Source organism: Pleurodeles waltl, chromosome 2_1, assembly GCF_031143425.1.
Source record: "Pleurodeles waltl isolate 20211129_DDA chromosome 2_1, aPleWal1.hap1.20221129, whole genome shotgun sequence".
Classification (NCBI taxonomy): Eukaryota; Metazoa; Chordata; class Amphibia; order Caudata; family Salamandridae; genus Pleurodeles; species Pleurodeles waltl.
In genome coordinates this window covers 179,078,269-180,161,817 of record NC_090438.1, presented here as the reverse complement: position 1 = coordinate 180,161,817, position 1,083,549 = coordinate 179,078,269, and the positions used below count along the sequence as shown (strand labels likewise).

The 1,083,549-nt window shown below is 46.8% G+C and overlaps 3 protein-coding genes and 1 pseudogene across 6 annotated transcripts in view; 1 reads left to right on the top strand and 3 right to left on the bottom strand.

The window, feature by feature from the left end:
* LAMP2 (lysosomal associated membrane protein 2) overlaps positions 1 to 11,996 on the bottom strand; it is a 255,206-nt gene extending 243,210 nt beyond the window's left edge. For both annotated transcript variants that reach the window (XM_069212088.1, XM_069212096.1), the window contains exon 1: positions 11,822 to 11,996. In XM_069212088.1, the coding sequence (XP_069068189.1) occupies positions 11,822 to 11,882 (61 nt within the window). In that variant the 5' untranslated portion in view covers positions 11,883 to 11,996. The remainder of the gene's footprint in view (positions 1 to 11,821) is intronic.
* A 153,137-nt stretch (positions 11,997 to 165,133) lies between these two features.
* On the bottom strand, positions 165,134 to 166,027 carry LOC138259501 (LIM and senescent cell antigen-like-containing domain protein 1 pseudogene; annotated as a pseudogene).
* A 9,162-nt stretch (positions 166,028 to 175,189) lies between these two features.
* CUL4B (cullin 4B) lies at positions 175,190 to 756,261 on the bottom strand. Of its 3 annotated transcripts, none has more exons than XM_069212058.1 (21): positions 756,145 to 756,261; positions 755,388 to 755,780; positions 694,448 to 694,563; positions 672,756 to 672,859; positions 669,512 to 669,581; positions 667,270 to 667,343; positions 642,690 to 642,852; positions 642,511 to 642,600; positions 630,778 to 630,860; positions 611,332 to 611,399; positions 610,960 to 611,078; positions 564,159 to 564,351; positions 500,915 to 501,019; positions 434,295 to 434,405; positions 429,423 to 429,508; positions 352,381 to 352,488; positions 338,515 to 338,628; positions 258,281 to 258,386; positions 258,038 to 258,210; positions 192,763 to 192,915; positions 175,190 to 177,618 (listed from the first exon to the last, which is right to left on the bottom strand). In XM_069212058.1, exons 1-21 carry the CDS (start codon positions 756,170 to 756,172, stop codon positions 177,523 to 177,525), a joined length of 2,553 nt encoding a protein of 850 aa, XP_069068159.1. In that variant the 5' UTR covers positions 756,173 to 756,261; the 3' UTR covers positions 175,190 to 177,522. The 3 variants fall into 3 exon arrangements, with proteins under 3 accessions (XP_069068159.1, XP_069068176.1, XP_069068167.1); XM_069212075.1 differs by having other exon boundaries at positions 756,135 to 756,247; XM_069212066.1 differs by lacking the exons at positions 669,512 to 669,581; positions 672,756 to 672,859.
* A 180,657-nt stretch (positions 756,262 to 936,918) lies between these two features.
* MCTS1 (MCTS1 re-initiation and release factor) lies at positions 936,919 to 1,007,669 on the top strand. Its single transcript, XM_069212046.1, has 6 exons — positions 936,919 to 937,167; positions 953,449 to 953,601; positions 953,802 to 953,899; positions 987,884 to 988,017; positions 1,001,930 to 1,001,997; positions 1,007,447 to 1,007,669. Exons 1-6 carry the CDS (start codon positions 937,157 to 937,159, stop codon positions 1,007,526 to 1,007,528), a joined length of 546 nt encoding a protein of 181 aa, XP_069068147.1. The 5' UTR covers positions 936,919 to 937,156; the 3' UTR covers positions 1,007,529 to 1,007,669.
* Positions 1,007,670 to 1,083,549: the final 75,880 nt, after the last annotated feature.

Genomic DNA, 1,083,549 nt, shown 5'->3' with positions numbered 1-1,083,549 from the left:
GTTTGCGGGTACCCGTACTAGCATATTATTTAGATTGTATTTTTCAAACTGTCTTCTATTTTACACACTGGCTTACATCTGGAAAGCACAAAGTCCGCAAAATCCACTTGGTAATAACAAATGTTCTAGAATTCTCCCACTTGTCTTGCGATACAAATGGTACCTCACTCATGCGAGTATGCCTAGTGCCAGCCCAAAACACAACATGAATACATCACATCCTTCCACTCACAGTTCACTTTTTTTTTTTTTGTGCAAAGTGGGTAGCTGTAGATTTTGGGCCCTAGTACAGCAGGCACCTAAGGGAACCTAGCATACCTGAACATTTCTGAAAACGAATCCGCTAGGGGAGCCCAGGGTGGCACAACTTGCCTAGCTTTCTCTGGGTAATTTTACCCAGAAGCCCTTACAAACATACAACTTATATTTATGTGATGGAAAGTTCTGGAATCTGCGGGGAGCCACAAATTTAAATTCCCATATGCCCCCCCACCCCCCAAAAAAAGAACAGAACTCCACTTGTGTTGATGGCCCACAAGACCACGACACAAAAGGCCATTTAGTGCAATGACTGACACATGGTGGCCGACAGAGCACAGCAGACTTCTCCTGCCCCCAACAGACCACACCCAGAACTTCATCATCATCTTGGATAGCAAACTATTCTTGAAGGAACAAGTTGGTGCAGTCTCATCCAGCTGCTTCCACACCCTCCTTATGCTCCGCAAGATCTTCAGGTGGCTCCCAGAAGACACCAGAAGGACCATCACACAGTTCAATCTGTTGGTGGTGAGGCCTAAGGCAACGCACTCTGCAAAGGAATCACAGCAAGCCTCCTGAAGAGACTCTAGATAATACAGAACTCAGCCGCAATACTTATACTGTACTTCCCCCAGAAGGAGCCACATCACACCCGACAAAACAACAACAACAACAACAAAAAAACACACATACACCGGCTCCCGATTCAGAAGACATCAGTTCAAGATGCTGAACTACGCCTACAAGGCTGGGCAGAACGAACGACCAGCATACAGCAACAAATGCCTGACATTTCACCAACTGACCAGACACCTCCGATCAGCTTTTCTCTCCTTGGCAGATACCTCATGGATCTGTCAAGCCAACAGCATAGGCCGCTCCTTCTCGCACCTGGCAGCCAAGACATGGAACAACCCGCACCATCACTTGAGCGTTTCAAAAGAGAACTAGTTACCTGGATGTTTGAAATGATCATTCCTCCACACAGCAGCATACAGCGCCAGCATCTCGAGACACTCACAGGTGATTTGCCACGCTTTATAAATATTTAGCTGATTGATAAGCAAGAGCAATTATTCAAACCAAGGTCAATGGGAGCCCTAGAGAGGGAACTCCCATTAACCCCCATTTAAACTGTTCCCATCACCAGCATTAGGCCCAACCACACAAGTGGTCAGTGTTTTTAATGTGCACAAGTGGGGCAATGCTGGGTGGTAAATATTTTGTAGATTCCAAAAAACTTTCATCACAGAAACAGGCGGAAAATGCATGATTTCAGGAAAAGTTACAGGTTTGCAGGGTATTGTGGGTAATAAAACCTTGTGGGATCCATGCAAGAAACTCTACTCTGAAGTCCCCTGGTTTTCTAGTTTTCAAAAAGATCTGTGGTTGGTAGGTTTCCACTGGTGGTAGCTAAGCACAGCCCCCAAATCCAGAAGCTACCACTATTGCTGACCTCTCCACATGGCGCTATAGTGGCATTTGTGTCAAGGTTTCCTGGCCCACCCACACAAGTGAGACACGGTTTTTAAAAATCGGAACGTTTGGGGTTAATGCTGTTTGGTAGGAACTTAGTGGCTCCCCACAGATTACAGAATTTTTCCTCAAATAAATGTGAGAAAAATGTGTGTTTTTAGTCAAAGTTTGATGTGTGCCGGGATACTGTGGGTAAGAAAATGGCATGGGATCAACGCGAACCACACAACCCTGAGCATGTAGTTTTCAGAACTTTCTGGGTCTGGTAGGTTTTTCCTGGTGGAAGGATTCTGATGTTAGACGAGGCCAGCAATGCTGATTTCTTTTTTTTTTAAATATATTCCTGCCATAAAGTGGGCTTTCTGCCCTTCTCCCCCAGGGAACATCTCCTGTCTGCCCCTGGTGTGAAAGAGACTGGTTTCTCCCTTTTGGGGGAAGGATGTGTAGCCAATACCAGAGTGCAACAGCTGCAGCACTTTGTTTCGCCTTAAAGGCAAACAAGTGATTTCAGGTGGAAGCAAACCACCCAATTCAAACATGACTTCCATTCGCCCCCAGGGGAACAGAAAGACTCAATAGAACCCCCCCCCCCTCCCTCCACTGAGACAGGAATACTGCCAGAGTAGGCGACTGCATCCTCTTGTTTGTTTTGGCACCATTATGAAATTCCAGGTGTCTGTTGGGTGGAGGGGCAAATTGGGGCTGAAAACTCTATCCACCTGCCAGGTGGAGTAAAAAGTCTATTAGGGACCATGGTGGTGGGGAGGCACAGCCATGCCCAAGGGGTGGCTGTAGCACCCACCTCCCCCACCAAAAAAAAAAATTAAAAAAAATAAAACCCACACACCACCCACATTGCCTGAATGCAGTCTCTAGTGTGGCTCTGACCTTGCCTACAGGGCCACTCCCACATCACTGGTGATAAGTGGGGTGGGGGGGGGGGGGGCGCAGGGCAAAGCAGGAAATCGCCAATTGGGGACAGCTCTCCTGTGGTGATAAACAAGGAGGCATCCACCCAGCAGAGGTAGCATTGGAAAGGATATATTCTCCATTTTCTAGCAATACTTTTCCCCAAAGGAATCAGTGCAGGAGGTTGGTTCACTTTGTTTCACTTACATGTAATGACCTCAGTGCACTCTGCACACTGATAGTTATTGCAGACAAAGTACCTCCCAAGTGTCAGTCAATGGCCAACATACACACTGGTGAGGTAGTGCAGCTGTTGGCCACACTTACAAGGTTAAGACCGCTCTCCAATGAATTTTGAAGTTGTTTTTCCTTTTTTTTTTTAACCCATTTTTTTTTGCCAATGTTTGTTACAATGGTGAGGGCCTGGCAGCTCACACAACAATAAAGTGTTACAAAAGCTATGTCAAAACAAGACACGCATTGACAAAAACCAAAAGACTGCCCACCAATGTCAGATTGGCTGGGTTTGCCAGTGTGTTTATCTTCATGTTTCCCATAACCTTGTTGAAAATGGTTACTTTTTTTTTTCATATTGAAAATTTTGGGGAAATACTAGCAGAGGGTTCCCCTAGACATATCCATGGCTCACAGATTGGAGCCCGCTGAACCATCTGTGCAGTATCATGTGGGCAGTCCTGGGGTAAGCATGATTTGGAGTACAGCAATACGACTCAAGAGACTGAGGAGTAAACCCCAACCTGCCATGTGGTGCTTATGCTTGCGTTCAAGGGGTGCTATGTTAAGCTCTCAGCACATCAAGGTTGTTTCACACCTGCCCTCCCCCCCTATGTACACAAATGGGCCCTACACATTCTGGACACTAGGAGGTGCACAGATTTATATTTTATGTCACTAGCTCAATGGGTTACTGCTTTATCAAAGAGAGCCATTTGTTACTTATAGTTCGTAAGTTACAGTCTTTCACAAACAAAAAAAGACACCAACGAACAAAGCATAGGTTTAGAGCCTTATTTTTTTTTTTATATCCATCTTTCATTATTTTAAGGTTTCTAAAAAGGGCACCTTTGAGTAGTGATGTCTTCTTAGTACTGACAACCCCCAACCACTGCAATACTTTCCAAATCCTGACTGTCTTTCCAGACCAAGTTCTCCTAAAGAATGCCTGTCAGAGATTATATATTAACTTAATTAGCGTGCACTCCTCCTAGCTAAACGGCGAGTGGCCATTTGATTTGAGAAAAGTGCAATCAGCTTGAATGGGGCACAGGCGGACCACCACAAGCGCCTTTCTCTTACTGAGGGACGGGGGTGGGGCGCTTCTCCTGGACAAATTCAACGAGGGGGACTCTGGCTTGTAATTTAGCTCAGATGATGGTGTATGATATCTATGTGATGTGTGGGTGTTTTGGGGAGGGGGTTTCCCTTGTAAGTGTCCAAAATATATGCAGAGCTGTCGGCTGCTCTGTGTGCCAAACTGGCCACTCACAGGCGTTATGCCAATTGCATCAACCTGTGGCTTGATGAGCCCCGTGCAACTTAACATACTGACTGGCCACCAGGTTTGCTGACTCATGTATCCTGTTAACAGCCTTTATACATGCACCACTTGCCCATGCATTTGTGGCTGACTGCTCCTCAATTGTATGTTTGGCAGTCAAGAGCACCATTTTAAGAGACTTTTAGTGGGGAAGGCTCAGTTCCTTGGCCCCATGAATGTGTTTGGCTGATTCACATTGTTGCCAAAGCGCAGCGCTACCTTGACTTTACCATCCATTCATGTTACATGCCCATGTTGAAGGAAAGAAAAGAAGGAAGGAAAGTTTTTTTTTTTATAAAAAAAACACACACAATCTAAACTAACAAAAATCCAATTATTAGAACTCTAATTTAAAGAAAGAAAAAAAAAAGTAGAATAGTGCGTAATCAAAACGTGCCAACCCTATCTCTGGTCCCACCAGACCGTGACAAAGTCAAAAGTTCAGACTGACCGCAATGGGGAACGAGCCAGCTACAGGGGTCCCTTCGGCCCACTGGACCAAGTATCTTAATCCTAGTTATAAAGCATGTGGATCCAAGACCAAGATTGTTAGAAATGGGGTCTCTAGTTGGCAGTTGGTTTGCACCCTGTCCAAGTAGGGACCCTCACTCTAGTCAGGATAATGGAGATACCAGCTCAGATAACCCCTGCTCACCCCCTTGGTAGCTCGGCACGAGCAGTCAGGCTTATCTCAGAAGCAATGTGTAAAGCATTTGCACATAACACAAAGTAATAAGTGAAGACACTACAGAAGGACATCACACCAGTCTTAGAAATATAGCCAATATTTATCTATATAAAAGACCAAGTACAATAAAAATCCAACATACAGTAATAAAAATATGACTTCTGCAAGATTGACTCAAAATGCAGGAACTGGTCAGCCTACACTAGAAGTTGTATGGGTATTCAGGGACATCTCTAAGATGCCCTCTGGGTGCATGTTACAATAAATTGCACACTGGCATCAGTATGCATTTATTGTGCTGAGACGTTTGGTACCAAACTTCCCAGATTTCAGTGTAGCCATTATGGAACTGTGGAGTTTGTGTTTGACAAACTCCCAGACCATATACTCTTATGGCTACCCTGCACTTACAATGTCTAAGGTTTTGCTTAGACACTGTAGGGGCATAGTGCTCATGCACATATGCCCTCACCTGTGGTATAGTGCACCCTGCCATAGGGCTGTAAGGCCTGCTAGAGAGGTGACTTACCTATGCCACAGGCAGTGTGAGGTTGGCATGGCACTTGAGGGGAGTGCCATGTCGACAGTCATTTTCCCCCCACCAGCACAAACAAGCTGCGAGACAGTGTGCATGTGGTGAGTGAGGGGTCCCCAGGGTGGCATAAGACATGCTGCAGACCTTAGAGACCTTCGCAGGCATCAGGGACCTTGGTACCAGTTACAAGGGACTTATCTGAGTGCCAGGGCTATGCCAATTGTGGAAGCAAAGGTACAGTTAAGGGAAAGAACACTGGTGCTGGGGCCTGGTTAGCAGGGTCCCAGCACACTTTCAATCAAAACTTAGCAAAGGCAAAAAGTTAGGGGGTAACCATGCCAAGGAGGCGTTTCCTTACACTGATGATGCGGGGTTCTATCATCAGTGCCAACATGAATTAATATCTTACACTGGGATGCCCAGTCTGTGGGCTGGTGACTTTAATTGAGTCCTAGACAGGGACCCGCCAAAGATGAACACAAAGACGCATATGACTGCCAAATTGCAGAACGTTATGAGAAATTTACACTTTGTAGATGTGTGGAGAGAAATGTACCCCACCTCTAAAAGATTTTCCTGTTACACGCACACCCATGGGGCTTACAGCTGCCTGGATACATTTTGCCTTGCCAATGATGGATCACTTGAGGTCCGCCGAGTTGTTTACCAGGTCCGGTTCTTATCGGGCCATGCCCCTCTCCTTTTGCAATGTAAAACACACATACCCAAGCCTGTGATCCCCCTGCAGCGTTTGTGTCCTGACCTACTAGGTGATCCTGAATATAAACAAGATCGCCAGGGTGAGCTGAACAGATATTTTAGTGCAAATTGGGGTACAGCTACGATCTGAGGCATAGAATGGGAGGCACTTAAAGTAGTTATTAGAGGGGGAAAGCCTCAGTAAAACATATGGTATCATGAAGCTCCTGGACCAGAAGCTCATGCAGCAAGAAGACGTATTGGCAGCTTTACAGCGTCAAGTAGATAATGGCGACGCGTCGAATTGTCTTGAGGAGCGAGGCAGAATTGTGGACCTCTGGGACAGATTGGATAATTATGTCTGCCGGAATTATAGACCACGGCTGTTTCGGGAGGGGGACCGCTCGGGCGTATGTTGGCTTGGCTCCTCCGGAGGGAGCGTCCCATTCCCATCATCCAGATGCTCAGTGGTCCTTCTGGAGAAAGATTTTAGGACAGCTACGGGTGAATTTGCACCTGCAGAATATTTATGCCACACCATGGAGTGTGGGTGTGACCTGGATACGGGAGTACTTGGATGGTCTCCGGATGCCTCACCTTACGAAGACCCAGGCGGAGGAATTTGAGGGGGAGGTGTTTTGGGGTGACCTGGTGGAGGTGTTGGGAGGTATGGTGTCCAGGAAAGCGCCTGGTCCTGACGGGCTACCAGTCGGATTTTACCGAGCCTATCCCGCTGTGATTTTTCCGTGACTGTTGGAAATACTTCATGAGGCGCGTAGTGAGGGCCTTCTCCTGAAGAATATGCAGGAAGCATTGATAGTCATGTTACCGAAACCTGGTAAGGTGGCTGATGACCCGGGCTCCTATAGACCGTTATCTATGCTAAATGTTGGTTAAATTATTAGCTAAAGTTTTGGCCTCTTGTTGGAGTCGAGTGGTGACGCATTTAGTACAGGGAGATCAATGCGGATTTATACTGGGGAGGGTGACTCATGAATATACGGTGCTTAACACATACTACACAAGACTCGTGATTCCCGCACCTCTGGTGGCTCTTGATATGGAGAAAGCATTTGACACATTACCCTGGGATTACTTAGGAGAGGTGATGCAAAGGATGGGCATAGGCCCTGTCTTTCAGTCCTGGGTGCGTCTTTTGTACTCAGCGCCTCGGGTGAGAGTGCGTACGGGGGCGATAGTGTCAGAGTCCTTTGCTATCAAAACAAAGTACACGGCAGGTGTGCCCCTGGCCATACAACTACGGTCTGGTCAGGTGGGGCATTCTTGTGGGGACGAGAACACATCACCACTGTATGCAGATGATGCTCTGGTGTACATCACGGACCCGGAGCGAGCGGTTCCCCCTCTTGTTGAGTATGATGGACATTTTTAATCAGGTGTCGGGCCTCTGAGTTAATCAGCACAAAAATGTGTTATGCCCGATGGCAGAGTCAGAGTTACCCCATTTGGGTCTGTCCTGGGAGACAGTCCTTTTCATATTTAGGCATTCAAGTGACGCACTCCCCACAATTGCAATTTACTTTAAACATGGGAAGAGTACTGGAGGGCCTCCGTGCCTCTGTTCAATTCTGGACCTCTCTCCCATAGTCGGTTATGGGTAGAATCGCACTTAGTAAATTTATTGTTCTTCCTCGGTGCCTGTATCTTACACAGAATTCACTCTGAGCTCCCTCTTTCACTATTCCAGCAGCTGGATAAACTGCTATTATACTTAGTCTGGGCGGGCAAAAGATGTAGAGTCCGCATGGAACTCGAAGTCAGACCTGGTTAGTGGGGGGTCTAGGACTGCCAGACCTATATTTATATTACCTAGCTGGTTACTACAGTATGCAGCTGGTGGTGTGAGGATACCCCCCAATTGGGAAAAGGATTTGTTATCTGGCTCTGTCTGTGCGGAGCACCTCATGCATATACTAATGGGTGGCTCTGGGGTTCTGCAGGGTGCCCCCCTACCGAGAGCTTGGGAAAATGCAGTTGTGAGGGTTCTGCACAGGGCCCGTACGTGTGCCTGCTTCCAATATGGTGGATCCGACCCTTTGTCAAGGCCGCTGAGGTGATGGATTTTGCGAAGTGGCGCGCATGGGGTTGTAATAATGCTGGTGAAATGTCACAATAGCACATTAATTACGAGGAAGAAGCGGAGTCCCTGTTTGGATTGGGTCAGGGGCAGTTCCTACAGTATGCGAACATTTCACGGACAGCCAGAGAGATTTGGACGTCCTTTCCAGTGGACCGACTGAATCCCACATCCAGGTGACATTTCTTGATTATGGAGGTGACCGCGGTCTCCTGTCCCGAACTTATAAAGCTCTCAAGGGTGACAGGCTAACTGGTACGCAGGGGATCAGGGGCTGCTGGGAAGCTGACCTGGGAGTGGCACTCATGGATGGGGGAATGGAATAGAGCCTGTTCACTGGTACGGGATGAGACTAGCAATCCTAGATTTAAGTTGACGCACTTCCATTACTTGCATTGAGCATACCCGACACCTCAACGCTTGCATAGAATATCCCCCTCAAGACCTGACAGCTGTGGGGCACGTTCGGCTTCATTTGATCACATGGCATGGGTCTGTGGCTCTGTCCAACCCTCATGGCCTCAAGTAGTGAAGGCACTGAGGGAGGTGACGGCTGTGCGAGTGCAGGCGACGATGCAACACTGTCTGCTGGGCCTGCTCCCCGTTCCTAAAAAGGGCTGTAAAATGGCGTATAGATTTGCACAGCTAGGGCTTATTTTGGCGAAAAGGTGCACTGCGATCCAATGGGCTAGCCTGCACTCCCGACTGCATGTTGCTTGGATGAGTGACTTGGTTGAATGGGCTGCCGCAGAGGAATGTCTCCTACAAAAGGTTCGAGTGGATGAGTATGCTGACAGGGACTTGGAGCTCTGGCGTGCATGAATAATTATTTATCTGGTCTGCGAGAGAGGGAAGGGGAGGACCCTTTAACAGACGCTTCCGCTAGCTGAGCTCTGGCCATAGTTAGGCCATTCAAGGAATGAGTATGGGGGTTATAGAGGCATAGCTGTGAGTTTTGGGATTTTATGGTGGGTGCACTTCCAGGGTTTGCTTTTGGTGTGGTGGGATCGTCATGAGTGGGCCACCTCCTCCTCATGTTAGTCCCTGACTTGTTTATGGGCTGTTGTCCAGTTGCCCCCCACCCGGGTGTCCCCCTTAGCCGTGTGTGCGTGATGCCTTCGATGTCGGATGGACATTTGTTGCACTATCTTCTGATCTGTCAGTGCTAGCTATTATCACAGGATTCTGTTTGTTTGATAGTTAAGGTATTGAAATGTACTGCACTGAATTTGTAGGGGTTGGCGCCGCTAATCAATGTGCCTGCTGAGTCTGTGGTGGTTGGGTCGACCAAGTCAAGTACCATAAATGGTTTTATTTCCCTATGCTTGCTAGGTCAAAGCATAATGTGTAGACTCGGGTTGGGGTCTCAAACTGGTATTGCCATAGTCATCGCCCGGGCGGCTGGACTGTAACTTCCCCCTAAATGTAATATGCTATGATGTAGTGCATAGTTATGTGTTCTTTTCTATGCATAAAGAAACAATTTAAAAAAAAAAAAAAAAAAAAAAAAAAAAAAAATGAATATGGTAATTCCCATGGTAACCTATAGGAGAGATAGGCCTTGCAGTCGTGGAAAACAAAGTTAAGAGTTTTTCCACCACCAGAACATGTAAAAGCACCTGCCCAACCTTTTAAGTACAAAGCACCCTGCCCTTGGGGCTGCCTAGGGCCTACATTCGGTGTGCCTTATATGAATTAAAAAGTAAGGCTTGGACTTGGCAAAAGGTTTATTTTGCCATGTCAAAATGGCACACATACTTTGCAATGAAAGGCGTGAGATGTTTAAGAGAGCTACCTACTTAAGTGGGTGGCACAATCAGTGCTGCAGGGCCACTGGTAGCATTTATTTTACAAGCCGTGGGCAAAAGGTAGTGCTACTCTGCTAGGGATTTACATACACATTAAATATGCCAATTGGGGATAAACCAATGTTAACATATTTTAGGGAAAAGCACAAGCACTTTAGCAATGGTCAGTAGTGGTAGATTGTGCAGAATCCTAAGGCCAGCAAACACAGGAGGTCTTAAGGCAAAATAAAGTTAGGGGAAACCATGCCAAGGATGATTGATTTAATACTCATCCTTCTGTACTGGTGCAACCTCCACTTGTTGGCTTGCCGTGAGCTGCTGTGGTTCCTTTGTCATGTAGGAAAATGTCATCCCCAGCACCTATCTCGTGAACGACTCCTGACCATGAATACCTGCTGCTCTCGCCAGCTCAATCACCAGCTGCATGTCTTCTGCGCTGGCTTCCAGTGCTTCAATTAGCTCCTCTCCCACTGAATTACCTGCTTCAAATCCCATCGCAAGTGCGGGGCTGAGTGGGCCCTGCTCCCGAAGCTCACAGTGCGCCTCCATTCGTGCACTTCCTCGCTGGCTCCTACATCCTTCTCAACAAGCAGTGTGAGGATGGGATTAAGCTTGTTATGTGACTAGTCTTGTGCCACCCTCCATTGCCTTTGAATGGCACGCTTCCGGTCACACTATCATGGTCCGAAGTTTCAGGGCAAGTTTTGCTCCCAAAACAAGATATATGCGGTTACGACTCTGGAGGCCACTGAGTTGATGTCGAAATAAATGCAGTCAACCTGATGGTGCTGCTGAACGAGTCCCAGTGTAAACAGATTAAACCGGGGTAAACAGCAACACATTTTACTGAGGCAGACACGAATCTGTATCACTAACCGCTGACAGATCCGGCAGAATCCCACTTATTTCGTAGGCTGGCTGTAGATCCCGTTAATGTAGCGCATACAACAGTAAGTAATTATTAACAGAAAAATAATATTATGCTTCGCCCTGCAGAACGAAGCTCGCTGGCGCTGAAACGAGGTAAAAGACGGGTAATAAACGATTAAGGTATCGGTTACTCCGGCCCCCAAAATAGGGAAAAACTAACTTATACTATAGCTAGTTTACTGGCATGATGATTTTACCAAAAGTTAAGAAACTGGTCCTTGGCAGATTGTCTTTTGGAATGCAGCACAAAGCCAGAGCAGCAAACCAATATGCTAAATACTCATCTTCAGGAACACACAGGTGGGCAAGAGCCCCAAACCCAGTTCTGCCTAATTCGGACAGGTACATTACCCACCCCTTTCCACTCTACAGGGTAGAGACCAAAATATAGAATTGAAAAACCAAAACGTCAATAACCAAGCGCAGAAGGAAAAGAATAAACGGGTTGGAGCTCTATAAGTAATGGACAAAAACTTCAGAATACACCAGGGAAAACTTCGCTTACCCGAAACGGAGCTTTCAGCTTAAAAAATGTCTAATTGAACATAACGAGCAATAGAGGTACAAAAACAGGGTAAAAGAATAACCAGGCCCCGACCTCTCCAACAGACAGCAGCTGGGCTTTCTCCACTACTGGCTGTGAGCCAACCGTGCACCTGGGCAGGTCACTCTCCAGGACATTCAAAAACAGGCCCACCTCCGTGATCCCTCTGCGGGACTATAGAGAGCCCTAACACAGTACGTTTATCACTCGACCGCTCCCGCTCACCGACACTGTAGAGCTCCGGTCCATGGTCTAACCCCGTGAGAAAGTGCTACCTGTCTCTGAACACAAACCTACGGAGAAGACGTCTCTTACCGAAAAGCAGCACAAGACAACTGGAAAGGAGTAAAGTCCGGACGCAGGCTGCCATGGTCATACTTGTACACCGAGGAGACAAACAAGCTACAACCGGCCCCAGCTAACACAGCTTCTGCAAACGCTACAAGGGCTACTGCTACTTCCCACTTCCCACCTGGTGGTCATAAGCCTTGACGTATCCCGAACAACCAATCAAGACGGGAAAACAAGCTCATAGTCCCGCCCTTTCACGTGACAGCGTTTCTAGAGCAGCAGTTATGTATACGCGCGGTTCGCTGTGAGTGCGGACATGTTGGGTGTAGATTACCGCGCACGTATTTTAGCTTTCACCGCACATAGCGTGCCATTCACGATCGTGCAGTCTAGTTGTTTAACGTGATGTGCTGACAGTATGACAATCTCACCATTGACGTACAAAAATGATGAGCAGTTCAGACAAACCCCTCATGCGGTCTGCGTGTAGATAAAACATTTTCTAGCACTTGTGCCAAGCATTTTTAATTTTATTAAGGAGACGGAGGCCAGGATTATGCTTCCTTTATTGCATTTTTACAGCAGCCAGGAAAAATACTTTTAGTATATAAACTACATTTCCCAAGAGTCCTTTTAAAAACATCCCTCTTAATCAGGGCTAACATGCCCCTTCAGAGAGGACAAGCACCGTCTTGACTGCTTATTTCTTTCTAATCAATCCATGAGGAAAAAGTGTAAGAAATGAGTAACCAAACTTCTTCTCAGCCAGTTCCTTAGTGATTGCCGGCAGCAAAACTCATCCAATAGGAAACTTAGCCACGAACGTCTGTCTGCATGTAATGTAAATTCTATATCAGGACCGGAGGCTCGGATTATGCTTTCTCTTTCTTTACTGAAAACTCACAGCAGCCAATTAAAACACAGTAAACAAAAAACTTCATCTCCCAAGATGCTCTAGTCTTGAGTCACATGTACCAATCACATAATGTAACCTTAGTCCATATAAGCCATGACCTCAAACGTCATATCCTCTTTCTTTGCTGCTTCGCAGCAGATAAGTAAAATTTCTCCCTTATTATATTGTATTTGATCCATATTGGCGTTAATTCTGTTATTTTGTAGATGTGTGTAGGCGACGTGATTCCGCTCGCCTTATAGATCGTTTTTTGTTTTAATTTTGGCTTCCCGACGAGTTTTATTACGATTTATTGCTTCGGAACGTGGAGAGAAGTGGGAGAGGGCTACGCGCCTAGCGCGTAGTCTGTTTTCCCTGGCAACCGAGGTTGCCGAGCGCGCGCGCCCTCGACGAGCCGGTCTCAGACCCAACCCTGTTTTGCTGAGATCGGTTCATTTCAGGACAGCGCGCGAGGCATCGGAGCTTGCCTCTTCCTCAGTATTTCAATCCTCCCTGACGCCCGGCAAAAAACCCTGCTCGGTAGTAAAATTGATAGAAGGTTTGGCCTAGAGTGAATATTACAGGCATCTTCCTCCACATTTTTATATACTTATATATAACTATTGGTGTATTAATATATGTATATATATTTTCATTTTCTTGGGGGTTTATATATATATATTTATATACATTCTAAAGTGCCTGTAGGGGTTTTTCACTCCCCCCTTTCTATATTTGCTGACTATACTGGTCCTATTGAAATTTATAATGGCTCAATGGAGTGACCAGGATGCAGGGTACTACCCTGATGATACTGACAACCAATTGGAGGTGAATTTGGTTGACGCACTAGACTCCAGAGTGCAGCAGTCAGTTAATGATGCTCTTGTGAGAGCTCTTGGCCCCTTTTCTGGGCAATTGATGGAATATGCCCAATCTCAGGGTTGGATGTCTGGCAATAACCCCCCCATCCATGAAGAAACGACTACGTCAGTACCGTCAAAATCCAAAACTAAATCTAAGAATGTGACAAAGGATACTCCCTCGGGAGAAGTACATGCGGACTTGTTCGAAAAGTTGCGCAAGAAAAGGAGCGCAGAGCACAATTATAGCTCTCATCGGGATTCCTCTTCTTCGGAGGATTCTGATGATCCAGATTTAGATGACATCTTCGCTCCACCCCTATGTAAAAAACCTAAAAATCTTTCTACAACACCTCAAATTTTAGACTTGGATCCTTCTGAGATTATACATCCAAGGTCCTCGAGTTGGCTGCCAGCACCTGAGGTGGCACAATATGTACACGCAAACCCAAGGAAAAGTTTTGATAAAGAAGTGCGTTCCCGACTCAGGGCGGAATGCCCCAGACCGGAACTAGACAATAATGTGGCTGAAACGCCTGAAATTGACCCCACTATAATTACCTTTTTGAAAAAATACGCGAAAGACCCCAAGAAGGGTCTAGACAGATCATGGTGCCTCTGTCAAGACAAACTGCTTGATATGGCAGGCCCACTAACTAAAATCTTAGATTTAGCTATCGCTTCCAAGGAGTCGGACACACCGGTGAACACGGATGTTTTATTAGGCTGGGCTCAGAGAGCAGTGTGTCTTTTGGGCAACACAAACTGCGCTATTTCCACCGAGCGCAGAAAATCCATTTTAATGCGAATGGATCTAAAACTAGTTGACCTAGCTTCGTCTGAAGCAGGACCGGCTGCCGAAGGTCTCCTTTTTGGATCATCCTACATTAAGGATCTGGCTAAATTGTGCTCCACGTTCTATCCATCACGCCCCGTGGAGGAAGGTCCAGGTTCCGCAGGGGATACCGCAGAAGTCAGCAAGGAGCTATCCAAGACTCCTCCTTTACCGGTAAGACTTATTCTCCATTCTCATGTTATTCTTGGGGGAAGAGTGAGCCTGTTTGTAGACAAATGGAGAGAGATCTCTGGGGATCCTTGGGTTATTCAGACCGTATCAGGTTTTCACCTGGATTTCATCAGCACTCTGATTCAGCACACTCCTCCGGTAAATATGAGTTTTTCCCAAATAAGTCAGAGTTTCATAGATCTAGAAGTACAAGCGTTATTAGACAAAGGAGCAGTAATTTATTCTACCCCTCATCCTTCCGGGTTCTGCAATCCTATTTTTGTAGTGGACAAAAAGGGAGGTGGTCACCGATTAGTGTTGAACCTAAAAGATTTCAATTCTTGGATTGTGTTCAGACACTACAAGATGGAAGGGATTCACATGTTGCGAGACATCCTTTTAGAAGGGGATTGGATGGTTCGATTAGACCTAAAGGACGCATACCTTTCAATCCCAATTTTTGCTCCTCACAGGAAATTCTTCAATTTCAGTGGAAGGGTCATTGCATGGAGTTCACGGCTCTCCTATTTGGCCTGTCCTCGGCCCCATGGTGTTTCACAAAACTCTTGAGACCTGTGGTGGAATGGCTGAGAACCAAGGGTGTTCGTCTTATCATTTATCTGGACGACATCTTATTGATGGCTCAGGATTCCCTGACGTTACTGACGCATCTGAATTGGACAGTGAATCTGTTACAGGAATTAGGTTTCCTTATCAATGCGCAGAAGTCATTGTCGAAACCCTCCCAGACGATAGAGTTTTTAGGCTTCAAGATAGATTCCATCCTCTCCCAATAGACCCTTCCAGCTGCAAAAATTTGCAACTTCGAGAGGGACTTGAGAGCGGCCTTGCTCAGCCCGACTATCTCTCTAAGGAACATTGCTCGTTTGGTAGGTCTATTAGCCTCATCCGTTCAAGCAATTTTTCCTGCCCCCTTGCATTATCGAGCTCTCAAGAGACTGAAGATCCAATATTTAAGACAGGGTTTGAGTTACTCGGCTCTGATCCCTCTGACCTCAGAGGTCAAAGAAGAGATTCAGTGGTGGCTTCACCACATGGAAGCATGGAATGGCAGAGCCATTTTCGGATCTCATCCAGAAATCGTCATAGAATCGGACGCCAGCCAGTGGGGCTGGGGAGCCAGTTGCGGCTCGATGGTGACAGGGGGTCGTTGGTCAGCGAGGGAAAAAGACTTACACGTCAATTGCTTAGAACTCCTAGCCGGGTCTTTTGCAATAAAGAGTTTGTCCCCGAACAGGACAGACTGCTGCATTCTTCTGAGAATGGACAATATTTCAGCAGTACGCTATGTAAACAAGCTGGGGGGAACGAGATCCAGAGTTCTGGCGGAGATAGCCAAGGAATTTTGGCATTACTGCCTGAATCACAGACTAGTAGTGATGGCGGAATATCTCCCGGGCGATCAGAACAGAATTGCAGACTGGAACTCCAGGTATCTGACGGATCCCAGTGACTGGAAGCTGGATCCACTGATTTTTCAACAGATAGTCCAGGAATGGGGTTACTGCGAGATAGATCTATTTGCGTCTCGCCTCAACACTAAGATCCCGAACTTTTTCAGCTGGAGACCATATCCACAGGCTATAGCAACGGATGCCTTTCTACAGAATTGGCACTCGTTTCGGAGTTATGCATTTCCTCCTTTCCTCTTGATACCTAGAGTCCTGGCTCAAGTGCGGAGACAGAAGGCAGATCTGATCCTAGTGACTCCATTGTGGAGGTCTCAGCCGTGGTTCCCTATTGCTCTTCAATTAGCGTGTGCGCTGCCGTTGCTCATTCCTCCTCGTCCAGACCTGTTACTCAGTCCGGAAGGCCTTCAACATCCCTTGATTGTATCGGGGAATCTAACGCTGATGGCCTGGAGGGTTTCAGGTCAAGATGGAAAGCCCCAGGAATTTCGCAGCAGGCTGAAGGTTACATCAAGCAAGCTTGGGCAACTAGTACCCACAAGAGATATGTGTCTGCATGGCGTAGATGGAATAGTTGGTGCAATGGAAGAGGTATTAATCCCTTGGAGTCAAGTATTGATATGATTATCAATTTTTTGGCTGAATTAGCCTCTTCAGGCCTGGCCTATAGGACAATTAATAATTTTAGGTTGGCAATCTATTCGGGTCATACACCTATTTATGGCAAGCAGGTAGGTGAACATCCGCTGGTATGCAAGCTTTTGAGGGGTATTCGTTTTTCGAACCTTCCTCAAGCTAAATATTCAGTTCTTTGGGATGTGAATATAGTATTAACATTTTTGGACTCCTGGCCCAGAAATAAATACTTATCCTGTAAACAGCTTTCAGCAAAGCTGGCTATGTTGTTATGCCTAGTCTCTTGCAAGAGAGTGTCAGATGTTAGAGCATTGGATTTATCGGGTAGGCTTTATTCTCCGGAAGGTGTAACATTTATTATTTCCAAAAGAACAAATAATAATTGCAGGTCAGTATCTTATCCTTGGTTTCTAGACAATGCAAAATTATGTGTTGTGCAGTGCCTTAAGGATTATGAGGTGGTTACAGAACAGTTTAGACAAGACATGAATGGACAAGTCTTAATTGCATTACAAAAGCCATTTAAACCTGTTGCCTCTGCCACTCTTGCGAGATGGATAAGATGGCTTATGAATGAGGCAGGTATTGATACTAGTCATTTTGGTGCTCATTCAGTGAGAGGAGCCATGGCATCTAAGTCATTTACGTTAGGATCTAGTCTGGTGGATATTATGAAATCTGCAGATTGGTCGTCTGAGAGTACGTTTCGAAAGTTTTATTTTAAACCTGTTTTAGATGTGGCTTCTGTAGTTATGAGTCAGCTTTGAACTAGCATAATCCGAGCCTCCGGTCCTGATATAGAATGAAAAATATTCTAGCTTACGCGTTAAGAATTTTCAATTCTATTAAGGACACGGAGACGAGGATTATCCCTCCCTATCATGAATAAGGATAATTTTATTAATATGTTGTAAATCTTATTCATTTATACCCTCCCACAATGTTGTATTGGGTAATGAAACGTAAAACTTTTTTGTTGAGTACTGATTTTACAAGTTTGAGAATATTACCGGCTGGTATTTATTATTTTTCTAGGCTCAGATCAAAAGAACTCCTGATGATCCTCCCATCCAGTTATCTTTGTTCTAAGGTTCTATCTATCCCTCGAGTAGAAAACCGACTTGAAGTTCAGTCTGGTCTATTCTTCGTTGGACGTTCCTTCCAGGATGAGGTTTCGTATCATCTAAGACACAAGAGGTCGTTGGAAAGAAGTTTCTGTTTCTGGTTTGAGCAAAGAAAGAGGATATGACGTTTGAGGTCATGGCTTATATGGACTAAGGTTACATTATGTGATTGGTACATGTGACTCAAGACTAGAGCATCTTGGGAGATGACGTTTTTTGTTTACTGTGTTTTAATTGGCTGCTGTGAGTTTTCAGTAAAGAAAGAGAAAGCATAATCCTCGCCTCCGTGTCCTTAATAGAACTGAAAATTCTTAACGCGTAAGCTAGAAAATCTTTCATCCTCTGAACCCTCTAACTCCAACGCCCTCACTGTTGCCTCTGGCCTGATCCTACAAAAACAGATAATATGTAATTCCTATAATTCCTATTATTAAACACACACTAACACTAGTATACACTAACATTCCTTTTCGTAAAACAATGTACATTTCAGAAGATTATAACAACTTACATAGCTGCCAAATTTTCAGTTTGCTTATTTGTAACATTTTTTTCAGGGTACTTATGTATGACACTTTTTTTTAAATATTTTTATTTATTGGGATTTCGGTTGGTACATCATCTTAGTCACAGGATCATCTTTACTGTTAAGGTCTCAGAGGTCACATGTTCATGACAAGCATTACTTAACCATCTTACACTGTTGTCCTTCAGTATGCACCCGCACATCTGATTAACCCCGTCTTGCTCTGCATATGGAACAAACAAGCACAGTGAGAGCTATCAATGGTTCTCCGGTTCATGCGGTGTGGTCAGGAGGACGAGTGGCTATACACCACCAGCATCAACTCATGGCTCTCAGGTACCTAACTACTTCAAGTGCTGAAGTAAACAATCTTAACACATTTAAACAATATAACTTGCCCAGTGATTTGCCCAGACTACGTGGTCCGCAGGTGTGTCTGCAAGTGCGCTGGGTCCGGCCGAGGAAGAGGGCACAGGGCAGGTGGGACAACAGGCTGCGGGCCGCTTGCACCCATGTCTGGGGGCCCCAGGTGTCCGCCACAATTGCGACCTTAGCTTCCCTGATCAGGCAGTCGATTTGCAGGTTGGTGCAGGGTGGCCTCAAGTGTTTCCCAAATTCGCACCACTTCCACCCACAGGGGGGCCATCGGTCTGTTTCTAATCCCTCTTATCTCTTCCCTCTGGAGGGCCCACTCCTCTGCCCTAGCCCAGCGTGTGACACCTACCACCCACGTACTCAGTCTGGGCCCTGTGGTAGACTTCCAGGTCATCACCACCCTCCTACAAGCCAATCCGAGCGCCTGATCATTAAATCTATTCCCCACCTTTTTTGGGAGAGGCCTATCAAAGTTTCCCAGTAAGCTGACAGACGGGCCATAGTCCATCTGCCTGTTCAGCGTGGTACTGAGGCGGTCGATCACCTCCCTCCAGAAGCGCTGCAATTCTGGACATCCCCAAGTCATATGGCAAAAGTCAGCATCGCCCAGCCTACACCGGGACATGCCCCTGATGTCATGCCGTATATCCGGTTGATTCTGTGCGGGGTAAGGTATGTCCTATGTATGTAATTATACTGTATATACTTCAAGCAGGTGTTGCAAGAGATTTTGTAGTGGTAGGCCAAGGTCCGAGTCCACTCAGCGTCCATCAACTGTCTCCCTAGATCTGTCTCCCACCGACCCCTCAGTCCTCCCAAAGTGCAGACCACCATCCCATTCAGGGCTCTGTAGAACCATGTCACCAGTTGGGAACCTCCTCCCAATGTTATCATAGCCTGTTAGATCACAGTTGCTGCGGGTTCCTCACTTCCCTCCCCTCCCCTCATATGTCTCTCAGGGCTCGTATGACAGCCTCATAGTTTAGGAATTGACAGTCAGGCAGGTCCGTCTGATCTGTCAGGTCACCAAATGGGATCAGCATCCCATCCTGGAACAGGTCCCCCACTGTTACTATTCTGGCCTCTGTCCAGTGTTGTAGTTGTCACAGTAAAGGAAGTGGAAGGGTCACCAGCGGGAGGGCAGGGGCGTATGGACTTGTCATATGTGTTCGGTGGAGGGCTCTGCACCAGGCCATGAGAGCCACCGCCACTAACAGGTTCAATCCCTGGGGGGTGTCTGACCCATAGAAGGCCAGCCAGTATAACTGCCTCTTGAGTATGGGCTTCGTCTAAGTAGATAATAGATGAGTCCAGTCCGTGGAGCTATCTCGCCAGCCACTAGAGCTGGGCCACCACGTGGTACAGTTTGAAGTCAGGCACTCTGAGTCCCCTCCCTTCTGGTGGGAAGCGGAGCGTTGCCAGTGCCACAATGTTCCTCCTGCTGTGATCCCCTTTGCTAGTAAAAGATTTTGGATCAAAATTGTAAATTACAGTCACATCCTTTCCAAAACAAACACATCCTCCTGCGGTAAATGACAGACTGCTGTAATAGGCCCTAGCATGTGCAGATGTACACCATTCCCCATATACTTTCAGTGGCTTGACACTCTAAGTACTTAAACACCATAGGCTTTTAAAGGTAGGCCATAGAACTAGATTGGCATTGTCTTGCCTCTGAATGTAGGCAGGCCCAAGACCTGATTCAGAACTGAACCTCAGTGGGGAAAAAATCCACCCTTGGATGAAGTACCAAAAACAGAGGACAATCCACCATTGTCACCCATCCTCAATACACAATCCCTAAGGTGATCCCTAATGTGATTTCCCCCAGATCTCCACTCGAAAATAGAGGATTCCCCACCATCACACAGCAGTAAGCAGACCACCATGCCTATGATTGCTTTTAAATAAAGCAATCATTTTCAGGTCGAAGTCTACCAGACAGCTGCGAAGTTTGGTTTGCTACCAACATCTTGGGGACATTCGGAAAGCTTCCCTGAGAATGTATTCCCCCATTGCTTATTTTTGGCTTTGTGTTAGAAATGGGGTCTCTAGTTGGCAGAGGTATACACCCAGGTCCAAGTAGAGGCCACAGTCCTAGTCAGGGGAAGTCACAACACAATCCAAATTATCCTGTGCCCACCCTCTGGTAGCTTGACCCTGAGCAGTCAGGCTTAACTTAGAAGGCAATGTGTAAATAATTTGTGCAATAAATCATACAGTAACATAGTAAAAACACCACAAAAATACACCATACAGGTTTAGAAAAATTTATAATATTTATCTGAATAAAATAAGGTAAAAACAACAAAGATCCAATAAGCACAAGTTGAAAGATCACTTTTAAAAGGTTCAAAAGAGTCTCAATCCTTAGAAATCAATAGTTGTTTCTTTGTAACACACAGTACAAAGATAACGGCACAAGGGGACCGCAGGGGAAGGGATGCATGGAAAAATAAGGTGTTGCGTCAGAATTTCTGGCACGGCACAGCTGATGCGTTGTTTCTTTCCATGCTGCAAGGGTTTGCGTCGTTTATCAGACATGCAGTCTTGGTTCCTCACTGCAATGCGGGGATATTTTGACACCCAGGAAAGATGCTTTGAAAATCGATGACGCGCTGGTAGAAGGAGTAGGCCCTGCATCGATCAGGTAGGCGATGCATCAAATTTTCCATTGCAAGGCAGGTGCTGCGTCAAATTTTTCATCAGGAAGTCGGTGTTGCATCGTTCTGCGCGGTGATGCAGGCTATACGTCAATTTCTCCAGGCATTGTGTCGATTTTCGACGCAGAAGGATTTTCTTGAAGAGGTGAAGTCTTTGTTGGCCCTGAGACTTCAGAAACAGGAAGCAAGCTCAATCCAAGCCCTTGGAGAGCAGTGTTAAAGTGCACAGAGTCCTAAAACCAGCAAAACAGTGTCAGAAAAATAGAGGGAGGAGGCAAAAAGTTGGGGGATGACCACACTAAAGCTGTCAGGTCTAACAGTTTGTAACTCACATTTGCTTGCTTTCTGTTTGTGTCAGGCTTGTACGATCCTGCAGGAGTGAAATGGACACAACGTAATTCCCATCCTCCCTATGAATCAAACGGGCTCCTGAAAAGTCACACCTGCCCCACCAGGATGAAGGGACGAGCCTTGTACGGGACCAGACCAGATTTCCACCTTGCAATGTTGCTTGTCTTTTCAGTTTCTGAAAACATAACAAGAGTTAGCACTTATAACTCTCACATTGATTCCTTCCCAATTTTATGTAACCCACGTTTGATTACCTAATGCCCCTTTTCCTTTTTTAGGTGCCGGTTCCTGTAGTCTGAAATTCTCTATGCAATAATTCTAGAAGACAAACTCAAGCCAATGAATTCCACAGGTAATAGTCGCACATATATGTAGACAATTGACAGTTCACATTAACACCTACCTAAGTGTATAAGCTTTACAAATCTACATAATTTAACATCAGGTCTTTTACAGAGAATCAAGGTTCAAATAATGGTTCCTAAGCTTTATCGGCTTTCATCTTCTGTAATCATAAATACACATCACTATCAATAATCTAGCTATGAGTCACTCTGCAATAAGTAATGACATTTGCAGGTATTAATATAACAACCTTCATATGAGTCTTTGATCACAAAAATGGTGCTAGAAAATAATAATTGTCTTTTTTTTCCGCTAGGAGAACAACAAAAATGGTTGACTTCATCCAGCCTTTTCAACAGGATTCCAACAGATAAGTATTTCTTTCTTGCCTTTAGAACAATTCGTAAATGTTACCAGAATGTATAGATTGCCACTTGAATAATATCTTATGATTGTTTTTTGCAGATTGCATGCTACGCTCCTCCACACTATGCCACTCTACACCATTGTGCTCTATGTCACTGCACTCTAGGCCACTCTGCGCACCACTGTACTCCGCACCACTGCTCTCTGCACCACTCTACTCTGCACAACTCTATTCTGCACAACTCTACTCTGCAAAACTCTACTTTATGCCACTGCACTCTATGACACTCTACTTTGCAAGACTGCACTCTTCCTCACTAAACTCACTCTACTCTGCTCCACTGCACTCTATGACACAGCATGCTACACCACTTTACACCATTGTGCTCTACATCACTGCATTCAACTCCACTCTTCTACTGTGCACCCTGTACTCTAAGCCACTGCTCTCTGCACCATTATGCTCTATGCTACTGCACTCTACACCAGTGCACTCTGCTCAGCACCACTACACTTTACGGCACTCTATGCCAATGCACTATTTGCCGACACACTATGCATCACTCCATGCCACTCTAATCTATTCTGCACTACTGCACTCTACACCACTCTACTCTACACCATTGCACTTTATGCCACTCTGCTCTTCACCTCTGCACACTACCATACACATGCCACTATACCCTGAACCACTCCACTCTACACCACTTCACTCTATTCTGAAACAATCTAATATACGTCACTGCTCTCTATGCCACTGTAATCTATTCTGCACCACTCTACTCTAGGCCACTGCACTCTACGCCACTCTAGTCTACGCCACTGCACTCTGCACCAATGCACTCTACACCACTTCACTCAAAACCAATACACTCTACACGAATGCACTCTGCACCAATCTACTCTGTACCACTGTACTTTACATCACTTTACTCTAGGTCACTCTACTCCACTCTACAACACTACACTTCATGACAATCCATTGTATGATGCTCTACTTCATTAAACTCTACTCCACTCTGACACTCTACTCCACTCAATTCCACTTCACTCAACAACAACAATGTACTCCACTCTATGCCACTCAACAACACTACTCCACTCTGCAAAACTCCACGCATCTCCCTCTATGACACTCTATGTCACGTTACTTCACTCTATTCTACCACAAGCTACTTCACTCTACTCCACTCTATACCACTCCAGTTTACAACATTCCACTCTATGCCATTCCACTCTCCTACACTCCACTCTATGGCACTCCCACTTTATGACAATCTACTCTATGTCACTCTGCTTTACAACACTCTACACAACACTCACTAAGCCAGTGGTTCCCAACCTTTTGGCTTCAGTGGACCCCCACTTTACCATTACTGGAACCCAGGGACCCCCACTGAATCATTATTGGACTCCGGGGACCCCCCATTGAGTCATTACTGGAAACTGGGGACCCCAGCATAAACATTGTCGATGATTTGAAACGGAAAACGATATACAAAAAATACAGAAACAAGCATTCATCAAACAGATACACAAATGATAACACATTTCATTTAATTTGCAAACAAATATAAGTAAAAAAATAATTTTATTAGGAAAGGTGAAGCTTTTCTAAGTTCAATTGAAGCCACCATTGCCCATATTGTATTCTGTTTGATGCCCCTGCACTGCTCCCACAAATCAATCTGAGGATACTAATAACATTTTTATCCTTCAATTTCAAATTCCTTGACATTAGCAATACGTTTTAAAAATTTCAATTGTACTTTTAGCCACTTTATTAACCTGTTAATATTATTTAATTTTCTAAGCAGTCACGGACCCCCTGAGGAGGCTTAGCGAACCCTCAGTGGTCCCCGGATCACAGATTGGGAACCACTGCTCTAGGCCACTCCTCTCTGCTCTACAGAACTCCACAACACTCTATGCCAATCCACTCTACGACATTCTACTCTACTCCACTTTATGTGCTTAAACCCTACAACACTCTACTCCCCCCGATGACACTCCACAACACTCAACTCTACTGTACACCACTCCATGGTACTCCAAGACACTCCACTCTACTCCTCGTTATGATGCTCCACTCCACAAACTGTACTTTACCCTGCTATTAGTAATGCTGAACAGCAGCAACGCTGGTGTAAAACATGGCTAAAACATATTGGCAGACCCCACAGCTCTTGTATAGGGAATATCTTATTGCTTTGACCATGCTTGTTTTCAATTGCAGCTCATTTTCCTTAGAGGAAAACGGGACATGTTTAAAAATAAAAAAAATAAATGCTTCCCTTTTATTTGATAAAATTAGACAGTTGTCCATTGGACCACTGCCTGCTTCAAAAAATATTTGTTCAACATTCTCAAATGGGAAGGGGTCCCAAGTAGACCCCTTCCCATTTACGAATTGATTATCACCAACAATGAGCTGTTGGTAAATGCTTTACTACCGCATGTCAGTCACAAAACATTAGTAGATGCCTGTCAGGAGGCTCGGGACTAAGGTTGTGCTGAGGAAATAAGACATAGTTCCTTTTAAATGGCTCTGAGAACCGTGGACTTACCACTGAAATTGACATTCTTTATTTGCAGCCGGTCCAGGAAAGTCAGGCAAACCCAAATGCGATGTGGTAACATACCTCTGTTCCGTTCGGCTTCCGGGAATGGAGGTTGGAGTTAACCTCCCCTGATTGGCCAATGGAGGAAGGAGAAAGCAAAAACTCTCGAGGGCCTTGGACAAGGGTGATCGCATGGCCGAAGAGGAGCGGACATCAGAGGCTAGTTGAGGAGCAGGAGATGCGGAGGTGGGTAACAGAGAGGAGCGAGCCAGTGGAAAATGCAAAGAAGAAAACACCAGAGACAGAGGGGCCTGCCCGTGGAGGGGCCACCAGAGGAGACAGTCACCCCGCCACGTTCCTAGAGAAACATGGCTTGTGCAGGTATGCAATCATCTCCTGGGCAGGTACGGGAGCGGGGAAAGGGGCGTCTTGGGAACCTCCTGAAACGGGTTCCATCTCACTAACAAGAAACCGTGTTTTGGGTATGAGGTTTTAATACCTGAACACGGAGACCACGTTCTAAACAAAGACACTACAATTACTATTTGTGTTGTTTTCTTCTCTTCTTTCTGGTTGGCTGGGTCTGACTGACTGGGGGCTTGGTACTCCTGCATATACCTGGACTAACACCTAAAATAAAGACCTTTCTTTCTTTGTATATTATTAATCCCATGCACAATGGACCTTCTGACACCTTTCACTTCCACTTAGTGGCAGTAGCACAAGTTTTTTATGAGGCACCTGGTGAAACCTCACCTAGTGATAACTGAGTAAAAGTAGAGATTCCTGAACCTTCTCTTTTTTTTGTTTCCAAGTGGCATCCATCCATCCAACCGCTGGTTCTCTGTGGGACGGTGATGCAAGGAAATAGAAGAGAGACTACATCCCAGTCAAACCTATATCTATGACACACAAACACTACAGAAATTAAAAATAAAGAAAGAACACACATCCTAAATCCTATGTTATTGTTCGTGTTCAGCCCCATACCACATGAAAATACCCCTTTAGTATAGACGCCCTAAACACACCCCTTCCAAATACCGAATCATTATTATGTCACAAACTCAAATTGCGAGTAAGAGATGTGTTACTGAATCACAAGTTGGTTTTGATACATTAGAAAAAGCCTTTTTGGGTTCACAAAAAGCCCAATTTTGTGAATCGGGTCATTTGCACCTGCAAAAAGGCTTTGTACATCTAGCCCAAAGTACTTTAAAAAGCACCATCTCTGATAAGAATTCACAAAAACATCCCGGGGTTGGGGAGTTACCCCTTTGTTAAGTGGTCTCTAACTTACATCCAGCATTAGGTTTGGTCAACAGCTGAAGAGAAGGGATTAATTAAAAAAATATAATTTTGCCATTTGCGATTATTTAGAATCAAGTACCAATTGTATCTTCTTTATTATGTAGTGCTGCATACCCTATAAATGCCATCTGTAAGTGCTGTAAATGACAGATGTTAGTATTACCTAACTTAACGGTTCTCGGATTACTGACTGTGGATGGATGGCTGAGTCAGCCATTTGTGAACTTCAGATCAGTCTAGATATCAGCCATGCCATTTAACTCATGGAGCCACCCTGCCACTTCATTAAAGGAATGTTTTTTCCAGATAGAAAGTGGACAAATAAACTCTTTCAGACTGCCGGTTCTCAAGCTTGCTGAATATATGAGTGTGTTAATAGGTTGCCCAAAGCCTGACCTTCCTTTGCATCACCGTTCTTGAAGTCCTGCGTCTATAATGGAGTAAATATAGCTATAAGTGTCTGAATGGAAAGGAACAAAGACTAGTTTGGATACATTGACATAGTGATGCTTGAAAGCAGTTTGTAAAGAGCTGGTTGTAAGAGAAATTTGCCTTGTAGTGTCACAACAAGAGCCCTAGTCCTTGAAAGAGAAATGAAAAATACTGTCTAAAGTTCAATACAGAGACATAATATGGCCGCTTGGCAGATGTGTTAGTGACAACATCATTATGAGCCAAATAAAACTACTAAGAACTCAACAGCATTGGGTCTCTTGTTGACATCACAGTGTCAGATCCTGTTAGAGTGTTAAGACCTGCTTGACAGGTCACCTGGGGTTTTTGATATGACACTTGGGGTGCACTTCAAAGAGGCAGCTCCTGTCAGAGGCAAATGTTAGCTGACATGGCAAAGGCCCTTCTTTTGCACCCCCAGTCAGCCAGGATCCAATTACAGTGGGCCTCTTTTTCAACATTACAGTGTCGAAGCCCATTTGACAGGTCTGCTGGGATTACTTATAACATTTGGGGTGCACTTCAAGGAGGGAACCAATATACCAAAACAATTTGTGTACATCTACTGTCTGGTTGCTGAAAACTCAGCTTTGTTTTTCCAGACCTCTGTCTTTTAAGTTGTTGTGGTTTCACGAACTGCTTCACACTGGATTTTGGTGATGGATGTGGGAGGGTACTAGGCTGTCCATTGTACATTCCCTACACCCCACTTCTCCAAGCCTAAGTTTAGTGTGGCCGAAGGCTTTGCTCATGCTCAAAGTGGTGGGTTAGCCCCTGGTTAGGCTATCCCCAGGGGTCATTTCTACCTACTAGCTCATGCCAGGCATAAATGTAGTATCTCTAGGCACCCACTTCATATCACTCTTGGATCCAAGGAAGATCAGAAGAGGACTAAACCTGCTGTCTGCAACCCGAGAAGAGCCCTGCAGGACTGGACCTGCTCTCTCTCTTGTACCCAGGACAAATAAGTGGACTTGAAAGGCCATAATTCTTCTGTTCAAGCTACAAGGATAGAAGAAGCTAATAGAGGCCTTTCCTGCAACTATCTAGTGGATAAGTGGGAACTGGGCCAGGACTTGACTCTACCTGCCTCCCTGAGGGCCTGAGGGGTTTTAGAAGGCTACTCCTGTGGTGGATTAGGACTTAAAGGAGTAAAGTCAGAAGGTAAAATCTTGGACAAGGATGGCTCTCATTAGAGTATCTGACCGGTGCTCCACAAAGGTCAGTGTCAAAATGTCACTTTGTGCTTCTTGGCGCTATTTCTACCTAAAACTTAAAAACATCATATCCTCGGTTCCTCTTATTGAATTTTTGTCATTTCAATACCTTTTTTAATTACATTGTACTGCAGAAATACTATACATATTATCCTAAATTAAGCCTGATTGCTCAGTGCCGCAGGTTGAGCTCAGGCTAAATTAGTGACTTTGAGGGTTCACCATGACAGGGATTGTGATTATTACTTGAGGTGGGTACCCCCCCCCTCAACTAATAGCCCAATGTCCCTAATGGGGTTGTGCTTTAAAACCATAATCTGGTTCTTAGTGGTGCCTTAATTTAAACACAACATGTTGGTCTATTTATAGCTTCTTTTTTTAGCCTTTTGGCTTTCAATTTGACATTTTCTCTGGGGGTAAAACAGAGAGGTCTTAATGTGCTCAATTCCATTCATTTATCTAAACCATACAATGTCAAAGGAAACAAACTGAACCCAGTTATTGCTAACAAACTGACCAGGCAAACCTTTATGTGAAAAAGCATGCTTTAGCACTTCAATTACGGGTGGTATTGATTTGGGGGATAAACTTCTTTTCTTTCCATTTGCAAAAATAGTCTATAAGCACAATGGCCTAATGAATGTCTAAAGGAAGGGTGCTCATGGGTCCAACAAAGTTTATTCCCACTTTTCTCAAAGGACCCTCTGGTAATTGAACTGATATCATTTGGCACTCACACCCCTCCACAGTTTTAGCAGAGCTCTTTACACTTTGCATACCTACTAAAAAATGTCAACATCTTGGTCCATACATGGCTACCAGTAAGCTATTTTCTTTTTTTTTTTGTTCCGGCCATACCCAAAAGACCTCCATTGGCAAGGGTGATTAGAGTCCCTTGCAAGGAACCAGGCACCACCAATGTATCACCATGCGTAATAATGTTTCCCTGTATAATAAGTTCTTCTTTCACGTTTCACAAGGACTGCAAGCTCACATCTTAACTTTCTCTCACAGAGTAAGTTATGCACTTTGAAGTAAGTTTATTACGCTAGATATTCACAAACACCAAGGTCAAACTTACTACAAAAGCGTAAGTTACATGTCTCAACCCCCAGAGTAACTCATTTGGCTTACTCTTGTGTTGGTGGGTGGCATCATACCCTAAACTCCTCTCCTTCCTAATCCCATCTTCTTTTCTAGTAAGTCAGCCCCTTTCCCCACTCCCTCCCTATAGTCCCACCTACATTTACTACTAAAATCTGTACATAAGTGTGCAGAGACTCTGTAGTCAGGAAAAAGTTCCTCACACAAAAGTATAGGTAATGTTGAGGCGTAAAAGTCTGCACATAGTTTGTAAATTACAATTTGTAGTACAAAACGTGCAATGAAGTGTAAGTTCTGAATCAGGCCTTCATAGTGTGCTCTTTTACTGTTCTTTGAATCTCATCAGCTTTCATGGCTTCCTGACATTTTATCTTAGTAACAGTTCCCTCAGTGTCATCATTCTCTGATAACCATGCTGCAGTTAAATCATCCTAATCACTCCATTCATTCTCGTCCATTTCTTACTCAAATAATGCACACAAGGAGTCTGTGGGTATAATAAACCCAGGATTTGTAAAGCAGGGGAAATCACCCATAAGGGTCTCAAGGCCCTGAATTGTAGGCACAGGGAAATTAAGTGGTTTGCCCAGAATCACAGGATGTTGAGCCGATGCCAAGACTTGAACTTGATCCCCCCCAACAAAGTTGTCAGCTCAGGTCATTATGCCACATTGTTCAAACTTCCAGAGATGTGCCTAATTTTATGTTGGTACTCTTGCAGTTTGCAGCCAACTTGGCTACTCTTAGCGAGACACTGCCAGATTCTTCACCCTCCAAAATGCTTACCAGCAGCTTATGGTGTGCATGCATTAAAAACTCTTTCTCCTTAAGAGACCTTTGAATTTAATCACCATACATAAACAGGTGAACAACTCCTGTTCTGTGACAAAGTATTTTGTCTCAAGTCCCCTTAGTTTATGAGACATAAATGCAGTGGTGCAATTTCCATTACCTGCGTTTTGATTATAACCCGAACCCCAGAACTCTACTGAACCCCACCATTTTAATTCACCCAAAATATAACTCTGGTGATCTGGCTCCAGCACCCTGATAAAGCATTAGGAGACACCAACCTTACCAACATTAGGCCCAACGAATCAGCAAAGTAATCAAAAATAGTGACAGAGACCACTTAAGAACAGAGGTCTAGATCAAGGAAAAGTTAAATGTTTTATTACAAAGTTCAAAATAGGCAAAACATAAATGATAATGCAGTTGCCATCAAGACGCAAATACAGAGGTACAGAATCAGAAATCGTTAATAGTTGCATGGCCCATAAAGAATGCCAACAGCATTTCTATGGGGAAATACGAAGTCTCTCATTAATTGGACAGAGTTTATTAAGAAAAGGAAAGTCTTGCCCAAACAGACTGAGTTCTGTGAGGAAAATAAACGTCACCCCCCCCCAAACCAGTAGGAGTTTTTATACACATTTTAAGTATAAACAATTAGGGGAACTGCAGATTCCGAATAGCATCATAATCAACAGTACATTTGAGACAAATGAGAAAATGGATTGTCACAACCTTTATGTATAGCACTAACCCACTTCTAAGAACTAACAAAATCTTCCATCACCTTCCACATTAACAGAAATCAAGAGGTGCAATACAGAATATGAAACTTTCTCCAGAAAAGACCACTACACTAATGTGCTAGTAAGATGGCATCCAGAACTTCCAGAGGAAGTGCCCTTCAATGTGGTACATTCAGAACACTGTGGAGATTTCATACAAAATACATGCTCTCTGAAGAAACAGCTAGTTATGTCACGTTGCTCTGTGTTCAGCGGAAAGTGTGGGGGTAGAAGGTTTGTTGATATACATTGATTGGGAGGGGGAATGAGTAGGAACAGATTGAGAAAACATCAGAAGCTGTATCCATTTTAATAAAATGGTATCTAGGTAAAATGTGGCATAACTAAACTACATTATTATTCACACTTCTAAGCCTAATTTTTTAATAATTTCAAGTGCTACATCATCAGTTCATTGGTTAGGGCTATATTCGCTATGGAAAATATTATTTCACGTGCATCATTTATCGTTCAAAATATGCATATACGAAAAAGTGTTAACAATAACATCAAGCCCAATTTGGCACATAGCTATAGTTACATCAACTGCATGTTCTCACTACATGATTTGGGAGCTCGTGTTTTTTCCAACTCTTTTTTTAGTTCTCTCATACTCTTTTCACATTCAGCATTCCATGAGAAGTCAAGACCTTTCTTCACCATGCTTCTGAACAACACTACCTTCTCTGCACAGTGTTTTTTTTAATTGGAATTAAATTTACACATTCCCATGAAGGATGCTAAATCCTCTTTGTTTACTGAAGAAGGCGATACGTAAGAAATAGATGAGAATGAGTGGAGTGATGAGGATGTTTTAACAGTTGTATGGTTGTCAGTAGAGGAAGACAAATGCTAAAATAAAAGAAATGCTTTACTGTACTCCTTAACTGTTTGCACCACTAATATGCCTCTAGGTTTAATTCAAGAATCTGTAGGTGGGGGCGTGGTCTGGCCGCGATCCATGATGGGCGCCTGAGAGCCGAGCTCCGTATGGCGGCGGCGCTGGAGGCGCTCCAGGGGACCCCCGAACGCAGCGGGGGCCATCATAGGAGTTGGAGACGACGAACGGCCGACATCTGTGACGTGGGGGGAGCGCCCTCCCCGGAGGCGATGGGCGATGCAAGGGAAGCAGGCTTGAGGCCTACGGCAGGCTTTTGAGCCACGGCCTTGAGTGAGGAATCACCCTGGCACAGAGAGACGCGTCCCTCGCAGAAACCCGAGGTGAGGGAGCGCGCCCTCCGTCCCAACCGGCGCCTTGGCAGCGGCTCATCTGCGGCCCCCGGAGCCGGCAACAGGCCGGGACACTGCATGCCCCCCCTCCCTTCCTCCCGATCGACTGCTGCCGGAGGGGGAGAAAGGAGGCAACCAATATCACGGCCCAGAACAACAACAGGAGGTGGCCCGATACCGACGACGCGCCTCCCGGTACCTCTCCTACCTCCCCCTTTCTACCGGGGGTGACGGGATCAGCGACAACAGGCCTCATTACCAGCGGAGTGCAACGGACGGCTACCCCCACCCCCCCACCCTTACCTGCTTCAGGGAAGGCCCCCTGAGAAATGACAGAGGCCTTGGAGAGGACGGAGAGGTGAGGGCCGAGCCGGTGAGTCAGAGACGATGTGAGACGTACGGAGATGAGGATAGTGGATGAGTGAGAGAGGGGTCGGGAGTGAGGTGAGAGAGAGAGGAATATAACAACGTGCGGAGAGAGGAGGAAAAACGACGGGAAGAGGAGAAGGCAAAGAGCAAAGGAGCAAACACTACCTAATAAAAAGAGGGGCAAGAACAGGAGGGGGCAAGGAGCAAGGAAGCAAAGGAGCAAACACTACCTAATAAAAAGAGGGTCAAGAACAGGAGGGGGCAAGGAGCAAGGAATAAAAAAATAAAAAAATTAAAAAAAAGAGAGGAGAGGAGAACAAGATAGAGAAAGGAAAACGAACAACACAAACACAACAACAAAAAGAAGCAACACCACACTAACAGGAAAGGTGAAAAGTCACTATAGCCTCCAACAAAGCTAGAACTAAAGAGGCATAGAGAGCGAAGAGGGCCAGGAATAACATCGGACCTCGGCTCCAAAACAACTCCTCTTCCCAAAGAACAGCCCTGTGGGACGCTGAACGCCATAGAGCCAACACCGGGATCCTTCCCCTTGAATATATACATCAACGACAGCTCTCCCCAGGAGGCCACTGGGAGAGGTACTCACCTGAATTTGCCAACTACTCTGAACCCCCCTCACCCCCCCTCCGCCACCCTCTCTCCTCTGCCGCCCACACACACGTGCTGATCGCCCTCATTTAGACACGGACAGGCACCCCCTTGGATCCTCACCTGCATGGAGAAACCCGCAATGCCCAGAGGCAAGACGGCGGGTAAAGTACTGTGTAAACCTGCTCATCAACTACTCTTCTCTAAAGCCCTGCACCAACGGAAACACCCTGCTACCACAGACTCTCCACCCCCATCACACAACACCATGTCAAAAGATACTCAAGGAGCATCAATGGATCGTATACTGCAGGAGATATCGGCAGTAGGCCGCAAACTGGAAGGTATGGACACTGCCATGTCAACATTAACAGCGGAAACGAGATCCATGCGCCTGGAAATAGAAGGCTTCCAGTCACAAATCTCCGGACTGGACCATCGAGTAGCGGCTGTGGAAAGTCAAGTGGTCTTACAGACTGACAGAGATCAGGAACTCTTGTACCTTCGTAGCAAGTTAATTGATCTCGAGGACCGAAGCCACAGAAACAACATCCGCTTCCTAGGATTTCCGGAAGGCATCGAGGGTACAGACATCCTTTCTTACCTGCGGGACACACTTCCCAAATTAGCCGACATAACATTTGACTCTCCTCTGGAATTTCAAAGAGCGCATAGACTTGGTCTCAAGAGACAAAAGTGAAAAGATCGTCCTCGCCCAATCATAGCCTGCTTCCTCCGGCACGGGCAGGTCCGCCAACTATTACAGCTATCCCGAAAGCAAGGCCCACTCCGGCTCGGTCCCCTCGAAATCCGCCTTTCAGCAGACTTCTCCAAAGAAACAGCAGATCGAAGAAGAGCCTTTCTCTCCCTTCGCCCTCGCCTTCGCCACCTGGACGTAAAATTCAGACTCTTCGAGCCAGCCAGGATGTGGATAACTAAGAACGGAGAGTCACGAACCTTCTATGACCCAGAGGACCTGAAGTCATTCCTAGAGGGGCTGCATGATCCGACACAACCCATGGAATCAACAACCGAACCCCCCCCTCCAAGACACACAGAACCAAACTAAGGGAATGGGCCAATCGGAAATTGCTCTGTACATCGACGGAAGACCTACTACAGACCCCAAACCAGGGGCAGAGACCTGGAGAGATTAACAAAAAGTTTTGATGACAAGGGCCAAGTCCTACAGGCGGTAGCGATGCACACACAGCTGCCAGACAGAGATAAATCCTGATCCCCTCTGAAACCCTAGGTGCCTGCTACCTGAAACCAACATGGACATAGTTTTCCTACAAGCCCTCGACATCAACAACCACAGACTGTCATAGAAACGTTGCAGGAAACACAGGAACTATATGACGAAAGAGCCCAGACTCAGAGAAATGATGAGTATCCTATTTTAATATATACTCTTTAGACACTGCACCACGCAGAACCGCCCCCCCCGAAGGCTATAATCGCCTTGGACTGCTTAGACAATTCGGATTGTGTGATAGTTTTCGCTGACTCCCGATTATTTTTGTTTCTCAACGCCATCCCCCTTCATGTCGGGTAACACTCACCATATCCCACATCACTTCTTCCATCTAGAATCAGGATCTATGACGTCCCCGGGAAAACATGAGAACTGACGCACTATCCCTACACACTACTGGTTTGCCTTGGCAGGGATGGGGCAAAATGATTCTGAACTGTGTTTTGAGCTCTAGCCCCGGTCTACTAACAAACGCAATAGTGATATAATGATGGGCGAGGGTGCAAAGCAGAACAGACCACAGACGCTAAGTCCCAGAGCATACACATTCCACAGCCCCTCAGAACAACCAAGGGGATGCGACCTCAATAACAACAACACCTGCTTCTGTCCTTTCCCCGCGCTTCTCCCACCACCCCCACACAGGGACGCGAGCAACACGCGTCCTCTCCTCTACCCCCCCTCGTCCTCTGGTCACAAACACACCCCCCCAGGCATGACTGGAGGCATCTACGCGGGGGTCTGGGGTGCCCTGCGGGCGCCGCCCCCCCCCCCGGCGCGGGGCCCACTGGCTGGGTGTCGAAGCTCAGTTGGCCTAGGTTTTAGACCCGCCGGTTAAAGTTCGTGTATTTCGGGACTCGTATCCCGTTCTCCCTTCTTTACCTTCTTCTTTAATTCTTCTTTCCCCCACTGTTTCCTCTTTATTCTCTTTTCAACTCTTCTTCGTATTCAACGCGCCCACCATCACCCCCTCCCCCCCCGACATCCTCCTCAGTTCACAGAGTCCACCTCACTCCCCCGAGCCTCTACCCCCGGGTGGGCGGACGCAGGAAAACAGGAAACGAGGATGCCCAACCAGATGGGAGCACCAGTGGCTCCCCTCAGGGTGATATCATGGAACGTAAACGGCCTTACCCACTTTATCAAACGGAAGAAAGTCCTATCCTTCCTTAACTCTAAGCAGGCAGACATCGCCTTATTACAAGAGACACACCTAGACAGTCTTGAATCTGACAGACTACGACGTGACTGGGTAGGAACCGTCCTGTTTAGCTGCACTCCACCCTCACCCGATACTGAAAATGTCCCAAGAAAAAGCGGGGTGGCAATCCTCCTACTCAAAACCCTCCCCTTCACGGTCGTCAAATCGCGGACGGATCCTGAGGGCCGATACATATTTACCAAACTGAAAATCGGGGACTCGACATTGTGTGTGGGGTCAGTCTATGCACCAACAGGTCCCAAACGGCTCTTCTTCCTCCAGCTCAATCGACTTCTAACCGAGATAGGGGCATCCCGTTACGTTATAGGAGGAGACTGGAACCTAGCAAGGGACGCAGCATTGGACAGGACGGGGCCTCTAGACACGAGTAACAACGCAGACAGAGCCATTCAGTCTGCTATACTCGCAGATAATGGTCTGGTTGACCACTGGAGGCTGACTCACCCAATGGACAGACAATTTACCTTTCTCTCGCCGGTGCACGGTACCCAATCACGGATCGATTACTTTCTCCTATCCCATAATCTTGCGGCCCACACCCTGGAAGACGACATACTGGAGGGAGGCCTTTCAGACCACTCCCCAGTCCTTATAGCCATCCGCTTAGGCCTGGTATCCCCGGGTCGAAAACCCTGGAGATTAGCGATCCATCGATATTGATCCCCCCAAGGTTAGTTGCAGCTACAGGATCATGCGACCACTTTCGCCCAAGACAACCTCGGTACGGTTGATCCAAGCCGAACTATGTGGGCCGCAGCCAAAGCCTCGATACGGGGACAGCTCATGCGGGACGCGGCGATAGCGAACAAAGACAGAAAAGAGCAACAAGCGGCTCTGGAACTCGACATACGCAGACTAACCAGACAATATACAGCACACCCCTCCCTCCCAAGCCGCCGAAGCCAAGAGCAAGCCCAAATGGCCCTTAATGAGCTATACACCACCCAGGCCGAATTCGCATTACAGAGACTCCAAGGGAGACACTATGAACAGGGTGAGAAGGCGGGAAGATTGCTCGCAGCCCAACTCCACCAAAGAACAGCCGCTCTAGCCATCCCAGCCATTCGCTCTCCCTCCGGGGACATACTGACCCACCCGCAGGCCATTGCAAATGAATTTGCCCAATTCTATAGACACCTTTACACGCTGGAAACCACGACCAACCTAACGCAAGCTACCAACTTCTTAAAGAAGCTAGACCTCCCCTCCCTAACAGACGAGGGGCGTAGCCTATTAGAAGGGGCAATAAGCAGACAGGAGATAGATAAAGTCATCTCTGACCTCCCATACCACAAATCACCCGTAGAGGACAGATACCCGGCAGAATTTTATAAATGGGTAGGGGCAGAGGCGATTGATATCTTATGCGAAGCCCTCAATGAAGCCTGCGAAACACAGACACTAGGGGCCATATCCAATAATGCCACAATAGCTGTCATACCGAAGCCTGGGAGAGATCCCTTATTATGCGGCAGCTACCGACCCATCTCTCTACTAAACAGGGACATCAAAATTCTGGCAAGCGTCCGGGCAAACAGATTACGTAAAGTAATCCTGTCCTTAATACACTATACACAGTTGGTGTTCGTACCGGGCCGCACGTCCAGGAACCACCTACGAACCTTGTGCCATACCTTATGGGCGTCCAGAGACTCCCCGGAGACGGCGCTGGCCCTGTCCTTAGATGCCGAAAAAGCATTCGACCGCATAGAATGGCCCTACCTATTTGCGGCCCTAGAGAGATTTGGTCTATTCAACAAATTTATCTCCATGGTACGACTGCTCTATGAGCAACCCGCGGCCAGAGTCAACTGCGGAGGCTTCCTCTCAGACCCTTTCCCTATCCGAAGGGGTACACGGCAGGGATGCCCCCTCTCACCTCTCCTATTCCTTCTGGCCATGGAGCCCTTGGCCGCAGCCATCCGATCCTCCCCCTCCATAACCTGCCTACCACTACCCGAAGGCTCCTCCAAGATATACCTCTACGCTGACGATATCCTCTTAACACTCACGGACTTGGAAAGATCCATACCGGCCCTATTAGAGGTAATCGATGACTTCGCAGCCCTATTGGGATACCGTATTAACTGGGACAAAAGCGAGGCACTTCCGCTATCGCGAGTAACCACAAAAGCGGCACTCCTAGGCTATCCATTTCGGTGGACACCAAAACGTCTTAAATACCTAGGAGTGCTTGTCAACCCTGGACTGGCACACATGGTGGCGGACAACATTGACCCTCTCATCACGCGGGTGAAACTAGACTTTGCGAAATGGACCCAGTTAGGCCTCTCCATGTGGGGCAGAGGACAAGCGGTTAGAATGGTGACGGTACCCGCCTTCACCTATATCCTAGGTCTCCTGCCCTTACAAGTGCCCCTTTCTACACTAAGAGGCATCGATGCACTAATTAGATCATTTGTGTGGGGCACAATGCGACCACGGCTATCACCAGCCAAGCTTTTGGCCCGCCGTGTAAACGGGGGAATGGGACTCCCATCGGTGGAACACTACTCTTTAGCCCTCCAAATGTCTCAGCTATCCAATACACTATCGAATATACCAGACCCCCCCTTGTGGATAGCAGTAGAAAAACGACTCCTGACTGCGAACAAAGGACTTGGTGGACCCTACCGTGCAGACCTCCCGGCCACTAACTCAGTGAACCCCATCCTGGCGGCAACCAGGGCATCCTGGCAAAGGGCCCACAGACTGTTTGGGGTCCACCCCCTCATACACGCCCAAGCGCCCCTGTGGCACAACAGTGGCCTACGCATTGGGGGCGAGGTACTCCATTGGCTGCAATGGAAACAGGCAGGCATCCTTACCCTCTCACAGGTCCTGGAGAACGATGTGCTCAAACCCTTTCCCAAGTTACGGGAGGAGTTCGGCCTACACCCAAACCAGGAATGAAGATACATGCAACTCAAGCACTGTCTCTCCCGAGGGAATACACCTCCACTGCGGGGATCCCTGCCCTCACCGATAGTGGCCTACCTGCAGCAATGGGGACAATATAAGGGAGTAATGTCGGTCTCTATGATCTAATTACTCGGCGGCTTTACTCCCAACCACTAATGGACAAACTACGTCTACGGTGGCAAACCCGGCTGCAGCAGGATTTAGACCCAGATGATTGGGAAGATATCCTAGATGCACTAGACAGAGGTACCCGGGAAGCACGCTTGAAATTCTGCCTCTTCAGAATTTTACATGAATGGCACTGGTCCCCAGCAAAACTGCATAGAACCGGACTCCTCCCGCATGCGAACTGCTGGCGATGTCCAGAAACATCCTGTGACCTGATACATATCTTAGTAAACTTTACAACAGTACGACCACTCTGGGACGCTGTGAGCTCCACTCTGGCTGAAGTAATGTCACTTCCGTCACAACTCCCCCCTGCCCTCATACTTCTGAAAGATACGACCTCCCTACCAGACCTCCCTAGACCACACAAGAGACTGTTGCACACAGCGTTAGCTACTGTAAAAATGTGTATACACAAACACTGGCGGTCAGAGACCCCCCAACTCCGGAGGAATGGATTACAGCCATGATCCGCACTGCTATGCATGAACGGATCATCTATAACTTATAAGACCAAGCTCAAATATTCCTACAGGTATGGGCTCCCTTCCTCACAAGAGGGCAATAGTACCCTATCCGGAAGTATCACTGTTCCCTTCTCCCTTCCCCTTTCCCCCTCCTCCCCCACATGTGTCTATTCCCCCTTCTCCCCCTTGCTTCCCTGCCCTCGCTCCCATATCTCCCCCTCCTTCTGTACTCTTCCCCCTCTCCCCCTTCCTATCTCCCCTTCTCTTTCTTCTCTTTTCCCCCCTATCCCCACGTCTCTTTCTAAATACCCACTAGAGTCCGAATGCCGCCTTCCAGCAACACTCCAAACAGACCTCCAGAGTAGATCCTCCTTCCTATGTTATCTGATAGTCACCTGGTTCCAGCCGAAACTGACCACAGAGTTGACATGAGCTGCAACACCCATTATCCGCGCAGCGACATCCTTTGCTTCCCAAGGTGGCACTCCCCGGGCCCCTCGTTTGAACAGGTATTACCTACCCCTCATCCTTATATCTTTATCCTCTTTAAACCCCCCACATAGCCTAAAATATGTTGGAAGTGAACTCTACCTCAGGTTCTCATTTTACGACTGATACCTTGTTTATGCCCTATGCGTTCTCTTCTCCTTCTTTGGTTTTCTAATATCACTGATGTGTAATCACTTTCGAATGATGGTACCCTGATCCCACTGACTTTGTATCACATTGTGTTATTAACAATAAAAGAAAAGTTAAAAAAAAAAAAAAAAAAAAGAATCTGTAGGTACGCATGAGAAAAAGGTCAACAAAACCTTTCAGCGTTTTTAAGTTTATTAGGCTAAAATAACAAGAATTTGAACAGAGCCTTGGTCTCTCTTTGGTGACCAAGAGCAGCACTCAGTTACCCTTGTTCAATTCAAACCAAGTCACCCTTTGTCTGGAAACATTTTAGGAGCATGCTGACATTTTCAATACTGCCAAAGCCATTATAAAATAATTCATGTAATATCTATGTGCAGCAACTTGCTGCTCTAATTCACACTTGTGGTTTGCAATGTTATACCTATGCGGAAAATACCCAGCTCCTCTTAAGGCTGAATGAACATCTTCGGGCTGCTCAAGGCTTCTGTCACTTCCTCCATTATGGCAAAAACGGACTCAACCTAAATTCAGACAAAACCAACATTTTGCTAATAGCAGGCAGTTCCCTTTGTTGGAAAGATTGGTTCTGGCCAATGGTGATAAGCCTGGAGGTCTGATTAGATGAAACATTGAACAGGTCAGCTCAGGTTTCTGCTGCTGCATCAGCTTGTAGCTTCCATCTCCACAAGCTGTTTAAGATTTCCCCCCTGGAAGGGCAATGTGCAGCAATCTTGGTGCTGATTGGATCTAGACAGCAATTCAATCTACTGAGAACTTAAAAAGTCTCAGCTCCAATATTTACAGTTTATCAAGAAATCAGACTGCGAAGATCAAGTTACTTCCCTCCATAACCCTTTTCTAGTATATACTCTATCTAACAGCAGATTCCTCAACTGTAGAATATTATTGGATGCCCAACAGGATCTGCAGAATTCTTCGCAAATCTCCGATAAGTGATGCTGCATGCCTCCTTGAAGAGACAGAGGACAGCTGCTTATAAGTGCCACACTTACATGCTGACATATTCTTAATATTTCTCCTTCTGCACCCTCAGATGTGGAAAACTCTAACAAATTGTAGATGACAGTGTGCCAAAATCTAACTTTGAATCACGGCATGGAGTCCATTCCATAGAACCGTGAGGCCGGAGGGCAAAGTGGAATCTGATAAAGTATCCACCAGAAGCAGCATTACCAAAGGTTAGAAACGTGTTATTTTGATGGACACGTCTAACAGCACATTCCTTACATTTAGACTAGATCCCACAGTGGTACCTCACAAAAGTGGAGGGCCTGAGGAGGGGACGTAAGTTATGAAGTCCTGCAGGACCAAACAGGCAAAATGTCCCTCTTGTCAGGACTGTGGGCCATATTTAAGGCCTTGTTTGCGTCGGTCTTAGACCACGTAGCATGGTGTAAGAGTGACACAAACCCTAAGTGAGATTTATGAAGCCATTCAAGGCCACCCTGCATGGCCCTGTGTGGCTCATAAACCTCAATAATGTAACACAGCGCAAATCGCTATGTTACATTACTTTGCGCCAGAAGTGCATTTCGATGCAACATCCATGGATTTTGAAGCATTCCCAGATTTGCAAGTAAACCTGGGAATGCGCCAAAAACATGCATCTCCCCAGGAGAGGTTTGACAAGGAGAAATGAGTTTATTTCTCTTAGTTTTGCTTTTCTCTATGTGTGCTGCGTTCTGCATCACACATAGAAAGAGGAAAAAGGCTTTTGGGATTGTTTTTGTGCAGGAAGGTGTCCTGCTTGCAACGCAGGCACCCTTGCACCATGGTGCAAGGGTGCCTACTTTGGCCCTAGGCAGCCAAAAGGGTGCCAGCGCAGGGGGATAGGGCAGGAATACGCTGTATTGGATAAATTCCTGCCCTTTCCGTGTGAAGGAGGGCAGCGCAGCAAGGTGACCTGTTGCGCTGCCTTGCGCCATAAAGCCCATCAATATGGGCTTTAGTGTCAAGAAAGAAATGTTATGCGAACATGTGCACCCTTTTGGGTGAGTAGCGCGCTTAACAAATTTCTGATTGATTGATGGTGTAACCTGGCAGGTGTCCATGACCAGCACTCTCCTTGCCATTGCTGTCATAGCGGTCTTGGCTATGGAGTAATGAGCCTATAGGTCTTCAGGTGGTAGCGTCTAGGTTACTGTTGGAAATGGCCCTTTTTGCAGGGTTATCCCCAAATGTTTCACCTTCTTCCTCATATTTTTTCTGATTTGTTTTTGCGGGTTTATTGTCTCTGCGCACTTTACCACTCCAAATCAGTGCAAAAGTACAAGTGCTTCCTATGTAAATTGTATTGGTGATTGGTTTATCCATGATTGGCATATACTAGTGGGACTGCTGCACTGATTGTGCCACCCACATGATTAGCCCTGTAAACATGTCTCAGACCTGCCACTGCAGTGTCTGTGTGTGCAGTTTTAAACTGCCAATTTGACTTGGCAAGTGTAACCGCTTGCCAGGCTCAAACCTTCCCTTTTTGTACATGTAAGGTACCCCTAAGGTAGGCCCTAGGTAGCCCCATGGACAGAGTGCAGTGTAAAAGGTGGGGCATGTACTGATGTGTTTTGCATGTCCTAACAGTGAAATACTACCAAATTTGGTTTTGACTGTTGCAAGGCTTATCTCTCTTATAGGTTAACATAGGGGCTGCCTTTAAATATCCTTAAAGTGGAGTTTCCCTTTGAGAGCAGATAGAAATCTGGAGTTTGGGGTCTCTGATCTCACAATTTAAAAATACATCTCTTGGTAAAGTTGGTGTTTATATTATCAGATTGAAAATGCTACATTTAGAACGTGAGCATTTTCTTGCTTAACCATTCTGTGCCTCTGCCTGCTTGTGTATTCCACGTCTGGGTCAGACTGACAGTTGGGCTGTTGTGAATTCCCTCTAGAAAGTGACACGAAGGGAGCTGAGGTGTAGCCTGCATATCTTGATGGGCCACCTGGGCTAGAGTGGAGGGAGGAGTGGTAACTTACACCTGACAGGGCTGTGCCTGCCCTCCCACAATGCAGTCTCCGACCCCCTGGTGTGTGTCTGGGGCCAGGCCTGGGCAAGGCAGGATCTTGTCAACAAAAGAGACTTCCCTTTGAAGTTTGCCTACTTCAGAGGCAGAACTCGGTATAAGTAGAGGGCCCAAAACCCCAGACTTTTAGAACACTTCTGGGTCAAGAGGAACCTCTGCCAAGGAGAAGAGCCGAAGAGCTCGAGAAGGAGTACTGCCCCTTTGCCTGTGACTGTGCTTTGCTAGGTTGGCCTGCAGGTGCTGCTTGTGCCTTAAAGAGGGCAAAGATTGGACTTTGCTGTGTATTTTGCTTGTGAGGTTTCTCCAAGTGCTTGGGTTAGAGCTTGCCTCATGTTGAAAGTCTCATGGATATCAAAGACTTCAGCTTCATCTGCCTAAAGCACTGGGAACTGTGTGTTTTGTGCTGCAACAGAAGAAGAACCAGTGACGCCGTCAACGATGCTGCTGACTGCAATGTGATCTGATGATGCCACACGGAGCCATGCCACACGTCGCACAGCAAACCTGATCTCACCGGCGACGCCACCTGAAGCTGTCACCAAGCTGCTGCTTTCGCCGTGGCCTGATGGCCCTGCACTCCGCATCACCTTGCTCACACCGCAGCATTGCCATCCCCGCCAATGACAGTCCACGCTGACACCAGTGGCGCTGCCTGCACCATGGCCTGGAGACACCGCTTGTGAGGTACAACAAGCACCCTCCCGTCCCGCACCACAGCCCCTATCCACCAATACCAGCACCATTGACTCCAGTGTCGTCAACAGATGCCCCTGTCTGCACCGCAACCGGTGGGAGCTGCACGGAGCCCGCACTGCACCTTAGCCTTGGGCCTACTGACGACAGCGCTTCAGCAACAACGCCTCTGCCTGCACCGTGACCTGGAGACATCACATGTCGCACCGCCCCACTTCACACCGCAGCCAGCCCTGGTCTCACCAATGCCACAGGACACCGTTGCCCAGCTGCTGCCTGCACCGTGACCTGTGCGCACCACACGTTGCATCATCCCAGCTGCTTACCGCAGCCCCGACGCCACCCACGCCAGCGCTCCTGACCTGCAATGCGTGTGACTTCAAGGGCCCGATGACCCCCACACTGACCTCCAGAACCGATACCAGCAACGCTGCATTCCAGATCTCATCACGAGGACCACGAAGCCCTACATTTCTAAGGTACTGTTTGCTGGTCTTCCCGACACTGTAGCCAGCCCACGATGCTGCGGCCGGCCTGAACTGTTGGATTTGTTGTTCACAACGCCGTGGTAGCCTCAGACGGAGCTATTGACTTCAAGGAACTGTATCTTTAAGTAGTTCTTGCAAAATTCATATCTCTATTACTGTATGTTGGATTTTTCTTGTTTTGGTCTTTTTTGACACAGATAAATATTGGCTATTTACCTAAAACTGGTGTGGAGTCCTTTTGTAGTGTTTTCACTGTATTACTGTGTAATATGTGAAAATGATTTTTACATTGCTTCTTAGATATCTGAGATAAGCCTAACTGCTCATGCCAAGATACCAAGGAGTGAGCAGGGGTTATATGAGCTGAGTATCTCCCTTATCCTGTCTACAGTGAGGGTCCCTACTTGGACAGGGTGCAAACCGACTGCCAGCTAGAGACCCCATATCTAACAGTTACCACATTGCAGATTTTAGTGTGGAGGACTACCCCTTTTGATACTACATCCCTTTCTTTGTTTGAGAGAATCCCACAAAGAACTGATCATCCACACTTAGGCTCTCATTATGACATTGACGGTAAATCCTGCTTACCGCCACGCTGACAGCCGACCAACTTACCGCGGCGGCGGATATCTGTTCACCATATTATGGCACACGCACACCAATCCGACAGTATTCAGCCACATACACAAATCCACCAGACCAAAGGTCAGTGCTAAAGTGGGGGTATCAAAACCCACACCGTTACGCCAACAGAACAACACCCACCACATTATGACCAACGAATCACCACGGCGGACAGGCGGTAAACCATTGATGGTACATACCGCCGCGCTCACAATGGACATCTACAGACAAAACAACACCACATTGGACAATTCAAACAACACACACCTGACACCCATACACACACCACACCCACACACACACATACCACTATAAAAAATACACCCACATTACCCATGACCCTTTACGAATACAAATCATTGACAACTAGCCAACTAGCGCCACACACCACTCACTCCCATACACCACTCACGCACTACACATCACACACCCCAAAACACTACCCAACACACCCTCACCAACACGCTTCACATAACACCCATGGCACCACAAAAAACACCCCCATTTCACAGAGGAGCAGAGGAGGAGTTAAGGGTCATGGTGGAGGAAATTGTCAGGGTAGAGCTACAGCTATTTGGAGCACAGGTACAGCAGATATCCCTTGCAAGGAAGATGGAGCTGTGGCGGAGATTCTTGGACAGGGTCAACTCCATGGGACAGCACCCAAGAACAGGGGACAACATCAGGAAGAGGTGGAATGACCTACGGGGGAAGGTACGTTCTATAGCAGCAAGACACCAGCTTGCTATCCAGAGAACTGGCGGTGGACCCTCTCCTCCTCCCCCACAACTCACAGCATGGGAGGAGCAAGTCTTGGCAATACTGCATCCTGATGGCCTGTCCAGAATCGGAGGACTGGACACTGGTAAGTCAACCTTTAACAATTATCACCCCCCATACATACATACCACAACATACCGTCACTCCCATCACTCCACTACATCCCACACACTCCACCATCACATCTCTTCAATCCCAATGCCAAGCCCTGCATGCTGCACCAATGCTTAGACACCCCTCACAGCCCTGCAAGAACAGTCTTCACTAAAGCATGCATAGCAGAGAGAACTAACAATCCCACCATACACCAACATACACAAGTAAAAGCTGGCAGGGCAACACCAACCATAGAGGGGAAGCCAGGGATGTACAATATGTTATACACATTAACCATAACACATCATTTAGATCCCCACAGGTACCCCAGCCAATGTCACCGGAAAGGAGGTGCCAGCACTATCCAGTCCCCCAACTGAAGAGGCCCACAGTGATGACAGTAACTCTGGTCTTCAGGATCTGGACGATCTACCTGGCCCATCAGGGAGCACTGGACAGCCGGTTACCCATGGCCCAGTCACAGTCCACCACAGAGCCTCCCCCATCAGGAAACAACACCACAGCACCCACCCAGCGTACCCAAACCTCTGTCCCCAGGACACATCAATCAGCAGTGTGCCCACCTGTACAGGGACGCCAGGCCACACCTCATCCCCAAGACAATCAGGGACCTGGGGTCAATGGCAGTGGGCACACGGTTCAGAGGCACATGCCACCAGGGACACTGGGAGGACTGCTGTGTGCCAGGAGGAGCACAAGCCCAGGGAACCGACTCTCCAGGAGGCACTCTCCGAGATCCTGGGAGCCTACCAACATTCCCAGGATACGATGGGCCAGATCCTAGACAATGTGCAAGAGAACAGGTGGCTGCAGGAGGGACAGTACCAAGGGATCAGGGAGGACTTGCCGGCCATCAACAACACCCTGATCTCCATAGCAGGGGTGCTGGCAGACATGGCCAACATTATGAGGGAGGCAGTCTCACACCAGTGGGCCCCTACCACTAGCCAGTCATTTGAACAGCCTTCCACTTCCGCTGCCGCTAGTGGCCAGGACGCCCAGCAACAGGACTCAAAGGCCACCAGCACCCCTCCCCTGCAGAAGGTGAACCACCCCACAAACATTCCCTGCGAGCCAGACAGAAGGCAGAGAGACTTGCCGAGACCAGGAAATGAGACTTTCCTGATTGTCCCTCTTGTGTCCCACACAGTGACCCTGTCCACCTTGAACTGCCATTGCTCCCCTTCCTATGTCCCCTTGGACAATGCACCTGTGCTACAAACAGATTGGAACAATACCCTGGACCTTCCTCCAGCATCACCCCATCCCATTGCACTTTCCCCCTATATGTTAGCACTTTAATAAACACCCTTTGACAAAAATCAATGTTGAGTATGTCATGTATTTCAAATATGTATTGATTGAAACAGGTACAACCAGTGCAAATGTACATAGAATGAGCATAGAATTAATGACCTATAGCTCTCTGTTGTGATCACACCAGGAGTATTTGTCATATCACCAACATCTTCAAAATGAATAGCCAGAGGGAACAGTAAGTGGGCATAGAAGTAGGAAATACCAGCATGCCACTGCCACACAGAATACAACCAAAGTCATTGAAATGTAAAGTTCCACTGTCTCACCTGTGTGCCATTGGAAGTACTGACGGATTACAGTTGTTCTGTTGTCCTCATCCTCTGCCTCCTCATCCTCACTGTCCACAGGGTCAACTGCTGCCACAAGAGCATCTCCAGTCTCCTCCTCCTGCGAAAAGGGACATGGCGTCTGAGAGCCAGGTTGTGCAACATGCAGCATGCCACCACTATCTGGCAGACCTTCTTGGGTGAGTAGTACCGGGATCCACCTGTTAGATGGAGGCACCGGAACCTGGCCTTCAGGAGGCCAAAGGTTCTCTCAATTATCCTTCTTGTTCAGCCATGTGCCTTATTGTAGCGTTTCTGCTCCTGTCCTGGCATTCCTCACAGGGGTCAGCAGCCATGATAGGTTTGGGTAACCAGAGTCACCTGCAAATATTGAGGGACAACATTTAGCCACACACTATCCTATATGGCCAAAACCATACACATAAACCAACATATACTGTGTGGGAACGAACAAGGGCTCACCTATTAGCCACACCCTGTGCCTCAGTAGTTGGGCCATCACATTTGGGATGCTGCTACTTCTCAGAACAAAGGCATTATGCATGGACTCAGGATACTTAGCATTGACGTGGGAGATGTACTGGTCCGCCAAGCACACCATCTGCACATTCATAGAGTAGAAACTCTTACGATTCCTGAACACCTGTTCATACTGACGGGCGGGACAAATGCATTATGTGCTCCGTCAATCGCCTCAATTATATTGGGGATATGTCCCACTGCATAAAACTTGGTCTCCATCTCCTATTCATCTGCAGCGGTAGGAATCTAACGGACAAAAGAGTGAGGAGCTTGTCACAAACTGAACAATGGAGCCACAACAGGAGTTTGCAATCTGTATATATGAAATGGGTCAGTGTGATCTGTACAGTATGTGCCTATTTCTCCTGTGACGCAGCGTTATTCCATAGGCCTGTTCCCCCCCTCGAAATGGCGCAATCTGTCCTGTGTGGAGGGACAGGTGGAAGTGAAGTAATTCAGCTGACGTTGTGCGCCGTGGCGGTCGGCGGTCGGAAACCGATGTGCAATTCCTCATTGGTTAAAATTTGGCCCTATGGGGTACAGTGGCCAATGGTGATCTATGCCGGTGGTGACGGTATGCATCGTCGCAGACGTGACTGCCATTTTCTATCTGATTCCTCACTTGTTTCCTGACCTTACATAGGAGAGGACCTACACTGCATGTGCTGCTGTGACCTGTGTCTGGAACCTACCATGGCCCATGTGACCGGGGAAAGGGCCCCAGCCTTCACTTCAGAGGAATCGGTGAGACTGGTGGATGGGGTCCAACCCCAGTACGGACTGCTGTATGGACCGCCAGACCAGTAGGTGAGTACACTGTGGGCGCGATGCATGTGGCATGAATGTATGGAGGTGTGTGTGCAGGCATCATGTAAGGGGGAGAGATGTCCTCTTGGCTAGGTACACGTTGAGTGCTGGGCTATGTGTGTGCCAATAGTGATGGAAACGGGTATAGTGGGTCACTCGTGTTACAGACTGGACTGTTTGTCTCATGGTGTTCTCCTGTCTGTATTTCCTCTGCAGGTCAGCGCCCATCAAAAGAAGGGTATACGGCATGCCATCACCAAGGAGGTGAGGACCCTGGGGGTCTATGGCAGGCTGAGAACCCACTGTCGCAAACAGTGGGAGACCCTGAGATGCTGGACATGGAAGACTGCGGAGGCCCAGCCGGGGATGGCCTCCCAACGAGGAAGGGGTGTCCGTCGAACCCTGACCCCCCTGATGGCCCGCATACTGATGGTGGCCTATCCAGAGTTGGATGGGCGCTTGAGGGCAACACAGCAGCCACAAGGGGGTGAGTACAGTGGCCATCATTACAACTTACGCCTGGTGGGGTGGTATCCGGGTTGTGGTTGTGTGTCAGTGGGTGCCCCTAGGCCGGGCCAGACATAGCAGCATAGGTCCTCTGTTGGCTAAGGGTCTGAAGGGGAAATACTGCCTACCTAGCTTGTTAGCATCCACTACTGGCCAGGGCTGCGTGGGTCCCAGGTGTGCTGTAGTTGTCAGTGTGTGCTCCTCCTCATGCCTTGGTGGCTAGCAATATCACTGGTAGTGCAATGCAAAGTGCGTAGGCCTGTACCCTGTGTGTGAAGGTGCTGTGTACACCAACAATGGCATTGGTGCAGTAACTGACCCAGTGTATCCTTTGTCTCTCTCCCCCCTTTTCTTGTTTTGTCATACTGTCCTTATTTGCATTAGCATCATCTGGCGGAGGAGCAGAGGCACCAGCGATGAAGGGAGCTGTATCCCACAGGACCGTGGAGACAGAGTCCACCAATGCTGAGGGCATCAGTGGGACGGAGGGCGAGGGGAGCACCACGGCGGAGACTGGAGGGGACAATACAGACTCAGATACCTCCTCCGATAGGAGCTCCCTGGTGGTGGCGGACACCTCTGTGCCCACCCCAGCTACAGCCCTACCCCGTACCAGCACCACCCTCCCAACAGCCCCTTATCGAGTTGTCCATGCCCGCTCACCCAGGAGGGTGGGCATCTTCTTCGCCCCAGGTACCTCAGGCCCTGCCCCAGTGAGCCCTGCTGCCCTGAGTGAGGAGGCTATTGACCTCCTGAGATCCATCTCTGTAGGACAGTCAACCATTGTGAATGCCATCCAGGGGCTGGCCGCCCAGATGCAACAATCTAATGCATTCCTGGAGGGCATTCTTTGTGGATTGGCCGCCCAACAGAGATCGATTTCAGGCTCTGGCCTCCTCTTTGATGGCAGCCATTGTCCCTGTTTCTACTGTCCCCCCTCCAACTACCATTTCCCAGTTCCATTTTCCTCAACCCCAACCCATCCCAAGCACACAGCCAGATGCGCATGCACACAGGACAACACCCAAGAGTGTCACAGGCAAACACAAGCACCACACTTCATCCCACAGGCACTCACACAAACCATCCAGTTGCAGACACAACAACATCTACTATGTCCACTGTCTCCCCCTCCTCCTCCTCCTCCACCTCCCGCCCAGTTACGTCCACACTCACATCTGCATGCACTACATCATCATCCACTACCTGCATCATCACAGCATCAAGCAGAACACACACCTCACTGGCAGACACCTCCACAACATCCATGCACATGTCCCCCGTGTCCTCTCTCACCATGTCTGTTCCCCCCTCCTAGAGTACACAAACGCAAGCAATCAGACACCCAACAGCCATCCACCTCAAAACAGCATACCACCCATGCACCTGCACCCAAATCCAGTAGACAAACACCTCCAACAACCACTCCCTCATCCTCCACTCCCATTAATCCTCCCTCTTCCTGCCCCAATGTCCCTAAAAAGCTTTTCCTTTCCACCATTGACCTCTTTCCTACCCCTCCACCCCCCGTCTTGCATGTATGGCCAGGGTATTAAAAACCCAGCCAAGCACCTCAGCCAAACTGTCCACAGGCCCAGTTCCATCAGCATCTAATCGTGGTGGAAAGGATTCCAGGCCACAAATACTGAAGGGGAAGGAGCCTGCACCAGCAAGCAAGAAGGGCAAGGAGCCTGCACCAGCAAGCAAGCAGGGGAAGGAGCCTGCACCAGCAAGCAAGAAGGGGAAGGGCCCTGCACCAGCAAGTAAGAAGGGGAAGGAGCCTGCACCAGCAAGCAAGAAGGGGAAGGAGCCTTCACCAGCAAGCAAGAAGGGGAAGGAGCCTTCACCAGCAAGCAAGAAGGGGAAGGAGCCTTCACCAGCAAGCAAGAAGGGGAAGGAGCCTGCACCAGCAGCTGTCACAAAGCCCCCACCACCAGCGGTGGTTGTGCAGCCATCAGTGACTTCAGGGGCTGAGCAGGAGCCTCCCACTAGTACCACCACCACCACCACAGTGCAGCCATCGCAGGGTGCAGGGGATGAGCAGGAGCTTCCCACTACTACCACCGCCACAGTGCAGCCATCGCAGGGTGCAGGGGCTGAGCAGGAACCTCCCACTACTACCACCACTGTGTAGCCATCGCAGGGTGGAGGGGCTGAGCAGTAGCCTCCCACTACTACCACCACCACCACAGTGCAGCCATCACCGTCGGCAGATGCCATGTGATCCAGCCTCCATGGGCTGCTGTGCAGCCTGTCCCTTCCAGAAGCAGTGGGCAAGTCACCCACCTGAGAGACTCTGGCCTTGCACTCCCCAGGACCAAGCACAGGGCGTGTTGTGCCCTCCAGAAGCAGTGGGCAAGTCACCCACCTGAGAGACTCTGGCCTTGCACTCCCCAGGACCAAGCACAGGGCATGTTGCCCCCTCCAGAACCAGTGGGCAAGTCACCCCCGAGAGACAGTGGCCTTGCACTCCCCAGGACCAAGCACAGGGCATGTTGTCCCCTCCAGAACCAGTGATCTTGTTTCCGCATCCGGCTGAGGTGCCCCACCCCACCTGAGGTGCCTGCCTATTTGCCAACTGATGCCCCTGCAGTGTTCTTTCCGTATTGGTGCAGGTAATGAGTGGGGCCTTGGACTTTGCCCTTCGGCCATGTGGCCCCTGTGAACTGAGGACTGGGCAGTGTCCCTTTTTCGTACATTTGTACATCTCTGTTGCATTGGCAAACCATATTATTAATTTTGAGTTAATCTTACAATCACTTTAGTCAATTCCTGTTGTCCTTGCATTATTCAGACGATTTACGGGGATAAATTGTTTTCTTGTGCATCTGGTTGTGTGTATGGTGTGTATGTAAGGGGTGTGTGTTGTGCGTGTGTGTGTGTCACTCTCGTTTTCCTCCCCCCCTCCCTTGTGTGCTAGGCGGCTGTACTCACTGTCGTCGTCTTCCCCGGCGTTGGTGCTCGTGGTGGAGCATAACTTAGAAGATCATCGTAAATACTTGCAGTTCGGGTTCCATGGCAGCATGGTTCTTTCCTCTGTCTCCAATGGTGAGTCCTTTCACTTCTGTGCAGTGCTTCCACCAGGCTTTTGAGGGCGTTGGTACCGCCCCTGAAAAGGTGGCAGATTGTGTTGTAATACTATGGTGGGCGGAACCTTGTCTTCCGCCTGGCTGTAGGTGGCTACCGCCATGGTGACTATTGTTTCCACCCTGGCGGTCGGTGTGGTACATTGGCTGTCTTTCGGAGATCTAACCGCCAGGGTCATACTTTGGCAGTACTTACCGCCATCCTGTTGGCGGTATTACCACCACTTTATCACCGATCGCCAGGGTCATAATGAGGGCCTTAGTTTTTTCTGTGCAGTAAAAGCTCTACGTCCTGTAGGGTCGGGCTGATGGAGCGTGCCCTCCTCTTTTGAAGGGTGAGGTGGTGTAAGAAAAAGACCGCTGGCAGTGTGATATTTCTTCTGACTTGAAAAAGTATCACAACTTTGGGTAAGAAGGCTGCTAGGTCCTTAGCACTAATTTGTCTGGGAAGAAGGCAGTGTACTGTGGTTGCACAAGAGAACCTACAGTTCATTCATGTGGCACGCAGAAGTGAGGGCAATCAGGAAAATAGTTTTGAGCGTCGGTAGTAGCAGCAAACAACTGTACATTGGGTCAGAATGGCATGCACATATGAATTATATAACATAATTTCTTACGCTGATGACACACAGCTGCTCTTCTCCTTTACGAAAGAAGAGATTGAAGTGGATTTAATTAAATCTTGCTCAGCTGCTGTATTTCATTGGATGACCCTCAACCAATTGAAATGTAATGCAAATAAAACCGAAGTCTTGTTCTTCGGTCAAAATCCCCCCGTAGCTTTGTAGACCTTTTGGCCTGATGGGGCTTACCCTCTTGGCCCGCAGTCTGGAGCTGTCAAAAACCTGAGTGTCAAATTCGATAATCTCTTGTCCTTCCACCCACAAATCAACTCTGCAGTGGGTTCCTGGCTTGGCTTTTACTGAAAACAATTCTGCGCTTCCTCTCTTTCTTAGACAGAAAATCCATTATTCAGGCACTCATTATATCCAGGTTGGATTATGCAAACCCCATATACTTGGGTCTGCCTGACTACCTGGTTGACAGACTCCAGGTGGTCCAGAATGCAGCAGCCTGCCTACTCCTCAACATGCCGCTGAGAATGCATGTGTCCCCCTACCTTCACTCTCTTCTTTAGCTCCCGATGAGGTAGCACATTCTGTTCCAAACTCTGGTTCTTACAGGCAAACACCTTATAAAACCGGGCCGGGCAATCTGGTCTCCAGAATTAGATCCTATCACCAGGAATCTCCACTCCTCTGACAGGTCTTTGGCAAGGAATCCAAGATCTGCCACACCAGAGTGAGAGGACACATGTTTTACTCTCTGGGGCCGTTAGCCCAGAATATGCTCCCCAAAAATCTCTGCTCAGTTGAATCAATCTTTATCTTTTAAAAGAGGCTGAGAATTCTTTTTCATTCAAAACTAGTGTTTCTATCTTTGAGTTTAGGGCTGGGACAGTCATAGGTGTAGATGTGCTCTTTATAAATCTCGTTTAATCATTATCATCAAATGTCAGCAATACGTTTAAGTTTGTGCATGACAAACACCTTGGGGGGAAATATATGAGTCACACCATTCACAAAAACACATCACAACAGGTGATTTAAAAAGACATGGTTCTATTTGATCAGTTAAATGAACACAGGTCAAAAGGGCTAACAGGTAACCCTTAACTGTGCCCACTGCAACGCCTTGCTAGGCCACTCATAGAACAAACAACACATCCAAAAGTTGGTATAACAAGTGCTACACCAGGCAACAAATTTCTGTCAGCACCTCTGTAGGAAAATGCCACTGTTGGCATGGTTACCCCCTAACTTTTTGCCTTTTGTTGATGCTAGTTATGATTAAAAGTGTGCTGGGACACTGCTAACCAGGCCCCAGCACCAGTGTTCTTTCCCTAAAACTGTACCTTTGTCTCCACAATTGACACAGCCCTGGCACACAGATAAGACCCTTGTAAATGGTACCCTTGGTACCAAGAGCCCTGTGGCCAGGGAAGGTTTCTAAGGGCTGCAGCATGTACTATGCCACCCTGGGGACCCCTCACTCAGCACATGCACACTGCCTCACAGCTTGTGTGTGCTGGTGGGGAGAAAAAGACTAAGGCCCTCATTACAACCCTGGCGGTAAATCCTGCTTACTGCCGTGCACAAGACCGCCAACACACCGCTGCTGCCGCAGAATTCCGCTACAGGTATTACGAACCACAGCCCGGAATCCGCCACAATACAGACACTCACACAAGTCCGCCACACCAAAGGTCAGTGATAAACTGGTGATAACAAAACCTACACTGTCACGCCAACAGGAATACGCCCACAGTATCACGACCCACGAATCAACGCAGCGGTCTTTCAACCGCGGTAATCCATTGGCGGTACACACTTCTGCGCTCAAAATACACACACATATATACAAAACACAACCACATTGGACAATTCGAAGTACACACACCTGATACACATACACACACCACACCCACACACCACACCCACACACCCAATCCAATATAAAGCACACACCCACGTCACCCACAAACCCTTAATACCAGAATTTTGAAAGCACGCCAGAGAGAGACACTACCTAAAACAAGACCTGCATCCACAGACACACAACACCATCACTTACACAACATCCATGCACCTCAAACAACACACACCCTCACACATCACAACAGACACCACCTCACACATCACACCCACCACATCATGGCACCTCAACAACACCCCAGGTTCTCTGAGGAGGAGCTCAGGGTCATGGTGGAGGAAATCGTCCGGGTAGAGCCACAGCTATTCGGATCACAGGTGCAGCAGATGTCCATTGCGAGGAAGATGGAGCTATGGCGTAGAATTGTCGACAGGGTCAACGCAGTGGGACAGCATCCAAGAACCAGGGATGACATCAGAAAGAGGTGGAACGACCTACGGGGGTAGGTGCGTTCTATGGTCTCCAGACACCAGATTGCTGTACAGAGGACTGGCTGTGGAGCCCCACCTCCTCACCCACAACTAACAACATGGGAGGAGCAAGTCTTGGCAATACTGCATCCTGAGGGCCTCACAGGAGTAGAAGGAGGACTGGACTCTGGTAAGGCAAATCTTTACTACCTTATCCCCCCACCCCACCTGCATGCCATCACATACTCACACCCACACACCCATCACCCCAACAACCCACAGATACCCCACCAACACAACCCATACATCCAAAAACCAAGCCCTGCCTGTAACACCCATGCATGGACACCCATCAACCAAGCATGTCCACTACAGAGACTCACTCATGCCCCAAAATCATCAATCACACAAGGACCAAGCCAATAATGCAAGCGCTGGAGTAGAGGGTTGTAAAGAAATGGCTCCCTGTTGCAGTTACACCCCACTTTTTGCCTGAGACTGATGCTGACTTGACTGAGAAGTGTGCTGGGACCCTGCTAACCAGGCCCCAGCACCAGTGTTCTTTCACCTAAAATGTACCATTGTTTCCACAATTGGCACACCCCTGGCACACAGATAATTCCTTTGTAAAAGGTACCAGTGGTACCAAGGGCCCTGTGACCAGGGAAGGTTCCTAAGGACTGCAGCATATGTTGTGCCACCCTAAGGGACCCCTCACCTAACACATGCACACTGCCATTGCAGATTGCGTGTGTTGGTGGGGAGAAAAAGGCAAAGTCGACATGGCATCCCCCTCAGGATTCCATGCACACAAAATGCTGCCTGTGGCATAGTTAAGTCACCCCTCTAGCAGGCCTTACAGCCCTAAGGCAGGGTGCACTATACCACAGGTGAGGGCATAGCAGCATGAGCAATATGCCCCTACAGTGTCAAAGTCTATTCTTAGACATTGTAAGTACAGTGTGGCCATATTAAGTATATGGTCAGGGAGTTTGTCAAAAACAAACTCCACAGCTCCATAATGGCTACACTGAATACTGGGAAGTTTGGTATCAAACCTCTCAGACTAATAAACCCACATTGATGCCAGTGTTGGATTTATTAAAAAATGCAGACAGAGGGCATCTTAGAGATGCCACCTGTATTTTACTCAATCCTTCAGTGCAGGACTGACTGGTCTGTGCCAGCCTGCTGCTGAGAGACGTGTTTCTGACCCCCTGGGGTGAGAGCCTTTGTGCTCTCTGAGGATAGAGACAAAAGCCTGCTCTGGGTAGAGGTGCTGAACACCTCCCCCCTGCAGGAACTGTAACACCTAACAGTGAGCCTCAAAGGCTCAGGCTTCATGTTACAATGCCCCAGGGCACTCCAGCTAGTGGAGATGCCCGCCCCCTGGACACAGCCCCCACTTTTGGCGGCAAGTCCAGGGGAGATAATGAGAAAAACAAGGAGGAGTCACCCACCAGTCAGGACAGCCCCTAAGGTGTCCTGAGCTGAGGTGACCCCTGCTTTTAGAAATCCTCCATTGTAGGAACTTGGCTCTGTATGCACTATTTCAAAGTAAGGAATAGTATGCACAGAGTCCAAGGGTTCCCCTTAGAGGTAAGATAGTGGCAAAAAGAGATAATACTAATGCTCTATTTTGTGGTAGTGTGGTCGAGCAGTAGGCTTATCAAAGGAGTAGTGTTAAGCATTTGTTGTACATACACACAGGCAATAAATGAGGAACACACACTCAGAGACAATTCCAGGCCAATAGGTTTTTGTATAGAAAAATATATTTTCTCAGTTTATTTTAAGAACCACACGTTCAAATTCTACATGTAATACTGTGCATGAAAGGTATTGCAGGTAAGTACTTTAGGAACTTTGAATAATCACAATAGCATATATACTTTTCAAATAAAACACATATAGCTATTTTAAAACTAGACAGTGCAATTTTCACAGTTCCTAGGGGAGGTAAGTAATTGTTAGTTCTTGCAGGTAAGTAAACCACCTACGGGGTTCAAATTGGGGTCCAAGGTAGCCCACCGTTGGGGGTTCAGAGCAACCCCAAAGTTACCACACCAGCAGCTCAGGGCCGGTCAGGTGCAGAGTTCAAAGTGGTGCCCAAAACGCATAGGCTTCAATGGAGAAGGGGGTGCCCCGGTTCCAGTCTGCCAGCAGGTAAGTACCCGCGTCTTCGGAGGGCAGACCAGGGGGGATTTTTTGTAGGGCACCGGGGGGGACGCAAGTTAGCACAGAAAGTACACCCTCAGCAGCACGGGGGCGGCCGGGTGCAGTGTGCAGTGTGCAGTTTCAATTGGAATCAATGGGAGACCAAGCGGTCTCTTCAGCGATTCAGGCAGGCAAGGGGGGGGCTCCTCGGGGTAGCCACCACCTGGGCAAGGGAGAAGGCCTCCTGGGGGTCACTCCTGCACTGGAGTTCCAATCCTTCAGGTCCTGGGGGCTGCGGGTGCAGGGTCTTTTCCAGGCGTCGGGATCTGAGAGTCAGGCAGTCGCGGTCAGGGGGAGCCTCGGGATTCCCTCTGCAGGCGTCGCTATGGTGGTTCAGGGGGGACAACTTTGGTTACTCACAGTCTCGGAGTCGCCGGGGAGTCCTCCCTGAAGTGTTTTTTCTCCACAAGTCGAGACGGGGGTGCGGGTGCAGAGTTGCAAGTCTCACGCTTCTGGCGGGAAATGCAGTTGTCTTTAAGTTGCTTCTTTGGAAACAAAGTTGCAGTCTTGGGTGAACAGGGCCGCTGTTCTCGGGAGTTTCTTGGTCCTTTTAGAGCAGGGCAGTCCTCTGAGGATTCAGAGGTCGCTGGTCCTGGGGTAAGCGTCGCTGGAGCAGTTTTCTTCCGAAGGGGGGAGACAGGCCGGTAGAGCTGGGGCCAAAGCAGTTGGTGTCTCCGTCTTCTCTGCAGGGTTTTTCAGCTCAGCAGTCCTCTTCTTCTTAGGTTGCAGGAATCTGAGTCCCTAGGTTCAGGGGAGCCCCTAAATACAGAATTTATGGGTGTGTTTAGGTCAGGGAGGGCAGTAGCCAATGGCTACTAGCCCTGAGGGTGGCTACACCCTCTTTGTGCCTCCTCCCAAGGGGAGGGGGTCACATTCCTATCCCTATTGGGGGGATCCTCCATCTGCAAGATGGAGGATTCCTAAAAGTCAGAGTCACTTCAGCTCAGGTTGCCTTAGGGGCTGTCCTGACTGGTCAGTGACTCCTCCTTGTTTTTCTCATTATCTCCTCCGGCCTTGCCGCCAAAAGTGGGGCCGTGGCCAGAGAGGGCGGGCAACTCCACTAGCTGGAATGCCCTGTGGTGCTGTAACAAAGGGGGTGAGTCTTTGAGGCTCACCGCCAGGTGTTACAGATCCTGCAAGGGGGAGGTGATAAGCATCTCCACCCAGTGCAGGCTTTGTTACTAGCCACAGAGTGACAAAGGCACTCTCCCCATGTGGCCAGCAACATGTCTCGGGTGTGGCAGGCTGCTAAAACCAGTCAGCCTACACAAGTAGTTGGTTAAGGTTTCAGGGGGCACCTCTAAGGTGCCCTCTGGGGTGTATTTTACAATAAAATGTACACTGGCATCAGTGTGCATTTATTGTGCTGAGAAGCTTGATACCAAACTTCCCAGTTTTCAGTGTAGCCATTATGGTGCTGTGGAGTTCGTGTTTGACAGACTCCCAGACCATATACTCTTATGGCTACCCTGCACTTACAATGTCTAAGGTTTTGCTTAGACACTGTAGGGGCACAGTGCTCCTGCACTGGTGCCCTCACCTATGGTATAGTGCACCCTGCCTTAGGGCTGTAAGGCCTGCTAGTGGGGTGACTTATCTATACTGCATAGGCAGTGTGAGGTTGGCATGGCACCCTGAGGGGAGTGCCATGTCCACTTACTCGTTTTGTCCTCACCAGCACACACAAGCTGGCAAGCAGTGTGTCTGTGCTGAGTGAGGGGTCCCCAGGGTGGCATAAGATATGCTGCAGCTCTTAGAGACCTTCCCTGGCATCAGGGCCCTTGGTACCAGGGGTACCAGTTACAAGGGACTTACCTGGATGCCAGGGTGTGCCAATTGTGTAAACAAAAGTACAGGTTAGGGAAAGAACACTGGTGGTGGGGCCTGGTTAGCAGGCCTCAGCACACTTTCAATTCAAAACATAGCATCGGCAAAGGCAAAAAGTCAGGGGGTAACCATGCCAAGGAGGCATTTCCTTACACAACCACCCCCCCCCCCAAACGAAAGAGGATGAGACTAACCTTTCCCAAGAGAGTCTTCATTTTCTAAGTGGAAGAACCTGGAAAGGCCATCTGTATTGGCATGTGCAGTCCCAGGTCTGTGTTCCACTATAAAGTCCATTCCCTGTAGGGAGATGGGCCACCTCAACAGTTTTGGATTTTCACCTTTCATTTGCATCAGCCATCTGAGAGGTCTGTGGTCAGTTTGAACTATAAAGTGAGTACCAAAGAGGTATGGTCTCAGCTTCTTCAGGGACCAAACCACAGCAAAGGCCTCCCTCTCAATGGCACTCCAACGCTGCTCCCTGGGGAGTAACCTCCTGCTAATGAAAGAAACAGGCTGGTCAAGGCCATCATCATTTGTTTGGGACAAAACTGCCCCTATCCCATGTTCAGAGGCATCTGTCTGCACAATGAACTGCTTGGAGTAATCTGGAGCTTTTAGAACTGGTGCTGTGCACATTGCTTGTTTCAGGATGTCAAAGGCCTGTTGGCATTCTACAGTCCAGTTTACCTTCTTGGGCATTTTCTTGGAGGTGAGTTCTGTGAGGGCTGTCACTATGGATCCATATCCCTTCACAAACCTCCTGTAATACCCAGTCAAGCCAAGGAATGCCCTGACTTGAGTCTGGGTTTTTGGAGCTGCCCAGTCCAGAATAGTCTGGATCTTAGGCTGGAGTGGCTGAACTTGGCCTCCACCTACAAGGTGACCCAAGTAAACCACAGTTCCCTGCCCTATCTGGCATTTGGGTGACTTGATAGAGAGGCCTGCTGATTGCAGAGCCTTCAAAACCTTCTTCAGGTGGACCAGGTGATCCTGCCAGCTGGAGCTAAAGACAGCAATATCATCAAGATAAGCTGCACTAAAGGACTCAAAACCAGCAAGGACTTGATTCACCAACCTTTGGAAGGTGGCAGGGGCATTCTTTAAACCAAAGGGCATAACAGTAAACTGATAATGCCCATCAGGTGTGGAGAATGCTGTCTTTTCTTTTGCTCCAGGTGCCATTTAGATTTGCCAGTACCCTGCTGTTAAGTCAAAGGTACTTAAGAATTTGGCAGCACCTAATTTATCAATCAGTTCATCAACCCTAGGAATGGGATGGGCATCTGTCTTGGTGACAGAATGAAGTCCTCTGTGTTCCACACAAAACCTCATCTCTCTCTTTCCATCTTTGGTGTGAGGTTTAGGGACTAAGACCACTGGGCTAGCCCAGGGGCTGTCAGAGTGCTCAATTACTCCCAATTCCAGCATCTTGTGGACTTCCACCTTGATGCTTTCCTTAACTTGGTCAGACTGTCTGAAAATTTTGTTTTTGACAGGCATGCTGTCTCCTGTGTTCACATCATGGGTACACAGGTGTGTCTGACCAGGGGTTAGGGAAAAGAGCTTAGCAAACTGTTGCAGGACCTTCCTACAGTCAGATTGCTGTTGGCTAGAGAGGGTGTCTGAACAGATCACTCCATCAACTGAGCCATCCTTAGGGTTTGATGGGAGGAGATCAGGGAGAGGTTCACTCTCAGCTTCCTGGTCCTCATCTGTTACCATCAACAGATTCACATCAGCCCTATCATAGAAGAGTTTTAAGCGGTTCACATGGATCACCCTCTTGGAGCTCCTGCTAGTGCCTATGTCCACCAGGTAGATGACCTGACTCTTCTTTTCTAGTACTGGGTAAGGGCCACTCCATCTGTCCTGAAGTGCCCTGGGAGCCACAGGCTCCAGAACCCAGACTTTCTGCCCTGGTTGAAATTCAACCATTGCAGCCTTTTGGTCATACCAAAACTTCTGGAGCTGTTGGCTGGCCTCAAGGTTTTTACTTGCCTTTTCCATGTACTCTGCCATCCTTGAACGTAGGCCAAGTACATAGTCCACTATGTCTTGTTTAGGCTCATGAAGAGGTCTCTCCCAGCCTTCTTTCACAAGAGCTAGTGGTCCCCTTACAGGGTGGCCAAACAGAAGTTCAAAGGGTGAGAACCCCACTCCCTTCTGAGGCACCTCTGTGTAAGCGAAAAGCAGACATGGCAAGAGGACATCCCATCTCCTTTTGAGTTTTTCAGGGAGCCCCATGATCATGCCTTTTAATGTCTTGTTGAATCTCTCAACAAGGCCATTAGTTTGTGGATGGTATGGTGTAGTGAATTTATAAGTCACTCCACACTCATTCCACATGTGTTTCAGGTATGCTGACATGAAGTTGGTACCTCTGTCAGACACCACCTCCTTAGGGAAACCCACTCTGGTAAAGATACCAATGAGGGTCTTGGCCACTGCAGAGGCAGTGGTCGACCTAAGGGGAATAGCTTCAGGGTATCTAGTAGCATGATCCACTACTACTAGTATGTACATATTCCCTGAGGCTATGGGAGGTTCAAGTGGACCCACTATGTCCACACCCACTCTTTCAAAGGAGACCCCCACCACTATAAGTGGAATGAGGGGGACCTTTGGATGTCCACCTGTCTTACCACTGGCTTGACAGGTGGTACAGGAAACACAAAACTCCTTGACTTTCTAGGACATGTTGGGCCAGTAGAAGTGGTTGACTAGTCTCTCCCACGTCTTGGTTTGTCCCAAATGCCCAGCAAGAGGGATATCATGGGCTAAGGTCAGTATGAATTCTCTGAACTCCTGAGGCACTACCACTCTCCTAGTGGCACCAGGTTTGGGATCTCTTGCCTAAGTGTACAGGAGTCCATCTTCCCAATAGACCCTACGTGTTCCAGTTTTCTTGCCATTGGACTCTTCAGCAGCTTGCTGCCTAAGGCCTTTAAGAGAGGGACAGCCCCTTACACAACTGCTCCCTTGAGGGTCCCCCAGGGCCTAAGAGCTCAACCAGATAAGGTTCTAACTCCATAGGCTCAGTTCCCTCAGAGGGCAGAACTTCTTCCTGAGAAGAGAGGTTCTCTTTTTGTTGTTGTGTTGCAGCTGGTTTCCCAGTTGTCTTTCCTTTCCTCTTGGTAGTCTGGGCCCTTTTTCCAGGCTCCAGCTCTACTTTTTCACCCTGAGCTTTGCACTGTGCCCTTGTCTTGACACACACCAGTTCAGGGATACCCAGCATGGCTGCATGGGTCTTCAGTTCTACCTCAGCCCATGCTGAGGACTCCAGGTCATTTCCAAGCAAACAGTCTACTGGGATATTTGAGGAGACCACCACCTGTTTCAGGCCATTGACCCCTCCCCACTCTAAAGTTACCATAGCCATGGGATGTACTTTAGTTTGATTGTCAGCATTGGTGACTGGATAAGTTTGTCCAGCCAGGTATTGACCAGGGGAAACCAGTTTCTCTGTCACCATGGTGACACTGGCACCTGTATCCCTCAGGCCTTCTACACTTGTCCCAATAATTAAGAGCTGCTGCCTGTATTTTTTCATATTAGGAGGCCAGGCAGCCAGTGTGGCTAAATCCACCCCACCCTCAGAGACTAATGTAGCTTCAGTGTGACACCTGATTGGCTCTGGGCACACTGTTGACCCCACTTGGAGACTAGCCATTCCAGTGTTAGCTGGAGTGGAGTTGGAAGTGGTACTTTTCTTGGGACAGGCTTTGTCTCCAGTTTGGTGTCCAGGCTGATTACAGCTACGACACCAGGCCTTTTTGGGATCAAAGTTTTCACCCTTGTACCCAAAATTGTTTTGTGAAGAGGCTCTGGGCCCACCCTCCTGTGCAGGTTTTTGGGGGCCTGAAGAAGACTCTTTACTATTTTTGTTTTTGGATGTCTCAACACTCTTCCCCTGGGGAGGCTTTGTGACCCCTTTCTTTTGGTCACCCCCTGTGGAAGTCTTGGTCACCCTAGTCTTGACCCAATGGTCCGCCTTCTTTCCCAATTCTTGGGGAGAAATTGGTCCTAGGTCTACCAGATGCTGATGCAGTTTATCATTTGAACAATTACTCAATAGGTGTTCTTTCACAAATAAATTGTACAGCCCATCATAATCATTAACACCACTGCCTTGAATCCAACCATCCAGTGTTTTCACTGAGTAGTCCACAAAATCAACCCTGGTCTGGCTCGAGGTTTTTTGAGCCCCCCTGAATCTAATTCTGTACTCCTCAGTGGAGAATCCAAAGCCCTCAATCAGGGTTCCCTTCATGAGGTCATAAGATTCTGCATCTTTTCCAGAGAGTGTGAGGAGTCTATCCCTACACTTTCCAGTGAACATTTCCCAAAGGAGAGCACCCCAGTGAGATCTGCTTACTTTTCTTGTTACACAAGCCCTCTCAAAAGCTGTGAACCATTTGGTGATGTCATCACCATCTTCATATTTAGTTACAATCCCTTTAGGGATTTTCAACATGTCAGGAGAATCTCTGACCCTATTTATGTTGCTGCCACCATTGATGGGACCTAGGCCCATCTCTTGTCTTTCCCTTTCTATGGCTAGGATCTGTCTTTCCAAAGCCAATCTTTTGACCATCCTGGCTAACTGGATGTCCTCTTCACTGGAGTTATCCTCAGTGATTTCAGAGGTGCTGGCCCCTCCTGTGAGGGAAGCAGCATCTCTGACTATCACAGTTGGAATCAGGGATTGAGGGCCCCTGGGTTCCCTAGTTAGGACTGGAAGGGGGGAATTCTCCTCCAGGTCACTAACATCCTCCTCTGGGTTGTCATCCTCAGAGGGGTTGGCTTTTTCAAACTCTGCCAAAAGCTCCTGGAGCTGTAGTTTGGAGGGTCTTGAGCCAATTGTGATTTTCTTTAGGTTGCAGAGTGACCTTAGCTCCCTCATCTTAAGATGGAGGTAAGTTGTGAGGTCGAGTTCCTCCACATTCATCTCTGCACTAGACATTATGGGCCTGATTCTAACTTTGGAGGACGGTGTTAAACCGTCCCAAAAGTGGCGGATATACCACCTACCGTATTACGAGTTCCATAGGATATAATGGACTCGTAATACGGTAGGTGGTATATCCGCCACTTTTGGGACGGTTTAACACCGTCCTCCAAAGTTAGAATCAGGCCCTATGTTTCTAAAAGATGGAATACTTTTTAAGAATCTACAACTAGTTCTAGAATCTAATTCAAACTTTCACAAAACTTTTAAACTCTAAAAGAAATGCTAAACAGGGACTAACACAAGGCCTTAGCAGGACTTTTAAGAATTTAGAAAAATAGTTCAAATTGCAAAAATCAGTTTCTAATGACAATTTTTGGAATTTGTCGTGTGATCAGGTATTGGCTGAGTAGTCCAGCAAATGCAAAGTCTTGTACCCCACCGCTGATCCACCAATGTAGGAAGTTGGCTCTGTATGCACTATTTCAAAGTAAGGAATAGTATGCACAGAGTCCAAGGGTTCCCCTTAGAGGTAAGATAGTGGCAAAAAGAGATAATACTAATGCTCTATTTTGTGGTAGTGTGGTCGAGCAGTAGGCTTATCAAAGGAGTAGTGTTAAGCATTTGTTGTACATACACACAGGCAATAAATGAGGAACACACACTCAGAGACAAATCCAGCCAATAGGTTTTGTTATAGAAAAATATCTTTTCTTAGTTTATTTTAAGAACCACAGGTTCAAATTTAACATGTAATATCTTGTTTGAAAGGTATTGCAGGTAAGTACATTAGGAACTTTGAATAATCACAATAGCATATATACTTTTCAAATAAAACACATATAGCTATTTTAAAACTAGACAGTGCAATTTTCACAGTTCCTAGGGGAGGTAAGTAATTGTTAGTTCTTGCAGGTAAGTAAACCACCTACGGGGTTCAAGTTTGGGTCCAAGGTAGCCCACCGTTGGGGGTTCAGAGCAACCCCAAAGTTACCACACCAGCAGCTCAGGGCCGGGCAGGTGCAGAGTTCAAAGTGGTGCCCAAAACGCATAGGCTTCAATGGAGAAGGGGGTGCCCCGGTTCCAGTCTGCCAGCTGGTAAGTACCAGCGTCTCCGGAGGGCAGACCAGGGGGGTTTTGTAGGGCACCGGGGGGGACACAAGTTAGCACAGAAAGTACACCCTCAGCAGCACGGGGGCGGCCGGGTGCAGTGTGCAAACACACGTCGGGTTTTCAATTGGAATCAATGGGAGACCAAGGGGTCTCTTCAGCGATGCAGGCAGGCAAGGGGGGGCTCCGCGGGGTAGCCACCACCTGGGCAAGGGAGAGGGCCTCCTGGGGGTCACTCCTGCACTGGAGTTCCGATCCTTCAGGTCCTGGGGGCTGCGGGTGCAGGGTCTTTTCCAGGCGTCGGGATCTGTGAGTCAGGCAGTCGCGGTCAGGGGGAGCCTCGGGATTCCTTCTGCAGGCGTCGCTGTGGGGGATCAGGGGGGACAACTTTGGTTACTCACAGTCTCGGAGTCGCCGGGGAGTCCTCCCTGAAGTGTTGTTTCTCCACAAGTCGAGCCGGGGGTGTCGGGTGCAGAGTTGCAAGTCTCACGCTTCTGGCGGGAAATGCAGTTGTCTTTAAGTTGCTTCTTTGGAAACAAAGTTGCAGTCTTGGGTGAACAGGGCCACTGTTCTCGGGAGTTTCTTGGTCCTTTTAGAGCAGGGCAGTCCTCTGAGGATTCAGAGGTTGCTGGTCCTGGGGAAAGAGTCGCTGGAGCAGTTTTCTTCCGAAGGGGGGAGACAGGCCGGTAGAGCTGGGGCCAAAGCAGTTGGTGTCTCCGTCTTCTCTGCAGGGTTTTTCAGCTCAGCAGTCCTCTTCTTCTTAGGTTGCAGGAATCTGAGTCCCTAGGTTCAGGGGAGCCCCTAAATATAGAATTTAGGGGTGTGTTTAGGTCAGGGAGGGCAGTAGCCAATGGCTACTAGCCCTGAGGGTGGCTACACCCTCTTTGTGCCTCCTCCCAAGGGGAGGGGTCACATTCCTATCCCTATAGGGGGGATCCTCCATCTGCAAGATGGAGGATTCCTAAAAGTCAGAATCACTTCAGCTCAGGTTGCCTTAGGGGCTGTCCTGACTGGTCAGTGACTCCTCCTTGTTTTTCTCATTATCTCCTCTGGCCTTGCCGCCAAAAGTGGGGCCGTGGCCGGAGGGGGCGGGCAACTCCACTAACTGGAATGCCCTGTGGCGCTGTAACAAAGGGGGTGAGCCTTTGAGGCTCACCGCCAGGTGTTACAGCTCCTGCAAGGGGGAGGTGATAAGCATCCCCACCCAGTGCAGGCTTTGTTACTAGCCACAGAGTGACAAAGGCACTCTCCCCATGTGGCCACAACATGTCTCGGGTGTGGCAGGCTGCTAAAACCAGTCAGCCTACACAGGTAGTTGGTTAAGGTTTCAGGGGGCACCTCTAAGGTGCCCTCTGGGGTGTATTTTACAATAAAATGTACACTGGCATCAGTGTGCATTTATTGTGCTGAGAAGTTTGATACCAAACTTCCCAGTTTTCAGTGTAGCCATTATGGTGCTGTGGAATTCGTGTATGACAGACTCCCAGACCATATACTCTTATGGCTACCCTGCACTTACAATGTCTAAGGTTTTGCTTAGACACTGTAGGGGCACAGTGCTCATGCACTGGTGCCCTCACCTATGATATAGTGCACCCTGCCTTAGGGCTGTGAGGCCTGCTAGAGGGGTGACTTATCTATACTGCATAGGCAGTGTGAGGTTGGCATGGCACCCTGAGGGGAGTGCCATGTCGACTTACTCGTTTTGTCCTCACCAGCACACACAAGCTGGCAAGCAGTGTGTCTGTGCTGAGTGAGGGGTCCCCAAGGTGGCATAAGATATGCTGCAGCCCTTAGATACCAAGGGCCCTAGCATTAGGGCCCTTGGTACCAGGGGGTACCAGTTACAAGGGACTTACCTGGATGCCAGGGTGTGCCAATTGTGTAAACAAAAGTACAGGTTAGGGAAAGAACACTGGTGCTGGGGCCTGGTTAGCAGGCCTCAGCACACTTTCAATTCAAAACATAGCATCAGCAAAGGCAAAAAGTCAGGGGGTAACCATTCCAAGGAAGCATTTCCTTACATCCAATCTAGTGGATGGAGGATTCCCCCAATAGGATTAGGGATGTGCCCCCCTCCTCACAGGGAGGAAGCACAAAGAGGGTGTAGCACCCCTCAAGGACAGTAGCCATTGGCTACTGCCCTTCCAGACCTAAACACACCCCTAAATTCAGTATTTAGGGGACCCCAGAACCTAGGAAACTAGATTCCTGCAACCTTAACAAGAAGGACTTCTGACCTGAAGCCCTGCAGTGAAAACGAAGACGACAACTGCTTTGGCCCCAGCCCTACAGGCCTGTCTCCCAACTTCGAGGAAAACTGCAACAGCGACGCATCCAACAGAGACCAGCGACTTCTGAAGCCTCAGAGGACTGCCCTGCAACCAAGGACCAAGAAACTCCCGAGAACAACGGCCCTGTTCAACAATCTGCAACTTTCTGCAACAAAGAAGCAACTTTAAAGACTTCACGTTTCCCGCCAGAAGCGTGAGACTTTCCACTCTGCACCTGACGCCCCGGCTCAACCAGCGGAAAACAAACACCTCAGGGAGGACTCCCTGGTGACTGCGAGCCCGTGATTAACCAGAGACGACCCCCCTGAGCTCCCACAGCGACACCTGCAGAGGAAATCCAGAGGCTCCCCCTGACTGCGACTGCCTGTAACAAGGAACCCGACGCCTGGAACCAACACTGCACCTACAGCCCCCAGGACCTGAAGGAACCGAACTCCAGTGCAGGAGCGACCCTCTGCCTAGCCCAGGTGGTGGCTACCCCGAGGAGTCCCCCCTGTGCCTGCCTACATCGTTGAAGAGACCCCCGGGTCTCCCCATTGCTTTCAATACAAAACCCTATGCCTGTTTGCACTCTGCACCCGGCCGCCCCTGTGCCGCTGAGGGTGTACTCTTCTGTGCCTACTTGTGTCCCCCCCAGTGCCCTACAAAACCCCCCTGGTCTGCCCTCCGAGGACGCGGGTACTTACCTGCTGGCAGACTGGAAGCGGGGCACCCCTGTTTCCATTGAAGCCTATGTGTTTGGGGCACCTCTTTGACCTCTGCACCTGACCGGCCCTGAGCTGCTGGTGTGGTAACCTTGGGGTTGCCTTGAACCCCCAACGGTGGGCTACTTTGGACCCAACTTTGAACCCTGTAAGTGTTTTACTTACCTGTGAGCTTAACAATTACTTACCTCTCCCAGGAACTGTTGATTTTTGCACAGTGTCCACTTTTAAAATAGCTTATTGCCATTTTTGCCAAAACTGTACATGCTTTGTGATTATTCAAAGTTCCTAGGATACCTGAGTGAAATACTTTTCATTTGAAGTATTACTTGTAAATCTTGAACCTGTGGTTCTTAAAATAAACTAAGAAAAGATATTTTTCTGTATAAAAACTATTGGCCTGGAGTAAGTCTTTGAGTGTGTGTTCCTCATTTATTGCCTGTGTGTGTACAACAAATGCTTAACACTACCCTCTGATAAGCCTACTGCTCGACAACACTACCACAAAATAGAGCATTAGAATTATCTCTTTTTGCCACTATCTTACCTCTAAGGGGAACCCTCGGACTCTGTGCACACTATTTCTTACTTTGAAATATTATATACAGAGCCAACTTCCTACAAGGGTCAACCACCCATTGCACACAATGGCACACACAGATACAATAATTATGCATTTACACCCCAACAGGACCCTTACCCAACTTCACCGGACAGGAGGTGCCAGACATATCCAGCCCCCCCACAGAAGAGGCCCACAGTGATGACAGCAGCTCTTCACGCCTGGCTCAAGATGACCAGCCCGGCCTCGGGACAGTCGGTTCCCCTGACACTGTCACAAGCCACCACAGAGCCTCCCCCCTCAGAAAACACCAGCACAGCACCCACCCAGCGGGCCCATCCCTCTGTCCCCAGGACACGTCAATCATCAGTGTGTCCACCACTACAGGGAACCCAGGCAAACCCACCAACCCAAGAAAATCAGGGACCTGGGGGCAGTGGCAGTGGGCACACAGTTGAGGGGACAGAGGCACAGGATAACAGGGAAACTGGGAGGACTGATGTGCGACAGTGGGAGTACAGGCCCAGGGAACCCACTCTTCACGAGGCACTCTCCAACATCATGGGAGCTTACCATCATTCCCAAGAGATGATGGCAACGGTACTGGCCAAGTTTCAGGAGACCCAGCGGCTGCAGGAGGAACACTACCTTGGGATCAGGGAGGACTTGAAGTCCATTGACACCACCCTGGTCACCATTGCAGGGGTGCTGGCAGACCTTGTCAACAGCAGGAGGGACATAGTGGCACACCAGGAGGGACACAGTGGCACATCAAGGGGCCCCTGACACTAGCCTGGACGATGAACAGCCCTCCACCTCTGCCGGCGCTAGTGGACAGGAGGCACCGCCACAGTAACAACGGGACACCAGCACCCCACCCCCTGCAGATAGAGAACCACCCCGCAAACAGTCCCTGAGATCCAGGAACAAGACAGAGAACATTGCCAAGACCCCCACCAGGAAATAAGACCCCCTTGAATGTCACCCTCTGTCCCACTATGTCACCCTGTCCATCCTTAAACTGCCTATGCCCCTTTGGACAATGCACCTGTGAAACAAATAGACTTGACTCTGCCATGGACATTCCTTCACCATCCCCCCAGCCCATTTTACAACCCCCTCCACTTATTAACACAGGAATAAACACACTTCAATCACAAAACAATCTGGAGTCAGTCTGTGCTTTCACAAATGTGCAATTGCAATAACTATGGAATATTGCAATGTCAAATTAATTGTTCACATGCCAATGTAACACAGCTGTAGGCCAGCAGTAAACATAGCAGAGGGCACAAAGTGGGACCCACATCTGTGAAATGGAAAGTCAAAGTGACAAGTCAGGGTCCTTACAACTAAATGAAAATGACACACTTACGCTAGTTCCAACAATAGAATGAGATGTGGGAAACAGTGGCATCTTCTTACCTGTGTCTCACTGGAAGTATTGCATGATGATGTTGTTTCGGTTGTCAGTATCCTCTTCTTCTGCTTCCTCTTCTTCACTGTCCACAGGCTCCACAGCTGCCACAAGACCACCATCTGGCCCATGCTCTTGCAGAAAAGGCACCTGGCTTCGCAAAGCCAGGTTGTGCAGCATACAACAGGCGACGATTATCTGGCACACCTTCTTCAGTGAGTAGTATAGGGGGCCATCTCTCAGATGGAGGCACCGGAATCTGGCCTTCAGGAGGCGAAGGTGCGTTTGATCACCCTCCTAGTTCACCCATGTGCCTCATTGTAGCGTTCCTCTGCCCTTGTCCTGGGATTCCTCACTGGGTCAGTAGCCATGACAGGTTGGGGTAACCAGAGTCACCTGCAAATGTCAAGGGACAACTGTTAGACACACACTAACCCTTACGGACAGCCCCATACCCAGACACCTAAGTCAACTGTATTGGGACCTTGGCCTCACCTATTAGCCACACACGGTGCCTCTGGAGTTGGCCCATCACATAAGGGATACTGCTATTCCTCAAAATGTAAGCGTCATGCACAGAGCCAGGATACTTGGCATTCACATGGGAGATGTACTGGACTGCCAAACACACCATCTGCACATTCATAGAATGGTAGCTCTTCCGGTTTCTGTACACCTGTTCATTTCTGCGGGGGTTCAAATGCCACATGTGTACCATCAATGGCACCAATGATGTTGGGGATATGTCCCAGGGCATAAAAGTTACCTTTCACTGTGGGCAAATCCTCCATCTGAGGGAACACGATGTAGCTGCGCATGTGTTTCAGCAGGGCAGACAACACTCTGAACAACACGTTAGAGAACATTGGCTGGGACATCCCTGATGCCATGGCCACTGTTGTTTGAAAAGACCCACTGGCCAGGAAATGGTACAGACAGGACCTGCACTAGAGGGGGGATTCCTGTGGGATGGCGGATAGCTGACATCAGGTCCGGCTCCAACTGGGCACACAGTTCCTGGATTGTTGCACGATCAAGTCTGTACGTGACAAGGATGTGTCTCTCTTCCATTATAGACAGGTCGACCAGGGGTCTGTACACCATAGGATGCTGCCATCTCATCACCTGCCGCAGCGGACGTGCCCTATGGAGAAGAACAGTGAGCAGAGAGTCATCCAACACTGAGGTATCACAATGTCTTTTTTTCAGAAATGTTATTAATCTGCAATGTGCCAGTATCTGTCTATATTCCCGGCCCAGATAGGTGTGACACGGTTAACATCCATCACATGTGGCCTCCTGAAATGGTGGCTGCCTGACCTGTAAGGTGGTACAGGGGGATATGAGGTAACTGCGCTGGCGTTCTACACTGTCGCGGTGGGCGGTCGAAGACTGTGGCGCAATTCTGCATTGGCTAACATTGGGCCCTATGGGTCCCAGGAGCCAATGATGATGTACGCCGGCAGTGACGGTATGCACCGCTGCGGACGTGACTGCCATTTTCTGTCTGTTCACTCACATGATACCTGACCTTCAACAGCAGAGGACAAACACTGCAAGTGCTGCTGTGACCTCAGTCTGGAAGCGACAATGGCTCACGTGTCTGGGGAAAGGGCCCCTGCCTTCACTTCGGAGGAGTTGGAGAAACTAGTGGATGGGGTCCTCCCCCAGTACACGCAACTGTATGGTCCTCCAGACAAACAGATGAGTACACTGTGAGCATGCTGCATGGGCAATGCCTGTTTTGAGTGGTGTGGATGGAAGATACATGGTGGGGGGCTGAGGCCTGCATGTGCAGATGGTGAGTGTATGTGCGTCAGGGCAAGGGTGGGAACTGGGGGGCAATGAGTATGACGGTCCAGACGGGTAAGTAATTTCCTTTCCCCCTGTACCATTCCTCTAGGTCAGCGCCCACCAGAAGAAGGGTATTTGGCATGCCATCGCCAAGGACGTCCAGGCCCTGGGGGTCTACCACAGAAGGAGCACCCACTGCCGTAAAAGATGGGAGGACCTGCGCCGCTGGAGCAAGAAGATGGCAGAGACCCAGCTGGGGGTGGCCTCCCAACGTGGTAGGGGTGCCCATCGCACCATGACCCCTCTGATGTTCCGGATCTTGGCGGTGGCCTATCCGGAGTTGGATGGGCGCTTGAGGGCATCACAGGAGCCACAAGGGGGTGAGTACACTCTCATTCAGCTGACTCTGCGTGCATTACGAGGTATCTGGGTGGGGGAGGTGGGCAGTGGGTTCCCGTAGGCCAGCGTGTGTCCCGTGCCCGCTCACCCAGGAGGGTGGGCATCTCCTTCGCCCCAGGCACCTCAGGCCCTGCCTCTCCCTGCAGGAACTGTAACACCTGGTAGTGAGCCTCAAAGGCTCAAGCCTGGTGTTAAAGCGCCCCAGGGCACTCCAGCCAGTGGAGATGCCCACCCCCCTGACACAGCCCCCACTTTTGGCGGCAAGTCCAGAGGAGATAATGCAAAAAACAAGGAGTCACTCTCCAGCCAAGACAGCCCCTAAGGTGCCCTGAGCTGAGGTGACCCCTTCCTTAGAAAATCTTCCATCTTGCTTTGGAGGGTTTCCCCCAATAGGATTAGGGATGTGCCCCCCTCCCGAAAAGGAGGAGGCACAAGGAGGGTGTAGCCACCTTCAGGGACAGTAGCCATTGGCTACTGCCCTCCAGCCCTAAACACACCTCTAAATAAAGTATTTAGGGGTGACCTTGAAACCAGGAAAACAGATTTCCTGATGACCTAAAGTAGAAGAAGGACTGCTGACCTGAAAGCCCTGCAGAGACGAAGGAGAACCTGCAACAACAACGCATCCAGCGGGACCACCGACCTCTGCTGACTCAGAGGACTGCCCTACAATTCAAAGGACCAAGAAACTCCAGTGGACAGCGGCTCTGTCCAAAACAACAAAGAAGAAACCATCTTTAAAGGGACCCCCACCTCACTCCGGAAGCGTGAGTCCCCAACACTCTGCACTCAACGCACCCGGCCTGTGTCCAGAGAAACCAACACTGCTGCGAGGACCCCCAGGTGACACCCATGACGTGGCCACCCTGAGACGACCTCCCTGCACCCCCACGGTGAAGCATGCAGAGAGAATCCAGAGGCTCCTCCTGAACGCAACTGCCCGGTAACAAAAAACCCGACGCCTGGAAGAAGCACTGTACCCGCAGCCACTAGGCCTGAGAGGAACCAACTACCATTGCAGGAGTGACCAGCAGGCGGCCTTTATCTTTGCCCAGTCGGTGGCTGGGCCGAGAAGCCCCCTTTTGCCCTTCCTGCACCACCAGAGGGACCCCAGGGTCCCTCCATTCATTTCAATTCAAAACCCGACACCTATTTTGCACACTGCACCCGACCGCCCCTGTGCAGCTGAAGGTGTATTTTGTGGGACTTTTTGTGACCCCCCCCAGTGTGCTACAAAACCCCCCTTGTCTGCTCCCCGAGGCTGCAGGTACTCACCTGCTAGCTGACTGGAACCGGAGCACCCCTAGTCTCCATAGGCGCCTATGCTATTTGGGCCCCTCTTTGACCTCTACACCTGACCAGCCCTGTGTTGCTGGTGCTGGGTGTTTGGGGTTGACTTGAACCCTTGAATTGAACTTGTAAGTGCTTTATTTACCTGCTAAACTAACTTGAACTTACCTCCCCAGGAACTGTTGAATTTTGCACTGTGTCCACTTTTAAAATAGCTTATTGCTATCTTTGACAAAACTGTGTATATTACTGTTTTACTTCAAAGTTCCATATTTACCTATGCCAAGTACCTTATAATTTATGTGTTTACCTAAATTCTGAATTTTGTGGTTCTAAAATAAATTAAGAAAAAAATATTTTTCCATACAAAATCCTATTGGCCTGGAGTTAAGTCTTTGAGTGTGTGTTCCCATTAATTGCCTGTGTGTGTACAACAAATGCTTACCACTGATCTCTGATAAGCCTATTGCTCGACCACACAACCACAAATAGAGCATTAGTATTATCTATTATTATTGCCACTATCAACCTCTAAGGGGAACCCTTGGACTCTGTGCACACTGTCTCTCACTTTGAGATAGTAAATACAGAGCCAACTTCCTACAACCTCGCATAAATGGACTTTGTGCAATGGTATTCCACTGCAGGCTAGTATGGACTACTGTGGCTTGCAGTTTGAATACATTTAACTGCTTCTGCTCAGTCTTTATGCAAGGAGGTGTAGGTGGAGGAGACTTGGTGCAGGACTCCCCCCCTGTTGCAGAAACTGGAGGTCCTCCCGAAGTGTTGAATGGATCAGAGGGCAAATCCTTTTGCTCAGGACCTCTGGCTACCATACCCTTCTGGCCCTGTTCAGGGTAAATAAGATGACTCGTGCAGAGCCCACCCTGATTTTCCTCAGAACTCAAGGCAGAAGAGGTGGTGGTGGGAATTCAAGAAACTCTTTGCCCCATCACTGTGGAATTGTTTCTCACAGTGACCATTCTGAAGGAAAGTACTGTGAGCAGTAGTGTTGCCTCTGCACATTCTTGACAGTGGTGAGCAGATCTAAGTATGACATGCCCCACTGATCAAAGATGTGCCTTGCCAGCCTGGGATATAGATGCCCCTTGAGATCCTCCAGCTGATGTCTGCTAAACTTGCCTGCTCTAGCATTCAGAGATCCTGCTAGATGGTTGCCTATTAGAAGGATGTTATGTTAGAACAATCCAGGACCCTACCTTTGTCATGCTTGTTGCAGTGCCACATAGCAGTCACGTTTTCCATTAGGACCTGCACCAGCCTACCCTTAATGATGGCAGGAAGGTTTTTAGAGCCAGAAGGATCGACTTGGGGTCCAGAAGATTGCTATGGAACTTGTTGTCTACCGGAGAGGAGAGACCTCTGATCGCCACCTCTCCCAGGTGACACCCCCAACCTGACAGTGATGTATCTGTCACAACCATGAAGCCTTTTTTTTAATGTCCTTGTCTCCAAAACATTTATTGGCATAATTAAAAACGTGCTTGAGAATGAAGATCAGAAATACTACTTTGTAACATAGAAGAACACTTTTGTGAACATCTGTGGGGCCAAGGTAAGACCAAAGGTTAGCATAACAAATAGGAATTAGTCCAAGAACACATTGAACAACCATGAAGTCTTGCTGGAGAAGGGAGAGTGTCCTTCTGCAGGTCAGGTTGCTGCTTGGCTGCCACCACAGAAAATCCTGAACCATCTCCTGGATATAGTTAGAAATGCTACACTTATGCTGGGCCCACTCAAACCTGTGGTTTTACTGCCAACCCCGAATATTCCAGTAGGGGTTTAGGATGAGGAGTATGCCTGCGGCTGCAAGTCCAAGAAACCTCTGAGCTGTCCTCACCCAGACTCAGGATTCAGCCTGAAAAATAGGGATCATATGCTAAATGTCCCAGACTGGCTCTGGCAGTGGGAAGACGTTGAATGCTGCTCTGTCTAGGACAGCCCCTTTGAAGGAAATCCCTTGCATGGGGCTCAGGTGGAACTTCTGTTCATTGATGGAAAACTCCAAAGATGTCAGGAGTTCTGTTGTTATTGGGAGGTGGCCCATGATAAACTGTGGCCCACTTTCAGCAGCCAGTCATCAAGGTAATGTATCCAAACCTCCAAAGATGGGCAGCAACCACCACCATTACTTTTGGGAATATCTGTGGGGCCAAGGTAAGTCCAAAGGGGAGCACAACAAATAGGAATTAGTCCAAGAACACAGACAACAGCAGAAAACACTTGAGGGACTACATGGTGGGACATACGCATCTTGAAAGTCCAGGAAAACCACCCAGTCTCCTGAGTCCATACCAGAAAGAATCTGACATAGAGTACGCATTCTGAAATTTTTTTTTCCTCAAAAAGACACTCAGTGAGCCGAGGTCCAGTGCAGACCTGAGGCATCCATCCTACTTTAGTACAAAGATCCTACTTCAGTACAAGGTAGAAAAGCATATAGCACACTCCCTTCTCTCCAAAGCTGGTAACTGCTCGATGGAACCCTTGCTCAGCAGAAGATTGACTTCTTGCAGCAAGATTGCAGAGTGGTCTGCTGATACTCTAATATTGGGAAGAAACATGGCAGGAAGGAATGAAATGTAGCATAGGCCCCCTTTGAATGATTTGCAAGACCTAGCTGTCTGCCGTAATACATCTCCGGTGCGGAGCAAATGTCATGTCCTTCTTTGTATAGGCTGACTGTGGGCCTGTCAGGGCAGTTTGTCAGCAAATACAGCAGGGAAAAAGTTAGAGGAGAGCTATCTCCTCAGCTATGAACAGACTCCGCCACCACCACAACATTTGTCCAGAAAGGACATGGGCTACAGGGTGTTGTTGGTAAGCTAAACACTTGGCTAGAATAACTCCTACATTGTGTGTACTCTTGGTGAAACTGCTTGGTGGAAGAGAAGAGTCTCAATCATCATGTTGTGACTCGACTGTCCTTGAGAGCTAAATCATCCTCTCCAAATAAACTAAAGTCATCAAATAACATGCCTAACAAGGATGCATTGACATCTCCTGAAAACCCGGTTGATCTCATCTAGATGTGCCTACTAGCATGACACTGGTGCAAATAGCTCTCCCATAACAGACTGTGGCGTTCAAGCCAGCACAGAAGGCATACCTCACCAATAGCTGGCCATCATTACATGATTTTAGCCAGCAGGGCTCTGAAACCTTCAGTTATTAACTCAATATTTCACTGGCCATGTCCGATAAAGCAGATGTGTACCTGCCCAGAAGACACACTGCATTCTAAAGTTATAAGGCTAAACTAGCCAAAGAGAACATTTACTTTCCTATGGCAACAAAGTTTCTCTCTCCGTTCAGATGGTTGGTTGGAAAGGCATTATGAGTGACTTTATTTTTTTTATGTTTGCAATGCTATACTTTCAACCATTTCATGCCTTGTCAGAAAATGGTACTCACCGGGGGCCGGTCTATGCCATCTGGCCACAGGTCGACTGACTAGAGGGTGCAAGCACGGCTTAGACCAAATAGCCACAAGAGTGTCCATGAGAGCCTCTTCCAATGGCAATAGTGGCTTAGATTCTGGTTCTGAGACATAGGACCTGGTTGAAGGATCTCAGTAAATAAATTGACTTTATTTTTAGCAGTAAGCAACTGCAAACAATTCTGCTGCCCTTCGCACAACTGTGAAAGAGGCACTTTCTTCCTTTGGCGGACAGGTGGCTTGCCCAGCTCAATTTTTCGAAATGTATCTGCTCACTTCATTCTGTAAGTCCAGGTATCTGTATAATGAGGTGGTCCACCTTCTCACCATCATCAGTGTTGTGGGGATCAACTTGTACACCCTGAACTACATCAAAGTGTGATACAAATAAGGCTTTTAGTCTCTATACTACTGGCATCAAGGCAGAGGCCAAGCATTACAGTCTAGTTTGATAGTGACTGGTTGCGGCTTCCTAATCTCTTAACACAAAATAAGCCTGGAGAAGGCCGACAGTGGCTCGGGGTCAGAAATCTGAATCAAAGTCCCATGGATCAGTTGATGCTAAAGGAAGGCCCACCAGCGAAAGTCAAAATTGAGCCCCTAGCAGCTCTATGGGGCATAAAGAGGTGGCAGGGAGGGCCGGAAGTGTCTGAAAGAGCTGCAGCATGCTCTCCTTAAAGACCACTATTTGCTGTATGATGGACGATGACCAGAGGAATTTGCAGTGTGCCTGAGCCATTTGCAAGACTGGGTCAAGTCAAAAAAATATGCTTGTGAGGTATGATCTTTCAATTAAAACCGTTATGCCTTCTCAACTAATTTCGAGTGGTGGGATGGAGTTGAGTCCTGGTTAGTTTCTCATGCTCATGATGATTTCTTCAACTTAATAGGAGATTTTGAGGACGAATAGAACTTTTACTGGACTGGCTTTTTATCACACGACTTCAAGTTGTGACTTGGGTTCTGGCACCATAGACACATGTGCAGGTACATGACAAACATCTGTTTTCTGAAGTCATGGCACAGCATGAATCCTGTCATAGTCGTCCCTGGCATGCTCTCTGAGGTAAATTTTGGAGTTGTCTGAAAATGAACAAGGTTGGGAGTGGAACTCTAGATCCCCATTGAAGGGTGCGGAGAGAAAGCAACTGAGATCCACACACAGTGATGGTGCTTATATTCACTTCTGCTTCGTCAATATCAGGTAAGTTCAGAATCAGCGCAAAATCACACAACACCATGCATCTGGATGCAGAAGGTTTGCTGGAGAATTTTTGGATCCATTCTGGTGCCTGGGGATAGTCTAAAGGTGAGAAAGCTGCGGTTAGAAGTATCGATCAGAAAGTAGTTCTTTCCACTTCTTGTTCTGCCAGCGGATCCCCCGCTACTAATACAACTTCCCATTTTATCCAAAGTTCCTATTTAATGCCTTATGCCTGGTCCATTTAGCTCTATATTCTAACACCTCTCAGGTTTTAGCATCCATATTCGGACCTATCTGCCTTCAGAATCATTGCAGTTTTCTAACATGGCTCTTCTGTGGACCCTTTGGACAAGAAGAACCACTATGGGATGCAACGCCTTCTCCTCTCTTGCTCCCAGGTACATTTGAGACTCGCCTCTCCACACCTGGAGCTTAGGAAATGGCTTCAAACTATTGAGTTAAAGCTGGCTTTTCCAACGAGTAGCTCTTCGGCTACTGGAAGCTCTCCAGCTACTTGCAGGTCCCTCTCCTCTGGGCAGCCCGGCCTACAAAATCGGAAAGTAGTGCTTGGTTTAGTAATGTTTATACACCAAACTTCAAAAGTGTGTATTCGAGACTAAAATGTGTGGCATTTCAGAACTCGGAAGCTCATGTTTTGGAGAAAAATGGTTTCATATACAAACTATATTTACACATTTTGCTGAGTTGGTGAGACCAGTTACTAATATTATTACTTTGCGCAAGGGGCATTGCAGCTATGGCTGTTACGTATTACCCATGTAGCGGCATTCCAAACTGATAAAGCCTTTCTTTACATTAATGCTGGAAACTCTGCCTCGTGCACTGCGTGATTACTGCTGGTAACCTTGTAAATGTTATCAACTAATGCAATCTTGACTGACGTGATAACTATTACATAGCTAATTATGTTAGTAGCTCAGGATGAATATCAGTGAACGCAAGTAGTTCTTAGTATTAAAAAGGTTAGAGAGCCCTGAGTTAAAGTAACTAACTCTTTCTTTTCAACATGTACGTCCAGCGCCAAGAAGCCCTCAGGTCTGCGAGCGATCAACAAAACCAAATAACATAGCATAGCGTTTATTCTGCCAAGTCTCTCCAACGGTTTTGTTTTCACATTCAACAATAATTTCATGTCTTGTAGCTGTTTTGGCATCTCTCTAAACTAACACACTGCTTCCATTTTTTTGAGTGGTCGCAAACTGGTCAGTGCTTTTCCTCTCTCTGAGGATGTGTGAACATTTTTGCCTTGTAATGTGTTTTCTTTGCGTAACGCTTTTACAAGCATTGTATGGCTTTTCGAGGACATCGTGAATTTCATTGCCTTCCCCATCAATGAATGCCCTTTTTCATGAAAGTCAAAGGCCCTCTGTCCTTCATCCCGAGAGATGTCATGAGTAGTGCTTGTTTCTGCTGGGGTGACAGTACATACCATCTACAGATTCCAGTTAGCTGTAAAACATTTGCTTCCATTCAGTGCTTAATTTGTAAATTAAGAGGTGCCGGTTCTCAAAGCCCTTCCCTTAAACACGAGGCTGTTGTAATTAAATCTGCCAGCACTGAATACTGAGGCAGCGTAATCCTGAAGCCATCTCGGGCCTCTTCAATCCATGTACGGCCACCCCTGCCCCTTCAGCTCATCCTGCAACTTTCTACTTTCTCCCTTTATGACGCTTTAAAGTTTTTCCTTCCTCCGTCTTTCACATGTGTGTCTTTTGCTCGCAGCAAATGCTTGAGGCAGAAGAATAAGCGCCGGCCCTCACAAATAAGTGCCGGTGCTCAGCACCGGGAACAACAGCGCACAAATTAAGCACTGCTTCCATTCTTTCCACAGGATTGGTGGTTCACCTGGAAGTTGGACGAAGAGTGGAGGTGTGTTTATTGTATTCATGGTATCATATGAAATGTTTGACCTTGGTAGTCTTTTGTTGTGTTCCACTGTTCCATAATTCAGTTATATATATATATCTATATATATATATATATATATATATATATATATATATATATATATATATATACACATATATATATATATACACACACGCGCGCCTGTTTGTATATATTTGATTGATAGATAGGTAGCTGTGTACCAACTCGAATTTTTGAGTGTCTTTTTTTGGTTCATTTACAGGTACATGTCTATTCTTTAATGATATAAGTTCCTGGTGGCTAATGTATTTGCCACGTGGAAAGTGGCTCAGCGGGACGGCGTTCTTTCCGTTTATAGTTATTCCATTTGATATTACTTAAAATGCATACTCTTTGTAAATCACGCTTTCGAGCGGTTTTCTTCTAATGGTGCTACAGCGTCCAGCTCTCATTCGTGCCATTAACTACTCCCACGGCAAAGAGTCCAAGAGAACTGAGGGCTCGCGAGGGGAGACAGTGCGCGACCAAAGAGGCAGGAAGACGTCAGTCACTACAATTCAGTGCAGTTCGCCCTTATAGATGTTGGGGCTCCGCTGTCCTTGTATTTTGCCCCCCTCCCCGCCCCCAGGGTGACCAGAATTTTAAGGCCAAAAACCGGGACATTTCACAAAAAATAGAAGGACTACGAGCATAAACAAAATGCAATTTTTAAAGCCAGTATAATGCCTGTTAATTAAGTTGTTTCCTGATAGTACCTGATAACTATCTCTACTTTGGAAAACAAAAAAATTACCTCCCACAGTTTTCAGACGACCCTCTCTAAAAACCGGGACAGGAGCTACATTTCTTGAAATCTGCCGGGACAGCTTGTGAAAACCGGGACTGTTCCTCAAATCCGGGACACCTGGTCACCCGGACCCCACCCTTCTTGTCTACTGTAATAGCGATTAATAAACTACTGCTCGTCATGAGTATACTTTTTTTAAGTGGTGATCCGCGCTAGGGCCAAACAGCAGTGTGAGGCGATTCATCTGATGGTTTACGAGGGCGGGTGCATAGTGGTGCCTGAACCTGACACGCTACAGATTTTCCAGGGCTTGCAAAGACACAGCCCTGCCCTCAAGGAACAGCACCACCACAGTGCCTCTCCGTGTGTGGCCCACTACAGCGTTATTGGTAAAGGCAGGTCAGTGCGCTTTATCCTACAGCCATATAGTGCCCGCGGCTACATGTCAAACAGCCTGTCACCGCACTCTCTCGTCTCAGGGTGGGGTGAAGCCTTCTATGTCTCTAGCAGGGAGTGTTGTGAAAAAGCAAGGCGCGGCAGGGCGGCTAGTTTAAACTTTGAGCATGCGCGGTGCATCGACGCACTGCTCTGTTTCAATCTTATGTTTCATTCTCAAGTGCTTTAGGTGAGAGGGAGCTGTGTGACTGGCACTGGAGTCCAGGCAGCAGCAGCTGAGAGGCCGAAGTAGGCTGCTGAAGCTAAGTGAAGAAGAAACTCTTAAATATTTGTTTGTGTGCAAGAGTGGGTGACCATGTGTGTCAATGTCTATGAGAAAGTGAGTTCCAGCAGGTAATTGTGATTGAAAATACATGAGTCAGAGTGAATAGGAAGAACTGCAAATCAGAGAGTGGGACAGAGTATGGCGGATAGTGCAAGTGACAGAGAGTGAGACAGAATGCAGATGAGTGTGGGGTAGTGAAAGAAAGTGAAAACAAATTAATGAGAATAAGTGTGAGGGAAAGAGTGGAAGAGAAATGTGAGTGAGTGAATGTAAGTGAGCATAAATGAGTGAGTGTGTGTGCATGGCGGTGTTATACTTGCGAGTCTGCTTCGGGCCCTAACATAGTGGACGAAATTGTCAGAAAATTTGTGGCTGTGTATAAGCGGTGCGCACATCCAAATTTCCTATTGTCCTGGATAACAGAAGTTCATGGTGGTAAGTCTAGTTAAGACAGAGTAGAGTGCTCCAGTGGTAGTACACCCAGCCACAGGGTGTGGTACGCTGTTAACCACAGAGGTCGCAGTCCAAGTAGAGAAGAAGAAAACCACGGCACATCACAGCGTCAAGATGAGAATGCTTTATTCCTCGGTAACAAATCAGGGCTGAAATCCTCTGGTGTCATGAAAAACACTAGATACGTGGTAAGGTATCACAGTACTTTCTTCGAGTTTGTATAGCAACAGCCGACACGTGTTTCGTCATCCTTGACTTTTTCAAGGCTTACTATATGTAAACTATGAAGTTGATTTTGATAGAGCTCCAAAATTTCAAGAATTGTACAGCAAGGTGTACAAACAATAGCATTCAAATGGAATAGACCATGATAAGTCTGTAGAGCGTCCGGTCTGTTAGGAACCGAGTGAAAGTAGCGTCCTGGACGACGCTACTTTCACTCGGTTCCTAACAGACCGGACGCTCTACATATAGTAAGCCTTGAAAAAGTCAAGGATGACGAAACACGTGTCGGCTGTTGCTATACAAACTCGAAGAAAGTACTGTGATACCTTACCACGTATCTAGTGTTTTTCATGACACCAGAGGATTTCAGCCCTGATTTGTTACCGAGGAATAAAGCATTCTCATCTTGACCCTGTGATGTGCCGTGGTTTTCTTCTTCTCATAGTGGACGAAATTCTTGGCTTGTAGAGGCATCCATGGCAAAAGCTGCCACTGAGATGCTGGATGCAATTCTTTGGCACGTGGGTGCACTGGCGTAGTAGAGGCAATTCTTTGCATAAGGGAGGACAACCATGGCACCTCGTCGCTCGTGGGCAGGGGGCGGCGACGAGCGCCCTTTCAGATCCTATGGCATTTTAGAAATGTTTGGTTAAACTAGTGCTTTAAAATGAACATTTACTTCAAAATCTTTTTTAAAAAGCCGCTCCAGTTTTTCTTTCAAAGGTTTCTCACTAGCAGACCCGCCAAATCCTCCTAAGACAGTCAGGTCCACGTGTTCATCGGAATTCATGGCACTTACTACGCCCCAGTACTCTCCAGGGTCACCAGCCGCCACTGCAACAATTCCTCTGTCCAGGATCAAAGTGCGAGAAAGACTGGTAAATGCAGGTCTGCCTTCAGCTCTCTGCCTCATTCATCAACAAAAGTCCTTACCTCAGTGTCCTGTCATCGGATATTGTTGGAATACTGACATCTCTACTTTTTTTTCCCCCAAGAGCAGGAAGTGTGAAGGTCGGTCTAAGGACTCGGTGGAATAATGCATCCACTCCAGGCGTGTTTTTTACCTCATGTCCACAGGTTCGAATCCAGACAGGACCACTCTGTTATTCATACTTACAAGGTCAATAGAGTGCAAATTAAATGGGTAAACGTAAACATTTATTACTCACTGGCAAGAAGCCCCAAGGAGCGAATATGCACTTTGGAAATACATGTTATGTTTACGAACAAATTGTTGTTGTTGCTGCATCATTTTGAAATGCGAATTATAAATCTTAAATTTAAAACATTCCATTGTCAAACTGCTACAAGCAAATATAAAAGTAACAGAAACGTGCAAATGTTTGTTATAATATTGCCATTTGTACCAATGAAGGGCAAAAGGCCATGTGCCCTCGTTTGGGGCATCTGTGGTCTAAATGTTAACTTGGCATTGGAGCGGGAAGCTGCCATGTTTAGGGTGGAGCACACAAGCTGTCCCTGTAGTAATTTCTCTTTAGGCTTTCAACCCTCGACCATGTCACGCCTGTCACTTTCATTGGTTCGTGGGCTTGCCTTTTAAAATCCATTTGGTTTGATTAGTGAAAGGCATGCATAGGTCATGCCTTTTCCGGTGTTTAGCCCTCTTCCAGCGTACCGGCCAACTACTGAAAACATACGAGGCTCCATGTTTTCAGCATGGATTCCAGACTGCTTTCTCTTTTTATTTTCCATGCAGCGCGATCGCGCTCGTTTTTTTTGTTTTGAATATCAGCACAATTGTGCTGCGTTTTACACAGTTGCATTGTAAATGCTTCTTTTCTTTTTCTTTCTTAACCTCCCTTCCACTTTCCTACAACCTCCATGAGCACACGCAGGAGTGTTGTGGGGTTTGGATGTATGAACGTTGGCACGGGGTAAAACCTGCTAAGTGGCTGCCTAGTAGCCTATGAAAATCATAAGAGGTGTTTAACAAGCAGCTGGGGCCAGGCCCTGGGCGTCAGTATTCTGAAGGGCACGTAGATCTCTGTGCATTAAGGTTATGAGAGCACCCTCTCTTCTTGCTCCAGGCTTGGCCTTCTCCCTGCCTGTTCGTTTCTGTCTGCTTTGCCACTTTAAGGTGGTTTTAGTCCTTCATTATCATACCCTGGGCCATGTTTTAACACCCCTGTAGCCCCCTTCCTTGCCTTCCCTTCACCCTGTGACTCCTGCTGACACACACATCAACAAAACCACCATCAAAAGAGGATGCAGTGCTTTTACAACACACCACACACAGAACCTATTGCACTTTATAGACTATGACCTGCACACAGACTTGCACTCATTATTGATAGGCTCTGCCTATACTTTTAAAGACTGTCTAGATGGCTGAATGACAAATATTCTGGTGCCAGTCCTGTAAGCACTTTCAAGCGGAGTTGTGATGTAGGAGTTTCCAAATTAGTAGTACAAAGACAGGGCTGGCTACTAAGTCTGCGTGGTCCTTAATTTGACATCTCCGAGCCAAAGCCACCTAGCCCAAGTGGGGTATAAGAGACAGTGTGCATGACTGTTTTTATCTAAATAATTCTATTGATAAGATTCACTGGTGGAAATGGAGAGCTGTAGCTCCCAAACTAGGGGTCAATAGAGGGTTGCCTAAACCATACCATTGAAAGTATCAGCAGCAAAATGTCTACATATCTTGTTTTCTTGTGTTTTTTTGCCCCCCTACTCAGAGCATCATCCAGATGGTTCATGTGTCTGGTGCAGAAGTTCCCGGTGATGTTTCATTTTGGTCCATGAACCTGTGCCACAAACTCTGAGTGTCCAATGACAGCTCCAGTTCAACATATACACATTCTTATACTGCCGGCTGCCTGGCCAGTTACGAGCTTCCCAGCACACCCTCACAACAATGCTGTATACTCGCAAATCATCAGTAATCCTGAGACCAGCCACCTGACGTCCTTGTAGGGAGGACCAGTAGTGTTGGCTAGAGGACATGGGATGCTGCTGGCTAGGGCGCCCCTCTGACACCTGAGCAGGGGGTATGTTGCACTCAAACACGGGACCTCTCCCTGAATATCTGACACGGACTGTTTCACTATAAATTCATACCCAGGGTGCATTGCACGCTCTTGGGGCTAAAGTCATTTGGCCGAGATGTTATTAGCAGTACGCTTCTTCATTGTGAGACTGAGTTTATGCCTGTGGCCTGGATTTGTATCATGTTACTCGCTTACTGGTGGAGATTTCCATAATGAATGCCCACGGATGAACCCCCTCCCCTCAGTTAGCCCTCTTGAGCTCTGTTCACACACCTCTAGCTCAAACCACAGATACACAGCCACGGGCTGTTACTTGCACAGTGAAGAGAGGGGTTTGGGCGACGCCGTTTCTGCGGACTGGATCAGAGCCTGGTGCTCTAGCAGCATGGTTGATGCTTCCGAATCCGGCATTCCTAATGCCTTTCACTCCATGCCCCATGGACTCCTGGCTCCCCTTTCGTGGCTACTGCTGCAGATGTATCCGGGACCCCGCCGCTTAAGCGAGGGCTGCTCGCTGGCAGTGTGATTTATACGTCTAAACCCTTCACACTGGGAGGGTCTCCCCGAGGCTTCCTTCATAACTAATTCAACCTTTCTGCGGTTGAATAACTTGTTGACGTGCATGTTAATGGACCGCTGGCACTGCAGTGTACAGTGTTAACCACTGCGATACTTGTGACGTGCATAATCCAACTGTACGCTCCCCGATTTAATTTGATATTGCTGTTCTTGAAAATGTACATAAACGCTCTCTGAAAAAAATCATGTTGGCGTGTGGTGGCGCTCTTTGTTGGGCTGAGGAGTGGCGGTATCCCGTGTAGCTCACGTGCAGCATGTCACGCTTGGGGACAGGTCACATCAGCCCACCGAGTATTTTCTGGAAACTGAGAGCCCCATATGGCCTGGAGGAGATCAGTATTAAGCCCCAAAGCTCGTAGGATCCGTGGGCCTCCTCTGCCGAGCTCCTCTACTCAAGATGGCGCTGGTGCACACTACAAAAGTCTGAATACGGCAGCACAATACGTGCCTACATTATTGAACTAAAAAACAGGGAGGGTTTTTCTTCGGGGGGGGGGGGGGGGGATGAATCAGGAGAATGTATTTCCCTATTGACTTCCACTAAAGCACAGGCGATTTCAAGCTGGATACATCTAAAATAAAGCCATTTTAGGATGGGAAAAATCAGCCAACTCCAAGCCTGAATTGGGTCTCTTGGCATTTATGCTGCACTTATGGGCGTGATCCAAGAGCGTGACTCGTAGACTTTATTTTCAGGCAAGAGTGCAAGTCACCAAGACGCTGCGAACAGCAATCTACAGGTGAACATTTCATCTTTGATAAGAGGTGAAAACGTGCATGGCTGCAAAGGCCTGAATAACTTGAAACGGATCAGAGGGGTAACTGGGAGATACATTGTTTACCATCTTCATTAAATAAATTGCACTTCATAGAAATAGGTCCATGCACACTTGTAAGTAGAATGTACCATGCTCACTTCCAGGAAGCGGGTGATTAGTATATTAGTGTCATAAATGTATGAGAGGTCAAAATATACTAGCCAATACACCTCAAAGAGAGAGTGACAAATACAAGGGGGGTAATGAAGAGGATATTAGGTTACAAAGATGGGTCCTAATTGTGATCTTGTAATCCAGTTCAATATTTGAGAAAGCTTGGTAGAACGAAAGTACACATTTGTACAGCTGGAAGGTGAGCTGGTGGTGAAGATGAGCATGGGATAGCAAATTCTATTGTTTCTACAGTTCAGTAGTATTTTGTGTTCTTTATGAGGCACAGGGCCTATTGGTTGGAGTCAAGGACATCAAGTTCTCACATTTATTTTGTCCTTTGAACAAGTAGGCCAAACACCCTGAAGCACAATCCCTTTGGCTGACAATTCAAAGTACTACCTTATAGTAGTAGTAAAATCTTTATTCGGATATAATAATATCCACAAAAGAAACACCAATAAAAACATACAAGCAAATCCCAGAGACCATACATTAGTTCAAGATACTAAAATTCACCCGAGATAAAGAGACATATAAGATATAAATAACACTTACAGGTCCTCCCCTATATGCAATTCAAACAAACACCTATCACATGAAATGTAAAAACATATAAAATATTTAAAACACTTACAGGTCCTCGCCTACTAAAAAATCATCCCAACTGTTTTAAAACAGCATACTCTATGCCAGGCTACTGCTCCTTTAACAAAATGGCTCACGGAGCTACATACTTCATAATCAAAAGCAGCCCTGCAATTGGTAAAGATATAATTTCTTAACAGAGGTACCAAGTGTAATTTTCTTAGAGGCGCATAGTATTTACAGAACATAAAATGTAGCAGTGTTTGTGGTCAGTGCTCTTCACAGGGGCAGACACAGATAATGCTGGAGGAGAACTGTCTTTGAGGAAAGGACAGTAACCAGTAAAGGGACCCTAGTCTGAAGCAGGTTAAAAGCAATCTCTTATACACATTATGTACAAACAATAAATAAGGGGCTGGGCCCGGGCACATTTGTACCATACAGCTTATAATTAATGAATTATAATAAATATTTTAATAATAGGGTGAGCACTGTAAGGAGGTGTTGCAAGCTCACCCTCCTGTACTGACCGTGGCTCAAGTATAAAGTATAAAAATGTGTACACAGTTCTAGAACGTTTTTACATTTGAGGCAGCCTATAATGCTCCGAAAATGTTCTCCAATTGAATGACAATACTCACAGAAGCCTGAACACACGATTGATTATTCTTTGCTTTCAAAATAATATGTACACCAAAAATAGCAGCTACAACAAAACCATTTTTCTGAACTGTAAAATTTTAAGTACCATTTCTTTGAAGCATCCTTTGGTAAAATATGTTTGATACATGTTAGTATTTAAAAAAATATTAGTAATGGACAGTTAGTGTAAAACGAGATACATAACGGAAAACACGAAGATTAAAAAAAAAAAGCACTCCTCGCTACTTCCTGCTCCAGTATGTATATATGCGGAAAAGTGGAAAACTCAGGGCTTTGCTAGAATACAAGCCTAAATATGAGTTCTGGCATAATCAGAGATTCTATTTTCAGAGCTCTGGTTCAGTGAGAACATAATTTGTCCCCTAACTGCATGGCACCAAAGGGACAAGTGAATTTCTTTACAGGACAAGTAGATTTCTGAAGCATCCCGTCCCATGGGCGAGCAGACGTTTAATGACATTTCTCACCTCTGCATTGAAGAATATGAACTGATATAAAATATTATGGTGAATAAGCGCTAGGTCCCTGCGTTAGAGAGTCCTCTCAGGTCCACAGATAGGATACTGGACACCACGTCCTGGGATGGTAAACAAAGAGAATTCTGATGGAGGCTAGGCAAGGGACGCAAAAAGAACAAGTGATGGACGGAATGCTGAACAATGTCAAACATTCACCCCCAGTACAGAGATCTGGGCCTAAATCCATCATTTTTTTTTTGCCACCAATGCCGTTCCAGTTTGGACCAAACTATATGCAAATCAGTCTTGACCATGTTCCCCATGGGAACAGTCCAGCCCGAACTGCCAAGCCAGGTCCTCCCTGGACTGGAAACAAGCATCCTAAGACCGGTTTCAGGGTATCACCCTTCATCAGCCAGCTAGCTTGATTTCAGTGGCATGGGGAGCACAGGACCCACGTTTGGGCATACCCTTCCCACTTGGGGCAACAAATGCAAAAAGAACAAGTGATGGACGGAATGCTGAATAATGTCAAACATTCACCCCCAGTACAGAGATCTGGGCCTAAATCCATATTTTTTTTGCCACCCATGCCGTTCCAGTTTGGACCTAACTATATGAAAATCAGTCTTGACCCTGTTCCCCATGGGAATAGTCCAGCCCGAACTGCCAAGCCAGGTCCTCCCTGGACTGGAAACAAGCATCCTAGGACCGGTTTCAGGGTATCAAGCTTCATCAGCCAGGCTAGCTTGATTCCAGTGGCATGGGGAGCACGGGACAGCAGGGGTGGAGACAAGCTCCCCCCCATAAGTAGAATAACAAATGTGATAGAGAAGGTTCTATTTAATAAAGAATATGTGTACTACCTCCACATAGCTGATTCTCTGTCTTCTGTCATAATAAGGATACAACAAATACTATTTTGATAGAGTTCTATGGCTATGTTTGTGGCTGTGTTTGGTGCCTTCAGGAGAGGTTCTGGTAGCTGCCACTGACAACAGGCAGCCTTTTGTGACTTGAAGACATTCTTGAAGCTAGGACTCCAGCTAAGTTGTTTCTTTTTCCTGTCAGTTTGGGATAAAGAGAGGTTGATGCATGTCCCTCCTTGGTGTTCTTGCCTAGTTTTGCCTTGAAGCTGAGCATATTTTTCTAACTGTACTAGAAAGGGCTTCACAAGAGACATTGCTATGTGGCAATAGTAAAAGAAACTTTACCAGTTTTGCAAGGCTTAGAAATAAATGCACCTTAGGAACACGTTTCTTAATTTCAATAGACTCAAACCTCATCAGTAAATGTACTTTATTATGGGCACACCAAACTAGACTAACATTGGTATACCTCCTTTTGGAGGTATGAGCACACCATATATACATAAGTAATTAATTAGGAAAAGCATAAATTAGCAAGGGCCATATCCAGGGGCCAAATCATATACCAAAAAATGAAATGTGAATGGGTGTTCCTCACCAGAGTGTATGGAGTAGTTAGACAAGCACTGGGGGAGAGTGGAACCCTAAAAGGTAAGTACCTAGAAGATCCCCAGCGGCCGGGTGCAGAGAGGTAAGTTACCTGGTTTTCCCATAGGCTAACATGGGGACGTCCGGGTTGGAGAATGAAGAGGCAGGACCGGACCAGTGGAACACAAGGGCAGATTCCGGGTGAAGAGGACCTGCAAAAGGAAGGAACAGAGTCTAGTCCATGCAGGAGTGTCCAGGTGGGGCAGGAGACAATGCGATCTCTTCTGTAGCTGAAGATCTGGGTCGACTGAGATGGGAAAAGTCCAGCTGCAGAAGAGTCCCTGAAGTCACTTACGAGATGTCCCTCGCTGGTTACGGGACTGAAGATGGATCAGTAGTCAGGATGACCACCAACAAACACAAGCAAATGCAAGAGGAGCAGCTGGATGTTTTGCAGAGCTGTGGAGGACCAGCAAGGTCCTGGGCACTCAACCCTTGGAGGGGAGTCCGGGCTGATCCTCAGAAGACAGGAGACCCAGCAGAAGCAGTCAGAGCCCCCAAAAGCAACCCACTGGCACAGTAAGCCGCAGTGAGGCCCAGTCAGCACACTTGAAGAGGAGTCCCACGTCGCAAAAGCAGCAGAGCGGAGACTGTCCTTGCAAAGGTAGAGTGCTGGGGTCCAGAGCTACTTTGAGCCAGAAGATCCCTCGGAGAAGGAGTCACCAAGCCTTGGTCGATGCAACAGTTGCAGTGCACTGGGATTCTGTCCCAGTGGCAGAGGCAAGGGCTTACCGTCTCAAGTTAGATAGAAAGCAGAGAAAACCCAGGGGATTCCTCAGAATCACCACTTGTGTTGGAGAATCTTCGCAAATCCAGAGGACAGATGATCCCACCAGCCAGACGTCACTGCTTTAGGTGCCTGAGGATGCAGGGGAGTGACTCCTTCACTCCAAGGGAGATTTGTTCTTGCTTTTTTGGTGTAGCTGAAATCTTGCCGACCCCAGAGGATGCACAGCCATTGAAATGTTGCACATTGTTGACATGAGCCGCGAAAACAATGTTGCAAGGAGAAGTCTTCTCAGGCGTTGCAGTCTTGTTCAGTTCCTGTGTTGCCCAGGAGCTAAATAACCCAAAAAGGGGGGTTTGGTCACTCTCTGGAGTGACCACCTATCAGGAGGGGTCTCTGATGTCACCTACATGGCCTACCCAGGCAGATGCTCCCAGAGGCCTCTGCCAATCATGGTTTCAATATGGCAGAACCAAATGGCCACCTGGAGGAGCTCTGGGCACCACCCTAAGGGTGGAGCTGGACAGGGGTGTTGACACTCCCCTTTCCTTTGAATGTTTCGCGCTAGTGGTCACTGGGCTGGTGCAAACCGGATTATGTAAGGAGGCTACCAAATGTGCCCGTCAAAGCAGCCCGGTGACTATATGCTACCTCCTCAGCCCAGTAACACCTATTTCTAAAGGAGAGGAGCTTGCACCTCTTTCCTAAGGAAATCCTTTGTTCTTCTGCCTCTTGCTCAAGCTGGTCAAGCAGCAGGAGGGCGGAATCATGTGTGAGGGGCTGCAGCAATGCAGGCTGTCCACAGATTAAAAAACTGTTAGGAGCAGACCTGGGGGATCCTCTAAGGAACCCAGAGTCCATGTAATCATGCCACCAAGACTGGATTGGGGTATGATTCCAACATGTTTGATACCAAACATGCCTAGGTTCAGAATTACCATTATATAGCTCTACCACAGGTGACCAATGGCCAGTACATAGCTAAAATGGTTTCCCCTCACTTGCGAAGTCCAGGTAATTGGAACTGGAGTTCGGAGGGGCACCTCTGCTCATACAGGGGTGCCCACACACACAGGGACCTGCACCGTGCCCTTTGGGCTGAAAGGGCCTACCATGGGGCTGACTTAGAGTGACCTGGTGTGGTGACCCAATGTGAAAGGGTGCATGCACCTTTTCACACAGGCTGCAATGCCAGGCCTGCAGACACAGTTTGCATGGGCTCACATGGGTAGCATAATACATGATGCAGCCCATGGGGGTCCCTTTGTGAACCAATGCTCTAAGTACCACCTACCAAGGATTTACACGGGTACACCAGTATGCCAATTGTGCGGTGTAAAGTTTACCAAGACAACCATATTTATATGAGAGAGCACAATCACTGGGGTCCTGGTTAGCAGGATCCCAGTGGAAACACTCTAAGCATACAGACAACAGGCAAAGAGTGAGGGTAACCATGCCAGAAAGAAGAACTTTCCTATAGGGATCGTTTTGGAGGTGAGTTCTGTGAGCAGGTCCACAATTGTGCCATAACACTTTCACAAACCTCCTGTAATACCAAGTCAAGCCAAGGAATGCCCTGACTTGGGTGTGGGTTGTTGGAGCTAGCCAGTCCAGAATTGTCTGGATCTTGGCTTGTAGTGGTTGATCTAGGCCCCAACCTACAAGGTGTCCCCAGGATCCAACCTTGCCCTGACCTATATGGTGCTTGCCTGCCTTGATACTGAGGCCTGCCTTTCACAGAGCCCCTAAGACCTTCCCCAGGTGGATCAGGTGATCCTGCCAGGTAGAGCTGAAGACAATATCATGAAGATATGCTGCACTAACGTCTCCTAAGCCAGCAAGGACTTTATTCACCAACCTCTGGAAGATGGCAGGGACATTCCTCTAACCAAAGAGCATGACAATGAACTGAAAATGCCCATCAGGAGTGGGGAATGCAGATTTATGTTTTGCTCCTATGATCAGGCCAGTACCTTGAAGTAAGATCAACATTACTGAGATACTTGACTGCTCCCAACCTGTCAATCAGTTCACCTGCCCTAAGAATTGGGTGGGCATCTTTCTTGCTCACTTCATTGAGGCTCCTATAGACTACACAGAACCTCATTTCTTTCTTTCTTCACACCCTGGAATGAGGTTTGGGGACTAAAACCACTGGGCTCGCCCAGGGACTTTCAGAGTGCTTAAGGACTCCCAATTCCAGCATCTTGCTGACCTCAGCTTTGACTCTTTCCTTGACACAGTGTGTCTGTGTAGGAAGTTGGCTCTGTATGTGCTATTTCAAAGTAAGGAATAGCATGCACAGAGTCCAAGGGTTCCCCTTAGAGGTAAAATAGTGGTAAAAATAGATAATACTAATGCTCTATTTTGTGGTAGTGTGGTCGAGCAGTAGGCTTATCCAAGGAGTAGTGTTAAGCATTTGTTGTACATACACACAGACAATAAATGAGGTACACACACTCAGAGACAAATCCAGCCAATAGGTTTTGTTATAGAAAAATATCTTTTCTTAGTTTATTTTAAGAACCACAGGTTCAAATTCTACATGTAATATCTCATTCGAAAGGTATTGCAGGTAAGTACTTTAGGAACTTTAAATCATAAAAATTGCATGTATACTTTTCAAGTTATTGACAAATAGCTGTTTTAAAAGTGGACACAGTGCAATTTTCACAGTCCCCATGGGAGGTAAGTATTTGTTAGGTTAACCAGGTAAGTAGGACACTTACAGGGCTTAGTTCTTGGTCCAAAGTAGCCCACCGTTGGGGGTTCAGAGCAACCCCAAAGTTACCACACCAGCAGCTCAGGGCCGGTCAGGTGCAGAGTTCAAAGTGGTGCCCAAAACACATAGGCTTCAATGGAGAAGGGGGTGCCCCGGTTCCAGTCTGCCAGCAGGTAAGTACCCGCGTCTTCGGAGGGCAGACCAGGGGGGTTTTGTAGGGCACCGGGGGGGACACAAGCCCACACAGGAATTTCACCCTCAGCGGCGCGGGGGCAGCCGGGTGCAGTGTTAGAACAAGCGTCGGGTTTGTAATGTTAGTCTATGGGAGATCTCGGGATCTCTTCAGCGCTGCAGGCAGGCAAGGGGGGGGTTCCTCGGGGAAACCTCCACTTGGGCAAGGGAGAGGGACTCCTGGGGGTCACTTCTCCAGTGAAAGTCCGGTCCTTCAGGTCCTGGGGGCTGCGGGTGCAGGGTCTCTCCCAGGCGTCGGGACTTAGGATTCAAAGAGTCGCGGTCAGGGGAAGCCTCGGGATTCCCTCTGCAGGCGGCGCTGTGGGGGCTCAGGGGGGACAGGTTTTGGTACTCACAGTATCAGAGTAGTCCTGGGGTCCCTCCTGAGGTGTTGGATCTCCACCAGCCGAGTCGGGGTCGCCGGGTGCAGTGTTGCAAGTCTCACGCTTCTTGCGGGGAGCTTGCAGGGTTCTTTCAAAGCTGCTGGAAACAAAGTTGCAGCCTTTCTTGGAGCAGTTCCGCTGTCCCCGGGAGTTTCTTGTCTTTTCGAAGCAGGGGCAGTCCTCAGAGGATGTCGAGGTCGCTGGTCCCTTTGGAAGGCGTCGCTGGAGCAGGATCTTTGGAAGGCAGGAGACAGGCCGGTGAGTTTCTGGAGCCAAGGCAGTTGTCGTCTTCTGGTCTTCCTCTGCAGGGGTTTTCAGCTAGGCAGTCCTTCTTCTTGTAGTTGCAGGAATCTAATTTTCTAGGGTTCAGGGTAGCCCTTAAATACTAAATTTAAGGGCGTGTTTAGGTCTGGGGGGTTAGTAGCCAATGGCTACTAGCCCTGAGGGTGGGTACACCCTCTTTGTGCCTCCTCCCAAGGGGAGGGGGTCACAATCCTAACCCTATTGGGGGAATCCTCCATCTGCAAGATGGAGGATTTCTAAAAGTTAGAGTCACTTCAGCTCAGGACACCTTAGGGGCTGTCCTGACTGGCCAGTGACTCCTCCTTGTTGTTTTCTTTGTTCCCTCCAGCCTTGCCGCCAAAAGTGGGGGCCGTGGCCGGAGGGGGCGGGCAACTCCACTAAGCTGGAGTGCCCTGCTGGGCTGTGACAAAGGGGTGAGCCTTTGAGGCTCACCGCCAGGTGTCACAGCTCCTGCCTGGGGGAGGTGGTAGCATCTCCACCCAGTGCAGGCTTTGTTACTGGCCTCAGAGTGACAAAGGCACTCTCCCCATGGGGCCAGCAACATGTCTCTGGTGTGGCAGGCTGCTGGAACTAGTCAGCCTACACAGACAGTCGGTTAAGTTTCAGGGGGTACCTCTAAGGTGCCCTCTGGGGTGTATTTTGCAATAAAATGTACACTGGCATCAGTGTGCATTTATTGTGCTGAGAAGTTTGATACCAAACTTCCCAGTTTTCAGTGTAGCCATTATGGTGCTGTGGAGTTCGTGTTTGACAGACTCCCAGACCATATACTCTTATGGCTACCCTGCACTTACAATGTCTAAGGTTTTGTTTAGACACTGTAGGGGTACCATGCTCATGCACTGGTACCCTCACCTATGGTATAGTGCACCCTGCCTTAGGGCTGTAAGGCCTGCTAGAGGGGTGTCTTACCTATACTGCATAGGCAGTGAGAGGCTGGCATGGCACCCTGAGGGGAGTGCCATGTCGACTTACTCGTTTTGTCCTCACTAGCACACACAAGCTGGCAAGCAGTGTGTCTGTGCTGAGTGAGAGGTCTCCAGGGTGGCATAAGACATGCTGCAGCCCTTAGAGACCTTCCTTGGCATCAGGGCCCTTGGTACTAGAAGTACCAGTTACAAGGGACTTATCTGGATGCCAGGGTCTGCCAATTGTGGATACAAAAGTACAGGTTAGGGAAAGAACACTGGTGCTGGGGCCTGGTTAGCAGGCCTCAGCACACTTTCAATTGTAAACATAGCATCAGCAAAGGCAAAAAGTCAGGGGGCAACCATGCCAAGGAGGCATTTCCTTACAGTCTGTAAATTTTATTTTTGACAGATAGATTATCTCCTGTGTCCACATCATGGGTATACCAGGAAGTCCAACCAGGGGTCAGGGAGAAGAGCTCAGTAAACTGATGCAAGATTTCCCTCCAGTCAGCCTGCTGTTGGTCAGAGAGGGTGTCTGAATAGACCACTCCATCAACTAAACCATCTTTTGGGTTGCTGAAGAGGAGATCAGGGAGAGGTTCACTCTCAGCTTCCTGTCCTTCATCAGTGACTATGAGCCTGCTCATATCAGCTCTGTCATACAAAGGTTTCAGATGGTTCCTGCAAGTGCCAAAGACTGTCAAGTAGGTTACTTCCCCTTTTCTTTCTAAGATGGGGTAGAGTCCACTCCATTTGTCCTGGTGGGCCCTGGGAGCCACTGGTTCCAAAACCCACAGCTTTTGCCCTGGTTGGAACTCCACCAGTGCTGTTTTTGGATGCTTTTTCCATGTACTCAGCCATCGTGGAACGAAGGCTAAGTACACAGACAAAATGTCTTGCTTTGACTCTTTGAGGGGTCTCTCCCATCCCTCCTTTACAAGACCAAGTTATCTCCCCTCACAGGATGCCTAAACAAAAGTTCAAAAGGAGGGAAAACTCTACTCCCTTCGGTGGCACTTCCCTGTAAGCAAATAGCAGGCATGGAAGTAAGATATCCCATCTCCTTCTGAGTTTTTCAGGGAGTCCACCAATCATGCCTTTGAGTGTCTCTTAATCTCTCAACAAGACCAATGCACTGAGAGTGAAGTAGTGAACTTATGTCACACCACACTCATTCCACATGTGCTTCTGGTAGCCAGACATGAAGTTTGTACCTTTGTCTGACACCACCTCTTCTGAAAAGCCTACTCTGGTGAATACACCAATGAGGGCCTTAGCTACTGCAGGGTCAGTAGTAGTCCTCAGGGGAATTGCTTCAGGGTACCTGGCTGCATGATTCACTACCACCGGTATGAATCTGATTGATCCCTAGTGTTATTGGAGGGCCAAGGGGACCGACTAGGTCAATCTCCACCCTTTCAAAGGGAACCACAGGAAGTAGAATTAGGGGGGTGTTTGGTGGCCAACTGTCTTACCACTGGCTTCACAGGTGGCACAGGAGTTACAAAACTCCTTCACTATTGGAACATACCTGGCCTGTAGAAGTGGTTTACCAACTTACTCCATGTTTTTGCATGGGCAAGATGCCTAGCTGGGATATCATGGGGTAAAGTGAGGAGAAACTCCCTAAACTGCTGAGGCACTACCATTATCCTAGTGGCACCAGGTTTGAGGTCTCTGGCCTCAGTGTAAAGAAGTCCCTCCTCCCAGTAGGTCCTGTGGGATCAATTGACATCACCCTTTTCCTGATCAGCAGACTGCTGTCTCAGGCCTTCAGGACTAGGACAGTTTTTTTTTGTCTCTGGCCTAGAGAGTCCACCTGGCCCTAAGAGCTCTGCAGTGTAAGGCCCAAGCTCCTGAGGCTGAGTTCCCTCCGGGGCGGGCAGGTTTTCTTCCCGGGGAGAGGGAACCTGTTCAGTGATCTGTTTAGAAGCTGGTCCCCCAGTCTTTTTGCCCTTTCTCTTGGTAGGTTGGGCCATTATTCGAGGCTCAACTCCACTTTTTCACCCTGGCACTGCTTTGTGCTCTTGTTTTAAACAGACCCATTCAGGGATACCCAGCATAGCTGCATGGGTCTCTCTTTCTACCTCAGCCCAAGCTGAGGACTGTAGATCATTTCCTAGCAGACACTACACAGGGATAGCAGAAGCTACCACCACATTCTTCTGGCCAGTTAAGCCTCCCACTCTAAGGATACCATTGTAATGCGATGTACCTTAGCCTGGATATCAGTGTTGAGGACTGCACATGTCTCATTAGTCAGACACTGCTCTGAGAACACCAGTTGCTCAGTAACCTGGTAACACTGGCACCAGTGCTCAGTGCTTCAAATTGAATCCCATTAATACGAGGCTGTTGTCTGTATCTCTCCAGATTACAGGGCTAGACAGCCAGGGCAGCTACACCCACCTACCCTCAGTGATGAAAGTTGCCTCAGTAAGCTCGCTGACATGGTCAGGGCCTACCTGGAATCCCATCTGGAGGATTACCACTGCATTTACTGCAGGTGCACTAGAGGCATCTTTTTTGTGGGGACAGGTCTGGTCTTCAGCTTGGTGTCCAAGAGCCTTGCAATCATGACTCCAAGCCTTTTTGGAATCTAGGTTTTTCCCTTTGTACCCACCCCTGGACTGTGAGGCGTCTCCGGCCCACCCTCCTGTGCAGGGTTTTGAGGGCCTCTTAAAGACTCTACTTTTGTCCTTGTTTTGGCTACCCTCCTTCCCTTGTGGGGGCTTGTTGGCCTCTTTCTTGTGGTCCCCCCAACCAGTGGAAGTTCTGGTCTACCTTTTTTTTGATCCAGTGATCTGCTTTCTTTCTCCGCTCTTGAAGAGAAAGTGAACATAGGTCTACCAGGTACTGGTGTAACGTTTCCTACACACAATTACTCAAAAGATGCTCTTTCATTACTAAATAGTAAACCCTTCATAATTGTGCATATATGAGGCTGGCTACGTTTATGGTGTACACCTATGGTGTGGCACCGTATACTGAGTTCAGACAACCCTTAGTGATAGTGTTTAGGTGTCCAGGTAGTAAAAGCTCTCAAGTGGCAGCTGAGACGAGCAGCTAAAGCTTATCCAGTAGAAGTGTAAAGCACTTGCAATACAAAGTAGTCAGACAGTAACTCTTACACAAGAAAGAACCACACAAGTGATGCAAAAAAAAAGCACTAACTACTAGACTGGCATTGGTATATCTCTCCTTGGAGATATCTACACACAATATATACACCAAATAACAAGCACAAATAGCATAAAATGTACATGGCCCTATGGGGAGCCAAACCATATAGTAAGTATGTGGAATGCAAAATAGTGAACATAACCAAGGTAAGTAGCTAGGAGCTGGGGAATAACGAGAACACCAGAGAAGTACAACAAGTGTCCCCAGCAACCGGGTGCAGATTGGTTACTACTCGGTCGTTCCACAGGCTAACTCAGGGAGGTTGAGGTTGGAATTTGTGAGTTTCAGGGCCCTTCACAGTGGACCCTGAGGAAACCCAAAGACGGGAGGAAGGTTGGAGAGTACCCCCACCCAAGGATACCCAGAAAACAGGAGTGCCTATACCAGGGGACCCGGATGCATAAGGGTGAAAGGATGTTGGAAACCCTAGCTGAAGCCAACGGAGGCCTCACTTATCCAGCTGCTATCGCAACCCGAGGATCAGGCCTGTAGAACCCAAGGATGGATTCTGCACGCAGAAGACCTGAAAAAGAATGGAACAGAGTTCAGCACCTTCGGAGGTGCCCAGATGGTGCAGGTGGCAATCCCCACCCTCCTAGAGTTGAAGTTCCTGCAGGTTGGTTAAGGAAGGAATCCAGCTGCAGGGTCCAGGAGCTGCAAGGAGTCGAGCTGTCCCACATTGGTCACTGGATTGCTGGAGGGCACCAACTAGCACTGGCAAATGCAGGTAGGATCTGAAGATGGATTTACAAGTTTTTGAGGACCAACAAGGTCCAGGAGAATCTACACTTGAAGGGGAGTCAGGTTTGGCCGTCAGCACACAGGGAGGCCCAGCATAAGTTGGAGTCCCCACAAGTGCCCTACAGGTGATGGACACAGGGAGTCACAAGGAGGCCTCAGCAGCACGACAAAACAGAAATCCCGTGTTGGCAGGAGTTGCAGAATGGAGGCTGATCTTCGGATTCCAGAGTGCTGGAGGCAGAGGGTTCTTGGTGCTCGAAGATCTCTTGGAGAAAAAGCCAACAAGCCTTGACAAGAGCAACAGTTGCGGTGCACAGGGGTTCCAGTCCAGCGGCAGGAGCAGGGGCCCACCGTCTCTCAAGTTGGTCAGAATATAGGCAGGACCCAGAGGAGGCCATAGAACCACCACCTGTAATGCAGAGCCTTTCGATGTCCGTGGGACAGCAGACCCCACCAGCCGGTCGGCGTTGTCTTGAGGTGCCTGCGGATGCAGGGGAGTGACTCTTTCACTTCAAGGGAGGGGAGATTCCTTCATGCTTACAGGTGCAAACAGAGGCATTGTGACCCTGGAGGATGCACAGCCTTGGATGTTGCAGAATTCGTGCAGGATATGGAGAAACAATGTTGCAATAGGAGCCTTCCCACCAGAAGCAGACTTGTTTTCGTTCCAAAGCAGGCCAGCAGTGGTTCCAGAGACCAGGAGCAAAAGATGTCTTCAAGAGAGTTCCTTTTAGAGTCTTGCTCGACAAATCTGAGGACCCACCCTCTGGGGAGCCCTTAAGTAACCCTAAAAGGAGATTGGTCACTCTCTGAAGTGACCCACCTATCAGAAGGGGTCAGTGATGTCATCTACCTGGCCTAAGCAGTCAAATACTCCCAGGGACCTCAGCACATCTTATTTTCAAGATGGCAGAATGAACTGGCCACCTGGCAGAGCTCTCTGCACCTCCCTAGGGGAGGAGATGGACAGGAGGGTGGTTACTCCCCTGTTCTTTGTGTGGTTTTGCGCTAGAGCAGGAACCGGGGGTTCCTGAACTGGTGCACACCGGATTATGCAAGGAGGGCACCAAATGTGCCCTTGAAAGCATTCTTGTGGTGCTCAGAGGTCACCCTAGCCCATAGACACCTAACACAGAGGGGGGGTGGTCACACCTCTCCTTTGCAGGAAATGTTGTTCTGCCTTCTGCTGCTTGAGTCCGGCTCACCAGGAGGCAGGCAGAGCAGTGTCTGGGGTTGCCGGCAGCATGGGCTGGCAGCCAGACCCCATAAGGCTGCACAGGCAGAACTGGGGGATCCTCTAAAGAACACCCAGAATACAGAGGATCATGCCACTGGCACTGGAATCTGTTTAGTTGCACAATACCAAACATGCCTAGGTTTGGAGAAGCCATTATGTAGCTGGACCACTCGTGTTGCCCAGTGTCCACTAAATACATTAATATGGCTTCCCCACACTTACAGAGCCCAGGGAATGAGATATGATGTTTGTAGGGGTACCCAGCTCGTGCAAGAGTACCCTCACACTTAGGGACATGCACCCTGCCCTTGGCCTGTAGGGCCTATGAGAGGGGTGACTTACAGTTTCTAAGTGCAGTGACCAGGATATAAAGTAAGCCTTATATCGGTGGTGAAAGAGTGCATGCACCATTTCACTCAGGCTGCAATGGCAGGCCTACAGACCCAATTTGCAGGGGCTCCCATGGGTGGCACAATACATGCTGTAGTCCATGGGAGAGCCCCTGGTGAACCACTGCACTGGGCACCCAAGTACCATATACTAGGGACTTACATGGGTGCACCAGTATGCCAATTGTGGGGTGTAAAGTTTATCAACAATCAAATTTAGACGAGATCACACAGGCTCTGGGGTCCTGTTTAACAGGTCCCCAGTGCACTACAGTCTAAATACACTTATAATGTAAGAGGGGGGGAAGGGACCGTGAGATTGATTGGTCCAGTGTACACTCTCCCTACAATAGTACAAAACAACCAAAGTACACTGTTCCATAAAGAGAAAGAAAGAAACTAGGGGGATCTGAAAAATCAGGAGCAAGGGCCCTCAAGCATCACAATGGATGACTGGCATCATCATTGGGTACTGCTCCTCGTCAAGCCGGCAGTGCAACGCCTGACGGGCTCCCCACATGGAGGAGCACTAAGCTGTATTATTCTGATAGTTACTGGTGAATGCTAACTATCTCAACGGGCATGCCTACATTCAAGCACCAGTACATGAAGGAGAGAACAAAAAGAATTAAGGATAAAATTGGTTAATTATCACTACATATATCATCATTTTAATCAATAGTCAAAGATGAGGCCAAGATTAAAAACCAGGAGAAAGTAAAATATTGAGTGTCAATGCTCAATTACTTTCAATGAACAATAAACTCGGAGGAATAACCCTCTAGGAATCCTCCTCAATCAGGGTCAACATGTTTCGCGTCGTGTGGTCCCTACGGATCCAGTGACGCTTCATCAGGACCAAAAAATTAATAAGCTCTACTCCAATTAAACCAGTATGATATCACAATCAAGAACTCGATAAGCCGGTCACTTACATTTGAGGAATACTAGGCTAAGTCACAGTCAGGTCGCCCTAGAAAACAAAATTAGAAACAAAATACCAAATATTTCCCAAAAGTGGTCATAGGTGTAATCATGCAAACATTGTGCAATAAATCACAAAAGAAAGGTATGATGACAATAAAGTGGGCTTACCACCCCCAAGTCGGGACCAGGCTCCTTAGTAAGCACGTCCCAAGGACTCGCCTATCAGCTAAACGTAGTAAACATGGATCATCAGTAAGTTTCATATAAATTGTATTGCTACAGGAGTATTAGTGTAGGAAGTTGGCTCTGTATGTGCTATTTCAAAGTAAGGAATAGCATGCACAGAGTCCAAGGGTTCCCCTTAGAGGTAAAATAGTGGTAAAAAGAGATAATACTAATGCTCTATTTTGTGGTAGTGTGGTCGAGCAGTAGGCTTATCCAAGGAGTAGTGTTAAGCATTTGTTGTACATACACATAGACAATAAATGAGGTACACACTCAGAGACAAATCCAGCCAATAGGTTTTGTTATAGAAAAATATCTTTTCTTAGTTTATTTTAAGAACCACAGGTTCAAATTTAACATGTAATATCTTGTTTGAAAGGTATTGCAGGTAAGTACATTAGGAACTTTGAATCATTTCAATTGCATGTATACTTTTCAAGTTATTCACAAATAGCTACTTTAAAAGTGGACACTTAGTGCAATTTTCACAGTTCCTGGGGGAGGTAAGTTTTTGTTAGTTTTACCAGGTAAGTAAGACACTTACAGGGTTCAGTTCTTGGTCCAAGGTAGCCCACCGTTGGGGGTTCAGAGCAACCCCAAAGTTATCACACCAGCAGCTCAGGGCCGGTCAGGTGCAGAGTTCAAAGTGGTGCCCAAAACGCATAGGCTAGAATGGAGAGAAGGGGGTGCCCCGGTTCCGGTCTGCTTGCAGGTAAGTACCCGCGTCTTCGGAGGGCAGACCAGGGGGGTTTTGTAGGGCACCGGGGGGGACACAAGCCCACACAGAAATTTCACCCTCAGCAGCGCGGGGGCGGCCGGGTGCAGTGTAGAAACAAGCGTCGGGTTCGCAATGTTAGTCAATGAGAGATCAAGGGATCTCTTTAGCGCTGCAGGCAGGCAAGGGGGGGCTTCCTCGGGGAAACCTCCACTTGGACAAGGGAGAGGGACTCCTGGGGGTCACTTCTGCAGTGAAAGTCCGGTCCTTCAGGTCCTGGGGGCTGCGGGTGCAGGGTCTTTCCCAGGCGTCGGGACTTAGGTTTCAGAGAGTCGCGGTCAGGGGAAGCCTTGGGATTCCCTCTGCAGGCGGCGCTGTGGGGGCTCAGGGGGGACAGGTTTTGGTACTCACAGTCGTAGAGTAGTCCGGGGGTCCTCCCTGAGGTGTTGGTTCTCCACCAGCCGAGTCGGGGTCGCCGGGTGCAGTGTTGCAAGTCTCACGCTTCTTGCGGGGAGATTGCAGGGTTCTTTAAAGCTGCTTCTTGAAACAAAGTTGCAGTCTTTTTGGAGCAGGTCCGCTGTCCTCGGGAGTTTCTTGTCGTCGTCGAAGCAGGGCAGTCCTCAGAGGATTCAGAGGTCGCTGGTCCCTTTGGAAGGCGTCGCTGGAGCAGAGTTCTTTGGAAGGCGGGAGACAGGCCGGTGAGTTTCTGGAGCCAAGGCAGTTGTTGTCTTCTGGTCTTCCTCTGCAGGGGTTTTCAGCTGGGCAGTCCTTCTTCTTGTTGTTGCAGGAATCTAATTTTCTAGGGTTCAGGGTAGCCCTTAAATACTAAATTTAAGGGCGTGTTTAGGTCTGGGGGGTTAGTAGCCAATGGCTACTAGCCCTGAGGGTGGGTACACCCTCTTTGTGCCTCCTCCCAAGGGGAGGGGGTCACAATCCTAACCCTATTGGGGGAATCCTCCATCTGCAAGATGGAGGATTTCTAAAAGTTAGAGTCACCTCAGCTCAGGACACCTTAGGGGCTGTCCTGACTGGCCAGTGACTCCTCCTTGTTGCTTTCTTTGTTCCCTCCAGCCTTGCCGCCAAAAGTGGGGGCCGTGGCCGGAGGGGGCGGGCAACTCCACTAAGCTGGAGTGCCCTGCTGGGCTGTGACAAAGGGGTGAGCCTTTGAGGCTCACCGCCAGGTGTCACAGCTCCTGCCTGGGGGAGGTGGTAGCATCTCCACCCAGTGCAGGCTTTGTTACTGGCCTCAGAGTGACAAAGGCACTCTCCCCATGGGGCCAGCAACATGTCTCTAGTGTGGCAGGCTGCTGGAACTAGTCAGCCTACACAGACAGTCGGTTAAGTTTCAGGGGGCACCTCTAAGGTGCCCTCTGGGGTGTATTTTGCAATAAAATGTACACTGGCATTAGTGTGCATTTATTGTGCTGAGAAGTTTGATACCAAACTTCCCAGTTTTCAGTGTAGCCATTATGGTGCTGTGGAGTTCGTGTTTGACAAACTCCCAGACCATATACTCTTATGGCTACCCTGCACTTACAATGTCTAAGGTTTTGTTTAGACACTGTAGGGGTACCATGCTCATGCACTGGTACCCTCACCTATGGTATAGTGCACCCTGCCTTAGGGCTGTAAGGCCTGCTAGAGGGGTGTCTTACCTATACTGCATAGGCAGTGAGAGGCTGGCATGGCACCCTGAGGGGAGTGCCATGTCGACTTACTCGTTTTGTCCTCACTAGCACACACAAGCTGGCAAGCAGTGTGTCTGTGCTGAGTGAGAGGTCTCCAGGGTGGCATAAGACATGCTGCAGCCCTTAGAGACCTTCCTTGGCATCAGGGCCCTTGGTACTAGAGTACCAGTTACAAGGGACTTATCTGGATGCCAGGGTCTGCCAATTGTGGATACAAAAGTTCAGGTTAGGGAAAGAACACTGGTGCTGGGGCCTGGTTAGCAGGCCTCAGCACACTTTCAATTGTAAACATAGCATCAGCAAAGGCAAAAAGTCAGGGGGCAACCATGCCAAGGAGGCATTTCCTTACACAACCCCCCCCTCCAAACGAAAGAGGATGAGACTAACCTTTCCCAAGAGAGTCTTCATTTTCTAAGTGGAAGAACCTGGAAAGGCCATCTGCATTGGCATGGGCAGTCCCAGGTCTGTGTTCCACTATAAAGTCCATTCCCTGTAGGGAGATGGACCACCTCAACAGTTTAGGATTTTCACCTTTCATTTGCATCAGCCATTTGAGAGGTCTGTGGTCAGTTTGAACTAGGAAGTGAGTCCCAAAGAGGTATGGTCTCAGCTTCTTCAGGGACCAAACCACAGCAAAGGCCTCCCTCTCAATGGCACTCCAACGCTGCTCCCTGGGGAGTAACCTCCTGCTAATGAAAGCAACAGGCTGGTCAAGGCCATCATCATTTGTTTGGGACAAAACTGCCCCTATCCCATGTTCAGAGGCATCTGTCTGCACAATGAACAGCTTAGAATAATCTGGAGCTTTTAGAACTGGTGCTGAGCACATTGCTTGTTTCAGGGTGTCAAAGGCCTGTTGGCATTCCACAGTCCAGTTCACTTTCTTGGGCATTTTCTTGGAGGTGAGTTCAGTGAGGGCTGTCACAATGGATCCATATCCCTTCACAAACCTCCTGTAATACCCAGTCAAGCCAAGGAATGCCCTGACTTGAGTCTGGGTTTTTGGAGCTACCCAGTCCAGAATAGTCTGGATCTTGGGTTGGAGTGGCTGAACTTGGCCTCCACCTACAAGGTGGCCCAAGTAAACCACAGTTCCCTGCCCTATCTGGCATTTGGATGCCTTGATAGAGAGGCCTGCAGATTGCAGGGCCTTCAAAACCTTCTTCAGGTGGACCAGGTGAAACTGCCAGGTGGAGCTAAAGACAGCAATATCATCAAGATAAGCTGTGCTAAAGGACTCCAAGCCAGCAAGGACTTGATTCACCAACCTTTGGAAGGTGGCAGGGGCATTCTTTAAACCAAAGGGCATAACAGTAAACTGATAATGCCCATCAGGTGTGGAGAATGCTGTTTTCTCTTTTGCTCCAGGTGCCATTTTTATTTGCCAGTACCCTGCTGTCAAGTCAAAGGTACTTAAGAATTTGGCAGCACCTAATTTATCTATGAGCTCATCAGCTCTAGGAATTGGATGAGCATCTGTCTTGGTGACAGAATTGAGCCCTCTGTAATCCACACAAAACCTCATCTCTTTCTTTCCATCTTTGGTGTGAGGTTTGGGGACTAAGACCACTGGGCTAGCCCAGGGGCTGTCAGAGCGCTCAATTACTCCCAATTCTAGCATCTTGTGGACTTCCACCTTGATGCTTTCCTTAACATGGTCAGACTGTCTAAAGATTTTGTTTTTGACAGGCATGCTGTCTCCTGTGTCCACATCATGGGTACACAGGTGTGTCTGACCAGGGGTTAAGGAGAAGAGTTCAGGAAACTGTTGTAGGACTCTCCTACAATCAGCTTGCTGTTGGCCAGAGAGGGTGTCTGAGTAGATCACTCCATCTACTGAGCCATCTTTTGGGTCTGATGACAGAAGATCAGGGAGAGGTTCACTCTCTGCCTCCTGATCCTCATCTGTTACCATCAACAGATTCACATCAGCCCTGTCATGGAAGAGCTTAAGGCGGTTCACATGGATCACCCTCTTGGGGCTCCTGCTTGTGCCCAGGTCCACCAGGTAGGTGACCTGACTCTTCCTTTCTAGCACTGGGTAAGGGCCACTCCATTTGTCCTGGAGTGCCCTGGGAGCCACAGGCTCCAGAACCCAGACTTTCTGCCCTGGTTGGAACTCAACCAGTGCAGCCTTTTGGTCATACCAAAACTTCTGGAGCTGTTGGCTGGCCTCAAGGTTTTTGGTTGCCTTTTCCATGTACTCTGCCATTCTAGAGCGAAGGCCAAGTACATAGTCCACTATGTCTTGTTTAGGCTCATGAAGAGGTCTCTCCCAGCCTTCTTTAACAAGAGCAAGTGGTCCCCTTACAGGGTGGCCAAACAGAAGTTCAAAGGGTGAGAATCCTACTCCCTTCTGTGGCACCTCTCTGTAAGCGAAAAGCAGACATGGCAAGAGGACATCCCATCTCCTTTTGAGTTTTTCTGGGAGCCCCATGATCATGCCTTTTAATGTCTTGTTGAATCTCTCAACTAAGCCATTAGTTTGTGGATGGTATGGTGTAGTGAATTTGTAAGTCACTCCACACTCATTCCACATGTGTTTTAGGTATGCTGACATGAAGTTGGTACATCTGTCAGACACCACCTCCTTAGGGAAACCCACTCTGGTAAAGATACCAATGAGGGCCTTGGCTACTGCAGGGGCAGTAGTCGACCTAAGGGGAATAGCTTCAGGATACCTAGTAGCATGATCCACTACTACTAGGATGTACATATTTCCTGAGGCTGTGGGAGGTTCCAGTGGACCAACTATGTCCACACCCACTCTTTCAAAGGGGACCCCCACCACTGGAAGTGGAATGAGGGGGGCCTTTGGGTGCCCACCTGTCTTACCACTGGATTGACAGGTGGGGCAGGAGAGGCAAAACTCCTTAACCTTCTGGGACATATTGGGCCAGTAGAAGTGGTTGACTAACCTCTCCCACGTCTTGGTTTGTCCCAAATGCCCAGCAAGGGGAATATCATGGGCTAAGGTCAGAATAAACTCTCTGAACGACTGAGGCACTACCACTCTCCTAGTGGCACCAGGTTTGGGGTCTCTGGCCTCAGTGTACAGGAGTCCATCTTCCCAATAGACCCTATGTGTTCCATTTTTCTTGCCCTTGGACTCTTCAGCAGCTTGCTGCCTAAGGCCTTCAAGAGAGGGACAGGTTTCTTGTCCATTACACAGCTCCTCCCTTGAGGGTCCCCCTGGGCCTAAGAGCTCAACCTGATAAGGTTCAAGCTCCAAAGGCTCAGTTCCCTCAGAGGGCAGAACTTCTTCCTGAGAAGAGAGGTTCCCTTTTTCTGACTGTGTTGCAGTTGGTTTCCCAACCGACTTTCCTTTTCTCTTGGTAGGCTGGGCCATTTTTCCAGACTCCAGCTCTACTTTTTCACCCTGTGCCTTGCATTGTGCTCTTGTTTTTACACACACCAGTTCAGGGATACCCAGCATGGCTGCATGGGTTTTTAGTTCTACCTCAGCCCATGCTGAGGACTCCAGGTCATTTCCAAGCAGACAGTCTACTGGGATGTTTGAGGAGACCACCACCTGTTTCAGGCCATTGACCCCTCCCCATTCTAAAGTTACCATTGCCATGGGATGGGCTTTAGTTTGATTGTCAGCATTGGTGACTGTATAAGTTTTTCCAGTCAGGTATTGGCCAGGGGAAACCAGTTTCTCTGTCACCATGGTGACACTGGCACCTGTATCCCTCAGGCCCTCTACACTTGTCCCATTAATGAAGAGCTGCTGCCTGTATTTTTGCATGTTAGGGGGCCAGGCAGCTAGTGTGGCTAAATCCACCCCACCCTCAGAGACTAGAGTAGCTTCAGTGTGGACCCTGATTTGCTCTGGGCACACTGTTGATCCCACTTGGAGACTAGCCATTCCAGTGTTACCTGGATTGGAGTTTGGAGTGGAACTTTTCTTGGGACAGGCCTTGTCTCCAGTTTGGTGTCCAGACTGACTACAGTTTCGACACCAGGCCTTTTTGGGATCAAAGTTTTTACCCTTGTACCCAGGATTGTTTTGTGAAGAGGCTCTGGGCCCACCCTCCTGTGCAGGTTTTTGGGGGCCTGTAGAAGACTCTTTACTATTTTTATTTTTGGCTGTCTCACCACCTTTCCCCTGGGGAGGTTTTGTGACCCCTTTCTTTTGGTCACCCCCTGTGGAAGTTTTGGACACCCTTGTCTTGACCCAATGGTCCGCCTTCTTTCCCAATTCTTGGGGAGAAATTGGTCCTAGGTCTACCAGATGCTGATGCAGTTTATCATTGAAACAATTACTTAACAGGTGTTCTTTCACAAATAAATTGTACAGCCCATCATAGTTACTTACACCACTGCCTTGAATCCAACCATCTAGTGTTTTTACTGAGTAGTCTACAAAGTCAACCCAGGTCTGGCTCGAGGATTTTTGAGCCCCCCTGAATCTAATCCTATACTCCTCAGTGGAGAATCCAAAGCCCTCAATCAGGGTACCCTTCATGAGGTCATAAGATTCTGCATCTTTTCCAGAGAGTGTGAGGAGTCTATCCCTACACTTTCCTGTGAACATTTCCCAAAGGAGAGCACCACAGTGAGATCTGTTCACTTTTCTGGTTACACAAGCCCTCTCAAAAGCTGTGAACCATTTGGTGATGTCATCACCATCTTCATATTTAGTTACAATCCCTTTAGGGATTTTCAACATGTCAGGAGAATCTCTGACCCTATTTATGTTGCTGCCACCATTGATGGGTCCTAGGCCCATCTCTTGTCTTTCCCTCTCTATGGCTAGGATCTGTCTTTCCAAAGCCAATCTTTTGGCCATCCTGGCTAACTGGATGTCCTCTTCACTGGGGTTATCCTCAGTGATTTCAGAGTTGTTGGTCCCTCCTGTGAGGGAACCAGCATCTCTGACTATTATTTGTGGAGTCAGGGCTTGAGTAGCCCTGCTCTCCCTAAGTAGGACTGGAGGGGGGGAATTTCCCTCCAAGTCACTATCTTCATCCTCTGAGTTGCCACCCTCAGAGGGGTTGGCCTTTTCAAACTCTGCCAAAAGCTCCTGGAGCTGTATTTTGGTAGGTTTGGGGCCTATTGTTATTTTCTTTAGTTTACAGAGTGACCTTAGCTCTCTCATCTGTAGATGGAGGTAAGGTGTGGTGTCGAGTTCCACCACAGTCACATCTGTGCTAGACATTTTGCTTCTAAAAGTTGGAATACTTTTTAAGAATCTACAACTAGTTCTAGGTTCTAATTCAAACTTTTACAAACTTTTAAACTTTAAAAGAAATGCTAAACAGGATCTAACACAAGGCCCTAGCAGGTCTTTTAAGAATTTAGAAAACTTTTCAAATTGCAAAAATCAATTTCTAATGACAATTTTGGAATTTGTCGTGTGATCAGGTATTGGCTGAGTAGTCCAGCAAATGCAAAGTCTTGTACCCCACCGCTGATCCACCAATGTAGGAAGTTGGCTCTGTATGTGCTATTTCAAAGTAAGGAATAGCATGCACAGAGTCCAAGGGTTCCCCTTAGAGGTAAAATAGTGGTAAAAAGAGATAATACTAATGCTCTATTTTGTGGTAGTGTGGTCGAGCAGTAGGCTTATCCAAGGAGTAGTGTTAAGCATTTGTTGTACATACACATAGACAATAAATGAGGTACACACTCAGAGACAAATCCAGCCAATAGGTTTTGTTATAGAAAAATATCTTTTCTTAGTTTATTTTAAGAACCACAGGTTCAAATTTAACATGTAATATCTTGTTTGAAAGGTATTGCAGGTAAGTACATTAGGAACTTTGAATCATTTCAATTGCATGTATACTTTTCAAGTTATTCACAAATAGCTACTTTAAAAGTGGACACAGTGCAATTTTCACAGTTCCTGGGGGAGGTAAGTTTTTGTTAGTTTTACCAGGTAAGTAAGACACTTACAGGGTTCAGTTCTTGGTCCAAGGTAGCCCACCGTTGGGGGTTCAGAGCAACCCCAAAATTATCACACCAGCAGCTCAGGGCCGGTCAGGTGCAGAGTTCAAAGTGGTGCCCAAAACGCATAGGCTAGAATGGAGAGAAGGGGGTGCCCCGGTTCCGGTCTGCTTGCAGGTAAGTACCCGCGTCTTCGGAGGGCAGACCAGGGGGGTTTTGTAGGGCACCGGGGGGGACACAAGCCCACACAGAAATGTCACCCTCAGCAGCGCGGGGGCGGCCGGGTGCAGTGTAGAAACAAGCGTCGGGTTCGCAATGTTAGTCAATGAGAGATCAAGGGATCTCTTTAGCGCTGCAGGCAGGCAAGGGGGGGCTTCCTCGGGGAAACCTCCACTTGGACAAGGGAGAGGGACTCCTGGGGGTCACTTCTGCAGTGAAAGTCCGGTCCTTCAGGTCCTGGGGGCTGCGGGAGCAGGGTCTTTTCCAGGCGTCGGGACTTAGGTTTCAGAGAGTCGCGGTCAGGGGAAGCCTTGGGATTCCCTCTGCAGGCGGCGCTGTGGGGGCTCAGGGGGGACAGGTTTTGGTACTCACAGTCGTAGAGTAGTCCGGGGGTCCTCCCTGAGGTGTTGGTTCTCCACCAGCCGAGTCGGGGTCGCCGGGTGCAGTGTTGCAAGTCTCACGCTTCTTGCGGGGAGATTGCAGGGTTCTTTAAAGCTGCTTCTTGAAACAAAGTTGCAGTCTTTTTGGAGAAGGTCCGCTGTCCTCGGGAGTTTCTTGTCGTCGTCGAAGCAGGGCAGTCCTCAGAGGATTCAGAGGTCGCTGGTCCCTTTGGAAGGCGTCGCTGGAGCAGAGTTCTTTGGAAGGCGGGAGACAGGCCGGTGAGTTTCTGGAGCCAAGGCAGTTGTCGTCTTCTGGTCTTCCTCTGCAGGGGTTTTCAGCTGGGCAGTACTTCTTCTTGTTGTTGCAGGAATCTAATTTTCTAGGGTTCAGGGTAGCCCTTAAATACTAAATTTAAGGGCGTGTTTAGGTCTGGGGGGTTAGTAGCCAATGGCTACTAGCCCTGAGGGTGGGTACACCCTCTTTGTGCCTCCTCCCAAGGGGAGGGGGTCACAATCCTAACCCTATTGGGGGAATCCTCCATCTGCAAGATGGAGGATTTCTAAAAGTTAGAGTCACCTCAGCTCAGGACACCTTAGGGGCTGTCCTGACTGGCCAGTGACTCCTCCTTGTTGCTTTCTTTGTTCCCTCCAGCCTTGCCGCCAAAAGTGGGGGCCGTGGCCGGAGGGGGCGGGCAACTCCACTAAGCTGGAGTGCCCTGCTGGGCTGTGACAAAGGGGTGAGCCTTTGAGGCTCACCGCCAGGTGTCACAGCTCCTGCCTGGGGGAGGTGGTAGCATCTCCACCCAGTGCAGGCTTTGTTACTGGCCTCAGAGTGACAAAGGCACTCTCCCCATGGGGCCAGCAACATGTCTCTAGTGTGGCAGGCTGCTGGAACTAGTCAGCCTACACAGACAGTCGGTTAAGTTTCAGGGGGCACCTCTAAGGTGCCCTCTGGGGTGTATTTTGCAATAAAATGTACACTGGCATCAGTGTGCATTTATTGTGCTGAGAAGTTTGATACCAAACTTCCCAGTTTTCAGTGTAGCCATTATGGTGCTGTGGAGTTCGTGTTTGACAAACTCCCAGACCATATACTCTTATGGCTACCCTGCACTTACAATGTCTAAGGTTTTGTTTAGACACTGTAGGGGTACCATGCTCATGCACTGGTACCCTCACCTATGGTATAGTGCACCCTGCCTTAGGGCTGTAAGGCCTGCTAGAGGGGTGTCTTACCTATACTGCATAGGCAGTGAGAGGCTGGCATGGCACCCTGAGGGGAGTGCCATGTCGACTTACTCGTTTTGTCCTCACTAGCACACACAAGCTGGCAAGCAGTGTGTCTGTGCTGAGTGAGAGGTCTCCAGGGTGGCATACGACATGCTGCAGCCCTTAGAGACCTTCCTTGGCATCAGGGCCCTTGGTACTAGAGTACCAGTTACAAGGGACTTATCTGGATGCCAGGGTCTGCCAATTGTGGATACAAAAGTTCAGGTTAGGGAAAGAACACTGGTGCTGGGGCCTGGTTAGCAGGCCTCAGCACACTTTCAATTGTAAACATAGCATCAGCAAAGGCAAAAAGTCAGGGGGCAACCATGCCAAGGAGGCATTTCCTTACAATTAGTCAATGTCCTCATTTTGGTAATCAACATAGTAGCAAAGATGTATAACAAATATCTCTTCAAACAATGTGTATGAAAAAAAGAGAGAGGTATAAGGGTCCTTGTCCGATCTTAAAGTAATTAAAAATGGTAAAAGAGTCAATGATAGAGAGAAAAGCACGTCATGACACTTAAGTGATAATTTAACATAGTGGATCGTGGTGACTATAGCACTAGAATGATTAGTATAGCAATGTATATGAATGCATAGAAAGTGTAGAGGCCTCCATCCAGTCATAAGGCCATTAAAAATTGGTAACAATTGAAAAAAGAGTTGAAAAAAGAAATAAACTCGAAAGGGTACTGACGTGATGTTAAACGCAGTATCCAGTGCTGAAAAAGACACTGAGATTCCCAGTGTAACGGAGTACAGATGGTTGTAACTATTTTACAAGACGCTCAATCGGGTTACTGAGCGTCCATCTGCTCGTAAGCATGATGTCGGTGCCGCCCGATACCATGTGTGTAAAAAAATACATAAAATACACTTACTGCGATAAAGCGCCAGTCCGAATTCTGGACCTACCCTCCGGAGACGTGAAACCACATATGAACGCGGTGAAACAAACCCGGAGCATTTTAGAACGTTAAGGACCCGGAAGTCAACAATCGATCCGGGTCCCGGCACGTCTCACAGCAAGTAAAAGAGAAAAGGTGTTCCAGGCAAGAAGGAGGTGTCATGGAAATAAAGAAAGGCCAAAAGGTGTCGGCCATCTTTAATGAGGAATCAACCAGTAAAAGTCAATGGACAGCATAGTAGTGGACTTATAAACCATGTATACAATAGGTGAAAAGTATTTATACTGTTCAAATTCCTTGGCAGAGCACCATAAACAGCAGGAATATAAAATCAATAAAAATAATTCCTTAAAAATTGTGAATATTTTACAGAGTATCAATAGATCTGTCACTCCAAAATACCATCAGGGGGGACAAAATAGGGTGCTAACAAATGATATTCAAATGTTACAAAGATGTCACATAACCTACGTGGTCTAGTCGATACATGGGTCGTGACCAGGGTACGTGGATATATTTATGTATGGATATACTTATGCTAAAGAAGTCCAAGGAATATCATCATTAAGGCCCCGTATATTGGTGCCCAATTTGAACACCCATCTCTGTTCCGTCCTGAAAAGATGTCCTGAGTCATTGGGCCGTATTTTCGGTGCTTCTAGAACCACCCACCAAAGATCGTCAGGGGAATGTTTAACCGCCAGGAAATGTGTACTAAGCTTAGTAGTGCTCCTATTGCACCTAATGTTACTACGGTGTTCATTGATCCGGTTCTTAACCGGTCTGGATGTCATGCCAATATAACGTAAATCACATGGACAGGTAATCATGTAGACACAATTCCTAGTATTACAGTTGGTATGTTTCTTTAAATGCCATGTACCAATCGGATCTAAGTTTACTGATGATAGATGTCTAGTGAAAGCACAGACACTGCAATTACCACACGGATGATGTCCTATAACTGGGGGAAGACCCCACAATGTTGTCTGGGTGTCCGTATTAGGTGGTGGTCGTGGACGGGTATGGATTACCATATCCTTAATATTGGTTGAACGTTTGAACGCAAAAAGAGGTCGAGAGATCTCACAGCCACCGCTGGTCAGAATAGACCATCTTTTATTAATCAATTTCTTGATTGAATTCGATAGGGGAGTGAAGGTGGAAACACATGTAATTTTCAACTGGGGTGTCTTATCAAAGGTTGTAAGTAGAGACTCCCTGTTATTATTTCGTGCCCGTTTTCGAGCCTGCCTCACAATTCTGGAAGGATAATGGCGTTCCAGAAGTTTCTCTTGTAGAGCATCAGCTTGATGATCAAATTCATGAGAGGAACTACAGTTCCGTCTGAGTCGTAAAAATTGGCCAACCGGTAGATTGTCTCGTAGCGATTTTGGATGATGACTATCATATAGTAACAAAGAGTTACGGTCAGTGGGCTTGTGATAAATGGAAGTAAACAGTTTACCGTTATGAATAGTAATCATTAAATCAAGGAAAGGTAACTGTGTGGCAGATACAGTAGTCGTGAATCTCAGAAAAGGATCAAGAGTGTTGATCCAAGTCGTGAACTGATCCGTAACTGACAAAGGGCCATTCCATATAATCAGGATATCATCGATATAGCGGCGCCATAGTGTGACATGATTTGAAAAGGGATTAAGTGGTGATAAAATAAATTTATTTTCAAAATCAAACATATACAAGCAAGCCAAGCTTGGAGCAAAAGTACTGCCCATCGATGTTCCCCTGACTTGATGAAAAAACTGATCCTCAAATTGAAAGAAATTTTCAGTCAGAGCCAATCTCGCTAGATGCATAATGAAGCAGATTGGAGTGGAAAGTGTGCTTGATGACTCCTGAAGGGCTGTCTCTATAACTTGTAGAGTAGCTTCCTGAGGGATGTTGGTATATAATGCTTCAACGTCCATAGTGATTATGCCTTGTACAGTGCCAGAGTTGTTAATCGACTCAATCAGATTAAGGACATCTTTAGTGTCCTTCAAATAAGTGGAGGAATTCTGAACCAGTGTCTGAAGAAAATGATCACAAAATATTGATAATGGTTCTAAGACCGAACCTATCCCCGAGACAATAGGACGTCCTGGGGGTGGTATAATGCCTTTGTGAACCAGATCAATGAACACCGTAGTAACATTAGGTGCAATAGGATCACTACTAAGCTTAGTACACATTTCCTGGCGGTTAAACATTCCCCTGACGATCTTTGGTGGGTGGTTCTAGAAGCACCGAAAATACGACCCAATGACTCAGGACATCTTTTCAGGACGGAACAGAGATGGGTGTTCAAATTGGGCACCAATATACGGGGCCTTAATGATGATATTCCTTGAAATTCTTTAGCATAAGTATATCCATACATAAATATATCCACGTACCCTGGTCACGACCCATGTATCGACTAGACCACGTAGGTTGTGTGACATCTTTGTAACATTTGAATATCATTTGTTAGCACCCTATTTTGTCCCCCCTGATGGTATTTTGGAGTGACAGATCTATTGATACTCTGTAAAATATTCACCATTTTTAAGGAATTATTTTTATTGATTTTATATTCCTGCTGTTTATGGTGCTCTGCCAAGGAATTTGAACAGTATAAATACTTTTCACCTATTGTATACATGGTTTATAAGTCCACTACTATGCTGTCCATTGACTTTTACTGGTTGATTCCTCATTAAAGATGGCCGACACCTTTTGGCCTTTCTTTATTTCCATGACACCTCCTTCTTGCCTGGAACACCTTTTCTCTTTTACTTGCTGTGAGACGTGCCGGGACCCGGATCGATTGTTGACTTCCGGGTCCTTAACGTTCTAAAATGCTCCGGGTTCGTTTCACCGCGTTCATATGCGGTTTCACGTCCCCGGAGGGTAGGTCCAGAATTCGGACTGGCGCTTTATCGCAGTAAGTGTATTTTATGTATTTTTTGACTCACATGGTATCGGGCGGCACCGACATCATGCTTACGAGCAGATGGACGCTCAGTAACCCGATTGAGCGTCTTGTAAAATAGTTACAACCATCTGTACTCCGTTACACTGGGAATCTCAGTGTCTTTTTCAGCACTGGATACTGCGTTTAACATCACGTCAGTACCCTTTTGTGTTTATTTCTTTTTTCAACTCTTTTTTCAATTGTTACCAATTTTTAATGGCCTTATGACTGGATGGAGGCCTCTACACTTTCTATGCATTCATATACATTGCTATACTAATAATTCTAGTGCTATAGTCAGCACGATCCACTATGTTAAATTATCACTTAAGTGTCATGACGTGCTTTTCTCTCTATCATTGACTCTTTTACCATTTTTAATTACTTTAAGATCGGACAAGGACCCTTATACCTCTCTCTTTTTTTCATACACATTGTTTGAAGAGATATTTGTTATACATCTTTGCTACTATGTTGATTACCAAAATGAGGACATTGACTAATACTCCTGTAGCAATACAATTTATATGAAACTTACTGATGATCCATGTTTACTACGTTTAGCTGATAGCCGAGTCCTTGGGACGTGCTTACTAAGGAGCCTGGTCCCGACTTGGGGGTGGTAAGCCCACTTTATTGTCATCATACCTTTCTTTTGTGATTTATTGCACAATGTTTGCATGATTACACCTATGACCACTTTTGGGAAATATTTGGTGTTTTGTTTCTAATTTTGTTTTCTAGGGCGACCTGACTGTGACTTAGCCTAGTATTCCTCAAATGTAAGTGACCGGCTTATCGAGTTCTTGATTGTGATATCATAATGGTTTAATTGGAGTAGAGCTTATTAATTTTTTGGTCCTGATGAAGCGTCACTGGATCCGTAGGGACCACACGACGCGAAACATGTTGACCCTGATTGAGGAGGATTCCTAGAGGGTTATTCCTCCGAGTTTATTGTTCATTGAAAGTAATTGAGCATTGACACTCAATATTTTACTTTCTCCTGGTTTTTAATCTTGGCCTCATCTTTGACTATTGATTAAAATGATGATATATGTAGTGATGATTAACCAATTTTATCCTTAATTCTTTTTGTTCTCTCCTTCATGTACTGGTGCTTGAATGTAGGCATGCCCGTTGAGATAGTTAGCATTCACCAGTAACTATCAGAATAATACGGCTTAGTGCTCCTCCATGTGGGGAGCCCGTCAGGCGTTGCACTGCCGGCTTGACGAGGAGCAGTACCCAATGATGATGCCAGTCATCTATTGTGATGCTTGAGGGCCCTTGCTCCTGATTTTTCAGATCCCCCTAGTTTCTTTCTTTCTCTTTATGGAACAGTCTAAATACACTGACATCAGGCAAACAGTGTGGGTAACTATGTCAGAAAGATGCTACTTTCCTATATCGCACATTGTTACCTTTTACCAGCCACCTAGTGTTTTTGCTGAAAAGTTCACAAAATCAACCCAGGACTGACTGGGTTTTTTGAGTCTCCCTGTATTTGATTCTGTACTCCTCAGGATTAAGCCCAAATCCCTCAATCAGTGTCTTTCATGAGGTCATAATACCTAGCATCTGCCTCATTCAGTGTCAGGAGTCTATCCCTGCACTTTCCTGAGAACACTTCCCAAAGGACAGACCCCCCCCCCCCCCCAGTTCTTTTGTCAAGTCGTCTGGCAATAAAGGCCGTCTCATAGGCTGTGTACCATTTGGTGATATCATCACCCTCCTCATATTTGGGGAGAATCCCTTTGGGGATTTTAAGGTCACAGTTCTCTACTCTGTCCCTAATTATAAAACTGCTGCCACCAGCAATGGGTGCTAACCCGGTTTCTCTTATCTCTTTCCCTATTGCTAGGAGTTTGTCTTCTAGTCGCCTAGCTAATCTTTTTAAGAAAATCTCTTCTTCTAAGAATATTTCTCTGGATCTTGAGGAACCTGAGCCACTCTCATTGAGGAGGGTGTCCTAGACACTTGTGGTACAGATTCCTCTCTTTCAAGTGATGAAGGGTCCAGTTCCTACTCACTTGCACTGTCCTGATCTACAGGGTCAGTGGCCTCATCAGTAGGATGGGCCTACTCATACTCTGCCAACTGTTTCTAGAGCTTTGTGGAGGCAGGGTTTGAGCCTGTTTTAATTTTGTACTCTTTACAGAGGGCTCTTAACTGTTTATGGGAAAGCTGGAGATAAGTGGTGAAGTCAAGCTCCACACCGTTGGCCTCTGAGGTACTCATTATTTTACTAAAGTTGGGAACTTTCTGGCCTAGAGAAAAAATCCAAACATTTTTTTAGCAGTCCTAACTAAGGTAAGTTTCAAAAATCTTTACTGTTAAGCTACAGGGACTTAACCAGGGCCCTAACCATACTTTTGAGGATTTGGAAAAATATCCAATTCAAAAAATGCTATTCAACTAAAGGCAATTTTGGGATTTACTCACGTAGTCACTTATTGACAGAGTATTATCAGCAGATGCAAAGTTGCAGACCCCACAGCTGTTCCACCAATGTAGGAAGTTGGCTCTCTACATAGTGCACTGAAATGAAGTACACTGTCCAGAGAGTCCAGTGGAACCCCAATTGGTTTGTAGAGGCAAAAGTAGATAGAGGTCTAATGCTCTATTTTTGGTAGTGTGGGCAAGCAGTTAGGCTTGTCAAGAAGTTGTGGTAAGCATTTGCTGTACTCAGAGGCAAAACAATGAGACAAACAAGGAATAATTCTGAGGACAATTTAGAAAAATAACATTTGCTTATATTTTGAACCAAAGTACTTTGTTATAAGGTAGGTACGTTTTTCAGGAAAAAGACAGTTTCAAAGTCGACAGTGCAATTTTTAGAGTTCTCAATGTTAACCCATGGAGGGAAACAAAGCAGCGCTTTGACTTCTTACTATTTTTCTGGTGCCTCTACTTACCCGATTGACCTGAGGACTGTGAGTGGGATGACAACAACTTTGGATTCCACGACCTATCTTGGGAACTTCCTCTTGACTAAGACCTCAACCTGCCTGGAGTCATGTACTGGGACGCCATCTGCTTCAGGGACCACTCCCTCAAAGCCTTTGGATACATGTCCCGGCACTCAGAGCACAACTTTGGGTTATGGTTGTACTCCAGACACCACAAACACACAACATGTGAATCCGTCATGGACATTGCCCGATGACAGGAACCACAGGGCTTGAAACCAGTCTTCCTAGACGACACCCCTCGACACACAGGAGTGTTCTAAAAAAAAGAATTTAACAAAAAGTTGAAAAAGACCAGTCAAAAAAGCAACTGTAGGAAAATGCCACCATTGGCATGGTTACCCCCTAACATTTTCCCTTTTGTTGATGCCAGCTTTGATTGAAAGTGTGCTGGGACCCTGCTAACCAGGCCCCAGCACCAGTGTTCTTTCCCTGAAACTGTACCTTTGTCTCCACAATTGGTACAGCCCTGGCACACAAATAAGTCCCTTGTAAAAGGTACCCCTGGTACCAAGGGCCCTGTGGCCAGGGAAGGTCTCTAAGGGCTGCAGCATGTATTTTGCCACCCTGGTGACTCCTCACTCAGCACATGCACACTGCCTCACAACTTGTGTGGCTGGTGGGGAGAAAAAGACTAAGTCGACATGGCACTCCCCTCAAAGTGCCATGCCCACAACCCACAGCCTGTGGCAAAGGTAAGTCACCCCTCTAGCAGGCTTTACAGGCCTATGGCAGGGTGCACTATACCACAGGTGAGGGCATAGCTGCATGAGCACTATGCCCCTACAGTGTCTAAGCCAATTCTTAGACATTGTAAGTGCAGGGTAGCCATATAGAGTATATGGTCATATATAGAGTTTGCCAAACATGAACTCCACAGTTCCATAATGGCTACACTGAATACTGGGAAGTTCAGTATCAAACTTCTCATCACAATAAATCCACACTGATGCCAGTGTGGGATTTATTGAGAAAGCACACAGAGAGCATCTTAGAGATGCCCCCTGCATGTCAGCCCAACTGCTAGTGCTAGGTTGCCCGGTCTCTGCCAGCCTGCCACTTCCAGACCAGTTTCTGGCCACATGGGGTAAGTGCCTTTGTGCACTCTGTGACCAGGAACAAAGCCTGTCCTGGGTGGTGGTGCTTCACACCTCCTCCTGCAGGAACTGTAACACCTGGCTGTGAGCCTCAAAGGCAAAAGCCTGGTGTTACAGCTCCCCAGGGCCCTCCAGCTAGTGGAGATGCCCGCCCCCCCAGATACAGCCCCCACATTTGGCGGCACGTCCGGGAAGATAATGAGAAAAACAAGGAGGAGTCACCCCCTCAGCCAGGTCCACCCCTAAGGTGACCAGAGCTGAAGTGACCCCCTCCTTAGAAAATCCTCCATCTTTTTTGGAGGATTTAGCCCAATAGGAATAGGGATGTGTCCCCCTCCCCAAAGGGAGGAAGGGCAAGGAGGGTGTAGCCACCCTCAGGGACAGTAGCCATTGGCTACTGCCCTCCAGCCCTAACACACCCCTAAATTTTTTATTCAGGGGCGACCCTAAACCCAGGAAATCAGATTCCTGATGACCTACAAAGAAGAAGGACTGTTGACCTGAAAACCCTGCATAGAAGAAGGAAGATGACAACTGCTTTGGTCCCAGCCATACTGGCCTGTCTCCAACTTCAAAGAACCTGCACCATGACGCAACCTACAGGCCTCTGCTGACTCAGAGGACTGCCCTGCAAAAACAAAGGACCAAGAAACTCCTGTGGGCAGTGGACCCGTCTAACCATGCAAGAAGAAACAATCTTTAAAGGGACTCTCACCTCACTCCAGAAGCATGAGTCCCCACCACTCTCACCTCACTCCAGAAGCGTGAGTCCCCACCACTCTGCACCTGATGCCCCTTGCCCGCATCCAGAGAAACCAATGACCCAGAGAGGATCCCCAGGCGACTGACGACGTGTCCACCCTGGGCTAATCTCTCTGCACCCCCACGACAACACCTGCAGAGGGAATCCAGAGGACCCCCTTGAATGCGACTGTCCGGAAAGAAGAAACCCGACGCCTGGAAGAAGCACTGCACCCACAGCCCCCAGGCCCGTGAAGAACCAACCACAGGTGCAGCAGTGACCAACAGTCAGCCCTCACCCTTGCCCAGTCGGTGGCTGGCCCGAGAAGCACCCCTGTGCCTTGCCTGCAACGTCTGAGTGACCCCCGGGTCCCTCCATTGAAACCTATTACAAACCCGACGCCCTGTTTGCCCACTGCACCAGGCCGCCCCTTTGCCACTGAGGGTGTGCTTTGTGTGCCTACTTGGGCCCCACTCCCCCTGTGCTCTACTAAACCCCCCTGGTCTGCTCCCCAAGGACACAGGTACTTACCTGCCAGCAGACTAGAACCGGAGCTTCCCCTGTCTCCATAGGCATCTATGTTATTTGGGCCCCTCTTTGACCTCTGCACCTGATCGGCCCTGTGTTGCTGGTGCTGGGTGTTTGGGGTTGACTTGAACCCCCAACAGTGGGCTGCCTATGCCCCGGGGACTGACCTTGTAAGTGCTTTAATTACCACATTAACCTAACTGTACTTACCACCCCCAGGAACAGTTGAATTTTGCAGTGTCCACTTTTAAAACAGCTTATTGACATTTTATGCCAAACTGTGTACATTACTGTTTTGATTTAAAATCCTATCTATACCTATGCAAAGTACCTTACATTTAATGTACTTACCTGCAATTTGAATCTTGGGGTTCTAAAATAAAGAAAATAATATTTTTCTATATAAAAACATATTGGCCTGGAGTTAAGTCATTGAGTGTGTGTTCTTATTTATTGCCTGTGTGTGTACAACAAATGCTTAACACTACCCTCTGATAAGCCTAACTGCTCGACCACACTACCACAAATAGAGCTTTAGTATTATCTATTATTGCCTCTGTCAAGCCTCTTGGGGAACCCCTGGACTCTGTGCACACTATCTCTCCCTTTGAGATAATATATACAGAGCCAGCTTCTTATAGCGACTGAGGGGTAAGCTTTCTTCAGATCAGCACTGGCTAGCATAGAAAGAGAACGGACATCAGAGTGCCTGGTGGTGCCTATAAAGGAACCGCAGCATAATTTCAGGCGTGGATAACGCGGCCGGCGGAAGTGAAGCTGATTGAAGCCACCTACCGGTGAGCAGTGGTACTGCTCACAAAAATATTTAGAATCCAATCTGACTCCTGGCGAGAATTCAAAGGTAAGGAAGTCTCTATGAGATACAGGTTGATGTTGTTAAGGGTCCGTGCTACCAGTAAGCCATTAAAAAAATCTTGTTTTCCTGCATGGTAAGGGCAGATAGCAAGAGTGACCCATATCATGTCTTGTTACATGTTTCAACATATAATAGTATGGCTGCACCCAGTGTGGAAATCAGAGCTGCTATATCACAATGTAGAGATGTGTTGTATGCAGACTGTCACTTTACATGTACTATACATGCAGGAAAGGTAAGTGGGCAATTGTTAAGTTCTTAAACATGTAATCCTTGTATTTAGTCCAATATATTTTTGTAATGTACCCTTAGCACTTCCCAGAGATTACTCTGTGTAATGCTTTATTTACATGATTTTGCCTTAAAGAGTAATTTGTAAAGAAAAGTGATGCGGGCAAAGCGTGGTGTAAGCTGACTAAGATGACAGGGCATGCCTTGTGCAGCATGCACATACTATCATTTTACGTTTTAAGCATTGCAGTGTGCACAAGATATGGTTTATATGATACATCCCATAACATTTGTCCTACTGCAATTAATTGTAGAGATTTTATGAAGTGTTGGACCTCAACAGTGTCCACTGAGGGAAACTATACTATCCTCATCCTTTGAAATAAACACCTATCTTACTACAACATTTTTATTTTATCTTTATTATTATTATTATTTGTAATATACATTTAGGAAACTGGGATCTGGTTGCAGTACCTCCCCCACACACACTTTTTGCCTGTTTTTGTGATGCAACTTTGAAGTACACTGGGTTCCTGCTAACCAGGTCCCAGTGCCAGTATTCCTTCCCCAAAACAAGACACCTGGTCACTTGATCCCTAAGTGACCAGGCCCTTTTAGCACCTCTGTAAGTCCAAAGTAAATGGCCCCACTGGTACCTAGGGCATGGATATTGAAGAGGGCCCCTAAATGCTGCAGCACAACTTGTGCCTGCCATTGCAAGTTGCGTGACAAGGTGCTCCCAAACGTGAAAGCACGCCATGGTGCACACACTGTGTGCCATGTCCCCTAAAGTACTGCCTGAGATATTTGTAAGTCACCCCTACAGTAGGCCTTACAGCCCTAAGGCAGGGTGCATTATATTACATTTGTGGACTATCTGCAAGAGCAGATATGTCCCTGATATGTCTTTATTGATTCTTAGACATAGTAAGCGCAGGGAAGCCATTTTAAATACATGTGCTGAACAGCTACATGATGGCTTCACTGAAACTAGGGATATTTGGTATCAAACATCTCATATTAATAAACCCTCACTGATTCCAGTGATGGATTTCTTAATACTTGCACCCAGAGGGCACCTTAGGGGTGCCCCTGGAAAATGTACCAATTGCTGGTGAGCTCACTGACCAGTTCTGGCCAGTCTGCCACCAACAGACAAGAATCTGACCAAGCAGGGTGAAAGCCTTCACTCTCTGGAGGTCACAAATAAAAGCCTGTTCCGGCTGGGGTGTGGAACACCCCTCCACACAGGATGACCTACATTCCAAGGCAGGGAGCTTCAAAGAAGCGCACCGCCATTGGTATGCAGATATGGTCTTCCTCAGAGGAAGATGCCAACCACCCTGCCCTAGAGCCCATCTGGCACCTGGACAGTTGGGAAAATTACTGGTGCAGGAGGCATCACATTTGTGGGATGGGCACACCCCTAGGGTGGCCAGCATAAAGTGTACACAAATTATGAAATTCCATCATCTCGTCAGGGGTGGAATTTAGGAACTCTGGACAGGGTGATGGCCATTCCCCACAGGAAGTGGTCATCTGGGAGGTATAGTGACCCCAAGGATAAGTAGCCCATTGGCTACTACCCTTCACTCCCCTTAACCCCCCCTACTAAATTGAGGCTCCTTCCCCTGATACCAGATTGTGGGATAGTCATCCTTTTAGCATGATCCCCCATATATTTGTTTTTTTTACTGATACTGGTGGTAACTGACGCCGACTGTGTCCTGGGCTTTGCTGCCCAGGGCCAGTGCTCTGATCAAAAGGCATATGGTAAAGTGGTACAATTACAATGGGCAATGACAGACTCCTGTAGGTCCCCCAGTATATAATAGGGCAAGGGGGATTCAAACTACCTCCAAGTCCCTAGTATAGAAGAGGACAGGGATGTTTAGAAGCCTAGTAGATTTCCTGCAGTGGAGTGTGCATTACTGTGTTGCCTGTTGTCATTTTTAAAGACAGCCCTGCCTTGCAGACTGTTTTTAAAAAGTAAACTGTGTGGAAATTCAACTTTTGTATTAAATGTATTTCCAAAGTGAAAATCTACCTTATTTTTACACATAAATCACCCCCAAGGTCTTCCCTAGGTGCCCCAGGGGTGGTGCGCCATATAACTATAAGCAGGAACATTATAAAAGTTTTTTTAAATGCCCTGGTGAGGGAAAAACTGTCCATTTCATTTTCCACATTATAGATACTTAGCTCCATAGACTAACATTGGAATATTTCATATAAGCTTAAAAACTGCTAGGAAGGAGCTAAATAAATGTGCCATGAAAGGACTCAAAAGATTGGTAATGATAAATCCCAAAACTGTCCACCGTTGAATTTATCATAACTAATACAGAAAAGAAGTTATAGGACTTTCTCTTCTGTACGCCCAAATCTAGCTAGCTAGTGGCCTCCCTGATTGGTAAGCCTTAACAGGATTAGCTAGGCTGCTTTGATGAGGTGATAAGTGGCCTTTACTGAGCAGAGGTCATCTGATGGGGGAGTTCTGCAGCTGCAGAGGCCAGGCAGGAAGAGGGCTGGGTAAATCAAAGAGGCTTCAAAGAGAACGGGACAGAAAGGAATGCCAGTCAGGCTTAAACTCTCACCCTGTACCCCACAGACAGATAGCAGGCCCAGGAATGGAATTTGCAGATGGTCTGTAGGGAAAGTGTTAACAGAAATGAGCAACACCTGATGGTTGGTTTAGCCAGGTCTTGCTCCTCTGGAGAGAAATCATGAATCTTGGATTTAAAGTCCAGTTCTTTGTGGGACAAGAAAATGCCACACTTTGGAGGAATCTGTCATGATTTTGGATGGCACCCTGCATCTCACTGGAAAGGGGTGCCCCCCACCCTTGTTCCCTAAGATGACTGAATATATATGGCTGAGCTGCATTACAAACCAGATCTACTGCCTAAAACCACAACAAGAAGGACTGCCCTGCTGGAACCCAGGTCTGCAACCCAAAGAATTGCACCCTGAAGGACTGCGCCTGTTGCACCCTGGAACAACAGCCCTAAGGACTTTGCCTTGCTTCAAAAGGACTAAGGAGTGGACTCCCTGAAAGCAACAGTTTAACAGCTTACCCGCAGCAAATGTCACAAAAGTCCCCAGCCTGGAGTGCGTCCAAGAATTTGGCCAGGTGCATTGTGGGAATTGTAGTTCTAAATTTCCAAGGACCATCACATAGCTTCTAAACCCTTGGATTTGTGTTTGAGACACTTTGAATCCTCAAGAGAAACTTCAGGAAGAAGCTCTATAAGGTGACCGACCAGACATCTTGAGTCAACCCGACTACCTTCAACTGTAACCCTGCCTGAATTGAGCTCCAGATTTCCAGGATTTGACCTTGCGGAAAAGCAATCCAACCACCTAGCAGCGAAATCGGATTGCCGGAGAGGACCGCACGACGTTTAGAGAGAAAAGCTCCAGAAATATTTCTAAGTGCAAAGGTAAAACTTTAACCGAGGCCTCCTGCTCAGTATATCTGCGCAAGGCTACATTACAGTCAGCCTCAAAGAGTGACTTCGTCCCGGTCTAGCGTGACCGGATCTCCCCAGTTGGTGCTGTTGATTTCTCAAAAAATATATATCTCTGGATCCCTATATTGGATTTTTGTTGTTTTAGTGTTATTTTAAGCATACAAATATTTCCTATTGTTATAAATTGGTGTGGGATTTTTATTGTGTGCTGTGTCTTACTTATTTACTGTATTTAAATGCTTAGGAGACATACCTGTTTCCTAAGTTAAGCCTGCCTGCTGGTTGCCAAGCTACCACGGGGATGCTTTGAGACCCTGACTGGACCTAACACAGTTGGTGGCTTATTGCTAGATGTAGGTGTGTACTCACCCTACTAATAACCTGCCTTCTAACACATCCTCAGATCTTCGCTGGACACAAAAGGAGTGGTCAAGAAGCCTGCTGAACCCGAGAACTGAGGAGCATGACTGATATGGTGCCAACCCTGCTGACCTGCCTGCTGCACCTGACCCTCGAGGAGCAACTGACCTGTCCTGCCGCTGCAGCCTCCAAGCAACTGGGAGAGCTGCCATGGCTTTGCAGATCTTTAGGAAGAACTACCCTGGAGTAAAGGAGCTGCTCCCCTGCATCCGCAGGCACCCGAGAAAGAACTGTGAGGACCGCGTACCACCAGGAACCTGACACCACTACACCAAGCCATCTAGCCTAAGCTGAAGTGGGCCAATGGTGTCACCGTGGTCCCCAGGCCCTCCAGGAACAAAGCCCACCCAGAGTTCGCCCATTGTGGACTTTAGGACTGCATCCGCTGCCTGTTTTTGTGGACACCCCCCACAGCAACCGCGAGTGACAATGAGACAGAAACCCAACACCTCAGGATACCTCTGCACCCGTCCACCCTGGACTGAGGAGAAGAGAACCAAGGGTATCCCGTCTCCCAACCTCGTGAGATTGGAGCCCTCATGTTGGCTTGAACGAACTGGACCAGTCCATGCCTGCAGACTGTTTCTACAGGCCCTCCTGCAACTGCAAGGAACTTCATCACGGGACCAGTCCCCAAAAGACACCACTGCACCGAGCCCCCACAGCTCAAGAAGTGGACTGACGGTGTCTCATCGTGCCCGAGGACCTCAAGGGTCGAGCCCCCCATGGGTTCCCACAAACTGATCTTCCAGTCCCAACTTGCAGCAACTTTCCAACCAGACCGTTTCACATTAAAGTGAATGGGACACTCAACGCCGTAACAGCTCTGCAACCGGACGCACCAGAGCCTCCCGAGGGTCACCTGCTGGTGTGACCTTGGACCCTGCCCCATACACCCCTTAAGTCCTGCAGAACAGTCTCGTAATTCACTGTGAAGTGTCTGAATGCAGTCCATGTTTTTCTCCCTGTAGGAAAGTGCCATCTTTCTAGCATAGTTACTCCCACTTTTTGCCTGATGTCAGTGTGTTTAGACTGTAATTCACTGGGATCCTGCTAATCAGGACCCCAGTGTCTGTGCTATTTGGTTGCTGGTAAACGTTTTACACCCACAATTGGCAGACTGGTGCACCTATGTAAGTCCCTAGTGTACAAGTAACTTACCTTCGGTAACTTAATATCTGGTAAAGACATTCTAGTTGCAGATTCCTTACCTTAGATTTCCCCCAGGCGTCAGACTGGATCCTGAGATTTTTCTTCGAGCAATACTCTTGCACGTACGGAGTTGGCGTCTGGCGACTCCGTGGACGTCGTTGGTGTCGTAGTCGCCGTGATGATGTCGGGGGTAGTACATAGACGCCGCCTTCGCGCAGTGACATCAGTTTCTTTTAACGATTTTCCACGCCAAAGCACAGAACCACTAAGTACACTGAGATTGGTGCACCAGATCTAAGGACCTGAAGGGGGAATCCCTGTCCCTACAAATCAGTTCGCAAATTGGGAGGATGGGTAGGCGGTAAGGAATCTGCAACTAGAATATGTCTCTACCAGATATTTCGTTACCAAAGGTAAGTAACTTGTACATCTAATAGAAACTTCTAGTTGCAGATTCCTTACCTTAGACTAGATACCCAAGCAATGCCATCCTCGGAGGTGGGCTGTGAACCAAGATCGTACTAGGAAGTCCTACAGGACCGAACTACCAAAGTAGCCGTCCCGACGGACCTGACTGTCCAGGCAGTAGTGTTTAGCAAACGTGTGCAGGGACGCCCAATGTAGCTGCCTGGCAGATATCAAGGACAAGAAATCTGCGTGCTAACGCAGTGGAAGCATCAGTTGCTCTGGTGAAATGAGCACACAAGCTCTCAGGGGGTTGCTTCTTGGCCAAAGCGAAGTACATTTTGATGCAAAGAAGTACCCATTGAGAGATGGTACATTTTTGCACCGCCTTCCCTTTTTTCGCACCCACATACCAGACAGAGTTGATCCTCCACCTGGAAATCTTTAGTACAATTAAGATAGAACGCCAACTGTCTTTTTGGGATCCAGACGGTGGAGTCTCTCCTCCTCATGAGGAGGATGTGGGGGTGCGTAGAAAGTAGGCAGGGTGATGGGCTGGCCTACATGAAAAGGCGTAACCACCTTTGGAAGGAAGGAAGCTTTAGTGCGCTACACCACTTTGTCAGGGTACACAAACAAGTATGGAGGTTTAGACAAAAGGGCTTTAAGCTCACTCACCCTGCGAGCAGAGGTGATGGCAACAAGAAAGACAGTTTTGAAGGTGAGGAGCCGTAAGGGACAACTGTGCAACGGCTCAAAGGGAGTACACATTAAATAAGTAAGGACAAGATTGAGGTCCCACTGAGGCATGATAAATGGAGTGGGAGGAAATAAATGGGTGAGGCCTTTTAGGAATCTACTCACAATAGGAGATTTAAAAAAGTGAGGGCTGATCAGGTAACCTAAGGAAAGCAGAAATGGCAGATAAATACCCTTTAAGGGTGCCCAAAGCAGAACCCTCTGGGCCGAAGAAAGAATGAACAAAATAACCTTGGACAGAGGGGCAGAGAGGGGATCAACAGATTTGTTGGTGCACCATGCCTCAAATTTATTCCAAAGACAGGCATAAATAGCTTTGGTGGAGAGACACCTGGCTGCCAAGATAAAATCGCAGACTTCGGGTGGAAGATCAAAAGTAGTCAACTGTCGCCGCTCAATCTCCACGCATGAAGGCGAAGGTTGGACAGGTTTGGGTGAAGAACCGTCCCATGTTGCTGCGACAGAAGATCCGCCTGAAGAGGCAGTCTGAGTGGAAGATTGATGGACATGCTCAATAGCTCTGGATACCAGACTCTCAGTGCCCAGTCCGGAGCCACCAAGATGACTTGGGCCCGATCGTTGCTTATCTTCTTGAGAACTCTGGGCAGAAGTGGTATAGGTGGAAAGGAGGCCGGAGTTCCACTCGAGACGAAAAGCGTCTCCGAGCGAGTGCCGCCTTGGAAACTCCAACGCGTTAAACAGCTGACATTGCGCATTCTCTGTGGAGGCGAACAGATCTAACCAAGGCTCTCCCCACTGCTGAATGAGACCTTGGGCCACCTCCGGATGAAGACGCCATTTGTGATAGGCTGTGCATAGACAGCTGAGTTCATCCGGTCTGGCGTTGAGAGAATCCACCAGGTGTTTAACCACCAGGGTAATGCCCTGATGTTCCAGCCATGTCCAGAGGCGTAGTGCCTCCATATAAATGGTCCAGAACCCTACTTCGCCCTGTTTGTTGCAGTATCACATTAGTATTGCCCGTGAACACATGCACTACTTTCCCTTTGTGAGAGGGAAGAAATGCTTTCAACCCAAGCCTGATTGCCCGGAGTTCCAGAAGATTGATATGGAGTCCAGACTCCGCCGGAAACCAGAGGCCTCTGATCTCTGCCTCTCCCATGTGGCCGCCCCAACCAAGAAGTGACGCATCTGTCACTATAGATAGATCTGGTTGTGGAAGGGAGAGGGCTCTGCCGTGGACCCAATGCCGATTCGAAAGCCACCACTGCAGGTCTTTCACAGTCCCCGCCGAGATCTGGACCATGTCGGAGAGATTCCCCTGATGCTGCACCCACTGGAACTTCAAGTCCCACTTCAGAGCCCGCATATGCCATTGTAGGAGGCTAGCCTGGTTTGTAGTGGGTACCCTAGGTACTTACACCTTATACCATGTCCAGTTATCCCTTATTAGTGAAATGTAGTCAGTGTTCTAGCAGCTTAGGATGTCTAGAGGTAGCCATAGCAGAGTAGCTTAGGCTGAACTAGGAGACATGCAAAGCTCCTGCAATACCACCATAGTTACACATTACTTATACACAATAAAAGACAACATTCAGTGTTACCAAAAATAAAGGTACTTTATTTTAGTGACACAAGGTCAAAGATATCTTAGAAGCAATACTCCTTCTGGAGGTAAGTATTATATACAATATATACACTAGAGTCCAAAATCAGGTAAGTAAATAGTCACAGAATAGTGCAAACAGTAGAAAATACAATAGAATGCAATAGGCCTAGCGGCAACACAAACAATATACTAAGAAAGTGGAATGCAAATAATGAATTCCCCCCACAGGCAAATGTAGTGTGTAGAGGGGTGCTGGGAGTGGAAGAAAATCACAAAGGTGAGTAAAATACCCCACCCCAGAGCCCAGGAAAGTAGGAGTAAAGTACTGAAAGTTTCCTCTGGACACCCTACAAGTCGTGCTAAGAGTTATTGCAAGAACCAAGCAAGACTACAAGCAACAAATGGTGGATTGCTGGACCTGAAGACCTGTGAAGAGAGGAGACCAAGTCCAGAAGTCGCAGAAGATTCCAGGAAGGACAGGTGCCCCTGCCAACCTAGAAGATGGTGCAAAAGAGGATTTTCTGGTTAGAAGAAATCTGCAGAAGAGCACCAAAGAAGATGGTTGTGGGTTCCTGCGTGGTGCAGGAGGTGTCCCACGTTGAGATGTTGGATGCAGGCAGTTTGTGTTGCTGGATTCGTCCAACAAGCCTTGGTTCAAGCAAGGTCGCGTTTTGCATCAAAATGGCGCTGTCTGGACCCAGGAGGGACCTGGGGGCCTCAACTCGTACTGAGGATGCAGAGGGGGCTCCCAACACTGGAGAGAGCCCACAGATGACCAGGCAACACCCACACGAGTCCCAGGACACGGGGACAAAGAAGGTGCAAACTGCAGTTAGTCCAGCACAACAAAAGAATGTCCCACGTCGCCGGAGAACAACTCAGCAAGTTGTGCGTCGCAGGATGGAGTGCTGGGCACCTGGGCCACATCGTGCATGAAGGATTCTTGCAAACAGTGCACAGAGGACCTAGCTGTAGTGCAGTGCAAGCCTCAGAGAGCTGGTTTGGTAGTACTAGGCGTCCATGGTGGAGTCCCAAGGATGCATGGGATTGGCCCCCCCAACAACATTTGGAAAGAGGGGACAATTCCTTGATCGTAGACACCTTACATGGCCATATTCAGAGTTATCATTTTGAAACTACATATAGGTATTGACCTATATGTAGTGCACATGTGTAATGCTATCCCCGCACTCATGAAGTCCGGGGACTGGGCCCTGGACACCGTGGGGGCATCTTTGCCAGTGCAAGAGTGCCTGCACACTTAGTAAGTTTGCACCTAGCCTTCAGTAAATGAAGGTTAGCCATATAGGTGACTTATAAGTTAATTAACTGCAGTGAAAATGGCTGTGAAATAGTGTGCGCACTATTTTACACAGGATGCAGTGGAAGTCCTGTGAAAGGGTTTGTCTGAGCTCCTTATGGGTGGCAAAAGAAATGCTTCAGTCCATAAGGATCTCCTGGAACCCCAATGCCCTAGGTACCGTATACTAGGGACTTATAAGGGGGGGCGGTCCAGTGTGCCAATTGGAATTGGAATATGAAGTCACTAAACTATAGTGACTAATTTGGAAGCAGAGAGAGCATAAGCACTGAAGTTCTGGTTAGCAGAACTTCAGTGACACAGTTAAGCACTACTGACAACACACACATTAGGCCACAAACTATGAGCACTGGGGTCCTGACCAGCTGGATCCCAGTGAGACAGTCAAAACATACTGACAAACATGTCAAACTTTGGGGTAACATGCCAAAACAGATGGCACTTTCCTACAGCCATCTAGCATGTCACTAGCAGGGTGCAAGAGGCCATGAGGCCCAGCAGCCTCAGAGTCAGTCTCACCGAAACCCAAGATAGAGGCTGAAAGATCAGAATGATAGCCTGAATATCTTGGACTCACTTTTCGGGAGGATAAGCCTGAAACTTCACTGTGTCCAGAACAGCTCCAAAGAAGGGGAGCGTCTGAGAGAGAATCAGGTGTGACTTCGGCATGTTTACAGTGAACCTCAGCATGTGCAGGAGGTTCGCCGTAGTCTGAAGGTGGGAGACGACTTTCTGGGGCGAGTCTGCCTTCAACAGCCAGTCGTCGAGGTAGGGGAAGACTGATACCCCTAACCTGTGTAGATGAGCTGCAACCACCACCATCACTTTCATGAACACCCGAGAGGTGCTGGTAAGGCAGAAGGGGAGCACAGTAAACTGAAAGTGCTTGTGACCTACCATGAATCATAGCTAACATCTGTGGGCAGGCAGGATGGGAATGTGGAAATAAGCGTCCTGCAAGTCCAACGCTACCACCCAGTCTCCTGGGTCCAAGCCAGACAGAACCTGAGCAAGGGTGAGCATTTTGAATTTCTCCTTCTTGAGGAAGTGGTTTAGGTCCCGAAGATCTAGGATAGGACTTAAGCCATTGTCCTTTTTCGGCACCAGAAAGTAGCAGGAATAACAACCACAACCTACTGCAGGCACAGGGACCTTCTCTATGGCTTTCCTGGCCAAGAGAGCTGCGACTTTCTGGCGGAAAAGCATCAAATGAGCCTCTGGGAGGTGGCTGAGGGATGAAGGCATGGCTGGTGGAGCAGATTCGAAAGGGAGGGAGTAGCCCTTTCGAATGATCTGCAAAACCCACTTGTCTGTAGTGATGGATTCCTAGTGGGGCAGGTGATGGCGAATCCTGCCGCCAACTGGATGGGAGTGAGGGGACGGACTAGTAGGGTTTAAAGGTTGCAGCGGGGGCAGAGGTGGACTGGGCAGACCTCTGGTTCCCTGTCCCACACCCACGTGGGATTCCGTGTCCCCAGCCATGCACCGGCTGGACAGTATGGGCGGCACAATGGCTGGGTGGAGGAAGCAACAGGGAGCCCCGTCCTTGGCCACAAAAGGGTTGAAAAGCAGACTGCAGGGGGCGAGGGGCAGAGGAAAGACCAAGGGACCGAGCCGTAGCCCAGGAATCCTTGAATCTCTCCAAGGCCGAGTCCGCTTTGTTTCCAAAGAGACAGGAGCCATCAAAGTTCATGTCCATGAGGGACTAGTGGACACACCCAGAAAAAACAGAAGTACGCAACCAGGCATGGTGTCTCAAGGCCACCGTCATATCAACCGATCTGCCCAGAGTGTCGGTCGTGCCCAGCCCACAACAGATTGTGAACTGCGCCAAACCCCATCGTTGACAGCTGGGGAGACGATAGCACGGGCCTTCTCCGGTATCTGACACAGGACTTGCGCAACCATATCCCACAAAGAGTGGGTATAGCGGCCCAAAAGGCATGAAGTGTTCACAGACCGCAGTGCAAGACTGGAGGAAGAAAACAAATTACCAAATTGTTCCAGCCTTTTTGATTCCCTATCCGGGGGTGCGGAAGGGAATGCACCTGAAGAAGAGGAAGTCTGGATGACAAGACTCTCAAGCGTGGGGTGTTGGGACAGGAATTTAAGGTCATTCGGAGCGAGCCAACGGCAGCGTACAATAGTCCTATTCACAGGAGCCCCTGTGGTGGGTTTAGACCAAGTACCCAAAACGACATCTGTGAGGGTTTCATTGAATGGCAAAAGGGGTTCGGATGTTGTAAGGAAATGCCACCTTGGCATGGTTACCCCCTGACTTTTTGCCTTTGCTGATGCTAAGTTAGGACTTGAAAGTGTGCTGGGACTCTGCTAACCAGGCCCCAGCACCAGTGTTATTTCCCTAAAGAACGAGTTACTTACCTTCGGTAACGACTTTTCTGGTGGATACATTAGCTACCTGTGGATTCCTCACCTGATGAATACTCCCATGGCTCCAGCATTTGACGGAAATCTTCTTACTAGTCTCTGCACGTCGACGAGGACGTCACTCTAGCCCACGCGACGCCGTCTGACGTCATACAGGCAATAAGAAGTCCTCGCCGACGTGCCGATGACAGTACCAACATTTTTTACGTGCATGAGAATAATAATAATAACCCAATGCAATGAAAGAGCAAAGCAACATCTCTTAATATTGTAAATCACACAACATTGCAATAAAATAGCTGTAGATTTAATATAACCTTTTTTTTTTTTTTTTTTTTTAAACAAATAAATATTTTTATACATACGAATCATGTATATACCCAATATATATATAGATTTATATATAAATATACACATATATACAAATATCATACATGCAAAATGTATTGCAACTTTGAAGACCAAAAGGAGCACACTCAAGGATTGCTTGGAGAGACCAAAAAGGCAACGGGGAGGCGGGTGGGACCGTGAGGAATCCACAGGTAGCTAATGTATCCACCAGAAAAGTCGTTACCGAAGGTAAGTAACTCGTTCTTCTGATGGATACAACTACCTGTGGATTCCTCACCTGATGAATAGAGTCCCAAAGCAGTACCACGCCCGGCGGTGGGTGCCTAAATGGTCAAACCAAGAAATCCTGCAGCACTGACCGTGCAAAATGACCGTCCCTTCTGACCTCAGAGTCCAAACAGTAATGTTTCACAAAAGTGTGAAGGGACGACCAAGTTGCGGCCTTGCAGATGTCAACCACAGGAACACCCCTGGCCAAGGCCAAAGAGGCCGACTTAGCTCTGGTGGAGTGAGCTCTAATGCCCTCAGGCGGATCCTTCTTTGCCAAAGAGTAACAGATTTTAATGCAAAGAACAACCCACCTGGAGAGTGTTCTCTTGTGGACTGCCTTTCCTCTCCTCTTGCCCACGTATCCGACAAACAGCTGATCCTCCAGCCTGATATCCTTCATTCTGTCGATATAGAAGCTCAACGCCCTTTTTGGGTCCAGGCGATGTAGTCTTTCTTCCTCCTTTGAAGGATGAGGCGGAGGATAAAACGTGGACAAAGTGATTGTCTGAGCCAAATGGAAGGGTGAAACAACCTTCGGAAGGAAAGCAGCCTTGGTCCTCAACACCACCTTATCCCCATAAAACGTTATATAAGGGGGTTTAACCGATAAGGCCTGCAACTCACTCACTCTCCTTGCAGATGTTATAGCTACCAGGAATACTGTTTTAATAACCAAATACCTTAAGGGGCAAGAATGCATAGGCTCAAAAGGGGACCCCATAAGGAAAGTCAGGACCAAGGACAAATCCCATTGAGGCATAACGAATGGTTTTGGAGGATATTGATTCAGAAGACCTTTCAAGAATCTGAGAACAATAGGGGATTTAAATAACGATGGTTGGTCTGGAAAACAAATGAAGGCTGACAAGGCCGACAAATAACCCTTAATGGTAGCTACTGCACAACCTTTCTGCGCTAGAGACAGTGCAAAAGACAAAACATGTGACAGATGAGCATGTAAGGGATCAATCTGTCTCTCTCCACACCACATAACAAATTTAGACCACCTATTAGCGTAGATAGATTTAGTGGAGTGTCGCCTGGCCGCTAAGATAACATCCACTACATCAGGCGGGAGAGAGAAGGAACTCAGGTTGCCCCGTTCAATCTCCAACCATGTAGGTGCAGACTCTGGAGGTTGGGGTGTAAAACCTGCCCCTGCGACTGCGAGAGGAGGTCTGCCCTGAGAGGGAGACGGAGCGGAGGGCACAGTGAGAGTTGGAGAAGGTCGGAGTACCATACCCTCCTTGGCCAATCCGGAGCTATTAAGATGACTTGGGCCCGGTCTTGGCGAATTTTCCTCAACACTCGAGGAATCAAGGGTATGGGGGGAAACGCGTAAAGCAACTGGTCGCACCAGGTTATCTGAAACGCGTCCCCCAACGCTCCCTGCATCGGATACTGGAGGCTGCAGAATAACGGGCAATGCGCGTTCTCCCGAGTGGCAAACAGATCTATCCGAGGAAACCCCCACATCTGGAAGATTAAACAGACTTGATCTGGATGGAGACGCCACTCGTGGTCTGCCGAGAATTGGCGACTGAGACTGTCCGCACGTACATTCAAGACCCCGGCCAGATGATTTGCCACCAAGCAAATCTGATGGTCCTTTGCCCAGGACCATAGCCGAAGAGCTTCTCTGCAGAGAAGGTACGACCCTACTCCTCCCTGTTTGTTTATGTACCACATCGTGGTAGTATTGTCCGTCAGGATCTGTACCGACTGACCACGAAGGGATGGGAGGAAGGCCTTGAGAGCCAAACGTACAGCCCGTAACTCCAACAGATTGATATGAAACACCTGTTCCTCTGGAGACCAAAGCCCTTTGATCTCCAGATCCCCCAGATGAGCTCCCCATCCTAGGGTGGAGGCATCCGTTATTACCGTGGCCACTGGTGGCGACTGCGCGAACGGCTTCCCCTGTGAAAGATTGTTGCCCGCAATCCACCACTTCAATTCCACAGCAGCATCTCTGGAGATCTTGACAGTACCTTCTAAATCTCCCTTGTGTTGAGACCACTGCCTTCGGAGGCACCACTGAAGAGCCCTCATGTGCCAGCGAGCATGCGTGACCAACAGAATGCAGGAGGCGAACAGACCGAGCAGACGAAGGACCTTGAGGACTGGAACTACCGCTCCATTTCGAAACATTGGAACCAATTCCTGAATATCTTGAATCCGCTGAGGCGGAGGAAAGGCTCGACTCAATGTTGTATCCAGTACTGCCCCTATGAACAGGAGGCGCTGAGAGGGCTCCAGGTGAGATTTGGGCACGTTCACCGAAAAGCCCAGGTCGAACAACAACTGGGTTGTTGACTGCAGATGATGCGACACAAGCTCCGGGGACTTGGCTTTGATCAACCAGTCGTCCAAGTAAGGGAATACTGCTATCCCCTTCCTTCTGAGCTCCGCCGCAACCACTGACATCACCTTTGTGAAGACTCGAGGTGCTGAAGTAAGACCAAACGGGAGGACCGCAAACTGATAGTGCTGCGACCCTACCACAAACCTGAGATACTTCCTGTGCGACTTGAGTATCGGGATATGAAAGTAAGCATCCTGCAAGTCGACAGACACCATCCAATCTTCCTTGTTCAACGCCAAAAGCACCTGTGCTAGGGTCAGCATCTTGAACTTTTCCTGTTTGAGGAACCAATTCAAGATCCTCAGATCCAGGATTGGTCTCAACTGACCATCCTTTTTGGGAATCAGGAAGTATCTTGAGTAACAACCTCGACCCTTTTCCTGCTCTGGGACCAACTCTACCGCGCCCTTTGAAAGGAGGACTTGAACCTCCTGTTCTAGCAACAGGAGGTGTTCTTCTGAACAATAAGATGGGCGGGGCGGGATGAGGGGCGGGAACTCCCGAAAGGGAAGGGCGTAGCCTTTTCCCACAATGCCGAGAACCCAAGTGTCCGTTGTGATAGACTTCCACTTGTGGAGAAAACGCTGTAATCTTCCCCCTACAGGAGAGGAGTGAGTGGGAAACGGTGGAAGCCTAAGGCTGCTTCCCCTGCTGCACCCCTCCAGAGGACGAGGAAGAGGCAGAGTGCTGTTGAGAGGCTCCTCTGGTACGGACCCCACCCCTCCCCCTCCCTCTAAATGACCTATAGGGGAGGGAAGAGGCGGGTTGCTGGAACCTCCCCCGAAAGGAAGAGGAATAAGAGCCACGCCCAAATCCCCGAAACCTCCTGAAAATTCTAGAAGAGGCAGAGGAAGAAGGAGCTTGCAGTCCTAACGATTTGGCTGTGGCTCTGCTCTCCTTAAATCGTTCCAAGGCTGAATCTGCCTTGGCTCCAAACAGTCTGTCCCCATCAAACGGGAGGTCCAGCAGGGTCGACTGCACATCCGCAGAGAACCCTGAGTTTCGGAGCCAGGCCTGTCTTCTTGCCACCACAGCCGTGCCCATCGCCCTGGCCACCGAGTCGGTCGTGTCCAGCCCAGACTGGATAATCTGGGTCGCGGCAGCCTGGGCGTCCGAGACCACATCCAAAAGACCCTGGGGAAGCTCCGTGAATGAAGACGAAATATCATCCATCAGCGCATGGATGTACCTCCCCAGAATGCACGTGGCGTTGGTGGCCTTCAACGCCAAACTGCATGACGAAAATATTTTCTTGGACTGCGCATCCAGTTTCTTGGAGTCTCTGTCTCCAGGCACCGTCGGGAAGGAACCAGGCGCTGACTTTGAGGAACAGGAGGCTTGCACCACCAAGCTCTCCGGCGTAGGGTGTCTAGAGAGAAAGCCAGGGTCAGATGGTGCAGCTCGATACCTCCTGGCCACAGCCCTATGAACGGCCGAGGAAGACACCGGCTTCTTCCACACCTCCAACACCGGATCCAGCAAAGCCTCATTAAATGGCAAGAGAGGCTCAGCTGCAGCAGAGGCCGGATGCAATACCTCTGTCAGCAAATTCTGCTTTGCCTCTGCCACCGGCAAAGGCAGGTCCAAAAAGCTTGCTGCCTTCCTCACCACAGCATGAAAGGAAGCAGCCTCCTCCGTATATTCCCCTGGAGATGAAAGGTCCCACTCAGGGGAAGTGTCCAGCCCACTGGCTGTATCCAGACCATGCAGTCCGTCTCCAGAGTCCTCAATCTCTCCCTCCTCTAGGACTCGCTGGTACTCTTGCTCTTCTAAAAGACGGAGAGCACGCCTCCTCGAATGAAGTCTCTCCTCGATACGCGGAGTCGACATGGCCTCCGCCGACGTCGAAGAACGGCGCCGATCTCCAGAAGCATCTGACGCCGCGTCCGGCGCCACAGGCAGCTTCGGCGCCGAGGCAGGAGCCGGAGGACGAGGTCTTGGAGCCGATGGACCAACCGGAGTCACAGGGCAAAATCCTGACTTCGACGGAGGGGCAACCTCCGGGGCCGAAACATCCGAAGCCACCGGAGCGGCCACCGACGCCGGCACCGGCGCCGAGCCCACATTCCCAAAAGGGAGAAAGGGCATAAAGGGTGCCGGCCGAAGAGGCGCAGGATCACCCAACGAAAAGGCCAAGGGCCCCGAAGGACCAGCCGGAGCAGCTCCTGGAGCCATCTGCTGAAAGATGGTATACATCGCATTAAGAAACGCGGTACTATCGGCTCCAGGAGTGGGAAAAGCCGGATACTGGGGTGCCTGGATCGAGGGCGACCCCGACGCCGGCCTCGACGTCTGCGACGCCGGAGAAAACACAAGAGGCTGCACCACCTCAATCACTGACGCCTGACCAGGTGAAGTCGGTGACGCCGGAGAGGGCAACGGCGTCGATGGATGCGGCGTGACCGTGGGGCTGACCTCCCAAGTCCTCCGACGCCGAGCCGAAGGTGACCTCGAACGAGACTCCTTGCTGGAGTGACGTCGTGAGTCTCTACGGCGCCGGGAGTCTCGATGACGCCGGTGAGACCTTGGCGAAGAAGACTTCTTATGATGTTTCTCCTTCTTCTTTGACTTTGCCATGAATAATTTGGCCTCGCGCTCTTTGAGGGCCTTCGGATTCATGTGTTGACATGAATCGCAAGTCGAGACGTCGTGGTCGGAGCTCAAACACCATAGACAGTCGGAGTGAGGATCTGTAACTGACATCTTGCCCCCACACTCTCGACAGGGCTTGAAACCCGACTTCCTCTGAGACATTGTTACCGCAGAGAAGACTACGCAGCAGACAATACACTGTAACCACGAAGGTAACAGTAACTCCCTCGAAGATAACCGTTTCGAATGCACGGAAAAAAGGGAACTGTCATCGGCACGTCGGCGAGGACTTCTTATTGCCTGTATGACGTCAGACGGCGTCGCGTGGGCTAGAGTGACGTCCTCGTCGACGTGCAGAGACTAGTAAGAAGATTTCCGTCAAATGCTGGCGCCATGGGAGTATTCATCAGGTGAGGAATCCACAGGTAGTTGTATCCATCAGAACTGTACCTTTGTCTCCACAATTGGCACAACCCTGGCACTCAGGTAAGTCCCTTGTAACTGGTACCCCTGGTACCAAGGGCTCTGATGCCAGGGAAGGTCTTTAAGGGCTGCAGCATGGTTTATGCCACCCTGGGGACCCCTCACTCAGCACATGCACACTGTTTCACAGCTTGTGTGTGCTGGTGGGGAGAAAATGACTAAGTCGACATGGCACTCCCCTCAGAGTGCCATGCCAACCTCACACTGCCTGTGGCATAGGTAAGTCACCCCTCTAGTCGGGCTTTTAGCCCTAAGGCAGGGTGCACTATACCACAGGTGAGGGCATAGGTGCATGAGCACTATGCCCCTACAGTGTCTAAGCAAAACCTTAGACATTGTAAGTGCAGGGTAGCCATAAGAGTATATGGTCTGGGAGTTTGTCAAAAACGAACTCCGCAGTACCATAATGGCTACACTGAAAACTGGGAAGTTTGGTATCAAACTTCTCAGCACAATAAATGCACACTGACACCAGTGTGCAATTTATTGTAAAATACACCCAGAGGGCATCTTAGAGATGCCCCCTGAAAACATACCCAACTTCCAGTGTAGGCTTAGTTTCTGCCAGCCTTCACACACCAGTCATGTTGCTGGCCACATGGGGAGAGTGCCTTTGTCACTCTGTGGCCAGGAACAAAGCCTGTACTGGGTGGAGGTGCTTCTCACCTCCCCCTGCAGGAACTGTAACACCTGGCGGTGAGCCTCAAAGGCTCACCCCCTTTGTTACAGTGCCACAGGGCATCCCAGCTAGTGGAGATGCCCGCCCCTCCGGCCACTGCCCCCACTTTTGGCGGCAAGGCTGGAGGAGATAATTAGAAAAACAAGGAGAAGTCACCCACCAGTCAGGACAGCCCCTAAGGTGTCCTGAGCTGAGGTGACCCTTACTTTTAGAAATCCTCCATCTTGTGGATGGAGGATTCCCCCAGTAGGATTAGGGATGTGCCCCCCCGCCACAGGGAGGAGGCACAAAGAGGGTGTAGCCACCCTCAAGGACAGTAGCCATTGGCTACTGCCCTCCCAGGCCTAAACACACCCCTAAATTCAGTATTTAGGGGCTCCCCAGAACCTAGGAAACTAGATTCCTGCAACCTTAACAAGAAGAAGGACTGCTGACTTGAAGCCCTGCAGTGAAGACGGAGACGACAACTGCTTTGGCCCCAGCCCTACCGGCCTGTCTCCCAACTTCGAAGAAAACTGCAACAGCGACGCATCCAACAGGGACCACCGACCTCTAAAGTCTCAGAGGACTGCCCTGCAACCAAGGACCAAGAAACTCCCATGAACAGCGGCCCTGTTCAACAATCTGCAACTTTCTTGCAACAAAGAAGCAACTTTAAAGACTTCACGTTTCCCACCGGAAGCGTGAGACTTTCCACTCTGCACCCGACGCCCCCGGCTCGACCTGCGGAAAACCAACACTTCAGGGAGGACTCCCCGGCGACTGCGAGCCCGTGAGTAGCCAGAGACGACCCCCCTGAGCCCCCACAGTGACGCCTGCAGAGGAAATCCAGAGGCTCCCCCTGACCGCCACTGCCTGTAACAAGGGACCCGATGCCTGGAACCAACACTGCACCCGCAGCCCCCAGGACCTGAAGGAACTGAACTCCAGTGCAGGAGCGACCCCCAGATGACCCTCTGCCTAGCCCAGGTGGTGGCTACCCCGAGGAGCCCCTCCCCCCTGTGCCTCCCTGCATCGTTGAAGATACCCCCAGGTCTCCCCATTACTTCCTATCTAAAACCAGATGCCTGTTTGCACTCTGCACCCGGCCGCCCCTGTGCGGCTGAGGGTGTACTTTCTGTGCCTGCTTGCTTACCCCCCCGGTGCCCTACAAAACCCCCCTGGTCTGCGCCCCCCCCCGAGGACGCGGGTACTTACCTGCTGGCAGACTGGAACCGGGGCACCCCAGTTCTCCATTGAAGCCTATGTGTTTTGGGCACCTGTTTGACCTCTGCACCTGACCGGCCATGAGCTGCTAATGTGGTAACTTTGGGGTTGCCTTGAACCCCCAACGGTGGGCTACCTTTGACCCAACTTTAAGACTTGGAAGTCTTTTACTTACCTGCAAAACTAACCTCTACTTATCTTCCCCAGAAACTGTTGATTTTTTGCACTGTGTCCACTTTTAAAATAGCTTATTGCCATTTTTACAACAACTGTACACAACATTGTGATTATTCAAAGTTCCTAGAGTACCTAAGTGAAATACCTTTCATTTGAAGTATTACTAGTAAATCTTGTACCCGTGGTTCTTAAAATAAACTAAGAAAAGATATTTTTCTATGTAAAAACCTATTGGCCCCATATCGGGGTCAGTCCACCCAAAGATGAGGCGCATGGCCTTATAGAATTCTTTAAGTTGGGCGGGAGTCGCTCTGGGAAACTCGCAGAAGTGCAGAGTGGACCCAGATGCAGGCTTAGAGGACGGAGGCCTTGAGCGCCGACGCTCCTCCTGCTTCGCATCAGCCGAGCAACGGGGTAAAGTCGGAGGGCGATGTGACCTCTTTGACAACTTCTTTTTCTTACATGCACACAAAGATTTTGAAGATGACAAATGGTGACGGCTCAGTGAACGGTCTTGAGAACTTCCTCTCGATCGAGACTGGGACTTACGAGGAGTCGAGTGCCGGGCCGCCATGAGATTGAGGGACCATTCCCTCAAGGCCTTCGGGTGCATGGCCTGGCACTCTGAGCACGACTTCGGGTTGTAGTCGTGCTCGAGACACCACAAACAAACCCGATGCGGATCCGTCACCCACATCATGTGGTGACTGTCCTCGCACGGCTGGAAACTGGTCTTTGGGGACATCCTCGACGCACCAAATATCTCACTAGAAAACTCAACAAAACGGTTGAAGTCAGTCAATAAGAGACCAGGGTAGCTCTCTCTGGATCAGCGCATGGAGCGGAAAGAAAAGAACTGACGTCACTGTATCAAGGCGGCATCTATGTACTAATCCCTATGTCATCACGGCGACTACGACGCCAATGGCGCCCGACGAGTTGTCCGACGCCACATACTGACACACAAGGTTATTGCTCGAAGAAAAATCTCTGGGTCCAGTATGAAGCCTGGGGGAAATTCTAAGGTAAGGAATATGCAACTAGATCTCAATGAGATATATGGTATTTAGGTACCCAGCGCATTGGTACACCAGGGGTCCCCCATGGGATGCAGCATGTATTATCCCACCCATGGGGGCCCATGTAAAGTGTGTATGTGGGTCTACCATTGCAACCTGCATGAAATGGTGCATGCACCCTTTCATCCCAGATATAAGGCTGGCCTTATATTCTGGTCACTGCACTTAGACATTAAAAGTTGCCCCTCTGGTAGGCCCTCCAGCCCAAATGGCAGAGTGCATGCCTTTAAGTGTGACGGTACCCCTGCATGAGCAGTGTGCCCCTACAGACTCCAGGTCCTGGACTCTAAGTGCAGGGAAGCCATCTTAAGGTATGTAGTGGACACTGGTCAACACAAGTGTTCCAACTACATAATGGCTTCTCCAAACCTAAGCACGTTTGGTATCAAACATGTTGTAATAATGCAACTACAGGTTCCAGTGCATTGGGTGTCTAGAGCTGTTGTGGGGTGGCCTGTTAGAGACAACAGGCTGTTTTGAAGGGCACATTTGGGCCCTCCTTCCATAATCCAGTTTGCACCAGTTTAGGAACCACCAGTTCCCGCTCTGGGGCAAGACTGCACAAAGGAAAGGGGAGTGACCACCCCTTGTCCAGCCACTCCCGTAGGGAGGTGCAGAGAGCTCTGCCAGGTGGCTACTTGATTCTGCAATCTTGGAAACAAAATAGGCAGAGGTCCATAGGAGCATCTGACTGGTAAGGCCAGGTAGATAACGTCCCCGACACCCCTCTGACAGGTGGGTCACTTCAGAGCGTGACCAACCCCCTTTCTGGGTTACTTAAGGGCTCCCCCGTGGGTGGTCCTCAGATTCATTGAGCAAGACACTCCAAGGAACTCTCTGCAAGATATCTTCTGCTCCTGGTTTCTGGAACCGCTGCTGGTCTGCTTTGGAACCGAAACATGTCTGCTTCTGTTTGGAAGACTCCCCATTGCAACATTGTTTCTCCAGATCCTGAAAAAATTCTGCAATATCCAAGGCTGTGCAAACTCCAGGGTCACAAGGAGTCTTTTTGCACCTGGAAGCATGAAGGAATCTCCCTTGGAATGAAGGAGTCACTCCCCCACATCCACATGAAACTCAAGATAATGACCGGCTGGTGGGGTCTGCTGTTCCACGGACATCGAAAGGCTCTGCTTCACACAATGTGGTTCTGTGGCTTCATCTGGGTCCTTCTTGTCTTCTGAATAACTTGAGACTTTGGGCCCCTGCTCCTGCCACTGGCCTGGAACCCCCTTGTGCACTGTTTCTGTTTCACTTGCCAAGACTTGTTGACTCTTCCGCCAGGCGACAAGAAAACCCAGCCTCCAGCACTCTGCAAATCGAAGATCAGCCACTACCCTCCAACTACTGCGAACAGGGGACTTCTGTTTTGTTGTGCTGCTGAGACCTTCTTTTGACTCCCTGTGTCAGTCGCCTGTGAGTCACTCTTGGGGGCTTCAACAACTTCTGCTGGCCTTCCTATGTGCTGAGGGCCAGCCGTAACTCGAGGTTAGAATCTCCTAGACCTTGCTGGTCCCCAAAACTCTGCAAATACCTCTTTAGCTCCTGCTTGCATTTGCCAGTGCCTGTTGGTGACCTGGCTGGTCACTGACCCTCCTGCAATCCGGTGACCATCGAGAGACAGCTCGTAGGTGACTCCTGTGATCTTCTGCAGCTCCTGGACTCCGCAGCTGGACGTCTTCCTCTACCGACTTGCAGGAACTTCACCTCCAGGAGGGTGGTCCTTGCCATCTGCACCACCAGGGCACCTCAGAAGGGTGCTGCACTCTGTCCCCTTCTTTTTCAGGTCCTACACATATAGAATTCGTCCCGGTGTTCCACGGGTCATGACAGCAGCTGGACAACCCTAGGCTTTCCCGACTTGAGTCCCTTCTCCCCTCTGCATCCTGGTCCCCAGGTGTAGGTTCTCCTGTTTTCTGGGTATCCTCGGTTGGAGGCACTCACCAACCTTACTCTTGTCTATTGGTTTCCTCAGGGTCCACTGGGAAGGGTCCTGAGTCACACAAACTCCAACCACTACTCCCTGTGTTAGTCTACGGGACGACTGCATGGGTAACTACCCTGCACCTGGTTGCTGGGGACACTTACCTCTGGTGTTTTCATCTACCCCTAGCTAACTACCCCACTTACCTTGGTTGGGTTCACTATTTCACTTTCCTAATATATGGTTTGGCCTCCCCATAAGGCCCTGCACATTTTATGCTACTTCTGTTAGGTTATTTGGTGTTTATATTTTGCGTAGATATCTCCAAAGGGAGATATAACAATGCTAGTCAAGTAGTAGTGCTGTAATAAGAATCCTTTATTTTTGCAACACTCGTGTGGTTCCATCTTGTGAGTGCGTTACTGACTGACTACTGTGGTATTGCAAGTGCTTTACATTCCTCCTGGGTAAGCTTCAGCTGTTCACCTCAGCTACCCCTGAAGAGCATTTTCTATCTGGATAGCTATTCACCGTCACTAAACCTGGACTCAGTATAGGGTGCCACACCATAGATGTATGCCGTAAACTGAGCTAGCCTCCTACAACCCCATAGGATAACATTACAGCACCCAAGAACTGCACAGTGTCAACTTTTAAATACTGTAAAAATTCCTCTCTCAAAATGTACTCACCTGATTCTAGTGATCTTGGTATCTAAATTTATATAAAAGTATGTGTTATTTTTATAAATTGGTGTTGAACTTCTTTATTGAGTGTGTTTCACTTACTGTTACGAGTGTGCACCTTACATGCTTAGTACTACCCTGTGATAAGCCTAACTGTTCCACCTTCACTGCCCAAAGAGAGCATTTGGGATGCCGCTTGTGCCTCTGTGATACCTTTGAGGATTGCTTGGACTCTGCACAATTTACCTCATTTTGGTCCACTATATAAAGAGCCAGTTTCCTACAATAAACATTTCACTTTATTTGATTCTTTGTAACTCAAAGGTCTGTAGTAATTGTAATTGTATTTATACAGCGCTTGCTACCCCTGACGAGGCGTCGAGCGCTGGACTGCTGATCACCAAATTGTTAGCCTTGTTTAAGGTTGTGCAAGTTCTCTTATCTTCTCCCCAGTTTTAAATTTGAGAACTGTAAATGGCCAATGTTTTGTTTCAGTAGTAACACAATAGAGTTATTATTCTGAAAATGCAAACAGAACTGTCGGCATTAGTTAAGCCACTGAGTGTAACAACAACGTTTATCTTTTTAATTACCAGTTAAATCTTTGGTTATGCCGATATAGGCACAAATGAGTGTTCTGCCTTTTAATAAACTCTGGTGCTATGTGACGCAGTTTGCCTTGGAAGTGCGATGCAGAAGAAACACAAGCCTTTGTTTCACTCTGCTACTCACATAGAGTATCTCTTGTTAGAGAGGGAAAATAAGACACGTGCCCAGAGGCACATTAATGTGTGCTTGAACAAACATATATAGTTATGTACCTATAGAACCATTTACACATAGAAACATATACATGTCGGGCGAAATCGACTTTCCCACTTAGAATTTTTGGTATGAAATAGACTAAGCCCATCCTTCCATTGTTTTTCAGTATTTGATGGTAGCTTGTAAGTTCAGCACCTACATGGTAATGAAGAACATAACAGACTTAAGAAGAAAAACACATGTCGATCAAACTACTCCAGAGTTTCTGTTGTGGCCTAGCTTGAACTCACTTCCCTTTGTTAAAGTGTTTCTGTGCCTTCTCTCTCTGAGTAGAGCAGGGAAGTGTTTGCATTCCTTTTAGGTAAGACTGGCTCTGGCACAGACGACTGATTTATGAGGCTATAAAACCCTTTTAAAGGAGCATCTAACAGTCTTGTGTGGAAAGAAGCAAATGTGGCCATGCACACCGATGTTAGCCAACATAATTAAGGTACTAGAAAAGCTTAAGGTAACTTTGCTTATCCAACACACATGAAACATTCTTTAATGTTAACTTTAAACATAACACTTTGAAAAAAAAGTAATTTAGCTTTAAAATGCCATTAAATTGCGCTTTATAGAAACTGTCACTAAGCGTCACCGGCCTAGTAAACACCAAGAGATGTACAGCTGCAAATAAGTTATAAAGCTTACCTTCGTTTTGATTATTATTCTGTGCCAAAGCAACACCACTGTTGCTCAACACACATTTTCTCTGTAAACATATTTCAAAAATCTATATTTCAAAGGGAAGAAAACACATTAATTGTGGCTGAAGGGATGCGGAGAGAATTGTCTGAGCACAGTTAAAGCAAGCACTGGCAAAGCCAATAGCTCTAGCTTTACAGTAAGAGTTATTGACGTTGTAAATTACGTCTTTTACCCATTTGTTATGGAGTGGATGTATGTGGTGTGGAGTGGAATTTTGTGAGTTGGATTGGAATTGTTGAATCAATCAATCAGGAATTTTTAAAGCGCACTACTCACCCGTGAGGGTCTCAAGGCGCTGAGGAGAGGTGGTGGAGGGGGGGGGGGGGGGGAGGGTGAGAGAGGAGGTGCTGCAACTGCTCGAACAGCCAGGTCTTGAGAAGTTTCCTGAAGGTAAGGAGGTCTTTGGTCTGGCGCAGGTGGATGGGAAGAGTGTTCCCAGTTTTGGTGACGAGGTGCGAGAATGATCTACCGCCGGTTGTAGTTCTGCGGATGCGAGGGACGGTTGCAAGGGCAAGATCGGCAGATCGGAGAGATGCCAGGTCGGGATGTAGACGGAGAGTGGTCTGTTGAGGTATTCTGGTCCTGTGTTGTGCAGTGCTTTGTGAGCGTTGGTGAGGAGTTTGAAGGTCATTCTCTTCTTGACTGGGAGTCAGAGCAGGTTTTTCAGGTGGTCTGTGATGTGGCAGTGGCTGGGGATGTTCAGGATGAGGAGTGCGGAGACGTTCTGGATGTATTGCAGCCTCTTCTGGAGTTGGGCCGTGGTTCCTGCGTAGAGGGCATTGTCGTAGTCCAGCTTGCTGATTACGAGGGCTTGGGTGACTGTTCTTCTAGTTTCAGTGGGTATCCATTTGTAGATCTTTTGGAGCATGCGGAGGGTGTTGAAACAGGAGGAGGAGATGGCATTGCCTCCGAGCAGAATGGGGAGAAGCGGACTCTCTGGGTTCTGCCGGTGAGAAAGGAGGTGACCCAATCCAGGGGTCTGTCGCGGATTCCAGCACTGCTGAGGCGTGAGCATAGGGTGTGGTGGCAGACGGTGTCAAACACAGCCGAGAGGTCCAGGAGGATGAGGGCCGCGGTTTCGCCGCTGTCCAGTTGGTTCTAATATAGTCGGTGGTGGCCATGAGGGCGGTTCCGGTGCGGTGGTTGCTGCGGAATCCGGATTGGGAAGGGTCCAAGGTGAGGTTCTCCTCGAGGAAGCAAGTTAGTTGTCTGTTGACCGCCTTCTTAATGACTTTTGCCGGGAAGGGAAGCAGGAAGGTAGGCCGGAAGTTCTTGAGGTCCTTTGGGTCCGCCTTGGGTTTTCTGAGGAGGGCGTTGATCTCAGCGTGTTTCCAGCTCTCTGGGAAGCTGGAGGACTCAAAGGAGCGGTTGATGATCTTCTGTAGTTGGGGTGCAATGACAGAGCTTGCTTTGTTGAGGATGTGGTGAGGGCAGGGGTCAGATGGAGAGCTGGAGTGGATGGTGTTCTCGAATTTGATGGTGTCGTTGACGGGGGTCCAGGAGAGCAGGAGGTTGGTCGGAGGTGAATCTGTGGTGTTGGTGGTTGCCGGGGGGGGGGGGGAGGGGGGGTTTGGGTGCTGAAGCTGTCGTGGATATCTGCAATCTTGCGGTGGAAGTAGGAGGCTAGGAATTCGTAGAGGTCTTGGGATGGCGGGATGTCGTTGGCGTTGGAGCTGGGGTTGGAGAGTTCCTTCACGACGTTGAAGAGCTCCTTGTGGCTGTGTGCATTGTTGTTGATTCGGTCCTTGAATGCGGTTCTTTTGGTGGCGCGGATGAGTTGGTTGTTTCTGCGGATGGTGATTTTGAAGGCTGCGAGGTTGTCCAGAGTCTGATCTTGGCGCCACTTTGTCAAGTCCTGGGCAACTTTGCCTAGATTTGTGGAGGTCAGCAGTGAACCAGAAGGCCTTTCTGTCGGTGCGTCTGTTGGAGGGATTCTTGATTGGGGCGAGAGTATTGGCACAGGTGTTGACCCATTGCCTGAAGTTGCGGGCAGCTGCATCAGTGTCTGTGGTGTCGATGGGTGGGTTCTGGGAGAGGGTCGCGATAAGTTGGTCTTCAGTGACCTTGTTACAACTGCGGTGGGGGATCCGTTATGGGTGGTGGTGTGTTGTGGATTTCTTGAAGGAGAAGTGCATGCAGCGGTGGTCTGTCCAGTGGAGTTCGGCGGTGTGATTGCTGGCGGAGAAAATAGGGTTGAGTGTGTCCTGCGGAGTGGATTGGTGTTGTGACGAGCTGTTTGAGGCCGAGGTTAGAGAGGGTGTTGAGCAGGGTGGCGGTGTTGTTGTCGTTTGTGTTCTTGAGGTGGAAGTTTAAGTCTCCAAGGAGAATATAGTCAGTGGATGTGAGAGCGTGCATGCTGATGTCAGTAATGGAGTCTCTGAACTGCTGTCGTGGGCCGAGGGGCCTGTAGATGAGGGTCCCTCTGAGGGTGGTGTTTGGATCAGCGTGGATTTGGAAGTGCAGGTGTTCAGCGGTGCAGAGGGTGTCTTCGGTGTTGGTCGTGATCCTGAGGGTGTTTTTGTGGATGATGGCGATGCATCCTCCTGGTTTGTAGGAGCGGTCCCTGCGGGTGATCTTGTAGCTGTTCGGGATTGCTATGGCGATGTCAGGCGCTAAGGAGGGGTTCATCCAGGTCTCGGTCAGGAAGGCGATGTCTGGGGAGGCTGAGTTGTGCAGATTCCATAGCTCTACTGTGTGCTTGTGGATGGAGCAGGTGTTGAGGAGGATACATCGGAGATGGTTGCTTCCTGCCTTGGTGGGTGGGTGGTTGGCTTGGAGATTGGTGAAGGTGCAGTTCCGGCAGTAGAACGGTCCGCGGTTGGTCTGCTGGGAGGCTTGAAGGCAGGAGAGAGCGCAGCTAGTGTTTAGGGTGCAGAGGGTGGCGTCGTCGTAGTGAAGACGTGTGTGGCGGCGGGGGGGAGGGGGGGACCGGCGATGACTGGAGCCAGGGGACGGGCGCAGATGGGCTTGCCTTTGGTGTGCTTTGGCACTGTTGAGGAATTGTGTGGCGTTGAATGGATTTGTGTTGTGTAATTATGTTTGAGTGCACTGGAATTATGTGGAGTGGGATTGTGAGTTATGGAGTGAAATTATGTAGAATGGTATTTTGTAACGTGGAGTGGTACGTAGTGGAGTTTAATTATGTGGTGTGTGTAGGAAAGTACCCTCTTTTTGGTATGTTACCCCAATTTCTGCCCGTCAGTGTGTTTGACTGTGTCACTGGGATCCTGTTAACCAGGACCCCAGTGCTTATGCTCTTTCCACTAAATGTTGTCACTGCATACTGGTAACCCAGTATTTCAGCCCAAATTGGCATACTGTTCACCCCTTATAAGTCCCTAGTATATGGTCAGTACCCTGGGCATTGGGGTTCCAGGGGATCCCTATGTTCTGCAGCATTACATTTGCCACCCAAAGGGAGCCCATGCAAAGGCTTCTACAGGACTGCATTGCAGCCTGTGTGAAATGGTGCATGCACCCTTTCACAGCCATTTACACTGCACCAGGTCACTTACAAGTCACCCATATACCAACCCTGCTAACCCTGAAGGCTGGGTGCAGAGTACCTGTGTGTGAGGGCACCCCTGCACTAGCAGAGGTGCCCCCACGTCACCCAGGACCATTTTCCCAGACTTTGTGAGTGCGGGGATGCCTATGTCCAGTTTCACAATAGTAACTCGGAATATGGCCATGTAAAGTGTCTAACATCTCGGAATTATACTCCAGTGCTGATTCTAGCATTGGTTGTATAATTCCTTGCACTCTGAGCACTCCACAGTGGACCCCCAGTACTGCCATGCCAGCCTTCTGAGGTTTTCCAGGCAGCACCAGCTGCTGCCACCTCACAGACAGGTTTCTGCCCTCCTGTTGCTCAAGCAGCTCGAGCCCATGAAGGCAGAACAAAGAATTTCCTTTGGGAAAGGGGTGTCACCCCTCCCCCTTTGGAAACAGATGTTACAGGCATGTGAGGGGTAGCCTCCCAGAGCCTCTGGAAATGCTTTGAAGGGCACAGAAGGTGCCCTCCTTGCGTAAGCCAGTCTACACCAGTTCAGGGACCCCCATTCCCTGCTCTGGCCCGAAACTGGACAAAGGAAAGGGGAGTGACTACTCCCCTGTCAATCACCACCCCAGGGGTGGTGCTCAGAGCTCCTCCAGAGTGTCCCTGGGTTTTGCCATCTTGGATTCCAAGTTGGCAGGGCACTCTAGAAGCATATGAGTGGCCAGTGCCAGCAGGAGACATCAGAGCCCTCACCTGGTAGGTGCTCACCTTTGTAGCTGACCAATCCCCCTATCAGGGCTATTTAATGTCTCTCTCCTGTGGTTTCCTCAGATTCGGATTGCAAGACTCCAGCAGGAATCCTTTACTTCACCTTCTACAGACAAAACTACATCTGGACACTCTAGGAACTCTACAGACTGCAACAAAGAAGAAAAGATGACTTCTGAAACATTGTATCTTCAGCCAGCTACTGCAACTGTTTCCATGTTGTGCATCCTCCAAGTAATGCCGGTCTTCAGCCTGCACCAGAAGAACAAAAGAATCTCCCTTGAAATGAAGGAGTCACTTCCCTGCGTCAGAAGGCACCCCTCTGCAGTGACGACCGGTGGCTTGGGTCCCTTCTCCTGAAGAAGTGTGTGGATCCAGCAACACAGGTGGTGGACTGAAGTGGTCCCGACAGTCCTGAAGTCCAGCTATCCAACTTGGGTGAGGTAAGAGCTTGCCTCCCCACACAAGTCAGTACCCCTGTGCACTGTGTGTTTTGCAGGTGCCAAGGCTTGTTGGCATCCTTCTACAAAGTTCTTCGTGCACCTCCGCCCCCCGCACTCCTTCCTGCGATGTACAGCCTCCAGCGTGGATCTCTGGCGGCGTGGGATCCCTTTGTGTAGTGCTGCGTGGGCCTCCTTTTGCACCTTCTTTGTCTCAGTGCTGTGGCACTCCTGTGCACGCTGCCTGGTCTTGAGGGCTCTCTGAGTTGCTGGGAGCCTCCTCTGTTTCCCCCTCTAGAGGCCACAAGGTCCCTCCTAGTCCCGGGCAGCACCATTGTCTGCTAACAGCAAGCTTTGCGTGTGCCACTGCTTGTTGGCGGAATCCAAGGAAGCAAACCAGACTGCAATCATTCATCTGGCGTGGGACATCATCAGCACCAACAAGGGACTGCATCCATCTTCTGTTCTTCACCGGTGGTTCTTTTGCACATTCATCCGGGTTAGCAGGGGCTCCAGTTCTTCTTGGACTCTTCAGTGCTTCTTGGAATTGGTTACCTTCTTCCACAGGTCTTCAGGTCCAGGAATCCATCCTAGATGTCTTACAGTCTCTTCTGGTTCTTTCATTATCTTCTTTCTCGTATTCTTGTGTGTTCTAGGAAATTTATTGTGATTTACTCCTGCTTTCCTGGGCTCTGGGGTGGGGGGGTCTATTACTCACATTTGGTGTTTTCTTATCCTCCCAGCACCCCTCTACACACTACACTTTCCTAGGTGGGAAACAGACTTTCGCATTCCACTATTTAAGTATATGGTTTGTGTTCCCCCAGACGCATTTCTAACTATTGTGATTTTAGCTATTTGCACTGTTTTCAAACTGTTTTTACGGCTATTTCTGCATTCTAGTGTATATACTGTGTATATTACTTGCCTTCTAAGGGAGTATAGTCTCTAAGGTACTTTTGGCATTTGTGTCACCAAAATAAAGTACCTTTATTTTTGTAACAGAGTATTTTCTTTCATGTGTGTGATTCCTGTATGACTACAGTGGTAGTGCATGTCTCCTAGTTAGGCCTTGGCTGCTCATCCACACTACCCCTAGAGAGCCTGGCTTCTAGACAGACTACATTTCACTAATAAGGGATAACCAGACTTGGTATAAGGGGTAAGTAGCTTAGGTACCCACTACAAACCAGGCTAGCCTCCTACAGTGTGCTGTTAAATTTTGTTTCATGATGTGGAATACTGTGTTGTGGATTGGAGGTATGTGGTACAATTGTGTTGTTGAGCTGACTTCTGTGGTTTGTTGTCGAGTTATCTGGTGTGGAATGGAAATGTGTGGAGTTGAATTGTGTGGGTACAGCAGTTGAGGTAATGCTTACGCAAACTTGCGAAGCACCGGCCTCTCTTCCTCTTGACAGTCTGTACTATTAGTGCTGGCTGTAAGCCAGTATCCTAAGAAACAGTCACATGACAGTGCGCCGCAGCCACTGAAAAGAGAGGGAGATACTACTTGCTTAAATCAATTATGTCAAAGTTGCTGCTTATAGAATAATTGATGACAATGTAAATATATATTAATGCACATGTTTCTGGGGAAGTACAAAAGGGAAGAGGTTTTCAAAATGTCACAAATTGAAGGTGCAAAGATTTATCACAGAAGGAAAATGTTACTTACCCGGTCGACATCTGTTTGTGGCATGTTGCGCTGTAGATTCACATGCTTTGAATAGGTCCGCCATCTATAGTGTTGGGTCCGGAGTGTTGCAATTATTTGTGTGAAGAATCTTCTTGAGTCACAAGATGGAGTGACTCTTTCGGCGATAGTGCTCATTGGCATCGAGCCCTTTGTTAGACTGTTTTCCCGCATGTGGGTGAGGTAAGGAGAATATATAGAGAGTAAGAGAAAGATGTCCATGTAATGTATTTACATATGTACACAATTTATATAAGAATGCCACTACAATGACCACAGTCTTCCAGGGAGGAGGGATAGCACATGTGAATCTACACCACACATGCCACTAACAGATGTCTACTCAGTAAGTACGATTTTCCATTTGATAGCATATGTGGCTGTAGATACACGTGTTGCATAGACTGTAAAGCTGCACCCTCCAACAAAGCGGTGGCTAGCCTGTAGGAGTTGCTGTGTCTTGAAACAGTGTTCTAAACACAGCTCGAACAACATTAGCTTGTTGGCGTGCTAAAGCATCTACACAATAGTGTTTAGTAAATGTATGTGGTGTAGTCCAAGTAGCAGCTTTGTAAATATCAGCCAGTGGAATGTTACCTAAATAAGCTATAGAGGCACCCTTCTTTCTAGTGGGATGTGCTCTAGGAGTAATAGGCAACTGTCTTTTAGCTTCAAGATAACAGGTTTGAATACACTTGACTATCCATCTGGCTATACCATTTACAGGGAGTGCAGAATTATTAGGCAAGTTGTATTTTTGAGGATTAATTTTATTATTGAACAACAACCATGTTCTCAATGAACCCAAAAAACTCATTAATATCAAAGCTGAATATTTTTGGAAGTAGTTTTTAGTTTGTTTTTAGTTTTAGCTATGTTAGGGGGATATCTGTGTGTCCAGGTGACTATTACTGTGCATAATTATTAGGCAACTTAACAAAAACAAATATATACCCATTTCAATTATTTATTATTACCAGTGAAACCAATATAACATCTCAACATTCACAAATATACATTTCTGACATTCAAAAACAAAACAAAAACAAATCAGTGACCAATATAGCCACCTTTCTTTGCAAGGACACTCAAAAGCCTGCCATCCATGGATTCTGTCAGTGTTTTGATCTGTTCACCATCAACATTGCGTGCAGCAGCAACCACAGCCTCCCAGACACTGTTCAGAGAGGTGTACTGTTTTCCCTCCTTGTAAATCTCACATTTGATGATGGACCACAGGTTCTCAATGGGGTTCAGATCAGGTGAACAAGGAGGCCATGTCATTAGATTTCCTTCTTTTATACCCTTTCTTGCCAGCCACGCTGTGGAGTACTTGGACGCGTGTGATGGAGCATTGTCCTGCATGAAAATCATGTTTTTCTTGAAGGATGCAGACTTCTTCCTGTACCACTGCTTGAAGAAGGTGTCTTCCAGGAACTGGCAGTAGGACTGGGAGTTGAGCTTGACTCCATCCTCAACCCGAAAAGGCCCCACAAGCTCATCTTTGATGATACCAGCCCAAACCAGTACTCCACCTCCACCTTGCTGGCGTCTGAGTCGGACTGGAGCTCTCTGCCCTTTACCAATCCAGCCACGGGCCCATCCATCTGGCCCATCAAGACTCACTCTCATTTCATCAGTCCATAAAACCTTAGAAAAATCAGTCTTGAGATATTTCTTGGCCCAGTCTTGACGTTTCAGCTTGTGTGTCTTGTTCAGTGGTGGTCGTCTTTCAGCCTTTCTTACCTTGGCCATGTCTCTGAGTATTGCACACCTTGTGCTTTTGGGCACTCCAGTGATGTTGCAGCTCTGAAATATGGCCAAACTGGTGGCAAGTGGCATCGTGGCAGCTGCACGCTTGACTTTTCTCAGTTCATGGGCAGTTATTTTGCGCCTTGGTTTTTCCACACGCTTCTTGCGACCCTATTGACTATTTTGAATGAAACGCTTGATTGTTCGATGATCACGCTTCAGAAGCTTTGCAATTTTAAGAGTGCTGCATCCCTCTGCAAGATATCTCACTATTTTTGACTTTTCTGAGCCTGTCAAGTCCTTCTTTTGACCCATTTTGCCAAAGGAAAGGAAGTTGCCTAATAATTATGCACACCTGATATAGGGTGTTGATGTCATTAGACCACACCCCTTCTCATTACAGAGATGCACATCACCTAATATGCTTAATTGGTAGTAGGCTTTCGAGCCTATACAGCTTGGAGTAAGACAACATGCATAAAGAGGATGATGTGGTCAAAATACTAATTTGCCTAATAATTCTGCACTCCCTGTATTGAAATGGGATTGCCTTTGTGAGGCATGGAGAACGCAACAAAAAGCTGTTTGGATTTCATAAACTGTTTAGCTCGGTCAATATAAGACATAAGAGCTCTCTTAAAGTCAACTGTGTGAAGACCTCTCTTTGCAACTGAGTCTGGTTGTGTGGAAAAAAACAGGTAAGTCAATTGATTGATTATTATGAAATGGTGAAACCACTTTTGGAAAGAATTTAGGATTTGTCCTAAGAACTACTTTATCCTTATGTAATTGAAAAAATGGTTCTTCTAAAGTTAGAGCCTGTATATCACTTACACCCCTTAAAGAAGTGATGGCTACCAAGAAAGCTACCTTTCCAGGAAAGGAACCGCAAAGAATAAGAATGCATAGGCTCAAAAAGGTGGACCCATGAGCCCAGTGAGGACAACATTTAAGTTCCATGTTGGGACTCCTGGGGGGGATGACTCTTTTGAGACCTTACATGAAGGCTTTAATGACAGGAATCCTGAATAAAGAGGTATGTTGTCTGTTCTGAAGGTAAGCAGCCATAGCTGCCAAATTAAATCTAATAGATGAGTATGCTAAGTCTGCTTTCTGTAAATATAACAAGTAACAATGTCATGAACTGAGGCTTTGAATGGGTCAATGTATTTAGGTTGACAATAGTAAACAAAACGCTTCCATTTTGTGGCATAACCCTGTCTGGTTGTAGGTCTACGTGCTTCCCTAAGAATTTTGATACGTCCAGGGGAGAGATTTAAGTAGCCAAATTCTATGACCTCAGGCACCATATTGCAAGATTAAGGGGGGGTCATTATGAACACAGCGGGAATCCCCGGCGTGTTCATGCTGGCGGTCTTATCACAGACCACCAGCCCCCCTGAGACCCTGCCAGCCGAATAATATACGTTCTGCTGGGCCGGGACATTGCTGATGGCTCCACATGGAGCTGTCGTCAATGCCGATGTGTGGCAGGTGCAGCAGCACCCTTCTCGCAGATCACTGCCCACCTACGCGACAGGGCACTGCACGGGGGCCCCAGGAGCACCCCTCCCGGCAGCCTTTCTGGCGGAACAAGGGTTCTTAATCCACAGGGCAGTGCTGCTTGCAGCGCTGCAATGTCGGATGAAGAATTCCATCGTCAGGCTGCCTGTCAGCGGTGGCCTGGCTGTGGTGGAAGGCCACCTGTGGAGGTCCCCACTGCCTTCATTATGTCGAGGTCGAGACCGCCATGCCGGTAAATTCCGCAGCCACCGACATGGCGGTCTCGACCGCCAAGTTCATAATGAGGGTCTAAGTGTCTTGGGATCTGGATGTCAAATTTGACCGTGACTGAGTGAGAAAATCCGGGCTGTTGGGGAGTTTCTTGTGAGGAACCACTGACAGAGCCAGCAGGATTGTGAACCAAGGTTGACATGCCCATGTGGGAGTGACAAGGACCATGGTGAGTGTTGTTTGTCTCATTTTGTGAACTAGAGACGGGATGAGTGGGAGAGGTGGAAAAGCATAAGCAAATATCCCTGACCAATTCATTCATAGAGCATTACCCTTGGACTGAGGGTGTGGGTATCTGGCCGCTAAGTTTTGTCATTTTGAATTTTCTGCAGTGGTGAAGAGATCTATTTCTGGTGTCCCCCACCTTTGAAAATACTGATGAAGTACTTGGGGGTGAAGTTCCCATTCGTGGACTTGTTGCTGCATCCTGCTAAGGAGGTCTGCAAATTGGTTGTCAATTCCTGGGAGAGTCTGTCAGTAAGAGAATGTGGTGGTGAACTGCCAATTTCCAAACTGTATGAGCAAGTAGGGACAGCTGAGAAGTCTGTGACCCCCCACCCCTACTCTACAGATAATACATGGCTGTCATGTTGTCTGTGTGGACTACAACCACTTTGTGGGAGAGCTGAGGTACAAAAATCTTTTGAGTGCTAGAAAGACTGCCTGTAACTCCAAATAGTTGATGTGAGAAGTTTGTTGAACTGGATTCCATAACCCTTTTATTGTGAGGTTGTTGAGATGTGCTCCCCAACCTGCTTGCGATGCATCGTAGTCAGAGTGACCTGAGGTACATGGTCTTGAAAGGGTCACCCCTTGGAAAGGTTGGTGGGATTCCACCATTGCAGACAGCGGTGAGTCTGGCGGTCCAACAACACTAGATCCTGAAGATGACCCTGTGACTGAGAGCACTGACGAGATAGACACTGCTGTAAGGGGCGCATGTGCAGTCTGGCATGGGGAACGATGGTAATACATGATGCCATCATCCCTAATAACTGCATCACCGTTCTTACTGTGTAAGATTGGTTTTATTGTAGCTGTGAAAGGAAAGTCTTAAAAAGGTTGAATTCAAGCAGGGTTTGGTATATGCCAAAAGCAGCCAGAGTATTGAGGACTGCTTCCAAATAGGGCTGTATCTGTAAAGGTGGGCTTTGAGAAAGTTGATTGTGAACCCTAGAGTGTGGAGAAGATCTACTATGGCTTGAGTATGCCTCGGACACTGCTGGATGGTACAGGCTTTCATGAGCCAATCATCCAAGTAAAGGAATACATGTACGTGTTGCCTTCTGAGAAATGCTGCAGCCACTGCAAGACATTTTGTGAGGACCCTGGGAGGGGTTGTGACCCCGAATGGAAGGCCTTTGTAATGATTTTTCCCCAAAATGACAAATCCTAGATATCTGCAGTGTGCTGGGTGAATGGGAATGTGAAAGTACGTGTCCTTTAGATCTAGAGCTGTCATGAACTCACCTTGTTGTAACAGGGGAATGACACCGCGGAGAGTGACCATATAGAAATGCTCAGTGAGGATTATAAACTGAGTTGTCTGAGATCTAGAATTGACCTTAGTGATCCATCCTTCTTTGGTATAAGGAAGTATAGGGAATAAACTCCTAGACCTTGTTGCAAGAGGGGGAACTGGCTCTATAGCCCCTTTGAAAAGAAGGGACCAAACCCTTTTTTTTTTAGATGGTATTGCGAAAGCCTGTGAACACATGGGGAATATGTGGAGGAGTAGACATGAGTTCTAGGCAGTAACCATGTAAGATAATTGACTGAACCCACTGGTCTGTGGCGATATGGGACCATTGTTGGTAAAACTGCATTCATCTTCCCCCCTACTGGAGAGGTGCGGGAGTCTGTGGAAGGTGTAGGTAGTCATTGGCTTACTGGTATGGCGTCAACCAGATCCTCTGGAGGTGGACTCCATACCTCTGCCTTAATTGCTCGCACTTCTATATGAACCTCTATGGTAGAAATGGGTGCCTTATTTAGCTTCTGAGTTGGAAGGTTCAGTAGATGAGGATTTGAAACCTCCCCTGAATTGTTGGCAATGAAAATTACCCCTTTGTGGTGTGGGGAGTAGGGCCCCCATAGCCTTTGCTGTTTGAGTCCTTTTTCAGATTTTCAATAGTGGTATCCACTTCCTGGTCAAACAGATGTTCTTTGAAAAAGGCATGTTTAGAACTGCCTGTTGGATTTCAGGTTTGAAACCTGAACATCTGAGCCAAGCCTGCCTTCTAATAATGATGTTGGTATTAATAACAGGTGCAGCAGTATCAGCTGCATCCTTGTTGGACCTGGCCCATTTTACAGGGTAATTCCCCAAACTTTTTGCCTTCTCCTTATTTTTCTGCCCCTTTTTGGCTGACATTATGACTCTGGGCACTTTACCACTGCTGCTCAGTGCTAACGTGCATGTCTCCCTTGTAAACTTAGTATGATTGGCTTAAACCTAATTGGCAAATTTAATTTACCTGTAAGTCCCTTGTACAGTGGTATCTCTATACCCAGGGCCTGTAAATTAAATGCTACTAGTGGGCCTGCAGCGCTGCTTGCGCCACCCACTGGAGTAGCCTTCCAAATCTTTCTAAGGCCTGATGGCGCAGTTTGCTGCCACAGGCACCTGGCATCTAAATTTACTTGCCAGGCCCAGAAATCCCCTTTTATTACATGTAAGTCACTCCTAAGGTAGGCCCTAGCTAGCCCTACGGGCAGGGTGCCATGTATGTAGGGGGCAGGACATGTGCCTAGTAATGTGACCTGTCCTGGTAGTGACAAACAGCCTATTGGTTTCTCACTGCTGTGAGTGCTGCCTCCTCATAGTACTGCTTTGGAAATGCCCTGCCTTATGTCTAGGGGGTATTGTCTGATCAATGAGGGGTAGCGTAGGCATGTTTGGTATGGTTGTAATGGTAGTGAGAAAAGCTGCTTACTGGTGTAAGTGGATTTTGTATTATCATTACAGAAATGCCACTTATAGAAAGTGAGTATTTCTCTGTGCTTATGAATCTGGTGTTTTGTAGCTTGACTCCAATCCATGTGTGGGCAGAGTGATAGTTGGGCTTTGTGCATACCTTTCAGACAGCCTGCACACAGGGAGGGTGGAGGTGTCACACAGGTGGCATCTGCATACTGCAGTCTTCCTGGACTGAGAGAAGGGAGAGGCAGGGCACACCTGCATTTGTAAAGGCTGTGCCCTGGCCTCACACAAAAGGGTTATTTACCCCCAAACTGATGTTTTGAGCCTGTGCTGGAGGAGAGAGGGGACACTCCTAGAACCAGTTGTAACTGGTTGAAACACCCTCTCCTCCTCATTGAAAATGTTTTGCAGAACTGAGTATAAGTACAGGGGGTTTTCCCCCACAATTCAGACATTCTTGGGACAAGAAACTTACTTGGAACTAAACACAGAACGCTGCTGAATGGACTCGCCAGGAACCACCTTGGACTGCTGCTACTATGCTGACCTGTGACCTGCTGGGTCACTAGGAGGATCTGCCTCCATCTGCAACCCTTGTGCTGGCCTGTTTGGGCCTGCTAGCCCTGTGCTTCCCATTTTTCTTTCTCCAGGGGCAGAGTGCTGAGGCCCCTGACCCTGGGAACTATCCAGAGAACGAGGAGTGCTTCATCTTTATATATTTTTTTTTTTGGCCGTATGCTGGATACAGGGCTTTATTTGAGGGCCCCCCTAGCACCTTCTGTGAACTTTAATGGGCCCCTGGTGCTCATAATCGCTTCACTGAATGAATGCCCAAACTCACCACTGCGACCCAGGCTTGCTCTCTGCTCGAAATCCAAGCACGTCGGTGACGTACTACAGCAGGTGCCCCTAGGGCACAGGTGAGCAAAGACAGGTGCTGTGGGGCATTCATAAGTCCCCCTGGGGTGAAGCGGGCTGAAGGAGGCACGCCGAAAGGACAAGCAGGCACCAACTGTGGTGCAATATCACTGTCGCGGCCCGGGAAACGTCTGAAGAAGGGCTTGTGCTATGCTTCAGAGCAGCTATATCCGAGCGGGGTGGAAGCCTCATTGGAGGCCCCATTCCCCCAGAGGAGCTTGAGCGGAGGCTCTCTGCCCACTGTGCCCCCTTTTCAGCAGTAGAGATTACGGGCGGGAGGAGGCCTCACCGGAGGCCCCGCACCGCTAGGTCTCACTCCCTTCTTCCCATGGTGGGGTTTTCGTTCTGCCCCAACTGATTTGGAGGCCCCGAAGTGGCCCAGAGGGGGAACCCAAAAGATTGCGGTTCCCAGATAGAGGAAAGGGAGGGGGTGCGTGCCGCCCCATCCTCCTAATTTAACAGCCCCAATTTTATGCATAGGAGCGCTGGGGGGGGCCCCCTATATTGAGCTTCTTGGCACGAGGAGTGCCTCTTAATCATAATACAGGTACTTTTTGGACATACTCATTCTTATGATCCTGAAAGGGACATTGTAGAGTGATATGGTAACCTGTGTATCTCATGATGTAACCTACGCTTTCTAATGTTTCTCTTATGGGCATTTATAGTAATACCATAAGTGTACTGGTTTCATAATGTGATTCCTGACTACTGCTTATGTTGCAGAATTCTGAGTACCTATGTGCTCTATTGTGACTACTGCTTATTCTTGCAGAGTATTAGTAACCTGTGTAACGTTCTGACAACTGCTAGGGTAGAAGGATATTACTGACATGTAATGTTTGTTGTAATTATGTTTTGTGCAATACAGTTTATTTTTACATAACTTGGTGTTGTGATCCTTTGTGGTGTATTTATTGCGTCACGTGTGTTGTGTGTATTGAGCAAACTCTTTACATATTGACTCGGTTAGGCCTGACTGCTCGTGCCAAGCAACCAAGGGGATGAGCAGGGGTTGTCTTGCCCGGACTAGAATGGATGGGTTCTGCCTGGCTTAGGTGCATACCCTAGCCAACTAGAAACCTAATTTCTAACAGAAGGTTCATTAGATGAGGATTTGAAACCTCCCCTGAATTGTTGGTGACAAAAATTACCCCTTTGTGGTGTAGTGAGTAGGGCCCCCATAGTCTCTGCGGTTTCTGAATTCAGATTTTCAATAGTGTTATCCACCTCCCGGACAAACAGATGTTCTTTGTAAAAAGGCATATTTAGAACTGCATGTTGGATTTCAGGTTTGAAACCTGAATATCTGAGCAAAGCATGCCTTCTAATAATGATGCTGGGATTAATACCACATGCAGCAGTATAAGCTGCATCTGTGGCCCTTCTAATGGCACCATTTGAATTAGTTTGGCCCTCAGAAACGATTTCTTGTCCCCTTTTACGATGCTCTTCTGGGAGGTACTGGAGGAGGCCTTCCATTTCATCCCAGTGAGCCCTATCATAGCGTGTTAGGATTGCCTGTGAATTGGCAATACGCCAATGATTGGTTGCTTGTGCAGCTACTCTTTTTCCAGTCGCATCTAGTGTTTTGCTTTCTTTTTCAGGGGGAGGTGTATCTCCCATTGACTGACTATAGGCACATTTCTGTGCCGTGCGGACAACGGAGACGGGAAATTTGTGACCGAAAATATATATATATATAGGGTGTGTAGGGGCTGCCTTATATTTCTTGTCAACTCTTGAAGTAATGACCCTAGATCTAACCAGCTCTTTGAAAAGGTCAGTGGCATGCTTGAGTATGTCTGGTAGCATGGGAAGAAACTGACTTTCTTTATGGGTGGTGGTTAGTGAGTCAAAACGAACATCTTCCTCAATGGGTCAGAATGCATTTGTACATTATGATGTGCTTCTGCCCATGCTGACCTACTGATATAAAGTTGCGTCTTTAGATTGTGAAGAGCGTGCAGGATACAAATCAAGGACGAATGGAATCTGGATCATATGAATCCCATGGGGTTATGTCTTGTGGAATATCCCCCAAATTGTCTCTCTAAGGTGATGGTGAACCTTGTGGGGAAAATTGTGGCTCAATAGTAGGTGGAGGGCATTGTGGGGGAGTAAGAGGAAGAACAGGAGAGTAGAAGGCGGAGGTTGAATTGGAGCCTTGTCCTCATCTCTGGAGGCCTTTTTAAGTACAGGAGCAGTGTCCAAAGTCTCCTGAAAAGTCAGTTTCCTCTTAATTGGGACAGGAGGAGAGGCAATAATTTGTCCTGTTATCTTTTGAATATGGTAGTCTTGTGTCGGCTTGAAGCTGTTGGCTCCGATGCGGCTGTAGATGGCCTCATGCTTGGAGCCGAAGCGCTCTGACCAAAGGTTTGACTCCATCTTGAGGCTGAATGAGATGGTGTCGAGCCAGAGGTCCATGCAGAAGATGTTTTAGTTGTGGCTATTTTCAGTGCGGAGCCCAAAGGTGGGGTATATCCAAATGTAATTTTCTGATCAGACCATAGCCCTAAGGCACTGGTGGACCGACAACATGTTTTGTGGCCATTTTTAAAAGTTTTTATTTTTTATTTTTAAAAGAGTCTTTGCATGGGAGGCTGGGGCCGATGTACTCGCAGGTTACGCTGAGGTGAGAGGCTGGCTTTCAATGTCCGATTGAACATCTGACTCCAAATCTTCTATGGAGAAAGCCTCTGTGTGCGATTTCCTCTTGCGCATACTCTTCCCTGAAGATATCAGGAGTGCCGTCCGGTTTCTTCCACACCATCTCTAAACTACACACTCTTCGGTCCCATAGGGTCTTTTTGGATTGACAGGCATCGCAAGTTTCTTCTTTGTGATCCGGGGACAAACAGAGGTTACACACCAGATGTTGATCAGTGTGTGGGAATTTCGAATGGCATTGAGGGCAAAACTGAAATGGAGTGTGTTCCATCAGCCCTGCATTTCTCAATACTACGTAGAATATTAGGCCAGAGGCGGGCGCTGGCGCCTCGAAGGGCGGCTAATTGACCCCGACATAGAAATTCGGGCCAAGTGCGTTCAATAGAGAACACGATCGAAACATAGTACCATCGCTGAAAAAAAAAGACTGAAAAGAAGAGTTCGGAATAGACAGACGAGGAATACCAGAGCAAGAGGAACACATGTCCGAACCCGATAACGAAGAGAAAAAAAAAAAATAATCTAACAAAGGACTCAATGCCCATGCGCACTATCACTGACAGGAATCACTCGATCTTGTGACTCGAGAAGATTCTTTGAAAAAAAAAAAACAACTTGCAACACTCCAGAACAAACAGTAGATAGCAAGCTTATGGAAAGCATGTGTATCTACAGCCACACATGCCATCAAACAAATTTTCTGTTCGGACCGTAAGTGGAAGTTGCCACTTTACCACATGGAGCACCATTTTGAATAGGGTTTGAGGGGTTATTTGCAATTCAATTTAACAAACTTCCAGCACAGAGGCAAGAGCAGAAGCACAAATTATTTCTTTCCCAATGTGTCGGACAGTTTCTTGAGTCACTTCTCCAGCTCCTTTCTTCTCAAAACACTTTTTGTTTCTCATTTTTACACAGTGCAAACTAGACCCGAAGGTATTGGGGCGCTTTGCATGAGCAAATGCATTAATTTTTGCTATGCATGGGATTAAGTGATTTGCCCAGAATCACATGACTTTGAGCCGACGACAAGACTCAAACTTGGTTCCCCAGCTCCAAAGTCAGCAGCTCTGGCCGTTCCGTCACACTCTCTCAACTTCTGGCATACTGGCCTCACATCAAACTTGTATTGTGGGTAGACGTTATACTCCTTGTGTAATATGTCTTTGATCAATGTTTCACAAAATCACCATGCTTACACTTGGTAAACTGACAGCGCATTTTGAGCACTTTTCACGAGATTACCACATCGAACCGCCACCTCTATAAACATTTCTTTGGTTGCATTAATAGCACAATTTACGGTGGGGCAGTGAGTAAAACAGACTTGGAGGCACATGGCAAAAACCCATTGCTTGTTTCTTATACAATATAAGCAGCCCATCATAATGTATAAGGATAATTTAAGCATTATGTTTTCAGCACCCTTTCTTACATAGCACATTGTGTATTAATTTTGTAGGCGGACGTCCTACAATGAAGAGCTACAGCCCAAAACACACTGGGACGGTTACATTTGTTTCCATGTACATGGGATGAATATCCTAACAGTGATACAAGGAAGTGTGATCATGTTATGCGCTCCAAATAAAGATATATATTACACATGATTACTGGAGAGAAGTGGTGATTTACTAGCGATGGACAGAGTTCTGGGCTACACACTATCCAGATGAAAAATCTCTATAAAAAGACCACATAGTATTGCACAGAAGGGACATGGCTCAGTGCTGTAGCATTGCAACTAGTACATTCATATGAAACTCCACAGATTTGTCCTTGAGTGTTAGCTTAGTGTTGCAAGTGGAGCAGGTGAAACAGTTCACACAAGCCATGTTCAAAGCAGACATTTTCTTCAATAACGTGGTTACAGTGGGAGCAAACATCACCTAACAACTGATTGTAAGCCAGTCCCTTCCCTTCATAATGGCGGTGTTCAGATATGGCTTTTCCCTTTTGGTGCAAAGTGCTCCACATACCTCTGTTTTCCCATCGCATTAAACAAGCCCTTCAATCGGCCGCCTGCAAGCTCTACTTGTCCTGGCATGATAACACTACAATACTCTAATCAGCACTTAGGCATCTGCTGTAAGTTCTTCCTCACAGCTGGCACAGTCAAAGTGATTTGGATTTTATAGGTGATTTTTAAAGATAAGAGCTTGCTCATCAATAATCACATGGCACGTCTGGCAAATGTATTTGCCCAAACTCCTGGCTTTTTCACGGTTGTGACAAGAATGGCACAGATGCCAGGAAGCATTTTTTTTCTTTAACAAATCCTATGTCAGCCAGCAACTGTTTTCAGAGATCGCAGCAGAAACATTCTGGATGTCATCTTCTGTTCATTGCCTTAATGACATGGTGAATGAAATTCTCCACATTGATGACAGCATGACGCAAACAGCATCTGGAAATCATATTAGCAGTACTACCTGCCATCAAACTCGTACAAGAGTCATTCTGGCAACTGCTGGAAGCACTGGATGCACACAAAACACTGCTCCCCATTGCTGTTCACAATTTTCTCCACTGTGACACACATGGCACTGGCAAAAGCATTTGCCATGTTGCTATTTATCAACCCGCTAGGGCCAGCATTGAAGCTGCCGCATGAGGAGTACTCGAGACAGGTGGAGGAAATCAAGACCGCTAAACTTTGTCTCTTGCCTTTAGCTTCTTTCTTCACAGAGGCAGTGCCGATCCCCGACCTGGCCCCAAAGGTACCCTCATCTCTTCTCAGTACAAGGCAGAGGGTGGGAACTGAGAGGCAGAGAGAGCGTAGGCCCTAACAAGAATTACAGCCCTGTTTACAGAAACAGTGGGAGTGAAAACACAATCACGCCTGTCAAGTTCTCTTGGAGAAAGATTAAAGTAGTCTCTAAACAGATGCTAACATGGGGCTAGGGGAAAGCTACAAGTAATGAGGCGCTGCTCTGCTGGGAGTGAACAACCATGAAAAGGAGGGACAAATAGCAAAGATTGACCACTAGCAAGCAAGGATTTTTATAGGGCACTAAAACAAACAAGTTAAAGGCAGTGGGAGGGCTGTAAGCCCACAAAGAATTATGTACAAATTATATACAACAGGTCTTGAAAGTTTGACCTAAACGTATTTATGGCAGGCTGAAAGTGGCTTGACATCATAAACACGCAAAATTAAGATGTTCCCCTTCAGCAACATTATTTATACCACCCATGTTAATTTTAAATCTTGTGGTCTTCTTCCCGCTGTCTCCTTCTGTAACACAGGAGGCACGTCTGAGCTCCATGGCGAAAAATAATAATCTGACGGCTTGGTCACACAAAGGAGGGTTTAATATCTTACGCTCAAGGGATTTTGTTTTGCCAGACACACCCACCTCCAAGAGGAAAAAAAGGTTAAAACAAAGGACTTCTGTGCTCGAACCACTAGATGGCCGAATACACAAGGCATGTGATCCTAAAATATATTTCATGCTGCAAAAGTGTTTTGCCTGTGTCAGACCATACAGGAACTGGGTGAGTCTCTCTGACTTCTTATGCTTCTTCTTCGACTTAAACTTAGCAGGAGTCCCTGACTGCAAAGGAGACCCTTTAAAGGATCAGTCACAATGGTGCAAATAATTTGTCGCCCGCAACTTAGGAGTGGGTTCTGCGTGAGGTCTGTGACTTCTTTTGGTATTCCGCAACATACAGATTCGCTTCACAGACCTGGATAGTGTAGGATGCATGAGGGTGCATGCTGGGAGTTGTGCCCAAGCACCAGTTCCAGATCTGACCTGATGCGGGTCTGTCAGCAACATCTGTGACAGCCATTGCACATTATGTACTTTGTACTCATTGGTGGTGCTATTGTTTGCATGAAAACTTGAAAGGATTTGTCAACTCATGAAAAGTTTGAAGGTGCAAAAAGTAAGGATCGGCCACTAGTGTTCAAGGATGGTGCGTATATGTAGCTCTGCTTCGTCACTTCTGGGGCATGCACAAAGCCAACACAGAGCCACATGATACTGCTTCCAGATCATCTAGTATAGGGGAAATAAATATAAGTTACAATTGTGAAGAATCTGCAGTTTGAAGTATTCAACCCAAGACAACATGCAGGGGTGGTGCTTCTATGCAGCTTTGCCGTGTGTGTGGTAGGCAGGGAGATGGACAACACCACATATCAGCACGCAGGAGCACTGCTACTAAATTCTCTTCATCCAGTTCTAGCGCATGGAGGATATTCCAAAGTGAGGAATCTGTGGTTAGAAGTATCCATCAGAATGCAAGTTGTGTGGGTTATCTACATAGAGATGATGTTCTTCTTCCCACATGCTCCACATGGTGTGAAGAGGTCTTTCTCTTAAGAAACTGACATTTGGAGATGAGTGCAAGACCTGGTCAGACACATTTTCAAGCAGAAGGAACACCAACGGTAGTAAAAACCTCAAAAAAGGTTGTGAAAAAAAGTCTTGTAGCAAACAGAACAGAGCTCAGTGTACACCTCCCGAACTCATTATGTTCAATGAACATCTGGGAGGTAACAACCTCATTGGCTGAAGTTCAAGTCTTTTCAAATGAGGCTTGATGCCTATTAATGAAAATGTCACTTACCCAGTGTACATCTGTTCGTGGCATCAGTCGCTGGAGATTCACATGTTCTGCATAGCTCGCCATCTGGTGTTGGGTCGGAGTGTTACAAGTTGTTTTTCTTCGAAGAAGTCTTTCGAGTCACGGGACCGAGTGACTCCTCCTTCTGTCTCCATTGCGCATGGGCGTCGGCTCCATCTTCGATTGTTTTCCCCGCAGAGGGTGAGGTAGGAGTTATGTTGTAGTAATAGTGCCCATGCAATGGAGTGACTAAGTATGTACCTATTTAAGGTTAAAATAATATATATACAAATGTACAAAGTTGAAGCTAACTTCCAAACTGCTACAGGCTCCCGGGGAGGTGGGTGGGCACATGTGAATTTCCAGCGACTGATGCCACGAACAGATGTACACTGGGTAAGTGACATTTTCAGTTCGATGGCATCTGTCGCTGTAGATACACATGTTCTGCATAGACTAGTAAGCAGTTATCTCCCCAAAAGCGGTGGCTCAGCCTGTAGGAATGGAAGTGGTTTGAAATAATGTTCTTAACACGGTTTGACCTACTGTGGCTTGCTGTGCGGATAACACGTCTACACAGTAGTGCTTGGTGAACGTGTGTGGCGTAGACCATGTGGCTGCCTTACATATTTCTTGCATTGGGATGTTTCCTAGAAAGGCCATGGTAGCACCTTTTTTTCTGGTTGAGTGTGCCCTTGGTGTAATGGGCAGTTGTCGTTTTGCTTTAAGGTAGCAGATTTGGATGCATTTAACTATCCATCTGGCTATACCTTGTTTTGATATTGGGTTTCCTGCATGAGGTTTTTGGAATGCAATAAATAGTTGTTTAGTCTTTCTGATGTTTTTCGTTCTGTCAATGTAGTACATTAATGCTCTTTTGACATCTAATGTATGTAGTGCCCTCTCAGCTACGGAATCTGTCTGTGGGAAGAACACTGGTAGTTCCACTGTTTGATTTAGGTGGAACGGTGAAACAACCTTTGGTAAAAATTTAGGATTAGTCCTTAGGACGACTTTATTTTTGTGTAGTTGTATAAAAGGTTCTTGTATTGTAAACACCTGAATTTCGCTTACTCTTCTTAGAGATGTAATGGCGATGAGAAATGCAACCTTCCAGGTTAGGAACTGTATTTCGCAAGAGTGCATGGGTTCAAAAGGTGGACCCATGAGTCTTGTTAAGACAACATTTAAGTTCCATGAAGGAACAGGTGGTGTCCTTGGTGGTATAATTCTTTTAAGGCCTTCCATGAATGCTTTAATGACTGGTATCCTGTATAGGGAAGTTGAATAGGTAGTCTGCAGGTATGCAGATATTGCCGCAAGGTGTATTTTAAATGGAAGAGAAGGCTAGGTTAGATTTTTGTAAGTGAAGCAAGTAACCCACTACGTCCTTTGGAGTTGCGTGTAAAGGTTGGATCTGATTATGATGGCAGTAGCAGACAAACCTCTTCCATTTACTTGCATAGCAGTGCCTGGCGGACGGCCTTCTGGCTTGCTTTATGACGTCCATACATTCTTGGGTAAGTTGTAAGTGCCCGAATTCTAGGATTTCAGGAGCCAGATTGCTAGATTCAGCGATGCTGGATCTGGATGTCTGATCTGTTGGTTGTGTTGTGTTAACAGATCCGGCCTGTTGGGCAATTTGATGTGGATTACTACTGATAGGTCTAGCAGTGTTGTGTACCAGGGTTGCCTTGCCCAAGTTGGTGCTATTAAAATGAGTTTGAGTTTGTTTTGACTCAATTTGTTTACCAGATAAGGAAGGAGAGGGAGAGGAGGAAAAGCGTAGGCAAATATCCCTGACCAGTTCATCCATAGGGCATTGCCTTGGGACTGCCTGTGTGGGTATCTGGATGCGAAGTTTTGGCATTTTGCGTTCTCTCTTGTTGCAAACAAGTCTATTTGAGGTGTTCCCCAGAGTCTGAAGTAAGTGTTTAGAATTTGGGGGTGAATTTCCCATTCGTGGACCTGTTGGTGATCTCGAGAGAGATTGTCTGCAAGTTGATTCTGGATCCCTGGAATAAACTGCGCTATTAGGCGAATGTGGTTGTGAATTGCCCATCGCCATATCTTCTGTGCTAGAAGGCTCAACTGCGTTGAGTGTGTCCCCCCCTGTTTGTTTAGATAATACATTGTTGTCATGTTGTCTGTTTTGACAAGAATGTATTTGTGAGTTATAATTGGTTGGAAAGCCTTTAATGCTTGAAAAACTGCTAGCATTTCTAGGTGATTTATATGCATTTTTGTTTGATGTACGTTCCATTGTCCTTGTATGCTGTGTTGATCGAGGTGTGCTCCCCACCCTGTCATGGAAGCATCTGTTATTACGCATTGTGTCACTGGGTCTTGGAATGGCCGCCCTTTGTTTAAATTTATACTGTTCCACCATAGAAGCGAGAGGTAAGTTTGGCGGTCTATTAACACCAGATCTAGAAGGTGACCCTGTGCTTGTGACCATTGTGATGCTAGGCACTGTTGTAAGGGCCTCATGTGTAGTCTTGCGTTCGGGACAATGGCTATGCAGGAAGACATCATGCCTAGGAGTTGTAATATCATCTTTGCTTGTATTGTTTGTGTTGGATACATGCGTTGTATGATGTTGAAATTTTGAATTCTTTGTGGACTTGGAGTGGCTACTCCTTTTGTTGTGTCTATTATGGCTCCCAGGTATTGTTGTACTTTGCACGGCAAAATGTTGGACTTTGCAAAGTTGACGGTGAAACCTAGTTTGTAGAGGGTTTGTATGATTTGATTTGTGTGTTGTAAGCACTTTGTTAGTGAATTGGTTTTGATTAGCCAGTCGTCTAGATACGGGAATACATGTATTTGCTGCCTTCTGATGTGTGCAGCCACTACTGCTAGACATTTTGTAAAGACTCTTGGTGCGGTTGTTAAACCAAAAGGCAATACTTTGAATTGGTAATGTATTCCTTTGAATACGCGTCTTTGAGGTCTAAGGTTGTCATGTAGTCCTGTAGTTTTAGCAATGGTAACACCTCTTGTAGCGTGACCATGTGAAAGTGGTCTGATTTGATGTAGGTGTTTAGTATTCTGAGGTCTAGGATTGGTCTCAGTGTTTTGTCCTTTTTTGGTATTAAGAAGTACAGTGAATAGACTCCTGTGTTTGTTTGTGTGTTTGGTACTAATTCGATTTCATTCTTTTGCAATAGTGCTTGAACTTCTATTTCCAGGAGTTCGGAATGTTGTTTTGATAAATTCTGTGCTTTTGGTGGTATGTTTGGAGGGAATTGTAGGAATTCTATGCAATAACCATGTTGGATAATTGCTAAGACCCAAGTGTCTGTAGTTATTTCCTCCCATGCTTTGTAATAATGACCTATTCTTCCCCCCACTGGTGTTGTGTGGAGGGGGTGAGTGACATCTGAGTCACTGCTTGGTTGTAGGGGTTTTGGGGCTTTGAAATTTTCCTCTATTCCTAGGGAATTGCCCTCCTCTGTATTGGCCCCGAAAGCCTCCCCTGTACTGTCCCTGGTAGCTGGACGGTGTTGCCTGCGAGGTGCTGGCTTGTGTGGCCTGACCCCGAAACCCCCCTCTAAAGGGTGTCTTGCGGAAGGTGCTGTAGGTTCCTCTGCTCTGCGGGGAGTGGAGTGCGCCCATGGCTTTAGCAGTGTCAGTGTCAGTGTCAGTGTCTTTTTTAAGTTTTTCGATTGCCGTGTCCACTTCTGGTCCGAACAGTTGTTTTTCGTTGAATGGCATATTGAGTACTGCCTGCTGTATCTCTGGTTTGAACCCAGACGTTCTTAGCCATGCGTGCCTTCTAATGGTCACAGATGTATTAATTGTTCTTGCAGCTGTGTCTGCTGCGTCCATAGAAGATCGTATCTGGTTATTTGATATGTTCTGCCCTTCCTCAACCACCTGCTTTGCCCTCTTTTGTAGTTCCTTGGGAAGATGCTCGATGAGGTGTTGCATCTCATCCCAATGGGCTCTGTCATAGCGCGCAAGTAGTGCTTGAGAGTTAGCGATGCGCCACTGGTTTGCAGCTTGTACTGCGACTCTTTTCCCAGCTGCATCGAACTTGCGGCTCTCTTTATCTGGGGGTGGTGCATCCCCAGATGTGTGGGAGTTGGCTCTTTTCCGAGCTGCTCCTACTACGACGGAATCTGGTGGCAGCTGTGTGGTGATGAAAACAGGGTCTGTAGGAGGTGCCTTATACTTCTTTTCCACCCTTGGCGTTATTGCCCTACTTTTGACCGGCTCCTTGAATATTTCCTTTGCGTGCCGAAGCATACCTGGCAGCATAGGCAGGCTTTGGTAGGAGCTGTGGGTGGAGGAGAGGGTGTTGAATAAAAAGTCATCCTCGACTTGTTCTGAGTGGAGGTTTACGTTGTGGAATTGTGCTGCTCTAGCCACCACTTGAGAGTATGCTGAGCTGTCTTCTGGTGGTGAGGGCTTTGTTGGATATGCCTCCGGACTGTTGTCCGACACTGGGGCGTCATATAAGTCCCAAGCGTCTTGATCCTGGTCACCTTGGCTCATGGTGGTGTGAGCCGGGGAATGTGACGGAGTTTGCGCTGGTGAGACGTTAATTACAGGTGGAGGAGAGGGTGGCGGAGTCACCTTTTTCACCATTTTTGTTTGTGGCGCCTGGTCTGTTTGAAACTCCAGTCTCCTCTTTCTCCTAATAGGGGGAAGGGTGCTTATTCTTCCCGTTCCCTGCTGTATGAAAATACGTTTTTGCGTATGGTCCACTTCGGTGGATTGCAGCTCTTCCTCAAACCTATGCTTTCGCATCTGAGAGGACAGTGATTGTTCCTCTGTATAAGAGCCTGGACCTGGGTCGGTTACGGGTTGTTTCGGCACCGAAACCCTGCCTGTATCTCTTTTCGGCTCCGAGGTGGCTTTTTTCTTTTTTGGCGTCGAAACCTCTCGGCGTCGATCTTCGTCGGTGCCGCTGTCTCGGCGTCGAGCCGCTTCTACACAGCTATCTCGGTGTCGTTGCTTTTCTCCAGCACTTTCTCGATCCCGAGAAGGCTGCGTGCCGGTGTCTCGACCGGAGTCGGATGATCTCGGCACTGTTTTGGCCTTTTTCGGTGCCGATGGTCGGTCACCGAATTTAAGGGTGGAGCCATGGCCTGGTGGCAGTGGTGTCCCCTGGGCCTTGTCACTTTTCTTCTGTGTTGTTTTCGACGTCTTACTCACGGTTCTTTGATCGTCGAATTCCTCGGAGTCCGATTCGTGGATCGAAAAGGTTTCTTCCTCCTCTTGTTCCTCGAACTCTCGGTGCGCTGTCGGCGTGGACGCCATCTGAAGTCTCCTGGCTCGACGGTCACGGAGTGTCTTTCGGGACCGGAACGCACGACAGGCCTCGCAAGTCTCTTCACTGTGCTCGGGCGACAGGCACAGGTTACAGACCAAATGTTGGTCTGTATACGGGTATTTGTTGTGGCATTTGGGACAAAAACGGAACGGGGTCCGTTCCATCGACGTTGTTCGACACGCGGTCGGGCCGACCAGGCCCCGACGGGGGATCGAAAACTACCCCGAAGGGCACCGGAGCGCGTCGATCTTCGATGCGGTGTTGACTCTAACTACGCCGATCCCGAACGCAACAATACCGACGAAAATCTTCCGATATTAACTAACTTTCCGTTCCGAAACTCTGAGCGAGAGGAACACGTCCGAACCCGATGGAAAGAAAACAATCGAAGATGGAGCCGACGCCCATGCGCAATGGAGACAGAAGGAGGAGTCACTCGGTCCCGTGACTCGAAAGACTTCTTCGAAGAAAAACAACTTGTAACACTCCGACCCAACACCAGATGGCGAGCTATGCAGAACATGTGTATCTACAGCGACAGATGCCATCGAACATACTGTTTTGCAGTTCTTTCTATGGGAAACTATTCTCTATACTACTCAGCATGTACCAGAGGCTCCCACTTATATGCCAGGGAAGATACAAGCATGTCACTATGAAAGATCCAATGCTGGAGAAGACTGCAATAGGACATGAAGTTCAGACATGAGGCTAAAAGAATTCCACTAATGACATACTAATATGTGTAAGCCTAAGTGAATGGCCTCCTAAACGATTGTTTGAAAGTCCTGGAAGAGTGGGAGACATTTTCAACAAACGTCTGTAGCAAATTCCACTACTTAGCTTATCTAGCTTATCTTGCTGGAGTGGTTACTCTAACCTGAACAAGAGAGAGGGGAACTTATGGAAGATGTTATGACTAAGAAAACAAGTGGATGGAAATGTCACAGCTACAAGTTCTAGGTGTTTCTCCTGCTAGCACTACTTACTGAGTAGAGTGAGCTGCAAAAAATGGATTTCCATTTTAGCAACGTGAAAACTATTATATCCACAGGTCAATAAAACAAGTACTACCAAACTGCAAATTGTTGAAGTTCCTTGAGATTTCAGTTTGTTGTGTGTGTGTGGTATAGAGACATTGAGGTTGTTTGCTGCACATCTTTGTTTCAGTTGATAGTAAGAAGTGTGAACAGAACAAGAGTGGTGGTGCTGTACGAAGGAAAGTTTTTTTTTTTTTTTTTTTAAATCAATCATCATAATGGAGCAAAACGTTCAGCAACAATGTACAATTAAAAACATGTCTACAAAGCACTTCAACAGGGTTCAGAGCTACATAGAGAGTCCTTTTCAGATTTCTGAGTGGGGAACAGCCTCCCACAAAAGTACTACATTTACAGATATCACATTTGAGATCAGAAACCAACAAGAAGTGGTTGAGATGGAAGGTCACCATCAAAGACAAAGATAAATTTAGCCAGACCCCCACTCTGCGCGTATGCATCTTCCAAAATCTTCCAGCTCAATCAGCTAGTCTGGTCTTTCCTCTGCCATTTCAACATCAATACCTTAAATTGGAATGTAAGGGAAACAAATCGCCATCCTGCTCATGCCGGTTAGGCAGCTATAACACACTAGGGATAATGTCTCACTCACGTTTGCTTAATTACTACATGTGTAAAGATGAAAAGGAGTGTTCTTTTCCCTCTGTGTGACTCATGAAGAACTCAAGGGTATATGATATCCAAGGCTATCAATGGCTCCAGAGAGAGAAATTATTTTGTTAATCCCTGGAGATGTGTAGAACTAGGTTTTGACTTAACTAATGATTATTCTAGTGCAACCAAAATACAACACACTTTTATAACAACAATGTAACACAAAACTGTTTTAATATTTATTAAATGACACAAAAAACCTGGATAACAGACTCTCTCTCTCACTCTTCGAAGGGACACATATTTACATTATTTACCATCTTAGAAAGATTCTGTACCCATTTCATATTTACTATGAAACATTAAAAAGGTTTGTTGCAGCGGATGCAAATGCTGTCACATGCCCTTTTGCTGGTCTGCATATCTATTAAGTTTTGATATAGCGAACAAGCATGTTTTCTCATATTCAATTACCTGAAGTGTAAAGCTTCTCTAAAGTAACAGGATTAGTTCGCCACTCCAGGAACAGGCCCAAAGAATGATTACAAAAGTATATTACATTTGTGAATGCTGCTGTACTCTGAAAAAATATTAGTGTATATTTTCAAAGAAAATACCTCAGAACTAAGTGGAATGATTTAACAGTATCATTTCACATAACTTTGTATATACATATTAAAAAAACAATGTTAACTCTCGTCTTTGGGACATCGATCGAACTTTTATCAAATTAATGTTAAGGCATAAAAATGCTGTTGATTACTAATTTGATGCAAGAACAAAATCTGAACCTTAACTATGCAACTTAAATTATAGGTATAACTTTGGCACCTTTTGTTTCTAAGAAGTGAAACTATTTGCAGTCAAAGGAACAAGTGCTTTGAACTTTTTAGTAGAACGCCTGACCACTGATGTGAAGTTAAAAACTAAAATTACATTTATACATCCAATACACTGCAATTTGATGTACTGCAAGGAAAAGTCGACATGAGCACAATATATTAAAAAGACAGAACAAATGTCCCTTTTAAAAATAATTTTTCCACAAGGCACATTCAAGAGGAAAAATCCCTAAGGAACAAAACCCGGGGAGCAAAAAACTAGCAAGGGGCTGCTCATTGTTGGTACAATAAAAACTAATTTATCCACAACTTTTGAAAATGTTTAGCAATTCAAATAATATGCAATGCAGGCAGTTCAAAATAAATGTGGAAAAAAAAATCTGAGAGAAAGGAAATCTAGTGCAGACTACACATTTTCAAGAGACCTGGACTGTAACCTGGCTAAGTGACTGTTTTTCTGAGCCATGGTTTTCACAAATACATTGTGAATCAAAAATAAACGGCAACAATGGCAACTCAGTATATGTTTGCATATTGTGGACTACTGAGACCAAAACATTGAGCGTCTGGAACAAATAAACAAGACATTTTCAGGCAGTTAACCCAAACCATAATGTTAAATCATTCATATTGCAGACTCTACTAGCAAGTGAAGCCATCATTACAAACACAAACAGGCCCCAAAACAGTCTTATTTTCAGTTATTCAGCACTATGCTTTCTGAGAAACAAATCGTTTAGCTGAGGTCACTTTAAAAGAGATGTTGGCATCCGGTCTGTATGGTACCCAGGAAGAGAGCAGAAAAGAAGAGGTAGAGGTAGTGCATGTAGCTTCAAAGCTGACACAGGTAAGGTCTAACAGCCCAACTATCAAACTCAGATTGACAACTTTAAATACATTCATGCCCTAAAGAGGCTTCATCATTCCACTGGAAATATTTATTTTAAAATGTAAAATATAACTGTTTCATAGAGAATTGAGAGGTGGTTTTAATCACACAGTGCTTTTTTAAACCCCTTATTTGCTACTTTGCTTGTTGGGAGTTTCTAGGAATGGTATAGAGGCCAACATCTCTTGTCCACAGATTTAGTTTTACAAGCATAGTAAATAATTTTAAAAATTAAACATCTGCAGAAGCCAAAAACAAAGTCCATCTGTGCGCAAACATTACAGTAGATTTATCGAAGATTCATAAATTCACACTACAAAGAACCTTCACTAGAAACACATTTATCCTCAAATATTTAACGTGGTTAGCACCTCAGAAGGTGCTAATAATGTTGTTAGCACAATCCAGACTCTAAGTATCTGCACAAAATGTTGGCATGCAAACTTCAACAGGGGGGAAGAGGCTACTTTATGAGCCTATGGTTATAAATGTCAGAGTGAAAAATACTTGTTATATTTTTAGAATATTGGTCTTCAGTCCCAGAGACAAGTGGAGCCACAAAGTAAAGGTACTTTCAAAGATGTTTCTGCATATCGAAACAATACGCAGTGAGTTCAACAGCATTCTTTGTAAATGTAAATACTACTTTTAAATGGGCACTGGTTTGACTAAAAAAGTCAACAATACTCTTTCACCATTGCACAGCTTTCATTCAGTCATCGGTGGTATAAAAACTCAGTTAATAGGGATCAACAAGCAAGTTCATCCACTGGCAATTGAGGAGGACACCAAGTGCTCAGAAAAACAAAGGCCAATACTTTAAGCAACATAGTTGTACTGGTTCGGATTCTCTTTGTCTCTCTCCATGTAGTCTCTGTCGATTAGGGACTCTATTCGCTTCTTAAGATCGGCAGGCTGAAAAATAATAAGTTTCACTATTCAGTTTTGCACTTTAAAAGATTTAAAGGCTGTTTTTTAAGACCTTACAATTTTAAAATCACACATAATTAGCTATATTTGAATATCAAAACATATCTGAATACAATTACTTTTATTACGAGAGAAAAGTTACTTGTAACCCTCGTTCTCCATTCAAGGGTAATTGTAATCCTTTCCATTTGTAGAGATTATGATGTGTTGTATATTCAAGGCTCCCCCCCCATCCAATATCAAATCTATAAATCTCAACAAAGAACTCAGGCTGGGAAAATCCTATTACAATTCTGTCTAAGAACGCATAACAATAAAAAGGGAGGGTGTAGATGAACATGTTACTTACCTTTGGTAAAGTCTTTTCTGGTAGAGAATATCGAACTGCAGATTTGCCACTCTGAATTTCCCCATGCCTAGACTGTATATGGAAACTTTTGCAAAGTACAGAGTCAACTGCAGCCTCAGATGACATCAGAGCCCTACTGGGCAGTGGGAAAACATCAGCCCTCAGCCTCCCAGACCTTTTCATTGCGTTTGACACCCTCTCCCACCACATTCGGATCAATACACTCTACCACATTGGGATTCAAGGAAACGCTCTCAAATGGATCGCCTCATAACTCACTGGAAGAATCTAAACTAAAGGATCAGTTTCCCACCGTTCCACCTCAGACCCAAAGAAGATAATCTGTCGAGTCCCCCAAGGATCATACCTCAGCCCGACCCTCTGCAACACCTACATGATCCCTCAGGCCGTCATCGCTGGATCACACAGACTCAACATTATGTTCTACACCGACGAGACAGCTCATCCTCTCAATGGCCGAAGATCCTTCCACCACAAAAGCTAACTTCCATAGAAGCATGAGTAATGTAGCTAACTGGATGAAGGACAACTGTCTCAAACTCAACACCAAAAAAAACTAACAAAAAAACTGATGTCATCATATTTGGGAACACCATTTCGTCATGAACTGCAGAGCTCTGCACCATCGCTCAACCCCCCACCCACCCCTCCACCCCAACAGACCATACCCACAACCTCAGCATCATCCTAGATGGCAAGCTATCCATGAAGAAACAAGTCAACGCAGTCTCATCCGCCTGCTTGCACACCCTTCGCATGCTCCGCAAGATCTTCAAGTGGCTCCCAGCAGACACCAGAAGGACAATCATGCAGGCCCTCCTCACCAGCAGACTGGACTAGGGAAACACACTATGTATGAATCAGAGCCGGCCTCCTGAAGAGACTCCAGACAACAGAGAACTCAGCAGCAAGACTCATACTGGACTTCCCCAGAAAGACCAGACCCACATCACACCCCATCTAAAAAAAAACTACAATGGCTCCTGATTCAGTGGATATGCAAGGTCAAGATGCTGACCCACTTCTATAAGGCCCTGCACAACGAAGGACCTGGAGGACGCTCCTTCGCACACCTGATAGCCAAGGCTTTTAACAACCTCCCCCTGCACCTCATGACCGCACTGTACGACTAAGGATTCAGACGATGACTAAATGAACAGGATGTTTGAATGATAATTCCTCCAAGCAGAAGTATACAGCTCCAGCGCCGCTAGACCCTCACAGGGTATTTGCCGCACTCTAAAAATATTTGATTGATTGCTAGGAACTCCCTCACGTGTCGGTGGTGGGCGTTATGTGGTTCGGTGTCACATCCGTCCTGCCTCAAATGTGACGTTGGGACTCTTCTATATGCAACACCTCTGCACACTGACTGCAGTTTCTTTCTGATCTGTTTGTGACATAGGATGCGGAGCCATTAATCACAATATGTGAATGTGCATAAACTCAAGTTTGTAATCTTTTTAGATAGCTGTAAGAGTCCATTCCAGAGGAGGGTGGATCAGTGAGAAATCTGTTGTTAGTCTCTACTAAAAAAATGTGTTACTGATGGCAAAGACTTATTCTTCTGATAGAGACTTCAAAACACAGATTCCTCATCTTGTGAGCAGATACCAAAGCAGTACCTCCCTAAGTGGTGGATCTGCAAACTGCCTGACCTGCCAGACCCGGTTATCTAAGCAGGAGTGCTTTGTGAGCATACGGTAGGACGCACATGTAGCAACCTGGAATATATCTAAAACTGATACACCTCGTGCCAGTGGCAGCAGCCATCAATGAGGTTGAATGCACGCACAAGCCTTCTGGGGACTGCTTTATGGATAGCACATAATAGGCTCTAATGCATAAATCAATCTGCCAGGAGATGGATGTACAAAATTATATATTGGGAGAGGGTTCTATTTTTAACTGCTTTGCCCCCTTTTTTTTTTACTCCAGAGAAGTAGATGAAATGAAAATGTCACTTACCCAATGTACATCTGTTCGTGGCATCAGTCGCTGAAGATTCACATGTTGTGCATAGCCCGCCGTCTGGTGTTGGGTCGGAGTGTTACAAGTTGTTTTTCTTCGAAGAAGTCTTTCGAGTCACGGGACCGAGTGACTCCTCCTTTTGTCTCCATTGCGCATGGGCGTCGACTCCATCTTCGATTGTTTTCCCCGCAGAGGGTGAGGTAGGAGTTGTGTTGTAGTAATAGTGCCCATGCAATGGAGTGACTAAGTATGTACCTATTTAAGGTTTAAATAATATATTTACAAATGTACAAAGCTTAAACTAACTTCCGAACTGCTACAGGCTCCCGGGGAGGCGGGTGGGCACATGTGAATCTTCAGCGACTGATGCCACGAACAGATGTACACTGGGTAAGTGACATTTTCAGTTCGATGGCATCTGTCGCTGTAGATACACATGTTGTGCATAGACTAGTAAGCAGTTATCTCCCCAAAAGCGGTGGCTCAGCCTGTAGGAGTGGAAGTAGTTTGAAATAAGGTTCTTAACACAGCTTGACCTACTGTGGCTTGTTGTGCGGATAGCACGTGTACACAGTAGTGCTTAGTGAACGTGTGAGGCGTAGACCATGTGGCTGCCTTACATATTTCGTGCATTGGAATATTTCCTAGAAAGGCCATGGTGGCACCTTTCTTTCTGGTTGAGTGTGCCTTTGGTGTAATGGGCAGCTGTCGTTTTGCTTTAAGGTAGCAGATTTGGATGCACTTAACTATCCATCTGGCTATACATTGTTTTGATATTGGGTTTCCTGCATGAGGTTTTTGGAATGCAATAAATAGCTGTTTAGTTTTTCTGATGTTCTTTGTTCTGTCAATGTAGTACATTAATGCTCTTTTGACATCTAATGTATGTAGTGCCCTCTCAGCTACAGAATCTGGCTGTGGGAAGAATACTGGTAGTTCTACCGTTTGATTTAGGTGGAATGGTGAAATAACCTTCGTTAAAAATTTAGGATTAGTCCTTAGGACTACCTTATTTTTGTGTAGTTGGATAAAAGGTTCTTGTATTGTAAACGCCTGAATTTCACTTACTCTTCTTAGAGATGTGATGGCGATGAGAAATGCAACTTTCCAGGTTAGGAATTGTATTTCGCAAGAATGCATAGGTTCAAAGGGTGGACCCATGAGTCTTGTTAAGACGATGTTGAGGTTCCATGAAGGAACGGGTGGTGTCCTTGGTGGTATAATTCTTTTGAGGCCTTCCATAAACGCTTTAATGACAGGTATCCTAAATAGTGAAGTTGAATGGGTAATCTGCAGGTATGCAGATATTGCTGCGAGGTGTATTTTAATGGAAGAGAAGGCCAGGTTCGATTTTTGTAAGTGTAGTAAGTAGCCCACTACATCCTTTGGAGATGCGTGTAATGGTTGAATTTGATTCTGATGGCAGTAGCAAACAAACCTTTTCCATTTGCTTGCATAGCAGTGTCTAGTGGATGGTCTTCTAGCTTGCTTTATGACTTCCATACATTCATGTGTGAGGTTTAAGTGTCCGAATTCTAGGATTTCAGGAGCCAGATTGCTAGATTCAGCGATGCTGGGTTTGGATGCCTGATCTGTTGTTTGTGTTGTGTTAACAGATCTGGCCTGTTGGGCAACTTGACGTGGGGTACTACTGATAGGTCTAGCAGTGTTGTGTACCAAGGTTGCCTTGCCCATGTTGGTGCTATCAGTATGAGTTTGAGTTTGTTTTGACTCAATTTGTTTACTAGATATGGAAGGAGAGGGAGAGGGGGAAAAGCGTACGCAAATATCCCTGACCAGTTCATCCATAGGGCATTGCCTTGAGACTGCCTGTGTGGATATCTGGATGCGAAGTTTTGGCATTTTGCGTTCTCCTTTGTTGCAAATAAGTCTATTTGAGGTGTTCCCCAAAGTTTGAAGTAAGTGTTTAGAATTTGGGGGTGAATTTCCCATTCGTGGACCTGTTGGTGATCTCGAGAGAGATTGTCTGCAAGCTGATTCTGGATCCCTGGAATAAACTGTGCTATTAGGCGAACGTGGTTGTGAATTGCCCAGCGCCATATCTTTTGTGCTAGAAGGCTCAGCTGCGGTGAGTGTGTCCCCCCCTGTTTGTTTAGATAATACATTGTTGTCATGTTGTCTGTTTTGACAAGAATGTACTTGTGAGTTATGATTGGTTGGAATACTTTTAGTGCTTGAAAAACTGCTAACAGTTCCAGGTGATTTATGTGCAGTTTTGTTTGATGTACGTCCCATTGTCCTTGTATGCTGTGTTGATCGAGGTGTGCTCCCCACCCCGTCATGGAAGCATCTGTCGTTATTACGTATTGTGGCACTGGGTCTTGGAAAGGCCGCCCTTTGTTTAAATTTATACTGTTCTACCATAGAAGCGAGAGGTATGTTTGGCGGTCTATCAACACCAGATCTAGAAGGTGACCCTGTGCTTGTGACCATTGCGATGCTAGGCACTGTTGTAAGGGCCTCATGTGCAGTCTTGCGTTCGGGACAATGGCTATGCATGAGGACATCATGCCTAGGAGTTGTAATATAATTTTTGCTTGTATTCTCTGTGTTGGGTACATGCGTTGTATGATCTTGTTGAAATTTTGAATTCTCTGTGGACTTGGAGTGGTTAATCCTTTTGTTGTGTCTATTATGGCTCCTAGGTATTGTTGTACTTTGCACGGCAGAATGTGTGATTTTGCATAGTTGATGGTGAAACCGAGTTTGTAGAGGTTTTGTATGACCTGATTTGTGTGGTGTGAGCACCTTGTCAGTGAGTTGGTCTTGATTAGCCAGTCGTCTAGATACGGGAATACGTGTATTTGCTGCCTTCTGATGTGTGCAGCCACTACTGCTAGACATTTTGTAAAGACTCTTGGCGCGGTTGTTAAACCAAACGGCAATACTTTGAATTGGTAATGTATTCCTTTGAATACAAACCTGAGGTATTTCCTGTGCGACTCATGTATTGGTATGTGGAAATACGCGTCTTTGAGATCTAAGGTTGTCATGTAGTCCTGTTGCTTTAGCAATGGTAACACCTCTTGTAGCGTGACCATGTGAAAGTGTTCTGATTTGATGTAGGTGTTTAGTGTTCTGAGGTCTAGGATTGGTCTCAGTGTTTTGTCCTTTTTTGGTATTAGGAAGTACAGTGAATAAACTCCTGTGTTTATTTGTGTTTCTGGTACTAGTTCTATTGCGTTCTTTTGCAATAATGCTTGAACTTCTGTTTCCAGAAGGTCTGAATGTTGTTTTGATAAATTCTGTGCTTTTGGTGGTATGTTTGGAGGGATTTGTAGAAATTCTATGCAATAACCATGTTGGATAATTGCTAAGACCCAAGTGTCTGTAGTTATTTCCTCCCATGCTTGGTAATACTGACCTATTCTTCCCCCCACTGGTGTTATGTGAGTCACTGCTTGGTTGTAGGGGTTTTGGGGCTTTGAAATTTTCCCCTATTCCTAGGGAATTGTCCTCTGTATTGGCCCCGAAAGCCTCCCCTCTGGTACTGTCCTTGGTAGCTGGACGGTGTTGTCTGTGAGGTGCTGGCTTGTGTGGCCTGACCCCGAAACCCCCCTCTAAAGGTTGTCTTGCGGAAGGTGCTGTAAGTGCCTCTGCTCTGCGGGGAGTAGAGTGCGCCCATGGCTTTAGCAGTGTCAGTGTCCTTTTTCAGGTTCTCAATTGCCATGTCCACCTCTGGTCCGAACAGTTGTTTTTCATTGAATGGCATATTGAGCACTGCCTGCTGTATCTCTGGTTTAAAACCAGACGTTCGTAGCCATGCGTGCCTTCTTATAGTCACAGATGTGTTAATTGTTCTCGCAGCTGTGTCCGCTGCGTCCATAGAGGAGCGTATCTGATTATTAGATATGTTCTGTCCTTCCTCAACCACCTGCTTCGCCCTCTTTTGCAGTTCCTTGGGTAGATGCTCAATGAGGTGTTGCATCTCGTCCCAATGGGCTCTGTCATAGCGCGCAAGTAGTGCTTGGGAGTTAGCGATGCGCCACTGGTTTGCAGCCTGTACTGCGACTCTCTTTCCGGCTGCATCGAACTTGCGGCTCTCTTTATCTGGGGGTGGTGCATCCCCAGATGTGTGGGAGTTGGCTCTCTTGCGAGCTGCTCCTACTACGACGGAATCTGGTGGCAGCTGTGTGGTGATGAAAACAGGGTCTGTGGGAGGCGCTTTATATTTCTTTTCCACCCTTGGTGTTATTGCCCTACTCTTGACCGGCTCCTTGAAGATTTCCTTTGCGTGCCGAAGCATTCCTGGGAGCATAGGCAAGCTTTGGTAGGAGCTGTGGGTGGAGGAGAGGGTGTTGAATAAGAAGTCATCCTCGACTGGTTCTGAGTGGAGGTTTACGTTGTGGAACTCTGCCGCTCTAGCCACCACTTGTGAATAAGCCGTGCTGTCTTCTGGTGGTGAGGGCTTTGTGGGATACGCCTCTGGACTGTTGTCCGACACTGGGGCGTCGTATAAGTCCCAAGCGTCTTGGTCCTGGTCACCTTGGCTGGCGGTGGTGTGAGCCGGGGAATGTGATGGAGTTTGTGCTGGTGAAACGTTAGTTACAGGTGGAGGAGAGGGTGGCGGAGTTACCTTTTTCACCATTTTTGTTTGTGGTGCTTGGTCTGTTTGAAACTCCAGTCTCCTTTTTCTCCTAATTGGGGGAAGGGTGCTTATTTTCCCTGTTCCTTCCTGTATGAAAATACGTTTCTGCGTATGGTCCACTTCGGTGGATTGCAACTCTTCCTCAAATCTATGCTTTTGCATCTGAGAGGACAGTGATTGCTCCTCTGAATAGGAACCGGTAACTGGGTCGGTTGCGGCTCGTTTTGGCACCGAAACCCTGTCTGTACTCTTTTTCGGCTCCGAGGTGACTTTTTTCTTTTTTGGAGTCGAAACCTCTCGGCGTCGATCTTCCTCGGTGCCACTGTCTCGGCGTCGAGCCGTTTCGGCACCGCTATCTCGGCGTCGATCCTTTTCAGCAGCACTGTCTCGGTCCCGAGCAGGCTGCGTGCCGGTGTCTCGACCGGAGTCGGATGATCTCGGCACTGTTTCGGCCTTTTTCGGTGCCGACGGTCAGTCACCGAATTTATGGGTCGAGCCATGGCCTGGTGGCAGTGGCGTCCCCTGGGCCTTGTCACTTTTCTTGTGTGTTGCCTTCGACGTCTTACTCACAGTTCTTTGATCGTCAAATTCCTCGGAGTCCGATTCGTGGATCGAGAAGGCTTCTTCCTCCTCTTGTTCCTCGAACTCTCGGTGTGCTGTCGGCGTGGACGCCATCTGAAGTCTTCTGGCTCGACAGTCACGGAGTGTCTTTCGGGACCGGAACGCACGACAGGCCTCGCAAGTCTCTTCACTGTGCACAGGCGACAGGCACAGGTTACAGACCAAATGTTGGTCTGAATACGGGTATTTGTTGTGGCATTTGGGACAGAAACGAAATGGGGTCCGTTCCATCTGCGTTGTATGACACGCGGTCGGGCCGACCAGGCCCCGACGGGGGATCGAAAGCTACCCCGAAGGGCACCGGAGCTCTTCAAACTTCGATGCGGTGTCGATTCTATCTAAGCCGATGCCGAACGCAACAATACCGACGTAATCTTCCGATAGTTAGCTAACTTTCCGTTCCGAAACGCGGAGCGACAGGAACACGTCCGAACCCGATGGCGGAAAGAAAACAATCGAAGATGGAGTCGACGCCCATGCGCAATGGAGACAAAAGGAGGAGTCACTCGGTCCCGTGACTCGAAAGACTTCTTCGAAGAAAAACAACTTGTAACACTCCGACCCAACACCAGATGGCGGGCTATGCACAACATGTGTATCTACAGCGACAGATGCCATCAAACACTTGATTATCCTGTCGGTAATCCCTGGCCTGGTCAATGTAGAAACTTAGGGCCCTCTACGGCTCCATCCAGATGATGTAGCCATCCTTTCTCCTTGTAGAGGTGAGATGAGACAGTGCGTAGAAATTCGGCAAGGTAATGGATTGCCATATGTAGAAGGATGTTACTGCCTTTGGAAAGAATGCTTCTTTTGTCCAGAGCACCAGCTTGTCTATGAAGAATGTGGTGCATGGCTGTATCACAGACAGCACCCGAAGTTCGCAGACTCGCTTTGCAGATGTTATGGCAATGACGAATGCACTCTTTATGGTGAGGTCAAAAGGAAGGCTGTGCACTGGTCTAAAGGGAGTGCACATCAAGTAATTGAGTACCAAATTAAGGTCCGACTGCCGCATTCCAGCTGTGTAGAGGTTTGATGTTATGAAAGGGACAAGAGAAGACAAACTTCTCCCAGAGTCAAGCATAAACAGTCCTAGTGGATGGACTCCTAGCTACCCAGATGACACCAACCACTTTGGGAGGAAGGTCAAAGGCCATCACCTGTTGTTGCTCAATCTTCATGCATGGAGGTGTAGATTGTGTAGGGCTGGGTGCAGGAACCGGCCTTGCTGCTACAACAGGGCATTTTCCTGAAGAGGGCAGCCAGTTCAGACAACATAAGCTTGGTTATATGTTTCGGGTACCAGTCACTCCTCATCTAGTTAGGAGCAACGAGGATGACTTTAAGCCTGGTCTTACTTGATCTTTTTCAGTACTCTGTGCAGGAAAGGCAGGGAAGGAAAGGCATACACTAGTCCCGATCCCCAATACAAGCGGAAGGGCATTTCTGAAGGAGAGCTGCCTTGGAAACTCCAAAACAGAAAAGTTTGCACACTGTGTGTTCGATGTGGTGGCGAACAGATTGAGCCAGGGGTCTCCCTGTTGTAGGAAGATGGCCCATGCTGCCTCCAAATGCAACCACCATTGGTCATCCACTAGGCAAAGTTGTCCGAGTTAGTCTGGCCTTATGTTTAAAGATCCTGCCAGATGCCCTGATCGTTCAGGCGCAGTGCCACTTGGCACAGGACCCATGACCCTAAACCGGCCTGTTTGTTGCAGTGCCACATGGCTATAGTGTTGCCTGTAAAAATCTGCACCTGTTCCCCTTAAATTGTCGGATGGAACAACCTTAGTGCCAAGCAAAGTGGTTGCAATTCCATCAAATTAATATGGAGGTGAGTCTCTGCTCTCCACCCCTCCTAGAAGACCTTCCTAACCCAGCAACATCTGTCAGCTCTAGATGGGGTACAGAGAGGGGTCTGCCACTGGCCCAACTGCAGTTGGGCAGCCACCACTACAGGTCTTTCACAGTGTCCTTCAACACTTGAATGGACTAACAAGTCTCTTTGGTGCAGATCCCACCTGCAGATCCCGCATGTGCCAACTGGTGCGGTACACAAACAGGTTGCAGCAGGCCAAGAGGCCCAGAAGCCTCACAGTTACTCTCACTGAGAGCCAGGACAAGGGTGGAAATATCAGGATCATAGCCTGACTATCCTGGACTCACTGAGGTGGAGGAAAGGCCAGGAAGAGCATCTTATCCAGGATGCCTCAAATGAAGAGGTGCAATTATGAAGGAATCAAGTGTGACTTTGGCAAGTTGATGGAAAATCCCAAAGATGTCAACAGGTCAGCCATTGTCTGGAGGTTGCTGAACACTGCTTGAGGCGAGCCTGCCTTCAGGAGCCAGTCACTGAGGTATAGTTATGATTGGTATTCCCAACCTCTGCAGATGGGCTGTGACCACCAACACCACCTTCGTGAACTCCTGAGGTGCAAGGTCAAAGGGAAGCGCCAAAACCTGAAAGTGCTCTTTGGCTATCTGAAACTGCAGGTAGTGCATTTGGGAATGCATGACAGGGGATGTGGAAATAGGTGTCCTGCAAACCCAACTCCACCATTCAGTCTCCTAGAACCACTGCAGGCAGAAATTGGGCCAGGGTGAACCTCTCAAACTTGTACTTCTGGAGGAATAAGTGACTAGGGTGAAGATTTAGGATGAAGAAATAATGGGAGTAACAGCCAACCCCAAACTCTGATCCTGGCACCTTTTCCATGGCTCCCTTTGCTGAGAGATTGAACCTCTCCATGGAGTATGGACAAGTGGTCCTTCAGAAGGTGTTGTAGTGCTGGAGGCATATCTAGGAGATGGGACAGAAAAGGTAGAGAACAGAGCCGCCTTTCCTACCGCACGATATGGAGCACTATTTATCAGATGAGATGCTCCACCATCTGTGGAGGTAAAAGGTGATGTGACCTCCAACCGGGCGATAGTGCGTCACTAAGTGCAAATGAAAATGATTTTGTGGATGTCAGGCTAGGAGGTTGCACTTGGAGGCCTGGACACTAGGAGCATGAACACTATCAGTCTGTTTCACCTGACTTTCTCAAAACAGCGGAGATGGCTGTTGCTGCTGAGGGAACAGTTACCTCCGCTGATATCCCCTGCCAATGCCTCAAATGGGGCGAAGGTGGTGGGGAAACTGCTGAGCAGGCTGGCTGTGCTAGGACTAGGGAGTAAGCAGTGGCTTTGCTCTCTTAAAGCCTTTTTAAGGCAGAGTTACTCTTCGTTCCAATCAACCTAGAGCCTCCGAAGGACATGTCCATCAAGGACTTTTGGACATCTGAGGAAAAGACCATGGAGCAAATCCAAATGTGGCACCTAAGCACTACACTGCTCCCAACTGCTATACCCAGACAGTCTGTTATCCAGACCTGAGTGAGTAGAATAATTCAGTGTGTCCTGACCATCCAAAGTCAATGCTATAATAGTTGGATTCCCTCTGGAACAGGTGGCAAGATGTCTGCCACTCTGTTCCACAACACATGTGAGTACCTGCACAGGAGCAAAAGGTATTTATGGACCTAAGGACGAGACTGGCAGAGGTGAACATTCATTTGGTGAGTGACTCCATCGCTTTAGAATAAATTGGGGTTCAGACAAATGGTTGATGCTTCTATCACCAAGCTCTCTGCAGAGGAGAAAGTCTGGATCTCTCAAAGCAGGTCTGTGCCACCTCGCCACTTGCCTATTCACTAGGGGCCAAGATCCTGATTTCACTCGAGTGCTGTAGGAAAGTAGCCTCTTTCTAGCTTGATTATCTCCACTTTTTGCCTGTTTGTCAGTGTGTTTGACTGTGTTCACTGGGATCCTGCTAACCAGGACCCCAGTGACTCTGCGCTCTCCTCCAAAGTTGGTTGCTGGTAACCTTTTCTTCCCACAATGGGCATACTGGTCCCCCCCTATGTACGTCCCTAGTATATGGTGCCTAGGTGCTCAGGGCATTGGGGTTCCAGAGGATCCCTATGGACTGCAGCAGTTATTCGGCCACCCATAGGGAGCCAAGGCAAAGAGTTCTGCAGGCCTGCGATTGCAGCCTGCATGAAACGGGTGCATGCACCTGTTTTCACTACAGGTCACTGCACCAGGTCACAGTAATACACCCGTATAGTAGGCCCGCTCTGCCCAGTGGGCAGGGGTGTGTGGGAGGGCACCCCTGTACAAACTCCAGATCAATTTTCCCCAGACTTTGTAAGTGCGGGGACATAATTTTACACGTGAACTTGACATAGGTTCACTACCTGTGTCCAGCTACATAATGGTAACTCCGAACCTGGCATAGTTTGGTATCAAACATGTCAGAATCATACCCCAATACTGTTGCAAACATTGGAGGTTTGATTCCATGCACTCTGGGGACTCCTTAGAGGAACCCCAGCATTGCTACCACCAGTCTAACAGGGTTTTCCAGGCAGCCCAGCTGCTGCCACCCCTCAGACAGGTTTCTGCCCTTCTGCTACTAGATTTGATCAAGCCCAGGAAGGCAGAACAAAGGATTTCCCGCTCCCTTTGGAAAGAAGTGTGACTGGCTTGGGTGGAGTAGCCTCCCTATGCCACTGGTTTGCTTTGAAGGGCACATTTGGTGCCCACCGCGCATAAACCAGTCAACACCAGCTCAGGGAACCCCAGTCCATGCTCTGGCATGAAACTGGACAAAAGAAAGGGGAGTGGCAGGTGCGTCAGAGCCCCCCTCCTGATAGGTGCTTACCTGGTTAGGTGACCAATCCCCTTTCAGGGCTATATAGGTTCTCTCTCTTTGGGTGGGTCCTCAGATTCGGCTTGCAAGATTCCAGCAGGACTCCTCTGCAACCTCTGCTTTTACTTCTGGCCTCCAGAACAGCGACTGGACCCTCAAAGAACCTACAAGCTGCAGATCCACAAGGAAGACTCTTCTGCAACTTTGCTTCCACATCTCCTGCCAGCTTTGCAACATTTTCCCGGCTGTGCATCCTCAGAAGACTGCAACTCTTCAGCCTGCACAAGAAGGAGGAATCTCCCTTGGAGTGAAGGAGTCACTTCCCTGCAAGCAACCGCAGGCACGTACAGCAAGCAACAACCAGCTGCATGGATCTCCTCACATCTTGAGCTGCGTGGATCCTGCGCCACGGGTGATGGTCCAGAGTAGACCTCCTGGTCCTCTCTGCCAGCTGTCCAACTTTGGTGAAGGTAAGACTTTGCCTTTCCACGCAGGACAGTACCCCTGTGCACCGCACGTCTTGCAGCTGCAAAGGATTGTTTGCACCTCCTCCAAGGAATCTTCAGGCAACATGTAGCTCCAGCCCCAGCACTCCATCCTGCAAAGCAAAGTCTCCTGCAGCGTGGGATCCCCTTTTTTATAGCGCTGAGTGGGCTTCTTCTGCAACTCCTGTGTCCCCGTCCTGTGGGTGCTGCCTCTGCTCCTGTGGATTCTCTGCGACGCTGAGGGTCCCCTGTGACTCTCCATCCCTGGTTGAGTCCTCCTGAGCCTTGCTGGTCCCCGGCAGCACCTCTTTTCCACTAACTGCAAATTTGCCTTTGCCAAGGCTTGTTGGTGGAATTCCTGCACCAACACCCGTCTGAAATCTACCTTCCAGCATGGGACTTCATCTGCATCCATGAGGAACTCTTCTCCGGCTCCAGGGCTGCAGTGCGGACTTGTTCTTCATCACCGTTGACGAACTCCTGCATCCACAGCTGGGTGGGTAGTAGCTCCTACCCCTCCTGGACTCCACTGTGATTCTTGGACTTGGTCCCCTCTTACATGTCTTCTTTCTTCAGTAATACACTGCTGGTTTTCTTGCAAGCTTGTCTGGGTGTCTTTTTCTTCTTTTTGTCCTTTTGGGTGGTTTGGGGGAAAATCCAGTGTTTTACTCCGCATTCCTGGTCGCTGGGGGGATACTGTGTTACTTACCTCCCAGCTCTCCTCTACACATTTTACTTACCTAGGTGAGGGTACCTTATTCGCATTCCATTTGTTTTTTAAAGTATATGGTTTGTGCTCCCCAGGGTCAGTCTTGGTTATTGCTATTTTAACTCTTTTCTAACCTTTTCTATGCCTGTTTCTAATTACTAGTGTATATAGTTAGTGTATTACTTACCTCCTAGGGTGGGTTACCTTTCTAGTATTTTGTGGTGATTTGTTCCAAAAAATAAAGTACCTTTATTTTTGTACAACTGTGTGTTTTCTTTCATGTGTGTAAGTGCAGTGTAACTACAGTGGTATTGCATTAGCTTTGCATGTCTCCTAGATAAGCCGTGACTGCTCATCCACAACTACCTCTAGAAAGCCTGGCTTCTAGATACTGTCTACACTTCACTAAGAGGGGCTACCTGGGCCTGGTATAAAGGTGCAAGTACCTTAGGTACCCACCACATACCAGGCCAGCATCCTACAAGTGCCGACCAGGACATCCGTCAGAGCCTTATTAAAGACTGGTTTGTCCGGGGATAAGGACAAAACAGTCTGAACTGAGACTGATTAAACTATTATTCACAGAGTCTTACACTGGAGGATATATGATTAGACTTAAGGGGATAGGGCACAGCTGGACCCAGATCATTCTAAAGTGGGGTCATTCATTTTATCCCCCTCTGTTACACAAATCCAAAAGAAGTTTTCATCAAAGACGTCTTGTGCCCAGCATATTCAAAATTAGTATTTAAAATATTTTTAATGGAAGACATCAAGGGTACTGTCTCCTTGCATTACTATATTGTCACAAACATCTACCGAAGTCTCAACCTCATTGGACTTCTTATTTTTCATCTTACTTAAACTAAAGGTGTTAAGGGTCAAGCTTCTTCACTGCATACCATTGCAGTGCAATCAATTAAAAGTAAGAAAATATAATACTAACCCATCAGGGGACAAGACCCTCATTCTGCTTCACTTTTGGTCTGCACTTCTGTCCACAAAGTTTAGCAGGAGTTGAGGTAGGCCCACAGGAATGGCACAGACTCGACATGAGAATGCAATTCTCAAGGAGGAAACCGCTATCCTGCTGTCACACACTACACAGAGTGCCCACGAGACCTCTGTGTTCAACACCAACAAACTGTTCACAGTGTGGGCTCAGATTGCTTTTCCATTTTGTATCAAGTTGGGTACCATATGTAGAAGAAATAAAGAGCCTCACCATACCCCACAGCAAAATAGCAGGACGATAAAATGCGAAACAGAAAAGCAAATGACCTAAATTGTGATTCTTTAGCCTGAATATATTTCATAGATTAAAAGTTTCAAATGCTTAGAGTGTCCTGAGGAAAGCTGAAAATCCACCCGAATGTTTTGTTAATTCCTGCATTTTATAGTAACATTTTTTTAACAAACGGTAAGCACGCAAACTAGATGCGAGTCTTTAGTCCAATGGACTGCCATGGTTATCAATCAAAGTACTTTCCTGAATAATACAACCAAAGGCCCTCAAAGTACAAGTACACACTTTTACCAAGAAGCCAAGGCATGGTGAAGAGTTTTATCCTAAAGATAAAAATTACAAAGCATTTAACAAGACTTTAAAAAAAAAAAAAAAAAAAAAAAAAAAAAAAGAGAAAATCAGGAAAACGATTAACATACCTTAACTGGAAATTTAAGCTGGTTATACACCTCGGATACAAGAAGATTGTGGCTAAGTGTTTTCCTCATTTTCATGATTCGAACAATTGCAGCATCAATTTGATATTGCCGATCCTGGAATACTCTTTCTGTAGTGCTTGCCTGTTCTTCCACCTAGTGAACCAGCAAAATACCAACATATGGTAAAATATATGAATGTGTAAACTGCTAAAACATGAATATTCTGTATAATCACACTCAGAACATCCACCTTTGGAAGATTGGCTACTGAGATTTTGAGGTTCAGAGATCAAGTTTGTTGATGCCACTCACCCTAAGCGAGGACACCACCAGATTTAATTGAATCGACCTGGCTAAGCAACAAAGACAGATACAACCAATGAAATAATGGTTTATGTTTAAACCAATTATGAGTGTACAATGTTGTAAGCTAGTAGCTAGTGATAAGTGTCACTGACCAGCATTTACGAAAATCACAATCATGTCTGACAAGACAATGAATATATATATCTTTTTTCAAAGCAAAGTCAGAGACCTACCAGCCTCAGCCCATGTCTAACAGAGGAGCTTTGTCTGACTTTTTGCTCTCTCCTTTTCTTAGATTGCAACCTTCGTTTATGTTCTCTAGACACTGTCAGAGCCTCACTTGCCCTGTAGCTTGTTGCTCCTCTTCCAGTTCTTTTAGGCTTTCCAACTTCCCTTGTCTTATTCATAATGATGCTGCCCTTTGCTTCTGCTGCTTTTCTATTCCGTTTCACTATTTGGCTGCTTTTGCTTCCTTTATCTTGCAGATGCAGCTACTTCATTATATTTAATACTTTAAGTCTCTGTTTCTACGTTCATTTTATGTCTTTCCTGCAAGCTCTCCCATGCTCATTAGTCCTCCATCTCCACTTGACCATTTTTTTGCCGACCCTTCCTCCTGTTGCTTAATATCTCATATAAACTTACTCCTCTCATTGTCTGATTCGGTCTTACTTCAACCACCTGCTATTCTGCACTGATCTCTTGACTGTTGCTGTCTTTTGCCACATTTGCCTTATACGGCCATGAGGAAAAGAGCGTTTTTGGGTATCTCCAAATACAGTAAAAAAGCAACAACAAAAAGTTACTTACTTCAGTAAAGTTCTTTCCACTGGACACTACTTGCACATTCCTCACCAATACAATATGCCTTGGGTACCAGACTGGATACCGAGAATTTTTCAACAATGCTCCTGCACGCTGGCACATTGAGTCATTCAGCTCCATGCTGACTTCATACAGTCCAGGAAGTGATACAGCAGAAGTGCATATACAGGGAGTGCAGAATTATTAGGCAAGTTGTATTTTTGAGGATTAATTTTATTATTGAACAACAACCATGTTCTCAATGAACCCAAAAAACTCATTAATATCAAAGCTGAATATTTTTGGAAGTAGTTTTTAGTTTGTTTTTAGTTTTAGCTATGTTAGGGGGATATCTGTGTGTGCAGGTGACTATTACTGTGCATAATTATTAGGCAACTTAACAACAAAAAAAATATATACCCATTTCAATTATTTATTATTACCAGTGAAACCAATATAACATCTCAACATTCACAAATATACATTTCTGACATTCAAAAACAAAACAAAAACAAATCAGTGACCAATATAGCCACCTTTCTTTGCAAGGACACTCAAAAGCCTGCCATCCATGGATTCTGTCAGTGTTTTGATCTGTTCACCATCAACATTGCGTGCAGCAGCAACCACAGCCTCCCAGACACTGTTCAGAGAGGTGTACTGTTTTCCCTCCTTGTAAATCTCACATTTGATGATGGACCACAGGTTCTCAATGGGGTTCAGATCAGGTGAACAAGGAGGCCATGTCATTAGATTTCCTTCTTTTATACCCTTTCTTGCCAGCCACGCTGTGGAGTACTTGGACGCGTGTGATGGAGCATTGTCCTGCATGAAAATCATGTTTTTCTTGAAGGATGCAGACTTCTTCCTGTACCACTGCTTGAAGAAGGTGTCTTCCAGGAACTGGCAGTAGGACTGGGAGTTGAGCTTGACTCCATCCTCAACCCGAAAAGGCCCCACAAGCTCATCTTTGATGATACCAGCCCAAACCAGTACTCCACCTCCACCTTGCTGGCGTCTGAGTCGGACTGGAGCTCTCTGCCCTTTACCAATCCAGCCACGGGCCCATCCATCTGGCCCATCAAGACTCACTCTCATTTCATCAGTCCATAAAACCTTAGAAAAATCAGTCTTGAGATATTTCTTGGCCCAGTCTTGACGTTTCAGCTTGTGTGTCTTGTTCAGTGGTGGTCGTCTTTCAGCCTTTCTTACCTTGGCCATGTCTCTGAGTATTGCACACCTTGTGCTTTTGGGCACTCCAGTGATGTTGCAGCTCTGAAATATGGCCAAACTGGTGGCAAGTGGCATCGTGGCAGCTGCACGCTTGACTTTTCTCAGTTCATGGGCAGTTATTTTGCGCCTTGGTTTTTCCACACGCTTCTTGCGACCCTGTTGACTATTTTGAATGAAACGCTTGATTGTTCGATGATCACGCTTCAGAAGCTTTGCAATTTTAAGAGTGCTGCATCCCTCTGCAAGATCTCTCACTATTTTTGACTTTTCTGAGCCTGTCAAGTCCTTCTTTTGACCCATTTTGCCAAAGGAAAGGAAGTTGCCTAATAATTATGCACACCTGATATAGGGTGTTGATGTCATTAGACCACACCCCTTCTCATTACAGAGATGCACATCACCTAATATGCTTAATTGGTAGTAGGCTTTCGAGCCTATACAGTTTGGAGTAAGACAACATGCATAAAGAGGATGATGTGGTCAAAATACTCATTTGCCTAATAATTCTGCACTCCCTGTAGGTGCCTGGATGATGACGTCAGTTTAAAAAAAAATTCCCTTCCCGCACCCTCAGACACAAAGAACAACTTGGGACCTTTTTAGATGTCAAATAGAAGCCATTGCATAGAACGAGGATGTGGGAAGTGAGGACTGACGAGTCTGCGGTTTGAGATTGCAGAAACAGAGTTAGGTAAGGAAATTGACTTGCTCTTCTGATGGATATTTCTAATCACAGATTCCTCACCTATAGAATAGATTGCAAAATGGTATATCCCAAAGATGGATGGTCTGTGGAATGGATTTATACCAAAAAAGTCCTGCAAGAGTGAACGAGCTAAGTCCTAGTCTGAACTGGCTGTCACAGCAATAGTGCTTCAGAAAACATATGCACTAGTGCTGAAGTCGTCGCCTGGCAGATATGTAGGCACCCTATTTGCCAATGCGGTTGTAATGGTCTTGACCCTGGTTGTCTGGACTGTCACACCTTTCAGGGACTGTTTCTTCGCCAGTATGTAGCAGATGTTGATGCAGAGGACACAAACTGGGTCTTTTTCTGCAGTCAAACTCAACAAAAAGCTGATCGTCCACTGGACAGGGTTTGGTATGATCAATATAAAAACTCCAAGCCCTTTTGGGGGTCCAACCGAAGAAGCCTCTTCTCCTCTTTCAAAGGGTGAAGAGGATCTATGAACGCTAGTAGAACGATCGACTGACAAACACAGAAGGGAGTCAAAACCTTAGGTAACAAGCATTGGCAGGGCTAATTAGTCTCAACTTTGACACCAAATGGTTTTGCCAATGGTTGCTAGCTATGATGCAAAGTAGATGGCGGAGACAACTAGAAAACACATACTCTTGTGGACTGGTTAAACACAAAGAAAAAAGTAACACTTCAAGAACGAGCAGTGGAAGGACAAGTAATGCGTCCATGGTCGAGGGGAGTGACGAGCACAAAAAAAAAAAGAGGACAGAAACCCTACAAACACTAATGAATAAGCAAGCAAATGGGAGTGATGATGAAACCAAACCAACTTATGGTAAGCAGTGGGTGGACACCAAATCCAGTGTAAGTTAACAAAACACCTTGCAACAGACAGCGCATGTGCTGTCTTACGTGAGGCCTAAAGACAATCGCAATGAAGAAGATAGTTTTCAGAATCACTAGACCCAGTGGGCAACTATAAATAGGCTCCAAGGAAGCACACACATAAGAAATGCAAAGACCAAGTTAAGGTCCCTAACAGTGTGGGAGGGAACATGTGCCAAAAACCTTTAATACAGATTTCACAGCTGGTGACTGAAACAAGGTGGTTGCTCTGCCAAACATAGAAAAACCTGAAGGGTAGTCAAATATTTTACAGTGCCCACTGCAAGGCCTCGCTGAGCTAAAGCCAGAACAAACAAGAACACATCTGACAGCATTGCATGAAACGGGTCACTGTCCAGGGTACCAAATGAGGTTACCTATACCAGAGCAATTTTCGTGGAAGGGTGTCTGGCAGCGAGGATGATATCCACCACCTTATATGGCAAGTCAAAGTCCGTTGCTACTGGTCAATTCCCGGAGCATGGAAGTGTAAGTTGCAGAGGTTGGGATGAAGGACCCTGGCCTGCTGTTGAGGCAGGAGGTCCTCCCAAAAGGCTGAGTGTAATAGGTGGAATTCCCATGCAAGAGTCACTGACTTTTCACTCTCCTGGCTCAATCCAAGGCATTTAGAATGACTTGGGCCCAACTGTTCTTGATCGTCAGAACTAAGAAGGAGAGGTAAGAGTTGGAAGGCATATAGAAGTCTATTTTTCCATTCCAGCCAAAACTACTGATGAGTTCATGAGAGTTCAAACTTGAGAAATCGTTGACAGGGCTCATTCTTGACAGCGGCAAATAGATGTAAGCCATGCTCTCAACAGTGATCAAACATGCCATGTACTACCTCAGGATAGAGCCATCACTCATGATCTCCCAGGTGACGTCTACTAAGCTCATCTGATCTGGCATTCAGGAACCCAGCTAGGTGGTGGCTGACTATAAAAGTGTTCTCCCGCTCCAGCAGCCAACAAAGACGCAAAGCCATTTGACACATGAACCAGGAGTACACTCTGCCTTGCTTGTAGCAGTACCACAAGGCATTGGAGTTGCCACTGAGAACATGCACTTGATGTACAGCAAGAAAGTCTTTGGGGCCGAACGAAGGCACGCAGCTCAAGAAGGCTGATGTTGGGAGCTGGTTCTAAGCTGGAGATCAAGGGTCTCCTAACTGAGACCTAAGCCTGATCCAAAACATTGGACTTGTTGCTGCAGTATAAAAGCTTTGAATGCCATCATGTTGAGCATCACATCAATAAACAGCATCGCCTTAGTGGGGCACAAGTGGGACTTTGTGTAAGTTAAGTCCAAAAGACGTCAGGAACTGGCAGTCATCCAGAGGTGATCTATGGTTGACTGCTGCAAGCTGCCTTTATGAACCAGTCATTGAAGTATGGACACCTGTTCCCTTCAGGAGTGTGTTTAGGTTATGAGGGTAATGGCCATTTTTGTGATTCAGAGATGGGTAGTGCTTTGGGTCCTCAATTTTTAGGGTTCAGTGGTGGGAATGAGTTTAGGTTTAGAGGAAAGCTTTAGGTTTTTAAGAATTGTTTAAGTACTGGTGCACGGATTTGTTTAGGGTTCACAGGTGAGTTTTTTTTTTTTTTTTTTTTTAAAGTTATGAGGGCAATGGGGGATCTGTGGGGCTTGGTAATGTGTTGAGTTTTAGTGTTGATGGCAAAAAGGGACTTAAAGTTATAGGGACGCTTTAGGTTTTTAGAGTGCTTTTTTTTTCCCCATTCAAGAGTCTATTTTTTTAGGTTACACACTAGAGGGTTTTTTAGGGTTTGAGAATGGGTAATGTTTGGGGTCAATGGATTATTAGGGTTTGGAAATATTATTTGAGTATTAAATCCAGAAAAATATTACATTCTGTTACTACAGTTGTCGCGTAGACTCGGGTAGTGGCGAACAACAGAGCACTAAAAGTGGCGTCTGTAGAAGACGCGCTTAACTAATTTTTCGAGCTGGCAGCCTTTTAAGCAACAACAAATTGGAAGAGATAACTTTACTCTATGGGTTTGAGGCTGTTCCGGATGAAAGATTTAACCTGAGCAATAGCTTTTGCCATAATGTTATTGTCATTGTGATGTTAAGGCACTGTTTTTTGATGTCCTGAGGAGGCCAGAAGTAGAAAAGGCCGAAACACGTCAACTACAATGTTTGGAGGAATGTTTTGTTGGAATTTTGGAATAAACGGGATTATGAAAACAGGAATGTATCTCATATAAACATCAGCAAGAAAGGAATTCTTGATGGACGATAAACAAAACCCACATTACCTCATATTATAAGACTGTTTGCCATATAATGGCTTAGCAGCTTATATATATTGAATGACTTCAATGCTAAAAAGAATTTTAAAAAATTGTTTAATATCTCATGTTTGATGTCTTGTTTGTAAGAATAATTGTCTTTTGTTGTTGTACATAATATACATAGATTGTGGTATTGTTATATGTTAAGTGTTGTATATAGTCTATGAGAGCGAGATAAGGAGAGACAAAAAACGAATAAAGAGACAGGATTTGTTAAGAAAGAAATAACTTACAGTGACTAATTAATTTTTTCACTTGAGAGATATTCCTTCATATTTGTGCCCCCTGTACACCTTCTTGTTAGTTGCATTGTTGGCCCTGAAATAGTGGGGTTATAGGGCTTCCCCTACAGGTTTCATCTCTACCCAAGGGCAGGGATGACTGGGCAGCCGAGCGCATGACATAATTGTTTTCTCAGGGAAGCCGTGGTCACTCAGGTCTCATCCGTTTCTCTCAGTTACATTAGTCTCATATATACAATGACAAACAGAGGCAGTATATGTTTCAATAATGTTTTTAATGAAGCAACTGCATCTTAGAGAGCAAAGCATGAGCTGCAATAATCAGGACGACACAGCATGACAGTATTAAAATTGTGACAAGGAGAGTGAAGCATAAGAATAACACTACCATATTGTCACTACAGTCAGTAGACTAACTCCTACCTAGGCTATGATAGAGCACAGCGTGTTAAGCTCCAATTCTGCCCTTCAGGTTCTCCTGGGAAGACATCATCCCCCATACCTGAGCAAAGGCCTGCGGTCTGCAAAACAGCAGTAGCGAAGCATTCAGCAATCAGCATACAGATGTGGTTCTCTGGCTGGAATCTCCCTTTAACGTGTAAAGGACAGAGAAGTGTTTTTATAATAAAACAGCTGATGTTCTGAGAAAATGTGCCTACATAAGGATGTGTTTTCTACGAATGTCAGAGACTAAACTTATACCACGTTCACCAGCAATGTACCTTGCTGTAGCCGTGGAAGAAGCACAGTGTGAGCAACAATGTCTTGTTTGAGAACAGAGTGCTGGCCTAGGCAAAACAGCTAGATAAACAGAAAATAAAACAAGACCGTAAAAGTTGCTATTGTAACAATAATAAAATAAAGCCAAATAAAATATATCTAGGTTAGAGCTTGGCCTAGTGTGTTAAAATAACGTGCATGGAGCTATAGCTAAAATGGCTACACAACACAGTGAGATCTGGGAGGAGAAGGGAGAGGGATCTGCAGTTGACCCAATGCTGATTCGAAAGCCACCAGTGCAGATATTGCGCAGTTCCTTCCAAGATCTGGATCATGTTGGAGAGATTCCTCTAATTCTGCGTCCACTGGAAGTTCATGACCCATTGAAGTGCCTGCATATGCGATCTGACATGTGCCATTAACAAGATGTAGGAGGCCATAAGGCCCAGAACCCTCAGAGTCATTCTCACTGAAATCCAGGACAGAGGCTGAAACATCGGTATTAGCCTGAGTATTTTGGACTTGCATTTCTGGAGGATAAGCCCAAAACTGCAGTGTCCAGAACAGCTCCGATGAAGGGGAGCGTTTGAGAGGGAGTCAGGTGTGACTTCGGCATGATTAGAAGGAACCCCAGCGAATGGAGAAGGTTTGTCGTAGTCTGAAGGTGGGAGAGAACAGTCTGGGGCGTGCTTGCCTTCAACAGCCAACAGCCAGTCGTCAAGGTGTCCTGCAAGTCCAACACTACCATTGAGTCTTTAGGGTCCAAGGCAGACAGAACCTGAGCCAGGGTGAGCATTCTGAACTTCTTCCTGAAGAGGAAGAGATTGAGGCCCTGGAGGTCTAGGATAGGGCTAAGGCCCTTGTCCTTCTTGGGCACCAGAAACCACAACCTACTTCTTGCGCAGGGACCCTCTCACTATGGCTCATTTGGCCAAGAGAGCCGCGACTTCCTTGCAAGAAGTGCCAAACGATCCTCCGCTAAGTGGTCGTAAGACAGTGACTTGGACAGAGGTGTAGTTTCGAAGGGGAGGGAGTAGCCCCTCTGGACTATTTGCTAACGTCACCTTGTCCATTGTGATGGATTCCCAGTGGGGCAGGTGATGGTGGATCCTGCCTCCTACTGGCCCAGGATGTTGTGACTGGCTAGGAGGGTTTGGGGGCTGCAGCGGGGGTGGACTGGGCAGACTCCTGGCTCCCTGACTCATAAGCCCGTGGGATTCCACGTACGCTACCACACAGAGGCTGTGCAGCATGCGCGGCTCGGTGGCGGTCAGGAAAAGGATGCTGGAGGGAGCCCCTTCTGCAAGAAAGAAAAGGGCGAAAAGAGGACTGTGCTGGGCGAGGGCCTGCTGCAAAGCCAAGGGACTGCACCGTGGACCCGGGACTCCGTGAAAAGCTTGAGCGCTGAGTCAGCTTTGTCTCCGCAGATACAGATGCCATCGAAGGGCATGTCCATGAGAGATTTTTGGACATCCCCGAAAAGCCAGCGTCAACGCTTCTGATTTGCCCGGAGAGTCGGTCGTGTTCAGCCCACAATGTATCATGAACTTGGCCGAATCCCTCCTCTAGAAAAGTCACTCTTTTTGGCATGGTTACCCCCACTTTTTATATTTTTATCAGTGTGTTAAGACTGTTCTCACTGGGATCCTGCTAACCCCAGTGATTGTGCTCTCTCCTCTAAGTTTGGTTGCTTTGGTACCCTTTACACCCCACAATTGGCATACTGGTGCACCCCTGTAAGTCCCTAGTATATGCTACTTAGATACCAATGGCATTGGTACACCTGGGGTCCCCCATGGGCTGCACCCATGGGAGCCCTTGCAAACTGTGTCTGCAGGCCTGCCACTGCAGCCTGCGTGAAAAGGTGCATGCACCTTTTCACTGCTGGTCACTCCCCCAGGACCCCTATGGCAGACCCTCCTAGCCGAGAGGGCAGGGTGCAGTTTCATGTGTATGAGGCACCCCTGCATGAGCAGAGGTGCCCCTACGAACTCCAGTTCCAATGCACTACACTTTGTAAGTGCGGGGAAGCCATTTTACCAGTGTACTGGCCACTGTGGTCCAGCTACACGATGGTAACTCCGAACCTAGGCATGTTTGGTATCAAACATGTCAGAATCCTACCTCAATACTAATGCCAGTATTGGTGGCATGATTCCATGCACTATGGGGGCTCCTTAGAGGACCCCCCAGTATTGCCCATACCAGTCTTTCAGGGTTTGTGGGCAGCCCAGGATGCTGCAGCCCCTCAGACAGGTTTCTGCCCTCCTGCTGCTTGACCAGCTCGAGAAGGGGGAAGGCAGAACAAAGGATTTCCTGTGGGAGAGGGAGGGAACACCCTCTCCCATTTAAATAGGTGTTACAAGTCTAGGGAGGGGTGGCCTCCCCGTGCCACAGGCTTGCTTTGATGGGCTTATTTAGTGTCCTTGCATAATCCGGTTTGCACCAGTCTGCTCTGGCGTGAAAGCGCACAAAGGAAATGGAAGTGACCATGTCCCTGTCCATCACCACCCCAGGGGTGGTAGCCGGAGTTCTTCTAGGTGGCCACTTGATTCTGCCATCTTGAAAACAAGATGGGCAGGGGCTGCTGAGAACATCTGGTTGGTCAGGATAGGTGGCTGACGTCAGTGCCCTCCCACCACTTTGATAAGTGGTCACCCTGCAGATAACCAAGCACCCTTTAGGGCTATTTAGGGACTCCCTTGCAGTTTGGTACCCAGATTTGGTGAGCAAGAATCCAAAAGGACTCCTCTGCATCCTCCTCTTCTGCTCCTGGCCACGGGAACTACCTCTGGACTCTTCAGGAACCAAACAAGTCTGCAACTCCCGAGACGACCTCACCTTGCAACATTGTTTCTTCGGTTCTTTCCAGCATTTGCAACATTTCCATAGCTGTGCATCCGCTGAAGTCAACAAGACTTCAGCTGCACCAAATATTCAAGAAGAAGGCTCCCATGGAGTGAAGGAGTCACTCCCCTGCATCCGCAGGCACCTAAGGCAATGACGTCCGGCTGCTGGAACTGTGTGGATCCTGCAACACAGGTGGTGGGGCTGAGTGGTCCTCTTGGTCCTGTCTGCCCTCTGTTCAACTTGGGAAACTGAGTGTTTGCCTCTCCTTGCAGGGCAGCATCTCTGTGCACCGCGACTCTTGCAGCAACCAAGGCTTGTTGATTCTAGCTCCAAGGGATCTTCAGGCTCCAAGTAGTCCCAGCCTCCAGAACTTCATCCTTGCAAGGACAGTATTTCCTCTGCTGCTCTAGAGAGGTGGGACTCCTCTCCAGGTGTGCTGACTGGGCTTCAATGCAACTTACTGTGCCTGTTGCCAGTGTGTTGCCTGTGCGGGCTGCAACTGCTTTTGCTGGCTCTCCAGACTGCTGAGGTCAGCCCAGACCCCCCTCAAAGGGTTGAGTCCCCTGGACCTTGCAGGTCCTCATCTTTTCTGCAAATCGTCTTCTGCCCAGATTTGCATTTGCCAAGGCCCGACCACTGATCATCTGCACAACTCGAAGGACCTCAGTGCAGCTCCCGGGCTCCACAGTTGATCTTCATCTTCCCTTGTCGACCCAGATCTTCTTCCATAGAAGGGTGTGTAGTAGCTTCTGCTCAGCCTGAACACTCCTGTGTGGGCTGGAATCTGTCCCCTTCTTTTGCAGGTCCTCTTCTTCTGTAATCCACCGTTGGGTTCCACTGGACTGGTCTTGCAATCTTCCTTTTCTAAGTCTCCTTGTTAGGCTTTGAGAAGACCAGGTAACTTACCTCTGCTCTGCTGGTCGCTGGGGGTTATCTAGGTAGTCACCTCTTGGGGTTCCTAGTTCTTCCAGCTCCCCTCTAACAACTCCATATCCTTGGGTGGACTTCACTTCGTATTGCCAATGATTAATGTTTTTATGCTAACTGCTATTGTGTGTGTGTGTATCACAGGATCGAGTGACTCCTCCTCTCGGTTCCATTGGACATGGTCATCGACTCTATTGTTAGATTGTTTTCCGGCAGAGGGTAAAGGATGGAGTGATAAAGTATGTAAGTGAAAAAAGATGTCCATGCAAATGTATATGTGTGTATATATATATATATATATATATATATATATATATATATATATATATATGGGCTCGGAGTGTTATAAGTTGTTTTTCTTCGAAGAAGTCTTTGAGTCACGAGACCTAGGGACTCCTCCCATTTCGACTCCATTGCGCATGGGCGTCGACTCCATCTTAGATTGTTTTCCCCGCAGAGGGTGAGGTAGGAGTTGTGTATGCTAGTAATAGTGCCCATGCAATGGAGTGAATGCGTATGTACATAATGAAGTTTTAAGTAATATATTTACAAATGTACAAATGTTTAAGATCTACTTCTAAACGGCTACAGGCTCCCGGGGAGGTGGGTGGGCGCATGTGAATCTGCAGCGACTAATGCCACGAACAGATGTACACTGGGTAAGTGACATTTTCCGTTCTATGGCATGTGTAGCTGCAGATACACATGCTGTGCATAGACTAATAAGCAGTTATCTCCCCAAAAAGCAGTGGTTCAGCCTGTAGGAGTTGAAGTAGTTTGAAATAATGTTCTTAGTACAGCTTGACCTACTGTTGCCTGTTGTGCAGTTAGGAAAATGTCACTTACCCAGTGTACATCTGTTCGTGGCTTTAGTCGCTGCAGATTCACTTATTGTGCATAGTCCGCCGTCTGGTGTTGGGTCGGAGTGTTACAAGTTGTTTTTCTTCGAAGAAGTCTTTTCGAGTCACGAGACCGAGGGACGACTCCTACTTTGGTTCCATTGCGCATGGGCGTCGACTCCATCTTAGATTGTTTTCCCCGCAGAGGGTGAGGTAGGAGTTGTGTATGTTAGTAATAGTGGCCATGCAATGGAATGAATAAGTATGTACAAAATGAAGGTTAAAGTAATATATTTACAAATGTACAAATGTTGAAGATTACTTCCAAACGGCTACAGGCTCCCGGGGAGGCGGGTGGGCGCTTGGGCGCATGTGAATCTGCAGCGACTAATGCCACGAACAGATGTACACTGGGTAAGTGACATTTTCCGTTCGGTGGCATGTGTAGCTGCAGATACACATGCTGTGCATAGACTAGTAAGCAGTTATCTCCCCAAAAGCGGTGGTTCAGCCTGTAGGAGTGGAAGTAGTTTGAAATAAAGTTCTTAGTACGGCTTGACCTACTGTGGCTTGTTGTGCAGATAACACGTCTACACAGTAGTGCTTAGTAAATGTGTGAGGCGTAGACCATGTTGCTGCCTTACATATTTCGTTCATTGGAATATTTCCTAGAAAGGCCATGGTAGCACCTTTCTTTCTGGTTGAGTGTGCCTTTGGTGTAATAGGCAGCTCTCTCTTTGCTTTAAGGTAGCAGGTTTGGATGCACCTAACTATCCATCTGGCTATACCTTGTTTTGATATTGGATTTCCTGTATGAGGTTTTTGAAATGCAATAAATAGTTGTTTTGTTTTCCTAATTAGTTTTGTTCTATCAATGTAGTACATTAGTGCTCTTTTGACGTCTAATGTATGTAGTGCTCTTTCAGCTATTGAGTCTGGCTGTGGGAAGAACACTGGTAATTCTACTGTTTGATTTAAGTGGAACGGTGAGATAACCTTTGGTAAGAATTTTGGGTTGGTTCTTAGAACTACCTTATTTTTGTGTATTTGAATAAATGGTTCTTGTATAGTAAACGCCTGAATTTCACTTACTCTTCTTAGAGATGTAATGGCAACGAGAAATGCAACTTTCCACGTTAAGTATTGCATTTCGCAAGAATGCAAGGGTTCGAAAGGTGGGCACATGAGTCTTGTTAAGACAATATTGAGGTTCCATGAAGGAACAGGTGGTGTCCTTGGTGGTATAATTCTCTTTAGTCCTTCCATAAACGCTTTTATGACAGGTATTCTGAATAGGGAAGTTGAATGAGTAATTTGCAGGTATGCAGATATTGCTGCGAGATGTATCTTTATGGAAGAGAAAGCTAGATTTGACTTTTGAAAATGTAGTAAATACCCTACTACATCTTTTGGAGATTCATGCAATGGTTGAACTTGATTATTATGGCAGTAGCAAACAAATCTTTTCCATTTATTTGCATAGCAGTGTCTAGTGGATGGTCTTCTAGCCTGTCTTATGACCTCCATACATTCTTGTGTGAGGTTTAAGTGTCCAAATTCTAGGATTTCAGGAGCCAAATTGCTAGATTCAGCGATGCTGGGTTTGGATGCCTGATCTGTTGCTTGTGTTGTGTTAACAGATCTGGCCTGTTGGGTAGTTTGACATGAGGTACTACTGACAGGTCTAGTAGTGTTGTATACCAAGGTTGTCTTGCCCATGTTGGTGCTATTAGTATGAGTTTGAGTTTGGTTTGACTCAATCTGTTTACTAGATATGGAAGGAGAGGGAGAGGGGGAAAAGCGTATGCAAATATCCCTGACCAATTCATCCATAGAGCATTGCCTTGAGATTGCCGTTGTGGGTACCTGGATGCGAAGTTTTGGCATTTTGCGTTTTCTTTTGTTGCAAATAGATCTATTTGAGGTGTTCCCCAAATTCTGAAATAAGTGTTCAGGACTTGGGGGTGAATCTCCCATTCGTGGACCTGTTGGTGATCCCGAGAGAGACTGTCTGCTAGCTGGTTCTGGATCCCTGGAATAAACTGTGCTATTAGGCGAATGTGGTTGTGAATTGCCCAATGCCATATTTTTTGTGTTAGGAGACACAACTGTGTTGAGTGTGTTACCCCCTGTTTGTTTAGATAATACATTGTCGTCATGTTGTCTGTTTTGACAAGAATGTATGTGTGGGTTATCATGGGTTGGAATGCTTTCAACGCTAGAAATACTGCTAACAATTCGAGGTGATTTATATGAAACTTTCTTTGATGTACGTCCCTTTGTCCTTGTATGCTTTGTTGATTGACGTGTGCTCCCCACCCTGTCATGGAAGCGTCTGTTGTTATCACGTATTGTGGCACTGGGTCTTGGAAAGGCCGCCCTTTGTTTAAATTTGTACTGTTCCACCATAGAAGCGAGATATATGTTTGGCGGTCTATCAACACCAGATCTAGAAGTTGACCCTGTGCATGTGACCATTGTGATGCTAGGCACTGTTGTAAGGGCCTCATGTGCAATCTTGCGTTTGGGACAATGGCTATGCATGAGGACATCATGCCTAGGAGTTTTAATACCATCTTTGCATATATTTTTTGTGTTGGATACATAGCTTGTATCACGTTGTGAAAATTTTGAACCCTTTGTGGACTTGGAGTGGCTATCCCCTTTGCTGTGTTGATTGTCGCTCCTAAGTATTGCTGTGTTTGACACGGCAGAATGTGTGACTTTGCATAGTTGATGGAGAAACCCAGTTTGCAAAGGGTTTGTATAACATAATCTGTGTGGTGTGAACACTTTGTTAGCGAGTTGGTCTTTATTAACCAATCGTCTAGGTACGTGAACACGTGTATTTGCTGCCTCCTGATATGTGCAGCTACTACTGCTAGACATTTTGTAAAGACTCTTGGCGCGGTTGTTATTCCGAATGGCAACACTTTGAATTGGTAATGTATTCCTTTGAATACGAACCTTAGGTATTTCCTGTGCGAGGGATGTATCGGTATATGGAAATAGGCGTCTTTTAGATCTAAGGTTGTCATGTAGTCTTGCTGTTTCAGTAGTGGTATTACATCTTGTAACGTGACCATGTGAAAGTGTTCCGATTTGATGAAGGTGTTTAGTGTTCTGAGATCTAATATTGGTCTCAGAGTTTTGTCCTTTTTTGGTATTAGAAAGTACAGTGAGTAAACTCCTGTGTTCTTTTGTGGACCTGGTACTAATTCTATTGCATCTTTTTGCAGTAATGCTTGAACTTCTAGTTGTAGAAGGTCCAAATGCTGTTTTGACATATTGTGTGTTTTTGTGGGACGTTTGGAGGGAGTTGGAGAAATTCTATGCAATAACCATGTTGGATAATTGCTAAGACCCAAGTGTCTGTTGTTATTTCCTCCCAAGATTTGTAGAACTGGCTTAGTCTTCCCCCCACTGGTGTTGTGTGAAGGGGTTGAGTGACCTGTGAGTCACTGCTTGTTTTGAGGGGTTTTTGGACCTTGAAATTTTCCCCGTTTTCTTGGGAATTGGCCCCCTCTGTATTGGCCCCGAAAGCCTCCCCTTTGATATTGTCCCTGGTAGGTAGGCGGTGTTGTTTGTGAGGTGCTGGCTTGTGTGGCTTGACCTCGAAACCCTCCTCTGGAAGTAGTTTTGCAAAATGTGCCAAATGTGCCTCTGCCCTGCGGGGAATAGAGTGCGCCCATGGCTTTAGCTGTGTCAGTGTCTTTCTTTAATTTTTCAATTGCAGTGTCCACCTCTGGGCCAAACAATTGTTGTTCATTGAACGGCATATTGAGCACTGCCTGTTGTATCTCAGGTTTGAAGCCGGATGTGCGCAACCATGCGTGCCTCCTTATTGTTACAGCAGTATTTATTGTTCTTGCAGCTGTATCTGCTGCATCCATAGAAGAACGGATTTGGTTGTTGGATATGTTCTGTCCCTCTTCAACCACTTGTTTTGCCCGTTTCTGGAATTCTTTGGGGAGGTGCTCGATGAGATGCTGCATCTCGTCCCAATGGGCTCTGTCATATCGTGCTAGGAGTACTTGCGAGTTGGCGATGCGCCATTGATTTGCAGCTTGTGCTGCAACCCTTTTCCCCGCTGCCTCAAACTTGCGGCTCTCCTTGTCAGGAGGTGGTGCGTCGCCTGATGTGTGCGAGTTGGCTCTTTTACGAGCTGCTCCTACGACAACTGAATCTGGTGTCAGTTGTGATGTAATAAAAGCAGGGTCCGTGGGCGGTGCCTTGTATTTCTTCTCCACCCTTGGAGTTATTGCTCTGCTTTTAACTGGCTCCTTAAAAATTTGTTTAGCGTGCCTTAGCATTCCCGTGAGCATAGGAAGGCTTTGATAATTGCTATGGGTGGAGGACAGGGTGTTAAAGAGGAAGTCATCCTCGATAGGCTCTGAATGTAGCGATACATTATGAAACTCTGCTGCCCTAGCTACCACCTGTGCATATGCCGTACTGTCCTCAGGTGGTGAGGGCTTAGTGGGGTACGACTCAGGGCTATTGTCCGATACTGGAGCGTCAGAGATCCCATGCGTCCTGATCATCTTGGCTCATGGTGGTATGAGCTGGTGATTGTGGCGGAGTCTGTGCCGGTGATATATGAGTTGCCGGTGGTGGAGAGGGTGGTGGAGTTACCTTCTTTACCACTTTTGCTTGTGGTGTCTTGTCTTGTTGTTGGAAATCTAGTTTCCTTTTCCTTCTGATTGGGGGAAGAGTGCTGATCTTCCCTGTACCACTTTGTATAAAGATCCGCTTTTGCGTGTGATCTACATCTGTTGTTTGTAATTCCTCCTCAAATCTGTGTCTTTGTAGTTGGGAGGACAGTGATTGTTCCTCTGAGTAGGAACTGGCTTTCGGTTCGGTTGCTGGGCGTTTTGGCACCGAAACCGTGTCTTTTGTTGTTTTCGGCTCCGACGAGATCTTTCTCTTTTTCGGTGTCGTAGCTTCTCGGTGTTGACCATCTTCGGTGCCGCTATCTCTGTGCCGAGCAGCTTCGGTGCCGCTGTCTCTGTGCCGAGCAGCTTCAGTGCCGCTGTCTCTGTGTCGACCCTTTTCTGCGGCACTTTTTCGGTCCCGAGATTGCTGCGTGCCTGTGTCTCGACCTGAGTCGGACGATCTCGGCACCAGCTCGCCCTTTTTCGGTGCCGATGGACGGTCACCTACTTTATGGGTTGAGCCATGGCCTGTTGGCAGTGGCGTCCCCTGGGCTTTGTCTGTTTTTCTGTGTGATGCTTGTTTCGACGTCTTACTCACGGTTTCTTCGACGTCTAATTCTTCGGAATCCGATTCGTGGAAGGAGAATGTTTCTTCTTCTCCCTCTTCCTCGAACCGTTGTTGTCCTGTCGGCGTGGACGCCATCTGCAACCTTCTGGCTCTTCGGTCTCGGAGTGTTTTTCTCGACCGAAACGCTCGACAGGCCTCACACGTCTCTTCTTTGTGCTCGGGTGACAGGCACAAGTTACAGACCAAATGTTGGTCTGTATAGGGATATTTACTGTGGCATTTAGGACAGAATCGGAACGGGGTCCGTTCCATCAGTCTCGATGTTGCACGCGGTCGGGCCGACCAGGCCCCGACGGGGGATCGAAATTACCCCGAAGGGCTACCAGAGCTTTCAAGATTCGGTGTCGATTCTAATCTAACCCGATACCGAACGAAACAATACCGACAAATTTTCCGTTGATTCTGACTAACTTTCTGACCCGAAACACGGAGCGAAAAGGAACACGTCCAAACCCGATGGCGAAAAAAAAAAACAATCTAACATGGAGTCGACGCCCATGCGCAATGGAACCAAAGTAGGAGGAGTCCCTCGGTCTCGTGACTCGAAAAGACTTCTTCGAAGAAAAACAACTTGTAACACTCCGACCCAACACCAGACGGCGGACTATGCACAGCATGTGTATCTGCAGCTACACATGCCACCGAACACACATCTACACAGTAGTGCTTGGTAAATGTATGAGGCGTAGACCATGTTGCTGCCTTACATATTTCGTTCATTGGAATATTTCCTAGAAAGGCCATGGTAGCACCTTTCTTTCTGGTTGAGTGTGCCTTTGGTGTAATAGGCAGTTCTCTTTTAGCTTTAAGATAGCAGGTTTGAATGCATTTAACTATCCATCTAGCAATGCCTTGTTTTGAAATAGGATTTCCTGTATGAGGTTTTTGAAAGGCGACAAATAGTTGTTTTGTCTTTCGAATTAGTTTTGTTCTGTCAATGTAGTACATTAGAGCTCTTTCAGCTACCGAATCTGGCTGTGGGAAGAACACTGGTAATTCTACCGTTTGATTCAAGTGGAATGGTGAGATTACTTTTGGTAAAAATTTAGGATTGGTCCGTAGAACAACTTTATTTTTGTGTATTTGAATAAATGGTTCTTGAATGGTAAATGCTTGAATCTCACTCACTCTTCATGGAGATGTGATGGCAATTAAAAATGCAACTTTCCACGTTAAGTACTGCATTTCACAAGAGTGCATGGGCTCAAAAGGTGGACCCATGAGTCGTGTTAAGACAATGTTGAGGTTCCATGAAGCAACTGGTGGTGTTCTTGGTGGTATAATTCTCTTTAGGCCTTCCATAAATGCTTTTATGACTGGTATCCTAAATAATGAAGTTGAGTGCGTAATTTGCAGGTAAGCTGAAATTGCCGTAAGATGTATTTTAATGGAAGAGAAAGCTAGTTTAGATTTTTGCAAATGTAGTAAGTATCCTACTATCTCTTTTGCAGATGCGTGTAAAGGTTGAATTTGATTATTATGGCAGTAATAAACAAATCTTTTCCACTTATTTGCATAACAGTGTCTAGTGGTAGGTTTTCTAGCCTGTTTTATGACCTCCATACATTCCTGTGTGAGGTCTAAGTGCCCGAATTCTAGGATTTCAGGAGCCAAATTGCTAGATTGAGCGATGCTGGATTTGGATGTCTGATCTGTTGTTTGTGTTGTGTTAACAGATCTGGTCTGTTTGGCAGTTTGATATGAGGTAGTACTGAAAGGTCTAGTAGTGTTGTGTACCACGGTTGCCTTGCCCATGTTGGTGCTATTAGTACGAGTTTGAGTTTGTTTTGACTCAACTTGTTTACTAGATATGGAAGAAGTGGGAGAGGGGGAAAAGCGTATGCAAATATCCCTGACCAGTTCATCCATAGTGCATTGCCCTGAGACTGATGTTGTGGGTACCTGGATGCGAAGTTTTGGCATTTTGAGTTTTCTTTTGTTGCAAATAGATCTATTTGTGGCGTTCCCCACATTTTGAAGTAAGTGTTCAGTATTTGGGGGTGAATTTCCCATTCGTGGATCTGTTGGTGATCCCGAGAGAGATTGTCTGCTAACTGATTCTGAATCCCTGGAATAAATTGTGCTATTAGGCGAATGTGGTTGTGAATCGCCCAATGCCATATTTTTTGTGTTAGGAGACACAACTGTGTCGAGTGTGTTCCTCCTTGTTTGTTTAGGTAATACATTGTTGTCATGTTGTCTGTTTTGACAAGAGTGTATTTGTGGGTTAATATGGGTTGAAATGCTTTCAGAGCTAGAAACACCGCTAACAGTTCTAAGTGGTTTATATGAAACTGTTTTTGCTGAATGTTCCATTGTCCTTGGATGCTGTGCTGATTGAGGTGTGCTCCCCACTCTGTCATGGATGCATCTGTTATTACGCATTGTGGCACTGGGTCTTGAAAAGGCAGCCCTTGGTTTAAATTTATACTGTTCCACCATTGAAGCGAGATGTATGTTTGGCGGTCTATCAACACCAGATCTAGAAGTTGACCCTGTGCTTGTGACCACTGTGATGCTAGGCACTGTTGTAAGGGCCGCATGTGCAACCTTGCGTTTGGGACAATGGCTATGCATGAGGACATCATGCCTAGGAGTTTCATTACTAATTTGACCTGTATCATCTGGTTTGGATACATGGCTTGTATTACATTTTGGAATATTTTGGCCTCTTTGTGGACTTGGAGTGGCAATCCCTTTTACTGTGTTGATTGTTGCTCCTAGGTATTGCTGTGTTTGACACAGCAGAAGGTGTGACTTTGAGTAATTGATTGAGAAACCTAGTTTGTGTAGGGATTCTATGACGTAATTTGTGTGTCGTGAACACCGTTTTTGCATGTTGGTTTTGATTAACCAATCGTCTAGGTACGGGAACACATGTATTTGCTGCCTTCTGATATGTGCAGCTACTACTGCTAGACATTTTGTAAAAACTCTTGGTGCAGTTGTTATTCCGAATGGCAACACTTTGAATTGGTAATGTATCCCTTGGAATACAAACCTTAGGTACTTTCTGTGTGAAGGATGTATTGGTATATGGAAATATGCATCCTTTAGATCCAGTGTTGTCATGTAGTCTTGTTGTTTGAGCAGTGGGATTACTTCTTGTAATGCAACCATGTGAAAGTGGTCTGATTTGATGTATGTATTTAATATTCTGAGATCTAGTATAGGTCTTAGAGTTTTGTCTTTTTTGGGTATTAGAAAGTACAGTGAGTAAACTCCTGTGTTTAGTTCTTGTTTTGGTACTAATTCTATTGCGTCTTTTTGGAGCAATGCTTGAACTTCTAATCCTAGAAGATTTATATGTTGTTTCGACATACTGTGTATTTTCGGTGGGACTGTTGGAGGGAATTCTCGAAATTCTATGCAATAACCATACTGGATAATTGCTAGTACCCAAGTATCTGTTGTTATCTTCTCCCAATGTTTGTAAAATTGGCTTAATCTTCCCCCCACAGGTGTTATGTGATGGGGATGGGTGACTTGTGAGTCACTGCTTATTTTGTGGACTTTTGGGGCTTTGGAATTTTCCTCTACCTCTTTGGAATTGTCCCCCTCTATATTGCCCCCGAAAACTTCCCCGCTGATATTGGCTTTGGTAAGTGGGCCTAGTTTGTGATGTTGTGGTTTCTGTAGGTTGTCCTCGAAACCCTCCCCTAAAAGGTGTTTTGCGAAAGGTGCCACTGCTCTGCGGGGAGTAGAGTGCGCCCATGGCTTTTGCCGTATAAGTGTCCTTCTTGAGTTTCTCAATAGCAGTGTCGACTTCCGGCCCAAACAACTGCTGTTCATTAAATGGCATATTTAGCACGGCTTGTTGAATTTCTGGCTTGAAACCTGACGTGCGGAGCCATGCGTGCCTTCTTATTGTTATTGCAGTATTTACTGTCCTTGCAGCCGTATCTGCTGCATCCATTGAAGACCGTATCTGATTATTAGAGATACTTTGTCCTTCTTCCACCACTTGTTGTGCTGTTTTTTGGAACTCCTTGGGTAAGTGTTCTATCAAATGTTGCATCTCATCCCAGTGCGCTCTGTCATATCTTGCCAAAAGCGCTTGTGAATTGGCAATGCGGCATTGGTTTGCTGCTTGTGCTGCAACCCTTTTGCCTGCAGTATCAAATTTGCGACTCTCTTTGTCTGGAGGTGGTGCGTCTCCCGAGGTATGAGAGTTTGCTCTCTTACGAGCTGCCCCGACAACTATTGAGTCTGGAGTTAACTGCGTTGTAATATAAACAGGATCTGTTGGCGGTGGCTTGTATTTTTTCTCCACTCGGAGTTATGGCTCGGCCTTTAACAGGATCTTGAAAGATTTGTTTTGAATGTTTTAGCATTCCTGGGAGCATAGGTAGTCTTTGGTACTGGCTATGAGTGGAGGTTAGCGTGTTAAACAAGAAGTCATCCTCAATTGGTTCTGAATGCAAGGTGACGTTATGGAAAGCAGCTGCCCTTGCGATCACCTGTGTGTAAGATGTACTGTCCTCAGGAGGGGACGGCCTGGTAGGGTACGAGTCTGGGCTGTTGTCCGATACTGGAGCATCGTAAAGGTCCCATGCATCGGGATCATCTTGACTCATGGCAGTATGAGTCGGGGAGTGCATCAGTGGAGGAGTTGCTACTGGTGATGTGTGCACTGATGGTGGTGGAGAAGGTGGTGGGAGTTGTTTTCTTTGCCACCTTTGCCTGTGGCTCCTTGTCCTTTTCGTGAAAGGCAAGTTTTCTTTTTATTTTAATTGGGGGAAGAGTGGTTATCTTCCCTGTGTCTTGATGAATGTGGAGTCTCCTTTGAGTATAGTCTGGCTCCACAGCTTGAAGTTCCTCTCCAAATCTATGTTTTTTCATTTGGGAGGCCAATCCTTGTTCCTCTGTATAGGAACCTGTTTTCGGCTCCGACGCTGGATGTTTCAGAACCGAAACGTTTTCGGAGGTCTTTTTAGGCTCCGAAGAAACCTTTGTAATTTTCGGCGTGGTGGTGTCTCGATGCCGAATTTGTTCGGTGCCGCTGTGACGGTGCCGAAATTTCTCGGAGCCGATGTCTCGGGTCCGAGATTGCTGTGTGGCGGTATCTAGACCGGAGTCGGATGACTTCGACACCAGCGTGCCCTTTTTCGGTGCCTTGGCTCGGTCACCGCTTGTTTGGGTTAAGCTATGGCCTGTTGGCGGTGGCGTCCCCTGGGCTTTTGTTGACTTCTCGTGAGTCTTATGTTTCGACGTCTTACTCACGGTTTTCGGCGTTTCTTCGGCCTCGAGCTCTTCCGAGTCAGACTCTTGGATAGAGAAAGCTTCCTCTTCTTCCTCGAAACGCTCTTGTTCTGTCGGCGTCGACGCCAACTGCAGTCTTCTGGCTCTTCGGTCTCTTAACGTCTTTCTGGACCGAAACGCTCTACAGGCCTCACAAGTATCTTCCTTGTGCTCTGGGGACAAGCACAAGTTACAGACCAGATGCTGATCCGTATACGGATACTTGTTATGGCATTTTGGACAGAAGCGGAATGGGGTCCGTTCCATCAGCCTTGAATTCACATGTGGCCGGGCCGACCAGGCCCCGACGGGGGATCGAAAAAACCCCAAAGGGCCACCGGAACTCTTCTAAATTCGGTGTCGATCTGTTGTAACTAACCCGATACCGAAAGCAAACAATACCGACGTCTTTTCCGAGATTCTAACTAACTTTCCGACCCGAAACACAGAGCGAAAAGGAACACGTCCGAACCCGATGGCGGAAAAAAAACAATCTGAGATGGAGTCGACGCCCATGCGCAATGGAGTCGAAATGGGAGGAGTCCCTCGGTCTCGTGACTCGAAAAGACTTCTTCGAAGAAAAACAACTTGTAACACTCCGAGCCCAACACCAGATGGCGGGATGTGCACATCATGTGTATCTGCAGCTACACATGCCATCGAACATATATATATATATATATATATATATGGAAAATGTCACTTACCCAGTGTACATCTGTTCGTGGCATTAGTCGCTGCAGATTCACATGCTGTGCACATCCTGCCATCTGGTGTTGGGCTCGGAGTGTTACAAGTTGTTTTTCTTCGAAGAAGTCTTTTCGAGTCACGAGATCGAGGGACTCCTCCCATTTCGGCTCCATTGCGCATGGGCGTTGACTCCATCTTAGATTGTTTTCCCCTGCAGAGGGTGAGGTAGGAGTTGTATATGCTAGTAATAGTGCCCATGCAATGGAGTGAATACATATGTACATAATGTAGTTTAAAGTAATATATATATTTACAAATATACAGATGTTCAAGATCAACTTCTAAACAGCTACAGGCTCGCAGGGAGGCGGGTGGGCGCTTGGCGCATGTGAATCTGCAGCGACTAATGCCACGAACAGATGTACACTGGGTAAGTGACATTTTCCGTTCGGTGGCATGTGTAGCTGCAAATACACATGCTGTGCATAGACTAGTAAGCAGTTATCTCCCCAAAAGCGGTGGTTCAGCCTGTAGGAGTTGAAGTTGTCTGAAACAATGTTCGTAGTACTGCTTGGCCTACTGTGGCTTGCTGTGTTGTTAGCACGTCTACACAGTAGTGCTTGGTAAATGTATGAGGCGTAGACCATGTAGCTGCCTTACATATTTCTGTCATTGGAATATTTCCTAGAAAGGCCATTGTAGGAAGTTGGCTCTGTATGTGCTATTTCAAAGTAAGGAATAGCATGCACAGAGTCCAAGGGTTCCCCTTAGAGGTAAAATAGTGGTAAAAAGAGATAATACTAATGCTCTATTTTGTGGTAGTGTGGTCGAGCAGTAGGCTTATCCAAGGAGTAGTGTTAAGCATTTGTTGTACATACACATAGACAATAAATGAGGTACACACACTCAGAGACAAATCCATCCAATAGGTTTTGTTATAGAAAAATATCTTTTCTTAGTTTATTTTAAGAACCACAGGTTCAATTTTAACATGTAATATCTTGTTTGAAAGGTATTGCAGGTAAGTACATTAGGAACTTTGAATCATTTCAATTGCATGTATACTTTTCAAGTTATTCACAAATAGCTATTTCAAAAGTGGACACAGTGCAATTTTCACAGTTCCTGGGGGAGGTAAGTTGTTGTTAGTTTTACCAGGTAAGTACGACACTTACAGGGTTCAGTTCTTGGTCCAAGGTAGCCCACCGTTGGGGGTTCAGAGCAACCCCAAAGTTACCACACCAGCAGCTCAGGGCCGGTCAGGTGCAGAGTTCAAAGTGGTGCCCAAAACGCATAGGCTTCAATGGAGAGAAGGGGGTGCCCCGGTTCCAGTCTGCCAGCAGGTAAGTACCCGCGTCTTCGGAGGGCAGACCAGGGGGGTTTTGTAGGGCACCGGGGGGGACACAAGCCCACACAGAAATTTCACCCTCAGCGGCGCGGGGGCGGCCGGGTGCAGTGTTAGAACAAGCGTCGGGTTCGCAATGTAAGTCAATGAGAGATCAAGGGATCTCTTCAGCGCTGCAGGCAGGCAAGGGGGGGCTTCCTCGGGGAAACCTCCACTTGGGCAAGGGAGAGGGACTCCTGGGGGTCACTTCTGCAGTGAAAGTCCGGTCCTTCAGGTCCTGGGGGCTGCGGGTGCAGGGTCTTTTCCAGGCGTCGGGACTTAGGTTTCAGAGAGTCGCGGTCAGGGGAAGCCTCGGGATTCCCTCTGCAGGCGGCGCTGTGGGGGCTCAGGGGGGACAGGTTTTGGTACTCACAGTCGTAGAGTAGTCCGGGGGTCCTCCCTGAGGTGTTGGTTCTCCACCAGCCGAGTCGGGGTCGCCGGGTGCAGTGTTGCAAGTCTCACGCTTCTTGCGGGGAGTTGCAGGGTTCTTTAAAGCTGCTTCTTGGAACAAAGTTGCAGTCTTTTTGGAGCAGGTCCGCTGTCCTCGGGAGTTTCTTGTCGTCGTCGAAGCAGGGCAGTCCTCAGAGGATGCAGAGGTCGCTGGTCCCCTTGGAAGGCGTCGCTAGAGCAGAGTTCTTTGGAAGGCAGGAGACAGGTCGGTGAGTTTCTGGAGCCAAGGCAGTTGTTTCTTCTGGTCTTCCTCTGCAGGGGTTTTCAGCTAGGCAGTCCTTCTTCTTGTTGTTGCAGGAATCTAAATCTTTAGGTTCAGGGAAGCCCTTAAATACTAAATTTAAGGGCGTGTTTAGGTCTGGGGGGTTAGTAGCCAATGGCTACTAGCCATGAGGGTGAGTACACCCTCTTTGTGCCTCCTCCCAAGGGGAGGGGGTCACATCCCTAATCCTATTGGGGGAATCCTCCATCTGCAAGATGGAGGATTTCTAAAAGTTAGAGTCACCTCAGCTCAGGACACCTTAGGGGCTGTCCTGACTGGCCAGTGACTCCTCCTTGTTATTCTCATTATTTTCTCCGGCCTTGCCGCCAAAAGTGGGGGCCGGGGCCGGAGGGGGCGGGCAACTCCACTAGCTGGAGTGTCCTGTGGTGCTGTGACAAAGGGGTGAGCCTTTGAGGCTCACCGCCAGGTGTTACAGCTCCTGCCTGGGGGAGGTGTTAGCATCTCCACCCAGTGCAGGCTTTGTTACTGGCCTCAGAGTGACAAAGGCACTCTCCCCATGAGGCCAGCAACATGTCTCTAGTGTGGCAGGCTGCTGGAACCAGTCAGCCTACACAGATAGTCGGTTAGGTTTCAGGGGGCACCTCTAAGGTGCCCTCTGTGGTGTATTTTACAATGAAATGTACACTGGCATCAGTGTGCATTTATTGTGCTGAGAAGTTTGATACCAAACTTCCCAGTTTTCAGTGTAGCCATTATGGTGTTGTGGAGTTCGTATAAAACAGACTCCCAGACCATATACTCTTATGGCTACCCTGCACCTACAATGTCTAAGGTTTTGCTTAGACACTGTAGGGGCACAGTGCTCATGCACTGGTACCCTCACCTATGGTATAGTGCACCCTGCCTTAGGGCTGTAAGGCCTGCTAGAGGGGTGTCTTACCTATACTGCATAGGCAGTGAGAGGCTGGCATGGCACCCTGAGGGGAGTGCCATGTCGACTTACTCATTTTGTTCTCACTAGCACACACAAGCTGGTAAGCAGTGGGTCTGTGCTGAGTGAGGGGTCTCTAGGGTGTCATAATACATGCTGCAGCCCTTAGAGACCTTCCCTGGCATCAGGGCCCTTGGTACCAGGGGTACCAGTTACCAGGGACTTATCTGGATGCCAGGGTGTGCCAATTGTGGAATCAAAAGTACAGGTTAGGGAAAGAACACTGGTGCTGGGGCCTGGTTAGCAGGCCTCAGCACACTTTCAATTCAAAACATAGCATCAGCAAAGGCAAAAAGTCAGGGGGTAACCATGCCAAGGAGGCATTTCCTTAAAGCCATGGTGGCGCCTTTCTTTCTAGTGGAGTGTGCCTTTGGTGTAATAGGCAGTTCTCTCTATGCTTTAACATAACAGGTTTGAATACACTTAACTATCCACCTGGCAACGCCTTGTTTGGATATTGGATTCCCTGTATGAGGTTTTTGAAAAGCTACAAACAATTGTTTTGTTTTGCGCAATTGTTTGGTTCTATCAATGTAATACATTAGTGCTCTTTTTATGTCTAATGTATGTAATGCTCTTTCAGCTACAAAGTCTGGTTGTGGAAAAAATACTAGGAGTTCCACTGTTTGATTTAAGTGGAACGGTGATATAACTTTTGGCAAAAATTTGGGGTTTGTGCGTAGAACCACTTTATGTTTGTGTATTTGTATAAAGGGTTCATGTATGGTAAAGGCTTGTATTTCACTTACTCTCCTAAGAGATGTAATAGCTATTAGAAAGGCTACTTTCCATGTTAAGTATTGTATTTCACAAGAGTGCATGGGTTCAAATGGTGGACCCATGAGTCGTGTTAATACAATATTGAGGTTCCATGAAGGAACTGGTGGTGTTCTTGGGGGGAATGATCCTTTTTAGCCCCTCCATAAATGCTTTTATGACAGGGATTCTAAATAACTAGGTTGAATGTGTAGTTTGCGGATAGACAGAAATTGCTGTGAGATGTATTTTAATGGACAAAAAAGCTAACTTAGACTTTTGCAAGTGTAGTAAGTAGCTTATAATGTTTGTTGTGGATGCGTGTAATGGTTGTATTTGATTATTATGACAGTAATAAACAAATTGTTTCCATTTATTTGCGTAGCAATGTCTTGTAGTAGGTTTCCTAGCCTGTTTGATGACCTCCATACATTCCTGTGTAAGGTCTAGATGTCCGAATTCTAAGACTTCAGGAACCAGATTGCTAGATTGAGCGATGCTGGATTCGGGTGTCTGATCTGTTGTTTGTGTTGAGTTAACAGATCTGGTCTGTTTGGTAGTTTGATATGAGGCACTACTGACAGGTCTAGTAGTGTTGTGTACCAAGGTTGCTGAGCCCAAGTTGGTGCTATTAGTATGAGTTTGAGTTTGTTTTGACTCAGTTTGTTTACGAGATACGGAAGGAGTGGGAGAGGGGGAAAAGCGTAAGCAAATATCCCTGACCAACTCATCCATAACGCATTGCCCTTGGAGTGAGGCTGTGGGTACCTGGATGCGAAGTTTTGGCATTTTGTGTTTTCTTTTGTTGCGAATAGGTCTATTTGCGTTGTTCCCCAGGTTTGGAAGTAGGTTTGTAGTATCTGGGGATGAATTTCCCATTCGTGGATCTGTTGGTGATCCCGACTGAGATTGTCGGCTAACTGGTTTTGAATTCCTGTTATGTATTGCGCTGTTAGGTGGATGTGATTGTGAATCGCCCAATGCCAAATTTTTTGTGCTAAGAGACACAACTGTGTCGAGTGTGTCCCTCCCTGCTTGTTTAGGTAATACATTGTTGTCATGTTGTCTGTTTTGACAAGAATGTGTTTGTGGGCTATTAGTGGTTGAAATGCTTTCAACACTAGAAACACTGCTAGTAGTTCTAACTGATTTATATGAAGTTGTTTCTGCTGAGTGTCCAATTGTTCCTGGATGCTGTTTTGGTTGAGGTGTGCTCCCCACCCTACCATGGAAGCATCTGTTGTGATCATGAATTGAGGCACTGGGTCTTGGAAAGGCCGTCCTTGGTTTAAATTTATAGGATTCCACCAATGAAGCGAGGTGTGTGTTTGGCGGTCTATTAACACTAGATCCTGAAGTTGACCCTGTGCTTGTGTCCATTGTGTTGCTAGGCACTGTTGTAATGGCCGCATGTGTAATCTTGCGTTTGGGACAATGGCTAAGCATGAAGACATCATACCTAGAAGTTTCATCACTAATTTTACTTGATATTCTTGGTTTGGGTGCATGCCTTGTGTTACGTTTTGGAATGCTTGTACCCTTTGTGGACTTGGAGTGGCAATCCCTTTTTTGGTGTTGATTGTTGCTCCTAAGTATTGTTGTATTTGACACGGTTGCAAGTGTGATTTTAGGTAGTTTATTGAGAACCCTAGTTTTTGAAGGGTTTCTATGATGTATTTTGTGTGTTGAAGACACTGTTTTTGAGTGTTGGTTTTTATAAACCAATCATCTAGATACGGGAATACATGTATGTTCTGTCTTCTGAAATGTGCTGCTACTACTGCAAGGCATTTTGTAAATACCCTTGGTGCTGTTGTTATCCCGAAGGGTAACACTTTGAATTGGTAATGTACTCCTTGGATTACAAACCTTAAGTATTTCCTGTGTGAAGGATGTATGGGTATATGGAAGTATGCATCCTTGAGATCTAATGTTGACATGTAGTCTTGTTGTTTGAGCAAGGGGATTACGTCTTGAAGTGTCACCATGTGAAAGTGATCTGATTTGATGTAAAGATTTAGTGTTCTGAGATCTAAGATGGGTCTCAGAGTTTTGTCCTTTTTGGGTATTAGAAAATACAGGGAATTAACACCTGTTCCTTTTTGATGGTTGGGTATCAGTTCTATTGCGTCTTTTTGTAACAACGCTTGGACTTCTAGTTGTAATAGATCCAAGTGCTGTTTGGACATGTTGTGTGTTCTTGGAGGCAAATTTGGTGGTAGATGTAGGAATTCTATGCAATAACCATATTGGATAATGGCCAGGACCCATGAGTCTGTAGTTATTTTTTCCCAATTTTTGTAATAATCTGTGAGTCTCCCCCCCACTGGTGTTGTGTTGGGGATTTGGGACACTGAATTCACTGTTTAGTTGGAGGTGGTTTTGGGCTTTGGAACTTTCCTCTTGTCTTAGGGAACTGTCCACCTCTGTATTGTCCTCGAAAGCCTCCTCTTTGATACTGGCCCAGGTATGTGGGTCTGGTTTGTGAGGTTGAGGGTTCTGTGCTTTGTGCCCGAAACCCCCCTGTAGGAAGTTGGCTCTGTATGTGCTATTTCAAAGTAAGGAATAGCATGCACAGAGTCCAAGGGTTCCCCTTAGAGGAAAAATAGTGGTAAAAATAGATAATACTAATGCTCTATTTTGTGGTAGTGTGGTCGAGCAGTAGACTTATCCAAGGAGTAGTGTTAAGCATTTGTTGTACATACACATAGACAATAAATGAGGTACACACACTCAGAGACAAATCCAGCCAATAGGTTTTTTTATAGAAAAATATCTTTTCTTAGTTTATTTTAAGAACCACAGGTTCAAATTCTACATGTAATATCTCATTCGAAAGGTATTGCAGGTAAGTACTTTAGGAACTTTAAATCATAAAAATTGCATGTATACTTTTCAAGTTATTGACAAATAGCTGTTTTAAAAGTGGACACAGTGCAATTTTCACAGTTCCTAGGGGAGGTAAGTTTTTGTTAGTTTTACCAGGTAAGTAAGACACTTACAGGGTTCAGTTCTTGGTCCAAGGTAGCCCACCGTTGGGGGTTCAGAGCAACCCCAAAGTCACCACACCAGCAGCTCAGGGCCGGTCAGGTGCAGAGTTCAAAGTGGTGCCCAAAACGCATAGGCTAGAATGGAGAGAAGGGGGTGCCCCGGTTCCGGTCTGCTTGCAGGTAAGTACCCGCGTCTTCGGAGGGCAGACCAGGGGGGTTTTGTAGGGCACCGGGGGGGACACAAGCCCACACAGAAATTTCACCCTCAGCAGCGCGGGGGCGGCCGGGTGCAGTGTAGAAACAAGCGTCGGGTTTGCAATGTTAGTCTATGAGAGATCTCGGGATCTCTTCAGCGCTGCAGGCAGGCAAGGGGGGGATTCCTCGGGGAAACCTCCACTTGGGCAAGGGAGAGGGACTCCTGGGGGTCACTTCTCCAGTGAAAGTCCGGTCCTTCAGGTCCTGGGGGCTGCGGGTGCAGGGTCTCTCCCAGGCGTCGGGACTTAGGGTTCAAAGAGTCGCGGTCAGGGGAAGCCTCGGGATTCCCTCTGCAGGCGGCGCTGTGGGGGCTCAGGGGGGACAGGTTTTGGTACTCACAGTATCAGAGTAGTCCTGGGGTCCCTCCTGAGGTGTTGGATCTCCACCAGCCGAGTCGGGGTCGCCGGGTGCAGTGTTGCAAGTCTCACGCTTCTTGCGGGGAGCTTGCAGGGTTCTTTCAAAGCTGCTGGAAACAAAGTTGCAGCCTTTCTTGGAGCAGGTCCGCTGTCCTCGGGAGTTTCTTGTCTTTTCGAAGCAGGGGCAGTCCTCAGAGGATGTCGAGGTCGCTGGTCCCTTTGGAAGGCGTCGCTGGAGCAGGATCTTTGGAAGGCAGGAGACAGGCCGGTGAGTTTCTGGAGCCAAGGCAGTTGTCGTCTTCTGGTCTTCCTCTGCAGGGGTTTTCAGCTAGGCAGTCCTTCTTCTTGTAGTTGCAGGAATCTAATTTTCTAGGGTTCAGGGTAGCCCTTAAATACTAAATTTAAGGGCGTGTTTAGGTCTGGGGGGTTAGTAGCCAATGGCTACTAGCCCTGAGGGTGGGTACACCCTCTTTGTGCCTCCTCCCAAGGGGAGGGGGTCACAATCCTAACCCTATTGGGGGAATCCTCCATCTGCAAGATGGAGGATTTCTAAAAGTTAGAGTCACTTCAGCTCAGGACACCTTAGGGGCTGTCCTGACTGGCCAGTGACTCCTCCTTGTTGCTTTCTTTGTTCCCTCCAGCCTTGCCGCCAAAAGTGGGGGCCGTGGCCGGAGGGGGCGGGCAACTCCACTAAGCTGGAGTGCCCTGCTGGGCTGTGACAAAGGGGTGAGCCTTTGAGGCTCACCGCCAGGTGTTACAGCTCCTGCCTGGGGGAGGTGTTAGCATCTCCACCCAGTGCAGGCTTTGTTACTGGCCTCAGAGTGACAAAGGCACTCTCCCCATGGGGCCAGCAACATGTCTCTGGTGTGGCAGGCTGCTGGAACTAGTCAGCCTACACAGACAGTCGGTTAAGTTTCAGGGGGCACCTCTAAGGTGCCCTCTGTGGTGTATTTTACAATAAAATGTACACTGACATCAGTGTGCATTTATTGTGCTGAGAAGTTTGATACCAAACTTCCCAGTTTTCAGTGTAGCCATTATGGTGCTGTGGAGTTCGTGTTTGACAGACTCCCAGACCATATACTCTTATGGCTACCCTGCACTTACAATGTCTAAGGTTTTGTTTAGACACTGTAGGGGTACCATGCTCATGCACTGGTACCCTCACCTATGGTATAGTGCACCCTGCCTTAGGGCTGTAAGGCCTGCTAGAGGGGTGTCTTACCTATACTGCATAGGCAGTGAGAGGCTGGCATGGCACCCTGAGGGGAGTGCCATGTCGACTTACTCGTTTTGTCCTCACTAGCACACACAAGCTGGCAAGCAGTGTGTCTGTGCTGAGTGAGAGGTCTCTAGGGTGGCATAAGACATGCTGCAGCCCTTAGAGACCTTCCTTGGCATCAGGGCCCTTGGTACTAGAAGTACCAGTTCCGAGGGACTTATCTGGATGCCAGGGTCTGCCAATTGTGGATACAAAAGTACAGGTTAGGGAAAGAACACTGGTGCTGGGGCCTGGTTAGCAGGCCTCAGCACACTTTCAATTGTAAACATAGCCTCAGCAAAGGCAAAAAGTCAGGGGGCAACCATGCCAAGGAGGCATTTCCTTACACAACCCCCCCCCCAAACGAAAGAGGATGAGACTAACCTTTCCCAAGAGAGTCTTCATTTTCTAAGTGGAAGAACCTGGAAAGGCCATCTGCATTGGCATGGGCAGTCCCAGGTCTGTGTTCCACTATAAAGTCCATTCCCTGTAGGGAGATGGACCACCTCAACAGTTTAGGATTTTCACCTTTCATTTGCATCAGCCATTTGAGAGGTCTGTGGTCAGTTTGAACTAGGAAGTGAGTCCCAAAGAGGTATGGTCTCAGCTTCTTCAGGGACCAAACCACAGCAAAGGCCTCCCTCTCAATGGCACTCCAACGCTGCTCCCTGGGGAGTAACCTCCTGCTAATGAAAGCAACAGGCTGGTCAAGGCCATCATCATTTGTTTGGGACAAAACTGCCCCTATCCCATGTTCAGAGGCATCAGTCTGCACAATGAACTGCTTAGAATAATCTGGAGCTTTTAGAACTGGTGCTGAGCACATTGCTTGTTTCAGGGTGTCAAAGGCCTGTTGGCATTCCACAGTCCAGTTCACTTTCTTGGGCATTTTCTTGGAGGTGAGTTCAGTGAGGGCTGTCACAATGGATCCATATCTGTAAAGAAATGGCTCCCTGTTGCAGTTACCCCCCCACTTTTTGCCTGATACTGATGCTGACTTGACTGAGAAGTGTGCTGGGACCCTGCTAGCCAGGCCCCAGCACCAGTGTTCTTTCATCTAAAATGTACCATTGTTTCCACAATTGGCACAACCCTGGCACCTAGGTAAGTCCCTTGTAACTGGTATCCCTGGTACCAAGGGCCCTGATGCCAGGGAAGGTCTCTAAGGGCTGCAGCATGTCTTATGCCACCCTAGGGACCCCTCACTCAGCACAGACACACTGCTTGCCAGCTTGTGTGTGCTGATGGGGAGAAAATGACTAAGTCGACATGGCACTCCCCTCAGGGTGCCATGCCAACCTCCCACTGCCTGTGGCATAGGTAAGTCACCCCTCTAGTAGGCCTTACAGCCCTAAGGCAGGGTGCACTATACCACAGGTGAGGGCATATGTGCATGAGCACTATGCCCCTACAGTGTCTAAGCAAAACCTTAGACATTGTAAGTGCAGGGTAGCCCTAAGAGTATATGGGCTGGGAGTCTGTCAAAAACGAACTCCACAGCTCCATAATGGCTACACTGAATACTGGGAAGTTTAGTATCAAACTTCTCAGAATAATAAACCCACACTGATGCCAGTGTTGGATTTATTAAAAAATGCACACAGAGGGCATCTTAGAGATACCCCCTGTATTTTACCCAATTGTTCAGTGCAGGACTGACTGGTCTGTGCCAGCCTGCTGCTGAGAGACGAGTGTCTGACCTCATGCGGTGAGAGCCTTTGTGCTCTCTGAGGACAGAAACAAAGCCTGCTCTGGGTGGAGGTGCTTCACACCTCCCCCCTGCAGGAACTGTAACACCTAGCAGTGAGCTTCAAAGGCTCAAGCTTCGTGTTACAATGCCCCAGGGCACTCCAGCTAGTGGAGATGCCCGCCTCCTGGACCCAGCCCCCACTTTTGGCAGCAAGTCCAGGAGAGATAATGAGAAAAACAAGGAGTCACTGGCCAGTCAGGACAGCCCCTAAGGTGTCCTGAGCTGAGGTGCCTCTGACTTTTAGAAATCCTCCATCTTGAAGAAGGAGGATTCCCCCAATAGGGATAGGAATGTGACCCCCTCCCCTTGGGAGGAGGCACAAAGAGGGTGTACCCACCCTCAGGGCTAGTAGCCATTGGCTACTAACCCCCCAGACCTAAACACGCCCTTAAATTTAGTATTTAAGGGCTCTCCCTGAACCTAGAAATTAGATTCCTGCAACAACAACAAGAAGGACTGCCTAGCTGAAAAACCCTGCAGAGGAAGACCAGAAGACAACAACTGCCTTGGCTCCAGAAACTCACCGGCCTGTCTCCTGCCTTCCAAAGAACTCTGCTCCAGCGACGACTTCCAAAGGGACCAGCGACCTCTGAATCCTCTGAGGACTGCCCTGCTTCGACGACGACAAGAAACTCCCGAGGACAGCGGACCTGCTCCAAAAAGACTGCAACTTTATCCAAAGGAGCAGCTTTAAAGAACCCTGCAATCTCCCCGCAAGAAGCGTGAGACTTGCAACACTGCACCCGGCGACCCCGACTCGGCTGGTGGAGAACCAACACCTCAGGGAGGACCCCCGGACTACTCTACGACTGTGAGTACCAAAACCTGTCCCCCCTGAGTCCCCACAGCGCCGCCTGCAGAGGGAATCCCGAGGCTTCCCCTGACCGCGACTCTCTGAAACCTAAGTCCTGACGCCTGGAAAAGACCCTGCACCCGCAGCCCCCAGGACCTGAAGGACCGGACTTTCACTGCAGAAGTGACCCCCAGGAGTCCCTCTCCCTTGCCCAAGTGGAGGTTTCCCCGAGGAAGCCCCCCCCTGCCTGCCTGCAGCGCTGAAGAGATCCCTTGATCTCTCATTGACTTACATTGCGAACCCGACGCTTGTTCTAACACTGCACCCGGCCGCCCCCGCGCCGCTGAGGGTGAAATTTCTGTGTGGGCTTGCGTCCCCCCTGGTGCCCTACAAAACCCCCCTGGTCTGCCCTCCGAAGACGCGGGTACTTACCTGCAAGCAGACCGGAACCGGGGCACCCCCTTCTCTCCATTATAGCCTATGCGTTTTGGGCACCACTTTGAACTCTGCACCTGACCGGCCCTGAGCTGCTGGTGTGGTAACTTTGGGGTTGCTCTGAACCCCCAACGGTGGGCTACCTTGGACCAAGAACTGAACACTGTAAGTGTCTTACTTAACTGGTAAAACTAACAAAAACTTACCTCCCCCAGGAACTGTGAAAATTGCACTGTGTCCACTTTTAAAGTAGCTATTTGTGAATAACTTGAAAAGTATACATGCAATTGAAATGATTCAAAGTTCCTAATGTACTTACCTGCAATACCTTTCAAACAAGATATTACATGTTAAATTTGAACCTGTGGTTCTTAAAATAAACTAGGAAAAGATATTTTTCTATAACAAAACCTATTGGCTGGATTTGTCTCTGAGTGTGTGTACCTCATTTATTGTCTATGTGTATGTACAACAAATGCTTAACACTACTCCTTGGATAAGCCTACTGCTCGACCACACTACCACAAAATAGAGCATTAGTATTATCTATTTTTACCACTATTTTACCTCTAAGGGGAACCCTTGGACTCTGTGCATGCTATTCCTTACTTTGAAATAGCACATACAGAGCCAACTTCCTACAATATCCCTTCACAAACCTCCTGTAATACCCAGTCAAGCCAAGGAATGCCCTGACTTGAGTCTGGGTTTTTGGAGCTACCCAGTCCAGAATAGTCTGGATCTTGGGTTGGAGTGGCTGAACTTGGCCTCCACCTACAAGGTGGCCCAAGTAAACCACAGTTCCCTGCCCTATCTGGCATTTGGATGCCTTGATAGAGAGGCCTGCAGATTGCAGAGCCTTCAAAACCTTCTTCAGGTGGACCAGGTGATCCTGCCAGGTGGAGCTAAAGACAGCAATATCATCAAGATAAGCTGTGCTAAAGGACTCCAAGCCAGCAAGGACTTGATTCACCAACCTTTGGAAGGTGGCAGGGGCATTCTTTAAACCAAAGGGCATAACAGTAAACTGATAATGCCCATCAGGTGTGGAGAATGCTGTTTTCTCTTTTGCTCCAGGTGCCATTCTTATTTGCCAGTACCCTGCTGTCAAGTCAAAGGTACTTAAGAATTTGGCAGCACCTAATTTATCTATGAGCTCATCAGCTCTTGGAATTGGATGAGCATCTGTCTTGGTGACAGAATTGAGCCCTCTGTAGTCCACACAAAACCTCATCTCTTTCTTTCCATCTTTGGTGTGAGGTTTGGGGACTAAGACCACTGGGCTAGCCCAGGGGCTGTCAGAGCGCTCAATTACTCCCAATTCCAGCATCTTGTGGACTTCCACCTTGATGCTTTCCTTCACATGGTCAGACTGTCTAAAGATTTTGTTTTTGACAGGCATGCTGTCTCCTGTGTCCACATCATGGGTACACAGGTGTGTCTGACCAGGGGTTAAGGAGAAGAGTTCAGGAAACTGCTGTAGGACTCTCCTACAATCAGCTTGCTGTTGGCCAGAGAGGGTGTCTGAGTAGATCACTCCATCTACTGTGCCATCTTTTGGGTCTGATGACAGAAGATCAGGGAGAGGTTCACTCTCTGCCTGCTGATCCTCATCTGTTACCATCAACAGATTCACCTCAGCCCTGTCATGGAAGAGCTTAAGGCGGTTCACATGGATCACCCTCTTGGGGCTCCTGCTTGTGCCCAGGTCCACCAGGTAGGTGACCTGACTCTTCCTTTCTAGTACTGGGTAAGGGCCACTCCATTTGTCCTGGAGTGCCCTGGGAGCCACAGGCTCCAGAACCCAGACTTTCTGCCCTGGTTGGAACTCAACCAGTGCAGCCTTTTGGTCATACCAAAACTTCTGGAGCTGTTGGCTGGCCTCAAGGTTTTTGGTTGCCTTTTCCATGTACTCTGCCATTCTAGAGCGAAGGCCAAGTACATAGTCCACTATGTCTTGTTTAGGCTCATGGAGAGGTCTCTCCCAGCCTTCTTTAACAAGAGCAAGTGGTCCCCTTACAGGATGACCAAACAGAAGTTCAAAGGGTGAGAATCCTACTCCCTTCTGTGGCACCTCTCTGTAAGCGAAAAGCAGACATGGCAAGAGGACATCCCATCTCCTTTTGAGTTTTTCTGGGAGCCCCATGATCATGCCTTTTAATGTCTTGTTGAATCTCTCAACCAAGCCATTAGTTTGTGGATGGTAAGGTGTAGTGAATTTGTAAGTCACTCCACACTCATTCCACATGTGTTTTAGGTATGCTGACATGAAGTTGGTACCTCTGTCAGACACCACCTCCTTAGGGAAACCCACTCTGGTAAAGATACCAATGAGGGCCTTGGCTACTGCAGGGGCAGTAGTCGACCTAAGGGGAATAGCTTCAGGATACCTGGTAGCATGATCCACTACCACCAGGATATACATATTTCCTGAGGCTGTGGGAGGTTCTAGTGGACCAACTATGTCCACACCCACTCTTTCAAAGGGAACCCCCACCACTGGAAGTGGAATGAGGGGGGCCTTTGGGTGCCCACCTGTCTTACCACTGGCTTGACAGGTGGGGCAGGAGAGGCAAAACTCCTTAACCATGTTGGACATATTGGGCCAGTAGAAGTGGTTGACTAGCCTCTCCCACGTCTTGGTTTGTCCCAAATGTCCAGCAAGGGGGATGTCATGGGCCAATGTTAGGATGAACTCTCTGAACAGCTGAGGCACTACCACTCTCCTAGTGGCACCAGGTTTGGGGTCTCTGGCCTCAGTGTACAGGAGTCCATCTTCCCAATAGACCCTATGTGTTCCATTTTTCTTGCCCTTGGACTCTTCAGCAGCTTGCTGCCTAAGGCCTTCAAGAGAGGGACAGGTTTCTTGTCCCTTACACAGCTCCTCCCTTGAGGGTCCCCCTGGGCCTAAGAGCTCAACCTGATAAGGTTCAAGCTCCAAAGGCTCAGTTCCCTCAGAGGGCAGAACTTCTTCCTGAGAAGAGAGGTTCCCTTTCTTTTGCTGTGTTGCAGTTGGTTTCCCAACTGACTTTCCTGTTCTCTTGGTAGGCTGGGCCATTTTTCCAGACTCCAGCTCTACTTTTTCACCCTGTGCCTTGCATTGTGCTCTTGTTTTCACACACACCAGTTCAGGGATACCCAGCATTGCCGCATGGGTTTTTAGTTCTACCTCAGCCCATGCTGAGGACTCCAGGTCATTTCCAAGCAGACAGTCCACTGGGATATTTGAGGAGACCACCACCTGTTTCAGGCCATTGACCCCTCCCCATTCTAAAGTAACCATTGCCATGGGATGTACTTTTCTCTGATTGTCAGCGTTGGTGACTGTGTAAGTTTTTCCAGTCAGGTATTGGCCAGGGGAAACCAGTTTCTCTGTCACCATGGTGACACTGGCACCTGTATCCCTCAGGCCCTCTATTCTAGTCCCATTAATTAAGAGTTGCTGTCTGTATTTTTGCATGTTAGGCGGCCAGACAGCTAGTGTGGCTAAATCCACCCCACCCTCAGAAACTAAAGTAGCTTCAGTGTGGACCCTGATTTGCTCTGGGCACACTGTTGATCCCACTTGGAGACTAGCCATACCAGTGTTACCTGGATGGGAGTTTGGAGTGGAACCTTTCTTGGGACAGGCCTTGTCTCCAGTTTGGTGTCCATGCTGTTTACAGCTATGACACCAGGCCTTTTTGGGATCAAAGTTTTTACCCTTGTACCCATTGTTTTGTGAAGAGGCTCTGGGCCCACCCTCCTGTGCAGGTTTTTGGGGGCCTGTAGAAGACTCTTTACTATTTTTAGTTTTGGTTGTCTCATCACCCTTCCCCTGGGGAGTCTTTGTGACCCCTTTCTTTTGGTCACCCCCTGTTGAAGTCTTGGACACCCTTGTCTTGACCCAATGGTCCGCCTTCTTTCCCAATTCTTGGGGAGAAATTGGTCCTAGGTCTACCAGATGCTGATGCAGTTTATCATTGAAACAATTACTTAACAGGTGTTCTTTCACAAATAAATTGTACAGCCCATCATAATTACTTACACCACTGCCTTGAATCCAACCATCTAGTGTTTTCACTGAGTAGTCTACAAAGTCAACCCAGGTCTGGCTCGAGGATTTTTGAGCCCCCCTGAATCTAATCCTATACTCCTCAGAGGAGAATCCAAAGCCCTCAATCAGGGTACCCTTCATGAGGTCATAAGATTCTGCATCTTGTCCAGAGAGTGTGAGGAGTCTATCCCTACACTTTCCTGTGAACATTTCCCAAAGGAGAGCACCCCAGTGAGATCTGTTCACTTTTCTGGTTACACAAGCCCTCTCAAAAGCTGTGAACCATTTGGTGATGTCATCACCATCTTCATATTTAGTTACAATCCCTTTAGGGATTTTCAACATGTCAGGAGAATCTCTGACCCTATTTATGTTGCTGCCACCATTGATGGGTCCTAGGCCCATCTCTTGTCTTTCCCTCTCTATGGCTAGGATCTGTCTTTCCAAAGCCAATCTTTTGGCCATCCTGGCTAACTGGATGTCCTCTTCACTGGGGTTATCCTCAGTGATTTCAGAGGTGTTGGTCTCTCCTGTGAGGGAACCAGCATCTCTGACTATTATTTTTGGAGTCAGGGTTTGAGGGACCCTGTTCTCCCTAGATAGGATTGGTAGGGGGGAATTTTCCTCCAAGTCACTATCCTCTTCCTCTGAGTTGCCACCCTCAGAGGGGTTGGCCTTTTCAAACTCTGCCAAAAGCTCCTGGAGCTGTATTTTGGTAGGTTTGGGGCCCATTGTTATTTTCTTTATTTTACAGAGTGACCTTAGCTCCCTCATCTTAAGATGGAGGTAAGGTGTGGTGTCGAGTTCCACCACAGTCACATCTGTGCTAGACATTTTGCTTCTAAAAGTTGGAATACTTTTTAAGAATCTACAACTGGTTCTAGAATCTAATTCAAACTTTTACAAACTTTTAAACTCTAAAAGAAATGCTAAACAGGATCTAACACAAGGCCCTAGCAGGTCTTTTAAGAATTTAGAAAACTTTTCAAATTGCAAAAATCAATTTCTAATGACAATTTTGGAATTTGTCTTGTGATCAGGTATTGGCTGAGTAGTCCAGCAAATGCAAAGTCTTGTACCCCACCGCTGATCCACCAATGTAGGAAGTTGGCTCTGTATGTGCTATTTCAAAGTAAGGAATAGCATGCACAGAGTCCAAGGGTTCCCCTTAGAGGTAAAATAGTGGTAAAAATAGATAATACTAATGCTCTATTTTGTGGTAGTGTGGTCGAGCAGTAGACTTATCCAAGGAGTAGTGTTAAGCATTTGTTGTACATACACATAGACAATAAATGAGGTACACACACTCAGAGACAAATCCTGCCAATAGGTTTTTGTATAGAAAAATATCTTTTCTTAGTTTATTTTAAGAACCACAGGTTCAAATTCTACATGTAATATCTCATTCGAAAGGTATTGCAGGTAAGTACTTTAGGAACTTTAAATCATAAAAATTGCATGTATACTTTTCAAGTTATTGACAAATAGCTGTTTTAAAAGTGGACACAGTGCAATTTTCACAGTTCCTAGGGGAGGTAAGTTTTTGTTAGTTTTACCAGGTAAGTAAGACACTTACAGGGTTCAGTTCTTGGTCCAAGGTAGCCCACCGTTGGGGGTTCAGAGCAACCCCAAAGTCACCACACCAGCAGCTCAGGGCCGGTCAGGTGCAGAGTTCAAAGTGGTGCCCAAAACGCATAGGCTAGAATGGAGAGAAGGGGGTGCCCCGGTTCCGGTCTGCTTGCAGGTAAGTACCCGCGTCTTCGGAGGGCAGACCAGGGGGGTTTTGTAGGGCACCGGGGGGGACACAAGCCCACACAGAAATTTCACCCTCAGCAGCGCGGGGGCGGCCGGGTGCAGTGTAGAAACAAGCGTCGGGTTTGCAATGTTAGTCTATGAGAGATCTCGGGATCTCTTCAGCGCTGCAGGCAGGCAAGGGGGGGATTCCTCGGGGAAACCTCCACTTGGGCAAGGGAGAATGACTCCTGGGGGTCACTTCTCCAGTGAAAGTCCGGTCCTTCAGGTCCTGGGGGCTGCGGGTGCAGGGTCTCTCCCAGGCGTCGGGACTTAGGGTTCAAAGAGTCGCGGTCAGGGGAAGCCTCGGGATTCCCTCTGCAGGCGGCGCTGTGGGGGCTCAGGGGGGACAGGTTTTGGTACTCACAGTATCAGAGTAGTCCTGGGGTCCCTCCTGAGGTGTTGGATCTCCACCAGCCGAGTCGGGGTCGCCGGGTGCAGTGTTGCAAGTCTCACGCTTCTTGTGGGGAGCTTGCAGGGTTCTTTCAAAGCTGCTGGAAACAAAGTTGCAGCCTTTCTTGGAGCAGGTCCGCTGTCCTCGGGAGTTTCTTGTCTTTTCGAAGCAGGGGCAGTCCTCAGAGGATGTCGAGGTCGCTGGTCCCTTTGGAAGGCGTCGCTGGAGCAGGATCTTTGGAAGGCAGGAGACAGGCCGGTGAGTTTCTGGAGCCAAGGCAGTTGTCGTCTTCTGGTCTTCCTCTGCAGGGGTTTTCAGCTAGGCAGTCCTTCTTCTTGTAGTTGCAGGAATCTAATTTTCTAGGGTTCAGGGTAGCCCTTAAATACTAAATTTAAGGGCGTGTTTAGGTCTGGGGGGGTTAGTAGCCAATGGCTACTAGCCCTGAGGGTGGGTACACCCTCTTTGTGCCTCCTCCCAAGGGGAGGGGGTCACAATCCTAACCCTATTGGGGTAATCCTCCATCTGCAAGATGGAGGATTTCTAAAAGTTAGAGTCACCTCAGCTCAGGACACCTTAGGGGCTGTCCTGACTGGCCAGTGACTCCTCCTTGTTGCTTTCTTTGTTCCCTCCAGCCTTGCCGCCAAAAGTGGGGGCCGTGGCCGGAGGGGGCGGGCAACTCCACTAAGCTGGAGTGCCCTGCTGGGCTGTGACAAAGGGGTGAGCCTTTGAGGCTCACCGCCAGGTGTTACAGCTCCTGCCTGGGGGAGGTGTTAGCATCTCCACCCAGTGCAGGCTTTGTTACTGGCCTCAGAGTGACAAAGGCACTCTCCCCATGGGGCCAGCAACATGTCTCTGGTGTGGCAGGCTGCTGGAACTAGTCAGCCTACACAGACAGTCGGTTAAGTTTCAGGGGGCACCTCTAAGGTGCCCTCTGTGGTGTATTTTACAATAAAATGTACACTGGCATCAGTGTGCATTTATTGTGCTGAGAAGTTTGATACCAAACTTCCCAGTTTTCAGTGTAGCCATTATGGTGCTGTGGAGTTCGTGTTTGACAGACTCCCAGACCATATACTCTTATGGCTACCCTGCACTTACAATGTCTAAGGTTTTGTTTAGACACTGTAGGGGTACCATGCTCATGCACTGGTACCCTCACCTATGGTATAGTGCACCCTGCCTTAGGGCTGTAAGGCCTGCTAGAGGGGTGTCTTACCTATACTGCATAGGCAGTGAGAGGCTGGCATGGCACCCTGAGGGGAGTGCCATGTCGACTTACTCGTTTTGTCCTCACTAGCACACACAAGCTGGCAAGCAGTGTGTCTGTGCTGAGTGAGAGGTCTCTAGGGTGGCATAAGACATGCTGCAGCCCTTAGAGACCTTCCTTGGCATCAGGGCCCTTGGTACTAGAAGTACCAGTTCCGAGGGACTTATCTGGATGCCAGGGTCTGCCAATTGTGGATACAAAAGTACAGGTTAGGGAAAGAACACTGGTGCTGGGGCCTGGTTAGCAGGCCTCAGCACACTTTCAATTGTAAACATAGCCTCAGCAAAGGCAAAAAGTCAGGGGGCAACCATGCCAAGGAGGCATTTCCTTACACCCCCTCTAAATCGTGTCTTCCTAAATGTGCCTCTGCTCTGTGGGGAGTAGAGCGCGCCCATGGCTTTGGCCGTATCAGTGTCCTCCTTCAGCTTCTCTATAGCTGTGTTCACCTCCGGCCCAAACAACTGCTGTCCATTAAAAGGCATATTAAGCACAGCCTGTTGGATTTCTGGCTTAAACCCGGTACAGAGGGTGAAGTCTCACGCTTCCGGCGGGAAGAGTGAGTTATTTAAAAGTTGCTTCTTTGTTGCAAAGATGTTGCTGTGGGTGAACAGTGCCGCTGTTCTCTGGAGTTTCTTGATCCTTCGGGTTTCAGGGCAGTCCTCTGAGGCTTCAGAGGTCGCTGGTCTTTGTCGGATGCGTCACTGTGCAGGTTCTTTGAGTCTGGAGACAGGCCGGTAGGGATGGGGCCAAGTCAGTTGTCGTCTCCGTCGTCTCTGCAGGGCTTCCAGGTCAGCAGTCCTTTGTGTAGGTTGCAGGAATCTAATTTCCTGGGTTCTGGGGTGCCCCTAAATACTAAATTTAGGGGGGTGTTTAGGTCTGGGAGGGCAGTAGCCAATGGCTACTGTCCTGGAGGGTGGCTACACTCTTTGTGCCTCCTCCCTGTGGGGAGGGGGACACATCCCTAATCCTATTGGGGGAATCCTCCAAAACGAAGATGGAGGATTTCTAACGGCAGGGGTCACCACAGCTCAGGGCACCTTAGGGGCTGTCCTGACTGGTGGGTGACTCCTTATTTTCCTAATTATCTCCTCCAGCCTTGCCACCAAAAGTGGGGGCAGTGGCCGGAGGGGCGGGCATCTCCACTAGCTGGGATGCCCTGGGGCGCTGTAACAAAGGGGGTGAGCCTTTGAGGCTCACTGCCATGTGTTACAGTTCCTGCATGGGGAGGTGTGAAGCACCTCCACCCAGTGGTGCAGGCTTTGTTCCTGGCCACAGAGTGACAAAGGCACTCTCCCCATGTGGCCAGCAACTCATCTGGTTGTGGCAGGCTGGCAGAAACTGGTCAGCCCCACACTAGAAGTCGGACTGGTATTCTCTAAGATGCCCTCTGGGTGCATTTTAAAATAAATCCCACATTTGCATCAGTGTGCATTTATTGTGCTGAGAAGTTTGATACCAAACTTCCCAGATTTCAGTGTAGCCATTATGGAACCGTGGAGTTCGTGTTTGACAAACTCCCAGACCATATACTCTTATGGCTACCCTGCACTTACAATGTTTAAGGTTTTTCTTACACACTTTAGGGGCATAGAGCTCATGCACATATGCCCTCAACTGTGGTATAGTGCACCCTCCCTTAGGGCTGTAAGGCCTGCTAGAGGGGTGACTTACCTATGCCACAGGCAATGTGAGGTTGGCATGGCACTCTGAGGGGAGTGCCATGTCGACCTATTATTTTTCCCACCACCAACACACTCAAGCTGTGAGGCAGTGTGCATGTGCTGAGTGAGGGGTCCCCAGTGTGCCTTAAGACCTGCTGCAGCACTTAGAGCCCCTCCCTGGCATCAGGGCCTTTGGTACTAGGGGTACCAATTACAAGGGACTTATCTGAGTTCCAAGGCTGTGCCAATTGTGGAAGCAAAGGTACAGTTTAGGGAAAGAACACTGGTGCTGGGGCCTGGTTAGCAGGGTCCCAGCACACTTTCAATCAAAACTTAGCATCAGCCAAGGCAAAAAGTCAGGGGTTAACTATGCCAAGGAGGCATTTCCTTACAACTATTGCCTGGACAGTCAGGTCTGTCGAGACGGTGGGCTGCCTGTGCCCAGGAACTGAGACACTAATCTTTACTTACCTCCTCTCGGAACTGTTGATTTTTGCACTGTCTCTACTTTGAAAATAGCTTATTGCCATTTTTACAAAGACTGTATATGTATATTGCTTTTATTCAAAGTTCCTAAAGTATCTAAGTGAAGTACCTTGCATTTAAAGTGTTTACAGCAAATCTAGAACCTGTGGTTCTTAAAATAAACTAAGAAAATATATTTTTCTATATAAAAACCTATTGGCCTGGAGTTAAGTCCTTCTTTGGTATCAGAAATTAGCGGGAATAACAAGCACGACCTACTTCTGGCACAGGGACCTTTTCTATAGCTCCCTTGGCCAAGAGAGCTGCGGCTTCTTGGCAGAGAAGTGCCAAATGATCCTCTGGAAGGTGATCGAAGGATGATGGCACGGGTGGTGGAGCAGATTTGAAAGGGAGGGAGTAGCCCTTTCGAACGATCTGCAAAACCCACCTGTCCGTAGTCATATGTTCCCAGTGGGGCAGGTGATGGCGAATCCTGCCACCAACTGGGCGGGAGTGAGGGGACGGACTAGGAGGGTTTGGAGGCTGCAGCAGGGGCAGAGGTGGACTGGAAGGACCTCTGGTTCCCTGTCCCACGGCCACGTGGGATTCCGTGTCCTCGGCCACGCATAGGCTGACCAGCGTGCAAGGCACGGTGGCTGTGTAGAGGATGCGCCCGGGAGCCCCTTCCGTGGCCACAAAAGGGGCAAAAAGTGGACTGTGGTGGGCGAGGGGCAGAGGAAAGACCGAGGGACCGAGCCGTAGCCCGGGAATCCTTGAATCTCTCCAAGGCCGAGTCCGCTTGTCTCCGAAGAGACGGGAGCCATCAAAGGCCATGTCAATGGGTGACTGTTGGACATCCCCCGAAAAACCAGAAGTACGTAACCAGGCGTGGGATCATAAGGCCACCGTCGTAGCAACTTATCTGCCCAGAGACTATGTCGTGTCCAGCCCACAACGAATTGTGAACTTTGCCACATCTCTCCCATCGTTCACAGCTTGGGAGACGATAGCACGGGCCTCCTCCGGTATCTGCGGCAGGACTTGCGCAACTATATCCCACAAAGAGTGGGTATATCGGCCCAAAAGGCATGTGCCGCAGCGCAAGACTGGAGGAAGAAAACAACATCTTGCTAAACTGTTCCAACCTTTTGGATTCCCTATCCGGGGGGCGGAAGGAAATGCACATGAAGAGGAAGCCTGGATAACAAGACTCTCAGGCGTGGGGTGTTGGGACAGGAATTTAGGGCGTCCGGAGTGGGTTGATGGTGGCGTGCGATAGTCCTATTCACAGGAGCCCCTGTGTTGGGTTTGGACCATGTACCCAAAAGGACATCGGTGAGGGCTTCATTGAACGGCAAAAGGGGTTCTGAAGTAGAAGCCCCAGGCTGAAGCACTTCTGTCAGGAGATTAGACCTGGCCTCAACAGTGGGCAGCTCGAGTCCAAGGACCTCAGCTGCCCTACTGACTACCATACCATAAGTTGCTCCCTTCAATGTAGCCATAGTAGGAGGAGACAGCATGCCAGCGTCAGGAGAAGTATCCAGACCACTGGCTTCGCCCAATCCCTGAGCCAAGTCCATAGCAGGGTCATCCTGGTATTCATAAGGGTCTAAGGACCCCTCCAATTCCTCCCCATATTCGTACCTGTAGGAAGTTGGCTCTGTATGTGCTATTTCAAAGTAAGGAATAGCATGCACAGAGTCCAAGGGTTCCCCTTAGAGGTAAAATAGTGGTAAAAATAGATAATACTAATGCTCTATTTTGTGGTAGTGTGGTCGAGCAGTAGGCTTATCCAAGGAGTAGTGTTAAGCATTTGTTGTACATACACATAGACAATAAATGAGGTACACACACTCAGAGACAAATCCATCCAATAGGTTTTGTTATAGAAAAATATCTTTTCTTAGTTTATTTTAAGAACCACAGGTTCAAATTCTACATATAATATCTCATTCGAAAGGTATTGCAGGTAAGTACTTTAGGAACTTCAAATCATCAAAATTGCATGTATACTTTTCAAGTTATTGACAAATAGCTGTTTTAAAAGTGGACACTTAGTGCAATTTTCACAGTTCCTAGGGGAGGTAAGTTTTGATTAGTTTTACCAGGTAAGTAAGACACTTACAGGGTTCAGTTCTTGGTCCAAGGTAGCCCACCGTTGGGGGTTCAGAGCAACCCCAAAGTCACCACACCAGCAGCTCCGGGCCGGTCAGGTGCAGAGTTCAAAGTGGTGCCCAAAACACATAGGCTAGAATGGAGAGAAGGGGGTGCCCCGGTTCCGGTCTGCTTGCAGGTAAGTACCCGCGTCTTCGGAGGGCAGACCAGGGGGGTTTTGTAGGGCACCGGGGGGGACACGAGTCCACACAGAAATTTCACCCTCAGCGGCGCGGGGGCGGCCGGGTGCAGTGTAGAAACAAGCGTCGGGTTCGCAATGTTAGTCTATGAGAGATCTCGGGATCTCTTCAGCGCTGCAGGCAGGCAAGGGGGGGATTCCTCGGGGAAACCTCCACTTGGGCAAGGGAGAGGGACTCCTGGGGGTCACTTCTCCAGTGAAAGTCCGGTCCTTCAGGTCCTGGGGGCTGCGGGTGCAGGGTCTCTCCCAGGCGTCGGGACTTTAGGTTCAAAGAGTCGCGGTCAGGGGAAGCCTCGGGATTCCCTCTGCAGGCGGCGCTGTGGGGGCTCAGGGGGGACAGGTTTTGGTACTCACAGTATCAGAGTAGTCCTGGGGTCCCTCCTGAGGTGTTGGATCGCCACCAGCCGAGTCGGGGTCGCCGGGTGCAGTGTTGCAAGTCTCACGCTTCTTGCGGGGAGCTTGCAGGGTTCTTTAAAGCTGCTGGAAACAAAGTTGCAGCTTTTCTTGGAGCAGGTCCGCTGTCCTCGGGAGTTTCTTGTCTTTTCGAAGCAGGGGCAGTCCTCAGAGGATGTCGAGGTCGCTGGTCCCTTTGGAAGGCGTCGCTGGAGCAGGATCTTTGGAAGGCAGGAGACAGGCCGGTGAGTTTCTGGAGCCAAGGCAGTTGTCGTCTTCTGGTCTTCCGCTGCAGGGGTTTTCAGCTAGGCAGTCCTTCTTCTTGTAGTTGCAGGAATCTAATTTTCTAGGGTTCAGGGTAGCCCTTAAATACTAAATTTAAGGGCGTGTTTAGGTCTGGGGGGGTTAGTAGCCAATGGCTACTAGCCCTGAGGGTGGGTACACCCTCTTTGTGCCTCCTCCCAAGGGGAGGGGGTCACAATCCTAACCCTATTGGGGGAATCCTCCATCTGCAAGATGGAGGATTTCTAAAAGTTAGAGTCACCTCAGCTCAGGACACCTTAGGGGCTGTCCTGACTGGCCAGTGACTCCTCCTTGTTATTCTCATTATTTTCTCCGGCCTTGCCGCCAAAAGTGGGGCCTGGCCGGAGGGGGCGGGCAACTCCACTAGCTGGAGTGTCCTGCTGGGTTGGCACAAAGGAGGTGAGCCTTTGAGGCTCACCGCCAGGTGTGACAATTCCTGCCTGGGAGAGGTGTTAGCATCTCCACCCAGTGCAGGCTTTGTTACTGGCCTCAGAGTGACAAAGGCACTCTCCCCATGGGGCCAGCAACATGTCTCGGTTTGTGGCAGGCTGCTAAAACTAGTCAGCCTACACAGATAGTCGGTTAAGTTTCAGGGGGCACCTCTAAGGTGCCCTCTGTGGTGTATTTTACAATAAAATGTACACTGGCATCAGTGTGCATTTATTGTGCTGAGAAGTTTGATACCAAACTTCCCAGTTTTCAGTGTAGCCATTATGGTGCTGTGGAGTTCGTGTTTGACAGACTCCCAGACCATATACTCTTATGGCTACCCTGCACTTACAATGTCTAAGGTTTTGTTTAGACACTGTAGGGGTACCATGCTCATGCACTGGTACCCTCACCTATGGTATAGTGCACCCTGCCTTAGGGCTGTAAGGCCTGCTAGAGGGGTGTCTTACCTATACTGCATAGGCAGTGAGAGGCTGGCATGGCACCCTGAGGGGAGTGCCATGTCGACTTACTCGTTTTGTCCTCACTAGCACACACAAGCTGGTAAGCAGTGTGTCTGTGCTGAGTGAGAGGTCTCCAGGGTGGCATAAGACATGCTGCAGCCCTTAGAGACCTTCCTTGGCATCAGGGCCCTTGGTACTAGAAGTACCAGTTACAAGGGACTTATCTGGATGCCAGGGTCTGCCAATTGTGGATACAAAAGTACAGGTTAGGGAAAGAACACTGGTGCTGGGGCCTGGTTAGCAGGCCTCAGCACACTTTCAATTGTAAACATAGCATCAGCAAAGGCAAAAAGTCAGGGGGCAACCATGCCAAGGAGGCATTTCCTTACAGTACCCATAAGAAAAAGTGTTGAATCTGACCTGGGGCGAATAAGCCCCATCGAAGCCGAAGTCAGCCGACACCGCTCCAACTCTGAGTCGTCTGGGATAAGAATCGGGTCGGCGTCTATAGTGGACACCACCGACGTCGGGAGCGTCGATAATCAACCCGGTGCCGGAGAAGGTCTCAAGGGTGCAACTGGTGCGGATCCATGAATGGATCCGGAGGTGACCTCGGTGGCCACAGCCAAAGCCGCCGGCGCGGAACCCGAAGGTCCCTCAGCCGAACCACTTGGACCCGAAGGTGCCGTATCGGGGTCGGACCGCCCAAATATGAGGCGCTTTGCCTCATAAAACTCCTTACGCTGGGCGGGGTGCGCTTCGGCTCCAGGAAACTCTGGGAAGCGTGGAGCCGTCAGCCAAGAGCGACGGGGCGAAGTCGGAGAGCGATGGGACTTCAACTTCTTCTTCTTACCTTGACCAGAGAATTTAGAAGAAGACGAGTGGTGATGACTCCGCGACCGATCTCAAGACCTTCTTCTCAAACAAGACTGGGACCTATGCGGAGTCGAGTGCCGGGCCGCCATTAGCTTTACGGACAGCTCCCTCAAAGCCTTCGTGTGCATGGCCCGGTACTCGGCGCACGACTTCCGGTCATGGTTGCACGCGAGACACCACAAACCTGATGAGGATCCATCACCGACATCGTCCGATGACAGTCCTCGCATGGCTCGAACCCAGTCTTCGGGGACATCCTCGACGCACCAAAGTTGCACAGAAAAAAACTCGACTAAAAAGTTGAATTCAGACAAAAAATAGCCAGGGTAGCTCTTCTCCGGATCAGCGTGTGGCACGGAAAGGAAAGAACTGACTTCACTGCTCGAAGGCGGCGTCTATATACTACTCCCAACGTCATTACGGCGACCACGACACCTACAACACCAGCGGAGTCAACCAACGCCACCTACCAATGTGCAAGAGTATCACTCGAAGAAAAATCTCTGGATCCAGTCTGACGCCTAGGGGAAAATTTTAAGGTAAGGAATATGCAACTAGAAGTCTACCAGATACTGGTCTTCCGTGACAACACACCAAAAAGTAAAAAATATTGGCAAAATGAGCAAAGTTAGTCAACAAATGACAAAGGGTACCTCTCTCTGGATCTGCCCGTAGGTTCGCGTGGAAATAAAAGAAGTGACATCAGTGCGCCAGGGTGGTGCCTATATATGACTACAATGTCATCACGGTGACCACTATGCCAACGATGCTCGGAGTCGACCAAACGCTACCTGACGCCGCACAAAGAAAAATCTCCAGATCCAGTTTGACACCTGGGGGAAATTCTAAGGTAAGGAATCTGCAACTAGAAGTCTCTATCACATATTAATGTTACTGTTAGTGCATGGTAGAGTAGCAAGTTATAGTTGGTGTACCCTGGTTAGTGAGCTGAAAACAACATCTGACAATAATTTGAGGGTGGTGGATAAATTGTAAATGCAAGGTATAACTAAAACGTTAGAATTATTAAAGTTTGAGTAGTGTAAACTTGGCTTGTATAGGGAAAGTGAATTTTCTTAAGCTTTAACGTTAGCTTTTTAAAAATGTAATTTCAATGTTTATTTAAATTTTTTAATAAAAATGTGTTTCAAATACTATAGCCCAGTGTCGCAAGTGAATTGTTCTGTGGAGTGTCGTACAGTAGAGGAGTGTGTTGTAAAGACTTGTCATAGATGAACAAGTTACTTCGGTAACTAATTATCTAGTAGTTAGTCTAGATCTGGAGAGTTTTCTCAAGCAGCACCTCTGCGCACCATCAGGTGGCATCGGTCGACTCCCCGTTCGTCGTAGGCATCGTGGTCGCCGGATGCAACTTTGCGGGTCGTATACAGGTACCACCCTGGCAACCTGACGTCAGTTTCGTTTCACAACTTTCCAAGCCAGAAGGGCAGAGCCATGAAGAACACTGACCCTGGTACGCCAGAACTAGAGCCCTGAAAGGGAAGTCCCTGGCCCTAGAATTCAGTTCAGAGTGGGGAGGACAGGTGGGTCGGATAAGGAATCTGCAACTAGAATGTCTCTACCACATAATTTGTTACCAAAGCTAAGCAACTTGTTCATCTGATTGAGACTTCTAGTTGCGGATACCTTACCTTAAAATAGATACGCAAGCATTACCATCTCTAGAGGTGCTCTGTGAACGAAGACACTAGAAGTCCTGCAAGACTGAACGGGCAAAATACCTGTCCCTTCGGACCTGACTGTCCAGGCAGTAGTGTTTTGTGAATGTGTGCAAAGACGCCCAGGTTGCTGCCTGGCAGATGTCCAGGGCTGGAACTCCACGTGCTAACGCAGTGGTTGCAGCTGTTGCTCTGGTGGAGTGAGCTCACAAACCCGCCAGAGGTTGCTTCTCAGCCAATGCGGAGCACATTTTGATGCAGGGAACGACCCATCTAGAGATGGTTCTCTTCTCCGCTGCCCGACCTTTCTTTGCACCTCCAAACCCAACAAAGAGTTGATCATCCACCCAAAACTCTTTGGTATGATCAAGATACAACGCCAACGCTCTTTTTGGGTTCCACGCAGTGAAGTCTCTCCTCTTCCATATAAGAAAGCAGGGGTACACAAAAAGTAGGCAAAGGGATAGATTGGCCTACAAGGAAGGGCGTAACCAATGTCAATAGAAAGGAGGCCAGTGTGCAAAGCACCAGTTCATCAGAATAGAAAGAAAGGAAGGGCAGCTTAGATGATCATGCCTGCAGCTCACTGATCCTGTGGGCAGATGTAATGGCCACCAGGAAGGCTGTGTTTCAAATAAAAAGCCTGTAAGAACAATTGTGAAGTGGTTCAAAGGAAGCACACATAAGGAATGTCAGAACCAGATTCAAGTCCCACTGGGGCATTGTAGGAAGTTGGCTCTGTATGCACTATTTCAAAGTAAGGAATAGTATGCACAGAGTCCAAGGGTTCCCCTTAGAGGTAAGATAGTGGCAAAAAGAGATAATTCTAATGCTCTATTTTGTGGTAGTGTGGTCGAGCAGTAGGCTTATCAAAGGAGTAGTGTTAAGCATTTGTTGTATATACACACAGGCAATAAATGAGGAACACACACTCAGAGACAATTCCAGGCCAATAGGTTTTTGTATAGAAAAATATATTTTCTCAATTTATTTTAAGAACCACAGGTTCAAATTCTACATGTAATATCTCATTTGAAAGGTATTGCAGGTAAGTACTTTAGGAACTTTGAATAATCACAATAGCATATATACTTTTTTCATAAAACACATATAGCTATTTTAAAAGTGGACACAGTGCAATTTTCCCAGTTCCTAGGGGAGGTAAGTTATTGTTAGTTCTTGCAGGTAAGTAAACCACCTACGGGGTTCAAATTGGGGTCCAAGGTAGCCCACCGCTGGGGGTTCAGAGCACCCCCAAAGTTACCACACCAGCAGCTCAGGGCCGGCCAGGTGCAGAGTTCAAAGTGGTGCCCAAAACACACAGGCTTCAATGGAGAAGGGGGTGCCCTGGTTCCAGTCTGCCAGCAGGTAAGTACCCGCGTCTTCGGAGGGCAGACCAGGGGGGTTTTGTAGGGCACCGGGGGGACACAAGTCCACACAGGAAGTACACCCTCAGCAGCGCGGGGGCGGCCGGGTGCAGTGTGCAAACAAGCGTCGGGTTTGTAATAGGAATCAATGGGAGACCAAGGGGTCTCTTCAGCAGTGCAGGCAGGCAGGGGGGGGCTCCTCGGGGTAGCCACCACCTGGGCAAGGGAGAGGGCCTCCTGGGGGTCACTCCTGCACTGGAGTTCCGATCCTTCAGGTCCTGGGGGCTGCGGGTGCAGGGTCTTTTCCAGGCGTCGGGATCTGGGAATCAGACAGTGGCGGTCAGGGGGAGCCTCGGGATTCCCTCTGCAGGCATCGCTGTGGGGGCTCAGGGGGGACAACTTTGGTTACTCACAGTCTTGGAGTAGCCTGGGGGTCCTCCCTGTAGCGTTGTTTCTTCACCAGTCGAGTCGGGGTCGCTGGGTGCAGTGTTGCAAGTCTCACGCTTCTAGCGGGAATTGCAGGGGTCTTTAAATCTGCTCCTCTGGAAACAAAGTTGCAGTCTTTGTTGAACAGGGCCGCTGTTCTCGGGAGTTTCTTGGTCCTTTTAGAGCAGGGCAGTCCTCTGAGGATTCAGAGGTCGCTGGTCCTGGGGAAAGCGTCGCTGGAGCAGTTTTCTTCCGAAGGGGGGAGACAGGCCGGTAGGGCTGGGGCCAAAGCAGTTGATGTCTCCGTCTTCTCTGCAGGGTTTTTCAGCTCAGCAGTCCTCTTCTTCTTTAGGTTGCAGGAATCTGAGTTCCTAGGTTCAGGGGAGCCCTTAAATACTAAATTTAAGGGCGTGTTTAGGTCTGGGGGGTTAGTAGCCAATGGCTACTAGCCCTGAGGGTGGGTACACCCTCTTTGTGCCTCCTCCCAAGGGGAGGGTGGCACATCCCTATTCCTATTGGGGGGATCCTCCATCTGCAAGATGGAGGATTCCTAAAAGTCAGAGTCACTTCAGCTCAGGTCACATTCCTATCCCTATTGGGGGAATACTCCATCTGCAAGATGGAGGATTTCTAAAAGTCAGAGTCACTTCAGCTCAGGTCACATTCCTATCCCTATTGGGGGAATACTCCATCTGCAAGATGGAGGATTTCTAAAAGTTAGAGTCAGCTCAGGGCACCTTAGGGGCTGTCCTGACTGGCCAGTGACTCCTCCTTGTTATTCTCATTATTTCCTCCGGCCTTGCCGCCAAAAGTGGGGCTGTGGCCGGAGGGGGTGGGCAACTCCACTAGCTGGAGTGCCCTGTGGTGCTGGAACAAAGGGGGTGAGCCTTTGAGGCTCACCGCCAGGTGTTACAGCTCCTGCCTGGGGGAGGTGATAGCATCTCCACCCAGTGCAGGCTTTGTTACTAGCCACAGAGTGACAAAGGCACTCTCCCCATGTGGCCAGCAACGTGTCTCGAGTGTGGCAGGCTGCTAAAACCAGTCAGCCTACACGGGTAGTTGGTTAAGGTTTCAGGGGGCACCTCTAAGGTGCCCTCTGGGGTGTATTTTACAATAAAATGTACACTGGCATCAGTGTGCATTTATTGTGCTGAGAAGTTTGATACCAAACTTCCCAGTTTTCAGTGTAGCCATTATGGTGCTGTGGAGTCCGTGTTTGACAGACTCCCAGACCATATACACTTATGGCTACCCTGCACTTACAATGTCTAAGGTTTTGCTTAGACACTGTAGGGGCACAGTGCTCATGCACTGGTGCCCTCACCTATGGTATAGTGCACCCTGCCTTAGGGCTGTAAGGCCTGCTAGAGGGGTGACTTATCTATACTGCATAGGCAGTGTGAGGTTGGCATGGCACCCTGAGGGGAGTGCCATGTCGACTTACTTGTTTTGTCCTCACCAGCACACACAAGCTGGCAAGCAGTGTGTCTGTGCTGAGTGAGGGGTCCCCAGGGTGGCATAAGATATGCTGCAGCCCATAGAGACCTTCCCTGGCATCAGGGCCCTTGGTACCAGTTACAAGGGACTTACCTGGATGCCAGGGTGTGCCAATTGTGAAAACAAAAGTACAGGTTAGGGAAAGAACACTGGTGCTGGGGCCTGGTTAGCAGGCCTCAGCACACTTTCAATTCAAAACATGGCATCAGCAAAGGCAAAATGTGAGGGTGTAACCATGCCAAGGAGGCATTTCCTTACAGGCATGAAAAATAGAGACGCAGGACACATGTGAGTAAGACCCTTAAGGAACCTACTAACTGATAGGAGACAAACAAAAAGGGTTTATTAGGTAATCTCAGAAATCTCAGAAAAGCAGAGATCCATAAGGTGCAGATCAGTCAAGGACATCATCCGGTGACTGAAGTCGCAGGGCTTGAAGCCAGTCTTACGTGACAACATCCGTGACACACCAAGAAGTCATAAGCTTTGACAAAAGTCCAGTCAGAAGGCGACTGTAGGGGTAGCTCTTCTTTGGATCTGCATGTAGAATGGTGTGGAAAGAAAAGAACTGATGTCCGCGTTTAGGGGTGGCGCCTATATACGAACCATGATGTAACATTCGGTGACCAGTCGACTGACACGATAAAAATCTCTGGATCCAGACTAGCGCCTGGGTGAAATTACAAGGTAAGGAATCTGCAACTAGAAGTCTCTAATAGATTGGAGCATTGTAAATTAGAATTGAGTGTAGTAGAGTGAAGTAGCTTATAAAGTGTTATATAGTGTGATATTGTGCCGAGGCATGGTGTCTCATTGAGTGGATACAAGTGTCGTAGATAGGAGCAGCGAGTTGTACAGTGGAAAAGTGTGTTGGACAGTAAAGTGGGGTGCTGTAGATTGTCAAAGTAAAGTGTTTTAGAGTGGAATAGGATGAAGTAGAGTGTGTGTACTCTGACACACCACTTGATGATACTCCACTCAGTGGAGGAGCATGTCGTACGGTAGAGTGTCGGGTCATGGTGGAGTTGCATACAGTTCAGTAGAGTGTCAGACAGTGGAGCGGAGTATATATAGTACAACAGCAGAATGGGGTAACTGGCATAGAGTGGGATAAGTGTCGTAGAATGGAGAGGCGTGTCGTAGACTATAGTGGCACCAAGCAAAACAGAGTGGAGTGGTGGAGCAGACAGTTGAATAAAGTGTCATAAATTGGAGTACTGTGTTGTACAGTAGGGTGTTGTACAGTATTGGACAGTGATGTATACTACAGCAGAGTGGCATACACTAGTTGATTTTTGTGGAGTGGTGTATAGTAGAGTGTTGTAGAGTATGGTACAGTGGATTGGCATTCAGTGTTATAGAGTAAAATTGCATTGAGTGGCGTGCAGTGGAGTCGAGTGGAGTACTGTGTCAGAATAGAGGGGAGGAAAATAGGGTACAGTGGCATACACAGTTGCATACAATGTTGTAAAGTGGATTCAAGTATAAGAGTGCTGTAGAGTTGTACAGTGGCATACAGTATAGTACAGTGTTGTACAGTGGAGTGAAAGTTTGGACAGGAGTGAAGTGTCAGAGAATGGCAAAGTGTACTAGGGTGTTGTAAAGTGGAATTGCCTAGAGTACAGTAGTGTGTGGAACAGTGGAGCACGCAGAGTGGATTGTTGTATAGTAGCGCAGAGTGAGGTAGTGTCTCGTACAATGGAGTAGAGTTGAGTGCTGTAACGTGGAGTAAAGTACAATAGAGTGTATTGGTGCATCAGAGAAGAGTGGTGTGGAGTGTACTGGCGTAGTGTAGGTATTACACTTATAAATTTGAGTGGGGTCTCATACAGTGGAGTAGAGTGGTGTGTCATATAGAAAAGTGTTGCACAGTGGAATCAACGGAGTACATTGGAGTGTATGGGCAAAGAATGCGGTATACATTTGGACAGTGGAGTGTACACGGATAGAGTGGAGTAGAATGTCGTAGAGTGCCATGAAGTGTGATAGACTTTTATAGAGTGGATGTATACAGAGTGGAGGATAGTATACAGTGGACTGGAGTAGAGTAGAGTGGCACAGAGTGGACTACTGTAAAGTGGAGTAGTGTACAGTGGAATATTGTTCAGTGGAGAGTAGAAGAGTGAAGTGGAATGGAGTGAAAGAGTCGAGGAGGGTACAGTGGGTTAGCGTAGAGTAGGGTGGCATACATTAAAGAAGCATAGAGTTGAGGAAACTATTTGTAGGAAGCTGGCCTGGTGTGTGGTGAGAACCTATGGTGTTATCACCTTATACCAGATCTAGGTATCCTCTATTAGTGAGGTGCAGTCAGTGACTAGGAAGCCAGGCTCTCTAGAGATAGCTGTGGATAAGCAGCCAAGACTCATCTAGGAGACATGCAAAGCATATGCAACACCACTGTAGTGAGACAGCACTTACACACATGAAAGAACCACACAGTATTACAAAAAAAGGTACTTTATTATGGTAACACAAATACCAAAATAATATAGCGGCATTACCCCAACGGGAGGTAAGTAAACACACTATTATATGTACATTAGCAGTCAGGAATTAGCATAGATGCAATAGAAAACAGTGAAAGCAATAGTAAGTACTGAAGGTCGTGGGGATGGAGGGGGGGGGAGTAACAAACCATATACTAAGAAAGTGGAGTGCTAAAGTCGGGCCCCCACCCAAGGAAGTGGAATTGGTAGAGGGGAGCTGGAGGAACTAGGAACCCCAGAAGATAAGTACCAGGGTGCCATCAGCGACCAGTAGAGAAGAGGCAAGTACCTGTTTTTTCCCCAAACCCACAGGTAAACTTGGGAAAAGGAAGGATTGTGCAAGACCCAAGCAATACTGGAAGAAACCAAAGGTGTATTCTGACAGAAGAGGACCTGTAAAAGAAGGGGGCCACGTCCAGTTCGAGCTTGAGTGTATGTTTGTGACATGAGGCACTACTCACCCTTCTGGAGATGCGGGACCAGTTTGACAGTGAAGACAAGGAGTCCGCTGTGCAGCACTGGAGCAGGAGAAGAGTTCCAGAAGTGATGCAGATGATGTCCCACACGCAGTGAGATTCACTCAGCACACCTGAAGAGGAGTCCCACATTGATGGCAGGAGACTGTGCTTTGCCTTTGGGGAGGCTGTGGCTACACAGAGCCTGTAGATCTCTTGGAGGAGGAACAAACAAGCCTTGGTAGCTGCAATTTCACGGTAAACAGGTGTACTGTCCTGCAAGGAGAGGCAAGGGGTCACCGTATCCAAGTTGGACAGATGGTAGGGAGGACCACTCCAGACCACCACCTGTGCTGCAGGATCCAGGCAGTTTGGCAGGAGAGAAGATCCACGAAGTTGTGCCTGTGGATGCAGGGGAATGACTCCTTCACTCCAAGGGAGATTCTTCCTTCTTGTGCAGGATGAAGACTTATTGACCTCAGAGGAGGCACAGCCAGGGAAATGCACTTGCTGGAAGAAGCCGGAGAAACAATGTTGCAAAGCAAAGTTATCATCGCTTGAGTTGCAGATTGACGGTTCCTGGAGGGTACAGTTGCAGTCCCGGTGGCCAGAAGATGAAGTAAACGATGCAGAATAGTCCTGCTGGAATCTTGCACGTTGAATCTGAAGACCCACCCTGGAGGGAGACCCTAAAACATCCAGGAAGGGGAATTGATCACCTAGCTGGGTGACCACCTATCAGGAGGGGGCTGCGATATCACCTGCTTGACCGGGCCACTCAGATGCTCCCATGGGCCTCTGCCTACCTTGGATTCAAGATGGAAGAATCAAGTGACCACCTCGAGGAGCTATGGGCACCACCCCTGGGGTGGTGATGGACATGGGAGACGTCAATCCCCTTTCCATTGTCCAGTTTTGCGCCAGAGCAGGGACTGGTGAAAACCGGTTTATACAAATGTGCCCTTCAAAGCATACCCGTGGCTTGGGGAGGCTACCCCTCCCAAGCCATGTAATACATATTTCCAAAGGGGGAGGCTGTTGCCTCCCTCTCCCAAAGGAACTCCTTTGTTTTGCCTTCCAGTGCTTGAGCAGACTAAGCAGCAGGAGGGCAGAAACATGTCTGTGGGGTGGCAGGAGGCAGCAGCGCAGGCTGCCCGGAAACCCCCAGAAGACTGGTGGGAGCAATGCTTGGGGTCCTCTAAGGGGACCCCAGCGTGCATAGAATCATATATCCAAAGTGGCAACAGTATTGGGGAATGATTCCGACATGTTTGATACCAAACATGCCTATGTTCGGAGTTACCCTTACGTGGCTGGACACAGGTAGTGGTGACCTGTGCCCAGTACATGGGTAAAATGGCTTCCCTGCCCTTATGAAGTCCTGGAAGCTGGAGTTAGTAGGGGCACCTCTGCTCATGCTGGGGTGTCCTCACACACACACAGGTACTTAGACCCTGACCTCTGGGCTAGTAGGGCCTGCCATAGGGGTCACTTACAGTGACCTGCGGTGAAAGGGTGCATGCACCTTTTCACACAGGCTGCAATGGCAGGCCTGCAGACACATTTTGCTTGAGCTCCCATGGGTGGCACAACACATTCTGCAGCCCATGGGGAACACCTGTTGCCCTAATGCCCTGGGTACCTAAGCACCATACACTATGGATTTACAGGGGGGCACCGGTATGCCAATTGTGGGGTGTGCGAAGTCTTAAGCAACCAAATGTAGAGGAGGAGAGCTCAGTCACTGGAGTCCTGGTTAACAGTCAAAACACACTGATAGGCAAAACGTGGGGATAAACCATGCCAAAAAGAGGGTACTTTCCTACACACTGCCTTTTCCAAACAACTAGTAGAGGGCTGGATGTGCATTTTGCATGGTTTCGGACCAAGCCTTTCAGTCTTATTCCTAGTATCGGCTCAGGTGCTGAAACAGTGCCGCGCTTGGCCTTTTTTTCTGTGATGAGGTGGTCAGAGTCGAAATGGCAAAAGCTGAGGTGGTCGGAGCCGTTGCCTTAGCTTGTTGGTCTGGCACCGAGACTGATCCAGCTCAATGCAGGAGGCTTCAGCTTGGCTTTCGGTGCCAGGCCTGAGGGCGGGCTGAGAAGCCACCCGCTCATGCTTAACTGTTGCCTAACTAGTCAGGACTTCTTGTGGATCAGGTTGGACTTCACCAGTGCCACCTTTGGAGTTCTCCCCTACTGGAGCAGAAACTCCTTGGCTTACTGGAACCTTGGTTAAAGGTTGTCCACCTTTCCTGTACTGTTTTCTCCTCTTTTTCTTCTGGGGCCTATTTGCAGTTACTGCAGGGGCAGAACCTCCAGAATCCTTGGGAGAGGACTGGTACTAGACCGGTTCCTCTCTTGGGCTCTGACCAACCTCTGGGTGGTCATTTTCAACTATACAATCAAGGGGGAGGTCTGCACTGGCTACCACCCTTATCCAGCTAAAAGTCCCACCCACTTCTCGGTGAGACTAAAGCCACAGGCCTATTAGTGACCTTGTCTGGGCTAAGACTTATTCTTGCAGTCTCACCTGGGAGGTAGTGGTTTGAGAGCACCAGCCGGTCATGCACTACAGTGTGACTGGCACAAGTGTCTCTGAGGGCAGTGGCTGGGATTCCAATCATCAGTAGGTGGTGGAAGTGTCTACTACTTCCCTCTGGAAACTCCAACTCACCTGTTGGGCCCATTTTCCAGTTAAAAGCTATGAGGACCTCCTCATCTGTTGAGTCATCCCCAATGGCTACACTGGTCACCTGTGGGGTTTTGCTTGGGGGTTTGTTTTTGGGACAAGAAGTGTCCTTGGTGTGGTGCCCTGTCTGTCTACAGTTGTGGCACCATGCCTTAGTGGCATCCTAGTCCTTACACTGGTACCCACTTTTGTTTTGGGATGTGTTTTGGTTCCCACCCACCTGGACAGGTTTTTGGGGGCCTACAGAGGACTCTTTCTTTACTTCTAGGAGTGTCACCCACTTTCTTCCGGGGAGGCTTTGTAACCCCTTTCTTTTGGTCACCTCTAGTGGAAGTTCTGGTTACCATAGTCTTGACCCAATGGTGTGCCTTCTTTCCCAATTCTTGGGGAGAAATTGGACCTAGGTCTAACAGATATTGATGCAGTTACTTAAAATGTGTTTTTATAAACAAATTATAAAGCCCATCATAGTCATGCACTACATTTCCAGTTACCCAACCATCCAGTGTTTTCACTAAGGAGTCAACAAAATCAACCCAGGACTGGCTCAAGGTTTCGTGAGCCCCCCTGAACCTAATTCTATACTCCTCAGTTGATCCAAAGCCCTCACTTAGGGTAGCCTTCATGATGTCATAGTATTCTGCATACTTACCAGAGAGTGTGAGGAGTCTTCCCAGTGAACATTTCCCACAGGAGAGCTCCCCAGTGAGATCTGCTTACCTTTCTGGTTGCACAAGCCCTCTCAAAGGCTGTGAACCATTTGTTGATATCATCACCTTCTTCATATTTTGAAAATATCCCTTTGAGGATTTTTAGGATGTCCGTATTCGCTCTGACCCTATTTATACTGCTGCCACCATTTATGGGTGCTAAACCCATTTTTTGTCTCTTCCTTTCTATAGCACAGAGTTGTTTCTACAAAGCTAATCTTTTGGCCATCCTTGCTAAAACTATGTCCTCCTCATTGACGATGTCCTAAATGTTCCAAGAGGGACTAGACTCCCCTGTGGAAGAACCAGAATCTCTGAGTCTGATTTGTGGAGACAGAATTCTTTGAACCCTGGTCTCCATAGTTAGGGGAGGAGGGGGGAGTTCTACCTCCAGATCCCCACCTTCTACCCAATCTGAGGGGAGGTCTTCCCCTTCAGTAGGGTGGTCCCTAGTGTACTCTGTCAAGAGCTCCTGGAGCTTGACCTTGGTAGGGTGGGAACCTGTTTTGATTTTCTTGAGGCTGCAGAGATTCTTTAAATCCCAAGATGGAGGTAAGGGGTGAGGTTAAGTTCCATCACCATGTCCTCTGAGCTGCTCATTTTGTTTACTAAAGTTGGGATTGTCTTTTAAGAAACTAAAAACAACTTCTAATACTTCAATCCTAACTTTTACAAAACTTTCAAACTGAAAAAAAGAGAATGCCTATAGGGACTTACAGATGGGCCCTAGCAGGACTTTTAAAAATTTGGAAATAGTCAAAATTCAAAAATCAATTTTCTAATGACAATTTTGGAATTTAGTTGTGTGATCAGGTATTGGCTGAGTAGTCCAGCAAATGCAAAGTCTTAGATCCCACCGCTGCCACCAATGTAGGAAGATGGCTCTGTATATGCTATATCAAAATGAGATATAGTGTGCACAGAGTCCGGGGGTTCCCCAAGAGGCTTGACAGAGGCAATAATAGATAATATTAATGCTCTATTTGTGATAGTGTGGTCGAGCAGTTAGGCTTATCAGAGGGTAGTGTTAAGCATTTGCTGTACACACACAAGCAATAAGTGAGAACACACACTCAATAACTTTACTCCAGACCAATAGGTTTTTATATAGAAAGATATTCTTTGGTAATTTAGTCTTACGACCACAAAATTCAGATTGCAGGTAAGTACATTAAATGAAAGGTACTTTGCATAGTAATCCTTATAACTTTGAAACAAAACAGTAATGTACACAGTTTTTCATACAATGGCAATAAGATATTTTAAAAATGGATACAGTGCAATTTTCTAGGCGGGGGGAGGGGGGGTGGGTTACAAGTAGTCACACAACACACCCTCAGCAGCACAGGGGTGGCCAGGGGAGGGTCTGGAAGGGGGGGCGGTGTCCAAGTAAGCACACAACACACCCTCAGCAGCACAGGGGCGGGCGGGTGCAGTGTGCAAACAGGGCATCAGTTTTTAGTAGGATTAAATGGAGTGCCACTTCGACTTGTTTCTGGCCACAACGGGTGTGAGAGCCTTTGTGCACTCTGTGACCAGGAACAAAGCCTCTCCTGGGTGGAGGTGCTTCACACCTCCCCCTGCAGGAACTGTAACACCTGGCAGTGAGCCTCAAAAGGCTCAAGCCTGGTGTTACAATGACCCTGGGCACTCCAGCAAGTGGAGATGCCCACCCCCCCGGACACAGCCCTACTTTTGGTGGCAAGATGAGAAAAACAAGGAGGACTCACCCCCTCTGCCAGGTCCACCCCTAAGGTGACCAGAGCTGATGTGACCACCTCCTTAGAAAATCCTCCATCTTGCATTGGAGGATTTAGCCCAATAGTATTAGGGATGTGCCCTCCTCCCCAAAGGGAGGAGGCACAAGGAGGGTGTAGCCACCCTCAGGGACAGTAGCCATTGGCTACTGCCCTCCAACCCTAAACACAACCCTAAATTTAGTATTTAGAGGCAACCCTGAACCCAGGAAATCAGATTCCTGATGACCTAACAAAAAGGACTGCTGACCTGAAAACCCAGCAGAGAAGGAGACAACTGCTTTGGCCACAGCCCTGCCGGTCTTGTCTCCAGATTCAAAGAACCTGCAACAGCGACGCATCCAGTGGGCCCAGCAACCTCTGACAATTCGGAGGACTGCCCTGCAAACCCAAAGGATCAAGAAATTCCAGTGGACAGCGGCTCTGTCCCAAACAACCAAGAAGAAACCATCTTTAAAGGGACTCTCACCTCACTCCTGAAGTGTGAGACCCCAACATTCTGCACCCGATACCCCCGGCCCGTGTCCAGAGAAACCAACACTGCAGCGAGGAGCCCCAGGAGACTCCCACAACGTGTCCACCCTGAGAGGACCTCCCTGCACCCCCAAGGAGACGCCTGCAGAGAGAATCCAGAGGATCCTCCTGACTGCCTGGTAACAAACAACCCGACACCTGGAAGAACCACTGCACCCGCAGCCCCCAGGCCCGAGAGTAACCAACTACCACTGCAGGAGTGACCAGCAGGCGGCCCTCACCCCTGCCCAGTGGGTGGCTGGCCCGAGAAGCCCCCCCTGTGCCCTGCCTGCATCGCCAGAGTGACCCCCTTGACCCTCTATTGAATCCAATACAAAACCCGACGCCTTGTGTTCACACTGCACCCAGCCGCCCCTGTGTCGCTGATTTTGTGTGCCTGTTTGGGGACCGACCCCCCAGTGCTCTACAAAACACACCTGGTCTGCTCCCCGAGGACGCAGGTACTTACCTGCTAGCAGACTGGAACCGGCACCCCTAGTCTCCATAAGTGCCTATTTTATTTGGGCCCCTCTTTGACCTCTGCACCTGACCGGCCCTGTGTTGCTGGTGCTGGGTGTTTAGGGTTGACCTGAACCCTCAACGGTGGGCTGCCTATGCCCCGGAGACTGAACTTGTAAGTGCTTTACTTAACACATTAAGCTAACTTTACTCACCTCCCCCAGGAACTGTTGAATTTTGCACTGTGTCCACTTTCAAAATAGCTTATTGCCATTTTATGCTACACTGTGTCCATTACTGTTTTGATTCAAAGTTCTAACTTTACCTATGTAAAGTACCTTACATTTAATATACTTACCTGTAATTTGAATCTTGTGGTTCTAAAATAAATTAAGAAAATATTTTTCTATATAAAAAACCTATTGGCCTGGAGTTAAGTCATTGAGTGTGCTTTCTCAGTTATTGTTTGAGTGTGTACAACAAATGCTTAACACTACCCTCTGATAAGCCTAACTGCTCAACCACACTACCACGAATAGAGCATTAGTATTATCTATTATTGCCTCTGTCAAGCCTCTTGGGAAACCCCTGAACTCTGTGCACACTAGATCTCATTTTGATACAGAATATACAGAGCCAGCTTCCTACAGTCTTGTAACCCCAGGCATTTCTGGACGCCTTCGTAGGGGAAGGGAAGAACTTTCAAGAACCAGATGTGGGGGTAGCCAGGATGTCCCTCCACTTTAAACACTGGCACCAGGTATGAATACTGATCCTCCTGAGCCGCAAGAAGGACTGCCTTGTTCCCTAGAGGACTGACATGCAGCATGAGGCCTGCCTTGTTCCCTCGGAGGACAGTTCTGCTGCTTGAGGCTCGTCTTGTTCCCGTAGAGGCCTGCCTTGCTGCTTGAGGCTTGCCCTGCTCTGTGAGAAGGAAGACTGGACCAGCTCTCTTCATCCCAGGCTAACCTGAGTGACTCCAAGTGTCAGTTGGCTTACCTAATGTTCTGAGCTATAAGGACATAGAAAGCTTCAAAGGCCTCCCTGCAACTGCCCAGCTGGCCTGCTACACTGGACCTGACGGAGCCTTGCTGGCCTTTGTTACAGTGAGTACCTCATCCCAAAGAGATGCCTTCTCTGGGTCCTGGGGCCTTGCCTGGAATCAGAGTAATTTTTCAGCAGGACTAACTTGGTCCCTACACCCACCCAGTGCTCCATTGCGTTCAGCTTGAACTTGTGGCTTTGCCCCAGTCTAGCACAAACAGACTGCGAGTGGTGCTTTTAGATGCTATACTTATCTAAATATTTAAAATTGCATATCCCTGGTTCTATTGATTGGATTGTCGTCTTTCTGTTACAGTTTATTCATTAACATTTTCTGTATTTTTCTAAATTAGTGTAGGATTTGTCTTATGGTGTTTTTTCACTTTACGAGTTTGAGTGCTGCATAACTACTTCACACCTTTCCTCTAAGTTAAGCCTGACTGTTTTGTGTCTAGATACCACAGGGTTAAGCATAGGTTAAATTAGTGACTTTTCTAGTTCAACCTGACAAGGATTATGGTTATTTCTTCAATAAGGTTTTCACTCCACCCCAAACAAAACCTTTATTTGTTGCACCGCTATTTCAAATTATTTGTCTGCATTTTCAGCAGTGATGCTTTTGCTTCAGAGAAGTATTTGAAGTTAGGATCAGCAAGACGACAGAATGGGTTGGAACCACAATTTCTGGTGGACATTGTCAGGCATAGGTTTGCAAGACCAAATGAGCCACAACAGGGATAACCATTCCTGCATAGAAGAACAATGAATATAGGACCTGACCGTGAATGGATTAAACAAGAAGGTTATTAAACTAGTTACAACTGAATAATTGTTTGTGGCCAAGGCTGCTCAGAATAGTATTTTGAACTTGGAGTGTTCCGTCACCCATGGTGTCATTAACAAAGACCCTACTCACTATTTAGACAATAGTTCAGATTTCACATAAGTAGACAATCAACAGTGATGATATATGTACAGAACAGGAGAAAAATAATCTGTTGCTGATGCAACAGAGGCAACAATTATGCACATCTGTTTCATGAAAAGATGTTCTTGATTAACAAATTGAAGACAAACCGTTTCTTTCATCTGGATTTGATTGATTTTTATCCTGAAGAGCTTATGTTTGAAATCGTCATTGCAGGTGAATTTATCTCCATCTTCAATATCCTTACTTTTAGGCGTTTTCGTTAACACTCTGGCTTTGCCACATGCTAAAGATTGCAGCGTTCTTCTTAGCTCTCCATCCTCTGCAGGAGAAATATGTATTAGCATTTCAATTGTTAATGTACATATGGAACAACTGCATCTGATACACACCTATCCCTGTAGCCAGTTTTATCTCCTCTAAAGTGAACTCCTCTCCTTCATTAAACATAAGAAGCACCAATGTTTGGAACAGAGACACCTGAAGCTCCTTTTTCCCCTGTTGGAAAAACAAATGATTGAGAAAGTAAATAATTATATTGCTTTTCAATTAGAAAGCCAAATGTCTTATTTTAAAGTGTAGAAAATGCATAAAACTAGAAATTGCTAAATAAGAAAATAGAACTTCACTAGCATATATAAAATGACGAACAAAGTTTAACATGAAACAATACTGCCAACCATCAGACTAATTTAAATATCTTTAATTCCTGATCCCTACAAACTTCTTTTGAAAAACAATCATTTATTAAATGTATTCTAGATGGGTCACTGCTTTAAAAATTTAGGTGTTCTATTGTACAGTAACTCTGATCATCATAGCCTTTCAGACTTACTCCAAACTTAAACTTGTAAAGAATTTATGTAGGAAGTTGGCTGTGTATATACTATCTCAAAGTGAGAGATAGTGTGCACAGAGTCCAAGGGTTCCCCTTAGAGGTTGATAGTGGCAATAACAGATAATACTAATGCTCTATTTGTGGTAGTGTGGTCGAGCAGTAGGCTTATCAGGGGGTAGTGTTATACATTTGTTGTATACACACAGGCAATAAATGAGAACACACACTCAGACTTAACTCCAGGCCAATAGGTTTTTATATAGAAAGATATTAATTTTCTTAATTTAATTTAGAACCACAAGATTCAGAATTCAAGTAAATACATAAATTGTAAGGTACTTGGCATAGGTGAATATAGAACTATGAAGTAAAACAGCAATGTACACAGTTTGGCATAAAATGGCAATAAGATATTTTTAAAGTGGACAGTGCAAAATTCAACAGTTCCTGTGGGAAGTAAGTAAAGGTTAGTCTGTCAGGTAAGTAAAGCACTTACAAGTTCAGTCTCCGGGGCATTGGCAGCCCACTGTTGGGGGTTCAAGTCAATCCCAAATGCCCAGCAACACAGGGCAGGTCAGGTGCAGAGGTCAAAGAGGGGCCTGTTGCATAGGCTCTCATTATTTTAATGAGTGTACTGGATTTTGAGCGGCAGAATCGCCTGCGGTGTGGAAGGCTGAGTCTGAACCCACTACAGGTGACACCTGGCGCCCTAATCCGGGTTTTGCTCCGGCTAACTAGCAGTGCCTCATCTCTATCCAAGAGCAGGGATGATTGGGCAGCCGAGCGCATGACACAATTGACTCCTCAAGGAAATCGTGGTAACTCAGTTTGCATCTGTTTTCTCTCAGTTACGTTAGTCTCACATACAGGTCATACATACACAATGACAAACAGAGGCAGTATATGTTTCAATAAGGTTTTAATGAAGCGACTGCATCTTAGATAGCAAAGCATGTACTGCAATAACCAGGACGATACAGCATGACAAGATTAGAATTGTGACAAGGAGAGTGAAGCATAGAAATACCGCTACCATATTATCATTAGAGTCAATGGACTAATTCCTACCTAGGATATAATAGCATACAGCATGTTAAGCTCTAGTTCTGCCCTTCAGGTTCTCCAGGGAAGACATCCCCCATACCTGAGCAAAGGCCTAAAGTCTGCATAAGCAGCTGTAGTGAAGCAATCAGCATAAAGTCGTAGTCCTCTGGCTGGAATCTCCCTCTAACTTGTAAGGGGCAAGGAAGTGTTTTTATAATAAAACAGCTGATGTTCTGGGAAAATGTCTCTACATAGGGATGCATGTTTTTCCATGAATACCAGGGAAAAAACTTAACATGTTCACCGGCAACCTATCTCCCTACAGCCTTGAACGAAGCACGCCGTGAGCAAGAATGTCTTGTTTGAGAACGTAGTGCTGGCCTAAGCTAAAACAGCTAGAGAGAAATTAAAACAAGACCGCAAAAATGGCTATTGTTGAAATAAATGAAGCTGAATAAAATATATCTAGGTTAAAGTGCAGAGTGGCAGGCCTAATGTGCTAAAATAACGTGCATGGCGCTATAACTAAAATGGCCACACAACAGGCCTAAATATCATACGTACCTATGGACACTAGGTGTGCTCCGGTTCCAGTCTGCTACCAGGGGTGTACCTGCGGCCTCAGGGAGCAGACCAGGGGGGTTTTGTAGAGCACAGGAGAGTGGCATTTTTGGGGGGGGGAAGGGGGGGGGGGAACAGGCACACAAAATAATATTTTTCTATATAAAAACCTACTGCTCTGGAGTTAAGTCATTGAGTGTGTGTTTTCACTTATTGCTTGTGTGTGTGTATCTACAACAAATACTTAACATTACCCTCTGATAAGCCTAACTGCTCGACCACACTACCACAAATAGAGCATTAGTATGATCTATTATTGCCTCTGTCAAGTCTCTTGGGGAACCCCTGGACTCCGTGCGCACTATCTCATTTTGATATAGTATATACAGAGCCAGCTTCCTACACTGGGGTGCTCAAAAGAGAACGGTTTGCACCCGTGGGTGTCAGGGCATGAGCACGACGGGGTTTAGATCAGCACCGGGGAGGGCCACAGGTAAGCACCAAACACACCCTCAGTGTCACAGGGGCGGAAGGTTGCAGGGTACAGACAGCACAGGGCGCCCAATGCTTTTCAATGATGAAATCAGGGTTCACAAAGAGGCTGCAGGCTTGACCGGTAAGTGAGGCTCCTTTGGATGTCGATGGACTGTCTGCTGGGTTCTCCAAGGCCATGGGCTGCGGGTGCAGGGGTACCTTTAGGCATTGGGTATCTTCACCGCCGTGGCCAGTCCGTTTGGGGAGGGGGGCACATACCTAACCCTATTGGCTATCTCCCTTGAAAACAAGATGAAAGATTCTGCCAGGAGGGGTCAACCTCAGCTCTGGGAACCCTAGGTGTTAACAAATTTTCCCACTGGACCTTCTGCCAAAAGTGGGGCTGTATGGGGATGGGTGGGTGTCAGGTATTTCCACTAGCTGGAGTGCCCTGAGGCACTGTTGCTGTTCCCGCAGGGGGAAGGTGTGAAGCAGCACCACCGAGAGCAGGCTTTGTCCCTGAGAGCACAAAGGACCTCACCCCCATGGAGTCAGAAATTTGCCTGGTGGTGGCAGCCTGGCATAGACCCATCGGCCACATACTAGAGTGTTTCAGGGGGCATTTCTAAGATGCCCTCTGTGTGCATTTTACAATAAATCCAACACTGGTACCATTGTGGTTTTATTAAGCTGAGACGTTTGATACCAACTTCCCAGTCTTCAGTGAAGCCACAATGGAGCTGTGGAGTTCGTAATGACAAACTCCGAGCCCATGTACTCAATATTACTAAAATGCACTTACAATGTCTAAGAATGGACTTGGACACTGTAGGGGCATATTGATCATGCAGCTATGCCCTCACCTGTGTTGTCGTGCACCCTGCCTTAGGGCTGTAAGGCCTACTAGAGGGGTGTAGGTAGCTGGCCTGGTGTGTGGTGGGAACCTATGGTAATTGCACCTTATGCCAGGTCCAGGTATCACCTCTTAGTGAATTGTAGGCAGTGTCTATAAGCCAGGCTCTCTAGAGGTAGCTGTGGATGAGCAGCCAAGGCTTATCTAGGAGACACACAAAGCTCATGCAATACCACTGTAGTCACACAGCACTTACACACATGAAAGAAAAAACTCAGTTGTACAAAAATAAAAGGTACTGTATTTTTGGAACAAATCACCACAAAATACAAGACAGGTAACCCACCCTTAGGAGGTAATACACTAAATATATACACTAGCAATCAGAAACAGGCATAGAAAAGGTTAGAAAACAGTGCAAATAGCAATAACCAATAGTATATGGTTTGTGCTCCCCCTAGGGTCACTAACAAAATGGAATGCGAACAGATACCTCCACCTAGGTAAGTAAAATGTAAAGAGTGGAGCTGGGTGATCTAGAAAACCACAGAGGTAAGTAACAGTACCCCCCACGACCAGGAATGCAGGAGTAAAACAGTGGATTTTCTCCAAACCACGCAAACGGAGGAAAAGAAGACACCCAGAAAAGACTGCAAGAAAACCAGCTGTGGACATTTGAAGAAAAAAGACCTGTGGACAGAGGGGACCAAGTCCAAGAGTCACAGTGGAGTGCAGAAGGAGTAGAGGCTACTACCCACCCAGCTGTGGATGAAGGAGTTGGTCGACGGTGATGATGAACATGTCAGCACTGCAGCCCTGGAACTGAAGATGAGTTCCTGATGGACGCAGATGAAGCCCCACGCTGGAAGGAAGATTGCAGATGGGTGTCTGTCCAGGAATTCCACCAACAAGCCTTGGCAAAGGCAAACTCGCAGTTAGTGGAAAAGAGGTGCTGCCGGGAACCAGCAAGGCCCAGGAGGGCTCTTCCCACAGGAGGGGGAGTCACAGGGGACCCTCAGCGTCACAGAGTCCACAGGAGCAAGAAGCAGCACCCACAGGAGTCTCACAGTACAGGGACACAGGAGTCGCAGAAGAAGCCCAAGCAGCATTACAAAAGAGGATCCCACGCTGCAGGAGAACCACGCAGGAGGCTGTGCTGCAGGATGGAGTGCTGGGGGCTGGAGCTACACGTCGCCTCAAGATCCCTTCAAGGAGAAGGAAACAAACCTTGGCACCTGCAAGAGACAGTGCACAGGGTACTGTCCTGCGTGGGAAGGCAAAGGCTTACCTGCACCAACGTTGGGCAGCTGGCAGAGAGGACCAAGAGGACTACTCCGGACCACCACCCGTGATGCAGGATCCACACAGCTCAGCAGGAGAGGGGATCCACACAGTTGGTCGTCACTTCTTGATCGTTGCAGTCTTCTTAGGATGCATGGCCAGGGAAATGTTGCAAAGCTGGCAGGAGACGAGGAAACAAAGTTGCACAAAAGTCTTTCTTGTAGCAGCATTTGTTGGTTCCTGGAGGGTCGAGTCACGGTTCCAGTGGTCAGAAGTCAAAGCAGAGGAGTCCTGCTGGAATCTTGCAAACCGAATCTGAGGACCCACCCAAGAGAGAGAGATCCTAAATAGCCCTGAAAGGGGGATTGGTCACCTAACCAGGTAAGCATCTATCAGGAGGGGGCTCTGATGTCACCTACCTGGCCACTCAAATGCTCCCAGAGTTCCCTGCCAACCTTGGAAACAAGATGGCAGAACCCAGGGACCCTCTGGAGGAGCTCTGGGCACCACCCCTAGGGTGGTGATGGACAGGGGAGTCGTCACTCCCCTTTCCATTGTCCAGTTTCATGCCAGAGCAGGGACTGGTGGACCCTGAACCGGTGTGGACTGGTTTATGGACAGAGGACACCAATGTGTCATTCATAGCAAACCAGTGGCTTGGGGAGGCTACCCCTCCCAAGGCAGTCAAACCTATTTCCAAAGGGAGAGGGTGTTACCTCACTCTCCCAAAGGAAATACTTTGTTCTGCCTTCCTGGGCTTGCTCAGATCAAGTAGCAGGAGATCAGAAACCTGTCTGAGGGGTGGCAGCAGCTGGGTTGCCCGGAAAATCCTGTAAGACCGATGGTAGCAATGTTGGGGGTCTTTCAAGGAGCCCCCAGAGTGCATTTAATCATACTTCCAATACTTGCAACAATATTGGCGTATGATTCCAACATGTTTGATACCAAACATGTCCAGGTTCGGAGTTACCATTATGTAGCTGGACATAGGTAGTGACCTATGTCCAATTCACGTGTAAAATGACACCCCGCACTCACAAAGTTCAGGTAAATAGATCTTGAGTTTGTGGGGGCACCACTGCTAGTGCAGGGGTGCCCTCTCACATGGGTACCTGCACCCTGCCCTCTGGGCTAAGAGGGCCTACTATGGGGTAACTTATAGTGACCTGATGTAGTGACCTGTAGTTTTACACAGGCTGCAATGGTAGGCCTGCAGAACTCTTTGTATGGGCTCCTTATGGGTGGCAGAATAACTGCTGCAGCCCATAGGGATCCCCTGGAACCCCAATGCCCTGGGTACCTAGGTACCATACACTAAGGCCTTACATGGGGGGGACCAGTATGCCAACTGTGGGAAGAAAAGGGTACAATTTAGAGGAGAGCGCAAAACTACTGGGGTCCTAGTTAGCAGGAACCCAGTAGACACAGTCAAACATAATGACAACAGGTAGGAAATAGGGGGTAACCATGTCAAGAAAGAGGGTACTTTCCTAAAAGGGGTAACTTACCTATGCTACAGGCAGTGTTTTGTAGTCATGGCACCCAGGGAGGGATGCCATGTTGACTTTACCTTTTACTCCCCACCAAAAAACACAATCTGCAGGGGCACTGTGCATGTGTTTGCTGAGGAGTCCCTTGGGGTGGCATAGTATATGCTGCAGCCCTTAGGGACCCTCCCTGGTCACAGGGCCTTCGGAACCACTGGTACCTTTTACAAGGGACTTAGCTGAATGTCAAGGGTGTGCCAATTATGGAACAGTTTTTGGGAAAGAAAACTGATGCTAGGGCCTGGTTAGCAGGATCCCAGCACACACTCAGTCGAATTGGCATCAATATCAGGTGTGTGTGTAGGTGTAGGTGTGTGTGTAGGGGTGTGTAGGTGTAGGTGTGTGTAGGGGTGTAGGTGTGGGTGTGTGTAGGTGTGGGTGTGTGTAGGGGGGGTGTGTGTGTAGGGGGGGGTGTGTGTGTAGGGGGTGTGTGTGTGTGTAGGGTGTGTGTGTGTGTGTGTGTGTGTGTAGGGTGTGTGTGTGTGTAGGGGGTGTGTGTGTGTGTAGGGGGTGTGTGTGTGTGTAGGGGGTGTGTGTGTGTGTAGGGGGTGTGTGTGTGTGTAGGGGGTGTGTGTGTGTGTGTAGGGGGTGTGTGTGTGTGTAGGGGGTGTGTGTGTGTAGGGGGTGTGTGTGTGTAGGGGGTGTGTGTGTGTAGGGTGTGTGTGTGTGTAGGGTGTGTGTGTGTGTGTAGGGGGTGTGTGTGTGTGTGTAGGGGGGGTGTGTGTGTGTAGGGTGTGTGTGTGTGTGTGTGTAGGGGGTGTGTGTGTGTGTAGGGGGTGTGTGTGTGTAGGGGGTGTGTGTGTGTAGGGGGTGTGTGTGTGTAGGGGGTGTGTGTGTGTAGGGGGTGTGTGTGTAGGGGGTGTGTGTGTGTGTAGGGGGGTGTGTGTGTGTAGGGGGGTGTGTGAGTGTAGGGGGGTGTGTGTGTAGGGGGGTGTGTGTGTAGGGGGTGTGTGTGTAGGGGGTGTGTGTGTAGGGGGTGTGTGTGTAGGGGGTGTAGGTGTGTGTGTGTAGGGGGGTGTAGGTGTGTGTGTAGGGGAGTAGGTGTGTGTGTGTAGGGGTGTGTGTGTGTGTAGGGGGGTGTGTGTGTAGGGGGGTGTGTGTGTAGGGGGGTGTGTGTGTGTAGGGGGGTGTGTGTGTAGGGGGGTGTGTGTGTGTAGGGGGGTGTGTGTGTGTAGGGGGGTGTGTGTGTAGGGGTGTGTGTGTGTAGGGGTGTGTGTGGGGGTGTGTGTGTGTAAGGGGGTGTGTGTGTGTAGGGGGTGTGTGTAGGGGGGTGTGTGTGTAGGGGGTGTGTGTAGGGGGGGTGTGTGTGTAGGGGGTGTGTGTGTAGGGGGGGTGTGTGTAGGGGGTGTGTGTGTAGGGGGTGTGTGTGTAGGGGGTGTGTGTGTGTGGGGGGTGTGTGTGTGTAGGGGGGTGTGTGTGTGTGTGTAGGGGGGTGTGTATGTGTAGGGGGGTGTGTGTGTAGGGGTGTGTGTGTGTGTAGGGGTGTGTGTGTAGGGGTGTGTGTGTGTAGGGGTGTGTGTGTGTAGGGGTGTGTGTGTGTAGGGGTGTGTGTGTAGGGGTGTGTGTGTAGGGGTGTGTGTGTGTGTGTAGGGGGGTGTGTGTGTAGGGGTGTGTGTGTGTAGGGGTGTGTGTAGGGGTGTGTGTAGGGGTGTGTGTAGGGGTGTGTGTGTGTAGGGGTGTGTGTGTGTAGGGGTGTGTGTGTAGGGGTGTGTGTGTGTAGGGGTGTGTGTGTGTAGGGGTGTGTGTGTGTGTAGGGGGTGTGTGTGTGTGTGTAGGGGGGGTGTGTGTGTAGGGGTGTGTGTGTGTAGGGGTGTGTGTGTGTGTGTGTAGGGGTGTGTGTGTGTGTGTGTAGGGGTGTGTGTGTGTAGGGGTGTGTGTGTGTGTGTAGGGGTGTGTGTGTGTGTGTAGGGGTGTGTGTGTGTGTAGGGGTGTGTGTGTAGGGGGGTGTGTGTGTGTGTGTAGGGGTGTGTGTGTGTGTGTGTAGGGGTGTGTGTGTGTAGGGGTGTGTGTGTGTGTGTGTGTGTGGGGGTGTGTGTGTGTGTGTGTGTGTGTGTGTGTGTGTGTGTGTGTGTGTGTGTGTAGGGGTGTGTGTGTGTGTAGGGGTGTGTGTGTGTGTAGGTGTGTGTGTGTGTGTGTGTGTGTAGGGGTGTGTGTGTGTGTAGGGGTGTGTGTGTGTGTGTGTAGGGGTGTGTGTGTGTGTGTGTGTGTGTGTGTGTGTGTGTGTGTGTGTGTTTCCCTACACCAGTACAAGGCAAAGTTACTTTTTTCATAGGGGGGGCAGACCTCATCCTCACTGCCCAACCAAACAGATTTAGCAACTCCGGACAATAATTTGAGGGTACCACATAAAAAGTGTCAACAGGGAGGAAAAGGTCGCATTATAATGAAAATGTCACTTACCCAGTGTACATCTGTTCGTGGCATCAGTCGCAGTAGATTCGCATGTTCTGCAATAGCTCGCCATCTGGTGTTGGGCCGGAGTGTTACAAGTTGTTTTTCTTCGAAGAAGTCTTTCGAGTCACGGGACCGAGTGACTCCTCCTTTTGTCTCCATTGCGCATGGGCGTCGACTCCATCTTCGATTGTTTTTCCCCGCAGAGGGTGAGGTAGGAGTTGAATTGTAGTAATAGTGCCCATGCAATGGAGTGACTAAGTATGCACCTATTTAAGGTTGAGATGATACATATAGAAATAATTGAAGGTAACTTCCAAACTGCTACAGGCTCCCGGGGAGGCGGGTGGGCACATGCGAATCTACTGCGACTGATGCCACGAACAGATGTACACTGGGTAAGTGACATTTTCAGTTCGATGGCATCTGTCGCTGTAGATACGCATGTTCTGCATAGACTAGTAAGCAGTTATTTCCCCAAAAGCGGTGGATCAGCCTGTAGGAGTGGAAGTAGTCTGAAATAATGTCCTTAATACGGCTTGACCTACTGTGGCTTGTTGTGCGGATAACACGTCTACACAGTAGTGCTTGGTGAATGTGTGAGGCGTAGACCATGTGGCTGCCTTACATATTTCTTGCATTGGGATGTTTCCTAGAAAGGCCATGGTAGCACCTTTCTTTCTGGTTGAGTGTGCCCTTGGTGTAATGGGCAGCTGTCGTTTAGCTTTAAGGTAGCAGATTTGGATGCATTTAACTATCCATCTGGCTATACCTTGTTTTGAAATTGGGTTTCCTGCGTGAGGTTTTAGAAATGCAATAAAGAGTTGTTTAGTCTTTCTGATGTTTTTTGTTCTGTCAATGTAATACATTAATGCTCTTTTGACATCTAATGTATGTAGTGCCCTTTCAGCTACGGTATCTGGCTGTGGAAAGAACACTGGAAGTTCCACTGTTTGATTTAGATGGAACGGTGAAATAACCTTTGGCAAAAATTTAGGATTGGTCCTTAGGACGACTTTATTTTTGTGTAGTTGTATAAAAGGTTCCTGTATAGTAAACGCCTGAATCTCGCTTACTCTTCTCAGGGAAGTAATGGCGATGAGAAATGCCACCTTCCAGGTTAGGAACTGTATGTCGCAGGAGTGCATGGGTTCAAAAGGTGGACCCATAAGTCTAGTTAGGACAACATTTAGGTTCCATGAAGGAACAGGTGGTGTTCTTGGTGGTATAATTCTCCTAAGGCCCTCCATGAATGCTTTAATGACTGGTATTTTATATAGGGAAGTTGAATAGGTAGTCTGCAGGTATGCAGATATTGCTGCAAGGTGAATCTTAATGGAAGAGAAAGCTAGGTTAGATTTTTGTAAGTGAAGCAAGTAACCCACTACATGTTCTGGAGTTGTGTGTAATGGTTGTATTTGATTAATATGGCAGTAGCAAACAAACCTCTTCCATTTACTTGCATAGCAGTGCCTGGTGGATGGCCTTCTTGCTTGTTTTATGACTTCCATACATTCTTGGGTAAGTTGTAAGTGCCCGAATTCTAGGATTTCAGGAGCCAGATTGCTAGATTCAGCGATGCTGGATCTGGGTGTCTGATCTTTTGGTTGTGCTGTGTCAACAGATCTGGCCTGTTGGGCAATTTGATGCAGGGTACCACTGATAGGTCTAGCAGCGTTGTGTACCAGGGTTGCCTTGCCCAAGTTGGTGCTATCAATATGAGTTTGAGTTTGCTTTGACTGAGTTTGTTTACCAGGTAAGGAAGGAGAGGGAGAGGAGGAAAAGCGTAAGCAAATATCCCTGACCAGTTCATCCATAGGGCATTGCCTTGGGATTGTTTGTGTGGGTACCTGGATGCGAAGTTTTGGCATTTTGCGTTCTCCCTTGTCGCAAACAAGTCTATCTGAGGTGTTCCCCAGAGTTTGAAATAAGTGTTCAGAATTTGGGGGTGAATTTCCCATTCGTGGACCTGTTGGTGATCTCGAGAGAGATTGTCTGCGAGTTGATTTTGAATCCCTGGTATAAACTGTGCAATTAGGCGAATTTGGTTGTGAATTGCCCAATGCCAAATTTTTTGTGCTAGCAGGCTTAACTGCGTGGAGTGCGTCCCTCCCTGCTTGTTTAGATAATACATTGTTGTCATGTTGTCTGTTTTGACGAGAATGTATTTGTGAACTATTATTGGTTGGAAAGCTTTTAGTGCTTGAAAAACTGCTAGCAGTTCTAGGTGATTGATATGCAGTTTTGTTTGATGTACGTTCCATTGTCCTTGTATGCTGTGTTGATCGAGGTGTGCTCCCCACCCTGTCATGGAAGCATCTGTTGTTATTACGTATTGTGGCACTGGGTCTTGGAAAGGCCGCCCCTTGTTTAAATTTATGTTGTTCCACCACAGAAGCGAGAGGTAAGTTTGGCGGTCTATTAACACCAGATCTAGAAGGTGACCCTGTGCTTGAGACCACTGTGATGCTAGGCATTGTTGTAAGGGCCTCATGTGCAGTCTTGCGTTTGGGACAATGGCTATGCATGATGACATCATGCCTAGGAGTTGTAATACCATCTTTGCCTGTATCTTTTGTGTTGGATACATGCGTTGTATGATGGTGTTGAAATTTTGAATTCTTTGTGGACTTGGACTGGCTACTCCCTTTGATGTGTCTATTATGGCTCCCAGGTATTGTTGTACCTTGCGTGGCAGAATTTTGGATTTTGTGAAATTGACGGTGAACCCGAGTTACCCGAGTTTGAAGAGGGTTTGTATGATCTGATTTGTGTGATTTGAGCACTGTATGAACGAATGGGCCTTGATTAGCCAGTCGTCCAAATATGGGAACACATGTATTTGCTGCCTTCTTATGTGTGCAGCGACTACCGCTAGACATTTGGTAAAGACTCTTGGTGCGGTTGTTAATCCGAAAGGCAGTACCTTGAATTGGTAATGTATTCCTTTGAATACAAACCTTAGGTATTTCCTGTGAGATGGGTGTATTGGTATATGGAAATAAGCATCCTTGAGGTCTAAAGTTGCCATGTAGTCGTGTAGTTTTAGCAATGGCAATACTTCTTGTAGTGTGACCATGTGGAAGTGGTCTGATTTGATGAAAGTGTTCACTACTCTGAGGTCTAGGATTGGTCTCAGCGTTTTGTCCTTCTTTGGTATCAGAAAGTACAGTGAGTAAACTCCTGTGTTTATTTGTGTGTTTGGCACTAATTCGATTGCATTCTTTTGCAATAGTGCCTGCACTTCTATCTCCAGGAGATTGGAATGGTGTGTTGTTAAATTTTGTGCTTTTGGTGGTATGTTTGGAGGGAATTGTAGAAATTCTATGCAATAACCATGTTGGATAATTGCTAGAACCCAAGTGTCTGTAGTGATTTCCTCCCATGCTTTGTAATAATGACCTATTCTTCCCCCCACTGGTGTTGTGTGGAGGGGGTGAGTGACATGTGAGTCATTGTTTAGTAGTAGGGGTTTTGGGGCTTTGAAATCTCCCTCTATTTCTAGGGAATTGCCCTCCTCTATATTGTCCCCGAAAACCTCCTCTATACTGTCCCTGGTAAGTGGACGGTGTTGCTTGTGAGGTGCTGGCTTGTGTGCTTTGACCCCGAAACCCCCCTCGAAAGGGCGTTTTACGGAATGTGCTGTAATTCCCTCTGCTCTGCGGGGAGTAGAGTGCGCCCATGGCTTTGGCAGTGTCCGTATCTTTTTTGAGTTTCTCAATCGCTGTGTCCACTTCTGGACCGAACAGTTCTTTTTCATTAAAAGGCATATTGAGAACTGCTTGTTGAATCTCTGGTTTAAATCCAGACGTTCGGAGCCATGCATGCCGTCTGATAGTTACAGATGTATTAATTGTCCGTGCAGCTGTATCTGCAGCGTCCATGGAGGAACGTATCTGGTTGTTGGAGATGGTCTGTCCCTCCTCAACCACTTGTTTCGCCCTATTTTGGAAGTCCTTGGGCAGATGTTCAATGAGATGTTGCATCTCGTCCCAGTGGGCTCTGTCATAGCGCGCAAGTAGTGCCTGGGAGTTCGCGATGCGCCACTGGTTTGCAGCTTGTGCTGCGACTCTTTTACCAGCTGCATCGAACTTGCGGCTTTCTTTATCTGGGGGTGGTGCATCTCCAGATGTGTGAGAGTTGGCCCTTTTCCTAGCTGCTCCTACAACAACAGAGTCTGGTGGCAGCTGTGTAGTGATGAAAACCGGGTCCGTAGGAGGCGGCTTATACTTCTTTTCCACCCGTGGTGTGATTGCCCTACTTTTGACCGGCTCCTTAAATATGTCTTTTGCGTGCCGGAGCATACCAGGGAGCATAGGCAGGCTTTGGTAGGAGCTGTGGGTGGAGGAGAGTGTGTTGAACAAGAAATCATCCTCGACCTGTTCTGAGTGGAGGCTTACGTTATGAAATTGTGCTGCTCTAGCCACCACCTGAGAGTACGCGGTGCTGTCTTCTGGTGGAGATGGCTTCGTAGGGTATGCCTCCGGGCTGTTATCTGACACTGGGGCGTCGTATAGGTCCCATGCGTCCTGATCTTGGTCACCCTGGCTCATGGTGGTGTGAGCTGGGGAGTGAGATGGAGTTTGTGCTGGTGAAACGTTAATCACGGGCGGAGGAGAGGGTGGTGGTGTAATTCTTTTAACCACTTTTGGTTGTGGTGCTTGTTCCGTCTGGAACTCCAACCTTCTCTTTCTCCTAATGGGGGGAAGGGTGCTTATTTTTCCTGTCCCCTGCTGAATGAAGATACGCTTTTGCGTATGGTCCACATCAGTTGCTTGTAGCTCTTCCTCAAACCTATGCTTTTGCATTTGGGAGGTTAGCGAGTGCTCTTCTGTATAAGAGCCTGAAGCTGGGTCGCTTGCAGTTTGTTTCGGCGTTGAAACTTTGTCTGCGTGTTTTTTCGGCTCCGAGGTGACTTTTTTCCTTTTCGGGGCCGAAACCTCTCGGCGTCGATCTGTTTCGGTGCCGCTGTCTCGGCGTCGAGCCGTGTCCACGCCGGTATCTCGGTGTCGAGGCTTGTCTCCAGCACTTTCTCGGTCCCGAGAAGGCTGCGTGCCGGTGTCTCGACCGGAGTCGGACGATCTCGGCACTGTTTTGGCCTTTTTCGGTGCCGACGGTCGGTCACCGAATTTATGGGTCGAGCCATGGCCTGGTGGCAGTGGCGTCCCCTGGGCCTTGTAAATGTTTCTCTGTGTGTTTTTCGACGTCTTACTCACGGTTTGTGTATCGTCGAATCCTTCGGAGTCTGAGTCTTGGATCGAGAAGGTACCTTCTTCTTCCTGTTCCTCGAACTCCCGTTGGGCTGTCGGTGCGGACGCCATTTGAAGTCTTCTGGCTCGACGGTCTCGGAGTGTTTTTCGGGACCGGAACGCACGACAGGCCTCGCAGGTGTCTTCGCTGTGCTCAGGTGACAGGCACAGGTTGCAGACCAAGTGTTGGTCTGTGTAGGGGTATTTATTGTGGCATTTGGGGCAGAAACGAAACGGGGTCCGTTCCATCGGCGTTCTTCAGCACGCGGTCGGGCCGACCAGGCCCCGACGGAGGATCGAAAAACTACCCCGAAGGGCACCGGAGCTCTTCGATCTTCGATGCAGTGTGGAATCTAAGTACGCCGATCCCGAACGCAACAATACCGACGAAAATCTTCCGAAATTAGCTAATTTTCCGTTCCGAAACTCGGAGCGACAGGAACACGTCCGAACCCGATGGCGGAAAAAAAACAATCGAAGATGGAGTCGACGCCCATGCGCAATGGAGACAAAAGGAGGAGTCACTCGGTCCCGTGACTCGAAAGACTTCTTCGAAGAAAAACAACTTGTAACACTCCGGCCCAACACCAGATGGCGAGCTATTGCAGAACATGCGTATCTACAGCGACAGATGCCATCGAACATCAAATTACCTGTTTTTTCTGACTGGAAAAGTACTTCAGTTTTGAAAACAGGTAAACATTTTGTTCAATGTAAAATAGTATCATAAAGTAATTATTTGCATTTGCTATCAATGTTCAGTAATACCATGGGTAGAAGCAACATTATGGAATTCAAGCAAGGGACACATTGCAGGAACTTAAAATGAACCTGGAACATTAGTACCACCTAAAGACTTGCATAAAAAAGTAAGAGTGTCATCTATACAAACAAGATCTTCCTCGGTTTGCATCCTTGCATGGTCTCTAAAAATAGTGTGGCTAGAGATCTAGAACCTTCATATCCTATTTTGGTATTTTTCATTTGACATTCTTTATTAGCAATGTTAGCTAATGTAACATGAGCAAAGCATTACAGAGACACCAGCTTCCACAAGGAGGTGTTAATTAATCAAGATAATTTAAAAAGCTGAGTTGGGTAAAAATCTGGCCTTCAGTAACTGAGATGGACTGTCACAACCTGTAATCTATACTTAAAAGATGAGTTTTCATCAGATCTTTATGGGTTTCAAATTCCATTTAGTGCTTTTTGGAACTTCTTTTTCATCCCCGTTGCAAACGCACTTGGTCCATAGTGAAGTGAAACCACCCGCCCGCCACCTCTAAGCTAATTAAAAGTGCTTGAAGCTTAATTTGCTGGTGTTTAAGCTTAGTGTGAGAAAGTTAATTTGTTTTTCGAGAAAAAAAAGAGACTAGAATCAGCAAGGTAAGCATATTCAATAAATGAGCATCAAATGAACTACACCGTGGACACAGACAAAACCAATAATAAAACTACATTGGAACTGCCAATTGACATGTACACTCAAGACATTTTATTTTGATTGAAAAAAGTGAAGATCACTTCATATTTACTTGCAGTTAATGGGAGCTGTAGAGTAATGAAAAGCTTGAAAACTGCGTTTAACGATTTGTGAGATTGCTGGGTGTGTTTCTTTTAAAAGAATATCTCTGTTTTCAAGCAGGTGAGGCAAAAGCCTTAGCCATGTGTGGCCAGTGTTTTGTTATTAAAAAAAAAATCATAAAAATGGAGGAAGAGGACAGCATTGTGTGTCACTGTTTGAAATTGAAAGTGTTGTTCCAAACCTGCCAATCAATGGGTTGAGTACCACTCAGGGTATGAGGCAGAGAAACGCTGACATGCCTTGCTGCTTGGTGTGGGTGCTCAACAAAGGAACCCATTGACCTCAACTACTGCCATGGGCTTTAGAGCTCTTTACTCACTACATCCTGTTTGCAAAACAACAGGGCTTGTAGAAGTCAGGAGGATTATGTAATTATATATTTTGGGGTTACAGCATTCTTCGTGGGCTACTTCCTCCCTTCAGTCATTTTGTGAGAAAATTGCCTTTCTTATGAGCACCCAACCTGAAGCCATGCTTCTGCCGGTTAGGTCAAACAGACAACAAAACAAGAAAAAAAAAGCAGTGGGTTGGGGAGGGTGGATTAGACACTTGTAGAGGCAGACTGGAGGAGGAAAAGACAGCTGTACGTGGTCCATGCTCCACAGCAGTGACACACACAAATTCGGAGGCCCAATAAGAAGCACAGAAATGTTAGTGATGTGGGAACCAACCAATGGTGAGTAATGGGTGGGATCGGAATGAGCATTTTTTTCTTTTATTAATTTACAAGAGATTTCACAAGGGCTGTGCAGGTGAAACATAAAAAGACTTCAAAATCAGCAAGTAAGCTAGTAATGAAAGCTTAACTTCCACCTTCTAACTATTGCAAATAATGTTGCTCACCGATTCACAAATATGTTACCACATTACATACATCATAACACTAAAGGTATTGCTATGACAACCACTCCTTCTGGGGTGACAATAAGGATGATGCCACACAAGATTGTAAAAAGTGGGCATTTACCCTGTGTAAAACTGTTAAACTGACAGATTTAGTTAATGAAAAATGGTTTTAGATGTCGTGGAGGGGGGTGGAGGAGGGCATGTACATAGTTTTTTTAGCCAGTTACTCTAATTACCATAATCATTTTTAACTATGTCCAATATTCAAACTTGGGTCCCGTGCTCACTGTGTCACTGGATTTAAGTCTGCCTGGCTGAAACCGGTCCCAGGATGCTCATTTCTGGTCCAGGGAGGACCTGGCCTGGCAGTTCGGGCTGTACTGCTCCCATGGGGGCAGGGGCAAAACTGATTTGCATATGGCTGAGTCCAAACGGGTGGCGTGGTGAGCAGAACAATGGATTAGGCCCAGATCTGGGACTGGTTTGTTTTTCTTTTTAAAAGAACTGTTTATAACATGATCACTAAGGACCATATAATACCAAAAAAACAGTATGATGTGAAGGCCGTTTGGGGACATAGAATGCTATGTTATCACCATACAAAGCAATGGATCATGTCCTCAATAATACATTTCCAGTAAATAGCACGTTTACAAAGAAACAATAGCACAACTGCCAATTACTTTAATCTCTTAAAGCTATGCAATAATAAATATGTATTATATTTCAATAAAACATTAGTTAGATCTTGTCTTATTTGAACTACAATAATGGTTCAGAAAAATTAAGACATAGCTTCCAGAGACAGAACACAGATGGAAGCTCAAAGAAGGGAAAAGGGGAAAGCAGCACGGATTTCTGTTGACTAGTGACAGCTGGAAGTGCACAACAAAATGAGAAAAGCAAGGTGGGATGCCTTGTAGATGATGTGGAAGTCACCGTTTCAGTGATGTGGCGGACCACTACTCATTTTTTCCAAAAACAGTTTTAGCTAGGCAGCGTTGTTGATTACTTTGCTTAACACTGGCAGCCACGTATTGGGAATATAGAGGCACACAACGTATAAGCCTGACTTCACTGCCTCCTGGCAAATTCCCTCACAAAATAATTTCTAACAATTGCTTGCCATAATAAAAAATAAAATAAATCTAGTCGATGACACCAATTGTCAGTTTTTTACATTATTCAGCTGCAAAAGATCACATGTAAGGGACCACAAAGTGATAATTTTAACTACTGATTAAACAGCGCTCTAATAAAGCTTGAAGGTAGTGCACTTGGTCTTCAGCATCACTAGCATTCCATCCCTAGCATAAAACTGCTTTATTACCTACTATGCAGTGGTGTGTTGAGACTAAGCTGAAATTAACTACCCACCTCCTAATCACCCAGTAATATGTGGATATAGAGGAAAACTTGGTTAAATCGGACTGTGGGGTATCCCTTGCTGTTGATCATGTTTAATACAAAAAAGGGTTACTCAAAACCGAGCCTCACACTGGCAGTATAACACAAAGAGAATCTCCATTTCATAAGGCAGATTACGGAGGTGACAGAATACAAAATCAAATCCTGCTAGTGATGGACAAACGCTGACACTCAATGTCAGCAAGGTACTCACAATAATGTGGAGGACGTGTTTTATTCAGTCTTAGATACCTCAGAGAAGGAACATGATGAAGGTGGAAATCTATCAGAAGAGGGAAGGGCCAGCTTGAATTAATTAGAGACTGCACCATCCAGTCAATCAAAACCGACTTCCTCATTTATTTGGGATCCAACAATAGTTGCCTTAAATTCTCCATGTAAGAGTTTTCGAAACAGCAAAATGAGTAACCCCAAATTGAATAATTACTTCAACTCCTGCAGATAACTCACTTCACAAACTGCTAGAGAGACTGAATGCAAGACAGAGGATTATGGCTGCTACATGCGTGCAGACCACTTATGACTTCTCTTCACCACTATCATTGACACAGCCAATCCTGTCCCCACGTGGGCATCCAAAATGTGAGAGTAAGCCCCTTCTAAAGGGCAGGCTACTGGAGGATTTGAGAATCTATTTCAGGATTCAAGAATCCTACAGTCTATAAAAGCCACATTCAGCATGTGGCTAACTGCTTGGCTTGCGTTCCTCTTGAGGAGGAAGGCTTTGCTCTTCACCAGTGTTCCTCTGCTTGGGTTACACTCTTCATCTGTGTTCCTGGCTCTCCAGCCGAGACAAGCCGGATGCAGAGTCAATCTCTGATTGTTTTTTCTTGTTGAGCATCTTGGAACTTCTGCGGTGTCACTTTGAAGAATTGGCATGCATCCTTGAAACGCTTCAAACTTGTTCAACACCATCTTCAGAGGCTTCAGGTTAGTGATTTGCTATGCATAATGAGATTTATTTGTTTGGACCGTGAAAACTACAACAGCTAATTGCACTTACATACAAGAACCCTACCACCCTTTCTAAGTTGTTCTGTAACAACTGTATTTTTGGTCTTGGCAGGGTTATTTACAAATTCTGAGCGAACCTTTGTTTCCATTTGGTGCCTCTAGTTGTAGAGCTTTAAGAACTGTGTTCCGGACATAAGAACAGGACCAGTCTCACAACGAATTCCTTGCCACTAGCAAGCTAAAGGTAGTGTGTTGGTGATATGCTGAACGTTTACTAAAATTAAACTTTTGCCAGAGTGATTCATGGTTATTATTTTTTAATTTCGGTAAAATGTTACCATTAATGTAAAATTCATGAAAAATAAAAATACTCCAAAGTAGAAAAAAAGAGCAAAGAATAACTATGGTCTTGTATTCTATTTAGCATATAAGAGCAATCACTTGTGAACAACTGCGGTACCCATGAGATCCTCCTTCTGATGAGGAAAATTGACTACAACCAGGCAACATCTTATGTGCTTTCTCTCATGTGTCTTCTCTCATACCTGCTTCTCCCCCCACCCCACCCCCAGGAGACTGAAGGATTCCACATCATTTAGATGAACAAGTTACTTACTTTCGGTAATGCTCATTCTGGTAGAGACTATCTAGCAGCAGATTACTCATCTTTAGAGGCCTCAGACTGGATCAGGAAAATCTTCAGCAATACTCCTGCATGTCAGCAGCTCCGTAGAGATGTCGCTCTGCATGGGATGGGACATGCATGGGCCTATAAAGGCAACACTAATGTGTGCTGACATCAGTTGCTTTCTGACCCGTTAGCACTCAGTCTGGAGCCAAAAAAAGATAAATCCTGAAAAGTGTCTTGAAAGTGTGATAAAGGTGTTCACCCACTCCGTCTCCCAATATTCCATCCCAAGACGTTCCCTAACGGAGCATATCAAGTTAATACAGGTTTCATGAGAGTAAGCGGTCAGTGCCAGGGTGAGCCGGTTTCTGAGGCAACTGTGGTATGCAATGGAAATAAGGCAATTGGATTGTAGAGGGAGCTTCCCAGTAGGGAGTAACAGCTCATGTACCAAGCAACAGATACAGTCAGGTACGGATAGGCCTAATTCCACCAAATGTCAACCGCCAGCCATCGGGACAGCCATTGCAGCTGTGCTGCCAAATAATAGTGCTCAAAATCAGGAACACCTAATCCACCTCTGACAACGGGGAGTTGAAGTTTATGCAAGGCAACAACGTTGTTCCTTATTCCATATAAAGGTTCCTAGCATGCTGTGCAGCGTGTGAAAGTTCGAACTCGGTACATGGATCAGTACATTTTAGAAGTAATACACGAGCTGACAGAGAATCACCATTTTGGATAATGCTACTCGACCCTCTACCGTGAGTGGGAGGGTGTCCCAAGATGTCAATTGTGGTCTCAGGGAGGCTATTGCTCGGGTAAGGTTGCCATTGATCACGTCTCAAGGGCCATGGTATATAAGAATGCCAAGGTAGCGAAATGTATGTGGTTCCCACTTCACTACCTGGGGGCCTATCTTAAGGTAGGGCTGTGGGCAGGCTGGATGGATGGGAAATAGACATGCCTTCGCCCAGTTCATGCCCAATCCAGAGACCGCACAATAATCAGTCAAGATCGTTTCTATATTGCCTTGCCCTTGTCAGATGTCGTGAGCATACATAAGGACATCGTCGGCATGTAGGGAAACAACATGCACTTCATCCCCCAGCAGAATGCCCAAAGTTCCAGTATCACGCCTCAAGCGTTGGGCTAAGGGTTCTATTGCCAGCGCAAACAGGAGCAGCAACAATGGGCATCCCTGTTGCATGCCCTGGCTTATTCCTATTGGGGCAGAGATGAGATGTCCAATCCTAACTCAGGCTGTCGGGACACTGTAAAGTAAGCGAATGAGATGCAGTAAGCGTCATGGCAGTCCAAAGCATGAGAGCACTGTAAACATATATTCCCAGTCGACTGTGTCAAATGCCTGCTCCAAGTCTATCACTAAACAGGCAGCATATGGCCAAATGGACGGGACCTGCTCCAGTGCTCAATGAAGTCTACAGATGTGTCTCAATGAAGTCTACCAATGTGTAGTAGAGCAACCAGGAATAAAACCATTTTTATCAGCATGTACTAGATGGGGCATGTGCTCTGTCAAACAGCCAGCAAGGGTCTCACTGAGTATTTTATAGTCCGTACCAAACACAGATAGAGCATGATGCAATGACATCTCTATTGGGTCCTTATCCGGCTTTAGTGAGGACACTGAGGGACTCTCCGTGATGGCTGCCTGATATAGTTCCAACAGTTTGAGTATTAAGAGATTATCATAGGCCTAATACATCTCTAATGGCAGGACATCTCGGCCTGGAGTTTTACCTGAAGCTGACCCTCCAGGGGACACCCTCAGTTCCTGCTCTGTGGGGGGCAATTGCAGCTCTTCTCGTGCTACTTGAGCCACTGTGGATAGCTCCATGTCCCCCAAAAAGGCACGTATAGCAGCAGTCTGATCAATAGGAGGCAGATCATTTAGGGTCTTATAGTAAGAGGTGAACAAGGCATGGATTTTCTGTTGGCCATACAGGTTGGGTGATGTGTAGGAATTGGCGTGACAGGGTGTGCACTACAGAGTAGCCAGGCAAGTAGGCATGCAGATTTGTCACCTTCGGTGTGCACCTTGGCTTGATAAGCCTGTAAATCATAACTACGAAGTTGGTTTAATTGAGAATGATGCTTCCTTGCAGTCATAAACAGGCACCTTTCCTCAAGGGTGGCGTGGTAACCCACCGCCAGAGTGGCTAGGGATTGTTCGAGGGTTGTTAATTCTTTTTGTATGTCTGCCCGCACCCCCACAACTGCATTTATGCAGTGGCCTCAAAGTACCACTTTTAATGCCTCCCTCTCTATGGGCCTGGTCGTTGTCATGCCCCAGTTTTCCAAAATATACCGGGTCAGGACTGCTCGAGTGGAGTATCGAAACGCACTGTCATCCAGGCTAATTGATTGAATACACCAGGTGGAGACAAGCGGTCAAGGAGTTCCCCAGTTTAGGTGTAACTGCAGTGGACTGTGGTCAGAAAAGTCCCGGGTGAGGTATTCTCCAATTTCTACTTTCACGTGTCTGACTGAATGACATAGTCTCCGGTCCAGTCTCACATGCAAATCATGAGGCGGGGAAAAGTAAGTAGTCTCAAACATTAAGGTATAACACATGCCAGCTGTCACTAAGTAACCACTGATTGATCCACTGCGTTAGGTTTATTGCAGCTGCTACTACTGGGAGATTAGCAGTAAGGAGTGCGAGCGGGATCAAGGACACTACTGAAGTCCCCACCAAGCAGCCATGGAATATGTTCCCATTTTGTAAGGATCACCGAAAGCGAGCTACAAAGCCTGGCTGCCAGGATGACGACAACTTCGGGAGGAAGGTCGAGAGCACTCTATATCTGCAACTCAATCTCCAATCATGGAGATGTAGGGTGTGCAGGTTTGAGTGCAAAACCTTGCCCTGCTGCTGGGACAGGCGATCCCACAAAGAGGCAGCCTTAGTGGAGAACAGGTTCTCTCATGCACAGGAGTTCGGGATACCATTCACTCCTACGCCTAATCAGGAGCCACTAGGATGTGTTTCACCCAATCTGTCCTGATGATCTTCAGAATGCAGGGATGGAGAGGCATCAGGAGGAAGGCGCACAGGAGTCCCACTCTACGCGGAACATTTCTCTGACCAAAAGACGCCTTGGAAACTCCAACACGTGAAAGTGCTGACAGTGTGTGCTGTAGTCAGTGCCGAAAACCTCAAGCCAGGTTTCTCCCCATACGAGGAAAAGACCCTGAGCCACCTCCAGATGTAACTATTAGTAATGTGTAAGGTAGCTACACCCTAGTTTGTCTGCTCTTGCATTCAAGGAACCAGGACAGGTGGTGTGTCATCAGAAAGATTTCTTGGCGGTCTACCTGCGTCCAGAGATGCAAATCCTCCTGAATCAGGGTCCACAAGCCCATAAGCCCTGCTGTTGCAGTACCACATGGTGATGGAGTTGCCCAGGAGCACCTGCAATAGCTTCTCTTTGATGGATGGCATGAAGATTTTTAATGCCAAGTGGATGATTCACCTCCAGGTGGTTAATATGGAGCCATGCCTGTGACAGACCAGACGGCTCTGATTTCCATCTCTCCCAAATGGCCACACCAACCAAGAAGTGTTGAATCAATCACCTCTGTGAGCTCTGTATGGGGTAAAGTGAGAGGTCTGTGACTGACCCAATCATGGCCCTGCTTTGCAATGGAATCTGAATTCCTCATGGGCACAGCCCCAGGGGGATCTTTCCAATCTGTTGCAAATTTCAGAGTAGATTGCAACAGATCTGCAGTGGTTGTAACCACTGCAGATCTGTTGCAATCTACTCTGAAATTTGGACAAGATTGGAAAGATCCCCCTGGGGCTGTGCCCATGAGGAATTCAGATTCCATTGCAAAGCTGTGTACACCATCTGATGTGCTTGACCAGCAGGATGCAGGAGGCCATCAGTCTCAGCAGCCTCAGTCATCCTCACTGAAAATCCAGGACAGCCCAAAAGTCCTGGAATCTCCGATATGTGGGATAGATGCGAAACCACACTGTTTGCAGAAGGCCTTTGATGAAGGGGAGTGTTTGTAAAGGAGTCAAGTGCGACTGTGGCATGCTGATAGTGAACCCAGATGTTATGAGGTTTGCAGCAGTCTGAAAGTGGGTGCTGACTGCCTGAGGCAAGTCTGCCTTCAACCACCAGTCATCGAGGTACGGGAAGACCGGGACCCCTGACCTCTGAAGATGTGCTTCAACCACCACCATCACTTTTGTGAACACCCAAGGGGAGTTGATGGTGCCAAAGTGGATCACGGTAAACTGAAAATGCTCCAGACACCACGAACTGTAGGTATCGCCAATAGGTCTGCAGCATGGGGATATGGAAATAAGTATCCTGCAGGTCAAAAGCCACAATACAGTCTCCAAGGTTAAGGACAGACCTGACTTGAGCCAAGATGAGCATCTTGAATCTGACTTTTTGTGGGAAGGCATTGAAAGGACAGAAATCCAAGATGCGATGAAGGCCTCTATCATTTCCATCACCAGGAATAACAACCACAACCCACTTCTGCATCAGCACCATTTCCATAGCTCCTCTGAACAAAATAGCCTTGACATCCTTCTGTAACAGGGACAGCTGTCCTGGGAATGGCTGGAAGGTGCGGCATGTTTTTGAGGAATGGTAGAGAGTAACCCAGCAACACAATTTGCAGGACCCCTTTGAGTGAAATGGTCTGCCATCCTGCCGGAAATTATCAGATCCTCCCTCCAGACAGAGTGGCTGTGTGCTAGCAAGAACATGCTAAAGAGGTTTGGAGACTGCAGCTGCTGGAGGAGATGGAGACAGGGCTGCATGCTTCCCCTGCTGTCCATGTGTTTGGTGGGTACCACAGCCACAAAAAGAATGGGGGAGAGTTCTGCACTGGCTGGATTTGCTGACAATACTGATAGCACCTACTAAGGGCACTGAGGAGGTGGAACTGATGTTGCAGGGGAGCAGAAAGCAAACTGAGGCCTTGCTGTCTTAAGCCTGTACCGCAAGGCACTTGGGAATGGGGTGTTTGGTAGTAAGTCTGGAATGCCTGAACAGGGCAATGACGCCTGCCAACCTGCAGATTAAACAGAAGGACTGAACAGGGCTTGGGCAGGATCCCCAAAAGTGTGTCTGTAAGTATCCCATTAAAAGGCTAAAGGGGTTCAAAAGATTTGGCCAGGTTGAAACACCTCAGTGAAAATATTGGTCTTTACTTCCTGAGTAGGATGCCGAAGATCCAGAACCTCTGCCGCCCTCAGCATAGCCATGGCGAAGGAGGCGCTTTCCTCCATGGCTGGGCCTAGAGGCAACACCAATCCACTGCCTGGGGAGGTATGTAAGACCACTGGAATCCTGGAGGTCCTCATACAATATATCCTCCTGATAGAGCTAGACAAAATCTTCCCCAGCATTGTAGGTGCCATTGTACGAGTCCATACTCATCAATTTGTGTAGGACATAGGACCTTACCGGGGGCAAGAGAGTTGTGTCAGAGTGAGAAGGGTGACTAAAGCAGCTATGGTGCAGTTAAACCTGCTAGCAACCTCGGCTGGGGCAGCGCCGGACAGCACAGAACTATGAGTTGGCTGTCATCATCCAGAGTCAATGGTGCTGGAGGGTCATATTCTGGCATGGGTTGTAGCGCTGGAAAGGCAACAGGTACAGAACAAACCCAGAGCGCCAAACTGGCGCCAAGGGAGAACCTGCTAGCAGACACTAAGTTAGAAGGCCTCACTGCTCCTTGGGGGCCATTAGTGTGCCACAGGAAGACGGCAGTGCACCAAAAAGCTGAGGCATGGCTTCACAGAGTCCTCAATTTGCTGCTGATGCGTCACCGACTTTCTCTGTAATTTAGGTTGTTGTGGGACAAGAGTCAGAATCGGCTCCGATGTGGAACAACGTCTGGAGACACTCCAGTGTGTTTTCAGGAGAATAGGTGTGGCGGGACAGGGGTTGCCCTTCTTGGTTATTTTGTTGGACTTGCCTGAGGATTTGGACCTTGATGACTATTTGTCAGAGGACAGCCCTTGGCTTTGGGAACTGGACCTGCCTCAGGACCTCAACTGATCATGATGTGGAGTTTTGCAGTGCAGCTCCACAAACAACTTTGCTTCCCGATCCTGATTGCCTTGGGGTGCATCACTGCACAGTTGCTGTAGGCCTTGGAGTTGAGATTCCATCCCTGATACCATAGGCAAACCACATGTGGGTCTGTGAGAGACATTTGTGACATACCCCCTATGGTTCAAATCGTGTAGATTTGGGGAGTGACAGGACTCTTGCAAACTAGAAATGTTGAAAAAGTCAAAAAGCCAGTCTTTTAGAAGACCTGGGGTAGTTCTGGAGCTGCATTTTTTTGGAGTGAAAAGAAAGGAACTGATGTCCATGCAGCATTGGTGATGCCTATACCAGTGTGGAACGATGTTGACACAGAGCAGTCTATGCCTCTATGCCTCCTGCCAGCACTTAGGGGTACTACTGAATATTTTCGTGTACAAAATTTCGTTCAGTACCACATGAGAGGTAATTTGAGTCGGATATTATGTTAAAAGCAGAGGAGCACACACAAGCCTTCAAGAAACGCCCCCACCCCCATTTTGTTTAAGCTGGACTGATCACCCAGTCCCCACTCGCAGCCCTTTTTCTTATAGTTACTGCTCCCATTGACTTTAATGTGTAGACTCCGAGGCTACCACTGCTAGAAGCACCGCTGCACCCGGACACACCAGCACAGGTAACCCAAAACTGCTTTTGGTTCTAGAGACCTTGGCCCCTTCTTTAAGTCCAAAAGAACAGTTGTGTAAGTTGAGTGCAAGTGACCTCGTGCAGTGTATACTTTCTCCATAGGGAAACATTACCACATTTGAGGCTCATGCCTGAGATTTGACAGTTATATTTCTGCATTTCTTAAAATAGTTAACTCAAAAAGTACTTACTTGATCATGTAGATCTTGGTGCCTAAATACATTTTAAAACATCTGTACTATTTCTCTAAAATTGGTCTCCGGTTTCTTTTTTAGTGTTTCTCATTTATTGACTGTGTGTTCAACAAATGCCTAGCATTACCCTCTTATAAGTCTACAGTGCTCCCCCATACTACCACAAAAGTGTGTGTTAGACCTGGCATCCTTAGAGTGGTCTCACCCCAGACATTTTGCCTTTACCTCCTGTTTTGTTGCTGTTACTTTCTATTGCCCTTGGGACTCTGAGCACTTTACCACTACTACCCAGTGGTGCAGTGCATGTGCTTCTCCCCCAAACATGGTAATTTTAGTGTATCCCCAATTGACATTTAATTTACTTGCAAATCCCTGTTAAAGTGGTAGACCCTATGCCCAGGGCCTAGAAATTAAGAGCTACCAGTGGGCCTGCAGCACTGATGTCACCCACTGAAGTAACCCTGTAAACATATCTCATGGCTGCCACTGCAGTCTCATTGCCACCTCAACTTGGAATTCAAATCCTCTTGCCAAGTATTAAACTCCCCTTTCCTTACATATGCAACTCCTAAGGTAGGCCCTGGGTAGCCCATAGGGCAGGGTGCCATGCAAGTAAAAGCCAGGACATGTACTTTTAAATTGTACATGTTCTGGTAATGAAAAACTCCCAATGTCGTTTTTCATTACTGTAAGGCCTGTCCCTCTCATAGGCCAACACTAGGAATTCCTTAAAATACTTTTATGCTGTAAATCCCAATAAGGGAGGAACAGCTGCAACATGTTTAGTATCATTAGGATGGTAATGATAAATCCGAATTTACTAGTAAAGAGGAGTTATTATTACTATTTTAGAAATGCCACTTTTATAAAGTGGGCATTTCTCTGCCATCACTGTCATGTGTGCCTACAGCCTATCTCCAATACACGTCCGACTTGGACTAGGTGACAGCTACACTTGGGCATTGCCTCCAGACACCCACAGGATACTTAGATGTATCTGCATAATGATGGTTCTTCCTGGGGAGGAGTTTGGGAAGGGCTGCCACTTACATTTCAAAAGGGTAGTGGCTGGAGCCCACACAAAGGGACTGATTACCTCCCACTTATAGTCTAGAGCCAGCGTAGGGCTGAAAGGGGGGGGATCTGTGCACTTCACAGAAACCTTTTGCAGCTATCCCCACATCAAAGGCAATTTCTTGTGTAAGTAAAGTGTCTGTGACCCACTAAAGTCAGTAAACTTATGGACTTAAGGAAACTCTGCTGACATAAAGACTGCTGTGCAGGAGGCTCGTCACTTTGCTGTGCCTGACAGCTGCAAGGAACTGCTGCCCTGTCTTGCTGAACTGCCGGTGCTGCCTGCTGACCTTTCCCCTGTAAATCAAGAACAAACATCTACCCCCAGAGTGACTAAGGGCTTACAGATTTGCCCCCGATTCTACGAAAGGGGTCCGGGACATCAAAGACACCAAACGTGGCTTCACTGCAACAGCCTACCGTTTTACAAAGACACAGCACAGTGGTGTTTGCAGCAAAGACACCATAAACAGACTTCATGACTGTCACCAACATCTGTCGGTGACTGTCACGGCACAGTTTAAACTCTGTTTCTTTTGGTTAGAGAATGACACTGTGTGCCCAATTAAGAAATAAGGGAAAAATCTCTGTCAAGAGTGACAAGATTCATGAAGCTCTGGATCCACATCAGCGGGCACAGAATGAAAGGAACGGACATCAGTGTGCTGAGGTGGCACAGATATAGTGGGGACATGTCTGGGGTGGGTGGGCCCCAATGCGGAACCACACAATGCCAGTTGTCAGCACGCAAGAAAATGGCTGTGAAAGCTTCCAGATCCAGTCTAGCACCTGGGGAAATTCACAAAGCCTACAGTCTTTGGTTAGAAGCCTCTATCAGAACAAGGAAGAACTACTAGTTTATAGGCCCATGCTATCAAGCCCCAGCAGTAGCAAATGCCCGGCCCAGAACAAACATCTAAGGAAAAAGCTATCCCATGGTGTGTGAAAGGGCCAGCCAAGAATGACATGCGATAGGACCAAACCAAAATGGCATCAGGTGTACACAGATCTGGGAACAAGACTGAGCACTTCACTTTCTAAAGGTACTGGAAGATCCTGCAATAGCTTTCAAGTACTGTACACCTCAGCCCAGAAATGTACACCTCAGAAAGTAGCTCGGGAAAAAGAACATGTTGAAAAATAGTACCTCACACCAGCCCAAATGAGAGGGACCTATCGTAGGGACTTCCACTGAAAGAAGGGAGCACCCCTAATGAACATTAGGAACAAATCAGTGAAAACACTGATGTGAACACTAGGAGAAAACCATAGCTTAACCCACTTGGTAGGGTAAGCACCTGAGTGGTACATGGGAGACTGAAGCAAAGTATTAAGTTCTCCAAGACATGTCACAAAACACTAAATGCAGAATATTCAACTCCAGAACTAAGAAAAGAAGAAGGGCTATACACAATAAACAAGCAGCAGCACCCATAGCCCGACCATGCAACTTCTTAAAATCCCATCACAGGAAACTACATCTACTTAGAAGGAAAAAAGATGCCTACTAGTCCGGTTATGATTCTCACAGATAATCAGAGGGACCTCGTAAGAAGCTGGCTCTCTGTGGTGCACTCAAAAGGAGTATACTGGGCAAAGTCCAGTGAATCCCCAATTGGTTTACAGAGGCAAAAGTAGATAATATTAACTCTCTTTTGTGGTAGTGTGGGCGAGCAGTAAGGCTTATCAGTGTCAGTGCGAAGTGTAAGGAAAGGCCTCCTTGGCATGGTTACCCCCTGAATTTTTGCCTTTGCTGATGCCAAGTTATGACTTGAAAGTGTGCTGGGACCCTGCTAACCAGGCCCCAGCCCAATGTTCTTTCCCTAAACTGTACCTTTGTCTCCACAATTGGCACAACCCTGGCACTCAGGTAAGTCCCTTGTAACTGGTACCCCTGGTACCAAGGGCCCTGATACCAGGGAAGGTCTCTAAAGGCTGCAGCATGGTTTATGCCAACCCTGGGGATCCCCCCCCCCCCCCAGCACATGCACACTGCTTCTCAGCTTGTGTGTGCTGGTGGGGAGAAATGACTAAGTTGACATGGCACTCCCCTCAGAGTGCCATGCCAACCTCACACTGCCTGTGGCATAGGTAAGGCACCCCGCTAGCAGGCCTTACAGCCCTAAGGCAAGGGTGCACTATACCACAGGTGAGGGCATAGGTGCATGAGCACTATGCCCCTACAGTGACTAAGCAAAACCTTAGACATTGTAAGTGCAGGGTAGCCATAAGAGTATATGGTCTGGGAGTTTATCAAACACGAACTCCACAGTACCATAATGGCTACACTGAAAATTGGGAAGTTTGGTATCAAACTTCTCAGCACAATAAATGCACACTGATGCCAGTGTGCAATTTATTGTAAAACACACCCAGAGGGCATCTTAGAGATGCCCCCTGAAACCATACCAGACTTCCAGTGTAGGCTGACTAGTTTTAGCAGCCTGCCACACACCAGACATGTTGCTGGCCACATGGGGAGAGTGCCTTTGTCACTCTGTGGCCAGGAACAAAGCCTGTACTGGGTGGAGGTGCTTCTCACAGCGCCACAGGGCATCTCAGCTAGTGGAGATGCCCGCTCCTCCGGCCACTGCCCCCACTTTTGGCGGCAAGGCTGGAGGAGATAATTAGAAAAACAAGGAGGAGTCACCCACCAGTCAGGACAGCCCCTAAGGTGTCCTGAGCTGAGGTGACCCTTACTTTTAAAAATCCTCCATCTTGTGGATGGATTCCCCCAATAGGATTAGGGATGTGCCCCCCTCCCCACAGGAAGGAGGCACAAAGAGGGTGTAGCCACCCTCAAGGACAGTAGCCATTGGCTACTGCCCTCCCAGACCTAAACACACCCCTAAATTCAGTATTTAGGGGCTCCCCAGAACCTAGGAAACTAGATTCCTGCAACCTTAACAAGAAGAAGGACTGTTGACCTGAAACCCTGCAGTGAAGACAGAGACGACAACTGCCTTGGCCCCAGCCCTACCAGCCTGTCTCCCAACTTCGAAGAAAACTGCAACAGCGATGCATCCAACAGAGACTAGCGACCTCTGAAGCCTCAGAGGACTGCCCTGCAACCAAGGACCAAGAAACTCCTGTGAACAGCGGCCCTGTTCAACAACCTGCAACTTTCTTGCAACAAAGAAACAACTTTAGAGACTTCACGTTTCTCGCCGGAAGCATGAGACTTTCCACTCTGCACCCGATGCCCGCGGCTCGACCTGCGGAAAACCAACATTACAGGGAGGACTCCCCGGCGACTGCGAGCCCGTGAGTAGCCAGAGACGACCCCCCTGTGCCCCCACAGCAACGCCTACAGAGGAAATCCAGAGGCTCCCCATGACCGCCACTGCCTGTAACAAGGGACCCGACGCCTGGAATCAACACTGCACCCGCAGCCCCCAGGACCTGAAGGAACCGAACTCCAGTGCAGGAGCGACCCCCAGGCCTAGCCCAGGTGGTGACTACCCTGAGGAGCCCCCCCCGTGCCTGCATCGCTGAAGTGACCTCTGGGTCCCTCCATTACTTCCTATCTAAAACCCGATGCCTGTTTGCACTCTGCACCCGGCCGCCCCTGTTCCGCTGAGGGTGTACTTTCTGTGCCTGCTTGTGTCCCCCCCAATGCCCTACAAAACCCCCCTGGTGTGCCCCCGAGGACGCGGGTACTTACCTGCTGGCAGACTGGAACCGGGGCACCCCTGTTCTCCATTTAAGCCTATGTGTTTTGGGTACCTCTTTGACCTCTGCACCTGACCGGCCCTGAGCTGCTGGTGTGGTAACTTTGGGGTTGCCTTGAACCCCTAACAGTGGGCTACCTTGGACCCAACTTTGAGACTTGTAAGTGTTTTACTTACCTGCAAACGTAACCTTTACTTACCTCCCCCAGGAACTGTTGATTTTTGCACTGTGTCCACTTTCAAAATAGCTTATTGCCATTTTTACAAAGACTGTACATGATATTGTGATTATTCAAAGTTCACAGAGTACCTAAGTGAAATACCTTTCATTTGAAGTATTACTGGTAAATCATGAACCTGTGGTTCTTAAAATAAACGAAGAAAGGATAATTTTCTATATAAAAACCTATTGGCCTGGAGTAAGTCTGAGTGTGTGTTCCTCATTTATTGCCTGTGTGTGTACAACAAATGCTTAACACTACCCTCTGATAAGCCTACTGCTCGACCACACTACCACAAAATAGAGCATTAGAATTATCTCTTTTTGCCACTGTCTTACCTCTAAGCGGAACCCTTGGACTCTGTGCACACTATTTCTTACTTTAAAATAGTATATACAGAGCCACTTCTTACACTAAGCATTTGTTGTACTCTGAGGCAATAAATGACACACTCAAAGAATACAGGGAGTGCAGAATTATTAGGCAAGTTGTATTTTTGAGGATTAATTTTATTATTGAACAACCATGTTCTCAATGAACCCAAAAAACTAATTAATATCAAAGCTGAATATTTTTGGAAGTAGTTTTTAGTTTGTTTTTAGTTTTAGCTATGTTAGGGGGATATCTGTGTGTGCAGATGACTATTACTGTGCATAATTATTAGGCAACTTAACAACAAAAAAAATATATACCCATTTCAATTATTTATTATTACCAGTGAAACCAATATAACATCTCAACATTCACAAATATACATTTCTGACATTCAAAAACAAAACAAAAACAAATCAGTGACCAATATAGCCACCTTTCTTTGCAAGGACACTCAAAAGCCTGCCATCCATGGATTCTGTCAGTGTTTTGATCTGTTCACCATCAACATTGCGTGCAGCAGCAACCACAGCCTCCCAGACACTGTTCAGAGAGGTGTACTGTTTTCCCTCCTTGTAAATCTCACATTTGATGATGGACCACAGGTTCTCAATGGGGTTCAGATCAGGTGAACAAGGAGGCCATGTCATTAGATTTCCTTCTTTTATACCCTTTCTTGCCAGCCACGCTGTGGAGTACTTGGACGCGTGTGATGGAGCATTGTCCTGCATGAAAATCATGTTTTTCTTGAAGGATGCAGACTTCTTCCTGTACCACTGCTTGAAGAAGGTGTCTTCCAGGAACTGGCAGTAGGACTGGGAGTTGAGCTTGACTCCATCCTCAACCCGAAAAGGCCCCACAAGCTCATCTTTGATGATACCAGCCCAAACCAGTACTCCACCTCCACCTTGCTGGCGTCTGAGTCGGACTGGAGCTCTCTGCCCTTTACCAATCCAGCCACGGGCCCATCCATCTGGCCCATCAAGACTCACTCTCATTTCATCAGTCCATAAAACCTTAGAAAAATCAGTCTTGAGATATTTATTGGCCCAGTCTTGACGTTTCAGCTTGCGTGTCTTGTTCAGTGGTGGTCGTCTTTCAGCCTTTCTTACCTTGGCCATGTCTCTGAGTATTGCACACCTTGTGCTTTTGGGCACTCCAGTGATGTTGCAGCTCTGAAATATGGCCAAACTGGTGGCAAGTGGCATCGTGGCAGCTGCACGCTTGACTTTTCTCAGTTCATGGGCAGTTATTTTGCGCCTTGGTTTTTCCACACGCTTCTTGCGACCCTGTTGACTATTTTGAATGAAACGCTTGATTGTTCGATGATCACGCTTCAGAAGCTTTGCAATTTTAAGAGTGCTGCATCCCTCTGCAAGATATCTCACTATTTTTGACTTTTCTGAGCCTGTCAAGTCCTTCTTTTGACCCATTTTGCCAAAGGAAAGGAAGTTGCCTAATAATTATGCACACCTGATATAGGGTGTTGATGTCATTAGACCACACCCCTTCTCATTACAGAGATGCACATCACCTAATATGCTTAATTGGTAGTAGGCTTTCGAGCCTATACAGCTTGGAGTAAGACAACATGCATAAAGAGGATGATGTGGTCAAAATACTAATTTGCCTAATAATTCTGCACTCCCTGTAAATCAAAGACCAAATTAGAAAAATAACACTTCTTTTTATATATGCTTTGAAAGCAAAAACTTAGTTCAAAATTAAGTACAGTTTTTGTTATGGAATTTCACAGTTAAGTAAAACGTTGAAATCTCTGAGCCTTAATGCAGCATGCAATCCTATGGAAGGAAAGGTCAGAGATGCATAAAGATAGATATTGTCAGTTTCCGGGGTTCATCGTCAGGGTTTAAAGATGTAGTGGGCCAAGGTCCACAGTACTACCAGCAGTTCGCTGGGAGGCACCTGGGTTTTACCAGGAGCAGGGTGCTGGTGAGTTTGTAACTAGACGCCGTGGGGAAGAAGAGTGGCTGTGGGGAAGAAGAGTGGAGGAAGAGGAGTTGGGGGGAGGAGGGGGGGAGGGGACTTGGGGACAAGTCCCAGAGCTCTGAAACAGGGGCTTGTGTCACATGGGGTCACAGAGCAAAGAGGCACAGCCAAATCTTCGGTACCCGGGTCAGGCAGCTCAGATGCAGAGTGGTTAGGGCTGGTCTGGTTAGGGGTCAAAAGCTGCCAGAGTCCACTCCGGATTCCCACTGCATTAGGATCAAGCAGTCGTCGAGGGACGTCGGAATCATTAAGACCCACATTGTGAGTGGCCTAACAGTTCTGATTTTGCCCCTCCAGCTGTTGGCCCCTGTGAGATGCAACTTTGTGCACAGAGCCTGGCCACCCTATTTTCTCTGCATCCGAGCCACCAGACCCCCAAAGATCTGGCTGTACTTCTTGCTCTAAGACCCCAGGCGACCAACCCCCGTTTGGGAGCTCTCTGACTTGTCCTCAAGTTCCCCCTTTGCATTCTGTTTCCAAGTGGCCATACTTCTTAGTAGCGCCCAGCTACAGCCCTCCCAGCACCGTGCTCCCAGTGGAATTCGGGGAGCTACTGTACAACTGCTGCTAGTACTGTGGACCTTGGCGCCATACATCTCTCAACCCAGGTGAATCCCTGAAACAAACTGTACTTACCTTTATGCATTATTCACTTTTCCTTCCGTAAGATTGCTTTGTGCATAAAGATGCATAGGTTTGAACTCTTTACTTACCTGTAAGAAGTAATAATGAAAACAGTACCTACTCTTTTACAAAGTTCTTGGTTTTAAAACATGCATAAAAAGTGTTATTTTTCTAAACTGGTCACAGATGTATTCTTTGAGTGTGTCTCATTTATTGCTTCTGTGAGTACAACAAATGCTTTGCACTGCCCTATAATAAAACTAACTGCTCACCCTAACTCCCACAAAAGAGAGCATTGGTATTATATACTTTTGCCTCTGTCAACCAATTGAGGATCCACTGGACTCAGGATGGTGTACTTCTTTTTAGTTCATCATACAGAGTGCCAGCAACCTACACTCAGCAAGAGCTAAAAAGGGGAAAGACAAAACCATCAGGCAGTTTTTGATCCCAGTGGGGCCTTAGATACAGTGCAACGTCCCTTCAGGTGGTGATGATGGCAGGACCTTGCTTAACACCAACTAGCACCGGTTGGGAACGTTATTTCAAAATCTTCCAGACCTAGTATGACATCTGGGCACCATTTAATATGAGAAAAAGCAAGGTAGGTAGAGCAACAAATGCAGAAGGCAGTAACAAAGCACATATCAAAAAGATATAAAGTTCTGCTCTGCTGATCCAGAGACAATGGAAGAGAATTAAAGGAGCTGTTGTCATTCAACCGTCGTCACTGTGGCCAGAGCTGCAATAACCTGACATACTTTACCCCCACTGCTGATCCACAGTTTAGCATTGATTTTGCAGAGGAGTTAAAAGAACACTAGCATAACTGAGGGTCTGGTGGTGAGTTGGCAGGAGTTTGTATAAAGGCGTTTTCTACCCTTCCTCATACCCTATCGCTCTAGCAAATGATATGAATCTGCTCACAAACATGAAGCATCAATATCTAGCTAACATTGTGATCTTCTCTGGCTCTCTGCAAACATTGTGTCATAGGGGTCATGGATCAGGAGTACAGAGGCCAGGGATTGCCTTTCATTTTTTAACTTTTGTTTGTACGGGACACTCAAGTGCCTGCACCATGTTATGCAAAGCACACATCCCAAGGCTCTTCGAGGACAAAGACTAGAGGACCATAGAGACAGAGATGGACAGAGGGGTAAGTTGATACTCAAAGGGGTATCCAACTCTGAAGCACACCATCACCAAAGGCTGAGAGAATTTGGGGTGGGTGGTAAATCAAGGGAGTTAGAAAAAAAAGAGGGAGATCAGGCCAATCCATGGCTCAATAAAGAAGAAAGGGAGAGTGTAGGAAGGTGCCTCTTGACAGGATTCCACCCCGCATCCCCCCCTCACACTTTTTGCCTGGTGTTTGGTTTCATTTCGACTGAAAGTGCACTGTGTTCCTGCTTATCAGGTCCCCAGTGCCAGATCTCTTTCCTCAAAACTGCAGACTTTTTCCTCCAATTTGCAAAACCTTTAGCACCCACTTTAAGTTCCTAGTAAATGATAACCTAGGGCCTGGACTACTAAAGAGGGTACCTAAAGGCTGCAGCACAAATTGTGTCACCCTAAAGAGACCCCTCACCGAGCACATGACCAGCTGCCTTTGTAGGCTGAGTGTCTTGGTGCAGACAAAAGAGAAAACACATGGCACCCAACCTGTGTGCCATATCACGTCGCAAGTGACCCCTCTAGCAGGCCTTCCAGCCCTAAAAGCAGGGTGCATTATATTATTTTACATTATTTCACATGTGAGGGTATACCTGCTATGTCTGTCGATTCTCAGACATCTTAAGTGAAAAAGGAAGCTATTTTAATACATGTGCTGGACACTGGTCAATACAAGTTCCCAAGCAAGCTGATGGCTTTGCTGAAAATAAGGATGTTTGGTAACAAACATCTAGTATTGGTGAGCCCACACTAATGCCAATGTTGGATTCACCAATACCTGCACCCAGAGGGCACCTCAAAGGTGCCCCTTTAAAACGTACCCAGCTACTGGTGAGTTTACCGATTGGTCAAAACCAGTGCAACTACCCTAGACTGAGCTCTGGCCCCCCTAAGGTGAGAGCCAATGCTTTCGGAAGCCCAGAACAAAGGCCTGATCTGGGTAGAGGTGCTAACACCTCGTCCAGGTATGATCGACATTCCAGGGCGGAGAGCTTCAAAGTCCTAGCCACCTTTGAAATGGGACCCAGGTCTCTCCAGATGGCAGAGATGACCGATTCACCTGTCCTGATCCCACTTTTGGCAGCAGCACAGGCAGGAAAATTAGTTAGATTAGGAGGTGTGCCCACTTCATGCCAGTCCCAGCCCTAAGGTGGACAAGCTGAAGTGGACACTACTTTTTAAATTCCCCCATCTTGTTTGGAAGGAATTAGGCTACTAGGGTTAGGTTTATGCCCAATTCCCAAGGGGAAGTGGTCATAAGAAGGGTGTAGTCACTGTAAAAGTGGTCAGCCCTTTGGCTACCACATGGCACTCCCTTTAATACCCCTAAAATGAGTATGTAGGTGACACCTCTGAACTCTAGAACGCAGACGACCTACAAAGAAAAGGACACAGAAGCACCATACCTCTGCAGAAGAGGGAGGAAGAAGCAGCTGACTGTGCCAGCCCTGATGACCTCTGCCCTAGAAGTCAACTCATCCTGCAGCTGAGCCTCCAAGAAAACCAGGAGGACTGCCCGCCTTCTAAAAAGACTCGGACTTCTGTGAGCAGCGGAACTACTCAGCAACAAAGTTTCGAGAGAGGACTCTGCAACCCATAGAACAGCAAAGACCCAACACCTGAAGTGAACTCTGCCCCAGACATCCACGCACCAAGAAGAAAACAACAAATGGTGCCAGTTAAGTTCCCCGAGCTGCCTGGACTACAAGTCCACTCAGGTTTCACTCCTCTTGGATTCCCCCAAGTCGCCTGCAGCCTCTGCACGCAGGCACCATCTCCTGCAGCTGTGTGGTGAGAGAAAATCTGACACCTAGAGCAACCACTGCACCCCTCACCCCAGACGCAATCTGAGGTGGATCACCAGTGCCAAAGACATCCACCAGCTACCATAAGCTCGAATCCACCCTGGGTCCACCCCTGCTAGACTCCCCAATGACAGCTGTAGTCTCAACTCCAGTTGTCCCGGACAGAAAAACCTGGCACTTAAGGACACCCTTACATCCTTCTCCCCTGGAGAGAAAGACCAAAGGTGCACCCAAGTCCCCAGCACTCCACCCCAAGTCTTCAGCTCACCCGTTTGTTGTCTTTGACTGGCTTTCTAGCCAGACTCTGCAGCTTGTCTTTGCATGGTCCATCTACCATTAAATATCATAGGGCATCCAAAACCTTGCTGCAACTCTGCACCCAGCCGTCTCAGTGCCGCCTGGAGTGATCTGCTGGTGTGGCTCTTATCTTAACTATAGGAGATTAGCCTTGTAAGTTGTTAACTGTGTGTTTGCTGACCCTTGTTTTCCTCCATAGGATAACATTGAGGACTCTAAGAATTGTATTGTCTTGATTTTTGAATCTGAAAAGTACTTGCGCTTGAAAACGTACTTACCTATTTACAAAGTTCTTGAGTTTGAAACATTTATAAACAAAAGTATTAAAGTGGTCTCGGATTTATTCTTTGAGTGTGTCTCATATTTTGCCTCTGTGAGTACAACATATGTTTAGCACTACCCCCTGATAAGCCTAACTGCCCGCCCACACTACTCTACTTATGCCTCTGCAAACCAAGTAAGAATCCACGGGACTCTCAGCACAGTGTACGTTTTAGTGCACCATACAGAGAGACAGCTTCCTATAGCGACAAAGAACAGACATTAAAACTTGATTGTGAGGAAACGGCGGTGCATTACATGAGGTGGTTGTGTGACCTCACCGTGTAATACACTGCCAACCCCTTTAGGACCTGTCAGTTTTTGTTTATTAAACCTTAGCTCAACCCGGGGTAGCTGTGGCTTTGAGCAGCCAGGCTTCCACAAAGAAACAACTGTAAAGATTTTAAACAGCACCAAAACAACTGAAGAAAGCAACTGGACACTCCCAAAAATCTGATGCTAATTTATGAAGAGAGTATATTTTTATGAATTTATGGAGACTAAAGCAAAAAAGATCCACCAAAAGGATATCGATTTTTACAAGCAACAGCATATGAGGACTTAACTGTGAACAAGCATTGGCAAATTCAACAAGTATGACAATTGCAAAATTTTCATTAAAGACCTTTACAGGTTGGTATGCGGTTACTTTGAGTTACTCTGGGTGAACAACTCCGGAAGGGAGCCAGTCAAGGGGACCAGCAAGGTCCAACAAATATTTACCTCCTCAAGGAAAGCAGTCTCCAGTCCAGTTCCAGCATCAATGGCCCATGCCCTTGACTTCTATGGAGGGGTCATGATGTACAAGTTACTTACCTTTGGTAACAAAATATCTGGTAGAGACATATTCTAGTTGTAGATTCCTTGCCTTTGAATTTCCCCCAGGCTTCAGACTGGATCCGGAGATATGTCTTTGAGCAATACACTTGCGCGTCAGTAGGTGGCAACCTGCCGACTCCGTGGGCTTCGTGGTCCTGAGGCAAGGGACACAGGATTCTCAAAGATGCTGGAGACGCTGGGCAGTCAACGGGGGTCTTCCTGGGGATACTTCTCAGTCAACAGTCCTGAGAAGGCTCTTCTGGCCACAGGAGTGGACGTCGCCGTAGTCCTCTCTGGGTCAGCAGAAGTCCAGTGACCACTGGGCTATCAGTCATCTGACACACAGAATTCAGCAGTTTCCTTCTTTTGGCAATAGCTCTCCATGTGGGGGACCAATCCATGACTCTCCTGGGTCCAGCAGACCCAAGTGCAACTTTTGAGCCTTGGGTCCTGGTCTCTTGGGCTGCACAGTGTTGAGAAGTGGTGATGTGTGCTACCACTTCCCCTCTTCTGCCTCCCCACATGCAGGCTTCTTAAGATTTTTTTGTGAATCTGGGGGACGATTCTCCATGAGGAGGACATAGCAGGCACAGTCATTTACTTCACATGCCGAAGGAGCAGGAGGTGCAGTCCAACTTCTGTGAAGCTTCTTTGCTGGTTCCAGGGTCAGCAGGGCAGTCCTTTTTTGTTCCTTTTTTCCCCCAATCAAGTGAGATCTGAGTTCTGGGTGCCAGAGGTGCCTTTTTTTATGCCTAGAAAATGCCCCAAGGGGACATAGCGGTCACTAGCTAATGGGCTACTAGGTTCTCTTCCGGCTGATAAGAACTTCCTGTGAAGTGTCACGTCCAGCTACCCCAGAAGGCTCCATTCTACCCACTATGAAGATTGCAGAACCCTTCTTTCGTCCTCAAGAGCTAAGTAGCCCTCCAGTGGGGTGTGGCTACCTGTAGGCTGCTACATCCCCATTGGAAAAAACAGTTTATCCCTGTTTCCTCCTTTTAGTCCCTGATGCCAACATGTCTACCAGAACAAAAGAGCAGACCCTCTTGAGCGCAGTAACATTTGCTCTTCAAAGGAGTCTTCTTTGAAACTCTCCCTTTGGCTAAAACCCTATGTGGCTTCCTTCCAGGAGGAGGTAACACCTGAAATGGCAGGCCTCTAGTTACGTGCCCTGGGAGCAGTTTACACATCTCCCCACGCAGGCAGTAGGCTGTCTCATGTCTCATGGCCAGCTCCTGCAAATGGAGTCTGGAACGCTGGAACAGCAGAGCAGCAACTTTTCAAAAGTTGCACGTGGCAACAAGCTACTTTAATTTCGACTTGGGCATCAAGTGAGGCTTAATTTTACAACTTATTTGTAACTTGAAGCATCAACTTTGGTAGTCCCATTCAGACGTTGTCACAGCCGACGCTGTGTAACGCTGTACTCACCAATGGGGCTATTGCTCTCTTGAAGCAAAACCGACAATTTGGGGTTTTTACTGCCAGAACTTGTTCTACTTTTTAATGAATTGCACCCTGCCATAGGAAATGGTAGGCCTGCTGTAAGGGTGACGTACATGTTAAATGGGGAGTTTGGACTTTGCTATTGCTTAAAGTGGCAAAGTCGAGTTATCAGTTTTAAACTGTCCTTCCAGTCTGCAGTGGCAGACTGGGGACCATTTTTTTTTACCTTGTCCCATTCGGACTGACATATTAAAGTGTGACAGTCCCTGAGATGGCACCAACGCATAGGCCTTGGGTACCCCTGGTACTGTATACTAGGGATTTAGAAGTATGTTAGCCTATGCCAATTAGGTGTAGGCCTATCAAACATACCTGTATAAAGGCCACCAACATTGGCACAGAGGTCTGGCTAGCAGGCCTCAGTGCACTCTGAGTCGAAAAACTAGCAACATCAGTCCAAAACTCAGGGGGTGACTATACATACTTCTTCGAAGAAAAACAACTTGTAACACTCCGGCCCAACACCAGATGGCGAGCTATTGCAAAACATGCGTATCTACAGCGACAGATGCCATCGAACAGAGTCATTTCCTTGAATGATGGACAAAGAAGACACTTTGGGATATGTGAAGAGGGGAAACAGGACCAAAGTAGGGGACACATGGAACAGCAGTGGCATGTGAGGATGCATCGTACAAAAAACAATTCTCAAAAGAATGACTAGGGCAGGGATGAGAAACCAAATCCAAGATATCCTTTTCTACATAAGTGGCAATCATTTGCCAAATGCATCTATTTTACTGCTAATAACCTACATCAATCTACCAGCTCAAAAAGTGTTATCTACCCCCACATACCCTACAAACCAATGTCAAAACCACTTTGCAGCCATGTCCATAGTGGAAGAAACTCAAATCACAGGGCTGCCTGCACTGGAGCACACAGAACTCTAGGGAAATGTGCGGTCATGACTAGCAAAGACCACACAGTGCTATTTCTAAGCCCAAAAAACAACTAAATATCAAAACTAGATTTACAGTGGTGATTGTGGAATGGGCCTCAGCGAATCTGGGAGATAAATGGTGAAATGGAACATTTTAATCCCAGGCAGTGCAAAAAAGTAAATATGGGGTACAGAATGTGATAGACCAAACACTCTCCAGGGAAGACAGTGAGTAAACAACTGGAGGACAGGAGAGAAGTGACATGATCAGACCATTCCTCATTAGCCCTACAAGACAAAATAAGTGACAAATGACAACAGACTGTCAGTTGAGGAAAATCTCAAAACAAGGAAGTACTCCTCTATGGAAGGACAATGTTACTTACCCAGTAGACATCTGTTTGTGGCATGTAGTGCTGTAGATTCACATGCTTTGCATAAGTCCACTATCTAATGTTGGACTTGGAGTGTTACAAGTTGTTTTTCTTCGAAGAAGATTTTTGAATCATGGGATCAAGTGACTCCTCTCGATAATACTGCGCATGGGCCTTGAGTCCTTTGTTAGATTGTTTTCCCGCAGGCGGGTGAATAGTCTATAAACGTTTATGTAGCTCTATAGTAAAGAAATTAGATGTCCATGCGATGTATAGACATATTTACAATATTTTGTACCACAACTACAGGCTTCCGGGGAGGACGGAGGGCGTATGTGAATCTACAGCACTACATGCCACGAACAGATGTCTACTGGGTAAGTAACATTTTCTATTCAATTGCATGTGTGGCTTTAGATATATATGCTCTGCTTAGACTGTAAAGCAGTCCCGTCCAAATAAGCAGTGGCTAGCCTGTAGGAGTTGGGAGTAGCTTGAAAAATTATCGAGGACTGCTTGACCAACATTTGCTTGCTGTCGAGTTAAAACATCTACACAATAGTGTTTGGTAAATGTGTGCAGTGTAAACTAAGCAGGAGCTTTGCAAGTATCTACTATTACAATGTTTACTAAAAAGGCCATAGAGGCACCTTTTTTCCTGGTAGTGTGTGCTTTAGGAGTTGCTGGTAAGTTTCTTTTAGCTTTGAGATAACAAGTTTGAATACACTTAACTATCCATATAGCTAATCCATTCTTTGAAACTGGATTACCTCTGTGAGGTTTTGAAAAAGCTACAAAAAGTTGTTTGGATTTTCTAAAGCTATTTGTACTGTCAATATAATACATAAGAGCTGCTTTAGCATAGTGTATTTGCAATTCTCCAGTGATCTGCAGCTTCAGCAGCCACTCTTTTGCCCACTGCGTCCGTTTTTTTGCTCTCCTTATTTGGAGGGGATGCATCTACAGTGGACTGTTAGCCCTCTTTCGTGCCGCACTTACCACTACAGAGTCTGGTGTTGTGTTTTTATGAAAATTAGATCTGAGGGTGCAGATTTATATTTGTCTACCCTTGATGTGATTAATTACGCCCTAACAGTTTCTTTGAATATGTCAGTAGCATGGAGGGAGAGTGTGAGTGTGTGTGTATTTGCACATTATGATACACTGCTGCTCTTGCAATAACTTATTTGTATGCAGTTGTATCCTCAGGAGGAAAAGGCCTAGCTGGATAAAGGTCAGGGTCATTAGGGAGAATGTGATCTTGATCGTATATATATCCCATGGATCCACATGTTGTGGAATATCACGTAAACCATCTCTATGAGGTGATGATGCTTGTGGAGAAAATTGTGGGTGAATAAAGGATGTAGGTGATTGTGGTGGTGGAGTAGAGGGAAGTACAGGAGAATGAGGTGGCGAAGGCTGTTCTGGAGCCTTGCATTTTTCTTTGGAGACTTTTAGGGGAGGCACAGTGCCCAATGTTTCTCGGAATGTAAGTCTCCTTTAGATTGGAATAGGAAGAGAAGCCATAATTCTTCCTGTTTCTTTCTGTATGTGAATTTGTGTCTCTAGCGTCCATCACTTTCACGATCAGCTCTAGAGAAGAAGTCTCCTCAGAAGAAACTGTAGAATCTTTGCCCACTCTAGTTTTCGGCTCTGAACTCTTCTGTACTGAATGCTTTTTTCGAGTCGAAAGTATTGGCTCCGAAGTAGATGGCAATAGTGGTTTCTTCAGCGCCGAAATGGCAGATTTAAATGGTCAACTCGATCCCGAAACAGACTGGGGTGTGGTTGCCAGTTTCGTCAGTGCCAAAGGCATTTTGGTCTATCAATTTTGATGCCGAACTGGAGAGTAGGGCATCCAAATGTATTTTTCGGATCCTACCATGGCTCGAGGGCAGTGGAAGACCAACGACCAATTTAGAAGTCTTTACTTGGTGGCATGATGTTGTTGTACTCATGCACTGTGCTGCTGGAATGAATTGACTCCCGATGTCTGAATCTTAGTCTGTCTTGGAGTCTAGAAACGAAAGGGCTGCCTGGTTTCTGACTCTTCCAATGAGAAGGGGAAGGAGGGGGATGGAATGGGGTTATCATCTGTTTTTTTCAATGCCATTTCTAATCAACGCGCTCTTCGGTCCCGGAGGGTCTTTTTGGATTGAAAAGACCTACAGGAGTCACAGGTCTCCTCTGTGTTCCAGTGATAGGCACAAATTACACACCAAGTGTTGAGCTGTGAAGGGAAACTTGGAGTGACACCGAGGGCAGAATCTAAACGGAGTCCATTCCATTAGCCTATCATTCTCTGACTACAGTTGTCAAAGTAGGCCCAAGAAGGGCGTGGAAGCCCCTAAGGGTGTTAAACCAACCCAGACAATGAAATTCAGATTTATTAGTAAAAGTTCGGAATACGCAATCAAAAACTATACCGACATTGAAAGAAAGATGCAATTTAAAGTTAAAAAGATACCGAACCGAGATTCACTGGTGCGAGAGGAAACACTTACGAACCTGGCGGCGGAGAGAAAATAATCTAGCAAAGGACTCGATGCACATGCCCACTACCACTGCTTTGAAGAAAAACAACTTTTAAAACTCTGAGACTTATGCAAAGCATGTATATCTACAGCCACACACGCCATCGAACAAATGTGTTATGATGAGAAACCACAACATATAGGGAGAGAAGAATAAGCTACTTACCTTATAACACCTTATCTGGTAGAGACAGGATCTAGCCGCAGATACTGTAGAATTCTCCCCCCAGGTGCAGACAGGATCCTGATATTCTTCCCAGCAGTACCTCTGAGCTTCAGAAGAGGGAGTCAACCTACTGCGTAGCGACGTCATCCACCAGATGGGACGTCGACTGAGGCCACATAATCCCTTCTCTGACCTGCTGACGTCAGTTTCTTCAGTGACTGTTTTCCACGCCAAAAACACGGAAACACCCACAGAAACTGCCTATCGAAACAGTGTACCAAAAAAGACATCTCCGTGTTGATGAATTACAAACTCCCAATGAAGACACTAATGCCCAGAGTGGGATCTTGAGAGAAAAAGAAAAAACTGTTTGCAGTGCTTCTCCTGAAGGGGATGTAGGAGGCTGGGTTCTGGTTGCAGTACCCCCACCCCTCCTACCTTTTGCCTGGTTTTTGGATGCAACTTTGACTGAAGTATACTGGGTTCCTGCTAACCAGGTCCCCAGTGTTCTTCCCCCCAAAACTGCACAGTTGTTTTGCACAATTGGCAAAACCTTTGGATGCCACTGTAAGTCCCTAGTAAATGGTACTACTGATACCTAGGGCATGGGGTACTAAAGGAAGGCCCCTGAGGGCTGCAGTATAAATTGTGCCACCCTCAGGGGCCCTATCACTAAGTGCACACAGAGCTGCTTTCTCAGGCTGCGCGTCTTGGTGCAGAACAACAATTAAAACACGACATGGCACACAGCCTGTGTGTCATGTTCCCTAACACTGCATGCAACATATGTAAGTCACCCCTCTAGCAGGCCTTACAGCCGCAAGGCAAGGTGCATTATATTGCATGTGAGGGCATAAATGCATGAAAAAATATGCCCTTGCTATATCTTTTTCGATTCCTAGACACAGTAAGTGTAGAGTGAAGCCATTTCTAAAGCATGTTCTGGGCACCAGTCGTTATGCGTTCCACAGCTACATGATGGCTTCTCTGAATCCTGGGATATTTGGTATCAAGCATTTCAAAATAATGAACCCTCACTGGCCCCAGTTATGGCTCTATTAAAAAAATGCACACAGAGGGCACCTTAGAGGTGCCCCTGAAATCCTACCCAGATACTTGAGTGTTCACTGACTGGTTCAAACCAGTGCAGCCACCCTAGATGGAGTTCTGGCCCCCCTAATGTGAGAGCCAATGCTCTCAGGGCCCAGAACAAAGGCCTGCTCTGGGCGGAGGTGAGAACACATTGTCCAGAGCAGGATGGACATTTCAGGAAGGGGAGATTCAAAGGCCTTGTCGACTTTGTAATGAGACCCAGCCCTCTCCAAATGGTAGAGAAAGTCGACTCCAAGTTCCTGATCTCACTTTTGGTAACAGGTCTGGCAGGAAAATTAGGAGGAGTGTCCACTCCAGGCCAGTCCGACCCCTAAGTTGGATGAGCTGAAGTGAACACTACTTTTTAAATTCCTCCATCTTGTTTGGAAGGCATTAGGCCACTAGTGTTAGGGTTATGCCCACTTCCCAGCGTAACTGGTCACAAAAAGGATCCCTTCACTGGTGCAAACCGATTTATGAAAGGAGGGTACCAATATTGCCCTCCATCCAAAGCAGTCTGGTGGCACTAAGAGGCCACTCCACCTCAGCCTAGAGACATCCCTAAAGGAGAGAAGGTCACACCTCCCTCCTACAGGAAACCTTTTGTTCTGCTTTCCCCCTGCTCGAGCTAGATGAGCAGCAAGAGGGCAGAACAGTATCGGAGTCAGCAGCAGTGTGGGCTGGCAGCCAGACCACACAAGGCTGCACAGGCAGAACTGGGGGGTCCTCTAAGGAACCCCCAGAGTACAGGGGATCATGCAACTAGCCCTGGAATCAGTGTTGTTGCATGATTCCAACATGTTTGATACAAAACATGCCTAGGTTTGAAGAAGCCATTATGTAGTTGGACCACTCGTGTTGACCAGTGTCCACTACATGCCTTAAGATGGCTTCCCTCCACTTACAAAGCCGAGGGTGTGAAGGCTGGGGTTTGTAGGGGTACCATGCTCATGCAGGGGTACCCTCACACTTAGGACATGCACCCTGCCCTTGGTCTGAAGGGCCTACCAGAGGGGTGACTTGCAGTGTCTAAGTGCAAGGACCAGGATATAAGGTAAGCCTTATATCGGTTGTGAAAGGTGCATGCACCATCTTAAGCAGGCTGCAATGGCAGACCTGCAGAGAGAGTTTGCATGCGCTCCCATGAGTTGCACAACACATGCTGCAGCTCATGAGAGACTCCAGCTGTACCAATGCACAGAGTACCTAAGTATCATATACTAGGGACTTAGATGGGTGCACCAGTATGCAGATTGTGGGGTGTAAGGTTTACCAGCAACCACATATAGAGGGGACAGCACTGGCACTGGGGTCCTGGTTAGCAGGATCTCAGGGCTCTACAGTCTAAACACACTAACACCATAAAAAAGTGGGGGTAACTATGTCAGAAAGATGCTACTTTCCTACAAGTGGCTCTACTTTCTTTAAAGTGTTCTTGGGTTAAGTCTGTCTTCTCCTCAATCAGAGGAGACCCAATGAAAGTCATATCGATGAGTGACGCCTGGAAGTCACCCAAGATGGCTGTAATCTCATCCAGGCCTAGTATTGAGGCACCATGCTAGTTCCAACCTCTTCATCTCAGCAGTCAGTTGTGTTGAGGCCTACCCTTAAGGCATATTTGTCCGTGTGCTGGCCATTTTGAATAGTCTGTGGCAAGTTAGCGCCTAATTCCTCTGAGACACCTGGCAAGATATCAGTGACCATGCCCATAATGCATTGTAACATCTAGCAAACAACTGGTGCCGTCTGACCTAAAGGCAAGGTGATATAACATCTTCTTCCCCAATGCCTCAATTCTTTTCCACTCTGAAGAGGAGGGAGGACTGGTCATAGGGAAGGAATTAAGAATAAGCCTCCTGGTAGATGCCTCAACAACCATGCTCTCTGGAGTAAAATGCTGCATCAGGAAGACAGGGTCACCCAGAGCATGTCTTCAGCCCACTGTTCACAGGTGGGCCGAAGGATTATGTTCATTACCTTGTAGGCATCTATTCGCTTGAATGGCAGGAAGGGCTCAGACTAGGTTAGCCAAGGTTGACCTGAGTGAGGATGTTGGTTTTCAGCTCAACAGATGGTAAACAAAAGTCCAGGGCTGAAGCTGCTCATCTGATGACTGCAGCAAATGAGGTGATTTCTTCCACTCAATGTCCAGAGGGAGAACCCAGCCTCATGTCACAGCAAGTAGCCAATCCCCTGGTCATTTGTAGATTCTAATAAAAAATTGCCATCATTATATTGTGGGGGTAATGCATCCCTTATCAATACAGAGAAAAATATTACTTATCTAGTAAGCATCTGTTTCTGGCATGTAGTGCTATAGATTCACGTGCTTAGCATAGTCCTGTCATCTTGTGTTGGGCTCAGATGTGTGTAATTTGTTTTTCTTTGATGAAAGTCTTTTGAGTCACGAGATAGTGGGACTCCTCTTGCTGGTAATCAGCATGGCCATCAACTCCATTGTTGATATTGTTTTCCAGCATGGCGGGTGAGGGCGGAACGTGAAGCAAAGGGTAGTATAAAAAGATGTCTGTGAAAAACTATGAAAATAGCTAACAAACAGGTGTCTGTGGGTGCAAGTGAATCTACAACACTACATGCCACAAACTGATGCCTACTGCGTAAGTAAAGTTTTCCGTTCAAGGCGTGTGCGGCTGTAGATACACATGTTTAGCATAGACTGTAAAGCAGTCCTTCTCCATAAGCGGCGACTAGCGTGTGGAAGTTACACAGTTGTTTGAAATAATGTACATGGACCTGCTTGGACCACATTAGCTTTTTGATGGGCCATAACATCTACACAGTAATGTTTTGTAAATGTATGCGGTGTAGACCATGTAGCTGCTTTACAAATGTCAGCTATTGGTATGTTTCCTAGGAAGGCTTTTGAAGCTCCTTTTTTAGGAGCGGAGTGAGCTCTAGGAGGAATGGGTAACGCGCATTTAGCTTTAGCATAGCATGTTTGGATGTATTTACAACGCCATCGTGCAATGCCAGATTTAGAAACTGCCCTTCTTTAGTGAGGTTTTAAAAAAGTAACATATAGTTGCATCTTTCTAAACGAGTTATCCCTGTCAATTTAATACATGATAGCTCTTTTTACATCCAACGTAAGCACAGCCAACCCTTTCTGCAACTGAGTCAGGTTGGGGAAAAGGACAGGCAGTTAAATAGACTGGTTAAGGTGGAATTATGTAGCCACTTTTGGAAAAAAATCCCGATTGGTGTGAAGTACAACCCTATCTCTATGCATTTGGAAAAAGGGTTCTTCTAAACTTAATGCTTGAAGCTCAAGTGATAGCGGCTAGGTATGTTACCTTCTTGGATGAAAACTGGAGAGGGCAGGAGTGGAAGGGTTCAAATGGAGGGCTCATTAATCTTGGCAATACAATATTGAGCCTCCACGTGAGAGCCGGTGGAACTCTAGGAGCAATGACTCTTAAGACCTTCCAGGAAGGCTTTGACAATTGTAATCCTGAATAGGGGAGTGTGTTGCCTATTTTGTAGATATGCAGCTACTGCCACTAAGTGTAGACTTAGAGATGTAAAAGCTAAACCAGAGGTATGTAAAATAAATAAGTAGCAGACAATGTCCTATACTTCAGCTGCTAAAGGACCAATGTGTTCTGAATGACAATAGTGAACAAATCTTTTCTATTTAGCAGCGCAGTAGGCCCGAATAATAGATCTGCGTGCCTCTTTAAGAATGCCGATACAGTGTTGTAGGAGATTGAGGTAACCAAATTCGAGGAATTTAGGAGCCAGACCGCAAGATTGAGGGATATGGGGTCTGGGAGTCTGATTTCTCAATGATTCTGTGTGAGAAGGTTCTGCCTGTTTGAGAGTGCTTTGTGTGGAACTACTGACAATTAGAGAAGTGTGATGAACCTTAGCTACTGTACCCATGTGGGAGCCACCAGGATGAGGGTAAGAGATGTCTGCGTACGTTTGCAAACCACAGAGGTCTATTTGCTGTTGCCCCCAACGCCAGAAGTATTGGAAAAGGACTTGCTGGTGGAGTTTCCACTCCTAGACTTGTTGGCGCCTCCTGTTGAGGCGATCTGCAAAGTCATTGTCCACTTCCAGCAGGTACCCCACTAACAGGTGAATGCTGTAGCGGACAGTCCACCTCCAAATGGTCTGGGCTAAATGAAAACGCTATGGGAACTTGGTGTCCCCTTGGTTTTGGAGATAATACACGGCTGTCAATTTGTCCATCTTGTTGAGGGCTACCTTTCCAATCTGGCGAGGAAGAAAGGCTTTCAGTGCTAAGTGAACAACTAGTATTTAACAGGTGACGGACTGGTGTTGTGTGATGGGGGGGAATGAATGGGTAAGTCAGGGTTTTGTGGTTGTGGTGGATGGTTTTGTAAATCCACTCTTGCCTGTACCTTTGGAGTTGTTACACCTGTATGAGCCTTAGTATCATACCCTAGAAGAGGTGGTTTGGATCTGAAGCTGTTGGTATTAGTTCGAGGTCTCAGAAGAAAAGGTCTTGGAGCCTCTACTGTAAGAGGAGTAGCAAAAGGAACCACAGTGAGATGGTGTTTGCAGTGTTCCCACTCTCCTTGGCTGTTTCATTATCTTTTTTGATTTTCTCCTGGAGGGTATCTTCTTGAGCACCAAAAAGATGTTCTCCATCACGTGTGAGGGACAGGAGATTTTGTTGAACTTTGGGTTTAAACACCGAGTCCCGGAGCCAAGCATGCCTCTGTAATAGCATGCTAGACTTTATCTATCTAGCTGCAGTATAAGCAGCATCAAGGGCACATGGAATCGTGCTATTAGATATTAACTTGCCCTCAAACACAATTTTATGTGCTTGCTTCTAATGCTCTTCTGGGAGAGGTATTGGACTATGTATTCCATCTCATCCCAGTGAGCCCGATTGTATCTTGAGAGGGGACAGACCGAATTTGTGATCCGCCAGTGATTAGTGAATTGGACGGCCATTCTCCCTACAGCTGGGTCAATCTTTTTAGATGTTTGTGAATTGAGTCTGGTGGAAATTGAGCTCTGATATTTATATGCAGTCATTAGGGAAGCTTATTATTTTGTTTTTCAGCAACCCTTGGCATTATTGCCCTACATCTTACTGGTTCATTGAAAATGTCATTGGTGTGGCGGAGCATGCCTTTGAGCATGGACAAGTATTATGTTGAGAGCTGTGTGGAGGAGAGGGTCTGACATAAAAAAACATCATCCTCTAGGGGATCTGTATGTAACTGCACCTTATAGAAGTTGGCATCTCTACCAATTAAATCATGTTAAGTGGTCATGTCATCAGGAGCGGGTTTTGCAGGGTACAGATCAGGGTCTATATCAGCTAGTGCGTCGGTATCATATGTATCCCAGGGGTCAACTTCTTGTGGGATACCAAAAGTGTCCCCCTCATCTTCACCCCTTATGTAAGAATGCAATGACTCTTCTGGGGAATATGGTTTAGGGCCGGTGAAGCAGGTGGTGAGGGTGTAAGGTGTGTAGCAGGTGTAGGTGATGGGTTGATGTGCACAGGGCTTGTGGCCTTTTCCATTTTCTCCCTCTTCTTGGGTCGAGTTGGAACATCTAAAGCCTTCCTGGACGTCCTTGGGTCTTAAAGGTGCGGTGTTTTGCCCATGCTCCTTCAAGACATCTCCAGGCATTGAGCCCAACGGTCACAAAGAGTCTTCTTGGACCTGAAGGAGCAGCAGGTCTCGTTATGCTTGGGTGGGAGGCACAAATTACACACCTGATTAATGTTGGCTCAGGGATATGTTGCGTGACACTGAGGACAAAATTGAAAAGCCATCCGTTTCATCACTGAGTGGACATGATGTGGGTTGAACATCTAAGAATGAAAGCAGTGTCCCAAAGATGATGGCCAATGAGGGGCAGCGGTCGATGCGAGTCGCCCCAATGAAGTTGATGTAGTCGAACCAAACAGGAGTGTGTGAAAGGGGACTGTGATTGAAAGCAAATCAGATGGAGAGTAGATATATACTGAGAAAAGAATAGCACAACGGTGTCGAACCAGAGCAGAAGAGAACACGTCTGAACCAGACGGTGGAAGAAAACAATGTAAAAATAGAGTTGATGAACATGCGCAGTATCAGCAAGAGGAGTCACACTACGTCTGGACTCAAAAGACTTTCGTCGAAGATAAGCAACCTGCACAAATTAGAGTCCAACATTAGATGGCAGGACTATGCTAAGCATGTGTATCTACAGCCACACTTGCCTCAAACAGCTTTTTTACTCTGGTCAAAGTCTGATCTAATAAGCTGTTGTAGCACTGGAGGGAGGCTCCGGCGCACAGGTACTGTTCTATAAGAGACGGATGGACTGGGGCAGCGTGTCTCTAAACTTTTCCAGGGTATGCCTTCAGAGGGTGAGTAAGATTCAGTTCAGAGAGAATAGGATGATGGTTGTCTTTTAGCATCTGCAGCATCACATCTGGCATGAACTGTGGTGCCAAATGTAAAGACCGCACAGGATTCAGAGCTGAATTTTAAGTTGGTTCAGAAGGCATAGATCGCACTGAGTTTGGACCAGCTGGTGGGAACCTGATTGGAGGCCTTTAGAGGTCTGTGGGACCTGAAGACATGCAAAACAGCGCCGGCAGGCTGACAAAGATACTTAACAAAATGGTTACTTACCAGTAATAGTAGCTTTGTAGTTTGAAGTTTTCTGGAGTAACAAGCTGTGCATTTAATATGACATATAGTGGTTTCCTCTAGAATTGTGATTTGTCCTTCTGTTATTTTTTGTGTGGGCGTCGATGATTACCATTTGGTGGTAAGTCCACTCCGTGTGTGACGTTAGAGGAAACCACAGAAGTTCTTCATATTCTTTATTCTCACTCCTTATCTCTTTTACTTAATTTCCTCTTGTCTCAAATCGCTAATTCTCCTCACCTGTTGCTTTCCCCTCTTTCTGGGGAGGTGGGAGGGTTGCAAGTGAATCTAAAAAATTCTTCAGGCTGCAAAACTACTCCTACTGGTAAGTGATCATTCCGGTGTGCAGCATGACTCCATTTCTGGATGAACATGCTGTGCATCTGATTATGTAGCGTGTTTGGTTCTCTGGGAAGGATTGGCTGTAAAGAGGGCGAATTGGCAAACAGGTGCCGCAGTACTTGCTGCCCAATCTGTACTTCCTTGTTTAGATGAATGTCCACAGAGTAGTGTTTCATGAAGGTGTGTGAGAATGCCCAGGTTGCAGCCATGTAGATGTCTGCAAGCAGTACATTTGCCAGGAATGCGCGGTGACACACTTCTTCCTGGTTGAGTGATTGAGCCCTGGGGCATGTGGGTAAGGTCTTCCTGTCCTTGTACAGCATATTTTCCACTATCCATTGTGTCATTGTTACTTTGGTTACTGGTATACTACTGCTAGCCTAAGCAAAGGAGGTGAAAGGCTGCTTCCCCTCTTGGATTGTTTTAGTCTCTTGTAGGATTGTTTTAATCTCTTGTAGGAAGTACACAAGTGCTCTCTATATGTCCAAGGTATGTAGTGCCCTCTTTGCTTGATTTTCTGGGTTGTGAAAGAAGGACAGCTGGATACTACGGTTGATGTGGAAAGGTGATATCACTTTTGGTAGGAACAGTGGATTCGTTCTCAGGACAGCCTTGCCCTTATATATTTGAAGGTATGGTTCTAGGATTATCAGCGCTTGCAGCTTGATAGCCATCAAGAACGCGGTTATTAAGGTAGGATTCTTTAATTCAGTCTTGTGTACTGGTTCAAATGGTTCTGCCATGAGTTGTGTGAGCATTGTATTTAGGGTCCGCAGGGGTACTGGTGGGGTTTTTGACAGTGCTACTATTTCTGATCCTTCCAGCAATCTTTTAATTACTGGTAGTGTGCACAGATTGCTCCCTGTTCTCTTGGTATGAGAGACTATGGTGGCCAGGTGTTCATTTAGTGATGAGTAGGTCAGGTTACAATCTACTAGGTGGGCGAGGCAAGTTAGCACCATCCTGTGTTTGTTTCTACTCTTCCTTGGTCTCTGCCCAGTGGATGTATCTGGTTCACATGGCTGTGTAGAACTTTCTGGTGCTTGTTTTTCTTGCTGCTCTCAGGATTACTGCGGGCAGCTGAAGGTCCCCAAACTCTAGGTATTCAGGAGCCACGCCAATAGGTGGAGTGTGGTTGGCTCCGGGTGACAATTTTCCGTTCTGCATGGTTAAGAGGTCCAGAGTTGCCTAGATTGGAATGACTTGTTCTTTGGATATCTCTAATACAGAGTACCATGATTGTCTGGCCCATTGTGGAGGCAATTAATATGAATGACGTTTCTAGTTGCATGGCTCGTCCAGAACTCTTTGGATCAGGGAAATTAGTGGAAAGGTGTAGGCAAATCTGTCTGACCAGTTTATCAACAGGGCATTTCTCTTGGACTAGTGGTGTAGAAATCGGGAGGTAAAGTTTAGGCATTCTGTGTTTCCCGGTGTTGTGGAAAGGTCCATGTTTGGCGTTCTCTACTGCTTGAAACACCGTCCAGCACTTCCTGCTTCATCTCCCATTAATGAGACACATTCACTGGCCTGCTCACTCTGTCCGCTTCTGCGTTAAGCTTGCTGTGAAGGTGTATTGTTACCATGGTCATGTCCCCTTGAATTGCCCACTTTCAGATCTCCTGCACTAGTTTTGACAGTGGGAGCGACTTTGTTCCACCCTGCTTGTTGAGGTAAAACATAGTTGTTGTATTGTTCATCCGTGTAAGCACAGTCTACCCTCTCAAATGTGCCTGAAAAGCCTTCAGCAATAGGAATACTGTCTTCAGTTCCAGGTGGTTTAAGGTTTTCACAGCTTCCACAGGGCTCCAGAAACCTCTGATCTTCACATCCACCATGTGCGCTCCCCAGCCCCTCTGGGACCTATCTGGTTTTGGTCACCGCTGGAGTTGGTAACAGTCTCCCTATACTCATGCTTGACATTTTCCACCATTCCATCTTCTTCTGAATTCTTGATGTGACAACCACTAGATCTTCCCAGCTCCCCGCGGCTTGTGACCATCCACTGCAGATCCATTCCTGCATCAGTTACATATGTAGTCTTGCAAGTGGTATGATGGGGAATGCATGAAGCCATCATGCCCATCAGATTCATGACAGTCCTCACGGTCAGACTGTCCCTTCTGGTAGAGGGGAGTTTGATTTGCTATTGCGGATACTCTTAGGGACTGAGTATGCTTGCACTGTCCTAGTGTCCAAAGTTGCCCCAGGAACACCTCCATTCTTTCTGGGGGTGGTGACAACTTTTTGTGGTTTGTGGTAAATCCTAGATTCTGGAGCAGTGCGATGACTATTTGTATGTCCCTGTGGCATTTTTCTTTCAAGGATGCTGTGACCAACTACTCGTCCAGTAATGGGTAGATATGTATAGCCAGTCTTCTCAAGTGTGTGGCCACCACAGATAGGCATTTTGCGAACACCACTGGTCCGGATTTTATCCGGAAGAATACCAATCTGAATTGGCAGTGTACTCTTCCACAAAAATTCTGAGGTAATTCTTGTGCCTGTAGTTCACTGGTATGTGAAGACTTTTAGGTCTAATGTGGCTATACACAGTCTCTCCTTCTTAGGAGCGGGATCACGCTGTCAATTTGAAATGTTGCATTTGTATAAAACGTTCAGGTACCTGAGGTCTGGGAAGTATGCTGAGTTTTCCCTACGTGCCAGCTAAGCTACAGCCCAAAATCCACAGCTTGGCACATTAAAAAAAGGGTCAGTTTTCAGTGAAAAAAAGTGAAGTGTCCAAGTTGCATTTTGACGCCTTTCCTGTCACGGACACTAGCCCTGCACAGAGGAACCATTTTTAACCAGGAGACTTGGGGGAACAGTAGGTGGTAGGTGTAGGAAGCTGGCTATCTATGTAGTGTACTGTGGAAAAGTGCCACTGTTGGCATGGGTAACCCCACTTTTTGCCTGAGATCGATGCCACCTTTGACTGAAAGTGTGCTGGGGGTCCTGCTAACCAGGCCCTATCACTAGTGTTCTTTCCTAAAATTTGTACTTTTTTTGACATTTGGCACACCTACGGCACACAGATAAGTCCCTTGTAAAACGTACCCATGATACCAAGGGCCCTGTGGCCAGGGAAGGTCCCCAAGGGCTGCAGCATGTATTATGCCTCCCCGGGGGACCCCTCAAAAAGCACAAGCACACTGCCTTTTCAGCTTGTGTGTGCTGGTGGGGAGAAAAAGGCTAAGTCGACATGGCACCCCTCTCAGGGTGCCATGCCCACAAACCACTGCCTGTGGCATAGGTTAGTCACCCCTCTAGCAGGCCTTACAGCCCTAAGGAAGGGTGCACTATAGCACAGATGAGGGCATAGCTGCATGAGAAATATTTCCCTGCAATGTCTAAGTCCATTCTTAGACATTGTAAGTGCAGTGTGGCCATATTGAGTATGGTCTGGTAGTTTGTCATTACAAACTCCACAGCTCCATAATCTGAATACTAGGAAGTTCAGCAGTGTGGGATTTATTGAGAAATGCACCCAGAGGGCATCTTGGAGATGCCCCCTGTATGTTAGTCAAACTTCTAGTGCAGGACTAGCCGGTCTGTGCCAACCTGGCACGTTCAGACAAATTTGACCACATGGGGTGAGAGCCTTTGAGCTCTTTGTGGTCAGAAACAAAGCCTGTCCTGGGTGGAGGTGCTCACTCCTCACCCCTGCAGGAACAGTAACACCTGTCTGAGCCTCAAAGACTAAAGCCTCTTGTTACAGTGCCCCAGGGCACCCCAGCTAGTGGAGTTGCACCCCCGCCCCTACAAAGCCCAACTTTTGGCAGCAAATAGGGAAAAATGGAGGAGTGACCAACGCAGCTAGGACCACCCCTAAGGTGTCCAGAGCTGAGGTGACCCCCTCTGTGCATAATCCCGCATCTTGGTTTGGAGGACAGGGACCAATAGGGTTAGGTTTGTGTCCCCCTCCCCAAAGGGAGTGGACACAAGACGGGTGTAGCCACCCTCAGGGACAGGAGCCATTTGCTACTGCCCTCTGACACCTGAAACACCCCCAAATCTAGGATTTAAGGGCCTCTCTGAACCCAGCTCACCAGATTCCTAACAACCGGACAAGAAAGAAGAAGGACTGCTAAGCTGAACACCCAGCAGAGAAGGACAACGCAAACTGACTTGGCCCCAGCCCTAACCAGCCTGTCTCCTGCTTCAAAGAACCTACAATAAGAAAGCGATGCATCCTGCGGGACTAGCGACCTCTACCAAGCTCCAGAGAACTGCATGCATCCCCAAAGGCCCAAGAACTGGCATGGACACCGGCCCTGTCCAAGAAGAAACTACAACCAAGGGACACCAAAGCCTCCACAGATCCTTGAGTCCTGACCACCCTGCAACCGAAACCGTTGGCTGGTGACCAGGTGGCCCAACCAGCTAGAGAGAGTTCCCAGGCGATTGTGAGCAAGCACCCACCCTGGGTGGACCTCTCCACCCCCCCACAACTATGCCTGCAGAGGGAATCCCGAGGACCCCCGTGATCGCAAAAGCTCTGGATGAAGATATCCGACGCCTAAAAAACAACTGCACACGCAGCCCCCAGGCCTTGGAGAACCCAGCCTCTGGTGCACTTATGTTCAGCAGATGGCCCTCCTCCCTGTCCAGCCTGTGGTTTGCCCAAGTCGACCCCCTGGACTTCGCCTGCAGCATCTGAGTGACCCCTGGGGTCCCCTCACAGACCAGCATTAGAAAATAAATGCCTTGATTGCTCCCTGCACCCAGCCGCCCCAGTGCCGCTGAGGGTGTGGTTGGTGCCTACTTGAGCCCCAACCACCCCAGTGCTCCTCTAAAAACCCCAGGTCTGCCCTCCGAAGTCGTGGGTAGGCCTGTAGGCAGGCCTGATTCTGAGTGTCCCCAGTCTTTATAGGAGCCCATGTTAAATTTGCCTCAACTTTGACCTCTGCACCAGTCTGGCCCCGTGTTGCTTGTGGTGGGTGTTTGGGGTGAACTTGAACCCCAACCTGTGGACTTTCTAACACCCAGTGAATGGAACTGTAAGTCGAGTACTTCCCTGTAAATCATACTAACTTTTCTTCCCCCAGGAACTGTTACAGAAAATTGCAATGTCAATTTTTAAAACAGATAATTGCCAATATTTCAAAAACTGTTTAACTTATCGATTTAAAAAAAAGTACTATTGATGTGTGAAATACGAATATATTGAAGTAATTACCTGGAACTCAAATCTTGTGGTTCTATAAATAAAGAAAATATATTTTTGCTATATTAAAAAAAAACATTAGTCTGGAGTTGTCATTGAGTGTGTGCTGCTTCTGTTGTCTGTGTGTGTACAACAAATGCTTTGCACTACCCTCTGATAAGTCTAACTGCTCAACCGTACAACCACAAAAAAGAGAATCTGTATCATCTACTTTAGCCTCTGTTAAGCGTCTGGGGAACCCCTGGACTCTGCACACGATCTCATTTGATATAGTATATACAGAGCCAGCTTCCTACATGCACCAATGTAAGGGGACGCTATGCAGATAGTCCAGGGCAACCATTATTGGCTGATAGGGGTTAAAATAATCACACTAACAGCTCTTTTGTGGTAGTGTGGGCGAGCAGTTAGGCTTGTTATGTGGGCGAGCAGTTAGGCTTGTTATAGGACAGTGTTAAGCATTTAGTGCACACCGAGCGAGTAAGCGGGAGAGACACTCAAAGAAATCCTACACCAATTTATAAAAACAAAGATTTGTATATGAATTTAGATACTAAGATCATCAGAATCAGGTAAGTACTTTTTGAGGTATGGATTTTTAGGTTTCAAAAGTTGACGATGCAATTTCTGGAGCAGGAATGCTTTTCTACAGGGGAAAGACACATACTGCATTCAGGCACTTACTAACGACTTACAGAACTGTTCTTCTGGAGTTACGGTAAGTATAGGGCAAGGTCCAAAGCAGCACCAACTGTCGCTTCAGGAGACACCGAGGCGTCCAGGCGCAGAGATATTTTTCAACCTCAGGTGCTATGGGAAGGAAACATACACTGCTTACGGGTACTTGGCAACGACTTACAAGGCTGTTCTGAATTTGAGGCTAGTATGGAGCAAGGTCTAAGGCCACACCAACAGGCCACCTTAGGGTGGTGGGGGGGCTCTGGGGCGTCCGGGTGCAGTGGTGTGTTAAGGCATCAGGTGTCCCATTCACTTCAATGGAGATTGGTCCGGTTGGAAAGTGGCTGCAAGCAGGGACTGGGGGCCAGTCCGGGGGAACCCTGGTTACTTCTCAAAGTGATGGCAGTTCCCTCCCCCCGAAACTTTTAGAGGCAGAACAGCTGCAGAACAAATCATCTTTGGTGCAACTATTGAGGACAACAGGCAGGCTGGCTGGGAGGGAGGGGGGTGGAGGTGGGGGGGGTTGGGGGTTAGGGTCAAGTCAGTTGCTGCTGCTCAGTTTTTGCTCTTCACTGCTCTTTGGGTCCTCCCTCTTTAGTCCAACAAATCTGAAGTCCTGGTATCAGGGGGTCCCCTAAATACTCAATTTAGGGTCGTTAAGGGGAATGAAGGGTATTGGCCAATGGGCTACTCATTCTTGGGGTCACTACACCCCCCTAGATGGCCATTTCCTGTGGGGAGTGGGCATCACCCTGTCCCAGCATAAATAATTCCACCACACACAAGATGGCAGAATTCCTATGTTTGAGTTCACTTTGGGCTGGTAACCCTAAAAGGTGTGTCTAGCCTGGTAGTACAACACACCTCCTGCACAGCTAACTTTCCTTGCTGTTCTGGTGCCAAATGGGCCTCAGGACAAGGGGCTGCCTCTCCCAGGTCTGGGGGAAGCTGGCGGTCGCATACCAAAGGGTCCAGAGACTTTGAAGTTCCTGGCCTTGGTATACAGATTTAATAGCTGCTAGAAATTGAGTCTTTGGTTGGCAGTCAGGTTACCTCCGCCCAAGCAAGGACCCTCACTCTAGTCAGGGTAAAAGAGAATCACCCTCAGCTAACCCCTGCTTACCCCCTTGGTAGCTTGACAAGAGAAGTAGGCTCAACTTCAGAGTGCTAGGTGTAAAGTATTTGTACCAACACACACAGTAACAATGAAAATACTACAAAATGACAACACAGGTTTAGAAAAAATAGAAACTATTTACCTAAACAAATCAAGCCCAAAACAACAAAAAACAACAATACACAAGTAAAGTTATCAATTAAAAAGCAAAAAGAGTCTTCATGTAGTTTTAAACACACACTAATGCGGTTAGCGTGAACATGTACCTTGGGTGCGTCAAACATAACCCCGCACGGGTGAGTGTGAGTCAAAAAGGGCTTGCGATGCATCGGTTTCACTCACAAGCGAGACCTTGCGTCGTTTCTCTTTTAGTCGGGTCGGCATGCGCTGTTTATTCTCTACACAGGAGAGTGATGCGTCAATCCGGTCAGCACTCTCGGGTTCGCGCAGGCCTTGCGTTGTTTTTTCATGGCCAGCATTGTTTTTGATCAGAAATTCAGCTGCACGATGGTCCGAAAACCACACAGCACGGGCTGCGATCTCACCAGCCTCCATCAGCAATGCTGTGCCTCGTTTCTCCAGTCGCAAGTGTCGATCTCCCGGTCGCGTTGCAGGCGAGTGACAATTTTCAACCACGAAGCCGGCGGCGCAACGCTTTTTTCAGCCACAGATCTGAGTTGCGTCGATCTTTTCCCTGCACGGCGGTCTGTGCATTGATTTCTCACTCTTGGGCTGCCAGCTTCTCTTCTCAGGGTCCCAGGAACTGGATGGGCAGCACTTGGCAGAGTAGGAGTCTCCATGTGCTGGCAGAGAGAAGTCTTTGCTGTCCCTGAGACTTCAAACAACAGGAGGCAAGCTCTAAATCAAGCCCTTGGAGAGTTCTTCACAAGAAGGAAGGCAACACAAAGTCCAGTCTTTGTCCTCTAGCACAGGCAGAAGCAGCAACTGCAGGATAGCTCCACAAAGCAGCACAGACACAGGCAGGGCAGCTCTTCTTCCTCAGCTCTTCTCCAGGTAGAGGTTCCTCTTGGTTTCCAGAAGTGTTCTAAAGGCTGTGGTATTGGGTGCCCTTCTTATACCCATTTTGCCCTTTAAAGTAGGTTTACTTCAAAGGAAAGTCTCTCTTGATTGTGAAATCCTGCCTTGGAACTGTTATGTATCTTTGTGGTTTTCTGGTACTCCCATCTCCCCTCTACACATTTTACTTACCTAGGTTGGGCTCCTTAGTTCGCATTCCATTTCTTTTTTTTTTTTAAAGTATATGGTGCGTGCTCCCCCTAGAATCACTGTTGTTTTTTTGCTATTTGCACTATTTTCTAACCTTTTCTGTGCCTGTTTCTCATTACTATGAAAGTAACTGACCTAATTACCACCCAAGCATGCAGACCTAGGACTTCAGCCTAACTCAGGTAGGGGAAGGCATGACTAAGGATTTCCTGTAAAACAGAGGTGTGACCACATCTTTAGAAAAAGGTGTGACCACATCTTTAGAAAAAGGTGTGACCACATCTTTAGAAAAAGGTGTGACCACATGTTTAGAAAAAGGTGTGACCACATGTTTAGAAAAAGGTGTGTCTGGGCTGGAGTGGGGTGGCTCCGAGCGCTACCAGACTGCTTTGAAGGGCACATTTGGTGGTTTCCTTGCATAAACTGGTTTGCACCAAGGCAAGAACCCCTGGGTCCCCGCTCTGGTTCTAAACCACACAAAGGCAGGGGAGTGACCACTCCCCTGTCCAGCTCTTTCCCTAGGGAGGTGCACAGAGCTCTGCCAGGTGGCCACTTGATTCTGCCATCTTGGAAATAAGATGATCAGGGGCCCCTGGGAGCATCTGACTGGTTAGTATGGCTGGGTGACGTCCCTGGACCCCTGCCCCCCCCTGAAAGGCGGGTCACTGCAGTAAGTGTTGAACCCCCTTCCTGGGTTACTGAAGGGCTCCGCTGAGGGTGGGACCCTAAATTTGTCTGCAAGACTTTAGGAACCATCTGCAAGTCTCCTCTGCAAGACAATTCTGTAACCTAAACACCAGATCTGCTGCTGTTCTTCACTGGAATTAGGTGCAAGTCTCTAACCAGAAGGAGGGCTCCTACAGCAACTTTGTTTCTAAGCTCTGCAATATCCGTGGCAGTACATCCTCCAAAGTCACAGGGATTCTGGCTGCACCTAGGAATTTCCCTTGGAGAAGAGACACTCCACTGCATCAGCAAGCACCTCCACGATGACAGGTGTGGGGATCCTGCTGTCCCACGGATTCTTCAAAGCTCTACAACACAGGTGGTGGTTCTTTGGCTCTCCAGAGGTCTGACCTATCTTCCCTGCAACTGGAAAGTTTGTGGTCTCTCGCTGAAGCTGCTTGGCTGGAACACCTGTGCACTGCGTCTGTTTGTCGTTGCCAAGGCTTGTTGGCTCTTCTGTCTGAAAACCTCCTACCTTCAAGAAGCCTCAGCCTCCAGCATTCTCAAGCTCCAAGAACAATGTCCTCTCTACAACTCCTGCAACGTAGGTAGGCATCCCTCCTTGATGTGCTGCTGAGGCCTCCCTGCAACTCCCTGTGTCTGCTGCTAGAGGGTCCTTCTGGAGGCTCAGATTCCTGCTAGCTCTCCTGCTTGCTGAGGGCTGGCCCGACCTACCTGCAAAGGTTGGGTCACCTGGACCATGTTGGTCCCCACAAATCCTGCAATTGTAATGCAACACATCCCTGCATTTGCCAAGGCTTGTTGGTGGGTCCGCTGACCACTGACCCCTCAGCAATTCGATGACCGGCACAGGACAGCTCGTAGATGACTCCAGGGGTCTTCCTGCATTGCCTGGACTCCACGGCTGCACTTCTTCTACCACCCTCGAAAAGGAAAGCATTACCAAGAAGGGTGAGCATTGCTCTCTTGCACTGCCTGGGCACCTCCGGATAGTCTGGACTCTGTCCTCTACCCCCTTAGGTCCTCTTCCTCTGGAATCCAAACCTGGCTTCCACCGACCTAGTCCACGGGTCACGCAGCAGCTGGACAACTGAGGTTCCCGCTGACTTTAACAGGAAGGTTCTGACACAACTTCACCCCTATGCACCTGGGCTCCCTGGTGTAGGTACTCCACTGTTCTGAGTATCCACAGGTGGGTGCACTATCCAACCTCCCTTGGCCCAACGGGTTCCTTCTGGGTCCTCTAGGAAGGGTCCTAAAACTCCCAAATTCAAGTGACTGCCTCAAGTTATCCTATGGACACCTAACCAAAGGTTAGGCCTCTGCACACAGGCACAAGGGGAATTCTACTTACCTCGGGTGTTCCTGTGCTTCGACACTCCTTAGCATCCGTGGTTGGTAGTTTGTGCTGGGAGTGATTCTTGCATCGCCTCCCCCACCCCCACCCTGAGCACGTTATTCTATGCCTGTAAGTGTATTTTTGTGTGATCAGATCTCTGGTTAGGAGATATACGAAAGTTAGTTCTAGTGTTGGTGATACAATAAATATAGACTATGTTTCTAATACTGGTGTGGTTCTGCCCTATAGGCGTACACCATTTAGTGAGCCAGCCTCGCTGTTCCCCTTAGGACCACTACAGCACCTGCAGTGGCCAAAGCTATCTTAGGAATATTTTCCAGAGTGGGCTATACTAAGTAGGTGGTGTCGGACAGAAATGCACATTTCATGTCTGGCTACCTGAAAGCAATGTGGAAGGAGTATAAAGTAACTTAGAAATTCACCACCCCCTACCATCCACAAGGAAATGGTTTAGTTGAAAGATTCTACAAAACCCTCAAAAGGTATGCTTACAGGACTCTCTGAAAAACTCCGGAGGAGATGGGATGTCCAACTACCATGCCTTCTTTTTACTTACAGAGAGGTTTCACAGTAGGGAGTGGGCTATAGTCCATTTGAGCTTCTGTTTGGGCATCCAGTTAGGGGTTCTCTTTGGTTTTTTGAAGGAGGAATGGGAGTAGCTGCTCAAACCTCCCAAACAGGAGGCTGTGGATTGCGTACTAGGCCTAAATTCATGTATAGCTGAGTACACAAAGAAAGCCAACAAAAACCTTGAAGTCAGTCAAGAACTGCAATAGTTTTCGCATGACTAAAAGGCTGTGCTGACTGTTTACCAGCTAGGAGACGGAGTGGGTTCTGGAGCCTGTGGCCACAAGGGCACTCCAGGAGACGTGGTGTGGCCCCAATACGATTGTGGAGATAAAAGGTGAGGTCACCTATTTGGTCTACCAGGGCACTCCAAGAAGCACCCCCAGAGTGCTTCATGTAAATCGCCTAAAACCTTATTATAACAGGACTGACATGAGCTTGATCGTGGCCAATGATGAGGGACAGGAATAAGAGAGCAACTGAAGTAACCGGTGTCAGCTGAAAGACCACGACATGAAGCAGAAATGTAGCAATAGAAAGTTTAATCCAAATGTAAATAAGGACCCACGGCGAACTGCTGCCTGCCAAGTGGGAGTCACAGGTTAACTGGCTTCATCTAGCAACCAGAGTTCAAAGGAGAAATGTCAAACCAACACAAGTACATACATAATGCATGCAAAAAAAAATACAAGTGATACAGAAGAAGCACCAGTTAAAATACTACAACACCCCTCCCACCATTAATAAAAACAATTAACTTGAGTCATAATTTTGAAATCGTACAGGTAATTTAGATAATCTCTTACTTCCCACATTGGTTTGAGATGAAGTAGAAATACTAACAGTCTTATATAAAGTATTCTTTTGCAAGTTCTGAGAAATCTCAAGGGCTAGTTTGTTAGAAAGATTTGAGTTTTGAGGGGTTTCTATAATATATTGTTTATTAAAACTATTAGGACATGACGTATCAACATAAGGAGAATTTTGAGTAGTACGGTCTCCATTTTTGGTTTTGTCAGACTAAAAAAAAATACAAAAATAAATAAATCTTCTTTCGTAAAAAGTAGAGTTCTGTTGCATATTTGTGCTTGAATGTCAGAAATGGGAACCAGGCTACTTTTATTCCACCAACCCTTTTCAAGTAACAAAACAGCATTTTTTTGCAACTCTGTCAATCTTGAAAGTGCAAGTGAATTTAGATTCCGCCTTTTTCTTTAAGCGTTTTTCTAATGAGAATCCAGTATCCTACATTAAAATTCCTTTCAGTGCATGCTTAAAGGAATCAAAATAATAGTTTTGTTTTTCTTGTTTCTTTTCCACCATTTCCTGTACAGAGGGTACAATATTGTCATGCTTGGATTTAGGAATACACAAAGAGTCTAACCAATTAGGCATTCATCTTGAGCTAAGTTTTCTTCCCCTCAAAAATTTGAATAGAGTTGTTCTGATAATCAAATGTGGAGTGGAGGGATAAGCTGTGATTTTAGCCTTCAAGAATTTCTCAACTTCCATACCAGAGGAAAGAGCAGTCTGTATTACTTCCTCAATAAAACGATTTGCTCTTTCTACCAAACCGTTGGCAGACGGACAGTATAAAGCAACTTGAATGCGGGTAATGTGATGGTTAGCGAAAAAGGTTTTTCATTGGGGAGGCAAGATGGGTACCACTGTCTGTCACCATTTCTTTAGGCGCTCCCTCTAGGGAAAAAACATCCTCCGGAAAAGATAAAACAGATTGTGTGGAGGCTGTTTCTATAAACGAGTAATAGATCCATTTAGAGCAATAATCATGACTACTATAAATCTCCTTTTGGACATCCTCTATAGTAAGAAGAATATTAGAGAATCTATTGGTGCAATCCTGAATTTCAATAACCGTGCGTTCTTGAACATCAAAATTATTTATCGTAACAGTAGAGCCAGCAGTTTGAGTTCTACGTAGAGCTTGAAAGAATCTATTTTTATTACACTTCAAACATTTTGTGCCAATAGGGGCATGCCAGGTTGTTGCCTAAATGCCTCTTGTACCCATCACATTGATAGCAGAAACTGTATCATTTTCAGAAATGTAAGTTACAGGTGAATGTCCTTCTTGACTGTTCAAGGCTTGAGTAGAAATTATTACTTTTTGTAATATCCAACACTTCTGATGGTGGAGGTGTAGGAACTTGTCTCTCTATATACTACCTCAAAGTGAGAGATAGTGTGCACAGAGTCCAAGGGTTCCCCTTAGAGGTCGATAGTGGCAAAATTAGATAATTCTAATGCTCCATTTTGTGGTAATGTGGTCGAGCAGTAGGCTTATCAGAGGGTAGTGTTAAGCATTTGTTGTACACACACAGGCAATAAATAAGGAACACACACTCAAAGACTTAACTCCAGGCCAATACGTTTTTGTATAGAAAAATATATTTTCTTAATTTATTTTAAGATCCACAAGATTCAAATCTGATGTAAGTACATCAAATGCAAGGTACTTCACACAGGTAAGTATAGAACGTTGATTTAAAACAGTAGCACACACAGTTTTGGTTACAATTGCAAATGGCTATTTTAGAAGTGGACACTGCAAAAATCAACAGTTCCTGTGGGAGGTAAGTATTTGTTAGTTTTTCAGGTAAGTAAAGCACTTATACAGTCAGTCTCCTGGGCATAGGCAGCCCACCGCTGGGGGTTCAAGGCAACCCCAACGCCACAGCACCAGCAACACAGGGCCCGTCAGGTGCAGAGGTCAAAGGAGGGCCAAAAACACACAGGCACCTATGGAGAACAGGGGTGCTCTGGTTCCAGTCTGCTAGCAAGTAATTACCTCGGGGAGCAGACCAGGGAGGTTTTGGAGAGCACTGTAGGGTGTGGGGGGTGGAGGGGTCTGGAGGACAAAACACGCCCTCAGCGGCACAGTGGCAGCCGGGAGCAGTGTGCAAAGTAGGCGTCGGGTTTGCTATAGAAAACAATGGAGGGACCGGAGGGTCACTCTGGCAAAGCAGACAGGGCACAGGGGGGCTTCTCGGGCCAGCCACCGACTGGGCTAGGATGAGGGCCGCCTGCTGGTCACTCCTGCACTGGTAGGTGATTCCTCTCGGTCCTGGGGGGTGCAGGTACGGTGCTTGGTCTAGGCATCGGGTTCCTTTGTTACCAGGCAGTCGCGGACAGGGGGAGCCTCTGGATCGTCCATGCAGGTGTCGCCGTGGGGGTGCAGGGAGGTCGACTAAGGGTATCCACGTCGTTAGAGTCACTGGGGAGTCCTCTCTGCAATGTTGGTTTCTCCAAACTAGAGCGGTGCAGAGTGTGAAGAGTGATTCTTCTGGCGGGAAGTTAGAGTCTCTTTAAAAGTTGCATCTTTGTTGCAGTTTCTGAACAGTGCCGCTGTTCTCTGGAGGTTCTTGGTCCTTTGGGTGCAGGGCAGTCCTTGGAGTACTCAGAGGTCGCTGGTGTCACTGGATGCGTCGCTGTGCAGATTCTGTGTGTCTGGAGACAGGCCGGAAGGGCTGGGGCCAAGTCAGTTGGTGTCTCCGTCGTCTCTGAGGGGCTTTCAGGTCAGCAGTCCTTTTTCTTGTTGTAGGAATCTGATTTCCTGGGGTTAGGGTCAACCCTAAATACTGAATTTAGGGGTGAAGAGTTATGCTTCTGGCGGGAAGTTAATAGTCTCTTGAAAAGTTGCTTCTTTGTTGCAGTTTCTGAACAGTGCTGCTGCTCACGGCAGTTTCTTGGCTCTGGGGGTCAGAGCAGTCCTCTGAGGCTTCAGAGGTCGTTGGTCCCTGTTGGATGCGTCGCTGGTTGCAGGTTTTCGAGTCTGGAGACAGGCCGGTAGGGCTGGGGCCAAAGCAGTTGTCGTTGTCGTCGTCTCTGCAGGCTTGTGGGTCAGCAGTCCTTCTTTGTAATTCAGTTTGCAGGAATCTAATTTCCTGGGTTCTGGGGTGCCCCTAAACACTAGATTTAGGGGTGTGTTTAGGTCTGGGAGGGCAGCAGCCAATGGCTACTGCCCTGGAGGGTGGCTACACCCTCTTTGTGCCTCCTCCCTGAGGGGAGGGGGGCACATCCCTATTCCTACTGGGGGAATCCTCCAAAACCAAGATGGAGGATTTCTAAAGGCAGGGGTCACCTCTGCTCAGGACACCTTAGGGGCTGTCCTGACTGGTGGGTGACTCCTCCTTGTTTCTCATTATCTCCCCTGGACTTCCCGCCAAAAGTGGGGGCTGTGTCCAGGGGGCGGGCATCTCCACTAGCTGGAGTGCCCTGGGGCATTGTAACACGAAGCCTGAGCCTTTGAGGCTCACTGCTAGGTGTTACAGTTCCTGCAGGGGGAGGTGTGAAGCACCTCCACCCAGAGCAGGCTTTTGTTTCTGTCCTCAGAGAGCACAAAGGCCCTCACCACATGGGGTCAGAAACTCGTCTCTCAGCAGCAGGCTGGCACAGACCAGTCAGCGCTGCAGTGAAGAATTGGGTAAAATACAGGGGGCATCTCTAAGATGCCCTCTGTGTGCATTTTTTAATAAATCCAACACTGGCATCAGAGTGGGTTTATTATTCTGAGAAGTTTGATACCAAAATTCCCAGTATACAGTGTAGTCATTATGGAGCTGTGGATTTTGTTTTTGACAAACTCTCAGACCATATACTTAATATGGCCACACTGTACTTACAATGTTTAAGAATGGACTTATACACCGTAGGGGCATATTGCTCATGCACCTATGCCCTCACCTGTGGTATAGTGCACCCTGCCTTAAGGCTGTAAGGCCTGCTAGAGGGGTGACTTACCTATGCCACAGGCAGTATTTTGTGGGCATGGCATCCTGAGGGGGATGCCATGTCGACTTTTCCTTTTTCTCCCCACCAACACACACAGTCTACAATGGCAGTGTGCATGTGTTAGGAAAGGGGTCCCTTAGGGTGGCATAACATATGCTGCAACCCTTAGGGACATTCCCTGGTCACAGGGCCCTTGGTACCACTGGTACCTTTTACAAGGGACTTATCTGAGTGCCTGGGGTGTGCCAATAGTGGAAACAATGGTACATTTTAGGTGAAAGAACACTGGTGCTGGGGCCTGGTTAGCAGGGTCACAGCACACTTCTCAGTCAAGTCAGCATCAGTATCAGGCAAAAAGTGGGGGGTAACTGCAACATGGAGCCATTTCCTTACAGACTCCCTCCACAAAAGGACTGTAAGGAATGAGTCTAGGGTTTGCTTAGCCATTCCAGGGAGGGATAAGTAAAGAAATGCTCAGTCTCCTGGTGCCATCTTTGCCACCAGTCCACTAACTGACAGAGATGAGGTGGGCTTATCCCATATGCAGCTTTAATGACCCGAGCAGACCTTCATTAAAAACAACTATGAAGAGAACGTAGGCAGAAGCACCTAAGCCAATATAGAAGACTTGTTATCCACTGTTGGGAAATGTAGCTCCAAGAGTTTAGTTGTCTTCCTAATCACTGCGTTGAAGTAAGCCACTTCAGAGTGGGCTGATCCACTGTGGCACTCCATTTCTGCTTCAGGCAACACATCCAGAAAAATGGCAAGGTGCAATGTCAAATAATCAGCAGTGTTGGAGGAGGGAGGCATCTATATCCCAGACAGGTCAAACTTGAACAGATCTTGCACAGCCTGCCAGAAGCGCTGGAGTGGAATAGGAAACAGGATCAGATAGGGACATTACCTTATGCCTAGACTCCTTTATAAGCATACGGGACTACCACCAGATCCTATGGACTATGGCTTTTATTTTGAGGAGTTCCTGTGACAAAGCTGGCGCTGTTGGGAGCGCAAGGACAGACATGGCACCAGGGAAGCTCCTAGGGCTGGAATGAAGACAGCTAATGCCAGAAGCACGTCCTGAGGGCAAAATCTATTGGGATGTATGGCACAGAAGGGGAACCCAGTGATAGAAACCCAAAAGGAGCTCTGAAAGGTCACAAGGAGAATGCAGCTTGCCTGTGAAGTGTCACTGCAGTTGTAGGAAGTTGGCTCTGTATGTGCTATTTCAAAGTAAGGAATGGCATGCACAGAGTCCAAGGGTTCCCCTTAGAGGTAAAATAGTGGTAAAAAGAGATAATACTAATGCTCTATTTTGTGGTAGTGTGGTCGAGCAGTAGGCTTATCCAAGGAGTAGTGTTAAGCATTTGTTGTACATACACATAGACAATAAATGAGGTACACACACTCAGAGACAAATCCAGCCAATAGGTTTTTATATAGAAAAAAATATCTTTCCTTAGTTCATTTTAAGAACCACAGGTTCAAATTCTACATGTAATATCTCATTCGAAAGGTATTGCAGGTAAGTACTTTAGGAACTTTAAAGCATAAAAATTGCATGTATACTTTACAAGTTATTGACAAATAGCTGTTTTAAAAGTGGACACTTAGTGCAATTTTTCACAGTTCCTAGGGGAGGTAAGTATTTGTTAGGTTAACCAGGTAAGTAAGACACTTACAGGGCTTAGTTCTTGGTCCAAGGTAGCCCACCGTTGGGGGTTCAGAGCAACCCCAAAGTCACCACACCAGCAGCTCAGGGCCGGTCAGGTGCAGAGTTCAAAGTGGTGCCCAAAACACATAGGCTAGAATGGAGAGAAGGGGGTGCCCCGGTTCCGGTCGGCTTGCAGGTAAGTACCCGCGTCTTCGGAGGGCAGACCAGGGGGGTTTTGTAGGGCACCGGGGGGGACACAAGTCCACACCGAGATTTCACCCTCAGCAGCGCGGGGGCGGCCGGGTGCAGTGTAGAAACAAGCGTCGGGTTTTCAATGTTAGTCTATGAGAGATCTCGGGATCTCTTCAGCGCTGCAGGCAGGCAAGGGGGGGATTCCTCGGGGAAACCTCCACTTGGGCGAGGGAGAGGGACTCCTGGGGGTCACTCCTCCAGTGAAAGTCCGGTCCTTCAGGTCCTGGGGGCTGCGGGTGCAGGGTCTCTCCCAGGCGTCGGGACTTTAGGTTCAAAGAGTCGCGGTCAGGGGAAGCCTCGGGATTCCCTCTGCAGGCGGCGCTGTGGGGGCTCAGGGGGGACAGGTTTTGGTACTCACAGTATCAGAGTAGTCCTGGGGTCCCTCCTGAGGTGTTGGATCGCCACCAGCCGAGTCGGGGTCGCCGGGTGCAGTGTGGCAAGTCTCACGCTTCTTGCGGGGAGCTGGCAGGGTTCTTTAAAGCTGCTGGAAACAAAGTTGCAGCTTTTCTTGGAGCAGGTCCGCTGTCCTCGGGAGTTTCTTGTCTTTTCGAAGCAGGGGCAGTCCTCAGAGGATGTCGAGGTCGCTGGTCCCTTTGGAAGGCGTCGCTGGAGCAGGATCTTTGGAAGGCAGGAGACAGGCCGGTGAGTTTCTGGAGCCAAGGCAGTTGTCGTCTTCTGGTCTTCCGCTGCAGGGGTTTTCAGCTGGGCAGTCCTTCTTCTTGTAGTTGCAGGAATCTAATTTTCTAGGGTTCAGGGTAGCCCTTAAATACTAAATTTAAGGGCGTGTTTAGGTCTGGGGGGTTAGTAGCCAATGGCTACTAGCCCTGAGGGTGGGTACACCCTCTTTGTGCCTCCTCCCAAGGGGAGGGGGTCACAATCCTAACCCTATTGGGGGAATCCTCCATCTGCAAGATGGAGGATTTCTAAAAGTTAGAGTCACCTCAGCTCAGGACACCTTAGGGGCTGTCCTGACTGGCCAGTGACTCCTCCTTGTTATTCTCATTATTTTCTCCGGCCTTGCCGCCAAAAGTGGGGCCTGGCCGGAGGGGGCGGGGAACTCCACTAGCTGGAGTGTCCTGCTGGGTTGGCACAAAGGAGGTGAGCCTTTGAGGCTCACCGCCAGGTGTGACAATTCCTGCCTGGGAGAGGTGTTAGCATCTCCACCCAGTGCAGGCTTTGTTACTGGCCTCAGAGTGACAAAGGCACTCTCCCCATGGGGCCAGCAACATGTCTCGGTTTGTGGCAGGCTGCTAAAACTAGTCAGCCTACACAGATAGTCGGTTAAGTTTCAGGGGGCACCTCTAAGGTGCCCTCTGTGGTGTATTTTACAATAAAATGTACACTGGCATCAGTGTGCATTTATTGTGCTGAGAAGTTTGATACCAAACTTCCCAGTTTTCAGTGTAGCCATTATGGTGCTGTGGAGTTCGTGTTTGACAGACTCCCAGACCATATACTCTTATGGCTACCCTGCACTTACAATGTCTAAGGTTTTATTTAGACACTGTAGGGGTACCATGCTCATGCACTGGTACCCTCACCTATGGTATAGTGCACCCTGCCTTAGGGCTGTAAGGCCTGCTAGAGGGGTGTCTTACCTATACTGCATAGGCAGTGAGAGGCTGGCATGGCACCCTGAGGGGAGTGCCATGTCGACTTACTCGTTTTGTCCTCACTAGCACACACAAGCTGGCAAGCAGTGTGTCTGTGCTGAGTGAGAGGTCTCCAGGGTGGCATAAGACATGCTGCAGCCCTTAGAGACCTTCCTTGGCATCAGGGCCCTTGGTACTAGAAGTACCAGTTACAAGGGACTTATCTGGATGCCAGGGTCTGCCAATTGTGGATACAAAAGTACAGGTTAGGGAAAGAACACTGGTGCTGGGGCCTGGTTAGCAGGCCTCAGCACACTTTCAATTGTAAACATAGCATCAGCAAAGGCAAAAAGTCAGGGGGCAACCATGCCAAGGAGGCATTTCCTTACACAACCCCCCCCCCAAACGAAAGAGGATGAGACTAACCTTTCCCAAGAGAGTCTTCATTTTCTAAGTGGAAGAACCTGGAAAGGCCATCTGCATTGGCATGGGCAGTCCCAGGTCTGTGTTCCACTATAAAGTCCATTCCCTGTAGGGAGATGGACCACCTCAACAGTTTAGGATTTTCACCTTTCATTTGCATCAGCCATTTGAGAGGTCTGTGGTCAGTTTGAACTAGGAAGTGAGTCCCAAAGAGGTATGGTCTCAGCTTCTTCAGGGACCAAACCACAGCAAAGGCCTCCCTCTCAATGGCACTCCAACGCTGCTCCCTGGGGAGTAACCTCCTGCTAATGAAAGCAACAGGCTGGTCAAGGCCATCATCATTTGTTTGGGACAAAACTGCCCCTATCCCATGTTCAGAGGCATCAGTCTGCACAATGAACTGCTTAGAATAATCTGGAGCTTTTAGAACTGGTGCTGAGCACATTGCCTGTTTCAGGGTGTCAAAGGCCTGTTGGCATTCCACAGTCCAGTTTACTTTCTTGGGCATTTTCTTGGAGGTGAGTTCAGTGAGGGCTGTCACAATGGATCCATATCCCTTCACAAACCTCCTGTAATACCCAGTCAAGCCAAGGAATGCCCTGACTTGAGTCTGGGTTTTTGGAGCTACCCAGTCCAGAATAGTCTGGATCTTGGGTTGGAGTGGCTGAACTTGGCCTCCACCTACAAGGTGTCCCAAGTAAACCACAGTTCCCTGCCCTATCTGGCATTTGGATGCCTTGATAGAGAGGCCTGCAGATTGCAGAGCCTTCAAAACCTTCCTCAGGTGGACCAGGTGATCCTGCCAGGTGGAGCTAAAGACAGCAATATCATCAAGATAAGCTGTGCTAAAGGACTCCAAGCCAGCAAGGACTTGATTCACCAACCTTTGGAAGGTGGCAGGGGCATTCTTTAAACCAAAGGGCATAACAGTAAACTGATAATGCCCATCAGGTGTGGAGAATGCTGTCTTTTCTTTTGCTCCAGGTGCCATTTTTATTTGCCAGTACCCTGCTGTCAAGTCAAAGGTACTTAGAAATTTGGCAGCACCTAATTTATCAATGAGCTCATCAGCTCTTGGAATTGGATGGGCATCTGTCTTGGTGACAGAATTGAGCCCTCTGTAGTCCACACAAAACCTCATCTCTTTCTTTCCATCTTTGGTGTGAGGTTTGGGGACTAAGACCACTGGGCTAGCCCAGGGGCTGTCAGAGCGCTCAATTACTCCCAATTCCAGCATCTTGTGGACTTCCACCTTGATGCTTTCCTTAACATGGTCAGACTGTCTAAAGATTTTGTTCTTGACAGGCATGCTGTCTCCTGTGTCCACATCATGGGTACACAGGTGTGTCTGACCAGGGGTTAAGGAGAAGAGTTCAGGAAACTGTTGTAGGACTCTCCTACAATCAGCTTGCTGTTGGCCAGAGAGGGTGTCTGAGTAGATCACTCCATCTACTGTACCATCTTTTGGGTCTGATGACAGAAGATCAGGGAGAGGTTCACTCTCTGCCTCCTGATCCTCATCTGTTACCATCAACAGATTGACATCAGCCCTGTCGTGGAAGAGCTTAAGGCGGTTTACATGGATCACCCTCTTGGGGCTCCTGCTTGTGCCCAGGTCCACCAAGTAGGTGACCTGACTCTTCCTCTCTAGTACTGGGTAAGGGCCACTCCATTTGTCCTGGAGTGCCCTGGGAGCCACAGGCTCCAGAACCCAGACTTTCTGCCCTGGTTGGAACTCAACCAGTGCAGCCTTTTGGTCATACCAAAACTTCTGGAGCTGTTGGCTGGCCTCAAGGTTTTTGGTTGCCTTTTCCATGTACTCTGCCATTCTAGAGCGAAGGCCAAGTACATAGTCCACTATGTCCTGTTTAGGCTCATGGAGAGGTCTCTCCCAGCCTTCTTTAACAAGGGCAAGTGGTCCCCTTACAGGATGACCAAACAGAAGTTCAAAGGGTGAGAATCCTACTCCCTTCTGTGGCACCTCTCTGTAAGCGAAAAGCAGACATGGCAAGAGGACATCCCATCTCCTTTTGAGCTTTTCTGGGAGCCCCATGATCATGCCTTTTAATGTCTTGTTGAATCTCTCAACCAAGCCATTAGTTTGTGGATGGTATGGTGTAGTGAATTTATAAGTCACTCCACACTCATTCCACATGTGCTTTAGGTATGCTGACATGAAGTTGGTACCTCTGTCAGACACCACCTCCTTAGGGAAACCCACTCTGGTAAAGATACCAATGAGGGCCTTGGCTACTGCAGGGGCAGTAGTCGACCTAAGGGGAATAGCTTCAGGATACCTGGTAGCATGATCCACTACTACCAGGATATACATATTTCCTGAGGCTGTGGGAGGTTCCAGTGGACCAACTATGTCCACACCCACTCTTTCAAAGGGAACCCCCACCACTGGAAGTGGAATGAGGGGGGCCTTTGGATGCCCACCTGTCTTACCACTGGCTTGACAGGTGGGGCAGGAGAGGCAAAACTCCTTAACCATGTTGGACATATTGGGCCAGTAGAAGTGGTTGACTAACCTCTCCCACGTCTTGGTTTGTCCCAAATGTCCAGCAAGGGGAATGTCATGGGCCAATGTTAGGATGAACTCTCTGAACAGCTGAGGCACTACCACTCTCCTAGTGGCACCAGGTTTGGGGTCTCTGGCCTCAGTGTACAGGAGTCCATCTTCCCAATAGACCCTATGCGTTCCATTTTTCTTGCCTTTGGACTCTTCAGCAGCTTGCTGCCTAAGGCCTTCAAGAGAGGGACAGGTTTCTTGTCCCTTACACAGCTCCTCCCTGGAGGGTCCCCCTGGGCCTAAGAGCTCAACCTGGTAAGGTTCAAGCTCCAAAGGCTCAGTTCCCTCAGAGGGCAGAACTTCTTCCTGAGAAGAGAGGTTCCCTTTCTTTTGCTGTGTTGCAGTTGGTTTCCCAACTGACTTTCCTGTTCTCTTGGTAGGCTGGGCCATTTTTCCAGACTCCAGCTCTACTTTTTCACCCTGTGCCTTGCATTGTGCTCTTGTTTTCACACACACCAGTTCAGGGATACCCAGCATTGCTGCATGGGTTTTTAGTTCTACCTCAGCCCATGCTGAGGACTCCAGGTCATTTCCAAGCAGACAGTCCACTGGGATATTTGAGGAGACCACCACCTGTTTCAGGCCATTGACCCCTCCCCATTCTAAAGTAACCATTGCCATGGGATGTACTTTTCTCTGATTGTCAGCGTTGGTGACTGTGTAAGTTTTTCCAGTCAGGTATTGGCCAGGGGAAACCAGTTTCTCTGTCACCATGGTGACACTGGCACCTGTATCCCTCAGGCCCTCTATTCTAGTCCCATTAATTAAGAGTTGCTGTCTGTATTTTTGCATGTTAGGCGGCCAGACAGCTAGTGTGGCTAAATCCACCCCACCCTCAGAAACTAGAGTAGCTTCAGTGTGGACCCTGATTTGCTCTGGGCACACTGTTGATCCCACTTGGAGACTAGCCATACCAGTGTTACCTGGATGGGAGTTTGGAGTGGAACCTTTCTTGGGACAGGCCTTGTCTCCAGTTTGGTGTCCATGCTGTTTACAGCTATGACACCAGGCCTTTTTGGGATCAAAGTTTTTACCCTTGTACCCATTGTTTTGTGAAGAGGCTCTGGGCCCACCCTCCTGTGCAGGTTTTTGGGGGCCTGTAGAAGACTCTTTACTATTTTTAGTTTTGGTTGTCTCATCACCCTTCCCCTGGGGAGTCTTTGTGACCCCTTTCTTTTGGTCACCCCCTGTTGAAGTCTTGGACACCCTTGTCTTGACCCAATGGTCCGCCTTCTTTCCCAATTCTTGGGGAGAAATTGGTCCTAGGTCTACCAGATGCTGATGCAGTTTATCATTGAAACAATTACTTAACAGGTGTTCTTTCACAAATAAATTGTACAGCCCATCATAATTACTTACACCACTGCCTTGAATCCAACCATCTAGTGTTTTCACTGAGTAGTCAACAAAGTCAACCCAGGTCTGGCTCGAGGATTTTTGAGCCCCCCTGAACCTAATCCTGTACTCCTCAGTGGAGAATCCAAAGCCCTCAATCAGGGTACCCTTCATGAGGTCATAAGATTCTGCATCTTGTCCAGAGAGTGTGAGGAGTCTATCCCTACACTTTCCTGTGAACATTTCCCAAAGGAGAGCACCCCAGTGAGATCTGTTCACTTTTCTGGTTACACAAGCCCTCTCAAAAGCTGTGAACCATTTGGTGATGTCATCACCATCTTCATATTTAGTTACAATCCCTTTAGGGATTTTCAACATGTCAGGAGAATCTCTGACCCTATTTATGTTGCTGCCACCATTGATGGGTCCTAGGCCCATCTCTTGTCTTTCCCTCTCTATGGCTAGGATCTGTCTTTCCAAAGCCAATCTTTTGGCCATCCTGGCTAACTGGATGTCCTCTTCACTGGGGTTATCCTCAGTGATTTCAGAGGTGTTGGTCTCTCCTGTGAGGGAACCAGCATCTCTGACTATTATTTTTGGAGTCAGGGTTTGAGGGACCCTGTTCTCCCTAGATAGGACTGGTAGGGGGGAATTGTCCTCCAAGTCACTATCCTCTTCCTCTGAGTTGCCACCCTCAGAGGGGTTGGCCTTTTCAAACTCTGCCAAAAGCTCCTGGAGCTGTATTTTGGTAGGTTTGGGGCCCATTGTTATTTTCTTTATTTTACAGAGTGACCTTAGCTCCCTCATCTTAAGATGGAGGTAAGGTGTGGTGTCGAGTTCCACCACAGTCACATCTGTGCTAGACATTTTGCTTCTAAAAGTTGGAATACTTTTTAAGAATCTACAACTGGTTCTAGAATCTAATTCAAACTTTTACAAACTTTTAAACTCTAAAAGAAATGCTAAACAGGATCTAACACAAGGCCCTAGCAGGTCTTTTAAGAATTTAGAAAACTTTTCAAATTGCAAAAATCAATTTCTAATGACAATTTTGGAATTTGTCGTGTGATCAGGTATTGGCTGAGTAGTCCAGCAAATGCAAAGTCTTGTACCCCACCGCTGATCCACCAATGTAGGAAGTTGGCTCTGTATGTGCTATTTCAAAGTAAGGAATGGCATGCACAGAGTCCAAGGGTTCCCCTTAGAGGTAAAATAGTGGTAAAAAGAGATAATACTAATGCTCTATTTTGTGGTAGTGTGGTCGAGCAGTAGGCTTATCCAAGGAGTAGTGTTAAGCATTTGTTGTACATACACATAGACAATAAATGAGGTACACACACTCAGAGACAAATCCAGCCAATAGGTTTTTATATAGAAAAAAATATCTTTCCTTAGTTCATTTTAAGAACCACAGGTTCAAATTCTACATGTAATATCTCATTCGAAAGGTATTGCAGGTAAGTACTTTAGGAACTTTAAAGCATAAAAATTGCATGTATACTTTACAAGTTATTGACAAATAGCTGTTTTAAAAGTGGACACTTAGTGCAATTTTTCACAGTTCCTAGGGGAGGTAAGTATTTGTTAGGTTAACCAGGTAAGTAAGACACTTACAGGGCTTAGTTCTTGGTCCAAGGTAGCCCACCGTTGGGGGTTCAGAGCAACCCCAAAGTCACCACACCAGCAGCTCAGGGCCGGTCAGGTGCAGAGTTCAAAGTGGTGCCCAAAACACATAGGCTAGAATGGAGAGAAGGGGGTGCCCCGGTTCCGGTCGGCTTGCAGGTAAGTACCCGCGTCTTCGGAGGGCAGACCAGGGGGGTTTTGTAGGGCACCGGGGGGGACACAAGTCCACACCGAGATTTCACCCTCAGCAGCGCGGGGGCGGCCGGGTGCAGTGTAGAAACAAGCGTCGGGTTTTCAATGTTAGTCTATGAGAGATCTCGGGATCTCTTCAGCGCTGCAGGCAGGCAAGGGGGGGATTCCTCGGGGAAACCTCCACTTGGGCGAGGGAGAGGGACTCCTGGGGGTCACTCCTCCAGTGAAAGTCCGGTCCTTCAGGTCCTGGGGGCTGCGGGTGCAGGGTCTCTCCCAGGCGTCGGGACTTTAGGTTCAAAGAGTCGCGGTCAGGGGAAGCCTCGGGATTCCCTCTGCAGGCGGCGCTGTGGGGGCTCAGGGGGGACAGGTTTTGGTACTCACAGTATCAGAGTAGTCCTGGGGTCCCTCCTGAGATGTTGGATCGCCACCAGCCGAGTCGGGGTCGCCGGGTGCAGTGTGGCAAGTCTCACGCTTCTTGCGGGGAGCTGGCAGGGTTCTTTAAAGCTGCTGGAAACAAAGTTGCAGCTTTTCTTGGAGCAGGTCCGCTGTCCTCGGGAGTTTCTTGTCTTTTCGAAGCAGGGGCAGTCCTCAGAGGATGTCGAGGTCGCTGGTCCCTTTGGAAGGCGTCGCTGGAGCAGGATCTTTGGAAGGCAGGAGACAGGCCGGTGAGTTTCTGGAGCCAAGGCAGTTGTCGTCTTCTGGTCTTCCGCTGCAGGGGTTTTCAGCTGGGCAGTCCTTCTTCTTGTAGTTGCAGGAATCTAATTTTCTAGGGTTCAGGGTAGCCCTTAAATACTAAATTTAAGGGCGTGTTTAGGTCTGGGGGGTTAGTAGCCAATGGCTACTAGCCCTGAGGGTGGGTACACCCTCTTTGTGCCTCCTCCCAAGGGGAGGGGGTCACAATCCTAACCCTATTGGGGGAATCCTCCATCTGCAAGATGGAGGATTTCTAAAAGTTAGAGTCACCTCAGCTCAGGACACCTTAGGGGCTGTCCTGACTGGCCAGTGACTCCTCCTTGTTATTCTCATTATTTTCTCCGGCCTTGCCGCCAAAAGTGGGGCCTGGCCGGAGGGGGCGGGGAACTCCACTAGCTGGAGTGTCCTGCTGGGTTGGCACAAAGGAGGTGAGCCTTTGAGGCTCACCGCCAGGTGTGACAATTCCTGCCTGGGAGAGGTGTTAGCATCTCCACCCAGTGCAGGCTTTGTTACTGGCCTCAGAGTGACAAAGGCACTCTCCCCATGGGGCCAGCAACATGTCTCGGTTTGTGGCAGGCTTCTAAAACTAGTCAGCCTACACAGATAGTCGGTTAAGTTTCAGGGGGCACCTCTAAGGTGCCCTCTGTGGTGTATTTTACAATAAAATGTACACTGGCATCAGTGTGCATTTATTGTGCTGAGAAGTTTGATACCAAACTTCCCAGTTTTCAGTGTAGCCATTATGGTGCTGTGGAGTTCGTGTTTGACAGACTCCCAGACCATATACTCTTATGGCTACCCTGCACTTACAATGTCTAAGGTTTTATTTAGACACTGTAGGGGTACCATGCTCATGCACTGGTACCCTCACCTATGGTATAGTGCACCCTGCCTTAGGGCTGTAAGGCCTGCTAGAGGGGTGTCTTACCTATACTGCATAGGCAGTGAGAGGCTGGCATGGCACCCTGAGGGGAGTGCCATGTCGACTTACTCGTTTTGTCCTCACTAGCACACACAAGCTGGCAAGCAGTGTGTCTGTGCTGAGTGAGAGGTCTCCAGGGTGGCATAAGACATGCTGCAGCCCTTAGAGACCTTCCTTGGCATCAGGGCCCTTGGTACTAGAAGTACCAGTTACAAGGGACTTATCTGGATGCCAGGGTCTGCCAATTGTGGATACAAAAGTACAGGTTAGGGAAAGAACACTGGTGCTGGGGCCTGGTTAGCAGGCCTCAGCACACTTTCAATTGTAAACATAGCATCAGCAAAGGCAAAAAGTCAGGGGGCAACCATGCCAAGGAGGCATTTCCTTACAGCAGTGCTAAGGAAATTAGCCATCTCCCTACCCAGAGGGACAGGGGGCATCAGTTTAGACATTTAATGGAACTACACTGTGGAACATTAGCACAGATCACAGATATAGTTATCACTCATGTGCCACTATTCTCAGCCATAATAGCCTCACCCAAAAGCAAACTTTCAGTGTATGCAGATTTAAAAAGATGAAATTCTGAAATAGAGGCAGTCCTGAAGAGCATAATCAGCAGGCAACTGCAGCTTAGATATTATAAACTATCTGAAAGCTGGCAAAGCACAAACATGTGCCCTCAAAAGATCGAAAAAACGAGGCTTGAAAGTAAAACAGGCACACACATTTCTGAGTAAATTAAAATAAAACTTGGGTTTAAGGATGTCCTAAAGTGTAGATTTTATAAGCTACAGGTTCAAAATGGCAAACTGAGGGTGCCAGACAATATAGTATAAAGGTGCACAGACACTTAGCTAAATAAATAAAATACACAGTTACCTCTATAAGGACATATTCTTGACAATTTTAGGCTTTTTAAAAAGAAAAAGTGAGGAGCTGTGTGGGTTTTATACCATCGAAAGTCCCCCCCCCCAAAATAAATGCGCCCACCTAATCACACAAAATAAGACATCCTCCAATATTCCTATTTTCCCAATCACTAAAAACTAATTTCATGTCTGAAATAAGGTATAGTGGTAAATGCTTTTCACTGGTTATGGTGTGCATAGACACCTAAATCAGAGTGGTGAATGTTCAGGATCAACTTGCCAAAATGTTGCAAAGGTAGTTGGAAGGCAGGAAATTAGGTGTAACTACCTGAACATTAAGGAAACAGATTACATGCTGGCTCCAAAACACAATTATTACAAAATAACTTGCCTCTTTAAACTCTGCTTTCAATACACAGTGTCCCAATGTTGACTGCCATTGGAGCTTTCTACCACTGTGCTTTCCTAGATAGAAGGTCTTAAAAATCTCCTGGAGTTTTACCATCTAAAAGAAAAAACAGAAAAATACTGATAATCTTTGTGTTTATTCATTTAAAACATTCCATTCAATTCACCAAAGACACATGTACATATTGAACTTACACACATAGGAATTACAATATCTTTACTTTGTATTCAGACTGGAATTGTACTAAAATCCCGACAGAACTCCTTAATTGCTTACATCATTGCTACACTTTATTAGCTTACACATATGCATGCTAAACTTCACTACTGTCTTGGTAGGGTTAAACTTGGGGAAATAAGTTATGAAGGAAAAGCATGGAAAAAGGAGCGAGTAGGATGTGGCCAAGTAATCAGCTTAATTTGTCATTTTAAAACACATGTTCTGCCTTACACTTCTTTGTTCATAGTATGATTCATTAAGTAAGAAAGAGCAATACCAAAAGGTCAGTAACTTGTTCTCCTGATGGATTCTTCGAACAGTACCTACCCAAGATTGACAGTCTGTAGAATGGGGTCAAATCAAACGTCTTGCCGAACTGAGTGGACAAAGCGTCCTGCTGAACCTGGCTGCCAATGCAGTAATGCATTGTGAGAGTATGCACAGGGGCACATGTCACGGTCTCGCAGATATCAATGAAGGCCATCCCTCATACTAATGCAGCTGGTCATGGTGGAAAAGGCTGTCCTACGCTCTGGAGGCTGTTTCTTAGCTAATGCCTTGCACATCTCGATGCAGAGGACTAATCACCTCCAATGTGTCTCCTGCACAGCCTTCCCTTCTTTTGCTCCAGCAAACCCCACAAAAAGCTGATCGTCCACTCATTGAACCAGGGTACAATCAATTTAAAACCTCAAGACCCTTTTAGGATTTGACCAGTGGAGCCCTCCTCCTCCTCCTCTTTTGAGGGGTGAGAGGGAGCAAAGAACATCCGCAGGTTGATCAACTGCCAGACTTGGAATGGAGTTACAATGATACATAATTAAGGGACGCCAAACTAGAGGTGGCAAAGTTTATAGGACTCCGTGTTCCACTGTGCTTTAACAGAAATTCCAATGCGCAAAACTGTCTACAATTCATGTTTTCGTTGTGATGAATAGATGGAGCATATGGACAAATATGCTCTGTGCCAACTCAGGGTGTAAATGCCACAAGTGATCTGCTAGATGGTGGTGACTCCAACGTTGGGGAACCTGCCAGGTAGAGTGTGAGCCGGAATATGTTCTGCTCTAGTCACCTCCAGAGGCACACAGCCTCACAGACCTCAATGTGCCCTGCTTTATTCAGTATCTTAAGGCAGTAGTGTTGTAATTGAGGACCTGCACCCGCCTTCCCCTTGACAGATGATGGGAAAGCCTTCAAGGCCAAAGGAATGGTCTGCAGCTCCAATAGGTTAATGTGGAGCAGGCATCCGATGTAGACCAGAGGCTTCTGATCTCCACATCCTGAGAAGACCTCACCATCCTCAGTCAGGTAGTTACAAAAGTGACCACTGTTCGCTCTCAGTGGTGAACAGATGTAGGCTGTTTTAAGATAAATTGTGATTGGTCAGCAGGCACTGAAGGTTTTAGGCAGTCTCCCTCGAGACCTGGATGGGGCTACAAATGTGGCCATAATGCTGTTCCAATACAGTGCATGCATGGGCAATCTGGCACCACTGACAAGAAGAATGCATAAAGCTAAGAGGACAAGCAACCTCACAGCCATAGTTACTAGGATCCATGACCAAGCCCAAAATACTGTGATCAAAGCCCAAATGTTATGGACCGGTTTCTAGAAAGCCAAAAGCCCTGAACTCCATCTCAATTAATAGAAACCTGTGTGAGGAAATTAGGTGGGACTTAGACTTGTGTATGATGAAACCCAACAATATTAAAAGTTCCACTGTGATCCAGCGGTGGTCCACGATTGCCTGCCTTTAGCAGCCAGTCATCTAAGTACACAATACAGGAACTCACGACCTCCAAAGATGGACAGCAACCACCACAGCCATCACTTTGGTGAACACCCAAGGCGTGATGATGATGATGATGCCAAAGGAGAACATGGTAAAATTAAAATGCTCCTGGGCCATCCTGACCCACAGGTAATGCCTGTGAGACTGCATGGCTGGCATATGAAAATCAGCATACCTCAAGTCCAAGGACACCATCCAGTCATCCAGGTCCAGGTGCAGATACGGTACAAATTTGTCCTTCCTCAAGGCATTCAGGAGTTGTTAGTCCAGAATAGGCCTGTGGTTCCAAACCTTTTTCAGGACAAGGACCAAGGACCCTCTTACTGGCATCCTATGTGTAGATATGTAGTAGGATTGACAGACATTCTGCTGAAATTCTTTGAGGTCTGGTAGTAATATTGGGTGAAGAGGAGAGAAATGTTACGGCATAGTCTGTCTGAACAATTCGCCAGACTCAACTGTCAGATGTGATGGATCAGCAACACAAAAGTAAATGCGGACACGTCAATTCTTTTGGATTCCTTGTCCGGAGGATTGGTCAGAAATGAGTAAGGGTACACCTTGTTGGTTGAGGCCTGGACCATAAGGCTTTATGAGTGGGGTGCTTGGCATATAATCCAGATCACCAGCTGTTCGTCTGTGATGTCTGGCCACCTGCCTGTTAACAGGTGGGCAAGTGTAAGAAATCTGATAGTACCTGTAGGTGTAGTTTTGCAGCTTGAAGAATTTTCTTGATTTACATGGTGTGTATTATTCTGCCATCTAGTAGTTTGGTCTGGAATTCTCCAACATTTTATTTTTTTGGAGTCCTTCCTCTGGATGAGGCCACCTTTGGTCGTCATCTTCAGATATTTTTTTCTTTTTACTTCTTCCATCTCCTTGGTGAAGGTAGGTGGGTCGCTTGTGAATCCAGCCAAGTCTTCAAACTGCAAAACTACGCATACAGGTAAGTTTGGTAAAAACTGTGGATCTGTTCTCATGACAATTTTGTCCTTGTGAATCTGGAGATATGGTTCCTGAATTGTGAGTGCTTGCTCAAGAGGGCCTTTATTAAAGGAGTCTGTACCATATTTAGGTTCCATGATGGGAACCTTGCTTAATGGAGTGACCCTCTTTTCCCCTTCTAGGAAAAGCTTTATTACTGGAGCTGTGAAAAAGCTTCTATGTGGCCCCTTGTGTAAGCCACTACTGCTGCTAAATGTATTTTAATGAAGATTATGTTGGATTGCAGTCTAGAAGGTGTGTTGAATATTTTGGCACTGTCGACTTCTTCCTATTCTTTCTTAATACACCCCTTTTGAGGCACCATAAATAATATCGCTTGCATTTTGTGATGTAGCACTTTCTTGTTGGTTTTCTTGCCTCTCCCAGAACAGCCATTATCTTTTCTGGTAGTTGTAAATAGCTAAATTCTAGGTATTCAGGAGCTAGGCTGCCAGGCTCAAAGCCTCCTGTTCTGGATGAAGAACACCCTTTCTTTTTCTATAGATGTAGGAAGATGGCTCTGTATACACCATATCAAAAGGAGAAATAGTGTGCATAAAGTCCAGAGGTTACCCAGAGGCTTACAGAGGCTAATGTAGATAATACTAATGCTCTCCTTTGTGGCAGTGTGGTCGAGCAGTTAGGCTTATCTGAGGGTAGTGCAAAGCATTTGTTGTACACAAACAGCCAACAAAGAAAGCACCCACTCAATGACTAACTCCAGGTCAATGGTTTTTCTATAGCAAAAATATACTTTGTTTTTTTATTTGTAGAACCACAAGATTCAGTTTGCAGGTAAGTACATTTAGTAAGTATCCAACATATGTATCAACACCACCTTGTTTCAATTTGGCAAATTAAACAGTTTTCAAGAAAGTGGCAAATATTTGTTTTAAAACTTGACACTTTTTCCCTAGGAGGAAGAAAAGTTAGTACAGTTTTGAGGTAGATACAAGACTTACAGTTAAAGTCTCCAGGGGTTAGGATGCCCACAGGTTGTGGTTCAAGTTAACCCCAAAACACCCACCACCAGCAACACAGGACTGGCTGGGTGCAGAGGTCAAACACTATGCGGGACTTAAAACAGACCTATGGAGACTGGGGGCACTCTGAATCAGGCAAGTAGCAGCGTCTTCAGAGGGCATACCTGGGGGGTTTAGGTGAGCACTTGGGTTTGGGTGGGTGGGGGTGGTGGTGGAGGAGGGAGAGGGGTGTCGGGCACAGGTCAGCACCAAAAGCACATCTTCAGTGGCACAGGGGCGGAGGGTGCAAACAGCATGGGCTTTTCATTTGGGGCACCCCAGGGGTCATAAAGATGCAACAGGCAAGGTCCAGGGGGTGGGTTTCAGAAACCACAGGCTGGACCAGGAGGGCCAGCTGCTGGACGTCACTGGATCGGTGGTCTGATTCCACAAGGCCAGGGGGCTAAAGATGCAGGGGTACATTTGGGCATCGGGAATCTTCTTGCGGTTCTCTCATGGTCAGAGGGGTCCTCCGGATTTAGGCTGCAGGCATCGTCGTGTTGGACAGGAGGGGTCAGCCCAGGGTGGACACTAGGTCAGAAACAACAGGGGAGCAGCTGGTTGGGCCACTGGACACGGCCGTCGCGTGCAAAGTGGGCAGGACTTGCGGATCTGGGGCAGTTCTGGAGTCCTTTACTGGAGTTTCTTTCTGGACAGGGCTGCTGTCCACAGGAGATCTTGGTCCTCTGGGGTGCAGGTAGTACCTGATGCTTTTAAGAGGTCGCTGGTCCTGCAGGATGCCTTTTGGTAGCAGGGCTTCAGAAGCCAACAGGTGTCTTCAGTCTTCTCTGCTGGGGGTTAGCTTAGCAGTCCTTTCTTCTCGTCTTCTCGAGGTTGCCAGAAACTGGACAAGCAAGGTTCAGGGGAGCTCTTAAATCCTGGATTTAGGGGCGTTACAGGGGTCAGAGGGCAGCAGCCAGTACCAATACCCTGGGTACCTAGGTACCATATGCTAGGGAATTACATTTGTTCACCAGTATGCCAATTATGGGTATAAAAAAAAGCTTATCAGCAACCAAATTTAGGGGAGAGCACAGTCACTGGGCCCTGGTTAGCTGGATCCCATTGAACTACAGCCTAAACAAACTGACATCAGGCAAAAAGTGGGGGTAACTATGCTAGAAAGATGGCACTTTCCTAGGAGCAGTAACCTGTGGGTGTTGCAGTTGTTTGAAAAGTGTACGTAGCACTGCCAGGCCTATATTTGCTTGTGGGCATGCTAATACTTCCACACAGTAATGCTTAATGAAGGTGTATGGAGTTGATCATGTAGCTGTTTTACAGATTTCAGCTATTGCTATATGGCCCAAGAAAGCCAGAGATGTTCCTATTTTATAAGTAGTGCGCTCTAGGAGGTGTGGGCAAAAGTCGTTTTGTTTTGGCACAGCATGCTTGAATGCATTTAAATATCAATCTTGAAATGCTCGATTTGGATATGGGTTTCAGGTATTTGGTGTGCCAGCTGGCACAAAACCAAAATGGGAGTAGGTTCCATCAGCAGGGCATGGTTCACTGAATATGGTTAGATGAGAAAAGGAAGCCCGAAGGCTGCTTGAATTAAAGAATAACAGAATCAACAGGTGTTTGCGAAGGATGAGAGTGAAACATGAAAGAAAACAATACCAACGGGTATATAGAAATTGTAGGAAAGTGCCTCTTTTGATATGATCACCTCCAAACTTTTTGCTAGGTTTCTGGTGCAATTCCGACTGAAAGTGCACTGGGTTCCTGTTAACCAGGTCCCTAGTGGCAGATCTCTTTCCCCAAAACTCCAGTCGTGTTTCCCAAATTGGCAGAATCTTTTTAGCACCCACCATAAGTCCCTACTAAATGGTACCCTTGGTGCCTGGGGTGCTACCGAGGGTCCCCTAAGGGCTGCAGCACAATTTGTACCACCCTAAGGAACCCCTCACCAAGCATACGACAGGCTGCCATTGCAGGCTGCGTGTCTTGGTGCAGACAAAAGTGAAAACACGACATGGCACACAGCCTGTGTGCCATACCCCCTAACACTGCATTCAATATATGGAAGTCACCCTTCTAGCAGGCCTTATAAAGCTAAAGCAGGGTGCATTATATTACATGTGAGGGCATACCTGCATGAGTAGATATGCCCCTGCTATGTCTGTTGATTCTCACGTATAGTAAGTGACCAGGGAAGCCATTAAAAATACATGTGCTGGACACTGGTCAATACGAGTTTCCCAGCTACATGATGGCTTCTCTGGGTTTGGGATTGTTTAGAATCAAACATTTCAGATTAATAAACCCTCATTGATTCCAATGAGAGATTAAATAATAACTGAACCCACAGGGCACCTTAGAGATGCCCCCTAGAAACCTACCAGCTGCTAGTGTGTTCCCAGGCTGATCCTGACCAGTTCAGCCACCTTAGACATGTTTCTGGCCCCCCCAAAGTGAAAGCCAGCACTCTCGAGGAGCAGAGACAAAAGCCTGCACTGGGCAGGGGTGTTAGCAAAATCAATGGGAGCATTGCTGTTTCAACGGGGATTTCGAAGGGGAACCTTCCAATCAAGAAGACCATCCTCAAGAGGTTCCTGGGGGAGTACACACCAGGGGTTCCAGGCAAGCACACAACCATCACCTTCACAGCAAAACTGGCAGTACAACCAGCATGGGAAAAATACGTTTGAAGGAAGAGCAAGAGACAGGTCATACTTCAAGAGGAAGTTCAATGCCAGCAAATAATTGACTGCACTGCAACACAGAACAAGAATGCAACATATCAAAGCATCAAAACAAAATTCCATCGTAACTCACCAGTAGGTGGAAAAATAAAATGTGTTCTCCAGGAGTGGAGGACAATAATTTCAGACAAATGGGTTCTAAACTTAATAAAAAACAGGATATTGCATAGAATTAATAAAATTCCCACTTGCAAGAAAATAATTCATTTGAAGGAAGAAACAAATCGCCTTATAAAAGAAACCTTTGTTGCTAGACAAACATGCTATAGAAAGGGTATCAAGGGAACATATCAACAAAGGATATTAATCAACATTTTTCTTAATACCAAAGGTGGGCTGGACCCTACAGCCAATTCTAGACCTCGAATACATCAAAAAGAATTCATAAAGATTCAAAAAATCAAAATGACAACTTTATAGGAAATGATACCTCAACTTCAAAAAGAGGATTACATGGCAACTATAGACTTAAAGGATGTTTACATGCACATCCTGATGAATGAAAAACAAGAAATATCTAAGGCTTGTGATCGACAAAAAGCATTACTAGTTTTAAGTCTTGGCTTTTGGAATATAATCAGGACCTAAAGTATTTACAAAGTGTTTAGCAGTGGTTGCAGCACAACTCAGAAGGAAAGGGATATATGTGTATCCATACCTGGACGAAGGACTAGTGAGAGCACACTCTCACCAACAATGCAAACAGGATATTGCAGATGTGTTGGAGGCTCTACACACTTTAGGTTTCTCACGAAGCATAGAGAAGTCATCACCAGAACCTGTGAGAAAGGACTCAGTCCCTTTTAGAGGAAGCTCTCAGGTACCAGAGGGGGAAAGTTCTGACAGTGAGGACTGCATTCCTTTAATCACATATATAAGACTACATATAAGAGCAATCCATGAATGAGTTCAGAATCAATAGTCTCAAGTGATGGGGAGTTGGGAAGATCTAGTGTTTGTCACACAGAGGGTTCAGGAAAAAATGGCGGGGTTCAACAGGAAGAATACTACTCGGAGAAGACTCTTTCTGCAATCAACTCCAACAGTAATCATAACCACAGAGGCCTCACATACGGGTTGGGTTGGGGAGCTCACGTGGGCTCACTAAAAGTAAGAGGGATATCAACCAACCAGGATGCAGTCCAACTCATCAATTGGCTGGAATTAGACAGTTTGACTTGCCATGAAAGAATTCCAAAAGCACATTCATGGAACAATAGTATTAATTTAGACAGACAATACAACACCAATGTTCTTCATCATAAAACCGGGAGGGAGTCAATCGCCACCCCTCTCAATGCTGTCCCATACATCTCTGGAGATGGGTGATTACGAGAGGCAGAGATTCAAGCAATTCATCTACCGGGAAAGGAGAATTGAGAGGCAGCCAAGCTAAGCAGACAGGTCTCATATTCATACAATGGGAGGTAAACCAGTAGGTAGTGCAAAGCATTTTCAAGAAATGGGGAACACCAACAACTGACTTGTTTGCAACACCTTGGAACACAAAAAGCTTAACTTTGCCTCCAGATAACCCCACCCTCAGGGGAATGCCCTTTCGTTAAACTTGTCAAGGACATTTGCATACGCTTTTCCACCAGTACCCTTTTTGCACAGAGTGATAAACTAATGCAAGAAAAGCCCGATAAAGCTAATACTAAGCATTTATCTTCAAATCAATATCCATCTTGAAAACAACCACCACAATAGGAAAAAACTGCTTCCAAATTAATGCACAGCATGTGAATCCAGAAAATATCCATGCTGCAAAACACTAAATTTCTTACCTGTAAGTGTAGTTTTGTAGCTTGAAGATTTTCTGGATTCACAATGGATCCACCCACCTCCGCAAAGAAAAAATAAAAATAAAAAAAATAATCTGAAGATGGCGAAGTAGGTTGGAGGCTTTCCGGGAGAAGTGGGATAACATCACAAGGATACACTAATGGAGGTTCAGTAGATGCCCAAACAAACAAATGCAGAGAAAGAAGGACTAAAACATTTATGAAAATAGGAGACAATCTGGACCCAAGCACTAGATGACGGAATAATGTACAGCATGAGAATCCAGGAAGGATACACACTGCAAAACCCATTAGCATGCCTTGTAACACGGCTAAAGTAATTATTAGGTGGCACACCTGAACCCCAGAACTTTGATCCTGACAACCTAAGAAGAGGACAAAGAAGAGACACACCCACAGAAGAAAAGAAAAGCAGCAGCTGATCTGGTACCAACCTTGCTGACCTGTCTGCAACCCTCAACTGACTCTGCACTAAAACACGGTTTGTCCTGAAGCTGAGCCTCAAGAAACCCAGGAGGATTGCCTGCCTTCGAAAAAGACTCAAGACTCCCATGAACATCTGACCTGCTCCCCAACAATCTCCAAAGAAAGGTTGCTGCAGCCCCTGTGTAGGAAGTTGGCTCTGTATGTGCTATTTCAAAGTAAGGAATAGCATGCACAGAGTCCAAGGGTTCCCCTTAGAGGTAAAATAGTGGTCAAAAGAGATAATACTAATGCTCTATTTTGTGGTAGTGTGGTCGAGCAGTAGGCTTATCCAAGGAGTAGTGTTAAGCATTTGTTGTACATACACCTAGACAATAAATGAGGAACACACACTCAGAGACAAATCCAGCCAATAGGTTTTGTATAGAAAAATATCTTTTCTTAGTTTATTTAAAGAACCACAGGTTCAAATTTAACATGTAATATCTTGTTTGAAAGGTATTGCAGGTAAGTACATTAGGAACTTTGAATCATTTCAATTGCATGTATACTTTTCAAGTTATTCACAAATAGCTATTTTAAAAGTGGACACTTAGTGCAATTTTCACAGTTCCTGGAGGAGGTAAGTTTTTGTTAGTTTTACCAGGTAAGTAAGACACTTACAGGGTTCAGTTCTTGGTCCAAGGTAGCCCACCGTTGGGGGTTCAGAGCAACCCCAAAGTTACCACACCAGCAGCTCAGGGCCGGTCAGGTGCAGAGTTCAAAGTGGTGCCCAAAACGCATAGGCTTCAATGGAGAGAAGGGGGTGCCCCGGTTCCAGTCTGCCAGCAGGTAAGTACCCGCGTCTTCGGAGGGCAGACCAGGGGGGTTTTGTAGGGCACCGGGGGGGACACAAGCCCACACAGAAATTTCACCCTCAGCGGCGCGGGGGCGGCTGGGTGCAGTGTTAGAACAAGCGTCGGGTTCGCAATGGAAGTCAATGAGAGATCAAGGGATCTCTTCAGCGCTGCAGGCAGGCAAGGGGGGGCTTCCTCGGGGAAACCTCCACTTGGGCAAGGGAGAGGGACTCCTGGGGGTCACTTCTGCAGTGAAAGTCCGGTCCTTCAGGTCCTGGGGGCTGCGGGTGCAGGGTCTTTTCCAGGCGTCGGGACTTAGGTTCCAGAGAGTCGCGGTCAGGGGAAGCCTCGGGATTCCCTCTGCAGGCGGCGCTGTGGGGGCTCAGGGGGGACAGGTTTTGGTACTCACAGTCGTAGAGTAGTCCGGGGGTCCTCCCTGAAGTGTTGGTTCTCCACCAGCCGAGTCGGGGTCGCCGGGTGCAGTGTTGCAAGTCTCACGCTTCTTGCGGGGAGATTGCAGGGTTCTTTAAAACTGCTCCTTTGGATAAAGTTGCAGTCTTTTTGGAGCAGGTCTGCTGTCCTCGGGAGTTTCTTGTCGTCGTCGAAGCAGGGCAGTCCTCAGAGGATTCAGAGGTCGCTGGTCCCTTTGGAAGGCGTCGCTGGAGCAGAGTTCTTTGGAAGGCAGGAGACAGGCCGGTGAGTTTCTGGAGCCAAGGCAGTTGTTGTCTTCTGGTCTTCCTCTGCAGGGGTTTTCAGCTAGGCAGTCCTTCTTCTTGTTGTTGCAGGAATCTAGTTTCTAGGTTCAGGGAGAGCCCTTAAATACTAACTTTAAGGGCGTGTTTGGGTCTGGGGGGTTAGTAGCCAATGGCTACTAGCCCTGAGGGTGAGTACACCCTCTTTGTGCCTCCTCCCAAGGGGAGGGGGTCACATCCCTAATCCTATTGGGGGAATCCTCCATCTGCAAGATGGAGGATTTCTAAAAGTTAGAGTCACCTCAGCTCAGGACACCTTAGGGGCTGTCCTGACTGGCCAGTGACTCCTCCTTGTTGTTCTCATTATTTTCTCCGGCCTTGCCGCCAAAAGTGGGGGCCGGGGCCGGAGGGGGCGGGCAACTCCACTAGCTGGAGTGTCCTGCGGTGCTGTGACAAAGGGGTGAGCCTTTGAGGCTCACCGCCAGGTGTTACAGCTCCTGCCTGGGGGAGGTGTTAGCATCTCCACCCAGTGCAGGCTTTGTTACTGGCCTCAGAGTGACAAAGGCACTCTCCCCATGGGGCCAGCAACATGTCTCTAGTGTGGCAGGCTGCTAGAACCAGTCAGCCTACACAGATAGTCGGTTAAGTTTCAGGGGGCACCTCTAAGGTGCCCTCTGTGGTGTATTTTACAATAAAATGTACACTGGCATCAGTGTGCATTTATTGTGCTGAGAAGTTTGATACCAAACTTCCCAGTTTTCAGTGTAGCCATTATGGTGCTGTGGAGTTCGTGTAAAACAGACTCACAGACCATATACTCTTATGGCTACCCTGCACCTACAATGTCTAAGGTTTTGCTTAGACACTGTAGGGGCACAGTGCTCATGCACTGGTACCCTCACCTATGGTATAGTGCACCCTGCCTTAGGGCTGTAAGGCCTGCTAGAGGGGTGTCTTACCTATACTGCATAGGCAGTGAGAGGCTGGCATGGCACCCTGAGGGGAGTGCCATGTCGACTTACTCATTTTGTTCTCACTAGCACACACAAGCTGGTAAGCAGTGTGTCTGTGCTGAGTGAGGGGTCTCTTAGGGTGGCATAATACATGCTGCAGCCCTTAGAGACCTTCCCTGGCATCAGGGCCCTTGGTACCAGATACAAGGGACTTATCTGGGTGCCAGGGTGTGCCAATTGTGGAATCAAAAGTACAGGTTAGGGAAAGAACACTGGTGCTGGGGCCTGGTTAGCAGGCCTCAGCACACTTTCAATTCAAAACATAGCATCAGCAAAGGCAAAAAGTCAGGGGGTAACCATGCCAAGGAGGCATTTCCTTACACCCTGGAACTGTAAAGACCCGACACCTGAAGTCACCACTGCACCCGCAGTCTCCTACCTGCAGTCACCAACCTGAGCTGAATTGAACCAGCAAAGGTCCCCCAACTACCCAGAGAGAGTTCACTGTGGTTTCACCCCCCCACCCCCCAACTCCACCCTCTCCCGGACTCCCATACCCATGACCCCTCTCACACAGCCTCTGTGGTGAGAGAAATCAGACACTTAAAGCAACCACTGCACCTGTCGCCCCTGGCACAAGCTGAAGGGGATCCCTGGTGTCAACAACATCCCCCAGCTCTCCTGAGCTCGAGTCCACTGTGGTTTCACCCCTCCTTGACTTCACAACACCACCTGCAGCCTCAGACCACAGGACCCCTCAACTGCGAGTGCCTGATGCTAAAGGACACTTCTGCATTCGTCGCCCCTGGAGGAGAGGACCAAAGGTGCCCCTAGGTTCTGAGCACCCCATGTTTGTTACCTCCCTGTTGGTGTTCCCTAACTGGCTTCCTAGCCAGAGCCTGCACGCTCTTTCCACTCAGACCAATCCACATTGAAATACATTGGGCACCAGACGCCGTAATACACCTCTGTATCCGGCCTCCTCGTGCTGGCTAGAGTGGCCTGCTGATGTGGCACGGACCCTTGCACAGTACCTACCTTAAGTCTCGGCAATTGGTCTCGTAAGTCGTCAAAGTACCTGTTTGATTACCTTCCCACAGTTTAACACTGAAGTACTCAAAAATTTCACTATGTCCAATTTTGCAAGTGGAAAGATTATATGCTTAAAAACGTGCTTACCTTGTAATGAAGTTCTTGGTTTCAAAGTATAAATAAAAAGAAGCGTTATTTTTCTAAACTGGTTTTGGATTTATTCTTTGAGTATGTGTTTCATTTATTGCCTCTGTGACTACAACAAATGCATACCACTACCCACTGATAAGCCTAACTGCTTGCCCACATTACCATAAAATAGAGCACTAAGTCCTATCTACTTTAGCCTCTGCAAACCAATTGGGGACCCACTTGGCTCCTTGTGCGGTGTACTTCTTTTTAGTGCACCATATAGAGAGCCAGCTTCCACCACTGAGGTAGGCCCGAAGTTGTCAAGGTTGCCCCGGAGATTGGAGACGAATGCCGAGATGGAAATACCCAATTGAGAAACAATACAGTCAATAAAGAGAAGACAGAAAGATTTTGAACCAGAGCGAGTTGAAAGACTGAGCAAAGACACACATGTCCAATCCAGACGGCAGAGAGAAAACAATCTAACAAAGGAGACAATGATGCCCATGTGCAGTGTCACCGATAAGGAGTCACTCAGTCCTGTGACTTGAGAACGCTTCTTTGATCGAAAAACAACTAGACTCAACACTAGATGGCATGAGTATGCAGAGCATGTGTATCTGCAGCCACATGTGCCATTTAACAGACGTTTCCAGATCCAGTCTGATGCCTGCCGGATACTCATAGGATGATATATATATGAGAAGAGCTATCCATCAGAAATATCTTAATTAAAATTTTAAATCCCATGGCTGACTGAAACACTGACCAAGCTCTGCTGAAAATTCCAAGGTCCCAGGCATCTGGCTTAAAAAAAGGAAACAGAGACATGGGCAGTGCAATTTATATCCTTGGCTTTAGGCAGGTTGGTGTTCACCAATGTAACACACTGCAAGATTAAAGGTGCTACTTAGTTCTCTACAGAGTTGTAGGCTGGTGATGGTTGTATTTCAAAGACAGCTATTCAGCAGCGGCAATAGGAACCATAGATTTTTTTTAATTAGCCCTCAGATGGTTAAATTCACAAAAGGGGGACGGCTTAGATGGGTTTGCTAGTAAATTGTGCTACTCTCATGACCCGTATATTACCATCCAGAAAGCATTGTTTGTAGTACTGAGGGATGCATCTCTTACAAAAAAAAAAAAAAAAAAAAAAAAAACCTCATGCTTCACTAAATTTCATTTTTTATATCCTCATGGTCACTAAGTTCTTTATAAACATAAAGATGTACAGATACAATTCTTACCTCTGCAGGTAGATGGACTTCCATAGGCACATAGGTTGGCCAATAACCCATAGTAAGAATATTTACTGTTAGCTCAATGTTCCCCGGAACATTCTGGTTTTGCATATACTGAAAAAAAAAACAGATATCATCATCATCATCATTAATAATGTATTTGTAGTTTATCTGCTGGTATTCAGGCATACTTGCTCAGCTACAGAATACTGCCCCATGTGATAGTGCACTCTAAAAATTGGCTTAACATATGGTCATTACTTTTAAATTTCAATATTTCAGATGATTACTGAACCCTTTCAATGCCCAAAATTTTGGCTAAAATTTATTGATTACAGGTGTGCAAACACTTAACTTTAAAAAAAAAATAAACATTTTGAAGAGATTTGGCAGCACAAGAGATTTTATCAATTGTATAGCCAGAGAAAGACACAAAAGCAATCAGTCTAAACTACCTGTAGTAACTACTTGAACAATTCAGAATTTTCCATCACACAATTTCAGCCAAAGGCTACAAACTTTGATGCTGACGGAAAAATGACTTTCCTTACCAGTTGTTTTTGCAGGTAATCTATCTATAGATTCTTTACCTTTGAATATCCCAGACGCAAAACTGCATCAGGAAAACTTCTGCAACAGCACCATGGCCCCGGTAGGTGGATTAGACAAATTCTCTATGTCAGGCATGCAGCCATGATGAAGTCATCGGAGCCATATTGCATTAGGACTGGCTCCATAACTTCAGTTCTACTGTTTTACCCTTTTTTACATGCAGTGTAACCAATGAAGAGCTGGTCATCTGCTTGTATGTTGTTAATGCGGTTGATAAAAACGTTAACTGCTTTTCTAGGTTCTAGCCTGTAAGTCAGTAATGTGATGGATTCGAACACTTAAAAACAAAAACAATAAAAACCTTACACAACATTGGCCCCATGCACACCAAGAAGCGCACAAAACCACCTCACAGCTCTATTAAGCTGGACTCCTACTTAAGAGAACTCCCTGCATAAGTAGACTGAGATCCAGCACTTATTCCTTCTACCTCACTCCTAAAGCCTGGAATGACCTGCCACTACATATCAGCGCCTCCTACTGAGTTGCTGAATTCCGTAAGAAACTGAAGACATGGCTCTTCATCTAGCCCTGACCCTGGTGCAGACCATAAAGCTCCAGCTTCAGTGCTAGGACACACTTCAGGGTGAAACCTAAAACATATCATATAAAAGAACATATAGCCTATTACCTTTCAAACATATATAATTTATCAAACATAACACATCATAAATCAAACACACAAAATACAACACAACGTAAGATAAGATTAAAAAAAAAGTAATGCAAGACAGGATAACATTAAGTTAACATGTGTATCCATTACTACTGTTGTCAGTGCACGTCATAGTACTGAGACAGCCCTGATCGCAGTCACGGAAGAGGCTAGGAAGCACATGGACCTGGACCAGATGACGGCGGTGATACTTCTTGATCTGAGTGCGGCCTAGACACCGTAGATCACCAGGTGCTGGGTCAAAGGATGAAGGAATTTGGAATTGAGGGTCTAGCTCTCTCTTGGCTTACCTCTTTTTTAGAGGGTAGATCATTCCAGGTCCTTGACCGACCCTACTTCTCGGATAGACTCCACTATAGCTGCGGAGTGCCACAGGGTTCATCGTTCAGCCCCACGCTATTTAATATATATATGGCCCCTCTGGCCGAGCTGGTGGAATCCTTCGGACTATCACTTGTTTCTTACGCAGGTGACACCCAATTGGTGGTCTCTTTCTCATTGAACTTTGCCTTGGAGAACTCTTCATTGTCCTCTTGCTTACAAGCAGTCTCAAGATGGATGACGGTTAGTAGGCTTCAACTTAACCGTGATAAAACAGAGGTAATGATCTTGGGTCATAACTCTGGACCAGGCAAGCTTATTACGATGCCAAGCGCCCTGAGAGAATTGACCCCCCCTCCCCCCAAAGAAATATATTAAGAGTCTAGGAATTTGGCTAGATCCCCTACTTATGCTGGAATAGCATGCTAGGAACATCTCAGCAACCTGCTTTGGATTATTGAGACTCGAGGAAGGTCTTTGTCATACTTCCATCTTTGGCAAAAAGGCTCATTATTCAGGCGATTATTCTTTCCCGTCTTGATTACGGCAATGGTCTATTGCTCGGCTCTCCCACTTATGTGAAAAAGAAATTGCAGGTGATACAAAATGCGGCGGCCCGTTAGACATTCCCAGACGTTATTCTGTAAAATCAGCATTAGTCTCTCTGCATTGGCTACCAGTGGAACAGCGAATAAAGTTTAAGGCTTTGTTCTGTATTCATAGGTCGCTGCACAACAGAGGTCCTCCTCTGTTAAAGACCCTTGCAGTCTTTTATAAGCCTAACAGAGACCTCAGGTCGGCATTGGCACCCTTAGCTACCCTACTTAGAGCTAAAAAGGTAAGACTGGGTGGTGCTACGATGGCTTACCTGGGAGCCAAACTGTGGAACTCCCTCCCCCCTAGACTTTGACTGGTAAGTCACGAATACAATCTTCAAAAAACATTGAAAACTTGACTGTTCTAGAATTGGCCGTCCTTCCTCCTAGTTTAGGTGTCGGTCCGTTAGCGCTGGGAGGCCTTCGGGTATCCATGCGCTCTATAAGTTTAATAACATAACATAACTGCTGGAGGGGGGGACAGAACTGTCTCCCTCAAGCCAGGTTGTCCTTTTACTCCAACCAGCTCAACTCCATTGCAGTGTTTCTGGAAATCACAAAGGGTTCCATCAAGTCTCCCTGATGTTGGAAATAGTGCCTGCAGAGGTACAGAGCCTTCTTTTGCCAGTGTACATGAGTGACCAGGAGGATGCAAGAAGCCAACAGACTGAGCTGATTTAGGGCCCACAAGACTAGTACTTCCGCTCATGCACAGAACATTAAAACCATGTCTTGAACGTCCTGGATCGTCTGTGGAGGAAAGAAGGTTCTAAAGCATGATGGCATCTAATACTGTCTCAATTAATAGGAGATATGGGGAGGTCTCTGCTCTGGGAAATATCTGGGACAAATAATTGAAACACACACATTGAACAGCAGCAAATCTGTTCAGTCGAGATGATGGGAGAGACTCAGGCAAACTGGCTGTGGTGACCCTGTCATCCAGATACAGGTATATCACGGTCCCTGCTTGTCTGAGATGGGCCTCCATCGCCTTTGTGAAGACCTGAGGTGCTCAGGCCAACCTAAAAGGTAGTACTGTACATTGGTAATAGGAAGAACCCCACCATGAAGCACAAGTACTTCCTGTGGGCCCGCAGGATCAGAATGGGGAAGTATGTGTCACACAGGTCTTTTGACACCATCAACTGTTCCAAGTCAAACATTAGTAAAACCTGAGCCAGGGCAGTATCCTGAACTCATCCTTCAGTAAGAACGAATACATGAGGTTGAGGAGTGGATGAAGACAACCGCCCTTCTTGGAAATTAGGAAGTACAGAAAGTGGCACCCTACCGTATTGCCACTACCTGCTACCGGATCCACCACCGTACTACAGGGTCAGAGAAAGAGACGCTCTTCCTTCTCCTCTGCATGTTCTCCTTTACAGTCTAGCAACTGCTGCTTTCCTGGCGATGTTGAGGAAGAAGAGTTAGATGGAAGCTGCTTGGCATGCCCTTTCTCTCCTCTTCGGTGGTTACAAATTGAAGCGCACCTGCGCTTGGCATTGTCTGTGAAAACTCTGGCTAAGGGGTGTACTTTTCGAAAGAAGGGAAAGAACCAGTTTAAGACTGTGTAGGAAGTTGGCTCTGTATGCACTATTTCAAAGTAAGGAATAGAATGCACAGAGTCCAAGGGTTTGCCTTAGAGGTAAGATAGTGGCAGAAAGAGAATACTAATGCTTTATTTTGTGGTAGTGTGGTCGAGCAGTAGGCTTATCAAAGGAGTAGTGTTAAGCATTTGTTGTACATACACACAGGCAATAAATGAGGAACACCCACTCAGAGACAATTCCAGGCCAATAGGTTTTTGTTATAGAAAAATATATTTTCTTAGTTTATTTTAAGAACCACAGGTTCAAATTCTACATGTAATATCTCATTTGAAAGGTATTGCAGGTAAGTACTTTAGGAACTTTGAATAATCACAATAGCATATATACTTTTTACATAAAACACATTTAGCTGTTTTAAAAGTGGACACTTAGTGCAATTTTCACAGTTCCTAGGGGAGGCAAAGTAATGTTAGTTCTTGCAGGTAAGTACACCACCTAAGGGGTTCAAATTGGGGTCCAAGGTAGCCCACCGTTGGGGGTTCAGAGCAACCCCAAAGTCACCACACCAGCAGCTCAGGGCCGGTCAGGTGCAGAGTTCAAAGTGGTGCCCAAAACGCATAGGCTTCAATGGAGAGAAGGGGGTGCCCCGATTCCAGTCTGCTAGCAGGTAAGTACCCGCGTCTTCGGAGGGCAGACCAGGGGGGTTTTGTAGGGCAACCGGGGGGGGGGGGGGGGGGGGGGACACACAAGCTCACACAAAAAGTACACCCTCAGCGGCACTGGGGCGGCCGGGTGAAGTGTGCAAACACGCGTCGGGTTTCCAATGGATTTCAATGAGAGACCAAGGGGTCTCTTCAGCGGTGCAGGCAGGCAAGGGGGGGGCTCCTCGGGGTAGCCACCACCTGGGCAAGGGAGAGGGCCTCCTGGGGGTCACTCCTGCACTGGAGTTCCAATCCTTCCGGTGCTGGGGGCTGCGGGTGCAGGGTCTTTTCCAGCCTTCGGGATTTTAGAGACAGGCAGTCGCGGTCAGGGGGAGCCTCGGGATTCCCTCTGCAGGCGTCACTGTGGGGGCTCAGGGGGGACAACTTTGGTTACTCACAGTCTTGGAGTCGCCTGGGGGTCCTCCCTGTAGCGTTGTTTCTCCACCAGTCGAGTCGGGGTCGCCGGGTGCAGTGTTGCAAGTCTCACGCTTCTTGCGGGGATTGCAGGGGTCTTTAAATCTGCTCCTCTGGATACAAAGTTGCAGTCTTTGTTGAACAGAGCCGCTGTTCTCTGGAGTTTCTTGGTCTCTTGGAAGCAGGGCAGTCCTCTGAGGATTCAGAGGTCGCTGGTCCCAGGTAAAGCATCGCTGGAGCAGGTTTCTTCTGAAGGAGGGAGACAGGCCGGTAGGGCTGGGGCCAAAGCAGTTGGTGTCTTCTTCTCTGCAGGGTTTTTCAGCTCAGCAGTCCTCTTCTTCTGTAAGTTGCAGGAATCGGAGTTCCTAGGTTCTGGGGAGCCCCTAAATACTGAATTTAGGGGTGTGTTTAGGTCTGGGAGGGCAGTAGCCAATGGCTACTGTCCTTGAGGGTGGGTACACCCTCTTTGTGCCTCCTCCCTGAGGGGAGGGGGGCACATCCCTATTCCTATAGGGGGAATCCTCTTTCTACAAGATGGAGGATTTCTAAAAGTCAGAGTCACCTCAGCTCAGGACACCTTAGGGGCTGTCCTGACTGGCCAGTGACTCCTCCTTGTTTTTCTCATCATCTCTCCTGGACTTGCCGCCAAAAGTGGGGGCTGGGTCCAGGGGGTGGGCATCTCCACTAGCTGGAGTGCCCTGGGGCATTGTAACACGAAGCTTGAGCCTTTGAAGCTCACTGCTAGGTGTTACAGTTCCTGCAGGGGGGAGGTGTGAAGCACCTCCACCCAGAGTAGGCTTTGTTTCTGTCCTCCGAGAGCACAAAGGCTCTCACCACATGGGGTCAGAAACTCGTCTCTCAGCAGCAGGCTGGCACAGACCAGTCAGTCCTGCACTGAACAATTGGGTAAAATACAGGGTGCATCTCTAAGATGCCCTCTGTGTGCATTTTGTTATAAATCCAACACTGGCATCAGTGTGGGTTTATTATTCTGAGAAGTTTGATACTAAACTTCCCAGTATTCAGTGTAGCCATTATGGAGCTGTGGAGTTCGTTTCTGACAGACTCCCAGATCATATACTCTTATGGCTACCCTGCACTTACAATGTCTAAGGTTTTGCTTAGACACTGTAGGGGCATAGTGCTCATGCACATATGCCCTCACCTGTGGTATAGTGCACCCTCCCTTAGGGCTGTGAGGCCTACTAGAGGGGTGACTTACCTATGCCACAGGCAGTGTGAGGTTGGCATGGCACCCTGAGGGGAGTGCCATGTCGACTTAGTCATTTTCTCCCCACCAGCAAACACAAGCTGGCAAGCAGTGCGTCTGTGCTGAGTGAGGGGTCCCTAGGGTGGCATAAGACATGCTGCATCCCTTAGAGACCTTCCCTGGCATCAGGGCCCTTGGTACCAGGGGTACCAGTTACAAGGGACTTACCTGGGTGCCAGGGTTGTGCCAATTGTGGAGACAATGGTACATTGTAGGTGAAAGAACACTGGTGCTGGAGCCTGGTTAGCAGGGTCACAGCACACTTCTCAGTCAAGTCAGCATCAGTATCAGGCAAAAAGTGGGGGGGTAACTGCAACAGGGAGCCATTTCTTCACACAAGTCCCCCCCCCCCCCCAGCCCACAGGCCAGGAGACTCAGCCAAAGCTGGGAGAGTCTTCCTAGTCTGTCAGGCGAGGAAGAGTAGAGGAAATAGGCTGGTTTGTTGCAGGGCCTACTCTGCCTTACATCCTCCTGTTCAGGTCATTCCCTCTGGGGAACTGACCCACTTCCACAGTGATGGGACCTAATCTGAACTGCCGCTTGTCTGTGCTTTTAATGTCTTCACCCATTCTCTCTATTTTGGGGTTAGAGGTATCCACCTCTGCTAATCTTATCTTAGCCAGGGTCACCCCTAGCTTACCCAAAGAGGTTATCCAGAGCTGGAGTAACCCCACCATGACCAACAGGGTCAGGGGGCCTAACTTGCTATTTGGCATGGGGTCTGACCACCATGCCAAGGATAGTGCAGCCATAAAGGCTAACACCCAGCAGAGGCCACTGACAGCTGTCAGTGCCAAGAACCACACCTTTAGCTCTTCACCTACAAGGGAAGGGGCTAAGTTACAGGTTTCTTTGGGTTCAGGGTGCCTGTCTGCTGTATTAGAGTGGGGGGTTACCACATCTTGTAGTAAACACCCTTCTTCCACTCTTTCTTCTGTTAGCTGAGGAGCTACCCACTCAGGCTTAACAGTTGCCTGACTAGCCAGGACTTCTTGTGGGTCAAGTTGGACTGTACCAGTGCCACTTTTGGAGTTCTCCCCTATTGGAGCAGAATCTCCTTGGCTTGCTGGAACCTTGGCTAAAGGTTGTCCACCTTTTCTACTCTGTTTTCTTTTTCTTCTGGGGCCTACTTGCAGTTACTGCAGGGGTAGCACCTTCAGAATCCTTGGGAGAGGACTGGCACTGGACCAGTTCCTCTCTTGGGCTCTGACTAACCTCTGGGTAGTCATTTCCAAGGAGACAATCAAGGGGGGAGGTCTGTACTGACTACCACCCTTCTCCAGCTAAAAGTCCCACCCACTTCTATGGGCACAAAAGCCACAGGCCTATCAGTGACCCTGTCTGGGCTAACTCTTACTCTGGCCATCTCACCTGGGATGTACTGGTTTGAGAACACCAGCCTGTCATGCACAATAGTGTGACTGGCACAAGTGTCTCTCAGGGCAGTGGCTGGGATTCCATTCACCAGTAGGTGGTGGAAGGGTCTACTTCCCTCTCGAATCTCCAACTCACCTGTTGGGCCCTTTTTCCAGTTGAAGGCTATGAAGAGCTCCTCATCTGAGGAGTCATCCCCAATGGCTACACTGGTCACCCCTGGGATTTTGCTAGGGGGTTTGTTTTTGGGACAAGTGTCCTTAGTGTGGTGCCCTGTCTGTCTACAGTTATGGCACCATGCCTTAGTGGCATCCCAGTTCTTACCCTGGTACCCACCTTTGTTTTGGGTTGTGTCTCGGGCCCACCTACCTGGTCTGGTTTTTGGGGGCCTACAGAGGACTCTTTCTTTGTTTCTAGTGTCACCCACTTTCTCCTGAGGAGGTTTTGTAACCCCTTTCTTTTGGTCACCCCCAGTGGAAGTTTTGGTTACCCTAGTCTTGACCCAGTGGTCTGCCTTCTTTCCCAATTCTGGGGAGAAATTGGACCTAGGTCTACCAGATACTGATGCAACTTTTCATTGAAGCAGTTACTTAAAATGTGTTCTTTCATAAACAAATTATAAAGCCCAACATAGTCACGCACTTCATTTCCAGTTACCCAACCATCCAGTGTTTTCACTGAGTAGTCAACAAAATCAACCCAGGTCTGGCTCGAGGATTTTTTAGCCCCCCTGAACCTAATCCTGTACTCCTCAGTGGAGAATCCAAAGCCCTCAATCAGGGTAGCCTTCATGAGGTCATAGGAGTCTGCATCTTTTCCAGAGAGTGTGAGGAGTCTATCCCTACACTTTCCAGTGAACATTTCCCAAAGGAGAGCACCCCAGTGAGATCTGTTTACTTTTCTGGTTGCACAAGCCCTCTCAAAAGCTGTGAACCATTTGGTGATGTCATCACCATCTTCATATTTAGTCACAATCCCTTTAGGGATTTTCAACATGTCAGGAGAATCTCTGACCCTATTTATGTTGCTGCCACCATTGATGGGACCTAGGCCCATCTCTTGTCTTTCCCTTTCTATGGCTAGGATCTGTCTTTCCAAAGCCAATCTTTTGGCCATCCTGGCTAACAGGAGGTCCTCTTCACTGAGGCTATCCTCAGTGATTTCAGAGGTGCTGGCCCCTCCTGTGAGGGAAGCAGCATCTCTGACTATCACAGTTGGAATCAGGGATTGAGGGTCCCTGGTTTCCCTCGTTAGGACTGGAAGGTGGGAATTCTCCTCCAGTTCACTATCATCATCCTCTGGGTTGTCATCCTCAGAGGGGTTGGCTTTTGCAAACTCTGCCAAAAGCTCCTGGAGCTGTTGTTTGGAGGGTCTTGAGCCAATTGTGATTTTCTTTATTTTGCAGAGTGACCTTAGCTCCCTCATCTTAAGGTGGAGGTAAGGTGTGAGGTCGAGTTCCTCCACATTCACATCTGCACCAGGCATTATGTTTCTAAAAGTTGGAATACTTTTTAAGAATCTAAAACTAGTTCTAGAATCTAATTCAAACTTTCACAAAACTTTTAAACTCTAAAAGAAATGCTAACAGGGACTAACACAAGGCCCTAGCAGGACTTTTAAAAATGTAGAAAAATAGCTCAAATTGCAAAAATAAGTTTCTAATGACAATTTTTGGAATTTGTTGTGTGATCAGGTATTGGCTGAGTAGTCCAGCAAATGCAAAGTCTTGTACCCCACCGCTGATCCACCAATGTAGGAAGTTGGCTCTGTATGCACTATTTCAAAGTAAGGAATAGTATGCACAGAGTCCAAGGGTTTGCCTTAGAGGTAAGATAGTGGCAAAAAGAGATAATACTAATGCTCTATTTTGTGGTAGTGTGGTCGAGCAGTAAGCTTATCAAAGGAGTAGTGTTAAGAATTTGTTGTACATACACACAGGCAATAAATGAGGAACACACACTCAGAGACAATTCCAGGCCAATAGGTTTTTGTTATAGAAAAATATCTTTTCTTAGTTTATTTTAAGAACCACAGGTTCAAATTCTACATGTAATATCTCATTTGAAAGGTATTGCAGGTAAGTACTTTAGGAACTTTGAATAATCACAATAGCATATATACTTTTTACATAAAACACATTTTTAGCTGCTTTAAAAGTGGACAGTGCAATTTTCACAGTTCCTAGGGGAGGTAAAGTAATGTTAGTTCTTGCAGGTAAGTAAACCACCTACGGGGTTCAAATTGGGGTCCAAGGTAGCCCACCGTTGGGGGTTCAGAGCAACCCCAAAGTCACCACACCAGCAGCTCAGGGCCGGTCAGGTGCAGAGTTCAAAGTGGTGCCCAAAACGCATAGGCTTCAATGGAGAGAAGGGGGTGCCCCGGTTCCAGTCTGCTAGCAGGTAAGTACCCGCGTCTTCGGAGGGCAGACCAGGGGGGTTTTGTAGGGCACTGGGGGGGGGGGGGGGGGGGGGGGGGGGACGGGACACAAGCTCACACAAAAAGTACACCCTCAGCGGCACTGGGGCGGCCGGGTGCAGTGTGCAAACACGCGTTGGGTTTCCAATGGATTTCAATGAGAGACCAAGGGGTCTCTTCAGCGGTGCAGGCAGGCAAGGGGGGGGCTCCTCGGGGTAGCCACCACCTGGGCAAGGGAGAGGGCCTCCTGGGGGTACCTCCTGCACTGGAGTTCCGATCCTTCCGGTGCTGGGGGCTGCGGGTGCAGGGTCTTTTCCAGCCTTCAGGACTTTAGAGTCAGGCAGTCGCGGTTAGGGGGAGCCTTGGGATTCCCTCTGCAGGCGTCGCTGTGGGGGCTCAGGGGGGACAACTTTGGTTACTCACAGTCTTGGAGTCGCCTGGGGGTCCTCCCTGTAGCGTTGTTCCTCCACCAGTCGAGTCGGGGTCGCCGGGTGCAGTGTTGAAAGTCTCACGCTTCTTGCGGGGATTGCAGGGGTCTTTAAATCTGCTCCTCTGGATACAAAGTTGCAGTCTTTGTTGAACAGAGCCGCTGTTCTCTGGAGTTTCTTGGTCTCTTGGAAGCAGGGCAGTCCTCTGAGGATTCAGAGGTCGCTGGTCGCAGGGAAAGCGTCGCTGGAGCAGGTTTCTTCTGAAGGAGGGAGACAGGCCGGTAGGGCTGGGGCCAAAGCAATTGGTGTCTTCTTCTCTGCAGGGTTTTTCAGCTCAGCAGTCCTCTTCTTCTGTAAGTTGTAGGAATCTGAGTTCCTAGGTTCTGGGGAGCCCCTAAATACTGAATTTAGGGGTGTGTTTAGGTCTGGGAGGGCAGTAGCCAATGGCTACTGTCCTTGAGGGTGGGTACACCCTCTTTGTGCCTCCTCCCTGAGGGGAGGGGGGCACATCCCTATTCCTATTGGGGGAATCCTCTTTCTACAAAATGGAGGATTTCTAAAAGTCAGAGTCACCTCAGCTCAGGACACCTTAGGGGCTGTCCTGACTGGCCAGTGACGACTCCTTGTTTTTCTCATTATCTTTCCTGGACTTGCCGCCAAAAGTGGGGGCTGGGTCCAGGGGGCGGGCATCTCCACTAGCTGGAGTGCCCTGGGGCATTGTAACACGAAGCTTGAGCCTTTGAAGCTCACTGCTAGGTGTTACAGTTCCTGAAGGGGGGAGGTGTGAAGCACCTCCACCCAGAGCAGGCTTTGTTTCTGTCCTCAGAGAGCACAAAGGCTCTCACCACATGGGGTCAGAAACTCGTCTCTCAGCAGCAGGCTGGCACAGACCAGTCAGTCCTGCACCGAACAATTGGGTAAAATACAGGGTGCATCTCTAAGATGCACTCTGTGTGCATTTTTTAATAAATCCAACACTGGCATCAGTGTGGGTTTATTATTCTGAGACGTTTGATACTAAACTTCCCAGTATTCAGTGTAGCCATTATGGAGCTGTGGAGTTCGTTTTTGACAGACTCCCAGACCATATACTCTTATGGCTAACCCTGCACTTACAATGTCTAAAGTTTTGCTTAGACACTGTAGGGGCATAGTGCTCATGCACATATGCCCTCACCTGTGGTATAGTGCACCCTGCCTTAGGGCTGTAAGGCCTGCTAGAGGGGTGACTTATCTATACTGCATAGGCAGTGTGAGGTTGGCATGGCACCCTGAGCGGAGTGCCATGTCGACTTACTCGTTTTGTCCTCACCAGCACACACAAGCTGGCAAGCAGTGTGTCTGTGCTGAGAGAGGGGTCCCTAGGGTGGCATAAGACATGCTGCATCCCTTAGAGACCTTCCCTGGCATCAGGGCCCTTGGTACCAGGGGTACCAGTTACAAGGGACTTACCTGGGTGCCAGGGTTGTGCCAATTGTGGAGACAATGGTACATTTTAGGTGAAAGAACACTGGTGCTGGTTAGCAGGGTCCCAACACACTTCTCAGTCAAGTCAGCATCAGTATCAGGCAAAAAGTGGGGGGGGGTAACTGCAACAGGGAGCCATTTCTTTACAGACTGCAGACAGTGATCTGGTGGTGGCCTGGCATTCTTTGAAACATTCAAAGGGAGCACCTGCCTTTTGGCCACAGAGCATGTTGATCATGGAATTCTGAACATTTGTGAAGAATCTGATAGCTTGAAGTCAAGCAAGTCTCTGTAAGCTAGGTTATAGTTATTTGTATAGCGCGCTAATCACCTGTAAGAGTATCCATGCTCTAAAGCAGGATGGCAAGTGGAAAGGTTAGTTCTGACCAAATCGTTAGCTTTGCCACAAAGTCAACAGTGTTGAGGCCAGCTTTTATAATATGCCTGGAAGCAACCTGCCCATCTTTCACCACCTCCATTAAGTGGTCATTGAAGTGGCCTAGTCGATTGGGCGCAACAAAAACTGCCATATCCGAAAGGGCATACGAGTTGTGGCTAAGCAAACAGGCCGAGTTTAGAGATCGGAGGGAGAGACCTCCAGCCAAAAATGATTTCTTCCCCATAGACTAGTTTTTTGGGGGTTCCATATTTGGAGGGTGACTAAAAGGAAGGCACCCAAGTTGAGTCTTGAGGGGAAAGAACTTTCGATCACCAAACTTTCTGGGAATGGGTACGACAAGAGGAAAGTTGGATTCCCAAAGTTGTCTGTGCCAGCGAGCAATGAATATGTGGTCTGCCGGAGAAGAGGATGGTTTGGACCAGGGTTACTTGACTGCCTCCATGACAGCCTCAATAAAAATAAATTGAGGTTCACTAGTGGAAAGTATCATTTTGCAAACATCCATAAAAATAACAGAACTTCTATAAGCAAGAAATTCTGCAGTGTTTCTTAACACAGCATAGAAACAGGCAATCTCAGGAGGGGCAAGATCTGTAGAATGTCTAAGTCAATGTCCAGGGAAGTATCCAGACCACAACCACCTAACAATACTCCAACGCAATCACCACTCTCAAAAAAAAGTACTGCTGTCACAGCTAGCTGCTACTCTGAAATCCAACTAAAGGCTAACTGTAAGGAAATGCCTCCTTGGCATGGTTACCCCCTGACTTTTTGCCTTTGCTGATGCTATGTTTTGAATTGAAAGTGTGATGAGGCCTGCTAACCAGGCCCCAGCACCAGTGTTCTTTCCCTAACCTGTACTTTTGTATCCACAATTGGCACACCCTGGCATCCAGATAAGTCTCTTGTAAGTGGTACCCCTGGTACCAAGGGCCCTGATGCCAAGGAAGGTCTCTAAGGGCTGCAGCATGTCTTATGCCACCCTGGAGACCCCTCACTCAGCAGAGACACACTGCTTGCCAGTTTGTGTGTGCTGGTGAGAACAAAACGAGTAAGTCGACATGGCACTCCCCTCAGGGTGCCATGCCAGCCTCTCACTGCCTATGCAGGTATAGATAAGTCACCCCTCTAGTAGGCCTTACAGCCCTAAGGCAGGGTGCACTATACCATAAGTGAGGGCACCAGTGCATGAGCACTGTGCCCCTACAGTGTCTAAGCAATACCTTAGACATTGTAAGTGCAGGGTAGCTGTAGGAAGTTGGCTCTGTATGTGCTATTTCAAAGTAAGGAATAGCATGCACAGAGTCCAAGGGTTCCCCTTAGAGGTAAAATAGTGGTAAAAATAGATAATACTAATGCTCTATTTTGTGGTAGTGTGGTCGAGCAGTAGGCTTATCCAAGGAGTAGTGTTAAGCATTTGTTGTACATACACATAGACAATAAATGAGGTACACACACTCAGAGACAAATCCAGCCAATAGGTTTTGTATAGAAAAATATCTTTTCTTAGTTTATTTTAAGAACCACAGGTTCAAATTTAACATGTAATATCTTGTTTGAAAGGTATTGCAGGTAAGTACATTAGGAATTTTGAATCATTTCAATTGCATGTATACTTTTCAAGTTATTGACAAATAGCTACTTTAAAAGTGGACACAGTGCAATTTTCACAGTTCCTGGGGGAGGTAAGTTTTTGTTAGTTTTACCAGGTAAGTACGACACTTACAGGGTTCAAGTCTTGGTCCAAGGTAGCCCACCGTTGGGGGGTTCAGAGCAACCCCAAAGTCACCACACCAGCAGCTCAGGGCCGGCCAGGTGCAGAGTTCAAAGTGGTGCCCAAAACGCATAGGCTAGAATGGAGAGAAGGGGGTGCCCCGGTTCCGGTCTGCTTGCAGGTAAGTACCCGCGTCTTCGGAGGGCAGACCAGGGGGGTTTTGTAGGGCACCGGGGGGGACACAAGCTCACCCAGAAATTTCACCCTCAGCAGCGCGGGGGCGGCCGGGTGCAGTGTAGAAACAAGCGTAGGGTTCGCAATGTTAGTCTATGAGAGATCAACGGATCTCTTCAGCGCTGCAGGCAGGCAAGGGGGGGCTTCCTCGGGGAAACCTCCACTTGGGCAAGGGAGAGGGACTCCTGGGGGTCACTTCTCCAGTGAAAGTCCGGTCCTTCAGGTCCTGGGGGCTGCGGGTGCAGGGTCCTTTCCAGGCGTCGGGACGTAGGTTTCAGAGAGTCGCGGTCAGGGGAAGCCTCGGGATTCCCTCTGCAGGCGGCGCTGTGGGGGCTCAGGGGGGACAGGTTTTGGTACTCACAGTCGGAGAGTAGTCCGGGGGTCCTCCCTGAGGTGTTGGTTCTCCACCAGCCGAGTCGGGGTCGCCGGGTGCAGTGTTGCAAGTCTCACGCTTCTTGCGGGGAGATTGCAGGGTCTTTAAAGCTGCTCCTTTGGATAAAGTTGCAGTCTTTTTGGAGCAGGTCCGCTGTCCTCGGGAGTTTCTTGTCGTCGTCGAAGCAGGGCAGTCCTCAGAGGATTCAGAGGTCGCTGGTCCCTTTGGAAGGCGTCGCTGGAGCAGAGTTCTTTGGAAGGCAGGAGACAGGCCGGTGAGTTTCTGGAGCCAAGGCAGTGGTTGTCTTCTGGTCTTCCTCTGCAGGGGTTTTCAGCTAGGCAGTCCTTCTTCTTGTTGTTGCAGGAATCTAATTTTCTAGGGTTCAGGGTAGCCCTTAAATACTAAATTTAAGGGCGTGTTTAGGTCTGGGGGGTTAGTAGCCAATGGCTACTAGCCCTGAGGGTGGGTACACCCTCTTTGTGCCTCCTCCCAAGGGGAGGGGGACACAATCCTAACCCTATTGGGGGAATCCTCCATCTGCAAGATGGAGGATTTCTAAAAGTTAGAGTCACTTCAGCTCAGGACACCTTAGGGGCTGTCCTGACTGGCCAGTGACTCCTCCTTGTTGCTTTCTTTGTTCCCTCCAGCCTTGCCGCCAAAAGTGGGGGCCGTGGCCGGAGGGGGCGGGCAACTCCACTAAGCGGGAGTGCCCTGCTGGGCTGTGACAAAGGGGTGAGCCTTTGAGGCTCACCGCCAGGTGTTACAGCTCCTGCCTGGGGGAGGTGTTAGCATCTCCACCCAGTGCAGGTTTTGTTACTGGCCTCAGAGTGACAAAGGCACTCTCCCCATGGGGCCAGCAACATGTCTCTAGTGTGGCAGGCTGCTGGAACTAGTCAGCCTACACAGACAGTCGGTTAAGTTTCAGGGGGCACCTCTAAGGTGCCCTCTGGGGTGTATTTTGCAATAAAATGTACACTGGCATCAGTGTGCATTTATTGTGCTGAGAAGTTTGATACCAAACTTCCCAGTTTTCAGTGTAGGCATTATGGTGCTGTGGAGTTCGTGTTTGACAGACAGACAGAGAACTGCAACACTTGCTGGTGAGCCTGAAAAGCTCCTGGCTTGTGTTACACTGCCCCAGGGCACTCCAGTTAGTCAAAGATGCAAGTCCCCCGGAGCAAGCCCCACTTTTGATGGCAGGTCTGGCTGGAAAATGAGTAAAAGGAGGAGAGTCCACCCACCATACCACCCCTACCCCCGTCTCCTCCCCCTGACACAATCCTCCATCTTGCTTTGGAGAATGTTAGCCAATAGGGTTAAGAATGTGCCCCCCACCCCTCTACCCAAAGGGAGTGGGCACAGAAAGTTTTGACGCCCTCAGGGACAGTAGCCATTGGCTACTTCCCTCTAATCCCTGCAATGCCCCTAAATCTAGTATTTAGGGACACCCTTGAACCTTGCTCTTCAGATTCCTGGCGACCTGAAAAGGACTTAAGAGACGCACCAGCAGAGAAGACTCCAGACGACAATTGACTTGGCCTCAGCCCTACCGGCTTTTCTGAAGCTTCAAGAATTCTGCTACAAAATGACAACTCGACTAGCGACCTCTACAAACCCCCCCAGAGGACTGCCTGCCTATCATGAACTCCCAAAGACAGCAGTCCTGTCCACAAAGAAACCTCCAAGAAACACTCCAGAACCAACCCGGATCCGTGAGTCCTGCCCACTCTGCACCAGACCCCCATGACCCATGTCCAGGTGGCCCACCTGTCCAGAGAAAGACCTCGTGTCCACCCTGGGGTGACCACTCCTGACCAACAAGATGCTGCCTTAAGTTTAAATCCAGAGGACCCCCATGACTTGACTTGCTACAGTGATGATTTCCTGACACCTAAAGGAACCCCTGCACCCACAGCCCAATGGCTTTGGGGAACCCAACTATTGGTCCAACAACGTCCAGTGGGCTGTCTACTTACATGTCCAGCAGTTGGTTTTCTTCAGTCGACTCCCTAGACAACGCTTGCAACATCTTTGTGAACCCTGGGGTTGCCTCTCTGGAAAGCATTGGGCGCCACGCACTGTTTGCACCCTTCACACATTTGGCGCCCCACACCAGCTTTGACCTCTGGAGCCAGCTGGCCCAGTGTTGCAGGTGGTGCCCCCTGGTATCTTCCTAAACTTCGCCCTTTGGACTTCTTAAACCCCAAAGACTGGGATCTTAAGTCAAGTACTTACCTGTAAATTATCTTGTTACTTTTCCTCCCCTAGGATTGCATTGCTTTCTATAAGAAATTGCACTGTCTACTTTTGTAATCGAAAAGTATTACTTACCTGTAATGAAAATGTCACTTACCCAGTGTACATCTGTTCGTGGCATCAGTCGCTGTAGATTCGCATGTTTTGCAATAGCTCGCCATCTGGTGTTGGGCCTGAGTGTTACAAGTTGTTTTTCTTCGAAGAAGTCTTTCGAGTCACGGGACCGAGTGACTCCTCCTTTTGTGTCCATTGCGCATGGGCGTCGACTCTATCCTCGATTGTTTTTCCCCGCAGAGGGTGAGGTAGGAGTTGTATTGTAGTAATAGTGCCCATGCAATGGAGTGACTAAGTATGTACCTATATAAGGTTGAAATGATATATATACAAATAGTTGAAGGTAACTTCCGAACTGCTACAGGCTCCCGGGGAGGCGGGTGGGCACATGCGAATCTACAGCGACTGATGCCACGAACAGATGTACACTGGGTAAGTGACATTTTCAGTTCGATGGCATCTGTCGCTGTAGATACGCATGTTTTGCATAGACTAGTAAGCAGTTATCTCCCCAAAAGCGGTGGCTCAGCCTGTAGGAGTGGAAGTAGTCTGAAACAATGTTCTTAATACGGCTTGCCCTACTGTGGCTTGTTGTGCGGATAACACGTCTACACAGTAGTGCTTGGTGAATGTGTGAGGCGTAGACCATGTGGCTGCCTTACATATTTCTTGCATTGGGATGTTTCCTAGAAAGGCCATGGTAGCACCTTTCTTTCTGGTTGAGTGTGCCCTTGGTGTAATGGGCAGCTGTCGTTTAGCTTTAAGGTAGCAGATTTGGATGCATTTAACTATCCATCTGGCTATACCTTGTTTTGATATTGGGTTTCCTGCATGAGGTTTTTGGAATGCAATAAATAGTTGTTTAGTCTTTCTGATGTTTTTTAGTTCTGTCAATGTAATACATTAATGCTCTTTTGACATCTAATGTATGTAGTGCCCTCTCAGCTACGGAATCTGGCTGTGGGAAGAACACTGGAAGTTCCACTGTTTGATTTAGATGGAACGGTGAAATAACCTTTGGTAAAAATTTAGGATTAGTCCTCAGGACGACCTTATTCTTGTGTAGTTGTATAAAAGGTTCTTGTATTGTAAACGCCTGAATCTCGCTTACTCTTCTTAGGGAAGTAATGGCGATGAGGAATGCAACCTTCCAGGTTAGGAACTGTATTTCGCAGGAGTGCATGGGTTCGAAAGGTGGACCCATAAGTCTAGTTAGGACAACATTTAGGTTCCATGAAGGAACAGGTGGTGTTCTTGGTGGAATAATTCTTTTAAGGCCCTCCATGAATGCTTTAATGACTGGTATCCTATAAAGGGAAGTTGAATAGGTAGTCTGCAGGTATGCAGATATTGCTGCAAGGTGTATTTTAATGGAAGAGAAAGCTAGGTTAGATTTTTGTAAGTGAAGCAAGTAACCCACTACATCTTTTGGAGTTGCGTGTAATGGTTGGATTTGATTAATATGGCAGTAGCAAACAAACCTCTTCCATTTACTTGCATAGCAGTGCCTGGTGGATGGCCTTCTGGCTTGCTTTATGACTTCCATACACTCTTGTGTAAGTTGTAAGTGTCCGAATTCTAGGATTTCAGGAGCCAGATTGCTAGATTCAGCGATGCTGGATCTGGGTGCCTGATCTGTTGGTTGTGTTGAGTTAACAGATCCGGTCTGTTGGGCAGTTTGATGTGTGGTACTACCGATAGGTCTAGCAGCGTTGTGTACCAGGGTTGCCTTGCCCAAGTTGGTGCTATTAATATGAGTTTGAGTTTGTTTTGACTGAGTTTGTTTACCAGATAAGGAAGGAGAGGGAGAGGAGGAAAAGCGTAGGCAAATATCCCTGACCAGTTCATCCATAGGGCATTGCCCTGGGACTGCCTGTGTGGGTATCTGGATGCGAAGTTTTGGCATTTTGCGTTCTCTTTTGTCGCAAACAAGTCTATCTGAGGTGTTCCCCAGATCTTGAAGTAAGTGTTCAGAGTTTGGGGGTGAATTTCCCATTCGTGGACCTGTTGGTGCTCTCGAGAGAGATTGTCTGCGAGTTGATACTGAATCCCTGGGATAAACTGTGCTATTAGGCGAATTTGGTTGTGAATTGCCCAATGCCATATCTTTTGTGCCAACCGGCTCAACTGTGTTGAGTGTGTCCCCCCTTGCTTGTTTAGATAATACATTGTTGTCTGTTTTGACGAGAATGTATTTGTGAACTATTATTGGTTGGAAAGCCTTTAGTGCTTGAAAAACTGCTAGCAGTTCTAGGTGATTTATATGCAGTTTTGTTTGATGTACGTTCCATTGTCCTTGTATGCTGTGTTGATCGAGGTGTGCTCCCCACCCTGTCATGGAAGCATCTGTTGTTATTACGTATTGTGCACTGGGTCTTGGAAAGGCCGCCCTTTGTTTAAATTTATATTGTCCCACCATAGAAGCGAGAGGTAAGTTTGGCGGTCTATTAACACCAGATCTAGAAGGTGACCCTGTGCTTGTGACCATTGTGATGCTAGGCACTGTTCTAAGGGCCTCATGTGCAGTCTTGCGTTTGGGACAATGGCTATGCATGAAGACATCATGCCTAGGAGTTGTAATATCATCTTTGCTTGTATCTTTTGTGTTGGATACATGCGTTGTATGATGTTGAATGTTTGAATTCTTTGTGGACTTGGAGTGGCTAATCCTTTTGTTGTGTTTATTATGGCTCCTAGGTACTGTTGTACTTTGCACGGCAGGATGTTGGATTTTGCGAAGTTGACGGTGAACCCCAGTCTGTAGAGGGTTTGTATGATTTGATTTGTGTGGTGTGAGCACTTTGATAACGAATGGGTCTTGATTAGCCAGTCGTCTAGATACGGGAATACATGTATTTGCTGCCTTCTGATGTGTGCAGCGACTACTGCTAGACATTTTGTAAAGACTCTTGGTGCTGTTGTTAAACCGAAAGGCAATACTTTGAATTGGTAATGTATTCCTTTGAATACAAACCTTAGGTATTTCCTGTGCGATGGATGTATTGGTATATCGAAATACGCGTCTTTGAGGTCTAAGGTTGTCATGTAGTCGTGTAGTTTGAGCAATGGTAGCACTTCTTGTAGTGTGACCATGTGAAAGTGGTCTGATTTGATGTAAGTGTTTACTATCCTGAGGTCTAGGATTGGTCTTAGCGTTTTGTCCTTCTTTGGTATTAAGAAGTACAGTGAATAAACTCCTGTGTTTATTTGTGTGTTTGGTACTAATTCGATTGCATTCTTTTGCAATAGTGCTTGAACTTCTGTCTCCAGGAGCTCGGAATGATGTGGTGATAAATTTTGTGCTCTTGGTGGTATGTTTGGAGGGAATTGTAGAAATTCTATGCAATAACCATGTTGGATAATTGCTAGAACCCAAGTGTCTGTAGTGGTTTCCTGCCATGCTTTGTAATAATGACTTATTCTTCCCCCCACTGGTGTTGTGTGGAGGGGATGAGTGACATGTGAGTCACTGCTTAGTTGCAGGGGTTTTGGGGCTTTGAAATTTTCCCCTATTCCTAGGGAATTGCCCTCCTCTGTATTGGCCCCGAAAGCCTCCCCTGTACTGTCCCTGGTAACTGGACGGTGTTGCCTGTGAGGTGCTGGCTTGTGTGGCCTGACCCCGAAACCCCCCTCTAGAGGGTGTCTTGCGGAAGGTGCCGTAGTTTCCTCTGCTCTGCGGGGAGTAGAGTGCGCCCATTGCTTTAGCAGTGTCCGTGTCCTTTTTAAGTTTTTCTATCGCTGTGTCCACTTCTGGACCGAACAGTTCTTTTTCATTGAAAGGCATATTGAGAACTGCCTGCTGTATCTCTGGTTTAAACCCAGACGTTCGTAGCCATGCATGCCTTCTGATGGTCACGGATGTATTAATTGTCCTTGCAGCTGAGTCTGCTGCGTCCATGGAGGAGCGTATCTGGTTGTTTGAAATGTTTTGACCTTCCTCAACCACTTGCTTTGCCCTTTTTTGTAGGTCTTTGGGTAGATGTTCAATGAGGTGTTGCATCTCATCCCAATGGGCTCTGTCATAGCGCGCAAGTAGAGCTTGAGAGTTGGCGATGCGCCACTGGTTTGCAGCTTGTGCTGCGACTCTCTTTCCAGCTGCATCAAACTTGCGGCTTTCTTTATCCGGGGGTGTGTGTGAGTTGGCCCTTTTCCTAGCTGCTCCTACAACGACGGAATCTGGTGGCAGCTGTGCAGTGATGAAAACAGGGTCTGTAGGGGGCGCCTTATACTTTTTTTCCACTCTTGGTGTGATTGCCCTACTTTTGACCGGCTCCTTAAAAATTTATTTTGCGTGCCGGAGCATACCAGGGAGCATAGGCAGGCTTTGGTAGGAGCTGTGGGTGGAGGAGAGGGTGTTGAATAAAAAGTCATCCTCGACCTGTTCTGAGTGGAGGCTTACATTGTGAAATTGTGCTGCTCTAGCCACCACTTGAGAATACGCAGTGCTGTCTTCTGGTGGAGATGGCTTTGTAGGGTATGCCTCCGGGCTGTTATCTGACACTGGGGCGTCGTATAAGTCCCATGCGTCCTGATCCTGGTCACCCTGGCTCATGGTGGTGTGAGCTGGGGAATGTGATGGAGTTTGTGCTGGTGAGACGTGAATTACAGGTGGAGGAGAGGGTGGTGGAGTAACCTTTTTCACCACCTGTTTGTGGTGTTTGTTCAGTTTGGAACTCCAGTCTTCTCTTTCTTCTAATAGGGGGAAGGGTGCTTATTTTCCCTGTTCCCTCCTGTATGAAGATACGCTTTTGCGTATGGTCTACATCGGTAGATTGCAGCTCTTCCTCGAACCTATGCTTTCGCATTTGGGAGGTTAGTGAATGCTCCTCTGTATAAGAGCCTGAAACTGGGTCGGTTGCAGGTGGTTTTGGCGCCGAAACCCTGTCTACATCTTTTTTCGGCTCCGAGCTGACTTTTCTTTTTGTTTCGGGGCCGAAACCTCTCGGCGTTGATCTTCGTCGGTGCCGCTGTCTCGGCGTCGAGCCGTGTCTACACCGCTATCTCGGTGTCGATGCTTGTCTCCAGCACTTTCTCGGTCCCGAGAAGGCTGCGTACCGGTGTCTCGACCGGAGTCGGACTGTCTCGGCACTGTTTGGGCCTTTTTCGGTGCCGACGGTCGGTCACCAAATTTATGGGTCGAGCCATGGCCTGGTGGCAGTGGTGTCCCCTGGGCCTTGTCAATCTTCTTATGTGTTGTTTTCGACGTCTTACTCACGGTTTGTGGGTCATCGAATTCCTCGGAGTCCGATTCGTGGATCGAGAAGGTACCTTCTGTCTTCACTGTGCTCAGGTGACAGGCACAGGTTACAGACCAAGTGTTGGTCTGTATAGGGGTACTTGTTGTGGCATTTGGGACAGAAACGGAACGGGGTCCGTTCCATCGGCGTTCTTCAGCACGCGGTCGGGCCGACCAGGCCCCGACGGGGGATCGAAAAACTACCCTGTAAGGAAATGCCTCCTTGGCATGGTTACCCCCTGACTTTTTGCCTTTGCTGATGCTATGTTTTGAATTGAAAGTGCTGAGGCCTGCTAACCAGGCCCCAGCACCAGTGTTCTTTCCCTAACCTGTACTTTTGATTCCACAATTGGCACACCCTGGCATCCAGATAAGTCCCTTGTAACTGGTACCTCTGGTACCAAGGGCCCTGATGCCAGGGAAGGTATCTAAGGGCTGCAGCATGTATTATGCCACCCTAGAGACCCCTCACTCAGCACAGACACACTGCTTACCAGCTTGTGTGTGCTAGTGAGAACAAAATGAGTAAGTCGACATGGCACTCCCCTCAGGGTGCCATGCCAGCCTCTCACTGCCTATGCAGTATAGGTAAGACACCCCTCTAGCAGGCCTGCAGGGTGCACTATACCATAGGTGAGGGTACCAGTGCATGAGCACTGTGCCCCTACAGTGTCTAAGCAAAACCTTAGACATTGTAGGTGCAGGGTAGCCATAAGAGTATATGGTCTGGGAGTCTGTTTTACACGAACTCCACAGCACCATAATGGCTACACTGAAAACTGGGAAGTTTGGTATCAAACTTCTCAGCACAATAAATGCACACTGATGCCAGTGTACATTTTATTGTAAAATACACCACAGAGGGCACCTTAGAGGTGCCCCCTGAAACTTAACCGACTATCTGTGTAGGCTGACTGGTTCCAGCAGCCTGCCACACTAGAGACATGTGGCTGGCCCCATGGGGAGAGTGCCTTTGTCACTCTGAGGCCAGTAACAAAGCCTGCACTGGGTGGAGATGCTAACACCTCCCCCAGGCAGGAGCTGTAACACCTGGCGGTGAGCCTCAAAGGCTCACCCCTTTGTCACAGCACCGCAGGACACTCCAGCTAGTGGAGTTGCCCGCCCCCTCCGGCCCGGCCCCCACATTTGGCGGCAAGGCCGGAGAAAATAATGAGAATAACAAGGAGGAGTCACTGGCCAGTCAGGACAGCCCCTAAGGTGTCCTGAGCTGAGGTGACTAACTTTTAGAAATCCTCCATCTTGCAGATGGAGGATTCCCCCAATAGGATTAGGGATGTGACCCCCTCCCCTTGGGAGGAGGCACAAAGAGGGTGTACCCACCCTCAGGGCTAGTAGCCATTGGCTACTAACCCCCCAGACCTAAACACGCCCTTAAATGAAAATGTCACTTACCCAGTGTACATCTGTTCGTGGCATCAGTCGCTGAGATTCACATGGTATGCATGAGCTCGCCATCTGGTGTTGGGTCGGAGTGTTACAAGTTGTTTTTCTTCGAAGAAGTGTTTTCGAGTCACGGGACCGAGTGACTCCACCTTCTGTGCTCATTGCGCATGGGCGTCGACTCCATCTTCGATTGTTTTCCCCGCAGAGGGTGAGGTAGGAGTTGTACTATAGTAATAGTGCCCGCGCAATGAAAAATGTAAGTATGTACCTATTAAAGGATTAAGTAATATATACAAATGTACAAAATTGAAGGTAACTTCTGAACTGCTACAGGCTTCCGGGGAGGTGGGTGGGTCCATGTGAATCTCAGCGACTGATGCCACGAACAGATGTACACTGGGTAAGTGACATTTTCAGTTCGATGGCATCTGTCGCTGTAGATACACATGGTATGCATAGACTAGTAAGCAGTTAGTTCCCCATAAGCGGTGGTTTAGCCTGTAGGAGTAGAAGTTGTCTGAAATAGAGTTCTTAATACAGCTTGACCTACTGTAGCTTGTTGTGCGGATAGCACATCTATACAGTAGTGTTTGGTGAATGTGTGAGGCGTAGACCAAGTGGCTGCCTTACATATTTCCTGCATTGGGATGTTTCCTAAAAAGGCCATTGAAGCACCTTTTTTCCTTGTTGAATGTGCCCTGGGAGTAATGGGCAGTTGTCTTTTTGCTTTAAGGTAGCAGATTTGGATGCATTTAACTATCCATCTGGCTATACCTTGTTTTGATATTGGGTTACCTGCATGAGGTTTTTGGAATGCAATAAATAGCTGTTTAGTTTTTCTGATGTTCTTTGTTCTGTCAATGTAGTACATTAATGCTCTTTTGACATCTAATGTATGTAGTGCTCTTTCAGCCACAGAATCTGGCTGTGGGAAAAATACTGGTAGTTCTACCGTTTGATTTAGATGGAATGGTGAAATAACTTTTGGTAAAAATTTTGGATTAGGTCGTAGGACGACCTTATTTTTATGTATTTGTATAAAAGGCTCTTGTGTTGTGAACGCTTGAATTTCACTTACTCTTCTTAGAGATGTAATGGCGATGAGAAAGGCAACTTTCCAGGTTAGGAATTGTATTCCGCAAGAGTGCATGGGTTCGAAAGGTGGGCCCATGAGTCTTGTTAGAACCACGTTTAGGTTCCATGAAGGAACAGGTGGTGTTCTTGGTGGTATAATTCTTTTAAGCCCTTCTATAAATGCTTTGATAACTGGTATCCTATACAAGGAAGTTGAATAGGTAGTTTGCAGGTATGCAGATATTGCTGCAAGGTGTATTTTAATAGAAGAGAAGGCTAGCTTTGCTTTTTGTAAATGGAGCAAGTAATTTACTATATGTTTTGGAGTTGCATCTAGCGGTTGTATCTGATTATGATGGCAGTACCAAACAAATCTTTTCCACTTACTTGCGTAGCAGTGTCTAGTGGATGGCCTTCTGGCCTGCTTTATGACTTCCATACACTCTTGGCTAAGTTGTAAGTGTCCGAATTCTAGGATTTCAGGAGCCAGATTGCTAGATTCAGCGATGCTGGGTCCGGGTGTCTGATCTGTTGGTTGTGTTGCGTTAACAGATCTGGTTTGTTGGGCAGTTTGATGTGTGGTACTACAGACAGATCTAGCAGTGTTGTGTACCAGGGTTGTCTTGCCCAAGTTGGTGCTATTAAAATGAGTTTGAGTTTGTTTTGACTCAATTTGTTTACTAGGTAAGGAAGGAGAGGGAGAGGAGGAAAAGCGTAAGCAAATATTCCTGACCAGTTCATCCATAGGGCATTGCCTTGGGATTGCTTGTGTGGGTATCTGGACGCGAAGTTTTGGCATTTTGCGTTCTCTTTTGTTGCAAATAAGTCTATTTGTGGTGTTCCCCAGAGTGTGAAGTAGGTGTACAGAATCTGTGGGTGGATTTCCCATTCGTGGACTTGCTGGTGATCTCGAGAGAGATTGTCTGCCAGCTGATTCTGGATCCCCGGAATAAACTGTGCTATTAGACCAATCTGATGGTGGATTGCCCACTTCCATATTTTTTGAGCTAACAAGCTTAACTGCGTTGAATGTGTTCCTCCTTGTTTGTTTAGATAATACATCGTTGTCATGTTGTCTGTTTTGACAAGGATGTATTTGTGGGTTATGATTGGTTGGAAAGCTTTTAGTGCTTGAAAAACTGCTAATAATTCTAGATGATTTATATGCAGTTTTGTTTGATGTATGTTCCATTGTCCTCTTATGTTGTGTTGATTGAGATGTGCTCCCCACCCTGTCATGGAAGCATCTGTTGTTATTACGTACTCTGGCACTGGGTCTTGGAAAGGCCGCCCTATGTTTAAATTTATACTGTTCCACCATAGAAGCGAGAGGTAAGTTTGGCGGTCTAGCAACACCAGATCTAGAAGGTGACCCTGTGCTTGAGACCACTGTGAGGCTAGGCACTGTTGTAAGGGCCTCATGTGCAGTCTTGCGTTTGGGACAATGGCTATGCATGAGGACATCATGCCTAGGAGCTGTAGTATTGTTCTTGCTTGTATTGTTTGGTTTGGAGACATGTGTTGAATGACCCTGTTGAAATTGTGGATCCTTTGTGGAGTTGGCGTTGCTACTCCTTTTGTCGTGTCTATTATGGCTCCTAGATATTGCTGTACTTTGCTTGGCAGAATGTTTGATTTTGCAGAGTTGACGGTGAACCCTAGTTTGTAGAGGGTTTGTATGACTTGATTTGTGTGGTTTGAGCATTGTGTGAGCGAACTGGTTTTGATTAGCCAGTCGTCTAGATACGGGAACACATGTATTTGCTGCCTTCTGATGTGTGCAGCGACTACTGCTAGGCATTTTGTGAATACTCTTGGAGCGGTTGTTAAACCAAAAGGCAATACTTTGAATTGGTAATGTATTCCTTTGAATACAAACCTTAGATATTTCCTGTGTGATTGATGTATTGGTATATGGAAATATGCGTCCTTGAGGTCTAGGGTTGTCATGTAGTCGTGTTTTTTGAGCAATGGTAACACTTCTTGTAGTGTGACCATGTGAAAGTGGTCTGATTTGATGAATGTGTTTACTACTCTGAGGTCTAGAATTGGTCTCAGTGTTTCGTCCTTTTTTGGTATCAAGAAGTACAGTGAATAAACTCCTGTGTTTATTTGTGTGCTTGGTACTAATTCTATTGCATTTTTTTGCAGTAGTGCTTGAACTTCTATCTCTAGAAGCTGTGAATGGTATTTTGTTAAATTTTGTGATTTTGGTGGTATGTCTGGAGGGAATTGCAGGAATTCTATGCAATAACCATGCTGGATAATTGCTAGGACCCATGTGTCTGTAGTTATTTTGTCCCATGCTTCGTAATATTGACGTATCCTCCCCCCCACTGGTGTTGTGTGGGAGGGGTGTGTGACATGTGAGTCACTGCTTGTTGGTAGTGGTTTTGGGGCTTTGAAATCTTCCCCTATTCCTAGGGAATTGCCCCCCTCTATACTGGCCCCGAAAACCTCCCCTGTACTGTCCCTGGTAGGTGGGCGGTGCGGACTGTGAGGTGCTAGCTTGTGTGGCCTGACCCCGAAACCCTCCTCTAAAAGGTGTTTTGCGGAAGGTGTTATAAGATCCTCTGCTCTGCGGGGAGTAGAGTGCGCCCATGGCCTTGGCAGTGTCAGTGTCCTTCTTGAGCTTTTCTATAGCTGTGTCGACCTCCGGACCGAACAGAAGTTTCTCGTTTACTGGCATGTTAAGCACTGCCTGTTGAATTTCTGGCTTGAATCCAGACGTTCTGAGCCATGCGTGCCTACGGATGGTAACCGACGTATTAATGGTTCTTGCGGCCGTGTCTGCTGCATCCATGGAGGAGCGTATTTGATTGTTGGAAATGTTTTGACCCTCCTCAACAACCTGTTTTGCTCTTTTTTGCAGATCTTTTGGGAGATGTTCAATGAGATGCTGCATCTCATCCCAGTGGGCTCTGTCGTATCGCGCTAGCAGCGCTTGTGAATTTGCGATGCGCCACTGGTTTGCTGCTTGGACAGCAACCCTCTTCCCGGCTGCATCGAACTTCCTACTTTCTTTATCTGGGGGAGGTGCATCCCCAGAAGTGTGTGAGTTTGCCCGTTTTCTGGCAGCCCCTACCACCACAGAGTCTGGTGGCAGCTGAGAGGTGATGAAGACAGGGTCCGTAGGAGGCGCCTTATACTTTTTGTCCACCCTAGGCGTCACTGCCCTACTTTTAACTGGCTCCTTGAAAATGTCCTTTGCATGGCGTAGCATGCCTGGGAGCATCGGCAGGCTTTGGTAGGAGCTGTGGGTTGAGGAGAGGGTGTTAAATAAAAAATCATCCTCTACTTGTTCCGAGTGTAGTTCCACATTATGGAATAGAGCTGCTCTAGCCACCACTTGCGAGTAGGCTGTGCTGTCTTCCGGTGGTGATGGCCTAGTTGGGTATGTGTCTGGGCTGTTATCAGACACTGGTGCGTCGTACAAGTCCCACGCATCCTGATCTTGGTCGTCGTGGCTCATGGCGGTGTGAGCTGGCGAATGTGACGGGGTGTAAGTTGGCGAAGCCGGAGTTACAGGTGGAGGCGAGGGAGGAGGTGTTACCTTTTGTGTTGTTTGTTGCTGAGGAGTAAACTGAAGCGTTCTCTTTCGCTTGACAGGTGGGAGGGTACTGATCTTCCCAGTCCCCTGCTGAATAAAGATACGCTTTTGCGTGTGATCCACGTCAGTGGATTGCAGTTCTTGTTCAAATCTATGTTTCTTCATTTGAGAAGACATAGAATGCTCTTCGGTATAGGAGCCAGAAACAGGGTCTGATGTCGCTTTTTTCGGCTCCGAAAGCCCTGTCGATTGTTTTTTCGGCTCCGAGGTAACCTTCCTCTTTTTCTGTGCCGAAAATTCTTGGCCTCTATGGTCTTCGGCGCCACTGTCTCGGCGTCGATCGGTGTCGACACCGAACTCTCGGTGTCGATGCTTCTGTTTAGCACTCTCTCGGTCCCGAGGAGGCTGCGTGCCGGTGTCTCGACCGAAGTCGGACGATCTCGACACTGAATGGGCCTTTTTCGGTGCCGATTGTTGGTCACCGAGAATTTGGGTGGAGCCATGGCCGGTTGGCAGTGGCGTCCCCTGGGCCTTCTTTCCTTTTTTAAGGTTTGATCTCGACGTCTTACTCACAGTTCTTGTAGAGTGTAGCTCGTCGGAGTCTGAATCCTGGATGGAAAAGGATTCCTCCTGTTCCTCTTCTGTCTCGAACTGTGGACGCTCTTTTGGCGTGGACGCCATCTGGAGTCTTCTCGCTCGACGGTCGCGCAGAGTTTTTCGGGACCGGAACGCCCGACAGGCCTCACAGGATTCTTCGCTGTGCTCGGGTGACAGGCACAGATTACAGACCGAGTGTAGGTCCGTATAAGGATATTTGTTGTGGCATTCGGGGCAGAATCGAAACGGGGTCCGATCCATCGGCGTTGTCCTCCACGCGGTCGGGCCGACTAGGCCCCGACGGGGTGCCGAAATCTACCCCGAAGGGCACCGAGGCGCTTCGATGTTGAACGCGTCGTCGTATGTGTCTATCTCTAACCGGATCGCAACGATACCGTCGAAAATCTTCCGTCTTCAGCTAACTTTCCGTTCCGAAACTCGGAGCGACAGGAACACGTCCGAACCCGATGGCGGAAAGAAAACAATCGAAGATGGAGTCGACGCCCATGCGCAATGAGCACAGAAGGTGGAGTCACTCGGTCCCGTGACTCGAAAACACTTCTTCGAAGAAAAACAACTTGTAACACTCCGACCCAACACCAGATGGCGAGCTCATGCATACCATGTGTATCTACAGCGACAGATGCCATCGAACTTTAGTATTTAAGGGCTCTCCCTGAACCTAGAAATTAGATTCCTGCAACAACAAGAAGAAGGACTGCCTAGCTGAAAACCCCTGCAGAGGAAGACCAGAAGACAACAACTGCCTTGGCTCCAGAAACTCACCGGCCTGTCTCCTGCCTTCCAAAGAACTCTGCTCCAGCGACGCCTTCCAAAGGGACCAGCGACCTCTGAATCCTCTGAGGACTGCCCTGCTTCGACGACGACAAGAAACTCCCGAGGACAGCGGACCTGCTCCAAAAAGACTGCAACTTTATCCAAAGGAGCAGCTTTAAAGAACCCTGCAATCTCCCCGCAAGAAGCGTGAGACTTGCAACACTGCACCCGGCGACCCCGACTCGGCTGGTGGAGAACCAACACCTCAGGGAGGACCCCCGGACTACTCTACGACTGTGAGTACCAAAACTTGTCCCCCCTGAGCCCCCACAGCGCCGCCTGCAGAGGGAATCCCGAGGCTTCCCCTGACCGCGACTCTCTGAAACCTAAGTCCCGACGCCTGGAAAAGACCCTGCACCCGCAGCCCCCAGGACCTGAAGGACCGGACTTTCACTGCAGAAGTGACCCCCAGGAGTCCCTCTCCCTTGCCCAAGTGGAGGTTTCCCCGAGGAAGCCCCCCCTTGCCTGCCTGCAGCGCTGAAGAGATCCCTTGATCTCTCATTGATTTCCATTGCGAACCCGATGCTTGTTCTAACACTGCACCCGGCCGCCCCCGCGTCGTTGAGGGTGAAATTCCTGTGTGGGCTGTGTCCCCCCCCGGTGCCCTACAAAACCCCCCTGGTCTGCCCTCCGAAGACGCGGGTACTTACCTGCTGGCAGACTGGAACCGGGGCACCCCCTTCTCTCCATTGAAGCCTATGCGTTTTGGGCACCACTTTGAACTCTGCACCTGACCGGCCCTGAGCTGCTGGTGTGGTAACTTTGGGGTTGCTCTGAACCCCCAACGGTGGGCTACCTTGGACCAAGAACTGAACCCTGTAAGTGTCTTACTTACCTGGTAAAACTAACAAAAACTTACCTCCCCCAGGAACTGTGAAAATTGCACTAAGTGTCCACTTTTAAAATAGCTATTTGTGAATAACTTGAAAAGCATACATGCAATTGAAATGATTCAAAGTTCCTAATGTACTTACCTGCAATACCTTTCAAACAAGATATTACATGTTAAATTTGAACCTGTGGTTCTTAAAATAAACTAAGAAAAGATATTTTTCTATACAAAACTTATTGGCTGGATTTGTCTCTGAGTGTGTGTACCTCATTTATTGTCTATGTGTATGTACAACAAATGCTTAACACTACTCCTTAGATAAGCCTACTGCTCGACCACACTACCACAAAATAGAGCATTAGTATTATCTCTTTTTACCACTATTTTACCTCTAAGGGGAACCCTTGGACTCTGTGCATGCTATTCCTTACTTTGAAATAGCACATACAGAGCCAACTTCCTACATTGGTGGATCAGCGGTGGGGTACAAGACTTTGCATTTGCTGGACTACTCAGCCAATACCTGATCACACGACAAATTCCAAAATTGTCATTAGAATGAAAATGTCACTTACCCAGTGTACATCTGTTCGTGGCATCAGTCGCAGTAGATTCGCATGTTCTGCAATAGCTCGCCATCTGGTGTTGGGCCGGAGTGTTACAAGTTGTTTTTCTTCGAAGAAGTCTTTCGAGTCACGGGACCGAGTGACTCCTCCTTTTGTCTCCATTGCGCATGGGCGTCGACTCCATCTTCGATTGTTTTTCCCCGCAGAGGGTGAGGTAGGAGTTGAATTGTAGTAATAGTGCCCATGCAATGGAGTGACTAAGTATGCACCTATTTAAGGTTGAGATGATACATATATAAATAATTGAAGGTAACTTCCAAACTGCTACAGGCTCCCGGGGAGGCGGGTGGGCACATGCGAATCTACTGCGACTGATGCCACAAACAGATGTACACTGGGTAAGTGACATTTTCAGTTCGATGGCATCTGTCGCTGTAGATACGCATGTTCTGCAATAGACTAGTAAGCAGTTATTTCCCCAAAAGCGGTGGATCAGCCTGTAGGAGTGGAAGTAGTCTGAAATAATGTCCTTAATACAGCTTGACCTACTGTGGCTTGTTGTGCGGATAACACGTCTACACAGTAGTGCTTGGTGAATGTGTGAGGCGTAGACCATGTGGCTGCCTTACATATTTCTTGCATTGGGATGTTTCCTAGAAAGGCCATGGTAGCACCTTTCTTTCTGGTTGAGTGTGCCCTTGGTGTAATGGGCAGCTGTCGTTTAGCTTTAAGGTAGCAGATTTGGATGCATTTAACTATCCATCTGGCTATACCTTGTTTTGAAATTGGGTTTCCTGCATGAGGTTTTTGAAATGCAATAAAGAGTTGTTTAGTCTTTCTGATGTTCTTTGTTCTGTCAATGTAATACATTAATGCTCTTTTGACATCTAATGTATGTAGTGCCCTTTCAGCTACGGTATCTGGCTGTGGAAAGAACACTGGAAGTTCCACTGTTTGATTTAGATGGAACGGTGAAATAACCTTTGGCAAAAATTTAGGATTGGTCCTTAGGACGACTTTATTTTTGTGTAGTTGTATAAAAGGTTCCTGTATAGTAAACGCCTGAATCTCGCTTACTCTTCTCAGGGAAGTAATGGCGATGAGAAATGCCACCTTCCAGGTTAGGAACTGTATGTCGCAGGAGTGCATGGGTTCAAAAGGTGGACCCATAAGTCTAGTTAGGACAACATTTAGGTTCCATGAAGGAACAGGTAGTGTTCTTGGTGGTATAATTCTCCTAAGGCCCTCCATGAATGCTTTAATGACTGGTATTTTATATAGGGAAGTTGAATAGGTAGTCTGCAGGTATGCAGATATTGCTGCAAGGTGAATCTTAATGGAAGAGAAAGCTAGGTTAGATTTTTGTAAGTGAAGCAAGTAACCCACTACATGTTCTGGAGTTGTGTGTAATGGTTGTATTTGATTAATATGGCAGTAGCAAACAAACCTCTTCCATTTACTTGCATAGCAGTGCCTGGTGGATGGCCTTCTTGCTTGTTTTATGACTTCCATACATTCTTGGGTAAGTTGTAAGTGCCCGAATTCTAGGATTTCAGGAGCCAGATTGCTAGATTCAGCGATGCTGGATCTGGGTGTCTGATGTTTTGGTTGTGCTGTGTCAACAGATCTGGCCTGTTGGGCAATTTGATGCAGGGTACCACTGATATGTCTAGCAGCGTTGTGTACCAGGGTTGCCTTGCCCAAGTTGGTGCTATCAATATGAGTTTGAGTTTGCTTTGACTGAGTTTGTTTACCAGGTAAGGAAGGAGAGGGAGAGGAGGAAAAGCGTAAGCAAATATCCCTGACCAGTTCATCCATAGGGCATTGCCTTGGGATTGTTTGTGTGGGTATCTGGATGCGAAGTTTTGGCATTTTGCGTTCTCCCTTGTCGCAAACAAGTCTATCTGAGGTGTTCCCCAGAGTTTGAAATAAGTGTTCAGAATTTGGGGGTGAATTTCCCATTCGTGGACCTGTTGGTGATCTCGAGAGAGATTGTCTGCGAGTTGATTTTGTATCCCTGGGATAAACTGTGCAATTAGGCGAATTTGGTTGTGAATTGCCCAATGCCAAATTTTTTGTGCTAGCAGGCTTAACTGCGTGGAGTGCGTCCCTCCCTGCTTGTTTAGATAATACATTGTTGTCATGTTGTCTGTTTTGACGAGAATGTATTTGTGAACTATTATTGGTTGGAAAGCTTTTAGTGCTTGAAAAACTGCTAGAAGTTCTAGGTGATTGATATGCAGTTTTGTTTGATGTACGTTCCATTGTCCTTGTATGCTGTGTTGATGGAGGTGTGCTTCCCACCCTGTCATGGAAGCATCTGTTGTTATTACGTATTGTGGCACTGGGTCTTGGAAAGGCCGCCCCTTGTTTAAATTTATGTTGTTCCACCACAGAAGCGAGAGGTAAGTTTGGCGGTCTATTAACACCAGATCTAGAAGGTGACCCTGTGCTTGAGACCACTGTGATGCTAGGCATTGTTGTAAGGGCCTCATGTGCAGTCTTGCGTTTGGGACAATGGCTATGCATGATGACATCATGCCTAGGAGTTGTAATACCATCTTTGCCTGTATCTTTTGTGTTGGATACATGCGTTGTATGATGGTGTTGAAATTTTGAATTCTTTGTGGACTTGGAGTGGCTACTCCTTTTGATGTGTCTATTATGGCTCCCAGGTATTGTTGTACCTTGCGTGGCAGAATTTTGGATTTTGTGAAATTGACGGTGAACCCTAGTTTGAAGAGGGTTTGTATGATATGATTTGTGTGATTTGAGCACTCTATTAACGAATGGGCCTTGATTAGCCAGTCGTCTAGATATGGGAACACATGTATTTGCTGCCTTCTTATGTGTGCTGCGACCACTGCTAGACATTTGGTAAAGACTCTTGATGCGGTTGTTAATCCGAAAGGCAGTACCTTGAATTGGTAATGTATTCCTTTGAATACAAACCTTAGGTATTTCCTGTGCGATGGGTGTATTGGTATATGGAAATAAGCATCCTTGAGGTCTAAAGTTGCCATGTAGTCGTGCAGTTTTAGCAATGGCAATACTTCTTGTAGTGTGACCATGTGGAAGTGGTCTGATTTGATGAAAGTGTTCACTACTCTGAGGTCTAGGATTGGTCTCAGCGTTTTGTCCTTCTTTGGTATCAGAAAGTACAGTGAGTAAACTCCTGTGTTTATTTGTGTGTTTGGCACTAATTCGATTGCATTCTTTTGCAATAGTGCCTGCACTTCTATCTCCAGGAGATTGGAATGGTGTGTTGTTAAATTTTGTGCTTTTGGTGGTATGTTTGGAGGGAATTGTAGAAATTCTATGCAATAACCATGTTGGATAATTGCTAGAACCCAAGTGTCTGTAGTGATTTCCTCCCATGCTTTGTAATAATGACCTATTCTTCCCCCCACTGGTGTTGTGTGGAGGGGGTGAGTGACATGTGAGTCATTGTTTAGTAGTAGGGGTTTTGGGGCTTTGAAATCTCCCTCTATTTCTAGGGAATTGCCCTCCTCTATATTGTCCCCGAAAACCTCCTCTATACTGTCCCTGGTAAGTGGACGGTGTTGCTTGTGAGGTGCTGGCTTGTGTGCTTTGACCCCGAAACCCCCCTCGAAAGGGCGTTTTACGGAATGTGCTGTAATTCCCTCTGCTCTGCGGGGAGTAGAGTGCGCCCATGGCTTTGGCAGTGTCTGTATCTTTTTTGAGTTTCTCAATCGCTGTGTCCACTTCTGGACCGAACAGTTCTTTTTCATTAAAAGGCATATTAAGAACTGCTTGTTGAATCTCTGGTTTAAATCCAGACGTTCGGAGCCATGCATGCCTTCTGATAGTTACAGATGTATTAATTGTCCGTGCAGCTGTATCTGCAGCGTCCATGGAGGAACGTATCTGGTTGTTGGAGATGGTCTGTCCCTCCTCAACCACTTGTTTTGCCCTATTTTGGAAGTCTTTGGGCAGATGTTCAATGAGATGTTGCATCTCGTCCCAGTGGGCTCTGTCATAGCGCGCAAGTAGTGCCTGGGAGTTCGCGATGCGCCACTGGTTTGCAGCTTGTGCTGCGACTCTCTTACCAGCTGCATCGAACTTGCGGCTTTCTTTATCTGGGGGTGGTGCATCTCCAGATGTGTGAGAGTTGGCCCTTTTCCTAGCTGCTCCTACAACAACAGAGTCTGGTGGCAGCTGTGTTGTGATGAAAACCGGGTCTGTAGGAGGCGGCTTATACTTTTTTTCCACCCTTGGTGTGATTGCCCTACTTTTGACCGGGTCCTTAAATATGTCTTTTGCGTGCCGGAGCATACCAGGGAGCATAGGCAGGCTTTGGTAGGAGCTGTGGGTGGAGGAGAGTGTGTTGAACAAGAAATCATCCTCGACCTGTTCTGAGTGGAGGCTTACGTTGTGAAATTGTGCTGCTCTAGCCACCACCTGAGAGTACGCGGTGCTGTCTTCTGGTGGAGATGGTTTTGTAGGGTATGCCTCTGGGCTGTTATCTGACACTGGGGCGTCGTATAGGTCCCATGCGTCCTGATCTTGGTCACCCTGGCTCATGGTGGTGTGAGCTGGGGAGTGTGATGGCGTTTGTGCTGGTGAAACGTTAATCACGGGCGGAGGAGAGGGTGGTGGTGTAACTCTTTTCACCACTTTTGGTTGTGGTGCTTGTTCCGTCTGGAACTCCAACCTTCTCTTTCTCCTAATGGGGGGAAGGGTGCTTATTTTTCCTGTTCCCTGCTGAATGAAGATACGCTTTTGCGTATGGTCCACATCAGTTGCTTGTAGCTCTTCCTCAAACCTATGCTTTTGCATTTGGGAGGTTAGCGAGTGCTCTTCTGTATAAGAGCCTGAAGCTGGGTCGCTTGCAGTTTGTTTCGGCATCGAAACTTTGTCTGCGTGTTTTTTCGGCTCCGAGGTGACTTTTTTCCTTTTCGGGGCCGAAACCTCTCGCCGTCGATCTGTTTCGGTGCCGCTGTCTCGGCGTCGAGACGTGTCCACACCGGCATCTCGGTGTCGAGGCTTGTCTCCAGCACTTTCTCGGTCCCGAGAAGGCTGCGTGCCGGTGTCTCGACCGGAGTCGGACGAACTCGGCACTGTTTGGGCCTTTTTCGGTGCCGACGGTCGGTCACCGAATTTATGGGTCGAGCCATGGCCTGGTGGCAGTGGCGTCCCCTGGGCCTTGTAAATGTTTCTTTGTGTGGTTTTCGACGTCTTACTCACGGTTTGTGTATCGTCGAATCCTTCGGAGTCTGAGTCTTGGATCGAGAAGGTACCTTCCTCTTCTTGTTCCTCGAACTCCCGTTGGGCTGTCGGTGCGGACGCCATTTGAAGTCTTCTGGCTCGACGGTCTCGGAGTGTTTTTCGGGACCGGAACGCACGACAGGCCTCGCAGGTGTCTTCGCTGTGCTCAGGTGACAGGCACAGGTTGCAGACCAAGTGTTGGTCTGTGTAGGGGTATTTATTGTGGCATTTGGGGCAGAAACGGAACGGGGTCCGTTCCATCGGCGTTCTTCAGCACGCGGTCGGGCCGACCAGGCCCCCGACGGAGGATCGAAAAACTACCCCGAAGGGCACCGGAGCTCTTCGATCTTCGATGCGGTGTGGAATCTAAGTACGCCGATCCCGAACGCAACAATACCGACGAAAATCTTCCGAAATTAACTATTTTTTCCGTTCCGAAACTCGGAGCGACAGGAACACGTCCGAACCTGATGGCGGAAAAAAAACAATCGAAGATGGAGTCGACGCCCATGCGCAATGGAGACAAAAGGAGGAGTCACTCGGTCCCGTGACTCGAAAGACTTCTTCGAAGAAAAACAACTTGTAACACTCCGGCCCAACACCAGATGGCGAGCTATTGCAGAACATGCGTATCTACAGCGACAGATGCCATCGAACATTGATTTTTGCAATTTGAAAAGTTTTCTAAATTCTTAAAAGACCTGCTAGGGCCTTGTGTTAGATCCTGTTTAGCATTTCTTTTAGAGTTTAAAAGTTTGGTAAAAGTTTGAATTAGATTCTAGAACTAGTTTTAGATTCTTAAAAAGTATTGCAACTTTTAGAAGCATAATGTCTAGCACAGATGTGAATGTGGTGGAACTCGACACCACACCTTACCTCCATCTCCAGATGAGAGAGCTAAGGTCACTCTGTAACATAAGAAAAATAACAATGGGCTCCAGACCTACCAAAGCACAGCTCCAGGAGCTGTTGGCAGAATATGATAGAGCCAACCCCTCTGTGGATAAAACAGAGGAGGATGATAGTGACTTGGAGGTTGATTCCCCACCACCAGTCCTATCTAGGGAGAACAGGGCCTCTCAAGCCCTGACTCCAAAAATAATAGTCAGGGATGCTGGCTCCCTCACAGGAGGGTCCAGCCTCTCTGAAATCACTGAGGATAACTCCAGTGAAGAGGACATCCAGTTAGCCAGGATGGCCAAAAGATTGGCTTTGGAAAAACAGATCCTAGCCATAGAAAGGGAAAGACAAGAGATGGGCCTAGGACCCATCAATGGTGGCAGCAACATAACTAGGGTCAGAGATTCTCCTGACATGTTGAAAATCCCCAAAGGGATTGTAACTAAATATGAAGATGGTGATGACATCACCAAATGGTTCACAGCTTTTGAGAGGGCTTGTGAGACCAGAAAAGTGAACAAATCTCACTGGGGTGCTCTCCTTTGGGAAATGTTCACAGGAAAGTGTAGGGATAGACTCCTCACACTCTCTAAAAAAGATGCAGAATCTTATGACCTCATGAAGGGTACCCTGATTGAGGGCTTTGGATTCTCCACTGAGGAGTATAGGATTAGATTCAGGGGGGCTCAAAAATCCTCGAGCCAGACCTGGGTTGACTTTGTAGACTACTCAGTAAAAACACTAGATGGTTGGATTCAAGGAAATGGTGTAAATGATTATGATGGGCTGTACAATTTATTTGTGAAAGAACACCTATTAAGTAATTGTTTCAATGATAAACTGCATCAGCATCTGGTGGACCTAGGACCAATTTCTCCCCAAGAATTGGGAAAGAAGGCGGACCATTGGGTCAAGACTAGGGTGTCCAAAACTTCCACAGGGGGTGACCAAAAGAAAGGGGTCACAAAACCTCCCCAGGGGAAAGGTGGTGAGACAGCCAAAAATAAAAATAGTAAAGAGTCTTCTACAGGCCCCCAAAAACCTGCACAGGAGGGTGGGCCCAGAGCCTCTTCACAAAACAATCCTGGGTACAAGGGTAAAAACTTTGATCCCAAAAAGGCCTGGTGTCGAAACTGTAGTCAGTCTGGACACCAAACTGGAGACAAGGCCTGTCCCAAGAAAGATACCACTTCTAACTCCCATCCAGCTAAAACTGGAATGGCCAGTCTCCAAGTTGGATCAACAGTGTGCCCAGAGCAAATCAGGTGTCACACTGAAGCTACATTAGTCTCTGAGGGTGGGGTGAATTTAGCCACACTGGCTGCCTGGCCCCCTAACATGCAAAAATACAGGCAGCAGCTCTTAATTAATGGGACAAGTGTAGAGGGCCTGAGGGATACAGGTGCCAGTGTCACCATGGTGACAGAGAAACTGGTTTCCCCTGGCCAATACCTGACTGGACAAACCTATCCAGTCACCAATGCTGACAATCAAACTACAGTACATCCCATGGCAATGGTAACTTTAGAATGGGGAGGGGTCAATGGCCTGAAACAGGTGGTGGTCTCCTCAAATATCCCAGTAGACTGTTTGCTTGGAAATGACCTGGAGTCCTCAGCATGGGCCGAGGTAGAACTGAAAACCCATGCAGCCATGCTGGGTATCCCTGAACTGGTGTGTGTCAAGACTAGGGCACAGTGCAAGGCACAGGGTGAAAAAGTAGAGCTGGAGTCTGGAAAAATGGCCCAGCCTACCAAGAGAAAAGGAAAGTCAGCTGGGAAACCAGCTGCAACAACACCAAAAAGAGAACCTCTCTTCTCAGGAAGAAGTTCTGCCCTCTGAGGGAACTGAGCCTATGGAGCTGGAACCTTATCAGGTTGAGCTCTTGGGCCATGGGGGACCCTCAAGGGAAGAGTTGTGTAAGGGACAAGAAACCTGTCCCTCTCTTGAAGGCCTTAGGCAGCAAGCTGCTGAAGAGTCCAAAGGCAAGAAAAATGGAACACATAGGGTCTATTGGGAAGATGGACTCCTGTACACTGAGGCAAGAGATCCCAAACCTGGTGCCACTAGGAGAGTGGTAGTGCCTCAGGGTTTCAGAGAGTTTATTCTGACCTTAGCCCATGATATTCCCCTTGCTGGGCATTTGGGACAAACCAAGACGTGGGAGAGGTTAGTCAACCACTTCTACTGGCCCAATATGTCCCAGAAGGTTAAGGAGTTTTGCCTCTCCTGCCCCACCTGTCAAGCCAGTGGTAAGACAGGTGGGCATCCAAAGGCCCCCCTCATTCCACTTCCAGTGGTGGGGGTCCCCTTTGAAAGAGTGGGTGTGGACATAGTTGGTCCACTAGAACCTCCCACAGCCTCAGGAAATATGTACATCCTAGTAGTAGTGGATCATGCTACTAGGTATCCTGAAGCTATTCCCCTTAGGTCGACTACTGCCCCTGCAGTAGCCAAGGCCCTCATTGGTATCTTTACCAGAGTGGGTTTCCCTAAGGAGGTGGTTTCTGACAGAGGTACCAACTTCATGTCAGCTTACCTAAAACACATGTGGAATGAGTGTGGAGTGACATAAATTCACTACACCATATCATCCACAAACTAATGGCCTTGTTGAGAGATTCAACAAGACATTAAAGGGCATGATCATGGGGCTCCCAGAAAAACTCAAAAGGAGATGGGATGTCCTCCTGCCATGTCTGCTTTTCGCTTACAGAGAGGTGCCTCAGAAGGGAGTAGGATTCTCACCCTTTGAACTTCTGTTTGGCCACCCTGTAAGGGGACCACTTGCTCTTGTTAAAGAAGGCTGGGAGAGACCTCTTCATGAGCCTAAACAAGACATAGTGGACTATGTACTTGGCCTTCGCTCAAGGATGGCAGAGTACATGGAAAAGGCAAGTAAAAACCTTGTGGCCAGCCAACAACTCCAGAAGTTGTGGTATGACCAAAAGGCTGCACTGGTTGAATTTCAACCAGGGCAGAAAGTCTGGGTTCTGGAGCCTGTGGCTCCCAGGGCACTCCAGGACAAATGGAGTGGCCCTTACCCAGTACTTGAAAGGAAGAGTCAGGTCACCTACCTGGTCGACCTGGGCACAAGCAGGAGCCCCAAGAGGGTGATCCATGTGAACCGCCTTAAGCTCTTCCATGACAGGGCTGATGTAAATCTGTTGATGGTAACAGATGAGGACCAGGAAGCTGAGAGTGAACCTCTCCCTGATCTCCTCTCATCAGACCCTAAAGATGGCTCAGTAGATGGAGTGATCTACTCAGACACCCTCTCTAGCCAACAGCAGTCTGACTGTAGGAAGGTCCTGCAGCAGTTTGCTGAACTCTTTTCCCTAACCCCTGGTCAGACACACCTGTGTACCCATGATGTGGACACCGGAGACAGCATGCCTGTCAAAAACAAAATATTTAGACAGTCTGACCAAGTTAAGGAAAGCATCAAGGTGGAAGTCCACAAGATGCTGGAATTGGGAGTAATTGAGTACTCTGACAGGCCCTGGGCTAGCCCAGTGGTCTTAGTCCCCAAACCTCACACCAAAGAAGGAAAGAGAGATGAGGTTTTGTGTGGACTACAGAGGTCTCAACTCTGTCACAAAGACAGATGCTCATCCCATTCCTAGAGCTGATGAGCTAATAGACAAATTAGGGGCGGCCAAATTCTTAAGTACCTTTGACTTAACAGCAGGGTACTGGCAAATCAAAATGGCCCCTGGAGCAAAAGAAAAGACAGCATTCTCCACACCTGATGGGCATTATCAGTTCACTGTTATGCCCTTTGGTTTAAAGAATGCCCCTGCCACCTTCCAAAGGTTGGTGAATCAAGTCCTTGCTGGGCTGGAATCCTGTAGTGCAGCTTATCTTGATGATATTGCTGTCTTCAGCTCCACCTGGCAGGATCACCTGGTCCACCTGAAGAAGGTTTTGAAGGCTCTGCAATCTGCAGGCCTCTCTATCAAGGCATCCAAATGCCAGATAGGGCAGGGAACTGTGGTTTACTTGGGACACCTTGTAGGTGGAGGCCAAGTTCAGCCACTCCAGCCTAAGATCCAGACTATTCTGGACTGGGCAGCTCCAAAAACCCAGACTCAAGTCAGGGCATTCCTTGGCTTGACTGGGTACTACAGGAGGTTTGTGAAGGGATATGGATCCATTGTGACAGCCCTCACAGAACTCACCTCCAAGAAAATGCCCAAGAAAGTAAACTGGACTGTAGAATGCCAACAGGCCTTTGACACCCTGAAACAAGCTATGTGCACAGCACCAGTTCTAAAAGCTCCAGATTACTCCAAGCAGTTCATTGTGCAAACAGATGCCTCTGAACATGGGATAGGGGCAGTTTTGTCCCAAACAAATGATGATGGCCTTGACTAGCCTGTTGCTCTCATTAGCAGGAGGTTACTCCCCAGGGAGCAGCGTTGGAGTGCCATTGAGAGGGAGGCCTTTGCTGTGGTTTGGTCCCTGAAGAAGCTGAGACCATACCTCTTTGGTACTCACTTCCTAGTTCAGACTGACCACAGACCTCTCAGATGGCTGATGCAAATGAAAGGTGAAAATCCAAAACTGTTGAGGTGGTCCATCTCCCTACAGGGAATGGACTTTATAGTGGAACACAGACCTGGGACTGCCCATGCCAATGCAGATGGCCTTTCCAGGTTCTTCCACTTAGAAAATGAAGACTCTCTTGGGAAAGGTTAGTCTCATCCTCTTTCGTTTGGGGGGGGGGGGGGTTGTGTAAGGAAATGCCTCCTTGGCATGGTTACCCCCTGACTTTTTGCCTTTGCTGATGCTATGTTTTGAATTGAAAGTGTGCTGAGGCCTGCTAACCAGGCCCCAGCACCAGTGTTCTTTCCCTAACCTGTACTTTTGATTCCACAATTGGCACACCCTGGCATCCAGATAAGTCCCTTGTAACTGGTACCTCTGGTACCAAGGGCCCTGATGCCAGGGAAGGTCTCTAAGGGCTGCAGCATGTATTATGCCACCCTAGAGACCCCTCACTCAGCACAGACACACTGCTTACCAGCTTGTGTGTGCTAGTGAGAACAAAATGAGTAAGTCGACATGGCACTCCCCTCAGGGTGCCATGCCAGCCTCTCACTGCCTATGCAGTATAGGTAAGACACCCCTCTAGCAGGCCTTACAGCCCTAAGGCAGGGTGCACTATACCATAGGTGAGGGTACCAGTGCATGAGCACTGTGCCCCTACAGTGTCTAAGCAAAACCTTAGACATTGTAAGTGCAGGGTAGCCATAAGAGTATATGGTCTGGGAGTCTGTTTTACACGAACTCCACAGCACCATAATGGCTACACTGAAAACTGGGAAGTTTGGTATCAAACTTCTCAGCACAATAAATGCACACTGATGCCAGTGTACATTTTATTGTAAAATACACCACAGAGGGCACCTTAGAGGTGCCCCCTGAAACTTAACCGACTATCTGTGTAGGCTGACTGGTTCCAGCAGCCTGCCACACTAGAGACATGTGGCTGGCCCCATGGGGAGAGTGCCTTTGTCACTCTGAGGCCAGTAACAAAACCTGCACTGGGTGGAAATGCTAACACCTCCCCCAGGCAGGAGCTGTAACACCTGGCGGTGAGCCTCAAAGGCTCACCCCTTTGTCACAGCACCGCAGGACACTCCAGCTAGTGGAGTTGCCCGCCCCCTCCGGCCCCGGCCCCCACTTTTGGCGGCAAGGCCGGAGAAAATAATGAGAATAACAAGGAGGAGTCACTGGCCAGTCAGGACAGCCCCTAAGGTGTCCTGAGCTGAGGTGACTAACTTATAGAAATCTTCCATCTTGCAGATGGAGGATTCCCCCAATAGGATTAGGGATGTGACCCCCTCCCCTTGGGAGGAGGCACAAAGAGGGTGTACCCACCCTCAGGGCTAGTAGCCATTGGCTACTAACCCCCCAGACCTAAACATGCCCTTAAATTTAGTATTTAAGGGCTCTCCCTGAACCTAGAAATTAGATTCCTGCAACAACAAGAAGAAGGACTGCCTAGCTGAAAACCCCTGCAGAGGAAGACCAGAAGACAACAACTGCCTTGGCTCCAGAAACTCACCGGCCTGTCTCCTGCCTTCCAAAGAACTCTGCTCCAGCGACGCCTTCCAAAGGGACCAGCGACCTCTGAATCCTCTGAGGACTGCCCTGCTTCGACGACAACAAGAAACTCCCGAGGACAGCGGACCTGCTCCAAAAAGACTGCAACTTTATCCAAAGGAGCAGCTTTAAAGAACCCTGCAATCTCCCCGCAAGAAGCGTGAGACTTGCAACACTGCACCCGGCGACCCTGACTCGGCTGGTGGAGAACCAACACCTCAGGGAGGACCCCCGGACTACTCTACGACTGAGTACCAAAACCTGTCCCCCCTGAGCCCCCACAGCGCCGCCTGCAGAGGGAATCCCGAGGCTTCCCCTGACCGCGACTCTCTGAAACCTAAGTCCCGACGCCTGGAAAAGACCCTGCACCCGCAGCCCCCAGGACCTGAAGGACCGGACTTTCACTGCAGAAGTGACCCCCAGGAGTCCCTCTCCCTTGCCCAAGTGGAGGTTTCCCCGAGGAAGCCCCCCCTTGCCTGCCTGCAGCGCTGAAGAGATCCCTTGATCTCTCATTGATTTCCATTGCGAACCCGACGCTTGTTCTAACACTGCACCCGGCCGCCCCCGCGTCGTTGAGGGTGAAATTTCTGTGTGGGCTGTGTCCCCCCCCGGTGCCCTACAAAACCCCCCTGGTCTGCCCTCCGAAGACGCGGGTACTTACCTGCTGGCAGACTGGAACCGGGGAAACCCCTTCTCTCCATTGAAGCCTATGCGTTTTGGGCACCACTTTGAACTCTGCACCTGACCGGCCCTGAGCTGCTGGTGTGGTAACTTTGGGGTTGCTCTGAACCCCCAACGGTGGGCTACCTTGGACAAAGAACTGAACCCTGTAAGTGTCTTACTTACCTGGTAAAACTAACAAAAACTTACCTCCCCCAGGAACTGTGAAAATTGCACTGTGTCCACTTTTAAAATAGCTATTTGTGAATAACTTGAAAAGTATACATGCAATTGAAATGATTCAAAGTTCCTAATGTACTTACCTGCAATACCTTTCAAACAAGATATTACATGTTAAATTTGAACCTGTGGTTCTTAAAATAAACTAAGAAAATATATTTTTCTATACAACACCTATTGGCTGGATTTGTCTCTGAGTGTGTGTACCTCATTTATTGTCTATGTGTATGTACAACAAATGCTTAACACTACTCCTTGGATAAGCCTACTGCTCGACCACACTACCACAAAATAGAGCATTAGTATTATCTCTTTTTACCACTATTTTACCTCTAAGGGGAACCCTTGGACTCTGTGCATGCTATTCCTTACTTTGAAATAGCACATACAGAGCCAACTTCCTACATACCCCGAAGGGCACCGGAGCTCTTCGATCTTCGATGCGGTGTTGAATCTAACTACGCCGATCCCGAACGCAACAATACCGACGAAAATCTTCTGAATTTAGCTATCTTTCCGTTCCGAAATTCGCAGCGACAGGAACACGTCCGAACCCGATGGCGGAAAAAAAACAATCGAGGATAGAGTCGACGCCCATGCGCAATGGACACAAAAGGAGGAGTCACTCGGTCCCGTGACTCGAAAGACTTCTTCGAAGAAAAACAACTTGTAACACTCCGGCCCAACACCAGATGGCGAGCTATTGCAAAACATGCGTATCTACAGCGACAGATGCCATCGAACACTGTTTTACCTGTGAATTTCTAAACAAAGTGCATTTGATACTTGACGGTGATACATTCTTGAAACTGTACTTACCTGCAACAAAGATCCTTTTGGTTCTGGAAATAAAGTAACAAATAATTTTTGATACATAAAACATTGGCCTGGAGTTAGTCATTGAGTGTGTGCTTCATTTCTTGACTGTGTGTGTACAACAAATGCTTAGCACTACCCTCTGTTAAGCTTAAGTGCTTCACCACACTAACACAAAAGAGAACATTAGTATTTTATTTGAGCCTCTTTAAAGCCTCTGGGGATACACTGGACTCCGTGCATACTATTCCTCATTTTGGCACAGTATACACAGAGCCAGCTTCCTACATTGGGAGATCAGCGGTGGGGTCTACGACTTTGTATTTGCTGGACTACTCAGCCACATCTAATCACACAACTAAATTCCAAAATTGCCTTTAGATTCAATTGATTTTTGAATTGACAATTTTTCCAAAGTTTTTAAAAATCATGCTAGGGCCTTGTTAAGTTCCCTTTAGCATTTCTTAAAAATGTTTATTATGGTTAGGGGTAAAAGTAACTTGAAGTAGTAATTTCTTACAAGAAATCCCCAACCTTAGTAACAATCAGGAGGCTGAACGCCACCCTCAGAAGCTAGCTAGGGAAGACAGGGCCTCAGTTCCCCTGTCTCAAAGTATAGTGCTCACAGGCTCTGGGTCTCCCACAGGGATTCTGGTTCCTCTGGGAACACGGATGGCAGACTCAGTGAAGAGGACGCCCTTTTAGCAAGGATGGGCAAAAGACTAGCTTTGGAGCATAGAGCTCCTGGATGTAGAGAGGAAAGGGGCAGAAATAGGCCTACTACCCATTAATGGTGGCATCAACCTAATACCTAGGGAAAGAGCAATCCTGTGTCCCTAAAATCCCCAAAGGGATTGTCCCCAGGGATGAGGATAGTGATGACATAACGAAATGATTCACAGCCTCACTGGGAAGCTCCCCTTAGGGAACTGTTCACATATGTAGATTCTTCACACTCACTGGAGCAGATGCTGAGTCTTAAGAACTTATGAAGGCTACCACGATTAAGGGCTTTGGACTCACCACTGAGGAGTATAAAATTAGGTTTGGGGAGGGGTTGGGGGGTTTTACAAAACCTCAAGCCGGTCCTGGGTTGATTTTATAGACTACTCAGTGAAAACACTAGATGGTTGGTAAACTGGAAGTGAATTGCATGACTATGATGGGCTCTATTGTTTGTATCTTAATTAACTGCTTTAATGAAAAGATGCATCTGTATCTGGGAGATCAAGGACCAATTTCTCCCCAAGAATTGGGAAAGAAGGCAGACCACTGGGTCAAGACTAGGGTAACCAAAAGAAAGGGGTTACTAAATCTCCCCTGGGGAAGGATGTTGAGACACCTAAGGGTAAAAGTAGAGTCTTCTAAAGCTGCCTAAATAACTTTTCGGGAGGGTGGGCCCCAAGCCTCTTCACCATCTACTTGTGGGTACAACAGTAAAAACTTTGATTCCAAAAAGACCCGGTGTTTCAACTGTAGACAGAATGGACACCAAACTGGACTGTCCTAAAAAAGAATCCCAACTAGTACTGCACCAGGTAGCAGTGGTATAGCCAATCTCCAGCTAGGATATAGTGTGCCCAGAGCAAATCAGTTCACACTGAAGCTATTTTAGTCTCCGAGGGTGGGGTTGATGTTGCCACTCTTGCCCCCTAATATGAACAAGTACAGGCAGCATCTCTTGATTAATGGGACTAGAGTAGTAGCCCGGAGAGATACAGGTGCCAGTGTCCCCATGGTGACATAACTGGTTTCCTCCAGGACAGTACTTGGCTCGACAAACAAATCAAGTTTCCAATGCTGATAATGTAACTAAGGTCCATTTCATGGCTATGGTGACCTTAGAATGAGGCGGGGTTACTGGCCTGAAGCAGGTAGTGGTCTCTTCTGCAATCCCAGTTGAATGTCTGCAAGGGAATGACCTGGAGTCCTCGGCAAGGGCTGAGGAAGAACTCAAACCCCATGGAGTCATGCTGGGAATCCCTGAGATGGTGGGTGTAAAGACTACAGGACAAAGCCAAGCACAGGGTGAAACAGAAGTGTTGGAGCCTGGAATATTGGTCCAACCTTCCAAGAGAAAGGGCAAAATCCCTGGGGGACCAGCTTCTGAACAGCAAAAAGCTCAAGACTCCTCTTCCCAGGAAGCAGTCTTCAGAACCATAGAGGGAACTGAGCCATAAACCTTGAACCTTACCAGGTTGCGCTCTTGGGCCCAGGGGGACCCTCTGGTAACCAGCTGTGCCACAGACAGAGAACCTGTCCCACTCTTGAGTGCCTGCAACAGCAAATTGCTGCACAGGAACAGAGAGAGGTCAGTGGCTCCCACAGGGTCTACTGGAAGGAGGGACGCATACAGTGAGGCCAGTGACCCCAAACCTGCTGCCACCAGGAGAGTGGTAGTGCCTCAGCTGTTCAAGGAGTTCATCCTCACACTAGCCCATGACATTCCCCTAGCTGGGTAGCTGGGCCAAACAAAAACGTAGAATAACGTTGTCAGCCATTTCTACTAGCCCAACATGTCACAAAAAGTGAAGGAGTTTTGCTGCTCCTGTGTCACCTGCCAAACCAGTGGTAGGGCAGGGGACCACCCAAAGGCCTCTCTAATCCCACTACCAGTGGTTGGGGTCCCCTTTGAAAGGGTTGGTCTGGAAACAGCAGTTTCACTTGAACTCCCCTACAGTCTCAGAAAAACAATATATACTGGTTGTAGTGGATCATGCTACCAGACATCCTGAAGCAATTCCCCGTAGATCTACTACAGTAGTCAAAGCCCTTAAAGATATCTTTCCAAGGATAGGGTTTCCTAAGAAGGTGGTTTCTGACCGAGATGCCAACTTCATGTCAGCTTACCTGAAACATGTGAAATGAGTGTGGGGTGATCTATAAGTTCACCACACCATACCATCCACTAACCAATGGACTTTACATTGAAGGGCATAATCATGGGGCTCCCTGAAAAGCTCAAAAGGAGATGAGATGTCCTTTTGCCATGCCTGCTTTTCGCCTACAGGGAGTTGCCCTAGAAGGGAGTAGGGTTTCCCTCTTTAAAATTCTGTTTGGTCATCTGTTAGGGGACCACTTTCTCTTGTGAAGGAGGGTTGGGAGAGACCTCTCCACGAACCTAAGCAAGATGTGGTGGACTATATTACTAGGCCTATGTTCTAGGATGGCAGAGACCATGCAGAAAGCATCCAAAAACCTTGAGGCCGTCAACAGCTCCAGAAGCAGTGGTATGACCAAAAGGGTGCACTGGTGGAGTTTAAACCAGGGCTGAAAGGTGTGGGGCTTGGTGCCTGTGGCTCCCAGGGCACTTTAGGACAGGTGGAGTGGCTCTTACCCTATCCTAGGACAGAAACGTGAGGTCACCTACATGGCAGACCTGGGCACTAGCGGGAAACCCAAGAGGATGATCCATATGAACCTCCTCAAGCGTTTGTGACAGGGCTGATGTACCATGCTGAGAGTTACTGAGGAGTATCAGGAAGTGAATAAGAAACCTCTCCCTGATCTCTCTCCCAACCCTAGAGTTGTCTATTCAGACACCTTCAATGCCCTACAGCAGGCTGACTGCAGGCAAGTCCTGCAGTAGTGTGCAGAGCTCTTATCCTTAGCCCCTGCACAGACACACTGGTGTACCCATGATGTGGACACTAGAAACAGCTTGTATGTCAAATCCAAGATCTATCTGCAGTCTGACCAAGTTAAGGAGAGCATCAAAGTTAAAGTCAAAGATGCTGGATTTAGGGGTTATTAAATCCTGTAACAGCCCATGGGCTAGCCAGTGGTTTTAATCCCTAAGCCTCATCCCCAAGGTGGAAAGAACAAAATGAGGCTTTGTGTGGACTACAGAGGTCTCAACTCTGTTACCAAAACAAATGCTCATCCCATATCCAGGGATGATAGACACATTAGGTGCAGCAAAGTTAATCAGTACTTTTGACTTGACTGCAGGGCGCTGGCAAATTTTAATGGCAGCAGGACCAAAAGAAAAGACAGCATTCTCCACACCTGATGGGGATTGTCATGCCCTTTGGTCTAAAGAATGTCCCTGCCACGTTTTAAAGGTTGGGGAATCAAGTCTTTTCTGGTTTGGAGTCCTTCAGTGAAGCATATCGAGATGATACAGCTGTCTTTAGCTCCTCCTGTCAGATCACCTGGTCCACCTGGGGAAGGTTTTGCAGGCCCTGCGATCTGCAGGCCTCACTATTAGGTCATTCATACGCCCAATAAGGTAGGGTACTGTTGTATACCTGGGCCACCTGGTAGGTGGAGCACAAGTGCAACCCTAACAGACCAAGATCTATACAATTCTGGACTGGGAAGCTCATACCACCCAGACTCAAGTCAGGGCATTTCTTGGCTTGACCGGTTACTACAGGAGATTTGTGAATCGTCATGGATCCATTGTGACCCCCCTCACAGAACTTACCTCTTAAAAAGATGTTCAAGAAAGTCAACTGGTCTGTTGTCAAAAGCACTTTGACACCTTGAAGGAGGCCCTGTGCTCAGCACCAGTTCTCAGTGCTCCATTGTTCATTGTGCAGACAGATGCCTCTAAACATGGGACAGGAGCAGTCCTGTCCCAAACCAACAATGATGGCGACGACCAGCCTCTGCTGCTTTCATTAGCAGGAGGTTACTCCCCAAGGAGCAGCGTTAGTGCCAATGAGAGGGAGGGCTTTGCTGTTGTTTGGTTCCTAAAGAAGTTGAGACCATACTTATTTGGTACGCACTTCATATTTCAGACTGACCACAGACCTCTCAGATGGCTTATGCAGACTGAAGGCAAGAACCCAAAACTTTTGAGGTGGTCCATCTCCCTACAGGGCATGGACTTTACAGTGGAACATAGACCTAGAATGGCCCAAGGCCAACGCAGATGGATTTTCCAGGTTCTTCAACTGAGAAAATGAAAATTTCTTGGGAAAGGTTGGTCTCATCTTTCGTTTAGGGGGGGGGGGGGGAGGTGTAGGAAAGTGCCCCTTTTGGTATGGTCAAAACACACACCTTTTTGCCCGATATCAGATGCTAACTTGTACCCGTGTTCTTTTTCTAAACTGTACTATTGCTTCCACAACTGGTACACCCATGGCACAGCTAAGTCCCTTGAAAAATGTGCTAGTGGTACCAAGGGCCCTGTGGCCAGGAAGGGTCTCTAAGGGCAGCAGCATATATTATGCCACCCTAAGGGACCCCTGAGCAAATACACGCATACTGCCCCTGCAGACTCTGTGTATGGTGGGGAGAAAAAAGTCGACATGGCATCCCTCTCTGGGTGCCATGCCCACAAACCACTGCCTGTGGCATAGGTAAGTCACCCCTCTAGCAGGCCTTACAGTATGCCCCGTACATTGTCTAAGTCCATTCTTAGATATATCTAAGTGCAGTGTGGCCATACGGAGTACATAGGCTGGGTGGTTGTCATTACGAACTTCACAGCTCCATGATGGCTTCACTTTGGACTGGGAGGTTCGGTATCATACTTATCAGCTCAATAAACCCACACTGATGCCCGTGTTGGATTTATTGGAAAATGCACATAGAGGGCATCTTAGAGATGCCCCCTGTATTTCATTGTAGGAAGCTGGCCTGGTATGTGGTGGGTATCTAAGGTACTTACACCTTATACCAGGTCCAGTAATCCCTTCTTAGTAAAGTGTAGGCATTGTCTTGAAACCAGGCTCTCTAGAGGTAGCTGTTGATGAGCAGCCAAGACTTATCTAGGAGAAATACAAAGCTCATGCAATACCACTGTAGTCACACAGCACTTACACACATGAAAGAAAACACTCAGTTGTACAAAAATAAAATGTACTTTAGTTTTGGAACAAATCACCCCAAAATACTAGAAGGGCAACCGACCAATAAGAGGTAAGTAATACACTAAATATATACACTAGTAATCAGACACAGGCATAGAAAAGGTTAGAAAACAGTGCAGGTAGCAATAAACAGCAGTGACCCTAAGGGAAACACAAACCATATACTAAAAAAAAATGGAATGCGAATAAGGCAACCCCCATCTAGTTAAGTAAAATGTGTAGATGGGAGCTGGGAGTACTAGAAAACCACAAAGGTAAGTAACAGTCCCCCCCGGCAACCAGGAATGCATAAGTAAAACAGTGTATTTTCCCCAAACCACCCAAAAGGAGGAAAAGAAGACACCCAGACAAGGTTGCAAGAAAACCAGCAGTGGATTTCTGAAGAAAGGAGACCTGTGGAGAGAGGGGACCAAGTCCAAGAGTCACAGTGGAGTCCAGGAGGAGTAGGAGCTACTACCCACCCAGCTGTACTTGCAGGAGTTGGTCGCCGGTGACGAAGAACAGGTCAGCACTGCAGCCCTGGAGCAAGAGAAGAGTTCCTGATGGATGGAAATTATGTCCCACCCTGGAAGGAAGATTGCAGATGGGTGCCAGTGCAGTAATTTCCCCAAGCATTGGCAAAGGCAAACTTGCAGTTAGTGGAAAAGTGGTGTTGCCAGGGACCAGGAGGGCCTAGGAGGATTCAAACCAGAAGGGGGAGTCACAGGGGATCGTCAGCGTTGCAGACAGTCCACAGTATCAGTGGCAGCACCCACAGGACGGGGACAGAGGAGTCGCAAAACAGCCCACGCAGCACTACAAAAGAGGATCACATACCACAGGAGTACCACGCAGGAGGCTGTGCTTTGCAGGATGGCGTGCTGGGGGCTGGAGCTACACGTCACCTGAAGATCCCTTTGAGGAGATTCAAACAAGCCTTGGCAGTTGCAAGGGACGTAGTGCACGGGGGTACTGTCCTGCGTGGGAAGGCACAGGCTTACCTCCACCAAAGTTGGACAGCTGGCAGAGAGGACCAAGAGGACTATTCCGGACCACCACCTGTGATGCAGGATCGACGCAGCTCAAGATGAGGGGAGATCCACGCAGCTGGTCGTTGCTTGTTGTAGGTGCCTGCGGTTGCAGGGGAGTGACTCCTTCACTCCAAGGAAGATTCCTTCTTCTTCTTGTGCATGTTGTAGGGTTGCATTCTTCAGAGGATGCACCGCCGTGGAAATGTTGCAAAGCTGGCAGGAGATGTGGAAACAAAGTTGCAAAAGAGTCTTCTTCATTGTAGCAGTGTTTGTCAGATCCTGGAGTGTCCAGTCGCGGTTCCAGTGGCCAGAAGTCAAGGTGGAGGTTGCAGAGAAGTCCTGCTGGAATCTCACCAAATGTGCCCTTCAAAGCAAACCAGTGGCTTGAGGAGGCTACCCCTGGAAAACCCTGTAAGACTGGTGGTAGTAATGCTGGGGGTCCTCTAAGGAGCCCCCAAAGTTCATGGAATCATACTTCCAATACTTGCAACCGTACTGGGGTATGATTCCAGCACGTTTGATACCAAACATGCCAGGTTGGGAGTTACCATTACGTAGCTGGACATAGGTAGTGACCTATGTCCAGTACAAGGGTAAAATGGCGTCCCGCACTCAAAATCCAGGAAAATGGATCTGGAGTTTGTAGGGGCACCTCTGCTAGTGCAGGGGGTGTCCTCACACACAGGTACCTGCACCCTGCCCTCTGGGCTGACAGGGCCTACCATTGGGGGGGGGGGGGGAGATTTTAGCGACCTGGTGTAGTGACCTGTAGTGAAAACAGGTGCATGCACCAATTTCACGCAGGCTGCAACAGCAGGCCTGCAGAACACTTTGCATGGGATCCCCTGGAACCCTAATGCCCTGGGTACCTAGGTACCATATACTAGAGGTTTCCATGGGGGAACCAGTAAACCAATTGTGGTAATAAAAAGTTACCAGCAACCAAATTTAGAGAAGAGAGCACAGTCACTAGGGTCCTGTTTAGCAGGATTCAAGTGAACACACTGACAAACAGTCAAAACGTGGGGGCAACTAAGCTAGAAAGAGGCTACTTTCCTACATTCACCCAACCATTTAGTGTAAGACTGACCAGTCTGTGCCAGCCTGCCACTAACAGACAAGTTTCTGATTCAATGGGTCCGGAACAAAGCCCGCTCTGGGAGGAGATGCTTCACACCTTCACTCTGCAGGAACTGCAACACTTGGCGGTGAGTCTCATAAGGCTCCTGCCTCCTGTTCCACTAGCTGGCGTTCCCTGGGTCAGTGTAAGATGTCTGCCACCCGGACCAAGCCCCACTTTGTCGACCGGTCCGGCAGGAAAAGTTAGTAAACATCAGGAGGTATGCCCACCCCCAGCTAGGACCACCCCTAAGGTGCCCAGAGCGGAGGTGAACCCCTTCCGGCAGAATCCTCCATCTTGCTTCGATTGATATTAGCCAATAAGCTTAGGAATGTGCCACTCCCATCACCAAACGGAGTGGGCACAGGAAGGGTGTAGACACCCTCAGGGACAGTAACCATTAGCTACTGCTCTCTGACCACGATAACGTCCCTAAATATAGCATTCAAATTCCTGGTGACCTGAAAAGAAGTAGTACTGAAGAGCCACACCAGCAGAGAAGGCTTTGGACGACAAATGACTTGGCCCAGCCCTAAAGGTCTGTCTGCAGCTTCAAGAATCCGGCTACAAGAAGACTGTAGGAAAGTGCATCTTTCTGGCATAGTTACTCCAACTTTGTGCCTGATGTCAGTATGTTTGGACTGTAGTTCACTGGGATCCTGCTAACCAGGACCCCTGTGACAGTGTTCTCTCCCCTACATTTAGTTGTTTGTTACTTTTCACATCCACAATTGGCATACTGGTTCACCCCTGTAAGTCTCCTAAAATATGTTACCTATGTACCCATGGCATTGATACACCAGGGATCCCCTATGGGAGCCCATGCAAACTGTGAATGCAGGCCAGCCACTGCAGCCTGCATGAGATGGTGCATGTACCCTTTGTAGGAAGTTGGCTCTGTATGTGCTATTTCAAAGTAAGGAATAGCATGCACAGAGTCCAAGGGTTCCCCTTAGAGGTAAAATAGTGGTAAAAAGAGATAATACTAATGCTCTATTTTGTGGTAGTGTGGTCGAGCAGTAGGCTTATCCAAGGAGTAGTGTTAAGCATTTGTTGTACATACACATAGACAATAAATGAGGTACACACACTCAGAGACAAATCCAGCCAATAGGTTTTTGTATAGAAAAATATCTTTTCTTAGTTTATTTTAAGAACCACAGGTTCAAATTCTACATGTAATATCTTATTCGAAAGGTATTGCAGGTAAGTACTTTAGGAACTTCAAATCATCAAAATTGCATGTATACTTTTCAAGTTATTCACAAATAGCTGTTTCAAAAGTGGACACTTAGTGCAATTTTCACAGTTCCTAGGGGAGGTAAGTATTTGTTAGGTTAACCAGGTAAGTAAGACACTTACAGGGCTTAGTTCTTGGTCCAAGGTAGCCCACCGTTGGGGGTTCAGAGCAACCCCAAAGTCACCACACCAGCAGCTCAGGGCCGGTCAGGTGCAGAGTTCAAAGTGGTGCCCAAAACACATAGGCTAGAATGGAGAGAAGGGGGTGCCCCGGTTCCGGTCTGTTTGCAGGTAAGTACCCGCGTCTTCGGAGGGCAGACCAGGGGGGTTTTGTAGGGCACCGGGGGGGACACGAGTCCACACAGAAATTTCACCCTCAGCAGCGCGGGGGCGGCCGGGTGCAGTGTAGGAACAGGCGTCGGGTTCGCAATGTTAGTCTATGAGAGATCTCGGGATCTCTTCAGCGCTGCAGGCAGGCAAGGGGGGGATTCCTCGGGGAAACCTCCACTTGGGTAAGGGAGAGGGACTCCTGGGGGTCACTTCTCCAGTGAAAGTCCGGTCCTTCGGGTCTTGGGGGCTGCGGGTGCAGGGTCTCTCCCAGGCGTCGGGACTTTAGGTTCAAAGAGTCGCGGTCAGGGGAAGCCTCGGGATTCCCTCTGCAGGCGGCGCTGTGGGGGCTCAGGGGGGACAGGTTTTGGTACTCACAGTATCAGAGTAGTCCTGGGGTCCCTCCTGAGGTGTTGGATCGCCACCAGCCGAGTCGGGGTCGCCGGGTGCAGTGTTGCAAGTCTCACGCTTCTTGCGGGGAGCTTGCAGGGTTCTTTAAAGCTGCTGGAAACAAAGTTGCAGCTTTTCTTGGAGCAGGTCCGCTGTCCTCGGGAGTTTCTTGTCTTTTCGAAGCAGGGGCAGTCCTCAGAGGATGTCGAGGTCGCTGGTCCCTTTGGAAGGCGTCGCTGGAGCAGGATCTTTGGAAGGCAGGAGACAGGCCGGTGAGTTTCTGGAGCCAAGGCAGTTGTCTTCTGGTCTTCCGCTGCAGGGGTTTTCAGCTGGGCAGTCCTTCTTCTTGTAGTTGCAGGAATCTAATTTTCAAGGGTTCAGGGTAGCCCTTAAATACTAAATTTTAAGGGCGTGTTTAGGTCTGGGGGGTCAGTAGCCAATGGCTACTAGCCCTGAGGGTGGGTACACCCTCTTTGTGCCTCCTCCCAAGGGGAGGGGGTCACAATCCTAACCCTATTGGGGGAATCCTCCATCTGCAAGATGGAGGATTTCTAAAAGTCAGAGTCACCTCAGCTCAGGACACCTTAGGGGCTGTCCTGACTGGCCAGTGACTCCTCCTTGTTGCTTTCTTTGTTCCCTCCAGCCTTGCCGCCAAAAGTGGGGGCCGTGGCCGGAGGGGGCGGGCAACTCCACTAAGCTGGAGTGCCCTGCTGGGCTGTGACAAAGGGGTGAGCCTTTGAGGCTCACCGCCAGGTGTCACAGGTCCTGCCTGGGGGAGGTGTTAGCATCTCCACCCAGTGCAGGCTTTGTTACTGGCCTCAGAGTGACAAAGGCACTCTCCCCATGGGGCCAGCAACATGTCTCTGGTGTGGCAGGCTGCTGGAACTAGTCAGCCTACACAGACAGTCGGTTAAGTTTCAGGGGGCACCTCTAAGGTGCCCTCTGTGGTGTATTTTACAATAAAATGTACACTGGCATCAGTGTGCATTTATTGTGCTGAGAAGTTTGATACCAAACTTCCCAGTTTTCAGTGTAGCCATTATGGTGCTGTGGAGTTCGTGTAAAACAGACTCCCAGACCATATACTCTTATGGCTACCCTGCACTTACAATGTCTAAGGTTTTGCTTAGACACTGTAGGGGCACAGTGCTCATGCACTGGTACCCTCACCTATGGTATAGTGCACCCTGCCTTAGGGCTGTAAGGCCTGCTAGAGGGGTGTCTTACCTATACTGCATAGGCAGTGAGAGGCTGGCATGGCACCCTGAGGGGAGTGCCATGTCGACTTACTCATTTTGTTCTCACCAGCACACACAGGCTTGTAAGCAGTGTGTCTGTGCTGAGTGAGGGGTCTCTAGGGTGGCATAATACATGCTACAGCCCTTAGAGACCTTCCCTGGCATCAGGGCCCTTGGTACCAGAGGTACCAGTTACAAGGGACTTATCTGGATGCCAGGGTGTGCCAATTGTGGAAACAATGGTACATTTTAGGTGAAAGAACACTGGTGCTGGGGCCTGGTTAGCAGGGTCCCAGCACACTTCTCAGTCAAGTCAGCATCAGTATCAGGCAAAAAGTGGGGGGTAACTGCAACAGGGAGCCATTTCTTTACACCCTTTTACTGCCAAACATTACCAATGCACTTGGACATTAAAAGTCACCCCTCTGGTAGGCTCTTCAGCCCAAGGGCAGGGTGCATGTCTCTAAGTGTGAGGGTACCCCTAAAGACACCAGGCCAATTCCTGGACTCTAGGTATGGGAAAGCCACCTTAAGGTATGTAGTGGACACTGTTCAACACGAGCGGTCCAACTACATAATTGATACTATAAACTTAGGCATGTTTGGTATCAAACATGTTGCAATCCTGCAACTACACCGATTCCAGTGTTAGCTTCATGATACCATGTACTCTGGGGGTTCCATCGGGGATCCCCCAGTTCTGCCTGTGCAGCCTTACAGGGTCTAGCTGCCAACCCATGCTGCTGGCCCCAGACACTGTTCTGCCTTCCTGCTGGTGAGCCAGGCTAAGGTCGGAGAAGCAGAACAAAGGATTTCCTGCAAGGTAGAGGTGTGACCACCTCTCACCGTGTATTAGGTTTCTAAGGGTTGGGGTGGCCTCTGAGCACCACCAGACTGCTTTGAAGGGCACATTTGGGGACCTCCTCGCATAATCCTGGTTGCACCAGATGAGGAACCCCGGCATCCTCTCTGGCGGCAAAACTATACAAAGGACAGGGGAGTGACCACCGCCCTGTCCAGCTTCTCCCATAGGTTGGTTCCCAGAGCTCTGCTAGGTGGCCACTTGATCCTGCCATCTTGAAAATATGATGTGCCGAGGCCCCTGGTAGCATCTGGGTGGTTAGGCCAGGTAGGTGATGTCTTTGGCTCCCTCTAATAGGTGGGTCACTGCAGAGTGACCAACCCCCTTTTGGAGTTATCCAAGGGCTCCCTCGCGGGTGGGTCCTCAGATCAGTCATGCAAGACTCTTCAAGGAACTCTCTGCACGACATCTTCTGCTCCTAGCCTCTAGAAATGCTGCTTGTCTTCCCTGGCAATCTGCACATGAAGATCAGCTCCTCTCCTGCAACTCCTGCGATGTGGGACTTCTGTTTTGCTGGGCCTTGTGACTCCCTGTAGCCGAAGCCTGTGGGTCACTCATGGGGGCTCCATTGACTTCTGTTGGCTTTTCTGTGTGTTGAGGGCCAGCTTTGATTCCCCCTCCAGGGTAGTCTACTGGATCTTGCTGGTCGCCAAATCCTGAACCCTGTAGCTGGACTTCTTCCACCAATTTGCAAGAACTTCATCTTCAGGAGGCTGGGCATTGTCACCTGCACCACCTAGGCACCTCCTTGAGTGCAGGACTCTGTCCCCTTCCTTTGCAGGTCCTCCAAGTACGGAATCCATACCTGGCTTCCACCAGCCTGGTTCATGGGTCGTGACAGCAGCTGGACAATCAAAGGCATCCACAGTCTTCGGAAAGAGTCCCTTCTCTTCTCTGCATCCGGGTCCCTGGTGTAGCTACTGTCTTCTGGGTATCCTGGGGTAGGTGCACTCTCCATCCATTCTTTTGCCTTCTGGTTTCCTCGGGTCCGCTGGGAAGGGTCCTGAATTCCACAAACTCCAACCACTGCTTTCTGTGTTAGCCTATGGGACAACTAGGGGGGTTAACTGACTTACTCCTGGTTGTGGAGCTCACCTATTGTACTGACCTCTGGTGTTTCTAACTGGCCCCAGCCACTAGCTAATCACCACACTTACCTTGACAGGAGTTTCACTTTCACGTTGCACTTTTTTAGTATATGATTGGCCTCCCCTAGGGCCCTTTATATTTCTATGCTATTTTGTCTGGTTATTGTATGTGTATAATTGTGTGTGTTATCTCCAAAGGGGGATATACCAATGTCAGTTTACAAGTAGTGCTATAATAAAGTATCCTTTATTTGTGCAACACTTCTGTGGGTTTTCTTTGGTGACTAAGCTATTGTCTGACTACTGTGGTACCGCAAGTGCAGAGATTCTGCTATCTTGACACCTAGTCACTATCACTAAGGGTTGCTGGACTCAGTACAGGAGGCCACACCATAGGGGGGATATATATATATATATATATATATAGAAATGGCACTTACCCAGTGTACATCTGTTCGTGGCATGTTCCGCTGCAGATTCACATGCTATGCACTGTTCCTGCCATCTAGTGTTGGGCTCGGAGTGTTACAAGTTGTTTTTCTTCGAAGAAGTCTTTGAGTCACGGGACCGAGTGACTCCTCCCTTTCGGCTCCATTGCGCATGGGCATCGACTCCATCTTAGATTGTTTTCCCGCATGGGGTGAGGTAGGAGTGGTAGAATGAGAATACTAAAGATTTCCATGCAATAGAATAGATATGTATGTACATAGTTTGTGCAAAAGGAATGTTTATTTACATATATACAATCTACAATTGCGACAAACGGCTACAGGCTCCCGGGGAGGTGGGAGGGCGCATGTGAATCTGCAGCGGATCATGCCACGTACAGATGTACACTGGGTAAGTGACATTTTCCGTTCGATGGCATGTATAGCTGCAGATACACATGCTGTGCATAGACTATAAAGCAGTAATCCTCTCCAAAGCGGTGGTCAGCCTGTAGGAGTTGAAGTAGTTTGAAATAATGTTCTTAGTACAGCCTGTCCTACTGTGGCTTGTTGTGTTGCTAACACATCTACACAGTAGTGTTTGGTAAACGTATGAGGTGTAGACCAAGTGGCTGCCTTACAAATCTCTGTCATTGGTATGTTACCTAGAAAGGCCATTGTTGCTCCTTTCTTTCTAATGGAGTGTGCCTTTAGTGTAATGAGTAACTCTTTTAGCTTTAAGGTAACAGGTTTGTTATGCATTTGACTATCCATCTGGCAATGCCCTGTTTGGATATGGGGTTACCAGCATGGGGTTTTTGGAAAGCAACAAACAATTGCTTAGTTTTACAAAATGGGTTTGTTCTGTCTATATAGTACATTAGTGCTCTTTTTATATCTAATGTATGCAGTGCTCTTTCTGCTACTGAGTCTGGCTGTGGGAAGAAGAATAGGTCTATTCGTGGTGTTCCCCAGCTTTGAAAGTAAGTTTGTAGTATCTGGGGATGAATTTCCCATTTGTGGGTTTGCTGGTGATCTCGACTGAGACCGTCGGCTAGCTGATTGTGTATGCCTGGTATATATTGCGCTATGAGGCGAATGTTGTTGTGAATTGCCCAATGCCTATTTGTTTGTGCCAGGAGGCATAGTTGTGATGAGTGTGCCCCCCGTTGGTTTAGATAGTACATTGTTGTCATATTGTCTGTATTGACAAGAATGTGTTTGTGGACTAGAAGGGGTTGAAAGACTTTTAGTGCTAGGGAGACCGCTAGCAGTTCTATGTGATTTATGTGTAGTTGTCTTTGTTGATTGTCCCACTGTCCTTGTATATTTTGATAGTTGAGGTGTGCTCCCCACCCAATCATTGAAGCATCTGTTGTGAGAATGGCGTGAGTCACCGGGTCTTGAAATGGCCGCCCTTTGTTTAAATTTACAGGGTTCCCCCATTGAAGCGAAAAGTGTGTTTGGCGGTCTATCAACACTGGATCCTGAGGTTAACCCTGTGCCTGCGTCCATGGTTTTGCTAGGCACTGTTGTAAGGGCTGCATGTGTAGCCGTCCGTTTGGGACAGTAACGATGCATGACGCCATCATGCCTAGGAGTTTCATGACAAATCTGACTGTGTACTGGTGATTTGGTTGTATGTTTGACACCATAGTTTGAAATGATTGAACTCTGTGGGCTTGGAGTGGAAATTGCCCTTTGTGTGTTGAGTGTTGCTCCCAAGTATTGTTGTAGTTGGGATTGCTGCAAGTGAGATTTTTGGTAATTTATAGAGAAGCCTTGTAAGGAAATGCCTCCTTGGCATGGTTGCCCCCTGACTCTTTGCCTTTGCTGATGCTATGTTTACAATTGAAAGTGTGCTGAGGCCTGCTAACCAGGCCCCAGCACCAGTGTTCTTTCCCTAACCTGTACTTTTGTATCCACAATTGGCAGACCCTGGCATCCAGATAAGTCCCTTGTAACTGGTACTTCTAGTACCAAGGGCCCTGGTGCCAATGAAGGTCTCTAAGGGCTGCAGCATGTCTTATGCCACCCTGGAGACCTCTCACTCAGCACAGACACACTGCTTGCCAGCTTGTGTGTGCTAGTGAGAACAAAACGAGTAAGTCGACATGGCACTCCCCTCAGGGTGCCATGCCAGCCTCTCACTGCCTATGCAGTATAGGTAAGACACCCCTCTAGCAGGCCTTACAGCCCTAAGGCAAGGTGCACTATACCATAGGTGAGGGTACCAGTGCATGAGCATGGTACCCCTACAGTGTCTAAACAAAACCTTAGACATTGTAAGTGCAGGGTAGCCATAAGAGTATATGGTCTGGGAGTCTGTCAAACACGAACTCCACAGCACCATAATGGCTACACTGAAAACTGGGAAGTTTGGTATCAAACTTCTCAGCACAATAAATGCACACTGATGCCAGTGTACATTTTATTGTAAATTACACCACAGAGGGCACCTTAGAGGTGCCCCCTGAAACTTAACCGACTGTCTGTGTAGGCTGACTAGTTCCAGCAGCCTGCCACACCAGAGACATGTTGCTGGCCCCATGGGGAGAGTGCCTTTGTCACTCTGAGGCCAGTAACAAAGCCTGCACTGGGTGGAGATGCTAACACCTCCCCCAGGCAGGAGCTGTGACACCTGGCGGTGAGCCTCAAAGGCTCACCCCTTTGTCACAGCCCAGCAGGGCACTCCAGCTTAGTGGAGTTGCCCGCCCCCTCCGGCCACGGCCCCCACTTTTGGCGGCAAGGCTGGAGGGAACAAAGAAAGAAACAAGGAGGAGTCACTGGCCAGTCAGGACAGCCCCTAAGGTGTCCTGAGCTGAGGTGACTCTGACTTTTAGAAATCCTCCATCTTGCAGATGGAGGATTCCCCCAATAGGGTTAGGATTGTGACCCCCTCCCCTTGGGAGGAGGCACAAAGAGGGTGTACCCACCCTCAGGGCTAGTAGCCATTGGCTACTAACCCCCCCGACCTAAACACACCCTTAAATTTAGTATTTAAGGGCTACCCTGAACCCTAGAAAATTAGATTCCTGCAACTACAAGAAGAAGGACTGCCTAGCTGAAAACCCCTGCAGAGGAAGACCAGAAGACGACAACTGCCTTGGCTCCAGAAACTCACCGGCCTGTCTCCTGCCTTCCAAAGATCCTGCTCCAGCGACGCCTTCCAAAGGGACCAGCGACCTCGACATCCTCTGAGGACTGCCCCTGCTTCGAAACGACAAGAAACTCCCGAGGACAGCGGACCTGCTCCAAGAAAGGCTGCAACTTTGTTTCCAGCAGCTTTGAAAGAATCCTGCAAGCTCCCCGCAAGAAGCGTGAGACTTGCAACACTGCACCCGGCGACCCCGACTCGGCTGGTGGAGATCCAACACCTCAGGAGGGACCCCAGGACTACTCTGATACTGTGAGTACCAAAACCTGTCCCCCCTGAGCCCCCACAGCGCCGCCTGCAGAGGGAATCCCGAGGCTTCCCCTGACCGCGACTCTTTGAATCCAAAGTCCCGACGCCTGGGAGAGACCCTGCACCCGCAGCCCCCAGGACCTGAAGGACCGGACTTTCACTGGAGAAGTGACCCCCAGGAGTCCCTCTCCCTTGCCCAAGTGGAGGTTTCCCCGAGGAATCCCCCCCCCCCTTGCCTGCCTGCAGCGCTGAAGAGATCCCGAGATCTCTCATAGACTAACATTGAAAACCCGACGCTTGTTTCTACATTGCACCCGGCCGCCCCCGCGCTGCTGAGGGTGAAATTTCTGTGTGGGCTTGTGTCCCCCCCCGGTGCCCTACAAAACCCCCCTGGTCTGCCCTCCGAAGACGCGGGTACTTACCTGCAAGCAGACCGGAACCGGGGCACCCCCTTCTCTCCATTCTAGCCTATGTGTTTTGGGCCCCACTTGGAACTCTGCACCTGACCGGCCCTGAGCTGCTGGTGTGGTGACTTTGGGGTTGCTCTGAACCCCCAACGGTGGGCTACCTTGGACCAAGAACTGAACCCTGTAAGTGTCTTACTTACCTGGTAAAACTAACAAAAACTTACCTCCCCCAGGAACTGTGAAAATTGCACTAAGTGTCCACTTTTAAAACAGCTATTTGTCAATAGCTTGTAAAGTATACATGCAATTTTTATGATTTAAAGTTCCTAATGTACTTACCTGCAATACCTTTCGAATGAGATATTACATGTAGAATTTGAACCTAGGGTTCTTAAAATAAACTAAGAAAAGATATTTTTCTATACAAAAACCTATTGGCTGGATTTGTCTCTGAGTGTGTGTACCTCCTTTATTGTCTATGTGTATGTACAACAAATGCTTAACACTACTCCTTGGATAAGCCTACTGCTCGACCACACTACCACAAAATAGAGCATTAGTATTATCTATTTTTACCACTATTTTACCTCTAAGGGGAACCCTTGGACTCTGTGCATGCTATTCCTTACTTTGAAATAGCACATACAGAGCCAACTTCCTACATTGGTGGATCAGCGGTGGGGTACAAGACTTTGCATTTGCTGGACTACTCAGCCAATACCTGATCACACGACAAATTCCAAAAGTGTCATTAGAAATTGATTTTTGCAATTTGAAAAGTTTTCTAAATTCTTAAAAGACCTGCTAGGGCCTTGTGTTAGATCCTGTTTAGCATTTCTTTTAGAGTTTAAAAGTTTGTAAAAGTTTGAATTAGATTCTAGAACCAGTTGTAGATTCTTAAAAAGTATTCCAACTTTTAGAAGCAAAATGTCTAGCACAGATGTGACTGTGGTGGAACTCGACACCACACCTTACCTCCATCTTAAGATGAGGGAGCTAAGGTCACTCTGTAAAATAAAGAAAATAACAATGGGCCCCAAACCTACCAAAATACAGCTCCAGGAGCTTTTGGCAGAGTTTGAAAAGGCCAACCCCTCTGAGGGTGGCAACTCAGAGGAAGAGGATAGTGACTTGGAGGAAAATTCCCCCCTACCAGTCCTATCTAGGGAGAACAGGGTCCCTCAAACCCTGACTCCAAAAATAATAGTCAGAGATGCTGGTTCCCTCACAGGAGAGACCAACACCTCTGAAATCACTGAGGATAGCCCCAGTGAAGAGGACATCCAGTTAGCCAGGATGGCCAAAAGATTGGCTTTGGAAAGACAGATCCTAGCCATAGAGAGGGAAAGACAAGAGATGGGCCTAGGACCCATCAATGGTGGCAGCAACATAAATAGGGTCAGAGATTCTCCTGACATGTTGAAAATCCCTAAAGGGATTGTAACTAAATATGAAGATGGTGATGACATCACCAAATGGTTCACAGCTTTTGAGAGGGCTTGTGTAACCAGAAAAGTGAACAAATCTCACTGGGGTGCTCTCCTTTGGGAAATGTTCACAGGAAAGTGTAGGGATAGACTCCTCACACTCTCTGGACAAGATGCAGAATCTTATGACCTCATGAAGGGTACCCTGATTGAGGGCTTTGGATTCTCCACTGAGGAGTATAGGATTAGATTCAGGGGGGCTCAAAAATCCTCGAGCCAGACCTGGGTTGACTTTGTAGACTACTCAGTGAAAACACTAGATGGTTGGATTCAAGGCAGTGGTGTAAGTAATTATGATGGGCTGTACAATTTATTTGTGAAAGAACACCTGTTAAGTAATTGTTTCAATGATAAACTGCATCAGCATCTGGTAGACCTAGGACCAATTTCTCCCCAAGAATTGGGAAAGAAGGCGGACCATTGGGTCAAGACAAGGGTGTCCAAGACTTCAACAGGGGGTGACCAAAAGAAAGGGGTCACAAAGACTCCCCAGGGGAAGGGTGATGAGACAACCAAAACTAAAAATAGTAAAGAGTCTTCTACAGGCCCCCAAAAACCTGCACAGGAGGGTGGGCCCAGAGCCTCTTCACAAAACAATGGGTACAAGGGTAAAAACTTTGATCCCAAAAAGGCCTGGTGTCATAGCTGTAAACAGCATGGACACCAAACTGGAGACAAGGCCTGTCCCAAGAAAGGTTCCACTCCAAACTCCCATCCAGGTAACACTGGTATGGCTAGTCTCCAAGTGGGATCAACAGTGTGCCCAGAGCAAATCAGGGTCCACACTGAAGCTACTCTAGTTTCTGAGGGTGGGGTGGATTTAGCCACACTAGCTGTCTGGCCGCCTAACATGCAAAAATACAGACAGCAACTCTTAATTAATGGGACTAGAATAGAGGGCCTGAGGGATACAGGTGCCAGTGTCACCATGGTGACAGAGAAACTGGTTTCCCCTGGCCAATACCTGACTGGAAAAACTTACACAGTCACCAACGCTGACAATCAGAGAAAAGTACATCCCATGGCAATGGTTACTTTAGAATGGGGAGGGGTCAATGGCCTGAAACAGGTGGTGGTCTCCTCAAATATCCCAGTGGACTGTCTGCTTGGAAATGACCTGGAGTCCTCAGCATGGGCTGAGGTAGAACTAAAAACCCATGCAGCAATGCTGGGTATCCCTGAACTGGTGTGTGTGAAAACAAGAGCACAATGCAAGGCACAGGGTGAACAAGTAGAGCTGGAGTCTGGAAGAATGGCCCAGCCTACCAAGAGAACAGGAAAGTCAGTTGGGAAACCAACTGCAACACAGCAAAAGAAAGGGAACCTCTCTTCTCAGGAAGAAGTTCTGCCCTCTGAGGGAACTGAGCCTTTGGAGCTTGAACCTTATCAGGTTGAGCTCTTAGGCCCAGGGGGACCCTCAAGGGAGGAGCTGTGTAAGGGACAAGAAACCTGTCCCTCTCTTGAAGGCCTTAGGCAGCAAGCTGCTGAAGAGTCCAAGGGCAAGAAAAATGGAACACATAGGGTCTATTGGGAAGATGGACTCCTGTACACTGAGGCCAGAGACCCCAAACCTGGAGCCACTAGGAGAGTGGTAGTGCCTCAGCTGTTCAGAGAGTTCATCCTAACATTGGCCCATGACATTCCCCTTGCTGGACATTTGGGACAAACCAAGACGTGGGAGAGGCTAGTCAACCACTTCTACTGGCCCAATATGTCCAACATGGTTAAGGAGTTTTGCCTCTCCTGCCCCACCTGTCAAGCCAGTGGTAAGACAGGTGGGCACCCAAAGGCCCCCCTCATTCCACTTCCAGTGGTGGGGGTCCCCTTTGAAAGAGTGGGTGTGGACATAGTTGGTCCACTGGAACCTCCCACAGCCTCAGGAAATATGTATATCCTGGTAGTAGTGGATCATGCTACCAGGTATCCTGAAGCTATTCCCCTTAGGTCGACTACTGCCCCTGCAGTAGCCAAGGCCCTCATTGGTATCTTTACCAGAGTGGGTTTCCCTAAGGAGGTGGTGTCTGACAGAGGTACCAACTTCATGTCAGCATACCTAAAACACATGTGGAATGAGTGTGGAGTGACTTACAAATTCACTACACCTTACCATCCACAAACTAATGGCTTGGTTGAGAGATTCAACAAGACATTAAAAGGCATGATCATGGGGCTCCCAGAAAAACTCAAAAGGAGATGGGATGTCCTCTTGCCATGTCTGCTTTTCGCTTACAGAGAGGTGCCACAGAAGGGAGTAGGATTCTCACCCTTTGAACTTCTGTTTGGTCATCATGTAAGGGGACCACTTGCTCTTGTTAAAGAAGGCTGGGAGAGACCTCTCCATGAGCCTAAACAAGACATAGTGGACTATGTACTTGGCCTTCGCTCTAGAATGGCAGAGTACATGGAAAAGGCAACCAAAAACCTTGAGGCCAGCCAACAGCTCCAGAAGTTTTGGTATGACCAAAAGGCTGCACTGGTTGAGTTCCAACCAGGGCAGAAGGTCTGGGTTCTGGAGCCTGTGGCTCCCAGGGCACTCCAGGACAAATGGAGTGGCCCTTACCCAGTACTAGAAAGGAAGAGTCAGGTCACCTACCTGGTGGACCTGGGCACAAGCAGGAGCCCCAAGAGGGTGATCCATGTGAACCGCCTTAAGCTCTTCCATGACAGGGCTGATGTGAATCTGTTGATGGTAACAGATGAGGATCAGGAGGCAGAGAGTGAACCTCTCCCTGATCTTCTGTCATCAGACCCAAAAGATGGCACAGTAGATGGAGTGATCTACTCAGACACCCTCTCTGGCCAACAGCAAGCTGATTGTAGGAGAGTCCTACAACAGTTTCCTGAACTCTTCTCCTTAACCCCTGGTCAGACACACCTGTGTACCCATGATGTGGACACAGGAGACAGCATGCCTGTCAAGAACAAAATCTTTAGACAATCTGACCATGTTAATGAAAGCATCAAGGTGGAAGTCCACAAGATGCTGGAATTGGGAGTAATTGAACGCTCTGACAGCCCCTGGGCTAGCCCAGTGGTCTTAGTCCCCAAACCTCACACCAAAGATGGAAAGAAAGAGATGAGGTTTTGTGTGGACTACAGAGGGCTCAATTCTGTCACCAAGACAGATGCTCATCCAATTCCAAGAGCTGATGAGCTCATAGATAAATTAGGTGCTGCCAAATTCTTAAGTACCTTTGACTTGACAGCAGGGTACTGGCAAATAAAAATGGCACCTGGAGCAAAAGAGAAAACAGCATTCTCCACACCTGATGGGCATTATCAGTTTACTATTATGCCCTTTGGTTTAAAGAATGCCCCTGCCACCTTCCAAAGGTTGGTGAATCAAGTCCTTGCTGGCTTGGAGTCCTTTAGCACAGCTTATCTTGATGATATTGCTGTCTTTAGCTCCACCTGGCAGGATCACCTGGTCCACCTGAAGAAGGTTTTGAAGGCTCTGCAATCTGCAGGCCTCTCTATCAAGGCATCCAAATGCCAGATAGGGCAGGGAACTGTGGTTTACTTGGGCCACCTTGTAGGTGGAGGCCAAGTTCAGCCACTCCAACCCAAGATCCAGACTATTCTGGACTGGGTAGCTCCAAAAACCCAGACTCAAGTCAGGGCATTCCTTGGCTTGACTGGGTACTACAGGAGGTTTGTGAAGGGATATGGAACCATTGTGACAGCCCTCACTGAACTCACCTCCAAGAAAATGCCCAAGAAAGTGAACTGGACTGTAGAATGCCAACAGGCCTTTGACACCCTGAAACAAGCAATGTGCTCAGCACCAGTTCTAAAAGCTCCAGATTATTCTAAGCAGTTCATTGTGCAGACTGATGCCTCTGAACATGGGATAGGGGCAGTTTTGTCCCAAACAAATGATGATGGCCTTGACCAGCCTGTTGCTTTCATTAGCAGGAGGTTACTCCCCAGGGAGCAGCGTTGGAGTGCCATTGAGAGGGAGGCTGTAGGAAGTTGGCTCTGTATGTGCTATTTCAAAGTAAGGAATAGCATGCACAGAGTCCAAGGGTTCCCCTTAGAGGTAAAATAGTGGTAAAAAGAGATAATACTAATGCTCTATTTTGTGGTAGTGTGGTCGAGCAGTAGGCTTATCCAAGGAGTAGTGTTAAGCATTTGTTGTACATACACATAGACAATAAATGAGGTACACACACTCAGAGACAAATCCAGCCAATAGGTTTTTATATAGAAAAATATCTTTTCTTAGTTTATTTTAAGAACCACAGGTTCAAATTCTACATGTAATATCTCATTCGAAAGGTATTGCAGGTAAGTACTTTAGGAACTTCAAATCATCAAAATTGCATGTATACTTTTCAAGTTATTGACAAATAGCTGTTTTAAAAGTGGACACTTAGTGCAATTTTCACAGTTCCTAGGGGAGGTAAGTATTTGTTAGTTTTACCAGGTAAGTAAGACACTTACAGGGTTCAGTTCTTGGTCCAAGGTAGCCCACCGTTGGGGGTTCAGAGCAACCCCAAAGTCACCACACCAGCAGCTCAGGGCCGGTCAGGTGCAGAGTTCAAAGTGGTGCCCAAAACACATAGGCTAGAATGGAGAGAAGGGGGTGCCCCGGTTCCGGTCTGCTTGCAGGTAAGTACCCGCGTCTTCGGAGGGCAGACCAGGGGGGTTTTGTAGGGCACCGGGGGGGACACAAGTCCACACAGAAATTTCACCCTCAGCGGCGCGGGGGCGGCCGGGTGCAGTGTAGAAACAAGCGTCGGGTTCGCAATGTTAGTCTATGAGAGATCTCGGGATCTCTTCAGCGCTGCAGGCAGGCAAGGGGGGGATTCCTCGGGGAAACCTCCACTTGGGCAAGGGAGAGGGACTCCTGGGGGTCACTTCTCCAGTGAAAGTCCGGTCCTTCAGGTCCTGGGGGCTGCGGGTGCAGGGTCTCTCCCAGGCGTCGGGACTTTAGGTTCAAAGAGTCGCGGTCAGGGGAAGCCTCGGGATTCCCTCTGCAGGCGGCGCTGTGGGGGCTCAGGGGGGACAGGTTTTGGTACTCACAGTATCAGAGTAGTCCTGGGGTCCCTCCTGAGGTGTTGGATCGCCACCAGCCGAGTCGGGGTCGCCGGGTGCAGTGTTGCAAGTCTCACGCTTCTTGCGGGGAGCTTGCAGGGTTCTTTAAAGCTGCTGGAAACAAAGTTGCAGCTTTTCTTGGAGCAGGTCCGCTGTCCTCGGGAGTTTCTTGTCTTTTCGAAGCAGGGGCAGTCCTCAGAGGATGTCGAGGTCGCTGGTCCCTTTGGAAGGCGTCGCTGGAGCAGGATCTTTGGAAGTCAGGAGACAGGCCGGTGAGTTTCTGGAGCCAAGGCAGTTGTCGTCTTCTGGTCTTCCGCTGCAGGGGTTTTCAGCTAGGCAGTCCTTCTTCTTGTAGTTGCAGGAATCTAATGTTCTAGGGTTCAGGGTAGCCCTTAAATACTAAATTTAAGGGCGTGTTTAGGTCTGGGGGGTTAGTAGCCAATGGCTACTAGCCCTGAGGGTGGGTACACCCTCTTTGTGCCTCCTCCCAAGGGGAGGGGGTCACAATCCTAACCCTATTGGGGGAATCCTCCATCTGCAAGATGGAGGATTTCTAAAAGTTAGAGTCACTTCAGCTCAGGACACCTTAGGGGCTGTCCTGACTGGCCAGTGACTCCTCCTTGTTGCTTTCTTTGTTCCCTCCAGCCTTGCCGCCAAAAGTGGGGGCCGTGGCCGGAGGGGGCGGGCAACTCCACTAAGCTGGAGTGCCCTGCTGGGCTGTGACAAAGGGGTGAGCCTTTGAGGCTCACCGCCAGGTGTCACAGCTCCTGCCTGGGGGAGGTGTTAGCATCTCCACCCAGTGCAGGCTTTGTTACTGGCCTCAGAGTGACAAAGGCACTCTCCCCATGGGGCCAGCAACATGTCTCTAGTGTGGCAGGCTGCTGGAACCAGTCAGCCTACACAGCTAGTTGGTTAAGTTTCAGGGGGGCACCTCTAAGGTGCCCTCTGTGGTGTATTTTACAATAAAATGTACACTGGCATCAGTGTGCATTTATTGTGCTGAGAAGTTTGATACCAAACTTCCCAGTTTTCAGTGTAGCCATTATGGTGCTGTGGAGTTCGTGTTTGACAAACTCCCAGACCATATACCCTTATGGCTACCCTGCACTTACAATGTCTGAGGTTTTGTTTAGACACTGTAGGGGCACAGTGCTCATGCACTGGTACCCTCACCTATGGTATAGTGCACCCTGCCTTAGGGCTGTAAGGCCTGCTAGAGGGGTGTCTTACCTATACTGCATAGGCAGTGAGAGGCTGGCATGGCACCCTGAGGGGAGTGCCATGTCGACTTACTCATTTTGTTCTCACTAGCACACACAGGCTTGTAAGCAGTGTGTCTGTGCTGAGTGAGGGGTCTCTAGGGTGGCATAAGACATGCTGCAGCCCTTAGAGACCTTCCTTGGCATCAGGGCCCTTGGTACTAGAAGTACCAGTTACAAGGGACTTATCTGAATGCCAGGGTGTGCCAATTGTGGATACAATGGTACATTTTAGGTGAAGGAACACTGGTGCTGGGGCCTGGTTAGCAGGGTCCCAGCACACTTCTCAGTCAAGTCAGCATCAGTATCAGGCAAAAAGTGGGGGGTAACTGCAACAGGGAGCCATTTCTTTACAGAGGCCTTTGCTGTGGTTTGGTCCCTGAAGAAGCTGAGACCATACCTCTTTGGGACTCACTTCCTAGTTCAAACTGACCACAGACCTCTCAAATGGCTGATGCAAATGAAAGGTGAAAATCCTAAACTGTTGAGGTGGTCCATCTCCCTACAGGGAATGGACTTTATAGTGGAACACAGACCTGGGACTGCCCATGCCAATGCAGATGGCCTTTCCAGGTTCTTCCACTTAGAAAATGAAGACTCTCTTGGGAAAGGTTAGTCTCATCCTCTTTCGTTTGGGGGGGGGTTGTGTAAGGAAATGCCTCCTTGGCATGGTTGCCCCCTGACTCTTTGCCTTTGCTGATGCTATGTTTACAATTGAAAGTGTGCTGAGGCCTGCTAACCAGGCCCCAGCACCAGTGTTCTTTCCCTAACCTGTACTTTTGTATCCACAATTGGCAGACCCTGGCATCCAGATAAGTCCCTTGTAACTGGTACTTCTAGTACCAAGGGCCCTGGTGCCAAGGAAGGTCTCTAAGGGCTGCAGCATGTCTTATGCCACCCTGGAGACCTCTCACTCAGCACAGACACACTGCTTGCCAGCTTGTGTGTGCTAGTGAGAACAAAACGAGTAAGTCGACATGGCACTCCCCTCAGGGTGCCATGCCAGCCTCTCACTGCCTATGCAGTATAGGTAAGACACCCCTCTAGCAGGCCTTACAGCCCTAAGGCAGGGTGCACTATACCATAGGTGAGGGTACCAGTGCATGAGCATGGTACCCCTACAGTGTCTAAACAAAACCTTAGACATTGTAAGTGCAGGGTAGCCATAAGAGTATATGGTCTGGGAGTCTGTCAAACACGAACTCCACAGCACCATAATGGCTACACTGAAAACTGGGAAGTTTGGTATCAAACTTCTCAGCACAATAAATGCACACTGATGCCAGTGTACATTTTATTGTAAATTACACCACAGAGGGCACCTTAGAGGTGCCCCCTGAAACTTAACCGACTGTCTGTGTAGGCTGACTAGTTCCAGCAGCCTGCCACACCAGAGACATGTTGCTGGCCCCATGGGGAGAGTGCCTTTGTCACTCTGAGGCCAGTAACAAAGCCTGCACTGGGTGGAGATGCTAACACCTCCCCCAGGCAGGAGCTGTGACACCTGGCGGTGAGCCTCAAAGGCTCACCCCTTTGTCACAGCCCAGCAGGGCACTCCAGCTTAGTGGAGTTGCCCGCCCCCTCCGGCCACGGCCCCCACTTTTGGCGGCAAGGCTGGAGGGAACAAAGAAAGAAACAAGGAGGAGTCACTGGCCAGTCAGGACAGCCCCTAAGGTGTCCTGAGCTGAGGTGACTCTGACTTTTAGAAATCCTCCATCTTGCAGATGGAGGATTCCCCCAATAGGGTTAGGATTGTGACCCCCTCCCCTTGGGAGGAGGCACAAAGAGGGTGTACCCACCCTCAGGGCTAGTAGCCATTGGCTACTAACCCCCCCGACCTAAACACGCCCTTAAATTTAGTATTTAAGGGCTACCCTGAACCCTAGAAAATTAGATTCCTGCAACTACAAGAAGAAGGACTGCCTAGCTGAAAACCCCTGCAGAGGAAGACCAGAAGACGACAACTGCCTTGGCTCCAGAAACTCACCGGCCTGTCTCCTGCCTTCCAAAGATCCTGCTCCAGCGACGCCTTCCAAAGGGACCAGCGACCTCGACATCCTCTGAGGACTGCCCCTGCTTCGAAACGACAAGAAACTCCCGAGGACAGCGGACCTGCTCCAAGAAAGGCTGCAACTTTGTTTCCAGCAGCTTTGAAAGAACCCTGCCAGCTCCCCGCAAGAAGCGTGAGACTTGCAACACTGCACCCGGCGACCCCGACTCGGCTGGTGGAGATCCAACACCTCAGGAGGGACCCCAGGACTACTCTGATACTGTGAGTACCAAAACCTGTCCCCCCTGAGCCCCCACAGCGCCGCCTGCAGAGGGAATCCCGAGGCTTCCCCTGACCGCGACTCTTTGAATCCAAAGTCCCGACGCCTGGGAGAGACCCTGCACCCGCAGCCCCCAGGACCTGAAGGACCGGACTTTCACTGGAGAAGTGACCCCCAGGAGTCCCTCTCCCTTGCCCAAGTGGAGGTTTCCCCGAGGAATCCCCCCCTTGCCTGCCTGCAGCGCTGAAGAGATCCCGAGATCTCTCATAGACTAACATTGAAAACCCGACGCTTGTTTCTACACTGCACCCGGCCGCCCCCGCGCTGCTGAGGGTGAAATTTCTGTGTGGGCTTGTGTCCCCCCCCGGTGCCCTACAAAACCCCCCTGGTCTGCCCTCCGAAGACGCGGGTACTTACCTGCAAGCAGACCGGAACCGGGGCACCCCCTTCTCTCCATTCTAGCCTATGTGTTTTGGGCCCCACTTGGAACTCTGCACCTGACCGGCCCTGAGCTGCTGGTGTGGTGACTTTGGGGTTGCTCTGAACCCCCAACGGTGGGCTACCTTGGACCAAGAACTGAACCCTGTAAGTGTCTTACTTACCTGGTAAAACTAACAAAAACTTACCTCCCCCAGGAACTGTGAAAATTGCACTAAGTGTCCACTTTTAAAACAGCTATTTGTCAATAGCTTGTAAAGTATACATGCAATTTTTATGATTTAAAGTTCCTAAAGTACTTACCTGCAATACCTTTCGAATGAGATATTACATGTAGAATTTGAACCTAGGGTTCTTAAAATAAACTAAGAAAAGATATTTTTCTATACAAAAACCTATTGGCTGGATTTGTCTCTGAGTGTGTGTACCTCATTTATTGTCTATGTGTATGTACAACAAATGCTTAACACTACTCCTTGGATAAGCCTACTGCTCGACCACACTACCACAAAATAGAGCATTAGTATTATCTATTTTTACCACTATTTTACCTCTAAGGGGAACCCTTGGACTCTGTGCATGCTATTCCTTACTTTGAAATAGCACATACAGAGCCAACTTCCTACAAGCCTTGTTTGTGTAAGGTATCTGTTACATACTTCGTGTGATTTTGACACCGGTGTTGAGTGTTGGCTTTTATTAGCCAATCGTCGAGATATGGGAATACGTGCATGTGATGTCTCCTTATATGAGCGGCTACTACAGCGAGGCATTTTGTAAATACTCTGGGTGCTGTTATTCCGAAGGGCAGTACCTTGAATTGGTAATGTTTGCCCTGTATGACAAATCTGAGGTATTTTCTGTGAGATGGATGGATAGGTATATGGAAATACACATCTTTTAGATCCAGTGTTGCCATGTATTCTCCATGTCTTAGTAAGGGAACTACATCTTGTAGTGTGACCATGTGGAAATGTTCTGATTTGATGAAGAGGTTTAATGTCCTGAGATCTAAAATTGGTCTTAGTGTTTTGTCTTTTTTGGGAATAAGTAAATATAGGGAATAAACCCCTGTCCCTTTTTGGTGGTGAGGTACTAGTTCTATGGCTTGTTTTGTTAATAGTGCTTGTACCTCTATTTGTAACAGGTCTAGATGTTGTGCCGACAGTTTGGTGCTCTTGGGGGAACATCTGGAGGGAAATGTGTGAACTCTATGCAGTAACCATGTTGGATAATTGATAGAACCCATGTGTCCACGGTTATTTCTGACCAATGTTTGTGGTAAAGTGTTAATCTTTCCCCTACTGGTGATGTGTGTTGGGGAAGTGTGACATTGAAGTCACTGTTTGTTGATGGGGGCCTGCTTGGTGGGCTAAACTTTCCCCTTGATCTTGGGAATTGTGCCCTGAAGAGTCCGCAAAACCCTCTTCTCTGATATTGGGACTGGTAGGTGGGTTTTGCTTGAGAGGTGGATGCCTCTGAAGGTTGCTGTCTAAAACCTCCCCTAAATTGTGGTTTCCTAAATGTCCCTCTATACTGGGAAGAGTAGAGCGCGCCCATGGCTTTGGCCGTATCAGTGTCTTTCTTCATCTTTTTGATGGCTGTGTCCTCTTCCGGCCCAAACAGTTGCTGCTGATTAAATGGCATGTTAATTACTGCCTGCTGTATTTCCGGTTTGAATCCTGAGTTTCGTAACCAAGCATGTCTCCTGATTGTGACTGCTGTGTTTACAGTTCTTGCGGCAGTGTCAGCGGAATCCAGTGCCGAACGAATCTGATTGTTGGAGATGGCGTGCCCTTCCTCTACTACTTGTTGAGCGCGTTTTTGATACTCTTTAGGTAGATGCTGAATGATGTCACTCATTTCATCCCAGTAAGCTCGGTAACGGGCGAGGAGGGCCTGCGAATTTGCGATACGCCATTGGTTGGCAGCTTGCGACGCCACTCTCTTATCCGCTGCGTCAAATTTGCGACTCTCTTTATCAGGAGGTGGTGCATCTCCTGATGATTGTGAGTTTGCACGTTTCCTTGCAGCACCAACCACTACAGAGTCCGGTGGGAGCTGCTGCGTAATGAACACTGGGTCCGACGGGGGTGGTTTGTACTTTTTTTCCACCCGCGGTGTGATGGCTCATCCCCTTTACCGGCTCTTGAAACACTTGCTGTGCATGCTTAAGCATGCCTGGTAGCATAGGCAGGCTCTGGTATGACACATGCGTGGAACCCAGGGTACTGAAGAGGAAGTCATCCTCCAATGGTTCCGAATGCATACTGACAATATGGAATGTGGCAGCCCTGGCCAAGACTTGGGTGTAAGAGGTGCTATCCTCTGGTGGAGATGGTTTTGAGGGGTAGCACTCAGGGCTATTGTCCGAGACAGGGGAATCGTAGAGGTCCCAGGGATCTACATCATCCTGCGTTTGCACAGTATGTGTTGGTGACTGTTCAGTGGGCGTGCCAATTGGTGACCCTATCCTTTGTGGCGAATGTGGTGGTGAAATTTCTGGAGAAAAATGGCGAGTTGGTGATTTCTCTCTAGCCACTTTAGCTCTTGGCTGATCAGTTTCAGTCTCTGTTGGTGGTTGAAAAGCCAACTTTCTCTTAAATTTGAGAGGTGGGGCAGTTTGGATCTTTCCAGTATCCTTATGGATCTGTTTTCATGCCGGAGTTTGGTCAAACTCTTCAATGTCCTGCTCCTGTTCAAATCTGTGCATCTCCATCAGTTGTTTGGAGATCCCATGTTCCTCTGTATAAGAGGTCTTTTTTTTTTGGCTCCGAAGCCGGTTTTCTCGGCACCGAAATGCCCATGGTGATGGTTGGCCTTGGCTCCAAAAGACTCTTTCGAGGCTTGGTGGCTTCGACAAGGTGATGTCGGCTTTTTTCGACGCCGGGTTCTCAGCTCGAGTCGGAAGACTTCGGCACGATTTTTGCCTTTTTTATGGTGCCGAAGGTGTTGCTTTGTCACCGCTTTTTTTAATGGGTCGAGCCATGGCCTTCAGGCAGTGGCGTCCCCGAGGCCTTTTGTTTTTTCGGCTGACTTTGGGGTTGGGTCAGGGCAGGCGTACTCACTTTTTGGCCTGCTGTCGGTCTCCGTCGGAGTCATCCGATTCCGATCCCTGGATGGAGATAGCCATGCCCTCCTCTTCGACGTCGAGGTGTTGCGATGATTTCGAAGCCATCTGCATGCGTCTCGCCCTTCGATCTCTCAAGGTCTTTTTCGACCGAAAGGCCTTGCAAGCCTCGCAAGTATCCTCTCTGTGCTCCGGTGACAGACACAGATTACAGACCCGATGCTGGTCTGTATATGGATACATAGCGTGGCACGTCGGACAGAAACGGAAGGGGATCCGGTCCATGAGGCTTCGACGGCTGGTGTGATCGGGCCGACCAGGCCTCGGCTGGGCGTGGAAGCCCCGAAGGGCCACCGAAACTGTTGTCTCGTCGGTGCCGATGTATCGATAGAAGATGTTTCCCAAAAGCAACAATACCAACGTTTGTTTCGATGATTTTAATACTTTCCCGATTCGAATCACGGAGCGAAGAGGACATGTCCGAACCCGATGGCGAAAAGAAAACAATCTAAGATGGAGTCGATGCCCATGCGCAATGGGGCCGAAAGGGAGGAGTCACTCGGTCCTGTGACTCGAAAAGACTTCTTCGAAGAAAAGATCCAATATCGGAAAAATGCCCATAGGTGCCACACTGAATCGGGACATGTATACTGTGCCAATAAATCTCTGAGCGCTAGGTGGTGCTGAAGCAGCTTCAATCTTTAAGCAAACTGAGAAAAAGGATGATAGGAAGCCAAAAAAGGCTGCTGTTTGAAAGCACCATTGATTGGATTTCAATGTTTCCAGTAAAAAAGGTTAAATATTGCACACCTTTTTAGTTTAACACCCGATACTTTGTAGATGCAATACGTCACTGCCAAATATTTTTGGGTTCAAATTAGAACTTTCATGCAGGAAGCAGACGTCTGTATCAGGTCCTAAGATACCTCAAATGTTTCAGGAAAAGCTAACAAACTTGATCAATACTGTGTTATAAAGCTAAAAAAAAGAAAGATTTCCCCTCTTTTTTAGGGGATTACTAGGCAGAGGCAAACTGTTTAATTGACTACCAAATATGCATTCAATTTTGGGCAGGTGGGTTGTCCTAGGTGTATGAGGCAGAATGTATGTCCTAATCTGGGAACTCTTCTTCTAATGTTCAGAAAGACAAACTTTTAGCACAGCATTTTAATGTTAACTTGTTTTGCGAAGAAAACGTCTACCAACAAGTCAACGCACAACCATATCTTTGTCATATTACCTGTTTAAACTGCACCATTATGTCTTTAGAGAGCTCCATGTCTTTAAACATCCCTTCAAGCTTGCTGGTGAAAGCAGCTCCACATTCTAAGAGGAACAACAACAGTGGAGATTATTTTCAGGTGACGTTTCAAAGTCACAATTAATGTAAACTAATATATTTTGGAAATTTGCACACAATTGTCCAGCCTTTGTTTTTAATACTTAACTTGCAAGTCACTGTGATGATCAATAGTGCAAAAAAACACACACAAAAAACAGGTTGCTTACCTTTGGTAATGTTCTTTCTGATAGACCTGTAGTCTCCTGCTGCTTTCTTATATGAACCTTCCAGGTGTGATCCTTAAGGATAATGTATGTGACTTACCCAGGAGCATCTGTTCGTAGCATGCAGTACTACAGATTTACATTCACTGCATACTCCTGCCATCTGGTGCGGAGCTTGGACTTTTTCAAGTGTTTTTTCTTCGTAGAAGGTCTTTTGAGTCAGAAGATGCACAGTAAGTCCTCCCTTAATTGGCAATGCACATGGGCACAGACCATGTTAGATTTTTAAAATGTAGATTTAAGACGTTTACACACTATTATATTGAACAAGCGCTGAGGGAATGTAACGGGAGCAGGGGACGTTGGTGTGTGTTTGCGTCTCAGGTGCTGAAGTTATGTAATTTAACTAGTGGAGAGAATGCAAGGTATTTGCTCTGTCCTTTGAGTTATCTTATCGAGCAACTACAAATATACGTATATTTTGAGCCTGTGTCCAGTGAGAGATAACCAAAAGTGGCTACTCAAAATATGAGGAAGACACCTCATAGGAACAAGCAGTGGGGGAGTGGTTTCAGCTAAACCACCCTCTTCAGGAAATGGTAAGTTCTTAATGGTCAAGGTGCTATGTTTATTAATTTACACTAAAGCTTGCATCTGTTCAAGTTGGCAAGGGACAGATGGACAACGCAGGAAATAGGGAATCAGCAGATTCAGGTGCATGGAATGACTGGCTGTTTAGAAATTGAGCCCTGTATCCAGGAAAGTACTTTCAACCCACTGACCTCTTGTAAACCCACATAATAGCTGCCAACATTCTAGTGTGGGGGTAACTCTGTCCCATCATTATCTCTAAATTCTGTCTCTCTGGTCAGAGTCAGATCCCAAAAGTTACTGGAATGCTGGGAGGCGGTTCTGCAGCACAGGCATTGCCCTGTCAGAATCTCAGTGTGTTAGGGCAGATTAAAGATGTGACCTCAGTCAAGGCAGAGATGAATTCGGCTTGGAGTTGGACACAACTATTGAACGGTGTCCTTCAGTGCCATCAATGTTGAAGGTACCAGCATGGAGTTCTGACACAGATAGGGAGTGGACACCGAAACCGGTGCAGAACCCCCAAATAGATTTGGGAGGCACAGATTCTGCTGAGAACAGATCCACCAGTCATAGCCTAATTTGAGGTCTCTGTGAATTCTTGGGGTCCGATTGTGCACAATCGGGTGTCAAAGGTATGCAACCTGGTCTTTTTCAAGAGAATGAACCACAAGAAGGACCAGTCACCAGAACAGCCCCGGGAACAGGTCCGCACCTAGACTTCAAGCGGGCCTGCTTCATTTATTATGGTGTCCTGGGAACAAGAAGCAAAGCAGTACATCACAGATTATTCAGCCAATTCATGCCAGCTCACTCTTCACAGGACTTGGAGTCGTGCCCCAAAGGGGGAGAAATATTACCTTACACGCAGGTTTTTGAGGAAAAACTGTAGAAAAAGCTGATCAACTGATGAGTAAAAAGTGGGAATGAACTCTGGATCACAGAAAGAAAAGAACTTAAAACAACGTACAAAGGTGGCACTTATTAGCTGCTCCATTTATCACTTCCAGGGAGGAACAAAGTAAGTCAGCTCAGAGCAGCACACCACCACCTGCCAGCGTATGGAAACAAGTGTTTTTAATCTTTTGGTTCCAGTTTAACATCTGGGGATATTCTAGAGGCAAAGAATCTGCAGGCAGAAGCGTACATCATATACATACATTTGTCTCTAAGCAAAACTGACCTACCAGTGGAACCATTACTTGATCTAAATGCATAACTAAATTTGCCTTGTGTAAACTGCAATTTTCTGTGCCATAGATCCTCTCTTCCAACATTTCCTGCTACAGAAAGTTCCATATCGCTGACTTTATTTACGTCTCTGGTCCTAGGTAGGCTAGCATCATTAATTACAAGGTTATGCACTGGACACTGATGAAACAAACCTACTTTTGTGCCAACAACAACCTAATAAAGATTTCTAAAGCACTAAATCACCAAAAGGGATATCTTGGCACTGACCAACTGAAGGTTATTTCTAGCCAGCTCAACTGTACTAATTTCTCCAACCTAGTAAGTATAACAGGGAAATATACAACAACGTTAAATGCTACTTAATGGAGTAGACACATTAATTCAATAAGCCACCAGACTGCTGATGCAGCATCTCAACAACCAAAAAGCTCTTCTTGTTTCCTCCTGAGCAGCTGGACTGTGGCAACCTAATGACTACAAGTTAGGCTCCTTAGCAGTACTCATGAATTTCCTTTAGTAAGGTGGCCCCATATGCAGGTCTTTTGAGGTATCAGGTTCCTTCTCATAGTAGGCATGCAAGTCCTTCAACTTTCCCAAGGCAAGGATTTTATCCTGTGGTCTTGCAGAGAACCTTCAGATGTCATGGAGGCTGAAAAGACTATTTTGCCTTACATCTAGTTCCTTAGCCAATATTTCAGGGATTGGCACCTCAAAACACCTGATGTTGGCCTTGAAGGCTGAGTGGTGGGCTTTGAAGGATGTTTCCGCATCGGTTTCGACCTCAAAAAGTTAATGAGAGTTTATCTAGGTGTCAAGAATTGATGTTAGTCTGCCTTCCTCAGTGGCCTTCTCAGTTATGAGTTCTTGTCTCTGTGTCAACTGTAGATGCAGTGCACTATGACTTTTGCTACGAGGGCTGGAAGCCAGGCTCCCTTGGGAGCTGTGCTCCGACTAAACACTATGGAGTCTGTGTGTGTCTTCTTGATGGTACCCAGTGCTGGGGAAGTACTCACGACTGCCCTTGGAGTGGATTTTTCCTTCATCCACACTGGCATCGACTTTGAAGGTGTTTCTTCACTCTCCTTCTCCTAAGAGCCACTTGAGGACATCTTTTGTGGACTGGGCATTGGGTGGCGCGCTGGGACCTTCGATTGTCCTGTTTCTTCTATCTCTGCTTCAAGGCTATCTTGCAGGCCGAAAAGATACGGCTTTTCATCAGCTGACTTTTCGTGCATTTTAAGATGTGCCTAGCGTCTCTTTCTTCTGTACCGTAGTGTTTTCTTGCACCCAAATGCTATGCAGTATTCCCACAAAGCCTGGAATGGAAGGGCAATGGGTCCATTATCCTGAATACGTCGACATTCTCTAGGGAGCTGCATTTGAGATAAGGTCTTGATGGAAACCTTGATTCAGCAACTTGGCCATGTGTTACGGCATTGTCAAAAATGTCTTCTGAAGATTCCAGTGTCTGCATATACTACTGGAGCAGAGGGATTGCAGCCCAGACAGGCTTGGGTGTTAAAGTTTGATAAAGGCTATAGTTGAAGACAACCTGCAGAACACATTTATGTCAAAAGCGTCAGAAACATGTCCAAACCTGATAGTGGAAAATCAAAATCTATGCGTGGATTTACCACGTGCTTCAAAACACAATATGGGACAAGTCACACAATGTCCGGTGGCACAAACCTTCTACAAAGAAAGTCAACTTGTAATGTTTGAGCCCAACACTAGATGGCAGACGTATGAAGAGCATGCCTCACTTCCCAGCAATACATGTTATGAACAGAAAGGTTACCACAGAAATTGCTAATATAAAAGCTCACAATGGGCTTAAATTTCAGGTTAAGGTTTGTTTGTGTTTGAGTAAGGAACAGTGAGTAAGGTAACTAGAATACTGAAGTCAACTTACCAGGAACCATTTAGATGGAGCCAAGAAGGCAAGGGTTAAAAGCTACTCTAAGGTGTCTTACTGTGCAGGTTTAAATAGCAAGAAAGTAGAGTAGTAGCATGCTTTTCTGGCATATGACCGTTACTGAGAGTGCAGGTAAGCTGTTCAGTATAAGATGGTAACAGTGCTCTAAGATTGTTACGCAATAAACTAAATTGACCATTACTTATGTTCAAGGCCTCTAATGCACAAGGAATGGAGCTTTGTAGCGAAATATGTTTCAGTGCAGGTGTTGGTTAAAGCAACACTCCGGCAGAATAAGTGGTGTTTCCTCATCCTCCTGGCTTGCATAAGCAGAGTGTTAATTTAAGATCTAAATTGCAGCACCATCTATGTAGTATCCAAGATTATACATCTGCTTTACAACATAAAATAGAATTGAAAACTTGTTGAGAAGGTGCAGATGGGAGATTTTGGTTCAAAGAAAACCAATTTGTAAACCCCACGTATTGGGGGTAGTGAGAGACTGCCAGCTTTTTGGATATTTAAGTCTACTTAATCTATTTAGCACTAGAAGATTCTGGACACAGGGTAGGTCATATCAATCACCAAGTGCCTAATATTGCTCTCCATCGTGTGACCAGAGGACTTCAGTGATGCTCTCTGACACAGTAAGTGTAGGTTATGTAGCTCTACTTTAGTTAACATGTTTTTTTGCTTTGGCAGTGTCAGATATTACACTGAAACAAAAAACATAATAACTGGTGCAGGGCATAAGTTGAGATAACATACAGTGCGTGTTAGTACAGTTGCAGTGTGAGAATAAAAACATACCAATGGTTCACAAGGCAGAGAACCCCATTCTAAAGCTGAAGAGGTTAACACGTGCAAAGAACTGACAATGCAAAACAATGAGAAAGGTTAACATACCATGTTTAAGTTTGGAAAGCATAGATTTTTCAGCATCTACAGATGCACTTTTGCCAACCAAGAGTCGCTTAGCTAAATCCTTTTTGTAGAACGCTTCAAATACATCCTTTCCTGTATCAAACAAAAGAACTTTAGTTTCAAATGATTTATGTACATTTCGAGCATTGTGCATTGACTGCCATTATCAAACTTGAAAAAACTGCAATGAAAAACTTACCGCTTCAATAAATATCATGCAATTCAGCAAAGCATTGGTTGAATTATTGTCCATTAAAAAGATTTAGTGTTTATTGAAAAGTGCATTGTCAGAATAAGAAAAGGGTGGCCACCTTAGTTCATTTTATATTTTTCCATTCTTAAGCCTTGATATGACAACTATGGGTGAAATATTTCGCCCATTTTCAAAATATGAAAAATGTGCCTTTATTTTCTTCATGAGGAGTTCTAGCACATATGCTGCACTGTGTGAAACAAAGGAAAGCCCAACAAAGTTCCTTTTAGAAGCCATGTGAGGAGCCATATAATAGACTTAGCTTAATGACTACTGCACGAAGATAAGTTCATTTAAAGATTTATTTTATAATCAAACTACTAATCTAATGCACACAATATGAAATGTAACGACAAAGACATGAAAAGGCAGCAGCAACGTTTACTAAAAGAGTAAATAATAGGAACCACTCCAACAGAATTGCTGTTGTACATTTATAGCAACATTACCCTCATACTTCTACATGCTAATCTAATTGTAGCACAAAAGAAAATAAAACCTATTTCAAGTATCAGTGATGGTGCACACCTGCATACTTGTTTGAACAATAAGGCTGATGTTGAACAAGTAAGTGCCTCCCGTTTCCGTAAACTTCAGTGGAATCAGATGATTCTGTAGGACCTGTCCCAGTGTAGCCTGGCATAAAGATTCCCCTCATTCCTCCATATTTTGTGTTCGGGTTTTAGAACCTTGTTGCATTGCTGTTAAAAACTCTTAGCATAAACAATTAACAAAGTGGTCTGATGTGCTTACATTTATTTTTATATGGCAAGCCTGTGATCTTGAATAACATTAAATGAGACATAGCTGTCAACCTACTAGAAACTCTTAGAAAGTTGTGAACAAGACGCTTCGGAGTTGAAACACTTTGGTGTTTGTTGGCATGGATCAAATACTGTTATTCTGTTGGAGAAACAGAGTGCAGTGGTTTCTTCTTTTAGATTTATAATTTGAGGAGGATTGGTCTACCTCCTACCACTAGCACCAGCACCAGCAGTCTGAGTGCACAGTGTCTGATTTATGGGGGGAGAGATGTGTGTGTGTGTATCTATGTGGAAAATGTCACCCAGTGTACATCTGTCCGTGGCATGCAGTGCTGCAGATTCACATTCTATGCATTGCTTCTGCCATCTGGTGTTGGGCTCGGAGTGTTTTTCTTCAAAGAAGTCTTTTCGGAGCCACGGGATCGAACGACTCCTCCTCTCTGTCATACTGCGCATGGGCATCAACTCCATTGTTAGATTGTTTTCTTGCACAAGGGTGTAGGAAGGAGTGATAGAGTGTAAGAATATAAATGTTCTATAAAAAATAGTAAGTAAATAGATGTCCATGCAAATGTAAGTGTATATACATTATGTACAAAGAAGAAAACTGCAATGACTACAGGCTTTTGGGGATGAGGGAGGGTGCATGTGAATCTGCGGCACTACAAGCCACGAGCAGATGTACACTGGGTAAGTGACATTTTCCGTTTGATGGCAGGTGTAGTTGCAGATACACATGCTATGCATAGACTACAAAAGCAGGTCTCCCCATAGATTGTGGTGGCTAGCCTGTAGGAGTTGGAGTTGTTTGAAATATTGTTTTTAAGACAGCTTGACCAACATAGGCCTGTTGCTTTGAGAATACATCTACAAAGTAATGCTTAATAAATGTATGTGGTGTAGACCATGTGGCAGCTTTGCATTTATCTGCCATTGGTATGTTTCCTAAAAATGCCATAGATGCACCTTTTTCCCTAGTGGAATGTGCTTTAGGTGTGACTAAAAGTTGTCTTTTTGCCTTAATGTAACATGTTTGAATACATTTAACAATCCATCTAACTAACCCTTGTTTAGAGATAGGATCACCTTTATGTGGTTGTTGAAAGCAACAAAACGTAGTTTAGTTTTCCTAAATTCTTTTGTTTAATGCACATAATAAATTAGAGCTCTTTCAAGGTCATGAATGTGAAGGGCTCTTTCTGTAGTTGAATCTGGCTGTCGGAAGAAGACTCGCAATTCCACTGTTTGGTTTATGTGAAAAGGTGAAACAACCTTTGCCCGAAATTTTGGATTCGTTCTAAGTACGACTTTATGTTTGTGTACTAGGAAAAAAGGTTCCTCAAGAGTGAATGCTTGTATTTCACTAACTCTTCTTAATGAAGTAATCGCTACTAGGAAAGCAACTTTCCAGGTTAAAAATTTAATCTCACAGGAATGCATGGGTTCAAAAGGTGGGCCCATTAGTCTTGGGAGGAGAATATTCAGATCCCAAGCAGGAACTGGTGGTATTATAGGTGGAATAATATGTTTTAGTCCTTCCATGAAGGGTTTTATAACTGGGACTCTAAAGAGAGAGGTATGTTGTATGGTCTGCAAATATGCTGATATGGCAGTAAGATGAATTTTAATAGATGAGAAAGCTAAATTCAACTTCTGTAAATGAAGTAGGTAGCATACAATATCTTGTATTGATGTAAGTGGGTCAGTATTTTTAGATTGACAGTAATAAACAAATTGTTTCCATTTGTTAGCATAGCATTGTCTAGTTGTGGGCTTGCGTGCTTGTTTGAAAACTTCCATGCATTCTAATGGAAGTTGCAAGTACCCAAATTCTATGACTTCAGGAGCCAAATCGCTAAGTTGAGAGCACTGGGATTTGGATGTTGGATTTGTCCTTTGTTTTGTGTTAACAAATCCAGTCTGTGTGGAAGTTTGTGGTGAGGTACTACTGACAGGTCTAGGAGTGTTGAGTACCAATGTTGTCGTGCCCACATTGGGGCTATGAGTATCATGGTGAGAGAGGTCTGACGCAGTTTGTAGACCAGAAATAGAAGTAGTGGGAGAGGGGGAAAAGCGTAAGCAAATATCACTGACCAGTTGACCCATAGAGCATTGCCCTTGGACAGAGGGTGAGGGTGTCTGCATGCAAAGTTTTGTCATTTTGAGTTTTCGCTTGTTGCAAAAAGGTCTATTTCTCGTGTCCCCCACTTTTGAAAGTACTGATGAAGTACCTGACAGTGAATTTCCCATTCATGTATCTGTTGGTGTGTTCTGCTTAGGAGATCCGCTAGCTGATTGTGTATTCCTGGGATTTATTCTGGTAGTAGATGAATGTGATTGTGAATTGCCCATTTCCATATTGTTTGGGCTAGAAGGGACAGTTGAGATGAATTTGTCCCGCCTTGTTTCTTTAGGTAATACATGGTCGTCATATTGTCTGTTTTTACCAAGACAGTCTTGTGTTTGAGAAGTGGTTGAAACGCTTTTAGCGCAAGGAACACAGCTAATAATTCTAAATGGTTTATGTGATAATTTAGCTGTTTGGAATCCCATTACCCTTGAATGGTAAGGTTGTTGAGATGAGCTCCCCAACCTATCATTGATGCATCTGTTATTGTGGTCTGAAGCACAGGGTCTTGAAATGACTGCTTCTTCATTAAATTGCTGAGATTCCATCATTGAAGGGACATGTGCGTTTGGCAGTCTAACACTTGATCTTGCAATTGACCATGTGCTCGAGACCATTGCTGTGAGAGGCACTGTTGTAGTGTTCTCATGTTTAGTCTTGCATGCGGTACTATTGCTATGCAGGATGCCATCATTCCCAATAGTGTTCATGTTAAATCTTACAGTGTATTGTTGATATGGCTGCATTTGTGGTATGAGATTTTGGAAAGCTTGTATCCTTTGTGTATTTGGATAGGCTAAGGCTTTAGGTGTATTGAGAATAGTATCTAGGTAAGGTTGCACCTGTGCTGGCTGAAGATGGGATTTTTGGTAGTTGAGAATGAACCCTAGTGTATGTAGGGTTTCTATTGTGTATTGAGAGTGTTGTTGACATTGTATAAAATGGCATGATTTTATTAGCCAATCATCTAGATAAGGAAAGACATGTAGGTAAGCTGCTACTACCGCTAGACATTTTGTGAATACTCTTGGAGCTGTTGTCAAGCGGAATCGCAGAACTTTGAATTGGTAATGTTCTCCTGCTATCACAAACCTTAGGTATTTTCTGTGACCTGGATGGATGGGTATATGAAAATACGCATCTTTGAGGTCTAATGCAGTCATGTAATCTTGTTTTTTTAGTAGTGGAATGATGTCCTGCAGAGTCACCATGTGAAAGTGTTCTGACAGACCCCCCCCCAAACGAAAGAGGATGAGACTAACCTTTCCCAAGAGAGTCTTCATTTTCTAAGTGGAAGAACCTGGAAAGGCCATCTGCATTGGCATGGGCAGTCCCAGGTCTGTGTTCCACTATAAAGTCCATTCCCTGTAGGGAGATGGACCACCTCAACAGTTTAGGATTTTCACCTTTCATTTGCATCAGCCATTTGAGAGGTCTGTGGTCAGTTTGAACTAGGAAGTGAGTCCCAAAGAGGTATGGTCTCAGCTTCTTCAGGGACCAAACCACAGCAAAGGCCTCCCTCTCAATGGCACTCCAACGCTGCTCCCTGGGGAGTAACCTCCTGCTAATGAAAGCAACAGGCTGGTCAAGGCCATCATCATTTGTTTGGGACAAAACTGCCCCTATCCCATGTTCAGAGGCATCAGTCTGCACAATGAACTGCCTAGAATAATCTGGAGCTTTGAGAACTGGTGCTGAGCACATTGCCTGTTTCAGGGTGTCAAAGGCCTGTTGGCATTCCACAGTCCAGTTTACTTTCTTGGGCATTTTCTTGGAGGTGAGTTCAGTGAGGGCTGTCACAATGGATCCATATCCCTTCACAAACCTCCTGTAATACCCAGTTAAGCCAAGGAATGCCCTGACTTGAGTCTGGGTTTTTGGAGCTACCCAGTCCAGAATAGTCTGGATCTTGGGTTGGAGTGGCTGAACTTGGCCTCCACCTACAAGGTGTCCCAAGTAAACCACAGTTCCCTGCCCTATCTGGCATTTGGATGCCTTGATAGAGAGGCCTGCAGATTGCAGAGCCTTCAAAACCTTCCTCAGGTGGACCAGGTGATCCTGCCAGGTGGAGCTAAAGACAGCAATATCATCAAGATAAGCTGTGCTAAAGGACTCCAAGCCAGCAAGGACTTGATTCACCAACCTTTGGAAGGTGGCAGGGGCATTCTTTAAACCAAAGGGCATAACAGTAAACTGATAATGCCCATCAGGTGTGGAGAATGCTGTCTTTTCTTTTGCTCCAGGTGCCATTTTTATTTGCCAGTACCCTGCTGTCAAGTCAAAGGTACTTAAGAATTTGGCAGCACCTAATTTGTCTATGAGCTCATCAGCTCTTGGAATTGGGTGGGCATCTGTCTTGGTGACAGAATTGAGCCCTCTGTAGTCCACACAAAACCTCATCTCTTTCTTTCCATCTTTGGTGTGAGGTTTGGGGACTAAGACCACTGGGCTAGCCCAGGGGCTGTCAGAGCGCTCAATTACTCCCAATTCCAGCATCTTGTGGACTTCCACCTTGATGCTTTCCTTAACATGGTCAGACTGTCTAAAGATTTTGTTTTTGACAGGCATGCTGTCTCCTGTGTCCACATCATGGGTACACAGGTGTGTCTGACCAGGGGTTAAGGAGAAGAGTTCAGGAAACTGTTGTAGGACTCTCCTACAATCAGCTTGCTGTTGGCCAGAGAGGGTGTCTGAGTAGATCACTCCATCTACTGTGCCATCTTTTGGGTCTGATGACAGAAGATCAGGGAGAGGTTCACTCTCTGCCTCCTGATCCTCATCTGTTACCATTAACAGATTCACATCAGCCCTGTCATGGAAGAGCTTAAGGCGGTTCACATGGATCACCCTCTTGGGGCTCCTGCTTGTGCCCAGGTCCACCAGGTAGGTGACCTGACTCTTCCTTTCTAGCACTGGGTAAGGGCCACTCCATTTGTCCTGGAGTGCCCTGGGAGCCACAGGCTCCAGAACCCAGACTTTCTGCCCTGGTTGGAACTCAACCAGTGCAGCCTTTTGGTCATACCAAAACTTCTGGAGCTGTTGGCTGGCCTCAAGGTTTTTGGTTGCCTTTTCCATGTACTCTGCCATTCTAGAGCGAAGGCCAAGTACATAGTCCACTATGTCCTGTTTAGGCTCATGGAGAGGTCTCTCCCAGCCTTCTTTAACAAGGGCAAGTGGTCCCCTTACAGGATGACCAAACAGAAGTTCAAAGGGTGAGAATCCTACTCCCTTCTGTGGCACCTCTCTGTAAGCGAAAAGCAGACATGGCAAGAGGACATCCCATCTCCTTTTGAGCTTTTCTGGGAGCCCCATGATCATGCCTTTTAATGTCTTGTTGAATCTCTCAACCAAGCCATTAGTTTGTGGATGGTATGGTGTAGTGAATTTATAAGTCACTCCACACTCATTCCACATGTGCTTTAGGTATGCTGACATGAAGTTGGTACCTCTGTCAGACACCACCTCCTTAGGGAAACCCACTCTGGTAAAGATACCAATGAGGGCCTTGGCTACTGCAGGGGCAGTAGTCGACCTAAGGGGAATAGCTTCAGGATACCTGGTAGCATGATCCACTACTACCAGGATATACATATTTCCTGAGGCTGTGGGAGGTTCCAGTGGACCAACTATGTCCACACCCACTCTTTCAAAGGGAACCCCCACCACTGGAAGTGGAATGAGGGGGGCCTTTGGATGCCCACCTGTCTTACCACTGGCTTGACAGGTGGGGCAGGAGAGGCAAAACTCCTTAACCATGTTGGACATATTGGGCCAGTAGAAGTGGTTGACTAACCTCTCCCACGTCTTGGTTTGTCCCAAATGTCCAGCAAGGGGAATGTCATGGGCCAATGTTAGGATGAACTTCCTGAACAGCTGAGGCACTACCACTCTCCTAGTGGCACCAGGATTGGGGTCTCTGGCCTCAGTGTACAGGAGTCCATCTTCCCAATAGACCCTATGCGTTCCATTTTTCTTGCCTTTGGACTCTTCAGCAGCTTGCTGCCTAAGGCCTTCAAGAGAGGGACAGGTTTCTTGTCCCTTACACAGCTCCTCCCTTGAGGGTCCCCCTGGGCCTAAGAGCTCAACCTGATAAGGTTCAAGCTCCAAAGGCTCAGTTCCCTCAGAGGGCAGAACTTCTTCCTGAGAAGAGAGGTTCCCTTTCTTTTGCTGTGTTGCAGTTGGTTTCCCAACTGACTTTCCTTTCCTCTTGGTAGGCTGGGCCATTCTTCCAGACTCCAGCTCTACTTGTTCACCCTGTGCCTTGCATTGTGCTCTGGTTTTCACACACACCAGTTCAGGGATACCCAGCATTGCTGCATGGGTTTTTAGTTCTACCTCAGCCCATGCTGAGGACTCCAGGTCATTTCCAAGCAGACAGTCCACTGGGATATTTGAGGAGACCACCACCTGTTTTAGGCCATTGACCCCTCCCCATTCTAAAGTAACCATTGCCATGGGATGTACTTTTCTCTGATTGTCAGCGTTGGTGACTGTGTAAGTTTTTCCAGTCAGGTATTGGCCAGGGGAAACCAGTTTCTCTGTCACCATGGTGACACTGGCACCTGTATCCCTCAGGCCCTCTATTCTAGTCCCATTAATTAAGAGTTGCTGTCTGTATTTGTGCATGTTAGGCGGCCAGACAGCTAGTGTGGCTAAATCCACCCCACCCTCAGAAACTAGAGTAGCTTCAGTGTGGACCCTGATTTGCTCGGGGCACACGGTTGATCCCACTTGGAGACTAGCCATACCAGTGTTACCTGGATGGGAGTTTGGAGTGGAACCTTTCTTGGGACAGGCCTTGTCTCCAGTTTGGTGTCCATGCTGTTTACAGCTATGACACCAGGCCTTTTTGGGATCAAAGTTTTTACCCTTGTACCCATTGTTTTGTGAAGAGGCTCTGGGCCCACCCTCCTGTGCAGGTTTTTGGGGGCCTGTAGAAGACTCTTTACTATTTTTAGTTTTGGTTGTCTCATCACCCTTCCCCTGGGGAGTCTTTGTGACCCCTTTCTTTTGGTCACCCCCTGTTGAAGTCTTGGACACCCTTGTCTTGACCCAATGGTCCGCCTTCTTTCCCAATTCTTGGGGAGAAATTGGTCCTAGGTCTACCAGATGCTGATGCAGTTTATCATTGAAACAATTACTTAACAGGTGTTCCTTCATAAATAAATTGTACAGCCCATCATAATTACTTACACCACTGCCTTGAATCCAACCATCTAGTGTTTTCACTGAGTAGTCAACAAAGTCAACCCAGGTCTGGCTCGAGGATTTTTGAGCCCCCCTGAACCTAATCCTGTACTCCTCAGTGGAGAATCCAAAGCCCTCAATCAGGGTTCCCTTCATGAGGTCATAAGATTCTGCATCTTTTCCAGAGAGTGTGAGGAGTCTATCCCTACACTTTCCAGTGAACATTTCCCAAAGGAGAGCACCCCAGTGAGATCTGTTCACTTTTCTGGTTACACAAGCCCTCTCAAAAGCTGTGAACCACTTGGTGATGTCATCACCATCTTCAAATTTTGTCACAATCCCTTTGGGGATTTTTAACATGTCAGGAGAATCTCTGACCCTATTTATATTGCTGCCACCATTGATGGGTCCTAGGCCCATCTCTTGTCTTTCCCTTTCTATGGCTAGGATCTGTCTTTCCAAAGCCAATCTTTTGGCCATCCTGGCTAACTGGATGTCCTCTTCACTGGGGCTATCCTCAGTGATTTCTGAGGTGTTGGTCTCTCCTGTGAGGGAACCAGCATCTCTGACTATTATTTTAGGAGTCAGGGTTTGAGGGACCCTGTTCTCCCTAGATAGGACTGGTAGGGGGGAATTGTCCTCCAAGTCACTATCCTCTTCCTCTGAGTTGCCACCCTCAGAGGGGTTGGCTTTTTCAAACTCTGCCAAAAGCTCCTGGAGCTGTATTTTGGTAAGTTTGGGGCCCATTGTTATTTTCTTTATTTTACAGAGTGACCTTAGCTCCCTCATCTTAAGATGGAGGTAAGGTGTGGTGTCGAGTTCCACCACAGTCACATCTGTGCTAGACATTTTGCTTCTAAAAGTTGGAATACTTTTTAAGAATCTACAACTGGTTCTAGAATCTAATTCAAACTTTTACAAACTTTTAAACTCTAAAAGAAATGCTAAACAGGATCTAACACAAGGCCCTAGCAGGTCTTTTAAGAATTTAGAAAACTTTTCAAATTGCAAAAATCAATTTCTAATGACAATTTTGGAATTTGTCGTGTGATCAGGTATTGGCTGAGTAGTCCAGCAAATGCAAAGTCTTGTACCCCACCGCTGATCCACCAATGTAGGAAGTTGGCTCTGTATGTGCTATTTCAAAGTAAGGAATAGCATGCACAGAGTCCAAGGGTTCCCCTTAGAGGTAAAATAGTGGTAAAAAGAGATAATACTAATGCTCTATTTTGTGGTAGTGTGGTCGAGCAGTAGGCTTATCCAAGGAGTAGTGTTAAGCATTTGTTGTACATACACATAGACAATAAATGAGGTACACACACTCAGAGACAAATCCAGCCAATAGGTTTTTATATAGAAAAATATCTTTTCTTAGTTTATTTTAAGAACCACAGGTTCAAATTCTACATGTAATAGCTCATTTGAAAGGTATTGCAGGTAAGTACTTTAGGAACTTTAAATCATAAAAATTGCATGTATACTTTTCAAGTTATTCACAAATAGCTGTTTTAAAAGTGGACACTTAGTGCAATTTTCACAGTTCCTAGGGGAGGTAAGTATTTGTTAGTTTTACCAGGTAAGTAAGACACTTACAGGGTTCAGTTCTTGGTCCAAGGTAGCCCACCGTTGGGGGTTCAGAGCAACCCCAAAGTCACCACCCCAGCAGCTCAGGGCCGGTCAGGTGCAGAGTTCAAAGTGGTGCCCAAAAACACATAGGCTAGAATGGAGAGAAGGGGGTGCCCCGGTTCTGGTCTGCTTGCAGGTAAGTACCCGCGTCTTCGGAGGGCAGACCAGGGGGGTTTTGTAGGGCACCGGGGGGGACACAAGCCCACACAGAAATTTCACCCTCAGCAGCGCGGGGGCGGCCGGGTGCAGTGTAGAAACAGGCGTCGGGTTCGCAATGTTAGTCTATGAGAGATCTCGGGATCTCTTCAGCGCTGCAGGCAGGCAAGGGGGGGATTCCTCGGGGAAACCTCCACTTGGGTAAGGGAGAGGGACTCCTGGGGGTCACTTCTCCAGTGAAAGTCCGGTCCTTCAGGTCCTGGGGGCTGCGGGTGCAGGGTCTCTCCCAGGCGTCGGGATTTTGGATTCAAAGAGTCGCGGTCAGGGGAAGCCTCGGGATTCCCTCTGCAGGCGGCGCTGTGGGGGCTCAGGGGGGACAGGTTTTGGTACTCACAGTATCAGAGTAGTCCTGGGGTCCCTCCTGAGGTGTTGGATCTCCACCAGCCGAGTCGGGGTCGCCGGGTGCAGTGTTGCAAGTCTCACGCTTCTTGCGGGGAGCTTGCAGGGTTCTTTAAAGCTGCTGGAAACAAAGTTGCAGCTTTTCTTGGAGCAGGTCCGCTGTCCTCGGGAGTTTCTTGTCTTTTCGAAGCAGGGGCAGTCCTCAGAGGATGTCGAGGTCGCTGGTCCCTTTGGAAGGCGTCGCTGGAGCAGGATCTTTGGAAGGCAGGAGACAGGCCGGTGAGTTTCTGGAGCCAAGGCAGTTGTCGTCTTCTGGTCTTCCGCTGCAGGGGTTTTCAGCTGGGCAGTCCTTCTTCTTGTAGTTGCAGGAATCTAATTTTCTAGGGTTCAGGGTAGCCCTTAAATACTAAATTTAAGGGCGTGTTTAGGTCTGGGGGGTTAGTAGCCAATGGCTACTAGCCCTGAGGGTGGGTACACCCTCTTTGTGCCTCCTCCCAAGGGGAGGGGGTCACAATCCTAACCCTATTGGGGGAATCCTCCATCTGCAAGATGGAGGATTTCTAAAAGTCAGAGTCACCTCAGCTCAGGACACCTTAGGGGCTGTCCTGACTGGCCAGTGACTCCTCCTTGTTTTTCTCATTATTTTCTCCGGCCTTGCCGCCAAAAGTGGGGCCTGGCCGGAGGGGGCGGGCAACTCCACTAGCTGGAGTGTCCTGCTGGGTTGGCACAAAGGAGGTGAGCCTTTGAGGCTCACCTCCAGGTGTGACAATTCCTGCCTGGGGGAGGTGTTAGCATCTCCACCCAGTGCAGGCTTTGTTACTGGCCTCAGAGTGACAAAGGCACTCTCCCCATGGGGCCAGCAACATGTCTCGGTTTGTGGCAGGCTGCTAAAACTAGTCAGCCTACACAGATAGTCGGTTAAGTTTCAGGGGGCACCTCTAAGGTGCCCTCTGGGGTGTATTTTACAATAAAATGTACACTGGCATCAGTGTGCATTTATTGTGCTGAGAAGTTTGATACCAAACTTCCCAGTTTTCAGTGTAGCCATTATGGTGCTGTGGAGTTCGTGTTTGACAAACTCCCAGACCATATACTCTTATGGCTACCCTGCACTTACAATGTCTAAGGTTTTGTTTAGACACTGTAGGGGTACCATGCTCATGCACTGGTACCCTCACCTATGGTATAGTGCACCCTGCCTTAGGGCTGTAAGGCCTGCTAGAGGGGTGTCTTACCTATACTGCATAGGCAGTGAGAGGCTGGCATGGCACCCTGAGGGGAGTGCCATGTCGACTTACTCGTTTTGTCCTCACTAGCACACACAAGCTGGCAAGCAGTGTGTCTGTGCTGAGTGAGAGGTCTCCAGGGTGGCATAAGACATGCTGCAGCCCTTAGAGACCTTCCTTGGCATCAGGGCCCTTGGTACTAGAAGTACCAGTTACAAGGGACTTATCTGGATGCCAGGGTCTGCCAATTGTGGATACAAAAGTACAGGTTAGGGAAAGAACACTGGTGCTGGGGCCTGGTTAGCAGGCCTCAGCACACTTTCAATTGTAAACATAGCATCAGCAAAGGCAAAAAAGTCAGGGGGCAACCATGCCAAGGAGGCATTTCCTTACACAGGATATATAGATTTAGTGGTCTAAGATCTAGAATGGGTCCGAGAGTGCCATCCTTTTTGGGAATGAGGAAGTATAGTGAGTCTACCCCTGTTCCTTGTTGAGATTTTGGGACGAATTCTATTGCCTCTTTTAGTAGTAGCGATTGTACTTCTTGTAATAGAACATTGTGTTCTGGGGACAACCTGTGATAACGTGTAGGAATGTTTGAAGGGGTACAAATCAATTCCAGGCAATAGCCATTGTGGATAATTGAAAGTACCCATTGGTCTGTGGTGATATTTTGCCATTGTGAGTGGAATTGATGCAGTCTGCCCCCCCTCCCACCCCCCCCGGAGATTTGTGGGGTTGTGGCATGCTCAAGTCACTGTTTTGATGGGGTAGTGACTTGTTTCGAGGCCTGTAATTTGCCTCTGGCTCTAAAGTGTTGGCCTCTATATGAGCCTCTAGATCCCCCTCTCTGGTACTGCTGCTGTTGCCCTTGTTTAGACTGGGAGGTTGAAGCCTTTGTGGATTGTGGCTTGAATCCTCCTCTAAATTGCTGCCTACCAAAGGAGCCTCTGTAAGGTGTTGTATATAAGGCTCCGATTGCTTTAGCAGTGTGAATCCTTCCTGAGTTTTTCTATTGTGGTGTCTATCTCAGGCCTAAATATATATATATATTTTTTTTTTTTCCGAAAGGCATATTCTGTACTGCGTGCTGTATTTCTGGTTTAAATCCAGGGGAACGTAGCCATGCATGTCTGCGTATGGGAACAGCAGTATTCACGCTTCTAGCTGCTGTATCTGCAGCATCAAGGGCAGCCCGTATTTGGTTATTACTTATGGCCTGACCCTCCTCAACAATTTGTTGAGCTCTTTTTTTGTTGCTCTTTTGGCAGGTATTGTAACAGCTTGTGCATCTTGCTAACAAGACTTGTGAGTTTGCAATTCACCATTGGTTAGCTGCTTGTGTAGCTACCCTCTTGCCAGCAGTATAGAATTTCCTACTCTCTGTCAGGGGAGGGGCATCCCCTGACAACTGACTATTGGCCCTTTTTCTAGCGGCACTCACAACCACGGAGTCTGTAGGTAATTGGTGAGTAATGTAAGCAGGGTCTATAGGTGCAGGCTTATATTTTTTGTCAATGCGGGGTGTTAAAAACCTAGCTTTAATTGGCTCACTGAATCTCTCATCCACATGTTTTATCATGCCAGGTAGCACTGGGAGGCACTGGTATCTGGAGTGCGTGGAAGATAAGTTATTAAAAAAAAATCCTCTTCCAAAGGCTCACTGTGCATAAGTACCCCGTGGTATGCTGCTGCCCGAGAAACAACCTATGTGTATGCAGTAGTGTCTTCTGGTGGGGAAGGTTTAGAAGGGTATAACTCCGGGTCATTAGCAGGTATAGGACCTGGATCATACAGATCCCAAGGATCAACCGTATCACCATGGGAATATGTTTGTGAATGAGCTGGTGAAGGCAAAGGTGGTGCACTAGTGGCGAAAAATAAAGTTGTGAATGAGGGGGAGAAGTATGCATAGGTAATGGCTTCTCCTTCCGTTTGAAAATCTTTGCTGGTGGTGGAACAGTATCTAAATGTTCCTGAAAAGCCAACTTTCTCTTAGTCTATAGAGGAAATGCAGTAATTATTCATCCATTTTCTTTATGGATATGGATCCTTGATTGTCTCTCATCCATGATTTCAAGAATGGGTAGAATCTGTGTCCTCAGAAACATATTCAGATGGTTTCAATGATTTAGAGGACTGTACGTCATATGATTTAGAACTCTGCTTAAGATGGCTCAAAGTCCTTGTTCGTCTGAATAGGAAGACTTTTTCTCCTCCGCAGATGATTGTTTTTTTTCGGGCCCGAAAATGTAGCCGGTTGTTTCAGCTCTGAGGCAGGACGTCGAGGCTTTGACTCTGCAGAGTTGAAACATCAGCTTGGGTCGAAGTTGAGCTTTTGGTGGATTTGTTTGACTCTGGTATTGAAGGAGGTGTGGCCTTTTCAGCTCCGAACCCAAAGGTTGATCGACAAGTATTTTCTTGCGGATCGAACCATGGCTCTCTGGCAGTGGGTGCACCCAAGGCCTTCAAGGACTTTTTTTAGGAGTGGGCGTAGGGGCAGTCGTAATCACAAGCTGACCGGCAGGGAGTAGTATCTTCCTCCGAGTCTTCTTCAGAATCAGTGTCTCGGATGGAAACTGCCGCCTGCACCTGTTCCACCCACACAGACGGTCACACCCTTGACCCAATCTTCTCCACAAGCAACCACGCCACCTTCAACCATACCACCGAACTCTACTGGACCGACTATCACTGTGTCCACTTCACCTTCAAGAAGCAGACAGACCACCTCACCGAACAACCACCCCGCCGACGATGGGGCAAAGTCACAGAACTTCAACTAACCAACGCCGTAGCCCAGTAACCGCCTGCCAACCCCACCGACCCTGACATCGCCGCACACAACCTCAAACTACGGATCAACGACTGCGCCAACCGCCTTGCTCCACTCAGAAAACCCTCCAACAACCACATCAACAAAAAAACCACCTGGTTCACCGACGGCCTCCAAACGCTACTGCCGAAAACTCAAGCAAATATGGCTACTCGAACACACTCCAGACAACCGCACGGCATTCAAGGATGCCGCACGCAAACACCACCAACTCATCAGGCTAGCAAAAAGATCCTCCTTCAAGACCCGCCTAGAAAACAACGCCCACGACTGCAAAGAACTTTTCAGCATCGTAAAAGAACTCTCCAACCCAAACACCACCGTCAACACCATCACCCCCTCCTAAGAACTATGCGACGCCCTAGCAACCGAATTCCACCGAAAAATCACGGACATCCACGACAGCTTCAACTCCCCTCACACTCCGGACGCTCCTACCCCACCCACCACGAACTCCACCCGCTCCAGCCGACTGACCTCCTGGACCATCATCAGCGACGACGAAACCCGCAAGACCATGAACTCCATCCACTCCGGATCACCATCAGACCCCTGCCCACATCACATCTTTAACAAAGCAGACACAGCCATCCACCACACCTACGGAAAGCCACCAACATCTCCTTCGAAACTGCATGATTCCCGGAAAGCTGGAAACACGCCGAACTCGACGCCTTTCAAGAAACCAAAGGTGGACCCCAAGGACCCGAAAAACTTCCGGCCCATCTCTCTTCTCCCTTTCCCAGCAAAGGTCATCTAGAAAATCGTCAACACTCAACTCACCCGGTACCTCGAAGACAACACATCCTCAACCCCTCCCAGTCCGGCTTCAGCCGCAACCACAGCACCGAAACCGCCCTCCTCGCTGCCACAGACGACATCAGAAGCCACCTCGACAATGAAGAAACATCAGCCCTCATCCTCCTAGACCTATCAGCCGCCTTTGACACCGTCTGTCACCACACCCTAAAATCCCACCTCCACGCAGCAGGAATCCAGGACCAGGCCCTCGAATGGACTGCATCCTTCCTCGCCAGCATAACCCAAAGAGTCCGCCTCCCCCCGTACCAATCCAAAGCCTTCAACATCATCTGCGGCGTACCACAGGGCTCATCCCTCAGCCAGACGCTGTTCAACATCTACATGGCCCCCCTCGCACAAGTGGCCCGTCAGCACAAGCTCAAAATCATCTCCTATGCCGACGACACCCAACTCATCCTCTCCCTCACCAAGGACCCGTACACCGCCAAAACAAACCTCCACGAGGGACTAAAAGCCATCACCAACTGGATGAGACACAGCCGGCTAAAACTGAACTCGGACAAAACGGAGGTCCTCATCCTTGAGCGCACCCCCTCCGCCTGGGACAACTCATGGTGGCCGACCACACTGGGTCCCCCACCGACACCCAACGACAGCGCACGAAACCTCGGCTTCAACCTCGACTCCTCACTCTCCATGTCAAAGCAGGTCAGCACCACCTCCTCCTGCTACAACACCCTCCGCATGCTCCGCAGAGTTTACAAATGGATCCCAACAGAAACAAGAAAAACAGTAACCCAGGCCCTCGTCAGCAGCAGACTCTACTACGTCAACGCCCTTTACACCAGTATCTCATCCAAACTCCTCCAACGCCTCCGCCCGACTCATCCTCTACATCTCTCACCACTGCCACATCACTCCCCCCACCTAAGAGACCTTCACTGGCTCCCCGTCAACAAGAGGATCACCTTCAAGCTCCTCACCCACGCACACAAAACACTCTACAACACCGGACCAACATACCTGAACAACAGACTCAGCTTCTACACCCCCACCCGGCAACTCCGCTCCGCCAGCCTCACCCTCATCCCCCGCATCCGGCGCAAATCTTCCGGCGGCAGATCATTCTCGTACCTCGCTGCCAAGACCTGAAACACCCTCCCGTCGGATCTACGACAGACCCAGGACCTTCTTTCCTTCAGACAACTCCTCAAGACTTGGCTCTTCGAGCTGTAGCAGCACCCAACCCCCCACCCCACAGCGCCTTGAAACCCTCACGGGCATGTAGCGCACTTTACAAATTGATTCTTCCTCCATGGTGTTGGTACTCTTCGACGCCATTTCCAGTCTCTTGCCTCTCCGGTCACCCAAGGTCTTCTCGGATCGAAACGAGCAACAGGTGTAAGGAAATGCCTCCTTGGCATAGTTACCCCCTGACTTTTTGCCTTTGCTGATGCTAAGTTTTGATTTGAAAGTGTGCTGAGGCCTGCTAACCAGGCCCCAGCACCAGTGTTCTTTCCCTAACCTGTACCTTTGTTTCCACAATTGGCACACCCCGGCATCCAGGTAAGTCCCTTGTAACTGGTACCCCGGTACCAAGGGCCCTGATGCCAGGGAAGGTCTCTAAGGGCTGCAGCATATCTTATGCCACCCTGGTGACCCCTCACTCAGCACAGACACACTGCTTGCCAGCTTGTGTGTGCTAGTGGGGATAAAATGACTAAGTCGACATGGCACTCCCCTCAGGGTGCCATGCCAACCTCACACTGCCTATGAAGTACAGATAAGTCACCCCTCTAGCAGGCCTTACAGCCCTAAGGCAGGGTGCACTATACCATAGGTGAGGGCATAAGTGCATGAGCACTATGCCCCTACAGTGTCTAAGCAAAACCATAGACATTGTAAGTGCAGGGTAGCCATAAGAGTATATGGTCTGGGAGTCTGTCATGCACGAACTCCACAGCACCATAATGGCTACACTGAAAACTGTGAAGTTTGGTATCAAACTTCTCAGCACAATAAATGCACACCGATCCCAGTGTACATCTTACTGTAACATACACCCCACAGGGCACCTTAGAGGTGCCCCCTGAAACCTTAACCGACTACCCGTGTAGGCTCACTGGTTTTAGCAGCCTGCCACACTCCAGACATGTTGCTGGCCACATGGGGAGAGTGCCTTTGTCACTCTGTGGCTAGTAACAAAGCCTGTACTGGGTGGAGGTGCTTCACACCTCCCCCTGCAGGAACTTTAACACCTGGCGGTGAGCCTCAAAGGCTCACCCCCTTTGTTACAGCACCCCAGGGCACTCCAGCGAGTGGAGTTGCCCGGCCACGGCCCCACGTTTGGCGGCAAGGCCGGAGGAGATAATGAGAAAAACAAGGAGGAGTCACTGGCCAGTCAGGACAGCCCCTAAGGTGTCCTGAGCTGAGATTACTATCTGTAGGAAGATGGCTCTGTATGTGCTATTTCAAAGTAAGGAATAGCATGCACAGAGTCCAAGGGTTCCCCTTAGAGGTAAGATAGTGGCAAAAAGAGATAATACTAATGCTCTATTTTGTGGTAGTGTGGTCGAGCAGTAGGCTTATCAAAGGAGTAGTGTTAAGCATTTGTTGTACATACACACAGGCAATAAATGAGGAACACACACTCAGAGACAAATCCAGCCAATAGGTTTTGTTATAGAAAAATATATTTTCTTAGTTTATTTTAAGAACCACAGGTTCAAATTCTACATGTAATATCTCATTTGAAAGGTATTGCAGGTAAGTACTTTAGGAACTTTGAATCATTACATTAGCATTTATACTTTTTACATAAAACACAAATAGCTGTTTTAAAAGTGGACACAGTGCAATTTTCACAATTCCTGGGGGAGGTAAAGTATTGTTATTTTTAACAGGTAAGTAAGTCACTTACAGGGCTCAGTTTTTGGTCCAAGGTAGCCCACCGTTGGGGGTTCAGAGCAACCCCAAAGTCACCACACCAGCAGCTCAGGGCCGGTCAGGTACAGAGGTCAAAGAGGTGCCCAAAACACATAGGCTTCAATGGAGAGAAGGGGGTGCCCTGGTTCCAGTCTGCCAGCAGGTAAGTACCCGCGTCTTCGGAGGGCAGACCAGGGGGGGTTTTGTAGGGCACCAGGGGGGGTTTTGTAGGGCACCGGGGGGGGGGGGGGGGGGGAAGGGGACACAAGTCAGCACAAAAAGTACACCCTCAGCAGCGCGGGGGCGGCCGGGTGCAGTGTGCAAACACGCGTCGGGTTTTCAATGGTTTCCTATGAGAGATCAAGGGATCTCTTCAGCGTTGCAGGTAGGCAAGGGGGGGGCTCCTCGGGGTAGCCACCACCTGGGCAAGGGAGAGGGCCTCCTGGGGGTCACTCCTGCACAGGAGTTCCGTTCCTTTAGGTGATGGGGGCTGCGGGTGCAGTGTCTTTTCTAGCCGTCGGGAAATGGAGTTAAGGCAGTCGCAGTCAGGGGGAGCCTCGGGATTCCCTCTGCAGGCGTCGCTGTGGGGGCTCAGGGGGGACAACTTTGGTTACTCACAGTCTTGGAGTCGCCGGAGGGTCCTCCCTGAGGTGTTGGTTCTCCACCAGTCGAGTCGGGGTCGCCGGGTGCAGTGTTGCAAGTCTCACGCTTCTTGCGGGGAGTTGCAGGGGTCTTTAAATCTGCTCTTTGAAACAAAGTTGCAGTTCTTGTGGAGCAGTGCCGCTGTCCTCGGGAGTTTCTTGTCTTTCTTGAAGCAGGGCAGTCCTCAGAGGATTCAGGTCGCTGGTCCCTTGGAAAGCGTCGCTGGAGCAGGTTTCTTTGGAAGGCAGGAGACAGGCCGGTAAGTCTGGAGCCAAAGCAGTTGGTGTCTTCTGTTCTTCCTCTGCAGGGGTTTTTCAGCTCAGCAGTCCTCTTCTTGTAGTTTCAGGAATCTAAATTCTTAGGTTCAGGGAAGCCCTTAAATACTAAATTTAAGGGCGTGTTTAGGTCTGGGGGGTTAGTAGCCAATGGCTACTAGCCCTGAGGGTGGGTACACCCTCTTTGTGCCTCCTCCCAAGGGGAGGGGGTCACATTCCTATCCCTATTGGGGGAATCCTCCTTCTACAAGATGGAGGATTTCTAAAAGTCAGAGTCACCTCAGCTCAGGACACCTTAGGGGCTGTCCTGTCTGGCCAGTGACTCCTCCTTGTTTTTCTCATTATCTCTCCTGGACTTGCCGCCAAAAGTGGGGGCTGGGTCCAGGAGGCGGGCATCTCCACTAGCTGGAGTGCCCTGGGGCATTGTAACACGAAGCTTGAGCCTTTGAGGCTCAATGCTAGGTGTTACAGTTCCTGCAGGGGGGAGGTGTGAAGCACCTCCACCCATAGCAGGCTTTGTTTCTGTCCTCAGAGAGCACAAAGGCTCTCACCACATGGGGTCAGAAACTCGTCTCTCAGCAGCAGGCTGGCAGAGACCAGTCAGTCCTGCACTGAACAATTGGGTAAAATACAGGGGGCATCTCTAAGATGCCCTCTGTGTGCATTTTTTAATAAATCCAACACTGGCATCAGTGTGGGTTTATTATTCTGAGGAGTTTGATACTAAACTTCCCAGTATTCAGTGTAGCCATTATGGAGCTGTGGAGTTCGTTTTTGACAGACTCCCAGACCATATATTCTTATGGCTACCCTGCACTTACAATGTCTAAGGTTTTGTTTAGACACTGTAGGGGCATAGTGCTCATGCACCTATGCCCTCACCTGTGGTATAGTGCACCCTGCCTTAGGGCTGTAAGGCCTGCTAGAGGGGTAACTTACCTATGCCACAGGCAGTGTGAGGTTGGCATGGCAGCCTGAGGGGAGTGCCATGTCGAATTAGTCATTTTCTCCCCACCAGCACACACAAGCTGTGAGGCAGTGTGCATGTGCTGAGTGAGGGGTCCCCAGGGTGGCATAAGACATGCTGCAGCCCTTAGAGACCTTCCCTGGCATCAGGGCCCTTGGTACCAGGGGTACCAGTTACAAGGGACTTACCTGGATGCCAGGGTTGTGCCAATTGTGGAGATAATGGTACATTTTAGGTGAAAGAAGACTGGTGCTGGGGCCTGGTTAGCAGGTTCCCAGCACACTTCTCAGTCAAGTCAGTATCAGTATCAGGCAAAAAGTGGGGGGTAACTGCAACAGGGAGCCATTTCTTTACACTAACTTTTAGAAATCCTCCATCTTGCAGATGGAGGATTCCCCCAATAGGATTAGGGATGTGCCCCCCACCCCTCAGGGAGGAGGCACAAAGAGGGTGTAGCCACCCTCAGGGCTAGTAACCCCCCAGACCTAAACACACCCCTAATTTCAGTATTTAGGGGCTCCCCAGAACCTAGTAACTCAGATTCCTGCAACCTAAGAAGAAGAGGACTGCTGAGCTGAAAAACCCTGCAGAGAAGACGGAGACACCAACTGCTTTGGCCCCAGCTCTACCGGCCTGTCTCCCCCACTTCTAAAGACACTGCTCCAGCGACGCTTTCCACAGGGACCAGCGACCTCTGAAGCCTCAGAGGACTGCCCTGCATCTAGAAGGACCAAGAACTCCAGAGGACAGCGGCTCTGTTCACCAAAGACTTCAACTTTGCAATAAAGGAGCAACTTTGAAACAACTCATTTCCCGCCGGAAGCGTGAGACTTGACACTCTGCACCCGACGCCCCCAGCTCGACTTGTGAAGAACAAACACCACAGGGAGGACTCCCCGGTGACTACGAGACCATGAGTAGCCAGAGTTGACCCCCCTGAGCCCCCACAGCGACGCCTACAGAGGGAATCCCAAGGCTCCCCCTGACCGCGACTGCCTGCTTCAAAGACCCGGATGCCTGGTAAAGACTCTGCACCCGCAGCCCCCAGGACCTGAAAGATCTGACCTCCAGTGCAGGAGCGACCCCCAGGTGGCCCTCTCCCTTGCCCAGGTGGTGGCTACTCCGAGGAGCCCCCACCCCTTGCCTGCATCGCTGAAGAGACCCCTTGGTCTCCCATTGGCTTCTATTCTAAACCAGACGCTTGTTTGCACACTGCACCCGGCCGCCCCCGTGCCGCTGAGGGTGTACTTTGTGTGGACTTGTGTCCCCCCCGGTGCCCTACAACACCCCCCTGGTCTGCCCTCCGAAGACGCAGGTACTTACCTGCTGGCAGACTGGAACCGGGGCACCCCCTTCTCCATTGAAGCCTATGCGTTTTGGGCACCACTTTGACCTCTGCACCTGACCGGCCCTGAGCTACTGGTGTGGTAACTTTGGGGTTGCTCTGAACCCCCAATGGTGGGCTACCTTGGACCCAAACTTGAACCCCGTAGGTGGTTTACTTACCTGCAAAAACTAACAAACACTTACCTCCCCCAGGAACTGTTGAAAATTGCACTGTCTAGTTTTAAAATAGCTATATGTCATTTATGCGAAAACTGTATATGCTATTTTGCTAATTCAAAGTTCCTAAAGTTCCTAAGTGAAATACCTTTAATTTAAAGTATTGTTAGTTTATTTTAAGAACCACAGGTTCAAGATTTACAAAGAAAGGAAAATGTCACTTACCCAGTGTACATCTGTTCGTGGCATTAGTCGCTGCAGATTCACATGCTGTGCATAGTCCGCCGTCTGGTGTTGGGTCGGAGTGTTACAAGTTGTTTTTCTTCGAAGAAGTCTTTTCGAGTCACGAGACCGAGGGACTCCTCCTCCTTTGTTTCCATTGCGCATGGGCGTCGACTCCATCTTAGATTGTTTTCCCCGCAGAGGGTGAGGTAGGAGTTGTGTATGTTAGTAATAGTGCCCATGCAATGGAATGAATAAGTAGGTACAAAATAAAGGTTAAGGTAATATATTTACAAATGTACAAATGTTGGAGATTACTTCCAAATGGCTACAGGCTCCCGGGGAGGCGGGTGGGCGCATGTGAATCTGCAGCGACTAATGCCACGAACAGATGTACACTGGGTAAGTGACATTTTCCGTTCGGTGGCATGTGTAGCTGCAGATACACATGCTGTGCATAGACTAGTAAGCAGTTATCTCCCCAAAAGCGGTGGTTCAGCCTGTAGGAGTGGAAGTAGTTTGAAATAAAGTTCTTAGTACAGCTTGACCTACTGTGGCTTGTTGTGCAGATAGCACGTCTACACAGTAGTGCTTAGTAAATGTGTGAGGCGTAGACCATGTTGCTGCCTTACATATTTTGTTCATTGGAATATTTCCTAGGAAGGCCATGGTAGCGCCTTTCTTTCTGGTTGAGTGTGCCTTTGGTGTAATAGGCAGCTCTCTCTTTGCTTTAAGGTAGCAGGTTTGGATGCACTTAACTATCCATCTGGCTATACCTTGTTTTGATATTGGGTTTCCTGTATGAGGTTTTTGAAATGCAATAAATAGTTGTTTTGTTTTCCTAATTAGTTTTGTTCTGTCAATGTAGTACATTAGTGCTCTTTTGATGTCTAATGTATGTAGTGCCCTTTCAGCTATTGAGTCTGGCTGTGGAAAGAACACTGGTAGTTCTACTGTTTGATTTAAGTGGAACGGTGAGATAACTTTTGGTAAGAATTTTGGATTGGTTCTTAGAACTACCTTATTTTTGTGTATTTGAATAAATGGTTCCTGTATAGTAAACGCCTGAATTTCACTTACTCTTCTTAGAGATGTAATGGCAACGAGAAATGCAACTTTCCACGTTAGGTATTGTATTTCGCAAGAATGCATGGGTTCGAAAGGTGGACCCATGAGTCTTGTTAGGACAATGTTGAGGTTCCATGAAGGAACAGGTGGTGTTCTTGGTGGTATAATTCTCTTTAGGCCTTCCATAAATGCTTTAATGACAGGTATTCTAAACAGTGAAGTTGAATGAGTAATCTGCAGGTATGCAGATATTGCTGCGAGATGTATCTTTATGGAAGAGAAGGCCAGATTTGATTTTTGCAAATGTAGTCAGTATCCTACTACCTCCGTTGGAGAGATGCATGTAATGGTTGAACTTGATTATTATGGCAGTAGCAAACAAATCTTTTCCATTTACTTGCATAGCAGTTTCTAGTGGATGGCCTTCTAGCTTGTTTTATGACCTCCATACATTCTTGTGTGAGGTTTAAGTGTCCAAATTCTAGGATTTCAGGAGCCAAATTGCTAGATTCAGCGATGCTGGGTTTGGATGCCTGATCTGTTGTTTGTGCTGTGTTAACAGATCGGGTCTGTTGGGTAGTTTGACATGAGGCACTACTGACAGGTCTAGTAGTGTTGTATACCAAGGTTGTCTTGCCCATGTAGGTGCTATTCGTATGAGTTTGAGTTTGTTTTGACTCAATCTGTTTACTAGATATGGAAGAAGAGGGAGAGGGGGAGGGGGAAAAGCGTACGCAAATATCCCTGACCAATTCATCCATAGAGCATTGCCTTGGGACTGCTGGTGTGGGTACCTGGATGCGAAGTTTTGGCATTTTGCGTTCTCTTTTGTTGCAAATAGGTCTATTTGAGGTGTTCCCCAAATTTGGAAGTAAGATTTTAGAATTTGGGGGTGAATCTCCCATTCGTGTACTTGTTGGTGATCCCGAGAGAGATTGTCTGCTAGCTGATTCTGGATCCCTGGAATAAACTGTGCTATTAGGCGAATGTGGTTGTGAATTGCCCACTGCCATATCCTTTGTGCTAGGAGACACAGCTGTGTCGAGTGTGTTCCCCCCTGTTTGTTTAGATAATACATTTTTGTCATGTTGTCTGTTTTGACAATTATGTATTTGTGGATTATGATGGGTTGAAATGTTTTCAACGCTAGGAATACTGCTAACAATTCGAGGTGATTTATATGAAACCTTCTTTGATGTACGTCCCATTGTCCTTGGATGCTGTGTTGATTGAGGTGTGCTCCCCACCCCGTCATGGAAGGATCTGTAGTTATCACGTATTGTGGCACTGGGTCTTGGAAAGGCCGCCCTTTGTTTAAATTTATACTGTTCCACCATAGAAGCGAGATGTATGTTTGGCGGTCTATCAACACCAGATCTAGAAGGTGACCCTGTGCATGTGACCATTGTGATGCTAGGCACTGTTGTAAGGGCCTCATGTGCAATCTTGCGTTTGGGACAATGGCTATGCATGAGGACATCATGCCTAGGAGTTTTAACACCATCTTTGCATGTATTTCTTGTGTTGGATACATGGCTTGTATGACTTTGTAAAAATGTTGAACCCTTTGTGGACTTGGAGTGGCTATCCCTTTTGTTGTGTTGATTGTCGCTCCCAAGTATTGCTGTGTTTGGCACGGCAGAATGTGTGACTTTGTATAGTTGATGGAGAACCGTAGTTTGTAGAGGGTTTGTATGACATAATCTGTGTGGTGTGAACACTTTGTTAGGGAGTTGGTCTTGATTAGCCAATCGTCTAGGTAGGGGAACACGTGTATTTGCTGCCTTCTGATATGTGCAGCTACTACTGCTAGACATTTTGTAAAGACTCTCTGTGCTGTTGTTATACCGAACGACAACACTTTGAATTGGTAATGTATTCCTTTGAATACGAACCTTAGGTATTTCCTGTGTGAGGGATGTATCGGTATGTGGAAATACGCGTCTTTTAGATCTAAGGTTGTCATGTAGTCTTGCTGTCTCAACAGTGGTAATACGTCCTGTAGCGTGACCATGTGAAAGTGTTCCGATTTGATGTAGGTGTTTAGTGTTCTGAGATCTAAGATTGGTCTCAGTGTTTTGTCTTTTTTTGGTATTAGAAAGTACAGTGAGTAAACTCCTGTGTTTCTTTGTGGACCTGGTACGAATTCTATTACGTCTTTTTGTAGTAATGCTTGAACTTCCAGATCTAGCAGGTCTAAATGCTGTTTTGACATATTCTGTGTTTTTGGTGGGACGTTTGGAGGGAGTTGGAGAAATTCTATGCAATAACCATGCCGGATAATTGCTAAGACCCAAGTGTCTGTTGTTATCTCCTCCCAAAATTTGTAGAACTGGCTTAGTCTTCCCCCCACTGGTGTTGTGTGAAGGGGTTGAGTGACTTGTGAGTCACTGTTTGGTTGGCGGGGTCTTGGGACCCTGAAATTTCCCCCGGTTTCGAGGGAATTGTCCCCCTCTGTATTGGCCCCGAAAGCCTCCCCTTTGGTACTGTCCCTGGTAGGTAGACGGTGTTGTTTGTGAGGTACTAGCTTGTGTGGTTTGACCTCGAAACCCCCCTCTGAAGGTTGTTTCGCGAAACGTGCCAAAAGTGCCTCTGCCCTGCGGGGAATAGAGTGCGCCCATGGCCTTAGCTGTGTCAGTATCTTTTTTCAATTTTTCAATTGCCGTGTCCACTTCGGGTCCAAACAATTGTTGTTCATTGAACGGCATATTGAGCACTGCCTGTTGTATCTCAGGTTTGAAGCCGGATGTGCGCAACCATGCGTGCCTCCTTATGGTTACCGCGGTATTTATTGTTCTTGCAGCTGTATCCGCTGCATCCATAGAGGAACGTATTTGGTTGTTGGAGATATTTTGTCCCTCCTCAACCACTTGTTTTGCCCGTTTCTGGAATTCTTTGGGTAGATGCTCGATGAGATGCTGCATCTCGTCCCAATGGGCTCTGTCATATCGCGCTAGGAGCGCCTGCGAGTTAGCGATGCGCCACTGGTTTGCAGCTTGTACTGCAACCCTTTTCCCAGCTGCGTCGAACTTGCGGCTCTCCTTGTCTGGAGGTGGTGCGTCGCCTGATGTGTGCGAGTTGGCTCTTTTACGAGCTGCTCCTACGACAACTGAATCTGGTGGCAGTTGTGATGTGATAAAAGCAGGGTCCGTGGGCCCTTGGAGTTATTGCTCTGCTTTTGACAGGTTCTTTAAAGATCTGTTTAGCGTGCCTTAGCATTCCCGGGAGCATAGGAAGGCTTTGATAATTGCTATGGGTGGAGGAGAGGGTGTTGAAAAGGAAGTCATCCTCGACAGGCTCTGAGTGTAACGACACGTTATGGAACTCTGCTGCCCTAGCTACCACCTGTGCATACGCTGTACTGTCTTCAGGTGGTGAGGGCTTAGTAGGGTACGACTCAGGGCTATTGTCTGATACTGGGGCGTCATAGAGATCCCACGCATCCTGGTCATCTTGGCTCATAGTGGTATGAGCTGGTGAATGTGGCCGAGTCTGTGCCGGTGATGTATGAGTTACCGGTGGTGGAGAGGGTGGTGGAGTTACCTTCTTTACCACTTTTGCTTGTGGTGTCTTTTCTTGTGGTTGGAAATCGAGTTTCCTTTTCCTCCTGATTGGGGGAAGAGTGCTGATCTTCCCTGTACCACTTTGTATGAAGATCCGCTTTTGGGTGTGGTCTACATCTGTGGTTTGTAAATCTTCCTCAAACCTGTGTTTGCGCATTTGGGAGGACAGTGATTGTTCCTCGGAGTACGAACTGGCTGTCGGTTCGGTTGCTGGTCGTTTAGGCACCGAAACCGTGTCTTTTGTTGTTTTCGGCTCCGACGAGATTTTTCTCTTTTTCGGTGTCGAACTTTCTCGGCGTCGACCATCTTCGGTGCCGCTGTCTCTGTGCCGAGCAGCCTCGGTGGTGCTGTCTTGGTGTCGACCCTTTTCTGCAGCACTTTCTCGGTCCCGAGATTGCTGCGTGCCTGTGTCTCGACCCGAGTCGGACGACCTCGGCACCAGTTCGCCTTTTTTCGGTGCCGATGGACGGTCACCTACTTTATGGGTTGAGCCATGGCCTGTTGGCAGTGGCGTCCCCTGGGCTTTGTCTGTTTTTCCGTGTGGTGCTTGCTTCGACGTCTTACTCACGGTTTCTTCAACGTCGAATTCTTCCGAGTCCGATTCATGGATGGAGAAGGCTTCTTCTTCTTCTCCCTGTTCCTCAAACCCTCGTTGTCCTGTTGGCGTGGACGCCATCTGCAACCGTCTGGCTCTTCGGTCACGGAGCGTTTTTCTCGACCGAAACGCTCGACAGGCCTCACACGTTTCTTCCTTGTGCTCGGGTGACAGGCACAAGTTACAGACCAAATGCTGGTCTGTATAGGGATATTTTCTGTGGCATTTAGGACAGAATGGGAACGGGGTCCGTTCCATCAGTGTCGATGTTGCACGCGGTCGGGCCGACCAGGCCCCGACGGGGGATCGAAATTACCCCGAAGGGCTACCGGAGCTCTTCAGGATTCGGTGTCGATTCTAATCTAACCCGATACCGAACTAAACAATACCGACGTAGTTTTCCGAAGTTATGACTATCTTTCCGTCCCGAAACACGGAGCGAAAAGGAACACGTCCGAACCCGATGGCGGAAAAAAAACAATCTAAGATGGAGTCGACGCCCATGCGCAATGGAAACAAAGGAGGAGGAGTCCCTCGGTCTCGTGACTCGAAAAGACTTCTTTGAAGAAAAACAACTTGTAACACTCCAACCCAACACCAGACGGCGGACTATGCACAGCATGTGTATCTGCAGCTACACATGCCACCGAACATATATTTTTCTATACAAAAACCTATTGGCCTGGAATTGTCTTCGAGTGTGTGTTCCTCATTTATTGCCTGTGTGTGTACAACAAATGCTTAACACTACCCTCTGATAAGCCTACTGCTCAACCACACTAACACAAAATAGAGCATTAGAATTCTCTCTTTTTGCCACTATCTTACCTCTAAGGGGAACCCTTGGACTCTGTGCATACTATTCCTTACTTTGAAATAGTGCATACAGAGCCAACTTCCTACAACAGGCCTCAAAATCCTCTTCTCGGTGATCAGGAGAGAGACCCGGATTATATACAAGGTGTTGGTTTGTGTATGGTAATTTTGTGTGGCATCACGGACAAATCGAATGGAGCCCGATCCATGAGGCTTTGACGTGGTTGGCCCGAACAGGCCAGAGTTGGGCGCTCGCGCCTCGAAGGGCGAAATTTGGTTTTCTACAGTACTATTGGTTCGACTATGGGTGAAAACGCAATCAAAACAATACTGACAGTCAAAGAAAGTTATCTAAGGTTTCTGAATCGAAATCTCAGAGCGAGAGGAAACACGTCCGAACCAGACAGCGGAAAGAAAACAATCTAACAATGGAGTCGATGCCCATGCACAGTATGACCGAGAGGAGGAGTCACTCGATCCTGTGACTCTGAGAAGTCTTCTTCGAAGAAAAACAACTTGTAACACTCCAAGCCCAACACTAGATGGCGGAAGCAATGCATAGCACGTGTTGCTGCAGCTACACATGCCATTGAACATATATATATATTTTTGTTACCCCCACCCGTCTGCGGGGGAAAACAAGGGCTTAATGACCATGAGCACAATCATCGAGATCAGTCACTTGATCTTGTGACTCGTAAATATTCTTCGAAAAATAACAACTTTAAACACTCTGACCCTACACTAAAATGCGGACGTATGCAAAGTATGTGCATCTACAGCACTACATGCCACAAACAGATGTCTACTGGGTAAGTAAAATGTTCCTTCCATAGAGTAAGCATATTCCTCGTTTTTAGATTTTCCTCAGCTGACGGTCTGTTGCCATTTGTCACTTATTTTGTCTTGTAGGGCTAATGAGCAAGAGTCTGATTGTGTCCCTTCTGTCGTCCAGTAGTTTACGCAGTGTGTTCCCTGGAGAGTGTTTGGTCCATCATATTCTGTACCTCATTTTTACCTTTTTGCACTGCCTGGGATTAAAGTGCCCCATATCACCATTTGTTTAACTCCCTGATTCGCTGAGGACCATTCCACAATCACTGCTGTTATTTTTTATATATATATTTTTTTTTGGTTTAGTATTAGCACTGTGTGGTCTTTGCTGGTCATGACCACACATTTCCCTGGAGCTCGGTGTGCTCCAGTGCAGGCTGACCTGTGATTTCAATGTTACTCCTCTTGAGTGTGATCTCCTTCAGCCTCAATTGTGTTCTACCACTTGTCCCGCAAAGCTTTTTCCACTGCTTTTTGTTTGATCTACTCTGCCACTGCAAGAGACTGTGTGTTCCTTCTCTAGTAACGGTCACCTTTCAGCTTGCAAGGTAATGAGCTCTGAAGGAGTTTCTTTCACTACGGACAAGGTTAAAAAGTGGTTTATGACATTGGTTTACAGGGGATCTGGGGGTGGATAATACTTTTTGAGCCTGTAGAGTGATGTAGGTTATTAGCAGAAAAACGGATGCATTTGGCAACTGATTCCCACTGCTGCAGGAAAGGATATCTTAGATATGGTTTCTCATTCCGGCCCTAGTTATTTGAGAATTGTTCTCTTTGTATGATGCATCCTTACTTGCTGCCGCTGTTCCATGTGTCCCCTACTTTGGTCCTGTTTCCCCTCTTCACACATCCTAAAGTATCTTCTTTGTTCATCATTTAAGAAAATGCCTCTTTTTGTATAGTCACCCCCTGAGTTTTGGACTGATGCTGCTGTTTTTTTTTGAGTCAGAGAGCACTGAGGCCTGCTAGCCAGACCTCACTGCCAGTGCCATAACCCTTATACAGGTATGTTTGATAGGTCTACACCCAACTGGCATAGGCTAACTTATTTCTAAATCCCTAGTATACAGTACCAGGGGAACCCAGGGCCTAGAAGATAGTATCCCCTCAGGGACTGTCGCACTTTGATGTGTCAGTCCGAATGGGACAATGCAAAAAATAGTTCCCAGTCTGCCACTGCAGACTGGAAGGGCAGTTTGAAACTGCTAACTCGACTTTGCCACTTAACATGTTTGTCATCCTTACAACAGGCCTACCAATTCCTATGGAAGGGTGCAATTCATTAAGAAGTAGGACATGTTCTGGCAGTAAAACCCCAATATTGTCGGTTTAGCTTCAAAAGAGCAGTAGCCCCACTGGGGAGTACAGTGTTACACGCGGGCGAGTCAGCTGTGCTAATGTCTGGATGGGACTACCAAAGTTGATGCTTCAAGTAATCAAAAAAATTGGTAAATTAAGCTTCACTTGATGCCCAAGTCGAAATTCAAGTAACTTGTTGCCACATTCAACTTTTGAAAAGTTGCTACTCTGATGCCTAAGCTTTCCAGACTCCATTTGTAGGAGTTGGCCATGAGAAAGCCTACTGCCTCCCTGGGGAGATTTGTAAACTGCTCCCAGGACAGGTAACCAGAGGCATGCCATTTGAGATGTTACCTCCTCCTGGAAGGAAGCCACACAGGGTTTTAGCAAAAAGGGCGAGCTTAAAAAAAGACTCCTTTGAAGAGCAAATGGTAACCGGGCTCAAGAGGGTCTGCTCTTTTGTTCTGTTAGACATGTTGGCATCGGGGACTGAAAGGAGGAAATAGGGCCAAAGTGTTTTTTCCAAGGAGGGTGTAGCAGCCTACAGGTAGCCACATCCCAATGGAGGGCTACTGAGCTCTTGAGGACAAGAGAAGGGTTCTGCAATCGTGATAGTGGTTAGAATGGAGCCTTCTGGGGTAGTTGGACGCAACTCTTCACATGAAGTTCTCATCAGCCGGAAGTGAACCTAGTAGTCAGGGAGTCCAGCAGGGTTGGACCCAGAGTGGACTCAATCTTAGGGGAGCAGGGGGATGTCGTTGGCACCGGTGATCCGCCTCAGATTGCATGTGGGGTAAGGAGTGCAGTGGTTGCTGTAGGGGTCACATTTTCTCTCACCACACAGCTGCAGGAGAGGGTGCCTGTGTGCAAAGGCTGCAGGAGACTTTCGAGGGCGAAGGGGTGGGGAGGGAGGGGGGGTGGGGGGGGAGATATCCAAGAGAGGTGAAACCTGAGTGGACTAGGATTCGAGGCAGCTGTGGAAACTTAACTAACACCATTGGTTGGCTTCACCTCGGTGGGTGGATGTCGGGTGTCACGTCTTTGCTGTTCCAGGGGCTGTAGAGCTCTCTTGAAACTTTGTGGCCGAGTAGTTCCGCTGCTCACAAACGTCTGAGTGTTTGTAGAAGGTAGGCAGTCCTCCTGGGTTTCTTGGAGGCTCAGATGCCGACAAGTTCACTTCTATTGCAGAGTCCTTTGAGGTCAGCAAGTAGGCCGCAGGGCTGGCACAAAGTCAGCTGCTTCTTCCTCGTCTGCAGAAATGCAACTCTTATGTCCTTTCCTCCATAGTTCGTCTACATCGGAGTTCTAGGGTTCAGAGAGGTCACCTAAATACTCATTTTAGGGGTGTTAAAGGGAGTGCCAGGTGGTAGCCAATAGGCTGACCACTTGTACAGTGACTACAACCTTCTATCACCATTTCCCCTGGGAATCTGGCATAACCCTAATCCTAGTGGCCTAATTCCTTCCAAACAAGATGAGGGAATTGAAAAAGTAGTGTCCACTTCAGCTCGTCCACCTTAGGGGTGTGTAGGAAGTTGGCTCTGTATGTACTATTTCAAAGTAAGAAATAGTGTGTACAGAGTCCAAGGGTTCCCCTTAGAGGTAAGATAGTGGCAAAAGTAGATAATTCTAATGCTCTATTTTGTGGTAGTGTGGTCGAGCAGTAGGCTCATCAGAGGGTAGTGTTGAGCACTTGTTGTACACACACAGGCAATAAATGAGGAACACACACTCAAAGACTTACTCCAGGCCAATAAGTTTTTATATTAAAAATGAAAATGTCACTTACCCAGTGTACATCTGTTCGTGGCATCAGTCGCAGAAGATTCGCATGTTCTGCAATAGCTCGCCATCTGGTGTTGGGCCGGAGTGTTACAAGTTGTTTTTCTTCGAAGAAGTCTTTCGAGTCACGGGACCGAGTGACTCCTCCTTTTGTCTCCATTGCGCATGGGCGTCGACTCCATCTTCGATTGTTTTTCCCCGCAGAGGGTGAGGTAGGAGTTGAATTGTAGTAATAGTGCCCATGCAATGGAGTGACTAAGTATGCACCTTTTTAAGGTTGAGATGATACATATATAAATAATTGAAGGTAACTTCCAAACTGCTACAGGCTCCCGGGGAGGCGGGTGGGCACATGCGAATCTACTGCGACTGATGCCACGAACAGATGTACACTGGGTAAGTGACATTTTCAGTTCGATGGCATCTGTCGCTGTAGATACGCATGTTCTGCAATAGACTAGTAAGCAGTTATTTCCCCAAAAGCGGTGGATCAGCCTGTAGGAGTGGAAGTAGTCTGAAATAATGTCCTTAATACAGCTTGACCTACTGTGGCTTGTTGTGCGGATAACACGTCTACACAGTAGTGCTTGGTGAATGTGTGAGGCGTAGACCATGTGGCTGCCTTACATATTTCTTGCATTGGGATGTTTCCTAGAAAGGCCATGGTAGCACCTTTCTTTCTGGTTGAGTGTGCCCTTGGTGTAATGGGCAGCTGTCGTTTAGCTTTAAGGTAGCAGATTTGGATGCATTTAACTATCCATCTGGCTATACCTTGTTTTGAAATTGGGTTTCCTGCGTGAGGTTTTTGAAATGCAATAAAGAGTTGTTTAGTCTTTCTGATGTTTTTTGTTCTGTCAATGTAATACATTAATGCTCTTTTGACATCTAATGTATGTAGTGCCCTTTCAGCTACGGTATCTGGCTGTGGAAAGAACACTGGAAGTTCCACTGTTTGATTTAGATGGAACGGTGAAATAACCTTTGGCAAAAATTTAGGATTGGTCCTTAGGACGACTTTATTTTTGTGTAGTTGTATAAAAGGTTCCTGTATAGTAAACGCCTGAATCTCGCTTACCCTTCTCAGGGAAGTAATGGCGATGAGAAATGCCACCTTCCAGGTTAGGAACTGTATGTCGCAGGAGTGCATGGGTTCAAAAGGTGGACCCATAAGTCTAGTTAGGACAACATTTAGGTTCCATGAAGGAACAGGTGGTGTTCTTGGTGGTATAATTCTCCTAAGGCCCTCCATGAATGCTTTAATGACTGGTATTTTATATAGGGAAGTTGAATAGGTAGTTTGCAGGTATGCAGATATTGCTGCAAGGTGTATTTTAATGGAAGAGAAAGCCAGGTTAGATTTTTGTAAGTGAAGCAAGTAACCCACTACATGTTCTGGAGTTGTGTGTAATGGTTGTATTTGATTAATATGGCAGTAGCAAACAAACCTCTTCCATTTACTTGCATAGCAGTGCCTGGTGGATGGCCTTCTTGCTTGTTTTATGACTTCCATACATTCTTGGGTAAGTTGTAAGTGCCCGAATTCTAGGATTTCAGGAGCCAGATTGCTAGATTCAGCGATGCTGGATCTGGGTGTCTGATCTTTTGGTTGTGCTGTGTCAACAGATCTGGCCTGTTGGGCAATTTGATGCAGGGTACCACTGATAGGTCTAGCAGCGTTGTGTACCAGGGTTGCCTTGCCCAAGTTGGTGCTATCAATATGAGTTTGAGTTTGCTTTGACTGAGTTTGTTTACCAGGTAAGGAAGGAGAGGGAGAGGAGGAAAAGCGTAAGCAAATATCCCTGACCAGTTCATCCATAGGGCATTGCCTTGGGATTGTTTGTGTGGGTACCTGGATGCGAAGTTTTGGCATTTTGCGTTCTCCCTTGTCGCAAACAAGTCTATCTGAGGTGTTCCCCAGAGTTTGAAATAAGTGTTCAGAATTTGGGGGTGAATTTTCCATTCGTGGACCTGTTGGTGATCTCGAGAGAGATTGTCTGCGAGTTGATTTTGTATCCCTGGTATAAACTGTGCAATTAGGCGAATTTGGTTGTGAATTGCCCAATGCCAAATTTTTTGTGCTAGCAGGCTTAACTGCGTGGAGTGCGTCCCTCCCTGCTTGTTTAGATAATACATTGTTGTCATGTTGTCTGTTTTGACGAGAATGTATTTGTGAACTATTATTGGTTGGAAAGCTTTTAGTGCTTGAAAAACTGCTAGCAGTTCTAGGTGATTGATATGCAGTTTTGTTTGATGTACGTTCCATTGTCCTTGTATGCTGTGTTGATTGAGGTGTGCTCCCCACCCTGTCATGGAAGCATCTGTTGTTATTACGTATTGTGGCACTGGGTCTTGGAAAGGCCGCCCCTTGTTTAAATTTATGTTGTTCCACCATAGAAGCGAGAGGTAAGTTTGGCGGTCTATTAACACCAGATCTAGAAGGTGACCCTGTGCTTGAGACCACTGTGATGCTAGGCATTGTTGTAAGGGCCTCATGTGCAGTCTTGCGTTTGGGACAATGGCTATGCATGATGACATCATGCCTAGGAGTTGTAATACCATCTTTGCCTGTATCTTTTGTGTTGGATACATGCGTTGTATGATGGTGTTGAAATTTTGAATTCTTTGTGGACTTGGAGTGGCTACTCCCTTTGATGTGTCTATTATGGCTCCCAGGTATTGTTGTACCTTGCGTGGCAGAATTTTGGATTTTGTGAAATTGACGGTGAACCCGAGTTTGAAGAGGGTTTGTATGATCTGATTTGTGTGATTTGAGCACTGTATGAACGAATGGGCCTTGATTAGCCAGTCGTCCAAATATGGGAACACATGTATTTGCTGCCTTCTTATGTGTGCAGCGACTACCGCTAGACATTTGGTAAAGACTCTTGGTGCGGTTGTTAATCCGAAAGGCAGTACCTTGAATTGGTAATGTATTCCTTTGAATACGAACCTTAGGTATTTCCTGTGAGATGGGTGTATTGGTATATGGAAATAAGCATCCTTGAGGTCTAAAGTTGCCATGTAGTCGTGTAGTTTTAGCAATGGCAATACTTCTTGTAGTGTGACCATGTGGAAGTGGTCTGATTTGATGAAAGTGTTCACTACTCTGAGGTCTAGGATTGGTCTCAGCGTTTTGTCCTTCTTTGGTATCAGAAAGTACAGTGAGTAAACTCCTGTGTTTATTTGTGTGTTTGGCACTAATTCGATTGCATTCTTTTGCAATAGTGCCTGCACTTCTATCTCCAGGAGATTGGAATGGTGTGTTGTTAAATTTTGTGCTTTTGGTGGTATGTTTGGAGGGAATTGTAGAAATTCTATGCAATAACCATGTTGGATAATTGCTAGAACCCAAGTGTCTGTAGTGATTTCCTCCCATGCTTTGTAATAATGACCTATTCTTCCCCCCACTGGTGTTGTGTGGAGGGGGTGAGTGACATGTGAGTCATTGTTTAGTAGTAGGGGTTTTGGGGCTTTGAAATCTCCCTCTATTTCTAGGGAATTGCCCTCCTCTATATTGTCCCCGAAAACCTCCTCTATACTGTCCCTGGTAAGTGGACGGTGTTGCTTGTGAGGTGCTGGCTTGTGTGCTTTGACCCCGAAACCCCCCTCGAAAGGGCGTTTTACGGAATGTGCTGTAATTCCCTCTGCTCTGCGGGGAGTAGAGTGCGCCCATGGCTTTGGCAGTGTCCGTATCTTTTTTGAGTTTCTCAATCGCTGTGTCCACTTCTGGACCGAACAGTTCTTTTTCATTAAAAGGCATATTGAGAACTGCTTGTTGAATCTCTGGTTTAAATCCAGACGTTCGGAGCCATGCATGCCGTCTGATAGTTACAGATGTATTAATTGTCCGTGCAGCTGTATCTGCAGCGTCCATGGAGGAACGTATCTGGTTGTTGGAGATGGTCTGTCCCTCCTCAACCACTTGTTTCGCCCTATTTTGGAAGTCCTTGGGCAGATGTTCAATGAGATGTTGCATCTCGTCCCAGTGGGCTCTGTCATAGCGCGCAAGTAGTGCCTGGGAGTTCGCGATGCGCCACTGGTTTGCAGCTTGTGCTGCGACTCTTTTACCAGCTGCATCGAACTTGCGGCTTTCTTTATCTGGGGGTGGTGCATCTCCAGATGTGTGAGAGTTGGCCCTTTTCCTAGCTGCTCCTACAACAACAGAGTCTGGTGGCAGCTGTGTAGTGATGAAAACCGGGTCCGTAGGAGGCGGCTTATACTTCTTTTCCACCCGTGGTGTGATTGCCCTACTTTTGACCGGCTCCTTAAATATGTCTTTTGCGTGCCGGAGCATACCAGGGAGCATAGGCAGGCTTTGGTAGGAGCTGTGGGTGGAGGAGAGTGTGTTGAACAAGAAATCATCCTCGACCTGTTCTGAGTGGAGGCTTACGTTATGAAATTGTGCTGCTCTAGCCACCACCTGAGAGTACGCGGTGCTGTCTTCTGGTGGAGATGGCTTTGTAGGGTAGGCCTCCGGGCTGTTATCTGACACTGGGGCGTCGTATAGGTCCCATGCGTCCTGATCTTGGTCACCCTGGCTCATGGTGGTGTGAGCTGGGGAGTGAGATGGAGTTTGTGCTGGTGAAACGTTAATCACAGGCGGAGGAGAGGGTGGTGGTGTAATTCTTTTAACCACTTTTGGTTGTGGTGCTTGTTCCGTCTGGAACTCCAACCTTCTCTTTCTCCTAATGGGGGGAAGGGTGCTTATTTTTCCTGTCCCCTGCTGAATGAAGATACGCTTTTGCGTATGGTCCACATCAGTTGCTTGTAGCTCTTCCTCAAACCTATGCTTTTGCATTTGGGAGGTTAGCGAGTGCTCTTCTGTATAAGAGCCTGAAGCTGGGTCGCTTGCAGTTTGTTTCGGCGTCGAAACTTTGTCTGCGTGTTTTTTCGGCTCCGAGGTGACTTTTTTCCTTTTCGGGGCCGAAACCTCTCGGCGTCGATCTGTTTCGGTGCCGCTGTCTCGGCGTCGAGCCGTGTCCACACCGGTATCTCGGTGTCGAGGCTTGTCTCCAGCACTTTCTCGGTCCTGAGAAGGCTGCGTGCCGGTGTCTCGACCGGAGTCGGACGATCTCGGCACTGTTTTGGCCTTTTTCGGTGCCGACGGTCGGTCACCGAATTTATGGGTCGAGCCATGGCCTGGTGGCAGTGGCGTCCCCTGGGCCTTGTAAATGTTTCTCTGTGTGTTTTTCGACGTCTTACTCACGGTTTGTGTATCGTCGAATCCTTCGGAGTCTGAGTCTTGGATCGAGAAGGTACCTTCCTCCTCCTGTTCCTCGAACTCCCGTCGGGCTGTCGGTGCGGACGCCATTTGAAGTCTTCTGGCTCGACGGTCTCGGAGTGTTTTTCGGGACCGGAACGCACGACAGGCCTCGCAAGTGTCTTCGCTGTGCTCAGGTCACAGGCACAGGTTGCAGACCAAGTGTTGGTCTGTGTAGGGGTATTTATTGTGGCATTTGGGGCAGAAACGGAACGGGGTCCGTTCCATCGGCGTTCCTCAGCACGCGGTCGGGCCGACCAGGCCCCGACGGAGGATCGAAAAACTACCCCGAAGGGCACCGGAGCTCTTCGATCTTCGATGCGGTGTTGAATCTAAGTACGCCGATCCCGAACGCAACAATACCGACGAAAATCTTCCGAAATTAACTATTTTGTCCGTTCCGAAACTCGGAGCGACAGGAACACGTCCGAACCCGATGGCGGAAAAAAAACAATCGAAGATGGAGTCGACGCCCATGCGCAATGGAGACAAAAGGAGGAGTCACTCGGTCCCGTGACTCGAAAGACTTCTTCGAAGAAAAACAACTTGTAACACTCCGGCCCAACACCAGATGGCGAGCTATTGCAGAACATGCGTATCTACAGCGACAGATGCCATCGAACATATATTTTCTTAGTTTATTTTATGAACCACAGGTTCAAGATTTAAAGTTAATACTTTAAATGTAATATACTTGTAAGGAAATGCCTCCTTGGCATGGTTGCCCCCTGACTTTTTGCCTTTGCTGATGCTATGTTTACAATTGAAAGTGTGATGAGGCCTGCTAACCAGGCCCCAGCACCAGTGTTCTTTCCCTAACCTGTACTTTTGTATCCACAATTGGCAGACCCTGGCATCCAGATAAGTCCCTTGTAACTGGTACTTCTAGTACCAAGGGCCCTGATGCCAAGGAAGGTCTCTAAGGGCTGCAGCATGTCTTATGCCACCCTGGAGACCTCTCACTCAGCACAGACACACTGCTTGCCAGCTTGTGTGTGCTAGTGAGGACAAAACGAGTAAGTCGACATGGCACTCCCCTCAGGGTGCCATGCCAGCCTCTCACTGCCTATGCAGTATAGGTAAGACACCCCTCTAGCAGGCCTTACAGCCCTAAGGCAGGGTGCACTATACCATAGGTGAGGGTACCAGTGCATGAGCATGGTACCCCTACAGTGTCTAAACAAAACCTTAGACATTGTAAGTGCAGGGTAGCCATAAGAGTATATGGTCTGGGAGTCTGTCAAACACGAACTCCACAGCACCATAATGGCTACACTGAAAGCTGGGAAGTTTGGTATCAAACTTCTCAGCACAATAAATGCACACTGATGCCAGTGTACATTTTATTGTAAAACACACCACAGAGGGCACCTTAGAGGTGCCCCCTGAAACTTAACCGACTATCTGTGTAGGCTGACTAGTTTTAGCAGCCTGCCACAAACCGAGACATGTTGCTGGCCCCATGGGGAGAGTGCCTTTGTCACTCTGAGGCCAGTAACAAAGCCTGCACTGGGTGGAGATGCTAACACCTCTCCCAGGCAGGATTTGTCACACCTGGCGGTGAGCCTCAAAGGCTCACCTCCTTTGTGCCAACCCAGCAGGACACTCCAGCTAGTGGAGTTGCCCGCCCCCTCCGGCCCGGCCCCCACTTTTGGCGGCAAGGCCGGAGAAAATAATGAGAATAACAAGGAGGAGTCACTGGCCAGTCAAGACAGCCCCTAAGGTGTCCTGAGCTGAGGTGACTCTAACTTTTAGAAATCCTCCATCTTGCAGATGGAGGATTCCCCCAATAGGGTTAGGATTGTGACCCCCCTCCCCTTAGGAGGAGGCACAAAGAGGGTGTACCCACCCTCAGGGCTAGTAGCCATTGGCTACTAACCCCCCAGACCTAAACACACCCTTAAATTTAGTATTTAAGGGCTACCCTGAACCCTAGAAAATTAGATTCCTGCAACTACAAGAAGAAGGACTGCCTAGCTGAAAACCCCTGCAGAGGAAGACCAGAAGACGACAACTGCCTTGGCTCCAGAAACTCACCGGCCTGTCTCCTGCCTTTCAAAGATCCTGCTCCAGCGACGCCTTCCAAATGGACCAGCGACCTCGACATCCTCTGAGGACTGCCCCTGCTTCGAAAAGACAAGAAACTCCCGAGGACAGCGGACCTGCTCCAAGAAAGGCTGCAACTTTGTTTCCAGCAGCCTTGAAAGAACCTTGCAAGCTCCCCGCAAGAAGCGTGAGACTTGCAACACTGCACCCGGCGACCCCGACTCGGCTGGTGGAGATCCGACGCCTCAGGAGGGACCCCAGGACTACTCTGATACTGTGAGTACCAAAACCTGTCCCCCCTGAGCCCCCACAGCGCCGCCTGCAGAGGGAATCCCGAGGCTTCCCCTGACCGCGACTCTTTGAACCTAAAGTCCCGACGCCTGGGAGAGACCCTGCACCCGCAGCCCCCAGGACCTGAAGGACCGGACTTTCACTGGAGAAGCGACCCCCAGGAGTCCCTCTCCCTTGCCCAAGTGGAGGTTTCCCCGAGGAATCCCCCCCTTGCCTGCCTGCAGCGCTGAAGAGATCCCGAGATCTCTCATAGACTAACATTGCGAACCCGACGCTTGTTTCTACACTGCACCCGGCCGCCCCCGCGCTGCTGAGGGTGAAATTTCTGTGTGGACTTGTGTCCCCCCCGGTGCCCTACAAAACCCCTCTGGTCTGCCCTCCGAAGACGCGGGTACTTACCTGCAAGCAGACCGGAACCGGGGCACCCCCTTCTCTCCATTCTAGCCTATGTGTTTTGGGCACCACTTTGAACTCTGCACCTGACCGGCCCTGAGCTGCTGGTGTGGTGACTTTGGGGTTGCTCTGAACCCCCAACGGTGGGCTACCTTGGACCAAGAACTGAACCCTGTAAGTGTCCTACTTACCTGGTAAAACTAACAAAAACTTACCTCCCCCAGGAACTGTGAAAATTGCACTAAGTGTCCACTTTTAAAACAGCTATTTGTCAATAACTTGAACAGTATACATGCAATTTTTATGATTTGAAGTTCCTAAAGTACTTACCTGCAATACCTTTCGAACAAGATATTACATGTTAAATTTGAACCTGTGGTTCTTAAAATAAACTAAGAAAAGATATTTTTCTATACACAAACCTATTGGCTGGATTTGTCTCTGAGTGTGTGTACCTCATTTATTGTCTATGTGTATGTACAACAAATGCTTAACACTACTCCTTGGATAAGCCTACTGCTCGACCACACTACCACAAAATAGAGCATTAGTATTATCTCTTTTTACCACTATTTTACCTCTAAGGGGAACCCTTGGACTCTGTGCATGCTATTCCTTACTTTGAAATAGCACATACAGAGCCAACTTCCTACAATACTTCACTTAGATACTTTAGGAACTTTGAATGAAAGCAATATCACAAACAGTCTTTGTAAAAATGGCAAAAATCAACAGTTCCTGCGGGAGGTAAGTAAAGGTTAGTTTTGGAGGCAAGTAAAACACTTACAAGTCTCAAGTCGGGGGCATAGGCAGCCCACCGTTGGTGGTTCAAGGCAACCCCAAAATTACTACACCAGCAGTTCAGGGTCGGTCAGGTGCAGAGGTCAAAGAGGTGCCCAAAACACATAGGCGCCTATGGGGAACAGGGGTGTTCCGGTTCCAGTCTGCCAGCAGGAAAGTACCTGCGTCCTCGGGGCAGACAAGGGGGGGGGGGGGTTTGTAGAGCACTGGGGGGCGTGTGGGGGGAAGGGAGGGGGTGAGGGACACGAGAAGGCACACAAAGCACACCCTCGGCGGCACAGGGGCGGCAGGGTGCAGTGTGCAAAGCAGGTGTCGGGTTTTAGATAGGAATCATTGGAGGGACCCGGGGGTCACTCTAGTGGTGGAGGCAGGCACCACCTGTGCTAGGCCGAGGGTCACTCCTGCGTCGAAGTTCGGTTCCTTCAGGTCCTGGGGGCTGCAGGTGCAGTGTTGGTTCCAGGCGTCGGGCCCCTTGTTACAGGCAGTCGCGGTCAGGGGGAGCCTCTGGATTCTCTCTGCAAGCGTCGCTGTGGGGGCTCAGGGACTCGTCGCTGGTTACTCACGGGCTCGCAGTCGCTGGGGAGTCCTCCCTGAGGTGTTCGTTTTTTGCAGGTCGAGCCGGGGGCGTCAGGTGCAGAGGGTGAAGTCTCACACTTCCGACGGGAAATGTGCAGTCTTTGAAAGTTGCTTCTTTGTTGCAAAGAAGTAGCTGGTTTTGAACAGGGCCACTGTTCAAGGGAGTTTCTTGGTCCTGTTGTCCAGGGCAGTCCTCTGAGACTTCAGAGGTCACTGGTCCCTGTCGGGTGTGTCGCTGGAGCAGGTTTTCGAAGTTGGAGACAGGCCGGTAGGGCTAGGGCCAAATCAGTTGTTGTCTTCCTCCTTCTCTGCAGGCTTGTAGGTCAGCAGCCTTCTTCTTTCTTCAGTTTGCAGGAATCTGATTTACTGGGATCTGGGGAGCCCCTAAATACTGAATTTAGGGGTGTGTTTAGGTCTGGGAGGGCAGTAGCCAATGGCTACTATCCTGGAGGGTGGCTACACCCTCTTTGTGCCTCCTCCCTGTGGGGAGGGGACACATCCCTAATCATATTGGGAGATGGAGGATTTCTCAAGGCAGGGGTCACCTCAGCTCAGGACACCTTAGGGGCTGTCCTGACTGGCCAGTGATGACTCCTTGTTTTTCTCATTATCTTCTCCAGCCTTACTGCCAAATGTGGGGACAGTGGCCGGAGGGGCGGGCATCTCCACTAGCTGGGATGCCCTGGGGCGCTGTAACAAAAGGGGTGAGCCTTTGAGGCTCACCGCCAGGTGTTACAGTTCCTGCAGGTGGAGGTGAGAAGCACCTCCACCCAGTACGGGCTTTGTTCCTGGCCACAGAGTGACAAAGGGACTCTCCCCATGTGGCCAGCAACATGTCTGGTGTGTGGCAGGCTGGCAGGAACTGGTCAGCCTACCCTGGAAGTCGGGTATGTTTTCAGGGGGCATCTCTAAGATGCCCTCTGGGTGTATTTTACAATAAATTGCACACTGGCATCAGTGTGCATTTATTGTGCTGAGAAGTTTGATACCAAACTTCCCAGTTTTCAGTGTAGCCATTATGGAACTGTGGAGTTTGAGTTTGACAAACTCCCAGACCATATAGTCTTATGGCTACCCTGCACTTACAATGTCTAAGGTTTTGCTTAGACACAGTAGGGGCATAGTGCTCATGCACATATGCCCTCACCTGTGGTATAGTGCACCCTGCCTTAGGGCTGTAAGGCCTTCTAGAGGGGTGACTTACCTATGCCACAGGCAGTGTGAGGTTGGCATGGCACTCTGAGGGGAATGCCATGTCGGCTTAGTCATTTTCTCCCCACCAGCACACACAAGCTGGCAAGTAGTGTGTCTGTGCTGAGTGAGGGGTCCCCAGGGTGGCATAAGACATGCTACAGTCCTTAGGTACCAGTTACAAGGGACTTACCTCAGTGCCAGGGCTGTGCCAATTGTGGAGACAAAGGTACAGTTTAGGAAAAGAACACTGGTGCTGGGGCCTGGTTAGCAGGGTCCCAGCACACTTTCAAATCATAACTTAGCATCAGCAAAGGCAAAAGGTTAGGGGGTAACCATGCCAAGGAGGCATCTCCCTACAACACCCCCCCCCCTCCCCCAACGAAAGAGGATGTGACTAACCTTTCCCAAGAGAGTCTTCATTTTCTAAGTGGAAGAACCTGGAAAGGCCGTCTGCATTGGCATGGGCAGTCCCAGGTCTGTGTTACACTATAAAGTCCATTCCCTGCAGGGATATGGACCACCTCAACAGTTTAGGGTTTTCTCCTTTCATTTGCATGAGCCATCTGAGAGGTCTGTGGTCAGTTTGAACTATGAAGTGAGTACCAAAAATGTATGGTCTCAACTTCTTCATAGACCAGACCACAGTAAAGGCCTCCCTCTCAATGGCACTCCAACGCTGCTCCCTGGGGAGTAACCTCCTGCTAATAAAAGCAACAGGCTGGTCAAGGCCATCATCATTTGTTTGGGTCAGGACTGCTCCTATCCAATGTTCAGAGGCATCTGTCTGCACAATGAACTGCTTAGAGTAATCTAGAGCTTTCAAAACTGATGCTGTGCACATTGCTTGCTTCAGGGTGTCAAAGGCCTTTTGACAGTCCAAGGTCCAGTTAACTTTCTTGGGCATTTTCTTGGAGATATGGGGGGGGGGGTCACTACTGATCCATAATATTTCACAAACCTCCTATAGTACCCAGTCAAGCCAAGGAATGCCCTGACTTAACTGGGTTTTTGGAGCTACCCAGTCCAGAATAGTCTGGATTTTGGGTTGGAGTGGCTGAACTTGGCCTCCACCTACAAGGTGTCCCAAGTAAACCACAGTACCCTGTCCTATCTGACATTTAGATGCCTTGATAGAGAGGCCTACTGCTTGCAGGGCCTGCAAAACCTTCTTCAGGTGGACCAGGAGATCCTGGCAGCTGGAGCTAAAGACAGCAATATCATCAAGATAAGCTGCACTAAAGGACTCCAAGCCAGCAAGGACTTGATTCACCAACCTTTGGAAGGTGGCTGGGGAATTCTTTAAGCCAAAGGGCATCACTGTAACCTGGTAGTGCCCATCAGGTGTAGAGAATGCGGTTTTCTCTTTTGCTCCTGGTGCCATTCTTATTTGCCAGTACCCTGCTGTCAAGTCAAAGGTACTCAGGTATTTGGCAGCACCCAATTTATCAATCAGCTCATCTGCCCTTGGAATGGGGTGAGCATCTGTTTTGGTGACAGAATTAAGCCCTCTGTAGTCCACACAGAACCTCATCTCTCTCGCCATTTTTTGTGTGAGGTTTGGGGACCAAGACCACTGGGCTAGTCCAGGGACTATCAGAGTTCTCAATCACTCCCAACTCCAGCATCTTGAGGACTTCCACTTTGATGCTTTCCTTAACTTGGTCAGACTGTCTGAATATTTTGTTTTTGACAGGGAGGCTGTCTCCTGTGTCCACATCATGGGTACACAGGTGTATCTGACCAGGGGTTAGGGAAAAGAACTCAGCAAACTGCTGGAGGACTTGCCTGCAGTCAGCTTGCTGTTGGCCAGAGAGGGTGTCTGAATAGATCACTCCATTTACTGTGCCGTCTTTAGGGTCAGTGGAGAGATCATCAGGGAGAGGTTCACTCTCTGCTTCCTGGTCCTCATCTGTAACCATCAACATGTTTACATCTGCCCTGTCATGGAAGAGTTTTAGGCGGTTAACATGGATCACCCTCTTGGGGGTCCTGCTAGTGCCTAGGTTCACCAGGTAGGTGACCTCACTCTTTCGCTAGCACTGGGTTAGGGACACTCCATTTGTCCTGGAGTGCCCTTGGAGTCACAGGCCCCAGAACCCAGACTTTCTGCCCTGGCTGAAACTCAACCATAGCAGCCTTTTGGTCATACCACATCTTCTGGAGTTGTTGAAACCTCAAGGTTTTTGCTTGCCTTTTCCATGTACTCTGTCATCCTTGAACGTAGGCCTAGTACATAGTCCACCACATCATGTTTAGGCTCATGGAGAGGTCTCTCCCAGCCTTCTTTTACAAGAGCTAGTGGTCCCCTAATAGGATGGCCAAACAGAAGTTCAAATGGGGAAAGCCCTACTCCCTTCTGAGGCACCTCTCTGTAGGTGAAAAGCAGGCATGGCAGGAGGACATCTGTAAGGAAATGCCTCCTTGGCATGGTTACTCCCTGACTTTTGCCTTTGCTGATGCCAAGTTATGATTTGAAAGTGTGCTGAGGCCTGCTAACCAGGCCCCAGCACCAGTGTTCTTTCCCTAACCTGTACCTTTGTTTCCACAATTGGCACACCCTGGCATCCAGGTAAGTCCCTTGTAACTGGTACCCCTGGTACAAAGGGCCCTGATGCCAGGAAAGGTCTCTAAGGGCTGCAGCATGTCTTATGCCACTCTGGAGACCCCTCACTCAGCACAGACATACTGCTTGCCAGCTTGTGTGCGCTAGTGTGGATAAAACGACTAAGTCGACATGGCACTCCCCTGAGGGTGCCATGCCAACCTCCCACTGCCTATAGGCATAGATAAGTCACCCCTCTAGCAGGCCTTACAGCCCTAAGGCAGGGTGCACTATACCATAGGTGAGGGCATAAGTGCATGAGCACTATGCCCCTACAGTCTCTAAGCAAAACCTTAGACATTTTAAGTGCAGGGTAGCCATAAGAGTATATGGTCTGGGAGTCTGTCAAACACGAACTCCACAGCACCATAATGGCTGCACTGAAAACTGGGAAGTTTGGTATCAAACTTCTCAGCACAATAAATGCACACTGATGCCAGTGTACATTTTATTGTAAAATATACCCTAGAGGGCATCTTAGAGATGCCCCCTGAAACCAAACCCCGACTAAGAGTGTGGGCTGACTAGTTTTAGCAGCCTGCCACACACCAGACATGTTGCTGGCCACATGGGGAGAGTGCCTTTGTCACTCTGTGGCTAGTAACAAAGCCTGTACTGGGTGGAGGTGCTTCTCACCTCCCCCTGCAGGAACTGTAACACCTGGCGGTGAGCCTCAAAGGCTCACCCCCTTTGTTACAGCACCCCAGGGCACTCCAGCTAGTGGAGTAGGCCGCCCCCTCAGGCTCCGGCCCCACTTTTGGCGGCAAGGCCCTTAGGAGATAATGAGAAAAACAAGGAGGAGTGTAGGAAGTTGGCTCTGTATGCACTATTTCAAAGTAAGGAATAGAATGCAAAGAGTCCAAGGGTTCCCCTTAGAGGTAAGATAGTGGCAAAAAGAGATAATACTAATGCTCTATTTTGTGGTAGTGTGGTCGAGCAGTAGGCTTATCAAAGGAGTAGTGTTAAGCATTTGTTGTACATACACAAGCAATAAATGAGGAACACACACTCAGAGACAATTCCGGGCCAATAGGTTTTTGTATAGAAAAATATATTTTCTTAGTTTATTTTAAGAACCACAGGTTCAAATTTTACATGTAATACTTCAAATGAAAGGTATTGCAGGTAAGTACTTTAGGAATTTTGAATAATCACAATAGATAGCTATATGTGATTTATTTGAAAAGTATATATGCTATTTTAAAACTAGACACTTAGTGCAATTTTCAACAGTTCCTGGGGGAGGTAAGTATTTGTTAGTTTTTGTAGGTAAGTAAACCACCTACGGGGTTCAAGTTTGGGTCCAAGGTAGCCCACCGTTGGGGGTTCAGAGCAACCCCAAAGTTACCACACCAGCAGCTCAGGGCCGGTCAGGTGCAGAGGTCAAAGTGGTGCCCAAAACGCATAGGCTTCAATGGAGAAGGGGGTGCCCCGGTTCCAGTCTGCCAGCAGGTAAGTACCCGCGTCTTCGGAGGGCAGACCAGGGGGGTTTTGTAGGGCACCGGGGGGGACACAAGTTAGCACAGGAAGTACACCATCAGCAGCACGGGGACGGCCGGGTGCAGTGTGCAAACACGTCGGGTTTCCAATGGAAATCAATGGGAGACCAAGGGGTCTCTTCAGCGATACAGGCAGGCAAGGGGGGGCTCCTCGGGGTAGCCACCACCTGGGCAAGGGAGAGGGCCACCTGGGGGTCACTCCTGCACTGGAGTTCCGATCCTTCAGGTCCTGGGGGCTGCGGGTGCAGGCTCTTTTCCAGGCGTCGGGATCTGGGAGTCAGGCAGTCGCGGTCAGGGGGAGCCTCGGGTTTCCCTCTGCAGGCGTCGCTGTGGAGGCTCGGGGGGGCAACTCTGGCTACTCACAGTCTCGTAGTCGCCGGGGAGTCCTCCCTGAAGTGTTGTTTCTCCACAAGTCGAGCCGGGGGCGTCGGGTGCAGAGTTGCAAGTCTCACGCTTCCGGCGGGAAACGCAGTTGTCTTGAAGTTGCTTCTTTGGAAACAAAGTTGCAGTCTTGGATGAACAGGGCCGCTGTCCTCGGGAGTTTCTTGGTCCTTCTAGAGCAGGGCAGTCCTCTGAGGATTCAGAGGTCGCTGGTCCCTGGGGAAAGCGTCGCTGGAGCAGTGTCTTTAGAAGTGGGGAGACAGGTCGGTAGAGCTGGGGCCAAAGCAGTTGGTGTCTCCGTCTTCTCTGCAGGGTTTTTCAGCTTAGCAGTCCTCTTCTTAGGTTGCAGGAATCTGAGTTCCTAGGTTCAGGGGAGCCCCTAAATACAGAATTTAGGGGTGTGTTTAGGTCAGGGAGGGCAGTAGCCAATGGCTACTAGCCCGGAGGGTGGCTACACCCTCTTTGTGCCTCATCCCAAGGGGAGGGGGTCACATTCCTATCCCTATTGGGGGGGATCCTCCATCTGCAAGATGGAGGATTCCTAAAAGTCAGAGTCACTTCAGCTCAGGTTGCCTTAGGGGCTGTCCTGACTGGTCAGTGACTCCTCCTTGTTTTTCTCATTATCTCCTCTGGCCTTGCCGCCAAAAGTGGGGCCGTGGCCGGTGGGGGCGGGCAACTCCACTAGCTGGAATGCCCAGTGGTGCTGTAACAAAGGGGGTGAGCCTTTGAGGCTCACCGCCAGGTGTTACAGCTCCTGCAAGGGGGAGGTGATAAGCATCTCCACCCAGTGCAGGGTTTGTTACTAGCCACAGAGTGACAAAGGCACTCTCCCCATGTGGCCAGCAACATGTCTCGAGTGTGGCAGGCTGCTAAAACCAGTCAGCCTACACGGGTAGTTGGTTAAGGTTTCAGGGGGCACCTCTAAGGTGCCCTCTGGGGTGTATGTTACAATAAAATGTACACTGGCATCAGTGTGCTTTTATTGTGCTGAGAAGTTTGATACCAAACTTCCCAGTTTTCAGTGTAGCCATTATGGTGCTGTGGAGTTCGTGTTTGACAGACTCCCAGACATATACTCTTATGGCTACCCTGCACTTACAATGTCTAAGGTTTTGCTTAGACACTGTAGGGGCACAGTGCTCATGCACTGGTGCCCTCACCTATGGTATAGTGCACCCTGCCTTAGGGCTGTAAGGCCTGCTAGAGGGGTGACTTATCTATACTGCATAGGCAGTGTGAGGTTGGCATGGCAACCTGAGGGGAGTGCCATGTCGACTTACTCGTTTTGTTCTCACCAGCACACACAAGCTGGCAAGCAGTGTGTCTGTGCTGAGTGAGGGGTCTCCAGGGTGGCATAAGACATGCTGCAGCCCTTAGAGACCTTCCCTGGCATCACGGCCCTTGGAACCAGGGGTACCAGATACAAGGGACTTACCTGGATGCCAGGGTGTGCCAATTGTGTAAACTAAGGTACAGGTTAGGGAAAGAACACTGGTGCTGGGGCCTGGTTAGAAGGCCTCAGCACACTTTCAAATCAAAACATAGCATCAGCAAAGGCAAAAAGTCAGGGGGTAACCATGCCAAGGAGGCATTTCCTTACAAGGAGTCACTGGCCAGTCAGGACAGCCCCTAAGGTGCCCTGATCTGAGGTGACTCTGACTTTTAGAAATCCTCCATCTTGCAAATGGAGGATTCCCCCAATAGGATTAGGGATGTGACCCCCTCCCTCAGGGAGGAGGCACAAAGAGGGTGTAGCTACCCTCAGGGCTAGTAGCCATTGGCTACTAACCCCCCAGACCTAAACACACCCCTAAATCGAGTATTTAGGGGCTCCCAGAACCTAGGTAACTAGATTCCTGCAACCTAAGACGAAGAAGGACTGCTGACCTGAAAGCCCTGCAGAGAAGAGGGAGACACCAACTTCTTTGGCCCCAGCTCTACCGGCCTGTATCCCCACTTCAAGAAAAACTGCAACAGCGACGCGTTCCATAGGGTCCAGCGACCTCTGAAGCCTCAGAAGACTACCCTGCATCTAAAAGGACCAAGAACTCCCGAGGACAGCGGCTCTGCTCCAAAGAAGAAACATCTTTGCAAAAAAGAAGCAACTTTGAAAGGACACACGTTTCCCGCCGGAAGCGTGAGACTTTGCACTCTGCACCCGACGCCCCTGGCTCGACTTGTGGAGAACCAACACTACAGGGAGGACACCCCGGCGACTGCAAGCCCGTGAGTAGCCAGAGTTGATCCCCCTGAGCCCCCACAGCGACGCCTGCAGAGGGAATCCAGAGGCTCCCCCTGACCGCGACTGCCTGCTTCTAAGAACCCGACGCCTGGTAGGGACACTGCACCCGCAGCCCCCAGGACCTGAAGGATCCGACCTCCAGTGCAGGAGCAACCCCCAGGTGGCCCTCTCCCTTGCCCAGGTGGTGGCTACCCGGAGGAGCCCCCCCCCCCCTTGCCTACCTGCTTTGCTGAAGAGACCCCTGGGTCTCCCATTGAACTACATTGCAAACCCGACGCCTGTTTGCATACTGCACCCGGCCGCCCCCGTGCCGCTGAATGTGTACTTTTTGTGCTGACTTGTGTCCCCCCCCGGTGCCCTACAAAACCCCCCTGGTCTGCTCTCCGAAGACGAGGGTACTTACCTGCTTGTCAGACTGGAACCGGGGCACCCCCTTCTCCATTGAAGCCTATGCGTTTTGGGCACCACTTTGACCTCTGCACCTGACCGGCCCTGAGCTGCTGGTGTGGTAATTTTGGGGTTGCTCTGAACCCCCAACGGTGGGCTACCTTGGACCCAACTTTGAACCCTGTAGGTGGTTTATTTACCTGCAAAACTAACAAACACTTACCTCCCCCACGAACTGTTGAAAATTGCACTGTGTCCAGTTTTGAAATAGCTTATTGCCATTTGTGTGAAAACTGTATATGCTATTTTGCTAATTCAAAGTTCCTAAAGTTCCTATGTGAAATACCTTTCATTTAAAGTATTGTTTGTAAATCTTGAACCTGTGGTTCTTAAAATAAACTAAGAAAATATATTTTTCTATACAAAAACCTATTGGCCTGGAATTGTCTTTGAGTGTGTGTTCCGCATTTATTGCCTGTGTGTGTACAACAAATGCTTAACACTACCCTCTGATAAGCCTACTGCTCGACCACACTACCACAAAATAGAGCATTAGAATTATCTCTTTTTGCCACTATCTTACCTCTAAGGAGAACCCTTGGACTCTGGGCATGCTATTTCTTACTTTGAAATAGTGCATACAGAGCCAACTTCCTACAACATCCCATCTCCTTTTGAGTTTTTCAGGGAGCCCCATGATCATGCTCTTCAATGTCTTGTTTAATCTCTCAACAAGGCCATTGCTTTGTGGATGGTGTGGTGAGTTTATAAGTCACCCCACACTCATTCCATGTGTGTTTCAGGTAAGCTGACATGAAGTTGGTATCCCTGTCAGAAACCACCTCCTTAGGAAATCCCACTCTGGTAAAAATACCAATGAGTGCCTTGGCTACTGCTGGGTCAGTAGTGGACCTAAGGGTAATTGCCTCAGGGTACCTAGTAGCATGATCCACTACTACTATGATATACTGATTCCCTGATGCTGTGTGTGGGTCAAGTGGACCCACTGTATCCACTCCCACTCTTTCAAAGGGGACCCCCATCACTGGAAGTGGAATGAGGGGGGCCGTTGGATGGCCACATGTCTTACCACTGGTTTGACAGGTGACACAGTGTAAAGAAATGGCTCCCTGTTGCAGTTACCCCCCCCCCCCACTTTTTGCCTGATACTGATGCTGACTTGACTGAGAAGTGTGCTAGGACCCTGCTAACCAGGCCCCAGCACCAGTGTTCTTTCACCTAAAAGAACGAGTTACTTACCTTCGGTAACGAGTTTTCTGGTGGATACATTAGCTACCTGTGGATTCCTCACCTCATGAATACTCCCATGGCGCCAGCATTCTACGGAAATCTTCTTACTAGTCTCTGCACGTCGACGAGGACGTCACTGTCTCGCACGCGACGCCGTCTGACGTCATACAGGCAATAAGAGGTCCTCGACGACGTGCGGACGTCAGTACCAATCATTTTTTACGTGCATGAGAACAACCAGGCAATGCAATGAAAGAACAAAGCAACATCCATTATATTGTAAAAATACACCACATTGTATGTCTTTATGTACATATATATATATATAAAATCTCTCTTTTAAAATATATACACACACCAAGTATATACACAAAGATATATACATATATACATATATATATATAAATATTATATATATACATCTATTGCACCCTCAAAGATCAAGAGGAGCGCACTCAAGGATTACTTGGCAAGACCATAAAGGCAACGGGGAGGCGGGTGGGACCGTGAGGAATCCACAGGTAGCTAATGTATCCACCAGAAAAGTTGTTACCGAAGGTAAGTAACTCGTTCTTCTGATGGATACAACTACCTGTGGATTCCTCACCTCATGAATAGAGTCCCAAAGCAGTACCACGCCCGGCGGTGGGTGCCTAAATGGTCAAACCAAGAAATCCTGCAGCACTGACCGTGCAAAATGGCCGTCCCTTCTAACCTCAGAATCTAAACAGTAATGTTTTGCAAAAGTGTGAAGGGACGACCAAGTTGCGGCCTTGCAGATGTCGACCACAGGAACACCTCTGGCTAAGGCCGAAGTGGCCGACTTAGCTCTGGTGGAATGAGCTCTAATGCCCTCAGGAGGATCCTTCTTTGCCAAAGAGTAACATATTTTAATGCAAAGAACAACCCACCTGGATAGTGTTCTCTTGTGGACTGCCTTTCCTCTCCTCTTGCCCACGTATCCAATAAACAGCTGATCCTCCAGCCTGAAATCCTTTGTTCTATCGATAAAGAAGCTCAACGCTCTCTTTGGATCCAGACGGTGCAGTCTTTCTTCCTCTTTGGAAGGATGAGGCGGAGGATAGAACGTGGACAAAGTAATTGCCTGAGCCAAATGGAAGGGTGAAACAACCTTCGGGAGGAAAGCAGCCTTGGTCCTCAACACCACCTTATCCCCATAAAAAGTTGTATAAGGGGGTTTTACTGATAAGGCCTGCAACTCACTCACTCTCCTTGCTGATGTTATAGCTATCAGGAAGACTGTTTTTAAAAACAAATACCTCAAGGGGCAAGAATGCATAGGTTCAAAAGGGGACCCCATAAGGAAAGTCAGGACTAAGGACAAATCCCATTGCGGCATAACGAATGGCTTTGGAGGATATTGATTTAGAAGGCCTTTCAAGAATCTGATAACAATAGGGGATTTAAATAAAGATGGTTGGTCTGGAAGACATATGAAGGCTGACAAGGCCGATAAATAACCTTTAATGGTAGCCACTGCACAACCTTTCTGCGCCAGAGATAGAGCAAAAGACAAAACGTCCGATAGATGAGCTTGTAAAGGATCAATCTGCCTCTCTCCACACCACGCAACAAATTTAGACCACCTATTAGCGTAGATAGATTTAGTGGAGTGTCGCCTGGCCGCTAATATAACATCCACTACCTCAGGCGGGAGAGAGAAGGAACTCAGGTTGCCCCGTTCAATCTCCAGGCATGTAGGTGCAGACTCTGGAGGTTGGGGTGTAGAACCTGCCCCTGCGACTGCGAGAGGAGGTCTGCCCTGAAAGGGAGACGGAGCGGCGGGCACGTTGAGAGTGGAGAAGGTCGGAGTACCACACCCTCCTTGGCCAATCCGGAGCTATTACGATTACTAGAGCCCGGTCTTGGCGAATCTTCCTCAATACTCGAGGAATCAAGGGTATGGGAGGAAACGCGTAAAGCAACTGGCCGCACCAGGTCATTTGAAACGCGTCCCCCAATGCTTCCTGCATCGGATACTGAAGGCTGCAGAACAACGGACAATGCGCGTTCTCTCGAGTGGCGAACAGATCTACCCGAGGAAACCCCCACTTCTGGAAGATTAAACGGACTTGATCTGGATGGAGACGCCACTCGTGGTCTGCCGAGAAGTGGCGACTGAGACTGTCCGCACGCACGTTCAAGACTCCGGCCAGATGGTTTGCTATCAAGCAAATCCGATGGTCCTTTGCCCAGGACCATAGTCGAAGAGCTTCTCTGCAGAGAAGGTACGACCCCACTCCTCCCTGCTTGTTTATGTACCACATCGTGGTAGTATTGTCCGTTAGGACCTGTACCGACTGACCACGAAGGGAAGGGAGGAAGGCCTTGAGAGCCAGACGTACAGCCCGTAACTCTAACAGATTGATGTGAAAAATCTGTTCCTCTGGAGACCAAAGACCTTTGATCTCCAGATCCCCCAGATGAGCTCCCCACCCTAGAGTGGAAGCATCCGTTATGACTGTGGCCACTGGTGGCGACTGCTGGAACGGTTTTCCTTGTGAAAGATTGTTGCTTGCAATCCACCACTTCAAATCCACAGCAGCATCTCTGGAGATCTTGACAGTACCCTCTAGATCCCCTCTGTGTTGAGACCACTGCCTTCGGAGGCACCACTGAAGAGCCCTCATGTGCCAGCGAGCATGCGTGACCAACAGAATGCAGGAGGCAAAAAGACCGAGCAGACGAAGGACCTTGAGGACTGGAACTACCGCTCCGTTTCGAAACATTGGAACCAAATCCTGAATATCTTGAATCCGCTGAGGCGGAGGAAAGGCCCGACCCAATGTCGTATCCAGTACTGCCCCTATGAACAGGAGGCGCTGAGAGGGCTCCAGGTGAGATTTGGGCTCGTTCACCGAAAAGCCCAGGTCGAACAACAACTGGGTTGTTGACTGCAGATGACGCAACACAAGCTCCGGGGACTTGGCTTTGATCAACCAATCGTCCAAGTAAGGGAATACTGCTATCCCCTTCCTTCTGAGCTCTGCCGCAACCACCGACATCACCTTCGTGAAGACTCGAGGTGCTGAAGTAAGACCAAACGGAAGGACCGCAAACTGGTAGTGTTGCGATCCCACCACAAACCGGAGATACTTCCTGTGTGACTTGAGTATCGGGATATGAAAGTAAGCATCCTGCAAGTCGACAGACACCATCCAGTCTTCCATGTTCAACGCCAAAAGCACCTGTGCTAGGGTCAGCATCTTGAACTTTTCCTGCTTGAGGAACCAATTCAAGATCCTCAGGTCCAGAATTGGTCTCAAACGACCATCCTTCTTGGGAATCAGGAAATACCTTGAGTAAACTCCTTGACCCCTTTCCTGCTCCGGGACCAACTCCACCGCGCCCTTTAAAAGGAGGACTTCCACCTCCTGTTCTAGCAACAGGAGGTGTTCTTGTGAACAATACGAAGGGCGGGGCGGGATGAGGGGCGGAAACTCCCGAAAGGGAAGGGTGTAGCCTTTTCCCACAACACTGAGAACCCAAGTGTCCGACGTAACAGTCTCCCATTTGGTGAGAAAATGCTGTAATCTTCCCCCTACAGGAGAGGAGTGAGTGGGAAATGGTGGAAGCCTAAGGCTGCTTCCCCTGCTGCACCCCGCCAGAGGATGAGGAAGAGGCAGAGTGCTGCTGAGAGGCTCCCCTGGTGCGGACCCTACCCCTCCCCCTAAAAGATCTATAGGGGTGGGAAGAGGCAGGTTGCTGATATCTTCCCCGAAAGGAAGAGGAGGAAGAGCCACGCCCAAATCCACGAAACCTCCTGAAGAATCTGGAAGAGGCCGTGGAAGAAGGAGCTTGGAGTCCCAACGACTTAGCCGTGGCCCTGCTCTCCTTAAAACGTTCCAAGGCCGAATCAGCCTTAGCCCCAAACAGTTTGTCCCCATCAAACGGGAGATCCAACAATGTGGACTGTACATCTGCCGAAAAGCCCGAGTTACGTAGCCAGGCCTGTCTCCTTTCCACCACAGTTGTGCCCATTGCTCTGGCTACCGAGTCGGTGGTATCCAGTCCCGTCTGGATAATTTGGGTCGCAGCAGCCTGGGCATCAGAGACAAGATCCAAAAGACCCTGGGGAAGCTCTGTAAACGAAGAGGAGATGTCATCCATCAGAGCATGAATATACCTCCCCAGGATACAGGTCGCATTAGTGGCTTTTAACGCCAGACTGCAGGACGAAAAAATCTTCTTCGACTGCGCCTCTAGCTTTTTTGAGTCTCTGTCCCCAGGCACCGTCGGGAAAGAACCAGGCGCTGATTTGGACGAACAGGAGGCCTGCACAACCAAGCTCTCCGGCGTAGGGTGCCTAGATAGGAAACCAGGATCAGTTGGAGCCGTCCGATACCTCCTGGCCACGGCTCTGTGAACTGCTGGGGAAGATGCCGGCTTCTTCCACACCTCTAAAACCGGATCCAGCAGAGCGTCATTAAAAGGTAATAGAGGCTCCGCCGCGGCTGAGGCCGGATGCAACACCTCTGTCAAAAGGTTTTGTTTCGCCTCCACCACCGGCAAAGGCAGGTCCAAAAAACTAGCTGCCTTCCGTACCACTGTATGAAAGGAAGCAGCTTCCTCGGTATATTCCCCCGGGGACGAAAGGTCCCACTCAGGGGAAGTGTCCAGCCCACTGGCCGACTCCAGTCCACGCAGCCCATCACCCGAGTCCTCTAGCTCTCCTTCCTCTAGGGCTCGTTGGTACTCCTGCTCCTCTAGTACCCGGAGAGCACGCCTCCTTGAATGCAGTCGTTGCTCAATCCGCGGAGTCGACAACACCTCCGCCGAAGTCGGAGATCGGCGCCGATCTTCCGAAGCCACCGACGCCGCATCCGGCGCCACAGGTAACTTCGGCGCCGACTGAAGAGCAGATGAAACGGATGGACCCACCGGAGTCACAGGCCGAAATCTCGACGTCGACGGGATGGAAATCCCTGGGGCCAATCCCTCCGAAGCCATCGGAGCGGCCACCGGCGCCGACACTGGCGCCGAGCCCACGTTCCTAAACGGGAGAAAGGGCATAAAGGGTGCCGGCCGAAGAGGCGCAGGATCACCCAAAGAAAAGGCCAAAGGCCCAGCCGGAGCACCCCCTGGAGCCATCTGTTGGAAGATGGCATACATCGCATTCAAGAATGCGGAACTATCGGCTCCAGGGGTGGGAAAAGCCGGATACTGGGGTGCCTGACTCGGAGGCGACCCCGACGCCGGCCTCGGCGTCTGCGCCGGAGAAAACACCTGAGGCTCCAATACCTCAATCACCGACGCCTGTCCAGGCGAAGTTGGAGACGTCGGAGAGAGCAACGGCGTCGAAGGATGCGGCGTCACCGTGGGGCTGACCTCCCATGTCCTCCGCCGCCGATCCGGAGACCTGGAACGAGCCTCCCTTGAATGACGCCGAGATTCTCTACGGCGCCGGGAGTCTCGATGACGCCGATGTCTTGGAGAAGACTTTTTCTTGTGATGCTTCTCCTTTGACTTGGCCATAAACAGCTTCGCCTCGCGTTCTTTAATGGCCTTCGGATTCATGTGCTGACACGAATCACAAGTCGAGACGTCGTGGTCGGAGCTCAAACACCAAAGGCAATCGGAATGAGGATCCGTCACCGACATCTTGCCTCCACACTCACGACAAGGCTTAAATCCAGACTTTCTCTGCGACATTATTTCCACAGAGAAAGAGTACGCAGCAAGATATACACTGTAACCGCAAGAGTAACAGTTGCTCCCTCGAAGATAACCGTTTCGAATGCACAGAAAAAAGGGAACTGACGTCCGCACGTCGTCGAGGACCTCTTATTGCCTGTATGACGTCAGACGGCGTCGCGTGCGAGACAGTGACGTCCTCGTCGACGTGCAGAGACTAGTAAGAAGATTTCCGTAGAATGCTGGCGCCATGGGAGTATTCATGAGGTGAGGAATCCACAGGTAGTTGTATCCATCAGAATGTACCATTATCTCCACAATTGGCACAACCCTGGCATCCAGGTAAGTCCCTTGTAACTGGTACCCCTGGTACCAAGGGCCCTGATGCCAGGGAAGGTCTCTAAGGGCTGCAGCATGTCTTATGCCACCCTGGGGACCCCTCACTCAGCACATGCACACTGCCTCACAGCTTGTGTGTGCTGGTGGGGAGAAAATGACTAAGTCAACATGGCACTCCCCTCAGAGTGCCATGCCAACCTCACACTGCCTGTGGCATAGGTAAGTCACCCCTCTAGCAGGCCTTACAACCCTAAGGCAGGGGGCACTATACCACAGGTGAGGGCATATGTGCATGAGTACTATGCCCCTACAGTGTCTAAGCAAAACCTTAGACATTGTAAGTACAGGGTAGCCATAAGAGTATACGGTCTGGGAGTTTGTCAAACACGAACTCCACAGCACCATAATGGCTACACTGAAAACTGTGAAGTTTGGTATCAAACTTCTCAGCACAATAAATGCACACTGATGCCAGTGTGGAATTTATTGTAACATACACCCAGTGGGCATCTTAGAGATGCCCCCTGAATACCTACCCGACTTCTAGTGTAGGCTGACCAGTTTCTGCCAGCCTGCCGCACACCAGACATGTTGCTGGCCACATGGGGAGAGTGCCTTTGTCACTCTGTGGCCAGGAACAAAGCCTGTACTGGGTGGAGGTGCTTCTCACCTCCCCCTCCAGGAACTGTAACACCTGGCGGTGAGCCTCAAAGGCTCACCCCTTTTGTTACAGCGCCCCAGGGCATCCCAACTAGTGGAGAATCCCACCCCTCCTGCCACTGCCTCCACTTTTGGCAGCAAGGCTGGAGGAGATAATGAGAAAAACAAGGAGTCACCCACCAGTCAGGACAGCCCCTAAGGTGTCCTGAGCTGAGGTGACCCCTGCCTTGAGAAATCCTCCATCTTGAGTTTGGAGGATTCCCCCAATAGGATTAGGGATTTGCCCCCTCCCCACAGGGAGGAGGCACAAAGAGGGTGTAGCCACCCTCAAGGACAGTAGCCATTGGCTACTCACCTCCCAGACCTAAACACACCCCTAAATTTAGTATTTAGGGGCTCCCCTGATCCCAGGAAAGCAGATTCCTGCAACCTGAAAAAGGAAGAAGGACTGCTGACCTACAAGCCTGCAGAGAAGGAGGAAGATGACAACTGCTTTCGCCCCAGCCCTACCGGCCTGTCTCCACCTTCGAAAACCTGCTCCAGTGACACATCCGACTGGGACCAGCGACCTCTGAAGCCTCAGAGGACTGCCCTGTACTAATGGACCAAGAAACTCCAATGAACAGCGGCCCTGTTCAAAACCAGCTACTTCTCTGCAACAAAGAAGCAACTTTTAAAGACTGCACGTTTCCCGCCGGAAGCATGAGACTTCACACTCTGCACCCGACACCCCCGGCTCGAGATCCAGAGAACAAACACCTCAGGGAGGACTCCCTGCCGACTGCAAGCCCGTGAGTAACCAGAGACGACCCCCCCTGAGCCCTTACAGCGACGCCGAGAGAAACCAGAGGCTCCCCCTGACCGCAACTGCCTGTAACAAGGGACCCGAAGCCTGAAACCAACACTGCACCCGCAGCCCCCAGGACCTGCAGGAACCGAAATTCGACACAGGAGTGACCCCCAGGCGACCCTCTGCCTAGCCCAGGTGGTGGCTGTCCCGAGAAGCCTGCACCACTAGAGTGACCCCCGGGTCCGCCCATTGTTTCCTACTTGAAACCCGACGCCTGCTTTGCACACTGCACCCGGCCGCCCCTGTGCCGCTGAGGGTGTGTTTTGTGTGCCTACTTGTGTCCCCCCAAGTGCTCTACAAACCCCCCCTAGTCTGCCCCTGAGGATGCAGGTACTTAACCTGCTGGCACACTGGAACCGGAGCACCCCTGTTCTCCATAGGCGCCTATGTGTTTTGGGCACCTCTTTGACCTCTGCACCTGACCGGCCCTGAGCTGCTGGTGTAGTAACTTTGGGGTTGCCTTGAACCCCCAACGGTGGGCTACCTATGCCCCAGAACTGAGACTTGTAAGTGTTTTACTTATCTCCTAATCTAACCTTTACTTACCTCCCCCAGGAACTGTTTATTTTTGCAGTGTCCACTTTGAAAATAGCTTATTGCCATTTTTACAAAGACTGTATATGATATTGCTTTCATTCAAAGTTTCTAAATCTTGAACCTGTGGTTCTTAAAATAAACTAAGAAAATATATTTTTCAATATAAAAACCTATTGGCCTGGAGTAAGTCTTTGAGTGTGTGTTCCTCATTTATTGCCTGTGTGTGTGTGTACAAACAATGCTTAACACTACCCTCTGATAAGCTTACTGCTCGACCACACTACCACAAAATAGAGCATTAGAATTATCTACTTTTGCCACTATCTTACCTCTAAGGGGAACCCTTGGACTCTGTGCACACTATTTCTTACTTTGAAATAGTATATACAGAGCCAACTTCCTACATGCAGTTAATGAACAGATGTATTTCAAAATAGTTGTGATTGGAATTATTGAACAGGGTACTTGTACCTGGGACATAGGGACTATAGTTGCCACATCAACAACCACCATGAGATAAATTATGAAAACAATAGGGTTTCTTACTTTTATCCATGGAGTAATCTCTACTAACTATACTACTAATTATTTTAGCAAGTCTGTAAGTGATCAGTAGCTACTGCTCTATGTTTTTTTAATGCTGTGATCTAATCTGAGCACTCCCCAATGTTTCTTCAGACAGATTTTTTCATGTTTTAGTGCTCCGTTAAGGGAAACAAGGTTCACTTACCTGTAAGAGTAGTTTGACAGCTCAAAGACTTTTCTGGATTCACATGTTGCACACTAATCCACCATCAAGTGGATGGGTCTGAACTTTTTCTTTATATGCATGCCACTGAAGTTATCCAGAAATGGTCGCCATTATTAGATTCTTTTTTCCTTGCTGAAGACCTCCCGTCACTGGGCTTAATTACTCTCTCTGGTCTACACATGTCTCACTCCTTGCTTATTCACTCTGCTTCCATGGGGAGGCGGCAGTGTAGCATGCGAATCCAGAAAAAACTACAACCATCAAAACTACTCCTATAAGTAAAAGTATCTTTTTGTTTTGTAGTGTGAATATTTTCTGTATTCACAGCTGTGCCCTGATTGTAAAGCGACAGTCCCCTCAATTGAGAGGTAAGATTAAACAGAGTGTGAGTTTTTCAACAGGTGTCTTAGAATTTTGTGCCTCAACTGTGCCTTTTTACTATCCTGTATGTACCAGCAGTTGTGTGAAAGTGTGAAATGATGATCTGGTAGCTGCAGTGCATATATAATTTATGTATACGTTAGCTACGAATGCTAATGCAGCTCTCTACTTTGTAGTTGTGTGCTCATTTTGTCTCGAATGTCATCAATACCTCTTTGCAACACACTTGATTTGTTTGAATCATCCATTTTATGATGGTGCCCTTTATGACGTTTAATCTTGTTAGTAGGTATGAACGATTAAATAAATTGGTTCCCTTTCGTACACTGCTCCTTCTGACATACAGAGTGGGTAGGGCTCTTTTAGTTTGGTTTTAGGTTGTTCAAAGAAAGCAGGTAGTTGTATCCCCTGGATAAAGTGGAAGTGCAGAATGACTTCGGTAGGAATCAAAAGATCTTTCACATGATTCACCTTGTCCTTATTTATTGGTAAGTGTAGCTCTTGTACTGTGAGAGCTTGTCTCTAAGTGATGTTAATATAACCAGTAAGGCAGTCTTCATTGTCATCTAAAATGAGCTTGAAGGGTGTTTTCATTAGTTGTGTCAGTACCAGGCTAAGTTTCCACATTTGTATAGGGTGACAACCTTTACAGTGTGGTTCTTGTTATGTCTTCCAAAAACCATTTGATGATGCTGAACCTGTACTGCTGTTGGGGGCTGCGCAGTACTACAGAGCCCATAAACCCTCTTGCCATCAAGTGGTAGAGGAGGAGCCCGACATGAGCTCTTTTAGTGTCTTGGATTCCCGCACTGCGGTTCGCCGAACCTTTGCCACAGTTCGTGTTGGGAGCTGTGTCGGACTACAGAGCCTATAATCCCTCTGGATTCAGGCGGTGGAGTCTGACCTGAGCTCTGTCAGTATGGCTTAAATTCCTGAAGCGTGGAATATCCTCAGGTTGTGCCCAGGGCCAGACCTGGCCAAAGCAGGTCTGTCTGCACCAGTCAGAGCCGAAAGGAGGCTAGGCTAGGCCACCCCTCTTAGATTCACGAACAAAGCGGAAGCTGCCGCTCTGTCTCCTACATGAAAAAATTGTATTCATTTTTCAAGCTTCCCACGGATAACAGTAAAGTGTTATCCACCCAAGGGGAAGGGAGAAATAGGGATCACATACGGCATTTATCACTAGCTATCCAACTAGCGCCATGGGTGCAATAAACAACAAAATTGGGTTGGTCAAGGAGATAATGGGAACAGTGCAATGCCAAGCCACCCAATTTACAAATGCCTCAGACCCACTGATAAGCCTAACAAGGCAACGTTGAAAGTGTAATCCCATCCCTTACCCTAGGATGCTTAATGATTCTTTAATTTTCCTAAAGATTTTAGGATGCAGGGCCCACAACTTCAGACTTGGACAAATCATCTGCCACACTGAGGCGAAGGTGGGGTCTGTAGATAACACTGCCACATGATACATCTTAACCCCCCAGTCCATGACAAACTTTCCTCGGATAAGAAATGAAATGGGTATGGACCTGAAAGAATTACAACAGAAGCTGTTAAAAACATATGATGAAAAAAAAGAAAACTATTCTGCAATCTGGTAGACACGAAGCTGATTAAGATAGTGGAAAGATTTGCAAACCAGTTGAGTACTTACAAGCAGGAAGGCAATGAATGATCATAAGCAAACCAATCAGACATGTAGAAAAAGTCATCAAGAGCTATCAATTACCACTGGTTACTATTGTCAGGACTCTACCAATACCCACCACCCTTAATTGCTCTAATGAACTGTCTCTTTGTATGTTTACCCCCCAAGTTTTACAACTGATGCAGCTTGTTCTTCGACTCAGAGTGCACTGAAACAAGCTAACTAGACCTCAGTGCTAGTGCCCTGACCGTAAGGTGCATGTCGAATTGGCTACACCCAACTGGAAATGGCTAACTTGCCTGTAAGTCCCTAGTAAATGGTACCCTGGCACCTAGGGTATTTAAGTCAGAGCGGTTACTCAGGACTTGCAGCACTGATTGTGCAACCCTGAAGATCCTCCAAGTATAACAAGTCACCCAGTATGCCACTACAGACTCAAAAATTAGTAGTCCACTGCTACCCCAACTATACCACTGAAAGCAATGGCAAAGCCAACCCTTCCCCTTGACATGTCTGTAAGTCACCTCTCTGGCAGGCCTACTTTTCCCCAAAGCAGGGTGCAACATATGACCGAAGCAGGGCACATACTTTGCAAGTCTTGACAGTAAAACCTGCAAAACTGTCATTTTTACTGAGAAAAGACTTGGTCACCCAATTAGTGAGTACAGAGGTACACAATGACCCCTCAGCCATGCTAACTCCTGAAAGGTGCAACAAAAGTAGGCACTCCAATGTATCAAACAACTAGTTACATTAAGCCTGACTTCTATCGCAAGTTGAATGTAATCTAACTTGTTGCAGTGTGCCACATTAGCAAAGCTGCCACCTTGTTGCCTTTTAAACTCCTGTGCCATCCCAGTCAGACAAGGAGCCTATTCCACGAGACTGCTTTCTGCCCTTCTGGAGAAATGCATCAATGACTCTCAGGAAGGAGACCAATGAGGGATTGCAGGCAAGGGAGATGTCACCTCCCTCCTATAGGAAGCCACTCACGTGTTGGCCCCAAAAGGCAGCCTTCAAAGGTGAAACCACAATTGGAGGGCAAGTGTGTAACACCTGTTGGTAGTCAGAATTGCACAGGATGCAGCCAGCAAGGGAAAAACAGTTGCCAAACCAGTTTCCCCAGGGGTGTGTAACCCTGAAGTAGCCACACCACATGGGTGGACTAGGGAGGTCTGGTCACAGAGAAGGGTCTGTCCACCTTGGGAGAGGACAGACTGGTGCATCCCAGGATAACCAGATGTCACACTCCACAAAAAAGTGGTCACCAGGTGGGAGGGAACCTGGTCGCCCACGGACTATCAACCACATCCAGTCCTCATACCCTTTCTGAGTATAAATAGAGCAATCCCAGTACCCATGCCTCAGATCTTGACCGACTTAGGACCAGAGAAGGAGTGCCCTGCTGCACTGAGTGACCACAGCAAAGAGAGACTGGACCAATGAGGAATGTACCTACTGGCTAGCAAAGAGAGAGACAACATCTGTCGTGTCCTGCTCACAGAGAAGCTGTCTCCAGAGCCCAGTCCTGACAACAGAACTCCAAAAGCCAGCTGACTGGCTTCCTGTACGCACCACCAGAACACAACTAAAGAAACCTACTGGGACAAGTTAGAAGCCTAAAGTTTTCAAGCAGCTACCACTGCAGCTGTGTGGCACCAACGGCCAAGGCCCAAAGCACAGAGCTGCACCAGAGTTTGCTGAAAGCCGGAGTGCTCTGAGAGCTACTGGGTCCCTCAGAAGGAGAGTTAATGACTCAGGAAGGATTGGGCTGTGACCACAACAACAGATGACAGGTAGTTTAGTGGTGACTAGACTTAAGCCAGACGGGGGAGAGCTTAATGGGAAGTTGAGCCTGCAACCAAGACCCCCCCACTTCATTGTTTTGGTGTCGTTTAAATGCTTAAAACCTCTCCTCTGTGTAAGCCTTGCTGCTCCGTGCCACAGCTACCCAGTGTTGAGCTGAGGGTCTTATAGATGAAACCTACTGGATCTGAAAGGTTTGGCAAGTGTATTACACAGTGAGGTTGTAACACCATACCATATAGTACAACCATTTCCTCACAACAATACGAACAAATTAAAAAAATTTTTTAAACTGATACAGTTTATTGCAAGAAACCCTACTTCTTTGCAGATGTCCCATCACTGCCCCCCCTACTAGATGCTGGTTTTTGACTAACAGCCCACTGAGTCCTGCTAATCATACCTCCCTGACAGTGCTCTTTCCTGTAAAACAAGTAAAGTCTAATTGTAACTCAACTGTAGCACCCCTGTCAGCCCTAGTAAACGGTACCCCTGTGGAGGTAAGTGACCTTATTGGCATGGCTACCGACCACTTTTTGCCTGATATTGATGCAAATTTACGGAGAGTGTGCTGGGATCCTGCTAACTAGGCCCCAGTACCAGTATTCTTTCCCAGCAATTGGCACACCTATGGCACACAGTTAAGTCCCTTGTAAAAGGTACCCATGGTACCAAGAGCCCTGTGGCCAGGGAAGGTCCCCAAAGGCAGCAGCATATATTGTGCCACCCTGGGGGACCCCTCACAAAACACATGCACACTGCTATTACATCCTGTGTGTGCTCTAGTGGAGAAAAAGACAAAGTCGACATGGTAGACCTCCCAGGTGCCATACCCACAAACCACTGCCTGTGGCATAGGTAAGTCATCCCTTTAGCAGGCCTAACAGGCCTAAGGCAGGGTGCACTGTACCACAGGTGAGGGAAGAGCTGCATGAGCAATATGCCCCCTACAGTGTCTAAGTCCATTCTTAAACATTGTAAGTGCAGTAGAGATGGCACCTGCATGTTAGCTAAACTGCTAGTGCAGGACTGACCAGTCTGTGCCAGCCTTCCACTTTCTGACCACATGGGGAGAGAGCCTTTGTGCTCTCTGTGGCCAGAAACAAAGCCTGCTCTGGGTGAAGGTGCTTCACACCTTTCCCCTGCAGGAACTATAACACCTGACGGTGAGCCTCAAAAAGCTCAGGCCTCCTGGTACAGCGCCCCATGGCACTCCAGCTAGTGGAGCTACACCACCACAACCCCCCAGACAGACAAAGCCCCACTTTTGGTGGCAAGTCAAAATTAGGGAATAAGGTGTCCAGAGCTGAGGTGACCCCTCTTTGCAAAACCATCCATCTTGGTATGGAGGGCAGGGACCAATAGGGTAAGGTCTGTGTCCTCCTCTTTCCCAAATGGAGGACACAGGAAGGGTGTAGCCACCCTCATGGACAGTAGCTATTCGCTACAGCCCTCTGACCCCTGTAACCCCCTAAATACAGGATCTAAAGCATCCTCTGAACCTAGCTCATCAGATTCCTAGCGACCTCACAAGAAGAAAGGACTGCTAAGCTGACCACCAGCAGAGAAGACTGATGACGCAAACGGACTTGGCCCTATCCCTACCCTGAATCTTGTGGTTCTAGAAATAAAGTAACAAAATATATTTCTTGGCTGTGTGTGTACCACAAATGCTTTGCACTACCCTCTGATAAGCCTAACTGCTCAACCATACTACCACAAAAGAGAGCATTAGTATTATCTACTTTAGCCTGTCTTATGCCACCCTAAGGGACCACACACACAAAAAAATACTTAAAAGACTGCCATCGCAGACTGCAAGACATGGTGGAAACCATGTTTAAAAACAGTCCAGCCTGCTGATTTCTGACCCCCTTCCAGTGAGAGCCCACATTCTCAGATGCCAGAAACAATGCCTGCTCCCTAGGAAGGTATTCACGCCTCCTCCAGCAGGATGGCTAGTGTTTTAGCATACCTAGCCAAGGGATTTCAAAGTCCCTGCCGCCTTTGATATAAGACCCCAGCTTCTCTCAGTCCTGGGAGATGACAACCCCCTGCCCTGAGGCCCATTTTGCACCAGGGCAGGCAGGAAATTAGATAGGTGAGTTACACTGTCAGACTAATTACACGCCCCGGGAAAGGGAGGGGGGGGGGGGGTTGGGGGGGATGTGCAGTTGAGACATCAGTGTTCCTCTTCTCCTTGGTTCGGGGCATCCGGGTGCAGAGGTGATGTGGACTGTCCCATATAAAGAGCCAGCTTCTCTCACTTATAAATGACTTACGATGTACCTGGTCTCTGGGGCAAAGGTGGACTGTTACTTCGTTGTGTTAGTGTTCTTCAAAAAGGTAAGTCTTCAGCTCTTGTAAATTGCAGTAGGATAGGGGCAGTCCTGACGGACACAGTGATGTGGTTCCAAATCCCTCATACATAGCCAGAGAAGGCCTACTGCTTTGCTTTTCTCACACTTCGTTGCCTCCAGTTAGATGGTGTTCTGGATGTGTGTGTGCACCATAAGCTACTTGTAAGCTTGACAGTCTAATATAGACGGGTGCTGGTCATGATGGCTTTATACGTTAAGAAGTTTATTTAGACAATGGTGGGAAAGGGAGCCAGAGAAAGTCCATCAGAATGGGGATAAGATGCATGTGTCATGATAAAATGTGTGCAAATTATGTCTAATTTTTCTAACCTTGAAAAAGTGAGGGCTCGCAAAGCAAGTATCTGCAAGAATCATAACTACCGAGATATAATTCTGTAAAAGAAAGAATAATTGTAACAATATAATTAATAAAAACTACACTGAATAATACACTTCATAAATTGTGAACTGACCTTTACCCGTTAGCCACATCACTACATTGGCACTGTATAAAGGGGTATTGTTAGATACTTTCCTTGGGATGCATATAGAACAGGGCATTTTGTGTAGATCCTTGAAACTATTCTTGACAAGAGATATTTCATTATGCATCTTTCATGTGTGGCAGTTTGTTGGTCAGAATGTTAAGGTCAACAGCTCCTTTCGTGGTTGTATAAGCTTACATCAAAAGCAATATGCAAACTACTAATACACTTCACACGCATGTTAAAACATCTTTGCACGAGCCAGACACTGGTAATATGAGAAGGCAATATTTGAATGCTTCACCAAAATACTGTCAAATGTACTGTTGCTTAATTAAAGCTAGATTTTTAAAAAAAATAAACTTACCATAAATAAATCTAAATATGATCATAATTTTATCTAACATTTTTTCAAGTTCTTCATCAGTAGCTTCTTTGTTGCCTGCACGCAGCTTTGAATCCACATGCTTGGCTAAAAAAAATTAAAATAAAACAAAAATTCAAATGAAAAATTGCACACCATTCCACCGTCTTGCTAAAGTAAATATGCTCTTTCCTATTTTTACAAGGCAACCCTAAAAACATTTTAATTTTAGACACCAACTTAGTATAGAAATGAATTTTTTACTTGAAAGTTAATTTTGCTTTCTAGAAAGTTTTGGTGTTCAAACCTCAACACTCAAATAAGCTTTGACATTTTTATTCTTGCTTTCTCCCAAAAATTCAGCCATCATAAAAGACGCCAGATTGTGCAATACCATATATACACATTTAGTGGTGCGGTTGAGCCTCTGTAGCTAATTTTAATACTTCACTTAGTAAGAAAACGGATTTCTGAACACTTAATAACTTATTACTCCCCTTCTCCCAACCACCAACCTGCACCAAACTTGGAGAAAATACTATTTTGGTGCGGTACAAACGGTATAAGGGGAAAGGATAACAAAAAGAAAAAGTATGTGAGCTGCCACCATCTTCTGCCCTCTCTAATTTATTAGTTTAACACCTTCGCCCCTCATGTCCGGGCTATTTTCTGCCACTCATGCAACAGCGGGGCACCTGAAACACACCAAGTTGCCCTTTATGGAAATGTAAACAGGGGGCAGAAACAGGTGCCAAATAAAGTGCTCCTCAGTAGCCTGCATCACTGTGCTTTTTTGTCGCAATATGGTACACTATAACGGTCACACCAAGAAAATATGTTTTATTATTTCTTATGACCATGAAAGCCTACGTAGACCGTTGGATGGATGATTTGCTTACACTCTTTGTTAAAAGGAGGAAGGGGAGTGTTTGTTCACTAAGAACGTTTCTGGTCTCTAAAAAAAATACAGAGGGTCAGCCTGCTAAACAAAGTATGGAAATTGCTTAACGACTGATGAGTGGCTCTGAATGTTTATTATTTTGTGGATAACAAATGCCTGTGTTAAAAAAATTATACCTAACAAAATGTCAAACATAAAATGTAGGGTGTGGTTAAATAAAATATAATTGTTTCATGGATGTTCTAAAAATCTGTACATTCAATTCAATAAATGTACCAAAATACTTTATATGGAAACGGTATCAACAAACAAGTTAGCAATGCATTAAAATATAGTACTAGTTCTGAATGAATGAATAACTATGCAGTGTACGGCTACTCAAAAGTGTCCTGGCGCTGAAGAAGCAAATCAGGTCAGAGGAAAGCACTAGTCGCTAAACAGGTGAGTTTTAAACAGCTTCCTGAAGGGAGCCTCTCCCAATGTATTTTAGATGGAAAGGGAGCAGATTCCAGATCAAGGGTACCCGAAATGAAAAGGAAGAGCCATCCTGCTCCTTTTTCTTGAGGTGTGAAACAACTAGGAGCTGCACGTTCTTTGAGCGCTGGGATCTCAAAGGGAAGTATTTTTAGATCTTGTTGTTAAGGTACTTGGGACTCTTTCTCATGTAAACCATGGTGAGCGAAAGAGCTTTGGAGATGATTCTTTTGCCAATAGTAAGCCAATGCAGCTGCTTTAGAAAACCAGACACTGGCGCCCATTTTGGAAGTTTGAACAGAAGTCGGACTGCTGTATATTCTGTACAACTTGACGATGTGTCAAATATTCAGATAAGCCTAGATAAAGAATGCTAGAACAGTACAAAGACAGCAACAGAGACTGAACCACAATTTCCTGCACTTCCCAAGGCAAGAACAACAAAAAAGTTCTTCAGGGTTCTCAAGAACCAGAAACACTATTTGGCCACTCAAGAAATCTGTGCCTTCAAAGTGAGACAATTATCACATAACACCCCCAATTCCTGGCTACAGTCTTAGGAGGGGGTGGTCAGTTCAATCCAATTCAATGATGAAATTGGGGTTTTAATAAATATTAAGGAAAACTACATTTTAGAAAGTTAATGTTTATCTACCTGAACTGACAGGTGGCTAATTTGCTCAGCCAGGAGTAGGTGTGCATGAGATGGGACATGCCTCTAAGGGTCAAACAATGGGCTGATTCAAATCAGCTCAAGAGAATATGCAGGGTGTGTGTGGGCTGCTTGCCTCCGTTTGATAGCATAGTGTCAAATCTTGCATAACAGGTATGTTTAGCCATATGTAACACTTAGGATGCACTTGGAAAGGAGACACGAGGACAACAAGACAAATCTTCTGGGTCCCCTGTTGGACTGATGAAGGACACTGCTTTTGTCTTACTAGACTTCACCTCTGGATTTTAGTCTAAGACGTGGGAGGGCACTAGGAATACCATAGTATACTCCCCAAGCACATCTCCAAACCCTCAGAGTCCACGTTTAGCGCTGCCAACGATTTTCACCATTTTGAAAATGGTGTGACGCATGGCATTTGGACCTGTTTTCAGTACAGTAAACAGGAACGAGTGGAAAAGTGGGTAGGGCTGGCCCTGGAAACCTTTAACCCACTGGTTAGGGAGTATCCAGTAGTCATCACCACCCACTAGCTAGTTTCAGGCATAAATGCATCCCATCTAGGCATCTACTTCAGAACACTTTCTGGGCCTGAAGGAGATCAGACGAGGCCTGGACTTGCTGTCTGTGGCCTAATTGGAGCCCTGAAGGGCTGGACCTGCTCCCTCTTGTACCCAAGATAAGTGGACTCAGTTGACTGTCCTCCTGTGTGGCTACAAGGAGGCAAAAAGCGGGAAGAGGCATTTTCCTGGAACGCCCAGCTAAGCAAAAGCAACTAGACTTGGACTTGACCCTGCTGTCGGCTTCTGCCTAACACTGTGGGAGTCTCCAAGCGCCTTCCCTGACTGAATTCCTGGGGTGCTTTAGTACTGTACGCTTGTGGTTGACTGAGACTTAAAGATTAAGCCAGAAGGTTTGATCAGGACAAACCTAGTTGGTGGATCAGACCCGCTCTCCATCATGGAATAATAATTATTTCAAATTGTGCATAGGTAATTTTGGTGTCATCTTGTTTATCACATTTAACTATATATATATAAATATATATATATATATATATTTTTTCGGTTGGGGATTTGTTTTTGTTTTCATATTTTGATTTTATTACTGTTGTGGTACTGCATAAATAATTTACACATAGCCCTAAGATAACCCTGCATGCTCTGTGCCATAGTAAACAGGGGGTTGAGCTCATGTCAATTTAGTAACGGAAGGCTCACCCTAATAAGGGCTGTGATAAGTGGGTAGTCACCCATCCCAAATAATAATCCAATTTCTTACACTTCTGATTGATACTTCTTCGTTCAGATTCTTCACCTTATGAGTGCAAAAGAAACATCCTCTGGGAAGTGTGACTGAGAATCCAAAGAAATTCTGCACCATACTCCTGGCCAAAGTATCCATTATGGCATACTTGATTTCGGAGGCTTAACATATGTATGCAAGGCTGAGCACAAGGCAGATGCCAACCACCAGAACGTATCTGGTGAAAGCAGTGGAAGAAGCCAAGGTGCTGGTGAAGTGGACACAAATGGCAAAGAGTCTTTAATGGGCAAATCATAGCAGAGTACGGCTAAACCAAGGCAAAATGATGTGCCTGATCACTGTTTTGCTATTCTTGACAGTAGGAAAGCCGAGAGAGCTGATTATCTACTTTGTCTTGCCATGACAGGCCAATGAAGATAGAACACATCTGGCCCAGTCCGTACAGCTGCTCTTCCTCCTTGGTGGGTTGATGGGGAGGGAAGAAATATGGAAGACTGTCAGGTGAAAGACGGAGACCAATCTCAGAATAACCAGGTTATCTGGAAAGAATACTGAATGATGGTTGGATTGCGAGAACCAATCATTTCAGAATTTGAACTGGGCATCTATATTGTTGGACCTGGCCCTTTTGGCAGGGTCATCCCCAAGCTTTTTGCCTCCTTCCTCCTATTTTTCCTGACCTGTTTTTGTTGGCTTTAGGACTCTGGGCACTTTACCACTGCTAACCAGTGATAAAGTGCATATACTCTCTGTGTAAATTGTACTGTTGATTGGTTTATCCATGATTGGCATATTTGATTTGCTAGTAAGTCCCTAGTAAAGTGCACTAGAGGTGCCCAGGGCCTGTAAATCAAATGCTACTAGTGGGCCTGCAGCACTGGTTGGGTCACCCACATACGTAGCCCTGTAATCATGACCCAGACTGGATTACAGGGCCGGTTGGGTGCAGAAGTCAAAGTTGAGCAAATTTAACGTGGGCACCTATAGAGACAGGAAGTATTTAGAATCAGGCCTGCTTGCAGGTAAGTACCCGCAGCTTTGAGGGCAGACCAGGGGGGATTAGAAGGGCACTGAAGGGGGCACGAGTACACACCAAACACACACCCTCAGCTGCACAGGGGCGGCTGGGTGCAGGGTGCAAACAGGACATCGGGTTTTCAAAGTTGGTCTATGAGGAGACCCCGGGGGTCACTCAGAGGCTTCAAGCGAGGTCCAGGGGGGTGTCTCGGGCACACCACTGGTCCGACAGGGAGGAGGGCCGCCTGCAGAACATAAGAGGCACCGGGGTTGGGTTCTCCAAGGCCTGGGGCCTGCAGGTGCAGTGTGCCTTTAGGTGACTGATATCTTCGTCTGTAGCTTTGCGGTCAGTGCGGTCTTCGGGACTCACACTGCAGGCGTTGTGGTGGAAGGTGGGGGGGGGGGGAGGGGGGCCTCGAGAAGAGGTCATCCCAGGGTGGGCACTTGCTCACAATCGCCTGGGGACCCTCTCTTGCTGGGTGGACCACTTGGAAACAGGTTGTGAGCATCGGGTGCACAGTGGTCCGAAGTGAGGTGAGAGTCTTTGGTTGTAGGTTTTCTTAGACAGAGCTGCTGTCCTCCGGAGTTCTTGGTCCTTTTGGGTGCAGGGCAGTCCTCTGGAGTTGGGCAGAGGTTGCTGGTCCCGCTGAATGCATTTCTGGTCTTTTGCAGGCTCTTTGAAGCAGGAGAGAGGCCGGTAGGGCTGGGGCCAAAGTAGTTGTTGTCTTCCTTCTTCTCTGCTAGGGTTTCAGCTTAGCAGTCCTTGTTAAGCCACCAGGAATCTGGTGAGATGGGTTCAGGGAAGCCCTTAAATATAAGATTTAGGGGCGTTACAGGAGTTAGAGGGCAGTAGCCAATGGCTACTGTCCCGGAGGGCGGCTACACCCTCTGTGTCCACTCCCTTTGGGGAGGGGGGCACATTCTTATCCCTATTGGTCCCTGTCCTCCAAACCAAGATGGAGGATTGTGCAGGGAGTGGTTCACTTCCGCTCTAGACACCTTAGGAGTTGTCCCAGCTGAAGTGGTCACTCATCCTTGTTTTTCCTAAGTTTCTCACCGAACTGGCTGCCAAACGTGGGGCTTTGCCGGGGGGTGGTAGCTCCACCAGCTGGATTGCCCTGGGGCACTGTAACAAGAGGCCTGAACCTTTGATGGAGGTGGGAGGCGGGGGTGTGAAGCACCTCCACCCAGAGCAGGCTTTGTTTAAGGCCTCAGAGGGCACAAAGGCCCTCACCCCATGGGGTCAGAAACTTGTCTGTTAGTGGCAGGCTGGCACAGACCAGTCAGTCCTACACTAGAGGATTGGGTAAAATACAGGGGCATTTGTAAGATGCCCACTGTATGCATTTTCTAATAAATCCCACACTGGCACCAGTAGGGGTTTACTGTGCTGAGAGGTTTGATACCAATCTTCCCAGTGTTCAGTGAAGCCATTAGGGAACGGTGGAGTTCGTAACGACAAACTCTCAGACCATATACTTAATTAGGCCACACTGCACTTACAATGTTTAAGAATTAACTTATACACTGTAGGGGCATATTGCTCATGCATCTATGCCCTAACCTGTGGTATAGTGCACCCTTCCTTAGGGCTGTAAGGCCTGCTAGAGGGGTAACTTACCTATGCCACAGGCAGTGTTTTGTGGGCATTGCCTTTTTCTCCCCACCAACACACACAATCTGCAAAGGCAGTGTGCATGTGTTTGTTGAGGGGTCCCTTGGGGTGGCATAACACATGCTTCAGCCCTTAGGGACCCTCTCTGGCCACAGGGCCCTTGGTATCACTGGTACCTTTTTACAAGTGACTTATCTGTGTGCCAGAGGTGTGACAATTGTGGAAACAATGATACCTTTGTAGGGAAAGAACACTGGTGCTGGGGCCTGGTTAGCAGGATCCAGCACACTCAGTCAAGTCAGCATTAATATCAGGAAAATAACTGTGGATGGGGGGAGGGGGTGTAGCTGCAACAAGTGCCAGTTTCCAGTTTCCTACATAAACCTATCAGAAATGTGACACTAATGGCAACTAAAAGGCAGCTACTCAAGGAGACACATGAAGGAGGATAGGCCACGCTAATATTTGAAGGTAGCATTAGTTCTGGTCGAGTAACGCTTACCAAGGGCTAACTTTACAACCCTGGAAACAAGTGAATAAAATAGTTTCAGACCATGTGACACCAATGAACCAACTTGTGACAGTGGCCCAAATAAAGGGATTCTGTGGCAGTGTTCCTGGCAGACAGGATGACATCTGGTACTTCAGACGGCAAGTAGAAGCACTATACCTCAAACAGCTCACTCTCCAGCTGCACATGTGCAGCAGCGCTCAGGGTTTGAGATAAAGGACCTGGCCACATTCCTATGGCAGCAGGTCCACTCTGTGCAGGAGAGAAGAGGCAGCAGAGTATCAACAGATCAGCTCAGTTTTGGGTAATCAGGATTAGCTGTGCTTGATCCTCCTGCATCTTCCGCAGGACTCTAGACAGAAGAGAAATCCGTGGAAAAGACAAATGAAAGATTAAGGACTTCCCCTAGTGCAAAACTGCGGCACAAAACAGAAGACACTTACTTCTCCATGGTAAGGAAACTTCAATCTAGGCAAGATCATTTATGTCACTTCGGAATTAAGTTTAAACTCATTATTCCTCTAAGGTGAGGCAACTCAGATCATTCACTTTTAGGCTAAGAGCACTTCCACAGGCGACTAGCTCCCCAACAAAGTGTCAATAACCGTATACCACCATGTCTGCTCATGCAAAGGACATTGGTCTGTCACACCAAAACTGAATGGCGCGCCATAAGGTTTAATGGCAGATGGCCTTCGAGGCAAGACAGGTCACAATGTAGCTCAAACTCAGACCAAAGACCATCGCAGTCATTACCATAAAGAGCCAAGCCTGCAAAGAGAAGTCTGTAACAATATTTCCCTGCAACTGAGGAGGACTGAAGCAAAAACACATTAACAAATTGGAGTCTTACATCTATCAATGCAGATCTATGACTAAAGTGTAGAAATTATGCACAAGAGCTGGCAGGCACTCCTGATCCTGGGTCACCAGTGAAGATTCCTCATTCGCCAACTGGCATATGGCACCAAAAGGATGCATGATGCTAAAGCTGTTTGACCTAACAGATGTAGGGCTGCGATCAGTGTCAGAGCCAGAAGCTTGAGAATCATGTACTAAATGTCTACAACATTTCGAGAAGAGGAAAGGTCTCCAATAAGGGCTGTGCCTAGTACCTCCCCTGTGCATGGTTGAGAAATGGAATTGGAATTTGAATTTATGCATATTGATCGTGAAGCCCAACTCATGAAGAAGAACTATAACCATAGCAGGAGCATTCCCCCACCACCTGCCGTCTATATGCAGAAACACATGGACTTGCAATCCCCCACAGTGATGCTCTTAACATAGCTATCGCATGGATGTATACTCATGTAGCCATCATGGAGCAATTATCAATCCAAACAGCAAAACCGCAAACAGGTAGTGCTCTGGTAGTGCACAGACTACACAGATAACCTCAGTTCGTGCCTGTGAAGGAGCAGGACCCATAGGGTGAACATTTGTATAATGGAAGTGCATTTAGAGCCAGACCTGGCTCAGGGACATCACCCTGAAATGTTTCTTCTGAGGTTCAAGATGAGAAGGTCCAGAATGGGTCCAAGAACTCCACCCTTCTTAGAGACCAAGAAGTAAAGCAAGTAAATTCCAGTGCTCTAGGCTTCCACTAACACCATCTCTATGGCATCTTTTTTTTTTTACCAGGACAAGTAACAGCTGCTACAAATCATGGCATATACTTGAGCATATTCTGCTGTAAGAAGGGCAGTCCTGAAGAGAAAGGAAAATGTCACTTACCCAGTGTACATCTGTTCGTGTCATTAGTCGCTGCAGATTCACATGTTTTGCATAGTCCGCCATCTGGTGTTGGGTCGGAGTGTTACAAGTTGTTTTTCTTCGAAGAAGTCTTTCGAGTCACGAGACCGAGGGACTCCTCCTCCTTTGCTTCCATTGCGCATGGGCGTCGACTCCATCTTCGATTGTTTTCCCCGCAGAGGGTGAGGTAGGAGTTGTGTGTGTTAGTAATAGTGCTCATGCAATGGAGTGAATAAGTATGTGCCAATTAAGGCTTAAGTAATATATTTACAAATGTACAAATGTTGAAGATAACTTCCAAACGGCTACAGGCTCCCGGGGAGGCGGGTGGGCACATGTGAATCTGCAGCGACTAATGCCACGAACAGATGTACACTGGGTAAGTGACATTTTCCGTTCGATGGCATATGTCGCTGCAGATACACATGTTGTGCATAGACTAGTAAGCAGTTATCTCCCCAAAAGCGGTGGCTCAGCCTGTAGGAGTGGAAGTAGTCTGAAATAAAGTTCTTAGTACGGCTTGACCTACTGTGGCTTGTTGTGCGGATAGCACGTCTACACAGTAGTGCTTAGTAAATGTGTGAGGCGTAGACCATGTGGCTGCCTTACATATCTCATGCATTGGAATATTTCCTAGGAAGGCCATGCTAGCGCCTTTCTTTCTGGTTGAGTGTGCCCTTGGTTTAATGGGCAGCTCTCTCTTTGCTTTAAGGTAGCAGATTTGGATGCACTTAACTATCCATCTGGCTATACCCTGTTTTGATATTGGGTTTCCTGTATGAGGTTTTTGAAATGCAATAAATAGTTGTTTTGTTTTTCTGATTTGTTTTGTTCTGTCAATGTAGTACATTAGTGCTCTTCTGATGTCTAATGTATGTAGTGCCCTTTCGGCTACCGAGTCTGGCTGTGGGAAGAACACTGGCAGTTCTACCGTTTGATTTAAGTGGAACGGTGAAATAACCTTTGGTAGAAATTTAGGATTGGTTCTTAGGACTACTTTATTTTTGTGTATTTGGATAAAAGGTTCTTGTATTGTAAACGCCTGAATTTCACTTACTCTTCTTAGAGATGTGATGGCGATGAGAAATGCAACTTTCCAGGTTAAGAATTGTATTTCGCAAGAATGCATGGGTTCAAAAGGGGGACCCATGAGTCTTGTTAAGACGATGTTGAGGTTCCATGAAGGAACAGGTGGTGTCCTTGGTGGTATAATTCTTTTGAGGCCTTCCATAAACGCTTTAATGACAGGTATCCTAAATAGTGAAGTTGAATGGGTAATCTGCAGGTATGCAGATATTGCTGCGAGGTGTATCTTAATGGAAGAGAAGGCCAGATTGGATTTTTGTAAGTGTAGTAAGTAACCCACTACATCCTTTGGAGATGCGTGTAATGGTTGAATTTGATTATTATGGCAGTAGCAAACAAACCTTTTCCATTTGCTTGCATAGCAGTGTCTAGTGGATGGTCTTCTAGCTTGCTTTATGACTTCCATACATTCTTGGGTGAGGTTTAAGTGTCCGAATTCTAGGATTTCAGGAGCCAGATTGCTAGATTCAGCGATGCTGGGTTTGGATGCCTGATCTGTTGTTTGTGTTGTGTTAACAGATCTGGCCTGTTGGGTAACTTGACGTGAGGTACTACTGATAGGTCTAGCAGTGTTGTGTACCAAGGTTGCCTTGCCCATGTTGGTGCTATTAGTATGAGTTTGAGTTTGTTTTGACTCAATTTGTTTACTAGATATGGAAGGAGAGGGAGAGGGGGAAAAGCGTACGCAAATATCCCTGACCAGTTCATCCATAGGGCATTGCCTTGAGACTGCCTGTGTGGGTACCTGGATGCGAAGTTTTGGCATTTTGCGTTCTTCTTTGTCGCAAATAAGTCTATTTGAGGTGTTCCCCAAATTTTGAAGTAAGTGTTTAGAATTTGGGGGTGAATCTCCCATTCGTGGACCTTTTGTTGATCTCGAGAGAGATTGTCTGCTAGTTGATTCTGGATCCCTGGAATAAACTGTGCTATTAGGCGAATGTGGTTGCGAATTGCCCATTGCCATATTCTTTGTGCCAGGAGGCACAGCTGTGTGGAGTGTGTTCCCCCCTGTTTGTTTAGATAATACATTGTTGTCATGTTGTCTGTTTTGACAAGAATGTATTTGTGGGTTATGATGGGTTGGAATGCTTTCAACGCTAGGAATACTGCTAACAATTCGAGGTGATTTATATGCAGCTTTGCTTGATGTACGTCCCATTGTCCTTGGATGCTGTGTTGATTGAGGTGTGCTCCCCACCCTGTCATGGAAGCATCTGTTGTTATCACGTATTGTGGCACTGGGTCCTGGAAAGGCCGCCCTTTGTTTAAATTTATACTGTTCCACCATAGAAGCGAGATGTATGTTTGGCGGTCTATCAACACCAGATCTAGAAGGTGACCCTGTGCTTGTGACCATTGTGATGCTAGACACTGTTGTAAGGGCCTCATGTGCAGTCTTGCGTTTGGGACAATGGCTATGCATGAGGACATCATGCCTAGGAGTTGTAATACCATCTTTGCCTGTATCTTTTGTGTTGGATACATGGCTTGTATAACCTTGCGAAAATTTTGAACCCTTTGTGGACTTGGAGTGGCTATTCCCTTTATTGTGTTGATTGTCGCTCCTAAGTATTGCTGTATTTTGCAAGGCAGAATGTGTGATTTTGCATAGTTGATGGAGAAACCGAGTTTGTAGAGGGTTTGTATGACATAATCTGTGTGGTGTGAACACTTTGTTAGGGAGTTGGTCTTGATTAGCCAATCGTCTAGATACGGGAATACGTGTATCTGCTGCCTTCTGATGTGTGCAGCTACTACTGCTAGGCATTTTGTAAATACTCTTGGTGCGGTCGTTATACCGAACGGCAATACTTTGAATTGGTAATCTATTCCCTTGAATACGAACCTTAGGTATTTCCTGTGCGAGGGATGTATCGGTATGTGGAAATACGCGTCTTTGAGATCTAAGGTTGTCATGTAGTCTTGTTGCTTTAGCAGTGGTAACACTTCTTGTAGCGTGACCATGTGAAAGTGTTCTGATTTGATGTAGGTGTTTAGTGTTCTGAGATCTAGGATTGGCCTCAGTGTTTTGTCCTTTTTTGGTATTAGAAAGTACAGTGAGTAAACTCCTGTGTTTATTTGTGTACATGGTACCAGTTCTATTGCGTTCTTTTGCAGTAATGCTTGAACTTCTATTTCTAGAAGGTCTAAATGCTGTTTTGATATATTCTGTGTTTTTAGTGGGATATTTGGAGGGATTTGTAGAAATTCTATGCAATAACCATGTTGGATAATTGCTAAGACCCAAGTGTCTGTTGTTATCTCCTCCCAAGATTGGTAAAACTGACCTATTCTTCCCCCCACTGGTGTTGTGTGGAGGGGTTGAGTGACCTGTGAGTCACTGTTTGGTTGTAGGTGTTTTTGGGCTTTGAAATTTTCCCCGGTTTCTAGGGAATTGTCCTCCTCTGTACTGGCCCCGAAAGCCTCCCCTTTGGTACTGTCCCTGGTAGGTAGACGGTGTTGAATGTGAGGTACTGGCTTGTGTGGCCTGACCCCGAAACTCCCCTCTGAAGGTTGTTTTACGGAAGGTGCCGAAAGTGCCTCTGCCCTGCGGGGAATAGAGTGCGCCCATGGCCTTGGCTGTGTCAGTGTCCTTTTTCAGCTTCTCAATTGCAGTGTCCACTTCAGGTCCGAACAATTGTTGCTCATTGAACGGCATATTGAGAACTGCTTGCTGTATCTCCGGTTTAAAGCCAGATGTGCGCAACCATGCGTGACCTTCTTATGGTTACTGCGGTGTTTATTGTTCTTGCAGCTGTGTCCGCTGCATCCATAGAGGAGCGTATTTGGTTATTGGAGATGTCTTGTCCCTCCTCAACCACTTGCTTTGCCCTTTTTTAAAATTCTTTGGGTAGATGCTCGATGAGATGCTGCATCTCGTCCCAATGGGCTCTGTCATATCGCGCTAGGAGCGCCTGAGAGTTCGCAATGCACCACTGGTTTGCAGCTTGTACTGCGACCCTTTTCCCAGCTGCGTCGAACTTGCGGCTTTCTTTATCCGGAGGTGGTGCATCTCCTGATGTGTGGGAATTGGCTCTTTTGCGAGCTGCCCCTACTACAACTGAATCTGGTGGCAGCTGTGAGGTGATGAAAGCAGGGTCCGTGGGCGGTGCTTTATATTTTTTCTCCACCCTCGGAGTTATTACTCTACTTTTGACAGGTTCTTTGAAGATCTGCCTTGCGTGCCTTAGCATTCCTGGAAGCATAGGCAGGCTCTGGTAGGTGCTATGGGTGGAGGAGAGGGTGTTGAAAAGGAAGTCATCCTCGACAGGTTCTGAGTGTAGCGACACGTTATGGAACTCTGCTGCACTAGCTACCACCTGTGCATACGCTGTGCTGTCCTTGGGTGGTGAGGGCTTGGTAGGATACGCCTCAGGACTATTGTCTGACACTGGGGCGTCGTACAGGTCCCAAGCGTCCTGGTAATCTTGGCTCATGGTGGTGTGTGCCGGTGAGTGCGATGGAGTCTGTGCCGGTGATATCCGAGTTACAGGTGGAGGAGAGGGTGGCGGAGTTACCTTCTTCACCACTTTTGTTTGTGGTGTTTGTTCCTGTGTTTGGAACTCAAGTCTCCTTTTTCTCCTAATTGGGGGAAGAGTGCTGATCTTCCCTGTCCCACTCTGTATAAAGATCCGCTTTTGAGTGTGGTCTACGTCAGTGGTCTGTAACTTCCTCAAATCTGTGTTTGCGCATTTGAGAGGACAGTGATTGTTCCTCTGAATATGAGCTGGTAGTCGGTTCGGTTGCTGGTCTTTTTGGCACCGAAACCGTGTCTTTACTTGTTTTCGGCTCAGAGGCGACTTTTCTCTTTTTCGGAGTCGAGATTTCTCGGCGTCAATCTTCCTCGGTGCCGCTGTCTCTGCGTCGAGCAGCTTCGGTTCCGCTGTCTCGGCGTCGATCTTTTTCGGCAGCGCTTTCTCGGTCCCGAGATTGCTGCGTGCCTGTGTCTCGACCCGAGTCGGACGATCTCGGCACCACTTCGGCCTTTTTCGGTGCCGATGGACGGTCACCTACTTTATGGGTTGAGCCATGGCCTGTTGGCAGTGGCGTCCCCTGGGCCTTGTCTGTTTTCTTGTGTGGTGCTTGTTTCGACGTCTTACTCACGGTTTCCTCGACGTCGAATTCTTCTGAGTCGGATTCATGGATGGAGAAGGCTTCCTCTTCTTCTCCTTGTTCCTCGAACCCTCGTTGTCCTGTCGGCGTGGACGCCATCTGTAATCTTCTGGCTCGCCGGTCACGGAGCGTTTTTCGGGACCGAAACGCACGACAGGCCTCACACGTTTCTTCTTTGTGCTCGGGCGACAGGCACAGGTTACAGACCAAATGTTGGTCTGTATATGGGTATTTGTTGTGGCATTTAGGACAGAATCGGAACGGGGTCTGTAGGAAGTTGGCTCTGTATGTGCTATTTCAAAGTAAGGAATAGCATGCACAGAGTCCAAGGGTTCCCCTTAGAGGTAAAATAGTGGTAAAAATAGATAATACTAATGCTCTATTTTGTGGTAGTGTGGTCGAGCAGTAGGCTTATCCAAGGAGTAGTGTTAAGCATTTGTTGTACATACACATAGACAATAAATGAGGTACACACACTCAGAGACAAATCCAGCCAATAGGTTTTTGTATAGAAAAATATCTTTTCTTAGTTTATTTTAAGAACCACAGGTTCAAATTCTACATGTAATATCTCATTCGAAAGGTATTGCAGGTAAGTACTTTAGGAACTTTAAATCATAAAAATTGCATGTATACTTTTCAAGTTATTGACACATAGCTGTTTTAAAAGTGGACACTTAGTGCAATTTTCACAGTTCCTAGGGGAGGTAAGTTTTTGTTAGTTTTACCAGGTAAGTAAGACACTTACAGGGTTCAGTTCTTGGTCCAAGGTAGCCCACCGTTGGGGGTTCAGAGCAACCCCAAAGTCACCACACCAGCAGCTCAGGGCCGGTCAGGTGCAGAGTTCAAAGTGGTGCCCAAAACACATAGGCTAGAATGGAGAGAAGGGGGTGCCCCGGTTCCGGTCTGCTTGCAGGTAAGTACCCGCGTCTTCGGAGGGCAGACCAGGGGGGTTTTGTAGGGCACCGGGGGGGACACAAGCCCACACAGAAATTTCACCCTCAGCAGCACGGGGGCGGCCGGGTGCAGTGTAGAAACAAGCGTCGGGTTCGCAATGTTAGTCTATGAGAGATCTCGGGATCTCTTCAGCGCTGCAGGCAGGCAAGGGGGGGGTTCCTCGGGGAAACCTCCACTTGGGCAAGGGAGAGGGACTCCTGGGGGTCACTTCTTCAGTGAAAGTCCGGTCCTTCAGGTCCTGGGGGCTGCGGGTGCAGGGTCTCTCCCAGGCGTCGGGACTTAGGATTCAAAGAGTCGCGGTCAGGGGAAGCCTCGGGATTCCCTCCGCAGGCGGCGCTGTCGGGGCTCAGGGGGGACAGGTTTTGGTACTCACAGTATCAGAGTAGTCCTGGGGTCCCTCCTGAGGTGTCGGATCTCCACCAGCCGAGTCGGGGTCGCCGGGTGCAGTGTTGCAAGTCTCACGCTTCTTGCGGGGAGCTTGCAGGGTTCTTTCAAGGCTGCTGGAAACAAAGTTGCAGCCTTTCTTGGAGCAGGTCCGCTGTCCTCGGGAGTTTCTTGTCTTTTCGAAGCAGGGGCACTCCTCAGAGGATGTCGAGGTCGCTGGTCCCTTTGGGAGGCGTCGCTGGAGCAGGATCTTTGGAAGGCAGGAGACAGGCCGGTGAGTTTCTGGAGCCAAGGCAGTTGTCGTCTTCTGGTCTTCCTCTGCAGGGGTTTTCAGCTAGGCAGTCCTTCTTCTTGTAGTTGCAGGAATCTAATTTTCTAGGGTTCAGGGTAGCCCTTAAATACTAAATTTAAGGGCGTGTTTAGGTCTGGGGGGTTAGTAGCCAATGGCTACTAGCCCTGAGGGTGGGTACACCCTCTTTGTGCCTCCTCCCAAGGGGAGGGGGTCACAATCCTAACCCTATTGGGGGAATCCTCCATCTGCAAGATGGAGGATTTCTAAAAGTTAGTCACCTCAGCTCAGGACACCTTAGGGGCTGTCCTGACTGGCCAGTGACTCCTCCTTGTTGCTTTCTTTGTTCCCTCCAGCCTTGCCGCCAAAAGTGGGGGCCATGGCCGGAGAGGGCGGGCAACTCCACTAAGCTGGAGTGCCCTGCTGGGCTGTGACAAAGGGGTGAGCCTTTGAGGCTCACCGCCAGGTGTTACAGCTCCTGCCTGGGGGAGGTGTTAGCATCTCCACCCAGTGCAGGCTTTGTTACTGGCCTCAGAGTGACAAAGGCACTCTCCCCATGGGGCCAGCAACATGTCTCTAGTGTGGCAGGCTGCTGGAACTAGTCAGCCTACACAGACAGTCGGTTAAGTTTCAGGGGGCACCTCTAAGGTGCCCTCTGGGGTGTATTTTGCAATAAAATGTACACTGGCATCAGTGGGCATTTATTGTGCTGAGAAGTTTGATACCAAACTTCCCAGTTTTCAGTGTAGCCATTATGGTGCTGTGGAGTTCGTGTTTGACAGACTCCCAGACCATATACTCTTATGGCTACCCTGTACTTATAATGTCTAAGGTTTTGTTTAGACACTGTAGGGGTACCATGCTCATGCACTGGTACCCTCACCTATGGTATAGTGCACCCTGCCTTAGGGCTGTAAGGCCTGCTAGAGGGGTGACTGACCTATACTTGCATAGGCAGTGAGAGGCTGGCATGGCACCCTGAGGGGAGTGCCATGTCGACTTACTCGTTTTGTTCTCACTAGCACACACAAGCTGGCAAGCAGTGTGTCTGTGCTGAGTGAGGGGTCTCCAGGGTGGCATAAGACATGCTGCAGCCCTTAGAGACCTTCCTTGGCATCAGGGCCCTTGGTACTAGAAGTACCAGTTACAAGGGACTTATCTGGATGCCAGGGTCTGCCAATTGTGGATACAAAAGTACAGGTTAGGGAAAGAACACTGGTGCTGGGGCCTGGTTAGCAAGCCTCAGCACACTTTCAATTGTAAACATAGCATCAGCAAAGGCAAAAAGTCAGGGGGCAACCATGCCAAGGAGGCATTTCCTTACAGGGTCCGTTCCATCAGCATCGATGTTACACGCGGTCGGGCCGACCAGGCCCCGACGGGGGATCGAAATTACCCCGAAGGGTTACCGGAGCTCTTCACGATTCGGTGTCGATTCTATCTAACCCGATGCCGAACGCAACAATACCGACGTAGTTTTCCGAAGTTTTTACTATCTTTCCGTCCCGAAACTCGGAGCGAAAAGGAACACGTCCGAACCCGATGGCGGAAAGAAAACAATCGAAGATGGAGTCGACGCCCATGCGCAATTGAAGCAAAGGAGGAGGAGTCCCTCGGTCTCGTGACTCGAAAGACTTCTTCGAAGAAAAACAACTTGTAACACTCCGACCCAACACCAGATGGCGGACTATGCACAACATGTGTATCTGCAGCTACACATGCCATCGAACACTGAAAAGGTAGAGCGAGTCCCTTGTGAATAAGCTGGATCATACAGCAATCAGTCATGATCTTCTTCGAACTGGTGGAGAAATGGGCCCTCCTCCACCACACTGAAAACACAGAGGAAGAAGTCAGAAGTTCTGATGCAGCTAATCCAGCTGAAGATGAGAGGGACTGGAGCTCGTGATCATGGTAACCCCTAAATAAGCTCCTGCCTCAAAATAAGTGGTACATTTGCTGGGGCAATTCTACTGGCTATAAAGGGAGATTGGCATTACTGAGAATGTGCCTTGAAGAACCTTCAAAATGTACTGTAGGGCTGATGGAACCTTTTCACCAAGAAGGTTATGCCCAGCAGCTGCAGAGAAGTAAATGGAACCCATCCAAGTGTGATGATGCAGCATTATGGTCATGCCATGGATCGAGCATAGTGTCCGCACAGTCGAGATTTCACCTCAGAACCTGTTTGGAAGCACACAAACCATTGTTGACTAGATGAGAAAAAGGCTGTTTCATGTGGTTAGGTAATATTGCACAGTTTTGCCAGCTCCTCCAGGGTATGGACATAAAGGCATCAAAATCATATGATGAAGGTGTGAAAGGAAAAGTCTGCCAGAAGCAAATGTTTTTTTCACATAGAACGCAGTTTCAGCCACACTTTGGAAAGGTTAAAGTAAAGTGAGGAGGCCTGGTCGAATAACTAGGCTCTCAGGAAGGCCATGTGACAACAAGATTTTTTGGTTCACAAGGTGCAGGCGTGTGTCACATAGCAATTTGCCCCTAGCCTATTGGGTCTGAGAGGAGTTTTCCCCCAATCAAATAGCACAGGCTCTTATAGCTTCTTAATGGAAGGTAGGAGAGCCTCAGATTGCAAATGAATATTTCTGGCAAATGTCACATTTGGTCTCAGTAGTGGGCAAAGTTAATTCTGGCACTGCTGTGTTTCATACCACTGTACTGAAAGAAGAACGTCCTTCTCAAGCAGGCAGAGAGGAGTAAGAAATGTCCCTTTCTTGAAAATGAATGAGAAAAAGCAAGCATCTGTTGAAGAGGTTACATGGCAATTCCCCTCTGAATCATCCCATGTGCAGAGGTTTAAACTGCCACTGCAGCAGGATCATACCTGGTGAGTGGCTGAGTGTCCCGGAGCGTACTGGAGCCAGCCTGAAGACATCAAGCAAGGTCTACTCGAAGGACAGATGTAAAGAAATGGCTCCCTGTTGCAGTTACCCCCCACTTTTTGCCTGATACTGATGCAGACTTGACTGAGAAGTGTGCTGGGACCATGCTAACCAGGCCCCAGCACCAGTGTTCTTTCACCTAAAATGTACCGTTGTCTACACAATTGGCACAACCCTGGCACCTAGGTAAGTCCCTTGTAACTGGTACCCCTGGTACCAAGGGCCCTGATGCCAGGGAAGGTCTCTAAGGGCTGCAGCATGTCTTATGCCACCCTAGGGACCCCTCACTCAGCACAGACACACTGCTTGCCAGCTTGTGTGTGCTGGTGGGGAGAAAATGACTAAGTCGACATGGCACTCCCCTCAGGGTGCCATGCCAACCTCACACTGCCTGTGGCATAGGTAAGTCACCCCTCTAGTAGGCCTTACAGCCCTAAGGCAGGGTGTACTATACCACAGGTGAGGGCATAGGTGCATGAGCACTATGCCCCTACAGTGTCTAAGCAAAACCTTAGACATTGTAAGTGCAGGGTAGCCATAAGAATATATGGTCTGGGAGTCTGTCAAAAACGAACTCCACAGCTCCATAATGGCTACACTGAATACTGGGAAGTTTGGTACCAAACTTCTCAGAATAATAAACCCACACTGATGCCAGTGTTGGATTTATTAAAAAATGCACACAGAGGGCATCTCAGAGCTGCCCCCTGTATTTTACCCAATTGTTCAGTGTAGGACTGACTGGTCTGTGCCAGCCTGCTGCTGAGAGACGAGTTTCTGACCCCATGTGGTGAGGGCCTTTGTGCTCTCTGAGGACAGAAACAAAAGCCTGCTCTGGGTGGAGGTGCTTCACACCTCCCCCCCTGCAGGAACTGTAACACCTAGCAGTGAGCTTCAAAGGCTCAGGCTTCGTGTTACAATGCCCCAGGGCACTCCAGCTAGTGGAGATGCCCGCCCCCTGGACACAGCCCCCACTTTTGGCGGCAAGTCCAGGAGAGATAATGAGAAAAACAAGGAGGAGTCACTGGCCAGTCAGGACAGCCCCTAAGGTGTCCTGAGCTGAGGTGACTCTGACTTTTAGAAATCCTCCATCTTGCAGATGGAGGATTCCCCCAATAGGGATAGGAATGTGCCCCCCTCCCCTTGGGAGGAGGCACAAAGAGGGTGTACCCACCCTCAGGGCTAGTAGCCATTGGCTACTAACCCCCCAGACCTAAACACGCCCTCAAATTTAGTATTTAAGGGCTCCCCTGAACCTAAGAATTTAGATTCCTGCAACCTAAGAAGAAGAGGACTGCTGAGCTGAAAAACCCTGCAGAGAAGACGGAGACACCAACTGCCTTGGCCCCAGCTCTACCGGCCTGTCTCCCCCCTTCGGAAGAAAACTGCTCCAGTGACGCTTTCCCCAGGACCAGCGACCTCTGAATCCTCAGAGGTCTGCCCTGCTCTAAAAGGACCAAGAAACTCCCGAGAACAGCGGCCCTGTTCACCCAAGACTGCAACTTTGTTTCCAAAGGAGCAACTTAAAGGCAACAGCGTTTCCCGCCAGAAGCGTGAGACTTGCAACACTGCACCCGGCGACCCCGACTCGACTGGTTTAGAAACAACGCTACAGGGAGGACCCCCAGGCAACTCCAAGACTGTGAGTAACCAAAGTTGTCCCCCCTCAGCCCCCACAGCGACGCCTGCAGAGGGAATCCCGAGGCTCCCCCTGACCGCGACTGTCTGATTCCCAGATCCAGACGCCTGGAAAAGACCCTGCACCCACAGCCCCAGGACCTGAAGGATCGGAACTCCAGTGCAGGAGTGACCCCCAGGAGGCCCTCTCCCTTGCCCAGGTGGTGGCTACCCCGAGGAGCCCCCCCCCTTGCCTGCCTGCACCGCTGAAGAGACCCCTTGGTCTCCCATTGATTCCTACTACAAACCCGACGCTTGTTTGCACACTGCACCCGGCCGCCCCGCGCTGCTGAGGGTGTACTTTCTGTGTGGACTTGTGTCCCCCCCCGGTGCCCTACAAAACCCCCCTGGTCTGCCCTCCGAAGACGCGGGTACTTACCTGCTGGCAGACTGGAACCGGGGCACCCCCTTCTCCATTGAAGCCTATGTGTTTTGGGCACCACTTTGAACTCTGCACCTGACCGGCCCTGAGCTGCTGGTGTGGTGACTTTGGGGTTGCTCTGAACCCCCAACGGTGGGCTACCTTGGACCCCAATTTGAACCCCGTAGGTGGTTTACTTACCTGCAAGAACTAACAATAACTTACCTCCCCTAGGAACTGTGAAAATTGCACTGTGTCCACTTTTAAAATAGCTATATGTGTTTTATGTAAAAAGTATATATGCTATTGTGATTATTCAAAGTTCCTACAGTACTTACCTGCAATACCTTTCAAATTAGATATTACATGTAGAATTTGAACCTGTGGTTCTTAAAATAAACTAAGAAAAGATATTTTTCTATACAAAAACCTATTGGCCTGGAATTGTCTCTGAGTGTGTGTTCCTCATTTATTGCCTGTGTGTATGTACAACAAATGCTTAACACTACTCCTTTGATAAGCCTACTGCGCGACCACACTACCACAAAATAGAGCATTAGTATTATCTCTTTTTGCCACTATCTTACCTCTAAGGGGAACCCTTGGACTCTGTGCATACTATTCCTTACTTTGAAATAGTGCATACAGAGCCAACTTCCTACAACAGGTATTTGGATTGCTTTTGGAGTCAGGAGCTTAAACATTTATAGGTCGAGAGGGCGCAAGAGCTTTGACCTCTTGTAAGTACTGTGGGCTTTTAACCACGCCCACCTCACACCCAACATGTTCATTTGTTTGTGTGCTTGCCTTTCAAAAATCATTTGATGTTATTGGAAATGCTTTACATTTTTCTCGCCTTGGGACAGTTTAGCTACTGCCTTGGACACCAACCCTAGATACAGGGATAATTGCACAATTGCCGATATACTTAAACGTTGGCGAATTACTTTTTTCTTTTGTCTGTGCTCCGTGGCTGTCATGGAGCTCACAGCGCGAACTCTATTGGCGGTATCGTTTTTACATTATATTAACTCTGATCTGCTTAGTACACGTTCTTTGCAGCAGGCATATTAACCCTGTGTGCTACTTTATGACGACTCCAAGCTTCCAGTAGACAAAAGTACATTTTCTCTCCAGAAAGAACATAAATCGCCAGAGTTGTTTTGACATTATATGCACTTTGTGATTTGTCTAGCACACATTCTTTGCAGCAGGCACATTAACCCTCTGTACTACCCTATGAGTCCAAGCTTCCATTAGACAAAAGTTTGTTCTCTCTCCAAAAAGAAAATCTATCACCAGAGGTATTTTGAAATTTTTACATTATATGAACTTTGTGATTTGCCTAGCACACAATCTTTGCAGCAGCCTATGAACTCTCTGCTCTACCCTATATTGAGTCCAAGCTTCCACTAGACAAAAGTACGTTCTCTCTCCAGAAAGAACTTTAACCCTCAGCACAACCTTATGAGTCCAAGCTTCCATTAGACAAAAGTATGTTCTTTCTTGAGAAAACATCAACAGAGTTATTTTGACACTTTTACATTATACACACTTTGATCTGCTTAGTCCACGTTCCCAAGCATACTCATTCTGGGACTTGTAGTTTTATTTTTATAAAGTGATACAAGCTGGAAACCAGCCCTTGGAGTAGTATTCGATGACTTGTTTAGCTCCCTAGTTCAATGCGTAATTTGCTTAGTTCATGTTTCTGCTTTGCATTCTGGGACTTGTAGTTTTATTTTTATAATGTGATACCAACTGCAAATGCAAAGCAGTAACCTGACTAGATAAACTACACGTTTGAATCTGTAAAACTTGAGCTCTGTGTGCATGTATTTATAAAACTAACCTTGAGGAGAATTTACACTATCGTAAAATGGTTAATATTTTATAACTAGTATTTCAGTTCAAGTCTGACTAGGGATCATTAATATCATGCGAGGCGGCTCTCCTCAAGTGTGTGAAAGATCATGGGTGTTTTGTTCGACTCCCCAGACTGCAGTAAAGGGACAGTGATCCAGAAAGCATGCATTCTTGGAGTACAATTATTTATTCATTGCTGGCGGGCAATGTTGCCTGTTCCAACCACTATGTAAATATGTTTTGAACCTGGCAGTAGTTTGTGTTTTAAGGGCCTTGTTTAAAAAGTATTGCAGTAGGCCTGCTGGGCCTTTAGTTATATGCAGGGCCTTTAGTTATATGCAGGGCCACTGGAATTATGTGGCAGAGAGGACCAAAATATGTAGCAGGGTTAACCTAATAATGTTGCAAAAAAGTCCAGTTTTGCTCCAACTCAGGTAAATGTGAGATCTATTGCATTGCAAATGCTTATTTTTAAATTTCAGAATTGGCTCGGACAGCAAGGAAAAGCCTAGCTTCCAGAATCTGAAGAGTTTCCTAAATGAACTGGACTTCTCCTATGGTGCTTTTCAGGAAATATTTCGTGTCACATAGATTGCCGGTTGAGGGACGTACCTAAAGGGGAACAATTTGGGGTATCCCCGGAGGCACTGGCCAAAAACAGCTGGGCCTCCAGCTGTCTCATGGTTAAGGAACATAAGATGCAGTTGGAGGGGTCATGTTCAGAATCAAGACACCACATGAACACGTCATGAGGGTCCAAAAAATGATGGCATCTGTAACAGGTTTTGTAACCTGAGATCTTCAGTTACGTTTTATCTAGTCATTGGTAAAAGAAAAAAAAAAAGAGGAAATTAATTAGTTGACCAACAAGGACAGCTCCAGATCCACAGGAATTAGGTTTAGAAAAAAATGAATTGACAAAAACGGGCAGGTTGGCATATTTTATAAACTAATTACATTTAGCCCAAGACTGTCGAACTTCCAGTTCACACGCACCACCTGCCAGTGCTGTGACAAAAACTTCCAGATCAACCAGGGCAACTAGAGAATATTCTTAAGTGAGGATCAGCAAGAAGTAGTAAATGTCAGAAGTTCACTGAATGAGGTCAACTTCAGCCATGTGTGATAAAGGTGCTGGGTGTGGGTAAGGTGTGTGGGCAAATGCTATAATTGATTAAATCTCTTGCAAGAAATTGGGTAATCTCAACTTGGAAGAGGGTACCATAAATCCAGCTGGGTACTGCAATGTCAAATTGCCATTAAATGAGTGCTTGATGGTGGAGATTACTATTTAAGAGAAGTCGGGCGAGAAGCACCTTAGATGTGGTCAGTTAAGGCAAGGATTTACTGAGCTGGATGGGTCAAAGACTAATAGGAAATTAGGCACGGTTTTAAATCCCAACCGCATGTACCAACTCTGTTCTACTCATGACTTATATGTAGATGTTGGGGTATGCTGGGCCCTGATTGTTTAGTCCTTTGTAGGTGTGTGAGTGAGGTGCTTGAAGAGGGCGCATATGTGAATAGGGAGCCAGAGGAGGTCCTGGAGGTGTTAGTCTCAAACTACCTCTCAACATTAACATATCCTGAGTCTAACTGCTGTGTGCTGTAAGTCTTGAAATCTCTTAGCAAGTTGAAAGGTGTTGTCATAAAACAGTCTTCTAGTGATCAAGGCTTGAGTGAGATCTTCAATCGTTCAGCAGGAGCAATCTGAAGACTTTCTTGAGGAGCTTGATGTTATGGAAGAAGGTGGGTTCGACTTGATTGACATCAAGATTTTATTGTGGTTTATAATTCTAGGTTACTGGTTCCTTGCTTCCGAGGGACACTGTAGGAAGGTACCATCTTTTTAGCATGGTCACCCCCAGTTTTTGCCTTCTGTCATTTTGTTTTGACTGTGTTCACTGGGATCCAGCGAACCAGGACCCCAGTGACTTTGCTCTCCTAAATTTGATTGCTCAGGACTTTGCACAAACCACAGTTGGCACACTGGTGCCCCCATGTAAGCTCTAGTATATGGCACTTAGGTACCTAAGGCTTTGGGGCACCAGGGGTTCCCCATGCGCTTCAGCATGTATTGTGCCACTCATGGGAGCCAATGCAAAATGTGCCTGCAGGCCTGCCATTGCAGCCTGCGTGAAAAGGTGCATGCACCCTTTCCCTACAGGTCACTGCACCAGGTCCATGTAAGTCACCCCTATGGTAGGCACTTCTAGCCAGAAGGCACAGTGCAGGTACTTATGTGTGATGTGACCCCTGCATGAACAGAGGTGCCCCTACGAACTCCAGATCCATTACACTGGACTTCGTAAGTGCGGGGAAGCCATTTTACTAGTGTACTGAACACAGATCACTACCTGTGTCCAGCTACATAATGGTAACTCCGAACCTGGGCATGTTTGGTATCAAACGTGTCAAAATCATACCCCAATACTGTTGCCAGTATTAGTTATATGATTCCCTGCACTCTTGGGGCTCCTTAGATGATCCCCAGCATTGCTCCTACTAGTCTTCTGGGGTCTTCTGGGAAACCCACACTGCTGCCACACCACAGACAGGTTTCTGACCTACTACTGCTTGACCATCTCAAGCAGAGGAAGGAAACACAAAGGATTTCCTGTGGGAGAGGAAGGTAACATCCTGTCCCTTGGAGATAGGTGCTAGATGGCCACCAATATGCTTTTAAGGGCACATTTGGTTCCTTCCTTGCATAACCCGGTTTGCACCAGCTCAGGGACCCCTCCAGCCCCCCAGTCCCTGCTCTGGCGCATAACTGGTCAATGGAAAGGGGAGTGACCACTCCCTTGTCCATCACCAACCCAGGGGTGGTGCACAGAGATCCTCCAGGTGGCCACTTGATTCTGCCATCTTGAATTCAAGGTGGGCAGAGGCCCCTGGGAGCATCTGAGTGACCAGGTCAGGCAGGTGACGTCAAAGCACCCTCCTGATAGGTGCTCACCCTGCTAGGTGACCAATCCCCACTCCTGGGCTATTTAGGGTCTCCCTCTTGGGTGGGTCCTCAGATTTGACGTGCAAGATTCTAGCAGGACTATCCTGCATCGTTTACTTCATCTTCTGGCCACCGGGAATGCAACTGAACCCTCCAGGAACCGACAATCTGCAACTCCAGCGACGACTCCACTCTGCAACATTGTTTCTACGGCTCCTTTCAGCAACTGCAACATTTCCCTTGCTGTTCATCCTCCAAGGGCAAAGAGTCTTACGCCTGCACAAGAAGTAAGAAGGAATCTCGCTTGGAGTGAAGAAGTAACTATCCTACATCCGTAGGCACCAACTGCAACGATGACTGGCTGCGTTGATCCTCTCTCCTCCGGAACTGTATGGATCCTGCATCACAGGTGGTGGTCTGGAGTAGTCCACTTGGTCCTCTCTACTAGCTTTCTAACCTGGGAAACAGTAAGCCCTTGCCTCTCCTTGCAGGACAGTGCCCCTGTGCATTGCAACTCTTGTAGCTGTCAAGGCTGGTTTACTCCTCCTAAAAGGGATCTTCAGGCTCCGTCCAACCACAGCCTCCAGCACTTCTTTCTGCAACGCACAGTTCATGTGTGCTGAGTGGGCCTCACCCCAACTCCTGTGCCTGCTGCCAGTGGGTCATCTGTGGGGGCTGCCTCTTCTTCTTGTGACTCTCCAGTTGCTGAGGGTCATCTCGGACTCCCTTCCTTGGGTCTAGTCCCCCTGGGCCTTGCTGGTGCTCTTTAGCCTTGCAAAACCTTCTTCTACGACTCTTGCATTTGCCAAGGCATGTTGGTAGTTTTCCAGCACCACTGACCAACCGCATCACGACTGCTGACGTGGGGCATCACTTTTGGAACTCCTCTTCTGCTCCTGTGCTGTACTGCTGACTTTCTTCATCCGTCAACCTGGTCTTGCATCCACAGAAGGGTGGGTAGTGGCTTCTGCCACAGCCGGACACTCCAATTCGAACTGGATTTGGCCCCCTTTTTTTGCAGGTCCTCCTCTGTCAGGATCCACCTTTGGTGTCTTCCAGTCTTGTCTGGGTCTGCTGGGTCTTGCACAGTCCTTTGTCTGGGTCTTGCACAGTCCTTTCCCAAAGTCCTCCTATTGGTTTTGGGGAAAACCAGGTGCTCATCTCTTCTGGTCGCTGGGGGGCACCCTTGTACTTACCTCTTGGGGTTCCTAGTTCCTTCAGCACCGATCTACCATTCTCACCTTCTTGGGAGGGGGGCCGCCTTTCACATTCCACCTTCTTTAGTATTTGGTTTGGCCCTCCTTTAGGGCCCTCACTATTTGCTATTGCTTTTACCAATCCCTATTGCTTTCTATGCTATTTCCTGATTGCTAATGTGTATATCATAGTGTGTTTACTTACCTCCAATTGGAGTACTGCCTATAGCGTATTTTAGTATTTGTGTTACTACAATAAAGTACCTTTATTTTTGTAACAGTGTGATTCTTTCATCTGTCTATGTAGTGTGTGACTATAGTGGTATTGCAGAAGCTTTGCATGTCTCTTAAATAAGTCTTGGCTGCTCATCCATAGCTACCTCTAGAGAGCCCTGACTTCCTAGATGCTGCCTACACTTCACTAATAGGGGATACATGGGATACCTGGAGCTGGTATGAGGTGATAACACCATAGGTGCTCACCACACACCAGGCTAGCTTCCTACAGCCACCAGCCCAAGAACCAAATTAAGGGGTATTTCCTGAAAAGGAGCGTTTCTGTTTTGTCAGTGTTTAGTTTTAAGCAGTTTGCTTTCATCCATTTTGCAACCTTGGACAAGCAGCTAATGAAGTATATATGGGTGTTCAAAAGTTAGTTTTCTGCACAGTTAGGGCCCTTGAAGGGCTTTCGCCACAAAATCATTGTGAAAGAAGGCATAGTGCTGGCAGTGTTTGTAAAGTAAGAAGTGTTCTGTTAGCAATATCTGATCAGTGTGAAGTGCTGAACCGACTGGATGCATGCAATATTATTGAGTCAATAGATTCAGCGGAGAGAATAAGCCAGAGGGTTGCATGTGAGTGTAGATCTCAGGGATCTAAAAAAAATGCTATCTGGGTCCATCCATTGTTCAAACATCTATGAAATGCTGTCCACCATCACGGAAGGCGTAATCAACATTGTAGCTATCATATACATACCACTAGATTAAGTTGCACCCTCTCAAGTTCTTCACTATAGTGAAGAAGATTATGCAGATTCATAAGAATTCTATTTGGTCTAGCCTTCACTTCTGCAGTGTTTAAGATGTCCATGTAGAATGTATTCATTAAGGACAGTCATGTGTAATTATTTCTAGGAATACATTCTTGTTGAGAGAAAGAATCACAAAGAGCATAACCTGGTGATGGAGAAGTTTCCAATATCGAGTGAGAAGGGGGTTGGAATAAATAAGTGCAGATCTGCTGTGAAGGATGTGGAGTGTTTAAGGGCACTCCATATCAAGAGATGGAATGAGTCCCAAAGCTAGTACAGGTGAGCAAGCGTACACCATGTTCAATGAACAAAGAATAGCTGCAACTGTTCCTGGATATGACAGAATAGTATGCAAATGTATGTAACATTTTTCAGATCTAACCAGGGAACTTAAAAAATCTTTGTTAGGGAAGAATGCAACATCAGAGTGGGCTTGAATGTGAGATGGCTTTTGGAGAAACGTAAAGGTATGTATTAAGTAATGTGTTGTTGAAACTAGTTCATGCAACTACTATATAGTGACTGTATTAAACACCAACATGTACTGTTTGGATGAAGTGCTAAAGCAGGAGAAGAAACGGGTTAAAAGAGCTTCGGTGTTTGCAGGCCCGGGTGGTTGTGATTGAAAGTGAAACCTTGGCATGCTGGTGTGGAATTAATCTTTTTAAGAGTTATGGGGAGTACGCCTTAGCTAGGGACAGACACCCTCAGACAGTCTCTAACAAGAGGACTGGTAAGACAAAACCGATACGGAGAATGGAAAAGTAGTTATATTTCCTACAGGAGTTTTTGTTCAACTTTTAAGTACTTTCTCAGGGGAAAGCCATCAGTGCTGCTTATCTCACATGCCAGTTCAAGGGAATGAGAATAGTTAAGTAATGAAATAGAAAGAGTTGGCAGTAGCAACCTTGCAGGAACAATGCAAAGGGGTGATCAGTGAAGAGGAGCAGAGGGCTGGAATGTGTCAGGATGTAGAGATGGAAGAGATGAGGCATTGCTTGAGTGAAGGATGTCTAAAGAAGAGGAAACAAGGTGGTAGAGTTGAGCAATTACAAAATGTTTTGGAATGCCTCTGGATGGGGGTTTATTGTATCAAGGAAATACATTGGCAGTTCCTGTTCTAGGGGAAAGCATGATTGAGATGCTGCATGAAGGGATGTTGGGAATGAAAAAAGGCAGTCTCATTTCTGGTGGCACTGCAAGAATAGGATAACAGATGTGTCAGGTTTTCTCTGTCTTGCACTGCGAAGTCATGTAAGTTACAAGAAACTTCCATTTAACAGTCTGAATTCCCTAGTGGTCCATAACAGAAATAAGGGCAGGGTGTCTGTGATCCTTTCTTGGTAAAAGAGTACACAGGAAGGTTCACTCTGGTTTTGGTGGACTATTTTTTAAAGAAATTAGACTGAAGTGAAATTTGAAAACATTCTAAATACTGATTGTCATCTAAACTATGGATCATGCGCTTGCTTGGGAAGTGTGGTCTAAGGAAACTGACTGATCACTGTCCCCAAATTATTTCTTTGGCGATGTAATGTTTCTTAAAGGAAATGGAGGGGATGGACACCACCGAATTCTCTATAACATCCACGAGACAACGGACTGTTAGAGCACCTCAACAGTATGTTGACAGAGTGTACAGCTGATTAAAGTAGTGATTTGCACTGGAAAAAGGAGATCCAAACAAAACAAAAAAAAGCTACGGAAATGCAAGACTCCTCAGTGTCCTTGGAAAATCCATTCTTTACACTCAGAGGCAATAATGTGAGTTTAAAGGATGCACAAAGCAGGAAAGAGATAATGTGATATAAGCCAGGTGGCCAGAAAAGTGTAAGAGTACAAGGAAAAATATTGTGAGATACATGAAAGACTATCAAGAAGAGGGTCTTGCACATTCAAAACGAAAGAATGGGTGCCAATAAAGAAAGTTGGGTAGGAACGAAGAGTCAGAATGATCTTAACTTTTTGATTTCTCTGGACCCCAACCAAACCATTACTGGAAACTAGGGACCGGGCCTAGGCACGTTTTACGATTTAATCATTAAACCAATACACAGATATAGATAAACAAGTATAAATCAAACAACTTCATAAATGATAAAATATTTTATTAAATTCACAACGAAGTATAGGCATATTAATTGTAATGGGAAGATTGAGTTTTTCTAAATTCTGATTTTAATTATAAGAGACAAGGCAATATGCATATCACTTTTCGTTGCTCCTAACGCACGCTCTCTTTTAGTCAATGCTTATAAGGCTACACATTGCCTACACTAAAGTCTGTTTCCTATTCTTACACTGCTTCCATGAATCAAGCTAAAGATACCAACTTAATTTTTAGCCTCCAATTTTATATTCCTTCTTATTTCCAAAACAATTTTCAAATTTAAGTTTCCAAATTTGCTTCTTTATTTATATGCATTTTATTTATATGTTCATATTTATTTTCTAAACAACTGCCGACCCTGGAAGGTGTCACAGTCCGCACGTTAAGAATCACTGACCTAGAACATGCAACGTAATCAGTGTAAGGGGTAACAGAATTGTTAGAGAGTGGTGAGATTTGGGATGCTCAGAAATTGAGTGCTATCCTGGAGAATGTATTCAAAGTTTCTGAAGTTTCCAAAAATTTGCAAATGTATGCTTCCATTGTTCACAATCAGATTTTCTATCATATAACAAGTGTTAGCATGTGAGCATCTGTTAGCAGTGGTAGCATGTGTATATAGTGCTGCAATGCTAGAATTCGACTTATTTTTATTTTGTTGTGGAAAGAACACGTGTGATTTAAATTATAGAGTGTTGCTAATGTAATGATTTCACCACTGGAATTGTGTGGTCAAATCCTTGAAGGGGGGGTTCTGGAGGAGCCAGTTGCACCTGGATGGAGAAAGCTACTGGATGCTGAAATCATCGCTTGAATAAATATCCACCTTTATGAAACTGCAGTGGTGTAGGTGGATGTATTAGAGTAATCCAGAGATACAGCCATGGATATCCACCACAGCAAGCAATATAATAGGAGAATCATCTTTACAGATGATTCCAAAGACTACAACACAACTGCACTGGTAAAGAAACTGCCTAGTACAGTAAGATAAAGTAAAACTACTGCTAAGGTGGGATTGCCAAAGAAATCCTGAGACACCACCTAAGCACCTTTCAAGAAGAGCATAAAAACATAACTTGATCAAGTGCTTAAGATGAGGCGTGTAATGATATGAGGAACACAAACACAAGTGGAATATAATTAAATCATCCGTCTACTTAAAAACCTTTATTCACATTTTGAAAAGGGAAGCGTCTTGGACACTCGCAACATTGACAGTCACTGATTCCTAAATATATCTGTAACAAGTACAAACAAATTGGATTTCACCCATTTATGGATATTGTAAACATGACAGTAAAGTGTATTTTGCTTCACTGAAAACAATATTTTCAACTTCATGGGATAGTGATTTTATTTTCAATACCAAAAATGTTTTTGAGCATACGACTGCTCGAAACAAGAAACAGACTAGACTCACATCAGTAACTTTTTACCAAAGGGAGGCGATAAAAACAATATTCCTAACAGATAGTAAATTAGGAAGATTGGAACAAAATATGATCTATAAGGGATACCGGCTATCTACATACATTGTGACAGATGCAAAGAAATAAGAACATCTATTTAATTGTTTAAATATGATACAAGTCAAGGAAAGAGTTTAACTAGAATTAAGAGGAACTCTGAGATGGTCAGGACTTATTCAGCACCATAAAAATAACTCTGAGGTGAGCTCTGGACAACACGGTTAGCCTTGGCTATGCAATGGTTATGGCAAACAAGCTATATAGTGATGCACCATAAGTGAAGCACCACTGCCACTATATGCAACTTCACTTTTAGTAAGCGGTAGAAAGAAGAATTGGACCAAGTTAACTCATTAATGAAATAACTATGAACATTGCTAACGCATCCAAACTGAATGTGAGATGTTTCACTGCAGTATGCTTATTATCCAACAGTTATGAACAAAAGTACTCCTTAGGGAGAGTTGTGAGCAATTCCACAATACATACTCAAGTGATGAAATTGGACAGATCTATGTGTGACGCCTAAATACCATAAATATTTAAACAGGGAAGTCAGACTGGGGGATTTCTCTAAATTTGCTCTCCCATGAGGAAGCTTTTGGGGTTTCTCACTGTTCGCCTCTATAACAAAGAAAAAAAGAAAAAAAAAATAATAATAATAATAATAATAATAATAATAATAATAATAATCTATCCCGGATGCCTATCTAAACCAATCAATCTGCTCCTCAGTAGGGAAAGAAATACTGTTGGGGGTTTAGGGGTGGAGGCTTCGGCTCAAAGCCAGGATGGGCTGCCTCCATTCACTCTTTCCTTTAAATAAACCCTGGTGTCTAATGTGCTTTTTGACCTTCCCACTGAAAGCCCTCCAAATGACCAGGGACAACAAGAGAAAAGAGATGGGCTGTTGCGCCAAACCGTATTTCTGCCCCAGCAGGAGGCAGAAATGGGGCAAGAGGATATGGGGGTTTCTCACTTTCCGCTAGCCCATGTGTCAACACTAACACCAGACTAAATCAAATCCCAAATTCCTCTCACCTACTATGATGAATGGCTCTTCGACGTGGGTAACCAGGGATCCTTACCAAGCCTTGGAATATCTGAAACCTAAAGGCCCAAAGGAATTCAGTGATGAAGCCTGCATGGATGCATACACAAATAGAAGACTTTTCCCATTTTTGAAAACTCAGGCACTTCCAGCCAATGGACAGTCTTACCACCCCGCATTCTGGCATTTATCCCAAGTAAAACACTGCCTACACAATACGGAAATAGACCAAACCATTAACCAAGTGAAAATCTCACTGACTTCATTGAGTACAAGTTCTGACCAGTTCTTGATGCAGATGGTAAACTCATCCACCCAACTGGGTTACTGTTTTTATTGGGAGAAGTGTCACAAAGCTGGGTGGTTGAAACTGACATGGTTACATATCTGTAGCTGTGGCCTGCCAGTTTTCTGGATTCACATGCTGTGCATTAGTCTGATATCTAGTAGCTGGGGCCAGAATACTTTTTTTAAGTCCTTTTTTTTGGGTGTTGAGAATCGCATGTTCCCATTTGGTGGTATGTCCCTCTGGTATGTTAGCTGTGCACTCCCCAAGCCCCCATACATGGTTACCATGATCACATTTCTTTTTCCTCTTCTGTCGACTTTGTCCTTCTGTACCACATCTTGTTTTGAAAACTTAACTCTTCCTAGCTCTACTTTGTGAATGTTGCACCTTTTTCACGGGGAGGTGGGTAAGTTGCATCTGAATCCTGAAAATTCTACAAGATGCTAAAAGAAATGGTTTCTTACCTGTAATAGTAATTTTGCAGGTTGAATAATTTCCTGGATTCACATGCTGGACGTTATTCCGCCATTTAGTGGTTGGGTCCGGAATTTTTCTTTGCTAGTGGTAGTTCTCTATTTTTTCTTGCTGTTGGGTGTTGATGGATCCACTTTTTGGTGCCTTATCCATTCTCCTGTGGCGTCATATGCCATCTTTCCTACGCTCTTCTTGTGGTCGCCACCTTCAGATTCTTTTTTTTATCTTCCTTTTTCCTCCCATTTTCTAGGGAGGTTGGTAGGTGGATCACTTATGAAGCCAGAAAATTCTTCAAGCTTTAAAACTACAATTACAGATAAGAAACCTTTTCATTTTTCAGCATGAATATTTTCTGGAATGACATTCTGTGCATTGATTTTGTAGCTTTTTTTTTTCCTCTTGCTGTGGTCGGCATAAAGATGGGTTTAGATTAGTAAGGAGGAGTTTTAGTACTTTCTGTCCCACATGTGCTTCTTTGTTTGACTGTCTATACAATAATGTTTTGTGACCGTATAAATTGATGACTAGGTGGCTGACATGCAGATATCCTGTACTGGAAGATTTGATAGAAAAGCTATTGTTGCTCCTTTCTTCCTTGTGGAACGTGCTTTTGGCATGTTGACGAGTTGTACTCCTGCTTTTGCATGACATATTTGGATAGTTTGTGAAATTCATTTGCCCATAGTTCCATTAGTCACTGGTTTGCCTAGGTTCTTGTTTGCGAAGGAAACAAACAGTTGTTTTGTTTTCCTAAATTACTTTGATCTTTCAATATAATACATGATTGCTGCTCTTGCATCTAATGTGTGCATCGCGCTCTCCGTCTTATTTATAGGTTCTTGGAAAAAAACGTGGAATTTGAATGCTTTGATTAATATGAAAATGTGAAATAACCTGTGGAAGGAAATGAGGATTCGTTTTCAAGACCACTCTGTCTTCATGTATTGGTAAGTATGATTCCTGTATTGTAAGCGTCTGTAGCTCGCTTACTGCTGAGAGAGGTCTTTGCCATTAAAAAGGAAGCTTTAAAAGTAAGCATTTTTAATGTAACCTGGTATAGAGGTTCAAAACTGCTTGTCATGAGCCTTGTTAAAACTAAATTAAGATTCCATGTTGGTGCTGGCACCTGTCTGGGTGATGCTATACTCTTTGCTCCTTCTAGGAGGCGTTTTATGACTGGTGATGTAAAGAAGCTTCTTCCTGTATAACCCCTTATGTACACAACAATTACTGCCAGATGAACCTTTAAGGAGGTATAGGTGAGATTACAGTCTAGGAGATGTGTAAGGTATTTAAGTACTGCCACATATGAAGTTATCTGGTGCAATAATCCTCAGGGGTTTCACCACTTTGAGTATCTTTCCCTTTTCACCCTCTTACACCTGGTTGATGACTTCCTTACTCCTCTCTGCCACTGTCTTTTCTGGTAAGTCTAGATGTCTAAATCCTATGTCTTCAGGAGCCATGCTTCCAGCTTTAGCGCCTCTGGTTCCAGATGGAGCACACTGCCCATTTGCATCGACGGTAGATCTTGTCTGTTCCGTAACTTCTGAATATTTCCCTGAGACATTTGTATTAGTTCTAAGTACCAAGTCTGGCCAATGTGGAGCATTAAGTATTAAATTCATCTTGATGCACTTGCATTAGTTGATAACTTTGTGCGACAAGAGTATTGGGGGGGAAAAGCATTTGCAAATTTCCTTGACCAGTTTAATGACAGGGCATTCCCAAGAGACTGGTGGTGTGTGGGTGCCTCGATGTGAAGTTTGGGCATTTTGTGTTTGAATGTGTTGCGCATACGACTACTTCCGGTGTTCCGCACTGTTGAAAGATCGGTTTGAGTACTGACTGATTTAATTCCCACTCATGAGTGGATGAAACCAGTCTGCTTAATTTGTCAGCTTGAACACACTTGAACACTGTCTTCTCCTGGTAGGGAAACCGCTGTTAAGTGTATTTTCCTCGGTAGCGTATTGTCTGTTTTTATTAGAATGTCTTTTTCTAACAACTGCTCCTGAAAGGCTTTGAAAGCTAGGAACACTGTTTTTAGTTCCAGAATGTCGATATGTTGAACTGCTTCTGGTTCCTTCCAAACCACTCTGACTTTGAGAGTGCCCATGTGCAACCCCAACCCAAATGTGAAGCATCTGTAGTGATTGTCAGTGTTGGCGTTGGTTCCATGAAAGTCTTCCCTCTATTAACAAAAGAGAAGTTAACAAAAAGTATTGGGCCTCTCTTCTTTGGGAACTGTTCTCAGGAAAGTGCGGGGATAGACTCCTGACAATGAATATGGCAGATGCTGGTTCCTATTAACTCATAAAGGGCTGCCCGAATAAAGGGAGTTGAACTCACACGTGAAGAGTAGAGAATCAGGTTAAGGGAGTCTCCAAAAGCCCAGAGTCAGTCCTGGGAAGATTTTGTACACTTTTCAGTAAGGGCACTAGGTGGCTGATTGAAAGGTAACAATGTAAATTATGAACGGCTTTACAATTTAATTATGAAAGAACATCTGTTAAGTAATTGTGTTCAACAGAAATTACATCAGTACCTGGTAGACCTAGGTCCAATTTTTACTTAAGAGTTGGGAAAGAAGGCAGGCCACTGGGTTAAGAAAAGGGTGACCAGAATTACTGCTGGTGGGGGAAACCACAAAAAGGAGGCTAATAAGCCCTTCCATGGGAAAGATGTTAACCAAAACAGAGAGTCTTCTAAAGGCCCTCAAAAACCTGATCGGAAGGGTGGGCTAGAAACTCTTCCCAGTCCAAGGGTGGGTACAAAAGGAAGAACTGGGATCCCCCAAAAACTTGGTGCCATTCAGTAAATGCAGTGGTAAGTCTCCAGATGGGAGTCCAGGAGGGTCCTGGCCATGTCAGTGAACCCACTGAGGCAACTCCAGTTTCAAAGGGTGGGGATGGATGTAGCTTCCCTAGCTGTCTGGACCAGTAATCTGGAGATGTACAGACAACTGCCACATATCAATTGGGTTAGATTTGAAGCACTGAGAGACAATGGGACCAGTGTCACCATTGTGACTGAGCAATTGGTGTCCTCAGACCAATACTTGACTGGTGAAAAATACACGGTCCTCAATGCTGACAATCAGGCTAAGGTGCATCCAATGGTAATGGTATCCTTAGAATGGGGAGGGGTTACTGGCCAAATAAAGGTGATGGTATCTCCTGCAATTCCAGTACAATGTCTGCTAGGCAATGATCTGGAGTCCTCAGCATGGTCGAAAGAAAGACCCATGCAGCTATGGTGGGTATACCTGAGTGGATGTGTGGAAAAACAAGAACACAGTGCAGAGCCCAGGGTGAAAAAGTAGAGTTGTAGCCTGGGATAATGGCCCAACCTACCAAGAAAAAAAGACAGCGAAACCAGCTACTAAACAGATACCAGATCAGGTCCCCTCTCCTCAGGAAGTAGATCTGTCAGCCCCAGAGGTAACTGAGGCCCAGGGACTTGGGCCTTACACAGCTGAGCTCTTAGGCAGTGGGGTACCCTCTAGGAAAGATCTGTACCGGGGATAGACGACCTGTCCCACTTTTGAAGGCATGAGACAGCAGAGCTGCTGATCAGGAAAAGGGAGATGTCAGTGGCTCCCACAGGACCTATTGGAAGGAGGAACTCCTATACACAGAGGCCAGAGACCCCAAACTTGGTGCCACTAGGAGAGTGGTAGTGCCTCAGCAGTTTAAAAAAATTCTCCTCACATTGGCCCATGACATGCCCCTAGCTGGGCATCTGCGCCAGGCTACAACCTGGAGCATGTTGGTGAACCACTTTTACTGGCCATGTATGTCCCAGAAGCTGAAGAAGTTTTGTAACTCCTGTGCCACTTAAAGGTCCCCTTAATTTCATTACCTGTGGTTGGGGTTCCCTTTGAGAGGGTACGTGTAGGAAGTTGGCTCTGTATGCACTATTTCAAAGTAAGGAATAGCATGCACAGAGTCCAAGGGTTCCCCTTAGAGGTAAGATAGTGGCAAAAAGAGATAATACTAATGCTCTATTTTGTGGTAGTGTGGTCGAGCAGTAGGCTTATCAAAGGAGTAGTGTTAAGCATTTGTTGTACATACACACAGGCAATAAATGAGGAACTGTAAGGAAATGCCTCCTTGGCATGGTTACCCCCTGACTTTTTGCCTTTGCTGATGCTATGTTTTGAATTGAAAGTGTGCGGAGGCCTGCTAACCAGGCCCCAGCACCAGTGTTCTTTCCCTAACCTGTACTTTTGTATCCACAATTGGCAGACCCTGGCATCCAGATAAGTCCCTTGTAACTGGTACTTCTAGTACCAAGGGCCCTGATGCCAAGGAAGGTCTCTAAGGGCTGCAGCATGTCTTATGCCACCCTGGAGACCTCTCACTCAGCACAGACACACTGCTTACAAGCTTGTGTGTGCTAGTGAGAACAAAATGAGTAAGTCGACATGGCACTCCCCTCAGGGTGCCATGCCAGCCTCTCACTGCCTATGCAGTATAGGTAAGACACCCCTCTAGCAGGCCTTACAGCCCTAAGGCAGGGTGCACTATACCATAGGTGAGGGTACCAGTGCATGAGCACTGTACCCCTACAGTGTCTAAGCAAAACCTTAGACATTGTAAGTGCAGGGTAGCCACAAGAGTATATGGTCTGGGAGTCTGTTTTACACGAACTCCACAGCACCATAATGGCTACACTGAAAACTGGGAAGTTTGGGATCAAACTTCTCAGCACAATAAATGCACACTGATGCCAGTGTACATTTTATTGTACAATACACCACAGAGGGCACCTTAGAGGTGCCCCCTGAAACTTAACCGACTATCTGTGTAGGCTGACTGGTTCCAGCAGCCTGCCACACTAGAGACATGTTGCTGGCCCCATGGGGAGAGTGCCTTTGTCACTCTGAGGCCAGTAACAAAGCCTGCACTGGGTGGAGATGCTAACACCTCCCCCAGGCAGGAGCTGTAACACCTGGCGGTGAGCCTCAAAGGCTCACCCCTTTGTCACAGCACCGCAGGACACTCCAGCTAGTGGAGTTGCCCGCCCCCTCCGGCCCCGGCCCCCACTTTTGGCGGCAAGGCCGGAGAAAATAATGAGAATAACAAGGAGGAGTCACTGGCCAGTCAGGACAGCCCCTAAGGTGTCCTGAGCTGAGGTGACTAACTTTTAGAAAATCCTCCATCTTGCAGATGGAGGATTCCCCCAATAGGATTAGGGATGTGACCCCCTCCCCTTGGGAGGAGGCACAAAGAGGGTGTACTCACCCTCAGGGCTAGTAGCCATTGGCTACTAACCCCCCAGACCTAAACACGCCCTTAAATTTAGTATTTAAGGGCTACCCTGAACCCTAGAAAATTAGATTCCTGCAACAACAAGAAGAAGGACTGCCTAGCAGAAAACCCCTGCAGAGGAAGACCAGAAGACAACAACTGCCTTGGCTCCAGAAACTCACCGGCCTGTCTCCTGCCTCCCAAAGAACTCTGCTCCAGCGACGCCTTCCAAAGGGACCAGCGACCTCTGCATCCTCTGAGGACTGCCCTGCTTCGACGACGACAAGAAACTCCCGAGGACAGCGGACCTGCTCCAAAAAGACTGCAACTTTATCCAAAGGAGCAGCTTTAAAGAACCCTGCAATCTCCCAGCAAGAAGCGTGAGACTTGCAACACTGCACCCGGCGACCCCGACTCGGCTGGTGGAGAACCAACACCTCAGGGAGGACCCCCGGACTACTCTACGACTGTGAGTACCAAAACCTGTCCCCCCTGAGCCCCCACAGCGCCGCCTGCAGAGGGAATCCCGAGGCTTCCCCTGACCGCGACTCTCTGAAACCTAAGTCCCGACGCCTGGAAAAGACCCTGCACCCGCAGCCCCCAGGACCTGAAGGACCGGACTTTCACTGCAGAAGTGACCCCCAGGAGTCCCTCTCCCTTGCCCAAGTGGAGGTTTCCCCGAGGAAGCCCCCCCTTGCCTGCCTGCAGCGCTGAAGAGATCCCTTGATCTCTCATTGACTTCCATTGCGAACCCGACGCTTGTTCTAACACTGCACCCGGCCGCCCCCGCGCCGCTGAGGGTGAAATTTCTGTGTGGGCTTGTGTCCCCCCCGGTGCCCTACAAAACCCCCCTGGTCTGCCCTCCGAAGACGCAGGTACTTACCTGCTGGCAGACTGGAACCGGGGCACCCCCTTCTCTCCATTGAAGCCTATGCGTTTTGGGCACCACTTTGAACTCTGCACCTGACCGGCCCTGAGCTGCTGGTGTGGTAACTTGGGGTTGCTCTGAACCCCCATCGCTGAAGATTCACAAGTTGTGCATAGCCCGCCATCTGGTGTTGGGTCGGAGTGTTACAAGTTGTTTTTCTTCGAAGAAGTCTTTCGAGTCACGGGACCGAGGGACTCCTCCTCCTTGTCTCCATTGCGCATGGGCGTCGACTCCATCTTCGATTGTTTTCCCCGCAGAGGGTGAGGTAGGAGTTGTGTTGTAGTAATAGTGCCCATGCAATGGAGTGAATAAGTATGTACCTATTTAAGGTTTAAATAATATATTTACAAATGTACAAAGCTTAAGCTAACTTCCGAACGGCTACAGGCTCCCGGGGAGGCAGGTGGGCACATGTGAATCTTCTGCGACTGATGCCACGAACAGATGTACACTGGGTAAGTGACATTTTCAGTTCGATGGCATCTGTCGCTGTAGATACACATGTTGTGCATAGACTAGTAAGCAGTTATCTCCCCAAAAGCGGTGGCTCAGCCTGTAGGAGTGGAAGTATTTTGAAATAAGGTTCTTAACACAGCTTGACCTACTGTGGCTTGTTGTGCGGATAGCAAGTCTACACAGTAGTGCTTGGTGAACGTGTGAGGCGTAGACCATGTGGCTGCCTTACATATTTCGTGCATTGGAATATTTCCTAGAAAGGCCATGGTAGCGCCTTTCTTTCTGGTTGAGTGTGCCCTTGGTGTAATGGGCAGCTGTCTTTTTGCTTTAAGGTAGCAGATTTGGATGCACTTAACTATCCATCTGGCTATACCTTGTTTTGATATTGGGTTTCCTGCATGAGGTTTTTGGAATGCAATAAATAGTTGTTTAGTCTTTCTGATGTCTTTTGTTCTGTCAATGTAGTACATTAGTGCTCTTTTGACATCTAATGTATGTAGTGCCCTCTCAGCTACGGAATCTGGCTGTGGGAAGAACACTGGTAGTTCTACAGTTTGATTTAGGTGGAACGGTGAAATAACCTTTGGTAAAAATTTTAGGATTGGTCCTTAGGACTACCTTATTTTTGTGTATTTGGATAAAAGGTTCTTGTATTGTAAACGCTTGAATTTCGCTTACTCTCCGTAGAGATGTGATGGCGATGAGAAATGCAACTTTCCAGGTTAGGAACTGTATTGCGCAAGAGTGCATGGGTTCAAAAGGTGGACCCATGAGTCTTGTTAAGACAACATTGAGGTTCCATGAAGGAACGGGTGGTGTCCTTGGTGGTATAATTCTTTTAAGGCCTTCCATAAATGCTTTAATGACCGGTATCCTAAATAGTGAAGTTGAATAGGTAATCTGCAGGTATGCAGATATTGCCGCAAGGTGTATTTTAATGGAAGAGAAAGCTAGGTTTGATTTTTGTAAGTGTAGGAAGTAACCCACTACATCCTTTGGAGATGCGTGTAATGGTTGGATTTGATTATGATGGCAGTAGCAAACAAACCTTTTCCATTTGCTTGCATAGCAGTGCCTAGTAGATGGTCTTCTAGCTTGCTTTATGACTTCCATACATTCTTGTGTAAGGTCTAAGTGTCCGAATTCTAGGATTTCAGGAGCCAGATTGCTAGATTCAGCGATGCTGGATCTGGGTGGCTGATCTGTTGTTTGTGTTGTGTTAACAGATCTGGCCAGTTGGGCAATTTGATGTGGGGTACTACTGATAGGTCTAGCAGTGTTGTGTACCAGGGTTGCCTTGCCCATGTTGGTGCTATCAGTATGAGTTTGAGTTTGTTTTGACTCAATTTGTTTACTAGATATGGAAGGAGAGGGAGAGGGGGAAAAGCGTATGCAAATATCCCTGACCAGTTTATCCATAGGGCATTGCCTTGGGACTGCCTGTGTGGGTATCTGGATGCGAAGTTTTGGCATTTTGCGTTCTCTTTTGTTGCAAATAAGTCTATTTGAGGTGTTCCCCAGAGTTTGAAGTAAGTGTTTAGAATTTGGGGGTGAATTTCCCATTCGTGGACTTGTTGGTAATCTCGAGAGAGATTGTCTGCAAGTTGATTCTGGATCCCTGGAATAAACTGTGCTATTAGGCGAACGTGGTTGTGAATTGCCCATCGCCATATCTTTTGTGCTAGAAGGCTCAGCTGCGTTGAGTGTGTCCCCCCCTGTTTGTTTAGATAATACATTGTTGTCATGTTGTCTGTTTTGACAAGAATGTATTTGTGAGTTATGATTGGTTGGAATACTTTTAGTGCTTGAAAAACTGCTAGCAGTTCTAGGTGATTTATGTGCAGTTTTGTTTGATGTACGTCCCATTGTTCTTGTATGCTGTGTTGATCGAGGTGTGCTCCCCACCCCGTCATGGAAGCATCTGTTGTTATTACGTATTGTGGCACTGGGTCTTGGAAAGGCCGACCTTTGTTTAGATTTATACTGTTGCACCTTAGAAGCGAGAGGTATGTTTGGCGGTCTATCAACACCAGATCTAGAAGGTGACCCTGTGCTTGTGACCATTGTGATGCTAGGCACTGTTGTAAGGGCCTCATGTGCAGTCTTGCGTTCGGGACAATGGCTATGCATGAGGACATCATGTCTAGGAGTTGTAATATAATTTTTGCCTGTATTCTCTGTGTTGGATACATGCGTTGTATGATCTTGTTGAAATTTTGAATTCTCTGTGGACTTGGAGTGGCTAATCCTTTTGTTGTGTCTATTATGGCTCCTAAGTATTGTTGTACTTTGCACGGCAGAATGTGTGATTTTGCATAGTTGATGGTGAAACCGAGTTTGTAGAGGTTTTGTATGACCTGATTTGTGTGGTGTGTGCACCTTGTCAGTGAGTTGGTCTTGATTAGCCAGTCGTCTAGATACGGGAATACGTGTATTTGCTGCCTTCTGATGTGTGCAGCCTCTACTGCTAGACATTTTGTAAAGACTCTTGGTGCGGTTGTTAAACCAAACGGCAATACTTTGAATTGGTAATGTATTCCTTTGAATACAAACCTGAGGTATTTCCTGTGCGACTGATGTATTGGTATGTGGAAATACGCGTCTTTGAGATCTAAGGTTCTCATGTAGTCCTGTTGCTTTAGCAATGGTAACACTTCTTGTAGCGTGACCATGTGAAAGCGTTCTGATTTGATGTAGGTGTTTAGTGTTCTGAGGTCTAGGATTGGTCTCAGTGTTTTGTCCTTTTTTGGTATTAGGAAGTACAGTGAATAAACTCCTGTGTTTATTTGTGTTTTTGGTACTAGTTCTATTGCGTTCTTTTGCAATAATGCTTGAACTTCTGTTTCCAGAAGGTCTGAATGTTGTTTTGATAAATTCTGTGCTTTTGGTGGTATGTTTGGAGGGATTTGTAAAAATTCTATGCAATAACCATGTTGGATAATTGCTAAGACCCAAGTGTCTGTAGTTATGTCCTCCCATGCTTGGTAATACTGACCTATTCTTCCCCCCACTGCTGTTGTGTGGAGGGGATGAGTGACATGTGAGTCACTGTTTGGTTGTAGGGGTTTTGGGGCTTTGAAATTTTCCCCTATTCCTAGGGAATTGTCCTCTGTATTGGCCCCGAAAGCCTCCCCTCTGGTACTGTCCCTGGTAGCTGGACGGGGTTGTCTGTGAGGTGCTGGCTTGTGTGGCCTGACCCCGAAACCCCCCTCTAAAGGTTGTTTTGCGGAAGGTGCTTTAAGTGCCTCTGCTCTGCGGGGAGTAGAGTGCGCCCATGGCTTTAGCAGTGTCAGTGTCCTTTTTGAGTTTCTCAATTGCCGTGTCCACTTCTGGTCCGAACAGTTGTTTCTCATTGAATGTCATATTGAGCACTGCCTGCTGTATCTCTGGTTTAAAACCAGACGTTCGTAGCCATGCGTGCCTTCTTATAGTCACAGATGTGTTAATTGTTCTTGCAGCTGTGTCCGCTGCATCCATAGAGGAGCGTATCTGATTATTAGATATGTTCTGTCCTTCCTCAACCACCTGTTTCGCCCTTTTTTGTAGCTCTTTGCGTAGATGCTCAATGAGGTGTTGCATCTCGTCCCAATGGGCTCTGTCATAGCGCGCAAGTAGTGCTTGAGAGTTAGCGATGCGCCACTGGTTTGCAGCTTGTACTGCGACTCTCTTTCCAGCTGCATCGAACTTGCGGCTCTCTTTATCTGGGGGTGGTGCATGCCCAGGAGTTGGCTCTCTTGCGAGCTGCTCCTACTACGACGGAATCTGGTGGCAGCTGCGAGGTGATGAAAACCGGGTCAGTGGGAGGTGCTTTATATTTCTTTTCCACTCTTGGTGTTATTGCTCTACTCTTGACCGGCTCCTTGAAGATTTCCTTTGCGTGCCGAAGCATTCCTGGGAGCATAGGCAGGCTTTGGTAGGAGCTATGGGTGGAGGAGAGGGTGTTGAATAAGAAGTCATCCTCGACTGGTTCCGAGTGTAGGGACACGTTGTGGAACTCTGCTGCTCTAGCCACCACTTGTGAGTATGCTGTGCTATCTTCCGGTGGTGATGGCTTTGTAGGATACGCCTCTGGACTGTTGTCCGACACTGGGGCGTCGTATAAGTCCCAAGCGTCTTGGTCCTGGTCACCTTGGCTCATGGTGGTGTGAGCCGGGGAATGTGATGGAGTTTGTGCTGGTGAAACGTTAGTTACAGGTGGAGGAGAGGGTGGCGGAGTTACCCTTTTCACCATTTTTGTTTGTGGTGCTTGGTCTGACTGAAACTCCAGTCTCCTTTTTCTCCTAATAGGGGGAAGGGTGCTTATTTTCCCTGTTCCTTCCTGTATAAAAATACGTTTCTGAGTGTGGTCCACTTCGGTGGATTGCAACTCTTCCTCAAATCTATGCTTTCGCATCTGAGAGGACAGTGATTGCTCCTCTGTATAGGAACCAGTAGTTGGGTCGGTTGCGGGTCGTTTTGGCACCGAAACCCTGTCTGTACTCTTTTTCGGCTCCGAGGTGACCTTCTTTTTCGGAGTCTAACCCTCTCGGCGTCGATCTTCCTCGGTGCCGCTGTCTCTGCGTCGAGCAGTTTCGGCTCCGCTATCTCGGCGTCGATCTCTTTCAGCAGCACTTTCTCGGTCCCGAGAAGGCTGCGTGCCGGTGTCTCGACCGGAGTCGGACGATCTCGGCACTATTTCGGCCTTTTTCGGTGCCGATGGTCGGTCACCGAATTTATGGGTGGAGCCATGGCCTGGTGGCAGTGTCGTCCCCTGGGCCTTGTCACTTTTCTTGTGTGCTGGCTTCGACGTGTTACTCACAGTTCTTTGGTCGTCAAATTCCTCGGAGTCCGATTCATGGATCGAGAAGGTTTCTTCTTCCTCGAACTCTCAGTGAGCTGTCGGCGTGGACGCCATCTGTAGTCTTCTGGCTCGACGGTCACGGAGTGTTTTTCGGGACCGGAACGCACGACAGGCCTCGCAAGTCTCTTCACTGTGCTCAGGCGACAGGCACAGGTTACAGACCAAATGTTGGTCTGTATACGGGTATTTGTTGTGGCATTTAGGACAGAAACGGAACGGGGTCCGTTCCATCAGCGTTGTTTTACACGCGGTCGGGCGACCAGGCCCCGACGGGGGATCGAAAACTACCCCGAAGGGTACCGGAGCTCTTCACTCTTCGATTCGGTGTCGATTCTATCTAAGCCGATCCCGAACGCAACAATACCGACGTAATTTTTCCGATATTTAGCTAACTTTCCGTTCCGAAACCCGGAGCGAAAGGAACACGTCTGAACCCGATGGCGGAAAGAAAACAATCGAAGATGGAGTCGACGCCCATGCGCAATGGAGACAAGGAGGAGGAGTCCCTCGGTCCCGTGACTCGAAAGACTTCTTCGAAGAAAAACAACTTGTAACACTCTGACCCAACACCAGATGGTGGGCTATGCACAACATGTGTATCTACAGCGACAGATGCCATCGAACCTTTGGTTACTCACAGTCGTAGAGTCGCCGGAGGGTCCTCCCTGAGTTGTTTGTTCTCCACCAGTCGAGTCGGGGTCTCCGGGTGTAGTGTTGCAAGTCTCACGCTTCTTGCGGTGAGTTGCAGGGGTCTTTAAATCTGCTCCTTGTAACAAAGTTGCAGTTCTTTTGGAGCAGTGCCGCTGTCCTCGGGAGTTTCTTGTCTTTTTCGAAGCAGGGCAGTCCTCAGAGGATTCAGAGGTTGCTGGTCCCTTGGAAAGCGTCGCTGGAGCAGGTTTCTTTGGAAGGCAGGAGACAGGCCGGTAAGTCTGGGGCCAAGGCAGTTGGTGTCTTCTGTTCTTCCTCTGCAGGGGTTTGTCAGCTCAGCAGTCCTTCTTGTTAGTTGCAGGAATCTAAATTCTTAGGTTCAGGGGAGCCCTTAAATACTAAATTTAAGGGCGTGTTCAGGTCTGGGGGTTAGTAGCCAATGGCTACTAGCCCTGAGGGTGGGTACACCCTCTTTGTGCCTCCTCCCAAGGGGAGGGGGTCACATCCCTAATCCTATTGGGGGAATCCTCCTTCTACAAGATGGAGGATTTATAAAAGTCAGTCACCTCAGCTCAGGACACCTTAGGGGCTGTCCTGACTGGCCAGTGACTCCTTGTTTTTCTCATTATCTCTCCTGGACTTGCCGCCAAAAGTGGGGGCTGTGTCCAGGGGGCGGGCATCTCCACTAGCTGGAGTGCCCTGGGGCATTGTAACACGAAGCTTGAGCCTTTGAAGCTCACTGCTAGGTGTTACAGTTCCTGCAGGGGGGAGGTGTGAAGCACCTCCACCCAGAGCAGGCTTTGTTTCTGTCCTCAGAGAGCACAAAGGCTCTCACCGCATGAGGTCAGACACTCGTCTCTCAGCAGCAGGCTGGCACAGACCAGTCAGTCCTGCACTGAACAATTGGGTAAAATACAGGGGGTATCTCTAAGATGCCCTCTGTGCGCATTTTTTAATAAATCCAACACTGGCATCAGTGTGGGTTTATTATTCTGCGAAGTTTGATACCAAACTTCCCAGTATTCAGTGTAGCCATTATGGAGCTGTGGAGTTCGTTTTTGACAGACTCCCAGACCATATACTCTTATGGCTACCCTGCACTTACAATGTCTAAGGTTTTGCTTAGACACTGAAGGGGCATAGTGCTCATGCACATATGCCCTCACCTATGGTATAGTGCACCCTGCCTTAGGGCTGTAAGGCCTACTAGAGGGGTGACTTATCTATACTGCATAGGCAGTGTGAGGTTGGCATGGCACCCTGAGGGGAGTGCCATGTCGACTTACTCGTTTTGTTCTCATCAGCACACACAAGTTGGCAAGCAGTGTGTCTGTGCTGAGTGAGGGGTCCCCAGGGTGGCATAAGATATGCTGCAGCCCTTAGAGACCTTCCCTGGCATCAGGGCCCTTGGTACCAGGGGTACCAGTTACAAGGGACTTACCTGGATGCCAGGGTGTGCCAATTGTGGAATCAAAAGCACATTTTAGGTGAAAGAACACTGGTGCTGGGGCCTGGTTAGCAGGGTCCCAGCACACTTTTCAGTCAAGTCAGCATCAGTATCAGGCAAAAAGTGGGGGGTAACTGCAACAGGGAGCCATTTCTTTACAGTACGGATCGACATTGTCGGTCCCCTTGACTCTTCAACGGCATCACAAAACTGATTTATACTGATTGGAGTGGATCATGCAACCAGATATCCTGAAGCAATGCCCATGAGGACTACTACTGCCCCTGCAGTAGCTAGGGCTCTGACTGGTATCTTAAGAAGAGGGGGTTTTCTAAAGGAGGTGATGTCAGGAAGAGGTACAAACTTCACGTCTGGTTACATGAAACACATGTGAGCTAAAGATGGTGTGACCTAAAAGTTCACTACCCCATTTAACCGACAGACAAATGGCCTTGTTGAAAGATTCAACAAGACACTGAAATTTGAGATTGGTGGACTTCCTGAAAAACTCAGATGGAGGAGATGTCTTACTTCCATGCCTGCTTTTCTCTTACAGGGAAAAGCCAAAGGGAGTAGGGTTTCCGCCTTTGAGCTTCTGTTTGGGCATTCTGTGAGGGGACCATTATGTCTTCTGAAGGAAAGATGGGAGAGGCCTCTCAGAGAACCTATGCAAGATATTGTGGACTATGTGCTTGGCCACTGCTCTTGAATGGCTGAGTACATGGAAAAAGCAAAAGGCTGCACAGGTCCAGTTCCAACCAGGGCAGACGATGTGGGTTGTGAAGCCTGTGGCTCCTAGGTCCCTCCAGGACAAATGGAGTAGGCCCTAACCTATTCTAGAAAGAAAAGAGGAAGTAATCTACCTGCTGGAAATTGGCTCTTGCAGGAACCCCAAGAGGGTCATCCATATCAACCGCCTTAAACCCTATCATGACAGGGATGAGATGACCATGCTCATGGTCACTGATGAGGGACAGTAAGCAGAGAGTGAACCTCTCTCTGATATAATCTCTAACAACCATAAAGATGGATCTGTTGAAGGAGTGGTCTTTTCAGGCACCCTGCGTGATCAACAGCAGACTGACTGCAAGTCTCATCTGTAAAGAAATGGCTCCCTGTTGCAGTTACCCCCCACTTTTTGCCTGATACTGATGCTGACTTGACTGAAAAGTGTGCTGGGACCCTGCTAACCAGGCCCCAGCACCAGTGTTCTTTCACCTAAAATGTACCATTGTCTCCACAATTGGCACAACCCTGGCACCCAGGTAAGTCCCTTGTAACTGGTACCCCTGGTACCAAGGGCCCTGATGCCAGGGAAGGTCTCTAAGGGCTGCAGCATGTCTTATGCCACCCTAGGGACCCCTCACTCAGCACAGACACACTGCTTGCCAGCTTGTGTGTGCTAGTGGGGATAAAATGACTAAGTCGACATGGCACTCCCCTCAGGGTGCCATGCCAACCTCACACTGCCTGTGGCATAGGTAAGTCACCCCTCTAGTAGGCCTTACAGCCGTAAGGCAGGTGCACTATACCACAGGTGAGGGCATAGGTGCATGAGCACTATGCCCCTACAGTGTCTAAGCAAAACCTTAGACATTGTAAGTACAGGGTAGCTGTAGGAAGTTGGCTCTGTATGTGCTATTTCAAAGTAAGGAATAGCATGCACAGAGTCCAAGGGTTCCCCTTAGAGGTAAAATAGTGGTAAAAATAGATAATACTAATGCTCTATGTTGTGGTAGTGTGGTCGAGCAGTAGGCTTATCCAAGGAGTAGTGTTAAGCATTTGTTGCACATACACAAGACAATAAATGAGGTACACACACTCAGAGACAAATCCAGCCAATAGGTTTTTATATAGAAAAATATCTTTTCTTAGTTTATTTTAAGAACCACAGGTTCAAATTCTACATGTAATATCTCATTCGAAAGGTATTGCAGGTAAGTACTTTAGGAACTTCAAATCATCAAAATTGCATGTATACTTTTCAAGTTATTGACAAATAGCTGTTTTAAAAGTGGACACTTAGTGCAATTTTCACAGTTCCTAGGGGAGGTAAGTTTTTGTTAGTTTTACCAGGTAAGTAGGACACTTACAGGGTTCAGTTCTTGGTCCAAGATAGCCCACCGTTGGGGGCTCAGAGCAACCCCAAAGTCACCACACCAGCAGCTCAGGGCCGGTCAGGTGCAGAGTTCAAAGTGGTGCCCAAAACACATAGGCTAGAATGGAGAGAAGGGGGTGCCCCGGTTCCGGTCTGCTTGCAGGTAAGTACCCGCGTCTTCGGAGGGCAGACCAGGGGGGTTTTGTAGGGCACCGGGGGGGACACAAGTCCACACAGAGATTTCACCCTCAGCAGCGCGGGGGCGGCCGGGTGCAGTGTAGAAACAAGCGTCGGGTTTTCAATGTTAGTCTATGAGAGATCTCAGGATCTCTTCAGCGCTGCAGGCAGGCAAGGGGGGGATTCCTCGGGGAAACCTCCACTTGGGCGAGGGAGAGGGACTCCTGGGGGTCACTCCTCCAGTGAAAGTCCGGTCCTTCAGGTCCTGGGGGCTGCGGGTGCAGGGTCTCTCCCAGGCGTCGGGACTTTAGGTTCAAAGAGTCGCGGTCAGGGGAAGCCTCGGGATTCCCTCTGCAGGCGGCGCTGTGGGGGCTCAGGGGGGACAGGTTTTGGTACTCACAGTATCAGAGTAGTCCTGGGGTCCCTCCTGAGGTGTTGGATCGCCACCAGCCGAGTCGGGGTCGCCGGGTGCAGTGTGGCAAGTCTCACGCTTCTTGCGGGGAGCTTGCAGGGTTCTTTAAAGCTGCTGGAAACAAAGTTGCAGCTTTTCTTGGAGCAGGTCCGCTGTCCTCGGGAGTTTCTTGTCTTTTCGAAGCAGGGGCAGTCCTCAGAGGATGTCGAGGTCGCTGGTCCCTTTGGAAGGCGTCGCTGGAGCAGGATCTTTGGAAGGCAGGAGACAGGCCGGTGAGTTTCTGGAGCCAAGGCAGTTGTCTTCTGGTCTTCCGCTGCAGGGGTTTTCAGCTGGGCAGTCCTTCTTCTTGTAGTTGCAGGAATCTCATTTTCTAGGGTTCAGGGTAGCCCTTAAATACTAAATTTAAGGGTGTGTTTAGGTCTGGGGGGTTAGTAGCCAATGGCTACTAGCCCTGAGGGTGGGTACACCCTCTTTGTGCCTCCTCCCAAGGGGAGGGGGTCACAATCCTAACCCTATTGGGGGAATCCTCCATCTGCAAGATGGAGGATTTCTAAAAGTTAGAGTCACCTCAGCTCAGGACACCTTAGGGGCTGTCCTGACTGGCCAGTGACTCCTCCTTGTTATTCTCATTATTTTCTCCGGCCTTGCCGCCAAAAGTGGGGCCTGGCCGGAGGGGGCGGGCAACTCCACTAGCTGGAGTGTCCTGCTGGGTTGGCACAAAGGAGGTGAGCCTTTGAGGCTCACCGCCAGGTGTGACAATTCCTGCCTGGGGGAGGTGTTAGCATCTCCACCCAGTGCAGGCTTTGTTACTGGCCTCAGAGTGACAAAGGCACTCTCCCCATGGGGCCAGCAACATGTCTCGGTTTGTGGCAGGCTGCTAAAACTAGTCAGCCTACACAGATAGTCGGTTAAGTTTCAGGGGGCACCTCTAAGGTGCCCTCTGTGGCGTATTTTACAATAAAATGTACACTGGCATCAGTGTGCATTTATTGTGCTGAGAAGTTTGATACCAAACTTCCCAGTTTTCAGTGTAACCATTATGGTGCTGTGGAGTTCGTGTTTGACAGACTCCCAGACCATATACTCTTATGGCTACCCTGCACTTACAATGTCTAAGGTTTTATTTAGACACTGTAGGGGTACCATGCTCATGCACTGGTACCCTCACCTATGGTATAGTGCACCCTGCCTTAGGGCTGTAAGGCCTGCTAGAGGGGTGTCTTACCTATACTGCATAGGCAGTGAGAGGCTGGCATGGCACCCTGAGGGGAGTGCCATGTCGACTTACTCGTTTTGTCCTCACTAGCACACACAAGCTGGCAAGCAGTGTGTCTGGGCTGAGTGAGAGGTCTCCAGGGTGGCATAAGACATGCTGCAGCCCTTAGAGACCTTCCTTGGCATCAGGGCCCTTGGTACTAGAAGTACCAGTTACAAGGGACTTATCTGGATGCCAGGGTCTGCCAATTGTGGATACAAAAGTACAGGTTAGGGAAAGAACACTGGTGCTGGGGCCTGGTTAGCAGGCCTCAGCACACTTTCAATTGTAAACATAGCATCAGCAAAGGCAAAAAGTCAGGGGGCAACCATGCCAAGGAGGCATTTCCTTACAGTAGCCTTAAGAGAATATGGTCTGGGAGTCTGTCAAAAAACGAACTCCACAGCTCCATAATGGCTACACTGAATACTGGGAAGTTTGGTACCAAACTTCTCAGAATAATAAACCCACACTGATGCCAGTGTGGGATTTATTAAAAAATGCACACAGAGGGCATCTTAGAGATACCCCCTGTATTTTACCCAATTGTTCAGTGCAGGACTGACTGGTCTCTGCCAGCCTGCTGCAGAGAGACGAGTTTCTGACCCCATGTGGTGAGGGCCTTTGTGCTCTCTGAGGCGTCACACCTCCCCCCTGCAGGAACTGTAACACCTAGCAGTGAGCTTCAAAGGCTCAAGCTTCGTGTTACAATGCCCCAGGGCACTCCAGCTAGTGGAGATGCCCGCCCCCTGGACCCAGCCCCCACTTTTGGCGGCAAGTCCAGGAGAGATAATGAGAAAAACAAGGAGGAGTCACTGGCCAGACAGGACAGCCCCTAAGGTGTCCTGAGCTGAGGTGACTCTGACTTTTAGAAATCCTCCATCTTGTAGAAGGAGGATTCCCCCAATAGGGATAGGAATGTGACCCCCTCCCCTTGGGAGGAGGCACAAAGAGGGTGTACCCACCCTCAAGGACAGTAGCCATTGGCTCTGCCCTCCCAGACCTAAACACACCCCTAAATTCAGTATTTAGGGGCTTCCCTGAACCTAAGAATTGAGATTCCTGCAACTTACGAAGAAGAGGACTGCTGAGCTGAAAAACCCCTGCAGAGAAGAAGACACCAACTGCTTTGGCCCCAGCCCTACCGGCCTGTCTCCCTCCTTCAGAAGAAAACTGCTCCAGCGACGCTTTCCTAAGGACCAGCGACCTCTGAATCCTCAGAGGACTGCCCTGCTTCCAAAAGACCAAGAAACTCCTGAGGACAGCGGCCCTGTTCAACAAAGACTGCAACTTTGTTTCCAGAGGAGCAGATTTAAAGACCCCTGCAATCCCCGCAAGAAGCGTGAGACTTGCAACACTGCACCCGGCGACCCCGACTCGACTGGTGAAGAAACAACGCTACAGGGAGGACCCCCAGGCGACTCAGACTGTGAGTAACCAAAGTTGTCCCCCCTCAGCCCCCACAGCGACGCCTGCAGAGGGAATCCCGAGGCTCCCCCTGACCGCGACTGCCTGACTCTAAAATCCCGACGGCTGGAAAAGACTCTGCACCCGCAGCCCCCAGCACCTGAAGGATCGGAACTCCAGTGCAGGAGTGACCCGCAGGAGGCCCTCTCCCTTGCCCAGGTGGTGGCTACCCCGAGGAGCCCCCCCCCCTTGCCTGCCTGCACCGCTGAAGAGACCCCTTGGTCTCCCATTGAATCCTATCGTGAACCCGACGCTTGTTTGCACACTGCACCCGGCCGCCCCCGCGCTGCTGAGGGTGTACTTTCTGTGTGGACTTGTGTCCCCCCCCGGTGCCCTACAAAACCCCCCTGGTCTGCCCTCCGAAGACGCGGGTACTTACCTGCTGGCAGACTGGAACCGGGGCACCCCCTTCTCCATTGAAGCCTATGTGTTTTGGGCACCTCTTTGACCTCTGCACCTGACCGGCCCTGAGCTGCTGGTGTGGTGACTTTGGGGTTGCTCTGAACCCCCAACAGTGGGCTACCTTGGACCCCAATCTTAACCCCGTAGGTGGTTTACTTATCTGCAAACACTAACATTACTTTACCTCCCCCAGGAACTGTGAAAATTGCACTGTGTCACTTTCAAAACAGCTTATTGTGTTTTATGTAAAAAGTATATATGCTACTGTGATTATTCAAAGTTCCTAAAGTACTTACCTGCAATACCTTTCAAATGAGACATTACATGTAGAATTTGAACCTGTGGTTCTTAAAATAAACTAAGAAAATATATTTTTCTATAACAAAACCTATTGGCTGGATTTGTCTCTGAGTGTGTGTTCCTCATTTATTGCCTGTGTGTATGTACAACAAATGCTTAACACTACTCCTTTGATAAGCCTACTGCTCGACCACACTACCACAAAATAGAGCATTAGTATTATCTCTTTTTGCCACTATCTTACCTCTAAGGGGAACCCTTGGACTCTGTGCATACTATTCCTTACTTTGAAATAGTGTATACAGAGCCAACTTCCTACATCATCAGTATGCTCTTCTCTTTGATCCCCCGGTAGGTTATGTGGGTGCCCAGAAAGGTGAGGCAGTGCAGAAGGTTGTACTATGCATTAAGATCTTCTAAGTACTGGCCAAAAGGCAACCCCATGAGGGTATGCATGCTCAGTCTACCCAAGCTAAAGCTGCAACCACTGCATTAGCACGCGGAGTTCCAGTCCTTGACACCTGTCAGTTGGCAAAAGGGGGCATCTCTACACACGTTTACCCACAGTCAGGTTGGTAGGGACGGGCATTTTGCCCGTTTGGTCCTGCAGGATGTTCTATTGTGAACTTGGTTTGCAGCCCCACCTCCAGTGACGGTATTGCTTGGGTATCTATTCAAACGTAAGGAATCTGCAACTTGACGTCTCTATCAGGTGAACTAGTTACTTACCTTCGGTAACGCTTATCTGTTGGAGAGAGTATCTAGTTGCAGATTCTTTACCGACCCATCCATCCTCCCTGCTCTGAAAACTGATTTCTAGGGGCAGGGACTCCCCTCTCAGGCCCTTAGTTTTGAGGGACCACTTCCAGTTTCTTTATGGCTTTGCGCTTCTGGTGTTGAAAGTTGTGAAAAGAAATAGACATCAGCGCACTGAAGTGGTACCTATATAGGAACCGCAGCATTATATCTGACAAAGACGAGACAGACGATGGATCCAGAGTCGATCAACACCACTGAACGACGCATATGGGTACTGCTCATGAAAATCTTCTGGATCCAGTCTGACACCTAGGGGAAATTCAAAGGTAAGGAATCTGCAATTAGATATTGTCTCTACCAGATAAAGCGTTGCCAGAGGTAAGTAACTTCATCTTCAGTCCCAAAACCCTGTGTTATCAGTATTAGTTTAGTTGTCCGCATTGATGACTAAAGGTTTCACCAGTCAGATACTGTTATGGAGATATCAGTTTTTCAGTCACTGTATCCCTCAGTGCTTCCACTATGATTCCATTATTATGAGGCTGTTGTCTCTATTTCTCCAGATTACTGGGCCAGGCAGAAAGGGCCGCTACATCCACCCCACCCTCTGAGACTAATGTTACTTCTGTGAAATCTCCGACATGGTCAGGGCCCACCTGAGATCTAATCTGGAGACTTAAATTGCAGCAGGAGGGATTCTTTTTGGTTCAGGTAGGGTCTCCAGTTTTGTGACCATTGGCTTCGCAATTGAAGCACCAAGCCTTCTCAGGGTCAAAGTTCTTACCCTTGTACCCACCTTAGGCTTGTGATACGTCTCTGGGCCCACACTCCTGAACAGGTTTTTGGGGGCTTTTAGAAGGCTTTGATTTTATCTTGAGACTGGTTACCATCTTTCTCTTGGGGAGAGGGGTGGGGGTTAGCAACCCCCCCCCTTTTTTTTCCATCACTGCCACCATGAGTTGTCTTGGATGCCCTAGTCTTGACCCAGTGGTCTGCCTTCTTTCACAATTGTGGGGGAGAAATTGGACCTAGGCCTACCAGGTACTGATGCTCTTTCATAATAAGATTAGAAACCCCATTGTAGTAGTGCACCTGGTTCTCTTTTAACCAGCCACCTTTTGTTTTGACTGAGAAGTCAATACAATTTACAGAGGATGGACTATAGGCTTTTCTAGTTTCCCTGAACCTGAACTCCTCAGTTTGGAGCCTAAAGCCCTCAATCACAGTATCCTTCATGTGGTCATATGACTCCGCATCTGTTCCAGTCAGTGTCAGGAGTCTATCCGTACACTTTCCTGAGAACAGGCCCAGAGGAGAGAACACCAATATTTCTGGCCGAGTTTCCATGTGGCACAAGCCCTATCGAAGGCAGTGAACCACTTGGTGATGATAGCACCCTCTGAATATTTGGGGACAATACCTCTGGGGATCTTCTTTCTCTCTATTTAAAATGTTGCTGCCATCAGAGATGGGTCCTAGGCCCAGCTCAACTCTTTTTCTATAGCTAAAACTCTAGACTCTAATTCTACCCTCTTAGCTAGTTTCTGGAGTAAAGCTTCTTCACTGTCTCCATCTACTGGGGTACTATCAGTAGAGTCTCCAGTGGCATTACTGTCCACCTCCCCTTCTACTCACTCTCATGAGGGGCTTCTTTACTTGTCATGTCTCTAGGAATCTTGGTGTTCCTAAATCTGCCATCTTGGTGTTGGCAGTTTTCTCCATGTTTTGTCCACATCAAGCAGCCCACCTTAGGGATGGGACTGACTTGAGGGGTGGACACACCTCTCCATACTAAATTGTCCACCTGTCCTGGGACCAAATGGGCCCTGGGGCGGGCGGAGGTGGTTGGTGCGGTTGGCATCTCTTCTTTGAGTGAAGCCATATCTGCACTCCAAGGACTGTGGGCTTTGAAGCCCCCTGCCTTGACATGCAGGTCATCCAGTTGGGCGAGGTATATAGACACCTCTCCCAGGGCAGGCCTAGTTTATGGCCATCTGAGAGCAAAGGTTCTCACCCTCGGTGGGGGGGGGTTCTGGTGGTGGCAGTCAGTCTGGACACAGTTAAATGGTAGGTTTTCTAAGGTGCCCTCTGGGTGCATGTATTAATAAATCTGACACTGGCATCAGTGAGGAATGAAAATGTCACTTACCCAGTGTACATCTGTTCGTGGCATCAGTCGCAGTAGATTCGCATGTTTTGCATAGCTCGCCATCTGGTGTTGGGCCGGAGTGTTACAAGTTGTTTTTCTTCGAAGAAGTCTTTCGAGTCACGGGACCGAGTGACTCCTCCTTTTGTCTCCATTGCGCATGGGCGTCGACTCCATCTTCGATTGTTTTTCCCCGCAGAGGGTGAGGTAGGAGTTGAATTGTAGTAATAGTGCCCATGCAATGGATTGACTAAGTATGTAACTATTTAAGGTTGAGATGATATATATACAAATAGTTGAAGGTAACTTCCGAACTGCTACAGGCTCCCGGGGAGGCGGGTGGGCACATGCGAATCTACTGCGACTGATGCCACGAACAGATGTACACTGGGTAAGTGACATTTTCAGTTCGATGGCATCTGTCGCTGTAGATACGCATGTTTTGCATAGACTAGTAAGCAGTTATCTCCCCAAAAGCGGTGGCTCAGCCTGTAGGAGTGGAAGTAGTTTGAAATAATGTTCTTAATACGGCTTGACCTACTGTGGCTTGTTGTGCGGATAACACGTCTACACAGTAGTGCTTTGTGAATGTGTGAGGCGTAGACCATGTGGCTGCCTTACATATTTCTTGCATTGGGATGTTTCCTAGAAAGGCCATGGTAGCACCTTTCTTTCTGGTTGAGTGTGCCCTTGGTGTAATGGGCAGCTGTCGTTTAGCTTTAAGGTAGCAGATTTGGATGCATTTAACTATCCATCTGGCTATACCTTGTTTTGATATTGGGTTTCCTGCATGAGGTTTTTGAAATGCAATAATAGTTGTTTAGTCTTTCTGATGTTCTTTGTTCTGTCAATGTAATACATCAATGCTCTTTTGACATCTAATGTATGTAGTGCCATTTCAGCTACGGTATCTGGCTGTGGAAAGAACACTGGAAGTTCCACTGTTTGATTTAGATGGAACGGTGAAATAACCTTTGGCAAAAATTTAGGATTAGTCCTTAGGACGACCTTATTCTTGTGTAGTTGTATAAAAGGTTCTTGTATTGTAAACGCCTGAATCTCGCTTACTCTTCTTAGGGAAGTAATGGCGATGAGAAATGCAACCTTCCAGGTTAGGAACTGTATTTCGCAGGAGTGCATGGGTTCAAAAGGTGGACCCATAAGTCTAGTTAGGACAACATTTAGGTTCCATGAAGGAACAGGTGGTGTTCTTGGTGGTATAATTCTCCTAAGGCCCTCCATGAATGCTTTAATGACTGGTATCTTATATAGGGAAGTTGAATAGGTAGTCTGCAAGTATGCAGATATTGCTGCAAGGTGTATTTTAATGGAAGAGAAAGCCAGGTTAGATTTTTGTAAATGAAGCAAGTAACCCACTACATGTTCTGGAGTTGTGTGTAATTGTTGTATTTGATTAATATGACAGTAGCAAACAAACCTCTTCCATTTACTTGCATAGCAGTGCCTGGTGGATGGCCTTCTGGCTTGCTTTATGACTTCCATACATTCTTGGGTAAGTTGTAAGTGCCCGAATTCTAGGATTTCAGGAGCCAGATTGCTAGATTCAGCGATGCTGGATCTGGGTGTCTGATCTTTTGGTGGTGTTGTGTCAACAGATCTGGCCTGTTGGGCAATTTGATGTGGGGTACTACTGATAGGTCTAGCAGCGTTGTGTACCAGGGTTGCCTTGCCCAAGTTGGTGCTATTAATATGAGTTTGAGTTTGTTTTGACTGAGTTTGTTTACCAGGTAAGGAAGGAGAGGGAGAGGAGGAAAAGCGTAAGCAAATATCCCTGACCAGTTCATCCATAGGGCATTGCCTTGGGACTGTTTGTGTGGGTATCTGGATGCGAAGTTTTGGCATTTTGCGTTCTCCTTCGTCGCAAACAAGTCTATTTGAGGTGTTCCCCAGAGTTTGAAATAGGTGTTCAGAATTTGGGGGTGAATTTCCCATTCGTGGACCTGTTGGTGATCTCGAGAGAGATTGTCTGCGAGTTGATTTTGGATCCCTGGTATAAATTGTGCTATTAGGCGAATTTGGTTGTGAATTGCCCAACGCCAAATTTTTTGTGCTAGCCGGCTTAACTGCGTGGAGTGCGTCCCCCCTTGCTTGTTTAGATAATACATTGTTGTCATGTTGTCTGTCTTGACGAGAATGTATTTGTGAACCATTATTGGTTGGAAAGCTTTTAGTGCTTGAAAAACTGCTAGAAGTTCTAGGTGATTTATATGCAGTCTTGTTTGATGTACGTTCCATTGTCCTTGTATGCTGTGGTGATCGAGGTGTGCTCCCCACCCTGTCATGGAAGCATCTGTTGTTATTACGTATTGTGGCACTGGGTCTTGGAAAGGCCGCCCTTTGTTTAAATTTATGTTGTTCCACCACAGAAGCGAGAGGTAAGTTTGGCGGTCTATTAACACCAGATCTAGAAGATGACCCTGTGCTTGAGACCACTGTGATGCTAGGCACTGTTGTAAGGGCCTCATGTGCAGTCTTGCGTTTGGGACAATGGCTATGCATGAAGACATCATGCCTAGGAGTTGTAATACCATCTTTGCTTGTATCTTTTGTGTTGGATACATGCGTTGTATGATGGTGTTGAAATTTTGAATTCTTTGGGGACTTGGAGTGGCTACTCCTTTTGTTGTGTCTATTATGGCTCCTAGGTATTGTTGTACCTTGCACGGCAGAATGTTGGATTTTGTGAAGTTGACGGTGAACCCTAGTTTGAAGAGGGTTTGTATGATCTGATTTGTGTGATTTGAGCACTCTATTAACGAATGGGCCTTGATTAGCCAGTCGTCTAGATATGGGAACACATGTATTTGCTGCCTTCTGATGTGTGCAGCGACTACCGCTAGACATTTGGTAAAGACTCTTGGTGCGGTTGTTAATCCGAAAGGCAGTACCTTGAATTGGTAATGTATTCCTTTGAATACAAACCTTAGGTATTTCCTGTGCGATGGGTGTATTGGTATATGGAAATACACGTCCTTGAGGTCTAAAGTTGACATGTAGTCGTGTAGTTTTAGCAATGGTAATACTTCTTGTAGTGTGACCATGTGAAAATGGTCTGATTTGATGAATGTGTTCACTATTCTGAGGTCTAGGATTGGTCTCAGCGTTTTGTCCTTCTTTGGTATCAGAAAGTACAGTGAGTAAACCCCTGTGTTTATTTGTGTGTTTGGCACTAATTCGATTGCATTCTTTTGCAATAGTGCCTGCACTTCTATCTCCAGGAGATTGGAATGATGTTTTGTAAAATTTTGTGCTTTTGGTGGTATGTTTGGAGGGAATTGATGAAATTCTATGCAATAACCATGTTGGATAATTGCTAGAACCCAAGTGTCTGTAGTGATTTCCTCCCATGCTTTGTAATAATGACTTATTCTTCCCCCCACTGGTGTTGTGTGGAGGGGATGAGTGACATGTGAGTCACTGCTTAGTAGTAGGGGTTTTGGGGCTTTGAAATTTTCCTCTATTCCTAGGGAATTGCCCTCCTCTATATTGTCCCCGAAAACCTCCTCTGTACTGTCCCTGGTAACTGGACGGTGTTGCCTGTGAGGTGCTGGCTTGTGTGCTCTGACCCCGAAACCCCCCTCTAAAGGGTGTTTTACGGAATGTGCTGTAATTCCCTCTGCTCTGCGGGGAGTAGAGTGCGCCCATGGCTTTAGCAGTGTCCGTGTCTTTTTTGAGCTTCTCAATCGCTGTGTCCACTTCTGGACCGAACAGTTCTTTTTCATTAAAAGGCATATTGAGAACTGCTTGCTGAATCTCTGGTTTAAATCCAGACGTTCGGAGCCATGCATGCCTTCTGATAGTTACAGATGTATTAATTGTCCGTGCAGCTGTATCTGCAGCGTCCATGGAGGAGCGGATTTGGTTGTTGGAAATGGTCTGTCCCTCCTCAACCACTTGTTTTGCCCTATTTTGTAGGTCCTTGGGCAGATGGTCAATGAGATGTTGCATCTCATCCCAATGGGCTCTGTCATAGCGCGCAAGTAGTGCCTGGGAGTTAGCGATGCGCCACTGGTTTGCAGCTTGTGCTGCGACTCTCTTACCAGCTGCATCGAACTTGCGGCTTTCTTTATCTGGGGGTGGTGCATCTCCAGATGTGTGGGAGTTGGCCCTTTTCCTAGCTGCTCCTACAACGACAGAGTCTGGTGGCAGCTGTGTAGTGATGAAAGCCGGGTCTGTAGGAGGCGCCTTGTACTTTTTTTCCACTCTTGGTGTGATTGCCCTGCTTTTGACCGGCTCCTTAAAGATTTCTTTTGCGTGCCGGAGCATACCAGGGAGCATAGGCAGGCTTTGGTAGGAGCTGTGGGTGGAGGAGAGTGTGTTGAATAAAAAGTCATCCTCGACCTGTTCTGAGTGGAGGCTTACATTGTGAAATTGTGCTGCTCTAGCCACCACTTGAGAATACGCAGTGCTGTCCTCTGGTGGAGATGGCTTCGTAGGGTATGCCTCCGGACTGTTATCTGACACTGGGGCGTCGTATAAGTCCCATGCGTCTTGATCTTGGTCACCCTGGCTCATGGTGGTGTGAGCTGGGGAATGTGATGGAGTTTGTGCTGGTGAGACGTTAATCACAGGTGGAGGAGAGGGTGGTGGGGTAACTTTTTTCACCACTTTTGTTTGTGGTGTCTGTTCAGTTTGGAACTCCAATCTTCTCTTTCTTCTAATAGGGGGAAGGGTGCTTATTTTTCCTGTCCCCTGCTGAATGAAAATACGCTTTTGCGTATGGTCTACATCAGTTGAGTGTAGCTCTTCCTCAAACCTATGCTTTTGCATTTGGGAGGTTAGCGAGTGCTCTTCTGTATAAGAGCCTGAAACTGGGTCGGTTGCAGTTTGTTTTGGCACCGAAACCCTGTCTGCATCTTTTTTCGGCTCCGAGGTGACTTTTTTCTTTTTCGGGGCCGAAACCTCTCGGCGTCGATCTTCTTCGGTGCCGCTGTCTCGGCGTCGAGCCGTGTCTACACCGGTATCTCGGTGTCGATGCTTGTCTCCAGCACTTTCTCGGTCCCGAGAAGGCTGCGTGCCGGTGTCTCGACCGGAGTCGGACGATCTCGGCACTGCTTGGGCCTTTTTCGGTGCCGACGGTCGGTCACCGAATTTATGGGTCGAGCCATGGCCTGGTGGCAGTGGCGTCCCCTGGGCCTTGTAAATCTTCTTCTGAGTGGCTTTCGACGTCTTACTCACGGTTTGTGTATCGTCGAATCCTTCGGAGTCCGATTCTTGGATCGAAAAGGTTCCCTCCTCTTCTTGTTCCTCGAACTCCCGGTGGGCTGTCGGCGCGGACGCCATCTGAAGTCTTCTGGCTCGACGGTCTCGGAGTGTTTTTCGGGACCGGAACGCACGACAGGCCTCGCAAGTGTCTTCACTATGCTCAGGTGACAGGCACAGGTTACAGACCAAGTGTTGGTCTGTATAGGGGTATTTATTGTGGCATTTGGGACAGAAACGGAACGGGGTCCGTTCCATCGGCGTTCTTCTGCACGCGGTCGGGCCGACCAGGCCCCGACGGGGGATCGAAAAACTACCCCGAAGGGCACCGGAGCTCTTCGATCTTCAATGCGGTGTTGAATCTAACTACGCCGATCCCGAACGCAACAATACCGACGAAAATCTTCCGAAATTAGCTATCTTTCCGTTCCGAAACTCGGAGCGACAGGAACACGTCCGAACCCGATGGCGGAAAAAAAACAATCGAAGATGGAGTCGACGCCCATGCGCAATGGAGACAAAAGGAGGAGTCACTCGGTCCCGTGACTCGAAAGACTTCTTCGAAGAAAAACAACTTGTAACACTCCGGCCCAACACCAGATGGCGAGCTATGCAAAACATGCGTATCTACAGCGACAGATGCCATCGAACATATTAATATGAGATGTTTGATACCAAACATTCCTATTTTCAGGGAAGTCTTCATGTTGTTGGGGAACTCCTAGTGACCAGTGCCCAGCACATGTTCTTAAAATGGCTTCCCTGTTCACTCGCTATATTTAAGAATCGACAGACATAGCAGGGGCACATCTGCTCATACGGATATGTACTCACATGCAATATAATGCACCCTACCGTATGGCTGGAAAGCCTGCTGTAGGGGTGACTTACATGTACTGCATGCAGTGTTAGGGGACATGGCACACAGGCTGTGTGCTATGTTGTGTTTTCACTTTTAGCTGCACCAAGACACGCAGCCTGCAACAGCAAACAGTGTGTGTTAGGTGAGGGGTCCCTGAGGGTGGCACAATACATGCCCCAGCCCGGGGGACCCTCTTTGGTACACCATGCCCTAGGCACCAGGGGAACCATTTACTAGAGGCTTACAGGGGCTAAAGGTATTGCCAATTGTGGAACACTTGCACAGTTTTAGGGAAAGAGATCTGGCACTGGGGGACTGGTTGGCAGGAACCCAGGTGCACTTTCAGTTAAAACTGCATTGAATACAAGCCAAAACATGGGGTGACCATGTCAAAAAGGGGCACTTTCCAACATGGAGCACCTGATAAAATGCATGTTCTGACATTCACAAATAACTGGGTCTCTGATTTCCCTAATCCACTGTTTTGGTGTCATGTAGCAGTCCAGAGAATATGAAGGACATGCACGCCTTGTATGAATGCAGTGGTAGCACCCTTAGCCCTGGTAGAATGGGCCCCCAGGACTCTCAGGTGGCTACTCTGTTTTGGGGTCCAATCCATGGACCCTCTCCCTCCTCTTTGGAAGGGTAAGCCGGGCAAAGAACACTGGTAGAATAATAGACTGGTCAAATTCAGGACACTAAGACTTTTGGTAAGAAGGCTGAGCAAGTCCTCAGCACCAATTTGTCCAGGAAAAATGAGTTGTAACATGGTTTTACTTAAAGTTCCTGCAGTTAACTCATGAGATGAGATGATATAATCACTATGAGGAAGACTGTCTTTAAGGTCAAGAGATGTACCAAGCAGCTATATATAGGCCCAAAGTGCATATCTGAGGCATGCTAAGACCACAATAATGCCCGAATGATGCATCACAAAGTATTTGAGCGAACATATGCATCCACCCTTTAATAAATCTAATCAAAACAGGTTATTGACAATATGGTTGGTCCGGAAAACATAGAATACCCTTTTACAGTGCCCACTGCAAGGCTTTGCTAGGATAAGGATTAAACAAAAACCAGAACACGTAACTGCTTTGCTTGTAAAGGGTCAGTACTCCAGACACCACACCAGGTTACAAACTTGTACCAGTGTCCAGAATAGATGGATTCCATGGAGGGGCATCTGACGGTCAGGATGACATCTACCACCTCAGCTGGCAGATCGCAAATAATACACACAGTAGCTTAATTTCTAAGCATGGACATTTGTTTTCTGAACTAGAAACACACTTTCTAACAGCAAGCTGAGCAGTGCAATCACTCACACTTATGGAGAGAATAATTCTAACATGAACATTCTGTACACAGGTTCAAAAGAATACAATTGCACCGCAAAATGAAGGAGTTCAAAGTCAATATCTGAAGCACATATAGAACAATTTTGTCACATCTGGTACAGGAACAAAGACACAGCTGGGATCCCTTCTGCTCCATGTAGCATTGCCTACAAGCTACTGCTAAGATATAAGATTCTGGACCCAGTATCACACCTGAAGGATAATCAAAAATGAGGAATCTGAACTAGAAGTGCACATCAGAATTGTTCTCCACCCCCCCTCCACCCCCACCCCCAACTAAACATGGTTTTAACTTTGCAGCTTGCATTAATTTTTGTTTCTTGACCTGCATGCAAGCAAACACTTTATAAAACTGGGCAATCTGCTCTGGCAGACATGTTATTTTGTTGAACCTATTTAAATGAATATGTTTGTATATTAAGCAATGTGTTTAGGTATTTTAGGAATCACATTTGAAATACATGTGGACACTCCTAGGCCTACAAACACACTTTAGCCAGTAGAAAAAACCTGTAGGACAACTGCATGCACTACCATATTAAAAACATAAATAATGAAATAAGATTATATTAACATACACATACACACACATACATATACACATATACATATACACATACATATACACATACATATATACATACACACATACATACATATACACATACATACATACATATACACATACATACATATACACATATATACATTAGCTTCACACTATACGAACAGTTGAACATAAATGACATTTTGCATTATGGCAGCTACAAGTCTAAAACAAACTTTACCAATCAATTCAGCAGGCTTATTTGGTCTTTTGTTAATGAAGGTTTCAAAAGCTTCCTTCATAGCATTGACAAATTTTTCATTCTTCAGGAAGCATACATCAATAACATGGTCCACCTTATCCTTGAAATCCAGCAGCTCTTGAACCATGGTCCTATCCTTTTCAGGGTTAATTACAATAGTACTGCCAAATGCCTGTAAGAAATGCATCAAAATTACCAAACCAAAAATACTGTTACTCTTTTTAGAAACATCAATGCACGAAATTAAGACAGTAAGGCTAGGAGTTGTTCAGTGAGGATTCATGAACTATAGTGTGAATAGTTTAATACAAAAAGATCATATACTTTGAAAACAAACATACAAAAAAGAAATTTGTACAAGAATGGGGTTTGCACTTAGGGCTCACATAAGAGGTGGGTGGCGGTATGGGGGATGCCATACCCAACTGAATTAATGAAAGTCATAAGTGGCTATTAATGGGTACCTGGGAGGGGACTGCAACATGAAGAGAGGTATTACCTTCTTTAACTGAGAAGGGGATGAAATGAAAGAGAGGAGGAGGCAAGGTTGCCTAATAGGGAAACCTTAGGTAGACCAGAAACCAATGTTGTTTATCTTACGAAGACAGCTATTGAATGCAATTAGTAACATCTCACAAACCTATTAGTTTCATGAACTTGAGATACTCTTCCTGTTCCCAATGAGCAGCAGACCGCCTTAACAGACAAAAGACCTTCAGCATCACAGAATTGAATTTTCACCCTAAACTAGAAAGCAACCAGGAATTCGAAGACTGGACGGACACACTGTGAAGGTGAATAAAATGTGCTAGAACATGACTTCATCAACCTTTATTTCTATGACTTCTGGCTTTCACTCCTTCCCAACATATTCACATTGTTGAAATTTGTGAAGCAGAAGCTGCATATGAAGCGTCTAGCTAGAAAGAGAATACGAAAAAGCTGTTGTGTAAAATGAGCATTGGCATAGCCAATAAGTTGCAAGCCAATACGTATCACATTTGGGAAATATTGGCTTAGTCAATAGGTTTTGCAACATCATTGAAGAACTGAAAAGTAACAAAAAAAACAATTATCTTCTGATGTGGATGGCTGTGCCATTTTATAGGCATGACCACCATGCTCTCCCACCAACAACCCTAGACTATTTCCTGAGTCCTAGTGCTAATCTGACAGACGCACCTAAAACTCAAAGGTGATGAATAGAATACTTGGGGGGGGGGGGGGGGGGGGGGAGAAAAAAAAGTCTCAGCAGGCCTCTCCGTGGAGCCTAGATGGCAAAAGAATGAATCCAGGGCATGCCCTCCTGAGCAAGGAAGCCCCGAGCTAGTACCAGATAAAGATATTATTCGTGGTCTGCCAGCTGATGTCTGCTGAGCCTGTCTTCCCTGGCTTGGAGTGAGCCCTCCAGGTAACTGGCTAGCAGGGAGATCCCCTATCAGCCTAACAATTTACAAAATGGCACAGCCAACTGGCACAAAGTCCAAAATGTCACTCTCTTCTACTTGTTGCAGTGTCACAAGGCAGTCTTGTTGTCCTTTAGTACTGCACACGTCTCCAGTTGATAGATGTGAGAAAGGCTTTTGGAGCCAAACAAAAGCAAAGAAGGTTTAAAAGATTGATGTGGAGACCAGAGATCCTGAAGTTCACTTCCTCTAAGTCACTCCTCCACCCTGAAAATAATGAGTGTCACTACTGCAAGCTCTGGTTCAGGTAGTGAGAATGGCCTGCTGTATGACAGGATGCTGTCCAACTGCCATCACTGAACATCTTGTTTGGCTCCTTTGTAATACAGATTCTGTCTGACAGGCAGCCCAATAATAGCAGAGGTTCCACTGCAAGGCCTGCATGTGCCATGGTGCACGAGACCCCAGGAAGATGCATGAGACTTCTAATCCAAGGAACCAGGTCATAGAACAAAATCAAGGATATGGAAAATGTCACTTACCCAGTTTACATCTGTTCGTGGCATGTAGTGCTGCAGCTTCACATGCTGTGCATATATCGCCATCTAGTGTTGGTCTCGGAGAGTTACAAGTTGGTTTTTTTCAAAGAAGCTTTTTCGAGTCACGAGATAGAGTGACTCCTCCTCTTGGTGATAGTGCGCATGGGCATCGAGTCCATGTTAGATTGTTTTCCCGCAGAGGGTAAGGTAGGAGTGATAGAGTATAAAGAAAAGAGAGGTCTATGCTAATGGAATGTTAAATATGTATATATATCTACATTTGTACATTTGTTTAACTTAAACTACTACAGGCTTCCGGGGAGGTGGGAGGGTGCATGAGAGGAACATGCCACGAACAGATGTACACTGGGTAAGTGACATTTTCCGTTCAATGGCATGTGTAGCTGTAGATACACATGCTGTGCATAGACTACAAAGCAGTTTGTCCTCCCATAAAAGCAGTGGTTAGCCTGTAGGAATTGAAGTTGTTTGAAATAATGTTCCGAGTACAGCTTGACCTATTGTGGCTTGCTGTGTTGCTAAAACATCTACACAATAGTGTTTAGTAAATGAATGTAGTGTCGACCAAGTAGCTGCTTTACATATTTCAGCCATTGGTATGCTTCCTAAAAAAGCCATTGTAGCACCTTTTTTCCTTGTGGAATGTGCTTTAGGAGTAACTAAGAGTTGTCTTTTGGCTTAAACCTAGCATGTTTGGATGCATCTTACTATCCATATTGCTAATCCTCATTTTGAAATGGGGTTACTAGTATGAGGTTTTTGAAAAGGCTACAAATAGCTGTTTAGTTTTCCTGAATGGTTTCGTTCTATCTATATAGTACATTAGTGCTCTTTTAATGTCTAATGTATGTAGAGCTCTTTCTGCCACAGAATCTGTCTGGGGGAAGAAGACTGGTAGCTCCACCGTTTGATTAATATGAAACGGTGATACCACTTTTGGTAGAAATTTAGGGTTAGTTCGTAGTACAACTTTATGTTTGTGTACTTGTATGAACGGTTCTTCAATAGTGAAAGCTTGAATTTCACTGACTCTTCGCAATGATGTAATTGCGACTAGGAAGGCAACCTTCCATGTTAAGACTTGCATTTGACATGAGTGCATAGGTTCAAATGGAGGGTCCATAAGTCTGGTAAGCACTATGTTTAAATTCCAAGAAGGAACTGGAGGTGTTCTGGGTGGAATGATGTGTTTTAAGCCTTCCATGAAGGCTTTGATAACAGGAACTCTAAATAAAAATCTGTGCTGTAAATTTTGCAAGTATGCAGAAATTGCAGTAAGATGTATTTTTATGGATGAGAATGCTAAATGTGATTTTTGTAAATGAAGTAAATAGCATACAATATCTTGTATTGATGCTGTAAGAGGGGCAATCTGTTTAGACTGACAGTAATATACAAATATTTTCCATTTGTTAGCATAGCACTGTCTAGTAGTGGGTTTTCTTGCTTGCTTAATCACTACCAATACATTCTGATGGTAGTTGTAAATACCCAAATTCTATGACCTCAGGAGCCAAATCAACAGATTGAGTATGTTGGGATTTGGGTGCCTGATCTGCCCTTTGTTTTGTGTCAAAAGGTCTGGTCTATTTGGGAGCTTGGAGTGTGGTACTACTGACAGGTCTAACAATGTTGTGTACCACGGTTGACGTGCCCACGTTGGTGTTACGAGTATCACACTGAGTGTGTTTTTATGCAATTTGTTGACTGGTAACGGAATGCATGGGAGAGGGGGGGAAAGCCAAAGCAAATAACCCTGACCAATTGATCCACAGAGCATTGCCCTTGGATAGGGGATGTAGGTGTCTGGATGCTTGTGGCTCACAGATCTATGTTTGGTGTTCCCCATTGTTTACATTATTTTTGAAGTACTTGAGGGTTAATCTCCCACTCGTGTGTTTGTTGAGGATTTCTGCTGAGAACATCTGCCAAGTGGTTGTGTATCTCTGGAATGTATTGTGCTCCCAGGTGAATTTGGTTGTGTATTGCCCATTTCCAATTTTTTGGAGCTAGGAGGGAGAGTTGGGACGAATGTGTCCCTCCCTGCTTGTTTAGGTAATACATGGTGGTCATGTTGTCTGTTTTGATCAGGACATTCGTGTGAGTGAAAAGAGGCTGTAAAGCTTTGAGTGCTAGGAAGACAGCTAACAACTCTAAGTGATTTATGTGTAGCGGTTTGTGTTGGGCATCCCATTGTCCTTGGATGTTGTGATTGTTAAGATGAGCTCCCCAGCCAATCATTGAAGCATCTGTTGTAATTATGGTGTGAGGCACAGGGTCTTGAAATGGCCGCCCTTTGTTTAGATTTGTGGAATTCCACCACTGAAGGGACATGTATGTTTGGCAGTCTATCAACACTAGATCTTGAAGTTGACCCTGTGCTTGTGACCATTTTTGTGCAAGGCACTGTTGTAGGAAGTTGGCTCTGTATGTGCTATTTCAAAGTAAGGAATAGCATGCACAGAGTCCAAGGGTTCCCCTTAGAGGTAAGATAGTGGCAAAAAGAGATAATACTAATGCTCTATTTTGTGGTAGTGTGGCCGAGCAGTAGGCTCATCAAAGAAGTAGTGTTAAGCATTTCTTGTACATACACACAGGCAATAAATGAGGAACACACACTCAGAGACAATTTCAAGCCAATAGGTTTTCTTAGTTTATTTTAAGAACCACAGGTTCAAATTCTACATGTAATATCTCATTTGAAAGGTATTGCAGGTAAGTACTATAGGAACTTTGAATAATTACAATAGCATGTATACTTTTTACATAAAACACATATAGCTTGTTTTAAAACTGGACACAGTGCAATTTTCACAGTTCCTGGGGGAGGTAAAGTAATGTTGGTTTTTGCAGGTAAGTAAACCACTTACGGGGTTCAGATTGGGGTCCAAGGTAGCCCACCTTTGGGGGTTCAGAGCAACCCCAAAGTCACCACACCAGCAGCTCAGGGCCGGTCAGGTGCAGAGTTCAAAGTGGTGCCCAAAACGCATAGGCTTCAATGGAGAGAAGGGGGGGCCCGATTCCGGTCTGCCAGCAGGTAAGTACCCGCGTCTTCGGAGGGCAGACCAGGGGGGTTTTGTAGGGCACCGGGGGGGGACACAAGTCCACACAAAAAGTACACCCTCAGCAGCGCAGGGGCGGCCGGGTGCAGTGTGCAAACTAGTGTCGGGTTTCCAATGGGAGACCAAGGGGGTCTCTTCAGCGGTGCAGGCAGGCAAGGGGGGGGGGGGGCTCCTCGGGGTAGCCACCACCTGGGCAAGGGAGAGGGCCTCCTGGGGGTCACTCCTGCACTGGAGTTCCTATCCTTCAGGTGCTGGGGGCTGTGGGTGCAGGGTCTTTTCCAGCCGTCGGGATTTTAGAGTCAGGCAGTCGCGGTCAGGGGGAGCCTCGGGATTCCATCTGCAGGCGTCGCTGTGGGGGCTCAGGGGGGACAACTTTGGTTACTCACAGTCTTGTAGTCGCCGGAGGGTCCTCCCTGTAGCGTTGTTTCTCCACCAGTCGAGTCAGGGTCGCCGGGTGCAGTGTTGCAAGTCTCACGCTTCTTGCAGAGGTCTTTAAATCTGCTCCTCTGTAACAAAGTTGCAGTCTTTTTGGAACAGGGCCGCTGTCCTCTGGAGTTTCTTGTTCCTCTTGAAGCAGGGTAGTCCTCTGAGGATTCAGAGGTAGCTGGTCCTGGGGAAAGCGTTGCTGGAGCAGGTTTCTTTAGAAGGCAGGAGACAGGCCGGTAGGACTGGGGCCAAAGCAGTTGGTGTCTTCTTTCTTCTTCTGCAGGGGTCTTTCAGCTCAGCAGTCCTCTTATACTTGTAGTTGCAGGTATCTAAATTCTTAGGTTCAGGGGAGCCTTTAAATACTAAATTTAAGGGCGTGTTTAGGTCTGGGGGGTTAGTAGCCAATGGCTACTAGCCCTGAGGGTGGGTACACCCTCTTTGTGCCTCCTCCCAAGGGGAGGGGGTCACATTCCTATCCCTATTGGGGGAATCCTCCTTCTACAAGATGGAGGATTTCTAAAAGTCAGAGTCACCTCAGCTCAGGACACCTTAGGGGCTGTCCTGACTGGCCAGTGACTCCTCCTTGTTTTTCTCATTATCTCTCCTGGACTTGCCGCCAAAAGTGGGGGCTGGGTCCAGGAGGCGGGCATCTCCACTAGCTGGAGTGCCCTGGGGCATTGTAACACGAAGCTTGAGCCTTTGAAGCTCACTGCTAGGTGTTACAGTTCCTGCAGGGGGGAGGTGTGAAGCACCTCCACCCAGAGCAGGCTTTGTTTCTGTCCTGAGAGAGCACAAAGGCTCTCACCGCATGGGGTCAGAAACTTGTCTCTCAGTAGCAGGCTGGCAGAGACCAGTCAGTCCTGCACTGAACAATTGGGTAAAATACAGGGGGCATCTCTAAGATGCCCTCTGTGTGCATTTTTTAGTAAATCCAACACTGGCATCAGTGTGGGTTTATTATCCTGAGAAGTTTGATACCAAACTTCCCAGTATTCAGTGTAGCCATTATGGAGCTGTGGAGTTCGTTTTTGACAGACTCCCAGACCATATTCTCTTATGGCTGGCTACCCTGTACTTACAATGTCTAAGGTTTTGCTTAGACACTGTAGGGGCATGGTGCTCATGCACCTATGCCCTCACCTGTGGTATAGTGCACCCTGCCTTAGGGCTGTAAGGCCTGCTAGAGGGGTGACTTACCTATGCCACAGGCAGTGTGAGGTTGGCATGGCACCCTGAGGGGAGTGCCATGTCGACTTAGTCATTTTCTCCCCACCAGCACACACAAGCTGGCAAGCAGTATATCTGTGCTGAGTGAGGGGTCCCTAGGGTGGCATAAGACACGCTCCAGCCCTTAGAGACCTTCCCTGGCATCAGGGCCCTTGGTACCAGGGGTACCAGTTACAAGGGACTTACCTGGGTGCCAGGGTTGTGCCAATTGTGTAGACAACGGTACATTTTAGGTGAAAGAACACTGGTGCTGGGGCCTGGTTAGCAGGGTCCCAGCACACTTCTCAGTCAAGTATCAGTATCAGGCAAAAAGTGAGGGGTAACTTCAACAGGGAGCCATTTCTTTACAACTGTTGTAAGGGCCGCATGTATAGTATTGCATGTGGAACAGTTGCAATACATGATGCCATCATTCCTAACATTTTCATGACAAATCTGACAGTGTACTGTTGACCTGTCTGTATTTGTGGAGTTATATTTTGGAATGCGTGTATTCTCTGCTCATTTGCTAGCGCTTTGTGAGTATTTAGTATTGCCTCTAAATACTGTTGTATTTGCGCAAGTTGTAGTTGCGACTTTTGGTAATTTATTGAGAACCCTAGCGTGTGTAGGGTTTGTATTGCGTAATGCGCATGGTTTTGACACTGCGTATGACTGTTTGATTTTATCAGCCAATCGTCTAGATATGGAAAGACATGTATATGTTGTCTTCTTAGGTAGGCTGCAACTACCGCTAGGCACTTTGTGAATACCCTTGGAGCTGTTGTTATTCCAAAGGGTAACACTTTGAACTGATAGTGCTTTCCTTGAATGACTAACCTGAGATATTTTTTGTGCGCCGGATGGATGAGTATATGAAAATAGGCATCCTTAAGGTCTAAAGTTGCCATGAAATCGTGTTTTTGAAGCAGTGGGAAAACATCCATGTGAAGGTGTTCTGACAGGATGCAAAGATTGAGGGTCCTGAGATCTAATATTGGCCGTAGGGTACCATCCTTTTTGGGAATGAGGAAATACAGTGAATAAACTCCCATCCCTACTTGATTTTGTGGCACGGGTTCTATTGCTTGTTTGAGTAATAGAGATTTGACTTCTTCCTGTAACAGACTGATGTGTTTTGTGGATAGTTTGTGTGGTTTTGGTGGAATGGTTGGTGGAGTTTGTATCAAATCTAGGCAATAGCCATTGCGGATAATTGAGAATACCAAATTGTCTGTGGTAATGTTTTGCCAATTGGTGTGGAACTTTTGCAGTCTCCCTCCCACAGGGGAGGTGTGGAGTGGAAGGGAAGGGAAGGGAATGAAACAAGTCACTGTTTGCTGTGAAGCTTGTTTAGGTGTTTGATATTTCCCTCTAAGTCTGGGGTACTGGCCTCTATATGTGCTCTTAAAACCACCTAGTTGGTATTGAGGTTGTTAGGCCGGTTTTGGCTGCGATGTGGATGCCTCTGCAGTTTGTGCCCTAAATCCACCTCTAAGCTGGGGTTTGCGAAAGGATCCCCTGTATTGTGTGGTGTTTAGTGCACCCATCGCTTTTGCGGTGTCTGAATCCTTACACAGTTTTTCAATTGCAGTTGTCCACCTCTGGGCCAAAAAGCTGTTTTTTTGTTAAACGGCATATTCAACACCGCTTGTTGGATTTCGTGTTTAAACCCGGAGGACCTGAGCCATGCATGCCTCCTGATTGTTACAGCAATGTTGACGCTCCTGGCAGCTGTTTCTGCTGAGTCTAGGGCAGACCTAATTTGGTTATTGGTGATGGCTTGCCCTTCCTCCACTATCTGCTATGCCCTCTTTTGGTGTTCCTTGGGGAGATGCTGAATTATATCTTTCATCTCATCCCAATGGGCCTTGTCATACCTAGCCAACAACGCCTGTGAGTTAGTTATTCTCCATTGGTTAGCTGCTTGGGATGCCGCGCTCTTCCCTGCAGCATAACATTTTCTACTCTATGTCTGGTGGGGGTGCATCACCTGACTGAGTTTGCCCTCTTCCTGGCAGCGCTTACCACTACTGAGTCTGGAGGGAGCTTCTGGGTTACACAGACAGAATCAGAGGGAGGTGGCTTGTATTTTTTCTCTACCCTGGGAGTAGTTATTCTTGCTTTGACAGGCTCGCTAAGTATTTGATCAGCATGTTTTTGCATGCCCGGGAGCATAGCAAGCAACTGGTATATTGTGTGCGTGGAGGAGAGTGTATTAAATAAAAAAATCGTCCTTCAATGGTTCAGTGTGCATGGTGACACTATGGTATGCTGCAGCCCTAGCTAGTACTTGATTGTACCCTGTACTATCCTCAGGTGGTGAAGGCTTAGAGGGATAGCAGCCTGGGTCTTATCGGGAATGGGATCTGGATCATAAAGATCCCATGGGTCTACATTATCTTGTTGCGAGTCAAAGGAAGGTGATGGTGAGTGCATTGGTGTAGGACTGGTAGGAGGAGAGATATGCAGGTGTGGAGAGTGAGGAGGAGAAAATTGAGGAGGTGGTGGTCTCTCCTTTGTCTCTGGCACTTTAGCTGGAGGCTGTGCAGTGTCCAATTCCTCCTGAAAGGCTAATTTCCTCTTAGGTTTTAGAGGAGGTGCTGTTAAGATTCTGCCAGTTTCTTTATGGATATGAATCCTAGCTTGCCTTTCGTCCATTACTTCCAGTATTGGCTGTATTTGGGAGTCCTCCTCAGACGTTTTATGGCTTTCTTTGAGTGTTTTAGAAAGTCCATGCTCCTCGGTGTAACCTGCTCTTTTCGGCTCCGAAGCTGGCTTTTTCGGTATCGAAAAAGATGGCGTTGTGGATGGTCTCTGCTCCAAAGGGGATTTCCAAAATTTCGACTCGGAAGAGCGGTGTTTGCTCAAGTCGGAGACGGAGCTTTTGGTCGATGCCGATGGCTTTGGAGGAGTGGCCTTTTTCGGTGCTGAACCGGAGGTTTGGTCACCGGGTGTCTTCTTTCGGGTGGAGCCATGGCCTTCCGGCAGTGGCGTCCCCAAGGCCTTATATTTCGGTTTAGATGGCACAGGGGCAGGCGTACTCACATGCTGTCCTGCCGTGACCGGTCTGTCTTCTTTGGATTCCTGGTCAGAGTCGGAGACTGCGGTCTGCATGATCTCTTCCTCCTAGACGTCGAGATGTTCGGAGCTCTTCCGTCCTGAATTATCTTTTTTGATCGGAAGGATTGGCAGGCCTCGCAATTTTCTTCCTGATGATCTGAGGAAAGGCAAAGATTACAGACGAGGTGTTGGTCTGTATAAGGGAATTTGGCGTGGCACTGAGGACAGAATCGGAATGGAGTCCGATCCATGAGGCTTCCGCGCAGTCGGCCTGACCAGGCCCGAGTTGGGTGCGTGCGCCCCGAACGGTGAGTAGAGATGTAGGAAGTTGGCTCTGTATGTGCTATTTCAAAGTAAGGAATAGCATGCACAGAGTCCAAGGGTTCCCCTTAGAGGTAAAATAGTGGTAAAAAGAGATAATACTAATGCTCTATTTTGTGGTAGTGTGGTCGAGCAGTAGGCTTATCCAAGGAGTAGTGTTAAGCATTTGTTGTACATACACATAGACAATAAATGAGGTACACACACTCAGAGACAAATCCAGCCAATAGGTTTTGTTATAGAAAAATATATTTTCTTAGTTTATTTTAAGAACCACAGGTTCAAATTTAACATGTAATATCTTGTTTGAAAGGTATTGCAGGTAAGTACATTAGGAACTTTGAATCATTTCAACTGCATGTATACTTTTCAAGTTATTCACAAATAGCTATTTCAAAAGTGGACACTTAGTGCAATTTTCACAGTTCCTGGGGGAGGTAAGTTTTTGTTAGTTTTACCAGGTAAGTAAGACACTTACAGGGTTCAGTTCTTGGTCCAAGGTAGCCCACCGTTGGGGGTTCAGAGCAACCCCAAAGTCACCACACCAGCAGCTCAGGGCCGGTCAGGTGCAGAGTTCAAAGTGGTGCCCAAAACGCATAGGCTAGAATGGAGAGAAGGGGGTGCCCCGGTTCCGGTCTGCTTGCAGGTAAGTACCCGCGTCTTCGGAGGGCAGACCAGGGGGGTTTTGTAGGGCACCGGGGGGGACACAAGCCCACACAGAAATTTCACCCTCAGCAGCACGGGGGCGGCCGGGTGCAGTGTAGAAACAAGCGTCGGGTTTGCAATGTTAGTCTATGAGAGATCAACGGGATCTCTTCAGCGCTGCAGGCAGGCAAGGGGGGGATTCCTCGGGGAAACCTCCACTTGGGCAAGGGAGAGGGACTCCTGGGGGTCACTTCTCCAGTGAAAGTCCGGTCCTTCAGGTCCTGGGGGCTGCGGGTGCAGGGTCTCTCCCAGGCGTCGGGACTTTAGGTTCAAAGAGTCGCGGTCAGGGGAAGCCTCGGGATTCCCTCTGCAGGCGGCGCTGTGGGGGCTCAGGGGGGACAGGTTTTGGTACTCACAGTATCAGAGTAGTCCTGGGGTCCCTCCTGAGGTGTTGGATCGCCACCAGCCGAGTCGGAGTCGCCGGGTGCAGTGTTGCAAGTCTCACGCTTCTTGCGGGGAGCTTGCAGGGTTCTTTAAAGCTGCTGGAAACAAAGTTGCAGCTTTTCTTGGAGCAGGTCCGCTGTCCTCGGGAGTTTCTTGTCTTTTCGAAGCAGGGGCAGTCCTCAGAGGATGTCGAGGTCGCTGGTCCCTTTGGAAGGCGTCGCTGGAGCAGGATCTTTGGAAGGCAGGAGACAGGCCGGTGAGTTTCTGGAGCCAAGGCAGTTGTCGTCTTCTGGTCTTCCGCTGCAGGGGTTTTCAGCTAGGCAGTCCTTCTTCTTGTAGTTGCAGGAATCTGATTTTCTAGGGTTCAGGGTAGCCCTTAAATACTAAATTTAAGGGCGTGTTTAGGTCTGGGGGGTTAGTAGCCAATGGCTACTAGCCCTGAGGGTGGGTACACCCTCTTTGTGCCTCCTCCCAAGGGGAATGGGTCACAATCCTAACCCTATTGGGGGAATCCTCCATCTGCAAGATGGAGGATTTCTAAAAGTTAGAGTCACCTCAGCTCAGGACACCTTAGGGGCTGTCCTGACTGGCCAGTGACTCCTCCTTGTTGCTTTCTTTGTTCCCTCCAGCCTTGCCGCCAAAAGTGGGGGCCGTGGCCGGAGGGGGCGGGCAACTCCACTAAGCTGGAGTGCCCTGCTGGGCTGTGACAAAGGGGTGAGCCTTTGAGGCTCACCGCCAGGTGTCACAGCTCCTGCCTGGGGGAGGTGTTAGCATCTCCACCCAGTGCAGGCTTTGTTACTGGCCTCAGAGTGACAAAGGCACTCTCCCCATGGGGCCAGCAACATGTCTCTAGTGTGGCAGGCTGCTGGAACCAGTCAGCCTACACAGCTAGTTGGTTAAGTTTCAGGGGGCACCTCTAAGGTGCCCTCTGTGGTGTATTTTACAATAAAATGTACACTGGCATCAGTGTGCATTTATTGTGCTGAGAAGTTTGATACCAAACTTCCCAGTTTTCAGTGTAGCCATTATGGTGCTGTGGAGTTCGTGTTTGACAGACTCCCAGACCATATACTCTTATGGCTACCCTGCACTTACAATGTCTAAGGTTTTGTTTAGACACTGTAGGGGTACCATGCTCATGCACTGGTACCCTCACCTATGGTATAGTGCACCCTGCCTTAGGGCTGTAAGGCCTGCTAGAGGGGTGTCTTACCTATACTGCATAGGCAGTGAGAGGCTGGCATGGCACCCTGAGGGGAGTGCCATGTCGACTTACTCGTTTTGTCCTCACTAGCACACACAAGCTGGCAAGCAGTGTGTCTGTGCTGAGTGAGAGGTCTCCAGGGTGGCATAAGACATGCTGCAGCCCTTAGAGACCTTCCTTGGCATCAGGGCCCTTGGTACTAGAAGTACCAGTTACAAGGGACTTATCTGAATGCCAGGGTGTGCCAATTGTGGATACAATGGTACATTTTAGGTGAAGGAACACTGGTGCTGGGGCCTGGTTAGCAGGGTCCCAGCACACTTCTCAGTCAAGTCAGCATCAGTATCAGGCAAAAAGTGGGGGGTAACTGCAACAGGGAGCCATTTCTTTACACAAGCCCCCCCCAGCCCACAGGCCAGGAGACTCAGCCCAAGCTGGGAGAGTCTTCCTAGTCTGTCAGGCGAGGAAGAGTAGGAGAAATAGGCTGGTTAGTTGCAGGGCCTACTCTGCCTTACATCCTTCTGTTCAGGTCATTCCCTTTGGGGAACTGACCTACTTCCACAGTGATAGGACCTAGTCTGAATTGCCTCTTGTCTGCCTCTTCAATGTCTCCACCCATTCTTTCTATTTTGGTCTTAGAGGTATCCACCTCTGCTGACCTTATCTTGGCCAGGGTTACCCCTAGCTTACCCAGAGGTTACCCAGAGCTGGAGTAACCCCACCATGACCAATAGGGTCAGGGGGCCTAACTTGCTATTTGGCATGGGGTCAGACCACCATGCTAAGGATAGTGCAGCCATAAAGGCTAACACCCAGCAGAGGCCACTGACAGCTGTCAGTGCCCAGAACCACACCTTTAGCTCTTCACCTAAAAGGGAAGGGGCTAAGTTACAGGCCTCTTTGGGTTCAGGTTGCCTGTCTGCTGTATTAGAGTGGGGGGTTACCACATCTTGTAGTAAACACCCTTCTTCCACTCTTTCTTCTGTTAGCTGAGGAGCCACCCACTCAGGTTTAACAGTTGCCTGTCTAGCCAGGACTTCTTGTGGGTCAGGTTGGACTTTATCAGGGCCATTTTTGGAGTTCTCCCCTACTGGAGCAGAATCTCCTTGGCTTGCTGTAACCTTGGCTAAAGGTTGTCCACCCTTCCTACTCTGTTTTCTTCTCTTCTTCTTCTGGGGCCTGCTTGCATTTACTGTAGAGGCAGGACTTCCAGAATCCTTGGGAGAGGACTGGCACTGGACCAGTTCCTCTCTTGGGCTCTGACTAACCTCTGGGTAGTCATTTCCAAGGAGACAATCAAGGGGGAGGTCTGTACTGACTACTACCCTTCTCCAGCTAAGAGTGCCACCCACTTCTATGGGCACTAAAGCCACAGGCCTCTTAGTGACCCTGTCTAGGCTAACTCTTACCCTGGCAGTCTCACCTGGGATGTACTGGTTTGAGAGCACCAGCCTGTCATGCACAATAGTGTGACTGGCACAAGTGTCTCTCAGGGCAGTGGTTGGGATTCCATTCACCAGTAGGTGGTGGAAGTGTCTACTTCCCTCTGGAATCTCCAACTCACCTGTTGGGCCCTGTTTCCAGTTGAAGGCTAGGAAGACCTCCTCATCTGAGGAGTCATCTCCCATGGCTACACTGGTTACCCCAGGAATTTTGTTCTGGGGTTTGTTTTTGGGACAAGAAGTGTCCTTGGTGTGGTGCCCAGACTGTTTACAGTTGTGGCACCATGCCTTAGTGGCATCCCAGTTCTTACCCTGGTACCCACCTTTGGTTTGGGTTGTGTCTTGGGGCCCACCCACCTGTTCTGGTTTTTGGGGGCCTACAGAGGACTCTTTTTCTTTGTTTCTAGTGTTACCCACTTTCTCCTGGGGAGTTTTTGTAACCCCTTTCTTTTGGTCACCCCCAGTGGAAGTTTTGGTTACCCTAGTCTTGACCAAGTGGTCTGCCTTCTTTCCCAATTCTTGGGGAGAAATTGGACCTAGGTCTACCAGATACTGATGCAACTTTTCATTGAAGCAGTTACTTAAAATGTGTTCTTTCATAAACAAATTATAAAGCCCAACATAGTCACACACTTCATTTCCAGTTAACCAACCATCTAGTGTTTTTACTGAGTAGTCTACAAAATCAACCCAGGTCTGGCTCGAGGATTTTTGAGCCCCCCTGAATCTAATTCTATACTCCTCAGTGGAGAATCCAAAGCCCTCAATCAGGGTACCCTTCATGAGGTCATAAGGTTCTGCACCTTTTCCAGAGAGTGTGAGGAGTCTATCCCTACACTTTCCAGTGAACATTTCCCAAAGGAGAGCACCCCAGTGAGATCTGTTCACTTTTCTGGTTACACAAGCCCTCTCAAAAGCTGTGAACCATTTGGTGATGTCATCACCATCTTCATATTTTGTTACAATCCCTTTGGGGATTTTTAGGATGTCAGGAGAATCTCTGACCCTATTTAAGTTGCTGCCACCATTGATGGGTCCTAGGCCCATCTCTTGTCTTTCCCTCTCTATGGCTAGGATCTGTCTTTCCAAAGCCAATCTTTTGGCCATCCTGGCTAACTGGATGTCCTCTTCACTGGGGCTATCCTCAGTGATTTCAGAGGTGTTGGTCTCTCCTGTGAGGGAACCAGCATCTCTGACTATTATTTTTGGAGTCGGGGTTTGAGGGACCCTGTTCTCCTTAGATAGGACTGGTAGGGGGGAATTGTCCTCCAAGTCACTATCCTCTTCCTCTGAGTTGCCACCCTCAGAGGGGTTGGCCTTTTCAAACTCTGCCAAAAGCTCCTGGAGCTGTATTTTGGTAGGTTTGGGGCCCATTGTTATTTTCTTTATTTTACAGAGTGACCTTAGCTCCCTCATCTTAAGATGGAGGTAAGGTGTGGTGTCGAGTTCCACCACAGTTACATCTGTGCTAGACATTTTGCTTCTAAAAGTTGGAATACTTTTTAAGAATCTACAACTGGTTCTAGAATCTAATTCAAACTTTTACAAACTTTTAAACTCTAAAAGAAATGCTAAACAGGATCTAACACAAGGCCCTAGCAGGTCTTTTAAGAATTTAGAAAACTTTTCAAATTGCAAAAATCAATTTCTAATGACAATTTTGGAATTTGTCGTGTGATCAGGTATTGGCTGAGTAGTCCAGCAAATGCAAAGTCTTGTACCCCACCGCTGATCCACCAATGTAGGAAGTTGGCTCTGTATGTGCTATTTCAAAGTAAGGAATAGCATGCACAGAGTCCAAGGGTTCCCCTTAGAGGTAAAATAGTGGTAAAAAGAGATAATACTAATGCTCTATTTTGTGGTAGTGTGGTCGAGCAGTAGGCTTATCCAAGGAGTAGTGTTAAGCATTTGTTGTACATACACATAGACAATAAATGAGGTACACACACTCAGAGACAAATCCAGCCAATAGGTTTTGTTATAGAAAAATATATTTTCTTAGTTTATTTTAAGAACCACAGGTTCAAATTTAACATGTAATATCTTGTTTGAAAGGTATTGCAGGTAAGTACATTAGGAACTTTGAATCATTTCAACTGCATGTATACTTTTCAAGTTATTCACAAATAGCTATTTCAAAAGTGGACACTTAGTGCAATTTTCACAGTTCCTGGGGGAGGTAAGTTTTTGTTAGTTTTACCAGGTAAGTAAGACACTTACAGGGTTCAGTTCTTGGTCCAAGGTAGCCCACCGTTGGGGGTTCAGAGCAACCCCAAAGTCACCACACCAGCAGCTCAGGGCCGGTCAGGTGCAGAGTTCAAAGTGGTGCCCAAAACGCATAGGCTAGAATGGAGAGAAGGGGGTGCCCCGGTTCCGGTCTGCTTGCAGGTAAGTACCCGCGTCTTCGGAGGGCAGACCAGGGGGGTTTTGTAGGGCACCGGGGGGGACACAAGCCCACACAGAAATTTCACCCTCAGCAGCACGGGGGCGGCCGGGTGCAGTGTAGAAACAAGCGTCGGGTTTGCAATGTTAGTCTATGAGAGATCAACGGGATCTCTTCAGCGCTGCAGGCAGGCAAGGGGGGGATTCCTCGGGGAAACCTCCACTTGGGCAAGGGAGAGGGACTCCTGGGGGTCACTTCTCCAGTGAAAGTCCGGTCCTTCAGGTCCTGGGGGCTGCGGGTGCAGGGTCTCTCCCAGGCGTCGGGACTTTAGGTTCAAAGAGTCGCGGTCAGGGGAAGCCTCGGGATTCCCTCTGCAGGCGGCGCTGTGGGGGCTCAGGGGGGACAGGTTTTGGTACTCACAGTATCAGAGTAGTCCTGGGGTCCCTCCTGAGGTGTTGGATCGCCACCAGCCGAGTCGGGGTCGCCGGGTGCAGTGTTGCAAGTCTCACGCTTCTTGCGGGGAGCTTGCAGGGTTCTTTAAAGCTGCTGGAAACAAAGTTGCAGCTTTTCTTGGAGCAGGTCCGCTGTCCTCGGGAGTTTCTTGTCTTTTCGAAGCAGGGGCAGTCCTCAGAGGATGTCGAGGTCGCTGGTCCCTTTGGAAGGCGTCGCTGGAGCAGGATCTTTGGAAGGCAGGAGACAGGCCGGTGAGTTTCTGGAGCCAAGGCAGTTGTCGTCTTCTGGTCTTCCGCTGCAGGGGTTTTCAGCTAGGCAGTCCTTCTTCTTGTAGTTGCAGGAATCTGATTTTCTAGGGTTCAGGGTAGCCCTTAAATACTAAATTTAAGGGCGTGTTTAGGTCTGGGGGGTTAGTAGCCAATGGCTACTAGCCCTGAGGGTGGGTACACCCTCTTTGTGCCTCCTCCCAAGGGGAGGGGGTCACAATCCTAACCCTATTGGGGGAATCCTCCATCTGCAAGATGGAGGATTTCTAAAAGTTAGAGTCACCTCAGCTCAGGACACCTTAGGGGCTGTCCTGACTGGCCAGTGACTCCTCCTTGTTGCTTTCTTTGTTCCCTCCAGCCTTGCCGCCAAAAGTGGGGGCCGTGGCCGGAGGGGGCGGGCAACTCCACTAAGCTGGAGTGCCCTGCTGGGCTGTGACAAAGGGGTGAGCCTTTGAGGCTCACCGCCAGGTGTCACAGCTCCTGCCTGGGGGAGGTGTTAGCATCTCCACCCAGTGCAGGCTTTGTTACTGGCCTCAGAGTGACAAAGGCACTCTCCCCATGGGGCCAGCAACATGTCTCTAGTGTGGCAGGCTGCTGGAACCAGTCAGCCTACACAGCTAGTTGGTTAAGTTTCAGGGGGCACCTCTAAGGTGCCCTCTGTGGTGTATTTTACAATAAAATGTACACTGGCATCAGTGTGCATTTATTGTGCTGAGAAGTTTGATACCAAACTTCCCAGTTTTCAGTGTAGCCATTATGGTGCTGTGGAGTTCGTGTTTGACAGACTCCCAGACCATATACTCTTATGGCTACCCTGCACTTACAATGTCTAAGGTTTTGTTTAGACACTGTAGGGGTACCATGCTCATGCACTGGTACCCTCACCTATGGTATAGTGCACCCTGCCTTAGGGCTGTAAGGCCTGCTAGAGGGGTGTCTTACCTATACTGCATAGGCAGTGAGAGGCTGGCATGGCACCCTGAGGGGAGTGCCATGTCGACTTACTCGTTTTGTCCTCACTAGCACACACAAGCTGGCAAGCAGTGTGTCTGTGCTGAGTGAGAGGTCTCCAGGGTGGCATAAGACATGCTGCAGCCCTTAGAGACCTTCCTTGGCATCAGGGCCCTTGGTACTAGAAGTACCAGTTACAAGGGACTTATCTGAATGCCAGGGTGTGCCAATTGTGGATTGTAAGGAAATGCCTCCTTGGCATGGTTGCCCCCTGACTTTTTGCCTTTGCTGATGCTATGTTTACAATTGAAAGTGTGCTGAGGCCTGCTAACCAGGCCCCAGCACCAGTGTTCTTTCCCTAACCTGTACTTTTGTATCCACAATTGGCAGACCCTGGCATCCAGATAAGTCCCTTGTAACTGGTACTTCTAGTACCAAGGGCCCTGATGCCAAGGAAGGTCTCTAAGGGATGCAGCATGTCTTATGCCACCCTGGAGACCTCTCACTCAGCACAGACACACTGCTTGCCAGCTTGTGTGTGCTAGTGAGGACAAAACGAGTAAGTCGACATGGCACTCCCCTCAGGGTGCCATGCCAGCCTCTCACTGCCTATGCAGTATAGGTAAGACACCCCTCTAGCAGGCCTTACAGCCCTAAGGCAGGGTGCACTATACCATAGGTGAGGGTACCAGTGCATGAGCATGGTACCCCTACAGTGTCTAAACAAAACCTTAGACATTGTAAGTGCAGGGTAGCCATAAGAGTATATGGTCTGGGAGTCTGTCAAACACGAACTCCACAGCACCATAATGGCTACACTGAGAACTGGGAAGTTTGGTATCAAACTTCTCAGCACAATAAATGCACACTGATGCCAGTGTACATTTTATTGTAAAATACACCACAGAGGGCACCTTAGAGGTGCCCCCTGAAACTTAACCGACTGTCTGTGTAGGCTGACTAGTTCCAGCAGCCTGCCACACCAGAGACATGTTGCTGGCCCCATGGGGAGAGTGCCTTTGTCACTCTGAGGCCAGTAACAAAGCCTGCACTGGGTGGAGATGCTAACACCTCCCCCAGGCAGGAGCTGTGACACCTGGCGGTGAGCCTCAAAGGCTCACCCCTTTGTCACAGCCCAGCAGGGCACTCCAGCTTAGTGGAGTTGCCCGCCCCCTCCGGCCACGGCCCCCACTTTTGGCGGCAAGGCTGGAGGGAACAAAGAAAGCAACAAGGAGGAGTCACTGGCCAGTCAGGACAGCCCCTAAGGTGTCCTGAGCTGAGGTGACTCTGACTTTTAGAAATCCTCCATCTTGCAGATGGAGGATTCCCCCAATAGGGTTAGGATTGTGACCCCCTCCCCTTGGGAGGAGGCACAAAGAGGGTGTACCCACCCTCAGGGCTAGTAGCCATTGGCTACTAACCCCCCAGACCTAAACACGCCCTTAAATTTAGTATTTAAGGGCTACCCTGAACCCTAGAAAATTAGATTCCTGCAACTACAAGAAGAAGGACTGCCTAGCTGAAAAACCCCTGCAGAGGAAGACCAGAAGACGACAACTGCCTTGGCTCCAGAAACTCACCGGCCTGTCTCCTGCCTTCCAAAGATCCTGCTCCAGCGACGCCTTCCAAAGGGACCAGCGACCTCGACATCCTCTGAGGACTGCCCCTGCTTCGAAAAGACAAGAAACTCCCGAGGACAGCGGACCTGCTCCAAGAAAGGCTGCAACTTTGTTTCCAGCAGCTTTAAAGAACCCTGCAAGCTCCCCGCAAAAGGCGTGAGACTTGCAACACTGCACCCGGCGACCCCGACTCGGCTGGTGGCGATCCAACACCTCAGGAGGGACCCCAGGACTACTCTAAGACTGTGAGTACAAAAACCTGTCCCCCCTGAGTCCCCACAGCGCCGCCTGCAGAGGGAATCCCGAGGCTTCCCCTGACCGCGACTCTTTGAATCCTAAGTCCCGACACCTGGGAGAGACCCTGCACCCGCAGCCCCCAGGACCTGAAGGACCGGACTTTCACTGGAGGAGTGACCCCCAGGAGTCCCTCTCCCTTGCCCAAGTGGAGGTTTCCCCGAGGAACCCCCCCCTTGCCTGCCTGCAGCGCTGAAGAGATCCCTAGATCTCCCATTGACTTCCATTACAAACCCGACGCTTGTTTCTACACTGCACCCGGCCGCCCCCGCGCTGCTGAGGGTGAAATTTCTGTGTGGACTTGTGTCCCCCCCGGTGCCCTACAAAACCCCCCTGGTCTGCCCTCCGAAGACGCGGGTACTTACCTGCAAGCAGACCGGAACCGGGGCACCCCCTTCTCTCCATTCTAGCCTATGTGTTTTGGGCACCACTTTGAACTCTGCACCTGACCGGCCCTGAGCTGCTGGTGTGGTGACTTTGGGGTTGCTCTGAACCCCCAACGGTGGGCTACCTTGGACCAAGAACTGAACCCTGTAAGTGTCTTACTTACCTGGTAAAACTAACAAATACTTACCTCCCCTAGGAACTGTGAAAATTGCACTAAGTGTCCACTTTTAAAACAGCTATTTGTCAATAACTTGAAAAGTATACATGCAATTTTGATGATTTGAAGTTCCTAAAGTACTTACCTGCAATACCTTTCGAATGAGATATTACATGTAGAATTTGAACCTGTGGTTCTTAAAATAAACTAAGAAAAGATATTTTTCTATACAAAAACCTATTGGCTGGATTTGTTTCTGAGTGTGTGTACCTCATTTATTGTCTATGTGTATGTACAACAAATGCTTAACACTACTCCTTGGATAAGCCTACTGCTCGACCACACTACCACAAAATAGAGCATTAGTATTATCTATTTTTACCACTATTTTACCTCTAAGGGGAACCCTTGGACTCTGTGCATGCTATTCCTTACTTTGAAATAGCACATACAGAGCCAACTTCCTACATTGGTGGATCAGCGGTGGGGTACAAGACTTTGCATTTGCTGGACTACTCAGCCAATACCTGATCACACGACAAATTCCAAAATTGTCATTAGAAATTGATTTTTGCAATTTGAAAAGTTTTCTAAATTCTTAAAAGACCTGCTAGGGCCTTGTGTTAGATCCTGTTTAGCATTTCTTTTAGAGTTTAAAAGTTTGTAAAAGTTTGAATTAGATTCTAGAACCAGTTTTAGTTTCTTAAAAAGTATTCCAACTTTTAGAAGCATAATGTCTAGCACAGATGTGAATGTGGTGGAACTCGACACCACACCTTACCTCCATCTACAGATGAGAGAGCTAAGGTCACTCTGTAAACTAAAGAAAATAGCAATGGGCCCCAAACCTACCAAAGTACAGCTCCAGGAGCTTTTGGCAGAGTTTGAAAAGGCCAACCCCTCTGAGGATGGCAACTCAGAGGATGAAGATAGTGACTTGGAGGGAAATTCCCCCCCTCCAGTCCTACTTAGGGAGAGCAGGGCTTCTCAAGCCCTGACTCCACAAATAATAGTCAGAGATGCTGGTTCCCTCACAGGAGGGACCAACAACTCTGAAATCACTGAGGATAACTCCAGTGAAGAGGACATCCAGTTAGCCAGGATGGCCAAAAGATTGGCTTTGGAAAGACAGATCCTAGCCATAGAGAGGGAAAGACAAGAGATGGGCCTAGGACCCATCAATGGTGGCAGCAACATAAATAGGGTCAGAGATTCTCCTGACATGTTGAAAATCCCCAAAGGGATTGTAACTAAATATGAAGATGGTGATGACATCACCAAATGGTTCACAGCTTTTGAGAGGGCTTGTGTAACCAGAAAAGTGAACAGATCTCACTGGGGTGCTCTCCTTTGGGAAATGTTCACAGGAAAGTGTAGGGATAGACTCCTCACACTCTCTGGACAAGATGCAGAATCTTATGACCTCATGAAGGGTACCCTGATTGAGGGCTTTGGATTCTCCACTGAGGAGTACAGGATTAGGTTCAGGGGGGCTCAAAAATCCTCGAGCCAGACCTGGGTTGACTTTGTTGACTACTCAGTGAAAACACTAGATGGTTGGATTCAAGGCAGTGGTGTAAGTAATTATGATGGGCTGTACAATTTATTTGTGAAAGAACACCTGTTAAGTAATTGTTTCAATGATAAACTGCATCAGCATCTGGTAGACCTAGGACCAATTTCTCCCCAAGAATTGGGAAAGAAGGCGGACCATTGGGTCAAGACAAGGGTGTCCAAGACTTCAACAGGGGGTGACCAAAAGAAAGGGGTCACGAAGACTCCCCAGCAGAAGGGTGATGAGACAACCAAAACTAAAAATAGTAAAGAGTCTTCCACAGGCCCCCAAAAACCTGCACAGGAGGGTGGGCCCAGAGCCTCTTCACAAAACAATGGGTACAAGGGTAAAAACTTTGATCCCAAAAAGGCCTGGTGTCATAGCTGTAAACAGCATGGACACCAAACTGGAGACAAGGCCTGTCCCAAGAAAGGTTCCACTCCAAACTCCCATCCAGGTAACACTGGTATGGCTAGTCTCCAAGTGGGATCAACAGTGTGCCCAGAGCAAATCAGGGTCCACACTGAAGCTACTCTAGTTTCTGAGGGTGGGGTGGATTTAGCCACACTAGCTGTCTGGCCGCCTAACATGCAAAAATACAGACAGCAACTCTTAATTAATGGGACTAGAATAGAGGGCCTGAGGGATACAGGTGCCAGTGTCACCATGGTGACAGAGAAACTGGTTTCCCCTGGCCAATACCTGACTGGAAAAACTTACACAGTCACCAACGCTGACAATCAGAGAAAAGTACATCCCATGGCAATGGTTACTTTAGAATGGGGAGGGGTCAATGGCCTGAAGCAGGTGGTGGTCTCCTCAAATATCCCAGTGGACTGTCTGCTTGGAAATGACCTGGAGTCCTCAGCATGGGCTGAGGTAGAGCTAAAAACCCATGCAGCAATGCTGGGTATCCCTGAACTGGTGTGTGTGAAAACAAGAGCACAATGCAAGGCACAGGGTGAAAAAGTAGAGCTGGAGTCTGGAAAAATGGCCCAGCCTACCAAGAGAACAGGAAAGTCAGTTGGGAAACCAACTGCAACACAGCAAAAGAAAGGGAACCTCTCTTCTCAGGAAGAAGTTCTGCCCTCTGAGGGAACTGAGCCTTTGGAGCTTGAACCTTATCAGGTTGAGCTCTTAGGCCCAGGGGGACCCTCAAGGGAGGAGCTGTGTAAGGGACAAGAAACCTGTCCCTCTCTTGAAGGCCTTAGGCAGCAAGCTGCTGAAGAGTCCAAAGGCAAGAAAAATGGAACACATAGGGTCTATTGGGAAGATGGGCTCCTGTACACTGAGGCCAGAGACCCCAAACCTGGTGCCACTAGGAGAGTGGTAGTGCCTCAGCTGTTCAGAGAGTTCATCCTAACATTGGCCCATGACATTCCCCTTGCTGGACATTTGGGACAAACCAAGACGTGGGAGAGGTTAGTCAACCACTTCTACTGGCCCAATATGTCCAACATGGTTAAGGAGTTTTGCCTCTCCTGCCCCACCTGTCAAGCCAGTGGTAAGACAGGTGGGCATCCAAAGGCCCCCCTCATTCCACTTCCTGTGGTGGGGGTGCCCTTTGAAAGAGTGGGTGTGGACATAGTTGGTCCACTGGAACCTCCCACAGCCTCAGGAAATATGTATATCCTGGTAGTAGTGGATCATGCTACCAGGTATCCTGAAGCTATTCCCCTTAGGTCGACTACTGCCCCTGCAGTAGCCAAGGCCCTCATTGGTATCTTTACCAGAGTGGGTTTCCCTAAGGAGGTGGTGTCTGACAGAGGTACCAACTTCATGTCAGCATACCTAAAGCACATGTGGAATGAGTGTGGAGTGACTTATAAATTCACTACACCTTACCATCCACAAACTAATGGCTTAGTTGAGAGATTCAACAAGACATTAAAGGGCATGATCATGGGGCTCCCAGAAAAACTCAAAAGGAGATGGGATGTCCTCCTGCCATGTCTGCTTTTCGCTTACAGGGAGGTACCACAGAAGGGAGTAGGGTTCTCACCCTTTGAACTTCTGTTTGGTCATCCTGTAAGGGGACCACTTGCCCTTGTTAAAGAAGGCTGGGAGAGACCTCTCCATGAGCCTAAACAGGACATAGTGGACTATGTACTTGGCCTTCGCTCTAGAATGGCAGAGTACATGGAAAAGGCAACCAAAAACCTTGAGGCCAGCCAACAACTCCAGAAGTTTTGGTATGACCAAAAGGCTGCACTGGTTGAGTTCCAACCAGGGCAGAAAGTCTGGGTTCTGGAGCCTGTGGCTCCCAGGGCACTCCAGGACAAATGGAGTGGCCCTTACCCAGTGCTAGAGAGGAAGAGTCAGGTCACCTACCTGGTGGACCTGGGCACAAGCAGGAGCCCCAAGAGGGTGATCCATGTGAACCGCCTTAAGCTCTTCCATGACAGGGCTGATGTGAATCTGTTAATGGTAACAGATGAGGATCAGGAGGCAGAGAGTGAACCTCTCCCTGATCTTCTGTCATCAGACCCAAAAGATGGCACAGTAGATGGAGTGATCTACTCAGACACCCTCTCTGGCCAACAGCAGGCTGATTGTAGGAGAGTCCTACAACAGTTTCCTGAGCTTTTCTCCCTAACCCCTGGTCAGACACACCTGTGTACCCATGATGTGGACACAGGAGACAGCATGCCTGTCAAGAACAAAATCTTCAGACAGTCTGACCATGTTAAGGAAAGCATCAAGATGGAAGTCCACAAGATGCTGGAATTGGGAGTGATTGAGCGCTCTGACAGCCCCTGGGCTAGCCCAGTGGTCTTAGTCCCCAAACCTCACACCAAAGATGGAAAGAAAGAGATGAGGTTTTGTGTGGACTACAGAGGGCTCAACTCTGTCACCAAGACAGATGCCCATCCAATTCCAAGAGCTGATGAGCTCATTGATAAGTTAGGTGCTGCCAAATTTCTAAGTACCTTTGACTTGACAGCAGGGTACTGGCAAATAAAAATGGCACCTGGAGCAAAAGAAAAGACAGCATTCTCCACACCTGATGGGCATTATCAGTTTACTGTTATGCCCTTTGGTTTAAAGAATGCCCCTGCCACCTTCCAAAGGTTGGTGAATCAAGTCCTTGCTGGCTTGGAGTCCTTTAGCACAGCTTATCTTGATGATATTGCTGTCTTTAGCTCCACCTGGCAGGATCACCTGGTCCACCTGAAGAAGGTTTTGAAGGCTCTGCAATCTGCAGGCCTCTCTATCAAGGCATCCAAATGCCAGATAGGGCAGGGAACTGTGGTTTACTTGGGCCACCTTGTAGGTGGAGGCCAAGTTCAGCCACTCCAACCCAAGATCCAGACCATTCTGGACTGGGTAGCTCCAAAAACCCAGACTCAAGTCAGGGCATTCCTTGGCTTGACTGGGTACTACAGGAGGTTTGTGAGGGGATATGGATCCATTGTGACAGCCCTCACTGAGCTCACCTCCAAGAAAATGCCCAAGAAAGTGAACTGGACTGTGGACTGCCAACAGGCCTTTGACACCCTGAAACAAGCAATGTGCTCAGCACCAGTTCTCAAAGCTCCAGATTATTCTAAGCAGTTCATTGTGCAGACTGATGCCTCTGAACATGGGATAGGGGCAGTTTTGTCCCAAACAAATGATGATGGCCTTGACCAGCCTGTTGCTTTCATTAGCAGGAGGTTACTCCCCAGGGAGCAGCGTTGGAGTGCCATTGAGAGGGAGGCCTTTGCTGTGGTTTGGTCCCTGAAGAAGCTGAGACCATACCTCTTTGGGACTCACTTCCTAGTTCAAACTGACCACAGACCTCTCAAATGGCTGATGCAAATGAAAGGTGAAAATCCTAAACTGTTGAGGTGGTCCATCTCCCTACAGGGAATGGACTTTATAGTGGAACACAGACCTGGGACTGCCCATGCCAATGCAGATGGCCTTTCCAGGTTCTTCCACTTAGAAAATGAAGACTCTCTTGGGAAAGGTTAGTCTCATCCTCTTTCGTTTGGGGGGGGGTTGTGTAAGGAAATGCCTCCTTGGCATGGTTGCCCCCTGACTTTTTGCCTTTGCTGATGCTATGTTTACAATTGAAAGTGTGCTGAGGCCTGCTAACCAGGCCCCAGCACCAGTGTTCTTTCCCTAACCTGTACTTTTGTATCCACAATTGGCAGACCCTGGCATCCAGATAAGTCCCTTGTAACTGGTACTTCTAGTACCAAGGGCCCTGATGCCAAGGAAGGTCTCTAAGGGATGCAGCATGTCTTATGCCACCCTGGAGACCTCTCACTCAGCACAGACACACTGCTTGCCAGCTTGTGTGTGCTAGTGAGGACAAAACGAGTAAGTCGACATGGCACTCCCCTCAGGGTGCCATGCCAGCCTCTCACTGCCTATGCAGTATAGGTAAGACACCCCTCTAGCAGGCCTTACAGCCCTAAGGCAGGGTGCACTATACCATAGGTGAGGGTACCAGTGCATGAGCATGGTACCCCTACAGTGTCTAAACAAAACCTTAGACATTGTAAGTGCAGGGTAGCCATAAGAGTATATGGTCTGGGAGTCTGTCAAACACGAACTCCACAGCACCATAATGGCTACACTGAGAACTGGGAAGTTTGGTATCAAACTTCTCAGCACAATAAATGCACACTGATGCCAGTGTACATTTTATTGTAAAATACACCACAGAGGGCACCTTAGAGGTGCCCCCTGAAACTTAACCGACTGTCTGTGTAGGCTGACTAGTTCCAGCAGCCTGCCACACCAGAGACATGTTGCTGGCCCCATGGGGAGAGTGCCTTTGTCACTCTGAGGCCAGTAACAAAGCCTGCACTGGGTGGAGATGCTAACACCTCCCCCAGGCAGGAGCTGTGACACCTGGCGGTGAGCCTCAAAGGCTCACCCCTTTGTCACAGCCCAGCAGGGCACTCCAGCTTAGTGGAGTTGCCCGCCCCCTCCGGCCACGGCCCCCACTTTTGGCGGCAAGGCTGGAGGGAACAAAGAAAGCAACAAGGAGGAGTCACTGGCCAGTCAGGACAGCCCCTAAGGTGTCCTGAGCTGAGGTGACTCTGACTTTTAGAAATCCTCCATCTTGCAGATGGAGGATTCCCCCAATAGGGTTAGGATTGTGACCCCCTCCCCTTGGGAGGAGGCACAAAGAGGGTGTACCCACCCTCAGGGCTAGTAGCCATTGGCTACTAACCCCCCAGACCTAAACACGCCCTTAAATTTAGTATTTAAGGGCTACCCTGAACCCTAGAAAATTAGATTCCTGCAACTACAAGAAGAAGGACTGCCTAGCTGAAAAACCCCTGCAGAGGAAGACCAGAAGACGACAACTGCCTTGGCTCCAGAAACTCACCGGCCTGTCTCCTGCCTTCCAAAGATCCTGCTCCAGCGACGCCTTCCAAAGGGACCAGCGACCTCGACATCCTCTGAGGACTGCCCCTGCTTCGAAAAGACAAGAAACTCCCGAGGACAGCGGACCTGCTCCAAGAAAGGCTGCAACTTTGTTTCCAGCAGCTTTAAAGAACCCTGCAAGCTCCCCGCAAAAGGCGTGAGACTTGCAACACTGCACCCGGCGACCCCGACTCGGCTGGTGGCGATCCAACACCTCAGGAGGGACCCCAGGACTACTCTAAGACTGTGAGTACAAAAACCTGTCCCCCCTGAGTCCCCACAGCGCCGCCTGCAGAGGGAATCCCGAGGCTTCCCCTGACCGCGACTCTTTGAATCCTAAGTCCCGACACCTGGGAGAGACCCTGCACCCGCAGCCCCCAGGACCTGAAGGACCGGACTTTCACTGGAGGAGTGACCCCCAGGAGTCCCTCTCCCTTGCCCAAGTGGAGGTTTCCCCGAGGAACCCCCCCCTTGCCTGCCTGCAGCGCTGAAGAGATCCCTAGATCTCCCATTGACTTCCATTACAAACCCGACGCTTGTTTCTACACTGCACCCGGCCGCCCCCGCGCTGCTGAGGGTGAAATTTCTGTGTGGACTTGTGTCCCCCCCGGTGCCCTACAAAACCCCCCTGGTCTGCCCTCCGAAGACGCGGGTACTTACCTGCAAGCAGACCGGAACCGGGGCACCCCCTTCTCTCCATTCTAGCCTATGTGTTTTGGGCACCACTTTGAACTCTGCACCTGACCGGCCCTGAGCTGCTGGTGTGGTGACTTTGGGGTTGCTCTGAACCCCCAACGGTGGGCTACCTTGGACCAAGAACTGAACCCTGTAAGTGTCTTACTTACCTGGTAAAACTAACAAATACTTACCTCCCCTAGGAACTGTGAAAATTGCACTAAGTGTCCACTTTTAAAACAGCTATTTGTCAATAACTTGAAAAGTATACATGCAATTTTGATGATTTGAAGTTCCTAAAGTACTTACCTGCAATACCTTTCGAATGAGATATTACATGTAGAATTTGAACCTGTGGTTCTTAAAATAAACTAAGAAAAGATATTTTTCTATACAAAAACCTATTGGCTGGATTTGTTTCTGAGTGTGTGTACCTCATTTATTGTCTATGTGTATGTACAACAAATGCTTAACACTACTCCTTGGATAAGCCTACTGCTCGACCACACTACCACAAAATAGAGCATTAGTATTATCTATTTTTACCACTATTTTACCTCTAAGGGGAACCCTTGGACTCTGTGCATGCTATTCCTTACTTTGAAATAGCACATACAGAGCCAACTTCCTACATGGATACAATGGTACATTTTAGGTGAAGGAACACTGGTGCTGGGGCCTGGTTAGCAGGGTCCCAGCACACTTCTCAGTCAAGTCAGCATCAGTATCAGGCAAAAAGTGGGGGGTAACTGCAACAGGGAGCCATTTCTTTACAAGAGATGTCTGTTCGGACGGTACCGAAGTGTCGACAGAAGATGTAACGTGATCGATACAATACTGTGGAAAAATGACACGTTTTCAAAGGTTTCCAAATCGAACTATCGGAGCGAAAGGAAACACGTCCGAACCCGATGGCGGAAAGAAAACGATGCCCATGCGCAATGGAGCCAAAGAGGAGGAGTCACTCGATCCCGTGACTCGAAAACACGTCTTCGAAGAAAAACAACTTGTAACACTTCGAGCCCAACACTAGATGGCAGAAGTATTTGCACAGTATGTGTATCTGCAGCTACACATGCCATCGAACATACGTATTTACATAATAAAGTACTACAACGGTTACAGGTTTCCGGGGAGTAAGGAGGGTGCATGTGAATCTGCAGCACTACATGCCACAAACAGATGTACACTGGTTAATTGACATTTTCCGTTCGATGGCATGTGTAGCTGCAGATACACATGCTGTGCATAGACTGAAAAGCAGTCCCCCTCCTAAGTAAGCGGTAGCTAGCCTGTAGGAGTTGGAGTAGTGTGAAATAGTGTTTTAAGCACTACATGACCAATATTTGCTTGTTGGCGAGAGCACATCCACACAGTAGTGTTAAGTAAATGTGTGTGGAGTGGATCATGTGGCTGCTTTAAATATGCCTGCCATTGGTAAATGCCATTGAAGCTCCATTCTTTCTAGTAGAATGTGCTTTAGGAGTTACTAATAGTTGCCTTTGAGCTTTAAGATAGCAAGTTTGAAAACACTTTACTATCCATCTGGTTAATCGCTGTTTTGAAATAGAATTCCCTTAATGAGGCTGCTGAAAAGCCACAAAAAGTTGTTTTGTTTTTCTAAAACCTTTTGTCCTGTCTATATAATACATGAGAGCTCTTTTGAGATTGAGAGTGTAAAGAGCTCTTTCAGCAACTGATTCTGGCTGTGGAAAGAAGACTGGCAATTCCACAGACTGATTGATGTGAAATGGTGAGAAATGAAGAGCACAAGAATGCATAATTCAAATGATGGACCCATAAGTCTTGTGAGTAGAATACTGAGATTCCCGGCAGGAGCTGGTGGAGTTCTAGGTGGAATAACTCCTTTAAGGCCTTCCATATAAGCTTTTATGACCTGTATTCTAAAGAGAAGCATGCTGTCTGTTTTGGAGATAAGCTGATATGCTGTTTGTAGGAAGTTGGCTCTGTATGTGCTATTTCAAAGTAAGGAATAGCATGCACAGAGTCCAAGGGTTCCCCTTAGAGGTAAGATAGTGGCAAAAAGAGATAATACTAATGCTCTATTTTGTGGTAGTGTGGTCGAGCAGTAGGCTTATCCAAGGAGTAGTGTTAAGCATTTGTTGTACATACACACAGGCAATAAATGAGGAACACACACTCAGAGACAAATCCAGCCAATAGGTTTTGTTATAGAAAAATATATTTTCTTAGTTTATTTTAAGAACCACAGGTTCAAATTCTACATGTAATATCTCATTTGAAAGGTATTGCAGGTAAGTACTTTAGGAACTTTGAATAATTACAGTAGCATATATACTTTTTACATAAAACACAATAAGCTGTTTTAAAAGTGGACACAGTGCAATTTTCACAGTTCCTGGGGGAGGTAAAGTATTGTTAGGTTTCACAGGTAAGTAAGTCACTTACAGGTTTCAGTTTTGGGTCCAAGGTAGCCCACCGTTGGGGGTTCAGAGCAACCCCAAAGTTACCACACCAGCAGCTCAGGGCCGGTCAGGTGTAGAGGTCAAAGAGGTGCCCAAAACACATAGGCTTCAATGGAGAGAAGGGGGTGCCCCGGTTCCAGTCTGCCAGCAGGTAAGTACCCGCATCTTCGGAGGGCAGACCAGGGGGGTTTTGTAGGGCACCGGGGGGGGGGACACAAGTCAGCACAAAAAGTACACCCTCAGCAGCGCGGGGGCGGCCGGGTGCAGTGTGCAAACACGCGTCGGGTTTTCAATGGTTTTCAATGAGGGACCAAGGGGTCTCTTCAGCGGTGCAGGCAGGCAAGGGGGGGGGGGGGGGGGGGGGGGCGCCTCGGGGTAGCCACCACCTGGGCAAGGGAGAGGGCCTCCTGGGGGGGTCACTCCTGCACTGGAGTTCCGATCCTTCAGGTCCTGGGGGCTGCAGGTGCAGAGTCTTTTCCAGGCTTCGGGATTTTGGATTCAGACAGTCGCGGTCAAGGGGAGCCCGGGATTCCCTCTGCAGGCGCCGCGGTGGGGGCTCAGCGGGGACAACTTTGGTTACTCACAGTCTCGGAGTCGCCGGGGGGTCCTCCCTGTAGCGTTGTTTCTCCACCAGTCGAGTCGGGGTCGCCGGGTGCAGTGTTGCAAGTCTCACGCTTCTTGCGGGGATTGCAGGGGCCTTTAAATCTGCTCCCCTGGAAACAAAGTTGCAGTCTTTGTTGAAAAGGGCCGCTGTTCTCGGGAGTTTCTTGGTCTTTTGGAAGCAGGGCAGTCCTCTGAGGATTCAGAGGTCGCTGGTCCTGGGGAAAGCGTCGCTGGAGCAGTTTTCTTCTGAAGGAGGGAGACAGGCCGGTAGGGCTGGGGCCAAAGCAGTTGGTGTCTCCGTCTTCTCTGCAGGGGTTTTTCAGCTCAGCAGTCCTCTTCTTCGTAAGTTGCAGGAATCTGGTTTCCTAGGTTCAGGGGAGCCCCTAAATACAGGATTTAGGGGTGTGTTTAGGTCAGGGAGGGCAGTAGCCAATGGCTACTAGACCTGAGGGTGGCTACACCCTCTTTGTGCCTCCTCCCAAAGGGAGGGAGTCACATTCCTATCCCTATCGGGGGGAATCCTCCATCTGCAAGATGGAGGATTCCTAAAAGTCAGAGTCACTTCAGCTCAGGTTGCCTTAGGGGCTGTCCTGACTGGCCAGTGACTCCTTGTTTTTCTCATTATCTCCTCCGGCCTTGCCGCCAAAAGTAGGGCCGTGGACAGAGGGGGCGGGCAACTCCACTAGCTGGAATGCCCTGTGGTGCTGGAACAAAGGGGGTGACCCTTTGAGGCTCACCGCCAGGTGTTACAGCTCCTGCCTGGGGGAGGTGATAGCATCTCCACCCAGTGCAGGCTTTGTTACTAGCCACAGAGTGACAAAGGCACTCTCACCATGTGGCCAGCAACATGTCTCGAGTGTGGCAGGCTGCTAAAACCAGTCAGCCTACACAGGTAGTTGGTTAAGGTTTCAGGGGGCACCTCTAAGGTGCCCTCTGGGGTGTATTTCACAATAAAATGTACACTGGCATCAGTGTGCATTTACTGTGCTGAGAAGTTTGATACCAAACTTCCCAGTTTTCAGTGCAGCCATTATGGTGCTGTGGAGTTCATGTTTGACAGACTCCCAGACCATATACTCTTATGGCTACCCTTCACTTACAATGTCTAAGGTTTGGCTTAGACACTGTAGGGGCACAGTGCTCATGCACTGATGCCCTCACCTATGGTATAGTGCACCCTGCCTTAGGGCTGTAAGGCCTGCTAGAGGGGTGACTTACCTATGCCACAGGCAGTGTGAGGTTGGCATGGCACCCTGAGGGGAGTGCCATGTCGACTTACTCGTTTTGTCCTCACCAGCACACACAAGCTGGCAAGCAGTGTGTCTGTGCTGAGTGAGGGGTCCCCAGGGTGGCATAAGACATCCTGCAGCCCTTAGAGACCTTCCCTGGCATCAGGGCCCTTGGTACCAGGGGTACCAGTTACAAGGGACTTACCTGGATGCCAGGGTGTGCCAATTATGTAAACAAAGGTACAGGTTAGGGAAAGAACACTGGTGCTGGGGCCTGGTTAGCAGGCCTCAGCATACTTTCAATTCAAAACATAGCATCAGCAAAGGCAAAAAGTCAGGGGGTAACCATGCCAAGGAGGCATTTCCTTACAGGCCCTCATAACATTTTGTCCACATAAGCTAGCCAAGCCAAATTTGCTTCCTTTTTTTCCAACATCCTAGGGATTCTAGAGGTACCCAGACTTTGTGGGTTCCCTTGAAGGAGGCCAAGAAATTAACCAAAATCAAGTGAAAATGTCTTTTTTTGTTGTTTTTTTTTTAAATGGGAAAAAGTGGCTGCAGAAGAAGGCTTGTGTTTTTTTCCCTGGAAATGGCATCAAAGGGTTTGCGGTGCTAAGATCACCAGCTTCCCAGCTTTCAGGAACAGGCAGACTTGAATCAGAAAACCCAATTTGTCAACACAAATTTGGCATTTTACTGGGACATACCCCATTTTTTTAAAAATGTGTGCTTTCACCCTCCTTCCAGTCAGTGACAAAAATGGGCGTGAAACCAATGCTAGATCCCTGAAACCTTAACATTTCTAAAATGTAGACAAAATTCTGAATTCAGCAAGGGGTCATTTGTGTAGATCCTACAAGGGTTTCCTACAGAAAATAACAACTGAAAAATAAACATATTGAAATTGAGGGGAAAAAAACATAAATTTTTCTCTACGTTTTACTCTGTAACTTTTTCCTGCAATGTCAGATTTTCGAAAGCAATATACCGTTACGTCTGCTGGACTCCTCTGGTTGTGGGGATATATATATGGCTTTTAGGTTCATCCAGAACCCTAGGTACCCAGAGCCAATCAATGAGCTGCACCCTGCAGTGTGTTTTCATTCTATACCGGGTATACAGCAATTAATTTGCTGAAATATAAAGAGTGAAAAATAGCTATCAAGAAAACCTTTGTATTTCCAAAAAGGGCGCAAGATAAGGTGTTGAGGAGCAGTGGTTATTTGCACATTTCTGAATTCCGGGGTGACCATACTAGCATGTGAATTACAGGGCATTTCTCAAATAGACATCTTTTTTACACACTCTTATATTTGGAAGGAAAAAATGTAGAGAAAGACAAGGGGCAATAACACTTGTTTTGCTAATCTATGTTCCCCCAAGTCTCCCGATAAAAATGATACCTCACTTGTGTGGGTAGGCCTAGCGCCCGCGACAGGAAATGCCTCAAAATGCAACATGGACACATCACATTTTGTTAAAGAAAACAGGTGTTTTTTGCAAAGTGCCTACCTGTGGATTTTGGCCTCTAGCTCAGCCGGCACCTGGGGAAACATAGCAAACCAGCGCATTTTTTAAAACTAGAAACCCAGGGGAATCCAAGATGGGGTGACTTGTGGGGCTCTGACCAGGTTCTGTTACCCAGAATCCTTTGCAAACCTCAAAATTTGACAAAAATAAAAAACACGTTTTCCTCGCATTTCGGTGACAGAAAGTTCTGGAATCTGAGAAGAGCCACAAATTTCCTTCCAACCAGCGTTCCCCCAAGTCTCCCGATAAAAATTATACCTCACTTTTGTGGGTACGCCTAGCGCCCACAACAGGAAATGGCCCAAAACACAACATGGACACAACATTTTTTCATAGAAAACAGTACCTACCTGTGGATTTTGGCCTCTAGCTCAGCCGGCCCCAGGGGGGGCAGAAATGGCCTAAAATAAATTTGCCCCCCCCCCCCACCCCCAACTCCACTCCACTCCACCCGGGGAGCGACCCCTGCCTACGGGGTCGCTCCCCCTGCGTGACATTGGCGCCAAAAAAAAAATACCCGGTGCCTAGTGGTTTCTGCCCCCCTTGGGGGCAGATTGGCGTAGCAACAATCGGCCGATCTGCCCCCAAAGGGGGCAGAAATGACCTAAAATAATTCCCCCGCCAGGGGAGCGACCCTTGTCCAAGGGGTTGCTCCCCATCTGTAAAACAAAAAAAACAAAAAAACCCTGGTGTCTAGTGGTTTCTGTTCCCCTTGGGGGCAGATTGGCCTCATCAAAATAGGCCAATCTGCCCCCAAGGGGGGCAGAAATGACCTAAATATAATTTGCCCCCTAGGGGAGTGACCCGTGCCTAAGGGGACGCTCCCCACACCTAAAACAAAAACAAACAAAAAAAAAAAAAAAAAAGAGAAAAAAAAAAATAGGCCTGGTGCCCCTCTGGGGGCCCCCCCTTCACCCCCCCGGAGGGGCGGCAGAAAAGGCCTTCCCAAAAAATGCCCCCCTCCCTCATGACAATTTAAAAAAAAAAAAAAAATCCCTGGTGTCTAGTGGGCGTTTCAAAAGCCGGATTGCAAGCAATCCAGCTTTTGAAACGTTTGGAGCGACTTCAAAGGGAAGGAAATACATTTCCTTCCCTTTGAAGCCTCTCCGGGCCTCCCCCACGTGATCGAAAGAGAAATGCAAAGCATTTCTCTTTCGTGCTTCCAGCGCGATGGGGAAGGCTCTGTGACAAACCGCGTGCGCTGATGTCACGGGGGGGGGGGGGTGTGGGGGTGGAAGGGGAACGGCTTCCCCTTCCATGCCTGCCTTGGGGGGGGGGGGGGGGGGGGGGGGGGGTGGACGAAGCACACAGAGGGAGCGAGAGCGCTCCCTCTGGGCTGTGTGCCGAGGACGTAATTGTGACGTCCTCGGCACAGCAGCACTGTGCCGAAGGAAGTAACCACTACGTCCTCGGCACAGAACAGGTTAACTCACTATATTCTCAGATCTCAAAGACAACCACATATTTTACAAATCAATTGCTTACACTAAATTTCAACTCAAAAGATGTAAGGATATTACACCAAAGCGTATTCCACAAAAATACAGACTGAAAAGTATAGTCTGACCATAATATTGTGATGAAAATATCAGAACTACATAAGTATTGTAGACTAAAATATCAAGTATACCTGTTTACTGTTTCACTATATTAACATTAAAAAAAATTTAAAAAGCTTTTTGGTATAGAGGTCACTGTAAAACATTTTAATATTTTAAAGTAATGTTTATATTTTCGGGTTGTTGGGTTTATTTGGGGGTAAGGTGGGTAGTATTTGACAATATGTGAAAGTTATTAGAAGAATGTTAATTCTATCAATTTAAATAGTTATTTTTAAATATTACGTTTGAGCTAATTATTTTTATCCTCAATATAGGGCATGCCCAGCTCCTCATTGTAGGAAAGTGCCTCTCCCCCTCCAACACACACACTTTTTGCCAGGTACTGATGCTAACTTGGCTGTGTGTGGGCTGGAATCCTGCTAACCAGGCCCCAAGCACCTGTGCTCTTTCCCTAAACTATACCATTGTTTTCACATCCCTGGCACACAGCTAAGTCTCTTGTAAAAGCTTTCAGTGGTACCAAGGGCTCTGTGACCTGGAGGGTCCCTAAGGACTACAGCATGTCTTGTGCCACCCTAAATGGCCCCTCACCAAGCACCGGCACACTGCCATTGCCGTTTGTGTGTGCTGGTGGGGAGAAAAAGACAAAGTCGACATGGCACCATGCCCACAAACAACTGCCTGTGGCATAGGTAAGCCACAGCAGGCCTTACAGCCCTAAGGCAGGGTGCACTATACCACAGGTGAAGTCATAGCTGCATGAGCAATATGGTCCTACAGTGTCTAAGTCCATTCTTAGACATTGTAAGTGCAGTGTGGCCATATTGAGCACATGGGCTGGGAGTTTGTCATTACGAACTCTACAGCTCCATGATTGTTTCACTGGAGACTGGGAAGTTTGGTATCAAACTTCTCAGCACAAACAACCCACACTGATTGTACAATGCACAAAAAGGACATCTTAGAGATGCCCCCTATATTTTACCCAACCTTTTAGTGTAAGATTAACCAGTCTGTGCCAGCATGCCACTAACAGACAAGTTTCTGACCCCATGAGGTGAGAGCCATTGTGCTCTCTGGGGTCAGGAACAAAGCCTAATCTGGGTGGAGGTGCTTCACACCTCCCCACTGCAGGAACTGTAACACTGGGCAGTGAGCCTCAAAACCTTAGGCCTCCTGTTACAGTAACCCGGGGCACTCTAGCTAGTGGAGATGCCCACCCCTCCCCGGACCAAGCCCCACTTTTGGCGGCAAGCCCGGCAGGAAGATTAGGAAAAAGGAGTGACCACTTCAGCTGGGACCACCCCAAAGGTGTCCAGAGCTGAAGTGACCCTCCCTTGCAGGATCCTCCATCTTGTTATAGAGAATAGAGACCAATAGGGTTAGGAATGTGCCTTCCTCCCCAAAGGGAGTGGACACAAGAAGGGTGTAGCCACCCTCAGGGACAGTAGCATTTGGGTACTGCCCTCTGATCACTGTAATGTCCCTAAATCTAGTGTTTATGGGCACTCCTGAAGCTTACTCACCAGATTCCTGGGGCCCTCACGAAGAAGAGGCAATAAGAAAGAGTCTTTTTTTGGACACGTACCACATCTCATTATAAACGTCTTCTTCCCATTAACCTGAAGGTCAAGTTGATCCATAAAACTAACAGTCATCAATTAGGCTCTGCAGGGCCCGCCCTGTTCTATCAGTTTTCTTCTGAAGGAGGGAGACAGGCCGGTAGGGCTGGGGCCAAAGCAGTTGGTGTCTTCTTCTCTGCAGGGGTTTTCAGCTCAGCAGTCCTCTTCTTCGTAAGTTGCAGGAATCTAAATTCTTAGGTTCAGGGAAGCCCTAAAATACTAAATTTAAGGGCGTGTTTAGGTCTGGGGGGGGTTAGTAGCCAATGGCTACTAGCCCTGAGGGTGGGTACACCCTATTTGTGCCTCCTCCCAAGGGGAGGGGGTCACATTCCTATCCCTATTGGGGGGATCCTCCATCTGCAAGATGGAGGATTCCTAAAAGTCAGAGTCACTTCAGCTCAAGTTGCCTTAGGGGCTGTCCTGACTGGCCAGTGACTCCTCCTTGTTTTTCTCATTAATTCCTCCGGCCTTGCCGCCAAAAGTGGGGCCGCGGTTGGAGGGGGCGGGCAACTCCACTAGCTGGAATGCCCTGTGGCGCTGGAACAAAGAGGGTGAGCCTTTGAGGCTCACCGCCAGGTGTTACAGCTCCTGCAAGGGGGAGGTGATAGCATCTCCACCCAGTGCAGGCTTTGTTACTGGCCACAGAGTGACAAAGGCACTCTCCCCATGTGGCCAGCAACATGTCTCGAGTGTGGCAGGCTGCTAAAACCAGTCAGCCTACACAGGTAGTTGGTTAAGGTTTCAGGGGGCACCTCTAAGGTGCCCTCTGGGGTGTATTTCACAATAAAATGTACACTGGCATCAGTGTGCATTTATTGTGCTGAGAAGTTTGATACCAAACTTCCCAGTTTTCAGTGTAGCCATTATGGTGCTGTGGAGTTCGTGTTTGACAGACTCCCAGACCATATACTCTTATGGCTACCCTTCACTTACAATGTCTAAGGTTTGGCTTAGACACTGTAGGGGCACAGTGCTCATGCACTGATGCCCTCACCTATGGTATAGTGCACCCTGCCTTAGGGCTGTAAGGCCTGCTAGAGGGGTGACTTACCTATGCCACAGGCAGTGTGAGGTTGGCATGGCACCCTGAGGGGAGTGCCATGTCGACTTACTCGTTTTGTCCTCACCAGCACACACAAGCTGGCAAGCAGTGTGTCTGTGCTGAGTGAGGGGTCCCCAGGGTGGCCTAAGACATGCTGCAGCCCTTAGAGACCTTCCCTGGCATCAGGGCCCTTGGTACCAGGGGTACCAGTTACAAGGGACTTACCTGGATGCCAGGGTGTGCCAATTATGTAAACAAAGGTACAGGTTAGGGAAAGAACACTGGTGCTGGGGCCTGGTTAGCAGGCCTCAGCATACTTTCAATTCAAAACATAGCATCAGCAAAGGCAAAAAGTCAGGGGGTAACCATGCCAAGGAGGCATTTCCTTACAGGCCCTCATAACATTTTGTCCACATAAGCTAGCCAAGCCAAATTTGCGTCCTTTTTTTCCAACATCCTAGGGATTCTAGAGGTACCCAGACTTTGTGGGTTCCCCAGAAGGAGGCCAAGAAATTAGCCAAAATAAAGTGAAAATTCGTTTTTTTCCTCAAAAAAAAAAAAAAAAAAAAAGGGAAAAAGGGGCTGCAGAAGGCGGTTTGTGTTTTTTCCCCTGAAAATGGCATCAACAAAGGGTTTGCGGTGCTACAATCACCAGCTTTCCAGCTTTCAGGAACAGGCAGACTTGAATCAGAAAACCCATTTTTTCAACACAATTTTGCCATTTTACTGGGACATACCCCATTTTAAAGATTTTTTGTGCTTTCAGCCTCCTTCCAGTCAGTGACAGAAATGGGCATGAAACCAATGCTGGATCCCAGAAACCGCAACATTTCTGAAAAGTAGACACACTTCTGAATTCAGCAAGGGGTCATTTGTGTAGATCCTACAAGGCTTTCCTACAGAAAATAACTAAAAAAAAAAATATTGAAATTGAGGTGAAAAAAATCTGCAATTTTTCTTTACGTTTTACTCTAACTTTTTCCTGCAATGTCAGATTTTTGAAAGCAATATACCGTTACGTCTGCTGGACTCTTCTGGTTGCGGGGATAGATAGGGCTTGTAGGTTCATCAAGAACTCTAGGTACCCAGAGCCCATAAATGACCTGCACCCTGCAGTGGGTTTTCATTCTATACCGGGTATACAGCAATTAATTTGCTGAAATATAAAGAGTCAAAAATAGCTATCAAGAAAACCTTTGTATTTCCAAAATGGGCACAAGATAAGGTGTTGAGGAGCAGTGGTGATTTGCACACCTCTGAATTCCGGGGTGCCCATACTAGCATGTGAATTACAGGGCATTTCTCAAATAGACGTCTTTTTTACACACACTCTTACATTTGGAAGGAAAAAATGTAGAGAACGACAAGGGGCAATAACACTTGTTTTGCTATTCTATGTTCCCCCAAGTCTCCCGATAAAAATGATACCTCACTTGTGTGGGTAGGCCTAGCGCCCGCGACAGGAAATGCCCCAAAACACAACGTGGACACATTCCATTTTTTGACAGAAAACAGAGGTGTGTTTTGCCAAGTGCCTACCTGTAGATTTTGGCCCCTAGCTCAGCCGGCACCTAGGGAAACCTACCAAACCTGTGCAGTTTTGAAAACTAGAGACCTAGGGGAATCCAAGATGGGGTGACTTGTGGGGCTCTGAGCAGGTTGTGTTACCCAGAATCCTTTGCAAACCTCAAAATGTGGCTAAAAAAACAGATTTTCCTCACATTTTGGTGACAGAAAGTTCTGGTATCTGAGAGGAGCCACAAATTTCCTTCCACCCAGCGTTCCCAAGTCTCCCGATAAATATGGTACCTCACTTGTGTGGGTAGGCCTAGCGCCCACAAAAGGAAATGGCCCAAAACACAACATGGACATATCACATTTTTATACAGAAAACAGGGCCTACCTGTGGATTTTGGCCTCTAGCTCAGCCGGCACCTGGGGAAACGTAGCAAACCAGCACATTTCTGAAAACTAGACACCTAGGGGAATCCAAGATGGGGTGACTTGTGGGGCTCTGACCAGGTTCTGTTACCTAGAATCCTTTGCAAACCTCAATTTCGGCAAAAAAAAAAAAAAAAAACTTTTTCCTCTCATTTCGGTGACAGAAAGTTCTGGAATCTGAGAGGAGCCACAAATGTCCTTCCACCGAGCGTTCCCCCCCAAGTCTCCTGATAAAAATGGTACCTCACTTGTGTGGGTGGGCCTAGCGCCCACAAAAGGAAAGGGCCCAAAACACAACGTGGACACATCACATTTTTTCACAGAAAACAGAGGTTTTCTACCTGTGGATTTTGGCCTCTAGCTCAGCCAGCCCCAGGGGGTGCAGAAATGGCCTAAATGTGCCTTCCATTAGGGTAACCAATGGCAAGCGCATCTTTGTGGCGCTGTGCTCAGCGCTCATATGCAGGGCGTTCAGCTGCCCGTCACAGTGTACCCTGAAATTAAACAAATTCCTGTCCTGAGCATCTCGACCTGGCTTTTTATTCTCGGTTGCCCTCTAGAAATGTGAGAGCTGACTTTGCCACATCCCTCACAGAACATCAGGCCACTGAGTAAGAAGTTGTACTTGCATGAAGTAATGCGAAACACAGTATACAAACTGCACTAGTGACAAAGAGCTTTTGTATTATATTTGTGAAAACAAGCAATGGAGAATAATTATTAATATGTTGTCCACGCAAGCAAGTCAAAATCACCATGAACCAAAAGAAAATGTTCACACTGTAATTTCATTGCTGAATAAACATTTCATGTTACCATACCAGGGAGCAGAAATCACAGGTTAAGTGACAAACCGTGATATTTATGAAAATGATAAATATTCTGATGTAGTTTACATATGGCTACACCATATAAAGCTCTCCCAACACGGTCACTTATAAATCTTTAATTTGAAATAATGAAAATGTCACTTACCCAGTGTACATCTGTTCGTGGCATCAGTCGCAGTAGATTCGCATGTTCTGCAATAGCTCGCCATCTGGTGTTGGGCCGGAGTGTTACAAGTTGTTTTTCTTCGAAGAAGTCTTTCGAGTCACGGGACCGAGTGACTCCTCCTTTTGTCTCCATTGCGCATGGGCGTCGACTCCATCTTCGATTGTTTTTCCCCGCAGAGGGTGAGGTAGGAGTTGAATTGTAGTAATAGTGCCCATGCAATGGAGTGACTAAGTATGCACCTATTTAAGGTTGAGATGATACATATATAAATAATTGAAGGTAACTTCCAAACTGCTACAGGCTCCCGGGGAGGCGGGTGGGCACATGCGAATCTACTGCGACTGATGCCACGAACAGATGTACACTGGGTAAGTGACATTTTCAGTTCGATGGCATCTGTCGCTGTAGATACGCATGTTCTGCAATAGACTAGTAAGCAGTTATTTCCCCAAAAGCGGTGGATCAGCCTGTAGGAGTGGAAGTAGTCTGAAATAATGTCCTTAATACAGCTTGACCTACTGTGGCTTGTTGTGCGGATAACACGTCTACACAGTAGTGCTTGGTGAATGTGTGAGGCGTAGACCATGTGGCTGCCTTACATATTTCTTGCATTGGGATGTTTCCTAGAAAGGCCATGGTAGCACCTTTCTTTCTGGTTGAGTGTGCCCTTGGTGTAATGGGCAGCTGTCGTTTAGCTTTAAGGTAGCAGATTTGGATGCATTTAACTATCCATCTGGCTATACCTTGTTTTGAAATTGGGTTTCCTGCGTGAGGTTTTTGAAATGCAATAAAGAGTTGTTTAGTCTTTCTGATGTTTTTTGTTCTGTCAATGTAATACATTAATGCTCTTTTGACATCTAATGTATGTAGTGCCCTTTCAGCTACGGTATCTGGCTGTGGAAAGAACACTGGAAGTTCCACTGTTTGATTTAGATGGAACGGTGAAATAACCTTTGGCAAAAATTTAGGATTGGTCCTTAGGACGACTTTATTTTTGTGTAGTTGTATAAAAGGTTCCTGTATAGTAAACGCCTGAATCTCGCTTACTCTTCTCAGGGAAGTAATGGCGATGAGAAATGCCACCTTCCAGGTTAGGAACTGTATGTCGCAGGAGTGCATGGGTTCAAAAGGTGGACCCATAAGTCTAGTTAGGACAACATTTAGGTTCCATGAAGGAACAGGTGGTGTTCTTGGTGGTATAATTCTCCTAAGGCCCTCCATGAATGCTTTAATGACTGGTATTTTATATAGGGAAGTTGAATAGGTAGTTTGCAGGTATGCAGATATTGCTGCAAGGTGTATTTTAATGGAAGAGAAAGCCAGGTTAGATTTTTGTAAGTGAAGCAAGTAACCCACTACATGTTCTGGAGTTGTGTGTAATGGTTGTATTTGATTAATATGGCAGTAGCAAACAAACCTCTTCCATTTACTTGCATAGCAGTGCCTGGTGGATGGCCTTCTTGCTTGTTTTATGACTTCCATACATTCTTGGGTAAGTTGTAAGTGCCCGAATTCTAGGATTTCAGGAGCCAGATTGCTAGATTCAGCGATGCTGGATCTGGGTGTCTGATCTTTTGGTTGTGCTGTGTCAACAGATCTGGCCTGTTGGGCAATTTGATGCAGGGTACCACTGATAGGTCTAGCAGCGTTGTGTACCAGGGTTGCCTTGCCCAAGTTGGTGCTATCAATATGAGTTTGAGTTTGCTTTGACTGAGTTTGTTTACCAGGTAAGGAAGGAGAGGGAGAGGAGGAAAAGCGTAAGCAAATATCCCTGACCAGTTCATCCATAGGGCATTGCCTTGGGATTGTTTGTGTGGGTACCTGGATGCGAAGTTTTGGCATTTTGCGTTCTCCCTTGTCGCAAACAAGTCTATCTGAGGTGTTCCCCAGAGTTTGAAATAAGTGTTCAGAATTTGGGGGTGAATTTCCCATTCGTGGACCTGTTGGTGATCTCGAGAGAGATTGTCTGCGAGTTGATTTTGTATCCCTGGTATAAACTGTGCAATTAGGCGAATTTGGTTGTGAATTGCCCAATGCCAAATTTTTTGTGCTAGCAGGCTTAACTGCGTGGAGTGCGTCCCTCCCTGCTTGTTTAGATAATACATTGTTGTCATGTTGTCTGTTTTGACGAGAATGTATTTGTGAACTATTATTGGTTGGAAAGCTTTTAGTGCTTGAAAAACTGCTAGCAGTTCTAGGTGATTGATATGCAGTTTTGTTTGATGTACGTTCCATTGTCCTTGTATGCTGTGTTGATTGAGGTGTGCTCCCCACCCTGTCATGGAAGCATCTGTTGTTATTACGTATTGTGGCACTGGGTCTTGGAAAGGCCGCCCCTTGTTTAAATTTATGTTGTTCCACCATAGAAGCGAGAGGTAAGTTTGGCGGTCTATTAACACCAGATCTAGAAGGTGACCCTGTGCTTGAGACCACTGTGATGCTAGGCATTGTTGTAAGGGCCTCATGTGCAGTCTTGCGTTTGGGACAATGGCTATGCATGATGACATCATGCCTAGGAGTTGTAATACCATCTTTGCCTGTATCTTTTGTGTTGGATACATGCGTTGTATGATGGTGTTGAAATTTTGAATTCTTTGTGGACTTGGAGTGGCTACTCCCTTTGATGTGTCTATTATGGCTCCCAGGTATTGTTGTACCTTGCGTGGCAGAATTTTGGATTTTGTGAAATTGACGGTGAACCCGAGTTTGAAGAGGGTTTGTATGATCTGATTTGTGTGATTTGAGCACTGTATGAACGAATGGGCCTTGATTAGCCAGTCGTCCAAATATGGGAACACATGTATTTGCTGCCTTCTTATGTGTGCAGCGACTACCGCTAGACATTTGGTAAAGACTCTTGGTGCGGTTGTTAATCCGAAAGGCAGTACCTTGAATTGGTAATGTATTCCTTTGAATACGAACCTTAGGTATTTCCTGTGAGATGGGTGTATTGGTATATGGAAATAAGCATCCTTGAGGTCTAAAGTTGCCATGTAGTCGTGTAGTTTTAGCAATGGCAATACTTCTTGTAGTGTGACCATGTGGAAGTGGTCTGATTTGATGAAAGTGTTCACTACTCTGAGGTCTAGGATTGGTCTCAGCGTTTTGTCCTTCTTTGGTATCAGAAAGTACAGTGAGTAAACTCCTGTGTTTATTTGTGTGTTTGGCACTAATTCGATTGCATTCTTTTGCAATAGTGCCTGCACTTCTATCTCCAGGAGATTGGAATGGTGTGTTGTTAAATTTTGTGCTTTTGGTGGTATGGTTGGAGGGAATTGTAGAAATTCTATGCAATAACCATGTTGGATAATTGCTAGAACCCAAGTGTCTGTAGTGATTTCCTCCCATGCTTTGTAATAATGACCTATTCTTCCCCCCACTGGTGTTGTGTGGAGGGGGTGAGTGACATGTGAGTCATTGTTTAGTAGTAGGGGTTTTGGGGCTTTGAAATCTCCCTCTATTTCTAGGGAATTGCCCTCCTCTATATTGTCCCCGAAAACCTCCTCTATACTGTCCCTGGTAAGTGGACGGTGTTGCTTGTGAGGTGCTGGCTTGTGTGCTTTGACCCCGAAACCCCCCTCGAAAGGGCGTTTTACGGAATGTGCTGTAATTCCCTCTGCTCTGCGGGGAGTAGAGTGCGCCCATGGCTTTGGCAGTGTCCGTATCTTTTTTGAGTTTCTCAATCGCTGTGTCCACTTCTGGACCGAACAGTTCTTTTTCATTAAAAGGCATATTGAGAACTGCTTGTTGAATCTCTGGTTTAAATCCAGACGTTCGGAGCCATGCATGCCGTCTGATAGTTACAGATGTATTAATTGTCCGTGCAGCTGTATCTGCAGCGTCCATGGAGGAACGTATCTGGTTGTTGGAGATGGTCTGTCCCTCCTCAACCACTTGTTTCGCCCTATTTTGGAAGTCCTTGGGCAGATGTTCAATGAGATGTTGCATCTCGTCCCAGTGGGCTCTGTCATAGCGCGCAAGTAGTGCCTGGGAGTTCGCGATGCGCCACTGGTTTGCAGCTTGTGCTGCGACTCTTTTACCAGCTGCATCGAACTTGCGGCTTTCTTTATCTGGGGGTGGTGCATCTCCAGATGTGTGAGAGTTGGCCCTTTTCCTAGCTGCTCCTACAACAACAGAGTCTGGTGGCAGCTGTGTAGTGATGAAAACCGGGTCCGTAGGAGGCGGCTTATACTTCTTTTCCACCCGTGGTGTGATTGCCCTACTTTTGACCGGCTCCTTAAATATGTCTTTTGCGTGCCGGAGCATACCAGGGAGCATAGGCAGGCTTTGGTAGGAGCTGTGGGTGGAGGAGAGTGTGTTGAACAAGAAATCATCCTCGACCTGTTCTGAGTGGAGGCTTACGTTATGAAATTGTGCTGCTCTAGCCACCACCTGAGAGTACGCGGTGCTGTCTTCTGGTGGAGATGGCTTTGTAGGGTAGGCCTCCGGGCTGTTATCTGACACTGGGGCGTCGTATAGGTCCCATGCGTCCTGATCTTGGTCACCCTGGCTCATGGTGGTGTGAGCTGGGGAGTGAGATGGAGTTTGTTCTGGTGAAACGTTAATCACGGGCGGAGGAGAGGGTGGTGGTGTAATTCTTTTAACCACTTTTGGTTGTGGTGCTTGTTCCGTCTGGAACTCCAACCTTCTCTTTCTCCTAATGGGGGGAAGGGTGCTTATTTTTCCTGTCCCCTGCTGAATGAAGATACGCTTTTGCGTATGGTCCACATCAGTTGCTTGTAGCTCTTCCTCAAACCTATGCTTTTGCATTTGGGAGGTTAGCGAGTGCTCTTCTGTATAAGAGCCTGAAGCTGGGTCGCTTGCAGTTTGTTTCGGCGTCGAAACTTTGTCTGCGTGTTTTTTCGGCTCCGAGGTGACTTTTTTCCTTTTCGGGGCCGAAACCTCTCGGCGTCGATCTGTTTCGGTGCCGCTGTCTCGGCGTCGAGCCGTGTCCACACCGGTATCTCGGTGTCGAGGCTTGTTTCCAGCACTTTCTCGGTCCCGAGAAGGCTGCGTGCCGGTGTCTCGACCGGAGTCGGACGATCTCGGCACTGTTTTGGCCTTTTTCGGTGCCGACGGTCGGTCACCGAATTTATGGGTCGAGCCATGGCCTGGTGGCAGTGGCGTCCCCTGGGCCTTGTAAATGTTTCTCTGTGTGTTTTTCGACGTCTTACTCACGGTTTGTGTATCGTCGAATCCTTCGGAGTCTGAGTCTTGGATCGAGAAGGTACCTTCCTCCTCCTGTTCCTCGAACTCCCGTCGGGCTGTCGGTGCGGACGCCATTTGAAGTCTTCTGGCTCGACGGTCTCGGAGTGTTTTTCGGGACCGGAACGCACGACAGGCCTCGCAGGTGTCTTCGCTGTGCTCAGGTGACAGGCACAGGTTGCAGACCAAGTGTTGGTCTGTGTAGGGGTATTTATTGTGGCATTTGGGGCAGAAACGGAACGGGGTCCGTTCCATCGGCGTTCCTCAGCACGCGGTCGGGCCGACCAGGCCCCGACGGAGGATCGAAAAACTACCCCGAAGGGCACCGGAGCTCTTCGATCTTCGATGCGGTGTTGAATCTAAGTACGCCGATCCCGAACGCAACAATACCGACGAAAATCTTCCGAAATTAACTATTTTGTCCGTTCCGAAACTCGGAGCGACAGGAACACGTCCGAACCCGATGGCGGAAAAAAAACAATCGAAGATGGAGTCGACGCCCATGCGCAATGGAGACAAAAGGAGGAGTCACTCGGTCCCGTGACTCGAAAGACTTCTTCGAAGAAAAACAACTTGTAACACTCCGGCCCAACACCAGATGGCGAGCTATTGCAGAACATGCGTATCTACAGCGACAGATGCCATCGAACATCATGTTCTACATAACATTCTCTGCACTACTGACAACGTGAAAAATATAAAGGTCAACATTTTTACCTTGATGTATTCAATCCAATGCTGCAGCAGGACCTGTACACCACCTCTGACCCTGCTGAATAACTGATACAGCAAAGACAAGTCTTGTATTCTATTTTCATCTAAAAGATGATTTAAACCTGCATGAAACGGAAGAGAATATTGAAAAGTGACCAAATTTTGATTTGAATACAACCAATTAATACGTTTGACTACCAACTATCAGTTGCAGTAAAATAAAGAAGTACCAACTTAAACTGTTCTCCCGCTTCATCCTCTACAAACATTAGGTGGTATGATGAAGCACAGCATACACTGAAGCATACTGCACTACATGAAGCATTAATAAAACAAAAAGAGAAGAGTGTTTCTATCAAAATGAAACTAGATTACCTTTCTGCAGAATTGATGTTAAATGTTCACCAAGGAGCTGTTTTTCTACAGTTGCAATTAGCGGCTTTCTGTAACAAAAAATAAACGTGTTTACTGTGATTATTTAATTTTTAAATGTATCTTTTGCAAGACACATCAGGATACATAGTGCCACAAAGCCACTTTAGAAGCAGCATTAAGTTAAGATAGTGTGCTCCCCAGCCTACTGTAAATAAATACCTTCACCTCCCCTAGTAAATGCAGAGAGCCGATTAAGACAAACTCAAACGGTTGAAGGTACATGAGCGGTCAAGTCCATGGGGTTAGAGTGAGTAATGGATGGTTCTCACCTCTACACTTTTTCTTGCTGTCCAAGATACTAAAAATAGGACCATCTAAAACCAACAGATCTAGCTATATTATGTTAATACATGGTGTTAGACCTGGCAGCTTTTGGTGTGTCTCCCCTGTCTTTTTGTCTTCTGTCCTCCTGTTTTTATGGTGTACTAGGACTCTGTTTTTGCTGGGTACTGTCTCTGTGCACTTTATTACTGCCAATCAGTACTTAAAGTGCAAGTGCTTCCCATCTATATTGAACTGTTGATTGATTCATTCGTGATTGGCATATCTGGCTTACTGGTAAGTCCCTAGTAAAGTGCACTAGAGGTGCCCAGGGCCTGTAAATCAAATGCTATTAGTGGGCCTGCAGCACAGATTGTGCCACTTACATGAGTAGCCTGGTAACCATGGCTCAGATCTGCCACTGCTGTGTCTGTGTGTTCAGTTTTATACTGCCAGTTAGACTTGGCAAGTATACCTGCTTGCTAAGCCTAAACCTTCCCTTTTTATACATGTAAAGCACCCCTAAGGTAGGACCTAGGTAGCCCCATGGGCAGGGTGCAGTGTATGTTAACGGTGGGACATGGACTGATGTGGTTTACATGTCCTAACAGTGAAATACAACCAGATTTGGTTTTCCCTGTGCAAGGCCTATCTCTCTCATAGGTGAGCAAGGGCGCTGCCTTTGAATATAATTAAAGTACAGATTACCTTTGAGAGCAGATAGAAATATGGAGTTAGGGGTCTCTGAACTCAAAATTTTAAAATGCTTCTTTTAGGAAAGTTAGTTTTTGGATTCTTACTTTGAAAATGCCACTTTTAGAGAGTATGTGTAGGAAGTTGGCTCTGTATGCACTATTTCAAAGTAAGGAATAGAATGCAAAGAGTCCAAGGGTTCCCCTTAGAGGTAAGATAGTGGCAAAAAGAGATAATACTAATGCTCTATTTTGTGGTAGTGTGGTCGAGCAGTAGGCTTATCAAAGGAGTAGTGTTAAGCATTTGTTGTACACACAGGCAATAAATGAGGAACACACACTCAAAGACAATTCCAGGCCAATAGGGTTTTGTATAGAAAAATATATTTTCTTAGTTTATTTTAATAACCACAGGTTCAAATTTTACATGTAATACTTCAAATGAAAGGTATTGCAGGTAGGTACTTAAGGAACTTTGAATAATCAAAATAGCATATATACTTTTCACATAAATCACACATAGCTATTTTAAAACTAGACACTTAGTGCAATTTTCAACAGTTCCTGGGGGGAGTAAGAGTTTGTTAGTTTTTGCAGGTAAGTAAACCACCTACAGGGTTCAAGTTTGGGTCCAAGGTAGCCCACCGTTGGGGGTTCAGAGCAACGCCAAAGTTACCACACCAGCAGCTCAGGGCCGGTCAGGTGCAGAGGTCAAAATGGTGCCCAAAACGCATAGCCTTCAATGGAGAATGGGGTGCCCCGGTTTCAGTCTGCCAGCAGGTAAGTACCCGCGTCTTCGGAGGGCAGACCAGGGGGGTTTTGTAGGGCAACGGGGGGGGGGGGGGACACAAGTTAGCACAGAAAGTACACCCTCAGCAGCACGGGGGCGGCCGGGTGCAGTCTGCAAACACGCGTCGGGTTTGTAGTTGAAATCAATGGGAGACCAAGGGGTCTCTTCAGCGATGCAGGCAGGCAAGGGTGGGGCTCCTCGGGGTAGCCACCACCTGGGCAAGGGAGAGGGCCTCCTGGGGGTAACTCCTGCACTGGAGTTCAGATCCTTCAGGTCCTGGGGGCTGCGGGTGCAGAGTCTTTTCCAGGCGTCGGGATCTGAGGAAAAGGCAGTCGCGGTCAGGGGGAGCCTCGGGATTCCCTCTGCAGGCGTCGCTGTGGGGGCTCTGGGGGGCAACCCTGGCTACTCACGGTCTCGCAGTCGCCGGGGAGTCCTCCCTGAAGTGTTTGTTCTCCACAAATCGAGCCGGGGGCGTCGGGTGCAGAGTAGCAAGTCTCACGCTTCCGGCGGGAAACGCAAGTTGGTTTAAAGTTGCTCCTTTGTTACAAAGTTGCAGTCTTGGGTGAACAGAGCCGCTGTCCTCTGGAGTTCTTGGTCCTTCTAGAGCAGGGCAGTCCTCTGAGGATTCAGAGGTCGCTGGTCCCTGGGGAAAGCGTCGCTGGAGCAGTGTCTTTAGAAGTGGGGAGACAGGCCGGTAGAGCTGGGGCCAAAGCAGTTGGTGTCTCCGTCTTCTCTGCAGGGTTTTTCAGCTTAGCAGTCCTCTTCTTCTTAGGTTGCAGGAATCTGAGTTCCTAGGTTCTGGGGAGAAAATACAGAATTCAGGGGTGTGTTTAGGTCTGGGAGGGCAGTAGCCAATGGCTACTAGCCTGAGGGTGGGTACACCCTCTTTGTGCCTCCTCCCAAGGGGAGGGGGTCACATTCCTATCCCTATTGGGGGAATCCTCCATCTGCAAGATGGAGGATTTCTAAAAGTCAGTCACCTCAGCTCAGGTTGCCTTAGGGGCTGTCCTGACTGGCCAGTGACTCCTCCTTGTTTTTCTCATTATCTCCTCCGGCCTTGCCGCAAAAAGTGGGGCCGTGGCCAGAGGGGGCGGGCAACTCCACTAGCTGGAATGCCCTGGGGCGCTATAACAAAGGGGGTGAGCCTTTGAGGCTCACCGCCAGGTGTTACAGTTCCTGCAAGGGGGAGGTGATAAGCATCTCCACCCAGTACAGGCTTTGTTACTAGCCACAGAGTGACAAAGGCACTCTCCCCATGTGGCCAGCAACATGTCTCGAGTGTGGCAGGCTGCTAAAACCAGTCAGCCTACACTGGTAGTTGGTTAAGGTTTCAGGGGGCACCTCTAAGGTGCCCTCTGGGGTGTATGTTACAATAAAATGTACACTGGCATCAGTGTGCATTTATTGTGCTGAGAAGGTTGGTACCAAACTTCACAGTTTTCAGTGTAGCCATTATGGTGCTGTGGAGTTCGTGCAGGACAGACTCCCAGACCATATACTCTTATGGCTACCCTGCACTTACAATGTCTAAGGTTTTGTTTAGACACTGTAGGGGCACAGTGCTCATGCACTTGTGCCCTCACCTATGGTATAGTGCACCCTGCCTTAAGGCTGTAAGGCCTGCTAGAGGGGTGACTTATCTATAATGCATAGGCAGGGTGAGGTTGGCATGGCACCCTGAGGGGAGTACCATGTCGACTTACTTGTTTTTTCCTCACCAGCACACACAAGCTGGCAAGCAGTGTGTCTGTGCTGAGTGAGGGGTCCCCAGGGTGGCATAAGACATGCTGCAGCCCTTAGAGACCTTCCCTGGCATCAGGGCCCTTGGTACCAGGGGTACCAGTTACAAGGGACTTACCTGGATGCCAGGGTGTGCCAATTGTGAAAACAAAAGTACAAGTTAGGGAAAGAACACTGGTGCTGGGGCATGGTTAGCAGGCCTCCGCACACTTTCAAATCAAAACTTACCATCAGCAAAGGCAAAAAGTCAGGGGGTAACCATGCCAAGGAGGCATTACCTTACAGTATGCATTTTCTTGCTTAAATCATTCTGTGACTGTGCCTGTTTATGGATTCCCCATCTGCGTTAGTTTGACAGTTGGGCTGTTGTAAATTCCCTCTAGATAGTGACACAAATGGGTCTTGGGTGTAGCCTGCATATCCTGATGAGCCATCTGAGCTAGAGAGGAGGGAGGAGTAGTCACTCACACCTGAAAGGGTTGTGCCTGCCCTCACAATGCAGACTCCAACCCCCGGGGGTGTGTCTGGGACCTGGCCTGGACAAGGAAGGATCGTGCAACGCTTGAGACTTTTGCTTTGAAGTTTGCCAACTTCAAAGACAGAAAGGGATATAAGTATTGGATCCAAAACCCCAGACTTGGAGAGACTTTCTGGAATCAAGAGGAACCTCTGCTAAGGAGAAGAGCAGGAGGAGGGGTACTGCCCCTTTGCTGTGTTGCTTTGCTGGGTTGGCCTGAAGTTGCTGCTTCTGCCTTAAAAGAGAGCAAAGGGTGAACTTTGCTGTGTATCCTGCTTGAGAAAATTCTCCAAGGGCTTGGAGTAGAGTTTGCCTCCTGTTGGAAGTCTCAGGGATATCAAAAACTGCAGTTTCATCTACCAACAGCACTGGGAACTGTGTGTTTTGTGCTATTCAAAAAGAAAAACCACTGCCACGTGCAAACCTGCATCGTGACCTGCTGATGCCGCACTGGCCCCCTTTGCACAACAACCTTGGTCTTACCGACACCGGGCCGCAGCTTGCGCTGTGACCTGTGGGCCCGCGCTCTGGCATCGCCTTACTCACACTGCAGCCTGGGCATCCCAGACGACAACACTCTCGCCGCTGCCTGAAACGTGGCCTGTGGACACCACTTGCGAGGAACACGAAGCTCCTACACGTTCTGCATCGCAGCCCCGGCTTACCGACACCAGCACCATCAGCTTGAATGTCGCCAGATGTCCCCTGTCTGCACTGCGACCCATGGACCCGTGCGCATGGAGCCTGTCACCCGCCGCACCGCCAACTTGGGCCTACCGACAAAAGCACTTCAGCAATGATGCCGCTGCTGCCTCCACCGTGACCTGGTGACACCGCACGTCGCATCATCCCTCTAAGCACAGCAGCCCAACACCATCCACGCCAGCGCTCCTGACTTCATCAGCCGGAGTTCAATTCACAACGTGCGTGACCTCAAGGGCCCGGCGACTCTGGCACTGAGTCCGGAACAGACACGTGACACCAGCGACGTCGCTCTCTGGAGCTCACCACGAGGACCACAGCGTCCTGCAAATCTAAGGTACTGTTTGCGGGTCTTCCCAACACCGTAGTTGGCCCACCACGCCGCAGCCAGCCTGAACTGTTGGTTTCGTTGATCACAACTCCGTGACAGCCCGAGGTGGAGCTATCGACATCAAGGAACTGTATTTTTAAGTTAAATCGCGCAAAATTAATATCTTTATTACTGTATGTCAGATTTTGTATCGTTTTGGTCTTGTTTTACACAGATAAATACTGCCTATTTTTCCAAAACTGGTGTGGTGCCCTTTTGTATTTTCACTTATTACTGTGTGTTATGTGCAAATGCTTTATACATTGCTTCTGAGATAAGCCTGACTGCTCATGCCAAGCTACCAAGGGGGTGATGAGCAGGGGGTATCTGAGCGGGTATCTCCCTTACCCCGACTAGAGTGAGGGTCCCTACTTGGACAGGGTTCAAACCGACTGCCAACTAGAGACCCCAATTCAACACATGGTAACTCAGGAATATAGAAATAGTGGTTGTTTGAATTTGCCAATGCTTTTTATTTTCAGACTTTTGATGCCACTGGGCTATTTGCACAGAACCTTTCTTCAAAAATCCTTTTTTTTTTTTTTTAAACTCAACTACAGCTGTGACCGTGGCAACAGTTTGTATTTTCAACTCACGTTTTCTCCTACGATAAATTTTACTATTCTACGACTGACAAACCTATTACACAAGGTCATCCTGACAACTGCATTATGGAGTGGCAATTACTCATGAGTAGCCTTTCACAATTTCATTTTTGTTAAAAAAAAAAAAAAAAAAAAAAAAAAGTAGAATACTAAAAAATGCAAATCATTAAAAAAAGTTCAGAGCTTCCTAGAATAAGTAAAACTGTTCCACATAGGGGAAAAAGGTTACATTAAGAAATTATTAAAATAAGTTAAAAATAAATACTAGAAAGCCTACATAAAAACTATACAAGATAAAAAAAATATTTTGGCTCCCAGGTTCTGTGCAGTGATCGCTGACCAGCCATAACTGGTTGCGCGTCGGCCCTAGCTGTTTACCTTTATAATACAGTTCTGACAACCCCCAGTGAACAGCAATATGCCCCTACAGTGTCTAAGTCCATTCTTAGCCATTGTAAGTGCAGTGTAGCCATAGTGAGTATATGGTCTGGGAGTTTGTCATTACGAACTGCACAGCACCATAATGGCTTCACTGAATACTGGGAAGTTTGGTATCAAACTTCTGAGCACAATAAACACACACTGATACCAATGTGGGATTTAGTGCAAAATGCACACAGGGGGCATCTTAAAGATGCCCCCAGTATGCTAGTCCAACTGCTAACGTGGGTTTAAGGAAATGCCTCCTTGGCATGGTTACCCCCTGACTTTTTGCCTTTGCTGATGCTATGTTTTGAATTGAAAGTGTGCTGAGGCCTGCTAACCAGGCCCCAGCACCAGTGTTCTTTCCCTAACCTGTACTTTTGTTTTCACAATTGGCACACCCTGGCATCCAGGTAAGTCCCTTGTAACTGGTACCCCTGGTACCAAGGGCCCTGATGCCAGGGAAGGTCTCGAAGGGCTGCAGCATATCTTATGCTACCCTGTGGACCCCTCACTCAGCACAGACACACTGCTTGCCAGCTTGTGTGTGCTGGTGAGGACAAAACGAGTAAGTCGACATGGCACTCCCCTCAGGGTGCCATGCCAACCTCACACTGCCTATGCAGTATAGATAAGTCACCCCTCTAGCAGGCCTTACAGTCCTAAGGCAGGGTGCACTATACCATAGGTGAGGGCACCAGTGCAGGAGCACTGTGCCACTACAGTGTCTAAGCAAAACCTTAGACATTGTAAGTGCAGGGTAGCCATAAGAGTATATGGTCTGGGAGTCTGTCAAACACGGACTCCACAGCACCATAATGGCTACACTGAAAACTGGGAAGTTTGGTATCAAACTTCTCAGCACAATAAATGCACACTGATGCCAGTGTACATTTTATTGTAACATACACCCCAGAGGGCACCTTAGAGGTGCCCCCTGAAACCTTAACCAACTACCCGTGTAGGCTGACTGGTTTTAGCAGCCTGCCACACTCGAGACATGTTGCTGGCCACATGGGGAGAGTGCCTTTGTCACTCTGTGGCTAGTAACAAAGCCTGCACTGGGTGGAGATGCTATCACCTCCTCCAGGCAGGAGCTGTAACACCTGGCGGTGAGCCTCAAAGGCTCACCCCCTGTGTTCCAGCACCACAGGGCACTCCAGCTAGTGGAGTTGCCCGCCCCCTCCGGCCACGGCCCCACTTTTGGCGGCAAGGCCGGAGGAAATAATGAGAATAACAAGGAGGAGTCACTGGCCAGTCAGGACAGCCCCTAAGGTGTCCTGAGCTGAAGTGACTAACTTTTAGAAATCCTCCATCCTGCAGATGGAGGATTCCCCCAATAGGGATAGGAATGTGGCCCCCTCCCCTTGGGAGGAGGCACAAAGAGGGTGTACCCACCCTCAGGGCTAGTAGCCATTGGCTACTAACCCCCCAGACCTAAACACGCCCTTAAATTTAGTATTTAAGGGCTCCCCTGAACCTAGGAACTTAGATTCCTGCAACCTAAAGAAGACGAGGACTGCTGAGCTGAAAAACCCTGCAGAGAAGACGGAGGCACCAACTGCCTTGGCCCCAGCTCTACCAGCCTGTCTCCCCCCCTTCAGAAGAAAACTGCTCCAGCGACTCTTTCCCCAGGACCAGCGACCTCTGAATCCTCAGAGGACTGCCCTGCTCTAAAAGGACCAAGAAACTCCTGAGAACAGCGGCCCTGTTCAACAAAGACTACAACTTTGTTTCCAGAGGAGCAACTTTTAAGATCCCTGCAATTCCCGCCAGAAGCGTGAGACTTGCAACACTGCACCCGGCGACCCTGACTCGACTGGTGAAGTAACAACGCTACAGGGAGGACCCCCAGGAGACTCCAACACTGTGAGTAACCAAAGTTGTCCCCCCTGAGCCCCCACAGCGACGCCTGCAGAGGAACTCCCGAGGCTCCCCCTGACCGCGACTGCCTGACTCTAAGATCCCGACGCCTGGAAAAGACCCTGCACCCGCAGCCCCCGGGACCTGAAGGATCAGAACTCCAGTGCAGGAGTGACCCCCAGGAGGCCCTCTCCCTTGCCCAGGTGGTGGCTACCCCGAGGAGCCCCCCCCCCCTTGCCTGCCTGCACCGCTGAAGAGACCCCTTGGTCTCCCATTGATTCCTATTACAAACCCGACACTTGTTTGCACACTGCACCCGGCTGCCCCCGCGCTGCTGAGGGTGTACTTTCTGTGTGGACTTGTGTCCCCCCCGGTGCCCTACAAAACCCCCCTGGTCTGCCCTCCGAGGACGCGGGTACTTACCTGCTGGCAGACTGGAACCGGGGCACCCCCTTTTCCATTGAAGCCTATGTGTTTTGGGCACCACTTTGAACTCTGCACCTGACCGGCCCTGAGCTGCTGGTGTGGTAACTTTGGGGTTGCTCTGAACCCCCAACGGTGGGCTACCTTGGACCCAAACTTGAACCCCGTAGGTGGTTTACTTACCTACAAAAACTAACAAATACTTACCTCCCCCAGGAACTGTTGAAAATTGCACAGTGTCCACTTCTGAAATAGCTATATGTGTTTTATGGAAAAGTATATATGCTATTGTGATTATTCAAAGTTCCTAAAGTACATATCTGCAATACCTTTCAAATGAGATATTACATGTGCCCTTCCTCTGTACTTTCAATCTCTCAATTATTATTTTGCATGGTTTGCTAACATTGCGCTCCAAATGAACACTCCCTTCTCAGCCTCTCACTCACGTGAGCGGGGGCTCCCGCGTAGCCGTGTATGCATGGGTGAGGAGGCTTCTGCATGGGAATAGCAAATGTGGCAAACCATGGAAGACTGTATTGTACTACACCCTGGAACACATTGTAATCACCTGTATCTTTCTTTTGTGTTACTTGTTGGTTGATATTACAATAAAAACATATTAAAATAAAAAAATAAAAAATCACACTCGGAGCTCATACCTCCTTGGTCCAACTAGCATTGGTAGCAGTAGCTTCCCCTTCCCATCAGAAGGCATCCAGTCAAGACATATTGTCGAAGCTGTGGTTCTTAAAATAAACTAAGAAAATATATTTTTCTATAACAAAAACCTATTGGCCTGGAATTGTTTCTGAGTGTGTGTTCCTCATTTATTGCCTGTGTGTATGTACAACAAATGCTTAACACTACTCCTTTGATAAGCCTACTGCTCGACCACACTACCACAAAATAGAGCATTAGTATTATCTCTTTTTGCCACTATCTTACCTCTAAGGGGAACCCTTGGACTCTGTGCATACTATTCCTTACTTTGAAATAGTGCATACAGAGCCAACTTCCTACAGTGGGACTGACCGGTCTTTGCCATCCTGCCACTTTCAGACGAGTTTCTGACCACATGGGGTGAGCGCCTTTGTTTTGTGCATTCTGTGGTGAGAAACAAAACCTGTCCGGGGTGGAGGTGGGAGGTGCTTCACACCTCCCCCTGCAGGCATTGTAACACCTGGTGGTGAGCCTCAAAGGCTCAGGCCTCAGATTACAGTGCCCCAGGGCACTCCAGCTAGTGGAGATACCCACCCCCTGGACAAAGTCCCACTTTTGGTGGTAGGTCCTGCGGGAAAAATTAGGGAAAAGAGAGAGGAGTGACCACCCCAGCAAGGACCACCCCTAAGGTGTCCAGAGGTGAGGTTACCCCCTCCCTGCAGATTCCTCCATCTTGGTTTGGAGGACAGGGACCAATAGGGATAGAAATGTGCCCCCCCCCCGTCCCAACGGGAGTGGACACAAGGAGGGTATAGCCTCCCACGGGGAAAGTAGCCAATGGATACTGCCCCCTGACCCCTAACACACCCCTAAATCTAAGATTAAAGGGCCTCCCTGAACCCAGTTCACTAGATTCCTGGTGACCTACAAGAAGGACTGCTAAGCTGAAAACCCCAGCAAAGAAGAAGGAAGACGACAACTGCTTTGGCTCCAGCCCTACCGGCCTGTATCCTGGTTCAAAGAACCTGCAAAAAGAACAGTGACAACTCCAGAGGACTGCCCTGCACCCAAAAGGACGAAGAACTCCTGAGACCAGCTGCTCTGTCCAAAAGAAACCTAGAACTAAGGACTCCCAAATCACTCCAGATGCTGGAGTCCTGACCCCTGTGCACCCAACGCCCATGGCCTGTGTCCAGGTGGTCTACCCAGCAAGAAAGGGTCCTCAGGCGATTGGGAGCAAGAGCCCACCCTGGGTTGACCCCTCCAAACATCCATGACGAAGCTTGCAGAGGGAATCCAGAGGACCTCCCCAGACCGTGAGCTCCAGATGAAGATATCGGACGCCTAAGACACACTGCACACTGGCAGCAGCCCCCAAGCCTTGGAGAACCTGACCCCGGTGCAGCACTGACCAGCAGGCGGCCCTCCTACCTGTCCAACCGGTGGTTTGCCAGAAACCCCCCCTCCACCCCCCACCCCGCTGACCTCGTCTGCAGCCTCTGAGTAACCCCCGGGGTCCGCTCAGAGTTGCATTGAAAACCAGACTCCCTGTTTGCACCCTGCACCCAGCCGCCCAAGTGCCGCTGAGGGTGTGTGTTTGGCACTTACTTGGGGCCCCTCCAAGGGTCTCTTCAATCCCCATGGTCTGCCCTCCGAGTCGCGGGTACTTACCTGCTGGCTGACCAGATTTCGAGAGCCCCCCGTCTCCATAGGAGCCCACATTAATTTGGTGCCTCTGTGACCTCTGCACCTGATCGGCCCAGGGTTGCTGGTGATGGGTGCTTGGGGTTAAGTTGAACCCTCAATGACGAACTACCTAAGCCCCAGTGATAGGAACTGTAAGTTGAATACTTACCTGTAAAAACTGTACTATCTTCTCTTCCCCCAGGAACTGCTGAAGATTGCAGGGTCCACTTTTAACCCCCTCGCTGACGGGCCTTTTCTCCCTCAGGTGCAAGGCCTTTTTTTTGGCTATTTGGGGCAGTTAGCGCTTAGGGCCTCATAACTTTTGTCCACATAAGCTACCCATGCCAAATGAGCGTCCTTTTTTTCCAACATCCTAGGGATTCCGGAGGTACCCAGAGTTTGTGGGTTCGCCTGAAGAAGACCAAGAAATTAGCCAAAATACAGGGAAATTTCGTTTTTTGTTGTTGTTGCTAAAATCACCATCTTCCCAGCTTTCAGGAACAGGCAGACTTGAATCAGAAAACCCAATTTTTCAACACAATAGTGGCATTTTACTGGGACATACCCCATTTTAAAAAATGTTTGTGCTTTCAGTCTCCTTCCAGTTAGTGACAGAAATGGGTGTGAAACCAATGCTGGATCCCAGATAGCTAAACATTTCTGAAAAGTAGACAACATTCTGAACTCAGAAATGGGTAATTTGTGTAGATCCTACAAGGGTTTCCTACAGAATATAACAGCTGAAACAAAAAAATATTGAAACTGAGGTGAAAAAAACCCAGCCATTTTAAACCACGTTTTACTCTCTAACTTTTTCCTGCGATGTCAGGTTTTTTAAAGCAATATACCGTTACTTCTGCTGGACTCCTCTGGTTGTGGGGATATGCTTGTAGGTTCATCAAGAACCCTAGGTACCCAGAGCCAATAAATGAGCTGCACCTTGCAGTGGGTTTTCATTCTATACTGGGTATACAGCAATTAATTTGGTGAAATATAAAGAGTGAAAAATAGGTATTGATAAAAACTTTGTGTAGGACGTTGGCTCTGTATATACTATTTCAAAGTAAGAAATAGTGTGCACAGAGTCCAAGGGTTCCCCTTAGAGGTAAGATAGTGGCAAAAGTAGATAATTCTAATGCTCTATTTTGTGGTAGCGTGGTCGAGCAGTAGGCTTATCAGAAGGTAGTGTTAAGCATTTGTTCTACACACACAGGCAATAAATGAGGAACACACACTCAAAGACTTACTCCAGGCCAATAGGTTTTTATATTGAAAAATATATTTTCTTAGTTTATTTTAAGAACCACAGATCAAGATTTACAGTTAATACTTTAAATGTAAGGTACTTCACTTAGATACTTTAGGAACTTTGAATAAAAGCAATATCACATACAGTCTTTGTAAAAATGGCAATAAGCTATTTTCAAAGTGGACACAGTGCAAAAATCAACAGTTCCTGGGGGAGGTAAGTAAAGGTTAGTTTTGAAGCCAAGTAAAACACTTACAAGTTTCAAGTTTGGGGCATTGGCAGCTCACCGTTGGGGGTTCAAGACAACCCCAAAGTTACCACACCAGCAGCTCAGGGCCGGTCAGGTGCAGAGGTCAAAGAGGTGCCTAAAACACATAGGCACCTATGGGGAACAGGGGTGCTCTGGTTCCAGTCTGCCAGCAGGTAAATACTTGTGTCCTCGGGGGGCAGAGATTGAAAACAATGGAGGGACCCGGGGGTCACTTCAACGATGCAGGCAGGCACAGGGGGGGCTCCTCGGGGTAGCCACCACCTGGGCTAGGCAGAGGGTCATCTGGGGGTCGCTCCTGCACTGGAGTTCGGTTCCTTCAGGTCCTGGGGGCTGCGGATGCAGTGTTGGTTCCAGGCGTCGGGTCCCTTGTTACAGGCAGTCGCGGTCAGGGGAAGCCTCTGAATTTTCTCTGCAGGCGTCGCTGTGGAGGCTCAGGGGGGTCGTCTCTGGTTACTCACGGGCTCACAGTCGCCGGGGAGTCCTCCCTGAGGTGTTTTCTGCAGGTCGAGCCAGGGGTGTTGGGTGCAGAGTGGGAAGTCTCACACTTCCGGCGGGAAACGTGAAGTAGTTGAAGAGTTGCAAGTTTGATGCAGATTGTTGAGCAGGGCCGCTGCTCACGGGAGTTTCTTGGTACTGGGGATCAGGGAATTCCTCTGAGGCTTCAGAGGTCGCTGGTCCCTGTCGGATGCGTCTTTGGAGCAGGTTTTCAAAGTTGGAGACAGGCAGGTAGGGCCGGGGCCAACTCAGTTGTCTTCCTCCTTCTCTGCATGCTTGTAGGTCAGGCTTGTTGTCTTTCTTCAGGTTGCCGGAATCTGATTTCCTGGGATCTGGGGAGCCCTTAAATACTGAATTTAGGTGTGTGTTTAGGTCTGGGAGGGCAGTAGCCAATGGCTACTGTCCTTGAGGGTGGCTACACCCTCTTTGTGCCTCCTCCCTGTGGGGAGGGGGGGCACATCCTTAATCCTATTGGGGGAATCCTCCAAACTCAAGATGGAGGATTTCTCAAGGCAGGGGTCACCTCAGCTCAGGGCACCTTCGGGGCTGTCCTGACTGGTGGGTGACTCCTCCTTGTTTTTCTCATTATCTCCTCCAGCCTTGCCGCCAAAAGTGGGATGCCCTGTAGCGCTATAACAAAGGGGGTGAGCCTTTCAGGCTCACCGCCAGGTGTTACAGTTCCTGCAGGGGGAGGTGAGAGGCACCTCCACCCAGTACAGGCTTTGTTTCTGGCCACACAGAGTGACAAAGGCACTCTCCCCATGTGGCCAGCAACATGTCTGGTGTGTGACAGGCTGGCAGGAACTGGTCAGCCTACACTGGAAGTCGGGTTTGTTTTCAGGGGGCATCTCTAAGATGCCCTCTGGGTGTATTTTACAATAAATTGCACACTGGCATCAGTGTGCATTTATTGTGCTGAGAAGTTTGATACCAAACTTCCCAGTTTTCAGTGTAGCCATTATGGTACTGTGGAGTTCGTTTTTGACAAACTCCCAGACCATATACTCTTATGGCTACCCTACACTTACAATGTCTAAGGTTTTGCTTAGACTCTGTAGGGGCATAGTGCTCATGCACCTATGCCCGCACCTGTGGTATAGTGCACCCTGTCTTAGAGCTGTAAGGCCTGCTAGAGGGGTGACTTACCTATGCCACAGGCAGTGTGAGGTTGGCATGGCACCCTGAGGGGAGTGCCATGTCTACTTACTCGTTTTGTCCTCACCAGCACACACAAGCTTGCAAGCAGTGTGTCTATGCTGAGTGAGGGGTCCCCAGGGTGGCATAAGATATGCTGCAGCCCTTAAAGACTTTCCCTGGCATCAGGGCCCTTGGTACCAGTTACAAGGGACTTACCTGGATGCCAGGGTGTGCCAATTGTGAAAACAAAAGTACAGGTTAGGGAAAGAACACTGGTGCTGGGGCCTGGTTAGCAGGCCTCAGCACAATTTCAAATCAAAACTTAGCATCAGCAAAGGCAAAAAGTCAGGGGGTAACCATGCCAAGGAGGCATTTTCTTACAGTGACGTATTCACTCTGCCTCTAATAACCACTTACGAGGAGGTCCTAGTGTCGGGAGTCATGTTACAAAGTCTGGGAAGGACATGCTTCTCTGTCAATCTTTCATAATGTTGACACTGATTAGCCTTGATCTATCAAGACCTACTGGCAGTTGCCCTCTTCGATGAAGAAAATGTTTTAGATTTGCTTGAATGGCCATTCCTAAAGACAGCACTATGCAGGCTGAACATCTGGGATTATTAACTTAAGAGTGTTGGCTTATCATACAAGGGCCCCATAGTAAGGGCCCTCAAATTGTCTTCATCAACTGCGATTTCAAGATGGACTTAGCAGGGATGTCTCCTGTTGCTTCTACTCTCAGGCACTGTCCCAGAACCCCTGGCCTGCATACTGCAGGAACACCATAAGCAAAAACAGCATCATTCTTGGCACCAAAAAAATACTAATTCCTATATATGTGTTTACTTAACCTGAGTAAACGCTGGATCAAAATGCCATCATTAGCAGGTATATTAGCAGTCATTACAATTCGGGTAATCCTAAAACTTTTATTTAATATTACCATCCATTGACTACAGTTTTCCATGCCAAAGTACGCTCATTTATGCTCTGCTTAATCTGAACTGGTGGGCAGGTAAGATACTTGTAGGAAGTTGGCTCTGTATGTGCTATTTCAAAGTAAAGAATAGCATGCACAGAGTCCAAGGGTTCCCCTTAGAGGTAAAATAGTGGTAAAAAGAGATAATACTAATGCTCTATTTTGTGGTAGTGTGGTCGAGCAGTAGGCTTATCCAAGGAGTAGTGTTAAGCATTTGTTGTACATACACATAGGCAATAAATGAGGTACACACACTCAGAGACAAATCCAGCCAATAGGTTTTGTTATAGAAAAATATATTTTCTTAGTTTATTTTAAGAACCACAGGTTCAAATTTTACATGTAATAGCTCATTTGAAAGGTATTGCAGGTAAGTACTCTAGGAACTTTGAATCATTACTTTAGCATGTATTCTTTTCACATAAAACACAATAAGCTGTTTTAAAAGTGGACACAGTGCAATTTTCACAGTTCCTGGGGGAGGTAAGTTATTGTTAGTTTCAACAGGTAAGTAAGGCACTTACAGGTTTCAGTTTTTGGTCCAAGGTAGCCCACCGTTGGGGGTTCAGAGCAACCCCAAAGTTATCACACCAGCAGCTCAGGGCCGGTCAGGTGCAAAGGTCAAAGAGGTGCCCAAAACGCATAGGCTATAATGGAGAGAAGGGGGTGCCCCGGTTCCAGTCTGCCAGCAGGTAAGTACCCGCGTCTTCGGAGGGCAGACCAGGGGGGTTTTGTAGGGCACCGGGGGGGACACAAAGTAGCACAGAAAGTACACCCTCAGCAGCGCGTGGGCAGCCGGGTGCAGTGTGCAAACACGCGTCGGGTTTCCTTCAGGTTTCAATGGGAGACCAAGGGGTCTCTTCAGCGATGCAGGCAGGCAAGGGGGGGGCTCCTCGGGGTAGCCACCACCTGGGCAAGGGAGAGGGTCTCCTGGGGGTCACTCCTGCACAGAAGTTCCGTTTCTTTGGGGGCTGGGGGCTGCGGGTGCAGGGTGTTTCCCAGCCGTCGGGGAAATTGAGTTCAGACAGTCGCGGTCAGGGGGAGCCTGGGGATTCCCTCTGCAGGCGTCGCTGTGGGGGCTCAGGGGGGACAACTTTGGTTACTCACAGTCGTAGAGTCGCCGGAGGGTCCTCCCTGAGTTGGTTGTTCTTCACCAGTCGAGTCGGGGTCGCCAGGTGCAGTGTTGCAAGTCTCACGCTTCTTGCGGGGAGTTGCAGGGGTCTTTAAATCTGCTCCTTGTAACAAAGTTGCAGTTCTTTTGGAGCAGTGCCGCTGTCCTCGGGAGTTTCTTGTCTTTTTCGAAGCAGGGCAGTCCTCAGAGGATTCAGAGGTCGCTGGTCCCTTGGAAAGCGTCGCTGGAGCAGGTTTCTTTGGAAGGCAGGAGACAGGCCGGTAAGTCTGGGGCCAAGGCAGTTGGTGTCTTCTGTTCTTCCTCTGCAGGGGTTTTTCAGCTCAGCAGTCCTTCTTGTTAGTTGCAGGAATCTAAATTCTAGGTTCAGGGAAAGCCCTTAAATACTAAATTTAAGGGCGTGTTTAGGTCTGGGGGGTTAGTAGCCAATGGCTACTAGCCCTGAGGGTGAGTACACCCTCTTTGTGCCTCCTCCCAAGGGGAGGGGGTCACATCCCTAATCCTATTGGGGGAATCCTCCATCTGCAAGATGGAGGATTTCTAAAAGTTAGAGTCACTTCAGCTCAGGACACCTTAGGGGCTGTCCTGACTGGCCAGTGACTCCTCCTTGTTGTTTTCTTTGTTCCCTCCAGCCTTGCCGCCAAAAGTGGGGGCCGTGGCCGGAGGGGGCGGGCAACTCCACTAAGCTGGAGTGCCCTGCTGTGCTGTGACAAAGGGGTGAGCCTTTGAGGCTCACCGCCAGGTGTTACAGCTCCTGCCTGGGGGAGGTGTTAGCATCTCCACCCAGTGCAGGCTTTGTTACTGGCCTCAGAGTGACAAAGGCACTCTCCCCATGGGGCCAGCAACATGTCTCTAGTGTGGCAGGCTGCTGGAACCAGTCAGCCTACACAGATAGTCGGTTAGGTTTCAGGGGGCACCTCTAAGGTGCCCTCTGTGGTGTATTTTACAATAAAATGTACACTGGCATCAGTGTGCATTTATTGTGCTGAGAAGTTTGATACCAAACTTCCCAGTTTTCAGTGTAGCCATTATGGTGCTGTGGAGTTCGTGTAAAACAGACTCCCAGACCATATACTCTTATGGCTACCCTGCACTTACAATGTCTAAGGTTTTGCTTAGACACTGTAGGGGCACAGTGCTCATGCACTGGTACCCTCACCTATGGTATAGTGCACCCTGCCTTAGGGCTGTAAGGCCTGCTAGAGGGGTGTCTTACCTATACTGCATAGGCAGTGAGAGGCTGGCATGGCACCCTGAGGGGAGTGCCATGTCGACTTACTCATTTTGTTCTCACTAGCACACACAAGCTGGTAAGCAGTGTGTCTGTGCTGAGTGAGGGGTCTCCAGGGTGGCATAAGACATGCTGCAGCCCTTAGAGACCTTCCCTGGCATCAGGGCCCTTGGTACCAGAGGTACCAGTTACAAGGGACTTATCTGGATGCCAGGGTGTGCTAATTGTGGAATCAAAAGTACAGGTTAGGGAAAGAACACTGGTGCTGGGGCCTGGTTAGCAGGCCTCAGCACACTTTCAATTCAAAACATAGCATCAGCAAAGGCAAAAAGTCAGGGGGTAACCATGCCAAGGAGGCATTTCCTTACAATACTGAAATTAGTATGTGAAATGGGAAGGCTCTTTAATCCAGAAAGTGAACGTTTATGCATCTGAAAGCCGCTCTACAGTTTATTTTTGTTTCTAACAATATCATGATCCACACCAGATGGTCGAATAGGATATAGTGATTATAGGTATGTTCCAAACTGTACTTGCCTTGAACAATCCAATTAGGAGTACCAAAATGAATACAATGAAGTGTCAAACACACTTTGGATGAATTAGTAAATACTTAAGGTCCCCTGACCTCACTAGATTATTCATCCCACCCCTTTGTTGACAGAGTTGGTGGTAGTCTAGGTCGACCTTACAATGGGCAGCACTACTGGGTTTTAATTCGATCTCCTTATGTTCCGAATGAGTTCAATAATAATTTGTTATATACAGGTTCAGCATGTTACTGGAGTCAAATCCTGCTCTCCATATTCTAGGCTGATTACTGAAGTAAGTATGCATTGTCAGCTCTGTACTACTGTCACCCATTTCCTAAACTGTAATCAATGGCACTAATGGTAACTGCAATTATAACCCTGCCACTTCTACACACAATCTACAGGACGGTCGCTGAGACAATTTCATTTCAAGCTCCTTCAGAAAGCATTATCGTAATGCTCACCCTTAGCAACTTATACTTAACTTATACTTTCCCACACTGCATCAACCAGGTGCTTTCGTTTCACCAAAAAATTACTTATCTGACACCTTCTGTCTCCTAAATGGATACATCATCTCCCTCCCACCTGGCACAGTTCTAGAAACCTTTACCACTGCTGCTGTGAACTTTTCGAACCTCTAACTGATGGGCTGTGCCGGGTCATCTCCTTACCATCATGGTGCAAATTGGTGCAGGTGAATTGGCTTCTGGTGCTGTGAAACGTCGGTCTGAAATGGAGCAGCAGAGGTTTGCACCCTACCTTATGCATAGCTTGACCACACTGAGATGCAGTTCTTCTGGATTAGCCATACAGTTTCAGTCTGAGGCGCATGTGCTTTTGCAGACTCCTATTTACAATGCAACTCAATGTTGTTAAGTTCTAGATTCTGAGGCTGCCTTTGTTATTTTAACACTGCACATGCTAAGGTGGACTGGACTAGCCAATGGTCTCTGTTATGTCTGTGAGCTGCAAGTCTGAGGATTATATAGTACTCTTGGGAAGCACTACTTTCCCAACCATATGCATTTGGTGGTGTGAGGATTTAATAAGACCCATTGAATATGTATCTTTTTCTCTGAAACACTATAGTACTGGAAAGCAGGCTGTACTGGGAATCAAGGCTTTGTCAACAATAAGGCTTTGATACATATTTGATAATGACAAAATGGCATATATTAAAGTTGTTTAATATTACCATACCAAATCTTTCTATGAAGTTCCAACAACACAATAGATGTTAGCATCTCACCAGACATGGCGATTGTGAGTAATTAGTAGAAAGTCTTACACATCCTTATGGCAGGGAAGAGGAGAGCAAAGGCTGTGAGAGAAGAGAGGTTGGGATGTTGGTATGAGAGGCTGTAGGATTCTATGACTCTCCCTACATCTAAACAGATACTAAAGTAGTGTTTTTATTAAATCATGCCAAGTCTAAGGATTACCAGTTAAGCACTCAAGAGGGACACAAACAGTGATAAAAATAGCAATTTAGATTTTGTAAAATAGAACGTTCACACGTTAACAGGATAAGTAAAGAACGACAATAAACTGGATTGCATACAGGCAGTATACTTTCATATATGAAAGCTCATCCTGCATACGGATGATTCAATGATCAACTTACTGTGTACTTTGATCTAAATAGGTGATAACCCTGTCTGCTTCTTCTTCCAAGCGCTTGTTAACATGATGAAGATACTCCGGAACCTGCAAGAATAAAACATGTTGACTATATATTCTCTGATAAAGTTAAGATAAACTAACTATAGTTTTAAAAGCTTTCTTCTGAATGTCACATTCACAATGTGTAGGAAGTTGGCTCTGTATGTGCTATTTCAAAGTAAGGAATAGCATGCACAGAGTCCAAGGGTTCCCCTTAGAGGTAAGATAGTGGCAAAAAGAGATAATACTAATGCTCTATTTTGTGGTAGTGTGGTCGAGCAGTAGGCTTATCAAAGGAGTAGTGTTAAGCATTTGTTGTACATACACACAGGCAATAAATGAGGAACACACACTCAGAGACAAATCCAGCCAATAGGTTTTGTTATAGAAAAATATCTTTTCTTAGTTTATTTTAAGAACCACAGTGTAAGGAAATGCCTCCTTGGCATGGTTGCCCCCTGACTTTTTGCCTTTGCTGATGCTATGTTTACAATTGAAAGTGTGCTGAGGCCTGCTAACCAGGCCCCAGCACCAGTGTTCTTTCCCTAACCTGTACTTTTGTATCCATAATTGGCAGACCCTGGCATCCAGATAAGTCCCTTGTAACTGGTACTTCTAGTACCAAGGGCCCTGATGCCAAGGAAGGTCTCTAAGGGCTGCAGCATGTCTTATGCCACCCTGGAGATCTCCCACTCAGCACAGACACACTGCTTGCCAGCTTGTGTGTGCTAGTGAGAACAAAACGAGTAAGTCGACATGGCACTCCCCTCAGGGTGCCATGCCAGCCTCTCACTGCCTATGCAAGTATAGGTCAGTCACCCCTCTAGCAGGCCTTACAGCCCTAAGGCAGGGTGCACTATACCATAGGTGAGGGTACCAGTGCATGAGCATGGTACCCCTACAGTGTCTAAACAAAACCTTAGACATTGTAAGTGCAGGGTAGCCATAAGAGTATATGGTCTGGGAGTTTGTCAAACACGAACTCCACAGCACCATAATGGCTACACTGAAAACTGGGAAGTTTGGTATCAAACTTCTCAGCACAATAAATGCACACTGATGCCAGTGTACATTTTATTGCAAAATACACCCCAGAGGGCACCTTAGAGGTGCCCCCTGAAACTTAACCGACTGTCTGTGTAGGCTGACTGGTTCCAGCAGCCTGCCACACTAGAGACATGTTGCTGGCCCCATGGGGAGAGTGCCTTTGTCACTCTGAGGCCAGTAACAAAGCCTGCACTGGGTGGAGATGCTAACACCTCCCCCAGGCAGGAGCTGTAACACCTGGCGGTGAGCCTCAAAGGCTCACCCCTTTGTCACAGCACCGCAGGACACTCCAGCTAGTGGAGTTGCCCGCCCCCTCCGGCCCCGGCCCCCACTTTTGGCGGCAAGGCCGGAGAAAATAATGAGAATAACAAGGAGGAGTCACTGGCCAGTCAGGACAGCCCCTAAGGTGTCCTGAGCTGAGGTGACTCTGACTTTTAGAAATCCTCCATCTTGCAGATGGAGGATTCCCCCAATAGGGTTAGGATTGTGACCCCCTCCCCTTGGGAGGAGGCACAAAGAGGGTGTACCCACCCTCAGGGCTAGTAGCCATTGGCTACTAACCCCCCAGACCTAAACACGCCCTTAAATTTAGTATTTAAGGGCTACCCTGAACCCTAGAAAATTAGATTCCTGCAACAACAAGAAGGAGGACTGCCTAGCTGAAAACCCCTGCAGAGGAAGACCAGAAGACAACAACTGCCTTGGCTCCAGAAACTCACCGGCCTGTCTCCTGCCTTCCAAAGAACTCTGCTCCAGCGACGCCTTCCAAAGGGACCAGCGACCTCTGAATCCTCTGAGGACTGCCCTGCTTCGACGACGACAAGAAACTCCCGAGGACAGCGGACCTGCTCCAAAAAGACTGCAACTTTATCCAAAGGAGCAGCTTTAAAGAACCCTGCAATCTCCCTGCAAGAAGCGTGAGACTTGCAACACTGCACCCGACGACCCCGACTCGGCTGGTGGAGAACCAACACCTCAGGGAGGACCCCCGGACTACTCTACGACTGTGAGTACCAAAACCTGTCCCCCCTGAGCCCCCACAGCGCCGCCTGCAGAGGGAATCCCGAGGCTTCCCCTGACCGCGACTCTCTGAAACCTAAGTCCCGACGCCTGGAAAAGACCCTGCACCCGCAGCCCCCAGGACCTGAAGGACCGGACTTTCACTGCAGAAGTGACCCCCAGGAGTCCCTCTCCCTTGCCCAAGTGGAGGTTTCCCCGAGGAAGCCCCCCCTTGCCTGCCTGCAGCGCTGAAGAGATCCCTTGATCTCTCATTGACTTCCATTGTTTTCAATGGTTTTCAATGAGAGACCAAGGGGTCTCTTCAGCGGTGCAGGCAGGCAAGGGGGGGGGCTCCTCGGGGTAGCCACCACCTGGGCAAGGGAGAGGGCCTCCTGGGGGTCACTCCTGCACAGAAGTTCCGTTCCTTCAGGTGCTGGGGGCTGCGGGTGCAGGGTCTTTTCCAGCCGTCAGGACTTTAGGTTCAGGCAGTCGCGGTCAGGGGGAGTCTCGGGATTCCCTCTGCAGGCGTCGCTGTGGGGGCTCAGGGGGACAACTTTGGTTACTCACGGACTCGGAGTCGCCGGAGGGTCCTCCCTGAGGTGTTGGTTCTCCACCAGTCGAGTCGGTGTCGCCGGGTGCAGTGTTGCAAGTCTCACGCTTCTTGCGGGGGAGTTGCAGGGGTCTTTAAATCTGCTCCTTTGAAACAAAGTTGCAGTTCTTTTGGAGCAGTGCCGCTGTCCTCGGGAGTTTCTTGTCTTTCTTGAAGCAGGGCAGTCCTCAGAGGATTCAGAGGTCGCTGGTCCCTTGGAAAGCGTCGCCGGAGCAGGTTTCTTTGGAAGGCAGGAGACAGGCCGGTAAGTCTGGGGCCAAAGCAGTTGGTGTCTTCTGTTCTTCCTCTGCAGGGGTTCTTCAGCTCAGCAGTCTCCTTCTTCTTGTAGTTTCAGGAATCCAAAGTTTTAGGTTCAGGGAAGCCCTTAAATACTAAATTTAAGGGCGTGTTTAGGTCTGGGGGGGTTAGTAGCCAATGGCTACTAGCCCTGAGGGTGGGTACACCCTCTTTGTGCCTCCTCCCAAGGGGAGGGGGGTCACATCCCTAATCCTATTGGGGAATCCTCCATCTGCAAGATGGAGGATTTCTAAAAGTTAGAGTCACTTCAGCTCAGGACACCTTAGGGGCTGTCCTGACTGGCCAGTGACTCCTCCTTGTTAATCTCATTATTTTCTCCGGCCTTGCCGCCAAAAGTGGAGGCCGTGGCCGGAGGGGGCGGGCAACTCCACTAGCTGGAGTGTCCTGCGGTGCTGGCACAAAGGGGTGAGCCTTTGAGGCTCACTGCCAGGTGTGACAGCTCCTGCCTGGGGGAGGTGTTAGCATCTCCACCCAGTGCAGGCTTTGTTACTGGCCTCAGAGTGACAAAGGCACTCTCCCCATGGGGCCAGCAACATGTCTCGGTTGGGGCAGGCTGCTGGAACCAGTCAGCCTACACAGATAGTCGGTTAAGGTTTCAGGGGGCACCTCTAAGGTGCCCTCTGGGGTGTATTTTACAATAAAATGTACACTGCCATCAGTGTGCATTTATTGTGCTGAGAAGTTTGATACCAAACTTCCCAGTTTTCAGTGTAGCCATTATGGTGCTGTGGAGTTTGTGTAAAACAGACTCCCAGACCATATACTCTTATGGCTACCCTGCACTTACAATGTCTAAGGTTTTGTTTAGACACTGTAGGGGCACAGTGCTCATGCACTGGTGCCCTCACCTATGGTATAGTGCACCCTGCCTTAGGGCTGTAAGGCCTGCTAGAGGGGTGTCTTACCTATACTGCATAGGCAGTGAGAGGCTGGCATGGCACCCTGGGGGAGTGCCATGTCGACTTACTCGTTTTGTTCTCACCAGCACACACAAGCTGGCAAGCAGTGTGTCTGTGCTGAGTGAGGGGTCTCCAGGGTGGCATAAGACATGCTGCAGCTCTTAGAGACCTTCCTTGGCATCAGGGCCCTTGGTACCAGGGGTACCATTTACAAGGGACTTATCTGGATGCCAGGGTGTGCCAATTGTGGATACAAAAGTACAGGTTAGGGAAAGAACACTGGTGCTGGGGCCTGGTTAGCAGGCCTCAGCACACTTTCAATTCAAAACATAGCATCAGCAAAGGCAAAAAGTCAGGGGGTAACCATGCCAAGGAGGCATTTCCTTACACAATGTCACTATACTTGACATACTGTTCTAAAGCATTGCTAACTCTCACTGCAAAGTAAACAGCCTGGGATAAAAACTTGACGTATGTAAAATGTATATAACTAGTCCCCTTGAGGAGCTGAAGTGCAACATCCGTCATATGAATTAAGGTGGCGATAAAAAAAGTCAGCTCAGTTCTTATCAGCTGCAAAACAACCAGTTTACACTAGCACTAGGAAATGCTTAGAAAGAGAAAGAGAAAAGAAAAGGTAAGTAGCAAATTGCATTCAGGGCAAGATTAAGAAAATTATGGAGGCTGCCATTTTAAATTAACTTCGTTAGCAGTACATTAGTGTGACAGAACAATTAAGGAGGATTTCCTTTTCATGGCCAAATGTCTCCTGCAACAATTTTTTTTTTAAGGTTTAAGTCCTCAATATGGACATGTTAGGTGGTGTCAGTAAACTAATAGTGACCTAACAGTAGGCTACCTGTGATCATTGAAAACAAGCAGGTAACCAGAGACTGTAATTGAAGATAGGATGCAGTAGTTCCTTACTCAACATGGGGTGCAAGTGGTAACACACAGGAGGAGTCAGGGAAGAACATGCCTCTTGAGGAACTGCAGTTGTATCTGTCTGCTCAGAAGCATGTTTTTTTTTTTTTTTTAGTATGTACAGATGTTTCTTAAAGACTTCAAGCATGAAAACATGCCACAGAGGCAACAGTCACCAGCTCAGGTATTGAAAAGCTGCCACGAGTTAATGACAAAGAGGTTTCTTTCTTAATGCACAATTCACAGATAGACAAACATTTTAAACAAAGTTTCAAATCAGCTCACAAACGTCATAAAACCTGCTGTCTGCTTGAAGATTTTGCCTTTGAAATATAGGATGTAAACTTGTGAAACATAATTTAATTTTGTTTCAGATATAAGGATGTAGAAAAAAAGAATCTCTGTATGGACTACTGTTTAACTGAAAAACTAAATTTTTCCTAAGAACATAATTACAGCTTGTTCTTAGCTAAAAACAGAAAAACTGAGATCAAAAAACTGATGTTTGAAAAGCCTGAATTAATGTAAACTGCTGCTAAATACGAATTGCTTTCCAGTTCATATTTATGACCACATGTGCTACATGAGCCAGAAACCAGCTTTATGCCAATAAGTAATTTGATGTTTTAAGTCAAAAGCACAACGCGGTCAGTCGTATGCCCAGGTGTGGGTATCATGCTCCTTGTGCCATCGGACTTTAGCAGCACGTCACTGACGAGGCAGAAAGCATCCTGGGGTTGCCTGTGTTCAAGTCTGGAGGGAACCCAGCCTGGAAGTTCAGACTGGCCTGTCCGGTTTACTACAAGGAATTTTTTTCCGAAAGCAAAGATTGCACACAACATATTTTTACGAGCCACAAATATTAACCATGTGGAGTCATGTTAGAAACAGGGTCTCTTGTTGGCAGTCGGTTTGCACCCTGTCCAAGTAGGGACCCTCACTCTAGTCAGGATAAGGGAGATACCCTCTCAGATAACCCCTGCTCACCCTCATGGTAGCTTGGCACAAGCAGTTAGGCTTATCTCAGAAGCAATGTGTCAAGCATTTGCACGTACCACACAGTAATAAGTGAAAACACTACAGAAGAACACCACACCAGTTTTAGAAAAAAAGGCAATTTTTATCTGTGTAAAGCAAGACCAAAACCATAAAAATCCAACATACACTCTTTTCAGGCAGAAGCAGCAACTGTACTCCTCCTCCAGCTCTTCAGCTCTTCTCCTGGGCAGATGTTCCTCTGGATTCCATAAAGAATCTAAAGGTCTGAGGTTTTGGGTCTTCTTCTTATACCCCTTTCTGCCTTTAAAGTAGGCAAACTTCAAAGCAAAGTCTCAAGTGTTTGTGAGATCCTTCCTTGTCCAAGCCAGGCCAGGCCCCAGACACACACCAGGGGGTTGGAGACTGCATTGTGTGAGGGCAGGCACACTCATTTCAGGTGTGAAGACCACTCCTTCCTCACCTCTAGCTCAGATGGCTCATCAAGATATGCAGGCTACACCCCCCATCCCCTTTGTGTCACTGTCTAGAGAGGTGCAAAACAGCCCAACTTTCAAACTAACCCAGACAGACAATCCACAAACAGGCAGAGTAACAGAATGGTTTAGGCAAGAAAATGCCTACTTAATAAAAGTGGCATTTTCAAACAGACAATTTAAAAACCAACTTCACTAAAAGATATATTTTTAAATAAAGTTGAGTTCAGAGACCCTAAGCTCCACATTTTTATCTGCTCTCAAAGGGGATCTGCGCTTTAAGGATATTTAAAAGCAGCCCCCATGTTAACCTATAAGAGGGATAGGCCTTGCACAGTGAAAACCCAATTTGGCAGTATTTCACTGTTAGGACATGTAAACCCCACATCAGTCCACGTCCCACCTTTAACATACACTGCACCCTGTACCTGGGGCTAGGTAAGGCCTACCTTAGGGGCGCCTTACATGTAGTAAAAGGGAAGGTTTAGGCTTAGCAAGTGGGTACACTTGCCAAGCCAAATTGGCAGTTTAAAACTGCATGCACAGACACTGCAGTGGCAGATCTGAGCCATACTTACATGGCTTTTTATGTGGGTGGCACAATCAGTGCTGCAGGCCCACTAATGGCTTTTGATTTACAGGCCCTGGGCACCTCTAGTGCACGTTACTAGGGACTTACCAGTAAATCAAATATGCCAATCATGGATGAACCAATCAACAGTACAATTTACATTAAGAGCATATGCACTTTAGCACTGTTTAGCAGTGGTAAAATGCCTAGAGTCCTAAAGCCAAAAAAAAAAAATCAGAAAAGTTGGGAGGAAGGTGGCAAAAAGATTAGGGATGACCCCAGCAAAAAGGGCCAGATGCAACAAGTAAAAAAATAATTCCCCTACTTATGCAGTAAGAAGGGCATGGAGAACTACACTGACAGCAAGGGGAAAAACTGAAGTTACAAGTATCTACTAAAAGACTCTGGCATCAACAATGACCTGAAAAGTTGAGTTATTTTTACTTTAAAACATCGGGAATGAGGATAAAAGCTTAAGGCCTTTTTAGTAAGTCCAAGACAGCTGAGAAATACAACAGTCGGATCCAAGTAAATGCCTTAGCCATCGCTGTGGTTTGTTTCCTGATTTTATTTTAAGTGTTCATAAAATGCAAATTGAGATCATTAATGAAAGGGTTTAATGGAGAGCTGTTCAGCTGAGTTAAACCATCTACTTATTACAGTAGTACAGACGGCAGAAGCACTTGGAAAAAGGTCTGGACTGTTGAAACTATTAAAGTGTACAAATCTACTTTTTCCACTGTTCATACTGAAATGGATCGATGCAGTAAAAAAAAAAAAAAAAAAAAGGAGCATGCAGAGAACATGGTCAAACACAGGCCCTGATTTCACTTCTCTATGCTGATTAATGTAACATATAGCAACTTGACTTTTTCATAACAACCACATCGCTGAAAACAAAAAGCAACAAACTGCACAGAGTTCTAGCATGCAGTTCAGTTCTTTAGAGTCAGAAAACCCAACTTCACCTAATGCAGTTGCGAAGGTCCCATCATCATTCAGAAAACATTTTTTCTTAAAGTAGAAAATCAGATTACTTTGAAGAGGTGTTTGGACTTCAGACCAGACGATTGATGTTTTAACAACCTTGGTGTAATTGTGGCCGACAAAACAAAATCATAAACTGTTTGCTAGTTTTAGGTGCATGCTGTTGAAAGGACCTTAATAAATGGCCCTGCAAGCTGTTAGGCCACGACTTAACTGTACGTATTTCCATTGATTGCATGGGATCTTTCCTAGACTAGGATCAGTGCAGAAGAGATACTGGAGGGCTTGTAGAATGTTCTTATCTAAAGTTCAATGATGTCAGACACCCTTTATGGGACGAGCTCTCAGTATTACAGGCAATGGCCTACTTAACTACTTTTAGGGAGCTCTATGGAATTTGACTGTAGGAAAATGGATTCTGGTTGCTTAAGCCCCCCAATTTTTGCATGGTTTTAGATGCAACTTTGACTGAACTGCACTGGATTCCTACTAACCAGGTTCCCATTGACAGTGTTCCTTCGCCAAAACAAGACACCTTGTCACCTGATGCCCAAGCAGGCAGGCCCTTTAGCACCTCTGTAAGTCCCTAGTAAATGGTACCTCTGGAACCTAGGACAGGAGTACTAAAGAGCATCCCCGCAGCACAGTTTATGCCACTCTAAGGGACCCAGGACCAAACTCATACACACTGCAGGCTGCGAGCCTAGATGCTCTAAAAAGTGAACACAAGTGTGCGTCATGCCGCTGAACACTGCCTGTAATACTTGTAAAGTCACCCTTACAGCAGGCCTTATAGCACTAAGGCATGGTGCGTTATATTACAAGTGCATGAGCAAATTTGTCCCTACTATGTCTTTGTCGATTCTTAGACATAGTAAGTGAACAGGGAAGCCATTCTAAATACACGTGCTGGACACTGGTCAATATGGATTCCCCAGCCACAAGCCTCTACTGAAATCAGGGACGTTTGGTGTCAAACACCTCATATTAATGTACCCTCACTGATTACAGTGATGGATTTATTAATACATGTATCCATTGAGTACCTTAGAGGTGCCAACTTAAAACCTATCAACTGTTAGTGGGCCGAGTAACTAGTTTCCACCAGTCTGACACCAACAGATGAGTTTCAGCCCCTGTCTCCCCCTTGACCAAAGGATACGAGGATTTGTCCTCAGGCGGTTGGGAACAAAGCCTACTCTGGCAGCGGTGTTACACACTCCTTCCAACATGATGACCCGCAAATCTTCATTACAAGGCAGGGGAGCTTCAAAGAAGGGCACCACCCTTGGTATGCAGATCTGGCTTCCCTCAGAAGGGAGATCCCGGCCCCTCTGCCCCAGGGCCCATTTGGCACCTAGACATGCGGGAAAATTAGCTATGAAGGAGACGTGTTGCATCTGCAGGCTGGACACACTTCGAGGGTGACCAGCTAGAAATGAACACAGCCTTAAGGAATTCCATCATCTTGTGCTTGGTGCAATTAGGAATTATGGGAAAGGAGTGATGCCTATTTCCCCAAGGAAGTGGTCACCTAGGGGGCATAGTGACCCCAGGGGTAAGTAGCCCATTGGCTACTACCCTTCACTCCCCTTAATGTTCCTAAATTGAGTATTTAGGGGACCCCCGCAGATACCAGGATCTCAGATTCGCTGGACTACAGAAGAAGGGCCCAAAGAGCCACGAAAAGCAAGAACTGAGAAGAAACAACTGTCTTGGTCCCAATCCCGCCTGCCTGTCTGCTGTACTTGACAACTGCGCCAAAGATGACTTGTCCTGCAACTGCCTCTGCCTCCAAAAGCCTGAGAGGACTGCCAGCACATCAAGAAGTAACCAGGATCTCCCGTGTAGTAGCGGAGCTGCTTCCCTGCACCCTGCAGGCACCAAAGAAGACTCACAAGGACTCCGGACCGCCAAAAACAGACACCAGACCGCACCAGTGAACCTGTGCACTGTAGCCCAAGTTGAAGCGGGCCAACAGTGCCAGTGTGGTACCCAGACACTACAGAGCAAAGCCCACATTGGGGTTGCCAACAGTGGACTTTCCGACGTTGCTGCATCCTCTTTCTGCAGCCTCTTTTCATCCGGACTGAGTTCCAATGAAGTGAACGGGACACCCGACCCTGTAACACACCTCTGCAACCGGACGCCTTAGTGTCTTCTGAAGTGACCTGTTGGTGCTGCCTTGGACCTTGCCCCGTACTCACCTCAAGTCCAGAACAACAGTCCTGTTAGTCGCTGCTAAATACCTGTATGCAAACTATGTTTACCCCCATACAATAACAATATAGCTCCAAAAATTGCAGTGTCAATTGTTGAAAACTGTAAAAATACTTAACTCAAAAAGTACTCACCCGATTACAATGATCTTCGGATAAAAATGTATGTAAAAATGTGTTATTTTTATAGATTGGTGTCAGATTTCTTTATTGAGTATGTGTCTTACATACTGCCTTTGTATGTGCAATACATGCTCATAGTCCAAACTGATCACCCACACTACCACAAAAGAGGATTTGGGGTGTCATTTGTGCCTCTAATTCCTCTGGGGTTTGCTTGGACTCTTTACACGTTGTACCTTGTTTTGGTCAGCCAGCGTCCTACATCGACCAATTACTAAATTTCTACAACAGGAAAACAAAAATGTGTGGCTGCCACTGTGTTAACAATTTGTCACAATATACATCATGATTCAGAGAGGATGCAGAATTGTATCAGCAACTCTAAGAAATACTTATACAATAATTCTATGGTCTACCACTCACATGCTACAAATGTAGGGAGTGGTGAAAGGTGGATGAATTTTTAAGCTAATAAATAGTCAGGCCTCTGCTCACCTATGGGCCTTTCCATCACATATAATATCAGCCAAATTATCAAAGGCCGGTTAGAGATCCATTTGCTGTGTACTTTCACTCTCCATGTTACCTCAGGTGTACACAGAAATTGAATGACCTCAGCGTATTCAAGAGAGGGGCCTCACAGTGTGGTTAATGGGTATACATAGCTGGGACTAGGTTAAGTCTCAAACCCCACCCTCGATTCAAATGAAGAGATCCAGAGGAGAGGAGTCTGGATTGGACATGTGACAGAAGCACTTGAAACAAGTTAGACAAGATCCCTACATAACCTTCACTAGAATGTGGACAACTCTACCAACAGAATGAAGAGTAGGCCAGAGAGCCTCAGCGCCAAGTGGAGAATCATAAAATATAATTCAATACAATGAGGTCACAAAATTCAAACATCTGGAAGCTGTTGGCATATTAGTTGAAGAGCAATGAGTTGCAATACGTGAGAGGATAGATACTTGGGTTGGAAAAGAAAGAGGAACCACCTGAGAATTAAACATGCACAGCAACTGTGATTAGAAAAAGATAAAATCTTTGCGGAACATTGTGCAGGACTTTAGTTCCCTCACAACTAATCTGGAAGGCTAAGGAAAGCAAAAGGAAAAAAAAAAAAAAGTTTGTACAACTTCCATGTACAGTGCAAGCAAAGGGGTTGATTACTCTGGGACAGTGCCCTATTTCTTTTGATCACATTTTGAAGTGTAGTCCAGACTTCTTCTCAACCACACTATATTCAAAGTTTATGATTCAAGACTGATTTCTAATAGCGAAGGTGTGTTTACAGATTCAAATAAAGGACACTTAGTATAAAAAGCTAGCATGATTACTTCACAAGTAGCTTCAGTGTAGTTTAGGTGTCAACTACTGGAAATTAGTAAAAAACAAAAAAAAAAAAAAAAAAAAAAAAAGTTGCGCAACTATCCTTTTGTTTTTAACAATACAAGTAAATCAATGAGATTAGTTCAACATGAGTAACATTACAACATTGTAGCATAAGCACAGAAAATAGAGAAAAACGTTTACATTTTCAAAAATACCTCTCGTTCTTGCATTAACCTCTGACCCTCTGCAGCATACAATCGATTTGTCTCTTCCAAGAATTTATGTTCAAATGAATCTTGATAAATCTAGACATTAAAAAAGAAAAGCTAAAGTCAAACCACCACAGTTTTTCATACAGTTTACCCAGACTTCATTATGTTTATGCTCTACTTACTTGTAAATCGGAAAGCATACTAAGAAGGCTTCGGAGCAAGCTCCTGTCAATTGCCTCTCCATTCCTTTCCCTCTCAATTAACAACAGAATTCCATCAATTGTCTTATTCTGCACCTTCTGGTCACTAATTATATGCGCTCTAAACAACTCCAGTCCCATATCCCTAAAAAAACAGAGGGAAAACAACGACTTGATATCTAAAATTAAAACAACCGCATCTAGCTGTTAAATGTCCTTAAAGTAGTAATTTGCACTGCTTGTAAAAGCAGAGTATAACAATGGAATTCGACATCCAAGATAAAGGACAGGTACTTTTTGTTTTACTCAGTGCTAATTTCTGTTTTCTTAAACCTTTGTTAACATTTAAATGACAAGAAAGGCATGGCAAAATGTTTTATAGACTAGGAACAGACATTTGGCGCATATTTAACTAAGCACTAAGGTTACTTTTTCTATATTCCTAAGTCAGAAGTAAAACACATACATGCTTACCTGCTGCCTTTCACCAGCATGTCTTCATTCCCATAAGGATTCAATTTCAAAACTTTATAGAAATACAGTAAGCCATTATGACAAGCGTTAACCATACAACATAGGGTTAGAATGATGTATAAAGTAGTAGGATCTCCAAGTAAGCTGTGGTACAAAGGAGAAGTTGACTACATGAACAGTCTTGGCAAATATGTGATCTCTAAGACAGGCTGAAGGACAGGAGGTAACCAGAGTCCATTATTTAGATACAGATGAGAGCAATAAGTGATAGAATTCACTTTGAAAAATGGGACTGAGATACACCATGCTCTTTTCAGCCAAACAAAGTCCTAGTGAATCAAACAACATATGTTTTTACTCAACCTAGCATCAGGTAATGTGCACTTTCGTCAGAGGCGCACCACAACAATGAAACCCAAACAGAGGGATAAAAAACTGAAATTTTAGAGAGGCGCACTGGTGCGGCACAACAACTCTCAAAAAGCACACACAAGATGATGGGAGGACTGCTTACAAATATACAAAACTACTCTGTCACTCTGGGTAGCATTCCAACCCATCTTTTTGTGCAACTCTAGATTTAGGCAAATCAGTGCTGACCCTGTTACTCCTAGGAACAGCCCAACCCAGACTGCCAAGATGAGGGCCTCATCCAAGAGAGACCACAAGCAACCCTAAGCTGGTGTTAGCCTTATTAGGCCTCATCAGTGAGGTATGGCCTCGATCCTGTGGCACAGTGAGCATCTCAACTCCAACCCAGAAACAAATTCAGAAGGTCAAAGTAGTAGTTCTGGCAATGGCAGAGTCCACCCATAACATGATGAAATAAGTAACTCCCAACTCAAATGCCAGTTGTCATCATACTGTAGTGATTACATGTGAAGTATCTTTACATTGCAGTACTTTAATAAATAAATGTGTATATATACACACACAAATTTATAGATACACAAATGTATTAGTATGTTGTCTAATTTTGTATCTAACTATAGCCCAGTATCACATTAATAAAAATTACAAATCATTTTAAAATTTAGTCAAATATAAATTGAAATTATTTATTGAAAATTAACACTATCCATCCTCAAATCATAAAAAACTCCTTAATAGCCTAATTCATTACTCAGCCTTTGTCCCTAAAAACTCCCTACTATGCCGATATTCTACCAATCCTTGAGCCTTGAAAAATCCTTTCAACCCCTAGTCTAACACTGAACCCTAGAAAACATTGCTATTCCTGTTTAAACATTAAAAACCATAAAACAATACTGTAATTTATTTTTTATTAATTCTTTGTAATTTAATAACTAATCAAATTACTTAATAAATTGAACTGAATTACATAAAAATGAATTATGTTCACTTAATTCCAACTTATATTTAGTTAAAAATTAATTTAAACAATTTGAAGTGCCTTAATCTCAACAATGTTATGTGTCGGTATATATACACATATATATTGTTACGGCCAGGGTACTTCAAATTATTTACATACATATTAAGGTTAGGACACTTGAAACGTACTTACCTGAAATATAATGACTGTTGATGCAAATCCACTAAGACAACAGTAACATATCTCGTAGATCTACCTAAAAGGACCAGTGAATGAAGGAACAGTACTGATATCTACTGACAGAATGACCCCGGAATGGCAGACACCCTTACTAGATGACGCAATAAACAGATATCAGATGGATGTGACACAGATGGACTCCGTGATCCTACGTTTGTGTAGTAAGGGAGTGTAAGGAAATGCCTCCTTGGCATGGTTGCCCCCTGACTTTTTGCCTTTGCTGATGCTATGTTTACAATTGAAAGTGTGCTGAGGCCTGCTAACCAGGCCCCAGCACCAGTGTTCTTTCCCTAACCTGTACTTTTGTATCCACAATTGGCAGACCCTGGCATCCAGATAAGTCCCTTGTAACTGGTACTTCTAGTACCAAGGGCCCTGATGCCAAGGAAGGTCTCTAAGGGCTGCAGCATGTCTTATGCCACCCTGGAGACCTCTCACTCAGCACAGACACACTGCTTGCCAGCTTGTGTGTGCTAGTGAGGACAAAACGAGTAAGTCGACATGGCACTCCCCTCAGGGTGCCATGCCAGCCTCTCACTGCCTATGCAGTATAGGTAAGACACCCCTCTAGCAGGCCTTACAGCCCTAAGGCAGGGTGCACTATACCATAGGTGAGGGTACCAGTGCATGAGCATGGTACCCCTACAGTGTCTAAACAAAACCTTAGACATTGTAAGTGCAGGGTAGCCATAAGAGTATATGGTCTGGGAGTCTGTCAAACACGAACTCCACAGCACCATAATGGCTACACTGAAAACTGGGAAGTTTGGTATCAAACTTCTCAGCACAATAAATGCACACTGATGCCAGTGTACATTTTATTGTAAAATACACCACAGAGGGCACCTTAGAGGTGCCCCCTGAAACTTAACCGACTGTCTGTGTAGGCTGACTAGTTCCAGCAGCCTGCCACACCAGAGACATGTTGCTGGCCCCATGGGGAGAGTGCCTTTGTCACTCTGAGGCCAGTAACAAAGCCTGCACTGGGTGGAGATGCTAACACCTCCCCCAGGCAGGAGCTGTGACACCTGGCGGTGAGCCTCAAAGGCTCACCCCTTTGTCACAGCCCAGCAGGGCACTCCAGCTTAGTGGAGTTGCCCGCCCCCTCCGGCCACGGCCCCCACTTTTGGCGGCAAGGCTGGAGGGAACAAAGAAAGCAACAAGGAGGAGTCACTGGCCAGTCAGGACAGCCCCTAAGGTGTCCTGAGCTGAGGTGACTAACTTTTAGAAATCCTCCATCTTGCAGATGGAGGGTTCCCCCAATAGGGTTAGGATTGTGACCCCCTCCCCTTGGGAGGAGGCACAAAGAGGGTGTACCCACCCTCAGGGCTAGTAGCCATTGGCTACTAACCCCCCAGACCTAAACACGCCCTTAAATTTAGTATTTAAGGGCTACCCTGAACCCTAGAAAATTAGATTCCTGCAACTACAAGAAGAAGGACTGCCTAGCTGAAAACCCCTGCAGAGGAAGACCAGAAGACGACAACTGCCTTGGCTCCAGAAACTCACCGGCCTGTCTCCTGCCTTCCAAAGATCCTGCTCCAGCGACGCCTTCCAAAGGGACCAGCGACCTCGACATCCTCTGAGGACTGCCCCTGCTTCGAAAAGACAAGAAACTCCCGAGGACAGCGGACCTGCTCCAAGAAAAGCTGCAACTTTGTTTCCAGCAGCTTTAAAGAACCCTGCAAGCTCCCCGCAAGAAGCGTGAGACTTGCAACACTGCACCCGGCGACCCCGACTCGGCTGGTGGCGATCCAACACCTCAGGAGGGACCCCAGGACTACTCTAAGACTGTGAGTACAAAAACCTGTCCCCCCTGAGCCCCCACAGCGCCGCCTGCAGAGGGAATCCCGAGGCTTCCCCTGACCGCGACTCTTTGAATCCTAAGTCCCGACACCTGGGAGAGACCCTGCACCCGCAGCCCCCAGGACCTGAAGGACCGGACTTTCACTGGAGGAGTGACCCCCAGGAGTCCCTCTCCCTTGACCAAGTGGAGGTTTCCCCGAGGAACCCCCCCCCTTGCCTGCCTGCAGCGCTGAAGAGATCCCTAGATCTCCCATTGACTTCCATTGACTTCCATTACAAACCCGACGCTTGTTTCTACACTGCACCCGGCCGCCCCCGCGCTGCTGAGGGTGAAATTTCTGTGTGGGCTTGTGTCCCCCCCGGTGCCCTACAAAACCCCCCTGGTCTGCCCTCCGAAGACGCGGGTACTTACCTGCAAGCAGACCGGAACCGGGGCACCCCCTTCTCTCCATTCTAGCCTATGCGTTTTGGGCACCACTTTGAACTCTGCACCTGACCGGCCCTGAGCTGCTGGTGTGGTGACTTTGGGGTTGCTCTGAACCCCCAACGGTGGGCTACCTTGGACCAAGAACTAAGCCCTGTAAGTGTCTTACTTACCTGGTTAACCTAACAAATACTTACCTCCCCTAGGAACTGTGAAAATTGCACTAAGTGTCCACTTTTAAAACAGCTATTTGTGAATAACTTGAAAAGTATACATGCAATTTTGATGATTTGAAGTTCCTAAAGTACTTACCTGCAATACCTTTCGAATGAGATATTACATGTAGAATTTGAACCTGTGGTTCCTAAAATAAACTAAAGGAAAGATATTTTTCTATACAAAAACCTATTGGCTGGATTTGTCTCTGAGTGTGTGTACCTCATTTATTGTCTATGTGTATGTACAACAAATGCTTAACACTACTCCTTGGATAAGCCTACTGCTCGACCACACTACCACAAAATAGAGCATTAGTATTATCTATTTTTACCACTATTTTACCTCTAAGGGGAACCCTTGGACTCTGTGCATGCTATTCCTTACTTTGAAATAGCACATACAGAGCCAACTTCCTACAGGGAGGGAGGCAGAAGGAAGGAAATTCAATCAAGTAGAGAGCATAGTGAACAAGAACAGTATGGTGGGGCGGAAAGGTCACTTCTCCTTAGCGGTAAAAGGACAAATGTTGAGGGTTTTATTTCTTGTTAGGTCTTGCCTACCATACTGTAAGCTCTCTGCTGGTTTAAAGACGGACAGTCAACTTACAGTGGGCTTAGAACCTGCCCATTGTTTATAATTGGTTGGGTTTACTGCCCCTCTCATTGGCTTCCTTTTTAGGTCTCGGCTAAACAGAGCATACTCAATCTCGAGAGATGTGTTGTGCTCAATCTGTGGGTTTCAGCCCACCCATTGGCTTACCATTTACTGGCTCCATTGTAGCTCTCATATCCTTTTATCCGAGGCATGCATGTGTCATGTCTTCTTTTTTATCTTAGCCCTCCCCCAGAGCATGACCAAGTACTTGTGTCCATCCACTCCACCTGTTTCAGGAGCTATTTTTTTCTGTGCGTTTGAGCACACAATACGAATGCTCATGTTCTCCTCCCAACCAAGCTTCATTTCGAACTATGAACACATTGTTAACTGCAAATCAGCGAAATGGCGTGCTAGTGGATTTTTTTTTGCAATTTTATATAGCGCCAACTCAAGCAGAAGTTATCAGAGCGCTTTAAATGAGCACCAGTTGCATTAAAGACAGACACTGTAATTTTTAGGCACGGAGACATTAAGGGGATCATTATGAGTTTGGCAGAAAGAAAAGGCCAAACCCCGCCAAGCTCCCGCAGTCAGGTTGCCACCACTGCGGCCGCTTTCCTACAGGTCCCATTACGAGTTCCCCGCTTGGTCAGTGGGGAACAGCCTACAACATTGACACCGGCTCATGGCAGAGCAGGTGGCAATGCTGCAGTGCAGAGGGTGCAGCTGCTCCCGTCACACAGTTCACTGTCTGCAATGCAGACAGTGAACTGTGCGATGGGGCTGGCGTTGGGGGCACCTGCACTGCCCATGCCAAGTGCATGGGCATTGCAGGGGCCCCTCTGCACCCAGTCTCTGCCAGATTTCACATTGCGGTGCTACCGCCAAGTAAAAGCTGGCAGAGAAGGGACTCTTAATCCCCAGGGCAGCGCTGCTTGCAATGCTGCCCTGGTGGATTAGTACTGCAAAGCCCTTCCAGTGGAGGAGAAGTGCCGGTGCTGGCGGTCCGGCCGTGGCATAACGGCCACAATCACAATGTGGCTGTCGGATCACCACCACAGCCCTGGCGCCAGCTTCAAAGTCGGCCACTCTAGCTGTTACACCACATCCTCTCCCAACAGAACGTAAATATGAAAACTGCACAATTACCGATTTTCGAGGTTATCGCAGACAAAGATTGTTTTGATTTCTCTTTCTGCATCTCCCTTTCCATCTTTTACTGCATTTTCGTGCCTGCTAAACAGAAGATAAATCTGGCCCGAGCCAAGCTTCACCTGCCTTGTCTCTTCCACTTTGAGACAGCAACTCTGGGGCTTCGGTGTGTGAGTGCTTGTGTGTTACTTCAGGCAAAGAAATGAAGTGGCTGCCATATGCTTAGGATTTTTCCATGAATTTCAGCCATGCTGCTATTCTGCATCGCAAAATACACTGACAATGTAAATATGTCTCGGATTGCTAAGACTTACTTTGCCAATGTTTTATATTGGTTATCTTGTGTGGACTTTATTTCTTCTTCTTGTGTTTGTCCCTCCTCTGGATCACTGATTCATTAATTGTGGCCTGCCACTGCTTGCTTTTGAAGGACTACTTTCTTTCATTCCACCCCCCATACTGCCCTCTCCATTTGCACCCACCATGTTACTCCTTCCCAACCACAAACAAAAACAACAAAAATCATCAAAACTGGTAAATAAATAAAATGTTTGTTTACTTTAGCCAGGATGTATAGCATGTGGGAGGTGTAGGGCCATTGTTAAAACCAGTGGCAAAGCCAAAGCCCACACCTACTGACTTTGCCAATGCTTGTTTTACACTGTAAACTTGGAGACAAAACAGCAAAGCCTTTATATATCATTTAAACTTCTCACTCCCACTTCCCCTGAAATGGCCATCCAATCTGGGTGTAGAAATTGAGGTTAGGTACATTGCGAGATTGATCTCGAAAGCCAGCCAAGACACACACATACAGACACAGAGAGGCCAGTAATTAGTTATAATTAGGATGTAGTTTCCATGGGAAAAGCTTTTTTTTATTTTGACAATAACTATGACTCTGTTTGACGAATCCTCATGAAATTTTCAAAACCAGTTTGCACTCACTTCAGCTGCGGTCTTTAAAGTTTCGGGGTGCTTCGTAAAGCGGGGTACGAGAAGAGGGGAGGGTACCTCAAAATACTTTCCACATGCAATTTCCCACAGGGATTTTAGACACGACCACAGCCCAAACAGCTGGACGAAATTACCCCAAACTTCGCAGAAAGCTGGATCTTGGCCCAAAAGCATGCTCTTTGTAATTTGGTGTAAATTCGTTCAGTAGTTTTGGAGATATTAAAAGGAAGAAAAACATATCTCGGGACACTGATCCTCCGCGGATCTGACAGACCTGAAGCCAAGATTAGATTGACTGCCCACACATCAACCAGGAAGTGCTGGTAGCCATTTTTTTTTACTCTGAGTCAGCTGAGTCGCAAAACGAAAGTAAACAAAAAATAAACAGGGAAGTAGTACCCTGGCCCTCTAGGCCTGGCAGTGGGGTACCCCAGGGACCCTGCTGAGCCCCAATTTTTTTTACATTTCACAGTGAAAATCGTGGAGGATCTGCCAAGCCCGCCAAAAAAAAAAAAAAAAAAAACACCAAACACACAAACTCACACACACAAAAAACTGCGGCATCCAGCGCATGTTTAAACTGTGGGCCAGGTCCTGGAAGCAATTTATAATAAAGGCGGGGTTTGGGGTTGCACTTGGCCTCTCTTCTCATGGTCAAGCTTGGCCCTGTGGACCGCCATGGGCAGACCAAAACGTGGTGGAAGAGGGACGCGTGGCGCCCCCACCTCCAAAGGCTTTTATGGTCCCGGGGACTGACATCTTCCCAGGACTTGGTCTTTAAATGATATGGGGACTTTTGAACAAAGATGAGCTGCAAATACGTGCTTGAAATTGGCCCTGGACTCTGCAGACAAATCTAGGTGGCAAATGATGATGGCAATATCTCTAAGTCGCCACACTTGGTTAGAAATTTCAGGATTTAAACCTGAAATACAGGCAAACATAATAAAAATTCCATTTAATGGGCAACAATTGTTTAGAAACTCGGTGGATAAAAGCCTCAGCCGATGGCCACCATGAGAGCAAAGCAGACACAAAAGCAAATAGAAGTTCGCTCGCAGTGAATTGTATTGGCAAAAGTGCAATTATTCATGTAACCAACAAAAGCGTTCAAATACTGACCAGCGAGATCATGCTGCATAGGTAATAAAGAGAAAAAGAAGTCCACAAACAATACAGAAAACATGGAGCCTTGTAAATTTTCAGTAGTTTACTTGTGCGCTTGAGGAGAGCTAAACACCAGAAAAGGCATGACATATGCATTCCTTTCACTAATGAAATCAGGCGAAGTTAAAGAGGCAAGCCACAAACCAACCAAACTGAAAGGCGTGAATTGGGTGTTGTTAAAAGCCCTCAGAGGGATCACAATAGGGACAGGGCGCTTTGCGCGCTCAACCCTAAAAAGGACAATGAAACAGCAGAATCCATGGGTGCACCGCAGTTTTGTGGAGAAGTAAGAAGGGGCTCATACCAGACAAGAAAACCAGCCTCCAGAGGTAGCTTCCAATCCGACATTCTCTTCAAGATTTCCAGAGTGGCACACAAACAGACAACCCAAAAAAGCTGGCAGTACCAACAACAGGCACAAAATTACTTTCAAGGAAGAGCCAGAGGTCGATCAACACCCTCAAATAAGAGACTGCACAGCAGCTACAGCACCCTCACAAATAGCACCAATAAGAGGGAAAGTCAAATAGTCTAGTTTCGGCCACAGCACACCAGTCGCTGGACGACTGAGAAACTTCCTCCAGGAGTGGGAGAAGATAACTTCATACAAATGGGTTTAAAATACAATTCAATTTGGGTATTGCATCGAGCTAAGTAAATTCCCACCCTCAAGGGGATCAATGAAAAAGTTCCTTTCCAAGGAGTAAACAGATAGACTACTCAAGGAGGTGAGAGACCTACTAGACAAACAAGCAATAGAACAAGTCCCGAAGCAACTACTCAATGGTTCATTGCGCCCAGTACTAGATCTCAAATTCATAAAGAAATTCATGAAGTCGCAAAAAAAACAATACTACAGGAAGTCATTCCAAAGCTGCAAAAAGGAGACTAAATGGCAACTACAGATTTGAAAGATGCCTACTTGTACAGTCCAATGAATGCAAAACACAAGAAATACCTCAGGTTTATGATAAATGGAAAGCACTACCAATTCAAGGTACTAGCATTCGGAATAAAATCAGCACCAAGAGTTTTCACAAAAACGCCTTCCAGCTGTGGCAGCACATCTCAGAAGGAAGGGCATACATGTATACCCGTACCTTGACGATTGGTATGAGTTTGCTCTTACCAACCAAAGATGCAAACAGGATATTCAAATGGTGATGAAGACTGTACACACTAGGTTTCTCATTAAACATAGAAAACTCCTCTCCAGAAAAAGAAAATATTTTCTTAGGACCAAGGTTACACTCAATTTAAGGGAAGGCTTCTACCAATGAAAAGAGAACACAACCTAATCTGGAAGAGGCTCTCCTTCACCTAAAAGAGCAAGCTCTAACACCAAGGACTGGTGGGAAACTACTGGGAAAGATGGCATCATGTGTTCCCTTAATCACACATGCAAAGCTTCCTATGAGACCAATCCAGGAGTGGCTTCAAAAATCGATGGTCACAAGCAACTGGGAGTTGGGAGGATCTAGTGGTTGTCACGCAGAAAATACGAGAATTCTGGAGGGAATAGGAGGCTGTACAACAGATCAACATTTTAGAGCTAAAGATATTTTTTCTAGCCTTAAAAGCATTCCAAAGACATCTTAGGAGGAAGCCAATTTTGATTCAAACAAACAATACAACAACATTTTACAGCAACAAACAGAGGGCTACTCAAGCTCCACCTCTCTCAAAACTATCTCAGCAAATATGGAAATGGGCAATACAGGAAAACTTGGAGATTCAAATCGATGCAACTTCCAGGGAAGGACAATATCGTAGAAGAAAGGCTGAGCAGGCAGGCCTCATGCTTTCACGAATGGGAGCTCAACCACAAAGTGATACTAAGGATTCTTCAGAAATGTTGAACACCAACAGAGGATCTGTTTGCAACTCCTCTGAACATGAAATGCCAGTACTTTAACTCCAGACAGATACACCGCCAGTTTCTGGGGAATGCCCTTTCGATAAACTGGTAAGGGATATTTGCATACGAGCCATCCCACCCAAATTCCTCTGCTACATAAGCTTATCAACAAATGCAAAAGGAGTTGCACAACCTTAATTGCACCACAGTGGCCAAGACAAATATGGTACTCCCAGATAGTGCAACTAGCTCAAGGGAGATTCTAAAAGCTACCAATACAACATGATCTGTTGTAAATAGAAAAGGGAAGGATATTACACCCAGAAACAGAATATTTGAAACAACCGGCATGGCTCCTCAAGACTTACAATTTGGACACATGAAGTTACCAGAAAACACAATGGCAGTATTAAAAGAAGCAAGAAAACCTATAACAAGAAAATTTTATATGGCAAACTGGAAGACATTTTTATTGTGGTGGTTAATAGTTTAAAGAAGAATAACATAAGGGAAAAAATAGTTTTAAAATATTTTATATAACTCACCTTTTACAAGAAAGTCTTATGCATCATTAAGAGTTAATCTAGCAATCGTGGTATACACAGGTCTTATAGGAAGACGTTTTTTCACATCACAAGTGGTAAAAAGATTCTTAGAAAGGGCTAAGAGACTAGCACCACCAAAAACCGTACCAGAACCTGCAACGAACCTAAATATAGTCCTTTCTCAACTCATGAAATAACCTTTCGAGCCTTTACACAAAGCTACTGTACCATAACTTTAAGGACTACTTTGTAGCAATTACTTCCCTACAAGAGTAAGCGAGTTGCAGGCACTCACAATACAGGAACATTATTTTCAAATTCATAAGGACAGACTTTTTAAGAGAAGAGATCCATAGTTCATAGCAAATGTAGTTTCACAGTTCCACATTAATCAAACTATTCAAATACCAAGTTTCTTTCAAAATCCCAAAACACACTCGGAAAGAACTTTGCACTCATTGTATGCAAGACACACTATCATGTATTATATTGAAAAGACAAAACCTGTCAGCAAAACTCAACAGCTGTTTGTATCTATTGCAAATAGCTATTTGGTAAAACCAGTAATAAAACACAATCGCAAGATGGATTGCGCAAAAAAACTAGCATTAGCAATACAATCAAGGGCACCCTCAGCATGAAAAAAAGGAGCAACTATTGCTTTCCTGGCATATACACCAATACAGGAAATTTGTATGGCAGCAACATGGTCTTCAGAGAACACGTTTAGAAAGCCAGAAAAGATTCACATTGCAAAACGAAGTTTCTTACCTGTAGGTGTAGTTTTGCAGCTTGAAGAATTTTCTGATTCACAAGCGACCCAACCACCTCCACCAAGATGGAGAGAAAAAAAAACCACACATCTGAAGATGCCAACCTCAGGAGAGAACATCGAGAGGAAGTACAACAATGTCACAAGGGGCCACCAAATGGTGCTTCCGCCAACACCCACCAAACAAAAGTAGAAAGAGAGGACGAACAAAATTTGGTGAAAGAGTGAATATTTTTAGACCCAACCACTAGATGGTGCAATAACGCACAGTATGTAAATTCCCAAAAAAAAAAACACGCTGCAAAACATCAAACAAAAGTTGGAAGGCAGCTAGATACTGAACTGCAGATTGCGCTTTTTGTGATTTGGCATAAATCAATTCAATGTTCTTGGGGAATTTAAGGCTAAAGATTATTTGTATATTTTGTTAGATGGGCCTGCGAGAGTTTCCGAAGCTCTCACTGGAGTGCCAATTTAGACGTACAGCAGTCTGGTGGGTCAAGGGTCTGCAAGAGTCAGACTTCCGTAAGCTCTCCGATTGGCTGCCAGCAACATCAAAGGATGAGAGAGAGAGATAGCAACTGAAGGGATACTATGGCCCCACTGGTTGGGGCCTGAGGGACCAAAAAAGAGAACAAAAGGCAAAAAAATGCTATGATCCTGCAAGACTCTTGTAGGATCGGAAAAAGCAACCTGGCCACATTCATTTATTATAAGTCCCAGGGGGCCCCACTCCCCGCGCCGGGGGGGGGGGGGGGGGATTGAAGGGTGGGGGGGGGGGGAGCTGTTAATGACCAATCCTTGAGCTAATAATGGCCCGAGGGAGCTAAGCCCCGGGGTCGGCTCAGCAGCTATGTCTTAGGGTGCCCACTCCCAGGACACAGAGGTTTCCGTGACTGCAGCAATGCGGACTGGGAAACTGATATAAATATTGCTCCCACCACCAAGAGCAAAATTAGGTGCTCCTGCGGGACCCAGTCACGTCCTCCACTCTCCATAAAATTTGCACCAGGCATCGGGGGATGAGGAAGTAAGTGTGGCCTGGGGTGACCCCTTGAGATCGCAAGAACATGGAAAAATCAGGAGCAAGAGCACTTACTCACCCAGTCGGGTGGCATGCTTCATCATTGGTTAGCTCCTCATTAGGCCGGCGCTCAATGCCTAATGGGCATTCATAAGGGGGATTTTGTCGAAGGTCTTTTTAAAGACCACATGCTGTGAAAAATGTCATGTATGTAGATTGGAAGAAAAAAAAGTTGTGAGCAGGTTTCATATATAAAAGTGTAAAGAAAAATAGTCATGCACATGTTGGAACGTAAACACGTCTAGTACTTTGGTTGATTTAAAAAAAAAAAAAAAAAACTCAATGTGATTTGCTTTTGTTTTCAATTAACATCACGAAAGAATAAAACAAATTTAAAAAAAAGTTTATATAGGGGGCATATGTTACAAGAGCAACACAAGGGTGAGAGCAGCCCTACACAGCCAATTAGTGAAGTGTAGTTCAGTCTCAAGCCTTCCTGAGAAGAAGTGTTTAGGATAAGATGAAACTGCACAAATTGCTACACAAGAGACAACACCATGCTATCCTGTAAAATAGGCTAAGGTAACAAGACTAGAAAAAATACCTGACCCAAATACCCTTTAGTAGACAAACCAAGACGGCTGCCCCCGGTTATCTGCTCTAGTAATGGAGTTCCTAGCAGCATGGCTGAAACATCATGGAGGGATGGGGGGCGCTTTGGATTATTATAGGCTAATATCTTATCATTTCGCTCCATGTATAGGACATCATTATATTCCTTAGAAATGCCCCACAGGGGTTGGGTTGGTGCACACTCTGGAAATGTTGGTAATATTTGGTAGATTATCGGGCCTGAAAGTTAATATGGGGGAAGATATTGTTTTTCCAATTAAATGCATTGACAGGAGAGACTTTCTGGGACGTGGAGGTGAACAACTAAAGTGGGAGCCTCACTCATTTAAATACTTGGGCATACACATCCTTCATGACGCATGTGACTTAACTGAAGCCAACCAGGACAGTGCCATCAAATCAGTGCAGTGTTTTGTAAGGAACTGCCCATGGTACAAGCAGAAGGATAATCCTCAACAAGATGGTAAAGTTACAACGACTGCGCTATGACTCTGCTAACTTGCAGTTTGTGATACCTACGAAATATTTTAAAGAATTATATTCTGCCGACACAGAGATGGGGTGTAAGCAAACAGAGCGGCCCATAAGACACTGGAGATGGTGGGGAATAGGAGGAGACTGAGCTACTTAATGCTGTCCTTCATGAATTCAAAGTCCACAGCTGTGGAGATAAAAGTATGAGGAGTCAAAAAACTGAAATTTATTTCTTTAAATAGAGGCATATGTTAGCATATATTTCAATATAATGCTAATAATTATCTGTGGATGTAGTGTCTTGTTATATTTGGCTGCTTAATTTGCTAAAATGCAACAAGTATCAAAGTATGAGTGCACTTTTATCAGTTAAATAGATGTAGAAATATACCATTTCACAATTCCATTTATCCTCAAAACACAAAATAAATCTGGATAAATACAAATAAGTTGGTCAAAAAATAAATCTGGATAAATATAGACTGAAATTGTTTAAAAATAAATACCGTAAAACCGGGAGCCCTACTAATTATGAATTGTAAAGCATTATTTAATCATTATTAGACCACATAATTTGACAGAGGAAAAGAAAACAGACATGGAAACACCAATTTCATTAGCCAAAATCAACCCGCTGATTGACCACTGCACACAGAATATTGCTTTACTCGGCACACATAATTTGCCTCTAGAACTACATACTTTTAGGTATTTGTGGGATGTATGTGTAAAGACAGTCTTTATCATGCTCCCTCAGCCCCCACCCCTGGTTACAATTATCTTGACCAAGGTTTGGGGGTGGCCAGCGCTGAAGCCTATTATTGGGTGGCAGAATGGCTGAACACAGCAGGAATCCCTGGAGGAGCATATAAAGGCCTCACTGCATGACACTTTGGTTTTCTGAATATCCATTCTGAGCCCGGCTCTGCATAGCACACCACAAAACCCCCCTGGTCTGCCCTCCGAAGACGCGGGTACTTACCTGCTGGCAGACTGGAACCGGGGCACCCCCTTCTCCATTGAAGCCTATGCGTTTTGGGCACCACTTTGACCTTTGCACCTGACCGGCCCTGAGCTGCTGGTGTGGTAACTTTGGGGTTGCTCTGAACCCCCAATGGTGGGCTACCTTGGACCCAAACTTGAACCCCGTAGGTGGTTTACTTACCTGCAAAAACTAACAAACTCTTACTCCCCCCAGGAACTGTTGAAAATTGCACTGTCTAGTTTTAAAATAGCTATATGTGATTTATGTGAAAACGGTATATGCTATTTTGCTAATTCAAAGTTCCTAAAGTACCTACCTGCAATACCTTTCATTTGAAGTATTACATGTAAATCTTGAACCTGTGGTTCCTAAAATAAACTAAGAAAATATATTTTTCTATACAAAAACCTATTGGCCTGGAATTGTCTCTGAGTGTGTTCCTCATTTATTGCTTGTGTATGTACAACAAATGCTTAACACTACTCCTTTGATAAGCCTACTGCTCGACCACGCTACCACAAAATAGAGCATTAGAATTATCTCTTTTTGCCACTATCTTACCTCTAAGGAGAACCCTTGGACTCTGTGCATACTATTCCTTACTTTGAAATAGTGCATACAGAGCCAACTTCCTACAAGTCCTCTGAGGCTTCAGAGGTCGCTGGTCCCTGCGGAACGCGTCGCTGGAGCAGTGTCTTTAGAAGTGGGGAGACAGGCCGGTAGAGCTGGGGCCAAAGCAGTTGGTGTCTCCGTCTTCTCTGCAGGTTTTTCAGTTCAGCAGTCTTCTTAGGTTGCAGGAATCTAGTTTCCTAGGTTCTGGGGAGCCCCTAAATACTGAATTTAGGGGTGTGTTTAGGTCTGGGAGGGCAGTAGCCAATGGCTACTGTCCTTTAGGGTGGGTACACCCTCTTTGTGCCTCCTCCCTGAGGGGAGGGGGGCACATCCCTATTCCTATTGGTGTAATCCTCCAATCTCAAAATGGAGAATTTCTAAAGGCAGGGTTCACCTCAGCTCAGGACACCTTAAGGACTTTCCTGACTGGTGGGTGACTCCTCCTTGTTTTTCTCATTATCTCCTCCAGCCTTGCCGCCAAAAGTGGGGGCAGTGGCCGGAGGGGCGGGCATCTCCACTAGCTGGGATGCCCTGGGGTGCTGTAACAAAAGGCATGAGCCTTTGAGGCTCACCACAAGGTGTTAAAGCACCTCCACTCAGTACAGGCTTTGTTCCTGGCCACAGAGCGACAAAGGCACTCTCCCTATGTGGCCAGCAACTCGTCCGGTTATGGCAGGCTGGCAGAAACGTGTCAGCCTAGCACTAGGAGTCGGACTGGTAATCTGGGGGCATCTCTAAGATGCCCTCTGGGTGCATTTTACAATAACTCCCACACTGGCATCAGCGTGCATTTATTGTGCTGAGAAGTTTGATACCAAACTTCCCAGATTTCAGTGTAACCATTATGGAACTGTGGAGTTCATATTTGACAAACTCCCAGACCATATACTCTTTATGGCTACCCTGCACTTACAATGTCTAAGGTTTTGCTTAGACACTGTAGGGGCATAGTGCTCATGCACATATGCCCTCACCTGTGGTATAGTGCACCCTGCCTTAGGGCTGTAAGGCATGCTAGTGGGTGACTTACCTATGCCACAGGCAGTGTGAGGTTGGCATGGCACCCTGAGGGGAGTGCCATGTCGACTTAGTCATTTTCTCCCCACAAGCTGTGAGGCAGTGTGCATGTGCTGAGGGAGGGGTCCCCAGGGTGGCATATGACATGCTGCAGCCCTTAGAGACCTTCCCTGTTATCAGGGCCCTTGGTACCAGGGGTACCATTTACAAGGGACTTAACTGAGTGCCAGGGCTGTGCCAATTGTGGAAGCAAAGGTACAGTTTAGGGAAAGAACACTGGTGCTGGGGCTTGGTTAGCAGGGTCCTAGCACACTTTCAATCATAACTGGCATCAGCAAAAGGCAAAAAGTCCAGGGGTAACCATGCCAAGGAGCCATTTCCTTACAATCGGTTATTCAGTCAGGGACTACTTCAAGTACCTAGAGTCTTTGAGGAGTAGCAGCCGCTCTTTTGGGATGTTAGCAGCTAAGCTACAGAACAGGCTTCCAGTTGATTTAATAATGTTAAAATCATTAGCTTTGCTCAAAAAGAGGCTGAAGATGTTTCTCTTTTTAGAAAAGTTCGACCCCTCTGAAATTACCTATGGTCAGCTGCAGGATGCTTCTTGTGAAGCAGCTATTCGCACAATACAAAAGGCAGTTCAATTCAGGATCCCTGGCTTCACTACAATGTTGACCATCCGCTTATCTCAGCAGTTCAACGCTATACGCTAAAGGCTTCACTTCTGAATCACATAACAGCTTATCATTCTTCTGTACTAAGAGTGGCTGATCATCACAAAATCAAGGAGGAGGATCTTTTAGTAGAGACATGAGCAAAGGCTGAAATGTCTGTACAATATTTAGTGATAAGTATGACCAAATACATGGCAAAGAATGCAAGGAAGTTAGTTAAAGTCAGGGTGGTCCTATCTAGGGTGGAGGGAAAAAAAAAAAAGACCGAGGCGATCTGCTCTACATCAGAGATCATGTCCTACTGGGACTTCTTTGTTGGTCACACTGTTCTGAAGTGAGCATCCACCCAAGGCCCTGGGGATGCACTAAGTTCAGATAAGTAGAGCTAGAAAATTAACACTAAAGAAGAGTGTTGCGTAGGGACAGTGGTGCATTGCCAGTTCCATACACCTTGTCTCATGATACTATGGTCGGTGTCATTGCGAGGAAATGAAGCAGCTAGTTAGGAATCCCGCTGAATCCTAACACAAACTCGGTAAAGAACTAGTTCAAGAAGGGAAGACAATATCAAAAGAAAAACTTGTGCTTTAGATGCAGTTGATACTGCCTCCATGGTGGTTTATACTAGTATTATCCTTCTTAAATATGCGTATCTAAGGGTCTGTGAATTTCTAGCAAATGTCCAGCAATACCCAATCGATACCCACTTTGATAGTGACCATCTTTTCGTGCCCCCAGGTTAAAAAAAAAAAAAAAAAAGAAATGCTTGTAGAGAGTATGAGACACTGCTACCGCAAGTTTAAAGGGGACACACATGGTATAGCCTGCCAGGACTGGTTTTTGACACCAACTGGCTCCAAAGAGAACAAAGCCTGCAACATAACTGCAGAATTATTCGGGATTTCAACAGCATCAGCCCTTCAGAAGGGACAGACCCCGAAACCCCACACCAAAGGTGGCTGTTGAGGCAATAGGTGAGGAAGGGGGTTGAGGCAGCCCTAGAAAGGATACCGCTGCCTCCGTGCAGCCACTTGTCAAGCATTCCCCCTTATCATACAACACCTCTGCGTGAGACTTCACCCTCTGCACCCAACGCCACTTGCTCGAGCTCCAGAGAACCAACACTACAGGGAGGACACCCAGGCGACTGATACCTCGTGAGTAGCCAGGGACGACCCCCCTTGATCCCCACAGCGACGCATGCAGAGAGAATCCAGAGGCTCCCCCTGACCGGCCCCGTGTTGCTGGTGTGGTAACTTTGGGGTTGCCTTCAACCCCCAATAGTGGGCTGCCTATGCCCAGGAACTTAAGACTTGTAAGAGTCTTACTTACCTGACAAACTAACCATTACTTACCTCCCCCAGGAACTGTTGATTTTTGCACTAAGTGTTCACTTTTAAATTAGCTTTTTGCCATTTTGTGTATGCTATTGCACTAATTCAAAGTTCCTAACTTACCTGTGTGGAGTACCTTGCATTTTTTGTATTTATTTCAAATCTTGAACTTGTGGTTCTAAAAATAAATTAAGAAAAGATATTCATCTTGTAGGAAGTTGGCTCTGTATGTGCTATTTCAAAGTAAGGAATAGCATGCACAGAGTCCAAGGGTTCCCCTTAGAGGTAAAATAGTGGTAAAAATAGATAATACTAATGCTCTATTTTGTGGTAGTGTGGTCGAGCAGTAGGCTTATCCAAGGAGTAGTGTTAAGCATTTGTTGTACATACACATAGACAATAAATGAGGTACACACACTCAGAGACAAATCCAGCCAATAGGTTTTTATATAGAAAAATATCTTTTCTTAGTTTATTTTAAGAACCACAGGTTCAAATTCTACATGTAATATCTCATTCGAAAGGTATTGCAGGTAAGTACTTTAGGAACTTCAAATCATCAAAATTGCATGTATACTTTTCAAGTTATTCACAAATAGCTGTTTTAAAAGTGGACACTTAGTGCAATTTTCACAGTTCCTAGGGGAGGTAAGTATTTGTTAGGTTAACCAGGTAAGTAAGACACTTACAGGGCTTAGTTCTTGATCCAAGGTAGCCCACCGTTGGGGGTTTAGAGCAACCCCAAAGTCACCACACCAGCAGCTCAGGGCCGGTCAGGTGCAGAGTTCAAAGTGGTGCCCAAAACACATAGGCTAGAATGGAGAGAAGGGGGTGCCCCGGTTCCGGTCTGCTTGCAGGTAAGTACCCGCGTCTTCGGAGGGCAGACCAGGGGGGTTTTGTAGGGCACCGGGGGGGACACAAGTCCACACAGAAATTTCACCCTCAGCGGCGCGGGGGCGGCCGGGTGCAGTGTAGAAACAAGCGTCGGGTTCGCAATGTTAGTCTATGAGAGATCTCGGGATCTCTTCAGCGCTGCAGGCAGGCAAGGGGGGGATTCCTCGGGGAAACCTCCACTTGGGCAAGGGAGAGGGACTCCTGGGGGTCACTTCTCCAGTGAAAGTCCGGTCCTTCAGGTCCTGGGGGCTGCGGGTGCAGGGTCTCTCCCAGGCGTCGGGACTTTAGGTTCAAAGAGTCGCGGTCAGGGGAAGCCTCGGGATTCCCTCTGCAGGCGGCGCTGTGGGGGCTCAGGGGGGACAGGTTTTGGTACTCACAGTATCAGAGTAGTCCTGGGGTCCCTCCTGAGGTGTTGGATCGCCACCAGCCGAGTCGGGGTCGCCGGGTGCAGTGTTGCAAGTCTCACGCTTCTTGCGGGGAGCTTGCAGGGTTCTTTAAAGCTGCTGGAAACAAAGTTGCAGCTTTTCTTGGAGCAGGTCCGCTGTCCTCTGGAGTTTCTTGTCTTTTCGAAGCAGGGGCAGTCCTCAGAGGATGTCGAGGTCGCTGGTCCCTTTGGAAGGCGTCGCTGGAGCAGGATCTTTGGAAGGCAGGAGACAGGCCGGTGAGTTTCTGGAGCCAAGGCAGTTGTCGTCTTCTGGTCTTCCTCTGCAGGGGTTTTCAGCTAGGCAGTCCTTCTTCTTGTAGTTGCAGGAATCTAATTTTCTAGGGTTCAGGGCAGCCCTTAAATACTAAATTTAAGGGCGTGTTTAGGTCTGGGGGGTTAGTAGCCAATGGCTACTAGCCCTGAGGGTGGGTACACCCTCTTTGTGCCTCCTCCCAAGGGGAGGGGGTCACAATCCTAACCCTATTGGGGGAATCCTCCATCTGCAAGATGGAGGATTTCTAAAAGTTAGAGTCACCTCAGCTCAGGACACCTTAGGGGCTGTCCTGACTGGCCAGTGACTCCTCCTTGTTTTTCTCATTATCTTCTCCGGCCTTGCCGCCAAAAGTGGGGGCCTGGCCGGAGGGGGCGGGCAACTCCACTAGCTGGAGTGTCCTGCTGGGTTGGCACAAAGGAGGTGAGCCTTTGAGGCTCACCGCCAGGTGTGACAATTCCTGCCTGGGAGAGGTGTTAGCATCTCCACCCAGTGCAGGCTTTGTTACTGGCCTCAGAGTGACAAAGGCACTCTCCCCATGGGGCCAGCAACATGTCTCGGTTTGTGGCAGGCTGCTAAAACTAGTCAGCCTACACAGATAGTCGGTTAAGTTTCAGGGGGCACCTCTAAGGTGCCCTCTGTGGTGTATTTTACAATAAAATGTACACTGGCATCAGTGTGCATTTATTGTGCTGAGAAGTTTGATACCAAACTTCCCAGTTTTCAGTGTAGCCATTATGGTGCTGTGGAGTTCGTGTAAAACAGACTCCCAGACCATATACTCTTATGGCTACCCTGCACTTACAATGTCTAAGGTTTTGCTTAGACACTGTAGGGGCACAGTGCTCATGCACTGGTACCCTCACCTATGGTATAGTGCACCCTGCCTTAGGGCTGTAAGGCCTGCTAGAGGGGTGTCTTACCTATACTGCATAGGCAGTGAGAGGCTGGCATGGCACCCTGAGGGGAGTGCCATGTCGACTTACTCATTTTGTTCTCACCAGCACACACAGGCTTGTAAGCAGTGTGTCTGTGCTGAGTGAGGGGTCTCTAGGGTGGCATAATACATGCTACAGCCCTTAGAGACCTTCCCTGGCATCAGGGCCCTTGGTACCAGAGGTACCAGTTACAAGGGACTTATCTGGATGCCAGGGTGTGCCAATTGTGGAAACAATGGTACATTTTAGGTGAAAGAACACTGGTGCTGGGGCCTGGTTAGCAGGGTCCCAGCACACTTCTCAGTCAAGTCAGCATCAGTATCAGGCAAAAAGTGGGGGGTAACTGCAACAGGGAGCCATTTCTTTACACATCTATATAAAAACTATTGGCCTGGAGTTAAGTCTTTGAGTGTGTGTTCCTCATTTATTGCCTGTGTGTGTACAACAAATACTTAACACTACCCTCTGATAAGCCTACTGCTCGACCACACTACCACAAAGTAGAGCATTAGAATGATCTAATTTTTCCACTATCTTACCTCTAAGGGGAACCCTTGGACTCTGTGCACACTATCTCTTACTTTGAGATAGTCTATACAGAGCCAACTTCCTACAGCGATGGATGGGCTCTCGATTGACACTCAAATCCTGCTCCTGAGGTAAGTGAGTCTCTTTTTCTAAACCAATCGAAAGTTAATCAACAGGCCCTTGAATTTAATGTGTTCATTTATGGGCAGCCAGTGGTCAATGGGACTAATTTTTCAACAGTGTGGAATAAGGATGTATGGAAAGTCAAAACATCAAACTCTGAATTACCCTTCAGGCTAATCCCAAAGGGGCCCAAGTCCCTAGGCAGATTAGTCTCTGAGATTTTATCGTATGATTGCACTGGAATCCCTGGCTTGGAATCTCTCAATGAAGAACACTAGCAAAATAAGATCATGCCACTGATTGAGAATTGCATCTTAGGTTGCGGCAATACGAGAAAAATCAGATCAAGTGCGTGGCCCAATTTACAAGTGTGACCATTCACTTTTTTATTGTTTAGGATATAAATCTGTCATTGCCTCCATCAATGCACTATATGCACAATCCTCTACATGGACGTTGACATCTCCAAGTATTGTGAAATTAGAAAACTGCAGAAAGAATGGTGAGACTATTAGCTAGTGTCTCACCAAAAGTTTCTGCCTCAACCAACTCCTCCAATGTCCCCACTGAACAGAAAAGGCATGATTTGTAAATCACAGCAACTCCTCATCCCATTCTGTTTTCCCAATCTGAGTGGAGAACCGATTAGCCATCTGGTATGGCCTGGGCAATGTCCGAACCAGAAGAGGCATCTAACCATGTCTCAGTAAGGAACTCAGCATAACGAGGGCAACATGGCTGTGGCACAAATGATGATGTTCCACCGCTTCCTATACCACTTCGCCAATATTCCAGTGATTCCCCATCGAAAGACGTTCCAAAACTTGGATAAATGTCTACGGTAGCTCATATGTCACAACTGAAGACTGAGGGTAGCCCTAGGGAAACTACAGCTTCCATCAGACTCTGGAGGACTAGGTGCCCCGAATTTCGAGCTATATATATATATTTTTTTTTTTAGGTATTATGCTGCAGTGGCTTGCCTGGTGGTGTCACCGGGGGTGGGCCCGCTAAGAGGGCTCAGCTGCTTGACACGAATAGTCGCTGTGCTTAACTAGGTGCTGCAGGCTAACTTGGAATTTCTCCTCCTGTGCACTGTCTCTCTCTCTATCAGGTCTCCCTAAGTGCATCAGCAATCTCTCCAGATGAGACTTGCAACTATGGGACAGAGCAGGTCTCTCCACTCTCAGTTACCTGTTCCAAGATGGGCATTGCAGACATTTGAAGACTTACAAACCCAATATAATCCAGACCAGTTCCTCACCTATGGTTCTATTTGCAGACTCCTGCAATGCAAGAGCACCGAACCAACCAAAAAATTCCTTATTGATTGCCTATACACACTAGGTAATAGACGGAAACTGATAACCCGGACCAGAAGGGCACTGGTAATCCATTCTATGGTCTCTGAACAACACTTACCTGAAACCTAGGAGGTCGAGGTCAGCAAAGCATTGCATGAAAAAGAATAGGTGCTGGTTTGTGAGTTCCCCGCAAGATCTCACATAATCCCTTTCTCCAACTTACATCCTTAACAGAGCTTCTCTCACAAGCATGTATTCATTTTATATTCCCAGCTGCTCCAGACACCTGTGCCTGTTGTGGCTCCTCAGCAGCCAACCTCAAACTCATACTGTGGGGACTCCCAGAACCTCTCATACTGTTGGCAGGAAGTCACCCAAATGCTCTTAGCAACCACAGCTCTACCCTCATTAAATAACTGGGAGATACACTTTGGCCGTTTGAGGATTTATAAAGGATGAAAAAGTACAAAAACGCCTCCTGCATTAGCGTTCTGGCCCGTGCACGGGCCAATAACAGTGAAATAAAAGAATGCTACCCCTCCCTGTAGTGGTGAAGCATGGATTACAGCGGTGAGTTGATGGGCGGAGGCAGAGGCAACTGTGCAGAGAGGAGCAAAACGGGCCTACACAGATTAGGTATAGCCCCTGATGTGAGATATGCTACTATCTCGATTCACTGAGCCTATACCAAATGATCCCCCTCTCTCCATGATACTAGATCAGCAAAATGCCCTTCACTGAACCACTCGCCCACATCCCCCCAATCCCCTCCGCCCTCTCCTCAGCCACCCCCCATCCACCTTCCCCTCCCCCAACCTTCCTTCCCTTCACTCCCTCCCCCCCCCAAAATCCCCAAGTTTCAGCTTCGGACATAACCTTTCAGAACATAGAAGGGGGAGGGGAGGTAGAAGTCCTTTCTCCCTTACCACCAAACCTTCCTTCACTTAGATCAGACCATTGCCTCACGTGGTTAACAGACATTGGGCAGAGTGCACAACTGCCACAGTCACCCGTGTGACAATGGTATTCTAGTCCCTATCCAGTGGACCCCATTTGCATTCACGTCCCTCCCCCTCCAAGTTTGCTAGAGTTCCACCTTTACCCTCCCTAGAGGAGGATACTCTCGTACACACACCAAATAAGTTATTTTCATGGCTGGATCATTCCCTCCACTATTACCTATTGCTTGCGTATCAGAACACCCTGGGAAGGAGGATAATTTGAGATCCACCCACAGCATGAAATCTTACCGTGATTATCCTGCTAAATATGTGATGAGATGTATGAATAGATGCACTTTTACATGCAAAAAAAAGTAAATAAAAACCTTTTGAAAAAACATATAGCATATTTCACTTGCGGTCATTTAAAAGAGCCCAAATGCATAGGGAGGGATGTAGCAAGAATCATCCAGTCTTTAATCTAGGTTGTTCCTCTACAAGGTTCTTACTGTGCCAGGCCTTTTCATCAGCTATTCACAGCTTTCTTTCTGGATTTTTGCTATTGTACATTTTAGGAACAACTATGTTAAAAAAAAAAAAAAAAAAAAAAAAAAAAAAAACACACCAGTCCCATTTTCTAAACAAGTTATGACATTAAGGAAAAAATGGAATAGCCACTAAACACAATCCAAAGCTTTAAATAATGCAGCCCAGAAGTGAACACTTCATTTAGCGCTTATTAAGATGCATTAGCTTAGCTATGCAGAAAGCTGTAAATAAAATTTATTTCAATGTGTGTACTATTTCACATATACTGCAAATGTGTTTTACATTCTTACCAAATCGATGGCAGCATTGAATTCTGAAGAACATATGTCCGGTCCAAAAATAAAAATATACTCCTAATCATGATCTGCAAATCAAAGAAAATGTGTTGATTCAATTCTAGCATATTATTTTGGGTCTCAATCTAGCACAATATGTTTGAGGAGCAATGTGGTTAAATGACAAACACTTTCTGAGCAGCCCTTAACCGATCTTCAAACCAAAAAGACTACAGGCTTACAAAGGTTAACCATAGTAGTAACATCTATACAGAAAAAGCGTGGAATACTCTGAACCAAACTACGTGACATCACACAAACCTGAGAAGAATTGGCGAGTACAGTTTCAGCATTCTTTGAAGTCAGTGACCAACGGATGCAACAACAAAACAAGGAAAACAACCAAGGAAGCGGAAATACAGAAAAAACCCTGGTTGCAGAAAAATAAAATAACAGTGCCAGTGCAAGAAGAATACAAGGGAGAAATTGATACCAAGCTAGAACAATAGGTTTCGCCTTTGCTATAACAAGTGGCGCAACTGGTTTTGATAATTCCACCCCCACAGATACCACCATGGATGCATAGTGGCCATATACCACTACAAGATGCCAGCCATATATGTAGATGTATGTAAGCAGCCATTTTTGAGCAGCTTGGCTTTGCCAATGATTATGAGAACCGTTTTTATTGTTCAGGGGCAGGTAGTGGTAAAGAGTGACAAACATTTTTCAGGCTTCAGGAGCAGGTAAGCGGTTTTTAGGCTTGGGATAACCATCACCCCCCCCAAAAAAAAAAAATATATATATTATACATACACAAACACACACCTATACAAACAAGAAAATCTGAAAATACCACAGGCAATGAGTAGTAAAATACGATAGTGTGATACAACCGTCTCAAAGTTCGTGTTGTAAAAAAAACAAGGTAAAGGTATGCGTGGAAAAGGTATCCCTGGTAACTACTGATAGTCCTTTAAAGAGAGCCTACTCAGCCAAAACAAATGGCACAGTCAATGTCAGAAAGGGGCTAACTAGAAGCCCACACTTATCTGCTGTATGTTTATGCGTAAAAGAACGAGTGACGATGCCCAAAGCTCTGTTCCAAAAGTGCTATTAAAAATCATTGTGCCAAATACCAAGGCTACATAGTGTTGAATGTATCTCAGGCCTCTTTAATCCTCTACCACACTGTTGCCCCCTTTATCTCACTCCTGCTGGTCCAAGCTTTCTCCCTTTGTGTGCGTTTTTCAGTCTCTCTCCCTCCTTCTTTCCTTTCTCCCTCCTGCTCACGGTCAATCTCTGATGAGAAAAAGTATGTGTCCGTCCTCCAAAACAGGTGTGATGGGCATCACCCACAACCACAGTCTCAATAAGTACTGCATGAGGGCTCTGACACGCAGCTAGGGCGGTCCGCAGCAGAGACCATAAAGAATGTTCAACCTTGCCCATTTTGCGAATCTACCTAACCTTCAAAATTAAACATTTTGTCCTGTGAAAGCATTTTCTCTCCTCTTCAGATGAAACAATGCAGCAAATCACAGTGTGTATTAATGGAAAGGAGGACATAGTAGCAGTTTAGGTACATGAACAACTAAAAAACTGGCAAACTGCAGTTTGATTTATTTATAAAATCACAACAGGACATTCTGTTTAAGTTTTTAAACTATTCTGCACAACTACAACTTACAATCAAATAAAGAAGGAAAAAAAATCAGCAAAGCAGAGTAAAGAACCGGGGACAGATAGGTAACGGAAGACCTGAATAAGCAGGCATGCGACATGGAGGCACATTGCAACCAAGATTCTACTGACACCGTGGTAGACGGTATGGGGGCACGAGTTGGGAGGACAAGAACAGGGTTAATACTGGAAGAACAAGAAGGAAGGATTTTGGTAAGTTGTGGAAGCTGAATAGAAGAACATGAATTTAGCAGGACTGTAGTACATGTAGCCTGTGATAGATTACTCGCTGCTGCAGAAATTGAACACTGTAAGTACAAGGTTAATAATAATCTATTTATTGTTCTCAATTCCATATATTTGGAAGGATAAAACGTTACATGGTCCTCAAGAGATTTCAACATGAGATTAGCATGTCACACAAGCTGTCAAAAGCAAGCAATGAACTAACTGAGCCATCTCGTCTGTCACAAATAACATTTTATCAGATAGACTTCCTGCCTTCCAAATGTTACTGCTTAAAAACTTTCTGAATTACAACCACCAACGAATAACAGAAAAATCACGTACTTACCATTTGTCGGCAATGATCCTGCCAGCATTTGTCTATTTTCTTTAGAAAGAGAACGCTATCTAAGGAATCCGTGCACAGAAGTTAAGAAAACTATTTCGCATAAATTCAACAGAATCCATAAAAGCATTCATATTCAGTCTACCAGAAAATATGGAAAATGTCACTTTTTCTGCAAGTATATATTTGTAGCATGTAGGGTTGTAGATTGACAGGCTCTGCATAATCTTGCATCTAGTGATGGGCTCATACATTACAACTTGTTTTTCTTCAAAGAACTTTGAGTCACGGGACGCGCTGCAACTCCATGCTTAGTCCACAATGAGCTTGTGCACAGACTCCCTCACAGTTTGTTTTCCGCTTATCAGGTGAGAGGTGAGAGGTGAAAGTGGAGTGCAGAGTAAGAAACTGATGGGCCATAAAGTATTGTATGCTGGTAAAGACGTAATGTGAGAAAAGTAAACATGCATCATCATTGCCAACTTATGGGGGAGGAGAGTGGGTGCTTGTAAACCCATGGCACTGTACATGACAAACAGGTTATTACAGGGTAATAAACATGTTTCGTTCGCAGCATGCGTGGCTGTAGAATACACTTGCTCTGCATTGAATGCAAAGCAGATTTTCCCTTTAGAAGTGGCTAGCAGGCAGATAATACAGACTGTAACCTACTTACAGACTACTATGTTCATACATTGGTGCTTTATAACGGTGTGTGGTGTTCACCAGGTAGATATCTGCTAATGGGATGTTGCCTCAAAGCCGTGGTCGCCCTCTTTTTGAGTGTGCTCTTCCCTTTGGCAGGTAGAGTACCTATTTGACATACCAAATTTGGATACACTTGACAATCCATCTTGCAATGCCTGTCTTGCAAATGGGGTGAACTTTATGGGGTTTAGCAAAAGCTACAAAGAGCTAGTTTTTCAGATGGAGTTAGTCATGTCAATATAGTAAAGATGCCTCTTGGCATCTAGCATCTTGAAGAGGCATCGATGTGCCAGTAGTTATAGGTAGGTGATGTGTTGGCCCCGATACCGAGGTGTCCAGGCATTGTGCATAGTCATGTTGGGGCAAGGTGTGCCCCACCCAGTGAATGAAGAGTCAATGGTGATGACAGCGGCAGAAGTAGGTGAATAATACTCAAGTGAGGGCAACTGTAGTCTGTTGAATGCCACAGTTGCTATGCAAGAAGCCATCATATCTAAGCACTTCATTTCAGTCCTTAGAGTGAGTGGGCCAATAGAATGAAAAAGAGGCAATGGTTGCTGAAATGCTACCACCCTCTTCTGTTTGGGGCAAGCTTTCCCCAGTGGCAGCACTTAACACAGAGTCCAGGAAGGGCTGAATTTGTTGGAGTTAGAGGTGGGATTTCTTGATGCTAATGATGAACCCTACACTGTGGACTAGGGACACCACTTTATAAGTGTGTGTATCCATTGTTGCCTGCTGCTGTTTTTAGTCATTGTGGTATGGGAAAATATGAATGCCACCTCTGTGCAGACGTACGGCCACCACTGCCAAGCATTTAATAAAACCTCCGGCTGCTGTAGTGACTGCTAAGTGTAGGGATCTTTGAATTAGAGGTGTTGTCCACTTACCATAAAACAAAAATACTGGTGATAGGCAGGGTGAATGGAGATATGAAAGTTGGCGTCCTTGAGATCTAGTTCAGCTATGAAGTCTTCTTGCCGGGGGAGTAGGATGATGTACTGCCTGCAGGGGTACAGGGCCTGCACCAGCATGTCAGTACTTGAAGGCAGAGACTCCATTACCAGCTGCCTCTAATCGTGAAAGGTCTTCTGGAGGCACGTGTAGGTACCTGCCTGGGCAGGGCGTGTTGCCTGCAAAAGTCCCCCCGGGAAGGCATTTTTTAAGCGTCCCATTGACTTCACTATCTCAGTGTCCTCCTTTATTTGTGCCAACGTCTCATCCACTTGGGGCCCAAAGATGAATCCCAAGGAATGGAGTGTCAGGGAGGTGCTGTACCTCCTGTCGAACTTAAAAGATGCGTAGCCGTGCCAGCTGGCACAGCTGAACTGCAGGAAGCAATATCCGTGGAATCCCATGCAAAGCGGATATTTTCTGTCAAAATGAATTTCCCCTCTATTAAGAGTCCCCTCCCTCACCGGACCCTCCTGCCGATTTTGGGGAGGAGTTGCACCAGCACCTCCTATTCATCCCAATGAAATCTGTCATATCTTGCCAGTAAAGCAACAGAATTGGCGATACTTCAGTGGGTAGCTGTTGCAATTGCCACACACTTGCCAGCAATGTCAAGGTGAAGAGCCGAGGATGCACGAAGAGGGGCATTTCCATGATGTATGCACCACCAAGGGGTGGAGGGTGGATCCATTGGCTAGGTGCCAGTGAGGTCACTGGAGCCCAGGAAAGTAAAAATAAAAAATAAAAAAATGTATTGATTCAAGCGTTCTACCCATCAGCTAGTGGTAATTAATTATTCGGGACGCATCCCAATCCACTGTTATTTTTCACACCAAGCCACCTCAGTTTGGACCCATAAATAAGTAAATAAGTCTGGACAAGCAGAGCAAGGGGGCTTGAAAAAGCTGCAAGGATACGTGTGTCTCAGAGCTGTTACTCAACACATCCAAATCAATGAACATTGTAGATAGACTAAGGGAGGAATCACCCACGACTCGAACCTTCCTTGAAGAAAAACAAGTTGCAATGCCCCAGGCCAACAGTAGGTTGCAGGAGTACCCAGCGAACGAGAGTATGCAGACACACATTCAACGAAGAGCTAACTATGTATTAACAATTTGCTATGTTTAAGTGATTTTCAATGGAAGCAGACTGTAAGGACTCTCCATTAGTAAAGCATAAACATCCCATTACAGATCCATCTTTTAACTAATATTCAGTTAAAAGAGACATTAGGTATAAAAACTATTACACTTAGGAAAAAAAGACAAAGACAAATGACACACATTATGTTTTTTGTTGGCTGCTCTTTTTCCACTTTTTAAATATATTGCAAATTCAAATATATGTTCCTCTTGCATCAAGTAAACCCCTTTACTAAAGCAATACTCATAAGGGGAACATTTAGAGATCTCCCAGGTGAACTACAAGGTTGTTATAGACCAAACTGCCACTGTATTATTACTTACTGCAAGCTATATTGCACCATTTAAAGGCCTTCCACCTGCACAGTTAAAGATTTCAGTGCATCAATCATTTTAACATGCTTTGAAAGCATCGCAGATTTTGATCTTAAAAAGGATATTCTCTGAACTGGTGAATTTGTGCTTTAATGTGGTCTTCACAAATCTGCCGCAACTGTTTGTAGAGGTTTGCAGAAATCTTATAGGAACAGAGGTTTTCTACTGCCTAAAGAAAAAGAAAAAAAGTAAAAGTAAATATTACCAATGGAATAATCAGTCCCACAGGGTTTCCTTAAAAGCTGTTCACCATGCTACCAAGAAATCGTCGGGAAAAATCCACAAAACAATTGACACAGCACTTCATCTCCTCTACCTTTGGCATTTCTGTAAATACGACCAAAGGTGGGAAAGAGGGGGGGCACCCTTGGTATGTATCAGAGAAATACAAACAATCTGTGCAATTGTTCACCACACCTGAAGTTTATGTTCCCAATCACAACTCAAGCGCCCCAAAAAAATAGTGTGTTATGTAGTGCTACTCATTCTTTAAGCTTTGCAGAACAGTAGATAAAAAATAAAAAAAACCCTAATTAGGTGTCTAGATTTCATAAGGCAATTATAGACAGAATGAATTTAGAGGTGGTTTGCATTAAATGGATTAGGGTATTGTACTCGAAGGTATATATCTCAACAATGTATATATCATGCGATTTAAGTGGGTTTCCCCTTTTCACCTGTTCTTTTTGATATTGCACTTCTCGCGGTGGTAAGCCCGAGCAAGGGGGGTCCAAAGGTATCCCATTATGGGCTGTTAGCTCGGATTGGCAGGACCTAGCTGGGATAGGAATGCAGCAGAGGCTCCTCATACCTTCTAATATTTGGGGGGTAAATATGCATCATCAACCAAAGGATCTGAGACTGTACCTTGTTGGGGGGCAGGGTGGTCTCACTGATGGCATTAAAGAGATCAGTGGCATGTTGGAGCTCCCTTAGCCTCCAGATAATGGATCATTCTTGCCAGGATGATGGTCCTGCCCAGGCTGCTAAACTTCACTAATCTTCTAGTTTCGGTCCCTACTGAGTGGTTTGACTGCTAAACACACTGCTTTAAGAACTAGTATGGGACGTATGGAGACAGAGTTACCTTGGAGGTGCTTAAACACACAATTTTGGATGAGAACCTTAGTAAATGACGTGCTGGACGGAGGTGGGAACACTCATGGTGGGAGGACATTACGCCAAATGGACGTTATGTCCCTGGAGACATTTACTGACAAATATGGGTGGGACAATGTCAATATGTAAACTATGGAGAGTTGAGATGAACATTTGAGAAACTATGGAGTGCTGGACAAACGGAACCACCTAAGCATGCATTACTCTAACACCTTAAGACAATAAGGGCTGGAAGGCACATGGTTAGATGGCTCACTAAAGCACTTAACTTACTAGCAGTCGCCAGTAGGTAGTTCTAGGTAGGACCTAGTTTCTACCAGAAAACGCATGTTTTCTCACTTGCCTATATCTTTGTAATCTTTACAAAATTTTCCCAAAAAGGAGTCAAGTTGGGTCTTGTTGTGCATGGGATGATTCGTCAAGCACGGGCTGAGAAGGGGGTGGTGGGTGGGGTGCGGTGTTGTGAAAAATAAAAAAAATCCTTTTCCCATAATTATTCACATAGACTCTTTAGACACGGCTGCAGCCCAAACCGCTGGACGGATTTGCACAAAATTCAGTAGAAAGGTAGCTTTTGGTCTGCAGATGACCCTTTGTGTTATATGGTGTAAATCCATTCATTTGTTTGAGATTGTTAGACTTTTCATCCTTGGCGTGGTCTCCCTTAACTTTATGCCTCTGTTCCCCAGGTTGTTGATGTGTGCTGGACTTTGATGTTGCTGTTTTTGTTACTCTGGGCACTTTACCACTGCTAACCAGTGCTAAAGTGCAAGTGCTCCTTTACAAAATGTGTATGTATTTGACTTATCCATGATTGGCATATTTGATTTATTAGCAAGTCCCTAGTACAGTGCACTAGAGGTGCCCAGGGCCTGTAAATCAAATGCTACGAGTGGGCCTGCAGCATTGGTTGTGCCACCCACATAAGCAGCTCTGTAATCATGTCTCAGGCCTGCCACTGCAGTGTCTGTGTGTGCAGTTTTAACTGTAAATGCGAACTGGAAAGTGTACCCACTTGCCAGGCCTAAACCTTCCCTTTTCTTACATGTAAGGCACCCCTAAGGTAGGCCCTAGGTAGCCCCAAGGGCAGGGTGCAGAGTATGGTTAAGGTAGCACATATAGTAATGTGTTTTATATGTCCTGACAGTGAAATATTGCTAAATTCTTTTTTCACTGTTGCAAGGCCTGTCCCTCTCATAGGTTAACATGGGGGCTACCTTTAAATATGATTAAATTGTAGATTCCTTTTGGAAGCGGATGGACTAGTGGAGTTTGCGGTCTCTGAGCTCAATTTAAAACTACATCTTTTAGTAAAGTTGATTTTAAGATTGTGTTTTTGAAAATGCCACTTTTAGAAAGTGAGCATTTTCTTGCTTATACCATTTCTGTGACTGCCTGTTTGTGGATTCCCTGTCTGGGTCAGTTTGACAGTTGGGCTGGTTGCACCTCACACTAGACAGTGACCCAAAGGGAGCTGGGGTGTAGCCTGCATATCCTGATGAGCCATCTGTGCTAGGAGGGAGGAGAGATGTGGTCACTCACACCTGAAAGGGCTGTGCCTGCCCTCACACAATGTAGTCTCCAACCCCCTGGTGAGTGTCTGGGGCCTGACCTGGGCAAGGCAGGATTTCACATTCAAGAGAGACTTTGCTTTGAAGTAGGCCTACTTCAAAGGAGAAATTGGGTATAAGAAGGGCACCCAAAACCACAGACTTTAGAACACTTCTGCAACCAAGAGGAACCTCTGCCTGGAAAAGAGCTGAAGAGCTGAGGATAAGAGCTGCCCTGCCTGCGACTGTGCTTTGTGGAGCTATCCTGCAGTTGCTGCTTCTGCCAGATTAAGAGGGCAAAGACTGGACTTTGTGTGCCTTCCATCTTGAGAAGAAAGCTCCAAGGGCTTGATTTAGAGCTTGCCGCCTGTTGTTTGAAGTCTCAGGGACAGCAAAGACTTCTCTCTGCCAGCACTTGGAGTCTCTGGAGAGACTCCCACTCTGCCCTGTGGTGCCCATCCAGTTCCTGGGACCTTGAAAGAAGAAGCTGGCAGCCTAAGAGGAGGAAATACACGCACAGAGCGCTGTGCGGTGAAAAGATCGACACAACTCTGATCTGCGGCTGAAGAAACAATGCGCCGTCGGCTGAAAATCTATGCTCGCCGGAAACGAAACACAGAGCTGGAGAAACGACACGCAGCATCGCTGACGGACACTCAGAGATCGAAACCCTCGATGCATGGTTTTTGAAACATGTGGCTGGATTTCCGACGCAAGTACCGATGTACATGTAAAAACAACGCAAGGCCTGCCTGGCCCGAGAGTGCTGACCGGATCAAGCTTCGCTCTCCTGCGGAGAGAAGAAACGACGCGCCCGGCCTGACAAAAGGAGAAGCGACCCAAGGTCTGGCTCGTGAGTGAAATTGACACATCGCAATCCCTTTTTGACGCACACTCGCCCGGGCAGGATTATTTTTGACGCACCCAAGGTACATTTTCACGTTAACAGTGTTAGTTTGTGTTTAAAACTACTTAAAGACTCTTTTTGGTTTTTAATTGGTAACTTGACTTGTGTATTGTGGATTTTTGTGGTTTTGGTCTTGTTTCGTTTAAATATTCTCAATTTTTTCTAAACCTGTGTTGTGTTATTTTGTAGTGTTTTCATTAAGTTACTGTGTGTGTGTCGGTACAAATACTTTACACCTAGCACTCTGAGGTTAAGCCTACTGCTCTGCCAAGCTACCAAGGGGGTAAGCAGGGGTTAGCCGAGGGTGATTCTCTTTTACCCTGACTTGAGTGAGGGTCCTTGCTTGAACAGGGGGTAACCCAGGTCCCAGGGAGCATGCAGGTATATATTTATTAAGGGGGGATGCGGACTTCTCTGGGGCAACAAATAAATGAAAGCTGAGGGGGGTTGGCTTGGCTTTGACACATCAAACCAAGCAAAAGCAAAACACTTTGCTTTCAGAAAGCAGGAGCTTTAAAAATGCTCCCACTTGCTCAAAGCAGAAATTTCATCTCTTTCCCTGCCCGCATGTTTGAGAGATCAAAGTAATGCTACTACATGCAGAGAGCTGCATTTACAGCTGCTCTCTGCATGCGGGAGCAATGGCATCTCCCACAAGAGGGTGTGAGCCAGAGGCCTTGATGTTCTCCCCGTGGTCCCTTGAAAGAAAGAAAAAAATTATGAAGCCTCTCGAGGAACAATGATAATGGCAAAGTTACAAACACAAAATGTCACTGCGGACATTACCTTGGCATTCTTTACTCCGCTGTAGTGTAGGAGATGCACTATGCATTTACCAAACAAGGTAGCACTTACTAAATAGCTAGTCCAAAGTACTCTAGTTGGGTAGGCATTCTTCACAAGATGCTAGCCTCTTCTTGGATAAATACGGAGTGCAAGATTCATTCTCGCACAATGCTGATTTCACAGAATTAAAACCTCAACTGGAAGCATTTACAGATATAAATAAAGCAGGTCATCAAGTTGGAGCTCCACTTCTGTGAAGTACTGAACAGCCACATTTCTTGCACATGGTGAAGGCAAAGCAATGTTTTTTCTCTGCATTTCGACCTTCAAAACTTATCTGTACACCTTGAAGGAGATGCTTGCATCTTTGCTTTTTTTAGCGCAACAGCTCGTAGTGACTGACGAGTTTCTTGTCAACTGCTGGTGAGACCCCCAGCCCCTGCCAGGCAGGGGGTTGGGTGGTTATACGGGACCTGCACCCAAGGCCCCGCCATGTATGGCTAAAGGCCTGCATGGTACGGGATTGAATGGGTACAGGTGGTTGGCTGCAGGACGTGGCCACAGGCCAGGCCCTGCGGTCAACTTCAGTTGCACACAGCCTTGGAGTAATGTATAGTAATTCAAATTACTTAAAAAAATAAAAAAAGATATTTACTGATATAAAACCAAGGTTTCAGGGACGTTCTAGTTAGGCTCACATTTTAAAGGCACAAACCCACAGAAATTCACCTATGATAATTAGTTATTTCAATCAACTATAACTCGTGCCGTAAGGTAACTATAACTCATAGCCCCACTTTGCACCGCTAATTACTATAGATATTACATCTTCTATGACATCATTGATAATATCACTAACGGTTACAGTAAAACAATTGATGAGAAAACTTTGGATGGCAGGGGCACATTGAATTATTTGGTCTGGGATCTCCCACTGGACCTTTGGCAGGAGTATTGTCTGGCAAAGAAGCAAACTACTGAGGTCACCCTGCCATCTGAGCCACAGAGCAGCTAGACAGGAGCAAGACAGGGTAACCAGGTTGCAGCAGACAACAACGGATGGGTATACTGAGCCCCCCGACTGCCGCCACACCGTCCTGAAATTGGTGAGGGTGAGAACCCTGGAGCAATGGGAGACATAAGAGGTACCCAAACACTTGCAGCCACTGCGTCCTCAAAACAAGAGCTTGTGGGAAAAATAGATTTTATCTCGATTGAAGTTAATTTCCTATGTGCTGTTGTGCTTAAGTTCATGGAGGGGTCACGGAAAATAAAAACAGAAGTTGAGGCTCTTCCTGCAGATGTGAAGGCTCCCACCCCTCTACCCCCCCAAAGGCCGTGATGTGAGGGTTAGTGGAGAAAACAAAGCTCCTAAATGATCAACTGGAAGACTCCGAGACAGGGACAGCACATACTTGGATCAGATGTTTAATAATGTGTTAATTGTGCTTCAGCTTTCTCCCTTGGACTTATTCTGCGGAGACTTACCAGCGAACTGACTGGCATTTTCTGCAGGGGGCTCCAGCCTTTTCTACGCAATTTAAGCCACGGGTCGGGAAAGCACTATGCGGGCCATGCCCTTTTCACTGGTTGTTTGTGTTCCAACAATTGCCATTATTTTGTTATTTTCCTTTACAGCAGGTTACTGTTAGCCAGTTCTTATCTGGGCGGCTTAGGACTCTCAAGGGATCTATGGGTGCAGAGGTGCTATCAGCCTTGACTGGTGGATGAACTGTGCCCCCATAGGGTCTCCGGTGTGTTAAAGATTATTTTGCTCAGTATTGTTTGTGTGTTGCTGTGTGGATGCCAATCTGAAGGGGTAGTCGAGGAGTAATCAGTGGCATCTTAAATGGGGAAGCATCACTGGGAAACTGTATCTCGATGTTTACCCCGGGGTGGAATATGTTTGGTTTTGCTTAATTGTGATTACTAGACAGAACCAGCTAACACTAAACACACACACACGCAGTCACCTTGGACACAGCAAGGCTGGCAAAAACCAGGAAATAGGTATTGGCCATGGGAGGGGGCGGTGGGAGCACTCGAAGTTCCAGACTCAAGGAATAGCCAGCTATGGCTGGGGAGGTAAATGTACTCAACTGGAACGACAGGGACCAGAAGCATTACACAAAATGGTATAGGGTAAATACTTACCTCAGGTGGCAGTGTGTAGGAATTGAACTCCTCCAGGAGACCCACTTAAAAAGACCCAGAGGTAGATAAACTGAGGAAGAAATGGAGGGGAGCAAGTGTATGCCTCCACCTACCCATCTTATTCAAGGGGAGTGGCCATATGGATAGCCCCGGGAGTGCCCTTCAGACTACGAGAGATGTGTGCAGATGCTGAGTGTAGGAAGTTGGCTCTGTATGCACTATTTCAAAGTAAGGAATAGTATGCACAGAGTCCAAGGGTTCCCCTTAGAGGTAAGATAGTGGCAAAAAGAGATAATACTAATGCTCTATTTTGTGGTAGTGTGGTCGAGCAGTAGGCTTATCAAAGGAGTAGTGTTAAGCATTTGTTGTACATACACACAGGCAATAAATGAGGAACACACACTCAGAGACAATTCCAGGCCAATAGGTTTTGTTATAGAAAAATATATTTTCTTAGTTTATTTTAAGAACCACAGGTTCAAATTCTACATGTAATATCTCATTTGAAAGGTATTGCAGGTAAGTACTTTAGGAACTTGGAATAATTACAGTAGCATATATACTTTTTACATAAAACACATTTAGCTGTTTTAAAAGTGGACACTTTTTTGCAATTTTCACCGTTCCTAGGGGAGGTAAAGTAATGTTAGTTCTTGCAGGTAAGTTAACCACCTACGGGGTTCAAATTGGGGTCCAAGGTAGCCCACCGTTGGGGGTTCAGAGCAACCCCAAAGTCACCACACCAGCAGCTCAGGGCCGGTCAGGTGCAGAGTTAAAAGTGGTGCCCAAAACGCATAGGCTTCAGTGGAGAGAAGGGGGTGCCCCGGTTCCAGTCTGCCAGCAGGTAAGTACCCGCGTCTTCGGAGGGCAGACCAGGGGGGTTTTGTAGGGCACCGGGGGGGGGGGGGGACACAAGCTCACACAAAAAGTACACCCTCAGCGGCACTGGGGCGGCCGGGTGCAGTGTGCAAACACGCGTCGGGTTTCCAATGTAAATCAATGGGAGACCAAGGGGTCTCTTCAGCGATGCAGGCAGGCAAGGGGGGGGGGGCTCCTCGGGGTAGCCACCACCTGGGCAAGGGAGAGGGCCTCCTGGGGGTCACTCCTGCACTGAAGTTCCGATCCTTCAGGTCCTGGGGGCTGCGGGTGCAGGGTCTTTTCCAGCCGTCAGGATTTTAGAGTCAGACAGTCGCGGTCAGCGGGAGCCTGGGGATTCCCTCTGAAGGCGTCGCTGTGGGGGTTCAGGGGGGGACAACTTTGGTTACTCACAGTCTCGGAGTCGCCGGAGGGTCCTCCCTGAGGTGTTAGTTCTCCACCAGTCGAGTCGGGGTCGCCGGGTGCAGTGTTGCAAGTCTTACGCTTCTTGCGGGGATTGCAGGGGTCTTTAAATCTGCTCCTCTGAAACAAAGTTGCAGTCTTTTTGGAACAGGGCCGCTGTCCTCGGGAGTTTCTTGTTTCTCTTGAAGCAGGGCAGTCCTCTGAGGATTCAGAGGTCGCTGGTCCTGGGGAAAGCGTCGCTGGAGCAGGGTTCCTTAGAAGGCAGGAGACAGGCCGGTAGGACTGGGGCCAAAGCAGTTGGTGTCTTCTTTCTTCTTCTGCAGGGGTCTTTCAGCTCAGCAGTCCTCTTCTTCTTGTAGTTGCAGGAATCTAAATTCTTAGGTTCAGGGGAGCCCGTAAATACTAAATTTAAGGGCGTGTTTAGGTCTGGGAGGGCAGTAGCCAATGGCTACTGTCCTTTAGGGTGGCTACACCCTCTTTGTGCCTCCTCCCTGAGGGGAGGGGGGCACATCCCTATTCCTATTGGGGGAATCCTCCATCTGCAAGATGGAGGATTTCTAAAAGTCGAAGTCACCTCAGCTCAGGACACCTTAGGGGCTGTCCTGACTGGCCAGTGACTCATTATCTCTCCTGGACTTGCCGTCAAAAGTGGGGGCTGTGTCCAGGGGGCGGGCATCTCCACTAGCTGGAGTGCCCTGGGGCATTGTAACACGAAGCTTGAGCCTTTGAAGCTCACTGCTAGGTGGTACAGTTCCTGCAGGGGGGAGGTGTGAAGCACCTCCACCCAGAGCAGGCTTTGTTTCTGTCCTCAGAGAGCACAAAGGCTCTCACCGCATGGGGTCAGAAACTCGTCTCTCAGCAGCAGGCTGGCACAGACCAGTCAGTCTTGCACTGAACAATTGGGTAAAATACAGGGGGCATGTCTAAGCTGCCCTCTGTGTGCATTTTTTAATAAATCCAACACTGGCATCAGTGTGGGTTTATTATTCTGAGAAGTTTGATACTAAACTTCCCAGTATTCAGTGTAGCCATTATGGAGCTGTGGAGTTCGTTTTTGACAGACTCCCAGACCATATATTCTTATGGCTACCCTGCATTTACAATGTCTAAGGTTTTGCTTAGACACTGTAGGGGCATAGTGCTCATGCACATATGCCCTCACCTGTAGTATAGTGCACCCTGCCTTAGGGCTGTAAGGCCTGCTAGAAGGGTGACTGACCTATGCCACAGGCAGTGTGAGGTTGCATGGCACCCTGAGGGGAGTGCCATGTCGACTTAGTCATTTTCTCTCCACCAGCACACACAAGCTGGCAAGCAGTGTGTCTGTGCTGAGTGAGGGGTCCCTAGGGTGGCATAAGTCATGCTGCAGCCCTTGGAGACCTTCCCTGGCATCAGGGCCCTTGGTACCAGGGGTACCAGTTGCAAGGGACTTACCTGGGTGCCAGGGGTGTGCCAATTGTGGAGACAATGGTACATTTTAGGTGAAAGAACACTGGTGCTGGGGCCTGGTTAGCAGGGTCCCAGCACACTTCTCAGTCAAGTCAGCATCAGTATCAGGCAAAAAGTGGGGGGTAACTGCAACAGGGAGCCATTTCTTTACACTGAGGTACCTGCTCCTCTTAGGGACACTGAATGGCCATGAGATTGGCTTCCTTGATGCATTTGTCTCTAACTATGACATTACAGGATTCTTTGGGAGGGTGCTCAACATATTCTTGCCGAGCCTGAAGACACCTTGTCTATGGGCGGACAACTTCAACTACATCTTGAGTGGTGCTAGGGCTAGCCCCCCCCAAAACTCAACACAAAACCGGTAATGACAGGGTCACTGAAAGAGGTGATGAGGAGTGTGGACTGTGTGGATGCGTGGAAGGAGACATCTAGGAGACACAGAGTACACCTACCGCTTGGAAACACAACTTAAAGTAGCAGGTTGGATAGAATACTCATAGCACCACTTAGCTGGCTGTATCATCGTGGTTGACTACCTTGGACGTTTCCTGTCAGATTATGCACCTGTGCTCTTTACACATTGATGGAGAAGGGTGATCCCCACCTATCCCCATGTGGCAACTGTGCCTTAAAATGCTGCGGGACAACACATTCAGGGCCGAGATCCGCAAAGCCCTAGAACGATATCAGGAGGGTAACTGGGGGTCCAAGGGAACCCGGACAAACAAGAGGGACGTCTTAAAGGTGGTACTGAGGGGCCAATGCCTACCTCGAAAATATGACATCAGGCGACAGATGAGAAGATGAGAAGAGAGCTCAAAGAACAGGAGGATGCCCTGGCAGACGCTCAGCGAGGGGGATCAGAAGGATCCACTGGTGCAGAGCAGCAGGGTGGATGAGACGTGGTACAGACTTGAAAATTTACACTGGAGAAATATTGGCAGCTGCTCCACGAGAAGGGAACCGGACCAGCTGCCTCCTAGCATGGTTACTTCGGAGGGAGAGACCGAGCTCCCCGATTTTATTGCTATAGCTGCAGAATGGAAGAACCTCCAAATCCCAATCTGCAATGAACGGTGCGCTGCGGCTGTATCTCGGCCAGGTGTATGGTCAGCCTGGTGGCTGGGTGAGCTCTGCAGGAGAGTCCTTTTTGAGAGCGCTGCACTTTCAAGACCTAGAGTTAACACAGATGTTAGATCTGGCCCTGACAGGGAATGAGATCCAGGAGGTGATTAAGGCAATGCTGAGGTGCAAATCCCCTGACCCGGATGGCCCTTCTCCTCCCGGAGGTTTATACTACTTACTCAGACATACTAGCTGAGCGCTTGCAGGGATGTGAAATTCCTATAGCCCGCCGCCCAGGACATATTGCTTGGGGTCAAGGGCAACGAGTTTTAATATTTATTTTGTTCTTGGGATAGGTAGATCCTTAAAGGACAAGGTAGTGAGGAGTGACATCAAGAGAAATAAAGCTACATGGTTAAAATCGAGAGGGGGGTGTTTAAGAAATGTGGGAAATGTAAAGCACGTGAAAAAGGAGAAAGTATTACAGAAATCAAAAGAGAAGGGAGAATTATTCATTAAATCAAAGGGCAATTTACATGTAAGAAATAATTTGTGGTATATATTTTGAAATGCAGTTGTCCTAAAATATAGGTAGGGAGCACCACACTACAGGTCTACAAGATGATTGTACAGCATCTTAGGGCAATAAAAAACTGATTTAACATACCCTGTTGTGAGACACTATAAGAAGCTAGATGGAGGGGAGGCTAAGGACCTCAAGTATAGAGTCATTGGTGGTATAGAGGTAGATGCCAATGTGGGGCACCAGGGAAAAGAAGAAGTTAAAAATATTAGAGTCTAAATATATACTTGCCCTTGATAGTAAAGAGTCAAATGGCTTAAATTGTGGTGAAAAAACAATATTTTGCCCATTAGAGAATGTACAGAGATTGCAGCTCGAAATTATACTTATTGTGACATATAAAATGCTACACACTCTATGCCATAGGTATGTAGATGGAAAGCTGTTCTGTTAAAGGTTATGGTTAATTTTAATGGTGTTTTAACTTTGTTGTTGAGCTGGAAGAAGGCGATGCAACACTCAAGAAGCACTATAGAGCTTATATCATAAATTCAGCACATTATAAAGAGAAAATAAATGTGTTCTTACCCTGGAAAGTCTGAGATTAGGCCTTTTCTAAATTATGTTTGAAAATAATGCAAGAAAGACGGAAAGTCTAAAATTAGAAGTCAATAAGTGTTAAATCTGTCACGAACATGCATAGCCACATCACTTAGAGAATGTTACCACCCACTGTGATATTTTTGTTTTTGATTCGTCTGTTTCATCTATCACTCATTTTCCTGCTTGCTCAGAAATAAGTGTTGGACGCTCAAGCATTAGACCTGGCAGGCAGACAAAATCTGCTACTAGGCAGGTGTCTTTTACAGCATTTCTAGGAGCCTGGAAACTATAAATCAATCAGGGATTTTGTAAAGCGCAATACTCACCAGTGAGGGCCTCAAGCCGCGGGGGGGAGGGGGGGAGGGGCGACTACTACTGCGGAAACAGTCATGTCTTGAGATGACTGTTGAAGGTAAGGAGGTTCTTGGTCTGACGCAAGTGGGTGGGAAGAATGTTCCAAGTCTTGGCGGCGAGGTGCAAGAACGATCTGCCACCGGTGGTTGTTCTGCGGATGCGTGGGATGGTGGCGAGGGCAAGGTCGGCGGAGCAAAGCTGTCGGGTCAGGGTGTAGAAGGAGAGCAGTGTGTTGAGGTATTCTGGTCCGGTGTTGTGCCTTGTGAGCGTGGGTGAGGAATCTGAAGGTTATTCTCTTGTTGACAGGGAGCCAGTGTAGGTCTCTCAGGTGGGCTGTGATGTGGCAGTGGCGGGGGATGTCCAGGATGAGGCGTGTGTTGTAATTGGTCTTCAAGTAGATGAGTATGTCACTTCTTCCCTCAGGACTTCTGCTTCCGATCAAGTGCTAATTTTTCTTCTACATACATATATCCACATCTGGTGGATACTGTCAAATGCGGGTAGTGATGCTTCCATGGTTGGTGCCCATTGAATGAGAGCTGAAATGGCTACTAAATTGAAATGCTAAGGCCTGCTTCGAAGACATCATATGGATGGCAGACTGGTTGTCAGTGAATGTTTAAGGATTCCTGTTACAAGAACCTTTTTCTATGATTGTCGATCAGCCTTGAACTTGCATAATCTGAAGCCTCCAGTCCTGTCACATCTATGTTTTTAAAGCATTCATGAACAAGAACTTTTAATTACATTAAGGTCTCCGAGCGAGGATTATCCCGCTCTCTTGCTTGAAATGATTATGTATGATTGCTTGACGTGTGTATTTATTTTACACCACACAGATATAGTCAAACCATTTGATGAATGGCTATTTAGTACATTAAGTTTCAGATCAAAAACAGGAAGAATCTTCACTGAATGTTCAAGGGACGGTATTTGTTCCTCTCTGCAAGAAGAGGAGGTTTCTTTGTCACTCCTCATGTTTATATGGCTTCCATGATTGGCTTGTGATTATGTGTATTTGTCGTGAGAAGGATTCTTAATCCACTATGGGTCGAAACGCTGTCAATTGCAATGTGAACGGATTTGTTTTCAACTATTGCGGTATCTGAAATTTCAGGACCCAAACTATACAAAAATTACTGTTGTTCCTTTGTCTTAAGTATTATATACGTTGCTGCACTATACTTTTTCACTCAGTTTGATCTCTACACACTTAAACTATAATAAGGAACGTACTGAAAGTTTTTCATTGATGTTTTGTAATACTTACATAAGTAGAGGATTGAATAGCTACAGATTACATATCATGTTTGAGATCCTAATTCAGCATACCATAAAGAACCTCTATTCTTTTTGTGGCTTTAAAATGAGACAAACATTTTTTCTCTTTTTACTTTCAAGATGAAATAGTAAATAAAGTTGTGTGAAATGCGCTTTGATACGACACCAATGGGTTTTATATATAAAAAAGGGGAAGATGGATTGGCGGTGAGAAGGAAGATGGGTACGTCTAGCCTTGACAAAGTAGGGCAGATTTCTTTAACCACAAAGCAGGTGCACGCCTACAGACTTTTCACACAGTAGGTACAGCATGGTAATAGTGCAAACCTCTAGCTCAAATACCAGGGCTGCAAAGTTACCTCACGCAAACCACGGAGGGAGTGCAGCTAAGCAGAAGTTCATACATAAGCACACACCTACTCAGCGAAGAATAGAACACCAGCAGTGATAGATACAGCCAACATCCACCAATCATATCACAGACACACACATTTACAAGCCAGAAACCTTAAAGTTGAAGTAACTCCAATTCCTCCAAAGTGATGATCTCAATCTGAATAAGCACAATGCAGAAGGACAAGCAAGAGGAATTCTTGGAGATTTTTGGGGATGCACCAGGAGACTGAGAGGAAAATGAACAGTGTTACCACTACACATTGGCAGACTGACCCTCATTTCTTTATAACTCAGATGAAAGGACAATCTAAAAATTTTAAAAGATCAAATATGAACTAGTAGTGTAAGCTAGTTAAAGTAATGTGGTTTTCCGTGCATATTTAGAGCACATTTGGTTCTTTACTATTTAGTAAGAAGAACTATGTGGGGTGTAGGAGGGGAGACTGGGTGTGACTCTTCTGTGAAATTGTTATACTAAGGTAGCTGCAGCTAGCCCACTTTCATTTTTAGAGAAAGAGGTCACTTCTCTTGAATTTCAATTGCGCATTCCCACCTCAAAAAAGACATATGCCAATTCAGTTCTACAGTAATGGAGGCATTAAAGAGAGTATTCACTTTAAACAAGAGCATGGGTTGTGAGGCAGAGACATGGAAAAGGGATGTCTGAGGCAGACGCATGCCATGTTGCTAAATATCTCACACAGGGGGTGCCTCATTGCTCAAGGACCAAGACTCCACAGAAAAATCACAAAAATGTACAACAATCTTTTGGCAAAATTGCTGTGCCTTTCTCAGCCCTGGTCCATAAAAGTGAAATTTAATTTCCTACAGGGTTGCTATTAAAAAAAATATATAATAAAAAAAAAAAAAAGTGTAATTGGTCAACATATCTGGAGAATTAAAACTTCTACAAAATCCTTCCAACAAACAGCGCAATACTGTATTCAAGTGCTATAAACGTAAGGATGAAAAAACCCTGTCCTTGACCCATAACACAATTGCCCACAGATCACCTTCGAAGATCCTTTGCTTAATTAATTCACTCCTGCATGTTAGGGAAAATTTTAAGTAAGTAGAAGGTAGGCCATTCCATTGCCCAAAAGGAAGGAACATGTTTTGGGTGACTCAGCTATGTTTTTTTGACAGGGTGAAAATAGACTATGCCCTCTCACAAGTGGAGCAGTTCAAATAAAAAAAACTGCATTTATGATCCAGATGCCAAAAGGGAAGCCACCGGAATAAGGATTTCATTTCAGAAATGGCTGCAAAGAAACGCAAGGTACCTGTGCATGTAAACATTTAATGTTAGTACGTGAACACCAGAGACAATGGACCATCAAAAGCTATGGGAAACCGCTGCATCAGACTTTCCACAATGCACATATTCCTGGATTTACACAACAGTTGCAAAGACAAAAAAAAGCTTTTAAGATAGCAAAGGGCAAGTTGAGAGACTGAGGGCTTGAGAACAAGGTCCTGGTCTCAGATAAATTAAAAGTGCTCAAGGATGAAAAGGAACAATGCTTTGCCTCGCCTTAGTTGGTGTGGCACTGGCTGGGTGGCTGTTAAAGACAAATGATGCTCGGAGAGCAAAGGAAAGTTGGCCTAGAAATAGGACCAACAGCCCATCTGCTTCCTGTGATTGGTAAAGAGGGAGACAGAGGTTGAAGCAGGAGCATGATACACACCCAACACCCCAAGGGGCAGTGAATGTGAACTAATATGTCGTGCTCAGTTGGGTAGCATGATCCTACCCTCTCTAGGTCATCCTAGTCAAGGACATTTGATACAATTCTGGTCGTAGTGGAGGCCTAAAGGAGGTGGACTGCTCATTTAACCCCTTTCCCAGCTCTTTTAGGCATCACTAGACTTTCTAGCTCCATTCTAGTGAGTGTTCTGGGGCATGTTCAGAGTAAACAACACTGATGTGTAGACTAGGAAAAAGACACGATAAATAGGGGAGAGAAGGAAGCAGGAATATCCAAAATACAATAATATTCAACCTTTCTAAGAAGGCTAAAGAAAACAAGTCTAAAATTGCGCAACTGTACACTCCCACAAAAAAAAAAAGAAAACAAAACAAAACAAATTAATAGTCCAAACAGTTGCTAAAGCCATAAGAGGAAAAAGTAAAGACCAAAAATGGAACCAGTGAAAAGAAAATATGGATCCCAATGGCGGAGAGGATTGTTTTTTCTTTTCACCAGACATTTGGTCACAAGTAATCTAATTCCTTGCAAAAGACTGAAGAATTGTAATGTGCCTCTGACATCTTAGAAAATGATAGAATCTGGCAGTTCAACATATAATCAGAACTGAATTACTAATAACAATCTGTGCTTGATTAAGATTAATGTACAAACAGAAATGCTGAGGATGTTAAAAAAAATATCTAATATTACAAAAGAGGCCCATCTAAAAGAACTACCACAGGATGGACTGGAAAAAGGATTTTCCTGTTAGAAAAACCTCCCCCACCAGGTTACCCCTTGGTGGCGTGCTTCATCATTGGGTTTATTCCCGTTCCGCTATGGAGCAGGGCGTGCTACGACCTATGGGATACGTGGGAGCACTGATGTAGTCTTGTCAATGTGAATCACAGGAGGGACAGGAATAGTGGGGTCTTGGGTGAGTTACAAATACCTGTCTCCTAGTAATGCCAATGATTTAATAGATCTGTTGGAGGCAGTATGTTTAAAAAGTGGCTGCTGAAGTGGGTGATGCAATGCACCTCACTTCCTAGTCTACCTGTTTCTGGGCCTTACCCCTAGGCTTCTATTCAGGACCAAGGTGGACTCCCTGGTGCCACTCCTTGTTAGACTACCTCTAATGAAAACCTAAATAATACATGCTTTGTGATATGGTGCAATTCACCTTAGTAATGTGGTGTCAAACTGCACCCCACTCGTGGGAAATGGCACTTGTGAATATCAGGACTGAGAGACTAAAGTACTCTCACAATCAACAGTACAAGACATACTACATTTGAAACTTTTAAACATGTAAACACGTGAAACTGCGGAAGTTTTTTGCGAGTAGATTTACTACACCAACGCGTGAAGGACATTTATCACACATTGCAGAAATCACAGGGCTTACTTTCTTGGCTGAAGAAGTAGACAGAATTTTAGCTTCAGTATGTCCATTTGGTGACACACCAATATCGGGAGAATGTGGGAAACGGTAAGGACTGGGACGAGCTCAACACCCTGAAAAGGAGTCAAGTCAAAACCATGATCCATGGGATCATGATGACAGAGTACCTCAGAACAAATGCAGCCCCACAAGGTCTCATAGTAAGAAATGAACCTTTCATTTTCCAACATGACAAGACTTTTAAAATAGACTGGTCACTTATATCTTGACATTGTACCTGGGACTGGTTGATTATCATCATTAAAATGGTAACATGACTATCAGAGGAACTAAACGGCGAGATTCTCACCACAGAGGTTAGCCTAAAATCATACCTATCCTTGAGGAATTAAATCAAACAATAAGTGAATATGAGGTATACCTTAAACAAACAAAATATCAAAAACTTAAGAAGGACATAAGCAGGTTTTTGAATGAAAAAGTACACCACTATATCAGAGAAGACTATGTCCCCTCAGGAAGGAATCCAGGGTACAATACGGACTCTGATTTAACTGACTCAGTCTCCAGCAATTCTGACTCCAACATGAAAGGACAGATTCAGGGGAGATGGAACAGAACAAACAGGAGAGCTGGTTTTAGAACAGGGAGAGGGTAGTGTACCTATTCTATGTATCCAGCCCTCTATGCATTAGGCCCCCCCCCACCACACCAAATGTATCATCCTCATTTTTAACACTGGGAACCCCAGGGTGACCAATTTCAATAGTACCGCCCTCCTTTATTTTTATTTTTTAGGAAGAGGCTGGACACGCCCAAGGGGCAAATCAAAGAGACAACCCCAGGTCCAATGGGCATCGGACCAAGATCCGGGGAGGACAACGACATGGAGCATGACAATCGAGAGTACACAGAGTCCGGACAATCAAGCAGGCCCAAGGAGTCGCACAGTCTAGTAGCAAATCTCAGCGACATGCCACTGACTGACGCACAGATAGGCGTCCTTGAGAAGGGTTTGGGTTTTGTCCCAACGGCCTCCCTGGACAAATTCAGATTGTGCATTGAAGTAAATGATTTCATTAGGAAGATCAAGCTAAGATCCTTTTTTGAAGGTCAGCCACCAGCAGACAATTTAGCACTGGGGGACACAGGTGTATGCAAAAAAATCGTCCTTCACACCTCCAAACACTTCTATCCCAATAGAAATCTTTGCCTTTGAAAAAGCGGTTCTGAAGGATATCAGTGTGTTTAATCTAAACACTTTGAGGTGTTCCATAATGCAACCAAGAACGAGAAAAAAGCCTTACATGAACTAGCTAACAACATAGTAGTAGTAAAACCAGCAGATAAGGGAGGCGCTTTCGTAATCCAGACCTTAGAAAGCTATCGTAAAGAATGTTTAAAACTACTGGGTGACACACGTAACTACGAAAAACTCAGGGAGGACCCTAATGATTTCCTAAAGGCGAAGATCCACAGCATAGTGGAGCAAGCTTTAGCACACAACTGGATTTCCCAGAAAGGAGATTTCCTAATTAATAAAAATACAGTAACACCTTTTTGCTACACTATCCCCAAAATTCACAGAAGCCTTGAATCACCTGCTGGTAGACCCATCGTATCAGGAATCAATTATTTTTTGGAACCTCTTTCCCATTTTGCAGATGCGTTTTTAAGACCCATAGTCCAAAACATAGATACCTACCTTAAAGATACAAAGGATGTACTGAGTCTTTTGAAGGACAAACCTTTTGAGCCACCAAATGAGATACTAATAGGACTGGATGTGGAAAGCCTAAACACAAACCTTCCTCACCCTGACACATTACACATAATTGAGGAGGTTATCTTTGACTTAGATTGGGACTACTAAACACCACGGAATGTGGTTATTGAATGCTCCTTCCGGGCCCTAACAAAAAAAGTTTTTTAATTTGAGAAAAAGTTGTACTTTCAAAAACACGGGACCAGCATGGGAAGCACCTTCGCTCAGAGTCTGGCCGGTCTCTATGTCCATCATCTAGAGAAAGAGAGAATCCTAAACCCCACCAATCCACACAGAGACAACATAGTATTGTGGAAAAGATATACTGATGACATACTGTTAATCTGGAAAGGGAATGAAACACAAGTGGTGACCTTTTTAGAGTGGTTAAACAGACAGGACCAGTCCTTGAAATTCACTCACACAATGAGCAAGGAACATTTGGTCTTCCTGGATTTAAACCTTATAGCCACCAATGGTGCTCTTAAAACAACCACCCATGAAAAACCAACAGCCAAAAACTGTTTATTCCTGTTCGATAGGGCTAACCCCGCAATTTGAGAGAGAACATACCATTTGGACAATTTCTCAGTTTGAGAAGGAATTGCGCAGAGATATCAGATTAAAAAAAAAAAAAAAAAAAAAAAGTCCAGAGTCTAGCATCTAAACTGGAGGCTAGGAAATACCCCCCCAAGAATAATCAACCGAGACATGAAGCGAGCTCACAATAACAGAGAAGCCCTTCCGGAGACCCCTCCCCAAAAAGAGAAGGAGGAAAGACAGATATGTATCACAACATTTAACATAGCCGCCAATCAAGTAAGCAAGATCATCAACAAACATTGGCACATCTTCAATAGTGGCTCATTAAATATTCCTAAACCCAAGTTTTCACATATATGTGGAAAAGAGTCTTAGAGACATGCTTGTACACACCCGCCCACGCCATCTTTGTGGTAAACCAGGAGATATCAACTACCTACCACTACCCAATGGACATTATCCATGTGGAAACTGTAGTGTGCGCCATCTAACAAAGGTCATTAAACAGGTCACCTTTAACGACAGCACAACATTGGACATTAGAGATTTCTCCAATTTTAACACTCAGCGAGCAGTATACATGATCACTTGTCCATGCAACCTACATTATGTGGGGAAGACCATCCGCAAGGTTAAGACTCGCATCTGCGAACACTGTAGTAACCTAAGATGTGGACGGGCTACAACTAAAATGCCCAATCGTTTCAAAGAGAAAGCACACACAGTGGAGGATTACCAGTGGGTTACCCTAGAACACCATAAAGAGATTAATTGTGAGTCTACACTGTTTGAAAAAACAACAACAATGGGGTTATAAATTATGCACACACAATTTGTCTTGAATAAGAACATACCTTGGAGCCAGCTGATGAAGTATTAACACCACGTTAATCATTAGTCTGATATACATCTCCAGAAATGAATGGTACACCTAGGCAGTGCAAAAGGTCCTATGTCCATCTCATTCCTTTACATTCCATAGTGTCACAAAGAGCTAACCCACAAAAATAAATATTAGTCACTCACATATATGTCACCATCACAGTAAGAATGGAACGAGTAACCCTTCATTAAACACAAGAAAGAAACTCCCAAATAATTATCAAAACGATATGGGAACCCCCTGTTCTTCCTCTGTAAGCCCTTGAAGCCCCAATGACCTCCCTGCAATTACAGGCATCCACAAGGGATACCTACTTTTAGAGTCCTTGCGGACCTCCCTTCGTTCCACAGGAGGTCGCCATCTTGGCGAAGTTAGCCGTGTAGTGTTGCACGCTTTAGCATGCAGAGATGCAAGAGCTGCTGCAAATTTGAACTGGCTCCCATGTGAGCATTCAAGTTTCAGACCCCGGGGAGGTGAGCATTAGGTACAGAGCAGTAGTGTTGCTATGAGGAAGTAAGTACCGTTAGAGCATTGTTTACATGGCGCTGCGGATACAGCAAGATGAATTGATTCTAAAACTTTGCCAAATCTTTAGAGTGTGACCACAAGCACACACACCCTCCCGGAGGAGCTATGATATGAGAATCCAAATACTACAGAGCAGGTTACGCATGCACAACGTGTGTGCTGTTTGGTGTGTTTTTACGTGTTTACATGTTTAAAATACACAGAGCATGTATTATTTATGCTTTCATTACAGGTAGTCAAACAAGGAGTGGCACCAGGGAATCCACCTTGGTCCTGAAGAGGAGCCTAGAGGTAAGGCTCCAAAACATGTAGACTAGAAAGTCAGGTACATTACATCCCCCACTTCCGCAGCCCCTTTTTAAACATACCGCCTCCAAGAGATCTATTAAAACATTTGAATTACTAGGAGACAGGTATTTTTTTTTTAACTCACCCAAGACCCCACCACTCCTTTCCCTCCTATGATTCAAAACGACGAGACTACATCAGTGCTCCTACGTATCCCGTAGGTCGTAGCACGCTCCGCTCCATAGCAGAACAGGAAGAAACCCTATGATGAAGCATGCCACCAAGGGATAACTCTGATGGGTGTGTGTTTTCTAACAGGAAAATCCTTATTCCTGTCCATTCTGTGGACAGACCAAGCCCCACAACCTCCTTCTCCCTCTTTGTTTTTGTAAATAAAATATCTAAACAGGGAGGGTATTCTAGCTCCTGTACGTATGTGAACTAATGCTCATTGCTTCAACCACTGATAGAGTGGTGCTTTACATCTCGATTTGAACTTTACAAATGTGCAAGGCAGTTAAGGAAAACATTCCACTTGGACAAAATATCCAGTGCTGAGTGTTAAAGTTAGTCGTACTTGGTTTGACAAAGAAAGCAAAGACAGGAGTTTAATACAGTGGAGAGGCCTACAGAAGTGGAGACAAAGGGCATTAGTTTAAATTTTAAGTATTATATATATAGCACAAACTACTGAAAACATGCTCCATTGTCTTCCACTAGAATAGCGTTCATTCTATTTTGATGTAATGTTTTGAATTAAAAAAAAACTGAAGAAAATGAAAAATTTCAAAGAAATGTGTACAAAACAAATATGCAGCATCCTGTATTAGTTAACACAAATAAGGGTTTTTAACACTTGACCAGTGAACTGGAGAGGTAGATAGAAGTAGACAATCCAAAGTATGAAGAAAAATCTATTTTTACAAGCTCTACTGTAGCTGTTGTCCGTCAGTGCATGTGTCTACATTTTAAACAAATGTTATCTACCAGTAACATTCCCTTTTACACGAAATTAAACCAACTGTATGACCAGCTCTAAATAAGTCTCAAGACGGCATCACACCTTATATATTTTTCTACTGTACTCCATATCTATCTCAGGCACATCAATAAGTCAACTGATTATCCAAACTCTGATGGTTCACCATTATTTCCATTTAAAAAATGCTATTTAGCAGTTACTGACCTGGTATAGTTCCTCTAAATTATATTTAATTGACGTGCTGTTCTGAATCGCTTCAACTGCTTCTTTCAGTTTTTGCCACGTTTCATCTGTGTAATTTTCAGGCAATTTTGGTTTATCTATAAAGTAAAAATACAAAGTTGAGAAATTCTGTAAAGGGCTGCGCATTCTGAATAGCAAACGGTAAACACGTGAGATAATCCAGCTACACTCTTAGAGCCAATCAAGGACCCCCACTGCCGCCAAAACTTCGGACAAAAGCATTACTTAGGCCCTGAACAGCAATGCCAAACTGGTGCAATAGGTATACAATGAATATGCCAGCGGCATCCCTAATACGCACTGTCCCACATTTTTCATGTCTCTTCCGTTTCTGCAAGATTTAACAGAACAGGTATTCCATGGTATGCTACAGTGAATTCAAAGTGAGAGCAGAGAGTAAGAAAATAAAACAATGACAGGAACACTTCAGAATAACACTACCCCTAAAGCAGCAACCATATTAATGAGCACAAAGTATAATTAGCTTTCATTATCAAACAAAACGTTTGTGTGGCAACCAACTTGTCATGCCAACAGAAAAACAACAAAGTTTAGTATCTTATAAACATACACTAAAAGAACTGGAGGGGGGGAACCCCACCATCAACACGGGTGTGAACATGTATCTGTTGGGTTCATGGGCAGTCAAAATTCTATTCTGAAGCTATGCAGCAATAGTAAAGAAGAATTTACCTTCAAAGCGCCAGAATAAAGGTTTGGTGAAAAATAAAAATAAGCCAAATGCCACAACCTAACAAATGCAAGCGTTGAAAAATACCTTTAAATGCCATCATTTTCAGTCTGGTGGAAAACGAGGAACATTTTAATCAATTGCGTATTACAAATTAATTTTTCAGAAAAGTGTGTGAGCATCCACTTTTATAGTCTCAATTCAATTTCCAAGTCCAAGATCACACAACACTTTTCCCTCACTCACGCCAAATGTCCCCATTCACTTATGTGACAATCCTTTACCTGAGGCTGACCTGCACATGTGCATTCAAATCACACACACACACGCTTGCTTTCAACTCTTATCACATATTTACTTCTACCCTCTATAAAACTGAAAGAAAACAAAAATCAGGAATTGGCATTTTCTGCGAATGAGACCATTTTCTGTTAAGAACACAAAAATATGAGCACCTTAGGAATCAACACACTGCAAAATTAAAACTCAAAATGTTACTGGTTCTCCCTGCCTTAATTCAAAACACTCATTGAAGAATTCCGACATCACTTTTTTTTTTTTTTTGTATTTCAATTCGTTACTATATTTTTATAGATACAAAATAAATACAAAATGTTCATTAACAGTATAAATTATACAGTATTTTTTTTTTTAGAGAAGAAAAAAAAAAAATCAAAAGGAAGAGAATCCAGTGTGCTAATAAAAAAATTAAAAAAAATGTGTAAGTACCTTCCATAGTTATTCTATATTAGATATGTTCTATATGAAACTTATAAAAGTAGCAATGAACATCAAATATATTATTACAAAGTATTTAAGCAAATCGCCTTTGTATTATACAATCCTATAACACGTTAAAACAAAGAAAGGAACAGGAAACGATAATTGGTTAAACCACTGTAAATATGTATCGGGATTGGAGAGAGTGTATTTAAGAAAAACAGTATTTCCCATTGATCGTTGTATGAATTGAAAAAGGGGCAGAGGAATTAACTTATTTAAAAAATTATTCCATATGTGGTCGAATTGCTGTAGGTTATCGTTTAGTTTAAATATCATTCATTCGAATTGTGCAATCTCAAACATATCTTTTAACCAAGTTTGGACAGTAGGCAAAGCATTTGATTTCCAGAAACGTAATATGTTAATTTTAGCTATACCGATCACTGTAGACAGCCATCTAAACACCTGTGAAGAGAGCTTACCTAGACCATGAGTATCATATAGTAAAAAATAAGCGAGGTGACTGAGATGAAATATTGGGGACATTTTTTCTCAGATATTGTAATATTTGTATCCAAAATTGTTGTATTTCAGTACATTCCCATAAGATATGTACGATATCGCAGTTGGGTTGGAAACATCTCCAGCAAGCACAGTTATTACTGAGTTTGGCAGAGCATAATTTAGGTGACCAGTGCCATCGATGTAGAATTTTAAATTAGTTAAATTTCAACCTTGTATCACGAAGGCCCTGATTGTAATTTTCCAGTACTTTAGACCATTCTTTGTCTGAATAATTAATATTAAGTCTTGTAGACCACCATAATTTTAAATTTCTAGATGTATCATCTGAAAAAGATTTATCAATTAATAATGAATATAAGCCAGATACCATGCCTTTGAAGTTTTTCCACATGTAGATATAACGAGCAATGGATGAGTGTATCATAGAATCTGTATTTGGATTTGTTATAGGGTTAAGAATTGACATTAATAATACATAATTATTAAATTGTGATTGCAGGAGTTTATACGTATCTTGTAGTTGTGAGAAAGGCTTCAAGGAGTTATTTCGCGTGTATATGTCTGATAGATTATTTTATGATTTTTCCAGACAAACCAATTAAGTTCTTTACCTTTGTATATAATTGCGGAGTTATTCCGTATTGGAGCATTTAAATGTATATGAATATTACAGTTTATAATTGTATATGCTTTTTGCCAAGCCACTTGGGAGAAGTAAATGATTGGATTGGAGAGTTTTGGACATTTAGTGTAATAGATAGCCATGGGGGTAGTAGTTTTCAATAGGAATTGTTCCAATTTCACCTATATGGGTGTGTTGTCATTCATGGATATCATAAGTTGTGTGTGATAGTTGTTGTGCTATCCAATAGTTTTCTAAGTGTGGAAGTCTAAGGCCTCCTTTTAAAGAAGATGAATGCAATTTTGAACCATTTCTACGAGGGTTTTTTCCTCCCCAAATAAAATGAGTTATCAAAGATGCAGTATTTTTGAAAAATTTAGAAGTAATAGGAAGTGATAACATACCGAAGACGTAATTACATTTTGGAATTGTATTCATTTTAATGATCTGTATTCTTCCCCATAGCGATAGATTCAATTGAGACCATCTAATAAAATCTCTTTTAAGTCTATCTATTATGGGGTTCAAATGATCCATCATAATATTCTTCAACCCTGTATTAAGTAGGATCCCAAGATATTTCAAATGTGCTGATTTCCACTTAAAAGAGAAATTGCTTAATACGGATGAAGTAGTATTGTTCATTGGTAAAGCTTCACATTTAGACCAGTTAATCTTAGAACCAGAAAATGTCGAGAATTGATTTAATAGTTTAATCAGGTTTTTGACTGAGGAGTTCGGGTTAGATAATGTAAGGAAAAAATCGTCTGCATAATAAAAAGCTTTAACCTCGCCTGCTGAATTAGCAATGCCTGGTATGTTATCATTTTTAATTGCAATGGCTAAGGGTTCTATTACAATAAGGAATTGCAAAGGGATAGTGGACATCCTTGTCAGGTCCCTCGTAAAATTTTAATAAGGAGATGTAAAACCATTACATGTGATCGCGGCTGAAGGAAGTTGATACATTCCCTTAGTTAATGTAATGAAATCTGTACCAATACCCATTCTATTCATATTTATTTCGAACTATCACCATTCTACTCTGTCAAATGCCTTTTCAGCATCTAAGGAGAATACGATATTTTCTTCTATTTTATTACGTTGTTGCCATAATAAATGTAGAATTGTTTGAAGGTGATTTGAGGAGGCTCGAGATAGAACAAAACCTATTTGAGAGGGATGAATAAGTGTTGTGATGACTGAATTTTATCTTATCGCAAGTATTTTAGCCAAAATTTTAATATCAGAGTTTATTAAAGAAATAGGTCTATAACTGGAACATTCCGATGGGTCTTTATCCGGTTTGAGAATTACAGTAATACGTGCTCGCAGAAATTCTGGGGGGGAAAGTGACCCTTTTTTAAAGCTTCATTAAAGAAGGATTGTAACAATGGAATAATTTGGGCTTTTGTGATTTATAAAATTCAATGGGAAAGCCGTCTTCTCCAGGGGCTTTGTTGGTAGCTAAACAAACAATAGCTTTTGCTATCTCTTCTGTTGATATAGGTCCCTCTAGTCTTAATTTTTGTTCTTGAGTTAATCTTGGGATCTTTAGGTTGGTGAAAAAATCATCTTCCTCCTTTGTATCTTCGCAGTTCAATGATGTGTAAAGTGTTTCATAATAAGTTTGGAATTGTGTAATAATGTATGTTGGTAAAGTAAATAAGTCATTTGAAGAATTTTTAATAATAGGTATCGCTCTGGATGATTCCTGTAGGCGTAACTGATAAGCTAAAAGACGTCCCGCTTTCTCCCCTCTTTCATAGTGACGTTGTCGAATTAGGAATAAACATTTTTCGGCCCGAGAGATATATAGATTATTGAGTCTGAATTTAACTGATAACAGATTTTTTTGAATCTCAGGTGATTCAGATTTGTTATAATCTTTTGAAAGTGATATAACCTCTTTTTCTAATGAATTCCTCTTTTTTTTTTTTTTTAAAAGAAGATATGATTCTCTCATAATCACTCCTCTAATGACTGCTTTGCCTGCTCCCTATAATACACTAGCATCTGTAACGGAGTCTCTATTCTCTACAAGGAATTGGTCAACATGTTGGCAGAGATTCAATTTAGCTTAAGGTGTCTTATACATAGAAGTATTAAATCTCCAATTAGCTTTTGGAGAGTGTGTTAATCCAATATTAATGTGTAAGTTTATTAAATCATGATCTGAGAGGCTACAAGGAACAATTCCTGCAGATGTTATTGATTGTATCATTGCGGATGAGGTTAAAAAATAATCTATTCTGGAGCGAATTGATTGTGCACAAGATGTAAAGGTATAATCTCTGTCATCTGGGCGTAAAAGACGCCATGGTTCTTGTAATGCAAAATCATCTATAAGATCTTTTAAGATATATCTATCATTTGAATGATGAGTATCTGGTTTGCCAGATTTATCAATAAATGGGTCCACAGTAACATTCCAATCTCCTCCAATCAATACTTTTGTGGACCCAAAGGAAGATAATAATCTACTAATCTTTGAAATGAATATCGTTTTGGAATCATTGGGTGCATATATCGTGCCTATAATCATAAAATAATTTCTAATACGAATTTTAACAAATGCATATCTGCCTTCATCATCTAACCATGTTTTAATAATTTTGTATGGTAAATTTTTATGAAAAAGAATAGCTACTCCACGTTTCTGAATAGGTGTGTCATCGTTATTGGAATTATTTTGCGTTATGCTAGCATGTATAACTTGACCAACCCAGTCTCTTCAATTTTTCACTTTCTGATGTGTTTCTTGTATTAAAGCAATATCTGGTTTTTGTTGTCCAAGAAAATTAACTATCTTCTTTCTCTTGATAAAATGTGTCAAACCATTAACATTCAAAGAAATAACATTTAAAGGTTTTAACTTGCTAATGGACATGTGAAAACTAACAAAATAATATCAATCCAAATTCTAATAATAAAAAGAGAGAAAGAGAAGGAATATAAAAAGATGAATAAGAAGATGAATAATAAAGAAGAGAGTTCGAGAAAGAAGAAATATAAGATAAATTATAAAGTTTCAAATATGTCAATAAGTAATTATATTATAGGTGAGTTTTTAAATCAGGGTGACTTTTATATTAATTTAGTAGAAGGAAAGTATTTCTTATTAAAATTATCAAATAAATTGTCCAACACAAGTGATAAGACAATTTTGTACACTTTACACCTAACCTTTTATCTGGGGATATAAGCCAAAGAGTCATGAAGAGGAGAATAGAGAAGGGGAAAATAAAGCCATTTCTAATGTACGATATGAAGTATTCTACATCATAAATAAATATGATCTTGTAATGAGATGTACATTGAATAGAAAGTAGATAAAGCAATAATATTTCCGCTCTATTCAAGTTTTTAAAGGAGATCTAGATTTATCTCTCGGTTGATACTTTATCCATGCTTTAAATTTACCACCATGTGTCCATTGTTGTTGAACAGGCTCCCATTCTCCTTGATCTATGTCCTCTGGAGTGGTGGGAGATGAGAATTCTTTAGTTGTTGAAGAATTCTTATACTCCATCTCGGAATCTTTGTCATCTAAGTCATTCAAAAAGGATTCCAAGTCGTGGGGGATCTGAATATTCTTTGGTTTTCCCTTGAAAAGTCACAATCATAATAGCTGGATCCAAAAGACCATATTTTATATCTCTTTTCTTTAATCTGTTGCGTAGATTTAAGAATTGTTTCCTTTTGAGATTTGTAGGTGCTGAATAATCTGATGTGATTATTACCTGAGATGTTTCATATTCATATGGACCATATTTTTTGGCAGCCATAATAATCTGACTGGTTTGGTGATGGCGTAAACAGCAAGCTAAAATATGTCTAGGGTTTGTGGATTGTGTTATTCCACGTGAACGAACACGATGAGCTCTCTGAACTTCTAACGCCACTGTAAAAGTAATGTTCGTCAGGGTTGGGAGAAAATTAGTCAAAAAGTCTAGAATATTGTCTTTCTCTGTTTGCTCTAGAAGACCTATAATTCTAAGGTTATTCCTTCTACTCCGGTCCTCTATACGGTCATTTTTTGCTGAAGATACCATATATCTTGGCTAGTATCAGGTGTCTTATCTATGCGGATTTCAATATCTGTCAATCGATTGTCCATTGATTGCATACGAGATTGAAACTTGACCACTTCATTCCTCAAGCCTTGAACTTCCGTAGTATTAGTAGACACTGTATTTTCCAAAGAAGCAATGGAAGATTTTATGGCTAATAGTTCTTTTAAGATAGTATCCATAGCTGTTGAAGGTGATTCAGTAGGATGAGCCATTATGTGTTTGGTTTCAGTGATAACTGGTATAGATTGCAAGGCTGCACTATATGACAATTGTCTTATAACTTTAGGGTCTGACATAGGAGACTTCAATTATCTTCTAAGATTTCATTTACAATAATTATTAAAGTTCTTATCTATCATTATAGAATCTTTATTGCAAAGTCAATTGTAATTCATTTTTAAATGAAGGAAAGAAAAATGTTTCAGGTTCCACATCCTTGTACAGATGTGTTGTTTACCTTGTTCTTATTTAGGCAGTTTTTATTAGACCACTACTACTTTGACATATATATCAGATGTATTCTTGTCTTTAGATACTACATCACTCTTTGATGTTCAACAATCTAATTTTGAGGAAGTGTGACCTTATTGCTTGGAAAATTTTGATGTCAGGAAAAGTAACTTTTGGTTTGCTTCCCTGACTCCGTTCCACTCTGCTTTTAAGGGAGGAAAGTCAAATTCCACGGCATTTGGCTCCGTTCTCACCTACATTATTTTTAAAGTAGTTGCAAAACAAATGGGTTGTTGATTATATATCCATTATTATCCGGTAGATTTCTAATGAATTATTTTCTTGTTTGAAGAATTAACTTTTGGTTCGATTCCCCTGTTCCGTTCTACCCGTCTATAAGGGAGAGTCGCCAAATTCCACGGCGTTTAGCTCCGCTTTCACTTATGTCATTTCTCAAGGAATTGCAGAGCAAGTGGAACGCGGATTATAGGTCCAAGAACATCAGTTAGGTTTCCGATTAAGTATTTTCTAGTTTTTTTTAAAGACTTTTTCGGAGGAGAAGTAACTTTTGGCTCGATTCCTCGTCTTCGTTTCATTCGGCTTTTCAGGGAAAATCATCAAATTCCACGACGTTGGTTCACTTACATCGCTTCTAAAGAAGATGCAGAGCGAATGGATTGCGGATTATAGGTCCATTAGCATCCGTTAGGTTTCCGATGAAGTATTTTCTAGTTTTTTTTTTTTTAAAGTCTTTTCTGTCGTTGAAGTAACTTTTGGCTCGATTCCCCGTCTCCATTCTACCCGGCTCTAAGGAAGAGCCGCCATCTTCCACGGCGCTTGGCTCCGACCCCCCAACATCACTTTTAGTGGCAAGTTGCGTTTATGTAGTATGTTTTAGTTACATTTTATTACACTAAATAACTGACTTCTTCAGAGCACTCCCACAAATATGCGTTAAGGACGTTCACAAACAAGTATAATTTGGGCTGAAAATAATAGTCAGGCTGTCCCAGAGTCACAACAAAATGGTGCCTCTGAAAAGGAAATAAGGCGGATTATGGTGTAAAGTTTACTGCGCGTACTTTTTGAGAAACAAATACCAGTTCACAATCCCATTATGCCACTAATCTAAACCTTAATGCATAGATTTGAGGTACAAAAACCGATTTAACATGATCTCCTAGTTACAGAAACTAGGAAGATGAAAATTACTGTATTAGTTGGGAGCTACTGAAGAGAAAGTCCTCTGTATGCCCTTGTGAAACTCTTGTTTCACTGTTTTTTGTAGAGTGTCATTGGAGCTGTGGAGACACTCAATAAGTACCCACATTTTGAGAGAGAGAGGCTCTCATCACCTCTGCAGAAGAAGTGACACAGAAGGTAAAAGTGCCATCAGGGTAGTGCTATGTCCTAGTCAGGCAATTATGCCCTGTTAGAAATTGGGTCTTTGGTTGACAGTCAGGTTACCCCCTGTTCAAGCAAGGACCCTCACTCTAGTCAGGGTAAAAGAGAATCACCCTCAGCTAACCCCTGCTTACCCCCTTGGTAGCTTGGCAGAGCAGTAGGCTTAACTTCAGAGCGCTAGGTGTAAAGTATTTGTACCAACACACACAGTAACTCAATGAAAACACTACAAAATGACAACACCGGTTTAGAATAATAGGAAATATTTATCTAAACAAAACAAGACCAAAACGACAAAAATCCGACATACACAAGTCAAGTTATGAATTTTTAAAGATTAAACTCAAAAATAGCGCTTAGAAACAAAAATGCTTCAATGAGATGTTAACACGGCGTCGTGACGGAGTCATTCCCAACAAGCCGACACCAGCGGCGCCGGACACGGAGTCGTGTAGACCCCCAAGTACAGTACCTTTGGTGAAGAGTGAAAACAAGCCGAGGCGCGAAGTCAGGAATCGCGGCGTCTGTGCGAAACGTTGAATCCGTGCACTTCAAGCGGCGTCGGTCACGACGTGGTGCGGCGACTTCCACAGAGTCGCGGACTTCAGCGGGGCTGCTGCTGCGGCGACGGGCCTGCGAAGAGTGTCGCGTTCCAGCGAAGGTCACGGCGTCAGGTGCAGGCGGCGTTACCGGATTCAGCAGCGGCGTCGGTCCGGAGTCGTCCGAAGTCGATTTCCTTGGATTTCCACCAGCTTTCCTTTCAAGGGCCCAGGGACTGGATAGGGCACCACTTGTCAGAGCAGGAGTCTCTCCAGAGATTCCAGGTGCTGGCAGAGAGAAGTCTTTGCTGTCCCTGAGACTTCAAACAACAGGAGGCAAGCTCTAACTCAAGCCCTTGGAGATTTCTTCACAAAATGGAAGGCACACAAAGTCCAGTCTTTGCCCTCTTACTCTGGCAGAAGCAGCACTGCAGGAAAGCTCCACATAGCACAGTCACAGGCAGGGCAGCACTTCTTCCTCAGCTATCAGCTCTTCTCCAGGCAGAGGTTCCACTTGGTTCAAGTAATGTGTTTCTAAAGTCTGTAGATTGGGGTGCCCTTCTTATATCCATTTTAGTCTTTGAAGTCACCTTTCTTCAAAGGGGACTCACACCTACTTGTGAAATCCTGCCTTGCCCAGGCAAGTCATCAGACACACAGCAGGGGGTTGGAGCCGGCATTGTCAGAGGCAGGCACAGTCCTTTCAGATGAGAGTGACCACTCCACCCCTCCCTCCTAGCAGAGATGGCTAATCAGGAAATGCAGGTTACACCCCAGCCCCCTTTGTGTCACTGTCTGGTATGAGGTGAAAAACAACCCAACTGTCAAACTGACCCAGACAGGGAATCCACAAACACGGCAGAGTCACAGAATGGTTTAAGCAAGAAAATGCTCACTTTCTAAAAGTGGCATTTTCAAACGCACAATCTTAAAATCAACTTTACTAAAAGATGTATTTTTAAATTGTGAGTTCAGGGACCCCAAACTCCACATGTCCATCTACTCTCTAGGGGAATCTACACTTTAATCATATTTAAAGGTAGCCCCCCATATTATCCTATGAGAGAGACAGGCCTTGCAACAGTGAAAAACGAAGTTGGCAGTATTTCACTGTCAGGACATATAAACCACATTACTATATGTCCTACCTTATCCATACACTGCACCCTGCCCTTGGGGCTACCTAGGGCCTACCTTAGGGGTGCCTTACATGTAAGAAAAGGGAAGGTTTAGGCCTGGCAAGTGGGTACACTTGCCAAGTCGAATTTACAGAGTAAAAATACACACACAGACACTGCAGTGGCAGGTGTGAGACATGATTACAGGGTTACTTGTGTGGGTGGCACAACCAGTGCTGCAGGCCCACTAGTAGCATTTTGATTTACAGGCCCTGGGCACCTCTAGTGCACTTTACTAGGGACTTAACAGTAAAACAAATATGCCAATCATGGAGAATCAATTACGTACACATTTTAAACAGGAGCACTTGCACTTTAGCACTGGTTAGCAGTGGTAAAGTGCCCAGAGTAACAAAAACAATAAAATCAGAGTCCAGCACCCATCAACAACCTGGGGAACAGAGGCAAAAAGTTAAGGGAGACCACGCCAAGGATGAAAAGTCTAACATACCCCTTTACCTGTGCCCTTGTGGGGGTGATTTTTTTCTGGCTCTCCCTTGTCCGAGGCTCATTCAGTCTTCAAAAACGGAGCCTTGGGTTCCAACCATTTCTGGGAGATGGATGAAGGATGCAGATTGTAAGTCTGGGAACCTGCAGATTATGAATTAACCGTTGGATGCTGGGTTCCATTGGACTACTAGTGTGCTGCACAAAAATGCTCATCCCCTTTATCCTTCGCTGGTGATGTCTATCTCGAGAGACACCAGTCCGGTGCACATTCTACATGTACACCAGCCCAAAAAGTGTACCTGGTGAGGCAGGTGTGTAAAGGTAAAAGCCCATTCCCTTTCTAGGTGGACGTTTGCCCTGCCTGGATTAAACTTATCCATCTACATTTCACCACGTTCTGGCTATGTCCTTCGTTAAGAGAGCAGAGCAAGCCTCCAGATTGAGGCCAATAGACATCACGAAAAACAGTCAGAACTGGCCTCAAGGTGGACATCGAGCGGGAAATCTACAAAATATAACCAGCAAAATATTTTTCGCCATGATAGGAAGAACGCGGAAACAAATAGTAGACCCATAAGCCTGTACTTTGTTCACTCCTAATTACTCATGGCATATGCCCGAGTAACCATTCAGCAGTGACTGCAGGACCACGGAAAGAATTTCTGCAAGACTGCCATCACCCCTCCTGATAGTGTCTAAGCATGGGAAAGCCTGTAGTCACCCAGCTGCTGGGACTTGGAGTAAGATAAACAGCACCAGCCAGTTAGACTGCCAATAAGCCTGGTAAGGCCTGCACTTGGTGCAGGACCATTTGATCGCATCGACAGACTGTCCAGTAGAAGCATGGACATCCAGATTCAGTAGTAGCACCATTGCCTTTATAGATGGAACACCATGGACAGCAGCAGACACTTTTCTTCTAGGTGGGAATGTTGCTTATGAATGGCTGTTTTTTAAGAAAAAAAAAATAATGTCAAACTATTTTAATTATCCAGCGAACGTGTGTCCTGTCAATTAAACACTTTAAAACTAAAGTGAAACAAACACTTTTGATGTTAACCTAATCAAACGCAAAGCATCGCCAAAGAATAAGATTTGCTATAAGGCTCAGAGTTAGAGAAAACTAACAACCTGTGCTATTTGGGGTCCTGCTTTAAATTAATTTTCCCATTAAGGAAGTTATTTTTTCTTTTAAACATAGAACACTGACTAGATATCGAAGTCGCTGTACATTATCTATTGTTTCACACTGAATAGCGGTCTTTAAACCTCTCAACCTTCGTGAGTAATAATTATAGCACTCTCAAAGAATACTGCCCAGTAACCTGTAACTGGCAATGGGCAAGTAACGTTTAAAAAAGTAAATAATAAAGGTGTCACGCAACTGAATATTACTATAAAAATAATTTTTAGCTATTGATCTATTGGTGTCTGAACATCTCCCATCAGTCTGTATGACTAGATCCTTGTAGGGGGTGTGGCCGGAAAGCTGTCTCACAGGTGAATTTGCCAGGCTCTCATGGTCCAACACTGAATCCTACAAAACCACTAAATAGCCCGGATAGCAGACTATGGGACAGTGAAGGATATGAAAACAGAGAAAACTATGTGACTGGAGTAGGGAACCATCAACCGATGTTACCAGGCTAATCGTGGTGCTGTGATTGGTCCTTAAATAGTCTTACTCTTACTGACCCAGAAGTGTCCAGAAACTTCCGGTTCTTTCTAGAATGTTCCAGTTCTTCTGACCTTGTCCCAGAAGTACTGGTCTGTTTTACCTTGTGATTCCACTCGCCTTCTGCTCCCCAGCTGTCACTGGGTCAGCTGCTACAGTCTCCAATGCTGGCCCATAGCACAAGGAAATTGGACCTTGCAACACTGGACGCAATCCATAGAGCACAAATGCTACGATTTCTGACATCACCTTCGTGAACTGGAGCTCCTAGTGATGAAGCCCGGTGAGATGCTTGGGGGGGCCATTGTGCTCGCATAGCCATTAGTCGGGAAGTTGCCAGGGCTCATCTACAATATTGGCACAAGTGAGGGGAGTACAGTCCAGCTCACTCCAGAGGTGAGGGTGAGGGCAAGGCCACAGGAGGAAGACTATGCCAGAGGCCTGTGGACAGTGAGGTACAGTGAATTCTGTGAGAAACTCTCCAGGCTAGCAGGGTCATTTGTCTATTGAGCTCACAATCGTTGAGTGGTGTGTGTTGGATGCTGAATGTAATGGAGGGATGAAACAGATGTCCAAGTGAATGGTAAACCAGCTGACCCCCCAAATCGGGCAGTGGAGGTCTTGCATGGTACTAGAGTGACCTTTTGGTTGATGTAGATTACGGACAGACAGCCTAGTACCCCAAAGAGAAAAAAAAAAAAAAAAAAAAAAGAGAGCCCACTTGCATACTGTTTAAAAAACAAAAACTACACTCATCTAGTATACAACAGCCGGGGGAGTCAATGAGGCAGAAAAGTCGGGACACAAATGGAGCGTTCAACTGTAGGCTCTCTCAATTAAAATCAAAGCAGCCCTAGAACAAAAGATCGTATTAATTGTCATGGATCTGCTCAGGACTGACCTTACAGGGAGTGCAGAATTATTAGGCAAGTTGTATTTTTGAGGATTAATTTTATTATTGAACAACAACCATGTTCTCAATGAACCCAAAAAACTCATTAATATCAAAGCTGAATATTTTTGGAAGTAGTTTTTAGTTTGTTTTTAGTTTTAGCTATGTTAGGGGGATATCTGTGTGTGCAGGTGACTATTACTGTGCATAATTATTAGGCAACTTAACAAAAAAAATATATACCCATTTCAATTATTTATTATTACCAGTGAAACCAATATAACATCTCAACATTCACAAATATACATTTCTGACATTCAAAAACAAAACAAAAACAAATCAGTGACCAATATAGCCACCTTTCTTTGCAAGGACACTCAAAAGCCTGCCATCCATGGATTCGGTCAGTGTTTTGATCTGTTCACCATCAACATTGCGTGCAGCAGCAACCACAGCCTCCCAGACACTGTTCAGAGAGGTGTACTGTTTTCCCTCCTTGTAAATCTCACATTTGATGATGGACCACAGGTTCTCAATGGGGTTCAGATCAGGTGAACAAGCAGGCCATGTCATTAGATTTCCTTCTTTTATACCCTTTCTTGCCAGCCACGCTGTGGAGTACTTGGACGCGTGTGATGGAGCATTGTCCTGCATGAAAATCATGTTTTTCTTGAAGGATGCAGACTTCTTCCTGTACCACTGCTTGAAGAAGGTGTCTTCCAGGAACTGGCAGTAGGACTGGGAGTTGAGCTTGACTCCATCCTCAACCCGAAAAGGCCCCACAAGCTCATCTTTGATGATACCAGCCCAAACCAGTACTCCACCTCCACCTTGCTGGCGTCGGAGTCGGACTGGAGCTCTCTGCCCTTTACCAATCCAGCCACGGGCCCATCCATCTGGCCCATCAAGACTCACTCTCATTTCATCAGTCCATAAAACCTTAGAAAAATCAGTCTTGAGATATTTCTTGGCCCAGTCTTGACGTTTCAGCTTGTGTGTCTTGTTCAGTGGTGGTCGTCTTTCAGCCTTTCTTACCTTGGCCATGTCTCTGAGTATTGCACACCTTGTGCTTTTGGGCACTCCAGTGATGTTGCAGCTCTGAAATATGGCCAAACTGGTGGCAAGTGGCATCGTGGCAGCTGCACGCTTGACTTTTCTCAGTTCATGGGCAGTTAGTTTGCGCCTTGGTTTTTCCACACGCTTCTTGCGACCCTGTTAACTATTTTGAATGAAACGCTTGATTGTTCGATGATCACGCTTCAGAAGCTTTGCAATTTTAAGAGTGCTGCATCCCTCTGCAAGATATCTCACTATTTTTGACTTTTCTGAGCCTGTCAAGTCCTTCTTTTGACCCATTTTGCCAAAGGAAAGGAAGTTGCCTAATAATTATGCACACCTGATATAGGGTGTTGATGTCATTAGACCACACCCCTTCTCATCACAGAGATGCACATCACCTAATATGCTTAATTGGTAGTAGGCTTTCGAGCCTATACAGCTTGGAGTAAGACAACATGCATAAAGAGGATGATGTGGTCAAAATACTCATTTGCCTAATAATTCTGCACTCCCTGTAGAGAGGACCACGGTCACAGAAACAGGTGTGGAAACTCACAGACTGTGTTAGAGACATGCATGAACAATACCACGTTGCAGAAGACAAAGCACCTTGGAGGATGCAGAGGGGAGACCCCAAAGGAACAACTTGCAATTTTGGGCTTCCTGGGGTTGTTTGTGTAGTTTGGAATCACGGACACAACTAAGGCGATGTGAATACTGTTTTCAATTGAGCAAGCCCATCAGGTTCGGACTTCCCTCCAAATCTAAACCGTACTATATGAACTAGGGTGGCACACAGTGGAAAGCCTGGTCCTGTCAGGCCCGGATCATCCAAGTCTGGAACATTTGACACACTTCTTGCAGATAAGCTTGTTTTATTTATTTTTTAAGAGGAGGCCTATTTAAGGCGAGCTGCTCAATTAACTGCTCTTGCATACCTCTGTCCGTAGCTCCTGTAGGCTTTCGACCTTAACTTTCCTACATCTTATTAAGTGTTCTGGAGTACAGGGCAACGGATGCTTCCAGGATTAGGCCAGGGGTTACCTGGAGGCTCTTTGAATCGAAGTGTGTAGAGGTGATGGGGAGGGGATTTGGGGTTTTTTCGAGAAATGAGGACAGTTGTGTTAAGTTAGAATGGTCTTGGTTTACAGTAGTAATCACACAGAATTTGCTTGCTGAGAGTGTAGAGGCTGAAGGACAGCCGGTTGGGGAGGGAGGAGGTGGTGGGGGGCGTCTGTTGAGTCATGGTCGATGATTAATTGAATAGTCCTGAAAAACACATTAATCTGTTGACTTGAAACATCAATGGCCTAAGGAGTAAGATAAAGAAAAGCGTTCTCACAATTCCTGCAAACATACAGACCAGAAGTAGCCCTGCTGCAAGATATGTGTATGAAAATGCCACTGCTGGCATGGTTACCCCCTAACTTTTTGCCTTTTGTTGATGCCAGCTTTGACTGAAAGTGTGCTGGGACCCTGCTAACCAGGCTGAAGCACTAGTGTTCTTTCTCTAAAACTGTACCTTTGTCTCCACAATTGGCACAGCCCTGGCACACAGTAAGGTCCCTTGTAAAATATACCCCTGGTACCAAGGGCCCCTGTGGTCAGGGAAGGTCTCTAAGAGCTGCAGCATGTATTACGCCACCCTGGGGACCCCTCACTGAGCACATGCACACTGCCTGACAGCTTGTGTGTGCTGGTGGGGATAAAATGACTAAGTCGACATGGCATTCCCATCAGAGTGCCATGCCCTCAACCCACTGCCTGTGGCATAGGTAAGTCACCCCTCTAGCAGGCCTCACAGCCCTAACGCAGGGTGCACTACACCACACATGAGGGAATAGCTGCATGAGCACTATGCCCCTACAGTGTCTAAGCCAATTCTTAAACATTGTAAGTGCAGGGTTGCCATACTGAGTATATGGTCTGGGAGTTTGTCAAACACAAACTCCACAGTTCCATAATGGCTACATTGAATACTGAGAAGTTTGGTATCAAACTTCTCATCACAATAAATCCACACTGATGCCACTGTGGGATTTATTGAGAAATGCACACAGAGGGTATCTTAGAGATGCCCTCTGTATGTCAGCTTCACTGTTAGTGTGTGACTGACCGGTCTGTGCCAGCCTGCCACTTCCAGACAAGTTTCTGACCACATAGGGTGAGTGCCTTTGTGCACTCGGTGGTCCGAAACAAAGCCTGTCCTGGGTGGAGGTGCATCACATCTCCCCCTGCAGGAACTGTAACACCTGGCGTTGAGCCTCAAAGGCTTAATCCTGGTGTTACAGCGCCGCAGAGCACTCCAGCTAGTGGAGATGCCCACCCCCTGGACACAGCTCCCACTTTTGGCGGCACGTCCGGGGAGATAATGAGAAAAACAAGGAGTCAACCCCTCAGCCAGGTCCACCCCTAAGGTGACCAGAGCTAAAGTGACCCCCTCCTTGGAAAATCCTCCATCTTGTTTTGGAGGATTTAGCCCAATAGGGATAGGGATGGTCTCCCCTCCCCAAAGGGTGGGAGCACAAGGAGAGTGTAGCCACCCTCAATGACAGTAGCCATTGGCTACTGCCCTGTGACCCTAACACACCCCTAAATTCAGTATCTAGGAGCGACCTGAACCCAGGATTTCAGATTCCTGATGACCTACAAAGAAGGACTGTCTAGCTGAAAACCCCAGCAGAGGAGAAGGATGATGACAACTGCTTTGGCCCAGGCCTACCAGCCTGCCACCAACTTCAGAGAACCTGCACCAGCGATACATCCTGCGGGCCCAGCAACCTCTGCTGACTCCGAGGACTACCCAGCAACTACAAAGGATCAAGAACTCCCCTGGACAGCGGACCTGTCCAACCAAAGAAAGAAGAAACCATCTTTTAAGGTACTCTCACCTCACGCCAGAAGCATGAGTCTCCACCACTCTGCATTAGAAGCCCCTGGCCTGTGTCCAAATAAATCAACGACCTAGAGGATCACCAGGCGACATGTCCACCCTGGGCTAACCTCTCTGCACCCCCACGACGACACCTGCAGAGGGAATTCCGAGGACCCTGCGACTGCTCGGGCGAAGATATCAGACGTCTGGAGAAGCACTGCATCCGCCTGCCTGCAGCGTATGAGTGACCCCCAGGTCCCTCCTGTGAATCGTACTACAAACCCAATGCCCTGTTTCCCCACTGTACCTGGCAGCCCCTAAGCCACTGAGAGTGTGTTTTGTGTGCCTACTTGGGGCCCCCCATAGTGCTCTACTAAACTCCCCTGGTCTGCTCCCCGAGGACACGGGTACTTAACTGCCAGCAGACCGGAACTGGAGCACCCCCTGTCTCCATAGGCACCCATGTTATTTTGGCGCTTCTTTGTCCTCTGCACCTGACCGGCCCTGTGTTGCTGGTGCTGAGTGTTTGGGGTTGACTTGACCCCCCAATGGTGGGCTACCTATGCCCAAAGACTGAACTTGTAAGTGCTTTACTTACCGTATTCATCAAACTGTACTTACCTCCCACAGGAACTGTTGAATTTTGCACTACGTCCACTTTTAAAATAGCTTATTGCCATTTTATAAAAAACTGTGTACATTATTGTTTTGGTTCAAAGTTCTAACTATATCTATGCAAAGTACCTTACATTTAACGTACTTACCTGCAATTTGAATCTTGTGGTTGTAAAATAAATTAAGAAAATAATATTTTTCTATAGAAAAACCTATTGGCCTGGAGTTAAGCCTTTGGGTGTGTGTTCTCATTTATTGCTTGAGTGTGTACAACAAATGCTTAACACTACCCTCTGATAAGCCTAATTGCTTGACCACACTACCACAAATAGAGCATTCGTATTATCTATTATTGCCTCTGTCAAGCCTTGTGGGAACCCCTGGACTCTGTGCACATTATATCTCATTTTGATATAGTATCCAGAGCCAGCTTCCTATAATATGCATATGCTTGGAGCTGAATGAAGTTCTTGGGGAGAGGAAGCTACATGTTGACGGTACACACAAAGCTCCAAGGGGCTGAGGAGTATGGCTCTTGTTTTATTTGTTGGGTGTGCCATTTAAGGAGAAAATGATTTTGGGGGGGGATCTCAAAGGGTGGTCAAAAGTGTGGGTGGTGGTGGGGGGGGGGTTCAGGGTCTGATAAAAGCGGCAGGAGAGACTTACGATCCTGTATGGTTATACCCTCCATGGGTTGCAGGGTGGCACCTTGGAGGCCACTGCTCCTAAGTTGCCAGGAATTCATTTTAAAAGGGGAAGATTTTATGAAATGATGGAATTATCTCTGAGCAGATCTTCAGGGGATAATGGCAAGGTTTGCATATGCAATAGGTTTAGCGGATTCGCGAAGAAAAAGGCATTCAACGGCTAGACAATATTTGTATTTCTCCAGGGCCCATTGGTCTCTTTTTTTCTAGGTAGAACTATTTTCGCGCACCTAGTCTGGAGCTGCCCCTGTATTGAGGAGGTAGAGTTAAAAGACTGATTTAATCCCACTTCCATTTAATGGTGCAATTAGATATGGGCAGACAGTAGCCAGGAGGGACGTGGAGGTTAAACGTGTGTCAGCTAAAATAAAAACCCACATGAACAAAAAAGCCAGGCTTGGTAGAAAGATAGGTTTTCAAAACGTAATAAACAGAAATTCCCCAAAGTAAGAGACAATCATACAGCCATGGACTCCTTTTCAATGAGTACTTAACAAACATGTTTGTTTCTGTACAATGACAACAAACTTCTGCAAAAAACAACTTTGTCCTTCCCCTGCATCCAAACCAGTATGTTAAGTAACTCACCCTTGGTTCCAGAGTACACAAAATTAGTTTGGACACCGCTTTGTGGAATTTAATAAGTTGATCCTCAAATGTATGGGCAGGTTAGGCATTTTTCCAGAACTGCGTTTTAATCACAAGTTTATGCAGCATGTACAACACTGGATTGCAGACAATATGATGGGAATGAATAAACCCCTTTGCTACCAGGCCTTTTCCCCCTCAGGTGCCAGGCCTTTTTTTGGCTATTTGGGGGCAGTTTGCGCTTAGGCCCTCATAGTTTTTGCCCACATAAGCTACCCATGACAAATTTGCGTCCTTTTTAACCAACATCCTAGTGATTCTAGAGGTACCCAGAGTTTGTGGGTTCCACTGGAGGAGACCAAGAAATTACCCAAAATACAGCTAAAATTTTGTTTTGTTTAGAATGGGGAAAAAGGGCTGCAGAAGAAAGCTTGTTGGTTTTTGCCCTGAAATGGCATCAACAAAGTGTTTGCAGTGCTAAAATCACCAGCTTTCAGCAACAGGAAAAACTGAATCAGAAAACCACATTTTTCACCACACTTTTGGCATTTTACTGGGACATACCCTAATTTTACTATTTTTTGCACTTTCAGCCTCCTTCCAGTAAGTGCCAGAAATAGGTGTGAAATCAATGCTGGATCCCAGAAACGTAGACAAACTTCTGAATTCAGCAAGTTGTCATTTGTGTAGATCCTTCAAGGTTTTCCTACAGAAAGTAACAGCTAAAAAAAAAAAAAAAAGAAAAAAAAAAAAAAAAAAATTGAAATTGAGGTGAAAAAAAAGAAAAGAAAAAAAAAAAAAGAGCCATTTCAGTCCACGTTTTTTTCTATAACTTTTTATAGCTATGGCAGATTTTTGAAAGCAACCATTACGTCTGCTGGACTCTTCTGGTTGCGGGGCTATATAGGGCTTGTAGGTTCATCAAGAACCTTAGGTACCCAGAGCCAATAAAGAAGCTGCACCTTGCAATGGCTTTTCATTGTATACCAGGTATACAGCAATTCATTTGCTGAAATATAAAGAGTGAAAAATAGGTATCAAGGAAACCTTTGTATTTCCAAAATGAGCACACGATAAGGTGTTGAGCAGCAGTGGTTATTTCCACATCTCTGAGTTCCGGGGTCCTCATACTAGCAAGTGAATTACAGGGCATTTCTCAAATAGATGTTCTTTTTACACAATGTCTTACATTTGGAAGGAAACAATGTAGAGAAAGACGAGGGGCAATAACACTTTTTCTTCTGTTCTGTGTTCCCCAAGTCTCCTGACAAAAATGGTACCTCACTTGCGTGGGTAGGCCTATGCTCGCGATCGGGAACGCAACATAGACATCATATTTTTACATTGAAATCTGACGTGTTTTTTGGCCTCTAGCTCAGCCGGCACCTAGTAAACCCTACCAAACATGAGCATTTTTTAAACTAGACACCTACGGGAATCCAGGATGGAGTGACTTGGTGGGCTCTCACCAGGATCTGTTACCCAGAATCCTTTGCAAACCTCAAAATTTGGCAAAAAAATACACTTTTTCCTCATTTCGGTGATAGAAAGTTCTGGAATCTGAGAAGAGCCACAAATGTCTTTCCACCCAGCATTCCCCCAAGTCTCCAGATGAAAATGGTACCTCACACTTGTGTGTGTGTGTAGGCCTAGTGCCCACGACAGGAAATGCCCCAAAACACAATGTGAACACATCACATTTTCCCAAAGAAACAGACCTGTTTTTTGCAAAGTGCCTAGCTGTGGATTTTGGCCCCAAGCCCATCCGGCACCTAGGAAAACCTAGCAAACCTACATTTCCAAAAACACCTAGGGGAACCCAGGATGGGTAACATGTGGCTCTCTCACCAGGTTTGGTTACCCAGAATCCTTAGCAAACCTCAAAATTTGGCAAAACACACTTTCCTCACATTTTGGTTCGCATTGCTCTTCTGATCGAGCTGGAAGCTGAGCTTCCAGCATGATGGGGCGGCCTCTGAGGAGGTGAGCTCGCAATTGCACACACATGTTATGAGACGTCACTGGGGTGGGGCGGAGGGAGCAATTCCCCTTCCATCCCTGCCCGAGAGGAGGTGGTGGGGGTGCCCGGTGCAGGACAAGCTGGTCTCGTCCTCAGCACACGGCAACAGTGGCCGAGGGCAAGACCAGCTCATCCAGGGCACCGCAGGGATTAAGGTAATAGGCATTCTAACAACGTCATGGATAAACTACCCTGTCAAGTCTCATTGTCACAAAGCAGGCGAGAGGAATAAAGCAGGTGTTCAAATACAGAAAAATAAGTACTGTTAAAACACTTTGCCTTGTTCAGGTGTACCCACAGATTAGTTAGAATTTAGAGCTAAATAGCTCTGGGTTGTGGCAATGCAACAAAGCTGAAAAACAGTTTAAAAAGTAAAATTGCAGGGAGGTAGAGACTGATATCGACAAAGATGGCCCTCTCTAATAGTGCTCTGTGCAGATGCACTCACCGGATTTAATATCCCAAATGGGAGGCACAGTAGCACCCCATATTGCCTAAAGGGGGCTAAGCACTTGGCAGCACTGTATGATCATTTACTAAAAGGGATGACATGCAGACCCTTCAAGGGAAGGCCAAACACTGAAACATCTCTGAAGTGTAGTAGTCAGGTGAGAATTGTGAAAAATACAATGTACTTAGCACTCAAAAGACCTGAAAGCCTGCACAGGCACAAAGGGGTGGGGAAAGGCACCACAATATTCCATTTTGCCCACATGAGAGCAAGCAGGTCACTGCAAGATCAACATCAGGTGTGAAGGAGTTTCACCTGAGGCAAACAAAGCCAGGCTATAAGTACCACCATTAAACATAAGAGATCCAGTACATTTTTACTGATTAGCGCTATTGAAAAGGCGATACTTGTCAGACTCATAAGGTCCTAAAAGGCGATACTTGTCAGACTCAGAAGGTCCTAATTAGTTAGATATCATGCGCTGGATATAATAAGACAACTAAATGGGGATCAGAGGTGTGGACTTCCTACACCCAACGCCCATGACACACAGTTTGGGGTCAAGGACAACAAGTTTTCAACTTTATTTTGTCTTTAGGATAAGAATACCCAACCTCCTGTAGCTTAAACCCTTTGACTGACAATTTTCAGTACCACATTATGGAGCAGGAAAAGAAACTGCCTGCAGTTGGTCATATTTGTACCCATTAGTTAATGCTGTTTGAACTTGTATTTATGGTTTATTAATGCAGAGCCTTCATTATTAGAGCAACGCTGTAAATAAATGTCGCAAGCTTGGACTGCACTACTGACAGTGGTTCCACTAAACAAATGTGTGCACACATTTGCAAAGTTTAACAATATGAGATTATGTAAAATGCTCCCAGAATGTTCTCTGAGTAGATGCAAATATTTGCATACACAAAGAAAAACGAGGATTCTTGGCTTTCAAAATAAAATGTTCACGAAAACGCAACTAGGAAAGAAAAGCTTGGCTAAGCTACTGTGAACTTTAAGGTACCATTTAGTAAAATCTCTTTATGTATGGTGGCATTGAAAAAACAAACATTCATAATGGAAAGTCAGTGTAACCAGTTTCAACATTATCAGAAACTTGAAAATAAACAAGCATTTGTGAAGCCAACAGGTCTGACATTAGTGGTCAATCTTTTGGTTTTGTCAATGCATGTCTTGTTTTGACATGACTTTTGTAAAACTTAATTGTTGTGGGAGCTGCTGGGTCCTCACTATTGTAATGAACATTGGAAAAATGTGTATTAAAAAAAAAAAAAAAAAAAATAGTAGTTCCTAGCACTAAGCAAAACTACTTTGTGTGCCGATGTGCTCCTTGTAAAAGAGCAGATTGTGATCATTCACAGTGAAGCCAGCCAATCGATTAATGGAAAGAGAATTTTTAATAAAAACAAAAAGGCCTTTGTTAACTCCAGACCTAATTAAGGGCCCAATTCTTCTTCAAAAAAAAAAAAAAAAAAGTCACACAAGTGCACTTATGGTATATGTCCTTGCATTAGTGCATATTTATGCATTTTGTGAATTCACAAGAATTTACAGAAGTAGACCACAAAATCGGAATCCTAGAAAATTTCTGAACTGTATTTTAGCACAAACAAATATGCATGTGTAGAACTGCTCATGTGAAAATCTGTTTCGCGTTTACAAGTTCACTTTCTCTTGAACCACCTTTTTCCCCCAACCCCAGAAGTTTTACTTCAGACCCTTATCACGTGTAAATTTCCAACCTTACTCAGTATAAGAAAAGATTAGAAAACAGCTGTTAAAAACCCATAAAACATGCAAGATAGTAGGTTTGGACAGACTCAAATGAGCATTCCATTCCTGGAACTATTGTGTGTGGCTATCTCCAGTCCCAGTATGTAAATTTGGAGAAAAGTGCCAAAATAAGTACATTTCTAGAATTCAACACTATTATACTATTAGCTATGATATAATAAGAAAGGCTATTATCAGAGCTCGTATATAACGAGGTTGCTGTCAACTTGTTGTCGCACTACATGGCACCAAAGAGACAAGTAGGTTTATAAAGCAATCTGTCCCATAGACTAGTAGATATTTTAGTAAATTCTACACCCCGGGGATGAATGGTGCCCGGTTGCAATCACTGTTACACTTATTAACATTAATACATTGCTTAGATCAGTGGTTCTTAACCTTTTGATTTCCATTGACCCCCACTTAATTACTGGAACCTGGGAACCCCCAATGATTTATTATAAGAAGACCCCTACCTAAGCATTTTCAATGATTTGATTTGCAAAAATAAGTACAAAAATAAGTACAGAATCAAAAAAATACACGAACAATGAAATATTTTTATTTCATTCACAAACAACTATTAAAATTTTTTAAATAAGGTTGAAGCTTTTACTAACTTTAATTGAGGTCACTCATCATCCATACTATATTCTGTACGATGCACTGCTGCTGCTCCTATGCCATCAAGATACTAACTTAATTTCTGGCCTCCAATTTTCAAATTCCTTCACATTTACACAGCATTTTAAATTTTTTAACTGTTCAATTTGCTTCTTTATTTATATACACTTCACTCATCTGTTAATATTAGTTCATTTTCAAAGCAGCCGCAGACCTCCCGAGTATGCTTCTTGGACCCAAAGTTTCACCAGACCACAGATTAGGAATCATCGCCTTAGCCAATTGCTCAGCTGGAACCTCTACCTAGTTAGGGGACTGCACCAGGTAAAGTTGCTCCATTGTAGAGAAATAGGCACAGTGTACATAACTGACAACTGTTGAGGAATATTTCTTATGGTGCAACCTGTAATTTGGGACACTCCGTGATCCATAAACATTGGTATCCTATCCAGCACTCCAGAACCAGCTACCTGGCAGGGGATTTACACTATTTTGAATGTGGTGTTCATTGTTCACTGCTGTGTATGATTGCAAGTAGGAACATATCTTACCAATTTCAATTGGTAAATAGAACATTTAGGAAAGTATGCCCAAATTGCCAAAGAAAACCTGGTCACACATAAAACTTTGATGTTATCTGAGAATATATATATATATATATACATACATACATACATACATACATACATACACACACACTCTCAGATAACATATCAACATTTTATGTGTGACTTGGTAACGGTCATTCCCATGGCAGTTGTGTATGTGTGTGTGTATATATATATATATATGGAAAATGTCACTTACCCAGTGTACATCTGTTCGTGGCATGAGACGCTGCAGATTCACATGCTGTGCATTATCCTGCCATCTAGTGTTGGGCTCGGAGTGTTACAAGTTGTTTTTCTTCTAAGAAGTCTTTTCGAGTCACGAGACAGAGGGACTCCTCCCTTTCGGCTCCATTGCACATGGGCGTCGTCTCCATCTTAGATTGTTTTCCCCGCAGAGGGTGAGGTAGGAGTTGTGTATATAGTAAAAGTGCCCATGCAATGGAGTGAGTATGTATGTACATAATGTGTATAAAAAATAGTATATATTTACAAATTTACAAGTTTCATCAACTTTTAACGGCTACAGGCTGCCGGGGAGGCGGGAGGGCTCATGTGAATCTGCAGCGTCTCATGCCACGAACAGATGTACACTGGGTAAGTGACATTTTCCGTTCGATGGCATGTGTAGCTGCAGATATACATGCTGTGCATAGACTAGTAAGCAGTTATCTCCCCAAAAGCGGTGGCTTAGCCTGTAGGAGTTGAAGTTGTCTGAAATAATGTTCGTAATACAGCCTGTCCTACACAGTAATGTTTTGTGAATGTATGAGGCGTAGACCATGTGGCTGCCTTACAGATTTCTGTCATAGGTATATTTCCTAGAAAGGCCATTGTGGCACCTTTCTTCCTAGTGGAGTGCGCCTTTGGCGTAACAGGTAGATCTCTTTTTGCTTTAATATAGCAGGTCTGAATACATTTCACTATCCATCTGTGTAAGGAAATGCCTCCTTGGCATGGTTGCCCCCTGACTTTTTGCCTTTGCTGATGCTATGTTTACAATTGAAAGTGTGCTGAGGCCTGCTAACCAGGCCCCAGCACCAGTGTTCTTTCCCTAAACCTGTACTTTTGTATCCACAATTGGCAGACCCTGGCATCCAGATAAGTCCCTTGTAACTGGTACTTCTAGTACCAAGGGCCCTGATGCCAAGGAAGGTCTCTAAGGGCTTCAGCATGTCTTATGCCACCCTGGAGACCTCTCACTCAGCACAGACACACTGCTTGCCAGCTTGTGTGCTAGTGAGGACAAAACGAGAAAGTCGACATGGCACTCCCCTCAGGGTGCCATGCCAGCCTCTCACTGCCTATGCAGTATAGGTAAGACACCCCTCTAGCAGGCCTTACAGCCCTAAGGCAGGGTGCACTATACCATAGGTGAGGGTACCAGTGCATGAGCATGGTACCCCTACAGTGTCTAAACAAAACCTTAGACATTGTAAGTGCAGGGTAGCCATAAGAGTATATGGTCTGGGAGTCTGTCAAACACAAACTCCACAGCACCATAATGGCTACACTGAAAACTGGGAAGTTTGGTATCAAACTTCTCAGCACAATAAATGCACACTGATGCCAGTGTACATTTTATTGCAAAATACACCCCAGAGGGCACCTTAGAGGTGCCCCCTGAAACTTAACCGACTGTCTGTGTAGGCTGACTAGTTCCAGCAGCCTGCCACACCAGAGACATGTTGCTGGCCCCATGGGGAGAGTGCCTTTGTCACTCTGAGGCCAGTAACAAAGCCTGCACTGGGTGGAGATGCTAACACCTCCCCCAGGCAGGAGCTGTAACACCTGGCGGTGAGCCTCAAAGGCTCACCCCTTTGTCACAGCCCAGCAGGGCACTCCAGCTTAGTGGAGTTGCCCACCCCCTCCGGCCACGGCCCCCACTTTTGGCGGCAAGGCTGGAGGGAACAAAGAAAGCAACAAGGAGGAGTCACTGGCCAGTCAGGACAGCCCCTAAGGTGTCCTGAGCTGAGGTGACTCTGACTTTTAGAAATCCTCCATCTTGCAGATGGAGGATTCCCCCAATAGGGTTAGGATTGTGACCCCCTCCCCTTGGGAGGAGGCACAAAGAGGGTGTACCCACCCTCAGGGCTAGTAGCCATTGGCTACTAACCCCCCAGACCTAAACACGCCCTTAAATTTAGTATTTAAGGGCTACCCTGAACCCTAGAAAATTAGATTCCTGCAACTACAAGAAGAAGGACTGCCTAGCTGAAAACCCCTGCAGAGGAAGACCAGAAGACAACAACTGCCTTGGCTCCAGAAACTCACCGGCCTGTCTCCTGCCTTCCAAAGAACTCTGCTCCAGCGACGCCTTCCAAAGGGACCAGCGACCTCTGAATCCTCTGAGGACTGCCCTGCTTCGACGACGACAAGAAACTCCCGAGGACAGCGGACCTGCTCCAAAAAGACTGCAACTTTATCCAAAGGAGCAGCTTTAAAGACCCCTGCAATCTCCCCGCAAGAAGCGTGAGACTTGCAACACTGCACCCGGCGACCCCGACTCGGCTGGTGGAGAACCAACACCTCAGGGAGGACCCCCGGACTACTCTACGACTGTGAGTACCAAAACCTGTCCCCCCTGAGCCCCCCCCACAGCACCGCCTGCAGAGGGAATCCCGAGGCTTCCCCTGACCGCGACTCTCTGAAACCTAAGTCCCGACGCCTGGAAAAGACCCTGCACCCGCAGCCCCCAGGACCTGAAGGACCGGACTTTCACTGGAGAAGTGACCCCCAGGAGTCCCTCTCCCTTGCCCAAGTGGAGGTTTCCCCGAGGAATCCCCCCCCTTGCCTGCCTGCAGCGCTGAAGAGATCCCGAGATCTCTCATAGACTAACATTGCGAACCCGACGCCTGTTCCTACACTGCACCCGGCCGCCCCCGCGCTGCTGAGGGTGAAATTTCTGTGTGGGCTTGTGTCCCCCCCGGTGCCCTACAAAATCCCCCTGGTCTGCCCTCCGAAGACGCGGGTACTTCCCTGCAAGCAGACCGGAACCGGGGCACCCCCTTCTCTCCATTCTAGCCTATGTGTTTTTGGGCACCACTTTGAACTCTGCACCTGACCGGCCCTGAGCTGCTGGTGTGGTGACTTTGGGGTTGCTCTGAACCCCCAACGGTGGGCTACCTTGGACCAAGAACTGAACCCTGTAAGTGTCTTACTTACCTGGTAAAACTAACAAAAACTTACCTCCCCCAGGAACTGTGAAAATTGCACTAAGTGTCCACTTTTAAAGTAGCTATTTGTCAATAACTTGAAAAGTATACATGCAATTGAAATGATTCAAAGTTCCTAATGTACTTACCTGCAATACCTTTCAAACAAGATATTACATGTTAAATTTGAACCTGTGGTTCTTAAAATAAACTAAGAAAAGATTTTTCTATAACAAAACCTATTGGCTGGATTTGTCTCTGAGTGTGTGTACCTCATTTATTGTCTATGTGTATGTACAACAAATGCTTAACACTACTCCTTGGATAAGCCTACTGCTCGACCACACTACCACAAAATAGAGCATTAGTATTATCTATTTTTACCACTATTTTACCTCTAAGGGGAACCCTTGGACTCTGTGCATGCTATTCCTTACTTTGAAATAGCACATACAGAGCCAACTTCCTACAATCTGGCAATGCCTTGTTTGGATATTGGATTTCCTGCATGAGGTTTTTGGAAGGCTACAAGCAATTGTTTTGCGAAACTGTTTTGTTCTATCAATATAATACATTAGTGCTCTTTTAATGTCTAACATATGTAAGGCTCTTTCAGCTACTGAGTCTGGTTGTGGAAAAAAGACTGGGAGTTCCACTGTTTGGTTTAGGTGGAACGGTGATATAATTTTTGGTAAGAACTTGGGATTTGTACGGAGAACCACTTTATGTTTGTGTATTTGTATAAAGGGTTCTTGTATAGTAAATGCTTGTATTTCACTTACTCTTCTAAGAGATGCGATAGCTATTAGGAAGGCTACTTTCCAGGTTAAGCATTGCATCTCACAAGAGTGCATGGGTTCAAATGGTGGACCCATGAGTCGTGTTAATACAATATTGAGGTTCCACGAGGGAACTGGTGTTGTTCTTGGGGGGTATGATTCTTTTTAAACCCTCCATAAATGCTTTGATGACTGGGATTCTAAAGAGTGATGTTGAATGTGTAATCTTCAGATAGGCAGATATTGCTGTGAGATGTATTTTAATGGAAGAAAAAGCTAGATTAGATTTTTGTGAGTGTAATAAGTAGGTTACTATGTTTTTTGCAGAAGCATGTAGTGGTTGAATTTGATTATTATGGCAGTAATAGACCAATTTTTTCGATTTATTTGCGTAACAAGGTCTTGTAGTTGGTTTTCTAGCTTGTTTAATGACCTCCATACATTCTTGTGTAAGGTCTAAATGCCCAAATTCGGAAACTTCAGGAGCCAGATTGCTAGATTGAGCGATGCTGGATTTGGGTGTCTGATCTGTTGTTTGTGTTGAGTTAACAGATCTTGTCTGTTTGGTAGTTTGATAGGAGGTACTACAGACAGGTCTAGTAGTGTTGTATACCATGGTTGGCGAGCCCAGGTTGGTGCTATTAGTATTAGTTTGAGTTTGTTTTGACTCAATTTGTTTACCAGATACGGAAGGAGTGGGAGAGGGGGAAAAGCGTAAGCAAATATCCCTGACCAACTCATCCATAACGCATTGCCCTTGGAGTGAAGGTGTGGATACCTGGACGCAAAGTTTTGGCATTTTGCATTTTCTTTTGTTGCGAATAGGTCTATTTGTGGTGTTCCCCAGCTTCGAAAGTAAGTTTGTAGTATCTGGGGATGAATTTCCCATTCGTGTGTTTGTTGGTGATCTCGACTGAGATTGTCGGCTAACTGGTTTTGAATTCCTGGGATGTACTGTGCTATTAGGCGAATGTGATTGTGAATCGCCCAATGCCAACTTTTTTGTGCTAAGAGACACAGTTATGATGAGTGTGTCCCTCCCTGTTTGTTTAGGTAATACATTGTTGTCATGTTGTCTGTTTTGACAAGAATGTGTTTGTGGGCTATTAGCGGTTGAAATGCTTTCAATGCTAGAAATACCGCTAACAGCTCTAGATGGCTTATATGCAATTGCCTTTGTTGAACGTCCCATTGTCCCTGTATGCTGTGCTGGTTGAGGTGTGCTCCCCACCCTATCATGGAAGCATCTGTTGTGATCACGTATTGAGGCACTGGGTCTTGGAATGGCCGCCCTTGGTTTAAATTTATAGGATTCCACCATTGAAGCGAGGAGTGTGTTTGGCGGTCTATCAACACTAGATCTTGAAGTTGACCCTGTGCTTGTGTCCACTGGGTTGCTAGGCACTGTTGTAAGGGGCGCATGTGTAGTCTTGCGTTTGGGACAATGGCTATGCCTGAAGACATCATGCCTAGGAGTTTCATTACAAACCTCACTTGATAGTGTTGGTTTGGGTGCATGTTTAGTATTACATTTTGGAAGGCTTGTACCCTTTGTGGACTTGGGAGTGGCAATCCCTTTTTGTGTGTGGATTGTTGCTCCTAGGTATTGTTGTATTTGAAACGAATGTAGATGTGATTTTTGGTAGTTTATAGAGAACCCTAACTTGTGAAGGGTTTCTATGACGTAGTTTGTGTGTAGAAGACACTGTTGCTGAGTGCTGGTTTTTATTAACCAATCGTCCAAGTAAGGGAATACATGCATGTGCTGTCTTCTGATGTGAGCAGCTACTACTGCAAGACATTTTGTGAATACCCTTGGGGCTGTTGTGATGCCGAACGGTAGCACTTTGAATTGGTAATGCAAGCCTTGGATTACGAACCTCAAGTATTTCCTGTGGGAAGGATGTATGGGTATGTGGTAATAAGCATCTTTGAGATCTAATGTTGACATGTAGTCTTGTTGTTTGAGCAAGGGAAACACGTCTTGGAGTGTCAGCATGTGAAAATGATCTGATTTGATGTAATGATTTAGTGTTCTGAGGTCTAATATGGGTCTCAGTGTTTTGTCCTTTTTTAGAATTAGGAAATACAGGGAGTCAACACCTGTTCCTTTTTGATGGTTGGGTACTAGTTCTATTGCTTCCTTTTGTAATAATGCTTGGACTTCTAGTTGCAACAGATCTAAGTGTTGTTTAGACATGCTGTGTGCTCATGGAGGCACATCTGGTGGCAAATGTAGGAATTCTATGCAATAACCATGTTGGATAATTGCTAGGACCCATGCGTCCGTAGTTAGGTGTTCCCAGTTTTGGTAATAATCTGTAAGCCTCCCCCCCACTGGTGTTGTGGGTTTGTGACGGAGTCACTGTTTAAGTTTGTGGGGTTTTGGGGAATTTCCCTCTTCTTTTAGGGAACTGTCCACCCCTATATTGTCCCCGAAAACCTCCTCTCTGATATTGGCCCTGGTATGTGGGTCTGACTTGGGAGGTGGAAGGCTCTGTGGTCTGGGCCCGAAACCCCCCTCTAAAGTGCGGCTTCCTAAAAGTGCCTCTGCTCTGTGGGGAGTAGAGCTTTGGCCGTGTCAGTGTCTTCTTCAGTTTGTCTATCGCTGTAACCACCTCCGGCCCAAACAATTGTTGTCCGTTGAAAAGCATATTCAGCACAGCCTGATGGATTTCTGGCTTAAATCCGGAGGTACGTAGCCACGTGTGTCTCTGAATGGTTACCGCCGTGTTTATTGTCCTGGCCGCTGGGTCTGCTGAGTCCATAGCCGACCTTATTTGGTTGTTGGAGATAGTTTGGCCCTCCTCGACAACCTGTTGGGCACGTTTCTGGAACTCTTTGGGAAGGTGTTGAATGAAATGTTGCATTTCGTCCCAATGTGCCCTGTCGTATCTTGCCAGTAGAGCTTGTGAAATGGCAATTCACCATTGATTGGCTGCCTGTGCTGCCACCCTTTTGCCTGCTGCATCGAATTTCAGACTCTCTTTGTCTAGTGGTGTTGCGTCTCCAGAAGTTTGGGAGTTTGCCCTTTTCCGGGCTGCTCCTACTACCACAGAATCAGGAGTTAACTGTTGTGTAATGTACACAGGGTCCGTAGGGGGAGGTTTATATTTCTTCTCCACCCTACGTGTGATGGCTCTGCTCTTGACTGTCTTGAAACACCCGTTTGGCGTGTTTTAACATGCCTGGTAACATTGGCAAACTTTGGTATTGGCTGTGCGTAGATGACAGGGTATTGAACAAGAAGTCATCTTCTATGGGCTCTGCATGCAATGCTACGTTATGAAAAGTAGCTGCCCTGGAAACCACCTGCATGTAAGCAGTACTGTCCTCCGGTGGTGATGGTCTTGCCGGGTAGCAATTTGGACTATTATCTGAGACCGGTGCATCATACAAATCCCATGCATCTGGGTCATCTTGGCTCATCCCTGCGTGCGTTGGTGACTGCATCATTGGGGGTGTTGCTACTGGGGACAGATGTGGCGAGTGCAGTGGCGATGGCTGTGGAGAAAACTGTGGTGGTGTTTTTTCTTTAGCCACTTTTGCTTTTGGCTGCATTTCCGTCTCATGGAATGCGAGCTTCCGCTTCATCTTAATTGGAGGAAGAGTTCTGATTTTCCCCGTGTCTTTTTGTGTATGGAGCCGCCTCTGGGTATGGTCTGGCTCTCCCATGCCCAGTTCTTGTTCAAACCTGTGGCCTTGTAATTGTGAGGAAAGGCCCTGTTTGTCTGTATAGGAGCTGTGTTTCGGCTCCGAGGCTGCATGTTTCGGCACCGAAACCTTTTCGGCAGTCTTTTTCGGTTCCGGGGAAACCTTTTTGGCTTTCGGGGTGCCAATCTCTCGGTGTAGAGTCTGGTCGGAGCTGGTATCTCAGTACTGAGTCTGTTCGGAGCCAGTATCTCGACCGGAGTCCGATGTCTTCGGCTGCTGGGAGGCCTTTTTCGGTGCCGATGTTTGGTCACCATGTTTTCGGGTAAAGCCATGGCCTGTTGGCGGTGGCGTCCCCTGGGCCTTCATGATTTTCGAGTGAGTCTTTGCCGGGGCTGGTTTACTCACGGTGTGTTGCCTCGTCGGCTGCTCACTCTCGGGCTCGTCCGAGTCCGAATCTGGAATGGAGAATGTCTCCTCTTCTTCGACGTCGGTGTGTCCGGCCGGTGTCGACACCATTTGAAGTCTTTGAGCTCTACAATCCTGCAATCTCTTCTTGGATCGAAATGCCCGACAGGCCTCGCACGTATCCTCTTTGTGTTCGGGGGACAAACACAGATTACAGACCAAGTGTTGGTCTGTATAAGGATACTTAGAGTGGCAGTTGGGGCAGAAGCGGAAGGGGGTCCGTTCTATGAGCCTTGAAGATGGACGCAGTCGGGCAGACCAGGCCCGCCGAGAAGTGGAAGCCCCGAAGGGCTGCCGGAGCTCTTCTTTCTTCGGTGCCGATGTGCTAGCACTAACCCGATACCGAGCGCAAACAATACCGTCAAATTTTCCGATTGATAACTATCTTTCCCGAACCGAAACACGGAGCGAAGAGGAACACGTCCAAACCCGATGGCGGAAAGAAAACAATCTAAGATGGAGTCGACGCCCATGCGCAATGGAGCCGAAAGGGAGGAGTCCCTCGGTCTCGTGACTCGAAAAGACTTCTTCGAAGAAAAACAACTTGTAACACTCCGAGCCCAACACTAGATGGCAGGATAATGCACAGCATGTGTATCTGCAGCTACACATGCCATCGAATATATATATATATATAGAGAGAGAGAGAGCGCGCGCGCAAATCAGGTTAAAAGCTCTTTAACCAAAGGCTAAACTCAATGGAAAAGAGACAGGAGAAACTGAAATATAAAGCGCATGCATATGTAGAGGGGGGTCAAGATGGATGTCTGGCATTTGCACAGGAAAGTTAGCAATTTGGAAGACTGGTCCTGCAAAGGTAATGTCCGATTTCATGGCATACCTGGGCAAGCGAAGAAAGATGTCTTAACAGGATTTATAGCTGAACTAGTTCCTTAACAGCTTAACATCACCTTGACATGAACCCTTGTAATTCCACAAAGTCCACCGGACTGGACACATCTTTCCTTTACTGATAAACCGCACCATGTTATAGCACGCTTTCTCCACTAGGAACAAGTGAAGCTAGTCTTAGAAGCATCCCAAAATAACCTTTCGCCATGGAGGCTAAACAAATCTACTTCTCCTTCAATTAATAAGTAGATACCATCATAGAAATGAAGAAATTTCTAGTGTCCCATCCTAGGCTATGCCAACAAGATATCAAGTATGATCTCATCAAACCTGCAATCATAATAATCACTGTAGAAGGGAAAACAGGCGAATACACCAAGCCTGATGAACTAGAGGATTTTTACAGAAAAATTAAATATATCTAACACTGAGAGGTTTTTTGCATTTGTAACAGGCGACCATGACAGTATTGACGTACAATATCAAAGGGGCCACACAAACCCACATGACACAAGGCGCTTCTCTGGTCTACATAATGTTCAGTGCCCAAAAACAATTTCCTGCTTTTACCATATATCTGACCCTGTGCTAAACCAAACAGGCTTAATGTTTGCAATCCCATTCCTTTATACATATAGTACGATCCCAGCTGCCTTCCCTTTTAATCCATACGTCACAGCATAATGGGCACATTCCATGGCCTACACTATGTTAGCTTTCAAAATACACTTTGTGGGCAGTATTCATTTATATTGTGCACAAACAGAACAAATAGATTTAACTCATGTCAATGTAAGCTTGTTAGGTAACAAAACTGCACTATAATGTGAAAGAAGCAAGCCAGAGAGAAACAAGAGGGCTACTACAAATACAAAACCATTCTTAGCTTCAGCAAACAATGACATGATATCAGACTGTATCGCTTTCTCGACTGTGGTGCACAAAACATACCACCTCCTAAGGGGTGTACTGAAAAATGTGTTCACCCAACATGTGAAAAACAAGTATTGCACTTATTTCGTTATTTAAAAAAAAAAAGAAAAAAAAAAAAGACATACCATTGTTGAATGGACAGTAACTACTTCAGATAAGTGCACCTGTGCCAACGATCTATAATGCAACATGTGACCATTATGAAAGTTTGTCACAATCGATTCTTTAAATTAAGAACCTGCCCCAAGAATAAAAAATAAAAAAACATGGTTTAACACAGCCAATTAGCAGCACACCACGGCTGTTTCCCTGCGAACACATTCAATTCCTCTTCTCCCAGTTATCAAGACCAAAAAAAAGAAAAGAAAAAAAAAAGCATAATTGCCATTTGCCATTTCCAATGAACACTTCCTACATCGGTTTTGCAAGTATCCAAATAACAAATGTTATACCACAGTCACTTGAGATGACCAACTCTAACCGGTAAATTTCTATGGTTTTGTAAGTTTTAAATGTGAGCTTAACTATAGTGTCACGGTAATCTTTGTATTTTCAGCAAATTCCTTTTTTTTTTTTTTTTTTAAACAGAGTAATTTTCATTTTCATTACTTTACGTTAAACCAACCACCACCAGCGGTTGGCTACAGGCCTTAGCCAGGCTCTGACATCAACCCCCATACCCAGCCTTGCACCGTGCATGACCGTCGCCACTGCACAGAAGGTATTGCCCGTAAGGCCTGGTCTGCAGCCAGACTCTGCGGCTAACTCCCCCTAACCACCAAACCCTACACTGCGCACGGCTGTGAACCATTAACATACTGAGTGACATTCCAAGAGCTTTACCAGCCGGTCAGATGAGACTCTGTTCTGCTTTGCATCAAAACGTAGCAACTTTAACATTCGAATCACACATCTTGCTAGTCTAACTCTTTGAAGTCACTGCATGGAGAGACCATGCAATGACAATCTCTCTCTCCCATCCCATTAGGGGGTGTGAAGGAGCGAGCGAGCGACAGAGCGAAAGAGAGCGCGACAGAGCGAAAGAGAGCGCGACAGAGCGAAAGAGAGCGCGACAGAGCGAAAGAGAGCGCGACAGAGCGAAAGAGAGCGTGAGCGCCAGCAGCAGGGGTGAGGGAGGTGGAGGGGAGCATCAAGGACCTGTCAGTCCTAGTTGGCTCCCCGCATCCTGCTAAAACTGACATTGCTCCAAGAAGCAGGGAGCTGCTTTTAATAGCAGCTCCACGCTTGCGGGAGCAATGCTTTTATCTGTCTTCTCTGCACGCATACTTGTGTGTAGGGAAGACAGATGAAAAACACGCTTTCCTAAAGCGGGAGATGTTTGACAGCTCCCGCTGTTAGAAACTGGACTTTGCTTGGTGGGGGCTATTAGCTCCCACCAAGCAAAAGCAAACCGCTATGTCCTGCGGGTAGGGCATCCCAGGACATAGCAGGAGCTAGCCCCCCGTGGGGTTGTGGGTCCCTAAGACCATCATTTGCTCCTCGAGGGAGGCAACGTGGCCCCCCCTCTCTAACATTACACAGCCCCGGAGAGGTGGTGGTCCCAGAGGCTTGGGGGTCGGAAACGGACATTATTTTTATTATATCCAAAAGGAGGAGGTGATCCCGTGGGCTGTAGGAGGGCCGCGTGGCCCCATGCATTGTTTATCTTCAGTGCCCCGGAGAGGTGGTGTTTTTTTAAAAAGAAACATAGAAATTCACTTTAAAAAAAGCAAAGGTTACAGGGATGTTATAATTAGGCTCACATTGTAAACGTACAAAACCACAGAAATTCAGCAGTTACAGTTGGAGCTATTTCAAGTAACTATAACTAGTGCCCCCACCATGCACAGTTTTGTCTTCAATATTTTTACTGCTGTTTCATTTAAATTTTTATTGACATTACAAAAGTTGTCACGAGTGCTGTAGTATCCGGGCAAGGCCCTGAAAAAACATAAAAATGTTACGAGACCTACAGGTCGAGTAGCTTGATTAATGTACTCAACCTAACTAATGTACTTGACCCGGAAACAGGTCTCAAATTGTGTGACACTAGGCAAATATTGTTTGTTACAGAGTCCCCTTTTTCTTCAGTCTCACATATAAGTGCACCTTACAAATATGCAAATTCAGCAGTTCTGCTGTAAAATAAAAATCGTTTTATTTGATTAAATACGCTAAACGTATGCTTAGTGCGTAATAAATCTAGCCCACATATAGGGTATACATGATCCATGACTTGTCTCTTAGTTTACTAACAGCTTTGCCATAAGGGCAGGCATATTTCTCAGTTTATGTTTAAACAGGCACTTTTAGTAGGTATATTACAAAACCATGATGTGGTAGCGCACCGTCATTTACAGACTAAATTTAGAACTTCCAAAAAACTTCCCACTAATTTGCAGCTTTACTGATAAAACTATGTAGTGTACTAACAAGCTGTGAAAATTTGGTTTCAAGAAACACATGTGTAAGGGAATGCCTTCCTTGGCATGGTTACCCCCTGACTATTTGCCTTTTGTTGATTCCAGTTATGACTGAAAGTGTGCTGGGACCGGTGTTCTTTCCCTAAACTGTACCTTTGTTCCCACAATTGGCACAGCCCTGGCACACAGATACGTCCCTTGTAAATGGTACCCCTGGTACCAAGGGCCCTGTTGCCAGGGAAGGTCTCTAAGGGCTGCAGCATGTCTTATGCCACCCTAGGGACCCCTCACTCAGCACACGCACACTGCCTCATAGCTTGTGTATGCTAGTGGGGAGAAAATGACTAAGTAGACATGGCACTCCCCTCAGAGTGCCATTCCCTCAACCCACTGCCTGTGACATAGATGAGTCACCCATCTAGCAGGCTTTACAGCCCTAAGGCAGGGTGCACTATACCACATGTGAGGGCATATGTGCATGAGCACTATGCCCCTACAGTGTCTAAGCAAAACCTTATGACACTGTAAGAGAAGGGTAGTCATAAAGAGTATATGGTCTGGGAGTTTGTCAAATACGAACTCCACAGTTCCATAATGGCTACACTGAAATCTGGGAAGTTTGGCATCAAACTTCTCAGCACAATAAATGCACACTGATGCCAGTGTGGGAGTTATTGTAAAATACACCCACAGGGCATCTTAGAGATGCCCCCTGAATACCAGTCCGACTCCTAGTGCTAGGCTGACCAGTTTCTGCTAGCGTGCCACAACCAGACGAGTTTCTGGCCGCATGACGAGAGTGCCTTTGTCACTCCGTGTCTAGCAACAAAGCCTGTACTGGGTGGAGGTGCTTCTCACCTCCCCCTGCAGGAACTGTAACACCTGGCGGTGAGCCTCAAAGGCTCATGCCTTTTGTTACAGCACCCCAGGGCATCCCAGCTAGTGGAGATGCCCACCCCTCCGGCCACTGCCCCCACTTTTGGTGGCAAGGCAGGAGAGCATAATGAGAAAAACAAGGAGTCACACACCAGTCAGGACAGCCCCTAAGGTGTCCTGAGCGGAGGTGACGCCTGCCTTTAGAAATCCTCGATTTTGAGATTGGAGGATTCCCCCAATAGGATTAGGGATGTGCACCCCTCCCCTCAGGGAGGAGGCACAAAGAGGGTGTAGCCACCCTCGAGGACAGTAGCCATTGGCTACTGCCACCCAGACCTAAACACACCCCTAATTTTAGTATTTAGGGGCGACCCTGGTCCCAGGAAATCAGATTTCTGCAACCTACACGAATAAGGACTGCTGACCTGAAAGCCCCACAGAGATGACAAATGACTTGGCCCCAGCCCTACCGGTTTGTCTCCAGACTCAAAGAACCTGCCCAGCGACGCATCTGACAGGGACCAGTGACCTCTGTGGACTCAGAGGACTGCCCTGAACCCGAAGGACCAAGAAAGTCCAGAGAACAGCGGCACTGTTCACAACCTGCAACATTTTTGCAACTTTAAAACAACTTTGAAAGAACAATCCCTTCCCGCCGGAAGCGTGAGACTTCTCACTCTGCACCCGACGCCCCCGGCTCGAGCTCCAGAGAACAAACACTGCAGGGAGGACTCCCTGGCAACTGTGACGACGTGAGTACCCAGAGTCGACCCCCCTACACCTACACAGCGACGCCTGCAGAAAGGATCCAGAGGCTCCCCCTGACTGCGACTGCCTGGCAACAAGGAACCCGATGCCTGGACCAAGCACTGCACCCGCAGCCCCCAGGACCGAGAGGAACCAACCTCCAGTGCAGGAGTGACCAGGAGGCGGCCCTCTTCCTAGCCCAGTCGGTGGCTGGCCCGAGAAGCCCCCCTGTGCCCTGCCTGCATCGCCTAAGTGACCCCCGGGTCCCTCCATTGCTTCCTATAGCAAACCCGATGCGTACTTCGCACACTGCACCCGGCTGTCCCTGTGCCACTCAGGGTGTGTTTTGTGTGCCTGTTTGTATTTCCCCTCCCACCCTGGTCTGCTCCCCGAGGACACAGGTACTTACCTGCCAGCAGACCGGAACACCCCTGTTCTCCATAAGCTCCTATGTGTTTTGGGCCCTCCTTTGACCTCTGCACCTGACCGGCCCTGTGTTGCTGGTGCGGTGACTTTGGGGTTGCCTTGAACCCCCAACGGTGGGCTGCCTATGCCCAGGAGACTGACTAAGTGCTTTACTTACCTGAGAAAACTAGCTAAAAACTTCCCTACCCCAGGAACTGTTGATTTTTGCACTGTGTCCACTTTTAAAATAACTTATTGCCATTTTAACCTATACTGTGTGTACTACTGCTTTAATTCAAAAGTTCCATACTTACCTGTGTGAAGTACCTTGCATTTTATGTACTTACCTCAAATCTTGTGGTCCTAAAATAAATTAAGAAAATATATTTTTCTATATAAAAACTATTGGCCTGGAGTTAAGTCTGAGTGTGTGTTCCTCATTTATTTCCTGTGTGTGTACAACAAATGCTGAACACCACCCTCTGATAAGCCTACTGCTTGACCTCACTACCACAAAATAGAGCATTAGAATTATCTAATTTTGCCACTATCAACCTCTCTAGGGAACCCTTGGACTCTGTGCACACTCTCTCTCACTTTCAGATAGTATATACAGAGCCAACTTTCTAGAACATGTACCATTAACACATTACCAAGAAAAGTGTTCTGATTATTTTCATCTTACTAAAATATTTTTTCAACACAAAGAAGTACAAAAAAATGGTCTTTCGCAGCTTCTGAAGTATATTTTGAAATGTTTGTAAAGTTGACTTAGTTCTGTAAATGTTGTGTGTTAGGAAAAACCTGATATCAACAGACTTTCATTTCACACAGGTGATACAGTTCCTTACAAAATCATGGAACTCTGCAGTCACAAGGAAAAGTAACTGCACAGCAAGAAGACAAACTGACTTTTGACCTCTGTCTCACAGAGCAAATGTAACAAGAATAAGATTTTAAGGCATCTTAATTGCTAGTTCAGTTTCTGACTGAACAGAACACTTGTTCTTTGTCAACTCGCCAGAATGGCCGAGTAGGTTCTGAAGATAGCTCAACCTGATGAAATATGACTAGCCACCAGAGTGGTCGAGTAAATTTTTCGAGTCCTGTTGGGTAATTAGCATTGCACGGCAAGGGTGCAAGGTACAGTTACTTGAAATAACTACAAAAGCTGAATTTCTATGGTTTTGTGTGAGTATATTCAGAACCTAACTAGAATGTATCTGTAACCTTTAGTTTCTTAAGTGTATGTCTATAGTTTTTTAATGTTGCGCATGAGGGGGGGGGTACCCGCAGGTCCTGTCTATCTGGGTGTGAAAACAAGTGCGAGAGGAGGTGTCTGAGTGTCAGAGTGTCTGTTAGTGGATGTGAGTGTCAGAGTGTCTGTTAGTGGATGTGAGTGTCTGTGTGGGTCTGTGTGTGGATGTGAGTGTCTGTGTGGGTCTGTGTGTGGATGCGTCAGAGGCTGTGTGGGTCTGTGTGTGGATGCGTCAGAGGCTGAGTCGGTCTGTGTGTGGATGCGTCAGAGGCTGAGTCGGTCTGTGTGTGGATGCGTCAGAGGCTGAGTCGGTCTGTGTGTGGATGCGTCAGAGGCTGAGTCGGTCTGTGTGTGGATGCGTCAGAGGCTGAGTCGGTCTGTGTGTGGATGCGTCAGAGGCTGAGTCGGTCTGTGTGTGGATGCGTCAGAGGCTGAGTCGGTCTGTGTGTGGATGCGTCAGAGGCTGAGTCGGTCTGTGTGTGGATGCGTCAGAGGCTGAGTCGGTCTGTGTGTGGATGCGTCAGAGGCTGAGTCGGTCTGTGTGTGGATGCGTCAGAGGCTGAGTCGGTCTGTGTGTGGATGCGTCAGAGGCTGAGTCGGTCTGTGTGTGGATGCGTCAGAGGCTGAGTCGGTCTGTGTGTGGATGCGTCAGAGGCTGAGTCGGTCTGTGTGTGGATGCGTCAGAGGCTGAGTCGGTCTGTGTGTGGATGCGTCAGAGGCTGAGTCGGTCTGTGTGTGGATGCGTCAGAGGCTGAGTCGGTCTGTGTGTGGATGCGTCAGAGGCTGAGTCGGTCTGTGTGTGGATGCGTCAGAGGCTGAGTCGGTCTGTGTGTGGATGCGTCAGAGGCTGAGTCGGTCTGTGTGTGGATGCATCAGAGGCTGAGTCGGTCTGTGTGTGGATGCGTCAGAGGCTGAGTCGGTCTGTGTGTGGATGCGTCAGAGGCTGAGTCGGTCTGTGTGTGGATGCGTCAGAGGCTGAGTCGGTCTGTGTGTGGATGCGTCAGAGGCTGAGTCGGTCTGTGTGTGGATGCGTCAGAGGCTGAGTCGGTCTGTGTGTGGATGCGTCAGAGGCTGAGTCGGTCTGTGTGTGGATGCGTCAGAGGCTGAGTCGGTCTGTGTGTGGATGCGTCAGAGGCTGAGTCGGTCTGTGTGTGGATGCGTCAGAGGCTGAGTCGGTCTGTGTGTGGATGCGTCAGAGGCTGAGTCGGTCTGTGTGTGGATGCGTCAGAGGCTGAGTCGGTCTGTGTGTGGATGCGTCAGAGGCTGAGTCGGTCTGTGTGTGGATGCGTCAGAGGCTGAGTCGGTCTGTGTGTGGATGCGTCAGAGGCTGAGTCGGTCTGTGTGTGGATGCGTCAGAGGCTGAGTCGGTCTGTGTGTGGATGCGTCAGAGGCTGAGTCGGTCTGTGTGTGGATGCGTCAGAGGCTGAGTCGGTCTGTGTGTGGATGCGTCAGAGGCTGAGTCGGTCTGTGTGTGGATGCGTCAGAGGCTGAGTCGGTCTGTGTGTGGATGCGTCAGAGGCTGAGTCGGTCTGTGTGTGGATGCGTCAGAGGCTGAGTCGGTCTGTGTGTGGATGCGTCAGAGGCTGAGTCGGTCTGTGTGTGGATGCGTGAGAGGCTGAGTCGGTCTGTGTGTGGATGCGTGAGAGGCTGAGGGGGTCTGTGTGTGGATGTGTGAGAGGCTGAGGGGGTCTGTGTGTGGATGTGTGAGAGGCTGAGGGGGTCTGTGTGTGGATGTGTGAGAGGCTGAGGGGGTCTGTGTGTGGATGTGTGAGAGGCTGAGGGGGTCTGTGTGTGGATGTGTGAGAGGCTGAGGGGGTCTGTGTGTGGATGTGTGAGAGGCTGAGGGGGTCTGTGTGTGGATGTGCGAGAGGCTGAGGGGGTCTGTGTGTGGATGTGCGAGAGGCTGAGGGGGTCTGTGTGTGGATGTGCGAGAGGCTGAGGGGGTCTGTGTGTGGATGTGTGAGAGGCTGAGGGGGTCTGTGTCAGGATGTGTGAGAGGCTGAGGGGGTCTGTGTCAGGATGTGTGAGAGGCTGAGGGGGTCTGTGTCAGGATGTGTGAGAGGCTGAGGGGGTCTGTGTCAGAGGCTGAGTGGGTCTGTGTGTGGATGTGTCAGAGGCCGAAGGGGTCTGTGTGTGGATGTGTCAGAGGCCGAGGGGGTCTGTGTGTGGATGTGTCAGAGGCCGAGGGGGTCTGTGTGTGGATGTGTCAGAGGCTGAGGGGGTCTGTGTGTGGATGTGTCAGAGGCTGAGGGGGTCTGTGTGTGGATGTGTCAGAGGCCGAGGGGGTCTGTGTGTGGATGTGCGAGAGGCTGCTGCATAAACCATTTGGCTGCCAGTTTACAGTATCACATTATGCAGCAGGAAGGGGGATGGTCTGCAGTTAATGTAATATTGGTGTACATGAGTAAATTCTGTTCGAACTTGTACGTAGGGTTCATTAATGCAAAGCCTTTATTATTAGGGTGAGCGCTTTAAATAAATGTTGTAAGCTTTGACTGCAGTACTGGCAGGGGATCTGTTAAAAAAAAAAAAAAAAAAAAAAAAATGAATACACATGTTTGTAAAGTTTAACAATATGAGGCCACTCCCACAATGTGTTTATGTATGCTAGCATTTCCCAAAAATATTAATAACGTAAAGTCTGTGTAACCTGTTTTAACAAGATCATAGGAAACATGAAAATAAACAAGCAATGGCAAAGCTGATTGACCACCAATGTCTGACCTGTATTTTAGTTTTTGTCAATGTCTGTCTTGATTTGACATGGCTTTTGTAAAACATTATTGTTGTGGGAGCTCCTGGGCCCTCACTGTTGTAACAAACATTGGCAACAGCAAAAATATTTTAGGTCTCAAAGAGCACACATTGCTACAGTAGTTCCTGCCACTGAACAAAATTTGTTTGCAGATATGTTCCTTGTGAAAGTGCAGATTGTGGTCATTCTTTAAAGCCAGTCGATAGATGGGTAGAGAGAGAGAACTGTAATAATAACAAAAAGGACTTGGTTAACTTCAGAGATAACTAGAGGCACAATTCTTTGAGAAAGTGACAAAAGCCCACCCATGGTATAAGTCTCTGCACAACTGCAAATTTACATATCTCATTATGTATTTTAACACGAGCAAATAAGCATGTGTAGGTTTTTTTTATGTGAAACTCTGTAGAGCATCTACAAGTTCACTTTTCCTCCAACCACTTTTTTTCCCTTCCCCAACCCTGGAAGAAGTTTTACTTCTGACCCTGGTCAGGAGTACATTCACAACCCTTCTCAGTATGGGAAGAGATTAGAGACGAGCTAGTGAAAAGCAGTAAAACATGCAAGTTAGTAGGTTTGCACGGACTCAAAAGGGCATTTCAACTCTGGAACTAATGCATAAGACTACCTCCATCCTCAGTATGTAGATCTTCCGAAAGGTGGCAAAATAAGGAAATTGCTGGTATTTTAGTCTCACTACATGGCACCAAAAGGGACAAATAGATTTTTTTAAAGACAAGTAGATTTATGAAGCAACCTGTCCCATTGACAAGTAGATATTTTATTAAATAAATTCCAAGCTCCTGGTGCTTGAGTGTCTCAGTGGGTCTGCAAGTGGGTGCCTGTAAGTCTAAGTAGGTCTGCGAGTGGGTGCCTGTAAGTCTGAGAGGGTGTGTGAGGGAGTGAGTGTGTGTGTGTGAGTAGCTGCGTGAGTAATTCAGCCACAAATGAATCTCACCTGCCCTTTTATCCAACAAAAATCCACAGTTTTACACAAAATGTCTACTCAAATTTAGTTTTTTCTGCCTCCATGGGTAAATATCCAGTACGTATTTTACACTACAGCTGCATAATGGAGCACAAAGAAATGTCACAAGTGTCCTTATGTGCATTTTGGCAATATGATTGTACCTGGTGCATCTTTATCTAGAAATGTGATAACATGAATCCTCCCTATAGATGCCAATGAGACTACAAAGACAACTCTCCACCAAGTCAATGTGTTTCCTGTTATCTATATGACATAAGTGCTTCTTTGTTTTGTGGAGATGTCATCTTATCCATCAGCATCAAGAATGTGGTACTAAAAATCAGCAGCAAACACACAGGGGGGTGGGGGTGGGGGAAATTAATGAGCTGTCCGTCATCCTAGTAAAAGGTGGGAAGATCTCTGTTTACTACTAAGATAGACTGTGCAGGGCCAAGCGGACGGAGCTTCCAGGTGATCTGCACATTTGCATACTCATAGCAATTTAAAGGTGGACCGTGGACTCTACTCTCACCAGGAGAGGACAAGAAAGAACCCACTTGTCACAGTCATATACAGATTGTGCTCCATAGATCAATGATGTATTCACCCCCACAAACGATTTCAGATCGATTTTCAATATAGAATTGCCAAGAAAACACACTTCCTTTGCCTTCACCAAGCCCAGGAGTTACGATTATTTCTCCTTTACAGAAGTGGAGCTTTAAAGGGGACATCTCCTATGTTTATATTTCAAGTGTTTGCTGTTGAGTTTTAATTTCTGTGAAATCAGCATCAAGGACGATCTCGACCCCCATTCAATAGGGGCAGATTTGGGCCTGGGTCCCAGCTATAAAGAATTGGAGGAGGGGTCGGTGCAGCACCCCTCCCCGGGCCAAGTTTTGCCCTGTGGAACCCATTCCTCAGGGCCCGGCCACGTCTCCTGGGTGGCCCCCAATCTACAATGGGACCGCAGGGGTACCACAAGGCCTGCGCAGTCCCAGACGTCTCTCTGCCCCTTGAGGGAGCCAGCATTGTTATAGCACACAAGGAGCTGCTAAACATGCAGCCCCTTTCAGTGGGCAAGAGAACTTTGACAGCGCTCGCCCACTGAAACCGGAGTGTTTGCTCTGACTTGGTGGGAGCTGTCAAAGCTCCAACCAAGTCAGAGCAAACAGCAATGTCCTGGGGGATGTCACTCCAGGACATAGCAGGAGCCGGTCCTGGGAGAGCGGTGGTGGTGCCCAGGGCCATCTATGGCTCCATGAGGGTGGCTGCATGGCCCCCTTCCAACATTAATTTTAGCCCCAGGGAGGTGGTGGTCCCTGGAGTTTTGAAAAGCGCCCCCACCCCCCCCAAACATATTTTTTCCACCCCAATTCCCCCAGGACCTGGCCCACCCGGGGGCAAAGAAAAAGAAAGGTGGGGGAAATCACGCTTTCTTTTTCTTTCTTTTTTAAAAATTTTTGAAAAATCTGTGGCTCAAAACGCATGTTTTTCTTATTTTTTCTTTTTAATGCTTTTTAGCCCTGAGGAACCCCCAGACCAAGGCCATGGGCCCAGGGTGACCCAAACCTGGTCGCTTTTCTTTAATTTGTTTTTTGTGGGACACATCTGAAGCAGAGTCCCAAAATTGCTGCCAACACTTCCTTGTTGAAGTGTTTGCAGCCAATCTGATATCAGCACGGGACAGTTGGATCTGGGAGGATTAACATTCGTAGATCTCTATATTTTTTTTAAACTCTACTTTCTCTAAAACCACTGAACGGCTTTACACAAAAAAAAAATTCCTGGACCAACATCTACCTTTCTGAAAAGTTTGATGCAATTCCGTTCAGCGGTTCGGGCTGTAATCGTGTTCAAAATCCCTGTAGGAAAATGCATTTGGGACCACCCCCCTCCCCCTTTTCTCAGCCCCACCTTGACGGATCACCTCAAAACTTTCAAGACAGCAGCTGAACTGACTCTTATACTAGTTTGGAAAATTGTGAAGACTCGTCAAACGGCGCCAATGGTAGGTCTTTATATTATATATATATATATATATATATATATATATATATATATATATATATATATATATATATATATATATATACACATACATACACACACACATACATACATACATACACACACACATACATATATATATACACACACACACACACACACTTGCATAGCACGAGCATGTGTATTCGGCTGCAGAACTCTATACAGGGCTAAAGTCATCAATAGCGTCAAAAAGTGAAATCCGGGGAAGTCAGAGTGGAGTGGAAGTGATCAGTTAATTCAACATAATTTAAACTCAAAAGAGGTGTGTCATCAGCTGTTTTCTAAACTGAAGTAGGGTTCGGACAGCCTTGTATATACCATAATACCATTACTAAAAAGAACATGCATGCCAACTTAGTACACAATGAATGCAAAATATTCCAATGCCTACAGTCTATGCTACAGATGTACATACTAGTTAGCTAAGACTGCATCCAAAGTGAACCCAATTATTCAAACTGTGATTACAGTGTACAGAAAAAGCATCTACAGAGAACCCAATTATTCATATGATGATAACAGTACATAGAAATCTGATAATACATCTATTACTACATTCCTCTGCAGCCATTATACTAAGGAACTACTTACTTCTAAGACATAGTTGTGCTGCAGTGGATTACCAGACTGATAAAAGATATTTCTTTGATCATTTTTGCCTTAAAAACACTGAACGTTTTTCAATTTATACAAACTGCTTACAACCTAAATGTGAAGAAGTGGTACTGCCACCTACAAAAACAAGGTGACTGATGGAGTACCCAGGTCGCATCCCAATGCATAGTTTTCCGCTCAGTTACACTCAGTCGTAAGAAAATCAGTCTTGACCCTGCTCCTCATGGGAACAGTCCAGGCTGAAACTGCCAGTCAGGTCCTCCATGAACTGGAACATAAGCAAAATAGGACTGGTTTTGCCCTTATTAGGGCTCTTCAGCCAGGTTTTGGTTAGCAGTGGCAAAGTGAGCCCAGGACCACTGTCTGGTGATACCCGCACATTTAGAGTGTCAAAGCCAAAAACAACAAGGTGATGGATGGAATGCTTGAATTACTGTCAGCAACTGGCAATCGCTCGGACTCCATCCCAATGCATCAGTTTTCGCAGTTCAGCAGGAACTGCTCCCAATGAAGCAGAGTCAAGAAAGATTTGCATATGGTCCAAACTGAGGTGGCACGGTGTACAAAATAATGATGGACTGAGGAGAGGCCCAAGTAATTATCAGTGGCTGGGAGTGATGAAAGCATTTCAGCCATTACTATTTTGTATGCAACAACTACTGCATTGCCGAGACGCTGTTAAGAATCATCCCCAGCGGTTTTGGCACCATCTACTATTATTATGTAATATCTCAAAATATGTGGACAAAACTAGGGCATGGTGCTTGCCACTTATGGTACAGTCATGGAAGAGATGCATTCTGAATCCATACAAACTACCTCCACAGCGACATGGCAGACTACTTTAAGCAGACGATTCCATCCAGAAGAATGGTCCTCATTAGGACTGCACAATACAGACATCACAAAGGCACACTTAAAATTCTTATACTTCAAAGTATTACATACTTGGTCCTGCCCACCAAAAGTTGCATATAACCGGTGCTTTTAATCATTAAAATTGTTTGAGATGTTCTGAGGAGGAGGGCTGGATTCTTTTTCTATGGGCATAAGGACTTATAGGACATGCATCTGGAAACAATTACCTCCCACTAGCGAACTGGTCGTGCAGCGGACTATCAGTTAGCCTGGCCAATTTACATGACACAGCTGATATTTAAGGCCTTACTAATAACTAAAACAGATGAATGCAGACATCAGTAACAGTGGCTAAGAGGAAGCTAACTTTACTGAAATCTGATGAATGGTTAACAGAACTCGCAAAAATTGCCAAAGGCAAGCAGGTCACGTGCGCGTTCAATTACCAATTAAATACTTCTGAATGCATTTGTGGTACTTCCTTGCAGAACAAACCTCTCCTTAGAAGGACCTACACAAACAATCCCACTCTTTCCTATCATGCCCGTGGGTACATATTTTCTTGTTCTAACATAATGATGCATTTAGCACTGCCAACACAAGCTACATTGATTGATAAATTAGTCATTATATTGCCTGTTGTGGTTTGGCATTTGTAAGACTTGCAGAATAACCATTATTTCTTGTTCCATCCCATATAAAATGTTATGGTTCACTCACTTGATATTAAGAGGTACACTTCATTTTGTTATGTACTCAATCTGTCTCCTGAACATCAATAAGAACATTGCAAAATTAAAAATAAATTGTAATGCTTAATAGTCATGTTGGGGGCAAGCAACCTCTCTCCATCTGCGCAACCCAATAACTTTGGTTTTGCTCACAGCAAGCTCATTCTCTGGTAAGTAAGAGCACAGAAGTAAAATACAGAACAGATGCCCAGTCAGACCAATTAGTTCCCCTTATGCACCCTTAAACATAAGCAGTATGTCTCAATCAACAGAAATCATGGATCTGGAAGTGGAATTTAACAAAATATCTACTTGTCCATGGGACTGGTTGCTTCATAAATGTACTTGTCCTGTAAAAAAATGTGTACTTGTCTTCTTGGTGCCATGGAGTGAAGCAACAAATTATGGCATCAATCTCATATTAGAGCTCTGATAATAGCCTCTCTGATTATGCCAGGATTCGTACTATAGTAGGGCTCGAATACTAGCAATTTCCATATTTTGCCACATTTCTGCAGATCTACATACTGGGGCTGGAGACAGATGTAAGCAATAATTCCAGGGATGGAATGCCCTTTTGAATCTGTGCAAACCTATTAAACTTGCATGTTTTAAGGGTTTTCACCAGTTCTTCTCTATTCATTTCCCATACTGAGAAAGGTTGGAAATGTACTCCTAAAAATGGTCAGATGTAAAACTTCTTCCAATGTTGGGGAAAAAAGTGGTTAAAGAGAAAGTGAACTTGCAAACGCTCAACTGATTTTCACATGAGCAAATCTACACCTGCATAGTTGCTCGTGCTAAAATACAGTTCACAAGTATGTTCTAGAAGTACAAATTTCTTGTCTAATTCTTTAAATTCTTGTGAGTTTATGAAATTTGCAGATCTGCACTAATACAAAGACATATCATGGGAGCACTTTTGCGACTTTCTTTAAGAATTGGACCCTTAATTAGGTCTGGTGTGAACCAAGAACTTTTGTTTTATTGAAATTCTCCCTCTCGCTATCCATCTATCGGCTGGCTTCACTGCAAATGATTCTACTTGCAGAACCCGCTCCTTCCTTCCTGGATGCACTCACAGGCGACAAGTTACACGCTCTACAAATCTATGTTATATTACATTACAATGATCGCAATCTGCCCTTTCACAAGGAGCATATCGGCACACAAAGTAGTTTTTGTTCAGTGCCGAGAACTACTGTGGCATGGTGTTCTTTTTGCACCCAAAAACATATTTGTGCGTTTTGCTAATATTTGTTACAATGGTGAGGGCCCAGCAGCTTCCACAACAATAAAGTTTCACGAAAGCCATGTCAAAACAGACACACATTGATGAAACCAAAGGGCTGACCACCAATGTCAGACCTACTGGCTTTGCCAATGATTTTTCATATTCATGCTCCCTATATTCTTGTTGAAACTGGTTACAATGACTTTGGATTATGAATATTTTTTGGAAGTATTAGCATGCACAAACACATTTTACTAAATGATGCTTCAAACAAATGGTACCTAAAAGTTCACAGTAGTTCAGCAAGACTTTTTGTTTCCTATTGCATTTTTGATGAACAATTTATTTTAAAAGCAAAAAACCATCAATCTTGCACTCAAGCTTCCACAAATATTTGCATATAATCAATCAGAGAGCATTATACATAGCTTCATATTTTAAACTTCGCAAACGTGTGCACACATTTTTTACTGGAACCACTAACACTAGAGCAGTCAGAGTTTACAACATTTAGTTAGACCACTCACCCTAATAGTAAAGGCTTTGCATGAATGAACCATAAATATAAGTTTGAACAGCATTAATTAGCATATGGACACAAATATTACCTCACATGCAAATAATTATTTTCCCTGCTCTGTAATGTGATACTGTAAATTGGCAGCCAAAGGGTTTGTGCTGCAGGGAGTTGGGCGTACATATCCCAAGGACAAAATAAACTTGAAAACCTGTTGTCCTTGACCCCAAGACAATATGTCCTGGGCGTCGGGCTATAGGAATTCCACACCCCTGCTTATAGACCGCATTCGTTCCCACTAGTTATCACAAAGTCCATTTTTAAATGGGGAATGGTGGGGTACTATCCAAATGGGATTAAAATCTTCAATACAAATCTGGGTACACTAGTGTATGTACCACATCCACAGAAATGCCCTGATGTAATAGTATCTGTATGGAAAATAGATGGCTCCTGCTCAGAGCCGACAACACATCTATTGTTTGTAAGCAAGAGGAAGGGCACTTTTCTTCCTATCAGATATCCCTCTATTGTTTCACAAATCATATTACGGAATCTCAAGAAGAAAATGGATCATTCTAAAGGGAACAGCTCGTTGTCAGCCAAAAGCAAGGACAAATTTAAGACCAGTCATTGGAAGCTCCAGTGTGTAATTAATATAACATCCAGTGTTATTATAAAATTAAAAAATTGCGGTGCTGTAGTGTGACGATTTACAAACTCTCTGCTCATCTTTCTAGAACGAGTGGACTGTTCGCAGTTAGTTGAAAATGTGTCATCATGCGTACGAAGACACTACAAGAGTTAGAGGGGAAGGAACTGATTCTCTCAAATATGGCACACAATCTTTGCAATTAGTATAAACTATATTTCACGGACCTAACATAACACAAAAATATGCTATTATATCCCAGTGGTAAACCTCTGCTTCACCGTTCTCTTGAATATCCAACATTTAAATTAGTCATTAAAACCTGTTCACTGTGAGAGAAAGGCTAGAACGAAATGTAACTCCCAAACATCTTTGAAACACTGCTTCCAACTGGTTATAATGCAACGTTTACCCACATTCACTTCAGAAGTGGGAGACAGTCACGGGGTCAATTAAGAATCCTTAGGGATGACTGAAAAAGACAACAGCTGTTACACTAACTCACCCTTGCAAGTCGCTCTGTTTTAGAACAACCTCCAGCTATTGGGAGTTCCAGTTTTGGGCAGTCTCTGCTCTCGGCAATCAGGTAAACTAAAGATGTTGTGAACTGTGTTTCTTAATAAATACATTCAACCTAGGGTCTCAAAACAGGCAAACGGCAATGCAAGAATGAATTAAAAGGTTGTTGTATGCATTAACATTTGTTACAGATGTAGGTTTTCCAAACAATTAATTAGAGGTTATCCAGCAGAGGGAAAATTAACAATGAGAATGTGCAGCCATTGCAAAACCGAAAACGCAGTAGGATATACAACCCTTTCCAAAAACAACTCTATCAACTCCTCTTCTTTACCAGATTTGACCCTGCGCTAACCCATAGTGAATTTTAATGTTTTCAATCATTTAAATAATACATTACAATAGCAGTTGCCAGTCTTTAAAATCCATACAAAATCTCTGCATATGGAGCACATCACATAGCATACTATTATATTAGCTTCCAAAATACACAGTGGGTAGTTTTCTATTCTAACCAGTAAAGACAGAACAAATACATTTAACTTTCTTCTTGTTTGTTGTCTCTTGATGACAACAGTGAACATGCCAGGTAATAAAACTTCATTACAATGGACGTTGCAGACCGATACAACAACAGAGGAGGCCTACTACACAAACAAGACTTATTAGCCTTAGCATGCTCAAGAACACTGCAACATGATATAAATTGGATCGCTTTCTGCACTGTGGTGAACAGAACCGGATACCCTAATCAAGGATGTACTACTGACCACTGGGTTCACCCCAGCATGTGATAAACAAGTGTTAAACTTTATTCTTTATTGGGGAAAAAAAAGACATACTATTCATGAATGGACAGTTCCTAGTGTAGTGTGCCTGAGGGAATGATCTATAATTAATGCTCCCAGTTTTCAGCTTCCACTGATTTCAATAGTGTAGTGTACATAGAGAAAAGTTTGAGAAAGACATTGTGATGCAAAAGGGTTGCCTGGGCAGTCTTGAGTGGAAATGCATGCAGAAAACCCGTAAACAGTGGTGAACTTGTGAAGCGTGTTTCTCTGACATTACTCAGTGTTTGACATCTTATAGGTATTCAAGGCAGTTTGCTTATCGTATTAGGCTGTATCAAGTGTATGACGCTTATCTCATTTACTACATACCATTGAGGCTGTGCTGACACCAAGAGAACTTGGGAATAAGATTGATGGGTACTAGAAAGAAAAGGATGGTAAACAATGAAAACAGCGCCAGACCCTGAGAGAAGCAAATAGAATATTGTAGAGTATTGAATAAATCAGCTTTTATTGTATAAAAGGCCCAGGTGTTAAAGCTCTGGAAGCTTGCAGACCAAGTCCTTCAGAGCTGCTGACGCCCACCGCCTCCCCTTGTCATCGTGTCCGATGGAGAGAGAGCAGAGTAAACAGAATGGGCTTCTTGGTGTTAGGTTAAGTTACAAGGGAGAAGGGCTAGATTCTCGTGCTTTATCATGATCTAGAAAATGTTTACACTGCTTACTGCATTGTGAATGATTACTGTTTCTTTTGCATGCGCCTTAATTCATTATTGTGTCATAAGTGATTACAGCACCTACTTCTAACCATGCTGCTGATGTATACCCATCATTGAATACATATATATATATATATATATATATACATACACACACACACATATATTTGTACTAGTGTTATTCATGCAACGAATCAGCTGTTTAACTATCATTGCCAATATACGTGCTTGTGCTACTGTTTTATTAAAGTCATAATGCATCAAATGAGTTGCTCATCACTAACCGTCCTTAATGATTTGTATCTGATTAACAAAACTTGGGTGGGTTGCTAGCAGCCAGCCCAAGACATACAGATAAATACAGACAGAAAACAATGTGCTTCATCTATCTATTTATTTTTTAAAGTGGAAAAATACTGAAAATGTTGCTTTTTTTGAGAGACTCCCCAAGCTGTGTTTCATGAATTGCAGACAAAAAGCAGAGCAGATAGTTTGGTGAGTTAAAATAACAGGATGATATGTCCTTAAATACAGGCATGTTTATATGTGTAGTATAAATCGAATATGCACCTCTTGTTGACCCTGGGGGACTGGTTTCGGGTGGGTGTATTGGCATCATTCGATGACCTGATGGACCTGATCGGACTGCCTTCAGGGCAGTTTTTGAGATATGAGGCTGTGGTGCGGACGGTGCAGGAACTCTGGGAAGGAGGCGTTGAGGAGCCCCCCCCCCCCCAAGATTGCGGTCTTCCAGACCATGTTGGGAAATAATAATAATTCTTCGCACTTGCTTACTTACCGGGCACTGAATGAGATGACAGACCGGTCACTGGATGACCTACGACATAAATGGGAGCTAGACCTAGAGAGGGCACTGTCGGACTCGGAGTGGGCCAGGGTTCTTGCCTACGCACACAATGTATCGCACAACACCCACCTGGAATACAATTATATACACACACAGGACCTATCTTACTCCACACAGAATCAAACTCATATTTTTTTTAGGGGGGGGGGGCGACTGGGGCTTGCCCCCGCTGCCAGTTGTTAGAGATGCAGACTTATGCCACATGACATGGAGTGCCTCAACCTGCAACACTACTGGGACAAGGTAGTTTCTAGGATTAACTGTACCATGAACAAACAATTGGAGAACTTACTAGCGATATGCCTGTTGAGCATCTTTGACAGACAGACCCCCTAAGAAAGTGGCCAACAGGTTCGTAGATCTAGCCCTGGTCCTGGCACAGAGAAGGGTGGCAATGGCCTGGAAGCATTAAATAGGACATAGACTGGACACCTGAGTGGCAGACGTCACACATTGGGTGCCAGCCGAGGAGAGGACACTAGGAAGAGAAGTAGAACTGAGAGGAATCAGACGTAGACCCATAGCACCCCTCTGGACAGAAGTGATTGAGACATGGGAGATACTAGACGCGGGGCTACTACTGGCAACCCGCATGTAATGTCCACAGGGTGACCCCGCGTCTCCATAGGGTGACGCTGCAGGGGAAAGGGGGGGGGGGGGGGGGGAGTTTCCCATCCCTAAACCCCCCCACCTCCCCACGATGGTTCCTCCACGAAGGGGGATCTTACTTTTAGAAGGTATGGACCCTCCCGACACCCGCAGAAAGCAGGAGGCGCATGTTTGGGCAAGGCTTTCAATTGGTTGCTGTTAAGAAAAAGTAACACACTTGTTTATTTCTTCTTTGACTTACGGTTTTGAATGGCACTCGGGGCCCTGACATCCCAACCCTGTTGATGGCCCTGCTATGAATGCTTATTATCTCAGTTAATGAGACTAATCCATGATGTTAACCAAAACAGTCTGATAAGCTGGGTGGGGAGACCTTACTCCGGCTACTAAGACAAAAATGAATATAATATGAATCCAATCTTAAAAACTGACTGCTTACTCCCACAGGATGTTTGATACTGGTCACACCGTATGGAATGTCATAACTTTTGAAATGCCAATAAAACAAAGGTGCTGAAAAAAAAACTGTAATATGCACCTGTGTTTTATATGTGGCTGCTTAATATGCTAAAATGCAACAGGCATCCATGTATGAGTGCATTTCTACGACTTATATAAGTGTGGAAATATACCATTTTACAACTCCATTTATTCTCAAAATACAAAATAAACATGGATAAATACCAATAATAAGGCTATGTACTTTATCATGATTTAATCTCTAAAGAGGTGTGCTGTCAACTATTTTCTACCTTGGGCAGAGAAAGAGAAAAATATCTAGTTAATTTGGGCCGTAGTCTGTTAAACCAAAATGTATCCAATAAACAACAACTTCTTATACACAGTAAATCAAATACTAAAAACACAAAACTAAAATACACAAAATTGTAGGCAGGGATCATATATATATTTTCACATTATTATATATATATATATATATATATACATATATATATATATATATATACACATACATACATACATACACACACACACAAAACCTACAAAAAAATGATTCCAAAACTACGTTTTCAAATGTTCAAACACACAGAAAATAGGAAGTTCAATTCTTAATGTAAACCATCCCTACCTCCCTATTCCACTTACTTATGGCTTCCAAATATTTCCCAATTGCACTAGCAACATCTAAAAAATGCATGTCATACAATAGTTTTATAGCATCTGGTCTTATTCTTATACAATATTTATTTAATATAGGTCTTACACACTGTCGCCTAAAACGAACATTACAATCTATTAAAATAAAATATGTATACTGCTACACTTAGCCTTTATCCCACACTCACAAATATGTCACTTCCATAATCCTCCCACAAACAAGGGAGGAAGAGAACCTAGAATTTAACCCCACACGACACTTCAAAATCTCTTTACGCCAGATTGGGTTTGGGAGTTTCAAGGGATACAGTAAGTGTGTGGCTTCCTGCCAAGAATTGCGTAGGTACAAGTCAAGCTCTTTGTATTGACCTAACTTAAATCTCCATCTGCGGACTCCTCAGAGGCATTTTTCTTTAGCTCCTTTTTACTGTAATTAAATGAGACCTCACTACTGAAATTATCTAGATTTAACCAGGAGTCCACTTCTTTTAACCAACGTCTAGTATCTTTTGTGCAACATAATTCACTGTGGCAGATTTCCTTCCTGCATAATTGGGACACTATGGGGGTCATTCTGACCCTGGCGGTAATTACCGCCATGGCGGAGGTCGGCGGTAGCACCGCCAACAGGCTGGCGGTGCACCGCTGGGCATTCTGACCGCGGCGGTTCAGCTGCGGCCAGAAACGGAAAGTCGGCGGTTGCAGGGGCCCCCGTAAGAGGGCCCCACGAAGAATTTCAGTGTCTGCTTTGCAGACACTGAAATTCGCGACGGGTGCAACTGCACCCGTCGCACCTTCCCACTCCGCCGGCTCCATTCTGAGCCGGCGTCCTCGTGGGAAGGGTGTTTCCCGCTGGGCTGGCAGGCGGACTTTCGGCAGTCGCCCGCCAGCCCAGTGCGAAACCCAGAATTACCGCCACGGTCTTTTGACCGCGGTACGGTCTTCTGGCGGTTCCCGCTTGGCGGGCGGACCCCCTATATCTATTGAACATGCCTGCAATCCTTGCCAAAATCATGGGATACTAATGCAAGTATGATTCCGCAAGGTTCAGCCACGGAAAGATATGCTCTACCTTTTAGGTAGTTTAAATGAGTGTACCAATGCAAGTTATGTGAAAACATCATGTCCAGATACTTGTATGTAAAAGCTGCTTCCACCAACATATCCCCAATGTACCACTTGTATATGTTAGATTTTCTCCCCATTACTAATACATTTGTTTTGTCACTATTTAATATTAAATCATTTGCTTTGTAATAATTATTGAAGACGCCCAACTTCCTCCAGGTCACATCTAGGATGCCATAGTCATCTGCATTTAATAGACTTGATATATGGCAACCACCCATCCTTAGAGAGGAGAGTGGGACATGCTTAAACAAGCAAGGAGATCGGTCAAGTACAGTGCAAACAGCTTAGGAGCAAGAGCGCAACCTTGCTGGAAGCCATTATTTAGATTGGTTTTCCTTGGGAGGGAATCCATTAAAATCTAGCTTCACTCTTGCCCAATGTCCATGATGTAGTTCTCTCAGTACTGCAAGGAAACATGTGGGCATTCCCGCCCCTGCTATTTTTGCCAAAGTATGTTCCTATTAACCAGATCAAAAGCGGAACAAAAATCTACAAAACAGCAGAACAAGCTCCCTCTTGTTTCAACCGATTTTAGACTAATAGCCCAAAGCAATGATAAATAGTGGAGTGTTTGCCATTAATCCACCATGCTGAGTAAGAATTAGGTTATCCTCAATCAAATCCTTTAGATACTGATGGATCTGTTTGCCAAATAACTTCACCCTAACATCAAACTGATTTGGCGATAATTTTGGGGGTTAAATGGGTCGTTTAAAAAAAAAAAATATATATATATATATATATAAATTGGGCTAATATTAGTTCCCTCTGACTCTAGAAATGTCCCTTTCGTCAAGAAGCCAACAAAAATGATATGCAAAAATCTAGCCCACCAGTCGAGACTGGATTTTGCTGTAACTGCTGGAACATTGTCTGGACCCGAAGCTCTAGTAAGGTGTATAACTTATCTTTTGATTGAAGACAGAGATGTATAATGTAACAAATCATCATCCGGGTCCACTCAGTCTCCAAATAGTAAGTCAATGTTTGTCTATTCCAGCACCAGTAGACAGTCAAATCAGGCTTCTTCCGAGATATTGAAATTCGGAGTGTGTTTTTACTTGTATTCCCTCCTTCCTTCACCAGCTCCCAAAACTTTTCATGATGTGACACTACAACAGACAAGTTCCAGTTTGTTGTGTAATGCTCCCTCTTTTCCTCAATTAATTTACCATACTCAGCGTGTATTTTATGTAAACTCGATTCCTTTTTCAGATTTATTACTTCTCCCTTAAATGAATTTGCTTTCCTTAATTGCTTTTTTAGTGTGACATTCCAAATCAATCAGCCTGTGGAGGATATCTTATTGTGTTTGTGGGAATTATGCCTTCCTCTGTAAAGAAAAGCGCCAGGCTTCCAACACTCTGTTTATGACCTTATTCTACCAATCCAAAATAGTTTTACTTTCCAGATTAATATTTCCCTGCTCTACAGACAGTTGCAATTTAGATAATAAATCAATCTGGCTCATTTCAATGAGAGATTATCCCAGAAGGTTGACCAATTTCGAGCGGCAGCACTTGATCCCTGATCAAGGTTCCAAGTTGTAACCGCAGGTACAGGGGCCAGTGATCACTTCCTCCTACCTACAGGATCTAAAAACTGATACAAAGTTCATAGAAACATATATGAATAAAGACATAGTCAATGGGCCCTTGCAAATTGCCTACTGGGAAGGTTTTCCTGGCCTGTATATCGGCTGGAGATCACCAATTTGAACAGATAAAATATAACTTGTTGCATCGTATTAGCCACTTTCCGCACTAATCAACTAGGAATTTTGGCGGACTGTATATTGTAGGCCTCTAGCATATGTGCTTATCTGTTCTTGCAGGATTAATGCATATGTTAAAATAACCCATGATCAGGGCATGATTACTAATCACACACAGACGAGATATCTTCTTTGCACCATGTAACCTGTTTTTTATTTGGTTGTTTAAAACCCCAATACACACATACATTTACTGCTAATAGATCATAGTTAATAGTATTTGGAGAAAGATATCACAGCACTGCTTGTAGTCATGCACATCTTGTTTTCACACTGGTGATTTGTTTGGCAATTGTTGAAGAAACCAACGTCAACAGACCCCCTTTGACATGCCCTGGGCCTTTTAATTGGGCCTTGCAGCAGTTATGTAAGAACCTACTTTAAAAGTAGACAAGGACCAAGATAGCCAAGTCTCCTGTAGATAAATTATAATATTTTCTTGTAACATTCTGTTCAAACAGATTTTCTCCATCAACATCTTTAGACCATGCATATTCCATGAATTAATTCCTAGGCTTGGTAGCTAAGAGTATGGTTGAGCAGCCCTGGGATACCATAAGAACAAAGCACTGCAAACGCCACAAAACTTAACAAAAAAAAAAAAAACACACAAAGGTAGTTAAAGAAGGTCATGTACAATGGCTTGCAATATACACACTCAAAATTACAATGACAGCCCCAAATGATAAATAGTAACTCAGGAACTCTCTTATATTTCATGCAGTTAAGTTTCTTTATTTTGCCGGCTTGAAGTCTTAAAAATCACCACAACAATACATCCATGATTGCAGTATATCTTTACTTTAAGAAACATCCAAACTGAGGCACTTTCCCACACCCCACTGCAGAAATGAGACTATGGCTTATCTTTCTGAAAGTGATTTTCCAAATAGTAATAATGCGCTGCGAGGTCAAGGTCAGTGGTGATTTCACGGTGCCAGGGTCACCGATCCAGTTTTACTAAAGATGCAGGTTTTCCTAAACTTCTGTTTAGTTTTATAAAAGGCACACAACCAAATATTAAGTCAGTTATCTGTCGATGTTCATATCGTTATCATCCAAAATTTCAGAAAGCAAACAATCATGTCTACAGTTCTTCAATTTTTATTGTCCATATTTCAAAAAGAAACAATACTCCTGTCTTCAGTTCTTCAATTTTCCAGCTGTTAGCTGTAGATGACCCAAAGAAACTCGCCCAACAAGTGTTTCTTCAGGGGTGTACCCCAAGACTTCATCAGGGCTGTGCTTCTAATCTGAATCGTAACTGCTTCCTCTTTAGTAAATCATAATTGATTCATATCTGGAAAGTAGACTCTGCTAGCCAGAAAGGAGGCAGCTGCTGCTCTATTCAGAATCTCCTTGGATACAAACAGGATGAATCCACACTTCCAAGCTAGCAGAGTCTACTTTCCAGATATTGGATGTTCTTTTTTTCATTTTTCTCACCGCTGGAGCTATTAATCAATTATGATTTACTAAAGAGGAAGCAGTTACGATTCGGATTAGAAGCAGACAGCCCTGATCAAGTCTTGGGGTACACCCCTGACGAAACACGTGTTGGCGGGCGAGTTTCTTTGGGTCATCTACAACTAACAGCTGGAAAATTGAAGAACTGAAGACAGGAGTATTGTTTCTTTTTGAAATATGGACAATAAAAATTGAAGAACTGTAGATATGATTGTTTGCTTTCTGAAATTTTGGATGATAACGATATGAACATTGACGGATAACGGACTTAATATTTGGTTGTGTGCCTTATATAAAACTAAATTGTTATCAGTGATTTATTGCTGAATGTAAGGAGTTTAGGATGACCTCCTTTGAGTGCACCACCAGTGATATACAATGAACTTTGACAACTAGCGCCAGACACTCTTCTTATAAGGTCATCCTGGGTTGTTATCAGTGTTTCCTAAACTTCAGTCCTATTGAGTAAAGATGTGAGATACCGATATGGTCAGGGAAATAACTGATTGCACTGATGAATCTACTTCAGATGTGTGTCAAGTTTAAGCACAACTAGAATTTTTAACTGTGGGTCAGATAATACAATCCCATGTGCTAAATAGCACTTTAACACAGCGAGTGTGCACAAATACAATTAGCTTCTGTTTGCAATAAGTGACAATGTATTGCTTTTCACTATTTAACGGTAATGGAAATGTTAGGGTTAAAGTCAGGATTGTGTCAACAGACTATAGGACTTTAATTGCATAGATGTCAACGGTTTAAAGTATGGTTCTCTTTCTCCAGCAAACAAGAAAATCTTGGGTAAAGTGCTAATAATCAGTCACCTAACCACATTCACTCTAACACACGACTCTGTGCTTCAAATTATCTTCACGTTTGAATGGGGCGCGCGCCTTCCACTGCACACGCATCGTTGAGGACGTAAACACACTAACAATTCACCGCATTAGTTAAAGCATGTGAATGAGTACGGCCGTTTACCCTTTGATACATGTTGCCTATGTAAACCTTACAGTAAATTAATGTGCGCGGTTCCTGTTAAAAATTTAATTTTACTTCATTATGTGCTAAAAGACATGCTTTAAAAGCAATTTTCAGTAGTGGTGCTGTAACAATGCCCGCTCCATTATTTTTTTGTTTTTAACAATGACAGTTTGATTAAACTGAATTGCATTTATTGGTCTGCCAGTGAAGACGTGATGCACATACTTGTCAGTGAATCGTTTTCACCGGTTGACGTAAGTAAAGGCGTGTGGTTGATGTATGTCAGTGAAAACGCAGTTCGCTTGGAGGCAAGTGTCAAGGTTTGCGTTAATCGCCTACGGATAGCCTGCGGCGTCAACACTGCAGTGTTCACCTTGCAAAAGTGAGTGACCGCAATCAGCCAGCCTGTTGGGAGAAGTCTTACCTTTGAAGTTCTTTATCACCAGCTTCTTGGCAGATCCGGGCTTGCTGCTGGCGAAGCTGGAGACCGTTGCGGACTTGGTGAGGCCATTGGCATGGTGCCCACCGGGGGAGAGGAGAAGGCTCTTGCTCTTTAGCTGCTGGGCGGCGCATGACGAGGAGGCGACAGAAGACTCTTCTGCCATCTTCACATCGAGTCCGATAAAGTCCAGCGAATCCTCAAAGCGTAGCCGCTTCTGGATGTGGTTTGCTTGGGGTCCGGATGATCCGGTGTGTCGCGGTGACGAGAGGGGATCGCACTCTTCCTTGTCACTACTGTTGTTGAGCTTCCTCTTCTTAGAGGCGCCGCTGGCCTCAGGCCGGACCTCCGGTACTGGGGGGTGCGGGGTAGAGAGACCTGTGGGAAACATGAACACACACAGAGATAACCAGCCTACTCAGCGTAAGGTGGGCCCGTGGGGGCCAGGGAAGCTTACTGTGTCTCGTTCACTTGTCCCCCCATAACATCAACAACTACAATGACACCCTGCCACTGCCTGCACCCAACCAGCTCCCCTCTGCTGCAGGACCCTTGTTATTGTCAATACAGCCTCAAAGATGGCCACGTTTCCGGTTGTAATGCATTGTGGGAGCAGCGTCAGACAACTCTTGAAGCCGGGTGAACAGATTGACTTGCATCACTATCCTCTTATAACACAGATGCTTTGTGACTACGACAACATATATACTGTGTGTGCAAGCACCAACGCACCGTCACCCACCGGAAGTGCTCTGGCCCGGTTCTTTCATAATGCTCCTCGCCGCCCCCCTCCTCCGCCTCCCTGTAGCAAGCACGGCGGCTCAGGACTCCCTGTGACTCGCTCTACGCGACGTTACACTCTGATTGGCTGGCGCCGTTTATAACGTCATCATGCGTGTTTGGTAGCGATGGTATCGCTTCAATTACCCGCCCCTGCCCTCCTCATGTTATCCGCGTGCTAACTAGCATTTGTTGAAGATAGAGGGAGGGCCCTACCGATAGAAAGGGCGGGACTAACTGCAGGCAGATCTAAGGGAAAGGGGCGGGGATGTGTCTTCGTGTGATGGCACGCGCCAGAGGAATTGTCACAGGCTGATATATTTGGATTCTGCTCTGGTGCGAAGTGGGCGTGGTTAAGACCATCCTGTCTTTTCAGCCAATAGCAGAAATCATAGCAGAGGCGTGTTGCGCGTTGTCTGGTGTATCTGCCCATCCTCGTCTGCTCTGCAATGGTTAGCGGTGTTGGCAGGGGTGTAGCTTCACCAGAGAAATTGGGCCCCAGGCGGGAGGCGCTGAGTTTCAGACTTTCCAACAATCACGCTGTTGTATAACACTGAAGTACATTAAACAAGGAGCTGGATGGAGGAGAGGGACCTAAGGGACAGTGGAAAGGAGGAGGAATGCAAATTGGTCGAACTACTGAGAGAAGATACAATATTTTGTAAAAGAACCAATATTTTCGAGGACGTTCGAAACAGAGAGGGAATGTATGTGTGTATCTGCGTTTTTGTCCATGTGTATGTAATAATTCTCTCTCAGGACCGGAGGCTTCGGATTATGCTTCTCTTTCTTTACTGTTGTTAACGCGTCCCTCTATGTTAATTTATACACATTAGGACTAGTTTTAGGCCAATTAATCTTGTGACCCAGTGGTGAGACACCGTAGGACGAGATAACTAATCAATATGTCAAGCAATATATCAATAATGTCATCAATATTTACCACCACAATGCACTTTACTTTAGATAAAGACATTAATCAAATTGTCCGCGCAACCATGACCTTTCAGCCATGAATAACCACACCCTGGTAGAATTTTGTGAATTTTATTCCCAATTGATTACAATCTACGAGCAAAAGAGTTAATCTCAATATCAGGAAGCATAAGAGCATAGTCACGATATGGCAACAGTGATAAGATTTCATTAATGCTAGAATCACAAACATAAGAACATAGCATGGCGTGAACATAGATCAGAATACAGTGAATATCATATATGTCTCAATTCAGCAAGCGTAATGTCAGTCATTTTTTGCGTCAGTTGAAGTGAACTCCTGAACTAACCATTAATTAGCATCAGCATGTTGGGCTTCATGCAAAAACAATTTAGAACACCAATTTAGAAAACATCCATGGTCTCTATCAAAATGAGCAGTTGGTACCTAGAAAAGAAAAGCAAACAGACAAATTACAAGTTGCATTGTCATAATTACCCTTCAAAGATTAGGTCAGCACGCAGGATCAGTCTTCGTCTTCAGGACATCAGTCAAAACGCCATCTAAACCTTTTCTAGAGGACAAGGGACACTTCCCTCAAGGAGGAGAAGTGTATAGGGCAGTCTATGGGTGAAGATGGTTTTAATAAGTATTCAAAGTCACCAAACAGAGTGACAGAGTTTCTGGATAAAATCAATAGCATTCCCTACCTAATTCTCTCGACCCTTCTGTGTCATGGGTTTTTATCCCTTTTTCGTAATACCTTGCCCCAAAATTCTATTGGTCATTTGCTATACCCCACTATCTTTAACCTATCAAATTATACATTAGGTAATTCAAATTGTCACCCCACGATAATTCATAACACTTTGATTGGTCTTCATAATTGACGTCTTCGGAGGTGGCACATCCGGAGATTACTTCACGGGTTGGCACGTCTTCTCGGGTCATGAGTTCCTTTGTCCATTGTTTAAACGTCCTTGTACATTACATTAATCTACATTTGTTTCAACTTTGTATATAAACCCATACTAAAGCAGCAAGCATGTGGATGAGAACAAATTTGTACTGATACATTCATCTTCCAAGTTGAAGAAAAAGAACATTTGCAGGGTCATGGCCCTTTGTGAGTCAGCACACTGAAAAACAGAAAAATGGTTTTAATATGAGAGCCAGGCAAACTAAAACCCACAGCTCATGCTAACTTAAGGCCTATGAGGTTTTAATATAAATGCAATATCGTAAATGTTAATATAAACCATAACATAAACAGTTTTGCTCATCATTATTAGTTCACGTGTATATATTGGTGGCCACACACATTATAGTCGTAATTCAGATGCACACTTAAGCAAAATCACTATCATTATCGTTTTCTATGCAACATCGTTAAGCATTGATATGAGCATTTCATTCTAATATATGTTATTTAAACTACGCTCTCTCAGTCCCTCCTCTGATGACGCTCGTCATCACACAAACCTTGCCCTTTGACCTTTCATTTAGAATTTTTCACCTTGCGCATAATGCGCATTTCAACATCTTGCCCTTTATGTGAACTTTCCCAAATTTCATTGAACATTTTCTCTCTCTCACTTTCTTCATTTCTTCTGGTTCTTTTAGTCAAAATTTTCTTAATTCTGTCATTGATTTTGCATGCCCCCCATAATCCTAATAGACAGGCCAGAACAATTAATAGACCCATTAGTATTTTTGCAAGCACCCCGTTCCAAATATTGGTAAACCAGCTCCCTACTCTGGCAATTCCCTTTCCAAATTTCTCCCAGACACCAAGTTCTTTCAAGTCCTTCAAATCTGTAATATCTCTAGTTAGGTTAGTAAGCATACCGCTAATCTTTTTACTATTATCCGGAATGAATGAGCAACAATGGCGCTCGTTGAGCATCTTCCAGCCCCTTCTACTCTTTGCTAACAGAATGTCTAAAGCAAGCCGATTTTGAAGAGTCATAGCTCTTTCTGCAGCAAGTTCAGTATCCATCACGAGTATAGCCCCTGTGAAATTTGTCAGCATGTTATCCACGATAGTAGACAACTTTTGAATCTTCATAGAATTCAAGATAACCCCTACTGAAGGGATTATAGCTCCAAATATGTCACCAATGACAGCAGCCACTGATTCTCGTTTTTGTCTAGCATGTTGTATTTCAGACGTTTTAGGTATTTGCTTTAAGTCATCAATCTGGTAAATCTTTGGGAAAACTATTCCCAAATAACATGTCCCATACCATCCCCTAGGGAGACAGTAATAAGCATTTAGCATACGCCCACTCAGGACCTGTATATCTTCTGTTCGCAACTCTCTTTCTTTTCAGCCTTCGTTCACCTTGTTGTTCTCCTTCACTTAGGTCTTCCACTCGGGATGTATCGTTCTCCTCTGTTGTTGTTTCATTTGGTGTGTCTCTTATCCTTAAGAGTGGCTTCTCTGGCCAGTTATCACCCTTATGCGTCTTCTTTCGATGTGTCCTTTCAGGACGCTGGACAGCACCCTCCTCTTGTGATATGGTGTTTTTACTTGATGGACCTGCAACTGGTTTAGGAGACTCTGGCACACTCCGATTTCTCTCTACTATTTCTCCTTCTTCTTCTCCTTCTTCTTCTGGGTCTGTACCGGGTTCGAGTTCTAACCCGTATCTGTCTACTTCTGGGAGAACCTCTCCTTGATTTAGTTCTCCTGCTGCCTCTACTGAGATAGGCACTCTGTACCCTCTCTCGAACTCATTCACTGTTTGAGGGACAAGGCTGTTCTCTGTGGGCCCTCCGGCAGTCTCAGTTCCTTCTTGACTGTTTTCTAACTCTGAGACTTCTCTTCCTGAAGCTGTTGTGCCGGAAACTTCAAGTTCCTCTTCAACCGGACACGTTACCTTTTTTGTGTGACTGGCATGTATCCAGTTTGGAACTCCTGCACACTTTACAGCAGTAGTGGTTGTCAGGATTACTTGATATGGACCTTTCCAACGTGGCTCCAGACACGACTTTCTCACGTGCTTCTTGACAACCACCCAGTCACCGGCTTGTAGGGTGTGGCCTGGATCTCCAATCGGTGGCAATGTGTTAGCTTCCACCTGGTGAGAGAAAGAGCGAATCACATCAGCCAAACCTTTGCAGTAGTCCAACACCATATCATCTGTGATATTCACTAGAGCATTTGCAGGTACTGCTGGCAACCTCATAGCTCTACCCCTGAGGATCTCATGGGGGGATAGTCCCGTTTTCTTGTCAGGGGTGTTTCTCATTGACATCAGCACTAAGGGCAACGTATCTGGCCATTTCATATTGGTGGCTGCACATATTTTTGCCATTCTTGATTTCAAAGTACCATTCATTTGCGCCACTAGTCCTGATGCTTCAGGTCGGTAGCTACAATGCAGCTTTTGTTCGATGTCGAGTGCAGCTCACAGGAGTTTAATCACCTCATTGTTGAAGTGTCTGCCCCTATCTGACTCTATAGAGACCGGAATCTTGGTATTAGTTCCCTAAGTAGCAATTTTGCAACTGTAAGACTGTCATTCCTACGTGTGGGGTATGCTTCAATCCAGTGACTAAAAACACACACAATCACCAACACATATTTCAATTCTCCACAAACAGGCATTTCAATGAAGTCCATTTGCATTTTGCTGAATGGACCGCCAGCTCTCCCAATGTGACTCAAAGTTACCACTGTCCCTTTTCCAGCATTCATCTGTTGACAGATGATGCACCTATGACAAATTACCTCAGCAGCATGTCTGAATTTTGGGGTAAACCAGTCGATTTTAAACGACCTGATCATTGCATCCCTCCCAAGGTGAGCCTGTCCATGATGCAGTCTGGCAAATTGAGACAGAAGACTGTTTGGCAGGACTAGTTTTCCTTCCTCTGAGACCCACAAATCATCAGCCCTCTGTACACATTGCATTCTTTGCCAGGAACGTTTTTCCTCTTGCTTGCACAACTTTGTAATGTTTTTAACTCATCTAGTGTGTCAACCACCCGTAATGCAATGTTCAAACGTGTCATTTTCAGTTTGCGGTAACAATTCCCACTGCTCCTTGAATGATATACAGTTCAATGCGCAAAACCTTGCAACTTGATCTGCATAGCCGTTTCCCATGGACACAAAGTCTTGCGACTTAACATGAGCATTGCATTTCACCACAGCAATTTCAAGAGGTAACTGAATTGCATGTAATAAATCCTTTATTTGTTCACCATTTTTCACAGGAGAACCAGAAGAGGTCATGAAATCTCTCTGTGACCAAAGTTGGCCAAAATCATGTACAATTCCGAATCCGTATCTGCTGTCAGTATAGATAGTAACTCTCAGATTCACAGCTGCGTGGCATGCCTTGGTAAAGGCAATTAATTCTGCCACTTGTGCGGAAAACACTTTCTCGAGACAGGAAGCTTCAGTGATACCAGCTATGGTACATACGGCATATCCAGCTCTCAGTGTTCCAACAAAGTCTCTTAAACAGGACCCATCGACAAACATGATACAGTCATTTTCTTTTAACTGTATGTCCTGAATCTCTGGACGTGGTATGGTACATAATTGGGTTACCTCAAGACAGTCATGTTCAAACTCTTCCTCATTGTTAATTTCAGTGTTTTCAACAGAAAGTAAAGTTGCCGGGTTCAATACAGTACATTGCTTTAAAGAGACATTTGGTGACCCCAATATGATTGTCTCATACTTGGTGAGACGAGCATTTATCATGTGCTGAGTGTTAGTTTGAGTCAACAAAATTTCAACTGAATGCGGAACCATTACTGTTAGGGGGTATACCATGACTATGCCTTCACACTGCGTAAGGCTCTGACCAACTGCTGCAACTGCGCGCAAACAACCCGGTAAGGCTGCTGCGACGGGGTCCAAGGTAGCTGAAAAATATGCTACAGGGCGATTTGCACCTCCATGGACCTGTGTCAAGACAGACAAAGAACAAGCATCACGTTTATGACAAAACAGTAGAAAAGGTTTCGTATAGTCAGGCATACCTAACGCTGGTGCCCTGCACATGCATTCTCTTAATTCCATAAATGACTCAAGCTCTTCTTTGGATAAAGCTATGGTATATGGCTCATCCTTGATCTCTTTTCCTGTCAGTCTTATTAAGGGTTTCAAGATGATCGAGAAGTTGGGTATCCACTGGCGATAGTAGCCCACCATTCCCAGAAACATCCTGACGTCTCTTTTTGTCGTCGGAGTGTTCATTTGCAAAATGGCTGTTATTCTTTCTTTTGATATTCTCCTGGACCCTTTTTCGATTAGATGCCCTAGGTATTTCACCTCTTTCTGACAATATTGCAGCTTCTTGGGTGACACCTTGTGTCCGTTCTTTCCCAAATGATTCAGTAAGGCAATGATATCGTATTTGCAGTTATCCCTTGTTTTGGATGCAATCAGCAAATCATCGATGTACTGCACTAGAGTCGAGTTAAAAGGCAGCACTAGGGATTCCAAAACCTTTTTCAGTATCTGGTTAAAGATGGACGGTGATTCAGAAAACCCTTGTGGAATTCTGCACCAACTGTACACCTTATCCAGGAATTTGAACTGTACAAAAATTGGCTGTCCTCATGAAGAGGTATTGAAAAGAAGGCTTGTGACAAGTCTATAACTGTGAACCATTCGGCATCGCAGGGAACCTGAAACATGATCACTGCTGGATTGGGCACTACGGTGCAACATTTTACCACAATTTTGTTTATTTTTCTCAAATCCTGCACAATTCGAACCTTTCCACAGAGCTTCTTTAAACCCATTATGGGAGAGCTACACGGACTGCTCAAAACCTCTTTCAGGACTCCCTGTCTCAGAAAATCTGCAATTATCTGTGACACCTCGATGAGGGCATCTTGTGCCATATGATATTGCAGCACCTAAGGAAATATCGCATTCGGCTTTACCGGGACTCTAACTGGTTCTACGCCTTTTATTAATCCCACTTCCTTTCCTGTCAGATCCCACACTTTCTCTGTCACAGTTCCCTGTAACTCAATAGGTAGATCGATCATGGTAAGCATTGGGAACAAGGTAATTAAGGGATAATCCTCATTAGCAGTTCCTGTGTCTTCCTCAGAAAACTGACTTTCATCTCCCTCATCATCACTATTTGTCTGTACCTCGATTCCGTCATTGGAACAGGTAATCAAGCATTTTGTCTTACACAGTAAGTCCCTTCCCAGTAGGGATACTGGACTTGAATCACAGACTACAAACCTATGTAGTCCCTGGAAGTTGCCGATCTCAACCTGTACTGGATCTGTAATTGGGTTTGTCAGATATTGGTTTGCTACTCCGACTACCCTTATGGTACGCCCCGAAAGTGGTCATTTCGGAACCTCTGCACTCCTGACTGTAGAGCGTGTAGCTCCGGTGTCAACCAGAAACGAGACCTTGTAACCCATCACCTTGCCTTCCACATATGGACCCCTCGGATCCACCTCTAAGGACGCTGCAAGCCTGCGTTCTTCGCTGTCTGAACTATGATCTGACCATTCTCCATTCATGTCATTTTCACCTCGCAATGGAAACTGTTGTACTGTATTATTTTGACTCATTACCTGGCCTGTGACCTGTTGAGGAAGCATCACCTGTTGCTGTCCCATCGGAGCCATTGGTAATTGCATTTGCTGTCTAGGAACCACAGGAACCTGCTGTTGTACTGGTTGCATTTGCGCTGGCTGTAAACACGGCATTTGCATCTGCTGCATGGGCTGTACCCCTTGCATTTGTACCAGATTGTTCTGAAAATTCGTGTTTTGATGTCTTATTTTTGGGCCTCTTACATTTTGCAATGTACCAAGGTTAGCGCTTTGCTGAACTACACCATCCTGCACCATGTTCGGGCACTCCCGTTTCCAGTGCCCCACACCCCCGCACGCATGACATGGTGACATGTTTTTCACCCCTTGTACGTCATTTTGAACCACAACGGTATTCAGATCTGGACCGCGATTCACAAACCCTCGACCGCTCGGCTGTGTCTGAAACACCCCATTCATTTGCGGTTGTTGCTGTATCATCTGTTGAACTCCATTTCCCTGTATTCCTGCCTGTGCAGCCCTTATCTGCATCACCATCACTTTCTCTTTCAGCTTTTTCTGCTTCAGCTCAATCTCATCACTACAGTATTTCGAATACTGCAACACTTCATCAATCGGCTTCGCTTGCCAGCAAATCAAATGATTCTTAATCATCTGGCTAACTTCTGGTCTCAGCCCTTCGACGAATCTGAACACAAGATGATTCATGTCTTTCGGTTCAATAGTCTCAGTACTGCTGTAGTGTTTGAATGCCTTTAACAGTCTCACATAGTAAGCATGTATTAACTCCTTAACCTCTTGAGAGGTCCGGTCGATTTTCTGCCAATCTGTCACCTTCGGCGACACCTTCTGTTTCAAAAACTCAATCACCTTATGATAATACTTCATCCCCTCTTCAGAGGGTGCCCCGGTCACCTTATCCCTTGCCGGCTCCTTCGTCAGCCAATCTACTCCTCTCTTGCACTCAAGCCACAAATCAGGCGGAACAATGATTTCAAACAAGGTATTCAAGTCTTCCCAAAGACATTTTGCAAGTTTCACAAACCTATCTGTCTGTTGGTACCACACGATCGGCTTCTCCCTTAATCTAGGATAATCATTGGTAAAAGATAGGATGTCTCCTCTGGTCCATAGCACGTGAACTAAGACACCACCAGCTGTTTCTCTCATGGGTAATATTTTTACTGATTCCAGATCGGGTGAGGCCTTGGCTTGATTAGACCCTGGACTGTCACCCTTTTCCTTATCTCTTTTCTTTGCCCACCTGCCTTCCCATTTTTCCAGCGCACCCCAAACTTGCGCACTTTGCAACAATTCTTTCAAATGTGCCTTCATCCCCGCAGACCTCATGTGCTCAAAACCTTTAGAGTCAAAGTCCAGTCTGTAACTTCTTTTCAGGTGTTTAGTATTTCCTATATCAATATCGTATTTATCTGCCAGGTTCGCTAATCTCTGATGCACCTTACCTATTTCTTTGGTAATCTTGGGGCATAGGAATCTTAATTCTGCTTCCGTGTACGACTCCAATCTATTTACACCCATTGTACCTTCCACCAATTCAGCAGCTTCTGCCCCTAACCTTACAAAGTTTAGGTACTCATCTTGTTTTTCCTTTTCTGGTTCGACTGCAGCCACTGCAGCCCTTTGTGAAGTATAACTCTTTTCTAGCCATTCGTTTAACTGTTTGATTGTGAAGCCCTGGAGTGAAATATTCCCTGCATGTACCATCGGTGACTGTGAGGTGTTTGTACTCATTGTCTGCGGGTTAGAACCCCTAGCCCTGCTTGACGCATGGCTTCTATGGGTGCTCCCACTGGGCTAAGGTCCATTAAGGACCTCGGCTGTTCAACTGCTTGTTCTCCTGGGGCCATTATCTGGGGAGTTCCCATGGACCCTCCTCTTATCACATCTTGAGTCATTATCCCCTGGTCACATACGCCAGTTTTGCCCTGTGCATACAATGGCACTGGTGGACCGACAGTAATTGGTAACGATATGGCAGCAGGTGTCTGACCCGGTCCCAGAATCCGTGGAGCTGTAACTCCATAAGTCTGTTCCAAAGTACCCGGGACAGGTACTAATGGCGGACCAGCTACTGGGTTGTACCCTGGTATCAGCTATTAACCACTAATTAGCATCAGCATGTTGGGCTTCATGCAAAAACAATTTAGAACACCAATTTAGAAAACATCTAACTATGGTCTCTATCAAAATGAGCAGTTGGTACCTAGAAAGGAAAAGCAAACAGACAAATTACAAGTTGCATTGTCATAATTACCCTCCAAAGATTAGGTCAGCACGCAGGATCAGTCTTCATCTTCAGGACATCAGTCAAAACGCCATCTAAACCTTGTCTAGAGGACAGGGGACACGTCCCTCATAAGGAGGAGAAGTGTATAGGGCAGTCTATGGGTGAAGATGGTTTTAATAAGTATTCAAAGCCACCAAACAGAGTGACAGAGTTTCTGGATAAAATCAATAGCATTCCCTACCTAATTCTCTCGACCCTTCTGTGTCATGGGTTTTCATCCCTTTTTCGTAATACCTTCCCCCAAAATTCTATTGGTCATTTGCTATACCCCACTATCTTTAACCTATCAAATTATACATTAGGTAATTCAAATTGTCACCCCACGATAATTCATAACACTTTGATTGGTCTTCATAATTGACATCTTTGGAGGTGGCACATCCGGAGATTACTTCACGGGTTGGCACGTCTTCTCGGGTCATGAGTTCCTTTGTCCATTGTTTAAACATCCTTGTACATTACATTAATCTACATTTGTTTCAACTTTGTATGTAAACCCATACTAAAGAAGCAAGCATGCGGATGAGAACAAATGTGTACCGATACATTCATCTTCCAAGTTGAAGAAAAAGAACATTTGCAGGGTCATGGCCCTTTGTGAGTCAGCACACTGAAAAACAGAAAAATGGTTTTAATATGAGAGCCAGGCAAACTAAAACCCACAGCTCATGCTAACTTAAGGCCTATGAGGTTTTAATATAAATGCAATATCGTAAATGTTAATATAAACCATAACATAAACAGTTTTGCTCATCATTATTAGTTCACATGTATATATTGGTGGCCACACACATTATAGTCGTAATTCAGATGCACACTTAAGCAAAATCACTATCATTATCGTTTTCTATGCAACATCGTTAAGCATTGATATGAGCATTTCATTCTAATATATGTTATTTAAACTATGCTCTCTCACTGTCAATAAAAACAGCAGCCAATAAGTTTACAGAAAATGAAAAACAACAGCTCCCATGAACACCTGTAGTCCAGCCTGACCAATACCAGTTAGCCCCTCACTGTAAGAGTCACCATAATAATAGTCCTTCCTTTTTCTTTGCTGCTGCGCAGCCGGAGTTAAGTCACATTTACTTTTGTTAACGTTTATTGTATGGTTGTTTTTTTCCCATTGACTTTTGTATTAGGACTGTGGAGTGGGAGCGGGGCTTAACTGCGCTTGGTTACATGGCTTTATTCCTGGACACGCTTGCGGTCCTGCCCTAGTACTATTTGACCACCTGCGGGATGGGGGACTTTCCCTTTCCCGATTGCGCGGTGTAGCCTTGTTTCCTTGTAGCCTGGGGGTTCCGCCTGCGCAGCCGTGAGGTTTGTCCTTTCCGTGCGGCCGGTCGTCGAGCTCCCTCCGGCAATTCCAAGTGTTTTCAGGCCTCTGTGGGAGGCCTGCCGCGCGCTAATGCTGAGAGCAGTCTGCTCTCTATTTTTAGCGCTTCCCTTGCGCATGCGCACGGCCGGAGTTCCGATTTTGAATCGGATTTCAGTCGAGTGCTGCACGCGGAGTGCTAAACTTATTTCATGCCCCAGGAACTCCTGACGGGGCGCAAAAACGTTTGAGGCCTGGCCTAGGAGGTTTTTCCAGGTGCTCCCTCCACACAGATTTGAGCCCTATTGAGATAGTGTCTCAGTGACTACCAGAACAATTTTTTTTTCATTATTGAACCTGTAGGTTTTTTTTCCTCCCCCATTGAACTCCTTCTGTGTTCCTACTATGGCTTATTTTGCAGAGGAGGACGAGTACTATCAGGAAGAGGTGGAAGGACCCTTCCCTGAACAGATGGAGGAAAGATTAGTGCAGGCCCTGGGCCACCATGTACAAGACTCAATTAATCAAGCTTTAATTAAAGCATTGAAACCCTTTACGGCGCCCTTGGTTAGATATGGGCACAGATAGTTGATGGGACCTCCACCCTCTGGGTCACGGATTAGAGAGCCTCAATCTGAGGAAGGCTGCTTTAATTCTAGAACATCCTTGAGTTCTTTATCTTCGGCAGAAATTATTTCTCAAATGGCCAGTGCGGTCCGTAGGGACCTTGAACATGGTCCTGGCCTTGATGCCGCTTCTGATAATTTCCCACCGCCATCAGACTCACGCAAAGAACTCTCGCAGTCTTCGATTCTCATTCCGGCTCGGAGTTCTCTGAGCCAAAGCAATCTGGTAAACGCAAGTGTAAATCCCATCACATTCCAGATGAGATGATGTCGCAAAAGAATTTATTGTTTGACCCGAGAACATAATTCACCCGCGTTCCACAGAATGGGTTCCGTGTATGGAAGTGGCCCACTATGTGCAGGATAGACTGCGCAGAAGTTTTGATAAAGATGTGCGCAGCACCTGCGTTCCGAGTGTCCTCGCCCCTCCCTGCTGGGGAAAGTGGCCGACACCCCAGAGCTTGATCCCAGTGTCGCTACCTTCTTGAAGAAGTTCACAAAGGATCCCAAGAAAGGACTTGATTGTGTCTGGAAGGGCTGTCAAGACAAAATGCTAGACCTATCGGGCCCAATCACAAAGATCCTGAAATTAGCTGTTCAAGCTAAAGGACTAATACGCCTTTGGATCCGGAGGCCGTTCTTGAATGGGTGCAGAGAGCCATCTGTCTCGTGGGAAACACAAACTGCGCCATGTCCACTGAGTGCAGAAAATCTTTTCTTATGCGCATAGAACCTAAATTGGCAGAACTGGCTCCTACCGAACCAGGTTCCCTGGCTAATGGACTCCTCTTCGGAGACAAATTTGTGAAGGACCTGGGTAAATACATTTCCACCTTTACAGCATTGGATAAGGCCCAATCTTCAATGAAACGGATATTCAGTGGTGGCCTTTTTACCAGGGGTTTTACAGAGGTTGTGCGCCAGGCCGAGGTTTCCATCAGACCTCCAACAACTACATCCCTAGAGGCCGAGGTTACTACCAATCCTCATCAGGATTTTACCCATCCAGAGCCAGAAGAGGCCGAGGTCATGGTTTCCGAGGAAAAAGTTCGGAGCGCAATCAAGACTCCTCTGCCTCAGGTGAGAATTATCCCCTATTCAGAGGTAATCCTTGGGGGGAGATTAAAGACTCATGCTCAAGCTTGGGATCGTATTACTCAGGATCCCTGTGTACTGCAGACGGTTTGGGGTTTCAGACTAGAGTTTTATTCCACCCTGGTTCAACATCATCTCCCTCTTCTTTTTTCCCAAAAAGAGAGTGCCTTTGTAGATGTGGAGATCGAAGATCTTCACAAAAATGCAATAATCCGCTCAACTCCACATCCAAACGGGTTTGTCAGTAGCATTTTCCTAGTACAAAAGAAAGGCAGAGGGTTTTGCCTAGTACTAAATTTGAAGGATTTCAATTCCTGGGTAGTCTTATCGCCATTTCAAAATGGAAGGCATCCATTTATTACAAGATCTGCTGCTAGAAGGAGATTGGTTAGTACGTCTAGATCTCAAAGATGCCTATTTAATTGTGCCAATTTTTTGTCCACACCAACGTTTTCTGCAGTTTCTGTGGCGACACCAATGGTACGAGTTCAAGGTTCTCCCCTTTGGCCTATCCTCCGCCCCTTGGTGTTTCACCCAATTGCTTTGCCTCGTAGCGCAATTCCTTCGAGAACGAGGCATTTGCCTCCTCATTTATCGCAACAACATGTTGATCATGGCCCAATTCAAAGATTTAGCCTTATTCCATCTGTCCTGGGTGATTCAACTCCTCCAAGACCTGGGATTCTTAATCAACAGGGTGGGGTCAGTAACTCTCCACTCGCAATGTGTAGAATTCTTAGGCTTTCAGGTGGATTCGGTTCAGGCTCAGCTAAAATTACCATTGACGAAACGATCTTTAATCAAGGAAGAGTTACTGAAAGCCCTTGCCTCTCCGACTATATCCTTAGGGATTTTGGCACGGTTAGTGGGGCTGCTGGCTTTGCCAATTCAGGCGATATTTCCAGGCCTGTTACACTCGGGCTCTTCAACGCCTAAAGATTTTGCATCTCCGCAAAGGTCTAGCTTACACAGAACGGATTCTGTTATCGGAGGAAGCCAAAATGGAGATCAGGTGGTGGCTGAACCACATGGAGGCTTGGAATGGCAGTGCCATTTTTGCGTCCTCGCCAGAGATTGTGATAGAATCGGATGCCAGTCAGTGGGGCTGGGGAGCTCGTTGTGGCTCAGTGGAGACGGGAGGACGGCGGTCCTCGGAAGAATTGAGTCTTCACATCAATTGCTTGGAATTACTAGCGGGAGCCTTTGCGACTCGCTCGCTCTCCCCAAACAAAGCCCGTTGTTGCATTCTTCCTCAAATGGACAACATCTCAGCAGTACGATATATAAATCGACTGGGCGGGACCAGGTCTTGCATGTTAGCAGAGATCGGCAAGGACTTTTGGCATTATTGTCTTCGGAACCAGATTCATGTGATAGCGGAGTACATTCCAAGTCACTCCAATGTGGTGGCGGATTGAAAGTCTCGTTTTCTGAAAGATGGCAGCGACTGGAAGCTTCACCAGTCGGTTTTTTAAAAACCTTCCACAGAGATGGGGTCTCTGCTCAATAGACCTGTTTGCATCACACCTCAACTCCTAACTGCCTCGATTTTTCAGTTGGAGGCCAGATCCCTTAGAGATGTGATTGGATGCTCTTCTTCAGACCTTGTCGCAGTATCTGCTTTATGTTTTTCCCCCTTTCTCAATGATTCAGGGAGTCCTGGTTCAGGTCAAGAGATCATTTTAGTGACACCACTCTAGAAAGCTCAAGTCTGGTTCCCAGTTGTGATGTCCCTATCTTGTGCACCCCCAATTCTTCTTCCATTATTCCAGTCACTGCTTCTGGATCCTTCAGGTCTTCCCCATCCTCTAATAATGCAGAGACAGTTGAATCTCATGGCTTGGTGACTTTCCAGAGACGTTGGCAAATGCCAGGAGTTTCAGGAAAAGCTATGTTCTTCCTATCTCAATCATGGGCTCCCTCCACCCATAAACGTTATAAAGCCTCCTGGAGGAGATGGGTGGGTTGGTGCAGTGAAAGGAGTATTGATCCCTTGGTGGCCCAGATTTCCATGATTGCTAATTTCCTCTCGGAATTGGCAACTCAAGGTCTCGCTTACAGAACTGTTAATAATTTCAGATCTGCAATCTCGGCGGGTCATCCACACCTGGACAGTAAGCCCGTTGGAGAACATCCTTTGATTGCAAAAATCCTTCGGGGTATTTGAATGGTTAATCCTCCTCAAATGCGTTATTCAGTTTTATAGGACGTGGATATTGTCCTTTGTTTTATCAGGTCTTGGCCATCCAATGATGATTTGTCACGTAAACAATTATCTGCCAAGCTTACAGTTCTTCTGTGTCTAATTTCGTGCGGACGTGTATCGAATGTGAGAGCGTTGGATTTGACAGGTAGAGTATTTACTCCCTCCTGAGTTTCATTCACAATTTCCAGACGTACAAAAACTGCAACTAAATGTATTTAGTACCCTGCTTTTCCCCATAATCAGAAATTGTGTGTGGTGCAATGTTTGAAGTCTTATGAAAACTGTACGCGAGAGTGGCGTAGAGATGTAGGGGGTCAACTTTTGATTTCTCCGAGAAGACTTTATGGCCCGTATCTTCAGATACTTTAGCTAGATGGGTCAAATGGCTTTTGGGAGAGGCTGGAATATATACTTCTATTTTTAGCGCTCACTCGATTTGGGGAGCTATGGCATCCAAGTCTCTAGGGTCAGGTTCTAGATTAGAAGATATCATGGGAGCGGCCGATTGGTCTTCAGACAGCACATTTAAAGTGTTTTATCAGAAACCTATTGTGGATATTGCGACAACAGTGGTGGATCGGCTTTAAACTAGCATAATCCGAAGGCTCCGGTCCTGACATTTAATAAAAAAAATTCTAGCTAACGCATCAAGAATTTTCAATTCTATTAAGGACACGGAGGCGAGGATTATCCCACCCGTATATTGAAATGTTAAATATTTAATGATTATGATACTTATGTTGAAATGTGTTGTTATCTCTAAAAAGCTTTCACCCTCCCTGTTTTGGTGATTCAGTTTCTCCAAATGGTATTATGGGTGTTTTTTTTCCTTTGTTCTAGGTGCAGGTAACAAAAGCGAGTAATCTTTTGGATAAAGGACGGTTCGAGCTCATGTCCCCGTCAATTGTTGGTCAGCATGTTCCGCTGCAAGTTTATGAAGTTATGGAGAGATAGTCGTCGGACGCAATGAAAGAGGAAGGACTATTATTATGGTGACTCTTATAGTGAGGGGCTAACCTGGGATTGGTCAGGCTGGACCACAGGTGTTCATGGGAGCTGTAGTTTTTCATTTTCTGTAAACGTATTGGCTGCTGTTTTTATTGACAGTAAAAAAAAAGAAGCATAATCCTCGCCTCTGTGTCCTTAATAGAATTGAAAATTCTTGATGCATTAGCTAGAATTTTTTTTATTCCTGGTGAAATCCGACAGACACCTCTCCATACCGACTGTAAGCCCCCAACGATTTATCAGAAAATAATTTATTAGGGGGGTGTAACACCACAAACAAGACCCTGGGTGTTGGAAGGCAATTTTCCCCAGGTTAATGCACAATTCTGAATGCCTAGGTGTAGGAAGTTGGCTCTGTATGCACTATTTCAAAGTAAGGAATAGTATGCACAGAGTCCAAGGGTTCCACTTAGAGGTAAGATAGTGGCAAAAAGAGATAATACTAATGCTCTATTTTGTGGTAGTGTGGTCGAGCAGTAGGCTTATCAAAGTAGTGTTAAGCATTTGTTGTACACACACAGGCAATAAATGAGGAACACACACTCAAAGACAATTCCAGGCCAATAGGTTTTTGTATAGAAAAATACATTTTCTTAGTTTATTTTTAAGAACCACAGGTTCAAGATTTACATGTAATACTTTAAATGAAAGGTATTGCAGGTAGGTACTTTAGGAACTTTGAATTAGCAAAATAGCATATACAGTTTTCACATAAATCACATATAGCTATTTTAAAACTAGACACTGCAATTTTCAACAGTTCCTGGGGGGAGTAAGAGTTTGTTAGTTTTTGCAGGTAAGTAAACCACCTACAGGGTTCAAGTTTGGGTCCAAGGTAGCCCACCGTTGGGGGTTCAGAGCAACCCCAAAGTTACCACACCAGCAGCTCAGGGCCGGTCAGGTGCAGAGGTCAAAGTGGTGCCCAAAACACATAGGCTTCAATGGAGAAGGGGGTGCCGCGGTTCCAGTCTGCCAGCAGGTAAGTACCCGCGTCTTCGGAGGGCAGACCAGGGGGGTTTTGTAGGGCACTGGGGGGGACACAAGTCCACACAGAAAGTACACCCTCAGCGACACGGGGGCGGCCGGGTGCAGTGTGCAAACAAGCCTCCGGTTTGTAATTGAAATCAATGGGAGACCAAGGGGTCTCTTCAGCGCTGCAGGCAGGCAAGGGGGGGCTCCTCGGGGTAGCCACCACCTGGGCAAGGGAGAGGGCCTCCTGGGGGTCACTCCTGCACTGGAGTTCGGATCCTTCAGGTCCTGGGGGCTGCGGGTGCAGAGTCTTTACCAGGCGTCGAGATCTGAGGAGCAGGCAGTCATGGTCAGGGGGAGCCTCGGGATTCCCTCTGCAGGCGTCGCTGTGGGGGCTCAGGGGGGGCAACTCTGGCTACTCACTGTCTCGCAGTCGCCGGGGAGTCCTCCCTGAAGTGATTGTTCTCCACAAGTCGAGCTGGGGGCGTCGGGTGCAGAGTATCAAGTCTCACGCTTCCGGCGGGAAACGCAGGTTGTTTTAAAGTTTCTCCTTTGTAACAAAGTTGCAGTCTTTGGTGAACAGAGCCGCTGTCCTCGGGAGTTCTTGGTCCTTCTAGAGCAGGGCAGTCCTCTGAGGATTCAGAGGTCGCTGGTCCCTGGGGAAAGCGTAGCTGGAGCAGGGTCTTTAGAATGGGGGAGACAGGCCGGTAGAGCTGGGGCCAAAGCAGTTGGTGTCTCCGTCTTCTCTGCAGGGTTTTTCAGCTTAGCAGTCCTCTTTTTCTTAGGTTGCAGGAATCTAGTTTCCTAGGTTCTGGGGAGCCCCTGAATACTGAATGTAGGGCTGTGTTTAGGTCTGGGAGGGCAGTAGCCAATGGCTACTGTCCTTGAGGGTGGCTACACCCTCTTTGGGCCTCCTCCCTGAGAGGAGGGGGGCACATCCCTAATCCTATTGAGGGAATCCTCCATCTGCAAGATGGAGGATTTCTAAAAGTCAGAGTCACCTCAGCTCAGGACACCTTAGGGGCTGTCCTGACTGGCCAGTGACTCCTCCTTGTTTTTCTCATTATCTCTCCTGGACTTGCCGCCAAAAGTGGGGGCTGTGTCCAGGGGGCGGGCATATCCACTAGCTGGAATGCCCTGGGGCATTGTAACACGAAGTCTGAGCCTTTGAGGCTCACTGCTAGGTGTTACAGTTCCTGCAGGGGGAGGTGTGAAGTACCTCCACCCAGAGCAGGCTTTTGTTTCTGTCCTCAGAGAGCACAAAGACTCTCACCACATGGGGTCAGAAACTCGTCTCTCAGCAGCAGGCTGGCACAGACCAGTCAGTCCTGCACTAAACAATTGGGTAAAATACAGGGGGTATCTCTAAGATGCCCCCTGTGTGCATTTTTTAATACATCCAACACTGGCATCAGTGTGGGTTTATTATTCTGAGAAGTTTGATACCAAACTTTCCAGTATTCAGTGCAGCCATTATGGAGCTGTGGAGTTCGTTTTTGACAGACTCCCAGACCATATACTCTTATGGCTACCCTGCACTTACAATGTCTAAGGTTTTGCTTAGACACTGTAGGGGCATAGTGCTCATGCACCTATGCCCTCACCTGTGGTATAGTGCACCCTGCCTTAGGGCTGTAAGGCCTGTTAGAGGGGTGACTTACCTATGCCATAGGCAGTGTGAGGTTGGCATGGCACCCTGAGGGGAGTGCCATGTCGACTTAGTCATTGTCTCCCCACCAGCACACACAAGCTGGCAAGCAGTGTGTCTGTGCTGAGTGAGGGTCCCTAGGGTGGCATAAGACATGCTGCAGCCCTTAGAGACCTTCCCTGGCATCAGGGCCCTTGGTACCAGGGGTACCAGTTACAAGGGACTTATCTTGATGCCGGGGTTGTGCCAATTGTGGAGACAATGGTACATTTTAGGTGAAAGAACACTGGTGCTGGGGCCAGGTTAGCAGGGTCCCAGCACACTTCTCAGTCAAGTCAGCATCAGTATCAGGCAAAAAGTGTGGGGTAACTGCAACAGGGAGCCATTTCTTTACACTGGGTTGCTTAATATAGTTTTCTTCAGTCCAAGTCCTGCGTATAGTAGTTAAAGTCTTAACAACTAAAAATTGCAAAGTGAAGTAATCCGGGTGTTTCTTGCCACAGTCCTTAAAAATGAGGAAGTACCAAGCAGAGAAGCAGGTGTGCAATTGCACCCAAAGTAGTCAACACTAAAAGTGTAAATAACGCAATCTTTAATACAGTTTAGTTAAGCAGACGTGCCAATACTTTTTTGATTTATGAAAAAAGCAGTCCCCTACAATTTGTAAAAAGATAACCGTCCTGGGATGGTTAATTCCAATAGTTATAATGCTTCAGCTGAAAGGTCATTCAGTGAGTCTGCTGTGCTCTGCCTGCTTGTCTGAAAGAAATGCAAATGTGTGCAACAAGTTAATCTGCAAATATAAATGGTAATCCTAAAATGTAACGGATGCTTGGGATCTGGTTCTGTCTTTAGTTGATGGAATCATTCAAAGCTTTGTGATGACAGAGATTTATTCTTTTTTGAGTATTTTTTTTTTTGATAAAGAGATTTTATTAAATTTTGCATAGAACAATTATGGATACAATACAACATGTTGCCAACGGGCATCAAAACAGTAATGGTCAAGTCCTCGGTCCCTGCCATTTTCATCACTAATGTTGCTCACCATCCCCTCTTAAAGGCCCGCTACATCCTCCCATTTCCCCCATATCTTCTTATGTTTGTGTAAGCAACCTCTGGCCTCGTATACAAGTTTCTCTCGCTGCGCACACCAATCCACTCCCCGTCTCCACTTAGCCAGTGCCGGAGCCACCCTGGCCTTCCAGTCTGCCATTATGTCCCTTTTGGCCACCAGACATGCCACCCCTAAGAAGGACCGATCTGCTCTTCGTAGCTTTGTATCTCCCATCACCCCGAGAAGGAGGGGCAATGGCAATCTCTTTACCTCTTATCTGTAGGACCCCAGATGTCTCATGCACCACCTTTTCCCAATAGGCCATTATAATCGGACATGTCCATACCATGTGGTAGAAATCCGCTGTATGATACCTGCAGCGGGGGCATTCCGCTGTGGGGCGGAGGCCTGCTTTATGTAACATGGCGGGTGTGAGGTATGCGGCATGAAGGAAATAGGATTGTATTAAACGGAAGCGTGTGGCCATTGTTAGGGAGCGTGGGGCCATTAGTGCTTCTGTCCAGTCCGCTTCCTCCATGGGTCCCACCCAACTCTCCCACCTTTGGCGAAGCTCTCTCAGGGGTCCCCCAGTGGCGGTGATTAAGGTGCGGTAAATCTGAGAAATCCCTCCCCTTCCCAGGACTCCCATCAGTGCCTTGGCTTCCATGGGGCTGTGTTCGGGTATGGTGTCTCCTGTCTGTAGGTGGATTAGTAGGGCATGACGTAGTTGGAGATATCGGTGGAATTGTGTTTTGTTTAAGGAATATTGTTTCTGGAGGTCTTGAAAAGATCGTATATGTGTCCCACTCCAAATGTCTCCCAGCGTGGAGATCCCTATGGTGTCCCATTTCAGGAAGCCCTCCAGACCTGCTACGTGCATCAGCTGCTTCCCCTGCCATAGCGGGGTTTGTTGGGTTAGGCGTCCCCATCACCCCGTCACTTTCTGGGCTGTACGCCATCCCAGAAGTACCACTTTGGTCACATCTGGGATATCCCGGGGTATCGGGTTCCCGTAGAGTATGCCAAGGATCTGTGGATAGCCCTGTAGCCGGGCGTCCCCAGCAGCCGCGGAACGGCATGACGCATCGGAGCAGGCCGATGCGTCATGTCCGCGTCTCCCCGTTGTCAGGGCAACGCGCTCCGACCGAGGCAGGGGGCAGGCCGTTGCCCGGGAAACCGGATGGGTTTCCCGGCGCGGCAGAATCAAAAGGGAGGACGGCACCGGAAGAAGGGAGGAGGGGAGGAGACCGGAGATGAAGGAAAGGAGAGCCGAGGAGGAGAGACAGGAGACAGCGGAGGAGGAGAGGAGAGCCGAGGAGGAGAGACAGGAGACAGAGGAGCAGGAGAGGAGAGCCAAGGAGGAGAGACAGGAGGCAGAGGAGCAGGAGAGGAGAGCCCAGGAGAAGGAGCAGGAGCAGGAGAGGAGAGCCCAGGAGAAGGAGCAGGAGCAGGAGAGGAGAGCCCAGGAGAAGGAGAGGAGAGCCCAGGAGAAGGAGCAGGAGCAGGAGAGGAGAGCCCAGGAGAAGGAGCAGGAGCAGGAGAGGAGAGCCCAGGAGAAGGAGCAGGAGAGGAGAGCCCAGGAGAGGGAGACCAACCAAAAGACGGAAGGAGAAGAGACCACATCAGAGGAACGCCACAACGCCAGCCACGACCCAGGAGGGTCGTGGCTCACCAAGGTACGGTCATTGTGGACCAAAACAAAGGCCACTTCAGACTAAGGGAGGGGGAAGGGAATATCAAAGTGCAAAGGGAGGGGACCGAAAGGGGCACGATAACGAGCACATATGGGCACCCCACAAAATCTATCATTAGAGAGTGAGAGCACTTATCCCCCCCCCCTTACCTCCTCACAGACACCCCTCCTTATCGTTCCTACCCATACCCAGACAAGACTACAGTGAAAGTGTGGAATAATCCTTTTGGTAAAACCCCATACTTACCCGGGTGTTGTTTTCCTTTTGTTTTCCGGTACCGAGAATCCACCTGAGGGGAACCGCCAGACGTCTCCCAGGAAAAGAAACATTGAAACTAAATCAACACTACAGGAACTGTACCGCAACACCGAAACCCCTAAGGAAAACCCCGCCCACTTGATTACATACTTCTAGTTTTTGTCTTTATTCCACCTTAAACTTAGAATAAATTCCACCACAAACTAAAACGCATATCTCGTCGTCATTTGTATATTGTTCGATCTGTCACAAGTGGTGTCAGAAGTGGGATCAGACTCTAGATCCTCCTCGACAATCGAACGGTATACACAATGAGTGACACCCCCTCGCTGGAAGACATGATAAAACAGTTGGCCGAAGGCCAACGCCACCTACAACTGGTGTGGGAGGCCCACCAGAGGGAGGCTAAGGAGGACCGTGAAGCCTTACAGTCGGCTTTGAAAAGTCAGGCAACCATACTGGCCAATAATCAACTGGTCCACGAGACGGCCATGAAGAAGCTAACTGAGACAATCGCTACCACTAAGGTACATCCCAATGTCCCAAGCTCCGTCCTGCAAAAATATCAAGAAGGGGATGATCCCGACTCCTTTTTCACTAATTTTGAAAGGGTGGCCTCAACCGCACAATGGCCGGAAGATAGATGGGGCCAGTATGTCGCCCCCTTGCTTACAGGAATCCTACAAGCCGCATACCAAGCTGCGAATCCCGGGGGAACAACCCCATATTCCGAAATAAAGACCAGTATATTAGAGCGGGTGGGGCATGACACGGAATATTATAGAATCAAATTCAGGAAAATCAAGTGGGGACCGAACGAGGATCCCCGAACCTTCTACTATCGGGTAAACGATTTGGCTTTAAAATGGTTGGGTCCGTCAGGGAATAGCCGGGAAGACGTAATCCAAACCATTGTCCTCGAACAATATTTAGATGCCTTGCCTACGGCCACAAAACACTGGATCCGTCAACATCCCAAGGTGAATACGGAGACGGCAATTGACTTAGCCTGTGCATACCACCGTTCGGTGGATGTACGAAATATGCCAACCCGCCCCATCATAAAACCGGGGCTCCCCAACCCCAAAAGCACTCCCAGAGTCCTTCCCGAAGAATCCGTACCTCGCAGAACCTACGAGCATCCACCAGTACCGGGTCCCCAGTGTTATAACTGTGGGGAATGGGGACACATTGCCCGTATGTGTCCCCGGAAACAAGACACTAGTGAACCCATGGAGGTTGGAGTTACCCGACGACGGGTGCTGTGTACAGGCCAGGGCAACCCCAAATTTAAACAGTCCTTAAATGTCAATGGTCGAATGGTTTACGCCCTTATAGATTCCGGATGCAGTCAATCCGTGATAAGGAAGGATCTCCTAGCCCTAGCAGACCAGGAAGTCGAACATTGGGTGACTATTTGCTGCATTCATGGGGATAAGGAGAGATACCCCTTACAGGCCCTGACCGTAGAGTGGAGGAACTACAGGGACAGCCTTTCTATGGGTATAATCTCAGATCTGATAGAGGAATGTATTATTGGGACAGATTATGAACATTTTCAGGAGATCCTGGATCACGTTCGACAACCAACCCTGACCCAGGACTGGTGGAAGGGTGCCCCCTTTTCGGACAGCGACATAGAGCCCCCCCCCTACCCGTAGGAAACTGTCACGTAGAGAGAAACGTGTTGGAAAAGCAACCCACCGAGAGAACGAGGCACATAGCACACCCTCAGGTCTGATTGCTGAGACACATGAAGTGCCTGTCGGGTTTCCCCAAAGACAAAGAGAAGATCCTTCTCTCGCTCAAGCTTGGAAGTCGGCCAAAGCAGAAGAAACCGAAGAGGTGGGTCCCTACTTCTTAATTAGAAAAAACCTCTTATATCGCATAACCACTACTCGCTCCGGGGACCGTAAGCAACAGTTGTTAGTACCCGAGCACTATAGAGAACATGTTTTAACCCTAGCCCACTGTCAACCCGGAGGAGGTCATTTCGGAAGGGAAAAAACAGAAGAGTATCTCCTGCGGCGGTTTTATTGGCTGGGGGTTTTTGCCCACATACGGAAATTTTGCTCCCAATGTTCCAGGTGCCAACTTACCGAACCTGGTAGACCTAGAAAAGCGCCTCTCATGCCATTATCCATCATAGACGTTCCGTTTAGTAGGATGGGAATGGACTTGATAGGTCCCATAGTTCCTTCCACGAAAGGGCACACATATATCCTAGTCATGGTAGATTATGCCACCCGATACCCAGAGGCCATTCCATTAAAAAGTATGACAACCAAAACAGTAGCCCAAGCAATGATTAATGTATTTTCTCGAGTAGGATTTCCACATGAAATACTCACTGATCAGGGAACTCCTTTCATGTCTACCCTCATGAAGCAGGTGTGCAAAACGTTAGGCATTTCCCAAATTCGCACCTCGGTGTACCATCCACAGACCGATGGTCTGGTAGAACGGTACAACCGTACCATAAAAACCCTGCTAAGAAAAGTAGTAGAGGAGTCAGGCAAAAACTGGGATCAAAAATTGCCCTTGGTATTGTATGCTATACGTACCCATGAACAGGCATCTACCGGACACAGTCCTTTTGAACTCGTGTTCGGAAGACAGCCCCGTTCCCTGCTAGACATGGCCATAGAAGCTTGGGAAGAGGAGGCGGAGGAAGGGGGGAAACCCTTGTTAGAATATGCCCACGACTTACGATCTCAGTTACAAGGGTTATGGGATACAGTCCGAGTAAATATGGAACATGCCCAACAGAACCAAAAACAATATTACGATCGAGGGAGTAAATTAAGAGTTCTACTGCCAGGAGATCAGGTACTTATAATGCGCCCCACGTCTGAACGCAAATTGGTAGCAAAATGGCAGGGTCCACATAAAGTACTACGAGCCGTTTCCCCGGTCACTTACCTAATTGAAATCTCGACCACGCCGCAGAAAACCCAGATTTATCACATAAATCTATTAAAAAAATGGGAAGAACCCGAGGGCTCTAACTCGACCGAAGCCGTGGGCCGGTTCCTACGTCCCAATGGGAGGGTTCAAATTGAATTTTGCCCGACCGAGACCACTATTGGGGAGAATCTACCCACAGTGAACTCCTCGTTAACAAAATTAGAGAGGGAACAGGTATTCAGTCTACTGGAACATTTCAGATCGTTTTTTTCCATAGTGCCAGGCAAAACCTCTTTGATTGCCCATAAAATACGGACTGCACCAGGTACAATTGTCCGATTACGACCATATCGTATACCAGAGGCCAGGAAACAGATTATGGAGGACGAGGTCCAAAAGATGCTAGAGTTAGGAGTAATAGAGCCTTCTACTAGTCCCTGGTGCTCCCTAGTTGTCCTGGTACCAAAACCTGATGGTACTATTAGGTTCTGCATCGATTTCAGGAAACTCAACGAACAATCCATGTTCGATACTTATCCGATTCCCAGGGTGGATGATGTATTAGAAAAACTAGGAAAAGCAAAATACATGTCCACCCTAGATTTAACTAAAGGATATTGGCAGATTCCACTAGCCGCAGAAGATAAAGAGAAAACGGCCTTTGCCACGCAGTCAGGCTTGTACCACTTCACAGTGTTGCCGTTCGGACTGCATGGAGCCCCAGCAACATTTCAACGGTTAATGGACAGCCTCCTAAACCCCTTTCGACATTTTTCAGCTGCTTACTTAGACGACGTAGTTATTTTCTGTGAAACATGGAATGATCATCTACTACATTTGCAGCAGATATTCCATACTCTGAGACAGGCAGGGTTAACTGCCAATCCAAAAAAATGCGTTATCGGTCAGCCTGACATATTGTACTTAGGATACAAAATCAGTCAAGGGAACCTCCAGCCACAATCTAAAAAGGTAGAGGCTATTCTCAATGCACCTAACCCTGCAACAAAGAAGGATTTGCGTTCCTTCCTAGGGTTGGTCGGCTACTATCGAAGATTCATTCCCAATTATTCCACCCTAGCCGCCCCCCTTACAGATCTTCTGGCTAAATCTCGTCCTAATCAATTAGCCCCTTTTTCGGATCAACAGGAGACTAGTTTTGAACAGTTAAAAGCCTTTCTGACTAGAGAGCCCATCCTACGGTGCCCCGATTTCTCGAAACCGTTTCACCTCTATACAGACGCCTCTGATGTCGGGCTAGGAGGGGTACTGACCCAGCCCGATGGGGACGGTAGGGATCACCCAATAGTGTATATTAGCAGGAAACTGTTTCCTCGGGAACGCCATTACCCCACGATTGAAAAAGAATGTTTGGCCATCAAATGGGCTGTTGACACCTTGCAGTATTACCTTTTGGGGCGCCCTTTTATTCTCTATACGGATCATGCTCCCCTCACTTGGTTGTCGGCTCATAAAGATACGAATTCACGGATCTTGAGGTGGTTCCTTGAACTCCAACCCTTTTCGTTTCAGGTCCGTCACATCCCTGGTCCCCAACAGGCCCCGGCTGATTATCTCTCCAGATACCCGGACTCTACCTCGGTCCTCGATCAGGACCGTTCTTGGGAAGGGGTGTGTAGCCGGGCGTCCCCAGCAGCCGCGGCTCGGCATGACGCATCGGAGCAGGCTGATGCGTCATGTCCGCGTCTCCCCGTTGTCAGGGCAACGCGCTCCGACCGAGGCAGGGGGCAGGCCGTTGCCCGGGAAACCGGATGGGTTTCCCGGCGCGGCAGAATCAAAAGGGAGGACGGCACCGGAAGAAGGGAGGAGGGGAGGAGACCGGAGACGAAGGAAAGGAGAGCCGAGGAGGAGAGACAGGAGACAGCGGAGGAGGAGAGGAGAGCCGAGGAGGAGAGACAGGAGACAGAGGAGCAGGAGAGGAGAGCCAAGGAGGAGAGACAGGAGGCAGAGGAGCAGGAGAGGAGAGCCCAGGAGAAGGAGCAGGAGCAGGAGAGGAGAGCCCAGGAGAAGGAGAGGAGAGCCCAGGAGAAGGAGCAGGAGCAGGAGAGGAGAGCCCAGGAGAAGGAGCAGGAGCAGGAGAGGAGAGCCCAGGAGAAGGAGCAGGAGAGGAGAGCCCAGGAGAGGGAGACCAACCAAAAGACGGAAGGAGAAGAGACCACATCAGAGGAACGCCACAACGCCAGCCACGACCCAGGAGGGTCGTGGCTCACCAAGGTACGGTCCTTGTGGACCAAAACAAAGGCCACTTCAGACTAAGGAAGGGGGAAGGGAATATCGAAGTGCAAAGGGAGGGGACCGAAAGGGGCACGATAACGAGCACATATGGGCACCCCACAAAATCTATCATTAGAGAGTGAGAGCACTTATCCCCCCCCCCTTACCTCCTCACAGACACCCCTCCTTATCGTTCCTACCCATACCCAGACAAGACTACAGTGAAAGTGTGAAATAATCCTTTTGGTAAAACCCCATACTTACCCGGGTGTTGTTTTCCTTTTGTTTTCCGGTACCGAGAATCCACCTGAGGGGAACCGCCAGACGTCTCCCAGGAAAAGAAACATTGAAACTAAATCAACACTACAGGAACTGTACCGCAACACCGAAACCCCTAAGGAAAACCCCGCCCACTTGATTACATACTTCTAGTTTTTGTCTTTATTCCACCTTAAACTTAGAATAAATTCCACCACAAACTAAAACGCATATCTCGTCGTCATTTGTATATTGTTCGATCTGTCACAAGCCCATTACCTGCAATTCTAGTTGGTATGCGGGGTCTGTCCATCCACCTCCCATCCAGTCATTAATTACAAGTATGTGCATCGCTAGATAATAGTGTTGAATATTCGACATGCCCAGTCCACCCTCATAAACATCCCTCTGACAGGTTTTTAGCGACAGTCTTGTACGTGAGCCACTCCATATGAATTGGCGTGCTAAAGAGTCCATCTCCCTGAACCATCTCACGGGGAAGGGGTGTGGAAAATTCTGCAGGAGGTATAAGATCCTGGGGAGAATCATCATCTTGTACAGCGCTATTCTGCCAAGTAGATTCAGGGGGAGGGCCCTCCAGCGCAGAAGGTCGGTTTTGATTTTCCTTGAAAGCGGTGTGACATTGAGTTCCCACGCTAGCTCGGGGAGAAGTGAGATATGTATCCCGAGGTATTTAAAGCTGTTTCTCCGTATCGGGATATTCCGTTGCCAATCTATACAGTCGTGCGAGCGATGAAGGGGGATCAGTAAAGATTTGGCTGGGTTCAGGGTCAGCCCTGAGGCTTCCGCGAAAAGTCTAAGGATCTCTAGGACGCGTGGGCTGCTTTTGGATGGGTTGGAGATATACAGGAGCACATCATCTGCGTACAAAGCCACTCTGTCTTCCGACCCAGAGGGCCAGTGCCAGCCCTCGATCAGTGGGTCGTTTCTCATTAGTATCGCCAGTGGCTCTATCACTAGTCCGAAGAGCAGGGGAGATAACGGGCATCCCTGTCGGGTCCCACGGCCAATGGGGATTGGGTCGGAGACTACTCCATTCACCCTGATTCGAGCCGTCGGATTAGAGTATAGGAGTTTCACCAGTCCTCGGAATTTAGGTCCGAGCCCGTTTTTATATAAGACCTGATTGAGGAAGGACCAATCTACTGTATCAAAGGCTTTTTCGAAGTCTAGTAAAAGCAATGCCAACTGCATATGCGATAGCACTTTGCAGTGCGCCAAAGCAAGATGTAGTCGTCTGATGCAGTGCCTTGTGCTACGAGTGGGCATAAAACCACACTGGTCAGGGTGCACCAGCGTGGGCATTACCTCCCTCAGTCTGGAAGCAAGGATCGAAGAGAGCACCTTGACTTCCACATTTAGGAGCGAGATAGGCCGGTACGCTGAACATTGTCGTGATGGGGGTTGAGTTTTGGGGATCACCACAATAGTGGCTTGGTCAATCTCTGTTGGGAAGCGGCCCTGATTCTCCGCTTCTTCGTACATGTTGAGCAGGTGGGGACCCAAAATATCGCTACATTTACTATAAAATTCCGCTGGAAAGCCGTCAGTGCCTGGTGTTTTGCCTGATGCCAGTCCCGATATTGCGCTGCAGACTTCCACAAGACCGATGGCCTCGTCCAGTCTGTCTCTCGCCTCTGGGGTTACCCCGGGAAGGGTAATCTCATTTAGTAGGGGGGACTCTCTCTCAACAGCAGGGCGTGGATGCCTGGCGTATAGACGGGCGTAGTAGGAGGCGAAGCTATGTGCGATTTCCACTGCTGTTTTGACAAGGGTGCCCGAGTCATCTAAGATCTCCGGTATAATTCTGTTAGCCATGGGGCGGGTGGCCAGCCAATGCAGTAGTTTCCCGTTTTTATCCCCCCATCCATAAATTCGGCCTGCTGAGGCTCTCCACATGTGCTTGGCCGAATCTAGCATTAAATGTTTAATATCTTCTCTTACCCTGGTCAGTTTCCTCATGATCGTGGCCGATGCCAAGTTTATATGTTGGCATTCGAGACTCCGGGCCTTGTTCTCTAGCTCGGTGATTTGGGAATCATGATCTCGTTCACGGGACCGAAGAAGGCTTCTAGCATGTCCTCTAATAGTGGCCTTGCAAGCAGCCCATAGCATTCCTGGGGACCGAACCGAGCCTTCATTTAATTCGAAATATTGGTCGAGGTGCAACCTGATCTCTTGAGTGTACTCTGTATCTTGTAAGTGCCACGCGTTCAAGCGCCACATAGGCCGTCTGGTAGGGTCTGCTCTACCCAGCCGGATCCGTATTGGCGCATGATCGGAAACCCCCCGTGGAAGGATCTCAGCCCCTGCTACTTTTAAGAAATCTAGGGCGGGCATGAACACCAGGTCTATTCTGGATTGCGTCTGGTGGGCTGCCGAGGTATGTGTGTATTGGCGTTCTCTGGGATGTCAGGTGCGCCACACCTCACACAAGCCGAGGCTCTCCGCCCAACTACTTAGGGCTGAGGCCCGCTTGGATCTATGTATGGTAGCTTCTCCAGATATGTCCAGCCTTGGGTCAAGGACCGCGTTAAAGTCGCCTCCCAGTAAGGTAGTTCCTTGGGGTAATCCTGAGGTTACTCGGTGGAGCGAAAGTAGGAAGGAGTCGAGATTTGCCGGGGGCGCATATGCGCATACCAAGTTTAGCGGTTGTCCGTGAAGAGTCCCCGTGACCACCATGAATCTACCTTGTGAGTCAGATTGCGTGGAAGTGATTACCATGGGCAGAGATCGGTGGAGCAGAATGGCCACTCCTCTAGAACCTCTGGAAAACCCTGCATGGTATACCCTATCGTATCCTCCTCTCGCAAGCATAGGGCATCTGGACCCAAGAAGATGGGTCTCTTGTAGTAGAACTACTGAGGGGGAGTACCTGCGGAGGGTGTTAAATACTGCTGATCTTTTGATCTTGTCTAACAGGCCGTTTACATTCCAGGAGAGGACCTGGGTTACTGAGGGCCAAGCGTGAGATGTGACACTGTTGGGCATGTTTGGATGTGCGGGAGCCGGCCCAGGGATGACCGTTTCGGACATGACCGTGAAATTTTAAATCTACAAACCAGGCTAACTAACTTGTCGCCTCTTGAACCTAACTTAAACTTCCCCTCACCCCTAAACTCCCCCCCTCCCCATACTCCCCCCCCCCGGAAGCATCTGTCGCCCATATACCCAACCAAAACCAGACAGCCAGTAAAACTGTCATTGGGGTGGAGTGGTGGACCCCTCCTTTCTTTCGGATCAATTGCAATTAGTAGTCACAAAACAAGCGTTCAATACCATACTCTAGGAAGTCTCCGGAGCCATCAATGTTAATCTCGCTAGGGGTCGCCCGAGAGGATCAGGTGAAGCCCGAATCCCCCCATGTCTCGCGCAGGGGTCCCACATCCCCCGTCAGCCGAGTACCGGAGACTGACTCAGTCGCCCATCCTCGGCGGGTTGGGATGGTGTTCGGGACACCGGAAGAGTCTCAGTGGTAGAGTTAGCATGAGGACCAGAGTCCCGGGCTGCTTCGTCCTCTGCAGGAGCGATCGTGTCTTTCTGTCTGCCTCTTCGGGATCTGGTGCGCCGCCTGCTCCTCCGGGGCCCCTCTGATGGTGAGGGCCCGACATGTGGGGTTCTTCCAGTGGTCCCGGGGGGACCCTTTCGGGCTCCAATGCCCTCCTCCGTCAGCCAGTCCCAAGCTTCCTCAGGGGAATCAAAAAAGTAAGCTTTCCCAGCCATGAGGACTTTGAGGCGAGCGGGGAAAAGGAGCATGTACGAGAGCTGCATTGCCCTTAGTTTTTGCTTAACATGTTCGTACGACCTACGGCGGGTCTGGACTTCTCTGGTGTAGTCCGGGAAAATTAGGATTTTGTGGTTCTCCCACTGCGTACCATCTTGCCGCCTCGCTTCCCTGAGGATATTGTCTCTGTCCTTAAAGTTAAGGAATCGTGCGATCATCGGGCGCTTCGGACCGCCTGGAGGTGGGCGAGGTGCGAGCGCCCTGTGGGCTCTTTCAATTGCAAACAAGGGCGAGAGGGATTGGCCAGGCATCCAAGATTTGATCCACGTCTCCAGGAATTCGGCGGCCTTGTCATCCTCTATGCCCTCTGGAAAACCTATGAAGCGTAGGTTGTTGCGCCTGGTCCGGTTTTCCGCATCTTCTGCACGACGATGAAGCTCGCCGGTTCGGGACTGCAGCTGGGCTACTTTGGCTTTGAGGTCAGACAAATCGGTCTCGGTTTGGGAGACTCGGGTTTCCACTTCCGTAATTCGGGTTACAGCATTTCTAAGGTCCTGTCTGATGAGGCCCATGTCCACTCGCACCTCACCAATTTTCGTTTCCACGGCTATCTGCGATGATTGAATAGCTTGGAGAATGCCACTCACCCCGTCCGGGGTCGAACCCCCGCCAGCCACTTCTCCCCCTCCTCGTTGGCCCGTCGCAGTCGTGAACTGGTCAATTTTTTGTTGGGAGGGCGGAGGTTGTTTGTTCGTTTTATCCTTCCCCATCGTGGCGCTTGAGGCGGGCGTCAGGTGGGCCACACCTTCCTTAACGCGGTTTCAAGCCTGAGAATTTAGTCCGTTGTTAAGTACCATGGGCTGTGGGGGGGTACGCTGTGTCTGATCACGTGAGGATGGCCGGCAATGACACCGTTGGCCCCTTCTTTTCAGCTCCCTTTCTCGCTCTCTCCACCAGTTGGGGGGGACCCCGTCCGAGACCCAGACCCAGGCCCAGGCCTCTCCACCTTAAGGGCTCTGCATCTCCATTGTAGGCCTCGTGCCGTCCCGGTCGCGCTCTCAATCTCTCGGGTCGTTCCGACCAGGGTCTAAAGTCAACCAAGCACGACCCGGAACCCAGGATATCCACTTGCCTCGAGGTGTTGTCTTCCACCGCCTGGCGCGCAGTCCAGATTTTGCCGCAGTCCAGCTCGCGCTCCACCCGGGCTCGGGTCCGAGAGAGGCCGAGACCAAGTCCCCAGACCCCCGAGCCCCCTTTTGTTGCTGCAGGGATGGGGGGGGGCCGGGGGCGTCACCGCACGTCTTCTCCTTTCACCCCCTCCCGGTCTCCGATTCACCTCCTTGCCCCCCCGGGGCACCACTCGGATTTTCGGCCGGGTTCTGGACCCCAGTACGCCTCCAAATTGAAATTCCCTCTAGTAGGGGGATCTCGGGGGCCAGGGCCTCCGCCATGGCCCCAGCGCGGCACCGCAAGCCGCCCAGGCGGTCAGGGAGGGCTCCCGGTCCTCCGTGCCGCACTCGCGCCTCGCGTGCCGGCGCGGCGCCGTTCACCCCGTGCTCTCCTCCACGATCGGAGGGGGGGGCCCGCCGGCGCCCCAGCGGCAGGGATCCACCTTCAGGGCGCGCCTCAGCTCTCACCGGGCTTCTCGCCGCCCCTCAACCCGCGGCAGTCGACTTCGTCGGGGACCCCAAGCCCACCTCAGGTCTGCCGGGTGCATCTCGTAGCGGCCGCCATCTTGAGCTCCTCTTCACGGGAGCAGCCGGATCGCCGTATGAGGGCGAGCTGCCGGCTTTTCATCGATTCGCCCCAACAGACTTCTCCACGGGCCCCCGGGACACCGGGGCGCCATGTACAGCGTTTTTCCGCTCCCTTGGACCGCGGTGGTTAAAGGCGGATGACGGAGGGGTCCAGAGCACTCTCAGAGTGCGACCGCCATCTTGACGCCCGAAGCCACGCCCCTCTTTATTGAGTTTTAATGCAAAGAGTTAACAACAAAGGTGTGAAGTGTGTGCTTTTATTTATAATAGCACTTACTACCCCTGACGAGGTGTTGAAAGGACAGATATAAAAACAATTGCATTACATACAGTCTGGGTATTTCCAAAATTTATATTTTGGAAGCACCATTTTTTCTTAAGCCTTTTTGCGCATTTTGTAGCTGTCCATCTTATACTGTGTGTAATGCAAGTTTAAAATGACTTACATATTCACAGTGCTTTCTATCACAGGCTGTGACCTTATAGCACTAAACATACACAAGTCACTATTCTCCACTGCACCAACCAAAATTTAATTCTATGTCGTTCTGAATACACACAGACCTCTGCAGTGCATTAACTAATAGAGGTTTCATAATGTACTATATTGCATTTCCCACTGAGTAACTTTGTTCATATTTTCCATTGAATCCTGCACATTATTTTATATGTAGCTACCTGATTGTGAAAGACAAAAAAAACGTACAAAATGTTGTTTTTGTAGCCACATCTATGACCCTCCCCATACTCAATGACCTCGCCCCCATTGCATGGAGCATCATAGTTCCCATACTTTTTTTTAATGCAGTTCGACAGCTATGTGGACTCCCAACACATACTTGCCAACATTCAGTCACTAAAAATCAGATGTTTCACTTTTAAACTTTAATAATGACGATGTCACAGAAAATGACATCATCTGACATTGGACCCTTTGATATCACAGGAAATAAGATTGTAAGCTCGATCAGATGACCACATGACTGTGGATCTCTTGTGATGTCAACTTTATGATAATGCTTAAAAAGCAAAAAATCTTACCTCATTTGGTCACAGAATGTTAGCCAGTGTGTACCCAGGACAGCCACGTCCACTCTTATTCAGTGCAAATAAGTCCACAGACCCAAGTAAGGGCCCCTTAGTGAACAACACTGCTGCAGCATGATCTTTGTACATTAACACATTGGTAGGAAGTAGGAACCCATGAGCTGCACTGGGGCTATGTTGGTTCATCCTGTGGCAGCGGTTTTACAGGCAACAGGTCGAGCGTTCCCTGTACGACACATGCAGTTCCATTGGCTGCCATCAGAGAAGCCAGGGATGTAGGTATAATTGGTGCAGGAAATACAGTGGCACTGGGGGCCAAAGCCCAGTGGGGACCCATTGAACCCTAATGATTGCTGTACCTTACTACCACAAAGCATACAAAAAAGTGATGGATGGAAGGCTTGAAGTCATTTCAGCTTATAGTAATTACTTTGGGCCACATCCCAGCTTAACGTTATTTTGCACACACTGCCACCTAAGTTTGGACCCACCTATATGCAAATCAGTCTTGACCCTGCTGCAGTGGGAACAATCCAGCCCTAATTGCCAGGCCACATTCTCTCCAAACCGGAGCACAAGCAACCCAAGACCGCTTTTGCCCTTATTAGGGCTCATCACTCAAGTATATCCTGGTTCTAGTGGCATAGCATGCATTGGACCCACATCTGTAAAAACAACAAGGTAATGAGTGGAATGCTTGAATTAATCTCAGCCACTGGCTATCACTCGATGCCGGATCATATTCCATCGTTTTTTGCCCACCGTGCCATCTCAGTTTGGGCCCAGCCATATGCAAATCAGTCTTGACGCTGCTTCCCATGGGAACAGTCCACCCCAAACTGCCAGGCTTGGTCCTCCCTGAACTGGAACAGAAGCAACCTAGGACAGGTTTCGCCCTAGTTAAGGCTCTTCAGTGAGGTAAAGCTTGTTTCCAGTGGCACAGTGTGTCTGGGGCCCACGTCTAGGCATATCCTGTGCACTCAGGGCTGCAAATGCAAAAGCAACAACGTGATGGATGAAATGCTTGAATGAATCTCAGCCACTGGTGATTGCTCAGGTTGCATCACAAGTCATTGTTTTTTGCCCACCGTGCCATCTCAGTTTGGACCCACGTCTGGGCATACCTGTCCCACATAGGATGTCATACTGTGTACAAGTGTAAACCAGTGTAAGAAAGAAACCAGTTCTGAGCTGTTTGTGTTCTGGCCTGGCAGTTCAGTCAGTGTGGCCCCCCCAAAAAAGGGTGTGGCAGGGGTGATTCTCCCAGGCATCATGCGGTGCTGCCACCCAAACCAAATCCAGGTCAATGAGCATAGTCCCACGGTCCATTAATTCTGGTTTGATGTGTGCCTATCGTGTGCTTTAGGCCAGCCACACAAGTGTGGTAGCATTTTTATCAAGACAAGGGATGGGGACATTAGATGGTTGGAATGTTTCTGGATCCTGCAGATTCTGGATGTTAATGTCACAGAAGTGCAAGGGAAATATATGATTTTAGGCAAACTTTGTAGTTTACAGGGCGTTATGAAGAAAACATCATGGGATCCATGCGAGGCACACCACCCTGCATTCCTCTGTGTGTCTAGTTTTCAGAAATGTCTGGGTTTGGTGGGTTTCTCTGGATGACTGCCAAGTCTGGGCCCTGGTACCCCAGCTACCCCATTGCCAAATCAGGTCACTTTTTTGACAGGAAATGTTGATCTCTCCACATTGTGTTAGGGGCCTGTAGTGGGGACTCCAACATGGCCTCGATTGCAGGACCGTTAAGAATGGCCATCACTGCACCAGACATTTAGGTCTGTTTTAGGCTCTGCCACAGTGGACCAATCAGAGTCCAGTAGGCGGGACTCAACTATGGACACCAACCCGGAAGAAGGGGTGCATCTGGAGGAGTCACCCTCAGCAACACAGAGGACATCAACACAGAGGACATCAAGGTACCTGGCAAAGCGGCGGTCAAAAGGATCCGCAGAGAAACCACTGAAGGATGCCAGGAACCTGCAACGTATGGACGCCCGCGACCAGAGGAAGAGGAGCAGTGGGAAAAGGAGATCCGGGAGCCCGACCGGGAGAGAGGCAAGTTGGACTGGACTGCCATGGCTCGCACACGAGCCGCGGCGTGAGGCAAGTCTGGGCTTCTTCTCTCTGCTCATTGGCAGGGTGGCAGGCAGTGTTGGCTAAGGACCTGGGCATTCTCCAGAGGGGCCACAGAGTAACACTCTGATGGGAAGACATGGTTAACGCATTCACCTATGTTTATGTTCTCATTTTCACTCTGCATGATGTGGAGAACTGAGGTATTGGTGGTGGGAAATTGACCTGATGTGAAAACAGATTCTGAGAAAACATCTGATGTTCTCCAGAGGGCTGCAGACCTGGATCTTGTGAGATGAAGACTTGCAACCTCCAACCCAGACCAAGACCTAAGGGGAAAGAAAAAGGACTATATGCTAACATCACTTGTCAACAACTAAAGATACATCTCACCAAGAGCCCTCTTCTGTGTGTCTGACTTCTCAAGCTACAGCTGAGGGTTCACAGGGCCCTTTCCTCTGTGGACGCTATGCCAACCCACACCAGTGAGGTACCAATTTAATGGGAGGCCTGATGGAATGCTGGGTGATAGAAAATTTGTGGTTCCCCGCAGCTTCCAGGTTTCCTCACAGAAACGTGAGGAAAATGTGTTTTTTTTAGCCAGAGTTTGAGGTTTGCAAGGGCTTCTGGGGAAAAAAAAAACCTGTTGAGAGCCAAGCATGTCACACCACCACCCTGGACTCCTTCTGGTGTCTAGTTTTCAAACATGTGCACGTTTGCTAGCTTTCCCTGGGTGCTAGCTGAGCCAGGGCCCAAAATTCACAGCCACCCACATTGCAAAAACAGGGCGAGTTTTCGATGGGAAAATGAGATGTGGCCGTGTTGAGCTTTTGGTGTTTTCTTGTCATAGGCACTAGCCTACCTAAACATGCGAGGTACCATTTTCATCAGGATACTTGGAGGAATAGAAAATATGTGGCTCAGGGCAGGTTTTAGGAGTTTCCCTCACAGAAATGCAAGGAAAATGTGTGGTTTTAGCCACATTTTGAGGTCATGCATGTCATGCTACCCTGTACTTACCCAGTTGTCTAGTTTTAAAAATGTTCAGGTTTTGCTCTGTTTTCCTACATGCTAGTTGAGCTACTGCCCAAAATCCACAGCTGCCCATATCGCAAAAAAATGGTCAATGTCCAGTGGAAAAATGTGATGTAGCCATGTTGCGTTTTGGGCTCTATCCTGTTGCGGGCGCTAGGCTGACCCACACAAGTGAAGTATCATTTTTATCAGAAGACTTGGGGGTAGGGGGGGTACTGTCTGATAGCAAATTTGTAGCTCTCTTAGATTCCAGAAGCTCTCCACATGGAAATGTGAGGAAAATGTATGTGTTTAGCCACGATTTGAGGTTTGCAAGGACTTCTGGGTAAATAAAAAAACTGGCGAGAGCCATGCAAGCCATGCCACCCAGGGCTCCCCAGGTGTCTAGTTAATTTTTTTTTGAGTCTGGTAAGTTTTCCTGGGTAAGCAGTTGAGATAGGGTGTAAAATCAACAGATATCCACATTGTAAAAATTAAAAAAAGCATGGATCCTGCTGGGTGAATTATGATGTTTTAAAGTAGCATTTTAGGGTCTATTTTGTCTCAGGTGCTAGGCCAAGCCAAACAAGTGGGGCCCCATTTTTATTAAGTGACATGTGGGAACACAGAATAGTAGAGCATTTCTTCTTACTAATTGGATTTCTCTGTATTTGTGCCTTCCAAATGTAAGCCAGAGTGTAAGAAAAAAGACATTTTGCACAATACCTTCTAAGTCACATGGTAGTATGGGTACCCACAAATTCATAGATATACAAAGACCTACTGATACCTACTGCTCCTAAAGTCAGTAATGCACAAATAACTACTGTTCCTAAAATCAGCATCTGGTGTAAGTTTCAGAAACACATAGGTTTCATTCATATCCATTTTTTACTCTTTATATTTTACCATATGAATTGTCTATACTCTGTATACAGTGAAAAACCATTGTAAGGTGAACTCAGTTGTTGGCTGTGGGTACCTCAGGTTACTGAGAACCTATAAATCCTATATATCCCGTGACCAGAAAGGTCTAGTGGATGTAACAGCATATTGCTTTAGTAAATCAGGCATTGTGGCAAGAAGTTACAGTTGCAAGCATTGTCACAGATGGCTATTTTTCCCTACTTGTTTTCAATATTTATTTATTTAGGTAGTTAAGTTTTTTGGGAAAACTTCGAGGCGTCTACACAAATGACACTTTGCTGAATTCAGAATTTTGCCTACTTTTCAGAAATATATAGCATTCTGACATCACCCATGGGTTTCACATGTGTTTTAAGCACAAACTGGAAGACGGTTGAAAATACAACAATTAGGAAACATGGGTTATCTCCCTATGTGTTTCTGAAAGCTGGAGGAAAGATGGTGATTTTACCACAGTAAACCTTTAATCAACGCCATTTTTTAGGGGAAAAACTGACTTTTTTGCATAGCACCTTCTGTCCCATTTTCCCAAAAAAACCAACATGTAGCAACATTTTGCCTATTTTCTCAGCACCCTCCAGGTGTGTTCACAAACCGTGGGTACCTTTAGAATCCTCAAGATTGTGGGGTTAAAAGGCACACATTTGGTGTGGATATATTAGGTGGAAAAAAAGTTATGAAGGCATAAGCTAAACTACCCCAAATAGCAAAAAAGTGTATAGCATTCGAGGGCGGAAAAGCCCTAGCAGTGATAGGGTTGAAGAATGGAATTCTGATTCTGCACAAAAATTAGAAGAGCTCAAAATGTCATTTGATGTCATCAGATCTGCACTGTAGGAGAAACTGCTTAAAATGTTATAGAAAGAGAACATTAATTTTCATTCAAAAAAAGCAACCCAGAGCCTCACGTTCTTTAGGCAGAAATCATTATTCAGACAACCATCAAGGGGACACAGAATTCAGATATTGTGTTAAGATTTCAAGCAAAATAGTTTTAATAGAAATCCTATAAGAAACTGAAACACGACATCAGGAATAAATAAGAGCAGTCATGCTTATGCTCGGCCCTAGGAAGTCAGGTCAGTGGGAGAATCCACTGTTTCTTGGTTGCCGGGGAAAACTCCTCTTCTGATTTATTGGTGCTGAGCATTGTGAGAGAAGGCTACCAAATAGATTTTATCTCCCCTCCTGTGCAATCAGGGTTCATAAATATGCTTTTCCAAAGTGTCAGATGAGCACGGCTGCCTTGGAGGAAGGATACAATCTGAGCATAGGAGGATTTATAGAATAATTGTCCTCTTGAGAAGACAGAGCTGGGCATAGATGCTTTAGCCTACAGGTGTATTGGAAGAGAGTGAATTAACAAATTATTGCTTAGTGGTTGACAATTATCTAATAATGTTCTTCTTCTCTTTAGACCAACCACATTTCAGCAGAATATTAGCGAAGCAGTGTGAAGGCCTCACACCAGTTGTGATAAGGTTGTCCCCTTCCTTCAATCTTTTCCTCTTTAGCCTTTAATTTCAGCTGATTTCAAATTTCTGATTATATATAAGTTAAACTATAGCTTTAACTTTATTTTGTGAGTTGGTAAGACTTATGTGCTCATGGAACGTCATGTGAATTCCTGATTCTTTAATGTCCACTTACAGTGGGTTATAATGTGATGTTTTAAGGAGTTGGAAGCTCATATCTTGAGCGAGTTTTTTTTATCCTCTGTTGTGGTAGCTTCACATAACAAAAAAAGGGATGGAAGAAGTGGTTGAATTCTATGCCAGGACCAGAGGCGAGGATTATGCATTACTTTCTTCACTTTATTTCCACAGCAGATTCCAAGAACAGAATAAAAAGTAAAAAGATAAACAAAGACTACATGTTCCACAAGGCTTATAACATTAGAGTCTGTAAACAGTCCAAATGACAACACAGTCCAGCCTATAAGTAGATATGATGTCCCTTCCTGTTCCTCTTTCTTCATTGCTCGTCAGTTAAGTACAAACCTTCTTATAAAGGCTTTTCCTTTACGATATTATTTAACACTGTTTATATTTATATATTATCTGTTTTATCTTGAAGCACAGTATGCTCCTTGCCAAAGCGCATATTTTATTATTATTTTCCGCAGCTCGACGGAGGGGCATACGCGCCGCTCGTCGAACTGTCAGGTGGCTCCTTCAGAGTGTCTCAGCTGACGGCTACAGGTGCTCCGGGTAAACTCTGACAGGAAATTCTTAGAATTCTGTCACACGCTGCTTTCCTCGGACCAACCCTTCCTTCAAACACCTTTTTTGGTGTTTATATTTAATAAAATTGCTCCACCTTGTGGTAATTTTTTATATTTGTACTTCTTGCCATATCTCTTCAGTTAACATTAAGAGCACCAGAGAGGGGGCTGCCCACTTATTAATTGAGTGATAATATTTTTTTCTTAAAATATTTTTTTCCTAAACAAAAAGAAAAATATATTTTTAATGTATACTTTTATTTTGAGTTTGGTGCTCTCCCCCTCATAATGGACCAGTCTGTCCATGAAAACGCATCCTTTCAGGATACACAGCAAGAGTGGCCTCCCCAACGTCTTCCCCCAGAGGTGAGTCAAGCGCTTTCCATTGCCCTTTCCAATGCGCTTGCACCTCTTAGGGAAAAAGTTGATAAGCTCACAAAGAGCATTCTGTGGGTTTATAATGATCCTGTTCTGGGTCCTAGTGGTGTAAAATTAGGGGGAAAGAAGGCCTCAAAGCGTGACACGGGGCACCTGGAAGGTTTCAATAGACTAACTGAAACATTCCATAAGAGTGCACACATGCTTAAACATTTGCCCTACGGTGAGGAAGATCAGCCCGGAGAAATGAGCGACTTCGTCACAAATAATTCAGACCCTTCTTCGAGGTTCCCCATGGGAGGGGAAGGGTGTTTTGGATGCTGAATTTTCTCAGATGAGGACCACAAATTGAGTAGACCTTGGCGTCCTAACTCGGTTTTCCCTGACTCTCCTGAAGAAGACTTTATGTTGCGCCGCGGTGCGCGGCGCGAGCTGAACTTTCGGCTCGGGCCGCGGCGCGTGGCACAGTGACACACCGCGCCCCCAGCCTCTTGTACAGCATACGAGGCCCCAAATTGGGCATGGGGCCTCGTTTCTTCCTAGCACCTAGCACCTAGCACCTGGCTATCATTGTCTTTTTCTTTCTGTCGCCCTCATTTGTGCCTCCCTTTATGTTTTTCCTCCTTTCCTATTATTCCCCTCTCTTCCCAGCATGTTTTGGTTCCCTACTTTCTATGGCTTCTTGTCCATTACTTTCTATGTGTTTTTCCCTATCTAATATGGTGTCCTTGCACTTCCTGTTGGTCGCTTCCTGTTTTTTGGGTATTTAAGGGCTGTGATTCTTTCCCTCCTTGCGCTGCAACACTTTCTGTTTGGATGGTGTCTTTGCTCCTTCTTCCTTTGTGCCAGATACTGGTTCCCGTCAGTTCCAGCGTTTTTCCTGTTCTTTTTGATCTTGTATTTACTTGTTGACTTTTGCTCCTGTTCCAGGAAATTTTCCTTTTTGGAGGTTTTTTCCCCTTTTTAGGTTTTATTTCCCTCTGGCACTAATTCTGTAGGACACGGCCTGCCCTTGGCGTTCCTATCGCCTGCAGCACCGTGGCTACCAGAAAGAGTCGTCCATACCTGGGCCAAGGCCGAACATTCAGGAACAAGAACCTCGCCACTTGTTCAGTGGACTCCAGGTTAAAGCAGCGCGTAAGTCGTGACAGATTGCAGCGCCAAATACACCCAACGTCATCTAACACCATGGATGATACAGTGGCGGCTGCTGCAGATCCTGATCAGTCCCTTCTGGCAACCATTCAGCAACAGACTCAGGGACTGCAACAACTACGCAATGAGAATACTGCTTTACGACAGGCTTTGGCTTTCCGCAGTACTGATGTTCCTACTGTCTCCACCTCAACTCCTCGTTACTCCAGTGAACCAACAAAACTGCAAGAGTTCCTAGATGCATTAACTGTTTACTTTGCCTTCCGACCCACACAATTTTCCCACGACAAGACAAAGGTGGTTTATCTTATTAGTGCTCTATCCGGTCCTGCCTTGGCCTGGGCAACTCCAATGGTAACATCCAATGACCCTGTATTGTCTGATTATCCAGCTTTCGTGAATCTGTTTAAACAGATGTTTAGTCGTCCAGGATTGGAGGCCTCTGCTGAAGAAGCACTGTGTGACATCCAACAAGGCTCTCAAGATGTCCTCCAGTATATTACACGCTTTCGACAGCTTGCGGCCGAGACAACCTGGGTGGAACAAACTCTGGTTACTCTATTCCGTTGAGGGCTAAAGGAGGAGATCAAAGAGAAGTTAGTGCACTCCACCAGAGTTGAAGATCTTCGCGGTCTGATGGATCTAGCCCTTTCCATTGAATATTGTCTCCAAGAACGACGTTTGGAGAAAAGAAGAAACAGAGGACCATCCCAGCCAAGTACCTCACGTGTCTTTTTGCACCGTCCAGAGGAACCTCGTCCTCCCATCAGAGAAACCGAAGGCGAACCTATGCAGGTGGATACTACTCGTGGCCCACTTTCCATCAGTGAGGGGGAAGAGAGACATAAAAAAGGACTATGCCTATATTGTGGTGCTGCAGGCCTAATGCTTTGTACCTGCCCCGTTCGTCCTCTAAGGCCATCGGGAAACGCTACTTCCCGTCCTCTGTAAGAAGGGAGGGGACGGGATCATCTGCTATACCTTCCATTAGTTCATTCAAGGACCATGCCACTACTTTGTTTATGCTTCCTGTGACATTGCTGTTACCTGACGGTCACGAAGAAAGAACAATGGCCTTACTTGATTTTGGTGCTAGTGGCATTTATATGGATAAGTCTTGGGCCACAACACAACAAATGCCAACACGACCTAAGGAAGTTCCAGAACAAGTACACACAGTGGATGGGTCTTTAATATCCTCTGGTCCAGTCGATACTACCACCCTGATTCTAAGTTTACAATTTGGGAGCCACCAAGAAAACATCTCATTTGATCTAATATCATCTACCAACCATACTATCATCTAAGGAATTCCGTGGTTCATAAGACATAATCCTTATGTAAATTGGGAAACCAGGACTATTTCCTTGTCCTTACAGTTTTGTCATGACAATTGTTTTGCATCAGACACATACTGGTCACCCAAGAAGTTGATGCCTACTGAACTTACTACAGGTTGTTCCATCAATACAGTCCAAGGAGTTCCCGATCACTATCTAGAATTTCAAGATGTATTCCAAAAACCATCCAGACCTGTTTTACCCCCACATCGTGATTATGACTGTACAATTCCCCTGGAACCTGGGGCGATTGTTCCCTTTGGGAGAATGTATTCTCTCACAGAACCTGAAAAGGAAGTTCTCAAAGATTATCTGCAAGAAAATCTGCATAGCGGTCTTAATGTGCCATCATCCTCTCCGGCGGGGGCTCCTCTCTTTTTTGTACCCAAGAAGACTAAAGATCTTCGTCCCTGTCTGGATTTTCGTGGTTTAAATAAGATCACTATAAAAGACCGTTATCCTTTACCCCTCATCGAGGATATTCTGGAGGCAGCCAGAGGGGCTTAATGATTTACCAAATTAGATCTACTTGGAGCTTACCACCTTTTGCGCATCAAAGAAGGAGATGAGTGGAAGACCGCCTTTCGAACCCCATTTGGTCATTATAAATACAGAGTTATGCCTTTTGGTCTCACTAATGCCCCATCAATTTTCCGAAGGTTTATGGACTCTGTGTTTTCTGATCTCTTGAACCATACTGTAGTAATCTATTTGAAGATATCCTTATATATGCTAGACCTCCTGAACTTCATGTTACACACGTGAAACAGGTCCTCCAAAGACTCAGGTTACATAAACTGTCCTGTAAACCGGAGAAATGTGAGTTCGATAAGACCGAAGTCAAATATTTGGGTTATCACCTTAGTCCCACTGAAATAGCTATGGATCCGGAAAAAGGTTCAAGCCATCCTAGACTGGCCTTCCCCTTCCTCCATTAAGGAAACTCAATGTTTTCTAGGACTGGCCAACTTTTATCGACAGTTTATTTTTGACTTTGCAGAACAGACCAGCCACATTACGCAAACATTAAAGAAGGAGAATTTAAGTAAAGGATTTGTCTGGACAAGGGCAGCTGAAACAGCTTTTCAAAGTCTAAAAAAGGCCTTCACTCAAGCACCAATAGTGAGACATCCAGATACCAACAAATAATTTGTTGTTGTTACTGATGTGTCCGAAAGAGCCATCGGAGCTGTCTTACTCCAACAACAAGATGATGACGGTCTAGAACATCCTGTGTTCTGTTTGTCTCATGTACTCTCTGTGTCGGAACAACATTACTCAGTATTGGAAAGGGAGTTATTAGCCCTGAAGACTGCCTGCCAAGAGTGGAGACAATTCCTAATGGGTTCCAAAGAGCCCTTCGAAGTGAGAACGGACCATCATAATCTACAAGTTTACGGAACTTTCAATGCCAGAACAGTCGTCAGGCTCGTTGGGCCTTTTTTTTCAGTCAGTACGACTTCTATGTTACCTACATTCCTGAATCCCAAAATATACTGGCCGATGCTCTGTCTCGCCGTTATCCAGATTGTACTCCTACCCCATCACAATATCTACTTGAGCCTAGCAAGATCCTCGGTGTTGCACAATCATTCCTGGATGAGTTACAACTGGAATATTCCAACCTTTCTGCACAAGAGCTAGAGGACTTAAAAACCCTAATACATAAACAGCAAGGGTATTATTATTATTATAGGAACCTGTTGTTCCTCCCCACTAGCGGAGTAAGAGAAAAGGCGCTTCAGATGTGCCATGATTCTCCGGTTGCTGGTCATAGAGGCATTAAGGCCACGCAGGAATTACTCTTGCAATCTTTCTGGTGGCCTACCTGGAAATCGGATGTCGAAAAATATGTTCAGGCCTGTCCTATATGTGCCAAAGTAAAGATACCCCGTACCAGACCTGCAGGATTACTACAACCATTACCTGTTCCACCTGCTCCCTGGCACACCATTTCTACTGATTTCATGTGTTCACTACCTAAACCGGGTTATCATGGTCACGATAGATTCCTTTACAAAGATGGCTCACTTCACTGCCCTGAAGAAATTACCTACCTATCAAGAACTAAGTCAGATATTTATCCATCATATTTTTCGTCTCCATGGACTCCCACACAGCATTGTATCAGACAGGGGACCTCAGTACATCTCCCGGTTTTGGAACCATTTCTGTAGAACTTTGAACATCAATATAGCATTATCCTCTGGTTTCCATCCCCAAACCAATGGGCAGACCGAACGTCTCAACCAAGGACTAGAGCAGTACCTTCGCTGCTTTTGTAATTCTACCCAGAGTAACTGGAACACTTACCTTCCTATCGCTGAATTCCCTTACAATAACACTGTCCATAGTGCCTCCAAGGTCACCCCTTTTTTCTGTTCCTATGGCTATCATCCTACCTCTTTTCCTACTGCTCATCAGTCTACCTCTTCTCTTCCTGCTGTCACCTCATTTTCCAAACAACTTCTGAAAATCCATAGATTGATTCGATTTCACTCGCTAAACACTAAGAGATACATGAAGAGAATGGCAGATAAGAAGCGCAGGGATGCTCCAGTATATCACATCCAGGACAAAGTCTGGCTTTCTTCCAAATTTCTGCCTTTGCGTCTTTCTCAGAACAAGTTTACACCTCGTTACTACGGTCCTTTCCGTATTCTTCAGCTGATTAATCCTGTCACTGTCCGTCTTCATTTACCTCATACCTGGAAAATCCATCCAGTCTTTCATGTTTCCCAGCTCAACCCTATGTGCCTGATCCTTTCTCTCGGGAGTTTCCTTGTCCTCCTCCTTTGTTGGTGAATGATGTACCAGAATATGAGGTACAAGAAATTAGTGACTCTCGTATCTTTCGCAACCGTCTTCAGTATCTGATTCATTGGAAGGGTTACCCCCTTAGTGAATGCTCTTGGGAAGATGCGTCTTCTGTTCACGCCCCTCTTCTGATTCGTCACTTTCACTGCTTGTTTCCGCACAAACCTGGGACTTCATTTGTGCCTCCCTTTATGGTTTTACTCCTTTCCCATTATTCCCCTCCCTTACCAGCATGCTTCGGTTCCCTACTTTCTATGGCTCCTTGTCCATTACTTTCTTTGTGTTTTTCCCTATCTAATATGGTGTCCTTGCACTTCCTGTTGGTCGCTTCCTGTTTTTGGGTATTTAAGGGCTGTGATTCTTTCCCTCCTTGCGCTGCAACACTTTCTGTTTCAATGGTGTCTTCGCTCCTTCTTCCTTTGTGCCAGATACTGGTTCCCATCAGTTCCAGTGTTTTTCCTGTTCTTTTTGATCTTGTATTTACTTTTTGACTTTTGCTCCTGTTCCAGTAAATTTTCCTTTTTGGAGTTTTTTCCCCTTTTTAGTTTTTTTTTCCCTCTGGCACTAATTCTGTAGGACACGGCCTGCCCTTGGCGTTCCTATCGCCTGCAGCAGTGTGGCTACCAGAAAGAGTCGCCCCTACCTGGGCCAAGGCAGAACATTCAGGAACAAGAACCTCGCCACTTGTTCAGCGGACTCCAGGTTAAAGCAGCGCGTAAGTCGTGACACTTTAACATATTTAACCCTTCAGAAATGTATCATCTCAGGTCTTCTAAATGGGTCCCTGAACCTAAAGTAGCTAATTATGTGGCTGATAAAATACGCCAACCCCTAGAGAAAGAGGTTAGAGCAAAACTTAGGGCAGAATGTCCCAGACCTTCTCTACTGGGCAAAGTGGCATTTACTCCCAACATAGATCCAAAGCTATGTACAGTTTTTAGCAAGTAAATTAAAGATCCTAAAAAAGGTATTGACAGATCTTGGAGATATTGCCAAGATAAATTTCTTGACGTAGTTGGCCTGCTTACACAGATTGTCCATTTAGCAGAACAGGCTGAACAATCTGGAACCCCACTGTCGGTGGATGTTATCGCCGGCTGGGCTTAAAGAGCTATTTGCTTCTTAGGGAATGCGAAGAGTGCTCTCGCCGTAGAACGCAGGAGATCCCTGCTTATCAAAATTGACCCCAAACTAGATGAATTGGCAAAATCTGAGACAGGCGCTAGCCCAGGGCAATCTTTTTGAGGAACCTTCTGTCAAAGAATTAGGCAAGTTTTAGCAACCTTTTCGGCTTTAGACAAAGCCTAAACTTCAATTAAAAAGATCTTCCCTGCCAAGATTTTTGCTGGGGCCAGGCGAGGAATGGGTCCCTCCTCCAGCAGTTTTTACCATCAAGGCCCCTCTAGAAGATACCGAAAAAGGAACAACGGCTGGAATGACGGTCGTCAAGGAAAATTCTACCCCTCTCAAGGTTCCAGCAGAGCCAAAGACAATTGCATCAGAGGAGGAGCTAACATACCAGGAGGAATTTCTGGTAAGCATTATCCCTTTTTCTCCTCTAGATCTAGGGGGAAGACTTCTGAGATTTGCTCACAATAGGGAGACAATACCAAAGGATCCTTGGATCCTTCAAACACTTCGTGGTTTTCACATAGAGTTCTACTGAACTCCAATCCAACAAACCCATCCCAGACCCTTAGTTTTCTCAACTCAAGATATGAATCTCATAAATTTAGAAGTGGAGGATCTCCCACAGAAAAGAGCCATTTGCAGATCTGCTCTTCACCCGAGCAGGTTTTTGAGCAACATTTTTCTGGTAGAGAAGAAAAACAAGGGCTTTTGCCCTGTAATAAACTTCAGGGAGTTCAACAAATGGATAGTTTATCCTCACTTCAAAATGGCATGCATTCATCTATTGAGAGACATTCTACTTCCGAACGATTGGATGATCAGATTGGACCTCAAAGATGCATATCTTCCAGTCCTCATTTTTCCTCCTCTCTGGAGATTTCTTCAGTTTATGTGGAAAGGGCAGATATACGAGTTCAAAACTCTCCTTTTCGGTCTATCCTCATCTCCTTGGTGTTTTACCAAACTCATGAGACTTGTAGTATAATTCTTTCGTACCATGGGAATAAGGATGATAATTTATCTAGACAATTTTCTTCTGATGGACCAGTCCCTAGCTCAACTCTAATCCAATCTGAACATGACTATTGCGCTCCTCCAAAATCTCGGCTTTGTGATCAACAAATCCAAATCAGAACTGATTACAACCCAACAAATAGTATTTATAGGCTTCCTTGTAAACTCTGTCACAGCATCTCTCAGCCTTCCATTATCAAAACTTTCCAATATCCCGAAAGAACTCAGGAATGTTCACAGAAGAGAGAGAATTTCCCTCTGCCAACTGGCCAGGATAGTGGGAATTCTCTCCTCGTCAATCCAAGCCATCTTCCCAGGTCCTCTTCGTTACCGTGCATTACAGAGATTAAAAGCTACTCGTCTCCGAAAGGGTCTAACTTGCTCAGAAATTATTTCTTTATCTCCAGAAGCCAAATTGGAACTCCAGTGGTGGATAGATCACATGGAACCTTGGAATGGCATGGCAATATTCGGCATGTCACCAGACATGATTGTAGAATCAGACGCCAGTCGTCTGGGATGGGGAGCCAGATGTGGGAAAATATCCATGGGCGGCAGATGGTCAGAGGAAGAACCCTCTCTCTATATAAATTGTCTAGAACTTCTGACAGGATCCTTCGCAATCAAGTCTCTCAGGAAAGACAAAGCCCCTCATTATAACATTGGCAGTATATACCGCCTATTGCCGCCGCGACGGCCGCCAAAGAACCGGCGCCGCGGCTACCAGCCGTCAGCCAGATTATGACCATAGACTGATTTTCGCCAGAAGGATGGCGGAAATCCGGCTGTGGTCATGCTGGCGGATGGCTATAAGGTGACGCTGATTCCAGCAGCAGCGCCACGCCAGTAGACCGCAGCAGACATGCTACGGCCTGGCGGTGTTCTGCTGGTGGACGCTGCTGCTGCAGCAGTGTCCTGTCCCGTCTCCTGCCGGAGGACCCACCTCACAAAAGGTAAGTTGGGTGCTCCGACAGGGGAGGGGGTGTGTGTGTATGTCTGTGCGTGCGTGTATGCGGGTGTGTGATGCGTGTTGACTGTGTGTGCGTGAATGGATGTGTGAGTGCGTGTATGTTGTATTGTGTGCATGCGTGTGTGCATGTATGTGTGTCAGTGTGTGTGGATGTGGGTGTGAATGGATGTATGCATACATGGATGAATATGGGTATGAGTGTGTGTATGCATGTGTACATTGGTTAGTGAAGGTGCCTGTATGTCGTGGGGGGGGTCTGGAGAGGGAGGGGTTGGGGGGAAACCTGGGGAGGGGGAGGCAAGACCCCTATCAGTGACAGGGAAGGAATTCCCTGTCACTGATGGTGCCTACCACTATTGTTTTCGTGGCGGTAAGGTTGCCAGGAAAACCATGGCGGTAGGTCGGGTCACAATCCCGCGGGTGGGCTAGTGACGGCCGCCTGGCTGGAGTCTCCAGTAGTTACCACCGTGGCAGACGGTGTGGTACATTGCTTGTTTGGCTTGAGCCAAACCCCCAATGTCGTAATATGGGGAAAAGTACTGCCAGCCTGTTGGCAGTACTTTTCTCCATTTTACCGCCGTTCGCCAGGGTCATAATGACCCCCCCAAAGTGTGTTGTTCCATTCTCCTGAGGATGGACAACATATCAGCGGTCCAACATATCAATCGCCTGGGGGGCACTCAATCGAAGGCCCTCTCAGAACTACCAAAAGATTTCTGGCACTATTGCCTTCAGAAACAGATCTCTGTAATGGCAGAGTATCTTCTAGGGATCAAAAACACTGTAGCAGACTGGAGCTCCAGGAACTTCACAGGCAACACAGATTTGAAATCAGATTGAAACATTTTTCTAGCCCTGATGGAAAGATAGGGGCCTTGCAACCTAGATCTCTTTGCTTCCTTATTGAATCACCAACTGACAAGATATGTCAGCTGGAGACCAGAAAACCCGGAAGCGATAGATGCCTTTCTTCAAGATTGGTCGAAGGATCTTCCATATGCCTTTCCCCCATTCATAATGATTCCAAGAGTAGCAGCTTAGGTAAGACATCAAACTGCATCCTTTGTTCTAGTGACTCCGATTTGGAAATCTCAGGCATGGTTCCCAACACGAATGGAATTGTCTTGGGATCTCCCAACCAGACTACCATCATTCCCTTCTATACATCTCGATCATCAAGGATCTCCTCACCTGCTAGTTCTCCAGACCATCTTTGCCTCATGGCCTGGAGGATTTCCAGGAATGTTAGAAAAACAAACATGTTTCAAAGGAAGCTAACCACTTCATTCAACAGGCCTGGTCTACAATTACTACCAAGACATTTAGATTGGCTAGGAACTGATGGAATCGTTGGTGTGTGGAGAAACATCTTGATCCCTTGGGGGCGGAACTTACGTACACCCTAAACTTCCTGGCAGAGCTAGCCAATTCGGGTCTAGGTTATCGTACCAGTAATTCCTTCAGGTCAGCCATCTCTGCAGGACATCTCCATTATTAACAAACCAGTAGGTGAATATCCATGGGTATGTATATTAATGAAAGGCATATGTCTTTCTAAACCCCCTGAACCCAGAAATTCAGGACTTTGGGACGTTAACGTATTTTTAATTTTTCTCTCCCAATGGCACAATAATTATCTCGTAAACAATTATCCACTAAATAGGCTGTCCTATTATGCCTCATTTCCTGTAAAAGAGTATCTGATGTTAGAGCTTTAGATCTATCTGCTAGAGCCTTTACTCCCGAAGGTGTTACTTTCACTATTTCTAGAAGAACCAAAATTAATATCAGAGTGGTCTCTTAGCCTGCTTTTTCGGACCATCCAAAACTATGTGTAGTTAACTGTATCAAGGCATACAAAGACATGACACTGGATGTCAGACCTGCAGACGAGAATCAACTTCTCATTGCCTTACAAAAACCATTAAAAGCAGTTACATCCCTTACCATTGCCAGATGGGTTAGATTGATCATGACAGAGGCAGGTATTGATATTCGTAGATTTGGAGCTCATTCCACGAGAGGAGCAATGGCTTCTAAAGCCATACAGGTAGGTGGTAGACTTGAAGACATCATGAATGCAGCGGATTGATCATCGGAAATTCACTTTCAAAAAATGATATTTTAAACCCATTTTAGAACCTGCAACTCTGGTTATCAGTAAGCTTTAAACATGCATAATCCTCGCTTCTGGTCCTGACATAGAATGAAAAATGTCCTAGCTAACGAGAAGGAAAGTTTCAATTCTATTAAGGACACAGAGGTGAAGATTATCCTACCCAGGCATTTGTTCTCCATAAAAAGCCTCTCCCTCCCTTCAACTAATACCTCTCTTATTCCAGTAAGTAACCATCTTATTGCAATGCCTTTAATGCTTTAAATACTTGACTGTTTGAATACAAATTAATCTTTGCATATCTCATTGAAAGAAAATTCTTTCTCTTTATCATTGTATTCTCTTCTGTAACATAACAAAGTTATATAAAGAACTAATCAACATGTTTATAATGTATTTTATTGACGCAGGCAATTACCAAGGAATGGATTAAACTACCTTCACCTTTAACTTCCTCGAGTTAAGAAGATGAACAGAAAGGGACGTCATATCTACTCATAGGCTGGACTGTGTTGTGATTGGACTATTTACAGACTCTAATGTTATAAGCCTCATGGGACATGTAGTCTTTGCTTATCTTTTTACTTTTTATTCTGTTCTTTGAATCTGCTGTGGAAATAAAGTGAAGAAAGTAATGCATAATCCTCGCCTCTGTGTACTAAATAAAATTGAAACTTTCCTTCTCGTTAGCTAGGAAATTTTTCATTGATCTTAGCCACCTTTCCCTCATGCTACGTCAGTTCACCTTTTGTGTGTTTCATGTAATGTGTCAAGAGGCTACGTGTATGACTAGACTTGGTTTCTGCATTCATTATGTCACTGGAACCAAGCTGTTCCTGACTAAAGAGGTGAAACCAGTCTTGTGTTGTTCGTGTCCTTGTGTAGAGAGTGCTCAGATTGTCAGTTCAGACAGGACTGTTCTTACTCAAGAGGGCAATACTTGATCAGCAATGTTGGAAATGGGGTTTCTGGTTGGCTAGGGTATGCATCTAAGCCAGGCAAAACCCACCCACGGTAGTCTGGGTGAGGGAGTTACACAACCAAGATAAACCTTGTACACCCCCTTGGTAGCTTGGCACGAGCAGTCAGGCCTATCCCACAAGCAATGTGTAAAGCAATTGTACAACACACATGACACACTAAATACACCACAAAGGAAACACAACACTAAGGGGGTCATTCTGACCCCGGCGGTCAGAGACCGCCGGGGCCAGGGTCGGCGGGAGCACCGCCGACCGACTGGCGGTGCCCCGCAGGGCATTCTGACCGCGGCGGTTCGGCCGCGGTCAGATGCGGGAAACCGGCGGTCTCCCGCCGGTTTCCCGCTGCCCTGCAGAATCCTCCATGGCGGCGGAGCGCGCTCCGCCGCCATGGGGATTCTGACACCCCCTACCGCCATCCTGTTCCTGGCGGGTCTCCCGCCAGGAACAGGATGGCGGTAGGGGGTGCCGCGGGGCCCCTGCCAATGGCATGGGCACTTCAGGGGCCCCCGTAAGAGGGCCCCACAAAGTATTTCAGTGTCTGCTATGCAGACACTGAAATACGCGACGGGTGCCACTGCACCCGTCGCACCTTCCCACTACGCCGGCTCAATTCTGAGCCGGCGTCCTCGTGGGAAGGTTGATTTGCCCTGGGCTGGCGGGCGGCCTTTTGGCGGCCGCCCGCCAGCCCAGGGCAAATCCCAAAATACCCTCAGCGGTCTTTCGACCGCGGAGCAGTATTTTGGTGGGGGAACTTTGGCCGGCGGCCTCCGCCGCCCGCCGAAGTTAGAATCACCCCCTAAGTTATATAAAAATAAACTGTATTGCATAAAACTTCATTAGACCAAACAACATATCAGTAATACCTTGCTACCCAAGCACTTGTCAGAACATTACACAGTTACTAGTACTCTGCAAAAGCCAGCAGTAGTCACATAAAACACATAGGTTACTGGTTATCCTGCCACATAAGCAGTAGTCAGGTTGTCATTATACCAAAGATACACGTCATGGCAAACACATAATCATAAATGCCATAACATCATCATGAATGCCCATAAAAATGAAACATTACAAAAGCTCATGCAGTCATCGTGAATGCACATAAATCAAACATTCCTATGTAGCTGTACGAGGTAATACTATAACTGTTTATGGCAACACAGTCTACGATGGGAGGAAGACTCCTCCTTATTACCTTCTAGTGATGGAAACTGTATCTGTAAGGGTTGTGAGGTGGTTATGAAAGAAACAGGAGACTGAGGTGGTCATTACAACCCTGACAGACGGTGTTAAAGCTGCGGTAATACAGGAAACAGGCCGGCGGAACAAAAATGGGAATTATGACCGTGGTGGAAACCGCCAACATGGACAGCCAGTTTAACACTCCGACCGCCACGGCGTTACACACAAGCAGCGCAGCGGTCACCGCCAACAGACAGGCGGAAGACAAAGTACCGCCCACAGTATCACAACCCGCCAATCCGCCACCTTTTCCGGGGCGGATTCACTGTGGATAAAAACACGGCAGAAACAGCTCTTGCAATGGGAAAACGCTCACCTTAACACACTCCACGAGGAAGGAGGCTACCATGGAGCCCGAACTACAAATACTCCCTGCGCTTGTCTTTCTGCTCCTCTACGGTCACCATCTACGTAGGAGCCGAAGACAACGGTGAGTACTGCACCTATGACATAGGGGAGGGGGAGGCAAAAGTCAGGGGGACACACATGCAACACCCCCACCCTCACCCGACCCTCACCCACTACAACACACACACCAATGCATTTCCAAACAGCACAGTAACAACCACCCCTCCCCCCGGAAGAATGCAAAGACAAAAGGAAATCAGGTCAAACATTGTAATGTATCAAAATACAGTAAGCTAATATATACAGATATATTTACACATTCCAGATTTGATACATGACGATTAGTAGTGCAGGTATGCACATATCAATGTCCGTGCACCACTGGGCCCAAAATGCATGGGCGAGGCCCACACTAGATTCCTGTCCACAAACGGGGAGAACACTGCAGGGGCATCAGATAGAAATACAACAGGCACCTCAGGGGGAAGGGAAGGAGGGGGCACCTCAGCCGGATTACAGCACCACGCCAGATCCACGACGGGGCTCCATGCCCATTGATGTATCCTGGGGAGTGAAAAGCCACAGTCTCTCAAGTCTCTACAGTGGGTGGGTTGCCCACTGTACCATCCTGGGGAGTACAAAGCCACAGTCTCTCAAGTCTCTACAGTGGGTGGGTTGCCCACTGCCATATCCTGGGGAGTGCAAAGCCACAGTCTCTCAAGTCTCTACAGTGGGTGGGTTGCCCACTGTACCATCCTGGGGAGTGCAAAGCCACAGTCTCTCAAGTCTCTACAGTGGGTGGGTTGCCCACTGGACCATCCTGGGGAGTGAAAAGCAACAGTCTCTCAAGGCTCTACAGTGGGTGGGTTGCCCACTGGACCATCCTGGGGAGTGCAAAGCCACAGTCTCTCAAGTCTCTACAGTGGGTGGGTTGCCCACTGGACCATCCTGAGGAGTGCAAAGCCACAGTCTCTCAAGTCTCTACAGTGGGTGAGATGCCCACTGTACCATCCTGGGGAGTGCAAAGCCACAGTCTCTCAAGTCTCTACAGTGGGTGGGTTGCCCACTGGACCATCCTGGGAGTGCAAAGCCACAGTCTCTCAAGTGGATATCAGTCTCCACTGCTTCTGGAGGGGGACTGGTGCCCAGACTGCATCAGGCTCCCCGTGACGGTTCCTGTTCCGTCACTGTCCCAGCTGCACATGGGCTAACGATGCTTGATTTGGCGGTCTTTTCCCTGTTCAGCGGTGCTTTGCCATGGCGGTCTGTGCCCTGTTCAGCGGTGCTTGACTTTGCAGTTTCTGACCTGTTCAGCGGTGCTTTGCCCTGTTCAGCGGTCTTCACCATGGCGGTCTTTTCCCTGTTCAGCGGTGCTTTGCCATGGCGGTCTGTGCCCTGTTCAGCGGTGCTTGACTTTGCAGTTTCTGACCTGTTCAGCGGTGCATTGCCCTGTTCAGCGGACTTCACCATGGCGGTCTTTTCCCTGTTCAGCGGTGCTTGACTTTGCAGTTTCTAACCTGTTCAGCAGCGCATTGCCCTGTTCAGTGGTCTTCACCATGGCGGTCTTTTCCCTGTTCAGTGGTGCTTTGCCATGGCGGTCTGTGCCCTGTTCAGCGGTGCTTGACTTTGCAGTTTCTGACCTGTTCAGCGGTGCATTGCCCTGTTCAGCGGTCTTCACCATGGCGGTCTTTTCCGTGTTCAGCGGTGCTTTGCCATGGCGGTCTGCGCCCTGTTCAGCAGTGCTTGACTTTGCTGTCTGACCTGTGCATTGGTGTGTGGCATGACGGTCCCTCATTGCCCAGCGGGGCTGTGGCTGCCGGGGCCCTCCAGGGCACTGACGCTGGCGGTGCTCTCCGGACCAGTAACTACAGTGCTGCCCTCCAGGGCACTGACGCTGGCGGTGCTCTCCTGACCAGTGACGATTGTGCTGCCCTCCTGGGCAATGACTCCGGCGGTGGTCTCCTATCCAGTGACGATTGTGCTGCCCTCCTGGGCAATTACTCTGGCGGTGGTGTCCGGACCAGTGACGATAGTGCTAGCTGTGGCGTCCCGGCCGCCGGGGAGGATGGCGCCCTTCTCCGCCATGCTGCTCTTCCCAGACTGTGCAGACTTCTTCTGGCCCTTGACCACCTTTGGAGGAGTCACAACCGACTTGGCACTCCCCCTGGGACCCTTGTGAGCAGTTTTGCCGCCAGGAGTCTTCAACCTGTCCCGTCGGCCACTTTCCAACTTAAGGTGCTTTACAGGGGGTGGACTGGCAGTGCTTTGACTCCGTGTCACACTGGCTGCCCTGGTGGCCGGTGCACTCCACACAACTTTAACACGCACCACTGGTACCGGACTTTTTTTGGCTGAGGTGCTACTACGGGACCTATGAATTGGAGGGGTGGGGCTGGTGGCAAAGAGGTCAACGTTGCTGAGGAAGAGTTGCTGACGAAGACTGGGATGGGTAGCTGGAGGGGGTCTGGGAGTGGAGGAAGAGGAGGTGGTTGTAGGAAGTGTATCTTTAGGTGATTTGGGTGCAGGTGCAGGTACTGGAGGCTGTCGTGAGGTGGATGGATGTTGGGTGTGTGGGTGCCCGCGTTTGTGTACTTTGGGAGGGGGCGCCACAGACACACTGGGAGTGGACACAGGGGACGTGTAAATGGTAGTGGGGGTGGTGTGTGCAGGTGAGCGGGGTGTGGTGCTGGGTGTTCTGGTGCGAGTCCTAGTGCCTGTAGATGTAGTGCATGCAGGTGAGAGTGTATACGACACTGGGAGGGAGGAGGGAGACGACGACGAGGGGGACACAGTGGAGGCAGTGGATGTTGTTGTGTCTGTATGTGGGTGATGCTTGTTTGAGTGCCTGTGGGTTGTGTGGTGCTTATGTTTGCCTGAGCTACTTTTGTGCGTTTAGGTGTATGCATGCTTGTCTGATGGTGTGCTTGGGATAGGCTGGGGTACAGGGGACTGGGTCTGGGTGGAGGAAGTTGGAGGGGGGAGGCTAGACACAGGGACAATGGCTGCCATCAGTGCTGAGGCCAGAGATTGCAGGGTTCGATGAAGGGCAGCCTGACCAGAATGAATGCCCTCCAGGAATGCATTACAGTGTTGCAACTCCCTTTCTACACCCTGGATGGCATTCACAATGGTAGACTGCCCAACAGTGAGTGACCTGAGGAGGTCAATGGCCTCCTCACTGAGGGCAGCAGGGGTGACAGGGGCAGGGGCTGAGGTGCCTGGGGCGAAGGTGATGCCCACCCTCCTAGGTGAGCGGGCACGGGGCGAAGGCTGAGGGGCTGCTGGGAGGGCAGTGCTGGTAGGGGAGGTGGCGGCTGTACCTGTAGAAGTGGGGGGCACAGATGGTACCACCACCACAAGGGAGCTCCCATCGGCGGACGAGTCAGTGTCGCTGTTTGGTGATCCGGTGACCTACGTGAAGCTCCCCTCACCCTCCGTCCCACTGGTGTATTCAGAGTCTGTGGTGTGGCCCTCCATGGCCATGTGGGATGCAGCTCCCTCGTGCTCCGGTGCCACTGTACCTCCGCCTGATGATGCTGATGCACACAAGAACAGGGAGAGCACAAAAAGGGGGGGGGGCGACAGAAGAAAGACAGGTTGAGTGCATGGCTTACTGCTACCGTTGGCGGACAATACAGACACAGCAGCCCCCTGCACTACGCCGTGCTCTTGGCCTCTACAGATACAATTCCTGGGATCTGGCCTACATGGCTATGGAGGTCATCTGCACACATATGTGACACAGGGGCATGTATACTTGTACTTGGCACTCTACAGAGGTGGGGTGGAGTGGCACATGGTCTGCATTACGGAGGGGCCTAGCCTACGGAAGTCGTCCTGGCCTAGGGAAACCCACAGCCCTCCTCCCCCACCCAGACCCCTCCACTGCGCACAAAGTCCGCAGAATGAGAGTGTACTCACCCCCTTGTGTCTGCTGTGATGCCCTCAAGCGCCCATCCAACTCAGGGTAGGCCACCGCCAGGATCCGGAACATCAGGGGGGTCATGGTGCGACGGGCACCCCTCCCACGTTGGGAGGCCATCCCCAGCTGAGCCTCCGTCGTCTTCTTGCTCCAGCGGCGAATGTCCTTCCATCTTTTACGGCAGTGGGTGCCCCGTTTCTGGTGGACCCCCAGGGTCCGGATGTCCTTGGCGATGGCACGCCAAATGTCCTTCTTCTGGTGGGCGCTGACCTACATGACATGTACAGGGGAAGAAGAGAAGTCATTAACAACAGCACCGTCGAAGTGGGTGGCCCCCATCCCTACCCTTGCCATGTGGCACATGCATTCACAGTCCTTCATGTTCCCTGAACTCTGCCCCCTTCCTTCTGACATCCAGCCCTCTCCACCCAGGCATAGCCCATACAACGTGCTCCCTGTGTACTTACCTGTTGGTCTGGAGGACCGTAGAGTAGCGTGTACTGGGGTAGGACCCCGTCCATGAGCTTCTCCAACTCCTGAGCAGTGAAGGCAGGGGCCCTTTCCCCAGACGCAGCAGCCATTGTCTCTTCCAGACCGAGGTCACAGCAGCACTTGCAGTGTAGGTCCTCTCCTGTCGAAGATCAGTTATCCAGTGATTCAACAGATAGAAAATGGCGGTCATGTCCGCGGCGGTGACGTCCGCGGCGGTGCGTATCATCACCGCCGGCACACTTCATCATTGGCTCCTGGGACCCATAGGGTCCAATGTTAACCAATGCAGCATTGCGCCGCGGTCTACGACCGCCTACCGCGACGGTGTACAACGCCAGCGCAGATACCTCATATCCCATTGTCCCACTTTAGAGGTCAGGCAGCCGCCATTTCAGGGGCCCACATGGCTTCATTTACTACTGCGTTACATATACCTAGGCCTACACTCAACACACATACAGGAAGAGTTTTGTATTTGGTGTCGTGTTCTGTGTAGCTGTGAGTACATACCTGGGAATTTGTTGACTCTGTGGTCGCTGTTGTCCTTCCTAGGCACCGTCAGCTGGGACATGTGAGGAGATGGCGGAATCCTCCGGTGTACAGACCGCTGGTGGACCTGTTGACAATGGAGGAGCGACCTTTAATCATCACCTACAGGTTTGACCGTGCCACAATCCAGGAACTGTGTACCCAGTTGGAGCCAGACCTGATGTCACCAATCCACCATCCCACAGGAATCCCCCCTCAAGTGCAGGTGCTATCAGTGCTCCATTTCCTTGCAAGTGGGTAATTTCAAACAACAGTGGCCATGGCATCAGGGATGTCCCAGCCTATGCTTTCAAATGTGTTGTCCAGAGTGTTGTCTGCCCTGCTGAAACACGTAAGGAGCTACATCGTTTTCCCTCAGGTGGAGGATTTGGCTACAGTGAAAGGTGACTTCTATGCCCTTGGAAATATCCCCAACATCATAGGTGCTATTGATGGGACCCATGTAGCTCTGGTCCCCCCGCAGGAGTGAACAGGTGTACAGGAACGGAAGAGTTATCATTCGATGAATGTACAGATGGTATGTTTGGCAGACCAGTACATCTCCCAGGTTAATGCTATGTTCCCTGGCTCAGTGCATGACGCCTACATCCTGCGGAATAGCAGCATCCTGTATGTGATGGGTCAACTCCAGAGGCACTGTGTGTGGCTATTAGGGGACTCTGGTTACCCCAACCTGTCCTGGCTGTTGACCCCAGTGAGGAATCCCAGGACCAGGGCAGAGGAATGCTACAATGAGGCCCATGGGCGGACTAGGAGGGTGATCGAACGCACCTTCGGCCTCCTGAAGGCCAGGTTCAGGTGCCTCCACCTGACAGGTGGTTCCCTATTCTACTCACCAAAGAAGGTGTGCCAGATCATCATCGCCTGCTCGGTGCTTCACAATCTTGCTTTGCGACGCCAGCTGCCTTTTCTGCAGGAGGATGGTCCAGATGGCGGTGTTGTGGCAGCTGTGGAGCCTGTGGACAGTGATGAGGAGGAAGCTGAGGAAGAAGACATAGACAACAGGGAGTCAGTCATACAGCAATATTTCCAGTGACACACAGGTGAGAATATTTTGTTTTACTATTACATTCACTTTCACACTTCTACCTCTATCCTGTCTGTCAACTGAGTTGTACCTTTCCATTACGGTTTTACAGGTGTGGTTACCAACGTGTGTCATCTGCTTGCATCCTTCATGGACTTGTGATGTGTGACATAGGTATGTTGACATTACAATTGAAAATGCATTTTGACACTGTCATTGATAATACAAATTTACCAAATCAGAGACTGACTCCAGATTGTTTTGTGCTTCAAGGGTGTTTATTTAAGTGCTCAAAAATGGAGGGGGGTTGTAAAATGGTGATGGGTGATGGTGGAGGAATGTCCATGGCAGAGTCCAGTCTATTCGTCTCACAGGTGCTTTTCCCATATGGGCATAGGAAGTGGAGTTGGGGCAGTTCCAATATGTACAGGGTTACAAAGTGGGACAGTGGGAAAACAATCAGGGTGGTCTCATTTCCTGGCGGGGGTCTTGCCATCTTGCTCTGTCCTGTTCCTGGATCTCAGGGACCGCTTGCGGGGTGGTTGTCCGTCTGCGGGGGTGGGGTGCTGGTGTGGTGGTCCTGTGGCGGGGCGTCATGTCCACTAGCGCCGGGGGAGGTGGTGGGCAGTTCATCATCCAGGCTAGTGTCAGGGGCCCCTTGGAGTGCCACGGTGTCCCTCATGGTCTTTTGTATGTCCTTCAGCACCCCTACGATGGTGCCCAGGGTGGAGCTGATGGTTCTGAGCTCCTCCCTGAACCCCAAATACTGCTCCTTCTGCAGGCGCTGGGTCTCCTGAAACTTGGCCAGGACCGTGGCCATCGTCTCCTGGGAGTGGTGGTATGCTCCCATGATGGAGGAGAGGGCCTCGTGGAGAGTGGGTTCCCTTGGCCTGTCCGCCCCCTGTCGCACAGCAGCCCTCCCAGTTCCCCTGTGTTCCTGTGCCTCCGTCCCCTGGACCGTGTGCCCACTACCACTGCCCCCAGGTCCCTGTTGTTGTTGGGGTGGTGGGTTATCCTGGGTTCCCTGTAGTGGTGGACACACCGCTGATTGACGTGTCCTGGGTACGGAGGTATGGGCCCGCTGGGTGGGTGCTGTGCTGGTGTTACCAGAGGGTGGAACCGTCTGTCCCGAGGCCCACAATGGTCCGGGCTGGTCATCTGGATCCAATTGGCCAGAGCTGCTGTCATCACTGTGGGCCTCTTCTGTGGGTGGAGTGGAGATGTCTGGAACCTCCAGTGTGGTGCCGTTCTGTAGTGGTCCTGCAGGGGTATAAGAGCAGGATTATTGCATGTGTGTGTGTCATGGTGTGCAATGGGTGGGTGTGCGTGTACCCCAGTGCAAGCATTCCTGTGTGGGGGTTTGTGTGATGATGGTTTAGGGGGTTGTTATGGGTATGTGCAGTGAGCATGCTTTAGTGAGGGGTGACCATGCTTAGTTGTGTCATGCAGGGCTTGGTGTTGGGATGGGTGGTTTGTGTTATTAGTACCTTAGTGAGGAGTTGTAGTGATAGGGGAGGGGGTGAGGGTGGGGGAGTGTGATAGCATGCAGGTAGGGTGGGGGATTTGATAGTTAAGATTAGACTTACCAGTGTCCATTCCTCCACCGACTCCTCCGAGGCCCTCTGGATGCATGATGGTCAAGACTTGCTCCTCCCATGTTGTTAGTTGTGGGGGAGGAGGTGGGGGTCCGCCACCAGTCCGCTGTACCGCAATGTTGTGCCTGGAGACCACTGAACGCACCTTCCCCCGTAGGTCGTTCCACCTCTTCCTGATGTCCTCCCGATTTCTTGGATGCTGTCCCACTGCGTTGACCCTGTCCACGATTCTGCGCCATAGCTCCATCTTCCTGGCCATGGAGGTGTGCTGCACCTGTGATCCAAATAGCTGTGGCTCTACCCGTAGGATTTCCTCCACCATGACCCTGAGCTCCTCCTCGGAAAACCTGGGGTGTCTTTGGCGTAACATGGGGTGGTGTGGGTGACGTGTCGGGTGGTGTATGTGTTGATGTGTGTGGTGATGTGTAGTGGTGTGTGGTGTTTTGTGCGTGGAATGTTGTATGGGTGATGGTGTTGTGTGCCTCTGTGTGGTGAGGTTGTCTATGCTGTGCAGTCTCTCTGGCCTTCGTCTTCAGTTTTTGGTCATAGGGGTTTGTGGGTGATGTGGGTGTGTGTTTGTTATTGTGTTGGGTGTGTGGGAGTGGTGTTTGTATGTGTATCAGGTGTGTGTATTTGGAATTGTCCAATGTGGCAGTGTTTTGGAGATGTGTGTGTATTTTGAGCGCGGCGGTGTGTACCGCCAATGGAATACCGCAGTTGAAAGACCGCCGCGTGGATTCGTGGGTCGTGATAGCATGGGCGTGTTTCTGTTGGCGTGACGGTGGAGGAATTGTTTTCGCCAGTTTAACACTGACCTTTGGTGTGGCGGACTTGTGTGGGTGTCTGAATTTCGGCGGATTCCGAGATGTGTATCATAATAGCTGTGGCGGAATTCCGCAGCCGCGGTGGTGTATTGGCGGTCTTCAGCACGGCGGTAAGCAGCTTTTACCGCCAATGTTGTAATGACCCCCTGAGTTTCTGCTTCCACTCTTTCAACAGGTTGATGTGATATATCTGTCCCCGGGTTTTCTCATGTGGCACTGGGATTCTGTAGGTAACTGGAGTCACTTTATCATTAACTCAGAAAGGTCCCTACCATTGGGCTAACAGCTTATTATCAGAAGAAGGAAGTAAAAACAAGTACTTTACTTGCAATCTGTAGTTCCCTTATTTTACTATCTCTGTCATAATACTGTTTTTGTTTTTGTTGGGTGTTCATGCACCATGGCCCACAATGTATGCAGAGTGTCCTTGAGGGTTTGTGCATACTCTAAAAGATCTTTCTCCTCTTCCTCCTCCCACTCCTCTGCAGCCATGTGCAATATACTCCAGGGAAGTCTACCAAAGACTAGTTCAAAAGGGCAATACCCTGTGGAAGACTGTACATGGCTCTGGATAGCATAGAGGACGAGAGGAAGTTTCTTATCCCAGTTTCTACTGATATCCATAATGGTTTGTGAAGGCAGGGGAGGAGTAGCCTCCCCCAGCCTCTGGAAATGCTTTCATGGGCACATTTGGTGCCCATTTATGCATAAGCCAGTCTACACCGGTTCAGGGACCCCTTAGCCCTGCTCTGGCACGAAACTGGACAAAGGAAAGGGGATTGACCACTCCCCTGACCTGTACCTCCCCTGGGAGGTGCCCAGAGCTCCTCCAGTGTGCTCCAGACCTCTGCCATCTTGGAAACAGAGGTGCTGCTGGCACACTGGACTGCTCTGAGTGGCCAGTGCCACCAGGTGACGTCAGAGACTCCTTGTGATAGGCTCCTTCAGGTGTTGCTAGCCTATCCTCTCTCCTAGGTAGCCAAACCCTCTTTTCTGGATATTTAGGGTCTCTGTCTCTCGGGATTCCTTAGATAACGAATGCAAGAGCTCATCCGAGTTCCTCTGCATCTCTCTCTTCACCTTCTGCCAAGGAATCGACTGCTGACCGCGCTGGAAGCCTGCAAAACTGCAACATAGTAGCAAAGATGACTACTGCAACTCTGTAACGCTGATCCTGCCGCCTTCTCGACTGTTTTCCTGGTGGTGCATGCTGTGGGGGTAGTCTGCCTCCTCTCTGCACTAGAAGCTCCGAAGAAATCTCCCGTGTGTCGACGGAATCTTCCCCCTGCAACCGCAGGCACCAAAAAGCTGCATTACCGGTCCCTTGGGTCTCCTCTCAGCACGACGAGCGAGGTCCCTCGAATCCAGCAACTCTGTCCAAGTGACTCCCACAGTCCAGTGACTCTTCAGTCCAAGTTTGGTGGAGGTAAGTCCTTGCCTCACCTCGCTAGACTGCATTGCTGGGAACCGCAACTTTTGCAGCTACTCCGGCCCCTGTGCACTTCCGGCGGAAATCCTTTGTGCACAGCCAAGCCTGGGTCCACGGCACTCTAACCTACATTGCACGACTTTCTAAGTTGGTCTCCGGCGACGTGGGACTCCTTTGTGCGACTTCGGGTGAGCACTGTTTCACGCATCCTCGTAGTGCCTGTTTCTGGCACTTCTCCGGGAGCTACCTGCTGCTAAGAGGGCTCCTTCTCTTGCTCGACGTCCCCTCTACCTTCTGGTCCAATTTGCGACCTCCTGGTCCCTCCTGGGCCACAGCAGCGTCCAAAAACGCTAACTGCACGATTTGCAGCTAGCAAGGCTTGTTGGCGTTCTTTCGGCGGGAAAACACTTCTGCACGACTCTCCAAGGCGAGAGGGATCGGTCCACCAAAGGGGAAGTCTCTAGCCCTTTTTGTTCCTGCAGAAACCTCAGCTTCTTCTGTCCAGTAGAAGCTTCTTTGCACCCGCAGCTGGCATTTCCTGGGCATCTTCCCATCTCCGACTTGCTTGTGACTTTTGGACTTGGTCCCCTTGTTCCACAGGTACCCTCGACTGGAAATCCATCGCTGTTGCATTGTTGGTTTGTGTCTTTCCTGCCTTATTCCCCTAACACGACTTCTTTGTCCTTTGGGGAACTTTAGTGCACTTTGCACTCACTTTTCAGGATCTTGGGGAGGGTTATTTTTCTAACTCTCACTATTTTCTAATAGTCCCAGCGACCCTCTACAAGGTCACATAGGTTTGGGGTCCATTCCTGGTTCGCATTCCACTTTTGGAGTATATGGTTTGTGTTGCCCCTATCCCTATGTGTCCCCATGGCATCCTATTGTAACTATACATTGTTTGCACTGTTTTCTAAGACTATACTGCATATTTTTGGTATTGTGTATATATATCTTGTGTATATTTCCTATCCTCTCACTGAGGGTACACTCTGAGATACTTTGGCATATTGTCATAAAAATAAAGTACCTTTATTTTTAGTATAACTGTGTATTGTGTTTTCTTATGATATTGTGCATATGACACTACGTGGTACTGTAGTAGCTTCACACGTCTCCTAGTTCAGCCTAAGCTGCTCTGCTAAGCTACCATTATCTATCAGCCTAAGCTGCTAGACACCCTATACACTAATAAGGGATAACTGGGCCTGGTGCAAGGTGCAAGTACCCCTAGGTACTCACTACAAGCCAGTCCAGCCTCCTACATTGGTTGTGCAGCGGTGGGATAAGTGCTTTGAGACTACTTACCACTCTTGTCATTGTACTTTTCATAAGAGAAAAATATACAAAACAAGTTCAGTGTATATACACATAGCCAAAAAGTTTAGCATTTCCTCTTTTCACTCTTTTCTAAGTGCTGAAAAGTACTTCTAAACTTTCTAAAAAGTTCTAAAAAGTTTTAAAAGTTTTTTTCTCTGTCTTTCTAAAAGCTCTGACAAACTTTTTACTCTTTTTCTCTCACTTTTAACTCTCTCTAAAAATGTCTGGCACAGGCCAAAATGTTGATCTGTCCAAACTTGCATATGATCACCTTAGCTGGAAAGGAGCAAGGAGTCTCTGCATAGAGAGAGGTTTGAGTGTAGGGAAGAATCCTTCCTTGGAACTGTTACTTAACATGCTTAGAGAACAGGATAAGGCTAGAAGTGCCCCATCTGTAGAAAAAGTAGCTAATGATTCCCAATCTGATCCAGGGACTCCCCCAGGAAAAGATTCAGGAAAGAAACTTCCTAGCCTGCCCATTACTAGACAGTCTAGCATAGTTGGTAATGATGAAGAGCACACCATCCAAATAGTGTTGTCTCACATCATAGCAAAAGCATTTATTCTCACCACAGTGGTACTGATGTTTCTGTTAGCCAAGCTGTTAGGGTGCCCTCTGTAAGGGACAGGTCTCCTTCTGTCCATTCTCACCATACTTCTGTTTCAAGGCATGTCCCTCCCACCCACCCTGATGACAGATTGTTAGAAAGGGAGCTCAATAGATTGAGAGTGGAACAAACCAGACTGAAGCTCATGAAGCAACAGCTGGATTTGGATAGACAGACCTTAGAAGTAGAGAAGGAGAGACAGAAACTGGGTTTAGAAACCCATGGTGGCAGCAGCAGTATTCCCCATAGTCATCCTGCAAAAGAGCATGATTCCAGGAATCTGCACAAGATAGTTCCCCCTTATAAGGAGGGGGATGACATTAACAAGTGGTTTGCTGCACTTGAGAGGGCCTGTGCTGTACAGGATGTCCCTCAAAGGCAGTGGGCTGCTATCCTATGGCTATCATTTAGTGGAAAAGGTAGGGATAGGCTCCTTACTGTAAAAGAAAATGAAGCTAATGATTACAAAGTTCTTAAGAATGCACTCCTGGATGGTTATGGCTTAACCACTGAACAATACAGGATAAAGTTCAGAGAGACCAAAAAGGAGTCTTCACAAGACTGGGTTGATTTCATTGACCATTCAGTGAAGGCCTTGGAGGGGTGGTTACATGGCAGAAAAGTTACTGATTATGACAGCCTGTATAACTTGATCCTGAGAGAGCATATTCTTAATAATTGTGTGTCTGATTTGTTGCACCAGTACTTGGTGGACTCTGATCTGACCTCTCCCCAAGAATTGGGAAAGAAGGCAGACAAATGGGTCAGTTCAAGGGTGAACAGAAAAGTTCATACAGGGGGTGACAAAGATGGCAACAAGAAGAAGGATGGTAAGTCTTCTGACAAGGGTGGGGACAAATCTAAAAATGAGTCTTCATCAGGCCCACAAAAACACTCTGGTGGGGGTGGTGGGCCCAAATCCTCTTCTAATCAAAACAAGGAAAAGAAACCATGGTGCTATTTATGTAAAATAAAAGGCCATTGGACAACAGATCCCAGTTGTCCAAAGAAAAGCACCAAGCCTCCTACCACTACAACCCCTACTGCTACACCTAGTGTCCCTACTAATAGCAGTGGTGGTGGGAGCAAACCTACTAATAGCCAATCCAAGGGAGTAGCTGGGCTCACTATTGGTAACTTAGTTGGGGTTGGTCTTGTTAGGGAGACCACAGAGGCTATATTAGTCTCTGAGGGGGCTATTGATTTAGCCACCTTAGTTGCTTGTCCCCTTAATATGGATAAGTACAAGCAGCTACCCCTAATAAATGGTGTTGAGGTTCAGGCCTACAGGGACACTGGAGCCAGTGTGACTATGGTCATAGAGAAACTGGTCCACCCTGAACAACACCTACTTGGTCACCAGTACCAAGTAACCGATGTTCACAACAACACACTTAGCCACCCCATGGCTGTTGTAAATCTCAACTGGGGGGGGGTTACTGGTCCAAAGAAAGTTGTGGTAGCTTCAGATTTACCTGTAGACTGTCTATTAGGGAATGATTTGGAGACATCAGCTTGGTCAGATGTGGAGTTGGAGGCCCATGCAGCAATGCTGGGCATCCCAGGGCATATTTTTGCTTTGACAAGGGCTCAGGCCAAAAAGCAAAAAGGACAGGGAAGCTTGGATCCTGGAACAATGGACCAAGTGCTCCCTAAAGCTAGGGCTAGTAGAAGCAAACCACTTCCTACTATCCCTCCCTCTACAGTGGATTCTACTTCTGAGGAAGAAGAATTCCCTCCCTGTGCAGAACCTACACCAGAGGAGCTTCAAGCAGACACTGCTGAGCTTTTGGGTGAAGGGGGGCCTGCCAGGGAGGAGCTGAGTGTGGCACAGCAAACCTGTCCCACATTAGAGGGTCTAAGACAGCAAGCTGTCAAACAGGCTAATGGGGATGTCAGTGACTCTCACAGAGTTTACTGGGAGGACAACCTCTTGTACACTGAGGCAAGGGATCCTAAACCTGGAACTGCCAGGAGATTAGTGATTCCTCAGGAGTACAGAAAGTTCCTCCTAACTCTTGCACACGACATTCCCCTAGCTGGACACCTGGGACAAATGAAAACTTGGGACAGACTTGTCCCCTTGTTTCATTGGCCTAGGATGTCTGAGGACACAAAGGAATTTTGTAAGTCCTGTGAAACCTGTCAAGCCAGTGGCAAGACAGGTGGCACTCCAAAGGCACCCCTTATTCCACTGCCTGTGGTTGGGGTTCCCTTTGAAAGGGTAGGGGTTGACATAGTTGGCCCCCTTGACCCTCCTACTGCTTCAGGCAATAGGTTTATCTTGGTGGTAGTGGACCATGCCACAAGATATCCTGAAGCTATTCCTTTAAGGACCACTACAGCACCTGCAGTGGCAAAGGCCCTCCTGGGAATATTTTCCAGGGTGGGCTTCCCAAAGGAAGTAGTATCAGACAGAGGAAGCAATTTCATGTCTGCATACTTAAAGGCCACGTGGAAGGAGTGTGGTGTAACTTACAAGTTCACTACACCCTATCATCCACAAACAAATGGACTGGTGGAGAGATTTAATAAAACTCTCAAAGGCATGATTATGGGTCTCCCTGAAAAACTCCGCAGGAGATGGGATATCCTGTTACCATGCCTCCTTTTTGCCTACAGGGAGGTACCCCAGAAAGGAGTGGGCTTCAGCCCCTTTGAACTCCTCTTTGGACACCCTGTTAGGGGTCCACTAACACTTGTCAAGGAGGGTTGGGAACAACCTTTAAAAGCTCCAAAGCAAGATATAGTGGATTATGTACTTGGCCTCAGATCAAGGATGGCTGAGTATATGAAAAAGGCCAGTAAAAACCTTCAGGCCAGCCAAGAGCTCCAGAAGCAATGGCATGATCAGAAGGCTGTTTTGGTTCAGTACCAACCAGGGCAGAAAGTGTGGGTCTTGGAGCCTGTGGCCCCAAGAGCACTCCAAGATAAATGGAGTGGACCCCACATAATTGTTGAAAAGAAGGGTGAAGTCACCTACTTAGTTGACTTAGGTACTGCCAGGAGTCCCCTTAGGGTGCTCCATGTCAATCGCCTGAAACCCTACTATGACAGGGCTGATCTCACCCTGCTCATGGCAACTGATGAGGGACAGGAAGAAGACAGTGATCCTCTACCTGATCTCTTCTCTTCCACAGAACAAGATGCTCTTGTGGAAGGTGTAGTTTTGGCAGATTGTCTTACTGCTGAGCAGAAAGACCATTGCATAAATCTCCTAGATCAATTCTCTGAACTCTTCTCTACTGTGCCAGGTACCACTTCTTGGTGTGAGCACACTATAGATACTGGAGACAGCTTGCCTGTCAAAAGTAAGATCTATAGGCAGCCTGACCATGTCAGGGACTGCATAAAGCAAGAGGTGCAGAAAATGTTAGAACTAGGAGTGGTTGAACACTCTGAAAGTCCATGGGCTTCTCCTGTGGTACTTGTACCAAAACCCCATTCTAAAGATGGAAAGAAAGAAATGCGGTTTTGTGTAGACTACAGAGGTCTCAACCTGGTAACCAAAACTGATGCTCACCCTATACCCAGGGCAGATGAGCTCATAGATACACTGGCATCTGCCAAGTATCTAAGCACTTTTGATTTGACTGCAGGGTATTGGCAGATCAAATTATCAGAAGATGCTAAACCTAAAACTGCATTTTCAACCATTGGAGGACATTACCAATTCACAGTAATGCCTTTTGGATTGAAAAATGCACCTGCCACTTTTCAGAGGTTGGTGAACACAGTCCTGCAAGGGCTGGAAGCTTTTAGTGCAGCATATTTGGACGATATAGCTGTCTTTAGCTCCAGTTGGGATGATCACCTGGTCCACCTATGGAAAGTTTTAGAGGCCCTGCAAAAGGCAGGCCTCACTATCAAGGCTTCAAAGTGCCAGATAGGGCAGGGGAAGGTGGTTTATCTGGGACACCTTGTTGGTGGGGAACAGATTGCACCACTTCAGGGGAAAATCCAAACAATTATTGATTGGGTTCCCCCTACCACTCAAACTCAGGTGAGAGCCTTCCTAGGCCTCACTGGGTATTACAGGAGGTTCATTAAGAACTATGGCTCCATTGCAGCCCCTCTTAATGACCTCACATCCAAGAAAATGCCTAAAAAGGTATTATGGACAGCAAACTGTCAGAAAGCTTTTGAGGAGCTGAAGCAGGCCATGTGCTCTGCACCTGTCCTGAAAAGCCCTTGTTACTCTAAAAAATTATATGTCCAAACTGATGCATCTGAATTAAGAGTAGGGGCAGTCCTATCACAACTTAATTCTGAGGGCCAGGATCAACCTGTTGCTTTTATTAGTAGGAGGTTGACCCCTAGAGAAAAGCGTTGGTCTGCCATAGAGAGGGAGGCCTTTGCTGTGGTCTGGGCTCTGAAGAAGTTGAGGCCATACCTGTTTGGCACTCACTTCATTGTTCAGACAGACCACAAACCTCTACTTTGGCTAAAACAAATGAAAGGTGAAAATCCTAAATTATTGAGGTGGTCCATATCCCTACAGGGAATGGACTATACAGTGGAACATAGACCTGGGAGTAGCCACTCCAATGCAGATGGACTCTCCAGATATTTCCACTTAGACAATGAAGACTCATCAGGTCATGGCTAGTCTTATTGTCCTTCGTTTGGGGGGGGGGTTGTGTAGGAAAGTACCATCTTGCCTGGCATGTTACCCCTATTTTTCACTGTATATATGTTGTTTTAGTTGTATGTGTCACTGGGACCCTGTCACCCAGGGCCCCAGTGCTCATAAGTGTGCCTGAATGTGTTACCTGTGTAGTGACTAACTGTCACGACTCATGTGCTGCTGGCGCCTGGAAACCGCAGATCTAGTGGCGTAGGTCTTGAGGGTTCGGCTTTGGCCCAGAAAGGGGCGACTCTTTCTAGTAGCCACGGTGCTGCAGGCAGTGGAAACGCCAAGAACAGACCGTGCCCTTTAGAATTAGTGCCAGAGCGAAAAAACCCCAATAAAGGGGAAAAAACCTCCAAAAAATGGATTCCTGAAACGAAAACAAAACCAGGAATCAAACAGGAACAAAATGCAGGTAAATGCAAAATTGAAAAGATTCAGAACCGAAGGCTAAGAATCAGGAGCGAAGACACAATCTGAGCAGAAAGTGATGCAGCGCAAGGAAAGGGAGAAAACAGAGCCCTTATATACCAAGAAACAGGAAGTGACCAACAGGAAGTAAAAAGACACCATTTTAGATAGGGAAAAAGTACATAGGATAGAATAGAACAGGAACCATAGAAAATAGGGACCAAGGAATGCTGGGAAGAAAAAGGTAACATGGGAAGGGGGAAAGACATAAAGAAAGGACAAAAAATGCCTCGAAAAGGTAAAGAAGAAAAAGTAGAAGAAGAAAGAAAAAGAAACAGGTAAGGAGGGGTCAGGGGAGAACAGGGACACCACAGAAGGCAGAGCGAGGCCCAAAATAATATCTGGGGCCTCGCGCTGTACAAAGAAGACTCGGGGCGCGCCGCGTCCTGAGAACGCGCTGCGCGGCGCGAGCCGAATGCTCGGCTCGCGCCGCACCACGCGGCGCAACAGTAGGTCCCCCCGAAGGTCGAGGTTTGAAGGAAAACAAACGATGAAAACGAGAAATCAAAAGAGGGGCGTGAACAGAAGAAGCATCTTCCCAAGAGCATTCACTAAGAGGATAACCCTTCCAGTGAATCAAATACTGAAGACGCCGGTGAAAAAGGCGAGAGTCACAAATTTCTTGAACCTCATATTCAGGGACATCATTCACCAACACAGGAGGAGGACAAGGAAACTGACGAGAGAAAGGATCAGGGACATAAGGTTTGAGTTGGGATACATGAAAGACCGGATGAATTTTCCAAGTATGAGGCAAGCGAAGACGAACAGTGACAGGATTGAGCAACTGAAGAATACGAAAAGGCCCATAATAGCGAGGCGTGAACTTATTCAGAGAAAGACGAGAGGGCAAGAATTTGGAAGAAAGCCAGACTTTATCCTGAGGGTGATAATCGGGAGTGGGTCCACGTTTCTTATCAGCGATCTTCTTCATATACCTCTTAGTGTGCAATAAATTAGATCTAATGAGCTTATGGAGTTGCAGGAGACGTTTGGAAAAAGATGTAATGGCAGGCAGAGGAGAGGTAGATTGAGTAGCAGTAGGAAAAGAGGTCGGATGATAGCCATAGGAACAGAAAAAGGGAGTGACCTTGGAGGCACTATGGACAGAATTGTTGTAGGAATATTCAGCAATAGGAAGATAAGTGTTCCAGTTGCTTTGGGTGGAATTACAAAAACAACGAAGGTATTGTTCTAGTCCTTGATTCAAACGCTCAGTTTGTCCATTGGTCTGAGGATGGAAACCGGATGATAGTGCTATATTGATATTCAGTGTCTTGCAAAAATGTTTCCAAAACCGGGAAATATACTGGGGACCCCTGTCAGACACAATGGTATGTGGAAGTCCATGGAGACGGAAAATATGGTCGATAAATATCTGCCTCAATTCTTGGGATGTTGGTAATTTCTTTAGAGCAGTAAAGTGGGCCATCTTAGTGAAAGAATCAACAGTGACCATGATAACCTGGTTTCCAGCTGATGGCGGAAGTGAACACATAAAGTCAGTGGAAATAGTATGCCATGGCGTTGGTGGAACTGGCAAAGGCTGTAGTAATCCTGCAGGTCTGCTACGGGGAATCTTGACTTGGGCACATATGGGACAAGCCTGAACATATCTTTCGACATCTGATTTCCAGGTAGGCCACCAGAAAGATCGCGAAAGAAGTTCTTGTGTGGCCTTAATACCTCTATGTCCAGCAACCAGTGAATCATGGCACATCTGTAATGCTTTGTCTCGCACTCTGTTAGTAGGGAGGAATAACAGCTTCTGATGAAAAAAGAATCCTTCTTTCTTGCATAAAAAGGTTCTTAATTTCTCTATTTCGCTATTAGACAGGCTGGAATACTCCAGTTGTACCTCATCCAGAAAAGATTGAGCAACTCCAATGATCTTACTAGGCTCCAGTAGAAACTGAGATGGGGAAGGAGTACAATCTGGATAGCGTCGAGACAGAGCATCAGCCAGAATGTTTTGAGATCCAGGATTATAGGTGATGTAAAAGTCATACTGACTAAAGAAAAAGGCCCAACGCGCCTGGCGACTATTTTGGCATACAAAATTACGTAGACATTGCAGATTACGGTGATCTGTTCTCGCCTCGAAAGGCTCCTTGGATCCCATCAGAAACTGTCTCCATTCGATGCAGGCTGTCTTCAGAGCTAACAACTCTCTTTCTAGTACAGAGTAATGTTGTTCAGCTGAAGAGAGAATATGGGACAAATAGAAAACAGGATGTTCAAGACCATCATCTTCTTGAAGTTGAAGCAAGACTGCTCCAATAGCTTTTTCGGAAGCATCGGTAACTACGATAAACTGTTTATTGGTATCTGGATGTCTCAAGATGGGAGCTTGAGTGAATGCCTTCTTTAATTCTTGAAAAGCTGTTTCAGCCGCCTTGGTCCAGACAAACCCCTGTTTTAGATTTTCCTTCTTTAAGGTATGGGTTATATGGCTGGTCTGTTTAGCAAAGTCTTGAATGAACTGTCGGTAAAAATTTGCTAATCCTAGGAAACATTGTGTTTCTTTGATAGAAGAGGGAGAAGGCCACTCTAGAATTGCTTGTACCTTTTCTAGGTCCATAGCTATGCCGGTGGAACTTAAATGATAACCCAGATATTTGACTTCCGTCTTATCGAACTCACACTTTTCGGGTTTACAGAATAGTTGATGTGCTCGGAGTCTGTGAAGGACTTGTTTCACATGAGAAGAATGGAGTTCGGGGTGTCTGGAAAAAATAAGGATGTCGTCCAAGTAGATTACGAGTGTCTGGTTCAAGAGATCGGAAAATATTGAGTCCATAAACCTTTGAAATATAGCAGGAGCGTTCGTAAGACCAAAGGGCATGACTTTATATTCAAAATGACCGAACGGTGTCCTGAATGCTGTTTTCCACTCGTCTCCTTCTTCCGTCTGTCTTCCTTCTCACTAGCAGAGAGTGGCCCTCGAGCAGTATCCACTTGCATGGGTTCCCCTTCTATATCTTTAGCAGGAGGACGAGATTCCGCAGGATGAGGTGGATACATCCGTGAAGAGCTTGGCTGAGACGCTCCTCTACTCCTTCTCTTCTCCATTCGTCGTTCTTGAAGACGATACTCGATGGAAAGTGCTTGATCCATGAGGCCACGAAGATCTTCAACTCTGGTGGAATGTACTAATTCATCCTTAATTTCTTCCTTAAGTCCTCTGCGAAACAAAGTTACCAGGGTACGCTCCACCCAAGTGGTCTCTGCCGCTAATTGACGGAAACGTGTAATATATCGGAGGACATCCTGGGAACCTTGCTGGATATCACATAATGCTTCCTCTGCCGAGGCTTCCAATCCTGGGCGACTAAACATTTGTTTGAAGCGGGTCACGAAGGCAGAATAGTCCGACAATACTGGATCGTTGGATGACACCATCGGGGTTGCCCAGGCCAAGGCAGGACCGGATAATGCACTAATAAGATATCCCACCTTTGTCCTGTCATGAGAGAATTGGCTAGGTCTGAAGGCGAAGTAAACCGTTAATGCATCCAGGAATTCACGCAGTTTAGTTGGTTCACCAGAGAAGCGAGGCGTTGAGGCGGAGATAGTCGGAACATCGCCACTGCGGAGGGCCAAAGCCTGTCGTAAGACCGCATTCTCGTTGCGCAATTGTTGCAATTCCTGAGCTTGTTGTTGAATAGTAGTCAAAAAAGATGAATCAGGATCTGCAGCCGCCGCCACTGTGTCATCCATAGTATCAGAAGATGTCGGAATGGTTTGGCGCTGCATTCTGTCACGACTCACGTGCTGCTGGCGCCTGGAAACCGCAGATCTAGTGGCGTAGGTCTTGAGGGTTCGGCTTTGGCCCAGAAAGGGGCGACTCTTTCTAGTAGCCACGGTGCTGCAGGCAGTGGAAACGCCAAGAACAGACCGTGCCCTTTAGAATTAGTGCCAGAGGGAAAAAACCCCAATAAAGGGGAAAAAACCTCCAAAAAATGGATTCCTGAAACGAAAACAAAACCAGGAATCAAACAGGAACAAAATGCAGGTAAATGCAAAATTGAAAAGATTCAGAACCGAAGGCTAAGAATCAGGAGCGAAGACACAATCTGAGCAGAAAGTGATGCAGCGCAAGGAAAGGGAGAAAACAGAGCCCTTATATACCAAGAAACAGGAAGTGACCAACAGGAAGTAAAAAGACACCATTTTAGATAGGGAAAAAGTACATAGGATAGAATAGAACAGGAACCATAGAAAATAGGGACCAAGGAATGCTGGGAAGAAAAAGGTAACATGGGAAGGGGGAAAGACATAAAGAAAGGACAAAAAATGCCTCGAAAAGGTAAAGAAGAAAAAGTAGAAGAAGAAAGAAAAAGAAACAGGTAAGGAGGGGTCAGGGGAGAACAGGGACACCACAGAAGGCAGAGCGAGGCCCAAAATAATATCTGGGGCCTCGCGCTGTACAAAGAAGACTTGGGGCGCGCCGCGTCCTGAGAACGCGCTGCGCGGCGCAACACTAACTGTCTCACTGAGGCTCTGCTAATCAGAACCTCAGTGGTTATGCTCTCTCATTTCTTTCAAATTGTCACTAACAGGCTAGTGACCAATTTTACCAATTTACATTGGCTTACTGGAACAGCCTTATAATTCCCTAGTATATGGTACTGAGGTACCCAGGGTATTGGGGTTCCAGGAGATCCCTATGGGCTGCAGCATTTCTTTTGCCACCCATAGGGAGCTCTGACAATTCTTACACAGGCCTGCCACTGCAGCCTGAGTGAAATAACGCACACGTTATTTCACAGCCATTTTACACTGCACTTAAGTAACTTATAAGTCACCTATATGTCTAACCTTTACCTGGTAAAGGTTGGGTGCTAAGTTACTTAGTGTGAGGGCACCCTGGCACTAGCCAAGGTGCCCCCACATTGTTCAGGGCCAATTCCCCGGACTTTGTGAGTGTGGGGACACCATTACACGCGTACACTACATATAGGTCACTACCTATATGTAGCTTCACAATGGTAACTCCGAATATGGCCATGTAATATGTCTATGATCATGGAATTGCCCCCTCTATACCATCCTGGCATAGTTGGCACAATCCCATGATCCCAGTGGTCTGTAGCACAGACCCTAGTACTGCCAAACTGCCTTTCCCGGGGTTTCACTGCAGCTGCTGCTGCTGCCAACCCCTCAGACAGGCATCTGCCCTCCTGGGGTCCAGCCAGGCCTGGCCCAGGATGGCAGAACAAAGGACTTCCTCTGAGAGAGGGTGTTACACCCTCTCCCTTTGGAAAATGGTGTGAAGGCAGGGGAGGAGTAGCCTCCCCCAGCCTCTGGAAATGCTTTCATGGGCACATTTGGTGCCCATTTCTGCATAAGCCAGTCTACACCGGTTCAGGGACCCCTTAGCCCTGCTCTGGCGCGAAACTGGACAAAGGAAAGGGGAGTGACCACTCCCCTGACCTGTACCTCCCCTGGGAGGTGCCCAGAGCTCCTCCAGTGTGCTCCAGACCTCTGCCATCTTGGAAACAGAGGTGCTGCTGGCACACTGGACTGCTCTGAGTAGCCAGTGCCACCAGGTGACGTCAGAGACTCCTTGTGATAGGCTGCTTCAGGTGTTGCTAGCCTATCCTCTCTCCTAGGTAGCCAAACCCTCTTTTCTGGCTATTTAGGGTCTCTGTCTCTCGGGATTCCTTAGATAACAAATGCAAGAGCTCATCCGAGTTCCTCTGCATCTCTCTCTTCACCTTCTGCCAAGGAATCGACTGCTGACCGCGCTGGAAGCCTGCAAAACTGCAACATAGTAGCAAAGACGACTACTGCAACTCTGTAACGCTGATCCTGCCGCCTTCTCGACTGTTTTCCTGGTGGTGCATGCTGTGGGGGTAGTCTGCCTCCTCTCTGCACTAGAAGCTCCGAAGAAATCTCCCGTCGGTCGACGGAATCTTCCCCCTGCAACCGCAGGCACCAAAAAGCTGCATTACCGGTCCCTTGGGTCTCCTCTCAGCACGACGAGCGAGGTCCCTCGAATCCAGCAACTCTGTCCAAGTGACTCCCACAGTCCAGTGACTCTTCAGTCCAAGTTTGGTGGAGGTAAGTCCTTGCCTCACCTCGCTAGACTGCATTGCTGGGAACCGCAACTTTTGCAGCTACTCCGGCCCCTGTGCACTTCCGGCAGAAATCCTTTGTGCACAGCAAAGCCTGGGTCCACGGCACTCTAACCTGCATTGCACGACTTTCTAAGTTGGTCTCCGGCGACGTGGGACTCCTTTGTGCGACTTCTGGTGAGCACCGTTTCACGCATCCTCGTAGTGCCTGTTTCTGGCACTTCTCCGGGTGCTACCTGCTGCTAAGAGGGCTCCTTCTCTTGCTCGACGTCCCCTCTACCTCCTGGTCCAATTTGCGACCTCCTGGTCCCTCCTGGACCACAGCAGCGTCCAAAAACGCTAACCGCATGATTTGCAGCTAGCAAGGCTTGTTGGCGTTCTTTCAGCAGGAAAACACTTTTGCACGACTCTCCAAGGCGAGAGGGATCCGTCCACCAAAGGGAAAGTCTCTAGCCCTTTTCGTTCCTGCAGGAACCTCAGCTTCTTCTGTCCAGTAGAAGCTTCTTTGCACCCGCAGCTGGCATTTCCTGGGCATCTGCCCATCTCCGACTTGCTTGTGACTTTTGGACTTGGTCTCCTTGTTCCACAGGTACCCTCGACTGGAAATCCATCGCTGTTGCATTGTTGGTTTGTGTCTTTCCTGCCTTATTCCCCTAACACGACTTCTTTGTCCTTTGGGGAACTTTAGTGCACTTTGCACTCACTTTTCAGGGTCTTGGGGAGGGTTATTTTTCTAACTCTCACTATTTTCTAATAGTCCCAGCAACCCTCTACAAGGTCACATAGGTTTGGGGTCCATTCCTGGTTCGCATTCCACTTTTGGAGTATATGATTTGTGTTGCCCCTATCCCTATGTGTCCCCATTGCATCCTATTGTAACTATACATTGTTTGCACTGTTTTCTAAGACTATACTGCATATTTTTGGTATTGTGTATATATATCTTGTGTATATTTCCTATCCTCTCACTGAGGGTACACTCTGAGATACTTTGGCATATTGTCATAAAAATAAAGTACCTTTATTTTTAGTATAACTGTGTATTGTGTTTTCTTATGATATTGTGCACATGACACTACGTGGTACTGTAGTAGCTTCACACGTCTCCTAGTTCAGCCTAAGCTGCTCTGCTAAGCTACCATTATCTATCAGCCTAAGCTGCTAGACACCCTATACACTAATAAGGGATAACTGGGCCTGGAGCAAGGTGCAAGTACCCCTAGGTACTCACTACAAGCCAGTCCAGCCTCCTACATTGGTTGTGCAGCGGTGGGATAAGTGCTTTGAGACTACTTACCACTCTTGTCATTGTACTTTTCATAAGAGAAAAATATACAAAACAAGTTCAGTGTATATACACATAGCCAAAAAGTTTTGCATTTCCTCTTTTCACTCTTTTCTAAGTGCTGAAAAGTACTTCTAAACTTTCTAAAAAGTTCTAAAAAGTTTTTAAAGTTTTTTTCTCTGTCTTTCTAAAAGCTCTGACAAACTTTTTACTCTTTTTCTCTCACTTTTAACTCTCTCTAAAAATGTCTGGCACAGGCCAAAATGTTGATCTGTCCAAACTTGCATATGATCACCTTAGCTGGAAAGGAGCAAGGAGTCTCTGCATAGAGAGAGGTTTGAGTGTAGGGAAGAATCCTTCCTTGGAACTGTTACTTAACATGCTTAGAGAACAGGATAAGGCTAGAAGTGCCCCATCTGTAGAAAAAGTAGCTAATGATTCCCAATCTGATCCAGGGACTCCCCCAGGAAAAGATTCAGGAAAGAAACTTCCTAGCCTGCCCATTACTAGACAGTCTAGCATAGTTGGTAATGATGAAGAGCAAAATAGTGTTGTCTCACATCATAGCAAAAGCATTTATTCTCACCACAGTGGTACTGATGTTTCTGTTAGCCAAGCTGTTAGGGTGCCCTCTGTAAGGGACAGGTCTCCTTCTGTCCATTCTCACCATACTTCTGTTTCAAGGCATGTCCCTCCCACCCACCCTGATGACAGATTGTTAGAAAGGGAGCTCAATAGATTGAGAGTGGAACAAACCAGACTGAAGCTCAAGAAGCAACAGCTGGATTTGGATAGACAGACCTTAGAAGTAGAGAAGGAGAGACAGAAACTGGGTTTAGAAACCCATGGTGGCAGCAGCAGTATTCCCCATAGTCATCCTGCAAAAGAGCATGATTCCAGGAATCTGCACAAGATAGTTCCCCCTTATAAGGAGGGGGATGACATTAACAAGTGGTTTGCTGCACTTGAGAGGGCATGTGCTGTACAGGATGTCCCTCAAAGGCAGTGGGCTGCTATCCTATGGCTATCATTTAGTGGAAAAGGTAGGGATAGGCTCCTTACTGTAAAAGAAAATGAAGCTAATGATTACAAAGTTCTTAAGAATGCACTCCTGGATGGTTATGGCTTAACCACTGAACAATACAGGATAAAGTTCAGAGAGACCAAAAAGGAGTCTTCACAAGACTGGGTTGATTTCATTGACCATTCAGTGAAGGCCTTGGAGGGGTGGTTACATGGCAGTAAAGTTACTGATTATGACAGCCTGTATAACTTGATCCTGAGAGAGCATATTCTTAATATTTGTGTGTCTGATTTGTTGCACCAGTACTTGGTGGACTCTGATCTGACCTCTCCCCAAGAATTGGGAAAGAAGGCAGACAAATGGGTCAGAACAAGGGTGAACAGAAAAGTTCATACAGGGGGTGACAAAGATGGCAACAAGAAGAAGGATGGTAAGTCTTCTGACAAGGGTGGGGACAAATCTAAAAATGAGACTTCATCAGCCCCACAAAAACACTCTGGTGGGGGTGGTGGGCCCAAATCCTCTTCTAATCAAAACAAGGAAAAGAAACCATGGTGCTATTTATGTAAAATAAAAGGCCATTGGACAACAGATCCCAGTTGTCCAAAGAAAAGCACCAAGCCTCCTACCACTACAACCCCTACTGCTACACCTAGTGTCCCTACTAATAGCAGTGGTGGTGGGAGCAAACCTACTAATAGCCAATCCAAGGGAGTAGCTGGGCTCACTATTGGTAACTTAGTTGGGGTTGGTCTTGTTAGGGAGACCACAGAGGCTATATTAGTCTCTGAGGGGGCTATTGATTTAGCCACCTTAGTTGCTTGTCCCCTTAATATGGATAAGTACAAGCAGCTACCCCTAATAAATGGTGTTGAGGTTCAGGCCTACAGGGACACTGGAGCCAGTGTGACTATGGTCATAGAGAAACTGGTCCACCCTGAACAACACCTACTTGGTCACCAGTACCAAGTAACCGATGCTCACAACAACACACTTAGCCACCCCATGGCTGTTGTAAATCTCAACTGGGGGGGGGTTACTGGTCCAAAGAAAGTTGTGGTAGCTTCAGATTTACCTGTAGACTGTCTATTAGGGAATGATTTGGAGACATCAGCTTGGTCAGATGTGGAGTTGGAGGCCCATGCAGCAATGCTGGGCATCCCAGGGCATATTTTTGTTTTGACAAGGGCTCAGGCCAAAAAGCAAAAAGGACAGGGAAGCTTGGATCCTGGAACAATGGACCAAGTGCTCCCTAAAGCTAGGGCTAGTAGAAGCAAACCACTTTCTACTATCCCTCCCTCTACAGTGGATTCTACTTCTGAGGAAGTGCAGAACCTACACCAGAGGAGCTTCAAGCAGACACTGCTGAGCTTTTGGGTGAAGGGGGGCCTGCCAGGGAGGAGCTGAGTGTGGCACAGCAAACCTGTCCCACATTAGAGGGTCTAAGACAGCAAGCTTTCAAACAGGCTAATGGGGATGTCAGTGACACTCACAGAGTTTACTGGTAGGACAACCTCTTGTACACTGAGGCAAGGGATCCTAAACTTGGAACTGCCAGGAGATTAGTGATTCTTCAGGAGTACAGAAAGTTCCTCCTAACTCTTGCACACGACATTCCCCTAGCTGGACACCTGGGACAAATGAAAACTTGGGACAGACTTGTCCCCTTGTTTCATTGGCCTAGGATGTCTGAGGACACAAAGGAATTTTGTAAGTCCTGTGAAACCTGTCAAGCCAGTGGCAAGACAGGTGGCACTCCAAAGGCACCCCTTATTCCACTGCCTGTGGTTGGGGTTCCCTTTGAAAGGGTAGGGGTTGACATAGTTGGCCCCCTTGACCCTCCTACTGCTTCAGGCAATAGGTTTATCTTGGTGGTAGTGGACCATGCCACAAGATATCCTGAAGCTATTCCTTTAAGGACCACTACAGCACCTGCAGTGGCAAAGGCCCTCCTGGGAATATTTTCCAGGGTGGGCTTCCCAAAGGAAGTAGTATCAGACAGAGGAAGCAATTTCATGTCTGCATACTTAAAGGCCATGTGGAAGGAGTGTGGTGTAACTTACAAGTTCACTACACCCTATCATCCACAAACAAATGGACTGGTGGAGAGATTTAATAAAACTCTCAAAGGCATGATTATGGGTCTCCCTGAAAAACTCCGCAGGAGATGGGATATCCTGTTACCATGCCTCCTTTTTGCCTACAGGGAGGTACCCCAGAAAGGAGTGGGCTTCAGCCCCTTTGAACTCCTCTTTGGACACCCTGTTAGGGGTCCACTAACACTTGTCAAGGAGGGTTGGGAACAACCTTTAAAAGCTCCAAAGCAAGATATAGTGGATTATGTACTTGGCCTCAGATCAAGGATGGCTGAGTATATGAAAAAGGCCAGTAAAAACCTTCAGGCCAGCCAAGAGCTCCAGAAGCAATGGCATGATCAGAAGGCTGTTTTGGTTCAGTACCAACCAGGGCAGAAAGTGTGGGTCTTGGAGCCTGTGGCCCCAAGAGCACTCCAAGATAAATGGAGTGGACCCCACATAATTGTTGAAAAGAAGGGTGAAGTCACCTACTTAGTTGACTTAGGTACTGCCAGGAGTCCCCTTAGGGTGCTCCATGTCAATCGCCTGAAACCCTACTATGACAGGGCTGATCTCACCCTGCTCATGGCAACTGATGAGGGACAGGAAGAAGACAGTGATCCTCTACCTGATCTCTTCTCTTCCACAGAACAAGATGCTCTTGTGAAAGGTGTAGTTTTGGCAGATTGTCTTACTGCTGAGCAGAAAGACCATTGCATAAATCTCCTAGATCAATTCTCTGAACTCTTCTCTACTGTGCCAGGTACCACTTCTTGGTGTGAGCACACTATAGATACTGGAGACAGCTTGCCTGTCAAAAGTAAGATCTATAGGCAGCCTGACCATGTCAGGGACTGCATAAAGCAAGAGGTGCAGAAAATGTTAGAACTAGGAGTGGTTGAACACTCTGAAAGTCCATGGGCTTCTCCTGTGGTACTTGTACCAAAACCCCATTCTAAAGATGGAAAGAAAGAAATGCGGTTTTGTGTAGACTACAGAGGTCTCAACCTGGTAACCAAAACTGATGCTCACCCTATACCCAGGGCAGATGAGCTCATAGATACACTGGCATCTGCCAAGTATCTAAGCACTTTTGATTTGACTGAAGGGTATTGGCAGATCAAATTATCAGAAGATGCTAAACCTAAAACTGCATTTTCAACCATTGGAGGACATTACCAATTCACAGTAATGCCTTTTGGATTGAAAAATGCACCTGCCACTTTTCAGAGGTTGGTGAACACAGTCCTGCAAGGGCTGGAAGCTTTTAGTGCAGCATATTTGGACGATATAGCTGTCTTTAGCTCCAGTTGGGATGATCACCTGGTCCACCTATGGAAAGTTTTAGAGGCCCTGCAAAAGGCAGGCCTCACTATCAAGGCTTCAAAGTGCCAGATAGGGCAGGGGAAGGTGGTTTATCTGGGACACCTTGTTGGTGGGGAACAGATTGCACCACTTCAGGGGAAAATCCAAACAATTATTGATTGGGTTCCCCCTACCACTCAAACTCAGGTGAGAGCCTTCCTAGGCCTCACTGGGTATTACAGGAGGTTCATTAAGAACTATGGCTCCATTGCAGCCCCTCTTAATGACCTCACATCCAAGAAAATGCCTAAAAAGGTATTATGGACAGCAAACTGTCAGAAAGCTTTTGAGGAGCTGAAGCAGGCCATGTGCTCTGCACCTGTCCTGAAAAGCCCTTGTTACTCTAAAAAATTCTATGTCCAAACTGATGCATCTGAATTAGGAGTAGGGGCAGTCCTATCACAACTTAATTCTGAGGGCCAGGATCAACCTGTTGCTTTTATTAGTAGGAGGTTGACCCCTAGAGAAAAGCGTTGGTCTGCCATAGAGAGGGAGGCCTTTGCTGTGGTCTGGGCTCTGAAGAAGTTGAGGCCATACCTGTTTGGCACTCACTTCATTGTTCAGACAGACCACAAACCTCTACTTTGGCTAAAACAAATGAAAGGTGAAAATCCTAAATTATTGAGGTGGTCCATATCCCTACAGGGAATGGACTATACAGTGGAACATAGACCTGGGAGTAGCCACTCCAATGCAGATGGACTCTCCAGATATTTCCACTTAGACAATGAAGACTCATCAGGTCATGGCTAGTCTTATTGTCCTTCGTTTGGGGGGGGGTTGTGTAGGAAAGTACCATCTTGCCTGGCATGTTACCCCCATTTTTCACTGTATATATGTTGTTTTAGATGTATGTGTCACTGGGACCCTGTCACCCAGGGCCCCAGTGCTCATAAGTGTGCCTGAATGTGTTACCTGTGTAGTGACTAACTGTCTCACTGAGGCTCTGCTAATCAGAACCTCAGTGGTTATGCTCTCTAATTTCTTTCAAATTGTCACTAACAGGCTAGTGACCAATTTTACCAATTTACATTGGCTTACTGGAACAGCCTTATAATTCCCTAGTATATGGTACTGAGGTACCCAGGGTATTGGGGTTCCAGGAGATCCCTATGGGCTGCAGCATTTCTTTTGCCACCCATAGGGAGCTCTGACAATTCTTACACAGGCCTGCCACTGCAGCCTGAGTGAAATAACGCACACGTTATTTCACAGCCATTTTACACTGCACTTAAGTAACTTATAAGTCACCTATATGTCTAACCTTTACCTGGTAAAGGTTGGGTGCTAAGTTACTTAGTGTGAGGGCACCCTGGCACTAGCCAAGGTGCCCCCACATTGTTCAGGGCCAATTCCCCGGACTTTGTGAGTGCGGGGACACCATTACACGCGTGCACTACATATAGGTCACTACCTATATGTAGCTTCACAATGGTAACTCCGAATATGGCCATGTAATATGTCTATGATCATGGAATTGCCCCCTCTATACCATCCTGGCATAGTTGGCACAATCCCATGATCCCAGTGGTCTGTAGCACAGACCCTAGTACTGCCAAACTGCCTTTCCCGGGGTTTCAGTGCAGCTGCTGCTGCTGCCAACCCCTCAGACAGGCATCTGCCCTCCTGGGGTCCAGCCAGGCCTGGCCCAGGATGGCAGAACAAAGGACTTCCTCTGAGAGAGGGTGTTACACCCTCTCCCTTTGGAAAATGGTGTGAAGGCAGGGGAGGAGTAGCCTCCCCCAGCCTCTGGAAATGCTTTCATGGGCACATTTGGTGCCCATTTCTGCATAAGCCAGTCTACACCGGTTCAGGGACCCCTTAGCCCTGCTCTGGCGCGAAACTGGACAAAGGAAAGGGGAGTGACCACTCCCCTGACCTGTACCTCCCCTGGGAGGTGCCCAGAGCTCCTCCAGTGTGCTCCAGACCTCTGCCATCTTGGAAACAGAGGTGCTGCTGGCACACTGGACTGCTCTGAGTGGCCAGTGCCACCAGGTGACGTCAGAGACTCCTTGTGATAGGCTCCTTCAGGTGTTGCTAGCCTATCCTCTCTCCTAGGTAGCCAAACCCTCTTTTCTGGCTATTTAGGGTCTCTGTCTCTCGGGATTCCTTAGATAACAAATGCAAGAGCTCATCCGAGTTCCTCTGCATCTCTCTCTTCACCTTCTGCCAAGGAATCGACTGCTGACCGCGCTGGAAGCCTGCAAAACTGCAACATAGTAGCAAAGACGACTACTGCAACTCTGTAACGCTGATCCTGCCGCCTTCTCGACTGTTTTCCTGGTGGTGCATGCTGTGGGGGTAGTCTGCCTCCTCTCTGCACTAGAAGCTCCGAAGAAATCTCCTGTGTGTCGACGGAATCTTCCCCCTGCAACCGCAGGCACCAAAAAGCTGCATTACCGGTCCCTTGGGTCTCCTCTCAGCACGACGAGCGAGGTCCCTCAAATCCAGCAACTCTGTCCAAGTGACTCCCACAGTCCAGTGACTCTTCAGTCCAAGTTTGGTGGAGGTAAGTCCTTGCCTCACCTCGCTAGACTGCATTGCTGGGAACCGCGACTTTTGCAGCTACTCCGGCCCCTGTGCACTTCCGGCGGAAATCCTTTGTGTACAGCAAAGCCTGGGTCCACGGCACTCTAACCTGCATTGCATGACTTTCTAAGTTGGTCTCCGGCGACGTGGGACTCCTTTGTGCGACTTCGGGTGAGTGCCTGTTTCTGGCACTTCTCCGGGTGCTACCTGCTGCTAAGAGGGCTCCTTGTTTTGCTCGACGTCCCCTCTACCTCCTGGTCCAATTTGCGACCTCCTGGTCCCTCCTGGGCCACAGCAGCGTCCAAAAACGCTAACCGCACGATTTGCAGCTAGCAAGGCTTGTTGGCGTTCTTTCGGCGGGAAAAAACTTCTGCACGACTGTACTGCCATTTGTTAAATTTTGTTTTGACCAATGACTTTGTGTTTCACCACTGCGCATATTAGTTGCTCAATGTACACCAGTAGCACATGGTATGTTTTGTTCAGTTGAGCCGCCTATGGGCTTTGACATGGCATTAGCCATTACTTTCTGTATTCAGTTTAGCCGCCTATGGGCTTTGACATTGCATTAGTCATTACATTCTGTATTCTGCCTATTGGCTTTGACATGGCATTAGCCATTACTTTCTGTATTCAGTTTAGCCGCCTATGGGCTTTGACATTGCATTAGCCATTACATTCTGTATTCTGCCTACTGGCTTTGACATGCTGTATCCAGTCTAGCCGCCTATTGGCTTTGACATTGCATTCCTATTGGCTTTGACATGATGTATTCAGTTTAGCTGCCTATTGACTTTGACATGCTATTAGATATTCTGCCTATTGGCTTTGACATGATATTATATATTGCATTTTGTATTCAGCTTAACTGCCTATTGGCTTTGACATGATCAGCTCAGCTGCCTATTGGCTTTGCTGCCTATTGGCTTTGACATGATATTATACATTGCATTTTGTATTCAGCTCAGCTGCCTATGGGCTTTGACATGATATAAGACATTGCATTTTGTATTCAGCTTAGATGCTTATTGGCTTTGACATGACACTAGACATTGCATTTGATATTTAGGTTAGCTGCCTATTGCCTTTAACATGACATTGCATTTGATATCTAGGTTAGCTGCCTATTGCCTTTAACGTGGAGTTAGACATTGCAGTTGAGAATCCAAGCTGTATTTTTCCAAGCTGTGTTTTTGCACCAGAGAACCAAGATGTTTTTCTCACAGTAGACTAGACATGATAAGAGAGAGTACATGGGTGTTGTTTTCTTCGCTTGAGCTTGGGAACAGGAGTAGTCTTGGAGACCTGGCCAGTCTCCAAAAGGCTTGCTCAGTTTCCCAGGTCTGAGAGGAGGGGGCACACCTTTGTAACGAATGTAACAGGCTGCAGAGGGTCAGATTCGAATCTGCCGGACCTCGTGCTGGAGCTTGGCGCCAGCTGCCAGCAATCCCGTGTGGGTAGATGAATCTCTTTCTCGCGGCTGACAGGGGTCATCAGCTTGCAGACCTTAGAAAGATGAAGCTGTAGATAGTTCCCACACGGTGAAGTATTTGTTTTGCTTTGCATTCAATATCTTATAAATATAACCTGCTGTGTATATTGCAAACTGATATATTTTGTTTGATTAACGCGGACTTGAAAGCTACTAATTCGTCATTCATAAATATTGTGGTTGGGGAAGAATTAACAACAATAAAAGTCTTCTTTGACCTCAGAAGTGCATTTCTGTTGTGTTATGTTAGTGCTTAGAAACGAAATAAGAGGAAAGCACTACAATTGGTACCAGGAGTCGTGGGGTCGGTCATTAAGAGGTGATTAAGAGGGTGTTGACGAGTTGGTAGATTTCTAAGTGCACACTTTAAAAGTGTAATTGTTTTTGTTGTTTGGAGAATTACAGAAATTGTTTTCTGTTTGGGGAATTACAGAAGCACTGCAGACCATGTCTGAAAATGCATGTGTAGCTAAAATGCCTGATAATGCTTTGAGAAATAATTTCTGTTGTACATATGTAGAAAACGTGTCTTTTGGAAGTAATGATGACAGAAAGGTCTGGATACCTTTATCTGCTTACAGAGAAATGCAGGAGAAATGTAGGAAGTTGGAACATGAAAATAGGAATTTACGTGAGCAAATTAGCCAGGATACAATAATTCAAAATAATGCTGAAAGTTATAAAAATGATGTTGGTTTAGAAGAATCTTTCTTATCCCATTCCAGTAATGAGGGGGTTAAGACAGCTCCGAGCTGCACTGAGTTTTCGTGTGAGCCAGGGTTTTTGGCAGCCAAAGCGCATTCCTTAACTGATAACACGAAGAGAGCTCAGAATGTGATTTACGAGTTACTGTTGCAAAATGCACAAGTAAAACGAAGGATTTTAGAGCAAGACACCCCGAGTTTCATTAGCTTGTTTGATTTTTGGAAAAAGAATAGCCCTCATTTGAGAGAAATCCTAACACTTTTGTATATGGTCACTGTGAAAAATTATATGCAGCTGCGCGCTTGTGATTTGGCAAATGAAATAATGCAGACTTTATGTTTCTGCGCAGTGCAAGAAGGAAATACTTATGTACATTTAAATCATGAACAAGGAAAGAAAATAGTGCCCCTAGCTAGAATCATACAATGGATCTGGTACTTGCAAGACAGGGCTAGAGTACCACAGATAAAAGAGTTACCGGTGAAATTGTGTGAATTCGTGTCCACTGAAGATAAAAAGCATGTTTGTTTTACTAATGATTCATTGACTGAAATGTTGTTTTCTGGCACAGTAGAAGGAACAGTGTTGTATAATGTGTGTCAGATTTTAAAGCAAGAGCTACGTGAGATGTGTCATTTTTATGCTGATTTTTGGTTCTTTGATAATGTTTTAGCACCTAACTGGTTCAATTACCTTGCAGATGTTAATGAGAAAAATGCAGAGAGAGAAGTGTTCACCCAGAATTCTGCCTTAGTGGGGATGGCTAAGTGGGTGCCCCAGAAATGTGAACAGCTGAGAGAAAAAGCCACTTACAGGTGGGCAGAGATGAGAGAGATGCACATTCCCCTAGATTTGATCAAAACTGTGCAGCACGCACAAAAGCAATCTGTCATGCAAGCAGTCACAGAGCAGTTGGGGAGAGGAACGTTACCAGGACAGGAATGGCAAATTGATCAGGTTTTAGGGAGAGTGATTGCTGCAAATTACCAAGGAAAAATCGAAATTATGCTGATACCTAGAAAAGAATCTGATTCATTCATACAAATTGGAGACAGAATGGCCCAAATTGACAAAAATGCAGTGAATGGAGGTTTGGTAAAGAAGGAGTCTGCCCCAGCCCTTCTGACAGTGCAAGAAAAGGGAAGCTGTGGCGCAGCAGATAAAAACCTCAGTGTGGATGTGTGGGCTGAAGCCCTAAGTGATCCTCCAGAACCTGCAGAAAATATAACAAAGGGCCTCAAAAACGTCCTGCTGATTATAAAACAGGGAAAGAAAGAGGAAGGGTGCAGTTTAAATGAAAAATGTTATTTGCAAGAAAAGTCATACTTGTTTCTTTTGCAGATCCTACCACGTTTCGCCACTGTCCCTGAGTGTGCTGTGTGGTCCCCCTTCCGGTGTGTGCGTGTGGGGTCGGGGAAGGGACCGAATCCCCAACCTGAACCTGGCTGAGTAAAGTGCCAGCACCATGGATCCATTTTGCGCAAACTGCGCCTTCAGTTCAAGTTCAACTTGTTTGATTGCATTCTTCCACTGGAACTAAGCTGTGTTTTTTTTTTTTTCCCTCTCGTATGGAACTCTGACTTTTGCTTATCTTCCAGAAAACCTTTCAAGTGGACCGTGCCCCTTTACATGAGTAGAACTCATGCCACATCAAATTGCTAACACTGTTGAATTAGAGACTCATTCAGAGTCAGTCTTTTCTATATAGATGTATCTGATGTGAAAGGTTATGAGATCAATGTGTTAATTCACTTCTATTGCTTTACAGGGATTGCTTTGATATGTTTTTTTGTTTTTGTTTGAAACAGGAGATATGTGAAACAAAAATTCATTGGTCAAAGGGCGGAATGTACTGCCATTTGTTAAATTTTGTTTTGACCAATGACTTTGTGTTTCACCACTGCGCATATTAGTTGCTCAATGTTCACCAGTAGCACATGGTATGTTTTGTTCAGTTGAGCCGCCTATGGGCTTTGACATGGCATTAGCCATTACTTTCTGTATTCAGTTTAGCCACCTATGGGCTTTGACATTGCATTAGTCATTACATTCTGTATTCTGCCTATTGGCTTTGACATGGCATTAGCCATTACTTTCTGTATTCAGTTTAGCCGCCTATGGGCTTTGACATTGCATTAGCCATTACATTCTGTATTCTGTCTACTGGCTTTGACATGCTGTATCCAGTCTAGCCGCCTATTGGCTTTGACATTGCATTCCTATTGGCTTTGACATGATGTATTCAGTTTAGCTGCCTATTGACTTTGACATGCTATTAGATATTCTGCCTATTGGCTTTGACATGATATTATATATTGCATTTTGTATTCAGCTTAACTGCCTATTGGCTTTGACATGATCAGCTCAGCTGCCTATTGGCTTTGCTGCCTATTGGCTTTGACATGATATTATACATTGCATTTTGTATTCAGCTCAGCTGCCTATGGGCTTTGACATGATATAAGACATTGCATTTTGTATTCAGCTTAGATGCTTATTGGCTTTGACATGACACTAGACATTGCATTTGATATTTAGGTTAGCTGCCTATTGCCTTTAACATGACATTGCATTTGATATCTAGGTTAGCTGCCTATTGCCTTTAACGTGGAGTTAGACATTGCAGTTGAGAATCCAAGCTGTATTTTTCCAAGCTGTGTTTTTGCACCAGAGAACCAAGATGTTTTTCTCACAGTAGACTAGACATGATAAGAGAGAGTACATGGGTGTTGTTTTCTTCGCTTGAGCTTGGGAACAGGAGTAGTCTTGGAGACCTGGCCAGTCTCCAAAAGGCTTGCTCAGTTTCCCAGGTCTGAGAGGAGGGGGCACACCTTTGTAACGAATGTAACAGGCTGCAGAGGGTCAGATTCGAATCTGCCGGACCTCGTGCTGGAGCTTGGCGCCAGCTGCCAGCAATCCCGTGTGGGTAGATGAATCTCTTTCTCGCGGCTGACAGGGGTCATCAGCTTGCAGACCTTAGAAAGATGAAGCTGCAGATAGTTCCGACACGGTGAAGTATTTGTTTTGCTTTGCATTCAATATCTTATAAATATAACCTGCTGTGTATATTGCAAACTGATATATTTTGTTTGATTAACGCGGACTTGAAAGCTACTAATTCGTCATTCATAAATATTGTGGTTGGGGAAGAATTAACAACAATAAAAGTCTTCTTTGACCTCAGAAGTGCATTTCTGTTGTGTTATGTTAGTGCTTAGAAACTAAATAAGAGGAAAGCACTACAACGACTCTCCAAGGCGAGAGGGATCCGTCCACCAAAGGGGAAGTCTCTAGCCCTTTTCGTTCCTGCAGAAACCTCAGCTTCTTCTGTCCAGTAGAAGCTTCTTTGCACCCGCAGCTGGCATTTCCTGGGCATCTGCCCATCTCCGACTTGCTTGTGACTTTTGGACTTGGTCCCCTTGTTCCACAGGTACCCTTGACTGGAAATCCATCGCTGTTGCATTGTTGGTTTGTGTCTTTCCTGCCTTATTCCCCTAACACGACTTCTTTGTCCTTTGGGGAACTTTAGTGCACTTTGCACTCACTTTTCAGGGTCTTGGGGAGGGTTATTTGTCTAACTCTCACTATTTTCTAATAGTCCCAGCGACCCTCTACAAGGTCACATAGGTTTGGGGTCCATTCCTGGTTCGCATTCCACTTTTGGAGTATATGGTTTGTGTTTTACCCCTATCCATATGTGTCCCCATTGCATCCTATTGTAACTATACATTGTTTGCACTGTTTTCTAAGACTATACTGCATATTTTTGGTATTGTGTATATATATCTTGTGTATATTTCCTATCCTCTCACTGAGGGTACACTCTGAGATACTTTGGCATATTGTCATAAAAATAAAGTACCTTTATTTTTAGTATAACTGTGTATTGTGTTTTCTTATGATATTGTGCATATGACACTAAGTGGTACTGCAGTAGCTTCACACGTCTCCTAGTTCAGCCTAAGCTGCTCTGCTAAACTACCATTATCTATCAGCCTAAGCTGCTAGACACCCTATACACTAATAAGGGATAACTGGGCCTGGTGCAAGGTGCAAGTACCCCTAGGTACTCACTACAAGCCAGTCCAGCCTCCTACAGTTTTCTTTAGTAAAGATTTAATGGTACAGTTATACCTTTCTACGGGACCATCCGTTTGAGGATGGTAGACCAATGTCCTAATCTGTTTAATATAGCCTTAGAACCCGCCGTAGCGGGCTCTACCGGCTATTAAAGGCCCGCTCCCGCATTTAACAAGGGAAAGGGCCTTTAATAGCCGGTAGAGCCCGCTATGGCGGGTTCTAAGGCTATTAGAACATTCTGCCACTCAGGGCAGAATGTTCTATTAAAAAAACAAATTGCTCACGGAGCCCGAGGGGATTAGAATCCCCTCGGGCTCCGTGAGGCTTTGTTCACAGCTGTTGCCGTGAACAAAGCGAACATTGGAATGTTGGCGCTGCAGGCTTTTACTGGCCAGTAAAAGCCCGCAGCACTCCATTGTTTTCAATGGAGCTGCCAACCTTCGAATGTTCTAATACCTAATAAAGCACATATTTGTTTCATTAGATTTGACATAAAGGGGTGTCGCGTAGGCTCTCATTATCCTAATGAGACTACTGGATTTTGAGCGGCAAGATCGTTCACAGTATGGGGGACTAAGTCTGACCCATGGTGAACGACCCTTGTCACTCTAAATCCGGGTTTTGCTCTGGCTAACTAGCAGTGCCTCATCTCTCCCAAATGGGAGAGACAATTGGGCAGCCGAGCGCATGACATCTTAACACTTCCCAGGGAAGTCGTGGTCATTCAGGTCACAACCGGTTCTTTCATACACAGTACGGTCTCATATATAAATGACAAAGGCAGTTTAAGTTTTAAAGATTGGTTTAATAAAACGACTGCATTTTAGATAGCAAAGCGTGAGCTGCAATAACCAGACATACACAACACAGTAGGATTAAAATAGTAATGATGAGGGTGAAGCACAAGAATAAGGCTATCATAGTGCCGCTAGATTATTTTCTCTCTAAGTTATATTTCGAGCACAGCATGTGAAGCTATAAGCCTGCCTTTTAGGTTCCCCCGGGAGGACATCAACCCTCATACCTGACCAAAGGCCTGTAATCTGCATCAGCATCTGCAACGGGGCATTCAGCATCTAGTTGTAGGTTCCTGGCCGGAATCTCCATCTTAACGTGTACTAGGACTAGGCACTGTTTTTATACTAACACGCAGATGTTCTAAGAAAATGTCCCTACGTAAGGATGTGTATTTTCTATGAATACTGGAGACTAAACTTCTACCACGTTTACCGGCAATGTACCAGACTGTAACCTTGACTGAAACACAGGGCGATGAAGAATGCATTATTTGAGAACACAGTGCTGAACTAAGCTAAACAGTGCGATAGAAGAAATTAAAACAAGACCGTAAAACTGGTTATTGTAAAATAACAGAATGAAGTTGAATAAAATATATCTAGGGCAAGTGCACAGCGGCCTAGTATACTCAACTAACGTGCATGAAGCTATATTAAAAATGGCTACACTACAGGGGGTTTCTTGATCAGTCAAGATTTCCTTGGGGAACCCTACTCTTGAGAAAAACTCAATCATTGTTTGTGCTACAGTTCTTGTATTCATATTCCATAGGGGAACCACCTCCAGATATCTGGTGGCATAGTCCACCAACACCAGAATATAATGATATCCCCTAGAGGATGGTATCAGAGGACCAACTAAATCCATACCGACCCGGGTGATGGGATCTATAATAGGTAAAGAATATAGGAGGGCTTTCAGTTGTTGTGGTGTATTCATTAGTTGACATCGGTAACATGAGGCACAATATTTCCTAATGTCAGAGAACACCCCTGGCCAATAGAAACAGGTTAACAGATAAGTCTCTGTTTTTTCTCTACCAAAATGTCCACCTCCACACTGACTATGGGCCAAGAGTAATACCTGAGGTCTGAATGGGAGGGATAAAAGTAATTGAATTTGAATCCGCTCTGGGATTTTGACATATCTATACAGTAAGCCTTTTTTTTCAACAAAAGAAATTCCTTCCTGGTCAGGTATTTCTTTAATCACCTGTTCCCATGCATTTTTAAGGGTGGGATCCTCTCGCTGACAGGTACGGAAGCTCCTTGCAGGCTTACTCGTAGAGGAGACTGTAGGGGAAAAAATGTTATGAGCAGAGACTCTTTCACTATAGTATTTCCTATTTTCTCTCTTTTGTGTCTGAGTTAGCCTCATCTTGGTCTTACCCGGCTGTATATCCTCCCCTCTAAAAGGTCTCTCCAACAACCATTGTGAGGATTTTTCTTCCGCAATAGAGTTACAGACTCATGGTCATCAGTTCCTATAATAAGGTCCTGCATGAGTCCTGGGATTCCCACCACCTAAAGAGTTTATCTATTGCCCATCCATACATTCAAGGGACACTTGGGCTAGAGGATAGGTTCGAGTTTCCCCGTGTACACTCGTTATGGCTGTTCTCTCTTTAGACATCTATTGTTCTGGTGTTAGTCTTTCAGCCTGAATTACTGACTGGCGACACCCCGAATCTATTAATACTTGCATAGGTTGTCCATTAATTCTAATCTCTAGAGTATATTTCGTCTGGAGTCCTTTAGTACATAGAACCTTTCCTCTAGAAAACCCAATTTCCATGGGTTCTGGACTTGTCACCCGTCAGGGACAATTTCTGCCAATATGGCCCCATTCTGCGCAATTATAACACTGAGGTTGGCTACCACTCTCCCTCCCTACAGGTTTGGGTAGCCTAGGAGTATCGTCTGGCTCGCGCAATGATGGTTTCTCTGTGGTCAGTTTCCCTGTAGGAGGAAGCGCCCTTAGTTTTCGTGACGGATACGTTTTATAGTGTACAGTTCTATGATATGCATTTGCCAGTTCAATAGCTTCAAATGTGGATGCATTTGAATGCGGTTTTATCCAATTTCTAGTGGAAGTGGGTAAGACTTCCAAATATTGTTTAAGGAAAATTTTCTGAATGATTTCCTCTTTAGTAGACTCCTCAGGTTTTAACCTCCTTAAGCCTAAATCTTGGACTCGGAAAATAACGCTCTTGCATTGTCCTGGGCACCCCACTTCTCTCGCCGAAATCATACGTGATAATATCCACTGTCAAATCCTAACCTCTCGAGTATGTTTTTTTAAAAGTTTCATCATACGGGGTGGTTTCCCCTGGACTGGCGGCCTGATAGGCCTGTAGTTCGCCTGTCAGTAAGGGGGCACTATATTAGCCCCAATGTTCCTTGGGCCATGTTGCAGAGAGGACAACCCTGTCAAAATTAGTGAAAAAGGAGTCAGGATCCTCTCTGGGTACGTATTTCTGCAGGACTGTACTGGGCACGTTTAGATGGACCTTGGCGCTAGCGATTGTCTCGGTCAGTTTTTGTATGGCGGTCTCGTGCACCAACTGATTTTTCGCCGTTATGGTGGCCTGACTTTTACTTTACTTGTTCCTCAAAGACTAGCTGTAAGAGTCTCTGAGCCTCAGCTAGTTGGCGTATCAGGTCCGCCAGGCTAGTGTCCGTATCCATTGTGGAGTGGGTATAGAAATAATTCTTTTTCCAATCCCACTTCTGACACCATTGTACGAGGTTAATACTATGACTATTTATGGCAACACAGTGTAGGATCGGAGGTTATAATTATTTATTCGGTTTGTGACATATATAAAGACATTGTTGTCAGAAATGTTGTAGGAAAGTAGCCTCTTTCTAGCATGGTTACCCCCAACTTTTGGCCTGTTTGTGAGTGTGTGTCAGTGTGTTTTTACTGTGTCACTAGGGACCCTGCTAGCCAAGACCCCAGTGCTCATAGATAAAAACCTGTATGTCAGAGTGTTTTGCCTGTCTCACTGGGATCCTGCTAGTTAGGACCCCAGTGCTCATAGTTTGTGGCCTAATGTGTATGCCTGTGTAGTGCCTAACTGTGTCACTGAGGCTCTGCTAATCAGAACCTCAGTGCTTATGCTCTCTCTGCTTTTAAATTTGTCACTGTAGGCCAGTGACTTCATTTACCAATTTCATTTGGCACACTGGACCCCCCTTATAAGTCCCTAGTATATGGTACCTAGGTACCCAGGGCATTGGGGTTCCAGGAGATCTATATGGGCTGCAGTATTTCTTTTGCCAACCATAGGGAGCTCAGACTGGGTGAAATAACGTACATGTTATTACACAGCCATTTTCACTGCACTTAAGTAACTTTTAAGTCACCTATATGTCTAACCTTCACTTGCTGAAGTTTAGGTGCAAAGTCTCTAAGTGTGAGGGCACCCTTGCACTAGCAAAGGTGGCCCCACATAGTTCAGGGCCATTTCCCCGGACTTTGTGAGTGCGGGGACACCATTACACGCGTGCACTACATATAGGTCAATACCTATATGTAGCTTCACAATGGTTACTCCGAATATGGCCATGTAACATGTCTAAGATCATGGAATTGTCACCTCATTTCAAATCGGTCTTGGGGAGCCTATTCCCTGCATCATGGGGGCGTCCACCATGGACCTCCAGTACTGCCAAACCAGCTCTCCGAGGCTTGCACTGCAGCCCAGTCCCAGGAAGGCAGAACAAAGCATTTCCTCTGAGAGCAGGGTGTTACAACTGCTCCCTTTGGAAATAGGTGTTACAGGCTGGGGAGGGGTAGCCTCCCCCAGCCTCTGGAAATACTTTGAAGGGCACAGATGGTGCCCTCCTTGCATAAACCAGTCTACACTGGTTCAGGGACCTCTTCTCCCCTGCTCTGGCAGGAAACTGGACAAAGGAAAGGGGAGTGACCACTCCCCTATCCATCACCACCCCAGGGGTGGTGCGCAGAGCTCCTCCAGTGTGTCCCAGACTTCAGCCATCTTGCTTTGCAAGGTGTGGGGGCACTCTGGAGGGCATTGAGTGGCCAGTGCCAGCAGGTGATGTTAGAGATCCCTCCTGATAGGTCCATACCTGATAAGGTAGCCAATCTCCCTCTCAGGGCTATTTAGTGTCTCTCCTGTTGGTTCTCTTCAGTTTCTGCTTGCAGGTTTCCTTCAGGAATCCTCTGCAACAACTTCAGACTCTTCTGATCTCGGATCAAGGGCAGCCTGCTCCAAGAAATGCTGTAACTGCAACAAAGTGTCTACAAGAGACACTTTTCTTCAGCAACCTCAGCTACAAGTAAACAACTGCAACAGTTTCCACGGTGTGCATGCTCTGGAGACTCCCTGTCTTCATCCTGCACCAGAAGGACCAAAGAAATCTCCAGTGGAGTGACAGAGTCACTCCCCTGCTCCAAGCAGGCACCTTCTAAGGTGAAGACCAGTACCCTGGAACTCATCTCACAGTGACAAGCGTGCTCCTAAGGACACAGAGGGTGGACATCATCGACATAGACTGTCCTGAGGTTCTGCTGACGCAATTTGGAGGAGGTAAGACCTTGCCTTCCCCGAGAGCAACGGTACCCCTGTTTACTGCATCTTCCTTGCCTCCTGAGGCCTCTGTGCACTCTTTGCAAAATTCCTTCATGCACAGCCTGGCCCAGGTCCCCAGCACTCCATCCTGCGACGCTCAACTCGCGGCGTGGGACCTTCCTTTGTTGTGCTGCATCAACTGTGTTTCGCACCTCCTTTGAACCCAGACCTTGAGGCTTCTGGGGGTGCTGACTGGCATCCTGAGGGCTCTCTAAAGTGATGAGAGACCCCTCGTCTTCCTCACACAGAGTTGAGGCTCCAAGGTCCCTCCTGGGTCCATCCAGTGCCGTTTTCACACATAACGCACTTTTGTCCTAGCCAAGGCTTGTTGGCACCTTCCAACACGAAATCATCTCTGCAATGATCTTCACACCGTGGGACATCTTTTGCATCATGCAGGAACCCGCTGGCATCTTCCTAGGGTGCATTTCTGCAGTCTTCCACTAACCATGGGCTCTTCTTTGGCACCCTCTTCTGGGATGTCAGGGGCTCCTGTCCTTCCTGGAACTTCTTTCGACTTCTGGACTTGGTCCCCTTCCTTTGGAGGTCTTCAGGTCCACTAATCCAGCAGTTGTTCTTTGCAGACTTGGTTGGCTACTGCAAAATCCCCAAAACGAGGTGTAGTGTGTCCTAAGCAAACTTGCAGTACTTTACTCCTGCTTTTCGGGGCTCTGGGGTGGGGTAATTTACTTACCTTTACTGTATTCTTACTCTCCCAATGATTCTGCACACACTACACTTGCCTACGGGGGAATTTGTGATTCACATTCCACTTTTTTAGTATATGGTTTGTGTTGCCCAAGACCTATTTTCTCCCATTGTATTCTATAGGATTTCCTACAGTTTGCATTGTTCTATGACTATTTACTTGCCTAATTTTGGTTTCTAGTGTATATATTGTGTATAATACTTACCTCCAGAAGGAGTATTGCCTCTAAGATATTTTTGGTACTGTGTCACCCAAATAAATACCTTTATTTTTGGTAACACTTAGTATTGTCTTTACTTGTGTATAAGTACTGTGTAACTATAAGTGGTATTGCAGGAGCTTTGCATGTCTCCTAGTTCAGCCTAAGCTGCTCTGCTATAGCTACCTCTATCAGCCTAAGCTGCTAGAACACTACCACATTTCACTAATAAGGGATAACTGGACCTGGTATAAGGTGTAATTACACAAGGTACCCACTACAAACCAGGCCAGCCTCCTACATTGACGGTGCAGCGGTGGGATAAGAACTTGCAATTGCTTTACCACTTTGTTACCTGTGCTTTTCACAAGAAAAGCTTGCTCTAATACTTAGAGCAAATATAATATATACCTAAAAACAATTTCTAACTTTCTTAAAAGTTCTTTAAACTTTGCAAAAGTTTTTACAAAGTTCTGAAAGGTTTTCTTCTTTTCTCTAAAAAGTTAGCTCTGTTATTCTACTAACTATTTACTCACTTTCCTAAACTTTTTTCTTTCAATATGTTTTCTGTAGAAGCCACCCCTAGAGCTGTCAAGACTCCCTATGACAATTTAAACTATAAAAGCTTGAAGGGGCTCTGCATTGAAAGAAATGTAGGGATTTGGAAGAACCCCAATAAGGAGTACATCTTAAATCTCCTCCAGGATGACCAGGGAATCAGCAATGAGGAAGAGGTAGAGGATAACTCCAACCAGGAAAGCACAGAGGAGCAAGATGACAATCCTGGGGAGGGTCCTTCCACAGACCTATCTGTCAACAAGCCCCCTAGTATAACTGGTAGTGGTAAGGGTTCACACACAAGTAGGGCTCCCTTCACCCCTAGAGGCCAAGTCACTAGAGTGGCCCCTGTTAGAGATAGGTCTGCCTCTGCACACTCTCATCTTACCTCTGTTTCAGAGGCTTCACATAATTCTAACCCTGAGGACCAGTCCCTAGATAGGGAACTCAGAAAGCTGAGGCTAGAGGAGGCCAGACTGAGGCTAATGCAGCAATGTAGGAGGCTGGACTGGCTTGTAGTGAGTACCAAGGGGTACTTGCACCTTGCACCAGGCCCAGTTATCCCTTATTAGTGTATAGGGTGTCTAGCAGCTTAGGCTGATAGATAATGGTAGCTTAGCAGAGCAGCTTAGGCTGAACTAGGAGACGTGTGAAGCTACTACAGTACCACTTAGTGTCATATGCACAATATCATAAGAAAACACAATACACAGTTATACTAAAAATAAAGGTACTTTATTTTTATGACAATATGCCAAAGTATCTTAGAGTGTACCCTCAGTGAGAGGATAGGAAATATACACAAGATATATATACACAATAGCAAAAATATGCAGTATAGTCTTAGAAAACAGTGCAAACAATGTATAGTTACAATAGGATGCAATGGGGAAACATAGGGATAGGGGCAACACAAACCATATACTCCAGAAGTGGAATGCGAACCACGAATGGACCCCAAACCTATGTGACCTTGTAGAGGGTCGCTGGGACTATTAGAAAATAGTGAGAGTTAGAAAAATAACCCTCCCCAAGACCCTGAAAAGTGAGTGCAAAGTGCACCAAAGTTCCCCTAAGGACAAAATAGTCGTGTTAGAGGGAAAATGCAAGGAAAACACAAATCAGCAATGCAACAACGATGGATTCCTGACTGAGGGTACCTGTGGAACAAGGGGACCAAGTCCAAAAGTCACAAGCAGCTCGGAGATGGGCAGATGCCCAAGAAATGCCAGCGGTTGGTGCAAAGAAGCTCTTACTAGGCTGAAGAACTGTGAATACTGCAGGAACGACAAGGGCTAGAGACTTCCCCTTTGGAGGATGGATCCCCCACGCCTTGGAGAGTCGTGCAGAAGTGTTTTCCCGCCGGATGGACGCCAACAAGCCTTGCTACACGCAAATCGTGCGTTTGGCGTTTTTGGACGCTGCTGGGGCCCAGGAGAGACCAGGAGGTCGCAAATTGGACCTGCAGAGAGAGGGGACGTCGAGCAAGACAAAGAGCCCTCACTGAAGCAGGTAGCACCCGGAGAAGTGCCAGAAACAGGCACTACGAGGATGCGTGAAACGGTGCTCGCCGAAGTTGCACAAAGGAGTCCCACGTCGCCGGAGACCAACTTAGAAAGTCGTGCAATGCAGGTTAGAGTGCCGTGGACCCAGGCTTGGCTGTGCACGAAGGATTTCCGCCGGAAGTGCACAGGGGCCGGAGTAGCTTGCAAAGTCGCGGTTCCCAGCAATGCAGCCCAGCGAGGTGAGGCAAGGACTTACCTCCACCAAACTTGGGCTGAAGAGTCACTGGACTGTGGGGGTCACTTGGACGGTGTCGCTGGATTCGAGGGACCTCGCTCGTCGTGCTGAGAGGAGACCCAAGGGACCGGTAATGCAGCTTTTTGGTGCCTGCGGTTGCAGGGGGAAGATTCCGTCGACCCACGGGAGATTTCTTCGGAGCTTCTGGTGCAGAGAGGAGGCAGACTACCCCCACAGCATGCACAAGCAGGAAAACAGTCGAGAAGGCGGCAGGATCAGCGTTACAGAGTTGCAGTAGTCGTCTTTGCTACTATGTTGCAGGTTTGCAGGCTTCCAGCGCGGTCAGCGGTCGATTCCTTATCAGAAGGTGAAGAGGGAGATGCAGAGGAACTCGGCTGAGCTCATGCATTCGTTATCTGAAGTTTCCCCAGAGACAGAGACCCTAAATAGCCAGAAAAGAGGGTTTGGCTACCTAGGAGAGAGGATAGGCTACTAACACCTGAAGGAGCCTATCAGCAGGAGTCTCTGACGTCACCTGGTGGCACTGGCCACTCAGAGCAGTCCAGTGTGCCAGCAGCACCTCTGTTTCCAAGATGGCAGAGGTCTGGAGCACACTGGAGGAGCTCTGGACACCTCCCAGGGGAGGTGCAGGTCAGGGGAGTGGTCACTCCCCTTTCCTTTGTCCAGTTTCGCGCCAGAGCAGGGGCTAAGGGGTCCCTGAACCGGTGTAGACTGGCTTATGCAGAATTGGGCACATCTGTGCCCAACAAAGCATTTCCAGAGGCTGGGGGAGGCTACTCCTCCCCTGCCTTCACACCATTTTCCAAAGGGAGAGGGTGTCACACCCTCTCTCAGAGGAAGTTCTTTGTTCTGCCATCCTGGGCCAGGCCTGGCTGGACCCCAGGAGGGCAGCTGCCTGTCTGAGGGGTTGGCAGCAGCAGCAGCTGCAGTGAAACCCCAGGAAGGGCAGTTTGGCAGTACCAGGGTCTGTGCTACAGACCACTGGGATCATGGAATTGTACCAACAATGCGAGGATGGCATAGAGGGGGCAATTCCATGATCATAGACATGTTACATGGCCATATTCGGAGTTACCATGGTGAAGCTACATATAGGTAGTGACCTATATGTAGTGCACGCGTGTAATGGTGTCCCCGCACTCACAAAGTTCAGTGAATTGGCTCTGAACAATGTGGGGGCACCTTGGCTAGTGCCAGGGTGCCCTCACACTAAGTAACTTTGCACCTAACCTTTACCAGGTAAAGGTTAGACATATAGGTGACTTATAAGTTACTTAAGTGCAGTGTAAAATGGCTGTGAAATAACGTGGACGTTATTTCACTCAGGCTGCAGTGGCAGGCCTGTGTAAGAATTGTCAGAGCTCCCTATGGGTGGCAAAAGAAATGCTGCAGCCCATAGGGATCTCCTGGAACCCCAATACCCTGGGTACCTCAGTACCATATACTAGGGAATTATAAGGGTGTTCCAGTAAGCCAATGTAAATTGGTAAAATTGGTCACTAGCCTGTTAGTGACAATTTGAAAGTAATGAGAGAGCATAACCACTGAGGTTCTGGTTAGCAGAGCCTCAGTGAGACAGTTAGGCACCACACAGGGAACATGTACATGCACACCTATGAGCACTGGGGCCCTGTGTGACAGGGTCCCAGTGACACATACATATAGGCCACAAACCTATGAGCACTGGGGTTCTGACCAGCAGGATCCCAGTGACACATAACAACCATACTGAAAACATAGTGTTTTCACTATGAGCACTGGGGCCTGGCTATCAGGATCCCAGTGAGACAGTGAAAACAGTGACAAACACCCTGACATACACTCACAAACAGGCCAAAAGTGGGGGTAACAAGGCTAGAAAGAGGCTACCTTCTCACACAACCCCCCCCCCCAAACGAAGGACAATAAGGCTAACCTTGGCCAGTTGAGACTTTATTGTCTAAGTGGTGATAAGTAGAGAGTAGCTCTGCAATAGACTGGTTACTCCCTTTATCATCCACTATATGGTTACTTCCCTGTGGGGATGTAAACCACCCTGTTTGAAGTTTTTTAGCTAAGCAACAATGTGAAGATGTATTTTCAGAGTTTCTATCAGTAAGTTTTAGTTTAGAGCAGTGGGAATTGTCCACTGAACCTATTTGTAGTGATGGAAATGCCAGACAGGGATGCTGTCTCAGAAAAGCCATAGCTGGGCAAAAACTTTGTCCATCTGGCTGGAAGAGAGAACAGGGATGCTGTTTCTCTTGAGTTGGAGCAGGGCAGGGATGCTGTCCTATGAGCTCCACACTAGGGCAGGGATGCTGTCCTAAGTGTTGTGAGGTAGTGCAGGGTTTCTGCACTAAAGTTTCTCTGGGAGGGTTGGAGGGATGCTCCATGTTAACTAAAATGGTGCTGTTTTTCTCACCAATGTTAGTTATCCCACAGAGAGGTACTTCCACCTCAGGGAGTCCAGCTTTGCCAGCTGATGATTCCCTTGGAACAGGTGCCACCCCAGGAGAGGTTTCTCCTACCACAGGAATAGTATCCTGAATGGTAGGGTGGTTAGGGGATACTGTGATACCCTTTTTACCTGTTGATGGAGAGGGATCCTGAATTTTCAGGCCTTCTCTCCTTTGCTTTTTCATTTTACTTGAAATGAGAGGGAACAATTCCTCAGGGATGCCCAGCATGGCTGCATGGGCATAAAACTCTACATCAGCCCAACCTGAGGCCTCTAGGTCATTACCTAAGAGACAGTCTACAGGTAAGCTAGGTGATACCACCACCTGCTTAGGGCCAGTAACTCCACCCCAACTAAACTGAATTATAGCTAAGGGAAGAAACTTAGTGGAGTTATGGACATCAATAATCTTATACTGTTGTCCAATGATGTGTTGATCAGGGTGCACTAGGTTGTCAGTCACCAAAGTGAAACTGGCACCTGTGTCCCTGTAGGCCAAGGCCTCAACACCATTTATTGAAACTGTCTGCCTGTACTTATCCATTGTAAGGGGACAAGCAGCCAGTGTGGCAAGGCCAATGCCACTAGGTGTGACAGAAACTGTCTTGGGACTGATTACATCAGTTTCCACTATGGACCCATAAGTGAACCCAACTACACCCTTTGCTTGACTGTTGCCAGCAGTCCCACCACTAGTACCACTACTGCTAGGGGCACTAGAGCTTGATGTATTAGTGGTGGTAGGCTCAGGGGGTTTACCTGGACAGGACTTATCCCCTGGCCTGTGGCCTCTATTTTTACACACAAAGCACCAAGGCTTTTTAATGTGTGCAGGTTGGGAAGAAGAGGAAGAATTTGTTTTATCCCCACCCTCTGAAGAGTGTTTAAGATTTGAAGTGGGATCTTTGGTTTTACCCTTATCCCCATGCTTATCTTGAGATTTTTCACCATCTTTCTTCTTATTGCCATCTTTGTCACCCCCTGTATGAACTTTTCTGTTCACCCTTGTTCTGACCCATTTGTCTGCCTTCTTTCCCAATTCTTGGGGAGAGGTCAGATCAGAGTCTACCAGGTACTGGTGCAACAAATCAGACACACAATTATTAAGAATATGCTCTCTCAGGATCAAGTTATACAGGCTGTCATAATCAGTAACTTTACTGCCATGTAACCACCCCTCCAAGGCCTTCACTGCCTGGTCAATGAAATCAACCCAGTCTTGTGAAGACTCCTTTTTGGTATCTCTGAACTTTATCCTGTACTGTTCAGTGGTTAAGCCATAACCATCCAGGAGTGCATTCTTAAGAACTTGGAAATTGTTAGCATCATTTTCTTTTACAGTAAGGAGCCTATCCCTACCTTTTCCAGTAAATGATAGCCATAGGATAGCAGCCCACTGCTTTTGAGGGACATCCTGTACAGCACAGGCCCTCTCAAGTGCAGCAAACCACTTGTTAATGTCATCCCCCTCCTTATAAGGGGGAACTATCTTGTGCAGATTCCTGGAATCATGCTCTTTTGCAGGATGACTATGGGGAATACTGCTGCTGCCACCATGGGTATCTAAACCCATCTTCTGTCTTTCCCTCTCTATTTCTAAAGACTGTCTATCCAAATCCAGCTGTTGCTTCTTGAGCTTCAGTCTGGTTTGCTCCACTCTCAATCTATTGAGCTCCCTTTCTAACAATCTGTCATCAGGGTGGGTGGGAGGGACATTTCTAGATACAGAGGTATGATGGGAATGAACAGAAGGAGACCTGTCCCTTCCAGAGGGCACCCTAACAGCTTGGCTACCAGCATAATGTGAGAGCACATCATCAGTATGATGTGATTCAACCTCTGTACCAACTATGCTAGACTGTCTAGTAATGGGCAGGCTGAGAAGTTTCTTTCCTGAACCTTTTCCTGGGGGAGTCCCTGGATCAGATTGAGAACCATTAGCTACTTTTTCTACAGATTGGGCACTTATGGCCTTATCCTGTACTCTAAGCATATTAATTAACAGTTCTAAAGAAGGATTCTTCCCTACACTCAAACCTCTCTCTATGCAGAGACTCCTTGCTCCTTTCCAGCTAAGGTGATCATATGCAAGTTTGGACAGTTCAACTTTTTGGCCTGTGCCAGACATTTTTAGAGAGAGTTGAAGTGATAGAAAAAGAGAAAAAAGTTTTCAGAACTTTTTGAAAAGACAGAAAAAACTTTTTAAACTTTTAAGAACTTTTTGAAAGTTTAGAAGTACTTTTCAGCACTTAGAAAAGAGTGAAAAGAGGAAATGCAAAACTTTTTGGCTATGTGTATATACACTGACCTTGTTTTGTATATTTTTCTCTTATGAAAAGTACAATGACAAGAGTGGTAAGTAGTCTCAAAGCACTTATCCCACCGCTGCACAACCAATGTAGGAGGCTGGACTGGCTTGTAGTGAGTACCAAGGGGTACTTGCACCTTGCACCAGGCCCAGTTATCCCTTATTAGTGTATAGGGTGTCTAGCAGCTTAGGCTGATAGATAATGGTAGCTTAGCAGAGCAGCTTAGGCTGAACTAGGAGACGTGTGAAGCTACTACAGTACCACTTAGTGTCATATGCACAATATCATAAGAAAACACAATACACAGTTATACTAAAAATAAAGGTACTTTATTTTTATGACAATATGCCAAAGTATCTTAGAGTGTACTCTCAGTGAGAGGATAGGAAATATACACAAGATATATATACACAATAGCAAAAATATGCAGTATAGTCTTAGAAAACAGTGCAAACAATGTATAGTTACAATAGGATGCAATGGGGAAACATAGGGATAGGGGCAACACAAACCATATACTCCAGAAGTGGAATGCGAACCACGAATGGACCCCAAACCTATGTGACCTTGTAGAGGGTCGCTGGGACTATTAGAAAATAGTGAGAGTTAGAAAAATAACCCTCCCCAAGACCCTGAAAAGTGAGTGCAAAGTGCACCAAAGTTCCCCTAAGGACAAAATAGTCGTGTTAGAGGGAAAATGCAAGGAAAACACAAATCAGCAATGCAACAACGATGGATTCCTGACTGAGGGTACCTGTGGAACAAGGGGACCAAGTCCAAAAGTCACAAGCAGCTCGGAGATGGGCAGATGCCCAAGAAATGCCAGCGGTTGGTGCAAAGAAGCTCTTACTAGGCTGAAGAACTGTGAATATTGCAGGAACGACAAGGGCTAGAGACTTCCCCTTTAGAGGATGGATCCCCCACGCCTTGGAGAGTCATGCAGAAGTGTTTTCCCGCCGGATGGACGCCAACAAGCCTTGCTACACTCAAATTGTGCGTTTGGCGTTTTTGGACGCTGCTGGGGCCCAGGAGGGACCAGGAGGTCGCAAATTGGACCTGCAGAGAGAGAGGACGTCGAGCAAGACAAAGAGCCCTCACTGAAGCAGGTAGCACCCGGAGAAGTGCCAGAAACAGGCACTACGAGGATGCGTGAAGCGGTGCTCGCCGAAGTTGCACAAAGGAGTCCCACGTCGCCGGAGACCAACTTAGAAAGTCGTGCAATGCAGGTTAGAGTGCCGTGGACCCAGGCTTGGCTGTGCACGAAGGATTTCCGCCGGAAGTGCACAGGGGCCGGAGTAGCTTGCAAAGTCGCGGTTCCCAGCAATGCAGCCCAGCGAGGTGAGGCAAGGACTTACCTCCACCAAACTTGGGCTGAAGAGTCACTGGACTGTGGGGGTCACTTGGACAGAGTCGCTGGATTCGAGGGACCTCGCTCGTCGTGCTGAGAGGAGACCCAAGGGACCGGTAATGCAGCTTTTTGGTGCCTGCGGTTGCAGGGGGAAGATTCCGTCGACCCACAGGAGATTTCTTCGGAGCTTCTGGTGCAGAGAGGAGGCAGACTACCCCCACAGCATGCACAAGCAGGAAAACAGTCGAGAAGGCGGCAGGATCAGCGTTACAGAGTTGCAGTAGTCGTCTTTGCTACTATGTTGCAGGTTTGCAGGCTTCCAGCGCGGTCAGCGGTCGATTCCTTATCAGAAGGTGAAGAGGGAGATGCAGAGGAACTCGGCTGAGCTCATGCATTCGTTATCTGAAGTTTCCCCAGAGACAGAGACCCTAAATAGCCAGAAAAGAGGGTTTGGCTACCTAGGAGAGAGGATAGGCTACTAACACCTGAAGGAGCCTATCAGCAGGAGTCTCTGACGTCACCTGGTGGCACTGGCCACTCAGAGCAGTCCAGTGTGCCAGCAGCACCTCTGTTTCCAAGATGGCAGAGGTCTGGAGCACACTGGAGGAGCTCTGGACACCTCCCAGGGGAGGTGCAGGTCAGGGGAGTGGTCACTCCCCTTTCCTTTGTCCAGTTTCGCGCCAGAGCAGGGGCTAAGGGGTCCCTGAACCGGTGTAGACTGGCTTATGCAGAATTGGGCACATCTGTGCCCAACAAAGCATTTCCAGAGGCTGGGGGAGGCTACTCCTCCCCTGCCTTCACACCATTTTCCAAAGGGAGAGGGTGTCACACCCTCTCTCAGAGGAAGTTCTTTGTTCTGCCATCCTGGGCCAGGCCTGGCTGGACCCCAGGAGGGCAGCTGCCTGTCTGAGGGGTTGGCAGCAGCAGCAGCTGCATTGAAACCCCAGGAAGGGCAGTTTGGCAGTACCAGGGTCTGTGCTACAGACCACTGGGATCATGGAATTGTACCAACAATGCGAGGATGGCATAGAGGGGGCAATTCCATGATCATAGACATGTTACATGGCCATATTCGGAGTTACCATGGTGAAGCTACATATAGGTAGTGACCTATATGTAGTGCACGCGTGTAATGGTGTCCCCGCACTCACAAAGTTCAGTGAATTGGCTCTGAACAATGTGGGGGCACCTTGGCTAGTGCCAGGGTGCCCTCACACTAAGTAACTTTGCACCTAACCTTTACCAGGTAAAGGTTAGACATATAGGTGACTTATAAGTTACTTAAGTGCAGTGTAAAATGGCTGTGAAATAACGTGGACGGTTTTTCACTCAGGCTGCAGTGGCAGGCCTGTGTAAGAATTGTCAGAGCTCCCTATGGGTGGCAAAAGAAATGCTGCAGCCCATAGGGATCTCCTGGAACCCCAATACCCTGGGTACCTCAGTACCATATACTAGGGAATTATAAGGGTGTTCCAGTAAGCCAATGTAAATTGGTAAAATTGGTCACTAGCCTGTTAGTGACAATTTGAAAGTAATGAGAGAGCATAACCACTGAGGTTCTGGTTAGCAGAGCCTCAGTGAGACAGTTAGGCACCACACAGGGAACATGTACATGCACATCTATGAGCACTGGGGCCCTGTGTGACAGGGTCCCAGTGACACATACATATAGGCCACAAACCTATGAGCACTGGGATCCTGACCAGCAGGATCCCAGTGACACATAACAACCATACTGAAAACATAGTGTTTTCACTATGAGCACTGGGGCCTGGCTATCAGGATCCCAGTGAGACAGTGAAAACAGTGACAAACACCCTGACATACACTCACAAACAGGCCAAAAGTGGGGGTAACAAGGCTAGAAAGAGGCTACCTTCTCACAAGCAACAGTTGGCCTTAGACAGGGAATCCCTGCTGTGGAGAAAGAGAGGCAGGGTTTGGTCCCCATGGTGGCAGCAGCAGTTTTAGGAATACAAATGTTAGGGAGCCTTCATTTGATTTTAGGAATCTGTACAAAGTTGTCCCTCCTTACAAGGATGGTGATGACATCAACAAGTGGTTTGCTGCACTTGAGAGGGCTTGTAAAGTTCAAAGGGTCCCTCATGTACAATGGGCTGCTATCCTTTGGTTATCTTTCTCTGACAAAGGATGATGCAGATAATTACCAGGTTCTTAAAAATGCACTCTTAGATGGTCTGGGCTAAACCACTGAACAGTACAGACTTAAGTTCAGAGAGACAAGAAAGGAGTCATCACAGGACTGGACAGACTTTGTGGACTGTTCTGTGAAGGCCCTAGAAGGTTGTTTACATGGCAGTAAGGTAACTGATTATGAAAGCCTATATAACTTGATTCTGAGAGAGCATATCTTGAATAATTGTGTGTCTGACTTGTTATATCAGTATCTTGTGGACTCAGATCTGACCTCTCCCCAAGAACTGGGAAAGAAGGCAGACAAATGGGTCAGAACAAGGGTGAGCAGAAAAGCTCATACAGGGGTGACAAGGATGGCAAAAAGAAAGATGGTGAAACATCTCAGAACAAGCATGGGGATAAAAGTAAACACAAAGATACTTCTTCAGGTCCAAAACACTCCTCTGGGGTTGAGATAAAACTTCTTCATCTTCTTCTAACTCTTCACACAGTCAGAAAAAGCCTCGGTGCTATGTGTGTAGAATTAAAGGCCATTGGCCAGGGGATAGGTCCTGCACAAGTAAAGCCCCTGAGCCTACTACCACTAAGACATCAGACTCTAGTGCCCCTAACAGTAGTGGTAATAGTGGTGGGACTACTGGCAATAGTCAAACTAAAGGTGTAGTTGGGTTCACTTTTGGGAATAGAAACTGGGGTAGATAGTCCCAAGACAGTTTCTGTCATACCTGGTGGCATTGGCCTTGCCACCTTGGCTGCTTGTCCCCTTAACATGGATAAGTACAGGCAGTCAATCTTAATAAATGGTGTTGAGGCCCAGGCCTACAGGGACACAGGTGTCAATATCACTTTGGTGACTGAAAATCTAGTGTCACCTGCACAACACCTCCTTGGACAGAAGTACCAAGTAACTGATGTAAATAAGTCCACTCAGTCTATCCCCTTAGCTGTAGTTCAACTTAGTTGGGGTGGAGTTACTGGCCCTAAGCAGGTGGTGGTATCACCTAGCTTAGCTGTAGATTGTCTCTTAGGGAATGGCCTAGAGGCCTCAGGTTGGGCTGAGGTAGAGATTAGAACCCATGCATCCATGCTGGGTATCCCTGAGGAATTGCTTCCTCTCATTTCTAGTGAAATGAAAAAGCAAAGGAGAGAAAAAGGCCTGAAATCTCAGGGTCCCTCTCTGCCAACAGGTAACAAGGGTATCAAAGTATCCCTTCCCCACCCTGCCACTAAGGATACCATTCCTGTGGTGGGAGAAACCTCTCCTGGGGTGGAACCTGTACCAAAGGAACAGGGTCAAGACTGATTTGCACATGGCTGGGTCCAAACTGGGGTGGCATGGTGAGCAAAAGAACAATGGATTAAACCCAGATCTGTGACTGGGGGTGAGTGTTTGCATTGTTCAGCACTCCGTCCATCATCCTTTTGTGTTCCTGTACCAAAGGAGCCATCAGCTACCACAACTGGACTCCCAGAGGTAAAAGTACCTCTCTGTGGAACTACTAATCAAGATGTGCAAAACTGCACCATTTTAGTAAATATGGAGCATCCCTCCAACCCTCCCAGAGAAACTCTAGTGCAGCAGCCCTGCACTGCCTCTAAACACTTAGGAGAGCAGCCCTGTCCTGTGGTGGAGCTTAGAGGATAGCAGCCCTGCCCTGCTCCAACTCAAGAGAAACAGCAACCCTGTTGTCTCTTACAGCCATATGGACAAAATGTTTGCCCAGCTATGGCTTTTTGAGACAGCATCCATGTCTAGCATTTCGTGCATTTGACATAGGCCCAGTGGCCCAATCCCACTGCCCAACTTTAAAACATACTAATAGGAACTCTGAGAATTTACACTCACACTGTTGATTAGGTACAAATCTCCAAACAGGCTGGTTTACATCCCCACAGGGAAGGAACCATATAGTGGATGATAGAGGGAGTAACCACTCTATTGCAGATCTACTCCCTACATGGGGGGGCGTTGTGTAGGAAAGTAGCCTCTTTCTAGCGTAGTTACTCAAACTTTTGGCCTGTTTGTGAGTGTGTGTCAGTGTGTTTTTACTGTGTCACTAGGGACCCTGCTAGCCAGGACCCCAGTGCTCATAGATAAAAACCTATATATCAGTGTGTTTTGCCTGTCTCACTGGGATCCTGCTAGCCAGGACCCCAGTGCTCATAGTTTGTGGCTCAATGTGGATGCCTGTGTAGTGCCTAACTGTATCACTGAGACTCTGCTAATCAGAACCTCAGTGATTATGCTCTCTCTGCTTTTAAATTTGTTACTGTAGGCCAGTGACTTTATTTACCAATTTCATTTGGCACACTGGACCCCCCTTATAAGTCCCTAGTATATGGTACCTAGGTACCCAGGGCATTGGGGTTCCAGGAGATCCAAATGGGCTGCAGCATTTCTTTTGCCACCCATAGGGAGCTCAGACAAACCCTTACACAGGACTGCCACTGCAGCCCGTGTGAAATAGCACACACGTTATTTCACAGCCATTTTCACTGCACTTAAGTAACTTATAAGTCACCTATATGTCTAACCTTCACTTGCTGAAGGTTAGGTGCAAAGTTACTAAGTGTGAGGGCACCTTTGCACTAGCAAAGGTGCCCCCACATAGTTCAGGGCCATTTTCCCAGACTTTGTGAGTGCGGGGACGCCATTACACGTGTGCACTACATATAGGTCAATACCTATGTGTAGCTTCACAATGGTAGCTCCGAATATGGCCATGTAACATGTCTAAGATCATGGAATTGTCCCCCCATTCCAAATATGGTCTTGGGGAGCCAATTCCCTGCATCCTGGGGCTCCACCATGGACCCCCAGTACTGCCAAACCCGCTCTCTGAGGCTTGCACTGCAGCTACAGCTGCTGCCACCTCACAGACAGGGTTCTGCCCTCCTGGGGTCTGGGCAGCCCAGTCCCAGGAAGGCAAAACAAAGCATTTCCTCTGAGAGCAGAGTGTTACACCCTCTGCCTTTGGAAATAGGTGTTACAGGCTGGGGAGGGGTAGCCTCCCCCAGCCTCTGGAAATGCTTTGAAGGGCACAGATGGTGCCCTTCTTGCATAAACCAGTCTACACCGGTTCAGGGACTCCTTCTCCCCTGCTCTGGCGGGAAACTGGACAAAGGAAAGGGGAGTGACTACTCCCCTGTCCATCACCACCCCAGGGGTGTTGCCCAGGGTTCCTCCAGTGTGTCCCAGACTTCAGCTATCTTGCTTTGCAAAGTGTGGGGGCACTCTGGGGGGCTCTTAGTGGCCAGTGCCAGCAGGTGACGTCAGAGACCCCTCCTGATAGGTCCGTACCTGATAAGGTAGCCAATCCCCCTCTTAGGGCTATTTACGATCTCTCCTGTGGGTTCTCTTCAAATTCTGCTTGCAAGTGTCCTTCGGGAATCCTCTGCAACAACTTCAGACTCTTCTGACTTCGGATCAACCGCAGCCTGCTCCAAGAAACGCTGTAACTGCAACAAAGTGTCTACAAGAGACACTTTTCTTCAGCAACCTCAGCTCAAAGTCAGCAACTGCAACAGTTTCCATGGTGTGTATGCTCTTGGGGACACCCTGTCTTCATCCTGCACCAGAAGGACCGAAGAAATCTCCTGTGGAGTCACGGAGTCACTCCCCTGCTCCAAGCAGGCACCTTCCAAGGCAATGACCGGTACCCTGAGACTCCTCTCACAGCGACGAGCATGCTCCTAAGGACACAGAGGGTGGACATCATCGACATAGACTGTCCTGAGGTCCTGCTGACGCAATTTGGAGGAGGTAAGACCTTGCCTTCCCTGAGAGCGATGGTACCCCTGTGTACTACGTCTTTCTCACCTCCTGAGGCCTCTGTCCACTCTGTGCAAAATTCCTTCATGCACAGCCTGGCCCAGGTCCCCAGCACTCCATCCTGCGACTCTCAACTCGCTGAGTTGTTCTCCGGCTGCGTGGGACCTTCTTTTGTTGTGCTGCATCAACCGTGTTTTGCACCTCCTTTGAACACAGATAGTGCAGCTTTTGGGGGTGCTGGCTGTCATCCTGAGGGCTCTCTAAAGTGCTGAGAGCCCCCTCTTCCTCCTCACACAGAGTTGAGGCCCCCAGGTCCCTCCTGGGTCCATCCAGCGCCATTTTGACACAAAATGCACTTTTGTTGTAGCCAAAGCTTGTTGGCTCTGTCCGACACGAACTCTCATCTGCAACATTCTTCACACTGTGGGACATCTTTTGCATCATGCAGGAACCTGCTGGCATCTTCCTAGGGTACATTTCTGCAGTCTTCGACTAACCATGGACTCTTCTTTTGCACCCTCTTCTGGGTTGGCAGGGACTGCTGCCCTTCCTGGAAATTCTTTCAACTTCTGGACTTGGTCCCCTTCCTTTGCAGGTCTTCAGGTCCAATAATCCAGCAGTTGTTCTTTGCAGACTTGGTTCACTGCTGCAAAATCCCAAAAGCGAGGTGTAGTGTGTCCTAAGGAAACTTGCAGTACTTTACTCCTGCTTTTCTGGGCTCTGGGGTGGGGTAATTTACTTACCTTTACTGTATTCTTACTCTCCCAGCGATTCTGCACACAGAACACTTGTCTAGGGGTAAATTCGTGATTCACATTCCACTTTTTTAGTTTATGGTTTGTGTTGCCCCTAGACCTATTTTCTCCGATTGCATTCTATAGGATTTCCTACTATTTGCATTGTTCTATGACTATTTATTTTCCTAATTTTGGTGTCTAGTGAATATATTGTGTATAATACTTACCTCCAGAAGGAGTATTGTCTCTAAGATATTTTTGGTACTGTGTCACCCAAATAAATACCTTTATTTTTGGTAACACTGAGTATTGTCTTCACTTGTGTATAAGTACTGTGTAACTATAAGTGGTATTGCAGGAGCTTTGCATGTCTCCTAGTTCATCCTAAGCTGCTCTGCTATAGCTACCTCTATCAGACTAAGCTGCTAGAACACTACTACATTTCACTAATAAGGGATAACTGGACCTGGTATAAGGTGTAAGTACCCAAGGTACCCACTACAAACCAGGCCAGCCTCCTACAAATGGGGTTTCTAGTTGGCAGTCGTTTTGGACCCTTTCCAAGTAGGGACCCTCACTCTAGTCAGGATAAGGGAGATACCCACTCAGATGACCCCTGCTCACCCCCTTGGTAGCTTGGCATGAGCAGTCAGGCTTATCTCAGAAGCAATGTGCAAAGCATTTAAACATAACACACAGTAATAAGTGAAAACACTACAAACGGACACCACACCAGTTTTAGAAAAATAGCCAATATTTTTCTATATAAAACAAGACCAAATATGATAAAACTCCAACATACAGTAATAAAAATATGAATTCTGCAAGATTTACTCAAAAATACAGTTCCTTGAAGTTGATAGCTCCACCTGGGGCTATCACGGTGTCGTGATGAACAAAACCAACAGTTCAGGCTGGCCGCGGCGTTGCGGGCCAGCTACGGTGTCTGGAAGACCCGCAAACAGTACCTTAGATTTGCAGGGTGTTGTGATCCTCACGGTGAGCTCCGGAGAGCGGCGTTGCTGACATCGCGGTGTCAGTTCCGGAGTCGGTGCAGGAGTTGTTGTGCCCTTGAGGTCACTCGTGTTGCGGATCCAACTCCAGGCTGATAAAGTCAGGTGCACCGGTGTGGATGGCGTCGGGGCTGCGGTGCAAAGCAGGACGATGCGATGTGCGGTGCCCACAGGTCACGGTGCAGGCAGCGGCTCAGTGACAGCGTCCAGCGGCGTCGGTGAGACCAGGGCTGCGATGTGAAGCGGGGCGGTGCGACGTGCGGTGTCCACAGGTCACGGTGCAGGTCGCGACATCATCGTTGCTGAGGCACTGTTGCCGGCAGGCCCAGGCCAGCGGTGCAGGACCGGACGGTGCTTTGTGACCCTCACAAGTGGTGTCCACAGGCCACAGTGCAGGAAGGATGCCTGGTGACGACACAGGAGTCAATGGTGCTGGCGTCGGTGGACCGTGGCTGCGGTGCGAGATGGGACGGTGCTTCGTGTACCTTACGAGCGGTGTCCACAGGCCACGGTGTAGGCAGTGGTGCCGGTGTCAGCAGAAGTGTCGTAGTCGGGGATGCCCAAGCTGATTTCCATTTCTATCTGTGATCGGGAGGCCGCCGGTGACAAAGGAAACGTTAGCCGGCTGTACCCAGGAGGGGGACCGCAGCCGGCTCCACGCAGAGGCAACACGGGGAATACAGCAGGAGGCCCCTGAAGGGCTACTCACCAGCTGTGACCAATGAGGGGTGGCTCACTGGGACGTGGAACCCCTCACTCGCTCCCCACCAACAAAGAGTTCCCTGTCGTGGGATTAGACAGCCCTCGGGGGCCAAGGAAGGCATGGGCCTCAGGGAGAAGATGAGCCAGGCATCGCCAGAGTTGAGTACAGGTAAGCCTCATGGCCCGCCATTTCCTCACTGCATCTGATGCTTAATAGGCATGCAGTCAGCACGCATGCGGCCCTCGGGCAAGTAGCGCACTCAATTTGGCCCCACGGTTCCCATCCGTCGGGAGTCAGGAGGACTAATCCAGCGCCCCCACCAAAAGGGACACACTCTCCCCCTTTTCATTGTAATAAACCCAGCTCAAGCAGGCAGATACTGGGGTGGGACCCTCTAGCTGTCACCCTTTCCTGTTTAGCAAAGTCAAGTCAGGATGGCACAACGCCCCTGGCCACACCCAGTTGGCCCCATCAATAGATACTGAACTGCATACCACTGACTGGATGGTGGGATCACACTGAACAAGCAGCGAAGCCGCCCTCTAACATTTCAGTGCACCTAATTCGACCTTGCACAGATGCTCAACAGGAGAGAGAGCCCCCGGATCGATTGCGGATGAACACCTTCTCTGCCAGATACCCTGCACACCAGCTACTGCACACATTATACACGCCAGGGGGCCTGTCCTCTTGCACACCAGTCAACCTACACCGGGACGCATTGGGGGGGAGGAATAGCGATTCATCCTCTGTCTTGCACTTGATCCTCCTGGAACTAACTTCAGTGGATGATGCTAATTTCACTGGCAAAGCTCCAACCACTCAACAAGACACCCCAACCACTATAACCCCATTTGATGACCCACGAGCGACTCAGGACACCTACCGATCCCATAAATTGGGTGACAGAAGATGACGAAGACTCCCTCGCTCCCACCATCATCATGCCAATCACCACCCCAAGAGCGGGAAACCTATCGCATGCAGCCCCTAGTTCCCCCCCCCGACCGACACCTTAATTAGATGCCATCCTGCTGGCGTTCCAGTACTGTTCACATCTGTAAGGCCCGCATTGCAGAAATTCGTGAAGAATTCAGACTCCTTTGAGACGACCACAGAAAGCTCACAAAAAGGATCTCAGAAACTGAAGGTACCATCGCTGAGCTACAACCTCAACTCACAACTCAGGAAACGACCACTTGTGATCTACTAGACAGAGTGCTACAGCTGGACCACAGGGCCGAGGATGCAGAAGGTAGAGCCTGTTGCAACAGTATCCGTGTGGTGGGCCTGCCAGAGGGAGTGGAGGGGACCCGTCCCATGATCGAATTCCTGGAAGAATGGCTCCGCTCTTTCACACTGACCTAGTCCCTTTCTCCCCACTTCACTAAGGAATGAGCCCACCACGTCCAGCTGCACAGGCCGCTCTGGTGACCTCTCTCTGCCCCATTGTAGCCAGACTGTTACATTACAAAGACAAGGACGCCACCCTGCAATCCACACGACAAGCGTGCCCGCTTCACTCAAGGCAACAGACGGTTCTCGGTATAAGCAGACTTTACAGTGCAAACACAACATTCCTATATGTAAAGCGGTGCCTGTGAGAACTTCACATTTAATCCTCTCTACTCTTCCTAGTGTAATTAAAGGTCATACATGACCAACATTCTCATTTCTTTACAGAACCAGAAGCAGCTTGGGATTGGGCAGAAACTCACTTTGAAGGAACCCAGTGACCGCCATCTCCAAACAGCAAAGCCCAATGTCCCAAAGGACTGGGGAACTTGCAGGGCCGATGACACTACCACCCTTCCGGGGGAGCAAGAGTCTCCTCCCCACAGGAGCTCCAACAAAGTCAGAGATAAGTCATAGAAGCGCCGTTTGTCCTCTATCGTTCCACCTCCCCATTGCAATCAGACACGATCATCTCAGACAGTGAAGAAGATACCATTGCCAGCGACCAGGTTTCAGAGGACCTCCTCGCCGGCCCACAGATCACGCCACAGACACCAGAAGAGCTACTGCAACTCGTGCCTTCCTGCACCGAAGCCACCCCCAAATAAGGCCCCACGGAGGCTCTCAACAATGCTGCAGGCTCTAGTTCTGGTTTCTTTGATGTTATTCAACATTGCTTTCTTACCCTCTCTGGCACAAGCAGGACATTATCTTTCACCTAGTGGGCACAAAAAGGCACACAAATCATTCCTAACCCACTTCCACATCCCACCCACTTTACCCTGCTCAGTCAAATTCCATGGCCGCCAGTTATAACATATGGTTCCCCACCCAATTATCCGGGGGATGTACACTGCCAGACAACATTATGCTGTCTATTCCTGTATTATAAGACAAGGAGCCTAAATCAGCTTCCTTCAAGAAACACGCCTAAATTCTGTGAGCTACAGAGCCTTTGCAGATACTAGAGAGGCACTATACATGGCAAATCTTTCAAACCCTTAACACAGTTTTAGACAAAGAAGGCCAGTACTTCTTAGTGGAAGGGCACCTGAGCAGAGTGTAGGAAGCTGGTCTGGTGTGTGATGGACACCTATGGTGTTGGAACCTTATACCAGACGACCCTATTAGTGAATGTTGGCAGTGTCTAGGAATCCAGGGCTCTCTAGAGGTAGCTGTGGATGAGCAGCCAAGACTTATCTAGGAGACATGCAAAGCTTATGCAGTTCCACAATAGTCACACACCAACTTATCACACATGAAAAACCTCACAGTGTTACAAAAATAAAGATACTCTATTATAGTAACACACCACTAGATTACTTATAGGCAGGCCCCCCAACTGAAGGTAAGTACACACTTTATATATATTTATATACACAGTAATAATTAGGAATTGGCACAAGAAACAACAAGCATTGGCAAGAATTAGTGAAAAATAGTTAGGACCCTAGGGGAGGGCCAAACCGTGTACTAAAATAGTGGAATGCGAAGTGAAGTCCCCCACCCAAGGATATGGAGTTGTTAGAGGGAAGCTGGAAGAACTAGTGACCCCAAGAAGTGAGTACCTAAGTGACCCCCATCAACCAGTACAGTAGAGGTAAGTTCATGGTCTTCCCAAGGACTCACAAGAGGACTTATAAATTGTATTGTGCAAGAACAGGACCAATCTAGAAGAAACCAATGGTGGATTCCAGTAGAAGAGGACCTGCAAAGGAAGGGGACAGAGCCCAGTCCACAATGGAGTGTCCAGTGGAGGCAGAAGCTACTACCCACCGTTCTGTGGATGAAGATCCCGGTTGACGGGGAAGAAGTAGACAAGCTATGGAGCCCAGGAGCGGCAGAGGAGTCCTTGGAGTGGTACAGATGATGTTGGTCGTCGGGTCGCAGATGGTCATTGGTGTAGGAGAACCCCCAGCAAGGTCCCGGGGACTTGACCCTTGGAGGAGAGTCCGAGCTGATCCTCTCCATTCGGGAAAGCCAACAGATGCAGTCGCAGCCACCACAGGCAACCCATTGGCAGCAGGCACAGTAAGTCGTAGTGAGGTCCAGTCAGCACACCTGGAGAGAAGTCCCCTGTTGCTGGAGCAGCAGAAAGGAGGCTGTGCTTGGCAGGATTAAGTGCTGGGGGCTGCGGCTACTTGGAGCCTGAAGATCCCTAGGATCAAGACACAACAAGCCTTGATAGCTGCAAGAGTCGCGGTGCACAGGGGTACTGTCCTACAAGGAGAGGCAAGAGCTCACGATCTCCCAAGTTGGACAGCTGGCAGAGAGGACTGAGAGGACCACTCCAGACCACCACCTGTGATGCAGGATCCATGTGGTTCGGGAGGAAAGGAGATCCACGCAGCCGGATGTCATTGCTGTAGGTGCCTGCAAATGCAGGGGAGTGACTTCTTCACTCCAAAGGAGATTCCTTCTTGATTCTTGATGCAGGCTGTAGCCTTGCTGACCCCAGAGGATGCACAGCTGGGGAAATGTTGCAGTTGCTGGAAGGAGCCGGGAAAACAAAGTTGCGAGGCGAAGTTGTCTCTGGAGTTGCAGTCTTGTTGGTTCCTGAAGAGTCCAGTTGTGGTTCCAGTGGGCAGAAGTAAACGATGCAGAGGAGTCCTGTTGGAGTCTTGCACATTGAATCTGGGGAACCACTCTGGAGGGAGCCACTAACTAGCATTAAAAGGGGGTTTGGTCACCTAGCAAGGTGACCACCTATCAGGAGGGGTCTCTGACGCCACCTGCCTGACCTGGCCACTCAGATGCTCAAAGGGCCTATGCACATCTTAGTTTCAAGATGGCAGTATCACGTGGCCACCGGAGGATCTCTGGGCACCACCCCTGGGGTGGTGATGGACAGGGGAGGGATCACTCCTCTTTCCTTTGTCTAGTTTTGTGCCAGAGCATGGACCGGGGGTCCCTGGGCTGGTGCAAACTGGTTTATGCAAGGAGGACACCAAATGTGCCATTCAAAGCAAACCAGTGACTTGGGGAGGCTACCCCTCCCAAGCCTTGTAACACCTATTTCCAAGGGAGAGGGTGTTGCTTCTCTCTCCCACAGGAAATCCTTTGTTTTGCCTTCCCCTGCCTGAGCTGGTCAAGCAGCAGCAGGGCAGAAACCTGTCTGTGGGGTGGCAGCAGTGCAGGCTGCCCAGAAAACCCTAGACGCCTGATAGGAGAAATACTGAGGGTCCTCTAAGGAGCCCACAGAGTGCATGGAATCATACAACTAGTACTGGCAACAGTATTGGGATATGATTCCAACATGTTTTATACCAAACATGCCCTGGTTCGGAGTTACCATTATGTAGCTGGACATAGGGAGTGACCTGTGTCCGGTACATAGGTAAAATGGCTTCCCTGAGTTCGTAGGGGAACCTCTGCTCATGTATGGGTGCCCTCACACAGAGGAACCTGCACCCCGACCTCTGGGCAAGGAGGGCCTACCATAGGGGTGACTTACAGTGACCTGGTGCAGTGATCTGTAGTGAAAGGGTGCATGCACCTTTTTACACAGGCTGCAATGGCAGGCCTGTAGACACATTTTGCATGGGTTCTCATGGTTGGCACAATACATTCTGCAGCCCATGGTGAACCCCTGGTGCTCCAGTGCCCTGGGTACCTAAGTACCATATACTATTGACTTTATAATGTGGCGCCTGTAATTGTGGAGTGCACAAAGGTCCTAGGCAACCAAATTTAGAGGGCGAAATCACAATCACTGGTTAGCAGGATTCCATTGAAAACAGGCTAAGCAAACTGATAGCAGGCAAAAAGTGGGGTAACCATGCCAAAAAGAGTGACTTTCCTACACAAAGACCCCAAACTACTGGGATGCATCTATGGCCCAGACACTAATCAACCGCCAATTACTCACCTGTTGGGCAGATATTCCATGGCTTCTGTGTGGAGACTACAACAACATCCTAGATACATGTCTACACTGTTCCCACCCACCCCAACTACATTTTCCAGTACGCCCACATTCACACCACTTGGCCACGTGGGCCCAGCAGTGGTCCCTACAAGATGTCTGGGGAGCTCGCAACTCAAACATCCGCTTGTACTCCCACTATTACGCTCCACATAACCTATACGTCCGTCTGGATCATTTCCGGTGCACCCCCACCTTACTACCATGGTGTACCCACTCAGACTATTTGGGCCGAGTCCTTTCTGACCACCACGCCCATTTAGTAGAACTTACCTGGAGGGCTCTCCACCCACCTATCCCCACCTCGCGCCTACGCAAAGACATCCCAGATGGCCCAGCATTCTACAACGCCCAGCTCACCCACATAGGACAATACTTTGAGGCAAACTAGGATATAGCTGCCACGCAAACCGTTGAATGGGAAGCATTCAGAGTCGTCACCAGGGGTCATTGTATGCAGAATATTGCAGGGGTGTGAAGGAAGTTATCAGAGGCCCTCAAATCAGCTGATGACTTGGTCACTTCCATAGACAATCCCCCCCTTGTAGACAAGGCGCCACAACAGGCCCTCACAGTTGCACAACTAAGCCAGGCGGAGACAGTGGAATGACTCCGATGTTCCAACTTCGACGCCTACGCTATCTGTATACACACTACCGGCAACAAACCGGGCTGCCTCCCCACATGGCTGGTACGACAAGAAATGCAGAGCCCTACAATCATTGAAATTCGGACCGCTGTGGGTCAGATAGTGCAGTCCTATATCACAGGCCTTCAGTTCCTAATATGAGTTATACATATGAGTTATACAAGGCAACGACCACCTCTACCCTTGAAGAGCCCCAACGCTTCTTGCGCCCTTTACACCTGCCCACTATAAGCACACTCTAGAGAGATGAGCTTGACGGACTAATTACCCCGGACAAAATTAAGCAGGCTATCCACAACCTAGCCCGCAATAAAACACTTGGGCTTGATGACATTCCAATTGAATATTATGACAGATGCTTGATCCTCTTGGTGTCGTGCTTAGTGACAGTATTTGATGAGGCCCTCACCGTCAGCACGCTCCCACCCTCTCTTTTTTTTTTAATGTTTCTTATTCTTTTATTCAAACAAGAAAACAAAGCATTTGGCATACAATGTTACAGCAGAATTCACAATTTCCATCATGCAGTTCCAAGGGTAAGGAGTTAGTCTGTTGTTATCTGCTAACTTTGGGCAGCATTAGAGTGGTAACGCTGCAGTGTGTAATTCTGCATGCCTTTATAGAGTGGTGAGTCGACTGCATGATCAGCAGGGTGAGGAATTGTATGCCTTCAGAAACTGAAACTGGTTTAAACTGGGAGGGGAAGGGGTTTTGTGGCTATATATCATACTTTTGGCAACCTGTGCTGAGGTGGATATTGTGTGGCTTTGGTGTTTAAATTATAAAGATGGGAGAGGCGTCATGCCATCCTGGGGTATCCAGGCTTCTGCATGTGGAGTGTGGAAGGGGTTTGCAACAGGAACTAAGAGTTCTTCTCCTTTATTTCTTGGCAAGGGATGATGTTGTGTGGCCAGGGGGACATTAGGGGCAATAAACCGTGATGGATGTCTTATGGTGGCATGGTGTTGTCTCGAGGATGTTGGCTAAAGTGGACGGGAATCGTCACGCAGTGGTTGAAGTTGGGACGATGGCAGAGGCCACGTGTATCTCCTCTCTGCGCAGAGCCTTCTCTTCCGCCATCCCCCATTTGTTCATGGCTCCTCTTCAAGCTTCCACTGGAGGTGGCGTGGTTGATCGCCAGTGTAAGTTGATCGTTCAGATTGCCAGCAGGAGCGCTAATGCCGTGAAGCGGGATCGTACTTTGTGTGTTTTCCTATGTTTAAAGATGCCAAGAGTGCACGCTTCCCATGTATAGAGGTCGGGTAGTTCTAGCACTTCCCTCAATGTATTGTGAACCAAGGACCAATAAGGATGGACATTGGGCAGGTCCATAGCCTGTGGCAGAGGTCTGCCTCCTTTTGGTGACAGCGTGGGCAAGTGATTTGCGCTGCGGGATACTATTTATTTAATTAAGCTGGTGTTAGGTACGCCCTGTGTAATAAGTGTAATTGAATAGTTACAGGAGACTCTCTTGGTGTAGGATAGCACTATCTCCCATTTCTTGTCACATAACTCGCTGCTGAGGTCTGCCTCCCATCGGCATCTAGGTGGGGTTAGGGTGGTGTTTAGGGTGGCGATTATGGCTCTGTACAGACGGGTTATAAGATGTCGGCCAGGGCCCATGGTGTATATTGTCTGTATGACTGGGTGATATGGTGGCTCAGTGTCTCCAGGTCCCCACAGTGTCTGCATATAGGTGTACAGTGGTTGGTAGGTAAGACGTTGCCCTGGTGATATATTACCATCTGTGGTGAGTTAGTCAAATGTGAGTAATTGACCATCTAGGTATAGGTCCCCCATTGTGTTGATGGCATTTGCTGACCACCAGTGGGATATTAGGTGCGTAATATGGTCTGTCCTGGGAGAGTCGGTGGATTTGCAGCATACAGGTTTGTACTATCGCCACTTTTAGGGGTCAGTGGGAGAAGGGTGTCAACCTTGGGAATAGGAGACTGCGTATTGTGACCATTTCCAGAGGGCCTTGGGGGCCTGTGGCCTCACTCATGTATTGGCCATGTAGCTGTCCAGTGTGATAGCCACTGTAGTTGTGCTGCCAGGAAATAGGACTCAAAGATGGATAGCTCCCAATCCACCCTTTTTCTGCGGTGATTTAAACTTCAAGATGGCAACTCTGTAACGCTACTTTCCCCAGCACAGGGTTCCATTAGTGCTTCGAGCTCCCTAAAGAAGGCACGTGCGGGGGCAATTGGAAGGTTCTAGAAGAAATATAACAGCCAACAGAGGATGAGCATTTTAATGAACGCTATCCTGCCTATGGCGGTGTGTCGAATGCCGTCTCCGCATCTAAAATGAGGGCTGCAGCATGGAGGAAGGAGTCATGAACCTGCTCCTGGATATGGAACAGGCGGCAAAGGGCTCTCCCGCTGTCCCATAGAGAATTGGTTCTGGTCTCTCTCCTCCAGCAAGACCGCGACGCCACTCTGCTATCATCATACCGACCAATTGCGTTTTTGGGAGCAGACTATAACATTTTAAGTAAAATCCTTGCTGAACGCTACTTAGAGGTCCTCCCAGCCCTGGTCCACCCTGTATCTCCAACAACATCAGACACCTTTTCCACATAGTGGACCACGCTTCCCTGAAATATCCACTGGTACTTTCCTAAAACTAGGCCTGAAGAAAGACTTTGATTTTCTGTCCTGGGACTACCATTTTGAAGTCCTCACAGCAGTAGGCATAGGCCCCAGACTTCTTGCATACACTAAGCTACTATACACTTGTCCCATATATAGGGCCCACATAGAAAGCTTGATCTCACCCGCATTCCCAGTGGAGGGCAGAACCCGACAGGGATGTCCGCTATCGCCCATATTGTTCGCCATAGCCATGGAACTCCTAGCTCACTGGCTCCGCCTGGAAGACCAAGCCTCGGGTATTAGGCTAGACGACATCACCCATGCTGTGTCACTATACATGGATGATCTCCTCCTATACGTTTGTGACGCAGAGCTCGACCTTTCCCCAAATTGCACTAACCTTTCTGGACTTTGCCACCGCATCAGGCCTGCTCTTTAATTGGTAAAAATCATGTGCCTTCTCTCTGTTGCAATGGTACCCCCAAATCATACCCATGGGTGGGACCCCTCTGACTTGGACCACAGTGGCGTTCTGATGCCTGGGAATCCGCCTCTATCACAATCAAGAGGATCTCTTTGAGGGGAACCTGCGACACGCATTCACCGCAATCAAATCGCAGATGGGCTTCTGGCAAAAACGACCACTAGCCATCGCAGGATTGCACTGTCTAAAATGATCATCCTCACCCGCCTCCTCTATCACTTCGCTAATGTCCCGGTGGTCTTCAGTTGGTGATTTTTCCAAGAATTAGATCAGTTACTCTGAGAACTCATTTGGAACAGGGGGCCTTACGTAAACTTCAACTTCCAGTAGGGTGAGGAGGTCTGGGCACTCCATTCTTTAAAAATGACTATCTGGCAGCTCAACTCCAATGGTTCTCCGGCTGGCTTGCAGGAAGGAATACCTATGAAACCAGAACAGGTGAAGGACCACTCCCCCTCCATGTCCTGTGTCAATTCCTGCATCCCACCATCCATCAGCGTCAATCCTGGTCCCTCCACATATGGGTGATCCACAAATGCATCACAACAATGTTACAACCTATGCAACAGTTCATTCCATACACCCGACAACCTCAGTCAGGAACTTACCTGGGCCCTTAGGGCCTTTCACAACGTCCCAAGTCGCAGAGTGATACACGATCCCTATTCACAGCGTGGGACCTCTTCCACAATACAGAACTTCTTTCATTCGAACAGCTTCACTCGGAATACACCATCCAACCTGGCCAGTTCCTAACACACAGACATCTTTTAGCGACTTCAAACCCTCTGGTTGATGAGGGGCCACCAACACACCAAGTAATCCACCCACTGTATTACATGGGGGAGGGTCATCATCTCATTACACACAGCAATTAAAGATCACACTGGACATTCCTTAACATCTCTCCACCAGATATGAGAGGAGGACCAGGTCAGGCCTTTACATGACTCTAAGTGGTCCACAGCACTAGAGTCACCACACAGCGTCTCTGGATATGCCTGTTTTAAAAACATACAAACCTACTATTCTCCACAGGGCATACCTCACACCAGCTCACCTGGCCCGCATGTTCCCCACAACCCCACTGACATGCATGAGATGCCAACTCTCCTCAGCGGACTTTCAACACATGCTATGGACCTGCCCAGCCATAACTGCCTTTTGGCGAGATGTACACTCCACTCTAGCTACAATCACCTGAAATTTCAAACCTCAGCACATGGGGTTCCACAGCCCTTCATATTTACCCACAACACAAAACTCAAAAGGTTAGAGCCCGGTTTGCTAACCTTGCACTTCTATTAGCCAAATGGCTATTCACCGTGCACTAGCGCTTCCCCCACCCTCCCGCTCTCTTGCAATGCAGTCAATGCTCATTATACAGAGCCCAGCAGAAAGCACTGCCCCGCATTGGGAGGAATCGCAGCAAATATGCAGGCACCCAATTGCGCCCACCTGGGATACCATGCTGTTCCAGCTCCAAGATTTAGCTACAGAGACACCTCTCACAACTCCCTCCACTTTCCCCCACCCCCTAACAGTGAAGCTTTGTCAACTCCTGTAGGAAAGTACCATCTTGCCTGGCATGTTACCCCCATTTTTCACTGTATATATGTTGTTTTAGTTGTATGTGTCACTGGGACCCTGGTAACCCAGGGCCCCAGTGCTCATAAGTGTGCCTGAATGTGTTACCTGTGTAGTGACTAACTGTCTCACTGAGGCTCTGCTAACCAGAACCTCAGTGGTTATGCTCTCTCATTTCTTTCCAAATTGTCACTGACAGGCTAGTGACCATTTTTACCAATTTACATTGGCTTACTGGAACACCCTTGTAATTCCCTAGTATATGGTACTGAGGTACCCAGGGTATTGGGGTTCCAGGAGATCCCTATGGGCTGCAGCATTTCTTTTGCCACCCATAGGGAGCTCTGACAATTCTTACACAGGCCTGCCACTGCAGCCTGAGTGAAATAACGTCCACGTTATTTCACAGCCATTTTTCACTGCACTTAAGTAACTTATAAGTCACCTATATGTCTAACCTTTACCTGGTAAAGGTTAGGTGCAAAGTTACTTAGTGTGAGGGCACCCTGGCACTAGCCAAGGTGCCCCCACATTGTTCAGAGCCAATTCCCTGAACTTTGTGAGTGCGGGGACACCATTACACGCGTGCACTACATATAGGTCACTACCTATATGTAGCTTCACAATGGTAACTCCGAATATGGCCATGTAACATGTCTATGATCATGGAATTGCCCCCTCTATGCCATCCTGGCATAGTTGGCACAATCCCATGATCCCAGTGGTCTGTAGCACAGACCCTGGTACTGCCAAACTGCCCTTCCTGGGGTTTCACTGCAGCTGCTGCTGCTGCCAACCCCTCAGACAGGCAGCTGCCCTCCTGGGGTCCAGCCAGGCCTGGCCCAGGATGGCAGAACAAAGAACTTCCTCTGAGAGAGGGTGTGACACCCTCTCCCTTTGGAAAATGGTGTGAAGGCAGGGGAGGAGTAGCCTCCCCCAGTCTCTGGAAATGCTTTCTTGGGCACAGATGTGCCCAATTCTGCATAAGCCAGTCTACACCGGTTCAGGGACCCCTTAGCCCCTGCTCTGGCGCGAAACTGGACAAAGGAAAGGGGAGTGACCACTCCCCTGACCTGCACCTCCCCTGGGAGGTGTCCAGAGCTCCTCCAGTGTGCTCCAGACCTCTGCCATCTTGGAAACAGAGGTGCTGCTGGCACACTGGACTGCTCTGAGTGGCCAGTGCCACCAGGTGACGTCAGAGACTCCTGCTGATAGGCTCCTTCAGGTGTTAGTAGCCTATCCTCTCTCCTAGGTAGCCAAACCCTCTTTTCTGGCTATTTAGGGTCTCTGTCTCTGGGGAAACTTCAGATAACGAATGCAAGAGCTCATCCGAGTTCCTCTGCATCTCTCTCTTCACCTTCTGATAAGGAATCGACTGCTGACCGCGCTGGAAGCCTGCAAACCTGCAACATAGTAGCAAAGACGACTACTGCAACTCTGTAACGCTGATCCTGCCGCCTTCTCGACTGTTTTCCTGCTTGTGCATGCTGTGGGGGTAGTCTGCCTCCTCTCTGCACCAGAAGCTCCGAAGAAATCTCCCGTGGGTCGACGGAATCTTCCCCCTGCAACCGCAGGCACCAAAAAGCTGCATTACCGGTCCCTTGGGTCTCCTCTCAGCACGACGAGCGAGGTCCCTCGAATCCAGCGACTCTGTCCAAGTGACCCCCACAGTCCAGTGACTCTTCAGCCCAAGTTTGGTGGAGGTAAGTCCTTGCCTCACCTCGCTGGGCTGCATTGCTGGGAACCGCAACTTTGCAGCTACTCCGGCCCCTGTGCACTTCCGGCGGAAATCCTTTGTGCACAGCCAAGCCTGGGTCCACGGCACTCTAACCTGCATTGCACGACTTTCTAAGTTGGTCTCCGGCGACGTGGGACTCCTTTGTGCAACTTCGGCGAGCACCGTTTCACGCATCCTCGTAGTGCCTGTTTCTGGCACTTCTCCGGGTGCTACCTGCTTCAGTGAGGGCTCTTTGTCTTGCTCGACGTCCCTTCTCTCTTCAGGTCCAATTTGCGACCTCCTGGTCCCTCCTGGGCCCCGGCAGCGTCCAAAAATGCCAAACGCACGATTTGCGACTAGCAAGGCTTGTTGGCGTCCTTTCAGCGGGAAAACACTTCTGCACGACTCTCCAAGGCAAGAGGGATCCGCCCACCAAAGGGGAAGTCTCTAGCCCTTTTCGTTCCTGCAGAAACCTCAGCTTCTTCTGTCCAGTTGAAGCTTCTTTGCACCCGCAGCTGGCATTTCCTGGGCATCTGCCCATCTCCGACTTGCTTGTGACTTTTGGACTTGGTCCCCTTGTTCCACAGGTACCCTAGATTGGAAATCCACAGTTGTTGCATTGCTGGTTTGTGTATTTCCTGCATTATTCCTCTAACACGACTACTTTGTCCTTAGGGGAACTTTAGTGCACTTTGCACTCACTTTTCAGGGTCTTGGGGAGGGTTATTTTTCTAACTCTCACTATTTCTAATAGTCCCAGCGACCCTCTACAAGGTCACATAGGTTTGGGGTCCATTCGTGGTTCGCATTCCACTTTTGGAGTATATGGTTTGTGTTGCCCCTATCCCTATGTTTCCCCATTGCATCCTATTGTAACTATACATTGTTTGCACTGTTTTCTAAGACTATACTGCATATTTTTGCTATTGTGTATATATATCTTGTGTATATTTCCTATCCTCTCACTGAGGGTACACTCTAAGATACTTTGGCATATTGTCATAAAAATAAAGTACCTTTATTTTTAGTATAACTGTGTATTGTGTTTTCTTATGATATTGTGCATATGACACTAAGTGGTACTGTAGTAGCTTCACACGTCTCCTAGTTCAGCCTAAGCTGCTCTGCTAAGCTACCATTATCTATCAGCCTAAGCTGCTAGACACCCTATACACTAATAAGGGATAACTGGGCCTGGTGCAAGGTGCAGTACCCCTTGGTACTCACTACAAGCCAGTCCAGCCTCCTACAACTCCTTGCCTGCTCTAACAATCAAAACAAATATTATCTCCCCGCTCACGCCCTGCCCTAGTTATGAGTCCCTCCTGTTCTAGCCCCTATGCCTCCCAGCTCCCTCCCCAATTTCTCCACGTTCTGAGACTCGCTCTCACTCATATGTACAAAATTATAGTTGTCTAAACAAATGCCAGATAAGCATTTTGCATAATGAAGTATTAATTCTGCATAATTTTCCCCAATGGTTGAGTAGCTATGTGAATTCTGCAAACCCTAAATTTGATTGCATCATGTTTTAATATGCCATGATTTTGTATTATGTTTTTGGAGTATATAGGGAATAACCTGCAGAATGTTTGAACCAAACGTTCCAAATGCAAAACATGGTGTCACATAGCGTTCCTAGACAATTATGTTTTATTCTTCCAGTTGCCGCTCGTGGGGGTTGCAGGGGGCGGTGTGGCGCACGGGGAGGGGTATGGGAGGTGAAATTAATGAAAAAATCTTAGCTCCTCACTGCGTCGCCGATCCTGCACCGACTCAGCACCAAGCAGGCCCCCAGCCTGCCCTGCGGCTAATCCTGACGCTGCTCAGAGCAGCGTTAGGATCACCCAGCTAGGGCGCTCCCAGTCAGACTGGGAGCCTGCTCTCTCCAGCCCAGCAACACAGTGCCGGGCTGGAGAGAGCACAGTGAGCATGTGAGTTTGGCCGGATTGAGACAGCTGGCCAAACATACATGCAGACTGAGGGGAGTGCACAGTGCACTCCCCTCGTCCCCGTCACCCCCAGTGCTCCGACCCTTTAACAATGAAAGGATTATAAACTTGTTTTATTATCCTTTCATTGTTAAAGGATTTGCAGCGGTTGCTGCTTGCGGGGGGAAGAGGGTAGGGGGTTACGCTCCTCCGTCATAGCGGAGGAGTCACCACTGTACTCCTTTCTAAAGAATATGCTGAGCCATATTTTATGGTTGAGGGAGAGGTAAAGGCAGTCTGATTAAGGTGTTCACCGTGTTACACTGCCTAGGCTCCCTTCTGCAGAATGCTTTTTTTTTCACTCACTGATTGTATTAATTAGTCAAACACTTCTACACTAACTCATTTAGCTTCTCATTCTCTCACTTGCTCACTGACACACTTGTTTTTTCTGTCACGTCTTCAAACTTATGGTCATCATTTGTTCACACACTTCATGTTTCACTCACTCACTTGCTTATTCACCTGCTTGTACACTCACATTCACCAAGCCACTATAATGTGCTCTCCCACTTAGGGCCTGATTTAGAACTCAGCGGACACGTTACTCCATCACAACGATGACGGATATCCCGTCCGCTGAAATGTAAATCCTATAGAGTTATAAATCAGGCCCTTAGTCATTTACATACTCCTTCACTCGCCTCAATCACTTGCATAATTGTTTATTCACTTACTGACATCCATACTCTCTCACTTGATTACTCACTCTTTCACTGATTTTTCACTTGCTTTTTCACTCACTGATTTGTACATTTGCCATTCAATTACTCACTGCTTCATTCACATACTCACTTCGTTCCCACATTCACTCATTAACCCACTCAACTACTGTTTGATGTACTCACTTGTTTATTCCCTTACTCGCTTGAACAGTCACATGCTTATTCAAGGACTCCCAAATTCAGCCACATACTCAAAGACTCACAAATTATTTAACTTACCCATTCACTTATTCATTCATTCCATTCCTCTTTCTTTCACTCACTCGCTGTTTAATTTGCATACACCGTAATTCATTCATTCAAATCAAGTTACTGCCTAAAAATAATGATTATTTAAAGAATTGTTATTTGCAAAATGTCCAATGGAAAGGATGAATACAGTATGCATTTATATTTACCTCTTAATTTCCATCCCCGACTATCCCGAGAATGTTGTAAAGGGGTTGGGGGTCAGTTTCTGGCTCATGTTACAAGGTACCTGTATTTATAATCAGGTAAGTAATATTGTGCAGTAACTCCCTAAAGACCCCTAAATGCCTGATGACCTTTCAAATACTAAATACTAACACCAGAAGGCCCTGCTGCAGGAGAGGCTAATCATCAATCTTGAACTAACATGATGTACGTGCAACACAGACACAAGGGCTGTGCTCTGCCTCGTCAAATTACAAACTTAAAGAACTCCTATGTCTCACTTTACTGTGACATAAGTGACAATGTGGAAAGTTATATACAAGTAGCTTGTAATGCTGCACTCTATCATCCCAAATTTGATGCACACTGAACTCATACCTTACACACCCTCCTGTCCTCCACTCCCAAACGAAACCATAAAACCAGGCACCAAGGAGGCCCAGGTAGGTCCTTATTATTTTCAGAGTGTGAGCAGAGGGACATAGCAGACTGATCTCAGGCTGCAGGGAACGTTTTGGTGATTCTTTCTTGCTGCTTCAGGAGTGCCCTCTATTAGCATTTCTAAAGGCGAATACATATCTTTAAAGATGCATTTAGAGATGCTGCTTCAAAACCACCTGGCCTTTCAAAGGCTCCAATGAAGCATTTAATGAATGCAGTGGAATCCTTTGTAGTAGGTGCTGATTGTAGGTCTCTGGACGGAGGGCAACATAGGTTTGCCTGCCCGTTCAGGCATGCAGTTTAGAGGGAACTATGTTCACCGATCTAGCTTGTTCTAGCTTAAGCCTATCTTGGGAGATTTCGCACCCTCAGACCCGAGCCCAGTAGCAGAGGGTTTAGGATTTGACAAACTATTTGTGAAAGAATCGAGCTGGTTTGTTAATACACTGTCAGCCCAGAAGTTGTTTCTTAAAATGTTTTTAATCCATGATGATTTTTGATGGACTAGGTGTGGCAGTGTGTGCACATTCAGCCGTTCTCGAACTAAGACCCTCAAAACAGCAATCAAAAACATGTCATTTCTCATTATTTTTCCCATCCCAGCTATGAAGGAATCCAGATCTTGCTAGAGGAAACTCTAGAGATGGCAGAATCTTTCACAAGAATGTCAAGTCAGCATGATCCTTTTCTCCCTGATCCTTCTGTCCTCTAATGTGGACTTTTTTCTCATCGGGATTCAAGGGTGCCATTACCACAGCCAATTGGCATCCTACCGGATTTATCGAAAAAGTCTTCTTAGTAGAGAAAATTGACAGGAGGTTTTGACTAGTGATCAACTCAATTTGTTAATCCTGTAACGCCACTTCAAGATGGAGGGGATTCATCTTCTATGGGACGCCTTGAGAGAAGGAGATTAAGATGGTCCAATTGGATCTCGAGAACACATACCTAACAGTCACAACATTTCCGCCCCATTAAAAATTCCTTTAGTGTTTGTAAGGCAGTTAAACTTACCAGTTTACTACTCTCCCCTTTGGGCTCTTGTCTAAACTCTGGTACTTCACCAAAATCATGAGATTGGTGGTGTAGCACTTTAGGTACCTGGGGAATCGTATGATAATTTATTGTAACAGCATGATTTTCATGTTGCAAGATTGTCATCTTTTCATTGACAGTTGGTCACATTGAGGGTCTTTCTTAGGAGTTTGGTGTTTATGGTTTTTATTATCTATGGCCCAAAGTTGAAGTTATCCCAACAGTGAATCTAGGTTTTAAGACAGATTAATTTTTTGGCAACCATACACCTTCCAGGAGCGAAGAACAGACTGATCAAACAGGAGCTACGAAAGATGCTGACCTAAAATTTCATTCTACTGGGCCTCCTCTCAGCATCAATCCAACCTAACTTTCTGGGCACTCTTCATTGTAGAGCCTTTCATAGGCTGTAAATCCTGCCCTTAGAAGAGGTATTTTATAAGCTTATTAAATTATAGTGTTGGAAGAAGACAAACAGTAACTTCTGTGGTGTTTGCCTCAAATAAACACTTAGACCTGCAAGGCAATCTTTAGCTTTTCTCTGGTTTGCAACATAGAATCCTATGTCAGAGTCGGATGCAGGTCCTCCTACACAGAAGGGAAAAACTGATAGAGAAGGAATTCAACCTCCACTTCAGTTTTCTAGAACATTGCAGGCTCTTTTTCAGTTATGTTTCACCAAAGAAAAACATTTATTTCTGCAGTGTCCCAGAAGTGGAAAACTCCTTTGGTATTTTAACAAATTAGGTGGCACCAGATTAAGGATCCTGACAGACCTTGCCAAGGTTTTTTTGCATTATTGCCTCATGTGCAGCATTTAAATTTTAGCAGAGTATCTTCTGGAGAAGGCCCACCTAGTTGCACACTGAAACTCAAGGTATCTTGAGGAGTCCAGTGACCGGAGACTATGGGCCTGATTAAGACCTTGGCAGAGCAGATTACTCGGTCCCAAACGTGACCGATATCCCACCCGCTGTATTTCAAGTTCCGTTATATTCTATGGAACTTGTAAAACAGCGGACAGGATATCCGTCACTTTTGGGATGGAGTAATCCCCTCCGCCAAGGTCATAATGAGGCACTATGGCCCTCATTATGAACATGGCGGTTCGGCCCACCATGCCGGCAGTGACGGCTAAAGCTGCCAGCCGGCATGGCGGGCCGAACCGCCATATAATAAACATGGTGACGGTCGCCAGCGGCAGCCGTCACCCACCGCCAGGCTCCCGCCGTCAGGCAGCCTGGCGGCGGGATGAAACAGCATCCGCCAGGGTAGCAGCACTGCCCTGCGGATAATGTTTCATTTCCCGCCAGCCTTTTCCTGGCGGGATATCCCACCAGGAAAAGGCTGGCGGAGGTGGAGCCCCAGGGCACCCCTGGGGGCCCCTACACTGCCCATGCACTTTGCATGGGCAGTGCAGGGGCCCCGGTGCAGAGCCCCGTCGCGCAGGGATCTGCACGACAGGTGCAAGTGCACCTGCCGCACAGAGGCATTGATGGCGGCTCCATGTGGAGCCGCCGTCAATGTCCCTGCTGAGCCTTTCTGTGAGCCGGCGGGCGGAAACAAGGTTTCCACCCGCCGGCTCACAGAAAAGTTCATAATGTGGTGGCGGGGTTCCGGGGTCGCTGGCAGTCAGTGTTTTGACCGCCAGCATGAACAAGGCGGTTGTTTCCACTGTGTTCATAATGACGCCCTATATCTCTAAGTACTTCAGTCCCATGATGCTTTGGGGTCCATAAGCAATGCACCTTTTTCCATCTCATTGGAAAAATCAAGTGCCAAGTTTATTCATTAGGCATCCAGACCTGAAAGCCCTGGCCACAGAGTCGTCCCTTCCTGATTAGTCAGAAGAGGGGGTCATGGGCGGGTGCCGGACAAGATAGCTGCACACTAACTGAGCTCCTTTCCAGCAGCCACAAATATTCCTTCCTCTTTCCACTATCCTGATAAGAAATACAGCAGATTAAATGAACTGAGAATGGATACCAGGGGAGCCTGACAGATATTGAAAAATAAAGTCTGGAGCAGTCCAGTGACCGCCAGTGAGCAGCACGCTTGGGGCATTATTGACTCAGGAGAAAGGACCACAGGTGGCTGTGAAAGCACAAAGGAACAAGCATTTGCAAAGCAATAAGTCTCGCATTTGCTTGACTTTAGAGCTATTAGCGTTGTAAAGTCCTAACCGGACATTTGTTGCCACATAAAATGAAAATGAAAAGTAATACAGTTTTACATAAGCGAGCCGATTTAAAGCACAACGCCAGTAGCATGAAGGAGCACACAAATTGAAACAGAAGTTCGCTCGAAGTCAAACATATCAGCAAATGTGCAGTGAGATCGCACTGCATAGAAAAGAAAAAGTAGTCCAGAAATCATGTTGAAAACATGGAGCCTCATATGTTTTCAGTAGTTGGCCGGGGCGCTCAAGGAGGGCTAAAAACCAGAAAAGGCACGATGTATGCATGCCTTTCACAAATAAAGTCAAGTGATTTTTAAAAGGCAAGCCCACGAACCAATGAAACTGATGGGCGTTCGGTGGGCATGGTTAAAAGCCCACAAAGAGATTACAGCAGGCTAGAGCACTCGCGCGCTCTACCATAAAAAGAAGCACTGGGACAAACAATTGGTGTGGTATTACAGGGAAAAGCCTGCAGACCGATGCTAACAGAGGTGTAAAACAGACAGACCAACCTGCAGCTGTGCAGACAAATGTGTGATGGGTGGGTGGGTGCCTTAGGAAGGGCAGCAGCAGATCAGCAAATGAAGTAAATTTAAAAAAAAGAAAAAAACAGCAAACAATGAGATATTGAAGGGGGAATATTGGGGTCCCCAGAAAGTTGTAAGCTATTAAGGTGGTGGGGCCATGAACAACAGAAGAGAAGTGCCCTCAATTCAGAGAGGTCCACCACCACCCCAACCTTCCCACACCAAATATGCTGGGAATGCCCAGGGCCATGGGGTAAGAACTTGGTACTAATCAATACAAATACCCACCGATAGGCAGGGCCACTGGAATTGTGTGCTTGTGCGGCAGCAGTAATTTTTGCGAAATTACAGATTTGCAGCATTTACAACACAATCTTTCAGCTGCTGTATAATCTGCATATTTTAACAAAAAAATGTTTCTAGCTCAAACAGTTCAAAAGTTACAGAAAATGCAACAACATGTGTTGCTGTGCAGTAGAAGGTCCATTGCAAAGTTACATTTTCGTTGCTCTAGTGCTATATTTTGGAGTTAAACTGGTACTAAGGAGGTGCAACAATGCCCAGACAATGTTTAACAAGTTTGAAAATGACAAAATAATGAAGTAATACTATCACATAATGTGCCACAATATGCTGCATAACTTGCCTTTTCTTGCCGCATAATTTACTCAACCCTGGTGCATAAGTTAGTGGCCCTGCCTTTAGGCCCCTAAAACAGCAGTCATTGACTGTAGTCATAATGAATGCAGAAGTGTTGTATATAAAATACATAGCATCGACATGTCTATGATGGCAATGGAGAAAGTGCTCCTCTACAACACTATTCATCCGGCCCAACAGCTTCCACATCCTAACCCCCTATCAGGACACACAAGGGAGGCACTTCAACATGGAAGCCCGCAGAAACATTTGGGAGGCCACCGGAGCCCTCATTAGTCAATGGAATGTGTCAGAAAAAATGAAACTGGCGAAACGTATGCGCCTGAAAACACCTAACATGGTGTCCACGGGGGTCAGGAGCCTCACAGCCAGCACTCACATCACTGAAGGGCCTCTTGAGCAAGAATCATCCCCTGACCAAAAAGCAGCCTGCAGATGCAAGCAAGAATCACCCCAGGGTCAATGAGCCAGCTGCAGTCAGCCTGGTGACATACTCTCAGCTGCCTCCTGGAGCAAAAAGCTCTAGAACGAGAGAAGCCAGAGAGGCCCAAACAAACCGCACCTCTAAATGGGAATAGGCGGGGCCTGTGCAAGCAAGGACCGTTACCTACTGAAGGACCAGCAGTCTGGTATCACAAACAAGGATCATCTGCAGGCCCTCAACGAACAAGTCATAGCCAGTGCACTGGCAGTAGCTTCCAGGAGAAGAAGGCCTCTGAGTGCAACTTGGCAAAAGAGAGGTTGCAGGTGAGCCAGAGTAGCCTCTGTCAGGCATGCGAGTCTAGAAGTGAGATTCCTAGCTAAAAGATAACAAGCGGGTGTCGAATGATCGTCTAGAGACTCCATGAAGTAAAACTTGCAGCCAAACCAATATTGACCCTAAGTTGGTCCAGAATAGTAGACAGCACCCGACTCTAACAGGACAATGCACATCACCTAGGATCCCACACTACAGACAGGTGGGGCTCCCATCTGGCACCAATGAACCCTAAGCAACACACAACCGGCCCCGTGTCTGGGGGAGTAGTAAGGCACTCATCCCTGGGGCTCAAAGCCCTGTACTGTGTGCCTAAAAGACTTCAACTGCAAACATACTCTTTGGGCCTACACAAATGTCACAAACTGTCAAAGCCCCCACTCCCTCTCAGCAGCCATCTGTGTGTCCTTTAAACATAGGTCTGCAGGCGGCGATTTGGCTGAAAGGGGACGAGAGGCTCCTTCCCCAATCCCGCACCTATCTGCACAGAAATCATCAACAATTCATACTCATGAACTTGAAAGCACATAAGAACAGGAGAGACAATATATTGCAAAGCATGCATACTAAGAGCTTGATTAAGTTCTTTGAAGGTAAGGATACTCCGTCACAATGGTTTGTCCACCTAATTTAGATGCAGGTGGGCCTTTGTTTAATCAAAGCGGAGATTCCTCTATCTCTATCATGATTAAACCACTTTGACGCCCTGCACAGTAAGGGTTGTCAGGGGCAAACCTCTAATTCCATCCACCTAATTTGGATGGGTGGAATTAGAGTTCAGTTTTCACTGCCTGTCACACCAGGAAAACCATGGTTGAAGGGGCAGTAGCCATACTGTTTACTATTAAATTCAAGGGGAAATGAAATGGGCAGTAGCCTCCTCATCATACAGATATCTTTAAACAACCATACCTTTATGCCAGAGATGATCTATGCCCCCAATAAGAAACAGGAGAAATTCCTTAAAGAAGCCCTTTTTCTGATCAAGACCTCACGAAATTAGGAGACTTTGGTGAGGGGAATGTTAAACATAGTTATGGACACCACATTGGATAGATTGGCACAAAGGTTGGGCCAGAGGGGAGCTGTATCAGAATCAAAAAGTGGAGTTTGGAGGGGCACCTTTGTCTGGCAGACAAATGGCACACTCTGAATCCCACCAGTAGAGACTACACCTTTAACTCTGTATCCCATCAAACATACTCCAAACTGGACTCGCTTTTAGGACATCCTGGCTAGGAGAACAAAAGATCAAAATTGGCATCTCATCCCTCTTGAACCACTCGCCAATCGTTGTAAGAATGTGAGACCCCATCCACTTACCACGATCCAGCTTGAACAACCGCCTCATCCACACCGAACAATCACAAACCTGCATACGAAAGGCGGTCCACAACTTCCTACAGGATAAAAATAATACAGAAACTTTTATATCCACTTTTTGGGAAACTCTAAAGGCCGCAATTTGTGTCATGATGATTGCCCTTGCAGGAACAGTCAACACAGACATGAAAGATAAGAAGGCGGTACTTGAAGGGAGAGTGAAAGGTCTCGAAGCTCTCCATAAACTAGCCCGGGCGCATTAGGTTTAGTGACAACTATCACTGGCTAGACAACAGCCGAAGGCCCTCGGCACGGACAAAGCAGAATACACGCTACAGCGTTTATGACAGAAATACTACAAGGGGGAATAATGCTGGAATATTGCTCAGTTGTAAACTGAGAGCTACAGCACATAAAGGGAATGCAACTGCATGCAAAGATGTAGCCCAGAGTTGCCAATGTTACACTAACCTATATGACCTATACTCGCAGATTCCTTACCTATCCCCCATCCTGACCCTGGTCCTAACCCTGTGGCAAGCTAAAACCCTAGACTCAGATAGCAGGACAAAGGAGGTGATCTCCAAGATAGCCAAACTGCAGCTTAATAAAGCTCCTGGCTCACACAGCGACACGCCCATGTTATATAAGAGTTTCTGCCCACTCATCACACCAAATTTAGCTCACCTGTACAATGCCTTTGCATCAACAGGTTCCCTCACTGATACAATGAACGAATCAGTCATTACATTGATCCCCACACCCAGTAAGCACCCAACATTTTGCACGTCCTGATGTTGAGGTGTTTACAGGCATATTGGCACTATGGCTTGGCCCTTACATGCAGGAACTAGCGGACTGTCATCATTCCAGCGACGGGCTGTAGTGACAACACCAAAGAAATCCTGCACTTCCTTGATAAAGTCACTCGCACCAAGAAAACAGCCCTTTTACCCTCAATAGATGCTAAGAAGGTATTTGATCATTTCCACTGGCCTGTCCGAAAGGGGATACTAAATAAGGCTGGCGTAGGTTCACAATTTAAGAGGTGGGTGCTATGTGGCTATGCTTAACCGACAGCCAGAGTTAAAGTAAGCGGAGTGACCTCAGAGCCATTTGTTGTGCGTAGGTGCACAAGGCTGAGCTGCCCATTATCCACTCCTCTTCACTCTCTACATAGAGCCCCTGGCTGAAACTATTAAATCCAACTCTCTAATCATAGGGATACAAATTAACAGCTACAAACATAGGTGGTCATTCTGACCCTGGCGGTCTTTGACCGCCAGGGCGGAGGACCGCGGGAGCACCGCCGACAGGCCGGCGGTGCTCCAATGGGGATTCCGACCGCGGCGGTAAAGCCGCGGTCGGACCGGCACCACTGGCGGGCTCCCGCCAGTGTACCGCCGCCCCATTGAATCCTCCACGGCGGCGCAGCTTGCTGCACCGCCGCGGGGATTCCGACCCCCCCTACCGCCATCCAGATCCCGGCGGTCGGACCGCCGGGATCCGGATGGCGGTAGGGGGGGTCGCGGGGCCCCTGGGGGCCCATGCAGTGCCCATGCCACTGGCATGGGCATTGCAGGGGCCCCCGTAAGAGGGCCCCTACATGTATTTCACTGTCTGCTGCGCAGACAGTGAAATACGCGACGGGTGCAACTGCACCCGTCGCACAGCTTCCACTCCGCCGGCTCGATTCCGAGCCGGCTTCATCGTGGAAGCCTCTTGCCCGCTGGGCTGGCGGGCGGTCTGAAGGCGACCGCCCGCCAGCCCAGCGGGAAAGTCAGAATGACCGCCGCGGTCTTTCGACCGCGGAACGGTAATCTGAGGCGGGACTTTGGCGGGCGGCCTCCGCCACCCGCCAAGGTCAGAATGAGGGCCATAGTGCCTTGTCTTACCCCATGAGTTTGATCCTCACTTTGCTCAATGACTTGGAAGTGTTCAGATGGGTATTGGGCTTCAGAACAACATCCAGAAATCCCAGGTTTTTAACCTTAGTACCTCATAGGACACCCAAGACTCTTTACAGAACCTCTTTCAACTAACATGGGCTAAAAACCATGTACAACCATCTGAAGGGACCCACAGTCCTGGCAACTGGATTATCTGTTATTTGCTGGATAGGATTGCGGTGATTAAAATGCCACTTCTGCAAACAAAATCTTATATTTCATGCAAATTCTACCACTGCAGATGCAACAGAAAGCTTTATCTGGGAAACTAAAAAGCCCCAGTTGGCAAAGAAACATGCATACCCATCCCGGCAGGGAGGAGGTCTGAGCATCCCCATGAATTACTACCTAGCAGCACCCATCAGGTATAGTGTATAATAGAATAGGACCATCTCCAAGAAACACTAGTGCTTCATACATTCGCCCATAGCAGCCATGTATATTTGAAAGTTCCTCTGATTAACCAAGAAACACAGGCCATGGGACATCTACTCCTTTCCAGCCAACAGAGCCACAAAGAGCACGTGGGAGTGGGTGGCATCCTGAGTGGTTTCTCATCCATGCCCTCTCCACTGACTCCTATAATCAGCTACCCAGACTTCTCCCCTGCTGGTAACGCCCACTCAGAATGGCAGAAAGGTAACTGCAAAGGATATGATACAAGAATTCAATCATTTGAACAGCTAAATACTGACTTTGGAATCCCCAGGAGGGAGAAGCTGTGGTACTTTCAAATTAGATCTTGGATAACTCACCCCTCCATGAAAACTTTGAAAACTGGGTCATCACCAAACCAAATGAAAAACACATACTATCCGATTTTTATGAAGTCCTCCTGGTCCGGAATACCCACCAGGAAATCAGCCACACAAAGAAGTTGGGAAGCAAAAATAGAACATACTCTCTCCAAGGACAAGTGGGCTAGAATACACTTTAGATATCGTACTTCAGCAGTTAGAGTCTCAGGCAAAGAGGCCATGTTAAAAACCACACAATACTGTACTATAGACCCTTCTACATCAATAAATTGAATTGAACAAAGCCATCCGCTTTCTGGAGAAAGTGCGGGGCGAGGGCCCCATTGCTCACTTGCTATTGTGGTGCCCCAAACTGGAGTGATACTAGCAGAAACTGTGAGAAAGTCCTAATATAAATAAGATTTAATATATATGAACATGCCCCTATTCCCTGCATACATCGTCCTCGGCTTCCCTAATTAATAAACATACCCCATTCAATCCAGGCAAGGGAGAGCAATATTGCTGGCTCTCTCTCTGCACCGCTAAGCAAGCTAATGGGAAACTGAGGCCACCTCAGAATTTGATACCTCGTTGCACAGAACGTGGGAGCTCTTAGGCATGGAAAAGCTCTCAGCCACCATAGAATGTAAATATACTCAATTTGAGAAGCAATGGGGTCTATGTATCACCTTTTCAGCCCAAGATAGTAGAGAGCTTGCCTGTCCCAAAGACTTGAGAGTGCTATATCTGTGAGCGCGTCTGGCCTTATTTGGTCTTTTATAATTTATTTATAATGGGATGCGTCAGAGGTTCGATTGACCTTTTGAGTATGCTTATTGTGATTCCACCATGTACCCCATCATCACTTCTAATCTAATCAACAGCAATATAACAAGTGCAACAAATCAGTCATTAAAACTTTGAGTCAGTAAACTTTACGCACCATGACCCATGTGGCCATGAATAACCACGCCTTTTAGTAAAAGTTAGAAAGTTTATTTCCCTATATTAACAATGCTAATATCACATAGATGAATCTAAAAACCAAATGATATGTATATGCAGACAACACCGGCTGACCAAAGTGTCGAAAGAATATTAATTTGACTAATGCATTAATAATTAAAACACTCAGGAGTTAACAGTACAAATTAATAGCATCAATAACTGGACAACAGAGATAGCATACATCTAGAGTCAACAGGTGAACAAGTTCAATTCTTTGTTAATAACATTTAACAACACATTTGGGCTTACTAACTAACCCTCCAATAGTGATAGCATGTTTGGACTTCATGCAAAACAATTTAGTCAAAAGTTAATTTGGAAAAAACCTAACTAGAATTCTATCAAAGTAGTGATTTGTACCTAGAAGAAAGAACAAAATCTACAACAGCTTCATATACCTCTCCTCAAAGGATCAGCACAAGGTGATTTTCTTCGTCAGTTGGACATCCGTCTGGTCAGCATCAGGAGCTAGACAGTGAAAGTGATGGTTCAGCCATAGTTGGGCTCTAAGTTATCTGAACCAACTTAGAAACATGGAACTAAGTACACAGCTTCAACAGCATTAACGCAATTTCTCTATGAGGATGGTTATGAGGGAAAAAGGACATCTTTTGTGCTCCACGAACAGGACTTGAACAATAAAAGAAAAGAATGGCTGACTGCTCTGCAGAGTATAGTCTGGATATACTAAAACCCATAAAGCATGTTCTCACACCGTCATTGGTCAGGAAATCGTACGTTTACAGTAGGACCAACAGTCTCTAAAATCTAAAATATGACTAAAAACTCTTACACATGTCAATGATTGGCTCCTCTTCAGTTCCCATCGTCAGACTCTTCATGTACCTTTTTAGTTGCAATTCTAGCTGCAGTCAGTGCGTCCATTATGAGCTCCTGGGAACATCTTCTCATGCATCAAATCTACAAAGTATCAACTTCTAGTGCAAGACATTTCAACAAGCAGTTCTCAAGAGAAGGTTTTAAGACATTTACAAATCGCTTGGTCAGCTCTATGTGAACAATGAACAATATACATTTTCTGCTTTCACAAAACATTTACAAACATTTATTTATGCCATGAAACTTAACATGAGGCTCTATCGACTAGGCCCAAACCTCGTAATTAATCAATGCCTAATATTATTTAAGCAAATACATAACGTCAGCTCACTAATATGATTAATTAGTACATTTTATTCTACATATCACATTATTTAAACCATAAGTGTGAATTCTTTATTAATTGTCGTACTTGGCATAATGGCCACTCAAGTGGGCACATTCTCCAAGACACGCATTTTTCTCTAAGTTAGCCTAATTCATGTACTTTTCTTAACCATTATTCAATGCAAATTCATTAGTAATTAATTCAGCTTTCACACATCTCACACAAAAACTCCCCAACAGGCCGGAGTCCTGGTATAATTCGTACTTACCTATACATATCACGGTCTAAACATCTACAGGCGCTATTCTGAATTGATATGAAATGCAGTGCAGCTGAGAATGCAATATAATCATACACCATATGAAGCTCAGGGGAAGGGAGAGAGAGGAGAGGGAGTCCCTATAAGTTGACATCAAGGTTATGATGTCACAGAAGTGGAATGTATATGATAACTAATGGCGAGAGCAATTCTACGTTCAGTTATAAGTAATGCTGTGTTATCCACACTAATAAAGAGACTTTTTTTTTAAAAAGGTTATGATTTCACGTATGGTATTTACTCATATTTTCTGCGCGCACCCCACAAGACAGTGGCATTTGGTGAGTGTTTGTGTACAAAAAACAATAAAAAAGATTTAAGCCTAAAATACATAGCAGGGAAAGACAGAACAGCATGGTACAGGGGCCTGTGGGGTGGCTACCCCCAAAACTGAAGAAGGATTATGACAACCTTCAGCAATGTAAGCTTATACAATATGCCTTCCTGCGAAATCCAGAAACCACAGTGGAGGGTCTACTGGACAAAGTGTACACTCTGAGCCAAGGTTGGCAGAAGTGCTTCCTGCAGGAAGAGATGCTAGGTGGGAATTAGAGCAGAAAAGTGACATTGTGCCAATGCAAGTAATCCCACTAAGATCTCAAGAAAATGTCCAATAGAATGGGATAAATAAAACAATTGGCTAGAGACAACAGAGGAGTAATAAAGACACTACAAATGATGGTACAGCACATCCAGACCACTGATGGCCAGAGCAGAAGATGCTCAGCAAGGAGAAACAATAAAAGGATTGTGGATATATTGGAATGGAGTGAAGGCCCCGGTACTGAATTATTCATGGAACACTGGATTGTGAATGAGTTAACACCTAAATAACTGTCCTTCTTTTCAGTTGAGAGAGCATGTAGGAGACCAGGACTTCCACTCCTCTAAAGGCCATCAAGTACAACTCCTGAATTACAGGACAAGGGGTGTAATGCCACAGGAAGCAAGAAAGCATGGTGGTACTGCATCTCTGTTTCCAGGCTTTACATTGGTGGCCCAGAAGCAAAAAAGAGGTTCAGATGCATTCAAGAGGACACTAAGAGAAAAATAACTCAAATAGATGATGATATTCCCAGCACACTTGAAAGTTATCATGGAGGGAAAGACAGCACTTAATGACACCTGAGGAGGCACAGAACTGGACTGGAGGATGGCACACTGTGACATTGAATACCGGAGACACATGCCAGAGACCAAACACAAGTTCAAGAAAAACAAGAGAAATGAATAGCAAGAGGGAAACATTAGAGGACCAGAGTGAAAGAAAAAAAGAAAACTGTTGTAACTTGTATGCCATTGGCTCACTGGTGTTCCATTCTGACCAGGAGTCATGAGAGTGTACCCTGGTAACTATGGAATATTAAGATCAGAGTGGAGAGAGCTGTTAAGATGGGTGCTGAAGCTGTGCTGTATGTTGATGGAAGAAATAAAGATGTAAAGGCAATCCTGTCTCCTGGATGCATCTTAACATTGGCGATGAGCTACCTGAGAGGGTGTAGTGTGGGCAGACAAAGAAGATGCAGACAGTAACAGCTAGGTTAGAGTAGGTTTATTTCTTAGACACATATAAGACAAACCACAAAGATGGAGAAAAAGATGAAGAGACCGATCAGCCCAGGGGCAGAACCAAGAATGCTTTCCTGAGGAATTGGGAGTCCTCACCGATGTTCTCATTCTAGAATATAGTGATGCACAACATTACATATACAGTAAAGCACTGATAACAAGAACCACAGTAACACACTACAACTCTCTAGTTCCATACTACAGAGGGGCAGGTCACCCACCAACACCCCTCAAGAATCCTGACAGAACCCAACATGCTGTTCCCTTAGTGGAAAGTGACAGATTTATTGGAGATACGCGAGCATGAAGTGTTGCTGTACACTAGAGGTATTAAAGCAATGGATCATGAGTAATACATGAATTTTTCACAAAATATAAATTTTAAAATTTTACCGCTATGGCCTCCGTTTGAAAGGAGCATTGCTCCTAGTTCGTGCCACATCCATTGGTTGCTGCCATCTTGAGGTCCCTTGTGCGCAACTCATTGTGAAGTCTTCCTGGTGGTCAGCGCATGCAGGTCTACAAACGTGCTTAGTCGCATGGAGCCTAGATAGTAACTCAATGGAGTCACATGGTACGTTGCGCGGCTATGTCATTATGCCACATTCTCAATGACTAGCCTACGCTGAATATTTTAACCAAGCGGAACAATCATCTATTTCTTTTGCCGCATCACATTAATATCTTAAAAAAACCATCGGAAAACAGAAAAACTGAGATATCGGGCGATTGTGGAGCATTACATGGAATTACTATGGTGATATGGAACATCTTCTCGCTTAAATGGGATTCATAGCACAGTTTTCTGATTCTATCATGTAACTCTTGGTGTTAATATTTTATAAAATCCACCATTTTTTAATATGGTTGTTATTTTGATCTGTTGTGTTAGTTTATTAATTTCTGAATTGTTGTTTTGGCCTATTTTGTCAGTCAATTTCTTTAGTTTGTTATTTGAGTTTACCTTTGCAGGGTCAAAATTATGGCTGTTCCCAGTATGTCACAGCCTCCGCAATTTTTATCTGACTGTGGTGAACCATTATTGCCCTGGAAAAAATAGAAAAGAATATTTGATTCATACTCATAGCTACTGGTGGGGAAAAGTTTTCTACTGCAGGGAAGCAAGGAATTCTACTCCACAACTTAGGTATAGAGGGACGTAATGTATGCGAGAGCCTGGGTGAAATCACTATTGGCAATGCTGAGAGAGAGCCGAGAGACTTTTATGAAATGTCAGTTTTGACATTGGAGAAACATTTTGGTCCACACATAAATATTGTGATGCAAAGGCACATATTCTTTACAAGAAACTAAGCCAAGAGTGAGAGTGTTTGCAATTATATAACTTTGTTAAAAGGCTTTGCCCTTACATGTGAATTTGGAAACTTGACTGATTCGCTCATAAGGGATCAATTGGTATGCAGCACTATTGATACTAGAGTACAAGAATAACCTTTAGCTAAAAATCCCTCATTGAAGGAAGGAGTGAATATTGTTGAAGATATGGAACATAGGTCTGTTTGTGGAAAGAGTGGGTATAGTTCTGCACTCTTTGGAAAAAAGTTACCAATTCTACTGTGATGAAAAACATACATCAAGGCAATAAGGGAGTTAACCAGAAAACTACGTAAGAAGAGCCAATTTCAGAATTTTAATCAAGGGAAGGATTCCAAGTTTAAATGTTTTAAATGTGGCAGTTCCATTCATTTATCGAATAACCCAAATTGTTATGCTCATAATACTGTTGGTCAGGGTTGTGGAAAAAGAGGAAACTTTGCTTGCATGTGTAAAAGCGCTAAGATACATGAGATGACAGAAATGCCTGAAATTAGTCAACAAGCTATTTTGCAAGTGATACCTTCTTCCAGGGGTGTCAAACGGGTGAATGGAGAGATTGATGGGGGTCAAATCAAGATGACTGAGTCTGAGATGATGATTGGTGGGCAAAATCTTATAGTCCTGGCTGATTCAGTTTCCCCATTCACCTTAGTGGGTGATAGGAACTGGGAAAAAACATACGGAAGTGAGGACATCACATTGTTACCACCTCACATAAACCCGGAAGGGTATGGTGGTTTGTGAATTGATTTAATTGGGTACCCGGATATGAACATTAAACTGAGAGGCAGGGAGACCATGGGGAAAGTCTATGTGGCTAAACGAAGTGGCAACCTTCTTGGGTTGCATCACTAAAGAGATCTGAGGATTATTCTTAATCCTAATTCTGCAGAGCAGGTCCATGTGGCCGCAAACATTGGTGAAGATGTGGATGTGGTAAGGGAATTCCAGGAGGTATTTAGGGAAGAACTTGGGGAATTTTAAAAACAGGATTCATCTCAAGAAAAACACCAAACAGTGGTACACAGGTAAGGAGGGTACATCATCTGATGTTGAAACACATACAGGAAGAACTCAACAAACTGCTAAGTTTGGGAGTGATTGAGGAGATAGAATCCTCAGAGTGGTAGGCCCCCATAGTTTTGATCCCTAAAGATATTGCTAGTAAACTGAGCATGTGTGTGGATCTTAGAGACTTTAACCAGTCCATTTAGTTAGATTGCCAACCCTTATCTGATATTGCTGATGCATTGGCCCTGCTTAAAAATGCATCAGTGTCCATTGTGGTGGACCTTTCAGCAATATACCACCAGGTGCAATTGGACAAAGACTCTAAAAGCACTCACATATGTTGACACACCACTGGGAACATTATAATTTATAAGGTTACCTTTTGGGTTAGCCTCAGCTGCAGCATGTTTTCCACAGATTATGAAGGATGTGCTAAAGGGGGTAGACTCAATCAAAATTTTCAGAGATTACATCTTGCTGCGTGGTAAGGAAAAGCAAAGTCATCATATCACCTTGGGGCAAGTGTTAACAAGACCTAGAAATGTAGGACTAACACTCAAAAGGAAAAGCACAAGTTTAGTGTGAGCTCAGTTACATATTTGGGACACACAATATTTGGCGATGGAATAAGTCCCAAGCTAGATTTAGTTAAGTCCATCATTACGGCACTTTCACCTAGTAATAAGGAACAAGTCAGGTCTTTCCTGCGTCTGGCGGAGTACTACTCCAAATTCATTCCCAATTTGGCAAGCTCGATTCAACCCTTAAGAATCTAAGTCAGGAAAGGTGTGAATTTTTATTTGTCTGGAGATTGTGAAGAAGATTTCAAGGTAGTTAAGGAAGCTATTGCCACAATGCCTACCATGGGCATTTTGATTACCCAAGAAAACCCAAGAAAACTGTTCTCATGAATGATGCTAGCGATTTTGTCTTTGGTGGCAGATGGAGAGGAAAAAGTGTTAGCCTTTGCTTCATGCTCTCTCAGAGGGGCTGATGAAAGGTATTCTGTTATTGAACAAGAGACTTTGGTGTGCATGTGGGGTGTACCTTTCGTACTTAGGACAGACCACAAGCCTTTGGTCCTGCAGTTGGGTTTTAGAAACATTGAGAACACTATACCAGGTATCAGAAGATGGATGGAGGGGTTGATTGGATTTAACTATTGTTTTGAATACTTACCAGGAGCAAGGAATGTACCTGCTGACTGCTTATCCAGTTTGCCTGTAACAAAGTCTGGTCTGACTGAACATCCTGTCATGTGGATCATGGAATTAGCAATTCATTAGACAGAATGGGAGTCTGAAGTAGCCAAAGATGATGTAAGGAAGTTGATAATGGGCTATGTAGTGGCTGATTGGCCTAATCTTCAAGGGTTGGATGAAGTTGTCAAAGGCTTCAGAAGTGGCAGAGAAGAGTTGAGCATTGTGAATGGAGAATTGTACCATGGTGATCAGATGGTTCCATCTTAGGTTTGTGGAATAAAATCATTAACCTTGCCCAGGAGGGATGATTGGGTAGGAATTTGACAAGGGCCAGGGTACGACAGTGTTATTGGTGGCTTTATACAGACAGACAAGGAGAAAGAGTAGTGAAGGATTGCCTCCAGTGTGTGGGTAATGATAAATCCAGATTGGTGAGGGCTGTTCTCCTGTCTCCAGCTGGAATCCCAGAAGAACCTTGGAGTAAGTTTGTTTTGGATATAGTTGCCCCTTTTGAGTTATTGTCATCTTGTGAGAGATTTGTGTTGATTTTGGTGGATTACACATCTAGGTGGGTCTCTGCCTGTTGCATAATCTCTGTAACCACTAGGTGCATTCTAGAATTTTTGCGAGATGTCTTTGCACAGCACTCCCCCTCAAAGCCCATGTGTGTTTGGCTGGCCGTCTTGGGTCGGCCAAACATACATGCGCAGTGTGCTCTCTCGCTGGAGAGAGATGGTACAGGCTCCCAGTCTACCTGGGAGCACCCTGGCTAGGTGCTCCCAGCAAATCCTGACGCTGTTCTGAGCAGCATCAGGATTGGTCACAGGGCAGGCTGGGAGGGTGTGCCTGAAGCCTACGAAGGAGGAGCAGAGCGGCGCAGAGGCAAGTTAAGGTAAGTGTTTAAAAGAAAATAATAATAATGCGTGCGCTGCCCTGCCCGCCCCTTCTGCGCCCTGCGAGCCGCGACGGAATCACAATACCCCTAACTCTGTAAGAAAAATCTCACTATTTCAGTGTTTGAAGCTTAATCTGGCATGGTTGGATTATAGGAAGGGTGCCAAGGATGCAAATTTATGTGCATTCAGAGACTGTCAAAAGAAGTGTAAGAAACATTTTTTTTTTTTAATATTTTTTTATTGAGCATTTTACAATATTAAAAAAACAACAAACAAACTTGCCAGTTATCATCATTAGTGTGTTACATATAGTATGCTATTAGGTGTCGAATAAAAAAGAACGTGTTACAATAGTCATCATGTCCATATTAATAGAGATTACAAGCCTCTAGCCTGGGCTCAAGGGATCGGAGGGCCGCAACCTTTTGTTTTAGCATGTGGAGAGGGCAGTAGCGGAAGAAAACAGGGTTAGCAACCAGGCACACTCTAGCGATACGGACACCACCCACATGATGTGAAAGGAGAGAAGTGCGATGTAACACCCACCGCCCCCCCCTCCCAAGAGTCATTCACTCAGAGCATCACTCTCCAACCTCCTGCTCCGATGTTCCCGAGCCCAACTCACAAACGGATCCCAGATGTCACGGGGCCTAGAAGAAGCCGGCATTAACTCCCAGAATGTAGTTAACTGCGTGTGTCCGTAAGTTACATCAGCCAGCCAATCTTTCACTATAGGTACCCTCTGCCTACCCCAATGGATTGCCACCCGTCGCTTAGCAAACAGTAGTAGTAGTGCATGCAGCCTGCGCACTGTTGGCGGAGTGTCCCTGACATATCCCAGAAGCCCAAGCAGAGGGGAGGGGACATCCGAGCGGCCCACTATCTGATTTACCGATACAAAGATCTGGGACCAATAACCCTTTAACCTTGGGCAGGACCACGCTATATGTAGAAAAGAGGCCGAGGCCGAACCACATCGCCAACATTCATCTGTCTCCCTAAGCCCCATTTTTCTCAGGCTGATGGGGGTTCTATAGAACCTATGCAAGTACTTAAAATGTATTAAACGCAGCTTGTAATTTGGCGAAAGCTCAGCAAGCTGCCCACAACAGAACTCCCACTGTTCCTCAGTAATCTCAGGCTGGAGCTCCTCATTCAAATACAGCATAGATTTAGGCGTCACTTCCGGTGCCATGTTTTGCATATGGCGATAAATACGGGTTACTAGTTTCCGGGGGGAAGGGGAGCTCACCACCGCCTCCAAAGCTGTAAATACTGGTGGCGCGTCAGGGAAACTTTCGAATAGCGTCCGCCACGCCGCACGTAGTCTGTGGTATAGAAATAGTTCAGAAAAAGGCACCGTACCTCCTTCCTCTGACGCCGGGGGAGGTATAAACTTACCATTGGGAAAAAGGTCTGCAAATGTGTGGAGGTGCATTTTGTCAATCAGATGACTAGCTTTCCCATCAGCCACACAAGGCAGCATCGGGTTATACAATAGCGGAAGCGATGGAGCATACAACAGTGGGACCCCGGCCCTCTTGCGCAACTCCTCCCATACCCACTGCAGCATCCTAGCCGTATCTACGTCTGCTCTGGGACGCCCTGCCTTAGCACATATCGCCACTCCAATTGGAAGGGGCGCCACCACATCGCGCTCCACTGCCACATGAGGCTGAAAAGGGACCGGGTGGGTCCAAAAATGCAAGAACTGAGCCTGCGCACAGAGGGCGTACAATTTTATATCTGGGGCACCTAAACCTCCCCGTTGCAGCGGCAGTTCCAGCGTGTCCCACGACACTCTGGCCTGTCCACCTGCCCACACCAACTCCACCAGGCGTGACCGCAAAGTGGCAAAGAAGTGTGCTGTAAGCGGTATAGGTATATTGACGAATAGGTAAAGGAATTTGGGTAACACTATCATTTTTGTTAGCGCAATCCGCCCAGTTAGTGACAGAGGCAGGGAAGCCCATAATTTCACTTTCTCACTCAGCCACATCATTGCTCTGCCAAAGTTAAGGCCCCAAATCTCCTGAAGGTCCCGGCTAATCCAAATCCCCAGATACTTGACCTTTCCCGCCTCCCAACGCAAGGGATATTCAGAGTGCACTTCCGTGGTGGCGTTCGTGAGGGGAAAGATAACTGATTTGGACCAGTTGATGCAGATACCTGCGAAGCCCTCAAAGCGGACAAATTCCCGCAAGATGGGGTCCAAGTTGTCCGAAGGATTGGTAAGATAAAGGGTCACATCGTCCGCGTATAGTGATACTAGAAGGTTTCTAGAGCTGAATCCTATACCTCTTGCAGTATGATGTTGCCTAATCCTCGCTGTCAGCGGCTCCATAGCTATAACAAATAGCAGCGGGGATAAAGGGCAACCCTGCCTAGTACCACGCAAGATGGGGAAAGGCTCAGACACCAGACCATTCACCCGCACTCTGGCTGTAGGCAATGTGTAGAGCAGGCGGATTTTCCTAATCAGCAACGTACTGAATCCCATCCTCTCTAAAACACAGAATAAATATGGCCATTCAATTGTATCAATGGCCTTAGTGGCATCCAAAAACACCACGGCCGCTCTAATCTCGGGGTGTAGGTAATGTAATGCAGCGAAGATCGTTCGCAGGTTATGGGAAGTCGCCCTTCCTGGTATAAAACCGGATGGTCAGGGAGTGTGATCATCGAAAACATTGGTTGCACCCGGTTCGCAATCAATTTGGCCAAAATGTTCACATCTACATTAATCAGAGATAAGGGTCGGTATGAGTTTAGATCGTCAGCCGGTTTATCTGGCTTCAGCAGCGTGATGATCAGCGCTTCACGCATAGTGGCAGGCAACACCCCTCTTTCCAGGGCCTCCTCATACACCGCCAGCAACCTGGGCGACAGCTCATCTGCGTATGCCTTATAGAAGGCTGTTGTCAGACCATCAGGTCCCGGTGCCTTGTCAGGCGGTGGGCTCCTGATGACTTGTGCCACATCTCCGGCGTCTATCGGGAGGTCCATATATTCTCTGTGGTTATTATTTAGCCATGCCAATGCAATGGAGTCTAGGTAGGGCTCCAACCCCACTGGACATGTATCATGAGTGTTGGTATATAACCGAGAATAAAACTTGGAGAATGCTCCAACAATGTTCTCCCTGTCATGAAGCAGTTCGCCATCAGCTGTATGCAGTTCATGGATATAAGTCGCGGGACGAGGCGGTCTAATCATATTTGCTAGGACCTTACCCGGTCTCCCTCCTTCGCCGTAACGCCTCGCCTCCGCATATTTCCCTAGAAACTTGACCTCCCGCCACGCCTCCTCCTCATATTCCAATAATTTGGTTTTCAACAGCCCCGCCACCTCTGATTCTCCAGCCTCCAAGAAAGTGCGCTCAAGTCGTTTTATTTCAGTTTCCAGCGCCACCAGCGTGCCCCGTATCGCCCTTAATACACCCGCCTGTCGGGCTATACACTGGCCTCTAATGACGACCTTGAAGGCCTCCCACAGAGTCGCCTCTGTGTCAACCGATCCCTCATTGTGCTCAAAATAGTCAGTGATATCAGACCGTATTTCCTCTATGAATGCAGCATCAAGTAATGCCTGGGGTGGGAGCCGCCACGAGAACGCTGGGAAAGGACCCCCGGGAAGTAGCAACTTCAGCATGCAGGGTGCATGGTCTGACAGCGTGCGGGGCATGTGCTCAGCCTGTGCCGTCCACAACGCTACATCTCGCGACACTAGCCAGAAGTCGAGACGGGACCACGCGCCGCTATAAGTTGACACACAAGTGCCCTCCCTCAGGTCCTCATGCCTACTTTGCCACACATCAACCAGCGTGCCATCCAGCATTATATCCCGCAGCGCGGAGCCCGCCAACGGATTTAATGAGCGAGCCACTTCCTTCCTATCCACTCTGTCATCAAGTACTGCATTAAAATCGCCTCCCCATATAATTGTATCGCACCCAGTGGCTTTCACTTGTCCCCACAGCTTATGAAAGAAACCTGGAGAGTCAGCATTAGGCCCATACACAGCCACGAATACTACCGAAACACCACATATAACACCCTGTACCCAAACATATCGCCCCTCTGGGTCACACTGAACATCTCCCTCACGCCAGTCCAACCCGCGTTGTATCAGTATCGCCACCCCCGAGCATAGTTGGAGTAGATAGCCGAGTAAACATGCCCCCATCTAGTGTGGCGCAGTCTTTGGGCTGGGGCAGTGTTCAGATGAGTTTCCTGCAGTAGGCAGACATCCACACCATGTCGTACCAAATATGCATGTACCAACCTAGCCTTCCTGTGGTCGTTGAGCCCCCTAACATTCCAGGTGGGACAGTTCAAGGTTTTATCTACTCTTGACATTTCTCATACACAACATGTAAAGTGCAGGAGGGCATGTAGACAGTGACCCTACTGTACGCTCAAGACACCACACAAATAGCATACAATAAATATTGGCAATAAACAACAAGATAACAACCCCAATCAGCCGCCCCCCACCCACTCCAACCCCCCAACCGGGTCGTAGATTAACCATCCCCATGCTATCCCCAAAAAGACATTTTACTAAACAAGGGAACATTCCCGAGAGGGTGTGGCGATGCCAGCTACTTCCCCGTATGTAACGGGGTGGCCGGAAGATCTGCAGGGGAACCACGCCGCTCAAAACCTTATAATTTAGATTTATCTAGAATAGCAGATGACGGAGAACGAACCACAGGCTTCCCATATGAATCACCCCCTCAAGCAAATAGAGGTCACATTTAAGTAAGAGACATTCCCAAAGGATATAGTAAATTGGGCCCGCGTTTACTCATTGTCACTGAGCCTGATATTCATTATCTCCGCAGCCTCTCTTGAGCGTAGTGCGGATTTGCGTCCCACATGTTTGGCAAACTTCATCGCTTCCTTGGCATCCGTAAACATGTGGGCAGACCCCTCAAAGGACACCTTTAATTTAGCCGGGTAGAGAAGGGAGTACGGGACCTGCGCCTGTAGTAGAAGTCGCTTAGCAGGCAGAAATCCCCGGCGGGCAGCCTGCACAGCCGGGGTGAAGTCAGGGTAAAAGGAGATGCTGTTGCCCCTGTGCGTGATGGAACCTCTCTGCCTTGCCAGTTTAAGAATCAAATCACGGTCTTGGTAGTTCAGGATTCTTGCAATTATAGGCCGGGGCGGCGCTCCAACAGGGGGCCTCTGGCCCAATGACCTATGTGCCCTCTCCACTGCAAACATCGCCTAGAGGTCAGGGTCGAACAATTCGTGTAGGAGTTCAGAAATGTATGTTTCCATCTTATTTATGGCAGTGGTCTCCGGGATCCCAGTGATACGTAGATTGTTACGCCGGGACCGCGCTTCCAAGTCTTTATTTTTGGCCTGGATTATTCCCAGCAATTTGTCCATGTGTAGGAGCTGGTCCCTCGTTTCCACTTGAAACTCGTGACACTCAGACTGGCGAGCCTCAAGAGTGTCCAACCTCGTCTCGTGTGTGGTCACCTGTGTTTTCACAGAGTCTAACTGATTGGTAAGATTGTCCAGTTTAGTGTCGATATTCCTGAGGTTGGAGCGCATCTCCAGCATCAATGTGCGCAAATCTTCACCTTGATCATCAGCGACTAGGTCGCGCCCCTCCGCCGCCTGCGGCCCCTGCTCCGACTCTCCCTGATGTGTAGAGCGCTTATTATCAAAGTTCAGCTTAGGCTGCTTCACATCATGTTTCCCCATGGCAGCTAGAGATCCACCGGGTCACGCCGCGAGCCACCAGCCGGGCCTACAGCCACCTCCGCTTCCAAGCAGCCGCAGCCGGGGACCACTGCCCCCCACACGGCGCTTTCGCTGACTGATTCCTCACTAATGAGCCACTTAGTCGCCGCCAGCACCTCCACTGGGTTCCCTTAGACTGTTCCTCCACGGTAGACCAAAACCTTTGCCAGGATGTAATCAAATGTCCACTATGTCGTCCATGACCACAGACCGATGGGGGGGGAGGCCTTCATACACCCTCCGCACTCACGAGGCAACCGGACCTTCCATAGCAGCGCCCGTCCCAACCGACCACCTTCAGCCTCCAGCCCAGCAGTGCTTGCTCGTAGGATCCCTGTCTCCTCACCTCTGCATCCCTGGAGCACGCCACCCGCGTCGCCCGGGTAGAACAGGCTCTACCACCACCACCGGTGCCACAGTTGTCTTCACCTGTGCGCCCACGGCATCAGAGGTCCTGCGTCGATGCCCAACCGCACACGAGCACACGCACCGTCACACTCTGCGGCCTGTGTTTTGGTTCCTAAATGTCGGCCGCCACCTCCAGACTCCACCGCCTCTGCTCCCGCCGCAGGCACAACGCCGGTGTCCAGCGGGCTGCCCCCATATGACGGAGCGCAGCCCCGGTGTCGCTCATGCAACTTTTTGTTTTAGGGGTTCCTTGTTCCTGCCAGTGTTGTTCGCGCCGGCGGGCAGCGCCCCGTCCCCTGGGCCGCCGCCCAGCCGCGTGGCTCCAAGATCCCCACTCCTAGGCTGCCCGGGGGTCGCCCCAGCACCCCGGCACCTGCAGGGTCACCCGGCCAGCTGTTATTTATGCCGGGATCCACAACGTCCTGGCGCTGCTCTCACTCGGGTCCCGCCGCCAGTGCGCGCCCCGGGCCCGAGTCTCAGCGCTCCCAACAGCGCGCTCCGGCAGGCGCCTCCGACGGGTCCGCCCGCAGGCCGCGCGGTCCCCAGTTCCTCGTAGGCATTAGGGCATAAGCCTCTCGTATCTCCGCTTGTGCCCCACCGCCACCTGCAAACTTTTTACTGGTCCTGGCGGCTACGGCTCGCCCCCGAGTGCAGGATAATTAAAGGATTGCTTTCCGGCCGGCGGAGCTCACTCAAAGAGCGGCCATCTCGCTGCTCAGCAGGCCACGCCCCCAAGTGTAAGAAACAATTTGATAAGAGTCATGGTGAGGGTGAACGGAAAAGGATGTGGGTGATCTATTCTTTGTGAAGAAGCCTTTTTGGTCACCTCCAGTGAAGTCCAACTATATAGGCCTGAGTGATGGTGGAGTGTGGAGTATGTCACTTTTAGCTAAGTGCAGAGAAGAAGATGTAGTGGGTGATGATGCCTTCAAAGCCCAATGGTCTTGTCCTCCAGTCTGTGGATGACGCCTCTGAAGCCCAAGGGTCTTGTCCTCCAATCTGTGGAGGATTGCAATCTGGGGAGTGATTCCGCATCCAACCAAGGGGAGGTTTGTGGTAGCTCCCGGTACAGGAGGAAACCACTATATCTTGAAGACTATGAGTTAATGTGAAAGGGGTGTTATTCCTTTAGGTTTGGGACAAGACGTATCTAAAATACGATGAATACTTTTGATATTCTGTTTGGACTACAATACTATATATTTATGATTCAGTTATTTTTACAACACCATTAATGTTTTTTATTATTGTATTTTGGTGTTGTGGCCTATGATGTACATATGTATATTTATTTACTAACTGTTTATTCAATTGCCTGTAATTTTATTTGATTATTACATTGAGGTGAAGGGAGATGTCTTGTAACTTGTATGCCATTTGCTCACTGGTGTTCCATTCTGACCATGAGCTATGAGAGGGTACAGTTGTAGCTATGGAACGTTAAGAGCAGAGAGGAGAGAGCATGTCTCCTGGATTAATTTTAACAAAAACTTTGCTGGGTCTCCTCTGGCCAGGGAGACCCACAGACTAGATGAATTGTAGAACACTGACATCTGATCCAGCAGTGATTGCGGTAAGCAAGTTCTAAATATTGAACTGACTCTAAAGGACTTATTCCAGATGAGAAAATACGTGCAATACTCAGTAAGATCATCAAAATATTTATTTGTCTGACTAATGATGCTTAAAATAAATACAAATGTAGATGTGATGCAAAGGGCTGGTGAGGACGTGTAAAGGTGGCAATAGAGCCAACATCCTCTTAATAATTTAAAGCCCAGAGTTTGAGGTATTATTACATCATAATAAATGTTTAAAGTTGCAGGGGGTCAGGCCCGTTCTGCAGTGGTGAAGTGGGTAGTTTGAAGCCCATTGCAGTATGGAATGCAGGGAATGTCGAGGGGTTAGGAGATTACACTGGTATCAATGACATACAGGGAAATGGAAAGTAAACAAACACATCAAGGAGGCGCCATCTAAAAATAGAACTCTCTTGATTTTAGAGGGAGATGACACAGCACAATGAACTCAGAATCCTAACATGGAATGTGAATTGTATGAGGAACACAATTAAAAGAGGAACCATCTATCAGATGTTCCAGAGAAGGCCCCTGGTTTGATACTGCTACAGAAGGCATGCCTTATTAATAATGAATATCAACTGTTATCCAGGAGCAAATAAAAAGTATTTGCCCATGCAGATTTTTCGCCTGTCAGGTTGGAGGACTAGCTATAGCAACTAGAAGATCTACCCAATTTACAATGAAAGATTCATGGGTAGACCTAGAGGGATACTTTACAGCCGTCTCAGGGTATGGATTGACAAGGTATTATTGCTGGTCTCAGTGCACCTATCTCCAACACTACAGTGGATCACAATTATTTGTGTTGTGTTGCGGTGTGTAACATTCAGGTGAGTGTTGTTGTTGTGTGGGTGTCATTGCCGTGATGTGGGTAGTTGTGCTTGTGTATGCGTGTGTTTGTGTATATGAGTGTGTAGCTGGTTGTGTCGTGTGTGGGTGCAGTGGCAACAATGTGCATGTGTTGTGTCATGTATGTATGGCAATGTGTGCTTCCAGCATGTTCGAGTTGTGGTGAAATGGCACTGGATGGTAGTGTGTATGTGGTGTGTTTTGTAGTGTGTAGTGCAAGGGGACACATATGGCTAACGTACAGTGTGTGTGTGTGTATGTGTGACTTACCTCTATCCCATAGCCAGTGTCCATTGGGTCTAGCGATGGTCTCCCTCCATCATAAATCTGCCGCCAGTCCACCGCCTGCAGGACTGTAACATCTAAATAGGGTCCGCAGGATCCCTTCAACCTGACAGCTGGAAGAGCACTCCGTCATGGTGGTCTTCGGCTCAGCCGCAATACTTTTAAATATGGTGGACGGAACACTATCAACTTGTCGGTCCTTTTAGGTCAGCTGCACCACCAAGATCTAAATCAGGCCCTTATTCTGTGTTCTGAAATTCAGGAAAATGAGGTCAGGTAGGACCTTCCAGATAAGGGCAGCGCATTTATGGAATAAACTTACAGCACCCTTCAGATCCAGTGCAAATCTCACCTGCTTTAGGAAAAATTTAAAAACCTGGCTCTTCCCGAAAGAGTAACAAGGGTTATAGCTAGGAGTGGTCAGCAAAGATCATTGAGAAAAAAGTGTATTTGTGGTTTAGGATCTGGCAAGGTTGCCATAGCGCCAAGATACATGCAAGGTGAACGCCGCTCTCTATACAAATATTGGTTACTTTCTCACTCACCTAGACTAGTCAGAATGTATGCCCAGGAGGGCAACAACATACCCTGCGTAGGCTACATATGTTATAACAAAATAGATAAGTCCTAGCCCCTTAGAAGGCTGCCAATAACATTTTTAGTTGTGCAAAAGACATCTTTGTTATGGGCTAGGGGTGGCACGTTGTTCCAAAAATCATCCAGCAGTGGCAGCAATATTTAGACAAAATACCTTCTATATGCATCTGCTTTAATAAGAAGGAGACACATCACAGGAGTGACAGAGGACCACCAGATGCAGGTGTATGCTGTGTCCCAGGCTTCTCATTATTGGTGCTCACTTGTATTGGAGGTCAAACAGTGCTATAATTAGTGTTAGTAACACAGAGCAATGTAGCAGTTTGGTTGACCCTCCCAATGACCACCCTATTTAATCTTACTTTTTACGCATGGGGGCAAGATATTAGCTGGGTTAAAGTGTATGCCCTTGCTTTAAAAACATATCAATGTGATACCAATCCTTTTCTTAATATCTCAGTTCTTTATTATTTTTTCTCATGTTACATTATCGGAAAATACAGATATAGTAACATTCATGAACCCAGTACATGATGTTAAAATAAAGGTAAAGAAGAAAAACATCTGTTGTAGGAAGACAAAAATAATCCCATGAGGGCAATAACAACTGTGTTAAGTAAAGTTAAAGGAAGATTGTGGATAGACTCCTAGACGATATTTTATCTGATGCGTTTGTGGTAACTCGTCACATCCCCCTCACCCTTGTATCATCCACCCCACTGCAAAATCATGATTACATAGCAGGTCTTTTGTGATATATATCCCAAAGATGTTGAGTGCAAAAAAAGTATAAATATGGGCCTAAGTTCTTTTGTGGAAGCCTTGCTACTAGTAAACCTTAGGGTTGAGCTTAAGGTTTCAAATGAGCCTGAATGAACCCAAGACATATTTTGCAAGTGTCTTCCATTGTAAGGCTTCACAGCTAAATTGTATGATACACCCAAAACCTACCAATGCACTACTTTACTTTGCTCTGAGAAGTTATAGACATTGGACCAGAACACTTTAAGAAAAAGAGCGTAATCTATGTTTGATATGGAATTTCCCTCTGATGCATGTCTATGTTGCACCGCGGGCTTCCGTGGCCCGGTTCGGGCTGCAGTTAGAGCCGTGGTCTGTTTTTCCGGCCGCAGGGCTCGTCGCGGCCCCTTTTTTCAGCCTCATGTCACCCGAGGCCCAGGAACTGGCATCGGGACTCAGCAGGTTCGGCGAGCGGTGTGCCCTCGGAGTTAGAGGTGGGCGCCCACCCCTCACTTACCTGATGACTTCGCTTTCTTTTGGGCTTCTTTCTTATTTTTCTTATTTTCCTTTTTTCCAAGTGGGGGCCATATTCTCCTTCTCCCAGCATGCCTTTCTTCTTATCTTCTTCCCTGCATGCATCTGGTTCCCTTTCTAATATGACCTCCTCATCTATCTCATTCTATAGTTTTTTCCCAATCCAACATGGCGTCCTTGCTTTTTCCTGCTTTTTCCTGTATGTCAATTCCTGTTCAGGGGTATTTAAGGAGTTGGATTCTTGCTCTCCTTGCGCTGCAACACTTCCTTTGGTGGTGATCATGCTCCGGTTGTTTTCTTCTGATTCCAGCCTTTTTTCCGGTTTGTTCCAGCTTCCTTCCAGTTATTTTTCTTGACTTGGAAGTCTGATATTTTTTCCTGTGCCTTTTCTTCTGTTCCAGGGAGTTTCCTGTCATAGAGGTTTTTTCCCTAGAGGTTTTTCCTCTGGGACTCCTTCTGGAGGGCACAGACTGCCTTTTGACGTACCATCGTCAGCAGCACCGTGGCTACCGGAAAGGGCCGCCCTTACCTTGGCCAGAGCAGGACCTGCAAGAATCGAGGTCGTCCTCCAGTTCCAACTGACCAAGGCCGTAAGCGAAGGGTAGACCGTGACAGTCTGTTTCATTTCACCATATGTGATCAGTGCATTCTTTATTTTAAGGATTTACAATATGTTGACTTGTAGTTTTCCAATATACTATCAACGGCCTTGCCCTGGTCTGTCTAAGGTTTTGGTGAGCTGGGGCCAATACACCATACCTTAACTGGTATGCTTGGTGAAATACTATGACACCACAGTTGGGTGTCTGTTTACCATGGCCCACTGTTTGGGGTCTTAGCTTTGCACTTCGTTTTTATGGCCTTGTCTCTATATCTAATAGATATGGACATGTGTGAGAATGCTAAACAAATCTCTAGCTTGCCAAACGATTTACTGTATTATTGGTCTGTTGATTGTTTCACAGATGCTGACAACAATGGGCAATGTGACATTGATTGTGAACCAGATTTTGTACCAATGAAATTTAGTAAAACCCTTTTTTTCTCTTTTTACACTGTTTTATACCTACTTATTGATAGACTGAGATCATATGGCTATTAATTTCTGAAGAATGTCACACGCCTCTTTTTGGGATTATTATTATTGGCAGACACATTTTTACTACATTATCACTTGCAGAGTGAAGTTTCACACTCCACCTTGCTGGTTTTAAAGTGCTCCACGGGGACACTCATTAACAATTGAGTTTAAGTCCACCATGATCCATTTTTAAATTCCCTTCACTTTCCTTTTACTTACAGTCTGTCCCCCTTCAACCTACCAGACAGCTCACATTGGTCTTAACTTTGACACACCCTCGTCAAGCATTCCTCACAGTATCAAGCTTGCTAGTGTTGTGAGGAGGAGCCCAATGACGAAGCATGCCACCTAATGGTGGGTGAGGGTTTTCATCCTTAAAACAAAATACTTTTCTTTTTCAAGAAAACCTTTAATTTGGAAGCACAACAAATCATTCTGTTGCTGGAGCCGGATTCCCTATGACATTTTTGTGTTGCACTTGAGTTAGGAGCAACAAAGATTTAGTCTCAAAATACTTCATTTTGGGCTCTTTTGTGTTTGCTGAGTTCACAGATACCCATCAGGGCACATAGAGGCTGCTGTAAGCTGAACAGTATACAGTGTTGTCATCTTTCACATAGAAAAATTATATTTCACACAGAAAAAAGTACTGGATTTGATAATTCTGTGAATCATTTTTCCTGTCCGACAGTATCAGCCATATTGGTTAAATACTGGTCAAATGGTAATGCTATTTGTCACTTGCCCAGTATTTTAGTACCCAGTGTGGTATTTTCAAGCCAAGACAGGTAAAATACCAATCAGGAACATTGTAGTATTCTGGAGTAGTGTAAACTGTGTGTAGGTGTTTTAAAGCAAATAGAGGCTGATTTACTGTGTAAAAAAGAATGCGGTAGATTTAACAAAAGCTGTATTTTCAAGTACTATATCCTGGACATTCCAAAACCTTGATACATGTACATGACCAGTAGTCATAAATGTGGCGACCACTGGAACTCCATCTCCAAGATACCTGTAACAATTATTCAGTGTTTGCAAATATAGGAGGGCAGAGTCTTTCTGCTTTTGCAAACAGTATTATTAGAGCAGCACCTTTTTATTCGGAGTGGGGTCTCTTACTGCTCTCACAGACAAACAGACATTCTAGACATAGGCTCCGAACACGTAGAGGCACTTCCATTTCTAATAAACCTAAAGCTTCTCAGGGGAACAAGACTTTGCAAGACTATGCCACAAAATAAAAAGAAAATGTGTGGTCACCTAAACGTGTCTAAAATAAGCTTGCAATAAAAAATGTTAAATTAAAAAACAATCACTGATGAGGCCATTTAACCAATTATATTTTTTAATACGTTTTTCAGTTGTGCTATTCATGTTATTATTATTAGTATTAGTAGTAGTAGTAATAGCAGTGGTAGTCTTCTTCAGGACAGAGACACGAATAAATCACCACCTAACCAAGCAATTTAAATTCCAGGTAGCTACAATGTTACAATGTCACTTCAAACCTTTATAACCAACAGGCACAAAACTGGACAATGAAAAGGGAAGTGACCCCTCCCCTGTCTATCATCGCCACAGGGGTGGTGCTCAGAGCTCCTCCAGAGGGTCCCTTGATTCTGCCATCTTGAATCCAAGGTTGTCAGGGACCTCTGGGAGCATCTGAGTGACCAGGTCAGGCAGGTGACCTCAGAGCCCCCTCCTAATAGGTGACCAATCTCCCTTTCAGGGCTATTTAGGGTCTCTCGCTTGGGTGGGTCCTCAGATTCGGCTTGCAAGATTCCAGCTGGACCCCTCTGCAACCTCTTCTTTGACTTCTAGCCCCTGAAACTGCGACAGGATCCTCCAGGAACCGACAATCTGCATCCACGACGAAGACTCTGATTGCAACATTGTTTCCACAGCTCCTTGCAGCTTCTGCAACATTTTCCCCGGCTGTGCACCTTCTTAGGGAAGCAAGTCTTCAGTCTGCACGAGAAGGCAGAAGGAATCTCCCATGGAGTGAAGGAGTCACTCCCCTGCATCCGCAGGCACCAACTGCAATGATGACTGGCTGCTTGGACCTCCTATCATCCTGAGCTACATGGATCCTGCGTCACGGGTGGTGGTCTGATAGTAAGCCTTTTCCTTCCCACGCAGGACAGTACCCCCATGTACTGCATCTCTTGCAACTACCAAGGCTTATTGGCATCTCAGGCTCCGTGTAGCCCCAACCCCCAGCACTCCTTCCTGTAACACACAGCCCTCTGCGTGCTTCTCCTGCAGCGTGGGACCTTTCTCCAGTTGTGCTGAGTGCGCTCCTCTGCAACTCCTGGTTCCTCATCCAGTTGGTCTCCTGTGGGGGCTGCCTCTTCTGTGGACTCTCTGCCTTGCTAAGGGTCCCCTTTGGACTCCCCCCTGGGTTGAGTCCTCCTGGACCTTGCTGGTCCCCGGCAGCTCCATTTTTGCTTCACTGCGACTTCAGCCTTTGCCAAAGCTTTTTGGTGGCTCTTCCACGCCACTGACTAACTGCAATCGTCCATCCGGTGTGGGACATCGACTGCATCCTCCAAGAACTCTTCACCTGCTCCAGGGCTGCCTTCCTGACTGTCTTCATCCTTCCATCGACCAATAGCTGGTTTCTTGCAGTCTTGTCTGAGTGTTGCATTTCTTCTTTTCCTTCCTTTTGGGTGGTTTGAAAAATCCAGTAATTTACTCCTTTCTTCCTGGTTGCTAGGGGGCACTGTGGTACATACAGCTGGGATTTCCTGGTACCCCCAGCTCCCCTCTACGCATCCACTTACCTAGGTAGCGGTCCTGTGATTGCATCCTATTTTGTTTAGTATATGGTTTGGGCTCCCCGTAGGGTTGCCATTGCCTATTGCTATTTGCACTGTTTTCTAACACTCTCTATGCCTAATGCTGGTTACTAGTGTACATATCTAGTGTGTTACCTCTAGAGAGCCTGGCTTCTAGACTCTGCCTACACTACACTAATAGGGGATACCTGGACCTGGCATAAGGTGTTAGTATCTCAGGTACCCACCACACACCAGGCCAGTTTCCTACAATCATCAAGGGAGATGAATGTGCAGCTCAATCTGACTGCCTCTGGTGATGTCTGCTCAGGACTCTCCTGGCAGCCCCGGTTCACTCAGGTCTGTGTTAATCATCGTGCTTTTCTGATGTTAACAATAATATGTTGATTTTGGGATGCTAAGCAGCCTCTGCAAGGTGCTTTTACGTGGTTTGCCGCTCTACAGATTGCACAGAGGAACACATTCATGCCTGTGTAAATTTGATGGTAGCAAAGTTGCACCCACAGTGCTGATAGCGATCATATTGGACTAATATTCTACTAATACATTAGTGGCATAGAAGTTAGCATATGGTGACTTACAAATCTTCATGTAAAAGTCTAACAGAAAAATTAACATGGAAATATAAAAACATGCATGTTTGAATTATGGTGGGCAATGTGGCCTTCATTCATATTTGACATCACGTTTTAACATGAAGACATTGTGCATTTATATTTGAGTGAATTATTAATTATAATTAACATGGAAAGTATTATCTTTAAGAAGAAACAGTAGAAATGAAGTATATTATGAATGTTAAATAATTGTGAATGAACCGTACTTATAGTGAATTAAATTAATTTTATTAACGTGAGTTATATGTGTTCAGAAAAATAAATGCACATTTAAAATGATGTTCTAATATGTCATAAATAATCTTTGTAGTAAAATAATGTGCTTTGCATATATGATTTAAATTGTAAGGTGCACAATAGGATTTATGTTCATTAATCGTATTAGTGTGCATTTAGGCTTACTTAGCTTGACTAGGCCTGAAGATGTATTCTTGCAACAGTAGAGGAGGATTAATTGTTTATTTTGTTTCCTCTGACCTGAATTTTTCCCTAGGTTGCTGACATGATGTTGAATGTCCTATTGTATTGTAGACTAATAACATGTTTCAGTATTAACTAAGTGACAATATTTGTTCTAGCTGTCGAACAAGACAAGAAACTTTTTATAAATTGCATGTGAAAACTGTTTAGCTCCCTCTGTGTGTCGTGAGAAAGATTTTTGAAGTAACAAACAACTTGAAAATGTAATATTTTGGCAGAACTGTATGAAATCATTGAGATGACTACATGTTTTCTCTGAGAAAATCTGGAATAGTTGCAAACTTGATGGTGCCACTGGTTACTATTGGATGTTGAATCTTGTGCATAAGATGAGCCCACCTGGAAGACCAATCGGAAGGACATGGGTATTTCTAATTAGTGAGAGACTTTGAAACTTAAAGTTAGTTAGTCGAGTTAGCTTGCTGGAGTTAGCCCATCTTGAACTCTGCCAGAGTCAATCTACCCTTGCCTTGAGTCTGCTGCTGTCACCTCCGTCCTTCTTCAAGTCTTCTGATGAGTTTCCTCTTAGTCTTAATTGCCCCATTTGCTTCCGCTGTTCAGCACTAATAAGCCCAAACTAATTCTGAACTGCTCACCTGTCCTATGTGCAGCCCGTGTTTTGTACTGTCTTGATGTTGCTGTCAACTGACGTTGAGTGATGGTGAACATCCTTCTTATGAAAACGTATCTGTCTGCTGTTCCACGAGGAAAGGTATAACTAAATATGGTTTCTTGTTTCCTTTTCAGCTTAGATAATAACTTTAGCATACTTTTATAGAACGTTGCCCTAGTTAGATGATTATTCCAAATTATTTGTCTTTTCTTTTTTGCCTTTGCACGCAGGTGTTAGCCCATTCCCAAGCATGCAAGTCCAAAGATAAGGATGGCCCAGCCTTGATAAATTGAAACTGATGGTTAAATATTATATTTTGATGATTTACTGATGTCACCATCATCTGCTTTGAAATCTGAAATTAATGTGCATGATATTTTGTTAAACTATGTTATTCTTTTGGAGTGTTTGACAGTATTGATGTTAAGGAGGCTAAGGGGGTCATTCTAAGTCTGGCGGGCGGCGGAGGCCGCCCGCCAGACTTCCCCCACCAAAATACCGCTCCGCGGTCGAAAGACCGCTGAGGGAATTTTGGGATTTGCCCTGGGCTGGCGGGCGACCGCCAAAAGGCCGCCCGCCAGCCCAGGGCAAATCATCCTTCCCACGAGGACGCCGGCTCAGAATTGAGCCGGCGGAGGGGGAAGGTGCGACTGGTGCAGTGGCACCCGTCGCGTATTTCAGTGTCTGCATAGCAGACACTGAAATACAAAGTGGGGCCCTCTTACGGGGGCTCCTGCAGTGCCCATGCCATTGGCATGGGCACTGCAGGGGCCCCCAGGGGCCCCGAGGCACCCCCTACCGCCATCCTGTTCCTCGCGGGAGACCCGCCAGGAACAGGATGGCGGTAGGGGGTGTCAGAATCCCCATGGCGGCGGAGCGCGCTCCGCCGCCATGGAGGATTCACATGGGCAGCGGAAAACCAGCGGGAGACCGCCGGTTTTCCGCATCTGACCGCGGCCGAACCGCCGCGGTCAGAATGCCCTGCGGGGCACCGCCGGCCTGTCGGCGGTGCTCCCGCCGACCCTGGCCCCGGCGGTCTCTGACCGCTGGGGTCAGAATCACCCCCTAAATCTCTTTAAATGATTTGGTCACCCTAAGGTATTCATGTATGTTTATAATTTAGCTTTGCGCACCATATATGTTACATTGGTTTTTAGGATTGTAATAAATCTTTGAAACTTTATTCAGTTTGGAGTTTGGTTTAGTGTTTAAATTGTTCATGGTGTCTATAATTGTTTATGGTTTTATGTTACTGATGGCTACTACATTCCTCACTAAGTCCAAATATCCTTGACTTCTAGAGGTGGAATAACGTATGGTGTCACACCAGAGCCCTTGTGGTTTCTGAACCCAAGGCAGGAAGAAGACCTCCTTGAGTGCGCCAACAGCGCCATCTATTGACTACTGCAAAATCTCAATTTCCTATTACAACAAGCATGCTGAAATGTAAATAAACCTCTATTAATAGAGAGATCTTAATTTAAATAATATTTTTACTTCTTTTTATTGTTTTTGTACCACAAAAAAATGGGTAGTACACAAAAGAGACAGTGCATATCAATATGACATGAGTGGTCAGCAACATTACAGAGTTCATGAAGGATATGATGATCATAGAAGGTGGTTGTAGATTAGTGACCTTCCATTTCAAGTGCTTTACAGCAGTTTCAAGATATTTTTTTAGAACTTATCATTGCTCAAAGAGTGTCATTTCTGATATTTATCTCTTCTAATGCACTTCATTGCTTGGTTTTACCAGTAAAAAAGTGTCACTCTAGGTGCCACACATTTCACAATTGAATGTCACTTTATGTGAACTGAAACCATGGAAATATCACTTCCAAGCTATGTGAAAACTTGCCAGCTTTAGGGTCGGAGATAGAGTGACTCAAGACTTAGAAACACTGTGGTGCATTGCAATTGTTACTGAACTGAAGTGTGAACATTGAGGTAGCGGGCGCTGCAGCGTGCCAGCCCGGGGTAGCCACTAACTCAGCTATTAACAATCATTTGTAGAGACTAGTGACTGAGCTAAGTCCTTTTGAAATATTGGTACTTTGCAGCAGTTTTAAGATGTTCTTGGAGTTTCTCATTGTTCAAATGAGTGTAATTTCTGTTATTTATATGTTTCCCTCGTCTTCATTGCTTGACTTTGCTCGCAAGAAAGTGTCACTCATAGTCATTGAAGTGTCACTCATAATTACAGTGAAATTATGAAAAGTGCACACATAGCTATCTGAAACCTTGGTAGCTATTCAACTCAATAGCCCTGGTGTGGGTATCACAGGCAGCTAGATTGTGAGCTGGGCCCAGGGACAAAGAGAGGACTGCGGTTCTTATGGATATACAGTCATTTCATGCTGGGCTCTGCTTATTTACCTTTTGTGGCTCACGCCTTTCCCTCATGTCACGCGTCAGACGACCCTCTATGCTTTAGTTAGGCTGCGCAGCATGGTGTTTTTAATGCCTCTGCAATAAAAAAAATTCTAGCTTGCGTGTCAATAATTTTCAGTTCTATTAAAGACACAGCGGCGTGGAATATGCTTCTCTCTCTTTACTGAATATTTAACAGCAGCCAATCAAAACACTTTAAAACAAAAACTACTTTTTCCAGGAGCCCCTGTAGTCCATACTGTCCATCAATTACATGTCTGCCACCTGTATATCTGGCCCCGCAAACACAGTCCTTCCTCTTTCTTTGCAATCAGCGTAAATCAAATACTTGACTCCTTGGAACTGGAATCCAACCGTAGAACTGAACTCAGACATCTAGCCCATTGACTGCCAACCGGGCTGAATATTTTAACGTAAATTCTTCCCTTCTGTTCAAATCAATCGATCAGGTTCCCTTGTTATTCCCACCTAAGGTTAACCCAAGACACTAATAATAATATCCGATCCATATTCATGAAACAACGGGTGGGCATCTAAATAAAATTCAACATATTGTGCATAGCATCAACAACAACTTTACAAGAAATAATAAAAATGACAAATTGTTTCCTAGGTGGGATAATCCTCGCCTCCGTGTCCTTAATAGAACTGAAACTTCTTGACAAGTAAGTTAGAATTTTTTTTATTCTATGTCAGGAGGACAGGCTTTGGATTATGCTAGTTCAAAGCTGATCCACCACTGTAGATACCACATCAACAATAGGTTTGTGATAACAAACTTTAAAAGTGAAGTCCGAAGAACAGTCTGCTGCCATCATAATGTCCACTAAACGAGAACCAGTAGAAAATGCCTTGGAGGCCATAGCATCCTGAAATGAGTGTACACCAAACATAGAAATATCTCTCACAGCTTCCCCCAATATCCATCTGACCCATCTTGCCAGAGTGGCAGCAGAAAGAGGACCAAAGGGACTCTGTAATGAAATGAACAATTGTCCCTGTATATCTCTGCGAATCTCACAAGTACACTCCTCATAAGCTTTCAAACATTTGACTACACATAGTTCCTGATGATGAGGAAAAGCTGGGTAAGCAACACATCTAGAAGGAGTCTTTGTATGTCTAGAAATAATAAAAAAATATTCCTCAAGGAGTAAATACTTTACCTGCTTAATCCAACGCACGAACGTCTGAGACCTGTCGGCAGGTCAAAAGACAAAGCAGAATGGTAAGTTTTGCTGACAGCTGCTTGCGCAAAAGGTCTTCGTTACAAGGCCGGGCCTTCAGAAAGCGTAAGACAACATCTACATCCCATAATGAAGAGTATCTAGGTTGAGAAGGCTTAGCCATCCTGACACCGCGCAGTAGTTTGCATATTAGCGGATGATCGCTGTAGGAAGTTGGCTCTGTATGCACTATTTCAAAGTAAGGAATAGTATGCACAGAGTCCAAGGGTTCCCCTTAGAGGTAAGATAGTGGCAAAAAGAGATAATACTAATGCTCTATTTTGAGGTAGTGTGGTCGAGCAGTAGGCTTATCAAAGGAGTAGTGTTAAGCATTTGTTGTACATACACAAGCAATAAATGAGGAACACACACTCAGAGACAATTCCAGGCCAATAGGTTTTTGTATAGAAAAATATCTTTTCTTAGTTTATTTTAAGAACCACAGGTTCAAATTTTACATGTAATACTTCAAATGAAAGGTATTGCAGGTAAGTACTTTAGGAACTTTGAATAATCACAATAGCATATATACTTTTCAAATAAATCACATATAGCTATTTTAAAACTAGACAGTGCAATTTTCAACAGTTCCTGGGGGAGGTAGTTATTTGTTAGTTCTTGTAGGTAAGTAAACCACCTACGGGGTTCAAGTTTGGGTCCAAGGTAGCCCACCGTTGGGGGTTCAGAACAACCCCAAAGTTACCACACCAGCAGCTCAGGGCCGGTCAGGTGCAGAGGTCAAAGAGGTGCCCAACACGCATAGGCTTCAATGGAGAAGGGGGTGCCCTGGTTCCAGTCTGCCAGCAGGTAAGTACCCGCGTCTTCGGAGGGCAGACCAGGGGGGTTTGGTAGGGCACCGGGGGGGACACAAGTTAGCACAGGAAGTAAACCCTCAGCAGCACGGGGGCGGCCGGGTTCAGTGTGCAAACACACGTCGGGTTTCCAATGTAAATCAATGGGAGACCAAGGGGTCTCTTCAGTGATGCAGGCAGGCAAGGGGGGGCTCCTCGGGGTAGCCACCACATGGGCAAGGGAGAGGGCCTCCTTGGGGTCACTCCTGCACTGGAGTTCCGATCTTTCAGGTCCTGGGGGCTGCGGGTGCAGAGTCTTTACCAGGCGTCGGGATCAGGGAGTCAGGCAGTCGCGGTCAGGGGGAGCCTCGGGATTCCCTCTGCAGGCGTCGCTGTGGGGGCTCAGGGAGGGCAACTCTGGCTACTCACGGTCTCGTAGCCGCCGGGGAGTCCTCCCTGAAGTGTTGTTTCTCCACAAGTCGAGCCGGGGGCGTCGGGTGCAGAGTTGCAAGTCTCACGCTTCTGGCGGGAAACGCAGTTGTCTTGAAGTTGCTTCTTTGGAAACAAAGTTGCAGTCTTTGGTGAACAGGGCCGCTGTTCTCAGGAGTTTCTTGGTCCTTCTAGAGCAGGGCAGTCCTCTGAGGATTCAGAGGCTGATGGTCCCTGGGGAGAGCGTCGCTGGAGCAGTTTCTTCAGAAGGGGGGAGACAGGCCGGTAGAGCTGGGGCCAAAGCAGTTGGTGTCTCCGTCTTCTCTGCAGGGTTTTTCAGCTTAGCAGTCCTCTTCTTCTTAGGTTGCAGGAATCTCAGTTCCTAGGTTCTGGGGTGCCCCTAAATACTGAATTTAGGGGTGTGTTTAGGTCTGGGAGGGCAGTAACCAATGGCTACTGTCCTTGAGGGTGGCTACACCTTCCTTGTGCCTCCTCCCTGAGGGGAGGGGGGCACATCCCTATTCCTATTGGGGGAATCCTCCAAAATCAAGATGGAGGATTTCTAAAGGCAGGGGTCACCTCAGCTCAGGACACCTTAGGGGCTGTTCTGACTGGTGGGTGACTCCTCCTTGTTCTTCTCATTATCTCTCCTGGACTTGCCGCCAAAAGTGGGGGCTGTGTCCAGGGGGGGGCATCTCCACTAGCTGGAGTGCTCTAGGGCATTGTAACACGAAGCCTGAGCCTTTGAGGCTCACTGCTGGGTGTTACAGTTCCTGCAGGGGGGAGGTGTTAAGCACCTCCACCCAGAGCAGGCTTTTGTTTCTGTCCTCAGAGAGCACAAAGGCCCTCTCCACATGGGGTCAGAAACTCGTCTCTCAGCAGCAGGCTGGCACAGACCAGTCAGTCCTGCACTGAACAATTGGGTAAAATACAGGGGGCATCTCTAAGATGCACTCTGTGTGCATTTTTTAATAAATCCAACACTGGCATCAGTGTGGGTTTATTATTCTGAGAAGTTTGATACCAAACTTCCCAGTATTCAGTGTAGCCATTATGGAGCTGTGGAGTTCGTTTTTGACAGACTCCCAGACCATATACTCTTATGGCTACCCTGCACTTACAATGTCTATGGTTTTGCTTAGACACTGTAGGGGCATAGTGCTCATGCACATATGCCCTCACCTGTGGTATAGTGCACCCGGCCTTAGGGCTGTAAGGCCTGCTAGAGGGGTGACTTACCTATGCCACAGGCAGTGTGAGGTTGGCATGGCACCCTGAGGGGAGTGCCATGTCGACTTAGTCATTTTCTCCCCACCAGCACACACAAGCTGGCAAGCAGTGTGTCTGTGCTGAGTGAGGGGTCCCTAGGGTGGCATAAGACATGCTGCAGCCCTTAGAGACCTTCCCTGGCATCAGGGCCCTTGGTACCAGGGGTACCAGTTACAAGGGACTTACCTAGGTGCCAGGGTTGTGCCAATTGTGGAAACAATGGTACATTTTAGGTGAAAGAACACTGGTGCTGGGGCCTGGTTCGCAGGATCCCAGCACACTTCTCAGTCAAGTTAGTATCAGTATCAGGCAAAAAGTTGGGGGTAACTGCAACAGGGAGCCATTTCTTTACAATCGCCGACTGGTTTACCCTCTAAGTGAGGATGACCCGCTGAGACCGTTGACCTCAAATTATTAATGGTTCTGTAAGCTAAGCCTTGTGCTGCTAAGTTAGAAAGAAAATTGACTAATCATATTAATGCTTGCTCCCCTAGGATCAATACATTGCTCACTACACCAACAAACCCATCTCCTCCAGGAAGATTCATATTGTTTATGAGTGGAAGGTGTCCAAGATTGGGACAAGAAAAACATCGCTTTGTCCGAAACTCCTGGCACTTCCAAGCATCTCCAGAAATCCTCCACACCATGAACGACAACTGCCCTGCTATTATCAGAGGAAGGGGAGATCCCGCTGGGTCCAGCAACAAATATGGATGCTCCGGAATAGCAATCGGTCGTGCACAAGACAGTGACATCGCCTTTGGAAACCACGGCTGAGCCTTCCAAAGAGGCATCACCAAAATGAGCTCCGCCTTCTGTCTCCTCACCTGAGAGAGTACTCCCTGAATCTTGGAAAACGGGGAAATGCATGCAGCAGATTCTTCTTCCATATCTGAAGAAAGGCATCCAACCCTAGAGCTAGAGGGTCCGGCATCTAACTGAAGAAATGAGGCAGCTGAGACTTCAGCCTCAATGCAAACAGGTCCATTGAACATGGACCCCTCCAAAGATTCAGATTATGAAACACCTGAGGGCTGAGTTTCCAATCACTGCCATCCTTGAGGAAGCGAGAGTTCCAGTCTCCTACCAGGTTGGCACGTCCCGGAATATACTCCGTCATCACTGATAGGTGATGTTGGATGCAAAATTGCCAAACTTTCTTCACAATCTCCACCAGGACTTGAGACCTGGTGCCTCCTAGGCAATTTATATAACGAACCATTGTCCATGCGTAATGGGATACAACATTTCGTCTGGCGGGGAGAAAGAGAGCAAATCGCAAATGCCACTGCTAGAAGTTCCAGACAATTGATATGGAGTGTCAGTTCCTCTGAGGACCACCGGCCTCCTGTCTGTACAGAGCCGCAATGAGCTCCCCAGCCCCAGTGGGTGGTATTTGACTCTATGACCATTTCCAGCACTGATGAGAAAATGGCCCTACCATTCCACGCATCCATGTGAGCTAGCCACCAGGCGAACTCCGCCCTGGCCTTCTCTGACAGCAAAATCTGCTCTGAATAGGATAAACCTCTGTGAAGATGTATGATCTTCAAACATTGCAAGGCCCGGTAATAAAGAGGCCCCGTAAAATTCACCTGAATAGATGAGGCTAACAGGCCCACCAAGCGTGCCAGTGTCCTCAGTGATATACTCGGAAAGGCAAGAGCTCTCTTCAACTCTTTCTTGATAGAACTCCTCTTTGTCAGAGACAATAACAGTTGGGCCTTGATAGAATCTACCTAGAAGCCTAAGAATTCTATGGCCCTGGACGGAGTCAAGATTGACTTGTCCAAATTGAGAAGGAAACCCAGATCTTGTAGAAGCTGAACAGTCCACGAAAGGTGCATCAACACTGACTCCTTGGTTTGAGCCATGATCAGAATGTCGTCGAGATATATAATGAGGCGGGCACCTCTTTCCCTGAGGAATTGTACCACAGGCCTTAACAGCTTGGTGAAGCACCAAGGAGGGGAAGAAAGACCGAAGGGGAGAATGGTGAATTTGTACCATTGGTCTCGCCAATGGAATTGGCGATATCGGCGGTGCGGCCTGAAAATAGCTATGGTAAGAAATGCGTCTTCGAAATTTAGGCATGTAAGATAGTCTCCTTCTTGTAGAAGATCTCATAAGAGGTGGATACCCTCCATCTTGAAGTGACGGTAGACTATCCAAGAGTTTAACTCCTTCAAATTGAGTGCTAGACGAGAACCCCCACCGTTTTTCTGTACCAAGAATATTGAACTGACAAATCCGGAAATGTGAGGGCTCTTTCTGACTTGGAATAGGTGGTACCTTGACCTAGCTGGTTGTAGCCTTCTAAGGCCTGGCAAAATCTGTGGCCTAATGCTCAGCCCCTGTAGCGTCTGGCCCTGACAAAAAGGTCCCCACTGAATATCTTTTTCATCGAAGATTGTGCCTTGTCCAAAGTGGAGAAAGTAGCCACATATTTCCCCAAGTCCTTGACGAATTTGTCGCCAAAAAAGCAAACCATTCGCCATGGAGCCTGCCTTGTTAGGAGCTAAGTCCACCAGTTTAGGATCAATGCGGATCATAAATGACCGACTGCGCTCAATGACGTTACACAATTTGTATTGCCCAGAATGCAGATTGCTCATTGAGCCCATTCCAATACGGTCTGCGGGTCCAGAGGAACATTGGATTCTTTAGCCTGGACTGCAAGTTCCAAGATTTTTGTGATGTGACCTGATATGTCCAAAAGCTTATCCTGGCATCCCTTCCATGCCCTATCTAGGCCCTTTTTAGGATTTTTAGAGAATCTTTTAATAAAGGTTGCCATGTTTGGATTTAGATCTGGCGTATCTGCTACTTTGCCCAAAAGGGAGGGGCGAGGTCATTCCGAGCGCAGTGTACTGCGCACTTCACGGTCAAAACCCTTTCTCAGTCTTTTCTGCATGTAATGCGCCACCTCAATTCAAGGAATCCACTGAGTGAAATGTGGGTGGCCAATATTTTTGGGGTCAACGGATAAGGTGCAAGGTACCTGGTTGCTTTCCTGTGGATTGTGGGTCTCACTTTTACATTTGCCCGAAGGATTAGCGATGTCATGTCCCTGGCCAGAATCTGATGAGTGGGAGGCAAAGGCAGGGGGAGCTCCCACCTGCATAGAAGACTCCATCAAGGCATCCGGAACCTCCAGTGAAAGAAAAGAACTATGTTCATGGACTTTAATAACTGACGCAGCCATTTGTGCTAGAATTTCCACTGACAAGGCTGGTTCCCTTGAGGCACTCTGGCCAATGCCCAAATCAGAAGTCTGGTCATCTTTGGATCCAGTCTAGGGGAGGGCACGCACCTTTAATTCACGTTGGCCAAACCTTATAAGGGGCTGAGTAAAGGGCTTCATTGCTTTAATAAGAGCCTAATTTACAGAGTCCTGGATGTGGTGTCAACCAATCTCTCCTCCATGTGATGTTTGTCTGTTAACTCTGGGAGTTCCTGAAAGTATTCCGCCATGCTTCTGACCAAGAGGAATGAAGGAGTTCAAAAAGGAAGGGGTGTAACCCCAGCACGATAAGGCTCACAGATAATGAGCAGTGCTGTAGGTGGTCAATACAAATGACAGGCAGCAAAATTAGATGTGGAGGGAGGTCCTGCAATCAAATCCCTAAGGCAGAGCCTTGCCATGCTTATGTGCCCCGTCAGGCGTTCAGGGGATCAGAACATTATCCATGTGTGTGCAGCGCTCTTTCCGATCTCCCTGGCTTAACGGAGAACAATTGGAGCAGAGCGCATGTGCAACAGGCGATGGAAAAAGAGGACTGCTGTGCTCTCTGTACAGAGCAGATGTGGTCTAGGCATCTGAACAGACCCCAAGTTCAGAAATCATACAGGGCAGAGCCCCTGACATAAAATCGCTTCGTCGGGCATTCATCCAAGCCCGAAGACAGTCGAAAAATGGACCCTTATTCTCGGGCATAAAAGCGCGAGTTGATTGCGAACAAGCAGATTGGAACACACAAGATCGCCCTCGTAAAAGAGCACCGCGACACACCTTAACTCCCCGCTCCCACTCCATAGATGCTAATGCATCTATAAAAAAGATTTTTCTAACAAGGTCTTACAAAGGTATAGAAAGTCACATATCTACTGGCTGCAAGCAGCAAAGAAAGAGGAAGGACTGTGTTTGCATGGACAGATATTCAGGGGGCAGAAATGCGATTGGTGGGCAGTATGGACTACAGGGGCTCCTGGGAAAAGTAGTTTTTGTTTTAAAGTGTTTTGTTTGGTTGCTGTTAAATATCCAGTAAAGACAGAGAAGCATAATCCGAAGCCTCCGGTCCTGACATAGAATTCCCTTCCTTAAGTGCCCAGAGAAGGAGGTGGCACTCTTGGTCCCCCGGGTTGCTTCCAGAACTGGTACGCGACTGAATGACTAGACTGTCAACCAAGCATTGTCCATAGGTGCGCAGAGATGAGAGCTCTGTCTGGTTAAAAGTTATCTCTTTTACTTGTACACTTGAGCAAGCTGCTGTAAAATAAACATGTAACGTAGTCTGTATTAGTTATGATGCGCTCTTTTTGCCTAAGCAGGCTTCTGCTATTTAAACTGCAGAAAAGTAAATGTGTAATATAGTCTGCTATGGAGCTCCCGTTTAACCTTTGACAAATTTTGTGCTATAAAACGTCCATCAAATGTGGATTTGGCTTGTGACTCACAGCCTAATTTCAAATTCCAATAACATTAAATTGAAAGCTTTACACTTTGATGTGAGAAAGTGATGGATTTACACAGAGTGAAACAAGAACACCAGGGATCATTTCCGCCTTTCCTGCTTGACCAAATTATTTTATTTAACTGAGCCTCCTTTGTGTTTTGGTCATTATTGCATACGAGGGTACCTTCAAATACATGATTTTAGTCTACATGTAGAGTGCAAAGGACAACTAACTTGGTGTACTAAGGTGAAATGTTTCAGTATGCATCTACAAGAAGTACACACTTAAAATTGTACAGACCTTTTTTTTTCTAAAAGTGTACATGATATTTGTAGATTGATTTACATTCTAAATATTTTCAGGGCTCAACTTATACAAAGGCAGTTGGCACCAGAGCTTGATGTCTGGCAATGACTACCTGGCATCATAGAGAAACATAACAGCCATATGTACTGATTATAGTTGAAGGAGTGAGAAATATTGAATTCTGATAGCTTTCCCCATTAGTTTACTTATAATGACCTGAGAATACCACAAATCTTAGTGACTGGCTGGGATATCTGTCACTTTCACTGTTTTTGTGTCCCTTCCTGGCGGTTTTTCTAGTACACTTTAGTGAACGCAGAGTATGCGTTCTCCCAAATAGGATTAGGTATTGGCCATGGCAGTTATCACAGAGAGTTCATACATTTTCAGTTCAGGCGTTTTGCAACAGTTTGAAGATCTTTTTAGAACTTGTAATTGCTGATGAGTGTAATTTAAACTTTTATTTATGCTTTTCTTTACACATGTAAAAATCTAACATAACATATAGTGCATGTTAACACGTGCAGGTATTGTATCACACTGGATGAATTACCAGAACCATCACACATTGGACAACATCCTATGTACCAAGTCAATGCGCAACAAAAGCGCAAGAAAAGAGTGTAATTATACATCTCTTTTGATGCACGTCATTGCTTGGTTTTACTTGCAGGAAAGTGTAACTCTAGATGTCACACATTTGGTCTTTGAATGAACACTGAAACCATGCAATGTCACAAATAAGCATTTTGAAAACTTTGCAGCCATGAAGTGGGAAACAAAAAAATATATTATTGGATGAATGTATTTTCCCCATTGCCTTCAACTGAAACAGAGGAACGGGAGACAGGCAAATATAAAGCAATTTTTGGCTTAAAAAATCAGGACATACGTTATCCATTTTCTAATGCTGAGGTGGGTGGAAGTAAAATGTCAATGACAATTTAACAGACCAATGGATGAAGCCCTTTGACCAAAATTCTATGTCAGGACCGGAGGCTCAGATTATGCTTCTCTCTCTATGCTTTATTATAAACAGCAGCCAATAGGAGAAGATGTTATTAAATCAAACCATATCCCAGAGTTCCAATATCTAACGTCATAGCCATAGAGTATACAGTATATAAACAACCGAGGCCAATGAACTTCCTCTTTCTTTGCTGCTTCCGCAGCCAGTTAAGTGCCTCTGCATGTTCTAATACTTTACTTCATTTTGTACATGTTTGAAATGTGTAATCTTTATCGCGTGCGCTAGCGTTATTGCGCTGTTTATTTTTAACTTTGTGGAGCGGGAGATTTTACGAGGCGTTGCCTGTAAAATTCTTTTCAGTCCTTCGGGATTTGGACTCCAGATTTATAGGCATGCACACACGTGCGCACACGCATGTGCGTACTCGCGTTCACTCGCTTTTGCTGCCGCCCGTTTTGAAAATCCTTGTCTGAGGATCGGAACGGTGCAGCTTCGTGGAGAGAGTTAAAGCAAGTGATTCCCAGCATTTTCCTTCAGTGTTCTGCCTACACTGGGCCGTTATAAAACAAACTTGGCTCCCTTACGCCCTGAGACCTGGTGATTGGCTCAGGGTTGGAAAATAAGCATAGGCTTTGCCTAGAGTGCTGCAGGCTGCTCCCTCCACGTTTTACATTCAGATTTATTAGCCTGCTGGGATTTTTGCACTCCCCTGACTGTAGTCTCTGGCTACACTTGAATTTACATGCCTTGTGACGTGTCTACTATTATTACTATGGCTCACTCTTACTCCTACGAGGAGGAGGAATATTTTGGGGGTGAATCCCCATCTTTTGAGGAAAACCTTGTGGGTGTCTTGGATAACAGTGTCCAGCTCTCAGTAAATAAGGCGTTAGCAAAGGCTCTTGGCCCTCTCACGCACCCCTTTGAGAGCTTTGCACGTCATAAGGGATGGCTTCACCCCATTACGCCTTCCGAGGACACACAAATGAGCCAACCCTCTACATCTAAGTGTAAAGCGAAGGCCAAGAAATGGGCTCATTCAGAAATCTTTGACAAGCTGTCTGCTTCCATTCAAAAAGAGCATGGATATAGCTCCTCTCAACAGCATGACTCTTATGGGACTCTCCCTAATTGTTCCCGTTACGACCAAGAGGTCATAAGCCTGGAGGTTCAAGCCGTACTAAAAAAGGGAGCGATCTGCCATGCTATTCCTCATCCAAGAGGCTTTTTAAGCCCTATCTTTCTGATGGACAAGAAAGGCGGAGGGTAAAGATTAATTCTCAATCTCAAGGAATTCAATGCCTGGATAGTCTACAGGCATTTCAAAATGGAGGGAATTCATCTTCTAAGGGATATCCTTCAAGAAGGAGACTGGTTGGTACGCCTGGATTTAAAGGATGCTTATCTGAGCATCCCAATTTTCCCTCTTCACCGTCGCTTCCTTCAATTTTGTTGGCTGGACCAAATTTACGAATTCCAAGTCCTTCCTTTTGGACTTTCCTCCGCTCCTTGGTGCTTTACCAAGGTGATGAGACCAGTGGTGGAGTCTCTTCGCGCCCGGGGGGTGCGTCCGATCGTCTACCTAGACAATCTAATCCTGATGGCACAGGACCCCTCAGTCCTTCAAGACCACTTGGCATGGACAGTTCATCTCCTTCAGAGTCTGGGTTTCTTGATCAATCAACCCAAATCCTGTCTTCTGCTTTCTCAGCTGTTAGAGTTCCTGGGTTTTCAGATAGATTCAGTGAAGGCCCAGTTGATTCTTCCCCCTCAGAAGGTTCTCAATATGAAGAAGGAATTGCGTCTTCTCTTATCCAAACAGAGGGTGTCCTTGAGGAACTTAGCCAGGATGGTGGAACTTTTATCTTCTTCAATTCAAGCAATATTCCCGGGTCCCCTTCATTACAGAGCTCTCCATCGTCTCAAGATTTCCCATCTACAGAAGGGTCTATCCTATATGGACATGGTTCCGCTTTCAGCGGAAGCTCGTTCAGAAATAGTTTGGTGGCTAGATCACATGAAGGCCTGGAATGGGCGTGCGATTTTCGGCACTTCCCCGGATGTGATTCTGGAATCGGATGCCAGCAGATGGGGCTGGGGAGCCCGTTGGGGCCCCTTGACCACAGGAGGTCAATGGTCGGAGGAGGAACTCCACCTCCATATCAATTGTCTGGAGCTTCTGGCCGGCTCTTTTGCGATCCGGAGTGTATCACCCCTGAAATCAAATTGTTGCATTCTTTTGAGGATGGACAACATTTCTGCGGTCAGGTATGTGAACAAACTAGGGGGCACGAAATCTCAGACCCTGGCTCGGATAGCCATGGAGTTCTGGCAATTTTGTCTCCATCACCGCATTTCTGTCATTGTGGAATACCTACCGGGAGTGAAAAATGCATTTGCAGATTGGAATTCCAGATTCCTTCGGGATGGCAGCAATTGGAAGCTCCTTCCGGAAGTGTTCTTGTACCTGAACAGGAACTGGGGTCCTTTCACGATAGACTTATTTGCATCGAGACTGAATCACCAGCTCTCCCTCTTCTTCAGTTGGAGACCAGATCCAGAAGCAATGGCCACGGATGCCTTTCTTCAGGATTGGTCTCTGCATTAGGGGTGTGCCTTTCCCCCGTTCAGCATGATCCCTCGGGTCTTGACTCAAGTTCGCCGTCAGGAAACCGAGATTGTTCTATTAACACCCCTTTGGAGAGCTCAAGCCTTGTTACCTATGGCTCTGGAGTTGTTGTGCAATTTTCCCCTTCTGATTGCTCCGAGGGACAATCTCTTGCTGGACCCTCTCAGGATTCCCCATCCGTTAATTGTGTCAGGCAAGTTATGCTTGGTGGCGTGGAGACTTTCCGGCAACAATGGCTCTTGCCAGGCATTTCTGAACAAGCTTCAAACTTCATTCACCAGGCCTGGTCATCCAACACACATAAACAATATGCCTCCGCCTGGAAGCGATGGGTTCATTGGTGTGCGGCACGGGATGCAGATCCCTTTAATGCTGATGTCAATCTTATAGTTAATTTTCTGGCATCTCTTGTGGCGTCGGGCTTAGCCTACAGATCTGTTAATAATTATAGATCGCCTATATCGGCCGGCCAACTTCCAGTCTTGGGTAAACCGGTTGGTGAGCACTTTGTGGTTTGCAAGTTGATGAGAGGCATCGGTCTGTCTAATCCTCCTTTACCCATTCGTCTCTTTGGGACGTTAATGTGGTTCTTGCCTTTATTTCCTACTGGCCAGATAATAGATTCCTGTCATGTAAGCAACTTTCGGCTAAACTTACTCTGTTGCTGTGTCTCATTTTCTGCAAAAGGGTATCGGATGTTAGGGCGCTTGACTTAGCAGGAAGGAGTTTTTCCCCTGACGGGGTGTCTTTTTCTATTTCCAGACGCACTAATACAGGCACTAAGTCTGTGTCTTATCCGGCTTTTCCCCATAATTCCAAACTGTGTGTTGTTCAATGTTTAAAAGCTTATGAAGCTGCCACAGACGAAATCAGGAGAGATCCTGGGGGTCAATTATTAATTGCTCTTCAGAAACCTTTTAATCCAGTCTCATCGGCTACTTTGGCCAGATGGACTAGATGGCTTCTTTCTGAAGCAGGAATTGATGTTTCCATTTTCGGAGCACATTCAGTTTGCAGTGCTATGGCCTTAAAATCATTTAATTTGGGAGTAAGGTTAGAGGATATTATGGAGGCAGTGGACTGGTCCTAGGAATCCACATTTAAGTCCTTCTATTATAAACCTATTTTAGACATTGCATCGATGGTGGTAAATCAGCTTTGAACTAGCATAATCTGAGCCTCAGGTCCTGCCATAGAATACATAAAGTTCGAGCTTTCGCGTCAAGAATCTTCAATTCTATTGAGGACACAGAGGCTGGGATTATCCCTCCCTATGTTTACCAATAAGACAGCATCTTATGAGTTAAGTATCTTGTATTATTTATTGTCTTATGGTATTACCCACCCAGTGATGTGGCATATATTAAACATGTTTACTGATTCCAGATTTTGCTGGCCATATGGTATGATTGTTTTTTCTACTCCCCTTTTTTCTAGGGTTTGACCAGAAATGATGTCTGCTACAATTTTGGTGAATTCTTGAAGGTCCTTCCGTCTTGGATTTCTGTTCTCCTTGGATGTTGGATTAAAGTTCATCTGCGGGTTCGCTTTTGATAGACTTTCATTGACTTTTACTGAGATTTGGAAAGAAAGAGGAAGTTCATTGGCCTTGGTTGTTTATATACTGTATACTCTATGGTTATGATGTTAGATATTGGAACTCTGGGATATGTTTTGATTTAATAACATCTTCTCCTATTGCCTGCTGTTTATAATAAAGCATAGAAAGAGAAGCATAATCCTCGCCTCCTTGTCCTAAATAGAATTGAAAATTCTTGCTCGAAATAATTTTATCCTTCTGCATGTGTATTATATTATTAATTTTGTGGGGGGGAAAATAGTCCGGAGAGACAACGAAAGCTGTCTCAATGGCCAAGCTTTAAAAGTAAGTATACTCGATTACGTAAAACCTAGATTCACTGACGGACGTGAGACCTGAAAGTTTCTCCCGGCTCTTTTTTTGCACCAAAAGACTTATAATTTGAATTGGGTGCCCCAATCCAAGATGGCCGCCAGGCGCTGTCTCTTTTTGGTCAGCGGACATCCTACCAGCCACCGGCGGGTTTTGCGGCATGGCCGTACCTTTAAGGTTGGCACCTGCTCTTTGCTGAAGACTGCCGTAAAGCGGGTGACATCCGGCTTCTTGGAAGAGCAGAGGCCTCATGTGCTTGTGAAGGGGTGGGAGTTGATTCATCACTGTACTCCCGTTCCTCGCCCCGCAGCCCCCGCCGAGCCCGGGCGCTCCCCGCCCCTCAGGCACCCGTGGCCATCTCCAGGCCGCCAGTATGTTTAAGAAGTAAGTCTACTGCAATCTGGTTCCTGTGTACTCCACGCTAGCGTGACTGCTGTGTGCATGTATTTCTGCCTTGTCTTGCAGCGGACGGGAACAGTGTGCTTTTTCTAGCATGATTGGGCATCGGCCTGGTTGATGGCCTTCCTATGTCTGGTCTGCCTGGAGGATACTGTGTTTTGGGCATAGGCCGATTAGTAAATGGCAGCTAACGTTTTGTTGAAGATTTGATGTCCGAAATAGAGCGTTAACTTTCCCTTTGACTTTGTTCGGGGGTATGGATTTTTTTTAGGAGCGAGCGTTGCGACAACAGCTGCAAAAACATAACAAATTTTGATCGATATAGTCATTCTCCGGATTACGATGCGCTGTCTATTTATCTGGGATGGTATGTTTAGTGCACAGACTGGTGAGCTCCGCACTTCTCTGCGGGTAGACTTTGGTACGTAGAGCCTAGATAGTAGATACGATCAGTTAGTTATATTAAGAGACTCGGGCTCTGGTTCCCTGCAGGTCAATGTGCTGAATAGTGGGGCGATTGATTACCCCAAAAGTTATAAGCTTTATGGGTTTTAAAGCACTGGCCTTGTGAATGGTTTAATTTAATGGGCAGGTGCTACTGGGTGGTATGTTTTTAGCGCTTAGGTCTGTGATGGGAATTGGAATATTTTCTGTATCTCGTGCATCAAGAGGGAATGGGGGGGCAAGTTGTGACATCTGAAAGGGGGTGTAGACTCGAGAGGCAGCGTCATGAAAAGTGGGGTCTGTCAGTCAATTTATATTTTTTATTACTCTGTTGCAAGAAATTTGTCAACAGAGACAAATGTGACAGTAAATCTGCCCTGGCTTATTACTTGGCAACAAACATGCTGCGTTTTTAAAACATCTTAAAGGTTTAAGGCACCTGTGCAGGAATTTTTGTGTGCCGAACTCTAGTGGTTAATGCACTTGCTAGAGTGATCTGTATTTTGTCATCACATTTTCTGCTCATCATAGTATAACATAGAGCGTTATGGTGCCTACTGCAAAGCACAACATGTAGCTTGCAGATCACAGATTTGTGTTTTATGTAGATAGTTCAGTGGTTTACTGCTTTCGCCAGAGATCTTTCTGTTATTGGAGTTCATAAATTACACTTCTAAAGTGGCACACTGTGCAATGAATGGCATCATGGAGCTGCATGCAAACTGCACGATATAGGTTTAAAACCTTACTGTTTTTTTCTTTCTCTACCCTCCCTTATTCTAAAGTTGCTAAAAAGGGTCCAGTTAATATTAAGTATATACACCTCATTAATACACCCCCGCCCAACCGCTGTGTTAAGTTCTAAATCCTGACTTTGTTTTCCAGATGAGGCCCTTGTGTTGGGCCCAGCTGGAAAGTGAAAATAAAATCACCCTTCCACCCCCCTTTATCCCATGCAGGTTGCTGCTCCGAACAGAAGGCAGACAAGATGATGGTGCCCCTCAATGTGTGTTTTTTTTGGCAGATTTCACAGGGACTAATTCAGAATATGTCACTGGGGCTTGCTCAGTAACAGCTGCTGGATCTCCTCCATTTCCCTCACTGGATTGGGCTTTAGGGGTAGCATTCTTTAAGGCTTTTACTCTTGGCAGAGATGGCCTTTTTTCAGCTAGCACCAGGGGAGATACACATTTAACACACTCGCTGCTGCTGTGTAGTAAAATAAGGGAATCCCTTTTGTCTTCATAGGTCAGTCTCAGGTTGATTCCATCAGAGCAGTGACTGGCCTCTAGACACAAAAATCCTCAGTCAGCTCTCATAAATAACTCACATCATGTAGGTACCAAGTTATGTGTCACAGGTCCCCAGAAGGCAGAGACGTTTTAATGGGTGTGTATTGCTTAATCGCAGTGTGTAAGAGGGCGGTGGGAAGGAAAGGAAGAGCATTGATTGGGTTTTAACACAAATGCCTGCAGCACTAGAAAAAATATTAAAAACACTTGAATCAAATAACAGGAGGCAGGTAAGTGGGAGGCTACTTTATGCATGACCCTAATGCTAAATGCTTCGTGAACCCCTCTGAAGCGTGGCACTTTGGACTTGGGTCCACCTCACCCATGTGTTGGATATTTGTCCTTCCTGCAGGATATCTTGTTGTTTTGCTTTTTTTTATTGAAACCTAATTTTGTTGATTTTAGAGCTCTGTGCACTTTACCCCTGCTAACAAGTGGTAAAGTGTTTGTGCTCTCCATGTTAAACATGTTAAACCTGATTAGCACACTTAATTTACTTGTATGTTGCTGGTATACAGTACTACCTGTACCTAGGGCCTGCATAATAAAAGCTGTTAGTGAGACTTCAACACTAATTGTGCCACCCACTACAGTAGCACTGCAACCTGGGTGCTAATTTTTGAACTACAGTTTTGACCTGGCAAAATAAACCTGTTACCTTTCCTAAACCTTCCTTTTTAGGGTTGAGCATGCGCTTGCTAGCGAGACACTATTGCTTTCAGTAAAGGGTTTGCAACCCACACATTACTTACCATTTGATGGCTTCGGTTTCACTCTTCTTTGTTGCCTCCTAATTGGCCAGAGCAGGCCAGATGTCACTTTCGTTTTGTCTCTGTGGAGCAGGGACAAGAACAGATTGATCAAACTTAATCTGTGCCAGTTTGCTGCTCCCAATGTGATTGAGGTACTATTTCTTTAGTCTACCCATGGCCTGGTACTCCCCCCTCTCTTCCTCTGCACCTCCCTCAATGTGTTTACCCTGTTTTTTTTATTTTTTTTAACTTATTGCACAACAGCACAGACTGCTGTGCAACATGGCTTAAAAAGAAGAAAGTGCTATGACGCTGACTGTGCCTTAGCGCTTCTTTTTTTTTTGTTTGTTTTTTTAAACTTTTCTTCTTCATGGTGTCCTGCCACACACAAGAGGCCAGTGTTACCGTGTTCCCGGTGGGGGCTTCGCTGTAACTTGATAACTTTAAGTAATCATGCTCATTGAGGACAATAGCTATTTTACGGCTGCTTGAGTAGGACCTGAAGTCTCACCTGCCCACACACTGTGAGTGTGGCAGAAGCCGGTGATTGTGAGGAGCGAAGGGGTGAGCCTTTGTACATCTAATGCTCAGACGTGCCTGCAAGAGGCTGCCAAGTGCGAGCAAAGGCTTGGAGTATAATCGATGATCTCTGTCCCACTCAATGTATAAATATTGTCAATATTTTCTATTACGTCACTAGGTGTTTGGAAAGCGCAGCATTCACATTTTGGCCTCTTGGCGCTGTACATAGACGACCTTTAATATATAATATGATACTTTATCCTGGTCTGGAACCAAAGGTTCAGCTTGGCTCATGTCCTAATGTTATACCAAATAGCTCATTGAAGGGTCATGTGCTTTATACACTGATTTTTTTATTTTATTGTAACAGCCATGTATAAGACATAAGGTGCTGCACAAAAAATTTATGGTGTGTGTGTGTGTGTGTGTATATTTCGCACAGCACACCACAGTTGTTTTTTATTGTCTGGAACGTATTAACACATTTGTATGATTTTTACAACACGTTTTGCAATTTGAGATCCTGGAAGATAAAAGGAACTGAGCAGCGTCAGGTCTTTTTTTTGATCAAGTCCCGACTACCAAGGTATGCATCGACCCAGCTGCATTTGGTAGCTGTAGCAGTTTTTCCGTTATAAATCGGAGAATAAGACTAATACATCTGGGGTGGTGAGATACATTCATGTGATATGGAAAAGATGGAGCTCTCTCAAGGGATCCCTCTTTTTAGCAGATCACAAACCTGTGGCACAGGGCGCCCGATTTTGTTCCATGTATGTATGTATTTTACTGTTAGAGTACTAGCACTGTCCTGGTTTGGTTGCACCATGTCTACCTCATTACTAATGCCATGTTATCCTAAGTTGTAGTTTCAAACAACCCGGTTTTGTCTTTATTGCTGGGATTTATTGATATGTGCACATTTATATGATGTTGCGTATTGTGTAGTGCTTCTCTCAAAAAGCCACCTCAAAGGACAGTGAGAAGTGGAGGGAAGGTAAACAAGCACTGGCAAAGCCACAAGGTCTTACCTATGCAAGAGCCATTGGCTTTGACAAATATTTTTTAACCATGTTGCAAAGCAGCGTGGCCACTCTGCAACATGGCTGAAAGTACAAAAATAAAAGTGCAATGACGTGGCAACTGTTGACTGCGTCATACCACTTTCATTTTATTTAGGCCATTGCACAATTGCCTCGCTACTGTGCAACACAGTTAAACAAAGCCAGTAGATCTTATATGCGAGACCCATTGGCATTACCAGTGCTTGCTAATACTTACCAGTCACCCTACCCTCTATGTTAGGACAGGATGGATGATATTGTAAAAGTCTGACGTGTGCTTATGTTTTCCATGCCCTGACTGCTTTCCTATAGGTTAATTCGGGTTTACACTATTGCCTCTAGTAAGTACTAAATTCATTTTGGGAGCAGCTAGAAAAATTGTTCAAGAATCATTCTGAGTAAATGGATTGTCAACTCGTATTTTTTTTTAAAGGAATAATAGTTTTTATTAAGTTAAGTAAACATGCAATGAATTAAAGTACTTCTGAGGCATCAAGTTGCTTGTGGAATTCTGAGTAAATCCAAGCATCCTACTTTCTTGCTAAGCTAAGAGGGTTTAACCATAGAGACAATTATCCAAACTTAACCTTGAATTAATCAACAACTCTTCCTTGTTTTCCACTGGTACAATGGTGTAGGTGTGAACCTTTTAATATTTGTATTCTCTTATGGGAGTTCAGGCCCTCTATAGGCTTTGAATGTATTTGGTGTTTGGACTCCCACTGGGTCAGGAGAGGCTGCTTAAGCCGAGGTGGCACACAGTTCTTGAGTAGTGGACCGGAGTGGGGTCAAGTCTGCCAGAGGCAGTGCAAGCATACATGTGTACTGAAAGAGCTGTGCCACAGGTCACTGTTCTAAACAATGCCCACATTGGGAATCATGTTGGTGTTGTGGATGATTGCGGTTGTGCAGTGGAGCATGGTGTGTTCTTTCAAATTTGCAGTTGGGTGCCAGCTCATATGTATAGCTTAGAGTCAAGTTCAAGTGGATCCACAGGTTTGCTGGGCCACCACCTGGGGTATAGCTTGCTGTGTTACAAATCATGGTTGTTGCAGAAAGTAGAGGCCCAGAGCTGTGACTGTCTACCTCACAGGGTCCCTCAACTTTTATCTATGAATGGGCTTTTAGGGTGCTCAATTTGTGCCAGAGTAGATTATGATTCATCATTGATGGTTTCCGTTGCACTTAGCAGCGTTATGCACCTTATTACAGCACTGACACACTGGATTTCAAGATCCATTGGTGAAAAGCAAGTCTAACTCTTCTGCTTCAGACTGAAGGGTAAGTTGTAGGAAGTATCGGCATGCAATTGTTTAACAATTTTGATGAAAACATAGTGTTTTTATGTGGTACCACATACTGAGGTAATATCCTGCCTGGAACTATTTTGTGTTAACAAATGAGGAAGGATTTGGTATTTAAGACTGGTAGGTTTCTGCATTCTCTACTAGCCTTCAAATAAACCTATATTAAACAATCCTGTCTGTAAATGCAGATATATTTAGTATTTATATTTAGTAGTGTCATAACCATGCCAGTACTGAACCAAATCTCTGTTGGTAAAAAAAGAGAACAATTTGTTTCAGATTACACCACAGTTGGACTGGGTTCTTGTACTATGTTTCGTCATGAGTGACTGATTTAAATAGGATCCAAATTATATTTTTCTAAAAGGCAGGTATCATGACTAAACGGTCTCGTACTCCTAGCCACAGGACACAATTTACCTACCCGCTGTCTCCTCCACTTTGGAGCAAGATTGGTAATTTACACTCGATTTTGAGCAACCCCTAGTCACTATGAATTTTAATAAAGGGAACTATGCAAGTGGTCAGTGCCAGATGGGGTTTGCACTTCTTCTTCACCATTAGTCTACTAGCACTCTAGATCATAGGGCCCTAGCTCATCTAGCAGAGGTTTCCTCTTCAACACATGAAAATGTGTAGTGTGTTGGACTCACACAGTTACCTTAGCAATCACAACACGGAGGCTGCCCTCCTTGCCACCACAGATGACATCTGCTCGATTCTCTACCATGGCCATACAACAACCCTCGTCCTGCTGGATCTATCGGCCGCCTTAGACACGGCTTCACACCTCACCCGCTGCTCCAGGCTCCACGCAGCCGATACCCGCGGAAAAACCCTACAGTGGATACGCTCTTTCCTGTCTGTCGGAACACAGATAGTCAGAACCTACGTAGATCAGCTGCGGAGTTCCACAGGGCTCCTCCCTGAGCGCCACACTATTCAACATCTACATGGCCCTGCTCACATCCATAGTCTGGGACCATGAGCTGAACATCACACAAAGAAGTACGGGGTTCATCATCATCATCACTTTACTTTATTTAGGTAAAAACATACCAAAAAAGTGCAGTACATAATCCAAAAAAAAGATTATAAGAAGAGTACCAATAAGATAAATATCAAACTCTAAAAAGAGAAATGTTAAAAACAAGGTAAGACAAAAGTGTAAAAAAAAAAAAATCTTTCTCCATAAATATAATACTTGAGAAACATCCACTCCTGACTAAAGCATCAAGCTAATACTTACACTTAAATACAACAAATATGCACTATAATACATGCTTTTAAGAACTACTGCCAAGTCTTATTCTTTAAAATCGCTAATCTAAAACGCCATATTGGTTCATAATTTTTTGCCACAGGGTAAACTATATGTACAGATGGATCAGATTTAAATACACTCTCAGCAAATAAACAGTTCCTAAAACCCATTTGTTTGCATAGGGGAATAATCCAAAAAGCCCTCTGTTTGTCATATGCATGACATTGAAAAAGGACATGAAGATCAGACTCTTCATTCTTACAGCCCATCGGGCATAACTTAGACTTGTTGGTGGAATTGGGCCATTTATAAGTTAAAGAACACAGGGGAAGAGACCCTAATCTGAATCTAATAAAAAGAGCACGCGCAATTGGAGAGAGTACTGCATGCATAAAGGGCTCAAACTCACAATGGCATTTGAATTGCAGAATACGATCAGTCATGGAAGAGGGCACAACTTCAACCAATTGAACAGTTTGGACTTTGAGCCAAAAAGTGTCCTTCAATGTCTGAGCAGCATTTTTGGGAATAGAAGAGGGATCCTTCCAGTAAGACCCCAGGCCAAGATGAAATAAGGACCGTTCAACATAGGCACACCACTTGATTTTTAGTGTTGAGGTTAGTGCCCACCAGATTGGGCAGCCCACATCTAAATGAAATGAGAGCGTCTGATGACCATAGCCGGATCCAGAACAATAGTAGCCTTAAAGCAGCAATCTGGTTGATTGGAAAAAGATTTAAAGCCATTTGGATAGGCAAAGATGGGGTACTTGAAGGAACTTTTAACAACATCTTTAAAAACTGATTTTCTGCCCTAGCCAGATTCTCCAAATTGCAGTGACGCCATAACTCAGCACCATACAAAGCCCCCACCCCCTCCCCCCGGCTTGTGATTTATATATTTCAAGAGCAGGAGTCAAGGCAAACCTGGGGGATCTGGTTGCAAATCTCGCAATGCCACCCGCCCTTTGCTTCAGGCATATTTATTTATTTGGGAGATGGGCATGCCAGTGGTGTGAATCTTCTAATTTTACACCTAAGTAATCAAAAGTGCCCACTCTTTCCAGTAAGGCACCTTCTAAATAAACAGGTCTCTTCATTTTCTGCTTTTTGTCTCCAAACACCATATACTTCATTTTTAATGAATTAATTTCCAGGCCATGATCCTTACAGAACTCCACGAACCTTGCAAGCAAACTTGAAAGGCCCATGGCTGTTCGGGAAAGTAGCAAAAGTATCATCAGCGAATAAAAGACATGGGAACTTCTGCCCTCCCATACTAGGGGCATCACTAGAACAATCCAAGAGGTAGGGAATACATGCGTTGATAAATAAGAGAAACAGGGTGGGTGAAGGACACAACCCTGTCTCACACTGCGAACAGTGGGAAATGCTGAAGTTAGATCACCTGCCAGACCCCATCGTACTTTGGCGCAATTGCCAGAGTAAAGATCTTTGATTATATTAAGCATGGAGCTGGGGACTCCTGCTTTACTCATGACTTCCCACAGTTTGGGACGCGGGACAAGGTCAAAAGCTGATTTCAAATCAACAAATGCCACAAAAAGGTGGCCTGAGTCCACATCTACGGTCTTCCACTTTATGGTAGTGAACTGGAAAACCTGGTCGATAGTACTGACCTTGTCTCTGAACCCTGCTTGGAGGTGACTTAGTGCCTGATTTTTCTCTATCGTATGCTTCAGCCTACTTAACAGCTGATAGCAGAATATTTTTTGCAGATTGTCTAGTAAGCTGATAGGTCTATAGTTCTCTGGAAGATTTTTCTCGCCTTTCTTGTAAATGGGCACAATTATTGCCTCCTTCCAAGAATCAGGGTAAGACCTAGTGGACAAGGCAATATTCAATATCCTAATTATATACCGAGTCCATTTGGTCAAAACTGATTTATAGAAATCTGAGGGAATACCATCCGGCCCAGGAGCCTTCCCTGATTTTTGGGCAAGAATTGCCAACTCAGTTTCTTTTAAAGTGAAAGGAGGCAGAGATATCGCCAATGAACAAAGTGACGATATCTCTCCAGAGCTGATGACAACAGAATCAGGTGTGGAGCCATACAGCTCCCTAAAGTGAGTTAACCAGATGTCAGTGGCAATATGGCATTCTGGGACGGATGAGAGATTTGAGTCTCTACGCGTGACCAGAAGCCAGAAAAGTTTAGCATCATGGGTCCTCGCCGCCTCGGCCAGTTCGCCCCATAGTCTCTCCTCATGCTCGAGTTTGCACATCTTTCATGTGGAGACATAAGTTCTTCTTGCTCTCATAATAGCTTCCCGATCCTTAGATCTTAACGCTTCGGTCAAGAAACTCTTGGCCTCTCGGCACCTCTTGTCAAACCACTTGCTGCTAGATAGAGAGGAGGAATTTCTTCGATTCATAACAGTTTTGGTAAACAGCTCCTTAAGGGCCGCAAAGAGGTCCACGTGAGAGGACATAACTTCCAGTGAGGTTAATACAGAATGATCGTCAAAAAGCTGGTGTCTGGACACTAGGGCACGCAGTTTGTCCCTTAACATGTTGGACTTCTGGAACGAAACCCATCTCACAAGCATGCCTGTTGCTGGACTGCTTCAGGGCTCCGTGAGCATTGGAAACCAAAAAAGACACAGCTCCTGATAAGAGTTCTATCATAAACAATTTGTAAAGGCGCATGATCACTGGTATACTGTGGGCCCACCTTCACATCTATTATGGAATGCCAAACCCTTAAATAAAAAATAACATAATCCAGAGTACTGCTATATGAACCCCCTAAAAAAAGTTGATCTGGCGGGAGTATCAGCTGGAAACCGACCATTGCCAAGGCAAAGACTATGTATTACTGTAAGATCTATTATCTGCGACGCCCTACTACAAACAGTAGATGACGCTGGCTTGGTTGGAAGAGGGGGAATATTCCACACTTCATCTTCAATCTGTGTTGCCTCAGTAAAGGCGGAGTTAAATTCAATTTGCACATTGAGGTCGCCTGCAATAATAATACGATATTTGGCACGAAAATCTAAAATAAGATTGTGCAGGAGATCTATAGTAGCAGACCGATGATTAGAAGGGCCTGGTCTGTTGTAGATATTAATACATAAGACTGGAGTGCCTGAGTTTGGCAGTACTGCTATTGCCAGAATATCAGGGGAATCTACAAAAACCTCCTTTACTTCACCCACCTCAGTCGTTTTAACCCAGGTGCATAATCCCGCTATTGCCCTACCTATGGGAGATTGCATAGCATTTTTTATATAAGAACAAAACCCTTGCCTGTACACACTTTCCGTGCCCATTTCCTGAAACATACAAATGCAAAAGGTTTCAACATAAGCCCCCCCATTCAGAGTCCGCTAATTTACTTTTAATGCCAGCCACATTCCAGGACAAGAACTTCCCTGTTAGATGTACAGTGCGGCAGGTAGGTTCACTAGATGAATCAACTGGGAAATGATTGTTGAAGTGTTCAACATGCGGTACAGGATTAGAGTTCGCAGTAAAAACAGTTTGAGGATCCCGTGAAATATGGACACCTGGACTTGAATAGGGGGGCATCAGTGGTGCATAATTCCACCTTCCTCGACGTTGTCGTGTGTTACCTGATGATTCACTATCATTGTCTGAGCTGGTGTTACTGCCAGATGAGGTGTCAGACATATTACTAGTCTTGGCCACGTAATCTGGTTTAGTGTAGGGACACACTTTCTCCTGAGAAACCAGATTTAGATCTTTTTGGAATTTTGAGATTTTCTGTTGAGTAAGGTATTCCTTGTGCTCATTCATGTTCTTATTAATCTGCTCTAGTTTCTTTTTAAAAGAGAGGATACTCAAGCCTGACTTCAGATTATTCTCACTCATTTTATCTGTATTAGTAGTGCCTCAGAGAGCCTAGTTGCCGTTTTTATGATAAGAATGAGCCAGTCCCGTGTGCATTTCCATGCTATTAATGCCCAGTCTTTCCTAAATTCAAGGTCTTCTAAGAATATTTGAGGTTCATTAGAGACTATAAGCCCATTAGGCTTACTACGGAGATACTTAGTCAAGACGGCCCCATGAAGGATGGTTTTAATGTGTGTTTGTTTTAACTCTTAGTGTATCCCAGTCCCCTAACTGAGACAGGCTTTTAGATAGGGCAGTCTCACCAAGAAGTGAGTGGGCTGACAAGATTGCTGTCACTTCTTCGTCATTGAAGGCAAGTCCCTCTGCCATGTTGCTGAAGAAGCTGGAGGGAAGTAATGGAGTAAAGCTACTTTATCTAAAAATCATTAGTGTGAACGTGTGGGCCTGGGGATGTTGGGGGCGAAATTGCTCACCAGAAAAACTCTTGCAACTATACAGCTGCTCAACTATCATAACAAATGTGGAGAGTTTAGGGAGAACACTCTATATCTAAAATATATATATATATATATATATATATATCCACAAATCACACAAAGAAGTACGGGGTTCACTTATAGCCTTCAAATAAACCTATATTAAACAATCCTGTCTTTCCCCTTAAATTGTACTTCCCGGCCTCCTTTTTCCTGATGTAACTATAATGTGTGCATCCCTTCTGCTTTACCTCCCCATCTGACCACCAACAGGTCGCAATGCTTGCGCCCTCACTCTATCTATTGTTTAGCCCCCGAGGCATAGGTTCTGCGCCTACTGGTATCTACCTTTAAGCAACGTGCTCACCGTAATGTGCAGGTCACGGCTGGGCACTCGCCGGTTTCTGAGTCATGCCTCCATATGTATGGACCCCCTTCATTTTTTTTCATTGTATTTAATCCTTATTCTTATCCTTAGTGTTTGACAATAAGGGGACACTCCCCCTCCTGGATACCTGTGGCTAATAGCCTTCAGGGATAGGGTAAGATTTTCTCCCTTCCCTTCAGTTTTAGGTTTGTTTCTGACATGTATACAGTGCATGATCACTTTCTATGTCACGTTTGCGTGTGGTTTGCTGTGCAGTGTTGTGTTTCAAAAACCAATCGTTTAACTTGTTTTATTTTCCTTAGGCCTCCACAAGGTATTTCCTTGCTTAAGGTAGGCCCATTTTCCTTTCTCTCCAACTCTTTGGAGTAGGTTCTCCTTTTCTAATTTGAGACTTGGGAATTCGTCAGGGCCTTGGATCCCTGAAGACCTACCTTGGCACATCACAGAGGGCAGAAACATGTTGGCAACCGACTTTTAGATAGGTGGCCCAGTGAGTCCTTGTTCTCACGGAGGTGTCCCATTTTTTTTGTTTTTAACCACACCAACAGACACCACTAGTAAAAGTGTACTTTCACACAGGTGACTGTTTAGGTGTTTTTAACTATACCCTAGGTTAGCTGGATCCCACATCTTTCCAGATCAGAACAAATTTACGCACTCCCTCCTGTTCTTTTAACAGTGAGGTTGAGTCCACCCAGGTGGTACTGTCCTACCTGGGTGTGGCTAGTTGGTCATATGATGAAGCAAGACACTATATAGTGTGTGAGACCACCTAGTCTGTAAAGGAAACTTCCCCCTCCATCGACATCTGACTCTCCACAGCATTTAGCAATTCTTATTCACCTAGTAAGGACCAAGAGCGGCAGGGGGATAAAGCACATCTCCTGTTAGCAGCTCCCCAGCGATAAGTGAACCCCGTACTTCTTTGTGTGATTTTTGGTTCTATAAATAGGGAGACTAGTACGGCTGTGTTCCTCCTAGAGTTATTTTTTTCTCCCTAAACTCTCCACATGTGTTATGACCATGAGCTGAACATCATCTCCTATGCCGACGATACCCAGCTGAAAATCTCATTGTCTGAAAACCCCCCTACTGCCAAAAAGATTTTCCACAACAGGATGGAAGCCGTCGCAGCCTGGATGAAGGATAGCTAGCTCAAGCACAACAAGACCTTGATCCTCATCCTGGAAACATCCATCTCAGCCTAGGATGACTCCTGGTGGCCATCGACCCTCGGGACCTCAGTCTGTTGATGCTATTTTATTTAAATGGTGTTTGCATTGAGTCTCTAGTTGGCAGAGGTATGCACCCTACCCAAGTAGGGACCTACATGGACAGTAGGTCCCCCAGGTCCTACTTTGATGTCCCTGAGGGGACATTCCTAGTCGGGGCAAATCAATGACACAACATAAATTCGCCAGTGCTCCCTCTCTGGAAGCTTGGCGCAGATCAGACTTAACTTGGAAGGCAATGTGGAAAGTACTTGTGCAAAACACGCACACACAATAACCGCAGGGGGTACACCACAAAAAAGACCCCGCAAGGATGGAGAAAAAATAGTTTGTTACCTGGTTAATTTTAAGACCAGCACGGTACAGGTCCAGTTGATATATAGTGGAATATTTGCTGTGTAGACTAAAAAATTAAGCAAGGTTGTTGCGGCAATGCAGAAATCCAAGGGGTGGGGCAGGGGACTCCTCTGCACAGCTCCACAATGATTTATGGTCTCGGGTACTGTCCTGAGGGCCGTGCGCAGCTCCCCAAGAGGACAGCAAAGTTGGGCAAGGCTGTGCAGGTTGACTGAAGCGATGAGTGGCAGAGGCTCATCCGGGCGTTTCACAGATGCAAGCAGTGAAGTTTGGCAATGCCACTCGGGTTGGCGGAAGGTAGCGAGCGGCAAAGAATAACAGAAGCTACTCAGTCACTCTCGGTTTGGAGAACGAGTCTTGGGCTACTGGGCAGAGATCAGCAGGGCAGCAGTTCCTGAGAGCAGTTAATCCTGTCAGAGTGGCAATCCTGGCTCACAGCAATCTTTACTCCAGCAGCGTTTTCTTGAGTCCAAAAGTGTACTGTCTTTAGTGAGTCAGGGACCCAGTATTTATACTAAAATGTGCCTTTGATGTGGGAGGGTGATTTCAGAGAGTTCTGGTAAAATGCCCAGGTCCCCCTTTCAGGTCAGTCTCTTTACCAGACTCAGTGGGCGTTAATCAGCCCCTTTGTTTGGACTCTGGTTACCTCACTTTGAGGTGTAAGTGTGAACCCTTCCCAACCTCCTCCCCAGGAAGACCCATCAGTATACAGATGAATGCAGATGTGTCTGACTATCCTGTGTTGTGGGTGTTTAAAGGGAATGCGCAAGTGTAGCTGTCACCTAGCCCAAGTGATAGGTGTATTGGAGACAGGCTGTGGACACACAGGGCAGTAAGTGCAGAGAAATGCCCACTTTCTAAAGGTGGCATTTCTAAAATAGTAATAACAAATCTGACTTTACCAGTAAAGAAAATTAATTATTACCATTCCAATTGTACTAAACATGATACAGCTACTTCTGTCAGATCAGGAATTACAATTAAAAAGTATTACAAAAATTCCCAATACTGGCGTATGAGAGGGGCATGCCTCATAGTAATGAAAAACGACTTGGGGAGTATTTGATTACCAGGACACGAAACTTAAAAGTATATGTCTTGCCTTTTGCTTACATGGCACCCTGACCTATGGGATACCGAGGTCCTGCTTTAGGGGTGAATTATACGTAAGAAAAGGGGAGTTTAAGGCTTAGCAAGAGGTTTTACATACCAAGTCAGTGTCGCAGTGAGACTGTACACACGGGCTCTGCAGCAGCAGGCATGTTTACAGGCTACTTAAGTGTGTGGCACAATCCGTGCTGCAGGCCCACTAGAAGCATCAGTTTATGGGTATACCACTCTACGAGGGACTTGAACGCAAATTAAACAGGCCAATTGTGGATACACCAATGTTCCCATGTTGTAGGAGAGAAGCACATGCAGTTAAGCACTGGTTAGCAGTGGTAAAGTGCTCTGAGTCCTAAAGCCAACAAAAAGATGGTCAGGAAAAATAGGAGGAGAAAGGCAAAAAGTTGGGTGATAACCCTGCAAAAAGGGCTATTTCCAACAGATTGTTTAAAAAAAAAAAAATGCCTACACTGGATCGAGGAAGGTGTTGAACCTCAAGAACATATGAGGTAATGTGTCCCTAACGGCATTAAAATACAAGTGAAATAATTTGAATTTCATAAATTAAGAGCTCTGGTGCCAGTAGCAAAATATAAACGTATGTTTATTAAATAATTTTAAGGATATTGTGAAAGGCAAAAATATGACTAGTTTCAATATCAGTTATAGTGCATTATAATCGGACCTATAGAATTAGCATTAAGTGCAAAAATCAGTTGCCATAAAGACCAGTAGCATATATGCAGAAAATCGGTATGCTTCGAAATAGGTCAGCATCCCTAAAGGCTTCAGGCAAAAGTCTGAGTAAGGTCCGGGCTCTAGATTGGAGTCGAATAAGACTGGCTCACCTCCAGATTCATAATCTTCTTTGGATACATTCACAATTGAAATCGCATAGGCAGCAAAAGATGAGCAAATGTAGCAGAAGTTAAATAAATCACAATCCATTGAGGGCTCATAGTTTGTTCCCTTAAGATATATGTAACCATAATGCACTTTGGGGATCAGACATGTGCCATTACAAACCATTTGGTGAACACCCCTTCTTAAACCTGATTATTCAAGTAGCTTTTTTTTATAAACAATGCTATGCCTGAAATCTGGGGCTTGTGTCTTTGCATTTCACATTATGCATGTATGCATTCTATATCTATATATGAATTATGAGCGTCCATATATGACCCAGCATGCCCAGACCTATTGCCACTTTTTTGTCGGTCTTTAGTAAACATGATTCCACTAATCACATTACAGATGCAGAAGATGGCAAATGGCTGAAGTTCAATAATTGGTGTCTTTTTTTTCCTTAAACACTTGGGAAGGATATGCTTTACAATATTACTGATTACAAGTTTCCCTCACCTAGAGGACTTATTCCCTGCAGCACACATAGAAGTTCCCTTTTTAATTTAGGAGTAAATAGTTTTTCTGTTTAGCAAATCTGTTCGAGAAAGGATCGTAAAGTATAGAACCAGGAACTACTTTATAAATTATTTGAGGCAGCATTAAATTACTTAGTCTGATGATGGAAAAAAATAACAGGCTTCATTGCAAATACGCGTTGCCTCTGTGACCATGTGTCTGTTAACATTGAACTCATGTAAGGGTACCACCGTTTCACTGCCTTTTATTACCATTTACATGAGACAGTTGGGGCCCAAGTGAGCGACACCCAGCATTTTTGTAGCCTTATTCAAAAGGCGTGGATGTGTCTAGTGTTGTCCATCTCTTATCATACAGTGAATGTCTGATTACGTTTTTACATGGAATCTCTATTAAAATCGAAGTTTTACAAATGACCCCTGAAACTCAGTGATTAGGCACTAGATTCTGGTCTTTCTCCTTTGCGCAATTCTGCATGCCATCTACAGCCACCAAAATCATGAATTTGTTTATCCACCATCTTTTCGATATAGGAACAGAGGTGTTGCCTTATTCTTGGTATGGATAAGATTGATAATTAGTGGAAACAGAATTTATGTTTACAACAGAATGAAGACAGGAAGGAATAATTCACCCTGGGAGTGAGTTCATCGCAGTGTTGCTTGCTAGCAATCCATGCGGACTTTACGTAAAGGTGGTGAGCTGGGGTGTGCTATCAAATCTTGTTACCATGGGACACAGACTGTGTACAAAAACAAATATTAACCACAGATGAATACAGCTATATGGCCATTGATTTTATGTTGTCAAGGTTTTTTTTTATATTTTTATTTTGCAGATTTGATGAAAAGGAAAATGTATCCAACTGCATTCAGTTGAAAACGTCAGTCATAAAGGGCATAAAGAATCAACTTATAGATCAGTTTAAAGGAATTGACCCATGGCTTAACCAAATTATGCCAAAGAAGGACCCTGTTAAAATAGTAAGATGGTAAGTTCTGTTTGCGTCATCTGTTGCCGCTAATCTTACGCATGCTTGTTAGTAGTAACTTGAATTGTCTATCTAAGATTTCCGAATAATAAACATTGACGTTCCATTCTTGACTTGTAGCCTATTTGTACTTGTCTGTGTAATAAAGTATAAACAAATATAATTTACATTTTATTTCTTTGTCTCTTGCATTTTTTCAGTCATGAGCATATTGAGATATTAACAGTAAATGGAGAGTTGCTTTTCTTCAGACAAAGGGAAGGGCCGTTTTATCCAACGCTGAGATTACTTCACAAATGTAAGTTTTGTTGGCCTGGGGGAATGTATTTAAGGATAAGAACATAAGAGGTTGAGCTGTAATCCTAAGGAGAAGTGGATAATAGTGACTGTGCATGGTTAAGGCTCTGTTTCTACAGAAAATACATTTTTCGGTTTACAGTGTTGGCTTGAAATGTTTTAATCTGACTGTGTGTGTGTTTGTATGTCTAAATTTACATCTGAAGATATACACACGTGTACAAAATCCAATTTAAACCTTTGAGGTGACACACACATCGTTTGTAGGTGGCCTTCTGCACTTTTATCTTTGGCATAGTGTGCGCCTCCCTTTAAATTATATTTTTTCCATGGAATTCAAAAACCTGCCTATTCATTTTTTGTATCTTTGTTTTATGGACCCAAATCCAGTGCTGTAGTTCTTCAATCTTATTTCTAGTGGCAAATTATCAAATCCTGCAAAATTGCAATGCACAGTGTTTGTAGGAAAGTACCCTCTTTTTGGCATGTCTTACCCCCACATTTTGCCTGATGTCAGTATGTTTTGACTGTTTACTGGGATCCTGCTGACCATGACCCCCAGTAACTGTTTTCTCTCCCACTGGATTTGGTTGTCCCTAACTTGTTACACCCCACAATTGGCATACTGGTGCACCCATATAAGTCCCTAGTATATGGTACCCAGGCCATTGGGGCACCAAAGGTTCCCAATGGGCTGCAGCATGTATTATGCCAACCCCGGGAGCCCATGCGAAATGTGTCTGCAGGTCTGCCATTGCAGCCTGCATGAAAAGGTGCATGCACTCTTTTCACTACAGGTTACTGCACCAGGTCACTAAGTCCTGGACTTCGTGAGTGTGGGGGAAGCCATTTTAGCCATGTACTCGACATAGGTCACTACCTATGTCCACCTACATAATGGTAACTCTGAACCTAGGCATGTTTGGTATCAAACATGTCAATCATACCCCAATACTGTTGCCAGTATTGATTGTATGATTACATGCACACTGAGGGCTCCTTAGATGACTCCCAGCTATGCTCCTACCAGTTTGCAGGATTTTCCCGGGCAGCCTGTGCTGCTGCCATCCTACAGACTGGTTTCTGGCCTCCTGCTGCTTGGAACAGCTCAAGGCCAGGAAAGCAGAACAACGCATTTCCTTTGGGAGAGGGAAGCTACACCCTCTCCCTTTGGAAATAGGTGTTACATGGCTTTGGAGAGGTAGCCTTCCCAAACCACTGGTATGCTTTGAAGGGCACATTTGGTGCCCTCCTTCCATAAACCAGTCTGCACCAGTTCAGGGACATCCAGTCCCTGCTCTGGCATGGAACTGGACAGTGGAAAGGGGAGTTACCACTACCCTGTCCATCACCACCCCAGGGCGGTGCCCAGAGCTCCTCCAGGTGGCCACTTGATTCTGCCATCTTGAATCCGACAGAGGCCTCTAGGAGAATCAGCTCCAGCTCCAGTGGCGACTTTGCTTTGCAACATTGTTTCTCTGGCTCCTTCCAGCGACTGCAACATTTCCCCGGCTGTGCTTCCTCTGAAGGCAGCTAGTCTTCAGTCTGCACCAAGAAGGAAGAAAGTCTGTCCCTTGGAGTTAAGGAGCCACTCCCCTGCATCCGCAGGCACCAACTGCAATAATGACCGGCTGCATGGGTCCTCTCTCCTGCTTCTCTGCGTGGATCCTGCAACACAGGTGGTTGTCCTAAGTGGCCCCGTTGGTCCCCACTACCAGCTGCCCAATTTTGGGGGTGGTGAGACTTTGGCTCTCCTTAGAGGACAGTACCCCTGTGCACAGCTACTCTTGCAGCTAACAAGGGATCTTCAGGCTCCGTGTAGCCCCGGCCTCCAGCACTCTTCCCTGCAACGCGTGGTCCCCTGACTGCTGCTCCAGCGACGTGAGACTCCTTTCCAGTTGTGCTGAGTGGGCCTCACTGCGACTTCTGTGCCTGTTGCCTGTGGGGACTGCATGCACGACTCCTTGCTCTCCTTACTGCTGGAGGAAGCCTGGGACTCCCCTCCGTGAGTTGAGTCTCCTCAGACCCTCCTGGTCCCCAGCAGCTCTACATCTTCTCTTCTGCGGCGCTTGCCTTTGCCAAGGCGTGTTGTGTGTTTTTTTTTTTTTTTTTTTACACCACTGACTGATTGCAGCTCTTCTTCTGACGTGGGACATTGACTGCATCATAGAGTAGTGTGTTTACTCACCTGCTAGTAGAGTATTGCCTATATAGTATTTTAGTATTTGTGTCGCTAAAAAATAAAGTACCTTTTTATTTTTGTTACACTGTGTGGTTCTTTCATGTGTGTAAGTGCATGTGATTATAAGTGGTATTGCACGAGCTTTGCTTATCTCCTAGATAAGCCTTGGCTGCTCATCCACAGCTACCTTTAGAGAGCCTGGCTTCCTAGATACTGACTACACCTCACTAATAGGGGATACCTGGACCTGGTATAGGGTGATAACACTGTAGGTTCTCAGCACACACCAGGCCAGCTTTCTACAGTGCTGAAGCACAGGTCCAGAGGTTGCAGCCTTCTGCATGTGACGAGGTCATGCCTCCATAGACCGTGTGCTTCTGAATTGGAGAGCGAGGAGCTGGCACAGGTCCTGCCATGGACAGTCCCCCGCTTTCTACAACTGTAGGCCTTGCGTAGTATGGTATGGCCTGTGGCCAAACAATACTGTGCTAGACCAAGGTCCATGCTTACTGGGGGGGCAGGGTGTGGGTGTGGCCTTGGCCTTATTTTAAGATTTTGGTGTGAAGCAGCATATATAAAAAAGACAAATTAACTGTGCACCTCTTTTAATGGTAAGGTATGTTTTTATGCACATAAAACTTTAACATGTCTTTAAAAAAAAACAAAAAAAAAAACCTCAAATTCCTCAGTTAAAGTGACATTATAATTAAGAAACAAATGCAAAAAGCCACTGAAATTGACTGGTTGTGCTAAGTCGGTAACCATAACTCTTCCACCCCCCCCCACCCCCATGCACTGCTCATTACTGCACTCATGAAGTACAGATGACATTATTGATCACTTGATTGGTGACGCAACACATCAACTAACCATTGCCGTAATTGATGATGTCACTTATGAGGTTAGTGTAGCCATCCTGTTGAAGAAATGAGGAGAAAGTGAGTTATTTTTTGATGTCGGCTAAGACTGCATGTGCTAGCCCCTGAAAAGACACATTCTTTTCTAACATTGGACTTGAGGTGTGTTGATTGCTTACCATTGATTGATATATTTGTCAGTCATTTGCTTGCTTCTTGCGTTCTTCCACCATTCATTTTCAGGGGATACGTTTTTCTTTGTTTAAACAATGTACCAAAGTGCATATTTAACAATTGTCTCCCTCGACTGTTATGCTTCCCCTCCCTCCTTAGTCCATGTTGAACCCTCCGCAATCTGTGAGCCTCACCCTTTTGTCCTCTCTTCGTTAACCTTGTTGCCCCTCCATTCCTTCCACCCCCCCCCCCCTTGTTGTCTGTGGTGCCCCTAGCATGTTTTTTGTCTCTTCCAGCCCCCCTTTCGGTGTCAACCCTACTTATCCTCGGTTGTCAGTATTGACCCTGCCACCCGCCATAACAAAAACAAAAACTGTGCTGCTGGCAGTGTCAGTTCTTTTTCACCCCACGCCTTCTGTTTTGTGTTGCCCTCCTTCTCTTCTTGTTGCCTTCTGCCCCACCATCACTACCACCAGCTATTCCACCCCAACACTATTATGCAGGCAATGCTGGCCGCATCATAGCGCTGTTAACAGTGGTAAGGGGGCCTGAGCCTATATGGTCACTGGATTTGGCCAAAAGCTGAGCCCTGTTTGTGTGTCCATACGAGGGTAACCCTCACAGTCTCGTCTTTGCTCCATCCCCCACAGTGCACAGCCAGATGCCAAATGCTCTGGGTTGTTTGCACCGCTTCCCACAGCTGAAGTCCATGCTCAATGCGTTAAGTTTATGCCTTTCATTGCGCCTGAACTTTGCCATTTCTTGCCGTTAGTCTTCAAAGGTTGAGTCCGATTCAGTTCGCTAGGTGTCTGGGTGTAGGGCTTGCTTGAAGATGATGTAATGTTAGATAACTGTAAGTAATGACTCATTATTAATAAATAACAGCGCATACAAAAATATTTTTGTATACAGATTTGATGTCATCGATGTAGTCCGTGTTGAGGTGCTAGTCCAGTCACCAGTGATGTAATCAGTAATATAATGTATGATATCATGGGTGAGGTCATGAGCAGCGCATAAGGGGCGAGTTAAAGTTTACAAACAAACCATGACTGGCTAATTTCAGGGTTTTTAAGTCTTAAGTTTTTTGGGGGGAATGTCTTATTTTTTTTCACTGTTCTATTTTGTTTTGAGAGCAGAGGAAATGATTAAACTTTTTTAATTTTATTTAAATGATATACATTATACACGGAATTATTTTAGACAGTTTTTGTGCAGATTGATTGTGGTGGGGGCAGACAAAGTAAAATAGTAGTGGCTGTCTCCAAGTGCTTCTTTTTTTCAGCAAACAGAAACTGATGCATTCAGATTTGTCCCCTGCTACAGTAATACACTGATTTGCACCAGACTTGGCACAAACATGATGCTTGCACCATAATAGGTTAATTTATTGGTTTAGCATACACCTGCCCATTGCTGTTAATTAAAAAAAAAACTATTGTGGCTAAGGCTAAAGTTGTAGAATTTGTAGCCTAATTAAAAAAAAACAAAGAAATGTAAAATACTACTGGAGGGAAGATCAGACTTGCTTTTTGCTCTCTGGCCCAACAACAGGATGGAGAACCAGCTCTTCATGCTCTCGATAGGCACACCTTAACCACAAAAGGAATGAGGTCATGCCACAGATTGGTGAAATATTCCCTTACTCCTCGGAACAAACAAAATATACCAGACAGCAGACTTGGATTCTTGAATTTGGCATGACCCTGGAAGGTTTTACAAAAACACACAAAAATAGTTTAGATGGTGCTGGAAAGACTATCAAAACAGAACTCCAGAAATTCACTGACTAAACTTGGTGTAAGGAAATGCCTCCTTGGCATGGTTGCCCCCTGACTTTTTGCCTTTGCTGATGCTATGTTTACAATTGAAAGTGTGCTGAGGCCTGCTAACCAGGCCCCAGCACCAGTGTTCTTTCCCTAACCTGTACTTTTGTATCCACAATTGGCAGACCCTGGCATCCAGATAAGTCCCTTGTAACTGGTACTCCTAGTACCAAGGGCCCTGATGCCAAGGAAGGTCTCTAAGGGCTGCAGCATGTCTTATGCCACCCTGGAGACCTCTCACCCAGCACAGACACACTGCTTGCCAGCTTGTGTGTGCTAGTGAGGACAAAACGAGTAAGTCGACATGGCACTCCCCTCAGGGTGCCATGCCAGCCTCTCACTGCCTATGCAGTATAGGTAAGACACCCCTCTAGCAGGCCTTACAGCCCTAAGGCAGGGTGCACTATACCATAGGTGAGGGTACCAGTGCATGAGCATGGTACCCCTACAGTGTCTAAACAAAACCTTAGACATTGTAAGTGCAGGGTAGCCATAAGAGTATATGGTCTGGGAGTTTGTCAAACACGAACTCCACAGCACCATAATGGCTACACTGAAAACTGGGAAGTTTGGTATCAAACTTCTCAGCACAATAAATGCACACTGATGCCAGTGTACATTTTATTGTAAAATACACCCCAGAGGGCACCTTAGAGGTGCCCCCTGAAACTTAACCGACTATCTGTGTAGGCTGACTAGTTTTAGCAGCCTGCCACAAACCGAGACATGTTGCTGGCCCCATGGGGAGAGTGCCTTTGTCACTCTGAGGCCAGTAACAAAGCCTGCACTGGGTGGAGATGCTAACACCTCCCCCAGGCAGGAATTGTCACACCTGGCGGTGAGCCTCAAAGGCTCACCTCCTTTGTGCCAACCCAGCAGGACACTCCAGCTAGTGGAGTTGCCCGCCCCCTCCGGCCAGGCCCCACTTTTGGCGGCAAGGCCGGAGAAGATAATGAGAAAAACAAGGAGGAGTCACTGGCCAGTCAGGACAGCCCCTAAGGTGTCCCGAGCTGAAGTGACTCTAACTTTTAGAGATCCTCCATCTTGCAGATGGAGGATTCCCCCAATAGGGTTAGGATTGTGACCCCCTCCCCTTGGGAGGAGGCACAAAGAGGGTGTACCCACCCTCAGGGCTAGTAGCCATTGGCTACTAACCCCCCAGACCTAAACACGCCCTTAAATTTAGTATTTAAGGGCTACCCTGAACCCTAGAAAATTAGATTCCTGCAACTACAAGAAGAAGGACTGCCTAGCTGAAAACCCCTGCAGAGGAAGACCAGAAGACGACTACTGCCTTGGCTCCAGAAACTCACCGGCCTGTCTCCTGCCTTCCAAAGATCCTGCTCCAGCGACGCCTTCCAAAGGGACCAGCGACCTCGACATCCTCTGAGGACTGCCCCTGCTTCGAAAAGACAAGAAACTCCCGAGGACAGCGGACCTGCTCCAAGAAAGGCTGCAACTTTGTTTCCAGCAGCCTTGAAAGAACCCTGCAAGCTCCCCGCAAGAAGCGTGAGACTTGCAACACTGCACCCGGCGACCCCGACTCGGCTGGTGGAGACCCAACACCTCAGGAGGGACCCCAGGACTACTCTGATACTGTGAGTACCAAAACCTGTCCCCCCTGAGCCCCCACAGCGCCGCCTGCAGAGGGAATCCCGAGGCTTCCCCTGACCGCGACTCTTTGAATCCAAAATCCCGACGCCTGGGAGAGACCCTGCACCCGCAGCCCCCAGGACCTGAAGGACCGGACTTTCACTAGAGAAGTGACCCCCAGGAGTCCCTCTCCCTTGCCCAAGTGGAGGTTTCCCCGAGGAACCCCCCCCTTGCCTGCCTGCAGCGCTGAAGAGATCCCGAGATCTCTCATAGACTAACATTGCGAACCCGACGCCTGTTTCTACACTGCACCCGGCCGCCCCCGCGCTGCTGAGGGTGAAATTTCTGTGTGGGCTTGTGTCCCCCCCGGTGCCCTACAAAACCCCTCTGGTCTGCCCTCCGAAGACGCGGGTACTTACCTGCAAGCAGACCGGAACCGGGGCACCCCCTTCTCTCCATTCTAGCCTATGCGTTTTGGGCACCACTTTGAACTCTGCACCTGACCGGCCCTGAGCTGAGGGTGTGGTGACTTTGGGGTTGCTCTGAACCCCCAACGGTGGGCTACCTTGGACCAAGAACTGAACCCTGTAAGTGTCCTACTTACCTGGTAAAACTAACAAAAACTTACCTCCCCCAGGAACTGTGAAAATTGCACTGTGTCCACTTTTAAAACAGCTATTTGTCAATAACTTGAAAAGTATACATGCAATTTTGATGATTTGAAGTTCCTAAAGTACTTACCTGCAATACCTTTCGAATGAGATATTACATGTAGAATTTGAACCTGTGGTTCTTAAAATAAACTAAGAAAAGATATTTTTCTATAACAAAACCTATTGGCTGGATTTGTCTCTGAGTGTGTGTATCTCATTTATTGTCTATGTGTATGTACAACAAATGCTTAACACTACTCCTTGGATAAGCCTACTGCTCGACCACACTACCACAAAATAGAGCATTAGTATTATCTATTTTTACCACTATTTTACCTCTAAGGGGAACCCTTGGACTCTGTGCATGCTATTCCTTACTTTGAAATAGCACATACAGAGCCAACCTCCTACATTGGTGGATCAGCGGTGGGGTACAAGACTTTGCATTTGCTGGACTACTCAGCCAATACCTGATCACACGACAAATTCCAAAATTGTCATTAGAAACTCGTTTTTGCAATTTGAAATTTTTCTAAATTCTTAAAAGTCCTGCTAGGGCCTTGTGTGTTAAGTCCCTGTTTAGCATTTTCTTTTAGAGTTTAAAAGTTTGTTAAAAGTTTGAAATTAGATTCTAGAAACAGTGTTAGATTCTTTAAAAAGTCTTCCAACTTTTAGCAAAATAATGTCTGATACAGAGATGAATGTGGTGGAACTCGACACCACACCTTACCTCCATCTTAAGATGAGGGAGCTAAGGTCTCTCTGTAATATCAAAAAAATAACCATTGGCTCCAGACCTACCAAAATTCAGCTCCAGGAGCTGTTGGCAGAGTTTGAAAAAGCCAACCCCTCTGATGATGACATCACAGAGGAAGAAATTAGTGACTTGGAGGCCAATGTCCCTCCTCCAGTCCTAAATAGGGAGAACAGGACCCCTCAAGTCCTGTCTCCAACTGTGTTAGTCAGAAATGGTGAGTCCCTCACAGGAGGGTCCCACATTTCTGAAATCACTGAGGATGCTCTCAGTGAAGATGACCTCCTGTTAGCCAGGATGGCCAAAAGATTGGCTTTAGAGAGACAGCTCCTAGCCATAGAAAGGGAAAGACAAGAGATGGGCCTAGGACCCATCAATGGTGGCAGCAATATAAATAGGGTCAGAGATTCTCCTGACATGTTAAAAATCCCCAAAGGGATTGTGACCAAATATGAAGATGGTGATGACATCACCAAATGGTTCACAGCTTTTGAGAGGGCTTGTGTAACCAGAAAAGTGAACAGATCTCACTGGGGTGCTCTCCTTTGGGAAATGTTCACTGGAAAGTGTAGGGATAGACTCCTCACACTCTCTGGAAAAGATGCAGAATCTTATGACCTCATGAAGGGTACCCTGATTGAGGGCTTTGGATTCTCCACTGAGGAGTACAGGATTAGGTTCAGGGGGGCTCAAAAATCCTCGAGCCAGACCTGGGTTGACTTTGTTGACTACTCAGTGAAGACACTAGATGGTTGGATTCAAGGCAGTGGTGTAAGTAATTATGATGGGCTGTACAATTTATTTGTGAAAGAACACCTATTGAGTAATTGTTTCAATGATAAACTGCATCAGCATCTGGTAGACCTAGGACCAATTTCTCCCCAAGAATTGGGAAAGAAGGCGGACCATTGGGTCAAGACAAGGGTGTCCAAGACTTCAACAGGGGGTGACCAAAAGAAAGGGGTCACAAAGACTCCCCAGGGGAAGGGTGATGAGACAACCAAAACTAAAAATAGTAAAGAGTCTTCTACAGGCCCCCAAAAACCTGCACAGGAGGGTGGGCCCAGAGCCTCTTCACAAAACAATGGGTACAAGGGTAAAAACTTTGATCCCAAAAAGGCCTGGTGTCATAGCTGTAAACAGCATGGACACCAAACTGGAGACAAGGCCTGTCCCAAGAAAGGTTCCACTCCAAACTCCCATCCAGGTAACACTCGTATGGCTAGTCTCCAAGTGGGATCAACAGTGTGCCCAGAGCAAATCAGGGTCCACACTGAAGCTACTCTAGTTTCTGAGGGTGGGGTGGATTTAGCCACACTAGCTGTCTGGCCGCCTAACATGCAAAAATACAGACAGCAACTCTTAATTAATGGGACTAGGATAGAGGGCCTGAGGGATACAGGTGCCAGTGTCACCATGGTGACAGAGAAACTGGTTTCCCCTGGCCAATACCTGACTGGAAAAACTTACACAGTCACCAACGCTGACAATCAGAGAAAAGTACATCCCATGGCAATGGTTACTTTAGAATGGGGAGGGGTCAATGGCCTGAAACAGGTGGTGGTCTCCTCAAATATCCCAGTGGACTGTCTGCTTGGAAATGACCTGGAGTCCTCAGCATGGGCTGAGGTAGAACTAAAAACCCATGCAGCAATGCTGGGTATCCCTGAACTGGTGTGTGTGAAAACAAGAGCACAATGCAAGGCACAGGGTGAACAAGTAGAGCTGGAGTCTGGAAGAATGGCCCAGCCTACCAAGAGGAAAGGAAAGTCAGTTGGGAAACCAACTGCAACACAGCAAAAGAAAGGGAACCTCTCTTCTCAGGAAGAAGTTCTGCCCTCTGAGGGAACTGAGCCTTTGGAGCTCGAACCTTACCAGGTTGAGCTCTTGGGCCCAGGGGGACCCTCAACGGAGGAGCTGTGTAAGGGACAAGAAACCTGTCCCTCTCTTGAAGGCCTTAGGCAGCAAGCTGCTGAAGAGTCCAAAGGCAAGAAAAATGGAACACATAGGGTCTATTGGGAAGATGGACTCCTGTACACTGAGGCCAGAGACCCCAAACCTGGTGCCACTAGGAGAGTGGTAGTGCCTCAGCTGTTCAGGAAGTTCATCCTAACATTGGCCCATGACATTCCCCTTGCTGGACATTTGGGACAAACCAAGACGTGGGAGAGGTTAGTCAACCACTTCTACTGGCCCAATATGTCCAACATGGTTAAGGAGTTTTGCCTCTCCTGCCCCACCTGTCAAGCCAGTGGTAAGACAGGTGGGCATCCAAAGGCCCCCCTCATTCCACTTCCAGTGGTGGGGGTTCCCTTTGAAAGAGTGGGTGTGGACAGAGTTGGTCCACTAGAACCTCCCACAGCCTCAGGAAATATGTATATCCTGGTAGTAGTGGATCATGCTACCAGGTACCCTGAAGCTATTCCCCTTAGGTCGACTACTGCCCCTGCAGTAGCCAAGGCCCTCATTGGTATCTTTACCAGAGTGGGTTTCCCTAAGGAGGTGGTGTCTGACAGAGGTACCAACTTCATGTCAGCATACCTAAAGCACATGTGGAATGAGTGTGGGGTGACTTATAAATTCACTACACCATACCATCCACAAACTAATGGCTTAGTTGAGAGATTCAACAAGACATTAAAAGGCATGATCATGGGGCTCCCAGAAAAACTCAAAAGGAGATGGGATGTCCTCTTGCCGTGTCTGCTTTTCGCTTACAGAGAGGTGCCACAGAAGGGAGTAGGATTCTCACCCTTTGAACTTCTGTTTGGTCATCCTGTAAGGGGACCACTTGCTCTTGTTAAAGAAGGCTGGGAGAGACCTCTCCATGAGCCTAAACAAGACATAGTGGACTATGTACTTGGCCTTCGCTCTAGAATGGCAGAGTACATGGAAAAGGCAACCAAAAACCTTGAGGCCAGCCAACAGCTCCAGAAGTTTTGGTATGACCAAAAGGCTGCACTGGTTGAGTTCCAACCAGGGCAGAAAGTCTGGGTTCTGGAGCCTGTGGCTCCCAGGGCACTCCAGGACAAATGGAGTGGCCCTTACCCAGTACTAGAAAGGAAGAGTCAGGTCACCTACCTGGTGGACCTGGGCACAAGCAGGAGCCCCAAGAGGGTGATCCATGTGAACCGCCTTAAGCTCTTCCATGACAGGGCTGATGTGAATCTGTTGATGGTAACAGATGAGGATCAGGAGGCAGAGAGTGAACCTCTCCCTGATCTTCTGTCATCAGACCCAAAAGATGGCACAGTAGATGGAGTGATCTACTCAGACACCCTCTCTGGCCAACAGCAAGCTGATTGTAGGAGAGTCCTACAACAGTTTCCTGAGCTCTTCTCCTTAACCCCTGGTCAGACACACCTGTGTACCCATGATGTGGACACAGGAGACAGCATGCCTGTCAAGAACAAAATCTTTAGACAATCTGACCATGTTAAGGAAAGCATCAAGGTGGAAGTCCACAAGATGCTGGAATTGGGAGTAATTGAGCGCTCTGACAGCCCCTGGGCTAGCCCAGTGGTCTTAGTCCCCAAACCTCACACCAAAGATGGAAAGAAAGAGATGAGGTTTTGTGTGGACTACAGAGGGCTCAATTCTGTCACCAAGACAGATGCTCATCCAATTCCAAGAGCTGATGAGCTCATAGATAAATTAGGTGCTGCCAAATTCTTAAGTACCTTTGACTTGACAGCAGGGTACTGGCAAATAAAAATGGCACCTGGAGCAAAAGAGAAAACAGCATTCTCCACACCTGATGGGCATTATCAGTTTACTGTTATGCCCTTTGGTTTAAAGAATGCCCCTGCCACCTTCCAAAGGTTGGTGAATCAAGTCCTTGCTGGCTTGGAGTCCTTTAGCACAGCTTATCTTGATGATATTGCTGTCTTTAGCTCCACCTGGCAGGATCACCTGGTCCACCTGAAGAAGGTTTTGAAGGCTCTGCAATCTGCAGGCCTCTCTATCAAGGCATCCAAATGCCAGATAGGGCAGGGAACTGTGGTTTACTTGGGACACCTTGTAGGTGGAGGCCAAGTTCAGCCACTCCAACCCAAGATCCAGACTATTCTGGACTGGGTAGCTCCAAAAACCCAGACTCAAGTCAGGGCATTCCTTGGCTTGACTGGGTATTACAGGAGGTTTGTGAAGGGATATGGATCCATTGTGACAGCCCTCACTGAACTCACCTCCAAGAAAATGCCCAAGAAAGTGAACTGGACTGTGGAATGCCAACAGGCCTTTGACACCCTGAAACAAGCAATGTGCTCAGCACCAGTTCTCAAAGCTCCAGATTATTCTAAGCAGTTCATTGTGCAGACTGATGCCTCTGAACATGGGATAGGGGCAGTTTTGTCCCAAACAAATGATGATGGCCTTGACCAGCCTGTTGCTTTCATTAGCAGGAGGTTACTCCCCAGGGAGCAGCGTTGGAGTGCCATTGAGAGGGAGGCCTTTGCTGTGGTTTGGTCTCTGAAGAAGCTGAGACCATACCTCTTTGGGACTCACTTCCTAGTTCAAACTGACCACAGACCTCTCAAATGGCTGATGCAAATGAAAGGTGAAAATCCTAAACTGTTGAGGTGGTCCATCTCCCTACAGGGAATGGACTTTATAGTGGAACACAGACCTGGGACTGCCCATGCCAATGCAGATGGCCTTTCCAGGTTCTTCCACTTAGAAAATGAAGACTCTCTTGGGAAAGGTTAGTCTCATCCTCTTTCGTTTGGGGGGGGGTTGTGTAAGGAAATGCCTCCTTGGCATGGTTGCCCCCTGACTTTTTGCCTTTGCTGATGCTATGTTTACAATTGAAAGTGTGCTGAGGCCTGCTAACCAGGCCCCAGCACCAGTGTTCTTTCCCTAACCTGTACTTTTGTATCCACAATTGGCAGACCCTGGCATCCAGATAAGTCCCTTGTAACTGGTACTCCTAGTACCAAGGGCCCTGATGCCAAGGAAGGTCTCTAAGGGCTGCAGCATGTCTTATGCCACCCTGGAGACCTCTCACCCAGCACAGACACACTGCTTGCCAGCTTGTGTGTGCTAGTGAGGACAAAACGAGTAAGTCGACATGGCACTCCCCTCAGGGTGAAATGCCAGCATCTCACTGCCTATGCAGTATAGGTAAGACACCCCTCTAGCAGGCCTTACAGCCCTAAGGCAGGGTGCACTATACCATAGGTGAGGGTACCAGTGCATGAGCATGGTACCCCTACAGTGTCTAAACAAAACCTTAGACATTGTAAGTGCAGGGTAGCCATAAGAGTATATGATCTGGGAGTTTGTCAAACACGAACTCCACAGCACCATAATGGCTACACTGAAAACTGGGAAGTTTGGTATCAAACTTCTCAGCACAATAAATGCACACTGATGCCAGTGTACATTTTATTGTAAAATACACCCCAGAGGGCACCTTAGAGGTGCCCCCTGAAACTTAACCGACTATCTGTGTAGGCTGACTAGTTTTAGCAGCCTGCCACAAACCGAGACATGTTGCTGGCCCCATGGGGAGAGTGCCTTTGTCACTCTGAGGCCAGTAACAAAGCCTGCACTGGGTGGAGATGCTAACACCTCCCCCAGGCAGGAATTGTCACACCTGGCGGTGAGCCTCAAAGGCTCACCTCCTTTGTGCCAACCCAGCAGGACACTCCAGCTAGTGGAGTTGCCCGCCCCCTCCGGCCAGGCCCCACTTTTGGCGGCAAGGCCAGAGAAGATAATGAGAAAAACAAGGAGGAGTCACTGGCCAGTCAGGACAGCCCCTAAGGTGTCCCGAGCTGAAGTGACTCTAACTTTTAGAGATCCTCCATCTTGCAGATGGAGGATTCCCCCAATAGGGTTAGGATTGTGACCCCCTCCCCTTGGGAGGAGGCACAAAGAGGGTGTACCCACCCTCAGGGCTAGTAGCCATTGGCTACTAACCCCCCAGACCTAAACACGCCCTTAAATTTAGTATTTAAGGGCTACCCTGAACCCTAGAAAATTAGATTCCTGCAACTACAAGAAGGACTGCCTAGCTGAAAACCCCTGCAGAGGAAGACCAGAAGACGACTACTGCCTTGGCTCCAGAAACTCACCGGCCTGTCTCCTGCCTTCCAAAGATCCTGCTCCAGCGACGCCTTCCAAAGGGACCAGCGACCTCGACATCCTCTGAGGACTGCCCCTGCTTCGAAAAGACAAGAAACTCCCGAGGACAGCGGACCTGCTCCAAGAAAGGCTGCAACTTTGTTTCCAGCAGCCTTGAAAGAACCCTGCAAGCTCCCCGCAAGAAGCGTGAGACTTGCAACACTGCACCCGGCGACCCCGACTCGGCTGGTGGAGACCCAACACCTCAGGAGGGACCCCAGGACTACTCTGATACTGTGAGTACCAAAACCTGTCCCCCCTGAGCCCCCACAGCGCCGCCTGCAGAGGGAATCCCGAGGCTTCCCCTGACCGCGACTCTTTGAATCCAAAATCCCGACGCCTGGGAGAGACCCTGCACCCGCAGCCCCCAGGACCTGAAGGACCGGACTTTCACTAGAGAAGTGACCCCCAGGAGTCCCTCTCCCTTGCCCAAGTGGAGGTTTCCCCGAGGAACCCCCCCCTTGCCTGCCTGCAGCGCTGAAGAGATCCCGAGATCTCTCATAGACTAACATTGCGAACCCGACGCCTGTTTCTACACTGCACCCGGCCGCCCCCGCGCTGCTGAGGGTGAAATTTCTGTGTGGGCTTGTGTCCCCCCCGGTGCCCTACAAAACCCCTCTGGTCTGCCCTCCGAAGACGCGGGTACTTACCTGCAAGCAGACCGGAACCGGGGCACCCCCTTCTCTCCATTCTAGCCTATGCGTTTTGGGCACCACTTTGAACTCTGCACCTGACCGGCCCTGAGCTGAGGGTGTGGTGACTTTGGGGTTGCTCTGAACCCCCAACGGTGGGCTACCTTGGACCAAGAACTGAACCCTGTAAGTGTCCTACTTACCTGGTAAAACTAACAAAAACTTACCTCCCCCAGGAACTGTGAAAATTGCACTAAGTGTCCACTTTTAAAACAGCTATTTGTCAATAACTTGAAAAGTATACATGCAATTTTGATGATTTGAAGTTCCTAAAGTACTTACCTGCAATACCTTTCGAATGAGATATTACATGTAGAATTTGAACCTGTGGTTCTTAAAATAAACTAAGAAAAGATATTTTTCTATAACAAAACCTATTGGCTGGATTTGTCTCTGAGTGTGTGTATCTCATTTATTGTCTATGTGTATGTACAACAAATGCTTAACACTACTCCTTGGATAAGCCTACTGCTCGACCACACTACCACAAAATAGAGCATTAGTATTATCTATTTTTACCACTATTTTACCTCTAAGGGGAACCCTTGGACTCTGTGCATGCTATTCCTTACTTTGAAATAGCACATACAGAGCCAACCTCCTACACTTGGGTTAAACCATATTATGCTTAAATTACTCTCTGAAACATAAAGTACTCATGTATAAAGTTGTGGAGAAAGACATTGATTTGTAAAGCATAAGTATCATAATAGTGACCAAAACTGGACAATATCAAGTTTTTTTTTTTTTTACTTTTACAACTGAACGTAATCATTTCTCCAGGTATTTGTGCTTTATCCACGTAAGAAGAAGAATTCGGCTTCAGGAAACGCCCTCCTAGATCCACCTAGCACTGAGGCCCAGGGACGTGGTTGTTACATTCATACTGAGTGGGAGAGATCCCCTCTTGTTACCTCCATTTGAGTCTTCTGCAGAGTGTCTTGGGTGACGTTCAGAAATGCGGGCTTGTGTGTGTAATAGTAGCTTAAACCGTAGAGCTAAATGTTGCTGCAGGAAGTATGTGGAACCCACCAGTCTCCTTCCCAGTCAACGGTGCCAAACACGTCCAAGACTGCACTCTGCACTGATGTCGAAGATTGGAGGGGGTGCAGCGGGGGGGAATGGGGGATACCTGAGATGGTAAAGAAAAAATTTAGGCCCGGAATACGACCTTGGCGGAGTGAATTACTCTATCAGAAATGTGACGGATATCCCGTCCGCCGTATTACAAGTTCTGTTATACCCTATGGAACTTGTAGTATGGCTGGCGGGATATCCATCATGCTTGTGATGGAGTAATCCCCTCTGCCAAGGTCGTAATCAGGCCCCTAGTCTCGTCAGATGGAGGTTTTCTGGAATTTTCTGCAGTTTCCTGATAGGTGGATTTTTTTTTTCTTTCTCACTAAACAGAAGATGCAACTACTGTTACTCTCCACTGTTGCTTCAGTTTTAGATGCCCATAGTTTCTTTTTAGTTTACGTGAGTTTATATGAATGGTAACTGTAGGAAGTTGGCTCTGTATGTGCTATTTCAAAGTAAGGAATAGCATGCACAGAGTCCAAGGGTTCCCCTTACAGGTAAAATAGTGGTAAAAAGAGATAATACTAATGCTCTATTTTGTGGTAGTGTGGTCGAGCAGTAGGCTTATCCAAGGAGTAGTGTTAAGCATTTGTTGTACATACACATAGGCAATAAATGAGGTACACACACTCTGAGACAAATCCAGCCAATAGGTTTTGTTATAGAAAAATATATTTTCTTAGTTTATTTTAAGAACCACAGGTTCAAATTTAACATGTAATATCTTGTTTGAAAGGTATTGCAGGTAAGTACATTAGTAACTTTGAATCATTTCAATTGCATGTATACTTTTCAAGTTATTCACAAATAGCTATTTTAAAAGTGGACACAGTGCAATTTTCACAGTTCCTGGGGGAGGTAAGTTTTTGTTAGTTTTACCAGGTAAGTAAGACACTTACAGGGTTCAGTTCTTGGTCCAAGGTAGCCCACCGTTGGGGGTTCAGAGCAACCCCAAAGTTACCACACCAGCAGCTCAGGGCCGGTCAGGTGCAGAGTTCAAAGTGGTGCCCAAAACGCATAGGCTTCAATGGAGAGAAGGGGGTGCCCCGGTTCCAGTCTGCCAGCAGGTAAGTACCCGCGTCTTCGGAGGGCAGACCAGGGGGGTTTTGTAGGGCACCGGGGGGGACACAAGCCCACACAGAAATTTCACCCTCAGCGGCGCGGGGGCGGCCGGGTGCAGTGTTAGAACAAGCGTCGGGTTCGCAATGGAAGTCAATGAGAGATCAAGGGATCTCTTCAGCGCTGCAGGCAGGCAAGGGGGGCTTCCTCGGGGAAACCTCCACTTGGGCAAGGGAGAGGGACTCCTGGGGGTCACTTCTGCAGTGAAAGTCCGGTCCTTCAGGTCCTGGGGGCTGCGGGTGCAGGGTCTTTTCCAGGCGTCTGGCCTTAGGTTTCAGAGAGTCGCGGTCAGGGGAAGCCTCGGGATTCCCTCTGCAGGCGGCGCTGTGGGGGCTCAGGGGGGACAGGTTTTGGTACTCAGTGTCGTAGAGTAGTCCGGGGGTCCTCCCTGAGGTGTTGGTTCTCCACCAGCCGAGTCGGGGTCGCCGGGTGCAGTGTTGCAAGTCTCACGCTTCTTGCGGGGAGATTGCAGGGTTCTTTAATGCTGCTCCTTTGGATAAAGTTGCAGTCTTTTTGGAGCAGGTCCGCTGTCCTCGGGAGTTTCTTGTCGTCGTCGAAGCAGGGCAGTCCTCAGAGGATGCAGAGGTCGCTGGTCCCTTTGGAAGGCGTCGCTGGAGCAGAGTTCTTTGGAAGGCAGGAGACAGGCCAGTGAGTTTCTGGAGCCAAGGCAGTTGTTGTCTTCTGGTCTTCCTCTGCAGGGGTTTTCAGCTAGGCAGTCCTTCTTCTTGTTGTTGCAGGAATCTAGTTTCTAGGTTCAGGGAGAGCCCTTAAATACTAAATTTAAGGGCGTGTTTAGGTCTGGGGGGTTAGTAGCCAATGGCTACTAGCCCTGAGGGTGGGTACACCCTCTTTGTGCCTCCTCCCAAGGGGAGGGGGTCACATCCCTAATCCTATTGGGGGAATCCTCCATCTGCAAGATGGAGGATTTCTACAAGTTAGTCACCTCAGCTCAGGACACCTTAGGGGCTGTCCTGACTGGCCAGTGACTCCTCCTTGTTGCTTTCTTTGTTCCCTCCAGCCTTGCCGCCAAAAGTGGGGGCCGGGGGCGGGCAACTCCACTAAGCTGGAGTGCCCTGCTGGGCTGTGACAAAGGGGTGAGCCTTTGAGGCTCACCGCCAGGTGTTACAGCTCCTGCCTGGGGGAGGTGTTAGCATCTCCACCCAGTGCAGGCTTTGTTACTGGCCTCAGAGTGACAAAGGCACTCTCCCCATGGGGCCAGCAACATGTCTAGTGTGGCAGGCTGCTGGAACCAGTCAGCCTACACAGATAGTCGGTTAAGTTTCAGGGGGCACCTCTAAGGTGCCCTCTGTGGTGTATTTTACAATAAAATGTACACTGGCATCAGTGTGCATTTATTGTGCTGAGAAGTTTGATACCAAACTTCTCAGTTTTCAGTGTAGCCATTATGGTGCTGTGGAGTTCGTGTAAAACAGACTCCCAGACCATATACTCTTATGGCTACCCTGCACTTACAATGTCTAAGGTTTTGCTTAGACACTGTAGGGGCACAGTGCTCATGCACTGGTACCCTCACCTATGGTATAGTGCACCCTGCCTTAGGGCTGTAAGGCCTGCTAGAGGGGTGTCTTACCTATACTGCATAGGCAGTGAGAGGCTGGCATGGCACCCTGAGGGGAGTGCCATGTCGACTTACTCGTTTTGTCCTCACTAGCACACACAAGCTGGTAAGCAGTGTGTCTGTGCTGGGTGAGGGGTCTCTAGGGTGGCATAATACATGCTGCAGCCCTTAGAGACCTTCCCTGGCATCAGGGCCCTTGGTACCAGAGGTACCAGTTACAAGGGACTTGTCTGGGTGCCAGGGTGTGCCAATTGTGGAATCAAAAGTACAGGTTAGGGAAAGAACACTGGTGCTGGGGCCTGGTTAGCAGGCCTTAGCACACTTTCAATTCAAAACCTAGCATCAGCAAAGGCAAAAAGTCAGGGGGTAACCATGCCAAGGAGGCATTTCCTTACACCCCCCCCCCCCCCCCCCCCCCAAACGAAAGAGGATGAGACTAACCTTTCCCAAGAGAGTCTTCATTTTCTAAATGGAAGAACCTGGAAAGGCCATCTGCATTGGCATGGGCAGTCCCAGGTCTGTGTTCCACTATAAAGTCCATTCCCTGTAGGGAGATGGACCACCTCAACAGTTTTGGATTTTCACCTTTCATTTGCATCAGCCATCTGAGAGGTCTGTGGTCAGTCTGAACTAGGAAGTGAGTACCAAAGAGGTATGGTCTCAGCTTCTTCAGGGACCAAACCACAGCAAAGGCCTCCCTCTCAATGGCACTCCAACGCTGCTCCCTGGGGAGTAACCTCCGGCTAATGAAAGCAACAGGGTGGTCAAGGCCATCATCATTTGTTTGGGCCAAAACTGCCCCTATCCCATGTTCAGAGGCATCTGTTTGCACAATGAACTGCTTGGAGTAATCTGGAGCTTTTAGAACTGGTGCTGTGCACATAGCTTGTTTCAGGGTGTCAAAGGCCTGTTGGCATTCTACAGTCCAGTTTACTTTCTTGGGCATTTTCTTGGAGGTGAGTTCTGTGAGGGCTGTCACAATGGATCCATATCCCTTCACAAACCTCCTGTAGTACCCAGTCAAGCCAAGGAATGCCCTGACTTGAGTCTGGGTTTTTGGAGCTGCCCAGTCCAGAATAGTCTGGATCTTAGGCTGGAGTGGCTGAACTTGGCCTCCACCTACAAGGTGTCCCAAGTAAACCACAGTTCCCTTCCCTATCTGGCATTTGGATGCCTTGATAGAGAGGCCTGCAGATTGCAGAGCCTTCAAAACCTTCTTCAGGTGGACCAGGTGATCCTGCCAGGTGGAGCTGAAGACAGCAATATCATCAAGATAAGCTGCACTAAAGGATTCCAGCCCAGCAAGGACTTGATTCACCAACCTTTGGAAGGTGGCAGGGGCATTCTTTAAACCAAAGGGCATAACAGTGAACTGATAATGCCCATCAGGTGTGGAGAATGCTGTCTTTTCTTTTGCTCCAGGGGCCATTTTGATTTGCCAGTACCCTGCTGTTAAGTCAAAGGTACTTAAGAATTTGGCAGCCCCTAATTTGTCTATTAGCTCATCAGCTCTAGGAATGGGATGAGCATCTGTCTTGGTGACAGAGTTGAGACCTCTGTAGTCCACACAAAACCTCATCTCTCTCTTTCCTTCTTTGGTGTGAGGTTTGGGGACTAAGACCACTGGGCTAGCCCAGGGGCTGTCAGAGTACTCAATTACTCCCAATTCCAGCATCTTGTGGACTTCCACTTTGATGCTTTCCTTAACTTGGTCAGACTGTCTAAATATTTTGTTTTTGACAGGCATGCTGTCTCCTGTGTCCACATCATGGGTACACAGGTGTGTCTGACCAGGGGTTAGGGAAAAGAGTTCAGCAAACTGCTGCAGGACCTTCCTGCAGTCAGACTGCTGTTGGCTAGAGAGGGTGTCTGAGTAGATCACTCCATCTACTGAGCCATCTTTAGGGTCTGATGAGAGGAGATCAGGGAGAGGTTCACTCTCAGCTTCCTGGTCCTCATCTGTCACCATCAACAGATTTACATCAGCCCTGTCATGGAAGAGCTTAAGGCGGTTCACATGGATCACCCTCTTGGGGCTCCTGCTTGTGCCCAGGTCCACCAGGTAGGTGACCTGACTCTTCCTTTCTAGTACTGGGTAAGGGCCACTCCATTTGTCCTGGAGTGCCCTGGGAGCCACAGGCTCCAGAACCCAGACTTTCTGCCCTGGTTGAAATTCAACCAGTGCAGCCTTTTGGTCATACCACAACTTCTGGAGTTGTTGGCTGGCCTCAAGGTTTTTACTTGCCTTCTCCATGTACTCTGACATCCTTGAGCGAAGGCCCAGTACATAGTCCACTATGTCTTGTTTAGGCTCATGAAGAGGTCTCTCCCAGCCTTCTTTAACAAGAGCAAGTGGTCCCCTTACAGGGTGGCCAAACAGAAGTTCAAAGGGTGAGAATCCTACTCCCTTCTGAGGCACCTCTCTGTAAGCGAAAAGCAGACATGGCAGGAGGACATCCCATCTCCTTTTGAGTTTTTCTGGGAGCCCCATGATCATGCCCTTTAATGTCTTGTTGAATCTCTCAACAAGGCCATTAGTTTGTGGATGGTATGGTGTAGTGAATTTATAAGTCACTCCACACTCATTCCACATGTGTTTTAGGTAAGCTGACATGAAGTTGGTACCTCTGTCAGAAACCACCTCCTTAGGGAAACCCACTCTGGTAAAGATACCAATGAGGGCCTTGGCTACTGCAGGGGCAGTAGTCGACCTAAGGGGAATAGCTTCAGGATACCTAGTAGCATGATCCACTACTACTAGGATGTACATATTTCCTGAGGCTGTGGGAGGTTCTAGTGGACCAACTATGTCCACACCCACTCTTTCAAAGGGGACCCCCACCACTGGAAGTGGAATGAGGGGGGCCTTTGGATGCCCACCTGTCTTACCACTGGCTTGACAGGTGGGGCAGGAGAGGCAAAACTCCTTAACCTTCTGGGACATATTGGGCCAGTAGAAGTGGTTGACTAACCTCTCCCACGTCTTGGTTTGTCCCAAATGCCCAGCAAGGGGAATATCATGGGCTAAGGTCAGAATAAACTCTCTGAAACCCTGAGGCACTACCACTCTCCTAGTGGCACCAGGTTTGGGATCTCTTGCCTCAGTGTACAGGAGTCCATCTTCCCAATAGACGCTATGTGTTCCATTTTTCTTGCCTTTGGACTCTTCAGCAGCTTGCTGCCTAAGGCCTTCAAGAGAGGGACAGGTTTCTTGTCTCTTACACAACTCTTCCCTTGAGGGTCCCCCTGGGCCCAAGAGCTCAACCTGATAAGGTTCCAGCTCCATAGGCTCAGTTCCCTCAGAGGGCAGAACTTCTTCCTGATAAGAGAGGTTCTCTTTTTGGCGTTGTGTTGCAGCTGGTTTCCCAGCTGACTTTCCTTGTCTCTTGGTAGGCTGGGCCATTTTTCCAGACTCCAGCTCTACTTTATCACCCTGTGCCTTGCACTGTGCCCTAGTCTTGACACACACCAGTTCAGGGATACCCAGCATGGCTGCATGGGTCTTCAGTTCTACCTCAGCCCATGCTGAGGACTCCAGGTCATTTCCAAGCAAACAGTCTACTGGGATATTTGAGGAGACCACCACCTGTTTCAGGCCATTGACCCCTCCCCACTCTAAAGTTACCATAGCCATGGGATGTACTTTAGTCTGATTGTCAGCGTTGGTGACTGGATAAGTTTGTCCAGTCAGGTATTGGCTAGGGGAAACCAGTTTCTCTGTCACCATGGTGACACTGGCACCTGTATCCCTCAGGCCCTTTACACTTGTCCCATTAATTAAGAGCTGCTGCCTGTATTTTTGCATGTTAGGGGGCCAGGCAGCCAGTGTGGCTAAATCCACCCCACCCTCAGAGACTAATGTAGATTCAGTGTGACACCTGATTTGCTCTGGGCACACTGTTGATCCCACTTGGAGACTGGCCATTCCAGTTTTAGCTGGATGGGAGTTAGAAGTGGTGTCTTTCTTGGGACAGGCCTTGTCTCCAGTTTGGTGTCCAGACTGACTACAGTTTCGACACCAGGCCTTTTTGGGATCAAAGTTTTTACCCTTGTACCCAGGATTGTTTTGTGAAGAGGCTCTGGGCCCACCCTCCTGTGCAGGTTTTTGGGGGCCTGTAGAAGACTCTTTACTATTTTTATTTTTGGCTGTCTCACCACCTTTCCCCTGGGGAGGTTTTGTGACCCCTTTCTTTTGGTCACCCCCTGTGGAAGTTTTGGACACCCTAGTCTTGACCCAATGGTCCGCCTTCTTTCCCAATTCTTGGGGAGAAATTGGTCCTAGGTCCACCAGATGCTGATGCAGTTTATCATTGAAACAATTACTTAATAGGTGTTCTTTCACAAATAAATTGTACAGCCCATCATAATCATTTACACCATTTCCTTGAATCCAACCATCTAGTGTTTTTACTGAGTAGTCTACAAAGTCAACCCAGGTCTGGCTCGAGGATTTTTGAGCCCCCCTGAATCTAATCCTATACTCCACAGTGGAGAATCCAAAGCCCTCAATCAGGGTACCCTTCATGAGGTCATAAGATTCTGCATCTTTTTTAGAGAGTGTGAGGAGTCTATCCCTACACTTTCCTGTGAACATTTCCCAAAGGAGAGCACCCCAGTGAGATTTGTTCACTTTTCTGGTTTCACAAGCCCTCTCAAAAGCTGTGAACCATTTGGTGATGTCATCACCATCTTCATATTTAGTTACAATCCCTTTGGGGATTTTCAACATGTCAGGAGAATCTCTGACCCTAGTTATGTTGCTGCCACCATTGATGGGTCCTAGGCCCATCTCTTGTCTTTCCCTTTCTATGGCTAGGATCTGTCTTTCCAAAGCCAATCTTTTGGCCATCCTGGCTAACTGGATGTCCTCTTCACTGGAGTTATCCTCAGTGATTTCAGAGTTGTTGGTCCCTCCTGTGAGGGAACCAGCATCTCTGATTATTATTTGTGGAGTCAGGGCTTGAGAAGCCCTGTTCTCCCTAAGTAGGACTGGAGGGGGGGAATTTCCCTCCAAATCACTATCTTCATCCTCTGTGTTGCCCACAGAGGGGTTGGCTCTATCATACTCTGCCAACAGCTCCTGGAGCTGTGCTTTGGTAGGTCTGGAGCCCATTGTTATTTTTCTTATGTTACAGAGTGACCTTAGCTCTCTCATCTGGAGATGGAGGTAAGGTGTGGTGTCGAGTTCCACCACATTCACATCTGTGCTAGACATTATGCTTCTAAAAGTTGGAATACTTGTTAAGAAACTAAACTGGTTCTAGAATCTAATTCAAACTTTTACAAACTTTTAAACTCTAAAAGAAATGCTAGCAGGGACTAACACAAGGCCCTAGCAGGACTTTAAAGAATTTAGAAAACTTTTCAAATTGCAAAAATCAATTTCTAATGACCATTTTGGAATTTGTCGTGTGATCAGGTATTGGCTGAGTAGTCCAGCAAATGCAAAGTCTTGTACCCCACCGCTGATCCACCAATGTAGGAAGTTGGCTCTGTATGTGCTATTTCAAAGTAAGGAATAGCATGCACAGAGTCCAAGGGTTCCCCTTAGAGGTAAAATAGTGGTAAAAAGAGATAATACTAATGCTCTATTTTGTGGTAGTGTGGTCGAGCAGTAGGCTTATCCAAGGAGTAGTGTTAAGCATTTGTTGTACATACACATAGGCAATAAATGAGGTACACACACTCTGAGACAAATCCAGCCAATAGGTTTTGTTATAGAAAAATATATTTTCTTAGTTTATTTTAAGAACCACAGGTTCAAATTTAACATGTAATATCTTGTTTGAAAGGTATTGCAGGTAACGTATTAGGAACTTTGAATCATTTCAATTGCATGTATACTTTTCAAGTTATTCACAAATAGCTATTTTAAAAGTGGACACAGTGCAATTTTCACAGTTCCTGGGGGAGGTAAGTTTTTGTTAGTTTTACCAGGTAAGTAAGACACTTACAGGGTTCAGTTCTTGGTCCAAGGTAGCCCACCGTTGGGGGTTCAGAGCAACCCCAAAGTTACCACACCAGCAGCTCAGGGCCGGTCAGGTGCAGAGTTCAAAGTGGTGCCCAAAACGCATAGGCTTCAATGGAGAGAAGGGGGTGCCCCGGTTCCAGTCTGCCAGCAGGTAAGTACCCGCGTCTTCGGAGGGCAGACCAGGGGGGTTTTGTAGGGCACCGGGGGGGACACAAGCCCACACAGAAATTTCACCCTCAGCGGCGCGGGGGCGGCCGGGTGCAGTGTTAGAACAAGCGTCGGGTTCGCAATGGAAGTCAATGAGAGATCAAGGGATCTCTTCAGCGCTGCAGGCAGGCAAGGGGGGCTTCCTCGGGGAAACCTCCACTTGGGCAAGGGAGAGGGACTCCTGGGGGTCACTTCTGCAGTGAAAGTCCGGTCCTTCAGGTCCTGGGGGCTGCGGGTGCAGGGTCTTTTCCAGGCGTCGGGCCTTAGGTTTCAGAGAGTCGCGGTCAGGGGAAGCCTCGGGATTCCCTCTGCAGGCGGCGCTGTGGGGGCTCAGGGGGGACAGGTTTTGGTACTCAGTCGTAGAGTAGTCCGGGGGTCCTCCCTGAGGTGTTGGTTCTCCACCAGCCGAGTCGGGGTCGCCGGGTGCAGTGTTGCAAGTCTCACGCTTCTTGCGGGGAGATTGCAGGGTTCTTTAAAGCTGCTCCTTTGGATAAAGTTGCAGTCTTTTTGGAGCAGGTCCGCTGTCCTCGGGAGTTTCTTGTCGTCGTCGAAGCAGGGCAGTCCTCAGAGGATGCAGAGGTCGCTGGTCCCTTTGGAAGGCGTCGCTGGAGCAGAGTTCTTTGGAAGGCAGGAGACAGGCCGGTGAGTTTCTGGAGCCAAGGCAGTTGTTGTCTTCTGGTCTTCCTCTGCAGGGGTTTTCAGCTAGGCAGTCCTTCTTCTTCTTGTTGCAGGAATCTAGTTTCTAGGTTCAGGGAGAGCCCTTAAATACTAAATTTAAGGGCGTGTTTAGGCCTGGGGGGTTAGTAGCCAATGGCTACTAGCCCTGAGGGTGGGTACACCCTCTTTGTGCCTCCTCCCAAGGGGAGGGGGGTCACATCCCTAATCCTATTGGGGGAATCCTCCATCTGCAAGATGGAGGATTTCTACAAGTTAGTCACCTCAGCTCAGGACACATTAGGGGCTGTCCTGACTGGCCAGTGACTCCTCCTTGTTGCTTTCTTTGTTCCCTCCAGCCTTGCCGCCAAAAGTGGGGGCCGTGGCCGGAGGGGGCAGGCAACTCCACTAAGCTGGAGTGCCCTGCTGGGCTGTGACAAAGGGGTGAGCCTTTGAGGCTCACCGCCAGGTGTTACAGCTCCTGCCTGGGGGAGGTGTTAGCATCTCCACCCAGTGCAGGCTTTGTTACTGGCCTCAGAGTGACAAAGGCACTCTCCCCATGGGGCCAGCAACATGTCTCTAGTGTGGCAGGCTGCTGGAACCAGTCAGCCTACACAGATAGTCGGTTAAGTTTCAGGGGGCACCTCTAAGGTGCCCTCTGTGGTGTATTTTACAATAAAATGTACACTGGCATCAGTGTGCATTTATTGTGCTGAGAAGTTTGATACCAAACTTCTCAGTTTTCAGTGTAGCCATTATGGTGCTGTGGAGTTCGTGTAAAACAGACTCCCAGACCATATACTCTTATGGCTACCCTGCACTTACAATGTCTAAGGTTTTGCTTAGACACTGTAGGGGCACAGTGCTCATGCACTGGTACCCTCACCTATGGTATAGTGCACCCTGCCTTAGGGCTGTAAGGCCTGCTAGAGGGGTGTCTTACCTATACTGCATAGGCAGTGAGAGGCTGGCATGGCACCCTGAGGGGAGTGCCATGTCGACTTACTCATTTTGTTCTCACTAGCACACACAAGCTGGTAAGCAGTGTGTCTGTGCTGGGTGAGGGGTCTCTAGGGTGGCATAATACATGCTGCAGCCCTTAGAGACCTTCCCTGGCATCAGGGCCCTTGGTACCAGAGGTACCAGTTACAAGGGACTTATCTGGGTGCCAGGGTGTGCCAATTGTGGAATCAAAAGTACAGGTTAGGGAAAGAACACTGGTGCTGGGGCCTGGTTAGCAGGCCTCAGCACACTTTCAATTCAAAACCTAGCATCAGCAAAGGCAAAAAGTCCGGGGGTAACCATGCCAAGGAGGCATTTCCTTACAGTAACATTCTACAGGAAAAGAGATGTACATAATATTCACTCCAGTACCTTCATCTTGTTAGAGCCAAAAGAATCCTTGTGAGACTGGTCTTGTAGCGATGTCCTGATGGCATTTGCTAACTCTCCACAACTTGAGACACCGATCAGAAACGCAGAATCTCTCTATGTAACACTTTGGAGTCTAAGAGACAATTGTTACAGTACAACTTTGAGGGCCTGATAGAATATCTGCATATAGGTGCAGAGGACCGTAGAGGCTCCCAGCCGAAGTCCCCCCCCCCACCCCCCTTTTTTAAAATTGTATTTTATTTATTTTTTACAAACTTGTGGTATCTAGCTTGGAGCATCTCTAGACCGCACTGGGAGAGGTTAAAGGTTAAATAATTGCAAAGGAACGTTTTTGAGGTGAAGCCAAAGAAGGAATTTTTAAAAGCAATGCAAACTGAAAAAGGCTGCGCCTCAGTTGCTGTTGAGTCAAGTATCTGGGGCTCCTAAGTGCAGCCAGCGACTCTTCCTCGACCAGCTCCGCTAGGTCTCTCTCTCCCATTGCTCTCATTGCATCTGGAAGGGTATGGGATGCTGAGTACCATCGATTTGTATAGGAGGGAGATGCAGCCCTTATTGGGTGGTAGTGTCATTGTGAGCTTCTCCTTCAGGGGGGCTGAATTGAGGGATGTCTTTGCATCCTCTCGGATAGAGTTGCAGGGCATGTTGCAGCCTGAAGTCCTCCATTCCAAACTCGTCATAGAGCTGAGCAAAGTCAGCACATGACCAAGGGTAAGGGATTCCGAGGTAATCCCATCCTCTGAAGCCCTGCAGCTGTGAAACACCAGGCTTAGGGGTCCTGCACCATAAAGGCATCTATCCTTGTTATTTTGCCCCCTCCCCCATTGGAGATCTCTCCCCCATTGGAGATCTCTAGGCGAGGACCACCAGATTTGGAGTGTGGCCTGTGATAAGTGGAGGAGTGGGTGCTGGGGTTTGACCACCCACCAGAACCCGATCCCATTGTATTTATAATGGAACAGGGAGTGGTCGCCTATGCACCCCTTTGCAGCCGCTGCACTGGGTTGTTGGCGGGCCCGTATATCCAGTAATTTAGGACCAGAAAATGGGAGGCACTGTAATAAAACAATGAGCCAACTATCACCAGGCCACCATCAGTGGTAGACTTCCAACATTTCTGAAAGACCACCCTCTGAGTGCCACCCGATCAAACGAAGACCATAAAGGTCAATTGAAAATGTTGTCAGCGTCAACTTACTTGCATAATACGGGTAATTTTTGCAAGGCATAGAGCACAATTTTTACTTCTTGAAGATTTTATTTTAGCTTGTTCCAAAATGTCCTGCAGATGCTGATTGAGTTTAAGAGGGCCCCTGAATGAGTCGAGTCATAGTAAGCAAACAGGGGGCTTTTACACTCTGGGTGTTGAGTGGTTGGCAAGCATCATAGGAAGTGTTCTTGCTTTATGTTCCCATTGTCCATCACTCTGGGGGATAATAGGCCAAGGATAAACTGACATCCAGGTCTAAGGCACCTGATGCATTCCAGAACTATGACACAGACTAATGCCCACGGTTAGAGATAATGGCATCAGGAACCCAGTGTAATTGTACAATATTTTGAATGAAAATATCTGCCAGTTCTTTAACACTGGGTATATTATGGAGGGGGAAAATGTGACATTTTGGTTACTAGATGTACTGCGACCAAGACTGTGGTCTGGCAATGAATTGGGGAAAATCAGTTACAAAGTCCATACTGATAGTATGCCAGGAACAAGGCGACAAAGTTAAAGGCTGTAGCAGCCAAGTGGGACAAGAATGATTACTTTTATTACGGGTACTGTGAAAGCAGGTCCAGATAAAGGCCTTTGTACCCCCAGTCTGATTTTCCCACCTAAAACAACAATAACTGGACAGAAGAGTCTTTTAAAAAAACAAAACAAAAAAAAGAATGTATGCTCCCCTGGATGTCTTGCCAGGGGTGCATAATGATGGCAATGAAATGCCTGCTCTCTCGGATAGGTACATACAAGGCCACTTTTTTTTAAGTACAGACCATCTTGAATTTTGTTCTTGGGATCTGGTAGCCAGTACTCACGGAGGTCTGTGGGAACATAAGCAAAGCAGACTTCATCAGGATAGTGAACTTATCTGATTCCTTTCTCAAGGATGGTAAAATGAGTGCTGTTTGCGGTTCACCATCTGAATTCTCAAGAAAGGACGAAACATCAGCTTTTACGTTTTTTGTTCATGGTAGATATGTTAGTCACTCGCTCACTGAAAAGCAACATTCATCACAATTATCTAGGAGGCATAGAAATTGCAAGTTTTTGTGTTTCAGTAAATGGTCACAGTATATTGGGCCCTTAGGAGGTAGTGCCTTCATTCACGGAAGGGTGTTTAGATGGCTAATAGCTCCTTCTCCATGTATAATTGCATTCTGCAGGGAGCATATATTTATGTAGAAAAATGTTAAAGGATAAAGTTGTCCCGTTGGGGCAGTACAACACTAGTGACAAATTGAGAAATTGCAGCCTCTGCCACATATGAAAGAACAGTATCTTGGTGTCTGTGGATGGGTGCTGAGGTGTAAACCCTCTTCCCACATGTGGAAGGTATCTTCGGCTTTCCAAGGAAATAAAGACTCTTGTTGGAAATTGGGTTACTGTTTGGCGGGAACCCCACTCAAGGAGCAACCACATTTCTCGTCACGGTGAAGTTACAAGCAACCCCAAATCAACCTATGCTTAATCCACTGGTCTCTTGGCACAAAAGCAACCACGCTTAACGGAGAGGCAATGTGTAAAGTATGTATGCAGCAGTTCAGACAGCAATAAAGTGAAGAGACAACACAAGAAAAATCCCACATCAATTTAGAAAAATCAAGTAAAATGTATTAAATTATTTGAGATCTGAAAAACAAAAATCTTATCGGTAGAATCAGAGAATTGACTGGTGCTGACCAAGATTGAGTGCGGGCTGGGTACAGGGACCAGGTTAGGTTCACTGAAGAAAGCATCTTCAACCCCGATAGCAGAGCATTGCAAGAGCCTGCATTGAGGATGCATCGCTCAGTGACAATTCTGAGGAAGCTGCAGGACTGTGATGCGGAATCCTGCATAGTCATTGAGGATGATGTTGATGTGAAGCTTGCATACAGCAGAGGATGTATAGGTGTTACTTTCAAGGTGGTTTCAGCCTTTCTGACTGACCCTAAGGCTCTGATCAAGAGGCCAGCCAACTAGCCCATTGAGTCGCTCTGGTGGTCCAGGTGTCAAGATGCAAGTCCAGTCCTTTTCCATTGTGCAGCTGGGCAACAGAGTAGCAGTCCTTCTTGCAGAGCAACACAGCAGTTTTTCTTCGTCTTACATGGGTCCAGTGGTGAAGTGATGAGTTGGGGCTGAGGGGCTGTCATTTATACCCGATGTCCACGTTGAGGTAGGAGAAGGTTCTGGAGGATTTCAACTCTAGAAATGTTTGGAGTTTCCTGCCCTAGCACCGCCTTGTCTAGGAATCCCAAAAGATTAGTGTTAATACCCTTTGTGAGTGTGCCTTGCAAAGCCTTTGTGATGTGCAAGTGTGGTAGCTGACAGCTCCTCCCCCTCATCAAGTCAGAGATGGCCCATCCAGCCAGCAACTATTCCCCATTGCTCACTGTCTGGGAGCAGTAGAAAGTTAAGAATTGCCAGCTCCACCTCGTCATGTGACTCAGGATGCAGGGTGCAAGTACCAAATGGTTTTTAGAATTGTGGCTTAAAATCAGACTTTACCATTAAAGAGGTTTTTGAATTTGTTATTTAGAAACCAAACTCTATATTCATACCTGCTTCCAATTGCGTGTTATCAATTATTAAGTGTAATAAGTTAATCCACGATTATCTTATGGGGTAGGCAGGCCATGTAGTGACAAGCACATTTAGGAGATATTCACTAACAGATCATAGAAAAGTTAAAAGTACAGACCCAATTTTTTTTTTTATTCACTGCATGCACCTTGTCCTCTAGGCTGTGTAGGGCCTACCCTACGGGGTGGCTTCTATGTATTAAAAACAGTGGTTTAGGCCTGGAAAGAGGTTTAATTTGCTAGGTCGAAATGGCATTTTAAACTGCACACACAGGCTGCAATGGCTGGCCTGAGATGTGTTTAAAAGGCTACCTAATTGGGTGGCAAAATCGGTGCTACTGGTCCACTACTAGCATTTTAACTTACAGGTCTTGGGTCCATATTTTACCACTTTACTAGTGACTTCACAGTAAATTAAATGTGTCAATTGAGTGTAAGCACTTTAGCTCTGGTCAGCAGTGATAAAGTGTGCAGAGTCCTAAAAGCCAGGAAAAACAGGTTCAGTGAACATGAGGGTGAAGGCAAAAAGGTTGGTAATGGCCATGCAGAAAGGGCTAAGTCCAACGACTCCTTTCCGAAGGAGACTATTTACAAGAGCAACCACACTAGAGAAAATAGCATTAAACCACTTGTAGAAATTTGCAAATCCTAGAAACCTTCCAATTTCTGTGACGCAAGAGTGAGAAGGCCAATTCAAAAAGGCTTCAACCTTTCTTTGGTCCATTTGTATCTCGGCTGGTGAAATAAAGAAGCCTCAAAATTAAACTTTTGTGGCGTAGAAAATACATGGTTAGGAAAAGTTGGTACTCAAGTAGACATTTAAGAACCTGCTTCACGCACTCATCTTCAGCACTAGGATACATTAAAATATTGTTTATATTACCATACTAGCATCATATTTTGTGTAAATGTCTGGTTGTTGTACCTGCCCGAGAAGTAATGGGATCAAGGGTAATGGGTTCTTTATGGTAACAGTTTGCTACTCTGTAGTTTATAGATCTGCCGAGTTTCAGCTTTATGCAGCATAAAAAAAGAGCTGTGACGTCACTAGAGATGTTAGGTGTTGGATAAACCCATTTTCAAGGAGCATGTCAATATATTCTTGCAGATGCTCATTTTCTTTATCTGTTAACTTATACTCTACAGCATGGTAAGATTGTGTGTGGTTGTAGGTCTATCTGGCTGTCAAAGCTCCATTGTTGGGGTAGAACACTCATTTGTTTTGCTGAACACATTTTGGAAATCACTGTATCACTCTTGACTGGTTTCCAACCCTGCACAAGGCAACAGTATAACCCAGCACAGATATTCTGCATAACTATTCTGGTGACAATAAATAAATGGGCCCAATCCTGGATGGTATGACTGTTGTCATGCAACACAAATGGCATCGTGAGTGGCAGTGCTTTGAGAAAAAGGCAGCTAATAATGCCGAGGTCCAGAAAAGGATGGGATTGAATAAGCATCTGCAATGCCCCACAACATGTAACCCTGTGCTTCATCCTAACTTCTCTACACAACAGAAGTTTTCTAGCTGTAGACATTGTACTGCATGCCTTAAACTCAGATGAAAGTTTGCTGACCATGAGCTTCTTGTGTGGTGGTTGTGGTAAATCTTCTCTTGCGAAGATGGAGCCTTCTGCAGGCACCCTTGTAAGCAGGGATGTGAAGGAGGAATAAAGTGGAATTGCTAATTCATCACAGCTGCAGAATTTCCTAGATGATCTAACAAACACCTGTTACTAAGAATTTATGTCATACACAGCAACCTCCTGTAGCTGGTGGGATGGGTGCATAAGACGGACTGCCTTCCTGTCTCACAGTAACGACAGAGGTGGTATTGACGGATTCTGTTTGGGAAAGATTGGAACATACCAGGCTTACTATGAGAAAATGGAGTAGCTCCTCGATCCTTATGTAGATCTTGTTTCTCCTGGACAGGGCTAGGGTGATCGTGTGGCCACCTAACCATCTTGGTCCCACAAGAACCACATATCTGAAAAGACGCACCTCTACCCATGTGAATTGCCCAATCCTGCTCCACCTTGGGAAAGAGCTGAAGACACGTGTCTTTAAAGGACACTTGGACAAGTAACAGTCAGCCTTTGAGAAACCTGCTTCTCCTACAATCACTCAATAACTAGTCTTGCTTTTGGCTGTATAGAATGCCCCATATCTTTTGTCTGTGACACTGTTATATATATTTGACATGTTTCCCTGATTGTCCAGCCAGTTTGGACTTGTTTGCCTTTGAATTAACATATGGCAAGTGATGCCCATTTCGCTAGGCACACAAGTAGTTCTGCAATGTTGTCCAAGTTAATCAGCTTCCTAGAGCCTTTTCCCTTCTCTGAAGGTAAAATGCAACCACGAAGAGGCTTCACTCCTATTCATACATTCTTCCTTTCTCGTACATGGGTTCTGGCCTTATCAATGTCCCTTTGAGTAAGACAAATACTATATTTAGGGGCTAGTAATTTTTTTCCATCCTTGTTGGCCAAAGGTAGATTGTCATGTCTAATCATAGGGCTGATTTGTGAAGTCACAAAGCACTCTGACCTGGGAGACCCTTTTTCCTGCTGTTGTCAACTTTGATTGGGGACTTTCTGCCCATGTTTCCACACAATGGTTTACGTTGGAACAGGTATTTTTATGTTGGTCTTCAACAAGAACGCTGTTAGTTAAACAATGGGGGAGTGGTTTTCACTTTGAGCGGTAGACCCTGTAGTAAAAGGGATTGGGTGGTCATACACTTACTCTCTAGGCACACCAGTTTCTTGGTAGATGGAAGGAAGGGCAATAGAGTGTGTGTGTGTGTGTGCAGGCTGAATGTTCGAGGTGGATATTGCCAGCCCCTCAAAAAACAAGTAAATAAAATCTCTACCAGTTGTAACCGCCATTGATAACATTTTGATAGCTTATTACTTCACTGTATTTGTTATATTTTCGTTTTATTCCACATGACCCAACCTTCTCAAACCCCACCCAGGCTACTTTACGAATGTAGGATGTTTTTTGTTTTCCCTTGAAGAAGCACAGTGGACATGTCTGGGACATCTCTGCTTTGTAAAACACTTCAATAATTATTTTCATTTAGCTATATATTAGCATTTCAAATGCCTTCTCGAAGTGAATATATTAAATGTTGGTCTCATGACATTATGTATGTTCAGTATGCGTATTTAGTTAACTGTAACATCAGCTGTTCTTATTAATGCATTGCTATACCATGGAGGAGATCTTATAAATGAACTTTATGTTAATAGTGTTCAATCAGAATTTCATTTTGGAATCAATCTGCTGTCTCATGCATTAACGTTGTAATTTTGTTCTTCTGTCACAGTCCCTTTTATTTTACCACATCAACAAGTTGACAAAGGAGCCATCAAATTTGTCCTTAGTGGAGCTAATATAATGTGTCCAGGACTGACGTCTCCAGGTGCAAAATTATATCCTGCTGCCTCCGACACAGTAGTTGTATCCTTTTTTTGTTACTTATTTGCCAGGACTTGTTGGTAAGGTCTATACATATAGAAAGTGATGTCTTGGGACTTGAATGAGAAGGTTTAACCAGCGAGGTGGGTTTTAGGATTTAGCAATACAATGCAGAACAATATAAATGTGCGTGTTAGTTGAAGGGTAAGTGTAGCTACTGCTGATCAGCTCTTTCTGCTTTAGGTAATTCCAAGCAGTGCTTTAAATAAGCAGGTACTGACTGCACTTCTTCAATTTGAAATGGAAATTACCTGCACTTCTCAGCACTGCTACGGTACACTTAATGGGAGTGTACAGGCACTTCTCAGGAGCAAACGGACACTCTAAATAGTACCTGTACATATATATTTTCTTTTAAGGCACTGCTTCTAAGTCATTGAGAGTATATCTGAAATGCCAAATGGGTTTTCTTTACCGTCTAATTGGGAGATTTGTCTGTAAGAGATTCTTATAATTTCTATTTGCTTTATCATGTGTCTAAATGTTCACAATATTAATATAAACACATGTACAACAGCAACAACATTTTTCATTCAGTAACCTTGTTAGAGAGGAATTTCTGCACATGTGAAATAACAGAGAAACAGAGGCTGGATTTGATCATCCCGTAACAAAAATGTTTGGTGGTTGTTGCAGTGTCATGAGCAGAGCAGGGTAAATTTGTAGAATGCTTGGAGTTACTACACTTCCGGCAAGGAAATAAAAATACAGCAGGATTGAACAACATTAAAATTAAAACACTGAAAGCCTATAAACTGAACTGAGGCTTGACAAAGGCTGCCAGTAAAGGGAGGTAGATGCACGTTATCTCAAAGTAATCTCTAGGAATAGACATTATACCAAGTAAAACTGGATTATTGAGACACATTTTTTTTTCTCCCAATATCTTTATTAGAACCCTTACACAATGGCAGATGCCTCGTCTGAAATGTTGTTAGTTATCAGTAAAGATTCTCCAAATGTACTATTGTTAGGGAACTTCCATTCTAAACACCATTGAATTCAATTTCAGCAAATGTAGTCCCCTCCTTTGTTGTGATACCTCTTGAGCCTCATGTAGGAAGGTGGAAAACCTTGTGAGCGGTAACTGAAATTGCCCCCCCTCCGCAGGTACCACTTCAGAAAAACATGAGCCGACTCACCCTTTATGGAAACCCAGTATGCCCAGGTTGACAGAGTTGGCATTGGTCTCTGGGTGCTCCACTTTCACCTCCAGTTGAAAGGCCAATTTAAATGTACAATCTTGGAACTTTGCCAGCCATCTCCCTACTTTAATTACAAAACCTGAAAAGTTGTCACAAAATCACTCATTTGTTTGAGCTGCTGCTCTGGCATCACCAGTCTGCCATAATGTTTCGCCATTTTCTCTTCTACACGTGTCCTCTTCCCTTCAGGGCATTCACCAATACGTCCTCTTCTGGATAAAGGACTTCCCTCCCAGACCAGTCTTTAGTGTTAATGTGAAGGGGTATGATCTCCTGCTAGGCCAGCTGATCTGGGGCAAATAAACATGCATCCTTGCTCGTGCCACTTGGGGCTGGATGACTTACTCTTGTGCCATTTATAGAAAATGTGTGCATCTTGGGATGCCCTCTCGAGACTGAAATGCACTGTGCACCTTGTGGTGGGTAGATTATCTAAACCTTCAATTTCTTATCCCAAGTAGGATCCCATGCTGCGTCTTACCAGCTTGTTGAGGCAAATCCCCTCCCAGTACAGTTGTCGCCACAGCAGAAGATACAAGCATGTGAGGCTGCAGGTACCGGCGCGTTACAATGCACATTGAAAAGTAATGTTGCTATCCCGTTATACCCAGCTGCCTCATTTACCAATACTGACTGGGCCATTTGACTACAGTATCTTCCAAAGAACCAGTAGATGCTACCATGAACTCCAGCAGAGAGTGGCGACTTCTTGATAACTTCAGGGCTACAGAGAACAATGCATGTTCCACTGTTGGAAGCACTGCCCCTTCACCAGGAAACAGTCGTTCTATTCTGTCATCATTCCACACCTACCAGTACAACCTATCTCAACATAGCAGTTCACTCTGGATTTAAGGAGACGGGGACCCAAACCTCAGCATGCCAAGTCTGACCTCTGACTGATTTTTCTGTTTTTAAAAACATTTTGTATTGGTATTGTTTTAGATTTAAATATTGAACATCTATTCATAGTTTCATCACAGTATGAATCTGTCTGCATCATTGAAGGATGATAAGTGGTAAAGTGAGACATTATGTTCTAGTCCGTGCCTGTGCAGATTACATAGGTGTGGACATTAATTCTATATCTGAATCAATAAATTAGGAAATGTATATGGTGGGTTGGAGATATTTGGATGAGCGCTTTTGATTTAAAAAGAGTTTTTGGAGAAGACTGGGTTTAACATCAAAAACGATTTTCCAGTGAAAGAACAGATAATGCACAAAGCAAAAGAGCTCCAGCTGCTAAACTTTGGAGTTGTACGCTGACACTTTACCAGGTTCTCTTCGCTGTCCCGCTCAAAAGAAGAGACTTTTGCCCAGTGACCTCCTACTGCCAGAAGAAAGGGATGTCTAACTCCTCGGGACAACCGTTCCACATCATTTTCTGCTGGGAAGGGTATCTCCAACTGTGCTCTCAGTTGGCTGCCTGTGAACTCTTGGGAATAGACAGACACAATTATGGAGGCCAAACCAAGCTCACCTAGTTGCAGAAACTCAAAACGTCCTCACTGGCACAAACGCCCATCATCCACCAGAGACTTGCAACCCGATCAGGACACTATGGCGCAGGTCCAGCCTGTGCTAGAGATATTGAGTAGGGGAGGGGGGGGGGGGGGGATCAGCCACACTAGTGCCTACCTAATCTTCTGGTGTCTACCTCAAAGACCTGGGGCTCTTGGTTACACACTTAGAAATTAGAGCAGCTCTGTGGGTATGGGAGGGGGGGCACGACTGGAGGAGTCACGCCAGCCCACAACCTCAGACTCTTCAGCACTGCTGGAGGGTGAGGAATTGGGGAACAACCCATTCTCACACTGGGACACTGTTCTTGTTATAGTTCATGTTGATTCAAGGGGTTTTATGTTGGCGAGACTCAAAAACGCGGGTCGGGCTTTTAAGATGGGCAGCTACTCTGGTCATGGGAAATATGCCTATAGGTGGCACTGAAAAGTACAACCCAGTGTAAACGATGACTGGGGCAGCTACATGGCACACACAACTCTTACACACCCCATGATAAACTGTGCATAGTTACACTCAATGTGAAGGGCTTCAATAGTCCTGTCAAACGGAAGGGCATCTTTTCCTATCTGGAACACACGGGGCAGACAAATATCTTCTCCAAGAGACCTACCTTCTGACAAAAGACTGGCACTGCCTGACGTCCCAGGACTTTCCACAACAAATACTCTCCTACGGGATCAGCACGACAGCAGGAGTGGCTATCCTGGTCTCCACATCCTTGAAAAGAAAGGTAGAGGATAAGATAGAGGAGACTAAGACATGGCTACTAGCGTATCATATTCGGTGGGAGAGCATGTACAGGCCCTGGACTCTTTGTATGCCCAGAGCAAAAGCCAAGAATCCTTCATTTGCAAAGCAGTCGCCGACACACTGATCTTGAGGGAGAAGCTGGTTCTGCTGGAGGGAGACCTCAGTATTGTATGTAGTAATGACATGGACTGCTCAGCACAATGACAGGGGGTGTCTAGGGAGATCTCGGGTGAAGGTGCACACTGGCTATGAGAAATGGGGCTGCAGGACCTGTGGAGGTGGTCACCCCGCACCGTAGACTACATATTCTACTCCCATGCGCGTACAACTTATGCCAGGCTGGACTACTTCTTGGGAACCAGGTAACTGCACAGCTTGATCACTGCCGTCGATATAGAACCCCATTACCTGTCTGACCACACAGCAAAAGTGATCTACCGAATGGACCACTCATGGTGCCTTGGCAAGACTCTTTTGTGCAGACCTGCGGTGGTTACACAAATTTAGCAGGCAATCCAATCCTACCTTGCTCTCAGTGATATGGCCTACACCTCCGTCATGTTCGTGTTAAAAGCTTGGTCAGAGGGGGATTCCTGGCTGTTTCCTCTGTGGACAGTAAGCTGCGTCAGGAAGAGCGAGCAGTTGCAGCAACAAATTAAAGAACTGGAGTGCATCCTTCATTGTACCCGCGCCCCCAGGGTGTGAAGGCAGCTATAGGCGACCCTAAAACATTTAGCACACCTAGACCTTGATGCAGTGGATATTGCTTCCTCTGCCTGAAACACTCTTTTTGTGTCGGGGGGAATAAGTTTGGGAGATTACTAGCCTTCAGACTCCGTGCTCAACGCCATGACTGTGTGAAGCGAAGTTACTTACGGACATTCTAGCAGCTAGATTGAACCCACTGATGTCGGGACTGGTCAACAAACATCAGTCGGGGTTATTCCCCAGCGCCAATGTAGCGACAGCATGAAGAGAATTCTTCATATTATAGACCAGGCTAAACCATCCAAAAGGGAACTTGTGCTGCTGGCAGTGGATGCTGAAAAGGCCTTTGACCGAGTCCACTGGCATTACTTAACCGAAACACTTACTCGTTTTAGTATGGGACCCCCTATTACAAAATTGGATACAAAGTAACTATAGCTCTCCGAGGGCAAGGGCAACAGTCAGGGTGAATATGGGCTTACATCGGCACCCTTCCCTATAAGCAGAGGAACCCGCCAAGGTTGCCCGTTGTCACCTTTTGTTATTTGTGCTCTATATGGAGTCGTTTGCCCAGCGGGTACAACGCCACCTACATATCACAGAGGTCTGCTTTGGAGGAGAGGAACACACCATCTGCCTACATGCAAACAATGTCCTAGTTGCCCTCTGACACGTGCACGGCCCTACTGGCACTATCCGTAGAAGCAGAGTCCTTCGGCGCAGCAGCATTCTTCCGAATCAGTATTCTGAAATCCCAGGCTTAAATATCTTGGCCTCCACGCACGTATTGGCACAGCTGCCCGGTGGTTTTCCTGTTCAGTGGACCACGAACACTATCCCTCACTTGGGAATCCAGCTGGCAATGACCATGGCTGACACTGGAAAGCAGTGGTCCAAACGACTGCACTCCCAAAGATAGTCTTCCTATTTCAAACCCTCCAGCTGAACCTCTGTCAGGTATGATTGAGACGCTACAACAGGAGCTGCTCCTTTTTTTTTTTTTTTTTTTTTAAAAGACTGAGAGATGGCCCAGGATGAGCCACACCCTTAGCCACTGGTTCCCAAAGGAAGGCTGGGCATTCCCAATCTCAAGCACTATTATCATGTAGCCCAGCTCCATTACTTTGTTGAAAGGTCCAGAACCAAATCTGAAATACCATGGCTTTTCATGGATCAGGTGATCGCCGGAATACACCTATAGAAGGTACCTTTTCTTAAACTGCAGCGTTCTCTCCCCGACCACTAAGCCCACGCTTAAGGTTTGGGCAGAGTGGCCCCAACCATGGGCCTGACCCGCTTCCCATCCCCTCTGGTGCCCTTCCTTGGCAATACGGACTTAATGCCGGGGAAGAGCACCTGTCATTGCACTAATGGCAGGACAGAGGGTGCCTCTCAGTTGTCCACCTCTACGAAATGGATGGAGTCTGCTTCTTTGAATAATAGAAATTGAAAGAGTACTTTGGATTACTGTAATCTGAAAGACTCCACTATTTCCAAGTCAGACACTGGGTCCCACACCTTGAAATGAAGCTCAGGCCCAGAGACCCTTAACAGTCTTTGAACAGTGGCTTCTCAGAAAGCTCGTAACTCAGTGAGTATTGAAACTTCAATCAAAATCACCACCTACTGGTATTGAATGCCCCCTCCCCGATTACAACAATACTATCCCACTGACCCAGCTGACTGCTGGAGGAAGTATGGGATGCGGGCCACGCTGCTTCATATCCTCTGGGGTTGTCCCAAGCTCTCCCAATTTTGGGACCAGGTACTACATGACAGACACCCACTTAGGAACACAGCTACCCAGATTTCCAGCCTATACAGTCCTTTGCTTTCCCAACCCACTCACATTCCCACTTAAATCTTGCAGACGATGACAAATCGGCTTCGCGCTAGGGGCAGCCCATTAAACAATACTGGCACAACACAGTTTCCACACACCAGGCTTGGATCCACAGAATGTGGTGTATTTTGGAAATGGAAAAACTATCTCTGGCCCTAACATCTTTTATAGAGCTCTATGGAGACCGCCCATCCGCAAGCTGACTTGTCCTAAATATCTACGGCTGTTTTGTCTTCTAGAATAGCCCCTAATTCTGTTCAGTGTAGTCCAGAATGCAACGTACACTTACGCCACTCTTCCCCCCCCCCTCCCCCCTAACAGCTACTACTGAGTGTCCACTGGGGTTAGGGTTAAGGGAGGAAGGGGGGGCTAAACAGTTTAACTGTACATTTTACTTACCCTAATGTTTTTATGTTCTGCTCTGTCTACTTGTTACTGTTGCCTCAAGTCTGTCATACAATCAGTACAATAAACAGATTTAAACCATAAGGAGGACAGTGTTTGAGGATGTGATTACTGCGTGAAGCAGACGTGGCGCACACTTGAATCTGCATGGTGATAAGAAATTTACATCCTTGGAACATAGGGGTGAAATTATGGTGTATAGCTCAGTATATGAAACAAGTTGATTTTGTAAGTGAAACAAGATTCCAGTGTAAACTACTTTTAAAGAGTTTAGAACAAAAGTAATTCTGTAAAAATTTCTTGTATGAGTGATCAACCTGAGTGGAGGATGGCTGGCGAGGATTTGACAGGACTTAGGTAGTCTGGTTAGTAGGGAGTTCCTTATTCTATATGAGATTTCACCAGTGCCTCTACTGTGGCTTTGAAGTAATGTTTATGGATGAAGTGTCTGATGTTCCGGAACAGCTTCAGTTCAGCTCTGTTTTTTTTCATTGATTTGGAGACCAAGATTGAGGGAGTAATTCAGCATCACACCAGTGGACCTTGCGTATTTCGCAATCGTTTGGGAAGTTGTTTAGGGCCACCAGCTTAGTTAACAGTCAGGAGAGAGAACTTTTAGGTGATAATAGAAGAAGTTTTGTGTTTAGGTCGTTGAGTTTATACTTTTTTTTTGTTGCATCCATGAGCTAATGTCTGTTAAGCATTCAGATAAAGTATCAATATAATGTGCTAGCTTTCTTGAGGTACAGTTGTGTATGGTCTATGCTCAGGTGAAATCTAAGACCTTCGTTCACGAATGACTTGCCTAGCAGCTCAACATAAAAGTTGAATAATAGGAGGACAAGGTAGAATCCTTATAGTACTCTCAAAAAACAGGTTTGGGAGCAGATGAGAATCACCTGTTTTAATGCATTGTGTGCGCATGTATGCGTTGAACCAGTGTAGTAACGTGCCTTCTATGTGCACACTGTTGCATTAAGTGAATATGAGACTGTTGCGATAGATGATATTGAAAGCTGGAGATAAGTCAGAGTATTATATGGAGTAATCTGTCATTTGATTTTGACAATGATGGTTTCTGTGTTGTGACCAGAACTTAAATGGATGCAGCAACTGCTTTTTTTTTATGTCTACATCCCCATCTAGGTATCTACAAATTTCTCTATGGTTTGAGCCAGGCATGCTAGTTCTGTAATGGGCCTGTAGTTTATAAATTCGACACGGTCAGTGTTTGATTTTTCGAATAGAGTGAGAACGTGGCCCCTTCTACCACATCTGGAAAAATTCCCTGCACAAATGTGGAGCTGAATTTCAAGCCATATGGGCAGAAGGGTGTCAGCACATGCCTTAACAAGAGAAGGTAGCAGAGGGTCAGCTGAGTAAGACAAAGGCTTGGTGCTTCCAATGTTTCTGAAACGGGACTTAAGGTGAACCATGACGCTGATGGTGTTTTTCTGGTGAAAGGAGTTTGTTCTGGTTGGAGTGCAGAGCAGTCCGTATCCTCGCTTACCTTATGATTTTCTTTATTTTTTTTGTTTATTTTTTGTTTTTGTTTGTTCAGCTGGGCCATTGCAGTTAAGAACTTTAGTTGGGTGAGTCATGGCTTCATGTGTACAATCTTAGTGTTCTCGTGGTAAATACATTTTTTTTACTTATCAGAAATACTTATTTGTTCCATTCAATAGAATGCTTGATGGGCCAAACAAGCCGTTTTAAAAAGCACTCTGACTTGCCGGATGTCAATGTAGTTATAGTCTTGCCACAGATTTGGCAGGGAGTCAAGGTACAAGACATAGTAGTAGGCCGGGCGTGATATAATTAGAGTCTCGACTACAGTTAAACAGGTCTGCCTTGGCAGCCAACAGCCATGTATGATTGAAGCTTAAGTTTGAAAAAATATAACTTTGGCTGACAAAGGAGCTTTTTTATTTTTTTTAAAGTTTTTTTTCTTTCTTACACAGTTATTGAGTTTGAAGAGGACTTTTCCATCTCACCTCATAGGCACATACGAGAGGAGATTGAGTCAGCTTATTGGTTCATTGTTGAACCACAGAGCTGACTTTTTGCCACTTCTGTACTCCGTCTGGGAGAATGATTATTAAATATGGTGGATATTTTATCTCTGTATTGCTCAACAAGTTCAGTGGGGTCAGAGAAAAAGCTAGACTGTGTGAGCGCGGATGAGCCTAATTTGTTATGATTGATGCCTTTTACATTTGTCAGGTCCGGGTTAGATGAAAATTGTCAAATATTTCAAGGAGGTGATCTGACCAGTTGGTATGTATGTGGTTGTCCATACTGTTGTAGCCAGGTATAGAAATTATTACTTTGAAGGCAGCACCCTTTTTATGGGCATGGAAGTTGCAGTATTTTGTTTACACATCCTTTTAGATGAAATAATTGATTTCCTCAGTGTGAATGTCTGGTAGTTTATTCCAAGGGAAGTTAACATTTCTGCAAAAGTGGTGCTTACAGGTTGGTAGTAGCTGAGTTGTCATGAAGTCCATAAATGGTTTTGCCAGTAGGTTATTTCTGCCAAAGGGTTGAACATTTTTATTTTTTTCCATCTTTAATGGGCGTGGTAGTTTTAATACTAAGAGTAAGAATTTGAAAGTCTTATAGCTGAGATGGGAAATATCAGAGTGCAGGATAATGATTCTTTACAATTACTATCTCATCATCTGTTTCATCACTTCTGTCTAGGTGGTAGAAGGTAGTTAAGGTAAGTCGTATTTAAGAGTGTGAACCATTCTTTAAGTGCGAGCAAATCAAGGTTATTGCCTAATATAATGGCTGAGATGGCTGCTGAGTTGGCTATTGCAGACCTATGGTTTATCATGGCATCTCTGATAGATAGCGTGTCTTCTGTTATGTTCGATATGAAGGAGAGAATACTAATAGTTATGTTGTTGGTAATGGGGACAGAGTTGATCTCAATTTTTTTGGTGCAAAGATTTTAAATGATTGCTTCAATTGGTAAGAATTGCCACCCTTAGTTAACAGTTGCCTCTACCTCTCCTGCACCTTTTAAAAGAAAAAAAAAAAAAAAAAATGTAACCCTCCCCCGAAAAGTCCCTCAGTGGCATGGTTTACTAATAATCAAGCAGGAGCCAAAAGGTCATGCAAAATGCACTTGGAGTTCCTCGTACAATGACACCGACACATTTGAATATCACCATATTTTTAAAAACTCTAAAAACCAGATTAAGGCTGCCACGTCAGCTTATGTTTCTGATACTATAAACATGGCCGCCAATTCTACAGGCATGATTTTTCCAGTTGTCAAACACCTCATTGATCCAGCACACATGTACTTATCCATATCATCAACCCAAGACCTCTGTGATGCCTTCCTTCCCTCCTTTCAGTAAAATATTAGTATTTATCAATCCTTTGTCACAAATACATCCTCTTTTGGCAAACTCAGACATATTCTGAAGCTGCAGTTATTCCTTAAGCATTTGCCCTTCTCTCATTAGACAAGTCTTCTCTTTGATTCCACCAAATCAGTTAATACCATCTGCCCTTGCCTTTGATTATTGCTCCTCTTCTAACCACACTTTATCCATTTTTGAAGAATGCCTGGGGAAAAATGCACACGTTCTTCTGTTATTGAAGAAACCTTCTGCACATACTTCAATTCCTGGTTACTTAGTTTTGCTGCTACTTTTACCCAACAAGATCTTACAATAGGAAATTTAAAAATCTCCCATATCTAGAATATTAGAATATAATTTCTTGCTTGAACCTACAGCCAAGTTGGCTCCTCCCCTTCACGGGAACAAAGTAAGCATACTCTGTCATAGATGATCTTGGCATCTTCCTTGATCAGGGTTGATGAGCTGCCCTTATTCTGCTTGTTCTGAGTACGTCTTTTAATACAATATCCTACACAATTCCACTCCACTGACATCATGTTTTAGGAATTTGCTGTTCAGCCATAAGTTGTCGTGCTTTCTCGCTGAATGAGAGAACTCTCTCTAACCCACTTTGCTCTTCTCCCTTGAAAGTCATATGGAGAGTTCCACAAAAGTCTTCTCTATACCACAAATTTGTCCACTGCGCTTCCTGTTTTGTTAAGGTTAGTCCAGGATTTTGGTTCTGTTTCGGGTTATCAGGTGAATTCAGAAAAGACTGAAATAATGGCTTGGAAGGGGAGGTACGGCAGGGAAAGGCAGAAATGAGGTAGTTAGGTCTAGTTATTAGATATTGAGAAACGTGTAGTGAAAAATCAGGAAAAGCTGTTAGAGGATTGTGTTAATTTAATGGTGGGCTGGGTTTATCTCCCATTGACGATACTGGGGAGGGTAAACTTGGTTAAGATGATTATTTTGCCCAAAATACATTTTATTCAGAATGCAGGTCCTTTACAGATGAACAACAGGTATCTTAATAAGCTTCAACAAGTGATAAATTCATTTATATGGGTATGCAAAGGTCCTAGAATTGTGGAGGAAGAGAGAGAAGCAAGGCCTATCACTGCCGGATTTACAGTTATACGGCTGGGCCTTCCTATTGAGGAACTCAACATTGCTATTTGCTTCCCCCGATGATACAGTGATGGGTGGTATGTTTAAGGCCCTGACCCGAGCTATTTATGGAGCTGCAAATCATTTTCTTTTTAAGTTTGGTGATCCAAACATTTTCAAGAAGACAAGATTAAAAGGTTTGAAGGATGCTGCAACATGTTGACACCAGGTTTAAACGATCACCAAGATAGCTTACTATAACCAGTGGGCTCCGATCTGGGATTCTCCAGGCACACCAGAATGTTTGAAAGACTCATTGGCCAAACCAATACGAGCAGCCAGGCTGGAATATTGGGGCGAACTTCTGAGGGAAGCAGTGCTAATTCCCTAGGAAGAATTAAGGGATAAAACTGGTGGTGCTCTGACTAGGTTTAAATATATTCAACTGGAAGCTTGTGCACAGTCCATTCGATTAAGTTGGCGGGGGGTTAAATCCCTTAGCAGAGGATCTTTTTAATGGCTCCTCAAGTAGCAATAAGGTATCTACGTGGTACTAGGAGATTCTGGAGCTAATTGATGGTGACTTTAAATTGCCTGAGCACCTATGGGGAGGCACCATGACGAAAGAAGTGGCACAGCTAGGATGGCAAGAATCTATGAGAATGTGCTTTGAGGTAGTAAAAGCTGCTCCATTGAGGAAAAAACACTTGTAAGTGAAACACAGAGCTTACACCACTCCGGCAAAACTCACTTAAATAAAGAAAGGGGAAGTGATGAACTGTGCTAAATGCGGTGCCCCAAACGCTATGGATATTCATATGTTTATGGAGTGCCAGGCAATTGCTGCTTTTTGGTCTGAGGTGGCTGGAACAGTGTCACATGTTTTAGGGAGGGAAATAACTGTAAATCTCCCCCCTCGTCGTTTTTGGGAGACTACAAGATCGTAAGGGCTGGTCGGGAGAAATGAGGAACTTGCTGCTATATGCTATTCTTCTGGCTAGAAGGGAGATCCGCTCGAAGTATGGTACGGTCTTACCCCCCCCCCCCCTTTTCCCTCTCCCCCATGCACTGCAGTTAGTTTGAAGCTCTTTTGAAGATGGCCAAACTGGACTAAGAGTAGCTGGCCCCGAGAGGAGGCTGAAGAAAAAGAAGCTATGGGCATCGCGTTTGGAGTGCCTCACCCTCCTTTTAGAGCTGCTAAAGGTATATTATCCTTGGGTTATAGTCCAATGATTCAGACCCCGCTTTTCATCCACGCCAGCCACGAGGTTTATCCCAGGTAGGCTGAGTGGGTGAGATGGTCCTCCTTGGGCTGCGTGTCCACTTTCATACTTTTGTTCAGGGAAAGTGAAAAGCTTGTGGATTGAAGGCGTGACGTCTTGGAGGTGTATGAGGACTTAAAAAAAAAAAAAAGTCTTCTCTTAGCAACATAAGCTTTTCTCTCACCTGGCCAGCCATAATTCAGCATTCTATTTTTCCTTCTAGTTATTCACTGTACAACTGAATGAATATTTCGAAGATGATCTAGGTATTCTTAAGGTTAACATTCTGAATGCAAGCCCATCACCTGAAAACTGAGTTTGTCACTTTGGGTGAGCAATCTACAATTTGGTCCCGTGACTGGTGGCCCCAAGAGTTGTGTGAATCCCTTGCCCTAGTAGTAAAAGCCAGAAATCTTGCCAGCAGTCTCTTGTTCAATTAATACAAAATGTATCCGCTTCCTGTTAATATCTCTGACTCCTCTGTAAATGTTTGCCTCTGATTCCCACAGATTGCAACAAAAGTATTATCTAACCCCCAATCTTGTCCAGAGTTGATTGTTTCAATTCCCTGCATTTAGATGTGCACATACAGCCTCTTCAGCATCTTCAGCTCCTATAAAACTCAGCAGCTAGGCTTCCCTGAGGCATTCTGGCCGAAGCATCCATCTAAAAACTACCAGTCTTTGTGAAATTAAATTATTGGGAAATGTAAATGATGGCTAAGACTGTCTTGTTCTGACAATGTCCTCATCACTACCTCCCATTCAGAACAGCATCTATGTCTGTAAAAGTACTTTTTATTCAGAATGTATAGGTTTGCCGGCTTGGGGCTCATACCTTGATCACTTGACCGAACTGAACCTGGGACTGGTGAGTAATCTACTTCGGTCTTTAGACACTATTGGCAAAACCTAACTGCACTAATATCCATCCCTGCCAATTTTAAACTCTGAAATCCACTTTCATGACACAATTGGTATCCAGGTACTTGAAGTGAGCTCACAAACAAGAAGTCTTCCTCAAACCAGTGGCGAAACAAAGGCCCCTGCAACACCTGCAGTGCAAGGGAGGGCCGAACTCAAGAGGGCCCCCTCAGCACAGTACACTGTGCAGGGGCGGCAGGCACCTAACTGGGCCCAGGGGGAGGGGGTGCCCCTTCAGGTACTTTGCAGGGGCCCCCTTAAGTTTTGTTACACCGCTGCTTCCAACGAGTCAAATACTTTGATTATGGTGAGAGGTTGTAGGTAGGACAGATTTTCCTTAACAGTTTTTGGAAAGGACATGTTAGTCTCGAGTTCTCCTTGGATGCAGGCAGTTGCCTGACAAAAAGTGCCACAAGTGTGGGCTCTGAAGCTTGAGGTAGCTGCTAAATGCTGTGCTGTGGAATAGAAAAAGGACGGTGCTATTGCTGGAACTTGGTAAGGCCTCTGCAGTTTCCTGGACCTAATTCTGCTTTGACTAAATGCCAATTGTTTGTTCTAGTTGATGTTCTTCTTGATCGTGAGAAGTATGGCTCCCTTTGTGAGTCACTTTCAATATGGTTTCAAGCATTTTTTTTTTGTTTAACTTAGAAGATTAAACATATTCATGTGCTTGCAAGAGGACAATGCTAGTCTTGAATAAAGGTCATGGTCTAGTCTAATTTCTAGAATTATGAAACTGAATGCACATCTTATGTTTTTGTTTTATTTCAAAACATACTTTCCTTAGCTGTGTTTTCTTTAGGCGATCATGGCTGAAGGGAAGCAACATGCCCTGTGTGTTGGAGTCATGAAGATGTCTGCAGATGATATGTAAGTTGGATTTCAGTTGTGATTGAAATCTACGTTTACTTTTTCATTCCACAGAAGGTATGTGCCAGTAGCCTCAGTAAGACTACCTATCTAAAGCTATATGAGCTGTTTCGTGGAGTTTAGAACACGCCTGAAAGGCACATGCTGTGGTTTCTGTTGTGACCACTCTTTGGCAGTGCTAGGCTTAGAAAGAGAAAGTTTACTCTTCCATCCACCATGCAACAAAATGTGTGATGGTATCTGCTTCACTATTAGATGCTGTACCCTTCTGGTCCGGGTACAGTATGTGACTCGGAATAGAAAGGCAGTTGATCAAAAACACTGCAACTTTTTACACCCATCAAACCCCTGTGTGCCTCAAAATAAAAATAAGTAGTGTAATGTTTTGCAGTGTGAATCTTTTCTGGATTCGCATTCTGTGCATTATTTCACCATCTAGTTAGTTGGATGTGGAATTCTCCACTGGTTTGTAGTCATACTTCTATTTTTTTTTTTGTTGTTGTGCGTTGATGAGCCCCATTTTGTGTATCTTGTGAGGTTGAACTCCTTCCATCGTCCCTGAGAGAGAGGGGAAAAAAAAAAAACTGGGTCTGTCGAGCAACGATAGGAAAACATTGCCGGAGTTGGGTAAACCGACTCAACATGAGATTTGACAATGCCAAGGCAAGCAAGAAGATCACAAAGTCTGAGGTAAGAGTATCATCAACCCCGAATAAATCACCGGAGTCCCAAAAATCAGACTTAAGGGCGTCAAAGGAATCCTCTGCATCGAAACACTCACCGACCGCAGGTATGCCCGAAGACTGAGAACCCCTTGGATCCCTCAAAAAGAACACCGCAGGAGGAAGATCCCCTGAATACACCCAGTCGTCGGAGGACAGACTAGGGAAAGGCTTCTGGGTTTAACAAGACCACATTTAAACCACACTAGACTGTGTGCCAGACCCATCGTGTTTGAGATGCCCTTTCTTGGCTAAAGGATTTCTTTTTTTTTGTAAAGTACTTAACTACTCTGATCTAGATTTGCACTATGTAAAATACCTTCAAATTGAAGCATGGTCTTCCACCACCTACTTTCCCTGACAAGTAGATCTCTGCTGAGGAAATTACTCTATCTTGTCCCACATCAGCCTTTGACCAATTTTCAACATCTCCAAGACAAAAGGACTTGTTAAATGCTATGCTTTCTCTTTTTCTTTCTTTTATTCTTATAGCTGCGCTCTACTGTGCACTTGAATAATAATATTGCATGCATGCATCTGTTCATATTCGAAGACTATCTGCTATCTGAACTACTAATATGGATTTTTTTAGCATTTAAGTTCTAACCTGCAGCTTTGCCTTACAAGCTATATGCCTCAATGTATTTCCTCTGTTCTCTTGGTTTTTCCTGTCTGGAAGTCAAAATATTTATTTCACTTCAACTAGATTTCTAAGAATCAAACTGATTAAAAATAATCACAATGGATAATAAATTACAATAAATGGCGAGAGCTATTACTCTGCAGTGAAATGGCTACATTTAATGAATATCTCAGCCTCCCCAGTAACTCAGCCTATGCCCCATCATCTCTTGCAGCAGCAGTATGTGTTTATTCCTGGCTAAACATCTGCTGTCCAGTTCCATGTGTAGTGTGCTTCTTGTGGGGAAACAGTAATTGCACCCCAGGATTTTACAATAAAAATGCCTTTACCACGCATGCCTTCACAATGAATTTCGTTGTAAAGGCGTGTGTGGTAAAGTTTACAGGGACACTATAGTTAGGTTCTGAATTTACTTGTAACAAAACCGTAGAAATTCAGCACTTATAGTTAGTAACTATAACTCAGGCCCTTTCCAAGCACAGTTTTCTTATCAATAATTTTGTTACTGCAACATTTGTAATAATATCAAAGATGGCATAGAAGATGTCATCAATGAATATGTGGAGTAATTAGATGTGCATGGTGAAGTGGGTGTGAGTATGAGTGGGCACATGAGTGAGTGCATGTATGAGTGAACAAATTATTAGTGTATAAATGAGTCTGAATGTTTTTTTTTTTTTAAAATATAATCTCCTTGATTATTCGCGAATATTGTGCATGGCAAAGAAAAATCATTTAAAACCCATAAATTGACCCTAAAACACCCCTATATCACACCTCTGGGATTAGGGTACCTTCACCCTGGCCCCGTATGCCACTTTCAATCTGGATTTTCAGCCCCGGGGACCGTGTCCCGTAAAATAAAATGTTGGCCACCCAATTACAACGCTTCTATTCGCGCACACATTTGTAAAAAAATCTGTAATTTTCGTGATTTATTTATTCACGAAGGATCCATGTCCCTAGATGTACAAATGTATTTTTCCTTTAATATCTCAAAAACTACTTAACCTATTTACAGCAAATAAGCGAAAGCATGATCTGCCTACCGAAAGCCAGCTTTATGCCAAATTTGGTGTAATTCTGTCCAGTGGTTCAAGATGTAGTCGTGTTCAAAGGGTCGTATGGGAATTAACCTGGGAATAGCAACTTTTTTGACCCTCCCCTTTTTCTCTGCCCCCACTTTATGGATCTCCCCTAAACGTTCCGTGCACAACAATCACCGGGGTCCTTTTTTGGGAAAATTTCATGAAGATTCGTCAAACGGTGCCATAGATATAGACAGATCAAAAAAACACTTTTTTTATGGAAACATGGTCCTAACTAAAACTACCTACTGGTATCCACCAGTAGGTAATCATATATTAATTAGGGAAAATGGTTTAGGGTGGGTATGGGGTCTTGGGTGGCAGGGGTATTTTTAGGTGTTAAGATGAGTATGGCTTTTTGGAGGCAAGGGCATTTTTAGGGTTTATGGTTAGTATGGCTTTTTGGGTGGCGAGGGCATTTTTAGATTTTAGGGTGGGTATGGGTTTTTGGATGGCAAGGTTATTATTTATGTATATATAATATAGATACGCGTGTTTTTTTTTTTTTTAAGGGATTATACTTACTACTTACATTGTTACCATGCATATGCCTTTACCATGCCTGCCTTTACACCGAAATTTTAGTTGTAAAGGCATGCATGGTAAAGACACGTGTTGTAATGACTGGATTGTAAAGGCATGCGAAGTAATGGAATGCTCGGTTCGTCATACAACTTTCTTTTGTAATAGTATATCATTTTCTTGTGGTATGACAGTTAAATGTCCCCTAGCTTTTGAACAGGAGGCAGAATTAAATGAGGAATTTGAGTAAGTTAGATGGCTACTGATCTGTATTGGCTGGTAATTTAAGTAGGTTCAGGTCTGTTGACTCCACATTTCGATTTGTCAAGTATGTGAAGCATAAAACGTCCCTTTTTTTCCTCTTTGGGGACAAGTCCTGCTTCAGCCTTCACAACTCTTTTGTTTAAAAGATATCTACACCCAATCTTGTGTCCTTTCCTGTCCCCCGCCAATCCCCCGAGCTCACCCAGGGTTTGTGGTTCCTCAGAAGGAAACTGCAGAAAGTGACACCTGGCAATTCGTTTTTTTTCTTTTTTTTTGGTGAGAGACGGGGGAAAAAGTGCTGTGCCAGAATGTTATTTTTTTGCCCCTTAATGGCATCCACAAAAAGTGGCTGTGCTAGGTTTCCAAATGGTGTCAGCAGCATATGTGTGCAATTGTTCTGCTAAAGTGTGATACCTGTGTTGATATGATATGTATTTTACATTACCCAGTGGCAGTTGCCACTGGGTAGTTATAATTAGAACCACGTTTTCATAGGAAAACATTTTTGGGTTTGCTTGTAACCATGGCAATGTTTGACGAATCTTCGTGAAACGTTCCAAAAAAAAGTCTTATCTATCTCTGCTCCTTCGTGGAGTGTTTCAGGGTGATCCATCAAGCTGGGGCCTTAAAAAGAGGATCATGTTTTCCCAACTAATTTTTCCACAGGGAAAAAAAAAACGAACAGCAATAGTGCAATAGCTGCTGAACTGAATTACACCAAATTTGGCAGAAATCTAGAGCTGCGTTAATGAGCAAAGCAAATGTGGCCTCCCTTTCATTTTCGAAATTAGCCCTCTTTGGGATGGGGGGGGGATAAGTGAGGGTGGGAAATATGGAGGTATGAGGGGGTTGGTGTATGCATTTTTTTTTTTTATTATTTTTTTTTTTTTAAGGAGGTGGGGCACGCACCCCAACCCAAGTCTTATTCTGGCAGCTGGGACCCTATCTTCCAGGGCCATATTTCAGTTAAAAGGGAGAGGGGGTGCAGTCCCTTCCCCGATTGTATAGAGGCCTCAGGGAGCCCATCCCCTGGGGGCAATTGTGATAATTAGGTTAAGGGGCGTGCAGCCCTTCCCACTAGACTCATTGAGGCCATGGGGACTCCAGTCCCCAGGGCCAAGACTTACATTTTGGGGAATGGGCCATCCCCCTCAAGCCATGTACCATCCCGGGGCCTGATACAGTTTCAGTATCCTGGGACCCCATTCCGGGAACACTAGTGCTCTCTGCCCGAGAGAGTGCAGGGATACCTTTCCCATACTTTCCCTGTTATGGAACACATCTTTGCTCCTGCCTGGGTGTGAGCAGTGAAAAATGCTGTTCCACCCAGGCGGGAGCAAAGTTACTAAACTGGCTCTGACCAGCACAGTAGTATGGTGCTGGGGGCTGCTGTGGCCCTGGAACTCCACTTGTGGTGCCCAACAAAAGCTTGCTTGTGGGCCTCTTGGGCATCGAGCACCCCCTAAATATTTGAATAGCGGCCGTCTCCTACCAAGGGGTCCGGTGGGGGCCCTGGTGCTTCACCTGCGGCCCCCAAGACAAATCGAAAATACATGTGTCCCGAGTGGGCACCCCAAAAAAAAAATGCGTCAGAGCTCATTTATTGTTCACTTCTCTGGCATTAAGCACCCAATAATGCCCTGCGATGGCTTGTTATTTACATTGTTTGGATCCTTGTGGTGCCTCCACCCCCTCCCCCCCCGACATTGAATAAAATATAATTGAGTTATAGTTACTTAAATAACTATAACTGGTGAATTTCAGAGGTTTTTGTTCAGTTAAAACCCCATGTTCGTGCAGATCTATAACATCCCTTTAATCTTTGATGTTTTTTCAGTGAAAATAGGTATTTACAGCTTTTTTTTTTTTTTTTTTTTTTTTTTTTTTTTGCTGTAATTCCCACTTTAAAAATTAAGAAGAGATGCTCTATGTTACAGATAGACCTTAAGTTATAGTTGCTTTGTATATATTATCAAGGATTAGGACGAAAAAAAGTCTAACATTTTGATCCAAATGCCAGTACCCTTGTGGATCTCTGTGGAAATTTTTTATTTTATCTTGAAATGTAGCTGTTGCATACTCAAATTATTAAAATTGAGTTTGCATCTTTTTTTTTTTTTTTCTTGCGTCACTTTTCACTGGTATTCATAAGTGTGAAGGTGTCACAGAAAATGTTTCAAATACTTACGTTTTTCTTTTTTTTTCTATAGAGAGAAAGTCAATAAAGGAATCGGCATTGAAAACATTCATTATTTAAACGATGGTTTATGGCACATGAAGACGTATAAGTAACATCACTGGACCTCCAGAAGAATGCACTTAGATTGAATGTGGACTGCTTTATATTTCCTGTTTTTATTTGTCTCTTAAACAATATTATCTGTCACCCTGCTGAATAAATCAAGCTAAGAGTAAACCATATTTTGCATTTTGTCTATCGGCTCTTGTGCTATTTGCTGTACAATGTACCACATATGTTACCTGTATAACATAGCTTTAGGGGAGCTTAATTTGTGGTGGTGTTTGCAAGTGTTGGGCTACAGCACTCCTTTTTGGGCAGCAGGACTTAGTTTCTTTATAAGACTTTGAAGCGAGCAAGAGAGAGATAGCAAAGGGAGGAGGAGGCCTAAGAGATTGATGGGAAAACTGACAAAGGGAGAGCGCAAGAATGAAAGAAACCAGCTACAGTGAGATAGAGACAGGAAGGGCAGTGAAAGAAGAAGGCATTAGATGGAATAAAGAATAAAAAGCCTTGGTATAGGACAACAGTGGTGTCTGGCTGCGTTGACGGCAGTTGCCCAAGAAAAGCCTTGGTTCCATTCATGCCTGTATCATTTATTTTAGAAAGCAAGATCTAGACTTTAGGCATAGACATGGGTGTTCGATTTTTCAGAATTACTGGTTGAGCTGTGTTTTGCTTCACTAATGACCGAGCTGAAGCACTCATGCGCTGACAAAAACCTCAGGAATGCACTTCTTAGTCTGAAGAAGACATTTTATTATTTCACTGCGCAAGGTTCGTAAAGGAAGGTCAGCATGCTGAAAGCACACGTTTAAAAATGGTCACAGCAATGAAATGAAAAATGTACAAATGATTCTCCGCTGCAAAATATACAGCAAATATATGTATCTATATTATAATGCAAAGCTAATAATGAATTAAAAAATATGCATCGCCATGAAGCAAGGGCACAACTGCTTCTTCTCCCTCCTATTCAGCATCAGATCACCAGAATCGATCGATCGATCGATGGGAGAGAAATCAATTATCCTCACAGGAAGGATGACACACCCCAGCCTCCTGGGTATGCCTGAGATCTGCAAACACTCTCAGTTCCCGGTCCCTCTGGTCTCGGCCTCTTATACTTTGAACAAACGAGAGGAAAATTCTAGAACCTGCCTCTCACTGCAGAAGTTTATTTATTCAAAATAATGCTGATTGCTTTAGGCCAGCCTTGAAAATAACACATCGGGACTTGGCCACAATCCCAAGGTGCAACTTCAAATCAAGACCGTTCCCTGTCTTAGTACATTCTTATCAGCCTAAGCCCTTGGTGGGAAAGAACATGAAAAATAAAAACATGAGCACATTGTACAACATGGACAACTACTTGCAGCTTTTAACGTGGCTGTGGCACATGCTAAAATAAAATCAATAGGCAAAATGAAGATGGTGATCACTAATGTGACGGTCTGCTGCTAGGCTAAGTGCAACGTGGAGTCAGTGGTCAAAACATAAATATCATTACAAGCTGTCATTGTAGTACAGATAGTTTTCCTTTGACAGGATTCGGTTGTATGCGCTGAAGTGAGATTGAGAGGTAAAACATTGAATGCAGTTTCATATTGGCCAAAGTGCTGTCGAAAGCCCAGTTGCTGATTTTGAATTATGGTTCGCCAGCTGTTCAATAGCGAAGTGAAATCACTGAGTGACCCCTTATTAATGTTGAGCACCTTTGTGGTAATCAAGTGTGTTGACCCAACACTATTAAGGGTATGGCCCTGTTAGATTACTACATTAACTTACCTGCTCTTTTATGGCATTAATATTTCCTTGTTTAGACTTTACCACACAGAGTGCCACTGTAGCCGTTCCTAGTCCCAAATAAGGTTGTAAAGTATTTTTTCTTGGTTCCTTTTGTTGTGAGAGCCTTAACCAGCAGTTCATGTTCAGACATACGATTCCTGTGCAGAACCGTAAAGTTGGAAAAAAAAAAAAGTTAACAAAGGGAGAGGGTGGAAGGCCCTTCGTTAACTACTGTAAAGAGGTGATTAGCTGTAATTGTTTTTTTTTTTTTGTTTTTTTTTTTTTAACCCTGTTAACGTACGCATGACCTGCCCAGAAACTACTGTCCATGTAAGTTATTATTGTATACCCCTCTGATCCCCATCACTCTTCAAAACCGAATATCCTCTAGCAGCGAGCACTCCTTCAGGCGTTAAACTGTGGAATGGAAAAGCTTTGATAAAGTGAAATGGATGTTTGTTGCACACAGCCTTGATCAAAGCCTGCAGGAAAATCTGTTTCAGTTGTGAGATGTATACATTTTCTTATGACTTCATTCAAAAAATAAACTGTATACATAAATAGCCCTCGTATATGGAAGGATCACTTGGAATGTTTAGAATACTAGTATTTACTACGGTTTGCCAAGATGCTGAGAGATAAATCAGGAAAACAAAGACAGTGGGGCTTTGGTTTGGTTCTATTGATGGATTCGGTCTTTATCCTTGTTTGTGTAGTACTTGCTTGTCACATTCTGACACTAACATTTGGGCTCAAGACATTTCATCGTGCTGTGCTTCCCCAACTTGCAGTTTTGTCTGCAAAGATGAGAACCTAGATAGTCCTCCTGCCATAGTTTTTTTTCTTTTTTTCTAATGGGTAAGAGTTTGTATTAGATGTGAGGTTGTGCCTGGGTGTGTAGTGTGGTGTCTGCTTCTGTAAGTGTTTTGGGCAAAATGATTTGAGTGCTTTGGAAACTGTGCACAATAGTTTGACTTCATTCGCTTATCTGCAGTCTCAGTGGAGAATTTTGAGGGCATTGGGCCATGTGAAGCATTCGTTTTCTTTTCAGGTTGAAGAAGAATTTGGCTGCTTAATTGTGCATCCTCTGTAGTTTGCTAAGTATGATATGGTGCCTTACCTAGAAGAGAGAAAGAAGCCTTCTTGGCATTATAATTTGATAAATGCAAAGATTTACATTTTTAAAAAAAAAAGCTTACTGTCAAACCATACTCTAAGGTTTCTCACTGATTCAGTTGGATAATGTGTAGCTCCTAGTTCAGGAGGCCAGTTGAAAGGTGAATTAACTCTGGTCGTGTGATTAGTTACATGAATTTTCGTGCTGTTCAGTTAAAGGTGGGGACTCCTACGTCGAGAAAAGAATTTGTTTCACACAGCTGTTAATGTTAGATATTTCATATACAGGGTGATGGGTGGATGCTTGCAATAAGTCTAACCACTGGTAGAAGGTCGGGGTAACATGCGAACCCGTTTTTGTTTTGCCCACCGTGCCACCTCAGTTTGGACCCAGCTATATGCAAATCTGTTTTGACCCTGCTTCAATAGGAACAGTCCTGCCAGACCAGATCCTCCCTGAACCGGAACACAAGCAACCCAAGGCCAGTTTCACCCTGATTGGGGCTCTTCACTCGAGTGTAATGTGGGTCCAGTTTCACAGTGCACAAGGGAACTACATCTGGGCATACCTTTGGCCACTTAAGGCAGTACATAAGACACAAAAGGTGATGGGAGGATGCTTGCAATAAGTTTAATCACTGGCAATCGCTGAGATTAGCATTTCAACCCATCTTACTTTTGCCCACAATGCTACCTCAGTTTTGTTTGTTTGATGATAGATCATTTTTCTGAGTTTTGTGCAAGTGGATACTGAGTTAAATGTTCTCTGCATACATTTAGAACTGTAAGCTTGAAAAAAACCAAAGCCTATAGTCTCATAGATGTTAAAAATCAGCTTAAGAAGTTGAGAACCTTGGGGCACTACAAGCGGTAGAGGTCACTAATGAGGATGATCCCGTCCTGATTTGTTCCCTTTGGTTGAGGGAAACGAATAACATCATCGAACCGTTGTACCTCTTATCCCTTCTCATATCCACTGTGTCATAGGCCGCAGACTGTCCACGGAGGTACAGTGTATCCTGAATTGCAGACTGGTCAAGTAGGTTTCTTAGGTGAAGAGATGATTGCATGTTTTTGTGGATCAGCAACTGTACCTTTTTTGTGGAATCCATGTAATCTGTATCTAGTAATAGCTGGCAAGAGAGAATGTGTGTGGTCTTTCACTGTGGATCCCGTGCAGGGCTCCACTGAGGAACTAGACGCTAATTACATTACTCAGCTGCCCTTTTATTCTGACTCGACTTTCCCTGACACTCGCTGATCTCTCGCTGCTACTCAGGTTGCTTTGGGTACCAAACACTCCGCCTCTGTCAGAATGCCATTCATGGCACTGGCCATTGTTATCTGCAGGACAGAATTTGTCCTTGCCAACCTACTCAATCGGTACGCTTTGCCACTCTTCATCTGTTCTCGTAGTTCCTAGTATTGTACACTCCAGATGCTGTGGACATACCTTTTCATACTTAGGTCTCAAACATTGGCATTTGCTCTCTCTCACTCAACAAGCCGTATTATTTCCTGGCTATTCATAAAGTCTTGAAAACCCACGCCTTCCCTTCATAACTTTTAAGTTATTTTTCCTGGTTTCCTCTCACTATTTGTTAGTTCCAGGACTCGACCTCATCATTCTCCCTATTAAACCAAACCGATAATTGTGAGGTGGGCCCTTAGCAGGGATTACTGCCATGCATAGGTCACTAATTTAAATGTAAATGTAAAAAATGTAAATTTGCACTTGTATAGCGCACTACTCACCCGTTAGGGTCTCAAGGCGCTGTACTCATACCGCTATGGAACCCCTCCTGGCTTTTCCCTGTGAGGTGCCCACTCCTGGGCACCCCCAGGGTGAAGCCAGGCATCCAAGCGCTGTTGGGGCCGTTGTGGAGATTAAGCAAGCTATTGCCCAGAGTTGCAGAGTGGGACCCATTAATTAGATTAGGCACCGAGGCGAAAATTATCTGGTCCAAGGGAATTGAGCCCAAGACCTGCCGAAGCGGGACTTGAACCCTGGTCTTGAGCCAGATTTCTGCTTCTGGGTCTGCCACTCTAACCATTGTGCCACACTTCTCCACAATTTAAGGTATTGTTGCTTGTGTAGTGGCCTCTTTTCTACAAGTAAGTCTGCAAACGTGAATGAATTATGGATATTTGCATGTACAGCGTTTGCACAGGGTGCCTGATAGAGCAACCTCGGGTGCCAGAATGGTGTACACAGGAGGAAAAGTGATGCGAAGAGTATGTTAGATCTGAGGTGTATGTTAATGTGCTGGCTTTGGTCCAGTTGCATGAAAGTTGGCTGATGAATGACTGTCTTTGAGAGGAGGGTGTTCTGTTAAAACCGTCTGCATCCTTTAGTGTAGAGCTCTAGGCTTGAGAGGGAGGAGCTGCAGAGAATGCTTGCTCTTTAGAAGGATGCAAGACCTGGATGCGTCAGCACGTGGTTGATTCGAGTCCACAGCAGATATTCCGAGGCCATCCTGAATCATCTAGAAACGTGGAACTGGAAAAAAAAAAAAAAAGATTATTTGGTCTGCTTAAAAATGGTAAGTGAGCAAAGGGCAAACAACTGGGCATGTAAAAACAGGTTATATGAACTTAAATCCAATTCAAATTAGTGTTATTTTGGCCTCAGGTGCCATAAAAGCCCAACACATACACAAAAATAAATAGACTCCTAATCAGCTACTAACATAAAAAAAAAAAATATTAAAACTGATGACATCTATACAATAGTGCTCTCCGAGAGATCAAGATCCCAATTCCTAATGCCTTCGCACAAAAGCTCATGTGCCATACATAATAGTCTAGAACAAAAGCATAAAAACCCTATAAAACGAAATAAAAGCTGAAAATGCATGCAATACAGCAGAGTAATTCAATCAAAAACCTAACACCTAATTCATGCTGACCAGCACAGGGCATTTTGGCCAAAATATGGCAAAGCAGTAGTGTCCTGGGGGAGGATTAGCAGAGGGGACCAGCCCAAGGGCAGCCCATTATAAAGTTGTGCAAAGCGGGCAATTGGTTCATTCCGGCCAGCTGGGGTGGCTCCGCCAAGATGTAACAGCTTGGAGCCATCCAATCACAAAAGAATCGAGGTCAGCTGGAGAGAGACCCGCCAAACACTAGCAAGATGGGAAACCTAATAGAGGCAAAAGCCGCTTCTCATGAACACCCCTCCTTCATCGGTAGGACAATACGATCACATGTTCCATTCCCTCGTCGCCTTTGTCCTGATAGTGCACATGCGGCCAAGAAATGTTGTGACTGTGCAAGCATACAGAGGACTAGGATCCGACCGAAAAATTTTCAGGACATGAATACTATTAGGCGTCCCTAAAGCCTTAGCAACCGGCTTAATCCACTTCGCACGGGAACTTTACTATGCGCGGCAAGCAAAAAAAAAAAAAAAAACACGTGACCAGCAGATTCTCTGCCAGACTTACAGCCAGGACACAAAGATGATCCAGCGGAATTTGATGCCAAACTGTCCCTAAGGGACTTCAAAGAGAAGGAGCCAAATCAAAACTGGATGTACAGCTTTCTATTTCTTGGTATCGGGATAGGGTTCCAATGCAATACTTGACTTAACATCCTAAAACAAACTAGACAGGAACCTTCTACCAGACAAGGCTAGATCGTTTTGGAAGGCTCGAGATCAATAGGACTTCTTCAGTTGGACCCTTGATAGAATAGCTATGTGCTGATTGGAATCACATACAGCCTGTAGACTTAATGCATTGATGAACTTTGTAATGTTAGAAAACCATAGCACCTTATGCGCCGAATCACTTCTGGCTACTTCCCTGAGTGCTTTTGCATACGAGTCTAGCTCGCACGTAGCCGCCTCCAATAGAGCAAAGGCCGAGGCCTGGCCTTGTCTCAAATAGATTTCCAGGCAATGTCGAGTTTCAAGGGAAAAAGTGGAGTATTAACTCGCAGTAGAACTAGGGGCCAGATGTAGCAAAGGTTTTTACCCATTTTGTGTCTATGGGAAAAAGTGGTCCTACATATGGCCCTAGGTTTCTCATAAACTTTTATGTTCAAGCCTTGTTAGTTCATTAACCCCTTTGCTGCCAGGCTTTTTCCTCCTCAGGTGCCAGGCCTTTTTTTGGCTAATAGGGAAAGTTTATGCTTAGGGCCTCATAACTTTTTGTCCACTTAAGTTTCCCATGCCAAAGTTGCGTCTTTTTTTTTTTTCTAACATCCTAGGGATTCTAGAGGTACCCAGAGTTTGTGGGTTCCCCTGAAGGAGACCAAGAAATTAGCCAAAATACAGCGTTTTTTTTTTTTTTTTTTTAAATATTTTTTTTTTCTTTTTAAATGGGGGGAAAAATGGGCTGCGGAAGAAGGCTTGTGTTTTTTTTTTTTCTCCCTGAAAATAGCATCAACAAAGGGTTTGCAGTGCTAAAATCACCATCTTCCCAGCTTTCAGGAACAGGCAGCCAGAAAACCAAATTTTCCAACACAATCTTGGCATTTTACTGGGACATGCTTTATTTTTACTATTTTTTGTGCTTATATCCTCCTTCCAGTTAGGGACAGAAAGGGATGCTTAACCACTGCTGGATTCCGGAAAGCTAAACATTTGTGAAAAGTAGACATAATTCTTAATTCAGCAAGGGGTCGTTTGTGTAGATCCTACAAGGATTTCCTACAGAAAATAAACACTAAAATCGAACAAAAATATTGAAATTGAGGTGAAAAAACAGCCATTTCTCTCCACGTTGTACTCTATAACTTTTTCCTGCGATGTCAGATTTTTGAAAGCAATATACAGTTACGTCTGCTGGACTCTTCTGGTTGTGGGGATATATAGGGCTTGTAGGTTCATCAAGAACCCTAGGTACCCAGAGCCAATAAATGAGCTGCACCTTGCAATGGGTTTTCATTCTATACCGGGTATACAACAATTGATTTGGTGAAATATAAAGAGTGAAAAATAGGTATAAAGAAAACCTTTGTATTTCCAAAATGGGTACAAGATAAGGTGTTGAGAAGAGGTGGTTATTTACACATCTCTGATTTCCGGGGTGACCATACTAGCATGTGAATTACAGGGCATTTCTCAAATAGATGTCTTTTTTACACACTGTCTTACATTTGGAAAGAAAAAATGTAGAGAAAGACAAGGGGAAATAACACTTGTTCTGCTATTCTGTGTTCCCCCAAGTCTCCTGATAAAAATGGTACCTCACTTGTGTGGGTAGGCCTAGTGCCCGCAAAAGAAAATGCCACAAAATGCTCTCTGGACACATCAAAATTATCAAATACAAAACTATCTGTTTTCTCCAGGGGGCACCTGCGTTTTTGGTCCTGGGCTCATCAGCCATACAGGGAAACCTACCAAAGCCAGACATTTCTGAAAACTAGACACCCGAGGGAGTCCAGGGAAGTGTGACTTGCGTGGATCCCCCAGTGTTTTCTTACCCAGAATCCTCAGCAAATCTGAAGTTTAGCTAAAAAAAATAACGTTTTCCCACATTTCGGTGTGGGATCACAGCACCAGGACTAATTTCCTACCACCCAACGTTCCCCTCAGTCTCCCGGTAAACATGATACCTCACTTGTGTAGGTGGGCCAAGTGCTTGTGACAGGGAAGAGCCAAAAAGATGTTGAAATTGAGGGGCGAACCAAAGCGGGTCCAAAAGGGCAGTTTGGAAAAAAAATCCTTTTTAGGCTGACAAGTGGGGCAGAATTTTTATCTGTATAGATGAGACAATACTGGGTGGTAGGAATTTTGTGGATTCCTGCAGATTCCGGAAGGTTTCATCACAAAAATGTGGGGAAAATTTGTGATTTCCAGCAAAGTTAGAGGTTTGCAGGGCATTGTGGGTAAGAAAATGGTGCAGGTGCATGTGAAGCACATCACCCTGGAATCACCCAGATGTTTAGTTTTCAGATGTGTCTAGGTCTTCTGGATTTTTCTACGTGGCAGCGCCCCAAAGTCAAAAAGTGCAGCTCTCACCAGTCCAAGTGGGGCGATTTTGAGTTAGCCAAGCTTTCATGACCCAAATGTAAAACCAAAACCTAAATTAATCAAATGTCCTCTTGCTTGCCGTGGGGTAAGATGTTTTAGTGTGCTGGGGGAGAGCTGAAAGACTGTTACCCCCTTCATTTAGGGGTGGGGGCAAAATCAGGTTCATACTGGTTGGTAGCCACTACCCCACTATATATTTTTTTGTTTTAAACTCCCTGGCATCTTGTAGACGTTATGCCCCCTGGGGTGTGGATCAGGGATAATTGCCACATCTGCCCACTTGTGGGCAGAACAACTTTGGTCCCATTTATTTGGGACAGGATATGGCCATAGCCCCCCACCCTCTTATTCTGGAAAAAGAAAATCTTTCCTGGTCTCTGGTTGGCTTTCTGCCCCGTGCCTTTCAAAAATAGGCCGATCTGCCCCCAAGGGGGGCAGATATGACGAACAGTAATGTGCCCCCATGGGGAGCAACCCTTGCCCACGGGGCTGCCCGCCCAAACAAAACACACACCCCAATCCCTGGTGCCTACGTGGTAATAGAAATAGGCCGATCTGCCCCTAAGGCGGGCAGAAATGGCCTAAAATAAATTTGCCCCCGCAAGGGAAAAGATCCTTGCCTAAGGGGTCGCTCCCCTTGCATGAAATTGATGCAAAAAAAATAAAACTCCCTGGTGTCTAGTGGCAGATTGGCATAATAAAAATAGGCCGATCTGCCCCCAAAGGGGCCAGAAATGGCCTAAAGACAATTTGCCCCTCAGGGGAGTGACCCTTACCCAAGGGGTCTCTCCCCACATATTAAAAAATAAAATAAACAACAAAAAAAATCCCTGGTATCTAGGGGTATGCCTCTGAGGTCAGCATGCGATCACATGCTGACATCTTCAGACATCACGGGGGTGGGGGTGGAAGGGGAAGCGATTCCCCTTCCATCCCTGCGCTGGGGGGTGCGAGGCCCCCCGGGGGGAGCGCTAGCACTTCGTCTGAGGGCTCCTATCTGGACGTAAAGGTTACGCCCATGGCACCCGAGCGGTGCTCCCCAGGATGTAACCGTTGCATCCAGGGCCCCCAACTGTTAAAGCCTGAAAGCCCCCAAAGCTCCGTCCCTTATAGTGCTGTCCCTTAAACCTTTGCCTTGTATATCTGTTTGGCAGCTGCTACTGGTTTCTACACCAAATCTCTGTGCTCTCTCAGCAGAGCAAAAACTATTTGGCTCATTTTGGTTCTTGTTTTATCAGTGTGAGGTTGCCATGGCATGCTATTTGACACCCTGATGCAAAGGTAATTGTAAGGAAATGCCTCCTTGGCATGGCTACCCCCTGACTTTTTGCCTTTGCTGATGCTAAGTTTTGATTTGAAATTGTGCTGAGGCCTGCTAACCAGGCAGGCCCCAGCACCAGTGTTCTTTCCCTAACCTGTACTTTTGTTTCCACAATTGGCACACTCTGGCATCCAGGTAAGTCCCTTGTAACTGTTACCCCTGGTACCAAGGGCCCTGATGCCAGGGAAGGTCTCTAAGGGCTGCAGCATATCTTATGCCACCCTGGGGACCCCTCACTCAGCACAGACACACTGCTTGGCAGCTTGTGTGTGCTAGTGAGGACAAAACGAGTAAGTCGACATGGCACTCCCCTCAGGGTGCCATGCCAACCTCACACTGCCTATGCAGTATAGATAAGTCACCCCTCTAGCAGATCTTACAGCCCTAAGGCAGGGTGCACTATACCATAGGTGAGGGCACCAGTGCAGGAGCACTGTGCCCCTACAGTGTCTAAGCAAAACCTTAGACATTGTAAGTGCAGGGTAGCCATAAGAGTATATGGTCTGGGAGTCTGTCATGCACGAACTCCACAGCACCATAATGGCTACACTGAAAACTGGGAAGTTTGGTATCAAACTTCTCAGCACAATAAATGCACACTGATGCCAGTGTACATTTTATTGTAACATACACCCCAGAGGGCACCTTAGAGGTGCCCCCTGAAACCTTAACCGACTATCCGTGTAGGCTGACTGGTTTTAGCAGCCTGCCACACTAGAGACATGTTGCTGGCCACATGGGGAGAGTGCCTTTGTCACTCTGTGGCTAGTAACAAAGCCTGTACTGGGTGGAGGTGCTTCACACCTCCCCCTGCAGGAACTGTAACACCTGGCGGTGAGCCTCAAAGGCTCACCCCCTTTGTTACAGCACCACAGGGCACTCTAGCTAGTGGAGTTGCCTGCCCCCTCCGGCCACGGCCCCACTTTTGGCGGCAAGGCCGGAGGAGATAATGAGAAAAACAAGGAGGAGTCACTGGCCAGTCAGGACAGCCCCTAAGGTGTCCTGAGCTGAGGTGACTCTGACTTTTAGAAATCCTCCATCTTGCAGATGGAGGATTCCCCCAATAGCGATAGGAATGTGCCCCCCTCCCCTTGGGAGGAGACATAAAGAGGGTGTACCCACCGTCAGGGTTAGTAGCCATTGGCTTCTAACCCCCCAGACCTAAACACGCCCTTAAATTTAGTATTTAGGGGCTCCCAGAACACAGCAAGACAGATTCCTGCAACCTAAGAAGAAGAGGACTGCTAAGCTGAAAAACCCTGCAGAGAAGACGGAGACACCAACTGCTTTGGCCCCAGCTCTACCGGCCTGTCTCCCCCCCCTTCTAAAGACACTGCTCCAGCGACGCTTTCCCCAGGGACCAGCGACCTCTGAATCCTCAGAGGACTGCCCTGCTCTAGAAGGACCAAGAACTCCCGAGGACAGCGGCTCTGTTCACCCAAGACTGCAACTTTGTAACAAAGGAGCAACTTTAAACCAACTTGCGTTTCCCGCCGGAAGCGTGAGACTTGCTACTCTGCACCCGACGCCCCCGGCTCGACTTGTGGAGAACAAACACTTCAGGGAGGACTCCCCAGCGACTGCAAGACCGTGAGTAGCCAGAGTTGCCCCCCCCCCCCCCCCTGAGCCCCCACAGCGACGCCTGCAGAGGGAATCCCGAGGCTCCCCCTGACCGCGACTGCCTGCTCCTTAGATCCCGACGCCTGGTAAAGACTCTGCACCCGCAACCCCCAGGACCTGAAGGATCCGAACTCCAGTGCTAGAGTGACCCCCAGGAGGCCCTCTCCCTTGCCCAGGTGGTGGCTACCCCGAGGAGCCCCACCCTTGCATGCCTGCATCGCTGAAGAGACCCCTTGGTCTCCCATTGATTTCAATTACAAACCCGACGCGTGTTTGCACACTGCACCCGGCCGCCCCCGCGCTGCTGAGGGTGTACTTTCTGTGTGGACTTGTGTCCCCCCCGGTGCCCTACAAGACTCGGGTACTTACCTGCTGGCAGACTGGAACCGGGGCACCCCCTTCTCCATTGAAGCCTACGCGTTTTGGGCACCACTTTGACCTCTGCACCTGACTGGCCCTGAGCTGCTGGTGTGGTAACTTTGGGGTTGCTCTGAACCCCCAACGGTGGGCTACCTTGGACCCAAACTTGAACCCCGTAGGTGGTTTACTTACCTGCAAAAACTAACAAACTCTTACTCCCCCCAGGAACTGTGAAAATTGCACTGTGTCTAGGTTTAAAATAGCTATATGTGATTTATCTGAAAACTGTGTATGCTATTTTGATTATTCAAAGTTCCTAAAGTACCTACCTGCAATACCTTTCATTTGAAGTATTACATGTAAAATTTGAACCTGTGGTTCTTAAAATAAACTAAGAAAATATATTTTTCTATACAAAAACCTATTGGCCTGGAATAGTCTTTGAGTGTGTGTTCCTCATTTATTGCTTGTGTATGTACAACAAATGCTTAACACTACTCCTTTGATAAACCTACTGCTCGACCACACTGCCACAAAATAGAGCATTAGTATTATCTCTTTTTGCCACTATCTTACCTCTAAGGGGAACCCTTGGACTCTGTGCATACTATTCCTTACTTTGAAATAGTGCATACAGAGCCAACTTCCTACAGTAATCGTAAGTATTTACTCTCTCCAAAACATCTCTGCCCAGTATCGGTCTCCCCCCTAAAAGACCTATGCGGATTGATAGCCATAATTTTGGTCTTACTAGTGTTAATAGCAAGTCACTGTAAATTACAAAATTCTTCAAATCTATTCAGTAGTAGTTGCCGGCCAGAGGGTGTATTAGCTACCAATAAAGTGTTGTCTGCAAATAAAAGTGTTGGTATCTTGTGGTTACCAATTGACAGAGCATCTACCAAAAAGAGATAGACAGGAAATTAACTACTTCATCTAAAAACAATGAATATAAAGTGGGGGTGAGCACACATCCCTCTCTAACTCCTTTGTCAATATTATTATGGATCAGTTGTGTGGCTTTGATTTCCCCTGCCGCTCCAACTCAATAACAGCCTGATTACCTTCATGCAGGCAAATAATTAAGAAGAGAATGTCACTTGGCCTACCCGTGTCCTATAATAGACCAGAGTTTGTGGCACAGAACCATATCAAAAGCAGACGTTAGATCAATAAAACCCACATATAGACTGTCCCTATCTAGCAAACCTAAAGACCTGATCTGTAGTGGACATCTTAGCCCCAGATCCTGCCTAGTAGGGCGTCAAGGTATTCAGATTCTGAATCCACTCTTGAACCGTAGTCAGCAATGCATGAATGAAAACTTTCTGCACCACATCAATAAGACTTGTAGGCCTGTAGTTGTTGGGGGTATCCCTTGCCCCCTTCTTATAAATTGATACTACTTCTGCATGTTTCCAGGAGTAAGGAATGGGGGCAACATTGGCCATGTGGTTAGCCAACACCAGATTATATTTTGCCCAATTCTCCTTATCGTGCTTTAATAGGTATCCCGGAATATCATCCAGGCCCGATGCCTTGCTGCCCGTAATGGTGTAATTTGAGGTGTTAATCTTATCCAGTGAAACATATCTCTATAACCAAAAGGAAAGGTTAGTAGATCCAGAGCGAGATACTCTATCTGGAAGTCATCTCAATAGAGGGACCTAAAGTGGTCTACCCACAGCACTGGAGGAATCGCATTCTCCAAATGAAGGGTATGCTCACGACCCCTCCCATCTGATCACTAAACCCCAGTATTTAGAGACATCATTCGTTTCACAGGCAGCTTTTAGATCCCGCCACCTGTTTTTCTTCCACGATCTTCTGGCGTGTATCTATACCTGCTTGTAGGTTGCCCTCAATCTACTTATACTACTCCCGTCCTTTAATTTAATCGCCTTGGTCAATTCAGTCCTGGCCTCGCTGCACCTCTATCATAACAGGTAGTGTGTTTGTCTGTTTGAATTCACTGCCGGGGCTGTAAAGTATAGTCTGATGCCCTCAAAAAGAGCTAAGTGGATATTGGCAAACTCAACCCAACTTGCATCACTAGACGACAGCGCACCCATCTCAGATGTGGCGATTTGTACTGCAGTGGAGATTTCTCCTAGCAAATCGGTTTTAAGGGCTACCTGCTGCTATTTAAGGTGATGCCTGTTATATGTGGGAGAGGCTCCTGAGTACAGCTGGGGGGTGTGGGTCATTTGCACAGAACCCAAATATAGGCTTCATTGTTGGGCATAATGGGTTATGATCACTCTCGGGGGTCTCCCTCACTTCCATATCAATTATGTAGACCCACAGCCTAAGGTCCACTAACACATTATCAATTCGTCTAGAGCCCTTATGACCCTGGAATGTGGGATACCCAACCCTATCACTCTTAGTTCTACCGTTTGTGGCTCTTAACCTGAATTCTAATGTAAGAGCCTTCAATTGCAATGCCACCCTCGCCCTTTTTTTTTTTAATATATATATTTTTTTAATTTAAAACCAGTGCTATCTTAAACTTGGGGATGGACCATAGATCATCTTCCTCTACAGGTGGATTGACATCATCCCTATCTAAGGGCTCAAAAGTAGTATTGAAGTCCCCGTTGGTAATTAAATGATACAAAGGCGGCGCCTTATCTAAACTTGCCTCTAGGGACTGCAAAGTGGAAGACTGAGAGCCACCTCTCAACCCTCGAACATATAGATTATAGATGTCCACACTGACATTTGATCCACCTTTATCTCGGAAGCCTAGAATATCTTGGTGGACCCTGGAAGCAGTTTGATAGTGCAACTGAGTGAAATGTTTGCCCAAAACAGCAACCCACCTGGTGGCCTCCCTTTGCGGCTTGGAAAAGCAGGACTTAAGAAGGTCAGATAACTGACCCGATACGTAGGTTCGGTAGACCAAGTCTCCTAAAAGAAACAAAAGTCAAAGTCGCTACTTAAATCATTCCAATCTGGTAGCAGCAACTTTGAACACAACTGAGCCACATTCCATGAAACCAGCAAAATTCCAACAGGCAGGGTCTCATTATTTGCATCGGAGTATGCCTGGGCAATTGCTGGTGAATAGACATTCATACAATCCACATCATGTGCAAATGACTCGCCGTTCCGTCCACCCTCCCCCTTATTGTGGGTGAACTATAAGATACACTCTTCGCTCTCCTGTCTACAGTTGCCTGTAATTAAATATTGAAAACATTTGCACCAGCCCCAATAGTGCACAGCAGTAAAAGCTGGTTTTCCTGATGACAGTAGTCAATCAACGTCCTCTAAAACATTAAAGCGATTATAGACAGGTACATTACAACCTGTGTTGGTCTGCTGCCCTTCTTTGGAAACTGACTGACTTAGGTTGATGGCTAGCCCCAAACAATGAATGGGGTTGGGGCCTTTGGGCCTGGGTCATAAAGTAGGTTTGTAGAAGTAATCAAGTGGCAAAAGCATAATTTCCGATCCCTCCTTCTGGCATTGCCTGTCATCACTTAATATCCTGCATGCTATCTCTCTATTTTTAAAACTAACAATTATGTTGTCCCCTGGGGGGTCAACCCTGCCTGGGCCAATTTACCCTACCCTTCGTACTAATAGGACTGAGCCAATCTAACTGGGAATTTCTAATTCTTGCCAAGCCAATGCAACGTTTGTTAACTAGTTCCTCATGATTGTCTGACCATCCCTCAGCTTCTGGACTCCCAACAGAATAACAATGTAAGGACACAAGGCTGCTGGCAGGTTAATGACCAGAAGAATAGTGGTTTGTGTATTACCACAAGACTTCCCCATCCTTCCACCAACCAATCTCCCAGGAGTATAGTCCCTGCTGGGGCACCCTTCCACTGGGATAAGTGGCATGGCTGTGGATGATGGCAAAGGGGCAATCAAGTGGGGCCTCTGGATTGGGACAAAATGCTCTGAGGATAACAATGTGGAGCTAGAACCAGCCCCCGGACCAGATATGTCAACGCCACACACACCACCTGCCGGAGCTGAGTCAGCAATGGTATTAAATATTTGTTCAGTCATGGCAAGGCATTCCACTAGGGGTGTGAGTTCCACATTAAGACTCTTCTTAACCCTGTCCGCCACCTCATGTACTAGGTCGGCCAACCTGTCTATCCAAGGCCAGGTCTTTTCCTGACAGATTGGAGAGGTGGCACATTCGCCATAGGCTCAGCTTGGTTAGGAGTGTTAGAGCTGGAGGTCTTCTGCCTTTTCATTGCTTGCTACCTCCACCCCAGCACATTCATCTAGGCATGTAACCTCATGAGCTGCATTTGCATTTGTATCCAAGGCCCTGATTAGTGCACTTGATGCAACCTCAAGGATCTCATTGGCGGCAGCTGGGTCCGTGGGCTGGCTGGGCAGTCCTGATGCGGGGCCACCCCCGCATCCAGCGACAGCCTCCTCTCCGTTAGTTCTAGGTCATTGGAAATTACCCCTATCACTTGTTGGAGCATCCCATCAATTGGCGTGAGTTTGGGAGGTGGCATAGGGGCCTGGACTCCACCTGTGCGCTTACTTTTACCCATATCGCCTATACTTTCACTTGGACCTGTACCTTGCATTGGAGCAGGACGAATGCCAAAGCATGAACAGGCTCCTTAAAACACAGCTCAAGGATAGTTAAAGCACTCACCCTGGCTCCAATTAAGTTAGGGAGTGGCCCAGCCTCTTCTGGACGCAGATGGGCCAGGTCTTGCCCCAGGCGTTTCCTGTGCGGCTTAAGGTTAAATGGATTTTGCTATACACATAGTGTTTTGAAGAAACAGTCTCACACTAGTAGAGGCAATCGCTGTGAATCATTCATTTACTGCTCTTCGAATGTGGTGTGAGGAAGAACCTCCTTCAAAGCAGAGGGAAGGTGGAGACATCCCTGCCAATGTAATAAAATACATTTTAAAAAAATCACTCTCACACTCTACTCTCACTCTTCTCTCTCTCTCACACTCACTGTTCTCTCTCTTCTCTTGTGTTTGGTGCACTTTGACTGAATTGTACTGGGTCCCTGCCAAGCAGGTTGCCAGTGTTCTCTCTCCCAAAACTCTACAATTTTTTTCCCCAGATGGCAAATCCTTTAGCACCCTCTGTAAGCCCCTAGTAAATGGTACCCCTGGTACATAGGACCTGAGGTGCTAAAGAGAGTCCCTAGGGCCTGCAGCACGAATTGTGCCACCCTAAGGGACCCCTCACCAAGCACATGACAGGCTGCCGTTGCAGGCAGTGTGTCTTGGTGCAGACCAAGATGAAAACACAACACACATGCCTATGTGCCATGTCCCCTAACGCAGCATGCAATATTTGTAAGTCACCCCTACATCAGGACTTACTAAGCCCTATGGCAGAAGGCATTATATTACATGTGAGGGCATATCTGCAAGAGCAGATAAGCCCCTGGTATGTCTTTGTCAATTGTCAGACATAGTAAGTGGCCAGGGAAGCCATTTTAACTGCATGTGCTGGACACTGGTCAATACGAGTTCTCCAGCTACATGATGGCTTCTTTGAAGATAGGGATGTTTAGTATCAAACGGGAAACACCCTGAACAATGAGGTGTGAACAACGACCTGCCTGAACAATGACTCCTAAACAACTAATAAGTCTGTACCACGAAGTACAGAACAACTACTGTCCAAAGAACGATTTTGCCTCAACAACTATTGCATGAAAAACGAAATTTAAGGTATGTTTTTGTGTTTTTGTTATGGTTTATTAGTTGTTTAGATTTTTGTTTAGAATTTTCTATATATATATAGATATATATTTATATACTGAGTGGTCATGAGAAATAGGTACAATGGAGATCTGATTGTGCGATAATGTCAAAGGTATAGATATGGAATATATTAATATAACCATGTTCATATAGGCTCTCACATATATAAAGGTAGAGAGATACATGTATGACAATCAAGATGTGATTCTGGTAATTATACCAACTATATATATTAGATTGACATATATTAGGAAGAAAAGCTTCCTTGGAAGCGGGTCAATATTATCATCTTTAGAATAACAGTACCTCACAACAATGTATTATATGTAACCAATATTCAATATCCTCCACACCCAACAGGCATTACAACTACCATCCTAACAGCAACTGAAAACACATCTTCTGTTTTTCTGTATGTGAAAACTATTATTATTAATGTCTGTTGGCATTTATTTTAACATGAAGTTAAACTGTTTTAAAAAGATGGGTTTGGGTTGTTGACACTTTTTGGTTATCAGATTTTTAGTGAGACCACGTGTTCCATAATGCACGTGGGTGGTAGAAGGAAAACAAACTATAAATGGAGACTCATGGGAAGGTGTTCTTTACAAACTGTGAACAAGACCGAGAGGTTGAAACGCGTTGGTGGTGTTGTTTTACATTTTTTTGGATAAAAGCAATAAACTCTCCTGGAGTGCAACTAATCAATTGCTTGACAATTGTTGGTATTGGGTATTTATGTATATATATACATTTATACATCTATGTATATTCATTTATATGCACTTTCATGAATGGATGGGATGTTAGGAATAGAGTGGTAATATTTCTTTGTTTGTGGCAGCAGTATTATTACTAGGGGTATTATTTTTGGAGGAGTGTATATATTTTTCTTAGTTTTAAAAATGTAGAAGGATATATTAAAATGGAGGTGAATTAATAGTGTGGTATATGGGATGCAAGGGTTATGTGTTGGCATGTGTATTAATACTCAAGTATTAATTTAAAAGCTGGGTAGTTTTTTTTTCTTTCTAGAAACATGCAGCTTGATAAGGTGCAGGATATATAGGATGATGGGTTATTAGTGGGGAAGTGTATTAATAATCAGCGATTAATTTTAATGGGTGAGTATTTTTTGTATTTGTTTTTTTAAAACGTATGCATTTTATTTGAGAATAATACTTTAATTATTTTTTTAATCTGGGAGCAATATTACTAGGGTTTGTTTCTGGGGAGGGATGGGTTAATATATTTTTTATTTATAGGTTTTAAAATCTAGAAGATTTTACTGAAAATTTAGTGGAATAAGGGGAGGGATATATGAGATGATGGGGTTATAAGTGGGAAAGTGTATTAATGATCAGGTATTCTTTTTATTGGGTGAGTATTTTTTTGTATTTGTTTTTTAAAACCTATGCATTTTATTTGAGAATAATAATTTCTTCTTTTTTTTTTTCTGGGATCAATATTATTTCTAGGGTTTTTTCTTGGGAGGGATGGGTTAATATATATATATATTTAAAAGGGTTTAAAATCTAGAAGATTTTACTGAATATTTAGTGGAATAAGGGGTAGGATATATCTGATACAGGGGTTATGGGTGGGAAAGTGTATTTAATATGCATCGGGTTAAGGGGCGGAATGTATGGGCTGCAGGGGTTATGGGTGGGGAAGTGCACCCATACTCAGGTATTAATTTAAACATTTGAGTAATTTTCTGTCTTTTTAAAAAAAAAACATGCAGAGGAATAAAGGGCAGGATATATGGGATGCAAGGGTTATGGGTGGGAAAGTGTATTAATACTAGGGTATTAATTTAAACACGAGTAATTTTTTTGTTATTTTTTTTTCAAAAAAACATGCAGCGGAATAAGGGGCGGGATGTATGGGATGCAAGGTTTATGGGTGTGAAAGTGTATTAATACTCAGGTAAGGCAGAAACATGTGTCCGGAGATACAGCATTTGCCGCACCAACTTATTGTGAAAAGCTTTCTACAACGTTACAGCACTTTCTGCACCTATTTATGGTGAAAGACTTTTTGAAATATTATTCGAATTCAATCTAATGACTGCATTTATCATGATGCTTTGGGGCTATTCGAGCTGAAATGTAAGACAGGGTGCCCCCTTTTTGTATTGTGTATTTAACGGCTCCCGTGAGCCTTTGAGCTGACGAGCTCTGGTGAAGCACATGTGCGCCTACTGAGTGGTACAAAAACCTGAGAAAACATTTAGGTGGCATTTCAAGCAACCCCGTCTACCACACTTTACTCTCTGCTGATGACGGCCGAAAGCCAGAAACACGTGTCCGGAGATACGGCATTCGCCGCACCAACTTATGGTGAAAAACTTTCTACAACGTTACAGCACTTGCTGCACCCATTTATGGTGAAAGACTTTTTGAAATATTATTCGAATTCATTCTAATGACTGCATTTATCATGATGCTTTGGGGCTATTCGAGCTGAAATGTAAGACAGGGTGCTCCCTTTTTGGATTACTTATTTTGCTTTTATTAATTTGGAAATGACAGAATTTGTTTGGTAATATAAATATTTATATGTATGTATTATGTGTTTTATATTTTTGTTTAGATGCATAATTACAAAAATATATTTTATTTAAATATTAGCGTCTTTTTTCAACTTTATTATTTTATTTAAAAAACACATAAATTATATTTTTCATTTTTTTCTTTAATTCTATTACAGTTTAGACATTTTTTGCACCAATAATAAAAAAAATTCTCATGCAAACATATTTTTTTTCAAATCAAAAACACATTTTTCAGATTTTTTCAAAATGTTTATATTATTTTTAAAATACTTTAAAAAAATACAAAAAATATTATTAATAACTTAATCTGTACATATTTTTACAGATTTAAAAAAAATGTATTTACATTTTTTTTAACCCTTTTCAGTGGTATTTCTCTCTTTCTTTTATATTATTTCCTATGAGAGAAATAGTAAAATTTCTATTTTCTCTGTTTTTCTCTGTTGATGTCGTTTGACGTCTCTTTCTTCAGTCGGTGGAGCGTTGTGGTCAAGACTGGATGGAAGCATACACCTCGTCGTTTAAGTTAAATTAAAATTCTTTTTACAGTATGTTTGAGCTTATTTTTATTGCAGAGATAGTTATTGGAGGTACTTGTAAGTTGGGGAGTAGCTTTTTGAAGTTTAAAATGTTTATAATGTTTAATTTTTGCTCCCGTACAGGTTAGCTTTGGATACCGGTATCGGTTTAAAAAAAAAAAAAAAAATGTCTAGCAGTTTTTTCATCCTTAAAGAATTGTACTGCTTTTTCAATAAAAATGTAATGCTGTATTTTTGCTTGTATTTATTTTCCTTTAGTGGTCAAAGGAATAGGCGGTTGTATGGTTTTGAAAAAAGTTATTTAACGTATCCTAACAGACTTTGTATTTATTTATTTTTTATAATATTACTCTCTTTTGTTTCGTTTTCATGTCTATTTGCTTTTTTTTCTTTTCTTCAAATGTAGCTTTGGCAAGTATGTGAGTCACGTTTTTCTCTTTGTTACGGATAAAACGTTTTTTGGCCTATATAATATTGGGTATTTTACAAAGTTTGTATATTGGTAAAATGTTTTTTTTTTTTTTTTTTTTTCAAGTTCTTATTGTGTATATATATTTTTTTAATCATCCATTTTATTTGACCAATTTTAATTATTTACAGGATGAATAATTTATTTTTAATTTTGCAGTCTAAAATGCTTCTTCTATATCAATCATGAAGAAGATTTCTACAGCGAGAGATGCAGAGATGGTATGATTATTGCGTGAAGACATGAAAACTGCCAAAGGTAGGAACTTTTATTGTTGGAATAATTTAGTTTAAAAATAATTTAAATTTTTTAAATTTAATTTATGTTCTTTTTAAAACTGGCAAGTAATGGTGATTAGGTTAGTGCTTGTTAGAAATGTAGTATGTATGCTAGACTGTCACGGTAGTCTGAAGCCACCATTAAAGGAAATTCTTGTATTTTAGCCAAAAAGATTTCTGACATTTCTTTGCTTTTTTGGGTTGTGTGTGGGTTCAGGCTACCTGACAGTGACTGAGCAAGCCTCATTTCTTGGAAAGTTTGCTCCTTCTTCAAAATTGCCATGAAATGATACAGGTTTGGATTGGGTTTTCCAATTGCTTTGTTGCAGGAGCTGTGCCATCCCTCAAAGGCATTATTAGTCTTTGCACCACCTTCTAAACAGGTCATGTAGCAGTTCCACAACTCTATTGGAAATCTTGGCTTTCTTCTGTGACCTGATCTGCTAAGGTGTCCAATCCACGTTTCTTCGAAGTAATTTAGTAATGGTGTCAATTTGTCTTCATTTGCTGCCTAATAGTTAGAATCTGTGATACTTGTGTAATATTCATCTACTTTATCAGGTGGTACAAAGCATAATGCAGTTGATTTCCATAATTCAAATCGTATGCAGTCTGAGAAATATTCTCTACTCAAGGATGACTTTTGAATTCTACGCCAATATGCCTGTGAAAAGTGAAAAAAGCATCCTTGTATTTGTGTTTCTGGATTTATTTGTATTATTGTGTTTGTCATTGACAATTCGAAATTGCTGATAAAAACTCAGTGTAAGTAGAGGAATGTTTGTCAGGTAACAATACATACACTAGGGGGACTGTAGTGTTATTTTTTGTTGCATAAATAGTGTAAATTTGGGTGAATAGATGGGGTGAAGATTTAAGTGTTCCATCCATCATCCAAATGTCACTATTTTCTAGGATTAGTAAGTTGCGGGCTGTGCTAAATATTAAAATTCTCTTTTGAGGGTTTTCGTTGTCATGCATGAGAAAAGCTTCATTCAAGAAGGTAAGTTTTAGTTCTGGGGGGATGTTAATATCTACATAGAATTGTAGTGTTGCATGTTGGGGGTTACTTGCCAGTTTTTCCAGTTGAAACATTCGTCTAAGATTCGGTATTGAAGGTATGCTACCTGCAACCTGTACAGTAATACTTTGCGCTAACACCCTTAGTACCTGCCCACAGGAATCATTGGAGGTGTGTGCAAAATATTTTATTTTCTGTACATTTTCTCTTACCTCTATTTCCATTGCAGAGGCAGAGTGGTTATGCTCTGCTGTCCAAACCACGGTATCTTCCACGTGGTTAGGACAACAGAGCATAACCACTCTGCCTCTGCAATGTGAAGAGAAGTATTGTACACACCTCCAATTACTCCTGAGTTCAACAAGTGTATCTCTGCAATAACGATACCCTTCAAATTTTAGAAGTTGGTGTCCTGTGCGTGAGGTGACATAACTTGCTTCACCCTGTGACACTATTCTTTCAAAATCTGTAAATAATACAAAAAGAAAGATTTCAAAACCATGTTGACTTTTAATTGTAATTATCTGGTGGATTTGGTTACTAAATTTGCCACTTAGTCAATCTGCAGCATATGCCCTTTGTAAGTGTTCGATGGATTTGGATTACTAAATATGTTCTCATGAACTGTGGAGAATCTGCTTTGATGTAAGAACTCGGTGGACTTGGAATTGTAATTTTGCTCTTGCACACTCTTCATTACCTGCCCTGAGGTAAGTACCTGGTGGAGTTGAATTGGTAATTTTGTCTTTAATCACTGTCCACCACCTGCCCTGACATAACTTCCTAGCGGAGTTTGTTTAATAATTTTCCCCTAGATACTGTCCATCTGCCCTGAGGTAAGTACTTAGTGGAGTTGTGATAGTAAATTTCCTCTATACTCACTGTCCAGCACCTGCCCTCATGTAATTATTCGGTAGAGCTGGAATAGTAAATTTGACATTTACTGATTGTCTCTCACCTGCCCTGAGGTAAATACTTGGTGTAGTTGGTATAGTAAATTTTGCGCTATTCACTGTCCAGCACCTGTTCTGGGGTAAGTACTTGGTGGAGTTGTAATAGTAAATTTCCTCTATACTCACTTTCCAGCACCTACCCTCATGTAAGTATTTGGTGGAGTTGGAATAGTAAATTTACCTTTAATCATTGTCCCATATCTACCCTGAGGTAAGTACTTGGTGGAGATGGAATAATACATTTACTCTATACTCACTGTCTTCAACCTGCCCTGATGTACGTATTTGGTGCAGTCGGGTTAGTATTTCTGCTTCCAGTCACTGTCCATCACTGCTCTGAGGTAAGTACTTAGTAGAGTTGGAATGGTAAATTTGCTTTTAATCACTGTCCAGCACCTACCATAAGGCAAGCACTTCCTGGAGTTGGAATAGTAATTTATACTTTTATCACTATCCAGCACCTACTGTCACATAAGTATTCAGTGGAGTTGGAATAGTAATTTTGGCCTTTAGTCACTGTCCAGCACCTACCCTGAAGTAAGTTCTATGTGGAGGTCTAATAGTAAATTTGACCTTGTACATAGTGTCCACATCTGGCCTGTGGGAAATCCTTCATCTATGTATACATTACAGTTATTATTTAATTTATTTTTCTTTAATATTATACTCACTTTATTTTTTGGGTCAGCTCCTTTATTTTCAAGATATTGTTTTTTCAAGTTCTTGATGTTCTCCTGTGGTTATTTTCTTATTTTGATTCTAAAAAAAACAGCATAGCAAAGAGTCTAGTATTTAGCCTTTATTTTGTATTAATAATTTGGTTATTTTCAACACTTGTCATCAAGTAAGTATCCCTGCAAGTAGAGTACTGTATTTTTGTCCCATAGTAGCTGTTTTGCACCTGCTCAGGTAAGTACATTTACATCACATTTCTTAATCTCTCTCATGGTTGCTACTCTGCACTTGCCATGAGATAAGTACTCACTGAAGTATAAATATTATTTTTGCCTTCTAGTAGCTATCTTGCATCTGCTCTGAGGTACGTATGCAGAGGAGGTACAATTGTAATTTTTCCTCTAGGTACTCTGCAGCATCTGTTAGGTCAAAAGTACTTAATAATCTTAGAATAATACATTTTTCCCATGTTTCTTCTATAGCATCTGCTCTTTCATAAGTATGTTAAGGAGTTACAATATTAATCGTCCCATCATAGTACTGTCTCATATATGTTCTTAGTAGAGTTAGAGTACATTTTATCTCAGAGTTCCTGTCCTGCTTGTTAGGAAAATAGTTTCATCATATTATCACTGTCTAAGATTATACTTACTTTTCTCTTTTTTGGGGGTGGATGGTCTTTAATAGATTTTGGCAAGACGTTCTTCAAACTCTTGATGCCCTTCTGTTGTTTTTTTTTTTTGTATTTGGAATCTATATAAACAAATAGAAAACAGTGTAGTAATTTTGTTTCATTCTTTATTGTTTGGTAGCTCTGTAGTATCTACTCAGTGTAATGTATCCAGTAGAATTGTTTTTTACATTTTTACCAGCTCATTATTGTAGAATAACTTGTATGAGGTAAGTAACTACTGTACTTTAAATACTTATGTTACTTTCAGTTGCTATTCTGCATATGCAGTATGGTAGCTACTCAGTAGATTTTTAGTACTAATTTCCCCCCACCTGTTTCTATCTCACTTATTCTGTGAGGTAAGTACCTAGTGAAATTACACTAGTAATATTTTGCAAGTTCATATATTCTACTTGCATCAGGTATGTACCCAGCATAATATCAAAACTATTTTTTTCATATGTTTTCTCTCTAGCACCCAGTTTTGAGGTAAGAAGTATGTAGCCTTTGTATTTTATTTGGTAGGTGAATTCAATTTTATTTTTATTTCTCTACAGCTGAATTTAATCACATTGTAATTTTTATATTAATGTAGATATAACCAGTTTTTAACACATTTTTGAACGTTATATTCAAACTTTTAAAAAAAACAGAAATCATTTACCTTTTATTGTAAAGATGTCCTATTTTTTCTTGTTAACTTCATTCAAATATATCTCTGTACTTTTAAAGAAATAAGCTGTAATGTATTTCTTCGTTTTTTTTTAGCTTCTCTATTGTAATTTATAAATATATATCTATAATTTTGATATATATTTTACCTGTTAAAGTCAATAGATGGCACTGTTATACAAGATTTCAATCACTCTGTTGCCATACTGCTGCACACGTCTTCACTGTCAGGTGTTCTGTGTAATACTGAACATAAAATGGTGGATGGCTGTGTATATATATATATATATATATATATATATATATATATATGTTTCAAGTGTAATTTTATCATTTATGATAAGATGTATTTTCGACATGTATTTTTCTTGTAAATCTATTTCTGACTGAACTTATATTTATTTTTTAAGTTTACTATCTGTGCACTTTTGATACGTTTTCCCTTCTTGTTGTCGTTTCATGAGGAGAAGAAATACTTCCTGGGTGCTGCAGACAGTGTTGTACGACTAAGGGGGTCATTACGACCTCGGCGGTCTTTTCGCCAGAAGCCATACTGGTGGACGGCGGGAAAGTGGAGGTTGCTCAACCTCCACCGCCACATCAACAGAACACCGCCCACTGAATCACGTCCCATGATGCAGTGTGGCGGTGTTCTGGTGACAGTGTTCTGGTGGCGGAGCTGCCCCCATGGATCCCGTCCCCTCCCGTAGGATCAACGGACAAGGTAAGTTGATCGTTCGTTAGGGAAGTGGGTGGGGGGGTGTTGTGTGTTGTGTGCGTGCATGGGGGTGTGCGTGTGAGAGTGTAGAGGGGGTGAGTGAGTGAGTGTATGCGTGCGGGGGGTGTTGTGTGCATGGGAAATGTGTGCGGGTTGGACGGTGTGCATGTCTGTTTGAATGTGTGCGGGTATGTGTTGTCGGGGTGTATGTGTGCGTGTAGGGGTGTGTATATGTGCATGTTGGGGGTGTGTGCGTGTAGGGGTGTGTATATGTGCATGTTCGGGTCGGGGTGGGGAGGGCGGTTGTGCCACCTTTGGGCGGTGGCAGGGGGGTGGAGGGTGTGGGGGGAGGATTCGTGGGGGTAGCGGGGTGGAGGAGACCCCTATCAGTGCCAGGGAAAGAATTCCCTGGCACTGATAGTGCCTACCGCCATGGATCTCATGGCGGTTCCCAACCACCCGAGATCCATGGCGGTATGCAGGGTCCTGATACCGTCGGCGGCCTAGTGATGACCGCCGGGCTGGAGACCGCAATCTCCAGCCCAGCGGTCTTCACAGCCATGGCGGTCGGAATGGTGAAGTGGCGGATGACCGCAGCGGTAACGGCCACGGTCAGAATTCAATTTTTTTCCACCGGCCTGTTTGCAGTCTTACCGCCACTTTACCACCGACCGCCAGGGTCGTAATGACCCCCTAAGTTTTTATGGAGTGTCGTTTATGTTATTGTTCTCCGTTTTCATTGTTTAAAAATGCTTTATTTAAAAATTGTGTTTACCTCACTTGTTTCGATTTTGTGCTGATTTTTTAAAATGTTCTTTTAGCCAAATATTGTTGTTGACCAGTCAAGGGAGCACAGTCTGTACACTTTGGGCTCCAGAGAGGACGCCATCACAGTTTGGAGTGGGTCCTGCCGGCAAATAGCTTTGGTCTGCACCATGAATTCCTTTCCCACGCTGGAACCTTTCCTAGTTGACGGGCCTCCGTCCGCACATGCAGCTAAATGAAAACATAGGTGGAGCACCTGGAGAACTATTTTGAGGCAGCAGCAATAGACCCCAACAGGAGACGGCCGATGCTCTTACATTTGGGTGGACCTGCAGTCCATAAGATCAGCAAGTCGGTGGTAGAAGAAGGCCCCCCGCTAACATATCAAACTTTGAAACGTGCAATCACAGTCTATTTTGAGCCACTGGCGAATCCTGACTATGAACGCTTCCTTCTCAGGCAAGCCAGGCAACTCCTTGAGGAGTCGGTTGACGTTTTCTATGCAAGACTCAGGGACTTAGCGAGTACATGCACATTACCAGATCCGGCCGACGAGATCCGCGCACAGTTCATTCAAGGCTGTCATTCCCCCAAGCTGAGAGAAAATATTTTACAGGTTCCAGGCATGTCAATGGCAGACATACTGACAATGGGTCGCTCAAAGGAACTGTCTCGTGTGAGGGCGGCACACATGGAGTCGGCACTCGCAAAACCCATAAAGGCAGAACCGGTAAATGCAGTGGTGGCGGCGACACCCACAAAAAGGAAAGAAAGAAACAAATCAGTGGGTGGGGTCGAGCCTGTTACATGTGTGGAGGAGCCTATCCGCACCAAGGTAAATGTCCAGCGATGGGGAAGCAATGCACAAATTGTCAATGTCTCAACCACTTCGCAAAAGTTTGCCGGTCACCCGCGAAGCATAAGTCAGGTGGACCGAAAATTACGCATGCGGCACAAACCATCCAACAACAGGAAGACGTGCCTGACATTGATGATGATGATGAACCGGAAGGCACAGTGTATGTCATCCACACCACTCGATCAGGCACTATGCACAGGAAGAGAGTTCCGAGGTGTAGAGTAACCATTGCAGGTCATCAAGTGCCTGCCCTTATTGACACTGGAGCCTCTATAAATATTCTCGCACAGTCGGTGTTCCAGCAACTCCCCACTCGCCCCCAACTTCGGCCCACCACCGTGCAAGTGTTTGCATTCGGGTCAGCGACACCAATTCCGTTGGCAGGTGTATTCACGAAAGACATTGTGCATGAAGACATCCCCACCAGGGCAAAGATATATGTCACAAAAACTGGAACAGGGATGTTATTAAGCTGTTGCACAGCTGAGGAGCTGGAATTGGTCACATTAGCTTTTAGTGTACATGTGGGGGCCTTAGAAAGTCTGGAAGAAGAGTACTCAGACATTTTCCAAGGTATTGGGTGTCTAAAGGAACGACAGGTGAAGCTACATGTGGACAAATCTATTGAACCAGTGGCCCTGAAACATCGACGCATAGCATTCCACCTGAGGCCAAAAGTGGAAGAGAAGTTAGCCAAACTGGAAAAAGCTGACATCATTGAGAAGGTTGAGGGGCAAACACCCTGGGTTTCGCCTATAGTCGTCACCCGCAAGCCAAAACAACCAGGCGAGGTGCGCATCTGTGTGGACATGAGGTTGCCGAGTGTGGCCATTTGGAGGGAGCGGCATCTCACACCGACGGTGGATGACATCGTGGCGGAGGTCAGTGGATCACAATGGTTTTCTAAGATGGACCTTCGGGCTGGGTACCACCAACTGTTGTTCGCCCTCGAATCTAGGGCAATAACCACATTTTCCACCCATGTGGGGCAGAGGCGGTACAAGCGTCTCAGTTTCAGCATTGCTAGTGCAGCTGAGGTGTTTCAGGACACGATTCGTGGGGTGTTGGCTGGGCTCGAAGGCGTCATCAACGTGAGTGATGATATTCTTGTACATGCCCCCACGGTGGAAGGGCATCTTAAGAGACTCCGTGCTATGTTCCACAGGCTTCAACAAAATTCCTAGGACAAGTCATCGCTTTTTTTGGCTATCACTTTTCGGAACAAGGGGTCCGGCCTGATCCGGAAAAGGTGGCCGATATTCAATCGGCATTTCCTCCTACATCTGTCACTGGGGTCCGTAGTTTTTGGGGAATGGTGACCTACTGTGGAAGATTTATTCCAAATCTGACACCTCTCACAGCACCGTTAAGGGAACTGACGAAGACCCACACTCCGTGGGAATAGACTGCCCTCCATGATGAGGCTTTTCAAGGAACTAAACGAGCGTTGTCTGCGAACACCACGTTGGTGTACTTTGACTCTTCCAAAGGCCTTGGAGCGGTTTTGTCTCAGAAAGGAACTGATGGAGAATGGGCCCCAGTAGCATATGCAAGCAGGGCTTTGACGGCCACTGAACAACGCTACTCTCATATCGAAAAGGAGGCGCTGGCTGTCCACTGGGGCTGTCGTCATTTTCATTTATACATCTATGGTCATCCGTTGTTGTAACATACAGATCACAAGCCACTAATACCCCTGTTCAACAAATCAGCATCTCAACCTCCACCCAGAATAGAAAAGTGGATCCTCCAGCTTCAGGAATATCAATTTGTGGTGGTGTATCGACCTGGAGCGCAAAACCCAGCAGATTATCTGTCCAGACACGCTAAACCCCTCACCACTCAGGAGGAAGTGGAGTCGGAGGATGTGGAGGAGTATGTGAGGTTGGTGGTGGAACGGTCACGACCACGCCCCATATCTCTCCAGGAAATTCAAGTGGCCACCCAGGCAGATGAAGTGTTGCAGTTAGCCATCTCGTGTGATCGTGACGGGAAGTGGCACTTACTGAAGCAAAACATGTCTTGTAGGACGACGGAAGCCAAAGCGATGTTGTCCTCTTTGCACAGTATTCGACAAGAATTGGTGGTGTCACCAGAAGAGTGCCTGTTGCGAGGTCATCGTTTAGTGATCCCCGAAGTCTTGCAGCAACGAACTATCGACTTAGCTCATGTCTCTCATCAAGGGATTGCAAAAACAAAAGCGAGATTGAGGAGCAAAGTATGGTTTCCTGGCATGGACGCCAGGGTAGAACAGACGATTCAACATTGTCACATCTGTCAGACCCGCTGACATGCCTGCACCTATCATTACAGAGCCGATTCCAACCTCTCCGTGGTATCAAGTGAGTGTGGATTTGGGTAATCTTCCTGACGGGCGGCACATGTTGGTTGCCATAGATGATTTCTCCAAATACCCAGAAGTGGAATTTCTGAGCTCCACTACTACTGATCGAGTGGTGCCATGTTTAGAAAAGATCATGGCCACCCATGGCATATTCAGAGAAGTGAGAACTGATAATGGGCCCCCTTTTTCGAGCAATGAATTTACAGCGTATCTGGTTTCACATGAAATTCATCATCGAAAAATCACTCCTCGCTGGCCCCAAGCCAATGGGGAAGCGGACCGCTTCATGAGGACATTAAATAAAGTGCTGCGAATTGCGGTCTCTCAGAACAAGGATGTGGAATGCGCTCTGTTTGAATTTCTGAGGGAGTACCGCCTGACTCCCCATGTTACCACAGGTGCTGTTCCAAGTGAAGTGTGCCGTTTAAAGGGTGTGAGAGATACGTTGCCCCAAATGAACACCTCGAATGGGCTTCATGATCAAGTAGCTGGTCGTTTACAAAATCGTCAAGTGCAGAATGATCGGATGTCTCAGAAGAGGCGAGCACGTGTGTGAAGTTTGAAAGTAGGAGACTGGGTATTGGTAAAAAATCGATACTCAGGAGGCAAATTCTGGCTCCCATTTGAACCTAGCTCCTGGACAGTAGTGAATGTGAAAGGCACGATGGTTACGGCCCAACGAGGCAGGGAGACTGTAACAAGGAATGTGTCTTTCTTTAAGCCCTACTACCTGCCCACACCTCATGCCCATTTGCCAGTTTCGTGTGTACCTCCGCTTTTGCCAAATGAAGGGATTGATCAGCGTTGTCCAGCACAGGAGGGGCTGTCTTCTGAGTCTCTGATGTTGCCCCACGAGGAGACCGAGCCGTCAGGAGGTGTGTCACCTGGAAGTGTCGCTGGTGCGGCAGAGAGTGTGACTCGCCAGTTCATTGATGACCCTTCCCGACTAACACGGTGAGGAGAAGAGACGGGGATTGGTATTCCTTGCGTCCCCGACTGTCGGCTCCTGTGAAGCTGCAAGATTATGTGTGTCAGTAGAGCATGTGAGGAACTGAAGTGAATATACTGCTCTCATGGACTTTGTCCCTATTTATATATTTGGGATACTGGGACATGTTTTGTGTTTTGTTATTTCATTTGAAGTTGAGGAGGAATGTTATGTAGCTACCATTTGCGTTTGTGTGACAGGGGCGGTCTACCCTAGCCGCCGGTATGCGGACGCGTAGAAACCCCTCTGTGTTTTGTCCTGTTGGTTGGCTCCTAACGTAAGGAGCCTAGATAATAAAGGTCTTGGCTTTTGGCGCCAAGAGTTAGTTCCCCACTGATCACCTCTGTGTCTAGTGTGATTATTTACGTCACCCCCCCTTGCCTAGGCCACGCCGAGTAAATGGTGTTCAGGGCACACAACACTCATGTACCCTAAATAAGAGGGTGCCGTGCCACAGATTGGGAATTTGGAGGCAAAAGGGAGGGGAAATAGAAGCCTGGGAAGTGCAAGGTTTTGATCAATTTTCTGAAAGAAATGTAATTAGTGGACAGACTATTCTCCCACGGGAGGGTCTACCTATGTTTGACTGCTGAATACTGAAAAAGAGCGACCACACAGAAGAGCACAAGTTATTTTGGTGGTGTACATCACATTTTTAAATGATAAAAAAGAGTATGGGATGGTTATTGATAGACAAGTGGATGTTGCAGATAGGTCCTTCATGGCTTGAAGCTATTGAGATTTGTGTTGAATGCAAGTAAGAACTTGCACTGTAATGCTGGCAAGAAGTGTAAAAGTTGACAAAGACAGCAGAGCCCTAACATGCTTGTGTTGGCAGGATGGTTGGTAGCAATGGAGGCTTAATATTGGGAGACAGTCCCAGAGGGGAAAAAAAGCTGTGCTATGTTTGTGTTCTTAAACCAGCCAAAGCAGCTTTCAGGTTATTGCTGAGTTGGTCTGACCATATAAAAACCATTTTAATGTTAACTTTGGCTCTATTTGCTAGATAAGTAAGAGATTGGCCAATAAAGGATTTGGCAAGCTCTTATTTGTTTTGTATGTGTTTGTGCAGATTTGTAAAGAGGGTGCGACTAAAATTGTACGAACTGTGGTTCTTCACTATTGTTTGACCAGTTGCAGCATAGAGAGTATAGCAGAGCAAATAACCGAAGAAAATTGCATTTGCACTGGTTGCAGCGGGCAGCACGATCCTAGAAAGATCATGAATAGATAGCCAATCTCTGTAAATTTTTAAGTGAAAGACGGGGATCCTGCAAGTAGCCTAACATTAAGAAGCAGGTAGCAACTACTTAGGCACGACGATTCCAAAATAAAATTTGGGCATTTAATATTGATTGCTGTTTAGGTGACTTAAGATTACTAAGTAAAGCATGTAACCAAGAGTAACTGGTCAAGAGATGATCCAGTGGTTATGACAGGTACAGTTGATTAACCTGACCTAGATCTGAGATATGTAAGTTTGTCACAAGTAACAGGTGAATGTCTAATAAGTCCTACTTTCCATGAGGGCTGGTGTCAGTGTTCAAATAGTTCCTCCTTAGTCTCTCTCGTCCAATGTGACTTGCCTTATGGGTTAGTGAAGGTTTCTTATGCCTAACAGTGCTATGACTTGTAAAAAACTTAGTGGGACTGATGACGACATGGAAAATAAATCTCAATAGCTGACTGACCAAAAGAACATGATCATTTTATTCCCACTCTTGTAGTTGTAAAAGGAGGGCCGTTGTGAGAATGATAGACCCGAAGATGGGACGTGGGCTTTCAGAAAATGGGACATGAAATAAAATAATGACAAGAGAATCTTGAACTGTCCAATTTTGCAAACCTCACAAAATTGGAAAATACTCTAATTTCATGTGACTTTCTCACATATAGTAAAGATAAACAAAAACGTTGCAAAGTACTAGCTGAAGTGTTAGTTCTGAGGTATACTTCTTGTAGCATGACTACGTCACACATAGAGGTGTAAATCACACGTCTTTATTCCTCTGCATGTACCTGTGAACTTCAGCATGTTAAACCAAGCTTTGATTACATTCTATTCTAAGGAGTCAGTTCGGAGCCAAAAGTGTTCCGTCCTAACACTTGCAAGCACTAAATCTCCCCCTGTGTTTAAATGAAAAAATACAATTGTTACAAAATCGGCAGATATACACATATATATGAAGAAATGTGTACAATTATATCTCTTCAATCAACTTTCTTGGCACTTTGATCATTTGGCCCGATCTGGTTACTGGAAACTGTGAGTTGTCAACTTCAGTGTCAGATTGCTAAGGATGGTGAATTAGTAGCAAAAGTCACTGAGTTTCAGGGTCAGTCTTTCTTTCACCATTTTGAGTTGAAGACTGATGGATGACAGGCCTGAAGTGAGAAGAGTACCTGGTAACAGACTTCCAGGGCGCTGAGCAATCCCCATGTATCCTTTGGTAGACACTGCTTAGAACGGTTCAGCATCATATGAAGCTTCAGATTTTCTTTTGGGCATCTGTTGGGCGATCACCTTTTTTCAAAATGTGATGCCCTTTGCATGCCTTCACTTGTCAGCATAAGCTTTTGTTTTCTGCTTATTAACCGAGTCCCTTGTATGGCTGATGTTCTCACTGTGGTCTCTTTTGGTGGCCCATTGAGGTAACTTTGTTGTCATTGCTCTCCCAAACATCAAAGTCGCAGGATTTCCACCTGTGGTTTAGTGAGCTACTGAACGATAAGCTTGTAGAGTAGAATTTATTACTGTTTGCAAAGTGAACTTCAGAAGAGTTGCACGCTGTACTGTTTTTTTAGCATACTCGTAAAGTGCTCAACAAGTCCATTGGCCTGCATCCACAAAGGTGTGCTCTTTTATGCTTTATGTTCAGATGCTCCAGGAATTCTCTGACTTCTTTACTGTTCAATGATGGACCATTGTCAGACTTCACAATGGCTGAAATACCCCATATTGCAAAGATGCCATCATGTTTTTCAATGCTTCATTCATGAGTTGTAGATGGGAGATCTTCAACTAAAGGGAACTGAGTATTCATCAACAATCACCATCAGGTGATGACAATTGTCAAGTGGACTGAAGAAGTCAATGGCTATTATCTACCATGCATGCTTAGGGAGTTCTGACATGTTCAGAGTATGTTGAGTAACACTGGTAGAAGGACAGTTGCATATATGACAAGCCTTGAGTTCCTTTTAAACTCCTTCATCTAAGTACGGAAACCAAACTCTGTCTTGGTGACCTCTTTTTGTGGAAAGGATACCATTATGTCCTTTGTGAGCCACTTCAATTACTTGCTATTGCAGACTCTCTGGAATCATGATTCTCGACTCTCATATTATGACACCTTCTTCAGTTATAGAGAGTTCATCCTTGAAATTTTTGTATTTTTGATATTCACAGTCATTGGTGAGGTAGAGAGTGTCTGTTCCACAACTGATGTGTAATCATGTTCTTCAAATTCAGCATGTTACTATCATGGCTCATGGCAGTGATAATCTGGGCTAAAAAATAGCAGCTGACATATTTGACTTGACAATGAAATTAATGTAGACTTCAGCTGTCTTGGATGGAGTACAGTGACCTTGTCCAGGCATTCTCAAGAAGTAGTCAGCAGGATTCTGATCCTTTCCTGAACAAAGCACAATTGAATAATCATATTCATGCATTCAGAGTCCCCATCGTTCAATTCGAGGAGGCATCTTAGCTTTTGGATTGCCAAAGATTGTTAGTAGAGTTTGATGATCAGTTAGCAGTGTAAAAGTTCTTCCAGACAGCAATACATGGAAATGTTCACAAGCCCATACCACATTCTCAAGTTGTAAGTAAGCAAATTTGGTTTGGGACAACCTTCTACTAGCATAGGCCACAATATGCCATTGAGCATTTGGGCATCCACTATACTGTGAAAGGATAGCACCTTAGCCTACTATCTGCCTTCAACTACAACTTCTGCATTAAGCTTAGTATTAAAGTATGTAATTTCAGGAGCATTTTCAATGGCGTGTTTGATCCTCTTGAAACTTCACTTGCTTTATTGTCTATTGAAAAGAACAATTTTTTCCATTAACTCTCGTAAGAGAGCACTAACAGAGGAAAAATCTTGTATGTATCTTGAACAGTAACTGGCCATGGCGAGAAAGTAAGGTACCATCTTGTGGGGGATCAGCATTTGACAGAGCTTGTACTGTTGCAGGGTCAGATGTCATGCACCCATCAGAAAAGATACGGCCAAAGAATGTTAGTTTTGTCTTGTTGAAATCACACTTGTGCGCATTCAAAGTCAATCTGGTATCACTGAGTAAACAACATACTTGTGTGAGAGCTCTATCGTGCTCCCTCTGTGTAGCTCCAAAAACTAATATGTCTTCGCTCAGTGCTTTAAATGGGCCGGTACTGTCCGGTACTGAGTACCGGCACTTTTTTATTTTAAGAGGGAGAGTACCGGCACATCTCAAGAAAAACGTAATACTTTTAATTGGAGAGTACCGGCACTTCTCGGAAACAAGCAGGTACTCTGTCACAGAGTACCTGCACTTTCATTTTTCCATTTCAAGCACTGTCTTCGCTACAATTGAACACATTCACAACAGGCTGTATGATACTTCGAATGACAACTTGAAAAAGTTCTGCAGCCAATGACACACCAAAACTAAGGCCCTCATTATGACATTGGCGGTGAATCACACTTACCACCATGCTAACTGCTGCTAACATACCGCGGTGACGGCGGATATCCGCTTACCATATTATGACACACACATTCCAATCCATCACTATACAGCCACAGACACAACTCCGCCACACCGAAGGTCAGTGATAAACTGACGGTAGCAAAACCCACACCGTTAAGCCAACAGAACTACGCCCATCACATTATGATCCACGAATCACCAAGGCGGACATTCAACAATAGTTAGCAATTGGCGGGACATACCTTCACACTCAAAATACACACACACAAACAAAACATCACCACATTGGACAATTCAAACTACACACCTGACACACATATACACACCACGCCCACACACCCACACCACTATAAAACACACGCCCACACTACCCACAACCCTTTACGAACACAAACCATTGCCAACAGAGAGAGACAGCAAGATCACTCACACATCAAGAGCCACATACCCCTATCACCTATACTCCACCAACGCACCGCACAAAACACACCCCAACACATCACCCTACACACCCTCACCCACACCATTCACACAACTCCCACGGCACCACAACGACACCCCAGATTCTCGGAGGAGGAGCTGAGGGTCATGGTGGAGGAAATCATCCGGGTAGAGCCTCAGCTATTTGGATCACAGGTGCAGCAGATATCCATTGTGAGGAAGATGGAGCTATGACAGAGAATCGTGGACAGGGTCAACGAAGTGGGACAGTACCTCAGAACAAGGGATGACATCAGGAAGAGGTGGAACGACCTACGGGGGAAGGTACGTTCCGTGGCAGCAAGACACCAACTAGCTGTACAGAGGACTGGCGGTTGACCCCCATCTCCTCCCCCACAACTAACAACATGGGAGGAGCAAGTCTTGGCAATCATGCATCCTGAGGGCCTGGCAGGAATAAGAGAAGGAGGATTGGACTCTGGTAAGTCAACTTACTACTGTTTCTATCACCCCCCTACCTGCATGCCATCACATACCCCCACCCTCACTCCCATCACTCCAACCCCAGCCCCACACCCCACCATCACATCTCACCCATCCCAATCCCAAGCCCTGCATGCATCATCAATGCATGGACACCACTCACAAACCTGCATGGACACCTATCACTAAAGCATGCACACCAGAGGGAAACAGCTACCCCACCAAATAACAACTCACACAAGACAAAGCTGCCAGGGCAATAACAACCACAGAGGGCAACCCACCCACGCACAATATGTCACACACAGAAACAATAACACTGCATTTACATACCCACAGGTATCCCTGCCAATGTCACCAGAGAGGGGATGCCAGCAACATCCAGTCCCCGCACAGAAGTGGCCCACAGTGATGACAAAAGCTCTGCTCGCCTGGATCTGGATGACCAACCTGGCCCTTCAGGGACCTCCGGACAGTCGGTTACCCAAGCCCAGTCACACACCACCACAGAGCCTCCCCCTCAGGAAACAGCACCCACCCAGCGGGCCCATACCTCTGTCCTCAGGACTCTTCAATCAGCAGTGTGTCCACCTCTACAGGGACCACAGGGCACCCCACAAACCCAGGACAATCAGGGACCTGGGGTCAGTGGCAGTGGGCACACGGTTTAGGGGACAGAGGCACAGGACAACAGAGAAGCTGGGAGGACTGCTGTGCTCCAGGGGGAGGACAGGCCCAGGGAACCGACTTGCCAGGAGGCACTCGCTACGATCCTGGGAGCATACCAACATTCCCAGGATATGCTGGGACAGATCATGGACAAGTTGCAGGAGAACATGCGGCTGCAGGATGGACAGTACCTGGGGATCAGGGAGGACTTGAAGTCCATTAACACCACCCTGGTCTCCATTATAGGGGCGCTGGCAGACATGGCCAACATTATGAGAGAGGCAGTGTCACACCAGCGGGCCCCTGCTGCTAGCCAGACTACTGAACAGCCCTCCACTTCCGCTGCTGCTAGTGGACAGGAGGCCCCACCACAGGACCAACAGGCCACCAGCACCCCTCCCCCTGCAGAAGGAGAACCACCTCCCCAAACAATCCCTGCGATCCAGGCAGAAGCCAGAGACTATTGCCAAGACCCCGTCAGGAAATAAGACTCCTGAATGTCACTCCTGTGTCCCACTCTGTCACCCTGTCCACATTGAACTGCCATTGCTCCCCTTCCTATGCCCCCTGGGACAATGCACCTGTGCTACAAATAGACTGGACTCTACCCTGGACTTTAATCCATCATCAACCCAGCCCATTGCACTTCCCCCTTTTCTTCACAGCACTGCAATAAACACACTTTGAAAACATACAAGTATGGAGTATGCCAAATGATTTAAGCATGTATTGTTTTAAAAGGTTTAAACATTGCAATTCAACTGTACAGTAATGTATACATAAGAAAGACCTGTAGTTGGCTGCAGTGAACATACCAGGAGCAATAGTGGGGCACTAATATCTGCAAATAGAGATGCCAAAGGGTACAATGAGGGGCCATAGAAGTAGGAAGTCACAGCCTGCCAGTGACAATGTCAAACATTAAACTGTCAATGAAAAGTGAAGCTAGACTGTCTTACCTGTGTGTCATTGGAAGTATTGACGTATCACTGCAGTTCTGGTGTCCTCATCCTCATCCTCCAACTCCTCATTTTCACTGTCCACAGGGTCCACTGCTACCACACGGCCATCTCCAGCATCCTCCTCCTCCTGCAGAAAAGTCACATGGCATCTCAAGGCAAGGTTGTGCAACAATCAACATGCCACGATGATCTGGCAGACCTTCTTGGGTGAGTAGCACAGTGATCCACCTGTTAGATGGAGGCATCGAAACCTCACCTTCAGGAGGCCAAATGTACGTCCAATTATCCTTCTTGTTCACCCTTGGCCTCATTGTAACGTTCGTCTGCCCTTGTCCTGGCATTCCTCACAGGGGTCAGTAGCCTTGAGAGGTTGGGGTAACCAGAATAACTGGCAAATATCGAGGGACAACTGTTAGCCGCACCCTAACCCTTATGGCCCATACCATACACCAACATCCACTGGGTGGGAACCAGGGCTCACCTATTAGCCACACCTTATGCCTCTGGAGTAAGCCCATCACATTTGGGATGCCTCTATTCCTCAGGATGAAAGCATAATGCACCAACCCAGGATACTTGGCATTGACGTTGGAGATGTACTAGTCCGCCAAACACACCATCTGCACATTCATCGATTGAAAACGTTTTCGATTTCTGAACACCTGTTCATTTCGCCAGGGTGGAGGGGGGAGAGGGGTGACAAATGCTATATGTTCCATAAATAGCCTCAATAATGTTGGGGATATGTCCCATTGCATAGAAGTCAGCCTTCACTGTGGCCAAATCCTCCACCTGGGGGAAAACGTTGTAGCAAGGCAGACAACACTCTGGTCAGCACGATTGAAAACATTTGTTGTGACATTCCTGCTGCCAAGCCCACTGTCACTTGGAAAGAACCAGTTGCCAAGAAATGGAGCACAGATAGGATTTGCAGAGAGGAGGATCACAGTGGGGTGACAAATAGCAGATATCAGGCCAGGCTCCAATTGGGCACACAGCTCTGTTATTGTGGCCCTGTCAAGTCTATCAGTGAGTATTATGTGCCTGTCCTCCATTGTTGCCAAGTCCACCAGGGGTCTGTGCACGGGGGATGTCTCCATCTCCTATTCATCCACAGCGGTTGCAATCTATGGGGCAAAACAGTGAGGAGCCGGTCATTTTCTGTACATTTTAACCACTACAGTTCAATGCGTGATGTGATTTTAATAATTCATTAGTGGCATATGTCCTGAATGTACAATTGTGAACTGTGACACATTTAAGATCCATGGCCTGCCCCCCCTGAAATGGCGTCTGCCTGTACTGTATGGAGAGGGACAAGTGGAAGTGAGGTATTTCCGCTGACGTTGTGCACCGTTGCGGGAGGCGGTCGGGAACCGCCGTGCAACTCCTCATTGGTTATCATTGGGCCCTATGGGGTACAATGGCCAATGATGATGTACGTCAGCGGTGATGGTATGCAATGCCGCGGACGTCACCGCCATTTTCTATTTGTACACTCACTTGCTACCTGACCTTCAACAGGAGAGGACCTACACTGCATGTGCTGCTGTGACCTGTGTCTGGAACCTACCATGGCTTGTGTAACTGGGGAAAGGGCCCCTGCCTTAACCTCGATGGAGTTGGAGAGACTGGTGGATGGGGTCCTACCCTAGTACGGACTGCTGTATGGGCCTCCAGACCAACAGGTGAGGACACCGTGAGCAGGATGCATGTGGCATGAATGCATGGAGTGGGATGTGTGAAGGCCTCGTGTTGGGGGGGTTGGTGGAGGGGCCCTGTCTGTGCGTAAGGGGAATCGGAAGGGGTATGGTGGACCATGAGTGTAACAGGCAGGACCGTCTAACTAATACCTTTCCCTGTGTACATATCCTCTGAAGATCAGTGCCCATCAAAAGAAGACTATATGGCGTGCCATCACCAAGGATGTGCGGACCCTGGGGGTCTATGGCAGGCGAAGCACCCACTTTCGGAAACTGTGGGAGGACCTGAGATGCCGGGCACGGAAGATGGTGGAGGCCCAGCTGGGGATTGCCTCCCAATGAGGAAGGGGTACCTGTCGAACCCTGACCCCCTCTGATGGCCCCCATACTGGCAGTGGCCTATCTGGAGCTGGATGTGCGCTTGGGGGCATCACAGCAGCCACAAGGGGGTGAGTATAGTGCCCATCCTCACTACTTACGCCTGGTGGGGTGGTATCCGGGTGGGGGATGTGTGCCTGTGGGTGCCCCTAGGCCAGGCCTGACATTGCAGAGTAGGTTTCATGTTGGGCAGGGTTCTGATGTGAATTTCCTTCAACCTAGCTAGTAGGCATCCACTACTGGGCAGGGCTATGTGGGTTCCAGGTATGCAGCAGTTGGCGGTATGTGTTCCTCTCCATGCCCTGGGGACTAGCATTGTTACTGGCAGTACATTTCCTAGTGCGTAGGGCTGTTCCCTGTGTGTGAGTGTGTTGTGTACGCCAACTGTGGTGTTGGTGCAGCAATTGACTAAATCTATCCTTTGTCTATCCCCCCTTTCTTTGTCACCCTGTCCTTATGTGCATTAGCATCATCTGGTGGAGGAGCAGTGGCACCTGTGACGGAGGGAGCTTCATCCCACAGGACCCAAGAGGCAGAGTCCACCAATGGTGAGGGCACCAGTGGGACGGAGGATGAGGGGAGCACCACGGCAGAGACAGGAGGGGACAGTTCGGACACAGATACCTCCTCCGATGGAAGCTCCCTGGTGGTGGCAGACACCTCTGTACCCACCCCAGCTACAGGTACAGCCGCCACCCCCGTACCAGCACCGCCCTCCCAGCCGCCCCTCAGCGAGTTGCCCATGCCCGCTCACCCAGGAGGGTGGGCATCTCCTTCGCCCCAGGCACCTCACGCCCTGCCCCAGTGAGCCCTGCTGCCCTGAGTGAGGAGGCTATTGACCTCCTTCGATCCATCTCTGTTGGGCAGTCAACCATTGTGAATGCCATCCAGGGGCTGACAGCCCAAATGCAACAGACCAATTCTGGAGGGCATTCACACTGGCTTGGCGGCCCAACAGAGGGCAATCCAGGCTCTGGCCACCTCTTTGGTGGCAGCCATTGTCCCTGTTTCCACCCTCCCCCTCCAACTTCCTTTACCCAGTCCCCTCAACCCCAACCTATCCCAAGCACAAAGGCAGATGTGCATGCACACAGGACAACACACAAGTGGCATAGACAAACACTAGAACCACACACCATCCCACAGGCACTCACACAAACACCATTCAGATGCAGACATCCTTGACGTCTGGCCAGGGTTTGTAAAACCCAGGCAAGCACCTCAGCCACCCAGTCCACGGGCCCAGTAGTGTCCACAGCAACTCCTGGTGGGAAAGGATCCCGGGCACCAGGCAGCCACATGGAATGGGTGCCTGCCCCAAGTGCTGCCAAAAAGGGCAAGGTGCCACCCGCAGCTGCTGAAAGGAAGGGAAAGATTTCACCCCCAGCTGCTGAAAGGAAGGGAAAGGTGCCACCCCCAGCTGCTGAAAGGAAGGGGAAGGAGGAATCCCCAGCTGCTGTCAGGAAGGGGAAGGAGGAATCCCCAGCTGCTGCCAGGAAGGGCAAGGGGCCTACACCAGCAGGCAGAAAGGACAAGGGGCCTGGGGCTGGGACTCAGTCTGAGCCCACACTAGCAACCATGGTGGGGCAACCGCCCAAGTCTGCAGGGGGTGGGCTTGAGCCTCCCCCTACCACCAGCTCAACCAGCAACATCAACCCCAGCACCACAACCACCAGCAGCAGCAACAGTGGGCAGCTACCTGAGGCTGCAGGGGATGGGCTGGAGCCTCCACCCACCACCAGCTCCACCAGAAGCACTGCCCCCAGCACCACCACCACCAGCAGCAGCAGCACCAGTGGGCAGCCGTCCGAGGCTGCAGGGGATGGACTGGAGCCTCCCCCCACCACTACCAGCAGCAGCAGAACCACCACCACTTCCACCACTGAGCAGCCGTCACCTCCGGTGGACAGTGTGTATTGCTGTATCCATGGGCTGTTGTGGGGCCTGCCCCTGAAAATCCTGTGGGTATGACATCCAGCTGAGAGACTATGACCTTGCACTCCCCAAGACTGGCATCACAGGGCACAATGCCCCCTCCAGAACCAGTGGAGATGCCATCCACTCACCCCATCCTCCCCAGGATGAAGATCACAGGGCACGATGCCCCCTCCAGAACCAGTGGAGATGTCATCCACTCACCCCATCCTCCCCAGGATGAAGAGCACAGGATGCGATGCCCCCTCAAGAACCAGTGGAGATGCCATCCACTCACCCCATCCTGCCCAGGATCATAAGCACAGGGCATGTTGCCCCCTCCAGAGCATGTGGGCAAGTTACTCACTCGAGAGACTGTGGCCTTGCACTCCCCAGGACCAAACACAGGGCATGTTGCCCCCTCCGGGACCAGTGGATTTGTTCCATCTTCCGGCTGAGGTGCCCCCCGTTCCCCGTCCCCCTACGGTGCCTGCCTATTTTCAAACTGATGCCCCTGCAGTGTTCTCTCTGTGTTGTTGCAGGAGACAACTGGGGCCTTGGACTTACTATTGTGGCCCTATGGCCCACGAACATTGAGGACTGGGCAGTGTCCTTTCATTATTAAATATGTACATAGTTTGGGATTTGGATACACGTATTTCTACTATATTTATCTTATTACACTCACTTTGATCTATTTCTATTGTCCTTGCATTATTCCTGAGGGGTACGGGGTAAAAATGTTACGTTACTGCATCTGCTTGTGTGGGTGGTGTTGCGTGTGTGTGTCACTCTTTTTTCCTCTCCCTCCCCTGTGTGCTAGGCGACAGTACTCACCGTGTACCGGCATTACTCATCGTGTACCAGCGTTGATGTTCGTGGTGGAGCAGGACGTAGAAGATAATTGGGAAGATATGCAGCTCGGGCTCCATGGGCGGCATGGTTCTTCCCAGAGTCTCCACAGGTGAGTCGTTTCCCTTCTGTGCAGTGTTTCTGCCAGGCTTTTGGTGTTGTTGGTACCACCACGGAAAAGGTGGCGGATTGATGTGTCATATTACAGTGGGCGGAATATTGACTTCTGCCTGGCTGTAGGCGGCTACCGCCGTGGTGCCTGTCAATTCCACTGTGGCGGTCGGTGTGTTAAAGTGGCTGTCTGTCTGAGCTGTTTCCGCCATGGTCATAATTTGGGGGTATTTTACAGCTAGCTTGTTGGCAGTCTTACCGCTGCTTTATCACTGACCGCCAGGGTTGTAATGAGGGCCTAAGTCTTTTGTGTTGAAACAAACCATCATGTGTAGAAAAGGGTGTAATATAACTGCAACTTCAAGTTCCAACTGATAATAACCTTTATTTAAATCAAGGCGAGAAAAGACCACTGCACCTTTCAATTGCATTATTATGTCACCAATGTGTGGACCTGGATGCCATTCTCATTCAGTTGACTTGTTTGCCTGACGCATGTCACCACAGATGCATACAACTCCTTGACTGTCATTTTTGGGCACTACTAAAATGGAAGAAACCCATGGTGTTGGAACAGTGGAACGCTCAATAATGTCATGTTTAAGTAGCAATTTAAGTTTTTTCAACAGCTTCTTGTAAATGGAAAGCAGTTTGTCTATGTCTCTGAGCACAGGGTGGACATCTTCATTAGTATGCAATTTTACGTTCATAGTCTTAAGCTTTCCTAAACCATGACACAACGGGAATTGACTTAGCATTTTGTGACAAGCATTCGTGTTGTAATTCACAGAAATCAGTCACTTATTAGCAGCCGTATTTAAGCTGAGTAAACGGGCACTTGACGCTATACCCTGAAGAACATGAGTTGGTGCTAGTAGCTTTGTTTTCTAATGTTTCGCTGTTGCTACAAAGGAACCTTGATTTTTTATGGGCATCGATGCAGCCCATGTATACACTTTGGTATTCAGTGTGGTAAGCCTTGGTAATGAAGATAGTCCTTTGTATTTCTCTTCAGGCATTATATTTATCAACACACCATTGTCGATAATGAAAGGTATGGTATGGAACAGCCATCTATTTTAAATGTAATCTTTGGACAGTGTTTGTATGATTGTGCAGCTTTGGCATGTCGACTTTTCTTTGCCTTTTTTTTCACATTTGACCTGTCCAACATGCACACGTTTCTCTGAAGTAAACATCGACATGACACAGTTCTTCCATTTCAGTATCAAGTAAAAGTGAAGAAAGTACCTGTTTGATGATGATTTAGATGACGATCGACTTAGTGTATTATCAATTTCACCAACTCTTTGACGTTCGTGACTGAAAAATGTATCATTCATAATCAACATTTGGAGCTGGATTGAACTTGATATTCAAAGCATTTGAATTCTGACGGTATGTGACTTCTTTGTCAGTGTTCAGTACTTTCTTTATGACTTCTTTTACAAAATCACCAGCAAGATTCTTGAGATATTTGATAATCTTTAAGTATATCAAGGAAGTGCTCAAATGTCTCTATCCAAGCAGCCCATCTGTCGCCAATATTTTGCTTTTTGGTAGAACTGAAAGGTGGTGGTGGTTTTAGGAGTTGGCAGCATTGTAACTGTCCACAGGATTAGCTGATGCTGCGACCAGAGCTCTTTCTGTCTTTACTTGCCAGAAATCACGATCTATTCCATTCATGCCCCTGCCCTGGCCTTGCGATGGGCTGGACTCAGGGTTGTGCTTGACAGGCTCCATAGGCACAACGGCCTTCTGCCAAACATCTTGCCACTACAGGGTTGGCCAGCTTCATAACCACAGGCACTTCTCTTGGAGCCACTCTCAGCTGCGATATGAGGACTCTGTTTAACCCCTTCGCTGCCAGGGCTTTTCCCCTCCTGTGCCCTCATAACTTTTCCTCCACATAAGCTACCCATGCCAAATTTGCGTCCTTTTTTCAAACATCCTAGGGATTCTAGAGGTTCCCGGACTTTGTGGATTCCCCTGAAGGAGACCAAGAAATTAGCCAAAATACAGCGAAACTTTCGCTTTTTTTTTTAAATGGGAAAAAGGGCTGCAGAAGAAGGCTTGTGTTTTTTTCCCTGAAAATGGCATCAACAAAGAGTTTGCGGTGGTAACATAACCATCTTCCCAGCTTTCAGGAACAGGCAGACTTGAATTAGAAAACCCAATTTTTCAACACTATTTTTACATTTTACTGGGACATATCCCATTTTTACTATTTGTTGTGCTTTCAGCCTCCTTCCAGTTAGTGACTGAAATGGATGAGAAACCAATGCTGAATCCCAGACAGCTAAACATTTCTGAAAAGTAAACAAAATTCTGAATTCAGCAAGGCGTCATTTGTATAGATCCTACAAGTGTTTCTTACAGAAAATAACATCTGAAAAAAAAGAATATTGAAATTGAGCTGAAAAAAACAGCAATTTTTCTCCACGTTTTACTCTGTAACTTTTTCCTGCGATGTCAGATATTTAAAGCAATATACCGTTATGTCAGCTGGACTCTTCTGGTTGTGGGGATATATAGGGCTTGTTTGTTCATCAAGAATCCTTGGTACCCAGAGCCAATAAATGAGCTGCACCTTGCAATGGGTTTTCATTCTATACCGGGTATACAGCAATTCATTTGCTGAAATATAAAAAGTGAAACATAGGTATCAAGAAAACCTTTGTATTTCCAAAATGGCCACAAGATAAGGTGTTGAGAAGCAGTGGTTATTTGCACATCTCTGAATTCCGGGGTGCCCATACTAACATGTGAATTACAGGGCATTTCTCAAATAGACGTCTTTTTTACACACTGTCTTACATTTGGAAGGAGAAAATGTAGAGAAAGACAAGGGGCAATAACACTTGTTTTGTTATTCTGTGTTCCCCCAAGGTTCCGGATGAAAAGTGTACCTCACTTGCGTGGGTAGGCCTAGCACCTGTGACAGGAAATGCCCCAGAAGAGCTGTTTTTTGCGAAGTGCCCAGCTGTGGATTATGGCCTCTAGCTCAGCCGGCAACTAGGGAAACCTAGCAAACCTGTGCATATTTGAAAACTAGACACCTAGGGGAATCCAAGATGGGGTGACTTGTGGGGCTCTGACCAGGTTCTGTTACCCAGAATCCTTTGCAAACCTCAAAATGTGGCCAAAAAAACACTTTTTCCTCTCATCTCGTGACAGAAAGTTCTTGAATCAGAGAGGAGCTACAAATTTCCTTCTACCCAGCATTCCCCCAAGTATCCCGATAATAATGGTACCTCACTTGTGAGGGTATGCCTAGCGCCCGCGACAGGAAAACCCCCAAACCACAACGTGGACACATCATATTTTCACAAAGAAAACAGAGCTGTTTTCTGCAAAGTGCCTAGCTGTGGATTTTGGCCTCTAGCTCAGCCGGCACCTAGGGAAACCAGAAAACCTGTGCATTTTTGAAAACTAGACACCTAGGGGAATCCAAGATAGGGTGACTTGTGGGGCTCTGACCAGGTTCTGTTACCCAGAATCCTTTGCAAACCTCACAGTTTGGCCAAAAAAACACTTTTTCCTCTCATTTCGGTGACAGAAAGTTCTGGAATCAGAGAGGAGCCACAAATTTCCTTCCACCCAGCATTCCCCCCAAGTCTCTCGATAAAAATGGTACCTCACTTTTGTGGGTAGGCCTACTGCCCGCGAAAGGAAATGCCCCAAAACACTATCTGGACACATCAAAATGATCAAACACAAAACTACTTGTTTTTGTGGGGGGGGGGGGGGTGCCATCTAGGGCAGTGGTTCCCAACCTGTGGTCCGGGGACCCCTAGGGGTCCGCGAAGCCATCTCAGGGGGTCCGCGACAGCCTAGAAAATTAAAAAGTATTAACAAATATTGACAAATTAGGTCCCCAGCTTCCAGTAATGACTCAGACAGGGGTCCCCGGATTCCCATGATGATTCAGTGGGGGTCCCTGGGTTCCATTAATGTTAAACTGGGGGTCCACAGAAATCAAAAGGTTGGAAACCACTGATCTAGGGCAACCTACCAAACCCAGCGTGATGGGGAAGTGGTTGAGTGCGCGCTGACGTCATCAGACGTCACTGGTGGGGTCGGGGTTGGAAGGGGAAGGGCTTCCCCTTCCATCCCTGTCTTGGGGGGGAGGGAGGGAAGCCCAAAGAGGGAGCGTTAGCGCTCCCTCTGAGCTCCATGCCGGTGGATGTAACAATTACTTTCCCGGCACAGAAGTGGTTAAATGGTAGTTCAGCTGATTTCTCCCTTACAGCTCTTCTGTTTGCAGCGTTGTAATGCAAGCAATGATTATCTTTGACTGGGCTGTGTAAACCTGGCTGTATCCACCTTCAGCGTTAATGCTCCGTACAATGTATAACTTTATTTAGCGTGGCAGCACAGTACCTATTACTATGGCCTTGGTCGTAGTTTCTTGACCAACAATGCATAGACTTCTCAGGGAAGCTTTCTTTGTCTTCAAATGATTTACTCTGGCTGGAGTTGCACTTTGGCTCCACATAAGTCAACAGTTGACTCAGCACTTTGACAAAGGCACAAATGGCATGCACAAGCAGTTTGCTTGGACCATGGCAAACTCTCTGGGAGAGCACTGTCATTCTTCGGGTTACTTATCCCCTATCCTTGTCACTGGCTGTAGCGTCCTCCCCAGCCTCAGTGTCCGCAAATGACAGCCACACGCCACAGCTCTAAATCATACTTCTTTATTCCTCTGCATGTACCTGTGAACTCCAACATTCTACACCAGGTTTTCATTCTATTCTAGCAATTAGGTCACACTGCTACGGAGTCCGTTCAGGGTCAAAAGGGTTCCGTCCTACCACTTGCAAAGCACCACACTTCTAAACGCAGATTCTTCTCCTTGTGAATACCCCCAGACGCTAAACAGGATCCAGAGATTTTTTCCAGCAGTTCCCGTGTGCATCAGTAGGTGGTGTCATGCAGCTCTGTGTCCAGTCTGTTCCAACACATAGGAGACATTAGGGCCACATAAAACTGCTGCCACTGTGCGTTTCTTTCTTTCCACGCCTCGCGACGTTGATCTGGAGGTCACTTTTCTTCTGCAATTCACTCTCTTGACAGAAGCTTTTTTTCATGAATTCTAACAGTGTGTGTAGGAAGCTGGCTCTTTAGTGGACCACATGCTCTCTTTTGTGGTAGTGTGGACAAGCAATTAGGCATATCAGAGGCTATTGCTAAGCATATATTGCCCACACATAGACAGTAAGTGTAACTCACTCAATAAAGAGATCAGACACCAATTTATAAAAATAACACATATGTTTACATACATTTTGATACCAAGATCATCAGAATCATGTGAGTACTTTTCAAGTTATGAATTTTTGCTATTTTGAAAAGTTGATAATACATTTTTCTGAAGCTGCAATGTTATCCTATGGAGAGAAAACATATACAGCAAACAGGTAACCAGGTACTTAACAGCAACTAACAGGACTGTTGTCTAGGACTTACAGTGAGTATGGGGTAGGATCCAAGGCCACAGCAACAGGTCATCTCGGGAGGCTCTGTACAGAGGTGTGTTAAGGCGTCAGGTGTCCTATATATTTCAGTCCGGTCAAAAAGATTGAGTAGGTAGGGACTAGGAGACCAGTCCGGACGAACCACAAAGGGAGTTCAGTTCTTGCAATGCTCTGGCACGTAGGGGCACTAGTGGTCCTTTTTGCCTCTGTCCGGGACAGCCGGGTGCAGAGGTATCTTTGACCGTCTGGTTCCTGTCACCAGTGGCGGTCGCAGTAGTTGGGGCCTGCAGAAGGAGGCTGCAGCTGTGGACTGGGGATCCAGTATGACCAAACCAACAAGTGGGCTCAGGTCTCACGAGGCTCGGGACGTAGGGACTCCTTTTGGTCCTCTTCTCCTCGGTCCAAGGCATCCGGGTGCAGAAGTGTAGTGGACCATGGGGTTTCTGTCACCCTAGGCGGTGCTGTAAAGTGGGCTTGCAGAGAAAGGCTTGAGGCATCCTTGGGATGTCCACAGTGGGCAAACTCAAGGTGGGCTTTATTAGAAATGGTGTCTCTAATTGGCAGAGGTATACACCCTTGTCCAAGTAGGGACCACAATCCTAGTCAGGGTAAGTCAGACACAATCAAAATTATCCTGGGCCCACCCTCTGGTAGCTTGGCACTGAGCAGTCAGGCTTAACTTAGAAGGCAATGTGTAAAGTATTTGTGTGATAAATCATACAGTAACACAGTGAAAACACCACACAAATATACCTCACAGGATTAGAAAAAATTGTTGATATTTATCTAAATAAAATAAGGTCGAACCAATAAAGATTCAATATGCACAAGTTGAGATATCACTTTTGCAAGATTAAAAAGAGTCTTAAATCTTAGAAATCAACAGTTGTCACTTGATTACACAAAGTACCTGGTTTGTGTCAAAAATAACATGCACAGAGACCGCATAGGAGGAAATGTGTGGAAAAATATGGTGTGTGTTGAATTTAACGATACAGCACAGACGATGCGTTGTTTCTTTCCACGCTGCCGGGGACTTGCGTCATTTTTTGGCACGAAGTCTTGGTTCCTCACATCAATGCAGGGAGCTTTTTGATGCCCAGGTATGATACAGGGAAATCCTGTGTACACTGGAAGAAGTCACAGGCATTGTGTTGATCCGGTAGGGCGATGTGTTTAATTTTTTGTTGCACGGCAGGCGCTGCGCTGAATCTTCACTTGGGAGGTCAGTCTGCGTTGTTCCGGTTCAGCTGTGCAGCGATTTCTCAGTTGCAAGATGGCTGTGTGTCGTTTCTGGCAGGCTGTGCATCGATTTTCGGCGCACAAGGTGTTTCCTGAAGAGAAGAAGTCTTTTTGGCCCTCAGACTTCAGAAAACAGGTGGCAAGCTCAATTCAAGCCCCTGGAAAGCACTTCTCAGCTAAGTCAGAGGGCAACAGCAGGGCAGCTGTCCTTCTCGGCAGTGCAGTCCAGATGAGTCCTTTGGGCAGCCAGGCATTTCCTCTTGACAGTTTTGAGGTTCAGGTCCAGAAGTGTCTGAGTTGGTGGGGTCAGGGACCCAGTTTATATGACAAAAAAATGCCTTTGAAAGGGGGGAGACTTCAAAGAGTCGTTTTGAAGTGCACAAGTTCCCCTTGCAGTACAGGTCTGTCTGCCAGGATCCCAGTAGGGGGTTTGGCAGTCCATTGTGTGAGGGCAGGCCACTAGCATTTGAAATGTAAGTGTCAGTCTCTCCATCCTTCCAGCCCAGGAAGACCCATTCAATATGCAGATGAGTGCAGGTGTGACTGAGTGTCCTGTGTTTGCGGTTATCTGGGTGAATAAATGTATACTTGAAGTTGAAGCCCCTATTTTTCTATAGACAGAATCCTATGGTGAGTCACAATATAGATATCATGCGGTATAGAAGATATTTTTTGTGACATAATACTAAGACTGGACATTTTTGTCCTTTATCTTTGACAGCAGGTATTCCTCTTACCTTTGAGTCCTGATGAAGACCCGCTTTGGAGCCTTGAGTTGGCCTTAATTTTGGCATTGGTCGAAACGTTGATGATTATGTTTTATCCTGGATTGGTTTATGAAGTCCTTTAGAGGTCAATATGGGTTAGGGGAATGTTACCCAGATTAAATGAGATTTATTTAATTGTATAATGGTCATCCAATGGGCTTTTTTTAAATTAAGCCTTTTTAATACAAGTGTTGTAGTTACATTGCTGTTTTATACGTCTCTAATCACGAGCACTTTACTTTGGCACTTTTTCTGTCCTCTCTTTCTTTTTCTTACATGGTAGGGGGATTTAGATTTAATTACTTTTTTTAAGAATTGTGGAATAATTAAAAAGTGTATATTTTCTTACATGAAGTAACATTGTTCTTTTTTTCTTTGTTTAAATATTTGTAATGGTATACTGTGTAATAAATGTATGATTCCAACTCTGCATGGATCAGAAATGGATCTTTCATAATGAAAAATTGCTTTCAGATAGACCAACGTAGCTGTGTATTATAATTTACCCAGATCCTTCAGGTTACTATTGGGTTACCCTGTATGTATTGTAGTCACTTTCTAAAAGTGGCATTTCTAAAACAGTAATATAAAATCCAACCTCACCAATTAGCAGGATTTTCTATTACCATTCTGACCATAGTAAATATGACCTGTATATCCCTTTCTGATCAGAATATACCACTCAAACAATCTATGAGGGCACTCCTAATGCTAGCCTATGAAAGGAGCAGGCTTTGCCTTAGTGGAAAAGGAATTTAAGAGTTTCCCCCTACCAGGACATATAAAACACACAGGTACATATCCTTCCTTTTACCTACATTGCACCCTGCCCTATGGGTTACCTGGACCTACCTTAGGGGTGACTTATGTGCAGAAAAAGGGGAGTTTAAGGCTTTGTAAGTACTTTTAACTGCAAAGTCGAAGTGCAGTAAAACTGCACACACAGGCCTTGCAATGGCAGGCCTGAGATCTGGTTAAGGGTCTATGTATGTGGGTGGCACAATCAGGGCTGCTGGCCCACTAGGAACATTTAAATTACAGGTCCTGTGCACATGTAGTGCGCTTTACTAGGGACTTATAAGTAAATCAAATATGCCAATTGGGGATGAACCAATGTTACCATGTTTAAGGGAGAGAGCATATGCGTTTTAGCATTGGTTAGCAGTGGTAAAGTGCACAGAGTCCTAAAACCAGCAAATTGGAGGGAGGCAGGCAAAAAGTTGGGGGATGACCGCCCTAAGGCTGTGAGGTCTAATATGTGCCCCCACCAGCTGCAAGTTGGGAGAGCTACCAACCTCTTGGGAGCTCTCATTGCTAAGGTGGAAGAATCTGGAGAGACCATCAGCTTTGGCGTGGTCAGTCCCTGGGCGATGCTCCACTGTAAAGTCTGTCCCCTGTAGCGAAATGGACCACCTCGAGAGTTTAGGATTTTCACCCCTCATCTGCTTGAACCATTTGAGGAGCCTGTGGGCTGTTGGAACCCGTAAGTGAGTCCCAAACAGGTATGTCTCAGCTTCCTCAGTGCCCAGACCACATCAAATGCTTCTCTTTCAATGGCACTCCACCTCTATGCCTGTGGTAATAGCCTTCTGCTAATAAAGGCTACTGGTTGGTTTAGGCTCTCCTCATTCAGCTGTGCTGGAACCGCACCTATGCCATGCTCTGAAGTATCTGTCTGCACAAATAACTACTTGGAATAGTCGGGGATCCTGAGCATGGGTGGCATGCACATGGCTACCTTCAGGGAGTCAAAGGCTTTCTGACATGCCTTTGTCCAATTCACCAACCTAGATTGCTTTTTGGATGTTATTTCTGTTAAGGGGGCCACTATGGTGCCATAACTCTTAACAAACCTACAGTAGTATCCAATGAGGCCTAAAAAGGCTCTCACTTCTGTTTGGGTTCTAGGTGGTTGCAAGGCCGTGTTTGTCTCAATCTTGGCCTGGAGGGGCTGCAACTTGCCACCACCTATTAGGTTTCCCAAGTACACCACGGAACCCTGCCAATCTGGCACTTACTGGCCTTGATTGTCAGACCTGCCTGTTGCAGGGCCTTCAGCACCTCTTGGAGGTGGAGCAGGTTTTCCTCCCAGCTGGAACTGTAGACTGCAATAGTTGTCTATGTAGGTAGCACAGAACGCATCCTTACCAGCTAGGAGCCTGTTAACCAACCGTTGGAAGGTGGGGGGGGGCTTATTTAACCCAAAGGGCATTACTCTGAACTGGTAATGTCCCTCAGGAGTGGAAAAAGCGGATCTCTCTTTGACCGCCTCAGTCAAGGCGATCTGCCAGTACCCTGATGTGAGATGAAAAGTACTGAGGAATTTGGCAGCGCCTAGCCTGCCTATGAGCTCATCAGCTCGGGGGATGGGATGAGCGTCTGTCTTTGTGACAGAATTGAGACCCCGGTAGTGCACACAGAACCTAAGTTCTGGCTTAGCACTGGGGGCAGCAGCCTTGGGTAACCCCACCACAGGCCTGGACAAGGGACTGCTGGACTTCTCAATCACCCCAAGAGCCAGCATATTGGCTACTTCCTCCTTGATGCTAGCCTTCACCGAGTCTGAAAACCTGTAAATGTTGTTCTTTACAGGGGGACTGTCTCCTGTGCCAATATAATGGACACACAAGTGAGTGATTCCAGGGGTGAGGGAAAACAGGGAGGAGTACTGCTCCAATAACTGGTAGCAGTTCCCTTGCTAGTCCAGGGAGTCGGAGAGATTGACACCCTCCACTGACTCATTGCCTTCTTTGGCAGCGAGGAGGTCGGGGAGAGGTTCACTTTCCTCCTCCACACCCTCATCTATCACCAGAAGCATGTTGACCTCAGTCCTCTAAAAATGAGACTTCAGGCAGTTCACATGGAGCACCCTTAGGGGGTTCCCATGGGACTGGAGGTCCACTAAGCAAGTGGCCTCCCCTTTACGCTCCTTAATCTCAAAGGGGTCAGTCCAGCGGTCCTGGAGAGCTCTAGGCTCTACTGGCTCCATAACCCAAACTTTTTCTCCAGGCTGAAACTCCACCACGGTGGCCTTCTGGTCGTACTAGCATTTCATCACCTCTTGATTGGTCTCGAGGTTGCTCTTGGCCCTGTTCAAGAAGCATTGCATCTGGTTGCGGACCACATCCTGAGGGGGTGCCTTGGGAGCTTTCTCCTACCCCTCTTTCACAATGCTTAAGGGTCCCTTGACAGGGTAGCAATAGAGAAGTTCAAAGGAACTGAGCACTACCCCCTTCTGGGGTACCTCTCGGTAAGCAAAGAGAAGGCATGGCAAGAGGATGTCCCACTTACACCTCATGGCCTCAGGGGGGAGTGTGATCATGCCTTTTAAGTTCTTGTTGAATCTCTCCACAAGACCATTGGTCAACCCACACGCATCCCACATGGACTTCATGTATGCAGACATGAAGTTTGTGCCTCTGTCAGACACAATCTCCTTTGGAAATCCCACACGGGTAAAGATCCCCATTAGAGTTCTGGCCATAACACCGGCCTAATTACCGTCCTCGGAGGGATTCCCTCTGGGTAGCGGTTGCATGGTCCACCAAAACCAGGATAAACCTGTTGCCTAAGGCAGTTTTGGGGTTCAATGGACAAATGACACCAATGCCCACCCTTTCAAAGAGGGTGGCAACATAGGGGAGTGGGATCAGGGGGGCCTTGAGCCTTTTCTCTGTCTTCCCACTGGCCTGGCAGGTGGGTCAGGACCTACAGAATGCATCTAAGGCTGTCTGCGTTCGGGCCCAACAAAAGTGGGTGACAAGCCTGGCAAAGATCTTGTCTTGCCCTAAATGTCCTGTCAGAGGAATGTCATGAGCCAGGCTTTGTAGGAAGGCCAGGTAATACTGGGGGACCACCAGCACACGTGCTGCCCCAGCCTCCAGTACCTTGGGCTCACTGTTAAGGAGATAATTCTCCCAATAGATCAGGTGATCACCAGAGGCTTCACCTGCTGACTGGGCTGAGACCTTTTGCCTTAAACCTTCAAGAGTGGGGACTCTTTCTGCGCTTTGCAGAATTCTTCCCCGGTCGGCCCACCCTCAGCTTGCTAGCCAGCAAGCTCAGCTAAGTGACCTAGGGCATCAATGTCCTCCCCGGTTGGCTCAGGGACCTTCTCCTCAGGGACCCTGTCAACCACTGTGGGAACTTCTGGGACTGGTTTCCTGCACCACTTGCCCCTCTCCTTGGCAGCTGTCTGGGCCATTCTTCCAGGCTCCAGATGCCCTTGACTCCCTTACTGGACAGCCTCTCTCCACACACTGCAATGGCAGGCCTGAGGCATTGTTAAGGGGCTACCTATGTGGGTGGCACAATCAGTGCTGCAAGCCCACTAGTAGCATTTAATTTACAGGTCCTGTGCACAGGTAGTGCACTTTACTAGGGACTTACAAGTAAATCAAATATGCCATTTGGGAATGATCCAGTGTTACCATGTTTAAAGGAGAGAGCATATGCACTTTAGCACTGGCTAGCAGTGGTAAAGTGGGTAAAGTACTGCAACCAGCAAAAACAGTGTCAGAAAAGTGGAGGGAGGCAGGCGAAAAGTTGGGGGATGATCACCCTAAGGCTGTCAGGTCTAACAGGCTTTATCTCTGGAGGGCCTGGGAACCATGCTGACACCGCTGCCCCACTTAAACTCAGGCTCGGAGGCACAGGTGCAGTGGTGGTGTCAGTTGTTGGTTTTTGGCGGTCCGGGTTCCTCTTAATTCTTTTTGGGTTGCCTGCAAATGCAAGGAAGGAGCTCCTTTGCTCCAAGGGAGGTTCTTCTGGTGATTGGTGAAGCACTGGCATTTCTATGGGTTTTATGGAGGCAGCACAGCGGATAGATGAGTCTGTTTGCCTCACGAGGGTAGGGTGAAGCAGGCAGGTTAGCAGGATTGGTGCCAAGTCAGTAGTGCCCCTTGGTACTTGGGTCAGCAGTCTTCTTTGTCCGTTCCTTCTTTTGTGTCTGTTAAAATCTGAAGTCCTGGTATCAGGGGGTCCCCTAAATTGAAGGGGTTTGAGGAGTAGTAGCCAATGGGTTACTTAGCCCTGGGCTCACTGCAGCTGCTAGATGACCACTTCCTTTGGGGATTGGGCATTACCCTGTCCCAGAATTCATAATTCCACCACACACAAGATGGTGGAATCCCTAATTTTGTGTTCACTTCAGGCTAGTTGCCCATGGCCCGCTCTGACTCTTGGGCTGATGCCTGGTTCAGCTTCCCACCTGATGACAAGACCCTTGCTGCTTCCCCACCTATCGACACTGGGAAGGACACCGCCTCCTGGACTTAGAAGCGAGCCCACTGCAACCTCAGCTGATGTTGTACCCACCTTGACCTCATCCCCCAGTCAAAAGAAAAATTGTTCAGTGACATATACCAGTCCGGAGGGATCCATTGTTCTCCTCCACCATCCCATACCAGAGAGTCTTGTAGTACAAGCATCTACAATTAGACTGAACCCCAACTCGTTCCCAGGCACATGTCCAGAGAAAGAATCTAAAAGAATGGAGGCCCTTGTTAAAAGGATGTTATTATCTTCCACCTCACTCAAGTGAGATGATACTCCCAAGTGTTGTTCGATATGGTGGGCGACATCTTGCCTGCGGTCTCTGATGACCTCAGAGTCAGTTTGGCACATCTAATATGAGACTGCCAAGACTCAGCAAAGTGTATCATCAGGTCATGTGTGGACACTACATGCTGGGTAGGATAGTTGGTACTAGTGTGGTGCTTTGGTGCCATGCATGGACAAGATCTACCAGCTTCTCGAGTTATGTCCAAGCATCACTGATGGACTTGCCATTTGAATGCACCCATCTCTTTGAAGACAAAGCAATCTTTGCTCTTTAAATAAAGCAAAGCTACAGGGTGCTCCCTCGGCCTTTCATTTGTTTTCTTTTTTAAGAAATGTTATTAGGTTTCCAACATAAACAGCTTTACAATCCTCATCAGGGCAATACAAGCTTCAATCAGAAGCAAGTTAGACATATCAGTGTGATATATCCAAGATCTCACGAGTCACAGTTAAAAGCAATAGAAAACTGCAACCAGGATAGTTATAAACTGGTCTGCATTATTCTCAGTGCTATCATGCCCCATTTACTCATACAATTGTTCCTACTTCTTGCACTCTAAGCCCAAGAATCCCTCCCCTCCCCAAAAGTGCCCATCTAATGAGTTCCTTTCTCCAGGTTTCTACTTTTGGTCCTTGAGGATTCTTCCATTTCCTGGCAATTTCCGGTTTCGCCAGGATGAACACCAGGTCTAGGAATTTACTGGTGACTTTAGTTTTGGCCGTATGGGGAAGCTTATGCAGCAGACAATGAAATGGGGTATAGGGAGTTTCCCTTTTGGTTAGCTCAGCCAACTTGCGTCCCAATATTCTGTCAGTTGACTGCACCCCAGAACATATGAATGAATTCAGCTCCCACCTCAGCACAGCGGGGACACTTTGTATCTGTTATTGTGAAGTATTGATTAATTCTGCCAGTGGTGAGGTATGCCCCATGTAGTACATAAGAATGAATGAGTTTTAACTTGGCATTTCTATTAGCATTAGTTGTATGCTCTAGTATGTGTTCCTAACCCTTATCTTGAATCCCTTGCCTATGTCCTCCTCCCAATCAGTTTTTAGTGTCAACAGGGGCTGGTTAATGTCACTCCTCAGTCTGCGGTACAAACAAGTTACCCGCTTGAAAGCTCCTGAGGTGGTCACCACATATTGGCTATTGGAACACCCTTCCCCACTCCAGTCCCAGCAATAATGGGCTGTGATCCGATATAGTATGGAGAGATACTCAGCATAGACCACTTGTTTGTGAATCTCTGGTGCTCATAGGAATGTATCCAACCGCACATATAATGCATGTATGGTGGGTGTTAGAAATGGGGTTTCTGGTTGGCTAGGTTATGCACCTAATAAAGGCAGAACCCACCCACTTTAGTCAGGGCAAGGGAGTTACACGTCCAAGAGAACCCCTGCTCACCCTCTTGGTAGCTTGGCACGAGCAGTCAGGCCTAGCCCGGAGGCAATGTGTAAAGCGTTTGCACAACACACACAACACACATGACGCAATATGTACACCACAAAGTAAACACAACACTGAGCTTTGTAAAAATAAACTGTATTGCACAAAACATAATTAGACCAAACATTATATGTCAGAACTACCCTGCTACCTTAGCAGTTGTCAGAACGTTATACCGGTTGCTAATACTCTGCAAGAATAAGCAGTAGTCACATTAGAACACATAAGTACTCAGAATTCTGCAAAAAGAAATGCACTTGTCATGGAATTATAATAAATGCCTATACTAAGAGCATTATAAATACCTATGGCAAGTCATAAAAACATATCATCCTATCATGCCCATACCAGGAACAGCAGAACATATATGTAACACATCATCATATAAGGCAGGTTAACATATAAACCCTTAATGTCCATAGAAGGAACATAGGAATTATGTATGTCTTTTTTAAATACCTGGTTTCTGGCTTCTGATGAAAAAGACACTCCTAGTGCCAAGAGGATCGATCTAGGGGCCCCAGGTGCTCCTATGCACAAAACGGGGGCCATGTGTTGATCCTGGGGGAAGGAGGGTGGCATGCACCCCCTCCGGTCTTCATAACAGGCCCCTCCTAGGGCTCACGATCTCTGCCCCCCGGGCCACGACTGGCCCTCCTAGGGGGCAGGGGTAAGGAAGGCTCAAACCAACAACAAGGGCCAGAGTGGGGGCTGCAAAAAGGGGGACCTGCGGTGCGGGGCCCTCCATCAAGACTTCCGCCCCACCCGCAGTCTCTACGAGTGAGATCAGGGCTTCGTTGGGACAGGGGGAGCCTCCAATGAGGCTTCCCCCCTGCCCGTCCACAACACAGAAGAGGCTCCGGTGGGGCAGGGAGCCTCAGACGAGGCTTCCTTCCCTGCCCGATGTCTCCTTCCTTCGGATCGGCCCGCTGGGACCGCGGCAGTGTGCAGGCAATGAAGCAGGTGCCTGCTTGTGCCCCGGGGGCGCCCCTCTGAGCACGCTTCACCCTGGGGGCACGGTAGGAGCTTGCTCGCTCCTCTCCTTCAATCTGGTGGTGCCCCGGGGGTAACAGGGACAGCATGACTCCGGTGCGCTTTTCAAAACGCAAGGGGCATTCCTTCAGCCCGGGTTGCGGCAGTGATTTCTTGTTTCAAGAATGCTCTTACCAAGGGGCTAGGGGCAATTAAAACCCCGGGTCTCATTGGTGATTTCAGGCATCAGCAACGCACTATTTTAAGTGTGGGGGCACTTTAATGAACCCCGTGTTTCGGCGGTGAATCTCCTGCAAAGCACAGCGCTCTCCAGACGCTGTAAACGAGGAACAAAACACAACACTCCTCGTGTTGGATAGTTGCAGGGGTCAGGGGCCACAGCACCCTGACCCTGGAGACAGAAGAGGAGAGAGAAGCACAGGGTTAGTAGGCCCAACAACAGGCCAGCACAAGGGATGCCGATGGTGTCAGTTCCTCCTAGTGACCAGCCATGTCACAGGTCAGCACAGCAGCAACAATCCAAGGTGGATCCAGGTGAGTCCATTCAGCAGCGTCCTGTGTCCACTTCCAGAAGAGACTCTGGAGTCCCAAGAATGTCAATTCACGTCTAAATTGTGGGCAAAAATCCCCTGTACTTATACTCAGTTTACAGTGTGTTACACAAAGAGAGGAGGTTCCATCCAGTTCCAACTGGTTCTGGGAGTGCACCCTCTCTCCTCCAGCACAGGCTCCAAACATCAGTTGGGGTAAACAACTTTATTGTGTGAGGCCAAGGCACAGCCTTTACAAATGCAGTTGTGCCCCACCTCTCCCTTCTCTCAGCCCAGGAAGACTATTCAGTATGTAGATGCACCTCTGTGACCCCTCCTGTGTACAGGATGACTGAAAGGTACAGGCTGACTGAAAGGTATGCACACAAGCCCAACTGTCACTCTGCGCAGACGTGGATTGGAGTCAAGCTGCAAAACACCAGTCATAAGCACAGAGAAATGCTCACTTTCTAGAAGTGGCATTTCTGTAATGATAATAAAAAATCCACCTACACCAGTAAGCAGCATTTCTCACTACCATTACAACGATACCAAATGTGCCTAGTCTACCCATCATAAATCAGACAATACCCCCTACACATAATGCATGGCATTTCCAATGCAATCCTATGAGAAGGCAGCACTGACAGCAGTGAGAAACCAAATAGGATGTTTGTCACTATCAGGACAGGCCACATTCCTAGGCACATGTCCTGCCTTTTACATACATCGCACCCTGCCCATAGGGGTAACTTACATGTAGAAAAAGGTTAGCAGTGGTAAAGTGCTCAGAGTCATAACTTCAGCCAGCAAGGGTCAGAAAAATAAGAAGGAAAAAGGCAAAAAGTTTGGGGATGACCCTGTAAAAGGGCTAGGTCCAACAGTGGGGAAGAAGGAATAATCCCAAATGCCTTTATTATGAAGGCATCATGAATCCATCAATCTCCATTCCACCTGGCAAGCTGAAAATGCGCAGGCCACGGCGAGTCCTGCGGGCTGGGGGAACAACGAAGGGGATTGGGCAGAAGTTGTGAGCGACCTAAAGCTACACCTGCTACACAGTTGGAATCACCCCTGAGTATGACTGAGCCCACCAAGTAGAGAGCATGAGCCCTAGATAAGTCCGCAAAGAAGGCCACCTGCTCAACATTTGACCCATAGATACTGCCAAACACAACATCCCTACCATTTAACCACCCAACAACCACCATGTAACGTCTTGCTGGATCTACCATCTGGAGCATGTGTTGGAAAGGGATCCCAAGGCGGATTCAAATGAGTGCTCCACTCGCGTAGACTGAATATGTGGTATAGTAGGTTTGGCCTCTCCATCGGCATGTAGTGCTATACCTTCTTTAGCAATAATGTGTGTTTCCTGCAGTAGTTTGCTGTATGCACTCCCCTCCTATGTAAATATGAAAATACTTTGTGTGCATTGTGTGCATCACCCTAATGTTCCAGATCAGTATTTTGTATGCTGTTGGAGCAGTCCTGTCTGGTACGTGTAAAGGTTTTTAGCCCTTGTATCTAACATTTTTCCAGGTGTGAGTGGTCCCTTCCCCCAAAACTTATAACCATCATGTGGGATACACACCCATCTTAAACACCCATTCAAACATAAACTACATGTCCCAAAACTCCCCCTCCCAAGACAAGAAGGTCCAAGCCCCCGATCCAAACTGTTAACCAGGTAACATACATTTGTGGGAGAGCCCACAAAGAACTCAACAGGGTTTGTGACCATCGAGTGATAGTCCGCCCTGTTCCCCCCCATCCTGTGACGAAAAATATATGTCGAGCAAATACTGTATGCCCCCGTTCTCACAGAGGATCAATATAACTGTGCACCTCAGGACTAGTTAACCATCCCACCCTTCATCAAATGAAACATCAGTTTTAATAGTGCACCATCGGGGTTAAAACAGGTCATCTGCTGTACGTGGTGTTACTTCCTGTAGTTCTTTGTCGGAGGGCTCAGTAGGCTTTCACTGCTCAACAGCTCCAAGGCTCAGAGCTCTCCCATTCCACCCGATGAGCGAGATCCCGGCCCTTTCCCACTCAATGTCACCACTTCAATTGCTCGCTGCCACAGCCTTTGTGCCTCTGCTTTAGTTGGGGTCCCTACTCCCATCTCTCTTTTGAGCCAAGCTCTCCTCCTTGACCTCAGCACTTTACAGGGCGAATCCTGGTTTATTCCTGTCCGCGGATTCACCTCGATCCAGTCCCATTCCTACTGCTGAGTGTGAAAGAAGAGAGCCCCTTCCGAGGCTATTACCCAGAAACGGGCAGGAAACACCATGTAGTACTGCACTTCCATCTGGCACAGTTGGTGGTTAGCATCAGTAAACGTGGCTCTTTTTTGGGGGATTTCCTTTGTTAAGTCTGGGAAGATCATGATTTTGTGAGTATTCATCCTGAGGTCTTCTCTCTTCCTGGTTTGGCCAAGGATGTGATCCCTATAGTGAAGAAGACGAGCCACCACAGGTCGCTGTGGTGCCCTTGGTGGGGGTGATATGGCCGGGACCATATGTGCCCTCTCCAGGGCTAAAAAGGGGGATAGGCCAGCTGTGGCCACCTCCTCTTGTAGCCAATGTTCTAAAAATTTCAGGAGATTTTGCCCCTCGGAATGTTCGGGTAGGCCTTTAACCCAGATATTGTCTCCCTCCGTGATCTGCTCTCCCTGTCCTCAGCCCTAATTTCCAGTGTCTGTACTTTGGCCTCCATGAGGGAGAGTCTTTTCTGCAGGCTTGCGATGTCCGGTGGATGTCCATGAAGGAGCGCTCCACTATTGTGACCCTCTCCGCCAAGCATCTATGGCCATCCTCTAGGATGCTAAGGTCAGCCCCCAACGTATCAATCTAAGTTTCCAAGGTCTCCCTAGAGGCCGTATTGCCTTGCCTGTAGTGTGTCCTAAAGGGAAGAGCCATTCTGTGATTCAACAAGAGGTGGTGTGGTCATCTCCGGTCGGGCCTCCTGTTGACTCAATGCAGGCGCGCTCAGATCGCGTTTCTGAGAGGCTTTGCCCAGTACAGCTACTCTGTGACTATTGTTTGTTAGAAAAGTCTCCCTCTAGTTCTTGTAGTACTATGGGCTGCTGCAAGCTCCCACAGGTACCCGCTCTCGTTACATCAAGCTCAGCACTTTAGGGGAGCCCGAGTGCTGACAGAATTGGTTCCCGTTGGGGTCCTTGGGAATCAACACCTCTAGAATCGCACGGCCCAGTTCTTGATCTGACTCCTCAGAATTGTGGCCAGTCTTTGCAAGTCAACGGGGGTCACCTCCTTTGCACCACCTCAAGAATGGCCCAAAGGGCAATGGGGCACACCTGGTGCTTTCTGGTTTGTCCTGCACTGATCTCCCGGCAAGCACCCAGTAGGGATTCAGGTGAGGACCATGGGGGGGACTCCCTCGAGTCAACACGTAGAGGTGCTTCCCCTAGTATTCATTTGGACTCCAACAATTCATACCAGGGCAACTCCTGCAGGGGGGGCAGGTCCTAGTAGCAGAGGCAGATGACCCCCTGGGATTATGATAATAAACGTACGACAGTCAAGATAAGTGGGGTGAGCAGGAACAGCATATGCAGCGATAAAGAGTACAGGCTCCAGCGCCTCACATTGGATTCGGCCAGAGGATAGCAGCCCAGGAGACCAGCAAGGGGAACAGGAGCAACTCTGTGTAAGTGGGGCTCTCTCTGTTACTCAAGCATTTATGCAGGTGGGTGAGGAGGTATGCTGTATGGGCCCTTTGGGCTCCAGGTAAATGCCCTTGGTCCCTTGGTTTCTCAGCAATCAATGCTGCAGATGGCCAGGTCTTACAGGTGCCATAGGGCCGTCTATTCGCCTCCAGGCTCCCACGCCCCCACTTACTGTTCTGCACCGCAGGGTGTTGCTGGTGGTGAGGTGCGTGCAGGCCCCCTCCTGTACCGCTCTTCTGCTCACCAACAAGTCTCCAGCACAGGGCTTCCTTGTCTGATTGAGTTGTTCCTCTGCACTCTGGCCGCAATCAACAGATTAGGGCCCATGCAGGCACACAGACTCCGGTGGCACCATCTTGGATGCCTTGCATCATGCAGTTAGGCATCAGCCAAAAAGCAGCCACCTAAAACAACACTGGTGCTTCTGGGTGAACGATGTCCCCCGGGGGTGCAGTGAAAAAGTACGGTGCACTATGGGGGCAATATTTCAAGCAGGTTGGCCACAGATGGGGGTCACCAGGCAGGAACTGGACAGCACTGCATCTTACGGCATCGACAGTTGGATATGCCCCTCTCCCTTAGCCTTTTCAGAGCCTGTGCAGAACTTCACCCAACATTCTTGCTCCTTTCTAGGCTTCAGAAGTGGCATCCACCAGACACAATGCTGTATTCTGCCTTTGCAACAACAGGTCTCTCAATCCTTTTGAGATGGGGGTCGGAGATCTGGCTGACAGAATCCAGGCTCTCGAGGGCCACTCACCACCCAGTCATCCATGCTCATTTCTGCTCCAAAGCCTTTTAATGTGCCATTTACTGCACATTGTCACCTGGTTGGAGGCAGGGTATGTTATTACCTCCATGGGTGGCGTCATCCAGGATGGATAAGGCTTACCTTTCCTGTCCACCCCTCCACATAGGCCACCTACACTACAACAATTTCTGTAGTATGTAAGAAAGTTCAGGCTCTCTTGGACAAGTGAGCCATTAAACGGGCCCGCCATTAGAATTAAGGATTTGAAGCTACTCCTATTACTTTGGTGCTGAAAAAGGATGCAGATATTCGCTCTCTGAACTTCTTCCTCAAAAAGGATCCAGGTTACTGGATGGTTGCTTTGGATTTGCAGGACACATATTTTCACATCCCCATCCTGAAGTTCCACAGGCGTTACCTGTGGTTTTAAGTTGGCCACAAGCACTTTCAGTTCTCAGTGTTCCCCTTTGGCCTCACTAGTGCCCCATGGTGTTCACAAAAGTGATGGTGGTGGTCCCTGCCAAGCTTCGGAGGTTGGAGATACCAGTATTCACATACCTTGAAGACTGGTTGCTGAAGGCGGGCTTGCATTAGTTAATCATGAACCACCTCCAGATGATGTACAATCTGGTAATATCCTTAGGATTTTCTGTAAATGTGCCAAAGTCACACCTGACTGCTTCGCAGAGTCTCCCTTTCGTCAGAACCATTCTGGATATGGTGAGATTCTGAGCCTTCTCTCTGCCTCCATGAGTCCTGGATTTGATCAGGATCTCAAGAGTGTCTCTGAGATTTGTTGGCCTCATGCATCCTACTACTGGGCCACACCATGTGGCACATGCGGACTCTTCAGGGGACTCTGATGGCTCAGTGAGCTCAGCATCAAAGGATCCTCTCAGATTCAATCCATGTGTTGAGAAGACTGCAACAGGCAGGCATTTGTGGCTTCTGGGCTGCAGTTGTCAGACCACTGTTGGGCTGGGGAATCATCTGGGAGAGGTTAAGATCTAGGTGGTCATTATGAACATGGCGGGAAACACCGCACTGCCAGCGGTGGCGGTAACTACCGCCAACAGGCTGGCGGTCCAGTCCGCCAAATAATGAAGCCAATGAGAAACAAGTAGTGGGCAATTCACACACCGCCATTTTTGTAGTCCCGACGACGACAGGGAGGCCGCCCTCGGGCCGGCGTAAAGGCCCTACCTGCCCACCAAATAATGAAACACCACACCGCCATCAGTTCTGGGGCAGGAACCACAACGACCCACATAAAGGGAAACACTCACCAGAAGCACATAGAATACACAGACGCAGACATGGAGCGAGAGTTGGAAATAAGTGTTTCTCCTTGCCATATTCCTCCAGGACCGTGACCGACAACGATGGTAAGTACCACAGCCTAGTACACATGGGAAGAAGGGGCACAGCTACACACCCACCCAAACCAACCCACACCGCAACGCACTCCCTACCCCTTCCACCATCCCAAGCCACACATACCATAACAAGATGTACTTACCAGACACAAGCCAACAAATACCTCCACCAATGCACACACCTGTGCAAACCACACCCCCACAGTGAAACGCTGCACAACTTCTCTATGTTGTGCCAACAGCTCTGCTGGGCACTCAAATTTAATTTCAACAAAGAACATGAATGTCCAAATAAAGCCATTGGCCAGTTCATTGCAAAGTCCCGGAAGGGCAAATATAGCCCAGACTTGACCCCTACTATGGTAAACAAAACTCCACTGGGAAGGGGCATCAATGGGGCAACCAGGCACCTCAGGGAACCGGGGCAGGGGGTGTTGGAGGTGGGGCTCAGGTCTTGAAGAGGGGTTTTGGGCTTAGGTTTAGGAGGTGGACGTGGAGAGAGTTTAGGCTTGCCCTTGGAAGGAGGGGGAGTGGGCCTGGACTGGGGGTAGGGGGACAGAGGGGCAAAGCAGAGCTTCTTCCTCTCTGGGGAACAGGCACCGGAATGGGAAGGGCAGACTGGGGCAGACTTAGTTAAGGAAGGAGTGGGCTGGGTTAGGGCATGGGAACATTTAGGGACAAGACTGGGTGGGCCATTGGGTTTAAACAGGCCAACACAGGAGAGGAAAAGCTTCTTAGGTACAGTTGGAGGGGATTTGGAGCCAGGTCTGGGAGTGGAGGTTGAGGGAGTGGTGGTACAAGATGTATGTGTGCTGGAAGTGGATGCAGGTGCCTGTTTAATATACTTATGTATGGTGGATGTGTGTGATGTGGATGAGTGTAAACGTTTGAGTGTTTTGGGAGGGGGTGGACACAGTGGGAGAAGACAGGCTGCTAGTGTATATGGATGCTGTGTGGGTGTCTGCTGGTCTGGTAAGTGTGCTGCAAGTGTATGTGAATGTAGTTGTGATGAGTGCAGGTGTGGTGTCTGGGGTGCATGACTGGATGTCAGCTTGTGTGGTGGCAGCAGCGACTGAGGGTGCAGTGCAAGTGGGTGTGCATGGTGAGGTGACAGACAGGGAGGAGGGGGAGGCTGACACACTGGGGGAGGTGGATGTTGTTGTGTGTGCTTTGGTATGTTGGGTGTGTGCCTGCCTGTGGTGGGAAGTGTGGTGTTTGTGTTTCTCTGTGTGCTTCTTGTGTGTTGATCTGTGTGCATGGCTGTCTGTATGTGTGATTGGGATAGGTGAAGGGATTGGGGTGCTGGAAGGGGTAGAGGTGGTGGGAGTGGGGTTGGAAAGACCAGGGACACTGGCTGCCCTCGAAGAGGAGGCCAGAGCCTGAAAAAATCTCTGTAGGCCAGACATGGCACCGTGAATGCCTTCCAGGTATGCATTGCATTGCTGCATCTGGGATACTAGCCCCTGGACGGCATTCACAATGGTTGTCTGCCCTACAGAGATGGTTCTCAGGAGGTCAATAACCTCCTCTGTGTGTGCAGCCGGGATGACTGGGGCAGGGGATGAGGTGCCTGGGGCGAAGGAGATGCCCACCCTTCTGGGTGAGCGGGCACAGGCAACTCCTTGCGGAGCAACTCGGAGGGCGGTGATGGTATGGGGTGGCTGAAGATGACAAAGAATGGGTGGGCCCAGTAGGGTCCACCACCACCAAGAAGCTGCCATCAGAGGAGGTATCAGAGTCACTACCTCCAGTGGTACTTGCCTCCCCCGTGGTACTCCCCTCGCCCTCCACCCACTGATTCCCTTGGCGTCTGTCGACTATGCCTCCTTGGAACCTTGGGCTGCTGCATTCCCTCTCGCTGGTGCCTCAGCTCCTCGCCAGATGATGATAAGGTACACAGGGACACAAGAGCACGGAGAGGGGAAACTAAACAAGACAGAAGTATGTAAATTCCAGGAAATATGTACTTTTTGGGACACGTACACTCCCACCCACCTCAGGCCCAAACCCTCAGCAGACACAACACATGTTATGAATGTGCCTCTGGCTAGTAGGCATGACCCCAGAATTCACAACATTCCCATCCTGAACCACTACTCAGATACACATTGTGAAGTGAACTCATGAGAGAGTATGCCAAGCCAACACATCTACAAGTTCATGAGGCTACATTGAATACAATATTACAAAAAGGCGACCCCTCACAGGCCTACAGACCCTGCCAAAACTAGCTATGACACTATCCCACGGACGTGGTGGGGGTCAGAACTGCAGGGACACAACTGTCTCCGTGGGTGGCACTACAATGCATGCAACTCTTAGCATCTAACTACACTCATCATAGTGGCATCACAACAGTGTTGGTACTCACCCACTTGTGTCTGCTATGCTACCTTCAAGCTGCCATCCAGATCCGGATAGGTCACTGCCAGAATGCGGGCAATTAGGGGGGCCAGGGTCCGACTGGCACCCTTCCCTCGTTGGGAGGCCTTCCCCAGCTGGGCCTCTCCGGTCTTTCTGGCCCAGCACCTCAGGTCCTCCCACTGCTTCCTGCAGTGGGTGCTCTGCCAGATGTAGATCCCCAGAGTCCGCACTTCCTTGGCAATAGCTTGCCACAGTCCTCTCTTCTGATGGGTGCTGATCTGCATCGCACACACAGAGTAAAGAAACAGACGTCAGTGTGGGTGCCCCACACACAAATGCCATGCCCGTTCATACTGACCTGGCCAATGGAGACATGCAAATGAACAAATAACAAGCAGAAACTGCCGGACACACTACGGGTGAGCACTCACACAGTGAACAAAAATGCATACAGTCATCCGCCACAATCACACACATCTAAGGAGGACAGAGTGCAACTCACCTGCTCCTCTGGTCGCCCATACGACTTGGCATACAGGGGTAGGACCCCGACTACCAACTTCTCAAGCTCCTCCATGGTGAAAGCTGGGGCCCGTTCCCCTGTCACACGTGCCACCTCAGGGACCAGAGTCAGGACACAGCAGCACATGCAGTGGAGTTCTTCCCTTCACGTAATGCAGGAGTCGAGTGTCTGTCAAAATGGTGGTAGATACTGCGGCGGTGTGCACCATCACCGCCGGCGGCAAACATGATTGGCCCAGGTTCCGCATTCACAACCCTGTAATCCAATGATCAGGTGCACTGAGGTGAACACCCCCTACCGCCATGACGACTAACACCAGCGGAATGAAGTCACTTCCACACTACCATACCTGGATGGCAGGAGGCTGCCATTTTGCTTCCACCACATCTCCATACCCTGGCTGGGGGCCTCATCCATGGCCCCATTCTCTCTCCCCTTCGTCAATTACTGACATAAGTACTGGTTCCCCACATGTACTCATGGCTGGAAGTGTATCTACACTGTGATGCCATTATGACTGAGAAACCTCACCACACATTAGCCTGACTGACTACATCATTCTTTGTTTGTGTGTGCGTTACCTATGTGTCGCATTGTAGAAATGTACTGTGACACCATGTGTTGCAAGTGTATGTCCAAACTCAAAATGTGTTCATTCATCACCCACAGGTACAGACCCATGTGGCGAGGGAGAGCCCCATATGTTTACAGATCCCTAGTAGATCTGGCCACCATGGAGGAACGTCACATCATCATAACTTACCAACTTAATCGAGCTACAATCCTTGACCTCTGTGCAGTAATAGATCCTGTTCTGAAGCCGGGCAATAGGAATCAGCATACCATACCTACAACTGTGCAGGTGCTATCTGTGCTCCATTTTTTGGCCACAGGCTCATTTCAAGTGACAGTGGGCATGGCTGCAGGGATGCATTCGTTCAACACTTCCAAATGTATGTCCGGTTACCCCAAAAGGCTAATCTCACTGTCATCAAATCAGGATTCTATGCCTTTGCTAATATCTCCCATGTGATAGGTGCCATTGATGGAACCCACATAGCCCTCATGCCCCTAAGAGTGAATGAACAGGTGTTTCGGAATTGTAAGAACTATCACTCCATGAATGTCCAATTGGTGTGTACTGCTTATCAGTACATTTCACATGTCAATGCAAGGTTCCCAGGATCAGTCCATGATTCATTTGTCCAGAGAAACAGCAGTGTATCACACATGATGGGACAACTACAGGGGAACAGAGCTTGGCTCATAGGTGAGTGTGTATGACACTGGATCAGTTACATAGCTGGCAGCCAGGCTGTATGCAAGTAAAATGTGTGTGTTTCAACCCTCTTTTGCCCACTTTTGCAGGGGATTCTGGGTACCCCAACATGCAATGGCTCCTGACACCTGTGAGGAATCCAAGGAGAGATGCAGAAAGGAATTATAATGAGGTCCATGGTGGTACTAGGAGGGTGATAGAGCGCACCATAGGACTCCTGAAAGCAATATTTTTTTGCCTCTATCTCTCTGAAGGATCCCTGTGCTATGCCCCTGACAAGGTGTGTAAAATAGTGGTGGCCTCCTGCATGCTGCACAACTTGGCTGTGAGAAAAGCTATCCCACTTCTGGAAGAGGAGGGTGCTATCCAACTAGCCCTGCAACCCCAGGGGAGGGATGAAAGGGATGGTGAAGAAGAAGAGGGGGAAGATATCAACTCCAGGACCCAACCAATCCGCATATACTTCCAGTGACTCTCAGGTACTGTTCTATGATGCTGATGGCTTCACTGCATTGTTTTAGTCTGACTCATGTAATAGGTACTGTGGCGTTCTTTACCAGTGAAAATGCAAAATCATGATTGAAGTGGTAGATGCCAGTGCACGCAATAGGATGTACAGTGTGACATATTTCAGACACTACAGTGTTTTGGATCCCCTCCTGCAAAAAAAGTGACATTATGATGGTAACTGACTAATGCATTCACGTTCAAAATTGATCTCACATATTGATTAAGGACAGATATTTGGAGTGCACAGGTGTATTTATTCAAAGTCAAAACATACATGGGTGTTGGGACAATGAAAGGGAGTGGGCACATGTTGAACAACATACTCTGGTACATATGCTCAGCTGTTGGTTGCACAGGGGTTTCGTCCATGGGGCCATTGGAAGATGGTGAGATGGCAGTGGCATATCAGTGAGGTAGCTCAGTGGCACACAAGGGAGACAGTTCAGGGCAGAGTCATTTCCTAGTGCTGGGCTTGGTCTTGGCTGGTGTTTCAGTGGGATATCTGGGTCTGAGGACTCCTTTGCGAAGGGAGAGCTGGGATGTATGAGTAGGGGTGCTGGTGTCCTGTGATTCCTCTGGAAGTGCCACCAGTCCAGTGGATGCTGCAGATGTAGATGGCAGGGCAGTGCCCTGGCTAGTGGTAGGGGCCTGCAGGTGGGTGGAGGGCTCAGGCTGGCTGTGGTACTGGCACTGCAGCACCCCTGCAATGGAGGCCATGGTGGCATTGAGCTGTTTCCACTGCTCCATGGCCTCCTGGTGGTGTGCTACCTGCATCCGCTGATTCTGCTCCAAGGTGGCCAGGATCTGGCCCATCCTATTCTGGGAATGGTGGCATGCTCCAGGGACTCAGATATCACCTCCTAGGCTGCTGCATCCATCCTTTGGCCACCCCCTGGGCCACTGAAGTCCTCCTACTGGCCCTAGCCCCTGTGCCTGTGTCCCTTGCACAGGTCTGGCAGTCCCACATGCAGTTGGCCCTTCATCATCCTGCCTGTTGGTGGGTGGAGACTCTGGCCTCTGTACATGTGGGCAGCCAGTCCGTGGCCTAGTGACACTGGTGTGGGGTCGTTTGACCAGGGCTGATAGTCGTGGCTGAGTGGTAGGGGTGTCAGTGGTGTCCTGGGTGTGGCCTCTGGAGGGTGACTGTCCAGGGGTGTGGGATGGGCAGGGATTTCCTCTGTGTTCAGACATCCCTCTGCACTTTCCTGAATGGGGCCTCCGTCTTCAGGTGGAGGATTGGCACTCCTTGCCGTCTCCGTCTGGGTGGCATCGGTGGTGCTGCCTGTGTGCGAGAGAATAGAGATGTGGGTGTCCTGTACTTTTTTGTCAGTTGCAGCACTGGTCAGCACTAATTGAAAGTTGGATTACCATGAAGTGGCATGCAAGGTCCCTTCGTGTACATTTAGATGCATCTATTGAGGGGGGCGGTGGTGCATTGTGGGTGTTGTAGTGCCACTGGAATTCCATGCAGGGGTTGGTGACTGTGCACAGGGGGCTGGATGGTGATTTGTTTGGGGGATTGTGGGCAAGCAGGTGATTTGGATGTGAGTATGTGGGTGTTGTGGACTGGGTAGGGGATGGGATCCTGGTGGTAGTGAGAGGGATGAGGTGATACATGCAATACAGGTGTGGTGACTGTTAAGGTATTGTAGTTGACTTACTCGAGTCCAGTCCTCCAGTGACAGTGCAGGATAGCCAGGACCTTCTCCTCCCAGTCGGTGTATTCGGAGATTGGAGGTGGGGGACTACTACCAGTCTTCTGTATGGCGATGTTGTGCCTGGATGCCATGGAACTATTTTTCCAGCGCAGGTTGTTCCATCTCTTCCTGGTGCCCTCCCTTGTGCGTGGATGGTTTCCCACTGCGTTGACTTTGTTGACAATCATCTGCCATAGCTCCATCTTCCTGGCCACGGGTGTCTGCTGCACCTGTGCCCTGAATAGGTGTGGCTCGACCCTGAATATTTCATCCACCATGGTCCTTAGCTCCCTGTCTGTGAAGCGAGGGTGCTTAGGGGGTGCCATGGTCTGTTTTGTGGGTGGTCTGTTGTAGGTGTATTGGTGAGGGTGCTGTTGTGTGGTTGGCTGTGTGGATTTTGATGGTGGTTGTGCTATGTATGTGTTTTGGTTATATATTTGTGTGCGTGACTTGTGTGATGGTTAGTTCAATGTGTGTGTATTGTGTTGTTAATATCTGTCATTCTATTGCCATTGCAAAGACTTTTGGTTTGTGTGTGTGTGTGTGTTTTAAAGTGTTGTGGATGTGTGGCAGGTGTGTGGTTTTCAAACTTGCCAATGTGTGCTTTTGTTGTTGGCGGGTCCCATTGCTGGCTGTGGTGATCTGTACCACCAATGGTCGTTCGACATTCACTGTCAGCCGAGCTGATTTGTGCATCATTATTTGGTGGGCGGGGGATTTCTCTGCATGGCGGAGGCGGGGTGGGGTGTTCTGGCTTTCTGCTATCGTTGGCCCTGGTGGTGGGTGGAGGTTGCAAGATTTTTGGAGGTTTGTCATTTTGGCATCATTGTACGCCGGTGTGCAGTTCACTGCCACTGGCGGTCTTTTGTTCACCGTCAGCACAGTGGTCGGCGGTGATTGCCGCCAAGTTCATAATGAGGGCCTTAGTCTCTGGAAGAGACCAGTCTCCCCATTAACCTATTAGATTTGCAGGCTGAAAATTCTCTTGGCACTAAGGGCCAGATGTAGCAAAGGGTTTTTCCCATTCTGTGTCAATGGGAAAATGTGTTCGTACATATGGCCCTAAATGATTTCCTCCTGGCCAGCAAGGCGGGGGCGGGGAAGAATGGGTGTAGGTCTTCAAAGATAAAAGCACTGGTTCTGCAACAAGCAGTTTGACATTGGGTTGCAGTCCATTTCTGGGGGCTCTACACCTTTGGAACTGGCTGGGTCATCACAGCATCTCTGGTCGTCCAGTACCACGCAGGATCTTTAAACACCAGTGCAAACTAACTCAGTCGGTGCTACATAGCGGATCACAGATGGTGACTACACTCAGAGGTGATGCTGTATGTGTTTCAGCAACGGGGGAGAACCTTGGCTAGATCTTTCTGTCACTGCCGAGAATATATAGTGCACAAACCTTTGGGTGTTGGAATTCGCAATACAGTTTTCCCTTGGAGATGGCTTTTGGCTACAGTGGAGCTTGGGACTCCCATACACCTTCCTGCTGCTAGATACCCTCTCTAGTATAATCTCCTTTTTACCTCCTTAAGCTGAGTTTACACATCAGTCACTAAGGAGCAATTCCTTTCCGTACGAATGGACTCCCCATATGGAATGCTTTTAATCAGAGCTCTGGGGAGGAAACTTGATCCATACAAAACACTGTTCATCAGCATTTATTGAATAGGGAGCAAAAATAACTTTATGGAAAATACGTACAGAGACTCTGATGGAGAAACCAACACTGGTATCTGATGACTCACAAGCAGTATGGATGATAACTACCTACAGCATGGAAAGTGATGACATCTAAAGAATCTTTCAAAGGCTTTGGCATATCTTATAGAGTGATAGGGACATTTCTAAGGTGATAGAACCAAGACCACAGATTACATATAGAAAGATGTCTGGATAAACAATCAAAAACATGGTTGTAGACATCAAAAAAGGTTTTGTGAAATGTTTTAACTGCAAAGCGTGCAAAATTGTCAAAATTATTAAATGTATCAATGACACCAAAGGGAAACAGATACCAAAAAAATATGATTGCGTGCAGCACAACTCATTTGATATATATCATTGAATGCATTTAAGGCCTTAAATACATTGGCAGCACAATATGTCCATTGGGAAAAAGGATATTAGAACATACTACGCCGACGACACCCAGCTGATCCTCTCCCTCACCAGCGACCCGGACGCCGCCAGAGCCAGCCTACACGAAGGGATGAAAGACGTCGCCGAATGGATGAAGAACAGCCGCCTGAAACTGAACTCAGACAAGACGGAGGTCCTCATCCTGGGATCATCACCATCCGCCTGGGACGACTCCTGGTGGCCCCCCGCCCTGGGAGCCACCCCCAAGCCAACGGACCACGCTCGCAACCTAGGCTTCATCCTGGACTCCTCCCTCTCGATGACCAGACAAGTCAACGCCGTCTCATCTTCATGCTTCAACACCCTGCGCATGCTTCGAAAGATCTTCCGGTGGATCCCCACCGAGACCAGGAAGACGGTCACCCAGGCCCTCGTCACCAGTCGGCTGGACTACGGGAACGCCCTCTACGCCGGCACCGCCGCCAAACTCCAGAAGAAACTCCAACGGATCCAGAACGCCTCAGCACGACTCATCCTGGACATCCCCCGACACAGCCACATCTCCGAACACCTGAGAGACCTGCACTGGCTCCCCGTCAACAAAAGAATCACGTTCCGACTCCTCACCCATGCACACAAGGCCCTCCACGACCTGGGCCCCAAGTTCCTCAACAGCCGCCTGACCTTCCACAAGCCCACCCGCCAGCTCCGCTCCGCCAGCCTCGCTCTCGCCACCGTCCCCCGCATCCGCAGAGCCACCGCCGGAGGAAGATCCTTCTCCTACCTGGCAGCCAAGACATGGAACTCCCTCCCCATCCACCTCCGGACAACGCAAGACCATCTCGCCTTCAGGAAGCAACTCAAGACCTGGCTGTTCGAGCAGTAGCGTTCCCCCCCCCCCCAGCGCCTTGAGACCCTCCGGGTGAGCAGTGCGCTATACAAATGCCTTTGATTGATTGATTGATTATCCGTGCTGTGGAATGTAAAGATAGGAGCTATGCCATTGCAAAACATATTGCTTTGACACAACGTGGTGACTGGCAATCACTTTGCTATTATGGCATAGCATATACTCCACCATATGAAAGAAGAGGAGATAGAGCCTTACAACTGCGTAGGTTACAGAGTAGATATATCCTCAAACTCTGGACGGACTGAATGCTGATGAGGAACTCTATATACATTTATAGTTGTTGATTGTCGTTTGAAATTTCTTGACTTGATGTGAAATATTCCTAACAGAGCCCTGTATAACCTATTTCTGTTGATAGCTTTGGTTGTATGGCAGTTTGGAGTATTAGTAAGAGGATTTGGTCAATCTACAGTGGAGTCTGTGAAGGCACTTAGCCATTATATATAGTGCGTAGTGATGCTATTCAGGCACCCAGCTATAATGCATCAGGTACATTATCAATGCTCAGTGGAGAGTTTTGATATAAAGCAGGATACTTAGGTTCCTACTGGACACTGTACAATCTACTAATAAATATGCAGCATGTTGCCATTGTTGCAAATACTTATTGAATATGCCATTATGATGTTTTCGGCATTAGTCGCATGCAGTATACAGTAGATCACATATATATATATATATATATATATATATATCATTTTGTTTTTAGAAGTTTATTGATAAGTATGGGAATGGTTCTGTTTAAGTTTGATTTTTAAAGTCACAGGATTAGTTGTATAATGTATCTCAATTTTTCTCATTTTTATGTTCTAAAACTACGTGTCCCAGAATACCTCAATATGGGAAGAATAGGATGTAGTATTTAATGAACATCAACAAGGGACTCACTAACTATGACCAAGACTCTTTGGAGTTGAAACGTGTTGGTGTTTGTTGCCGTGAATAAAGTCTGTGAATTTGTCAGGCGATCGGTGTGCAGTAGTTTTTCTTCTTTTGGATTTATATATATATATATATATATATATATATATATATATATATGGTAAAAGTATGTCATTACAATTAATCAATCTTCCTTTCCCATAATAACATGAAAACGGGGTGGGACTGGCCCATTGGGCAGTCAAGCAGTTCCTGACGGGCTGGTCTGACAGGTTAGTATATGGGCGTTTCTTAGATGTTTGTAGGCCTGTTTTATGGTGTGGTGAGCCGTTTTTAGGTCAAG

Excerpts from the sequence above, each read along its gene's own strand:
- MCTS1 (XM_069212046.1), top strand. Across the intron at positions 953,602-953,801 it reads CCTGTTAAAATAGTAAGATG|TCATGAGCATATTGAGATAT; the intron begins GTAAGTTCTGTT and ends GCATTTTTTCAG. Across the intron at positions 988,018-1,001,929 it reads CTGCCTCCGACACAGTAGTT|GCGATCATGGCTGAAGGGAA; the intron begins GTATCCTTTTTT and ends TGTTTTCTTTAG.
- CUL4B (XM_069212058.1), bottom strand. The coding sequence starts at position 756,172 with ATGAAAGAACCGGGCCAGAGCACTTCCG. Across the intron at positions 672,860-694,447 it reads ATTTAGAGGAACTATACCAG|GCAGTAGAAAACCTCTGTTC; the intron begins GTCAGTAACTGC and ends CTTTTTCTTTAG. Across the intron at positions 642,601-642,689 it reads GTATGCTTTCCGATTTACAA|ATTTATCAAGATTCATTTGA; the intron begins GTAAGTAGAGCA and ends TTTAATGTCTAG.